This window comes from Paralichthys olivaceus, chromosome 7 (assembly GCF_024713975.1).
Source record: "Paralichthys olivaceus isolate ysfri-2021 chromosome 7, ASM2471397v2, whole genome shotgun sequence".
NCBI lineage: Eukaryota > Metazoa > Chordata > Actinopteri > Pleuronectiformes > Paralichthyidae > Paralichthys > Paralichthys olivaceus.
The window spans coordinates 11798388-12850549 of record NC_091099.1 but is presented as its reverse complement, the minus strand read 5'-3'; the positions used below and the strand labels follow the sequence as shown (position 1 = coordinate 12850549).

General features: G+C 41.2%; 40 protein-coding genes and 6 long non-coding RNA genes across 146 annotated transcripts; 17 read left to right on the top strand and 29 right to left on the bottom strand.

The window, feature by feature from the left end:
- Positions 1–26912: 26912 nt before the first annotated feature.
- Positions 26913–31709, bottom strand: lysmd4 (LysM, putative peptidoglycan-binding, domain containing 4). 2 transcript variants are annotated; one of them, XM_020078477.2, is made up of 3 exons: positions 31640–31709; positions 29984–30261; positions 26913–29651 (listed from the first exon to the last, which is right to left on the bottom strand). In XM_020078477.2, the coding sequence occupies exons 2-3, from the start codon at positions 30248–30250 to the stop codon at positions 29091–29093; spliced, it is 828 nt and encodes a 275-aa protein (XP_019934036.2). In that variant the 5' UTR covers positions 30251–30261; positions 31640–31709; the 3' UTR covers positions 26913–29090. The 2 variants fall into 2 exon arrangements, with proteins under 2 accessions (XP_019934036.2, XP_019934035.2); XM_020078476.2 differs by having other exon boundaries at positions 31420–31689.
- A 173205-nt stretch (positions 31710–204914) lies between these two features.
- LOC138410801 (uncharacterized) lies at positions 204915–210808 on the bottom strand. Its single transcript, XR_011243400.1, has 2 exons — positions 209496–210808; positions 204915–209406 (listed from the first exon to the last, which is right to left on the bottom strand). It is a non-coding gene; the product is annotated as an uncharacterized lncRNA (long non-coding RNA).
- nr2f2 (nuclear receptor subfamily 2, group F, member 2) lies at positions 208657–218549 on the top strand. 3 transcript variants are annotated; one of them, XM_069528064.1, is made up of 3 exons: positions 208657–209015; positions 213378–213905; positions 215947–218549. In XM_069528064.1, the coding sequence occupies exons 1-3, from the start codon at positions 208976–208978 to the stop codon at positions 216219–216221; spliced, it is 843 nt and encodes a 280-aa protein (XP_069384165.1). In that variant the 5' UTR covers positions 208657–208975; the 3' UTR covers positions 216222–218549. The 3 variants fall into 3 exon arrangements, with proteins under 3 accessions (XP_069384165.1, XP_069384164.1, XP_069384163.1); XM_069528063.1 differs by lacking the exon at positions 208657–209015 and adding an exon at positions 211065–212356; XM_069528062.1 differs by lacking the exon at positions 208657–209015 and adding an exon at positions 211112–212356 and having other exon boundaries at positions 213360–213905.
- An 8482-nt stretch (positions 218550–227031) lies between these two features.
- Positions 227032–232898, bottom strand: LOC138410802 (uncharacterized). Its single transcript, XR_011243401.1, has 3 exons — positions 232765–232898; positions 231282–231428; positions 227032–230900 (listed from the first exon to the last, which is right to left on the bottom strand). It is a non-coding gene; the product is annotated as an uncharacterized lncRNA (long non-coding RNA).
- A 79797-nt stretch (positions 232899–312695) lies between these two features.
- LOC109624238 (uncharacterized) lies at positions 312696–327060 on the bottom strand. The gene is made up of 4 exons (XR_002202361.2): positions 326846–327060; positions 325935–326039; positions 325544–325624; positions 312696–312811 (listed from the first exon to the last, which is right to left on the bottom strand). It is a non-coding gene; the product is annotated as an uncharacterized lncRNA (long non-coding RNA).
- Positions 327061–391834: 64774 nt separating this feature from the next.
- Positions 391835–426834, bottom strand: mctp2a (multiple C2 domains, transmembrane 2a). 3 transcript variants are annotated; one of them, XM_020078307.2, is made up of 24 exons: positions 426715–426778; positions 424234–424321; positions 422725–423732; positions 421245–421304; positions 421055–421166; positions 419154–419296; positions 418997–419073; positions 418773–418887; positions 418657–418680; positions 416149–416328; positions 415329–415459; positions 415036–415222; positions 414751–414844; positions 414552–414654; positions 414346–414448; positions 414136–414237; positions 413582–413656; positions 413179–413298; positions 403389–403508; positions 402237–402278; positions 396832–396941; positions 396634–396743; positions 394847–394944; positions 391835–392735 (listed from the first exon to the last, which is right to left on the bottom strand). In XM_020078307.2, exons 3-24 carry the CDS (start codon positions 423718–423720, stop codon positions 392676–392678), a joined length of 3162 nt encoding a protein of 1053 aa, XP_019933866.2. In that variant the 5' UTR covers positions 423721–423732; positions 424234–424321; positions 426715–426778; the 3' UTR covers positions 391835–392675. The 3 variants fall into 3 exon arrangements, with proteins under 3 accessions (XP_019933866.2, XP_019933888.2, XP_019933881.2); XM_020078329.2 differs by having other exon boundaries at positions 421055–421163; positions 426715–426777; XM_020078322.2 differs by lacking the exon at positions 424234–424321 and having other exon boundaries at positions 426715–426834.
- An 809-nt stretch (positions 426835–427643) lies between these two features.
- On the bottom strand, positions 427644–517330 carry mef2aa (myocyte enhancer factor 2aa). Of its 10 annotated transcripts, XM_069528572.1 has the most exons (12): positions 517228–517330; positions 512830–512900; positions 488769–489187; positions 466016–466246; positions 457940–458143; positions 443574–443708; positions 441848–442070; positions 434744–434928; positions 433299–433322; positions 431693–431822; positions 431416–431539; positions 427644–431233 (listed from the first exon to the last, which is right to left on the bottom strand). In XM_069528572.1, exons 4-12 carry the CDS (start codon positions 466067–466069, stop codon positions 430897–430899), a joined length of 1416 nt encoding a protein of 471 aa, XP_069384673.1. In that variant the 5' UTR covers positions 466070–466246; positions 488769–489187; positions 512830–512900; positions 517228–517330; the 3' UTR covers positions 427644–430896. The 10 variants fall into 10 exon arrangements, with proteins under 10 accessions (XP_069384673.1, XP_069384682.1, XP_069384676.1 ...); XM_069528581.1 differs by lacking the exons at positions 433299–433322; positions 512830–512900; positions 517228–517330 and adding an exon at positions 443777–443908 and having other exon boundaries at positions 488769–489160; XM_069528575.1 differs by lacking the exons at positions 443574–443708; positions 512830–512900; positions 517228–517330 and adding an exon at positions 443777–443908 and having other exon boundaries at positions 488769–489160.
- A 447-nt stretch (positions 517331–517777) lies between these two features.
- ttc23 (tetratricopeptide repeat domain 23) lies at positions 517778–529872 on the top strand. The gene is made up of 11 exons (XM_020078953.2): positions 517778–518193; positions 518855–519014; positions 519213–519336; positions 519512–519659; positions 519746–519871; positions 525132–525303; positions 525470–525575; positions 525931–526058; positions 526373–526522; positions 528245–528327; positions 528481–529872. The coding sequence occupies exons 1-11, from the start codon at positions 518153–518155 to the stop codon at positions 528530–528532; spliced, it is 1290 nt and encodes a 429-aa protein (XP_019934512.2). The 5' UTR covers positions 517778–518152; the 3' UTR covers positions 528533–529872.
- On the bottom strand, positions 528784–536678 carry synm (synemin, intermediate filament protein). Of its 2 annotated transcripts, XM_069528569.1 has the most exons (5): positions 535739–536678; positions 534587–534711; positions 533273–533352; positions 532768–533085; positions 528784–532731 (listed from the first exon to the last, which is right to left on the bottom strand). In XM_069528569.1, exons 1-5 carry the CDS (start codon positions 536534–536536, stop codon positions 531011–531013), a joined length of 3042 nt encoding a protein of 1013 aa, XP_069384670.1. In that variant the 5' UTR covers positions 536537–536678; the 3' UTR covers positions 528784–531010. The 2 variants fall into 2 exon arrangements, with proteins under 2 accessions (XP_069384670.1, XP_069384669.1); XM_069528568.1 differs by having other exon boundaries at positions 528784–533085; positions 535739–536677.
- A 227-nt stretch (positions 536679–536905) lies between these two features.
- pgpep1l (pyroglutamyl-peptidase I like) lies at positions 536906–540682 on the top strand. Its single transcript, XM_020078492.2, has 5 exons — positions 536906–537486; positions 537559–537611; positions 538008–538124; positions 538929–539155; positions 539227–540682. Exons 1-5 carry the CDS (start codon positions 537456–537458, stop codon positions 539399–539401), a joined length of 603 nt encoding a protein of 200 aa, XP_019934051.1. The 5' UTR covers positions 536906–537455; the 3' UTR covers positions 539402–540682.
- Positions 539892–620559, bottom strand: igf1ra (insulin-like growth factor 1a receptor). Its single transcript, XM_069528566.1, has 21 exons — positions 619365–620559; positions 608503–609066; positions 562805–563105; positions 561749–561885; positions 561023–561167; positions 559919–560127; positions 559688–559814; positions 558791–559026; positions 558522–558689; positions 557906–558113; positions 554835–555118; positions 554594–554736; positions 553997–554162; positions 553775–553877; positions 553186–553256; positions 552863–553092; positions 552165–552269; positions 551412–551571; positions 551062–551191; positions 549140–549274; positions 539892–545256 (listed from the first exon to the last, which is right to left on the bottom strand). Exons 1-21 carry the CDS (start codon positions 619471–619473, stop codon positions 544731–544733), a joined length of 4257 nt encoding a protein of 1418 aa, XP_069384667.1. The 5' UTR covers positions 619474–620559; the 3' UTR covers positions 539892–544730.
- Positions 568688–575825, top strand: LOC138410844 (uncharacterized). Of its 4 annotated transcripts, none has more exons than XR_011243462.1 (3): positions 568704–573279; positions 573482–574204; positions 574336–575825. It is a non-coding gene; the product is annotated as an uncharacterized lncRNA (long non-coding RNA). The 4 variants fall into 4 exon arrangements; XR_011243460.1 differs by having other exon boundaries at positions 568719–573279; positions 573404–574204; XR_011243461.1 differs by lacking the exon at positions 573482–574204 and having other exon boundaries at positions 568688–573279; positions 575529–575825.
- Positions 620560–622016: 1457 nt separating the features above from the next.
- On the bottom strand, positions 622017–631159 carry LOC109623994 (high affinity choline transporter 1-like). Its single transcript, XM_020078479.2, has 9 exons — positions 630776–631159; positions 627635–627824; positions 627382–627495; positions 625984–626139; positions 625718–625866; positions 625428–625574; positions 623769–623922; positions 623339–623556; positions 622017–623254 (listed from the first exon to the last, which is right to left on the bottom strand). Exons 2-9 carry the CDS (start codon positions 627816–627818, stop codon positions 622736–622738), a joined length of 1641 nt encoding a protein of 546 aa, XP_019934038.1. The 5' UTR covers positions 627819–627824; positions 630776–631159; the 3' UTR covers positions 622017–622735.
- A 911-nt stretch (positions 631160–632070) lies between these two features.
- cfap161 (cilia and flagella associated protein 161) lies at positions 632071–635113 on the bottom strand. 3 transcript variants are annotated; one of them, XM_020078806.2, is made up of 8 exons: positions 634891–635107; positions 634142–634231; positions 633815–634032; positions 633640–633721; positions 633359–633394; positions 633066–633188; positions 632912–632985; positions 632071–632504 (listed from the first exon to the last, which is right to left on the bottom strand). In XM_020078806.2, the coding sequence occupies exons 1-8, from the start codon at positions 634960–634962 to the stop codon at positions 632315–632317; spliced, it is 885 nt and encodes a 294-aa protein (XP_019934365.1). In that variant the 5' UTR covers positions 634963–635107; the 3' UTR covers positions 632071–632314. The 3 variants fall into 3 exon arrangements, with proteins under 3 accessions (XP_019934365.1, XP_019934366.1, XP_069384683.1); XM_069528582.1 differs by having other exon boundaries at positions 632340–632504; positions 632928–632985; positions 634891–635113; XM_020078807.2 differs by lacking the exon at positions 633066–633188 and having other exon boundaries at positions 634891–635112.
- A 1254-nt stretch (positions 635114–636367) lies between these two features.
- cers3b (ceramide synthase 3b) lies at positions 636368–641934 on the bottom strand. 3 transcript variants are annotated; one of them, XM_020078482.2, is made up of 12 exons: positions 641706–641934; positions 641210–641255; positions 640172–640356; positions 639886–640003; positions 639198–639316; positions 639051–639108; positions 638756–638806; positions 638576–638668; positions 638224–638352; positions 636985–637091; positions 636756–636909; positions 636368–636655 (listed from the first exon to the last, which is right to left on the bottom strand). In XM_020078482.2, the coding sequence occupies exons 3-12, from the start codon at positions 640342–640344 to the stop codon at positions 636536–636538; spliced, it is 1122 nt and encodes a 373-aa protein (XP_019934041.1). In that variant the 5' UTR covers positions 640345–640356; positions 641210–641255; positions 641706–641934; the 3' UTR covers positions 636368–636535. The 3 variants fall into 3 exon arrangements, with proteins under 3 accessions (XP_019934041.1, XP_019934045.1, XP_019934044.1); XM_020078486.2 differs by lacking the exon at positions 641706–641934 and adding an exon at positions 641440–641681 and having other exon boundaries at positions 641210–641311; XM_020078485.2 differs by lacking the exon at positions 641706–641934 and adding an exon at positions 641440–641681.
- A 615-nt stretch (positions 641935–642549) lies between these two features.
- On the bottom strand, positions 642550–659989 carry ano2a (anoctamin 2a). The gene is made up of 28 exons (XM_069528567.1): positions 659848–659989; positions 656004–656173; positions 655498–655788; positions 653696–653791; positions 653386–653558; positions 653088–653142; positions 652951–653002; positions 652749–652804; positions 652379–652426; positions 651793–651857; positions 651205–651339; positions 650957–651117; positions 650274–650356; positions 649747–649758; positions 649042–649116; positions 648875–648931; positions 648276–648350; positions 647723–647924; positions 647173–647284; positions 647028–647085; positions 646840–646940; positions 646586–646749; positions 646334–646486; positions 646016–646068; positions 645054–645232; positions 644752–644857; positions 643840–644440; positions 642550–643745 (listed from the first exon to the last, which is right to left on the bottom strand). Exons 2-28 carry the CDS (start codon positions 656130–656132, stop codon positions 643072–643074), a joined length of 3966 nt encoding a protein of 1321 aa, XP_069384668.1. The 5' UTR covers positions 656133–656173; positions 659848–659989; the 3' UTR covers positions 642550–643071.
- Positions 659990–660965: 976 nt separating this feature from the next.
- On the bottom strand, positions 660966–679790 carry vwf (von Willebrand factor). The gene is made up of 53 exons (XM_069528565.1): positions 679636–679790; positions 679469–679520; positions 679233–679376; positions 678925–679027; positions 678598–678806; positions 678243–678364; positions 677735–677954; positions 677530–677652; positions 677339–677450; positions 677218–677264; positions 676979–677115; positions 676760–676898; positions 676553–676653; positions 676263–676458; positions 675861–676076; positions 675303–675549; positions 675133–675227; positions 674415–674566; positions 674229–674332; positions 674008–674146; positions 673795–673929; positions 673563–673709; positions 672930–673070; positions 672636–672734; positions 672391–672547; positions 671253–671420; positions 671045–671180; positions 670651–670960; positions 669310–670474; positions 669126–669230; positions 668750–668893; positions 668527–668670; positions 668257–668421; positions 667709–667755; positions 667436–667613; positions 667021–667262; positions 666729–666918; positions 666292–666636; positions 665930–666168; positions 665620–665722; positions 665463–665534; positions 665064–665168; positions 664761–664966; positions 664516–664665; positions 664313–664429; positions 663892–664072; positions 663673–663713; positions 663475–663591; positions 663089–663187; positions 662371–662499; positions 662228–662267; positions 662044–662141; positions 660966–661257 (listed from the first exon to the last, which is right to left on the bottom strand). The coding sequence occupies exons 1-53, from the start codon at positions 679639–679641 to the stop codon at positions 661072–661074; spliced, it is 8565 nt and encodes a 2854-aa protein (XP_069384666.1). The 5' UTR covers positions 679642–679790; the 3' UTR covers positions 660966–661071.
- Positions 679791–682930: 3140 nt separating this feature from the next.
- Positions 682931–690248, top strand: cd9a (CD9 molecule a). 2 transcript variants are annotated; one of them, XM_020078898.2, is made up of 8 exons: positions 682931–683142; positions 686010–686112; positions 686214–686311; positions 686895–686969; positions 687185–687286; positions 688708–688797; positions 689129–689212; positions 689321–690248. In XM_020078898.2, exons 1-8 carry the CDS (start codon positions 683074–683076, stop codon positions 689384–689386), a joined length of 687 nt encoding a protein of 228 aa, XP_019934457.1. In that variant the 5' UTR covers positions 682931–683073; the 3' UTR covers positions 689387–690248. The 2 variants fall into 2 exon arrangements, with proteins under 2 accessions (XP_019934457.1, XP_019934458.1); XM_020078899.2 differs by lacking the exon at positions 682931–683142 and adding an exon at positions 685027–685226.
- A 793-nt stretch (positions 690249–691041) lies between these two features.
- bbs10 (Bardet-Biedl syndrome 10) lies at positions 691042–695083 on the bottom strand. 3 transcript variants are annotated; one of them, XM_020078895.2, is made up of 4 exons: positions 694933–695083; positions 693676–693875; positions 692619–693584; positions 691042–692373 (listed from the first exon to the last, which is right to left on the bottom strand). In XM_020078895.2, exons 1-4 carry the CDS (start codon positions 694957–694959, stop codon positions 691533–691535), a joined length of 2034 nt encoding a protein of 677 aa, XP_019934454.2. In that variant the 5' UTR covers positions 694960–695083; the 3' UTR covers positions 691042–691532. The 3 variants fall into 3 exon arrangements, with proteins under 3 accessions (XP_019934454.2, XP_069384671.1, XP_069384672.1); XM_069528570.1 differs by lacking the exon at positions 694933–695083 and adding an exon at positions 694662–694858; XM_069528571.1 differs by lacking the exon at positions 691042–692373 and adding an exon at positions 692442–692517.
- An 879-nt stretch (positions 695084–695962) lies between these two features.
- Positions 695963–703095, bottom strand: LOC109624334 (uncharacterized). 6 transcript variants are annotated; one of them, XR_011243465.1, is made up of 6 exons: positions 702981–703095; positions 699722–699836; positions 699243–699377; positions 696989–697143; positions 696793–696902; positions 695963–696094 (listed from the first exon to the last, which is right to left on the bottom strand). It is a non-coding gene; the product is annotated as an uncharacterized lncRNA (long non-coding RNA). The 6 variants fall into 6 exon arrangements; XR_011243466.1 differs by having other exon boundaries at positions 697008–697143; XR_011243463.1 differs by having other exon boundaries at positions 696793–697143.
- syt1b (synaptotagmin Ib) lies at positions 696012–701376 on the top strand. Of its 2 annotated transcripts, XM_020078897.2 has the most exons (9): positions 696012–696151; positions 697397–697599; positions 698127–698308; positions 698761–698874; positions 698988–699155; positions 699234–699401; positions 699750–699867; positions 700190–700323; positions 700402–701376. In XM_020078897.2, exons 2-9 carry the CDS (start codon positions 697443–697445, stop codon positions 700606–700608), a joined length of 1248 nt encoding a protein of 415 aa, XP_019934456.2. In that variant the 5' UTR covers positions 696012–696151; positions 697397–697442; the 3' UTR covers positions 700609–701376. The 2 variants fall into 2 exon arrangements, with proteins under 2 accessions (XP_019934456.2, XP_019934455.2); XM_020078896.2 differs by lacking the exon at positions 696012–696151 and having other exon boundaries at positions 697150–697599.
- A 1090-nt stretch (positions 703096–704185) lies between the features above and the next one.
- On the top strand, positions 704186–727602 carry otogl (otogelin-like). Of its 2 annotated transcripts, XM_020079554.2 has the most exons (57): positions 704187–704480; positions 705072–705114; positions 705397–705442; positions 705709–705787; positions 705873–705965; positions 706865–707019; positions 707826–707947; positions 708168–708373; positions 709097–709221; positions 709475–709581; positions 709745–709851; positions 710123–710248; positions 710334–710442; positions 710523–710569; positions 710648–710793; positions 710885–711011; positions 711153–711330; positions 711414–711538; positions 711628–711837; positions 711959–712127; positions 712226–712300; positions 712495–712538; positions 712784–712949; positions 713231–713338; positions 713576–713714; positions 714409–714543; positions 714745–714891; positions 714978–715097; positions 715295–715411; positions 717638–717794; positions 717948–717974; positions 718084–718263; positions 718338–718616; positions 718708–718825; positions 718917–718996; positions 719073–719899; positions 720008–720185; positions 720280–720422; positions 720517–720540; positions 720641–720733; positions 721230–721419; positions 721719–721936; positions 722270–722411; positions 722508–722693; positions 722839–723051; positions 723235–723339; positions 723471–723578; positions 723707–723808; positions 723890–723994; positions 724170–724210; positions 724324–724387; positions 724528–724706; positions 724801–724905; positions 724989–725108; positions 725231–725276; positions 726691–726770; positions 726896–727602. In XM_020079554.2, the coding sequence occupies exons 1-57, from the start codon at positions 704408–704410 to the stop codon at positions 727094–727096; spliced, it is 7755 nt and encodes a 2584-aa protein (XP_019935113.2). In that variant the 5' UTR covers positions 704187–704407; the 3' UTR covers positions 727097–727602. The 2 variants fall into 2 exon arrangements, 1 of the variants encoding a protein (XP_019935113.2); XR_011243516.1 differs by lacking the exon at positions 726896–727602 and having other exon boundaries at positions 704186–704480; positions 724993–725108.
- Positions 727603–728323: 721 nt separating this feature from the next.
- Positions 728324–767177, top strand: ptprq (protein tyrosine phosphatase receptor type Q). Its single transcript, XM_069528632.1, has 63 exons — positions 728324–728731; positions 729124–729249; positions 729319–729460; positions 729550–729837; positions 729925–730142; positions 731170–731350; positions 731509–731859; positions 731939–732250; positions 732708–732983; positions 733078–733377; positions 733546–733676; positions 733941–734070; positions 734211–734364; positions 734499–734605; positions 735306–735403; positions 735822–735990; positions 736152–736412; positions 736552–736712; positions 738624–738735; positions 739354–739462; positions 739971–740085; positions 742704–742773; positions 742929–743128; positions 743284–743512; positions 743621–743749; positions 743840–743986; positions 744187–744350; positions 745372–745909; positions 746597–746758; positions 746839–747018; positions 747103–747210; positions 747831–748112; positions 748201–748482; positions 748872–748992; positions 749078–749232; positions 749340–749485; positions 750001–750172; positions 751521–751841; positions 751918–752193; positions 752296–752447; positions 752710–752851; positions 753479–753754; positions 753896–754261; positions 754847–754956; positions 755114–755300; positions 756901–757142; positions 757334–757403; positions 757741–757899; positions 758108–758399; positions 758482–758555; positions 758672–758771; positions 759480–759608; positions 761108–761152; positions 761847–761873; positions 762044–762125; positions 762569–762659; positions 762823–762899; positions 762992–763126; positions 763325–763450; positions 763906–764051; positions 764336–764471; positions 766427–766550; positions 766636–767177. Exons 1-63 carry the CDS (start codon positions 728687–728689, stop codon positions 766671–766673), a joined length of 10794 nt encoding a protein of 3597 aa, XP_069384733.1. The 5' UTR covers positions 728324–728686; the 3' UTR covers positions 766674–767177.
- Positions 767178–767931: 754 nt separating this feature from the next.
- iqsec3b (IQ motif and Sec7 domain ArfGEF 3b) lies at positions 767932–800356 on the bottom strand. Of its 2 annotated transcripts, none has more exons than XM_069528633.1 (15): positions 799539–800355; positions 793533–793607; positions 788429–788555; positions 787032–787433; positions 785933–786639; positions 785037–785198; positions 783326–783448; positions 777854–778020; positions 775011–775150; positions 774742–774873; positions 774510–774609; positions 773401–773559; positions 773209–773301; positions 771698–771744; positions 767932–770686 (listed from the first exon to the last, which is right to left on the bottom strand). In XM_069528633.1, exons 1-15 carry the CDS (start codon positions 800069–800071, stop codon positions 770267–770269), a joined length of 3387 nt encoding a protein of 1128 aa, XP_069384734.1. In that variant the 5' UTR covers positions 800072–800355; the 3' UTR covers positions 767932–770266. The 2 variants fall into 2 exon arrangements, with proteins under 2 accessions (XP_069384734.1, XP_069384735.1); XM_069528634.1 differs by having other exon boundaries at positions 770491–770669; positions 799539–800356.
- Positions 800357–801128: 772 nt separating this feature from the next.
- On the top strand, positions 801129–809069 carry wash1 (WAS protein family homolog 1). Of its 2 annotated transcripts, XR_011243475.1 has the most exons (12): positions 801129–801289; positions 802320–802460; positions 803079–803190; positions 803304–803450; positions 805403–805539; positions 805623–805758; positions 805850–806045; positions 806720–806899; positions 807059–807217; positions 807587–807658; positions 807743–807950; positions 808133–809069. XR_011243475.1 is itself a non-coding variant. In XM_020078942.2 (11 exons), the coding sequence occupies exons 1-11, from the start codon at positions 801282–801284 to the stop codon at positions 807883–807885; spliced, it is 1431 nt and encodes a 476-aa protein (XP_019934501.1). In that variant the 5' UTR covers positions 801129–801281; the 3' UTR covers positions 807886–807996. The 2 variants fall into 2 exon arrangements, 1 of the variants encoding a protein (XP_019934501.1); XM_020078942.2 differs by lacking the exon at positions 808133–809069 and having other exon boundaries at positions 807743–807996.
- On the bottom strand, positions 808546–816207 carry ddx11 (DEAD/H (Asp-Glu-Ala-Asp/His) box helicase 11). Of its 3 annotated transcripts, none has more exons than XM_069528683.1 (28): positions 816074–816207; positions 815179–815321; positions 814717–814932; positions 814535–814621; positions 814294–814430; positions 814131–814188; positions 813913–814020; positions 813574–813661; positions 813270–813472; positions 813030–813104; positions 812711–812788; positions 812589–812635; positions 812402–812481; positions 812253–812294; positions 812104–812171; positions 811982–812020; positions 811741–811879; positions 811495–811620; positions 811292–811404; positions 811139–811211; positions 810467–810570; positions 810236–810385; positions 810052–810120; positions 809841–809941; positions 809302–809386; positions 809096–809171; positions 808818–808972; positions 808546–808730 (listed from the first exon to the last, which is right to left on the bottom strand). In XM_069528683.1, the coding sequence occupies exons 2-28, from the start codon at positions 815305–815307 to the stop codon at positions 808698–808700; spliced, it is 2679 nt and encodes an 892-aa protein (XP_069384784.1). In that variant the 5' UTR covers positions 815308–815321; positions 816074–816207; the 3' UTR covers positions 808546–808697. The 3 variants fall into 3 exon arrangements, with proteins under 3 accessions (XP_069384784.1, XP_069384783.1, XP_019934500.2); XM_069528682.1 differs by lacking the exon at positions 816074–816207 and adding an exon at positions 815699–815830; XM_020078941.2 differs by lacking the exon at positions 816074–816207 and adding an exon at positions 815699–815830 and having other exon boundaries at positions 811495–811617.
- Positions 816064–822705, top strand: fkbp4 (FKBP prolyl isomerase 4). The gene is made up of 11 exons (XM_020078943.2): positions 816064–816543; positions 817096–817240; positions 817333–817475; positions 817599–817719; positions 819360–819516; positions 819727–819817; positions 819942–820025; positions 820125–820310; positions 820406–820549; positions 821389–821484; positions 821585–822705. The coding sequence occupies exons 1-11, from the start codon at positions 816460–816462 to the stop codon at positions 821684–821686; spliced, it is 1353 nt and encodes a 450-aa protein (XP_019934502.2). The 5' UTR covers positions 816064–816459; the 3' UTR covers positions 821687–822705.
- Positions 822706–824462: 1757 nt separating this feature from the next.
- LOC109624057 (beta-1,4-N-acetylgalactosaminyltransferase 3-like) lies at positions 824463–840049 on the top strand. Its single transcript, XM_069528686.1, has 20 exons — positions 824463–824914; positions 826054–826109; positions 826215–826295; positions 828807–828902; positions 829468–829558; positions 829913–830013; positions 830458–830525; positions 831691–831769; positions 831902–831968; positions 832190–832318; positions 832424–832533; positions 833818–833918; positions 834673–834740; positions 834834–835323; positions 835676–835893; positions 836512–836665; positions 836769–836841; positions 836940–837093; positions 837579–837705; positions 838617–840049. The coding sequence occupies exons 1-20, from the start codon at positions 824782–824784 to the stop codon at positions 838723–838725; spliced, it is 2505 nt and encodes an 834-aa protein (XP_069384787.1). The 5' UTR covers positions 824463–824781; the 3' UTR covers positions 838726–840049.
- A 1404-nt stretch (positions 840050–841453) lies between these two features.
- LOC109624056 (C2 domain-containing protein 5) lies at positions 841454–864564 on the top strand. Of its 47 annotated transcripts, none has more exons than XM_069528636.1 (33): positions 841454–841786; positions 842184–842293; positions 842814–842900; positions 843566–843737; positions 843825–843920; positions 844249–844404; positions 844499–844736; positions 846696–846856; positions 848462–848683; positions 849140–849228; positions 850009–850044; positions 851502–851610; positions 853240–853293; positions 855314–855428; positions 855544–855642; positions 855756–855867; positions 855998–856077; positions 856328–856514; positions 856595–856759; positions 857215–857259; positions 857801–857941; positions 858348–858411; positions 858534–858595; positions 858831–858929; positions 859038–859127; positions 859223–859301; positions 859479–859571; positions 859676–859744; positions 860693–860725; positions 861051–861182; positions 862341–862534; positions 862624–862770; positions 862943–864564. In XM_069528636.1, exons 2-33 carry the CDS (start codon positions 842204–842206, stop codon positions 863066–863068), a joined length of 3642 nt encoding a protein of 1213 aa, XP_069384737.1. In that variant the 5' UTR covers positions 841454–841786; positions 842184–842203; the 3' UTR covers positions 863069–864564. The 47 variants fall into 47 exon arrangements, with proteins under 47 accessions (XP_069384737.1, XP_069384745.1, XP_069384739.1 ...); XM_069528644.1 differs by having other exon boundaries at positions 851499–851610; positions 861081–861152; XM_069528638.1 differs by having other exon boundaries at positions 851499–851610; positions 861081–861182.
- Positions 864565–864859: 295 nt separating this feature from the next.
- Positions 864860–879887, bottom strand: LOC109624055 (beta-1,4-N-acetylgalactosaminyltransferase 3-like). 2 transcript variants are annotated; one of them, XM_069528684.1, is made up of 21 exons: positions 879637–879887; positions 878104–878159; positions 877923–878003; positions 876700–876771; positions 876200–876295; positions 875544–875634; positions 874717–874817; positions 874115–874182; positions 872950–873028; positions 872751–872817; positions 872401–872529; positions 872157–872266; positions 871516–871610; positions 870556–870623; positions 869997–870462; positions 869276–869493; positions 868508–868661; positions 868332–868404; positions 868080–868233; positions 867134–867260; positions 864860–866296 (listed from the first exon to the last, which is right to left on the bottom strand). In XM_069528684.1, exons 1-21 carry the CDS (start codon positions 879821–879823, stop codon positions 866188–866190), a joined length of 2601 nt encoding a protein of 866 aa, XP_069384785.1. In that variant the 5' UTR covers positions 879824–879887; the 3' UTR covers positions 864860–866187. The 2 variants fall into 2 exon arrangements, with proteins under 2 accessions (XP_069384785.1, XP_069384786.1); XM_069528685.1 differs by lacking the exon at positions 876700–876771 and having other exon boundaries at positions 879637–879886.
- A 6516-nt stretch (positions 879888–886403) lies between these two features.
- lmf2a (lipase maturation factor 2a) lies at positions 886404–893420 on the top strand. Its single transcript, XM_020079380.2, has 14 exons — positions 886404–886624; positions 887541–887794; positions 887888–887916; positions 888077–888270; positions 888530–888708; positions 888926–889064; positions 889343–889471; positions 890021–890126; positions 890225–890321; positions 890536–890718; positions 890905–891073; positions 891488–891599; positions 892128–892236; positions 892376–893420. Exons 1-14 carry the CDS (start codon positions 886531–886533, stop codon positions 892754–892756), a joined length of 2175 nt encoding a protein of 724 aa, XP_019934939.1. The 5' UTR covers positions 886404–886530; the 3' UTR covers positions 892757–893420.
- On the bottom strand, positions 892956–897808 carry miox (myo-inositol oxygenase). Its single transcript, XM_020079382.2, has 10 exons — positions 897558–897808; positions 897391–897471; positions 896773–896853; positions 896187–896349; positions 896018–896085; positions 895311–895420; positions 894913–894980; positions 894084–894133; positions 893793–893905; positions 892956–893711 (listed from the first exon to the last, which is right to left on the bottom strand). Exons 1-10 carry the CDS (start codon positions 897714–897716, stop codon positions 893603–893605), a joined length of 1002 nt encoding a protein of 333 aa, XP_019934941.2. The 5' UTR covers positions 897717–897808; the 3' UTR covers positions 892956–893602.
- Positions 897809–900546: 2738 nt separating this feature from the next.
- Positions 900547–907342, bottom strand: adm2b (adrenomedullin 2b). The gene is made up of 2 exons (XM_020078553.2): positions 906956–907342; positions 900547–903104 (listed from the first exon to the last, which is right to left on the bottom strand). The coding sequence occupies exons 1-2, from the start codon at positions 907057–907059 to the stop codon at positions 902705–902707; spliced, it is 504 nt and encodes a 167-aa protein (XP_019934112.2). The 5' UTR covers positions 907060–907342; the 3' UTR covers positions 900547–902704.
- Positions 907343–910021: 2679 nt separating this feature from the next.
- Positions 910022–914476, bottom strand: LOC109623764 (MOB kinase activator 2). The gene is made up of 5 exons (XM_020078243.2): positions 914017–914476; positions 912222–912361; positions 912013–912109; positions 910859–910983; positions 910022–910761 (listed from the first exon to the last, which is right to left on the bottom strand). The coding sequence occupies exons 1-5, from the start codon at positions 914097–914099 to the stop codon at positions 910523–910525; spliced, it is 684 nt and encodes a 227-aa protein (XP_019933802.2). The 5' UTR covers positions 914100–914476; the 3' UTR covers positions 910022–910522.
- A 769-nt stretch (positions 914477–915245) lies between these two features.
- ppp6r2b (protein phosphatase 6, regulatory subunit 2b) lies at positions 915246–931732 on the bottom strand. Of its 11 annotated transcripts, none has more exons than XM_069528621.1 (26): positions 929904–931732; positions 928708–928853; positions 928406–928564; positions 928190–928288; positions 927835–928021; positions 926751–926888; positions 926596–926661; positions 926394–926506; positions 926196–926309; positions 925879–925999; positions 924903–925064; positions 924587–924820; positions 924407–924471; positions 924206–924321; positions 923939–924024; positions 923193–923270; positions 923017–923114; positions 922875–922932; positions 922507–922628; positions 922237–922406; positions 921968–922124; positions 921421–921500; positions 920716–920926; positions 920478–920501; positions 919192–919338; positions 915246–918880 (listed from the first exon to the last, which is right to left on the bottom strand). In XM_069528621.1, exons 3-26 carry the CDS (start codon positions 928531–928533, stop codon positions 918847–918849), a joined length of 2808 nt encoding a protein of 935 aa, XP_069384722.1. In that variant the 5' UTR covers positions 928534–928564; positions 928708–928853; positions 929904–931732; the 3' UTR covers positions 915246–918846. The 11 variants fall into 11 exon arrangements, with proteins under 11 accessions (XP_069384722.1, XP_069384729.1, XP_069384725.1 ...); XM_069528628.1 differs by having other exon boundaries at positions 924596–924820; XM_069528624.1 differs by having other exon boundaries at positions 928406–928561.
- Positions 931733–931979: 247 nt separating this feature from the next.
- On the top strand, positions 931980–937545 carry dnaja2b (DnaJ heat shock protein family (Hsp40) member A2b). Its single transcript, XM_020078986.2, has 9 exons — positions 931980–932113; positions 933237–933296; positions 933643–933869; positions 933965–934045; positions 934173–934306; positions 934406–934602; positions 934930–935074; positions 935637–935764; positions 935876–937545. The coding sequence occupies exons 1-9, from the start codon at positions 932036–932038 to the stop codon at positions 936062–936064; spliced, it is 1239 nt and encodes a 412-aa protein (XP_019934545.1). The 5' UTR covers positions 931980–932035; the 3' UTR covers positions 936065–937545.
- Positions 937546–937549: 4 nt separating this feature from the next.
- Positions 937550–943262, bottom strand: LOC138410834 (uncharacterized). Its single transcript, XM_069528540.1, has 15 exons — positions 943176–943262; positions 942993–943081; positions 942374–942549; positions 942125–942263; positions 940934–941131; positions 940736–940838; positions 940495–940615; positions 939886–940157; positions 939537–939795; positions 939058–939461; positions 938673–938969; positions 938277–938453; positions 938070–938174; positions 937901–937992; positions 937550–937802 (listed from the first exon to the last, which is right to left on the bottom strand). The coding sequence occupies exons 1-15, from the start codon at positions 943260–943262 to the stop codon at positions 937727–937729; spliced, it is 2595 nt and encodes an 864-aa protein (XP_069384641.1). The 3' UTR covers positions 937550–937726.
- A 1156-nt stretch (positions 943263–944418) lies between these two features.
- kcp (kielin cysteine rich BMP regulator) lies at positions 944419–964701 on the bottom strand. Its single transcript, XM_020078425.2, has 46 exons — positions 961854–964701; positions 960577–961112; positions 960231–960303; positions 959358–959662; positions 959111–959279; positions 957840–957913; positions 957647–957740; positions 957015–957097; positions 956846–956939; positions 956684–956763; positions 956082–956167; positions 955864–955954; positions 955538–955637; positions 955365–955450; positions 955138–955231; positions 954919–955068; positions 954181–954287; positions 954007–954100; positions 953733–953906; positions 953569–953651; positions 953371–953464; positions 953057–953239; positions 952801–952971; positions 952537–952710; positions 952329–952411; positions 952154–952244; positions 951993–952075; positions 951741–951914; positions 951079–951258; positions 950702–950966; positions 950501–950583; positions 950319–950412; positions 950078–950251; positions 949906–949988; positions 949513–949633; positions 949339–949421; positions 948965–949064; positions 948785–948870; positions 948050–948152; positions 947802–947944; positions 947359–947531; positions 946625–946736; positions 946453–946554; positions 946190–946354; positions 945809–946109; positions 944419–945144 (listed from the first exon to the last, which is right to left on the bottom strand). Exons 1-46 carry the CDS (start codon positions 961954–961956, stop codon positions 944924–944926), a joined length of 6318 nt encoding a protein of 2105 aa, XP_019933984.2. The 5' UTR covers positions 961957–964701; the 3' UTR covers positions 944419–944923.
- A 502-nt stretch (positions 964702–965203) lies between these two features.
- LOC109624052 (cadherin-related family member 5) lies at positions 965204–974643 on the top strand. Its single transcript, XM_020078550.2, has 16 exons — positions 965204–965495; positions 966268–966394; positions 966499–966713; positions 968379–968435; positions 968526–968618; positions 968743–968829; positions 968953–969063; positions 969213–969383; positions 969817–969907; positions 970119–970225; positions 970322–970522; positions 970620–970751; positions 971119–971197; positions 971282–971472; positions 971567–971587; positions 972479–974643. The coding sequence occupies exons 2-16, from the start codon at positions 966304–966306 to the stop codon at positions 973469–973471; spliced, it is 2640 nt and encodes an 879-aa protein (XP_019934109.2). The 5' UTR covers positions 965204–965495; positions 966268–966303; the 3' UTR covers positions 973472–974643.
- Positions 974644–975413: 770 nt separating this feature from the next.
- calub (calumenin b) lies at positions 975414–980277 on the bottom strand. 6 transcript variants are annotated; one of them, XM_020079123.2, is made up of 7 exons: positions 980134–980277; positions 978502–978744; positions 978129–978322; positions 977852–978018; positions 977642–977702; positions 977180–977379; positions 975414–976796 (listed from the first exon to the last, which is right to left on the bottom strand). In XM_020079123.2, the coding sequence occupies exons 2-7, from the start codon at positions 978723–978725 to the stop codon at positions 976692–976694; spliced, it is 951 nt and encodes a 316-aa protein (XP_019934682.1). In that variant the 5' UTR covers positions 978726–978744; positions 980134–980277; the 3' UTR covers positions 975414–976691. The 6 variants fall into 6 exon arrangements, with proteins under 6 accessions (XP_019934682.1, XP_019934683.1, XP_019934684.1 ...); XM_020079124.2 differs by having other exon boundaries at positions 978502–978741; positions 980134–980274; XM_020079125.2 differs by having other exon boundaries at positions 980089–980192.
- Positions 980278–980425: 148 nt separating this feature from the next.
- gtf3c6 (general transcription factor IIIC, polypeptide 6, alpha) lies at positions 980426–983159 on the bottom strand. 2 transcript variants are annotated; one of them, XM_020079129.2, is made up of 6 exons: positions 983001–983159; positions 982580–982660; positions 982409–982472; positions 981787–981831; positions 981579–981686; positions 980426–981426 (listed from the first exon to the last, which is right to left on the bottom strand). In XM_020079129.2, exons 1-6 carry the CDS (start codon positions 983022–983024, stop codon positions 981299–981301), a joined length of 450 nt encoding a protein of 149 aa, XP_019934688.1. In that variant the 5' UTR covers positions 983025–983159; the 3' UTR covers positions 980426–981298. The 2 variants fall into 2 exon arrangements, with proteins under 2 accessions (XP_019934688.1, XP_019934689.1); XM_020079130.2 differs by having other exon boundaries at positions 980426–981423.
- Positions 983160–988968: 5809 nt separating this feature from the next.
- Positions 988969–1006142, top strand: LOC109624503 (zinc finger homeobox protein 3-like). The gene is made up of 11 exons (XM_020079220.2): positions 988969–989319; positions 991630–993340; positions 993421–993959; positions 994072–994285; positions 994928–995032; positions 995174–995307; positions 995505–995615; positions 997140–997299; positions 997439–1002192; positions 1002311–1002976; positions 1003103–1006142. Exons 2-11 carry the CDS (start codon positions 991666–991668, stop codon positions 1003217–1003219), a joined length of 8475 nt encoding a protein of 2824 aa, XP_019934779.2. The 5' UTR covers positions 988969–989319; positions 991630–991665; the 3' UTR covers positions 1003220–1006142.
- LOC138410874 (uncharacterized) lies at positions 997629–1015647 on the bottom strand. Its single transcript, XR_011243519.1, has 3 exons — positions 1015241–1015647; positions 1014599–1014824; positions 997629–997767 (listed from the first exon to the last, which is right to left on the bottom strand). It is a non-coding gene; the product is annotated as an uncharacterized lncRNA (long non-coding RNA).
- On the top strand, positions 1014480–1020162 carry LOC109623993 (deoxyribodipyrimidine photo-lyase). Its single transcript, XM_020078478.2, has 9 exons — positions 1014480–1014842; positions 1016278–1016956; positions 1017069–1017380; positions 1017485–1017657; positions 1017758–1017842; positions 1017994–1018226; positions 1018345–1018539; positions 1018643–1018868; positions 1018982–1020162. Exons 1-9 carry the CDS (start codon positions 1014612–1014614, stop codon positions 1019524–1019526), a joined length of 2679 nt encoding a protein of 892 aa, XP_019934037.2. The 5' UTR covers positions 1014480–1014611; the 3' UTR covers positions 1019527–1020162.
- A 150-nt stretch (positions 1020163–1020312) lies between these two features.
- LOC109623972 (glycine cleavage system H protein, mitochondrial-like) lies at positions 1020313–1023828 on the bottom strand. The gene is made up of 5 exons (XM_020078446.2): positions 1023644–1023828; positions 1023357–1023439; positions 1022451–1022514; positions 1021896–1022027; positions 1020313–1020873 (listed from the first exon to the last, which is right to left on the bottom strand). Exons 1-5 carry the CDS (start codon positions 1023792–1023794, stop codon positions 1020776–1020778), a joined length of 528 nt encoding a protein of 175 aa, XP_019934005.1. The 5' UTR covers positions 1023795–1023828; the 3' UTR covers positions 1020313–1020775.
- A 2101-nt stretch (positions 1023829–1025929) lies between these two features.
- fam107b (family with sequence similarity 107 member B) lies at positions 1025930–1043541 on the bottom strand. 2 transcript variants are annotated; one of them, XM_020079329.2, is made up of 4 exons: positions 1043309–1043541; positions 1030629–1030800; positions 1027064–1027220; positions 1025930–1026934 (listed from the first exon to the last, which is right to left on the bottom strand). In XM_020079329.2, exons 2-4 carry the CDS (start codon positions 1030754–1030756, stop codon positions 1026815–1026817), a joined length of 405 nt encoding a protein of 134 aa, XP_019934888.1. In that variant the 5' UTR covers positions 1030757–1030800; positions 1043309–1043541; the 3' UTR covers positions 1025930–1026814. The 2 variants fall into 2 exon arrangements, with proteins under 2 accessions (XP_019934888.1, XP_019934887.1); XM_020079328.2 differs by lacking the exon at positions 1043309–1043541 and adding an exon at positions 1031936–1032103.
- Positions 1043542–1052162: the final 8621 nt, after the last annotated feature.

Below are 1052162 nucleotides of genomic sequence, written 5' to 3'. Positions count from 1 at the left end.
TCCTCTGGGACATGAAAAGGACGCTTAATATGTTTTATCAGCAGCAGCTTTTTTGGGGCCTCACTGTCCTGTTCATTATGATCAGAGTGCACCACTATAGGGCTCAAGGGGCTGCTTTGAAATTGTGAGAACAAATATTTCACAACTGGGAAATTTTTTGCGTGGGGCTCACTCACTCAGGCAGATAGTTTCAACCGCTGAGTTCTCGGGACAGAATGCCGCGAACATCATTGTGCAACTTGAGACGGCAACAATACTAATCTGCTTCAAAGGCAATGTGCTTGTCACAAGTCCTTTAAAAGCTCGTTTTCCCAGTCAGAAAGTGCCAGAGGGAAAACCACGACGCTGCACTTTGATCTCTCCAGGTCGATAACTTTTGATAAGAGCCTCTGAAGCAAATGAGGAAAACATTGTCATTCAAGAAGTACGGCACGTTAATTAATGTTGTGCAAGTGATTAAGATTTTGTATTTTTTGGGGGGGGTTTCTTTTTTTCTTTTGGCAAGGAATCAATCCTTTGAAAATACATGTTAGCCATGTCTCACAGCTCTGTTAGGACGACGTGACTCTGAACTCTATGAACTTCAGAGCAGATACGTTTCCTTAAGAGCCTGTGAAAAGAAATGCAGATTCAAAAGAACAAATGGAAAGATCAGAACATAGATATGGGCAATACGTTTAATCATCAGTGTAGAATTTATGACGTGTGCATCAGAGGAGATATTTAATGCACTGTTTACAACATTCATATTCCTAACCATACCCTTAATGCACTATGTACAAGTAAAATAACATCAATCATGAAAGATTATCATTTATTGAACAGCGGCAGTGGGTTTCAAACCTGCCTGTTTGGATTGAGCTGTTTGCAGCTTTCTTTCTGAAACTGTAAGTGAACTGCAACAATTGAACCACAGCTAATGAGGACTGACAGTGGAACTTAACTTATGAATGCTCGCCTACCTACAAAGTAGCTTTGACGCAGAAGCATGAATTGGGCTGTAAGTCCACAGAACCCTGCTGCTGCGACACCGCTGCTGCACAAAGAGCTGTTCAATCATATTTTGGTCAAACGCAACTCAGGACCCAGAATTGGAAAATCAGTTGTTGCCATTGTCGTCATAGATCAACAACGTCATTTACATTAATGAGTCCCAGCCACTGCTGCTACAGTCGGTGGTTGCCTGTTTATTCAAAGTTTATTAATATTGAACGTAAGGTGAACAGTTCTTCAGATATGTGAGACACAGTCAGACAGACTGAGATTTGTGTGTGTGGCAGGCTCTTTATATACAGTCTATGGTTGCAGGGCGTGCCATCTGTTAACTTGCCACTGCCACGTCCTTGATGCACCTGAGACGCATCTGCTAAACTAACTACCCACCTGCTGCAGTGAAAACGTCCTGGTCTTTCCCATCAGTCTTTGCCAGGTTGTTCACTGTCACTCAAATAGATTAGAAGGTTGATATGTGAGATATGCCTCTGTAACTGTGTTATACTCTAAAAATACCACACACTTGCTGTGAAGATACACTCAGCACATTCCTGAAAGAAGAGGCCTCAGACATGGTGTTTTGTTGCTGTGGTCATTTCAGGTTCCCATATGGGGAAATGTCATAGATGACTGTAGACTCTTTACAGGGTCTAACAGTTCTCTATTGGGTCTTATATTAGCAATACTGAAACCTTTCTCCATCTGAGAGGTATGCCGCTCCGACCTCTGACCCCTGCAAGGCGCTGTCTCCATCTTGTACAAGAATTTGTTTTATTCTTCAGTCCATCAGTGTGTTTTCATGTCATTTCAGAGCCACTCACAGTTTCCAGCACCACACAATGCTAAATGAAGCTGCTTCTTGTCACCTCAAGTTTTACAGCCACAATGTACCGCTTAATGTATCAAGTGAACAAATGATATCTTTAGCCTTTGTTCAATATGTCAATTCAACAGCTGATTACCTTCTCAAAATAGTTGAATACAGAACTTTGAAACTGAGAACTGCTTATTTCTTCATCATGTAGTGTCACATAAATATGTGAAACTGGATGAGCAGTTAATCCTGAGCAGAGGAAGACTTGTATGAGTTGTATTCTTGAAATACCATCTTTGTTCCACTCGTTAGCTGAAAGAGGAGGGCTTTTTCTATCGATTCCTGTTTGAAGATGAGAAAACATTTCTCTGAGCTCTTTGATGCGTGAAACCATTTAGCTTCAAACCTCTTCAGCTCCTTCACTGCTTCTGACATCATTGAGAGTTATGGTATCATCCTTTAAGATCGCAGCCCGAAGACAAACACAATATAGCCACTGTGCACTCCTACATCCTGTGAGGTGTCATGTATATCAAGGAATGGAGAGGGAAGTGTGTACTATAGAGCCGCGGCTTCGAAGAGCTCACACGTTTTTCTCTCACTGTACCAACAAAAAGGTTTTAGGATCATTCTTGTGGGAATACTAAATAAAGAATGTCGGACTAAAAATAATACAGTAACCCCTTCTCTCAGTTTAAGAGAAAATACAAGACTTGTATTGTAGTGACATTCCCCAACCACAACGTAACCTGAGAATAAACAAGAGAAAGACTGAGAACATTTACAGCTCATTCTCCCCGTGATAATGAGAGCTCGCTGAGTCAATCAGCGGAAAACCAACATGCTGCGGGGCGCGTCCTGTGGAGACACCCCCTGTGTGAGCTGAGCCCGAAATTTAAATACGGCAGAGTTGTTGACTTATTTAAATGAGATGAATTTTCCCTTCATGCTACACAGAAGTCCTCATACATTTGCAGGATGACTTGAGGTACTCATACAGGGCATTTTGTCTACATACTCACTTTCCTGGCTTCAGTTTGTACAGTGAAGCGCTTCAGGCTGCGTTGGGAAGGTTTTGTTGGAAAAGCTCATTGTATATCCATTCTATTGAAGGGTGGGGGGGGAGTGATGGGTAACATTACTGCATCAACTTTCACTTCAAATATTAAACGTTCAGTCACTGACAGGTCCACATATTCTTGAAGGGGGTGGCAGACTGCAGAACAGATTTAAAGGAAGGGCTTGTACCTGGTCAGCTCTTTCAGTTCTTCATATACCATTCTGTCCTCTTGATTGGGAAAGTGTTGCTCCACATAAACAAAAAAATTATGCCCAAGTAAAAGTACTTTTACGAGTGAAATTACCTCCGTGAAAATGTGAGTCAGTTAAAATCATAGCCTGTATATGAAGATGGTCTCCACTTCCTCCTATTGATCCATAGTCTATGGACACCACAACACATTTTGTTTACACTGTAGCCATATTGACTTTAAATGTGGAGATGTAAAATACTTTAAAAAATGTATTTAGATTTTAAAAAAACTTGTAAAGGTACTGTACATTTTGAGTAAATCTAACTTCTACCCTTCATGACAAAATGACTTGTTTTACTTTACAGATCTGTGTCACACATGTAACCATGCAAAGCTCATATAAGAGTGATGAGGAAACGGCAGGAGACAAGTAACTGTGAACATGAGACGCATCAGTCTGATCAATAATGAGCTTATGACAGTGATGAACTGCAGGAATTGCAGAGAAATTGGAGAGACAAACTGTCCACAGCTCAGAATACACAGCTCCACCTTGGTTCAAGGTCATTGCTCTGTAGCTAAATGTGAAATGACTGACTGCTGTCAGGCATGACGACACCCCTTCCTTTTACTGGAATGGGAGAAGGAAGATAAACATCGTAGTTCTATTGGTTCGTGCATTAATTGTTCATTGCTTGCTGTTAGTTGTGAAGACTTGAAATGCAATGATTCTTATCCAGATGTCAAACATATTGATTCACAGTTTTTTAATTGGATCAGGGTTAGTGTTAACAGGCAGGAAAACAGAGGCTGGACATCATGGGAGACAGTCAGAGGCAGGAGGATGAAAGTGCATGAGGATTATAATGAGGCAAACAAACTTACTGCATTAAATATAATTGATTTATAAGTTTGGCTGTAGCGTTACCAAATTGAGTGACTGTAGGACCTGGCAATGACTGGACGGAAGGAAGAGGATGTTTACGCTGCAGCGGATGGATAGTTTATCAGCAGATGCGGCAGTGATGGGAGTAATGAGAGGCCATGCCCTGCAACACTCAGAGAGAAACACTCACCAGAACCCACGTGGAAAAGCAGAACATAGACAGATGCTACTAAGACCTGTGATATTTGCCCAAAAGCCAAAGGTCTGTATCCAAGTTTGGTTTCCAACCATAAAAGCCACAAGTTTAAGATTGTGTGGTATTTGAAGAATACAACCTCTTTTTCTGCTGAGGGTTATCTGCTCATCCTGTTTCACATATTTTTACCAGACACTTTGTCTCAGAAAGAAATCAGCAGCTCTCAGTTTCAAAGTTCTGTATTCAGCTATTTTAAGAGGGAGAACAGTCAGTCAGTCATTGCTAATTTTAGGTTTGTTATTTTCTTCTCAAGCTGTGAACTTTGACCTCTTTCAAGAATGAATTTTAGCATTGCTTGGCTGATGACACTGCTGCTTGTGCATGTTGCTTGAAGTATTATTTATAATGTATGCATTATATATTATAATTATTTATAAGCATCTAAACCTAAGTGCTATCCCTTATGAGACTCTGTAAGCCTTGACTCGTTGCACTGTGTTCTATGAGATTCGCTCTAACCTCTCCACTTTAAAAAAAGTTAACTGTTAGTCGTGATGATCGCTTGCCTCTGCTGTGATGTTGTTAGCATTAACGTCTGCATTAAGCTGTTTTCAGACATGACGTGAACATTTCCTGAAAACTGCTACAGCACAGTGACACCAATGTCAAACCTTATCACCAGGAGCTCTTGAACCTTCTTGCTTTTCCAATTTGACATCTCTGTCAGCGTCTTTTATGGCTTCTCTTTTTCATCCTTAGACACGTGTTTTCTTCCAGATTTGCTTCTCACGCATGTAAGAAGCTTTATCAACACATCCACTCGCTCACTGGGAATTTTACTAGGGGGCTGGCAGGAAAAGGTCCAAAAAAGGTCCAACGTTTGCGAGTTCTCACAAACAGCCCCTCCATTTGAAAGCACCTTCATTTTCTCATAGATTCTGTTTTTCTTAATCATTCTCTTATGCTTCAGTTAAGGAGATAAACTTTATTATTGTATCGTCATCTCTCTTGCTCCATCTACCATTGAGAAAAAATCTGACTGCTTCATTCGAGCTGAAAGAACAACATCCTCCTTTTGTTTTATCTTGTTGAACATCGAGCAGATTTCTTGCAACATTCAAGCAGGTGGCACATGAAGTACAACACCAAGTAGCGGCTGCCAGTCTCGTCTGTGTTTGTTTTATTGATGCTAAGATTCTGCAAGTAGCTAAGATTCTGCAAGTAGCATTAAGCACTGGACATTTTTAATATACCGCATCATCATGATAAAATACTGAACAGAGACTGTTTCTAAATAACTAAATACAGTTGAGCCACTGATTTCTAAGAGCGCCTTCACAACTTCCTTGTTTGGTCTGGACCTTTAGAGTTTTCAGCTCTTCACCAAATCATCAGGTGTGAAAGGTGAGTCGGACCATGGTCCAGACCAACAGACCAAAATGTAGAGTGATTGATCAAATTGAACGAAGGCTCGGTTCGTTTGAGGTGTGAAATGTTTTGGAGGGTCGGTCCAGATTATTGGACCAATTCAGAAAGATCAGACAGAATTAAACAATAGAAAAAAGCAGCTCACAGGATTTCTAGTCTGCTGATTAAAATACAATGTCAAACCAAAACTAACCAGATCAAATGTAAACAGTGTATAAGACATGAATCCTGGTTCAGTCTTTCAGGTGTGAGAACCTTTCCTCCAGACTCATTTCGCTGTCACGTCTAAGGACACGTTGTTAAGGCAGCAGATTGCTTGTAAGTGCATTGTTGTCCCTATCAGGCACAGAAGCACAGAAAACAATGATTTGGCTTCAGGTTGAGCAGATTTAAAAACAACAAAGCCAACAACACAAAGCAATAAATCAATACCTGAGCACGGTCCCACTGCCAATTTCTATCTGGTGCTCATACAAAGTTGTTCCTTAAGTGGAGTAAACCTGGAGTTACACAAATAAAAGCATGATTGATTCTTTGCTCGGCACTGAGGGACACAGGCAATAGAGCATGTGCTGCTGGTGCAAAGAGGCTTTCTGAACGCTGCCCAAAGTGTGGCTGTAATCTCACCGCAAACCTGAAACTGAAACCTATAGAATATATTAATCCCATGCAGGAAGTTGAGTTTAAACACACACACACACACACACACACACACACACACACACACACACACACACACACACACACACAGAACATTTCATTCTCCTGTCTCTATTCCCCAGGTACAATGACAGGCTTCAAATAAATGTTTTTTTCCTCTGGCAGAAATAAAGCAAGTAGACTACAGTATTTGACAAAGACAGATAGCGAGCTCCCAGAATAGCGTATTATTGGCCGGATGAGAGGGATAGCGATGATAGTGATGATGACTGTCTTATACCTCTGGGTCTTTTTCACATTTTGAATTCGGGTTAGTCATGAGTGGATGGGACCGTTTCCAGTCCAATCAAGGAAAGCAGAAGTTGTAGCTGAAGTTTTATCTCGCAGAAGATTGCACCAGGCAGACAAAAACAGATTTAGGTGACAAGAGCATTTCATTTTGTTTTACTTCTATCATCTCTGCGCGGCTTGGTGGGTGATCTAATGCTGCAGGCATCTCATATGCTGCCGTAGTTTGTGGGAGATACTAAAGGGCGTCAACCACTCTCCAGTGAGCCATTAATTCACATCACACAATTGAATCTGAGTGTGGGCCTCTGCCACACACGGAGAGCCCCTCCGCTTTACCATACGTGATATATTCCAGCACGGCTGCACACAGCCACATTTTGGCCGAGTGGGAGTGCAGGAGGTGGAAAAAGAGCGAGAGAGAGAGAAAAAAAGTTGGACATACTTGAAAACACTCTCAGTCAGAGTTTTAAATAATGCATGGTGTAAGTCAAACCATCGTAGTGTCTGCCACATCTGAACTGCAGACAGCAGCAGCACTGGATCTGTTGACAGTGGTTCAACCCACTGCACACTTTCAAGCCTCTGCACACACTGCCTTTTATGTCCATCTTTCTTATTATGAATTGATATCTATAGGTTAGCTTAGCTTAGCCTAGCATAAAGACTGTAAGGGAAAACTAGAGCCAAAGCATTTTGATCGCCCCCTGGTGCCTGGCTACAGCGAAGGTCATAAACCCTGCATGTAAGTGGAGGGGATATGGACCAAACTATAGTCAAATTAACCATCACATACATTTTTACATATTTTCTGTTGTTTTTAGTCATTTTTTCTGGTAGGTTTGGTTTTAGTTCGGTATTTGATGCTTTATAAAACGGGGGAAACGTAATTATTGACAGTTGAGACTGGTCGGGTGTGTGTATCATCGAGACCTTAATACCACAGCTCCATCCCCTGGTCGCTACTGCGTATACTGGCTCCAGATAAGCAGTGTTCATTTCCGGATTATTTTGGCTTCAATTCTGGGTAGTGGGAGGTAGTGGAGCCACGTCATCCATCTTGATATACAGTCTATGTTCTCATCAAATTTTCAGCAAATCTCCAAAGAGAATTGAATGTTTTTTTGCATATTTGAATAATTAAGTGGAAATCTCTTCTGAATATTGATTTTGCCCCCATCTTAAAGTCCTTGTCCTTAGCACAGCTTGTTTCCTTGGAAACATGCCCCACTCTGTCTGTCTCCTGGCCTCTGCTTTAATCTCTGAGTCTTGCTCCTGTGTGGAGCTGCTGATGCTCCAATACACAATAGTCAGAAATGATAAATTGATGTGTTTTTTTCTTTTATTCTTTTTTGCAGTTGCTTTCATTTTCACTTATCTCTGTTCACTGGGTTTGCAAGAAAAATGAATATATCCACACATTGCAAAACACTTGCTGCACTAATTTAATATTCTTGTCATGTATTAGGCTGGATCAGTGTATGGGAGGGTTGTCACGCAGACACAAGAATAAAATGTCATGCCGCCCTCCATGGAGAACTAAAATTACTGCCAATTAATCACGTTTACTGTTGTGAGATGAAGACTGTATCATTAATGATATCCCTTAAAAGGAAATAAATTACTGCTGCTTACTTTAGAGAGGATACACATCATATTTCTGTGTGTTCAACATCTATTACAATGGGATATGAAATCAAGGCTTCAGGTTATGTGAAGTGGCTGGATGAAAGAAGGAACTCTCTGATTCATTATGAATAAATCAACAATGTTACACTACAACACTTTCATGCCTCCACAGCAGTGATAGCCAACACCTCATGTTTATGGGTTTATGTCTCAGGAACATCCAAATTTTAGGAAACATGTCTACTTGGAATCAAGAATGAACAGATTTGATTTTAGTGGTTGAAAGTCAATGCTTTGTTACGGCTGCTGCAAATCCTCACATCGTGTCCTTGAATAGTTTCATTAATCAAAGGGGATAAGCAACGTGAAGACATTTAATTAAAAAAAAAATAGAATCCAAAACTTATTTTTCTAAATAAAATATTATCTATAAATTCTGGATGACACATTTTTCACAAAATAAGCTTCATATTAAAAAGCGCAAAGTTTCCTCTGTAACAAGGTCGTGTACATTTCCGAAAGAGCGTCTGACAGCTCCAGATTAGTCAACAGCTCCAAACAGGCTGTTGACTCTGACAAAAATAAGCAGCCTAAGTCTGTTCTGACCTAAAGAGCCCCTCTGATAAACAAGCGAGCATGGTGCACACACAATGACAGGCACGCTGAATACTGAACAACACACACATACACATACACACATTATCTGCCATACAACAACATTAAGGGAGACGAAATGAGGGACACGGAAAGGGCATAAATAAATGGTGCTTCATGGATTCACCAACAGAGGATAAAATAATGACAGGAGATGTTCTGTAGGTAATGTGTGATGTGAAAGAGCAAAATATTTATTTTTGTCTGTTGTAGTGAACAAGAATCGTCTACAGAGTAGAGCATGCATTCTGTATATTAAACAGCCATCCGTCTGTTTTATAAAATGAATGCTGCTTCAGTAAAACATATGAAGAACTTGATGATGACAACAGATACCTTGAATTTACAAATTATTAGAAAATAAAAAATACTGTTATCTTAATTTAGAAGTCACAAGTTTGTTCTCTGTGATTCTTTGTCAAACCAAAATCTAGCTGGTATGAGGCATTGTCACAGCAAAGTAAAAATGGTAATTTAACTATTTATGCAGCCTTTTCGATTCTTATCGACCACACAAAGCACATCGCTCACACAGCGTTTCTATACACGCACCATTCATACACTGCAGGCAGAGCAGTCAGGGCCAATTTAGGCGTTCAGAATCTTCCCCAAGGACACTTCGGAATGGAGGCATTCTGGTAAGTCGACGATCCGCTCTACCTCCTGAGCCACTTAGCTTGTGATCCCTTGAAATGAAGTAAGGTTAAAACAGAAATAAATTAAAAAAACATGATTATCTATGTGGGTTTCCATCCATTTAATTGTCTTTCCTCAGATTTATCATGTGACCTGTCGTGGTGTCCTGACCCCACATTCAGGAGCCACTGTCTCACAAAATACTTTTATTTTCTCTACTAACTCATTATATCAATTTCATATCCTTCAGAGACACATATTTTGACACAAGTTGAAGGTATTCAGATTTAGAAATATACAGGTATCTAACAATAACACACACAGAATGAGTAAGACAGTGAGAGAGAGAGAGAGTGTGTGTTATTGATTCGACAGCCAGTTAATTCAAGTCTTTTGTTACCTAATACAGTCTGATCTATCACATCCTACAGCAGTGCACTGAATGTTGATCCTCTTTCAAAAAGACACCTGGGAAAAGAAGAAGGCAACAATAAAGAGAGGATTTCTGTAAACACTGACACACACTCTCATACCCTGACTATATGAGTTAACACCAGAAAACATGCCTGATACAGTGTAATGTACCAGATGACCCTCTGTTTGTTTTTAGTATATTTACACATTAAGCATCAGACAACGTGTTCTGTTACTTATAAAAACCACATAAAGAGACATGCATCAAGAACATGAGATCACATTACACAGAATACTGCATTGATCCTGTAGCTGTAGTCCTCAGAGGTATACCGCCATCCTCATTATCATCGTCACCATCTTCTTCTTCTTAGTTCTTAGTTCTTAGTTTCTGTCTGGACGTCTTGCGGCACATTGCTGCCTCCCTCCCTCTGCGATTATGAGTGGAGTGATTCTATATCCACAGGTATAATCCTGATGCAGGGAGGAAAACAAGGACTCCTCATAATCCTTCACTGGTTCTCAATGGGATTCAGCAGAGTCTTCATTATGCTATTGTGTGTGTGTGTGCGTGGGGGGGGGGGGGGGGGGTCAGAAATATGGTCAGAAAAACACATTTTCCAAGACGTCTCCTCATATAATAGAACGAGAGGGAGACAAGCTTGCATTGATCGTCACTGTTTGGTATCATATGACCAGGGACATCATGGAGAAGTCACAGTGAAGTCAGAAAATGAGGTGCAGCCTACAGAATGTGGCTCAGTGTGTTGAGTGGGTTAATCAGAGAGTTAGTGGTTCCTCCAGACTGCACGCCGAAGTACAAAATGCTGCAGTGTGTGTCATTCACGCTCAGGCACTTCAGAGGGTGATAGGAAAAACACTGTGAGTGATCTTTAACGGTAATAATATTCTTCACAAATATGCACTTTTACAGTCGACATGATTTTAAAACTTGATATATTGAAAGATAATTCATGATCATGTGGTGGGACAATGACGTCCTTATGACGTAAGTATGAAATTTCATTATCACAAAACAAAAACATGCTTTTTCAGAACGGGTTACAACCCCCCCCCCAGAAGCTTTTATTTGTCTCTATGTCAACGTGTGATACCACAGCAGATCTTTCTCCCATTACCACGAGCAAGTGTTTCACCTTTTGTTGTTTTCTTCTCAGTCCGTCTTCATGTTTCTCCATCTTTACAAAGTTCCATACCAGCCCCCAGTGTCACAGCGTCAGTGTTGTCATAACATCTGTGTTTCATCTCTCTCCCCAAATAACAATCTTCTTTCTTCACACTATTCTGTATTGTGAAGCAGTGACGCACCCTCTGAATTTTCCCATTCTTTCTGCCACGCATCTGTTCTGATTCTGTTGATAATGAATCTGTGCTGTACCGACGTTAGCAGTGCTGGGTACAGATGAGTCCTGATGAGAGCTTGCACCTCTATGTCCATCTTCAGCTGCCACATCAGCCTCCTCGTTCCCTTCCACATGGACTGACACCCTAAGGAACCGCACCCCAGAAGGTCATTTGTATTTTATATTTAACACATTTGAAAAGCAAATCATTATTTTCCAGTTTCAGTGTCTTGGGCGTCTGCATAAATCTGGAGATACTGTTGCAAGTTGCTGCCATCATGTTTTTTTCTCGCTGGCTGTTAATAAAATCATTGTTAGTTGCAGCACTACTTTTGTTTACAGTGTAAACTATATGCAGCAGTTATCACAGACCTCACCAGGTCACAACAGCTTTAAACTGCAGCATTTTTCCTCATTTACAGTGTTTTCCTCCACATGTTCATAAACAGTCATCCTCCTCCGACTGCAATCAGCAGGGTTAGTTGTTTAACATATCAGAATAATGTCTCCATCAGCCATTTACTGTGTGTATAATCATAGGTGCTACAAAATTAAGCTCAAATATCACATGTCGGGTGACGCCATCTTGCGCTTTCGATGTTTTTTGAAACTTCCAGTAGTGATGGTGGAGTGGAGCTACTGTGTCAAGGTCCCATCAGTACAAGTGCTTGACCAATCGTGAGTCATTTATAGCATCATATAAGTAATTAAAACCAAACATGCCAGTAAATAAACACTTGACCTCGCATTGGCATGTAGTGGCATCATTGGAAAATAAAGTAACATCAATAACATAATCATAGAAAGTAAAAATAACATATCTAACATTCATGACAAACAACATCCTGCTAAACTGAGAAAAAGCAAAGAAGCCACATGTTGTCTGTCTCACTTTTTTCTCCTATAGATTCTCTTCGGTAAACAGATTCTAGTTATTGTGAAATATGTTATGTCTTGAATATGTGGAATATACTCACACACTGTATTATTCTGTGTTCGTAGCTAATGAGAAACATGCTTACAGTGAATGCCTTCATTTTATAAAAGCTGCTAACGGGTTCAGTTGTATACAAGCTGCATCTTAGAGCCGTGCTGTCATAACATAAACCAGATGTCTTTCTGCGCTGCAATTCTTTCAGACAGAGAAACACCTCTTTGGTCTATAGTGTTTAGCTCAGTGTGCAGTAGCATAGATGGAGTATTTAAAATAGTCCAGTATAACCAGGGGAGAAAAACAAGAGGGGACTGGTGTCAGATAAATAAATTATTACACGCTGTGTAAAGAAATAACACTGGTTCCAATGATACAAGTGGCTCTGCTCTGTCTGTAACCTACACACAGTGTGTCTGGATTGCAAGAGAATTACTTACACCCTGTTGTGGTGCTTCCCCTGGCTGTTTGGGTTTGGACGTGTCCCAGACAAAAGCCTGTCCAAATAAGATCAATGTGTTCGTGCTGCTCTCCTCGGAGCGGGCACTCTCCTGTAGCTCTGGAGCTGAGCAGAGTGAGAGCGAGGACAAATGAGCACTTTCGAAGCTTAGATGAGATGGCAAATATCACACATTCACAATATTCACAGGGGGGCTGTGACTCTGGAGGTAGAGTGGGTAACCAACTAACCAGAAAGTCTGCAGTTTGATCCCAGTCTCCCCCATTTTGTGTGCCCGAGTGTCCTTGTGCAAGATATTTAACCACAAATTGCCCCTGATGGCTGTGCCAACAGTGTGTGACTTAGCTTTATAAATACAGACCACTCACAATATGAAGGGACATAACCCAGGTGCATCGTTGCATAATTTTAACATATATAATCCCAATTTAAGATGAAAGAGTTTCCATTTATTTGTGCAGAATTCAATATTTCAAACAGCATGTTATGGGAATTTACATTATTGAATCAGTTACACATGAAAATGGCAAATCCAGGTCATCATTTGGTACCTGCTCCCTCCACAGCTCAGTTACAGTATCTTGCCAAATTGTATCACAGCTACTTACTGCATGGCAAAAGCTGCGTAATAAGAAACGGGGATAATGATCATCAGGACTTTCTAGCACCTATTGGGCTCACTCAGTGCTGTGGTTGTAAACATATAATGGCTTAATGGTGGGACAATTTGGAAGCAGCTGGAGGCAAAGCGGCCGAGGCAGCTGTTTCACTTCAAACCAGCAGGGGAGGGGGAGAGATGGCAAACCGCAGCTCTGCAATAGCCTGGCAGTGCACACATATCCATGCACACACACAAGAAAATATCACACTCAGTGAGATAATTAAATAGTAAAACTATGGTGTTATAAAAAAACGAAGCAGAGACAGTCAAAAATGTGAACTTTTGTTTAATTCAGGGTGCGAATGAGGACAGAGTCTGCAGAGACCTGGACACACAAGAAGACGGTGTTTACGACACAGTCAAACCCAGAAATCACTATAAAGTTATGCAACAGGACCATCACATTGTTTAGTTTGTCTGTTAAACCATTGTCGGTCTTCACTCGTAAGACTCATGCACATGATGTATATGTACAGTAACAAATTAAAATGCAGCAGCACAATGCAGGTAGAGCACAGATCAAACTTTACTTTCTCATCCAGTCTGATGATAAAAAAAGAATTTTAAAAGAACCTAGAATCCAGAGACGTTAGGAGCTGCAGCACCCTCTACTGGCGGCTGCAGCCTTTTAGGTTTGTGGTTCCTGAAAACATACCCAAGGTCCACAAGAAAAACCATCAGTCACATTCCCTCAGCCACAAGCTTAAAAACTATAATTTCGTGGCTTGAGCACGACGATTTACTTGGACAAGCTGACTGAGGTTTTGTGATCCAGTTGATCTCAGCTCCTCAGCGTGAGTCTGTCATGTCTGTTGTTGCCCCTTTGAAGCAATCAAATATAAATTAGCACTTCATGTGTGAAACAAAGCAAATATGTGTTTATGTTTTGTTTTTTTAAATGCATGTTGTAAAAGGTCGACATGTGCTACCCTGAGAGAGTGAGCTGTCGCTCTGGCATCTGCATGATCCACACTTTGTCACAGAGCATGATTATAAACAATGACGCTGACTGCGGTGCCTGTTCTCAAGTGGAGAACCACTCGCATTCGCTCTCTGCACAAGCACATATTGTACACAGAGCTGAATATTTCTGGCACCTGTGCAAACACACACACACACACACACACACAATACACACACACTTGCATACACACAGACAATCATAACATCTAGATTTAATATTATAGCTCTGGAGTATTCCAGAGAGAGGACTGAAACTTGAAAAGACAATTTGTGATCCACGCTTTTTTTCCCTGCAATGAATATTAATACTAACACACCTAAATACTGCTGATACCCTCGTCCTCACCACGACACTGAGCTTACTGCATGGTGTGTCTTATTCCAACCGCACACTGTCTCCATTCAAAACAAGCTGAAGGAAGAGGGTGAGACAGCTTTCACTCAACGATATCAAGCTGTGACACAGCCACACGAAAAAAACTTGACAACCTCTTATTTGCAGTCCTGTGCTACAACAGATAAATGGCAAGTTCGTCATCACAATAACAAAAGCACAGAGGACGAAGTAGAACAGTCGGTGGAAGACTGAACAGCTGCACCGCTTCACCTTCTGCAGTAAGTGTACACAAACAGTCTTCTCCTCCTCGAGCTTTACTTCTATTTTGCCAGTGATAGAATATGGTAGCGCTTGACCCTTGAATGTGACAAATGGGAAACAGACTGTCCTTACAGCTGTGAACAATTACAAACACTAGGTGGAATGTTTCTCTGCCGCTGCTCTCAGGAATGTGCATCATTGCCCTTTGTCCTCTCGACAAATTGAGGGGAAAGTCAGTTTAAGCCGCTGTAATTCGGATATTAGAGGTGTTTGAAAGTGGTGGATTCTTTTAACTTAAACTGATCTTGACACCTGTGAAAAACCAACAGATTTTAAATCTTCCGTTTGGACAGGAATTTGTCATGAAAGTTTTTGCTACCTTAAGTAAGATTAAACTTTAAATTGAGTCAAGAAAAGATTACATTTTCTGAAGATAATCTATGTTTTCTGCTGAAAATTCACAGTAAAAAAAAAAAGAAATATATGGAAGGATGAAAGTTTGTAAGTTGAAGTGCTGGGCGTCAAAATATGAGGAAGTTAAATCTGCCGTTAAAATTGAAGCAATGATGTGTCAGATTAAATGTAAGCACTGAGTGAAGTCGAAGTATGATGGCAGCGAACATGTTGGCACTGAATGAATTTGGAATAAATTGTGTATCAGCAGTGGAACCTGTGAGAGAGAGAAGAGCTGAGGGTTTCTTTTGGTCAGATCTGAGAACTGAAAGGGTTTAAAATGTCAAAAACTGAAATGTCAGTTTATGTGTGAAGTGTTTGTGCTGTATGTACGCAGCAGAAAGAAACCAGAAAAGGTATCGTACTGCACTGTGTAAACAAAGTAAATGTGTTGATATGAAGTTTTTTGAGACACAAATACGGTGAATAGATATTAATGAAATACACCAAAGGAAATAGGCCTACTGAGGCCTAGTTTATAAACTGAAACAGTTTAAATATTATTACATTAAACCTTCGATAGCTCCTAATCACTGTAACACACAGAATGGAAAAGCAGAAATAAATATCAGTACTATCACTACAAGTTTAAGGAAAGTGAACGTTTTAAATCTTGACAACCCTTCTAAAAATAAAGGTAAATTATCTTATAAAACTACAGATTCTTCAGGGGATAAAAATGTGTCTTTTTTCAACTGAGAAAGAGACAAAAAAACCCACTCGTAACAGTTTGAGGTGTAAATCTCTGCGCAGAGCCTCAGCTGTGCAAATGAGGACAGATCCCTCTGAAAAAATCTCCATTCCAACCTGACAAGTTTAAACAAAGCAATTTCAGGCCCAACTGCACCTGCAGTATTGACATGCCTTACCAGGCATGTCTCACAGGAAGACAATAATTTGTCTAGTAACACGAGTGAAATGAGCTCAGAGTCTGGACGCTGTTGGCTGGGGGCAGAGGGACACTTCGTAACTTTATAAAGGACGTCTCACATTAGGAGCAGTCCTTCAGAATCAACACACTCACTTCTCTTTATATTTATTAACCTGCACATATTTACACCCCAGCTCTGGGATTAAAACAGTTTTAATATTTGAGATTTCCCTTTTAAAATCGATCAGTCGTTTTATAAATCTATTATAAGTTTGGATTTAGTCTTATGATATTTTATCCCAAGCCTATCTGTTTCTACTCAAGAACTTCACAAATACACCTTGATTTAATTTTCTAGAAAATGAAATACAGTAATTTCCATTGGGTATTTTTGTTTTGAGCAAATGTTACTGGAACTAGAGTAAACAGTATATTCATCAGTGTGCAATAAAAGAAAATGTTTGTGGTGCTGACTACATGACATGTTAAAAACAAGTATAAAACAACATGTCATCCGATGCTGCACAGACAATAACAGTTAAAAGGACAAATTCACTGTGTGTTTTGGGTCTTTCCTTGGGATTTGTTTACAATAAGACAAATATAGAATATCACCAGACCAATCCTTTAAAGAAATCAAAACAAAGGTGAAAATATTTACTACATTTCAGGTTTTTGTCTGTGTGAAAAGATCCAGTATTAGCACATTTTTTTAAAGAGGATCAGCTTTCGCTTTGCACTTCCCTCAGTGGGCCCGAGGGCGGAGGTTGCTAGGCAATGGTGGCTATCTCCGTGGTGACGTGATCCCCCTTGGGCCTGGTTCTCACTCATCACCTACCACAGAAAGATACAGGGACGTGCTCACACACACACACATACACACACACACACACACACACACACACACAAACACTGAGGTACTAGTGCCATCCGTCTCTCTCTCTCTGCTCTTATCTCTGGGAGGCTGTTGTCACTCACTCATTGCTGTGCTGAGAGGGGCTTCGATGGTCTGACCTGATGAGGCTTAGAGAACACCTCTCAAACCTCTCGGGTGTCAAGGAGAACCAGATGGTGACAATGAGGAGGCCCAGGGAGCAGGAGCAGCTCAGCACCTCCTCTGTCCACCGCTCAAACCATGTCATGAACACAAAGCTCTGTTTATTCTTCAGGCCCGGATGAGTGTGGAGATTTATCTTGAAACATTCAAATACCCTTAAAATACAGCTTGTGAGATGTACCTCACATTCCTGAGGTAAATATATTTCTGAGATACGCTATATTTTGACTGATTGATGGCAGTTGTTCAGGATTTGTTGTCAGTCAGATTTGATGAATACACTGTTGGTTTTTTTAGGAAGTATTTTGAAATACTAAAATAGATACAACATCGAAGACAAATTACATCCTGTCATCATAAAGTAAGTCTCACTAAACATGATGAATGACTGAGACCCTGAGACATTTTGTAGACATCATATTTAGTATATACTCACAACAAGAATCTAAAGCCACATAAGTGCCTTTGTGCTGCTGTATTTTCTCACAATGTCAAAATATTGATGTTTGTTAGGGTCCAAGTTTGGCATGTTTGCCACTTTAGCGTAGTGTGTTATCATGCTAATATATGCTAATTAGCACTAAACACAAAGTAAAGTACTGAGGCTGTTGGGATGTCACGTGTTTTCTAGGTAAACCACTGGACAAAACAAAATTTTAGCTAATGATGGTGTGAAGGGAAAAGTCTGTGGACTCACTGAATCACTCTGACTCATATTTACAAAGATGTGACTCACTGACTCAAATTTCATGACACAGCGTCCAGTAGTTGTTGAGACAGTTTGTTAAAAAACACAATGTTCTTCAGAGTAGCTCAAGAGGAAAAGTCAAGAGATGATCTTCATGGAGACTAATATCTGTACAAAGTTAATTGGAATCCGTCCAGGTGTTTGCTGACATATTTCAATATGGACAAAGGAGGTGGACAAATCCTCATAAGACACCTCTGCCAATTCCCAATGGTCTCAATAAAGCTGCACCACATTGCACACACTCACTTCACTAATTAACTGTTTTTTTCATCAAGATCCAGGAATCATTCCCTGGGAAAATGGTGAAAATATCAAAACACCTCTCACAATGTTCAAAGGAGTCCTCAGCTATTCTGGCTGTTTTTTAAAGATTTTGAATTTACCTTGTACACCAATTTAAATGTTTGGTTTATCTTTTTAAGAAAAAATATTGCCTTTATGAATTTGTTTTGACGCTCTGACATTTTGAACCAGTCATGTGATCTGATTCATCTGTGCATTTTGTTAATCCTGAGAGTAAAAGAAGTGATAAAAGAATTCCTGGATCTGCCCCTTTGTTCGGTTCTGTGTCAAAATGTAATGGTTTCCATCCTTCCACTAAGTTTCGTGGAAAGCAACAAAGAAACAAAGAAATGGCCAGGTGTGAAAATATAACCTCCTTGTCTGACGATAGAAAATGAGAGTCAGCAAGTCCATCTTGTTTTTGGCAACATAACAGCTGCTCACCTCGTGTTCGGTCAGCCAGAGTTTTGCTAGCTGACAGATTCAATGACTCTTTGATCGACTAAAATATAAAAGTACTACAGTGTGGCAGTTACAGTATTCACAGCTAAAAACTTGATCTGAGTGGCTCACAGATTTTTCAAGTGTAGAACAAAGTCTGACCTTTGGCATCAGGTTACAGCATGTTGGGAGTCTTCATTGTCAACACTCTGACACACACACACTGCGTGTGTGTGTGACAAAGCACAGAAAGGAATCAAGTTTTCCATTCCCCTACTCTTCCTCTCCTGCAGCTGTATCCATGGGAGCACAAATCAGGTCATAAAAACACATCAACATGGAGGAGATGATTTCATATCAGCTCCAGAGTGAGGAGAGAAATGTGTAAGAGTGATTTTATGTGTTCATAGAGCAAGTCATCAGAGTATAATCAAATTAAAGGAGATGGGACAAGAGGCAGGCGGAAAACGATGTTTCTCCATGCAACATATTTCAGGTTGAGCAAATTATGGCTATAAATAGAGTGTAATAAACAGACTATAAAACGACTTCAGTGGAGCAGTTTGACTGTCGTCCACATTCAGACTTAATAAAACAGTTTGTACGTCATCAGATTTTTTCATCACACTTCATTTATTCTTTACTAAATATTCAAAAAAGGGAAAAGGGCCCACTTTGACAGGAGTTTGACTCATCTGTCATAACATATCAACGTGTGTGTGTGTGTGTGTGTGTGTGTGTGTGTGTGTGTGTGTGTGTGTGTGTACTGAAGGTTAGGATTAAGGCTTTGGTTATTCTGTCCACAATGAATAAAAGTCAATGCAGTGGTCTAACAAGGGTAGCCGCACAAACTTGCATGTGTGTTTGTACTTACATCTTTGTGAGGACCATTTGAGTAAAGTCCAGATGAGTATAGTGGAGTGATGACATTATGGCTGATCCTCACTTTTTCAAAGAGTTGTTTGAGGGTTAAGACTTGAATTCATATTATTAGGGTTAGAATTAGATTTTGGGTTACTTGGGTTAGGGTTTATTTGACTACGTTTTTTTGAATACTTGCACTAGAAAGCCCTTGCTTGCGTGAATCCACATGAATATTTAGCAGCATCTACAGTGACAGAACACAGCAACTCTGAAGCTCTGCAGCCTATTTTCTATTTTCTCAGGCTGCTTGTATGTTTATCACAGAGCTGAGAGGCACTGAGAGAAGAGTGTGCTTACATTTCTCAAGGGGTGTATTCCACTAATCCTGATTGCTATCTCGGTTCTCTTAAATTGGTGAGTCTGTGTACATACAGTTGAAAACAGAAAACTGTTGATTAGCTCAGTTTCAAAGTGAATTCACTGATGTATCTGTTTGCCAGCTTTCCTCGCAGATACAATTCTCTCACATTGCTAACTGTGTCCTTGTACCATTGATTACAAAGGGAGATATTTTCATCTCACAATGACTGGCTCGAGAAATGTTTTAGTGACCTAATTCATATTTTTGGTAGCTTAGTCACATAGTTTACTCAGATTCTCCTGGCAGAACTTCTTTCACATGAGCTGAAATACAGAATCTCAACAACTACAGGATGGATGGCCATAACATAGACTGTTCATAAAGATGGAGGACATGTCTCTCAGTCTCAGCGGTCAATCAAGATGTTTCACCCCCATTTGTATATCATCAAATAACTAACTAACAGTTTGAGGAAAAATTAGTTGACTTTACTTTTAACTATTTTAGTTTGGTCCATCCACTAACATGGTTTAGACAGGGTTTATGACCTATACTGCAGCCAGCCACAAGGTGGCAATTGAGATGCCTTGTCTTCACTTTTGGGGAGCTGTCATGTCGTCCATCTTTAGACACAGTTTATGAGCTAAACATTTATGTTTTCCAAAGGATGAATCCTCTGACTTTCCCTCTAGCGCCATCATCAGACTGAAGGTTATGGTTTTAGTGAAAAGGCTCAACAAATGTTGGATGCTATGCCACCTCATTTCCTACAGATATTTTTAGGTATATGCAATATATGGCGAGACCATACAACATCTCTGAATGCAGCTCTACAACCTTTGTTTAGAATTGAAAAGGTTTCATGAGTTCTCCCACAGCCACTTTTTGTCCGTGTCCCCAACGCCAGATAATCTTCAAGGTTACATTTCAGTCTTGAGGTATAAAGACGCTGTTACTGCGTCTTTATCTGGCCTCGGATCAGGAGCTGCTCGCCAAAGAGGACGGGCTGATAAGTACTCCCCGATGTATGGCAGCTTTGTGAGTCCTATGATGAGAGATAGACGTTTGTTCCCAGTGTCCGTCCTCCATTGTTTGCCATGTCCTCGATCATGTTTTCATCAACCTTGTTTTACCTCAACATTCAACTGTGCTTCACTTGACTTGCCACTTGGTTGTAAAGGAGATAGGATGTAGTCTTTTAGTGGTCGATATTGCAGATTACACATAAACTACTTAAAATAATCAAGTAACATTGTTTGTAATTCACCTAAATCTATATTTAACAATCTTAACACACAATCACACACATCAATAATCACATTAAAGGTCCAGTGTGTAAGATTTAGGTGAAAGGAATTTTTTGGCAGAAATTTAATATAAAATAATCCTAGTGATGTTTTCACAGGTTAGTTTCATTTGAATTGTATGAATTGTTGTTTTCTTTACCATAGAATGAGCTCTTTATATCTAAAAACATTATATTTACATCGAAGGGGGTCCTCTCTGTGGAGGTCGCCATGTTTTTTACTGTCATCCAAACTGGACAAACTAAAACCTTTTGAGTTTTCATGACAACTGAAGTTTACCACAGGTTCTCTTTCATGTTTGGAAGGAGAGGGTGAGATGAGGAGTATTCCGCTGCAACATGCAACTTCACCTCTAGATGTCACTAGATTCTACACACTGAACCTTTAAGATACATATCATTTCATTTACATACAAAATGGAAGCTGTGAAATGTCTGCTTAAGTGCGCCAGTCTTTCATTTCCATTTGGCTTTTTGGCTGTGTCTAATCTTTGCTGTGTTTCGGACTTTTACGATGAACGATTTGCGCCAACTTTTACACAGACGTGTGAGCAACGGCAAACACCAGCACAGCTTTCTCAGGCAAATAAATTTTCCTTTGAAAGACTCCTCTGAGAACATCTGCCCGGGACATCTGGGAATGGCAGGAAATTCGGCATCTCCCAGCGTGAAGCGCAATGAATGTTTTCGAGCACATCACAGGGATGAGCAAGAGCAATGCGCCCCACAACCTCCAAACCCAGACAGGATTAATGGAGTCCGGCAGGAATGGGCTCTTGTTACCCATGTCATCCTCTAAACAAATTAATGCATTGGGCTCGTAGCTGAGCCGCTGCGGTGATTTCGTCTCCTGGCATAATTACTGTTATTGTGTTTGTACAATATGTCCACAACATTGTTCCAGCTGTTGTTAACAACACACATGTGTGATATGACTTGGATGCAGGCTACAGGGAAGGATTTTCAACTCACTACAGTCATACATACTTATATTATGCAGCCTTTTCTTTTTAAAATCCACATGAGTCTTTGTGTGGAATAAAACCACAGACTGAGAAATATCTGTTAATAACAAGAATGCACCAGTGTGAGGGGGAAATTACAGTTCCAGTTTAAAACCCATCCACTTTTAATGGTCCTCATCTGGCGAGCTACGAATTATCCGCCAAGAGTTATGGTGTAAATTGTGCCTGAGACTGGAGAGCTGAGCAGACTGCACCTGGGCTGAAACAGCTGTTTCACACACACAGTTCTGCTGCTCACATCAAGAAGCCTGACTTTGTGTTGAGGCCTTGAAAATGTCTCAGTGGCAGAAAATAGAAAACTGCAAGGTCTCTTTCGACGGTTATTTAAACACCAACAGGGTTAAAGTGTTAAATTTAGCATCTACATGGTGGTGCAAGAGAATTTAATTTCAGTAACAATTTACACCTGATTATCTCTCATGATAACCTTCGATTAATCTCAATGTTTCACAGTTTGTCAGTGTTTTCAGGGAATATCTGATGTGTTTAAAGTCATTTAGCTGCTTTAATGGTTGTGAACAAACTGTAAAGTGGTAGTTGTATTGTTTAAATCAGAATGTGTTTGATTTCATCAGCACTGCAGGTGTAGTACAGTGTAACAGAGAACTGAGAGCCCATATCCAGCCCTGTGTTTACGTCTTAATGTGCTCGTTCAGGCCAAGCAGGTGCTCAGTTGATTTGCATCCAGTGATTTAGAGTTGCATGTCCAACCCATTATCCTCTCTTCATCCATGCCTGTCTCAGTGGATTCTCTCTTCCTGCCAGCGTTTCACATTGTTCTTTGAGGACACAATGGAGCTCTGCATTTATATGAGCATGTGAGTATATGAAGCTCCACTTCAGATGAAATACAGTTAGACTTCTCAAACTGTTTTCTTTTTTGTGAAATTGCATTTTTGGTTTTGAAAAAGTATAAAATATGTTTTTTTTATCCTCTCTTAGTATAAAAATCTAAAACCTTGAACACTACACCTTTAATGACTTTTTGTCACACGATAAACCAAATTACTGACTAGACACACATACTTTCTACATTTACAACCATTAAATGACTAAATTGTTCAATTACAAATCAGGGCAAAGAGAAGGTCCCCAGTTAAATGAAGGGTGAGAGGAGGATGAAGAGGAGAAGGAGGACGAGCAATTTGTCCTCTGCCCTAGAATCATCCAGGGAGAATGAATCTGATTATGTTACAGAACTGAGACTCTGTGGTGAAACTAACACATTTAAAAATCAGACAATATTATTCTATTTTCTATGAAGAACACTAATGTGGCACCTACACCTCTGGCACTGACAACACGCCCAAAGAATGTGTAGTGAGGATAACAGACAACATCACCACTCTGGGACTAACCACTGACGTCTGAGTGTGAGGTGTCACAAACACTCAAGAGTCAACTGAAATTAAACACTATACTTCTGCATTCTTCATATACTCTGTGAGTCTAGTTTGACTGTAGAACCGTCCCTTGGGTGAAGACCCCCTCAAACCTTGGCTGGAATGTAAAACAGGTGCTGCACCACTGGTTCCTCCACAGCGGGGGCAAAGAAAAACAGCCGCCCCTGCAGGAACATGACTGACAGAACATCACATTCTCCGGCCAGCTGCACCTCCAGATGATCCCTCACTTACACAGTCAGACTTAAGGGATAACATACAGCGTGCATACACTGCGTTATGTATTCTGACTGAGCTGCATTGAGGAAGAAATTGCACTCCTGCGGTCGATTAGTTTTAACAGCACAGATACTGTTTGTGTTTCTCACAGGATGCTGATGCTGATAAAAACACATTAGACAATCTCAGCTCTTTGCCTGACACCTTGTGTGTTCTTGAAGTGGCGCTGGAACATCTGGCCTGGATTTATACATTGAAATTCTGGCCGTGGATTCAAAGAGAAGATTTTTTTTTTAATTGAATCCACTCTGAAGCTTGTGAGACTGAAATGTCTCTTGGCAAGAAGCTTCAAATACATACTCATATTGCTTTGTCATGTGATCTCTTTGACTCACTCAAATGTTTGACTCTGATTCTAATCTTCTCATGTCGATCCATGAACAGTGAGTTCTTTTTGGAGAATGGATCATCTTGGGGAGAAATTAATTCCATCCTTTCTGTCGAAAAAAGTCGATTAATGAAAGGTGTATTTTTTTTATCAAAAAATGGTTTACAACAAATTCCCTTGTTGTGATTTTGTCCATGAGCGTCTACACTGCCACTGCCTCCCTTCCAGCAGTCCAGCCCTGACCATCGCACATACCGGCACAACACCAAACCTGCTGCTTTGCAACAATACACACATTCACAGGCCACAGACAGCAAATTGCTTCTCTCATTCCCCCGCCACACCCTGCCTTCGTCCTCAGCCACCTGCAAAACAAACTGTGCTGGAAATTTCACTACAAATTACCCTGTGTCTGCCAAATCCCCCCGGGACTGGAGGAAATCAGAACTCCCTGCCCCCACCAGAGAGAAAAAAAAAACTAGCCTAACACAAAATATCCCTACTGTATTTTGGTTTTTAATATGAATAATCATAATTGATTAAATCTACTTTGTCATATTTGTTTAATTTAATTTTAGGGTTATAATTTCTACTTTTAAAAGTGGAGAATGTCAAAAGAATCTATAGTGAAACTTTCACCAAAAAGTAGATTTGGATAATAAAAGTGTCTGTGGGAGAACAGTAGAAACCACATGAAAGATCCCAGTTTACTTTTGTCGACACAGATTCTATGTACAACCTGTTCTTCTGTGGGTCAACGTGACATTGTGAAACTGAGTCTTCATTCCCACTAAGAAAGAGTGAAAACTGAGACCTGCTTTGCTTCAGGGGAAAATCAAAGGAAGGCACATACCTTAGCAGTGAATAATGATCAACAGCATAAACCCCACTGCGTTTGCATAGCCAGAGCCGCAGCGCCTCCTGGTGGCCCATCTGCAGAACTCCACACAGGCAGGAATGTCAGAGAGAGAGAAAAAGGGAGAGAGAGGGAGTCAGTGGACGATGTGCCAGAGAGATGAGTGTTGAAAGCTCCTTGGAAAAAGGATTAGGGCTGTTTATGTTGGCCAAGTGGCTCGTTGCCAGCTGCTCAAGTGTGCAAACTTCTTAAAGCTGCAGAGCTTCGGTCTGTTCATGAATCTTTTCACTCCCTTTGCCCTTCGCCCAGACTGTGTGGATGGCTGTGCTTTGTTCAGGGGGGAAAGCCCCTTCGGCTTCAGCTCCCCCACCTCCGTAAAAGTGCACTCTGCTCCAAGAAAAATATATGCTGGATTCAAATTCTGCTTTTCTCCGACACCACCCCTAAAAACGCACCCATACAGTCTGCATGGGTAGAAAAATTCACAGTCAATCTACAAGCAAAATGTTTTTACTGTACACTTGTCTTTGTTTTTCAGTGAAATCCCAGTCACATGTCAGTCAACCCCTTCTGCTTACTGACATGTACTGTGTATTACCAATCACACACGGCATATTGTATTTGGATCGTTGAGGGTTAGGAATCAGATTATAGTGAGTAAATCTAACTACAGGAGCAGACTTGATATAGATATAATCAAATAAAGACAGGCAGGAGAGCAGAAGTGTCCAGGTTGCAGGTAAAGGGAGAAAAGAAAGAGGGGGGAAGGGGGCTGGTGGTGTGGGAGGCCCACCTATCAGCAGTAGGATGAGACCCAGCCTGGGAGATGGCGGCGTGCCAGAGCTCTGTGGCCTGGAGCTAGATCAGAGCAGGGTTCGTGAGCTGCACTTATGAGACAAGGTTCTTGGGTCATGGAATAATAAAAGATGCAGAGCCTCCGCAGCATAGAGCTAAACTACTGCTTTTGTTCTGGAGTCTTAGACAATGGTGTAGGACTGCTGCTCCCAAGCAGACATACACATATTCACAAAATCTATTTAGCTGTTCCCGTACTTTTGAATCCCCACAGGAGTTTAAATGTGTCTTTAGGGCGTCTCAGTGTTTGGACAACAGTGTTTGGGTAAACTATCGTTCAACCAGACGATCCAGGTCCAGACTCCATTACAGCGAGCGACCATGGGCCAGACAGTGGATTTCCTTGTAGTTTCAGCACTGTTGCTCTATTGCTGACCTTGTTCTTGGACTTCCACACAGAGGAGGAGAAACATTTTTATAATTTTGCCTCTTAGTCTTTAAAATCCAGCTTTTTGTGTTGCTGAGCAAAATCCTATTTCATTACCTCCACCATTAAAGTTATTCATAAACTGCATATTTGAAGGATGCCCAAGAAAATACAAATGACTTGCTTACGTACATGTGGTTTCCCCTTCAACTGAGTCAATATAAAAAGACAAATCCAACATTGGACTTAATTGTTTTTTAAACTAAGTGTGGTTGTTTCTCATTTACTTTCAATATTTTAAATGTTTCCAACAACACAGCTCACGTCTGTGGATAGTTTCGTTGGAGAGATTGTTGGATGAACTGATGACTGGGCAGAAGTTCAGGCTTTGTTTATTGTTGACTGGAAAATCATTTTATTTGATACAAACATCAGCATATCACTCATCGACATACAAAAATCACCTTAGATGCAGCCTGACTCAAGAAGACTGCCTGACTCCGTTCCTCTAAAAACAAACCTTACAGTGACACTGTTTGTATCTTCTGATATCAGCAGATACTGCGATAATAATCAAACATCACATTAGTATGAATGTGTTTATTTCGTTGTATATTTTCTGTAGTGAGTGATTTCATCACATTTATTTTGCATCTGTGTGCATCTATAATCTCATTGTATATAAGCAAGTGTGCTTAAATAACTAATGGCACAAACACAAAAGACAACAAAATAGTTTAAAGACATGACACACTCACACACTATCATACTGCATACAATGACCAGTTTATTAGGAACAACCTGGCTAAAACTAATTCAATCTCATTCAACAGACCTGCAATAAATTTCCCTTCATAACTGTGATAATGTTCATAGACGTGCTGATTTTACTGTGATCAGTTTGAAAGCTGACGTTTGTGATGTTGCTGTAAACTGACTCCAAGTTTCTATTAAATAGACACGCTCTGTAAAAGGATCCATTGCAGTAACTCTTCCAAAGAAAATGGAACTTAAAAGTTATACAAATATATAAAGTAAATCCTTTCAGTCCAGTGGACTTGAATTCCCTTCAGACAATGACAGACAGGAGCGTGCAGTATAAATATAACAATAAGGGTTTAAGACGCTTTCTTACATGTCACACAAGTAAGTCACCTTCCCAATGAAACAACCTGTATTTTAAAACGTGATGTGAAATGAAAACAAACAATCAAAAGAAAATTAAAGTATATTGCACCGCATTATTGCTGTAAACACATTCCACACTTCCTTCATTAGACCCAGAGAAAAGGCACAGGGTGCATGGTCATAACTAAACAATGAACCCTTTGACACAAAGATAATAAGTTCGACCAAAAAAGGCACACACGCGATACTCAAACCCACATGAAATACAACATAACCACACACGGTTTTGGCAACAGGGGAACACCGTTATAAAATATAAAATAAATCTCCCATTTTATCGGTTTAAAAATATATTACTCTGCCAAGACAGATATCACATTTTCGCCTGATACCTGACACTGATATGACATTTAACACACAGTGGTGGAAAGCCAGCTTGTGATAACGCAGAAAGAGATAACACTAGTGTGCATTTTCTCTCTCTAGATGTTTCCCGTTTGCTTACAATGTTTAGATTGAGTCATGTGGAGCTTCAAGACACATTTAATAACTCAAATTTAGTAAAACACCTGAGAGTGAGATCCCAACCAACATGAAAAGCTTTTTAGGCAAAGGATCAGAAAACTGTTCTCTATAGAAGCTGTTTGATGAAATGCTGCTGCCCTGCATCATCACAAAAATGAGGCTACATCCATACTTCTACTTTTTCGTTTATTAGCAGCTTTTTTTAATTTTTATTATTTCTGTCACCACAAGCTGTTAGGCTCTGTTTTAGTTTTGGTTGTTAGTAGCAGACTGCTAGAATAATGCTGTGTTCCATTATACCTTGGAGCTTGGAATTACAACCACAAGTTGCAACTCAAGTGGAAATTTCGACTCAGAAGGTCGGAGGAAACTCACACCCCCGACATCAAAATCCAAGATGGCCACTGTGTATTTACATTAGTGAAAACTGTAGTTTATACTGTTTATAAGCACTTTTGTCATTAAATTGGAACATTGTGGTCGAGGTACTGCGATGTTAGTATGCGTGAAATGGCACGTAATGTGTTATTATGAACAGTTTGGCTAGCTGGCTAATGTAAACATTGTTCCAGATCGACGTCATTCTGAGGGCAGAACTCAGAGGAATAATTGAACGCTGCATAATAGCTCAGTTCCTGATAGTCGAGGCTAATACCAGTTGTTTTCGTCCGGAAGGGGGTCATGTGCTGGGAGCCAGACAAATCAGTAAAGGCTACGTTATGACCAAAGACACCCAGCAGGCGGTCATGAGTGTCTACGTCATCGTTTCCAAACATCTAAGTTTCTTTGTCCAGACTAAAAAGCAGCCAGAGTTTTCAAACTAAAATGGGAGCAGCTCTGAACTCCAGAGTAGACACTAGGCATGTCTGTAGCAGAGTTCCGTTTTCAAATGAAAATGTAGTTGTAGGATGAGAACAACGTGCAGCAACTTCACTCCAATGTTACGATTCCAGTGTCTGCATCCATCTTCACAGTAACACCACATTAAAAAGGTAAAATTCACTCCTTTTAACACTGACAAATGCTGATATTGCACTGCGCTAAATCATTGATTGGGCTTTTTCTTGATCGTCACCAACGGTCTTCAAATGTTTCTGGTTTTCTGAGACTTTACACTCCGTGCTCATGAAAATGCTTAAGTCCTCTTGTGCTGAACCCCGTCCCTGAGTGGTTTGAAGAGGTGATGGGCGACTCTATAGTGCCACTACCATTTGTTGGAGGAACGACTCCATTATCTTTCGTCTTGAAATAAATTACATAAAATAATGGCAGGATGATGCCAATCAGGAGCATGGCAACCACAGCGTTCCACCAATGGATTCCCCAGTCGGCACCGTGACTGGTCAGGCTCCGTCCTCTGAAACCAAACCGTTGCTCTTTCTCCGAGTTACACAACATGTCCTCATCTTGTTCTTTGGAAGTCTGAATGAGTTTCTCAATGTCATTATCCACCTCCATGAGAAAGTCTGTGACCTCCTGTCGATGTGGTTGGTTTCTGGCTCTGTCCAGAGACTTTACTGGTGAATCAGATGAGTGTGGCATCGCTCCTTCATTTTTGTCAGAGCAAGTCTCTGTTAAAACGCTGTGTTTCTGTATCGGTATTTTGATGGATGTCAGTGCAAATAAATCTTGCTCCAGCATAAGGTTGTTCGCCCGCTTAATATCTGCCACCTGTTGGCAGAAACAAAAGTGGAATTATTTTGATGTCAATAAAGTACAACTGTACGGGCACTGAGGTTAGAAAAACTTTAGAACAAAGTCATAATAATGCAAGAATAAAGAATAAACATTTTTTAGGAAACCCGTGCCCTCTGGAGTTCTGGATACAAAATCCTGAAACTATCTCATTGTTTATCGAGAAACTACAAAACCCAATATGAAACCAATGATTGTTCTGGAGCACATTTCCCCCTGAACATTTTCCCCCTTTAAGTGAGCCTAATACTCTGTGTCGTACTGAGGGGATCAACAACAGAAATCATTATGCAAATCTGTGACTTTACCTTGCAGCCATATTGCAGTGCGAGCTTGTTGAGATTGTCACCATCCTCAACCTTCCGCTCTAGCAGCTGGACATTTTTCAGTCTGTTGCGCTCCTGCTCTCGAGAAACCAATGGTCTCATCTCCATGACACTGAACTCCTCGTCGTCTGAGGATGCAGCGGATTCATTCGATCTCCTCTTGAACATATACACCTGACCTTCTGCACTGGCGTGGACGTCCACCGGGGCTTGAAAAGCCTGTGAAGCCTGCTCCCCTCGCCGCATCATGAAACAGACTCCTGAAGAAAACAGGTTTTTCTTTATAAGAGAACAACTAACATATGTTTATACTTAATCATACAGTACATACATTACACATCAGGCAAGTTTCTAAAAAGGATCTATGTTATACACATTTGTGTGTTAAATACAATGGTCCAACAGTGACCATGTTTGGACCCCACTTCATATAGACTGTCACTGTACAGCTGATGTTCAGAACTGCGTTTCGGCAAACAAAGGGCAAAAAAATATATATATATAAATCAGAGAGAAGCAGGAGTTTTTAACAAAAAAAAGTCCTAAAATATGAATCTATAATCAAAATAGTTGATCTATTTTCCTGTCAATCAACCCACAAACCCTTTCAGGTCAACAATTAACCAAGATGTCAGCATCTGAAACATCATCTAGGCCTGATAGGAGCATGAGAAGGGTTGTTGTTGAGTGATGTCAAGTTTCATGCCAGTGCTGACCAATAATGTTACTGTGTAGGCACTGATGCATTCAGGGAATCAATCCTGTGAGCATCAGAGGAGTTAAGTCCCTGCACATACAGAGAAGTGACAACTTTATATAAACCACAAACCGGACTGTCATCATGTGCCGGCAGAGCAGGTTGAATGAATGCACCTTGATATTAAATCTTCAAGTCTCTGCACATGTACTGAGAGTATGAACCATCATTTCTTAATATATTCCCTCATTGACAGATGATGGTGATGGAGACGAACATGTGGTGTTCGAGGCAGAGGCCATGATTATGATACTCATTGTTCATAACATCCACTGTGCTTTAAATGGAATAAAATGCCTTTAATGTCATCACACAATGAAGCATGGCGAAATAACAGATGGAGGTGCTGTCAGCCTGTTTCTTCACTAATGTTTCAGGTAATTCTTTCATTTGTCCCTGGTCTGTATTAGTTTCACCGACAGCTTCCTGTTTGTAGAGTCCGATTGTTTGCTTTTGATTCTAAGCGAACAAAACATATTGAAACATGAGCACCACACCTGGTTGTGACAGCACCTACATACACATGGCGTGCTAACTAGTGTAGGTGTTTATTTGACTTGGTTTAAAAATTAAATTGGTTCGAATAAATCTCGAATTCCGAGTTGAATCATTAAATTCAATCTTTCATGTTGATGAACGAGTCTTCACAAGTCAAGCTCACCGGGAGCACCTGAAGGCACCATTAGCGTTGGCTAGCAGCCTGATGCTAACGCTAGCAGGTTAGCTTTAGCTCCAACATGTGTCGGCACCGTGGCCAAGTCAGCAACCCGCTTCCCCGGCTACAGCTACAGTTCGCTCCGGTGTCTGAGTGAACGCGATTAAGAGGAAATGTAGTTGAACCAACTTTCTGAGCTCGGACTGCGCAGTTTCCTGTCAGTTACCTGAACAAATGTTTTCACAACAGTGACACAAGCCGCCGCCTTCACCCTGCTCTCTGACGTCACAGCAGAGCAGCCCACTTCTTATCTCTCGCTCTCTGTGAAGGAAGTGGACGCAAACACGCGTCGCCACCCTCTGGTCTGGAGTGTGACAACACCCAAAACATTGTCTTTATTCTAAAGAACTGAACAGAAAGAAGGAAAAAAGAATATCGAATAGATTGTGCAGATTTTAGTTTAGTGTTGATCTGTTATACACTTTATTAGAGGTAAGAGCAATACTCCTGCAATAAACCCAACTTTTATTTAATTTACAATGTTTATTTTTCAGAAGTGTTGATTCTGCTTTATGATCATTTCGGAGGCTGTCTTTTCATGGTGCTGTTTAATTGTGTTGCTTTATACCAACAGGCGTTTTTATTATTCGATACATTAAACTAGAATGACTTTATTTGACACTGAATTTATAGCATCGCCATAGTGCACACACACATTACTAAAATAAATACAACTATGAAATAGAAAATACAGATAAAGAGGTCAAGACATAAATAATTAACCAACAATGAATCTGTACTGCACCAATAACAAATTACAAAATGAAACTGAGTAACATCAAAAAAAGAACCCCTGGTGGTTTATATCATCTCTGAGGTTTTTATCTTCATCACATAACTTTTGAAATAAACAGATTATGGTTGTTGTGCTCACAGCATTGACATTTTATATTAAAAAGTTAAATCCCTGCATCTCCTATTGATTCAGTGTGTCCGTTCATAAATTAGTAAACAGTTGAATCTGTACTTCTCTTAATCAGTTTATGATGTTTTAATGCTTTTATGTTTCTATCTTTAGTGGAGCTTTCTTTTAAATCCGGTTTAGTGTCTTTGATTTTCTTGAAAAGTGCTTTACAAATAAAATGTATTATTATCATTTATGTATTATGCAGTTATTAGTTGTACCTAATAAACTGCCGACTGTGTGTAAGCTACTGCGTAGTACTGCTGCTTCACACACTGCAATGTAATGTTTTGCCACATATGTGACCATGTGAAAATCATCCACTTCCACACACCAAACCTTCTCTTCAGTGCTCACCAAACACTAATCAAAATTCAACTTAAATCTAAGAAGTATGAATAAAAACAGGGCTTCAAAACTTCCTTTTAAAATGTATTTTTGATTTAAATATTTATGATAATTAATATTCAGAATCCTAACATCTGTTGGCAGAGAGACTTTTTGTTACATCATATCAAAGCCATTGAAGCGTAGGGGCTGTAAATTTCCCACTTCACCTCTATATAATATTCCCAGTATGAGAAAAGTGGTGCTGAGTACAGCAAACAGCTTGGGGTAGAGATGGTGCCTTATTGGACCACTAGATGGTGATATTGATCTGTCATATCTCTTGTCACCATCACTGTTTATCAGAAGAAACTGGCTCAGAGACAATCTTTGTAATATGGAAAGAACATTACTTTCATCCTATTTCGTCATTTGTTGCTGATGTGAACGGATTGAATTAATAGTTCAATCATTTATCCCCAAGAAATACAGCAATTTGCACCTGGTGGAAGTTCCTCCATCACACCATATATGACATAATTAAAGGATGTTTCTCTGTAATGGTAAAAACGACATAATAAACCACCCACTGAAGCAATTTAAGTTATACTGGTATATCTGTGGTTATCCAGCTTAGCTAGCAAACAGAAAGAATGTTAACCTGTACAAGACACATGAGAGGGCAACTTCCAAAGACACAGTTGTATGAGAACTATTAGGGATTTTTTTTATTAACTCAAGTGACGGTGGAGTTTTTGAAATTTTATTTTTGTTCTGAAATAATGATCTTAAATGTTCAAAATAGTTCAAGTGATTCTAGCTTTAGGTTACTAATAAATGATATACATCCTGAAAAAAGTTGGCTTTATCATTCTTAAATACAGTATATCTCTATTCAACATTATGTTATTTAAAAAAATAAGCATAATAATATAATTCTATGCATTATCTTAAAAGAAAAATATGAATCAATATGTTAATGAAAGGATACATCATTTATAAATTATAATACATCATATTAAACCCCCAATAAATATGAATACAAACTGACACGTCATTACAATTAAATGTGTTGTATTGAGACAGAATAAATCATTTAAAGAACAGGGAGTAGTTCAGATAATCACAAATGTATTTATGTCTGTCTGTCTGTAAAGTATGTATAAATATATATATAAATATATATATATATATATGTTTGTGTGTGTGTGTGTGTGTGTGTGTGTATATATGTGTGTGTACATCTTAAAAATACTTCTTCAATTCAGCCGTTGCCATGACGCCCCTCAGTCAGTGCGGGTGTAGCACGTGCTTTAGGGGCGTGACCATCGTCACACCTGATTGGTCAGTCCGCAACAGCGCGCGCTCATTTGAAGGAAAATGGCCGCTCATCCTTCCGTGAAGCGTTCAACTCCAGCTCCCAGGAAACTGACTCTGGGTCCGTGATGAGGCGGAGAGCTGCCCACAGGCGGCAGTGATGTCACGCAGGTGTGTGAGACCGTGTGACACATGTTCGAGTCTCCTCAGTGTGTCTGGGGCCTGTAGGCTGGAGGCCTGTTGACAGGCTGAGTGTTGGCAGGACGATGAGTGGTAAGTGAAGAGTTAAAATGTTAAAGTGTCCTCTACAAACACAACATGGATTCACATTGAAGCTGCTCACCTACTGAGGATGCAGAAATAAACCGTTAGATTTAACTTCACTACTTGCGGTGTTGAATGTGATGTTAGTCAAGTTAAGCTAACTTTAGCTTACAAACTTTATCAAATAACATTAGTTTAGCTACAAGCTAACGCTAAAGCTAAGTAGCATGCTGCAAACACGTTTCACTCTGTTGGGATCATCTGCTGTGGGAAACAAATAAATTAAAACTTTTAGACTTTATTTAGTTTTTAACTCGACTCAGTGAATGTGTGTCTTCCTACTGTGTACAAATATAAAGGTGTCACTTCAACAATGTAAAGCCAAGTACAAGTATAAAATCCCATATGGTAATATTTCTGTATTGATGTGTGTCTTAATACAAACTGTTTTGAAGCAACATGTCTATTCCCTCCCCCCAGTTGTAATCAAAATTCTTCAATACTGAATATTCCTCAATATCAGTTTCAATACTACATTTATTTCCACAGATGAATCCTACAGTAGACACACATTCAAATTATTGAGTTCAAATGCTTGACTTTGAAGTAGCTCCATTTTTTAGAAAATATCACTTGAACGATCTGACCCTGATAGTTTTCTTTAATATTTTCTACACTGCTCCACCTGCAGTATTTTACAGTAGACTATGTTTGTGTCTCAGTGAAGCAACTACAGGTTTGCATTGTTGACAGTTGATGCACTGAGCCGAACAAAAGATTGGAATGAATCAGAGACTAGTTGAATCAGTGCAACCAGTATAATATTCTTTTCATTGTTTCTATATTTTAAAAGGTTATATATAATATAGTTTATTATTATTGAACTGATCCATAAAAATACGCATGGATTAGCCTTGATCCCAGTCTCATGTAGCCTGTTTGTGGACCATTGGTCCCCAAGTAGCCTCACTCTCCAAATATTGCACCATTACACACTGGCCAACTTAAAGCCCATCAGTTTTATTTGAATGCCATATACCTTGTTTAAGAACCTTTAATCATATATCACTCTGACTTCAAAACTAAATTAAATTTCATATTCACACACTGTAGGTGTTTAGCTATATTGTGGGGGGGGGGGGGTTACTACTTAAGAGCAACCATTATAATGTGCAAGGTTTTTGTCAAAGAAAGAAGAGGATACTATTTTTGAGCTGTGTTATTTCGGCTCTTGCTGTATTAAAGTCTGTACAGTACGTTGTCGCACTGCTGCAGAGGTATTGCAACTTACTTCAGAGTGAAAGTGCTCTGCCAGAAACATGCCACAGTATATATATTTTATTCAGACAAACTTGACCTAATCGTAAATAAATTATACAAAGTTTATGCTGATGGATATGCATGACATTAATATTGATTCTCCTCTCCAGTCACACATGCAGAAAACAGATAAAGAGGAATCCAAGAGAGGAATGAACAGGTAAGAATTCAGACAGAAATGTAATGTTATCTAATGTGACATCTACTTGTGGTTTGTTTAGTCACTGCAGTTCATGTGTTTTTGTAACTTGTTTGAATGCTGTCAAAACATCAGAGTTTAACAAACTTGTTGTCAAAACAGGCTTTGGACTTTCAGATGGATAAAGAGAAAAAGCACTAGAGGCAAAAAGACAGAAGTGATGGGGTAAGTTGTACTGTTGTCATAGGTTCATTAGTGGGTGTTATTGTGTGGACCACTTTGTACACAGCTAATTGACTTGTGCGATAACAAGTCTGCACACTCTGAAGAAAGTACTCTATCAGTGGCCCCTCCTTTAGCTAGCTGTTGGTGCTAGAGACAGGGATGTGGAATGTGATGCAAACTGGAAGAGAAAGGTTGGACACTGAGTGGAATACTTAGAACAGTTACCAGATGTCCTGTTTAAATAGTAATTGTCAATATTCTGTTATACAATTCTCTCTTTCAAGACATGTTTGCTTATTAGTTTGTGGATGTAAAATGTGATATATTGACCTGAAAAACACCAGGGTGGACTTTAGTAAATGTGTGACTGAATAGAGGTGTGTGTGTGGGACCTGTTGATTAGTCAGTATGGGGGGTAGTGCTGTCTCTTGTTCATTTGGGCTCTCATGATAGTCAGTTATAATTGGTTGATGTGATACCTCTTTAGTCTCTCATTCCCATCTAATATAGTCTGTATAGCATATAAAATACCAATTTTGTAGGATAAGTCTATGGATGACATCTTCATACGTACCTAGCTTAATCCAAAATTCTAATAAACTTGGACGAGAAGCACAAGCTTTTGTAACAACTTTTAACATCCCTTAAATTGTCATATATCACTGTTTCATTCAAAATGTCAAGATAACTGCTCTTAGCAGATATTTTCAGTAACCTTTCCTGGTAGCCCCCTTGGACAGTGTCTTTGAAATGTTCTAGTGAGTCCATGAGAATGTATACATCATGTTTGGCCTCCTGCATCCTCTAGCCAGACGCCAGCCCTCACCTGAATCTTCTACAAATGTTCTTGTTGTTGTGAGCATGTGTGATATGGACAATGTCCTGACCCGATTGCCGTCATGTTACAGCTGCAGGGAACAAATGATGAACAGCAATATGTTAACATGCAAAATGGCATCTGTAATTGACATATTAGCATAGTGTGCTGCTAAATGAAGAGATTAGTGAAAGCTCTGTACCCCTGTAGCTGGCAAATGCTTTGACTGAAGAAACTTGTGTTCCTTTGGGTTGTGACTTGAACAATTAATTTGTCAAGGATATTTGTTATATCCATTAGTCATCATACTGCTCTGGATGACGTACAGTGTGCTATTTTAAAGCACATTTGATGCAGGGCTAAGCTACAAGCAAGACTGGTTAAACATAGAGTTAATAGCAGTCATGCATATTCTAGTGTTTCTTTCTACATATGCATACCCACTCAGCCAGAAACTATGTATGACCTCCAGTTGACTCCTTTAACTAGACAGCATTACTCACAGTGATGGTTATAGAACATAAACCAACCACCAATCTCCTAATTAATAGTATCACAGTCAAATGATCTCATGTGTTCTTACCTTGTTCCCCTTTAAACCAGAGTTGCTCAGATATTGTTTTCGTTAGTTGTATGTTCATGTTCATCTGTCAGCGCAGCCCGTGCATTTAGTTACAGTGAACCTTACTGTTTGTACTGTTTGACTTCATTGTCTCATGGAGTCAACCTGAAAAAGCTGAATGATAGTAAAGTTAATGTTGCCTTAGAGGGAATCATATCATTTACATTGCATTCAGATTCACGGTGTAACGCTGAATGATGATCAACAGAGCGGCATAATGTGCCATATTTCAGGGCCAGTGAGCAGCTTGTCCAACTGACAAAGAGAGGGAGAGATGGGGAGAGGGAGGGAGAGAGACTGAGGTGGAGAGGGAGAGAGAGAGAGGAAAAAGGAGGGATGGAGTGGGGCTAAAACTGTGTACACTGCATGCACAAGTTGCCCCGAGAACAACAGAGAGGGCTTTGGTTTAAATGATTCAGAACAAAGATTAAATATTTATTGAGGTGAAAGATTCATGTATGCCACATCTATGAACTCATTGCTGTATGGCGACATTACAGAATATCCTTTTCCACTATCTCAAGTTAAATACTAGAAAAAAAAATTCTCCTTAGATGAATTTATAACACGTTTTCCCTTCACAGACGTTTCTAAAACTGAAGACTGGAACTACTTTTCCTAAAAAAAAAATATTTTGATGTTACATTATGTTTGTAAAAAAAGGTGTTCACACTTTAAAAAAACAAAACAAAAAAACTTCCAATTGCAAATATTTAATGTTTTAAGTGCAGTTTTTATGGATCAGTGTAAACAGTTTTGTGATGGATACATTTAAAACTGCTCCATTAGGGGAAATATTTAAATGTTGCTAGCCTGAAGCCACTTCGGGAACCTCAAACTTTTATCATAATTACCATCGGCAAGGGGAGTCTTTTGTTTTTCTTTTTTTCTAAAGGTGGTATGGTTGGCAAGTGAATTTTAAATCCATGTGCACAAAGGGTAAATCTTTCATGTCAACATTGGTAATTCTTGTCGTTGTTACTGAAGTGTTGACACGGGCCTGATTAAAGCCTGTTGCCATACACTGTGAGAGACATTTGATTATTTGCCTTGCAAAAAATAGAGCATAAGATTTTTGTTTTCGTCTGCTGGCTGGATGTTGAGATAAACCGCAGGTGACTGGGGGTCTGTCTCGGAAATCCGCAGGGGTTCTGCAGTAGTTGGTATGGGGAAACCAAATTGAATCCTTATGTCTCAGGGTCATGGCAACAGTTCAGATCTTTATTGATTAAACGTCAACAGCCTAGGTGAACGTGATTCACAACTCACAGGGGCCAAATTCAACAATCTATCACCAGTAGGCGAACACCAAAACCAACACATCATCACTGTGTGTTTAGATCTCGTATTGTAATTTAATTTTACAGCAGTTTGTGAGTGTTGACGGGTGTAGCTGGGTAGGCAGTCACGCTGTATCTAAGTTGGATGTTCTGCATAAACTTAACAATATACTCCAACAACATTAGAGGTCTGGTGCTTTGCGTAAAAAGGGCTTGGAAAGGAGTCAAATTCCCAGCCTGAATTATTGTCCCAGTCCACCTGGTTACAGCCTCTTAAAGTGCCCATATTTTCATCATTTGTAGGTTGTTTTTTTTTTTACAATTTTCTTTTATGTTTTAATGTCCAAAATACACTTCATTTATCTGTAAATTACTCCAGCACACCTTATCACCCCCTGTCTGAAACAATGTTTTAGCCCTGGGATCCTCTCCCATGGAGCCCATTCTGCTCTGATTGGCCAATTGGTCCACTCTTGTCATGGAGGTTATGGTCATTGCTGTTTGATTGTTTGACTTTAAGCTGGATTACTCAAAAACTACTCAACAATTTCCATTCAATTTTGTGGAAGGGTGGGGAATGACCCAAAGAAGTATCAATTCAATTTTGGAGTGGATACAGATAAAGGGGCAGATTATTTTTTCTTTAGTTTTTTTAACATAGCGATCTGGGTGTGAGCCTTAGCAGACGGATGAGCTCTCAGATTGCCCTTCTATTTTTATGCTTTTGGGCCAGTAATTCATTCATTTTAAAAGTATTTGCAGATTAATTGATTCTGAAAATTAGTCTTAGTTGAAGCTCTGTCTCATTTGTACATAGAATAAATATATGAAAAAGAATCATCACTAAAATTTGTGACTACGTTTTCATTATCTAGTATATTTGGTATTTTGGTCAACAAATTGTTAAGTAAGCAAAGCTTTTGTGAGGACAACAATTAAGGACAAAAATGGTGGCTACAAAACAAGCGTCGTTATATATTATGCTTGCGTGTCAATGATGGTGTATTTCAGGTTGGTATGGATGTAATTTCCGGCAAGCAGGGACTTCAGTCATGGGTCTGGGGGGAGAATGTTGCTGATAGGTGCAGCATAAATGTAGTGGGGTATATTAATTTGGATCCCAAACCCTAAGGGTAACCCCTCATGCAAGACAAAGCCCTGGCAGTCCTGGTCTTCATTCAGGCCATGAGCGTACAGTGACACATAACCTTGCCCTGTCACCACCCTCACCAGTGTGTCAGCTAACATTACCGTGATTGACGTTGAACCAGCACTCAAGCCCTATGAGATCGGAGGCTCTGCATAACCTCGCCCTAGCTGTGTACCAGGGCTAGGACATTTGGGGCATGGTACTGGATCATGATGCCATCTGCATTTGTAGCCTGTACCTCTGTTAATCAAGGGCACAAGCCTTTGTAACCTTGTATAAATAGTTTATTTTTTGTTTTGACAAGGGGGCTGACTGAATGAGTTGTTGAGTAGAAAAAAAACAGGTGAGGCTAAAGGTCACATTACAAAATCATTCGGAAAGTCTAAAACCTTTTATTACCTAGGTGAGAAATTGTGTTTGTAGCTAAGCAAAAATAATGTTTCGTTTTTAACTAGGTAGACTATTAATTGTGGAATACTTAAATAACTCTTGTCATTCATTCTGTTACTTTAGCTCCTTACAGATTCCTTCAAGAAACATTGACTTTAAAAGCTTCGTGTAAGGGGCTATGTCGGAGAAGTACTCCCCTCTGAGCGGGGACTGTGTTGTAAAGCTTGGTATCCTCAGAGTGAGTTCAAACTGCAGTCACAGGCGTCAGTACCTTTGCCATGATTTGAGCTTCCTTCTGACCGAGGGATTTCAATAATGTATGTCAGTCGTGTTCAGGCACTGCAGTGTGGCTTTAAGCCTTAGCTGAACCGCTGCACAACCTCAACCTTCCTGCCATTAAATCATCACTGACGATGGAGAGAATGAGATGCATTGAAATATTGATTATTGTATAAAAGACTATGCTTTTCATACACTTTATGCACACTACTCTATAGAGTGGAAATAATCTGCAAAAATGCCATCATGGACACGATGAATACTCCTGAGAGTGAGCAATGATACAAAATGCATGAAAAAGAAAATAGAATTAGCGTTTCACCTGCTGATTGGCTCGGCCAACTAGCATATGTTGCTTTGCAGAGTATTGTCCTAAACAAACAAATAAAGCAGCCTCATACACAAAAAAGACCAAAAATAAATGAAAATGCTTGATGCTGCTTCCTATCAAAATGAAATTGCTCTTGTCAATTCACAGCCACAGCTGGGGATGAGCATTGTTACTGTGGTAAAATGCTTGTTGACAACGAAGTGAGAATAATTCAATAATTAAAAACCGAAGCATGCTAGCATTTCAATCTATGTTGACTGTGTATGCAATGCCACATACACAGCACTGCATTACAGAAACCTCTACTGAGTAAACTGCTTTCTTCTTCCTCTTATTGGCATCCATCTCTCTGGGTTTATGAGCTGGCAGGCGGCTGGTCACCAGTGCAAGTAGCTAGAACAATAATGACTGCCCTCTGGGCAGCAAAGCCTGGCATCCCACTGCACCATAACTAGAGTTGTAACAGTATCGTGTTTATCATTGTGATGAAGAGAAACCAAAAGCTTTTTCAAATGCACATTCTGTTTTGTACAAACTGTCGGTCTAAAATTAAATCAACACTTTTTTCTGGTGTCACATTTATTTAGTTTAGAATCCTCTTTATTTTTCTTGACATGCAGTTTTTTGACGGCTTCAAATATCAAGGTAATTAGGAACCATTTACTGATAAGTCACAATGAATAAAAAAGGTAGTGTGTTTATAGATGACAATGTGATTGTAGTACAGATTAATTTTGTATCAGAAACTCAACCGGCAGAGATCCCTATGTAAAACAATTGACACGGCTGAAAAACATCAGTCTTTCCAAGTTACTGCCTTTCTGTGTAATCATCTCTCTGTGTGTGTGTGTGTGTGTGTGTGTGTGTGTGTGTGTGTGTGTGTGTGTGTGTGTGTGTGTGTGTGTGTGTGTGTGTGTGTGTGTGTGTGTGTGTGTGTGTGTGTGTGTGTGTGTGTGTGTGTGTGTGTGTGTGTGTTCCAGTCATACTAAATGGCCATTCAATTGAATCACAGTATATCATATTATTACAAACATATTATGACAAATTGTCTTTCATTTTTCAGAAGTATATTGAGGTGCACACACTACTCTGTCTTTTGAGTGCTAGTCATTTTTATATTGACTAAAATACTCACAGTTAATGGTAACCATAATACAAATTAAAGGCTTCAAGTAACTAAGCCCTCACATACACATTGCTTTAATGCCTTATAGTAGGCAAGCAAGATGCCTGTTGCTGCCATGATCGTCCTAAAGACAGCAGCAAATCATAGTGTCTCGGGAAACACAACATAGTCGGGTTTTGTCCTAGCGTACCATGCTAGCTGTCTGTGCAATGCTAATGGGAAGTGCACGGTAAACTCCAGATGAACACATACCTGGTTCATTAACCTAGTGACACCTCTCTCCGGGCTAATTTTGACATTTTGATGTCAGTCTGGTGCCTGCACTGGAATACGTGCATAAATAGGATTTGATTGGCTCAGTTGAGCTTTTCTCAACATCCACCACACGCTACACCAAAATACAATCGCAACGCAGTTAACTGAAAATGTAAATGTTTATTTATAATTTATTAAGTGCATTCCAATTTTTTTAAATTGTAGTCTAGAAAACTGAACACCACAAGCAACTTGCATGTTTATCTTATCTGGGAAGATAAAAACTGCAATTCATGTCTGACTGTGGCGATGATGAAGGATGTGTAAATGGTCAGATTGTATTTTACATGAGAAAAACCTGTGTTACACAGTAGGTGACCTCCAAATGAACCACTGTAAAACATAGAAAAAAGGGATATGGGGGAGGGTGCTATCGAGCAAAATACATGATTGTAATTGCTTTAATCCAGTAACTGACATGTATGAGCACAACAAATAAGGCTCAAGATAAGATAAAATTTGTGATCTATAGAGGTAACATGGGATTCAAACAATTGAAGAATGAATAAACAAGAAACAATTCACTACATGGGGACTTAGTGATCACTGATGATATTGCTACACAGTTTTATACATAACTGCTAGGAGTATATGGAACAAAACATAGTGACACTCATCTTTCATTTCAAAGGGTATTTGATACAACACAATAAAGAGCAGTACTGTGTTAACCTTCTGCAGAGAATGCCATGACCTACTGATGGAGTACATCATCTCTCCATTTGGTCGTCGTCCACAGGGAAAGAGAACAATTAGGCCAAAAAAAGGAAATGGTCAACAACAGGAAACAATGCTTCTCTTTCCGCCCGTGCTATCCCTTTCCCACTTTTTCAAGAAGACAATAAAAGAGGACAGGGAAAACTGAGAGTCAAATCGAAGGTTAATTGCAGCCAGGAAAATGTCAACCAATTTTACCGATCACCCACAAGGGATATTCAGCCCTTGGTGAAAAAGATGCTGGAATATCTGTTGAGTATATTAGCTTCCTCTCCATAATGGCCTCCTGAAGAGAGTGATGATGACATGTTTCCAGCACTCTGTTCCCCCTCAAAGCATTTGTGTGAGCACACAAAACACAAAGCCTGTGTGTGTGTGTGTATTCCGCTACGTGTATATGCATGGATGTGTTATATGCTTTATGTCATAGTCAATATTGTTATTGGCGATGCAAGCTTCCTGGGAACCGACAGGTGTTGGCACCAGATCTCTGACACCTCTGTCACCATGACAACACCACCCCCCCCCCCCCCAGTTAGTTTCACCATAATACACGGTGGCTTGACACTAACCTTTTCACTGAAGTATATAAACAGTGTTTTTGGCCTGATATGCCATGTATTAGAAATTAGACCTGACCAATATACTATATATTTATGAGCTTTCACAGACATATTGCACTAATATGAAAGCTTATTTTATAGAATCAACAATGCAGAAAAGGTATGTATTGTTGTAACATTCTATGCAATTTTCTTTATTCCTTATTTGTATGTATTTTCTTTTAATTTATGGTTATAAATAATAATAAACTTGAATTTTAAACTGTAAAATATGATGCCTCATAATAATAGAAAACAAATACTGTTTTTATATCTGCCTATATATTGGTATTGCAATTTTTTTGCTTTCTAATATCTGGATCAGTTGGGCTCTATTATAAATTTGGGAATAAATATTAGTAAAACATAAAATACGCTTTATTGTGCTTCTCAAGACTTTGAAAAGCTTTCAACATATAGTTTAAAAAAAATCACAGGTGAGAATTCAATCTGCTGATGTGTTTTCAAATGATTGTTGCAGCATCCCTCACTGAAATTGAAAATTCAATGAAAAGATTTACAAGAAACTTTAAAAGCTATAATAGAAAGAAAATAAAGACTGCTACTTTAAGGTAAATCTTTTCCAGAATGTCACATTTGTTCAGCAGTTTAAAGAGGAAATTGGCCAGAGCTTCAGTTGACAAATCAAAAGAATTGCCATTTTGGAGTTTTTACACACACCCGGTTGTTATATTTATAATGGGTTCACATTTTCTGAGACCTGGAATGGTGTAGAGTATAAAACATGGCTGTAGTCCCCTAAAGATTTCATAGAAGTCATATATCTTTCCTCCTGTTTGTTTAAATTAGTTGAGAATAGTGAAATCTCACAGGGGAAAAAATTACAACCCACTGCACTGACATTTACAACTGATTTAAACCATAGCCATTACGGTGTTGTTAATTAAATTGATTAGCTCATGTTTATTGCAACCCTATTGAGGTGACACCAGCTCTGCTGCACTTGCAGTAACCTAATGCTATCAGGAACATTATATCATGCTGTCGTACCCTATAGTCTATTTTGTGCCTCTGACAAAGGGCACCTTAGCCTTGATCTTCCTCACAGGACTACAGAGACTAATGATAATAAAAAGGATTACTCTTGGTATAAGAAAAGGTGCTGTAGTATGGTCTTAATTGGAGAGTTCCCTTGCTAAGTTGATCGAGTCTTCAGGCTGGCAGTTACTGAACTGGTCAATTAATCTTCCCTCTCTCGTAATGAAGTGGGGGATTTCAGATAGTTGGTCTCACACACAAAGACAGACGATGTGCCCAAAGGATCTTCTGTCCCTGCATCAAGTGACCTGACAATTAAAAACTGTACCTCCCGACTTCCCTCTCCTCACCAGGTGGCAAATTAGTCTGACCCAATCTCATATCAAAAGGACTAACCGTGACTTCAAATCAACTTCACAGGCACAAAAAGGGGGAAAGGGCAGTATCCTCCATGAAATAAGATTATTGTATTAAGACTTTTGGCCCCATATCAATCATTTTGAGTTAAATGAAAAGGGACTTGTTGGATCCTCCCTGCTGTGTGTCACAAAGGTTTACCCTCTCAGAGGAAAAAATGTGTTGTAGCTTGACATTCATTTGATGATGCGGATGTGGCAGTGGAAAAAGCTAAATGTTTAGGGTTAAATGTGCTTGACCTCGCATTATAGCAGGCTTATTCTATTCTATCTATTCACTAAGAAGGGGGATACTAGAGGTGCCCATGCTAATCATTGTCAAAATGGAAAAAAGTGGATATAAATCCCAATTCTTTTGCTCTGTGAATGTATTTTATCTGTTCCAAAACAAAAAGAAGCCCTTACAACACACCCTGTAAGGATCAATCCCATACTTGGTAAACTGGTGCCTCTTGCAACCATTTCTATGGGGTGGGTAAAATAATAAATTCAGCAGCAGTCTCTTGAAAAGTTGGAGATATTTTGGTTGTTTTGTCCTCTGCATCCTCCGTGAGTTATCTGGCCGGCTTCACTGCAATCAGCAGTGGTGCCTGCTGTAAACTCAAAGACCATTGAGTTGCTGCACAATGGTTCTGTAGCTGAATGATAATATTCAAAGTGAAAACTAGAACTATCTCTTTGTGATTGTACACCTCCTCTTTTGTTCTTGACTTACAACATTGAATAATGGCTAGAGAAGTGTTTCTGCAGAACATGATGCCACATTAAAGGTAATCTTCAACCTTTTGCATATAAAATAGTAAGTCATTGTCATAAGTCATCATTTGTCCTATTAGACATTTGTGTGAAAGTTGGTGTCGTATTCACGTATGACCACCTAGTCCTAATCAGTTTATTCTAGAGCAAAAGTAAAAGTTCGTTAAATCTTAAGCGATTTGCTGGAGACGCTCCTGAGATGTTACGTTTACGAGGCTAAATATATGTTTAGCGAGGTCACAGTGAACTTGACTTTTGACCACCAAATTCTAAATTTAAATTATTCATTTTCCAAGTCCAAGTGAATGTTCGGCTAGATGTAATAACAGTTCCTCCAGGCGTTCATGAAATACTGCATACGCAAGAGCTTAAGGTCAGTGTGACCTTGACCTTTGACCAAAAATCTAATCAGTTCATCTTTGAGTCCACATGAACGTTTTTGCACATCTGAAGAAATTACCTCAAGGCGGTCTTGAGATATCCCATTCAAGAGGTCAAATGCATTTTGTGAGGTCAACCTTTGACCTGTGACCAGCAGAAGTTAACATGCTTATCCTTGTATGGATGACCCAGTTAAAAGTGCTGCCTATGTAGGGGAAATGTTTACATGAATCTTGACGCCAAATGTATATGGTCAAAATAAAGTAAAGTTATTTGTATATCATGGGTTAATACATGTACAACTCTTAACATCAGTTCATTTACCATATGAAATAGAACTGGACGACAACAAAATCAAAGTTATTGATCAGTTCCTCTACAATGTCATCTTGTTGCTATTGTAACAATCAACACAAATTCAACCACTCTGTTTGCAACCTTGAAATCTTGTCCAATTATCTTTTCTACAAACGTAACCAATTACCCCCCAGGCAAATTGTTGAGTCATACACATGTATGCTATGTCACCAATTTAACTTCCCCTTTTTCTGGTGGTGAAGGTGTCGACAGGTGTGATGAACATCTCAAATTTCCAACAGAAATTACTGCTGAAGTCTGTGCGAGGCAATTCCCAGATGTTCTGTACGAAAAGGGAGGTAAATCAACTTTGTGTGTATTGCTGTTTTGGAACAAACCACACAAGCAAGAATAAAGTGTAAATCAGAGCGATAAGGCATGCCTGTTTTCGGGATAAAGTGTTTGAAAATAGTTAAGAAAGAGAGTAAAAAGCTTAAACATGGTGTAGAAGCTTTATACAAAGAATTGCAACTGCTTTTGCAATCTTTACTTGCTCCCACAATTTAATTGTAAAAAGAATTCTAAAAATATTGCAACATGCATCCCAATTTTTTTCTAAATGCTGCATTGAAATCAGGAATGTTTGGTTATTTTTCCAGTCTTTTGGTTATAGCTCAGTGGCTATAGCCATGACGTTTTCTGATTGTATTTCTTAAGTTCACTGTTGAGCGTCTGTTGCTGCAATCATCAGTGATCCATGACTTTACCAGATGCTACCATGCAGAACGATGGTACAATCTAGGAATTAGTCCACTCACTGCTTCAACCTGGCTGTTTGACCCCTGACATTTTGACATTGTCTGCTAGAATTAACCAAAATTACTCAACAGAAAATCCTTTATTGGTAATGTAGACCTGCACTTTTATTAATTTAAAGGAGTTGCTTTATTCACAGTTTGGATTTGCTTTTGTTTGAGTTCACAATTAAAACAGGTGCGGCAGCTTTGATCTCAATCCACTGAAAGCTAGATTTGGAGAACTGTTGTTATGTTTTGGACAAAAAGCTTGCAAATAATCAAACAGTAAGACTACAATTAGCTAGACACGTGTCAGTAAAGAACTTAAGGTTAAGTAAGAGCTGAGTGATGTATATGTTATTTCTTAGCTTTCGTAAGCTCAATATTTTTTAAATTTTTAGTTTTCTTCTGTACATGGTGCGGAGACATCATTCATTTGACTGTTAAGAGTCCACCCAAAAGTACGCTTTAACTTTTCCTTAAAAGTGACAATTGTTAAATAAAGATAAATGTATGAATTAAATATGATGCTACTTTTTACCCTTAAGCTTATTTGCTTAGCTAAATAAAAGTGCAATAAGTGGTGAAGACACATTAAATCAGAAAACTGACAGAATGAGCTACTCTAGTGCCAGACCAATTAAGACTGTAGCACCAAATCCCCCAAGTGTAATATATATTTAAATAATATATTTGTATTGGTTTTTATGGAGACAAGAAATGTACAGTACAGATACACCAAACTACATTAGGAGAAATATAGAAATAGTGTTTTTGTTGCATAGTTTGTCAATCAAGAAACAGTATCAGGATTGTTTATTTTAACATAACAAACACCAATGGCAGATCTATTTTTATCAGATTTTTTAAGCCACTGACATTGATATATCGTTTCAAAAATATTGTAGATCAGTAGATGGGTGTTTTAGTCCAGTGAAATTTTTCATTCAAGGTCTCAAACAATCTATGAAGGAATTGTAGTCTTTTGAAACTTATTAATGCAAACAATAGAAGAGCTTTTAACCAACACATCATTTCACCTTTAGTTTAAACATTTGTTCCAAGAAGAGCACATTACCTTACAGGAAATAAAAACACATAGTTTTCAGAAAAAAAGTTGGATTTCTATTTTCCTGTTAATGTTAAAGGCCATAACTTATATGTCTAAACATGAACTTGACCTTATTCATTTTCAATTTATAGTGACTGAATTGTTCACATATTAAAACCCTGTGAGGGATGATTTAATAGCAAGAGTACCCTAAGTATGGGTCAAGATCAGAGTCAAGTTTTTTTGGCTTTGTCTTGTGGAGTGCAGACTCCAACGAGAGTAATTATTTGTGGAGGGTTTAAGGCCCTGAGGGTGACGGAGTTGGCGGGAGGGGCAGAGGGTGCGCTGAAATGGAAAGCACGCCAGTCCCACTCACGGTTGATGATCAGTGAATCTGAAAGGTCATGTCATGTTTTCTGGCAATTGACTCGATTGGTTTGGATTCTGCAACATAAGGCTGGGACAGTGGTGTGTGTGTGTGTGTGTGTGTGTGTGTGTGTGTGTGTGTGTGTGTGTGTGTGTGTGTGTGTGTGTGTGTGTGTGTGTGTGTGTGTGTGTGTGTGTGTGTGTGTGTGTGTGTGTGTGTGTGTGTGTGTGTGTGTGTGTGTCTGTGTGTGTGTGTGTGTGTGTGTGCGTGTGCGCACGCACATTTGCTAGGAAATATGCCCCTGGGTTCTTTTTTGCACTGACCTTATTACCCTGCACAGTGACGAGCTTGCCACATAACTTGCTCCCTGTCGCTTTTACACACAAACACATCTAGATGGAGATACTTGTTAATGATGAATATCCAATATAATCCTTTAAGGCATCACCTACAGCTACCTTTTAAAATAAGTGTAAAGCAAGACTACCTGAATGATGATAAAACATTATTGTTAAACAAATAGATTTTAGTAAATGCATAAAATCTTGGTATATGTGTGAAAAGACAAGGAGTCGCTGTTGGTTTTCTGTTGTGCTTGTCGCAGTCTCGAGCTCCATAAATGATCTGAGACAAAGACGGTATTAGCACTTTTAATTAAAGTTGATCACAATCATCAAACACAAACCGCTTACAACCACGAGCTAGGTCCAACATATTGTACATTCATACTGTGGTCTGTGAAGATGTATCCACTGATATGACTTCTGCCTCGCAGCCATTCTGTGCAAGTAATTTACCAGAACAATGCAATCTTAACCTCTTGCCTTTACTCATCATCTGGGAGGCTCCACTATCGAGCTATAAATACTGCATAAAAACACCATCGGCATTGGAAAGATTTCTAACTAAGGTGTGAAATGGAGCATTCAAAGCTTTATTACCCAATTTAAAAGTAAAAAAATGTCAGTTTCATCATTTACTTGTACTCATTAAAATGTTTAAATATATGTTTTGGGTATTACTTATTGACACCAGGATGCAAATAATTCTGATGAGAATACGTCCTAGTTTTGCAAAAACATGTATGAAACCAACAAAAGGAATCAGTCTGTCCTCTAGGCGATAACACACCACATGCAGTTTTACCAGCAAATCCTTTGCCAGCCTTCACTCTGCCATGCCTACGCGGTTGACTCTTGCACTCCAGCGGATCAGTGGCAGAGGTCCAGAATCACTTAGATCATTTTACCCGGGGCACAAAGGGGGCAGAGAGGAGCCACTGACCCTGTGCTCGTCAGACAGGGCTTTACGCCTCGCTGACTTCCCTAGTGTGGCATTTCTCCTGTATTTGCCCCCTCCCAACGCCTCCCTGTGTAACCGCCACTGCAGTGCAGAAAAAGATCATTGTCTGTAGCAATATCAATCAAGTGAACAGCATCTGGGGTCAATCTGCTGACAGTGCTCCCTCTTTGCTGTCCCAGCTCTCATGTAAACTGACAATAATGACAGAATGTCAGAAATGTTACCAAATGTAGTCGGTTAACACAAGACGACACTTTGAATCCCAGCGTACTTAAACAGAGACATTGCACCTGTCTCCCTGCCATCACCCAACACCAGACCCTAACACACTTCCCGCGCCTCTCTCAACATGATGTGTGCATGTGTGCGTCTGTGTGTGCGTTTTCAAGCACCTCCCCCACCAGACATCTACAACAACCCCCTCACGCACACCTCTACAACGAACACACCCCCTGCTATGGGTCATACAATGGTCATGACATTATTAAAGGATCAATTGTGCCTTAAAACACTGCCTCTCATCCATGGGGGCATGTAGGAGAACAGATGGGGCTTATGCAGAGCGGATTCAATATCTATTTAAAGTGCTGTTGAGACAATGATCTAATGAGACATTTACATTTTGTTCAGCTGAGTTGAGAAAGCTTAGAACGAAGCAACTTTCATCTGATAATGCCAGCAGTAATGTCCTTAAGTGTAGCTGTTACACAGGCATGGTATGAGGGACAATTATGTTTATGTATTAGTTTTTACTGATTTTTATAGGAAAAGATACAAAGCAAAAACATATCTTGACTTGGTCTACTAACAAATAAATAGTACTTTTAGAATCCAGTTTTCAGTCCAACTTTTGCAATTTCTTAAAATGATTATTAGGACACAAAAGCGTGGGACGTTCTCTCCGTCCATAAGCTGCTGTTGCGGGAGTTGTGAAGATGGGGCTGTGGAGGTAAAAGTGAGGACATGCAGTGCTGGGATCAACACGTGTCTGCAAAAGCCTGGAGGTTCCACAACAATCTGTTCCAGTTGGTTCACTCTTGTGCTGTGACCTCAATTTTTGACTGCTGTTGGAGCTTCCTTGCTCTTTGGTTTGACACAAGAACGGGGCAGGCAGCACTACACCCGCTCGGCCAAGCAGAGGGAGGCAGAGTGGAAGAGCCGCTCGAATATCAAACAATGAAGCTGAGGAGGAACATTGAATTAACATCCGCGCATCCATGGGCTGCAAGAGCATCTCCTACTTGGCAATCCTATGAAATGACACTTTCAATTGGGGTCAATTGGACCCCTGCCTCTGAATTTCAGGCTGCTTCTCTGCCTAGGGGTAATCAAAGGCTACAGATATAATTAGAGTAACAGGCTTTCATACTGTAGTTCAAGCAGTGCAGTCGAACATTTGAGCAACACTAGGGGTCAGTGGCAGTCTATGCAATCATGTAGTGAAGAGACCCTCTCTGCCATGTATGTCATCATGTTTAGCTTTGATCAGAGGACAGAATGTTTAATATGTGCACAAAGGTAAAAGTTGATACGTTAACACTCAACACTTGAGCAACAATCAAGACTTTGTTGCAATTTTATTTGAGGCTCTGCAATTATTTTTAGTTGTAGGTTAATCAGCATGCCACCATATTTCAGTATTTCTGTTTACGCCTTTTATTTTTGAAACATCATCTCTTCTCCACTGTCTCAGTGTGATTGTGGGCACTCAGCGGTGTGCGATATTTCCCTCACTCCCTCTCAGTGGCACAGTAAAACATCTCAGCAGTGGTGACTCGGTGGTCGAGTAATTATCTAATTGTTTGAGCTATGTCTGTCTTTGATTTATGGTCTTGTATCAGTTGCTGACCTGATTTATAATGAGGTTCCCCCACTTGTGAAAATATGAACTTGAATTATGTGGCACTCATCCAATTATTTCTTTGTTCGGCCGAGGCTCCTGTCTACATTGACGGTGTGCATCTCAAATAGCTGCCATTGAGGCTTTCACCTAATAACAGTAATATGATCCATCATTTTAGATTGGCCCAATCACACCTCCCACTATGTTACCTACTTCATCTATCATTGTGTAGATGCACACTTATCTCAAAAAATTGTAATCAGAAATTTCTCTCTAATGGATTATTGGTAGTTCATCAGATTAGAGTTTTTATCACAAGGTTTATCTATTCCCCTCCTGCCATACAGTATGTAATGGTCACTCTTGTAATACTGTGTGGGGAAAATCACAAGGGGAGCAGCCGTGAAACAACATGACTGCACCTTCCATTAATCCAGTCGGCCTCCCATTACCAAGTTCAGGCCACAAAGTCAAAAAACTGGGCCCTAAGTGGAGCAAGTTGCTTGGCACAAGGACAAAGTTGACAGAAAACATAAGGCCCCCACACACTGTCTGGACAGCAGGAGGCCGTGAGTACATGGGTTGAAGAATAGACCCAGCCGCAAACACATCCACTATACAGATGAGCTGCTCCCTTCAAATTAGCACAGAGCACAGAGACTGCTGCTGGTGTCTGATGAAAAGATGCACGGCTGCCACTATTTGTGCCGCTAAGGCATTCATCAAATTAATTACTGGTGGATCCTAGCACCTCTCTGATACCTCTTTATTTTGAGTCCGGTAAATGGGGACTCAGACTAGCGCTGACAGAGAGGCCTAATACTCCCAGTCTTTCGCTGCACATAATTAATTGAAATCTTTGCTAGCTTGACAAATTGGAATGATGAATCTATCTTCTATGAATAGCTTAAGAAAAATGCATAATCAGTCAAAACTGTACAGTAGAAGCAACATCCTGCTCCCTCTGTCTCACTCAGTCTTTTGCTCTCTGCTGTGTCGTATGATCCATTAGACCGAGGTAGCATGGCTTGTTGAGAAGACTTGCCTTCCTTTCACCACCTCGATTGATAACTTTGGCTCCTTACTTTAATAGAGCGGTCAAGGTGGAGAGTTCCTTTGTATAGTTCAATAGAATAGGGGAGCACATAAATCAAGCTCTGCTGTTCTTTGCCACAGGAAACACATGTTCTGTAGTGTCTAATCTCTCATGTCATAAAATAATACAATGCCTAATCATGTATCTATGTCTGTTATTGTTTTTATAATAAAAATGGATCAAATGGCTGTGCAATGTGCGTAAAAGTCGCTAATGAACCCAGAGAGAATTATCACTCTGAAGTTGCCCTCAACAGAGCTTTATGGTGTATTTTTAGCCTTTTGTTTTCTGGCTACAACTTTACTGATTTAGCTCACATTCAACACTTTCAGCGTGTATTTTTAAGCTGCAGCAGGCAGATATTTTCTGTTATTAAATTCTCAAAACCCAGTGTACATTACCTGCCGAACACAAGTGTAGGCAGACAAAATTTGCAACAGGCTGGCGAAAGCTAAAGAACAAAATATTTCCTTAACTGATTGGTGGGTAACAAATTCAGAGTTAACAGGAGAGTGTGTTTTGTACTTAAATTCAAAACTTGACTCCAAGTAATTGCAGGTTTCAAGTCTAAGATTAATATGAATTAAATGAACTTGTTTGTTGACGTACAGATCATAAGGCTCATATCTATGTCTCACAATGCTTAATTTAACAGACTTTACTTGAGCAGACTGCCTACATATATTAACAGCCACAATTGTACATTTATTTTAGCACTTTTTTATTAATTCATTTGTGTTTATCCGTTCAAGAGAACACGCCATCTACAATCAAATTACTAGTGGACTATCTCCCATTGGTCGACCCATTGTGTAGCTCGTTGTCTCCCCCCCCGGTAGTCATCTGCCAAACAGCATCAAGAGTTGTATTGGCTAATGGCTGCTAGCTGCCTATAGCTGCTGCTATGCTGGTTTGGACCGGTCATGAAAGAAAAAGAATTGTCCTGACCTTGCTACATTTTCACTGTTATTAGAAAATGCTGGTCCAGGTACAGTAGGTGATTTAAAATATTTCAAGGGTATGGCAAGGGTGTTTGTAGGGAGGACAACACCATCCCACGTGTCAGCGGATGAAATATAACGCCAAAAATATGCACAGTAATTTGTGTGTGGACACGTGCAGTGTACATTTATGTGTCTGTGTGGGTGTGCGCTGATTGAAAATACACTGAATGTGAAGGTTGCTGCTGTGAAGGACATATCTTGTCTATGGTAAGTAGTCATCCTTAATAGGTTTGGTTTGGGTGTGAAATATTGGTGTGTCAAGTTAGTATGTGACATTAGTGTTGTCTCTAGGGAAAACTCCAGACTGATCTCAAGTCAGCATGTACCGAGACAGGATAGGGGTCTAAATAAAGGCTCAGATAGATGAAACCAAGCCTAAACCTTACACCCCCAAGACAATCATTTCCCTCCACCTTCTATGATGAACACATTCAATATATGTATCATACTGTTGTTGGAAAATATTTCTTGTGGTTGAGCATAGATGCTTTCTCCTTCTCTATTTAATGTGGAATAGTTTATAGTTTTCTTGCTAATATCAAAGTAGAATATCACCAGAATTAAATAGTTTCATATGTTTTCTGTATTATCATGTATTATTGGTTTAATCATGATAACTTCAGTTAAATTATTGTCAGTCTGTCTCCAACCCCATAAATACTAGTCAACCTAACTTTTGCTTGATATATTAATTGGCTTGTGCAACATTATTATGCCATTTTATTGCAGTAATTATGGTAACAATATTCTGATTTTAAAGAAGAGTAAGTCTATGGTACGGTTTGTGAGAATGCAGTAACCTGAAGGGAGCAGAAAGTGTCTCACTGGTGTCCTATAACTATTTCAAAGATTGCAGTATTTATATTTGTTTATAGAAAATAACTTTGTCTAAAATGTCTAGCCAATTAGAAAGAAGCCAACATTTAATCATAACACAGATACTTTTTTAAAGGGAGTTGTAGAAAAGCTGAGGTTTTTATTTGTTTTAAAAAGTCTTGGATCTCTGAATGAAGTTGTCCTTTGATTGAAACCCTTGCCACGGAGCGTGACATGAGCATTTCCTCTCCGTTCTATTATCAGCTGAGCCTGTGGTGCACAACCTAATCCCTCTTCATCAAAGCCGTGTGGGCAGCAGTCAGCGAGATGTGACCATCAATTAATCACCCACTACCCCCCTGACCACACTCGGTCCCTGCACAGATGTGAGGCCTCATTGGTTTTAAACACTCACTGGGAGATCCGCTGTGGACGTCCGACTGCCACAAACTGGCTTTATCAAAGGGCTTCTGTGCACAGTGAAGCTGTCCCCCCCAAAAAGAGTCGGGCTGCTCTGAGGGGAGGTCAGTGTGACGGAGCACCATCAGATTAACCTTTGAGCTCAGCCTTAACTACTTCCCTCTTACAGTCCTGCTTTAGTATCTTAACTTCATTTTTAATTGAAACGAATGCTCTATGTTTTCTGTTTTGTGGTCAGAATGCCTTTGCGGAGAGATAAGACCAGCTCGTGAGCTCATTAACTCAGTTTCACTCTCAGGGTTTCACTGCTCCCCAGCTAAGCTGCTTTCTGAGAAGTCCATTGTCTTATTGGAAATCTCTTGAATATTGGATAAACCAATTTCCCCAAAGCCCCTAGCGCTAGCCTCCTCTGCTCTAGATTCCCAACTCACAAGGCAGATAAAACACCAGCATGCTCACCTTACTTTTCATTTAAATGCAGGTAAATGTCATTTCAAATTGCATTTTTGTTCAGCCCTATGTACTATAAACTCTAAATGCACTATACTTTTTGCAACCTAACCATATAATATTCCATGTAAATTTAAGCATCTCAGGACCAGTAGCTTAGAGCGCTGCAGAATAGAAGGGTTGTAGAGTTCATAAATGAGTAAGAATCTCCAAATGAGTTTGGTGACCTCTTAAACTACATGAAATTAATATAAGCAGACATGCTGCACGCTGCAGGCTACTGCAGAGCTGGGGAAGATCACTTAAGCTCTCAGAGTTCCATAAAACTTTTATAAGTTGACTTTCAAGACATTTTAGCTGCTTACTGCTGACGACAGGGAGCAATATTGGAGCAAACAAACCTTTACTACCTTCACTTAACCCCTTAGACAAGTACAGGGGAAATGCTGGGATCAAAACATGGAGCCTCACCCCTGGGCTTCACACAGGAAACTCATCCCAAAAGATCTGTGTTAAGATTTCTACAGGTGTGAGGCCGTGACAACTGAACACAGTTAACATGTGCCTCAGCAGAAATCCAGATTCATCAGACTATGATTTCCAGTCTGCTTTGGTGAGTCTGTGCCTGAGCCTCAGATTTCTGTTCTTCTCTGACAGGAGTGGAACTCGCCGTGGTCTTCTGCTGTTGTAGCCTCAAGCTTCCACATTATTTTTCTCAGAATCTTCTCTACTCGCCACAGTTCTGACTTTATCTGAGTTACTGTGGCCTTTCTGTCAGCCCCAGCCAGTCTGGCCATACTTCTCTGACCTCTCTCATCAACAAGCCCTTTCTGGCAGCTGAACTGAATCTCAGTGAATGTTTTTCACATCATAGTGAGGAAAATGCAGAGATCTTGAAAATTCCAGGAGATCGGAGACTTCAGAAACACCCAAACCAGCCTGACTGGCACCAACAACCAGGTCACACTCACAGTCACTGAGATCACATTCTTTTCCTTGTTTTCATGTTTGGTCTGATCATTAATTGAAGCACCTGACCTTTATCTGCATGATTTCCTGTGTTACACCGCTGCCCCCCGATTGGCTGACTGGATGCTTTTATGAATAATCAGGAGTACAGGTGTTCGTAATAGAGCCTGACTGATTTATCGGTTTGTTGCAAAAAATTGGGCGATATAAATCTTTTAGACATATGCAGTATCTGCATTTATTTAAGCTGATATGTGGCAATATGAAAACTTTTATTATACTGAATCAACGTGCATTTGTTTATTTTTTTTATGTTAAAAAAAATCTTAATTCAAGTTATATTCATGTGTATGAGCTTTCTTTTTCATAGTTATTTATGATAAATGTAAAAGTATAACATATCAAGGCTTAGTTAAATTTTTTTGTCATCCAGAATCATGGCAATAAAAAAATACTATACAGTATTTTTTTATTTGGCTTTGAATCTTTTTTACCTTCTGATATTGGTACCGGCCCCCAGAGATCCATATTGGTCTGACTGTAATCCTAATAAAGTGCTCAGTGAGTGTGCACATGCACTGAAGTAGGATATGAAGAAGATACTTCTTCTTACACATGCACTGAAGTAAGACACTAAGAGGAAACCTTTCTGCAATTTGGATTCGTCAACATGTCCAACATCATTCCACAGAAGAAATTCTCACACAGAACTTCAAATTACAAACCTATATATATATTTTCGGCTGGAGGAGATCAGAATGAAACTAACATAAGATTTACAAACAAACGATGGTCAGACACGTGGTTATAAACAACCACTTATGTTGCTGTGCTAAATGCATAATTCAACTTGGTTGGCGATTAGTATCAACATGTTAAGTAGTTTAAAGTGAAAATATTAAACACTCAACGTTTTTCAACTCTTTCTGTAACCTTTTTCTTCAAGCATCATTCCTTGAATCAAACATACCTTTTTACCTGAAGACACTTCAGGAAGTTCTTTTAATTACTTTCTTTAGCCTTGGAGGTTATATATGAACTCGGTCTATGTTAAACTGCTGTCGCCTGCTCCACCCTCATGAATGTTAATGCCACTCTTTTAAAAGGTGCAGAATCAAATCTCTACTGTCCCAGAGTGCGACTTTAAGTAGTTGGTGAAATACTAATCTGAACACGCCTCTGGAAATTAGGAGAGAGAAGTGGCTTTTTAAATATGATCAAGCACTGTGATGCTGCGGGGATATGCTGGAGGTTATCTGGAGGTGTGCAGAAGGCGGTCCAGGTTAAGCAGCCTGTTTTTGTGGAAAATGGGCCAGCAAGATAAATGGGGACACTGAAATGTATTTAATGAGGGAACTGACTTTTCCCATGAGGATGTGAGTTTTACACCCAACTTTAAAAAGGGATTTACAAGAATAATCTTGACAAATTGTGATTTATTTTTTTTAAGAAAAGGACGGTTGAATGTTTCTGTTCTTTTATGTAGTGATTGTATAAATGTAAGAGAAGTCCACAGTTCATAGTGTTGTTGATGCAGGAACGGTTGCACGGGCTTGTTAAAGATGAGAAAATATTAAATAAATTTTAGATGAAAGACGATATAAAGTCAATTAAAAAATATAACTAGGATCAACTTTGAGAATAGGCCCCTTTCTCGTTTAGTAAGCATCAATTCACACCTGAATAAAATACTATTTTGTTAGCTATTGTTTCCCAATGACATCCTTTCAAATCCCGGTGATGAAGAACAACTCTGCATGATGATCATCAAAAGACACATGGTCTGCAAAAGGCTAAATGCAACTCTTTTCAGATCTGTAATTTTACACCACAAGACCTGTGGTGGTCCCATGATATGGAAGAGCTGCACATGAAAGATCTGACTAAAAGTCTTCAACGTTAACAAATCAGTCAAGTGCTGTTTAGTGAAGAGGAACATCTACAAAAGAATTAAACTATCTGTATGAATGGAGTTTGAATCACTATAAACACTGCCTGTGTATGGTGTAAATATTTTTTGAAAACTGTAGAATCTCGGCTCTCAGCATCTCATGATATCAAGTGACAGCAGAGAATCTGTCATCTGTAAAGTTGACCCGGAGGTGACTAAATCAGATGTGTAGTGGCCCATAAAAAAGACTGTCACACTCTAGTGAGCTCCATGTGACTGAAATGAGCTAATAGTTATTTAATGTGTTAGTTAATGTGCTAATAGCTTTTAGTACAATACTTAAAACAATTAACAGAAAAAAATGATGTTGACATAATTTGCTATAAGCGTGATTTTCACATGTAACAATCAGGAAACTATGATTTAGACTCAGCAGCTAAAACCACTGTCACACAAGTGGCTTCATATCTGCGGTGCTGATGTTCAGTACGACCTTTAACATTGAACATTGGTTTTCATCTAAAACATTAATGAAGCAAAATAGAGCTGTTGTACACAGGGTTTGTGACGCAGGTTTACTTAAGTTCTCACCTGCAGGACATTTGGAATACTTAATGCAATCAAAGGTGTGAATCAATTTATTTTTATCTCTCGCCATCTTACATGTGATTAGCTTACGTTTTCATCTCTTTTTGCATTAGTACAAGTCACGATATTGAATGACACCAAATTTATGCAAAAACACGAGATAATATAACGTCTGCTCGTCAGTAATGGTTGATACGTGTCTGCATACATGTACCTATGTTACTCATGAGTTTCTGTCTACTATTCACCTTGTGTTTCTTTGGCATCATAGCAATAATACCAATATTGATAATAACAGGTAATCCTAGATTTGAAGAAAATAGCAAAGCTCAGTATCTTGTAGATCTTTTTTTAGCATTCCAAATATTTACATGATAAAATTAATTATGGATGTGTAAGTAATACTAGGACTCTGATATACCTTCATATCTGTCATACTTGACAGATCTTAAACTCACATCAGGTGTCGTGAAGCATTTTTGCTATTTTTTTTTAAATAAAACAGTGTTAAAAGAAATGTACAATTGTCTCCATCTTTTCTGTTCTGTTTCCTTAGCTCCAGTCTGTTAGCCTGGCAGAACGCTGTGGTAGAGTGCTATAGTGCATGCTATGATGAGATTATTAGGGATGAGTGAAAAGGCGAGGTCAGAAGCAGGGCATTGTATGCAATAATCTCAGTTACATGCACCATCAGTATGGAAAATATGTGGGTTAGAAGCTCACCTACTATGTGTGATAATATGTGTGCTCGCAAGTGCATGTGCGCATGTGTATGTTTGAGAGAGGGAGAGAGAGAGCGAGCAAGAGTGGGAGAGAGAGCCACACAGAATGCTGGATGCTGCAATCTCCCCTGTGGGCTAATAGATTCGAGATGACATGCTCTCCGCTTCCGTGCTGAATGTTCACTGAACTTTCTGGCAAAAGAGGCTGCCACTAAAGAGGGTTCAACCAGAGGTTAATATAAACAAACAGCAGAAAATGGAGAGCTGGGGATTATTAAACAGAGCGATGACTGACAAATCCCTCATTGCTATTAACCCCTGGCCTCCACCTATGCCCCTTGCCAAAAATACAGTGTCTTCATATTGTTGTCTTGATGAACCTTTGTATGGAGCATCGCCTTTGCAGGTCAAATTTTCCTCATTCTGGGCTGTGAAGTGACACAAACATACTTTTGAAAATGACCAATAGTCTTCACAGTAATCGTAGCTGTACCTTTTCTAAATTACACCTATTTTTTTGTTGTTTCGCTCGTAAGATTCAATATAGGGGAGTTTGTTATATCATTTAAGTGTCAATTTCATTAATATTCCAGAAAGCCCATATGATGGGAATTCATGTTTTTCTGACTCCCAAAACATTTTCTTAAATCATCCTGATCTTTTGAATTAGTACACATGTTCATGGTGTTTAAAATGTATGCTGCCCTCAAGTGGTTGTTTTCATACATTGCTCATGTTATCAGACTGCATGGCTGAGTATCATGAGACCATGTAGCCTTGAGTAGTGGGATTTGTATGTCTCATCTTTTGTTATGAAGTTAATAAACAGTATACTGTAAAGACTGGATTGAGGGTGTGAGTTGTCCCTGCTGGGCCACCGAAATTTATCACTGCCAGCGCTAATGTGCCAATTTTGTGATGTTGGCTGTGCACTTGTTAACAGTGATTGTCATCTAATTAAATTGTGGTTCGTCATGAGATAAGCGCAGGGAGTCCACTGAAGCATTCCCAAGATCAATAAAGATATTACAGTTTGGAGTAGGAATTGTCTTAGGGTCACACAGGGCGGTTGAATTAATTAGTGTTGCATTCTAATATCCCCACTCGAACTTTCTGACCGAGCTGCATTTGGAAACGACTCTAACTCTTCTGAGCTGTAACGTAGCTTCATTAAAGGAGTGAATCTACCATGCTTCTTTTGTTTTTACACATAAATACATTAATTCTGCTAAAAATCAGACATGTTATTCTTTATATATATTTTTAGGGTTTCCTTACGGTATTCTGGGGGGGGGGGCTATGTCCTTTTGTACACTTTGGCCTACTTGTTTTTTTCTTTCTTGCAACCGCTTTATAAATGTCCATCAACCAGTTCTGGAAAAAGCTTTTCTGTCACTGCAGGGGGCCACACGGACAGACTAATGTCTGTCCTATTTGTAATAGTGATTTCAATCAGCAGACCTTGGTCAGGTAAAAGAAAATGCCTTATTTTTACTTTTCTTGGCTCAAAGAACATTTGTAAGGCGTAATACTAAAACAAATTGTGTTTGTAGTTGCTGGCAGCCTCATATATGGTCTGAGAGGAGGTTTCCCAGGGTGGACTGTTTCTTATATTGTACAGGGAATTTACCATGACCAGAAAAACAATATTTATCCCAACAAATATCAGAAACAGTAGAATATGCACAAATGAGTTTATGTAACAGGAACCATGGACAACAACCGTTGAATCAGAGGTAGCAGCTAATTTACATCTGTGATTACTGCAATGGCAAGGTGATATAAAAGCCAATACAAAACACGGCTCAAGACAAATCAGTCATGTTATTGACTTCGGAACCATCTGCCTTACTGACCTGAATATGAACATAATTACTTTGATTACCCCAAATATATTACTTAAAAATAGATGCATGCATAAAACCAGACATTGATTCTGTTTTTGGATTCATACATTTTTAAACATGAAAAATTACAAAAGCCATTTCTGAGTTGTCAAGATGTTTGCATGATATAAGTGGAGGACAGAACTATGGGTTAAAAGGTTCTACACTTGAAATGCATTAGTTAATGTAAGATGGGGAGAAGCTCAGGAGTCATGGTGTCAGTCCCTGCATGCTACAGCAGCGTCCTGCAGATGACATGGGACTGTGTGAACCCCAGGGTTCCTCATAGACCCTTGTGTCAGGAGAGCGAGCCAGGGGCTGAACTCAGGGGCTGAGCTCAGGCCACCTAACTGGGATTCAAATCAGAGGCGCTCAGTTGGCACCTCATGCCTGACTGGCCCATGACCCTGAGGGGCGAGACCCATGTCTGGGTCATGTACAGTGCTGTGACCCACTTACCAACTGATGGGAGTGTGACAGTAATGTTCTTATGAAGCAGCATCAACTTCACCTTCAAATAACAGTTCTGCTGTTTGCTATGTTTAACTTCTCGTCCCGTCAGAGGAGAGTCACAGAGGTGTCATAAGTTGGCTCCATATTTGCTGACTCATTGTCCACTTCAGGTACATAAAAGTTGTCAAGTGCTGTCTCATATTTTTTAAATAAATTTCTAAATTGACAATAAACAAGCTATACCAGTATTCCAGAACGTATTTCTCATGTCTATATTTCTTTTACGTCTTAAAAAATTACATCACCTTACATCATATCGTAATTGTCACCATTCTGCATGTGTTTGAATTTATATTTAACAATTTCTGCAGTTAAAGTTGAACTGGACCTCATTTTACAGTGGAATTACATTTGTGTTGTGATCTGAGGCATATTCATCAGATCTGACATGTGATCTCTTACGGGTATGAAGATGTAGACCGCGGGCTGCAGAGTGGTGGAGGGTCACTTGGAGCGCATCACCTGCTTCCCTTGTCGTCACCCTCTTCCTTGCAGCTGTCAGGCACCACAGGGCCTGGTCACTGCTCCGTGAGCAACCCCCCCCCCCCCCAACCCCTTTTGCCCTATTAATGGCCTTCACACTTGATCGTCGATCCTCGGCTCACCTACAACACTTGATTAGATTAATGAATTTCCCAGTGCCATGTTCACACGTTCCTGTTTTTCAAACCGATTACAGCAGCATTTTGTTATTAGTCTAATAGGATTTAATAAAATCCATTTAATCTTTAGTTTAATTTAGCATTTAGTTTTAATGTACACCTACTCATGGATGCCCAGTCGTATTAGACTTGAAGAATCAGGTAGTACACAGGAATAACGTCGCTTATGGCTGAAAAAAATAGTGCACCTCTTTAGCTTAATTTGAGAAGACAGAATGAAACTGTGGTCTTTCCTTGTGAGATGGGGTCTATTAGCTCACCGACATGCTGCACAGTATGTCATTTGAGTCTGTTACAGTGGCAAACTGCCTCGTTACCCCTGTGTCTTGTTGTGCAGCCTGACCAATTACTTCTGATCTTAAGAGGACATGACATTTGTAGGTTTTGCACTCTGAAATGACTGCACATGTTAAAAGATGCATCATGCCTTTTCCCTTGCAAATAATTTATAGCATTCGCCCCCCAGGGTTTACTCTTTGAACTTCAAGGTACAAGCTTTAAATATAGTCGTTATTGCTGTGCTTCTTAAAATGTCACCTTTTGGAATTTGTTACAACAAACCAAGAAATTTGTGTATTCTTGGGAGAGAAATCCACCATGTTCAGAGTCAAGAAATAGGTTTTGATGTTTGTAAATAGAGCATTTTGTTCATTTTTATCTCTAGTGTAAACTAGCATAAACATAGTCTTAAAACATTGCTGACGTGAAACCTCAAACACATACTGTTACAGCAGAAGCTCATAGGACTGAATAGAAAACACCACAGGGTAATGCAAATACCTTTTCTGATCTGTCAACAGCCCACATATTTTCATCTTGTTTTATACGGCTAACTGGTAATGGGTGTCTGGTGATATGATATATTACATGTCATGTTTGTGTTATTAGGTGTACTGAAAGCCTCAGGTTTAGCCATATTTTATGCTTATTCAGCCATTTGGATTGTTGCCTCTCGTATCCAAATTTGCTGTGATAGATTGTGAAAATGTGAAAAACAAGCGTCTATGCAGATGTGCTGCTCAGTGATGTTTCCTTTCATAAAAACTGCTACATTCATTATGAAATCTCTAGAAACAAATGCTTTATTTATACTTTTATTTTATGCATTTAATATGGATTCCTTTAAATAACATGTATGTGCAATCATTTTACATTTAAGTACAAGTACATACATTACAGTAATATTCTATATTCTGTTATATTCGGGCAATAATCACAACACTGGATTAAATGGTCATAAGGTCAGTGAACATGTCACCTTAATTTTACATCATAGGTTGAACTTTGTTGTCCTTTCACCAACGTTTAGTAGTGAATTAAAACATTTTCCTAAAATGATTGCTTAACATTTACTTAAAAAAAATACATCATTCACTCTTAATAATCATTTATCATTAACATTGCAATGATGTCGTCATTTTTAAACAGTGATGGATAGAAAGTGCTCACTAACTAATTATTACTTCTATGAACCAGGCATATTACTGTTAAACCTCTGCAGTCTGCACGGCAGATTATACACATAGAAAATCAGTGGTGGGTGAATTGGTGGGAGGCTGGTTGTAAACCCAGTCCTATTCCCTAATTCCCTTGCTGAATACATGTGTTACCTCTATGGCAATTTGTCAAACACAACACTGCATGCTTGAAGAATCAAGTGCCCCCTGGTGGTGATGTAATGGACCAGAAAAATAGATTTTGATTGTTCAAATTGGATGTACTATCAGCCAAGGGCACTCTCAATCCATTTGAGCATTAATTTGTGCAGGAGGAAACAACTTGTAATGTCATTTGTACAAGCCTCAAACAGTGTTTTATTTTATAAATTATTTTATATCAGCCAGATGGAGAACAGGCAAATATTTTTATTTGCAGAATTATTATTGAATTTGCTGAGACATGGCACAGAGATTTTTTAGGCACCTATGCTTTTTTATCACAATGATTCAGCCCCTCTTAGATTCAAACTGTCATGAAGACTTATCATGGGTGAGTAACTTAGTGCCTCTCGCGCACACAAACAAACACATGAGAGACATCAACAAATAAACAAGGGACACGAGTGTCCGGCCAGATGGTTTTTAGGCTTTGTTTTTCTGTGGGGAGGTCACTGAATGCCAGAGCAGGGCATTTAATCCCATCAGCAGAACTGCATTCCCATAATGAGAAATTAATAACATGAGCATGATTTCAGATTAAACAGAGCAGTTAGGACCATTAGATCGTTTTCATTGCTGGCATTAGGGCAGCAGATCAGTTTTTTCTCGTATAATCCAACAAAGTAGGTCAGTGTCTATTGAGTATTAGTGCTGTGGCTGTGATCCTGTTGTTTCAGCTCCAGGACATGGAATTAACCCCAGAGACGGCTAAACTGCACAGGGCAGAGGTTGTTGGAAGGGTAGGTTGGTTTGGGACATCAGGCACCCCTGGACATGGGTGTAAACTGTGGGTAGTGACTCTAAACCTCTAACAGGTCCTGACACTCAGCTCCTCCTTATTCTCAGAGCATGAAAGTGTGTGTGTGTGTGTGTGTGTGTGTGTGTGTGTGTGTGTGTGTGTGTGTGTGTGTGTGTGTGTGTGTGTCCACTCAGCATCAAATAACTGACTTGTTACTGTACTCTACACATACTGACCTCACTAAATCTGCATTATAGTAAGCTCCACTAAATTACACTACACTTTCACTTTAGAGCTTTGTTTGAGCAAAAATAGAATAAAACTTGAGGCAAATCCCACATATTTGGAGTCATCTGCAAATTACAGACCGTTTATAAATCCCTTATTTAGACTAGTTGTCTTGACCAGGGCTGAGGGATATGGCCAAAAATTCAATCAATAATAATCAGGATGTATGCAACAACATTAATAGGACGGATATTTGCTCCTGAGTGAATGTTGTGATTTTAAATCATTTTTAACATTTTACAAATCTGAGCTAGATCAGTTATGTATTATACCTCCTCACTGTGCTTACACAACACATAAGCAACACATCCATATATATTGTACTTTTGTTATATTGCTATTGATGAAAATGATACTGCGATAATTATTGATATTGTTTTATCGCCCAGCCTAAAGTTGTCAGATAAAAAACAGTAGTTTCGGTAACCAGCATATGTGCACAGATTTTTTTTTGTGTGCATGCGCTCGCATCGCTCGAATAGGGTCCAACAAATCAGTGATCCCATCCCACAGCTGCCTGGCGAGTAATAATCTGTGAACAAACAGAAGGCCCATTTAAGATCAGTGTCCTTAATAACCACACCCAAGACCTTACACCCAATGAGATGATGAGGGGGAGTCACAGATCACGCCAGATTAGTGCAACTTGTTTTGCTTTGGCGGTTGAAGCCCCGCTCCCCCTCCCCCTCCCCTTCCCCCCAATGGCCCCCACCACACGCACACACACTACACCACATACAGAGCCAGCCTGTCATAGCTGCCCCCCTCTTAATGTGGCAGCATGAATATTTTGACAGATAAAGAATGAGTGGCAGGAGAACACAGCATAACTCCTGTCATATAGTGTAGTGATGAGTGTTGGATATGGCAGCTGGACCATGGAGAAGAAGCCCCGTTTTTTTATTGAAGGCAAAACTGGTACAGTCTAAAGAGGAAATGACAAATTAGTCGTGTGTGTGGCATCACATATGTGACTGATGTGGCACAGCTCAGGCTTCAGTCGCTACACAAATGCTAAAAATACATACATAACATACATGAGATTTGACTTTTTTTAAAAAGTGCTGTGAATTTGTTTTGGAAATTCAGATAACATTTAATAATAACATTTTCATCAAAGTCAAAAGAAAATCAGTGTATACAGTTTACTGCGGAAATGTTGTTGCTACATGAAAGTGTTTCCCACTGTGAGACATATTTTCAAAGATTCATGAAACAACATCATATCCCTGACAATGCATGACAACCATTGGGGCATAGAATGCAATGAAGCAGTGAGGCTTGGCTTCTCTCTCTTGCTCATACAACCACAGAAGAACCTAAAGCCAATGGTGGCACTTGTGAAACAATCTATGATGCCATTAAAAGTGACAGCAGCTGCTCTGTCTGTCCTTGTGCACAGTATCAGTAATTCCCTCTGCCACTTCTTAAAGAGCCAGGTCACTTTTTACCTCTGTTGACCCCGGTGCCCTTTTTGGGCGACATGATCACCTGACCTTACGAATGCTTCTGGGAATCTCGAAAATAGACTGCAGCAGAGCAAATCCTTCAGATTATGAATTTTTTCCCCCTTGCTGTTAGCACATCCATGTTTCGTGCCATCAGCCCATTATATCTGGTGACGAACTCACTTAGGATGGCATGACCTGAATTGCCCTATTGCCGTGAATGCAGTCAAAGTTTTGCCGGGTTGAATCCCAAGTGAACTGTGCTGTGAGGTTAGTGTGACCTAAATAGGGCAGTTTGGCACATTTACCTCAGTTGCCCCACACAGAGACTGGAGAGAGTGCAGAGGAGACAAGAGGTTGAGACAGGAGGAGATGCAGTGAAAGGGAGAGAGTGGGCTCAACAGAGTGTGAGAGCACGCACATGCATACAGTAAGGGAAACGCTGTGGGGAGGTAATGTGAGGATACGTTTAACAATACTGATCTGAAAATACATATCACAAATACAGCAGCACTTGAAAGTTTTTAGTTGTGTGTAAAGATGCGTGTCACAGCTCATAATGTCAGAGTAAATTGTTCATTCAGATGCACGCCACGTAATTACGACTGTTGACTCTGCAGCTGATGGGTAATGGACTGTTGTCAAAGGTCTAGCTGTAATAACTCATTTGATAAAAGAGTGCTATTGTGTGGGTGCAAAGTGTGGATCGATAACATGGTAGAAGAAATCACATGTGTGGTGGTTTCTTGTATAGATCTATTTATGTACATTATTGAGCCAATAAGTAAGATTAGTTCTAAATGTTGTAGCAGACATAATTTATACTGTACAAATTGTGAGACAAGAAGAGGTCACTGATGCTTTGACCTCAAAGGGCAGTTTGTAAGCACTAAATAAAGGAAGGAATACAACCAAATATAAAGTGTGTATGATTTTAAGGATACATCCTTTCACTTTTTATACTCTTAATATTAGATCATTATTTGAAAGATGAGAGGGAGAAAATTTAAGAAGAAATAATTAAGATGTTGACAGATTTCTTTATCTAATGAATGACTTAAAGGTAAAAAAAAAAAAAAAAGAATGCCTGAGACAGCATGCAGCATATTGCATGTGTTGTTTGAGTGTGTGGTTTTGTGTGCATGTGGGTACATGGGATCAGCACAGCTTGATATTAATAATCACACTCTTAATTAAATTAGTGTTTTTATTGGCTGGGACAGAACAAACAATAGCGACCGACGCAAGACTGAAAATTTGTTTTGAAATATCTTCTTCTTGACACATTGAAAATAAAGACCCATCTGAGCTGAATCTTTCATTCACTAAGATTTGGTGAAAATTATAAAGCCTATCACAATAATTTTTTTAATCAAAATTGATCAGAAATGTTTTGGGAAACTTACACGCATATCTAATATGTTGAAGTTTATATTTCATCACAGGGGAGACAAGTCATGGCGAATCAACCTCCAGCTGAACAATTTCCTGCCTTCCTAAGTTTCAAGAAGAGCTTATTCTGATTGGGACAGATATGCAGACACACAAGGCCCTATAGGGTCTGCAGGTCTGTTTAGATTTCTTCCGAAAACTGTCTGTTTGGGATTTGTGTGTGAGTTAATTGCTATGCTGGTTAAGCTCTTAGCCACACAGGTCAGTGACCTTTGTGTCAGATTATCTTTTGCCGTGCTCTTTGCAGAGAAATGCAGCAGGTGACAGACAATACAGCAAGTACCCTAAATGAACCTGGTCCCCTAAGACATAGGACAACAAGTATAACTTTTAAATCTCTGAGCATATTTACATTTATTGTCATTTCATAACATGGAATTTAATATTATTAGATGATATTATATTGATACTGGTCACTTAAACATGTGTGTACAATGTTAAACACAGGCTCTTGGGTGCTGCAAGGGGCTGCTTGTAAAAATTATGTTTTTATAGTGGGTGGGGGGGTGGGGTGGGGGGGTGGATCAGGAACATAGCATGGATCACATGGTATGCTTCATCCTGTAGAGGGCAGTGACGACACATGGCACAGTGTAACCCGGGGTTCTGTCCTTTCGTTTCAAAGCTGCATGTGTACTGTTCTCTAGGTATAGCATCCTAATAGAAACACAGCACGTACAGTACATACAATAATACTGATATGTAATAAACAAAACCTATATATAGCCAATGACCGTGTCAATCCTTTTAGTTGTCTGAAAAATATATTTATTACAGAATTCTAAAAAAAATTATTTTATTAAATTACAATTTTACAATCTAGATATGTGTTTAAGATATATTAGTATTAAAGGTACTCCTGTAGACCCCAAATATTCAGTACGTTTTTTTTATTATTCAGCTGTCCAGTTCCTAAAGTTTAAAGATAAAATACAAGTCCAGGGTTTTTTGTTACACAAGAAACTGTATATGTTTACGAAACTTTTAAAGTAGTACCCCAGAGATTTAGTATTTCACCTCCATAAACATGCAGAGGCCAAATATCCTGACCTTTGGTTTTATTAGCCCACACGTGTATGGTTAAATCCTCATGCTCTATCAACCTACTCCTCTGTGGGGCTTTAACCTCAATTTAAAGTTTGAAGCTCACTTTGAAATAACCCAGATGGGGATACTCCCTACTTGTGATGAGTAAACTGATCTTTATATGTTCAGATGATTGATCCTTTACAGCTAAAATAACTCCTTATTGTCAGATCTAGAAAATGTTACTGGTCATTGTGATTTCAAATGTAGAGAATCTCTGTGTAAACATATTAGATGTTCCACACTCTTCCCGAGGTATTTATTTACTTCAGCTATGCCTTGGTGTTGTTGGAGTTGGTGCGTGCTGTTAAGACCATACAAGGGGGTGTAAAAGTCATTCAGACTTTTTGACCCCTCTGTACTATCAGTCTTTCTCAAAGCCTAATCATTGGTGTCCTTCTCTGGAGAGAATTATATTCATTATATCAAATCATTACAACTGATTAGTCGAGTTTTTCCACTTTTTTCTTATTCTAGTTAAGTAATTTGTTGTCTTATTTCTTCTAGATCTCAGTTCCATGTACATTTTTTAATGAACAAATCCTTCTTCAGGAAAATGTATTCATGTCATCACTGGTACCATATAAAGTCTAATTACATTGAGCTGTCACAGACTTTATTAGTCTCATCTTAATAATTCTCCCATAACAAATACGTTAGATGTTACTGTATGAAGCACCATCAAGGGGAAAAAAGGGTTGAGATGTGATGTTAGTCTTAGTCCAAGAAGATGTTTCCATCAATAGTCTTTTCCCTCCATCTTCCATACCACGGCCCACATCCTCCAAACTTATACTATTTGCAGTCCTCCTACAGTCGCTGTGCATATCTGGGCTCGGTAGGCACTGCACATATGAAGGCAAACATATCAGCATACTTATCAGTGTATGTCATGTGATCATTACATGCCACTCTGAGACAGAAGGCCTCGGGATCAAATCCTCCTTGGTGCTTTAGACTGACAGTGTGCAGATTCTCATCCAGCATAATATGGGGGATTAGGGGAGTAATGCCTGTGATGGCACATCAGTGGCACATGGTCCAAATTGCTTCCTGACCTGCCTGTTTTTTGAAGAGGTAATTGAGGCAGATAGAGACAGAAGTTGCACAAGTACAGGGTTTACAGTATTTCATGGTAAACTTGCTGCCGTCCTGTTAGCCGTGTTATTTAATCTACACAAGACAATAACATTGCCATTCATTTCTACATATAGTGATTGACTTTTGCCTTTGTTGGTTTATGTGTTTAATTTAGAGCCAGACAAATGTATCTGGTGGTTGAGAAAAATCACCTGATTTAAGCCATTCATAGACATATCAGTATCTATGTTTCTGTTTGTCAATATGCACTAATATGAAAACTTTTATTTCAAAGAATAAACGATGCAGAAAGGAAATGCATTATATTTACATTTTACAGAAGATATATATTTGTTTTCTTTCATTTATAGTTATCTATAATTACATTTACAATGTACATTTCAAGGCTTTGATAACAACATTTTAGAGATAATTGCACATTTTTTTTAAATACATGTTTTAAGCGATATATCGATATTGAAAATGTTTTAATCCTAATTTCGGAATCGACATCAGCCCCCTAAAAATACACATCGTTTAGACTCTAGTTCAAATCTTTGATTGAATTCTGATCCATTTTCTTACACAATTGGATTTTGTTCATCTCTTCCTCCTCCATTAACCTGGATATCAACGCCGTGGAAAGGGAGCATGTCTTATGTCACATTATAAGAAGTTGAAAGTAAAAGATAGGAGACACGCCTGGGTCATCATGGCAATCTTCCAAACAGCTTATAAACAGTGTTTCACAATTGATAAACAACCTCGCCTGTAATTAATATTGTACATTCATGGTAAAAGGCATTCTGCATAATTACTCCACTGTCTCCTCCAGAAATATGCACATTCAGTGTTATTATAAAGCACACCAGTATATCATATTAAGTCATAAATAATGTGCCAGTAGAATTAATTAATTTTATACACACCCCCTCCCCCTTGTGTGGTACTTTACATTTAACTATGTCAGCAGTTATTGATGCACTCTTTAAACCATGACATTTTACATGCTTTTTTATAAAAGGAGCTGTTTGGTGAGGTGCTGATGCTGTTGGTGAATTGTTCTTAGAGATTACTGAAGGAGTTTGGCAAATAGATTCAAACTGTTGTTGAATATTTTTCAGCAGTTACGTCCCAGAAAACATTTGTAGATGGGGGGTTGATGAGGCAGTTTTTGTTCACAAACACATCACAGAACTAAGACTTAACATGCCGAGCTGCTCACAGGAGGGTTGTGTTCAAGTTTCTGTTTGCTGACTCTAAACCTCAATCAGCTAATTAGCCAATTAGCCCAACCTAAGAAATATAATTGTATATGATTGCTGATGTATAAAATGAGAACAAAATCCATAGTCCTAATGTAAATATGGGGCTTCAACAGTTTGAATTAGCCTCATCACATGGCTATTTTTAACAGTTACACATGTCTTTTAGCACAATGCTAGTTATGTGTTTGCCCAAGCTCTTTACACATTGTGGTAGCAATGTGTGACAATCATGATGAAGATAAACACTCTTCATGGTTTTGCATTTTAGTTGAAAAAGCAAGTGTGTATTTTTATATCCCCTATTTCTCAAAGTGAAGTAATTCCACAGATGCATTGCTCCTCCAGTGATTGTCGAAGTGTCCTTGAGCAAAACACTGAACCCCTAACTCCTTCTGATTCTGCGTCATCAGTGTGTGAATGTGTGAATGAGACATACAAAGCACTTTGAGTGGTCCACAGATGAGAAAAGCTCTATATAACTGCAGTCCATTTACCACTTACTGCCAGTTTGGACAGGAGCAACGATTACAGCCACCAATAACTCCCAACGTTCACATTGTGTGGAGATGGATGCGAAAAATCCAAACCTGTCCTTGACACTTTAATTAGTAACTTCTCAAATCTTCAAAGTGGAAAAATTATAAAATAAGAACAAATTTTGTCAGGGAAATTTACATCGTTAAATAGAAAATAGCAAAACAGTGTTGATTGTGGCGTCTTTGCACTGATGTACTTTTAAAACGGTAACGCTGTGGATATTTGGTTTATGCTGGATAATACAAGAACTTAAAATGTGTACCCCCCCATTGTTCTTTTCATATGAGAAGGACCCTTTGCATATAATAGGCTGGATCCAAATATATAGTATTTGGTGGGGTTTTTTTAAAATCCTGACTTTAATTCTTCTAGAGCGTATAGCACCCCAAATCATATTATAAATTGCCATAACTGCAGAAAGACAACTAGGCTGTCTTTTGCCTATATATTTCTAACTAAAGTGATTCAAAATTTTAACCCCTATCCATCCATCTATCCATCCATCCATCTATCCCTACATCCATCTATCTACATCCATCCATCTATCCCTACATCCATCTATCCCTAAATCCATCCATCCATCTATCTATCCCCACATCCATCTATTCCTACATCCATCCATCTGTCCATCCATCCATCTATCCCCACATCCATCCATCTGTCCATTCATCCATCCATCCCCACATCCATCCATCCGTCCATCTATCCATGTATCCATTCATCCATGCATGTGTGCCATAGGCTGAATACAAGGATGGAAGACATAGCAACTCTCTTAAAGTGAAGCGCCTCAATCACCCACTGGTGGCTGGCTGCAGTATAGAATAAATAGTCCATCTCCTCCATGTTAGTGGGTAAGACATGGACCAAGTTAAAGACATTAATTCATGATTCATTGTGTGAATGTATCAGTGGGACCTAAATTCCGCCGCTCCATCCCCCAGTTGTTACTATGCAGACTCTGGCTCCAAAATCTTAAGATGGCAGCTTGTATCTGGTATATTTTGGCATTATTTCTGAATAGGGGGAGGTAGTGGAGATGCATTGTCTATTTTTATACAGATCCATCCATTATCCATACTGCTAACCATTTGAGGGGCTTTGAGCCAATCCCAGCTGACATAAGGATTGAGGTGGAGTAAACCCTGGACAGGTCACCAGCGTATTGCAGGGACAACATACACAGACACACACTGATGTTTACACCTACGGTCAATTTTAGTCCAATTAACCTGAGCTGCATGCCTTTGAACTGTGGGAGGAAGCAGTAGTACCCAGACAAACAAGGAATGCACAAACAAACACCACATAAACTAAATGAAATAGACCTTGATTAATATCCATTTACATTGTATTCAGCAAACTTACATGCATATAAGAAAAACAAACTAGTATGTGCAGCAGAATAAATTCAAACATTTCTTGCAGCAGTCTGAAATGTTTGACATTTGATATTATTTTATACATAAGTCAACTGTGATTTAACTGCCACCATCTAAACCAGAGCGGCTGACACAAAATATGACCTGTTCAGTGGGGATCACATCGACAATACATGCAAAATATATTCATTTATTTCATCCTCTTTTGATCTGAAAGTGCACCACATATGTGTCTGTCTAACCAGATTGTAAACACATTAATGAACTCATGTTTTTCTGGGGTTATAGTTGGATACACTATAACAACATGTCCTTGGATTTCTTACATATTGTTTCAGATTAATATGTCTGAATATGAGGGCAGTGCAGAACATATGACAGCACTTTTGTAGTTCCTCTCCTCTTGTCAGGTTTCCTTTTTTTGATAAATACGAGATGTTGTCTTTGATGGCTGCTCAACAAAGAGAGAGCTGTCTTCAGCTGTAACCTCTCTGCACCAGAATCTGGAACATGACACATGTCAGGCTGTGATAAATGGTGCAGAGTCTCAGTAATTTCACCAGGAATGCCCTTGAGATGCCCAAAACCCCAATCGCAAATGCTATTGTTGAATTAAACCATAAAAAGAAATCCTTCCCCCTTGACATGATAGGAAGCTTGCAGAAAATGGAGAATTCTTTTTTTATTCTCTCCAGGTTTTTCCTCTAGTATTTTTTGGCAGTATTGCATTATATGTAAGCCATTATTATAAAGGTTTGTAATGTGAAAACCATTAAGATAATTAATTTATGATGTTATTAAATAATATTACATTTGATGTACTTTACTGTGTAAACACAGTTAAATATATTTCATGTAAGCATTATATGTTCAGTGGCTGCTAGAGAATAAAATGAGAATTTACTGTTACATTAACTGACAGATTTTTCTTCAGTACTTTGAATGTCAAAAATTACTGTAAGTCAATAAGAGCTTTGCCTATGTATTTGCATCTCGCCACACACGTCACATGTACGAACAGTGATTCAATTCAGGTAATCCAATTACTGTTACATGGGGTAGATGCAAAAACACAAGCCAATCTTGGTGGATAGTTTCTGTTTCATTTCACTTATATAAATTAGAATACATGCATCATATATTATTACTATTATATATCAAAACAGGAAACTGCGTGTGTACATTGTTAACATCTTTGTAAACATTGTATTGATCATTGTAAACAACAAATTAATAAGTAGTCATAGCAATAACAAACTACAGTGTGTTATAGGAAAACTACACAATTCATATCGGCGCATATCAGCAAACATTAACCCCGAAAGGCTACCTATAGGTCAGTGAAAAGCTTAAATAAGCCAACTTTAATCGGTTAACCGATAAATTGTTTGGGCTCTAAACCCATATCAAACATACAACATATTAGCCATTTATCCATAAATGCAGCAAGCCATACAGTGTTTGACGAAACAAAACTCTCAACTGTGAACAACCTTGCCTATAAAACAAGGACTACAATTACTGTAAACTACTTAGCATTAATAATGTACATGAAAAATAGGCTGTGACAAATAGTTTCTAGATCCTATTCCCCGTGGAGGCTTATCTGTAAAAGTGATACAAAGAAGCAAAGCCGACTTACTGTCAGTGGAATTCTCACTCGGTCTAACTGAGTGTGAGTGTGTGGTGATTTGCCCGGCGATTAATCCAAAAACTGTGGCTAAACTACCCTCTGTGATATCCTCTCCATCCTATGACAAATAGAACCATGGAATCTTAATTAGGAGCCAACGCGCTGCAGATGTATTAGAGTAGCGATGGGAAAACAGATGAGGCCATCGCACCACGCAGCGGGGAGCTGAGGAGTCTGGTCCCCCATCGCTGTAACCTATCCATAATGCCATGAGTGTGCCACATGCCTCTGCTGTCATCTGCACAGTGCCACCGGGCCCCCAGGGGCCAGGGAGGTCCTCACTATCCCGCACCAGACTTCAGCCTGTCACTGCTGCACGTTGACTCATTGAGAAAACCTTCAACATCATATTGACCCAAAAAATTCTATTCCCTGTTAGGTAATAAAGAGCATCCACTAATGTTTATAAGGTGATAAAATATAGTTTAGAGTTTTTTCAGGTTTCAGTTAGGATTGACTGGTTTCGCAAATATTTTTTTACAGTAAAGTTAACTGGATCTTTAGAGTAAGTATATGGATGTAATAAATCATGCAGCCATATCTGCATCGCTTTGCCCTGTTTCTTGGCCCCAGGACTGCTTGTTTTTTTATATATTTTTTTTATTCTTTAGCCTCCATGTTGGTCATTGAGGTTGCCTTTTGAAAAATAGCCACAGTATGTCAGTGTCTGTTCAGCTGGCTGCCTTCAATTTTATAACTGCAAAGTTTCAATCTAGGCCTCCCTGCGTCCTTTAACATTCGGTGCCCGAGCCAATACCCTCCCCCAACTTTTTCTCCCCCTTTTTCCAGGATTACTGGTAGAGACTGCACTTGTGCTGTTATTTTCAACCTTGGTGGACAGGGGCTCGGGTATGTATTCTGAAAATACTTCAAAGAAAAGCAAAAAGAGAGCAATTTTCTGCTTGAATATCCCTCTGACTAAATCCATTGATCATCCTTGGGGTTCCTGAGAGAGAGGGAGTGAGATGGAGAGGCATGTTTTATCCTCTAATAACTCCTACCTTCACCCCTTCCTGCCTCTCTGTTGTTGTGTTGTTGTTTGTCGCACTTCTGCACTATTCCTTGGAGAGCTGCTGAGATTGAAGTTATTTTATGCTTCGGCTCCCCGGGCCCCAATTTGAAAACTCTTGTGTGTCAGTTTTCACACACTCCTGTCATATGGCAAGGAGCACTGCAAAATTTTCCCTTTTAGCATTAGCAAAGCATCTTGTGCACCATTCTGCATTTAGTGACAAATAAGTCAAGGAAGGAGGACTAGTTAATGTCCATTTAGATTTTTTCTTAAAACTTCCATTTTGTGAGTGTATCATCCAAATAGCACACATTTTGATTCCTTCTGTATGTTAGCCAGTTGATGCACCTGTGGCCAAACATCTTCTTACTCTTTATTTATGAAGGGCAGTTTAAGGAATAACCTGTTCTCTTTCACACTGTTACGCACAACACGAAGCAGTTCAATAAAACCACAGTCTCAGTCTGATCTGTTGACCATTGAGAAGCGATGGCTGTAGCAGTTTGAGATTAAGTACCACGCTCAAGAGAGATTCAGGGGGTGGTAATGAGGGAATCTGGCCAGTGCTGCGCTCTTACCTTCTTCCACCCAGGTTCATCCAGCCGCACACGTGATTGAACAGGATACTTTCTGAGCCTGCTTTTTTAACCTTTAAGATGAAAATGTTTAGCATCAGCATAGCCACAATGGTCTGGGAACATTTTTAGACTTCAATTTTAGTCATCCGCCTATGTCTACGTTTTTAGGTTTTTTACGACTTCCTAAAATGTATTTCTCTTTTTGTTATGCCCGCACTTTGAATGTGAACCAAACTTGCTGACTGCCCAAATATTCTCTCACACACAGACATTGTCTCAAAGTAAAGCTGCATTAGCCTAATCTGTTCTTTATTCAGACACTCCTGCATTTTAGTGTGTCACAGTTATTTAACAGGAACAGGACTGCTAACAATTTTTAATCATTGTTTTTTATTAAAACTAATTTGATAAATTCATAACGAATGTGTAAATCTAATGGTATTTCTTAATGGCTTGTTATGTATGTATGGCTCTATGAGTATGGCTGCTAAGTCAAAGAAAAGAGAGCACTTTAATGTCAAGGTAAAACGTTTATTGTTATAACACAGTATTTTTCATGTTTTAATAGATATTTTCAGGTCATTCACACGTTTAACATCATAAAGTTTTACATTATACCAATACAGGCTAAATTATCTTCATGGGCCAGATTACCAATCAAGGTATATCATGAAATAATTTAAACAAACGGAATGGTATATTGTTATAATAGATTTGTTTAAAAATAACTTGTTATAACAGGAAAAAGCTATAGTTCTAATTAACTTTTCAACATAACACAGATCTGTTTTTTCTTTTTCTGGCACGACAGACATACTTTGCTGAATATTTCATAGTAAAGATTTAAGAGAAAACCTTTGTAAACCATTGCATCAGGGGTTATTGAAATGCTTATCTTTCCTGACTTTTCCTGGTAGGTAGTCATGACATGTATGCACACTATGTGCTGTCTGTAAGGTCTTGCGGTCAAGGTGGCGGTGGATGTCTGCACTGGCGCAGGCATCTTTGAGATACCTCTCCTCACCTGCCAGCGTCCTCCATCTCTGGCAGACTCAATAAACTGCAGCTAATTGGAGGGTGATGACAGACAAGCCAAGACCAATTTACTGCAGTTTGAAGACAACCCACTCTCAACCTCTGTGGCCTGGGCAAGTCCTAATGTTAGAGCACTGCTTTCACTCACCCCTATGCAGACATTTGCCATCTTGTGTCTCTGTGGTGTGATGGAACGTTGAAATGACCCATAACTGACTTAATTAATTTTTTCTTAAAGACTAGTAGATTTGTCTTACTGCTGGCCATAGCTGTCTAGGCTATGAGGGACATTTTGCTCAAATCGAAGACAATATACGATTATATATTTCAAATACAGTTACACATTTCTATAGACAGTGTGTTTGTCACTGGATGTAGGATTGGATCAGAGCATCTGACTTGCAGCTATTTTCAATGTAAAATTGTGTAATAGGCATATTAAAGCACAAATAGACAATATCATTTATGCTGTGGCATAAACTTAAGTTTTCTACTGCTTGATTGCTAAAGCCCAAGTCTTGACACTTGTGATGTACTCTGCCAAGAACATTAAGTATCCGAAAGTGATAAAGCTTCAATTTGCTAGACCATTAGACTAATTACTGCAATAATTAAGTAACTACTTGATTAGAACTAATGGGTACCTAATTATCCAGGAAGAAAGGATCAGGTGGTAATTAATAGAGTCAAGCTGATGTCTTCTGACTTACCAATGCCGATTACCAAACATGAGGGACTGAGACTGGTGAGAACGAAAAAAAAAGACAGGAAAAAAAATGGGAATGAAAAAGGGAAATGCCATTTGTGTGTTTACCTAGCCCCCTGTAGCTAAGGCAAACAGTTTGTTAGTATAACATCACATGAGCGGATTGTTAATGATTGTTAATGGAACAGGAAAATTACACATCAATACATTATACAGGACGATTAGCCTGCATCTACTTTCTAATTCATCCTCGAGCAGAGGTTGATCTCAATAGTATTGATAGTGATTACAGAGATAAGGAAGTATTACATAGTACTTGACATACGTTCTTTGGATGGATGGATGAGCATTTCAGTTATTGACAAGCAAGGATTTTGTGTGTCCGTGTGTGTGTGTGTGTGTCCGTGTGTGTGTGTGTGTGTGTGTGTGTGTGTGTGTGTGTGTGTGTGTGTGTGTGTGTGTGTATGTGTGTGTGTGTGTGTGTGTGTGTGTGTGTGTGTGTAGCAAAGACTACACACCTTGAGCTACACATGACAGAAAATAGAAGTAATGGTTTAAATTTGATTTTTAATCACATTTCACAATGAACTCTCTCACAGACAAAGAAAGATGAATAGAGACAAATCTAAAATTTATAGAATTCTAAAATTTGCATAAAGTGTATTATCTAAACATATAAGTGGAAAGTAGGAGTGTTGAAAAGGTCATTAAAATTTAAGTATATAGAATGCAGAAAATGGACATTATCAATCCATCAATCTGCTACTTAATGTATTATTGTTGTAAGATGGGCAGCAGTCAAGCCTAGTCTACATATAATATGCATGACTGTGAATGGAAGTAAAAGTGAAGGCTGACACTTCCTGATGTATAGTTCTTTTTTATATTAATGTTTGAATAATATGTGCCTGGAGGGTGGGCTATAAATTAAAATGGAGAATTGAGGTATAAATTTTTATGAGTCATCCTCATCTATTTCCATTATGTATTTAAAAATGAAAGAATCACTGTTATTTGGATTAAACAGATAATCCCACTCTGCATTCCTTTAAACAGACTAATCGACGGTAAAGATGCATTCATGGACACTTCAAGTTGAATGATGTGAATGAAAACTAGTGTCATCCAAAAAAAGAGTTTAGAGCAGAAACTATTTTTGAATTTATCCATTTGTCAATAAACTGTGGAATAATTCCAACCAATATAGCAACATTTTTATTCTTGTTCCAAGTTCTCACAAGTTTCATTATGAACTGATTATCTCTGGTTGTTGGACTTTTATTTAAAGGACATTGGAAGATGTGACTTGGACTCTGCAAAGTTGTGATGGGTATTTTGATAAGTAAACCAAACCATTGTTGATGACATAGAGCTTTGTGTTGATGTCCCACAACCCGTCTGTTGAGGAAAACTCTATTTTAAAACCTTCTGTCACTGCAGTGTGGGAATCACCCAGAGAGCGAGTGTGAGTGTGATTACAAATAAAAGGACAGAGAAGGATAACGTGGGGGGTCTCCAGCTGACGGCTCCTGTGAGAGGGTTTTTAACAAGATGAGCAGGGAGGCCAGAGTTACTGTACCTAAGCTCTCTTCCTCTTCATATTCCTGTGAGAAGATGCTGTTTTATCTGGACGCAGGGTAAAAATAGCATATGTTTTGTGAGTGTTTCTGTCGTGGTGTGGCATTTGGAAAGCAGGGGCTCATATAACCGGAAACAGTGGTGTCAATTAATCAGGTGTTTATAGGCCGTGCTCTATACAAGACATCAAAGTTTACTACTCTCAGCAGAGTTGGCTATTTGAAACACAGGCTCTCTACAGATTTGTGTGTTTTTATTCAAGTGTCTAACATACTGAAACTTTATTTCCTTTATCTACACACCACAAATACATAATACATTGACTTGTCTGTGAGTATGTGAGATCATATCGGACTACATGTAATAAAAGAACACTAACACTATAACTCTATCTTATCCACTCCTCTCCCTGTGCTCCAAGGCTGCACTGAATTGATAGGCAGTCTAATCATCTGCTAGGAGCTGATGTGATGTAAATGAAAGTAATTAGGGAAGTGTCAAACATAATTAATAAAACAGGTTTAAGTTGTGAAAACACTTGTCAGCGGAATGAATGAAGATTTTGCCTCTTGTCTCCCTGACGCTGCCCTCCATTTTTGCTGCTGTTCAATTAGGTCACAGATTGCTCCTAAGTTACCGCTCCCCTCTCACTTTCCCTTTTACCCTCCATCTCTTGTTCTCACAGCCTCTCCAATTCTGTGCATGGAGACCTGTGAGGAAGGAGGGGGGAGCCACCATCCTGTGGAAGGGAAATAAATTTGCCTGTCCATCCACCGCCTGGATGAAATTAATTGCAGACTCCTCATGCTGTCTGGGTACAACTGGGGCATTAACATAAGCAATTTGCGTCCAACTTCTTCTGCCGGCTGTTTAATAGAGCATCGGACCTGGCCGATAAGGCTTAAGGTCCCTGACGCATTAGCATTTTCATAATATCAAAATATTATAGCACCATGATTTTCTAAAGCCCATTCATTATTGATAAGAACAAAAGGTTTTATAAATTACAAAAAGGGAGCATGACCTATAATTACGGCAAGCAAATTAGGGTGTGCAGTAAAGTCAGTTACATTTTGAAGAAAAATAATGATGCTGGAGACCTTTTTCCTTCCCGCAGGATTGAAAATATAATAGATTCCTTCACAGCCTCACATGGGGTTGAGGAGCATGCTCGAAGGTTCATGAGGGACAATGTCTGCACAAGAAAGAGAGCAAGTGTTCCTAGCCCATACACGATTGCTGCATGCATAAAACGGGCCATTGGGAGAGTTAGTTTTACCTTGATGAATATACTCAAACCAGGAAAGATGTTTATGCAAATAAATATGAAATACAATTAACAGCATTTTACTGAACAGCACTCTCAAAGTTTGATGTTCTGCTTCTGTCTGTTGGCCTTTTTTGCCCTTATTTGATTGAGAGACTGCAAACAGAGGAGTAGGGGATGACACACAGTCTGACTGGCCAGGAGTTGAACCTGGGATCTGCTACTCAAGGTCACATGTGGCATATGCACCTCAACCATTCCGCTGTTGAAAAGCACTAACCTTCAGGTGGTGTACTACTGGTTCATCAAAGCTCGACCTATAGAACAGCTGCCCGTGAGTGGTGAGGTTCTTCCAATCAGTAAACTTGTAGCTTTAAAACCAATACAAGATAAAATATGGTTAATTGCTGGATGAGGAGATAATTCTCTTTGGGTTCATCACTACGAACGACCCCTTGCATATCTTACATATTTCATTCATTTTAAATGCTAAAATAATGACAGTAGCAGCTCTAACATGTGTGTAGTATTGAAAGTGTTGTCTTTTCTTTCTGATGTGCTCAGAAAGAATGTTTGAAGATGTTTGAAATTAAACTTCTGGGAAAGAACATAAAGAGAGCTATGTGCTCCCTGACGAAGAACAAAACTTAAGCCTAGTTTATGCTTCTGCGTCACGTCTACGCCGTACCTACGCCGTAGGTCGTTGAGCATTCGAAGTTCTGCGTCGATGGAACGCGTTGCTCTGCAATTCACCGCCATGCCGCTAGGGGGTGTAGCGGTGTGTTTGTGTGGTTATAGCCGAATCCTCGCTTTTTCTTCCGTAAAGTAAACAACAGTAAACAATGGCGACCGAGGTGGAGCAGCTGTATTTGTTGTTGGAGCTCATCAATATTGAAGAACAAATGCTTATATTGCAAATGTTGAAGCGCAAGCTACAAAGAAAACTTTGCGGAGCTGGTTTTTACGACGAGGAAGAAAGACCGGAAAAGCAACTGCCGGAACTTACGTTCTGAGCGGACCAATCACAGCGCTTACGGTCCCCGTCGACGTCCGCGTAGTTAGGATTTTTGGGAGGCGCACGTCAGGCTACGGCGTAGCTACGGCGTAGACGTGACGCAGAAGCATAAACTAGGCTTTAGGTCTCCCCTATGCTAATATTTCTCCCACCTAAGAATAGTTTAAATTATGGCAGAAATGACAGAAAATATAATACTGATTGCCGTCTTAATGAATTCACTGCAAACCCTTTAGTTGTAAACATGAACATGGAAATCCTCTGTTCATGTAGTTACTGTGCTTTGTCTACTCATTTGTTACACTGTTTATTACCATGCGCTCCAATGTATTGTTTTCAACCCTCTGTGTGTACAAAATAATTTCAAAATGCATCGATAGATTTTCACCAAACATGTTGGAAATATTACTTGGAGTGTTATTCCAGATGATTAAATGTTAAAGCTGATCGGCATGGTGGGTGTCGGGGAACACAATATACTCTTACAGATCAGGGCCGGCATTAGATTGATGTCTGTCTGCCTGCATGCCAAGAACTGAATGTGGCTCACGTGAGTGCTCACAGTGAAAAGCAGTACTGAATTTATGGTTTATTCTGCCTGACTGCTGAGGACTGTAAAACCTTAATGGATGTTTTAACGGGCCACTGCAGGTAGGATTTCTCCTGGTGCAGCCGATGTTCAGTCTGACTGTGACAGACAGAAAGAGCAAGTGAGCGACAGCAAAGCAAACCACTCTGCACACAGCTCTACAATGAAGCAATGGCACAAAACATTAAGTTAGAGATCTTTAATGTTGTGTTCATGCATAGGGCATGAATCACTTATCCAATTTTGGATGTGTCTGTGGTCATGGCAGTGAACAAACTCAAGACTTGACTTTTTCAAAAACACCTAAATAGGGTTGGATTTGCATGAGATCCATCTTCTAAACATTAAACTGCATATTTAATCCAGTGATCACATCAACAAATTAAGCCATGAAAGGCAAAAGTCTACAGAAAACTCCACACTGATGTACTCACCACATTTATCTGTAGGTGTGTATCAGGTAGGTACTCTGAATACTTGCATTCTATTAGAACCAGTGGGAATAATTTCTCTATCTCACTTATCCCTGTAAAGTGGGCTCAAGTTTGATAAAGTCCTTTCGGGCCTGTCTAATCACAGCCACACTATGTCCCAGAGTGCTCTAGGCTCCTTATCATTCATTAACCTTGAGCTATGAAGTCGCTCTGCCCTCCCCATTCAGTCATACAGCATTTCAAGTCATAGATACGTTTTGCTAAAGAAACAATGGCCGTGTACGCAAAAGATATTGTGAATCCCGGGCTTTGTTAAAGGTGACTTAGTCTCCACTCTTTCTCCTTTTGCCCCTCTCAATTTCTCTCCATCTAATCTCCCTGTGTCTATAACAATAAGAATTAATTAGCCCACTTATTTTTCTCTGGTTGTAGAGAGGCTCCCCATCTGGATGGAAGACAGTCCTCTGTGTCCCTGATTAATGATGTGGAGAGACAGTTGCCAGTTCTGAAGCCTTGCTGTCTGGCCCAGGTCAGAACATCCAGAAGGCAACCTAATGTTAGTCCAAGACAAAAAAACTCTTAAGCCCTCCAAAACTGTTCTCTTTTTAAATTAGGAAGTCAGCTGTACTTCATATAATTTAAAAAACAGCAATGCAATGTTATTGAGGCATAAACCTAGTTCACTGTACCACACCTTGGACAGTGTGGTTCCATGATGTAATGGTTAGGACTCTGAGCTCAAATCTCTGTGGGACCTGAATTTTCATAGTTTGGTAATTAATAAGTGTGACAGAAGTGTTATGTTAATGTGACTTGAACCGGAAAAGGCTTTAAGTTTTTATAAAACACTATATGAATGCCGTCCATTAAGTATTTACATTTTCAATTGATATAAGAAGAAAAACGATATTTTAATATCTTCACTTTCATAATGGTAATAGTGTTTTATGACTGTGACTTTTTTTAACTGTTTCACCACCAGTGTTTTTTTTGTCACAAATAACTCCATGTCACTCAACTCTCATTTGCATGAGGCTGAAACGTTTCATCACTTTTTAACTAACACATTTTCTAGGCTGGTGCTTGTAATGTTTGCAACTATAAATTAAGTTGTGCAGTTAAAGCGTCAATGGATGCCTTTTTTTTTTTTCATATCCTGACCTGCGTTTAGTCAGGTTGTCAGGTTAAACTTGTTCATTAACTGTAATACACATAGTTCCACTGTTTACTCGGTACTGATTTTGTGTACAGATTTTGCTCTCAGTTTGTCTACAGAACAGGTATTGGAAAAGGCTTTGCTCAGAGTAATTCCTTGGTTGTGTTGCCATTGTACCCATACACTGCTTGTCTTTTTTAGTCTCTCTTCTCACAAACCAAAGCCAATCTGTGTTACTTTGCAAAATCCTATTCAGTTTAAACTTGATAAACTTTGTCCAATACCTGATTAACTTGATAAAGTCAGTAAATTGTGTTGCAACTGTTCAAATCAGTGTTTAAACTACTATCTGTAGTTAACACTGTAGTTCACCTCCATCAATTATTTCTTACTACGTATCTAAAAAATGATCTCCTATAAGTTATACATTTTTAATTTCCACTCATATAGGTTTTCATACAGCATTGCTAGACATAAAGATCCAGCCCAAGTATAACAGCCAGACCACAATATGGAACACTATAGTAAGAATTTTCATAGTCAAGACTCAGTTCATCTAGTGTTTACTGGTATAATCAAACGTAAGATTTCTTTGACCCTCACTACTGTTCTGCAGTGATCTGACGTGCTGTGTCTGGGATTTTAGCCGGTTATATTTGCTTGAACCAGAGAAAGGAAGGCAAAGCATCTCTCTTGCCACTGGAGCCTTGACTCATTTGTCACTAATGTGTCAAAGAGAAAATGACATTTACAGCCTGGTGAAGTGACTTCCTTCCAGCCCATCTGGCACCCCCGAAGTAATAAATGTTTACCTTTAAGAAAGGGGACTGTGGGTTCAGTTTTTATTTTATTTTTTGTGTGAGAGGGTTCCTTTGTACACTGCTGGACTCTCATTTTATTTCACATACAGTATCATGTGGGAGACAGTATTTCTACTACAATTACAATACAATCAGAAATTTACACTGAACTAGTATTCAAAAGTACATTGTAGTAAAATAGTATTTAAATATATTTAAATGGGTGCATCTATAATTTAATGTGAACAATGTCAATTGTTGTTAGTATAGTATGATTTTATTACTGATTCTACCTTTATAATATTTTTAGCAGCAACATTTTCCCATCTTTGTAAATTATACTGCAGAGAAGTAATAGATTAATATAAAGACATTAAAACTAACTTGTGTTTAAAGCTTACTATCGGGGGATCCATTGTTGATATCAATAAGCAACCTTATCTTTGTTTAGTTTTTTCTATTTTTCATAATACCAATTTTTCCATGATTTTGAACAACACACGTGGTAAATTGTTGCAATATATCGTTCACCTAATGTTACAACATTTGATTACAGTAAACTATAGATTTATACAAAGGCATGAATAGTCCATAAATATATACCAAAAACAGTATGTAATCAGTTGTGATATACATGATATACTGAACCAATAAAATCTGACAATACTTAGAATACATCAATACTATATTCTTCAGTATTTTACCAACTTCTTATCATGCCCTCTGTGACAATTACTCTTGTAAGTTTTTAGACTGTTTTACTGTTGATGGCTCTTAAATCCCAATCATAGACTTTATATAAAAAGATCCCAATACATCAATACATACATCACATTATGTGAGGTTGATAACACGTAGTGCAGCGACACTGACCCACACTGATACAATTTGGACTCAACCTGAATGGTTGTATCCTGAGCTCTCTGTAACAGGCAATAACTACACTTGCTTGAGCAGCCCATGAATTGAGCTAGTAAATCAATGGAAAAGCTGCGAAAATGTGAAAACGAGATGAAGAGAAAACCAATGTCTAGGCCTTGAGGGCCAAGATGGGCAACATCACACCAGACTCTTATCTCTGGACGCCTCTTTCCCCTGAGAGGATTCTACACTCCAGCAAACAACAGGATTCAAAGGTATATCAGGTGCATGACCTTAGGGTTAGTGAAATCTGCAGCCAAGCAGGATCAGCTGAAAACTTCAGATGCAGAACTAGACATGTGGCCAGCCTACAATTACTGTACACACAGAGACACACACACATACAACTTGTCTTTCTTTCACATGCTCACTCATACAGTATATACTGTCATAAACACAGTACAATATTTTACTTAGATTCTAAGATAGATTCTACTATTGATTCTATAGACAGATAGAAAATTGGATTTTATTTATGCAAATATTTTTCCTATTTACTAATTCCTTGGGAAGATATAATTTAAAAAAGAAGAATTTGATTTTATACTCACTGACTCTGCACTGTGCTGAAGCATAATGAGTAATATGCTATCTCTTTGAAAAACTAGATCCATTATTATTTAATTTTCCTCTCATTAACCTTTAGTTTATTGCTGAATGTGTCACAGGCCAAAGGCCATTGTAATCTCTCTCTATGGACACACTGTTCTTGATCAATATGCTTCTTGCTCAGCAACTCGCATTGTTTTATTTTCCTGCTTGTGTTCCAGGGTAAGGTGTGAAAGGATCATTCCAAGTCTCAAAGGAGAGGCCTCTTTCAATATCCTCAAAGTATCGTATCCCACCCACTCAATTGTTCTCGACATAATCATATAAAAAGATTCAGGAAGAGTTGTTTTTTTATTGTTGCAGTGTTTTTCCTCTCCTGAACAATGCCCTTCCGCCACAGGGTCCCATAACAGCCTACCAGTCTGTGCTCTGCACACCTCCACCCCTCATCCCACCCTTGCTATCTCGTTTTCCTCATCTGGCCCAGGCCCACTTCCACATCTACATCCCATTGTCTGAGTGGAGGCAGCACGCGCAGGGCTGGGGCCAGTCCAAACATATTCATCTCTTTCACTGGATGTCTGCCAGCATTCTTTAAAAAACATAACTTAGTTACTTTCAAAATCATTTCAACAGTTGTGTGAAAGAACACAAAATTGAAGTTGTGTACATTTATTCACTGGTTTCTTGTGTGTACATATATGTATGTGTCATGTTGTGTTTTAGGATACATGCATGCGTGTGTGTCGGAGAAACCAAATCCCAATCCATCATGCATTCCCCAAGGTGGGCGAGCCGGTGTGTGTGTTTGTCACTGTCCCCTGTCAGGAAAGAGGGTTGGAGCGTGTTCTCCGGACGAACCCCCTTTGGCTGAGGAAGTGGTCCTCTATATTGGCCTCTTTGTGGCTCACTAATCGAGCTTTCCTGTCAGCAGGCTGCATGGTCCCAGTGCAGGGTGCACTACGTGATACAGACAGACTCCGGTGCTCCAAGGGAAGTTCTGGGATCAGCAGATAACAGTACAGCTCCCTCGTCTAACACGCAGAATGGTGTTACCTCTCTCTGTCTCTCTGTCCTTGCATGAATAAGGGAAAACACCAATTTTAACCGTTAAAATCCATTATTCAGAGCTTCGACCTGCCCATCTCCTTTGGAAAACCCCACAGTTCCCGTCTAAACTTTTGAGGTGTGTATAAAAATATAATTTTCCAAATTGGGCATGAATGAAACAACCTTTTACACAGAGAACTTTCACAGCAAAAAATTAACCAATAAACATGTGCATTGCTTTCCATTTTGCATTACCGTCCGATCTGGTTTGCCAATTTTGTAATTAAAACAGACCATTATCCCTCCCACCTGATTTTTGTTCTCCACAGTGGGTCATTATGGAAACTGTAGCCCTCTTTTCAAATGTAAGCGGATTTTATTGCTATCAGAGAAGAGTGGTCACAAAGGACCCATGTTCCGGTATTCAAAACCAATTATAGAATAATAATCTGTAGGTGTCACTTTTATTTAAAATTCACAGTTATTCAAGCAGTTACAGATATGACAAGAGGATTTCTCAAGGACACTGTAGAATATGTCAGATATCGAACTGGTGACTTGAACATCTAATTTTCTTGCATCATTGGCAGTCCACCTTTATTTACCATGCATTTCATCATTCAAATGCACCCTAGTTACACTGGGCAAGTTTGAAATATTTTACCATAAAAGATTGCAACAATAATAGAATAAGAGTCCAATGAGCGTGGATTTGAATGGATATACATTTGACGACTGACCACAGTTGAATGTGGGTCTTACAATTCCAGCCTTTGCTGAACAAGAGCATCTAAAAGGGATCTCTACTTAGTTTTGTGATTTTTGTCAAACAAACTGTGTTTATGAGAACAAAGCAAGATAACGCACATGTAAATTACACATCTGTAGATAAACAAGAGAAAGTGATCAAGAAGCTTGAGTTCAAATGTAATCATGCCATGTATTCCAATGCAACTTGATGTTTCATCATTAGTGTAAATGCAATCATGTCACAGAGTCTGTGCTAATCGTAGCGACCAAAATTGTACCTGTGACAGCAGTCGGACATGAAGTCCAACACTGAGCACACATGCAGTAAACCCCATATCTCCTGCAGTCTAGAGACAAAGATCACAGTTCATGCGAGACAAAGGTTTGCAGCTTGATGTAATTGTAATTGATATATACTTAACAATTCTGCACAAAATAGGGTTAGTTTGAAATAAGCAGTTTCTGCAGTGTTGCTTTACCTTTAATACAAAAGCTCATTACTGTCAGAGCTAAATTCGAGTCAGATAATCCATGTTATTACAAGTAAACAGGATGAAGTAGCTTGGACACACCATTACTGCTGCTGCTGGCTGTAAAGGCCGATGATTACAGTCGTCTTGTGTTCGCAGCTGGACTCGAATAACTCCAACGTGCAGGAAGCTGGTCCCAATATCTGAAAAACTGGAATATCAAAAGCTGCTCTGAAACCAGTGAAATATTATGACTTTTACTGGTGACATTTTCCTGTGGCATATGGCAGGAAGCTCATGGGAGAGCACAGCTTTTTGATGAATTCTTTGAGTCGGAGGGACCAAAGGACAGTGCTGGGCATATGTTGCCTTCTGTCTTTGCCTTGTGAAATGATAATGTGGCTTCACTTCAACAAGAGTCTGCAGCCACTGAGCTGCCATTTTTAGCAGCAAGAAATATCATAGGATAAACATATCGGAACCAGCTCCCTGTGTGTGTGTTTGTTTCATGTCTGCTGTTTCACTGTCTTTATGTTGACTCTAAGCTTGACTGTTAAAAACATGTCATATTTGACATTGAATGTACATTTTAAATACATATATTTACTCTATCTTACAATATCTTAAATAATTTTTATTTTTAAATCATTGTTATATTAAGAATTTGAAATTCCTACAGTTTTACAAGTCACCAGTGTGTTTATATTTCAGCACAGAGACACATCCCAGTGTATCATTATCAACAAACTTTAACATTAGGCACAGCTTTTCTGAATTTCTATAAATTATGTAATCATGTAAATGATGTAAAACTATTGAAAGGTGCAGCTTTAACTTTTTCAAACCCGTTTTTTGATTCATAAATGTGATAAGTATTTTAACATTATAACAACATAAGGACCCACATTTGTCAGTAGCTGTGGAAGCACAAAACTCCATTGTTCATGGTGAAACATGCAGCTACAGCTCTTGCGTTCATCATTCTGATAAAAGCCTCGTTACCACTCTACCATCTCTTTGGCCATGACCCTCTTGATTCTCTACTTCCAATTCTGTGCGAAAATGTAAAAAGCAGTTAAAAAAGTAACTGTCACATTTTGCTGTGACTCTGATAAATGTATGTGAAAAAATAAAAACACACAGGCACAAACATTTGCATTCTCTCGTTTCCATAAACAAAATCAAATTGAAAAGGGTAAAGCCAGAAATTAATTATCCATCTAAAGTAAATGTACTGGAAAATATAATTTATGGAACAATTATGAAAATGGTGCACTTAAGTGAAAACCCCACAATAATTTAATTAATATTTCATTGGATTACTCTTTTAATTCTTATCCATGGTGAGTGCGATGGAACGTACAAGGCTGTTGAGTGGAGTGGTGTTTTAGGTTTTAGGTGGAATAAAAAAAAAAAAGGCGTGCACTGCTCTCAATGAGATTGGAGTTTAAAAGCTGACTGTCATGATAGTAGACTTGAAGGGTAAATGTTCTGCAGGTGATTCAAACATTTACAAGATGAGACCTTGACTCTTGGTGCTGAGATATGTTATATGATAACACATATTATTTCCTGTTGGATATTTTGCAGTAGGTTTCAGTTTGTGTTAAGAGGTTGACTATATTGTATTTGTGGCGGTGACTGTATGCATGTGTATCACCTCCAATGGTTCCTTTGCTCAATGTCTTCCCTGTGCACAGTGCCTCTTTATACCAAGGAAGGACTTGCCCTTCTTCCTGTCACCAGTCCACTGGGAGCACAGCTCTATATGCAGTCTCTTTGGCATGCTAAAGAGCCCTGATATTTTTGTCTTACATTTAAAGAGGGAATTACGCTGAGCTATTGAGGGCTTATGTCCAGGGCATTTAAACTTTTTTTTTTTTCATGATTCTTGGAAGTCTTCCAGGCAGATTGAAAAGATGGGAAGGTTAGAGAATGGATAGAAAGGTTATTGACAGCGCTGAGGTTACTACTTTGAGGGACAAGCGGAAACAATGCGCTGACTGTTAGCCAAGGACTGGCTCTGCTGTATTGCACTGGAACATAAGTGTCCTGAGTGGGTTCAGGGTTTTTTTTCTCTCCAAATGTTTCTTCCCTTCTCCCCAGAAGGCCATTACAATGAAACCACGTCTAAAGCAGCAATTTGTAAGTCAAGAGTCTGGCAAAATGGGTAGTGTTTGGAAAAAGGGAGTTGAAAGTGTATGGTGTGTAAACTGAGAGCCTCAGGTCTGTTTAGGGCAAGTGGAGCTTTAGTCAGATTTGCATGCCACTTAAGTAGCTTCCTGTAGCTTGCTTTATAGACCAACACTGTTTAAGGCATTTATAATAAATAGGTGTATCACTTACTTTATTTGTGCACATTCAAACAGATTACAACTGCACTTTCCAAAACAAATGCTGTTATTCCTTAATGGTAATATCATTTTTTGATGAAGACATATTCAGTAAAAAAAAGAAAAGAAGTTTAAATACAAAATGGTCACAAAGCACTATTTAAATTTTCAATATTTTCTCACATTATTATTTTATTTTATTTTACTCTGGATTTGAACAAAGATACTTGCACTCTGCACTTGCCTTGAAATTGAGCATATCTGTGTTTACAATAGGGTTGCAACCATATGAAATTTTCCCAGTATAATAACCTTCTCACAAAGGACTGTAGTATCATGATGTGGCACAATTATCATTATTATTGACGGAAACAAATACTCTTAGAGAACTGAAAACAAAATGTATTTTGGTTCAACTTGTTAGTCTGCTTGTTAGCGCCTCTGGTGGAGCAAGTATTCACATTTAATTGAAGTAAAAGTACCAAGACCAAGAAGTTACTCTGTATGTTAGTGTTGTGACAAAAAAAATGCTACTGATGTGCAACTAGTGGTTGTTTTCATTAAGGAAGAAAAGCAAACATTTCATTTAGGATTACTCTGCTGATTTCTTTCTCTATTGATTGATAGTTTTTTTTGGTTTGTAAAAATTCTGAAAATATTGAGAGTTGGGTTAGGTTCTCAGAATAGTTGCCAATTAACTGCAGGTGTGTGCAGCGCAGCAACACTGATCCTTTAACCTTTAACTCCCACACTCACTTATGTTAGCCCCCCGAGCTGAGAAAGTTTATGTTTCTTTATGGGGTCAGATCAGGGTCAGTGTGTGTCTGTTAGTAAATCAGAGGTTACAGACTGAAGAGACAACGGAGATGCAGCTGGTGTCGTGATGTGGAAAATAATTTTGATGGAGCATTTTATGGTTGAGTTCTCAAAGAGAGGCAAACATTCTTTTTGGTTCCCTGATCTAATAATACATCCATGGTGGTGACACATAAACTATGTACACTGTATATGTCATGAGTCACCCATCAGTCTGTATTCTGCCTCAGTCTATTTATAGCTGTATGAAACTGCATGAGATGGATATTGTTGTTCATTAACTTGAAAACCTTTCCCTGTGGTTTAACCTAACTAGGTTGTTTTTGTGCCTTACCAAACTGTGATGGTTTCACAACCTTAAGTGTGTCTTGATTATCATTTTCATGATGATAAAAACCTGGTATGACTGCCATTGGCATATGCAAGGGTTGGGACAGATGGCCACAATAGCCTTAGACACACCAAGCTCTTGGCCACTGGGGCACTGAAAAGGCTCCAAGCAAAAAATTATATTTTATCATTTATATCATAAAGCTGTTATGGCAAACACAAATCCAATAGACATATAATAACATTAGCATTTGTTGGGGAGGTGCTGATGAATTTCTTTCTACTTTAACCTCTGTTTTGCTCTCCACCCACTCCAAAACAATGAGGGTAATCACAGGATGATACTAACCTGCAGGTTTGTCACTATGAGTGACACTATTTCACATTACAAAGTTGTTAATAGTAACAGTATAACAGTTGTTGACATTAAAATGTTGATTAGAGCAGCTTTAGCCGAATTACATTTCAATTACAAAATATTTTTTCGGATTTTTGTCACAGCAGCCATCCTTATCTGTACAATAACATTTTAAACCAAATACATTGGTATTTCAGCACTGTTGTGCAAAGAGTTGAATACATGTAACATCTGATGTACTTAAAATATGCTGTCATCACTGACAGTAAGAACGTAGACCTCCTGGGCAAAAGAAATCCTGCTTGACTTTGTGGGAAATCTATATAGTGACAGGTTAACTGTAGCCTCTTAGGCAAGCATTCTTGATGGAGTCCCTGAAGTATCAAAACGATTATGAGAGCCATGGGCTGCCTCTGGAAACAAATTCACTGACACGCTGATAAAATCCCTGCCCCGTGTTTATATGCCATTTTGCAAAGAAATCAGAAAAGGTAATCATGTATGGAAGCCGAGGTTAAGAATCAATGTAACAGTCTATTAAGTTTAATGTAGATATGTAGAATAAGCATATGCAGAGAGACATTAGCATAAATCTTGGTTACACACGAATGGTGCAGTGCACTCTATTCTCTCCCTGCAGTCAAGTCTAATGACAAATACTGTGAATGAGCCATGCCAGCCTGCCGACTACTCACTTGAGCTCTCAATTAGACCCCTTACCAGTAAACCTCCTCTACCAGTCTAATCAGAACTGTATTGTTCACATTTACTAAAATAAAATATGACAAAAAAGGATCCAGAAACCCATTGGATAATAAGTAAAGCACAAATTCTCTCTCCACAGTAGTTTTCTTTTTTTTAAATTGTAGAATTTCCCAAACTACTTAAGAACAACTATAAATATCAAGAGATTTTGCATCCATTTGGATTAATTTACATTTAAATGTGTGGACAAAGCTGTTATTTACAATCTTGTTGTCTTATACACTATTGCACTGTAGTTGGCAAACAGCAGTTGGCATTTTGCAATTAACAATTTTGTGTTGCGTTCAAATGCTCTTTCTTCATAAAAATACAAAAATGATTTTCCATTTACTCCATCATTGAGGTTTTTGCCATCTGAGATGCTGTTTATTTGATTGAACAAAGTAAATCAAAGTAAATTAAATGTTTGATGTTTTTAAATACAATTAAAATCATTTATTTATTTTATCAGTTGTTTTTTTAGACATATTAAAATGTTAAATAAAACATTAACCAGCTTATGCAATCTTTAGAACACTGAGTATAAGTGTATTTATACATTTCGTGTGTCACTGTAATTTGGTAAAAAAAAACAAATTAAAACCATAGAAAATGAACACTAGAACATAAATCAGTGTGATAAATGCTAGTTTTAGGTTGGCCTCTGCTAACATGAAGGGGGAGGGGTTTACAGCCTATAACACCGCTAACCTCAGGGGGGGGTCATGAAGATGTTTTGCCTTCACTTTTGAGGATCTGTCATGTTGTCTATATTTACTGTATAGTCATTGGTCAACGCTGACAATTACCAGCAAACTGCTATTAACATTATTATAAAAGTGATATATCACATGATAGCAAACCCACACTAAATTGAGTGGGTGCTCCATGTAGTGCCTCAGGGGCTAATTGGATTGGTGTTTAGCAATGACCTGCAGATGAGGCAAAGATTACCTCCATGCATTAAATTGTCTTTATTTCTCTGTTGTCTTGGTTGTCCCTTCCTTCCTTGGTCAATTTTCCCTCCTCCTCCCCCAGCTGCACAGGCCATCGAAGGAGTCATGTAAGCATACCTTTGTCCCTGCATGGGAGGAAGAAGAAATGATCTGGTATTAAATTTCAATAACACGTTTTCCCAGGTCCTCCAGAGTACAAGCAATCAAGGGTTAAATTGGATCTGTAACGTATGCTCGGTGACCCACAAATCGCTTACCCATCAAACAGACTCATTACGAGCCGGCAAGCAGATGAGTGTTTGTGAGCCTTGCCTCTGAGCGGTGGGGATTGTGTGTATTACCGCTAACACGACTGAGGTATTTAAATTTTGATTTTTTCGTAATGGGTTTTGACATGTTTCATTTCCTCTGGGGGAAGCGCTCGAGACCTCCGAAAGTAAATGTTGCTAAAAAGTCATCAAGGCAGAATATTAAAATGCCATCAAATAAGAATTTCACTAATGCGATGGGGCTTGGGCTTCAGGTACGCAGGGCCGGGGTCAAAGGGGCTTGGTTCTGGGAGAAACACTATTTGTTCCCCTTGGCTGCCTTCTTTCCCTCTTAAATAAATTATTAAACTACTTCAATTCCCCCCCTCCTCCTGCCTCTCTGCCTGTCCACCTCATGTGCCTCACACAGCTAAGCCTTATCTTTTGAACTGAAAGGCCAGCAAGGGGAGGAAGTGGTAGAGCACTCAAAGCTGTCATCCTGTGTGTTTTTCCTCATAATAATGCCGTGCATTTAAAAACAACGATTGATAGGAGTGATAGGAGTCACTGACATAATTTTGAACAATTTTAGATTTCAAAATGGAGGTTTAGACTTTAAGCTTTCTGTTTTGACTTTTATCACCAAGGTTTAAACCATTGCATCGCTGGTAGTTTTTGTATTCCATGGGTACTCCTTTTGAGGCCATTACCAAGCTGACAACCCACCAGCTGTCACTAATTGCCCACTAATGGGGTTTGGTGGTCTGATGGTTTGTCTGTGAGGGGCGTTCCAATTCTACACCGGAGGTCCTTCTGCCTTGCCAAATCAAAGGGGACACATTTAAAAAAGCATGTCATGTTATTCTGTTATATTATCTCTAGCTGCACCTCTACAATAATGACTAATTTACCGGGCAATATATTTGGTGACAGAGATTTCTTGCGTGTGCAATTAATCACAGATTAGTTAATATTCACCTGACATTACCTAGTACTGTTTAAAAAAAATGGCAACAATTGCTTTGTTGGTGGCAACAGCCATTATCATGCATGATATTTTCCATTCCTTGTCATTGAAATCTTTGCAGGAGACAAGAGGGGCTCGTGTCTGCCCTCTGCGTCAGCCAGCCCGCTAATAGATGTGAGAAGGTCATCTGGCATTAGTGGCAGAAGTACGTTAGCATTTGTGCTGAGCGTCTCTTGCCAGACTGTGTGCATGTTTGAAGGCGCTTGGACAAGCAGGCCCTTTCATGGTGATGAATGGTTTTTTTCAAGCGTTCTGCTCCCTAGTTATGAGAAGGGTGACCTGGTCATTGGATGACTTTATGAAGCTATAAAAAATGTATGTCAGTCTGCAGTCTCTAATGCCATCCCTAAATGGGGGAAGGGGGGCAGGAGTAGCTTGAATGGTAAAAAGGCCATTTACCGTCACTCTGAATAGCTCTCTGACTGCCCCTCTCCACTTATCTGACAATGTCCTTGTCATCAAAACTATTTTTAATTCTCTTTTTTATTTTCCCCATTTCACTAGGTTATATTTGATTTAAGGCTATAAGCCAGTGTTTCTACACAGTATTTTACAGTTCAGCACAGTCTAGTAAGTTGTACTTTGTGTGTTGTCATTTAGTGAGGTTCTCAACTTAAGTTTGATTCAATTTTCTCATACATATATAGCGTATCTGCATTGTGTAATGCTGCATAAATGCACAACAATGTGTAACAATGTGTATTATACAACGTAACCATTAATTCATAGGCTTTTTGGTTGAGAACATTGTCAGAACACTAGCGTACTGATCCATGATTTTCTCCTCATCCACATGTGACATGGCTGGATGCCATTAATCACAAATGTCTCCTTTTTAATAAATATGCAAATTTATATTAGCCAAATGGTGTTACAGCTTTTGTGTCATTAATAAATAATGAGCTGCTTTGTTGGATATCTAAGGTATGTAGATACAAACTCTTCACCCGAGCAAACGATGCACAGCAAGCAAAAACATCTGACTCGATTTTAGATGTTTCTGTTTTACACATTCTGGCACACCTGACGTTACATAAATGTCCACACTGAGCTGGCCACTGTTCACAGACACTAAAAAAAAATTGTATTGGCAATGCTTTTAGTTTTGGTTTAGCCTGAAATGGAATCGTAAATATTTCAACCATTTAAAACATACAGTATCGAAGTTGTAAAGATGATATCGAGCCAATAATAGTTTCTGCAAGATGCAACCACAGATGATGAGAAATTCTCTTTAATTTCAAAAAATAAATTGAGCAGGTTATTTTCTAGCCTATTCATTGTCTTTTTCATAGTCTTTTTAATATTTATATTGTATCTATTCTTATATTACGAAGGGGCTATGAGCTCGCAGCTGTAAACATGACTGCATAGGAAAAATAAGCACTTATCTCTAACTTCCCTATCCAATATTTTTTCTTTTGTTTATTGTGGCTGTCAAGGGAAGAGAAATAATGACAGAAGGTTATACCAGTGAGGCTAAATATACAGCAGACAGAAGGTACAAGTGAATCTCATTACAGGCTGAATGTTTGCTGTTTGGCTCGGTTATGCATCTGATTGGTATACTGGTTTGCTAATTTCTGCCTTTGATATGCTATATGCTATTACAGCTTTTAGCTTTAGCATTTCACAGTTAAGCTAGCATGTCTTAAAAAAAATTCTGAAAGTTAATTACATTGTATATTGTTAGAAAAAAGTTAAGTTGTTACATGTGATTGCATAAACCTAAAGAGAAAGCAATGGAAATTGGTAATTTAGACTTTTCTGGTTTTTAAAGAGTTAATATGTGTTTTATTTACATAGAAAATTATTTTCTTTGGAGCTATATAATGTATTTATAGGCTACTGTCACAATAACCATTAAATCTTGTGACTCTCATAGCTCTTATACAAAGTGCAAGCTAATAACCTCTCCAATAAATAGATATTCTGATTAACTATAAATATTACTCATCACAAAAAAGTGTTTAAAAGAGCTGTACCTGTCAAAGTCTTGAAATTCTTAAATACTTGTGTGTTGAGCGGTTTGGTATTTAAAATATAACAGGATTACCAGGAAGATTAGAAATAAAGGAATTTTTCCATTATCAGAGTAGAGAGGCAAAAGTGAAGCGTGGGGGGCTGAACTGCCTGACTCTGTCTCTTGGTGAGCAATCAATCATGGGCCTCTCTGCAGTGTCTCTGATCTGAAAACAGCTGTAATCTGTGGTCATTGTTGCTCGAGTAGATTGTTTGCCAAACTATTACCATAACTGTCAGCCCAAATCAGAGAAATAATCTCATGGCTCTGGACAGATGCGGTTCCTCTGCATTATTGATACGGTCATCTGAGAGAGAGGGGGAATTATAAAACATAGTTCTATTTACAAAGGGAGATTGGCTTGGTCCTTGAGAGTGAGTGAGCTGGACAGGCACCTCTAGAAAGTGAGATATAGCCAAGTTCAGCAGGAAAAAAACAAATTTCCTGGCTCTTTTAGGGTCAACTCACCCCATGGGTCCACTTCCTCTCTGAAAATGAGTTGCCAGAATACACAATGGACTGATTTCTGAGAAGTGCCTCTACATGCACCTGTTTAAGGGCTTAGGAAATAATCTATACGTTTTTTTATATTGTTACATGACTCACAATGCATGTGATTACTCAAGTATTCATAGTTTACCTACATTCCATGTCTTTATGATGCAATTTTTGCCTAACTAAATGAAATTCAAGAGTGTGACCCACAAAAAAAGAAGCCTTTAGTGCAACATTGAATGTTTCTATTAGAGAAACATGCTTGTGCCTTGTGGAAAGGTTGTGAACCCAAGCAACAAATGCATGTTTATTTAGCAGCCCTGCCAACTCAGTGTGACTGGCTAAGTTTCAGTCTGTTAGTGTGGCCGATGAAAAAAGTCCTACATCTTGAAATTGCAATGCCTTTGGAGTGTAAGTAGAGCAACATACAAGGTTGTTGGTGTCAGCGTTTAGACACACAATCCCCTAAGGCTGGTGAAAGAAAGAAATAAAAAAGAGGGAAGGCAGGAAGAAAGAAAGTATATGTATTTAATGTACATATACTATTTCTTTGATATTGGATTGTTTTCCATTGTTTATGCAGTGGCCATAAAACTATAAATTATTTTCTTTACAAGTGTTATTTGTGTTTAGTATGTATGAAAAGAAAAATAGATTTGAAACAATAATATAACTCTACTGACTCACTTGGTTTTCCAGGAATTTTTTCTACCAATGCTCATCATCAACCATTTGCCAAACTTCCCTTTGTGGAAACATGTGGCCCTTGTTGGCAAAGGGCAAAAATTGGCAGGATCCTGAGAAACCGATTACAAGTACTGGCATATGGAAGAACAAATAGTTCCTCATTCGGTGCATCAGGTCTGTGCCATCTTCATGGACTAAAAAAGAGACATGATGGATGTTTAGAAGTGCTCACTGGGCTGGTGCCAGACACAGCTGATGTGCAGCACACTGCATGACCCTTCTGTCTGTGGTAAATGTCCTTCTAACAATATCATTAGTAGTTTTTGTGTTTCTGCTCATCTTAGCTTTACACACAAGATTCAGGCATTCAGGATTGAAGGGATTTGAATAAGGGTTGCATGGTGTTTTATTTTTGAATGATTGTTAGATATTGCACCTTTTCCATGATGTTGAGTTCAGTTTGCCCTTCATTTTATAGTGCAACCACATTTGACTTTGTTCATTTTAAATGAACAATATAACAGCACAACTGCAATTGCATCCAGTGAACTCCTAAAATACAAATATAATACTACTACAAGAGCTGTCTCTGTGGTTACTAGTTGACAGGCCATGAATAGTATTTCATCCAGAATCATCAGACTCACACAACGTTGTGCTCACAACGTTCATTCAGAAATGGTGCAACAACAATCCTTTGTGTACTTTGTTGGCATATTTGGGGAAACTTTCGGCATTTAACGGAACTGAGATTAGTTTCATCTTTTCCTCTCTTTACCTGTTCACTGGACATACATAGAAAAAGACACCTCATCATGAGGTCATCACAAGGTCATCACGAGTACTTTGCCAAACCTGGATATTACTATACTAATCAGTAATAATTAAACAATGTAACGGACACTGCATGTTTTTAGATTTGAGAAACTCTTGACACCATGATCAGAAATAGCCTCAGTCAACCTTGTTGCTTTGTTTATATTTTATTATCAAAGTTATTACTGCAAAAAGTAGACACAGGACTATTTTATACAACCTCATAATGTTCCATTGGCAAGTTTTTAATAGACATTTTGCATTGCTTATCTGTGAAAGACCACTACAGTATGATTAAGATGGGTTGGTTAAGATGTGTCAGCAAAATTAAGTTATGGTGCAGATTGGGCAACTAGAAAGGTTTAGCTAAGCTTTGCAAAAGACTTAATTTAAGAAAGTCAACATTATTTTATTAGTGTGTGCCTGGCAGCAAAATGAAGACTAACTAGTTATAGGAGTCAGACAAGCACATTCAAGGCCCTGACCTCCACATACTAAGTTTTCACCCCAGCAAACTACTTCCCTATGTCTACACTGAATATGCAAATCTTTATGACATATTGGCCTTACAGGAATGTACCATAGGGATACTATACAGGACATTCAGTTAGTCTAAGAAAATAGTTTCCCTTCACTTGACATTTATAATTTTAATTAATTTTATACCTCAATATACTGCAGATTAATAATTGATAGGATTTGTATGTAAACATGTGTCACAGGTGGCCATACTTTGAAGACAGAAACTAAATCCTCAGTACATTGTAAAGTTATTCTTACTCTCTTCATTGATGTTTAACTTTGTTCATGGCTGTCACCATATAAATGACAGTCGGTGACAGAGGTAGTTCGACCTCCTTCGATCCATAATTTACACCTGTTAGTTGACTCTCCCGTCATTTGTGAGTATACTCGGACTGAAAGGTTAACAAAAGAGAAACAGGGCGAGCTCTGTTGCCGCTACAACAGATCAATGTCAAGTAAATAACCTTTTCTACCTTATTTCCTGACTCGTATTGATCCGTCTCTCCCTCCCACGTCCGCCTTCTGCACTCTGTTCCCTCACATGACACCTCGCTCTCTCTTCCTTGTCTACTCCACCCTGCCATATTTTGTAACACTTTTGAGAGACTATTAACTGTGTAAAGAAGCTTTTATTCCTCACAATTATCAGAACTAGATTAGAATAGTCCCTGTTAAAATTGTCAACACACCGGTAGTTAGTGTTTAAAATGTGCAATAGTAAACAGGCCTACTGAAACATCTAGTTGAAAAATAATATATTAAAGAATTAAACCAAAAATAGATTTTGATCGACGTCTGTTTCAGTAATTAAGCAATGATGGTTATTGGCACTCAGACCTTGTAACAATTTATTTTTCATTGTTCCTCGATACTTTATTGGCTAAACAATAAATCAATCGTCTAAAAACAAAAACAACTAGAAAAACTGGTGTTCAGCTTTTACATTTCAGTCAGATTCCTACTCACATTTGCCTTCAACCACAAAGCTAATAGGGGGCAGGGTCTTTGTTCTGGAGCTCCATGGGCTCCATTGGCACCATTACTGCCATTAGTAAAACACCCATTCTTATTAAAGCGAGCAGCAGTGGAGTCAGTGGTGGTGTGTGTGGTTTAGGGATTAACAACACTAGAGGTATAAAACCTCTCAGGCAGCCTGCAGTGTTCATTACACCTTGCAACACAAAGGCATTTGACTGAACAAACAATATATCAGCATTTCTGCTGTTTTTAGAGCTTTACCATTGTAGGAGGCATGTATGTGCTCAGAAAAAAGTATTTTTGACCCCTTCATGTTCATCAGAGTAAACCAGCATGATTTTTTTACTTGTTATGATTGTAAATGTTTAGAACGGATCTGACAGGACAACTGCAGAAGTTACCAAAGAACAAGACTCTTCTTCTTGGGACCATTAAAATCCAGATTAAAGAGAAATTTGGACAAAACCTCTTCTCTTTTATACCTCTTCATGTCTAACATGCTGGCCAAGAGAACATTTTAGGAACATCCGTTTCAAATTTCTTTGCAATCCTCCACGGACAGAAGGCTTTTCAATTTTCACTGACTAAATGAATCATCACAAACATGGGGCAATCGTCAGCTAAATGGGAAGTACGGTTACAATTTTACCATAGGTTATGCTTTAGTTTATTTTTTGAATACATGGTTGACAAAAATAAGTTCCTACCATTCAATTATACAAGTAATACTTTAGCAAGACTTATTTATGGGATGGGATGGGTCTTTCCTTTTTTATCTTTCAAATTTATGAATACAGTAGCTGGAAATCCTCACTCCAGCTTCTTTATGGGTTAATCCCCTGTGGCATTATGCCCTCAGATGAAGTTGTTAACACAGTTGTGTACATCTGTGCCCCATTGATTTTTTTTTTCTTTTTCCACATGCAACAACAGGGGACAGAGAAAGCGGTGAGGCAGAGGTTGAACAACAGTACGTATGTTGTAGCTCTTGTGCTACAAAAGCTCCAGATTGCCCTTTGGGAACAAAAACCCATAACCTCTATGAATGAGTTGGTACTCCACATCATCACAGTCATAGATGTAGTGACAATCACCATATCTTTTTTTTGGGAATGATAAGAAGATTTAGATTCAGTCGATACAAAACAAGATCTCTGAATTTGTGTGAAAAAAAACAACAACTTGTCAGTAAATTTAATTAAAACCATAAAAGACAAACCATCAGTAGTTACTCTTTGGATTGAGTATGGAAGGTCTAGTAATAAGCATCTCCTGCTGATGTCACCCAAGGCTCAGGGTATTACTGGGGTTGGGTTACTTCAGTAATACTATATGATTCTTGTGACATAATATTGCACAGAGACCACCAATGTTGCCATTCATTACATTTGTCACCCACTGGTGATGGAACAATGTTTTTAGATTTGTGGATACTTTGTTCTTACGTGAAACCCCCATGATCTAAAATATGTTTGAATGTGACCTTTTAATTTAATTGATTCTTTAAATGTGCTTATTATTTTCTTGCAGTGCTATTTCAAGTATTTAGTAGTAGTTTTTTTGTACATTTTTCTAAAACAATTCTTCCTGAAAACAAATAAGATTAAAGAGCAACAATGAGAAAATTCACCTGGGGTTAAATGTGCAAGTATTTACAACATTTTTGTCCTTTGAATTTAAAAGAAATCTCATCTTTTCTCCTGGTTTTGCTTTGCAACACGTTCTCCGTCTTACGTTTGAGTGTGGGCAGAAAGAACACCAACTTAAAAATCAATAAGCACTTCATTTATGCAGACTTTTTCTCTGAATCAGCAAATGTAACACTGCAAGCTCCATATTTGCATGCAAGCCACAGATCTGATCAAATATGACTCTGTAATTTGTCACACCTTAGAACTCTCGTCAAAAAACCTGACCAGCTAACATCTGATTGAGCATCTGATACATTATTTTTCTCAGATTGAAATCTACCACTGCACATCTGATTACAAAGGTCCAGTTATGTTAAATGTATTCGATTAAAACTGTCCAACTTCAAAGGTCACTGCATTTATCAGAGTGGTTTATCCAAATCGAGGAAAGATTTGCATATCTACCCGGACTAGCTCTATATAATACTGTCATACTGTACATGCAAACTAAACCTTATTATCAATATACCTTTAGTAACAAATAGCCAGATGAAACGTATGATAAACACAGAGTGGCGCCTGAACTCTCCTGAAAAGTTTAATTACCTCTACCAAGGAGTTTTCATTCTGTTTGATGGTTTTATATAATCTATAATATCGGATATCTGTAACTTGGTTTCGCTTCACTGAATTTAAGGTGACTGTTGAGTCTTGGCAGAGGTATGCATTCTAGGTAATCTTTATATTACAAATGTTTTGATTGATGGTTTATCTTTCTGCTCATCATCAGATAACAATATATCAAATATTATGTTGGTATAACTTTTCCGGACCTCCTATGTTGGCCTTTTGAAAAATACTTGACAGAATGTATTTTAGTAATTGGGACTTCATTTTGTAGTGTTTTTAGCACTCTGTGAAGTTGTTCAGCTGTTCACCAGTTTTAGCTGCAGAACCTTTCTGCTAAGTGAAACCAGGCCCTCGGGTTTAAAGAAAAAAAAAAAAGAAAGAAAGAAAAAGTTCTCTGTGGTCCAAGGTCAGTGACCTCCTCTGTAGCAGTCTCTATTCCACCTCAGGGCACCTGCTAATGTCAGCCGTCTTTTAGATTCCCCAAATCGTGGCTTGCCACTGGTTATTTTCAGCTGTGATAAGTGATCCCAGTGACCTCAGAGGTCTGACACACTGTTTTTTTTTAACCAGAAGTCAAATGCCATTGCATCGCCTCCTGATCAAAGCCTTTAAAGTCAAACTCTACTTAGGTTTCCTCTGAAATAAGAGCTCCAAGCCCGGTTTAGTGCAAATCGCCAGACCAGGCTCACAGCTTCTCTTTCACTCACACCACAGCCAAGTAGTGGGGCAGCATATTCACATGTGAAAGAAACAGTAATATGCAATAAATGCTAAACCTGCTCACTAAGGGGTCAGTCAGTTTGATTCCCGTTAGAAGTCCCAACACTGAAACCGTACAAAACCATTTTTTGCAGTTTTGAAAATACAAAACGGGTGTTTACAAATGATTGAAGGGAGAGGGGGGATAGATATTGTACTCTGTTCCTTCTATTCTCTCACCTAATCCTGGTTGTGTCCACTTCCTTTTCCTGTTCCTGACATTGCTGTACAACCCCTCCCCCTCCTGAGAGGATGCAGAGTCTGGCCTCTCAGCAGATAATGTGACACACACGTGTGCTAGCGGAAGACAGGGCCATGAGCCACAAAGGTCCAGTCCGGGTCCCGGATTATGATAACATCAGGAAGCGCAGAGAGGAAGAGGTGTCTGCAGGAAGTTGGCCGGCCTCTGAAGGCCTCAGAGAGAATCACACTCATCTTTTTGAGGAGCCTGGGTGTCACCCCGACTATGTGATGTTCATGGAGAATAGATGTACGTTTTATTGGTTGTCATTACAGTAGTGTGCAGTACATTGTTAAGTTAAGTTTCTTTTTCACCCTTGACCATTAGTGCTGCCTCGCCTCTGGTCCCTGCAGTTACTTTGTTCTGTGTTTTTTGATGATCCAAAACACAACCATTCTTCACTGACAGCGAATGGACCTTGTGGAGACAACATAAAGTGAGCCTTCTTTAGTGTAGTAGCACTGAAGAAAATCCAGCTCTTAAAAGCTTATTCCCAAAGGAGGCATCTCAGAATAAATGTTGAGGTTGGAAAGTCCAGATGGTCTTTAAGACCGTATTCCCCCGCCATAAGCACTCTTGATTTACGAGATTCTCTAATCGTATCTCTGTTCTGATCTGGCTTTCTTTCACCCTGCTCTCCTCTGAAGCTTTAAACTCATCAGGTTCCCTCAGCCCTGTCGTTAATCCTGCAGTACAAAGGAAGGTATGGCTGTAGAAAATTAGGGATTTCTTCTATCTCCCTTTTTTCCTCTCTGCTGAAACTCCCAGCGTCTGATGAATGATAAACTGATGAGCAGACTTAATCCAGGAGAACTGCCCCCTGCCGCTTCACTTTACAGTCTCCAAACAGATGTAGTTCTCAGTGGAAATTTGCCATGAAATTGGGGGCTGGTTGGTTTAGAATTCCTCACATGACACTGCAGTGACTGAGCTTGACCCCCAAGTGACATTCCTAGTTTTTCTTATAGAATGAGAGTGGGTGGGCCCAGAGCTCATATGTCAACCTCACTAAAGCCATTTAACTCTGTGTATAATTGTAAAGCATTTACATTTGTGACATTACCACACAATATGGTCACTATATACTATACACATATATGCACACATACATACATATAGTAGAGCAATAGATCCCTTGACTTAGAAGTTTTACCTGGAGCCTGACTGTTGCATTGTTATCGGGTGATATAACCCTAACCCTAACCCTAACCCCTAACCCTATAAAATACATTTGGCAATGATTCCTATGGTGTCGTTATCAAACTTTTATGACAAAGAAATATATTTATGTCTTCATATATATATATATATATATATATATATATATATATTTATATAATACAACCAAACATTATAATACTTACTTAAACATATTTTTTCTGCCTACATTGTCAACATATCTTTTCTGCATGGTTTATTCTGTACAACAAAATGTTTGATATTGGCAAGTTGGCAACATAAAAACTGAGGCTAATACCGATTTATCAACCAACCGATAAATCAATTGCTGTGATTTTCACATGATGCATCCCAATTGCAAAAGACACATGTGCAGTGAATACTGTTGATAATCTTGTTACAATGGAAACTGTCATGGTGTGGGATATACAGTACTGAGCAGTAAGTGAACACTCATTTCGCCAAGTTGATGTGTTGAAGGCCAGACAAATGGGCAAGAGTGAGGATATGAGTGACTTTGACAAGGGCCAAATTGTGATGGGTCGTCCAAAATGGCAGGTGTGCTGTGGTTATTACCTACCAAAATTCCAAGTCCAAGGACGGACAACCGTTGAACTGGTGACAGGGTCATGGAAGCCCAGGGCTCATTGATGCGTGGGGAGCAAAGAGTGGCTTGTGTAGTTCCATCCCACATAAGCACAAATTGCTGAAATAGTTCATGCTGGCTATGTTAGAAAACTGTCGGAATCACAGCTTGTTCTACTGGTCCACTGAGTTCCTGTGGTATAACCTGTCCACTGACAAAAACACCTACATTGGTCACAGACGCATCAGAACCTGGCTATGGACAAATGAAAGAACGTGGCTTGGTCTGATGAATAATTTTTTGTTTTGTTGTTTTTTTTCACATGTGGACAGCCAGGTGCCTGTGCGTCATTAACCCGGGGCAGAGATGGCACAAGAAGGCACTATGGGAAGAAGGCAAGCTGGTGAAGCAGGACAGTGGACATACAGGACAGCTAGAAGTACCTGGGGATCTCACGGGCCTATAGATGCACGGAGGTCAGCCACAGCCACATATTGCTGGAGGGTAAGACAGGTGCTGAGAAGCCTGCTAAATGATAGGAATAAGACCCAAGCCGCCAACATGTGCTCTACTAGTAATCAGATACCTAGCATGAATAGTAAGGCAGCCACAAGAGCAGATAAATTTTGCTGATGTCAAGACACAATGCATGAGGGTGGGGTTCTACTCAAAATCCAACACCAGCAATGAAAACAAGAAGGAGGGCAAGGATTGGTGTCCACCCCTTTGTATGTACTGCATATTTCTGCATATATATAAATGGATATAATATATTTATTAAGTGTTTAAATGCATGTGCAGTTACAGTACAGCAAGCATGGCTGTACTGTGGTTGTTTCAGTCTTGTGTGGTCTCAGTACCAATATTTAGCCTGGGCGATACTGATGCAGTTTATTATGATCTCTCTGACAGGGTGTGTACCCTGGGGGACTTGGACCGCCTACTCGCGCACACACAAACACACACACAAACACACACACACACACACACACACACACACACACACACACACACACACACACACACACACACACACACACACACACACACACACACACACACACACAAACACACACAACAGCTATTCATGCATGCTTCTCAATTTCAAGTTTCCCTGTTCACTCTTCATTTGATTTTTAAAACGCCCGCTCTTTTTTTGGTCCTCTGGATATAATCTCTATAGATAAAAACACAAGCACACAGCGACAAACAGCAAATGTAATAATGTAATTTAGGGTTTGATGGGGCTATTTTTTATATGATTGTGTTTTAACAATTAACACATTGACATGACCATGATGTTGTGGGTATGGAGAATATTACTGTAACATTTGCTGCATTATCTTGAGCATTTTTCAAGTCATAATCATCAGTCATTTTGCAGCAAAAATCTATCATGTTTAGTATGATGTCATACTTAAATCCTTGCTGTGATCTTTAGGAACCTGTCATGCCAGGAATGAGGATGAGCACTGTTTACTGATACAGCTGACAAAAGATTTAAATTGTCATCATGCTGTAAAGTTTTTATTCACCCCATGTTCAGTATTTCTTACTTGATATACCCATATCACCCATAATGTTTTAAACTAGAATTTATTGCATTATAGATGGCATCATTTTACTATACTGTCTCCAGCACAGTTTGTAGTGTCCATGCTCTGCATGACTGCATCACATCAGCCGTTACTGACCATGCTGTCACATTGTGTTACTCACAAAAAGATTTTGAAAGGGGCATCTCTTGCTTAGTGCTGCATTACACACTAATATATATATATATATATATATATATATATATATATATATATATATATATATATATATATATATATATGTGTGTGTGTGTGGTGTGGTGTGGTAGAGTTTTGAGTTATATTTTGCCATTTACAGAAAACAAAACGGTGTTTCACATGTTTTATATGTCACAGCTCACAGATTCAACACTGAACAGCTGAAGAGCAGTGGTATAAAACTGCTTTTGTACAGTTAAGATCTACGGCACTGTGTACAGTGTTTTATTTCTTTTGTAGACCCACGTTAAAGGGTCGACATCAAAAAATGTTCCACACTGCACCTATTAGTTCTACCTCACAGATGCAGTGTGCAAGACAAAGAACCCATAAAGGTGCTAAATTGCACTTTTATTTAGAGAGTAGATTCTGGTGCTCTGTCACCTTTGGCTCCCCTCTCTTTCTCTAACATCCTTTGGGGTTTTGTTCACCTCTCATACTTTGCTGTCATTGTCTTGATGTTTTGTCAGCTTGAGCCTGGAGGGCATCAGAGCAGCAGGTTCGTCCTGAGCCTCTCAGCTCTGTGCTTTTCATTACGATGATATCTGACTTACTATTTCAGGCAGGGAGACGCACAGACTCGTGTAGAGGCAGCAATGGCTGTAAAAGTCAGTACTAGTAACCTTGTCCGCCCATGGTCACGGGTCACTTGACAAGTACATGCTGGAATTCGCCTCACTAGGAAACCCTTCTCCAAGCCCTGTAGAGTGAATGAGAGGAGCTGGGCAGGGAGAGACGCACAGAGGTGAAAGAGAGAGACAAAGCAGACAGTGAACACAGTGTTACAAAGGAAACCTCTGTCCGGAAGGCGTGTATGTTTTTATGATTTTCATGGTGCAGTTATCGATCTACATGTTGACAGAACTACATGAGTTGTGACATCGTCTGTCCTGTATATGATTTAAAAATGGGTTTTATTCCATATTGTTTCATTCTGTTTGTATCTGGAGCAGAGGTCTAAAGTTACTTGAAACGGACTTCCACAAAATAAAATAAAATAAGACAATTATTAGAAATATTTTTCAAGGAAAATTCCCAAAATATTCTTCCCATATTTTATAATAAAATGATTCATTAAAAAATGATGTACAGATTAGTAGAAAACATTCATTTTTGGAGCTATTTCTGTTATTTGTATATAACCATGTTCACAAAATGTTCTGCTTGCCTTCTAACGCATGATGTGTTGATTTATAGGAGGAATCTACACTAAGAGAGAATTTTAATTTATTAAAGCATGATACTATGAGTAAATGTTGTATGAACAATGCTGCTCGGTTACCTTGTTTATCACCATCATGACATCATCACTTTGACCCACTCTCTGATCTGTCACGTCTCCCTAACCACAGCTAAAAATGTATAATACAGACAAGATATTGTAAAGTTATGTAACATCTTCAGCTGAAGCGGTAGCTTGAGGAAAGACAATGGCTTTTTGTATTTACTCTCATTTCCTTCCCTAATTGAGTCACCGACTAAAGTGAAGCACTACAAAGGCTTTTTTGTGAGCTACAAGAAACACCTATCCAAACACAATGTGCGAGGGCATGCTGAAGCAATTAATAACCCTATGAGGCCAGCCAGTCGTAGCAGACTTGTTCAAGTGTACTCAATTTCAGCCTGTGTAGGTCCCACCAGGCTGGAATGCCTAATAAATACTGGAATAATCAGGGTTATAATTACAGGGGTATTTTGTTATTTCAGATTTTAGAATCTATGCAGAAAATTCATCATGTTTATGTCTGGAAATGTTCCAGTAAGGAAATATGTGTCTATAATATTACTTAAGTCTGCAATTTCTCAATTTCAGCAATTAGGCATGAACAGATACAAACGCAGGTATCCTTTATGGCTGGAAATAAGCTCCAAATATTAGAAGCTTACATTATGTTACATTAACCTTGTCACCGCAAAATATAATGTTCCCAATTCCCCAGTGTCAACATCTAATGTAAGTGAAAGAAGAATCCCACTCAGTTATTCACTCCCGTATGAGCACACTTAAACACTTCTCCTCTGACATGCTCCTGAGATATGGCCGTCCTCTTGGCAGGTAGCTTGATTAACCGCCGCAGTCCTGAATGTGTTATGAAATGATACAGCTTTCCGTTCTATAGAGATGATCTGTTGGTTCTGTAGGTGTTAGTTATTTCCCTATGTTTTCCACAGCTTCCACCCATTATCACGTAACACTTAGGAGATCGCTGGGTAAATGATCGACTCACATGACAGTTATGGGTCTCTGGCTGCAGATGACGGGGTGCTTTAAAGGCGCAGTAAATTATTTTGAAAGTAAAAGCAAAGCCGAGCGGGCGCAGGGAGTAAGCATGCCATTAACATTCTCCCTATTAGGATATACACACTACACATTTCATTTAGTTGACATTTGCGTTGGCTTCTACAATTAAGGAAATACAAGACTTTTCGGCGCACATTGCAAAACCATGCTTGTACACTGCAGGAGCCATTTGCGGGCTCGAAAAACAAGGTTTAAAACGGTTAATTGGAGCAGTGAGGGTTTTATTGAGGAGCTGTCTTTTGTTGCATGCCTGCCCAACTCTTTGACCCACAGGCATACACCTGGTATTGGGTCAGGTTACAGCCAGGCTCCAAGGCTTGCAGGTCAAGACCTAGTGCTTCACAGACCTCTAATCCCTTGCATGGCAACATATTTGACTGAAGGGCGAAATCTACTCACTCCCAGACTTCATACTTGAAAAAGTACAGCACTATCTCTTTTGCTCGCACGGCCCTCTTCCTGTCTTTTCTCCCACTCCCTCCACAAAGTGATGATTTAACACTTAAAGGATGTTGAAGGGGTTTTTGTGGAGCATTAACCTGCTGTGATTTATGAGGGTACTGAATTATGAGGAGTACATTTTCTCTTTACATGAGTTTGTGTGTGTGTGTGTGTGTGTGTGTGTGTGTGTGTGTGTGTGTGTGTGTGTGTGTGGAGGATGGTGAGGGAAAGAGAGGGAAAAAAGTGAGTCGCTCCATGTAGCTTTGTTCCATTTAGGGAAGCTTGACAGAGATATAAATCTTAGTTCTTAACATCAAGGTTTAACACTCAGGACTTATAAATTAGCTAAAGAAACAACACTATGACATTTTGACTGGGATATCAAATGTTTTAATTGGGCGGTGGACATTTTTTTATTTTTTTTATTTGAGGACGTCTCTTCTCATTTTTATTCAAAGATGTACTGGAATACGGTGCAGCGACTGCGGCTGCCAGGAGAGGTGAACGAAAGGCTACTGAGCCGGAGCTTTATGTGCAAACGCACTCCCACCAAGTCAGTACTTTGACCTCAGGGTGCATACTAATTACACTCCAGATTATTCTCCCAGGCAATACAGTGATAAGCACACCAGGGGGAGCAGTTATACTGTTATTTTGATCCCGAATCGAGGGAAAAGAGGAGCTCAGAGTTCCCATCTTAGATGCTTTCACAAGCACTGGAACAGATATTTCTTGCATGATTACATAAATAAGCAGATTTCTACCGGGGACCTGCTTCACAGTCTGCCCAATTGCCCTGCCTCAAGTGGCCCCTGCTGCTCCTGTTTCAGAGGATTTCAGAGTATAATCCCGTCTGACTCCTGAACAACATGCTCATTCACACACCCTCCCTGCTTGTGCTGTTACAAGATTTTGATCCATGTCTGTGGCTTCAAGCAAAAATAGAGAGAAAATAGTGTTGCTAGGATGTAGGTAAAGTGCTGCCTTGTACATGATAATTATCGAGCTGCCACTGATGATCCACCACAGATTTAGCGTTGGCTGATAACAGCAGCGGCCGCTTTGATTTTTTTTTATTTCACTTCTCAGCAATCTGTGATTTGTTGTACTGTACATCCCTGTGTTTACTGTTTGCTGTGGGCAGATTACTCAGCACTTCCACGCTGTCTGTCAAAAAACCCACAAAAGCAAAATGAGCTAAATGTTGAATCAGAAATCTTTAACAGTTTTAATAACACAACTCAGTGAACAGAGCCGACAAGAGCAGCCGCACACAAACCACATCAACAACACACAATTATTCACACGCTGTTAATACGTCACTACAAGCCGTTACACCAGTAGCTGGAGACAACGTCTTTACTGTAGACACACTGTAATCTATGGTACACACATATGAAATTGTTGATTTTACTGTGGTGCCTGTCAAGCAGGAGCGTGACCTTTGATTATGTCACCAGTGACATAATTTAAGGGTTGTGTCATGGTAACACGGTTACCGTGGTAACAGCACATGCGGTTTACCGGTTAAAAGAGATGTTGGAATCTCTCAATCTGTCAGTTGTGCGGAGATCTGCTCTCGACGCTGCACTTCCACGTGTCCTCAGCGACAAAACCGCCAAGTTTGAAGTCGATCGGATTGAGCAGATGTAGGGAAGTCAAAAGACAGATTGGAAAATAGAGAGAAATTACTCAATTTATATTCAGATTAAAACAAGCAGAGTGCAATAAGAGCCAAGTAACATCAAGGAAATTAAATTTACTCTATATGTGATGAATATTTTATGTTATATGCGCTGGTCCACTAACTTGTGTTTCTTGACATTTTGTACATTGTATGAACAGACCATTATTTCTGAATCGGTCACTTTTGGTGTGTATAGAAAAAATGAATCATGCAAAAGAAAGTTTGAACTCATTTTCTGCACAAACTGTAGAAAACCTTCGGTGTTAGATCTTCCTCAAGCGTGAACATCAAGCAACAACATAATTTACACTGAAGCCACAAGCAGCAGCCACAAGCTCCAAACAGGAGTCAAATTACAACCACTTGAGAGACTGTTATTTAAATGGCAAAAAAACATCCATGAAAAAGTCATACTTGAAAAAATAAAATAAACTTTTTTTTAAATCTGCATTTCTTTTGTCTTTATCTAATTTTAGGGTTGTTTTTTTTTTTAAAGTGAATTAAAGTAAAGAAAAAAAATAAAACAGACATGTTTAAAAAAACTTTAAACCTGTTTGTGCTTGTGCAGCTCTCTGTGTGTCTCTGTGTGTGTTCAGGGTGAAGTGGGTCCTTTCTCCTCATTTTTCAGGATCAGGTAAATGGCTCTATTACCACACTTCTTTAAGTTGGTTATTGCTCCATATAACTGACATACGGCGCAGGCTCCATTTTTGTCCCAGACAGTTATGGGGCTGTGGTGATCATGTGAGGAATTTCTCTGGTGCCCTTGGTTTAATAGGATGTGTGTCTTCCATCTCTGATAAATACAGCTATTCGAGTGAAATAGCTGAGAATGCTAGCAGCCCATTCGCTGTTTTTATCCTGTTCGCTTTAGCGTGCAATATAACAGCCGCTTAAAGATCTCAATACAAGTGTTTTAGGACATGACAACAAAACATGTATTCTACCTCTCACACATGCTTTATGTGAGTAAGTTCTCAGGGTAAAGATAGTGGTTTGTCACATCGCGGTTAATGCAGAAAGGCTGTTACAAGCCAGAGCCACCCGGACCCTTTTCAGTAGTGATTGCTGAACTCTGACCCTCAGATTCTCTCTCCTCACCCCTGTCTTCCTGTCTTCGCACAGCAGAGGACTCTGCTGCGACTCTCACTGCCGCTCCTGTGCTCTTGGCCTTTCCCTTCCTGTGGGAATTACCCTAAGTCGAGCAGCGAGGCAACTGTTTATTAAGTTTCCACTCTGTTAATTTTCCACTTTGTTGTGCTTCTCTAAACCGCGGACATTCAGGCTTACCGTGTCAGTTTCCTTCCCCCCCTCCAGATTCAATGACATGAAATACGTTAGGGGCGTTAAGAGGGTTTATACAGTTGAAAGCTGTCTGATATAGCCCTACAAATGTTAATGTGATTAGGAATTAATATTTTTAGATTAACCTTGTAACTGTCCTGGTGGTTTCTCAAATGTAAATTAAGTGTATGCCTTGAACTTGGCTTTTTTCCTCATCTATGAATGTGTTTTTAGTATTTTTCTCAAAAGCAAAATATTTCTTATAAAAATAGTTTTCATACACAGTATTTAGCCTCCGAGCTCAATCCAGTAAATGTAATTTACACAAACACTGGTTATGTAACATTTAGAGATGAACAACATAGATCACTGTCCACTGATGACATCCTGCAGTGTGTCCAGAGTGTGTGGTCATAACACGCGTCAGTGTTAATGCGGTGTACGCAATTTTGATTTGTCACTTTATTTCTGACCTTAATTTAAACAGCCATTTTCAAAAGATGGTCATATAGTTCTAGGTTTGTTTAGAAGCATAATCATTTCTCAGTTTTACACAAAATTTAGAGAAATACTGTTATAAGGTGAAAAGAGTAGTATGACCCATAAATCTACAATCATTTTGTCGTTAAATACTTTCGGTTAAGACTGATTTCTTTCTCCTTTCAAGATTATTGTTACCACACATGCAGCGTCCACACATACAAACATAGCAAAAAATCCCTCTGATTAAAAAAAAAAAAGAGCCTGTGAACATTTCTAAGGATGGAGGTGGGGCGCAGAGCCATTTACACTTCTAATTTAAGGCTCCTTTATTCCCAAATGTTAAATACTAATGATTGTCCCCCATTTTGAGCTCAACCCCCACTGGAGGTCTGTTCAGGATATCCACTGAGGCATTTTGTGTGTGTCTGCCCTGCTCCTTTCTTCTACTCTTAGCCACACAGGCTCAACTTCACAGGACGGTCGACAGCCCGTGGACAGCAGATGAAAAACTAAGGCAGCATATCCTGCGCCTGTTAAGTCCTCGACTAATTAGCAAAAATGGTGTCCTTTCTCTTCTTTTTAAGCATTTAGTCTCGGGGGGTGGCACAGAGAGAATAAGACGGAGAGAGGGAGATGGAGAAAGGGGGAAGACGGTGAGTAAGGGAGAAAGGAGAGCTGGGGTACTGCTGGAGTGAGTGAGGGAGTGACTAAGAGGGAGGAGAGGCATCTGAGCTCTCAGTCGGGCTGTTTTGAAAACACACTGTTGAAAGCCTCTCGGTTAATTCATGGCTTTTGTTTTTAGACCTTTTGTGTTTGCCTGTTTGACCATATAACATCATACATCTGGTCTATAGATTTTTGGGGGCTGCCTCGCTTAGGGACCCATAGAGTCCCCCTGGGCTCAGATTCAAGTGTGTATAACATAAAAGCACCACAAATGTGGGCTGAGGCAGAGACGCAAAGAGCCAGAAATGGGGATTGATGCATTTGGAAAGTAAAAAATGTTTTTACTCTTCTGCCTGAGCTTGCGTCATCTTGCCAGGAGAGATACTGTTTATGACTTTTAATGAAGGTAAACACACAAAACATTTCATATGAGACTAATATTCAAATAGGTTATTTTATGATACTACAACAGGTTTTAAAACCTAAAATATCCATATTTTTGGAAAAATAGTACATTTGACGGTGCCAACGTTTACTCCAAAGTGAATATTTTGCAGAAATTATATTTTCATAATTTCAAGGAGTGTTGCATTTCCACAACTAACTTTCAACAAAAATATTAAAAGTGAAAAAAAAAACTAACTTTGGAGTGGCTAGTAAAGGAAATAAGTTGTTTTAGTCAGTGGTTGAGAGATTCTGAAACCAACTGCTTTGCATTTGTTCCACCTTTGCCTTCCTTAAGTTCCCTCTTCTTTTATTTTGAAGGGGGTAGATTTGCCAAGTGAATATGTGGGAAGTGATTTCTCAGTTGCTCTTCCACTTGAAAGAGGATCTTGCGAAAACATCTGGCCACTTGGCACGTGGTCCTCCAGTGCGTCCAGAAACCACTGTTTTTTGGCTGTCAGAAATTGAAATGTGATTGATGCAGCTTTACGGCTTCCTTGAAGGTTGCGCTCAAAGATGAACTAATTCAAAGCTAATCATGTACCTCCGCCACCACCGTATCACTTTAAAGACACAATGAACTACTTCATTTTTTTTTTTTTTTTCACAATGATGATGATGAATCAACATCTTACCAAGGAATTTTCTAAACTTCTCAAAGGTCTCTCATGTGTCCTGCAACGTGCAGCTCAAATAGACAAAAAAGTCATCAGGTCTTTTACAGAGTGTGGTCATAAATTCAAAACACACACCCATTTTATGTGTCAAGTCAGCATTGAGTTATGGTGACATTCAGAATGACATCTGGGCTTTTTAAGTTTTTTGACTTTTTGCTGCCGAGCCCCAACCACAGCTGTGTCATACTTGCCATACGCCGACCACTTCTCGCTTGGATCCAGTGACGTCCTGGACTCTTGACATTGCTGTGGCAGTGGCAGAGAGCCTTATCCCTGCCCACACGTAACAACTTTTTCACACTTCTCTTTTGAATACAGAGTAAACTAACAAAATATAACACATTGATTAGTGAGCTATCAAGGTGCTGTAGAGAGATTGTTTCCTATTATTTTTCTCAATACACCTCACTAACAAATATGAAAGTATATTTGTCACCCCCCTGTCCAGTTTGTGTGAGTTCAGCTCAACTGCAGAGCAGCCACATCCCACTCAACCTCTGTTCATGAAGCTCATGTTTTACCTATGAGACCCATGTTTTGATGTTTTTGTCCAACATCTCTTATGTGAAAAAAATCTGATTTCCAGGTTGAAATTCGGATATAAAATCAACTCGGATCATTTTTCCTTCTTGAAGGCCAGGGGAGGAGGTTGTACCAGCATCTGGTTACCTTATAAAAGGACTTGATGGTTCCATTGGTGTTTGTTACTTTGACTCGGAGCAGGGTTACTCAAAAACTACTGAACTGCCCCTCTATACTTCCATCACAGTCACCTTTGTAGTTTGGTGATATTGAGATAAGACTCCATTTGTAAACTTGACAGGCTGTGGCTCCTCAAATATACACAAATGTACACAAAAGTGAGGTTACTCGATTGACTGATGCAGCTTGAATTTGATTCTGAGGTGTCACTATTTTGTTGCTCAACAACAGAAAGACACAAACCTTTGGTTGAAATACCAAATGAGAAGCCTTTATCAGTACTCATACTATTTAATATGCTGAAATGACCTGGTGCTGAAAGCAGGATGTTCAGGGAACCTCCCTAAAATATTTAAGCAAAAGTCATGGAAAATGTTATTCTATTCTATTTTGCACAATACATTCATGAGTTTGTTATCAGTAGAGTTTCTCAGTTGTGTTACATAATCTAGCAGGAATCTACTGATTAGTCAATGCAGTGTGCTGCTGCAGCCCCTTGCTTTCCAACCCCTGCTGTGCTAATCGCTGGTGTCTTAAGACATTAACTTCAGTGTAGCAGTAGTTAATCTTAATGTGTTTTGTCTCTTTACAAATGAAGGAACATTATAACATGTTACATGTGTGATGGAGGGTAGTGACTGATACAAGTCGTATCTTTACAGCTTGTGAGCATTCATGTTTTTAGGCTTATGGAAATGGAAAGTTTGCAGAGTTAAAATGTATTATTTCCATCATCAATTTATTCTCTTTTCATCTAACTGAGCCACAGATTCTAGCTGAATAAAAGCGACCAAGGTTATTGGCTTTTTCAGGCACTTTCATATTTTTTAGTGACAATTCTGATACATCAGAGCTTTGAATGACTTGGATGTTGACATGAATGAAATTTACAAAATAGCAACTACAGCAACTTCCAGATGAGATAAGATAAGATAATCCTTTATTAGTCCCATTATGCGAACATTGTCTCATGTTACATCAGCAAAGGCTAAGTGATAAATAAGTAAACCTTCAATATAAATAAAAAATGAAAATGATATGTACAATGTAAACTGAATATAAATGTTTTAGAAGAATCAGGAAAACGTACATTATTGCTCTGCTGATTTAAATGGTTACATACTGTGTACTATACATGTACACAGCTGTACATCACAGTGTGTTGCAGTGTCATGCTGCTATTTCACCAGAACCATATTCTGACTCTATATATTTGTATATTCACTCTGACATCTTTTATAAAAATCATTACAACAACTTAATAATGTTCATTGGCAGGATGTTTGAAATGAGTCACAAAATCATTTAATAAAATCTCATCTAATAATAAATGAATTAAATACTTGATTTTATGATTTACTCTGGTAGAAAACAGTGTTTTGAAATTTAAAGTAGAATTCTCATATGTACTGTTCTGTCAGTCCTAGAGATCACAAGAAAAAAAACAATGCATGAAGTTTCTGGTGACAATGAAAAGGGCCTGGAACCATTCACATTAAAGCTGATTGGTTACTGGTCCCTGGATTAGGTACTGGTGCACAACTGGACCTTTTTTGCTACCTAACCCTCTCTCTGCATGTAACACTTGCATTTCCTGTTATGCAGTCAGTTGATGTCATCATAATCAATATTTTTCCATGAATTATATCTAATTAATGTAAGTATTAATGTCAGGTATACTAAATGATATCATACTGCTTTAGCATAGTAAATAGCATGTTGTTTTGAGTGTTGCTTGTGTAAATGCTAAGCTAATGTCGACCAAGCCATGTTTTTCTGCTGTTCCTCAGATTGCGGCTACATTGCTGCTACTCAGTTATTTTCTCTATACTCTCTTCTCCCCAGTTGTCTCCCCAGCTTTTTTGAAACTGGAATCAGTAAATGTTAGGAACCCCACCACATGATTTAGTGCTGTACAATAATATTGCAGTTTAACTTTTGTTGACTTGGTTTTACCGCAACACATTTTAAATACATCATTGACCAATAATTATAGTTGATTAAAGAATCTTTCTCCACTGATGTGTTTTCTTACTATTGGTGAGTATGCTCTCAGAGTGAGCAGGAACTTCACATGATATGGTTTAGTCTTCATATTGCCTGGAGCAGAGTATATAAGGGTCAAGTGACTATACCCTATAAATCAATATGAGATATAATAATAAGAAAACAGGCATTTGAAAAGTGGTGTCTGCATTTGGTATATATACCACATATACCATATAGGCATGCACACATGAGCCGTGCAAGCACTCACAATGTGCACACATACAAAGATAAACAAGGACCACTACCCCCACCCCAACAATGAGAGGATAGGAAAGAAGAAACCCCAAACATGTAGTTGGGTTATAAATTAGGGGCTGTCAGTATTACAATGTATATTAATAGTCACACCTCTTTTTAATGAGTTTGGCATTGGCAGCTGAGAGGAAATACAAGTCATCATAGCACAGCTCATGCACACCCCGATGAAAGAACCTATAATAAATCTTGTGAGAGCAGGGCTCACCATAAATATGTATCGCACAAGGCATCTGTTTTACATTCTGCATATAAATCAGCCAGAGTGCTGAATAGCAATGAATCAGACGCTCGACGCTTGATTTGATAACAAATCGACTCTGAACTTGGGAGGGGAGAATTTAAAGCCTTCAAAAAAAGTGGGGAGTACTGGGGTCAGTTAAGACCTGTGAGACTCTCACATGCTTCTCTTCTCAAACATAATGCCACAGATGTTTTGATCCTGTGTCAGGTGTGGGACTAATCTTCTTGCGGTTATCTTTTCGTAGACTGTCTACTCTGTGAGATGTCACAGACGATGACATTGCCTGCACCTGAACAGGTCACACCGAGAGGCCAAGGTGCAGCTACTGTTTGAGGGACATAGACATACACTCATAATGATTCTGCAGCCAAATCAAACTAAGAATTGGATCCTTTTCTTTAATACTCTCTAATTCATTTTTATCTGACAGTACAGTACATTTAAAGTAATTCCAACACAGATTGCCATTTTAATCACCATTCATTCTGTAGATAATGTCAAGAGAAAACATTGCATTCACTTTTCACTGTATAATTACCTCCAGCAAGGAGGTTGTGTTTTCACATGTGTCTGTGGGTTTGCTTGTTTATTAGTCAGCAGGATTACACATATTAGGCATATTTACGTAGTGTTAAGATCTTTGGGTTTGTACATTTTGGTGCAGATGTATATAATAATCCTGATAGGGTAAAAACATTTTGGTGTTGGGTCTTGGAAATGTTTTTATCACATTTCTTCATGTAATGTTTGAGAACACTGCAGTATATTTGCTGTTTTACCTCTTTTCCTTTATGCAAACATATATTACCTGCCTGTGGTAATGATTTAGGTATAGTATTATCTTTAAACCTTTACTGATTTCTAAATGTGACCAGACCAATGCTCTTCAGTAAAATTCAGAGCTTGTTGATTTATATTGCTGTAGGAGAAATGTTTAGAGTCCAGTGCTGTCATTATAACTATATACAAAATAAACACATAAAAATTGTTATTTTACCTTCAACTTCCAAGAATACCAGTGCTGGATATTTTTACACCAATAAAATTACTTTTTTAACAGATTTTTATGAGGACTTAAAGGTGCTGTATAAAAGTATATGCTATTGCATAGCCCACACAGCCAACACTAATAACAGCTGTTCACTCAACGGTCTGGAAAAATGTTTGGCACTAAACCTCATTCCTCTATGTGACTCAAATGTTCATCCGTAACTTGTTGGCTTCTAATTCACAACTTCTTTTCTTTGTCGCCATTTGTAGTTTTATGTCCGGTGGGGCAGCGCCACATCTTCATCCTCGAGGCAGACTGGATGCTACAGTGACTCACTATCGCCCCTCAAGGTACAAAGTGGTATAACAGAATTAGCTGGTTAGCATGCTTATTTAAGTAGATACATGTATCTCTACACCACAATTCATATTTGTTTTTTTAATAAGGTCAAACTGAAAATAAAACTAAAACACATTTAGAACACTTTAGATTGGTTGTGTTATCAAATGAGCTACACTATGCAGACACTTTCTAAATGATCTCAAACACACAGTTTCTATACCAACAATAGGTATTGGCGGAAATTAGGTCATTTAATGTATCAGTCTTGCTCTACTTAAATTATACTAATATTAATATGGATTAAGTGCACAAGCACACCTACAGTACAATATAGGGTATGCATATATAGCATTTGTATACAGGAGGGAAACATTTCACTTACTCTTTAATCTGATAAAATATTTAAAAGTGTAATGTTGGAGTCATACAGTCAGGGCATAGAGGGCATCAGGGTGGTGGGGGAGAATGATTCACGCAAGGAAGGCATCACCATCAACAGAACAGCCAAATGGGAGCTCTCTCCACAAACATACAAATTATCTTGTGATAGCAGCTGGGGTCTAACATCTGCCTGGGAAATCAAATACCCAGGGAGCAGATGTTCATACAGCCAATAGTGTTATTTTCTGTACTTCAAATTGCCCTTGGCTATAGGGGCAGTACCTAAATAAAGGTGTATCATTTGTCTAACCTGGTCTGGACTAAACTGTGTTGGACACTATCTCCAGTTTAAAAAAAGATTGTCATGATCAGCCAAAGAGCAGTTTTTGTGCAAAATATGAAATATGCTATATTACTATGCCACGGTTTAGATTTCACTCACACACAAAGTGAGGACAGTTTATAGATCAACTCATCAACAAGTCGAACTTCCCAGACGCTGAGGATCTGCTATCACCAAAGACGCGGTGCCAGAAGGAACGTTAAAGGCAAAAGAATCAGAAGCCAATACAAGCTATCTGGAGAGCTTACTCCTCAGCATCCTCTTATCCCCTGTTGTTCAGAACAAGCAGATGGTTTTCAGCAAAATTCAACAATCTTTCCTTGCTCCAGGGGTTTGAAAACGATCGTCAGTGTCTCTCGATATAAAATAACAACCTACTATCTGATATGCTGGCAAGAACACAACCTGCACACCCATTTACATGTTTGGCGTTCTTCATTTTACTGTGTGATTACCAGTGTAACTCTCATGGTAAATGGAGATAGTCATAGAACAGTTACTGTATGCAGTGATTGCTGAAGTGGTACTTTATTGATTTTCAAATGCACAATGGTAAGATGTAATGTCTCTCATTCATTTAAACCTTTCTTTCAGGAGTTATAATACAAGCAAAGTTAAAATGACACATTACACATATTAGAGGAGGAAGGAATCTTTAGAGCACTAGTGCCAGTTTTAAAAGAGTTGAAAAGTTACATTAATGTTTTCATTTTGACAATATAATACTATGAGTAATGTAAAGAAATAGGTTGTTCATAGTGTTGAACCCCAGAGAATTACCACGTAGCGCTACAGCTGTATGTATTTTTTCGGACTTTGCAGGTACGAGTCCCTCATTTTCATGGGCATTAAAAGGTAATTTTCAACAGACGAGCTCTGATAAACCCACAGGCCTAGGACCAAGCAAACAGACAAACTTGGTAAATAGCTCACGAAATTCTAAAAAAAAAGCTACCAAAAAAAGCTAGCAAGCTAATGTGCGAAATATAGTTTGAGAAGTTCATTCATGGGGACCTACCGATATTGCTCCATTTTTGCTTGATGTGTACAAAGATAATTGTTTGCTAACCGGTAAGCTATCATAACATTTTACAATGATATCATATAATAGTTTATTTTGCCCCCTAGTGGCCTAAAGTCAATGTAGTTTACAACAAATATTGATGGGCTTCCAAAACAATCTGATTAAAAAAAGATTACTTGTGATGTAGAAACATAGTGTATGTGCAAAGGTTCTCATTCAACCTTTATAATAAAGAGAATATGGTAACAAGCATTAAACAAGCAAATAAAATGTGATCACAACATTGTGACTTAAAACCCTAATATATGGATTTACACTTGACTCGAAGCAGATTTAGTCAGTGGTTACATTCTCTACATTTGGCAAAGAAATCAGAGGATCAACCTGCCACAGATTATTCTTTCTAAGAAAAGCAAAACACATCACCTTGCAACAAAGCAGATATATTTTTGCAGTGATTTTCAATATAATTCAAAATGATCTAACACTATAAAATATCTTCCACTCACAAAAGGGACAAGGAAAAGCATTAGATGTATTATTTCTGTTGAATATAGAGATAGTCATAACAAACAAGGAAGATTGAGGAAGAGAGCAGCTCTGAGAATTTTTCTTGCAGCTTGATTCACACCTGCACAGCCTCTGTGGCAGCATGTTCTGTAAGGGTCGTCTGTTGCACGGCGGGAGTATTTGGGGATGATTAATTGCTCTGTCTTGTCAATGGTGTGCTCAAAACAGCGGGATCCTCTGCATATGTAAATACAAGCAGTCTCAGCACAGCAATCTAGAGCAGGATTAACACATGTATGCCTCAAAATTCAGACCTATTCACCAATCTTTTCTATTATCTCTGACATCCAACCTATGTTGGAGGGAAAAAAACCCATCCCTTTTCTCTCTCCTGATCCAAATACATACATCTTGTCGTAACACGCTCTTTACGAATGTGAACAACAGATTTATCTCACATTTTGTTAACAAACATGGAGCTGTTACTGCTGGGAGATATTAACACAGTAAATACCATATTTGTTTTCCCTATAGCTCAATATAAATACATATTTAAGATATTTAATGCAAAACATTTGTGGAGAAAAAAATATTTTGTTACATGGATATAATACAAACTGTTTTTATCAGCAAGCTACAATGGTCTAATAAAGTACTTACCAAGCTTTTTTTCTGACGTGCCACCACTGACACAGAACTATACTTAAGTGGTTCTTTGTGGTTCTTTTCAAAAGCTATTTTATTCGTCATTGTGCCAGTCAATAAACTTGAGCTGATGTTGACACCCAAATGTGTTTTTACATTCCTAAGGCAACTGTTTCCTTTCTTAAACTTCCATCCATAATCTCTACCGCTCCTGTGAAGGTCACATGGGGCGATGGAGCCAATCCCAGCTGACATCAAAATCAAATTTCTGATAAATCTGGGGCAAATATACTTCATTCAGTTGCAGAATTGTACTGTGTATTATAATTTATAATTATTATATTGTAATTTCTAGTTACGAATTGGTCCAAAATGCATGCTGACATTAGTCAATTAGGGTAAAGATAATGGCACAGTACATGTACCTCTGGAGATGGTCTTAGAAATATTGTGTTGTGGTTTCACAGTTACAGGACCTCTGGTGACGTGCAGACTATGTCATTAAAGACAGTAAAAAAGAAGAATCACCTAAAAACAAGCCAGTGATAAAAGATTTCAGATTTCATTTTCTTATGAGTTAATATTGTAAGTCCTAGGCACAGAGCAAGACGACCATTTTCCTTGAAATGTTTCATCTCTTAATGCCATTGGCTATTACGTGTAAACTTGCTGCTTCGTGGCAGGTAAGGAATTTATTGGTGCTCCATTATTAGGGGATGGCAGAGGGAGAAGTGCAAATTGCTACGGTTTTCTGAGGATGTTACGACCTCCTCCTAGATTATGCCCTCTGACAGGTTTGTCATCCCTGTGCACTGATGTGCTCTATAGAGTGCTCTGATATCATTAGCTTCATTGCCCCTAATGTGTCTGCTCCCCTCGGCTGCTGGACAGGTCATATATTGCGCACATCAGTGGCCAAAAGCCAAAAGCCAGAGATTATTGGATAAACGCTCTCTCACCAGGAAAAAAGAGAAATGCGTTTCATCAGGATTAAACAAACAGTTGTGAGAAAAGCAAGACACCACTTGGTTAGCTAAGATGACAGTTGAGATGATGAAATATTAAGGACAGTACTATGGTATAGTCTTGAGTGTTTATTGCAGCTTATGCAGGAGCAGATGGGTGAGCTCATAGTTCTCTTAAAGGATTAACAGCAGTCCTGAAAAGCAAAGTGTCTCTTTTGGAGAGGCCATCCAGGTCAGGCAGCAACAATAACAGGAGTGGTGGGATGTGAAGGACACCGGTGACTTTTACATTATGAATCTTTGGAGCATGGAATACTAGTTTTGTATCAGAGAGACCTATAGTGCAAGACACAGCGTTGCACCAGTAATTTTACTGTAGTACTACTGGAAGAGTCCCTGGCCCTGATGATGGGGATTTTTGCCTCGAAGCAACCTGCTTAAACTATTTCCGAAATATGAACTGTTTGTGTTGTGTGAGGCTTCGTTTCAGGCCAATTTAAAGGGCAACTTCACCAGTTTATACTCAAATCGTTTTAGTTTAAATGTGGTGGATATGAAAATCTGACAGTGTCATGTCTCGGCTGCTGGATGACACGTTCAAGATCATCAGGCTAACAATTTGGATAAGTGCCTGTATATTTCTCATTTATATTAAATTGGACTGAAGTGCATCGAAAATCAACTAACTCGTCATTTGTTAGCTCAGTGGTAGCTGATGCCAACATACAGTAACTCAACTGCTAATTTAAACCATGTGTATAATTAACTTGATGACTATATTATAATTTGGAGTAGCCCAAAATTTTTTAAATAACAATTATTTCTGTGACTTTGGAGACATCCAGTGTTTATAACCAGAGTATATGTGCACACGATAATTTTTCTTCAGGACTCTGCACTTTCTTGACCAGGACAAGTTTCTTTCTTATGTGCACCTAAGAAAGAATGTGATGGGTGACGACCTGATTGGAATTTTGCTCAATCAAAAGCTGCTCATCATTGCACAGTGCAACTTTTACACTGGATTATAGAAACTGTACTTTTTATTCTAATAATAACATACTCACTGAGTCTGAACTTGGGCCTACCTAAACTGAAAAGCTGCACTTTCATCATTAAGCTTGAGCGCCATTTTCATTAGGGCTAAATTCTATGAAAGTCATCTTCAAACTGATATTTCAATAAAATATGGTCAGAATTGTATAGATATTCCTAGTCAGAGGACAGTTAGGGAGCAAGAGCGATGTAAGCTTGTTTCTTTCAGACTGATGGCAGTTAAGTTAAGTTGTAGATGTATTTGTAAATCTATCTATAATTCAAAAATATCTGGACTTTTGTGGAGCGCCAGAAATACTGCTGTAAACAATTTTGTTTGGATAAATGTAAAGGAGCCAATAATACACAAATAAACCCATTGGTATGCTTTATTTATTAACATTGCAATTATTTAGTTGGCAGCTACTTTGTTCATCTATCCTCTCATCTTGTCAACATTCTGCGGGCAGCCTCTTTGTACAGTTTAGGGAAAGAGAAGCCAGGAAAAAAAAAACCTGCTGAAATCTGGTGTGCAGAATCACACCAATTAAGGAAGTTCCTATTTTTCTCCGACCACCAACAGTTATAGGGCAAAGAAAGGTTGTATATTATACTTCGGATGGAGAGGGGAGTTGAAATAAGTGAATATTGCTGAAAGAGCGTCGCTCACATTCAGCTGCAGACAAAAGGTGGAAATGAAATAACTTCCTTTCATCAGGAAAACACAGCAACTCTTGACAGAATAATAGCAGCTGAGTAGATGGAGAAGGTCTGGTGCTGCTTGCTCAAAAACACAGGAAACTGTTGAGCCGCCCGCTCGCCTTTTTTAAAGAGAACAGACACACTCCCCAAAACAAATGCAAGGTCCCGTACAAACGACTGTTGTCCGCAAGAGGGTTTAACAGTAAACCACTGGGGAAAAGGCTGAAAAAAAAGAATCCACATTTCAAGGTAGCTTACTTCAATCAATGTTTGAGTTTTGAAGCTTAAAATTTCAAGAGTTTAACTTTTTAAGTTAAATAAAATGCAAAATTATCTGAAAGCAAATATGTATATTTTTATATAATTTACTTAAATATATTACATACAAGTCACTTCAAAAACAACGTATAGTGTTTAAAGGCAGTCCTCCTGTGTTACTGCTATTGTAAAGACTTTTGGATCCTTGCCGGTTTGAGGTGGAATGAAAATGTTTTACAGACTGTTTTGTTTGTATGTGCTTTCAGTTTATATTGACTCACTTACAGTAGACCTTTACAGATGTTTGCTTTCATTTGAACTTGACACTTTTGGTAGGAGACATGTTGTGGATCTTTCACAGATACTAATTTGTTGGTTGTTCATGATGGAGGTTTAAAAGACCTCTGCTGGGCTCTTGGACCTCGTCAGTATTTAAAAGCTGAGTCTAATCAAGCAAATGATTCCTCTCATGCAATATGGTAATACCGTGTATGTGTGTGTGTGTGTGTGTGTGTGTGTGCGTGCATGTATGAGAGGGGTTAATATATTATATCTGCATTGTAAAAGTTAATTACCTTATGTTAGTGAGTCCCGTAAGCTGATGTACTTGATGTTTATAACTTGAATTATGAAAATGTCTCCAGTCAATTACTTGAGACTGTGCTCTCTTTGCAGATCAAGTCTTGACCTATTGTTTCCTTTTTTCATGTTGCGTTTGCATGTCCTTCCTGTGTCAGACTGAGCTTCATCCAGTCAGGGAAAAAAACAGGTTGTAAAACATAAGCAATATTAGCCACATCATTATTTAAAGTTTTCTGTCCTTCTTAAATTCAAATGACTGCCATATATTGTTTGCTTCGCAGGCAGAAATTGGCATGTTTTTTTTTTCTCCATATTTTCCAAAAGCATTCTCCAGTGACTTAACCTCAGGACTTTGAGAACCACTGATCTAGACAATGTTATCACTCTTCATGCAAAAGTGTTTAGTTAAAAAGCCAAAGAGCACATCTATTTAATCATTTGTGTTGCCTTTTAATTGTTTCAGCCCTTCGTCTAAACACAATACTTGCTCATTCTCTTGTACTTGGCATACAATTGCAATTACAGCTAATCGCATCGTCATTGATGTTGATACTTGACCTGCGCAGGTTATCATGTCTGTATACCTGGTTTCCCTCTTCCCATGAATCAATTGTCTGTTAATCTCTTGCTCTGGCTTTCAATTGTGAGAAAATGTAGCCACTGCAGGGGAGTCCTTTAATGGCTTGACCCCGAGTGGCTTTTTCTCATGCAAACAAAAGGCAGCTAAGGAAATCAAAGAGAGCAACAGTGAATGTTGAGAACTTTCTGGTGCCGTAGCAACAATAAAGCAATGTCACTGGCATTTTTTTTGGCTTTACATGAAATTCATCACGTTTGTGGGATAAACTGATTATTAGCAAGTCAGAACCAAGATTCAACTCTTAGCATTTGGGTCAAGCTCCAAATCAAGGCCTTACCATTGAATTAAAATGTGCTACTATAATTGTTGTCCATCCCTCAGTGGCAGAAAGTTAAATGATTTTATAAAACAATATTGAGAGTTTTTTCACAGCTACCTTGTTTGGTCGGACCTTTGGACCAATGGACCAAAATTTGATTTAGTGCAACTGTTACTGTTCATTTAGTTATTTCCTCTGTTATATTCCCTGCACTCCCATCTGCAAACCAGTCAATGTTAAGTATAGATACAGCCCATGTAAGGTGATGACAACAGGCTGTACATATGACATACAAGCTTCTCTTGTCTGTTCCCAAAATTGCAATGAGAAACCAAAACTAACCATATGCAATATAATCAATGCAATGAAGATGTGAACATTTTACGCTGAGCATTAGCATGTGTATCTGGAAAAGTTATTTTATACCAAAACATGCGTCGACAGTTAGTTCATTTCATTTTTATGTAATTGTTCCTGATACTATTCCAACTCTACTTAAAGGACACAAGTTTTCTATTCTGCTAAATTAATTTCAACTTTGTTATATAAGCAGTTGAACTGATGGATGAACTAGCACTGTAGGAGACAGACACATCTATTGTACATGCATCTCAATTAATAATTACATTTTGGGGATAGAGGGACCGATATGCACCACTCTCTGGGCTGCCTCGGTTGTATTCCATATTTTCGCCTGGAAAATCTATTCTGGATTTAAGTTTCCTCTAAAATATCTTGTGATAAATAAAATATTAATATATGATAACGACTATAAACAGGACCGGATTCTATGAGACTATAACAGGAACTGCATTGCAAACTGGGGATGTGGGGATTGACAAATCTGGGCATTTACAAGTAAGAGAAGGTCTCATGAAAGATGCTATTGATTCTGGGAAATGTAGAAGGCAGTGTGGATGGAGTGAGACCCTGTGGGATGAAAAGTCAGGAGATGCTGGCATCTGTTGCTTTGGTTATGGCCATACATTTTTAACTGGTCTCTTGCAATTCCCCCAACTTTAAAGAAGTGGAATACTGAGTTGATCCTGAACCAGTCACATTCAAATCTTGTTGAATGAGGATTTATTTTACTGTGATTTAAAATAAACCTCTGGCTCTGCTTTTAATTTAATTGTAAAGAAGTATCATGTTGATGGATGTGTTGTAACAATGTTTCTCAATTTACGTGAACAATTATGTGATTGATGATGTTCATGATAATATCTTATAGGTGCTGGAGTCATTGAGTACTAAAATCTTTAAAATTAATTATTGACATTTCAATTCACTTTTAATTGTTTATGCAATCTTTTCCACAGTTGTCTTTATGAGTAAAGTATATGTAAATATATATGAGTAGTGATTTTTCTGTGGCTTACCCTGTCTCATCTGTCCTCAACATCCTCCATCCCCCATTAAAATAATAATTATCCACAATATAGATTAAAGATCCACTTTAACTATTGGCGTATTTCACTATTTGAACTGCTTTGAAAATCTGTGTTTCAGATTAGATAATGAGATAGCATTCAGGGGCGGTTATTGCATTCATAAAGGTAATGGGGAGACATTAAATGGCAAGAAATCATGGACATTGACGTAAGCGTTAGTAATGAACCTCAATGTGAAACTGCAAAATTTTATCAGCCTCGACTCGACATGTTATTTTTGCTCTGTGGTTCGTAGTGAAGCCTTGATACGCTAGACTTTAAATTAATCCTCACAGGCACATAATTAGTCTGCATAGAGATATTTGGCTCAACAAACCACTGCCTAAGCTGATGATGTTTTACCTTCATACAACCTATCTGGGTTGTCCATTTCTTTTTTACCTGAGGGTGAATACAGAAGCAGTGGTGCTCTTCTCTTACCTTGATTTAAATGAAATGGACATTTTCTCTTTTCTGTTCATTCGAAACATGCAGAAATCTGAGTTAATGAAATGTTTAGATGTTCGTGAAGGACAAATTATGCATTGGTTGACATGACTCACCCTGAGGGGAGACGCTCTTCATCACTGTACTACTCACAGTTATGCCATTAGTTCTTTATTGTTAATGATGTATCTGCTATCACTCAGGCCTGGAGGAATTTGAACAGACATCATCTTGTTTGTGACCGGACGTGTTTGTGACAATCAGGCCGTAGCCTTTCAACTTAACATGAACTACCTTTTTAGTGTCATCAAAACGATATAAACATGCTTGATTTGGATATTCAAATAAGTGTATACATACATTTGAATACAAATTGAATTTTTGTAAATGTGAAGGAGAACATGAATGGACAAATTGCCGCAGTTATCAGACGTCAAAGTTCGGTGTTTAGCATCTGGATTCACCCTTCCCTACTCATCTCTATTTTTTTGTCTGCTCTCACTGAGACAAACCCCCATGCCTAGCCCTCTGCTTTTATTAAATTCGCCTCAATAAAAAAGCTCAGACAGGATTTATTAGGTACTCAGCATGGACGTTTAGTATTTCCCCCTGTTATTAACTGAAAATCAATAGAAAGCAAAGAAAATGGAAGTCATACAAGTGTTGTCGCCTTTATATCATGTCGGCTGTCAGGTAAGATTCATGACGCGGCTCCGGCGTCTGCAAGGTGGATTTTCTGCTTACATTGCAAGACCTAAAGTGGAAGTTATTCATTAGAGTAAGCCAGCGGTCAGATACATTTCCAGGCCCTTTCGCACATCTGTCTTGGTAATACTCGAACAGAGTGAGAAAGGATGCTGATATACCCTGATAGAGATGTCAGACGCAACACACAGCTTGCTGGATTTATGATTATTTTGTTCTGAAGACCTTTTTTAACACCATCATGGAGCCTGTACCCTTGGAATGTAAACTGGAATAGCATTACGCTTAACCTTGTTCCCACTGTGATACATTTCATTCATTATTTAATAGTACTATCTATTTTCTTAACTTCTGTAGTTGGCAGCCGCAACCTGCCACCTTGCACATTGACAATGATTCCATCTCCTCCCTCCTGTTTTGAGGTTTAACAGATGAGTGTTACGTGCTAATTTGACATTTTCGGACAAAACCAAAATATCACAACTCGAATTGTTGCATGCAATAATACCCCACCTTGGTAATACCTTCAGGAAAGCCTCAGTAGGTGAAGCTTATTCTGCACTGTCAAAGGTTTAGAGTACTGCATACGCTCAAGTTCAAAAGGGTAAAGGTGACATACACTTAATATGCTATAAAATAACAGTCATTCACTAAGCCTGGGAGCTGTGGCTCGACTGCAAAGCAATTCCATCATGAGGAAAAGTGGCTTTGTCCACATATTAGTCTTTTCCTTCAGAAAAAGGCTCGAAAAATGTGGGAATAAAGAGCTTACCCACCTCACTAATTTAATTACTCTCAGGACCTCCATGACAGTAATGTAAATATTCCATCATGAGGACCCAAGATACACAGAGTAATTACTTAAGGCTTTCCTTCACATCTCTCAAGACTTTTTTTTATTACCCAAAAGCTTTTTAACATTAGCACTCTCTTCCTGACAAATTAAATGAAATTTCATTACTCTAGCCATCCTAATGGCATGAAACTATCAGCTATTGTATGCTTGCTCTCTCTTCCCTGGCTGCCCCGGCAGATTAATCAAATAGTCAGCTTCAGAGTCAAACTGAGGGGAGCATCGATCTGCAAGTCTGTGTTTGTCTACAGTTCGTTCATGTTGCTGATCTGAACCTTGAGTGAAAGTCTTATATATTGATCTTCATGGTTAAACGTGTGCAGTCCATCACAAAACAATTATTCAGAGCAGAGGCAAATGTCTCACTGCAGCTACCAGGATGCTTTAACAAGAACACGAGAGAATGCAGTTAATATCAGTTGAATGTATTTAATACCTGTTTTCAAAGAAGTCAGTCATAGTGGTTGTATTCTTTTTTATATCCCACTTAATGTATATAGATACATAATGAAATTCAAATATCCTCTAAGTAGCAGCCAATAATATGGAGGGGGCATGCACCAATAACAGGTTTCCATAGATTTGTTATAACCAGCCATTACCTATGATATTTAACACCTTTGGTTTTGTAAGGGTTAAGCTGCTTGGCCTCTGATCTCTGGGGGGGTAAGGTCTTCGCAATGTGCCCCTCCACCACCCACGGCCCTTAAGGGACTTTCAATCCAATTGCTGGCTGTAGAGTGGATGCAGATCTCAAGGTTACACCTGAGTGTTCAAGGGCAGGTCCAAGTGTAATCGGCACTTAGATCATAGATTAATCTTATTTGCTATCTATTAGGCTTGATTCTTGCTTCCTTCTCTCCCCTCCCAAAGCCAGGATTACTGCGATAGTTTAAGATAATGGATTCTTATGGAAGACGAGGTCAGGAACCATTCTTGTTTCAGAACCTGCAGATAATATGATTAATCTAAAAGCCTCTTTCAAAGGAGGTCCCACCTTCAAAGCCCTAATTGGCAAAAAGGTATAGAATAAATCTGAGATGCTGGCTGTTTGGTGTTTTTATTAATTACAATTTTATTCTATCACAAACTGGAGGTGATAGAAAATACAATTTGTATCTACTTCATTTACTGGAGACTGATCCATCGTGTTTTTTTCATCAAGCAAATCGGCAGGGATATACAAATTGCATTTATTAAATATGATGCTGTTAATCTTATATTCGTCAGCCTCCAACCTTTTGGTCCTTGTATGTATTTTATTGATATATAAAGCAATATATTGATGTTGATGACGCTACTTGGATATAGTATAATTGACATTTCTTTAATATAAATAAGCCAGACATTTTAGTGAGACGAACACTGATCACTACTTTAAGCCATTTACAAAATGCTCTATTAACATTTAAAAGCAGCAAGAAAATGTAGCATCTTTGTCCATACATTGCACTAAAGGTTATGTAGAGAGATATATTGATTTTACTAAGTACAATCTCATTTTGATTCAAAATCTCCCCCTGTTTAGATGTTTGCGGTAGCCACTAGCTAAATAGATAACAGATAAACTCTGATAAAATATATCCAAATGTGGCAGCTTCCCTGATAACCTCTGAAGACACATTGGTTATCTTGTCCAGTCATCAGCAACTGAATATTTATCGCAGCGAGCAGACTCGTGTTCTCGCCTGCATGTTTACCAATTTATACACAAGTTCGAGGTCTTTTTTCCACAAGAAACATCGGCTGAGATTGGGACCTCAGGCATGTAAACCCCTCACCTACTAATATATTCAAATTATAGATGTGTTTGACCAACAGAAGATTGTTTAATTTCTTTAATCTGCATTTTGTTGTTTTTTACACCTTGTTCCTTCGTTGTATTTCATTCTCATCAAGTGATAGACAATCCCAGTCTCATTACTTTGAAAACTATTAATTGATTAATTGTTATTCAAATAGCTTTTTTGTCTAATCAATAATCAAAATGTTAAGATATTCATTTAACTCACATAAAAAATAGTAATAATAGCAAATAGTCATACTTGATAAATTAGAACTAGGTCGTATTCAGCATTTTTGCACAAAAAGAAGTGATTCATTAATTGTTGGAGATAGTTAGAAGTGTCCCTCTAATTGAATTGTTTTAACTGTGTGCTTTTTTTCTGAATCGTTACTTCGGTAAGTAATCATTGTCAATAACTGTACTTACATAATACAAAGGTTTTTACTGTTTCTCTTTCTGAGCATGTCAACGTCTTCTCTTACAACTTGGAGCAGCAGTTCAACATAATACGCCTATATATCTCAGAGTTTAAATGCACAGGTCAACTAATTTATGGTTTTCCAATGGGAGACATGCTGCATTACCTTATCAATACAGTCAATGTAATGACGAATCATTGAGTAATCATAGGCTCTTCTCAGCAGGATGAAAAGTAAAATATTAATCAATTATCAATGATCAGCTTTCTCCATTCTGTTTGTCAAATGTGTTGAAATGCCATTTTTTGTCCTGACTTGAAACATTAAAACTTAAACGTGCAAATGGCTGATTTGCCACATCTGTGTCCATTTACTGCCACAAGAATAGGAAATCAATTATTTTGCAAAAGCCTGTCTGGTTGTATGTTCTTATGAAATGGGGACATAACCTTTGCAAAGATAGATTGAGCCCTCATTTCCATTCTCACCTGATATCACGCGGCTGTGCTCATTAAAACCTGTCTGTCACCCTTCCCTCTCACAAACAGCCCTGCCTTGTTTTCACCATTTATCATCGTCAGAGTTGTCATGACGATCAGAATCGCTCACATCTGTAAATGACTCCGTTCCTTGTAGCCACTGCAATTAACGATCATATTAAATTTTCAGAATCGTGCATGATTTGCGAGGAGGAATCAATAATGGTACTGATTGATGACACAAAGTCAATTCAAGCTAAATTGACAAAGAATGGAATGGAGTGAATTTTAAAATAACATTGTATTATCATGATATTAAAATTCCCTTCAAACACTGGCATAGGGGTGGGTGGATTATAATTAAATGTAAATATCAATATAAGTTTCATTAATAGCAATATAACAAAAGCCCAATATATACCAATACATAGCTTATACATTGTGTAAGCACAGTGAGGAATTACAATTCCTCGTTGATTTACCTTAGGTTTGTCAAATCCCTTTGTACTTTTATATTGGTGGATACAGTAGCTTGGCAGATTATCAAAGATGTGTTTCATCACCACAACCGAACAATGTGAATTTATCTTTCGGTCTGAATGTTGCAACTAACTACCTTGTAACCACCTGTGGACATTCAGTTTTTTTTTTAAAGATACTTTTGGTCATATTGAAAATTGTATTGTGGTATTTCATTACCCCATGGGCAAATGCATTTGATGTCATGATTTATTAAGTGTTTATATAAAGTAATAGAACAACGTGCATGCGTGCAGCACTATCTCTTGTCTTCTGTGTAGTAAATGGTGACCTCAGCTCTTTTCTGTCGTTCCTTCAAGGTTTAGTGATACTGAAGTGCTAATAGAGACCAAGTGATAACTAAGCCATATTTTTATTGCTTAACGTCCACACTCGAAAAAAGAAACCTTTTGTCACTCTGCTGACCGTAAAGAAATCACATTTTTGAACCACATGTGCAAAGAGAGAGCATCATGAATATATGGTTTAAACATTTCACTTGTTCACTTCATTGACATACACCTAATTTTAAAGGTCACCAGGAAAAGAAAGGAATGACCTTTGTGGCAGTTCACAGTTTTAATTATTCTGGTTAAGTTTTATTCACATTCATTCTCAATCTATGCATCTGATTAACACTTTTTGCAGCTGTTTCAAAATCACAAGGTGTTATTACTCATAGGACTTCAGAAGCACAATTCCTTCGCCATGGTAACATTTAAACTTGTCAGTCACAAGAAAGACTTTCACAGCACTTCTCAGCCTAAAAATATGTTTGTTTTCAGCTTAACTTTTACTACAGCAGGTAAGGATTGTGTTGCTGCTACATTTTTCCCAATTTCCTCAAAAGACCTGCTAATTTTTGTCTTTAATTTTCCTCCATATAAGGTTTATATTTTGTGCAGCATAATCATTGCATCAAAATGAAGTAGAATATGCTAATGACTCTAATTGGACTACTAATAGAGACTGTTTCCCCAGCTTTAAGCTTTTGGGGGGTCTGTGTAATCAGTGTAGACAGTCGTTAAGGGAATGGAGAGGCAACTAGCAATGTCAGGAGAGGGCCCAGGCGGTTCCGGCTGACACTACCCCAATCTTCTAGGACCCATTAAATGGCAGTTTCAACACATTACCAACCATAACATCCTTGAATATCACTGATTTTATTTGCAGTATCAAACATTTCATTTCACGCACCATTAATGGAAAAGTGCTGAGGTTCTAATGCTGCCAAACATTTAGTAACTACCTGGACTCAGAGAACCAATTAACTCCAGCGACAACATGGCCAATTAAACACACAAATAGGTGAGTCCAGCGTTGGTTACTGCCCTAGTAATTTACTTTTGAATAAACCCCAGCAAAAATAGAAAGTCGGTCATGGATTGACCAGTTGAAGTGCAAGGAAGAGTAGCGATTTAGAAGCCGAAACGAAAAGATAATGTACTGTGCCAGCAGTTTTATAGATATCCAAGGAAATGTGGTGTCATGATGTATTGCTGTTATGAAAATAAGAGTAGATCAATGGAAAAATGAGAGATAATAGGCTAGAATTTGTTCATAATTCAATTTGACATGAGTAAATAATTCCGGGAACCAGTTTGGAAAGAACTGTCACGGTGATGAAACAATAGAGAACATTGTGCAAAAACAAGAGAGATTATTATTTGTAGTATCATGAACAGGCTCTGTTGCAATGAATGTGATGCAATTTTATTAATTTATATTTAGGTTTTATTATTTTATTTAGATTTAACCATTTAATGCTTTGTAGTATTTACATTCATTATGCAATATATTGTCTGGAATACCTTGTGCATGTTTCCCTGTGATTCCCTCTTTCTTTACCATTTCTTTATCACGAACCCTATGGCTGATGTGAACCTAGATGTCTTGCTTGTTGCTCTGTGAGCTCACCACAGTAACCTCACAACCTCATCTAAACTAGGTAATATTTTCTCTATTGATTTTTCCTCCATTCTTGCAACGATGCTGTCATTGGAAGCTAAATCATATCAATACACAGCTGATGATTAGGGAAGCAGAGAAAAACAAGTTGTGGTTGTTATTTATGTGAGTTGGGGCGGGGGGGGGGGGGGGGGGGGGGGGGGGGGGGGGGGGGTGAAGACAACCTCAACACTTAATTACCTCTGTAGTTCAGCTGACTGACCAGCAGTGTCACCAAGTTATTGTTATTCCTGTGTCCATTGAAAATGTGTTAAAAAGGACACCACCACAGTAGACTGCTGCACCAAACTCCTGGTCTATACTCATTTTGATTTAACTTTTAAAGTTGTTTTTAATTATTTATTTCTTCAGTTCAACAAGGTACAAAAAAATCAACAACTTATTGTGAACAAATAAGCACTTCAAGTCTTATTTTTACTTTCTTTTAGGCTCCTTAAGGAGATATCTGGCTCTTAAGCAGCTAAATGTTCTACTTTTTTCCCCTTTTTTCAGTGCTTACCATGTAGAAAAAAAAGACAACTGCTGGAAACTGTTAATGACAGCAGTGGCAGTAAACCAACACACAAGCTGTGGGCCATAAAACTGAAACTATGAGCTGAAAGACACTAAAATGCAGAGCTGAGGGGGACTGTATACTTTCACAAAACACATAGTAAACTTACCCATTCTTCATAAATAAATGTCAATAATTTCTTTTTTTATTAATTTTTTTGTTCAGTATACTGAAATCTTTGGGGTTGTCCCAAAATGCCTTGGGTCCCGATGACTTCATCATTACCAGTTTGTTTCTTGTAACGCACCTCATTGCATTATTGTTCTGGAAAACAAAAAGAAACATGAGAGAATCAATCAAATCAATCACAAGGGTATTTTGATGGTGCCAGAGTTAATAATGGGTGCAATCACCTCACTAGTCAATCGAAACAATCCAATAACCCTGGAGATCAAGGTCTGCACAATTCTCTGCCACTAGAAAATGCAGTCATGCAGAGCTGATGAACCTGTCAGCAGAATTATCCATAAAACCATAAATGCCCACTTCAGACCCCATGTTGTTCAACAGTTCATTAAGTTTCCATTAGATAATTGGCAACTACAAAAAAGAAAAAAAACATGGCTTCATGTTTTATAGACATCAGCCAAAACCACGATCGTTCCCTGAACTTCTCCACCTTTGAGTTACCTTAAAGTAATAGTGCTGTTATCAGATCTAGGGAAAGCAAATGAAATATTTGTGGCTGCTTTGCATATTTGTCATAACTATTAGTGCCAGAATAATAGTATTATCAATAATAATAATAAATTGTACAAATATTATAAAAATAATGTGATATCACTGGATTCCTCTCCATCCCTTTAATGACTTCTCAATAAATTCAATCGCAGTATTTCAGTTGTTTCTTGCTGTGTCAGGGGGTGGCCATGCCCATGAGTAAAGGTCAATATTGTACTGAACATCATCTGATCACTGTATCTGATAATGATGATGGAACAGGAAGCTTAAAATGTTTAGCTGTGTAATTCAGAGCATATTTTAAACGGAGCTTATGCGCTGAACCTAAAACACTCATCACCAAGCCTGGCTAAGATTTACTTTGTGCTTGAAGACAAATTGATATCTTAGCCTCCACATTTTTTATTTGTGTGATGAGCTTGGATTATAAAGGGAAAAAGATGCACAGTGGGTTTTTATCGGGTTCTTCCTGCCTGAAATACTTAAACAAACAAATAAATAAAACAGAGGGATGCACATCTCTTTTTCACTGACTCAGCTCATTCTGCAAAGCATATGTAGGTATATTATAACACTGATCTCAATTAGTACAATGGTAAAACACTCCAGTGATTACAATGCTGATAATTTAAGAGCCCAAGGTGATGGCAGCATTGCAGTTTAACATTATTATTCTTTTCAGAGCACATCAGCATGACAATCAGTATCTCAGGGGTTTTATTCACATTTAGGTTTTATTCATCTTAATAATTGAATTAAAAACTACAGACAATAAAAGAGCAGCTGCAGACATTTTAGATTTGGCCGAAAACCCGAAAGAAAACATGTAAGATATACTGTATTTGACATTCCAGGATCTGTTTCTAAATGTACTTGTTTCATTTCCGATGCAGGATCCAACTACTGTCTGCCTCCACTCCTCCACCAGACAACCCCAAAGATAAAATAAAAAGTTCTACATGTTATATTTGATAGTTTGCCAACAGTCACAGACAACTACATGAGAATTTTGGTTTGTTTTGACTTCACTGTGAATTTTACCTGAATCTACTTTCTGATTGAAACTTTCCAGAGTGGCTGTTCGTAGTTCAGTGTGTCAGTTGCTCATGTAGATTCCTAACAGGCAAAGCGGAACTGGGAGAATAAAAATACTTCAGGATAAAAAAAGAGGTGTCATACATGTAGAAGATGTCAACTTGGTAAGACAACAAGAGTCGAGAGGTTTTGGCGATAAGGGCAGACGCTGGAGTTGAAACACAATTTATACGTCATGTCCTGCCTCCTGTGTGCTTTACCTAGGCACCAACCACCACCTGAATTTTTCAGATGGTTTCCTGATGTGAACCCGTCTGATCTGAACAATCTCCTGCTGCGTTTTTCGTATGTGAAAGACAAACTCTGGAAAATGGCCTGACCCAATTTTCCAAATGTTTTCTGGAACTTCGGCCTGAAGAAAGCTTTTGTGGCTTTTTGGAACTTTGGTTAATATTTCCCAGTGTTCAAACTAAAACCTGTATTGATTGCAATGACAATAGTGAGCCACCAACCATTTTTTCCATTCTTAATGTAAAATCCTCCTCGGTAGCTTTCCAATTACTTGTAATCATATGTCTTCTAACCCTCTCTCTGCCCCCACACTCACACGTTTATTCCCCTACTTTTCTCCACCTCTGGGTTAGACATCTAGTCGTATCCCAGCTTATTGTTTAGGAGCACAGGGGTAGCCAAAGGCCAGGTAACTTGGATTTGACTGGTGTATTCTCTTGTCCCAGAGGACGTAAGATACAAATCAAGTTGCTTTGACCCCATTGTCCTCTCCATACTCTAGTCCCCTAAAGGCAGAACGGTGGTATGGGATCCTTTCTTCCCTTTATTTATTTTTTTCCCTTTTTATAGCTGCAGCTAAAGGCATAAGGTACATACATTTCCTTGGGTAAACCATTTGACATTCAGGCCCAGAGACGGCTAACATTTTGATTTTAAATGGTGTTTACCTATCCCGATAGCTTTATAATCAGCCGGACAGGTTCTTTGGTCGAGTTTCCATATTAATGAACACCTTGTTTTGATTTATAATCAGACACAACCTTTTGTTCTGAGACTTTTCATCTAACTCTAATTCTAGTGGCTTAACAGTCCTCACATTGTATACAGTATACCCATAAGCACTTCATAATGAGAATCATGACCTTATGTAAACTACCACACCTACATTCCCAGCATCCTCAGGCACGGTGGTTCATGCACTGCTGTGTAGGTTGATCTCACCACTGAGGCTGGATCTCTTTTTCATGTCATGCTGACCTTTCCCGTCTTAATGAAATCAGCCTTGACTTAAAAACAAATAAGCACATCTCACCCCCTGTTAGCCTGCAGATCATGCCGGTGACCTATGAACTTAATTTTCTAGCCAAACATATATTCATAGGTGGCACCCTCTCTTTCTGTGATGGAAAGTGTCACAGGTGTTGAAGTCTGATTAAAATATGATAATCTGAGTGTCCTTGTTCAAAAAGTCCTTTGGCAGAGCAGAGAAATGAACACTGGAATCCAAACAGAGGCATACATATTTCAGGACCAGTTTCAGTCCAATACAATTATTTTTTGACCCTTTTTGAGAAAATTAAACTGTACAGATTTGTACAAAAACAAACCAAAAAGTCCTAGTAATTTAATTCTAATGTTTCCATTCCACCTATTTTGATACATCAAAATTTAACTCACATTTACAATTGATTCAACACATTTGTGGACTTTTTTCCCTCATACGTACATAGATTAATTGTTAATGAGAAAACCAACAGAAAAAAAAAAGTAATAGGATCATATGGCTTCCACTTAATATTAATTAAAGGTGCCCTGCGAAGTGATTGTGTTTAGGAAGTAAGATTCAGGCGTGGCACCTGTTTCTTGTCAGACGAGGCAAACAGTACAGCCCTTTAACCCAGCTTCCACCACCGTCCTTATCAGCACGTTTCCTACAAAGGGTTAATTCAATCATGTCAAGGTTCTCTGCTCTGTTGCTTGCCTCTACCATCATACTTTAGGCGCAGTGGAGCGTCTCCTCATTGATGGCACCTTTGGCTTCACAATAGAAGCTAATTTGTTAGAATCTTTCACAGGTCAGGGGCTGCTTAAAGGCGAGGAGGGCGCCTCGGCCACTGGAAAAATAAAGCCATTCACCGAGTTGGAGGGGGCAAATTAAATGCTCAGTCGTTTTATGACCGTGGACATACAAAGCATAAATATCCATTTTCTTTCACTTCAGTACAGTCCTCGAGATCTTGCCAGGCATCCCAGTTAACACAGGTTAATAGATTGATTCCAGTGACATGGCTCATAATGAACAGTAAATTGTTTTATCTCTTAAGTCTTATTTGGTCAGCCAGGAAAACATATGAGGTAATATGGCTGAGGCTAAATGGAGCGTATAATAGATCTCTCACTAAGGCATAAGGATAGGTTGATGGCAGGGCTATGATTAATGAAAATAATAATGCTTTTGAAATTGAAATTTTTCTCTCTCTTTTTTTGTCCTTTCAACCCTTTCCTGCCGAGGCCATTCTGAATGTTCATGCACAGTGTGATCGATGTGTGATTGCTAGCATTTATATTTATGTCTGTTGGGGGATTTTTACAGGAAGCACTGCTCTTGCCAAGAAAGAGACGCCAGCTCACAGTGAACTCTAACTTACTCCACAGTGAGACGCACGTACCATATAACACAAGTATAAAGGTGTAATTTGTACATCACAGTGTTGGAATGAAGTTCACAATATGTTTTAATCTGTTTTAAACTCATTGATTGCATATGAAGATGGACGAGATGACTAGGTCTTAAACCCTGCGTCATCCATGTTAGTGGATGGGACATGGACCAAACAAAAAAATCCAAATGGAGTATATTTTAAATACATTTTCCTCAAAGATGGTTTCATCTAATTTGAAGAAGTTCTTATCACAATGATGTTTGTTCAAATGTTCTTTCTTCTGGTAAGTTTGGTTGTAATTAGTTATTTCAACACAAGGTAAAACGTCATGACTGACAGCTGAGACTGGCTCACGGTTTGTCAAGGCAACATATTGTTGGGACCTCGCTGCTGCACAGACTCCCAATGTGCCAGACTGTATCCAGGATGCTCTAGCTTCATTTCTGGATAGTTGAATGAAGTGGTGACGCGTCGGCCACTCTTATATACAGTTATTATATTATAATAAGCTGACTATGCACTTAATTTAAATAGTATATTACAAAGAGCAACAGAATTTGCTCCTTCTCACCGAGCTTTTACTCATGTAAAGAGATCAGTTCACTGTTAAAGCTCCAACTCCTTTAGCCAATGAAGGGAGGGGAAAAAAACTTGCAAAAAAAAAATCAATGACTTTTAATTCCGCACTATTGATATGCTTAGATAATGCAGCAATTAAACTGTGCTTCTGCCAGGGGTGATGAGGAGCAGTAGATGAAGAGTAATTGGGCCCTGACCCTCGTGGTCCTCAGCCACCATATCACGCAGGCTTCCCCCAACACATTCTCTCCTACAAGCAGGAGGGCTCATTTTGCAAACCCTCAGTTGTGGCAAGGTGATAAATTACAGTTCTTAACTATCATTGATTACTCTGTGTTTCTCCACTTTCTGTGACAACTGTTCAGTCACTCTGAATGGCTTTTAATGGCACATTAGAGAGAAGAAAGCATACAGTTTCCCTAGCATCGATTTAACTTGCTTGTTGCTAAATAAAGACAAACTGACATGCACTACTCTTGGGTAGCCTAGTGACCAAGTACAGACTTAAGACCCCAGCATGTAAAATAATAGAAAGGCACTGACTATCTGATGGTTTGGATTAAATTAAATCCAATGTAGCTTTAAATGCAGTGGTTTTTCATTCCTTCAGTGATAAAGAAGGAGATCATTTAATTGATTTTTTAAATAAAATTAGCACTTTGTCGGTACGTCTCTGATTTGGTCGCATACAGAACTGAATACATTTAATTTCATAACTATTTAAAAGAATTGTCTGAAACCTCAGCTCACAGAATCTTCAGGTGCAGGTGGTTTGTTAATATCGTTCATTTTGGTCTTCTGCCTCTTTGCTAACGAAATATTTCAACAACTTTTGGACTGACTGCCATTAAATGTTGCACCATGAGGTTGTCATTTTTGACTTTAGGTGAAATAATCTCTTATTTTATCAATCACCATTGGAACAGATATCTCTCCATCCCCTGCATGAGGTTGACTTTTATGGTTCTGAGTGAAATTGCTGAAGAATAATAGGATGGATTGTCATTGAATTTCATGTCAAGGGTGTCCTCACAATGACGTGTAGTACATTTTTATCTTGTACTTTTCACCTTGCGCCGTTATTATGTCAAGAAACAAAGTTGACCAATTATCAAATACTACTAGTTTGACCTGTGTTATTATATTGCACTACTGTTTCCTGTTTATCACTCTTGATACTGCACGAAAAACGAGTTTCTTTCCAGTTTCACCATGGTGGCTGTAGAATTATTTGTCCATGCACTGAGCACTGCTGTGGCTTCTTTATGCCTCAAGGTAAGCCTCCAGTTTGTTCTGTGTTAGGATCTTAGCTTTGACTGATTCAAGAAAGTGCCTGATCACTGGGATCTTTAGTATTGTATAGTTATTCCAGTCGGTTTCTTCATTAATGACCTAAACTATTCAGTTGACAGCAGCACTGTATTGACTGGGATGCATTGCTTTGTAATGAGGCTCAGACAGCATCAAGTGTGTCTCAAGCCCATGTTCAGTGAGTGATGTTTACTCATTGAAAAAAGGACCATATTACTCAAATCCTAGAAATAAAAGTCTGTTCATTTAATGTGACCTTGTTTTTTTGACATTTTGTATGTGCATCATCTGACGTCACAGCCATAGCAGTTCTTGTTTTGATTTGAAGCTGTCAACTCAATGTTGTGAAATTACAGATTTTTTAATAACATGACACTATAAGGACACTTGCCTTTGGCTTGAAGGTAGATCTGGCACAAGGTTATGATAGAACAGGACGATTGATTAAGGCTGTGTGTTCCTCCAACTTGTAGAAATCTGGGACACAGACAATGTAGTGATCGAGTGGTGACGTGTCCATGTTTGTACCTAAGTTAAGAATCACAGAGAATAAGGTTTTTGGACAGCAGAGATGCTGTCACAGTGTTGGTCCTGCTGGGAGATGTGACACTAACTTTCGCATCTACGTCATTTACCATATTCCAAAGCTCAACAAGCTAAAGATAAACACTAACAATTCCTTCTTCCCAGCGAAACCCGAATGAAAACTCTCACAATTACTACATAAGACATTGATGCTTCAAAGTATAAAATAAGATTGAGGATACTAGAAATAAAGGGACTAATTGTGTATTTATTAAATAAATATAACTACAGCTGAGATATAGGGGCCTCCTCTGATGCACGAATGCTTATTGACCTAACGGGTGTGACGGTGGCGACTTCCTGTTGGGCTTGTGAAGTTTCTAGATCCCTCGGGGACGAACATGTCCTGGACTGACTGAAAGAAAACAAGATAGTAATCCTTTACATGGACTATTAGTTGTAAGGGAAGAACTAAAATTGCATTGGAATGACCTTGTCTTGTATATTATTTTGTTTAACAATGACACACACACATACAGTATATACACTTTAGAACAACATATATATGTAATGTAAGACATATATATGAATAAATGTGTCTCGTGTGTCCTACATTTACATTTATGTAATGTATGATTTCGACATTTGTGTAAAAATGGCACGAGTGCCGATATGATGCTGATATTAGAAGTAGAAAAACTGATACTGATATATCGGCTGATATGTGCAATGATTCCGAAGATGTTGATCAAACCTTTATAACAAATTAATGTGATGTTTAAGTTTAACCATAAACTCTAACTATATATAAAAAGAAAACAATTACAACCAACTATTTTGAGCTTGAATTAAGAAAATAAAACTCTTTTTTTTTTTACATAAAATGTCAAAAATAATTGCACACCCTTTCTACATTGTTTATACTGTTAAATAAAAGTTTTGTCATTAGCACATACAGGCAAACATGCAGATACTGATATTTCTGTGAAAGGTTCATATTAACTGTTTAAACCTATAAAGTGTTCGAGCTCTAATACGACTGATTACCATAGAATAAAGCTATATAAATTAATAGTTCTGTATTTCAGCTGTGTGTCTGTATCAGTCACTCATCTGTCTTTGCTGTTTCATTTCAAGAGATAAAGCAAACAGGCATTGTGTGTTTGCATGTGTGCTTTAAAAAGCCAAGGAAACCAGTTTTGACATTTTTGGCAGCTTGTGACCCACTACTCACACGACTGACCCAGTCCATCAACAAAATGTCACCTAAGACAAATCAAAAAACAAAAGAAATGAACCCTCATTTGAATAAGGATAATGTCATAATAGTGGCAGGTTGAGAAGTCTATAAGATGCTGTTGGAAAGATTCCTATTGTCTCTGAACCTGATGTCAAAATGCCATGAGAGGTGTCCCCCTGCCAGGTCAGAATGCCTCGGAGGTCGGGGCTTTTGCCCTGGCCTGGGCTCTAGGCCACACTGTCTCTAGAGTGGGCCTGGCACTGCTGTCAGCCGCACATCATGTGAAACTACAGAGCTGAACCACTATAACAGGGTTAAACTGATTAGCAATGCACTTGTGTTGAGTGGGTCACAGTCTGAAGAACAAAAGTGATATTAAAGGATCTATATTTCTCCTTTGATTCCTTAATGCCATCGCTTCTCTACACACAAAAGTCAGCCTGAGATCCCTGACAGATAGGTGCCATTTTTTCTTTTCACTTTATCCTTTTCTTTTCTTTCTCTGTGGATATCACAAATCCCCTACACCCTGAGCCCGGTCGTCAAATTCTTAACCCCACGTCTCCCCCCTGTCAATACATGAACTCCTCTTTTCACTTTTAATTCTCGCTTTTTTGGCTTGTGCTCAAACTTCTGCTCGCAGTTTCCTTCTCACTTTCACCCACACTCATCCCTGGGAAATGTAGATCTTTTCCTGACAAGTTCCTCATGAAGCAAAGCCTCTGGAGATCATCAGCAGAGCTCTGCCAAAAAATGCGTGGGAATAGTCTGGATGGGAAGAGGAAGGGACTTTTAATTGTTTTTCTTTTTTTTTTTTCTTCTTCTACTGGAATTAGTCAGTGGAAAAAAAATCTTGTGATTTTTCCTTTATTTACATTACAGTGAGTGAGGGCTTGAACTGTGGGTGGCAGCGACTGCTTATATAGGAGCCTCTACAGCACAATGCAGCTTCAGCACTAATGTTTGGAAATGTTCTCCATGTGATACAAATTGTGCATATTAATTCTGTTTTGTATGATATAAATCAAGCTACTTTGAAGAGTGAAAATTATGTACTCCCTGTGTTTATACATCCAGTAACCTGCCTGGATCAACAGCTGGAATAACAAGTGCTGTATTTAGCCCTTTATTAGGAGCTCTCTCAGATGGTTTCCCGACTGGAGGGATTCTGCCAGAGTTCACAGAAGTTCAGCACTGAGGTTGAGGGTTGGAAAGTGCAGGGGAAAAAAAGCATGTATAACTACTACATTTTATTGAAATTGGATAAAATATCCTGATTTTTTAACATTACATTCAGGGAACTGTCTGAAAACGACAAAAAACAATACAATATCATAGATGGACAGAAGACATTAACAAATATTAAGTTACAAATGAGGTTATGGTCAGGACATGAAGTGTTATCTTGGTCTCTTTTAGTCTTCCCCTGCTGCCTTCGTGTTTTTATTTCAGTTTCAATTCATTTTGAAACCACATACAGTATATCCAATGTATTTTTAGAGCTTAAGAAGTGACCTATGAAATATGCATTTTGCTGCTACAAGTGGTCACGTTTCAGAGTAATACTCTGGACTCTTCATTCATATATCCATCCAGAAAATGAAATTTCATATTTGTGGGAGAAAAGTTTTTGTGAAGCAGTCTATTTATTTTTGGCTGTCTCTGTTTGGCCAATTGTGCGTCTTTTACCTCCTTCCATCAGTGGATTGCGATAAGAAGTTTTACTTTGGTAGCATCACTGAGATACATAAATATGCAGATTGTTAAACCATTTCTGTCACATGACATGCAAATATTTTAATGAACACAGAAATCACAAATGTTGTTTAACTCTAGAGAGAGAATGTCACGGTGCAGTTTGAAATAGTTCTCTGTGTTGTTGCACAATGTCAGTTACCATCTTTGTTCAGTGATGGACATAAAAAGGCTTCCATTGTTCGGACACAATAAGCCTCCATTCTTAAAGCAGATAAGCATAACAAAGTAAAAGTAGGGGGCCGTCAAACATCCAAAACTAGAAGTGTCCAAGCAACACTATTTACATATTAACCATCGTCATGGAGGGAAAAGCTGAATATAGTTGTATTGATTAAAACCGTCTTCTGACAGTCAATCACATTTACCCTTTTGTGACTTGATATTATTCCCAGGAAAAATGATAATTACAATAATATTCATTATAATTGTGCTAAACCACATTTGAACTAAAAGGTTAATTTACATACCAAGATATGAAAATATGACTGAATCCACATTACTGGCTTTGCTAATTGTTCATAAACATCTATCTTGTTCCAACTGGACTATTAATGTTTCAATAAATCACAAGCAAATTAAGGAGAACACATTTACCTCATTTAGTAACTCACTTTATTGTCTTTACATTGCAAGTAGACTTGATTGGTATCTCTATTACTGGATCGCTACAGGGGCCTGATTACTTAACAGTTCTCTAAAGCTAACAACGGGATAATGTAAACTAAGTTAGGTGATGGAAGACAAGATAGGATTTGAAAATAAAATCCTTTAGTTTCCATCTTCTCTATATCATATATATATTTATATATCATAACTAGAATTAATTAGTACATGGAGGAGCAGGAGAAGAGGTGAGTGGTCCACATGTGCACTGATGGTGGCATGCTGCAGGCTGCAGGCTGCGGAGGTCTACACCAGTGCCTGGGATTTGAATCACCGCTCCACAGGAAGCCGGCCGGCTGACTTGTTTGGCTGGATGTGATTTCGAGTGGCAGGAGGGGTGTTGCCTGGTCATATGAAACACAATGGGTCATACTTTCTTAACACGACTATTAGGCAATAATGACGTTGATCAAGTCCAAACCATTTGCTGTCCTTGTCTCCAGATTAAGATATGCCCCTCGTTGTATTAATCAAACAGTGGCCTTTGTCTGAGGCCAGCATGTGAGTACATGCCTCTTAAGTGTCCACTCACGTTTTCAGCCACAGAAGTTTTTCTCTTTAAATCTTGATTTCACCAGTGAGGGGAAATAAAAAGATTATTTTGGATCACACAGTTAAAAGGCAGAAGCTTAAGTTTGTAATGTTGTTGTTAATGATCGCTTTGCTCTGGGAATTTGTTAGTAACAAAGTCCTGACTCGTATTGCAGAAGTGACCACTGCCCTCCATAATAACATCCCTCGTGCACATTTGACTAAATGAACTATTAACATATTGAGCAAACAGAAAAAAAAAACAAAGAAACCCAGGAGTATCCTATTGCAGGAAATAACTAGTCTCATTTTCTCTGTAACTGATTCCAGGGAAGCAGCTACATGAGAGAAAGAAGTCAAGCAGTGGGATTTAGGACGCTGAACAAGATGGATTCTTCCAAATTCTAATTGGAGAACAGTTGATTTAATTGGTATCCATTTGGCTGACAAAAGAAAGCAAGAGTAGTGGGCAGGCAGGAATGCCTCTGGGGCCGATGTGAACATGAAGTGGCTCTGCTGAACGCTCGGGGACGGATCACTTCCAAAGACAAACCGTGGGAGCTGGCAGGACAGATTGCGGAGGGAGGGAGGGAGAGAAGGAGGGAAGAGGGGGAGAACAAATTCATGGTGGAGTGAGGAGCTTTCAATAGAGAGGCATCTTTATTTGGAGAGGGAGGCCATTTTAGACACAAAACTGAACTCCCACTCTGGATAGTAATGTGTAATGTGACTCTGACCCTGAGATGAGAGGAGTGGATACGGTTCAGCGGGCCTTGTAAACGCAAGCTTTGGTGACGGACGCGTCTAAATAATCGTGACCAAAACAAACTGTTTGATTCACAACGTCCTAGAGCACACAATGATATTTGTCCCACTAATTCATTTGAGGCACAGTTGGAAACGTGGAGGATTTCTGAAAGTTGAGATTAAACCTTCTTAGCCTTTTTAGTTCTCAAATAGAAGCCATCAATGACATTATGTTTTAGGAATGTTTGAAGGTCAGTCGATAATAATCTCTTTACAGATGTTGTAATGGCCGTCATTATGACTTGGCCTTCACAATAACCTATCAGAGACCGGATTTAGTTTTTCATGTCCAGGCCTAATCACAAAGCGCTCTTCTCTCTCTCTCTCTCTCTCTCTCTCTCTCTCTCTCTCTCTCCCTCTCTCTTTCTTTCTTTCTTTCTTTCTCTCTTTCTCTCTTTCTTTCTGTGTGTGTGTGTGTGTGTGTGTGTGTGAGTGTGAGTGTGAGTGTGTGAGAGAGCTTGTATTGTCCGCGAATGAAAAATGCAGTCGGAGGTGTGTTGCACTGTAGCTTGCGCGCAGCAGAGGGGGAACCCAGGTGTTGGAGTGTTTTTACTGCGTCTGTGGAGAGGAAGGGTGGGAGAGCGGGGGCAGATGACCTGGAGGGGGTTCAGAGGCAGGGGCTGTGCTTGGGAGACCTTCGCAGTCCGCCTCAGGGGGATACAGCCACTGCTTATCTCTTCCTACACTTTTACTTCTTTTTTATCCTCTTCCACAGTACTGCTTTCATTTCCCTTTCCCTTCGGTTTAGGAGGACGAGCACTGCGGCGTTATTTCCTACCAGCGCTGCCCATTGTATTATCTGCTGACACGCATGTTCTGAGAAGTGGAAATGCTCCATTCTTCTCTTTTACAGCAAATATTTGAACCTGGCTGGATTATAAATCTTGGTGTTGAAGGACTCTGGGATTAGGATGTCTTTAATCATTTAATGAGAGCCCAATTTGGAGCACAACACACACATACACACAGAAGACAACCCCACAAAGACATAGTATTATCATGATGACATTAATGGTTCTACACAAGCCCCCTTTTCTTGTATTCAGTTAGAAAAACCTGGTTACAGTGGCTCTTTTCTCACAGTGACTACAGTGGGTTTTAATCCTCCCACAGTATATGACAGGCTTGCCCTCACCTTGCCCAGCACTTAAAGAAGCAATCTTTCAAAAAGTCCCCTTAAAGCCTATGTGAATGTGCGTCCGTTCAGAGGAGAGTGCGGTGTGCTGATGGAGAATGGGCCCATTCCTGATGTAAATGAAGAGATGCATATCAGTGTTAATCCATTGCTTTGCAGTCACGGCCATACCCAAAGTCTGTCTAATTTTCCTCACACTCCCTTTTGCAGCCAGAAGTGTATCGATCAGCAGTAATTGAAGTGTACTTGATAATCCGTAAGGCAACAGGGGAGAGGGAGACCCTCAACTCTCACATCGATGCACAGAGAATGGGGCTGTGGGCTTGTGTGTATTTGAGTGTGAGTGTGTGGTGCGGGGGGGCCGAGGGGGGGGGCTCTCTAATGTATGGGCGGGTAAGGCAACACCCCCCTCGCGGCTTCTTCTCAGCTGATTAAACTCATTGAGAGCCAGACAAGTGGAACAAATAGATATAAAGGTTTGCCTGGCAGCTTACAGCCATTCAGATTTCTTCATTGAAACGGCAAGCACCACATCTACACGGCCTGCTTTATGCTAACATTAAGCCACTGGAGTGCCTGTTTTTGAAATGAACCGTACATTATGCACCGCGCTCGCTTAGATATCTCAGGTGGAAATTTTAAGAACACGAATAGATACGTTTCTCTATTTGGCCAATTAAATGTGTGCTACACAATCAGCTCTAATGTTAGTTTTTTTTTCCATCTTCTTTTTTTAAACACAACAACCAACTCGAAGCACAATGTGTTGTTTGTGGTGTTGGTTCGTGATGTGTTATTCATCACAGTGTTACTTTGTTACCGCTTTAATTTGGACGAAAGCAAAATAACTGATTTTAAAATGTGTTAACTTTTATATCAGTCAATCAGCAGATAATATTTGAATTTTAACAAGTGAGAAATTTGCATTTCTCTCCTCACCCCTTCACAGGATCTGTTGCCATCTTAACAGGTTGGCCTGTTTTTTATAAGCGTGTGTGTGCGTATACATCATCCAGCCTGTGTGGTTCACATTTGTCACGTCTTCTAAAATGATAGTCTGGTGTTATTTGAAAGAGCAAGGAGCATGTAATAGTGTGTTTTATTTGTTATTAAGTACAAACCAATAAAGAACATAATGCACCACCTAGATAATTAAAAGCAGAGAGAAGCAATGTTTTCTTACGCTGTAGCCTCCACAGGTTTGATGGGTAGTTTAAGGTTCTGTTTATAGTTTTGCAAATTGTTTGGCAGGATGCATCGGCTGTAACTTAATTTTAACAAATTGCCAAGTTTGATAGAATATAATGAACGTTTTGAATGAACACACTAAGTCGCACTTCTCAGTTTAAAAAATAAATGTAGGCATGAAAGTAATACTTGGTTTTATTCTGTGTGATGCAAGTGTAATAGAGGAGTTTTGGAGTCTGATTGAGTTCCTTCTCTGTCGACATGGAAACAGTTACCAGGCGGCTGGTGGCTTAATAAAGGACATGAAGATTAAAGGAGATTAAGGAAATGATGTTATTAAGATACTGAAAATCAGTATATCATACCAGTGATGATTATGACTATATCCTGTCGACCATCATTATGGAATGGTGATCTATCAGCCTACTATCTGTCCGTCTCTCTGTAGTTAGTTCAAAACTAGTTTAATAATAAAGTCAGCTTCTATCCCTTTTAAAAAAGGCCCCAGTGATTTAGTTTCTCTACTCCGGTTTTATATCTTAACTTCATGGCACCTATTCACTACCACTCGAGAGATTTTTCTGTTTTGGTTCAGTCATTCTGGGTTTTTAGGATTTTTTGCCGTCTACTTTCTTCTAAAAGAGGTCGGTGGCTGTTAGTGTTTTCATCTTGTGGCCAAATATGGTCCAGACACACCTTGTATATCAGGAACTACCACAGGGACGGTTTGGAGTATCTTGGCAGGTGTTTTTATCTCTGTCTGTGGTCAGATTTTGACTCAGTGACAATGAAAACACAGTTCGGAGATGGGTGTGGTAATAATGTTGTAACAACTCCTGAGTACTCATGAGTGAAAACATCGTGTTGATGAGCCATGGTGCTGGTGTGTTTTCATCACAGTATTTTGTAGTTTATTTGTAACATACTTGGGCTGAGAAATGTCACATAAAACCTCATGACACAGACATAAACAAAGTGAACCAGTCATGGTCAACAAATTATCTACTTCACATGAAAAAAGAGCCAAGCTGCCGGCAAACTTCCCCACAAAAATCCAAAATAAAGAAACTTAACCGAGTTCTTATATGGTCATCAACTTTAAGGGTCATCTTGAGTTTTGACATATCTTTGTTTTCTTTGAACTTGAATGCATTATTGAAATAACATCTCCAGGCAACAACCTTTTTTGGCCTTTACACTCAAAGCTCGCACATTTGAAACTCTCTCCTGACTCTGTGTCACAGACCCACTGCCCAACAAAGACGCACACACATAGAGGGAGAGAGATGTTTCACAGAGTGTGTCACACTGCAGAGAAAATAAGAAATAACCATAACTCCTTCCACTGCCAGCCTGCCCTGCATGACCCCTGTTTTAAGTGGGTAGCAGGTAATTGCTGAGGCGGTGTTACCCATCAGCCTACAAGTCCATGTGTGCCTTATGTGTCATCTCTATTTATTATATTCTGCACGCTCCCTGGGCCTTGGTAATCAATTTCACAAGGATACAGGGCTGATATCAGCTGCCGTGCACATTATGAGGCGAGCCCTCCTCTTATCAAGTGCAGAATTGCCGGCTAGAGGTCATGAACAGATAAACAGGGATGTAACACAACTCCCCCGCTCACCTGCCCCCCAGTGAACACAAAGGTGGGAAGGTGATGTTGTGAGGGGGGTACAAAGAACAAAACACCCAGCAAGGGAGAGGTTGCGACCCCTGTAAGGTGCCTCTTGTTACGCCCGACCTTCAGAATTTCATCATCAGTGGCTCTCTCGGCTTAATAATTCGGAAGCCCCCGTCTCGTCTCTCTTGAGTCAGCGTATGTGGGTGTGCGTTTGTTTTTGTGTGGTGGGGGGTTATGATGCCTGCAGACACCCTCTTCCTGATTATCTCCGAGCACTCTTTGCAGACCTTTATAGACCAACCACAACTCCATCAATCATTTGCCCTGCAGTCTTACTCCTCAGGCTGCCCAGTGTCCCAACTCACCACTGCTGGGCTAATATTATCTAAAGCTGTGTCTGTGGTCATACACACCGGCTTAAAAAAACAGAGTGATTTCTTCTCCTGAAACTTTGGGGTTTAAAATATACATATTCATACATTTTTAGAGGGAGAGGCAGATGTAGTGAAATTAACCTCAGTATTAATTTATTGTTTTACCAAATGTAATTTTTTTTCTCTTCAGATTGAATTAGCAGTGGAGGTGCCATAGAGGAAGATCTATTTTTAAACATGTTGCAGCTCTAACGCAGATATGTCGGACTAAAAAAAGTATTTATAGAGATCATTTGTGGTCAGTGGACAAGTCGTGCAGCAGTAGAAATGTCATGCAGTTGCATCAGCCTTTGTAAACATTAATTATGAGTCCATCTTTGTTTACTCATCCCTACACCCCACACTGGCAGCTGTGCATATTTGCCAAGAGGATTGAATCTGCCTGTCACTATATTTTGGTGATATGCCTATACTGTCGACCTCGTGTATTCGAGGAAATGTGTTGTTATTAATCGCTAAAGAGGTCAGCTCTGTGACAGGCATTTAAATACAGGAACGCCAGATAAAGAAAAACATTTTGAGGGTTATTTGGATGGTGAGATGTTTTATTTTTCCTTAAAACAAAGTTTAGCCGTGGTCACCTGCCTTTTGTTGTAGACATGTGTCTGGCTCGCTCACCCTGCCCCCGCCGCACAGCTGACCTTGTGCAGCCTTTCCAGGCCAAAGACTTGATGAGTGTTTTTTTAGCCCATCCCCCAACATCCCTCGGCATGTGCGCCGCACATCCGCTCTGTCATTAAACCCTCCACCCGTGGCTTTAGGACCCAGCCATATGGTGCAGCTAGTGGAGTGTTGCAAGAAAGGCTTGGCTTTGGTCATAATCTGATGAATCTTTCTCAGAAAAGAGGTTTTCTATGATGACATCAACAATCTGCACTGGTGTGTGCTTGTATCTGTGTGTATGTGTGTGCACGCATATGCACATGTGTGCATCTTGTGCGTCATGCATGTATGTGGCTCCCGGCACACATTAAAAGTGACAAATTAAGGAACATGACTTAAATCCTCAAGAGACACGCATGTGACACCCTGCGAGAATAAAATGATGCTAAATATTCCTTTAGAGAAATGGCAACCCACTTGTTTAAAATATTCAGAAAAAAAATAACTTGCAACACTTTTTTTAACATCTGTTTCTGTGTATTTCCATAATTGACAAGACTATCCAGCCACAAAGACTTGTGTTATAATGTTAAATGCCTAAGAGAATACACTAAACAGTTTAAGAGCCCTGGTACCTTGTGCTAGATGAAAGGTTGCCCTTGGAGTCGTTAGAGGCATGTTCTATAGCGGCACGAACAATAGTTGCCAGTTTCACAGTTAAGACATGACCAGTTGTCTGGCAACATGTTTAGTATGCAGCAAGCAGAGCGTATCACACACAAAGATGGAAGAGATTTTCTGTGGGCTCACACAATCCAAAAGAAGCTATCAATTCCCTGACATAAGAGTGAATGGATATGGCTGATGTTCAGGCGATGTTATCGGCGTCCACACACTAAATCCATGAGGAAAGCAAGACAGTGAGGTTCATGCTTGTATGGCCCAAAGAGAAAACAGTGTAAATGAAAAGCACGAGCTTTGTCGAGTTATCATGGGTCATGGACATGTGTATATGTGTTTGATAAAGGTGTGGGCAGAGAGAGAGGGAGAGAAGTGAATGGTGTTTGTTATATAATGCTGAACCAGTTTTTGTGATTTTGCGTAGGTCACATTGTGGCAACTCTGTGGACTGACAGATGTGCGGTTGAAAAAAAAGAAGCCTGTTTAGATTTGGTAAATCTGATATTTTACAGGCCGCAGTGAAGCATTATCCAGCTGATGTCATGTTGGTTATTATCTGACCAGTGTTGCTCTGTTTATAGCGACCTACTGACCCAAAAAGGCACAAAACCAAATGTGGTCACAAAACATAAGCTCATTTCCCCTTGGAAATGTGAATGGGTGTAATATCGGAGGCAGTTTAAGGACAGAGAAATGTTCCCTCTTAATTTGAAATGTGTACAATTAATCCAGATCCCATCGTGACGCGTTGCTGACTGAAACGTTTAAGCTATAAAAATATCTTTGGTCTCCCTTTCCCAAAACACTACTAATGATTTCGTGAGTTGTAAGTTACAATGCCGCCTCTCACAAAGTTCACAGAGTGCATACACACACACACACATACACACACACACACACACACACACACACACACACACACACACACACATAAAAACACACTAGTATTTAGTCTAATAGGCCTAGAGGCCTCTTGACTTTCTCATTTAGCTCTTTTGTGTATGTCAGAGTGAGGGCCAAAAGGGGAGCAAGGGGCCTAAAGCAGTAATTTCACCAGAGTGAAGTGTATTGCAGATGGGAATTATTAATTTGTATCTGCTTTTCCTCAGTTCTACCACTTACTGAAGAGGGGAAAAGTGTCACTCTATTCAATTTTTGTGTTTCTGAAGTCTCTGGTCTCGAGCACAGCCTGGTGCAGGGTCGTGAGTGTTAAATGTCAAGCCTTGTAGTGAGCTGTCAAAGAACAGAATAGGCCTGGGATGATTGATGACTGGAGAGCCTGAAACCAAAACCTCCCAATTGCAAATGCTACCTTGCGTCAGTCTCCTTACCCCCCACTTTTCTCGCTCTTGATAGTTGCTCACCACAGTTCCCGGGCAGCTCCCCCATGCACAATCACACACAGTCACACACACTTTATGCTTCAGCGTCACTAAAAGTGTCCTCTCCCCACATAGTCGGGAGTTGTTCTGTATGTATGGGTAGATCCTGTGTAAGGTCTCTGAGCATTTAATCCCAAGAAAAGTGAACAAGTGCTTTCATTCTGGCAGTTTTTTATTATTATTATTATTTTTTTTTTTCTGACTCCGGCTTTGACGTTTGTAGTAATAGGGAGTTGTCCGAATCCAGAGGTTTTGAAAATAACTCAGACAATAAGTGAAAAGTCTGAGTTGTGAGCTGTGATGACAAGATTATTAATGGCTCTGGCTAGACCGTACTTACCCCCATGCATATTCAGTGGAACCATACAGATGGGCCTCTGGCTGTGAAAAGTTTTTTTGCTGTCTGCAGTTCAACATCCAAATATGTGTCAGCTCCGCAGTAAACTACAAACTGCAGTGGGATCACAGTCGTAATAAGATAACATGAAACTATAATATTACTTTGATTAATTCCTATAATTAAATATCTTACATTATGTGCCATATACATTGAAATCATTCTCATATATGAACACGTCCATCAAATCTTCAAGTACTTAATAAAACATACATTTAATTAAGTAGACGGACAAATTATGGACTTTAATGTTGAAAATTCCCTGCGGCTGCTCATGTGTTCAATGTAATTATTGCATATTGACGGCTCCTTGGGAATCTAACACAGTGCAAATATTTATGTCTACGAGTGTGAGACAGCTTTAACAAGGAGCACCTCTAATGAAGATATCTCCTCGGACGCAGAAAACGATCAAAGACTGTCATAGCACTACAATAGTTCCATTTGTCTGCCTTGGCAGCGACAGACATCCTGCTTACCGGATGGTTAATCACAGGCTCCCTCTATCATCTTCATCAGGATTGCCTGTGGTTTCGGAGAATGTGTAAAAAACCTCTTTCACATTTCTTTTTTTTCTTCTACCCCCCCTCTCTACCCCCACACAAAGATGCTATCTCCTCTCTAAAGCACTGCCTGTTTAGCAGATCAACGATTTATCTTTCACTGTCCCTCAACGCACAAATTAAAATGAATGTATCTATGCTTTTGAGGGAGAAAAGCTATAAAGGATAAAGGAGTGAGAGCCGTTGTTGTTGTTGAGGCATATGATACTACTTCTATACACAAGTCCCCAATTAAAGCCCGGCAGCGTTTCACTCACCTGAAGCCGAGAGCAAAGAGGCTGTGAAATCACAGCGTCGGAGTGGCTCAACACCTGTCAATCTGACCCGCGGTGACAGGCCGCGCTGCTCTTGCCCACATTAATAACACAGATAAACATAAAGCTAAATACCAGGCCGTGCACTGTTAACTTTTATGTGGTTAAGAATGATTGGCTTTTTGCTTCACTACACCGGAGGGATCAAACTACCCGGGAAGGATATCAGAGCGTCGGCCTCCCTGTAGAAATCCAGCTCTGTTCCTTTACCTTTCATGCATATATAATTGTCAGTGTTCCCTCTCAGCGCTGTACCTGTAACCTCTGTGGACATGTCACACACAATATTGTGTGATATGTACTTAACCGTCTTGGCAAGGCGCTGCAGTGGGACTGTTTGACTAAGAGTGCGGCACGTTTGTTGTTTAATGAGTTCTAGGTGGAGAGGTCTTAAAGCTTTGTTATGACACTTTAGGACAAATACTGTGTTAACTATCATTAGCATTTATGGTCACTTTTACTAGTATTGTCTTTAAAGCTTATTTTATGGTGGTGCAGTTATTTTATCATGTCAACTATTATTATAGTTTATTATATTATATTATTTAAAATTTTTATCAGTAAAGAAAAGCTGAAACTAAGTATTAAACTTTGATTAAAAGCACGATTCACTAATAAAATAAATGCTGTAAATATTAGTTTAAGATCTTAACACAGTATTTGCTTTTCTTTCTAAATAATTTCCCTACTGAAGACCCATATTTCACAGCTTGACATTTAAAAGGGTGGAACTGAAGGTCGTTAAGAGGCAGGGGATGCGGGCAGACGTCTGCAACTGTTTGTTTACCACACCGCTCATTGGTGTCAGACTTCCTGACATTCTTGTACCTTATCTTCACTATTCTGAAGTCTGCAAACTGGTGCCAGTGAATGAGGGGGAATGTGTGTGTGGGGCCGACTTCCATGGCACTGCATTGCGCTCGCACCGGGACTGAGTCCAAAAGAGCCAGGCTTGTGCTTTTGAGGAGTCGGGGGTCAGGAGAGATTAACCCATGTGATCCAGCAGCGCTGGGAGAAATTTGACTGAGCGCGGTGCAGAGGTGCTGCAGAGGGCAGTGCAGGCCGGAACAGGTTCAGCCCCTGCTCGCTTATCTCTGGGCCCCACCGTCGACAGAACTCCCTCGGTCAAAGAGTGCTGAGAGTGGTGTAAAAAGCGTGTTTACAATTCGCAGAGGTCAAGGACTTGAGGACAGATAACTATTAACAGAATAATGCTGCAGTCATTCAAAAGAGGACGACGTGGATGCAGGTTTCGAGTGGAGATTATCTCACATAGTCAATCATAACAATTCAATTTCCAAGTTAAAAGTGAAGCTTTAATAATAAGATAATTATTAATGAACAACACAGTTTACCACAGCGCACATAAATCATGTCAGGGTAGTGACAGTGCGCTCTTTTAAAGTTATTGTATTGACACCCTCTGTACTGTATGTTTGAGCTGCTTTGCCAATGTGTAATGGTTTCCTCGTCCACTCATTCTTCATTATTTTACTGTATTTAAATATAGACTCATAGGCACATGTGAGCCAGCTGGCAGGAGTGATAATCTCCAGACCTTGATGTATTCTTTTTTTTCCCCCAACACATGAAGGATCAGTTACACATGCCTGAGTAAATAGGTGACAAAAACACAGTGGAGTAGCTCGACGGGGCAGCTGCGAGGTTGTCAGTCACGACAATGAATGGTGTCACACTTCTTTGAGGTCTTCTCCCTTCTCTAAGGCCCGTGATCGGACCAACTTGGTTCCCTCTGTATCCATGCAGAGTAACATTGGTGACAGGTGGTCTACTGCTTTCGTGAGAATTGCATCTCCATAAAAGAAAAAACTCACAGAGGAAATAACTGGATCCAATAATGGAGGAAAATTTCATTTCTTCTTCTTCAAATTGTACTGATGTCACCCCGCAGGATTAGAGGACAGTGAAAGTGCTGTAGATGTCAGTAGACAGGGGCTGGTGTTGTTTCACTGTGTTTCTCCCCTAAAGGTTCAGTGACCTCTTTTCTTGCCCAAACTTGTCTTAACATTCTATCTTCGTTTTGTTCCAGGAGCTCTGAAGCAGCTGTTTCTCCATTAAGGAGTTCAGTCTGAGCATCAACCACCAATGCCTCTCTCACTCTCTCATGCTCAACATCTGGATGTTTTTGTCTCCCACTGTACTGCACCTTCGTCCCTCGAGACCAAGTTTAGCTGGAATCAAACATCATTATAACGTGATATGTGTAATAGAGAGATGTATAGATGTGGAATAGAGTGTAGGAACCCGACCTGAGATCTGTAGAGACTCATTGGCCCAAGTTCGGACAAAAATCTTGAGATGAAATTTGGGTTCAGGTTGGGTTTGATCACGCTTGTTGGGCTATCGACTTGATATTTTACACTACACATGCCTGTAATCAGGTTCAGGCACAAAAAACACAATAAGCCTGTCAGGTTCACATCAGGTTCAGTTGTGTTGGGAGAGAAACTCTTAATTTAGGCAAAAAAAAAGTATAGGAAATCAAAAGGTATTGTTCTGTTTCTGCCTTTGTATTTACATTTATTTGACAAATTTTAAACAATTATTTTAATCCTAAAATGACTAATGCATTTTTATAACAGGTTATTTCATAATATGATTTTACATTCTACTATAATGTCCTTCACTGTCTGTAAAGGTTTTATGGCAGCAACTGATGAATGTTATTTTCCAAGAAATGCTGTTATATGAATTTTTTTTTCTCAAGCTAAATATATTTAAATATCTGTTTATGTTTCATGCAGCGTGGCCCTTAACTTTTTGTAGCGGTCCGGCATGAATTCATATTACATGCGACTGCATCCATCAGCACCTCCTTGGCAGCGCAGTTGTCTGGCTCTGGCTGTTTAATCTATTAAAGTGCACCCTTGCCTTTTTCCATGACATTGAGAATCTGAAACTGGCTTTGAGCTGACATCATGTTTGAGGATCAGACTTCCACTGACACGGGCGTACTCCTATCTCCTTGTCTTATTGAGGCCATGACTTTAAGATTATTGAGCTGTTTTTTTCAGTTGCATAATCCCTCTCTGTTAAAATAATACTGGAAATGTGATATGTAGAAATGGTGGGAGATGTGTACACTACATAAGAGCATAAACTAATATAAACAGTAGTGGGATCAGAGGGATTTAGACCTGGAAAAGATATGTATTGTATTTTGTTTACACAAATCAAATTCCTTCAGGATATTATCATTGTGATTATGCTCGTGCATGTAAGTGATACTATAATGCAAATCAACAGATCAAAATAACAGATCGTCTGTTTAATATTCTGCAGAGAAAAGAAAGCGAAACTCTCGTTCTCGATCCCTCTCGACATTATTTTACATTTTGACTCTTTGTGTTGGCATCTGCAGAGAAAAAAAATGTGCCAGTGACGTGATTAGCCTAAGCAATGCTGTAACAAGGAGGGAAAAGAAAGCGGCAGTAGCTGGTACTTTAAAGTGTCACAGGCTTTGTAGCAATGACTAGTTTATGATGCTGATGTCAAGCATCACACTCAATGAGGCCTTTGTCCCAGGCTGAGACCAGGGCAGTGGGAAAACTGCCCACTCTTAGTCAGCAGGCCCATCCATCTTTCCATGAGGCCTTTGCCGTCCCCTTTGCACCAAAACTCTTGTGTATTAAAGATCTCTCGGGTTAATGCGCTGGAAAATTGGCTTGCATTTTTATTGGTGGAGGCCAGTCTAAATGAAAGAAAAACAACTCATGGAGGGTAGAGAAGGACGAGAAAAATATCTGGAGGAGCTATTGTGGAGAGGCCGGCCCTCCAGTCTTGTTTCCTGCGACTGCAATAAAAAGAGAAGCCGATGTCTGACATGCCAGCGATGATGTTGTGCTCGGGCTGAGTGTAGCTCCATCCATTTATCATTACCGTCATAACCAGTGGTTGTTACTGCTGAAGTATTGACCCGGTCATGATGTCTGTAATAGGACATTAGCGATCAATCCAAAGGGAACACCAGTGACGATAGAAACAGTGCAAGAATTATACTGTTTTCATCCTGCTTCACCTCTACAATCAAAGATTATATCTCACGTCAAATTGATCAACGCCATTTTCTTTTTTTCTCCTCTTTTGGATAGTGGAAATCTATAAAACTACATCTCCAACCAATTCAGCTACTAGCTCCAACAGGAAGTTTACCTCCGAGGGTCTTATTGACACATGCAGGCTGCTTGTGTCACCGTTCGTTTTGATGAGGGAGCTTAAGTCAAACCTCAGCACGGACCACATCAGTACGATCAATGAGTTTGGAGTGACTGACCTACTGGACACATTTATGGGTGTGGGAGGCTAATTAGGAGCCACTTCCCAGGCTTGGAAAGACAAGGCCTCGGAACAGCTGCTGATCAGCACTGGACTCCTCTCCCTGGGTCAAATAGGTGGCAGCTTGTCACGGACAGTGACACAGCTATGGGTCTAGAGAGGCCAATTTACTTAATGGCCAGCCCTGGGGCTAGGAGACTCCCAGTATTTCTTTTCTTGGACACTTGTAGATGACAGTGCAGGAGCCAAAACGATCCACTTCATCACAGCCAGTCGCACAGGGAGAGGCACGACCACAGCCATTTTACAGGAGAATCTTTTGTCTTTAAAAGTGAATTTAATGAAGTGGAGTAATGGAAGTTGTGGCAGTGAGTTATTCAAAGATTGTGTTCATTGGTTTAAAGCTGCATTAACCATTATAATGTGTAAATGAAGTGCAGTCGTTTGAGGAGAAGGACTTTTTTTCCAGTGGTGAAAGGATTTTTATCTTGTCACAAGCAGCTCCAGAGGGCTTCATGTCAAACATGGTCATTGACATCAGCAATCTTAACTGTTGGGTTTATTTTTTCTTTCACCATTATGCCCCTGAGGGTCAAACTGCTTTGGTCCCAGACGTCTCTTAACACACAGATGTTACAGTAACGCGGGCAGGAAATCATGCCCAAACATCACCTCTGACCCCCACATGTCAGCTGATTCACCGTCACCTCTTTGGAAATAGACTCTCAACTTCTATAAATTACTGGATTTTCCTAGCGTGTCCCTCCATTCATTCTGTCTGGCTCCAGCCTTTCTCCACTACAGAGCCTGCGGTCAACTAATAGTGATTGCACAGTTGCTGAAAATCTGTCCCCTTGGGTTCACAAAGGTCAAAGGGCTCACACCGGGGTCAGCGCCTGTCTTTATGTCTCTTCCCACCAAAGGCTTTGTGATGAAAAGAGAGCCCCAGGAAACAAAAGCTTTCAGCAAAGACAAGCAACTTTGCTCAATACATCAGCACCTCCACTCGCTGCCGCCCTCCCTGGTAAAAACACACTTTCTAACTGAGATAATATGAGATTACTATCGCCCACAAAGACGTTTTAAAGCGAGCAGAGATGTGAAGTGAGAACAGGAGAAATGGATCATTTGATATTCAGACCACATGTATAGTCAGTGGGAAGAGAACTAGACCAAACACAGCAATGCAACAGCACGTCCGCGCGCTAAAAGACAGTTTGCTGTCATCACTGAGAAAATTTGCGACTTGCAGATGTACATGTATTTCTGCGAAACAACCATTTTATTCTACATTAATAAAACTGTCCTACTGCAGATGTTTTCCTTTATTGGGAGAAAAAAGTTGTGTCAACATGACAGAGTTGTCCACGGCTCTATTAGCAGCATCTGAAACATCTTTTTTTTCTCAGCCTGTTTTCCCTATCATTACATTTGACCCTTGTAAAACTGTATCAGCAAACTAATAACTGGGCTGGCCTCTAATCTCCTGCCTTTGTTCCCCTTCTTCTCTTGTAATGTGTTGCAGATTCCAGAGGTTGAAAACTAGCAAGGAGATTTTAAGCAAATGGCATCTGGTTAAAGGTCAGATTCGGGGGGCCCAGTGGGTGAAAGGTTGAATAACTCTAAGGAAGGTAGTGACCGAGTCTTTGGGGAGATGTACACATTGTTTCATGTAGCTGCCAATCCTACAATCCATGTAATCCTTTATATATATTAAACAGAATCATTTTGTACTATTGATCATAAGAAACTTGCAGCTTAAAGGACAGTAAAAAACAGATTCATAAAAGCTGCTGCAACTTTGATAAATCTTTGCATCAAACTTATTTAATCAGTTATTTAAAACTAGATTATCAATTCAGATATTTAATTTTTTTAAATGCATAGATAATTGTACATGGGTTTATTGCTTTCCCGGCTCGTGAAATGTGCAGGGAGGCTTTGCTGCAGAAGGGATCGCATGTCTCGAGTTCAAACTGCAGGTGTGTAAAATGGAACATGCACTTTTCTTCTAAATTAGGCAATGAGGGCTCGGAGCGGGCAGTAGGGAAATTAGTGGAATAACTGGTTGATTCTAACCAGATGATTGCTTCAGTTGGACACCAGAGAGTTTTCATTAGGTCTCTAATTTACAAGCCTCCCCCTGCATTCCAGCTCACGGACCAAACTGCCCCAGGTCTTAAAGAGCACCTTTAGCCTTTGCCCCTTTGCAGAAGTTGTTGCCAAAGCCATGCACTTTGAATTTTGTAAATTACATTATGACCATAAGTTAATATCAGTGTGGAAGGAATGTATTTCCAACTTTGTCTTTATGCAACTGTACTTTTTGTGATATTTATGCTGTATTAAAATGATTTAATTCCATAATCACCAGTATGAAAACAACTACTTCACCTCGTCATCACTAAACCAGTGCTCTAGTTTAGTGCAGATGTTTCCTTTCAATCGCTTTAACACATCTGCACTTTTGATCTCTTGTTCCTCACTTAGACTTGGATAAAAATGTGTATTTGTTTATTTCAGAGGCAGTTGACATTCATCAACATTAAAATGCCAATGTGCAGACGTTAGCAAAGCCAAGAGCAACACAAGCCAGTGACCACAAACATGTTTCAGCATGTTTCAGATGGATGCTCTTGTGAATGGCTGGAATAAGGGAGTGTTGATAAGGAGCTGTAAAGATTAAACAGGAGTTATAAAGCACACATGTTCACATAAAAGGAGGTACGGTGAGCCAACAGTACAGTCCTGGCTTCTCTGTTGAGATGTGTTGTATCTCTTGTACATTTTACGTCTAAATATTTATAAAATAATTGACAACACTTGTAAATGAACTTAAACATAAACATTACAACTCAGAAGTACAAATAAAGATAAATCAAATGAATTAACCACAATCTCTAATTGAAATGGCTACAAATAATTGTTCAATTTATCGTTCAGAAGAAGCTCTTGATCACTCCAAGCTAAATCTGGATTTTCCTCTTAATTTGACTGTAGCATGTTAGCAGGACATCCAAATTTGCATATCTATTGATCACCAAATAAAATAAAAGCACAATTTCAGTTATGAAATAATGGTGAGAAACCAGACCAAAACAAAATAGTTTTTTCTATAACTTTAATATAGCGGACAATATCTTTAAAGAAAACAAGAAAAATTAATTAACTTTCTAATCCTGATATTTGAATATAGAAGCTGTGGTGATGATCACCCAGCTGATAGCAGCACTTAGCCATCTCCTGTCATAGACGTTATATTTATAGACTCTTGTATAAAAATATCATAGACCACTCTGTCAGCTTTGTCAAGGGCACCCAGACTTTTCCTCCAACTCCAACAGCACCCTGGGTTTGCTCTAATGGCTGATGACATATAAACCTTCAACCACAGTTCAGTTCCTGTTTTTTTCCCCCTTAAAAGTTCACTTTGATAAATGAACTTGTGCGAGTGCAGCTCTAAAGCTATGTTGAAGGAGAGATCTATTCAATAGACAAAACTAAACACTCGATTTTTGAGCCGAAAAGGCCCCATGAAGGATTACGTGTTAGATTTTTATTTGTTGCTGAATAAACAATAATTGCATTTTGCCAGAACTGACTCACACTGGTATGATACAGCAGTAGTCACACTTGGCACAGCATATTACAAATGTTTAAAGCAACGTCTTGTCTTAAAATGGGGTTTTAATAGCATAGTAGTTTAGTATGCATTGTACTCTACAGGCTCTCATATTCACCACGAGCAGGTTTCTAAAATAAGCAGCGGTTTTCCGGGTATGATGATGTTTGTAAACACTGGGATGGGATGCAGGCGGGCAGGCGGGCCATGTGCCTCCACTAATGATGTTGTAGGAGGGGAGGGAACGCTATGGGAGGCCCCATGCTGCTGCTTAACTCTCTCTTAGCTGCCAGGTCATGTGTGATTAAGAGGTTTGTGTTACCTGAAGCCCTGCTGAGGAACTTTCCCCCGGAGGGGAGTTTGTCCCATCCACCTAATCTGAAGAGGCTACGAATGGATACTGCAGCATTTACCGCCAGTTTTATCATCGTGTTTTTACCCAGGGGAGCTCTCTCAGACTTCATATTAGATTTAGTAACCAGACCGCAGCTCAGCCACCACTGTAGATTAAGTGCTGGTGTCGCACTAGATTTTATGTAATAGATAATTTATCCGTTAGAGGTAAATTTCTGTAGGTTATATACATTCAAGGGAACGAGTGTGGCATTAAAATACTATGCATAGTTTATTTATTTAAAATTGTACTGGTGTGACAATTCGAAGTATATTATAATAAATGCATGCATTCAAATTAGCAATATTAATTTTAAAAAACGTATGTACAGTAAATACAATCTCAGTGATCCAATTATTTACCTGTCAATCGGCTACAAATGAACATCCACAAAACGCTTGTCCTCCTTTTTTCCTTATTGACCAAGGATAATAAATAGTCTTCAAATTGTCCCTGAAATTGTGTCCAACAGTGATTACAACTGGCGTCCTGCTGTGTTTGTGTGCAGTGGAGCAGGGGTGGAGATGAGCCGGGGGTGGTGACAGGGTGGGCGGCGGTGGAGGGGGATAGAGACGAGACAGTTGTGGGTTAGGAAGGACAAAGAAAAAGTATGAGAGAGAGAAGTATAAGCATGACCATGCTCCTGTCCTTGTTTGTAAAGTGATAAATGTGAGCAGGGTGCGCTCCTGCCGGGGCTGTGGTATTTCAAAGTTGTCTTCAAAGGAACGAGCTGTGATCTGAGAGTGGTCTGTCGCCCCAACTCCAAAATGTACAGCTACAGCACTGGAACCTACCGTCACAATAACTGCTTTCAGTATTTTCAAATCATACAAAAGGTCTGTTTGTGTTGGTAAATGTTGAAAATGAACAACAATAAGGAACTGGCATATGCCTTCAAATATGATCATTTGAGGAATGAAAGACACTTGATCAATGTGAGGACACTTAACTCGTTGAGTCGTCAGAAAATTGCACATTTGGCAGCTGAAATCCACAACCTCATTTAACTTTATCAATAAATGTCAAGCAATAAATTCCAAATCTTAAGGAGACGCCAAAGAAAATGTTTGTTTACATTCATTTTTGAATAATATTTACAAAAATTGTTTTTTGAGAAATACAAAATGATATTTTATCAGAACTGCAATCTAAGCAATAATGTATGAAAATAAATGTGACATTTATAAAGTCAAAAACTCAGTTTGCACCTTTAACATCTGTTGTCAGGTCACACTTTACTTATCAAATTTAAATGTCTAAGCAGATCCCAAACAAAATGTTTACAGCAACTAATTTTCAATTCCTGTTCTCTAACTTTAGTTTTTAGGCTTAATGTCGAACAATGAACTGGTTCAGTGGAACAATGTCAGGGGAATAAAATTTAACAATTGCTCCCGCTCCTCAGCCAGAGGCCGCCTGTGCTGGTGCCAGAGTGGTTCGTGGTTCAAACTGAGAGCAGCGAGGAGACGACTGATATTGTCAGTGCGTTGAGTTGTTGCAGTGTTGAGAGTGGGAGAACCGGGGCAGCCCCAAACAGGACAAGGCCGTGAGTTCCGCCAGCTGCACCCTGTCTTTGAGGAGGGGATGGAGAGCGTCTCGTTGAGGTTGGCAAACGCTGGCTCATAAACTTTCCCCTGTCTCTCCCTTTGATTTTCCTTGGACATCTGCCTGGCCCTCCCATCAGGAATGTGCAGCAGCTGTTTGCTGCAAGTGTCTTCGCCGTGTGAACTCGGGCTTGTGCACGGGTCCTGGCTTAATGAATTGAGCCAATTCAAACTGGGTCGCCTGGGACACTGGGCCCTGGTGCATAACTCTGCTCCGGGGATGACAAGCAAGCTCAGGGAAGGAGGCTGGGAAATGTATATTATAGAGGTTAACCATTTGCCCCCATACTGTAATTGGCTTAGATTGTCTAGCAACCGGATTTGCAGGGGCAAAACCTGCGCCATGCTCTAGTGCAAAAGTTCAGCTGCAGCCGACACAATTGTGTGGTTTTATGTGGGCATGAGACAGAATGTGTAAACTTAAGTCAAACGAATAGAAACATAAACAAGAACAGCACAACGAGTGTGACACATATTTCATTTGTTTGACATTATGTTCAACTGCAGTGTTTTGTTGAATTGGGTGAACAGGTTGTACAGCTGTGCCAGTCCCAGCTGTGGAAGCATTATAATGTAATTGTGATGTTTGTAGGTGTCTTATAATAAATCTAACACTAAGTCAGATTTTAATCCATTGAACAAACTTAAGTGAGTCACCTTGTGTCAAAAGATTTAATTTTACTTTCATTTCTGGCCATGAGTCACACAGATGCCCAAATATAATGCAAAGTGCAAGGAATGGCCGTCATTCATCGTGCAAACAGGAATTCCTTTATTTTTCTTGAGCCTAAGAAAGGGTCGAGACTTTACTCACAGAGCTCATCCAAACTTTAGACTCAGATAGACAAGAGGATTACTGATAATGTGGACGGTCTTCATTCAAGAAGAGCTGGCAAACAGTTCTGAGCTGAGTGACGGGGAGAATAATCTGATGCTGCTTGTTTGTTTGAGCGAGGAGATTAAGGGGAGTGAGAACATTGAATTCAGGAGAGTAATACCACTGAGAGATTGCCATCTTTGTCGAGCCAGTGAGGACCTGTCTTCAACGCCGTTGCTGAACTTTATTGTAACCTGGAAAAAGGGATTTCTTGAAAACGAGAAGAAAATCTCGACTGCTGAAATCATCGACTAGCGTTTGTTTATGTTATGTCCTGATCGCACATGTCAGAAACTCAGAATACTGATGAGCTCCTTGTGTTGATTTGCTTTTAGTGTTGCCATTGTGTCTCCTTGTTCTTGTGTGTCCCTGTATGCCGGGCTACGCAGTGCAGTCAGGGGAACTCCATGAGCCATGATGAGTTGTTTAAAATCTAATCAGAAACTAACAAGTCCCTGGTTATTTGTTTCTGCCTCAATACTTGAGAGTTCCCAGATGTTGTGGAAGGTGGGGAGTCGATTGTTTATACAGTGGTGAATCTTTCCCAAACACACACGTTCTATCAGCGTTCATGGCTATCTATCAAGGGAGGCACAAGTTACAGTTTTTCTAAAGTCAGGCAGGCACAAAAGCCCTTCAGCAGCAAATTACAACTCCCACCCCACCTGCTGAAGCCAGCGTGCTGGCGGCGCAGTGTTCAGACGGTAACCTGCCTCCGATCGATCGGTTGTTGTTGCAGCTGTGCTCTGGTTGATGGTTTATTTAAGCGGCTCCACATGCTTGTTGAGGGGAAGGCAGCTGAATACATAAAACAGACTCTCAGAACCACTTTGTGGTCCGGCTAAGACTAAATGGAATAATAAAAACCAAATGGTTTATCCCGTGTTGTAAGCTCATAAATCCAGGAAGTTGCTTCTTACCTTTATGATCTGATACATGTAGCATGTCAGATTCTGTGGGATGAGTATCAGGGTGGACTTTAAGACAGTATCTGCTGAAGTAGATGAGCACCTAATGTAGCTTTAGTTAATCGTCACAGTTTCATCTGTATTAACCTACTGGTAATACATTCAGTTTAAAGGAATCCTCATAAACAGAATAAAGTGAAACCAGCTGATGTGCTTCAGTTGAAACATTGAAAACTGTTTATTATAGCAGCTTATTTTGTCACATTTCAACAGTCTGTATTAAAATATTTATTTCTATCGGTCTACATGAATAATTATTAAACACACAGTGTAGAAATTAGGTATATCGTACCATGACGGAGCTGTGCTGTTATATCCATGTTCTGCCCTGAGTGATTCGAGTCCTGTGTTTAGTCAGCTAGGCTTCAAGGTCGAGCCTTGACTCTCCTCAGAGAGGTCAGTGACATCCTCTCTGCATTCACACTGTTTCCTTCCCTTCAGCCAGAGGGGAGGATGTATCTCTAACTTCCTGCTGCCTTACACACAGACAGGAAATTACTAATTTGTTGTGCTATGCCTGACATTTCTAATGTTCAAAGTTACACGCAGCAGAACTGTGAGGATTTGTCAGCCTCCCTGCAGACGATCAGAGCAGATTTTTCTTTCTGTTACAGAAACACAAGGCTGTTTGATAAAAGCAAAATACAAACTAGTTAATTTCAATCGTGACTGATCATTAGAAAACAATGGATTCTTTTGAAATACTCCTTTTTTTAAATATATATATACATCTGATAATTTTTCATACTGTAGCTACAGTTGATATATTCCATCTGCTCTCAAGATTAGAAATTAAAGTTCTTCATCACTGTGACAGATTTCCATCAATTAGATTCCAGGGAGTCTATGTATGAGATCAGCTTGATAAAAACATCATTTAACTAACTAGACAAAACCCAGAGCCGGCTTCTTAGCATGTCTGGAGTTAGTGGGTACATGATGTTCTGGCTCATAAAGCAAATTACTGAAGAAATAGTTACATTAGGGTAGTAGAAGGATTTATTGCTGTCGTCTGAACAACCTGTTGGTTTTTTCCCCATAAGTTCTGTTTCTGTTTGTTCACTGTGCTTCGACTCACGTCTTCTGGAGTCTCACCCTGGCAGGTTTGCACAGAATGTCTGTTTATAATATAGTGAACATTGAGTATCCAGAAGACAGAAGAATAAGCTATAAACTCTGTACTTGGGTCATATTGAGCTAAACTAAGTTAGATTAACCAGGATTTGGATCCAGGTTGGCTGTTCTGGGACGAAGCTCACTGGCCACTCACAACCAAGTTAGGTAATTTGAGATTTAATGTATTTTAATTTGACTTATTTAATCTTTGTCATATTTATTGCAAGTTTTTAAACTCAAGTTGAAAAATAGGTCCCAAAAAAATCTTACACAGAGTAATGAAACAATAGAAAGTTTCACATTATATGACTGTTTTAGCATTTTTTAACACTTGGAAAATCAAAATACTGCATTAGTTTAACTCTCAGTTAAAGTAGGAAGGGAACAGCATTGACAAATGTAAAATACACAGGAACAACATGTATAGTCTCAGAAACAAATTCACTGAAGTGAATAATAAACTCTGACTGTGGTCTCAGTAGCCACTTGCTCATGAGGCTCATGGGTACTCCAGTATTTATTGTCCTCACCAAACTGACCTGAAAACTTAATTTGTTATTATTTTATACTGAAACTTGTAGAACTGATGGTCATGATTTTAGCCCTTTCGTCAAGAAATGTTTGGGACACTAAATTCCATTCTTGCATTTTTAGCTGAAATCAAATGGAAATGTGGAACTAGATCTCTTCCATGGACCCTTAGATTAAATTAAACCCAGAAAAAATGTCTCCATTCTAAAAGTCACCATCTATAATTCTGGTAAAGCAGTGAAATGTTTAGGACCAGATTATGTATCAAACCCCATAGAAAATCCCCTCGAGCGTTTCTGTCAGATTACAGAAACGACTTTATGTAAATATGAAACTTTAATTTGATTTCAATGTAGATCCAGACTTTGGCTCAGAGGTGTTTATTTAGTGATGTTGAGCTACTTTTGCATGTACTAGATTTTCAGTGACGTGTGGTTTAGAAACCTTGTATGATTTGTTTGTGAAACTCTTCTAAATTAAAGCTAACACACTGAGTTAAAAAACTAAAGCTGACAATGCCAAACACCTGCAAATAATTGCGACTTTATAACCCTTTGTTGTCAGATTTTTAGCAGCTCCAGTTGACATTTGTGGCCCTCACAAAGGTGAGCCTCAGAAAACGCCGGCCTCTCTGATATTGTGGATATTTCTGTAAACTCCCAGGGGTCCGAGCTTGCCCTAGAAATGGCTGAGGACTGAAAAATGTTGTTGGAGCAATACTGTTTATGCAGAGCACGGGCTCATTGTGAGCGGACAGGGAATATTCAGAACAGTTTGGCCCCTTTTTTACTCCAAGATATTTTGGCCCACGTCTCCCTGAGAATGACCCCGAAAACAGTAACCTAGATTGTAACGTCCAATTAAAGCAATTTCGAGAAAACAAGCCCAGAAATGATAATAGCCGCCGTCATTTTTAAACGATGAATCGTGCTACACCACGTACATGCTTATTTACTTAATGCAATGCTGAAAACGTAGATTAAACTCAACCATGCACAAAGTGGAGTTAAGTACTTTTTTTTATTAATTCAAGTTTGTTGAGTTTAAAGTGCATAAGGTCCACAGCGAGATAAATCACAGACTGGTCCATTTTAAAAATGTCCACAAAGTTTGGAGGAACTTTGGCTCAAACACAACATACGGCAACAACAAAACTTCACAAACCATTTCACTGTTTTTTGAGGTTCATAGAAGAAGTACTGCTTACACACTCACGTGTAAACACAACAACTTCCTTGTGCCATTTCTAAGGATTACATAGTACTATGATCATATTGTCTTATCCTGTTCCTGAAATGTCACTTTGTTGTTCCGCACTTTTGGATCTGATTTCTTGTGTGCATGTAGCCTGTATGTTCATTTTGTAACTGTCTTTATCTCTCCGTAGCTTAAAGACAAAGCATGCAGTCCCCTGTAATAAATCTTAAGGCTAAGCTGCAGAAAACATGTACATTTTATGCATTTTACTTTAAATTCTCCAACTGTTAAACTGCACAATAACACATCCACATCTGGCAGCGGGTCCAATAACACATCTGGCAGTGGAAAACCTTCTGAAAACAGTAACTAACCAGTAATTACACTCAGTAAGACAATCTAATCATCTCTCCTGCACTTTGAGGAACTCGGTGTAACACCCTTGAGGAAACTTGGGCCATCAGTTATGAAATCGGTTGTGTTTTTTTTCATACCTGAACCCGCTGCACATTTCTATTTTGACAGGCTCTCTAATTACATTTGCTATTTATGGTGCACTAACCATCTGCTACTGATTCCTTCATTATCTCCAACATGACAAAATGATTAGGGCATCGTTGGGGAGTCATACCTTCAATGCATGGGCACTTGTCATCACAAATTCTTTAGCAAAAGTCACCAAACTATCTCAAAAATATATTTATACATTAAAATCAATTTGTTACTGAACTTACGGCGTGAGCTCTGTTTTTAGTTACTGAGGGACCCAGACGCTGTGAGATTTATTGGCACGAGGTTCCTTAACGACGGTAGCTTGGATGTATATCCAGCTTTTCTCAACAGTGTTAAAAATGCTACATGCTGTTGAACACTAGTAAAATAAACGTATATTTGTGTGGAGCAATAATTGACTCAACCTTTCTTAGCTCACTTTTACGTGGAGAATGGTTTGTATTAATGTTGCTGGATAATTATTACTATGTACTCTACCCAATTAAGATTCTTGCATTCTGGACAGGGGGTAGTTTTAGGTTTCAAAGACTCATTAGCCAACATTAGAATTGTGGAAAGGTGAAAGATTTTTGATTGTTTTTACAGATATAAAGCACTGGATCTCAACCCTCATCAAACACAATACATCTGCCTTGTTCTCCTGTAGTAAATTAATTGCAGTGTTGGAGTGTTCAACATGCAGTACACCAACATCACATTTACTTCAAGACATCAACAGCAAAAGCATTCATTACAAAAAAACTGAATACAACTAACATTTACATGAATTATTCCCTGGGATATTGGTGTAAATAATAATAATAAGGAACACCCTATATAGCAATGTTAAATGAAGTGCAAAATAATTCTAGGATCTGCCCCTTTGTCTGGATCTTCCCCAAAACTCAGTGGGTGCTTTCTTGGCCCACTAATCCTTGTAGACATAACAACAAATAGACAAGGCTGAAAACATAATCACTTTGGCAGAGGTAACAATCAACCTGTTGTGGTTGTGTAAATAGTGTTAGTGAGGAATTACAAAAAGAAAAAGTTTAATGTGATACCGTCACAAAAGATTCTTGTTATTAAGTTGAAATGGATAAGTGCTACTACAAACTATGTCATGTATGGATTTATACAGAAATGTTCTTGTCTCCACACACACATTCGTACTACACTACATTATGCTGAGCTTTTCCTGTCACACTACCAGCAGCCATAAGGGGAAATGTAGGGGTTTAGTGTCTTGCAGGATTTTGCCTAGTGGAGGAGCCGGGGATCAAACCACTGACACTCTGGTTAGTGGTTTAAATCCTCATGTCTACCTCCTGACCTGCACAGGCGCCCCAACTTCTAACACTGGATAGCACAGTTTACCTCAGTCTCCTACCGACTTTAGTTTTTTTAAACCATGCTCACTGAGGGTTTGTTGTCCACACGACACTTGGGTTTAATCTCTGTCTGAATAAGGTTGATTTGTTAAAATATTCCTGTAGAGTAGCAACAGAACCAGTAATTCATTAGCACGTCTTTCTGGTACAAGAATGACACAACAGTCTGACTCCATCCAAACATGATCCACTCCATTATCTCGACATGTTTAAGACCTGATGGTAACAGGCCACAAATATCAGAAGAGGTGATACTGACATGACAACAAGCATTGTTACTCAGATGAAAACTGAAAGGGACGCTCTTGAAAACACTGGATAGCATCAAACACTGATATGAATATTCCTGCATGTTCCCATTAGTTTGAGTATCGTGTGCTTTTCTTTAATCTACAATGAAGAATGGCCGACAGTTGTTTTTTAAGACTTACTGAACACAATCAGCATGTGTGGTCTTTATCCCAGAGAGGCTACTAACCATAATTTCACTGTCCTCTCTGGGCGTTACTGTCAGTATTCACGTTGGATTAAATCCCTGTGGTATAAGTGACCGGCGACATTGATTTGCTATCCTCCTTGTTGCATTGACTCGCCAAGCCACAAGAGGCTTTTTGAAGGCTGCTGATCCCCAATATATATTTGTAACACATTTGTTTTAATTAAGTGTTCACACAGCATGGAAATTGGATACTTGACTAAATGACTGGAACCAACAGTAATACGACTAATTGCGTTTACTATTGCAGCCATTGTGCCTCACAGATCAATATTTAGAGTAGCTGGTGGGTATAGATTTCTAAAAAGGAAAAAAGGGGCTGATCAAATAACTTGGTGATGTTTGATGGCAGATTTGTTTTGTGCCGTAATCCTTAACACCATCTGAAAAAACTTTTGATTCAGCTTTATAGGGTGGGAACATTTGAAAAACTGTAAAATATACAATTTTCCATTTATCTTTCAATGAAACAATACATTTCCCTTTTTTATCTTTAAGTAATTTACAGTTGCTCTGACAAATCCTTCTCTTCTGGATGACTAGTGGTTGAGGCATAGGCACAGTCCAAGGCAGCGTTTTTAAACTATAAAACCGAATGAAATAAAACACTCAAAGGATTAGAACAATTTAGAAGGCAGACCCCCTTCGTTTCCATTGTGCCTCTACCATGCTGCGGCTATTTCTCTAGGCCCAGCATGGGCTCCACTTTGTGGCTTTTAATAACCTACCCCTTCAAGCTTCTACCCCCTGAGACACATTTTTCCCTACTTTATTTGTGCCGCTCTGTTTCTACCTACCAGCAGCTGCAACAGGGACCAAGCAGCGCAGGCAGCAGCAGCAGCAAATTTCTTCCAGTTGCTCAACATGCTAATACTCCCCTTTTCTTTGCAGCTCAAGCATTATATTGCAGTTTCATTGACTGGGAGGTGTTGTGTTGCAGTGGAATCAATAGCTGAGGGGATCCCAGCCCAACGATTAGCTTGTCAGTCAGGCCTCTGTGGTTGAAAGGAGGGGAGGCAGCGTAAATCCCAGAATACCAGGGGCCACCAGCATGGAAAAGCTGGAATGCTGGGAGCCGCCGATCGCGCTGCACCACCTGTTGTAAGAGGCAACATGTGCTGAGTGTATTAACCTTTCTGCTACTGTGGTTTAACCGCTGACTGCTACCATGGGTCTCTCACAGTGATGAAGACTTTTACCAGGCCAGTAAGAAAAGTAACTGTTATCTAATCAAATTAGCTTAAACTGGTTTTGAACAAACTGTGAAGTCTTGCTTATATATTTTTCTACAGTGAGTAAAATGGCTCTCTGGTTGGCTGATTTAACGTCAGGAAGCGGAGACTATGTATATTATTTGGTTTCAGACTAGTGCAGTGCCTGTTCTAAAGATGCCGGCCGGAATGGGGTTGTTTATTTGGCGTGTGGTAAATTTCGGTTGCAGCTTTCTTTCTTAAACTGTAAACGTGACCTGCAGTAATATGGCTGCAGCAAGTAAAGACCAGCTGCAGACCCCTGAAGCTTCACCACTACTGCTGCACAATGAGCTGTTCAATTCAATGTTCAGTGAAGCTCAGTACGCTGAGCTCCGAACTGGGGAATCAGTTGTCATTTCAGTTGTTGTGAACATGCTGTTGCCGGGATCGATGTCCATGTTGATGTCAGCCGCCGCTAATACAGAGTGGTGGTCTCCCGTTTACACAGAGTTTGTTAATACTGAACGTATTGTGTGTCCAAATCACACCAAATTTGACACTTCACTTCCTTGGGCCTTTGATAATACACATGACAATAGTGAAGCCGATACTGGGAACTGTTCTTGAGAAACACGTTCCACATACAGACACAGAAAGACAGACATTTCTGAAATGAATGGAGTCTGCTTCGAGGTCATTGTGAGAAATAGGAATTTGAGATTTCTATTTTTAAACTAGTTTCATTACAAATTAAAAATGTATTTTGAACAGAATAAAATAGTCAACTGAGGTTTAAGTACTTTCCCATGCTCTGTTGACATCATGACACATCAGTCCCACTTTGAACTTCGCTGGCCTGCAGGATATAGCATCCAGTTAGATAAACCCAGTTCAAGCATTTGTCTTAATGATGTAATACAGATGTAGTGCCACTACCAAAACAAACTTGTTAATGTTACATTTTATTTCAATGTTTTGGCTTCGGATCTATTTGAACATACCTCTTTAACCTATCTCCTGGTTTTAAAACTGTACCATCACATTTGTAGCATTAACACAGCTCCCTGTGGTAACTTGCCACTGACAGTTGGCGATGTTTCATTTCTCCAAGCGCTGAGACAGACCGATTGTAAACAGTTTGTGCATGAGTCACATTTGGAGAAAATTCAGACAAAGTAAATCTTTGACCTTTTTAGAATTGTTTGACTCTCATTGCGAGGTCGCCACACATTTCACCCTGGATGGAAATCCATGTGATACTAACACAAGGCAACACACTGCTGTGTGATGTTTCTCCATATGTTTCCTCGTGACCTTTTCCCGCAGCTCACTCAGATAATGTGGGCTATCAAATCTGTAATCATCATTTCATGTGAAACCTGGCCATGATGATGAGCACCACTGTACTATTAGAGCTGAATTAGGAAAAGAAAGACAACCTACAGTATGTGGGATGCTGCAGACAAATGTGGTCCTTAACTTTATTCTATGATAAAGAAGTGCTTCATTATAGTGTTATTATTTTATTATTGTGTGCAAAACCAAAAGGACAGTAAATGTTATAAAAACATTTTGTCCTGTTCAACTCAAATTTGAGCAAAGCAAGAATTCAGCCTGTATGAAAACCATTAGAGACCATAGCTCAGACTTTGAACTGGTATTACACTGGTGAAAGTGTCATCTTTCACGTGCGTGCTCGATGGCGGAAGCAGAGGGACATTTCTTCCTGTAGGCAATGGAGGATCACTAACAAGACTCCCGCTGGGGGGCGTGCTCTCATACGCAGAACGGTGATCACTTGATGCCCCTGTCGTCAGAGCAGGCTTAGCGAGAGGCAGCTTCAGTTCGGCTCTTGGAGGGAACTGTCAACCGAGGGTCACACTAAGAGAGAGCCGGGGCATGAAGCTGCTGCACCAGAGGAGGAGTCAAGGGCAGTCATGGACTGTTTGTCTTGAAAGAGGATGGAAGGGGGCAAGGGTCACTGCAGAAGGATTGAGACCCCATTAGCAGAGTTACACTTACTTCCACTAGCTTAGCTTCTGACTTAAAGAGCGATTTTCTGGTTGAAAATCTTCCTGCTTTTATTCTGTTCAGCTCTCGGTAATTAAAGTGGAGAAATCATTGGAAAATAAAAAGACTGTATATTTTTCTTCTGTGTAGTGTTTACACACTACAGGGTACAGAGACATGAAAACAAATCATTGGCCTTTAGGGGCCACACCTCCAAAAAGCTGCTGTTATTGTCAATTATGTAATAAGAGAGAGAGACAACATGACCCTGCAACAAGTCACTGTGCACAAGGTTGTAATAAGACTAGTCAGCAGCCCAATGACACTTTCACTTTAAATTTCAAAGTTTCTCGTCAGAATCAACTGTGGTGTTTTTCACAGAAACTCCACGATGTCAGGACAGTGAGCTAACAAACAACCAAGGGAAGAGGGAGGTGGATTCACAGGCCTGTTATGGATGAAGAAAGTAATAAGTATTATAACTTAAGATGCTCCATGTTCCTCATTTTAAACAGAGGCAATAAGATGATTATCTAATATTCTCCTTATTAAATACATGCAGCCTAAAATATGTGCTTGTAAAAAAATTCAAATGTTTCTTGTTATATTACAGCTTTATATTCAAATTACTTTTTCTTGTTATGATACAACTTCATTCTCGATTATTTTTTTCTTCAACATGGCTCTACTGCTGCGTTTCATGTTTCTAATCATTTAGCAAAATATTCAGAAGAAAACAATTTCATGTTCTTGTTGTTCAGTAGTTAACAAGCTCAGTATTTGTTTACCACCGATACATATTGTTTTACAAGGTTGTAAACTTCAAATGCCTACATCATCATTTTCAGATGGCATTTTTAATGAGTAGAAAAGGAGAGAAGGAGGGATCTGATCCTGTCGCCGACGGAGACACGTGGTTTTGAAGGATGTAAACAAAACCACTTCAACCACCATCTGAGCACAGTGTAGACAAATCAAGTCAAAACAGCTTTAACATGATCACAGAACAAAAATACATTTTGATGAATTATCAAAACATAAGTTATTGAGTATTTTCTAAAGGAGAGTCACTTTTTCCCATTGGACCAAATTAAGTGACAACTACTAGAAAGAATGTGTTCTTTGCCACTAAAAACATATTTAAAGGTAAAAAAAAAATGTTTTCGGCCTTAAATTCAAAATCTGCTACAAAAAAGTCGCTTATAGACTCATATAGCTAACTCACTGATATTATGTTGTAGTTCATAATTATGTATTTATTTCTGTGGGTTTGTGTGTGTGTGTGTGTGTGTGTGTGTGTGTGTGTGTGTGTGGGTGAGTGTGTGTGTGTGTGTGTGTGGGTGAGTGTGTGGGTGAGTGGGTGTGTGTGTTGGGCGTGTGTTCATGCATGTGTGTGTGAGAGTGAGACAGAGGCAGATAAAGAGAGGGAAAGTCTTTGTAAAGAATTTGGCAAGCTCAACAAAGTCCCTCAAGAGTCCTTACCAAAGGATCGGGGAGAATGTTCTAGGTTCCAAGGAGAAAGACCCCTCAAGAATGAAAACACACTAGCGTTAAGTTATTAGCTCCACTTTGAGCTGTGTATGTGAAACAAGCTCTCACAAGAGCTGGTGAGAATCCCTTAACTCACATTACTCCACCCACCAGCTTTGTCTCTTTTTCAGAATCAGACTAGGAGGGTTATTCTCTCCATGTGGATAGGTCCTCGGGCCCAATTATCTGGCTACAATGCTCAATTAGCCATAATCCCTCTTTTGAGGTGATAATAAAGGGGTTTTAAGTTTTTACTTGGGGTAGAAGAGCCACCTTATGTGTGATGAAATAAGAAATGCATAATTCTTTTGAGGAACAGAGAGAGGGAGAATTATTCTTTTGAGCCGGAGAGAAGTTAACTTAGTTTTGTGCAAATGAGTTGTAGAGAAGTGTGCTGAAGGACTGTAACCGCTGCCAAGTTTCAACAAAGACGTGCACATGCAGGAATGAAAATATCAGCATCGTAAACTGCAAAGGATGAAGCAGCAATTTCAAATACTTGTGCTTTATTTTTTTTATTTTTTTGCCCAAATAAACTCTGACCCTTGGTTGGAAGGAGGTGTTCAGGTAAGTGTCACCACGAGTAAGGTCATACTCTGTCACCAGGTGCTCAGTTAAAAAGAGCATTATCCTTGTTTACAAAATACAAGAGCAATATGGAGCGGGCTGTAAATTTATTGTCATTAAACAGTAGGAGGCCGCTCTCTCTTGGCCGCTTGCCTACGAGCCACATGAGCCGAGCTGGTTAGTGTGCACACACTCAGGCGTCTAAGCCGACACAAGGGCTACATCTGGAGCACCCCTCTGCTGTGGCCAACTAATGACAAATGTTTTCGCTTTACTTTGGCTCACATTGCAACAAACGAGTTCAAGCATTCTTGAAGAGTATATTTAGGGGCAGGAGGTGCCAGGAGTGAGGGGAAAATGTCTGCCTCAGCTTTATGATGTGGTAAACTAAAAGCGCTGAATAAGGTGACTGGCAAGTAAGCCTTGACATAATAAAAAAATAAATAAAACTCTGGCACCCGAAATGTCATTGTGCTGCCTCGTATGAGGCTGTACCGTTCACTCCTGCCCTGTTTATTTACGTGCCAAAAAGTGCACATGATAAAACCTCCCTGCGAGGTGAAATAAAACAGTCGTCACTCTTTATTTTTACGAGTCATTTTCGTCTCTATTTGGCAGATGGTGAAGCCTGTGTCGGGTTGAAGTGTTTCAGAAAAGTGGAATTTGGATTCCATGTGTATGTAGAAAAAGACCAGACTATCAGTGAGTTTAGAGGTTCAGCCAAGACCCCACCGAACTTTCCCTCTTCTGACTGAAAAAAAGAGTTCTCACCTTACACCACTGCAGAGGTTAGCGTACTTAAGTTGTGATCTGGATGTTCTGATGTCAGTGTGGTTTTTGAAGGGAAATCTAACATACACAAATACACTGAATATCCACAGGATCATCCCCCGATACCTGATCCTGAGCCAAATCTCACACAGAGTGTTGCTCCTAAGCCGTGTCACAGGTTCCTGCCGATCTAGGTATTACATCTGTTATTCTTGGAGGAGTGGCTTTCAGTTAACCTCAAATCAAGGACTGTAATTTGTGGTTGATGGCACACTTTGAAATCTGTCTGATCTCTGTGCCTCAGGCGCTGAGGCACGGGACTTGATTAGAGACAGTTACATGTGGGAACTACTGCGCTAACCACAACTCGCATGTCAGCCGCATGCATGTCATGTGTCTTTTCACTAAGATATATGGGTTTGAGAGCTGCAGTGTAGGAGCTTGACGTATCTTTGTAGTCGTAACTACAAAGGTAAGAGGTGCTGCCTCTTCGCCAGGTGATCAGGAGGTACTTTTGACTTTCTCCTTCAAGTTTTGAGATCTGATGATACATTTTCTGGTACAAATGTGTCGATCAGTGCCGTCCATTTGTATTTTAATTCTATTTACAAAACCTTTGTAAACAGTTCTTCCTTTTAAATTTTGGTACATAACCTGAAATGAATAGTTCTGTTCTATGTCTTTGATAATGTTAATTTAATAACATTTTGTTCCATTTGGCATTTATTAAATTACATATCACATACAGTAGCTGCTTTTCTAATTTAAAAATGCGGATACTCTGAATTTAATTTAATCTTCTTAAATTTCATCACATTTTCCAGAATTCTTACATAGAAAGAAAACCAAAATCTAAATTTAAGCTAAAATTCAATTTTGGAGTTGTCGGAGTGAAAATGTTTATATTTTATCACCTGCTCTGGTTGGTTGGTTTGTTTGTCAGCAGGATTATGCAAAAACTACCAAACAGATTTATATGAAATTTGGTAGAGGAGTGGGACATGGACAAAGAAAGAACAGACTGTCATATTTATTTGTATTTATGACCTCTGACCCAGGAGGTTTTGTTTTCACCCCTGTCCATTTGCTGGTTGCTTGGTTTGTAGCAAGATAACAAAAACAACTGAACAGATTTCCATGAAACTTGGAGGAATGGAATGACGTGGTATGGATCAAGAAAGACCCATTACATTTTGGTTCAGACCCAGATCAAGGGGCGGATCAGGAATTTCTTCTCTCTCTTTAATATTATGATTTGCATTTTCACTGATTTACGAACAATTCATGGATCTTGATCAAAGGAATCCGGCACATTTTGAGAACTGATATCTGTGTGTGTGGAGCAACTTGATTGAATTTAAAGGGGACTGTTGGGCCTTTGTGGAAGTCTATGCGGTCTACTGAGTGCCATTCTAGTTGCATCTGTATTTATCAACAACATGCATTCAAATCCCTAAATCATCATTTCTTGAAAACAGCACAAAACATTGATCATCATTAACACTGTTGCTCTCAATTTCACACACTTCACAACATACAGATTTGAATAGCTTTATTTTGAGGGTTACAGCCACAACCTTACACCCCAACCTCCCCCTGCCCCCACCCTCCACTCCACACTACAGGAATAGAGGTTGAAAGGGCGAGAAGAAAGCGAGAGGCACACGGAGAATAAAACACGGCCACACCTTTCAGCGCCTGTGCTCTTGAGGAATTTGACAAGAGACAAAGGCAGAAGATCTTGAAGCCTCACTCTTCAAAAGTAGCAGTGTATATAGTGAACAACTATTTGCGCAGTATGGAGTTGCCTATGGATTCATTAGCCTCTTTTGGGCCTCCCCTCCCTCTTCAGTCCACACCAAGCCTCTCTCTATGCCTCTCTTCCGCTCTCTCTCTCTCTCACTAACGCCCTCAAACGCCTCACTCTCCCTCTTTCTCCTTTTCTTTCTTTGCTGTCTTTAAGAGGTTTTAAGCCTAGCCAGTGTTTGTAATTAGCTCCCAATGCTGGAATGGAACATGTTGAGGTGGGTGTTAATGGGCTGGCCAGGCCCTTACTCGCACAGCAGGCTGAGAGCAGAAACAGAAACCAATCTTTGTTCCTTGGATAGGGAGAAGACAAAAAAGTGGGCTTTCAGAGTGTGTTGGAGGACCTCTGGAAAATATTAACAGGCATTCATATTTTAAAAGAACACTTGGACAGAAGCTCAAGGCCATTATGACAGTCACCTCTCTGTACATGCTTAGCTTGAAACTCTTTGGCAACTCGGTGTTATTCAGTTTGGGTTTAGGATACCACAGAAAAATAACTGACCTTTTTGAAAAAAACATTTCACAAGTGTACAAAGCATTGGTAAAGATTTTGCTCGGTTTTTCTAGACTTTAAATAATTTCTCATGTAAACACTGATCATCACATATAAACTGGCACAATCAGACATCGCTGTGAATGTAGATGGGACAACTGCACATCGCCGTACAGTCGTTTTCAAAGCAGAAAGAGAAAAATTGTGGCTTTGAATGCTCGGTCTTTCAGGTCAGAGTTCAACCGCACTGGGAAAGCAGTGGGCGTTATTCTGAAGCCTTTCAAGATCTTCCCTTCTCCCTCTTTTATTTTTTTCTGGGGTCTTCACATTAAGCTGTGCGGCTGCTGGAGCAATCCATTACTGTGTCAAAGTTCTTGTTCTGCTTTGGCCTGGAAGCATAGTGAAACAGCTTGTTTTCATTTGAGCAGGGGAAAGGCAGGACCGTGTTTCAAGTCCCCTGCCCCTCCAGATGTGCCTTGATCAAGGGAAGTTGACTATGAGCTTTGTGTTCTTTAAGACACTAATGTGATTATGTCACATATTTTCAGCTGATTCCCATTGCTATTAGTCGTGGTGTGGGGTCTGCGTTTCAATGGACTCTATCAGGATGGGAGTGGAAGGGATTTTTCTTTCAGCAAAGTCCTGATTCCTAGCCAACCAGAGAACACTGAGGATTGTGTGTGTGTGTGTGTGTGTGTGTGTGTGTGTGTGTGTGTGTGTGTGTGTGTGTGTGTGTGTGTGTGGAGATAGTAATCTCTGCACAGTATAGTATAATATCTAAGCTCTTTAAATCCACTCTAAATAATTTTTTTGTGTGTTTTCTGTTTTTGTACGTTACGTTTTCCTTTGAGATAACAGCACTACAAGTTACAATATCACTGCTCTTCCTCTTGTGAAAATGGCTCTTTGTTGGTTTGTTCCATGTTGGCCTTCTGTGTTTAGTGTGACCACATAACATGTTCATTCCATTCACTTTTTTTCTAACATATCCCAACATCAACATCTCCTTATCTCTGCCACATTTTTATAAAGCCAGAATAAATTCTAAATTACATCTTCAAATGTACAGTGAAATGAATGCAACACCAAAATCAGTTCATGTCAAATCATCACAGTAGTTGATCTCAAAGACAGAGTAAATTTGCAGGTTGCTTTTGTGTACTTTGCAACTTTAGTGACCTTTAAGCAATCATGTTTGTGCCACTGATCAGAGCAAATAACCATGACATTGTTGGGAAAGAACTAGAGAGTCCAAAATAGAGGAAGATGCCAAGTGTGCGGGATAAATATCATGCTGTATTCCGAAAGTGGGTAAAAAAGGCTCTCACAGCTTGAAACTAAGTTTCAAAGGCTTGCATGTTTCAATAGGCTGAAAAATGTATCTAATAATGTAATTTATGTAACTCTGCCCGGCTGAATTACACACAAGGACAATACAACCTTCTCCTATTGGTGTTTCGTTGTCATGAACTAAATATGCACAACCAACCCTCGCTACTGCATGACCTGCAAATAATGATAACCCAGTTTCCAGCTCCACCTACTGTATCTCTGGAGGATGCATGATTTTCTGTCTTACACATCAACTTGTGACTGCGTCTTGTAAGCTGTCACTTATCTGCAGGTTGTTGATGGCAATGAGAGACAGCATCAGAGACATTCAGCAACCTGTCATCAAACATGTACATTCACTGTATGGCAGGATGACTGCACATTATGTAGAGTGGCAGCATAGCTACATGGTGTTCTGTCGCCCGCCGCTAGATTAGAGGCCAGCTGGGAAGACAGCTCCATCATCTGCGTATCCAAATGGTGGACCCCACTTTCTTTTAAGCTGCCAGTCTGGGTAAAGACAGGATTACGCCTCCTGCTCACTGGCTGGGCCTAAATTTGGTCCCTGGTGGCTGCCAAACTATTTTGTGACAGGCCGCTGTCATCAGCAGCTCCTCACTCCAAACCCAGAACTAGGAAGTGGGCCTTCAACCTTGAGTTGTGTTTGGGCTCATCATAGGTGCTAAAACACAACTAGAACTCTCAACATCATCTTGGTCACTCTTTCCACTCCATCTACTAGAGCGATTTTGTAGTCTAAACTAGCTTCAGATTTCAGAGCAATTTCAATTTTATGTTGTGAGCAATGTTGTGGTTTGAGACAGCTACTTGGCCATCTTTTCATCACAGTAAAGCTCCATCGGCGGCATAAATCTCAACAAACAAAGCACTGCCATGGAAAGTCGACTGTCGCAACCAAGTCAGGGCCGGGACAGCACAATTTTGAGCAGTCCCCACATTTGCTAAGCTGTCCTTGTTGGTGGCAACTTTGAATGGGCTTAACATAATTGTCAATACAAATACAGTAAACAAGACGCCAAGCTCAGAGATCTTGGTCGTAAAACAGTAGGGAAGGTGAACAAACAGGAAGGGACGGGTTTGTTTCTTATGCTTTACTTACAAATATCTTTGATTTTTAATCAACCAAACCCAAACTCTTTAAATATAGTCATTGGTCTATTATATAATAATTAGTGAGATTTGATCTAAACCTTCAAATGTCAGTATTCTGTGAGCGACTCAGAATTCTTGTATTTGGTTTTTCATAGAAATGAAAGTGTTGATGTTGATGAATCTTTCTTTAGTTAAGTCTAATTTGTTAGGAAGGAATCAGTAGAAAATAAAAGAGCTGATGATTGATACTTGTGTCAGTTAAGAGAAGTTTTAATTGAATTGTTTGTCTCAGAATAACCTTGGATTATTCAGCCTTTTCCTTGGAAAAACTGAATTTGTTCTTTGTAATGAACTGTACACAAAATTGAGTAAATAATATTGAAGCAGTGTTTATACTTTGAGTCTGCAAGGTTTTAACAGAAGGATTGTAATTTAACATAAGACCCAAGCTGGATCAAACACCAGGTTCATGTATAGCATTGTGACGTCAACAGATCTAATATGAAATAACAGATTACATTGTTTTTCTATATACTCTAATGGGGGAAATTCATTTTCTAAATTGTATACATGAACCTTTGGTTAATCTAAATAAATAATGATGTGTGCACAATAGAACTTCCGCCCACTGTGAGCACTGAATTTTCCGTGTACAGAACAAAATGCTGAGCGTACGTTTTGTAAGTGCTGATGTAAGCATTTTTGTGGTTTCTGTTATAATACTTGCTATAAATTTAAACACTTGAAAGAGAAACAATGGGAAAATATTAATTCTGGCAATTCTTTTTAACTTAAAATTTACTGTAACCCCAGCATTAAGAAAGAAACCATACATTTTGTAGCTCTAAGATGAAGTACATATCACTCCTGAAGTGCTGAGTTGTCTTTGACTGTCTTAGGCAGAAATACCAGAAAAGGAAACACAACAGACAACTACGAATGCATCTGCAAAATTTAGTACACCTTTAATGAAGCCTGATCCTGTTGACAGTTGTAGTCTTTAAAGCTATAAATCTTACAGTACTCTGTGTAATCATCCCACAGAGGATAAATAATCACCCAAACAAGCGTTGTGCTGCTGTTAGACCTGTGTAATATATTTGTTGAGTATAGGGTTTGTTGAAAAGCAAAACAAGTTGGTATCAAGAGACGTGCAGTTGCGTTGGGATTTCTGACGTTTGCATTGCCACAAACTGGATAATCCTGCTGTCAACAGTTTGTTAAATGCAAGAGCCACTTTCTGGGTTCATCACTGTTTGGAGCAGATTAGTAGAGGGTAGTGGATCTCATATGGCCTGGTCAGAGGCCATCATTGAAGGGCTTAAGGGATTAATGTTGTCTCGTACTCTCACTCTGTCTCTCCAATATTCAATCAAACTCTGTGCTGTGAGAACACAGACAGCACAATTTGTACAAATATGTCTTATCACTGTATAGCTTAAGAAACGACGTCATCTATTTGCCGAAGTCTGCACAAGAACATATTATTTATTTCTGCCAGATGGTTTGCTGAAGGAATTCCCTGACTCCTGGTTTTTTGTGCTCAGACACGCCGGTGTTAGTGTGTTGCAGTGCAGTGTAAAGCTATCTATGGCAACTGAGTCATGATGTAGAAGTGTCCATGGGCTTGAGGGGGATAGGTCAAAGGCTAAATCCCTGCTTAAAGACATTGTAGTGAGCCTTTTCTATCAACAGACAGGCCATTTCAGTATGTGTTGGATAAGATGTAATTTCCCATCTGCTTTATGGCTATTTCTGATCCCTGGGCTCTTGTCAGCAAACTCCTCAGGACAGATATCATCAGTAATATAAGGAGGACTCTGGCAATACTTAAGGCCTTAAAAGGCCCTTCACTTCCCTCAGTCATGTGGATGGCTTAAGGAGTCTGAGAGCACAGGTCACAAGTAAACGTTTCACAAACACTATCAAATAGCACAGATTTAACTGGCTTAGGACAGCTTCCTCACACAAAGTTGTTGTTGGTGTGTGTGCGTCCCTGCGTGCGCGTGTGTAGTTCAGGTATCACTCCTGGGGACCTAAATCTGTTTAGACAGTCACATTATGGGGACTTGTTTTCCAAAAAGTAAATCTTAAAATTTTAGGGTGAAGACATGTTACTGTCCACCGTTAGCAGTTGAGATATTTCAATGGACTAACTCACCAACATTATTCAAATTTATTAAATGCATGATATTTGTATTATATAAACGTAACCTGTAGGAGTACGGGTTACGTTAGTGGCGCATATTCACACATAGAAGTTAGTAAAATCTGCTTTGCTGAGTAAGCGTGTACTATATGTGGGAGGTAATAAGTTAATGGAGATGCCATAAATATAGGGACAGTTTTTTTTCTTGATCACATGGTCAAAAGGCGAGTAAAGCCTGGTCATAAACGATATTGAGCAAAAATGCTCATTAGGAGGAAATTTTAGGGACTAACGCTAGTTCACCGATCAACTAAAGCACTGCTGTAAAATGGAATTCCTTTTTTCTGCCTCATTATAGGCAAACTGAATCTTGGCGTGTGAAATGAGTTATGACACACTCTTGAGAGGAATACAAAACAGCATGAGCCTTTCGTCTGGCCAGCAGTGCTGTAGTTATAATATAAAACATTAACTTGGCTCCATCATCCAAACACATGTTAGTGAAGCTGCCAAATGCCAAATCTGAGTTAAAATAATTGTCAGACAAGTTGATAACATATGCTTAAATCCCTTGTAATTTTTTCTGTTAGAAAGAGGTGATTTAATTTTTCTCCAGACTCATTTATGTTCCTCATATTGTTCCCCTGTAACACTTGTGAACTCTCTCTGACCCATTATTAACGATGGCATCTTTCTTCGAAATGGGCTGCTGCTGATTGTTGCACAAACACATACAGCTTGTGATTTACAAAAGGAAACATTTCAGTGCCTCTCATCCCTTTTTTGTACCATCATCCGGTAGATAAGTTTCATTCCTTTCCTTTGCACTCACCTCCTAATCCCTCTATCCCTCATTTACGAGTCTTGGACTACCGTTTTATCCTCGACTCCCACCACAGTGCTACAGAGATGTGCTTTTTTGACCCAACCGCCGACCACGCCGCTTTAAAATCCAGCTGTTTCCCTTCACCAGTTTAACTCCCCCTTTTTTTTTTTTTTTTTTTTTTTTACTTCATTCACGAGGATGTATCCTCCTCGCTTATAGAGAACTGTTTGTGGGTGGAGAGCGTTTAAGACAATGAATTGTTTTCTGAGTCACTCAATGCACAGGGCCCATATCCAGCTGTGCTTCCTCAAGCTTGATACACTTCACTTGTTAAACATGGTCATTAGTTAGTCAACACTTCTCGGGCTGCCCTGGCGAGGAATTAGTGATGACAGTCTCTCCTTCATGCTCCCTCCCACACACCCAGAGCCTCCCACAATGAGTTTTCTCAGTTCCCCCGCCTGCTGCGTTCATGGGAAAGTCCCAGCGCTGGTAAAGTTATGACAAGGTTGAATGGTTGTGTAGGAACGGCAAAATTTAGTTTCAGTGTTTTATATCCGCATAACACAGATGAGGACTGCTTTCCAAACTCCAATCAGTAAATGTGCTTGCATGGTTCACCAATTAAGTTGCAAATAATCTTCTTATTCTTTTCTCTTTCCTAGAAAGCAAAGAGGGGCTATTCAGATTAAATGTCTCCCTTTGTCGATTCTTCAAAACAGCTGGTAATGGTAGAAAGAATCGGATCAGAATTTGGAAATAAATTCGAATGCACATATCCCCTGGGGAGAACACTCTCGTCTCAGCTGTCTGCTCTGCGGACATGAAAATCAGATGTGGAACGCTGTGATCCCAGAGGGGGAGTGTCCTTCCCTGTGACACTGAGACAACCCAGGACCTCCATAGATCAAACATGGTCTGTTTAAAAAAAGCCATGTGCAACTGGGCCCCTCGAACATTTATTTTAGCCTGGCTGAGCCGAAGCATAGTTATCAAAATTACCCCCAATTTGCTTGAGTTGGTTATTTTATTTAAATAGAAGGTGTGATACAAAGCTAAGAATCAGCAGGACTTGTTGTCAGCTGCTGGAAACGAAGATATATTCACACATAGTTCACACGAACAAACATCACATGTGCATACACTACATACTATACATACTGCATACAAATATATATATATATATATATATATATATATATGTATTTTATTAAGTCACTGAAGCTCTGTAGGCTCCAGTGTTTCTCCTTGGAGTTTCATTTTAGGAATGCAAATGCCTTGAGCCCAGACACCCGGTGATTTATCTCCTCATTTATCTTTGCACACATCTGCCTGTGCCCTTGTGTCTGCCTGTTGCTCATTCCTCCCTTCTTTCAGCCAGTGTCTATCCCCAGGGACCTGGGACTCCCCCGCTTGCTCCTCTATGCCCCTTAGACACAAACACACACGTGCATGCATGTACACAGAGCGCATGCAAGAAGAAGGGTGACAATGTTCAGCTGCGCTCACTTTTGCGGCGCTTGGTGCTACCTTCACCTCGCTACTGTCAGTTTTGCTGGGGCCCAGTAATCCAGTCCGTTCATGACCATGCACAGAGGTCTCTGCACTTAGAGCATCAACAATCTGCACGCTGTCTCTCCTGTACTCTGTTAGCTGTGCTGGTGCATTACTGGAAGCCATAGAGAGTGACCTGAAACCCACACTTGCTTTTCTGTCAACAAAGATTACACTCAAACGAGCGCAGTGGGAGTTCTGGGCAGACCAACCTGCTGCTTTATGTCTCATGTGGACAAATAGAGTATGTGCGGGATGATTCTGAGCTTTGTTTCTCTTGTCAGAAACAGGTATGAGTAACAGCAGGGCCTGCCACAACACCCCCCGAGTGAAGTTTGGTATCTTCACAGCATTGCCATAAAGTAAACACCAGTGGTGCAATTGCACTATGTTTCTTGGCATGTCTTGCTGCTCATTCAGACATCCCCCTGTCCTCTTGTGCTATGCCCTACACCCTTCTCCTAAAGTGCCCCACATCTCTGCCTTGATTTCCCATTTCCTCGTGCAAGCTTGTCTCGGGCCCTGCAGAGAAACCGCCGCCTGGTGTGAGGTCAGGTGTTATTTATCACAGCCGTCTGCACGGGGAGTTGACATTTGTACAGGCATTCTGCTCTACCATTGTAATTGACTCTCCTTGTCTTTTTGAGGACACCAACAGATATAACTATGTCAGGACACCTCTCAGCTATATATTACCTATCTCAGTGAGGAAGACAACTGGTGAGTTATCATCCTGCATCAGCTAAACACGAGATGGGCAACGCAGCTGGTCACTGAGAAATGGCAGGATTTCAGATTGCCAATATAATTCTCAGCCAGTTTCTTTCTTTCTTTCTTTCTTTCTTCCTTTCACTCTTTTTATAAGTAAGCATAACTTATAATATACCATAATTTATCATATCTGGAGAGGAATAATGTAGTATTCTGTTTTCAAAAGAAAGCGGAATCAAACATAAAGAAGCTATACTGCAGTGGAATGATTGTCGTCCACTTTCAAAGAAAAAAAACAGAATCAGGCCAACTCATCTGATAGGGATCATTTGTGGGGCAAAGGCGGCGTGCACATTCTCAAAGGTCATCGGGAAGTAAACACTTATTAATGGTTACCTGCATGAGAATCAGATAAACGGGTCATGGTAATGATTAAGCCAAGGTTGGCCAGGTTATAGGCCATGTGTGCACAAAAGCATGTTGGATGAAAGCAGGTTCAAGCTGGTGCTAAAGAAGTGATTGTAATTGTTCTAGGACAGCGATCTTTGACCTGTGATGTGTGAATGCGAGAGAGAGAGAGAGAGAGACCTCTGGATCGCTTTGGTAGAACAGAATCGGCTGCACACACATTGATCGCTGCGATACACCTCGGAGATTTTAAAGCCACTCAAACTGCAATGCAGGTATTGTGTAGTGGAGTTAGTTGCATTAGAAAAAAGGAAAAAAGAAGTCGAAAAAAAAACCTGCCACCCAACTTAAGTTCACAAGGTCATTTCCAGCTCAGGGATTAAGTTAAGCAAACAAAACTACACAAGCTGCAACTTATCAGACTGCTGGCATGCCAGGACGTTTTTTTAATTCTTTATCTCCCTCTCATGTTTGTGAGTGTGACAGAGGGGGCCCACAGTCCTCAGCCGAGTCAAAAACAGAAAAACCTTCAGTGCACTAAGAAGTCATATTTGTTCTTTAATAAGGAACATTACAATCATTTCTCGGTTGTGGAATTAGTCAGTTATATGTGAAAAGTCAGAGCAGTGTCTGATAATTAGTAATGTTTCTGCATATTCTTTTTACTTGATCAGTAATTAATTATCCAGCGTATTTATTGCCTTTTTTCGACTGGACGTGATGCGTGTGAGTCATGTTGGTTGGTTATTCAGTGTCAGGATGAGAACCAGCGAACACGGTCTCTAACCACAGCTCTGACCACGCAGGAAATAGCACTTTAACTCCCTGCAGAACGGAACATCACTGGAGCTTTTAAGAGGATCGTTTTGTTTATTTTGATGAAATGCGGGGGAACTATTTTTATTACTTTCTCCCATTCCTCTGGTAACCAAGCAGAGGAAGTAGCGGAGAACTTTTTTCTCTGTGAATCACTTCAACATGTGATCGCTCAAAACCACCGTGCTGCTCAGAACACGAATCGCAAATATTTTTCAGCTTCTCAAAAATACACAAGAGTTGTGGTTCTTTGACCTTTGGAACTCATCACATGTTTATTCATTAAATGACTTCTTGGAATTTTCTCAGTAGTAACTTTTCAGATTCAGAAAACTTGAGTTGGACAGTAGTTGCTGCATAAAACATTTTGAAGATTTGACTAAATAAATACAAATCAATATTATTCACTTTAAAAAGATATTGTTCTATATAATGAGCGGCATCTGTGATTTGCTTTTCTTTTAAGTCATATTTGGTGAAACTAAGTTGTTTGTCAGTGTCACTCCATGAAAATTCAACTTTGACTGTATTTATGTCCATATTTTCAATAAGACAACCTAATTCATAATAACACCAAAGCTACTATACTTTGCATACACCTTTTTTTCAATAGCTTTTAAGTTTAAAAATATTTACAATCATTTACCATGGAATAAGGAATTCCTGAATGACAATAAGACTTCCAAAGGTTTATAATTGTCAAGACTTTTTAAAACACTGCACCCTTGGTGTACCTCAGTCCCTTAACCACATTCATTTTTAGCATAATTATGACATACCCTGACCTCTCAACTAAGTCACTACTTTCATTTGTTTTAATACATTCTGATAATGATGAGCACATCATGTTCAAAGGAGGTGATCAGTCATTCCTTTCGATAAACCGACGTACGCTTTGTTCTGAGGCTAACAGTGTGTCAAAAAACAAATTTGGCCAAAGCCAAAATATGAAAGGTAGAATGAAGCTGCCAAGAGGCCTGGCATAAATTACATAAGCGAGAGAATACTCTGAGTCGGTATCACCTCACGAAAAACTTCGGCATTAAAAACAGAGGGGTGAAAAAAAGAAAAAGAAAGGTCATCTGGTTTCCATTAAGAAGATAAAATGGTTCACTCCGAGCCTTTTACTGGCCGCTTTGTTACTGGGAGGCGTCCATGCAGCTCTCTCCATCATCATCCAGTTGACACAACATTAAAGGCTTCAAACAGCCGCGCTGGGTTCCTTAATCAAAAACTAATTGTAATAGATATTGAGGAGTGCTAACACTCTGACCGCTCAGCTGGTATCAGTGGTCCAAGGCTGGAGATACCATTAAACACAACAAAGGCATGATAGCTGAGACAGGGCAATGCAAGTGTGAAATACAACATGTGGCTGAGAAGGCACAGATACCCTGATACTATAAAGCACTGGTCCAAGGCGAGCCTGTCAAGCTTGGTTATTTAGAAACAAAACAATGGATCTGGAAAATTCCTGAAAGTGGATACAGCAGGGAGATTTAAAATGTCTAAAAGCTAAGGCAGGGATACTGTGGCACAGTGCCAGGCTTAGAAAATTAGGAACATGTCAGACCTGATAAGAGTTTGTTGAGTTTTTTTGTGTTATGACACATTTGTGTGCGTGTGTGTGCGTGTGTGTGCGTGTGTGTGGGCCTGCAACACAATATCTACTCCAGCAAATTAATTCTTTTTAATTTGATTAGTTATTATCATTAACTATAACTCATGTTCAATCAGAGGCCTTTTCTCATATATTAACCTTCCGGACAAACTCCCACTTAGCATAATAGGATTTGAATCCAACTTTATGAACAAGGTGAGAGGAGCTCCTCCATCAGAATGATACATGGTGTGATCCTCTCGGACGACTGTCTAAAGAATTAAAGCGACGCATAGTCGTCTTCAGCGTGTCACTTCCTTTGACAAGGCTCATTCTTTTTCTGTTAGGGAAGAGTCTGTTTGATAAACTTGTCCTCAAATGAATCTTAACAGACGCATGGAGGGCAGGGCTGTAGCAGCAGACAGACTGCAAATAGAACCCACTTTTTAAAAGCACCTGATTGGCTCTTTGAGTTTTGGAAAGTGGTGATGATTCACCTCAGTACAGGACTGACATCATGATTTTTATATTTAGTGTGACACGTAATACACAAATGAAACTTATACAAGTACCTCACACTAGACACACAAAAAAAACTGAAATTGTCATTGAACATATTGTGAGTTTTTACAGATCTGTCCAAAACTGACATGCTTGTCCAGCTACTGTGCTGGATAATCCAATATAACAGCATTAAAATCAGTAATCAGGTTGAACACATAAGTGGAAAATTTAAAAAAGTCATATTATTTATTTATATAAATTTAATTTGGGTTCATACTTGAACAACATGTTCTAATATTCTGAAAACACACCACTTCTCTCATATTGTCCATTGCTGCTGAACCTCTTTTAGGCCTCTGTCTTAAACGCTTAGGTTTAGCTCCCGTCTCTTTAAGGCCCACTGCCCGATTAAGCCGTCTGCTCCACCACCTGGCCCACTCTTTTGTAATGGGTCAACCGCTTACATCACATGTTGGAAATGTCAGCCTCCACTCTTTCTTTACCTGGCTTTGCAAAACTAGCAATCAGGCGTGCATAATGTAAATGCAGGGAATTGTGATGTCACTGTGATGTTATGTGACATCATAATAACCACAGTATCAAATTTCTGATGAGGCGTTTTGAGAGCTTCTTTTACTGCAGACTTTGGTCTTTTTAACTTTGCAAACTTTTACTTACTCAAAAAACGTATACAACACACTAACATAAGGGAAACTGAAAAAGCCTTGATAAGATGAAAACCAGTTTTAAGGTGAGGGAAAGGTTAGTTTTACAATAAGTTGAGGGTTAGGCAAGTAATAGTTGTGATTAAGGTTAGAAAAAGCCTTTTGGAATTTAATGTAAGTAAATATAAAGTCCTCCGAAGTCACAGTGACACGTTGTGTGTGTCAGTTTTACTCTTGCTCTGTTGGTCTAAGCAGGGAGGATAATTAAAGTCTATATTGTGTGTCACTTTGGCTTTAGCATAGTCCGTTTTCTCTCACCATAAATGTATGCCTATGCGCGGTAATTGTCTAGAAAATGCATGAAGCCTCCACCTAGCATAACCACCCCTGCTGCACTCCCCTGTGGATAACAAATGGGCCTTTTCTCTGGGAATTGAGGCTAAACGATGGTTTCACTTAGAGAGCAAAGTGACTGTCCATCTTCATAACAGTGCTCTCCATCAAAGAGCAATGAATCCCATCCTTTCCCACTGGCTCTGATTAAACGCAGGCAATGGATATCCCCTTTATGAAGGCCTGCAAGCCTGGCCCTCGTGTCAGCCTTGCACCTGCAACTATCAGCTTCTCCTTCTCTTGTAATAAAAAAGCCCTTCACATCTGGTCAGGGGAGCAGGGTGCTGCTCCAGCAGGGCCATTCAGCCAGCGTCCATCTGAAAGTGACACACCTCCACTTGTTTCAAATTACCTCAGGCATTTCTTATTGGTGGGGTCACATAGAAGCCCCACAGGTCACAAAGTTCACTGGCTGAGGGGCTTTCACCATTGGTTATGCTTTGAACCCTTCCTTTGGAATTTTTTCCCATATTGTTCTGTGATAGTATCACGTTAAAGCAGCGCCCACTCTCATTCAGGTAAAGTTACGATGTGTATTATTACGATGTGTATAATTTTTGTCCACATCCATTCAACAAAATCATTATTGCACATGTTCTTTATGTAGCTGTGACAAATGGACACATCTCAATATGATTAAATGTGCTGAAGGAATCAAACTAAAACAGAATCAACTCCTCATACTGCAGAAAATGTCTTGAGATATTCCCGTCATTCACTTACATGTTTGAATAAAGAACAATGGTCGAAAACAAAACTTTAAAATCTAAGAAGCATAGATTTTTCTCAAATCTGGAGTTTTAAAAATTAGAATGTTCAAAGTCAAAAAATTGCTCTATTATGTGAGTGTACCAGAATGTACTAGTACTGCCTCATAGCTGGCCCATTGGGATACACCGTCACATCCAATCTGGTCTTTTGACCAATTGCTACATGGTTTGTAAATGTTCTTTTTTTCAATTGGTCACATTAGAGCATCATCTTGGCGCCACCTGTGTTTATCCCCATGTTGAAAAAACATAGGCTATATCAGTACGGGAATGAGAACAAAGTGAAGGTGAAAGAGCTAATAGCATCTGATTAGCTCTGCCATTGGCAGTTTAACATCTATTTACAGAGTAGAGTGTTAAATCACTTGTGCATCAAGTGTGACCTACTAATAGCACATACTGTATGTGATGTGCACATTTGATAAATTCACACTCAACAACAGAGCGCTCTGTCACTAATAGTGCAGAGGAGAAGTAACCCTTTGTTTTTAATCCGTCTTGAAAAACAAGTTCTATATATTTCACAGCAACAGCCATGAATGCCTTTAACTGATCAGGTGGAGACGGACGTCAAAGAGAACTGGTTGAATCCAAGACAAAGTGCCGGTGTATGGCTCTCTCTCTCTGAGGTATCAAAATGCCCACAGAGGAATTGTATTGTTCATACATTAGCTAATGCCATTATATTGTCTGTGAAGTCAAAAGGGCTAATCTCATGTTATAGGATTTGCAGCCACCTAGACTGATCTCATTGGGTAAACGTTTGGCACAGTGACAAAAGAACAGGATGAACATCCAAGTTCTGTAAGTAGTATCAATATACCAATAGCAACCTGACCCCTGTGACTGGTTGGAATAGGACAAATGCAGATGTGGCCGTTATTTTTCCATTTTACTTTACCTTGGAGTTTGACCCATGAATAACCTTTGACACAGGTATTTTTGGTTCTGTTTAGCTTGTGCTTCACATCAAGTGCATTGAGATACATTTGAGATGCTTGATAGAAATGTAAAAAACTAAAACTCATATTCGCTCATATTCAGTGGTTAAACTTTGACTTTCTGCAGTAAATTGGCAAGTGTTAAATCAATTGTACAAATCAGGGTTAGAAATTTTCCCCAACGACACAGTGTTTAACGAGATATTATTGTTTAAGGTGTTATCGCTTAAGTTCATATAATTGGCTTTCATCTTGGCCTGCTATCATGTATGTAGTGCAATGACCACCACCTACTCTGGAGCACTTAGAACACATTGGTTATGGTCAATACATCTATTATAAAGCCCATGACAGTTTATACCTTTACTCCTCTCTGTCTGGTTGGTTTGTTGGTTGAATAGCTTAATCAACAGTGTGGGATACATTTTCAACATTTTTTCCCCCAAGAAATAATGCATGGAACTTGCTGAAAATAAATCTGGCAAATTTAAGGGGCTGATATCTATGAGTATGTGCAATTTCATGCAGCTTGATTGAATTTGAGGGGACTGTTGGGTCTTGGTGGAGGTATGCGCTCCACTGAGAGACTAGTATTTACATGTAAGCTGAGTAGCAATAAATGTTTGGGCTTTGTAGTTGAGCCTCCCAACACTTATCCATAGATTGTCATTAACACCATGGAGAAATGTATATTTATATGTCACAAATGTTTACCTCAGCTAAACTGGCTTTACAATTTTCATTGGAATCAAACTCAGATTTTGGCAAAACATTAATTTGTCTGCTTTACAGAAAAGATTTGCTGTAAATGTGACTGCTTACATCTGGGATTTAGATTACTGTAGAACATATGTACAGATCATAATCATAATCAGACATGAAGAGAGAAAGGCAACACCAAAGCTAAGGGGCTTAGTTATAAAGGTGTAACACTCATTTTGAATATTTCCGATTCTTCCTCATCTCATCTTCCAGGACTGTGGGAAAGCAAGGTCCCGTTCACTAGCAATACCTCCTTAAACCGGCCTTAAGATGAATATCTTTCTTGGCAATCCTTAGATGGGCTGAACTATTATGTTGATCTTTCCCCAGAGCTTCTTTTGATTCATTAGTCCCATAATGCCCATTTGCCATATTTGTTAACATGCTGGGTCACCTGTCTCACAGCTGTCCATGTTGACTAGATCTGCCTTTTCATCATTGAGCGCTACCTGCAATAATGACCCTGTAATAAAGTGTCATTATCTTTCCACCCAGTCTAGTGTACCATACACAAAGCCACCGGAGGAATCCAGGTCCTGTCTAATTCATTTCTGCCGGGTATAAATGTCAGCGTCCTTTTGTGAGGATTACAGACATTCCCACATTAGGGCTGGACTGATTGTTGTATATGGAACGGTGGGAGTGGAATAGCGCGTTTGATTTCAGATAATGCAGAACGAGACAAATGCCACCGGACCGAATGGGGCTTTTTGTGTCAACCTGGCTGCAGACATGAATCTGAGACTATGACTGTGTCAAGCAGAGGTTGAAGAGATGAGAAGGACTGTGGTGTGGATTACACTGTCTGTTATTACAATTTGTCAGGTTTTATGATGTCAGTGACAGTTGGAATTTCTCTCTTCAACCTTTTATACTCCACCTCATTGTGCCACCCAAAGCCATCAAAGATCCTAATTTGTCACTTACTTCATCATTCATTGGTGGTTTCTGATAAAAGGCATAAACACGTGTAGAATGTGGAATCACACACTCACTTCAATCACTTATAATGTTTTTTGAGAAACTTGTGCTCTTTGTTTAACTTGGGCTCATAAAACCAGTTTATAATTTCAATGTGATGTCACAACTATACAGTCACCACCCTTAGCCTTGGCCCAGCATGATTCACTGGAAGCACCATCCAACCTTGCTTACTTCAACATTTTAATCCAAATATCTTTTACTTTTAGTCTCAATTCAATATTCAATCTCTATTAAGGTCTGTTATGAGTGTTTAATTCAGCCTGTCCAACAATCTCAGCTTTTAATGTTTTCCCTCTACTGATCGTTATATTACTGTCTTGCTGTTTTAAGTTTACTTTTTTATCAATCACATTCCACTTGGAGTGAAAACCAGCTGTTACTATGGCTGTGTGTGTGTGTGTGTGTGTGTGTGTGTGTGTGTGTGTGTGTGTGTGTGTGTGTGTGTGTGTGTGTGTGTGTGTGTGTGTGTGTGTGTGTGTGTGCGTGTGTGTGCGTGTGTGTGTGTGTGTGTGTGTACTTCTAAATTGCTAAATTGCTTACTCACAGTTGAGGGATGAAATCCACCGCCTGGAGTCAGAGATCTGTAAAAAGGATAAGCTGCTTGATGGCTCGTCTCCGTAGCTCCTGACACAGCAAAAGCATATTTCTCGTATGCAGTCTTCCTCTCTTGATGTCCCAGCTGCCAGATCACCCACCTCCATGATGTCCCAGATGGTCTCAGATTCTGAAGCCATGCACGCTCCACTGACTGGCCTCAACGCACACTGGCTATGTACCGGTGTGGCTGGGGAGTCTGCTGGAGGCAGAGGTGGTGGGCTAACAAACCCTGCTTTGGACCTGGAAGCTGCAACACTGTGGACAGTCACCTCGGCGCCAGGTGCAAACCTTCAGATCTAGTCAGGGAATTTGAATTGGAATGTGATTGTCTTTCTCATTTTAGTGCTGACTGAACATTTCCATTTACCAGTGAGGTTTACTCGCTACAGGGGTAGAATACAGTGGGATATCTGTGGCTGTGATCACTCAGGCACAGAGAGCAACACAAAACGTCTTGCTCTTGTTTGAGAGGAGATGAGATAAGGCTAAACTGAGATAGTTAAACACAAATACGTCTTCTTATGGATACAAAAAAACTTCTAATAAAACACAGGAAAAGTGTAAAATATGTGACCTTTACACAAAACAATTGTAATGCACAGTATATAGTAGGTGATGACCATTGCTTTGCCGAACGTATTTAATATCTTGTTCCCTAACTGGTATATTGATTGTTGATGTCATCATGATTTAGTAGAGAAGTAGTCTTGTGTCAGCTTCAAAAATTCAAGGGCCCCTTTGTCCATTCATCAGCACCCCTGATTGGGCCCATGTCATGGTTAGCTGCAGGCCCGGGCAGATAAAGATCAGCGGATGATTGGGCACACACATTCTTAACATGGCTGACCCGTGACATCTCAGGGGCAGGCAGGGAGCCCGTCATTATGTGTACAATGCACCGCTTTCTTCCCCCTTATCTCTGCTGATGACATTGAGAGTTTTTGCATTAACTCATTAACGAAAAGACTCATCATTAAAGGCATCACACAGGCACGGTGCGGCGGCGGTGACACCACACCCGCCACCGCAAGCAGGAATGTGTCAGAGGCTCAACAGCATGAGACCTTCTCAGTGTTTTACTTAAGATGTGAAGATTTGGAGATATGTCCCGGTTGAGATATGTTCCCTTGTTGTCTCATATATCACATATGATGTACTACATTTCAGTTCCACTTTCTGATAAGACACTATTAATAAAGTACGTGTAACTGGTAACTAATAGTTTTTTTAGTGTCTTTATCAGTTAATATTGATAAGAACAATGTTTGGGTTGCCAGGTTGTAAAAAATGTCCTACAGTAGAGCTTTTAGGTCATTTGTACGACCTCTCCAGTGAAATCCTCTGGAGAGGTTGAAGATCTGGATTAAAATCTGTTTATACACAGATTATTCACATTTAAAACTGCAGTCTGGATGACAAAGTAAAGAACTCATAACCTTTATTATTTCTTACATGATTATTGTTTACATTTCCAAATGTATGTATTGCAAAATTCTATAACTTCATTATGCATTATCTCCGCCAAGGAGGATTTCTTGTTACCAAATATAAAAGGTAAACATCACTCAACAGGGTTTTTCAATACCTGATAAACCAAAACTGTTCAATTTACCTCTTTGCATCGATTTGATTCAAACGAGACATGTACATAAAATCAATACCTAAATTACAACTAATTGTAATGATCAATGCATAAAGTGTATTGATCCTCAAAATATTCTGTCCCAGGAAGAAGTCTTGATAACGCTGTATACATGTGTCTCTCTATGTATGTCCTATGTGTGTGAGTGTGTGCACATGTGTGTGAGTGTGTGAGTGTGTGCACATGGTTGATGGGAGTGCTTATGTGCAGCTCATGTGTTCATGCTGTCATTTCCACAGATTCGTCACAGCAGCCTTTTCTCTGTTGTTTATGGTTATGTCACCACAATTACAAGAGAGAAGGGGGGCAGAAATAAAGTGTCTGTGAGAGATTGATAGCTTCGGTCTTGAGTTCAATTGTAAATTAGAATAGCAAGTCCCTCTGGGATACAAGGGCTCTATTTATGATTAAGAAAGAGCCTCCATAATAGAGTGGTGGTAGAAAAGTTTGCTCCCTCTCACAAACAGGCAATTAGCTTGATGAAATGGGCCTTACTTTTTTTTCACCGTCTGGTTATGTGAACCCATATTATAATGGGGATACTCATAGTTTATGGTATTATTTTCACCTTGGGCTGCAAACAATGTGGTGTTTAAACAAACGGTAGCGTTTTTTTCTCTTGTGTTAAAGCCCTGACCACCTTCTTATAAATACACTGGAATTTTGGCATAAAAACTTTAAAGGGCAGATAAATAACATGGGTGCAGGCACACAGGACATAAATTTGATCAATGTGTATTGATTTAAATTGGTTTCAGAATTTATTTTACACCGATTCTTTTCTATAGCCTGCCTATATTATTGATAATACCTGTACTGTATATGCTGAGGATACACATTTACTTTGCTTTTTCTCACAGAAAAGCATCAAGTGTTCAACCCTTTACGTCTGATCATATAATCCCTGCAATCTGAGCCCATGTACCCAGTGTTTCCACCTTCTCTTCCTCTATAAGAACTAATCCCTGCATTGTGAGCTCAATGCGATGCCACTGATGCAACCTGGCTGCACAGATTTGTCCTGTATTGTGTGTTTCCTGCAGGGGATCAGTCACACCCTTTTTTCTTTTTTTTAAAGGGCTGTGCTTTACTAATGTTTCAGTCATAGAGCAAAATCTGGATCAAGGAAAAGGAGCCAGGAGTTAGTGTTAGTTAACACTGGAGCAGTCTATTGATCTGATGAGCTATAAATCCTTCTCTGAAATATGTTGTGTAAAAGATTATTACCTGAACCATTACAGGTAGTGGCTTTACGACAAAAAACTGATCACACTGCAGAATATTAACGCACCAGAATAAGTTTGGTTCTATTGTAAATGAAAGAGTAAATAGCGTCTGCACATACAGTATTTACCCATACGCCACATGCAAAGAGTTATAAGATGTAGCATTGTGTCTGTGGGGGGTCGGTCACTTGTTCTTAAGGTGTAAACCAACAAATAACAATGAAATGTAGTATCATTTATTTCCTTTTAAAACCACCTAACACCCACTTCTCCATAATAGTCAGAGTCTAATTTTAAAGCAATGAGACGACTGAATTGTTGGTTGTAAAATTTAGAAAACGATGGCTTCAGTTCAACATTGTGACGACTTCCTGCTGCTCACTGTGGTCCTGCCTCCTCATTACTGTACACCACTGCCCTGAGCCTTTCTTTACTCAGTAAGTACTTTAATGGCCACCGACTGAAGGTTTGTCTTGTTGGCTGCAAGACATATACTGTATGTGTTGTTTTTATGTCCTTCACTGATATTTTTCCATTCCAAGCCAGACAACATGTGTGGCCACCCTCTTTTTTCACGCTTTAGCCCAAGGGCACATACTCCTGTGACAGCTGTTGTCATGGAAATTACACCAGTTTATAAGATTTGCTTTTAGTGCAGAAGACAGCGGTGATCATCCAGTAGCTCTTGTCTGTTGCTTACACTTAGCTAATAAGTTCATTTTTGTTCTCTGCTTTAATGCCTTCCTGTCTCTCTATGCCAGATGCTGTGTTTGCACAGCTACCGTCGGTGTTTACAGCTCTGTTACGCCCGCCGATTGATCCACAAACAGATGCGATCCACCAAAGCTGAATCGGCCACAAGTGTTTTCTGTGCCGCGCTTCAATCACCTTCGATGCCGACGCCCAGCCTTTTAGACTGGCTTATCTTTTTTTATTTTCTTCTTCTGAACCTCTTGCACATTAAATTCACTTTAGTTGAGTTGAATATAAAACAGAATATGCAGAAAACCTCAATGGTCCTAATGTGTTGACTGTGCTGTTCCAATCGTTTACAGCTTCTTCGTTCTTGCAACAAAATGAATGGGTGTTGTGCTGTAAATGGTTGAATCAGCTGCTGGAAAAATATAAAGACACTCTTATCCTGTGTATGAAGCCAAACTAATAATCAAATACAAGATTACATGAGTCTAATATATTAATTTAGTGTGTGAAATAATACATCTGTTACCTTGACAGTGGTGCCACCTCAATTGAAGGTCTGATAATTACTGTCTGGCCATTCTGATTAAAAAATATTTGTACAACGTTTTGTACTTTTGCTAAATAACACTCACCATGTGTGACAGAGGGAGTAGAAGAGTATCATCATCAGGCCTCTTGTTCCTGTAACACTTCTCTTTGTCTTCTTACAGTTTTACATGAACATGTTTACATTATCACTGATGGATGGAAACCAAATGCTGTGACTCCAGTCTGTGATGTCATCATCCAGCTTTTCAGTGGAGAGAATATTTACTTCAAAGTTAGTTGAATTTCACAGTGGTTCAGCATTTCATTTGAACTGTTCACATTCAGATAATGTACCAGGGAATTCGACTTTCTAATCTGCAAAAAATAGTAATCGTATATTATTAATTGTGATTAATGTTTTTTACAAACTGAAAACATCTAACGTGTAGTTGGTCCGTTTTTCTCAAAATATATGTCATGGTATAGTGTTGCTCAATGTTCACTTGTTGAGATAGTAGCTTAATTTAAATTTAAAGTATTATATAACACACTAAACTGGCTAAAGATTGTCTGATAGTAGAGCATACCCTGCAGACATATGACAGATAATTAGCAACATAGACTGCAGAGAGATCCTGTCATGCCTGTCTCTAACCTCTGCGTACTATCACATGTCGACAAATCCTCTCTCCATTTATTGTCTGTGGAGCAGGTCTGAGGTTTGACTCTGGTGACATCATCCAGCGAGTATTGATTCTCATGTTGGGAACTCTGTAAAAGCAGCTCTGCATGTCCTCATATGATGACACAGTAACCACCATCCTGTGAGTAATTTGTTTTCTGACCGCTTTTCCCCTTTAGGTCATTTTCACACCAAGAACATCTTCTCTTCTTCTTTCAGTCGCTTCGCTGCTGTGAAGGTTTCACCAAATCCATCCACATATTCACGTTGCATGTACTTTCTTATTCCGTTTACTGTCTCCATCATTTCACAAGGACCACTGAAAACACGTAAATGGGGTAAGAGGGAGGTGTAAAGTAAATATTGTTACTAGTCACAGGCTGCTATTTATGTTCATGGTAACATTTAATACGTATTTTCACAAAGAACTATACAAGTTCTATACATTTGGTATAGTTACTAAAACTCCCATATGCTTTGACTTAACCACACTGTTGTTCTCATTCTTCTCAGTAATGCAGCTAAATGTAGAAAATACAGACATACTTCTCAAATAACATTAAACATAAATAAATTGGACCAATTCTTTATTAACTGAAATTACAACACAATAAAGAAGACATTTCTTTTTCAGATAAAACCCAACTGTCCAGATTTACACCTTCATACATTTCTTTATAAGTGGTAAGACTTATAGTACATGTGATTTTTCTAGTGACAACATTTACTGGAAATAAAAATATTGAATGTGGATACCCTCCAGAAACCTAAAAAGTCTTAATCACACAACAATTGATGAAGGTATTTTGGGTATTGAATAGTTAGCCACAATTCCACTGTTTCCAAATTGTCATTTTAGATGTTAACAGCACCTCTTAAAATGTAAGTGCACAACACTATAACACTGCGTAAAGAAAAACAGGCAAAAGACACAGCTCATGTGATATCTTTAAACTTTATTGTCATGGATGTGGTCGGTGTAGCACTGCAAATTGCATTTATGCACAACACTGGTTAATTGACTACTTCAGTCATTATCACATCCTTGGTCGTTTCATAATTGCACACACGTTACTGATACATCAAATCTCTGCGTCTCCAAAATGTCCAACAACATCCTGATGAAGTAAACAATCTGCCGAGGCTTTAGCTGTACACTCGTGTGGGTAATAGTTGATGCAGCAGGGTTGAGTTGTTCTCCAAAGCATATAATTCTGTAAACGATCTCAGTACCTGGAGATAAAAGGTTGTTACAGTACAGTTTAATATTGGTAAATCTAATGATAATGAGACACTGATGATCATCATTTACCATTAAAAGTGATTATATGATAGATTGTATCTAAAATTTAAGACAATCTTCATCTAAATGCGTCCGACATTAAATAGCCGAGAGAGCTGAAGCTGCATGTACACCACCACTTCAGTTTGTATACGTTTTATTCATCCCACACTTCTCCCACATTACACTTTGAGTTACAGTAATTCAATACACTGTCTGCTGCCTTCAGGGCCACATGTGAACCATGTCTGGTTCAGGTCTGAACTGTGCCACGGCTTCCTCTCTCGTGTGTCTTCTCCCAAACTTTTTCACTGTGAAACAAAAAGTGTGAGGCGAGTGGACTGCCCACTCTCCCTGTTTGAAAAGAAGAGGGAGGGCAGGTCACACTCGGGGAGACACATCTCACAAGTGCCCGGTGCAACCGCAGTCTCGTCCTTGTGGTTGCTCTGCAGCTCCACTGGGACAGATGGGGGCTTAAGCTGCTTTGCCGAAGGGCACTTCAGCACTAGTTCCTGAGGGTTACAGAGCACTTATCACACCATTCTCCTCGCCAGACTTTACCAGTAAGTCCTCAGACTTAAACCATTGACCTTATGGCCACCGCTGCTACAATGCCTCCACCTGAAGTAATCATCACGTACGCTCCATCAGTGCAGCCTTTAGCAGCCAAAACACATCATTTATCATTTACACCGCTCATTTCCCTCCACACTGCAGTTTTGATCACTTTCAACATAACAGCCATGATTCAAACAACCAGCATTTACAAATACATTAAGAGCATGCTGGCAGTCGGCCTAAGGAGTGATCATTGAGACAAATTGATCCCTATCTGTTTAAATTGGCACTATAATCTATCATCAGCAAATTGAACAGTGAACTATCTGGGATCTATTGCCATTTAGATAGTGGCCCTCAGGGCAAATAGACAAAGAGAGCAGGAGTGATCTTCATCGCTGAATGAGCTCTTTATGAAACAATCTCTCCCACAAACACATTTTCAAATAAAAATAATCTTGGATATTAGACACCTTTTTCTTGCACTGTGTATATGTGGCTTTATATAGCCCCTGCGTGTATGCATATAATTTAACTGCTCGTAGACCCACCATATTTACCAAAAGAGGGACTTATTAGATCTTTTTTAATGAGAACATTTTAATATAATATAATATGAGGAGAAAAAAACTCAAATGACACTTAAAAAGTCATGTCATACTTTTGTCATTCAATTCTGCAAAACACTTTGCAGTAAGAACAAATTATTAGCTATATAACAGTATTGAAACATTTTTGGGGAATTAAACATGTAAAAATTATTATTTTATGCCGTCACATTTCTAAAAATCCTTTTACGTATATAGTCAAGTTAAATGTTAAAATAACTCTACTTTTGCTGATGTGATATTTCAGATATATTCCCTCCTATATGATCATCTACATGATATGTGAGTGTATCCTATAAGATAACTCAGAATTATGTTTTTCTCAACAAATATTATTTAGGCTTATAGCTAAATTAAGCTACATGTACAAATAGTCATTTAATTAATTGGACTGGTTTTATTTATTTTTTTTACACCTTTTCCACACAAGCACCATCCCAACATCACCATGAGACTCTGAGGAGACAAGAGATAAAAAAAAAAAAACCTTTACTAGAGAGTTAAAGGATCCTGATTGATATGCAATGCAGCACATAAAAATGTCATGACATGTGGGGCACAGCCACCATCAATCAAGTGATCTTTATCAAGCAGGAAAAACACAATCTGTGTGTTAGAGAGTTTTGCATAATGGAAGTAAGTTGGAAATGTTTCATTTTATACGAGAAACAAATGAAACCAGTTGCGTGTTTTTTAAGCAGTTTATCTTTTCTGTTATCTCCAATGAATTCCTCTGCATTTAAATATATTTCATATTATCCGATTTTCAGTTGTCAGAAAGGACCAAACGTTTCTCTTTTCTTGGTGTGTTTTTTAAGTGGGACAATTAAGTTTCTGTGCTGATTCCACAGTCATCTAATTCAATCAGACTCTTGAAGTTGATTAGCCTGGTTAACCTTTGCTCCCGCGCGGGTCTGGAGGGGTTAATCAGGCCGAGAACTTGCAGACCCCCGGGTCAGGATCCCTCTATCTGTATGAAGGACTTGGTGAAGGCAGAGATAAGATTAAAGTCAACTTTTATTTCACTTTCTGGCGTTTTCCGCAAGTGTGAGAGCAGATATACTTGCCGCCAGCAGGACGATCTTTTTGTACATCTACGTCTCAAGGCGCTTTTAAAAAAGTCTTTAAAAAGTGCGTGCAGGATATTTTTACCGCTGCACGGAGGGTGTAAAGTTTTCCTCTGGAGTCTTTTGACTTGATGTCGCTGTGACCACTGCGCGCGTTTTGGCGCATATGTGCAGATTTACCAATCTCTGTGCATGCGCCACTTTAACCTGATGCGTGAGGGAAAACATTTTTCCCCTTCGTTTTTCTTTGCACGCCCGAAAATCATCACTGTTATCTCCGCTCCATCGATTAATTTAACTGCACTTATCCCAATCAGCAACATCTCCACTCCTGTGTTCCGGAGCGTGCGCTTTGTTTTACTAACAATAATAAAGTGATTTAGTCCTTCCTCGCAGCCAGAGCATGGGAAATCATTACGCATCCAGCTATTTGTGTGTGTGTGGTAAATATTTAGTGCAGGCGACATCCTTCTGTCTCGTCTTAATCGATACCAGCCCCGTTGTGCAGCGCTTATTATTGCTGTAGTTGTGAGTGTGTGCATGAAGGCTCGCTGAGCACATACTGCTTTTATTCTTGCGGCTGAATGGAGAACAAATCATCACACACAGGAAAGTTTCAAATACAAACTGCAGCAACTGTTGGATTTTTAAAAAATAGCAAATCAATCTTGATGGTCTGGAAATGCCTGTGCGTGAAAAAGGTGCAATTAATATAGATTTATATGAGGTTAATTAAGACTATAATTCATTAATTATTCTATTATTTTATTCTCTGCATAATATATAATTGCTGGAGGTGTGTAGCTGTTCAAAATATATACAATTGTTTTTGTGTATAATATACAAGCAGCAATTAAATATTAGAATTAATAATATTAATTTAATTATTATTATTTATAGGCTCTAGCTACTGAATATTTTTTCCCAGTTGATTTTAATTTGATGCCGTTTTAATTACCTCTCTAATCACAGCTCTGTTGTGCCTTTACTTCCAGACTGCATTTAATTTCCAATAAGCACAATGTCATAACGCTCGCCATGCTTAAAGACAGGTGTCTGTTCTGACTTCAGCCCCCTCCCTCTCTCCTCCAGTAGCCCACACAAAGCAGTGCGAGCGCGCCGCGGCCACATCACAGTGTAGGAGAGGGAAAAGACGCACAGGATCTCTGCTGCTCGCTGTACACAGCTACCTCTCATCTCCAGAGGCAGTCAAATGATCCTCGCTGCTCCGCTCGGACGTCAACGTTGTATTTCCAATTCCTCGCTCAACAGCACATGAAGTGAATCAGTTGCTTTGGTGCCGGCTCTCCAAAGTTTTTGCATGATCAGACATTGCAGTTTTCCAATAAACAACGTGCTGCTGATTTTTTTTGGTGTTTGCTCCCGGAGAGGAAGCTCTGCCCGGTTCAATCTGAGCACTGTTGTCGAAAAAGAGAAGACTAAATATATTCTGAATAAGAGAGGGAAAGAGAGAGAGAGAAGATGCATCCCGCTACGGACGAATCTGCAGCATATGCATTTGGTAGGTTTGTTACTATAAGAACCTCCTGCCTCACTCTCACCATCAAATATACAGGCTGACTTTATGAATGGGTGTTTTCAGGCTATAGCTGGTCTCGTTGTTCATCATATAAATTAACACTCTGGTGAAAGGCGATAATCTGACAGTCTCTCGCATTCAGTGCGCACAGTGGATGTATCGTTTACGCACGTTATTAGACGCTGTCTGCAGCCCGAGATGTAATGTCGAGCACGGGAATCAAGCATGGCTACTTTTGCTCATTCAACATAATAAAGTATGCAAAATGTTATACTTACCGTTTAAAGCAAATCTGTCTCCTCGACGAGTCGATATCTCGCGTGCGTAATTGTATTAATTATTACTATTTACAGACTCTCCATGCTCGCGGGATCTGTAAATAAAAACCGATAAAATAGTCATGCAGACAAAACATCATCGGCTAATTTGTTTTAGAATAAAAGACACAATAGGTGTAAATACCACCGCTGGGGCTGTCTGAAGTGGCAAGAAAAAAAAAGGAAAAGTAAATCCAACTTTGGCAACTGTCAAAGCTTTGCCGTCCAAGTCATGTAAAACAGAATTTAAACAAACAGGCGTCAGTTTAAAATGGTGCTCGTTAGTTTGGTCGATGCGAGAGACGAGACTGAGGCGGTTTCCTTGTCGGATCGCTCCTCTAAATTGAATCTTATTTGAAAAGCAAAACGAAATCATACGCTAGGGGGCACCCATATACTGTATTACATCCTGGGACGATAATACACGCTGCTGCTGCTGCTGCTGCTGGTGGTGGTGCTGCTGCTGCTGCTGCTGATGGTGGTGGTGGTGCTGATGGTGGTGGTGGTGGTGCTTCCTCTGTGGATTGACACACAGCTCAGGCTCCATGTTCATCTGTGTGGAAGTTTTACCTGCGGTTCAACTTTGATGGCCTCCGGGTGTGGTGCAAGTTTCTCATGATTAAATCCAAGCGTTAAAAAAAAGGAGATGAACCATGTTGGGCAGCAACTTTTACATGCATCCTCCACTGTGTGTTCATTACATTTATTATGAGGCAACATCTGACAGTCATCACTGTTAACAGCTTTGTTTTACAATGTTGTTTATCAGAAAATAGCTCCATGCGTGTCATCCTAACCTTAATGGAAGGGCAAGGGCCTTTGACCTCAAGTGACACTTTTGGTGAAATGGTCTCTATTTAAAGCTATAGTCACTTCACGCTTTGGCCACATAGGCTCCTGTGAGACCCTGATTTTGTGTTTCTATTCTTCCTGACCCTGCATGTGAGTTTGGTGTATATGTGGTCAGGGGGATTAGAAGGGTACAGCGGGCGGCCACAGGATGTCAGTGGTCTATCATAACATTTATATAAGAGGTGTGGACTGTGATGAATGGGACCTGCTTTGATTAGAGGCACTAATAGGTATATTAGCCTGTACATATATAGAGAATGCAGATGGCGTTCATTATGATGGTCTTCTTCACCCAGTGGGTGACCCTTCTCAATGCCTGGCTCTTAAGAATCCACCTGCTGTTTTGTTTACGAATATAATTTCAAAACAATGTTTATAGTCATAATATGAGAGCATCATTTTCTCTCTTTTTGTGTATATTTGTTCAGAAGTGTAGTCTGTCTATAAGCTGCTGAAAGGAAAAAATATATAAAGGTACAAGGGATAAATAGTTTTATTGTAAGGATGGATCCTGTCCAGAGAGGGACGCTGCAGATATTTATGTGGCTGCAGGATGTACAGTGACACGATACGAGGCAAATAATTGAATTAGATTTTTATAAATATTATTTCCCATTGAAATTCTCAGATTTTTTCCGGGCGTGCATGTGAGTAACAGTCTTTGAGTGACTAAGAAACGCGTCTCCTTTTAGGACCAAGCGGCCCTCTCGACCTCCACGCTGGCTCTGGCAAGGTACCAAGTAGCACAAGTGCCGAGCAGCCAATGAGGTCCAGGGGGCGGTCCCTGAGCTCTGACCAGTCAAACACACTCTCCTTCCTTATATGGCAGCAGATCTCCATGGTAACGTGTGCTAAGTTGCAGCAGTCGTGTCAAAGTTCACTATATAGAGGCTCAGTGAGCTGATCAGAGAGAAAGCATTCAGCCTGCCCGGCTCCAACCAAATCACTTCCTCACCTCCGCCTTTTTAACATATTCCATCACTTTCTATCTTTATTCTTCTCTCCTGTTATTTCTCTGTGCACGGAGGAAGGTTCTGCAGGTTGTGATCTCTGTGTGCTTCCTTTTTTTTGTTTTGGTTTTTTGGTGCTTTCGCTTTTTTCTGGAGAGAGGGAAGAGAGTTTGTCTTCATATTCCCGGACTCTGAAATCTTTTTTGGCTTCAGCTGCGCGCTTCCCTGGCGCTGCCTCACAAGAAGAAGAAGAAGGAGGAAAAAAAAGAAGAAGAGGAAGAAGACGCGATTTTTTTTTTTTTTAAACCCAGTTGGTGATTTTCTTCAAGACTTGTGCTGGAACTTGATAGTCTGTGCTCACCAGTTGTTTTATGCTGCTGCTGCTGCACCATCCTGCTCCATGATCCGCTGATAGTCCTCTGCTACCTCGGCTGATTATCTCAATATTTACCCTCCTCTCCCATTGATGGCTGTGCTGGATGGCTGACTGTAAGCGCCCCTGGACTTGGCCTTTAAGCTCAAGGCAGCGACTCAGCTCGCCATCGCATCAGTTTTGAAAAACGTGCTTCGCAGCGTCTCTCACAGCAATAAACCGACAGTTTTCCGGAGGTTCACAGTGGATCCGACGTAGGCTAGACTTGACGTTCCCCGTGCCTGGCTGTTAAATCACAGTTCCTCGCGTTTCCCCGAGACGTCTGTTCACCGCGACACCAAAACGGCAGACAAAAAGTTTCTTTACGTTGACTGATAGATATGGCAATGGTAGTGTGGAGAGGCTCCCAGGACGATGTGGCTGACACCCAGGGCTCCCTTTCCTCGCAGACCCAAGGAGGACTATCCCTGCCCACCCCTCAACCAGGCCAGTTGAATCTGACAGCCTCTCAGGTCGCCCCTCCGACCCCTCAGACTCCGGTGCAAGGACCCCCGAACAACACGCAGTCCACGCCGACGAACCAGACGACGCAGCAGTCGGAGAAGCAGCCGCAGCACATTGAGTGTGTGGTGTGTGGGGACAAATCCAGTGGCAAACACTACGGCCAGTTCACATGCGAGGGCTGCAAGAGCTTCTTTAAACGGAGCGTACGGCGGAACCTCACGTACACATGCCGTGCCAACAGGAATTGTCCAATCGACCAACACCACCGCAATCAGTGTCAGTACTGCCGCCTCAAAAAATGCCTCAAAGTCGGCATGAGACGGGAAGGTATTGGGATTTTTTGTTTTCTTATCCGTGTATGTGTATGTAAACATGTTAGGCTTTCAGTGTAGCCCTGTAATGTCGCCCTCCATAGCCTTGTTCTGTCTCTCTCTCCCCCGACTCTTCCCTCCAAGGCTTTGCGGCTGGAGCGCGCCATGGAGCCGCTCTGTGATGTGGTGGAGACGGGGCTCGCCGGATCGTCCTTTTAGCGTCGCCTTGTAGCCGGTGCATTTCACAAATAGCTCAGATCCGACCCAGGGCGATCGAATTCACATTTAGAGGAAAGCACACGGCCGCAGAGGCACATCTGTACTGAATAGATGATACAATACAGAGCCCTCTGCGCTATTATGGCGAGTGTCGAATTAAGACATAGCGTGTTCAGGCTACATCTCCCCACGTCCTGCTCCCCGTGACTAAAGCTGGACACCGGCTCGATTTGAGCGCACAAAGCCTCCGCACCTCCGCAATAATTTATCTGAGTATCAGGGTCGAAAATAGGCCTGTGTGCCCGGCAGAAAGAGATGAATTGCTAAGTAGGTTAAGGGTTAAACATGCAAGGTCTCTCTTGCCCTCTTTGTGTTCCTTCACAGCCAGCTCATGTTGCTGTGGCTGAATAACATCATTTTCAAGCTATGTGTTCAACGTGTTCAGAGCTCATCTCCAGTGTGTGTCCTCATATTCTGTGTCGTTATTATCACTGTAACCTGTTTAAAACTCCTGCATTGATAGAATATATAGGCACATGTGTGTAAATATATATATCCCATTATATCTGTGTGTGGGTGTGCGTGTGTGTGTGTGTGTGTGTGTGTGTGTGTGTGTGTGTGTGTGTGTGTGTGTGTGTGTGTGTGTGTGTGTGTGTGTGTGTGTGTGTGTGTGTGTGTGTGTGTGTGCGTGTGTGAGTGTGTGTGTGTGTGTGTGCTGTTATATTCAACCCATGTGTTGTGTGCCATGTCTTTTTACAGTTGTTTGATAATTTGTAGAATTCAGGCTTCAATATCTGCAGTTTCTCTTTTTACTGCAGCCGTGCAAAGGGGACGGGTGCCACCCACACAGCCACATCACGGTCAGTTCGCCTTGACAAATGGAGACCCACTCCACTGTCATTCCTACTTATCCGGATATATCTCTCTTCTGCTGAGAGCGGAGCCATACCCGACGTCCCGGTATGGCAGCCAGTGCATGCAGCCCAACAACATCATGGGCATCGAGAACATTTGTGAACTAGCGGCCAGGATGCTCTTCAGTGCCGTGGAGTGGGCCAGGAATATTCCCTTCTTTCCAGACCTGCAGATCACAGACCAGGTGGCTCTGCTGAGGTTGACGTGGAGTGAGTTATTTGTGCTCAACGCCGCGCAGTGCTCCATGCCCCTGCATGTGGCTCCTCTCCTGGCGGCGGCTGGCCTTCACGCCTCCCCCATGTCTGCGGACAGAGTGGTGGCCTTTATGGACCACATTAGGATCTTCCAGGAACAAGTGGAAAAGCTCAAAGCTTTGCACGTTGACTCTGCTGAATATAGCTGCTTAAAGGCAATTGTGCTCTTCACCACAGGTAAGACGATAGACCGGCACACTTCTAAGTTCAGCCTGTGTGACTGTCACTAACATGCACACTGAGCTAAATCATTGCTGACCTAAATATATCTGCACTGGCTGGAGGTTGTTGCTTGTCTTAGATGAACACTCTTGCACCCCTGCTGCCTTCATGGTCAAGGATTTTTGGTTTTGGGCCCCAGGCTATTAAATTATAAAACCACTTGGTTAATCAACTGATTCATCAGACACATACACGGGGCTAAACTGGAAATTGTGGCATGACCACGCAAGAGATTTCTTAATTAAACTGACATCAAAACACAGGAACGTGCAGCCCGACTGAATGAGCTGCAGTTAAATAAGTCTGGTATCACACACACAATAATTACCTTGAGCATCATAAAAACAAATCCAGCTCTCGGCTCACTTTTTTTTAACAGAACCCAATAGCTCGCAGATGAATTGCATCACTTTGATTATTTTTTTCCGCCATTTATCAATGTGTGTATAGCCCACGTCTTGTTTGTATGGAATGACAGATATAAATGATGTCAGGCTCCGAGGGGGAGGGGGATAGAAAAGAGAAAAAAAGAAAGACAAGCCTAATGTCCCATTTGCACACAGTAAAAACAAGGCGCAGGTTTCAACGCTCTCTTGTCGTTTAGTGGGGGCCAGAAAAAAAAGCCAGTAGGGCCCATGCACACCCTGCAATTGCAAAACATGTCAGCATCTAACAGCACGGTGTGATGTTGAGCAGTGACAGGAGAGGCGGCTTTCATTTTTATTTGCAGAAATATGCTCTCTGCGCCTTGTAGGGACTCGAGGCGTCTCTGGACCTGCTCCAGAACTGCAGGTCATGACCCAAACTTCCCCAGCTATTTTGTTACATTAGCTCCGCCATTAAAAAGGGGGGTGGGGGGGTATACGTGTGGAAGAGATTTACAAGGTTTCACCGTAGACTGAATGCATGTCTTTGAAATGATATCATACCTGCGAGCCATCAGCCTCATGCATTTCATTTGGCTCGAGCAGCCCGCTATTGTTCTCGTGGTGGCTTGTTAGCCGATTCTAAAATAATCACATTTCAGGTCATTGGATTTTATTATGGAGTCTTTATAAGGCCACGGTGGCTTAATTTGTCTAGTCCATATTACCTGCGTCCCGGAGGCTTGAACATGAGAGCTGTGTGTTGGAGCTGCAGTGACACGCCTTTTTACTACTTTTGGTGGTTTGGTTGTTGTCGTGCGTAAACTTTACAAACTTAACCAATGCACGCGCAAAGGTTTTTTGGGCACATAATCAGCAGCCGCCCACATGCAGCAGCACAGATAGTGATTATGCGTCTCTCATGGTATACATGACGGCAGCTTCGTAGGCTATGGGCCCGTTTTTTTCCAAGCTAAATCTCTGCTCCACTAAAGGTCAGTAGGTCTCCCTGTCTCTCCCTCTCTCCCTCCCCCTCCTCCCGCCTCGCTCTGCCGCTGACGGAGAGAGATACAGGCCCATGTTAAACACACTCTTTAGCTATGGATATGCGTATTTATTTGCTTTACGTGTTTTAATAGAAGGGCTTTGTCGAGGAAAGCCACCGAGTTATATTCGCCTGTAATCGCAATGAAACAAGGGACACGGAATTCATCTGTTTTCATTTGCTTCTTAACTGTGGCAAAAAAAAATATTTTTTATGTGTATTTATATATAAAAAATATAATGTATTTTTTATCGCAATATATGCTGCCACAAAAGTGTAGAGCTATAATTTTAACTTGAGTGTTTTAATTATTTGTCTACCGCCATGTTAATATATTAAGCAATTATTTATAAAATTATTTCCATACACTGAAAAATTATGTGCACATTTGACTTAAATGCAAGATTAGAGATTTTAAAAAACCTACATTTCCATATGAGATAGTAATGATAATTTGTGAACGTGATTGCTTTTTAAAAGCTGTGACAGGGCCATCAGTTTGCGCCATGTCTCTCACCACATGGTGAATAAAGGCTCCTCGTGAGAAACACTTTATTAATGTTTATTTGCTTTCCCCCCCTCTCAGATGCTTGTGGCCTCTCAGATGTGGCCCATGTGGAAAGTTTGCAGGAGAAGTCCCAGTGCGCCCTGGAGGAATATGTCCGGAGCCAGTATCCAAACCAGCCAACACGGTTTGGGAAGTTGTTACTCCGCTTGCCTTCCCTCCGCACAGTCTCCTCCTCGGTCATAGAACAGTTATTTTTCGTCCGATTGGTAGGTAAAACCCCAATTGAAACTCTCATCAGGGATATGTTGCTGTCGGGGAGCAGTTTTAACTGGCCTTACATGTCAATTCAGTAAACCAAGAAGGAGACGAACAAACAAAAGGTGGGGTTGGAGGCGGGGGGTGGGGGTGGGGGGGGGGGGGGGGGGGCTGCGAGACTACAATGATTATAGCTGCTTTTGTGGAAGGAATAAAAAAGCAACCGGCTGTTACACGGGGCTGGCTTTCATGAAGAAAGACATTGACGTAAATGACTGTGAATCCCCCCCTACTCCAAAAAAAAGAAAAAGAAAAAAAATTGAGACATCCACTGAACTTTCAAAATGGCAGATACAAGCTCCCAGTGTTCATGCAGAACAACCTGTGTCGATCCATTTTTTAATGAAAGAAGAAAATAAGGAGGAAAAAAAGGAATTTTGTTCATCCGTAGGAGGAAAAATTTAAGTATTAAGTGCATTTAAAAATGATGATTTGGGTAAATGGAGAAAAAAAAACTGGCGAAAGGGAAAAATACGAAACGTGAATTTTCTTTTTCTCTAATGACTTGTCCTGTGTCCATGTATAGCTGTGTTTTGTACTTTCTTTGTTCCTCCTTTCTGGTTCCAAACCGGCCTATGTGATTTCTGTAGTACAGGTGGTGTTATTTTCTAAGACAATGATTTTTATTTGAAAATGGTGAAATAATGTTTAAAAAAAAGGAAAAAAAAGTTCTATAAAGAATTAAAACCACAGCAATAGGAGTATAGGCTTATAATCTAGGCTTAATGCTGCAAGCGCACTTATATTCTTAGGATGACCAATACCATCAGGGGAAAAGTTTTTTGGGGAGGGGGCTCATGTTCAACTTTATGATCCGCAAACATTTAGCTCTTTATTAATATGAAGTTATTGGATCCACTTTTATTTTTCCACTACTGTCCACATATTAAAAATCAAAAGGTCAGTTTGACACATTTGAAATTATTTGGCGATTAATCCTCCCTCATGTCATCAAGCTCTCAATATTTGGCATCAGTTCCCCAATTGGATACAAAGTTTAAAAAAAAAAGTCCTACAAGTTGCATATACCGATAAAGTTTTTACAAACAGTTCGCCACATGTGCACGTAAGAGCGTTTGCAGTAGTTGAAACTGCATTGAGAGCATAAACTGACTTGTTTAATATTTTTTTGCAGAGGTCAAGGGTCATAAAAGTTTGAAGCCTAGCCAGAGTAGTGTTTTAATAGCAGTATTATTAAAGCGTCCCTGAAATGTCACCCTTTATTCACTTCAAGCATTAAGTGCCTGACAAGCATGATGTGATTTCTTATCAAAACCTTGTTAAAGTAGGCCTACAACATTTCTTTGGGGGGGGAAACAGACATTTAGATTTGAGACTTCAGTCGTGTGTTTGACTTGAGGAAGAAAACAGACACTGATTAGAGGCAGTATTCTTGTAAATATAGGTCAATTCATTTCAACGAGTTTTTTCCTTTATACAAAGTATATGTGATTAAGAAAAAAAATTCTGTGGTTGCCATTTTTTTCTCGGTAATACAACGTCTTCAAAATTGAGTGGCAGACTTAGCTAGTAGCACTGAAAGTTCTGTTTTTAATGTATATACATATTACTACAAATGTTTTCTTTTTCATGTATATTTAGACTGTGAATGCATGGCCACAGGTCGCTAACCTATTTTACCTTTGATATATAAATGTAAATGTTTTCTCTCTCTCTCTTTTTTTTTTTGACTGTATAGATATAATCTGTGCATTCAGTACACTAGCCCTTGTATTTAAAGAAACAGAAAAAAAGAAAGAAAAGAAACGACGTTCATTGTTAGGCTGCAGACTTAAAACAGGGTGAGCAGGTTTGGAAAAGGAGTATGATATTTTAACTTTAGTGTTATTTGCTCCTTTTTGTTCTGGTCCTTTGACAGGTGCCGTGGTGTGCGTGAGCGTGCGCGCGCGCGCGTGCGAGAATGAGTGCGTGCGTGCGTGCGTGCATTTGGAAGCTAGCAAAAAAAAACATTTCTTTTTTGTTGTTGTCCTTGTTTTGGAGGCTTTTCTTCCACACACAGAGAAACACCATGTTGTGGTTGAATTAAAAAGGGATCACTGATTGAACACTGATCTTCGGCTGTTCGTGGCCACATATGGACCAGAGAATGATACATGATTGTAATTATGAACAGTTTAAACTGACCCACGTTTTTATATAAATATATAAAAATATATGACTGCAGGGTATTGATAACGTATAGATACTTTTTTTATTATTATTATTAATTGCAAGTGATATATGTGAGTGTGTGTGAAAGTTTATAGTTGAACACAATTCTTGTTTGTTTGTGTTAGCTTATTGTAAACAAGCATTCTGCTGTAAATTTGTTCTTGGTATTAAATTATAATTTATGAATTTGAAAACACCAGCTTTTCCATGTTTTCTTACTTCCTAACGTGCGTGTGAACTTGTCCTTGTGTGTACGTGCGTGTGGTCGGTTGGGGTGGTGGTGGGGTGGTGGGGGGTGGAGCGGAGTCAATTTGCTGTGGCAGGATGTTGCCCTTTTGCCCTATGAAAGTGATTAATGAATTACAAAATAATTAATCAATCAGCCAACAGGCCCGTTCAACGTCTTCACTCTGTGTGATTTTTAGCCACATACCTTTTTATTACAATTACTATTCTTGTTATCATTATTATTATTTTCTACAAAAATGGCCGCTCTGTAATTCAGCAGTCTGCTCATGGGGAAAATAATGGAGTGACGGCTGCTGCCTGTCAAACTGTAGAAATACTCTACAACAGATGTAATAAGGTGCTGTGCCTCAGCAGATAATAAGATTTCATAACAGTAGACACCCTCCTCCTCCTCCACCTCCTCAGACGGGACAGAGACTGTGCAGGAAAAACCCAACTCAGCCTCCCCGCCGCTTTATTTGCGGGATACACTTTCACCTTTGGACGCTCGCATAAATATTAATGGGCAGAAATCATAAATATAGTGCGTATATAGCATGAATAGAAGCATCCAAATAATTCGGGTTATTCTGAAAGAGAAAGGGGGGAAGAAAAAAGTTAAAATTAAATTTCTGAAAATCTAATTGCTTTCTATTTATATTACTGACTGGCTGGTATGGGCGTTATTATGGTCAAAAGATGTTTATTTAACTTTCAGCCGCATCACTGAGCTTCAATAACAACACTGCAAGTTGCTAAACGCTGTATAATGCATTTTGCCTATTGGTATGTGTACCATACATAAAAATAAGAACATGTGTGTTTAAATATATACATTTGTGATGGGTTTAAATGTCAATCATTTACGCGTGTGCTCTTGTGAAGCTATACACCTTTGGCCTATCAGTAATTATTAGTAATATTGGCTTAGTTGAGATTTAAGCTTGAATTAGCCTTGTGGTATGGAGAGAGGCTTAATCAGGAAGCCAACTTTACTACGGCTTCTGCTGCTGCTGCTGCTGCTGCTGATGATGATGAGGATGATGGTGGTGGTGGTGTGTGTGTGTTCGTGTGTGTGTCTCTGTGTTTTTTCGTGTGTGTGTGTGTCTATGTGTGCTTCTGTTGCTGTTGATGAAAATGATGATTATGATGCTGATGGTGGTTTATCCTCGGCTCCTCGCTGTTTGTCCACACGCTGATGCTTTCACTGGCTCTGAGGTGTAACATCACACACTGGGACCAGTTTGAGCCCATTTGATAAGTCGAGGTACAGACATCAGCCTCTGAAACCACCGTCACCACCACACCGCTCAGCCGGTGTGATTTCAGTGAAGCTGTATTTACAGCATCTGCAGCACCTCCCTCCAGATATTTGTCTTGAAACCTCAGAATCTTACGCAGAGTTTCATGGAGCGTTTGGATGAGTTGGACCTCAGCTCTGCTCGGGCTGATTTCAGTTGACAGAGCGTGATGCATGTGCTGGACTCTATAATTTCTACTTCTACTCCTTCATCAGCGTTGCACAAAAACTAATGAGCTGGAACTCGCCGCGACGTCACTTGTATTTACGTCCGTGTGACGTGAGAACTTTTTTGACACACGAGCCGGTATATAGGACTTTGTACACCCACCCACCTAAAAACCGGCACGCAGTCCCTGAGGGTTCAGGCGTGCGGGGGATGCTGCGGGGCCGAGGTGTGCGTACAGTCAAGTCTGCTGCTTTACGTTTGTTCAGGTTTACACACTGAAGCTGAGAACTTAGTAAGGGCTCACATGCTATTAGTGGGGCTATTTGTTTAATAAGATAAGAATACGGTTTGCAGTCTCGTCTCATACACACAAACACGCAGGCACGCACAGACGCCTGCAACGTTAAGCGACAAATATGCACATTTTTTGCACCTTGGCACTATCACTATGACAAATTAGCGCAAATAACATGCGTTTTATTGAATATGGAGTGAGACACCGCAGCTCATTTACAATGTATCACACAAGTCAAACGTTTAGCAAGGTGCGACACCTGTTCCTAATATGTCACTGCACTGGCTTTAAATAACTAGTATTATTATTATCATTATTATAACTAGTTTGTTATAAAATGGTGCTGAAGCCCATATCAGCTGAGAATGGGATTGTCTTTGATGTTCTTTGATGTTTTAAAACAAACTTTATATTCTTATTATATTTATTCATTTATTAAATTTCCTGAACCTTCTTCCACGTTATCTAAGACCATTAAAATAAATAGCTTTTCCCCCACTTCTGCACAGTCCACATGCAGGGTGCTTCCTGCCCGTAAATGTAAGAAAAGTGTGCCATCTACCCGCGGTCGCTGGAACTGTAGCTTTACCCTGAGACCTCGGAGACCTCGGCTCATTTTTAACACAAAAGGAATAAAGCGCACGCAGGAGCCACAGAATCTGCCGCAGGCGATTACACTGGAACTAGTAATGTGTGTTTCAAGCACCTGCCATTACTCTGTAGATCCACTCTGTAGATCCACTCTGTAGATCCAGCAGAAGGATCGGGCTGCTGTGCGGCCACTGACCTGTCTGAGTGTAATGTGAAGTTTTTAACATGTTCAGAACAAGAAGGAGGTTACATAAAAACAGGGATGTGTAAGAAACTGTATAACAACTTTTTAAAAATAACACAAACAGCCCACCCACCCCATCCACAAAAAGAAAGATTTCCCTTTTTAATAATAAGAACAATAATAATAATGATTATTTAATTTGGTTTAACCGCGTTTGAACATCACACTTGAGGAAAACAAAAATATTGTGGGCACTGTCCACACCACTGAAACCTCTCCCCTCCTTTAAATAAGACTATTATGTAGCCTGCTGGATTTGTCCTATTTAAAGTTTTAATTTATGGTCCGGAAAGATCCAATCAACAGCAAGATGGCAAAGTTTATAAATAAATGAAATAAAAAAACTTTTTAAAGTTGTGCAGCGCTTTGTGAAGGTATAAATATAGAAGATAAACGATATAAACTGCAGCTGAAGAGTGTGAATATACCTCATGCAGAATTTCTCCACAGCTATTTTAGTTTTCTTAGAAGCCAGGCGCGTTCACGGTGAGCATATCTCGGTGCCAGTGGAACATAACAGTCCCTGTGATAGTTTGAATATTGCATCCCAAGTAAACCCAATCACAAGCCACTAGCCTGTGTGAGCATGAGTGGCGCTTATAGTCTATTATAGTGAAAAATGATTTTAGGACTGAAAGAGGACTAAACTCTGATGGAGACGCGGACCAGTGAGTGCAAATAATATATCTGCCCAAAGCTTCACAGGAGGGAGACTGCACCTTCAGAGCACACACACACACACACACACACACACACACACACACACACACACACACACACACACACACACACACACACACACAGCGCTGAGCCAGAGGGATGATTTGAAGAGACCGCAAACACTCTCCTGGATATTAGACTGCAGACCCTCAGCCTCCCAAACCAGAGCGCATTATTTCATCAGGACCACTTCATAGGTATTGATCGATATAGGCCTACATCTAGTATCGATTTGCTACTATGGGGTACATAGATACTTTATTAAGATCCCCATTAGGTGCACCGCACTGCTTGTCAGTCTTCCAGGGGTCGCGGTGTGAACGTTTCAGGCTCGTCGCTCTCGAGGAGTTTGGGAGCCTGGAAACAAAGACAGAGTTTAAGTTGGAGATCACGTGTTTTTGGGATGCCGTGCGTGCGTGTGTTATTAAGAAATCACAGATTAAGTCAACCTTATTGACAGTTGTGCAGGTCTGTGCACCGTGTTCCCTAGGTGTGTGTGCAAAACCCGATGATAAATATGATGATGATATTACACATTAGCTTATTCGGATTTAGGAGCTCTAACAAAATAAACTTCCCCATAATACACCGCACGAGGCCTGCAGGTCTCGCTCGTGTCACTCCACATACCGCACTCTCACGAGCTGATGTTTTTTTAATTTTCTTCTTGTCCGTGTGTGTGTGTGTGTGTGTGTGTGTGTGTGCGTGCGTGTGTGCGCAGCGCAGCCTCTAACTGTGAAATGAATTTCATGTAATTCTCATTGATGCTGGTTGAGGCACAAGGTTATTCTCCTGTCAACTCCTCCTCATCATCATCACAGTTCTCATCCTCATTTCCATCAGAGCGTCACTCTGCATCCACACATTCCACAGGTGCAAGGAAAAATATGTTTCCTGCTAATTAAAACAAATCTCATTCACATTTTTTCCACTGTACTAAAATAAAAAGTCTGATCCTGAATTTTCCTAAAAGGCAGAGGGAGGTTTTATTTATTCTCCTCTTGTGTAGTTGGGTCTACGCTCGTTTAAATGGCACCGAGGCTGCGTCTGACATTTCTCCAGAGCGGATTTGAACCTCCCGGATAAACACAAAGGCCTCCGTGCAGTCAGAGCTGCGGTCTTACATTACACCCACTGCGTCTTTACGCATCGTTTAGGCGCGCCTGCTTTCAGTGGCTGCACGAGTTGGATATTTGCTCTGTTGATTGGATCTTGATGAAAACTGGTCATTTCCTAAAGAAGAGACGTTTTTATATAAAGATTAAATAAATAAAAAGAGGACAAGTTTGTTATTGACTCCAACATCCACCCACTGTTACAGGGGATCTTACAGCTCCACCGATGTTTGTATCTGTTCTCGCAGGAACCTTCGCCTCAATATTAAAACATTTTTTTTGTTCTCTCTCAGTTTATAACATATCATAAAAAATAAGTAAGTCATATAATCCGGGTCTTTCGTTAGACGCACACACCTTCTCGTGTCAAGAGTACCCTCGGTACAAACCCTGGACCCCCGCTTCTTCGTCACAGGATAAAACCCACATCTGACATTTTCTGCAGCTTGATGTGTTTTCTGTCCACGTGCACCGTCTGCACCCTGCGGACCAGCACATAGAAACCAAGCATCAACATTTCAAACACTATCATTTCTACCCATCCTGCAAATGTGCAAAAACCAAATCGCAAGGCGGAGGACAAATGAAATCATTTCTCTGGGTCCTGCAGGAGCCTCATTATTATCATCATGTCCCCCTGCAGCGACCCAGGAGCGTCCCGGGACCTCAGTTTGGAAACCAGACGCCCAGCTGATAATCGTGTTGTCTTACATGACAGTGAAGTCACTGTACTGTACTCAAGTCCTCCAACCCCCCACCACCCTCCACTCAGTGACCCCCGCAGGTCCTGGGACCCGCTCCGGGACCCCCGCACCCCACCACCACCCCCTCCCCGCACTAATGAACATCCATAACGCGTCTGACTGTTGGCCACAAACAGACCTGAGCAGCAGCAGCGGTGTCGCTGCCTGATGTCAGAGCACGAACACAGGAAAGAGTTCAACCTCACGGAGGAGAGAGAAAAATGTGCCTGCTACAGCGAGATGGCGCTGTTCTGCACGTTTGACCCTCAACTCTGCTCCGGCGGCTTGTTGTGTGTTGCAGCTCCACCTGTTTCCATCCTTTCTTTTTCTCTTGAGCAAAATATTTCAATCAAAGTATATTTAAAACCAATATTAGAAACCTGCAGTGACAGAGAGGTGGAACTGTGCGTTAGTTTGAGTTGGAAATTTCACTTATTTCATTCACAAATCTGATTGTAATTGTGCAAATAAACCTTCGGGAGAAATTAGTTATTCTATCACTAATTCAATGATTTAAATCAAGTTTAATTAATTATAAACAAGAAAATATAAGACGAAGGGAAGAATGCAGATGAAGTTGAGATGTTTCACGTGTTGCACAATAAATTCTCAACACTTCACTCTGCCGCTGTTGTCGCTCATATTTCGATGTTTTTGAAGAATCACATGTTCGTGAGAAATATTTGGTGACAACAGTTTGATGTGTCACACGAGGCCGAGAGTTCTTTATCGAATTTTGATTTCACTTCAAACACCTCTCTGTTTTTTTTTCAGGCCATCGAGCAAATAAATGTTAGAGGAAAATGTTTTTTTAAACCATCGATACATGTGACCCTGTCCCTCGTGTTTCCATCTGTTCACAGCTTCTTTTCACTTTTACACATCAAACCTTTTCTGCTGTCACCAGCTCCTTCAATTCTTCTCATTTATTTATCACTTCCATAATTGGTTCGTTTTGAAAAAGAAAACCAGTTTCTTATTGGGTGATAATGCCTGCGGCCTTTTTAACCACGGATATCCGCTGATTGAAAACAAAGAGTAAAATCTTTACAATATTAATATTTAGTTATTTTGATATTAATCAATATCTCGTAATATGAACTCTCTTCTGGATTATTGAAAACAAATCAAGGTCATTCTGATTATTTTCTCTTTATTAAATCGCCTCTTTATTGCAGGTGTTGCTTTTGTGTTGACTTCAAATGTTGCGACGTTTTTAATTAAAATTAGCTTCATATTATTTTTAATACATGAACAGTTATTGCGAATTAAATCTTTAAAATGAGTTAAATTGGTTTAATTAACATTGTGATATTGCATTTGATCTGAAATGAAGGAAACTGAAACGAACTTATCTTAGATCTTATCGATTCTTAGACTGAGTAATATCTGATTTAATAATAGTTTTAAATAACACAATTAAATTCATATTCTTATAATTACTAAATAACCAATAGTATACAATAGACACACATATTCAATTCTACAATCAAAGCACTAATGTGAGTGATTTCTTTAGGATAAATACTTAAATTATACATTTAATAAATTAGTTAAAATGGAAAAAAAAACATTAAAAAGGTTTTGAATAATAGTTTGTTCCTCTTCCTGGATATAAATGTGTATAAATGTGAGTAACACGACTCGACACAGCATCTATACTTGATGTCGTGGACTCAGCTCCTCTGAACTTTTACAACTACATGTAAACAAGATGTCAGTTTGGAAATAATCGTCTTTACTTTTTTAATGGAGAGAAAATTCAATCTCCCAAGTTGAGATCAGGCAGACGAGGGTTTTTCTTTTTCTTTCTCTCACTCCTTCTTCTCTTTTTTCGTTCCTTGTCATTGGTGGGGCTGGACTATGGTGGACAATAATGCGGCAATTGTTGATGCTTTGTGACCCATAAAATTTGAGGGTGGCTATTCTGGCTTTGGTATGTAATTATGCAAAACACTTTGCATAAAGACTTGCCATCCGATCTAATGATAGAGCCTGCAGTCTCATTTCCAGAGAGGGAGGCACCGGCACTGCGAGCAACGCTGCGAAGAGCTGCCATAATAAACCAACACAAACTGCACATATAGCACACGCCATTGTTCAGATAATTCTGTTGTGGTGTGGCCATTTATAATCCAACAAAATGGGAGAGTGTATTTAAATTTAACTGCTCTTGCAGAATGTGTCTTCATCTGTCTGCAACCATGTCATCATGCAGTGATGCACATTTTTCACCGCATGTGTTGAGGTTTTTATTTTCTAGATTCGAGGTGATTTTAAGTGTAAAAACATTGGATTATAAAATAAAATAAAATAAATGTAGGCATGGAGGATCTGTATTTGATGTGTCCTCACTGAGGAGCGGTGGAGCCAGAGGACACAGTTCAGGTTCATCTCTGCTGCAGAGGAAACACATTTCATGGCTCTGGAGAGACGATAAATAAAAAAACATTTCTCACATCTACTCGGTTTCAGTTTGGAGAGAAAAAAAACATTTCTGTGCAATAAAAATGAGGGAGAAGAAATAAAACCCCATAAAATACTATATGGTGTTGTTTTGTGAGAATTTCCAGGATGTTTATTAAAAGAGTGCACGCTGCATGCCTTTGAGGTGATGTGCACTATATGGGATATTCTGTGTATGCACATAATAAACACTTGTGCTGCCTGACAGAGGTGTGAATCTGAGAGCTTTTCTACCAAATGAAGTGCCAGCAGAGAGAGAAGTAAAGAGATCTGCAGCTGTCAGGGGTCAGCCAGGCAGAGATTGCTTCTAGAGATCTTTTGAAAAAATCACACGTTTGAAGGCTTAGTGCTTTGCTGTCTTCGCATTTCAAGCTCAGATCAGTGGAATCAAAAAAAAGAAGAAAAAAAAGAGGGAGAACATGGGTTGGAGAATTCTGATGTTGGGATGGACATGGGACGATAGCTTTTTTGGAGACGAGCCTTTTACCTGATCCTTTACAGGAAGGAGGAGGGGGAGGAGGAGGAGGAGGAGGAGGAGGAGAGCCCAAGTGTTTTTGTTCTTACATTAAAACATGTATCACACAATTAAGCTGCACTGTCTCTAATGTTCATGTGAGAGAGAGAGAGTGAAAGGAAACATGTCTCAAGTGTTTCATGAGTCTCAGTTAGTTGCTGTTGGAAAACCTTTAGTCAAAATGTGGAACCTCTCTTCAACACAACTGTTTAGGCACAGGAAACAGACAGAAGAGTTTCATTATTGTTCTTATTATTAATAATTATGATCAGTTTTAGGATAGTGGCTTTGAATAACTTTTGATTCTTTCCTCCGGCCTGAGCTAAACTTCTTTATTGAAATTTTGTCAATCATTACATTTGATTTTCACATGACTTCATCTATTCACAAGTTTTGTTTTCATCACATCCAAGTTTCAAGTTAAGTCAAATAAAACAAGGTGAGTGTGTTACATTGATCTGTTCACGTGTGGTTCCTGCAGCGGGAGCACATGTCTGATGATAACCTGGAACTGTGAAGCAAAGAGATTTTTAATACACAGCTACAGACCACACTGGCTCAGGTTTGTCTGTCGCAAAATGAAATTAAATCAAAAATATATGAAAATGTTATTGATTAATGTATCTGTTCACATGACCCTGGTGCAGGCGCCTCACTGTCTCTCTCCCTCCCTCCTTCACACACACACACACACACACACACACACACACACACACACACACACACACAAAATAACTAATGACACAGGGCAGAGTCTGTGTCTGTGCAAAGCTCCAGTGAGCAGTTGTACATTTTGTTAAGGTGTTTGAGTCCAGCTGCTTCAGCCAATTACCCACAATCCACAGTGAAGTTTGGATATTTGCATCTTAAAACATTTTATATTGTTAAACAAGAGAGAAGCTTTATTATCTTTATTATTTAATTTTTTTCATTTTCACATACAGTCCAGGAAAAGTAGCTAATGACTGGCTTTTTGAAAACTTACCTATTCATTGATCAGTTCATTTTTGTGGCTTTTTCAGTACAGTAATAATAATCTACTTTCAACAGGCACAATTCATATTAACACACAGTACACACACAATAAAGCACATAACTAATCCCAGACCTGAGCAGGTGAGACAGGATGTGACACTTTGATTCTCAGGTTATAAGTGACAGCGCTCAATAGACGAGCTCTGACATTATCTGACAGCAGCCTTTCACTGTATTTCAATTTTTTTTTTTTAAATGCTGGTAGAAGTAAACCAGTTTAAAGATGAAACCAGAGAGAACTGAACCAAAGAGAAAATGTTATAGTCACAAGTAAAGAGGCTCAAGGGTCAAATAAGCACATTATGACTGATGATTTGATTAATAATCTTGACTTTGAGTCTTTCAGATATTAGAAATTCTTCAAGCTGCTTTTTTTCAAACCTTGAAATCCTCACACTTTCAATCAGGAGTGAGTTGTGGAGAAACAAATCCGTCTTCACGTGAACCCATAACTTCTGAGTGTGTTTTGTAACCACTTTTTTTCTCTTTCTTATTTGCCATGTGATTTCTTTTGCCTGCTCGGAGGCAGAAATATGCAAATCCCATCAGATTTATAACACTCTGCGCCTTTCATTTGTTCATGTGCTTCTGCTGTGGTATATTATTATTTTCAAGGGTTCTCAGCGGGACATAAAATGATCATAAGTTATTCTTCCACCTGACAAAAACTACTTCATCCTCCCTCCATTTCAAAGATGGGCCCCAAGTAAAAGTGATAATGACGTGATTTATTATCGTCTGAATGGATGACGGCGAGCTGATTGCTTCTGACGGACCTTCATGCAATGCTGCATATGAAACAAAATATAAATTGACAGGGAGTGATTTGGATGAAGTAAGAAAGAATGTCTTTCATGTGACAGCATCATGCGCTCATTAAATCATCCGCAAAAAACAGGTGATACAAACATTTTTCATTCAAACGACCACAAAGAGGAGAAACCGCTGGACTTCAACCATCTGGATGTGAGGAGTGAATCCTGTCTGAGAGAAGGACCTCACAGTGAACTCTTGCTGTTAATGCTGCTCCTCAGTTTTTTACTCCAACTTTCTTCACATCAATTAAAATCATTTGGAGCTCATTGTGTGAATCTGAGTAGAGTTTGTGTGTCTGTTTCCAGATCTTGACTAGTTTTAGTTCGGTAACATTTCCTTTTCATTGTCAGGGTCTTATTTTTCTTGAGATCCAGTGGCTTCCACAGAAAGACCTCTGATGGGCCTGGTGTTAAAGAGCTCTGATCTCGGCCGGGACAGCCTCAGTCCAATCAGCCTGTTCAACATGCTGCTTTGACTGTCACTTTCAATTTTCACATGACCCCTTGGTGCTAGAATGGGGGATAAGTGGCAGAAAGTGGGACTGAAGGCTCATATTATTGCTCTGACAGCTTCACTCATCTGAAAGTAATGCAAAACGCAGTTCATATTTATACTCTGACCTTATGCTCAAACAGGGATTTTACTGTATCTGCCTCTTAGTTGCCGACACTGTCGACTCGTCCAAAATGCACATTGTATCTCAGAGAAAAGAGAACAAGAGGAGAGTTCACTCCTTTGACTAAATGTGCAGACAAAACAACATATGGAGGATTTTTCACACGAGGAAAAGGTTTTTTTTAATGTTGCTACACGTGCACAGCTGATCATCCTCTCAATATCCCTCCTGAAATGTTTCATCTGAGTCATATTCATGCACATGTAGGTCAGAAAGAGAAGAGCGCTATCAGTGGCGGTGGATGTGGTCATTATCAGACATGTTGCTAGACAGGAGGGAGGGGTTCATTGTTCGCTGCCTGCTCGCTGACTGAATAAGGTGTGTTCATTGTTCATTCTCTCTGTGTGAAAGCCACTGGCTCCAGTGTTTTGCTCCTCTGTTTTTCACTGCATGTGCAAATAATGTGGGGACTACGAAAATGAGTAAATGAGACAAACTGAAATTATTGGTTCACCTCCCACTATGAAAACATGCACAATATTTTGTCATTTGCCCAAAAGGCTGTGAATGAATGATCGTGTTTAAAATAAAAAGAAGCATGTTTGATCAGGTTAAAGCAGCAAACATGTTAGAACTCTTCCAGAAGAGCTTTTAGGTTTCATGTTAATGAATATAAATGTTAACAATGCTAATATGGGCTTTGTATTATTGGCCATATCTTCAGCAGTAAAGGAGTTGAGCAGTAAAGGTTGTTTTTTCTTCACCGTGAAAATAATGCGGTGACTATTAAAATGAGTAAATGAAACAAACTGAAATTGTTGTTTCACCTCCCATTGTAAAAACATCCGTAATATTTTATCATTTACCCAAAATGCTTACACTGAATGATGCTGTTTAGCATGTTCCATCAAACGGAAGAAGCAGACATGTTAGACACCATCCAGAACAGCATTTACGTTTTACTTTAATAAATACAAATATTAACAATATGAATATAGGCTTTGTATAATTTCCTACATCTTCAGCAGTAAAGGTTGTGTGTGTTCTTTTACTTGTATAATCCACAGTTCTTGTCCCCTGCCTGCCCTCCTAATCCCTTGGCATGTGTTGGTGACATCACATGGCTACTGGCTCCAAGTTCTCGTCTCCCTGCAACTGTCATTAACTCTGTGAACAAATGAATAATGACTGGGAGACTCGCTGGCTCCCACCACTGACCTTGGGTATTATTAGAATGACCTCTCTTTGGCTTGACCAAAAAAAAAAAAAAAAACCTTTTTGATATCATTGCTGGAAGTACACTAGGAATGATGGCCCTGTCTACGGGCAGGGGGGAGGGGAAGCCGAGCAACACACATGGGGGGGGGGCGCCGGGGGGGCGCGTCGGAACCACCAGTGTCGTGTAAGGCTATACTCTGCTCCCACTGCCTGCTTCATGAATACTTCATTAAGAGAAAGCGGGGCTTGAAATACCCGGCTCACAAGTCGCCTGACCTCTCTTTACCAACAACGCACAATATTTGGGTTGAGCCGGGTGACATGGTCAGATGACATGTTTTCACTGTAAAGCGGAGCCTTATGGGACTCTTGTCTCCGTCAGCGGTGTGATATCATCAGTGTGGAGAGGAGAGGAGCGGTCAGGTGTGGCGGTTACAGGAGGAAACATCTGTCACATGCTGATACTGATCACAACCTGCACACAGACCAGAGGGATTTATTGTAAGAGGTGGAAAGTAACCAAGTACATTTACTCATGTACTGTATTTATCTTACTTGTAGTTATTTGAGGACTGAATATCATTATTTGACATTTTATACTTTTACTCCACTACATTGATTTGACAGCTATAGTTACATGCAGATAAATAATTTACATGCAAATCACGAGTTGATATAAATGCTGCAGTGTTATAGATTGAACTACCCAACAATATACAACAACAACATGTAGCTGCACCTCAACCAAGTGAAAGATGAAAATACTGCATTAATGCCAATGTATCAGTGACAGTGATCAAGAATTTAATACATAATTTGATGCATATAAAAGTAATACACGCTGATTATTACTTACATAAAACTCTGTAAGTAGGATTTTTACTTGCAGTGGACTATTTTCACATTTCTGCGTTGTTACTCTGATTCAAGTAAAAGATATGAATAGCTCTCATCTGTGGAGAGTTGCTCTGCAGGTATTCCAGCACAAAGCTGTCCTTTTTATCTAAGAGTGTAAACAGTAAACAGAGAAAGAAGGGAAAGACAGAAAAGTTAGATTTTATATCTACATAGTTACTCCACAAACATACAGCGATGCACACATATCATGAAGTAAAAGTGCAGTGTAAAGTGGGTTTGCTTCAGCAATGGTTTATTTTTACTTCATTCTAATGTAACATGAAGTCAATAAATCAGGAAATAGTTTACTTTCTAAACTGAACTACATTGATTTGACAGCTATAGTAATAGATAAATAATTGACATATAAATCACACGTGTTGATATAATATTTTACTTTGTTATAGATGAAACTACCAAACAATATACGGTGAACTTCCCCTCATCCCAGCGCAAATGAAAATGCTGCATGAATGTCAAAGTAGATGTGATAGTAATCCCATTATTTAATAAACTTTTTGATAGATATAAGGTAATTAAATATATTTTATACACAATATCCTGATAATGAGTTATATGAAAATGTACAGTGATGCAAACAGTAAACAGAGAAATAAGGGAAATAATGATGGAAAGAAAAGTTCGATATTTTATATAAACACACAGAGCTGAACACATTATGATGATATATTGTGTAGAGCAGGTACTTTCCATCTGATTACACCTTAAACCCCACAAGTCAGGGAGGTTACTTTGTCTCAACTCATCTACATTGTTTGACAGCTTCGATAACCATCATTTTAACAGATTGAATTTTTACAAACCGAGTAAACTTGAAATATAAAGCATTGTTTTAGAATAAACTTTTAATAAAAATATTTTAGAAAGGCTGCAGCTATAGACCAACCTCAACAGTTAAATAGATGCATCATTATAAAAATAAAAATACTGCTTCATTAATATTACTTATCACATAAAATCTAATATATAAGCTGAATAATGAGTTTCTTTTCACTTTTGACACTTGAACACTTCCTCATTTGAATTCAGAACCTCAACGTGTTGTTTTTTCATTCTTAATTTGCTCCATCTCCATGAAAGTGAAGGATGTGCAGACCTCCATCACTAGAGGAACTTTTCATGGAGACATTATTTAGTTAAACAGTGAGGAGGAGCCTCCCACTCCCACTCAGTAAAACAGCTCTGCCCGCCGTGGATCTAATTACAGAGCAGCCAATAGGAAATTAGAAATGCATTTTAACGCACGACGTAAACATCTTCATATATTTTCCAATTAAGCAGCAACAAGTAATCAGAGGATGAATAAAGGGACGGAATGAAAGTGTCAGATTGTTAATCTCAGCGTCAGTAATGGAGAGAGTCCGAACAATCACACAGAGGCTGCATCGTGGAGCCGTGACTCCTCTGCAGCGAGTAAATACCTGAGATGAGAAGGTGGAGACACAGAGACTGATGTAATCAGTGCTGCCACATCAAGGACCCTCCATCATTACAATCTGCACACTGTAACACAAGAGACACACAAGAGACACACAACCTGCAGCAACACACAATCACAGCCTGCGATCTGCGTCTGAACGAGTCAGAAATTACATATAAATATATTTAGATATATATATGTATGTATATATATATATATATATATATATATACAGACACGTTGCGTCCAGGATCCGGAGGTGGACAGATACACGCGCACACACACACGCACGTGCATCAATCGATACACTTAACACAAAAAGGCTTTTGTTATTTAGGACTAATGCGTGTTGTTGGTGCAGTTGTTCACATGTTTGCATGAACACGAGGGGAAATGAAGACGCTGTTTGAAGTGGTGACGGTGAAACGACAGAGTGAGGAGAGATGAAGAGGAGGAAGAGGAGAGGAGGAGGAGAGATGAAGATGAGAGATGTTGATGCTGTGTAGCTGAGACCGACAATAACACACCAGGTCTCCAAAGAAAGTTCAGTGATCGTGTGTTAGACCAACACACACAGAAATATCTAATGGTCGATAATCAATAATCAGAGCATATTGAAAGATAACGAGTAAAGGTCCATTCCGTCGATTTACCGCAGCACGAAACAGTTCAGGGATCAAATAAATACACTTGAATTACACGAATTACACAAGTTTAGACACAACATCATCACGTCCCCACTTCCTTGTGCAGTTCAGTTACTATTCAAAGATATAATGCGAAAATAATTTGTCCGGTTGTTGACAAATGTCTTTTATTTATTTGTTTATTTCTTTTATTTGAAATAACATTTAGAAGTATGTGGCTTGGATCTTAGATTTTTGGTTTTAGCCGGATCCCTAAGAGGAGCAAAGCAATTCAAAAATATATGAATCTAATATACACATAGTGTAATCATTTGTTGCAGCATAATAATAATAATATTCTAATGATAATAACAATAATCCCGAATTGTTTCGACAAAGTACTTTGAAAATGTGTTTTAAAAAAAGCTGTATAAATAAAGTTTATTATTATTATCTGTATTTATTATTTATTGCACTGACGTGTGTGTGTGTGTGTGCAGCAGTAGAATAATTCCCTCACAGAGAGACGCTTCCACGGAGCCACACACCGCCTGCAAATGAGTCGTGAAACGCGGCGGAGCTGGAAACTGAGAGCAGAAGGTTTCAGGACAGGGACGAGGAGAGGGAGAGGAAGAGGAAGAGGGACCGAGGATGCGAGGGAGTGGGCGATAAACGTGCGTAAATTTGACCTCGCACAGAGAAGTTAAAATGTTCTGGGCAAAGACCGTGTGTGTGTGTGTGTGTGTGTGTGTGTGTGTGTGTGTGTGTGTGTGTGTGTGTGTGTGTGTGTGACCAAGACGATAGACACGAGTATCAGAGCAGTAATTAGAGTTTAGTTTATGGCTGACTGCCTTTGCCAAAAACAATAATTGGAGCACATCTCTTCTTTTTACCCAGAGAAAAGTGTCTCAGCCCGGAGGATGGAGTCTGTGGTGAAAGCAGTGATGGAGACCATTGTCCAGAGAGTGGCCCTCTATTAACATCTCTGGGCAGCATCTGGATGCTGTCACCATGGAAGGAGGACAAAAGTCACTTACTTATCAACATACTAAATCCCCTGTTTAAACGCCTCCCCCCCACCAATAAAAGGATGGAGGCTGCGCTGCCCTTCATCACTGCACCTCTTCATCCTCCCCTTTGTTTTGCAGGTGTCTCCAATTACCTGCTAATTTGCCTCTAATCTTAGCCCAATTCTTGATAAACATTTTTACACCCCCCACACTCCCAATAACTGAGGTCTGTGAAAAGCTGTGCAAGACAAAGCAGTGAAATTCTCCTCTGCTGAAACAATGTGCTGGTTTTTATTAATTTTGGTGTAACAAAGTATGGCAGCCCATGAGGGAAGCGAGGGGAGCGTCTCTGGGTGTTCGTGCAGGTTGGGTGGCATTTCATTTATGAATTTTTCTGTTGGTGAAAGACGAGTGCCAAGGACCAATTCAACATATGCCGAACACCAGGAGTGTTGCTAAGAGACGGAGATGCTGAACAACTTCCATCATGGAGCTTGACTCTGACCTTTATGCAAATTAGCTTCTGTGTGAAAGCAACCGTGATGTCACTAATACCTGGCCTATAAAAAATAAAGCTTTAATATCTGGAGTCCTCTCAGGTTTGTAAAAAAAGAAATGCACTTTGAAAAAATGTAAGAGTGCAACAAATCCAGACCCCGGCACACGTGTTAAGGTTTTAATTGAAATAAAGGAATGTCTAAATTAAAAAGTAAAAATACACTGAGGGCTGCTGCTAATAATCTTTGATTGAAATTTCTCTTACCTTGAAACAATGTCCTGAAAATGTTTGAGGTATTTCATAGATGGGAGTGTTTTCTAAAATTGCCCCTATATTAAAATTCAACTCCACGTACAGAATATTAAAATTCAAAAAGTTGAAATTCAAAGATCTTTAAAATAAAGAAATATATATGAAAAACAACAATAGTGGCAAATAGCTATAGAAGATAGAAAAAGCGTATTTACAAATAGTGCAACTCAATTAAACTCAGAGAAAGTTCTGCATCCTCCTCTGCCTTTGATACACTTGTCATTTCCCTTTGTGCGAAAATCTACTTGATAAAGCAGACGTGTGACATTTGTCTTGCGTGTCTTACAGCTAAATAGATTATTCACATGTGTGACATCAACGCAGTGCAGTTTTCTTGACCTGTGTGTCACTTAAGAACACAATGATAATGATGGCTGGGGGGGCTGGTTTGGCTGGAGAGGGCAGCGAGGTTGCGACCTGTAAGGAGGTCTGTATCAGGTTGTAGCAGGTTATCTGAAGTGGACGCTGATAATGGCCTTTCAGACATGCCAGGTTTGATCCTTTCACCGCAGAGGAGGGGGGGTTAATCAATAGCCTGAGTAGATCAGTGATATGAGGTTACTGTACGAGCAACTAGTAAGCAGCCAAACAACAACAGCAGTTAATTGGTCAGACATTTGACAGGGTCAACACGAAGAGAAAAAAGAGATCGTGTTGTCAGTGGCGAAATGTTATGAGCATCATGTTGCCAGGCGTTAAAAATCAAGTCAATTGCATATTGATTGCACATTATGTTATTGGCTCTTTATGCAAAAGAAGCACATGGGAATTTACAGGTTGTGATCACAGCTATGGCCTGCACTGATTCACTTGTGGGTGCAATAAACATGACTTCAAAGCACGGGAGTAAAATGGCCATTTTAATCAAAGATAAGTAGAATATATGGATCTCTTTTGTCCTGTGGTCCTTACACAGAGGCAGAGAGAGAGAGAGAGAGAGAATCAGAGGAGAGAGAGCGAGAGACAGAGGAGAGAGAGAGACAGAGGAGAGAGGCAGAGAGAGCAGTGCACTACCGTGTTCAAAGCCAACCTTGTCAATAGTACTCACAGTGGGCAAGGGGAGTGTAATAGCACTTCCCTGATTCTACATTGATATCATATAATCCAGTGTGCCCTGTTTCAGTATCATATTTATCTAACCTGCTGGGGGACAGGGTAAGGGGGACAGTGTCCCTGCTGCTCGGAGCAGACACATTACACACCGCCTCGTGTATTCTTATTGATTACTCCCACCCCACAGCCCAGGGACCATAATTTAACTCAGCAGGCACTACAGTTAATACTGGAATTCAAACATTCCGTCTACACTTCAAGAGACAAAAACAATTGACACTTTAAAAATGTGCAGGGCCTCTCTAAATGGGATCTGAAGGGAAGGGATCTCCATTTTCTGCTCGGTGCTTCTTTTTTCCTCCTCTCCTCTACTTCAGTCTGTGCAGCTACTGTGTTGTTTCTAAAGAGAACTGAGGAGGAGAAGTGCTTTTAAAGAATGAGGAATATGCTCGTCTCAAGAAGGTCATTAAATATGTTTCATAGTTTTCATTTTAACGTCCTTTTTTTAGGTATTTTTTCCTTACTGTAGTCGAGGGCTGAGGATGTCGCACCTTGTTAAACACTATGAGGCAAATAGTGATTTGTGAATAAGGGCTTTAACCATAAAATAAAATGATTGATTGATAAAAATGTTCTTACTTATCAACTGGAATTTCCAATAATGACCACATGCTCAAAAGTAGGATAACAAAGACTTGTCTGCATCGGCATGAGGTGCCTTGCTCAAGAGCACACAGGCAACAGAAGCAGCATGTTCTGATGTATTAAGACTATTTTAATCTAAAGAGTAAAAAAATTTAAGAAATATATTCAGTAGGAAATCCATTTGATTTCTTAACTTCCCAGCTCCTCCTGTATAAGACCCTCTCTGTTGCCTTTAGCTTTGAGTCGTTACGATACATGTTCTCCGAGGGGTTTTAAGATCATCTCATTATTCTAATGTTTGAGTCAGTTAAAGAGGCGTTCAGTGACATCAATAAGGTCATGTTAAGAGCGATAACAGCGGGGAACTGAGCTGGTCACTGTTAGTGGGATAGAAGCTGCAGAGGGGGGGGGGTAAAATGAATACTGTGATAATTATCATATCATTTTAATTGTGGTGTGTTAGTTTTTTTTTCTTACAATGTATGTGTTGAGGATTTGTTGAACTAATATATTCTACGATTTTTCAAATGTGTTCCAATTAAAAAGAATTGAAATGATAGATACAAGATATGTGAACCACTTTATCTCTGAGGATGTTAAACTGACAAAAACACTGAAACATCCTCTATGTCATCATGTCTGCAGGTAATCTCCTCACCTAAAGTCCAAATTAAAAATGTAAGGATTATGCAAAATGCAGTCAAATCAGCATCATCATTTCAAATCAACAATCAAACCTAATTTTTATTTTTTATTAGATGAATGTGACGTGGACGGTGCCATGCTTGTTTTTTTTTAAAGCTAAAATGAGCATCAGTGGGGATTAATATGCATTAATTAAATTGACTCTGTTTCCTTTAATGAGAGGGAAAAGGATTTGATGTTAATGCTGCTGATCTCACGGAGGCTTCAATCCACCTAATTAACTGGTATTTCTGCAACACACTGAAATAATCAATAAAAAAGATATATCATCACCGCTATGGATCATACGCTCAGATATTCAGATAATTAAATGCATCATGTGCACGCTCACCTCAGCAGAGACAGAAATGGGCTTTTACAGTTTGGGAAACATGTTTCTTTTCTTGGTGGAGTAATTTAAAAAAAAAAAACTGTCCGTTTTATCTCAGCGTTTCCTCATAGCGTGGCAGCACTCACTGTTGCATCTGTGTGCTGTGCAGAGATAGAGCGTCTGCAGAGGGCCAGACTCCAGAGATCCATCCATCTCAATCTGAGGCTACAGCTGACACCTTACAAAGAGGTACAATTAATAAGGGCATTATCCAGCAGTAGGCAACAATGGAGTCCTAACGCAGAGACACCAACCTCGGGAGGCCCACGGAGGAGAGAGAGGGGAGCGTGTGGGTTTATGGGTGGGGGAAGGGCGAGCCAAAGTGCTTCAAAATGGGATGCATTACAGCCAATGTCTTCAGAACATGAATTGCAATCTATTATAAAGGAGCCTTATGATAGATGGTGCCAGCTGCGTCGGGCTAAATGGGTCACTTACAGAAGATCATCATGGACTCTGTTTAAGAGAAGTGAAATTTTAGGTGCAGAAATTTTTTAAATAATTCCGATTTTTTAAAGAAATCTTAAAGTGCTGCCAAACTTGAGGTTAAAATAAAGTTTGAATAAAGTGTACAAAAGTACACTCGCTGTTTGTTTGATGACAGTCAGTTTACAGCGGCGTCAACAGGAGGAAATGTGAGATATCAAATACAGCATAACTGATAATGGCGCTCTCATGAAAGTGTCCTATTAGTGCAGGTTGAACGCAGCCCTATGGTTCACAGGGGAGAGGGCGGAGATACCGCTGCACTGACATTTACAGCAATCCAGGAGTTGTTTGTGGTCACTGGACTGGAGACAAACGCTGAACCCAAAGGTCAGAGGTCAGGGCTGAATTTCATCCATGGAGGAGGCCCCACTGTTGGAAAAGACAAACACAAAACGCAGCTGTGGCGTGAAGTGTTCCTGCTGTGCGGGAAATCAATCAATCGTCATGTATAAACACAACCGGGACCAAAGGAATACAGAGCAGAATAAATGTTGGTGTAAAATTGTGAAAAAGAATAAACACAAACGTGTACAGATCAATTCGAAATGAAGTGATGAGCGAAACAATAGTCTGGGGATGTTGTCTTAAATAATGAACCCTAATCACTCTTAAGTCTGCTCCAGTGTTTTATATGGAGTCAAGAAGAGTCGTCCACGGTGATCGCTTTATATTTTCCTGCTCATTCCACAGGGAGAGGACGAGCTTGGTTATGGATTAACACTGTAATCAATAACAAGATAGGAGTCCGGCTCTCTAAGCTGAGGGAAATTAATTCGAAATGCAGTCAAACTCTTATCGACCCGAAGCCTGGGGTCGCTTTCATTGCAGGTAGAGTTGATAATCCACCAATATTGTGATGAGCAGCTAATCTCTCGTTTTAAATACGACCTCGGCCACTCGTAATAAAAGTTAAGACTGGCCGTCCACTTGTTCGTCCGTGCAGAGAGGTCTCCTGGTGGCTCTGTCAGCTGTGACATCTCTGATCCATTTTTCAGGTGATCTAAAAAAGTTTGTGTCAATCAACTTTGATATATTGATCGTCGATTGCTTTGACCGTCGTCGAACCCTCATTGAACTTCAGAAAACCCTTATTTTGTATATTTGCTCTTAACTGATTGTTACATTAGACAAATTCAAAGGTTTACTAAACATGGAAGATCATCAATTAGATCAACTATTTATATATTTGACTGAAAAGTTTAGTTAAGTTGCAGTATTTTTAAATACAGTGATTCTATTCTATTTGAGTTTGAACATTAGTTTTCCATATATAAAGCAGATTCAACAACATTCAGTATTTTATTGTTAATTCCTCTGCAGGTCAACTGTCCTGTCCAATCAACCAATCAAAAGTTTCCCCTCCTTGACACGAGGCAGATCTTCTGTACGTATCTCAGTCGCCTCCAAACAAACCTCGTGCACACATCATAATCTCTAACGAGCGGAGGGAAAGTGGCGTTACGCAGGTTTCAAACCAGAAACAAAACAAAGCAGGTTAATTGCTGATCAACAGAGTAGGACTGTAATGAGGCCCCACTGCCCACAGCCAGGGCTCAGTTCACTATATACTGGGGACTTCCTCCAGACTGGCTCCTCTCTACTTTGATGCTTGTTTGCTTTTTGCACTGCTGGGACCCGTCATTGTTGGTTTTAATTACTTCACCACCAAGTGCTACACATGAAAGAAAGGTGTCTGTAATTAATAGAATTTCCATAAATTTGAATGACTAACCAGTCTCATTAGCCGGCCCCTTTTGTCTTGACTGAAGTTGCCCATGTCATCTTTCTCCAACTCCAACTCTACACAGTGATATCACTTAGGGCAAGAAATCTCTTTATACGCAGCATATTTCCTGATGATCACATATCGCCGCAGGCTGGTGAATGCTGCACATTGTGAACCCTACTCTGATGATCGAGGTCAACCTGAAGAAAAACGTGTATTAAACTATAAAAAAAAAAAACTTTTTTCAATTAGTCATTTCAGATGATTTTATTCAAAGTCAAAAAATGTAATTGTGGGAGAACTCGTCTTTGATAGTGTGTAATCGGGATCAGGGCTGCGTGCACGTCACTGGGCCTCTAACTAAATGTGTTGCAGTGCGGCTGGCACTTACTCCTTTGGATGCCAGTCAGCTTGGCAGAAAGAGAGCTGTGGTGTATTCACATAACGACAACAAAAAAGGACAGTTACACAGAGGGGCATTTCAAGGAGCAAACACCTGTTGTTTTAACATGTTTGCATTGGAAAGTACAGACTGGGGCTTCAACTCTGATCAGAAATATGTTTTAAAGTGTTTTTAATATGCACGTGTATGTATGTAAAACTTTCAGGTGTTTCCACTTCATATGACTTAAACAGATTTACAGCAAAACTCTGGATGAAGATTGTGCATATATACATAATTTTCCAGGCTAACACCAATAAAATAACAATTTTTATTCAATTCTATTAATAATTCATCACATTACACCACAAAACCTGACTATTTTAAATATAATAAAGACGTCCTTCCATCAAGATGGTGTTTTTTTCTGTTTACCTACAGAGTAAAAATGAAACTATTCTCAATTATGGTAGACCAGGTCAGGCGCAGGAAAGCAAGTCTTTGTTGCTTTGTGACGGAGCTCTATAATCTTGTGGAGAACAGCCTATCATTACCAGGCAGTGTGGTAATAGACTGACATGGATGCCATGGGGAGTAATTGAGTCCACACATCAATCAGCAGGGAAACTCATCTTAACGATTGCAGAGAAGTGGCTTGTTTGTCCTCAACATCACAATAAATGCTAACATGGAAGCAGGCGCACAATACCTGCGGCTGAATGAAGGGGTAGTTAGCCATCATGAGAGATTCATTAGTCCGCTCCCCTACTTTGCCTGTGTCTCTCTCTGCCTTCTGATATGCTCAAACCTGTTTAGTACCTGCAGATGTATACTGATGTTCTCCAGCTCGGATGAAATGCTGGGAGGTAATTACCTCTGGTCCGTGGAGAGGGTTTGTTTTAAAATTCACAGCGTTCATTTTACATATCAACACTGTTTTTCTTTTCAAATGGGACATTAATGAACGATGTCACAACATCTTCACATAACTGGGAAAATGAAAGTATCAAAGAGACACGTGGATTATTTTTCTTTAAATTAATATCTTTTAAATGATCATAACCCTCCTTTTTATTTACAGACTTCTGATGATGTTATCACGCAGCAGCATCACTTTCTTCCATCAGAATTTCCCTGCGATGTCTTTATCCGCGGACATCTGTGCCAGTTAGTATAAAAGACGCAGCTGGATGCAGAGAATATACCATCTTCCACTCTAAAAGGGAAGGGTCCCACCTGATTAAGGAGGGCAGGGGAAGACTTTGGCAGGCCAATGGGAGAGGTCAAGGATAGACCAGCCGGCTTCACTCCCCCACCACATCATTTTTGTATGACAGCACCATACCGAGGTTGGAGTTCACCGAGACTTTTCATGAACAGAGCGCTTAACGTCAAACACAAGATTAAAGCGGGGGTGTCGCATCTTGGCAGGACCAGATGAAAATATCAACTGCTAAGCCCCCCTCTGAAAAGCCAGGGACAGGTATCTAATATTAGACAGTAAAGCCTAGTTAGCAGAGGCGGCCCGCTGCTTTCCACGTTCTCAGTGCTGGTCAAAAGGCCAGGCTGGCTTTGGGATTGCTTTATTGGTGAAATATATTACAGTAGAGGCCTGCAACTGCCTTATTAAGGAGGCAGGGGAGAGATGCCCTCGTGACATATAGCAGGAACTGAGGACATTTCCATATTACAGAATAAAACACAATCCGAGATTCTCTTTTATTTCACGTGCTCCTAAAGTTGAGGTAATCTAAATTTTTGCACCTACATTTGCTCTGTGGTTAATTATTTAGAAATAATGAACCAATGAAAAAAGAATATTACATTAGTGTGAAAGCAATTTAAAGTAAAGAGTAGAAAATTAAATCAAGCAAATATTACAGTGCTATATTTTTTCAGATTTTCATCCATTAAGTGCAGTGGAAGTAAATATCGCTTTAAAAAAATGCATTTAAAGAGACATTCTGTACGACACAAATGACTTGTTTTCTTCAGTCACAACAGAAGCTGGTGCTTCAGCTCTTTAAGTGGCTTGGACGCATAAAAGAGGTTTATCTGCCCCTCTCATTTCTTAAGCCACATAATCAGATGACCTGAGGAGAGCTGGAGAGAGACAAAGAACACCTACTGCACCGTCTATCTATCTATATATCTACCATCCATCCATCTGTCTATCTATCCATAGGTACCAGAATTCCCTCCACACTTTTAAAAATAATAAGAGACAGAGTTAGTAAGCTGAGTTCACTCATCTTACCGCAGACATTGGCTAAATGAAGACAGCCGTCTGACCACAGAGTCAATTTGTCAGTGTAACCAAACAACTACAACTTATTTCTTCTTGATTAGTTTTCAAATACATGAATTATTTACTTGTTTGAGTCTCATGCTGCAAAAAGACACTTTCCTTGAAGGGAAATAGTTTTTTAAGTGCTATATGAATGTAATTTGATTAAGAACAACAACGAAAGCAATGAAAACTTCAAGATTTATATATTAAAGAGAATAAAATGTGTTTTTAAGTTTTTTCTTTAGTAAAATTCAAATGTCCCCCACACCATGCCATTCCTTTTAGGCTGACATTGTAGGTAAATAAATGGCTGTAAGGTTTTTTCCCCATATGATCCTTCACAATACATACTTTTTTATTTCCTGTAACATAGCACTATTTATAATCAGAAAGTCTAGTAAGACATGAAGCTGATCTCGAAGGCTTTTCTATAATCCGTCCCCTGGAAGTAGTCTTTACTGGAAGGCTAGTTTGTGATGGGCTCACCCAGTAGCACAATGTTGCATTGGGAGACAGCGTTCAGCTTAAGCCAACTTATCAACTACATTCAAAGCACATCCATTGAGCTATGTGGGGAGACTTTTTGCAGATCTATTAAAAATACTCTTATCTGTATTTAGCATATGCTGTGTATGTCAGTGCTGGCAGCTTTAGACGGATTTACACTCAAAACACCTCAAGCTATTCTTGAGCTGAAACGACCGATAACATTCGCAAACTTCTGCAGACAAGCAGGTTTTTACAAATAGATAAATTCATTCAACACATTTATATCATTTTATTTACTTATTGTCATTTTGTGGTGCACAGTGACCGTGTTTAAATGTCATTTTGCCATTTTTTCCCCCTCCTCTTCTTAAAAAATGAAGCAAAAAGCTTTCCACCTGCTTCTAAATAAAAGCTGATTTAAATATTTAGCAAGAGTTTGTTTATTGCCTGACTAGAGAATAAAAAGTCACACTGAAGGATGTGCCCTCCTCGCAAGAACATAAAATAGCATCTCACAATGTTGCCATAACATGGGAGATCATTTTTGTGAGGTCATTTCTAACTGTTGGAGAATGAACATGATCATTTAAGAATTTATTTTTATTTTATTTTTATTTTCAGTTGTAAGATTGTAAACTGAAATTGAAATAAATGTTTTTTTTGTGGCTTTAAAACAAACAGTGAAACATGACAGTCAGTGCAAAAGATTTCGTTGTTGCTAGTTAACAAGAACTTTTGGAATCCAGCAGCAAATAATGTGGAAATAATCCGTGCGCCGGGCTTTCACTGCGTCTCAGTACAAAGTCCTTCAAAGGAAAACGCTGGGGCTGCACAGAGCCTCACAGTCGCTCTTTCTTTCGCTTTTCATTCTTTGCAACACACAATCCCTATTTACACTGCTGAGTAATTACTATAAGACTCAGGCATGCCGATATTTACTCAGACTAAAATGTAATTTAAATAAAAATTGTTGAAATTTGAAAAACATACAAACTAATTTGAGTTTTTTGTCAAATAAGAGGCATTTTCCATGTTGGAGACAATGAGAAAAATAGTTTATCTAATAAAATAAATCTGGGTTATGTTTATATATTTGTTGTTCTGAAATTTCTTTAATTAAAATTATTTTTCTTTATATGTGTGTGCGTGTGTGTGTGTGTATTGTCAATTGGCAGCAAACCTTTATTTAACTCTGCTCTCTGGGACGTGGAGGTTTGGCCTTTGAAGCGATTGAGAAAGAGCTCCGTTATTCATGCTGCATTCAATGCTGAGAACTGAGACTCCAAAAACAGCAGTATCCTCTCGTACCTGTTGAGAACACTTTCATCCTTAATGGGCTCATTAGCCACATTGTTAATTGAGTGCTACTCAGGCCAACATCAAACCTAATAATAATTGTTTACTTACTTAGTTACTTACTTATACTTTCCCCAAAATAGTTCCAACTGTGTTTTAATGCTGCTCCCTCAGAAGGTACATGTTTATGAAGGGACACACATTAATTAATGAACTCAAACTAACTAAAGAAAACACTCATCATTAAGGCACACTTGCATTGTTGTGATTTGTCCTGCTGCAATTTGGTCGAAAAAAAGGGATTTTCTTTTTCAAAGGTTTAGAAAAATTAAAAGAATAATATTCAATCACTGCTTAATTGAATGTTTAAAATGTTTAAACTTTTAAAACAATTTTAACACCTTAAATTTAATTTTACAACATTATATAAAAAAAGCCAGGATGATTGCATTATTTTCCATGAAAATGTACACACTAAATTTAAATACTGCAGATATAGAATTTATAATAATGATAATAATTTAAATAATAAAACAAATTTAAAAACATTTATATTTTACATATTAAGACATTGCTATTTTATTTTCAGAGTTCTTCTCCTGTAAGTTTTCTCCTCCCCTGCGCTGCTGCCACATTAGTGGATAATGGGATCCGAAAATGGAAGCTAACTCATTGGAATTAAATTTATCAGCATGTGCTCAGAGGTAATAAGCTGTCAGTTATAAAATGAAGATTCGTATTTAGATATATGATAGGAAGAAAAATGAATAGGCAAAATAAATGAAGCTGCTTTACAACTAAATTACTTATTTGGAGCCAACAGACCACGAAGAGAATCACGATGATGACAATGATTATTGCAGATAATATTTTCCCTACAGAGGTGAAGGTAGAAAATTTGAAATCATTATGTAACGCAGGCTCAGAAAGAGTTAACGGGAGGGAGCGTTTGCAAGAAATGTTTTGATGGAAGGGACCAAACCTGGAGGCATCATCAAGCATTGTAATGTGGGAAATCTAATTAGTACTGAGGGAGGACGTTACAAGATCCACTGATAAAAACTCCACTTTATAAACTGCTAAGACTGACACGTGAGGAATTAATGTTTATATGCAGAAACATTAAAAACAGCTCCACTAACCAGCACAGTGATAATTACATATAAAACTCCCAAGTTCTGTTTACAATCATCTATCTCAACCACTCTTTTTTAAATGCAGCTGCAGCGCGGTGGGGAAGCTGAATATGCATTTCAAACTGGAAATTTCATTGAGGAAGGATTTCTATTTTCAGATGCCTGCAGCTGATGAAAGCTGGTCTAAGTTACACCTAAGCTTGGGGCTAAGGCAGCTGAATTTCAGTTGATTAGGTACCCATGCATGATGAAAGTTTTCGTAAATGACACCATAGTCAAAACATTTCAAAGGGAAAAATCCCTGCTGTATGCCAGGATACTGCACACGTGCCAGAAATCACATGAGAGGAGCAGATGAGAGGAAAGTGAAAATACAACTGGGTAAAACACAAGCAAATTCAAACACATGGAATCTAACGATATATGACAGTAACTGTCTTATTAGTACTTATTCTCCTCTGGTTCGCCAATAACTAATTTGTTATTTCTGTAATGTGACATGTTGTTATTTACACGTGACTTGACGGCTGCGAGTTGCTGCTGTTTGGCTGTTTTGTGTATTGACACAGTTTCTGCGCGAACAAAGACTTTTGCAGCTTTCTGGACGAGATTCATACATGAACACGATTTAAAAAAATGTCTCTGTAGAAATAAACACATTCGAAGCAACAGAATTAAAATCCTCCTGGTGAGTGGCTGCAGCCGCACAATCGATACGATCAGAAAGCTGCTGTAGGGTTTAATATATATCACTTATTGAGAGAGAAAGAGATGATAGATATGTTCTTTCATCGGAGCGGCTCGGTGTAAACAAGCAAAGAAAAGTGTATTAAAAACGCTGTGTCTATAGGGCCCATGTCTGACGCCTGTCAAATCATTAAAAAGGAGAGGTGCTGTTATCAAATGCTCGGGATCAGTAATAGTGGTGGCACATCACTGAGATGAGGTATGTCTTCCATGGGGGCAACTCGAGGGCCTTTTGTGAATTTATAGAGTACGATAAAATCAGCTTCATATTTCTCCACGAAATCGACTGATGAAAGCAGCCGGAGAGAGAATTACATGGCAAGAGTTTTGTCACCAGACCCAAAGGCTTTATGGGCTAGGAATTGAAAAGGTAATGAGAAAAGCCATGCTGCAGGTTGGCTATGTTTAATAAGTCATCATGCAGCCTCTATCTATTGTTAGCCACACAGACCACCAGCGAGATTGTGTTTTCACCAGAGTTAATTCTCTGCAGCTCGCAGGCATTTCAATGGATATAATATAACCAGCACGGTGCAGCAGGCTAGCAGCTCCTAGACACCACTACACAGAGTCGTGTGATAACAAAGAACAAAGTCTTAAAAATGAGTCTGTTCTTATAGTAGCTTCTCTTTTTTTTAAAGAATATGTGATTGCAATTCAGACAGATGACTTCACAAAATATTAAGTATATTTTTAAAAGGTCTTCAAAGTGAAATTCTCCTGTCTTGCACAATGAACGTGTGCAAACACATTGAGCCGACAGCCTGATAAAGAGTGACGTAAACACTGCGGTGATCAGGATACTGAGCATGATACTTGGCAGATTTATTTATTTTCCTCCTTTTCTTTTCTTTTTTAAAATTGGTTCAATCCATAACTCATCAAACAAATTTCCACCATCCCAGTGAGGTCTTTATTCTTCTCACAGATTTCCTGTCTCTAAGTAAACTCGGCAAATAGGCAAAAAAAAAAAAAAACACCGCCTGAAGGAAAATGAATTTAAATGTGAGATGATGATGAATGGCTGAACTGATTTTCTGGCGAGTATTAAAGCTTCACGATGACACTTGACACACATTTGATGAAAGGGAGAGTAAAACTACAAACATGAAAAGCACTACTTTTTTACAGTTTGTGTAATTGCTGTGTGACACATATAATGGGCCATCTTTTCCATTTTGACAGCACACTCCAGAGGCATCTTTTGTTTTGATCTCATTGCCTCTGGGTATGCATGAAAACAACATTATTACTACACTCAGAACTGGCCACAGCGTTTGTTGTACAGTTGTACACTTCCATCTCCTTACATGAGCAGACCTGTTCTGAGAGACAGGCTTGTCACATACTCTGATCAGCGAGAGTCAGTCGCAGGGATTTCTGAGGCGTGTGGAGTTTTTAACATGGAAATTGGCTCTGAACCCCATCTGCACAGGTCGGCACATCTTTGGGCAAAGCTCTGCTACTGCTGACAGGGAAAATGAACCATCAATTCCTTATAATGTGGCCTGATTATTATCCTACTTACCCCCCGCAAACTCAAACTCAGTGAATTTCTGCTCTCTATGAAATCTGTAAACTCAGAGACAGGAAAGACCTAATGACTCATTTTTTTCCCCCTCCTCAAATGGCAGTCAAATAGAAGCACCATCAACACAGCAATTCTAAAGTAAAATAAACCTATCAATGCACCAGAGAAGGGAATGGCTCTATTTTTTACAAACACACTTACACACATTACACAATGTCCAACACATGAAAAACCATGAGACAGTAATGCTCTGAAAAGCAATAACAAGTCACATAAGGAAGTTTGTCTATCAAACCTATTCTGGTTTAAAAATTTCCTTTTTATGACAATAAATATCACTTTAAAGTTTAACATACATTTCTGGCACCATGAAACAAATAAAAAAAATATCCTACCTGAGGAGAAATGTTGATTTCACACCCAAAAAAAATTAAAAAAAGGAAAATAAAAAAAACCCATAGAAATATAAATGAAAAAAAAAGAAAAGAAAAAATTAACAACTTAAATACAGATTTATATGTTCGACTCTTAACAAGTAGAAGGGAACTCTGACTGTGACACATGATACAAACCAGAGTTTGGATGTGTGGAGTGTGTTCAGCAACTTCGGGAAGGGATCTGTCAACCATCTCGGATGTCTTTATTTGACACGATTGGTTTTTGTTGGGTTTCTTGAGCCAGTCCAGCCCGCTGGTGTCCCTTTCACCCCTGAAAGCAGCTGGGCCCTGACCCCTGCAGCACTGGCCCTCAAAGCCGAGCTCCTTTCAGCTCGAGGCGTACGGGGGAACCTCCCTGTTCCCTCCCACCGGCAACATCCCATTCAGCCGCAGAGATAACTTTATTCATCTTGTGCATCATTGTATCCAGTTGAATACAGAAACTATGCAGACACTCGAGTGAATTGAACTAGCGTGCGTGCATGTGTTAAGGACAGGAAAGGAGGAGGAGGTGTTATGTCTTAATTTCTTCATTTTGACAGAAAGTGAACGCACGGCTTAGGTTTCAGAAAACCACAGTCGGCCGTTCCATTTCAGCATGAGAGCTCATAGTCCGAGGCATCACACATGAGGAAGACGTGTTTAAAAGTCTAAAATATGTAATCATGCCACAGAAATCAAATAGAAATGTAGGCAGATGACTTATGTGTGTCACTGGAGTGAATTTACATGGAAAGTGCCTCACAGGTATTATTTCCCTCCCTCTCTCTCTTTTTAAATGTGGTAAAGTCCGCTCTCTTACTTCTGCTCCAGCGATGGGCAGCTGGCAGGGACAGTTGAGCTTATTTTCACCTGCCTAACACCAGAACAGCGCTAGGACCACCCTGCTCTTCTCTCATCATTCATATTCAAGCCAGGGCCTCTTGACAAGTCTGCTGATCTCACTCAATGTTTTGTGATTTGGACAATACGTTTTCACTGTGTGGGCAAAAATGCTGAGGCCATCAGACTACTTGAGGCCAGTCTTGTGAGACTCTACTGAGGCAGAAGCTCTGAACCATTCTTCCTCTGTGAGAGTTTCGCTCGTCAGTGGATCTGCCTGATCCCGACTAGTCTGGTGCTGCAGTCAAGATCCCGTGTTTCTATACTAATACTTTTTTAAAAATATAAAGCTCATTGTAAAGCAGTAAAAGTAGTTTGAATGTATTTTTAAAAGTTTTTGATATAAGAACCCACACTTAATAATGCTGCACTTCTACGTTTATTTTTTTTAAAATATTGATGGTTTTGACATTTACTCTAATTGTGAAGTTTTTTTTTGCTTTGTTTTGAATAGAAGGTCAAAAATATGGTCAACCAACAGACAGTTTGCTTTAAGACTGACACAAGTGTTCCTTTCTCTGAAATAATGCAAAAATAATGATAATGCTTAGAACTATCTAAAAAAAATAGAGCAGTAAATCACTAGTTATACAAAAATATTCTGAATAGACATCAGTTATATCTAGTTTAATGTTCAACTGAATTGATACTGTTTCAAACGTTTACTGTTTAATGACTTATATTATTCAATTACACTTTCAATCGACAAAAACATACAAATCTTTGCATCACGTCTGATATAAATGTTAAAAACATCTGTCTCCAACTTCAGCTTCATCCTCACCACTCTAAGCTGCCCTTTTCTGCTACATGAAGCACAACCATAATCACAAAATATGATTCCATTAAAAAGTGTGAATATTTGTGATGTAGCCACTGGTAAAAAAATCCTTTTGGGGATTTCGAAATCTAAAAGAGAGCGAGGTTTATACATTAGCGCTGTAGTTGCAAAACACTGTTGATATTCAAATGATTATTGTGCAAAATCTGGGATAAGCTTCTGTGTGAGAGCTCTTCTAAGTGCCTACAACTATTGCTAATTCCCCTCACTATTGTGGGCCGAACAAAGGCCCTAATCCCATTTCACTTTTGCAGAAGGCTGGGGCTATTTTCCCTCTCATAAACCAACAACACTCCCCCTAGCCAGAGCTGAGAGGTTCTGAGAAAGGGGCCAGTGTGTGTATACTTCAAGGCTTTTTTGTCCAACTTGGCTAGTGCTCTGCATAAACTTTTAAGTGGTCCCAGTAGGCCTCCGACACCTTTTGGCAGAAAAAATAAGCTACGAGGAACTGTAAAAAGGAAACCAAACACTCTCTTAACCTGGACAATACAAAAGAAAATATATGAAGTCTTTTATAACTCTGATTGGGTCTGGGCTGCAAAGAGTTAACATGTTTTTTTTCACGCACTAGTAAAGGAACTTTCTTTCTTCTGAAAGCAGCTCTCTTTCTGTGCATTGTAAATCCTTTAATACATTATTTATAACATGGTGGTCCACTATCAAAGCGAGTGGAGGAGAACAGGACTCAGTTCTTGTACTTTGTAGTTGTAGCTTCAGCTCGCAGCAGAAAATAAAACCACTTCTGTGACTTTGACATAATATTTTCCTTTGTTATTCAACCCACTTCATTTCCACCTTTCAAATTTATACTTTAATTAAATAAGAAGCTGTTTCTAGGATTTTTTTGGGGCTCATTCAATTATAATTACATCACAGAGTCCGAACAGCGAATGTGAATATCTTTTACATTTTTAAGAATCAAAAAAAAGTTTTGCCATTCAAATGTGATGACTATTTTATCTCTTTTATGACTTTTTTCACTCGAAATAAATAAATCTTGGAGATGAATATGAAACATTTCATATATAAGACTGGATTTTCAAACTTTTTATTTCAGTTTTTCATATAATAGCGTATAATAGGAGTTTGGGTAGAAGTGGTAACTCTCTGGAACAGACAGCAGCGCCACAAGCCCAGTTGTTTGGCGAGTAAGTGATGGCTTTATTCAGCTGCTGTGTCATGTGGTGCATGTGAACCAGCATGCAGAGCAGCATGTGGCCCATGTTGGCTCATGTTAGATTGTCTACTTGCACTTTAAAAAAAGAAATATGGCAGATACCGATCAGCCAGGAATCTTCTTCTCCAACCCGGCAAACCGTCTTTCATTTAATCTTAATCAATTAGACACCCATGAAGTGCAAACAAATCATGAACCATTCAGCGAACACAATACAGTGTGAACGATCTGTGAAGTTGCATATGGTGTAGACAAGCTGCACCTCCTTTTCCTACACAGCTTCTACAGGGATGAGACCTCAAAAAACCCAGATCATATTTGTGCCATTGACTTCCAGTGTAATAAAGAGCATCTCTTTGCTAAGATGCCCACTGGAATCCAGAGCTGTTAGCTTAATATCCACTGGGATCCACTGAGGTGAGTGTAGTCTTTCACATACGATACTCAGTCCTGGAAAAGTGATACGTCTTTGCTTGATGTTAATGGTTTGTAACATCCCAAGATAGAAAAATTTATCCCTGGTAAAACCCGCCCTAATGATATTTCCCTTGCCAAAGTTGAAAGAGAGAAAAGCTATGTTTAAAATATTATTGGATTTTTTTACATGTGTATTCAGGGAGTCATGGATTAAATTTCACAACTATCTGCGCTGAAGAGCACCTGAGGCTCTTTTAGGGAGGTGGGTTTGGGGGAGGGGATAACTCGTTTTACCTGTTTTCCACTAACTGGTTTAAAATGAACATTAACAAAACAAAAGAGTTTTGTCAAATCTAAAAAAGAAAACTTTTATATTACAAGTTAAGAGCACAGAAACTATTGGTCATTATGGATTTGTTAACCATTGCATGTATTTAGCATCATATCTTGATTGGTTTGTGTAATTTGAATGGTTGGTTAAACATCACACAATCCATGTTTAAGGCTTATATGACAAATTCAACAATATTTTATTTATATACAATAACTACAACCAGTACTTGGAATGAAAAATTGAGTATTCAAAAAGCAAGAGAAAGGATACAAATCATCAGTATGTAAACAGTATCATTTAAATCTATCACATTTTTGTTTTTTTCCTCTCGACAGCAAAAACTGCATTAAAATATTAAGGTTAAAATGTGGAGTTCAACCACAACCTTAACTAAGGTTTAGTGGTCTACCTAACCCAACCGTAACCATATCATGAACAGATATTGTTGGAATAAACAACTGAAAACTTTGTCCAGTCCAATATCTTCAGTCATTGCTATACAACACAAGCTCATTTTACTCAGCCTATGTGGGTATGCTGCTCCTTTACTCTGCCTCACTGCTCTGTGTACAAACACAGGAGTGTTCTGGCATTTATCTGGTAGCAGAGGTAGTAACAGAGCTAGATCAACATCACAACAGAAGACCAGGCATAACGAGACAGAAGCTGACACTGTTATGTTACACATCACGCCTCTGACCCTTGGGATCGCTGGCATGCTAACTTAATATATGATTTTTAATGAAGGGTCACCTTAAAGACAATATAGCAGAGCATGTGTTCAAAAGGGGAAACTGGTACAACTATAATCACTCTGTACATTTGCTGATTTTCTTTTGGGTCAATTGTTGTTGTTGTGTGTGGAAAAAATAGGTAACAAATGAAAAGCATTAATGAAATCATATAATGAAACACACTACCAGAATTACTATGTAATAACGTAATGTTAGCTAATTTGAATCAAAAACCACTTGTAGCTAAAGTGATTCAGTTTACTTTGTCATCTATTCTCATGTATGTTAATGTCTTGCAGTTGGATGGAACTGAGAACATGACTGTTAACGGACGGCCTATATAGGATGTTTGTCACTAGCTTATCATTAATTATTTCTCTCTGGAAATAAAGCTCACAGAGAAGAATTTATGGGAGGAAAATAAAAGATTCCCATCCCCTGCGCTCTGGCTCTTGTGACTGTCTTGAAAATACATATGGGGTCATCAGCCACCATTTTTCATCTACCAACGACTTTAGTAGTTGTTTTACCAAAAGATGAAAACCCACTCAAGGGTTATCACACCCGGATCATCACTGTTACCAAGCAGTCAGAGTTTTTGATGCAAAGATATCGTCCCTCACCAGCTTCACACCTGTGAGTATGAACAAGTGTGTGTTTGAGTCCACAAAACACTTTAGGAGTCTCAGGGGATAACAGCATTGGAGTCAAATCCAATACAATTGAAGTAACTGGTGACCATTTATTCAATTGTAAAAAAAACAACAGATGATCCTGTGGTATCATCCAAGTGTCTGTAAGCCCAGACACTCAAAGTCAACTCATAACTCTCTCGTATACACCATGTTTTTTGCCTAAATGTCCACTGTTATCCTCAACCCGGAGCCGCAGTCACATTCGCTCACACACACCACACAAGCTCTCACCTCTATGCTATCGCGAGAACTAGCTGATCTCGTCTTGCTGAGTATCTTACTGATGTCGTCACATGCTTGGGCGAGAGAAAGAGTGAGTCAGAGAGAGTGGACTGAAAGTTTAGTCAAGACTCTTAAAAAGGGAGAAACTTAATACCAGATCGAAACCCCGGTTAGCACTATTGACCACATCCAACAGTGATGGTGCTCCTACAAACTAACTTTGGCTACTGTAGAACTTAACACATAGTACAACTGGGACTGATGGGGATGCCATTAGTTTTGCAAGTAATACTTGATACAGCACAGCGTTGGAAACACTATTAGTTTGACCTGATGATGGCGCTACATGAAAAGTCTGGGGATCACCAAACTCAGTAGGATTCTGGTCCTCTGTGGAGCAGGAATGTCTATAGAAAATTTCATGGCAATCCATCAAATAGCTGTCATGGTATTTCATTCTGGACCAAAGCAAAGGATCGACGGACCAAGCAACAGACCAACATCCACATCCCCAGAGCCATGCTGCTAGCAGGCTAAAAAACTGTGTCCACATGGCCACATTTGGGCTTTTTGCCGTTTTGGCACATTTGATAGCAAAAAAGCTGGCGGACAAGTAAATAACACAGACAGAACGTTCCTGTTTCTATACCTTTCTATATCGTCATTATGGTGGAAGAGTGTTGAGAGCGACTGCACAGGCAAAGCCTCAATAATCAGACTTCTTTCAGTAAACTTAGTTTTTTCTATGTTCTGTGATGAGTTGGACTTTTGAGATGGCTGATAACTAATAAAACTGAGTATTTTTGAGATCAATAAACAGATTTAGAACAATGATTGATCAGAACTATGTTTGATTAACTGCAATTTTCAATTTCAACCTTCCAGTCAATTAACATTTACGTCTACTACACCAACCCATCCACTGTCAAATCCCTACTCAAAACTCACCTCTTCAGAGCTGCTTTCAATGTATAATGATGTTTTAATACATTTTTAGTCCTTTAAATACTATTTGAATAAAAATGAATTATTATTGCTTCTTCCAATGACCAACAAATAGAATCGTCATCCACACAGGATTAGTCTTGTTTAACCTCTTGAAGGTCCTTGTTTATGTTTTTAAAGCTGCACAGTTACAACTCTCACTAACTTATTCCATTAGGTAGCTGTTAAACCCAGTGTACAAGGTAAATGACTGGTGAAAACACTTAAAACATCTTGAAAGACCCAGATATTTTTCTCAGAAGGTGTTGGAGACCAAAACAGAGGAAACACAACAAGAAAATATTGCATCATGTTTTTTTACCTCCAGCTTCTGCATTCGGGCAGAGTCAAAAAATTCTTTGCCTTTTTTGGTGCTGTATGAAAATGCATTTGCTTCGGAACGTGTACAATACAAAAGAACCACTTAGCCCCAGTAGCTTATTGGTCTTATTAAGGTTTTAACTGGTGTGATAAGTTGCAACATCCAGGTGGTCATTAAATAAAATCTCTTATCAGGTGCTCACTTGTGGAGGAATTAAGCAGTAGTTTGGTAAAGCACATTTTCACCTCAGAGTTTAATTAATATTAAAGGAGTGGCAAAACAATAGCCCCACTGCATTTGAAATCTTAACCCCAGGTGCCCTCATTTGGAGTTGCTAGCATATCTCCATGCTGCACAAGTCTAATCTCTGGCCTGTCAGCGTGACCAGGTGAAAAGTGGCGTTAATTCTATATTGGAGCTGGGCATGTGTTGAGAGCAGCAGAGACAGGTAGAGCATGCCATGGGATTTTGCGTGTGACCTGACAGGGATTGGCAGGCGGGGTGTTAATTGGATAGGTGCGCCAGCCCATTTGTGTTGGCCATCCCAATGCAGAAGACATTGTACCGAGTTCTTGACTCCCAAGACAAGCTGCTGTGCTCTTCTAAGACATGCTTTGAATATAGTCTGCGAAATTATTTGTTTCCCAACAGACACGTGACTTTCCCCAGACACAAAGACAGGGGGATGGGAGAGACAATGCATCACTACAATGCGGGTTATTTGGACTGGTTACAATTCAGGGTATGTGTTTGTGTTCAGTTATTTCAAGAAATACTGTGTTTATTTATTTAAGTTAGGATATTAAAAGAAAATGGCTATCATTTAGTGCTAAAGCTGGTGTCACAGTACCATTGAATATAATTGACTTAATACCTGATGGGTCCTGTTGTTTACACTGCAGTGTTAAAATATAACAAGTGACTAAACTATGTCCAGTTGAGTCCCATAAAACCCTAAATACCTGGTCTGATGATTTTTTAAAATTCACAATGACATCCAAAATGATCTTCCTAGTTGTTGCATTCATCCAAAACAACTCTTTTGTTGAACTTTAAAGTTAAAATGTTTCTGTCCTTCTTAATAAAATGGTAAAAAAATGAGTGTGATAAAATATCCTTTGTAGAAATGTCAAACAAACAATTTCTTCTCTCTCTGTTGCTGATGAACAAACATGGTTGAAATTAAAAACCCTTGGGTTATTAAAGTCAATAGTCATTGATTGAGTTTACAAACCAAGATTAATATTGACTGATATTTTCTTCATTGCTATGAAAATGAAGTCAAAAAAATAAATAAATAAATGCTGGCTAAACTGAATTGAAGAGCTTAAATTTGTATTTAGAATTGCCTTGTAAAGCTAGCATGTCCTCTAATAAATATGCTGTACATGACATATTATTTTGAGAGATAACTTCAGTTTTATCCAAATGTTAACAGCTCTATGGACCTCAAAAAATGTTGTATCGTTATGCTGATTGCTAAAATAGTTGTGATTGATTTCCAGCATCCTCAATTGTCAGGTAATAAATTCTACTCCACAAGTCAGCCTCTATTTCTACTAGACAATGTAAAGACATTTTGGGTGAACTCAGTTTTGACCCACAATTTTACAAATGCCATACGCCCATTAACAAAGTGCATCTCCCCAACATGACTTGGATAGAGTGAAGTGACTTTAAGACTGTCAGATCTAGGATTCCTCAGTAGCACCTGTTCACCAAGCTACTGCTGATGTTATGTTCTCAGCTACACGTCAGATATTATTAAACATGTCAGAAGAAACATGGTTTTCCAAAGTATAGATGTAGCTTTCTTTCCGAATGTTAATTCAGTAGTAGATGCAGATGTAGTACAACTTAGAAAGGCATGACGTACTTAATAAATAAATTATTGCTCACACTTAAAATGTCTAAACAACTGCAACGAGAAAAACGGGTAAAAATGTTTTTCAATATCAGAAAACTGTAACTCTGCATTGCATTTTTGTACAAATGCAGGATTGTACATCGCTATGCCACATGAACTAGTGACGCCTGCTTTTATTTGAATATGAATGCTCTTTTAATACAGCAAAGGGGCATACACAACCTTCAATTTAACCTTAGCCATTGTGCTCCATGCAGACCAGCCTTCCCATTGTTAAAGATGCTGCATCTTATTTTTTTAATAAGCAAAAGGATTAAATTAAACCCCAATGCAATCCAAATGAAATAGGGATTTTTGGATGCATTCATACAAAATGTGTCTGGAAAAGATAATTCCACTTAATGGAAGCATTTAAAGAAGTTGGCCGACGCTGCCACTGCAACTTGGATTATATCATGTGTTTTTTTTCTTTTATTGCTGTCATAATTTCTCTTAAAAGGCTGGACTCAACATTAATATGAATGTTTAACACCATTTAAACATTTACTATTTACAAATTTTATACAAGGAGGATTGCCACAATGTATAAACATCAAAGTTGATCTGTCGTCTTCCTATAATTATAATTATCATCACTAATTTTATTATTTCTTTGTTATTCAGTCTTATTTTTCTCCCTTTCCTCTCCATTTCCTGTCTCTGTATAGATCTCTCTCAGCCGGAGTTAGGGGCTGGAGGGAGCTGTCAGATTTGCGGCTGATATCTCAATTAAGCAAAATAGGAAAATCTATTGTTTATGGGGGTGTGAGAGGGTATTTCTAAGCCGCAGGCTTTAAAACGGGAACAAGAATGTGTTCGGTCAGCTTGAACAGCACAGGAGGATTTCGGGGAGGACTCCTCCTTTGTGACACATGCGGCATAGACATAATGAATTATATTATAATTACAAAGCACAGTCTGTAGAAGTGGACAATATAGATATTTGGCCAGGGGGTGGAGTGTGCTGCTCCACAGAGACTGGGCCACTCCAGACTGCATTTCTATTCAGATCACTTTAACTTCGACAAATCTCAATATAAATGAATGGGGCTTTGTCCGCAAAATAAAAACATTTGAACAAGGACGCCTCATCTTCTCATACGCTGGGGACACATAAGCAATGTTACACACGTCCAAAAGATATCGAGCTGCCAAGAATCTTTTTTTGACTTTGTGCTCACGATGTATTTATTTAAAAAAGAATCCAAAATAACAGACGGAAAAACAAACATATAAAACTCTATTAAAAAATAAATGTTTTTCTGTTTGTCACTGGTTTGTGTGTTGTGTGTGTGCTGATGGTGGAGGTACTGTATATTGTGGAGAGACCGGGGAAAGCAGAGCGAGCAGAGAAGCAGAGGGGAGGGAAGCTGGCAGTGACTGAGAAGATGAGGATTTGACGGCAAGGTGACAAAGAGTTCAAACAAAATGAGGCTTGTAGATTAGCTGCACTCCCCTCAGTGACAGGTGTCATCTCTTGGGGCAGTCTGTCACTCTGCCTGCTGCCACTCTTTATAATATGAAGAGAGAGAGAGAGGGAGTGGAGGAAGAGAGGCAGGACCACTTGCACTTCACAAGGCACGGCCTCGCCTGCTCTACCTGCCAGCAACCCAGATTAAAGCCTAAGTGGCAGAGGGAGATCGAGATGAGCATAAGTACAGCTAATGTTTATTTACCTCGCAAGTGATTTTACTTTAATAGTTTCATCACAGTCTGAAACTTCACTTAAAGTCGACTTAGAATCAAGGACATTATCTTTTCATAGAAAAACCATAATGTCCATCATTACCCTTTGGCTGCTTGAGGGTATACTAATCTATATTGCTTTACATCTTTAATCTGTGCCTTATTAATCAATCACTTTTCATATCACTGGATGTATTAGGACATTACAGGGAAATTTGCAAATCAGTGAGTTGGGCTTTTTTGTAGCAATACTAGATTTTCATATAAATTTCATCAATTCATGTGTCAGGTATTTAATTAGCTGCGTTGGTTGGCCAAGAACAGATCATTTCATCTGGTTAACATGTTATTTTCAATATCATGTGCAATATTGATTCCATATTACAACCTCTGATTATCTTTGACATTTACTGTCTTGCATGACTTTTTATTTATATTGTTATTTCTTGTCTTATCCACTGAGTGTTTCTCAATGAAATTTACAAAATAGCCCTCTTAATACCACGATATATCGCAATAATATAGATTTACATGCTATGTATGAGATTGTATATACCCCATTCACAAATTCTTTATTATAGTTGTGTCTAAAGATAAAAAAACATGACCACAACATCAACATATTTTGCAGTGGAGTTGTTCTCTCCCTGTAGTAAATGGTTATAATATAGATACAGAGATAAAAAAGGGTATTGTTTTTTTTTTTAATAGAGTTGTGAGTTTTGCCCAGACCCTTAACAAGTCTTTGATACATGAAGGTATTAACTAAAGCTTGGAGGGAGCCAGCTCACATCATCCCAGTGACATGCAGGCTGAGACCTGCTGCTCTCTGCCCAGGACTCCAGCCATCTGCTCCACAGATTGCACTGAAACCCGCACAGCGAGCGCTGCAGCCACCCCTCTGGGTGAGAGAGTCACCAGAGGGTCAGCTACGTCTTCACGACTTTCTCCCTTATACGTTGTGACTGCTTTTGCTTGTTTACTTTGACGCGGGTCGCTAAGCAACAGAATTAATAATCTCATAATCTGCGCTGAGTGACAAAATGAGGATTCGCCCGCTTCTAACAGGCAGCGAGGGAGACTTCACAAAGAGAGGGAACGGGAAATTAAGAAGAAAAAAAAAAAGCATGAGAAGTTTTTTGGGGGGGGTTTTGACAGATGAGGGATGCCCCCTATTGACTTTGTTAGCGGAGCTGGAAACAGAGTAAAACCAGGGAGCAAATGGTGATCGCAAATTGTGAAGAGAGATAACCCGAGTGCCAGCATTCTCACTTACTTCCACAATGGAGGGAAACAGGTCCCTATAAGATTATATGGACAAAGGAAAGACTTGGGTGGAAAATTCAGATGAACGGTTTACATTAAGGTTTGAAAATATTCATTGCACGGGTTGGGAGGGATAGAAGGTTATGTGTGTGTTTGGTGCACTCTCTGAATAACAATCACGTTGTGAAGAATCCAACGAATAATGAAATCCACGACAAATGGTATAAAAATTACAGCTTAACAATTCCAAGTTAGAAACTAAATAAAACAATAAACATGTTAAATGTTGTATCTATAACTAGATTCTGTGCTTGGCTTAAATGAATTTCCAGATAAAGCGATGTCACACGCATGCAGCATGACGGCATCTGCGCCCTTTGCATTGAAAAACAAGTCATATGCCTCACAGTGTGTCTCTGGTCTGTGAACCTGTGTCCGTTGGGGAAATCGACCACCCTGGGCACAGTTGTGCTGGAGTGAGTAATGAGGCAGGCTTTCCACGATGGCTGATAGAGGCTCCATTTAACAGCCACGCTTCAGGGTATTCTCTGTGTTGTGGAATGGAAATGAGATCTGATAGAGCCATGTATAATTTGTTGTCACATCAAAGTGACACTTATTAGCTTTATTTCCTTATCATTGTTACATCTACAGTACCTCTGGGTAAATATCTCAGCTGCTGCTGCTGCTAGCATGCGTTTGTTATGTACCTCTAAGTACAGCAGCAGTCACTATAACTTTCATTGATTGCAGGTCTGTAACAACTGGTTATAGAAACTTCTGTCTCCTATTGATGTGTTTTCAAATTGGACGAAATGAACGTACTTTACTCCACAAATAGATTTCCTGAAAGCTTATATCCAGCGTCTCTGTCGGCTTAGAAATAGTTTGGGCATTTTAAATCTTTTGGGAGAGCAAACATTGTTGTCATGTTCATCTTTCCCGTGTGTGTCATTCCCTTTCATCGCCAAGGTTGATAATCTTACTAGTAATATCATCTTACAGGAAGTTTGTGGTGCCACACTGGGTTTTTTAATATATTTTATTCAGCAGTCATCATTCTCATACAGACACACACATTGGCTCGCGCACACAAGCAAACACACACATTTCCCATTAATCTCACAGCCATCCTGAAGTGGATTATTTTGAATTTATCCGGGAGCCCTCTTCATATCATTGTGACTTTGAATTGGGATATAGCTGGATGGACCACTATCAGAGCAGAATTATTTTCCCAACTCCAACAGAGAACTGAACATTGAGGGGCTGTATTTTACCATTGCATCTATAGATGCGCAGCATTATAACTCATGAGTGGCACCTCATTTCACACAGCCTAATGGCTTGACACTGAGAGCACACTGGGGATCCAGACAGGGGAGCTTCCCATCGTTTTTTTTTTTGGTCTAGGTTTTATGAGATACAAGGATTAGGGTTGATTGAAAGTCACAGTGAGCTGCTGCACAGCACAGCAGCACAGATACATATGAGGTTTTACATTCAACTTTTCTCACTGATAACTTAATTCCATTAATGAGACACAGCCAGACCACGTTGATTCATGTTTTTACAAATTCAGGAGGCTCAATTTTCTGTGCTGAGAAAAAAATCTGACAAGTCAAAGGGAAGTGCAGATGTGGGTCTCTCTACTTCGCCTCAAAAAAAAAAAAAAGTCACTGCAGCAGTCGTGATATTTAACAGATTCAGATAGAGAGAAGCAGACACTGAGGCACATTTTGCTCCCCAGTGAACTTATCTTACCCGCCTGGATGTGACAGACAGTGTAGCCCTCCAGCTTAGTTGTCATACACCAGCGACAAGTCAGAGCTCGTCAGGTTGCATGATTGTATAATTGTGTTGTGACACCTTGAACCCGCCGGTGGTATATAACCATGTTAATTTTCTGATAGCACACCGTGGGATGTTGGAATCAGAGCCATGATGGGTGTAATTTGTGCCTCCGAAGGCAGAGTGAAAGGAGCCGGGTCATCAGCAGGATAAATACAAATTAAAATTGATGCAGGTCTCATTTCTGCTTGACCAGTTTGTGTTGGGAGACTGCAGAGAGCGAGGAATGGTACACTTGCCATTCCAGCCATTTGCTCCTCCATTTCAATTCAGGGCCTGAAGGCAGAAAAACTCCAAATAAAATGCAGCTGCCCCAAGATGCACTGCAGTATCACAGCATTGATAGCAAAGCTCAGAGGGCTGGAAATACAGGGCGCAAGTTATGCTACGATGAGGATGTTTCTCATAAAAGGTTTCTATCCTGTACTTTCATGTGTACAAAAATAAATGATGTAGGTAGGAAAACAGAAAATAAAAGAGGAGGTGGAGGGAAGATTGTGGATATTTTTTTCCTGCATCAGTTGGAAGACTGGACACTTCAAATGAAAAGCTAGTGAGTTGTGAAACAATGAATGAGTGATGGCTTCATTTTGATTCTTGTATTAGCTGTTAGTTGCTCTCTTAGGCTGTGTATGTGACAGAGTGTGTGTGTGTGTGTGTGTGTGTGTGTGTGTGTGTGTGTGTGTGTGTGTGTGTGTGTGTGTGTGTGTGTGTGTGTGTCGTACGTCCAGCAGAACCAAAGAGGAATCCTCGTGAACTCCTGTCACAGCTTCTCTGACTGCGGGTTCAAGAGCTCTTCATTACAGCCTCTGCGCATCTGAGGGAGAGAGAAACAATGCTTAGAGCCTGGTGCACGTAACCTTTCCATTCAATCAGCCGTTCAAACTGTCTCCCTCCACTGCAAATCATTCTGTTTCTTGCTAGTCAAGTGCACCACAGAGTCAAAAAGCCTCCCATCAAAAATGGATAAAAATATCTTTTGCCGTGTTGACCAAAGATCATTTCTGGAATAAAATTCATTTTTTCATGTGATCACAAGGTGTTATGGGAGCTGTAATTGAAAATGATAATCACAACATTTTAACTGCTGCCTATAAATTACTCATCGACGCCTGTGAAATATGTACATTTACGAAAATAAGTGGTAAAACTGGCCTGACAGTACAATGCCTGCGTCAAACAAAGGCTCGTCAGTAATGTTTTATACAAATCCACTGATATAATAATTATACTATCCCCAGTCTTCAGTGGAGGTTGATTGTTCTTGCTGTGAGCTAACACACTTAATTGTAGTATGCAAATGAGAGCAATTACAAAGCTTTTAGGTGAAGAGATGACAGCTGAGGTTGGTTTTATTGGAGGCCTCGCCCAAACAGTCATCATGGAAACCACATAGAATAACGCAACTGTCAAACGGATATAATCTGGTGATATGTACAGAAGGGAGAACTTTTTGATTGCTGAACAAATTGTCAATTTGTGCCGTGCAAAGGAAAAGAGGATCCGTTTGAGAGAAAGAAATGTTGGAATGGATTCAATTTCCAAACCAAAGCTTCATAAGAATGTAAAATATGCTCTCATACGCAGCACGAGACGCTTTGAGCTTCGTGTCGTGTCAACAATTAGTAATATTTATAAAAAAGGATTTTTCATTTTTTTATGATAGTAGTCATCATTCAGCACATGTCTGTTCATACTGTTAAGATTGGAACAAAAACACCCACTGCTTAACATCTGTCCTATTGATCAGTAATCAGTTATTGGCTATTGATATGTGATCGTTTTATTTACTACACTTAATCTCAACTGTCGAGTCTGTATTTAGGTTTGAGCTCATATCACACTACACTATATTTCTCTTAAAATCCTCCTTGGGATTTTTCACACATTATCTTTTTTAAATATCTACCTACCATGCCTTGCCATCTGATGAAGATTTTTTTTTATTATATTATATATTTTTTTAATCAATCCCAAATTAGGCATTCACCATTCCATCTTTGTTTATCTCAAATTACAGCAAATGATACAATCACAAATGCAAAACAAAAAAAAAAGTTGCGCTCTAAATTTTCTATAACAATCTATATTACAATTACTCTTGTGCAGGCTTTCATGAATTAAATATGAGTTGTGTCTGAGAATGAGATGTTATAGTGGTAAACGACAAGAGGCAGCCTGTAATTGAGGTGGTGGCAACATGGGCCTGCTGAACTAATCCCTGACTCGGTCATGTGACGGGCTGCGCACCAATGACGGCAGTTCTTTTCACCACAAAGCCGGGGCAGCTGGGAAAATTGATTTCTCATCTGAGCTGTATTTGATAGCTTTTGAAATCAAAAATTGAAATTAACTAACCTACGCCCCATCATTACAAAAGAGCAAATTAAACTGTGCTGCAGCGGCTCCTCTGAGCGCTGGAAGCAGGAAACAAATTTGAAGATGCAAGCAGGCTCTCCTCGGCCCGTGACTGTCACACTTTCTGCTCAGTGTAATATGAGAGACAATACAGAAAATGTTTTCTGGTTTATACTAAATTAATTATGAGTAGAAATAATTATTGTTAAATGAAAAGAAAAGATTGTGTTGTGTGGTTTCAAATTAGATTTTCTCCAAATATAATAATATTCAATTATTTTAATTATAATTCAGAATAAAATAATATTTGACTGATAATATACAGTACATTATCAAGAGGTGTGTTTGAGTGTATGAACGCACATAAATGTTCACTAAATTAAACAACCCCTAAATATAGAGAGTTGGTAATTTGTGACTAAATGTTGATCTAGAAAAAATATGTATTTTAAGTTGAAGGTAAATAAATCTTTAAACACAGCGATGAATTTTGCTATACCTGTAAAAACTATGAGTAACTGATTTCCTATTCATTACTGGAACAATTCAAACAGCAACTTTACACACACACGGGACTGGAGTCTCTTTGTGAGAGTGAGTGAAAGTGGACAAGACGGGGAGCGAAACAAGGTAGCTGCTCGCACTGACAAACGACACGCTGAAACAGATGTTCCTGCAGGTGGACGTGAAGATCAATAGGCGGCGGAGAGCAGCGAGATAGTTACCTGAGCTGCTGGAACTTGTAGCAGATGCTAAACAGACTGATGCCCTGGAAGGCTGATCAATGGACAGGAGGCAGATGGAGGAGAACATGGAGGAGTGCTGGGAGGCGCTGTTAGCAGAGCGGCAACATAAAATAATGGGAGTCACATTTGATATGCAGATGGGAGCCTGTCCACAACGTTAACCCATCAACACTAAAATAATAGGCTTTAACTTTTTGGTGGAAAATACAACTTCAGCCAAAACTCCCTTCGTCAACTTCCACACGACACTAATTACCGGTGGATTTACCTCGTCAAAGTCAGGATCATGTAACGCTGATTATTTGTCCAATATATCATCATTCTAAACAGGTAGGTGAGGGCACTGGGATGACCATTACGTAGTGTGAGAAACAAGAGATTCAGCAGTTTCACTGGGCTATAAAACTTGCCTAATTAGCAGTGGTAAGAGGAAGAGTCAGGCTGTGATCTAACAGACTATCACCTTTACCTCCCATTAGTGAATTAAACACACACTGAAAATCCCACAGCATCTTTTGGCCACCACTGCTGGGTATAACCAGACTGTTCTCATTCAAAAGAAAGCACGTGAAGGGGTAGCAGAAATTATATATAATATTTAACACATATAATCTGCAATAAATTTTTTTAAAAATGAACACATCAATTAGATTCAGAGTATGACCAGTGTTCTTAATGCTGTGGAAAATAAATGTCTGAATTTTCGCAGCAACGTCGCTCTCAGCTGAAAAATACTGCACACCTGCATGAGCACAGACCTGCAGACACACTCTCTTACACACACACACACAGATCTTCTGACATCCAGCATCCCAGTGGCCCCGCTGTCCGAGAAGCAACTTGAACTAGCCGATAACCTGATAGACTTTATCTTGTCTTGCCTGGGTCTCAGTGAAGCCTGAAGAAGACACTTCAACTGCACAGCATCCCCCCAGAGTCCTAACCTTCCCCTCATCTCTCCGCGCAGGGATCGGTGCCTGAGAGCTGTCAGCGGCCTGTTGCTTATTGATGTTTCTGCATGTTTTATGTCTTTCTGAGATATGACGGCCCTGACACAGTGCTGATTTCAATCAGCGTGCCACACACCGCACAGAGTGACAGCTTGGGAAAGCAAGGACAAAAAAATAGAAAGAAAAAAGAAAGAATTGGTGGGGATGTCATTGGCTCAGATGAGCTCCGGCCTCATCTCTAACCAGGGATTCTCCTCCCTTCTAATGAAAATGTTTCATTCACTCACATCTCATGCCTCTCTCGCCGATGAATTCAATAGAAGAAAAAAGAGAAACGAATAGTGAGGGAAAGAAATTCAGCTTTTGTCAGATTGGGGAGGCAAGAAGAGAGGATGACCCCTGAGCCAAAGGTTCTGACACTGCATCAATCCCTTTAGGGGCGAGGCCTGCTGGACGAGCTCTGGCTGAAGATTACTGCAGCACATCTGAAGGATGGCTGCTCTATCTATTTCACACATTCTATGCAGAGGAGAGCCTTGTATGCTTTGGATCCTGAGCTGCCCAGTAAATTAGGTCTGAGATCATTCCATGGAATGAGGGGAGCCATCCAAGGCAATTCAACTCCAAACCATTGACAGAGAGCTTACCGAATCCCTCCAAAAAAAAAAAGGAAAGACGCATCCACTCCCTCTTTCTCTTTATGATACTAACTACAATGTACCATGGGTAATCCCAATAAGGCTCTTTACTTGCAAATTCAAGTATATGCACACATGTACCGATAAGACGCTCCCACGCAGCTTTCTCACATACGTGTTATTGACAAGCATATCACATCTGTTCAGCTCGATGTGCTTTTGTCCTGATCTGAAGTCATATCTTTGACTTATTAGGTGGCGCAATGGGAGAATACGGTGCAGCGATAATTGTGAATTGTGAAAGATTTCATACTGCTGGTGACCTGTGTCTAAAAACATCTTATAATTAAACATTATACAGATTTTACTGTTTTATATGTATTTTTTTACTCAGAAAAATGTACAAAAATAAGATAAGATAAGATAATAAAATATATATTCTTTATTATAAAGATAATAAATTATTCTATATTTTACTTCTTGTTATACACGTGTAATATCTCTGCTTTACTTTTTAAATCATTGTTTTTCTTTGCTCTACTTTCCACAGTGTTACCTCTGACTTTAACTTAATCTACACTGGGCTTTAAAGTGGAAAAAGAGAAATAAATCTCCGAGATCTCATCGTCTTCTCAAGCTTGTTTTTGTCCGAATCTGATAAAGTGCAATTTATTCCCTTCTGTTTTCACTGAGAGATATCAAATTAATAGCCCTATAGTCGTGGTGCTTTACTTTGACTACATCGTCATGTTTCACTTTCAGTTTTTTTTGTTACAGCACAAAATTACCACAGCCATAATGAGATTGAAAATAAAGACTAAATTAGCTGTCATTAAATTATTTCAATTTCCTTCACCTAATAGGAGATTGTGACAGGTGTCATAGTCGCCGTTCTGTTTGGCTTCACAACATGTTACAATGGATAATTGATCCATCAAAAAACATCAAGCCGAGGCAATAACTGGCTTGAGACTGGCATACTGAACATGCAGAAAATCGAATTTAACCCCATGTTGACTGAGACACTCCCCTGCTCTGTCGATCAAGCATGTCTCTCTTTGACAGCTCTGTTCGCATGTTGTTAAATAATCTAAAGAGAAAAAAAGAAACATGAAAGAAAAAGCAGTCTCAGAGGAACTGTCACAGAGAAAGGAAAATGCCATGGGGGGCGAGGAATGCCTTCAGTCAGACAGCTTTTCACATTTTAATTTCCGTCTGCGGGACTGACTCATGGTAGCGCCTGAGTGAGTGGGTCCTGGGAGTCAGGGCTCACGCTGACCCCAGAGCATAGACAAACCCAGAGAGATGTCAGCTGAGAGCTCCTGAGGATCACCAGGCTGCCAAGCGCTTTGAAAGCTGCTGCCAATTCAGCCTAAGTTTCAGCTGAATGGTCGCTACAGAGGAGGGGAGCGACAGCAATAAAAACAGGTTGCAAAAGGAAGAGAATTTGCTTTCAAAATGTATTTGGCCTTTGACCTTGCATCCAACCCCGTGGCCCCCGCCTTTGAAGCAGAGCATATTTTTTTTGAGGGACACTGATAGAGAGGAGGGTTTTAGGGGTGGACTTGGGGCCTGTCAGTATAAATATATTAATAATCTGACAGCTTCATCTGCTTTTGAGGGCCGGACTTGACAGCTCCACAATGGCCTGCGCTGTAGTCCTCCTCGTACACGTCTAGCTTTCCTGTCTGAACAACACAGAGAGTTTATTAAGACATCACACTCCTGTGAAGTATTGATTTTACACCGGTCTCTGTCACTTACTGTATTCGCCCAAGCAAGAGCTCCAAAACAAACTATGACAGCTGCATGTAACCTGCTGAATATGTTTGAGAGAACTGCTCACTTCGGATAAATGTTCTTTTTATTTTGTTGTACATCTTTAATCTAATGCTGTCTAGCCAAGTCCCAGGGAAAAGGCTTTTCTCCCTCGAAAAATACTTTGATTTAATTTAATTTTTTAAAGGTAAAATTGAAATTTTTGACAGCGACAAATATAGGAGAAATGCATTAGAGAAGAGATTGTTGCAATTAAGTTTCTGCAGCTCTGCAGAAGGAGGGAATGCTATCTCGAACAAAGGAGGGGGATGTGCATCTGCCTGTGGAAATGCGCCCCGCCTCTCAGACAGTGGGTCTGTCCATAGAGAGACAGAGGGAGAGCGGGGTCAGAGGGAGCACAGGTAATTGAGGTGTCCCCTCCCCTCCCTTTTTTCCAGGGCTTCTCACCCCATCCTTTCACCCCCCCCACCCTATCCACACAGCGGGCACAATTACGCTCCCCATCACCCCACCAGCTGGCCCCCGTGATCCCACACTTCTTACTAAACGCGACTCCATCGGCCCTTTCCCTCTTAACCTCTCAGCACCCGCTCCGGGGGAATGGTGAGGCTGCACACAAAACTGGGGAAGGAACTCAGACAGTTCTACTACTTTTAACACTTTGCAAAAAAAAAAGAGAGAGAAGTTGAGTTAAATGCAGGCTGTGCATTGAGAATTAAACTTGGTTTATGGCAGGTGCACAGAGCTGACTCTAGCTGTATAAGGCCACACACTGCAGCTTTAATACGATTGAAAATGATTTAATTGCACAAGTAACTATTGAATATAATATAATATAATATAATGTGGATTAGTTGGAGTAAAATATTTTCACAGTGGGTAACAAGATGTTGCCAGTATTATTATTAAAGTGTACAATTATTAATTGTACACTTTAAATGAGAAGAAATCTGACACATTTAGATAGACTTAAAGAAAATGAAAATCCTTCTTTCAATACGGAATAGCCCATCCTACACCTAGTCTGCTAACAATTTAAATCAAACTGTAATAGCTATCAACATGTATGTTAATTGAGTGGCTTGAAATAGATTTCAACACCCGAGTATCAGTCTGATCATATTTCCCAAACATGCACCGAGTGTCTCTTGATAGACAGTGTTTTCACTCCATCCCTTCACGTTAATGAGTGGGAAGGCTCTCTTGTGCGCTATTACCTGAGATAATACCATATGGTAAAATGTAAACAACATCTGCATATTCATGTCATAACTTCATCTGTTTAATTAGTTCCAGCAAAGCAGTTTACCCTCTGAGGCCCTCGCTGTCAGAGCAGTGACGGTGGAGCCGTGCCCTGCTGTCGGTCCTGACAGTCCTCCATTGTTCAGTTGACGCTGCTGCCCGCTCTGTTTAATGCCTGCTGCATCTTTACAGGGCCACAGATCAGGTGAAGTGAGTTAGGGAGCTTCTTTCACGCCGATGCCAAACCTGACATATCCCTCTTTAGCAGAGGAGACCCACCAATTATTTAAGGATATTCCGTTGTACGTAAACACGGCTCGGTTAAAAGCCAAACCCTCACTAAATGACCCTGTCTCTGAGACGCATGCAAGTACGCCGCCTTCAACATATATGTGTACGTGTTGAAGTTCCTCTGTTTGCACAATAGACTAAAACAGAGCGCAAAAGAATGTGATACACACTGTTCGGGTCAATCATATGTGTTTATTATAATCGCAGGAACTATTTACTTTTTCTAATTAAATTCTGGCAAAGACTAAACCAATACAGCAGACTAATATCATGAAATATATGCACACAGACATATGCTTCATTTATAGGTGGTATTTGATATGTAACACTGCTTACAATATTTTCATGTGTTTCATTTGGCATTCAATATTTCTGTATGTTGTAAAAACAATGCCAGGGAAATTCACTCATTCAATTTTATGTGCTGTTTTTCTTTTTGGACACTTGTGATGAAAAGTCCAATATACAAAGAAAAAACATAAAGAAAATTGGGGCAATGTGGTATGAGAAGCTTGAGTGGGCATTTAATTAAATTCTCCTTCATCAGGCGCTCGTTTGTGCACAAGCATTAATACTTTTGACCCCGTGCAGCCCGAACACTAACATGCCTGAGGAAGGAAAAAGAGGAGGGAAATGAAAGAGAAAAACATGAAGGAATATCTTATTAGGGGAGTCAGGCATGTTTTGGCCCTTGTTTCTTGATGGCTGCTCTTGGTGTCGCGACCTACTGGCGTCGAGCTAATACGACAGTGTACGCCATGCCATTGTTCTCAATCAATAACTAATTATCAAAGTACTGGCTCCGACTCGTATTGTCCTCTTTGCTTGGAGCCCCTTGTTGTGGACTGAAAGACAGAAAGGGGGAAGAAAGGGGAAAGGAGGGTGGCTTATGGCTGCACAGTGATGCTGCCGCCACAACATCCTCGCAAGCCTTTCAAGATACACTGTGCCGTCAGTTTGAATTACCATCCCCTACTAATTGATATGAATTAGAACAGAAGAATTATTGTTGCTGCTGTATGTCATAACGATATCCTCAAAGTAATCATGAGAGACAAAAAGAGAACAGCACAAAACACACAAGCAGACCAAATAAGAAAAGACAAATTAAGCAGACTCCTGCGAGGGACTTAGCAAACGAGGCTTTGGACAATGGGGAAAGAAAATTAGACTGCTACCAATCTGTACGTTTCATTATTTCAATCTTGTTTGCAAGTATGAACCATGATTTTAACCGAACAGAAAAGGGTTCTTTTCCCAGAAAGGCAGCATGAAGTAGTGCTTTATTTGTGAGCCATATCTTAACCATCAACAGGTTCAAACGAAGCCCTCTAATCACTGATACATTGTCCTTTTATCACCTTGTCATTGTTCGTTGTTTTTTACAAATGAGCTGACAGAAATAGAGGAACCCAGTAATTCGTAGTTGGCAACACAGGGTGGATTGTGTGCTGGTGCCTGCCTGTCTCTTCCTAATGGAATGGCTGGTCCTGTCATCGTACAGCACAGTTCACTTCTCCGCAGTCCTGTTGGTGCCACTGGCACCGGAACTGAGGGGCCGAAGCCCCCAGGAGCCCAGGGGGTGGCTGGTGCCCTAGTGGCAGGCAGGGGTCAGCCTAGTAAAAGTGCTGCCCCGAGGACAGCGAGTCTAATCCCACAGCAAGAGCATGGCAGCTGGAGCGGCCCATCCGTTCAGACTGTGTAATGATATCACTTGCACTGGATCTGATGTCTGACCTCATTACCAGAGTTTAATTGCGTTGCTAACAGAGTTTCAGTTCTTCTTTCCTCTGTCCTCTTTCTGTTTTTGACAGCCCTCCAGAAGAATTTCTGTGATACTAACAAAACCAAATTAATTTGTAATGCATTTAGATCCATATATTTTGTGGGAGCTCCATGAAAGTTGGGAAAGTTCAAAACTATAATGCACACTCACATATTGTATACATTTCCTGGTTAATTAAAATGTCCAGTTAATCTGCCATTTCCACACTAAAAAACTTTAAACTTTAAAATTTAAATGTGACTTATTTTTGTAAAAAAAATGACAGGTGGTTATTGATGTGAGAATAATTTGAAATAGAAAGGAGGTAATTAACACCTTTTAAATATACCTGGTCCTTTTCACATTATGTATATTACAGATGAGTGTGAAAAAGCTTCACTTCATATGTAATTAATGATGGTGCCGTTCACACTTTTAATTAGGTAATGTTTTTTTACATTTCACTATTATGGGCAATAATTTAAAAGTGACATATTTTACCATTACATTTTAGATTGGTGTTTTCACTCATCAAATTTATGTAAAGCCACATTTTATTTTATTTTTTTGGCTTACTAAAGAGCACCGGGCATTATGTCTCAGGGGAAATATTTATTTTCTATTTGTGCAGCAGTGTTTTGATGCTTTGAATCCGAATAGCCGCCCTCCGCCCCAACTTGTTGAGAGCCGTGTGACCTGAGAGCCAGCCGTAACCTGCCCTCCACTGGGAAGAAAATAACTCTTTCATGCCATGATACCACATGAAATATGAATAATGAAAACAAACAGAGTTGTGGTGTAAATAGGAAGCATGACTGGGACTTGGGTGCTGCAGATAGTGGCTCCGTTGCTGCATTATCACCAGCCCTCTCCCTCCCACACAGCTCAAGAGGTAGTTTCATCTTACTTTCCGACTCGGCGCCCGAGCTGCAGCCCTCCGTAACCCGCACACCCTCAGGAAGCTACCACTGGGTCGCGGGGAACAGGCCACCACTGTTAATGGGGTTGCTCTTTGAAAACATCACAACACAAGTAAACAGGCCACTCCGTTGTGTATTAAGTGCAGTGAAACTTGGAGTAAAAGTATCATGGTGGGTAAAGGTTACTGGCAGAAGGTATCCGAGTGTGTGTGCAAACAGCGGTCTTTGTACAGGTGCTGTGAAAGAGACAGTGTGCTGTATTGAAAATGCCTCATTACTACCCTTCCCATTTTCTTGGGCTCATATAGTGTAGCAATGTGCCCTTGAAAACAGACCCCAATTAATTCTTTGCATTGTGCATGTGGATAGATTTTCCAATATTCTCATCATGAAAGAGCAATTATAATTCCATGATTCATATGCACACTCCATTTGAAGCAGCTATCCTCGCCCATTGTCAGTTGTCAGAGTAGAGGATAAACCATGAAAAGGCCTAATCCTGCTACGGGCAGCAGGTTTTAATGAGCAGCGCGTCTCAGGCAGAGCCATGTGATACCCTGGCTGGGGCCAGACCAGTGCAACGTGGAGGTCAGCTCCTAATGGAGGGCTCCATGGCTTCCCCTCTGGAGAAGGGCGGAGCCCACTTACGTTGACCTGTTAAGTCAAGTTGTTCTCCTCTGACCCTCCAAAAGATGCCTGGATGTGGGAGACTGTCAGAAAAGCTACAGCAAAACAACCGTGCTGCCTGCAGGCAACGAGACTCGCTGGAAATGAAAGGAGGAAAAAAAAGAAAACGCCAGCTCTGAACAAGAGACTGGAGCCTGTGAAAGATGTAAATTCAAAGCAAAAGCAGCAGAACTTTAACCTATGGGCTATTATACAGCAAGTGAAACAAAGCTGCCTCTTGGAATTAGGAGGACAATAGGGAGTTCAGGCCAGGGGCATTTAACCATTGGACATCCAGTGTATCAGATCCCAATCTTAATGACATCAGTGACCGAAGCTTTGCAGAAACTCTGATCTCTGGTGGCATAAAGAAAGGGCCACGGCCAGAGGGGATTAGCAGAATATATGGGAAAAAAACTCTAAAAAAATATGAAAAAAGAAAGGATAATGAAAAGAGGTTATGAGAAACTAGGGGAATATTATTGCTGGACTTCACAAAGATGCAGAGGGGAGAAAAAAAGCTGTGCAAATAGTCACGGGATTGCAAAGTCAATAATACCGGCAATCTTCGCAGACAGAAAGCTATAATCAAAAAAAAAAATCTATATTGAGGGTGAATGCCAGAGTTTTTCAAAATGTCAGTGGAGTGTGTTTGCAGAAGGGCAGGAATGACAGATGAAGAGCAGGGAGGTGAGTGGCAGGGACAGGAGGACAGGAGGACTCTGTGCTGATGAGGTCCTGGACACAGAGACCAGGCAAAGTGCAGCCCGGGGGCCAGCGGAGCACTCTGCCTCAGCCTAACCCCTACAGAAAAGCCAAGAGGAGTCAGCAGCGCTACTGCTACCTAATGGGAGCCATTCACTTAAAATTCATAGGTTAACAAGACAGTAGGCAGTCTGCATTGCTAAATGGTAGCAGGAGTGATTTGTGAAGACACTTTAAATTGACAATTTTGGCAATGATAAAATGACTTTTCCTTCCTGGTGCAGTCGTATAAAACACAAAGCTTTGTGCGACCAGGCAAACACAGCAACTGAAAAAGCAGGTGATTGTTGGAAGAAATGCAGTTTTGTGTGAATTTGAGCAGTTGAGGCATTTTAGAGATATTTTCCATTTTCATCTCTTGACAAAAATGCAGTGAAATGGAGGGGCCATTTTTTTTTCGATTTCTGTCTCGTGAAATTCTTTTCATACGCAATTCCTATTCTTCTTCTTAGGTCTTTTAAGTCATTATAAATGTTTTCTCTCTCTCTCCCTCTGCCTAGCTTTAGTCGTCTTGAATAAAATAAGTGCAGATTTGCTGGAAATCAGTGGCTTTTGTGTGTGGCTGCAGGAGCATGGTGAAATGTTTGGACACTAATACCCATTCATTTCGCTAGCTCCATAAATAAAAGCTGCCAGCTATGCGGCTGCCGTGAAGTGGTATTCTTTGGTGCCCAGCAGGATGTCCTGTTCACATTAGCACAGCGGGGAAAACTGGCCGGAACAACCAGACAACTAAATCAAGACATTGTCAACTTCTGACAAAATTGCTATGGGGGGGAGAACCGGTTTTAAGAGGGGTTGTGCATGTGTGGTTGTGTGCATGTTGCAGTGCGTCTGTGTGTGTGTTTGCAAGATGGAGAAATGCGGAGAGGGAGAGCAAGAGAATGAGAGAACCAGAGGAACATGAGGGAGATAAATCTTTTCAAAATGCTGTATATTCTGAAATATAATTCCTAACACAGTAACAACATGGGGCTGATATGAATGAGGAAGTGTTGCTTCAATGGAAATGACAGTGCTTAGCTCAAGAAACACTCATCTCCTGTGGTGTTTTTTTCCTCAAACCATGCCAACATGCTGCTCAAGGATCAATTTTCCAATATGTTTTGCAAGATTTCAAATTTTGATATGATAGAAAATCACCTGCAATGTAAGGTTGAGCTGCAGGTGTTGGATTTTGACTTGTTTAGGGCTCAGGACTCCGAGCTCCAGTCATTTTGGGCCACCAAATTAACAACTGAAAATAAGCCTCCCGTCTGCACGTATGAACTGAACCAATCCCCCATCAACCGAAAGAACGAAAAAGATCAGAGGTAAATCTATGAGCATCTGTGCTAAACTAGTGCTAAACACCAGGTCAGGGCAAACAGCACGCATGTGACTGTCATGGAGCAAACTCCTTTTAAACAAAAGTCCCAGCCCTGGGCCAGATTTGCAGGTGGTCGATTGCCTGGTCTTCACAGAGGTTAGCTCCGAGGGAGGTGCTGAAGTCTGCAAGTCTGAAAGAGGGTCCCATCATCAGAGGAGGCCTTAGTGCCAACAAGACCCAGATAATGTCAACTCTGACCTCAGTTAAGTACATAACACAGCAAGAGCTCTTGGATGTGCTGCCCAGAACAATGTACGGGGGAGAAGGGAAATGCATCGCCAGGGCCGCAGCTGGGACATACCATGCCAGTGGGCCTGCCAGTTTGATTAGGGGTTAGTAAGCTTTTTAACTTAGTTAGACTGAGGAGGGAAAAAAAGACAGGGTGGAGTATATCTTTTCAGCCTTATAAAGCCTACTTGACAACACAGTGGTTCAACACTTCCATACAATGGGGAAGTGAACCATTACGGTGAATGTCAGAGGCCTAATGTGTACTGCAGATTATATGCAGAGAAAAAGAATGAAATGAGGTTTGGCAGTGTCACTGTGAGGTTGCGACTGGATTTTTGTGTATCTTGAGGCATCCTGGAGCCCATCCAGACTGCCCCCTCTCTTTTGGAGTTCTGTGAACTAGAGATGAGGAGCGCTGCCTCTTTCTGCAGGCTCTAAGTTGGGAGTCCTTGCTGTAGGGTTCAGTGGACCTTGAGAAAACACCAGTGAATCCGTCACCATCATCCCTCCTGGGACAAAGCTGGCTGGCCACTTCTGAAGCTCCAGTGACCCAAGGCTTGAACCCTGCTGCTCTCCATTCCCTGCCCTACGCAGCCACTGGGAATCTATGACCTCAAGTTCAGCAGGAATCACACACTTGCGTGGCAGCTTCAAAAGCAACGGCTGGCTCTGTCGTGTTTTTAAACTGTGTTGTGCCCTCTATGAGCTCTGCGGAAATTAACAAAACCTAACATTGATAAGCACACTATCTGTAGATTGAATGATTTACTCTCAAGGCAAATACATCGTTTTTTTTTTTTAAATGTGCGTCTCTGCATCAAAAACACATCATGAAAAAAAATAGGAAAAATGTTCTTCCTGCATCCAGGCCCAGATGGTTCTTAATTGGTTGGCAAAGGGAGCAAGAGGTCTTTTTTTGAGGCGTGAGTGTGTGATTGTTGCTGCTGAATTGCTGCTGTGAAAGGCTGGCTGCGTGATGTGGAGATGGAACAGTGTGAGAACAGGTCACACAAAGGAGCCACCAGCCTTGCACGCGGGGGGATACTGCGGGTGCATGGTGTATGTCTGTTAGAGGAAGGAGGGGAGTGATGGGTGGGGGCATAAGGAAGACAGCTCAAGATGAGAAAGTGGAGACATGTAGGAGGTGTGTAAAATCTAACCAGAGAGGGAGGGGGTCATTAACTGTTTTATCCAGGGATAAAACTGGAATACTGCAGGCATAGTACTTATATTCAACATTTAATCTAAGAAAAAGTTGTAAGAACTAAAACTACATATAAAATATGTCTGATTACTATTTATGCACATCAATATACAATCCCAATTTCCTTTATTATGACTTACTGACAGATTTTTATAGACTGTAAATAAAGTAATCTGTATTATACATACAGGATTTCACACCTAATTACTACTATTAAGTTTGTACTGCTACATTTAATCACCACAAACCACTTGGTACAGATGTTTTTCCAGTAAACGTATTTTTTCCGGTTTACTACACCCCATGAACATAACAATTAAAGCACTATTAGTGTAATACACTCTGATTAAAGTCTACATCTCGGAACATGTAACACATCACACCACGCAACCCAGGCAGGTTTGGGAGTCTGCCAATTGTTGACTGTTACAGTAACAGCAGCAGTGCTATCAGGTGAGTTTACAGTATTAGCTCACAGATTATACAAAGCTGAAATCATATGATTAATGTGAGTGAAAAGCATGAGCTGCAAATGCCTCACAATGTCATTAAAATCCCCTGTTAAAGAAGAATTACCAGATAAGAAGTTGTGGACAAAGAGAAAACACCGTGAAAACTCAGCAGACTCATACTTCTGCCAAGGCCCAACTGTAAAGATTTATTAATTATTCCCTGGGAAAATCTGTGAAAATGTTACAATCTCAAAATTTTAAAGAAGTAATAAAAACATTTCTTGATCCGCAATAAAATTAAATGTGTTCTTCCTTGACTCATACCACATCCCTTCACCAAGCTTTGTCTTTATCCGTCCAGTAGTTTTTGTGTTATCTTGCTTACAAATAAGTCAGCCAATAAACAAATGTACATGGGTGAAACCATAACCATCTTGGTGGAGGTTATACATTTTGACTTACAGCCTAAAAAAAAATCTCATCCCTAAGATTTTACACAGCATTGTTTTGTGACCATTACACTCCAGTTCTTGTAAACTCAAATAACTTAACCTTGTTTGAACACACTGCTGACTCCCACTTTTACATTATTACACATCTTCCTTGTAGGTATAATATATTAAGATGAGCTGTCGTTGCTTAATAAAACAGGCTCTGAGCAGTGAGATATAAGCGGGGAAGACGAGGACCTAACACTTGTGCAACACCTTCTAACAGGATGTCTTTATGAGCAAGGGGCAAAATTAAGCTGTGGCAGGCCATGGGAGAGGTTGCTGTAGACATCAAATCAACAGCAGTCCAATACAGGATCCCATTATCAATGACACTGTATGGGTGCCCCCGGCCAAAAGTCCCCTGCACTGCAGAAGTTAAGGTGTTGCTTGATTCATTAGTGCCTGTGTCTGTGCCGCGGTGATGGCTCTCTCATTGTCTAGAGAGGGGTGAAAACTGGAATGTCTTCCCTTCCTGTCAACACTATGTCACTTTAATTTCTTTTTCTGACGCCCAGTCTTGACACCTGGAAAGGTTTGACCGAGCATGGTAGCAAGGGATCATAGGAGAGTCCTATTTAAAGGGAGTGGTTGACACTGTTGACATTTCATTCTGCTCCTTCCTTGCCGCCTCACCTTTTCTTGAGAGAATAAGAAAAAAATGCCTTACATTACAGGCAGATAAGTTGTTCTTTGTTTGAAAAGAGCAGATAATGATCAGTCATAACTCAGATGTTCTTGAAAAAATTTGGCCAGACAATGACAATATCATCAGCGTGTTGGAAACTGATCACAGATGGCCAAGGGAGGGATTCTAGATATTAAAGTATCTTGTCGTAAATTAAATTAAAGATGCAATCTCACTCACATTATTATTAACATGACTAAGAAGCAGTGAATTCCATTGATTAAAATGTATTGCAGTCACAACTAAACTAAATTGTTAAAAGAATGGTAGCTATGCACAAAATTGTCGAGTACATGTGTTGAAGTATTTACAGTATGAAGTCACCCATAATACACTCATAGAATATAATAGCTGTCAATGGATGCATAGTGCTAATAATGTAATGTTCCCCTCCCTGAGGGAGCTGATCTCCTCATCTGGGTCATGCTGAGTATTAAAAGGGTTAAGGGTGCACAGTAAATTTATTGTGGGTCTTCCAGCACCAATGGGCCAGAGCACTAATGGATGACCTTGGGGTTTGGCTGTTCCAGACTTGAGGAGATCATGTCTCACCACCTCCCTACCACCAGGATGACCCCAGCCCTCTCTGCCCCTGGCCTCAACCTTTAACTCGCTGATCTTTGACCAAATTATTAAGCAGACACCTGCTTTCCGGTGTATGGTCAGAGCGGGGGGAGGACTCACTCTGGGTGCTCTAATTTGATGTAGATGTGTGGTGTGACAGTATCCGTCTCGCTCAAGAATAACCCATCTGTTAGACTTCCCAGCAGAGTGACTTTCACTGACACCTGCACGCAGCTTCATCACTTTACACTGTTTTCACCGGTGTGATATAACTTTAAAAACCTCATTAGCCCCGATAATCTATTTTCAATCTAGCGTTATTTGAATTTGTACAAATGCTTGATTTATTACCACATTATCACCACACAATGCTTGCATATAATTTATGAGGACAGGTCCCCGAGTGAGGGGACAAGTATTTTTGGGAGATAAACTTGGGCCCTACGGCAGCTGGTTCTATGGGAAAAAATGTCCAGTTTAATATGATATATGTACAATAACTTTCAGGTACAGCTCTCTAGGGCAGATATATCAAGTGTGGTAACCTACACTCACTAGTAGTTTTTAATAAAAAATGAAAAGCTCAGTCCAACGAATATTCTACTCAAGTATTTCACCTTAAAAGCTCATTAAAAACAAAGTGAGCTGTCCACTTCAATGTATCATTCATATATTATAAAACAAAAAGATAAACATGACATTTTTTTAGTTTTGATTTAATTTGTGTTATTACTATTTCATTTTTTTATCGTTTCAAATCCACACAACCGAATATTCATTTGACACATACACATTAACCCTGAAAGTGGAGGTGAGACAGAAAATATTGTGAATTTATCAAATATGAAATATAGTCCTCCGTCAAGGGCACTGACGTACAGGGACCAGGCCCAAAGACCGCTCTGGACCTTGGGGACTAGTACGTGTCAAACTTGAGGAAAAAAGAGAGCGAGAAAAAAAATTGTGCCATTAAGGTATAGCTTGGAAATGACACTGACCTAGGTCTGCCATCGTGCATTGTCCCACCATCTGCACAAATGTGAACTTTGCCTTTAAATCCTGGCTTCTCAATTAACATGTCCAGCTGGGTGGAGAATTCCGTCAGCTCCCTAATATCATTACTGCTACACCAGACTGTGATATAAATATTAAAAAAGTGCCCAGAGCTCTTTGCCTGCAATGTGAGAGCTTCAACTCCTTGGATTATAATGAAGTGCACCCACATAACAGGGCAGCGGTAGAACACGTGGTCTTATTAGGGCTCCGGCAGACCGTAAGACAGAAAGGATAAATGTCTTGGGCCACTTTTTTTTGTGAGTTCCTATTCTCTCCTACTAACGTGGGGGGGGATCTTAGACTCAAGGCTGCACCTATATGGCAAAACAACATGTCCTCCAATGCTCCACCACGGCAGAGATTCAAGTCTCTTTGAGATATTCTAGTGGTCGCAGACAAAGAGGGTTTAGAAAACATCAAGTCTTCTTCCAAAATGCAAGCTGTGTGGTCTTTGTGATAGCCCCATTACAGCATGAAGGACTCTTACTTTAGGCTGTATTTCTCCGTGTCTCTGTCTGTGTTTGCTTGTATGGATAACTGTACTTTCCAGGAAAAGAGATCTTAAGAGGAAGTCTTTGAATGTAGGACATTGGCGCTGTAGCAGTTAATCTCCCCCCACGGCTTTACAGACGGCTGTGGATTTAGGAGTTGGCATCATAACTGACCAGTGCTGTTTGATTAGATAACAGGGGATCTACTGCAGGCATCAGTGGTCCACCGTGCTGAAATGAAACAGTTTGCTCTCCACCCGTTCTGCTTAGAACACGATGGGGGTTATTCTTCAATACGCTGATGCCACAAGCTGCCAAGCAGCGTCCACCGCAGCGCTACCACGATCACGGCGATACGATGGAAAGCACCATCTTGTACCAGATGTTGGGAATTAGCAGTCCCTTTGGCTGTCATGGCTTGTGCCCTGCAGCTCTCCTTGAGACTCACTGTGTGGGATTGCAGGTGCTGAGGAGTTGCCAAAAAAGGAGCATGGAAAGATACTTGGGTTTAAAAGGAATGGTAACTATGCTGTTACAGCTAACACTGTATTCTGCACTGACCATGTTTTTGGCATTTAATCCAGTCCCAGTGCAGCCAACGATGCAGACCGGCTCATTAAGCTTGGTGGACACGCTGACCACAAGAATTTTCTACAGTTGATGCTAAAAGAAGTCGAGTTCCACATGGACGAGTTCTCTGAGGGGACAGACTGAGGAACAGGAGGCTCCACATTTGCTGCAAATGCTGCACACCCCAGCTCGACCCTTGCCTTATGTGGTGGAGGGCCTTTGTTCCCTAAAACGAAATATAGTCTGAGTGCATAGGGGTGGGTGTCACTTCAGATACAGATGCATTTGGGGTCTGCACGGGGGGAAAATAATGTGCAACAATGATATCTTTGATCATTGCTAGAACTCCCCAACACAGGAACTGTGTCGAGTGTGGTTATCATCAACCCATTTCTATTCCCCCAGCACAAATCATTTCATGGCTCCTTCATCCCATGTGCCAGAACTGGATTTCAAAAGCAATTTCAGCTGAAAAATAAGGTGCTTTTCTTCAATTTCAAGCCATTTGTATCAGGGTTAGTGTTGTTTACCTAGCTAGTACACTGGTATTTACATACCTCTTTAAAGAAAAAAATGTCCCGGTATGATTTATGGACTGCAGCAAGAGCGCAATTTTCTGTGTCGTACACCTAATCTGAGAGGGTATGGAGAAAGGTCACATTGACCATACAAATACCATGGCCCTTCCACAGAGAGTGGGTGGATATTCATTCTCTTTTAAAAAAATGTCAGTTAAGGTCTGATTTATGATATGCAGAGCACACCGGGCTCGACAACACCTTTGCTTACAGCCTCATGTCTGGGTCGATGTTATATAGAGAATAAGAGAAGAGAATAATTTGTTATAAATTATTGTCTTTATAACAACATGGATATAAATCTATATGCATTTAGGTTACAATCATAATAGTGACAGTTGTTTAGTCTTAGTTTATAGGCTTTTCTTTATCTTGTTTGAATAACAATAAAAAGAACAGAAAACAACATGTTATAATTTCAGAGAACAAAGAGAGGCTAAAAGAAATGCAGAGAGATGCTGTCAGGTGTTAGGATCAATGCCATGCTTCAGAGTTGTAACCTTTAGCCTCCTCCTTGACTCCAGTGTGATATGATACCATGAGACTAGAAGAGATGGAAAATACATTTTCACGTAGTTACCGAACACGATACCGCTCCGAGGCCTTGTTTCTTCTCCTTAATTTCCCAAAGACATCTTTCCTTTGCGGCACAAGGCATGAATTTGATCTGTGTGACAGGAAAGAATAAACCCTTTTTTCAATCCCTCTTATGATTTATTAAATTATCATCGCTTAGGACGACCGCATCCTGCCTTGGCTGATGTTTATTGCCCACACAAAGTTAACAGTCAACGAGAACGCCTTTAATTTATTATCCATTAAAACATGACATTGTAAGGTGCGTGTTCATTAATATTAATATCAAGTCTGTGTTGCATGGTATAGCCGTGTGTGGCAAGGACGCTTGTCTCTACTAGAGAGAATATAGGGAAGACTCCCAGAAAGGTCAGCCAATTCACAGAACTGCCAAAACACAAGGCAAAATTATAAAGGGCATCACAATCAAGATACCATCCCGGGACAAACTGATGGGTTGAAAAGACGGCAACCAAAACAATGAGAGGCTGACACAGTGTATGCAAGTTACAATTCAAACTGCAGCAATTACCTAATGAGAAAAGTGACAATATGAATAACTATAGTGTACAGTATGTATATCTTTTTTTTGTCAGGTTAAACTATTTATCAAATCTTCTGTTCTTCCATTGTTACTCCAGCAGCCTGCACAAGCTGCATCTCTGCTCTACGTGTGTTCGTGGTTTCACAGTTTAATTCTGTTTCTGTGGCACATTCGACTACATGGAAAGAAACGGATCTATATAATATAAAAAGAGGAAAAAGTATTCAGTGTCAGTTTTGAGATTCTGTTTCATGTTCGGCATTATACGCTCATTATTTACAGTCTGCTCACTCCTTGCATGGACGGACCAATTTATGGGGAAGTAGGGGATCAAGTTCAGTCCTAATGACAACCCCTCGCTGACCTCTCCAGAGAAAACAAATGGAGCCCCAAGGTGATGTTTCAATATCACTAACTACTTGGGTGTCCTGGGGAAAGGAACAGATGTAGCCCTGAGGATGAGGAAGGGGTGAGGTGCGGGTCAAGGTCACCATACGCCAAGGTTAGGGTCAGATAAGCACGGCTGGCTCGGGGTCTTCACATGCCCACGAGCCATAAAAGAGAGGCGTGGACAGAGACTCAAGAGCTATGGATCAAGTGTTATTCCACTGAGGGCCTGGGGGGGTGGGTGTGGGCAGGGGCACAGAGGTTCGGCACTGTCATATGCCTGGGTTATACAGTTGCTCTCATTGCCTGCATGCTCTGAGCTGCTGCTGGAACTAAATGATGTGTTTATATCGGAGTAAAGCAAACACGTGGTTCCTCTTGTTAAAAAATAGTTTGCTACTTCTGCCTAATGTGTTTTATTTAAATACATACAGTATATGTACAGTATATGTGCTGTGCTGCAGTGACTATAATGATCTCTAATTGGAAAAAATCTAACTGAATTACTTCAGGTTATTTGTTAAGACTATGAAATGTCAGACTGAGCCATTAGTTGCAGCGGGAGATCCCATGGTATTTGGAGGAATAAATTAGCTCTCGCACATTTATTTTGACTTAATTAATAAGATAACCTAAGTGATTTATTTGATTCCCCAGACTGTATGGCACAATAATAACCTACAGTACGCGATAAATTTGCTAAATGTGTTCGACTAGTGAAGGACAACAGGAACAGAGTGAGACTGCAATTACTGTCATATTCATGGGGAGGAGGATGCTAATAAGGAGATTTTCTGCTCCAGATCAAATCAAATGTAAATGTATCCTGGTGGGTTGTGTTTCCTTTAATTAGAAGGTGCAAGTAGTTTGATAAACTCTTAAAGATTGTGGTTCTTCTGGTTGTCAGCTCATTACATGCATGCTCAGTCGGCTGTAGCCTTATGCAGTGTATAAAGCTTCTCCGTGTTTTTATATATATGTGGAATACCACGCAGTATTAATGACAAAGTAATATGTGTAATACGTCCACACTTAGAGAATATTAAGAGATTTAATGTCTCTATTCATCAAAAATGACTCAAATAAGAATTCAAGTAATGAAGAGGATCCTGTGTTCATTTATTATTCATTTTTCACCAGAAAAACAAAGTGACCTTTCATATAATGAGCAGATTAAAGAAGATTCTACACAGAAGGAAACTAAACAAAGTCTGTTGCATTCTTCAAAAGCTTCTAGAAAAAAACTTTTAGTTTTGAAAGTTACCTCTTCCCATTTCTCTATTAGAAATCATACTAAAGCCACAAAAGTTTAGTTTTCATGATGCATAAAAAGTTATCTTATTATAATTACAAAGAAAGTGTTATCCCCTAAAAATAAGAGGGCTTTGACAGGTAAGTTTCTGCATTTATTGTGAGACTATCATTGATAAGAGGATTTCAGAAAGTGCTCTGATGGATGAAGGTTAGACAGGTGACAGAACACGCTGTCCAATCAGTAATAATGCAGCAACTTCAATATCACAACTGAAAAGCTCCAATAATGAAGTCGTTCTTTATAAAAAAGATACACAATAGAGCTAATGTACATTATACAGTGTCTGCCTCTTTTTTTATCTAACGGGTAAATTTCACTAAAATCTTTGGGCTTGAAAGGAATTTACACATTATCACTTCTTTAAAACGCTCTCACTCAGTTTGTGTAATGTATTGAATTATATTGCTTAAACATTACATTTAAAACATTTTCTGAATGATGGCTATTCTGTACAACACCTTACAATATGAGTCTTAAATGACATATATACTATATTCTAAAATTATATATATAATGAAGGTTAATAAAGTAAGAATTGACACCAGATTATATTGCAAATATTCAGTGCAAAACAAATTGTCTAGGTGTTAAAACTGAGGTTGATTAATCCATCATTTTAATTGACCATCTTTTATTTATAAATGACTGAATGACAGCAGTGCCTTGGTGCACGGATTAACTATATTACTAAAATATCCGCTAACATATCCAATATAACTAAAGCTGCTGGTACCAGTTCATTACTGATCACTGATGATGTGTTCATTCCGTCATTGTTTTGGACACCTTCTTCATTATAGCTGTTGTTTTAATGAGATCTTGAGACACACTGTTGACAGTGAGTACATTAACATTAATATCCATATGAAAGTCAACTGACTGTTGTCCTGATCGGCTAAGTCAGTCCACATGTAGCTGGTAGAACAGTGAGAGGACCCACGTAAGACATGAGGAACAGATAAGACCATGGGCAGAGAGCGAGAGAGAAAGTGAACTGAGGATGGTGAAGAGAGGCAGAGAGAGATGACTCCACAAAGGTCGCTCATTTTTTGTAGTCAATAATTGACATTTAAACACACGTTTCAAACGTCATTGATAAAATTACGTGAGATAATGGAGAGCGAGCTGCTTACACTGGCATGCAATTATAACTGTAATGAGATGCAAAAATGCAAATGTCTTTGTGCATGCTCCAGCCTCCTTTTGTGGGGTGCCGCGGCGTCTGTGGTGGATGATAGATGCCACGCTGGTGGTGGTAGACAGAATGGTGACATGTGGGAGTGGGAGCAAGCAGAGAACAGAAATGGGGCAAATATGCCACACACCCTCACAAAAGTAAATCCCATAACTGCCCCAGTTAATGCTTCCATGAATGCTTTCCAAATCTATACAGTTAATTAATTGATACACATATTCTTCAATTAAATGGGGAAGTGTGTTCTTTACAGGCTGTTTATGGCTGCTTGCAAACAGAATGACATTAAATAATCACCCTTAAATAAACATCCATCCTTGAATAAAATAAAAGATAATATAAGAGGAAATTCCTGTCGCCTGCTCCCCTCATTGTAGGTTCATGCTTTCCAGACCTGTCGCCCACCCCTCTACCTCTGCAGGCTGATAAGAATGGGACACAAAACATGCTAGCAGTCATGCTGTTTGTTAGAAGCAATTAATTTCTCGGAGGCCTTCATTCCATTCAGGGTAAGCTTTTGTGCTCTAAATCCCACTATTCTGAGCTTCTCTTGTGCCACATAGGAGGGTATGAGAGAGTGGAGGATCGGAAAAGAGAGGGAGAGCCCGAGACAGAAGCTTTGGATGACAGATTATCTTGGGCCAGTTAAGCATGTAATTGCTCAAATGAGTTAAAATCCCTTCAAATATCTGTCTCTGCACCTCATCACACCACTTCATACACTCAAATATTTGACAATTGACAAAGATAAAGCGAAAGGGGTCTTCAATAGCCAATTGCCAAGACTTTTTTTTGCAGATAAAGGAATTATATTATTCACTAGATTTCTATATGTGTTTAGAAAATTAATAGGAAAAAAAAAGCTGTCACGCAGGCCTTCAAATCTTGACTGACTTGCCTAAAACTTTATTTGTTAATTAGTGCAAAGCCTTTAAAAACCCTCTATTGCCTAATACTGTGATATTATGGGATGTCGAGATTTACATGCTGGAACCTGCTGCTGCATCATACAGTCTGTAAACAGTAAAGCTACAGATCAGAGAGCAGGGTGGACATGTCGAGACTAAGGGATTGTTATAAAGAGTAACAGACACAGCAGTGCACAGATTCAAATCTGGAGAATGTGTGCCTTCCTCTTGCCAAGCCTTTTTCACATAGCCACAGTTGCTCCAGACTAAGGCTGATGGATCCATGCCTTAGAGGGAGAAGCTGCTGCATGCCAGACTTCTCAGGGTCACTGAATGGACTGTTCTCTTGTGCTTTCATTTTTCAATTTAATCATTAGTCTAATCGCAGCTTTAGAGAGATTTCCCCCACTGTATCACATCAAAGACTTTATATGAGTTGCATTGTCTCTGGCATTTAGATGGGACTCCACAGTATTAAGATGTGATTATTGCTTACGTTTGTATAAAATAAATAATTCTTTATGTCAAGTAATCATCTATGAAGAGGTTTTCTGATAAAACAAAGACTGTTTTTGTGTGCATAATGGAAAACGAAATGTGATGAACATGATAAGCAGGGGGAAATATGGGGGACTTTTTGCCAGGTGTATTTGGCCCTTGCCAAATGCCACCCTCAGAGCAGAGAGGGTGTCCTGCATTGCTTCCCTGAATGAATGCTAATGAGGGCGTGTGTGTATGTCTGAATGTTATTCACACCACATCAAACTGGGCCTGCAAAGAGGTGCAAAACTGGGGCTGGCAGCCACCCAAACCAAACCAACCTGGAAGAATGTCAGACATTACATGTGCCTGGGACACAGTACATGCATGGATTATTGTACAGAAAAAAATAGGCTCAGTTGTCAAACAAGGTGGAGCTGTCTCCTTGAGAACCGCTAATGTTTATGTTAAAAAAAAAATGCTTAGCTGTTTAATTTTCGCAGCCAAATACAGAAAGTATAAAGTAACAAAAAACATTAATGGTAATAAGCATGAATGTGGGAATAATGTTCTGGCTTTGATTAAACATCTTAGAAATCTTAGCATTTTTTTTGGATTCCTCTCAAAGGAACTTGAGGCGTGAATATTTCAGTTGAAAGTTCTTATTTACATATAAGTTGACATGAATTTAGAGAAATTGCTCCATGAGAGGATCACCTGCTTTCATGAGTTTCCAAAGCTCATCTTTGAACTCAGTCAAATTTAACAGCACAGTTCTAGGTAACATTTACATGCATGAAAAAGCAAACTGGACTAAAAGTGTGATGGAAATTAGATTATCAGTGAGATTGTAGAGATAAATGCATAACTTGGATTTGTATTCCACACAAAGAGTTTTAACAAAACTTTAACCGGCTTTTACCATGAACAGCGCAACGCAACACCAGATAGATTCACCAACCAATTACAATCATTTAGTGCGGTCTACTTCGCTAAGGTGAGACATTCTCTGGATCGGCTTCACATTCGCTGACAGCTGACGGGCAGACAAGGTCACTGGATGTACAAGCTCTCATTTAAAACATAGACACAAGAGCAGAACCGAGGTTAGATGGGTCTATCAGAGCTGTCAATCAATTAATGACAATTATTGAGCAAGGACACCCGTGGGTGGTGAGAGAGGAATGAGAATGACCATAGGGGAACAACACGGAACGGGACAAATTATGGAGATTGGAAAATAATGACCAAAAGTGAATGATATTACCAGCCCACACATGCAGATCACTTTCTTCCCAGGATGTGTAAAGTGTGTCAACTGAGCAGCGTGACAGGGATATGAGCCTGGCTTTACTAATCAAACTATCAAGGAAGATATTCAATAACTTATTAGAATTCATATAAAATACCAATGAGTTTCATGATCTTAACCTAATTATGCACAGTGTCAAATGAGCCATAAATGATTTCCTTGGGGGAGATGTGCATGGTTAACTTGGGTGTTTTCATAACACATATGTGGAAAGTTGGTATAACACTGCACATATTGAAAGAACAACTCAGGAATGACACCACACACGGTCCCTCATTGAGAAGGTGGTGGTGCCACCGCTGTGCTCATATAAACAAATAAAGGACAGAGTGGTTCTCAGTCTAAACTAGGAGAGAAGAGAGAGAGAGAGAGAGAGAGAGAAAAAGGAGGGAGGGAAAGCATTTTGAAATTCTCCAGCTGGCAGGCTTTAATTTTCCACCATTCTAATTAAAATGCAAATTAAATTTATAATTAGCAACCACAGTATCCGAGAAACCACCTTGTGTGCAGCCCAAACATATGGGGCAACCAGCGGTGGGCAGCCCTGTCTCTAGGAGACAACAGAGGTGGGTGGCTGGACCGGGGAGTGTTTGTGGAGGACAGAGCTACTGATCACTGGGCTGGTGACAAGGGAGCTGTGCTTTAACCTGCTCCTCTCAGCCGGGAGCCCTCTAAGCTCTCAAGGCACGGCAAGGCAGGGGAGCACGCCCCAGTTTACTCTGCTGTCACTGCCCATGTCACAGGTCATTGCATGTGTCACCTCAGCGAGGCACAAGTGCAGCGACCAGCACTGCTGGGGTCAGCTGCTCCAGATCGAAAGGTTTCTGACAAAAATTAACCTTTGCTGACTCTCAAATAATTAATTTTTCATCGATGGCAATTCTTTGTAAACACAGCACCACAACATTTCTTCACTCAGGGAAGGTTGCAGCCACGACAACTTCACATGGCGCAGCAGTTTTCCTTGAATTAAAAGTATAAGACTCTTGATAGTTTTGAGGTGAGAAGCAACAAGTAGGATTTTAAAAACAATAGAAACTAGAATGGCACAGACTCCAGCCAAGGCCAAATAATCCCCTGATATCAAGCTGCAACCAATTCCATACACTCAAAGAAACATGCTCAATAAAGTGATTAAAAAATTCCTGTATCCACCCTCTGATCTAGATCATCACCAAAATTTAATTGGTTCTTCCCTGACCCCTACCACATAAACTTTTTTTGGCAATCTTTCCAGTAGTTTTTTCATAATCTTGCTTTCAATTAAACAAACCAACCAACCAAAAAAAAAGGGGTGAAAACATAACCTCCTTTTGGACGAACACTTTCTGGACAATTATCAGAAGCAGGGATGATGATGGGCATAGTTGACCATCTTTTGACCATCAGAAGTTAGAGCCAGGTCACTGTGGGTCAGAGAAACACTTTCTCCAAGGTGCCCGGCTTTGCTACTGACACTGCTGAGACAGCACCATCAATCATCCATCAGTTGTCACAGCCTGAAACTATAGGGTCAGAACAAATCCATGTCAAAAGAAAAAGGCCACATCTTACCATGCGCTTTCGCTCAGCTGGACAGTTCGCTGGTGACACTGTGTCAAGAGACTGCTCTATAGTCCTCTGTGACTGACTTAGTTGATGAGAAGGTCTCACATGACCTCTTCAACACCCCCATCCCCTTGTCACCTGAGTTGGACCACCAACTTCCATTACGCAGTTAAGTGTCTCAACTAGAAGACAGACTTATCTTGGAAGCTGTCAGGTGAGTTAAGTCGCAAAGCATTTGGGTCGACAATTGGATGTGGCCTGGTGTCACGACTGACACTGTTCCCTCTTACATTCTAGAGGAAAATGTAATCTGTAGTCATGTGCATTAGGAGCTATTCGTAGCTAGATCAACTTAAAGGAGGAGGATTTCCTTATTTTAAAGAATTTGCAAACAACCTTGTTCATTTGTTGAATTTTGAGGCTTTTACTCTTTAGGTTTTCATTGACCAAGTCAAAAACTGGGACCAAACATGTGAACATCACGGGATCCACTGGATTAACTTTGTGTTCAGCCACATTGTTAGTGTATGACATCTTTCTGTGTGTCTGACTGGTCTGACGAGTTGGGCACAAAGGAAACCTTTCTGTTAAGATATCTTAACTGCAGTGGTGGACAAAAAAGTCAAAATGATCTACGACTCAACCAAAGCGACAGTCATCGTTGCACAAAACACAGTTTCTAAATATAATCCTCTATTGTTTCCCTTCTCTAAGAAATGTTCCTGCTAGCTGTTTGGTTGTGCCACCTGTTGCCTTGTTAATCATGCTGAGAAGATACTCATAAATCATAACATTCTTCAATTAATCAAGCTGTCAGCTTCTAGGTGAGGGGTCATGCATGGCAGAGACAGAGGTCATCGGTGTGGTGTGAAAGGGTCATGGCTGCGTGGCATCTCTTATTCTCGGGAAGTGTCAGTAGTGGAGCCAGTGGAACAAAGGAGAAATCAAAGTCCAAGGGAAACGAGAGAGGGGGGTGGTGGCAGCGGAGGCGGCAGGGGCAGCCACACCAGAGCCAGAGAAAAGAACCGGGGTGCAAAGCATAAAGCCAGTCAAATTGACCTGTCATTACATCAAGAGAGCCGTGCCAAGCCGCTACATTATCGCACTCGCCATACCCTTTTAGATGACAGAGTTCCCGCAACTTACCAGGTTCCTGCAGCACTCCATTTGCATAATTAACTAGTCATTCATGTGTCATTCATTTGACTTCTATTCATTTGCAGGAGACTTCAGATTAAATAGGACGGACTGTATCTGGTAATTTCAAAGTGTCACATGCTTATTACTCCAAAAAACAACAAATTAAAGTCTATTACTAATGTGTCTCGTCATTTCAAGCTTAATGACAAAGAAACATGAGCAATCGCAAGCTGTATTCACTGAGTTGTATTCACATGCATTTGTGTGACAGCCGAGTCCATCTTGAGAAATTCCTCAGGTTGACACAGATATGGGAGAACAGGTTCAACAATGGTGGCTTGACTCAAGTCAGTGGACTTCCAGAATGCCCAGTGGCAGAACTGACACTTCTCTTGTTTCAGTGGAAATGCTGCCACCACACAGAACTGTACAGAAAGAGATAATTTGATGTGCTGCTACTCACTGGTGGAAGGAGAGTTCAGAATGTTTTTTATGGAGAACAAAAGAAAGACCTGACTGTGAAAATACTCAAGAAAAAGTCTGACCTCAAAACTACATTCTTCAAATATGAAAAATTAAAACCCCTTATTTTATTTTGAAACATTTATTAATTAGATACATAATCCCAAATGTAAATGCATCAGGATCAATAATCCAATTATGAAACCTGGTACATAAGTAAGTATTCATTTTCTGCTGTTTGAAGTATATTTTTTTATATTTCATATACATATAGTTGTAAACAGTACAAATTATACGTTCTCCAGAGACGAGATGGAGTCAATGACAAAAACGATATCCTGGCTCAAAATTCTGTGTACATAATCTCTATGTATTTCTAACAGCTATATAGCCTCTATAGGTTCCCCCCTGCAATATACTTGTTGCAATATAATGTGTATATTGTATTTTTTTATTGACAAAAGCCACAAGGATGAGGTATATGCAGGTCTGAGGTCTATACTTAAGCATTAGACAATACTTGTCGTTTAAAAAATATAACGCTTCCTTTGTTCAGCAAGAGAAAATCAACGTAAATCTATAAACTAAACGTAAACTGATTATTTCCAAATTGTGAAAACAAGTGGAAGAATAAATGCACCTCTTCCCAACTCTGCAGCTCATGAGGGTGAATGAAAATGTGATGTGGAAATTATTCTTAACATGACTTTCTCCCAAATTGCCCCATTCATTTCAATAAAAGCATGCCATTTGCAGATACGCTCCAATCTTTTCTTGTACTACACATCTTAAAAGCAAAGTACAAGTACTTTAACCCAACACCCTCTCACGCATGAGTTCACTCATTGCTGATAATTACAACATCTGTAATTTCCTATCTTAATGTGCTATACATCAAGGCTGAACTTTAGCGAGCCCGGCGTGTCAATCTGTTCTATGTATTTCCCTTTGCATTAGTGACTTTGAATGACATTTAAGTCTCACAAACACTGCTACCTGCCTGTCTCTGCCCACTCATCCTCCACCTTAGAAATTGCATGAGGTTTTAGTCATTGATTACTATGAGTAAATCTAATGCGAGTGTGTGTGGGCATATTCAAAACATCTGTAATGAGTCCATGTTGCCACTTAAGTCAATCTCTGCTCTTTTATTTAAATGGGGAATTAATGTTGCAGAGACTTAAGAGTTGCAGCCTCTAAGTATTGGGGCAAACTTCTCATCATTTATGAAAAGATGTGAGAGTGTGTTTTTTTTTTTTAACCTAACAATTACACATTTTAAATGCTTCAGATCAGCACAGCTTGTAATACGATAAAGGAAAAAAAACAATGATTTGGTTGTGTCTTATACATTTAAACCATGCAGGACATTCATGCACTGTTGCCAATGGATCTTTTTTAACAGTTTGATTAAATGCTTTAATCAATCACAATCCCGGCCTGTTTATTAATCACTTTATCAAGCAGTTGATGCATTGCTGCTCTTAATGGACTCCATTTATTTTGATTTCTCCTCTCTACATCTTATCGAAAGGGCTCTCCCAATCTGGACTGATAAAAGGGGGGATGCAAGGATGCTGGCCATAGTAGCCGGAGCTCAGACGAGCCAGTCCCTTAACTTCATTACAATCATTCTGCACAGACTTAACCAATTTATTAGTGGCAATATGGGCCCAGAGCAATGGCTAGGTAAACCACAATAGCTTAGCTCAGATAAACAGGCTCCTCATTTGTCTCTTCACCTGACATCCTAGTGATGTATGATCCTAATAAGATTAATATCCCCTGGATTTATCCCCTCTTAGCTCCCGCAGGCATCTTTTAATGTAGCTCCTCAATGATCTAAGACTGTTTCCCTACTTCTGTGTTGGAAAAGAAGTAGAAATAGAAATAAAGCAGTGTGGATAATTCAGTCGAGGCTGGTTATAAACACTTCAGATGTAAATGTTGACAGTAACGGCCATTAACTGCACAGAAACCAGGCAGCTTATTCTTAAACTTGAGCAATGAATGAACATTCCTGCATCCCCTGAAGGAGGCTGAAAACAGAAGCATCTCTCACCATTATATTTCAAAGTTCTGTTGTATTCAATAACACATTAAAGTAGCCATTGAACCTGTCATGGTCTGGTCAGAAATGACCACAATTAGCAAACAATCCATCTCTTTTTGAGCCCCCCTCTACCCAGCCAATCCCTGCCACGGCCCAGCCACTGCAGCCTCTGGCTTGGATTCACGTGTAGACTTTCTGTCTCATCCATATTTCCCCGTCTGCCCTTCAGCTTCTCCTCTTCTCTCCATTGTGCACTAAAAAGCTATTGTCTGCATCATCTGAAACTCTGTTCACTGTTACGAGGCAGCGGTGAAAACACGAGAGTGCACAGGTTTGGAACGCTGAATAGAAAATTGTACTTAAGTGGTCTTCTCTTGCCCATCACCTCTACCCTCTAGCCTCCTCCACAGGAGAAGGGCTGCTGGGGTGGGCTGCAAGGGGAAGCCAGTAGGGCAACAGCAAACTTGAAAGCAGCCAACATTTGCAGCACTCTTGAAAAACAAGCATTTCACACCTGAAGCCTTTCATGCAGGGCCTCGAGGCATCCCCTTCAAGGCATTTAATTGGCTATTGCTTCAGAGCTCGTTCAACGCGCCCATTATGGTGAGGCGACAAGCAGCCAAGTATGTCGAATGAAAAGGGTCCTTCTCCCAGATGGGCCTAGTAGTATTAAAAACTGCCCGATCACTTCTTGCTGTTGACTGGCAGAGGTAATTCTGATGTAGACATATCTGCAAATACTTGCAATGAAAGGAGCGATGGAGACAAAAGACCGGCCTTCACAACGTCTTTGAAATACCGAACTCAGCCACATAGATTATAAAATGTAGGGATCATGCTGTGATACTGACGTCCGCATGATATAAATCAAACTTATCCTACAACAGATAGCTGTTGCAATATATGACACTCAGCTTCAGCAGTCCCGTTTATCAATGGTGACATTTGAACAAGCTGTGAAACATTTCCTTGGTTATTGTCAATTGGTGACAACATAAAAATACCCTGCAGCATGCCTCCACACATCAGACACTTTGATCACTTACAGCATTTGAAATGAAGACATTTGTGGCTCCTCTCAACATATATTTCATGCTTTAATCTCAGCCCCGGGACGCGAGGCTCTAGGATATGATTTTCCACATTTTTCTGTTTGGCAGTTCTACCTTAAAGATATGGTCCTTCTCCCTCCCTATGCCATCTGCCATCTGAAGTTGCACCCGTATCAGCCTAAGGCACTGGAGCCCTCGTTGGCAATGTTTTTGAGGGCACCCTGACTCCCCATGGATGGACAGCCTTGGGGGAACCAGATAAAGTAGGTGTTTAGTCTCTGGGCTGCTGATGAGGAAGGGATTGGCTTTGAGCTAGGTTGGGACTCATGGGAAATCTGGTGTGCAAACTAATTATGTTGCGCTGCCAAACTGCCTGTGATTACGAAATGGAGAGGCGGTGAAGGTGGCGCTTAGACTTTATCAATTGCCCAACTATTTATTTTTAAAAGAGAACAGCTCAAACTAATTAGATTATTTAATGATGTTCTTTTTGTAGAATGAATTGTTGTCGTTTTTATTTATACCAATTGTCAGAGATGGGCGAATGGCAAATAAATAAATGAATAAATAAATAATCCTATAAAAGAAAATAAAAAAGACTAGAATCCGTCAATTTAAAATTTGTCACCTAAAAAATCTGAATTCTCAGGATGGTTCAGTGGGAGCAAATACCTAATTACTTCTTCCATGTCTCCCCACCTGCCTGTCACACTTTTGGAGAAAGCCACTTAAAAACCGGTTAGTTCACAAATGATCTGCTATATTTGTATTAACGCCTCAGCTGGTGACATAGACAGCCCCTGAAGATACGCACCACACAAATCATTAAAAGGTACAATGGGCTACTCATCATAGAACAAATCAGACTTCACTTTGGTACACTAAACAAAAATGCTTGATCATTTTTCAGTCTAATTTAATTAAAAGGTTGTAAAATAATATAAATACTGCTAAAAGTTATTAATTGCCCAGTTACACTTAATCCTAAACTCGAAAACCGAAAAGACATTTGCAGTGCAAGAAATAATTTAATCCAGTTAAATGAGCAGATCTCACTTTTTATATTTTTTGTTTTACTAACACTTCATCTAAACCATCACGTGTAAAGTCAGGTAATAAAAACATGTTTTTAAAAGGTAACAAATGCAGAACCTTTGACAGCATCGATATGAATTCTGCAGCTGAGGACAGCTCTCCTTTTTCTGAAATCCTCTTGTTGTCAGGGTGCAGGTGGAAGGTTGCAGTAAAGCAGAGCAAGGATGCTCATAATGGCAGATAAATCATTTGTGTTGCCTCCATTATTTTTATTACATTATGTTTCATTACATGTGAATGCTAAGCAGATGTCTCAGAGCATTGTGACTTACATACCTTAAATTCTGGCTCATAACCCATTTATACAGTGGAGCATGTCACCAGCTCAGATGAGGAACATTTGTCAAGGATGGAGTGATAGCACACAACAAAGCAATATCATGCTTTAAAATAACTTCACTCATTCACTCCTCTGATAGAGGACTCTGTGTCTTATGGGTTAAAAGAAAGGAAGTGATTTTATAAGGGAACTGTGGGCGCAGTCATGGATCTAATCATCGCGGGGGGATGCAGGTAACATCAGTCAGTGACAAGGAGCAACATGATATCAGACACAGAATAGATCACTGTCTGTGTGGTATACATAGCACCACTCTTCCTGAGACCTCATCCTTCAAAGGGGCAAACTGGTTGTGGTTAGGGAACTGAACTTGGGACAAGAGGGCTGCAGGTTCAATATCTGCAGTCAGACACCGAGCAAGATACTTAACCTGAGCTGCTTCAATGAACATCCCAACTAATAAATAGATGGCATATAAAATGTCAGCACATGCCGGCAGATAGTAGCACGGCAATAATAACACGCAGCGTCTGCTCAGACTCTGCATATCACAATCCTGAAATATGTGCATTAAATATAATATTGTACAATTAAATAAATATGTGAATACTTAAAAATGTATTTGTTTCATCTTAAAACATTTCTTCTTTTCTAAGTATGAGAGATTTCTGAATTTGTTTTTATTAGGGATATCCGTCTTCTTTAATTCGGCAAAGAACTTTGATCTGAATATACTTATGAAATGTGCCCAGAAATAAATATCTGTCATTGTTATCGTCATGTAAAATCCCTGTCTGCTGGTTCAACCCTTTAGTAACGTATAGTGTCTTTGCTGTACCTTGGCTCTCAAGTTTCTGTCCAGCGTTCAAAGAGCAAGGGAGGAAAATCAATAAACCAACAGGACAGCTAGTCTCAGAGGATTTCACTTTGGATTAAGAATAGAGGGGAAAAGAGACAGAATGCTATACTGAGATTGCATTATGACATTATTATCAAAATCCTCATTGATTACTGATGTGTAAAAATAAAAGGTAATCCTACAAGTAGTAATTGAAATGAAATCCAGCAGCTCACGGTTCGACTGGGAATGATAGCCAATGACATGACATTAAGTAACGTGAAACAAGGGGCAGTGGTTTAAGTGATCTGGCAGGCGGTACGATGCCCTCCTGTCAGGATCGATCAGTCCTGCTGAAATTTAGAGCAACACTCTAAATTGGTCTTAATGGTGTGTTTCATCCTCCAGTCTCCTCCACACATTGACTGGGAGCCAGTGTCCTTCATCACACCGGGTTCCTGCCCTCGCTTTCAGTCTGGGCATACCACTGATCTCTGCTCAATGAGGAGAGGGAGCAAATCAGGCCAGGGGCACCCACAGCATTGAGTGGCTTATATCCCACCTCCAATAGTCAGGGAGGTTCCCCCTTTAAAGGCGATAAAATAGGCTGCAAAACAAGCCCCAAGCCCCCACTGTGTGCCAAGCAATTTTCTGATCTGATCATAATCCACTTGGTGGGTATGTGAATTATCAAATGGCATGGAAGAGCATACATAGAGTCAACAATATGAACTAACTGCATGGCAGGGGCCTCTGTCTCGAGCTTTGATGGGGCAGACCCGTGAGGGGCACACAATGAAAAAAATAAAAAAAAACTCTATGCCCCTCTCCCACTCTGCTGGAAAGTAATCTGCTTACATCATTAGGCTAAGCTTGCTGAAACAAATTACCAGATGTTGTGTTCCTTTTTCTCTCGTCTTTGTGTCAGCATTTTGAAATACTCTCCACCATTTTTTCTCACTAGCGCCCCCCTGTCCAACACCTCTACACAATAAAGCCATTTGCAAATAACAACAATTGGAAAAAGAAAAGTCCCTCCTGCCATTCACAACCCCTATCTGGTTCTGTTCACGTCCCTCCATTTTCCAAGTGATCCTGTCGTGTAGCGGCTAATAAACTGAACAGAGAAGAAGAAAATACCAGGGGGAAAAAAAAGACGAATGAACTGAAGCAATTGAGGTCCCCCACCCGCGGTTGCACTTGGTAGGGATTTTTGAGGGTCTAGTTTAGCTTATCACATTATAACCCATTTAGAGATAAAGACATGTCCCAGCGCTTATTATAACTCTGTAGCATGCTGAGCATGCAAACACACATTTTCAATCCGCCTCTCTTTTTAGATATTTCTAATAGCAGTTATAACAGTAACTCCAAAGTCAATAGAGAAGAATTAGGCAATGTGTGCAATGTCCTTGAAATACTTTTTAACTGTAATTTTGATATTTACACATGAAATTCTGTATTATTTCTGGAAACGATCACAAAATAATTGATATTGTTTTTTCTAAATTACTAATAAAATTAAGAATGAACAAGCAAAATATTAAAAAAATAGTAACACTTCTGTTTTTCAATAAATAATTGAAAGATCAAAGTGGTCAGAATATTCCCATTGTATTGATTCAGTTTATTAAAAACAGATTGTTAATTTTCATAATACTATTTTGGTAATTGTGAAAATTATTATCTTCTGTATAATTGTATTTTGTATGACTTTTAATAATGTCTTCACTTTTATGGATTATTAATTCAGATGTACTGTTTAAAATTTAACATAGTCTTACTTTGTCTTAACAATGACACTGTAATACTCAATTCATTTACAATTGATAAATTAAATGCAACCTTGTCATTTATTCTATATGTGGGCAGTGGTAGAGTAAACAGAGAGTTCAGTCTTCATAACACAACCTGGACATTTAAAGAAATGTCTGTGCAACAAAGCCGGAATACTGACCGCCCGGCCCTGACCTTATTTTTCTTGACACACAAAAGAATACATAAACAGATATATACTTTAAAATCAAATTGCTTGTGTATTTACCTCTTATCAACAGCCTGGCAGCAATTGTGATTCATAGCAGTAATTTAAGTGATAATGCACTCATTCAATACACTAACAAACACATACCTCCTGGTTATCTGTGTGTCGGCGTTACCGCGGTGCCAAACAGGAGGCAGAAAACTCAAGATGGTGTTGATTGATAAATTGACAGGTTAATTTTCAGATGGATAATGAGAGTAAGACCCTGAGAGACTGTGGAGAGAAGTCTCCAGCCCTTTGCTCTACCTTGGATGCAGTGCCATCTATCTATTACTGGTAGAACAGCAACTGGGAGCAGGTACTGCCGGGCCCTGTCAAATGTCTGCACCATCTGGGTTAAATGAGGTGTAAATTTCTGCATCTTTAATTTCACGTTATTTTTCTTCAACAATAGCTTCATAGGAAATTAGATCATATTTAATGTGCGCTATGGCTTAAAAACTAATATCATGTATAAGACTCGAATAAAACCTTCATTCGTCCAAAAAATTGTTTATTACAGTTAATAACATTATTTATACATATTCTAAAGACAAACTCTGTGAAAGTAAAAGATTCTTAAGCTTTAGTGTGAATTTCAAACTTTTCTTTAAATCTACCATTCATCCATACTGAGACTTCTTTCTAACATGATCGCATTTTACACAATATTGTGATTTTTGAGAATAATGTCATTTTCTTTGGCTGCAATTAGCAAAATTGCCAATGAATGTTAAAAAAAAAAAACTTGACAACCCAACTCTGGAGCTTAATTAGAGGGCAAACTGTTAGAATGGAAGAGAGGGTTTAACTAGAGGTTAGAAGGGTTTCTATATCTTACACACATTTCTGCTGCTTGTCACTGCAATGTGCCAAGTCTGCAAGCACTCTAATTAAGCCTTCTCCACCAGCATCACTATATAGCTATTCCCCATGAATCAGCATACAATGTAATGCTAATCAAATGCCACTATTTTTCTTTCAGACCTAATGCCCATTATTTCTATCTTGTCTACTCCACCTATTAGTGAATTTGTGTGTCTTCATTTAATAAGGTAGACATAGAAGAGCAGCATTCATCATTCAGAATAATCCTGTCTCAATGGATTTAAATTAAAATTGTATGAAAAATGCAAATCAGTGACAAGCACTTAAGTTTACTTCAGATAAATTGTTACCGTGTTGACAAGTGTAGTTATTTTTCCATATTCTAGTACAATGGGACAGAAAGGTGACCCAGTTTATTTTTTCCCCATTGGCTCTTGTTTCATAGTCGCTTCACTCTGGTTTCTTCTGGATCCCCCTTGACTGAATTCTCTGGAAACTCTTTCTCTTTGCTGTCTCCAAATTGTTAGTAAAGTTGTATGTAAAAAATGTTTTTAATGCATAACTTATAATAATATAATAATAATAATAATAATAATATAACCAACACTTTAACACAGAGGATGAAAGAATAAAAGAATGAAAACACATGAATTTATATTATGTGGTTTCAGGGTAGAGAATACAATGATTTAGGTTAAAATAACATTTAAGAGTATGTCCAGCCTTGAAACCAACACCAACAGTTTATGTGAAGAACAATAACAATAACAAGTATGGCTCACGAGCGGCTGCGTTTAGCACAGTGTTCAATGATACGACCACGGCCGTGAAAGAGGACAACTCTGCGTTGCCATGGAGGCAACAATCGGTAAATGGGGGGGGGGAAAAAAAATCTTTGTTTTCCTTTAAGTAACACCTATAGTTAGTGACAATACATTTAGCAGAAGTAGTAATAATGAAAAAATAAATCATGATAATAATAATAATAATAATAACTGATTTATGAAACTTTAAACTGAAAAAAAGGTTGTTGTGATATATAAAAACACAGCTGTTGAAAAAAAGAGTTGAAAACTGGCAAAACACTTCCTCACACTTCTAATTAAAAAGAAAACAGTAAGGAAAAGAAATTGTAGTTTGCACATCTTCAATACTGTTCCACACCTTTTACTTTTTCTGTGCATTTAGTCGTGAGCTATTTCTGGTGAGACGAGTTACGGCTTCGGGCATCATTGTATGACTGCAATAGCTGCTGATTACCAATAACCACATGGTCACAACTCAGGGTGCCTCACTCCTCCCATTCATTTGAACAGTGTTCTGAGCTCTGACAGACACCACAAGAACGAAAGGAAGGGTGCAGAGGACAAATCTTGGGGGATTCACCCCATCTGAGGCTCCAAAGAACCCAACAGCTTGATCCCGTGTCACTCCGAGGGCATGGCTTGGCTCTGCCTTGATTTGCCTTTGAAATCTAAACGTTTAATTGTGGTCAATGAAAAGGGTTCAAGCAAATGAATGGTTGAAGAATATGAGCGGAGGGAGGGGCTATTTCGGAGTGTCAGGCTGTAAAATGAGTATACATAAAAAGCAGGAGGGCGAAGGAAAAAAAAAATCAAGAGGGAATAATGAAATTAGGGATGGGGCGAGAGAGAAAGAGAAAGCAAGCGCCGGAGAACTTGAAGCACTGACCCCTATCGTCCATGGTGAAAAGCAAGAGATTAGAAAGTGTTTCATGCTAATTTCCATGGAGATTTCTGTAATTTCTCAAAAATTACTTCTTCCCGCTTTGATTTGTCCATACTGCCTGGCCCCCTGCTACTGTTGTCGGGGTGGTCTGCTCTATCATGTCTCTGCTCTTGTGGGCCCCTCGATGGCCCCTCGCTGCAGCCAGCCGTCGTGAGATTACTGAAGCGGCGCTGACATCTCTATCAGCTCGCGCCACCGTCATGCCCTCTCCCAACCCCCCACCATCACCCGATCCCTTTCCCTCAGCCTGGCTTCCCTCCTGCCCACCCACCACCAACAACCCGCCCTCGGTGCAAACTCTCACAGATCTGTCAGATGATGGCTTCATTGGTTTCCACCGCTCCCTGCAAACTCATACCACTGTTTCTCACACTCCCTCATCCCCGTCCTCTCATCCTCATCCCTTTCGCTCATCCCTCCAAGAAACCTCCGCCATATGAAAAATCTCAACCCCCCCTCCCTCCCATTGTAGACTGCGTCACCTTTTGCTATCCCTCAGCCTTCTCTCTCTGCCTCATCCTGGTTTGTGCTTCTGCCTGCCACATCAAAGAAGAACCAGGGGTCACGGAGCCACAGGCATGGAATATAAATGCAGCCAACTGCGTGGCAGTATGGGAAATCAATCCTCTAAAGATAGCTCCATACACTTCATGAACCCATCATCAGTCTTTGATACGTATAGCAGCATATAGGAAATTTTGTGGCCTTTATTCACCACACCGTACATTGCACAGTAAGTTTGGTTTTATTAAAGTCTTATTTTCAGCTAAAAAAAATTTGACAATTCATTTTTTTAAACAAAATGTATAACAAAGTATTCAAAGAGGCATTGTATGTATGATATATTATGAATATATGAGGACTCTTTAAATGTCTTTATAGTGTTGATAAAGTGTTTAAACCATATTATTCTACAAGCATGTATGACACATGTTTGAATCTGTATCTGTTAGAGTTAGTCTGTGTGAGAGAAAAATGTCTGGGAACTACACTGCAACAGAAATATGTAAACAACTTTTGTTGGAGGCCCTGAGCTCAGAAATTCCTGCCAGCATACACAGGTGATGTTTCCTGCAATAAGTCAGAAATTGACTCAACTTTGTCCAAAGCACCTGTGAAGCATGAGTTGCGCCGGCGGCTGAAGAAATATCTGGCAGAATGATAAAAACCAGACATGACACCGTGCAGCAGCAAAGTCATTGTTATGAATTCTTTCAGTCTTGAGGGATGAATGGGAAAACTAGTGTGATCGCTAGACACTGAAGTCCGCAGTGGGGTTTGATGGCTCCATGTGGGGGCAACTGGCTCCGGTTGCTTAGCATTAGTATTAGATAAACACTCTGTCGGAAGATGTCAATGTCTCCATTAATGCCAGAGCTGCCACGCGGGCTGTGCTTGAGTGACACAGTGTTTTGTGGAGTGTGACAGGGGTTGTAAGTGCTAACTCTCTCTGGCGGCATCTCCCAAGCCTGGTGGAGCCAAACCCTCATGACACCTGGGATTGGAGAGGCACTACACTCTGACACACCATGGAGAGGACACATGGCGACTTCTCGCCCCATTATTGACTGAACTATACTAACTATACTGAACTGTCTTGTTCTAGTTAATACTAAATAAAGATGCCCATAGAAAATTCTGTATCTAACTGCATGCATTCAGTATTGTCTTTATTTTCTTTTTAATATCTTAAATCATCACTGAGTTTGAAACACTATAAAACATATGTAGAAGAGAAAAAGCTTAAACATCTTTGCTCTCTTATCACTCTGCACCGACCACAAGCCGATTAGCCGCATCTGGAAGTGTGGCTACCCCAGAAGGCTTTTCCATAGTCTTTACAAACCACAATATGGAAGCTGTGTGTTCAGCACACATCTAATGCACTTAAAGCCTGCCACAAGTACACATATCCAGCCACACAATGAGCAGGATATGGGTTTTTCCATGCTTTCACGAAGTGGACGGAGGAGTTTTCCAGTCAGTAATTATGCAGACAAGACGATTCCAGTCAAAAATAGAAGTTGATTTTTGTTTTAAAAAATCCTGTTGAAGGAAATTTGTGATGTGTAGGCTATTGTTGTTCCATTAGATTAGCGGTAATCTTATCACTACAACTACTTCTCCCACATTGTTATCTACATAGATTATGTATCAGTCTCTCTTGTGTATGTCTGATACAAACTGCCTTACAATTACGACCCAGCTAGAGTTAAAAAGTTAAACTGGTCAGCCAGTGTTCATTTTAAAATCTATTTGTCCTCTAAAGCAGTTTTTCCTCAGGATCATGACTATTACAGTTGTTGTGTTAAGAAGAAAAATAACAAAACTAGTTGTACAGTACATACAGTTCATAGTCTATTTCATCTTCTTTTTTTTCCTCCAACACGTTTTGCAGCCAGAAAGGTTGGAATTCTTCAGTCTGACAAAACAGCATGGAGAATTAAACCGCCTTGAGCTCAATAATACTGTCCATCTAGGAGCGGCTGAGTTGTTCTGTAGGCTGGAGGGCTGGACAGTGTACTCTTCCCCCTAATGCCCTGTCCATTGATCTTTCCCGTAACTACAGCTCCCCACAGAAACCCACACAATCTGTGCAGAGGAGTGCTCCTAGGCACCCCCTACTTCAAAGGTGCATATTTACTCTTAGAAATTTAGAGAAAGTGCAGCTGTGGATGCATCCTCCAACCTCAATCAATGATAGGGCTGGTCCTCCTGACCCCCCCCTGCTGGCTAATAAAGTGCTTCTTAGGCTCGGTGGTTTCCCTGGAAGCCTTGTGGGGTTGGTTCAAACTAGCACTTAGGTTTGTTTCCATTGTCTCTTCTCGAAAATTGATTTTTAGAGAAATACTTATCTTGTTGCTCAACAAAGTTCCAGAGTGAATTACTGTAGACAGTTTTATCCCGTACTTGATTTTTTTTTTTTTTTTTTCAATTTGTCGCATTTAATAACTGAAATATGAAGTAAATCATCAACCACTGGGGAGCTCAACTGTAGAAAAAGGCTGCATTAAGTTTGAACTTATTTAAAGTAATTGACATTTTTCATATCAGAGCAGAAATCTTTTACTTCACTGTGAATATTATAACCCACACACTGTCAGGGCGATTAAGAAACAGGACTGATACGACACTTTTATAATCCTTTTGGGATTTTTTTTATCCTCTGTACCCTGTCACACTCCTCTCCAATAAAGCTGTGAAAATAATCCCTGAATAAAATACTTTCATTTTCAAATTACAAAAAAAAAGTTGGGTCTTTAATTAGCCGCGCATCTTTCACAGAATCTCCATATGTATTACGTCCACTTAACATGTCCCGTTTTCCTGTCCTTGATGAAAATATTTCATGCTGGGATGCACATCATCATAATTGTCAATCCCAATCTTCAAAAACAAATGTGTATTAAGACAGCAGCTAAAATAAGCCTTCTGCTGGAAATCAGACAATCAAAATCTTTTGTAATTATAGCAATCTTATAATTATGGGTGATTCTGGCTGCTTTGTGCTGCTTCCTGTACAATTAAATAAATATATGTCAGCTCTGATTTTTTTCTTTTTATTTCACTGCACGGAATGAATCCCAAATCCCAAAGTGGTGGATTTATTCAAAAACAATGATATTTAGAAGTTTCTTTGGAAGAACTGGATTAATTTTCTACTGCGTATGAAAGCCTGAGCTTTAAATACATCTGTACAACACTGTAAAAACTTTAAAGTAGAAATTCTTCAATGTAGCATTTACTGTGTGCAAATTATACTTGTTACAGAAGGGGGGAAAATTGATCTTGTAGGCACATTTATGACTGCACATGTATATACATAATAATAATAGTGAGATACAGGAGCTGTGACCTCGACTACATTTGAATTTGGTCAACACTCTGTAGGTGAGTGTCTGCCTAACCAGCCTTTTCTGTATAGTGCTGATTGCATTCTTCAAGTCTGTCACAACAGCGTTAGTTTTCAACAAGTGAAGAAGAAAAAAAAGTTGTTTCAGTGTCATTAATCCGAACTTGTTTAGACTCCTCACATTGATTCTCCCACACACCTCTCTGTCGTCTCTCAGCACACACCAGTGCTCTCACTCTCCCTGCCTCGCTAACATGTTGACAGCAGTTTGTTAGTAGGTATCAGTTTTCAGCGAGCAGCCTGAGAGGGAGCGAGGGATGTGGTAATCATCTCTATCTCCGGCGGCTTGGCAGAGTTCCCTCTCGGCATGCTGGCAGACACTTGCCATTGAGCGGCTGTCAGGCAGAAAGGGTGTGGGATGTGGGCTCAAGCTATACAGGTCATGGTCATTTCTTTCCAAAAGCCATTGAAGCTAAAACCTTAAGTGGCATTTGAGTTACCTGCACTGTCAGTTCTGACACTCACAACACTAACAAGGAGACCACCGCTAGAGAGTCAAACTCGATTATGTCTCCCTGGTGGATTTCCTTAATATAGCTAAGCTGCCGCCAGGTTTGTTTTTCTAAAAGAGAGCACATGCTCTTAGTACGGGAAAGTGTTCTGCAGATGTGTTGTGGTAATTTAGCAACGAAATCACTGCATAATGAGAAAGAATTGTCACTTGATGAATTGGTCTTAAATTGTTAATATTGTAGTTTCTATTGAGTTAAAACAGCACTAGTTGTGCTGGTTATTCTAAAATGTTTATACCATGACTTTTTATAGGTTCAAGATGAACAGTTGTTAAGTGTAACATTTCTAACTAACTGTAATTCTGGTTGAATTATTAAGCACAGTGGTGAAAGTAACATTCAGCTAATCTCACAGTTCTGTAAAGCTGTGTTTCTTTTTGTTTGTTATAAATAAAGCTGTATAAATATAAAATGTATATTTATTGTAAAAAGTGGTATGCTTGCTCACTGTGAAGAGTAAATAAAAGTAATTTTCAATTTCATATTTTTTTAAATCAGATAATGTGTGAATGGTGTTTATTAAAGATGTACTTTGTTTTTTACACATCAGTACCACAGTCATGTTCTTCATCACAACAAATATTCTGCATTAATTCAAAGCTTCAGTTCACAAATCAAAGCCCTATAGTTTATGCTGAATATCTGGAAACATAACTAATCAGCAAAAAAGAAAAGGAAAAAAAAAAAACCAACAAAAAAAAGATGAAGTTAACAGAAAGGTTAAAACTTTAAACAAAACTGCAGAAAGAAGTAGTCTGACTTCCATGGCTGCAAACTGGATAGTGCTTGATAAGTTGCAGGCTCTCACAACCTGGACCTGTGATCTTCGGAGTGATACCCTCAAGTTCATAGCAACAAATACACTCAATCACTCAGGGAGATCCTCAGAGTCTCAGTTGGCCAATTACTGCTTTTTAAAAGCCCGGGGCATCCAGGAAACTTTGACTCCTGGAAATAAAGACCAATCTGAGAGAGAAATATTGCAGCTATTAAAATCTTTATAATTCTGCAAATCACAAGTGATTTGTTTTGCCCCATGGCTTGTTCCGATACATCCTTGCTGCTATTGCAAAGGCCATGGGGTGACTGCAATTGAGGAGAGCAAGCTTATTTTTACAACTAAGCTCTGAAAAAAGACATGTCTTTTTTCTTCTTATATTCGAGTGCAGAAGGCAAAGATCTTCTCTGTGTCATAATTGCCTGAAGTTAGAGAGTAAAGGCTCTGGACTTCTGATGTTAGTGTGGGCCTTTCATCAGGGGGGTTGGAGTCAGAGTTGCTTCCAAAGATCAGGTACTCCAGAGGATCAGACTCTGTTTTTATTTATGTAATAAAGGCATTTTTTTCTAAAAGAGAGAGAGAAAAAATCATCACTTATCTATTGTTGTGTTAGATGTTTCCCTCGACTGCTGCTGTCATTGTTGGGTTTGGCTTGTGATTAAGGCTCCTATTATTCAAAGCAGATTTACATTTTCTCAATTATTGTATTTTTGAACTTCAATATTAAGTATGCTATACTGATTAATTTTGAGGATGGATTCCTAAATTAGCCTGCTTATTCAAACAAAGTGGGAGCCAAAAGTGGCAGAGAGGATCATGCAATTACGAGTAAAATCACTCCAATTAAACACTGCCATGTTAACTTTTAGAGAGCACACACTCCACATAATATAATTACAAATTGGAATGAAAAAATGTAAAAGAAAACACCAACATTATGGGATGAGGCATTTACAGTTGATGGATTCTCAAAAAGCTCTTCTATCTTCTGGTGCTCAGGGTTAAGAATGGCACTTCTCTGCCGCTGCGAACGCTCTCCCTCCCAACTGCCACACTCCCCATTCAGCAGCACAGGGCCCTCTGGTACTAGACAAGGGCCCTGACTGAGGACGCTTTGATACTTCAGCCTCTAATCACCAGAGTATCCTTATAGCACCAAGCTGATGGACGAACGGGTCATAGGAAGGATGTCCCAACCATAAATCAGACTACAGGGGTGACAGCACACAAAATAGGTGGATTGTCCTTGGGTTCACGATGCTGGCGGCATCCCTTGTGTCCCCGGCTAACACCACCCTTTTTATTATTTGGGAGCAAGTCAAACGGATGCCCTACCAGCCATCCTGCCCTCCCCCTTGTGATTTTCCCCCGGTCTTCGAGCCTGGACCCTGCTATGAACTGTTTCCAGAGTCAGTTACTGGTGTAATTGAAAGTGCTTTGTCATCGCTTTCAGCCAAACACTGATGGATGTGAAGCTGAATGAGGTTTGGGTTTTAGTTATACGAGTGTGCCTGTGTGAGATTTATCACCAGAGGCTTAAGAGGCTACAAGGGACCATTAAAGCACCGCCGCCGTCTACATCACAGCGAACTGTTCATTATTATTCATTAAAATAGAATGCCGTTAATATGTTTAGTTTCCCATGTGAAAGAAACCAAAACAATCAGACATGTATTTATTTGGGATGATTGTCGGAAAATGAAAAACTATTCAGTTGCCAGCTTTAACATAAAGGTCAGTTTGGTGCAATGAAATATGTATTTTTTTAAAAGATAGAGATAACATATAAAAAGGTAAGCTGCATAAAAAGCATTGATATGAGACATAAAATAGTTTTAAGAAAAATCTAAAACTCCAGAAAGCCTTGTTTTAAGCCTTCATGTGTAATGAGGGCACGTTCTTTCCAGCTTTGCTGACTCACAACAGTGAACTGAATAAAACATATTTGGTCTCTGTTGTGTTAAAACTCATAACCTTGATGTATATCTAGTCTAAGCCCAGTGGTTTTCATCTGTTTTCATAATTAGTGTGGTCTATAGAAAGGCTATGAAACCATTTAATTTCAATTCTGAATTGACTTCCACATGCAAAGCGTGGGAGGTACACTGCTAGTTCTCATTGTCTCCCACTTATTATAGGCTGCCCCCAGCTGCCTGGGCTGTGAGGGCCTGGATCCCGGATCCTGGCTCCCGTCCAGCTCGGCTCTGATCTGGGCCTCTTTGTGATTTGACGAGTATAGAGCTTTGCTGGGCTGCTGTCCTAGAGCCATGTTGGAATGCAAGAGCAGTGGTGGAGGTTCAGAGGGAAGTGACCTCATTGTGTGATGCGAGTAAGAGTACGGGGCAAGAGTTACACACTGAGGTTTGTTGGATTATAAATAAAGTAGTGTGTGGTTTCTGTGCTGCAGCTGGGAAATAGGAAAAGGTGAATACCAGAGCTCACAGCACAGTTGTAAATGGTGCCCTATCCCCACACTGGCTCAAGGCTGCCAACATACCATGGTCAAAGAAAGCCGATTCAATAGAAAATTGCTGCCCAATTTCTGCATTCGATCTGTAGACTTTGCTTTTCTATTGTGCTTTTACAAGTTTTCTAAACATCGTATTGTCTGGCTAATTATTCAGTCATTTCGACCTAACAGATTATGTTCCTCGGGTGGGTCTGAGATGTTTTCAGTAACGTTGTGTCTTTTGTGTTTTTCTTCTGTTTGTTTTGCCTCCTTTGATGTTTTATGTAAAAAATCAGAACAAAGAAAATTTGTTTTTGACATATTTTTCTCCCTTTTTCATGATTAATTATTTGTGAAAGCAACCTTATACAAGAGCCATTCCTGTGGGCTGCTGTCCGCATGTTAATGGATACGTGTGACTGACCTGTGTGAGGTCTGTGTTAGCGGGTCGTCTTGTGGACCAGAGAAGGAACGTGAGGAGACACTGAGAGCCTGCCACAGGCACACAGCCTGGGAAAAGGGGCAAAGGCAACTTCACTTAGACAGGAAGCCCAGTGTCCAGGACGAACGGTGTTTAGCTAGATGCATCATCAATGTGTGAAATGTAATGACTTTAAAGACATGTTCCTGGACCTCAGGGTTTCTGCTCTTGTAGTTCCATGCTTGGTTTCACACCAAATTTCTTAGTTTACCACCACAAGCTGGAGTTATTATAAGTTATCTTTAACTTTTTATTACACACAGACTGAATTGAGCTCATATTTTCAATGTAGCCTCCAAAAGAAGGTGTCATTTTCTATATTAAGCATTTCATAACGCCTAGTGCGAATCCGTCTCTTTAGAAGATATCAATAGATACGCTGTTGCCTATGGGAAAATTAGCATGGTAAATGAACATTAACTCGCAGATGGTTGGGTATGGGGCATCGCTGTGGCTCCTAACAAACAATTGATTAACTTGTAAATTCCCATTGCCCAGCTGTTATTCAGGCTGTTTACCATAAATAAAAGAGGGGGAGTAGAGAAAGGATCCAGATGCTTTGAGAGCAGCAGAAAGGCAATCTGTCATTGTTCTCAACTAACACTGATGGATGCCGCTTTGAATGGGGATTGGTTTTAGTTAAACATGACAAAGTGAGGGATGACACGCTATTGGTCACAAAGGTCTTGAGGTCCAGCTACGCCTCAGCAGTTGCTTTTTTTTTTCCAGCCAAGATGACCTCTTGTTCATGTATCAGCTGCCAATAAAGGGGAAAAAAAGTTTTCAGCCTAGTCTTTCAGGTCTGTTTGTTTTGTTCTGTGTTAAAGTTGAAAAATGGAAAAATGAACAAAAGTTACATGGAGACTCAAACAATATGGCACCCAGTGCAATTACAGCATCAACTTTCTTGACAAATACTTAGTTTGGGACATTTCTAATTCCACTGGTGCAATCACAGCTCATGTGTGAGGCAGAACAAATCCTCTTTACATCTGACTTGATGCTTTAGTCAAAGTAGTTAAATACAATGAAGGTACAGCCCATTACAAAGATAATGGTGATCCCTGTGTCCACTTATTCATGTTATTATTCCAACACATTCTAGCCCGTGGATGTCTGACAAAGTTAAGAAGTGATTATTGTAATTTTTTTTCTTCAGAACTGAAGATGCCTCTCTTCAAGAAACTCGAGCAAGTTCAGTTGTCTATGTGCACATGTAAAACTCCTGAGGATACCCTGACCTGGATGACTGAGAACCTTCACAGATAAGTGGTCATTATGTGATGAACCATATTGGCAGTTAACCCAACCATCAGGTAAAATCATCAAAATGCATCCAAGTCCGATCATGCAACACGGTATGAAACCTTTAAAACACAATGTGTTTTAAGTATATGGCTGTCAGTGGACAGGAACGTGGGAGGAAAAAACCAAACTTCGCTGTGATGTCAGATTGTGAATAGTCCAGTAAACCCCAAAATAGCTAAGAGTGATGTAAAATGCATATGGGCTGCTCTGCCAGCTGCACATGATCATATATATGTTCTCAGCAAAGGATGATATCAGAGATCTGGAAGAAACAAGACGAGTCTGTCTTTGGACCGGAGACTTGAGGCTACAGGCCCAAGAGGTGATCTGGTTTCCCAGATGTAGGGGGGGCTCTACAGAGCACCACCGAGGTACTGTTTAAGTAGACATCTGCAAAAGTCATCAGTCATTGTCAAATATGGTCAGGGTTAAAATCCACCCTAAAGCACAGACTACTTTCATCTTCTATCTTTGGTAGTTTATGTTCTGTACATAAAAGAGCTATACCATAAGCCTGCAAAATGAGGGGCAAGATTTTAAGATTTCAGGACTCATTTTTAAAACCAGTCAGAAGGAGACACCTCCCCAGACACACATATAACCACCACACACATGCAGTCACATTCAATATACATTTAACTCTTTGGAAGAAGTTTGCAAATCCCTTAAGGTTATATGAAATGTTTGAGAAAGTCAGAGTTAAAACCAGATTAACCTAGAATAGAAAACAGGACACATTGATAGATATCAGTCCCATAAACACGTAAGGTTTTTTTTCAGTAAGATTCATGCATCCTGGGAAATCGTTGAAAATGTCAAAATAAGCCAATGTTAAAAAGAGAGAAAAAAGAAATCCTGAATCAATCCAATGATTTAATAGGTTTTTTCTTAGCCTGTGTTCAATCCTCACACCGAATTTCATTGCTTCGAACCTGCTGACAAACCAACCAACCAACCAAAACAAAACACAGACGGGTAAATATATAACCACCTTGGTGGGTGTAATAACTGGCCGCAATAAAAGAACAGAGCGAAGAGAGTTTTCTTTAGTAGAATACAGCGAAAAACATGCATTTATGCATATAGCTAATGTAGATTTATATACTGTATATTATATGGTGAGAAATTGTTATTTTGCGTGTTTTACCATTAGATATCAGATCATAATTGCTGCTCAGCTGACACACTGACGCAATAGATTTGTGTTTCGAAAACAAAATATAAAGAAACAAAAAAAAACAAAAGAATGTGCTGAAATCAACCGTTCCTATACGATAGCCCTTCCTGGCCCAACAAGACCAGTTTAAACTTGTTTTGCTGCCACTGCAGTTTCTTTGTTTGGGGCAGTTTTGCACGGAGTCTCCCAGGAATGACTCACGTCAGACATTTTAGCACTCTGTCAGTCCTGGAGCTGCAGGTTGGTCGAAAGCTATTGGTAGAGAAATATGTCCATAGCTTTGGTAAATGAAGAGTAATATAACCTGACTCAGAACTTACTGCAAGCTTCAGAAGGTAAATATGTGTGTTTTTAAAACTGTATAAATAAGTTAGAAAGATGATTGTGATCAGTGGCCAAGCCTTGACTCACGTCTGCATTGTTTTTCAGTTCAGCTCCAAGAAGCATGTGTATGAGTGTGGCAATGGTTATTTTCTAAACTGAATAAAAAGGGTTATTCTTGGGCTATATGGGAAACCCATGCTGGTGCTTTTATATATTTCTACTTTATTTTGGATATACTATTATTTTTGCTCAAGAGATTCAGTTGAGCAGCACATTTCTTGCAACAATATGAAACTTTATAAGTACAGTTTTCAAAGGTTTGAACACAAAGTATGTTGGGCAGTGTCTTTTTTATTTGTATACATTCCGTATGTCCAAGTAACCAACATCTTTCCATTTCACAGTTAAAAAAGGACTTGATGCAGAGGTGTTGCCACAGACGGATCTCTGTAGAACAAACCAAGATGAGAAACAGTCAATGTTTTACTGGGACACATTCAGGTGAAGTGTTTGTTGTGTTCACTTCAGACAGTAGCTGGTCTTTTTTTTTTTTTTTTTTTTTTATAAAATGATGCATTTTCCTCCAGCAAGAATAATGGAATGACACATCATCTAAATTCTGAATTATATATTTATCTCTTAATCATGTATAGTAAGGTGTGAGCAAGTGATGAGACTTTCAGCCATAGTGACCACTATACATAGCTCCTAATATGGGTCATTGCCAAGACAGAACCACTGTTCATACAGACCTTTTCTTGAATGAGGTTATTTAAACCTTTTTATTTACACACATACTATAGTCTACATTCAGGGAAATAGATTGAGTAAACAACATTTAAGGTAACTCTGTATAATGAGGTTAAGTTCACCAGAACCACATACAGCCTACACAATATCTATAATGTTGAATCAACATATTTCCAAAGCAATTTTAACAAAGAGCCAAACATTATATTCTTTGTACTATTTTGAAAGTGCAGGACACACAAAGAGAGAACAGCATTGCTGGTGAACATCTTGGCTTCATGTTTTGTTAGCAGAAGCAGTATCTCCTCAACAACATATATATAAAAGAGTTCTTTTATGTATCCCTCTTTATCCCTATATGTGTGTGTGTGTATATATATGCATATATATATATATATATATATATATATATATATATATATACAACAAAATGTATTTTAATTACATTATTTCATGAAAACAAATGTAAAATAGACCACAGAACAGAAACATATGACTCCTCCTTGTGAGGTAATTTCCTGTCACAGACTGGGTTTCAACTGTGGAGAACCAATATGATTCCAGTCATCCCTGGGACAGAATGTCAGATCAGCATGTTTTTTGTGATGAAGCTTTTAGTTCTCTAATGTGAGTCCATGCGGCCAGACTGCTCACAGACTTGGCCACTGGATGAAGCCAATTGTCTGAGTTAGGCAGAGGAACACAAGACTCCCCACTTGGAAAAAGGAGGAAAAAACCATGGAGGAGGTTTAGCAGTCAGCCCTCAGACAGGGAGACTCTAGAGGAAACACCAGAAAGCCATTAACTAACCGCAGTATTATGGTCATCTATTTGCTGGAATGGGCTACAGACAGCTAATGAACAAGTCCATCACGCATGCACACGCGCGCGCACGCACACACACACACACACACACACACACACACACACACACACACACACACACACACACACACACACACACACACACACACACACACACACACACACTGAGAAGCTACACACACTGAGAAGCTATGCTGAAAGAGCTCTTGCTTGTACAAAACAGTGTGACAGATCAATGCCTGAATCCTAAATCAAGAGAAAAGGTTATTCTCTGTCTCACTGGGATTCCACTTACTATCCCCCCCTATATCTAAGACACTCACATACCCTTTTAAACCAAACAAGTCTACCCCCCCTCCCAAACAACACACACACACACACACACACACACACACACACACACACACACACACACACATCTCCTAATTAAGAGCGAGGCGGTGGGGCTTTTTTGTGTCTGTGGTTATGCTTGCAATGTTAGTGTCTGGAGTGTGAAAACAGATCTGATGGACTGGTGCCCTCAGCACTCCCTGATCAGGCTCCAGCAGGTATCCCCCATGATTGACAGCTCACAGGTCAGCCGCCCATCTCTCAGTCTGTTAGAGGGTGGGCGGTAAAGAGATTTGGAATGCCTGGGACCCTGATTGCTTTAATGCTCGCCTGTCAGAACCATTGTACAGCTCTGTATTATTAGGGCTCGCCATCTCTCACTGTCTGGAAGGTGTCGCGTCTCTGCTCTGCATAGAGAATCACCACTCCATTCAAAATCCCCTTTCTTATTGGCTGAAAGGAAGAAAGCACAGATTTTTCCACAGAACCTCATGCATTGGGTTTTTTTCAGATAATGCAACACGAGGGTCTCCAGGGAATGGTTTGGATGGTGCTGCTCTACACTCGAATGCAGGAGATTTGAGATCATTTGCAATTATTTATCCCTGTGATACCAAACAATACACTATAAGATTATACAGGACTTACTCTGATGTTGCTGATTATGTATTTAATCTCATTGAGGTTTATTTTTTACTACTGTGGTGTCCACACCCCTGGAACAGCAGATGACAGCTTCTTTATTTTGCATTTTGCTTTCCTTTGTTTCTTTTTTCACTTTATAAGCCTTAATTCAGGCGCAGCTGAGACTGGGGCTGGACGACATGGACAAAAATTATATCAAGATAAAAATGTCCATATCAGTCAATGTTGATAATTATCATGATATTATTATTTATTTAAAGACTGACTTTTGCTCCTCGGTCAAATGTTGGGTTGAATGGGTTTAAACTTTTCTTTTTTGCAGAGAATTATTAACACTTGATAAACAGAAAAACATATGTTTTATTGCTAAGTCTTAGCTGAGAATGAGAAAACAAACATTAGTACAATAAGGTATATAAAGGATGGCAATGGAAACATTTCTAAATGATGGTCTCTCAACGTATGTCTTAAAGCCTATATTTGATATGGATATGGACTACTACTCAGATTGTCAATAAATAGAAAATCAATCTGCAACATTTCTGATGAATGATCAAACACTCTTTGACGGTTTGTTGCTTTTGTCTATTTTACACATTTAATTTGTATATTGTTGTGTTATAAATAGCTGGTCAAACAAAAGAAGAAAAAACAAATGTCACCTTACGCTTTAGAAAATGATGATGGGCATTTTTAATTAATTGTGATTGAAAAAATAAATGAAAATTTAATTGAAAGTTTTAATCCAGTGAAACACCAATATACGTTGCACATTATTAAGTATTTGGTGAATTTCATGAGAAGCATAAATATATATATTTATATATATAAAGTGTATATATATATATATATATATATATATATATATATATATATATATTATTATTATTATTCTGTCACTTACTAAGAAAATTAAAATGAAGTACAACAACCAGTTAATGTTAATTATGTTTTTTTTTTCTTTGTGTCCTAAGCCAGCGTTTTATTTTGACAAACCAATCAGAAAATACTGAAAATTTCCTTTGACTATATGGACTATCATGTCAAGATTATTTAGACTACATATACTATACCTTTCTAATTAGAACCAATTAGAAAGTGCAGAAATGTAGTATAGTTTTAATGATCTTGACATGAAAGGGTAATACAGGGAAAGGATATTTTAGAATATTAATTCCTGCAGTGAAAAGTATTTCTTTCACTGTAGTTCACTCTCAAAGAGCCTCCTCCAAAGATACGCTGACCCAGTAAACAATGTCTCTACACGAATCCCTCGCTGGCTTTTTTGTGTTATTCCCCAGGCCGAGATGACAGACTGGCAGGTTGCTGAAGGTCATCAGAGCAGTGCCTCCTGGGCCCCTGGAGCCCAGGTGATGGTCAGGTCATATCCCCAAGTGCTCTTGCTGCTCCGGGCCACAGCAGAGACAAGTCCGCTGGGGTGCCACGTCGCCGTCTCCATGGAGATGAGGCGACAGGCTGGCCGCGACTCAGACTCACACCTTTATGGTCAGTGACTAGGCGTCTCAGAGGAGACGTCCCTGCCTAACAGCAGTTCCACACAAGTTGTGATGGTCCCCACCCCAAAACTATTCACCCTCTCTTATTGTTGTCTTCTTTACAGCCAGTGAAAGCACAAATCGGGACAAACCCCCGCCTCCAACAGTCCAACCCCCCCATGCCCTGGTAGTGCTACCCTTGTGGGGCCTGCAGGGAACAGTGGTGAGATGTTAGATAAGACCTGCAAGTCTAGGCAGGGCCTGAGAGGGGATGCAAGCGAGGGGGCTGCCCACGCTGTCAATGGCTCACCGATCCATTATGGTTTTATTTGGGGGTGTGAAAGTATCACTCCCAAATGCTGTCTCCTTTAAGATCTCTCTCTCTCTCTCTCTCTCTCTCAATTGGCTGCTGAAGAAAACTGGCTTGACTACTGTAGTTCAGTGTTCCTGTTGATCCGCATCCTCATGTCTTAATTAGGCCAACTGTATCTGACAGATAATTGAATAGCAGATGTATAATTCCAAACGTATACAACACTGACAAGGAGCTTTCAAGTTAGTAATCATACTGACGTTATAATTCCTCATTGTGTGTACTCGTCCAAATCTGAGAACTGAATGATAACCTCTTGATCACTCTACCCCCTGAGTGTTCTTACTGGAAGCCATATTGATTTTGTTAGTCTGAGAGTCCTTGCATTGCCTGGCCTTTACCTCAGGGACAAATCTAATTGTTTATCTCTGGACAGACTTCAGCCTTTACTCCCTTCTGTCTCATTATGTGCCAAGATTTGTCAAGTCAAGTCTCTCCACACTCTCAAATCTCGCTTTACAACATGTCGTTCGGCAGAACACTACAGATGGCTTACTTATCAACAGACCCTCCCACATGGAATGCTACAAACATGACAGCACAACACACTTGCAAAAATATACACAAACTGACATACAATGTAATCACACTCCGGAGACATGATTACACACAAAACATGAGTCACTTTTTTTTAAGAAACACTGATTTTTTATATCTTTGTGCAAGTTTTCATGTGGATGATAATGAGAAACTAATGATTATTTTATGATTAATGATATTAAGATAGTTACCACTCTTTAACAATTTGTCATGTTTTCTTATTTCTATATCACAGATGTCTTATACCCAGCAATGATGACAACGAAAGTCATCATTGCTGGGTATCACAAAATTCGACCAGTTTGATATTACAAACATTGTATTTCAAAAATTGGGCAGTTTTTGAGTAAAAGGTGTCGGTTCACTGGATTATGTTTGACTAACTCAACTGCAAATACAAATGAATGAATGACAAAGATTCTTAACATCACTACAATCAAATGTTATACATTTTTCAATACAAACCGACTATGATGAGTCGTCTGAGCTGAAAAGTAAAATGTCTTGTGAAGCTCGACCAAAAAACAAGAGTCTAACTACAGTAACATTGTCTGTGTACGCTTGCAGTACTCAATTGTAAATACGGACTAGGCAATATGACCAAATTGGATATAAATTTCAATATCAGTCAATACCAATAATTATCACAATAAATGTCATTATGTTAGGTTTAAAGTCTGATCTTTACTCTCAAGTGAAGGCTGTGGTTTTAAACTCTTCTTCATCAGCACTTCATAAACTGCAAAACATTTTACAAATCAGAGGTGGAACATTAAACACATCCTCACTGTGCTTATACAATCAAAAAGCATTATATCAATGTATTTTGGACTTTTGTTATAATGTTATTGATGAATGTTATATTGTAATGATGATCAATAGGAATTTACTGCCCAGCCACATTGTTAGTATTAAGTTCTGTGTAGCTGAAGCTTCATGATTTGTGCTATAAATAGCAAGGAAGTTAACATAAGAAAATTATACTACAACTTAAAAAACAGTCCCCTATTTACCTAAATAATAAATGTCTTTGAAAAGTCCAACAATCATTCAAGATTATGTAAGGACTACTGCAGGTTATTCACATAAGCTGTCTCATCAAAGTGAAAGAGTAAAAACTTCATTCCATGGCCAGCCAATAAAATGTCAAAACCAGAGTGTAGTTAGCAGTTGACAAACTTAATATGAGGACAAAAAAAACTGTGACAAGTTTGTTTTAATCATCTTTCCTTCTTACCAGCCCTGCACACTCTTTCAGGCCATTGGAAGCCCTTGGACAGGTTTTATCAGCGAGTTAACGCCAAGGAAGTAGGCCAGATCGATAAGTACATTTTCAGAGAGGAGCCAGAGCAGGGAGTTAGAGGCGCGGGGGAGAGAGACGCGAGAGGCAGGGAGCAATCAGAGAGCTATGGATGTGCGTGCCTTCAGGAGTGGATCGATGCACTGACAGGAGCCCTGCTTTGTTCTCGCTCAGTTCTCAGATGTTAGGCGTGCTTAACATGATTGCTTAAAGGTTTTGTTTGCCTACATGTGTATTTGTTTGTCATTTTGCTGTAGTTATAGTATATCCTGCTGTCCCTTTAGATGGTGACTTACACACGTGGTTAGGTTGGCTAGGTTTTCAAATTAGCAGAGGTTCAGCAAATATTTCATTCTTTAAAATTTTACACATTTCTAGGTATTAAATGATGGCAAAGCGCATGACGAGGCAAAACAAAACAAAGAAAATGTTGATTACTTAATAAAAATGTGATTAACAATAATCTTAAGCATGCTTTTGAACCTATTTTAAAATTTACTGGTGAAGTAAGCATCAACAAAGACTCTGGTGCCCTATGTTGTTTAAGTACGAGGACTATTTGCTTTTGACAAACTGGTCTTTGACACCCCTCATCATTTCTCTATAGTTCCAAGGAATTTTTATCATTACAAAACTTCATTCTTTATCTTCACACCACATGGCCACCCGAAGCGAGTTAAACACTTTGCCTCACTAAATACTCTGCCAAGAATTACTTCTAACAAGAACTTGGGTGTCCTTGCTTCCTCACAGAAAGGTGTTGACCGCAAAGGACAAGTAGGTGTCAATAGACCTGCTTTCAGCGCCTATGGGACGCTGAGACGCATGAGCTCTTTTCCAAGGCTTAATAAGATGGCACAGATGCGTCCTTGTCTGAGCACAGCCCTGTGTCTCATTGTACTTTGGCCTCCCAACCCTGCCATTGCAAGACCTCTATTGCATTGGCTGCATGAGAGGGTCTCATTAGGACAGGCAAACGAAAACCGGGGTCAAGGTATATAAAGGTAGCCACAGCTAAGGAGCATGCCTCTAAGATGAGTTGGGAGCTCCACCACGTCCTCGGGCCACCCCTGCGGACCTCTGGCCCTGCCCATTCTGACCTCCAATATCCACCATTATTTGATGAAGCAGAGCTTGATAATTATTTTGCGTGGATAAAGAGAGGGGCACAATGTGAATGGAGTGTCTCACTCTAAGGGAAAAGATAGTAAGGGGTGATAGGAAAAAAAGAAAAAACTAACAAAAAAAAAAGATCAAAAGCAGGCCTTTTCGCTTTTCATGCCTCAGAGGCTCCAAAGAGGATAAGGAACAATTGGGCCCTGGGTATCCTGTCCTCTCTGGCAATTAGACTCAGCTGATGAAGTGAAAGGGATGAATGGCAGGGTTCAAGGCCTCGTAGAAAGATTCACACAACAGGGTGTGTTTTTACCTTCTCCTCCTTTATCTTTGTCTCCACTTAGACTGGCAGAAATGCAGACGGAATATTTCCAGAAGAAGACAATGTGATTCAAGGTGCCAAAACTTAATCACGGGGGCTGATGAGACTGAGGAGGTGTGAGAGGAGCAAAGGGGGACAAACAGACTTTCCTGCAATCATATGTGCAAACACACACTCATGTGGAAGACAATGCACAAAAAGATGGTTCTCTGTGGTCACATTCATTTTTTTGTGAATTTTATTTATAATGTATTCATTCGCAACAACTACTAAATGAGGCACCACAGGTTGTATATAGTTTCCAATAGTAAGAAGTAGATGCATCTGACATATGGAGAACTGTTTGTTCTGATCGTGTTCAACATGTTCAGAAACACACCCGATTGTCACCAGCCTAAACAAAGCGATTTACAACAGCTGAGTTCAGACAAAGACTATCGATATCAACAAAACAATACAGCATATGCTCATTAACATAAAACTCCCAAACATTGTCAAAATGCAGACTGATCTTTCTAATCATGTCAAACTTTTGCATTTATACGTGAAATATATGACATCTTTCCTACTGATGCTATGAGTGGGTTTGTTGAAAAATGTGCTTAAAATGACAATACTAGAGAAAACACAAACATCTACCAGGTCAACTGAGACAAGCGCTACAAAATAAATTAGAAAAATTAGTTCTGCAAAATTAAAGAAATACAATCATCCAGCTTGACTGACATGTTTCAAAACTTGGGTAAGCATTTATTATGCAACGCTTACCATCAAGCGGGTAATACAGAAATCTGACCTCCTCATTTCCACTTTGTATAATCTTTGTATAATATGCATGTGCTGCATCGCCCTCTCAGAAGGTATGCAGCCCATGCCAATTTCTTGACAGTAATTCATAAATTATTTATTAAACTGCAGCATTAACAGTTGAGATTAAACTTCAAGCCAAGTTCTCAGATGTGTAGGAGGAAGTTTTAACCTGGCACACGGAGTAGGCAAAATGTTAAGTTATTGATTAACGTTGCGAATACATTTCAGAAAATCTAGTTTAAGTTGTATAAAAATATTCCATTTGGAGACTGAGAATGAAACAAGAGAAAACTACAAGTGACAATCTGTTCATGGCTCGGTTGAGGGCAGAGATCCAGTGGTGCACTTTGAAGGTTGTTGGCTGATATTCAGAGTTTAATAAAAGAAATTAAAGTTAATAGATATTGAGATTTCTGTATTAAAAGGTTGGGGAAGGATACTACAAGAAGTCAAACTACACCTCACAGATATTAGCAGCATCAAACTTTTTTAAAGTGCTATATTTTCCACAAACCTGCACCGACCTTGGTATAACTTTACTATTACAGGTTTTCAAAATAATCTATTTGATTCGATTTATCATTTCAACAGTGAAGTACAGCAATGTGTTGCTTTGAGATGCTTTAATCTGAAAAGGCAAAAAGTTACGAAACCACTTGCTGCCATTTAGTCATCCTATATTTCACAGAAAATGTCTTACAGTGCCCATGCGAGCAAATGGGGCCCAAGGCTTAAACGACACTGCCACACTGCACTAAAACCTTAAGATGATTAGTGATATTCTTAAAACCTAGCCCACTGATAATGTGTTTAAAGAAGCGATACGGCTTTTCCGAGCTTTGAGTTCAAAGTCTGAGAAGCATGGGGTCAGAATGCCAATGGGCTAAACAAAGAGTAGCCAAAATGGGCTTTGAGGGATTTGAAACTTAGGCCCCTGAAGCCTTTTGATCAAAACAGAGCTACGGCCATTGAAATACTAAGTATCAAGTGCCTGCATGGGATTGTGCTGCTGCCAGAGAATGGTGGGATTCGCATGTAGGATGAGAAACTTTATGTTCAATAACAGATAAAAACGATCAGTATAGTTGGAGACTATGTACATAAACTATTTTATTACAGTTATTCTTAGGGTTCCATCAGTATTGTTTGTCACCCATGGGCACCAACACTAACCAAAGTTTTCCCAAACCAAAATTCAAATATATTTTTTGACATTTCTAGTTGTGCAGTATGAGTACAATACAACTGCTATATGTAAAATATACATACTACTCATACTATATTAAAAGCAGTCTTTATTGTTAAACCAGAAAACATATTGACATCTTTAATTACAAACCAATTTATGGTTTAATGTTTGGATAATCCCTTTTTTTCCATAATCATTTCTATTTCATAACATATGAAGAATAAATAAGGTGGCAAAAATATTTCTCACACCATCTGTTTTAAGCATGATGATATGTAACTGGAAATATTCAACTAGCTCATTAGTTTTACTCTCGGTGACTATTTGAGCATATGTTCCTGATGAATCAAGAAAAAAAAAAGGAGGTTCAAACTCAAACTTGAACATATTTCCTCATCTTGATCAACTCTGAGCAATTACTGGAGCATGTGTACATCTTATTCTAATAATAAATCCATTAACTCCAAAAGAATCCAACATTGAAAATCACCACATTGACAACAAGGCTAACAATGCAACCTGTCCCAATGTACAGAGCAATTAATGCATCTCTTTTCCCCCCTTCTAATGTCAAGATACCGGAACTCGTTATATAAAAATTAGCAAATGATCTAAAATCTATTTCAATCACAAACTCAATTAAGTGTGTTTATCATCATCCTGGCAGTTTTAATGCAATACCTCTAGGCAGCTACATCAACAACTGAAGGGAACCATGTGAAGAACATGTAATGGAGAACATGATCAAATTGAAGGAATTTCAATCAGGCTCTCAAATGTTTCTTTGTGGCACAGGTGGTTAGCGCTACTATAAGTGTTTAGCATATTTAAAAAACTATCAGCACGTTTCAGGTCCAAAAGGTGCATGATGGCTCATACAGTGTGGTTGTTGTATTACAACAACACACACAATGCAGTGAGACTGGCCACAACTGAAGGACATGCAAGTGCAGAACATGGCACAACATGTACTTTATGTTTGATGATACTTAAAATATGAGTGAATCAATGCCTTCCCCTACTTCTGCTCAGTTAAGTGTGGTATCAGGCACATTATCAGTGCCCTGTTTGCACGTAACTGAACAAAGCACCATTATGCTCGCAGGCCTATCAGTTGCGGTTTACAACACTCACCTTAAATGCCATCTGGAGATATTCACGTTTACTCTGTCTGAGAGGCTTCATGGGACCAACATGCAATACGATGTGGTGAGTGTGACGCAGATAGAAGGGAAGACAAACATTCATTAACCATTAATCTGCCGACAGTTTTCATGAAACTTGTCAATTGTGACTTCCGGGAGCACAAGGTTACACTTAATGACTTGATTGGTCCAACAAACAGTTCAAAACCCAAAGAGATTCTCTTTACTAAAGATTAAGATGGGTGCAGCAGCAGGTTATCATATTTTTAGAAGCTAAAACCATCAAGTGTGTAAGATTTTTGCTAGGAAATAAACTTTAACAATTCATCTTTTACCATCTCATCTATTTTCTGTCCACTCATTGACTAATATTTGTAGCTGAAGAGTTGAAATTAACTCGAAATATATATTGATGTGCACGAAACTAAAATATCGCATAGATAATTTTACTCAAAGTATATCACAGTACAAAAGAAGGGAAAAATACCATGGTTACATGGGTGGAAGTGGAGCAGCCTTGAACGTTCGTTATCACCTTCTCTATACAAATCTTCATTGTCAGCCAAACTACAATATAACTGACATATATCCACATTAATACTTAGATTTTTTTCTCCCCTGCCCATCTCCCCCCTCCTTCAGTCTGTAAGTATTTACACTAATCATTTTCACTATGTAGATGAACATATATCAGGAACAAAAACTCAGTCCATTATTTAGTCCATTACCACTGACAGATGCTGCCAGATGACACAAAGACGTGGGATGCACAAAATATAATAGGCATCTTGTTTTAATTGTACACATTTTCTGTCCCTTTTTTTTAAGGTGACAGGGCCATTACTCCAAAGTCACCACTTATCAGCGGTATCGCTGAGGATTAATGGTTTCACTTGTGCTAGTGAGAAATGTTTAAGTTGTCCTGATTATCAGTGCTAGAAAAAGAATAATGGTTATTTGTCATTGTGTTAAGCAGTTGGAGGACTAATCTAACAAAACACTCAGTTAAGAATGTGATTAACCCTTTCTGCTGGGACTGAGTAGGACGTGTGTTGGACTGTGCACAGCAATAAAGACAAATAAATACAAGGTTGCCCACAGGAGAGCTGTGCCACACAGATTCATATCAGAATAATCAGCAGCTATAATATTGTGTTAGAGGTACAAAAAATGTCCAAATTAAATGAGCAAAGGCTAAAAAAACAGTCACATTGCTTTAATGCCTTCTGACCCCAATGTGATATTCTATATATTGTATATTCTTTTCAATATATTAAATATTATTTCCATTGGTTTGGTGCAGAATTCAAACTACGACATGGTGAGATGACAATGACCTACAGGTTAAAAATGAAAAAGTGTCCTCTTTACATAGAAACAAATGATATAAAGCTTTAAAAAACAGAAAGCAGCAATGACCTTGGAGACAATCAATAAGGAGCTTACAGCCAAAAAACCCACCAAAAAGAAAATGGAAAAAAATAGGCCTCCAAAATGTTCGAGTGAAAATCCAAAGCCACTAATATCAAATCTGAACAATACACAAAAAGACAATAAAGACAAACAGTGATGGCAGTTTAAACATTTAGAATCTAAATTTAAATTGAGACTTTGTTTGCAACAACAGCAATTACCACCATCACTAGCTGCCATACAACCCATTTAACACATTTGTCTGGTGGTGGATTTTTTTTCCTCCTGCAGTAAAGTCCCTGAAGCTTTTGTACTGGTTGTGCAGGCTTGTTCCTGCAGCCCCAGTAATCTACTACATTATTTTCCTTGTCTGTCACCTTTATAGTATCTATTAGCCACTCTCTGCTATCTGTTTGTGGAGCATTTTCCCTTCCTTTTCCCCATGAATGTTTTATATATTGGGGGGAGAATGATTGTTCTTTCGCAATGAGGCCAGCGCATGGCCTCAGTAAGACAAATTGCTCCAGAACGTCTAAATGGCAGTCAATGATAACTCATTGGAAGGAGAGTAAGTGACTTCCAATGGAGTGGATAGGGGACAGAGAATAATGGCAGAGCACAGGTGAAAAATAGATGTTTGGCTCGGTGTAATTACTCCATTAGGGGGCTCTCTGTTAATCTAGCAAACCACAGCAAGTGTTTTTACAGCGATGAGGAGGTGATGGGCGAAAATGACTGCGACTGGACAGAGAGGAGCCCCACTACCTCCCCAATCACAACACACACTATGAAGTGTTTACTAATGGACAAATGTACTCTCTGTCTACGCTCTCCGCTGCATCCCACATGTGCTGCTCCAGTTTCAAGTTAAGTGCGGTGATAGATGTATTGACGAAGTTCATCACGGAGCCGACATATTAATTACCTGCAATATGGTTCCATGCGCTCAGAGTGCTTTAACCTCCTCTGTCTCAATGGTGTACCAGGGGGTGGATCAGCTGTGAGCCTGTTAAACATGAAAATCTGGGTTAGAACAAAAAAAAGGGGGACAAAGGAAAAGCCCACCCGCTGGAAATCAACACCCCCATTCTGCTGATTTCCAGACAAACATAATGATAACAATTTTTTGACCATTTGGTGTCTGCTGCTTGTGCCTGTGGCAATCTAGACAAAAGAAGCCTGGAAAAAATGGACCAATATGGTCTTAAGAGTTATTCTGACCACACAATCTGTTTTTCTTAAGTCAACTTTTAAAACACTGCTATGAGCACTGCCCACAGCTTTATCACTGAAGCTCAGATTGACCTTGTATTCACCTTTTTACCATCTCCCATCTGTTTAGGTTCCACCCTAGAATCCATCCCAGTTGGCTGTAGGCCCACTTTGCATCGGGCTTTCTCAGCGGAACCCTCAACAAAACCCTGTAGGAGCGGGATAATAAAAAAAAATAAAAAAAGACTTTGTGTTCGGCCTGTTTCAGAGAAATTTCAGCTTGCAACTCTGCGTTTTCTTTCCAGGCTCGACAAGCTCGCTGGGTCTTTTCAGGCCGTTTCCCCTGTGCAACATAAAGAAAAGATTTGGCCTTGTTTTACTGTAGCCCCTCACTTGACTTGAATCAGTGGAGTCCTGCAGCACACAGCAGCGTTGAGAGGATCTGAATCATATGGTCAATTCTGCAGTGTTTTAAAAAAAATAATAATTTTAGGGTTTATCAGGAAAACACCCACTTATATATAAACAAAACAAGTGGTTACATTTAAAGGAAATGAATCCATTCTTGTTTCTTTTAATGACTACACACTTATATTTAATTGTGCATTAACTTAAAGAGAATTCAAGCTGTACACATATCTTCATCCCTGATTGGAGGCCTGCTCATACAGCCCCTCACAGCAGCTCATTACAGGGTTAAAGTGACCTTCACCTGGATTAAAAGCAGCCATCAGCAGGTGTACACAGCTCATAACACACAAAGGCACCAACAGGGGGAAATACAAGGCGTCCAGCTGGACACTTTTCACTGCCTCTTCCCCCGTGATAATAAAAAAGGCTACAGGTTGTGGTGAGTGGACTTCAAATGCTAAGGACAGCGAGGAGGTGCCATTATCACTCAGCGCTGAAAACGAGCACGGTGACCCGATTAAAGCGAGAATTTCTGGGTCACGGTTTTGTTTTTCAATGCTTCGTTTGTCCATCGATAGTGACACGGACCGTGGCTCGCACCTACCTGTAATATTATCTCCCTAAAAGTCGTGCTTCAGCCCGGGAGGAGGGGGGAGGTGGGTGGCCTTGTGACTGTAACCCGACACGGGCAGCGAGGGAGCGGGTTCGCCTGCAGCGTGCAGCGGGGAGGAAGCGGCGGATGTCAGGCGGTGGAAGTTGCGGGCTGCGGCGCCGCTCAGTGGCCGCTCCGGTACCTGGAGCTCCCGCTCCACCGTGCACAGTGCGTGCGTGCGCTTGTGCTCGCGCATCTGTGTGTGTGTGTGTGGCAAATAAACCAAGTGCTCAAACCATAAACTTTGGTTCTGTGGATGTTTTATTTTACTTTAATTTGTTTTGTTTTTTGAAAGACTAAACTTTGAATGTGAGAAAACATTCTGAAGGGCACACTATCATCCGTGTGTGTGTGTGTGTGTGTGTGTGTGTGTGTGTGTGTGTGTGTGTGTTATTTTACAACTGAACACATAGATGAATAAATCCATCAAACATCATTTGTGTAGAATCTGACATGCACATCAGAGATGTTTCAAAGTCTTTCTTGACTGACTGATTAACCAGGAATAAGACATTTTAAAGAATGCTTACAATGAAAAACCATAGGATAGATTTTAAAAACTGTAATAATAATAAAAACAAGAAACATTCAGAAAACTTTCAAATAAATGCAGTAAGAAAAAATACGCGAATAAAATGGGATAAAAACACGTACCAATAATATTAATGGGTGGATAACATAGAATAAAATTTAGATGCAATATGTCTAAACCTGAAGAGAGTTTTCACAGATATCGCGGGTATATAAGCACTCTAGCAGCTAGAGGAGCAAATGGAAACTAAAAGCTGCTTCACCAAGGGGTTTTGTCTTGCACGTACAGCAAACTGATTCCAATCAGAGAACCTGCAGAGCTGTACTGGTTCATACACAGTGAGCATGTGAGACTTGAAAACAAGTTAAAGATCTTATCATGGTTGGTGTTCAGGTTTTTTGGTCTATTGAGTGTCCTCACTTGTAAAAGAAAGAGGATCTTTGCACACTAACACACAACTTCAGACCGTGTGCTCTATATTCTGTCACTATTTAGAGATTATAAATTATAATAGCTGGACCAATGTATAGGCCTTTTTCAGGAAAACCAATCTCAGTCTGACCCACAAATCATACACACAGTAAAATTCAAGTGCTACTAAGAGTACCAACTAATACACAAAAAAACTGCGGACTTACACATTATATCTCACCTGAGCTAAAAACTGGTGAGTTTGTGTCTTTGGCCTTTGGTGTTAAGCAACAAACAAGTTCACAGTGTCTGTGGTCCAGCCTTCTCGGGGCTTCCTTTGCATCAGACACACACGCCCTTCATCTAATGCTAATGTAGTACAAAAAAAAGATATCCAGCTTTAAAGACATGGCAGTCAGTTAAAAGAAGGCTGTGCTTAGTGTTTGAAGCCATAAATGTGACAGAAGACTTCAAGAGGAAGACCCAAGACTGGCAGTCTAAAGATGAGTGAGAGGCAGACAGGCAACATGTTTTTTTCCCATCCAGAGGGATATTCTGTGGCCAAGCTTGATTATTAGAGATGAAGGACAGGCTGAGAGGATGTGGGATTGTTAAATCCTTGAATCCTTTCACCAAAGCCCCCTCCTATAACATTCTTCTGCACTCCATCTCTCTGCATTTATGACGCGCCCTTGATTTTCCTCTCTTTTCTTTTTAAGGCTGAATGAAATTCAGATTCACTGATGATATGCAAAAAAGCAGGGGAGAAATATGGAAATACAATTTGGCACTCCACAGGATCCAAACTTAAGCATTTAGGAATAATATTGTGATATAAATTTGTAAAGTTTATATTCCAAAACCAAAATAAACCTTGTGCAGTTTGACTGGATTTCAAACATTGGCAGGAATTCACAGGCTCATCCCACTAATAGTGAATCACTACACTATACATGTAGACAGCACTTCAACTGTCTATGGTGTTCTGTGAAACCCTGGCTGTGGATTCAAAACCTCTGCTCGCCTCGCTAAGAGAGGCTGTGCTTCATTTGATGCCCTGTCCATTATTGCCAGCATATTTGAAAAGTGCTAAGCCTTGAAACGAGTCCCGTATTATTTCAGGCTGGACTGAATATTTCACAGCAGGGGGCAGAAAATGAGACCTTCCCTCAAGAGACTGCCTGCAGTGCATTCTTCATGGTGCAGCAATCGGAAGGTCTAATACTGAGCAAAACACTTTTGAGCAAACAATTATATATTTATCTGCCACACTTGATGTGAGATTTTTCTTTATATCTTTCATGTGTGTGCGGTCGTACAGGAGAAGGGAAAAAGGGAAAAAAATTGAGTGATACTGTAAAAACGGAGGGTCCTCTGGTTTTGTGGTTTCCAAGATTGGTATCAGCACACACACATCAGGGTATGGTGAGTAATCGGCGACCCTTAAAATAAGGTGTTTTATCACCACCTCAGGAGCAGGAATTCCAAGGAAACTGAAGATCCCTTTTGAGTTACACCCAGAATATAACAGCAGCAGCGGGCTAAAAACAGAACGCTAACCAGATTGATGCTTGAGTCACCTGTGTCTGGTTGAAATCGGATCCCGTACTGTGAGACTCTAGCCAACAACACTGTCTGTGTTCTGGTGCATCTGGTTCCATAAATGTGTGAGAGAGTAGACAGCGGACTCAGCTGTGCGCTGCTAACAATGCCGTCTTTTGACTGATTCAGGAGCGCCTTGTTGAAGTAGCTTCTAAAATGCTCGCAGGCACAGTATTCATGGGTTCAAGCGAGGCAAGGAAAGTTCCTGAGAAAGCTATCACCCTTACTAGAAAAAAAATGAACTTAAGGAACATATGTAGGTGGGTTATAGTCACCCACTCAATCTGCCCTCTGCATATTTTTCATTACTGCTTGAATCATTGCTGTAGTTTTTTACTCTTTATCACAAGCAATAAAACAATATATTCGGAAATCCACTTTGGTCAAAAAGGAATCTCTGTGTCTTTTTTTTATTTTTTTTATTAACCACCCAGAATATATATTTTATCCTTATTGACCTTTGATTTTGATCATCCATTTTTAAATTCTGAAATTTTTATCAAACTAAAAATGCCCACCCATTGCAATTTAAAGGTGACATATAAAATATGATTCAGTTTTATTTCATAATATTAAAAAAAAAAACTCAATTTGCTCCTAAAGGAAGATTTTCTACGGGAAGAAAGTCAAACAACAAAGCTTTGCTTAATCATTGAAACTTCAGCTGGCAGTGACCTTTGGGAAGGATCCATATCTCTGTTCCTGGAAGAAATGATGTGGATGGCAAGCAGTTGTGTCCTTTGTGTTTTGTGAAGATATTGAGTGTTTGAAGTGTTAACACTGACACTAAGCCTTTGGGGCGAGCAGGCGAAAGAAACATGTCACACAATAGGATGGGACTTGGATCTTTGCTGCCCCTCCTCTGACCTCTGACCGTGACTGGTTTTTCAGGGTTGCTGCAGCCCAGGCTCCTTAGGGGCAGTGTCTGCGTGGATCATATCATCACAATGTGCGGAAATAACAATAATAATGATAAAAAAATATTCTGTATTTCCAGTGCACTTTGCAAACTTGCAAAGGGCTTCTGACAGGGAAGCAATTTAAAAAAAAATTACGTTGTAGTGTTGCAACAGGGCAGCGAATTAAAAGATAGAAGTAGAACCAATTCAGCGATTTAAGATAAAAAAAACTATAACACGGGGATGTAAACAGAATATAATGGTAAAAATAAAGTAAAAATTCTAATGTATAGTTGGGATAGACTCACAGATTAAAATGCCCTTTTAGAAGAAATTTCAAAGACTGACTCGGCCGATTTTATTTCCTCAGGCAGGTCATGCCAGAGCCTCGGAGCACCGACTGCAAATGCTACTACCCCCTATAGGACAGATAGGAGTACTACATAGCTAATACTAAGCTAATAATTGGATCATTAGATAAAATAGACTTGTTGACATGATGAACTAATGTGAAAATCTCAATAAAATATTTTAATTTTAAAAGTTTTATTCACTTGTGAATGAGACCAAATCGTATTTAAACCTTGTATAAGTAACTGTACAAACCTTCTTGCAAAATTTCAAAATGACATCTTCTTTCCTCATTTCAATGCTTCTTTATTCAAACTGCTTTTATCATATTGGTGACTTCAATGGTCTTCGCCATTTATTAGGCATTTGCTGTCATGGAAATGACCTTTGTTAATGAATCTTTGAATTTTGGTTGACAATGTTTTTGTGTGATCTCTCCATAATATATGCCTCCAGTCGCTTGGCTGACATAATCCATTGAGGCCACACATAAAACAGTGTGCCATCTGCACCTGGAGCATGGCTATCAGCTCAGTGTTTTTTTTTCTCCCTCACTCTTTTGCTTGAGCTCTTTCCTGCCTGTGTGTAGCCTGACCCTGCTCTTCCCATTCCAGGCTACAGAAGCCAAACCAAAGGCAGCTTTCAAGGGGGACTGTCTGCTCAAATCAAGTCAGAGGCCTTTTTAGAATCGGTTCAGAGATCATAGCAAGTATAAGTCAGGGAAGAGGATGACCCTCTCCTCGAGGCCTGATCGGATCTTGGCCCAGTCAAACCCAGCAGGGCTCAGCCTCTGGACAGCTCTGTCTCTGCAGGCTTTGACTCTGTGATAGTGCGAATGAAAGAGGGCACCAAGAGAGCAGCAGTTCTGATGTGTCAGGCTCAATGTCCTGGCAGTCTCACAGAGCAAAGTGGGCAAAGAGAAGGACACAGCCAGCAGGCACAGGGCCAGAACGAGACCCCTATATTGTGTGACATGTCATCTAATGGCTGTCCTTTTGTTTTAAATTTATGCATCTGAGATAAGTTGGGGCAGTGACATGGGTCACAATGTACAAGAAAAATAAACAAATGTAAGCAGGCTCTTAAATAGCACAAAAACAGTGAAATTGTGTATTGCTAGCAGATAGAAACCTAATTATGAATTGATATTAGTACCATTAGCATCTGTTGATTTATCATAAGCCACTCTCATCTACATCTACATGTGTTCACACTCTATAGGTCCAGGTGTTCAACATTTTCTCAAAGTAAACTGCGAAAATTATAGTATTATGCTTCTTTTGCAAAAGAAAACCAAACCATGTCAGAAAACTTGAATTCTACTCACTGTAAACATGGCTACATATTGGGATAGAGAGCGCTCGTTGTGTCTTGTTGACACACAGGATTATTCACCCTGTGTTTCGGACCCTTTTCTACTTGACTTGGACTCCCCTCGCTCCCACCTCCACAGATCTCAGCATTCATTAAGATTACGTATTTACTTTAAGCCCGCCGCCTCTTTGCATAATGGCAAAGCAGGTTCCCCGGCTGGCACAGTGTGTTTCAAGTGCTCGGCGAGGATAGGACTGAATTTTAAACACGACATGTCTTGCCTCGACGTTGACCTTGCACAAAAAGCCCAGTGATCTCATTCTCCGCTTCAGTAGAATGCTGCTGATTCTCTCTGTTGCAGTGTTGCTCCTGTAAGAAAGGAGCCGTGTATGGCCCACATATCACCGCATGCTACTTCTGCAGGCTCCCTCCACTCTCTCTTCTTACCAGAATGGGAGGGCAGCGAAAATGGCTCAATTCATAATGCTTTGATATGGAAATCTAGGTTAATTTCTCTCTCCAAAGGGAGTAATTTACAAACAGAGAATATAATCCAGCTAAATGCGAGAAAAAGGAGAGCAGCCATTTTGTGTTTCAAGCACAGTGATTCTTATCTCTAGTTATTATTCTACAAAGATAGCAAACGTGATAAAGCTATCGTTTTACATCCAGAGCCTCCTGATCATGTATCTTTGTTAATATTGTATAGAGTTAGAAGTCACCGTTCGTTGTGGCAACCACAGTAATTTCCCACAAGGAGATGGCAGTAAGTGGATATCACCCATCTCCCTCTGGACGTAACTTTATCTCAGACTTATTTAAGGCCAGTGAACTTCAGGTCAGCAGAGGTCACAGAGGCTCCCTCTACACATTGAGGCATCATTGTCCTGTCTGCTCATATGGATCATAACAATTAGATTAAATAGCCTTGAGCTTTGGTATGGCCCTTGGCAGCTTTACTTGGCAGTACTCTTGGCAGTACTCTGTGTGAGGGGGTACAGCATGTGAGACAAATGTTGGTTTTAAAAAAATATCCTCACAAAACACAGTACTTAAATTTTATGCTTGTTGAGTCCACACACGGTTGCCAAAGTTGCCAACTAGGATAAGACTTTCACAATGAGCTCTTCAAATGCCCATCATCATGCTGGTACCATTTCATCCCTGGCTTTATGTGACTGAAACATTTATTACAGTGACACCCAACAGTTACTTTGATACAGTGCCTGTCAGTCTTAGGCATTGCCAAGCTGTCTTATGCGATTTGAGGTTATGAAGGTTAATATTGCCTAGTGCTAAAAATTCAAATGATGACAGGATGGGTTCATTGATGAATGACTGATAGTTGACCCCATATTTCACTTGTCACTGTGTCCACTAAAGCTTTCTCAGACAAGGTTTGTCAAAAGAGGTTTGCAGCTTAACCCTCAGTTTTCTCCAACTGTCCTCACTGTCTTCGCTGCGCCGGATGACTCGGTTCCCCATCATGACTCATGTGCAAATCTGATTATAACTGGATTTGCCTTACAATCAGTACTTGTACATTCTGGGTCTTAAATTAGGAGAAATGTCTGTATACGGCTGTGCACATATATGGTTATTTATTAATTTGTCTGTTCATCTCTATGTTCATATGTGCATGTTTGGTACCTCAGAAGTGAGATAAATACTGAACTGCAAGAGCAACATTGGAAGTCAGTGAAGTTACCCTCATCATTGTATGTTTCATAAACATTTGTAGCAACACTAAATGTCACTAAATAAGCAGTTTGATCTATTGACATGATACTTATGCTTGCATGCTAATGTTGGTCAATGGTGTGTACCATTATAAAATGGTCAACTGAGAACAGCAGCTTTGTGATTGCTGCTGGTGCAAATTTATCGTAAGTTGTTACATAATTGTTTTTATCTTAGTGTGATCAAAGTCCAGTCTAGTCCATCCTGCATTCCGCTTCAAAGGTCGTTTGACTGTATTCTATAAAAATAAAGGTTGTCTTCCTGCTATGACATCCAACGGTACAACAATACATTTATTTTTGTACTCCTGTATATTGTCTATTTTCCTTCTGCCACCACAATGTGCATGCAACTGCAGTGACGTAACTGGTGGATGTGTACAGTAAATATAGGTAACTGTTTGCTAAATTTGCAATATCCACAAAACCGGGGCAAATAGTTCTGTGTTGTGTTCACAGCTTTTTTTTTCTGGCCCAAAAAGAAAAAAAAAACAAATCAATTACAGGTTTAATATCTCAATTGATTGACAAATGTATGTATAATTATGTAGTTTAGTTTTGAATTAATTTCTTCTTGGGTATCTTCTGTTTTCCTTTTCCGAACATTTAAACTAAATTATTAACAAATATACCAAAAAGTATATGAATAAAATAAACAAAGCATCAGTATGTCAATGGCCAGGATACTTGTAAGGTCTAGTGGTATAATGTCTTGTCTCTCAATAATGACCTTTAAAGCAAGACACTTTTAGGCTACAATACATGCATTACCTCTGTCCTGTCACATGCCATATTTCCAGATGGCTTTCAGATGGTAACCTCATCTGGCCATGGTTGGCCTATGATATGCCATTGCTTTGTTGAGGTCTTGATAACCACATCTTGCCCTGGGCTTTGCTCTTTATGGATTTCAACTGGAGGACACTTGGCGAAACCTTGCAATGATGAGGGCAAGAAGTCTTTCAGAAGCACTTCAAGTCACAGCATAGGTCGACACATGTAATGAGCTGCATCAACTGCAGTCCAGCAACCAATAAGTCAAAGGATAGAATACAAGCTATTTTCTGAAAAGGTCAACTCAATCAAATTTAATGTGGCATAAAGGTACACAGAACTTTAGGGTCAGCAATGGTTATCCATAATAATTCTGACAAATATGTAACTATAAATTGTGTGTTAGTAGAACTTTTGTTTTTCACGAACAATTAAGTTATAAAAGAAATGATTTGCTTGCTGTTATTGCTCTTTGCTTGATATGGGGTGTCCTTTTAATTATTCATATGAACTTAACTTAACCCTATTATCCTATTATGGAGTTGAACCTTAATGATAGTGTTGTGATCTTTTACATGCAAATATACATACATACTAACCAATTTTATTCTGAACCAGTATTTCTTAAAGAATAAATACATGAAGCATTTCAAACTTAAATCTGTTTAGCATTTTCTTCCATTGGTTCGGACATATCTATATACACAGTAATGTTTGTAATGTTGTCTCTCTTTCTGACCCATATATTCCCCTTTCTCCTGACCACAGTTCACTGACATTTCTAATTTCAAGCAAAATATCACTACTATCCCAGCATTCCCCTCACCTTTATTGGATGGGGCCTACTGGGGCAGGGAGGATGCCCCTGTTAGGTCTCCCTCCTGCCCAGCATCAGCGCCACTGCACCATATAGCCATTAACCACCATTACCGGGCAGGGCCATTTCATGGTCAAAGAGCATTTCAGTGTTAGCTCTCCCTGGGGCGACAAAATCAGCCAAGTGAGTTTCGAGCCTGCTCTGTGCTATGTTTTACATTTTCCCTTTTTTCAGCTTATTTTTACCCTTAACATCTCCCTGTTGTGCACTTTGACTCTGCAAGTGTGACTCAGTGCAACTCAACTATACATGATCGATTGCATGTATGTCTGCAGTGAACTGTGAACTTAACAAACAATGAAAAATTGTGCGACACACAACTTAATTCTTTTTTACAGTAATACCATGGCATGCTGTACAGAGAATGGTCTTTAAAACCCAATCAATAAAGAAAGGTTTGTAAGCCTTTAAATATTATATGATGGTCATATGAACTGTATTCATATATCCCAAAAAAACTGTTCTCCTTTCTTCAGTCTTATGATTATTTGTTGAGACCTCTCTGATCTGCGATGAAACAGCATACATGACAACTACCCAAACTACCCAATCTTATGTGAAGGATCCTGCTGAGTTTGATACGAAGGACAAATTGCTGTCCTTGCAAACTATGTATGTATTTGTTTGAATGAGTTGTTTTGGATAAAACCAGCTGTGAGTAGCATCATCATGGCAACCAGCTGACATCAGACACCTCGCTATCGCATAAGAACGGTGTGACGAGTATGTTCAATATTTTAGCGATTTAGTCTGTGTTGGACGTTCCAAAAAACCCTGCTCTCTGGATCAACTCTATATTCAGTAAGCATTCATTTAGTAGGATCTGAGAAGGTTCAACAAAAGATGTTTTGACTGCCAGGATTTGAGCATCTCTCATTGCTAATTTAAAACTGGTCAAGTACTTTTGTGATGTCAAAACACCAAGGTTTGACTGGGTTTAAACACACAACAACATGGTTAGGTTTAGGTAAATAATTAGTACTGTGTTCAGTTGAAAATGCAAAAGACACATGCATGCACATCCTTTTGGGGCACATGCTAAAATTATTGATATACTCCCACTGAAACAGGACCCATGACCTAGCCAGGGGACATTGCCAGTGCTCCCAAAGGGCTGTCCCTTTGGGAGCACTGGGACATGTCCCTCTGGCCTGAGAGTCATTTTGGCCTTCTTTCAGCAGTCAACTTCACCAGCGATTATATAAGAAAGGGGGAATGAGTTGTCATACATTAGGTGCACCTCTTACCTCACTGCTTGCTAGCTATCTTGCAGAAGTGCTATGACTGGTAGGCAAGGTTAGTTTATAAAATTAGCAAAGTCAAAGCCTTGGCCTAAATTATAATTGTTTCAGTCCACCCCAGAACATTGGTAATCCTTTACAAAGTTGTGTGATGTGATGCAGCTTCCTCAACATATGGAAAAAAATAGAGGCAGAGACAAAAATATGGAGTCAATTGATCCTTGACTTGATAATTACTGTGGTGTAATTACTGTGGTGTAGACTGCTCTTTCTCTCAGATGACAAAGTAAGGAGACGGTTATGGTCATTCATGCTGAGCTGCAGTGGATGCTGTGTTCAGTTTGTTGGTTCCCTTCATCATGTTGGAAGTCCTTTCAAATCAATAGGGGAGACCAGAAAACCTAACAGTTTACAGAAGAGAAGGAAACAGCTTTTCTTCAGTTCTTTCACACAGCATTAAATATCTATCCTCATTCTGCAGGGTGAACAGCAGAGATGGTTCCAGTGAAGAAGCAACGGATCAGAGGACTTAGTCTCTCTCAGTGCTATAAACCATCTCACTTTTCTCACTAAACTTGATAGAAATATTCCCCAAAGCAACCCTGTGATGCACATCTAATTCACAGTCATAACAGAACATTATTTTAGTAGAAGAACAACAACTGTAACCAGATTTATATTTTTATAGAAGTATTAAGTAAAATGTTCTCAGAAAATAGGCTGTATTTGATTTCAGACCAGATTGACGTTGTCTCTAGTAACTACTAATGGTAACTACTTATAGTAACTACAAATGGATACTACCATAACCTGTCCAAAGTTACCCATCTCCCCTTGAAAAACATGCAGATGATTATCACAAAGTAGCAATTAATTGATACAAACATCTTTTTAATGTTACCCTATGTGTTTACTTGCACTACCGTGTGACAGCACATGGCTCCAATTGATGTCAGTTCAGGTGCAGGCAATTCCCTTGAGAGAAGCCTCAAACATCTGGAATTCCTCAGAAATGAAGTAATCAAAGTTGACGACAAGTTGGTCGGCAAAGTTTGTTCACAGGAGCCAGCAATCTGGCTCCATGTGGCTATGAAAAGTAAAGAAACATTTTTATTAACAAAAAGCAGTGACTTGTGGTATACTACATTAATGCAGAGCAGCAGAATTATAGCAGCTGTTGCTAGCAGACCTGACTTACAAGTGATGTGCATGGACTGTCACCACCATCTGGCTATGACCGCGGAGAGTGAGGTGATGTGGAATGCAAACATTAAGACTCAACCTTAATGTTTGGATGAGTTGAGGATCAAACAGTTTCTAACTACCTAAAAGTACTTTACATTCTCATTCACCTGTTTCAGCAGACTTAAATGGGGTCAACCTTAAGTGTTGTTTACCAGATAAATGAGGAAATAAAATAAATATATGTGTATATAGCAGATAAAGCTGGATTTCCTTGTGCTTCAAAAGAAGCCCGCTGATTGACGTTGGCAGAAGATAGCAACGCCACTGGGTGATTCTTTGGATGAAAGCTAGAGACACCACCCACTGACAAGTTGAACACCCGCTCAATAGTCCACCGAGCACTGACAGTCACCACAGCTGTACATTTTACGCTACCTGAAGCCCAATAATTAGCATTTCTTTTTGAGCAATAGAAAAAAATAACAAACTGAACATGCACCCCAAGACTTGCATAAGCAACTACGTACGTAAACACACACACGCAAATACACACAGACACACCATGCACAAATACATGACTGCACTCAGCACAAGAATTTCTTGTTAATTTATTTGTTTTTTGTAACGTGGAGCTTGGGATGAAATTAATTGTGCAGGTTTTTGTATTAATTTGTGTCAATGTTGCACTTGTCAGCTTGAAGTTGACAAGAGGAGCCATATTCTCACTGTACAGTAGGAATCCAAACATGCTGGTTCTGCCTCATGCTGCTGGCGGATGACACTCGGGGAGAGATCATTGTTGCTCAGTAGGCAGTTTCCTCTCAGCTGAACTAGCCAGCTGTTTGTTTCTCAAAACTTGACTGTTTGACATATGTTGTATTCATGCTGTCGAAAATCACTCTGATGACAAATTACCTTTCCTCAAAATATATCTGCGCTTAGAAAATGTTGTTTTTTATTAGTATATTGATATACAAAAACTAAAATACATTATTATTATTATAATATTATTATAATATAATATAATATGCAGTGCCTGGTCTTAACCTGCCTGTTTGGAATGGGCTTTTTTCATGTCCTGTGTTAATGCTCTGGAGCTACCTTACAATTATTATTTTTGCTTAGTGAGTCCTTCTCCAACGGTTCAACAATATACTGTCACTTTTATCGTTTGTGTGCTGGACACTATGTTTAGAGCTTTTTATAAACAGGCTATGGTGCAGAGTGAAGTTAAAAAACTTTGTGGTGTTCATCCTACCTGGTCTGTCTTCAAAGATATAATTTACTATTTTCTCTTTGTGTGTTGTTGTTATGCATTTGAATGATTTACTTAACTGTTTTTATGTTTTTATACATTTCATGTCGGCTATTTCAGTGATCTGTTAAGCAAGTGACACAATCTACAACTTTTCTAAATAAAAGCTTTGTAATTCAGTTCAATATAAACATTACAGCAACAAAGTCAATGTTGTGCTTTTACTTTATAGACAACTCGACAAAGAGGAAATGATACTGTGAATGGTGTTGCCATGACAGAGATCAGGAGTCAAGACTCCCGTGAATATCTGGTTGAGTCCAAATAATACTGAGCATGTCATGTGTCCAAATCACAACAGATTCAACACTGCACTTCCTTCAATTTCTAAGAATACACATACCAAGTTTGTACGATTTTGCGAGATATGCATTCCACATACAGTCATAAATAAAGACAGATGTTTGTGAAATTAGTAGGTAGATGATGATTATTATTATTATTAATACCCTGTTAATTCCCTGTCTCCTGATATATCTACTCTAATATATAATTCACATTCATCATCTCATTTGGAAAACAATATGATGCAGGGGTATTAGCGGATAAAAGCCTAGCCGTGTTGTGTATTTTGTCCTAGAGGCAGACATAGCAGGACGAATCAGCAGGCCTCAGGACAAACCTCTCTGTCACCAGAGATGGAGAGCCTGGCCAACTGTGTTGACTGATTGTGAGCATTAGTGGCTGTGAGTGTGATTAATATGCCTGCCCCTCACATAGCACTCTGGAAAAAGAGAGGTGTAGCTTAAAAACTGAACAGGGTGGCCACATTTCACGCTTTTAAAGAAGATAATGCATAACCTCAGCGTGGCCGGCTGTACACGGAGGGATGGATGGCTCTCAGAAAACTAGGTGCTCCTGCATTAATTCCTCCGCCCTATATCAGAGAGAGGATGTGCCGGCCTAATGAGCTTGTTGTGTGGGATGCTGTGAGCGCTGCTGAGACGCTGTGAGAAGACACCGCGCTCCAGCTTAGTGAATTTGAGGCTGCCATAATTGCCACATTGTGATGGTGATTTTTCTTCTTCCCCATCTGAAGCAGCCCGGTAGCATCTGGTTGTTTGCCCAGACCTCCTGTCTGCGACGGTCATAGCAGTCCCTCTGCTTCCCCACGCTGGGGCTGTAGCACTCACCAAACATTTGGACTGTAATTTGAGAAGATTAGGTCCCCATGCTGATAACGCACACAAGTCAAACACTGCATCTCTGCCTTTCTGCTGTGATGAGAGAGGGTGTCACTATGCTCTGGCACTGCCAGCAAAAGGATGTACATGTTCGTGCCAACAAGAAATCCTGCTTAGTTTAACGTCCTTGCTATAAATATATTTATATATATACACAGATATATGTTTGTGTGTCTTTGCACATTGTTTATCTGTATAACTGATGCTAAAATTACCAGTGCCAACAGGTTGGACTGTTGCTTTGCATTGAGTTTTAACAGACGCCCACATTCGTATCTTTCTATTATTACGTTTCTTATTTTGCAGTAGTATGACATCACTTAAAATACCAAACCAAACGTGTAAATATATCTTGTCCAGTCAATCTCACATTCAGCGGCAGACATGACATGATTAAAAGCCAACTTCACTTTTCCATTTTTGTACGTGTGAAGGCCATAAGATGGCTAAGCGATTAACCGCGCTGCTCACTCAACATCTGTAAGAGGTTCATCCGTGCAGCAGAGATCCATGGCTCGGGCACTCCCTCTGTGCCCCTATGGAAAAAGAGGCCTGCCAGAATGAGGAATGATGGCTAAGGCCCTGATTATTAGGATTAATTGTCTTTTAGTCATTCAGTGGAGCGGGAGTGCCAGGGTAAAGCAAGGTGGAAATAATGAGGGCCAGCCAGCAGTCGTCATGTTTTCTTTATAAGCACCCTTCACAAAACAGTTGCTATACGGTACTTCACTCTATCAACACTATTTATACTGGTGATAAGTGTGAGGTCCAAATAAAAACGTGAATGCTTTTAAATGGAGGATGAACTGACAACCTGTTCACTTGTTTGAAATAAAACACTGTAGTGGTATTAATGCTGGTGCTGTGTGGCCTATGAAAACACACCTGCCAGGCCAGAGGTGTTGTACGTGATTTCTCTTTTGCCTCACAATTCTCTGATACAGATATTTGACTACTAAAAACAGGTTTTTATTACTTTTATGAAAAGTTGTTTAGAGGTTTTTGTCAAGTTCACACTGGACAAGTTGTTTTAGTTTTGTAGGATTTTTGTGATATGAGAAAATGTTTCTATTTTTCACCACTGTACCCAAAGTTATAGAGTGTAAACAGCCAGCTTCAGACAGCTCTTTCATTTCAAGTCACAAAGCTACAGTTTTTTTCTGCATTTTCACTGACACCGAAAGGAAACAAAAGTTGCTTTGTGTCCTCAAAGTGGTGAAGATCTTTCTCGATTTCCAGGAAAATGCAAACAAATGCCTTTCCACCGGCTAAATGTCTAAACAGCTGTCACTTCCCGGCACATTCATTCATCATTATTAGATAATAAGTGGGGAATAGCCCCTGAAAACCTCTATTACCTTTATGTACTCTGCAGAAGTGTGCCACAGATAACAGATGAGGCTGGACTTGATGTAAAATTAAATTACTTTTTTTTTTTCATATTGGGCACAATTAATGGGTTTTTAGAAGCAGCGAGGCTCAGTGCATTTAGGGATGTGTCCTATCTACTCATCCTAGGGATTAACCTGTCTACTTTGCATTGGCCCCTGACGGCATGCAAGCAATGCTAATCTGTGCACAACCAGACTTCAGTGACTTTCAAAATATTTCTGCATTGATGGTGGAATATCTGTCAAGTGGGAGTCATTAGTTTGTAAATGATGAAGCGTACATTTATGACACACATATGTCAAGTGGAAGTTTTGAGCTTTAGCTGGTTTTAGCATAGCCAGTATTTTTTATTTAGTTTTTATGCAAAATTAATACCATTAAATCAATAATAATGCACATTGATAACCTGTTATTTAGTTTTATTTATTATTTACTGTAACTGTCCCTACATCAAGTTACTCTTTGCATGGCTTTTATTCAACCTCCTGGAAATGCTTAGATTCTGTATTTCCTACTGAGAAGGTACTTTTTTTTTGCTTTTGTTAGGATTTTTTTCTGTTTTGTGTTTGAAAGTACCGCGGGGTCAACACTTGCTTCCATGTGGTCTTGACTGTGACAACACAGCAGTTAAATAAGGAGAAATGCCTTTGATTGTGGAATACCCTTCCAAATCTTACATTGCCTTGGGTAAAATATGGAACAACAACGCAGAGGTACAGTACAGCACAATGGAGGCGCTCAACATGAACTAATCAGTGTTTTGGGAATATATAAGTGTCTTTGACTTTCAAGGCGGTCAAGGGAGAGAAAGAGTTTCCGAGTTGTTTGTCATCCTAACAAATTTTCCCTGCAGCATTTCTTCATACTTCCAATAATAGTGACTGGTTCAAATGCCAAATTATGCTTTGCTCTGACATATTGCCCACACCATGTGGTGTATGTGTGTGTCTGTATATGTGCTTGTGAAATAGGCTATGCCTCTGTGTGTGTGCATTAGAACGTGGATCTTGATTGTGTGTGTGTGAGATGCTACTTTTGTGTGAGTGTGCCTACTGTTTGTATGCATTACTGTACGTGTTAGTGGAGGTGGCTGGTGGCGGTGTACCAACTAGTCATGGACCTGGAGGATTAGATTTACCATTTCAAAGATGCCTGTGTTTCTAAAGTTTACACACATACATGCACACACACACACACTCATACAATCACCCGCCCACACACTGCTTCCCCAGCTTGTCAACGTGCAACGTGGGCTGTGGAGGCTTGTGCGAACAGATGGGAGGAACCAGCATAAAATAAAGTTAAACTAGAACAGAATGACTATGCAAGTGGCGTGGCCGCCCTTTGTTTGCTAGGAAGGTGATCCTCAGCAGCTGGGGATGATGGAACGCATGATTAAAATTACCAGAGGGAATGATTAATATCTCCTTAAAGCACACACTTCCAGCATATCAATCATCTCATTACACTGGAAAAGTTAATTGTGTGAGGGGAGGGTTGGGGCCCCTGAACCATGAAAAAGTAGCCCACCCCTCGACATGTTTACTTACACAACAGAACAGACCCAATAACTCCATGTGTTCTGTACTGAGTTTTAAGAGTTTCAACTGTTTCCAATGAAACAGGTCCTGCTCAGCGGGGGACACTGTACTCTGCAGAATTTTTACTGACAGACAAAACTTTGACTGTTCAGTAACAATTAAAGGGTGCAGACTGCTACATTAGGGATTACTAAACTATTTAAAAAGGATGGAAAGAATGCAAAATGCAGTTATTAGTGGAGCTATGTACATTAAGAAAGTATAGAGAGGTCTGCTGTTCATCATCACATGCAGGTCTCAGGCCTGTGGACAATTGTTAACAAATGGTTGAGTGCCACATGTGTTGGGAGAATACGTCTTTATATTCCAGATGTGAAGGTTATCAACTTTGGGGTTTGTTAATCTAAATGAGATAAATGTGGTAACCTCCTGTAAGATTTTTATATTTGTAGAAAACAGGATTCAATCTGCATGGGAGGATTCAAATATATGTATGTGTATACAAACAGTATGTACAGCAAGTGAGTATAGTTGAGGATTATTAAACTACAAAACCATGAAAAAAGGGAAACCAGAAATCTGCGTTCACAGGGAGATGAAGGGAGGTAGGGGTCTCTGTGCCTATGGTGGCCCGCATTGCCCTTGCCTTGCCTTCCTTTCCCCTAGCTGCCAGTGTGTCCTACTCTTTGCCCTCTCTGCTCCGCTGCGCTCGCTCCCGTCCCCCCTCCCACCTCTCCCTGCGTGCCTACGCTGCCTGAGCCAGCTGCTCCCACTTCATCTTCAGCAGCGTCACCAGGCGGGGTATTAATCATGTTTTTCGAGGGGGACACTCTGCTATTTATCTCTCTGACACTTCCAGCATTCAGAGGCCCGTTGCTGGGCACAGCCCATTGAGTAGTAAGATTACACATTACTTCGCTCCATTGCTTCTCCCTGCCCTCTCCATTGACTAGCTGTTCAACGGTGGCATCGAGCTTGCACGATCGGACATAATTTATGCCCTACATGTATAAAAAACACTACCCTGTTTCTGTTTTCACCCTCCATACTCCAATTTGGCTAATATATAGCATGAATGAATATAATAGAAAGTGATGTAGTATCATGATGTAACAACAGTACTTCCAAAATGTATTTTCAAAAAGGTTCCAAATGCTAATTATTTAGAATTATACTGTTATTATTAAGACTGTTATACCTGTAGTGCTGAACTTTATGTCCCCCTTCTGGCAGAGACAGTAATTACCCAAACACAATTGAATATGGAGAAATTTCCACAATTACAAGACAACAATCCATTATTTAAGAGGAGCGATTGCAATAGCTACCTACTCCAAATACTTATCGGTCTGAGAGAAGCAAAGCAACATCCATGTTCCCTTTAGTCTTCTTCTTTAGATTGGAATCCTTCCTCTGAATACCAAACATCTTTTTTATCTGGAGCATCAGAAACTCTTAGTGTAGCCAAAGCTTTGTATGCTTTGTTGCTACAGTTGCTCCCCTCCTTGACTCTGGAAAACTTGCCAGTCTACCTAAAACACATCACGGCTGCTAATGTTGCCACAGACACCAGAGTTAAACCTTCAGTATACTGGAAAGTGAGAGAGATTCACCTGGTGTTAATCAGTTTTGTTTAAACTCTTTGAATGTAATAGATACACATTAACATACATCACTAGAAATACTCAAGAGTGAAAATGATTCACATTTCTATACATCATACAGACAGCGTCTAATTTCAGTGAGCGACGCACTAACATGATATATTCAGTTTTCAGTCAGTGGAAATGGCTGCATCTGTGAAATCCAATTACACGTGTTGACCCTTTTCTTTTTACAGCTAAACGCTGCACATCTAGGCACTTTTACAATGGCTCCATTCTAGCTCATGCCGTAGATTCAAATCTCAATCCAATCCTCGTGCTTTTGAGTAGGCGATGAATTGCCAGAGCAAATGCACCGCCGTTCTCCTGATATTTGGTTCAGTTTCAGTTTGTTAAATGCATGAGAATCCTCGGGCTAAAGTGATCTACTACCTTCTCCCCGTTGGAAGTTTCTCAAACAACTGAATTATAGCGAGGATGAAAAAGGTGTCATGGAGAAACAGGAAGCAGTTATGTTGGCTGATGGCCAGTCTAATGGGCTGATGGGAATGCTGAATGAATGAGGATTCTCCAGGGATCCCCTCCGCGTTTGGTGGAGTTCTGAATTGAGAGTGTCAGCTAACTCCTCCTCTTCTGAAAATGGAGGGTAAAAGTGCGTTGAAATCCTGCCAAATAGTAAATCAAATATGTGTACGAAGAGGAAGTGAACATTTTTAGAACAATAGAGTTAAGTACACCCTCAACCCCCAGCCTCCCTCTCTCTCTCTCTCTCTCTCCCTCCCTCCCTCTGTCTATAGTGCTCCTTTTTCTGTCTGTACCAATTTCTCATCCTTTCATTCACACATTAGAAAAGGTAAGAAGTAATGTATGGGTTAAGGTATTAAGGGGCCCCTAACAGCAAAGGGCCCAAACCCTAAATAATTTACCAACTTCACTGTCTGTTTTTAAATCTTCTCACTTTTACCAACTGTTTTATGTGCTAAATCAATTGATGTCATCAATTTTAAATTGTTTTTTTATTTGTTTTCACTGATTTGAAATTGTATTATATTATTTTGCCTGTTGTATTTGCCTAAGGGCTGTTTTGAAAGGTGCTGGATAAATACAATTATTAATCAAGTTATTATTGAAGCAAATTTTAACATAGTAATAACTTTTATTGTAGTTATGTTGCATGGTGTCTAAAGGAATAGTAAAAAATCAGCTCTGGGTCTTGCTACATTTTCCTCTTGCATGTGTAGAGGTCAGCAGGCGGCTTTGAAGCAGCTCTTTGCTGCTTTTCAACCCTACTCAAATCTCATGGTGGGAGGATCTGGATGTTGTAAAGTAGGTCATTTGTAAGACAGTGAAACTCATCATTGATCTCCTGCATATCTCTGTTTAGTATATTTGAGGGGACACAGGCCTCTCTGAACTCTATCATCCAGAGATCCTGCTAGTTCACTTAATTATTTCATCATACAGTGTGTAAACTGTAAAGCCATCGGAATTCCACAGTATAATAAATTCATTGTCACTGAGTTGTTGCTATGAGTAGCTTAACAAGATGAAGTGAATTTGCACCTCGCTTTTTCAGAGTTCAACTTCGAAAACTGCACCATTTACCAATTTGCAGAGCTGATTTGTGGGAGTGGACAGCCAGAGGGTCCATAATGGATGAAGAGATCATATTAGCCGTGTGACTGTGGCAACTAACTTTTCAATTAGAGACCAAGAGTGCAACTGTTCACCACACTACCATGTATTTTCGAGGAGAGAGGTCATTTTATTGTGCTAATTTAGGGGTAATTACAAGTTTTGACTCAATGAGGCTTTTCAATTCAAGTATTAGAAGTACTATTATCAAATGTTTTTACTTACTCACGTTGCAACCTTACTTAAATCAGTGTTGTAGCAAATATGATAATATATAATATAATGAAATATAATATATTTGTCTTTTTTTCATGCTCGATCATGAAGGTGAAAATGGAAAACGTCCAGTGTCTGTAACATTGCTTGAAAATGAAGCTCACTCCCACAACCCAGATGTTTCAGACTCTTCAAAGTCCCTGCTGCTCAACATCCAAGCTCCTGCTACCATAAGACAGGAAATGGCAGCAGAGAGGCTTAATGGCCAATGTCTATAGCTACTCTGTGTGTAAGTGGAGTGGGTGGGGAGGAGAGGGGTGCAGTTGGTTGAGGTGTGCTCAAGGGGGGAAAAAGATTTAATAAGGTGATGATATATAACATCTGAAAGCTAAATATATCTCAAGAATGAAAGCCGGGGTAGAGTCAGATTTGCTCTGGGCTTGAGAGAGTGCATACCTCCTTTGTCTGTGTCTCAGTGCCGGCGTGTGCTTTCCACTCACCTGGTATTTTGGTTGTACCTGTCATGTGTTAATATAAGGCAAGGGTTTTGAAATGTTAACCATCAGTCAGTATGTCACTGGTTGTGAGACTGTTGGCTCCAGTATAGACGATGGCTCTCAGATGAAAGCCCTGGACTCTCCTCAAAAACCTTGGGAATGGAGCGCAGTATATAGCCAGCAGTGATAACAAGAATTTGGCTTCAAACAAGTAGAACATCAAATACCCCCACTCGTGTGTGTGTGTGTGTGTGTGTGTGTGTGTGTGTATGTGCGTGTATGTGTGTGTGAACATGCTTCTATATCTATATACATGCCGTACATCTGTGTCCATTATGTTACATTTGAGTCACTTGCATGTTTGTGTTTGTGTGTGTGTGTGTGTGTGTGTGTGTGTGTGTGTGTGTGTGTGTGTGCGCGTGTGCTTTTGCAGCAAAGCCCTCCCATTTTCAGCTCTAATGACACAGTATGTTGCGGCTGAGGCCGCAGGATTTGGACATATGTTCACCTTTCTTTTGATGAACAGAAATTGAGACCAGAAGAAAGGGGACAACATTTGGACCAGGGAATCACCAAAGGGAATAAGATGAAAAGGGAAAGACTAGATGGCTAGTGAAACCCTGTCATGACCGGCAGAGTGGTCCATTCATCTGCTCTAATTCAGGGCATTAGTGCCTCACAGGATCAACATTGTCAAGGCTACAAACAAGAATTGTTATAGACTTCACTGCTGCAGATTCTTTTATGTGTCTCGCATCACTCTTTTATGCAGTACATTTCATAACGGCGTGCGATACGAGGGTCATCGCAGCTGCATCAAAGCAGAAATCAACACTTTAAAGATACAAAAATAGTACGATTTTATTTTAGTATTTGTTTTCCAACATGCTGAGAGTGTTGTACGATCACGTGCTTTGACCTTAAGAGCAATAGAGATAATAATAAAGTGTTAGCATGATTAATCACCCCTTCTGTCACTGATTCCTGGAGGACTGCTGATATTCTTTCTCCAAATTTTGTATTGATTCTGATCAGAGTGTGTAAAGTTGTGGCTTGACCTTTCTTTACAATTCCGTTGCTCGGGTCTGTCTCAGCATCTGTGTCTCTCAGCACGAGAAAGGCTCATTAATAGTTTTGCAGGTGCCTTTATTGCTATGTCCCATCTTCGGACCTTATGATTGATTGTTGGCATCGAGTGAAATTGGAAATGCTGTTTGCTGTGATTGTTTTGTTAAACACCTGCACTGTATGTATTACAAAGGTCAGATCGCCTTGGTGCCTTCATCTAAAAGTATATGATCCTCGTCTACCTCAGAAACAATTTCATTTGGATGCACCTTTATACGTCACTGCTGCTATAGACTGTGCTCATCTACAGCGTTCAGCTCTAGAAATGGTAATGTTGCTTTTTTATTTTCTGGGAATCCCAACAGATGTGATATAAAGACGTCTGTCTCTATCAAAGCTCAGTGTCATTTCACTTTGTAATCAGCACACTTATTTTAATTAAGCTGTCACATTTCATATTTTGCATTTCCTGTTTAATAACTGCTTTATTTGATTATGTGTCTTTCATAGCATCTGTATGGTTGGGATCAATAGCCGATTATCAGCTACAAAAAATGTGTGTCAAAGCTCATAAGCATCCAGCTGGAGTTAAAAAACAAGAATCACTTAGAACAAATTATGTTCATTTCCACCGTCTGACAAATATATAAAGACAAAGTTGTGTGTACAAGAACAAAATTATTTATTAATTGTATATTAATGTAACATATAACATTGAAAATGTCATATTTGCTGAGAGTGATTTTATAAACCTTATATTCTTCAAACGTTTATCAGCTATATCTAAAACCAAAAGAAAGACATAATTGAACTTACACGAATATTGTTCACTCTTTACAAACAAGTGTACTGGAGATTTAAGATATGCCTTTAAATTCCAAATATTCAGCGATACAATGTATTTCAGAACCAAGCACCAACTGAGGTTTTTTTTTATTCAAATTACTTTTTTATGGTACATAATGTTTTTATTGTGAGACATATGCAGATGACAGACTGTATATAGTCTCCATACAACATACTCATATAGCATTGTTTTTACAGTAAGCCAGTGAATTGATAAATGTACATGTATGTATGTACATTATGTATCGGTTAATCAGAGTAATCAAGAATTCAAAAACTATTAAATTATGTATATATGATCATATTTAAATATTCAGCGAAGAAAAAAACACCTGAAGAATATTTTGTATTAACTAATTTAAAAACATTTTTATATGTTCATTTTAACAGTTCCATAATTTACTGAATTATAAGAAGTAAGTACATCTTATGCAGTAATCAGTATAACTTAAGTGTTTATGCTTAATGAGTTTCTTATTGAGGGCTCTGAATTAAAGTGACCCCACTTCAGATTTTGTATATTCATATTTATTTAGCCTCCATTTACCTTAATTACTCTGGAATTACATAAAAAATGTGCATCTATATCTTCTTGTTTGTTTGATACATAATATCTAACTCATAATGTATTGATCAAATTCAGGAAAATATGATCACACTCATTGTGGGTGTGTTGATCTCTCGTGTCACTGAAAGTGTTGTGAATAACAAAGCCCCCCTTCAGTATATAGTACAGGCCATTAATTTGAACTTCAGAGTTGAAATAGGATTTCCAAGCCTGCTCTGTGTGTATGCACAGAGGAAAATCATTGATCCTTTAATGCCGTCCCAAAGGGTCCCGCAGTGAGATAAAATAAAGAAGCCCTTAAACTCTGAAATTGCCAATAATGAGCTATCATTACTCAAATTACAGCAAGCACTGATTGGGTTTAAAGTAATGAAGAAAACAGCACGATCAATCATCATCAAGGTCTGGTGTCGTCATGTCAAAGCCCAGGCCTTGTGCTAGGAGCAGCGGGGCAGGGCTCCTTTAGCAGGGGCCAGGACTGGGCCATGTCCTTGGGGCAACCATCCATCGTCCAACATCAACATCTCAGAAGCAACAGCAGCACCTGAAATGTTCACTCTGATTTCAAAATACTGCTGTGACCAGCAAATGCCGACAAAAATCAGAGCTGCATCACCCTGAAGAAGGGACAGATGCTATTATCAAAAGATAATTGTTGCTGCTGTATCTGATTATTATGTTGTAGATCCAGTGAAGGCTCATTATCAACTGCCACTGCTGTCCAGAAGCTGACTTTTGTCTGTCGTTTCCACCAGAGATGAATATTTGTAAGGAGATGAACATAATAGTTACTTTTTTATAATCTCTACCTTCTTGGACGGCTTGTCAAGCACCCACATGCTCTATTATCATTTTAATACCCTGCTTCACCACGGTGCTGACAGAATGGTTTTTGAGAGTAACTCGTCTTATGGAAAGGGAAATAATTTCCCCTGGTTCATCACAGATAGCTCAATTAAGATAAGAAAGAATAAATCTGAGTCACATTATGAGGAAAATGTAAATGCAAAAGAAAACTCAATGCTGCATGGTGAGGAAATATTTGCCTAATAAGTATATTGCATTTAATTTAATTAGCAACATTAAAGAGCGAGGCTAGGTGAGTCATTCAGCAGTATGTCTACATACAGTATCCACTTTGTTCATATGTCAATGTGTGCTCTCTCAACTCATCTTCCACTATTTATTCGCCATTCAACAGTTCAATCAGCCCGCCTGCCCTCAATCTCCAACAGAAGATGCAGGAGGCACAAAGCAAAGTTTTATTGCTGATCTGGTCCCTGTTTAGATTCAGCGTGCATGAAAGCTCCTAAAGTTGGCTACCATCAATAATGAGGTCTCATTTACACAAATTACTCTGAACGCTGATTAGGTATTATCTAACAGCAAGGGCCACCTCGATCAATCATCATCAGCCTGTGGAGCGTCAATGGACATCGAAAGGTTAACCCAGATCTTGGAGGCCCTGCCAGTGTCAGCAGAATCAGAGTGGGAGGCCTCTATGCTGTCGATAGAGCAGCCAGACAATTAGGTAATGATTAAAATAGCCGCACCTGGGACTCAATAAGAAAATGAGCCATCCCGGCATAATTTGTGAATGATTTGTTTACCAATCCATAGAGCTGTAAACGAAAGTCACCGAAGTGCAATGTATTAAATGTACAAAGTCATGTCTGTGCCCCCGCAAACTTTTTAATGGACCACCGTGGTTTTGACCATCTCAGTTGAGTGTGGAGTCAAAAATGTGCCTGATAAGTGTACTGTGTGTGTCAGAGGTGTTTTTTTGTTTAGATGTAGTTTTACTTTACATGCTGCCTTACTGTCTCAGTCTATGAGCACTTCCTAGGGCACTTAAATAAAAGCTACATTTTGTATAGATGAAAAATGGTCAATTGAATTTTCTTACATTTTCTACTACAAGATTCTTGAGTTGACATCATCATTAGGAAACCTGACTGAGGAAATACACCCACACACACACACACAAATTAAAAAAACAACAATAAAAAATGTCTTGTGCAGATATGTGCATGTTGTTGTTACTTCTGTCAAAAAAGCAATAAAAAAGTTATTTGTAAAGACATTTGAACACGTCAGTTACATGGCAAACATCTTTTCACTGGAAGTACCAAACTAAGTGAGATTTAACCAAGAAACATGAACTTCTGTTTAACAACTGATCCCATTGTTAATACTAAAAAGATGTGAAGAAAAAATGATTTTTAGAAAAACGTTCTCAAAAAAGATCTTTTCAGTAGATTAACACACGACAAAGAACAAACGGATCCAAAAAATTTTAGGGTTGTTTTCAGCTGAAACTATTTGACTTCCATTAGATTAACTTATATAACATGCAAATGTAATGTATTACTAATTTTTGTAATCTCAGTTTTTGATGATACATCCAGGAAATCAAAATTACAAATTCAGTGATGACAATGTGCACATGTGTGATGAAATATCAACTTAAATCCAACCAACATTTAAAATTAGTGGGTAATCTGCCACTCCATTTGAAAATTACATCCTAAAGACACAAGGGAATAGTTGTGTATGTATTGATACTGTACATATGCTGGGCTATTCACTTTAATTTTGATTTATACATACACTATAGAATTTTGGAGAATTATTCTGTTTAAATTAAGTCATTTTGTATTTAGACCTCATGCTTTGGTGTTTATAATATATTCTTTAATAACAATCAAACCTTGAGACAGAAAGGGAAGAGGAGCTATGTCAACCACACTGCAGCTCTCTGATTTGAATAATAAAATTAAATCCCCTTCTGTCTTCGCTCCCCTTTGTTTGACCAGCATTTAGTCTGGGACAGAATATGATGGCAATAATTTGAATAATTTGACCCCTAATTTTAGAAAGTGTTTGTGCTGCATTTCAAAAAAGAACAGATAGAAAATGGGTTTAAATCAAGAGAGAGGTACCTTAATCATTTTTATATTATTCATTGACTATATATTATTATTTGACTGCCTGTTGACTACCTACGTGCTCCACCGTTAGCAGCAAATAATGGACATCACTCATTATATGTTTGACATTACCTGGACAAGTAGGATTTACCACAAGGAGTGTTGTGACAAAAAGCCTAAATCTAATACCACGCTACTTCCTATTCAGCACTACCTGGAGACACATTTGCTCTTTGGAAAACCTTGTTACCCAAATCAGCTGGTGGCCCTTGGTATACATCCATCCCATAAGCAGTGAGTGCCAGGGCATGCTGTGTGCAGCCACTAATACAAATGAACTTTTTCAGATGGGTCTGACACTTGCAGCCGTGAACAAACAGCGAAGCCTCTTTACGTAATGGGTAGCAGTGGGGCACAGCAAAGAAATGATGAGACATGAAGGGCCATTGCTGCCTGGATAGAGGCGAGCGCTATCGGGCAACTAGGATTAACACGTCCCCCACAGCCAAGTCACACGTGCTTCCCGGTCGCCGCCAAACAAGTAGGGTTACAAGTGCTATTACTCTCACCTTTCAGAGGGGGTTTTGGATAGAGAGATCATTAAATTAACCGCAGGGCACTGCATTTGTGACCAGAAGTACAGAAGCCACTCGAGGGTGGTGGCCTACACTCTGTGATTCTTGAGATACACGTATAGCTGTCCTCAGAGAGTCACTACAATGCTGAGGTGAGTCAGGGTCTGTAATGGTGTTAGCCTTTTGATCATTATGTGCTTAACACAGTAGATCTTTATTATTGAGGCTATTTTTCACTAAATTCACTCAGTAGAACATTATTTTCCCGTGACCCAGTTCAATATCGGGTACTTCACACTGGCTTTACTGCGAGCTCTTTGCTCTGTGAGGATAGTGAAAGGTAATGAACGAGTGCCTCAAAGAATTTTTCAGCCATCACTCCATAGCCTTTCAAAGAGGAGGTGATTGACAACATCCTATCAGTGTAAGTGTGTGGTGTATTATCATAGTTGTCCATCCTGTCTAACAGGAGAGGATGTCCCTGTCTTCACACACTGCTTTTCACCAAGTGGCTCTGCCCGATCATTGTCAATAAATAAATCTGATAATTGTCAGTGCAGACAGCTGTTTGTGACAGCTTTGTTGTCTTGACTCACTGCATCCTGTCATTCTCGCAGAGGGAAAAGTGAGTTTTATATACTCTGACTGCCATCCGGGGAGCGGAGACATTTGCACATGAATCAATTGTCAGCATCACTGTACTCTGACAACTCGGTGACAGCTCAGATACACAGAGAATGTTGTTGTGCACATTTTCCTCGGTGGCATCCAAAGTTTGAGCAGATATTTCTCCCAGCCATGTGATTCAAGGAATCTGGAATATCAAGGTTATATCTATCATTATAAAAACAGAAGTGCAAAAATCCTAAGAATTATGGACTCCAGCAGAACAGGAAAGTAGATGAAACATCTTTTTTTTTTTTAAATATCTCCTCTTTCAACAGCTACTTGAAAGTGAGCCTCTCCGATTATGATTGTGGCTCTTGTTGCTCAAGATAACTGCTTGACATTTGCTAAATCAGTCAGTGTCAGTCTTGCATACTCAATTTCCCTCCACTTGAAAGCTCCCTCCAACTTTGGCATTTTGCGATGTTCTGTCACTCAAACAGAATTTGCTATGGGTATCGATAAACAAAAAAGTCTGACAGCACTGCAAACAAAAAAAACCTGGTATTTATAACAGAAATAACTCACAGTGTGATCTATCAGAGCATCTGGACTCAAAATGATAGGGGCAGTAAAACTAACAAAATACATGCATCAGCATTTAATATTTTACATTTAACTCAGGCAATAACCTAGAAAGTAAAATTATATTCTTCCTTTAAGGAGACAACATATGAGAGGTTTGATGATGAATTGGATGTGTGATAAGTTCTATGGATCTAACTGGAGTATGTTGTGTTACAGGCTGGTTTTAACACTCGGAGCTTGCCTGGTAACAGAAATAAAAGCAGAGAATTACTGTTGCTCTTGTTAGGCACATGTGTTGTAATGCTGCTGGCCTACAGTAGGCATCGCAACCCATGGGTTAATAAGATTAGGAAAATGAAGATGACCTACTGTCAACAGCCAGCCACTTACCCCTGGTAGGCCGTGGCACATTGATCCGCAGTGGCGAGAGGAGCCCTCTCCAGTTACACTTCAGCATGGACATCTCTTAAATGTTTTGCCAGTGTCAGTGCACTTTGAGTGCTCCCGTTGAAAACATAATCACTGCTATCAGTGTTCTTTAAGGCTTGACCGGCCACAATAATCTGTTCACATCGACGATTGTGCACTCACTTGTGCCTAATGGCTCTTAAGTTCCCAGGACCGGCGGCTCCCATGCAGCCCCTGACTCGCAGCCTGCGAGCTCCGTGGCTGATCAATTAAAACGACTTGAATTTAAAGGCCCGTCAATAAACAGTCCCCTATGACTTAACCCTATACCTGCTCATGTGTGTGGATTTGGCTCATGTGCAGAGTCACTTTGCTTCCAGTCAATACACCTCAGTGTCGTAAACACACAAAATTATTAGATAACATTAACCATCCACGTTCGCACTGTAGTCAGGGCTCAGGTAAATGCCACAATATCATTTTTATATGTTTATTTATGTGAAACTATGCAGTATATATTTATAGTCAGCAGTTTCAAGGGTGATAAACTGTCGATCAATACGTAAAGAGTCTGGCTTTAAGGCTGTCACACTGAACATCTATACACCAACATACTAAATCAATACTTCTTCTCCTTCTACCTGCTCTGACTTGTCCTCTTTTGTAAAGCACAGAGGCCTAAACTCATATGATGGGAAAACGCTTCCTCATTTCCTGTAATATACAGCAACATGTATGTATATATCTATGCATATGGTAGAGTACAAAATATTCAGGAATAAAGGAACACTACACGATATGAAAAGTCTAGAAATAGCGGTTGCATTAGAGTTAAGGACAAAAAGAAGAAGAAATGTTAATTTGCATGAGGAGCGTGAGCTGTATTCACCTCTCTGTTGTTACACATGAGATTGAAGTTGATGCTATAAATGGGACGCGTAACTCCCTTAAGGGAGCGTTAGTTGACGTGTGTTACTAAATCTTACGGAGATGCCATCTGCCACTGTGTTAACTGTTGGGAATGCTGACCTCTGCAGACACTGAAGTCATCCAAAACTGATCTGACCTGGAGACGCAGACAAACTGACTTGCGGTATTAAAACAGACCATAGTCTCTTTCTTTTTCCACTTTTATAAAATCTTAATTTATACAAATAGAAAAGGTACCAGGTGTAAAAATAATGTCAGTTCATCTCAGTACATACATATAAAGTTGTTCTTTCCATTTGGAAGTTTGATGAAGGTTTGAAAGTTATTTGCAAGAAACACAGAAAAAGAGAATAACTTCCTTCTGTAAATGCACGTACATTCTGCATGTTTATTTTGTTCCGTGATGTTGGACTGAGTGTGGTGATCAAGTCCAGACTGTGTAACTGACACCGCAGAGCTGGTTGTGGGTGGATACACTCGCCTGGAGCGTGGGGTCACGACACTGACGTACTCGGCTCTCTGTCCTTAGCAGTGAGTGACAGGAGAAGGCAGCTCACTGATGCCTTTCACGTGGGAATCACAGCTTGCAGCAATATTGAAACAAAAACGTCTTGCGAGACTTTTGTGGGAAAATTCAATTGTGAGTTCTTTGGTCCCTAAATGTTTCTCGTAAAGTAAACTTCGGTCCATAGTTTATTAGTTCAGATAACATTTTCGTCCAAAGAAAGGAGCAGCTGTGTTTTGCATCCAGCCCACAAGGTCACTCAATAGACACTAACTAAAAATAACTCCTTCTAAAATGTCCTGTTGCGGCAATTGTTATATTTTCAGATGCGAAGACGGTGTTTATTTCACACACAGCACAGTTATTTATTATCAAAAACATTACTCTTTCTTTTCAACGTGGATATTTTAATGAGGAAATGTTTTAATTTATTCTGACAATTGGATAGGACAGAAAGAGCGCATTAGTGATGACATTTGGCTAAAAGAAAAGCTTCAAAGTACGCTCTTCTTTGCTGTGTTTGACAGTGAAGGCATCACTTGTGTCAAAGTACCTGCTTTGCTGTCTTGAACCGCTGTGCAGTGCTAATCAGTTTGTGAGCGTTTGGAACTTCTTCTGACGACTGAGCCATACAATCTGCACACCTCAAAGACACCTTTCCTATGGAACAGCAGGGGGCTGCTCGCTTTATGGTTAGCAAGTTCTTCACTGAGTCTTGTGTAGAAGTTTCCGGGCTTATTACTCAAGGGGGGGTCTTCACTGTTTTCCTCGCATGTCCCATGGGTGTCTTTTTCAGCTGTAATGAGGCCTCCTGGACCAGAAAGCTCTCTTTAAAACAGGGAGTAATGAGTCCTTGTTGGCAGAGAGAATGGGGATTTGCAGTACTCTGTGGAAAGGGAAGGTCACTGAGAGGAGTTTTATTTTAGGAAACTGTCTTGTTTCTGAACCAAACAAAGCTTAAAGGGAAACACTACAAAGTACAAGTCCAGGAATTGACTATCGTGGTCTAAAGGCAATCCAGTACCTTCAAAGTTTCCAGTGCAGGCTTGACAGCTTATGTCCTATATTCCTGCCTTGACAGCAAGAATTATAGCTGGTAATATAGCTTTGCAATATAATTTTCATGAGGTGCAATACTTTTTTGAAATGCATGTGTTACACTGGATGTATTTAGATATTTTTAATTGACCAACTTCCCAAACCAGAGGGCAAATGTTTCATTATTATAGCATAAAACCATCAGAATTTTAGTCATGTCAAATTTGGTTTCATCCATGTTATGAGCTTTTCAAGGTCACAAATATGATGACCTTTGATTCACAATTGTATTTTAAGATGAATGCAAATTCCTATGTGTTTATTATTATTATTCATTATTCATAAGATTTAATTGGTCTTATTTTTCTTTTCACGTCTCAGTTTCTTTTGACTTTGCAGACAAGGCAAAGAACAACCAAAGGATCATTTCTTTCCTCCTTCAACGATCCATGCCAGCTTTAACCTGAAAATGGGTTCTCGCCCTACATTGACCTATACGGTAGGAGAGATTAAGTGCGGCACCTGCTAACCTGGGTTTCAGGGCGGAGAGGCCGGGCGGTGCTGCGACTGGCTCACGTCATCCCCCCTGCAACCAGTAACAACAGTCACACCGCCTGCCACCGTGACACATCCGAGCATAATTGGCCCTGACAAGAGGGCAAATCATCAACACAGGACTGATAAGCATTACAGCCAGATGACAGCGTACAGAAGTGTATTAGCAACAGTGTGACATATCACATTACCACTGTGAATACAATAAAGGAGATTCTAAACACTATGGCAGCTTCAATGACCATCTATGTCTCCATTCTCCTGCTGAGCCATTATGTCCCATTTGATATAGCTAATGTTCTTTGCACAGAACTGTCACCTGAGACATAGTAGATATGTATATGGCAATACTGTAGATAAGATGATTTATGGCAGGGTTTCAAAATCCTGAAGGGTCGTTCGAATGTTGCATTAAACCCAATTTTACAATGCTTATCGTAAATGTTGGTTTTAGGATTTAACTGACCCTGTGTCACAAACATATTTTTATACCACATGTGGTGAATCTGCAGGTAAACATGAGTTCTCCATTATAGTATATAAGGTATATAAACTGCATATGCTCACAAAGTGAGGTAAGTTTTACGACTACCACTAAATGTACTTACTCTGATTGGAGCTTTAATGACATCGGAGGTTGATTTCTGACGAGCAGACAGTGGAAAATCCATTTCCCTTAATTGTTTTACCACTTGTATTAAAGGCAGTGCTATGTGTAACAGGAGCCTTCAGATACTGGGACAGGTCTTGAACCTGATAACTTGTACATGTTTTATAGCTGTTACATTATAAATTATTTCCACAGACTGTGGCCTCGGGGGATCATATTCTCTCAGCTTCAGTTACTGGTAACATCTTTTAATGATATTAACAAATTTGCGGCTCTAGTGTTTCAGCTTTATCTGGGAAATCTCAAACGGCTCCATGATAAATACTTGGTTATAATATTATCAGGCACAGCCCATTGTGTGCTGGGTGGATCATATGGCTATTAAAAGTGGGCCAGCAGTGGTAATAACTAAGCTCATAAAGGCCTGTGTTGCTGCCTAACAGCCTGTCTGCACTTCCTGTTGTAACAGTGAGATATTGGCAGGAAAAGCAGGAAAGAACGAGCATTGTAATGGTTGCAAAAGTGGCTTTTTATGGTTTATTTTTCATGGCTCTATGGTGCTTTGTTAAACCTCTCATTAACCTTGTTCTTTACTTCCTCTGCCATATTTGATGCAATATTGCATTTCTGCTCAGCTTCAATGGTGCCGTGACTAATGAGGGCCACAGAAAAGTGTTTGCCCAAATGAGTGTGTTTTAGGGTTCACACTCTTACAGCCTTTTGTAATGTTCAATTAGCCTCACTCTGTTTGTGCTTATGGATTCCTTTGGCAAATTGTGTCCATTCCTTATTGGCTATACATTTACATTGCCACATCTTCGCATTAGTTTCATGTGGGCTATTGTGTTTCCAGAACACTTGCCAATATAGTGAGGTGTTACTATGCATGGGTAAAGAGCACCATAAACTGAGGCATTTATTAAGAGATGTGACAGCAAATCATGTTGTTAATCGTATCCCCCATAAGATATTCTTTAATAAAGTAATAAAATCCTACCCTTAGAATCACCAAATGAGTAGTGCAAAAACTAGTGGTTTGATTAGATAATGGAAAATCCTTTTCTCACTTTCAGACATTTCCTGAAATTTCTTAAGTTTCTGACCTGGACAATCTCCCGTTTCATTCTTCATATGTAAAAGAAACATTTACCAGTGTTGGTAAAATTAGGTCCCTATAAGTTCATGTCTGAAAATGGTTTTAGTATTTCAAACTTTATTATATAAATAGCTTGCATGACAGTAATCTGGAAAAAAAAGAACAATCTGTTAATTCTTATCCATTTTCTATCTGATAGAGATAAAGTGCATGAAATAATGAGCTGCCAGACGTCATCCTAAAGAGCCCTGGAGACTTATTCTACCTGTGAGGCCACACAAGACATGACAACTTTTAATCTCAGCATGGAACTATGCCAAAGCCCATTTTATCCTAAAGACAGGCAGAGGGATTTACTTCCACTAATGGAGTTCAAAGATTGCAGCATGTCAGATAAGGAGTCGCGGCAGCACTGGGTATGAAGTGAGGAAGGGAAGGTGCATTGTTTAAATCCAACATAGCTACTGGCACTGTTAGTTTCTCCATGACTTTTATAGAGTAAATGGTAAAGAAGAGGAAATGTGGCACCGAAGCTTCTCTGAAGCTCAGAGTTAGACACAGGCAGCATCAGACCAGACAGCTATTACGGGAGATGACAGTTCACAAGTATGTCAATCTGGGGGAAGGAACTTGGGGTGACACGAGAAGTGCCATGAAATTGAAGGAGTCAGCAGCCAGCATTTATTTCATCAGGTTTTTTCCCAATGTGGTGCGTTTGCCTGACAGCGTAAGGTTATTGGTGAATATGTCATAATACCTACAGGCCCACTCTGCATAGATATGTTTTTAAGTAAAATATACTTCAGAAAGACAAAAGGCGGCAAGAAAATACATTTATAGGAAAGCATTAGGTAAAGCAGAATTCATCTGCAAGTGGTGCTGGGGTGTTAATGATCCACTCCATTGCAGCCTAATCTTAAAGGTGTATAAGTGGTGGTCTGTAGACCAAACGTTAGCACCAAACCTTTTAGAAATCATGTTGTAACCTTGATTTAAAACAAGTTGTCCTTTTCTTTACATAGCAGGGTTATTGCTAGAGAGGAGCCCATTTCTTAACAATGTGTCAAAGTCTTGCATTTACACATCACAGCAGCATTGGACTAGTTCTGGGTTGACTTTGTGGATCTTACCAGAAGTTTGATTGAGTTTGCTCTTCCTGTATCCAGTTGATAGTCTGGTCCGGTCAGCACCTGTATCGTGTGGTCCACAGACTTTGGTTGTCTGTGTATTTAATATGTTGTCTCTTCTTAGCTGGTTTGCTTGTGTGAAGTTGGATTCTTTAACCTCAGTTATAACTGGACATACTTTGATACAAGTAATTAGGTGAGGAAACAACATGGCGACTGCTTGTTCTGCGGCAGGTTGAGTACTTTAAGGACCGCTTCAGAGCGTAGGACAACTGACAACTGAGCTGAATCTCATCAAACAGCTGCAAAATGTTGGCTTGCTGCCTTTTAAGGCAATTTCACTTTTGTTCAGGTCAGTAAATGTGGATTTTAGAATATTTACAGGCATCTTTGGCGGAATAGAGAAAGTCAAATCAATTTAGGAGTAATCTGATTAATTTTGTTGATGAGTAGTTAAAGTCATTACTTGCTTTTTAAAGAGCTGTATGTAATAAGTTATTTTTAAAGTATCTTGCCTAAGTCATTTAAAAAGGCACTGTATGAATCAGATGAGTAATTTGTGTATTATCAAAGATGTGCTAATTAGATTGTGAATAAATTACCATGAAAATGTTGCTATAATTGCTGCTAAATCTTAGATGCTCAATATATGAATGGATGTTCTCACGACATTACTTATCAAATAATACATTTTACTTTGCAACAAGAACCATCACGTTGTCCTTTCAATAGCATCTGTATACACATCTTCTCATGAACCGTGTGGTTCCACTCTGCCCTCTGAAAGGTGCACGTGTCAGTCCTTCTTTTTGGATCAAAGCTGTGTCAAAGCCAATGATTTTTCTGAGGCACTGGATTAGAGGAGACAGGAAACCAGTTTGCCAGCAGGTATGTGCAGCTGAGGATTACAGCTGTACAAACAATATTAAACAAACAGGGAAAATATTTTCAAAAGGAAACCAGTAATCCACCCAAAAAAAATCAAGGGCCAGGTAGGGCTGAAGACATGAAGACCAAATTGCTTGCAACTGAACCTCCACCCTGTGACCCAAATCATTTCCAACTTACTCTCTATAGTTTTAAACACAGCCATTTGGTGCTTTGGACTATACTCAAGTGACACTTTGAAAAGTAAATATGAACTAAAATCCACCTTCAAAATGTAATTATGGTAAGTGCAGGCACATGTTGAATCACATGCCCATGGTATGCAATTGTCATTTCAGTCAACTCAGGCCTTCAGATGAGGTCTAGACTGGAACCAACTGATTTCATCAGCAACAGCTGCATTTTTCATGACTTCTAAAAAACGTCCCTGAGAGGCTCATGTTTCGGTCCACTTGCACAAGTCAAGACCTTTCTGGCTACTTTTAGTTTCAACTGGTATCATGTTGGCTTTGCTTTTATTGAGTATGGCAGTGTGTGCGAGACACGCTGCATACAAGCGTTTAGATGTCTGATGTCATGGTGTGGGTGTAGCATTCAGGTTAGAAGCTACAGAAAGTACAGATAGCTGCACAAAAGGCAACGTTAAGATCTGCACCTAATCATTGTGTGTGAATATAACCTATTAAATGTGGCCCATCCAGATTCATAACTGTGTTCTCACGGGTCTGTGTTTCGAAGTCCTCTGATCCTTACTTACAGTAAAACATCTCAGCATTTAGTTTACGGAAGATATGGTTTCTAGAGAATACTTGCTGGTTTACACATCCTGCACAAATCGGACTTTGGTTTAGGAAACTAATAAAGAATGCAGGAGTAACAATACACACCAAATGTATATGTATTACCTCCGCAAAGACAGTCATGGTTATCAGCATTTGTTTGTTGTTTTGATAGCAGGATTACGCAAAAACTACAGAACTGGTATCCACAGAACTTGGTGGAATATGAGTCAGGGTACAAGCCATCAAATCCAGATCCAGGATTTTTTTTTAACTTTCTTAAACATTGCAATATAGAAGGATATTTCAACCTTTTGTAGATTTTTCAAGAAACAAGAGATCATTATGAAAAAAAACTCCAACATATGCAAAATGCTAATATCTATGAAGTCTTGAAGTTTGCTGTTGATCTGGATAATGATCTATATATATCTAAGGGTTGTGGGGGAGCTGGAGCCAATCACAGCTGAAATTGGGCAAGGGGAGGGGTACACCCTGGTCAAGTCATCAGTCCACCACAGGGTCAACATACAGAAACAACATCTCAGTACATGTATATGCTATATGCTGATAGAGTGGCCTATCATCCTGGGCGGACGTGGCCTTCTATAGTTTATTAATGTTTTTTGTCACACAGACCTCAATTGCTTCTGTTTGTCCAAAACATTCTATAAGACTTTCCAACATTAGAAATGCAAAACTGTTCTTGTAAAAGGTCAACGAATTTAGCTTGAACTTTTAAATACTAATTCTTGAGTTTAACTATTCCATTAGCTACTCCATGGTTGCACCATTACAGATCTGTAACTAAGAGTTACAACATAAACAAAAATAATGTACACTTATCAAAACATTATTTGGAGCATCACACATTTCCTATATGAAATCAAACGTGAGCCTTTCATCTGTTCATGTCAGTTTAAAGTGAGGTCAAACGTGGAGCTGCACACGTTTCCCAGACAGTGGGAGAAACGCTGATGTAAAACATACCATTTAGGGCGGGCTGTTTGCAAGGTGATACTTTTTAATTGCTTCAGACAAATTTGTTTTGAGACGAGCGTCAGATACAGAACATTAAAGTGGATTTCAGCGGATGAGCACGTAAAAGGCGTGTCCTTGGGGAGCACTGTGATGTGCTGGTAATGAGTGGAGGTAATGAAAGACTTCACATAGACAGATGTATCCATTTAAAATAGTAATAACTACAGTTAAGATGGCAAAGAGCAAATTACACACAACTTTCACTAAAACACATGTTTATTCTGACTCTGCAGGGACCTGTCATTTTTTTACAGAGTCCCAGGGAAGTTAAGGGAGCTCCTGACGACGCTCATTGCCCCTCAAACAAGGTCAAAACTGTGATAGAGCCGGCATGACAAGTGCTACTGGGTAGTGTACCTCTGAGACCAGGCTGGGCTCATTGTCTCATGCACCACACACTGCTGTGTATAGTTAATGTGTATCACTAAAAGTGTGACATAAAATGTTTTTTCTAACACAAGAATGATGGATTGTTTTATTTTAATCGCCTCTGTACATTAAGATAAAACACGATACAACAATACCATTTTAACACCAACCCAAGATAAGACAAAGTTTGAGATATCATATACACAGTTTGTTATATAATAAATTAAATTCCAACACACTGTATGAAGATGTTACTATAGAAGATGACAGACTAACATTATCCATCACAAAAAATGAGCTTGCATCCCAAAAGGTAATTTGCAATTCTGTCTGCGCGCAGAGCATGTGTGACCGAGAGAGGATGTGTGTCCATCCATATGGAAGGTGTATCTGCTGGCTGACAAGGTAAATGACACTTTATAGAGCAGCGTCGCTCATCAGGCTGGCTGTGTGCGCTGGTGTTGTAGGTTAGACCCAAACCCTTCACCTCTTGTCTGTTGTTTCAGATACCGTCTGCCAGTGAATCACTAAAGGTCAATAGACTCAAACGACAGAGCCGAACGCTTCTTCATTCTGCTCTGACGGAGAGCAGAGAGCAACTTAAAGGCAGGACTGTTGTTCGATAACAACTTGCGCCTTACTTGAGCAATCATTTGTGCCAGGTAATTCCCCAGGCACCGTGTCACAGGGACGCTTCCCCAGACAGCTGTGTGGTTTTCAGGGGCCCTTTGTTGTGGAGTCATGTGATGTGATGGATGGTGCACTATTGAATGAAGATGAACCCTTTTTTCCTGTATGTGAGAAGGTGTCTGCACTATGTGCGTTTGTGCGCTCGGCAGAGCCGCCGCCTCCTCGTCTCCTCCTGGAGGGTCTGGCCATTTATCCTGATTTAGTCTGGAGTGGCAACATCAGTACTTCCCCTTTGTGCCGGACAGAGACTGATATTCAGCCTCTTAAAGCCTTAGTGGCTGTTGCTACAAATCTGTGGTGTAAAACTCTGAAGAATGGTGTTTGTTTAGAGCTTTGAAGAATGGAGTGCTGTTTGTCTATTTGTGTTGTGTGTGTGCTTGAGAGAGAGACAGAGAGTGAGCGAGAGGGAAAGGAAAGAAACTGTGGGTAGATGAGTGTGTTTATGAGAACTGTTGCCTCTCAGAGTCAGGATGCACAGAGCTCGTCTGTGCCAAAGCACTGCTTCCCACGCAGCTAATGGCGGGGATGTGGAAATGAGTGGCTGGCCGGGGTGGCGGAGGCAGGGGATGTGTTAATTGAAAGTTAGGATCACTTTGTGGCCATTACAAGGAAACCTGAGACGTGTTAACGCAACAGAGTTAGGCAGCACCTGCTGTCGCTGGCTAATTGTGTTGGGTTTGGTCATGTCTGTCAGAAGCGGGCTCCCATCATACTCTGCCTCCAGTTACAGCTGTATTACTGCCAGAGTTGACATTACAGAAGCAGCCACAGGGGAACCGGAGCCAACCTGCGACCTCACTGCCATGGCTCAGGCTTATGGATCCTTAAAAATAAGGCATTATACATCTCAGTCATGGTGTTATTTTGCCATTTGCGGGTTTTCTCTGATTTTAATTGTGTTTTATTGATCTTTATCAGTCACTGTTTATATTCAGTAACTAGTATATCAGTGCTATGCCCTTTTATAACAGGTAATAATTCAGATTGGGTGTTTGTTTCCCTCTGCAGTTATTGTATTAACTCTCTGAAAGAGCCTCTGATTGGGGAAATAAACCGAGTGCTGTGTTTCCAATTCATCCTCACTTACATATGCATCAGTCACAAACCAGGGTGCTGTGCAGATGACTCACTGAGGAGGCATACTGTGCTTTTGAGGACCTGCTAGGGGCAGCAATGTATAATCTGATTTAGACTAGAGCAACCTCCTATTTATTTTTAATTGTCCCACTTTAGCATTTAAGAGCTATTGATCCCCGGAAAAGCATTAAGTGACAGAATCACTATTACTGTTAGTGCTCCCTGCTTGGGGAAGCCACATCAAAGGACATTTTAATGTCACTGACTTTCTGAGGGAATTTGAAGGCTGGTTTTGAACAGGCCAGCCTATGAACGGAAAGGACACACAATAGACAAACACAGAAACAAATGTGAGGGCAATTTGCAGCTAATCAAAAAATGGCTGGGAATTGATTTTTCTCTGTGTGTGTGTGTGTGTATGTGTGTGTCTGAGGTGCAGGGATTTTTTATAAAAAGTCATGTTGGGTTCTTGTTAAGTCCCCAGGTTGGTGGTTGGCACTAGATTATTTATAGAAAAATTGATGGATGGATGGATAGATAGATATAAAAATTTCCACTCCACGTTGTTCCCAAGATACAGACATACACAAACGTTCATGTATACATTAGGGCCCAAAAGTTAAATTTGCATCATATTATCGAGACGGAAATGTGAAGACAACGCAACATCTACACTGCTAAAAGAAAAAAAGATAATTAGCATGATCAAAAGCCAGTCACATAAAAAAAGATCAAAGATAATAAAACATATATAATCAAAACTATTTTATGTAAAAGAAAATGGAATAAGATAAACAGTGATGATAAATAATAATGAATATAAATAATAAAACCATAAATGCCCTACATAAAAGCCAGACTAAATAAGTGGGTATTTTCCTCTGAAGACTGTTCCAGTGAAAATAAGCATCACCAAATGTTGATTCTGCTTTGTGGAGCAGCCAAAAGAGAAGAACCAGTGGATCTGACTGGCCTTCTTGGTTAACAAACCACAAGTATTTGTGATAAGTAATCTGGTGAGAGTCCAGGTATTTCTTCATGAACTGATAAAATAATTTTTTGTACGATTTTGCAAATTTTCTCTGAATTTTTCCTTGTCCCCTATCGGTCCACAGTTTGTCTGCAGAGACACCTGTAATCTACCCAGGGCTCTTTGTTGTACAGTCGCCTCGCGTTGACTCCACTCACAAAATGTGTCCCTTTCAAGTGAGACCTCCCCCCTTCTTCTGCCACCATCCCCAGATGTTTTGATTAGCAGCAACTCGTATGCTGGTCAGATCCTGGGATTAATGATGGATAATTTGCCTAAGGTTGGCACAGCACACTGCCACGCTGCCAGCCTTTGGATGCCATATGGGCAGAAGCAGCTGTTTTCATTACTCTCCCTTGCCCAGATGTGTCAAACAGGATGCCGACTTCAATCCGCAGTCTTGCTGGCACTTGGTGGGGGGTGCTTTCTACTAGCTTGGCAGCTAATTACTTTAATGTAGCCGAGTACTGAGGCCCTGCGTGTTTTTTAAAGGCCTTTTACAAACAGCTGAATGCCAGCTGTCACCTCTGTGCACAATGAGGGAAGATGGATAGGTAGTCGCTCAGTGTCTGATGAGGTTGTCCGCGGGCACAGACCCAGCCCAAACCAGGGGCAGGGCAGCGACTGCTCACCAACAATGGGAAGGTCATCCCAAAAACATGCTGGCGAGCCACGTGGCCGCTGCACCACAGTGACACCTCTCACTTTACTAAAATCTCCACTTTCAGACCCGACCTTGCCCGTGTCGTCTATGTCGCTGTGTTTGCCCTCCCTCCACCCCCCAAAAAAGCTACTGTGGAGCGTCGCTCAAAGGAACAAACGTGAACGTGGTAATCTGAGCTGCAGAGGTACAGTGCCAAGTCATAGCCAAGACCACACACAGGATAAGCTGGCACAGGAGCAGAGAGCGGCGAGTGAAAACAGAAATGCAGGCGCTGCCAGAATGTCAGCTGGGTCTTTACATGAGATTGCACACACCATGGAACATGTGTTCAATGTGTCCCATTTCCTGCTGAGCAGCTCTGTTTTATTGTTCAGTGATAAATCCTCAGATTTGTCACAAGTGCCACATTCTTCATTGTTCGTACTTGTATGCCGCTGCCGCCTTCACAGTGTTTGTAATGTGCTTTAAAGTGATCGACACCCGTCAGATAAAACCTTCCCTTTTATTCTGGGACACTGACACATGTCAAACGCTCGGAATAATACAAATAATAGCTTGGCGCATTCAGTCAATTCCATCATTACAGCAGCGCAGGGCATCAATAAGTTTTCATTATGTTGAGATGCCATGTCTATATTATCACTTAAACAGTGCCCAGCAGCAAGAGCTGAGCATTGACATCATGACAGGGTCAACAGCATCTGTCTGTGGCTTTGATATTTCCATCAATAAGACTTCATGATTCCACACCTGTATGTCCTCACTCCTGTAATGATCAACAAGGGGTTGCCATCCATCAATACATTGTGATAGTTTCTTCCCAGGGCAGGAGATGATGAAAGGATCATCTTCATCCTCTGCCTCCAGTCATCAAGGTGCCGTTGAGGTGTCCAATGATCCAATTTTTAAAAAAAACGTGTTTGTTTGTTTTTTAACACCAGACAAAGGTTGAATTCAAACATCTGGAATTTGAGGCGCTGCTCGTCTTATTGATGGGCCTGAGATCATGGGCGATGTGAGGGTACTAACGGCAGCAGCGCTCCCTCGCAGCTCCATCCAGCAGAGTCACCAGGGTGTTGTTTTGTAGCTGTTGTTTTTGTTAAGTATTGATCTTAATGTTGCGCTTCATGTTTGGCTTCCATTGGGGGAACGGATGAGTAAAGAGAGCATTTAGTGAATCAAAAGATCTTCTTTTTAAGCAGGGGTACTGCATGCTTTCTTCTCCTTCTCCCTGTCTTTGTGTTTTGAGTGACATTTTGTTCAAATTACAGAGAGTGCCTTAGGGAAGGTGATGCAGAACCTTTAACTCAACACACTGGTGCAGCTTTCTTTCCTCCATGTAGCTCATAATTCAAAGTGGTGTTTGTTCATTGCTGCTCCTTTCTACACTTTTCCATGTAGTGTGCATCCCCTTCACAGCACTTTTATAGTCATGCTCACTTTTGGGCCTTAGCCTCTTCTCCCATAGGAGCCTATTATCCTTCTTAACATATGCAAAAGCTTGCTGGATTGTGCATCATACCCACTTAGGGACTTGACACGCTCGTATTATGAGGCTGGTACTTCTGTGCGGGCTGTTCAGCATTATTGTCGGGGTGCTTCTCATTTAGAAAGCTCTCCTTGCTCTGAGGGCTTTCACACAGAAAGTCATTATAAGTTTTCAGCGACCATGAAGGGTCATACATTAGAGAGAAGACATTATTATGTCTTAGTGTGAGTTTGAGCATCTTGGAAATTCTATAATTTAATGAGTTAATGATATTGGAGGCTGTAGATTGTTAATTTTATTTATAGTCAGTATTTTTTTGTTATTTAGGCAACAGATATAAGGAATAACCCTGCATTCTAGTACGGAAACTGTTATATTCACCTACAAACCAGTGCATTCTTTTCACAGAGGCAAAACGCTATAAATATTTTTAATTGCATTTGAGGACACAAGGAAACCAGCAGTTTTTTCTCATCATCCCGTCTGCTCTGACAGCATACATTCAACAGAGATGGGGGGGCACCTCAGCAACACTTTGATTTCAGCTATGAAATTTTAATTTGAAAAAAGAAAGGAGGGAACATATTGTGCTCATTCAAATCTAACTTTGTTCCCTCAAACTGGAAGATTGGATTTTCTTAATTAAATTATCCCCCTTGTTCACATACTCAAGGGGGCCATTGGCTCAAGGCAGTGAGAAAAATGTGTCTGGGTTTTTGGATGCGCGGCTGGCATAATGCTGGTTTGTGAAGAGAATGAAATGTTTTGTTCTGGTTGGACTCCTTTTTTCCATTCCATTTGGACTCCTTTTTTCTAACTGGCCGTCCCTGCTTTCTTCTGTGCTCCTCTGTGTTGTGCCAGCATCAGCCCTGAGCCTCTCACCGAGAGAACGCTTTGATGTGTCCCCACTGTGCCGCTGCCCCCCTGTACCCTGATTGGTGGATAGCAGGCGGGGCTGGCGGGGCGATGTGGGAGTGGATGGGGGATGAAAGCAAGCAGGGCAGCGAGGGGGCACCTGCACACAGAGCCTTGCCTGTGTGTCTGCTTCATCTTCAACTGCTTCCCTTGACCGTGGGCTGAACTCCTGTGTCAGCGACCATCACACGGTCGTCATGACCTCCCTCTCCCTCTCTCTCCCGCTCTCTCAATTTATTTCCTTTCTCTCTCCCTCCATATCCTCATCATTTCCAATCGCACCCCTTTTGTCTGTCCCTCTATAAATGTGTTATGAGAGAGTAGCAGATGCCAGGTGAAGCCTTCTGTGTGTGGAGTATTAAGCAGAATATGAATCAAATGAAATTCCTTCTTTTCAGAACAAACCCTAGAAATGAATTATCCTTTTTGTGTATATGGAGTATAATGAATGAATCACTCTGGTGTTAATGAAGACTTTAATAAATGCAACTTAAAAATCATTATTAATGACTCGGGCATCAGGCAAACAAAAAATATTCAACTACATCTGTCAACTGTAAAGCTACTCTCCTGATTCTCTGTTCTGTGGGAATTTGATTAACCATAAAATGGTGCATGTCATTCCTATTTCTGCCATTTAGAGCTGCCAGAAGGTCAGAGCCACACAACCCTTTTTTTTACTTTTATTGAGATGTCTCAGCAATAAGGGTACTGTTTCAGCACAGCTGTATGCCAAGACAGGCCGATCATCAACAATGAAAGTCTCTGTGCCACCACATTTCAGACTTTCACTGCATCCAGAATAAAAGGGGGGTTTGGATCATGGCTGAAATATGGTTAGATCATGTTACAGAGAAGAAATGATTTACATATAGCAGCATGCTATATTCTACTCTGCCGCTCCATGCTATAATCTAATAGCTGTAGAGTTTTTTGTGATTTAAACTAGATTCCAGCAATTTTTCAATCACAATAAGGGTTAATCTATGCTTCAGAATGTGTGATGGCAGGAAATATAAAACTGTCCTCATTCTTAATATTGTCATTTAGATGAAGGATATTTTTCTCATGTGGTTTCAATGTTAAAACATTGTAAGAATCCGTGTTTAGCCTCGATCGGCCTATACAGTGACCTAAAATGTAAGTCTCCGAACAAGACTCAACTCAATACCAGTGACAATAATTGACCTTAGGCTGAGGTGTGTGAGTGTGATCGAAATGTGTGTTGTGTGTGTTTTTGTGTGAGGGGAGGTGTTGATGTCTTTCCACTTGCAATGTTGTCTTTCTTTCTGAGCCGAGCCCACAGCTGTGACCCCTCTCTGATACTGCTGATGTGTCATCGTGTCTCCACTCTCATGGAACACTGCATGATTAAGATCTGTCCTCTTTTTAAGAGCTGTTTTGTGTACAAAGATCTCAGCTGACCCTGTGTAAATGCAGTTGTTGCAGAGGTGACCTGCTTGTAAATGAGGGTCATGGTTCAGGTGCTGGAGGTCACAGGAGTCGACCCTCCCTGTGCATGAGGGCACCTTAGTGGCTGCCACTGCTTCGACCCCCAAATGCTGAACGTGCATTTGATTGTGTTACGGCCAATAACGTATGGGGCTCCGAGGCAATGGAGAGGTCACCTCTGGGCCCATTGAGATGTGAAAGGTGACAGGCAGCAGGATCCAAGCCAATAGAACTCAAACAGCATCTGTCAGATGTCTGCGACAGGAGTGTTTGCTCAGCAATCAGACGGCATTCTTTCAAAGAGACACAAGTGCTCTGTGCAACATCTCAAGGTGGTTTATTGTCAAGTAAATCGTTTGCAAAAAATACTAGAACCTCTAAAGAATGTTCTGTCTGGTTTTTCACTCACATACATGTCTGAGAGAAACTGACTAAGAAGTGTAAAAGACTTTCAAGGCTGCCTGTGCTGGAGAATTTCAGAGCAAAGCATCACAACGCACAGCACTTAGGCCAAATCCCAAAGGCCGTGACTGGCGCAGCATGTCCCACATTAGCTCAACCACAGCTCACTGAAATGGACTCGCCTGAGTGGAATGAAACCCATAAGGCACCGTGCACACCACACCAGCGGCTTTATCAGACAAAGATCAATGGACGGCAGCATTCACTCTGCGCACCCAAGCTGCAAGGACAAATACAGTATCTTGGGGGGTTGTGAGAGTCATTGATAGGCTTAGGCTGTGTGTATGTGTACGTCTCACCTCCTTTAATCAGGTTTCCCCACAGCAAACACTGGGCGTCAAGTGATGCGTTTCAGGCAGCGAGGCCTTTCAGGCAGGACAAAGGGTGGGAGAAGCTGTGGGACTCAGGGCCCAGCCCTCTCATTCGGTGAATGTCTCTCAGTTTTCCAGAGGAGCTCAAAAGGCCTTTGCCCTTCCAGCTGTAAAATTGGCAGACGGGGAGCCTCTGAAATCCCCTACAACTGCGAGTCCACACAAAACTGCAGCATTAACTCTGAGGGAGCAAACCGAGCTCAGGCACAGCCCACACCAGACAGAAGAAAACATGTTCTGCATACTGTTATTCTGAAGGGGAGAAGCAAATATGCTCTCTGTATAAATCTATACATACATAGCAACCCAGGAATTTATACTGGTGTTATACAGGTCTGAGAAAGAGGATGTTGTAGTTATGTCATATAATCATCATCACTTATAATCATCATCACCTTTCTCATAAAATGAATACAGAATAATAAGAATTACATTTTGTGTTTTGAATATATCAAATATATATTTTATCTTGTTTGTGTGAAATCAATAGGGTATATACTGAAAATAACTATTTTGATCAAAAAACTCCAATGGAAAATGTGTTTGTATGTTTTTATCCCTCTTCTAAAAGCAATAATTACTCAAATTAAAAAACAAACATATAATATTTGCACATTCCTCGAGTAAGAAATAATATTATATGGTTTTGAAATTATTATCACAATTTGATTCCTGTTTCTAAAAAAATGTGTATCTATGAATCTTCTGCTGCTCACAGTGTCAGTGTAGAGATCCTGATGGTGTAAGTCTCTGCATTAGAGCACTCAGTGAGAGTGCTGGAAGTCAGCGTTCATCATTATTGCATCACAAGCTGCAGAAGTGAACTAAACTGGAGCCACAATCCCCCTCAGTGGAGAAAATCATTTATTTATGAAGTGGCCCGTGACTTAAGAGGATCATGGATCATGGTGGGATTTACAGTACGTACTGTAACATAAAACAGCTGATATCCATTTAAACAACGTAACAGGTCGTCAGATCATTACCAAGCTGTTTATAGAAATCCTGCAGGGTCCTGTGATCCCATGTGATAGTCAGTACCACTGTTGTTTTAACATTATTTGACACCTTTTCACAACACACACGGAAATGTTATTTCTGGTGATGAGCAAGAATGCTGTTGTCAATCATTTTCTTAAACATGGCCGTACTTTTCAGAGGGATGTTTGGATGGAAGCTATTACAGACAGTGGGGTTGTGTATTTTTGAAAGCTCGATAGATTGTATTTAACAATGTAATTGCTGTTGATAATGTTGAATGATTGTTTGGTCTCTAGTAATCGTTCTTTGCTTCAATTGCAGCTGATAGATTTTATAGGATTTAAATCATCTTGAGTAATAGTGATCCATTGCTAACATCTCATCGCACGAGTCCAGCTCAGAGAAAACGTTTGTTCATTAATTTAACTGATCCTACAGCCATCGTCCGAGAAATCCTGATGCAAAGCAGCCTTTAAAAGTGACACCACAGTGAGAAAATACAGCAAAATGACTTCTAATTAGAATAGTGGGCGGTCTTCTATAACCTTCTGCAAATTTATGAAATTGGTTAACGACAAGGTTACGACAGAGGCATCAGGACACTTTGAAGAAGGACAGTAGAGGAGATGTGCAGTTGACACGGAGAACATCAGTCAGGGCCTGGCCATGTTGTTTACATGATTCATAGGACTGGCTGCTCATCACGGCCTGTGGCAGTCTGTCAAGAAAAGAGAGAAAGGATTGTAACTTTGGCCTTATTGTTTAACAGCTCCCAAAGACGGAGGACACAGAAATTATTCTGAAGAGCAGGAGGCACACGGTGGAAAATGACCTTTAACTGCACTTCCTTAGCTGAATCTCATCCAATTAGAGCACTGTATATTTTCCCTAATAGCAGCTGATGAGGCAGGGCGTATGAGCGAGCACGCCCGACCGGCGTTGCTATGCAGCGAGATGGCTGCTTAGCACCAGAGGAGCGCTGGGGAATAAGTGAGCAGAGAGCTTTAATTTGATAGGGTTAGAATCCTGCAGGCTCCGGGGTCGCGGGTCACCAGGAGCTCGTCTCACACTGAATATGAAGAAATCAGAAGTAAATTGCTTACATCTGCTGCCAGTGGCTGTGAAGGCTGTGATTGGCTCCCAGAGGTGTGCACTATCTAACGCAGGCAGTGGAAAGGGGCCTTGGTGCAAAGAAGGCTTGTAATTGGAGTAATTCTGCATTAATAGATGTTAAAAATCCTCCAAGCAGCTGGTTACAAAAGCAGTGCCTTCATGAGACGTTCGCTGATCATGTGGTGGTCCTTTTTTTTCTTCTTTTTTAATCTTACTTCCTCCTCTTGCATTCCTCTAAATGTCTGGAAAACATTGCAATCACAGCCTCCAGCTGCAAACACTCGGTCTCCTGATGAAGGCAGTGATGGTTATGTCAGACAGCAGAGCAGATAAATAAGGTAAACAAAAGTGCCATGTGGAAATTACTATCCATCAACATTGTCCACAGTGTGGGATGAGAGGAAATAGCTTGTAATATTACTGCCAATGAATAATGTTACATCAGGTCAAAGTTTAAGATGCTCCATATTGCATCCTCCAATTCTCTGACTATAGATTCCATTGCAGCGATCTGGTTGGTTTGTCGTGTGTTCCTTGTGATTGCTGCTGAGCTATTTCACCACGCCACCAACACCACTGTACATTTCCTCTTGTCAGTGGGACACTGTCTAGTTGTTTCTCATCACAGCCCCTACTTTGGGACGGTGTCCAACAGAAAATGGGACAGGCTGTGAATTATCACAAATGCTCTGGCAAATGACACTTCATTGGAAGGTCTTTGTCACCAATTATGTGTCTATTAAGAAACAGTCAATCAGTCAATGTGCAAATAGCTAACCCTCCAAGGGCTCAGCTATTGACAGGATGTTGTCAATAGTCCATCTGACATGATTTAGCTGTGGAGGAACTATGTGCTCACCGCAGAAGCTTGACAATCCTGTCGGCTGCTCGGAGGCTAACTTTAACTCTCACCAGCTTATTGACCACAATTATTTTTAAGCCTTTTCAATGGAAATGTATTTCTTTCATCAGATTTGCTGCAGCATCTTGCAATGTGTGAACTTTTCGATCGCAAGGTCTTCCATACATCAAGTGCAGGTCATTTCTTAGCATAGCAAAAATAAGTTTCCATTTCTCATCAAGAGCGGCACTTTTTTTTATGTGTTATGTAACACAAATGAGCCACTTTCCTCTCGTCTTGTGGCCTCCAGCATATTATGCAGCCGCCACATTTGACTAAACCAAAACACAAATTGGATGTCTGGCAGACTAATTTGATTTCCCCCAAACCCTGAAACTGAAACCCTGCTAGTTACCTCAAATGATGGACACTAATATTGTGTTTTCAGCATGTAACTGCAGCCCAGCAGACTCTCCCATCCCAATCAAAACAGTTGCTTCCCAAATGTTATTACATTATGTTGCCATTTTCAGATAAATGACTGTAAAACAGCTCTGCCTCGCCAGTGATGTCCATTCACAAACACATTACAGTTACAGCCTTACTCTGGTTACATAGAGTCCCACTGTCTCATTTAAGTAACTCTTAATATAGTAAATAACTCTTGAGATGATTTGCTACAATAACGTCACTACAGATTAAAAAAAATAATATTTTGCAGCAACGGCGTGGAGGCGGATGTTTTTTGATCATTTAAAATCAGGATGCAAAATCCCTGGATCCTTCTCTTACCACAAGTTCAATCTCAGTGTTTTCTGTTTAGAGGTCATCACTCTGCTCTGAAAGCTTTAACCAGACATGTGGAAACGATACAAGCAAACAGAAATGCCTGCTTCATATGGGTGCTCTGAGATGTTGGCTGCTGCTTTCAGACACTCTGCATGCTCGTCAAAGACTGACTGGTTTGTCAGTGATCCAAAAAAAAAAAAGTGAGAAATCTATGACATTGCACTTGCCTAAACCAGTCAGCTGGTTACAGTAGCGTTCACTCATATTCACAGCCTGATGGATAATCAAACATTGCAGCTGAATATGGCCACAGGGCGCACAGTGATGCTATGCCTCAAATACAGTTACTCTGTGCCATTAAATGTATGTGATTTGCTCTTGGCTGTTGCCATTAGGTAGATAAGTGCATCTTTTCAATTTCGCCCGAGCTCACAGGAGACTCTTTACGCTCAGGTTGAATCAGACCAGCGTTGAGCGAGCTCAAGCCGAGGACCTGATAGTCCTCAACTATCCGCCATAATTACCATGACAGCCTCACTTAGGCTTCTCCTCCATCTCGCAGCATTACTGACATGGATAGATCTCGGGATTCTCATTGTGCATAATGGTCATACACTGGCAGGGAAAGCAAAAGAGGTGACGGCGTCTGTAGATCAGACCTTGTTCTTGTAATGAAAGGTTTCAGAGGAACGTACGCAGACTGAATTCATTCTACCGGGACACTGCAAAGACTGACAGGGATTAGATTAATTAGTCATAGACTGTATAGGGAGTCAAGCATATTGACATCTCTCTTTTCTTACACCTTCTTGCACATATAATATTAATACAAAATAAATGAACCAAATGAAAAGTTAACTCTACCCTCCAACTCCCCCAAAATATTCTCCTCTATCATTTATTTTTACACTCAACCAGCAGTAGACTCAAAAAAATGTGCTTCCTTTGATTCCTCTTTGGCACATTTGAATAATAATTCTCGTTTCCTTGTTTCTGATATGATTTGTGGGGGTTTCAAAAAAATAAACAGATAATCATTAAAAGCAGAGTCGTCTCCTGCTCATAAATCAGTGGTGGGTGTTCCAGCTGAGGTAGCTCAATAAGCTCTCCCTTAAACATTGGCTCATGGTAATGGGAATATCTGAGGGTCAATCGGGGTTAGGCAGTCTTCCTCAACAGGAAATGAGCTTTCGGTGGGCTGTGTTCCCAAGGTAATGAGCAATGTGTGTGTGTGTGTTTAATCTTAGCTAATATTGTTATAATAACTGGATAAATTATTAAAAACAAGCAAATGATAACATTCTGAGGACCACCAGTGCATCTCGACTTTGTTGCAGTGTTTTACAACTTTTAACAGTACAGTGGAGTTTTATTGTGGAGAGCAGTACATATGTTTGTTAAGATTTTAGGTTGATGTGGTTCATTTATTGGCCAAATATCGACGACACCAAACAGTGTATATAACCTCTGTTTTGGGGTTAAAGGTCATCGCTCTGTTATGTTTACGATATAGATAAATAGAAAGATAGATTAATAGATAGATAGATAGATAGATCTACCAAACCAAAATCAAACATATTAGGCATAGGGGCAAATATTGCCACTCACAAATCCCCCTCTTTTTTAAGGGCTGATTCTCTCTCTGTTCTTTTTATTCACTACTCCATTTTTCTTTCTGTTGACCATTTTGTAACTTTGTCAGGAAAAGTGCCATCTATACATCTATACATTAAATACATAAATATATACATAAAATATACATAAACTTTTTAAATTTTACTGTGCAAGTAAGCCATCAAATCTATGTTCTTTTTTGTCAGTTGTATGGTAATTCTCACAAATCCACCATAAAGCAGCGGAGGTGAAGGGTGATGACATTTATGTCCTCATATGCAAATGAACCCATGAATGCTCCATATTGTGTAACCACATGCATCTGGCATGATTGGGCAGTGTGGGACAAACCAAGGCCAAAGCATGTTGCTGCTCAGTAAAAGCTAACGTTGAGGAATGGAGCCGTGCTTGCAATTACCGTGACAAAGGTGAGAGTAAATTGCGAAAATTAGAACTGTGTGCGTGACAAAAAAAAAAAGTTCTCTATATGAATACAATACTGACTTAGTCCTGAAATCACAGAGCAAATGCATCAAATAAATACTTTATTCATGCGGAGCTAATTTCACCCTGCCATTTTGATCACATCATTCCCTCTGGAAAATTGCAATTAAGTTTGGAGAGATAAAACACGCCAACTACTCTGCATTTCAAGGTTTGATTGGCCTATCAGCGAGTCAGTGTGCCGCCATGGTTTTCATCACTGTTAATTGATCCTTTCTTTAATTAATCTGGAAAGGGAAGCCCATATCTCTATCCTGTCTGATCGTCCCCTCTGTCTGTCATAACACAATAAAGGCCCGATCCTAGTGCTGGTGACTCTGCCTCAGCCTCTCCCTCTGGCTGTCGGCCAAATGGACTCTTTATGGTGCACCTATCTGACGACAAGCCTGCCGCACCGAGTTCAATGGCCGGGTTCATTAACGGTGCTCTCCCCGGCTCGACTTCTAATTTGCATGCAGTGACACCTTGCTTTTAATATGGATGTGAAGGTTAGTAGTAGGCCAAGCCACTTTCTCAGCGACCATTGGTCTAAATATTGTTCTTGCAGCTCCTTGTACAACCCCCCCCCCCCCTAACACCACCATGTTTTCCCTCTCATTCAATTATACCCCCTCTTCCTTTTTTCATGCTTTGTTCCTCTGCTGGCATCCGTCATGTATGTTAGCAGTCGCTATGCTAGCATACCACAGTGCCACATGGATAGATTCACATGTGCTGATTTGTTGAATTCTGAGTCATGAGATGGATAAACAAAACATTATACAGCATTATTATAAGTCATACAAGTGAAATTAATATAGTAGATATTTAGACTTTACTGTATGTTAAAAATCAAAAATGCATGCTTACATTTGTGTCTCTGTTTTTGGAAATACGAAGGCTTCTATACGTCTTTGTTTGGGAAGCGTGGGGTGTGGTCCTCAGCTGGGAGGACACCTCAAGACTTTTCATTCGAACACTTTCTTCATCCATGGAAGCAAAAGCAAAAGTCTCTGCCCTCTCTTTTGTGTGTTTTAACAGATGGCCTGTGATTCTGACAGCTCTACCTGCTGTAATGGTTGCCTCTAGGAGGTGTGAAACAAGGTCTTAACACTTGGCTTTTCCGTATGAATGTACGGTTCTTTCTGTGCTCACAGTTAAAGTTACAATTGGACCATAAAGCGTTTTTCCCCCCTCAACAGACTGTAAAGAAATGGATGGGAGGCAGCTGAGAAATGAACATGTGAGTATCTGTTTCTGTCTAATTAAATCCACAGAACAGCCTCAAGCCCTCCTCTGCCAAGACTCAGACTCAGACAGTTTGCAGACATGGCAGCCGCCTTCTGTGGTAGCACACTGCCACCTATTGTTCAAAGCGCTCAAATCTACCTCTGAAACCTTTGTCCGCCTCCTCTCTTGATTGCTGAGAAGACAAGTTAGCTGGTAACAGATAACTGATGATAGTGACATCAGTCATCTGCCGGGATAAAACACTCTTTTAAGATCACATATCTCTTTTGAAGGCTTCTTTATTACTATTTGTACAACACATAGGGTACCTCTAATGGCACAAATCATCTGAGCAGGAGAGTAATGCAACCCCAGCTCTTATGTGTTATCATTGTGAAATGTGTTTTCTTAGTGCGGGGATCCTGCAAAGGCCCATTTGTTGTTGTTGCTCTTGAGAACAAAGCAAAAGAAGAAGTGGCAGCTGGAGGAGCAATTTTTGTCCATCAAGGGCTATTGAGAGTTCAATTATTTATCTTGTGAAGTGTTCCAAGGATGTGGTCAGCTCATCAGGGTTATAATGCACGGAGTGAGAGGACATGTGGACGGAGCACAGGGAGGAGGATGTTGTTGTAGTCTAAAAAAGAGTCGGTTCAAGCTTGTTTCCAGATACCAGCACTCCCACACTCCCTGAAGCTGACGAGGAAGTCTTTTAGACACTGTTCATATCTCTGCTGGTGAGGAGGACGTCCACGGTGGATGTTCAACACGCCATGAACTTGAAGTCACAATTTTATAAAAAGTGGAAACAGCAGAGAATCAGTTCATTTCCCTTTTTAATATTATTTATTATAAGAGCATTCAGGAAAACTCCGGGTCACGTCTACCGGCCACTTACACACACACAGTTTGTCCTTCAGAAAACCTTCTGTGGGCGTCTCAATGACATTATGTGTGCACAGTGCATCAAGTATGAGCAATTCATGCTGCTCGTTGCTTAGTTAAGTATTTGTCAGTTCTATTTATCTTATAAAGGCTTTTTGAATGAGAATAGAGAAGGTTACAGCTTCGACGAAACAATAAAATATGTTTCTACTCATTATTTGCTTTGTTTACAAGAGAAATCTCTTCTAAAATGACATGGATTCAATTCATTTACTTTTCATAAAATAATAGTTGAATGATTTTCTATTTAAGTCAACCTAAATCAATACACGATTAAGTTTATTTTATTTCTACCTATCTTATTCCTTAGAATGAGAAAAGAAATAGAATAAACTAAATATTGTCTGGTGCTGGTTTCCATTTTTTTACAATACACATGTTTTTACAAATATGATGTAGATAATGGATGGATGCTACACTATACAGTTAGGCTAAATAGTACATGAGCAGTGCAAGCGGCCCCTACAGGTCATCTTCATTTAAACTAGATGACCAATAAAGGACTGAAGCAGCCAGACTCTTTATCCTCACAACTACTACATGCAACATATTTATTGGAAAATTAGTGAAGTGTGCAGCGATCAGGAGGGATTTTAATCTGCACTTAAAGAGGAGGAGGAACCTTGGGCAAACACAACAACAGTTAATGGAGAGAGGCTGGCAGGGGTAAACAGAAAATGCATTATGTTCATAAATAATGTCAGTATCTTGGATGACATCATGGCTTGTTTTTGGTATAGCATTAAAAAATTAGCATATATAATAACACTTACATCTTTGACATCATAACTTACATTGTTTCTATTAGTGTGGCCAGTTTTTGACTGGCTTGAGACCATTTATGGAAAAAGTACAACCAATATTTCAGGCTCTTCGTTCTCAATATCTTTGCTTAAAAGTCAGAACTTGTATGAAAATTTTAAAATCAAATGTTCAAATGGGACGTTACCTAAATGCATTTGAAGAAAAACAAAGCAATAGGTGAATTTCAGTGAATTTCAGGGCACTGCTACAACAGCACCGGTAAAATCCATCACTAGTTTACCCCCAGAAAAAATGGATCACTTTCAGAATTCCTGCTAATGTCTATCCATTTCTACCAGTCAAATGGACTCTGGAGAAGTGACTGATTTTACACTGAACTCAATAATCCAAAGCCTGTGCAGCTTAAGTCGTGAAGCTCCACTGTGCATGTGTTAACACCATTAAATCACCTCAAATGTCTACATGATTCAATCTTTTTCACAGTGGACGACAACCGAATTGAATTTCCCCAAAGTGGCTGTCCATTTCCTCTGTGTGTGACGAGTGGCTGCGGCTGCTGGGGAATTCAGACCCACTCTCACATTCACTTAACTCCCATATCACATTTAGCACAGAGCATGTGTCTACCCATTTTTCAAATCTAAAACCCCGAAAATGTGTTACACGAGAATCGGACAGAGGGTTTTTGATTTTTAACTTTGATGCACTGGGATGTTTTCTGTCTTTCTCAAAGCCTTTATTCATTCATTCACTTACAACTGTTCATGGACACTCTAGATAGATATGGATATTCCTTTTCTTATTATTACAGCAAGGATATCTTTTCTCTCTCAACAATCAGAGCCTCAAATTTTGGCACTGTAGCCAGATGAGGCCCTGGCCTTGTATGAGCCTGTCAGTGGCACTCTATAGCACAGCGACTCTTAGTGGCCGTGACTCTGTGACCTGCTTTCCTTCTTCGTCTTGAATAGCTGCTGGCCCCTCTCCCCAGCCTGTCTACTGGGCGAGGAGCAGATTTAAAGAGATCTGCTTTTTTGTTGTTGTTTTTGATTGATATTTTTACCAGTTGCATTACATGTTTGACTTTGATAAATGTTATTATACTATACGCTTAGTCCGCACAGCGCTGCACAGTTTGAAGATGCCCTCCAGGTCAAGTATAAGAATAACAAAAAGGAGTTTCTGTCTCTGTTCCTTCAGGACTCCTGGATCTACTTTTTTCTCCAAGTGTTCCATAATAATTTAGAAAAGTAGAGCAGCTATAGAAATGTTGTTTACCATGAGCGAAGTCCAACTCAGGAGTTTATTTGGTGCGTCCTCGCTCAACAACCTTTGTAATTTGCCCTGAAAATTAAATACAAAATAAAGGCATTGTATTCCTGTACACTGATATTCCCAGTAGCAATTTATAAAACACAAAGACTTTGTTGTTTGCTGCTTTTATTTTGTTGCAACAATCTACTTCCTAAAGTCTGAACTCTGTAATCAAGTGTAAGATAAAACCTTCCCCCTTGAGCGTGGCTGTAGATTGGCTGAGACAGACGATGTACAGAGTCAGGGGAACGCTGATTTCCTCTGACAGACCGGGTCTGTTTGCTCCCTGCTTAATCCCCAGCATTTTAAAACTGTGTTTGGAATAAACGGACTGAAGGGAATAGAGGCACCTACATATGAGCTTGGGACACGGGGAGCTCGGCTGGCGTGATTGGCAGGTCTTGTCAGTTAAGTCTCTTCCAGTAAGAGACACCTGCCTCGGCCCTGGTGGGATCCCCCCCTCGCTCCACAATGAAGCACAGAGGCATTGGCTTAATTATCCCCCTCCAACCATCACCACTACCACTATCCACACCCCCACACTGACTCTCAACAAGAAGAAGATAAAAAAATACAATTAAGAGTAAACGTTTAGGGGAGAGATTATTTACTGGGGCCCATAGACACTCAGTGGTCCTGTGAGACGAGCACGTCCATCAGCTAGGGGGAAGTCGAGCAATCCAATTAAACTAGAGATCTTTCAGGCAGTCGGCGCTAACGAATGGTGGTCATCACCCAACGACAACACCGCTTCAATAATTAGTGATTTAAATCCAGGGATAAATAAGAGCAAGACACATTTTCTATTGAAAGAGTCGCAAACTATTTAAACTACACTTCAACACTACAACACTTCACCTCTGTCCGGACTCTTAGTTTAACTCAAACTCTATCCACCAGTATCTCCTGCAACAATATTTCACAATGTATATGTATAATATATGTAAATATGTGTGTGTATATTATGTGCATCAAATACTTTTTTATTCTTTATATTTGTATATTGTATAATTATGTACATCTTGCTTATGTGCCTGATACCTTTCTGCGTTTGGATTAATAAAGCATCTATCTATCTATATCTGTCTGTCTGTCTGTCTGTCTGTCTGTAAAAACTATGCTACGCAAGAGAAGAAGAGTAAAATGGAGCAGGACACATGAGTCACATTCATGGTGCAGAAGAAGTGATGTGGAGCCTCTAACAGACCGGAGTCACTGGTATATGAACTGTAAGTGTTACCAGTTGTTACCCATCCACACTGAAGGCTGACCACTCTGCAACGAACAGGGGATTCTCATTAAGACAACAAAAGGCATGCAGGGATGTGACAGCAGGAAGATTCCTGTGCTCTCTGTAGTATGCAGACTTCACCACAGACCCTCCAGGCTGAGGCAAAAAAAAAGATTGCTGCAATTCAAAGAGCAGGACTTTACTTTGAGAGAGGCAAACCAAATGAGAGTCTGGGCCTCGGGTCCCCCAGGTCACCTAGCAGGTGGGAATGAGATGAAGCAGAGCAGGGGAGGAAAAAAAAAAATCAGGATGGCAGAGTGGGGACATCACATCTGGGCTGAATTAGGAAAGTAATACGGCGGACCCAGAAATGTGTTTGAGGATCTGGGAGGCAGATCTCCTTTCCTTAGGAACAGCAGGTTAGTGTGTCAGCGGGGAGTCCAGATGAGAATGATTAGAGCTGGCCTTTGAGGAGCAGGTGCCTCCTCTACCTCTGCTGCTTAGCAATGAATGGACTGTCATTAATCTTACATTGTCATAAGGCATTTAAGCAGATGATACTTCATGAGCTTGTCAATTTCCACCGTGTATGTGGTTTGTTTCAGGTTCTTTTTTTCCGTAGGGGCCATTATGAAGAGGCGTTTCGTTACAGCCTTGAAGTTTCAACTGGAATCTTCTGGTGCAAAGATGGAAACAGCGGCTCGTAATCACTGCAAATGACCTCACATAGCATTACATCATGGTTGAGTTTGAGAATACGTTATTTGACAATATCACAATTTAAAATCGTGTGGCTGGCAGATTAAGCGTTGCCTCACTGAACGCAGCCAACTATTAAAAACAGAGATACGTCCACTGACCAAATCCTGTGAGAAGCCAAGAGTAACAACAGTGTCTCCTTAATGGTCTCATAATTCCCCCCTTGGCTCTAATGTCTCCCTCTGCTCCCCCATCCTCCTGCTCCGCATGGCGGGGACGGACACTTTTGCGAATCGATTCAGCGCTACATTAAGTAATCCAGTAATCATTTACACCAACTGTGTTTGGAGAAACATGAGCATATTAAACTGGCATTAATGTCACTACGAGGAGAGCGGAGCAGGTTGGGCGCCGCGGCAGCAAGATCAGATTCGGACGGCCCACGTTGGGGGTTTTGCTCTCGGTTACCTCCTCGAGCTGTACAGTGGAGTGGAAGATCTCCTTTTTCACGCCACCATTTCCACCCCATTTCTTTGCATTTCATTGTTATCCCCATCTCGGAAAACAATCCAGTCAGTCAGCGAGAGAGAGGAGTATGCATCTGCTCGCAGGCGAGTGGGAAGAGCAGCTGTGGACGCAGACCACTGCATGAGAACTGCAGTGTAGGTGTTTGTCAACATGAAACAGGGCGTACACAAACATACTCTTTCACAATTTCAGATCTGCAGTGGAGCAGCGCATTGTTATCTGCCCACCTCGTGATTGCATGCATTTTCACTGTGTTCAGCTCCACTTAAGAATCGGGATACTGATACAAGTAGTGATGTCGAGCACCAGATTAAGGGGCTTTTATAGTTTGACAACTTCTCCGTAACATATTTGGGATTTTAAAACGCACCATTCTTTGTTGTCCATGAAACCCTCATCACTTTCACAAGAAGTGTGTGGTCTGAAGCTGTTAGCTATCTTATACCTTGGACAAAGAGAAGGAGATGGAAAGGAAATCGAAGGCGAAGGGAAACCAAGCTGAACAGCTCTGCAGACATGACTGAAATGCATTGTGGGGATTTTGAAGTGTAAAAACATGAAAAATAATTTCTCACCTGCCAATGGTAAAATACAGAAGATGTGCTATTAGAAAGAACTTTAAAGGTAAATCCCCTTAGATTCAATCAAGCTGCAACAAAGTTCACAGAAAACGCTCTATCCCACAATGTTAAATAAAGCGCAAAGAAAATCCTGGATCGCCCCCCTGATCCAGATCTGCACCAAAATGTAATGAGTTATTTCCTAACCCATGACGCAGTGTTACACCAAGTTTCATGGTAATCTGTCCAGCAGTTTTTCTGTAATCTTGTTTACAAACAAACAAACCAACAGACAAACGAACAGCGGTGAAGACATGACAACCTTCACGGAGATAACAGAGAAAATAAAAGCAAAGTTTGTATTCAACCATAATTCATGCAAAACATTTGAAATATGCAATAAATAGAGATAATTGTATAAAATATCACTCAAAGGAATATTCTCATTTCTATATTTGCACTGGACAAGTTTGTTGGTAGGAGAAAAAAATTGAACTTTTAAAAAGTGTGAATCATCTGCCCGAAAACTTTTGCCTGCATTCTCATGCTCTCTCATAGGTTCGGGATGGAAGGTGTGGGTGTCTGCTGGATCAGTAATGATTTACAAATAATAAGTAGAGAAATGAACAAATCAATAAATCAGTAAGAGCTCTGGATATTTGCGAGGCAACCTTATTTCTTTATTTATCCGGGGTGTTTTATTTGTTTTCAGCTCTCCGAGGCAGGAGCAGGAATCCCAAATTATCCAGGGGGTTAGGGGGTGCGGTGCCCCTGAGCCCCGAGCCCCATAGCGGAGGTAACGTATTCAATGGCCTGGGGCGAGTGGAGGAGAGGAGCGGCCCTGCTGCATACTGATGGCAGGGAGAGAAGCCCAGTAATTGGAGCTGCAGAGGAGAGGGGAGAGGAGGGCAAGCACTGGGAGATGATGGCTTTGTTTTCTCTCTTCCTGTCTGCACCGCTCAAACTCCTCCCCCCCAGACCCCTTCTCTCCCTCACACTCACTAAGTAGAGATATGGAGAAATTGAATAGAGATACTTACTAATTGGTCTCTTGCTGCTTGCTTAAAGGACCATAGACATTCTTCTTTTTTTTCACTGAAACTAATAAACTGTGTGTGAGTGTGCGTGAATGTGTGTGTGTCTAGTATTTCAAGGATCACATGAAGCGCTGTGTCGTTCTAATGGAGAAAAGATAAAGGTGTGAAGGACCGCTTACACAGTGGTTTTAAGAATGGTTGTTATTTTTATTAAGACTGAAAGCAGGAGCTGCTCAATACAACATGAGCATGTCCTTTAAAAAAAAAATCTAAGAGTATTTATGATGCCGTATCAAAGCTCGACTGGATCCTTTCCTGCGTTACTTCTCCCACTTGTCGTAAAACATATGCATTACGTCCATGAAAGCCAATTTAAACGCAACGCCGCCCGATATGATGTAAATTGGTAAATACTATTTTAATCAGAGCACATCACAGTTAATTAAGAAAATTACTTTGACAAACTGTTTGAAGCGAGAGAGCTCAAGCCAACATTGCAATCAGGCTCATTCCTTATGGTGGTGCTCCCTCATGTGGGTACAAGGAAACGCTGAGGAGGCATGTTGCATATACATCGCCGAGGATCACAATCAAATCAGCCAGGAGGAAAGTGGTGTGTGAATCTCCAGCCTCAACTCCTCACAAAAACAAAACCCCGGCACGTTATCCCCACGGCGTCCTCAGGTAATTGATATGAAATAAACTGGCAAACGGCCCGAAAGAACCAGAGGAAGACGGCTGTGGTGGCATGTTGGGAATCACTGCTGCCGGCCAGTTTTCCTTTATAACAGGTTGAAGCCCTCAGGTCACTAGAAGGACATGAGGAAGTGGAGCTTTCATTTCCTGTCAAAGAGGAGCAGACACATGCTTTCCAAAGGCATCAGTCGAGGGCTAATTGGGCCCCGGTGGGTGACACCACGGCATCATAAATAAAACAAACAGTTGTGGCGTGTTTTTTTGCTACTGGACTCTTCATCACAGAGCGAGCAGTTCCGATGAAACGCGCGGCCTAATTACTCTGGTACGCGGCTGTTATCTTTTCTGCCTCGCTGTAATTGATCCTTTCTTTTCTCTCTCTGCATTTATGTTTTTAATCAGAAATGAGAGCGCGCATTGCCTGAGAGCTTGAAGACCTTGTTGGAGCCGATAATTAGCCAGTTAATGGGCCTGACTGCAAACCGGTGCTATGCACACCAGTCTCTGGTGTCGTGACGTGGAGGAGCTCGGAGAAGACTCGGTGCTCGGGGGCGATGCTCGTGTGATTAGTCTCCTCACTTCGACCATGGCACCTCTTCACACCTATAGCTTCACACTCAGCGCCACGGTGTGGGAGATAATGCGCTTACTGATCAATTCTGCTCCCTCTGAACCTCAGACTGATCCATGACCAGACTTAGTGTTTAATCTTTTTTTTTTTTTACTAGAAATACTGAAACGTGTATTTGTTTAAATTAGCTAAAAATGTAATGTGGCCTCTTTTATATGTTGTGCTGCATTTGTGTGTTTGTATAGCAGCATGTATGCTAATTCAGATAAATATACAACTTGCCCTGGGCCGTGAATCATAAATTGGGCTAATAATAATACACTTAGAGTCCCTTGCTTCTTTTAAATTCACATTGGATCAAAATACATCAGCTCCCCCGATTGTCATGTTGTGCATTCTTCATTCTGAGACTTTGTTATTCTGCCAGTGGCTCCTTCCTTGGGACCATATATTCATATTCATCCAGAACCTATAGAATGTGTCAAATGGAGGTGTCCTAATTGTGTCCTTGATGAAAGGCTATTAATATTGAACACTTTCAAATTCACCCATGTGCCAGCGGAGGAGGAAATGTGTTTTCCCCTTCTTTCTCGCCGAGACAAAAAGCAGATCTGTTCATATCTCTAATGATACCTGATTCCCCGGGGGTTAGTGGCGAGACTAGCTGTGGCTTTAGCAGATTCATCAAACAAAATATGGTGCTCTTTCCTCAGGAGGCTGGGAGTCACATTGCGTTATATCACTGTTAATTAGAATGAAATATGCAGTTCAATTATTCTTTGTATTGTTTCCTGATGCGTGTGCTCGTGCTAACTGCGGAGCACTGATGTAACACCAATGTTAGAAAGCTTAACACTTTATTTCCTCTTTTTTTTCAAAGCCACACTGCAGTTCCCCCCCCTCCCCCATACAGTTTATCCATTTCCTAACAAAGTAAGCTCATAGCTATTCCCCACAGCGGCTGTAAAAACACAGCCTTTAAGAATTTGAAGGTTGTCGCAGTTCTCATAAGCAGTACTGTCATGATTCTGGCAGGAGTCGCCCTGATTGGCTGGGTGGCCAACTGTCTGTTCCCATGTGACATTGTATTTTTGAGGCAGGCAGTCGCTGTCTTGTGGCCGGTGTCAGAACCCAACAACCTCTGATCTGGGAACAGCGACTGTCAGGACTGCACCTGTAGCACCGAGACCTTGTGTCCCCCCTCGTCCACGACGCAGGGTTTGTGCCCAGACATGCTTTGCATCTCGCCGCCTCTCATTGGCCCGAGCAATACTCCAGAGACTGGGCATGATCCCAGCTGTTGTCTTCATTTTAATGCACTCTGAATAATATTAAAGCAGAATCAGTTGAATTTATTAATGCAGCTTGCCCCTTAGAGAGATGCTTTTAAAGGCCAATGATTTAATTTCAGCTCTTAAAGGCCATCTTCTATTCTTGAAGCTGTAAAGAATTATGGCTTTTGCCATGTCTTTACACCGCTGTGTACCGCGGGCCACAAAATAAATTATTAGTAAACTGGAGCTCCTGAAAACAGCCGCTATTAGTGACCATTTTTCTCTCTGTTGTTACCTCAGTCGGATCCCCCTCCTCAATTCCCAGAGACAACATCAATCGTGGTTACCGTGATTTATATCGTCTCTCATCAGCAGAGACTAAAGCAATGTGCCGACTCGGTAAATTACAATCTGGAACAAACCGCGAAAAGCAGGTTAGCGCAAGATTTCTCTAAACTGGGAGCCATCATTTACACAGAGGGGGCAATTATAAGCACATTATCAATGCACAATTCCTGATTCAGTAAGGTGCTCATTCCTTGTTTACTGTTACCTCGATAGCTAAACCACGTTCATGACAGCAAATTGGGTACTAAAAACTAAAAAACAAAAATCTTGATAAATTGTCATTTATTGCAAGTATTGTTAGTACTACTGACAGGAGAGGGGCACTCCAGGGGCCAATCACATTTCAGCTCGGGCCAGTGCCCCCCCGGCACCACCCCTGGCTCTGCCCCTGGTTGGCTCATATCCACAAAACAATCAGTTAACTGTTGCAAACTCAGCGAGGTTGTCATTTGGGTTGTGTTTCCACCGAGTTGATGCTCTGCAAATCCTGCTCTTTATTGGTGTCAGGCTTCTGCGAGGAGGCACAGCGTAACCTCCACACCTTTAATTTAGGCCAGTCGGGAAACGGAGCGCAGCCACTGATCTCCGTGACCCGCTGCTCAGGTGGTACGCGCAGACCAAATAACACATGCATAAGAGCTACAACACATGTAAGTTAACTGTGAGTCGCGCTTTTGTTACTTTGTCCTACTGTGCGCATTATGTCTCTCAGAGAGGAGGTCAGAGAACCTTAACGGCACTGCACATGTAACAATTACTACAGGGGTGCTGAGAATAGTGGCTTATTCAAATGAGGAAGGTTTTGTGTGTGCTGTGCATCTCCTTGTAAAGCAGCACTGAACTGCGACAGAGAAAGAGGTGCACTGTTCCCTCTCTCTGCACTTGGTAGTTTGACGCCCGCTCGGGGGCTGAACATCAGAGGAGCGGCTGCTGAAAAAACAGGTTGTATGGGTCCTCGCACACAGCCTGCCTGTGGTGCCGCCTGAAGGACTGCCATGGAAACAAGGAGTGTGACAGGCTCTGGGGGGATCTGCCACAGCTGCAGGCACTTCCTTTTTGACAGCCTGATGGAGACATCACTGCCACAACATGCACAACAACAACAACTACTGCAGGAAAAAAAATGTGATCAGACAACTTTTACTGCTGTGTGGCTCAAATGTTCATTAGCATGCGTGTAAAGCATCCAGGGATTTTCACCACACCATATTGTAAAGTGACTTCCTCCACTGAGATTCACAGTCTTCCCAGGAGAAAATACGTAAAACAAATAATTCCTTAAACATTATTGCACCTCTTTTGAAAAGGGGGCTTGTTTGTGTTTGCGTGTGTGTGTTTATATGAGTGGGTGGCATGAGTGTGCATTGGTGCATGCAGCGCCAAATCAACAACTGCTGTAACCCTGTCACACTTCTCTATGATCCGTTGACTATGAATGATACAGGGAACATCCAAGTCCACAACCTCAGTGCCACAGTTTTAAGGATTTGACAGCTTGGAGGCAGGCAACCGTGGTCCCACACGACCCATCGTAATGTCATCGGCAGCATTTGCCTCAATGATATACCCCCCCCCCCCCCCCCCCCCCCCCCCCCACCACACCACCACACCATATTATTTCAACTTAAAAAGTGCTACTCACCAAAGCGAGTTAAACTGGGCTCTATACGTGCACGCTAATTGCCAGGGTATGTTCTGTCAGAAATGTAGATGTCCTGGTGCGGCAATTTGGTTGTTTGCTGAGATGTCGATTAAAAAGTACCCTGGGAGTTTTTGCTTAATTGGTTTCACTTCTTGGGGACACTTCGCCAGGCCTCACCAGTGATCTGCTTGTACCCCCCCAACCCCTTCTTTTCTCAGCTCTGCCCTTCTCCCAGCACAGCCAAAACCAGCATCCCCCCCCCACAGCCCCAGTGGAGCCAAGAATGTAGGAGGGTTCCAGCCAGTGTGTGGGATTTAGCTTGTCAGAAGCTCAGGGTCACCTCCACACCCTCTCACTTTGAAATGGACCCCTGGTGGCAGCTCCTGGGAGAGCCCAGTGATGTCTCTATCAGCCTGTCAAAAGAGATAGCCCGGGGCTCCACCAGGTCCCCCTGAGCCAATCAAACTCTTCACAAAGCACAGATGGATGCTCTTTCACCAGCGTGCTACTGCTGCGGCGCGGTGGGGGTGGGGGGGCAGCCGGCCGTGATGCTCAGTCCCCTAGTCGGTTATAACAAACTCCCATTGCTGAGGTCCAAGCCTCAGTTCAGCCCCAACTTCAATTCTAACCATGTATATTTAAAAAGAGAGCACTTAGCGTTTGTGTAATACAAGAGCAACAAAAACAGGTGGAGGAATTTATTTACTTACACAAACGAGTTTGTAAAGTGAATGTTTAACAGCCACCTATGTAACTGAGCTCATATAGTGAAATGTACTGATCCTCTCTCAGTAGAATAGAAAAATCAAACATTTTAAAATGATCTAAATGTGTTAATAATTGATCATTTTTGAAAATAAAGTAGGAAAATTGATAGAAAATCCTCTTATAAATGATTGCAGAGAGTGTGTGTGTGTATCCATGATTGTGGTTAAAAGACAGAGTATACTGTATATGTGTGTGTGTGTATCCATGAGAGGCCAGGTGATTTTAACATGAAGTGCTGAGGATGGAGAGTCCTCTCTGTGAGATGAGCTCCTTTCCCTCTCTCTCTCATCTGGACCCTGTTATTGTGAGGAGGCAACAAAGCAGTGCATTAGGAAGCACAGTGGAGCCACACAGCTTTGATGTGAGCTCGGTAACCAAGGCGCAGCGGTGGCCGGTGTGTGAGCTCTGTTCCAATGGCTGTGTTGTGTAATCAGATGTGTTTACTGTGTATTCAAGTAAAGACGCGGTGTAATCCATCCTCACTAGAGTGCAGTCATTGTAGAAACACGGGCAAAAAAACACGAGCTCACACTGATCACGATTCTTTATTTAGGATTCTTGCAAATGCTCCTTTTGATGCTGCAGACATGATGTTGAGTAAAAATAAACTGTCAAATTAATCAGCCGAACATGACGAAAAAATAACACACAGAAACTTTATATAAAAAAGTCTACCAGAGATAATACAAATACAGTGCACACACACACAGAAATACCTTTCTATATATGCTTAAATCCAATAAAGAAAGCTTACAGCATTATGTTATATACAATTAAACCTTATCACGACAAATATAATATAATTCAGTACTGTCCTAATATGTTAAATTTGCAACAACACATATTGATTATCCCTTATAATTTAAATATCAATGATATGTACGATTTTTATCCTTTAACTATATTAACATGTAGATATAAAAAAATTGCCATGGATTCTTTTCCATAACTTGTTAAGCTCGTCTTAACTTTACCTTAAGGCAAATTTCTATTTCACAAGTCAAAAACAGTTAAAACAGTGGAAGTTGAAGGTAAACTAAAACCGACTCTTTTCATTCCTGTTCGAAATCATATCCAAAGATGAAGGCTGCGCCTCGCAGCGCTCTTTTCTTTACCTCCAGGCTTGTGATTGACAGCACCATGTGCTTCCATCCTAGCTGCTGCAGTTCACAGCCCCTGTCAGGGGAGTGGCAAACACACAAGCCAGAGTGCGGCTGTCTGCCCCTCAGCAGCAGGGGGCAGAGTTAGGGTGGTATGGTGGGGTGCACGGGGTCATGGGCTCTGCTAGTGCTGGAGCATTGTTGTCAGGTAGAGTGCGTCGTACCTTATTCAAAAGGAGAGCAGGCTTTCATCCAGCATGTCCGCCGAGCCTACCTTTTCTTCCGTGGCTGGCTCTGGCTGGTGGGCGCTCTCAGCACGCTGTACTGCACCTGTAAAAACAAACAGGAGTTTGGTCAGAGGCAGGTAATCCGAGCTCAGTGGAGCGCACGGTAATGGCTCCCCTGAGGAGAGCTGGTGCAGGGGAAAGCGAGGCGGGCTCGCCTGTAATGAATCATTTTTTAAACACAGGAGCAGAGGGGATTAATCACAGGGAGGAAGGATTTGAAGAGTCAAGGGTTCCGTACCAGCGTACGCCCCCCTCATTCTGCACCACAATCACAATATTAGAAACAGACATCAACTGTTGAGATGACCTGCCAGGCCAGTCAGGGAGCTACACACTGCATAATCACTCACTATAACTCCTGTCCCTGAAAGAAAACTTTGTTAAAGCCTCAGAATAGTATAAAGCCAGGGTTGTTGGAGTGGAGAAGTTACTTTCTTCGTGTCTTTACAGACTCAGAGTGAAAACAAGACGTGAAATGTGACATTTGATCTCACAGCCTAGTTTTTTCCTGCCAGTTACATTTGTATGAATTAAGTTCAAGATTGATTCGCTCATGTCTCAGTGTTTCTCTCAGAAAATCCATGATGTTCAAATGTATTTACAAAATACATTCATGTCCTCTCTGACATAAAAAAAATTCAGTGGTCTGTTTTTTTTGTCCCACCAAAATTGCCACCATCGTCCAAAGAAGACTGATCATAGGGTGAACTGAAAAGGAGAAGAGCTGCAATTTGAAAAGTTGCTTTTGAAGCGTGCTCACCGAGCTCAAACAATGTGGTGAATCTGTTGAATAAAGGTAAGAACTATGCTAATTAGCCGGTCTCCATTATTAGAATGGGAGATGGAATGTGGGAACAAAGTGACTGCCTCCTGCATCAGAACATGAAACTGTCCTCAGAACTGACAGATGCTTCTTATTTCAGGACAGACACTGTGTTGTCAGAAGTCCCCGTTTGAGGCAGACTTTGTAGATGTGCACAGGCACTAATTGCCAAGTCACATTTGCAAGAAAGACAGGAGTCAATTTTCAGCCTTTGTGGTGTTTTTGTGTCCACACCTATCTGAGCATTGAAGTTCTAAGTCAACAAAAACAAAATATGTGGTCTATTGTTTTGGGTCTCCTGTGTATATGATGTTAAGGTTATTTTTCACAGCACATAATGAAACGTACTTATGATGAATCTTAAGGGTGTTTTGTTTTTTTATGATTGGAGCTATTTTCAAGATGTAGTCTCTCTTTTAAACGGCTAAAAAGTATTGTTTCCATGGGATTTGAAAGTGAGTTGCTTTCAAAGCTCAAACGTTGTATCCCAACGGAGAAGAAGACATACAAAAGATTCCGAATCAAAATGTATTTACCACCTTGTTTTGCCAACTCAGTCAGCCAAATCTCAAACAACACAGGCTCCCTCCAACATCACAGAGGAGTCAGCGATGGCTTGCTGCAGGAGGACATCAAGGGTGCAGCAGAGAAAGAGGCAGGGGTGAGAGTGTATTCCCAGATCCAGACTGTAAGGATTTCTCACTGAATTCTGTCTGGCGAGTTACCTCAGAGATGAAGGTGCTGTGTGGCACTTCATTTCCTGGCCAGGCAGAATTCTCAGCCGGAGAACGGCGAGTGCCCAGCGCCACTTACAAAACCCTGACAGCTCTTCCCAGCTCTGTGATGTAAATGCAAATGACATATCAGCCATGGCTAATATGTAATCACATATGGCACCCAGAAAGACGACCGGGGCTCATGACTACATTAATTGACTCCGCCACCCTGAAGTGACTGAGGCCACATCAGAGTTTTATGTGCTGACACAACAGCCACACACGTCAGGAGCCCTCTGCTGGCGCCTCGACCAATCACTAACTTTAATGTCACAGCGCTTCAATCACACAGACAAAATTGCTAATAACGGACGAGGCTGCGGCAATATGGCTGAGTGCAGATCTAAGCATCTCCTCGCTCTGGCGCTACGGCGACTACATGGAGCTGCACCGAGGAATAATTGGGCCACGGCTGCTTTAAAGGCGAGAGTCCATTAATAATCAAACAAAGCCAGAGGATATATTTCTGCAACACTTGGGAATTCTGGTACAGCAAATAATGTCGACATCTTCAGGGAATTCCCTCCCTATCTGTATGTAAAACTGGACCCTTACCTTTTGAACATCAGAAGGCACCCTCTTGAGGAAATCCAGAATTTCATTATTGTCAATAGCATATGGGTTGCGCAGCTTCTTGGTAAATTTGTTAACGCCTGTGAAAACAAGAACACATTAATAAATGAAGGTGTCATACCAACCAGCACATTTGTTACAGTTTTACACTGTAAAAAACAACAACAATATACTAAAAGTGTTTTGTAACCGTATATACTGCATGCACAGAATAGGAATCCTGCAAATACAGCATTGGTGCTGTTTCAAATAATTTGTTCCAGGCAAACTAAACAGGTAAGGATACAGCATCTCCTAATTTATCACAGCCCGTTCTAAACCGGCCTGTTTGGAATGGGCTGTTCTTGTCTCTGTGTTGATGCTCTGGAGTCCTCCTTTAAAAAAGTTCAACACTTTTAATTGTTTTTCTGCTGGATACTCTGTGCAGTCTATGGTGCAGAGGGAAGATAGTCATGTACTCATCCTACCTGGTTTATCTGCAGTGAAGATGACTGACCGCTACAGAGTGCTAGTTGCTTGTTTATTTAAATTTCATTAGTACTGAACGTATCCCGTGTCCTAATCGCACCACATTCAACACTGCACTTCCCCGGACAATTTACGATACAAATGCCAAGTGTGAAGCCGATAAGATGATCATTTCAAAACAATATGAAAAACAGGCAAACTTTCATTACAACTTTTCTTTGCTTCAACCTGATCATTTCTAGCACATCTATATTTACTTTGCACATGGCTGTGTAGTGCTGAGGAAGAAATATCTCTGGGGTCTTGTAATGGGACCATTATATTCACAGCCTGGTACTGCCTGTACCTCAACATGCAGACAAAGAACCTAAGGACTTAAATATGTGCAAGCAACTTGAAAGGCCTGCCTTGCAACCACAGAGATGGGGGTTAACAGGGAAGGCAGAGGAGTGTCTCAGACTGTGTTTTTTTGTTTGATACAGTGTTTTTTTTGGTATTGATTGTGTTGAAGGCAGTGTGGAAGTACAGTGGTTGTGGGCTTACAGCTGGAGGAGGAGAGCCTGTTAAGGGCAGCGTTATCTCCCTGACCACTGAGATGACTGTCTATTCTGTATGACTACAGCAGATAATGAGAGGCTAGACCAGGAGCCTACAGACTGCCCAAGGACATCATGTATTATATACAGCTTGCTGCTCTACCTCCGCTTTGTTTCCACACAAACCTTAGGCCTCGCCTCTGCTGGGCTCTGCCACATCAGCCCACACTGAGCAAAGCAAACCTCTGCAGCTGTCTGATCTCGGTGCATCTGCAGAGGTGTAGGAATGGCAGAGTTCTTAAATTACTGCACTTCATTAAATTCATGGATTTTCAGTTAGGATAAGAGTTGTGTGGTATGGGCGTTGAATGTTATAGTATTTTTTAGGACTAAGTGTATTTTCTCAGAGTAATGAAGGCAATTTGTTAGTTTTTGGTACCTTCGCAATACACTTTAAATATGCAAATAAATGTACATATATTTAAATGTATGGTTTTTCTATAGAATGTTTCCAGTCTTATCAACCACTCAAAGCGCTACAATACAAGTCCCATTCACCCATTCGCACACCACACATTCATACAGTGCTTCTAAACCCAGTGCTTTTTCCATCAGCAGCGATTTGGGGTTAAATATCTGGCCCAAGGGCACATCGGAAGGCAGAGTGGAGGAGCCAACCTTCTCCTCTCTCCCTCCTGAGCAACAACCACCCACACAATTTACAATTTTGTGAATTTTTTATGTGTTTTTGGATGTAAGACTTACCCCATATCAGCACAATATATCGCAGTGGGACAAAATATAACAGCGCCGTTGACACAAACAGCACCAAGCAGGTCAGGCATGACATGAAGGGGACAGACCAGTTGAATATGCTGTAAAGGAATAATCATGTCAGTCTAATGTCCACTGATAATGAAGTCAATGTTTTTTTAAATTAAAAAAATGAAGTGGTTGATTTACTTCTTGAATCGCTCTCCGATGTTTGCGATTTCCTCCAAAACATTCTGGACGACCAGCACGACTTCCTGCACCATATGTATCTTATCCATCAAACCCTTTTTTCCAGATTCCTAAAAAAAAGAAAACACAAAATGCACAGACACTGATGAGGGACACTGTATGACAATTGTTGGGCAGGGTAGACAAAGACCAGTTTATCTTTGCAATGCCATTATGTGTGATTTATCTATTGAATGGCCCGTAATGAGCAAACAGTGTACATCTTCAGAATAAGCTTTTGAAGATGAGACGGACTCAGTGCTCACACACTGTTATGTGGATGGCTGAGAGATCTCAGCTTTTGTCTGACACACACAATAGGGCTGTTGCACAAGTGCAGCACAATCAAGTCTCTCCGGTAGATGAAAAGTACACAAAATGGCCAATCCGCAATCAGATAGACAAGACGACCTAGACGAGAAGTGCAGGGGGCCTCACAATTTAAGAGGAGGGATTCCATTCCAGCAGCCTGCACAGGAACAAGCTTCAACATGCTTTTACAAATTTGCCAGGTCTGGCTCCCTAACACTTTCTCTGACAAAAAAAACCTCCTGTTCCGAACACCAGTGTGATGTGTCGCTCACTCACTCACTCATGCGATTCTTGTTACAGCCATCACCGTGCACAAAGTATTATTTGCTTTTAAAGCACTAGGATAGTAATGACTGAGTCAAGCAATAAGTCAACATGTGAGGGGGGTTGTGTCAAAAAAAAAAGACGTGATCACATCAAGGCTAGAAATAACGAGTGTGAAGGCTTCCAGAGACAGAGGAGTGACTAATGATAACATGAGTAACACAAGCTAAAGAAGGCTGAGAAACCTCACATCAAAAGGAGGAAATAATGACAGAAATGATGACAAAGGAGGGTGGGAGAGGCAGAAGGGGAGTGAGAGTGTCGTGGGGGGAGGAGGGCATGCTGATGGACCCTACCAGGAGGCTTGAGGATGTCTATATGTTTATGTTACGAGTCAGCCAAAGTCGCAGCCTGCGTGCATTGACAGGTTCCAGACAGTACGCCTTTATCAGAGCTTCATGAGACAACCCCTGGGAACACGCTGTCTGCCAGCACAGAGAGACTCCCCACCGCCAGGCCCACTCTTCTCCACGAAAGGCGCAGGAAGAGAGCAATTCCCACACTAGCGGAGCCTCCCCCACTGGGCTCAGATCTGGACAGACACTGGAGTCTCAGTATTGTCCAAAAAAGGAAGAACTATTACAAACATGCTTTCTTTGAGTTTAACGTCACGGTCTCATCTTGGGAAAGGGGACGTGTGCGCGCATCATCCTGCTCTGCCCCGCTGTGTTGGGGGGGCTGAGCAAACCTTTGTGCAGGTTCTTTACTTCAACATCAGGTGTTAATTGAGCTCTTTATCCTGAGTTTATTTTGAAAGCAGGGAACTATGTTTTACACATTACAATCTATGAACCGGGTCTGTGAGCGCCTGGTCCTCCTCCTCATCAGCTTGCATCACTTTCACAGTGAAAGTTTCTCTGAGTTTTAACATTATTGGAAACATTTTAGATAAAGTAAGTACACAAGTTAACAAAATATTTAACATAGCTCTAGTTGTTTTTGGACATTTTTGAGAAGAATTGTTACATGTAGTATCTTTGATTGCAGATTTCTGCAGTGGGTACACATGCAGGGTACATTTAGCCTGTCCTGGCAGGATTAAAGAGAAACTCTATTGGCTTGCAATTTTAAATGTTAAAAGAGACAAATGGATACTCTGAAGCATGCATCTACAGACGGAGCTCTCGTGATTATCATTTTTCATCTGCTTTAAGTTTCTTGGAATCCTCCCGTCTTGTGAACAACCACAACTGAATACCTTCCTAAATGAATCATTTGATAATATATCTTTGTTAATTTTTCCCGACACATACATGAGTGCAGAGAAAACATAAAAAATAAAAATAAATAGAAGATGTACTGCTGAAATGGGAAAAGGATGGGTAAACGGGGGATGGACTAAATGAATCCTAAATGTCTACTGATTAGAAAACCTGTGTGAAATCATATTCTCATTTCAAATAAAATTGTAAAAGCTTCCTTTTAAGGGTGGAGTAATAGAGAACCAATTTGATCTCCCGTGCAAAGGTAAACATACTCTCGCAGACATGCAGGGTGTCATCAAAGACTGTAAAAAGCTCATTTAGCATAATTTTAATTAGAATAATCGGTGCCAAATTTGAATTCTCAGACTGAATATTTTCCTGGTGACTTTTCTGACAAAGATAAGAAGTGTGTTTAGATGAAAAACACCTGTGTTCCTGGCAAATTATCTCATATGGAGGTAAAATGAGCTGACAAACAATTTGTTGGGATAAAATAGAAAAAAAACCCAGCTCTCTTTAGGCTTTAATGTGTCGGTGGGTCCGTGTGCGATGGGCTCTCGTAATGCACATCGTGGTTCATGACCTGGGCAGTCCGCCTATCTGGTGTGCTCAAGGAGACCCAGCGGTGACTGTGGACTATCGGGTGAGAGATGCACTAACCCCCCCCCCCCAGCCCAGTCTAGCACCCCCACAACTGCCTCCTCCCCCACCTCCCCATCCCAACTCCCCCAGGCTGGGCTCTGGGAGCAAGTCAACCCAAGACCAGCACTTCCAGCCAGGGGGCAATGAACGGGCTGTTTCATCTCTACCCTGTTCGTTTCTATTGGAGATCTATGGACTTGTTTGTGCCTCTCTGCTTCTTTATGTTATGATTAAATATTGTCTATCTGCACAATTGATACCTAAGGCCAAAGGGAAGTCACTTTGCCCACACATAATTTGTAAGCTGACTCTTTCCCCGAGGACAGATTTGTTCACAGGCAGAGAATCTGTTCTGTATTATCCTGATGTAACAGTGCCTAGCCTTTCGTCTCTCTTTAACGTCATGCCTTCATATTCTCTCTGCTCTGTCTGAGGTTTACATATTTCCTTCCTCAAGGGGACAAAAGGGGGATAAAAACATATTTGAGTGGTAATCATAACCTTCTCAGAGGGAAAAGCCTTTATTCACATGTTCGAGCAGAGACTAGGGAAAAAAGCAAAAGGCTTTGAAGTCATCAAATTTAACACTGATCACTCTTTAACCCCAAATATTTTTTAAAGAAGACTTTGATTGGAGGTGTAAAGCTTCACTGCTTGATCTAGCTGCATGATATCAAATTCAAGTGACAGCAAGACCATAACAAGACTTTCAAATAAGCCACTTTAAATTAAAGTTGACAGCTTAAAACAAACATGGGTGAGTGCTTAATTAGTAAATGAAAGGAGATATTTCATTTCCTCTGAGTGTGAAAGGGTTTAGCAGCCTCATGTAAAAACCTTTCAAAAAGCTTTAAGAGGCGAAAGCTGAGTTCGGAAAAGTATGCGGCACATTGAGAAGATCTTAAACCTCCTCTAAAGACACTGCCCTTTCTTAACATTATAAAAAGTAAATACTGAAGTTTCAAGGCAAATGAAATATTACATTTATAATGTGATTTAATCTTCGAAAAAACGCTGGATTTTCTGGGTCACGGTTGCGTGTCTAAGCACCAGTTTGCCGGTTCCTCACAGTGATACCCAGTTTGTGGCTTCCCACTTTGTGTGCAGACATATCATGCAAGTTTCTTCTGTGAATTAGCTCATCCTTTCAGACAGGAGTAGGTGGATGTGCCTTTGTTTTTAAAAGAATCTGGCTTTTTTCATAGCCCCAGGTCAGCAAAACAGAATATATTGAGCGCATTATGGATATGAATCCTGGGCCTAGACACGCAGCACAAGGGTCATCGCTCGGAGGCTCAGTGTTAGTCCCACACTTCATTGCCATAAAGCAATAACGCACATCCCTGTTAACTCTGCCTTTTTTACGGCGGACAGTGGGATCCGTGTAATTGAATATTATTTGCTGTGGGGAAATATAATTTTCAAGCTACTTATAAATTTCCTGTTTTGTTTTTCAAGAGATACCAGAGAGATGTATTAATAAATAATATTACATATGATTTATCTTAAATTAACTAGTGAAAATGACCCATAACCTCTGGAGCGAGTATTAGTTTCCATCTGTATTATTGTAGTTTGTTCATTTGGCTTATTGTAAAAATTTCATTCTCACCACAACAATTACATTTTGACAGTTACTATATTCACATGGAGAGATACATTAGGAGTATTGATCATGCCTGATTCTCTGAGAAATCAGTGAAAATGTTTAAAATTGAACAGGTTCTTACCTGACCCATACATCCCACACCACAAAACCCAAAGTTTTGTGACAATCTGTCCTGTAGTTCTTGCATCATCTTGCTTACAAACCAACATATAAACCAATTAACAAACGGACAGGGGCGAGGAACGCCAACACTATTCCTCCTTTTGATTATTCTGAAGACATTTGAAAATAGAATATTCCTTTCATATTTATATTTGCATGTTACAAAGTCTGATTATGACTCGCATCAACATCACATCCTCCTTGTTTACAATTAAACTCGGGGCATGTGTCTTCAAGCAGTTAGTAACAGCTGTACAACAGGATGTTATTTTGCCATTAAGACATATACATGTCAACATAATGAGACTATGGTCAGAATATTCCACGTGCCTTAATTTGATTATTGTTTATTAAGAGTATGGTCTTGTTTTGGTTAAGGTGATCAGAAAATGCTGTTTACATGGAGCATCGTATTCAGACCAATATGGTTAATATCAGAATATTAGTGTCCATGTAAACGTGTCTGATGCTAATTCCATAATCTACCAATCCCGTCCCCAACAGCTGTGCAAAATGTAACTGATGATGCTGTTTAAATTGAAGTAATATAGCATTTCAAAGGGCTGCAGTCTCGATGCGGTGCATTTACAGAGTGACACTGAATACCCAGAGGATCAGAAGAAAGAGCTTCATGCTGCAACTGTTTCAAAAGATGCTGCCCTCATTTGGGATGCATGAAAATATTTCTATTCTTAGTTAGAAAAGAGCTTCTGAGAAGTGACTGTCAATGTGCTTAAATATTGACTAGAACCTGAATGGCTTTTTTTGGTGCAATATTTCCTGTTCTCAAAGAAGCATTTGCTTATGTGTATAAGAACCATTGGTATTTGCTGAACAAGGACTTTACACTACCCAGCAGTATGCAGACATTGTAATATTGTGTAATTTATCCTTGGTTATTCAGAAAGGAATATTATCAGGGATCAAACTCAGGGATAAAGAAAGAGAAACCTGTACCAAGTAATGTCACAGTAAAAAATGGTACAAGAGCCTGTGTTTATGGTGAAGCTTAAAAGATGTAATTATAAATATATAGTGAAAACTGAGGAGTAATAACATTCCAGTAAAACATATTATCCCATAAAATGTTAGAAAGAGACAAGATAAAATACCTTCTCTTCTTCCTCTTCATCGTCACCCATGCTCATGTTCACCTGAGAGAAAATAAAGGGTAGAGGGTGATTTCAAACGAACGGGACATGTGGGCACTGGAGCATTTTTAACAAACACCTAGTAATGAAATTTTCTTTGAGTACATTCACCCCTATTGGGAGAGGCTTGTTTCCATAGAGACTGCATCACAGGGGTGACCTCACACAAAAGGAGAGGTGAAAGAGGGCCTTCTTCACAAGAGCACTGTCACACCAAAGCAATCTCATTTCTCCACAACATAAGCACACAGAAAAACAGAAAGAGGAAAGGAGAAGAAAAAAAAACACATTTAATTTGGATGCTGTTGCCTAGATCACTTTATATCAAGTCATCCCTGGCCCCACTGTGGTGCACGCTGTGACATTGCCTGGGAACAGAGCTGTGTCATTGCCAGCTTGAGGGTCACTGAGGGGTGACAGAGTCTCCACACTGGATATGAGGGTGAGCCTGGGCTTTAACATTGCCTAGGGACAGCATCTTTGCCAGCAGCCATAAACACAATCACTGGGCCGAGGATGTTGCTTTGGGGAGGGTGCGTGAACAGGCCAGGCCCCTGGGTGACCGGTGAGGAGGCTTACAACACAGTGAAATTGGGGGGCAGTCAGAAGTGTGAACAGCATTAACCTTCACAGACACGTGTAGGGCAAACATAATTTCCATAACAGTAGATAGCGAGGAGATAGTCTTACACTGTGGAAAGAACTATAGTCTTGTCTCTTCAGATGTGGTGAGACTATATCAACAGACTGCAGGCTGTACTGTACATTTACACTGATTCAATTTCAGTGGCTTCTTACTGCTTGATGTTTTATTGAGCCCCTGGAGACAATGTAGGAACTTGTCTAACCAGCTATAAAACAAGTGGAATGCTGCTAGAGCAGACTGAGGTGCATCTTATAGAACAACTGCTGTATTATATAGTATGCAAGTGTGAAAGTTTTTAATTGGCATTGCTGTAAAACCACAATTCGCCCAGTGTCTACCTAAAGGATATAATTCCATCTGGATGTGAGCATCGGTGGGTTTACATATATTGAATCTACACTATAACGGCATTCGTCTACAGATCTGTGTGGGTGAACACTGAGGAGCTCAGAGTCCTGGTCACTTACCAGATCCTGGTTGGAGTTGGCCTTTCCCGCAGAGAGCTGAAAGTAGTTCCAGCCGATGAGCAGGAGCAGGAAGAGGGGCAGCATGAAGAGCTCCCAGTTCCACACCGTCACGAGGAAGATCTGAGGAGATGGGACACGACAGTTATAACGCAAAGCCCATCACACTATAGCAAGGTCACCCAGCTTTGAAATCACAGCAAGGCTCTTAAATAAAATGTATAATGGAGATAACCATGTATCTTATGAACAGCAAGCATGGTACTGTTAGTGATTTGAAAGTGACGGACATTCAGGGACGACTTTTAATATCTTGAAATCCTATTTATCTGCACCAAACACTGTGCTGGCTGAGCGCCTTGCAGCTGAAAAGAAAAGTACGACACGGATAGGCATGGTGTGCTGTCTTTTAACTGGCACATCAAATCCTCTTAGATTTGGAGGCAGCGAGTCTCTTTGACGAGGCACATATGGCAACTGGAGAAGCATTTGCAACATTTACCCCCTCTGTGGCGATGATACTGAGAAAAGCCAAGACCCCTGGTAGAAATAAGATGGATCACACTGAATGACTAATCCCTCATAATTCTGTAAAGGAGTGGTGCTAAGCACGTTGCACAACACCCACTGCATTTCACAGCAGAGAACTAATTGGACGGCTGCATTTAAACCCATTTAGAGACGGCCTAATGAGTCTGTCTCCGACTGAAGTGATCAGGAACGTGTGAGGAGGATCACACCAGCAGGTTGACAGGAATGAAATAAAAATGTCCCCAACAGCAAGTTGAATCTTAAAATCTATTGATAGTGTGAATATGAGGCGTCCACAACTGACACAGTTCTCACCCTTTATATACATTTTCTATAATTAATGAAACCTTTGCAACAGTTTCATTTATTTTTCTGTCATTGCAGATCTTTTTTTCTTTGTTTCAAAACTGCTATGATGACCCCACACAATGGTAGCACTATGCAGTCTAGGCTCGAAGAGCTGGAGGCCGGTTAGAGTATGAACAATATGTTCGAGTTAAGCCTGAGACAGGATGTGAAGCTCTGGGGCCTTCAGGCCTCAATTGAGGCCCTGTAAACAGCAGACTGCTCCTGTCATAGTAACCGTGCAAAGTCTGTGCACGTTGCTCTGGGGGCCAGTCATACCTACTGCCACACCAGGCCTAGGTTCAAATGGCCACTAGAGAAACGTGAACCATGAGTAATGCAGACAACACTGTGGCCCAAGCGCCCCAGGCTTCACCACTGTAACACTTATTATCCCTGAGTGCAACCTGGGAGATGGTGGGTGAGCTGGAGCATAATGCAGAAACACAGCAGGGTGTAAGGAAATGAACAATATGTTATTTTATTGTTCTTATAAGTTTGAAATACGTATACAGCAACAAACTAGAGCTGGTGGGGGGATGTAAAAAAGGTAAACAATGAATATGCATGATGTGCAGAGGTAGCTGCAGTGCATCTCCTCTCTGTTATGAATAACCTACGTCATGTGTTGTCACCTCAGTTCCCATGAGGCGGTTCTAAAGCGACGCTCCCCTTACCCCAGAGGAATTCAGCTGGCTGGAGGACAGGTAGCTTGTCATATTCCCAGTACTGTCGTGAAAAAGGAAAAAGAAAAGGGGGGAAATGTGCCTGGAAACTGACATGAGCCCAGCAGGAATGTTGAACCTCCTTGCCCTCCCTGCAAAAGCTGCTACATTAACCACTAAAGTCTAATTGCTTGGTCTCTGTCTTCCTGTGCAAGTCAACAGAGGGAGCCAATTCATTTCCGCCCAGGGAGCCGGCAGAGAGAATCTGTCACAGGTATTCATAATCGCCCACTAATGCAAATTTCTGCTCACCGCGTTCTGGCTCAGTGGACAAGATAAAAGCCTACAGAAATACAATGCCTGTGTCTAAACTGAGCGCTTAAATGAGGGTATAAACCAAAACTGTCAGAAGTATCTTCTCAATTCTTCCCTCATGGTATGTCAGCCCATGTGTTGAGGATTTACATGCTTTCTTAACACTAATAAAAACGATAGTGGACAAAAATCTGGGAAAAACCTCTCGGATTCCTTCACTCAGGTGCATCGACTGAGACTCTGCCGTCAGATTTCCCACAGTAATGAGCAGAGACAAGGCTATACCGTCCCCTTGTCTACTCACATTCTCCAGAGTTTCTGTGAAATGGAGATAGAACTAATTCCCAAGTAAGTGGTTTATGTTTTATTAGAAAGCAGCTAAATGTGATTAAAGGACATGTTGGACAAAGTGCAACCTTTGAAACGCAAGTGTAAATTTGTATAAAAAAAATTATCCACATTTTGAATTGCCTTCAAAGGTGGACTCCATTTCAGTCTAACTGGCCTGACTCCATATAAATTACGCATGACAGGTAAAACCTTGAACTTTTTTTTAACAAGACAATGCTAATATGTTGCTCGAGCTGTGAAACAGTAATTTATTTAACCAAAAAGGCATAAAGACATAAACAAAAGCAAGGGAGGTAATAATTAATGACATACCAGATCATTTTGGTGTACACACAACAGAACTAGATAACAAACGACTTGTAATTGAGCAAGTGATGGTATGCATGTCTGGGAGGAGTGTCTCCAGTGTAAGAAACCTCCCTTGACAAACACCCTTTAGCTGAAAAATGCCTGTATGATTATGCGCAGGGTGCCTAGGGAGGAAAAAATAGAATGAATTAATAAAACTATTAGCACTCGGTGGAGTAGATGATGGAGATGCACTCTCCTTAGCCACCTGTAAGCGCTTGGAGAAGGGGGCAACCCTGGGCAGGGCAACTCTGCCAGCAGGGTTAAGAACAGCCTGACAGATTTGTTTTATAGTGCCATTAATATGATTCCACTAAATGCATTCTGCGCCTTCTCATGCAGATCCCCTGGCCAGCAGAATCCAGCACCTAATAATAAAGCACTCAGCGATTAAAAGTGTGAATAAAATAACTTAAAGCTGAGCAAGCATGGCAGCTCCCACCACCCACACTCTCCCAGGAGAGGGAGAAGGGATCGCAGCAGGAACAAAGGGACAAAGACACCCTCTGTAAGAGTTTCTACCATCCTGTAAATTGATTAACAGAGGGCGGGGTCTACCAACCCAAACTACTGACTGGCAGACGTAGCACCAGACTGCGAGCCTGCCAAATGCTGCCCTTATACACTGCTATACACAACAGACTATAAATACAAGCCTCACATCACTATGACACACATAATACTGTTGAGGAGCCAAATTAGTAAGGCATCTCAGTACATGTTAGCGTGCTGTAAAAAAACAGCACTCGACTTTTCCACTATTATTCTTTTCATGGTACATTTCAAAAATACCTTTATGCGCACTATCCGAAAACATGCAAGATTTAATCTTGGCCGCATCCTCGCTTATTCTCTTCAGTTGCACTCCACTTGGAAAGCTAAACAAAGCGAGAAGAGCGCCAGCCAGAATTATGAGGGTCAGTCATGGGGGCTGTGGACGGATGCCAGATTACGTGAACATACACAGAAAGAGTTAACAAGACTGACTTCAGGCTGCGGGGTTTTTGTGGAGAATGTGTGCGGCTGACTGTGAGACAGAGAAAAGGACATATTGTGCCAGTGTGTGCAAGTATGTGATAAACAAATGTTAAGAAAAGAAATTAAAATTATTGCTATTTTTAAAAAATGGACATAACCTTGAATAGTCTTTACTCTGATATGTGGCTGGGTGAAATCAAGGGCAGCAAAAATTAATCTGCATTACTTGCTCAATTAAAATACCGGAAAAAAAAGAGATTAATAATGAATCAAAAGCACAAATAGCAGCTCAGCTCACGCAGGTCTTTTTTATACAGCCAGGCTGAAACACAGCCTGGCTGAGGGCTTATGCAGGGGACAGGAGCGGCAGGCTTTAAAGTAGCTGTAAACGCAGAGCAATGAGACATGTAATTTGTGTTGAGTTTGGGCCAGCGTGGGGACAGCCTTTCAGGGGGTTTCGGAGGCAGAGGAAGAACAGATAAGATTTCTCTTCAGGGCAGGTAGAGTGTGTGTGGGCAGCCGTACTGCTCTGAGCTAACGCTGAATAAATATTTCACATACGCTCAGCTCAAGTCTTATCGACTGGGGAGAGAAAGAGAGAGAGAGAGAGGGGTGGGGGGACGACTACATTTGGGTGAGAGCAATAAAATGGGGAATTTCATGTCCCTCTTCAGCGGGTCGAAATCTGCTGGAAGAGTACCAGGGTGATACAATTTAAAATTCAATTTTCATATCAAACATGAATTTACCAACATTGATATTTACTGCACTTCCTATTCAAGTGGTTCGTTTTCCACTTAGATTACAGTAGTATTAATAATCTACTACATGATCGTTGAAAAATACAATTTTAATAAGAAAATCATAGTAAATCTAACCATGAGCAATTTTATTCTTTGGGTAAATTGGAAACTAAAAATAAACCATTGTAATAATTACCTATGATGTTGCAATGCACAATTTCAGCTAATTCAGAATGGGTCATATTTTTCTAATTTATAAAAAAAACTAAAAACTAAAAGAAATTGGTAGCCAGCTGAAACTGATAAGCAACAGCCAGAGCTTGTAAGGACGCCTGCACAGTACGGTACAATAGTGATAGCAGCTCTTTATCAAAGCACTGAAGAAGAGCAGCCGTGCGAGGCAAAGGCATTAGCATTTGCTCACAGGGCCAGCGCTGGCCGTTGTCTCCCCGTCTGTCTGACACATGCCAGGGCCAGAGCAGCACCAGTACGAGGCTGGAGCGGGGCAGTCAGCGGGTGCCCCGTGGTGCCTGTCAGTGGTGGCTACACTGACCCCGCACTCCGGCACTGGCCACTAGTGTTTAATCCGTGTCGGGAGCGTTAACACTGAGCGACCTCCTGGGTGACAGATCTGCCATGCGAGCCTTTTCCCCTGAGGAGGCGAGGAGGGAGTGGTATGGACTCTCTCTCCCTGTCAGCTCGGCTCAAACGCACGTTAACGTGGCAGGGGCCAAGACTGGCCCCGGAACTGCCACACACAGGGCGGACAGGTTGCCACCTCAGCTGCCTGGGGAGAGCTGTCCTCTGTGACTAGGAAGGTGGTGAGTATGTTAAATGTAGTCATTATGATACAGCACACACAATGGGGTTAAACGCAGAGCATACTTCATCAAGGCTGGAGATGCTCATAATATAACACGACACTACAACAGATCAACGCATTTATTTAGTGCAGTAAACTAATCTTAATCTGAAGACGCTTTACTTGTTCATACAAGTTACTTTATGCTGTTTAATAATAATGATGAATCTGGTTACTTTAAATTGAATCAAATGTGTTGAAATCCATGTCTTAAATCTTATAAAAATGGGAACACTTTCACAGCCCTAATGAAGTGAATATTAGCAGTGAAAGCTTATTAATCCCACTAATAGGGGGACATGTTTCAAGGTTACACATTCAGGCTGCATCCAGCCAGCCTCAAGAGCTGACAACTGACACGTAGCCAATCCAGGGCAGCTAAATAATAATACTGTGTTAAATCAGGAGGCACCACTGAGCAGTTTGCAAGTCACAGCCCATCATTTAATAATTAATAGATCTCAGACTGGAAACCATGAATACACGGATCGCCATCACTGCCATCATTTTTTTTTCTCCCTTGCTAGACACATTCCCACTGCACAGTCTGTGAGAACTCCCACAACCACGGCGATGGAGAGTGTAACCCCCATGAGACTGAAGAAACCCACTCCTTTAAGGCCGCCAACTTTTTCAAACAGAGAGAAAACAGATGCAAAGCAGAAACAAGGAGACAATTCACAGGCGTGCACAGTCCTCTCGCTGTTCTCACAAAAGCTCGGCCACACTGCAATGCAGCAAACCACAAACGGGCAGCTCCAAGACTCACAAAGCGTCTCCTTTTCAGGGACAGTGTTAACAAGAACAATTATGACAACTCTGATTATAGCTTTGATCTCGGCTGGGCTGCTGCACTGGTTAATGGCCCCAACTGCTGTGGCTCTACACAGGTGGTCTCCTGAGACCTCTGGAGCCAGATTTGACCCTGTCCTGCCCTCATCTAGGGAGACGGCGATTCTATCAGCCCCCCAAAAAAGCACCCGGTGCAGCTGCCAAGTGTGTTTACAGCTGCACCGCATCAAACATTCATCAAATGCCATCTTTACAGTGTGTGATGTGAGGCAATCAGCATTTCACAGGCTGTCAAATGATGTCTAAAGCAGTTGCTACCTGGCAGTGTCAAAAAGAAATACTCACATTAGGTATACAGGTTTCTTTCTAGTCCGACTCCTGACAGATGAGGTTCCTCATATGTTAAAATATTAATTCTACTTAAATACTTAAAGCGGTCTAATGACAGCAAAGCTCAAAATCAGCTTTCAAGTGTAAATGATCTTTTTTCTTTTCTTTCTTTTCACTTTCATCCATTTCATCTAAATCAAAATTGTTCTCAACTTTTAAACTTTAGAAACAGATTAATTTGGCCGGATAATAAATGCTCATTTAGATTTTTTCCTTCATTTTTTGGGGAAGAACTTGTTTCTCTTGGTCTAATGCACAGAATGGAGGATTCCACTCTAAGTTGTTCCCACGAATGGCTCCTGTAGGGAAAAGTAACTGATCTCTTTAGTGCCTCCACTCATGTTTCCAGCAGTGCTGTAGCTCCATCTACAGGTCCCAATCTTGTGTGCAGCAAAGAACTCTGGGTGACCCCTCTGCAGTCACTGCTGATGTATAGCACATTCATCTCGCCCAGTCTTAGTGAAAAGCACATCTAAAGGCCGTTATTTTATGAAGATTTTAGCTGTCACATTTTCTCTCTCTCAGATAAAGGAACATGCTGTTGTCAAACTCTTGAAAAGCGCAGATCCTAGGCTCATTACTGTAGCATAAACAAGCAGAGGAGCAAAAAAAAATCCAAATTTCTTGTTTGTATTTCTGTTCACTGATGAAAATGTTTATGAGGATTTGCCAGAACTCTGTTTAAATGTTTGAGTAAGATATTTTTTTCTTTTTCAGTTTTTTTTGCTCCATTACCTAATTAGACTCTATTTTAAAACTGCAACCCATTGGTGGAAAAATTGAAGGCAACTTCAAACACCAATGGTTCTGCTGATGAGGTTGCACAATAAAAACAAGTAACCTCCTGCACTTGCAAACAGCGACAGTATGGAGATACTCTCCATTCCTTACCGAGTCTCTTCTCACACAATAACACCCAGTAGCAGCAATAATCTGAATAACCCATCAATCTGTAAATATGTAAAAGTTATATGTTCCTGGATGAGCAACTTTCTGGTTGCCACATGAGCGGGAAAAAAGTTATCTTGGAATGAGCAAACAAGACTTCTTCAAGAAGAAAAAACAACCCTTAATTTTTTTCCCACATTGCTATTCACTAACGTGAACCCGAGCGGTGATCCCTCATGCAAAATTTGAATACCTTACACACCACACACCAACAAGCACTTCATAATACATACATGAATCTACATAAACAGGATAGAAATGTAGACTGCATGCTGTGCCGGGGTCAGAAAATTGGCCTGTGGGACTGAGTGATATAATGGCTAAGTATTCCTGGTAAAGCACTACACGAGCATCCCGCAGTCCCAGTAGAAACCACAACAGCGGTAATGCATTACAGGATGTATATGGTGTAAAAGGGTAGGACTGGTCTGCCTGCTTGATAAATAATGTATTGTAATGTATATTAAAGCCAGACCGACCACTGCAGCATTCCTAACGGCGTACCCTGAGAAACGCTGCGCTGCCTGCCACTTTGGAAAAGAGCAGACACTCATGGTATAATCATGCACATCTGAGAGGCAAGCAGAGGCCATCTGTCAATGTCTGAATCAGTTACCTTATTACCACTGCCTAAAGATATAAAGATAGGAGTGGGAGCTGCTTTCATTAAGGCACATGGTGGCATGCTGCTTCAGACGGCTCCAAACACTAACTTAATTGCAAATGATGACTTGGGGGAGGAGGAGGGGCTGCACAGGGGCTGGCCTTGGAGTGGGCAGGGGCACGGGTGTAGATGGTGGCGTGGCACAAGGCTTGTAATGAGAGTCAGTCGAGACCTTGATGTTATCAGATACCAGTGCAAGTTCAGAGTCTCTTCTGTCACTTGCAATTACATGCATTGTTTACATGTGATCTGCATGTTTCACTGTGCTTGTCGCTTGTTGAGATTATAGAAAATCATTGAGAGAAAAAAAAGCTTATCACTCTGTGAACTCTCTGTCAGCTGATGAGTGGGTGATGAATGCACAGTGGCAGGTTCACTTTGCTTCGGCGATCCTCACCGCGCACCTCCGACACTTCTGACTATTAGAAGCGCACCTCATACAGACGGAGGCGTACTCTGACTATTCTGCTGCTTTCTGCTTTTAAAAATATCAACCACTATGCTGGTGGTGGTGGCGTCTGAAAACAAGAGCAGTTGTTCCAAATAAAAAAAGGACAAAGCAGCCACAGTCAAGGTCACAATAATTACCATTTCACTGTCAGGGAGCAGATTACGTACAAGTGACAAAAATAAGACGGAGAAGCAAGACAGCTCCAGCTACAATGAGGATCGTGATGAAAACAGTGAGTACGGGAGTCTTTTTTTCTTTCATTCTACGCTCTCCATTTGTGTGCAGCACTCCTAAACAGCAGGTGGAGTCGAAGTGAAAATGAAAGATTAGAGTGTGCCACCACACACTCCCATCGCCTGCGGAGGATCTAATTATAGGTGGAAGAAGATGGCCCCATCCCGCTGACCTGTCCCCTGTCAGCCTGCCTATCCTCCTGCTCTCCTGCCCATATCCCTGCCTCCAAGTCTCTCGCTATCTGCCTTCGTAGACTGCACACTTCTTACCCAACTGTCTTCTTCCCTCCATGCTCCAACTTTCTTTCCCAGATAGGAGCCTGCCTCCCACTCTATCTTTATACAATCGCTCGCATTGTTCTCTGTCTTCCCGTCTGTGTGTCCGCCTGCCTGTCTGTGTGCCGTGCTGTTCTAAAGGCTGTGATACACCGAGCATGGCCATTGCCTGAGGGGATTTGCACCTAAGGATCAGTGAGAAGGGCTTATAGAATACACCAGGTATGAATTGCATGTCATCCTGAGACAGCACAGACAGAAGAAAGGCAGTGAAAGGAGAGTTCTTCACACACCCTGTCTGTGACCGCTTCCTCACCCTGACACAGCGCTGGCAGGGCTTTCATGGCAAGTGTACACTCTTAATCATGACATTACATGTGCTGTACTGAGGGGGATTCACAGGGTGATTTAAGATTATTTAAGCTTAGGACCTTAGATCACATACCCTCATTAAAAACAGCTAAACAGAGACATTTAAACAAGGTTCAAATCTCGGAGGCAGACTGTCACTCCTCCGCCCAAGGAAGCTGAGATGGTGATCCTCCTTACACCGTCCCCTGGGTTAGGAGGCTTTGCTAAGAAGTCAGATGTACAAACGCCCGAACCCCATCCCTTCGAAACACTCTAATGTCACCAGAACTGAAGGGAAAACCAAGTGGGGTTTGATTTAAAGGATAAAGCACATCCATCACATACACACGGGATAAAAACAGAAGGCAGCCATTGTTTTTCTTGGTAAAACAAGGAGCTGGCAGAAAGAGTAAATGGCCAAACCAAAGATTCTCCACAACATCTAATTCACATAAAATGAAAGAGTTAAAACTGGGCTGCGGTGAAATGGGACAAAACTTATTCGCCCCAAGGCTTAAAGAGAGTTCATTAACGAGAAGCAATGACTTACCAGAAAGGCTATTAGACTGCGTTGTGTTCTCTCCCATTGAAAACAGCTTTTAATGTACTGTAACGTGTACAGAACTGCTGTGCTGATTTTTCGAACCCGATATATATTCCGGGCAAGAACCTAATGGGAAATAATTGGAAGAAAACACTGGTTAGTATCATTTCAAACTGGACATAATGTTTATGACTTTGCAATGAGGTTGAATCAAATCCATTATTAGCTACTTGTGAAATTAGATGTTTAAAGGCAATTAAACTAATTAGCACGACTATGACTGATCCAAACTATGACCATGTATAGCTCTGCTGTGGCTACTTGATCAGTGTGATGTGAGGGGAACCTTCTGGGAAAGCTTTTTGTTCCATCTAATAAATTCTGGGAAAAAAACTTCAATAAAGCCGACCTTTTTGGAAAACTTCAGGTTTTCCTCCGTTAATTTTGTCTCCTCTGGTTGAAAGGTTCTGATACCAGCCCGGACCTGGGACAAAGACAGAAAATGAAATGCAGTTTAAGGTCAGGTCTGTAGAATCTGTAGGCGTTGGTCAGGATTTTGGGGTGTTATGGTTTCAGTCGACATGAAGAGCAAAAAACGGTGGAACAAATTGTACCGCAATACAGCAGCTATCTGCTTTTTAATTTATCAGCATTCACATGCAGATACATAGCTGCTAACAGAGATGAGCAAATATGTCTTCTGGACCTAAATCACCTACAGAAAGTATTGCTGTTTGTGTTTTGTGTGGAGAAAAGTTCCACCTGTGTGATAAAATAAAACTAGCCGGATTGTGAACAGTGTATGGCAAAAAGAAGACAGAGTCTTGGCCCGGATATTCGCTGTCTACACCGAAAGCCCCAAAATATTGGCCGTTGCCCCCAGGGACTAACTCGCTGTCAGACGATAGCAATGTGCTCTGCGACTGTCATCATTTTAACAAACTTGACCCCATTCAGCCTTACTTTATTATAGATAACGTCCAGCACCAGTGTGATGGTTCCTTTGGATGCACTCCCCAAGTCTTCCTTCTTCAAGAAAAGACATATCTCCTGCCCATTCTGAACCTTTTAGAATTTAAAAGAACAGTGTATATATTAGTATATGTGATCATATTTTACAATTAGTTCATATTTTGTGTATCAGAGTCCTTTACAAACTGAAAAAAAACTTACATTCAATAAAGGAATTGCCACTTTCCCCAAAACGCTTGGGGTTTTGTCTCCATTTTCATCAAGGACAGTCAATTCTATCACATCATGAATGTCTTTGATTGGGCTGTAACATAAGTGTAAACACAAATATTAAAGAAATTAAGATACACAACACAGAATAGGACAGATGCCCTGATTCTTTTTTAATTTATTTTTTTCTCACTAACAATGTAAGGGCTTTGTTCCACTCAGGATTGACGGTCTTGTAGATTGTGTGAGTTTGAAGTTTGCTGTTACCGAGCTCAACAACACATAAGGGGTTGCTTTTTCCTGCAAATAACAAATAGCTGTTGTTAGTCATTATAAATAAAAGGCCATGAACAAGACGATAGAAAACAAAGAAGTATATTTTCTGATTCAGATTACCATTGAGGTCTGTTGGAGGGAGATCATTTGCCTTTATAACTTTGACCTGAAGAAACCCAACCTCCCCCACACATTTGTGCGAGTTCTTCAAGCTCTGAAAAAAGGAATATGATTAAACATGTTATCCAAAATGTGTTTGAGCAGGGTTAATAAATGTACCCCAAAAATTGAATCCTGATCCTTATGAATCAGCCAATGACACATAATTGGAAGACGGATATTGTACTACAAATTGGAAACTTTATTTTTTGCCTAAAGATAAACTAAACCAAAAAGCTGACTTACAAATCTCTCCACTATTGTGTCTTTCTCATCAGGCTTCTCCAAGGCAGCAATTTCAATGTCAGAGATGGAGACTCCCCAGCAAGGTCGCAGGGTGACCAGAAACACTAGCCTGCCCTTTCCTGGGTTCAGCACATGAGTGTAGAGGTGCCTCTCATTAAATGAGAGTCTCAATAGGTCAACCTCAAACCTGAGACACAAAAGGAAAATCGCTCCATTGAAACACATGAGGCCAACTAGTTCTGTCGAGGAGCCAATGAGAGCAAAATTAACACCATCTACCAAGAAATACTCACATCCCCCATGATTCCTCACCCTTCCTCCCTCTCTTCGAGTACACCTCCACCTGCAGAGGTTCCTGGTTATCTTCAAACTGATTGAAGTCAAACTGTTCTCTCCACTGGGGATTGGCCTGAATGCAAAGGTTCTAGGGGCAATAAAGACACAGATTCAGCACGTGCAGTAACGTGGAAACACATGTGTTCAAACACTTTGACGCAATGTCAGGTTTAATGCATTATCAGACTGAGCAGCTCCTGCATGGCAGGTGGATTAAGTCTTCATTCAGTCCAACCACAACAAGGCAGGGGAGGAGAAAGAGAGGTGTGTTGTGTGTGTATGTGTCTCAATTTGTGTGTGCTTGTATGTGTACGCTTCAGTAGCCACTCTGGGATTGTAAACACTGACAGCTTCCAATTAGAATCAGCTTTGTTCAACAAACAAACAAGCAGAGAGGAAAGCGGAGAGGTTTACAAAGAAATGACACAACAACACGAGACAAGTGCAGCATAGAATCATCAGGGGGGAGGCCAACAAGTACAGGTAGATGAACAGGGCATGCTGGGTATGCAAATGAAGGCAATGAAGCCCAACACCCGAAGCACGAGGAGAAGTGAGTGGCAGGCTTGCCCAGTCTAATGAGCTGCCTCAGCCATGGCCCAGTGAGCCAAGGTGGAGGTGAGTCACTGACAGGCACCTGCTGAGAGAGAGAGCTAGGGAAGTAAGAGATAGGGGCTGGGAAGAAACACTTGAAGTATAAAGAGCAGACACAGAAGCATGAGTAAAGGGAGTGTAAGGGAAGTGGGCAAAAGAAAGATTTCTTAAAAACAAGTCCACCTTGCTCTTGTACTTCTGATCACCAAGGCGAAAGCGGACATAAATGTCCTCCCCATGGCCGTACCGCGGCAGGTCCTGTCCCTCCACCAAGGTGATACTGAGCATCCCGCTCCACATCTGGTTCTTCGGCTGAGTCCTCTGTGGTTCTGCCAGCCGCTGGGAAGGTGCGGCCTGGTTCTGCTGCGGGGTGTAGAGACACACAGACAATTAAAGGTTGTTTTTTTTTAGGCACCGTGTGTGGAGGCTCTGTGCCTTCCCCTTCGTTTACCTGCTCCTGCCTCAGCCTGGCACCTCATCATGTTCACAGAGTGCATGAAAGTAGGACAAAGGTTTACACTATACAGCACATCTCTGTTGGAGCACATTAGCACATCTCTACTGACAGGCAAGTCACACCACGGAGACTCCTGGAGAGAGAGGAAGAGAGGGACGTCAGCAAGCAACCAGATGTCCCTGGCTGTGACAGTCCCACTCATCACTGGCTCCCAGACTGAGTGTGGGGAGGCAGGACACTTGGCATACTGCACCAGAGACAGCAGGCAGCAGTGAGTAATGATGCAAACCCCACAGCTCCCTCTCATCACCAAATTATGCATACATGCAGTATGTATGGCCGGCATCAGAGTATACTGCATGTTGGCCAATTCATCCGATTTTCATTTAGCCAGATTAAAACAACAAATCTTTCCCACTAATGTGACGCTAAAACGAGAAAAAGATGTTGCACATTTACGAACTCTGGAAATCAAGGACAAGCCCAGCAAATAATTCACTTCTCCTGCCGTGTGTCACAGAGGGAGTGAGAAAGAGAGGCCTTGATATGTTTCCATGTGAGAGTTCCCGTGAGGCCATGCGGTGATAGGCCAGGGCTGTAAAAACAAACAGCAGAGAGGTTGTGTAGGGCTGACTGTAATTAAAGAGCAGGACCGTAATCTGCTCTAGCCTCTTTGATTGCCCAGCTCCTTCAGCTGCCCCAGCGATGCTGCTTCAAACAGCCCCACTACAACTCCCCTGCCACTCCGGCCCCTCCTCTTCACTGTGGGGTCACAACCCACATTGCCACCCAATCCGAGGGGGATCAAAGCACATCTCTGGGACCTGAATTAACATGGAATACCACAGGCACAGCCCTATAAATATCAGCCCCTTCAAAAGAAGAGGAACAGAGGGAGTGGAGGAGCGATATAAACCATGCCTCAGCCAAGTCATCCCAAGTGTTTATCTTGGACACATTTCTATCTCAGCGGCCAATAAAACAATTCCACTTAACTGTAAGTGGCCCCTAAAGAGAATCTATTCCTGGTCCTAAAAGGGCTGTGCGATTGCTTCCATATGGTGGGACAGCATGGGGACAAGCACGATGAGCTCAGACCCAGGACCATTTGGCGAGTACCTCAGCACTGTCCATCCACAGCTGTGATATTACATCCCAACATCTGGGTTATTGCCCGCTATGCCTGGGAATTATCAGCCTTGCCGATCTTAGGCATCCCACACTGGCAACATGCCTCGAACAGCAGAGCCCCCCCCCCGCTTCTACCATACGCCCCCCTCCTGTTTGAAACACTATCACACAGCAGAATTTTACTCAGGCACTTGCCATTCCCTGTCTCTGTGGTGGCAACACAGAGGGAGAAAACGATGTTCGGAAAGAGGGGGAGTAGAGCCGCAAGAGCTGGGTGTTCAGCACTTCCAGGATAGGTGTTAAATGCAATAAGATATTGTACGTTTGTCAAAAATGAAATGGGGGGGGAAATGGCATTGTTACATTGTTAAATTAGCACTGTGATTTAGGAAGCCGAACGTTGTGTTGAGTCCCATCACACATTTCTGTCTCCCTTCGAGTATCTTTAACCATCTGTAGCAGATAACCTACAATGTGTATGAAAATGGCTTCGTTCCTTTGTCATCTAATTTCAAGTTGAGATTGTCTACTGGACCATCAAGAGACTGAACAGTGGCAGATGCAGTGACTACATAGGTGTGAATATAAACCCACTCGCTGCAGCGCAAGTCCCAAACAGCCACCCTCCTATTTCACTCTGAATCTAATTACAGCTGCAATATATTGAAAACCACTTGAGAGGAGATGGAACTTTGTTTACAACAAAAAAACAAATACGCCTCTATAATACTCAACTGAAGGTTTGATCATGTCAACATATTTAGCCAAGACTATTATTTTGGTTTAGATCAAAATGTGATATTGAACCATACCTAACAGAAAACACCACTGAAAATAATATGCATCGCAAAAAAATGATTCCCTATACAACCACAAAAGAAACAGGCTACGCTGAAACCAAGGTTACACACAAAAGCCTGAATCTTGAGCATACACCTCATTCTTTGTTGCATCATTGCACAGTGAGCTACTGCCCCCTAGTGCTTCACATCAGGGTAACTGTTAACTTCTGCTGTGCAAATGACAGAGTTTAACGCAGGGATATTATTTGTTTGAAGATATAATTTAGAAATTCGGAAATGTAATAGCATCTCAGCCCATACCTTATTCTTTCTTTGTGGCCATCTCTATGAAAAGAAAAGAATTACAAGAAAAGGTTCAGAGACTTTAAGCAAAAAATTGTATCAAGAGAACATTTTAATGAAATAAATGATCTTACAGGGCTTCGTTTGATTGTGGCATCTCTAAACATCAAGCAGACGTCAACAACAACCACTCCCATGTCGTCCTCTTTACTTTTAGGATCATCAAGACGCAACTCCATTTCATAAGTTCTATAAAAAAAATTAAAAAACAGACAAGAAGATTACAACTGTAAATCACATATGGATATCTTTAACATAATCTATTCTATCAAATATAAATTAAAAATATTTTCCCCACTTGTACAATTCCAGATTTTTCAGAGAAATAGTGCTGGAACCCATGAACTCATCAGCAGTCCGATTTTTATCATAGACCTGCAACAACATCACAAATATTGTTTAGATTATAAAGTAAAGTAAGATAATGCACTTCAATTCAAACAAAGAATTCTTACTCGAACTTCCACAACGTGCTCTCGATCTCGCAGAGGATGAGAGAAGGACTCATTCCACCGTGGGTTCAGGTTTTTATAAACCACTTTGCTTTTATAGAACTGCTTTCCTTCAAGTTTGAACTTCACATATGGATCACTGGTACCTACAATTCAATGTAGAAAATGAGCCAATCAATGCAATATGAAGTGTAAACATTTAATCAAAAGAGTAAAAACACTCATTTCATAGCATTCTGTGGATAGAGACAATTATTTAATGCTAACTGTGTTTACTTTGTGTACGTTAGCATATTGTCACTTTAAAATGTAAACCGTGTATGAAAACAGACACATAAATATACACACACCCTTCCCCCATGCTGGTTGTGTGAGACACTGAAATATGTGAGGAGGAGCGGGAGGAGGAGGTGCACCCCACACATGGCAAAAACAGAGGAAAGTAGCTGTTTTATTGTGAAAGAGTAGAAACACTCGCCAGCATGAGGCAACCAGAAACCAAAATCTAGAAGCAACCAGTGTTAATCTCCCAAGCCTGTTAAGAAAGTCTGTCTGCGAGCGGGGTAGGGGTATGGGACTTCTTTGTTTCTGCAATTGCATGCAGATTGGCCAAAAAATGAAAGCCAGCCCTATGCCTTCATTTGTATAGGGGAATAAAAGGGTGCTTGAGAGAGCCTGCAGGGAGGCTTGAATCACATGACAAAGGCCCTGTGGGGATGGGCTGTCAGGCCTGTCAGCTCCCTACTCCAAATGAACATCTCGCAAAGGCAGGCAGGACCCACAGCAGCTCCACCCTGCCAGCCTGTGACAGGGAAACCTCCAGGCAACTTGACAGGAGGAGAATGTGGCAGCTAGCAAGGAGAAAAGCTCTGGCATGACTGAGAACAGTGACGATGGAAATTAATGGGAACGAAGAGGAGAACAAAAACCAAGGAGTGGGGGCCCAGTGGCGTGGGTCCTTTCAGAATATGTAATGACAATGTATGCCATTGGTGAGCGTTTGGCATGGTGTTGATTGTTGGGCAAACAGTGGAGAGATAGGGGGCATGTGGGGATTGCATCATCATGGTGCCGTCTTGTCATGGAGAGTAAGGTCTCAACTAGCAGGGAGTAGGGCACTGAGGTGGGAGGGTCTCCTGCCACCATGCAGGAAATAAACGGTTAAGCATTGTAATAAAAGCCTTGTGAGAAAGAGGTCGGCTCACCGTTACACTGTAAAATGATCTTCAAATGTATAATAATGATTAAAACCACAGTTGCCTAAGGGTATACATTTTCAATTAGGATTAATGACGCTCTGAATGCTGTAATTTCTGCTTTAAAATACATCTATTGATCTAAAAGGACTAGTTTTAACTGCCAGTTTTACATGACATACAAACTGCATTAGCCTAATCTGCTAAAATAGTCTGTAAATAATCAGTCACACTTAATGTGAACACACATTAATTTACTCATATGGCAGAGTTCCGTTCATGTCCACTTGAGGGCGCTGCTTCCCAAAAGTAAGCTTCACATGGGCCTCAGGGAAGGGACACCATGAGAAGAAACGTGTTATTCTTTCACTCACAGATCAATTTAACTCACACTGTTGACTGAAATTTCAACAGTGGACAAAGTTACGGAAATCAGCTCATTAAAATGAGGATGCAGGAGGCAGTACATCATTTTTATTATGAGATGGCTCACTATTGAATCCTCCAGGTATTTTCCTGCTGCATTCTCACATTGCTCAATTGGATGTTCTGGCAGGAAAAACTCTGGAGAGCTCTGCTAGTAAGCGACTCAGAAATGTGAATTCTCTTATACAGCCCCTTCTGATCATTTTGGGAGAATTTCTGGAGTTCAGTGGATTTCTGAAAGCAGCTTCATACTCTAATATCACCTGCAGGTTGTTGACCTACCTGAGCGCTTGTGTCTGATGACCAGGTTCCTTCCCTGCTTTAGGTTTATGCTCAGGAGGTACCTCTGGAACGGTACACTTGCCTGCACCTCAGGACCTGCTGCCATAGCCTGCTGAGGAGAACCAATCACATTGATATGCTTCCTCATGTCACATGTTTGACTTTCTACAGCAGTGCACGAAGAACTCACAGAGTTTTCTGAAGGATCTTGAACAATTTCTTCAAAGACGTCACCAGGTTCACTGGACATCTACAAAGAAAAAAAATAATATGACATTTTATGATACATCAGATTGACTCCATAGAAATGTTTAAATCAGAATTTCAGACCATGATTTCATCTACTATTGTGCAATTTAAATTCTCAGAAATTCATAATTTTTAGTGTTTATAATGTTTAATTTCTGTATGTATTTTCTACTTATTCTCAGGTTTTTAATGTATGTATTTATATTATATTATAATTGTACTTAAAGCCTGTTCACATTGGTCAACTGCGGTTGTTTTGAACGTGGTACATAAATTAACTTTTTGACTCTAATGTTCCTTATGACAAAGATAATGGCTGTTACAGACAAACAACGATACACAACAACACTGTTAACAACAGGAAAAAGGTGTCAAGTTTAAGGCAACGAGCCTCTTTGAGTTCCCCATGCAACACTCTGTATCTAACTCGTTAAACTGGTTTTCAACCTGTGTCTGTACCTAAACAAAACAGGATACAGAGTTTCAACTGAGTTTCAACTCTATCCAAGAGCTGTGTGGAATCAAATCCCAGGTGGTCAATTTATATTAAACTCTTATCTCATGAGAAGACTGTGGATTTACTGTTGGTGTCATAAAGTATAAGCTTAAAAAAAAGGAATGTCAACTTTGTGCAAGTCACCATATCAGAGTCTGGGCATACCTCTTAGCATAACAACTGAAAAACCAAACCACACTATTTGAAAGTGAAATGAAAGCATGCAAATGTTCAAGGGAATTTGACCGATGTTTTATTGTGTAACGTTACTCACAGTTCTCACTGTGGTGATATTGTATGTGTTTTATTTTTGATACCTTATATACTTTACACAACCCTTCTCTTGACCAGTTTATTATGGCACTAGGTACATACATGATCTTATTCCTATCAGATGAATAGTAACTTCGGTCAAGAAGTATATATTTGGGCCACTGCTTGTTTGTTTGTTTCTTGGTTTATTAGCAGGAATCTATTAAAAAAACGAATTAATGGATTTCAAGAAAACTTGGTAGACGGATGGGACACGGGCCAAGAAAGAAACCCATTAAATGTTGGCCCAGATCTGGACAAAGAAGCGGATCAAGGACATTTTTTATAACTGTCTTTAACATTGGGAAATACATTTTCACCAAATTCCCATGGTATGGATCTTGACCGTATGTAACTATCAATGAATGTGCGTAATTTGGTGCAGCTTGATAGAATTTAAGGGGACTATTGACCCTTGACCAACGTATGACTACAAATCTAGTTTGATCAAAGTTTCTAATACTAAATGGTCTTTGGTGTTTGTGCACAGGACTGGACTGATTTTTATCTGTGCGACTGCTATAAAAAGAAATCACTAAATAACATCTGGATACAAATCTACATACTTCTCCTATGACTGTAGCTGTAGTAAAATGCATGTAACAAAACTGACCTCTCCTATTTCTTCCAGGGCCTCCTCATCCTGAGTTTCCTCGAGCAGAGGCTCCTCTATGGAAACCTGTCTCATCAGGATGGGAGAGCAGAGTTCGCGGTCCAGTTCCTCTGAGTCCGTCACCCAGGGTGTGCTGACTCGCTCCTCGCTGGGAGTGCCACAGGCAGAGTCCAGCGAGGTGCCATCTGCACTCTCCAAAGGAGCACCCAGAGTGTCTAGTGTCAGAGACATGCTGTGTGGAAGAGCTGTTCTTTTGGTTACTGGTGGAGTCCTGTTTTCAGATAATGCCTTCCTCTGTTCAAATGATGTGGCCCTTCTATCTGTGTATGGACTCCTTTGCTCTCCCAGTGAATGTGCTCTGGCCATCGCTGCAGCAAGAGAACCTGAGAGTACTCTCTCTCCTGAGGTGTCTTCACCTGAGAGACTATCTCTCTCTATACGGTCTGGTCTTGGTGAATAAACCCGTGCGTTGTTAAAAATAGATCTTGGTGCGGGAACAGGGTCCAAAGTAATTTTCGGTCCACTCCACTTGGATTCTCTATCCACTTGTGCATACAAAGCACCTTCAGACAAGTTTCCCCTTTTCTCAAAATTTACTATGTTGTCAATTTCTTCATAAAAGGTCAGTATATCTGCTGGTGCACTTATTCTGTTCACAGCTGCCGCCCTGTGATTTGTAGGACGCCTGGGTGTATCTTCTGGAAGTGAGTCATTGAGTTTGTCCATTGTGAAAATCGGTGCATCGTTGACTGAGCCACTTGCGACCGAATCAGTGTCACTCAGACGGGGAGAGATCCCAAAGGCGATGTTATCAGAGTCCATGGCGCTCTGTGTTGTTTCACCTGGCACTAACCTCAGATCTGGTACAGAAATGCTCCGGCGATTGGCCAGCCTCCTCCCCTGCTTGGCGAGAGGCTTCTTACCGGGCTTCTTCAGATTGAGCAACTTAGTTTTCAGCCGCAAGTTCTCTAGAAAGTTCTTTTTCTTAACTTCCATCTTGAGTGATACCTACACAAAGATAGAACATTTAAAATCAGCTTCCTGAGGGTTACAAGTGTATTTGCAATTTCATGACAGTAAACAACAGCCAAATGTAAACTCTACTACAGGTGGCTACTGATTACAGAACATATCTTTAAAAATGACACTTACTTAGCAAAAATACATTCCCATAGTCTATTTTACATTAGATGTTCTGTTTAAGGCACATATAATTTCTTGAAGGCAAAATTAGATCTGTTGAAACCCTACTTCTGTACAGACGGGAAATATATAATATATTTTAAGATGTAGCAACAAAAATGTCATGTCACACAAGATTCCCCCCCTGCCCCCCGTTTTCTGTCTTCAGCCATAAGAAAACACAAATAACTATCTTTAAAAACTAAAAGCAGGTATTAAGCCCAATACGTTTGATCCTACAAATGTTTCTGAATAAATACCTTAAATACATCTGACCTGGATCATTTCAGGCTAATTTAGTCCAAAAAACAAAACATAATTCTTTACCTGTTCAGTCGAGCTCCGCTGAGCAGCCTCGCACTGTTTCAGTTTGCACCAAGAACAAGTTATCCAACAGGCAGCTCAACCATCCTAACTATGATGATGAAGAAGAAAAAAAACAGGCTGAGTCTCAGGGTAGCTCAAAATGCGGAGTGCACTTTCAAGGCGTGCGATTGGTGGTGAGGCCAAACCAGGTGAAACTTGCCATACCAGTCTCACAGGATGAGTTTCAATGACTACGAGAATGCCACAGTCACAAGCTTGAGTGTTGAGTCCTGCCCAGTTCTTTCATGATGAGTATAGTCACTTAGAGAACTTATGTGGGAGAGGGAAAAGTATCCTGTGACAAATATTCCATTCATTACAAGACAGTATCACTGAACTTATGATGCAAGAGTTGTTCATAGAACACACACAGTAGTGGGATAGACGGCCTGATTGTTATAGCTTTGAATATGTGACTGTTCAATTGCATTTGTTATGCTGTGTATCTGTTTTAAGATACACACTTCCTCTAATGAGGGTTAAGTATTTGAGAATGTACTTCTGGACTAGCTCCACAATACAACCGTCCTTTGTATGTGTCCATAACAAGCCGGATATACTGCTGATGGATTCTGCAACATGGCTGAGGCATATGAAATGTTGGCTGTCTCTTCATTTTACCTCATCCCCCGATCTTCAGCTCAGATATTGCACCGGCCTTTTCATTCTAAACTGCTTCTTCTTTTTTTACACAGCCGCATATTTGTTGAGAGTTGAAAAAGGTTTAGCCTAAGCTCGTCAAACTTGAGCATTTGTGTTTGCAAGGTATAAACTATAGCTGTCTGTCCAAACATGGAGGCTAATGCAGGAGGCCCACTGGTGTTCCCTCTCTCTCTCTCTCTTCCTGTCTGCTTCTAGCACTGGAGACTATATGACAACAGATGAGTTTCAGATTGGACCGAGTCTCGTTCAATATTTGCTGATGTCTTAAGGAGATCAGGGCCTCATGAAAGCACTGCATCTTGGCTCCCAGTTGAAAAGCAGGGCTGGAGATCCGGAACAGGGCAAGCCCCCCCATGGCAGGTGGCATGTCGCCCTCCTTCACATGCAACTTGAACAGCTTAAATATTCTCTGTGGCTACTCTGCACATGCAGACTTGACCTGGTGCAGCCTGCATTACAGCCTGCATCTGATGGATGGGAAGCTAAGCACATGCACTTAGGGACAGGTACACAGAGTGTAGACAGTACATAAAGATGGATGACGTGTCTCCACTTCCCTCGAATCCTGAAACGAAGCCAAAATATCCTGGATACGGACGCAGCCCTTTTGTGCATTTGCAGGCAAAGTTTGCACAGTAGCTGTCTCGGGATGGAGCCCAGTATCAAAGTCCCACCTCTACACAGACTTGATCAATCAAGAGTGGGTCCAAGCTGTCAATAATGACATTTTCACCATTTCTACAGAATCTAATAATTGATTAAAACCAAGCTTATTGGAATTTGCCCTTTGACATACATCAGTGTGATCGCAATAACTGAATATGACAGACACCATCTTTGAGAAAAACATAGTCATCCACTAACACAGAGGAGCCAGGGGTTTATGACCTAAAATGCAGCCAGCCAGCCAGCATCAGGCTGCTTTGGCTTAATTTTTGGGAGCTGTCATGTCGTCCATATTTATTTACAGTCTCTGGCCCACTCCAAACATCCAAACTCAAGGACTAGAACTTTGAGGTTCGTTCTCAGTAAGTCGGCAGTTCTGCAGGCTCTGTTGAAGGGGATTACCCATAGTTCATAGTGTTGTGACAAAGGTAAACAAACCGAATGGCAGCGGATCTATAATCAAGCAAGCATGGAAGGAGGAACCGATCCAGACAAAGCTCGGTGCCTAGACATAGCCTGAATGTGTGTCGCTCTTTTTTTATTTCTTCATATTGATGCAGTTTCTATTGCCTCTCATCCACTTGATGTCCAACATGGTGACATCAGGCAGTCTGTCCTTTAAGCACCTTGGGCATTAGGAAAGTGAACGACATAAACTAAAAAGTCCCACTTTGGCTGAAATAACAAAATATGATGACAAATCCTGACACATTTCTGCTCATACCAGTTTTGAGCTCTTTCTATCTTTAACTCATTGCACACAGACCAATGTACGCACAGGTGAAAAAATGCTGGAAAAGTGAACTACACAGCTGACCTACAACAGGTAAGTTTGTCTCACACCATCTTTCACCTTTGGTAAATATTTAGAATTTGTAAAATGTACTTATGTGTATATATATATATGTCTTTTTTTGGGGGGGGGGGGGGGGTCATCATTACCAGCACTAGCTACTTTCACCTGTGCGCCATTTTGAATCGTTTGAAGTTCTGGTCTGACCTTTGAACTCAACTCCCACTTTGAGTTAGCATCTGTTCAAATCTTGGATTAGACCCTTTAGTCTCGGAGCTTCAGCTCAGTGTGATGTTTCTTATTCAAATGCTTTAACTCACCTTGAACTGGATGATTTGAACTAACTTCTTCTGTTTCCGTCGCCTGCGTCATCAACTTCCCTCACCTGAACCAACAACATGCATCAACAGGCCTGCAGCCGACAGAGTCGCTTACGGTGCTACAGTGCCTCCTGCTGGTGATACGCTGGAAGTGCACAAATCTCTTTTGAATTGTAATGTCATCGTCACATGATTAATACATTGTTTTACTGTATGGTATTTGTATTTGATCTGTATAAATGTCCATATTATATAGATGAACCCTTAAACACTCATTTAACACTTTTCAAGTCAGCCAAAGGATAAAATACAGCTACATCTTCTTTAATAATAATATTAATTACATTTAATTGTATTTAACTTGACTTGACTTGACTTTTGACTAATTACTTTGCAAAATCTGGTTTATATCCCTAACCATTTAATGAGTTTGTGATATATGATGCAGTGGTATAGAAAAAATATATATCTGTAATCTTTTTAATCAGTTAAAATTGGCTTCATATAAAGGAAACATCTATGGCATCCAAAAGCTACTTGAAGTAACCAGTATCAATACTAACAAAACAAAAATAATCATACTTACGAAACTTTGTCTCGGGTCATTCTGTATTTAGTTTTGAATAGTTTTAACTTTGATATTTACATTTGCATGGGTAAAGTACTTATTTTAGTTAAAAGTATTAGACGTATTTCTATTTTTACTTAAACTGAGGCTGCTACGCTGAGCTCAAAACAATACTTTTTGTAACTGGGGTATAACAGACAATTTCTATCATAAATGTATGGAGTATAGTTTTTCACAGCATTGGGTTTTCTGTTCACCTTGTATCACTGTGTGACCGACAATAGAGAAAGTGTCCCCTTGTTTTAACTCAGGTAATAAAACACATTTTCAAAGTGGAATTCAAAGATGAATAGACATGGAGTTCAGATTGAGCATACACTGAGGTGTTTAATAAAGTTGACAGTTTCTACTGTTTGGGACTTCACAGGAGAACAAATTCTATGTAAGAGTTGTTTACTTCATTTTATACAGAATAAAAGAGATCACCTAAATTACACATTGAAAGCCAATATTTGTACTTTTGTGAAGAATACAAATTTTGTACAACAATAGCTAGCATAGTATCTTAATTGTTTTAATAAAAAGATCACTTGAATATTTATCGTATGATGAAAATAAAATAACACATTCAAGGGAAATAAAATGTAGATTAACTTAAAATCTCTTTTAAATTCCGAAACAAATAATTTCATTATTGGCAACAAAGTCCAGCTTGTGCCGCCAAACGATCCGAGCGTCCAGACCGAAAACAGCTTCTTTAGTTAAGTGAACTATCAACTACAAACACTTACCAAACACGTAGTTCTGTTTTTATAAAAGCCATGAAGCGAAGCAGTGTACTTTTGCACAGCAAAGTGAAGAAAGTCACAAAGTTAGCCATTCCTTTCACATTCATTAGTTGTGCAGAATTTGGACATACACCCAAGAGAGCCGAGCGTATCGCGGTGCATTCACCAAGGCATTTTCTTGTGCGAGTCTTTTTCCTAGAAAAGGCAGGTCTGGTCACGTTTGAGTGATTTCTGTGTTTAGAAAATAAAAGTGGCTTCATTTTTTCTTTGGGATAAGGCATTTCCTAACTGTGCATATAGGTAAACTACAAAATTCCCTGATATGTTATCAAGTGCTAAAGTATGTGCTCAACTACGAGGTGATGCTGCCAAGACGGGCAGACACATTTTTTTGTTGTTGTAGTTTTGTTGTTTATTATTGCTATTTTCCCCTGGATTTACATTATGAATCACTAAGCATCATGGGATGTCTACTTAATGTGCATGAACATGAAGAGATTGCCCCGGGGATCCAAATCAATCATTTCATAAAATGTGTTCTGTGCATCGAGAAGTCCAGCCTCGTCAAGCTGTGCCACTCAACAGTCTGTCCTCTGGTGCTCTTCTTCCTAATGCTATGTGGACTACATGTGACCTGTAATGACATCATATTCTGTGTATATAGATATATATAATGGGAATTGAGGTTAAAACTGCATAGATCATCATCATGGGCTTTGAATGAGAACTTCTATGTTGTGACAATGGGGCAAAGAGAACAGAAACCTGACAAACGCACACAAGACATGTCGCGGTGAATGCAGAGTGATACCTCGCTCTCGTACAGCAAACGTCTCATACACGGGTGTGCAGTGAGATTGAAGTCGATGACGTTGCACTGTTGTTGTTGTTGTGAATTAGCTGCTGAATTTATTTGCTTCTGCGACGACTGAGAAGGAAACAAGTCACCGTCTCCTTTTTTCACGCCACCTGCAAAGTGCGGCAGTTGAGACATCGACCTTGTGTTGCAGCATTTTTCATGCAAACGACTTCAGCGCCTTCAGATTTTCACTTTTCTAGCTCCTAAGGTTCCTATAGGCCTGCAGCACTCGTACTACTTATTGATATGAGATCCACTTTCAGTAGCCAATTAAAGGAAACGGATGAGTATTTTTGTACATAATTATTTCAAGTAGACTGAGATATTTACAACAACGACGGGATCAGATTTGTGTGAAGGTCAGCAGCCGCCTCCATCGCATTTATGTCTTCTGCTTATGCCAGTAAAAGGACAGTGGAAAAGGCCTGAGAGGTGCCACGTCTCTCATGCTGTAACAGTAGATCATTCTTGGATGTGGGACGTTGGGTTTAAATGTTGGCAGTGTATTCCGCAGCTGCTGGTATACAACTAACACGAGCTAACACAATAGGAGGGGAGGAAACCCTATTTCCCCTTTAGCCTTGTGATCATCCTTCATAAATATGAAAATAGTAGAACTTCAACCTCACAGCATTGTTATTACAATGTCTTCAGGACAAACAGTCACCACTAATAAAGAGAGAGAGAGAAAAAAACTAAAACGTACAGGAGATTATGTCGATAATTAAATTTAGAAGAGATTACAGTAAAATGAACACAATAGCAAATATTGACCAGTGAATGATCTACTTTTTTTTTAAGGGTCTACTCTTGTAAACTCGGCTGTAATCCACAAAAATATACTTTTCTTGAAAACGGTGGTCGTACAGTACATTCAGCATGTACCCACACACTGGTGATATATATTAAAGTTGCTATTTACACAACAAAAAGAAAAATGTTTGGCTCAAATTTTCAATCATACAAACAGAACAAGCAAATGTTCATGGCTTTAGAATATCGATTCATGATGTGGCGTACATGACTTTACACTGTTTGTAATAAAGCACAATTAAAAAAAAAAAAAAAACAATGGCGAAGAAACGGTGCATTTGGAGTGACCTGTTAGGAAACCCTAGCAACTGTACAAAATAACAAAAGAAAACAGCTTTGGCTTATATTACTGACGAACTGTTATACAAATGTGAACATGTTGATTTTCTCACCAGTTCAACTGGACAGGTTTTCTTAATTGCACATTTAGACTGTATATCCTACTCTTTTAAATTATAAAATGAATAAGTATGTTATTATTGCAATAAATTCTGTTGCTTTTTTGTTTTTACCTCCCCCAACAGGTACGGTTTCATTTATTCACTAAAGTAGTCTGTTTGTCATGTGACCATCACTCCTGTGTAGTTTTAGTTAACTCCATGCTGTCTGTGTCTCCTGATCGACTGAGTCGATAAATCACGAGAGGCCACTTGAGATAAAGGTCTTGTGTGGTTACAGCATGATTTTTTTTGAAAAGATAGTTCTTGCAGTGAACGTGGTATTTAAGGGTCCTCAGCCTGAAAGCAACACGACTTCCTCTGATTGTTTGCAACATGCAAGCACAACAGCAAAACAGCAACTACATGTAAGTGTCTGACTAGACCAGTGACTACGATAATCTACTGCCTATTGATGAACAATTTTCTTTCTTCCGCAAAAAGTCTGAATTGCACCAAGTACCTGATATCCCCCGCTTGTGCATTTAATTCAGCCCAACTCACTGAGATTTGATTCTTTTTAAATCTTACTGCATCAGTTTGACAATTGACTTCAGATATATTACATCTCAGTCTCACAAATTGAAAATGGAGTTGAATAATAGTATCATAATAATTGCTCAAAGGACCCTTGCTCTTTCTTTCATCTCCATGTCTAACCCCTCCCTCTCTCTCTCTCTCTAACTGGCTGGTGACTGGAGGTGTGATCGGGGCTCTTTATGTCACCCATGTGTCCATGCGCAAGCGCTTGACCGAGGGGCTCTCCCTGTCTTCAGAGCCAGCAGGGGGTCTGCCGAGCCCCAGTGGGGAGTGGAAGTCTGGCCGGTGGTCTTCGCGGTCGCTTCCATCGTACGAGCTACAGGAGGAGCTGAGGCTGTCGGCAGGTGAGCGTCCCAGAACTTCCTGTCGGCTGGACCCCTGCTGCGGCTGCTGCTGGGGGAAGCTGGACGGGGTGACGCGCTCCCGCGGCGGCGAAATGGGTTCAGACTTGATGTTTATGCTCTGGCTGGTGTTGATGGATAGGTTGGAGACCTGAGTTAGGTGACCTCCGCCACTGCAGAGGAGACAAGCAGGGCATTTTAGTGTTCAGTTCCAAAAAAGAGACAACAAATAGGAGGTGAAGAGACAGTAATATGTAGATGTGTGATTCAGCATAATATCACAGAGCGCAGTGGGTGTTGCTTTCATGTGCGGGCGTCTGGAGAGTGTGCTTTTGTTTGGAAGTGTGTTACTCACACCAAAGAATTAAGAGCGGCCTGGCCCAGTTGATGCTGTTGCCATGCCGACATGGAGCCCAATGAGAGCCCAGGAGAGCTGAAGCCCTGTAGGGAAGAGATCTCTGCGCTGCTCAGGGAGTACTCTGTAAAAACAAAAGCAGCCACAAACACGGTGAGAACCCGCTCGCATTTCAGCTGAGTGCAACTGAAAAAGGAGCAGGGACCAGCGTGCAGCATAAACAGTCACAGCTGAGGTGGTTGTTGTTGGTCCGAGGGGAGAGCACAGGCAGACTCACCGGCGGGGTTGTAGGAGGTGGGCATGCCTGAGTAGACCAGGCCCTGTGGGGGTAAGCTGGGGGTGGTGACAGACACAACTGGAGTGGCCAGCGGCTGGGTGGACTGGGAGCTGCTTATCCTCTGGGTGTTCTGCAAAAAACACACAAAGCAACGAAGAAAGAAAACATAAGCCCAGAATACAAATACAAAACAGTGTGTGTGTGTGTGTGTGTGTGTGTGTGTGTGTTCTTATAAATAAAGACAGCATCACAATTCATTTTCAACTTTTACTAAATTTAAAATTTGCATATTATGGTTATCTGGGATGTAAGAGTGTAATAAAGACAGCTGCCACAAGGGGGTGGTGAAGCTATATGGCAGTCAATATTTAATCTTTCTAATCCAATGTTGACTAAAACTGAATAAATATTAATAAGTGATGCTTTGGTTTCTTGCTGAGATTTTCTGATCTATCGATCCACCTACAGCTCAATAAAATGAGCGTATCATGCTAAACTGAATAAATGCAAAAACTGACAGGTGGATTTCACTAATTAATAGAAATGATTAATTTATTCCATCAACTTAAAGCGGCAAAGTGATGTGGTCAGTGCAGGAATCACAAGAGGAGACATATGATTAATCACATTTGTTAGAATCTGCTAAATTAGTTTCTACTTTGTCAGTCATAAAAGATGTTTTATAGCGTTAGTGCAGGAGTGAGACGAATCAGAGTGAGTCTGGGGATCTGTTTCATAATCAAATAAACACCTCTTAACTGAGAAGGTGCAAAGGGGTAAAATTAATGACACATTTCAATTCCCAGGGTGCGCAGGAGCTCCAGTCATTTTTTTTAGTGCAGTGACTGGCATGCAGCCCACAAAAACATACCTACAGAGTCCGGTGTGGTCATGCAGCATACGCCGCTACAAACGCACACACGCGCACACACCCACACCCCCGCCAACACTAATCAAATGCAGAGAAAACAATACCAAAACAAATCCTCCGAATATAATGTATCAGGCATATGTGCCGATGCCAGCAGCTGCATTTGAAGCTGTATTGCATCATAATCTAGTTGATGGCTTCCTCGCATTGTTCCAACACTCAGCAGCCAGATGACTTCACCAAACCCAAGTATCTCACAGAATGATATCATTTCAGATGATCTCATCTTCACTTCGGTGGAAAAATATATACTGTTAATGGTTTGTATTTTACTCAAGACGACTTTAACCCTCAAACTTTCCAGATTGTGATCGACTATAACAGTTGTTTTTTTTTATTAAACAGTGACGCATACATCTCTCTCTCTTTCTCTCTCTCTCTCTCTCACACACCCAAACTAAAACACACACACACACACACACATACTACTAGTGGTTTATGACTAACAGTGACGTGTTGGGAATGGAGGAGCCAATTTAACAGGCTCAGGCAATTTTCACAGGCCAAACCCAAAACATGCAGTGACAAACCATTTTCTTTTTTTTGTAACGCCATTATTGCTGGCAGTTCCCAGAGACAATCTCCGGTTCGAGCGCCCTTGGTCTAGTGTGTGTGTGATTACCGGAAGCATGTTCACATTGCAGCCATTTGCGCCAGGCATTTGTCAAAACTCACCAAATCCATTTCCTCCTCCTCCGACTGCTCTCAGCAGAAGAAGAGAAGAAGAGGCAGAGTTACAGAAAAGAAGCAGAGCAACTGTAGATCACTCTGGAAAATAGTGCCAGCTACTGTATCTACATTTTTACAGTGGAGGGAACAACAGGGACTCTAATTTTGTGTTTGTAGTTGAACGTAGTACCCAAGAACCATTTGTCCAAAGATTATCCATCTATTCACCCATTAGCTATATCACCCTCGATCACAGGGTGGACACTTGCAGACAAACTCAAACCTATTTGTAGGTGTGAGTTTAGTTTTAGTTTTTTCCAATCAGCCTTACCTGCATGTCTTTGGAAAATTCTTCAGGACATTGACTAATGCTCACCTGATTGTGACACTGCCTCACCTCATAATAATCAGGTAAAGTTTCTTCACTGCTACCAGCAATGGCTGCACAGTGCCGTGCATTTCATATCTTCCCTGTACTGAGAGAAGAAGCAAAAGCTCCATCTTTTCTGTGCGGTGGGACATGCTGCAACCAGACCAGGGCTGTCTTAATGCCCACACTCAATCAATAGCAGCAGGAAGACACGACAAGGGCGACAAGATATTATCTGGCTCACACCCTGGGCCCATGATTAAGTCTTCATCTACACTCTGTCACACCGAGATGTGATTAATTTAATACCATTATGGCCTAATGACAGGCTGTCTGCAGACCTGCCATAGCCACCACCAAAACGCCCTGACGGCTCAGACAGAGCAGAACCGTCCTCCCGCCCCTGCCTAACCTGTTTCAGACCTCTCGCAAGGCAACCCGTGCTGCTCCACCGATTTCACATGGCGACACGGTAACAGGCAGTTATTTTAAAACACTGATCCAGGCTTGGAAAAAGAGGAGCACCCACAGTAACCTGAGGTTTATTTACCAAACACAATCATTTTCCTGGCATGGCTCCTGTTGCCGACAACACCTGCAACATGAAAAGTTGGAAATAGTGCATCGGTGGCCAATGTCTGAAACCCCCCATTTACAATGTTTTATAAATGTTGAAATATGACCAAGAGAAGTTTAGCCTCAGGTGTTCACTGCGGTCAGAGCGCTTTGAAACTTCATTATTATAATTAGAGAAAGTCTCTCATTTAAATGTGAATAACTGAGCAAGAGTTACAAGACTAGAGCTGCAGCTCCGAGAAGAACGCAGCTCAGATGAGGCCTCTACACTGTGAGTGAGTGAGTTCCACTTGGCAGATAAATATAGTCCTTGGTGAGGTGACAACCTCGCTAGAACAGCGAGCTGCACTGCTGTGATAACATCAAAAAATGTGTGTAGGCAAAACCCAGCTTTGAGAGTCTAGATAAAGACGCTTAACATCGATCTGCTCTGCCCCGCAGCAAAGAGACATAAAGGTTGGTTTGTTGATGCTTCTTGTGTGCAGTGGTGTAGCTCTGCTCTCACCAGTGGGGGCATCATCCCTTTGCTCGATGGAGGGATAACAACCCTTAGGTCTGGCTTGCGGTTTCCCATCCCCATGTTCCCTCCGGGGGGCGGTGGAGACTTGGTGGGCATGACTTTACCCAGGCCGTTGCCGCTGGGTGTGCTGAGGAGGCCGGGGGAGCCCCTGGGGTTAACGAAACCGTTCCCTGCAGAGGTACAAGGCGACAGAAACACATCATCAAACCATGGACTGTGACTGACAACACCAGCAGTCATCAAGCAAACCTCTCGCACAGAGTTGTTTTCCGGCGTGCCACGGCACACGCCGTTAAGTGTTTCCAACCCTCTGGGAAGTTTTAATAGACTCGGATAATTATCCCGCACATTTACAATAATAAAATGTCCATTTCAAAATTGATGAGCCTTTTATTTTTATTGTGAATGATTACATCAAAGTCAGCTCTTTGTGTCTTGGGATGAGGAGCAGTTCATTGTCAAATGTACTGTGACTGCTTAAAAGTAATAGCTGAAGTCATTACAGATGAATAAAAACAATAAAAGAACTCTTAGTTGTTGTTTTTGTACACTGTGCTCACAAACAATAGAAAAGTGTTACTCTACTTTTAACATTCACACCTTGTTGTGTGTGGTCATCAGCCATTTCCTCTTTATCATGAAGAGAGTATAAGTCCCCAACAAGTTATTTTAGGAGTTTCCTCAGACTCACGCCTACTCCATCACTAAACCAATATCTCATGAAAAGGGTGAATAATATCATAGTGTGAGAAGAGATTATTGGAATTCAGTTGAAGTTTTTATTGTTTTTCCGAGATTTATTTTGCTTATATATTTTAGTTGTAGATGATGATGTTAATTGTCTCTTCTGAAATCCAAAGATGTTTATAATTTTGGGCTATTTCAGTAGCTTGCAAATACAAGAAATGTGTTTTGTTCTTGGAAAATTAAAATAAAAAATAATGCAGCACAACATAATTTTCATTAAATCTATCCATAGCAGATCCCTGAACACTTCCTGCACCTAGTATTCTGCGATCTGTTCTTAGTACATCTGTCAGCATCTTTACACTTTTATTCTTGCTGGTTTTCTCAACCTACAGTTGTTGTTTTTTTTCAAAGGTGCAAGATACAGCGTGACTCATCTCTGCAAGGTCCGCAGTGGGATTCTGCAGATTCCACACAAATATGCTCCAACACAAATGCAATGAGTTGTTCACCAAACAAAAGCATTGTTTCAAGCGCACTTGAATTTCATATTTACTTCACTTTATGGAGGTCTGAGTTAAAGCTATGACCTTGAAATGAAAATCCTGAAAACAACGGGAAGAGCTAATGAATGGTATCTCACACTGCATCAACGGATCAGTGGCACTTCAACAAGTTGCTGACTTCTCCATTGTGTCCGATTTATCCCGGCAAACACAAAGTGCGCGCACCATGAGCAGGCTCTTGTGCAGGAACATAATGGAACAATAGATCCTCTGACTACAGATAAGGACAGCAACAATTCATGGTCAAATAAACAGCTATAACACCTACAATAGTATCTCACAGCTGAATCAACAGTGTGCGCGCAGCTATTCGCCATCAGCTCTGGCTTTGATCATACGACACTTGGCTGCCGCAAGAAAATACTGTTTACAGAATTAGCCCTGTGTACGTCCAAGGCCCTAAATATAGCAAATCTGATTAAAAGCAGTGGAGATGTCATTCAGTGGGAATGAGATGTTAGTTCAAATATTAGTTGATGTAAGGGAATCGGTTACAGTGCTGCAATTTGTGAAGTGCTTCCTGATTACAGTCAGCAAGCTCTGATATTTTACTTTGAGATTACAGCTCAAAACTGTTCTGGATAAAAGCCATGGACAAAAGACTCAATATAATAAACATTATTTGCAGTATTAATTACACTGTGGAGAAAGCCCAAAGTTAATTAGCTGTTTTTGTGACATTTGGCCATTCTCACATGGGATTACATCATCAAGACATGTCAAGGTAACACAGATACAAAGCTAAAAAAAAGACATAAATTTCAACAGGGTATATGCATCTGTTTACACCTTTAAATTACACATGTTTAAATGCAGGATTCACATAAATGTGTATGTTCTCGCTCTTGCTCCATTTCACTCATACTGTCCTATCTATAAAGGCAAAATGCCCCCAAAAAATATCTTAAAATAAATTGTGCGGTGAAAACAAAGGCATGCTAAAAACCTGAAGTTGATCATGAGAAACCTTTTTTTTTCCCTCATCTCTCCGTCTTTTTCCAAGTAACTGGTGAACTTCCAGCAAATGTTTTATATGTGAATGGGCAAGTCCACGTCTGTGCATCTTGTACACATTATTTTTTGGGCTCTTTGTAGTTATTCAATCAAATACATCTGTTTCTGTGTCCTACCTGCATTTTTCATTGTTCTTTTTTATGCTTTTGTTAAAGTACAACAGTAATGTAGCCATTTACGTCGTCCTGGAGTCTATACCAACACAGTGTCCAGTGTGTCTCCCTTGACACAAAGACCTACGCTCAGTGCTGTCTTCATTTGGCTGATTTCGACTTGGATCGACCCACCTGACTTGCATATCTTTGGAATGTACCTTTGATTATGACTTCAGATATCTGACGATGTCTAAATATGAGACTTGTTTGAGATAACTGCCAAGATGTGGAAACACATGTCTGCACAAAATACTTGGGTTTAACAAAATAAGAGCCAGCTTTTCATTTCAGTGGGCTTTTCTTGCGTCTGTCCTCATTCTATATCCAGACTTTCTCATGGTTGTGCCAATAAATCCTCTCTGGCTGAAAACTGTGCACGTTGAAAGCTGTTTGGTTTCTGTTCATTGTCCTGAATTATTAACACGGTCTGGGAAGACGCGTTACATAAGGCCCTGTGTTTACAACTGAAACGTTCAGTTTTTCATTTTAAGTTCGGGGAAGGAAAACACTGACTTATTATGCCCCAACATCCCACGTGTGTCAGGCTCAGGCAAAAGAGAACATGGCTTGATGAATGAGAGGTCTCTTAGCACAGGTTTCTAATAGTAGAGGCTGCGCACAATCCTATTGTTGTGTCTCAGAAAACTGAGGTCAGGATGTGCACACAGGGATTTGTTAAATGATCGTACTTGCCCCTCACTCTTTTCCTAAAAACTGCAGACTGTACAAAAACTGGCAGCATGCTCACATTGTTGCTTTTTTATTTAGCTAGTGATTCACCACCATCGTCCAACTTTGAATATAGCTTTATAAAATTATTTATACCGCTTATCATTTGCAGGTCGAAGCAGGGACTTGGGGCCAATCCAAGGTGACATTGAGCGAGGTGGGGTACACCCTGAACTGGTCGCCAGATTCACACCTACGGATAATTTAGAGTCTCCAGTTAACCTAACCCCATGTCGTTGGACTGTTGGAGACCCCCAGCATAACCTACTCGCCAGGCATAATGGCCGCCCTCCTCATCTCCTGTTTGAGGTAGTGGCAGTTTTATTCCCTGTATGTTTTGTCAGGGAGTTTCTTGTTGTTGGCATGTGCTGCTCCTAAAGTTAACTTAAGCCTGATGTGAATAGTCAATGTTATGAATGTTCAACTTGGAGGTCAGCTGTTTATTTTTTGATCCAGAAGACTGGATATTTGTATGGATTACATGTAAAAATCTAATAGAAATAGCTGACATGAAAAAGCAAGAACTCCAGCGTAATGTCAGCTTAAGAAAATCGAAAAGCAAAAATGAAGTGAAATAACTTTCTAAAAGTAAAATTTGCACTGACACAGACTTGGTGCCACAACATTATTGTTTATTCCGCTGTCAGATGTGAAGCACCGAACATACAAACATGCTTTGTAATGGTGTTTCAAAAGCTTGTAACGCTCCAATATTAATGAAGGGATGTGTACAGCTCGCAGACATATTGCATAACAGAGAGCCCTCTCACGCAACACACACACACAAACAGCAAAATGAGCCTTTGAAAGTATAGTAGCTGTTGAGCTTTTATCTAAACCAGCCGCTAGATAAGAACAACAATACACTGCTTATTCTCCTAATAACAGAAATGTGTTTGTCTCCGGCAATGTTCCCCATCACATCTACATTCCTGCAAAACAGACAATCCTCACAATCAACTAATAACTAAATAATCACTTGTCCAGATCCAACAATTAAAACAGACCCAGTGGTTCAGTGGGAAATAAAAAAGGGTTAATTTCCTTTTTGATTTTACATGCACTCCAGCTTCTCTCTATGGAGGCCACTGTTGAACAGGAGAGAAGTCGTCACACAGCCAAAATCTTCCATTTGGCCACTTTGAAAAGCTCCTGCTGCGGTCATAACTGCTACATGTGAAAAATCAGAGCTATGTCAGGAATGGTCATCTGACAGCGGGGCTTCGCCTCCTTGTAGCCTCTGCTGTTCTACACACTTGGTACAAACAACAGCTGCAGCATGATCACACCGTGCCAAACGCCTTGGCAGAGGACTCACTCTGCCCCCCGGGGAACTAACCACACCCCAAAACTTAAAACTCACCCAGCGCTCCCTTTAAATTGCTGACTGTAAACCAATCTGAGATGGGAGGGCTCGTCATACTTTCGAATCAATACCTCATCAAATATCCCCTTAACCTTATATTCCTGTGGCCTTCAGCTTATCATCATCGAATGTCACGCGGTTTCGTAACTAAATTCTGCATTGTGTCAGAAATACTATATGGAATACGGTGAGCTCACGAGGAGAGAGTTAAAACTCCACCTGCCTCCGCCTCTCACACGGCACATTGCAGCCATGACAGGCTGTCCGGTCATTGTGTACCGGAGGACTTAGTGGGATGTCATGGCCCGAATACCGACAGGGTTATGCTGGTCTAGGCATCTTACAGACCCTCTCTAGCCTTTTAAGGGCTGCCAGGGTAGAGGGGTTTGGGGGGGGGGTCAGATGCACCTGTCAATAGAGGGAAGGAAACAGGAGAAGGGAGGGCCTCACAGAGGTTAAATGAAACGCTGTGTTTGTCCTGCTGCCAAAGACAGTTGGACGGCCAATTACCTCACCTGGTTAATCCTTTCAAGCGCACTCACCGTGCTGTGTGAATGCTGTCCGCTCTCCCACACATGCATTTAACAACCATATCATACAAGTCCTCTGTTGAGAGGAGGAACACTCACCAATCCCCTTTGCATGCAGTGAAATACAACAGGCAAAAGGCGCCATCAGTCGATGACTGTGACAACTGTCTTGAACCAATCGCAGATGGACACGCAACTATCCAGCTCACGTGCTAAGTCGCAGGTCCATTGGGCAGAGCTACAGAGAGCTCATGGATCTCTCCGGGAGGACTTACCCGCTGGGCTGGAGCCCGCACCTCTTGGTACTGAAAGGTCTGTGGTATCCAGCATGCCAACTAATGAGATGCACAGAGTGATGAGATTAACCATCTGCAATCCTTCTGCAAAGCGAGCAGAGCGTGTGAGGGAGATGCAAGACCAGACATGAAAATGTCATGTAGATGTATCTCCACTGCGCAAAGAACACGGAGGCATGTTCTCCCACCTGTGTTCTCATGGTTAGGGAAATATCTGCTATATGATGGAAGAGTGGAAAACTAAGCATTCCACCAGGAGGACGCACCTTCAACATGCAGTTATTGAGGCACCTACTGGAGTCTCTCCTAAATGACACTTTCAAGAGACACACTTAAAAAAATATGTTGATGAAAAAGAAAGAATATGGTGAAAAACAACTATCAGGTAAGAGCCTCTGTGAACTGGTAGGTCTGCTGTATGGTTAAATTTGAGTGAGGTATTTCACACCTTGTTGTATGTTCTTCTGTGGTATGAGGAGCAGCTGAATCTTGCAACCGCCTTCTGCACTGACTGAGTCAGACCAGTCGTACAAGTACAGGCATAGACTGACATCATTTTGCCACAATGCTGACAGAATGAGAAGTGTGATGAGGGGCATCTCAGGGTGTTAAAAAGTATGTATAAAACAAATACAGTATTTCACCCTTATATCCAATGCCATTCTGGAAAAAATGTGTAAATTCTACTATACTATATATGTATTTTAGGATAGAGAACCAAAGAAATCCTGAAATTATCTATTAATTATAAGTTAGATGAGAATATAAGCAAACCTGCACTAAGACATTTACTGTATTACTTTACTTATTTTGTGTATGTGTATGTAAGTGTAAATGTCATAAAATTACAGTAAATTGCTTCATTAAACATATTAACCATCAGTAAAAGTTGTAATCCTTAAATTAATAGAGTCATAGATAATTTTTACAGGATTACTCTATTGCTTAAAGGTCCATTGTGTAAAATTTAGGTGAAAGGGAACTATTGGCAGAAATGTAATGTAGAATAATCCTCCTGATGTTTTCACTAGTTCGTTTCATCTAAATTGTATGAATTGTAGTTTTCTTTACCCCAGAAAAGGCCCTTTATATTTAAATACTTTATATTTACATCGAGGGGACCCTCTCTACGGAGGCCATCATGTTATTTACATTGGTCCAGACTGAACAAACTAAACACCTTTTGAGTTTTTATAACAATTAAAGTCTACCACAGGTTCTTTTTTGATTTGGAAGGGGAGGGTGAGGTGAGGGGTGTTCAGCTGCAACATGCAATTTCAACACTAGATATCACAAAATTCTACACACTGTACTTTAATGGTCTGGAATGTTAAATTACATTGAATATTATGTAAAAATACAAGGAACACACATCCTTTTCCTGAATGTATGTATTTGTATATCTATTCTTACTTTTTTTGTATTTTGCAACTTTTGTTTCCAGAAATTTTACCTTTGTTTTACTGTGTGAGTCTATATGCAAAGTATGAAGAGATGAGGCGAAGCCTTTTTTGGATAAATCCAGGCTTTTTTGTTTCCAGTCTTTATGCAAAGTTGCAAACTTGGCTGGATGACTATCATCAGTTTTTACTAGAATCTTAAAAAATGTTTATAAACAAAAATTATGCTGCTGGATTAATTTGATGCTATTATCAAAGAACTGTGTTAATCTATTAAATCAAACCTAGTCTGAGTGGTCTGAATTATCCTTATCTTCTGACCAAATGACTGAACCGATCCACTAACCTGAATTGCCAGCACTGGTGGGCCTCTGGGGGCCTCCACTGGAACCCACATTCCTGTGCAGAGAGGCCTGCGGAGGGGACAGCATCCCACTGTCGCTCAGAGAGGTGGTGGCTGCTGCCAGGGACTGACTGCCCAGAGTCCCCCCTGGCTGGTACATGGCATTAGGGTTGGATACAGGCACAGCCACATGCATGGAGAAGTTCTGCTGAGGCAATGCTGTGGGCTGTGGAGGAGGGACACACACACACACACACACACACACACACACACAAACACACACACACACACAAACACACACACACACACACACACACACACACACAAACACACACACAGACGCACACAAAAAAAAGAAGATATTTACACACAATCATACTGAAAATCCAAGGTCTGATGATGAGTCTGAACAGTGGTTGTCATGGCATCATTAACAAAGAGCTACCCCTGAGGTTCAGCTTAAATAAAGTAAGAAATTCTCAAAAAATTCAGGGAGAGCTTACTAAAACTGCAAAAAAACACAAGGTTAGACTATTCATTTTAAGTTTTCATTAACACATTACATGTAGAATACACAAATCTCCAGTGCTACAACAGTGCACACAAAACACAGAAAACAAAAAATCCAATAAACATGCATTCAGGTGATCACTTCGGCATTGCAGCAGTCAGCATGACAGGCGTACATTAGCGTTTTGAGACCCCCCCTTGCGTTGACATGTTTCTCTGTAAGACAGAGAGGGGTGATGGGGGGGAATCACAACCACAAGAGTCGTGACTCACTCGCATTTACCTACAACGCGCTGACTGTGCAAAGCACAAGTGAGAATGACAGGTGGCAGTGAGAAACGATTCATCATAGCATTATCCAGTGAGCCAGTCGGGTGTTATCATTAGTTGGTTAATGGCAGAGTGATGCTCCTCAAGTCAGGAACAGAGAGAAGATGACTGCTTAGTAAGCACCGTGTTCTTGCACGTTTCTAATATTGTCACGCATGATAAGATCACAAAAAAGATGTGCGGTAGTTTAGAGGGTGAGCCGCTGTGTTACTCGATGAAGGAGAGGGAAGACGCTAAATGATAGCATGTGTGCCGGTGAGCTCTGAGGACACTTTGCTGCCGGAACTGTTTCAGAAAAAGAGATGTTTAATGCTAGAATGAAGCCAGAGAGCGGCAATAGGAGGATTTTAAGTGAATAAAATTTAAATGAATTGCAAAAATTGTAAACTATAAAAATAAATAATCTTTGTTTCTTTTGAGAGATGAGGTGGAAATCAGGTTTGAGATGGAAATAACTCACCTCTAAAACACAGAATAAACACACCCTTATGATAAACACTCACTTTATATGAGTATTTACTAAAGGTTTTTTAGGTGTGTGAAGTTTGTTTGTGTTGAAATATGTTAACATTACCATGGTATCAGGTTTATAATCTTTCCAGCAGAAGAATGCAACATTTCACCTGTTAATGAAATGTGATCTTATCAGGGTGTGCCAAAATATCAGCTGCAGAACAAATCAACGTAAAGAAAAAAAACTAAAAACCAAATGCACCCCCAGTGAAGTGGGCATTAATCTTAAGCTACAGTAGATCTGAAAGAAGTCGACAGAGGTTCTGGGGTATAGGGTAAAAAAAAAAAGAGGAAAAAAAGGTTAAATGAAAAAAAAAGGTGTGAAAATCCTTTGTGCCACAAAGCCAAGCAAAAACAGTGCATTTACAGTACTTACGATTTTATGATTTCTCATCATATTATCAAACTCCTCATTAATTTTTTTATACTTTTCTTCTGTGTGAGGAGTGAGGACATATGAGGCATCGGGGTCCGGGCTATCACAACCTCTGTGTTCTTTCTTGTTTAGCGCCTGTAGTGAACATCAACATAAAGACAGGGATCAACACAAAAGAGCAGGCGACAAAGGAAAGTACTTACACCACAGCGCTTGTACATTAAATCACTCTCTTCGCTTAGTTTGCCGAAATGGTCGTCCATGAGGGGGCTGTGCCCGAAACAGTCATCGGGATCAGGACTAGCACAGTCATTATGGCCTTTGTTTCTCAATTTCTGAAAGGAAATTGCACAGTTGAAAAGAAACAGTATACTATACTATACATTTCTTTTACTTAAAAACACCAAGCATTACTATTATTATACTCTGACACCATGTTGCACTTTTACTATTTATTATTTTTATGCCAATTTTAATTATTTATGTTATTATTTTTACATCTTATATAGTGTGTAATATGCAGGAATTTTCCAGTTTTGGCATCAATAAAGTACATGTACAATGTATCTATATGTTGCTATGATTTTTTTATTTTTTTTAGTATGTCATACTGACAGTAAAACATTCACAGCTGCTCCAGCATCATAGTTTTACATCAGGCTCTGGAACAAGTTGAAACTGAAATGTCAGAAATAATCTTTCACCCTTCAGATGTGTTTGGAGAAACAAAATATTGTCCTCTTCCCCCTTTTTCCTCTCTTCCCCTCGACTTTCCCCTGTGCCTCCGCCCCTCTGCTCTGATCATCCTCCCCTCTTGCTGCAAGTGCATGTTTGCATTTTTCATTATATTTCAGTTATCATAAGCCAACCAGCTGGAAAGGAGCCGCTGCATGAGAAGATTCTTACAGCGGAGCACTTCAGTTTGTCCCACACTGTAATTCAGTACGGTAGACACTCGTGGGATCTTTTCTAAGTTAATGCATGTATAACAGGATGAAATGGATTATCAGATGTGGTCAAAAATGCCTGTTTGAGCATGAAATTTTACAATTATTATAAAAGCAAAGAGCTCATGTGCACAGAGTTATAAAGAGCCTATTCTGACCTCAGGGGGTAAAACACATGTCGTACAACTAAACAAATAAATGCTGAACACTGTGCTCACTTTCATGCAGGCAGTGCTCTGCTCCTCATTACAGCTCTGAATAGGAGTGTTAACAAGACTCGCTGACAGCATGTGACAGCTTGTGATATCGAGGCAGCGTACATCAAAACATGATTTATGTGTGGCTCTGAAGGTTTCTCTATCAGGCTGCTGCAGGTCCACGGCAGCGCCCTGCCCTGTCTGAGGGCTGCCACGGAGGCCTCGTGTCTACAGGAAGGTCACTGACTCCTGTGGATGTAGGGGTCAGAGAGTGAGCCAGAGGAGTGTTACCTACACACACTAATGAGACCTTATTCTCTCTCTTTCTCTTTGCGTGTGTGTGTGTGGCATGGTAGTTCTACAGCTGCTACATCCTCTGGCATGACAATACATTTAGGTCTGTGCAGACAATGTGGCTAACCCAATCCTGCTCACCACAACCTCAATGTACATCACATTTCCTAAAAACTGTGCCACGGCTTTATGAGGCTCCTGCCGAATGCCACTGCTCATTAAAGTCTGTGCATCTGCGTCTGTTCTGTTTCTGAGGGCTGTGCTGTGCATTTTTGGGCATGAGAACAATGTTAATCGAAACTGTACAGACAGAAATGTGGCACTGTGCACAGCTTAGACACAAATGGAAGTTTAAAGAAGCTCCCACATTTTTTCATACATAAGTATCCACAATGCCCAAAGGAGAGCGAGAAAGAGGGAGAGGAGGCCTCTGGATAATGAATGGCCAGCACAGTACCACAGATACATTACTGTTTGGTGTGGTACAAAGCAGTGGCATTCTTCTCATTCTAAGAAAACGCCTTGCTGATTCATTTCCTGTTTACCGAGCGTGTTCTCTTTAGTTAGGGTCCTGAAAGGCCTGTGTTTACTGGGGTTAAACTATGCACTTTCTCCTCCAGCCGAGCCAAGGATCCGATCCTAACCTGCAAATTTGAGCTCCAACCTGCTCATTATGTGAATAGCTCGGTTGGAGCGGTCAGGCACGGCTGTGTGATTTGGGGCAGGGCTGCTCCACTTTCACAACAAGCCTGGCCAGCCCTCAGCACACCGCACCCACTGGCCCACGCCATTTAGGGAAAGGTTGCAGCAGCACAGTGGGTGAGCGGGAACCAGATAGCGGCAAACAAAGACAGGCACTCAGCACTCAGATCTGTTCCACCATACATGACAGGAATCACTGCAACACATGTTATCTTCAAAAGATGCACTGAAGCCGTGATGCTGTGGAGCAGCGTATACACAACGACATTTGGCGTGCAAGCGCTAATCATCTCGGGGAGTTACTAATGTATATATAACAGTGAAGGCCCGGGAAAGCATGGTTTTAATTCTCTGTTAAATGACTTGGCATGTTCTGGGTGTTCCACAGACGCTGCCCACAGCTCTCGGTGAATGGATCAGTAAATCAGCACATGGCCAAACAGGTGTCCCTCTTCCAAACACCTGTCAAGACCTGGCTCCCCGTGCCGGCCTGTCTGAGGCAGCCGTGCACAGACATGGCCGTAGAAGGGACCGCATGGATCACATGTATCCCTGAAGGCCACCCGACCCCAGATCAACTCTGCTCTTAGGTGTCAATGCAGCAGATTGCTCCAGACACTACAGTGTTCCGACCTAGAAAAGGGGAAACTTAGTCGACGATGGTCATGCAAATTAAAAAAAGAATAGATCACTCCTTTTTGAATTATACATGTTTGATGAAAGCGGTGGCAAAATGCTTCTAAAAATGACAGTGAATCAAGTGGGAGGGCTTGATTTTCAGTAGCGTTTTTAAAACATGAAAGATGGGCTCTTTATTATAGGAGGGGAGGGGGGTTGCCTTGCGTATAGACAAGGAAACTTGTGTAATCTATTCACAAAGGCCCTGAGGGACTCACAAAGATGAGAGGGACCAAGGCCAGCAGCTATTTTGTCATAGCAGCCACAAACCTGTATTGATAGAAATTTGGCTCTGCGTGGCCTGACGTCAAACCAAAGCTGGGCACTATTGTCTGTGTTTGCATGTAAGTGTGTCCATCAGTTTGCTTGTGTGGTACTTCAAATTCTCTTCAAGAAGAAAAAAAAATCGTCCATACCAGGAAGCCTTGAAGCTTCCTTATCCTGAAGAAAACATCCATCCATCATCTCCACTTGAGCCCCCAAGACTAACTTATGAAACCATGGGGAACATTCAGCACAGTAAGTACCTCTCCAGGTTTGCAGTGTACACTGTGTTCAGCACAGAGACAGTGCAGTAAGAGGCAGCCTTGGACATCACTTTGATTTGACATTGTGAGTTTTTAATGTTATTCTGCACAATGGAATTTCTATTGGATATAAAAGTTTCATATTGTGCCTATACATTGAGCTCAATATGGGACATTGGATTTACTTGCAGGCACTATAGTAACATTTTTCTTTTCAAAATTGAACCAAAACCTAATGCTACTCAATGGATTAAATGTAAAAACTAAACCATTGCATAAACCAACTACATCACCTCTTTCTTGAGAGGTACTTTCAGTGAAATGGGGCCCGATCAATTTACTCTGCTGCTGTGAGTCTTGGAAAACCATTTTACTCTGATGTTCTCCATCTCTTTTAGCAGGAGAGCTTTCTGCATTTAACTTATTCATGTACTGTAGAGTACTGTATGTGAATAGGACGCATGGTGAAAGGAGGAAGATAGTGGGTATAAAAGCTGAAGTTCAAAATTGTAGGGGGGGTGGCTTAAAGAAAGGCACGATGAGGCTGTTTCCATAGATTCCTCAATTGTGCCTGAATCACAGCAAAAGGCTATACTTACAGTAGCTTTTGCTTCTGCCGGAGCACCACCTGACCTGTGACTGGTGCACCACAGCTCGGATTACCAGCCCCTCGACGAGCAAGACAGCTTGTAGCGTGATGGCAACGCGGCAGGAAATTACATGAAATGTTTCAAAAGTGGAGTACATCACGAGTGTTTAATGCATGTTGTGTTTGTTCCATCCCTCCCTGAAGTGCGGAGAAGCAGCATTTTAACCGCTTGTTGTGGAGTGGGCCGAGTACCCTTGCCTGGTTTCAGCCGGGTGTTCCAGTCTCTCACCCCACACCGCTGTGAATTAGCCCTTGTGCCCGCCACTACGCTAAGCAAGGTACCGTGCTAATCCACATGACATCACTATTGTGTCCAGGCCGTTCCATCTAATGTGCTTATCAAAGGGCTTCTTTGAGTGGGAACATACTAGGAAATCAGCATGGGGAGGCGGCTGATAGGAAGGCTTTTATCTGCTGAGGAATATTTCTGCTCTTATATAACATCTTAAGAGACTTCCACTACCATCATGTTCCCTTTCCCCCCGTGGTGCTGTAGTCTTCACTTGAGGGGAATAAAAGCCTCTTTTTGTTGGTCTTCAGGCACTCTATGCCAGTGCCCATGCAACACTAGGTTACTGTAATATAGGAAGCCTTTCCGCTCGCTCCTTTTCCCACCACATATTATGAGTTGGGAGTGAGGGGCTATTAGATAAGGAGACCTCTGTAATTCCCAGACCTATCTTGTTTAATCTCATGACCATTACACATTACGGACTGATATCAGGATATGAGGCTGGATTCGTGTCCTTCCTTTGGCTCACTCCATTGTCAAGTTACTCAAGGGGGAGACAGGAAGAGCAGCAGGAGGGGGCGAGCGCTCAACCTTTATATTATTTTCATATTGTTGTCTTGCAGCTGTTAGAAATAACAATATACAAAGTGAGATTCGATCCCCACTTGACATCACAATGACATTGGACAGACCGCAGTGAACTAAGAGTTCAAAGTCAGTGGGCCATTAATCCAAAGTGAGTCATGTTCACTAAATCTAAAGCTACCACAGAGACAAATTCGTCATTTTCCATCTTAAATAATGTGAATTATCACCTGCCTTTGAATGACTGGTTTGCCAATTAAATATAGCCCACCCATTTTACTGAATAAGAGGCAATTGGAAGTGCAGTGAGCAGTCCCTTCAGAGCTTTCTGCTCTGAGACTCTGGTGATGACGGAAGTGACAAAGCTATTAGCTGCCACAATCAGAGAGCATAGTCTCAATCAGTGGACTGCACACTCTCAGTATAGACTAGAGGGAATTGAACTACAAATTGAGGATGAAGACAAACCAATGTCATCATTATCTAAAAAGAATGAGAACATGCACTCTGTTCCTACTCTACATACAGAAAAGGTGGCACAGATTAAAAAATGATCAGAGGAAATTACAATCCAGACAGAAACGGATTATTGAAAACCTTTCTGATGGTTTTTCACTCCCGGTATCTCTGTCTCACTCTCCGGCTATCGCTCTCTCTCTGGTCATTGAGTTGATCATTAGCTGTCAGGGCCCTTGAAACCATACCCCCAACCCTGAACTCCCATTCCTGCTCGCCTCTAAAATATTCATAAGGACAATTAGGAGTTCCGATAAGGCGAGTACGGAGGGCTGGGGGGGCGTGCGGCAGAGAGGGCAGGATGTGCCAGCAGGACGTCTGTTCTGCAACACTCTATACCCAGACCACAGACCTGTCCTCATCAATCTGAGACCCAGCAGCGTCCCTTTTTGCCCCACGGTCAGGCGCGGCAGCCGGGGGAAGGTGGCACGGTGCCAACTAACACCCCAACCCCCCACCAGTCCCACCATCACCACCACCACCACAAATCCCAGCAGGCCTTGCTCTGTCCTAGCCCCTGGGCAGAAAGGGTTGGTCACACAGCACGCACGGTGGGAGGAGGGGGGCACAAGGGTAAGTTGACTGTTGAACGAGCTAACTCACAGAAGCCACCCCCGCACACAAGCAAGGTCTCGTTTCAGACGCCTGGCCCACAAGGTCGCTGAAGAACACAGAGGGTGGACTCACGGCTTCTGGTCCTAGTGATCATTAACATAGAACCACTGTCGCTCTGCAAAAACATCAAAACAAATTCTGTCGCTGTTTGACCTACATCATATTCAACACATGCAGTTTATGGTTTGAGCTCAGTTCGAGAAGCTCACAGTTTTGAAAGGAGGAATAATGGCAGAGAGCCGAGAGGAGAGATGGCAGCACATCTTACCCTTCTCACTGTGGTGATTCTACTCCTTATTCTTACAAAGAATTGACATTTGCCCGCATTTTCACAGACACAATTTAATAGCTTATGTCCCTAATTGTTTTTTTATTGTGTAGCAAAAAAGTTAATTTCTTCATTTAAACAACATTTCAACGTGCTTTTTACCTAAAAGTATTAATACTAAAGTGTAAAATAAGCATTTAAAATTTACCACAGCCCATTCCAAACAGGCAGGTTTAGAACAGGCCCTGCACTAGTTAAATGATCAACATACTACGACATGGGTCAGGTGAATATCTCTCTCTCTCTCTCTCTCTCTCTCTCTCTCTCTCCCTCTCTCTCTCTCTGGTGAATAAAAGTTTTTATGTAATGGTTTTAGCTACAGATTTTGAAATATAGCATATCTTATTTTAGAGCTCAGAGTATTAACTCATTAGTGTCACTGGAAAATAAGGTTGAGAAGAAGGCATCATGGATTGTTGTCTTTTGTTATTGTGTCTCCTTTTATTATATGCTCTCTGCAACACCCTCAGTTTGAAATGAGACATGTGCACTGTTGAGAGGATGGAAAAAAAGCTCTGACGTCAATGAAGCACGACATGTGCCAAAAGCAAAAAAATCTCTTAGCAGTACCCTGGTAACAAGCATCACACACCGGAGCAGAGACATAATAAAACAATGAGATGCAATACATGATGGATTTAAAATGCACAGAGAACTAGTTCTGGATAATGGAGTTGAGCAATTCAGCAATTCAAAGGGAAACTGTAGTAAAGCCCTAAAGGAGAAAACCCATATAAAGAGAGATGTGGGATACTGCTGGTTATGGTCAGGTTAATTCTAGTAATCAAACTACATTTTAATAGTTGGGAAGTCCAACACCATTACTCTGCCGCCAAGTAATTATTAATGAGTACTGTATCTGTTCCATACGTTCCATAGCAGAGATATATTACAGAATAATCTGCCCTATACTCGCATGTACATTAGCACATCTGTTTCATTACACTCAGAAAACTACAAAAGAGGGCCGGTGACCCTTTTTCACTGAAAGCCCAGAGGAGAAGGAGTCCTTGTCCTATAAAAAGAGCCACTTTGAAAAGCAGCATGTTGCTCGCAACAGAACCATTAATAGAGCTTCAGTCACTGTGGCAAGACGAGACTTTCAGACAACTCTCCGCAGACTGCTGCTGAACAGACGATGGTGTACATCAAGAGAAGAGGAATGACCGAATCAATGAACAGCACTATTAACACTGTCATAACTTTATATGAGGCTGTAATAAAGTATTACCACATCATGAACAATTATTGAAAAGATCTAAGAAACAACAAACAACCTATAAAAATATATTAGGTTTGATTTAGTTGATTATTGACTATGTTTACACAGACAGCAATATTCCAATATTAACCTGATTCAGACAATAATCTGAATAAGACCCTGCCTTGTAAACATCATTTTGTGATTGCCTTAACCTGAATAAAGACACACTCAGAATAAGCATAATCAAACTAGAATGTGACTCAGCAGAGCAAATACATGCACCAAGGTCCAAAAGCTATTTCAATTCAGTCAAACAGCACGACATTTCATACACTCATAGGTCAGTCTTATAGATGTGTCTGATTTTTATTTTCATCAAGATCCATGAATTATTCTCTAAGAAAGTGGTAAATAAAAAAGGTGGAAAAACGTTGCAACGCAATGTTGAAGTAGGTGAAAAGAAATTCTGGATCTGCACCAAAGTACAGCATCCTCTTAGCTTTGTGGAAATTCAATCAGTTATTTTTGTACAAACAAATGGTCAGGGGTAAAACCTCATGGCAACGGTAACAACGGAATGTTTAGTTGTTTTTTTCTTATTTATAGACTTTATTCAAATGAACAGCTACATTCCAAAAATAAAATGACATTTTGAAAAAGAAAGATTATGATTTGTAACATGAATATGACTTGAATATTCTATTGGTGACTCATGTTAAAATCATAATTAAAATGAATGTATACGTAACATATGAAAGGAGTTACTATTGCTAACAAAGATAAACCTTGCTGCGTTTCACTATAATATTCAAGAGTTCTTGTTTATTTTTAACTTGTCCTACTGCACTAGTCTGAAAATAGATGCTGGTGCTGCATTAAGAGCCAACTTGTTTGTTTTGAAGAGCAAGTTCATTCTGGAGCTGACCTGGCCCCAAACACGGGTCAAAGGTTAAGTGGTGTACAAAACACTCTCTGCACACAGGAAACAAGAAGTAGCTAATCCTTACAACGAGGTGTGTTTGTGTGCGTGTCAAATTAAGAGACGATAATGGGATTTCAGGAACATAAGTTAATATCGCACGTGTTACTGAATCTGCCTCTCCACACACAGAGAATAAACATCATTCTCGTTAGAAAGCAATATCGCAAATAATGAAAACCCCCTGATTAAAATATATATAGTTCTGAAAAACAAGATCATCATACTCATGGTAATCCGCAGTCTTGTGCATGACCTATAGTGGAAATGAAAATATAGAAAATCATTTTAATATCACTCCAATAAATCACAGAAGCCCCAAATGTGCGCATACTTTTAAAAATGTAATATTAAAAATGGCCTCGCAGAAAATTTCACATATATTGAAAAGCAGTGGAAAATCAACATCAAGCCAATAAGTCTATGTCAATAGCAATGACATTTGGTTTAGCTTAAAAATGATTTCTCATCCTGGTGAAATACCAAAAAGGAAAATAGTAATATGATGACGGCATATAAAGTCAGGGAGGAAGACAGAATTAAAAAGATACTGGAGTAAAAATGATGTTAATGAAGTCAAATAGGCTCGATCTGTTGATGATATTAGAAAAAATACCAATATCTTGTCTGTTTTGCCACGTTTCACCTCATTGATCATTTATTCGCTGTAGCTTCACCAGAGCTTTTGAATAATCTATCGTTTACCATGAAGCGCTCCACTGAAGAAACTTGACTTGACTTATACAAATGTCTGAAAATATCAGACTTTTTCAATCAAATATTTGAAATAATAAAGAATCTGCTATGAATTCTGATTTGTATAGACTCTCTCTTTCCAAACCATTATAAATAGTCAGCTAATTATAGATGTACATAATTAACATTAAGAAATGATGGATATTTCCATCTAGAATTGAGTTTCAAGTGTAATATTCCCTTTACATATAAAATGTTTAATTAAATTGTTATTCTGCATTTCTCAAAATAATAGCTGACTTTTTTTTTTACAAAAACAGAGCAGAGAACACACCTATGATTCTCAGAGGACCTGAACTTGCATTAAGGAAAAACCGAAAAAGCAAGAGAGCGACTCGACTGTATCTAACTGTAAAGATCTTCTAATGTAACTGGTTTATTTGACATTCTGTGAAATAGATAAATGCTTATTTTTAAAACCTCATGGACTTTAACATGTCCACATGTAATCTGTGGATAATGAAGATGATACCCAGTCACAGTGGAGAGCTGCGCAACACAGCAAATTTACATCCACGGGTCCAATGTCAAGACAGAGGAAGGAAAAGAAAATCCAAATTTCATGATTACAGTTATTGTATTTTTCTGTCAACATATGGACGAATAAACTGAGCTGCAGCCTTGTTTAAATTAAAATTGTTAAAACGCCAAGAATTACTTCCCCAGAATAAACAGATGTCAGAAAATAGCATTAGAAGCGCACAAGAGCTACAGAGACAAAAAAACATACTCACATCCACGCAGGACAAAAGATCTTCAGAGATACGCGAGATTTGAAAATGGCTCAAGGTTATTTGTAATAAAACGCTGCTAATTGTGAAAAGTGAGTACTGCACTACAAAAAGAATTACATAGCATGATATGTGTGAAATGTAATATGCATGTGCACCAGCCAGAGCCTCATTTGACTGTTCTTTTATGTTTCTGTGTCACGTTTGTACAAAAAACACACTCAGGACAATTTGCTTAGTGTAGTTTCACCATGTGTGCTTTGATAGTCAACGATTTGTGCTGCTACTGTTAAAGCACAAACAAACTGCAAAACACAATATCCTCAGCAGGATTCAGAGTTGAAGGCACATTGATAGTAAATATTTGCATGGCTGAAGCTTGTTTTTTCTCCCTGAGGAATATCTGATCAGAATACTGCTGATGGAGAAACAGATGGGTTTAAAAATAATGCAAGGCAATGTTGTGTATTTTGCATACAACACTTTAAAAGATAGACCTCTGATACTTGTAAACTTAATACTTGTATTTACCAAATTGTAAAAGGTGAGAGGCCTCTTTCTATTACTCTAATCAAATAAAGAATGTCATTTATTGATCGAAGGTTAAAGTTTCCTGTTCCTTTTTTTCCCCTCACGCTCTTTCATCTCCTCTTCCTACCCCCCAACTCCCGACCCCATTCCCTGATGCAGCCTCCATTTCCAGTACGCTACCAGCAGCAGGATAATTGATCAATCATGCTAATTGAAGAGTCTGGACAGCTAGCCCACCATAGCAGATGTGCCAATTTGCATTCATTAGGATAGAAATGAGTCTTAATCACTACTCAGCCTTTGATTGACAACATAAACACCCCCTGTCTGAAACTCCTTCAGCCCAGAGCTTTTTATTAAGTGGTTTATTCCATAACTAGCAATAGTAAAAAAATATTATTTCTTTGAGCTGCAAGTCCCTGAAAATGCACTAGTGAAGCGGTAAAATAATAATAACATTAATAATAATTAATACAATGCACTGTGCTGATTGTGCATGTAGATTTTGACAGTCTAAAATCTGCAAAGGGCAGAGAGAATATCACAAACACAAAAAAGGATTCTTGTGTGATTCAGATGAAAACACAGGGCTTGACATTCAGTAATGGTCAAAATTTACATATCTTATTGAATGATTATCACAGCCCCATTTATCACAAAGCCTAACTTCAATTACCTGACTATTTAATGCTTATTTCCTCTTACTGTGGGGGTCTAGCGAAAAGGGGACGGTTTCTTTATGAATGCTGTCAACAATGGCCACTCATATATAACACATGGAAGAAAAGCAGAATTTCCCTATGAATGATCCCAGATTGTTTACTCTCACAAATCTTCGGGGTAAAAGACATGAAAGGAGCAGCGAAAAGTCAATTCTCTGCATATGATGCAGTCCAGTTATTGACAATTAGGGAAGCATCGGTATTTGTCTAAAATTGCATTCACAAATTGGGTTAGAGCCTATTCACAACCCTGATTTTATAAGATTACAGTTAAGTGTTGGCTTAATGTTGATTCCATGTGCCTGCAAACTTGATTCTTCCTAATCCATATTATATACCTGAATTGCTCAAAGCGAGGACACATAGATGACAAATGATGTCTGTGAAGTGACGGACTGCTTTTACGGTTTCTGCCGGGGACAAAGGGGTCTTTCTGTGCGCGGGAGAACGGTGTGAGGTTTGTTGTAGAGCGTAAGCGAAATCAGATTAGCTCCAGTAGCGGAGAGGGGAGGAAGAGTAAATATTATTAGATTAATGTAATGACTAACAGCAGTGTTTTCATTTGCAGTATAAACTGAATTTGATAGAACGCACAATTGAGGCCACACCGTAGAACTTCATCGGTCATGTACACTCCTCACTGGTACACAACCCTACTGAATACTGCATTTATGTCCAGTGATGAGTATGATATTAAGATGAAAGCATCATTTGTGTGGTGATCAGGAAACATGTTTTTTCTTTGCTCTGATTGGCAGGAGTGTATTTTGTTTTAGTTGGAATTGCAGATGTTGCTGTTTTAACAGACCAGTAAAACAAAAGTGAGCATAGATAAAATAATAAAACACAACTGAATATTGTTTAGAAAATTAAGGAACATTTGCGTGGCAAAAGGACAGATTTCATACAGTAGTTCACCTGTCGCCTGGGGCGTTAGCAACATTGATACCAAAATATACACACACACACACACACACACATAAAAGAACAATCTGAGCCTACTGCTCTGCTTTGGACAGTGAGCCAAGTTTGAGACAAAGTCCACAGCCCTCCACTGGGTTATCACACTGTGGCCCAGGCATGCATCCATCTGTGGAAAACATGGAGCCTGCTCTCCCACACCGCACGGCTCAGCCTTTATCTACAGATGGTACTACCGAGCGGCACCATGACCTCTGATTTAGTTTCTCACACTGAACCAGCTTCCCAGCAAATAACAGTGTGAGAGGGTTTTTCTGGCCCTCACAAACCGGACAAATGAGCACATGATTGTTTGCATGGCAAAAGATTGGTTTAACGCAATTTAAAAATTTAGATAAGTGTCCAGTGTAAGTGTCCTCATGTGAGGCGCATTTCGCTAGATAAACGGGGGGAGGGGTAGATTCTTCCCATCATTACAAATGCATCAACTCCTCTGTGCTGTGTAGGAGGATCTGTGCAGCTGTGTAGAAGCACACGACCGCAAATCAGAAGGGGAGATTCCGTATTCCTCTTAATGTATGAGCAAATCAACATATTATCCACCATCTTCAACACAAGCTCTCCTGCCGAATGAAGAGTGGGGTAATATGGCGATGTCGTGATGTGGACTGGGTTGGTTACTTCTGCTCTGCTTCTTCACTTCTGAAACTTGACCACGTAGCCAGCAGGCAGAAGGGAGGGGGGTGTTGTGCATATCTGCAAAGATGCTGGCCAAGTGAACGTGGACAACGGCGGCTTGTTCTCGCCTTTTGTGCAGCGGGGCAGCTTCCTTGAGAGTAGCCAGAAGGGCTAAGTGGGAAATCAGCTTGGGACCCCTGGAGCAACATAACGCACAATGTACACTGCAATTACTCTGCGCTATCAACATAAACACACATCAGTTGACCAGAGATGTATGTGATAGAAGAGTGCGAGGGGAATGACCCAGCTGATAGGGACCGGAATGTGCTTGCAGCAAAAGTCTTGTTTAAAGTAAGACAGCTTCCAGTCACGGCAAACACAAATTCGTGGTCACTCTTATGTAAGTAAGGAATGTATCCATGTATTTTTTATGCAGGTGAGCCCCTGCTCAGCTCCGAGGGCCCCTGATGGTGGAGTGACTGCATGAGTCTACTGGATGCCAAAGCACTCTTCTGCAGCTCTGCCAAGCAGGTAATTCACAGGCAGCAGCAGCAGCATGAATAAAAGATAATGGGCCACAGCTGACTCCTTTATGCTGCATGTAATTTCACTAATTCCTCCAAGTGAAAGTCTTTTCCAAAACTGGGATTCTTGAAAATGTTCAATCTCACCCACCATCTTAGCGTCTCTTACTAGATGAGCTATAATAAAAATGCTGTATGTTGTAGTGGACAGGTGGCTGTAACAAAACCAGAGTGTTGCAATGCAGCAGTCTTTGTGCAGAAAACATTATTTCAAATAAGAGCTATAAAAATGAAGGGGAAACTGGTTATCAATAGTCATTAACATACATTGTACATGCTTTTATTTAGTCAGCTTAGATACCTGCCTCTTAAAGCCGATCTTGAATGAGCCACACATGTGCCAATAAAAGATGTTTGGAACATGATGTATCTCTAATCATTCTCATTTACTCTGGCTTTTACACTTTTGGCTGACAATTTTATAAACTGGCATAACAAGTGGATTACTCTTCCGCTAGTGGCCGGGCACGCAGAGGCTGCCAGGAAAACCCCAAAATGTTTGTTGAGTTTTATAGAGGAGCGTGGAATGTACTAAACACTGTATTTTCACTGAAATACTTGTCTGTAATGAGGAATAACCAGAGAACTGAGCCTTACAGGTACAATATCTATGGGAAACAGGGTCATAATGGCGGTCAGCAGCTAATGTGTGCATGCATGAGCAGAGATAGCTTCTTCACGTCCGTTGATGGGCATGAGAGACGCTGAACTTATCAGAGAGTGCAGACCTCCTGTGGCCTATCTGAATGGTGACGAGAAGGAAACTGTTATTTGTTCCTCACAATTGTCTGTTACCCTTTCATCAACCACAAAGCTTTTAAGGCTAAATATGTTTTACAGTGGGAATCCAGCCCTAAAATTAAAGTAAATGTCTTAGTTTTTTCTGAATTTTAATATCAGTGGAGAAGAGAAAGTACTGGATTGCAGTGAGGGTAAAAGGGGCATGGTGGGAAGTTTTTCTTTGCAAAGTAGGAAAGCGACACTCACCTCTACAATGTCAGAGTTGGTTCTGCTCTCATGGGGCTCATTGTACTCTGTGTATTTCAGCAGCACTTTGTCCATGTCAGTGCTGGCGTACTGGAACAGTTTGTTAGAGCTGTTGAAGATGATGAGGGCTATCTCACAGTCACACAGTACGCTCAGCTCGTACGCCTTTTTCATCAAGCCAAACTTCCTCTTCGTGAAGGTAACCTGAGGAACACACAGAAAGCAAAAACCATCCATTGAAGAGGAAAACGGTTTCGCTCAAGGGAAGTGAACAAAGAGAAAATGTGAACATAAAAGTAAACTTCGTATTCAGTAGTTTATTTCTCCAATGACATGTTTGTTGTGTACAGCAATTGTCAGGGGTGGAAGAATTAAAAAGAGCAATAACACAGTGTAGAAATCCTACTATAAAATTCTAAGTCCTCCATTCTGATGTACTAGAATAAAAGTTACAAATATATTGTCAGTAAGTAAAATACTCATAATGGAACATTGGATTTTTTTTGTATTCTGTATTAATGTGCTAGCAGCTATTTAGTGTTGTAGTTTGTGGAGGTGAAGCTAATTTTAACTATTTATATCATCATTATCTGTTAAATGTAAAAATCTTAACTTGAATAAAGTTTTAAAGTTTGTCATATAAATGTAAAAGACATTTTGTAGAGCTGCTCGTTTATAAAACTTTTATCAAGATATGTAATAAATCTGAGTACAGTAAAGAGTCCAACCAAAGAGTTCTGAAACTGAACAAACCCATACTCTCATCTGGAGCGTGTAAGCCAGGAAAATACGAGTATTAATGGTCTCATTATATGACAACAATGTTTCTGTAACCAAGGTGACAGTTAACAAGATCGCCCCTCCTTTAGGGATGATTGCAATAACAGTGTGTGTGTCTGAAATGTCTAGTTATCAGGCCAGAGGTCGAGCTAAGACGCACGAGTCAGCGAGCTGAGTCAGAGGTTTGGAAACAACAGGGGTCTGTACATTACTTTAGCCCCTGACTCCATATACGGAAAGCTATCTCTGTAGCGCAGCATAACCCTCGTAACATGAGCCCTCAGATGGGACTTGGGGTCATACATCACTGCGATGGTAACGCAAACCCTCCCTGCAAAGTGACTTTATGTCCTGCATCTCTGCAGCTCTGTCTCTGTGGTCGCCCATACACACATGTCATTATGTTACGCCATCTATTTACAGTATGCGACACTCACTTTGCAAGCGAAAAACATTCTTCACAAGTATGGTGGACAGAAAGGCAGCTGTTCTCTCTGTTGGTTTTTTTTAATAGCTGATTGCAGGATGTAGTTTTTTTAATTTGTGCATTTGAAACCAGGGCTCCGGGTTTATGTTTATCTGGCATGTTTCTTGTCAAATGTGTATTCTGTTGTGTGCCTCCTGAGTGTGCTGGTAAAAGCTTTGAGCCACAGAGGAGTGCATGTGTCTGTATTCTCCATCAGTCTCACTGACCTACTAAGCGAAGAGTTGAGCAGATGAGCAAGCTTTTTTCAACTTTAATTGGTCACAGCTTGCGGCTGTACCCTTATTTTAACCGTTATAATGCAGCATAATCCTATGTGTTGCATGGAGCCCATGTAACCACTCAGGCAGCCGGGTCACTCCAGCTGAGATAAATGAATTTCAAATCTTCCGCACTACAGGTAATTACACAGGACCATTATTCCCACTCGAGACACGGAGGAGCTGCTTCTCATGTAATTTTCTATCCTGTGCTCTGATGTTAGCCGAGCTTTTATAAACCAAACCAAATTCTGAAATAACATTTCTTGAAATGACAAGGTTTAAAAACAGGAGAAGTTGAATCAAATGACATCTTTCCTTGCAAATCGCAGACATAGAGTGAATCTTGGTTGAAAACAAAAATCATAGTTTGGTTTTGTTGCTCCAACTGGTTTCTCGAGGTGGATTTCTGCACAGAATCAGACAAGGAGATAACGCATGTGACCAGTTTTATGTCTATTCTATCCGGTTACTGCACCTGTTGTTCTCACCAGCTGATGCTTGTCTCCTCTGATAAAGCGTTGAGGCAGCCCACTCACCCATTTGCCTGCTTGCATATTTATTTGCTTGCCAAACCAATTGGAAAGCAGGGACGGACTGACGAGTGGGTAAAACGATTAGCAAATTGTATGCTCTTTAGCAGATGAATGTGGCCGCTAAGCCACGGAGATGTCACCTTTCAGCAGGAAGCCCAGGATGAGACGCTGAGTGAGGACTTTGTTCCACCTGGATGGATGGCAGAGTGCTGAGTGCAGGGCTGCTGACCCAGGCACCGCTTCATTTCAACCTCAGCAGCTCTGAGACTTGGTCCTGGCCCCAGTTACAGACACAGAACCTAAAGCCAGCTGCCATTGAAGGTGTTACCATTCAACTCTTTGCAGTTAATTAATCAGGATTTCTGAAGGTTTTAACAAGCGCAAGTTAGGACCTATGTAAAGTACGTCCGCTATGAAGGAATATCAGTGTCCCAGTCTCATACTAAAGACAGAGACTGTAGTCAAGTGTATTGAGATCAATCCTGACCAGTTGTCAGTTCCATGTTGGGCTTGTCTGTAGTTTTATTATAGTGTGCTAATATCTATATCATTGAGAACTACAATACATCAAGATATTGGAAACTATACATGTGAACATTTCTCTTTTTTAAAAAGAAGTTAAAAATGACTTTAAGACTTTTTAAGGCCCAAACTTCAGATTTATAAACTTTAGACTTCCTAAGACCTGATGGAAAACCTGTTTAATTGGCATAGAAGTTGGCTATTTAGCTATAGGACATATAATATGTGTAGATATGACACAAAACCACCCTGAGCATAAAGAGCAGCACACACTAATATAACCTTTATCCACCCCCATCTTCTCTGGGGTGACTGGTGAGACAGTGGAAAACCACAGACATCTTGAGGTCAAGTAAGAGGTTCACTGGCAGAGTGGTCCTATGGTTCAACCAAGTCAAAGACACCCACAAAGACACTCAAAAAACTTTGAGCTGCTCCTATGGTCAGATGTAAAACACATGTAGTCGAGCTCCCTGACTAATTCATGTAATTCGCAGTGACAGGATTAGCGTCAGAGTTGTACAACACACTGTACCGCTGCATCTCACAGCTGTTCCAAGGCATCAAATGTCTCAGCGAAAAAGGAAGATAGGCCACCTTTGGTCTTCCAACGATCTCGTGGGATTTGAAAGTTCTCCATATCTGATAAGGTCATCATAGCAGCTCACAGAGTACAAGGCACATCGCTAACTACACTAGCATTTCATCTAGACTTTAGCAAGCTGGAACTTCTGACCTTTTACACTACTCTCACAGTGTCCAGTTGAGGTGGTAATTCTGCTCTCAAGTCAGACTCTCCACATTTCCGACTTTTTCCCAGGTGCCCCACTATCCAATGTTTTTCCTGAGCTTTAATTGAGCTTGGTAATCCAGGTCTTATGTGCATATCTTTTATACTTTAGTTAAGAGCTTTGCAGGCTAACAGGATCTAAACTGGTATTTTGGGCAACACTACAATACCCAAGATGTTTCTGTAAAACTATGGCCATCGCATCAGTCAATATCAGAGTGGTGCTGCAGCCCCCTTAGCAACAGCATAGATTCACCATATTTATCCCAATTTAAGTGGTCACTGGTGGGAATCTTCCTTCACTGGAAATTACAAAATGACACTCAAGGGGAAATGATAAAGAATCTCACATAAAAAGCAACAAGCCAATTTGGCTCAGCAGTTATAGTCGTCTTTGGGATATAAATTAAACCCGCTAGGTTGGTAAAGTACAATGCAAAGTTAACTGGCTGTGCTTAATGCAACTCTTCATGTATGTGTAAAATTACACAATAGATCCTCAGATATATGCATCTTAAATCTATAGCAAGCTATAGCCTGCTTTTACTGCAATAGACAATTTTTGTTTTATAATTTTATATAACTTCCTCCACTGGGATATAACATAACCGACACACACATCCACACAGAGTTGATGTGTCAATCAAAGGGTCTATCAATGTCTGTCCTCCGGCCGACGTGCCAAGATGACAAACAAGACATCTGGGACTGAGAGTGCAGCTGTGACTGGGACATGGCAGGAGATGCCTGAGTCACTAACACCTTCGGAGGGGTGACGAGCTAGCGGCCTTATTAGAACCTCATGCCACCTCTGATGGCCCCTGTGGCAGATATGAGAGCCAGCTTGAGAGACATAGAAGTCTGGCACCAGCTGGCAGAGTGACCCGGGCCCTGTGGCTGCTGCCCTGGCTACGCGGTGCCAGAGTGTGCTGGCCTGGGAGACAGGCCAGGTCCACCACAACTGTCTGCCTCTATCAGCTCTCGCTGGGAGAGAGGACAGCCCCAGGTTTCCCGTGTGGACAATGGAGGGCGTGAAGGCCTTGTCCACTGGGTGGGATTGACCTTGAAACCTACGGTAGCCGTGACTGATCCTGCTTTGTGGAGACGATGACAAGCTAGTTAATAAAACATCAGTAGGTTAACTAGAAATACATCTCATCAAAAACACTGGTTTAGGGGCAATAGGGAGGTTTGAGAGTGATGCGTTTATAAAATCAAATAATTTTAGGCTCTTGGATTTGTCTGAAGGTGTGAATGTGTTCTGGGATTGGCTCTGGCTCCCTTGTAACCCCCAAAGGATAAGTGGTATAGATGAACAGTATGTATAGATGGATGGATGTATGGGTGGAGGGCTGGATGGATAATTCTACAGGGTACAACGTCTATGTTTGACACCACCAACTTCTTGTTTTGCTGCTTATGTGTAGTTTTTTGGAAATGACATACCACATACACATAATAATAATATACTTACTAGCTGTAACATTTAACAGCGTCACTCAGTTCTTTCCACTGTCTTTAAATAAGCTCTTTACCTGTCACAATATAATGGTGACCAGTCAGAACTTAGTAATGGGTGAAGACTTTTAAAAAATGGGAGATGTGCACTGTGCTGCTCCCTGGAGAGAAAGTGAGAGAAAAGTGCTCTGTGCCCACGGGCATTTGATGTGCCAGAGCAAATTCAAAAATGAGCCACAGCAAGGGCAGGCAAACCCTCCACCCAGCAGCAAAATCATCAAACTTTTAATGACTTGGGCAATTACCCCCAGTGAGCCTGCTTAATGGCATCCAGAGGACGTCACCAGACACAGCTCGCTAGGCTACACCGGCCTTTCCCCTACACTAATATACAAGACTGATGTGCACCCTCCCCTCCTCAAAACCCCTCCTTCACACACACACACACATACTGTATATTTATATATGACAGCTGCTCCAAGAAGCAGGTACCACAGGCTCTAACGTTGTTATTTTCTGTGGTTCATGAGCTCCCAATCTGTCAAGACAAACACAACAGATGCTCCTCTCGTTTTTGAAATTTTACTGGTTCATCTGGGTCGACTGTTAAAAGAAAAATAGATATGATGTTGATGATGTTTTTAACATGCAACGGACATGAAACTGAAAAAAACAACAATAAGAATATGAATATATGAGGATGAAAAAAAAATGCCATACGCGTAGAAAACACTGGCGAAGTTGTCAACTTGGAAAGGCAACGAGATCCAAGAGCTTTTGTTGATGAGGGCTGTTGGCCTTGTCAATGTGACGTAAACACGCCCCCGGCATGCTGTACCCAGGCGCAACCCGTCACTGGAGTTTTCCAGATATTTTCCTGTTTTTGTGAAAGTGTCTGACCCAGACAATATGGCTTGTCAGAATTCCCTGTTGGTAATGACTTGAAGCCAAATAAAAAACGCCCATCTCACCTCTACACTCACAATTCCTGATAGATTGTGCAATTACAGACCTTCTCAGCCTGTGCCACACTCCATGTTATAAATCCTGAAAGGTTAACAGCCCTCCTAAAACACTTGAGGTGATAATGCAAGGGAGCCCCCACTGTCCCCACACAGCATCCTGTATAGCAATGCTATCTAATTAGCCCACTTAAGGACTCCTTTCATTTTAACACTAAGAGTATGGATAGCAAGTATCAGAGCAGTGCAGATAAAGATTCAAATTGGCTCGTGACAATGGGGACCATATGCTAATGGTTATTTCCCCTTGCTTCGGAGCATGCCCCAGGGAGATGCCACTGTGTGCTTTGTGGCCCACAGGAAAAAAAAGACAGAAAGACACACATGCATACATCACTTTATACCAAAGCTTTATTTCAGCACAGTGGCCTATTGTCATAGCAGCTTCTCTGCTGAGCCAGCTAAAACCAACTAAACGCAAGCTGGAATGCCTGCATTCTGCTGATAAACTTCTTATAAATTAACAGTGAGAAATTTAAAATCTGATGCAAACACCAGACTTTGGGAGACACACCAGTAATAAGACATGTCTTGCCCTTTGCTGCTCCACTTTTCTGTGACACAATAGAGCTACATATCTTCCCTCACTCCCTTCATACATTCAGTTCAAAGTGGGTCATTTGATGGGTTAACTTCAGGCCCTTTTCCCACAGGTAAAAAAAACCCTGCTAACATCTGGATGCAATGGAAATGGATACAATCAGCATTCACTCCAGGGTCAAATGATTCTGCAGAATTTACCCAGGTTTAAAGAACCTGTGTACACCTGCTAATTCCCACCAATGGGAAGAGGGATTCCTCTCCTGCCCTTCGTTTTGGATCCCACCCAGAGCCAGGTGTTGTACTGACAATAGGCCCACATTGAAGATTTTTGTTTCACACTTGGCTGAGCTGTTATAGCCTCACAGCAGCAGATAGAGGCACAGTTAGAGAACCATTTGGATAGTACGGTATCATGTTAATACCCAGAGGAGAGGAAGCACCACCGTACCTCTATTATATTTCTGTGTGCCCAGCAAAAAGTGGCTCCACCTGTTAAGGAATGCTAATTATACATAGAGAAGGAGGTAACACAATGTGTTCTACAGAGAAAACCCAATCGGTATAATTTATCAAAAACTGCTGCATGGATTTTTTTAAATCAGAGGGAGCTAATCTAAAAAAGAAGTCGACTTGGTCTTCCTGCTATAGATATCGAAGTCTGTTATTCTTGTTTCAAACAGACGCAGGCTGTTTTCTACAGTGTTTTGCTGTTTAGGAGTTTATATTTAACATGAGCAGACAGAGAGAATTCCAGTTCTCTCCCTGTCTGTGGCTAGCCAGGACCAGTGTAACCGAGGCAGTGAAGGGTGCTGTGTGTCCTGCTGACCCACCCTGCAAATGAGAGGGTGCTGTGGTGCGGTGGCTGCTCCTAATTACAACCAAACAGCTGCAAACACATAGAGTTACAGCGAAAGGGGCCAGGCCATACTGCCAGGCCAGGGGACAAGCCCTACAGTGTGGCCAGGCCACAGTCGTCTCGCTGTGCTCCTCACTACCCTCAGCTCACTCCCACGCCATGAGGCCCCCGCTGCAGCCCAGCGCTCCTGCTGCCTCATCAACTTCTCAGGCTGAAATTGCAGGGTGGCAGGGGAATCATGTCTGTAAATATGACCGCACTGACAAAGAAATGTCACGGTCCCTGTTCGGCTCACTGGGACATTGGGGAGGGAGGTATGTCTGTTTAGATCCATGCACACTATGACAGCTCCTGAACTCTGGTCCAAGGCAACAAGGAAATGGAGCAAGAGTGTAACCTCCAGACAGGTACAGAACATACTGTATCAGAGAATATGAGCAGTATATAAAAAGTGGATGGATGGCTGGATGGATGGATGCAGGGATGTAAGGTAGGTAGGTAGGTGAGCAAGCAGGTAGGTATTGATTGACGGCGGTTGGGGCTAAAGGGGTAGAGAAGGTTGTCCACTAACCAAATGGTTGGTGGCTCAATCCCCAGCTCCTCCAATTTCACAATTTAGTGTCAAATTTAAGTGTCCAAAGATACTGAACCCCAACTTGATGCTGAATGGTCTGATAAAAAGGCACTGCTATATGATTGCGTGCGTGTATGTGGTTTGTACTATAAAGAGCTTTTAGTGGCAGATAGGACTAGAAGAGTGCTATATACAGTCCATTTAACATTGATTCTGTGCGTCCAATGACAAAGAAAAATGATGACACTCACCTGCCTGTTCCTCTCATCCATGATCCTGGTGATCTGTATCTTCTTCCGCCCCATGGCTGCGTTCCTTTCCGGTCTCTCTGACACCTCAACAATATCAGAAAAACAACACTCTTTCTTCCTCCACTCTCCTAGCACATTGTGCAAAAGTCTTTCTTCTTATATTCGCTTTTTCACTCTTCTCGATACACTCTTTGCGCTTTAACAAGACCAAGCCACAATCCACAGGACGACCTAGAGAGAAACAAGGAGAGAGAGAGACAGAAAGTTAACTTGACACTCAACAATGTCTCCTCAGGCACTTCAAAGCACCGGAGGGCTCTGCGTTCTGTACTCAAGCACATTCAGAAAGCATGAGAGCCACATGGCATGTCCGTATCTCCTCAGCTGCTGCACTTGAGCCACAAGTGAAGTCACTGAAAGATGGCTTCATTCTTTAAAGGGCAGCAGCTACAAAAGATTCACAGACAAGTTGTATTGAACGGAACATATAACCTTAATTACTGAAATACATTAGCTACTGATGTAGCATACATTTGCATACAGATGACATGAGATATTAATTAGTATGATTTAGGGGAGCGGGTGAGAGGATTTGGTCTACACATAGATCCAAGCTTTTCCCTCTTTTCGATCTTTCATTTTGATTTCAAAAAATTTTCCAAGATTTGTCATTAACATTTGAAGAACACAGCAGGAGATTATCTGAGTCAGAAGCATTCACAACAATAGGAACATTTCTGAAACATTCATGCAAGTGGCATATGCGAGGAACCTGCAGGAACGACAGAGTCATCGGCTCTTAATGCCAAAAGCTTTTGAATCTGTTTGAGTTTCCAAATTGACATCTTCCTCTGCGTCTTCTAATTGTTGGCACCTCTTTTTCACACTGAGATATTTGTATCATACCAGTTTTGCGTCTGCGCACTGAATTTCTCACAAACTTTCCTGCTGTATGCTCACATGGGCTCACTCGGACACTTTCATGACATTTTATAAGGGCAGGAAAAGTTCTGGAAATGTCAAAGTAAATGACTCAGACATTTACATTCTCGCATACAGCCCCTCCAATAAATTTCAGGAAAATGTTCGGACTTCATTGCATGTCCAAAAGCAACTTCAGTCTTTTTGCTAAGCTCACCAGCTAATTACTGCATATCTTTTAATTTACTTTCACCTGCTTGCGAGACAGTACAGTGAGGTTTCATGCTCTTCCTGCGCTGACCCACCCTCATGCAGGCTGTGCTCTTACAGTAAGATGATTAAGAGAGCACCCAGTCTGGGGTTGACAGCAGCTGAAATCTCCTGGGCTGCTGGAGAAGCCACAGGGGATGTTGAGGGAGGGGGTGTATTCCCACATATGTTTCTAACCTGTCCAGTGGTTCAGACCACACTGATCCCGGAGGAACATCTAACTCTGTCCTGTCTCTACTTCTCTGCAAGAAGAAATATAGCCCCCTCTCTGGTGGTACATCCATCACTTAAGCCCAGCAAATACAAAATGTCTAAACAAGTACATTTCCCCTATGAGTACAAATGTCGAGAGGTGAACAACTCAGGCCATAGATGCAGTCAGCAGTTGTGAGGCGAGAAAAGCCAGGGGCCGAATTGGCAGTGAAAATGAAAATGACCAGTTCCAGTGGCACACAGTCATTATCGGTTACAGATGGACTGGCATTATGGTGTCTGGCTCTCTGAAACAGGGCTCCGCTGTAGGCAACCTTGACTGAGATCACCTCACTAACTACCCACGCGTGGCTGTCAGAGCCAGGAAAGTGTCTGCCTGATCTCTTCAGATGAATTTCTGCCTGAACTCCATCACAACAGGTCAGGGAGAACGATGCTGCTCTTGTTCTTTCACCATTTCAAACAAACTGACAAAGCAGTGTTAGAATCAGAGGCAGGTCAGGTCAGGGATGGGTTTAGCTCCCCAAAAGACATATTTGACCTTGAACACAGCAGTGGTGCAAGTTACAAAAAGTGATTAAATTAAGTTTGTGTGTTTTTATGTAATATTAAAAACCTTTGGTACATTAACTGGATTTGGAGGTTTGCCGGTGAATTCACAATAAATTAATAAAGTTAATATAATAAAAGACATTGATTGTGGGTTTTTTCTTTAATTTTGAGGAGTGGAGATTATTTGCATCTGATTTAATGGCACAATGTCGAAACAGACGCCTTGTCTTCACTCATGTGGATATTTTGCATTTGGGCCTCTACATGCAAATAGGGATTTTTATTCTAACAAAGACAGATACACAATGACAAGCCGAGAGGGGCTTCAGGCTGCAGGTGGGCCAGGCTCGGAACTAATTGTCCACATTTGTCTCAAATGTATCTAAATGCTAAAAACATGATGCTGACAAAACCTAATTTGCAGGATGTCAACTATAAGCACTATAATCTAATAGTGCCGTTAATCATATCACAAAATAATTCACTGTAGATTGGATAGTGAAATTTCAGTCTTACAAAGAAGAACAATGTCTGTACTGTGGCAGAGTACATGTTTGGGTGTGACGTTCTGACTTCTAAGCACAGGAATGGGACAGACTATCTGTTTATGGTCTTAATCATGTGCTCTTTCTGTGTGTGTGTGTGTGTGTGTGTGTGTGTGTGTGTGTGTGTGTGTGTGTGTGTGTGTGTGTGTGTGTGTGTGTGTGTGTGTGTGTGTGTGTGTGTGTGTGTGTGTGTGTTGCATGCGAGTAAGAAACAGGGAGACGAGGAAAAAGAAAAAAGAAAAGGAAAGCAAGCAAACATTGTCAGGAAGCAGGACAACACGAGGCAATGTGGCCACAACAGTAAAGATGTACAGCCATGTGGTTAATATCTGTGCAGTGTGAACAGAAACCCCCTAACAACTGCAAAATCCCACAACAGGATGTACTAGGAGAGCACATACCTCCACCAAGGCTGACAGATATTTTTTCACTATATTGCATGTTTAGATGAGATACATATACCAAGTGCACAGAAATGTTCTGGAAAATAAGGAAGGTATTGATTATCTGATACAGCTGAAATGAGAGTTTGTTATTGCACAGTAACTGAATAAAAAATCGCCACCATAATACAAATTTCTTATTCACTCAATCCAGATCCACACTAAATTGCAGCTGTTGATAGATTTTTGTCATAAAGATCTGCATAGTATTTCTTTAAAAAAAATTTAAAAAGCAAAACAAATTTTTAAAAATGACGCCATATCTCACAGTTCTAAACAAAGTGACAATAAGTCCTGGTGAATCTGTCCCCTGACCCATATTGCATCCTTCCACTAAGTTTCTTGGTAATCTGTACAGTAGTTTTTGCATAATCCTGCTAGTAAGAGACAAACAAATAAAAACTCAGATGAAAACATAACCTCCTTAGTGCATTTCTAAAAGTTAAGATCATGAACCTTGTGTGCATTTTGGGATGCATTAATCAGAGGACTAGTGCATGTTTGCAGGTACAGAGATGGATAGTGTGTAACAGTCTTAATTCCATCCCCTTCAAGAGGACATTTACATGACACAAACACCTGGTTCCACGATGTGCGCTACTCCAGCAAGAGTGTCAAGTAAGACATGAATCAATGTGCAGAAAATATGTCGCCATAGGAACGAGCACTTTATCTTGGCAGAGAAAGTCAATATGACGTGTCTATGCCTTAGTGTTGAACACACACTCACAGTTCTGGAATATGCTGTATACCTATGACACATGCATTACGGTGATTTCTGACCAGAGCCCGCACTGATCCTCCATGACGAGGTGTGAGACTGGTCCATTGACGGGAGGGCCGGTCTGCCCGCTCCTCCCTAAAGGAGGCCCATGAAGACAATGGAGGACTTGGTGACAGCCCTGGTCCTTTCACAATCAATAAAACATGCTCAATCCCCTGTGTAATTACTGGATCCAGCATGTCCTCCTCCTCCCCCTCCGCTTCCAAGCCTGTGTTCACTCCACACAAAGTTGAGGCATTACTCCCTCAACTGTTGTCCTATATAAAAAGGTAATATAAATCTACACAGCATATTCATGTTGGAGTTACCTAATGAACAGGAAATGAGGCCAGTGTTACTCTATATGTTTGCAGTATAATAAAACTGCATCCAATCTACAACACTAGAATCTTTTCTAGTCTCTAACCTGATATATTGAAGCTATTTGAACATTCGCCCTGTTTGACTTGTGCTCAAGAAGTACCCAATACGTGAGGCAAGCATGCCTACACTTCTTTGAAGGTGATGGACAGCAGCCAAACTCTTGAGCATAGCCGTGACAGATGCGTTTCCTGTGCAAGGCAGCGTCAGCCTCAGTATCCTACCACAGGCCGTGGGCAGACAAGACTCAACTTCCTGCCCCTCCACTTCCTGTTATTCAGGACCCTTCTACATGCCCTCCGCGGGGGAGTCAGAGTAAGGCCGGGGAGAGACGGAGAGGAGGAAGAAAGGGAGGGAACCACCTTTGGGACACCCTTCCCCTCTGATCCTTCCCCTTATTACTGTCCCGACTGTAAGTCCGAGACTAAACAACAACAAAGGCTCATCTCCTCTGGCCTCACTCTGTGTGCTTATTATGTTTACTGGAAGGATCATTACACAGGCTGGACAATGTGCACATGCTGCTTTCAGCTGCTTACTTTGCAATTAGTAGGCAGAGACCTTTCCTTGTTGTTCAAACACTCCACCGGTTACATAAGAATGAATCACAGCTCTCACAGCAGGAGTTAACATATATGGAAACAACATGATTATGACAGAAGTACATTTGTGATGGGATGCGACAGCCTCATGCAGTAATCTGATGTAAAGAGATGTATGGATTCTGTGAAATAATCCAGCGTTCTTAAGTGTATTGAAACCAGAGTGTTAACACTGTCGCATGGATGTGATTTGCCTCTGGCAGCCGGGAGACAAAAAAGCTAAAGCAGCCTAAATCCACAGTTTTAGCGATGTGTTTCAATGGAGCTTTGACACCAGCGCAGCAGGAAATGAACATTCACCTCTTTGTTCTTGCTTTCATCAGGAGGTGCTGTACCTGTAAATGGGGTTGTTGGCCTGAGGGGAGTGGAGGCAAGCCAACCCTCTCATGCTCTCTCCCTCTTCCCTTTGTGTGAGCGCGCTTATCTCCTTCTCCAGCAGTGAAAGGCAGGATTGTGGCCCCAGCAGCAGCATCACTAGTGTTAATGTCTCCTGATGCTAATCTGACACACGGCTGATCTCTCAACAGCCACTTTTTCCATCGGCTCTTTTCAGCCCCTCTTTCTTTCTTTGCTTTTTCTCGTGATTTCTTTCTTTCTTTAAACTCATGTTATACATTCTCTCACCTCAGTTTCCAAGGCAACTAATGAGATATAATTAATAAGAGCTATTGCAAGGGCATGCGGACAAAAAAGTGAAAAGCGAGGCTTTGAGAAATGTAGAAAGAGGTGGGACTGTCTGCAAATCATGGACTTTCTGCAGCACTTCTCCTTCCTCTGTAAAGAATTGCTGTGGCTGACATTTTTCATATACAGAGGGGTGATTTACAGGCAAGGCTAAAATTATGTTATATGTGATTACCTTAAAGGTTTTGAAGGAAAAAACAAATCCATTCAATTTGCTCAAAGGAAAAAACTCCAGGTCAAAATCTTGTGACTCGGAAATTAAGATATATCTTCAACAGATTACTTTCAAATTTTAAAAGTATATTAAGTAATTTTTGCTGCTAGGGGTCTCTCAATCAAAACAATAACAAAATACTTTGTTTGATTACCTCGTGAAGCAGCTTGGGATCATGGGAGTTGTCTTCACCACAATTGCCGATGGAAATGTTCCTGACGTCACGTCAGGCGCAACTCATGTTCACGGATAAGGTAATGTAATAAAGTTTTATCCCGTTACACAGCAAATGGCAACGAATAATCGTGATGCATCCAAAGTGACCAATACAAACAGTGGAAGGAAAAGACATGTGACTGGCTAACTGGCAAGCTACATCGTTTGCCCCAGATGTTATTTCAGAGACAGGTTAAGTGGAATTCACACAAGCGTTGCATTACCTTAAATAAAAAAAGGGATTTCTCTGGGTGGGAACTTTGTTGGAAACATGTTGGATAATATAAGTACACTAGTCAACAATATATAAAACATATGTCTGGTCTTTTCTAGTCACTTTAATGAAGAATTGTTATGTAATAAATCTTTAAAGGTCATCGAGATTCTATCAAGTCTAATTTCATTAAGCAGTGTTTCCTCCACATATTAAATCATTCTCAATGTGTCTAAATCAAGCAAGGTATAAAAACACATTGCTCCAAAGAAGCCAATGACCTGCACAGTCGGGACAGTCACAAAGCCAGCAGTGAGAGTCTGCACTAAAATGGCAGCCAAGCAGACAGCGAGTGGTTAATCTGCCCTGATGACTGGTGGCTCAGTCCAACCCTCCGATGACCCAGCTGTAATCCCACATTGGATCAATGCAAGTTCAAACAATCCTGCACGCTGCTAGCACCTTGCCCGGGCTGTGGGGATTGTGCTGTAAGACAGGGACCAGGAGACAGAAAGCTACTTATCACCTCCAAAATGACATCAAAAGGAAAGAAAGCCCCACAGGATGAACCTGCTTGCACTGAGAGCTTGTTTCAATGTGGGCCCATGTTACACAGCCACCTGGATGGAAACCATGTCGATCTTCAGAATAATACTGGACAAGTATCCAATCTACAAAATCTGAATGGCGATGAGGATGTACAGGAACGACCAATAACCAAAGGACGTCATTCGCTGACAGCATTACCAGACAGACATCCTCCATCTCACTCTCACACTGCTGTCAGGGGATGAGAGGACTATGCAAGGTGACTTTGACTAAGTGCCTTGGGGTTTCATGAGAAAAATGCCATTGACATTACATTAATTTCATGTCTCTTTTTTTAACTGACTTAGTGCCACGGAGTCCCGGATAGCAAAAAAAAAAAAGAACTAGACATTTTTGCTGTAGCTTCAAGGCACAAGCGGCGAGGATCTAGAGGCCAAGGAAGACAACAGTGACAAATAGATGACATGATCCGCCGCCAACTTTTTTCCTTCATTCAACAGAGGGACGAGACATTCGCAGGATGAATGTTAGTCGGAAACTTTGCGCTGCACTTCATGTGTGTTTGGGTGCGACAGGGAGACAGAACAAAAACAAGAGAGGAAGGGGAGGGAAAGTCAGACAGAGCGAAAAGACAGTAAGAGTGTGTTAACTATGTGGAAAGATGTAAAGGAAATAAGACTAAAAGAAGCACCCGGCGCCCATCCCACCTCTGTGGTAGTGTGCGGCAGCAGCGTTGTAACATAATTACTGCTGGGACACTTCTATTCCCAATGATCCATTTGCGTCAGTCAGGTTTTCAAGCCCAGCCAATGAATGGATTCTCAGTTTCTCAAGGATAAAGAGATGACCCTCTCTGAGCAGTTATATCCATTTCATGTAGAAAAGCTACTCTCCTCCTCGAGGTAAATCCCTTGATGCAGATTGGATTGAAACTTTTATGAACAAAGAAAATGATGATAACTTCCTTGATGCAAGGGTAGGTTGATGCATTATGTCTCATTAAAATTGAATGTGCTTGACAACCGAGAATTCATAGACACACAGTACAGTTTCTATAGGGTCCTACTAGAGTTTAAAAAAATAATCATTTACAGGTGGTCTTTAAAAATCCAGAAAGTCGTGATAACATTCAACACACTTTTGAAGGTTTCTCCACAATTTTAAAGTCTAGATATAAAATATTTAAGAATATTTTTAACCTGTTCCCCAAGTTGTGTCACATGTTTCTAATCCAAAGTAGTGATAGCCACAAACGATAAATCTCCTAGCTCATTTTTATGTTTTACAAAAAGATCAAGAACATGTGTAGATTGCAGCAATGTGAATTATGCAATCGCAACTTGTAAAAAGGGTTAAACTTATTTTCTTAAGAGAAATGCATCACTGTGACTTAAGAAACTTTAAATTCTAACCTCTTTACCCTTAGATACTATTTTTTAATCAGACAATCTATACAACGTCACTCTACGTCTGTAAAATGCAACTGACAGACTAATGGATAACTACTCACTTCATATTAACACTGTTGCTTTAACAAACTGTGTCTCTGAGCAAAAGCCTTCCGTCGCCAACATCCCTTATGACAGTATGTCAGTATGTCACTTTAACAAGTCAGTGTCTTGACAAGGCACAACATCAGAATCCAGGACTCTTTATGGATGAGCACTTCTTGGCTTTAACTAATAAAGTGTGTTACAAATTTGAGTGAGATTTATTATCAGTTTTCACAACATTATTATTTTTCAAAACACATGCACACAAATGCATGCATGGTCCTAGAGGTTTAAAAATTGGCATAGCATTACGGTGCGGTGCTGTGGTCGGATATGCTACAATGGCATGTGGCCATTTGCATGGTTGTCTGTCATTAGATGGACCTCTCACCAGGGATTTATAATAATGCCAACACCACTGGGAGCAACAGACCCCCTTCCCACCACCATCCCATCCACCAACCCCCACCCTCCCAGGAACCCTGCGAGTTGTGTTAAGTTCTCTAGCAGCCTTTTGATGTTGCACAGGCCACAACTCAGAAATGGTAAACAGCAAAGATGAACCGAGATCTTCCTCCGGGGGGAATCTGCAGTGTAAGGGTATTAGGGACGTCACGCATAATGTCTCTCAGCAGTCGAGCATTTACCCAATCTCGACGCATCTTTGGAAACACAGAAGATCCAGATTAGATACTGAGATTCTAGATATTCAATTCAATTCTCTCCCAGTGTTTGATGATCAGTGGGCATATTTCATTAAATAAATAGTGAGCGGCAAAAACAAAAAGAGTTTTTTGCTGCAAATACTGTACATGCAGTTTAGGATTACTGTCTGCCTTCAGAGAATGTCTGCTTTCAATGGAAAAAAAATAAAAAAGCTCAGAATAAATATTTGATTTTCTCTTCCCATTTTTATCTTCCACTCGATGCCTCTTTCCCACAGTGTTCCATTACATAAAAGGTTTATGCAATATGAGCAGTGAGGATGGCCATGAGTCATAACAACAGTGAAAGGGGCTAGCTAAAGTAGCATTGATTTTTTTCTTTCTTTCTTATGATTTTATGTAGTAGAATTAGTCTTTTGATGATCCCTTACAGCCTCTGTGATTCACGCTTTTTTTTCCCATGTAAACATTTCAAATGAAGCAGCTGCTCACTGTATTTCTGAAAATACATAATGACACATGGAGGCTGGACGTGGCAGGAAAATATATAAAATCTGGATCTGCACGATGTTTGTCATGGAGTTTAATGTTGTTAGATTTCTGCAACACAATAGGAGTTTTCATTTTGAGTGAATGCTCCAAATCTGCTTTGTGAATGATGCGTCTTAACAGAAAACAGCAGTTTTAACAGCAGAAAGTCCCCTAATGCTCTGTTCTCAGAGGGCAGATGTGACAAAAAAGTGAGAGGCGGATAATTTCTTTGTAACCAATAAAAAACAGATAAACTGACTTCAACATGAAAGATGAGGGGAACATTTTTCTCTCTCTCCCCTTCTTGAAAATCTATTGACATCAATGAAGGGCATTCACTGAGCAAATAATCTAAGGGGCATTTAGGCAGTTAGCCCACAGTATCTCCCAAATCAGATGATGTGTGCTAGCTGTCACATGGACACTGTGTGCAAACACTGTGATAGAGAGAGAGAGAGAGAGAGAGAGAGAGAGAGAGAGAAAAAGAGAGAGAGACAGAGAGAAAGAGAAAGAGAAAGAGAGACCCCTTACAAGCCCCTGCTGCTGCTCACCTCTCCAGGAATCTTTTCAGTCAAACTGTTTGCTGATAGCCTCTGGTCCTGAGTCCCAGGGCCAACGGCTGATGATGGATGCCAGTCCACACCCCCCTACACCCCCCCGAACCCCTCTCCCCAGCCCCCATATATGTTCTGAACACCCCTGGCAGTTGGAACGGCGACAGAGGTTGAGGGGAGGAGGGAAACAGAATCAAGAACAACACGGTCTGACATGAATACAGGCTGCCAACAACTCACTGGTGGAAAAAAAAAAAATGACACTATTTTCACCTAGATTTGCAGCCCACAGCACACAGATGGAAACTGGACTGGGAGAAGGTGGAGAGGACAGGCAGGCAGACGCACAAACAGCGGGTGAACTCAACACCTCACTATCAATCCCAGTCACACTTTAGAGAGCTGGGATCCAGGGACTAAATATGTGATGACAATACTTTACGGATGGAATTTACTCAAAAAGACAGTAGCTGAGTTTTAAAAAGCTTTATTGAAAACTTCAACCTCCAGCAAGGCTGTCACACTATCCCGCTGATTTTTCCAAATCCACTCCAACATTTATATTGGTTCTTCATTTCATCATGTCACAACCCTCCACAAATATTCATGTAAATCGGTTCAGTAGAACTGCTTTCAGACATGCATTGAACTTTGGATAATATGCTGGAATTATAAAGAAGGTGCTATATGTGAGAATGCAAATGTCTGAGCCAGTTGATAAGGACATTCTCCGGAGTTTCTCCTGCCCGCCCACTGGTCAAAACGAATGATAATGTCCAAGTGAGACCACGAGAGAAGAAGATTATTTTGTGGTTTCACCGCCAGCAATGACATTTCTAACTTAATAGACAGATGGAAACTGAAAAGAAATATAAATCATACATACATCCGCTGAAGATGTCACCTTGAAAAGACAAGATTCAAGAGCTTTTGGTGATAAGGGCTGACACCTGGGTGGATGCGCGGTACAAAAGTATGTGATCTCCGCAGTACAATTTATATGTTATGTCCTGCCTGTTGTTATCACGTTTGACTGGAGAATCTCCTCCTGCGTTCTTCATGTGTGAAAGGCAAACTCCAATAGAGTTCAGACCTATGTCTGAAAACGGCTCAAGGAATCCTGCTAACAGACAAACAAAAAAACAAATGGCAACAAAAACCAAACCTCCACAACAGAAGTAAATATGACATATACCAGATTGCAGAGGTTTTAATATTGTGTCCAGTTAAAGACTAAAGAGGAGTAATGTTGATCCTTTAGAAAACTAAGTGAAATGGAAACGTCTAAAGATTATATCACGGCTTGTAAAAATCTTACTTGATTAATCTTATACACTTCCCCTAAAGCGAGCAAGGTCATAAACACGTTCCAAAACTGCACACACAACATAAACACAATAGAATCTATCTCACTCTAATGTACAATGTTTGGAAACTCATGCTTTATAACCAAAAAGAACATGCATGCAGAGTTGCAGTGTACATGCTGCTAGATCATGGCCCTAACAGCGGAGAGGAAGACAACTTTGAACTGCAAGTCAGCGCCCGGCAGTGGACCGGAGCCGCTTCCACAGAGTAGAAGGGGCTGGGTCACTTCCCTTCCCTGGTCATATGGCTGATGTGTGATACAAAATAATGGGAAGAATCGCACCACCAGCACCGTGGCCACCACCGCCCCCTCAGCTGTCCTGGTTCACAGGGCTTTCTGAGACAGACAGAAAAACAAGGATATCGCTGGCCAGGCCTCCTTCCTGCAGCTCGGGGGGGAAGCGTGACAGAGTCTGTCCAGCTGCAGGAGAGTGCAGTCCAGTAGCTTCCTTCCAGTGGCTACTGGACTTTTAGTCAATGGGCTCAGTGTGCAAAGCTGTTTTACCCAGGTCTCACAACACCATGATAAACAGTTATCTGTGGACTCTACGTCTTTACTAAATAGGGGAACATGATGGGAGTCAAGATTTAATGGCGATAAAGGTTGGAACCGATGTTTCAAATCACTTATTTTGGCAACAGATAACGACAGAGTTAACAGCCCCATTATACAGAGCTTACTAGTCTTTGAAGAAAGTTCACTTAGCACACACTTCAATTGTTTGTCTGCTTGTGATGCTTCAACTTAAATCATTTCTACACAAAGCAGGAGAATTTAAATCTCCAGCGAGCAGGAAAAGATCTACAATACAGCATCAGGAATTCAATACAGTGGGGTATATTAGCAATCATGGGAGATCTTTTGATCTAGTAAATTAGATTATAATGTATTCCTTTGATTTATGTATGTCTCATTGAGATTCATTTAAAACGCAACTCAGCAAAGAGATGTCTTTCTTAACTTCCTTTTCAACTTTATCAGTTTTGCTTTTACACATGATTAAACTTAATAATATCACAGTGTATGGTGCAGCAACATAGTCACTAAATATAGCCCCTTTTCTACCATCCATCACTGTTAACCCTTTTCCAATGGTCAAACACACCCACTAACATGATCATGGTCAAATGACTAAGCAGTAGACACAGGTTTTTATCGTCTTCGGCTCTGATTGGCACTTAAAGGAAACTTAATTTCCTCTTGTTTTTTGGCAGGGTAGATGCCGACACTACATCTTTTCCTTTGCAATGTCACAGAGCGCATTGAAGTTCTGGGCTTTGGCACGTAAATAGCCATGAATGTTTGTGTACTGTTGCATCTTGGGAATGACGTGCAATAGCTATTTCTTTTATTCATGTCGTGCAGGACACAAGACTGGGAAGACAGCGAGGTTTTCGAAGGAAAGGAGTAATTTACCTTTTTTTCAGCAGGTTAAAAAATACAATGTAACCCACTGATTTTGGTGTAAAAGAGGCAAATAAGGAATGTCTGCAGCATGTAAAAAACATTAAGACGGCAAACTAAAAAATTCTAATGACTAACTAAACCACAGGACACACATATTTGGGTTATGTGTCTTGTTAGCATAGCCCACACCTTTTTGAGGTGATGCACAGTGTCATTCTGTGGTTTCTCTTGCACTCCAGAAAGCCAAGGGAGGGAGGAAGTGACATCTCAGAAAGGTGTGAAATGACTTGACTTCTCAAAGTCATCACCTTTGCTCCACCACATGCTTCCACAGTCTATAGCATCCCAAACCACACATTGTGCATGAGCAATTACTATGCTCATAAGATTAGATTAAAGATGACATAGCCAGCAACTGAGGGAACAACAAATCATGTATGATGCTTTATGAATAGAAAACAATAGCAACAAGTCCTATAAACTGAATGACCATTTAAACGTACAATACATAACTCGCCCACTAGGGGTCGCTCAATCAAAACACAATACCTAGTTTGTCTTCACCACCATAGCTGATGAAAATGTACCTGACGTGACTTCAGCTCGAATAATTAGGTGATGTACAAAAGGTTTCAATCACATTACGCAGCAAATAGCCATGAATAATCGTGATTCATCAGGAGTGACCAATAGAGAAACAGGAAAGGCTAACTGGCTAACTGGCTAGCAGTGCGTTTTACCTTCTTCATACGTCGTTTAGCCTGTAAGCTACGGCAGAGAAAGGCTAAAGCAGATGTGACACAATTAAAAGGCGACGAAAAAGAAACTTCCCGTTACTTTGAATAAATTGAGGATTTCTCTGGGTTTGAACATTGTTGGAAACATTTTGGATAATGTAAGTACACATGTCAAAAAATTTACAACACAGGTCATTTTTAATGAAGAATTGTTACATATTATATATTTAACTCATATCTCCCTGTCCCTACGACCATGAAATAGTGCTGTATCACAACAGGCAAACAGAACCTTTATTGCAGTCAAGCTTATTGAACCGTCACTGTATGGTAAGTTTTAACATAAAAACTACTTTAGGGAACGTTGGTGGACTTCCTGGACCTTTGTTGTCACACATTTAAGGTTGCTGGTCGGACAATTTGTTTCAAATGGGAAGAGAACTGTCTTCTCCTAATTCCTATGTCCTGTTAACCAATCTATCAAACCTCACCTCCACGTAAACTTGAGCGCTCTGTATACTACGTCAGCTGACTTCTTGTTTCACAACTATAATCATAATTTACTATGGTCCCTAGAAGTCAGCTGATAAACTGACTTGTAACTATGGGTCGCAGTATAATGTACTGTTTGCAAGCATGACCTATGGGATTATTTTTTAGAGGCAACACTCCCTATGTTATCCTGGATATACCTCTGTGGCAAAAGAGGCTATAAAACACCATGGATTTGATTGTTTGTATTCAGAGTCACAGTCGGCGAACAGTATGGATGTGTATTGAGACGTAGCCCATTCAGGGATCATAGTGTTGAAAGCAGATTAACAGCAGATTTAGAGTGCGGCTCTGCCTGCGGATCCTCCTGCTGATTCTCCTGTGTGGTCCAGGTGTAAGAGGTGAATAGACCTCCAGTCAGTCCTTGTTTGGAGGAGCAGGGGAGGCAGGCAAAGACAGCAGGGCCTTAAGCTGCTCTGCCCCGCTCAGCAGCACATGTGCTGAGTGAGCCGAACGGGTGGCTTACCACCAGAGGTCTCAGGCAAGGGCAGGACAGTTGAGAGGTCACTGCTAGCTGTCTTGCTATACAAACGTTGCCTCAGCGAGTACTACATTTACCCTCTGAGCTTACATCAAGCTGTTGGAGGGCCCTAATGATACTGGAGGGTCTGACAGCCACTCAAATGTATACCAAGTTTTTTAAGATTAATAACCAAAGCATTCTTTGACTTTGTGACATCTGAAAATTAAGTTTTTAATGTCCTCATTATGTTTTAAGGTTTTAAAGAAAACTCAATTAACTTTGAATCACCCACTTAATGGTAAGCAATAAATACCATAAACACCCAGTGGTAGTTCATGCCCACAATCACACCATATGAACATCCTGTCTGATATGGGACGCACATGCATGAAAATTAGACACATAGAGAACCCAGGATCTATACAGTGTGGTACCACAGCCAACAAAAAGCCCACTGTGACGCCCCAACACCGGATATTTGCTGGTATGATGACCCATTAACTATTAACCAGGTACAGAAGGAACATTTTCAAAAAAACATGTATCTTGACTAACTAAAAGTTTTCTGCTTAAAGTTTATACTTTAGGGTCTCATTGTTGGCTTTAAAAAAAATCTAACAATATTCACATTAATGGTAAGTTTTCTTTACCAAAAAAAAGAGAAGAACAACACAAGACTTCTCTCTTTGGTCTACACAGGACACTCTACAGTGAACTGCGGTCTAAAACATTATCTGCCAGGCTCAAGATTCTGCATCCAACCTCCAGGTCTCACAGGAGAACGCTGGAATCTCCATATTGATGCTCCAATAAACAATGAATCATGTTACTAAGGGTCAAAGACAAAGTTGAGTTAACACAAAACCCAATTTCAAGCATTAGATACTCTAAAGATACAGAGTTAAAATAAATTATAAAGGAAAAAAGGATGGGATAAGATTCAATTTCTAATGTTTCAGTAGCTAATTATAAGTACGACCAAACCACCTAACAATCTGTATTTAATATAAATGCAACTGAACTTAAATCTCACTTGCCAAATGTTCAGTAATAATATAACCCGCCATTTACAGATACCGCTTCACTGCTGCACATTAAACAATCTCAAATAATGCAAAACCGTTAAAAACAAGATTTACAATCATGAGGAAAAAATCTAAATGCATAAACCTATTTTGAAACAATTGTAATATCCATAATTGCTGTGATGTTAAAGCAGAATTTGCAATATAAAAGAACATCTCGGCTTACCGAACAATCAAAGAAACACTATCCTCTTTATTGGCCCAAGAATATTCAGCTTCTATCTCTTATTTTTCATTCAATACATCCTTGGATTTCAGCTTTCTGGTGTTTTGTCCTCCTTGGAGGGAAAAAAACGTCCTGGGAGGAGGAGAGTGGAGGAGAAAAGACTTGCACTCAGTGATTCAGAGGCATCGTGTGAACGCCAGCATTCTCCCTCTGACAACCAGCGTTAATTGCAGATCCAACTCGCCCACACACTCCACATTTCTCCTGGAAGGAGAAGCTGAGACACTGATACTGAAGTGGGATGAGGAGTGCAGTAAAAGATGCTGCAGCTGCCCATTCCTCACAACGTTGCCACCTCTCATTTTTCCCTTTCCAACCGAGAACTTGTACTGAGACGCAAACAACACGCACTTCGGCAACATTTACAGAGACATGAAAACATAACATGTAACAAGGCTAAAACCTTTAATAAACACTTGCAGTCATCGAGGAAATATCAGCCATCTATTGCGCATTAGTGCGTCTTGCTGTCCTTGATTAAATGATAGAGGGGAAAATCTCATTATTATCATTTTATCAAACCTCTCCCAGTGTGTTTGTGTAATGGAAAAGGCAAAGGTTAGAGCGACAGTTCAACTGCATGCACAGGAAAGACATTTACGATGGCTCGAGCCGTGCCTTCGCGTTCATCGCTCAGACTAATACACAACATAAATTGTTGAGATAATATTCATTTCAGCAGCATAGAAAGAATCCTTCATCCACACATTAAACATAAGAGCTCACGTGATGTGGATCATGAGCAACAAGGCCCCATTACTGACGAGGCCTGGGGCAGCGCAGAAGCTAATGACTGCAGATTGGAGGGTGCTTTATGCTTTGCATTAGAAATCACTGGCAGCCAGCTGGTAAGGTAATGTGCATGCCGTCGGAACAGCGGTAACAGAAAATGGGCTTTGAAAAAACTACAAGCATGCTGAAACAACTCGTGTCCCTGAAGAATGCCTTTGAACGGAACATTTGTTATTGGTTCAATTCATGCAGATGTAAAATATTGATTATTGAGATCAAGGCAACGAGATCATTCCTAAACATGTAACCTTAAATAACTCAAGGAAGACGCAGCTTTTAAGGACTATGTGAATTTGCTGGATTTAATCCATTTGATAACACAAACCACACTTTACAAGTTGCAACACATCAGACAACCATAAAAAAAAAAATTCTCAAAGACTAAATTCATACCAAGGTTACCTTTTGCTATTTTCTGTAGCAACCAGCTCCTTCCGAACAATATTAATGAGACATGTAAGGTTGTAGGCGTACACTAGAAACATTTGAGAAGGTCAGGTTACCGCTGGCCGTTGCTCACTGTGGCCAGGGGTTAAGGTCACATAGAGAGAAAAGAGATTCAAAGAAGCACCTCACAGCAGAGATCCACTAACAGGCTCCATAAACCAAACCTGATCGTGCAATTTACTGCCACTTTAAAAAAAAACAGCATTTGATGGTAAGGTGAGTTTGTGCAGTGAGAAGACTGTCAAGATTAAAGATTACCTCTAAAATATTTCAGCGGAGCTTATTCCAGCTTAAAACAGTCATTAACCTGCATCATCTCTTTTAAATAAAGCAATAACCGGGTTGTTTACTTCATATTCAAGAAACATATTGTCACTTACAGGCATCTGGATCTACGTGTAACATGTTAAAATGAGTATTTCAGGTTTGATTATTTGCTAAATAGATTCTAAATCAGTGTATAAAATGTTAAAATGCCATAACAACAGTATCTTAAGTTTGAATTCTTGTTAAATAGATTTTTAAGTTTGTTGCAGACATAAGGACAACACTGGCAGCAGCATGCATGGCTATGAGCGAGTGTAGAGACAGGCTGAACAGTACCATCTACATCTCAACACCACTAACTTCAAGCTAGGAGCCAAACTGGCACCAGGCTTTAGCACTCGTGAGTAAATACAAATGTTAGATGTGTAGAATTAAAACAAATGGAAAGGGGTAGCATGCTTTTAAAGAAAATAATGTGCTCAACTTTCTATCATCATGACACAGTAAGTATACGTGTGTGTGTGTGTGTCAGTGTGAAGTGACGGCTCAACTGTGTTATTACACACGATGATTACTATTTTCCCCAAGCGATGCGCCTGTTTGACAAAGTGCACTCAGGTTCACACTTTCCACAACAAGGACTTTTACAGATATAAATCACCGATGGGAGTTTTTTTTTTTTTTTCTTAGGGAAGGAGCGTGTTACCGGATGAATCCTAGAAAAGTTTCTCGTTATTATTCGGCCGACATCAACAAACTAAACACACGCAGAGGATGACAGCTCAGACTGAGGAGACGAGGAGCCACGAGGAGACGTTGAGGTTATTTTCTGTTGGATTGATAGATAGATAAATAGATGAGGAGTCTGCCCCGGCTCCTCAATCCCACTCTACATCTCCCTCTTGCGCTCTCTCTCTCACTCTCACACACTCTCTCCCTCTCTCTCTCTCTCTGTGTCGCTGCTGCCACACTCAACACTACAACATTGTTTCTATTTCCGTGTACTCACCTTCGCTCCCGCTGGATATAGACACTCTATATCGGTGGCTCCGCTGGATAAACGTAATTTCAGTTCGCATTTACACGCTGACTGCTATTTTAGGGGAGGGGGGGGACGCTGACAAACTCAGAGAAGCCAGTCTTCCTCTTGTCACCGAGACTCCACCCCTCATCTGACGAACTGTTTCTCTATCCCTCCCTCTCTCTCTCTCTCTCTCTCTCTCTCTCCCTCTCTCTCTCACACGCACACACACGGAGTCAAAACATTGGAGCAACTTGGAAAAGTCCCTGATTATTACCAAGAGGTAAACAAAGCCAAAGATAATCTCAGATCTGTTTAGCAGAATATTATTATTAAAAGAAACAGCTGTTTTAAAAATACTCCGCGGTGGTTTGATTCCCGTCACATTCTTCACAACGACATCTGTGTCCCATGGGTGCAGAGCAAAACAAAACCAAACTTGTGGAAACTTTGACAGAACTTTAACTTAATTAACTAATAATAATAATAAAAACAAGTTAAACGAGCCTATATCTGAAGCCAAGTGTTTAATTGCGTTAAAGTACAGTCTGTGTCTTTGGAGTCTGACTTTGAGGGGTTTTTTGGACGACTACTTTCAGCCTCATCACATTAGACACGTTTGACGTCATATCTCTAAGACAACAGCGATGGAATTCGGGGGTGGGAAGGACGCGCCCACAAGCCAATGGGAACCATCAGCGTCTCTTCGGGAGCCAATAGAAATAGGAGAGGAGGGCGGGAGCTGGTTGACGTCCGCATGAGCGTGTCACGTGTGAACATGTGCAGGATCCGAGGAGGTGTGGTGGTCAGCTCAGACTGTGCGCAGGCACGTAGGAGGCAGGTGCGAGAGGAGAAGAGTTTGCTGGATGATATATGAAATATGGTGGGAAAGATCATGTAATCAAGTTTGGACTGGGGACAAGAGATGCACAGGGAAAGTGGAGCAATTCAGCAGGACTTTAAATCTCTAAACTGTTTACGGGTTGAACTATATTCATTTGAAACTAAGTTATTGTGTTGTGAAAGTTTATGCGCATTCGTAAATAATCCGTTTGCTTAAGGTTCCACCGTCTCCAGAGATTTTTTAATATCTTGACAACCTCCATTCTCCAGGTTGTGTAGGGGGGGAGCCTCTCCTGAGGTTGTCAAGAAAACTTGTCCAATGATGAGGTTTTGTCCTTATTTTCTATAAAATGTTATACTGTAATGCTATGAAAAGAACGCCGCAACCACGCTTTTCTCTTAAGAAGGGCCCTTGTGGTCGGCTGCAGTAAAGGTCATAAATCCTATCTCCTCCATGTTAAGGCTCATTCATGCTTCTGCCTCGATAGGTGATAGGTGTGTATTAAACGCGCCGCCATTACAGCGCCAAAACACTTGTGGCAGAAGGGTTTTATGCTGGTGTTGAGTGCCTTTCAGTTTCTGGTCCACGTATTTACAAAGTCTCTGGCCTCTCTGTTTACTTCAGATCAATGGCAAGTGTTACTAGAGTTCCTAGTTGGAGTTGGAGATGATAGATGTTGAAGAGCAATTACTTAGCAAGAACAGCAACGAAGAAAAGAAAGACATCCTTTGTGTCCGTTCCTTCAACTCAATTAAAAAATGGTGGCGAGCATGCTGGAGATTTGGTGCTACAAATCGGAGCAATCACGGCTCTTTTGCCAGGACTCAGTTGCCAGGACGCGTAGTTACATATTCGGGGAGGTGCACGTCAAGTCGGTACAGCAAAGGGCTCTGCGTAGAGTACACATCTACGTGTAAGCTACCGTAGATAGCCAATCTATTGCATGGCCTATTGTTATTCAAGCCACCGTGACTATAGTTAGAAGTTGTCACATTAGCCAGATTTACATTTGGCTGTTAAACAACTTGGGTTGTGTCAAGGAAGGGTGTCCTATAGCAATCAGCTGTAAATCCTCACCTTACAAATCAGCATGCATCAGCAGAATGCTAGTGTTTAATGGACAAAACCTCCCTTAAGTATTTTTAAAATGTGGGCCTTTTTCCACTAGAAGTTCATGGAAATACATATTTTAGCCTATTTATTGGGGGAAAACCATAGACTGTATATAAAGAGGGGAAAACTAGTGACTGCCCTCTAGGTGAATTGCAGCATATTTCAATACAACAGGGGGTGGGTTCTATGTACAGTGTTCTGACCATTTCTGTTTAAATAAATACAAATCTGTGCTGAACATCATGTTAATGGGGCAACCCAAACAGTGTGGATAAGTTCTCAAGTACATATACTCTAGTTTATTTAAGCATTTTCCATTATCTGCTACTTAGTGCAGCATTTGAGATGGAAATGTTTCATATTTCACTACATTTATCTTACAGCTGTAGTTCCATGGATTAATATTTTATCTACAAAATTTAAGATGAGCTCATAAATAGTAATTTAATGGAAACATTTCAGTGGCTGAATAGTAAAACAATGCATGATTATTTGGGCTTTCGCTCCTATAATGACATCCCGTGTCATTAGCTGTATGCACACTAATGAAGGAGAAGGGAGAAGTATTTCTGCCTCTGTCTCCAACTCATTTGTATTAGTCTAGTATAGTGTGGTCCCTGGTGTATTGCGCTACCTTTTTCACCACTTAGTCCCAGTCCCACAGGAAAAGGTTGTGTCTCGCCTTCCTCATCCCTCCTGATTGCTGAGAGCTCGAGGCCAAGAATTCACAACTGTCCTTAATGACTTTAATGCCTATACAAAATACTTCCTGCATTAATACCCACACTGCAGTGCATTCGTTTGTTAAAGTCACCATAGTTATGTCATAATCTGCAGGAACAAACCACAATAACGGTGGAATTTAAAAGACCATTGCTTGAAGTCAACCAGATTTAGTGTCGACTTGTCTGTATCGTTCTGCTCCTGGCTCCTGGCCATGCACTGGTTCAGGTTAAATGAGGTCATTCTTTATGGCCACATGAGGTGATGTGTTGGTTGGCTCTTCCTGCAGTTTGCTTGAGCCTTAGTTCTCTTTTGCTTTACTGTGCAAAAGAACAATATTAAAGGAGCCAGACACTCCACCTGCTGGCTTTTAAAAGGCCAGCAGAGATAAAGTATAATGATCACATTGTCCATTGTTATCAATCGCAGGTGTAGCAAACTTCACATGACATGAAAATAGTGGGTACCTACTCGAAGTGAAAGAAAAAGAAGAGTAGATGCTAAACAAAAGGGCACAGCCATTGTTCTCATGGTAGAGACACAAATGCTCCCATCTGCTTCACATCAGTCCCCATATTGCACCATAATGTTTATTTGTTAGTTGTGGAGGTTTTTAATGTTATCAGTATTAGTTTGTTTTATGAAGTCATTAGTACAAAATGAGAGTTTTGGCAAGTTTTTACTGATAAAGGCATATTTTCAATCATATCTGTAATTTTTATAGTTATTACCCTATTATGCCAAATTAATTTCCTTTCTTTGGGGGTGGCTCAGATTGTATTCTATGGTACCCAGAGGTGCTTTTACTGAAGAGATGTTGTACCGAACAACAGAGTGTCGTCCCAGCCCTGCAGAGTTACAGCCCTGCTATTTGAAAAATGAAGCACAAATTGTCATTTTCTTAACAGTTTTCTAAAAAGCATCCACATTTAAATACTTTATATAAGGACAACATGACTGCTCAACAGTGAAGCCAGAGCATCTCAGTTGCCACCTAGTGGCTGGATTCCGTTTGGGTCATAAACCCTGTCTCCTCCATGTTAGCGGATAGGACTTGGACCAAATTAAAAAAACATAGTACATGTTAGGTAAAGATCAATGTCTGTTCAATGCGTGTTCAATTTTTAATTTGTCCTTTTATTTGATGCTATAAAAACAGGGTTAATTGTCATAATTGACAACTGAGACTGACTGGTGACAGGTTGAGCGTGTGCAGAGGCGGGACCTCGCCACTGCTGCTCGCAACTGCTGACTGTCTCAAAATGAGCAACATGCCTGCATTCGTATCTTGGATATTTTGGCTTCATTTCTGGGTAGTGCGACTACATTCCTTTCGATAAAAGTATATATAAAGGCATAGCATAATAGTCAGACATTATTTTTTAATAAAAACAGATAAATTGCATGTTATTTTGCTCTTTGTGCATCACACAGAGTGTAACAATAGTTGTGACAAAAAACAATTACAGTCCCCAGTTGTTTTCTTGGAGTGTTTTCAATCAGTAAACCTTCTGCTGTGTCGTGGTTCTTTGTGAGTTCAGACTGCCGGCTGACAACAGTGTGGATCCAGACTGATCTCAGCATCTCCTTTAGCAGCTCTTTTGCCCACCCCACACTCCCATCTTCCCAAAGTTATGACCACTATAAAAAAAAAAAACTGTGATGCTAGCAAAAACACAACCAACACAATGGTAGTGGTTTACATCAGCTCATTAGGTTTAACTAGAACATGATGCAGTGGGCTTAAGTATGATACAGTATGTGTTGTAAAATCATTTTTCAAATACATATAATCGCACAAAAGATGTATCAAACCTGACGTGACATTAGCTTTAATTGGCATCACATTTCCGTCACGTGGAAGCAGTCGAGACCCTTTGTGACGCCTGTGTCTCACCTGTTTGTTGTTGTTGCTGCTGCTGCACAGACACCTTCACAGAACCTGCTGTTCCGACCTTCTCCTGCGCGTATTAACTTTCTTTGTCTCTCCTTTTCGTTCTACCTGCAACCCGTCCTCTTCTTTCTGCTGGTTTTGTTTCACTCTGCACATCGATTTACCTCAAAGCCAGACCAGCTGGCTTTGGATGCTTTTCGCTCCGAGCCCTGAGAGGCCCGTCTTCACGCCCTGTTCCTCCTCTTGTCCCTCTGTCTCTCTGCCGGCAGAGAGCAACGAGGGGGCTTGTGGTTTGAAGAGTGGACCCCCAGATGGACATGGACATGTCGGGCATGCGTTATGTGATGGGGCTTGGCTCAGGGCTCTCTGCACCAGCCACAGCTGTCAGTCATAACTCCAGAAGGTGTTGAAGATTTTCTTTCCTACAGTACAGAACACAAAAAATGTCATATTCTGCATACAGGGTAAAGTTTTAAAGTAAATTATTTTAATTTTATGTCTGACTCTTATTTGGTTTATAGCAAAATAAGCCTTTAAAGAGCATAATATTTTTCATGTTGATTAAAAAGTAAACTTTCTTTAAACTTTATCCATCAAATGTCCATGAGCAGCAGTTTGCCTTTTTGATTTAAGGGTAAATTTGACTATAAGACAAAGTAAGCAATGTATTTCAACAAGTTGCAGGGAGATGCCAAATAACGGTTTGTTCCAGCATGGCTTTGATGCGTGACAGCTGGCATTTCCAACATTACTCCAGACCACAAATAGACCCAGACACTCTTTCTCTCCAATTAAAAAAAGGGTCTAAAAACACACGTCTCATGCAGCCAGCTTTATTAGGCTGTACGAGTCAAGTTTGATCTGTAATACGAATGTGGGGGGAAAGAAATAGATGTTTATTTTGTAAATGAGAAAAGCACGAGCAGATCACTGAGTCACACAATTTCTGAGGCGGCAATCTCGCCACCACGATCTCTGAAATAACATTTCATTATCTGAGGCTCATTAAAAGAGCCTCTCTGAAAAGCCCTCAATGGCCCTCACCCATCCCATGGTCCTCCACTCACCATACATACTACACGTTCAGTCATGAGACAAATTCTGCCAACAAATGTCACACTTCAGTTTCAGTGAGATAATGACTCTTATATATAAATGTACTCATTGCATACGCTAAAGTTGGAGTTTCTCACCAAAGCATGCAAATGGGTTTGTAAAGTTTCAAACATAAAATATTCAGATCCAGAAAATGATGGTTTCAAAGTGTTGAAACCGTCCATCCACAGTGATTATATCATATTTACGGGGGAAAAAGTCTCCCAACAAAGTCGTATCTGTGCAACGGCGTGTTAGATAATCAAGATCAAGATCTAAAAATACCCCGTGTCTCATAGTCTGGATCTCGTCTCTTATTACCCACTGTAATTAAAAGTAACCACAGCCTGTCGGCTGCAAACAGCGTAGAATAGCACACAACTGTTAATGCAGAGGAATGCCACTTGAAATGAAAACCCCCCTCATGATATCAGTGAGCCAGGGAAAGTGGAGCAGATAACGCAGAGCTCCAGTGACTGTGGGTGAGTAGGAAGGTGACCAGTTTGCTGCAAGGGTCATCAGCCGTCAGATGATCTTCTGGGAGACGGTTTCGGTGTGTCTGTCAGACAGGGTTTAATGACAGGAGCGACTTCTCTGGTGTTGTCTGATGTTTTTCCTCTTGTTTTTCTCATCTCACTTCTGTGCAACTCTGACACTCTGCCGTGGGTTTATTTTGTCGAAAGCCTGTGCTTTTCCTGAGGCAGAGAACGACAGCATCACAAAGGTCCCTATGATGAGCTGCATGATCTCTCTGGAGATTAACCCATCTCTGGGGTCTCTTGATGTATTCTCCTCTGTTTATCACACCATTGAATGCTCATGACCTGCGAGGCAGAGTCGTCCAAGTGTCCATCTTGTCTTGTGTTTTCATGGGTGTACATAATTCCATGCAGGTAATAACACATGCTCTTTAATTATCCCCAATATTCACATGAGCCTATAGCTCCATTTATAAAATCTAGTCTCCATCATCTGTGAGCTCATTAAATATTGAACAAGGTCAGGAATGAAACTGCTCTTACCATTATTCATTTTGTCCCTAATTTCAAGTATTATTCAATTAATCACCTTAAATGATTCACAGTGTCATAGGTTGCTGGGTAAGATGAGCCAATTTTACAAACACACAAATTGCATAGAATAAATGGAACAACTAACTTTCTCTTATGTCATCCTTCTGTTTCTTTTTCAAATTAAGAGAGCGCTGTAATTTCCTGTGGTTGCACTAACATTTTAAAAAAAGACAACGTTCATGATGCCTTAATGCCTGTTCTGGCTTTTAGGAGGATAAAACTTTTCTGTTCTATGAGGCGTAACGATCATTTTGTACTTTGCATTTCACTGTCGGCTAATTTCACAGATTTTCTGACTTGATGATTGCATCATAAGCAAAATCCCCGTTGTGTGTGTGTGTGTGTGTGTGCGTGTGATTTTCTGACATTGCCAGAGCCAGTCAGCAGGTGCCATCACTTCTCATTTCCACCATTTACAGTGTAAAGACATGTCGAGGACAAGCACGATCGAGGGATTCTGCCAAAGGGAATGTGTGGGAGAGACCACTCCTTGGCATTTTAGCGTCGACTCCACATCAAGCTAATGCTACCGTAATTCACTTTGTCACACTGTATGGCAAGGAAGCTAAAGATATCTGGATCCACTGTCACTGTACACCTGTGGGCAGTATTTTAGAGAAGAGGGTGTCTTCCACTCGGCTCCAAATGCTGTTCAGACCTTTTTTCACTGATAAGAACCACATGAAAAGTATATACATATGTATATATATATATATATATATATATATATATATATATATTTGTAAAAACACATTTCCCCTCATACTAACTTTTGCTGTTACACTGCTGCCTTTGCACACTGAGCAGAATTTTACATGCATATTCCCTAACAATGCCCCATTACAGCACACTGTAAAACCTACCCTCATGCAGTTGAAGGTAGGTGCCCAAGTCTCACTGAGCTTTATGACTCATAGCATGCGTAGAGCAGCTATGTAACTCTAATCCACAAGAGATAATTTGGTATTCATGTTTTACAAATGTGCTTGAGAAAAAAATCCCTAAATCTTTTTGGCAAGTGAAGTCGAGGAAGTCGTAGTAAGCATGTCATCCGCCGTGAAAAGGTGGCGGCGTGTTTGGGTAGCGCTGAGCTTTGTCTCCTGAATTCAGCTTGAAAGACACTGCCATCATCAGCCTCCTTTGTTGCAGACTTTGTCTTTTCCAGTATTTTACTGGTTTCTCAAAGGTAAATAGAGGCTTGACTCAGAGGGGCACATGCAGTTTTCCTACAACAGGTAATAAATTTGCGTGTCAAGCCTGCATGTCACAGATTAAACATGCTTTGTTTAGGATGATTTATGGGCGCGATGTCGTGCTGGGTGCACTTGGCTGCGAGGAGCTGAGGGTTTGATGGTGGTGAGGGGGTAGCAGGTGGAGCGGTGGGTTGTTGAGTGTCAGATTTGTCTTACAGGAAGACTGATCTGTAGCTGCTCCGAGGGTGCCCACTGCAACACACACCTCTGTCATTAATCACACACAGCCTCAGAGTACAGAGTGCTTTGTCTTCTCCTCTCACACCAGTGCTGCAAGCTGTCACCGCGCTGAGGAAAAAAGCTTACTTCAGAACAAGTATCAAGAAGTAGAAACTGCCGGTGTGCCTTCTGAAACTGTGGGGTTTGTACAGCATGTAGAGATATTAAGTTGCAACTCTAAAAAACAGGACCCCTTCCTCATTTTCTGCACAGTATGGCAGCTGTTACAGTACAAAATCAATGATCCTAACCCCATGGAGGAACAGTCCCTCTGTTGCCGTCTTTGTCTAGACATGGCCCGACTACAACGTCTGCACTTTTCTTGTTTTCATCCTCCTTCAGAAAAGGTTACCTGGATATACAGGATTAAGATCATTCACTATGCCGCAGAAACAGCTGATTCAGCAGACAGCGCAGCTAGAAGCATGTTGACTTATAATCCAAATACAGCTGACCGCTGATGCCCTACTTTTCTACGGATCTCACACACTCACTCCTTCCATTCTGATGTTGAGTTTGAGGTAATGAGGCGCAGCAGGGGGAAAATTAGAGCTCTTCTCTGACTGACTTAGAGGTGACCACATTGTTGACATTACATGACTTTACACACATTTGAGCCATTCCACTTTCATGAGGACAAGAGTCATCTAAAGTAGTGAGTGCAACCTTTACAAAAACTAGATATAATTAAGTGCAAGTGGGATGTAATACAGTATATAACATATATATATATAATATATGATATATTTCCCACTCAGTTTGATATCTTCAGGTAAAAGTAGCAAGCCTTTGTCTGTAATAAACACCTCCATTATTGAAGTTATTACAGTGTTGGTGGGTGGCTACAGTTTAGGAGGTAGAGCAAGTTGTCCACTAACCAGAGAATCAGCGGTTCGATTCTCCCCATTCCGCATTCCGAAGTGTCTTTGGGCGAACCGGAAATATCCCCTGACTGCTATGGTGGCAGAGTATGACTGATATATGATAGAGAAAGTGCTGTCCAGTATAGATGCACTGTATGACTGCGTTGTTATGGACATAAACTTCAACTAATTACAGAAATTTGTCTATATGTTGTTATCTCAAGAAACATCCTACTGGCTTGACACTTTGGTTGGAATTATTGACGATCAGCAGTCATCAATGTAAGGGCGCGTTTACGACAATGGCAACCTGATTCTCTAATTCGAGATTCTGCGTGGTGAGACGAGCTTCAGTGAACGTAAACAGGTGAACAGGCACAATTTCATGGTTCTTTAGTTTCAGAGAGGAAACTACAACCAGCATCACCACAGGCCGAACAAACAGCTGATTCCAAACAGGTTTAGAGGTTTAGGCAGGTTTAGAATGGGCACTGCACTAGTAGGAATAATAGGCAATACTGTGGCCAAGAGAAAAGAGCTTTTATAAAAATCCAGAGAGGTGGAAAAAAAAATCCCCGGAACAGAGAAGATAAAACGGCTGAATGTATAATAGCAAAGAGGCCTTAACACATGTGGCAACTTACACTGTTTACAGTGAAGGCAAGGAAAGTAAAAGAGCACAAGTCATAGAAACAGGACAAAAGGCATTAGGTGGAGTCCATTCTTCAGTCAGTCATGTAAAAATGAATCCAAAAAACGAAGAAAAGAGGAAACCAGACCACACGCATCTGTGCATTTTAATGTATCCTCTGCCGCCTGAAACTGTGAAATTTTTATGTCAAAACCTATATTTTCCTCACACTGGAATACGCCATAAAAAAATGTGCCATCCACCCAAGGCATCTCATAAACAGTTCATTTCTGAATGTAACCCTAGGTGGTCAGGAAGGGGGAATAACGATCTGTCAAAATAGAGCTCATATGTGCACAAAGTGCGCTTTCAGTGTGCAGGGTTAGATATGTGAAGTGCATAATTGCATGCACTGTTTAACATTTATTACATTCAGTACACCATTGCGGTTTGTTTATCATAACACACCAGGCAAACAGAGTTAATGTGTGCCTAAGCAAATATTTGCAGCGCTATATCAAATTCAGCGACCAAATTAAGGATATCACAGAGGCCAAATAGGGTCGCGTGTGAAATAACAGAGTTGTTAGGCCATCCGCTGTTCCGTACACAGATTGCCCTATCACATGAGTGGTTGAAGTGTTTGCACATAGAGCTTTGCCGCCTGCGGGCTTATATATCACACTGTGCCTTATTAAGAGCTTTAACAAAATCTGGCTTTCACTACCCCCCCTTAGTCACCGCTCTGAGGGCAGCAGTCTCCAGGACCTCTGTTTGTGCACGGCAACGACTAAAAGCCTGGTCCCCCTGAAACAGATCAGGGCAGTGTACATGTGCATGAAGTGATATGCTTCTTCCTGTAAGAGATGGAACAGATCAGACGCACTCAGATTTATTGGTCATGACATGGATGAGTTTTTTTTTTTCAACATTTTTAGATGCAGAACACAAAATCATTCACGTTATTGCATTAAAATTCAGAAAGGGTTTTTTTTTTCTAGGCGGCATGGTGGTGCCTGCGTGGGTTTTCTCAGGTACTTTGACTTATAGACATGCAGAAAGGGGTTAGGTTGACTCTAAATTGATGGTAGGTGTAAATGTGAGTGTGACTGGTTGTTTGGCCCTTCGATACGCTGGTGACCTGTCCGGGGTGTACCCCGCCTGTGGCCCAATGTCAGCTGGGATTGGCTGCAGCTCCCCCCTGTGACTCTCACAGGATAAGTGGTGGATGAATTGATTTTGTTCTTTATGACTTATAATCATATATTACAGTAACATGTTCTGATAACCAGATAGAGCATGCTGGGAATGGTCCCATGACACAAGTTCAGCTGTCAGACAGACAAGCCATTTACGTTTATGCAAAACTAATGAGCAGTGCTCCAAGAGGAGTGAACCACTGACCCATACATTGATCATCTCCAGCTGCACCCTGACCCACAGAAATGACTTCACTGTAATCGTTGAAAGTTATGATGTATTCTGGGTGTAGCCTGACGCTGTCCTATTTGTTCAGTCACCAAAATAGAGGACTCCATTTTATTACAACATGCTGGGAATTCCCCTCCATTTCCTCACACTCTTGACCTCCCACCCTCCATTGTGTGCAAGGAGAGGGTCCGGGGGGCCGGAGTGGCCCGCGCAGCTCTGCCCGGCTGACGGATCTGCTCGTCGTGCCCTCTACTGCTCCATCTGCACTGCGGCTCCATTGTTCTGCTCTCTCAGGCCCAGTCGCAGGGCAACTCCTCACCATTGTGTCTGACAGACCTGCAACCTGATACCATGGCAGCAGGCGCCTGCCTCCATCCCAGAGGATCACTGATGCAGTGTGTATATGTGGGCACGTGGGTGTGTGAGCATGTACATTAAGTTTTCATTAAATTCACACACAAAGGAATTGTTTTTTCTATTTATTTTCTTTCTTGATTTAGTTTCTTTAGAAAAGTGAGATTAATTATATGTGAATTAATAATGAAGGGCTTTTAGAAATCAGAGCCATGTATCTCACTATCACACAGGAAAAATGAACGCGATCCAGGCACCATAGGCAGAGAAATAAACTCTGCACTATACACTGTAGTAGGATGAATATCTACAAAGGCCCATTGCTTCTATTTAGTTGCAAACTCTACACTCACAGTCACATCTTCACTGCAACAAGAGGAGGACTGACATCTTATCGCACCTCCACAGAGGAATGGAAAAAAGTGAGCCTCAAGAAGCCTATAGTGCAGACACAACACAACAGCCTATACACATCAAAGCAAGCCCCGACCAAGCTGAGCATGCCGTTGTATGTCACTGAGGAATAGTCCTCTTTTTATGTAACACACAGATGATTAAAGAGTTCAACACAGCAAGCAGACTAATGACTCCACTGGGTTGCAGGGGAACTCAGGAGAGAAGAAGGCAGGGCCTCTGGAGAATACTTGCTGGAACTGGGATAGGTTCTAAAATATACAAATTTATTCATCAGAAAGCAGTCTTTTTATGTCATCGATGTGTGTGCCTATGTGAGTGTGTGCAGGTGGCACAGAGTGAATGTGAGCGAGGAAGGCGGGGGGGTGGGGGGAGAGAGAGATGAGAGAGAAATAGACATACATCAGATAGCATCAGCCTCGTGTGAGCTAAAAAACATCAAGCGATCGGCAACAACCACCAACCAACTCCGCCATAGTTTGCTTTACTTCTTTTGTTTGCTCTGAGAGTGTAGGGAACAATTTTGACATCTTTAATAAGTTATATTGCAACATTAACGATCCCAACTACCACGTTTCTTTCATTTGCTTTCTCATAGTTTAGGAGACTACATCATGGAGGCAATATTGTATACAGAACAGAGCCACTGTTTTCCTTTGGATAAATGGACACCGGCGGGTCCCTGGCGAGGGGTGACAGAGTGATGAATGGTTGTGGCGTCTCTCGGACAAAGTGCAGGAATTATTGTCAGTCACTATATGAGGAGGGATTAATGACCACAACCAAGTGGCAAAGGGTAATCGTGTGAGATTAAGAAAAAACGCAATTCTCAGACATAGGAAGTGCAAAGTTTGACCCTATAATCAGGTGTGCAAGGATAAAACATCAGCAGCCATTCTGCTGGGGCTTATGTCTCAATCAAACACTCACAAACTCTACATGTACGTTTTCATAACACTGCATATTAATTTTGAAGGTTGCGTAAACAGCTTTTAGAAAGACTCATATTCCAGGAGTGTTCTTAATATGCTTTTTTCATCATCAAAAAATATAAAGATAAAAATTTAAATGTAAATTCATATTTAATACAATATTCTATTATTTTATACTTTTGTGCTCTATATCTCTATATGTCACAAAATATATATGACAATGATGAAGTTCATGTTGTGAGCCAGTGCTGGTGCTATACTGGCAGTAGTGCTTTGCAACTGTATGCATTAAAATGTTACGACTTTGTGTTGTCACCTATCAGTCCAGAATTTAACCAACCTCGTAATACTTGCCAAATAATAGAATTTGTTTTTAATGTGGCAAATAGTATTGCAGTGATAACCTCATTGTATGACACCCATGGGTATGACAGTAGTGGTTGAATTCAGATCTGTGTACTGGTTGATCTCAAGAGATCCTCAAAATCTAACATTAAATGTAAATGTGTTTAATGGTGGTTTAAAGTTTCCATGGTGCACTGATGGCAATTTACATATGAGTCTCATATCTGGTTTCATCATAGATGTATTGATTTTCACCATCAGCACAACAACCAAATATGAAAGATCAATTAAAAGAAACTGTTTGGATTTGTAAGCTGAATTTCATTTTCCACATTTTCCTCTGTATCCTGCTCAAGTTCATAGGAGTAAGGCTTGAGCTTATCCCAGAACACATAATGTAAAAAGTTGAGCATTCTCTGGACGGATGGGCTCCTACTTGATATATTGTCTTTTTGTGTTACTGTTTTGAATCCTTCAACAGGATACTTCTGAATTTACGACGGCCTCGTGTAGTGATGTGACTATTTCTGAAGAACAACTGAGTAATACAAACTGAATTTTAGGGGGATTCCACTTTTTCTGTTGTTGACATAACACTGAGCCTGTTGCACTGAGAGGAAACACGTTCCATCTTTAGACTGAGGTGCTATTTTTACTTTTAAATCAGATAGAGAACAGACTTGTAAAGTTATATGTTAAATAAGTATTTAGACACAATTGTAAAACTCTGAGTCTTTAGAGAAAATAGCATAGATAATAAAAAAGTCCACAGTATTGTATATTATCATGGTTAAATATATTTATATAATTACAGTTTATAGAAGAAAGTCATTTTGTTATACAAACTTAAATCTAATACATATGGACATGTGTTAAACATACTTTCAATTTTCCACTTGGCATAACCAAGAATCACAGAGGAAATCAAAGAGAGAATTTCACATAGTCTGTTTTATATGCGTTTGTAATTTCAAACCATCTGATTCTGTTTAAATATTTCTCAGTTCATTCTAGAGGCTTTTTAAATTCACATTTTTCTATCCAAAAGCGTGACACTACCCCTTCTCATCAGGTCAAGACCTCTCTCTGAAATAGAACGTAATACCCAGAACAAACATCATGTCAGTGGAACCGGTCGTTATCCTGAGAAATTACATTTGAAAAAGTGAATGCAAATTCACTGAAATGGTTCCTCCTTATGAGAACGATCCAGCAGAGATGACAACATAAACAATAATGGTGATAGTTGTTCAAACCAGCTGCTCAGAGCTATTGTGGGGATTAGCATGGTAATCTCAGGGATGGAATAGCTCACTGCAGAGACACCTGATCAGCCAGGATGGATAAGTATTTGTTCCTCTTTCATTTTACAAACAGCATTCCTCAATATTACATTTTCGTATTGTTCCTTTCATCCAGTGTCTTCTGGACGTATTCTCTCACTTCATGGATTTTGGTGCAGCTTCCATGTATTCTTTTGCAGATCTAACCAAATGAATAGCCTCTTTTACATGATTACTTTAAATTTAATTAGATTTTTGCTGGGAAATATAAGAGTAGCATGTGCAAGAGAGAAGGTATGAGAGACACAATGTAGAAGAGGACTACAACCTGGCAAAGAAAGAGAGGACAGGAAATATAAAAGAAAAGAAAGCAAAATGTGAGCTTGTGAGCGTGTGTATGTGCGTAAATGGGCAGAAGGCCTGCAGAGCTTGGCAGGACTCCTGCGTCTGACAGCAGCTGCGGCCTCAGTTTTATATCTTAAGGTGGTGCCTTGACTCTTCCCCAGCTCTTGTATCTCCAGCTCTCATGTTTTCAATCAGAGGGGACCATAAATTATTGTCAGCAGTAATCACAGCTGTCCACTGTGGGCCTGCTGAGGGGTCCCAGCCTGTCCTGGTGAATCAAGTCATGCTGGATGGTGGCACCTCTGATATGGGCAGTGGAAATGGCCTGCGAGCAGGCGGGACACAGCAGAGGAGGTGCTTTTATTTGAGAACCTGAAGCAAATGAAAATGATCTGCTGGAATGAGACAATCAAACTCAGCGTTAAAGGCATTTTCACCTAAAAAACTTATGAGTGATCAGTATCAGTTTCCATGGACATAGGGTAATAGTTTTGCCATCTGTCTTCTTTTTTACAACTCTATGCACTAATCATTAAATATTATAATATATATATATATACTGAGAAACTCAGTAGAGCACACACTTCCAAGGCCCAACAATCCCCTTAAATTCAATCAAGCTGCACCAGATTGCACACACAATCATCGAGATCCATGCATTATTACCTGGTAACCTTGTTACCTGTGTGTTAAAAAAGTCGGACCTGGAATTCCTTGATCTGTCTCTATTTGACTGTTCTGTGGCAAAATATTTGCCTCATAGCAAGCAGAGTTTGCATGTTCTCCCTGAACCTGCATGCATATGGGTTTTCTCCAGGTATTCTGGCCTCCAGCTTCCTCACACTGTATTTGTGCTGGTGACTCTAGCCATTTACTTGCTGGCAATCTGTCCAGGGTTTACCCCGCCGCTTGCCCAATGTCAGCTAGGACATTGGCCATTAGCCATATAGCTAATAGATGGATATTTTTCCCCCATTCAAAATGATTTGTTTTTATTGTTGTCCTCAGTAGTTCACAAGGTTCTGATGAGTGTAAATTTTTGCTCAAATTTCATAAATAAGAATATTTCAAAGGTTATTTCAAAGGTTGTATACTAGATTTCGCATTGGGGCACCAACATCTCACGGCTGTCTTATCTTTGGCCACACCTCAGCAAGGTGTTGCCATGCCAGTGAAAGTGGCCTCGAAACACACCTGAATAAAGTTGCACTGTGTATACAATCCATCCACAACCTTTAGCCAATGCTAGCATTGCCATTACATGCTCCATAGCAAAGCTAGCAGTAAGTCAGAAAGTAAAAATTGGTTATATCAGTAAATGGTGTCATGGCAATTGATGCTGCCCATCAATTTCTGATGTCTGTGTTATTTATGTTATGTGGTTCTTCATACTCTGACTTTTTCTACACTATATGGTTTTGTGTAGATACATTTAATACAAGCACAATTCTGGCTGTGTTTTTATAACCCCTTCAAAAATTGCACGTATTTTTTCTGTTTATTGTCGAGCCATATTAGGTGCAGACGGGCTTTATAATAATCTGTTTTACAGGATCATTTTCTTTGCTGACATCTGGTGCCAACTGAAGGAGTCAGAGAACAATCATGCCTACTCTATACTGGTCACCACTGAAAACAGACAACACATTATAAACCTATCAAGTTCCTTCAAATCAAGGAGAAGAAAAGTCAGTCGAGTCGGAGGCTTTTCGCAGCTCGTACAGCTCCACAGCTCCAAAAAGCCAGAACAATATTGACTCTGTTCTTATGCCTCTTTTCGTTGGAGGCCTTTTTAGCTGAAGAACACATTCTGGAATGTCTCTTTCACCTGAACGCTTCACAATAACTGCACTCGCCTTTTCACTTTAAAAACGTGGTTAGCAACTCACATGAACATATACGCACATGCACTACGGGGAGCATGCGCCACAACCAGCTACCAAAACAAAGAACTGGGAAGATTGTGTTACAGCACACAAATAAGGAGTGAGACTTGATTTTCTGCTCAGGACATAGTTGTTTCCTTTTAGAAAGTATTTAAACTACATCACCTTTAAAGTTTGGGGGAATAAATGCTTTTTTTTCTGAAGCACTGCAAAGCGACACAAAATGACAGACTGTACATCTGTGATCAAACGTGATCATTAATTGTTGCAGTCGTCAAAAAAAGATGTGGTTTCATTTAGTTCTAACCCTAAATGAAATGGAGAATGCCTGTTTGAGTTGCACTAAATGCTGGCACAGCTATCCTCCCAAAAGTCATAAAGCAGACTACGTAGGTTCCCATTCTTTCTTCTGTCCGCAGAATTCATCTGTCTCCTTTGGCAAGCTGCCTGGGTAATCGTGGCACGGCCTGTGTTTTTTACGACAGCACTGTTATTTTGCTGTGAAAACTCTCAGCATGGGGTGGCACACCCACCTCTAGCAAGACACTGCTGTCAGAGCTGATCAGCAGAAAGCAGCCTTCCCTTTCAATTAGCCTTGTCTGTCTAAGAACAGGGCCAGGAGCGCCAGCACACAGCCACACGAGCGCCCAATGAAGCAACAGCGAGGAGAGCAGGTGGGAGGAGAGGGGAGAGCTGGAGAAGTAAGCCCCAAAACTCCAGACAGGGACTGAAATACCCTCCACTGCTGTGCGCTAAGTCCCCTCTGTACCAGAAAGGGCCCTGCCATGGCACGTCACAGTAAACATAGGCAGGCACCATGGAAACAAGGCTATTTGGCACAAAAGCACCGGATGAGATATGGCACCAATGAAGAAGATAATTCCCTGAATAACTATATCTTCCCCCTCATGTGCTATCACAGCGATGAAGAGGGAGTGTGCATGTGTGTGTGAAAGAGAGACAAAAAAAGAGCATGAGGAGATAACACACGCTACCTATTGGACACAACACACCTCAGTTTACATGGCAATGATCAAAGCACAAATAAGAGAACAGTGTTGAAGCGGCTTGAGGAGGAGCGCCGGGAGTTTAAAGAGAAAGGGTGGCAGCCATGCCCATAGGTTGTTTATTACAAATGCCACATCCAGGTGGGATTTGCAGAGTTACACCCTAGCCAGCATCTTTTTCTCAGTGGAAAGAGCCTGGGGTGGAGGATGGTAAACATGGACAGCTGTAACGCAAGCACAAATGTCCCTGAGGACTTTCAATGAAAAAACTGCAAGGAGGAAATACTGTATCAATAACCTTATCAAGCCTGTGGACGTTCAAATATACTGCTCAAAGATTCACTTCACAGTAGGTAAGGTTCAGTAGGTTCACAGCAGTCTGACCAGATGGAGAACTTGCTTCAGAGGCTCATCTCAGGGTAAAGCAGAGCACAAGCTCAACCTTAATCCTTTTCTCCCTGTTTCAGTGTTTAATTCACTATACTTCAAGTGTGCTGAACAAAAGCAGGCAACAAGAAGTCACAGAGAAGAGGAGAAGACTTTATGGTATATTCTGCACGCTCCAGTTTTTCCAAACTTCAATTTTCCCAAGCAGTTGAAGAGATGCTCTACCATAATGAGTATCATGTGTTTGAAGCCACTGTAGAGGGCCATTGCAGTCATAAAACCAGCAGCTCTGTCACCAGTAGACTGGGACCTGTGAAACACATCACTGACTGAAGCTTATAAAACTTAAGGGTGAGTACAGTAAAGTACGGCGGTTATTTTGTCAACAGCTGTTAAAAACGTAATAATGTACTTTTAGGCTGCTTTGTTTGCGAGTGGCACCAGTGTCGGCTCTAAGCAGGATGATAATTCAGTTTCTTCATGCGCTGCAGCAAAGCTGATGTAAAGACATCTGTTTCAGTGTAAACATGTTGTTCCGGATGCTCTTGCTAATGCACACATTTTTTGTATTTTGTGTCAGAGCTATTGCAGGGAACAAGACAGGCTATTCTTGCATTGTGCATTGATGGGAATGTGAGATACTAGCGAGCATAATGCTATTAGCAGCGGACAGGTAATTCTGTAAGTAGTGTAATGTATTACCACAAAGCAAATCTAATGAGGCAGCTATTGCCCATGTCACAGCATGAGTACAGTGTTATTAACTGTCCTCAATAAACTACCATTTTATGTATCTTTACTTTTAAGACTAAGGAATATGGAACTCGACACTCACTCACAAGTACATTATGTACTAATTCCAGACATCTCAGTCTATCTGTATGTGGCTCATATACTGTACCTCAAGAACCATTCATCTTATTGGCTTCACACTTGGCATGTATATTGTTGGAGCCCAAGGAAATGCAGTATTACATCTTGTGTGATTACGACATGAGGTACGTTCAATAATAACAAACTTTGAATAAACAGGTGACCACAACTCTGTAGCAGCTACAGTCGCAACTCATCAACATATGTGAAGTTGTTTATCACGACATCAGCGTGGCCACGACAACAGTTCAGTCATGGCAACAGCGTTCATGGCAATGGGAACGACAGCGGATTCTCCAATTTGGGGTTCTGAGTACTGAGTCGAGCACTGCTGATCTTTATACCAACAGGTGATTAGCTATTCATGCAGCAGCTTCAGGGGTCTGTGGACAGAGATCTGCAGCCAGTCTTGACCCACCTACCCATTCCAAACAGGCAGGTTTACAACAGGCACTGCACTAGTGAAGACAATACTGGGAGAAAACTGCATTCCCCTTTAATGCTCCTCACAGGTAGAACAAGCTTTGAGACTTAAATAGGACAAATGTTATCTCTGGAAAAGCCTAAGACTGTGTTAAGAGATGTTTTACATGATAACTGTTCCTGTTTTTCCTTATGTGTATTTCATTACGGTGTACTATGCTTATATTGTAAAAGATTGATATTTTCTCTTGAATTTCAGCATTGTTTTTGTTTGTTAGATGTTTTGCTTTTGTATTTCCAGGGCATCACTGTGCTCTCAATTCCTACATCCTATATATATATATATATATATATTATTTTATTAATGGCATGCATGATTCTGTATGCTCCTTTTTCATTATAGGCTGGACCCAGTGTCTCAGCACACTTTCAAGCAATACCAAACTAAAAATCCAGCTGCTCTGTCATATCTCTGGCTCCATATGCATCCTGTTCAATCCATATGTAACTAAGGATATGACTGTATCTCTTTGTTCTTTTGCCATTCAAAAAACAGTAATATTTCTAATAACATCTGTTAGATAGTTTATTTTATCTTTTTTGATGAAACAACTTGTGCTGATATGGTTTGACTTTGCTGAACATCAGCAGAATAGAAACTAAATCGAATCTATTTATTTGTGTATCAATAGAGCAGTATATACACAGTACATACATCAACATTATCTGTTTGTCATATGCACCATTATGTCATATGACAGAAAATGTTGTTTGTTTTCTCTCTATTTAAAGTGATCCAACTCCAAAAAAAATCAATTTATGTTTGAACATTTTGCAGCTGCTACTTCACTGGACATGTCATACTATCAGGGAATAAAAGGAGAGAAGACTCTGAAGAGTAAATATGAGAATTTTCCGTAAGGAGGAACAGTATGACTCTTAGTACAGAGGGAAGGACAACATCCCCTCTCGCCTTTCCAGCTGATGTGTGGGACGGGGGCCCCTTTGGTGAGTGTTGTTGTCAGCCGAGACAAACTGCAGCTCCTGGGAGTGCCCCAGATCTGACAGAAACCTCCCCCTCCATCAGTCACGTCATCTGAGTCAGTGAAGGAGTCTGCGCCCCGGCTCGCGGTCACACTAACCAGGAGACACAAGCTGTTCCTCTCCAGGTGCTCATTAATGCACTTGTCCTTGATACCTCCGCCATACAAAAACACAAAGACAAACACGTGCCTGCCGTGTTCTAATTACACTTGTGTGCACAGACTCACAGGGATGGGCATCGTGCGTTTCACTGAGAGACTTGTAAATGTCAAACAAAAGCCAGATGCCCCTTTGCTTCCCCCTATTGTTGCTGCTGTTGCTGTTTTTGTTTATATATTTATATATATATATTTTATGCACACTGTTAGGCAGATATGAAGTTCTGAATGTAGTGAAGATGGTTCAAGTCTTTGAGGTGGGGGACGTTGGAGACAGCTGATTGGAGAACCAGTCATGAAGTGGCGAGCCGGGCTGAAGGAATTCATCAGGCTTCCTTGGCAATTAGCATATGAGCCTAATTATCATATGAAACCAATCCTCCATTACCAGCCTCTGCCTCCAATATGGCTCCACATCCTTCTACATTATCGCCCATCCCACTGAAAAATGGTGAGCATCAATGACCCTGGTATTGTCTTATACCTCTCCTCTCCAAGGCCTGCTTGAATAACTACCATACCTCCAATGGTCTTTTTTTCCATTATGCAGTTAAGCCAGACAGTTAATTATCCAGGAGCAGGGAGGCCGGGTCTCTTTGCTGGCTGTGATAACGATATGCTTTGCTGGGCAGAGAATGAAGAGGGCCAGCCCACAGGGAGCCCTGCTGATGTCAGGCAATCTTTCAAAAAAGGGCCCAGGCAATTAGATGCACCAGCGCTACCAGGGATGACTAGTGTTATTGAGGATACTGGCTAGCTTCTCTAATGGGGGTATTTAGGGCAATTATGATAAAGATGTCAGGGCGACCTCCCTGCGACTTCTGCTTTTACAAGGGGTGCCTCTAAGTGCAAGATCACAGAGCAGAAATAAGGAGTGACTAAAGATGTGGCCGGTCCCGCGTGGAAGTCTCGCCACCAGCAGAACTGCACTTAAGACTTGTCTCATGTGGTAAATACTGTCTGGAGATGCTAAATGGGCTAATCTGCCTTCAGAGTTGGGTTTTTATGGGAATTTTGAAGTCTATTATGACATTCTCAAGAAAGTAAACACCCCAGTGCTCAATTAAAGAGTAAAGCCTGGCTGATTTGTTTCCATTTAGCATCTTAAGGCTTCGGCACATCTGGCCCGGGGAGAGATCGGAGCACTGTTGTTATTTAATGGACGAAGGAAGCTGACCATCTGTAAGGTAGCGGGGGAACCACATGGGGGCTTTTGTGTGGCTACTGTTGTACACTGCATGCATCTCAAGTATGTCCATACACCATTTACCTCGGTCGTCACCTTTCCACTGGCATCCATCACCTCACATCAAAGTTTCAGATCGGGGATATAACAACAAGCTACTGGTCACCACACACACCTATAACAAGCTAGCCCAACTGCACTCTTAGCATATGCCATCCACATGGCTGGCATGACACTAAACACACACTGACTAATGTTTGAAGTTGGTTCAAAGAGGCAAAGGCAGAGGAAAAGTGCAATGTGGAGGCAGCATGTATCCTCTTTCCTCCTTTAAAACAGCCAAACAGCTGGTGATGTTCTAGCAAAGTGCTCAGTACATTTCCATCATTGTTTTTTGAGCATGTCAGTGGATAATGCACCATGATATTCCCCTCTTTGTAATAGCCTCTCTTGATAGGTATTGGAAAGTCAGGAAACAGCCATCCCACTATTCAGATGAAGAAAGGCTCTTCTTTGAAGCACATTCCAAAAGTAAGTGTTTCTTTCTGTTGTAGTTCATGGAGCACAGCCACACACTCAGGAGAGACCGAGGAGATTAGTTATGAAGTTTAATGCAATAAAAAAGAACAAACGCAAAGAACACTCAGCCTCTCATTATAATGCTGTTATGAATGAGTTCTCATACAGAAAATAAACATAAAATACAATTGAAAATCTTGGTTTGAGCCATGCTAAAACCTCTGTCGGCATGGTATTGTATATCTATCTGTGTCTATATGCTGGCCGGTCCACCATTAGTGAAATACACTGAAATATCTCAGTGAATAAGGTACACATTAAACATTTTGCAAATTGTGGATGTGCCCATGTTAGCATGCTAGCATTACCATTAATGGGTCTGACTACAGTCTCACAGGCCCCTAGCATGTTTCCATATGTGTGGATACAGTATTTTAAAATGGCTGCGACTTGTCCTTATATAGATGCTTTATATTATAGTTCTGTTGCGAGTGTATCATTCAGTTACCATATGTGAGTTACGTTAATGAAATCAAATCAAAGTAACAAAAAAATATTGAATTTACTCATGAAACATCTTTTCCTTATAATGAAAGACACTCACAATAAGGGAGCATTTAGGAGCTATACAGCAGCCATAATGTCTAAATAATATAAACACCATAATGATCTCCTTGCATGACCTCATTCTCTTTTTTTCCCTCATTCGCCCTCGGTAATCTCTCATCTTACATGAGCCTCTTTTTTGTTATGCTACCAAAGAATTACAGCATCATAATCAAATGGGCACGGGGGCCTCTCTGATATACTTGACAATCAATCAGGCCATGTTTGCCCTTCTGGAGCAACAAGCCACCATCCTGCCCAGCCATCAGTCATGTCCCACCTCTGGTTGTCCTCTTACCTATTTTCACACCATCTTTTTCACTCCGCTGCAAGCACGATGACTTATTATGTTTTCCAACTTGATTCCCCTTGATGTTTGCTCTCTAACTCTCTCGCTGCCAGCGAGTTGCGATCCTTTCTGCCTATTTTCCATCATGATAGCTGGAGAATCAGCTCCAAATGTTTGGCAGATCGTCAAAAGCAAGCAGGAGGGGGACCTGTGGAGAAAAGACAGCTTTGCATTTTTAGATTTTCCATTCACTTTTATCAATAATATGTACCATTAAAAAGAATATCTGCTTGGTTTGAATACTTGCAAAGAGGTTTGGGAAGATCTTGTACAGCCTCTAAATTATCTGAACTTGGCAAGTTAAAAGTTTCCGTGCACTCTTCTGCACAAGGTCAGTTGAAAGAGAGAGGATGTTTAAAAGCTTTCCATGATGAATTGCCACTTGAGCAAATAAAATTTATAATGTCAGGACTGTGTGGAGGTGTATTGTCTTCTTATGAGTACAGCTTCACCCGTGCATAATAACAAAGAAAAAATAGTTCCACAAGGTTGCAACATATGCCGGGACTGTATGGGTCACCTTTAAGGCTGCTGCGCTCCACTCCGCAGCTATAAGGTTCATTGAAAACATCAGCGACGCATCAACTCAGTGATTACACAATTGTTTGTGTGAGTTTGCAAGAAGCTTCTCCTCTCTCTAAATTCATCACAGATGTAGAGAGATGAGTTTAGGGAATTCATTTTGCCATAATAAGCTGAAGTTCTGAGCAAGTCAGCCAGAAAATTTATGAAAAAGTTAATAAATCAAACCTTCCAGACATTCATCCCATCCAGCAAAGCAGAGACTTACAGATTGCGGCCCTTTGAGTCAGTTACTTCCATTAGAAAGAGGTGTTTCTCTTAATGCAAATGGATAATCAGGAGCTCTACATCAGGTCTGGACTGCGGACCAGCGTGACCTGCTGCGTGTACACAAACCACAGCTGTAGTAATGGATGGCGGCCCTGACAGAGTGTTGCTTTGTGATGCAGAAAAAGAAAGATCCCACTGAGACTCCCATCCACCATCACGCAAACAAACCTCTCAAAACACCACATGTATCATTGTCTACAGATGCTGAAGTGAGCGTGTGTGACAAAAGGAATTGTTTGAGAGAGTGGGTGTAAGGTTAAGATGTGTGTGTGTGTGTGTGTGTGTGTGTGTGTGTGTGTGTGTGTGTGTGTGTGTGTGTGTGTGTGTGTGTGTGTGTGTGTGTGTGTGTGTGTGTGCAATTGCATAATCAGTAACACCGAACAGCTCACTTTTCTGATTACATCAGAGACCTATTTCGGCTCAACTCCTTTGTCGTTTTCTCCTCCATCTGTGGTCCATAGCAGGATAACAAAGAGAAAAGCAGAGAAAGAGAGTGAGAACAAGACCCGCCATACTTTCAGGAAGGACCCTGAAGGGTTTTGGGCCCTGAAAAATAAGGCTAATTTGAAGGTCATTTAAAGAGCGTGAGGCGCTGCAGCTCAGGAGGGGGGCCTCGGAACAAGTGCAGGGGGAGCGGCTTGGGTTGCACCGCTGTGAGGTAGGCGGCTCCGACGCTCTCCCTGGTGCTCTTCATCAATCTCTCACATCCACTGAGAGCCTCCTCTGACCCACATAGCAACCAGAGGGAGGGGGGGGGGTGCCTTTCTTCCATTATTGATACCACTGCATCACACAACCTGCACTCACCTGAACCAAGTCAGCAGAGGAACCACAAAGGTCAGAGAACCACAGGCAGACATTTAGCCTTTCATTCACATTCACAGCCAAAGGTAAGCAAACTCCTCTGACATCCCTACTGTATGATCCACTCGTTGTTTTATTCACAGGTGTTTTTCTTCTGTTTTTATTGTGCAGAATAACTATTCTTTCTTTATAAAAAAAGTTACCTTACGTTACCTTTGGAAGCATATTCTTGGCAATGGGGGTTAAAAGTGTGGTTTGGTCAAGTCTTAAGTACAAGCAGTCCATTTCAGCTTTAAGAAGAATCGATCAGTTTTCTCTTGCAGGCAGCAGCGTGCTGCTTTAAGTGCACTCACTCTACAAAAGAACCAAAGTTTTCTCATTATGACGATAGACAGAAATGATCTGAGACGTCACTGACTGACTCAAGCTAATTAAATATGCAACTAGACCATATGTTAGGTAATGTATGTATGTTTGGAAAGAGAAGTTCTTTGTTTCTGTTTTTTTTTCTCCTGCACATTTAACACAAGAAACAAAACTTGAATTATGATCAGTAGAGTGTATATCTCCACCAAAGCCCAACATTCCCCTCAGAGATATCATTTCCCTGAATGAGCCTGATTTTTTCCATCAAGATCCATGAACTATTCTGGGAAAACAGTGAAAATGTTGAAAAATGCAAGATCTGCCCCCGATCCAGAATTGCACCAATATTGAATGGGTTCTCCCCCGACCCATAACACATCCTTCCAAGTTTCGTGGAAATCCATCCAATTGTTTTTTGCGTAATCTTGCTTACACACAAACAAATTGATAAACAACCGAGATACAGGTGAACACATAACCTATAGGCAGAAGTAATACGTTCGTTTGACTGTGGACTGCCGCAGTCTGACTTGCAGATTTCTCTCTGGTTGACACTAAGATGAGAGGGGTGCACAGCCTGACCCCAGAGAAGCAGGGAGGAGGAGCAACACCATCCTTCCATTAATGTGGAGACATGTCCGTGGTAGTGCTATCTTTGTGTGTGTGAGTGTTTGGATTAGGATGCAGACAAACCCTTTCTGTGTAATTTTGGAAATGTCTGGTGAACAGTTGCTGATCCGTGTTTTAGCAGCTAAAGCTTGATTGCGGAGCCATTGACGGAAAACACGAAACTTCCCCCATTCACATATCTCCCTCTCACAATGCCGCTAAAATGGCAGCAATGAAAGAATGCACATGCTGCCGACGCACATAACACATTTGTTGGTTTAGTGTGCCATTGTGTAAACTGAGAAAAGGCAATATCACCTCCAAAGCTCCCGATAATCTTTTGATTTTGACATTGAATAAGAAGAAGAGAAGAAGCTTTAGTGGTGAAACAATACTGGATTTGTTTGCTGCATATGCTTCAAATTAGGCCAAGGTTTGGGTAAGGATAAACACAAGTTTAAGCCATTCTAAGTCTTCGCCATAGCAGGGAACAATTCACATTTGAATATGAAACTATTGTTTAACAAAGCACTGGCATGGAATGATGCCGCTGGATGGAAAGACAGCTTATCTTATCGCGCTGTAACTATCATGTCTCTGCTGCGGACAGCTTCAGTCGGTTCAGAGGAAGGGGTGCTTGGCTGAAAGTGCTAGGCTTTGTTTCTTCCTCTTAACAGCGGCATTACTCGCACAAATACTTTGATTACAGTACTGAAACACATTTCTCATTCTGTGTGCAAATAGCACGCTTTATCTGAAGTGCAGCAGCTGTGAGGACATTAGCATATTTGCCATGAGTCAAAATAGAATGCCTTTGTTCAAGTGGCAGAAACCACTCATGCAGTTTAGCAGCAACGGAATTGTGCCTTTTTTACTCAAATTTAGGGGAAATTGTGTGTGAAGAATAAATGCATGATTGCACTAGGATAAATCAGGGGTATCAGACAGGTAGTGTTGTATTTTATTAAATCGAGAAATGTTCAATGTCTGGGAGAGAAAATTATTCGGTAAATTATTTTTTAAATGATCTGAGATTCAGTAAATGTCACATAAATAAAACCCACTCGATCGGTCCCTGCTTTAAACACTATCTATTCTGACAGGGGCTTGTGTTCACTGCCGAGGGCCGGGTGTATGTGGGTTAACTAACAGGAAGTGGGGACAGCTGTATAAAAGCTAGGTGCTAGTTTGTGGTTTTAACAAATAACTGTGACATCTCTGACAAGTATGAGCATAATTCTACTGATGACTGAACACGGCTGTAATGAGAGCTGAGTTTGCTGGGCCTTCATGTGGCTGTGAGTTGGACCCATAACTTGTTTTGCTGTTTGTTATTCAAGACTGTTCACATATTCCTGTGTTGACAGTTAAAGCTGGGTAGTTGTGTGATGATAATGTATCTCAGTTTCCTTTTTGGCCCATTGCTGAAAGTGTGCAATCACACAACAAATGATCTCTTTATGAAACTTCTGTAATAGTTCCAAAGAGGACATTTTGCAAGTGTATGACATTTTCTGACATCCTATCAAGCAAAAACACTCACATCGAACTAACACAATATACTATAGGACTTTGAACCACTAATGATGCATGATGATTAGTCCAAGTGAATAAGAAAAACATATTTTTTGTGAGTGTAATCGTGCCTCAAGGTATATGATTCATGCAGCATGTCAGTAACCTTGTTCCTGCACAGGCTGGCCACAGTATAACCCAATATCAGTTGGCAAATGTTTAATTTGATGTATTCTACCCAATCTCTTTGTGAAAGATGAAAGACTTAAGTTTCATATAATCATAAGACTTTTTCCTTTAAATTAATCAATGAAAATCTACTTTTAGAATAAGTCTAGCAGCTGTTATCCAGCCAAGTGTTTCTGCTGCTGTCACCATCCAACAGACAAGGAGTTTTTCTGTTTTCATCAAAGCTTTGGCTTTACAAGTCAGTTTGACAAGGTTGTCATGAGCCTCTTAAACTGTGAACAGGAAGGACAAGTGCTAAAGTGTTGGAGGGCAGATTTCTCTGGTTGAGATGGATAAAAATGGAATAATTGCATGCACAGAACCTACTTCAGGCAGTGGATGTTCTGAGCTTGAAAACAATATTGGTTTCTCATATTGCATTGGTCTAGCAATGCCAAAGAGCCTGCACCATCCAATCATTATCTACAGTATACCAGTTATTGTTTCAGGGTCACGGGGGGAGATGGAGTTGCCATTGGGCGAGAGGTGGGTTACACCCTGGACAAGTCATCAGTGTATCGCAGGGTCAACATATAGAGACAAACAACCATTTCACCAAAGTCTTTAAAATTTGGGAGGAAACCAGAGTACCCAGAGAAAACACAAGCAGACATGGGCAGAACATGCAGAACATGGATGGGGATTTGAACTGGGAATCTTTTTGCTCTAAGGCAACAGTGCAAATCAGTGGACCACTGTGCCCAAGAAGGGAATCAAAGCCATTGTATTACTGAAAGAAAGCTTACTGGTCAAACTTCTCATGTGTCTTTTACTAAAATAGCCTAGATAAACATATTCACCATTAATGTTTGTTGAAACAGGTCCATGGGACGTGTCTGAGGTGTTTAGGGCAAACATATATTTAATTACATGTTTTTCTTCCGCTGCCTCTGCAGTGTAAAACCAAACCTATGTACACTGTTGAAACCAGGAACTATCTATATCTCACATTTAGAATCCATGTAGTTCCAGATGTGCACCCACATCACCTCATCATCACGTCATAGTTTTTACCTGGATTATGATCTGGATTCTCTGCAGCTCTTTTATAGAAGGTATACACATTGTTCATTCGAGAGCCCATCCTGATGAAAAAAAGAAAGTAAAAAACACAAGGCAGGTTACACAGAGGAGGATAAAACACTTTATAATAAAGATTTGTTTATGTTGGACACTGAGCACCGTTCAATCATGTTTGCATCTGCTTATTCTACTCAGTGTTAAAATATCCAAGTATTTCACAGCCCATCAATCCATATGTTCAAATGTACAGATATAATTTTTTTTTTATGTTTATTAAACTATGTTTAACTGGAAACTGCACCAGAAGATATTTGAAAACTGATACAGTAACACCATTAGATAGCAACTTCAAACGAAAGTCTAACTCTTTCAATAATTTGTCCACTTGCACATACACCACACGTTTTACTAAGCAGCCTCAAAGTGTGATTGCGAAGAAAAAACAGAAGAATGATAAGATGTGTTTGAATGGAGTTTGGCAAGGGTGAGAAATTTTAAGTGCTCACCCTCCACCGCTCGTCATCCGCCCCCACACCCATGAGTGTCTACACACACACACACACACACACACACAGATGTCAGAGAGGTCTGAGTGACTCTACCCCTGTCACTGGGTGCCTGTTGTGAAAACAGCACCCCACCCCGCCTCCTTCCCTCTCCTCTCCTCACCCCCTCCTCCCCTCTCTCCCTCTTCTCTGGACTCCAGCCTGACATACCAGACCTTGTTCGTTAGCACATATTTTTACCCACCGTTACTAAATTAGGAAGCCAGAGGGAGCAAACGGAGTGTGGCTGCCAAGGCAGAAGAAGAAGAGTCTGATCAGGCCTGGGTTTGCTGAGGGTCTATGCCAACCCTACCAGCTTCATTAGGAGCCACTTGGGTTTCAGAAATAGAAGCCCAACAGGGACTGGGGCCAAACAGAGCCCTGAACGGCCAGCCAAAAACTCACGGGACAAACAAACAAATAAACGGGGCGTCTCATGCCGTGCCAGAATCAACCGGCAGCAGCCATCTCAAGGAGCCATGAGAAGTTATCTTCGGCAGAATTGCACACAAAATGTGCCCTGCCCCGAGTTTAAAAGTGGTGACAGTGCACACACTGCCAGCCCGACACAGAATAAATTAACCTAGAAAGCTGCCTCCAGAGAGCAATTTCTCAAAGCAGCCACAGAGACGTTCGTATTTATCTGGCATGCATTTTGGGCACTGATGTAAGAAAGAATATTTGTACAAGGAAATGTACATTTCCTCTTCTTACTGCTGGCATGAAGCATTTATGTCTATGAAAGTACAAAACAGAAACAAAGGTCTTCCTTATCTATCTGTCTGTCTGTCTGTCTGTCTGTCTGTCTATCTATCCGTCTGTCTGTCTGTCTGTCTGTCTATCTATCTAGCAATCTATCTATATGATATATTTCAAGTTCATTGTTTACTGTCTCGTCTGAGTGACACCTCCACTTTTGCACTACATTGATTTCAGTTCATTTAACACCCACCCATTAAAACTAATAAGCTATTAGCAGCTGACTTTCACCAACTTTAAGGTCAGTGTCATCACTCCCTTACACCAGCTTGTATTAACCAATAAGTAAATAGAGAATGTATGGCCCTGCTGTCTGTATAGGAGATTTATTCCTCTATCAATGTTGATGTTCTTCATTATATAGCCCACTCTGGTCCCTGTCATCATAAAAAAAACGTTGATGGCATTGTGACATAATTATTTTTTATCTTTTGTCAGCCTGTATTATATGTGACCAAATAATGGTTTGATTTATGAGCGACATCATAAGAGGTCAGAGAAAACATGAAGTATAAATGGTCTGGTAAACAAAAATTTGCAGTTTCAGGATATTACTGAAAAAAGAAAGGAGGGGTTATATATTGATAAGTGTAAAATTCAGAAGTGTGACTGTTATCTTATGAGGCCGTCACTTCCTTAAAGAACACAGCAGTAAGACAATATTCCTGTACTAAGTCTACAGCATGTTGTGCTAATATACTGACATCTTGTGGAGATATTTGACTATTACAATTCATATGTTTACAACATCATCAACATGTTCTCACATAAATTATGCATTACCCTTAATGTGATGAGAAAAAAAACATCTTAGATGTTGTGTTTATCCTGCTATTTTCAGAGAGCTGTGCTAGAGCTGCTCTCATCAATCATGAGCCAGATTTAAAAGTGTGATTCCACCCAGAACTTCGTGTCATCTCTAGTTAGGATACATGCATTTCTAATATTCATTTACCAAAGCAAAAGGAACCAATGTTTCACTCAAAAGACTGATTTCAAATTTTTAAATCTGCTGATATCTATTAACAATTTGCTCATAATGTCCAAATGTCTATTTTTCTTATACAGCAACAGTTACCACTACTAGTAGGGTTGTTGTTGTTGTTCCACCTCAAGGTTCTCGAGTCTCGGGTCCTCATCATTTTGCCTTGGTTACATATCCATCCATGGTCACTGCTTCATTAGAAGTTATTTACCGAGTGAAAACCTATCATGACGTCACCCATTTGTTGGTGAACTGCTGTTTTGAAGCTGAGAGTTTTGTAATTGACCTATTTTTTTATATACCATCAATGTTATTTACTCAAATCTGAGAAACCTCCTCCATGATCAGAGGAGACATAATACGAATGTTAGGATGAAACTAGAGGATCAACGGCATGGTGATGTCATGTCCCCCCCTCCCCCCTCCCCCCCAAAGTGCTTTGACATAATGTATGTTGTTATATGGTGCTAAACAAATGCATTGAATTGATTGACTCAATTCAACACAGCACATCCACTCATAGACAGTATGCCAGAGAGAAGAGGGAGGCAGAGGGAACCAGTTGGTTTCATGTTTGTGTGTTTCATCTGAATTGGAATAGATTATAATTTTTCTTTAAAGTTTTGACTTTTATAAAGTTAAAAAGAATTTAAATGAAAGTTAAAGTTGTATCAATAGTATAGTAGAGAATTACGACTAATTTTAATTTCTGTAAATTTAAACATTGGTGTGAATCAACAGAGGTGCAATGCTACTGGTATATACAAGAAAATAGATACGAAGCAGATATTGTTCAATTTCATTTATTTATAATTTGACAGTTTCCATCCTCCCGGGATTGTGCTGGACTGGTCTCATCGAGAGATGAAAACTCCAAAGCTATCACCTGCTCCGTCAAACAGTTGTGGCAACAGGTGACAAAGCTGCAGCACTGTTCACATACGCTATTTCTGGTACATATAAGAGAGGTTGTACTACACCAAACAGAGTTTTAGCACGACTGGCCTCATGCAGTGCTGCTGCAGCTTTGTATATAGCGAGTGAAGCATTGTACCAAGTTGCAGCAAAGGTGCACAAAGCTGTAGCACTGGTCCAATCCAATGCTAGTGTGACTTTGTGCAAAGCATCTGCAGCACTGTACAAATCTACAGCCACATTGAGCACAGCTGAAGCACTGGAGTCATCCTCTAGAGCTGTAGCATTGAGGGCAGCCACTGCAGTGTCAAACACAGCATCATCAGCACCGGCCTGGTGCAGTTCCACTGAGGAGTTCCACAGAGCATCTGCAGCCTCAGAAAGGTTGCACACAGCTGCAGCACTGGTCTCTTCCATTGGCGCTGTATCACCTGAAAAAATAGAGGCGGGGCAGGCCCTTCTCAGTTCTGCTACAGCCTTATTCACAGCGCGTGCAGCGTTATTGAAAGCCGTAGCAACTTGGGACACAGCTGCAGGCTCTGACTCTGCAGTGGCCAATGGACTGGCCTCTGCCTCTTCAACATTAGTTTCCCATTCAGGCAGCTCAGTGGTTAGCATGGGTGCTGCTACATTTCTCTCTCCAGTTAGGAGGAAATGGTCGAACAGACTCTTCACAGTTTTAGTAACTGCGGTGCCTACAAGGAAACCAAGGGTCAGGAAGGGCATGTTGCTGGGTTTTGTTCCTTTCTGAATATGTGGGGATCAGAATGAAGAAAAAATCTGCTTCTCTTGTTTTGTGCCTCTGCTAATGAGCCTCATGACCATACAATGTCAAAGGTAAAGTATAATGTATCAAAGGCATCAATGGTCAAAGGCATGAAAGGATCAATGGCATGGTGATGTCATGTCCCCCCCTCCCCCCAAAGTGCTTTGACATAATGTATATTGTTATATGGTGCTAAACAAAAGTTAAGTTAATCTAATTGGTGTGAATAATAACAATAATAATAATACATTTAATGCATATGGTCCTTTTCACAGCATAAAATGCAGCTCAAAGTTTTTAGGATAAAACAGAACAGAAGCTTAAACATTCAACCACACCCCTCCTTGTTCAGCCAATGAGATTGTGTCCAGCTTTTCTAACTTTAAATGTGGAGGAATAAAAGTCATGATGGGACCAACCTCTGGAGAGAGGTGAGTCTGCAGCAGCTTTTAAACACTGGAAACGTCAGGCTCTTCTCAGCTGTGACATGAAGACACGTGAAGCCCGGAGCTGGCGGAGAGTCACAGGTTCACTTCCTCATCACAGATCCTCTACGGATGTGTGTTGGAGGATGGATCACTAGTGGGGGAAAAAACTAAAGTGGTTATACTTTTGGTAAGAGGTCTCACACTGGTGGAGTGACATAAAATGTTCCTTTTAATCCCTAAAATTTGTCAAACACAAGAAAGCCCTTATAGGCTACTTCCATTACTAGATAAGTTCAAGTTAATTGCTAACCCTGCCTCTGTTCCTATTTATTCATTTATTTATTGATCTGTTTGTGTTTGGATCTTTGTTTGTTGTGCGTGTTTTTACTGTTTTTACTTTTTTATTTATTTCGCTCAACCTGTGAATATTCTGTTAAGATGACTGGAATATGCCTCGTTTATTTGTATTTGCATAAAAATGTAATAAAGAAACGGATGAAAAGAGTAAACAGTCTATGGTAGTAATGTCCGTGCGGCTTTTGAACGCAGCACACTTCCCTTCCTCTCTGTAACAGGAAGCACTTCCTCAGTGATGAGGGACACTCAGCGGCGCAGTTTACTGCACGTGTAGAGGTGACGTTTCAGTTCCTGTACATTACTAAGATAACAAGATAATGTTTTTATATCTTAAACCCATTGTGAACAAATCTTAGCAGCTGTTAGCTTCGTTAAACTAGCAGTTAGCTTAGTTAGTTAGCAGTTAGCTTAGCTCGCTGGCAGGGTAACCACGGAAACACAGGCAGCGTTCAGGGACAGACTGTTGCTGATGGTTCCGTCTCTTCCTTCATTGATCAGTATTCTCACTTTGAGACGGTGAATTCACAAACCCGTCACACCGACCGATGCTTTTCACACAATGGCTAAAACTCCTCCGTGTTCCTCCGACTCTCCTGCTGAGTAAGTGATTTATCTTCTCTACATGTGAGATGAGATCTAACTATTGATTCACTTGTCACAGCAGCAGACAAGCTCAGAGAGAGGGAGACGAGAGAACGTAAACAAGGCAATTCAATAAAAATGAAACACTAGATACAGAATGTGTACAGATTCCTGTCACGGGAATATTGCTTTGTACGGAAATGTAGTAAAGTGGCACAAGATGATTGTAGTAAACTGTAGTTATGGCAATAAGTGCTATATATGTGTATATATATATGTGTTTAATCACCTTAGTTTACTAAATTGCAGTATAAATCTTGTAAAATAGGTCTAAATCAATATTGATTATTATTGCAATATAGTTTTCATCAATAACAATAACACAGAGGTTTAATATATAAGCTCATGCATTGTATAAGCACAATGAGGAGATATAACACATAACTTATAAGAAATGTGACATTTATCGTAATGGTTATCAACTGATATGAACATTTTTGTACCTTGGTATTGTTTGTATCCATTCAGCCCTGCTATAAAACCTCAGTCATGTGTTAAACTAATCTTCAAAGTTGGTTCAGTTTCAGAACTTCTCCCACTTCATTTACTGAAAGTGTTTTCCTTCATATGTCCACTTTTTCAAAACACCATTGCTTGACCAAACCTACTGTACATCCAGATGCTCTGAGAGCGTGGGGAGCAGCAGCAGGAGCGTGGATGATCCTCCTCCCTGTGGTTCAAAATCAGGATTCACTCAGAGGGATTTTATAATGGTGCCTCCAGAGGAGAAGCTCAAGCACTTCGATAGCCGAGCTCAAGCCCATGAAGACAACCAGGAGGTGGGTTCAGTCATAGCACGTCTTTCAGGCTCTGTTCATGTTTATCAATGCATTAATAATCTGTATACACATAACTATTCAAATAAATAATAAGGAATTGTATGACTGTTTTATATTATTCTTTACTGACTTTTCATGCACGGTAGAGTTTTCTATCAGGAGATGTGATGCTGACAGATATTTCATATATTTTCCCAGTTTGACGCCTGCATCCAGGACCTGGTGCATTGTGTGGCTCTGACCAGGCTGGTTTATGGGGAGGGACATCTGAAAGTAGCCCAGGCCCACGCCAGACTGGCTAAAGCATATTTCCAGTTAAAAGGTAATCTCAGAAAGACAATACTTTAACTACACTTGTACAATTGTTATTTTCAAATTGCCACTTAAGACAGATACAAGTACAAATCATATGACAGTCTTTGAGGTGTCTACCAACAATTCACAAACATTTTTTTTTTCACTCCTCATGTGTAAAAAAATTAAGTGTGTTCCCTCAGGCTGGGGACTGCAGGCCCAAAAGCATTCGGCCTTGGCCAGAGAGCTGCTGCCCATCTGCTCCTCAATCTCCTCCTGCAGAGGAGAAAAGCTCAGATGTCTCCTGAGCATTCACCTCACACAGGGAGGGGCTGCATTGCTCGCGACCAAATATCCTTGCCAAAGCATGTTTGACAATAATACATGAGATCAAAAGAAAAACCAGCAAGCAGAAAATGTCCTTGACTCTTTTCCAATCTCGAGGAGGCAGAATCCTGTTTTCTGACGGCAGAACAAGTGCTTAAGGATCTTCATCAATACACTGCCATCAACCAGGAAGACGAGATGAAGACTTCGCTGGAAATCTCCACCAGTTTATGCAGGTAGAGTTTTGAAAAAAATTACTACTATTTATTTCCTGAGACTATTTATTTCATGATACTCATCATGCTCAGGCTGAGCTGAATGACCTGGCACTATTCCCAACTAAAATGCAACGAGGCAGGTCTCTCCAGTGGGGGAGAAGAGCATATAGCATTTTATATTTGAATTATTTTGTTATTATTTAAAACACAAATATTTTTGTCAAACTTTCAAACCCACTTTCAAAAACAATACACTTAAGTTTAGCCACAAGATGGCGATAGACTCATGCAAACATAGTTTTTGGAGGGGAGGGGTTTTTGTTGTCATAGTTATGCCAGAGAAAGCACCATCAATTCTCTGTTCTCCTGGGAACAACAACTAAACAAATCAGGATTTCCCCTCCTGACACTGTTCAGTCCACTCAGCAGTGTGTGTGGGTGTTTGGTGAGGTTGTTACAGACCTGCTGGGTGGAGTTTCTGCTTGTCCTCTCAGTCGCTGCTCAAGCAGAGGTACAGATGAATAATAAATAATTTCTCCCTTTTCTCTAAGGTTATGGTTTGTCTCAGTTCTTAAATAAACCTCAGCTGCTTTGTTCACTTATACATATAGTACATATAGTATCATTTTTATATTATTTATTTGTTTAGACCACTTTACAACATTTGTAACAATGGAATGTAATGTAGTGTATTGATAGCAGGTACAGATCATCATACTGTATGCTTTGGAAAAGATTATGAATTAGTGGTTCCTAGGTGCAGGCACCAAGCACAAACATGAAGTGCAGCAGAGACACTTTGGTAAACTGAGTGCTGTGGTCACATAAAGATGGCAGCCAGATTACAGTTGGTGAATTTAGAAGCACAGACAGGAAATAAAGTCTTAAAGTCTCAGTTGACTTAGATCACCCTGCTAATGTCTCTATTTATTTTCTATAATAGACAGATTCTGTATTTTATAATATTTTATATCTGTATATCTGTACACAAGTGTTTATTATAGAAATAATAAACACTTGTGTGGTATATGTCACCAAAACAGCACCCATGAAACTTTTGTGCTACAATAGATTTGTTTGCTGCAAATTGAGGTCAATCAACCTTAAGCAGCTTTCAATTTACTGAGGTCAACATCTGGTCCAGTTTAGCAGGACATCCTCATTTTTGTTTAACAACTTACTGCATGTGGAAAAACTGACAACTTTGACAAACGTGAGATGCTGCAGGACAGCCACAGATTAGAACCTCCCCACTCTCATTCCTAGGAAAGGAAAAGTAGTATTTTGACGCTGTTAATTCTTGTATATGAAAAGACTGGTTGGTTTAGAATATGTGTATTATGCCTCAGTAAGTTTGTCACTCAAAAAGTTGGAATTGTGTACATTTAGGATTTCGACAAGAGCCTTTATAATCCAGGCACTAAATCTATGGAATTTCAAAACCATTAAAGCTCAAAATTTAAATAATAATAATTTGAAAAACTCACAATGTCTGTAAAACCTTGTAAAGAAGTTCTCTAAAGTAGTTTGTATTAGTTTTAGAAAGGCAAATAAACATTGTGCATCACTATGAAAGTGTTTCAACAACAGAAACCCACATTACAAAAACTGTGTTGCTTGGTAACTACTGGAAACATTTAGTGAAAATAGAGCTTATCAGCAGCCGAGGTTAGCTCCTCTCACAGGAATGTGTAAATGATGCCATCTTGGTCTGTTTCAGAGAGTCAGAGTTTGTTGACATGATGTGTGTAATTGAATAAATGTGCAGACTCTGGCTTGTGTGTAAGCTCGCTAAATCTCTTTTGTTAGGTGATGACTAAGAATTTGGCATGCCTCTAAAGCTCTGTCAGTCAACACTGTTGTGGTGCAGGGGAATGTTCCCACCAAAGCCTGAAACAATAAAGTTAGCTCGGCTCTCTTACAGATCCTGCTCCAAATTCTCTGGATACTCATACTCATTTTCTGATCCTCTCAAGGTGCATGGGCAGTTACGATTACTGAGAAGGCATATTTCTGTCGGGGCAAAATTTATATAGGTTTAAATGTACTCTTTGCATAAGATTGTATAATATGGTGAAGCCATGGCTGCTAAAAATATGTATTTATATACAAAAGAAACTGAACTAATTTCCCAAAACATGGTGGAAGGATGGGTCAGGGAAGAACCCATTAAGTTTTGGTGTGGATCCAGATCAGAGGGAAACACCATCCATCCAAATTTCAGGTAAACACTGAAATTTGGATGGATCTTGATTTAAAGTTAGAAATCGCAGACTGATATCCATGTGTGTGAAATGTGATGCAGCTTGATTTAATTTAATAGGACTGTTTGTTGACATTTTAATTTAATTACATTTTGTGCATGCACTTAATAAATTCTTTCTTATGAATAATAAACTTGCAAAAATGCACCCTTATTTTCTGCACAATTAACCATATTTGGTATTTCATTTGAATGCCTTTTCTGTTTGACAACGTTGTGCAGAGTTTGTGCTGTGTAGTTGCAGTAATCAGCAATCGTCCTGTTGTATAAATACATAGGATACAGTAGCTCATACCAGGATTACCCTCATGCTCAGGTTCCACAATCTAGATTTCATCCAAAAAAGAAAATGGTTTAAATCATCTTAATCTAGATGTTGATGGATGAAATAAAACTCGACAAAATCTGATGTAGATGCCCTGATTGAGTCTCTATCCACAACCAAACAGGTGGTTCAGGATTCTTCCACATGGTCTGTAACACAAATCTGAATCAGAGCCACACAAGAGAAAATCTCATCAGACAGAACTTTGTCAGTTTAAAGCACCACACAGATTTGCTGGAGCATGCTGTTGTGTTTTTGTCCCTCTATTTTCACTCTGCTTTGGCTTTATTGTTGTATCATTTTCCGAGTGAGGGCCCAGAGCAAACTTACGTCAACCATGTTTTGGAAGCGTTTACAAAAGAGGGCTGTGTGGCTTGCTTGGCAATACATCTACAAATCCTTGATTATATAAATACCCTGCCATGATGAATCTTAGCAGATTTTGGTGGGATGTGGCATATAACCAGGAAGTGAGTAAGGATGCGGAGTGAATGAGAGGATAGAGAAGCATTGTCTCTGTTTGACCACGCAGGCAGAATGGCAGGACTCAAGCCACAATGCAGGAATGTACTGTGCTGTGGCCACCGATGCTGGCCTAAAAAGGACCTGAGAGTGTGCCTCATGGAAGCTTGTGGGCAGGGCCTTCCCTCTATCCATCATGGCATATTAGGATAATCTGGGAGTCATGGGAAAATTCAAAGAAAGGAGCATCTATGTTTGTCTAACCTGTGCTTTTGACATTTAAGAACTTTAACAGAAATACCCAAATCCATGCTGCTGAAGGGATGTGAGCAGATGTCCGGTAGACACACATCCTTTATATAGTCATGATACTGGAAGGCAGCTTGGATAAAGCCTTGACTCAAAAGCTGTGCTCTTTTGCAATTACTTTGGTGTACAGTCAAATAAATGATCAGTTAGTTTGAATGTGGGAAGGCAGATGTGTGAAAGGGATTCTCTATATCCCTGTATGGCAGCTGTGTAGCTAGAGATTGTATAGTGTTGAGGGTAGTGGGCTTTGAGAAAGGCCACCCCTCCTTGAAAGGACAGCTGAATTAAATTTAGAGTCCATTAGTCGGTTTGAAGCTTTTAGCGGAGTCGACTGATGGACCCAGGGTCCTTGCAGTGGTTAGTGCAGCTATCATCGAATCCTCTCTCTGCACCAGTCCCAACTCGATGCAGCATCACAGTACGTGACAGTGTTTCAAAACAGAACACACTCTGTTGTAGGCGTCAGCAAAACATGTGAAGCTTAAAACATTGTTAGCAGCAGGACATATACTGAAGAGTGATTTATAAAGATCCATTCTTCAATCTCCCGCTTTGCATCTGTGTTTTTTTTTTAAGGGAATTCCCTAATTTTCCCAAATTTTTGCCCAGTAATGATAAAAAACACACTGCAGGAGTTATTTGTCTGAGGCTGTTAAAGTGGTGGGGGGTTAGCAGTAGTGTAACTGTCAGTGAAGAAAGTTATAGACTTGTGAAGGGTGCAACAAAAGCAGTTAAAATGGCAACGAGCAAGGTTTCCCTTTTATAGTCTACACTACACCAGGCTTTAGCTGCAGCCATTAGCCAAAAGCTTTCACCTCTCTGCAGGACCTGGGTTTGGCTGCAGACCAAGCAGTTACTTCAGTAATTTGAAATAGGCTCATTGTAATAAAGCAACAGGCGTACGGGTGTACACTAGCAATATATGGAGTAAAGTGTGTGATTGGATAGAATTTATTAAAATTGTGTCATTTCTCAATCATTCCAATAGCCAGACTGGGTTCATCTCTACCCTCTAATCTACTGAACACAAGATAACCTTCAGACATCCTCCAGCAGGTTGTTGGTGTCCACCATATAAAATGATTTAATGTCTAAACAGTCTAACTCTAGGGATGAGTGAGTCTTCACCTCGAGGAACTTCACTGCAACAATATCTGAGCCGACATATTTATCTCTTCTACATACCATCAATTCTACCCAACACTGTACCAGTACTTCAAAATAAAGCTCACAGATAGTCCAAAATGTGCTGATTAATTGTAGCTAGAATACTGATGGTATATGCCTTCATTATTTCTGGTGATGCCCAACTTTACATAACGTTAAGTGTCCTGGAATTCCTAGTTTCTTGACAGACCATTTTTTAATTAATAAATTGCTCTGCCCTCAGTAGTAACACTAGTTTAGTCCTCACATAAATTTGCAGTTTTAACCTTACAACACTTCAGTTCAGTTCTCACCTGAGCCTCAATTTAATAATTTTAGCAATGTTACTCTCATATAAAGATCTTTAGCTGTAACTCATTACGTGCAGTCATCCACTGTAGAGCTTTGGGTTTAGCTCAGTGGTTCTCCTATGAATCCACACTTTCTTGCACAGGAATGAAAGGATACAGGATTATTATTTTATTTTTTTACAATGCAGTGGTGTTCGGGCTAAATGCTGTTTGTATGTACAACAATCCATTCCTGTGTTACCATATGTACAAAGATTTCCATTTGAAAAGTAAAAAATAAAAAATAATTTTGTTATTTCTAGATTATCCTGGAGGGTAATTAAAGTGCAGAACTCATTATGTAATGGTTTTGATGTATCTTTATACCCTGCTGCCTTGTATGGCAGATTCCACTGGTCGCTGTCTTCTTGTTTGTCTTTCTGTTCTGACAGTCTGCCTATTTGTGTCCTTTCCGCTCTATAGGGTTTACAAGAGACAGAACCGACCAGATGAGGCTTTAAACCAGTGTGAGAAGTCTCTGCAACTGCTGAAGGACTGTGATAAGCCAGATAAAACCTCCTCTGTATACAGAGACATGGCCGCCATCGAACAGGACAAAGGTCATATGGACCAAGCCATAGAGCACCTTTCCAAGGCATGTGTTGCACCACTGACACATTATACCAAACTCTAAAGTGCATTATATATAAATACACAAGGGCCTTTTGGCCATGTGCCAAGTTGCGATGTTATGTAATATTTTTGCATGTCTTATTTGCTGATATGTAATCTGTCTCTTCCGTGTGGGTGTCTTCCTCTAGGCTCATGCCATCGCTATGAGACACAGCCCAGGGGAGTTAGAGGAGGCTCAGATCTCCCACAGCCTGGCCCTCATCCACTCTGCTGCAGCAGAGCCCCATCACAATGGTGGGTCTATTCACAGACAGGCCTGAGCAAAAACGTTAATTAGGACGTGAATCTCCCATTGTTTTCCTATATGTCAAATTCTTTAAAATGGTGTTATGGAAACCAGACGTATAATAGCCCTTTTCAAGACATGTTAAAGTTCAGCCACATCAGTATGATTCACTCATGTCAACGTATGTTCCACAGTATCTATGAGGCAAAACATCTGAAAATTAAGAAAATTGGAAAGACGTTTTTAGGAAAATGAAAGTACTCTCGATAAGCTTGTTTTCAGAATCAGCTATACTGCCAATCATTGCCATTATTTAAGTAGCAAACTTGCATTATTGTGTATTTTTTCCTCATGCTGGTGTAGAATCTGCAGGTCACTACTTTGAGCAGAGTCTCAGTGCATACAAGAACTCTGTAGGTCCACAGGATCCAGCCTTCCTCACTGCCCAGGATGATTTCTGTCGTTTCCTCCTCCTCAATGACCAGCAAAAGGTTCTCTCTCACACACACACACACACACACACACACACACACACACACACACACACACACACACACACACACACACACACTAGTCTGTAAGATGATTAAGAAATGTCTCCACTGAGATTCCCTTAGGCAAATCTCATATTTCTGTTCGTGCAATTTGGGATCCACAGCAGACCGTCAACATCTGCACATATTTTGTTTAGACAGCAGCACCATGGAAACCCTCCCTCAGAGTTTGTTATTGTGTAGGGGTTGATTCCACCTGCTGAACAGGATGTGACTCTTTCTAGTTACCTATTTTTTATACACCATTGCAGAGATGTGTGGAGATACAGCGAACCTCTCTCACTCCGAAGAGATCTACGTTTGGAGGCCTGAGTGCTGAGGTAGCAGACACCCTTCAGCTAATAGGAAGTGTGGAGATGAGTGAGGGCAGGATGATGCAGGCTCACAGGACGATGACAAAGGTAATCACACATTACAGAACGGAAACGGCACAAGTAAAGTTGTAATGCCTTGTTCATCACCTGTAGATATATATATGAGTCGCAGTTACTATCATCAAACACAGCATTGTTCCTGCCAAACTATTTGGGAGGGTTTAAATAAAAGGCCACAAGCGAGCAGGTGTGACCACCTTCGCCAGAGAGGGGTGGGAGGCTTGTTGAAAATACACACGGTTCCTGTCATATTGCAATGAGCTATTCCCACCATCCTTCTTAAGCTCAGTGCCATCAGAGCTGCATACTAATCTTGGAAGGGTGCTGTGGTTAGAGCCACCCTCCCTGGTGTAAAATATCACACAGAGTGACTTTGTGTTTCTTCCGTCTGGATGGAGCCTGGGCAGCTTTGGAAAAGGAATGTCAGGTTGTTTAGCGCCGTCAGTTAAAGGGACACTGACACCAATTAGTTCTGCATGTCACTATAGCAGTTTTCAGTCAAGTCTGTGTGCAACACAACAACAATCAACACGCCCACCTGCTTGTTGTGACCCGACAATCTCCTGCAGCATTCTCACATCGGCTCCTTCGGAGAATGTCAGGAAATTATCCAGTTGTCACAAAAGTCGCATTCTTATGCACTAAATTAACAGCAGCCTTTTAGCTCAGTGCTTCTCTTCTGTTACTGTTTTACATTATTTCTTACGTAAGGGGTGTTTTTATTTTGCATGTACAGTTTGACTTCACATGTTTCCCCTATGAGCTAACTTCTGCCGCCCATCAAACGTACTAAAATACACCAGAAGGGGAGGATTGCTTCACACTAGTAATAACATGCCTGTAAGCTAAGGAGGCTGGTTGCTATGTTGCTTTGTTGTGACATTTAAGTTCAGGGGTCTTGGTTTGACAGGGAATATTAGGACTCAGTCTCCCAACACCACATCTAACCTGACACAGAGCAGATACGTGAGGACAGATTTTCCCCTTCAAGCACACTCTTGAGTAAATTTTGTTTTTCCAAAGGAAAGCTGGCTGTTACAGTAGATACAGTACACAGCCCTCAGAACAATGGTGCACATACACAGAGACACACACTTCACATTTCCCCCTTCCTCTGTGGTGCTGCTGAAAAAACAGCCTTCCATTACCTCAACCTTAGCAACGGTGAAAACATCCATGAGAACAGATGGATCTGTTCCAGATTACCCAGAGTTTTACTTTCCCTTGTGAAGAGAGAAGCTTCTCGCTCCATCTTTTTTCATTTAAAGTTCCTTTTACAGCTTATTATTTTAAATGATTGCTGAAATGGCCGACAGGGTTTTATTTACATCTGTTGCATCACTATGTGAACTGTGGAATCATATTTTATAAGTGTGTTTGTACTTGAAAGTTTAGTATTTTCTGGATTCTGTTAAATTAGGAAACTTTCTCTGATGCCATACAGCGAAGCACTGATTGCTAATTCATCTCCGAGTGGAAAATGACTCAGGCTGCGTCTCAAATGTATTTACTGGTTTGGAGCCCCTGTAATAAATCTAGCAGATCCCCCTTGTTGACCTGTCACGCCGAGTGCTCAGCGCAGGTGTTATCTAAACCTTGGGACTGCCACCGTGGTTATTTTAGGTTGTTTAGTGTGTTCACATGTTGCTTGGAAGTGTGGATTCCCCTCTGAGTATGACTTTCACATCTCATCTTCCACTGGCGACTCATTGACTGCTGTCATTAATGTTTTTTTATTTTTAATGTCAGTGCCTGGAGATCCAGAATTGGATGTACGGGCCTCAGCACAAGAAGACAAAAACTACACAAAAAGCTGTGGACATGCTGGCCCGGTAAATCTTTGTTAATTCGCTTTTCTTTAACACAATTGTATACTTTAATGTGACAGAACTTAAGTAATTTGTGTGTGACTAATATAACTATTTATCTTAATGTTCTAAGCCCATCCATGTTTCAGTATGTAACCAAATACTTCTGTTTTGCAGGGCACCAGAGGTGGCTGATAGACTACAGAGGCAAAGTAAAAGAAAAACATAACTTTCCAATTTTACCATCAAGTGACAATGATTGATACTCAATATTTGACCCACGAAATTTTATTTCATCACTACAATAACTTTGAGGATTTACACAAAGAACTACTGACATTCTATTTGTTTTCCCATAAACATTGTGTCATTATTCAAGTAACGCTGCTGAAAATCTGTTTGTAATTTCTCTATTTATAAGTATTTAGTATCATTCACACAGTTTAGTAGCGTGGAAGAAAAACGTACACTCACAAAACATACCCACAGTAGCTTTTAATCGTGTTAAGAAATGAATCAATTACAAAGTTATGGCTGGAACCAATTTTAAACAAGCATTAATGTCATTTGTTCAGGAGAAATCATCAGTTTGTCAATAACAGCGATGATGTTGGGGTATCCATGGTGAACATCTGAAATAAACTGACTCAAACATTCTTTACAGGTTTGTAAAGATTTGTTTATGCTCTGACATGGCACATGGTATCCAGATTACAATGTGTACAGACATACAGTATACACTTACAAAAATTCCTTGTTAATATTTTAAGTACAACAATATAATATGTAAGTTACTGTGATCAGCAGATGATAAAATCTTTGGAAATCTCCTGTATCTGGGCACTTTAATGCAACAAATTTTAAATAGAATTTCTTTTGTAGAGATGTATATAAAAGCATGGCATTCACACTGAACATTTTATTTCCGCATGTTATTTTAACATGAGAGTGAAAAAAAGCCAATCTGTGAAGACATTGCTCAGTGGTTGCAAGGTTTAAATAAGAACAGCCATGAAGACAACATGTGTAAAACACTTAGACAGACTATAAACAGACCGTTTCTGCCTCTGCAACAAGAACACAACACAACAAACCCCAGTGACGGCTCGGTGCCACTAAGCGGTCGATCCAAAAATAGTCACTGTCATGAACACACTGCTATGTCAGAGTAAAGGTGAATCCCTCAAGCCAACGTTGTGATAACAAACACATGTGGACAAGCAAACGGTGTTGAGACATGAAATTAAAATTAGACATGACATTAAAACTCAATGTTATTATATTGTCTTTCACAACACTTGCTGCATCCTTTAATCATTAAGTTCCTGCTGCTTCTTTTCATTTCGTCACCTTACTCTTTGCTTACTTTAAATGGTGTAATCCACCATTTTTAATTACTGACTCACAAATCACAATATTGGAGCTAAATATTTGCATTTGAGAAATAATAAATGTTATTGACACATACCATGAAATAAACTTTATAGAAACATTTTTATATTGTTTACATTGATTATGTAACCTGCATTTCGTTATTAGGTAATAAAATGGGCAGTTCTTATTTTGAAATGTGTGATGTGCCATTATTCTAGTTTAATCATCTGACCATATCTAACTTTGTGAGTTACTTAACCAACACTTCTAAGTTCAACATTACTTGAACTACACCTTTACCTCAGAATTCAAAACTTACAATATATCATGAGACAAATTATCGTCTATTTCTTCACTCCCCTTACACCACCAGCCAAAATCTTAACTATAAATCTGTTCACACTCCTGACAACTTAAAATAAACCATGGTGTTCCAGGATGCAGTCTACACCTACATCATTCCATTAGCAGTGCCAGAGAAAAATAAAAAAGGCCTGCGTAGGGTGCCCAGCACCTCACAACTATCACAGCTATCACATCATGGCCGACACAGGCTATGATGTGTTAGTTGGGTTGATGGTGTGCTGTAAACTGTCTGTTGAAGCTGTGCAGTACAGGTTAGTACAAAAATAGAGAAATCTAAAGAGAGTAAACAAAATAGTTTGAAAATAGACTGCAAGCTATAAAAAATAATAAAGCATACTAGTGCAACACTCCATCATTATTACCAACCCTAAACATTCCTATGATGTTACAATCCCAATTTAAGCTCGCATAATTTTTATCATATTACTGCGGAAACTATTTCCATAACATAATGTACACCTAGCGGCTAGCCTGGCACGCCCCCTAGCGAAGCCAGTTAAATTAAAATTGGAGGCCAACACATCCCACACACGCTGGAAGTGGTTCACCAATCACAACAGATTGGGCCAGCTGACCAATCAGAGCAGACTAGGCTTTATCATTATGTTAAGAGACAGGAGCTAAAACCAAGTGTTTCAGACAGAGGCTGATAAGAAGTGCTACAGCAATGGACAGTAAGAGAAAAGGATGTGTTTTTCGAGCATGCAAATCTTTTCAAATAACCCAAATTAAAATTATAAACCTGAATACGAGCCAAATATGTCTATGTATGCAGTTAAATTTGAGGTAAAACACTCTTTAAGCAGGCACAGTAAAAGAGAGTACCAAAATGAATTAGCTATCAAATGTTGTACTGCTAAAATATACTGCTTATAGCATTATTTCAATGTCTGCTATAAGCATTTATGCCCTTTGACCTCTCTGTATCTGTAGTTCGAACAATTGATACGACTGACAGGTATGTAATTTAAAATATTTCTGACTGAATTCTGTCTTCATCATCTTGACTTTCAAGGTATATTGTTGCAACTCTTTTCTCTTGAGAAATCTTCAGTGGTTTCTCTGTGGCTTGAGACTGCAGCTCTTGCTCTGAAGATGCCTCAGAATGGCTGCCTTGTATGTCCATCTGGAAAGTGGAGGATTTCTCTGATGGCTCGAGTTTGATGTATTTCTCAGTGATTTCAGACACAGATTCTCCTTGGTTAGCAAAGCCTTCAAACTCTTTGACATAAGCAACATCCTCTTCTTTGGCAATTCTGAAGCTGTACCCTCCTCCAGCACCACCCTGGAGGGTTTGCTCAAACCCAAGGTTGGACGATCTGAATGCTGCCATGATCTGCTCCTCAGACAGATCATCTCCTTCCTCCAGCAGCCCAGAGTCTTCCAGAGTTTGAGAGACATTTAGCTCGGCAACTATAGTCATGGTTCCATTGTCACTTGACTGCTGCACTTTTTTGACAGCCACATTCTGAGGACTCTCATTACTCACTCTAGTGAGGAAAGCCAACTCCTCCCTCAGAGGACCAGAAACTGAGCTTTGTAGCTTCTCTAGAGCTCCCTTCAGCTGCTCCTTGGGCTCCAAAGAGTCCTCTCTTAGGAACTCCAGCATTGACTCCTGTACTACAGGGGAAACACAAATCTCTTCTTCGATGATGCATTCTGGGAAATTCTCTTTGACAAAAGAGTGGTCGTCTGACTTGAACTTGTATTCATCATGTTCCTCTACAATCACTCTTTTTGATGGAAGACTTTCATCTTGGTAGTACCTCTCATCTGACAGGTCATCGACAATGCCATAATGGCCATAAGAGGACATGCCACCACCATCCTCGGTTTCAGAAAGGTTCTCATCTGGTGTGGAGACAAAATACTCTTGAGGCTCTTGGTCATGGGAGAAGTATGAAGATTCACTCTGTCTAGAGACTTGTTGAACATAAACAGATCCACCCTTGGGCTGATCTGTGTCTGTCATGGAGGATTTCGTGGCATCATCATCACCCCTACATCCATCAGGGACATTTTCTAGCTCCTCAATTTGGAAATATGTTGAGGAGGGGTCATGCAAAGTGGATCTGAACTTCTCCTCAACCTCAAGCTCCTCATCACTGTGAGAGTCCACCGGTTCTTCAATGATTTCCACATTGACAGACTTATTTTGCAGGTTCTCTGCTCCCTGCAGGCCACTTAATAGATTCTTGATCATGCTTCCTGTTGCCGTGTCCTTGATGTCCTCCAGTGACACCTTCTTCACGCCTTGGCTCATAAGTTCGTCCAGGGCCGAGTCTTCAGAAACATCCAGCTCTTCCTCCACTTTGGACTCCAGCACAATCTGTGTTTTAGTTGTGCCATCCTCCTGCTCGATTTTCTCAACATGATATCTGACCTTGGATTCTCCCGATGAGCAAACCTTAGCTTCCAAACCAGCTGGTTTTATCACTGTCTCAATAATCTCCTCTACAGACACAGAGTCTAATATCTTCTTCTCACTTGGGCTTATCGTATACTCTCTTCTCCCTTTGTCTTCAAACTCACTGTCATAAACAGAATCCATCTCCTCTTCATCCAAAAGTTGCTTTTTGTTTTCTGGTTCAGTTTTCGTGCTCAGCCTCGTCATAGGCGGTGACACAACTTTCACCGATTTTGTCTCAGCAGTAGAAGACTTGATGGGACTGATTTGGTTTTCCATTGAAGAGAACTGTTTGATTTTCACAGTGTTCTCCTCTGCTGCTGGTTTTTGCATACTGTGACTCATGTGGTTTTCACTCTTGCTTGTTTGTTCATCTTTGGCAGCAGTGGTGGTGGCAGAAGCGGCAGCCCGAGCTTTGCTGAATGAGATCATGTCCCTTCTGGATTCAGGACTTTGATAACGATCTCTGCTTGCAACTGAAATAGGAATGATTCTAGAGGGACTTATGGACCCAGAGAGACGCACGGGGGATCTACTCAGGCTCGACGTCTGTGGCCTGTACCTGATATCTGTGTGTGGTCTGGTTGTTAGGATGGAAGCTCTTGGTTTGTAGGGTTGGGCCGGCATCTTGATATCTAAGGCAGAGGAGTAATTCACATAAACAATTAATTAATGTGTTGACATTTTCTGTTTTGACACTTCAAATTGAATGTTTATTTTTGCTTAATGTTTGAACATATTTTCATTTATTGAGGTACAAGTTTTAAAGGGTTCCCTTGTGATCAATATCAATAATGAAGTCGATAGAGGTCAACATAGTACCTATTATTCTTTCTCTCTGATGCTGATTCACCCTCTGATGAGCGTCTTGCAGACCCACTCTCTCACCTTCCAGGAGAGCCCTGAGCAGAAGAAACAAGACAAAATGCTTTAACAAAGGCAAAAAAGGTTTTAAAAATTATTGTTATTTACAAGAAAAGTGAATCAAAGACAAATACCTCACAAGATGGTGGACATCATTCAGCTCTGCCATCTCAACACTCTCAAACTAAACGCAACAGGCTTACAAGACGGTATGAACGCAGGACCTGGCCATATAGGGTATCATCAAAAAACAGAACAAGCCACTGTCATCATGTCATAAAGACTTTGTGGCAATTTGATCAAACGCCTCACCTTTCCGTGGCCATGATTCCCCAAACATACAAGAGCAAAGTAAAGTCCATCCAAAAAGGGAACAACCTCTCCCAATAGTGTCTCCCGAATGACTGACCTAAAAATAGCAGCTACAATGCAGAGCACTTCCCGAGGAATCCCAAAGCAAAAGCTGAGTCATGACACCTTCAGAAACACATGCCACCGTCGCGTCTCCTAGCAAACATTCTGTCCATTCCAGGCAGTCAAAACACTCCAGATGTGCCAGTGGACAACCGGCCACGTAGAGGCGCTCTGGAGCAAAAGTAGATGGTCTTCTAATGCACTTCTTTCGAATTGGCTGCATACTATAAATAATTTTGGTATACCTCAATAACTATGGTTTAATCTCCTGTCAAATGAGGTAATAGTTAATAATATGCTGTTATAAATAATACATGGGAAAACAGCTCGATATAACATTCAAACCTAAAAATACAATATGTTTATCAACTGCTTTAAAGACAACTTTGCAATTTGGTAAAAATAGTCGTATTAGTACGTGACCGTGTGTGTGATCCGGCTATGTTAAGAACATCAAACCACACATTCCAGGCTATTGCAGGATATGATAAGCCAGTTAAAATGTGACTTGCTTTACACAGGGAACAATCCACAGTGGGAGTTTAAACAACTCTGTTAAAAATGTAACGGTGGGTTTAATAGTTATTGGATAGTGAATGTGAGGTATTACTTTTGAATTTATTTTATTAAAGGACCACTGCACTAGGTGCCAAGACCAACAGGAATCAAGCATGGGATTTGTATGCATTCATTCTAATGCAATCGATGAAATTACTAATTAAGCTAAAAGTACTTGAGGCAGGTTTATTTGGAAATGTCTTTCCAAATACGACAAATCAAGGTGTCTGATGTGAAAAGTGAGGATTCAACCCAATGAACATTGATTCAATTCTGTCTTGACTGACAGCAGCTCATCACCTGTAGGCAGCCACTTCCATGCCCAGATCCATCTTCACCTGGAGAAGGTGCTGATGTTCTTGCATCTTTTCTTCTATGGTGTTGGCCATGGCGTTTCTCTCGTGCTCAAGCTGCTCGATAATCATCTAGGGGAGAAAAAAATTTTTTTCACTTTGCACAAAGTTTAATTTTACAAGTCTGTGGTCTGTCGTATATATTTTTTAATGACAATACTAAAATCATTCAGCTCCCTCGTTAACTATAGAGTGTAACCACATTTTATGCAGTGTTGTTAACTAGATAAATATTTTATTACTGTGTTTGAGTCCCCACAGCTTGTTTGTTTACCTCTAATTAACACCTTTTTGCCAAAATCAAAGTTATTCTTTGTTCACACTTGTTTTACTGTGTTTGAGATTATCCAACAACATTTAACATCCTACAACACATATCTTGCTCAATTCTAAAAAATCCTCCTGTGCTTTAACTGTGAGGAATGTGTCCTTGTCGGCGGCACTAGTGTCTTTCCATGTGTAGCATTTGTATCCGTCTGACCTGCCTTGCACTACATCTTTAGGACACTAATAGGGATTTGTCAGTCTGACAGCTAATTGGTTTAAGTGGCTAGTGTAATCTAGCAGTTATAAAACACATGGGGGGGGGAACATAGTGTGTCCTTCAGCTGCTCAAGCTATTCAGTCCTTCTGGGGTCAAATGTTGCACGCACGATCCATGATTCCAACAGTTCTGGGAACACAAATGTGTCAGGCACCACTTAATGTTGGTAATGTCACTAAGCACAGAGGGAGGGTTGCATTCAGGGTGAAGCCAGAGTGAGGTTAGTTACTGGTCACACATCATATATTAGTCCAGTTGCAAATTTCAGCTTTGATTTGTGATTGTTTAACTATTTAGAATCATGTTCAATAATGAGATGGTCCCTTTATAAACCTTCAGCCACTGCTGCAGCTGCGTTAGTGGGTGTGGCGCAGGCGAGGGAGTGGCCGCCCCCATGGCCCAGTGGGATAAATGGAATATTACTGTGTTTTCTTTTTATAAAATGTGTATTGAGGGGCTTCATAATACATATAAACCTTCAAAACGACCCTGGATTCAGTTCTCCTTTTAATTATTATAGATTGTATCTGTCCTACACTCTCATCGTGTTCTCACCTGATATTCACCCAAGTCCGCGTGGAATTTTTCTTGCATGTGCATCAGTTGCTCTTCCAGACACAGCTGAGCGTGGCCCTGTTTTTCAGCCTCCGTGCGTAATTTGTCCAACTCTGACGCGTACAGCATCTTCTCCCTCTGCAGGTCACCCAGCCTCGCCTGGTCCTCTCTGATCGACTGCTCCATCTCCTCCACCTTCTGCTGGTACATATCAAACGTCTCGACCCAGCCCTCGGACAGACCCCGCGCGTACTCTTGCACCTCCTCCACGGAGGCCACCGGAGGTCCGCGGTAAGTTTGCGTAATGAGGGGCACGACCCGGGAGTCCACCTGACGCCGGAGACGCTCCATCTCCTGTCTGTGCGCCTCCTCCATGCTTTTATATTGGCTCTCCAGCTGGAATAGCCGCTGCTGGAGGCCACTGTTGGTCTGGTGAGCGAGGTGGAGCTCCTTCTCGCAGCCCTGCAGCTCGCCGCTGATGTCCCGGCACACCTCGGTCTGCTCGCTGCACAGACCCTGGATCATCTGCAGCTCCCTCCACAGCTTCTCTCTCTCCATCTCCGCCTGGGACTTCTCCATCGACAGTTGCCCCAACATCCCCCTCAAGTCCCGCATCTCGGCCTTGTACCTCGGCTCCCATCCCGCAGTCTTCGCCTGCCTGAGTTTGTTGATTTCGCTCATCAGATGCGCGTTCTCCTGCTCCAGCTGCTTGGTCCTGCACAGATACTGAGCCAGTCTGCTGTTGAGCTGCTGCAGCTGCTGCTTCTCGCCCTCAAAAGTTCTCTTGAAAGGCAACATGGTGGCGTCTACTGACGAGGAGAGAGTTCAGAAAGTGTCCAGCCTGTGCGCTTTAGTTTGAGGAGCCAGGTTCCCCCGGTGTGTTCAGAGTCTGTGGCCACAACTGTGATGTATTGTGCGATCAGTGGCCTTTGTCAAGTGCAGCAGGAGGAGGAGGAGGAGGAGGAGGAGGAGGAGGAGGAGGAGGAGGAGGAGGAGGAGGAGGAGGAGGAGGAGGAGGAGGAGGAGGAGGAGGAGGAGGAGGAGGAGGAGGAGGAGGAGGAGGAGGGCGGGTCCTGTCCTTCACTGGATCGTCCCAGTAAATCCTGGCAGATGTTATGCTGCGTTTAAAGGCTGCCTGAAATATCAACATCATATGATGCCTGGTGGGATCTCGAGAAGGGAAGATGTAAACGCCATTATTAGACAGAGAATTACAAAATGAACCAAATTGTGGAGAAATAACTGCACAAACATTACGCTTATTAAACAACAATATATTTAACTTATGATTTAACTTTCTTAACTGTGCAATATCCATTCTGCCTGTTCGTGTGCAATCCATTCACTGCACAATTCTCTCTTGTTTTTAGAGAATATATATATTGCTTCTCTAACTCGGCTTTGTTTTTCCATCCCTACAAATATACATAGGGATTGGTCACCCACAGTAAGATGTTCTTATATATTGTTGATTTGAAAAAAAGTGAAATATAAAAAGCATCTAGTAAATATATAAATAGTAAAAACGAAATGAGAAATTACATTTACTAACTTACCGTAAGCCCCTGAATGCATCACTTCCACACTGACCATCCGCACTTATTAGACTGGGAACAGCGCCTTCAAGCGGACAAAAGGTGAGTTGCAGGAGCTCGGGTGTCTTTTATTGTGAAATGCGCAACAACTGTTTGTGTTTACAGACACGAACACGTGGAGAATGACCGGAAGAGAAACGGTGGTGGTAACAGGTGAGGAAGCAGAGGTTTGTTCATGAATAATCTGTTTTCATTCTAAAGTGAGATTGAGGATCTATCTTCAAGGGTTTGGACCTTTCAGACAGTTCCTGGTGAACCCGAGCTGGAGAGCAGCCCAGGTGAAGTGTGATCATTTTATTTACGCAGACCCTCTGGTGACGTCTGGGGAGAGAAACTACTGCATGTAATGAATCCGTAGAAGAGCTGGTGAACTGGACAGGAGAAGCCTCTTGGATGAGATCAGACGTTTCACTTAATCACATGATGCAGCCTCTATAACAAGCTGTAGTTTAACATGTCGGAAGTTACACTGGGGTGGAAACGTTTGCAATAAAAAAACATTGCGGCTTATTTGCGCCAATATCCATCGTTCAAAGCCCAGTTCAGTGCCCAGTGCGCAGGGAGAGGGACTGTGACTTTACGCGTTTCGTTTTTTACCCAAACGTCACCAGAGGGGCTCCACAGTTATTAGTTTCTATAATGTAATATGATTGTAAACAGTATTTCCTCTCCAGGGGTTGGAGTCGGTTGGACTGGGAGAGCAGGTGGATGTTTACATTAAGGAGCTTCCTGTGAGTTATGTGAAGACTCAGCAAATCATCGCTGAGATTTGGAAAACTCTTAAACCAAAGGTGAAGATACAGTTTACAACTCAAGATCTGTGGCCCGAGAGTATTTTGTTATTTACTTCACATGTTAAAGTCATTTTATGTTGTAGTAATTGGGGGGTAGGTGGTCGAATAGGCTACTATAGGCGTGTTGTGGGAAAAATGTCTGAACTCACATTTAACACACAAAATATATATAATTTAAATCTTTGTATCACACAAACAGCGACCAGGAAGTGAACTACTTAACCCATCAAGCTATCCCTCAGTGAGGTCACGGCATCCTCCCGGATCACTAATGTGCCTATACGCAAATAGTGTTTATTAAAATACTTGCGGGGTTGGCGAGACCCCCTCTCCCCCCGGGGTCCGAGCTTGAGTTACCGTCCAACTCCCCGGGGATCCATGGCTCAGTCCGGTGTTCCGGCGGCGCAGCAGCGCGCATGGGATGAGCTGGAGACATCAGCTGACATGAAGAGCTGCATCTAAAGGAGGCTGCACACCTCCTCCCTCCGATCCGGGCTGTCTTCGTCGCCAGAGGTCGAGGATCGAGCGCAGCTATCAGCCCAACAGCAGGCTCCCCACGCGGCCTCTCCCACAGAGGGCTCTGTCTCCTCTGGAACCGCAGGGTCGCCACCGGCTGCCAATCAGTCACACCTAACCTTCATTAGTTCATTAACTATCAATCCGAACTCCAGTTCACATCACAGTATTCTCCAAAAACCTCAGTGGTATCTCCAGCCCTGGTCCAGATTTGTTGAAGGCCATAAGTACTCTGCTGTTGGAATGAATATCTGACTTTACCCTTTGTGTTTGTGTGTGTTCCAGTTCGCGGTACATCTGGGCATAGCTAGAGGTTCCAGTGTCGTCATGTTGGAGCAAACAGGGAACAACAGTGGCTACAGAGACAAAGACGTGTGTGGACTCTGTCCTGAGGGTCACTGCTGCACGGACAAAGGTCCAGAGAGACTCTGCTCAGTCATTAACATGAGAGCCGTTTCCAAACAGTTCAAGAAAGCAGGGATGGATGTCATATACTCTGGAGATGCTGGCCGGTAGGACTCTGTGTCCGCAGTGTGACTGATACTCCAACCTCTTGAGGTCATGCTTTACTTCTTATTTTCAGGTACCTGTGTGATTTTGCATATTACTGCTCATTGGACCACGGGCAGGGGAGGGCAGCCCTCATCCATTTACCCACATCTGGCGGCCTGGCCTCAGCCGACACTCTGGTCCCTCTGCTGCAGACTGTCATACAGACCATGCTCGGTCAGCTGGTCGACCCGTCACTAACAGTATGAAGGGATGATGATGGCTGATTCTGCAGCAGGCACGCTAAAGCACAGTTTAACTTCTAGTACAGATATTCAACATCAAACAGAAACCACGTTGCTGAATAAAAAACAGAGGAAACTGTGGCACTCAGGAGAATGTTTACCTCCGCCGAGGCCCAACAGCCCACTTCTAAAACCACATCTTAACTCACTGAACCAGATCAGTCCCATAAACCTGCCTGATCTTACTGATCAAGGTCCAGCACCTTATCCCTCAATGCTAAAGAAAGTAAAAAAATATCCTGGATCCACAACTAAATGTTTAACGTGTTCTTCCCTGACCCATATGGCATCCCTCCACCAAGTGTCGTGGAAATCCGTCCAGTAATTTTTGGGAATTTGAAAACTTTGAAATATATAATTATATAGTGCTATTATTGTGCTTAAAAAGCAACAAACAGACATAACCTATGGACAAACATAACCTCCATGGTGGAGGTAATAGAACAGGCACTCATAGTTCTCATTCATTTATTTATTCAAAATTTCAGCGAGAAAAAAAGAAAATACAAGAAGTTCTCAGATACACATTTGGAGACGGCACGTCAGAAAAATATACCATCTCAGCTATAAGTGTGAAAAACTTTTTGAGGCCTCAGATACAGAGTTTGAAAGAAGACAGAAGAGTCTAGTGAAGGTTTTTTTTTTTGTGATTATTTCTTTCCCCAATCAGGTAATGAACACACAGATTTTTCTTTTTGTGAAAAATCATTATAATAAAATAATATTAGTGAACCAAGGCCCCCTCAGAAGGAATGCAAATCATAAAAAGAGAGGCATGAGAATGTTAAACCTCAAACTTATTATTGCAGTTTTTAAAAATGCATTGACGCATCCTCCATAAACATGAGGTTTGCATGAAGAACAGTCTGAAGAATTGAAATGATAGATGTTTTCTAGCTAGTGTTTATATTTACACTGGAAATCTGCAAACAAGCGACTACAGTGAGAAGCTGTTATCTTAGGCCTTCCATGTTTCTTTTATTTTCTACTCATGTTGTTTACCTTGTCTACCCGTAATCTATGCGACATCCCCGTCCTATTCTTCGTCCTCGTGTTTTATTTTAAACGCTGTATAGTTTGTGATCTAGCCAGTAATTCACCTCACATGTTCCCTGTAATGTCTACTCTCACAATTGAAAAAGAGGAAATATATAAGAAGTATTCTTATTTTACCCATCGCATAATGTACATCCAAACTGAAAGAACAGAAACTTAATAAATGCACAGATATGTTCAGTAACTACACAGGATGTTTGCTTGTCTGGTGATTTTGTTTTTGTACCAATGTCGTGTAAAGCAGCTGTTTTTTTTAACCCGAGGATTGTTCACTTCGATCATTATTCCTTAAAATCACACAGATTCAATTCTTAAGGAGAACTTAGATGTAGCACCTACATTTCACATTAAATATTTTTTTTTTTTTATTGCTTTTAATTTCCAAATGTCACCATCTCCTTGCACTGAGACAATGTTCAAACATTGATCCACCCTCTTCAAAAGTAGAACTGAGGTTTTTTACGTGAAGCTTTGAGATGTTAAAGCTCGACGGTATAAGATCCACTGAGGTGACTGTTTGAACCAGCAGCATTAACTGTAAGTTAGTAGCAGTACAACAGGCCAGGAACAAAGGTGTGTTTAGGTAAGTCTAGAACGTCATGACATTCAGCAGGTAGACGTGGAACAGGGGAGATGACGGCGTTCACCGAGACATGAAGAAATAAACCAAAATGATTGGTTTAATAATCTTAGTGACGAGATCAAAGTTTCTTCTGCCGCTTTGATTCCAACACCGACTGAAAGTAGAAACACGTGGTAGGTGGCGTCGCTCCCGTCTCTTTAAAGTGTTTGTATAGTGACATATCTTTTCTTACATTCACGCTACAGATCCTAACACACGACTGAATCTTATTATTTTAGAGCGTGATCTGGATGTTTGGAATAAACTTCACTGAAACTGATGAAATGTGTTGTGTGGTCACAGGCTGCAGGTGAACAACAAACGCTTTTTCCCTTTATTAAATATTCCTCACTTTGACTGTTCGGACTTCTTTATGAGCAGTTTTAGATGATTTAAAAAAGGGTTTTGTCTTTTGAGGATTCGAGTTGTGACAATGATATCTGGAATCAGTGGGGATGGAATGTCTGGGCTCGGCCTCTTACGCTGAATACGATACACAAATTATAGTGTACGTTGACTTATTTTTGTAGCATATTTTCTCAAATAAATACTCAACAGATTAACTTATTGAATGAGTCTTTTCCTTTGTTTGCTCAGAGGTATAGATGTACATAGACGCAAACCCCTGGGAAAGTCGGGCTGATCTTCCAGCGCTTAAATTCCATCTCCCGTCCTATGTTGGCTTTGTGAGGTTTATCTAGAATCCCTGTGGGTTTCATCCAAGTTTGTTTATAGACTAATGACACAGAGTGAGATGTACTTGTTTTTCTTTCCAAAGATTCATTAAAAAGAGTGAGGTAGAGATATATATGTATATATATTTATATGTATATATATATATATAAATATATATACATATATATATTTGAAGGAGAAAAACGTTTTTTAAAGTCCCCCAGTCATGACACAAAAGAAAATACATACAAAAAACTTTATACTGAATCATAGGATATTTATACAGTGATTCAAACTGATATCACAAAAAAAGGAAAAGGAAAATAAATAAATAACACTCCTACAGAAACTTCAAAAAGAAAGAGGGGGAGAGAGAAAAATCACCAGGCAACATTTCCAACAAGGAGGAGAGATCCCTTCAAAAACGCTTTTGACTTTTTCAGCCTCTGTTTTAAGACCTTTTTTCCATTCATGACATTGAAATGTGTTCCCTTCCCTGTACTTGAACCCATTCTTTTATTTGGCTTTCAGGAGCAGTGATTCTTTATAAAGACAAACAAAATAAGACCTGTTCTCGCTTTGAAGACAGAAGTGGCGTCGTCGTATTGCGCTTGTTGGAGTAATAATGATAAAAATAAAAAAGTGAGGGAGGAGGAAACTGATTTTATGAATGGTGGAAAGATGGTTGGCGTAATTAAGGCAAACAAGACAACCCAAATTAGCCCTATAGGTTTTTGAGAAGAGGCAAGAAAATGGATGGGTTAAAAATACCAGATCTAGTACAAAAGTATACTGGAACTCATCCTGACTTCAAAAGGAGGCACAGAGGGGGGGCAGGTACAGTTTGTTGTAGAGGTCACTGAGGGGCCAAAGGGAAGGATAGGGGGCGCTATTGGACTCGACACAACAAGATGACCACAGGGTGGGTGAGGAGGTACGGGGGGAGACATGTAGAGGACGATCATGAGAATGTGTGGAGAAAGCAAAGCCTTTACTTGACCTGAGATTGAGACGCACCTAGAGGGCGACACTAGGCGCAGTGCTAGACAACAAGTACAAAAAAGTGTGCAGAAAGTACACGCTCACACATCGAGCTAAGGTGTCCATTCCAAAATAATATTAATAATAATAATATTAATAATAATAATAATAATATTGACATCCACAAAACAAATACAGAGGAAACATTTCATAAAAAATAAAAGGCAATGAACATAATGTAGTGTTACAGAAAAAAAACTTTTGGGGTAACAGGAGCGACATTTTTTATTTTGTCTAAATCGTTTTATTTTTTGTAGTTTAACTTTTATTATTTTTTAAAGATATAAGAAATGGACTGTAGTGGAGACCATAAAATACCAAACCTGAAGGATTCCTTTATATAGAACATCCAAAAAGAAGAAATAAAGAATTAAATAGCAGCTTTGTTCTGTACAACAATAGAGGCAAAACATTTTGAACCGTAAAAAGGTTTTTTAAAAAAGTGACAAAAACCAATGATGTGTATAAAAACGATCCTGCAGTTTAAATGCAACTGTAAGACCTTTTATATGTGTTTTGAAATGTAGAGAAACTAAGGACTATTCTAAAAGAGACCTGCTGTGGTTTAAAAGTCGTCTCTAGGCTACTTCACCAATCCAACGCCCTCTCATTTCATTCGACTCCATTTGTCGTGGTGTCATTTGGTGCCGTTTCATCTGAGCAGCAGTTTCATCCTCCATGTGAAACGCACACTTACAAAAGTCAGATAAAGTTTTGAGTAAATGGGAGCGGAGGCAGAGTCGCGTCCCTCGATTGTGGAGTTAGGTTGTTTTTTGCAGTGCGGGACTTTTGATGCCTTGATAAAACAAAGACAGACGCAGGCTGTGATTCAGAGTTGACTGACTGGAATCACAAGATTCTTCTCTCAGACGCTCACAATATGAAAGTGATGAAAGTATTTTCTCTGATCTAAATGGATTTGGGAAGATAATGTAGGTAAAAAATTATTTACTCTTGTGTTTCTTTTCACAAGCTTTTCTAGGTTTATTCCACCCCCAGTGCAGATGCTGCATTCTGAGACACACACACACACTCTCTCTCTCTCTCTCTCTCTCACACACACACACACACACACACACACACACACACACACAGGTGCACACAGTTAACAGCCTCTGGTGCAATGAATGCTGAAGATAAGGATGATGTCTGAACACCTCCAAACTAGTTTGGTAACATTTCCGCGAAATGCGAATCTCAACTCTGAATCACAGCCTTAATCAAGAAGGGAGGCCTGTATGAAATAGGAGAGGAAAAGATTTTGGCAACAGTTCGGCAGATACACAATAGGTCCCTCCTCCGCTATTGTGACCCACTCCTGACGGGATTCACACCCACAGAAATATCAACAGGAAACAAAACAATTATCTTAGTCCAAACTTTCTAATTGAGGCATCCTCACAGGACATGAGCAGACTGGCTCATGACCACAAAGTCATATTTGATGGAAAGTCACTTTCAGAACATATTATAGAGAGAATCACGTGTTTGTATAAATACACACTCAGATATCCACAACATCCTCTCTGATATCATCAGGGAAAAAAGTGCTCTTCTGATTTGCTGGCAGATATGTTAAAAATTATTTTCTCAATGTTCATGTCTGTAAATCAGGACAGTGCCTGTGTTTGTTTTCCTTCTTGAAGGACTCGATGACTGAAACACAGGAAGGAGATCCCCAGTGTCGAGTCTGAGCCGCCAAACTCCAAATGCTTTAGCAGGTTTCTGTTATCTTTCAGTTTTTACAATTTTGAGTTTGACCTTAAAGGAGTGGAGAGACCATCTACTGGCACACAGTAGAAAAGCAAGTCATTTCTTACCTCACCCATCCCTCCTTAAGAGATGGAGGAGAGGTTTGTGTTACCCTGTGTAAAAGGAGAATGAGGGACTGGTCTGATATCAGCAGGCCGACGACTGGGGCAGTGGTAATGCCCGTTCGTTCTTTCTGCCCCCGTTCATGTGTGCATAAGGTTGCATCTCATCAAAGTTGGGCCGCAGCACCACCACAGGCCCGTTGGCCGAGACATGTCCTGAGTGCTTGTCCAAAGCTTGGCCCGGAGACGCCAAGGCTGAGGCAACCGGGCCCGAGGAGGAGGGAGACACAGGTCCCAGTAAAGGAGTACTCGGGCCTTGCATGGGGGATAACTGCTGCGCCGAGGGGGGCGGCGTTCCTCCCGTGCACCCCGACGAGGGGGCGGCGACAGCAGAGGGCTGCCTGGTGGATGCAGGGTCCAGTGGAATGTTCTCCATGTTTTCGACCTCCATGTCCAGCTCCTCGGTGTCAGGCGGCTTGTTCTCCTCACTGTAGAAGAAACTCATTTCCCTGAAGGGAGAATCCAGTTCATCTTTGATGCTGCTGATGATCTCCAGGAAGGACGGACGCATCTTGGGGTTATACTGCCAGCACATCCTCATCAGCTCAAACCTGCGAGTGACAAACAAGGAGTTAGTAATGTACAGTAGAGGATTCATTTAGGTCTATTTGTAATAACGCTATATAAGTATTAGTCTAAACTCTATGTTATTTTAGATTATGTTATTGTCTGCATTTGTTTGCTTTGATATTTAGCAGAATTACGCAAAAACTACTGGAACGTGATCCTATGAAGGAACCATTACATTTTAGTATGACTGTGTATCGGGGGCAGATCAAGGAATTTTGATCCCACTTTTGATATTACTTGAGGCTGAACATAATGAAAACTCTTGTTTTCCCATCTCTTTCATTACAACTGTGCTATGACGGGATTACTCCACAGTCAGTAGACCGGAGGAGTGCTGAAAGCAATGTATAGTTAGCGGGAGACCTAATGGGAAAGTTGTGTCAGACCTTTGGACCACACTGTAGGTTCATGTTTCTCACCAGCAGGTGGCAGAAGACACTGACGTTTGGGTCCATTTCTTTACTCTGAGGCAGGAATACTCAGTTTTCTATACAGTACTGATGTCTCTCTATGCACACAGTATTTATACAGTACATTAATGCAGTGCAGTAAATTAGACTGATACATACTACAACTCACAAGATTATTATTTGTAATATTCATTCTGAGCCTTTCAGAACAAGTACACAAAGTGTAACAGCCCATAGACTGTATATTAAGATTGACCACTATCCAGAAATGAAGCTGAAATATCCCAGATACAAACGCAGCCACCTTGCACATTTGGAGCTAGCATCATTAGCGATCGTGGGATGGAGGTCAGTCTCTGCTGTCTGTTGTTTCATCTTGTTTTTATAGCATCAAATAATGAATCAAAACCAAACTGCCCTTGGACATTCATCAGTGTGATTAAAACTACAAATAAATGGCAAAAACTATCAGAAATATGTATTTGACATGTACAATGACTTAATTAGAAGGCAGTATTTATGACCTATACTGGAGCCAGCCACTAGGTGGCGATCACAATACTTGGCTACTGGATTCACTTTTTTGTCATGTTGTCCATCTTTATTTACAGTGTGTTAAAGCAACATAAACAGACTCAAACATTCACATGTTAGTGTATGTGAGTGTAACATATGTACCTTTAAGTCTGATGGCAGCAGCTTCAGATATGTAAATTCACATATATATACCCAATTAAAGGATGAGCTGGTAAATGCAATGAAATGCTGTCACAAATTCATGCAGATGTATTCTACACATGGTGTCAGCTACAATAATGATTCAAAAACTCTTTTTACAGCAGTTAAATGGAGACGTGGACACGATTTATTCATTGCTACATGACTACACATACAGTAAGGCCCGTAATGTAGCATGTACTCAGCAGCGCAGTAAATCAAACGTCAGGTTGCTGTGCCAGGCCAGCAGCCGAGCTTTGGGAATGTCAAAACAACATCATAAAACGGGAGAAATATTACAGTTTTGTGTGGTGCTACACCGCACACCACAACTTCAATTACACACAAACAAGCTAAGAATACTCTGAAGGACCCGCTGACATAAACACCTTGGTCAATTCTCCTCTGCTCTTACGGTTCCCTCACTCTTGTTTTCTTTCTCCCCCCATCGCCTCTCTGCCGTCTCCGGCAGCCTCTGCAGCTGGGTGCCAGTTCCTCTCCGCGCAGAGGAATTATGGGTAGAGCTTTTCCTTAAACACGCACTTCACTTCATACTCTAAAGCAGCAGGGGGGGTGGGTGAGGGGGCTCTGGCTTGTTTTTCAGCAGTGCAGCAAGTGTCTCAAAGCTGACGTTCAGATGTCCAAATCCAGGCCTCGAAGACCTCCCATGAAAAGATGTGTAATGCTTGGAGCCAGGCCGACGCTCCGGAGTACCCCGTCTGCTAAAAAACTCCCCCCCTGCCATCTGCTGCTTTGCATGAGGCTCATTGATGCAAATTTAGAAAACATACTGCAGTAAATCCTGACGTCTTGTCAGCGTTGTGTCAATCATGGCAACACAGACACATGGTTTTACCATGAAACTGAATTGACTTATATTTGACCTGTCGTCAGTGACACTGGCAACACGCAGCGGCTCAGTGCGCGTACTAACCCTAACATGTAACCGCATCAGAAAACACTCGCCATGATCTTCAGCTGCTCTTATGCTCCTCAAGGTTTAACTCCATCCTCTGTTGGTATGTTAAAGTATGTTTTAATGCACCAAATGATCAGTTTAAATAAAGTTTGATGGGCTAAAATTTAACTTCTTAGCAACTTTTTGAAGAGGAAGGTGTAAGTGAAAGATCTTTCGGTCTCTCATCCTTTTTCTGCAACTCCGCCACGAAGGTTATTCAAATAGGATTCATTTATGTTATCTTATATTTTCACCCGTCTCTTTGTTGAGTTAAGTCCCTGAGTGAACATACTTTTCCATCACATCAATGAATGCTGAGTTTTTTTAGCAAATGTCTAATAGTGATTGTGTTAAAATGATAAGTTCAAGATGAGATTTGGAGGCAGTTGAGCGTTTTATGAAACATTGCACAGACAAGGCCAAAATGTATCAAAAGAGATGGACAAAAAGTCCTTGAAACACTCGAGACAAAATCAGAAACAGACACACTTCAAGGCCAAGTGTGAGTTCAGAGCAGCCTTCAACCATCCACAGTGGATGTTGATAAACCTAAACAGGAATCTCTTGCAACAGAACTGAAAAACATCACACATGCAATGTCCCCAGTGTGGTGAGACATTCATTTACAATAGCACTCTAAGTGATAGGGAACATTCCACAATAAAATCACAATGTTCAATGTGATCACGGAGTCTGCGTTTCATTTTCGCCCAAACCCTGCGAGACAGAACGCACTTTTGTCCGAGGGAAACTGGAGACAGAAACATGGGAAATCCAATCAGTGACCTGCAGTTACCTGACCATGGGAAACAAACACAGCACAAGCAGGAGACTTTCAAAGCTCTCCAAACGTGACTCATCCCTCTGTCTATTATTCTGCCAACTTCCTCTTCTTGTATCTTTCTATTCACTCTTTTTTAAGGACTTGTGGCCTCGCTGCACTCCAGCAATCATCTGGAAATCTCCATTAAGTCACTGCAGCAGAGGTGACCGGTCTGACTTCCCTGTGTTCAGCCCAGAGACCCGGAGGCTACCCCACCACCTCTGTAACACAATCCACACACTCCTGTAATCAGGACAAAACAGTCGTGCTGCCATGGAAACCAGAAGTTTGTGTCTGCACAACACTCGGCCCTCTTTCTTTTTTTTTTTTACGCTCACACTCTCTTTCTAAGGTGAGGTCAGCCGTGGAGAGTGGGAGGGAGCAACATGCCTTCTTATTGAGGTCAGAGAGGGAGTGGAGAAACACATACATGCAGCGCTGCACGCCGACGAGCAGCCTGCGCCGGGCTTTCTCTCCTCTCACAGCCGGGGTGATTCATTAATGAACATAAATACATTAATTAACTCTTACTGTTGCCCTTCACTCCCTTTGCCAGACACCATCGGTCCACGGCGGCAGGAATGACGGGCATTTTTCACACACGGGTCATGGCATCCCTTCTAAGGGCTGACGGGTGAGGGCAGGATTCTTGCTGCCAGCTGACTACTGCAGCCATGTGGTCAACAGACCACATTTAACCTGTGACGTTAATGTCAGGCCTCATCTTGGCTCTGCCTAAGCATACACACCACATGATATCCTACACACTTGGAAGCACGAATCAAAATAGACGTGGGGCAAAATATCAAGGTGCGGGGGGCCAAAGGACCCAAGACGTGCTGAGCGGTGGTGGTAGAGGACGAAACATCCTTCAGTGGTATTACAGCACAAACCTGGAAGGTCAGAAGTGGGTGATAATACAGAGTTTGATGACGGATAGAAAGAGAGAGACTCACAGCATGTCAGGGCAGTTGTCAGGTTTGTCCAGGAGTCCTCCCTCCATGACGAAGCGCAGCACTTGTTCATTGGACATGCCCTGGTAAGGCTGCTCTGCTAAGGTGGCAATCTCCCACAGCACCACACCAAATGACCTGTGACAAGAAATGAGAGTTTCATATAATCATAGTCCCTCTATTGAATAATTACATTAACATAATTAAGACCTGAGGATGAGGAATGGATCAGCGAAGAACCCGTTAAACTTTGGTGTGGATCCGGATCAGGGGGAAGATCCAGAAATGTTCTTTCTTTTTTTACTTTCTTTAACTTTTCTTTTTTTTTTTTGAAAAAAGCTTTCCAAAAGCCACGGGTATAAATTCCTAAAAACAACAGTTTTAAAATGAACGCAGTGTTTGACATTTCCTGATTTCTACTGCAACGAATTTACTCCAAAGAAAGAATCCCACAGCCATCTATCACCTACAGTAAACTAAAATTGAATAACCTGACAGCGTTTAGTGATTTAAAAACACCACTTTGTAGGAGCGCTTCTAATGTTATCGCCATTACATTAATCCTAGAACCTGTCGGCCTAATGATCGAGAATAACGTAATCCGTGCACCGGTGTGCCAGTCAGTGGATCACAATGATTTCATTAACACGGGATGAGCCAAAGTTTTAAGTGTTTACAGTAAACGTCAGTGCAGTGTGACCTCAAGCTACCTCGCACTGAGATAACCATGTAACTATTCATGAGGACAATTTTTCAATCGTGACTAAAGAGAGATCACAATATTTGTTCACTCTCGCAAGTCATATTTTCACCACTGGCACGAGTTCTGAGAAAACACTCACAGTCTTTAAAACAGCCTTGTTACAACACACTACACATAACCGGCTGAGGTTGTTTTGTGCTGATGGACAAAGCCACATTCAGGCAGCTTTTCTTCATTGACAAATTACAAGTCACCTACTCGTGGATGGGTTCATTTTACACCGAAACTTCACGTGCGCAGCAACAAAGAGAAAGATAGAGGACGCCAATGTGGAGGTGGGTTTGTGCGAGTGGTGAAGCCTCTCATTTGACAACATCTGGAGCAGTTTAAGCTCGACTGTCAGGGACTGACCCCTGGGACACTTTGAGTTGGGAAACAAAAACTTTCATGGGAGCTAGTAAACACTTGTATTTCTCGAGAATAATATCATTCCTGAGAGACAAAATGTGGCAGAACAATGAGCATGGATTTTACCAAAAAAACTTGTTCTGAAGTGTTCAGTCTGGACGCCGTTCTGAGGAATTTCCAGAGAACAAGCAGGAGGAAAAAGGATTTCGGTGGTTTTGGAAGCAACACCTGTCGTGATGTTAAAAACGTCTGTGAAGTTCTCTTTGAGATGAAAAATGAAAATATGCAGACATTTTTGGAATTCTTTGCAAGCCCCCTGTATTACGGCAGGTTTATATATGTATGTATATATGTATAATTCAGGCCTCCGTATGTAAATCCAATTTGGAGGTTTTTCTAGATCCGATTTTTTTATGTAGCTGTTCACATTATATTTTAAAATGTGGCCTGGATCAGACAATAAAAACTGGTCATGGCCCTGATGTGACCTGCATGCACAGAAGAACAACAGGACCTCAAACGCAGCACGCTGTGTCTGGAGGTAAACAAGGTGTCACCCCAAGTACTTATGAGTTCTAAAACCTCTCTGACACATGGCTGATCAGACTGCCTTTCAAAAAAATCTGATTTGGAACCATATATGAAAGTGGCTGAAATCTGAATCTGAATCTGAAAAGATTCCATGTGATTTGTGCTGTTCAAACTGTCATTAAACAATCAGATCTGGGTCACATAGTGGGGGGAAAAAATCACTGTGTGAAAGTAGTCAAAGTGTGTGTGTGCATGTGTGTGCGAGAGTGATGTGTTCTCATACCAGACATCAGACATCGTAGTGAACACGCCATCTTTAAGTGACTCTGGAGACATCCAGCGGACAGGCAGCAAGCCCTTCCCTCCTTTTCTGTAGTAATCCGTCTCATAAATGTCTCTCGTCATGCCAAAATCTGAAGGAAAAAATGAACATAGAGTTTGGGGGAGCCACTGAGAATCACTCACTTCTGTGTAAGAGGAAGCTCCTGAGAGCCTCATCCATTCCCCTCATCTCCTCCCTCCCTCTGTCCATCTACATTAAGACTCCACAGCCTCCAGCACTCCCTGAAATCCAAAACACTTTGTGGCCGAGTGACCACAGCAGACTGCAGGCGCTGTATTAACTCAACTTACCTCCGATCTTCACGGCGAAGTCCTCGGCTACCATGCAGTTCCTGGCAGCCAGGTCTCTGTGGACAAATTTGTTGGCGTTTAGGTACGCCATGCCGTCAGCGATTTCCCCCGCCATCTGGATCATTTTTTTGAGTGGGGGTAGGACCTGGGTGGTGGAGTTCTGCAGCAGAGTGAGAGGAGATGAGGTGAGGGGGGAAAGAGCACAGTGAAAACGCTGTTCAGCCTGAATTCGTTTCAGGTCTCTGCTGTCCTCAGTTTTGTGTTACAAAGTAAGGGATGGATGCTGTGTGTAGAAATGCAGGGACAGGATGTGTGTGTGGTCGCACAGATTCACACACTAAGTGTGAATCTGTACGAAAAAAGAGGCCATCGGCTGTTCCTGTAAAACACTAGAGTACATGCCTTTTTCTGTGGACGTTAGGATAAAGTACCTCATAAGTACAAACCATTTACAATTTTCTGTCCTCATAATGTCAACAGGCTTTTTGAGTGGTAAGACTTAGTTGTAGGGTTATGGTTAGAGTAGGGCTGAGGCATTAAGTTGTGGTGGTTAAGGTTAGGAGGAGTGTGAGACAGAGACATTGCATGTTGAGAGTTAAGACTTAGGTTTTTAGGGTTTGCAATTTGAGCTTGTTTCTTGTATGAAAGCACAAGTAAAGTTTATTATTTATTACTAAGTTTTACAATAATTGGCGTCAACCAGGATAGTGATGTGTGTGTGTGTGTTTGTGTGATTGAGGAAAAGCGTCTTACTTCTTTGCGCAGCGAGCGCAGGTGGCTCTTGAGATCTCCACGTGTCATCAGCTCCATAATCACTAAGGTTGGCTGCCCCTGTGAGACCACACCCAGAAGCCGCACCTGCACGAATCACAGTACAGGTCAGGAGGGAGGAGTCAAAGGTCACATCCCAAATTAATACTTCGACCTAATTTTAAATGTTTTGAGAGGAAGTCCCCTGTGACAGATTACTATGAAGATTACAATAGAGTGTATGATGCACAGCTGTTTTGCTAATACAGATCTGAAATAGAAAATATAGAGTTTCTCTAAAACATACTTTAATAATTCAGGGTTTGTTTTTTGGCAGCCAGACTTGATAAAAAGGTTTGAGCAGCCTCTTTCCACAGGGAGAATCTTGAACACATCCGTTTAACGTAGTTAATGAGGCTGTGATCACGCTGATTTGAGAATGTGGACGATCTCCAGGAGACTAAACCCTGCCTCAGGCTGCAGCTGACTGGGTAAAGACAACCACAGTGCTCCTGACCTGCTGACCTCTTTCTATCTACCTCTACGCAGATTAATTAGGAAATGATGAGAATCAAGATGCACCGTTTTGCAACTGGCTTCAATAATGTGTTGGTTTATTTTTAGCCAGATTGTGATGATCTATTTTTAGGCTTCTTACTCAGTTGCGTGACGGTGAATATTTTAGGACGTGTCCCTCTTACCACATGGTGACAGTTGAACTCCTTCATGACGGAGGCCTCGTTCAAAAACTCGATGCGCTCCCTCATGCTCGCCGACTCGTTGACCGTCTTGATGGCCACTCGCGTCTCAGGCTCGTCCTTGACCACACCCTTGGCTAAACCTTCATACACCATGCCGAAGGAACCCTGGCCCAGCTCCTTGTGCATAGTGATCTTCTCCCTCGCTACCTCCCACTCATCCGGGACGTACACTGGCAAAAAAAAAAAAATGACGGCAGGTCAACACCATCTACGTGCAACAAAATACGAGAGCGAAGACTTGAGAAAATATTTAATAATCTTACTCTCAGCAGCACTGAAGTATTCTGGATTGACGGAGGCATAAAGGACTCCATTTCCCAATCTGTCGCTGTTCCTGTTAACATGAACACAGCTCAGTTAGCCGGCACACAGCTCCAATCGCTCTACAGGAAGTCTACTCTTTACACCAGTGTAATATTAAAGGTTCAGTGTGTAGGATTTAGGTGAAAGGGATCTATTGGCAGAAATTGAACATATGATGAATATATACTGATTTTTTTCCACTAGTGTGTTTCATCTAAATTGTACGAATTGTTATTTTCGGGTCCTCTCTACGGAGGCTGCCATGTTTTTTACAGTAGCCCAAACTAGACGAACTAAACACCTTTTGAGTTTTTCTGACAACTGAAGTCTTCCACAGGTTCTGTTTCATGTTTGGAAGGAGAGGGTGAGGTGAGGAGTGTTCAGCTGCAACATAAATCTTCACCTCTAGATGTCACTAAATTCTACACACTCAACCTTTAAAACAACATCTAATCATTTCTAATTAACATAACAACAGCAAGTAAAGTTACATTAAACAGAACAATAATCAAGCTGCATCAATCAGACAATGATGATAAAGACCCTCACCTCTTTTTGTTCACAAAGAAGAGAATGGTGGTGAGGCTGGCAATGAGGAGCGTCGCTATGATGGGAATTATGATGACCAAATAAAAGGCAACACCATCGTCTCCTGTCCGGGAACAGACATATAATGGTGATTTCACGAAGAGGAGTTCAAATCTTATTTACTTTAAACTAGTCAAGAAATAAAAAGGATCAGGACTAAATGGGAGAGAGTTGTTGCATTACGTTTGGGTGGAGGCACGTAGAAAAACACGCTCTCTGTCCAGGAGCCGTTCCCTGCTAGAGAAGTGGCGCGCACACGGGCAGAGTAGTTTCCTGAACTGAGGTTGGTCAGACGAGCTCCTCTGTGCTCACGGTAGTGCTGCCGTGACACACACTCGTGTTTCTCAGGCTAAAAGAAAAGAGTAAAGTTAGATGTGTAGAACATGACTTATAGGGACTTACAGAGGTTACTCTTCCCTCGAAAGGATGTTTTGCTTCTTGTTGTTGGATGTTTGACCTTCGCTGTGCTGAATGATGCGTGTGTAGAGTTTAACACCACAAGCCTGAGTTTACATTCCTCTCCTGTGCTCAACTTCAATCTGAGTTCAAGGATATTGTAACATCGGAGCTAATCCTGCCCCAATATGTTTTAATATGTATGTGTGTTAACATTCACTGACAATAAAGTTGACAATGGACCTGACTTTTTCCTCACATTTAAACTTTTAAATTAAAGGATAAATAACAGATTTTCTTTGTGGAAAAAAACTTATACTGTATATAATTTTAATTGTCTTTATTTGTCCAAGGAGATCGTTAGTTTCATCCAGTCTGGCTCACCTCAGTCCCCAGACGGAACTTGATCTCATACATCAGGATGAGTCCGTTGGGCATGATGGGCTCCGACCAGTGCAGCACCACAGAACCCTCGACCTTGTCACTGCGCTCATAGATCACTTTTCCAGGGATGTCGTCTGCTTTGACTGGGGAACACACAAGAAACATACATGCACGATATTATTACCAAAATGTGTCTAGTTACATGTTTCCATCATAGATCGAATCCAGGTCCGTTTCTCACCTGCAGGTTTGGTCCTGGAGAAGACGAATGCTCCGGCACTGCAGCGGCCCACCTCCTCATTGCAGGCGTGGATGTCAAGGCGGTACACTGTGAAGGGCTGCAGGTTGGGGATGTCTAAATATTCTGCTGAGCTCTTGTCCTCCATGAAGGGGTACTCTTTAATAGGAGGAACGCCATCTGTACTGTTGCCCGGGCCAAGGGTGGTGTTCCCCTTCCCGGTGCTGTCGTGAAACAGCGTGTCGTTGGCCACGCCGAACACATCTCTGCGTCGACGGTCTGGAGGTCTGAAAAACAGGGAAAGCTGATTTAAGTACAGTGAGCGCTATTATGACAAAAAAAGACAAATGCGGTAAACTGGAAATTCTATTTTAACAAACTCCCACAAGCATTTTAAACAAAGGTTAAGCGTCTTGCTGGACCAGGTGGAGTGATTGTGTTTGTGTGTGTGTGTGTGTGTGTGTGTGTGTGTGTTTGTGTATCAGTGCGCAGCATGTGTCCAGATGCTGCAAACTACTCCCTGTGGAGCTGTATAGAAGCAGGATGAGGTCAGACGGATCATAGCAAGGTGGACAGACAGAGAAAGACAAAAAAGACGACAGGGAATTTTCCACAGCAAGGACAAAAACCTAAACTAATGCTGCTGTCTGGTTTTATACCAAACAACAATAAGCAAGCATAAGGTGAAATATATAAAGTGTGAGTGTGAGACAATATGACTTACTTGTTCGTTTCTTTACCGACTTTCTGAACCAACATGTTCAATCAAATCATCCAGTTTTCAGCAGTGACATTAACGGCACTGAGGTGAACGGACACGTCGTCTCATAAGCTGTGGAGCCTCCTGGAGCTAAACATCGTCATTACTGAGGGTCAGCCGCCGCTGACAGCTGTGACTGTAGCAGCAGCAATAGAGACACCCAACACTGAGCCTAAAGCCCCCACTCACCGCTCGGTGAGATTCACACCAAGAACCTTCTTTCTGTCTTGTGGTGCTAACCACTGCACCGGAATATTACATATCTGTGGAACCAGCTACTTCTTTCAAGCACAAGCAGGAGAATTTAAATGTCAAACTAAGAGATCTAACTAAGCAAGGCTGAAATAGAGCATCTTCTGCGTCGCAGCAGACATCCACCTACAGGAGGAGGGTGCAGGCACACTAAGATCCGTGGGAAACAGCAGTAGCACTGACATGTTAACATTCCTCTCTGACGGTAATAACTGGAGCGGCACTCAAAAACCATATGTTCAAAATATACGACAACTGACGGGAAAGCAGAGACACAGATGCTGCAAGTCTGATTCAAACTGATGAGCGAACCTTTCGAGGGACGAAAGGAAGAAAACCCGAGGATCTAAAACGAGCATTAAGAGGGTTAAGTACAGCGGTGCTAACACTGTGAGAATACTCTGCAGCTGATTTTAGCATGACCTTATATCTAGAGAGCGACTACAGTCTGTGTCCTGACCTCGCCTGCTAAAAAAAGATCTACCTTTACGCAATGGAATCCAGTCAGGAAAGCCATGACTACATGTTCAGTGGAGCACATTATTAGTTCCTGGCCACAACATATAGCAGTCTCACAGAAAATGACTGTAAGAGGCAAAAAAGGAAGAAGAGGTGAGAACCACATGTCCTCATCGTGAGTTCAACAGCAGGGGGGTGATACAGTGAATGAGTTGTCCAGGCAGCTGATAACAGGTTCTGGATCATACCACAAGGTCGTCTGTTCAGATAACGACAGACATCCTCTTTGTGCATCTCCACCAGTAAATCTTTGTGCCTTCCTTCACTTCTCTGTTTGTATTCTGCTGCTGATGGGGCTCTTCCCTCTTTCATTTAAATTCCACATGGATTCACTGTACATTTCCTGGCAGCTGTCTCGCTCCAGAAAGAAAGAAAAAAAACGAGTCTCAGACAAAGAGAGCATGCGAAGAGGAGGCAGAGGAGGAGAGTGGAGAGCGACAGAATGGAAAACAGTTCTTTCTGTTTCTGTTTGCAGCTGCCCTCTCTCCTCCTCACCCCCTGGTGCAAACCCTGAACTTTTTGAAAAAACCTCCCCCCCTAGATTTTTCAAGGGGCCTTTCCCTGGAGTGGTTTGAAATAATGGCCGGTTCTGTTACAGTGGAGAGGCTGTGCGTATATACAGGATAAGCCCCTCGCTGCAGGCCTAGGACCTGCCACCCATCTGTTTCCTGGACAGCTATACTATAACAAATCAACACAGCCAGATAGAGAGGAGGGAGGAAGATATGACTTCAATTACAATAGAAAGCTGTGTTTTATTATTCTTCCTCTGCAGATATATCGATCCAATTCCACCAGAGCATTGTAAAAGAAGAAAAGGCCACGTAACACTGTTTAAATGGATGAAATTTGGAGGCATTGTTTAAAAGATATAGATCTATAAGATTCCTGCTGAGTGCAAAGCACTACGTTTATGAAGGGTCTCCATATTTCACCAGGACGTGCTACGGCACCAGTTCACAAAACGTGTGGAGAACACAGACGTGAGGGAGAGGAAAGAGAGCTGGAGACTTTGAAACAGTTAAACGTCTGTAGCCACGAGCAAGTTCAAAGATAACACAACACAAAAGTCAGTCCCCGTTGTGTTGAACAAAAGCCTAAGCAGCGACAAGTGTGCAGCCAAAACTAGGCCCTTCAGACTCCTTAATCATATCTCTCTCCTGGGTTTGTTTGTGTTGCCTAAATTGCCTGCTAGGTCCCCAACAACCCCCCCGTGCCACCGTTGCTGTGGCAACAGAAGCCACAAGAGCGCTAAGAAGGCTTTGGATCCAACTCAGCGTGTTTCCTCATCCATGCTGCCTCACAAAAAAGGCCGAACCCAGCAGGCCGGCTCGTCAATGCCTCTGTGTTTGGATCCTGTAAGTTTCAACAGAGGAGACCTTACACCCGGGGCTGCCACCTCCTTCTTCATTTTGACCCATCAAGGCAAAAAAAGCTGCGGCTCTTTGACGGCCTTCCCCGCAAGCGTAAAAAGAACGAAGTGCAGAGCAGTAGCTGTAAACAGAAGGTGAATGATATTACAACGCCATGTGGCTGACTGTACCTCGGCAGAAAGATGGCATTGTGGAGGAAGTTCTCGAAAATCTTCAGGAAGACGCGGTCGTCCTTCTCCCGGTCCTTCTCCTCTGGCGTCTTCTGGCAAGCGCAGCATGGGCCCTTCTCTCCCCCCGCCAAGTCTGACTTGGTGGGCTTGGTGTTGTCATCCATGTCTGTGAGCCCTGTCGCTGAAATCCTGATCGGGATCTTCAGCTCTGTTGTAAGGAAAAAAAGTGTTTAGTGATCCTGCATTATTAAAACCTAGAGACAAAAGACAAAAGACATTAAGACTGTATATGGAAGACAAGAAGACATTTACATAAACAGTTGTGCATGGTGATGTGTGTGACAGTTTGGTGCATGAGTGCATAAAAAAAAGTTCAAAAAAATTTGAAAATAAAAATAAATGTCCTGCACAAATTATGTTTTAATGTTTAAAGACACTAATTTAACAGTTTGGGAAACATATGAATTCATATAATTACATACAGAGAGCAGTATTCATCTTCTCATCTAACTCTCATCAAGAGAGGAAATAACCATTTATTTACTATTCCTTTAAATAGCGAGGAAAACACGGAGAGTTAAAAATAAGATGTTTTTTTAGAAAGAGTAATGCGGACCTTTGGAGCAGTAGTTGTGTTGGTATAGCTCCCTGTCCTCGGGCTGCTGCTGCCAGCGGACCAGGTAGTAGGTCAGGTTGCCGTTGGGAAACACGGGGGGCGACCACTTCACCACCAGCTTGGTTGAGGAGTTGGCAAAAGCGCGGGCGTCTTTAGGCACAGAAGGAGCTGCAATAGGGACGGGTCAAGGTTTGTTAAATTTAAATATTACATCACTTATAATAATATACTGAATCGTCAGGTATCAGCGGACTGATGGTGCAACTTACACGATGGGCGTGTGCGGATGTAGATGATGTCACTCTTGGCCCCAGTGATGTGTTTGTCCTCCACCTGCAGGGTGATGGCCTTCACGAAGATGGCATACTGGGTCCAGGGCTTCAGGTGCGGAAGACTGACATTTGGTTCACTGGTTTTATCCTGAGGCAGATCCACGTCCACCATGTGCCAGCTGTTTGAGCCGCAGCCGTCCTGTCCATCGAACTCTGTGATGTTCTGGAATGGCCTGGTGGACACACAAAACATGGCTGCACATTTAGAAAAAAATTATTTGACTTGAACATGAAACCCATACAAAACTCATCAAAACGGTTTTATTCTAGGTTGTTTAAAGATATGATTCATCTCAACAGCTCTTGCCAATTGCATCTTTTTATAAATATTGTGTGTTTTAAATTACCGCTGACCATTTTCCGAGGAATATCATGCAACAAATATTTTTTTGGTACAAGCCTGAAATAGTGAGAAACAATGGGGGAAGACTCACAGCACAGAGTTTTTGACTGATTACCAACATCTAAGGCAGAACATTGCTTTAGTGCCAATTCAAGAAGACATTTTTAACTCAAACATATTTGGTGGGTTGTTTTCTCCTAGCTATTTTAAAACAAAGTACCCAAACAATGCCTTTTGAAAATAACTGACACTCAGATACAGCAGTAATGACTGGTGTAAATAATCCTAAACCAGAAAGCTACAATAATCTTCAGTGGTTTTCTCCATAAATCTTGATATTGAGTTGAATACTGTGTGTCTAAAACAGTAGGTTTTAAATTAGAGTAGGTGAATGCATTAAAAAAATCCATATCCACTCTGTCTCAGTGTGGAGTTAATTTTTTAATATGTGTTACGGGGGATAATGAGTCGTTTGTCTTGTGGATACTCACGACTCCTTGAAGTAGACGATGAAGCTGATGAGGTCTCCGAAGTCTGGTGGCTGGTAGCGCTCCCACGTCAGCTTGATCGTGTGACTCGTTGTCTCGTTAGTCTTGAACGTCAGGGTGTGACTTTCACCTGTTGTGACAGAGGCAGGACCCTCAGTGAACATATCGTGAAACAACAGAGAATGAGAAGAGGAGCCCACAGAACCCTCTTAAAGTTTAAGTGAAAATACTCACAGCTGGCTCTTTCACCGTTGTTGCGGAAATCACCCTCCTCCGGCTTCACGGTGATCTTCGTCTTTTCCCACATGGTGTGGATCTCAGACATGCAGAGTTTGGGGTTCCGGCGGAAAAAGAGGCGTCCAGCTCGAATAGTCAGGTTGTGCTGACTCCAGTCCCACAGGTACTGCAAGTGCTGGTTGTTGATGGCGGAGAAGGAATACATGCTGAAAATGGAAGATAGAGATAAAGAGTGAGGTTTCAATCATCTTATATGGATAAAGAAAGTATTTTTTATTGTTACTGAAACATGGAGGCTGAGCTTGACTAAAATTAGATTTTACAGGATTTGTTTTTGCCATCTGGTGGCAGCATTAAGCACTATCACAGGTGGATATCACAGAGCTCAGGGTTGTGGGTTTGTACAGAGGGGGACGTGAAACAGAACCAGCACGGTGCCAACACTCTGAGCTCTAACCGTCCATGTAATGCAGCAGAGCGAAGGGAATGTCTGCCACCCTCAACAGCATTCCTCTGAGTGAAACTTTATCCTGGGAGAGACAACAACGAGAAGGGCAACAGACTTTCCCGTGACCCCTTTGGCAGCTACCAAAAAAAATGTTCCCTTGTATCTCAGACTGCTGCTGATACCGAGGTAATTACATGGGCTGGCGGACCTGAGACTCTGTTCAGAATAGTAGCCACACTCACTTATCTGGCCTGTGTGAATCACTTTTAAATATAATCTAATATGAATCTAACATAATGATATCATAATATCTATGATCTTTGTATGTCACAAAGATCATAGATGTCACAAGAGATTCTAATTACATTTGTCATTTTATGTCAACGTGCGCCTGCACCATCGAGGGCAGACACTCGTTCAACAAAGTCCCTCTGACATTTATGCAACTTCAATGATATGTTGGTGACAGCCTTCCTGCTAGGCTGAGGTTTTGCTCACGTCCTCTAATTCCCTGAGTCACCACACACACACACACACACACACACACACACACACACACACACACACACACACACACACACACACACACACACACACACACACACACACACACACACACACACACACACACAGAGAGACGAGACAGGCCATACTTGTCTATGAGTTCCTGCCCATTGATGTAATGCAGGCTCTTGAGGAAGGACAGCGAGCCAAGCGCGTGGGAGTGTCGAATCTTCACATAGCCCTTCACTGTCTGGATCAATCCCATGAAGCTCTCCAGCTCAGACGCTATGTTATCTGGGGACAGTAGATAAACATAAACACACACACACATAACATAGGAAATAAAAGCACATGAAAGCCTCATTTAAAAACCCATGGGGGCCTCTACTGCCACTATGACACCCGTTCTGGCACTGGTGCAAATATCAAGGACTAAATTGTATAAGCTTTATCATATATGGAGATTAGCTCATGATCCATCCTGTCAACTTAGCAATAAACAAACAGCATTCTAGTATTATGTGATAATTGGGTTAAAGTGCAAGAAGCAGATGTACTGTTGAGTTTGTGACCCTCCTGTGTGTCCCTGCAGCTTAGAGAGCCAGGCTCTCGTGCTTTAACTGCCTTAGTGATCATAATATGTGCAGGGCAGCAACACCGTGCAGTAAAGAAAGAATACTTCATTCAGTAAAGAATCACGAGAGCATACTCTACAGCAAGTTAAACACTCTGTTGGCGAATGTTTCAAAGCAGGGAACAATGAGTGTGTTTAATCTGCTTAGTCTGTTTAGTCCACTAAAATTGTGCTGCAGTGTAGTGTGGTCTATACGAAGCTAATTCACACTTAAAAAACGTTCTGGCACAGATGCACTCACTTCCGCGACGAATGTTGATGTCCAGATTGCCCTCGATGACGGTGCAGTCCTTCAGAGACTGAGCAGCATCCACAGAGTCGATGATGGGGGGTGTGCAGACCTTGTCGCACAATCCGTTGCAGGCGCTGCAAAACATTCTGTGTACGGCAGAAGTAGAGAGAAGAAGAAGAAAGACTGAGAAAAAAACAAAACAACCTAACTATCTCACCCTCAAATCATTGGTTCACTCCCTGAGCTCCCGAGCATTCAAAGGGATTCAGGCAAATAAATTCACTATGCGATACAGGGTCACCCCTCACATGGAGAATATAATCTTTTATGGGCCCTCATCTGAACTCTCTCCCTCTCTCTTTCGTGAGAGAGTGATTCACCGTATTGACCTTAGAGACTAAACAGCAGCGGCATGGCCAAAAAAATATATGGCAGCAGAGAGTCAGGGTGGAAAGTTTGGGGAATTGACGAGACAAAACAGAGAGGGAAGCTGCATACGAACACGTTTTCTTGCGTCAAACAAAGGAAATGTTCTAGAGTATTATCTGTCAAATCAACCAGCTAATTCTTTCTGGGAAATCCAGACGTGAATCATTAATAGTCCAACATACTCTTAATCTTTACACACTGAGAGGCTCCTCCAGCTCTGAGACATAGTTTAAGAGAGGAACCTGTGAGTAAGGGGCTGGTTCAGGGGAAGTTCACCTCAATGTCACTTTATACAAAAAAAAATCTTTATGCACAGTGCACACAGAAGCTGCTGTAGTGTTTGTTTGAATACTAAAGAGAAGTGGCATGTCTATCTTACAGAACATTTTGCAAAGAAATAAAAAAAACAACTATGACTTGTTTTCTCGCTTTACGAAAAAGATCAGCTGATGATCCCCAAAAATTAAAATGATTGAAAATTAAAGAAAACATAGCTCTGAGAAATTTTGACGTGACATAAGGTAAAATAACTAACACATTTTTCAAGAGCTCTTCCTAATATTCTGTAAATTCACTGTCAGCCGGCACAGCATTTCCAAATCACACCTAAACTAGAAGTGAAGGGCACGTCTTTACCGATTAGTCTCGTTTCGTGTGAAGCCGGAGGGGCAGTCGTGCATACATTCTCCCCCGTGGATGACAAACTGAGGGTCGCCAGGCAGGTGCACTTGAGAGCACAGGTCCATGGTGATGCAGCGCCAGCTCTCAAACTTGTAAGTGCCCAAGGGACAGTCTGGCACGCAGCGGTCCTCGTGGAAGTAGTGGAGGCAGGCGGAACAGGCCATGTCGTTGTTGGGTTCAGTGCAGGTGCCCAGGCACTGGCTGTGGCAACACTCCCCCTTGTCGGTACAGGCGAATTTGCAGTGTTCTGGGCAAACTGAGGAGGTGACAGAGAAAGACGGAGGAAGAGGTCAGTTTTGGGTGGGTGTAAAAAAAAAAAAAAAAAAAAAAAAGTCTGCACTGCTGGACACAATCATAACAAAATAGGGAACGATAAGGGTCAAAAAGACTAAAAATGAAATGTCTGTATAAACGTATGTAAATCAGGAATTATTAATGACATCATCTGCTTACTAACAGGCAAGAAAGAAAAAGGGAATGGCACTAAGTAGAGCGCAAACCACCACCAAGGCCCAACTGTCCCCTTACATTCAATCAAGATTCACCAAATTTCAAACTCTCTAGATATCATTTCCCTAAATGTGCCAGATTGTTTTTCATCCAGATCCATGAAAACAGAGAAACTAGCTATTTTTGCACAGATTACGATTTCAAAGTCAGTATAAATTTACGATAGCTTCAGATTCAGGTAACTGATGAAAACCAGGATGTAATAATGATATTATTTGCTTAATAACTTGCCAGATAGAAAATAGGTTAAAGTGCACTGAGGGAGAAATCCACGGCAACATCTGTGCCACATGTCCTTGTTATGTTCAGTTTTTCTTTCTGAAATCTGTTAATTCAGTTTCTGTTTATTACTGAGGTCATAGTTAGTGATGGTGTAGTCCTGGACTGAATTATACTGAAATGTGTTTCTAATAGTCATCCTCCCTTTGTGTAAATATGGTGGCCAAAACATTTGAATCGCTCTAAATATAATCCAGTCCAGCTCAACACAACTGTAGACTACGACCTCAAGAATAAACATAAAGCTAATTTAATACAATAGTAAAAACTGAACATTATTATCGGTGTAAAATTGGAATTGCCCTAAGCAGTTGCGGTGGATTGCATTAAACGTTACATATGTACCTAATAAAATGGTGCATGAACAGGAAGATGTTTTGATTTGACCACAGGAAACAGAATGAACATGTAGAAACTAATACAAATGTTAATCTGTGACACTTTTAAATCCTTAAATGTCAGGGTTTAGGAGAAGCAAGCTGCAAAACTATAATCAGCCAGTGGGGGGCTGCAGGGGTAAAAAGGAACTGGAGTGTCAGGTCAGGGGGTTCAAAATCTGTACCTGTTGTTTTAGTGGAATGCAGAGATGGGATCACTTAATAATCACCTCTAATGTCATCACACAGACAGTGGCATCTATTCTGTGACAGTAATTTGATTCCTGATAGCAAACTTATGCTAATTTCTAGTTTTAAAACCAAATTTTCAACCAAAGAGCAGCGAAAATCACGAAGAAACCCAATCATTATGTTATTAATAACACAGCACAGACAGACATCTGATGAAGTGTGTGTCAGGACAGATAAAGTATCAACATCAATCTCAACATAATTAAATCTTTCAAAATGTTCAAACCTCAAAGTAACTAAAAAAGTTACCATGAAGTTCTCATTCAGGAAATGAAACAAGAACATCACATCAGTGCTCGCTGTTTTATAGACTCATCAGTGACACAGATGTAAATAGCACATGGTATTCATAACCTTTTTTTTGTTTACTGTAGCCTGTTTATAGAGAAGCACTCCAGGAATCGCAGATGTAAAGAGAAAACAGCAGATTATTCCCACTGCTAACTAATCCTGAAACACGGCAGGCAGGGGCGTCCTACTTTCAGATGAGTCCACTCCATAGAAAAGAGCACCTGGAGAGTGGGTGTGTGTGTGTGTGTGTGTGTGTGTGTGTGTGTGTGTGTGTGTGTGTGTGTGTGTGTGTATAACAAGCTGTTTTCTGCTAATGATTGTTTGCGGAGTCTCTGTCTAGAATAGATAAAGAGCCGGTCTGGGAAATAGTAAGTCAAGAGTTCTCTGGAGGAAAACGTGTGAAAAAAGTCATTTGTTTTAAAATCTCTGAATATTAGAAAATCTGCATGTAGCAAACCCCAACCCCCACCACACACACACACACACACACACACACACACACGCACACACACACACACAGACAGACATACACACACACACACACACACACACACACACACACACACACACACACACACACACTCTTGTATTGTTTGTATGTAGGGGCCTTTAAGTGATAACTGTTTATTGTTAGGGCCTTTGTTATTGCTGCAAGACAAATTTCCCCACAGGGGCAGAAAAACTCAACTGAAATGAGAGGCACAGCTCGCCTGGTTCCTTAGCAACCGCCTCCTGGTGCAAAGACAGAGCTAGAGGGATATGTGCACACATGCGTGCACACACGCAATCATACAAACCCAGACAAAAGTGCAGTCAAACACACATTTCAACACTTTCCTTGTAATTGTCAAAACTGAGGCGCTATTATTTAACCATCTTCATTGCTCACTGATAAGAGTGCACATGATGAACAATGAGTGCATGTGTGACACTTGCACATTGGCATGTGCATATTTGTGTGTCAGAGAGAAAGAGGAAAAGGGGGGGGCTCTGCTTGTTTATTCACTTTTAAATTAAATGCGAGTGTCAGCGCATCAAAAAATGACGCATGAGCTAATCTGTCGATGAATATTTCATGTCGCTTTACAAAAACATTTGTGCAGGTTAAGAAAGTGACGGTGCACTAAAGAAATGCCGCAGAGCCAAAAAACAAAGCAACAACTCGAGTTTCGCTTCACAAGGGAAGGGGGGAATGATTATTCGCACTCCTGACAGTTTCTCAAATACTTGTCATTCTTTCTCACATTCAGTCAAATCCAACTGTGCAGAAGAGGTGAAACTGTCTGGTTGGAAAATCCCTTCAAGTTTTTTTTATAAAAAAAGAAAACACAAAACGTCTTTAGCTATTTATCAAAAGAAGTAAATCTCATCCAGTTACACCCTGTAAAATATTTCTTTCTATACACTGCAGTGACTCAGGAATTTTGTAATAATTGTCTCCTGATAACAAGGACATTGGAGTTTCACTGCACTTTCTATGTTTTCCTGACGGCACGAGTAATAAAGTTTAGCCACAAGACCTTTAGTGTGTTATGTATAGCTTCACACATCGTATCTGTTCTCCCACATTGGCTTTGCATTACTTCATCTATTCTGGATCTGGTCCAAAACAAGCTCTTTTCTAAAGCTACAACATGAAATGCCAACACACACATTTTCACATAACAGCTGTGATTTGATGGTAAATATGATGCTGACATTAGTGTGTTAAAAGCTGTTAAATTAGTGTTGAAACATCAGCCAGGCTTCATTTTCTTGGAATCTAACCAAAAGGGGGCAGCCAAGGCAAACTCTAATGAGCCTCATTGGAGGAGGTCTCTTTTCCTTCTGCATCATTTTAACAGATTCCTCAATGAAGAGAAATTCCAAACATGCATACCTTCTGCCAGAAGAAAGCTGGAGGGAGGACGCATTGCTGCCTCGAATCCATATAAGTCGACCCGGTTTCAGTGTGTGACCAAACAACCCGTGGTATCAAGGATACAATCCTCTATTTATAGATGCTCTTAATGCAACCCTATTTCCACGCCGCAGCTCTCCACACATCGCTATGCAGGGCATTGTGGGTTTCCACTACTTCAAAGCAAAGGGACTACCTAACAAGGGGCTCCTCTTAAGATAAGTCGTCATCGTTCCTGCGGTCCCCAGAGTGGGCATTTGATACGAGCAGGAATAAATGAGAAGCATCAGCTGGTTGGTATTTGACCCTTTTAAAGTGCATACCAGATTATATAAAGCAATTGATGAGGAACTGGACTGCAGACTGTGGAAACAAGAACTTTGTATACATCAACAAAACTACATTTTCTCTGAAAATGCACCAACTCTGCTATGGGTACTCCGAAGTTTTACAGCTGCTAAAACTGAGAAGTCTGGAAACGCTGCCGGCTTCATTTTAGTTTGAAAACTCCAGGGCTTGCTTTTAGTCTGGACGTGCAGAGACAGTAGAAACGATGATATAGACACAACCGCTTGCTCATTGCGTCTTTTCAAGTAGCCCTCTTAACATGTGACCACCTTACGGAAGAAAACAACCTGCATTAGCCTCAACTGAAGGTGTAGAAGGTGTTGCCAAGTGTTGCTGACCCTGTTGTCTTTGCTAACAGCTAATTTCTACTGATTTAATAACGGCTTACATGCGTTTCGAAGTTTGTGACCATGTCATCAACAGTAAACAAGACAAGAATCAGCACTGGAGTCTGCCCCCGACCAGCCGGTGCATCCCTATGTCTACTGTTAAATAAAGCAGCCTAAGGGGAGGAGGGGAAGGAAGAGGAGGGAGCATCACTTATGGGCCCAAGACAGACAAGTGCTGTCCACTGTTTTTTTTGTGTGTGTGTTGTTAAGGTATCTTCCAGTTGCTGGACTATGTGAAGAATCCGCAGAATGTCCCCAACAGCAGAGGATTCGGGGGGTGGAGTTGGTGCTAATCCCTCGTTCTGCTGCAACTACGCAACAACAACTTGAGGAATTGCTGAGGAAACCTGAGAGGATTAAGCTATTTGAGCTGCAAACATGATCAAGGGAGGGAATGTGAGATAAGAAAAAGAAGGACATAGATGCAAGGATGTCGGAAACCAGTTTTGAACAAAAAAACTACATTCCTTCACTTTGCCTCACCCCTTCCCTTTCACCACAGTCTGTAGCGACCCAAAAAAGTAGCTTTTTACCTTATAACAACAGGGATGGATTTCAGCACTGTCACAGAATAGATGCCACTGTCTGTGTGATGACATTGGAGATGGTGTGTGTGTGTGTGTGTGTGTGTGTGTGTGTGTGTGTGTGTGTGTGTGTGTGTGTGTGTAAGACAAGATGAAGGGTTCTCACTCACTACAAATTATCTTTATTGAATAAAAATGGACGTGGTTAAAGTGCAGCGATGCTTCAAATCTGAATGCGAGTCATGCTCAGTCTGCAGGAGAGCATACTGCGTAACGAGACTACTACGCTGTTTACATACGGAGGCTGGTGACTCGTTTACTGCCAGAGGAAAATTTGGTCAAACTGATATCATTTTCCAAAAATCAATCCACGCTCTCAGTATTAGAGAAACATAGAAACAAAATATCTCATGAAGGATTAAATTTGTCATTCTTGATAACATATCACAGCACAGTGTTTTTTCCCTGTGTCATTGAAGATAGTATAGGAAGTGTGACAGACAGTTGGGAAATCATTCATTATTCACAGCGGGGCTGGGGGGGAGAGGCAGGGAGGAGGAGGGTGTCAGGGGAGAGCGAGTAGGGGGGTTAAACTCGGAGCCATCTGCTGGACCAATGGCAGGCGGGCAGGGGCGGTTCTAACTCTGATGACTGACATGTTATTGAGTCTGGAGCGGAGATGGTAAACAAGTCCTCACTTGAGCAGACGCTGGTGGGTGGGGTGGGGGGGTTGTAACCATAGTGATTAAGCACAGCTTTTCCACAGATTCCGAGGAAACCGTGAGTTAAGGAAAAAACCTGGACACACGCAGTTTGCACAAACAACAGGCCTTAGTCAGGTTATTCCTGTAAATAGTGCAGACCCTGAACTGGGACATCAGCTAAATGAGAAAACATGACTGGTTTATACTGGAGCACAGATGAATTTCAAATTAAGACATATTTTCAGGTAAGTAAAACAGAGATTTTTAAACTTGTATAAAAATATAAAACCTTTATAAAATAAATATATACTGTACGTACTGTATTTTATACATTTTGCATAGAAAAATAAGAGCATAAAAACACTATGATTTAAAATTTATTGCAGTAGCTGCACATTAAGTGTCAATCACACCGATTTTCTGTGCTCCACTATATAAACAGGGCCATAGCTCCATTAGGACATGATTAAATTTATCTCTACATCAGCATCCATTTACCAGCGTATTCACAATGCTGCACACTACAATAATCCAGTGCACTGTGGGGATGCAAAGCCTTTCTACTGTGTGCAGAGTCAGTGCCGGTGAGCTCAAGTTACTGGAGCTGAGAGCAGTAGCAAACAGGAAGGTAGCAGAACAGGAGTACAGTAGGAGACGGCAGGCCTATCATGGGCCGCCGCAGTCTGGATCGCTGCCCCCCCCTCCCTCTCTCCAGCTCCCTGAACTGCACCAGGCCACATCCTCATCCGGCAATCCGATCCTCCCTGGGAGCCCCCAGTGGATCACTCCAGACACTTGTTTAAACCACATCAGCCCAGACAGCAGAGAGAGGATGCTTCCTCCACTCACCGCCACAGGCAAACCACATCAGGGATTCCAGTGCTGTCTTACAGCTACAGTGATAGAGTCTCAAGTGCCAGGACGGACTGATCTAATCTGGAGTGGTGTTTTTCACCTTTTCAGGGAGCGAGAGAGTGTCTGGCTGCGCATGTTCGGCAAGATCGAGTGTTCTGCTGATCAGAGGGTTTTTTTTAGAGAGAGGGGGGGAACACAGCACAGTGTCATGAGTGTGATTTTCTCACACAGACAGCTGGCTCAGGAGAGCTTGGCTAAATCTCTCTTCAGTCCTGTGCACAAAGGTGAGTTTGAGCCCACTCCTCCCTGTCCCAGTGTTTCTGGGTCTCTTCCACTCCCGTGCCCACTAAAGACCAGCAATGTGTTTTTCACACAACTATGTGCTGGTCTGTGTGTTCAGGCATGCGTGGCATTTCCCCTCACTCGCGTTCAGTCACAACAACACACAGATACACACGCACACCCCTTCCTTCTACCCTCGGGCCTCGTCCCTCTCTGCAGCTGCTGCTGCTGATGTTGTTGTTGTTGCCCTGTGGTTTATTGCACTCTAACAGGACACAGGTATGCAGCACGGTCACATGTGAGAACACTTAGTGTTTCTAATGACAGAGGAGGAAGAGGATGGTCTGAAAGTTATTAAAGACATGTTGAAACAGTGGAAAAAGCCAGAAAGATCTAACTTAACTGGCATTTTACCAATATAATGCCAAACACAATGCCTCTGAATGCTCTGATACCTTTGGCAAAATTCTTTACAAGAACTTGTACCTCCGCCATGGAGGTTATGTCTTCATTGCTGTCTGACTGTTACGCAAAAAGTACTGAAACAATTTTCCTGAGACTTGGTGGAAGGGTGGGGCGTGGCAGAAGAAGGAACCTCTTCACTTTTAGAGCTTATTCACTCAAAGGGTAGATCTGATGATTTTTTCCCCACTTTCTACAACAGTGCAAGATTTTTTCAACATTCAGATACTTAGAGGACATCAGTGTGGTTCGGTGCAGCTTGATTGAGGAGACTGTTGGGCCTTGGAGGAAGTTAGTGCTCAACTGAGTGCTATTCTACTAAGTAATTGCCGTCATAAACCCAAATTAGAGCCCTTAATATGAAACACAAACCAATATCAACTGTGACTGGGGTGTCTCAGACCAAATCACATTAACTCTTTGTGGTTATTATAGCGATGGGTAAATCATGTAAGCTGAAAGGATATTGAATAGATGTTGAAAAATGGCTGGACAATATGGGGATAAAATAAAAATAATCAAACATACTGCAAATAGAGAGCTACTACTGAAGAGCTATCCAAACATTAAAAAAACAATTGTGAGTGAGGTCAAATCCAACTGAGCCTGGACCCAATCTCAATCCCTCCATGTCTGACGTCTAGTTAGCCAGAAGTCCCAGAGGCCTGATACATCCCTCAACAGAACCCCCCCATGAGTCGCACTATATTTGTAGCATGAAGACAGACAGAAGCCACTGTCTTCCTCATTAAATCAGACAACTCATGTCAAAAAACAGGCCCACTAAGCTATCAGAGGAATTCACGTTAGAGTATCACTTCAGACACATCTAAATCAAGAACAAGGTCGTGCTCTGTGACTTTTATTAACCAATGAGGGGTGAGTAAGCGCGTCCCCCTGCTGCATTGCTGCCGCTGATCTTGTCATTTGAGAAAAACAGAAGATAACAAGTGTGACAGTCAATCTATTCAGCAGGGGCAAAATACTGCCAGCTTTTAAATGCTTTTGTTTGTTTTCAGCCTTCTGGTTAAGCTCGGTAATGACACTCACAGAAACGATCATGTCATTTCCAGGCACCAACAGTGACAAGCTAAGTGAGATGTTGAGGCAGAAGTCAGTATGGGGGAAAAAAGCGACCTCGGGAGTACTCAGGCAATGTAGGCAATGTTTTCCTTTTTTTTTTCTTAACAGATTCTGAGATTTTTCCAGTCACTAAATGTGGCTTCTAAAAATACCTGACTTCCCAGATCTGCTTCATTAAATACAGTGTGTTTCCTGGCAGTGCTGTGCCGCCTGACTGTTTTTGCACCCTGGGTGACTGGTTGGGGTTAGTCAGAGCAGCAAGTCCTCATATCTCTGCAGAATCCTTTTAATCTCTATATAATATATAATAATCCATACAATAATCTCTCTGGTGATATAGAGGAGAACGCCATGAAAAACCCCACTAAAGACTGATGTTTGTATAAAGTGTAAATGATACCCATGAAGCGCTGGCTTCACTTTGCAACACTGGACAAAGTGTACACACAAAATGAACAAGTTAGTCCTTCATTTGCCCAGGTGCTGCATGCTTGCAGGCTCAGACTAACACCTGGATGTGTAGCCACCTGTCTGTAGACAGGCAGCAGCCCAGAGAGAACTACTGCCATGTGCACTAATGTCAATTCTACACATTTAACTCCACAGCACCTCAATTATATACACGTCAGCTCTTTTTTTTGAGTGACCTGTGAAATGTTGCAAGCAACCACATGCATCACTTTATGTAACATTTCTTACTCTGTGCCCAAACTTGGTTCAGCCCATCATCACCAGAGCGTCAGAATAGTAGTGGTTCTGAAGCCAAGGTCTATTTCGGTAGATGACCATCTGCAGGCTCTGTGGCATCGGTGCCCAGACATCATCCTGGCAAGCTGTCCGGCATACATTCTCTCTGCTGGCATGACGTCTAGATCCAAAATGACACATCTTCATTTCACGTCGACTTCAAGAACGGCCCTAATCCTGACTAAGCATGGCAACATTTGCCTTAAGCTAAAAAGCTGACGGGGATAAGTTTGTGTTCATGGCGAGCATTCCTACCAGGTTAAAATGGAGTGCTCGGCAAACACCGAGCAGGCCATTAGTTGATTATTGAGCCGATAGTCAGTGGACTGTAAATCCTGAAATTACATTTCAGTTTGGTTACATTTTATATGTGTATGCTGGGACTGATGTTTGTTTGCATGTGTAAGTGCACGTCAGGGGTCATATTCAGACGTGTGTTACCACGCTGGATGTCACATACATGTCTTACATTGCATTCTCTGCCTGACTGCAGTTTCCTCGTCCTTCACATGACGGTGGCTGCTTGCTGGCACCTGCACACCTGCATCTCCCACTTCAGCTCAGTGTCTGTCCCCTTAATAGAGCCTGACATTCTGTACAGTCCTATTAGCCACATCAAACATGATATCTGGATTTAGGGTTTCCCTTTTCATCCATTTAATTTCTTTTTCCCAGCGAGCTCCTTGAGGACGCACAGTTTACTTTTTGTCAGGCTGCCCCATCGTCTTTTGAAAAACAGAAGAGCCGCAGCTTCAAAAGGGACAGTTGTGCCCAGAGTAGACATCTGCTGCGACGGGACACTGAGGCTATTCTCTCAGACTCTTGCCTGCGCTGAGACTCGTCAGTTACGATAGCAATGTCCCAGACGGTATTGCAGTGAAACATAATTTTATTTATCCAGTATCTATTGTACACATTGTACATTTCACATGAAAGAGGCCGGTAGGTGATTAACCTTTTTCTTATGCTTGTTCTGCTAGTTTCCTATCTGCTCAGGGAGTTCTGACATGCAGCATGCAGGACAGGTACAGCACAGAGGAATAAAGGCACATATTGCTGACTTTTATTGCATTTGCACACTGATAAGGCCGACGATGGGAAATGTTTGGCAGCCTCCAACAATGCACTCAAGTGTTCATTTGATCCCTTTCACATCAAAGAGTGTGGCTGAACACAAAAATTAGAGGCTACATTACCTTTAATGTCTCCTTTATTTCGAGTGGTTAAAGGTGACAATCAAACAGCCGGTGTGGGTTACCATTTTAAATGCAGAGGCACCAATTACACTAAAAAGCCATTACGCTGCAGTAAACAGTGAACTCATAAGAGCTTGTCCTCATTGGTAATTGGGTAACAACACCACCGAATATGGCAGTCGCACAAAACCTGTGCAGCAGAGTGTAAAATTGGGAGTTACGTCACTTTCGGTAAGTTTCACTCGCAGGCTCAGCGCAGACACAGCTCTTCAGTGTCAACCCAAAGTTTCAGTGTTAATCAGATTTTACCATGACGCAAGTCTCCCATTCACCCCTGCTCCTCAAACACAAGCAGCACAGTCATGACACAGAGAGCTGGGAAACATGGAGGTAACAGACGGCAGTCTCCTATCTAATCTCATGCCATATTTAGTCTGGGGACAGAGTTTCAGTGGGAAATCAACGACAGGCTCAACATAATGATTTGATATACATGGACCATGAGACTTGGAGAAGAGGCTCAGGACAGGCTCCCGGGGGTCAAAGGTCAGAGGCCAGACATCAAAGACAGGGCAGGGTATGGATATGGTCGTGTCTGCCCATACTGTACCAACAGGAGAAGAGGAGGAGCCAATGTAGATGGAACAGGACAGCTGATGGGCCTTAAACAGTCCCCGGCCCACATTTCCTATTGGCTACCGGTGACATCATGGGTCTCTCCCCATTTTTCAACTCCTCTTTTCAGAGTGGGCGGAGAGTTGTGCCCTTTCTCCTCCTCCTCTCTCTCTCTCCATCTCTCTCACACACACACACACACACACACACACACACACACACACACACACACACACACACACACACACACACACACACACTTTCAGTTTTATTTGCCCCTTTTAGGGACCTCTGCTGCTCACATGACCTCCCTTGTTCAGGAGGAGGGAGGAGTAAGAGAAGAAAGTTGCAAGAAAACAAAAGGAAAAGGAAGAGCTGTGAAGGAATGAAATCTATGTTTCGTTTGATGGAGGTGTGTGAGTTGTCTTCTTCTGTCAGTGTGGACATTACATGCAGCATATGTGTGACACTCACAGGAGGTGGCACGCACACACACAGAGTGGACCCTTCACAGTGTCTCCCCTCTGCCTCTTCATACATAGTTAGTATTCATTTTCAGCATGAGGTCTCAGATGGGTCAGTGTGTGGTCCAGTAGCACGAGATACACACACACACACACACTTACACATATGTTGTGATTTTTTCCCGCCACGCAAACCTTTCTTAATTAGGAAATTCAGGTCTGACATTTCACCAGCAGACAGCTCACTAAATTACAATCCGAGCGTCACTGTGCTATGTCTCCAGTAATGAAACAAAGGGATGTTCAAACGCAAAGGGAGAAAGAGACCCAAGGAGGAAGCATACTGAGAAATAATTGTTTAATATAAAAAAGATGTGCTGGAAGAAAAGGAGAACCACCAGCAGGAATGCAGCTGTTTGGGGATGTGTTTTTTTTTACTATGGAGATTCTTGTGCTGTGCAGGTGTTCCATGTCTGATGAGGGTGGAGGCAGAGGATGGGGGTGACAAAAGTTAGTGTAAGTCAGACAGTCAGCTGACCTTCCGCTGCTCTGCAACAATCAGATGCAGTGTTCAGTGCGGGATCACATCCCACCATTAGAGATTAGCTTTTAGCCGGATTAAGGAGGCGTTAGCGCACATCAGAGAGGTGAAACGTCATCATGGCCCCACAGGAGGAATCGAGGGGGCTGCAGGGGACAGGGCAGATGGGTTTGCTGGAGTTGTGGGAGATGGAGAAGGGTGTGCCTGACCTGCATGGACTCCAGATAGATAAGATACCAGCAGGGCACAGCACTAGTATGTCCGATAACAAAGGCTCAATCCACACCACTACGTTAAGTTTTAAATACCTAAAACTGAGACGTTTTAAACACTGCTGACACCATTGCCGTTCGAAAACACCAGTGATGAGACGTCATTCACATCACATTCACTTCCTGATTGGTTCTTATCGGTCACGACTCGACTACCAGCATTGAAAGCAAAAAACTCCACAGGTGAGAACATACAGACATAAATTTAAGTGCAGATGGAAGCGACGAGACGTGCCAGGAGAGAGGCCGAGAAACGGGCACAGAGAACAAGCCAGCCTCCGAACACAGGAAGTGCTAAGCCCCCACCATGTCAAACACAAGACTTCCAGAAATGATTGAAACAAAATACCCACGCTTTCTCTCTCAAACAAACAATGGCCTCCATTGTGAGATGCAGTGGCACACTTGCAGTCAGGGGAGACATAAAGACACAGTTTGAAAACAGTGGGCTGTTGTCCCCCCCCTCTCTTTTCTTTCCTCTCCAGGCCACGGACAAACTTTCTCCTTCAGCTGGGACGGGGACAGGGGGGCACACAGTGCCCACTTTGGACTTACAAAAAATATGCCTTTGTCTTCCTGTCATTGCAGACCTCACACGACTCAACAGACAAGGCTGCAATGCTATTAGAGGACCAACAGGGGGCCTAAGCCATGAGGGAGAGAGGCATGCTTCACTGCAGACATGCCACACTTCACTGAGGCTGTAAACACAAGTCGCTTTTTCCTTGTTATGGCCCAAAATCTACAATGTCTCATAAATAATTGAAGAATAATCTATAATATTGTGAGCAATGTCTTACACAGCAAGTGGTGCACACACAAAACCCATCTAAAATACAGCATATGTTCCACAAAGCACAATAAACAATCTTTACCCAACATGAACTCTTGCTCACAACAATATTTCAGACGTATTCTAATTCCTGCAGCTCAGTTTCATTCAACCTGAGGATTTCTCCCATCAGATCGCTTTACATCAGCTGGTTGATGCCATTCTCCAGAGATCATCCTGCTCCTCTCCTGTGCGTGTGGGAGTCTGCAGAAAGAGGACACTGCACCAACTGCACACGCTGCATGCACCGGAGGAGCTGATCCTACATTTTACTTGGGAACTACAGTATCCTTGCTTTCCCCAGATGTAGTGATTTGTTGGAGTTATTTCATAAATGTCTTGTAAACTATTATTAGTCTGAAAGCCGCCAAATTGCACATCATAAAGTGAAACTGTATAGCTCGAGGCTATATTTACTGGTCTATAGTAGCACTGCTGCAGCTCTGGAACTGGTTCAGAAAAAAAATCAGTACACCTTGTTGTGATTCCAGTATTTAAATAAACCAGAAGTAAGTCATTCCTTTCACTTCTTTGCCATTTCGTGTGATGTTCTGCTTGATTGACGTCAGATTGTGTAAGTGAAATTGCCACATTATCATCAGAAGCAGGAAAATCTAATTTGATAAGAGGTTTAACTGTCAAGTTAGCCAAATAATTCAATGTGATTTGATACATATTATACTGGAATATCCGCATGATGTGCCATTATATTAGCTTATGTGCTACTGTTCTACACGGAGTTCAATTCTGCAAATGTGCAAACGTTTCTGCAAGACCCTAAAAAACTGTCACAGGAGTTCAGGACATGTTTTCAAGACATAAGTTGACAAATGCTATGTCACCTTTGCTCTTGAGGTTACTAGTTTCTTCTCCGTCAGCTTCTCAACAAATGATGTGTGCACGGGCAGGCTAAGACCAGCATCGCCTATTTGCAACAGTGAATTACGCATCCCACCTGTAGAGGGAGCCTGAATTTTGTCGTGTGCGAATCTTGCATTATGGCGCTTTAACTTTACCTGGTTGAATAGGTCTAAGCTTGAATCTGCTCAGGGTTTCAAATGATCTAGACCTCACTTCTGAGCAGCGAAACCACAACAAGAAACCAGAGAGGAGCACGATTTACACCTGCTAGGATCAGTGATCTCCTCCAGAATCCACTTAGACAAACATGAATGTGCACACACACTCACATAGCTTTTGAACAGCCGGTGCTGACTGGCTTCAGACAGCCATGGGACAGATAGCTGGCTGAGAGTGGGAATGGAAGCACGCTGCTCAATCAATGAGCCATCAATCACACACACACAGCGAGATGGAGCAAACACAGGAAACAGGAGACTATATCCTTTAACTACCACTCAAAAGAAAGCCATCAAAGTGCTGGCTCTGACTCCAGGCCTTTTTCCATGGCCAAATTTCCTAGCACTGCTTTGTCTTGTGGTGGTTTGGTTAGGGCTAATATTACTTTGCCCTGACCCCTCTCAGAGGAGTTGTGTGTGTCCTATACAGTCTGTTGCACCACAACAGCTGTCTGCTATCCTAACCAGCCCAATGCTGCAGGCTGTCACTGTACTTTTATCTGGAAAAAATATTTTTATCTTAAAAGAAGTGACACAAAAAAAATCTGCCATGTAGCAGTCCAATACAAACAATGATGCAACGGTGAAGATGTCAACCAAGCTGACAAAACACCAGTTTAAATACCCCCCATCGACCCCAGCACAAAAGAAAACACATTAGACGTGCTCATAAAATGAAGTCCCCTAACTATGCCTGATTAAAAAACAGAAATGTTTTTCCTGGATCCACACCAACATTTAATGAGTTCTTCCTTCCACAAAATTGAATGTTAATTGGTTGAGCAGATTTCACTAAATCCTGCTAACAAAAAGCAAACATAGATGAACACATAACCTCCTTTGCGAAGGTAATACTGGAGAAAACTTAAAAGATAAGATAAAGGTAAGTAAAATAACAAGACGACATTAAAACCTGGTAAATGTCTGGATCACGTCTGGTTAATTTAGAAAACTATAGGTTTTAGTTGGAAAACTGTATATTGCATGTGACAGCTGATTTCAGCCCAATCCAAATTTAATCAGGGTATAGAGCAGTTGGTAGCATTCATATAGCGAAACACTTCTGACTTCAGTTTGGTGATAACTGACGAGAGTGAGTACCAAATATTAGTCATTATTATAGTTATTATTAGGGAGCCATCTGTTGATTCTTTAACAACTTTATTTTACACTTCACTTTATTTTTTCTATAAAAAAATATGTAAAAAACTGAGAGAGAGGTGAAACATTCAGGAGACTTGTAATAAATATCGATTAAAATCAAGATCAGCAGAAAATGAATCATTAGCTCTCTCCCTGTATGCCAGTCTGAAGAGGACAAAAGTTTCTAATGATACATTAATAATATATTTTTTAAATGGAAAAGCCATTTTGAGAATATTCCTTTCCATTATTATGAAATTACAGACAAATAAAGGTGTTTCATCTCCCCAGAATTGATATCCTCTATAAAAAGTCAAAAATAAAAAATGACCATCACAATGTTCTGAGAACCAAGACATGATCCTTTATAATTGCTGGTTTTGTTCGACAAACAGTCCAAATATATATTCAATCTAAAATCATCTCACATTCGAACAAGCGAATGGTTAGCAATTTTGATTTTGATTGATGACTTCCAAGATTGATGGCTCATGAAAATTAGTGCTGATTAACTTGTTGTGATTGACAAATTGTTCCAGCAGTTAATCAGCGTCATCAGTATCAGCTCCACATCAGAGACATTCCCCTGTTTCTCCCCGGCCCCATTCCGCCTGCAGGAGCACATTCCTGCTTCCAGTCTGCACACCTGAAGCACTTTATCACTGTCTGTCCTCCAGGTGGAAAAAACATGAGTTCGACAAGTTGCCCCCGAGAGCAAATGAGCTCACTCAGCTCTTACGACATGTTCCCGATGTGTCTCGGACGCAGAGCACGACCCAGGCGTAAACAGAGTTTTGGGTCATCTCCAGGTTGAGCTGCTCCTCTTCTGTAGCCTCAGGGGGAGGAGGGGGGGAGCAGAAGAAGAGGCAGCAGCAGCAGGAAAAGGCGGCCATCGGTGCAGGCAGGATCAGTGAAGAGTAAACAACACCAGAGGACATCCTCTTGTCCCTGAGCATGTGACAGCATGTCCTCCTGTCTGCTCCGTCATTCTGTGTCAGCTCTCATTACCTACAGCACTACAGGTCTAGCACTGACTGACGGACTGGCTGGCTAATGGCACCTGCCACCTACTGCCGGCTGTGATCACCATGACAACACACAGGCTGCACTATTCTTGACCTCGTTCGCAAAGACTGATACTCATAAATATTAACCATTAATTATTAATTGATACTACATAAGAAACAAATTTTAGACGTGTGTTCTAATGTATTAAATATGTATAACCTATAGAGCAAGTAAAGAGTCTGCTACCAAACAAAAAATACAACTATGGGCGTTTTCACATCTGAAAGTCTGAACCGAGCTTCATTGTTACATGTCTTTGTTATATTATTGACATTTGATCCCGTTAGCTTTGGTTTCACATTGTAATTGTGTAATACTTGTATGTCCAGTCGTCATCACCTACGTGGGCTACATCTACCGAAAGACGGATGTGTCTCTGATATCTGCATTTTCCCCATTTGGCTACTGTATTTGCCAAATTGTCCTTAGGTTTAAATGAAGTAAATGAATGATGTTGCTTCTGGAATGTCACTGTAGTATAGATACCTGCAAAATTAATATCCTCATCGTTCAAACTAATTTTCAGGGCGAAGACAGCAACCTATCCTGTGAGCCACTGTTCAATGCTGTCTTAACTTCATGCGATATGACTGAAAGTCCACAGTGTTTTCAGACTCCAAACAATCCAAACCATGGTTCCCTTGATCTGGACAGAGACCATCTCTTTTCAGACATCTTTCACATCTGCTATTTTGGTTCAGACTAAACTGAAAAGTCTGAAGTTCTTTGCAAAACAAGGTTGGTGTGAATGCCCTAAATTACTGTCAACATAGGAATAAGCTAAACCAAATTTCATCCCATCACAGTCATCCACTTCCCAATCTTCACACATGTTCTGTTGCTTATTCACCAATAGTCATAATTTAGGGGGGGTACTGAAATGAAATGTTAGATCAGGCGTGAACATTCAAGCCCTCTCCCTCGGTCCCACAGCGCATCAAACAAAGCTGCACGCCCCCCAACTCCCAACTGAGAGCTGATGAACGGCCGAGCCGGCATTGTGTCGGGCGGTTTAAGGGGAGACAGAAGGCAGCCGTGTGACAGGATCAATACATCTTGGCAGCTCGACACCCCATGTCATGAGCACCAATGTGATATACTGCCTCAGAAACAAGGAGAACAGAGGAAACACTCTCTGTGAACTCACAGACTACCAAAGACAAATGTGACCTTTTACAATTTAAAAAAATAACTTCATTGATCATTCCATTCTGAGGAAACAGATCCATTCAAGATTGTATCGTTACATAATTAATACTGCAACAAAAACAAGGTCTCTGAAATACATATGCCAATAAATAGGTACTTGCCAACATCTCCTCTGAGGAAAGGAAACTATCTGGGTATTTCAAGTCCAAGTGTTTTTTTTATTATCAAATGAAATATTAGTGCAAAGAAACTATTGTTGTCTTCTCATTGTGATGTTTCCAGATGACTCACACCTCAAAGATACACAAATGCGGCTCAAAAGAAGGATATCTCTCGTCACCGAAGCTGGTGAATACTTTAACAAAAGTATGGTTGTGTCTGTTACTCCTCGTCGTGACAACTGATCTGCCGTGGTGGCTCCTGAAGCAAGCAGCCTGACACGGAAGCGCAGCCCAAATTGGGCCTTTTGTTTCAGACGGCACAGTGTCTCCGCAGAGGCAGGAAAAAAACACAAACACACACACAAAGCCTGTGAAGAGGCAAGAGTGCATGTGTGTGGGCCTACCCCAGGCTCCTCCTCAGTCACTCACCACACACACACGCACACATGCACACACACACACACACACACACAGACATGCATACATACACATAACCAACCCCACCACAAGCGCCTCTGAGCCGCGTCTCACCCACCCACACACATACACAACACACAACCTGACCCGCCTCCTCTCCCGCTCCCTCTCTCCCTCCTTCCTTATTCCTCTCCCATCTCTCATTCCCACCCTCATTCATAAAATGGCCGCTTCACAACTCTAGCTGCTGGCATGGAATTTATGGATGAGGGGTCAGGGGCAGCAACGGGCCAGGAGGGACTTGTTTGTTCTATTTTCTTTCTTCTTTTTTTTTTTTTTACCCCCCTCCCTTCCCATCTCTTCATGCGCCTTGTACTCTCATCCGTCTGGCCATTTCCATCCCCGTACCAGACAGCAAAGATTTGTCCCCCCTCTCATTCTCCCCTTCACATACACCAGCCTTCCTCATCTCTGTCCCCTTCCTCCTCCTCCTCCTCTCCAAAACAAACCTGATACCCTCATGGCCTGGGAGGGGAACTGAAGCTATGTGTCTGGCAGAGGAAGGCAGGAGCAGAGCGGGGGCAGGAGCAAGCTCCGGTGGCTCCTCCTCAAGAGGCCAGCGAAAGGGGAACGAGGACATTCTCAAGTTCCATCCCTGGAACACAACCTCAATGTTTCTGTAGTTTTACCACATCACACATCACACACACACACACACACACACACACACACACACACACACACACACACACACACACACAGACTCACGAAGGCATGCTTTCAAAGCAACATGAGATTCATTGCTATAACGTTAGCCTTTTTTTCCTCCTCCAACTCTTTGTAGTCCATATATAAGGAGATTTTTTATAACCAAACATTTTGCAAGGTGGTATTTGTGTAAGACGGACGATCTTTTGTAGAACGAGTGACAAAATAAGGCAGGGCAGGCAGCTCACCCTGATGCCTACCACTGTGTTTTAAAAGCTGATCAATCAGACAGTGATGGAACACCAGGCCCTGGATCAGGAGAGAAAACAAAGACTACAGTGCCAGAACCATTCAGACGTCACCACAGGGTGCAATAATAAGTGTTGCCGTGTGCGTATTTGTACGTGTGGAGGAGGTGTGTGTATCTAGTCTGAGGTGAATGAGTGCATGAGTGCTAATCCACACACACACACACACACACACACACACACACACACACAAACACACACACACACACACACACACTCTGCGGTGTCTTCTGCTGTAAACACACAAATTAAAACTCACTCAAGCAAACACTTGGCTGCAACTCACACATACCCCCCCCCTTCAAAAAAAGAAAAGTCATCCCTCTCTGCCCCGCTCCTCTGCGGCTACAGCCCCAAGGAGACAAGGGGGCAAGGTAGGAGACAAGGAAGCATTGAAGGGCCGCAGCAAAGCAAAGCCAATCAGACACACCTCTTGCTGGAATGAGTTTTAGTTTGGGAGGGTGGGGATTGGCTTGGCTTCTGTGACATACACCTGTGCCACACAACATAGGTATGTGACAAAGTGACAAGGGTCAACCTTAGGATAAAACAGAAAAATTGTGCAACATGGTTTACTTTTTCTGAACGCAGCTCCTCATAAATAACGTCTCTCCTGTTTTAACATCAAGTGAGGACACGAGACTCCCCTGTATTTATTTATGAAAAAAGGTACACTCTGGATACATAGTCTCTATAGTAATGGAACTGTTTTTGCATTTCATAAAAACAGCACATTTGGTTGTTCAGCTATAACCAGGATATTGCATTTCCCCTCCTCAGCCCACAGGCTTCAGCCCACGCAGGCCACCGCCAGCCCACCCACCGCCCACCCTTTGCCTGCCTGTGCTTCGATTCTGGCCCAACTTCACTTTAACTCTCCACAGATGGGCACAGAGCTATGTGGACTGCGTTGAGCATTCAGCATGCGTCAGTCACACCACAGCCCCGGAATCAGGAGGATCAGAGGTGGCACTGAGGAACACACAGAGGTGGGGTATGTGCAGGGAGAGGGGGTGGCGACATCAGACACCATATCTGAGCTGGCGGAGCAGAAAGAGGGTCAGCAGCAAACAAATGAACTAACATCCAGGCTGCGCTACATAGTGTGGTTATGGCTGCCTGGCTATTTATATGTGTCCCTACTTCAGAGGAGGCAGCCGCTCCTATTGGATCCAGATGTGAGAGGAAGGACAGACAGCAGCCTGACTGAAAGGTGGCAGCCTGGGCCCATTGGACAGCTACTGTGCTGCCATTTAGGAGAAGCTTGCTTTAGTCCAACGCAACAAGGACAAAGATGAGGTTACATTCACCTCTGGACTCGAACAACAGGACATATACAGTATTTGCTGTGTGACTGTTTGTTGTGGTATAATACATTCAAACAAATTAGGCTTTTGGAAAACACCAATCACATCTAAATTAACAAAATTATAAAGTATTGAACTATAACTGGACATAAATACTTCATTGACTCGCTCATGCAGCACAGGTGAGTCATGGGATGAAGTAGTGGTAGAAGTTGAGGTAAAAAGTGTTCTTCTGACATGTTAAGGTCATCAGAGGCTTCAAATTATTAAATCACGCTGCTCTCACTCAGCCAACTTAAATAACTTAACACTGCTCTCCTCCTCCCACTGCCTGACCATGGCACTTGAATGAAAATGAGTGCTTGTGAGACAAGGCTAAATGTGTTGTGACCCCTGATGATGGATTGCCAGTAGCTGGCCCCCAGTGGGCTACGAGCCCATTGATCCACTGGAGGATCCAATGACACATCATCAATCCCTGGGCTAAGCTCCCTGTAGTGGTGGAGACTAGATGAGAGGAGATAGGGAAGAAGGCCCTTGATATTTTCCACCAGAATAAATTTGAATGATGGCGGTCATCAGTCGGTCGGTCCATCAGTCCACAGTCCCTTCTTTAACTTGTTTCCTTAAGTCTAAAGTGGGGCGCTAAAGTGGACATGACGCTGCAGACACTAGGGGCAGTGCACAGATACAAATCTAGTCCCATCTGGGTCTATCAGTCCACACTTACACCTCGTCTACGGTGAATGAATATGGACAAGGAGAAGTGGTTTACGAAACGAAATACTGATCCCTTGATCCACTGTTGCATCAGATATGTCTGGCATGAGAAAGTTGATGCAAGCACAGACACATGCACGTACACACACACACACACACACACACACAAACACACAAGTGCTGCTTGCGGTTGTGGGATCTGAGGTCTGAACAGGAGCCATTGTGGACTGTGCTACCGGGCAGCCACACTGACTGGGGCCCACTCGCCCCTCTGATATGGCTTGAGTCTGAACATTGACGTCAGCCTACAAGCAGCCCGCGTGACGTCAGCACATGTGTGCTTTGACCAGGCGCCTGAATGAGATGGGGGAGCGGATGGGAAGGGAGGTGCATGAGCACAACCCGCATGTCACAGTCATTGGCTGTGTCCCCCCCCTCCCACAAAACTGGAATTGTGATCAGCTTTGATTAGAGCAAGCAAAATAAAACACCAGTATTTCAAGCGAGCATCACTGTCAGTGTAATGGTATAATTATGTGTCTGCTCTCAAATAACTCTGAGGCATTCCTGGTGCCCACAGTAGGGCTAGTGTTCAAATAAAATAGCACTGTCTGGTTGACCAGAGGCTGCTGGCTTGTATTTAAAGAGAAGTGATACACATGGCAAAGGGGAGAGCAATACAAGTAAATCATTTCGGTGTCATGCCAGATTGGATAAACAGGTTTCTTGGAATAAAATCTGACCTTATATATTATTATTAATATTCTCTTCTGTTCCTTGTGCTTATTTTGTAATACAATATTCATTTTTTGCAGGGCAACAAAGACAGCCATGGCTGGTATTGTATTGCATTAACTAATAAAAGATATCCCGATACAGAGATAACCCAGTTGTCTGTTTGCTGGATGTAAGGTGCCAGGTTTAAAAGTTTAGCCTGTGCAACATTTTTTTCTTTCCATTTTCACAAACACAGACGCGCTATAACCGACTCCAGAGCGCATTCCATTGATCCCTGTGTCGCCCCTGCACTCTCCTGGTACCCAAACGACTGGCTCCACCCTCCCAGGCCACCCGCCACGAGGTAGGCGGGAGGACGGTCCAGTATTCCACAAGCCTACGTGCTACACGACACAACTGCAAAACAGCACACTCACCCACACAGAAGGGCAAGGCGAGGGGGCCCCTAGCCTCCCCGCACACCCTGTCACTCTCAATCACAACACACACAGACTTGAAAACACTTTGGCACAGGTCAGAACATGAAAAACTTCGATGATTTTTTATTTCTTCTGTGTTTCTGTTGTCTTCAGTCCACCGTTTGGTCAAAAAGAGCACAAAGTTCCACCTGCTGCCCCAGTCACAATATTATCAAAACAGTTTTGAACTTGAGGGTGTTGACCAATGAGGAGTAAAGAGGGCATAATGGGCTTAAGTCATGGCCCAGACTGCCCACTGCTCTCCTAAGCCTGTTTGACCAGCTGTCTGTCTGCCTAAAGACGGACTTGAGAGCTTCTCATGCACACGCAGCCATCCACTTGAGGCATGGGGCACCAAACACACTCTAACCTTCAGTCACCCCTCCCATCTGCCGCAACCAACCAACCAACCAGCAGACCAACTGCCAAAATCAAATCACAATAGCAACAAACCTTTGCTTGGCTTCCTTCATTAAAACCTCAGGCGATCAAAACACATCTATGGTGCAAGGTGACATGAAACCTGAGTGAGAAAGGTTCCTGAATCATCAATTAAATATTTGTTTGTGTTATATTTTGATATTGCTTAATGTTTCATATTCATGTTTTGTTCTTTCTTAAAATCACACGATTTACATATTCGTAAGATTTCAGAAGACGTGCACAAATAAGTACGAAATTAATGCAGGGTGCAGACAGAAGGCTCAGATGGGGACAGATGGGATTTCAATGAGGGGTCTCAGCACTGAGTTTTCCTCCACACTCTTGCCCTCAGATGTTTGGAAAGAGCAGGTTTACTGGGAGTGATGGAGTTTGTTAGACCTCTGTTATCAGTGTACTAGCTGCTCTCCCTCCACTCCCCGGTCAACACTTCCTCTGGCGTTAACCAGATAGTGCTGTTAGATAAACGACTGCATTAATTGTCTTTGATAGCTCTGGGATCTGCCTGGAGCACATGAGAGAACAGCGTATACGTGTGCTGAACAGGGTCATTTAGTGCAATTGTGTAAGTGCATGTGGCTGTTTGAACGTGCTTACCTGCACGTTTACGGAAACAAATAAAAACTGCCAAGTTTCAACCAACGCTACATCAGACTCTTGCATCGCTGCAGTCACCAGGGAAAAGACTCTTTCATCACTGAAGAGATACTCCTTTCAGATTTTCTGACTCTCTCTGATGCAAACACCCCTCTTTCCTTCATCTTCCTCTCCCCTTGGGGGGCAGGCTGTGAAGTGGTCACGCTATGAGATACATGCCCTTACCCACACATCTGTGAGATCTTAGGATTCTCTATTGCCCAACAGACAGTGCAGCTGAGCCATGCATTCAGGGTTCGCCTGCATCTGTTGTTGTGCAGCAGTGCTGCATCATTATGGCACCTTTCTCCAGAGGGTACCTCTAATCTAGTTACAGATTTAAACAAGGGAAATGGTTCCAAGGCATACATCCCACTTATCCTTGGATCACACGGAGAGCAGAAAAGCTTCTCGTCAACCCTGCAGGGACTTCAAAGTGCTCGAGAGTCTAAACATTTCTAGAAACCGGTGGAATTCACCATACTTAATTGCACCTGACCCGCAAGTGGACTTGAATTCTAGCCCATTAATCAAATCCTGTGTTAAAACAGGCACACATTATTAAACTGGGAATGTGAGGCATGTGAGGGGTATAGGGAAATCAACGTGTATTCGTTCCTATTTATGCCGGAGGAAATGGAAGAAAGGCAGGCGTTCTGGCACCAGCTGCAGGAGACAGCGAGCAGTCTCGTAGTAGATGCCGTAGTGACATGACATCCAAAGTACATGATCATATATCTTTGGAGTTAGGGAAGAATGTAGTTGACCAAGCCAAGAGCGAAACAGCAACAGAGCTCAACTATTCCCACAGCAGGACTTCATATAGAAACCATCAGCACTCCAACTTGCTCCAGGAGAAGCCTGAATGCATGCACACACACACACACATATACGCACAGCCTGATCTGTTCAGTATGGGAATCAGTCCAACATGGCACAATGCAAAGTCAACAGTGACTAGATGAAAAAACATTTTATTTAAAAAAAAAGAAAGAAGCAACACCACCTAGCATGGCTTTTTACAATACACACAGCTCAATAATACTACCCAAGTAGAGAAAATCATTAGATGTGACGTCACTGGCTAATCACTGTATAAGAGGGAGCGGAATTTTCTAAAAATACCCTGATTTGTTGGGGTATTAGAGGCTAAACAGTGCATTCTGGAGGAGCTAAGCTGTGTGCAAACGACGTATCAGCAGATCACTTACTGTCATGCATTCTTAACTTGACTTGTGTCCTTCTAGATTGCCTTAGGTAACCTTGCAAACACATGCTACAGAATATGAGCTGAAACAGGTCTCCGAGGGAGAACTACAGTATATGATGGTGGATGTGACCAACAGCTGTTTTACTTGAGACTCTCCTGCTGGTCTGGTGCACGCCATAAATGCCAATTGCCAAACATCACGAAGCTCTGGCTTCTACAAAGAAAAGTTGATATGATAACCGCCGAGGACTCATCTTTATTTTCCACTTGATTGTATAGCGGGGAAAATGACACAAGGAAAAAATAATGAGTCACCCAATAAGAATGCTGGCTTTCATTGTTTAGCCGTGCTGATCTGGTGGAGGGGGGTTATAGAATAAGCTGGGATGTTCGGTGGCCATAGGGCAGGGCAAGCTCAGAGGTGGTGGAATGAGGAATGAAGTTTTTAGGGGACGGGGGTTATGTCCTCTTTCTGTCTGTGACATTACATAAAGGCACCGGTGTTATCCTTTTGTAACAGTGGAAATGAACTGTACTGACAGCAAAGACAGTAGTCTTTTATGTAATCCCTGTCCTGACTGAGGCATTTTTTTATCCCGGGTAAGCAGGCCAACACTGCCCAAAGGCTGAATGGTCTTCCAGCTCGGCAGCTGTTTGGGTGAGGATCAGCAAGAGGATGAGGAAGAGGCCAGAAAAGGAGGACATCAGATGAGGAAGAAAAGAGTATGGGAATGCAGCTGGGTGACAACAGAGGGAGGAGAAGTTGGTGATTGGATGGTACATGCTATTGGGTATAGACTTGGTCTGGAGTTTATCAGACAAAGCAAGTGATGACGGTAACAATAGGCATTCTCCCAGTCCTCCCTGTGAGGGTCAGACGGGGAAAAGAACAATACCCCCACATGCTGTGCCCTACAAAAGCATTTAAAGTAAAGCACTGTTTGAGTGTTACACAAGCTTTTACTAAGGCGTACACCGGGCATTAAGAACAACAGACAATTTCATGAGGCAGACATGACATCATCGAGGGAATAATACCAACACTGTGACAATATGTGAGAAGCACTAAGCCTGAGTCAATACCAATTGGCTCCATTTAACAGAATCTGCCCATTGTCTGCCCTCTTTGGCCTTGTCCATTACTCTCCTTATCTCTCTCGCAGACATAGGAATCTTCAGTATGCACTGAGAATGCCAGCAGGGAGAGCAGCAGCAACACTGCTGTTAAGTAACCCTGTCTCTGAAGGGTAAAGTATTAAAGTACATTCAAAATAAGAGCTCTTTTCAGACATGAACTGGGTCTGGGGCTTTCACACATGTACAACGCAGGAGGAGATAGTCCAGGTCAGACGAGTTCACAACAACAGGGACAGGTCAGGGGAAGTGTCTAGGTAGAGCATGCAGGAGGCAGGACATAAATGGTTTGTATTTACATAGTGCTTTTCTAGTCTTGATGACCACTCAGAGCATTTTACAGTACAGTTTGCCATTCACCCATTCACACACACATTTATACAGTGCATTTATTAGCAACACTTTTTTCTTCTATGTGGTATTCGGGGTTAAGCATCTTGCCCAAGGACACTTCGGCATGCAGATGGGGAAGACTGGGGATCGAACTGCCGACCGCTCTATCCCTCAGCCAATATGACTGTCTTCTGACGTGTTTTTATTTTCACCAAAAGCTCTCGAATCAGGTTGTCTTTTGTCTGGATCGTCTATGTGACCAGTTTTTCATCCTGAGCTATTTGTATTTTTTTAAAGTCATGTGTACAAACATCATCAACACACCCATTTGCTCAATTTCTGGACATTTTACTATAGGGGGATGTCCGGAGAAGTACCAGAAAATATCTGGAGCAACCCACTCGCACATTTGCATTTTCACTAAGAGAAAGAAAAAAAAGCTTTTTTTTTGCATTTGCCAGATCAGAGAGCTTCAGTCGCAACAAGCGATGAGTCAAGCCTCTGGTTATTTGTCTGGACAAAAATAGATTCTGGGTGAAATCAAGAGAGAGACTTTTGTTTCAATAACATCCGCATTCTCTTGTTTATTCCTTTTTTTTCCCACGAGTTTACAAGTGTGTCAGACTTTTAATTAGCAGATGTATGACCCTTCAGCCTTTGGTCACAGGCATATAGGGCAAGAGAAAATAAAAAAGGCAGTTGATGGTAAATAAAGGCAGCTTGGATAAGCAATGAAAAGCTCTGGATTCAATAACACAGGGCCCATGCACCTATTACCTCTTAGGGATCAATTCAGAAGCGACAACAGCAAAGATAACCGATATTCAGATTAAGTAAAGACGCTACTGTGCCGATATTCTAACACAGAAATTTAATTTCGTACTCAATGTAACCTCAATATATTTGTCAATTAGAAAACAATTAAGGAGCTACATGTAACTAAAAAAAGTGGGTCCAATAGAAACAGCAAGTGCACCAACTCTGGAGCTGCCGCACTGCATAATAGAGTCATTGATTTAACTGAAACTATACTTAAACTAAACTACTAGAGCAATGGCCATTTTTGAGAGGCTATTGAAACCAAAAAAGCAAATTCTTTTTCTGCTCAGTAGGGAAGCTTATGTAGAACAATGACACTGGGCATTGATGAGGGGATGAGGCCAAGCTTGAACTCGCTTGTGATTCACGAAAGACACAGGGGCAGGGGAACAGAGGGATGAGGAGGGGAGAAACCTGAAGAATCTTGAAACAATTAAGCAAATGTTTCTCTGCTGCCTGAGATCAGAGACGCCCATGCTCAATGTAGAGAGGTAACGGCACCAGCCATGCTACTGTAATTCTGATCAGAGAGCCTTTTTTCTCTCTGAGGATGCCCAAGACAGACCTAAGATGGGGAAGGATGCCAAGCAATTAACTGGAGAACTCACTGGTTCAACAGTCATGGTCTGGAAGCGTTTTAATAAGCTGGAAACTATTTCCAAAATGGTTGACGGTTCCGATGCCGACCAAAGACAAAGGCCTGCATTGTAAAGGCAGAGGGTGTATTTTTCTTCGCTGATCAAGTTTACTGCCAAGAGGCAGTGAACAGGCGACAGACCCAAGAGCAGTCGCCGTTGTTTCTTTAGGCCCCACCTCCCCCACCCCCTACTCCACCTCCCAACACACACACACACACACACACACACACACACACACACACACACACACACACACACACACAAGCACAGCCTTCTCCACCACAAAAGCAGAAATGTGAGACCTCCTCCATTGAGCTATGTCAGAAAAATGCCACGCTAAAGACCATCCCCACAGTGGCTTGTCGCCAATAACCTGAATCAATGTACAGTATGATAACCCTAATTTGAGCCATTCAGAGGGTAAGTATTTACACAAGAAAATTAAAGTCAGTCAAAACCACTGGAGATTCCTGGAATGGGTGTGTCAGCAAGTTGACAGAAACAATGTAAGGACAGCCAAAGAAGTAATGTGACAAACACACTTCCCAGCGTTATCCTACAGACCCACGACAGAGATCCTTCTTCATTGGCGTCTCTATGTGTCACGCTCGTACAACACAACAGCCCTATTCCATAGTTCAGTCAAACACAAACCTACACACAAATATATACACACAAAAAAAGCAAACACACCCAATTGAAAGAGAGATGCTAATACTTTCTTTTTAAAGTTATCAGTCTCTTCTCTTCACGCCAGGCAGAGTTTTAGAGCTGTTGAGACGGATGTTTGGACACTGCTGGCCCCTTTCAGGCATGTTAGCAAGGATGGGGATTAAAATCTACACAAAAAAACAATTGTGTAGACAGAGATCGCTTTAGTTTGAAAACACTGTTAAAACAAAAATGTATTAGTCTGAATGTAGTGTGAGGCTGATGGCAGATTAAGTTGAGGGAAGTCTTTAAAATGTGGTCTCGTCATAGATCATAGCTGTGTGGGGAGGGAGGTTTCTGGGACTAAGGGGGTGACAGACCTGTTTGATCTTGACCTTGTCTCACACAGATGCCGAAGTGACCTCACTGCTGGGTGGGGAAATGAGAAGTTCTCCTCCTTGCTCTTTTTGTCTCAATCCTTTTTACACTCTTGACATTTTGCCTCTCCCTCTCCGTCTTCTCCTCCAGTAGCCATCCTCTCTGGCAGGATATGACCCACCCAGCTCATACTCGTTTCATAAATCAGTAGCCGGGTCTCTGTCGCTGTACTTTAAAAGAAGCCCGGGCCCTGCCTCTTTCTTTCTTTCTTTGCCGTGCCCCACGATGCTGACTTCCTCCCACTGCACCAAGAGCCGAGAGTTTAAACATATGCTTGTGTGCAGTCTTTTCTGACACCTGCAAACACAAAGTGATGCGCCGAAGGCAGAGGTGTCTGTCTCCATGGTAGCACCAAACAGCATGTTGGACAGAGCATGTACTCACATGCTAGGAAATGGCAAATCCCCATTGATATTTACACACACCCTCATGGAAAGTCACAAAAGACTGTGTGCTGCTATGTGGTGTGAAGGATACTGTTTTTTACAGCACTGAGTTTGTCAAGAGGATACCAGTTTGAAACTGTGTGTGTTTAAGGTAGCGTTGGTTAGTTGAAAAACATCATTTATTAAAATCCTCTTCTCTTCCTGTCAATGAAATAAACACAACCAATCATTTCATTCGGACAGATTTGCTGCTGTACCTGTCACTAACCGATCTGTCTGCCTGCACACACCCTGCCCGTGCTCTCACTGAGCATGACCATAGTCTACAGTGAGAGAGACGCTAGACAGACGCTAGTGAGTGAGTCACTGTAAAGTCAACTTCTAGCAGTTGTTGGGCAGTGAATGTTCATGTGTTTCAGGGAAGTGGCATTGACCGGAGGGCCGATAGGATAGGGTGGGATGCATTGGTTGAATTATTTTGTGTAGCCTGCTCTGGTTAGCTTTTCGATGATAACAACCCTAGCTTTAACAGAAGTTTAAGTGCAAATAAGCAAAAAGTAAAAAAAGAACTGAGAAAATTGCTCAGATTATGACCTCCAAAAGAAATTCCCTAATTAAACAGTCAAATCCAAACTCCACGAACTAGGTAACTGCTATTAATCCTCAAGTAGCAGCAGAGGCAGTTTCTAGACAAGGTCACATCCCTGGTGGTCTGAAATATTTCTCTTACTTAGGCCAGCATGCTTGTGCATTTACACCAGCCACTTTAGGCTTTCACTTAATTGAAACACTAGCCAATGTACCACAAGGTGTAAAAACTTCAAGAGCATTCCACTCTTGTGAGTCTATATGGTATAGGCCCCTCGCTGGGCCAAAGGGGGCAGCTGGGTTGTTTTTATGACTATGAGGCTTCCAGAGACACAGGATGCTAATAATAACACGGCTGCAGTCGTGCAGGCCAGAGTCCAGCATATCTGACTGTTCTTTAATGTGCCAGTCATGGCACCGGTGCCAACCCAGTTACTCAACGTCTGACTCATCTGCACAGCCTGCACACACAGGTTCGTCGTCAAGCACATCCAGAGGAGACAGCGTACGAATCTGCCGGATGCAGTTCACATTTTCAGGTCATAATCCATAATGATCCAAAGAAGTGCTCCGATTGAACCAACCGCTCTCATCACCGTACTTCACTATGAGTTATGGATACTTCAGTTCTAATGCCGCAATTCACAGACCTTTCCACACCTCAGTGATAGAACAAAGTCTGTGTAACGGCCTCTTCACTTCCCACGCTCTCACTCTTTCTATTGCTCACTTACACAAACAAAGCCAGATTGTGTCAGACAAACAGGCTACGACCAGTTGATGGACAGTCGATAGCGTAAATGTGGCAGTGTGCTTCAAATGAGAGCATATTTGGCATGTGCTCCCAGACAAAAGTTAAGACCATGAAGTGATATTTGGCCTAAATCATTACTGGTCAGCATTGTCATGTTCATACAGTATATAAATATGGACAACGCATTTCCACTTCCTCCCACTATCCAGAAATTAACCTAAAATTTCCCAGATTTGAACGCTGACATCTTGTGCATTTAGAGCCCGAGTCTGCGCAGTAGTGATCAGGGGTGGAGCAGCAAGCAGTCCCGTCAATACAAACAATTGCGATTCAGTTTCAGCTGTCAATCATGATGGTTCACCCCTTTTTATAGCATCAATACTTAGTGGAAAAAGAAGCTCTAGAAGACTATGGCAGATACATATGTCATGGTTAATTTTTATCGCTCAATTTTATTTTGTGCCAGTTCCCCGAATGACTGCAGGTGAATGCATGGATGCCACTGAATGAACACACCTGTAAGTGCAGTAAGGTGTAAGAAAGTAGAAGATAATACATACTGTCATAAACAGTTACATGATTTCATTCCTTAAAATCAAATAAGAAATGGCTCTGCAGAACAGGGCAGGTACAAACAAGTTAAGAGTTATAAATGGTATTACATGACAGTGTTTTACATTAATTAACTTGACTCTGGAGGCGTTGTTTAATTTGCCCTGGCACAATTACAAAATGATCTGAAAAGCTATTTACAATTCTAATAGTAACATAAAAGATGTCTAACTTTTGTGTTTTTTATTGTTTCTTCACTGTAGAACTGTTCAGAGCGCTCTTCCTCTGTCTTCTAACAAATTTGATAATGTTAATATAGATCTGTGAATGTGTAGATATATCTGTGAATACATACAAAGTTTACTAATGACTGAGCAGTAATTTTGCTCTAGGAGTTGGAAAACACAGAAAACTCATCAGTTCTAGCTCACACAGCTCTGTCGTTTGTCTGTCTTTTTACGATCTGCGGACTTGTGTGGCAATTTGCAAAAGTCTTTGTGCCCCAGCAGCTATACAGCCTACATACCACCAGTCGGTGGTGGCACCCAGTGTTTTTAACTGTGGTCATCCTGCTGTTCGCTTCTCTGTGGTCAAAATCAGCCGCCCCTAAATTTGGAGCATTTCTGACCTTTATGGTAAATGCATTGAAATGGCCCAGAGCAAGCTGGCATTGTTCGGTTGCCCTCTCCAAAGACAAGAGTTGCAGTCTATAAGTCTTACCTGAAGAGAGGCTATAGAATCATACTTCTATACAAGCATCCAAACATTTATCGGACTTGGTGAAAGAGGTGAAAAACATCCAAGATTTATTTACAAGCTTTTGTTGACTTAAATATTTATAACCTACAGACATATGTAAAAGGTGACCAAATGCAATGATTAATAAAATAGAAGACCGTTGGTCAGATGTGGCAGACATGTTTGCATATTTTTTACACACTATGAACTTCATCCTGCATTCAATAGATGTCTATTGTCCCTATGACAACCTTGTATTAAAGCACATAATTGAGCAGCTCATAATGAGTGAACATGAGCTTAATAAAAAATAATAAAATGGCTCAAAGTCAGGAGTTTGTTACATGTATAATCTGATGATAACCATTTGTCACTGTTGACCCTTTGTATGGCGCAATGCAGATGGTCCTCAGGCTTGGAATAGTGCCTTGCTGGCAGAGCTACTTATACTCCTTTAATTGCTCTGAAGTAAACAGAATTAGCCACTCATCTGAATTTTTTTCACCATGGAGCAGAAGAAAGGGGGAAATTCTACTCTAAATGTGAGCCTGAGGAAACTGTAGCCTGCAGTGCGGATGAATGACTCTCATACCCAACGCAACAACACTGGCATCACAATGCTACAGTTCCTCGAACAAAGCTACTTTGTTTCTGAGCACGCCACAGGCACACAGGCACGTATGTACGGTACAGTGACACACACACCTCCTGCTCCTGAATCATTGTCAGAACACGCACTTGGAGTTGACGTTTGCGTCTACTCTAAAATATACGCTCGGTCTAAATGCGTTCATTTCAGGACCCTCAAAAAGCTTTGATGCCATCGTAGTGACAATTTGTCTTTTGTGTAACATTTTGACCTTCAATCAGATTTGGATAAAGCTTTTATAAACAGAAAAAAAAATGCTAAACCCGCCAACCATTCAGATTCAAATGTATTTTCCCTGGACAGAAAGTTACTTTACGGCATTGAAAAGGAGACATAGAAGAAAAACTGTAAATAAAACATACAGCGGAAAAAAGGCAACAGTAACAAAAGAGAAAGAATAAAAGACTCCTTTCCTTTCCTTTGGCTATGACGCAGAAAACAGAGTGGCTTTCACTATTGTGGCATTTGGATAAATGAATACAAATGTGTCTCTCTTCTTTACATAAAGCCACGCTAATGTATATAAATTGGGTCATGCATCCTTTTTTCCATGTTTTTCCCTCACAACCATGCTAAGGCATCATTCCTGGCCACAGAAAATTGATATTTTCAATGTGTGTCCATACTCTAGCTACGAGCATAAACAGCAGATAAACAGAAAAGTTTGCGGTCCCCTGTATTACTGCCTGAAAAGGCAACAGAGAAAGTCCACAAATGTGATGACGTTCCAGGGGTTTTCCTAAACAGGAGCATCGGTGTTGTTACCCCACACGCAGGCGGAGGAAGGGAGAAAGAGAAGGGTTGGAAGATAATACCATATATTATGCATGGGGGTAGGTGGAATGCAAAAACAAGCTTTTTCACAAGCAAGTACATGTCTGGTCTGGGAAAGTGTGAGCAACAGTACATATGGGACGGAGTGCCGTCTCTGAGACACAGCTAAACAAAACACGGGCGTTGAGAGCTGAACTTACTCATCGACAGCAAGTCACAGCAATGTTCAAACCACATCATAGCTGAAAGAGAGAAGCGTAAGAGAACAAATGCTGACAGGAAGATTAGGGCCACAGCGTGGGTCCGCTGAGGAAAAGGCTCTGAGTAAATGAGTGTGAGTAATAAAATATGAATGAGAATGGCCGGTGTTTACATCAGGCTGTGGGGCTCATGTCCTGAAAGCCCCGAAATACTTGTCTCCGTAATTGATGCACTAATAGGAAAGGGTGGTGGTGCTGGTAGTGATGGGAGGTGGATGGTACAAGACCAGACCAGGACTTCAAAAGACCTGCTGGACACTTATCAACAAATGCGCTCTCATCACACACAGGAGCAGGGAACAGATGAAAGAAGTGCTAATTCACCTCCAGCCTGTTAGCAGCAGACCCGAGGAGCCCGGTTGCCAGAGGTAGACACATTATCAACACACACAAACAAAAACGCACAGACAAACAGCTGGGGTCAGTGAGTTCTTAAAGTAAGTAAACAAGGTCATGAGAGCAGAACTTTCACCAGAGAAGGTCCCATATATTCAGGAGGCTTAAATGAGGCCAGAGCAGTGATTCAATATCATTATTTATAGTTCTTCATAGCAACTGTAATGTGACAATATAATGAAGCAAGGTTACACACACAGTATTTTGTTTTGCAAAAGTCAAATGGATAATGAATGGATGGATGGATGTTAATGACATTTTTCATGCTGATTTGGTCACATAACAAATCTGTGGAGATATGAGCTAACAAAGTTTGAGGTTTCAGGTCACAGAATCTCACAATATAAAGGATAACAACATTAGGAGGGATCATAACAGTCAAATTGAATTGAAAATTAGATTTTGAAATTGGTCAAATTTCCCCCAAGGTTAGTTATAATATCATCAAGCTCTCCAGAAAAATAGATTTTTAGTTTTGTTTCTTAAATGTCATGACTGATCTGAAGTGACATCACATCACTTATTCTTTACAATGTTGTTGAACAAAAGTTAGTGATCAGTGCATGGACAGGATGATGTACAATAGCAATATATTACTTTGATGATGGACTCCAAGGCCCCTGGATTAGTGTGTTTAAAGAAATACAACATGGAAGAATCATTCTAGTGTGATGATTTGACGTTAAGTTGAAAATACATTTGACAAAACAATGCAGTCTGAACGTTCATTTGCTTTGATTGTAATGTTCAATACATTTATTCTCCCATAAACGGATCAAATACCATCCACAATGAGACAATTCATTAAAAAGAGTCGGATGAAATTACAGAAATTACTATTAAAAAGCATAGTTGACTAACATGTCCTTCTGGGTGGCCCTTTCTGGGACCTTCTGAGAGCACCCTGGGAAAATCTTATTATAGTATATGGTTCAAAGTCAAGGGTACTCAATCACATCTATATACATACACATATACAGTGCATTTCTCAGGACCAGAAAATAATAGTTTCTTTTATTTTACCCACCCTTAGCCCTGATGACAAATCCCACTGATGATCTCATTACAGATCAGGACTGTGCGGTCATACCTGTGGGCTTATGGGAAAACTGTGGCTGAGATGTCATGTCACCATATTTTACCGGATCTGCCACTAAAGAGTTACAACAATGTTTAATGTCTGTGAGTCTACAGTAAATTTAGTGAGGATGAATGAGGAGAGTGGCAGCTCCCAAATGACGCGGCCTTTCCCTCCCTCCCTCTGAGCAGCGGGCGGAGATAGGGCTGCAGCAGGGGAGCTCCAGAGACCTCTATATTTATCTGACACAGTAACAAGTCTGACTGGGCAGTACAGCTGTACAGTTTATCTTCAACCAAAACTCCTGCCCCCCCACCCTCCAGCCCTCCCTATCCTTTCTGCCTCCGCTCCACTGTGGCCAGTGGTGAGGGAAGCAGGGATGACCCAGCAATATGTCATCACTTCTGTGAGTCATCATGAATGAGACAACAGCTTGTATCCAGGAGGAAGAAATGCACAGAATTCTATCACTGCATAGCTCATCAGCATTGCTGGATTTCTCTACAGAGAAAACCATATTTTAAAGTTGAGAGCTATATTTCATCCTGGCCCACCCCGGTGCTAACAAAGCCCCATTTGGTGATTGCTGTGTTGGAGTGGCCCATTGAAGAGGCCGGCCAAGGGGCTGCCTGTTTGCCAAGCGAGCCGTGCCAAGAGGGCCAGAGAATGCAGAGGAGCCCCAGCCACCTGTGCATATTAGGCTGCGTGCTGACAACTGCACTGGGCCCCGGGAACACCACCCAAACAAGCCGAGGAGAGAGGGAGGAAGGGGAGACACCAGACAGGGTCAAGGTCATTGTTCAGCCATTGACAGAATGCAGACTAATGACATTAGACAAGCCAGGCGGCTTTATGGATTGTTGACACTGAAAGTTATATGGGGGAAGATTTGCAAAGAGCTGACATGATCGAAACTTTGTTTGGAGATGATAATACACAAGTACTCATGCTGGCACAAGCTGAACTGGAAGAAACGGTTTGAGGGGAAGTGTGTGTGGTTGTCAAAGGCGTGTTATTCATGAGATCTTCTTTGTAATTCTATGATGTCCCTCCATCTCATTGTGCATGAAAAAGAACAGTCTGCAAAACAGTGCTGGCACGCTGAGGCATGCTTGATATCTCTTATGTATAAAGTGCACACAAAAAACACACACACCCATCAATGACTCATCCTGAGCTCGGCTGTGCTGCAGGATACAATAAATGTCCTTTAGTTATTGTACAATAACTGATGATGTATGATGTGTCCCTATTCAAACTGCGTGTGTACCTGCCAGCTTATTTAGTACCAAAGCCACTCAGTCACAAAGATGTAAAACAAATATGTCCCACATCTACACACAGACACAGACATGCCCTTGGGGAGTGGATCCGTCTTCCAAGAAACACACATTTCAGCCATGTGTGGGGGAAAGGTAGAGAGAGCAGATCACATCCACCCGCTCGCCTCCTTGCCACATACACAACAGGGGAAGAAAAAGAGGAGCAGTGTTTCTGTGACCTCAGTGAACCTGACTAACTATTCTGGCAAAGCAGAATACTCTCTCTGCTGTACGCCAGCGTACATCCTCAGCTCTGCAGGAGAGATTTGTCAGCAGGAGATTTCTTTTTTTCCTCTGCAGAATTAACCCATGCACTCAGAGCTTACTTGCAGGCATGGCACATTATCTCCCACGAAGAACTGCCAAGCCAGCTCAGCAGTGAGTGGCTGCTCTGGCGGATGAGGGATAGAGCTGGGGCAGACGGGTAAGCAGACAGGAGCACAGCTCGGGCGCCAAGGGCAGGCACAAGCAGCAGGCGAGGGCATTCGTGTCTCTCACTTCTCTGAGAGGCTTCACTGAGAGGCGGAGATGGCCCCTATCCTTCCTGCCATTTAGCACAGGATTGAGGGGGAACCTACCACAGAGCCGGGAGGCCCCACAGCCGGGAGGCCCCACGGCTCTGTGAGCGGAAGTTATAGTATTCACGCAGATTTATGAATGGGTGTTGAGAGCAAAGGATGAGTCACGGCTTCTGAGCTGCACAGCCAGAAGGCAGCAGGCGGCCTATCACCAGAGGCACTGGGTGGCTCAAACGGGCATCAAGCAGGATGGAAACACACTACACACTGCACTCACACACAGACAAACACAGCAGCCACAGCGGGCAAACACAACCTGGGCACAAGCTCAGGAAAATTAGTCAACGAAGAGAGATGGCACGTGAGTGGATGGAGTGTGTGTGAGTATGAGTGTGTGCATGAGTGCCTGTGTGTTTAAACGTGAGTGCAAGTGTGTCAGTCAGTCTTTTTGGAGGAGAGCAGCATGACACACAGGTCCTATTTTGGTCAATCAAGTCTATGAGAGAAACCATAGAAAAAAATGACCAATCTGTCAGTGCTTTGAGGGGAGTGCTTAGTAGGCCAATGAGGACAGGAGTCGGATAAACTCACAGCGCAGGCCATCAATGGACAAAAAGCCCTGCTGTTCGCACATGGACAATAACACACTGTTTAACTATGTCATCATGAATGAAGTTTGCTAACTTGAAATCAAATTTTAAATCATGCCTAGAAAGACGCCATTGTCGATATTAAAGTCAGCGACGTCAGCCTACACGTGGCTGTGGCTTTTCTTGAGTTTCCCCATACTTTACTAAAGCAATGGGGCAAATATAATGTGTTACAATTTTGCATTGGGGAACTCAAAACAAATTAAAACGTGAGGCAAAGAGAATTCCACTCTGACCAATCACACTCGCTGCTCATGCTGCAGTTTCAGGTCTCCCAAAGTCCAAAGGCAACTAATAAAACCAATTGAGCAGAAAAACTATTTGTAACCAAACAGAGTTTTTCCCCTTCCTTTAAGAGGGCTCAGGTTCTGGGTGCTCAGAGAAGAAGGTCTCTGTTTTAGGTGAGTGTACTAACATTGGCTGCTAACAGCTACCCAAGAATGACATTTAGGAACGTGACCTAGATGGAAGGAAATGTGGAAAAGGCAAAGAGAGAGAGGGTAGGAGAGGGAGAAAGAGGGATATGTTCCAATTCAAAATATAATTTACAGTCTAGAAGTGCATCAGACTGTTAAATAGTTTACTTTGTGAAACTCTGTTGCATGCCCTCTTGATCGGTCAGTAAAGAAGCAAATAATGTGATGTTACTTTGCTTTTTACATCATCAAAGCATCTGAGTGTTCTGAGTTCTACATGGTGGATGGCAGAGTAACTAACAAACAAGTCGGTTTGTCAACTTTGTACAAAGCAGCTGCCGTATTCCTCAACCACAACAAATCTACAGACTCACCTCCACAGACAATACTGCTGCAAATCAATAGCTGATGAAAAGATTATTGATGTCTCGATATAGAGACACTGAGTCATTAACTGGAGGCAGCAGTAAAGGAATGCTGTGGTGTTATGCCGTGCAGCTCGGCCCTTGGAATGGGGTCACACCCGTAAAACCTGAGTTGATAGCGTTCCAGCTGCACATGAATAATGTTTATGTTAGCCAGCTAGCCCTTGTTAGCAAACACAGTTCATAATAACGCATTACGCTGCATTTCACGCATACTAACCATAGTTAATGGTCCACAGACAGTAATTAGACAGTACTATGTGTACGACACACTTAATGACAGAAGTGCTAACAGTCGGAACTACAGCTTTCACTACTGTTAATACACGGAGGGGCCATCTTTGATTTCGAAGTTGGGGGTGTGAGGTTCCTCTGACATTCACTGACATAATGCAGTCCCTGGCCCCTAACCCTAACCTCAACCTAATTCTAACCATAAGATCCAAGTCTTAACCCTCAAGCAGCCCATTAAAAGTGTTTCAGAAAGTGAGAACTAGCCAAAATGCTCTCACTTTCCCAAAATGTCCTCGCTCTGTATAGATTGTAGGCTCAGGATGGTCCTCACAAGGAATCTGTACAAGTACACACACGGAACCCTCTTTACATCCTGTTGCCACTTCTCTTGTCCTTGGACTCCTGTTTATGAAGGCAAAAGCATTTGAGAACACAAAGAGAGCGAACGGCTGCTGTGAAGGGAGCTTTGTCTGCTTTCTCTAATGTAGTTATTTCAATGACACCATGGAGTTGTAACTGTGAATCAATAGTCCCCAGTACTTTGGGGAAATAATAGAGACAAGGTCACACACATGCATACACCCACACACACACAAACACACACTCTGTGCCAGCAGGGGGAAGAGTTAAGGGCCAGCACAGTTCCAGAGAAACTGAGAGTGGTAGTGGAGAAGATGATGTCTGATTATTCCATCTTTAGCCCGACGGGAAGGCAGGGATGAATGAGTCTGATCGACATGAGTGCCATCACTTTGGCACTTACAATGGCACGCTGCCTGAGCTTTGTACAAAATGGAGCAGAGCGCAGGCGAGCAGTTCATGCCTCGTGGAAACAGCGGATGTATGGGCACTGAGTCATGTTGCTGAGCGTGCCCCCAGGAAAGCACCGGACTCTCAAGACTTGGAATTTGAGCCCTTTTCTTCTTCCCTTCCTTATGACCACAGGAGTTTGATAAGCTTCAGAAAAGCTATTAAATATTTAAAAGCTTCCTCGTGTCTGCTGATGGATGTTGGTTAACAAAAAAACGACTGACAGATGGACCATGTGAAATCGGCCCACTTATCTCACAACACCCTTGCGTTAACACAAAATAAGGCGACACCCACATTAATATCATCGCCGCCTTCAATTGAACTCCTCCTCATTTCCAACAAATTCTTTCTGTATGGCTCTGCACATACAGCCTGTGCTGCGTGTTTCCCCCTCTTTATCCCCTCACAACTGTGATGACTAAGCCAGCAGGAATTTCTACCTTATACATTTAAAGGGGCAGTCTCCTAACATACATGCCCTGTACTTAAAGTGTCAATATATCTAGTTTGTAGCCAGCACAAAGGAAGCATTAGTTTCACACAGTTCCATCTCCCTACTTATAAATTTGGATGATGGTCAATCTGTTTTCTCTCTGACTATTTTTTAATTCTGCTGTCAATAACTTTATGATTAAATAAATCAGCGTAGAGAGCCAGAAAAACAGTGAAAATGGAAACAACGCAAAATATCTTAGTTGGCATGGAACTGTGCTAAAACCTTTGACATTCCATACAATATTTTGCATGTAAAGACAAAACCTACTATGACTTGATCCCATTAACAAATACTGTGTGTGCAGAGCCATACACCTTTTGTGGGATCCAAAAACTACCACATCATTTAACATTAAGATGAACATGGGGACTGAAGTTCATTTTGAGTTACATGTCATTCTACTGCTTTAAGTGCTTACTAGCAGATTGAATCTGTGAAGAAATTTGACTAGGCCAAAAGAATTCACAATATACTCTTTTTAGAGTAAAGTTTGCAAAGAAAACTAGAATGCAAAAATGTTTCAGAAAATGACTTTGCCTTGTTTTAATGATAAGTGATATTATTTATCTACAACAAATAAAATGTTGGTTTTGGTGTAAGATTTTTCTTTAAGATACAACCTGACGACACCAGCCTTCCTTTAAACTGGATCCAATATATCCAATATATATATATATATATATATTTTTTTTTTAAACAGCTACAGTGTAAGATTGTCTCTGCCCATCAGCTGCATCTCTTAAAATAAAGTGCTCTCCCTCGCAGTGGAGTGGGCTTCAGTCACTGCACTAAGACCAGAGATATCAAGTGGGTCTCTGGCAAGAAGGAAGTAAACATATTATCAAATGCAAAAGTCTTGCAGGCCGGTGGCAGAGAGCTCTCCCGAATGCTTTCGCTCTGCTGAGTTTCTTCTGGGTTCAGGACAAGGGCACACAGAGCAGAGACTGTCTGTGGCAAAACAAGACAGCAGGTCCCCTTACGTCAAATTGACCTTACATCACTATGGCCCAGGCGCAAACTGACAACTCACCACTCTCACCCCAGTTACACCTCAGTTTTGTTTGCTCAAAGAGCAAAAACAGTTTCAGTTTGTGGACATTTTGAATTATTACATTCACAGGTGGACTTGGCTTCTCACATTTGTCTGTCAATATCAAAATACAACATTGGGGGACATGATGTTCCCTAGAATCAGAGAGCAACACAAGGTATGGGTTGAAATACTAGAACAGAATGCCTGCAAGGCTGAGCATACCATACATTTATATTCTGTCACACAAAGGAGACGAGAGCTATGGGACGTATAGCAAATGTGTGGGGGTGTGTGTGTGTGTGGGTGGGGGTGTGTGTGTGTGTGGGTGGGGGTGTGTGTGTGTGTGGGTGGGGGTGTGTGTGTGTGTGGGTGGGTGTGTGTGTGCCTCCCCGTGGTGCTATGAAGACTAAGCAGCCCTCAGGCTAGGCCTGAAAACAGCAGCTTGCTTTCCTGTTCATCTGTCTAATTGTAAAAGCCTCTGGACCTGGCTTTGCCTGAGCTCCAGATGTAGAAGGCAGGGCTGTCTGCAGCAAACACACAGACCTGAGCAGGCCAGACACTCTTTAGTCATAGGATTCTCAAAAACTCAAAGCAAACAGCACATCAAGAGATCCAGGGCCTGGCCAAACTAGCTGGTGGGCTACGACCGCTGCAGTGTTGAGAGAATGCCTCCGACAAGTAAACAGTGGAGAGATATCTGACAGCCGGAGCTGTTAACAGCCCCTGATAAGCCCTGCAGAGAAGAGGGAGGTGAAAATAGAGGAGGAAACACCAGCATAACAGCTGACAGGAAAAATCAGAGATAGGATCCAGGTTGAGGTTAAGTGAAGTAGAGAACGCTGGTGAAGAAGAAACAAACAGACAGCATGTACAAAGAGGGGGAGAGCAGCGACAGGAGAGCAGGGGCGAATTTACGAGGAATAGGGAGAAGGTGGGATGAATAACACAGGGAGGGCATTTTTCAGCCCTCCGAGCACTGCGCTTAAGGATGAGCTTGCTATTGAGCTTGTATACTTGACATTTGTCTGACATTTCCCCTCAGTGCCCCTCCTCCTGCGTACCGCTCCTCAGTCAGGGCCTTTCTACGCATCACTGCCCACCACTAAAAAGCACCCAGAACCAACCTCTGCTCCAATCTGCATTTCCTTACACTGTCACTCCCGTTTGCTTCCATCCTGCCACAAGCACAGCATAAACATGGCTTCCTCTGCCCTACATCAGATTCACAGTCACATCCAAAGGAGCTCATCGAATACACCCCAAACTGTTGTAGGGGAACAGAATCTGGTGAGTGGACAAACATATGGAAAGAGAGTTTTTGTTGTTGCTCCATGAAGCACAAAAAGGCCCAGAGGCTACGGTAGTGTGCTAGGCAGACAGCGCTCCCTCATGTAGTGTAATTAAAGAGGAGAGCGGCCGTATTGACTAGAAAACCACTGCATGCCCTTGAAGGAACATCTGTACTGGAGAAAAACAAGGCAATTATGCAGAGGGGTGGAGGGAGGAGAGAGGAATCTTAAGCAAGAAGGGGAGAGGTAGACACATCAAGCCTTTAAAAGAGGCAGGATGAGAAACATTATCTGCGCAAAAAGCCTGGGATTCTAACGCATATCACGGACCCACTCTAGCTTCATTGTGTCCTATTATTGTTTCAGTAACTCCTCCTTTTTCCCCACTATGTCCCACCCTGAAGCCATTATCTGCAGCCTTGAGACCTCAAGGCCCTCTAGATGAATGCATTTACCCTGACCTTGGCCTGGGCCTCCGAGAGCAGTGAATCGCCTCAAACAATGCTCCTGCCCTGCCTCACAAGTCTGATATGTGAGAACAACACTGCTAAACACTACAAAGTATCTGCTGTGGGACCTGACTTGAAGGTCATTGCAAATGCTACATGCTTGCACAATGTAGAATTTTTTTTAATGTGCTTGTCTTTGTCCACTTTGGCCATTGTATATGGATCACACATGCATGGGGCTCATAAACAGAGGCACAATCATAAACTATCTTTTCTGCAGACACACACAGTCACTAGGGAAATTATGCAAGTTTGATTTCCACTGTTTGTTCTATAGGGTTCCCAGGGGTGAAGGAGGGTGGTGATTGAAACTCTTGACTGACCATGGGAGCTTTACACAGGACCCCTATAGAGACAAGGCAGAGGAACATTTTCCCACCATTATTTCACACAGATGAGAGAATAGAAAACAATGGTACAGAGGAGTCTGAACAAGTTCTCAATGCCAAATCAAGAGTTGACCCAATCCTATTCACGAAGGACAAAACATCCGTCTTTTTATCTTTTATTTACTCATATGAGTTACGGCACAGCGTTGATATTCAGACTCCAGAAAGAGAGAGATACAAATGGCCGGTCTCTACTCAAGTACTAGTGTGTTAATGGTCTATGCAAACTAAACAAATACATGGAAATGGTACACAAAGCCTGTGCTGCAACACTGACATCACCATTTCGCCTGCAGATAAACTACATTAAAATAAACTAGTAAGGATCTGCTAACTATCAAAGCTAAGCAATGAAAAGACGAGAGGCAATATGTTGCTCTATTGCATCTTGTTATCAGCATCTAAATGGCTTTTAAGGGGCAATTTCCACACATACACCAGAAAAATCCAGAAACAGGACAAATCCAGGTGGGTCACAGCTTCTGTGGGCGATTGGACCATTCAAAAAAATCAATCAAAATCAAAATGTTTTTATAGTTCCTGTCTCATTTTATTTTTACATCTCGTCATTCAGGGTGTGCATGACCATATGCTACATGCACGTTCCAGGAGAAAAAAGAAAAAGGCAGCAGGCATTACAGGCACAAGCTTCCAAATGTAAAGAAAAAAAATCAACATACTGTTTGGGCCTCAGCATCCTCAAGTGGCCACCAAGGCTATTTTCGAGGAGCAGACTGAAGCAGTAAGATGGATGGTAAATTACAGGCTGGGCTACATGTTCAGTGAAAACTGCTGTAACTTGCGGTTACAAAACGACCCCACTGATGGGCAACTTGTGACTATTTAAGCCTTGCTGATGGTGTGTTACAATATAAGTCTGTGACTACTGAATTATGTCCTGGAATAGACGCATGCCACTTACAACTGCAAAAGCCTTTGAACACATCCAGAATCGCCTGTCAACAAGATAAAGGGGCATACCAAGAGGAGGAGAGGAGAGGGGGCACGGGAGAGGTGGTGAAAGGAAAAAATAGCAGGCATGTGGATACAGTTTCTTGAAAAGGAGAAAAAGAAAGGATGTTAGACATATGAGGAGGAAGAACATAAAATGAAAACAGGAGAGGAAAAGACTGAGGCACCAATCAACTTATACATCTGTCCCAATCCTAAAAGGCCTTGGGTTGTTTTTTGCGTACCACTCTAAACCAAATGCAAATAACACAGCAGTGCAGAAAGACTTGTGGTGCAAGATTGGCCCAAATAAAAGATGGCTAACCTTCTGCCAAGAATGTGATATTGCATTGCTCTGTCTGCATGGCATTTGGTAAGTCAGCTGATAGTTTACCCTTCATAAGTGGCAGGGCAGATGGGAGATGGGCTCTCAGAGGAACATGAATGGAGCATTGGCTCACTGAAATGTGTTCATGCCTACTTTTTGAAGTAGTTGTCTGAAGGGAGTAGAAGTCAGGTCATGTAGTGAAAGTGATTAGCAAAAGCAACCTTGGTTATAATTGACTGCAAAAAACAGCATCGATCATGACAACTTCTTGGAGATCATACTTCTATCAGAGTACCAAAATTTGTCTATTTACAGGTTGGTAATTTTTATTTGAGGGTCTACTCTTTGCATACTGACATGTTCAAATATGCATTACTTGCCTCATACCGTACATTGCTGCAATGCCTCGTTTCACCCTCTCTCTAAAAGACTCTTGAGACCTCTTGCCATGTGCCCCGAAAGAGCCCAGACAGCTCCGACTGGCCAGCTGGCCCATTCCAGTCCACCACTTACAGTGTTTGTCGAAAATGTCACACTTTTCTGAATTTCTGTGATTACTGTTCTGAATGTTGACATGAAAAATTCCCTGTTATTTATAAGTGTAGTATGTGAAGGAATTTGAACTTTTAATTAAAACCATCAATGGCTCCTATTGCATTCAAAGAAAAAAATAAAAATAAATTCGACCCTGCCGGCAACAAAAAAACTCTGCAGAGGAACATTTCTACCAGAAAACTTATGTTCAGTTCAGCTTAGTTTGTCAATGTCAAACAGGCTGTGGACGAATATAACAAAAGGCTTGTACTCCTCCTACAGAATTCTTACAGAGGCATGAGACGGCTGATCTGTACCAATTTCTAATCAAAAAGCACAAGCTGTCCCTCACTCTGAAATCTGCAAGAAAAAGAGCAGCTCAGATATGAGTGCTGTGGTTGCAACTGAACACAAGTAACGCATAACTGAACACATTCAAATGTGCACACTGAGAGGACTTTAAAATGTAATACACATTAAGACGTATAAATGATATGACCCTCCTCTGAACTGTTTTAAAATAAGTATGACCCCACGGCGGGGCCAAAGTTAAACGAGGATGATCCTCCCCCAGATTCTTCAATATGCCCCTTTTCATGAATTGCAAAAAGTCCCTAAGGCAAATATTTAACTGACATGGTCCAGACAGGTAGACTAGCTCATTTCTTGGCAGAGCGACTTTAACCTCAACTGAGTATGCCTTTCTAATACCTGGTGCTCTATATTGCAGCCATCCTTCACTCCACAAATAGCCTGATCTTAAGACAAGGTCTCTATAATGAACAGAGAGGAAATGTTTGCACTGGCCCGTGGACAATCCTACAGCCTGACGGAAATGAAGGAAAAACACTGCACAGATTCATGGGACTTGTTCACTGGTGGAGAAACGCACAATTTAAGAATGTTTGTATGACTGGAAACCACCTACCTCGATCAAAGTCACATCTGCATTTACTGTACTCGCACTGCACAAACATTGCCGCTATTAAAATGAATTCCGCAAAAATCACATTTAGAAAATCGCCTGCTTCTCTCTTTCTGCACATTTTTTGCTATGATAGAGAATTAAATAAATCATAGGTTTCAGGTTACCTTTCTGGCACTGGGTAGAGGTCCAGCAGCGGTAGTCGTAGTTGTCATTGAACAACGTCCTCTTACAAAGTGGGTTATCCTCCATGATTCCTGGACAGACATTGTCGCACTCCTTAGCCTTCTTATTTCCATTGATAATGTTGTTGAACTCCGCATCCATAATGAGAGACCAGTCCACCGAGTCAAGGTAGCAGAGCTCAGGGTTCTTCTCAATCCTCGTGGCTCCCCGGGTGATGTTCTTCAGGTTGTACAGGCCAATGTCCTTCAGGCTGGTCATCTCATAGATCACAAGGGCGTAGTTGTAGAAGAGCTGCCGCCCACGGATGATGCTCAGGTTGGGGAAGAGCATGCTGAGGCTATCCAGGCCAGAGACGCGAAACAGCAGCAGGTAGTCCGTGATGATGGTCAGCTTGGGGAAGCTGAGGGAGCGGAAAACCTCTTGATGGATGTTGTTGGTCTTGTCATTGATGAGGAGGATCTGCAGGTAGCCCTCCACCACCGTGCAGTTCTCCAGCCGCTTGAACTCACTGATGTCATTTCGGATGTCAATACTCGGACCACAAACTGGCGGACACAGAGAAACAGATGATCAAGAAATATATATGTAATTCAGAAAAATCATATACAATAGAGAGCGTTACTTATTTTCTTTTGTATCATAGATGATTGTAATATGAAAGTGGGGAGTACAACAACGCTATGTATAGTTTAGCACCTGGATTACTTTTGCCTAAAGATATTAATTATAATAATCTTCTTGAAGTATATAATCCTGTTAGTCAAGATGGTAAGGGTGCAAGTTAGCCGGCAACATGTCACACAAACAAATATACTACAGAGCTCGTGAAACGTTTAGACTTTGTAGAACAGAAGTTAATGTTTGTTCTGAGTGTTCTCTCTGGTTAGGTATTATTATTGAGACAAGGGAGAGAGAACATCATCAGGGTCAGCTGAGGTGAACACATTCTTAATAAAGAGTTGAGTTGGTAAATTGTTATTTGGTTTCAGGTATTCATCACATCAGACGCGAGCCCTGCATTTCTCAATAAAATGTTTTATGTGTCACCTCAGATAACCCTGCTGTTTGAACAAGCCTATCCTCTGTGCTTGGAAAACAACACTTGAAACCCCAGTGCCTAGAGCGTCCTCCAATAACACACACACACACACACAAAACATTAACAATAAAGACACCATTTATTATTGATGAAAATCAACTCCGCTTTAATTGTGCCTCTCAATTACCACACCAGGGAATGAATGGTAACAAAAACATTTTCATAATGTTATTGTGCTCTAATGCAGCCGGTGGTTCCATAACCTTCATCTGATGTACGTTCACTTCACAGAGTTTTCAGATGAGCCCCCATCTTTAACACCACCCACCATGTTTCACATAGTGATCTGATTTAGGTCTACACTGGTTCTTATTAATAACTATCATATTAAGATAAAAAAAAGGTTGAAATTGTTTAATATATCTTATTTTTATAGAATAGTGTTACAGTTTTGTCAAGTTCATATTTGTACTACTTAGAGTAGCAGACGTTTGTCATTTCAACCATAGCAAAGATTACTATCTGGCTAACTACACCTAGCTAACTTTCATTTACAATTACTTTAGATATGTCCACCATTTATCCATTACTAATTAACTTTTAATTATGTCTCCATTACCACTTGCTTACTATTGTTTTTAGATATATATTTTTTGTAGTTTGCAGATTTAACACAACAAAAAGACTTTCAGATATCAAAACACTCATTTTAGCTGTTTCAAACATTTATCTCCAGTAATCACCCATTACATTAAGCCAATTCAAATGTTTATCAATTTCAATCAGCATGTTAACACTATTTTATGATATTTTTTCTATTACGTTAGCTATCTATTGCAACTATAAATGTAAGCTAAATGGTTGATCCATTTATCCAGAAACATTAGCACTTTAGTCTTCCAACCTTGTTTTCTTAAAGGTTTTACAACAGTCTCAATCATTACATGAACACATAAAGTGTTCCAATGATTCAATCTGTATTTTTTAAATCTTAATAAATTAAATTTTTTAAGAATTAGGCTACTTGAGCTCTCCAAAATCTTTTCACATAGCTCCAAGCAGCTACTGCAGAAGTACCAACTACGTAGCCCTGTGGGAATCACTGCTCTCATCTAACAGCCAAGGTGTTAAGTTCTTCTGTACCAAGGTATTGCTGTTGACAAGTCGCACATTATTTTGAACTGTCTAAAAGAAGGTTCAACAGTCAGTACAGGAAATGCCTGGACATATAAGCTCCTTGGTTAAACCTGTTATGTTCTTACAGAGGCTTAAGACGCCGTAGCACTGAGCGACACTGTCATAGTGCCTGTCCAATGAGACAAACAGGCATGTTTTCAATAAGAGTCTCTGATCCTCGTCAAAACACTGTTTAACCACCACAGCTCGGGGATAAAGAAAAGAGCTAAACTGTTTCTGGTCCCAAAATAAACACTGCCACCAGATTGTCTTTCTAAAATAGGAAAAGGGAATGTAGGAAGTGTATAAAAATGACAAATAAAAACCAATCCTTGCATATTCAACCATAGGATGTGTATGTGCTGTGAAAATGTCCCTGTGACCAAGTTGACCCTCGGTAGAGACAAAAAAAAAGGCCATGTTTCATGTTCTTTGTTTAAACTAGTCTTGTCACATTGTTCACGGGGATGAATGGGCTAAATTTGCTTCCGTTTCACTCCTCCAAATTTAGAACAGAAACGATTACTCCAGTAGAGAATAGTATTTGCTTTCTCCAATCAACACCAATGCCCCTGGGATCCACTTGTGAGCCATCGAGCTGCATGTCTTCTTTGTTTCATTGAGAATTTTCTTCCAGCCTTCCAGAGAGGGAGGAGGGGTGGAGCCACTCCAATACAAAGACTAATTTGTTTGTTAGTAAAGAGAAACTCTAGGCTCCACTTCCTGATGAGGGCATTAATAAAATCAGAGGGTGTCTGGCCAGAGAATAAAGGGGGTGGGGGCATAGAGAGATTCTGTGGCGAGGGACAGATAAGGTTTTTGCCCAGCATAGCTAAGAAGCTGGAATAAAACCATGACAAACAGAAAACCTTACATGCTTGCAAATATATTTTTTAACCACTGAAAATGCAAACAAGATATTCCACTGGATTTTCAGTCAAGTGATGTTGGTAGAGAAAGAAGAATGGGGACAAAGGAATTAAGAATGAAAGGAAAACCTCTTCTTTGTGATTCCCTTGTTCTCCTCATTAGGCATGTTAAGTACCAGGAATTCCAATCATTTCCTTGGACAAGGCCTGAGTAGGATATTGCCTCTAACTAAGCCCCCAGGCATTTCTGATTCTTACCAGTCAACCCATTTGTTGTGAAGACTACAATGCCTAAATAAGATTTAGAAAACATTTATTCACCATTCCATAAACAAAAAGAAGTGGGGAAAACCCATTAAAGTGCTGACAATGACCAAGGAAGGTTGTGGATATTTTATCAGCAGTGTCCACAGAGAGGGATGAGCCTGCATGCGTTTGTCAGTGTCTCCCCCTGTCTGTATTTGCTCTTCACACTGCTGAGTAAACATGCATATCTCCACAGCGTAACGGGATCCATCGGCTCATGTTTACGATTGATAAACCTTGCCCTAGTGCTCTGTGGAAATGTCATCACACAAACACAATCGCACACCTGTAAGTACACACACAGTCAAACATGACCCTGTGTGAGTCAGTCAAATTAAGCCAAGGCTAATGGACACCATTTATCTTGACTCCATGTAAAGTTAGATTGAGTAAACCAACAAAGGAGACGAGAGTCAGGAATCACTGAGGTAGCCAAGATGGAGGGAAAGCTCTAAAAATTGAAGGCTGTGTGACAAAGTCAACAAGCACCTGGGCAACCTGAGAGGGTAACAGGGAAATGAGCTGGAATTATTTATATATTTCGAGGATGCCACAAGCCAGACAGAGTTTCATACGACACCCTGTCCAGCTCCACCTTTCTGTGTTGTTGGTACAGCAACATGGAAAAATGCCCCTCTGCAATTCTCTAAACTCCAACCTTCAGCACATTCTGTCCAGCTGTAAGACCATGTTGGTAAGGTTGCTACCAACAGCGACAAGACCAGGTGGTGTGGAAACTGGCAGAAAACCAAGAGGCCGTTTGACTGGAGCCAAATAGTTCTTCAATCATCTTTGAAACATCAGCTGGTCCCCTTCATTAGACCAAGAGGCAGAGGGCAGAGCATCCCGCTAAGGGCACCGTCCTGACACCAGACGGAAACTGGAGCATGAAAGTAAACCAGGACAGGAAGCTAACCACCACAACGGAAGCAATAGAAATCTTTCCACCCAGACATGTCTGCAAAGACAAAGACTACCATCCTGGTGGAGCTGGAAGAAGTCAAGCTGCCAACAAAAGGAAGATAAGGTATGCAGACCCAAAGGCGGAATAAGTAGAGGCAGGATGGAGGGCTTCCATATTCTGCCATCTGCTGAGGGATGTAGGAGTATCAGGGGCCAACTAAAGAAGACACTAAAATGGTTGGTGGAAGACACAAAGCAAGGAAGGTTCTGGCTCTGGTTGATAAGACACCACAAGGGGGAGGAAAGGATCCTACAGGGACAGCTACAGCAGGTGGTAGGTAGAAGTCCCCGATACTGCCCCCATGCTTGGTGATTCTCTGAAACTAATGGGGTGAAACATCAATGACAGTTGGCCCTCAGCTGAGGACCTTGTCGTGGTCCCACTGGAGGTGCAACAAGCCAAAATGCTTTGAATGTGTTTCATACCTGTGCAGCTACTCACATCCTATAAGTAGATACATTTAATTTCACAGTTTCTCACACACGTGAATCTACATGTGTGAGAAATGTGAAATATATAAAGGAACAAAAACTTGTAGCCTTTTAGCATCTAGGCCAAAAAACCAGATGACGCTGAGGTACGCAACTGATATGTCCCTTACATCTGCCGGTGGACGATAATATCCTCTGGTCATCAAACGTACGAGGGATATTATCCATCTTGTCCTATGTTCTAAAATTACAAAATTCAGCCCAAGCAGCAGCTATTTTTAATCAAAAAAGGTATTAACACATTAACAATGACACAGTCACTGTGTTGTCCTCTTAAATAGAAAAAAAATCACTTGATTTCACGTGGCTCGCTGGCTAAAATCAGAGCTGCACAAACAACCTGCTTACAAAAGCTGCTGTGTCTCAACAGGCTGAACAGACTTTTTGGCATCTAGAACAAAGTAGAACTATTTCGCCATAGAGTGTGTGAGTTATTTGGGTACAACAATTAATGACTTTGAGTTTAGACACTAACTTTGGGAGTAGATACACATTCACTAAGCTCCAACACTAATAATCATTGGAATATCAGCTGCAGCTTTGTTTTTTTAGCCAGTTTTAAGTCACTGGTTAGAACAACAAACATTGCAGGTAGTTCATCAACTGTAGCTTATTAAACAAAACTGTTGTCAGAACTTGTCAAAGATAGTTTGTGAGACAAGAACTCCTGCTCTTTAACAACACTGTACCAGCAACGGAGTGAGACATTGTTATTTAAGTCACTTTCATTCATATCATATCAGTAATTCTCTACTTATAAACAATATTTCTGAATCATGGCCTTCAGTATTTGTAAAAAGCTCATTAAAAAAGCTGTGCAACTATTCCTCAGCTGTGTTTTATCAATATGTGAGATACACGTTGTTTAATGAGCATAAAATAAATTGTAGTATGCAATTTTATACCCAATAAAAAAGACTCAGCACCAAACAACTTGAAACAGAAATTCTTGAAAACTTAAAACAAAACTTAAAAAAACATGTCTTCTATTCACAAAAAAGTCCTTCTGCTTGTAAACGTCGCTGTGTATCCCTTTATTGAAGAAAATCACATTATTTTAAATTTTCATTGCGCCCCTAAAGTTTTAATGTGCCCCTGCATTTTTCAAGTTAGGAGCATATGTGCTCTTTGGGAAAAAAATATGAGTCAAGCTCTGAATCTGAGTTCTGGATCAAGGACTGAAATCTTTGGGATTTCGAGACATTCATATGTAAACTTCAGGGAGGTTATAAGGAAGATAACCTTAAGGACAGAGTATCTGATCTGGGAAAATCAAACTATGAATGAGCCATTTGAACATACAGCAAGCAGAGCTGCAAATAATCAATTTTAGAGACTCACAGCTCATCATCAAAACTGTCGCTGATTACTTACATTTTAGTTGATTACTAATCCACTGATGGCTTTAGAAACAAATATGATTATTTATATATATTTATAGTATTCTGTAGCATTAAGAGGGATCTTTGAATTTCTATGTACCAATGCCGACCTGTCGGTTAATTGCTTGGCCTGTGTTACTCTGGCTTGCACTTTTCTTGAGAGCATCTTGCAAACAACTTCACACAAATGGCTCATTACAGAGACAGACCAAACATAGAGGTGTTTTTTTTTGTTTTAGGCATTTTCACGATTTAAAATTGCTCAAAGAAAGAAGAATAAAACACAAAAATGTATATGTTTAAAATTGGTATAAATATTTAAGCATATTAACCAGTATTATTCTAAAAAGTTTTCCACAGAAGTCCAGCTCTCTGCTGAGAGCAGCCAGTCGTCACTGAGCGGTCATATCTCTCACACCTGCCACATCAACTGGCCCTAATCCCCAACATACTGGAAGTCATCTGACCAGCGGTCTGGTGGGCCACTTCCCCTCAGTGGACCTTACTTCAAACACTGTGCTCGGATATCACCGAAACCCCAAACAGTAACACTACACCCCCCCTCATAACAACTCTCACACAAAGACTCCCCTGCTCCCAAAACAAGGGGAGAAGGCAGGAGGTAACAGAGTCTTTGTTTAGCCGCACACTATCGCCTGATCTCTTTGAATAACAAATATTTAATTTACTGTATGGTGTGCAGTTACCTGATTTTTTATCAATTAATAGGTTTTTAATGTCTCGAAGTGAACAGGAGGTTTACAAGCTGAAAAATGTCTAATCAAGCACAAATTGAGGAGTTGAATAAATTACTCAGCTTTAATCTGAAGTTTTGAACAAACAAACCTGCTACTTGCTGCTATGTATTGTGCACCTGTCCTCTCTGATCACAACTTTGTGTAGGTGGACATAGGAGTATCTGCACACAACTTGTGTAGTCATATTTTAACAGCTGTTTGCTACCAACCCTCTAAGGAACTGAGGATTGCTCTCATCATGAATGGCCTAGTTCTGGTTAAACCCACTGAAAAACAAATACATACAAAGAATAAATGTCATAGAACATATTTCACGATCTAGTTTAACAGTCTTAACTGAAAAAGAACACAAATAAATCAATCTAGGAATACGCAACAATGAACTGAACAAGTTTGCTGGTTGTCTTTGTTGCTGTGGGGCTGTCTTTGTCGATATTAACGAGCATATCGATAATCAGCAGCCGATACTTTCCGTTTATGGAATGGAAACATCTCTACTTGCACCTCAGAGTCTAAAGCAACCATTATTGTTTCTTAAAACCATCACAAATGACCAGGAGATGCCTGATTATCAAATATGAGGGATTTCTCACTAGGATTCTGGGAACACCTCGGTGAATCCTCTTTGACTGATGAATTCTCTCTTCAGCGCTGATTCACATTCACTTCTTGATGAACAGCTTTCATCTCATAACACCGAGTGCCCTCCATTGGACGAGCTCACATTTACAATTATCTCACAAATTGTACGATACTCCACGGGCCATTAAACCACGCAGCCAGTGATGATGTATATGCGGTTGGCCAGAGAGACTGCATTTGAGCAAATCCAATGACGGGCCACTTGAAATAAAGTGTTTAATTAAGCATTGTAAACCTCAGCTGGCAGCCTGGAGGAGCTGTAGGACAGCGTTTGACTGCACTCTCACAAACTAGCACAGTGACACACTTTCACATCCTTATACAGGGGCATGCCACTGACTCAGGCTGTCAAGCTGAGTCCTGCTGCACTCCAACACACACAGAGCTGCACAATAAACTCACATGCATGCACACAAACACTCTTGTACACAGACCATAGGGGCCATGAACGCTCGTTACACTTTCCTTGCCGGGGGTGAGGCAAGGCATCCCAACGTCCGGCTAAGCCAGCAGTGGGGGAAGGGGAAGCATGGTGAAAGAGCCTGGAGATGGGGGATATGTATGCAACCATGTAGCCCTAGTCACAAGATGCAGCGGGGCACCTTAGAATAGAGTGACAGCGGTCGCATCTGAGCCGCATGCCCCACTCAAGAGGAGGAGAGCTGCACTGCAATGTGCTGTACCCCAGAGGGAAAGGTAGACAGAGGTGCCTGTCAAACACAATGCTCTCTGACATTTGATTATTTATGCCGCCATTCAAGTTTTCCAGAGCGACGTGTCCTTTCATAAATAACTGAACGGGAACACTGGTGTGCCCTCATGAAACAGGACAGAGGGTGCCTGTACTCGCACAACCCGTGCACCAGTGTTGTTGGTGACACATCTATTTATAACTCTTAATAGTAATGGTGCCAAGTGATGAAGTTAAGCGCATCGCTCTATAAAAGAGGCCGCCCCGTGCGAACAGCGAAAAAGCCAATAAAACAGTAAACAAACTGTCGCCTCTTCCAATCAACAAAACCAAGTCTGTTGCTCTCGCATGTGTATTTTTGCACCTTCTATTTCCAAACACCTATCTCCCTCGCACACTCTCTCTCGCTCCCTCTCTTTTTAGAGGCTTGTTTGCTGCATACTTGGAAGCCGGGGGAAGTTTACTGTGGTGAGAGTTAAAAGGGAGGCTTAATTATGTTTTATTGGTGTGGACAGATTATCAAAATGAACAGAGCTGAAAAGTTTTCCAACGCCTAATGGAGCTCTTGGACATCTGGGATTTTCCACTGATAGAAGCTAGAGATTCCGACCCCCACACGCCACCCAGTGAAATAAACATCATCATCCACCAGTGAAACTGGTGAAGCTCATGCCTCTCTTGATATTCACTGCAGCCATTGTCTCTGAGCTCTTTGTTGTGGATGTCCTAATGCATTATACACCACAGAGAGTCAAGATCTGAGACCCACCACTCGTCTCATGGGTGTCACTGAGCTTGGAAGGGGTGCACAGAGACACACACTGGCTGTGGTCGTATCACTGGTCAATAGGACTGAATTAGGTTCTTCTATTTGAATGCTAATGATGATCAGTCTAAATGTCTCCTTCTCATAGTTGTTTCCAGGATCCTACGTATCCTCTCTGGAAACAAATGAGTATAACAGAAGTGACGTAGAAATGGCACACACACACACACACACAAACAAATCAAGCCACGCCACCCACGACACACAATCCCAGACCCTGATGTCACAGATGCACCCAGATGGGATTATCAAGTTTACTGACCAGCAGGTAAATGAGCAATTTTTACTTGTCAAATGAACCCTTAAAATGTCTCCTACTTCAAAAAGGATCATGACTTTAACAAGGTGATCATCAGAGTCACATCTAATGACAGTCCAGCTAAAGAATCTATTTTGTAAAAAAAAAATGATGTTAAGCAAAATCACATTTAAACTGGCAAACCTACAATGTTTGATCAATATTTGTTTCAGACAAATTGCTAAATCATCTCTAGGGTGTTCAGAGTTAGCACCGACAAGCTTGAAACGTAATAGACAAGCAGTTACAGAAAAACATTTCATGAAAGCTCTGATAAAAAAAAGAGGAAATCCCCTCAGATTCCCTTTAGATAAGAGGAGAAAACTTGTGAAGATGTGCTCATCAAAGCATTGATGTGCCCTTTCTAAATGTCAACCCATGAAATAAGATGATATACTAAACACAAGCATTTGGTGGGGAATTTCCTGAAAAATTATTCCTTCAATCCTCTATCTATTATATTAATGAGAAAAAATTAGCAACCAAACAATCATAAGATTAGCATACAACTTTAGAGACTGATAAAATAACCACCCTCACCTTCTCACAACAGGTTTATTGATTTATTTGAAAATGTTTGCAACAAAACTAAAACATGATCCTTATAGATAATATAGCACATCTTTGATTTCATGAGTTAAACCAATGAGAAAGAGCTGGATACTAAGATACAAACACTGAAACTCAGGTGCACATGTATTTCCAGGCTTGCGTTAATTAACACTGCATTTTATTTAATTGCTACAGAAACAGGAGCCAGAAATAAAACATCTCCCACTCTATATTTGATTTCCCTTAGTGTTTATAGCCGAATCTAGAACAACAATCGACTCATGTTTATTTATGGCGGCATCATGGTGTGTGAAGAAGCAAAGGTTTTAATCTGATTTGGCTTGTTCATGCGCAGCGACGCCACACTACGAGATGCAAAATGGCCACATGGTAGTAACCTTCAGCTCTGGATTCATCCTCTGCTTTCTGCATGACTACTGTGGAAACCATGGTGACATGCGCAATGTTGGTTTTCCCCCCTTTTTTTATTCCTTCTAAAATAAACCGCACTGCTCAGTAAAATAATTGGATATTGTCTCTGATGATATGGATTCTGAGTTTACTGAGTTCACCTCCTGACGACAGCAACACCACATGGTCTCAGCTCATGCACGTCTGTGTGCTACAGGCTCACTGTGTTTGTTATCATAAGTCATTCAAGTCCTAACATAATATATATTCAGACTGAATCGAATAAATAAAAAGCTATTTCTGATTTCATTCCCCGCCGTCCAGCAGAAAGACAGAACTACAAGAGGTTAAAATAGGCTGCAAAACCACTTGATCTAGGATATTGGGACTTTATTCATTTATAAACATTAATAAAAATATATTAGAATAACTACTCACTCTCTCCATACGTGGGCCATATGCAGATGGTGGAGACAGACAGCATCAGACTCCAAAACAAGGTCGTGCTACCCATCAGTGAGCCAGATCTCATGGTCCTCAACATCATTCTCGGCTCAGAAATTAAAATAAGGCAAAAGGGACCAAAGTGAAAAAAATCCTCTGGGAAAAATAGAGCTTCAATAATTTTAAAAATGAGGAAAAAAATAATGTGTGTAGCCCAGGTGGCTTCTCTATGGTAGCATGCAAACGCGTGGTTGCTTGTCTACCAGGATTAGATTTAGAATAAATATATTTTTTAATCTAAATAAATGTGTAGGAATTGTTATAGCAGGGAGTTCCCATGGACAGAGGAAAAAAAGAAAAAATATAAATATACTAAAAGAGTCTGCCGTTTTTGCCAGTCACAGGATACTTGGATGCTGGTGTGGCACACATGCCAGTGATTTGACTGGATACATGATGGTAATCCCCATCTTCAGTCTCCATCTCTTGAAAACAGCGAGTGCGCGTTACACGGTGCGATCCGGGCCTGGTGGTAACAACTGAGAATAATATATATGTCAAAGATAACGTGAAGGTTTTATTTCACCAGCAGCCTCCACAGAACATGGTGAGTAAGCCCAGGGAGAATGGCGAGGAAGGGTGGAGAGAGAGAGGTTAGGGTGGCGGCAGAAAATAACGTCCAGATCCACAGGGGTGGTGGCTGCGAGGCTGGGGAGGGGGGGGGTGGGGGGGAAATGAATGAAAACCCCTTTTATTTATATTTTCTCTTCTTTTGGTTTATCCCTTGCCATTCAGACAGCACAGGATCTCGATGCACGACCAGGCCAGTCCTGAAAACCAAACCTCTCGGACCTCTCTGCGCCGTCAGTCAGGGATTTGCAGCTGACAGAAAAAATACCAGACTTGTGCCACGCAGGAGGAGAATGGGTCTCCTGCTCGCTCCAGCTAGACGACCTCAGCTCGGAGTGCGAGGGAGGATATGTCCCGAGCAGTAGCCTTCAAAATGCTTCAGCCTTTATCCTCAGACAGGGGGGAAACGAGAGAACTCCCGAAAGTCCCGTTGCGCGTAAATCCAGGGAGTGAAGTCCTACGGTGAACGCAGGCTGCGGGTCTCCGCTCCTCTGTGGAATCTCTGCTGTAAACAAGAGTCGGCTTCTCTCACGCAGGAACACATAGTGGTACGGATAAGGTGGCCGGCTGGAGTGCGCAGAAACCCGGAGTGGATCCACACACCAGAGACTGGATTTAAAAAAACAAAACAAAAACAAGATACCTCTAACAAGACGCACAGAAGGAGCGCACGCACCTCCTGCTGGATACCTCCGAGTATGACACGGTTTAAAACATGATTTACATTCACTGAAGTTATACAGCTCCCCCCAAAAAGAACAGACCACTTTAGATCTTTTCAGTATTTTCTCATGCATTGATGATGATTTGTTGACCATTTGCACAGCCTTGAACTTATTACTTTACTTCCATAACTTTCCATCTATCTGTCTATCTATCTGTCTATCTATCTGTCTGTCCCTCTGTCTGTCTATCCATTCATCTATCCATCCAGCCATCTACTGTATCTATCTATCATCTATATATCTACCATCTATCTATCTATCTGTCTGTCTGTCTGTCTGTCTGTCTGTCTGTCTGTCTGTCTGTCTATCTATCTATCTATCTATCTATCTATCTATCTATCTATCTATCTATCTATCTGTCTGTCTGTCTGTCTGTCTGTCTGTTTGTCTGTCTATCTATCTGTCTATCATCTATCTGTCTCTCTGTCTGTCTATCTTTCTGTCTATTGTCTATCTGTCTGTCTGAATATCTATCTATCTATCTATCTGTCTGTCTGTCTGTCTGTCTGTTTGTCTGTCTATCTTTCTGTCTATCCATTCATCCATCTACTGTATCTATCGATCTATACATCTACCATCTATCTATCTTTCAGTGTCTGTTGAATTTGGATTTTGTTTGTAATTTATAGAACATAAGAACACACACCCATACATAGTAAAACATGACAAACTGGTTATTTTGCAGAGGTGTCTTATGTTTTTTCCAGAGCTGTAGATAGGCCCATCACTCACTGTCAATATAGCTTCATCAAAGGCAAATCGATCTTAACTTTGCTGTGGATCCCTGAATAGATTTTCATCTTGGAGCAGAGCTATAAATGACACGATTATCAGTTCTTCTAATTATTTAGATCAAAGTTGATTTCTCAGTATTTAGCGTTGGGGAGAAGAGTTGGCTCTATCTCTTCACTTGATTAATTTCAATGTGCACCATCCAAAAGCTTCAGCGTGTAGGCTTTAACGACATCTAGCGGTGAAGTTACATATTACAACAAAATGAATATAGTTATGGTGGCCTTCAGGTGAGGTAAAAACGTGAAAGACCCTTTTCCTTAGAGGTTTTTTTCTTGTCTTTGTTTTGTGTCTGTTCTGGGCTACAGTACCAACATGGAAGTACACTTCATGAAAGAAGACCAACTCCCAAGATTTTTAGGGGTTGCTGCATGTGTCTTTTAGGTATAGCAGCAAAAGTTGTCGCCCTCTACTATAGACACAGACATCTAAATATAAACATTTACACAAGTACCTTTTTGTACTTTCACTCCTTCACTCACAAAGATACAGATTCAAATATCAGACACATATCTTTTTTTTAATGAACACTGGTGATTACAAAACATAAAAAAGCATAATTGTATATCTCAATGGTCCTGTAATGATGATCCCTTTAAAAAAATGTAATAGAGAACACTTCTGCTGGACAATTTTTTTCTGAGTAACACTTATGTACCATTAACTGACCTAACAATACCTTGTCTAGTCTCCTTGTATTCAATCAAGCTAGACCTAGACACTTATAGATTTCAGTTCCCTTAATGTTCCCTGATGTTTTCTTAGAGATCCATGAATTATTCCCTGGGACAAAGGTAAAAATGTTAAAAGATGCCTCTCATCTTGCAATGTCAAAGATAATTGTAAAAATTATTGGATCCATCCCCTGATCCAGATCAACAATTTGATGGGTTCTTCACTGACTCACACCACATCCTTCCACAAAGTTCCACTGATCTATTCAGTTGTTTTTGTGTATGTTGATTACAAACAATCAGGGTGAAAACACAACATCCTTGGAGGAGGTCATAATGTATGCTTGATAGAAGAATGCCAACTGCATCTCAATTTGCAAGGACACTTACATCGTGTATGGCATTGCTTTGAGATAATACTGTATATATACAAATATTTTCTTAAATATAGCAGTATCAAACAGATGTGGTATACATGGGCGGTAGGTATTTGTATAAAAAGAGGTTTGTGGATACTTTGGCTGAAGTTGTTCTGAAGTGAAGCTTACAATTTTGTATTAAGAATTTTGTTCTTTTCCTCCAGAGGAAGAGGTTCTTCCTGCACTTCTCCTTCTTCCTCATTCTCTTTAAAAACCCCCAGTAAATCCCAGGACCGAGGAATGAGCTGGTGACAGAAGCAGAGCTCCAGCAGCCAGGACACGGTAACAACACATATCACAGAAGAAAGCATGGCCAGGGTTCTGAAGGGAAAGTGCTGTTTGATAACTCCATCCTCCTCCCTCCAGCCAGGATACAGGAGAACAGGAGGGATTCCGAGTACTGGTTCCCCGCCCAGCACACGCAGCAGCATCCCAACTATGTAGCCTGTGATAGCACCGTAGGTATTAGCGTGGCGGAAGTGCAGCACGCAGGCAAGCTGTGGGAAGACGATGCAGTAGAGCAGGTCTCCACTCATCAGCCAGAGGGCAAAAACGCTGTCATCACCAAAGGCCAGGCCTGTTCCTGCCAGGCCCACCAGCACCACGCTACCACGGATCACCCACTGCAGCTCCCGCTCTGACGCCTGCAGAGAGTGCAACAATACAAACTTAGTTACTTTGCCTTAGAACTGTATCAAACACACACACTCACAGACACATGCACACACCTGCTTTCTCAAAGTTGTCTTGTAAATGTTTTGTGTAAACATTGATGCTGAGGACAGCAGCACTGAGTCCATTGAGGACATGACTGCTGCAGCCACAGAACCAATGCCTAACACAGATACCCAGCTGGGTGTGAGATATTGCAGGGCCAGTGGCAGGATCTTCACTGCCTCCCCTCGTTCGAAAGGAGGGGGTAGACCATACGCAGTCTGGTTCCAGTCTTAGAGAAAAGGAAAGGGGGAGAGGTATAGTGATAGTGCAAAAAAGGAAAATAAAAACTGGGGAAAAGGAAGCAAAATTTCACAGGCATACACACACATACAAATGCAGTCATTTATCATAGCAGTGGGACCTAACTGTTAGGACATGCTGTCTAATTGAACATACGCTGTATATGAATGTACTGTGCATGCTGTTGATGTTCATGTGTACCTGCAGAGGCCGCCACTGCTCCTATGATTGCTGAGGGCACTCCCATAATGAAAACTGTCCCAGCAGCAGCAAAGCAGGTGATCTGAGCCTGAGCAGAGGAGGCAGCAGAGAGGATCCTCTGGTACAGAGATTGATAGGCCAGTCCGCCCACAGTCTGTAACATACAGAATAACAAAAAACACAAACAAGCTTTGTCAGTGAACAACTTTGCAATTCATGCAGTTCAGCAAAACGTCCTTTCTCACAGAGGACAATTTGACTGGTCAAAAGGATTTATCTAATAATATGAACTAGAGCTAAGTTCAGCACATTCCTCTGCCAAGGTCCAACAATCCTCTTAAATTCAATCACACTGCACCACATTTTGCAAACTCGTCCTCTAAATGTGCCGGATTTTGTTCATCAAGATTCATTAACTATTCCCTGGGAAAATGGTGAAAATTTTGACAAACGCCCTTCATAATATTAAAGACATGGGAATAAACTCCTCCCTGACCCATACAGCATCCTTCCACCAAGTGTTCAAGGTAATGCATTCAGTTTTTGTGTAATCTTGTTCAAACACACAAATGGACAGGGGTGAAAACATGACCTCCCTGGTCGGAGGTTGTAATGGATGTTTATGGACATTATACATAAGTTTGATGGCTGAGTTTCAGGGTGCTCTTGTTGGTGGTCCTCATGGATCATGGGAACACTTTACTACAATAGAACTGAGCCACTGTTGTTGTTCATTAGTTACACTCTTGCTTTTTCTACTATGCCAAATCAAAATATCCTAAGTAAGTAAGACTCTGGAGGTAGGAGTGTTTGGAGGGACTTTGGGGCCCCTACATGGAGCCAAACCTTTCAAAGCTTTTGGTGGAAAATTAGTGGCATGGGGCCTTGTTAGGGACTCTGGTATCGTTGCAGGCTCCTGTATAAAGCCGACCATAGGTCATTTAAGGGGGTTCTCACAAAAATGTCATTACTGTGGTTTATTAATGTTATCAGCCATTCTTAGGGGGGCCCCCTCTCAAATCAGATAAAGTTGCCTGAGTCAGGAGACAACATGTCTTTTCTCTGCAACATTTTCTTCCAGCGTTTTCCATGAATGTGTGAGAAAACCCAAGGTACAAATACACACTGTGGTCGCATGTGTGAGATGATATATCTAAGGAGCATGAATGTCATAGTTCAAAAATCTAAAGTTTTAAATGTAAATTACTGATATGATATGACTCAAAGTTCAGTTGAGAGACTGCCTCCACTGATGTGACTAGAAAAAAGAGGATGTCTCCCTCTGTAGGAATTTTCGGAACTGTGGACACTCTTCAGTGCACTTGTGGTTGTACAGTAACATAACAGAGTGGTGGTTCCTCTCCCACAAGCTATCTTTGCAAAGTAGTGTCGCAGACGTGCAGAAACCTCAAAACTTGAACCGCCAGCAGCTAAGTTTAATTAATAACAGCTGATAGGATGTCCTTCTGACCTTTGTTGTTTTAACCAATGGCAGCATCGTTCAGAAAAAGAAAAAAAGAGAAACCTGTTGTCGTAAAAGTTAGCTCTGCTTAGTTCAAACAGTCTGCTCAGTTTGTTTTGGACACAGGCAATGTCACTGGTCCTGCAGCTTTTGTAAGCCAGTCATCTGACTCTCACAAAAATCAGTTAAAATCTCACCACTAATAGAAACTCATCTGCCCATATTCCTGCGTCTGCCAGCTCCATCTCTCCTAGCCATGAGTTCCCACTTGTTTGGTTGACGTGGAGTGTTGGTGAGAGGTCAGTAACTGCAGGACTGAGGAACATAAAGGGAACACAGAGCCACTGAAAGAGAAACAAAAACAGTAGTTAACGCAAAAGCCATCAATTGACTTACTAAAATTTCTTAATGTTGTCGTCCCTCCACCCTCTCTCCCCTCAGTCATTTCTGTCACTCCCTACTTCAATACACTCCCTCTGTTTCTCACCATGCTGACAAAGATGAAGCAAAACTGGATGACATCAGTATATGCAACAGAGTACAGACCCCCTAATACTGTATAGATGATGGAGACAGCAGCCGAGATAACAATAGATAGGGCTGACGACAACCCGAGAATCATGCTCATCGTTCCTCCTGGATATCACACAGAAAATAAACCAGAGGTGAACACACGTGTAATGTGATGGACTGATGACAGAACCACTGTTTTCATTTAAAGGCACAAAGACTTGCATAAAAAGAGGTACCTACCCAGAGCAGAAAGGATGCAGGCAACCCACAAAATATCACTGATCAGTGCAGGAAGCAGTAGCATTGCGGTGAACATGTTGCCATAGCGATACTGGAATGGGTCCAACATAGTCACGTAGAATTTTGACCTCATAGGTTTGGCAAAGAACAGTCCCGCTTAAGATGTGCACAAAGGAAACAAAACAACTGTTGTGTCATTAAAAAAACAATGACATGATTTTAAATTTAAGCAAAAAAAAAGTGTAATCCATTAATTCTAGAAATCTTTATGGCAAATATTTTTCAAGCAAGAACAGCAATAATTCAATGGTTCTAGATTAACTAATGTGACTATTTTCTGTTTTTCTTCAATCTTCTATGACAAAAAAATTAATCACTTTGGAATTTGAGCAGTTGATTGGACAAAGCGAGACATCTGAGTGTCTGTAGGCCAGGACTGGTCAACAACCTGGGAATCTGAGATAGGAAAATTCCAAATATGCAGACTTCACCTGCTAAACATAGTCTTTGATAAGAGGGTCACAGGCATAAGTTTATGTCTAATACCCCACAAGAATATTATTTCTCTTATGCAAGAAAAGCAAAGCTCTTTGTGTTGGTATTGTTTTTCACATACACCTTTTAATTCAATAAAAATGAATGTTGTTGAATGTGCTTCTGTTAACATGATGTACATTCTATGCCTTGTAGATTGTAAACCTTGCATTGGCTGGAATGAAAAGATGAAAAGATAAAAAGCACTGTCAGTTAGTCATTAATAATGATTATAGTTTGTACTGCTCTGTAGTTTATGCAACTGATGCTTCTCTCTTTTACATCATAAATAAAGACAAAATATCTTAGAGGAAATGAATTTGAAAAGGACAACACACTTTAAGGTAAGCATTGAGTTTAACCTGTATTTGATTGCAACAGCAAAATAATCTAAATGTGTCCTAGTCTAGTGCATGCTGGGATATGTGAAAGCCACACAACACCATTGAGGTAAAAAATGTAAAATAATGAAATCCTGTTCTCTGCTTTAGATGCACTTCTGCTGAATGTAGCATAACAAAGGCTGATGTATCTCAGTAAGAATAGCAAAACACGATCTGCCTCATGTGCTGTTGTTTCAGCATGAAACTTAACTTTCAGCGTTGAACAGCCTTCGGTTCTCTGCACATTTTCAGACACATCTCTGCAATTTCAGTTCAATGTCAACATATCATTGCACTCGCTATTGAGATTTTATCAACTGTACAAACATTCATTTATAAGAATTTATGCACTTTTAAACCGTCTCTACATGACTTCTGGTGTCTTCATTACTAAACCATTGTTGAATATCAGCAGAACACATGTGAAGGATCTCACATTGTGGGGCTGAAAACACAACACCAGGGCATCTCAGCTACTCACCCAAAAGAAATCCGAGAAGATGTGCAGGCGGCCCCAGAGCCCAAATGAGACCACGGGTGGGAACATAAACAGCTTCAGCGGTTCCCATGATATAACCTCCGCCAACCCATGTTGCTGAAAGCAAAGAAAGCATAGAAAGTAAGGGAGGACTTGAGGAACAGAACACAGAGAAAGGAACATAGAACCCACACAAAGACGGAAAAACTAGTCTAGTATTGTTATTTGATGATGGAAATGAAGAGAAGGCTTCAACCTGTCATGGTGAAAATCCCAACAACGACATTGATGTTGCGGCCACCCACGATGGTGACTTCGCTCTTGCTTCCAGTACATGTCTTCTCCTCTTTCTTGGATTTTCGAGATGCCCAGACCCCAATGACCAGGATGACCATGTAAAAAACCAACACAGCCACCAGTCCTGGGACATTCACTGCCATGATTGTCTGAAAACACATTGTGCAGCCCTTCAATGACACTGACTTATCCTCACAAACATTATAAGAACTGTAGAAGAAAATATTTCATTTCAATTGTCTTCTGTTGATATTTACTTAACACAGCAAGATCAAGTTTCCTCTCCCTCCACATGACACTAAGGACTGTGCTCAGACACAGTTTTACATAATTTTCCCAGGAAGCTGCCAAAAGACTTTCTTACATCTGTATTCAATTTAACTGAACTCTGCTGATGCAGACAGAGATGTCTTGTTAGGAGAGGGAATGAATGGGCTGACCAAACCAGTCAGTGGCAGATAGAAGTCCTTAGTATAGTAAATTACCCTGCCCAGGACTTCTTAGGGTGTATTCACCCCTTTGTTCTTGTGCAGACCATTTGTTGAGCTAAATCCGATTGTTGTAGATTTGCCTTAATGTAATACTAAGAAGCACTTTGTATTGTAAATTAGACTGTCCAGGACTCCTTAAGTTGTATTCATCTTTTGTTCTCATGCAGACCCTTTGTTTGGCTCATCCACAGCCGACTGTTTTTAGAGTCATTGTGAATGTTGACCATCAGACAGAAAACTGTTCTGTGTGACAGTCTCCACTGTGCAGTGAGTAAAACTCACCTTTACCAGCCACTGAATTTGGACCTGAAGGAATTTTTATTAAGTTAATGCATCTTTTAAGACCTTCACATTGTGTATCATGGCTGACCTAAGTTTTGTCCAAAAAGTGGTTGATGTGAGAGGTCTGAAGGAACTGGAATGTTTTAGATTAGGAGTTTAATATTATGTTTCAGGAGGTGCCATCCTGACCTTGGCATTTGGATAAGATACGGGTCCTCTCTGAAGGAGATAATAAACAACCCTGACATGACTTGTGGTGACCTTGACTTGTTATCTGCTCCCCCCCGTCTGTAAATGCTTCTGTTGTGCTGTTTGTGAGCTGTACTGAGAATGTTTCTCTGATGACAGATATTTAATATTCGAGAAGAGGATTGGGATCCATTGCATGTGGCTCTCTCTGAGCCAGTCTCAAATGGCTTTGAACCAAAGACAGTTTTACAGCCCAATCCGTACATTAGACTTCAATTTGAACTCAAAATGACCAACATAAGTAATCATGGACAAACCCATTCTTACTGGGTAGTCTTATGTGACCAGTGTTACAGTAGCTCACCTCCTACGATGCTACATGAAACTGACACAGCACTTAACTACTGGGACTAAACAATGACTGTATACCACTGAATATGAGACATACCAGGGCTGTAAAACCTTTTAAAGAGTAACTCAAAGTGATAATCTTTGTCTAAATCCCACAACAGGCAAATAAATTATTAATTACCCAGGGATGCTCCACATAAGATGGCTACACTAAAATGTGTGAAGTTGATCTTACTTAAAATACATACAACCGACGTACAATAAAAAGGCCAGGAAATATAACTATTGGACTTAAATTCAGTTTACTTATACGTACATTTTTACTTAACTTTGTCAAGTTATTCCAACCTAAACATGGTGAGTGCAATTACTGTTCTTGCACCTTGAATTTAAGTAAAAGAAGTTTAATTAACATGGACAATTGTTTTTACATGTTTTTTAAAAATATACAAATATTCAGACCAGGCAAACTTGAGCATGGCTTTCATTGTCGTCCATGGTGACATTAACTTCCAGTATGATAACTTGATTGTCTGGGATTAACAAAGGCAAGACATCAGGTGGAGAGAGTAGCTTCCAAGGAATAGCTCAATTTTAGTGATAGAAACCATATTGTATTTTTCCCCACCCACTATCCAGGAATGAAGCCAATCCATCATGTATACGAACACAGCCAACTCGCACATTTGGAACCAGAGTCAGGGGATGGAGCCGAGGTAGTGAGGTCCCCGTCTTTAAACACGCTCAACCACTCGCCGGTCAGGCTCAGCTGTCAATCATGTTTCATCTCAATATAGCATCAACTTACTAATAGAAACCCGAGTTACTATTGAACAAACAACAGTGTGATAAAAAAAATACTGTAAACAACAGATTTCATCTTTCTGACATTTTATGAGACGGAGTGATTAGATTAATCATTATTTAGAGTCCATGATGAAGGGCTTGAGGGTGGATTTCATCATTACACATGATACCATTATCTTCCAATGTGATGCAGTAATAATATTACCTTTTACATAACTCTGTAGTTTACAGGCAGGAACCTTTATGACCTGTTTTGACTTCTGGCTGGTACAACCTACACAACCTAAATTTAGTTTACCTCAACCCCTAACACTACAATTCCAAAACTGGGTGGATAGTGATAAATGAGTGAAGAACACAAATGTAACATAAGCAAGCACAGGTAATATATAGATTTGTGTTCTTTACTTTGACATACTGACAAAATTTCACCTAAATTCAACAGACACTGGAGTGATGATAGATTATGATATGATAAAGGATAGCAAGATCAACTAGATAGTGACAAATAGGTATTTAATGGATTTCTTTTTTTTTGACTGACAAAATGTCTCTCTCCTTAATTCAACAGACATTGGAGTGATGATAGATAGATAGATAGATAGATAGATAGATAGATAGATAGATAGATAGATAGATAGATAGATAGATAGATAGATAGATTTATAGATAGATAGATAGATTATTACGGTGTATTTCAAAAGAGTCTGATTAAATATGAGATTATGATTATGATATATGATATATATGATAAAGATTGGATCATTCCAACACAGCTTAAAATAAAAATCACCTCCTACTGTGAGTCACGTGGTCACCGTGCGTATGACAATAGGTTACGTGAATCTGATTACAGTTAGTCATATTAAACATTGCGCACTGTGATTTTCAATTAAATATATATATATAATATTTTAGTAATAAAAGACTAAACGGGACATTATAATCTGCACCCCCGGACGGTGATTGAGACAACGTACCTTTCCGCAGGTTCTTCTCCTCTGCACATTCGCAAACCAACCGCTGGTCTGCTCTATTGCGTTGTTATATCCCCCTGACTCTTAACGCCCCGGAGTTGTGTTCAGTGCCGGCAAAACGTTCAGAGACGTTTTTACCGAGGGCTGCGTGTTTATCCTGAGCGAGCAAGAGTCGCCGACGTGCTGTTTCAAAGCCACGATGGCTGCTGCTACAGTGCTGCCCTCGGACAAGCTTCCGGAGACACCGAAATATGACGCTGAAGGTGCGTGCGAGAGATCTGACCAAGTGTTGTGAAAACGTTGCAAACGTGAATGCACCCTAAACATGCGGTATAATTACTGACAGCGTTTTCCATGACAGAATAAAGATATTACGGATAAAAAGGAAAAAACAACATTATGCAATAAATGAAAAGAAAAACTGCCCTACTAAATTTCGACGTATGAACAACACCATGACTATAATTATATAAGAATGTAGCAGATTTACAAAATAGATTTACTGATGCATTTTAGATCATAGAGTATTCACGCATTTGTGCCACCACAATTTGCAAACATGATTCATAATTAGCACAAATAGTGTCCTTAATATTTGATAAAACCTGCACATTGGCACCTAAACCTTCCCTGATCATTGTCTTCACACAAGAAGAGGGGAACCCGGACGCAGATCATGTTTCCTGTCATATGAGATGAATAGTCATGGTTAAAGGAGCATGCATGTGTTATATTTAAATGACTACTCCCATCCCTTCTGGTAAGGAGATAATAAAATCTGACCTTTGAACCCATATCTCATTAACATCTGAGGTCTGGGCCTGGACGAGAGGAGCAAAAAACATACTGTTTATGGGATGGGGGAGGAAGCTGAATGAGCTGGACAAGGACAAAAGAGAGGATGAAAGCTGGAAGCCTGGAGCTGATAGGCAATGATTTGCCCACCACTGCCGACCCGCCACCTGGAGAGTGTCGTGGTTAAGGGTCAAAACGGTCAATGAAGGTTGGGTACCACCCAAAGACATCTGCTCCCGGCGGAAGGCTATGGTTTACATTATGGGGTAACCAAGGTAAGCAGGTGTATGTCACAACTTAATACATTTTGTACCCTTATCTCATAAATATCTTCCACAAAAAAATCTGACCTCATGTTGATGAGTGAATAATATCTATATTACATGAAATGTTATACAGAAATGTTCTGGTGCGCTGATGATGACAGAACAGAATGTTTTTAAATTCAATACTTACAATACAATACTAGCTGACCACTTTTTTAGGAAGAATGATGCTGCTACTGTGGTTTCTGGATTTTATTAATACTCTTTTGTTTGTACTTATTTCTAAACAATGGCGATTGTCAGCCTCTTTCAAGCTGGGCAAATAATGTGCATGACACAATAATAAAAATCAATCAATCAAAGGAATCAAAAGTGTTTCCTGTTGGTCTGGTTCACAAGTGTCATGAGTCCAGTTTACACAAAATAAAAAAATCCTTGATCCAAAAAGAAGGGGGAAAAAAACAATCTAGAGTGGATTGCATTAGATTCCGTCCGTGTTCCCCTGCGTGAGCTCCTCATTGTCACCCGCTGACTCTGGGTGGTTGAGAGACACGGGGCTGGCTCCTGCTGGCTTGGAGGTGCAGAGTATCCAGTGGTTTTTGTCCTCCTCAGCTTTGTGGGAGTCCAAGAAGGTGTGAGCTGTCACCTCGTACTCTTTGTGAAATATGGTCCTGCAAGAAAACAAGTGTCAACCTGACAAGAAGGACAGCAGGCGTGCACGTGTTGTTACACAACCCCTGGCTGCCATATTGTTATAAGCCCTCAGCTTTTGACAGCAACAGGCAGAGAACAGATGACTGCAGTTTGATACTGTCAATGTAAGCTAGCCTTGAAGGCGAATCTTATCGTTTAATTGGAATATAAGGTCACTGTGACCCATGTCACTTCTGTTACAGTGACCTGATATTGCTTTTTTTGTATTTTACATAGTTAGATATTATTTGTGCCATTTTTTGCGGACCTCCGATTTGATATCCAACACATTTTGGTCACATGAACGCTGCACACATCAAAAGCCTTTATATCGTATTTAACATATATTCTTTTGTGTGGAGTTCTTTTGAAAACATAAACATACCAAAGAATGTGATTACCCAGAACAGCAAGAGCCTGGTTTGTCTTGCAGTGAACGATCAGCACCTTCACATCAGCCTGCCACAAAGAAAACAAAATTTATTATTGCACAAGCTGACATTGCAACAGTGAATCGTAACACTACAGTTGAGACTTACAGGAACAGGCTGCCCCTCGTATTCAAGCCTCTCCTGTGGGTCAAAGTGCACTATCTTCCAACATGACAGGAAGGAACCCTCGTCCACCAAGTTAACCTCTTGCAGACGTGACATCTTTGCACACTGACACAACAATATAAGATAGACTTTGGTAGATCTAATAAAAAGAGGCAAACATGACTGCTGTATCTAGATTTGAATATGTTTGTAAGGTTTTTATGCATTTCCACTTTGTTAAACATTCTCTGAAATTATACTCTGAAGTAAATAATTAATTTTAAAACATAATCTACCTTTTGGAAACTTTGTCGATCACTTGTCAAGTAAAGCTGAGGAAAGAGGAGAATATAAATCATGTGAAGTGACACACTCAAGAAGTGAAGATGATTTATGTTTCTTCTGAAGTATTCAAAAATATAATAACCACACTTCATGATCAGAAAATCATTAAATATAAAAACTGTTCTAGCTTGTCCATGAAAACGTTTATTATCTTTATTATGTATTACAGTATAATAATATTATTAATATTATTAATATTTGTTCTTGTATAACTTCATTGAAGTTCACTTACTCCTCTGGCAAAGCCATTTGTAGTTGTCAGGGCAAAACTTTGGTCATAAAGCAGAGTGGATCCTTCAGGGCTGCCATCTACACTGCAGTCACACAAACAGTGTTACAACTTTACATCTGAGATTTTTATGCCGAAATGTATGTTGATGTAGTTGTGTGTGTGTGTGTGTGTGTACCTGGTGATGATGAAGGCAGTGCGCGCACAGGGCAGGATCCCTCTTCCTGCACTCACTCCACAGGGGCTCTTAATGCCAGGGGAAGGAATCTTTATCAAACTGTCAATGTCAGCATTAACGCTCACTGCGCTGCACTCTCTGTTTTCTCCTCCCACGTTCACCAACATAACAACGTCCCCAAAGTGCAACTGTCCATCATTTGTCATAGAGAGATTCACCTGCGCACATAAACAAACACCCTCATCATTATCATTAACCATCCCCGTCATCATTGTGATATTACTGCTGATGTTAATGGTGTTCTTGATTATGTTAAACTCAATTTACCGGTCTGAGAAGATTCTCTCTGATCAAGTCTTTTTTTTGGAAACTATGCTCGCCTCTTTCCTCTTTCTCCAGAAACTCTTTCTTTGCAGCCTGGAAAACATTTACAATGAGTGTTATTATATGCTCACAAACTCACAACTGCTGGTTAAACAAAAACAGCTGAAGAACAAAACTAAACCAAAGTTTTGCCCTCTGTCTCTTGTCACTAAAAACATTGAACACTAAAACATCCATAGAGCCTTAGTTTGTACTTGCGTTTTTTTAAATACCTGTACCTATAAAGTTTACACCCACAAAATGTATTTTACCTGCTGTAAGTGATTGAAGATACAAAGTATGCCACAATTAATTTCAGGGAATGTTGAATTAAATTATACATAAGACATCTAGATACTGTACACGATACTGTATTTGATACAAAGAAGCTGAGATGGATAGGTAAAGGAATTAATAAGGTTATTGTATCATCATTAGTTATATTTTCTCACACACACACACACACACACACACACACACACACACACACACACACACACACACTGGTAAACTCTAGTAAAAGGAAGGTAAAAATACAACTGAGGTTAAATTCACTTTATAACAATGGGTAGACTTTCAGTCATTATCTGCAGAACAAGTGTAAACACGTGTGAACAACCTGCTAATGTTTAAATCAGTGCAGTAAAATAAGTTGTGATGCTAACAGGAGGTTTTTTTCAGCTTATTTTCTCTCGTAACATTTTTAAACAAACCTCTTCCAGCAGCAGATCCTCGGTCCAGTTTCCTACTTTCACAGCGGCCCTAAATACTTTCTCCTCAGCCATCCTGACTGTAATACTGTGCTATAATACTATACTGCAATACTATAAGACTAATGTACTTTAACTATCTGTGTACTAACGATACACGTGAAGCTACGCATAGTTGGTGTAGGGGTTTCTATGGTAACAAGTCAAGTCACGTTCCAACTTCTCTCAGTTCTCGCGAGAGGGCGCGCGAGTACAACACAGCTGAGGGTCATGTTTCTGTTGGAAAATGTGTCACTTTAGGAGTTATCGACTAATTTTACTGTGTTTATGTACATATGTAAATAAATGTTGATGGTAAATCTCACTGTCTTTCAGCTGATGATGTATAATTCAGGAGACTTGAGGTCTTTTTTGATAAATATAAATTGAATTCAATTAAATTGAATCATATTTAGACACATTTGCAAAAAAAAATAGTTGTAAACACAGTGAAAAAGACACAGGTGATATTATGAAAATAGATCTATAACCAATAGGAAAGTAGAAATACATGCAAATGTTTCAGGCTATTTTATGATTTAAAAAAAAAAAGATATTGATTGATAAAACAGGTATTTCAGGGCCTATTATTTCTCCATTTGCAACAATGAGTATGATATTTACCTGCAAGAATAACTATGTCAGAAATAGTAGGGTCAATTTAAGGAGCATTATCCTAAATGGATAAAAAGATACATTTAAACAGCGGCTATTAAACAATACCCATACCCATAAACATTCATACAAAGAAATATTTAGTCTACCTTGTGGTATTCACTTCTAGGCCACCTTCACGTGTTTGTTTGTTCCAGCCCTGAGTTGTGTTCCAGGTTCAGTATTGGAGTTTGTGGCCTTACATGCCTTTGTCACATCAAGTCCATGTTCTGATCACCTTTTTGATTCCTTTGTCCTTGTCCACTTAGTCCAGCTCCACATTAAAAACCATCCTGGCCTGGACTCCTGCCACACCACCACATCTAATAAACCAGTAAATCTCAAGACTGTATTCTGCATCTTGTGTCCAAAACTGTACAAACAGAAATGCTCAAAAGAAAGTACAGAAATTGTACTTAAGTTCGGAGGAAGAGGAAGTGTTTGGTTTGTCTTTTCTCGGCTGCTGTAGAAACATGAAGGTGGCCTCCATGGAAGAGGAGCTGCTCCTAACGTAGATTTAAAGGGCTCATTCCAAGGCAACAAAACACTATGATAAGATGATCATGTAATTATACACAAATTTAAACATAATTATGAATATTACCAACAGATTCCCTTAAATCATACACACCGGACCTTTGAGTACAGTAATGTACTTAGTTTCCACCACTGCTTCTCATGATCATGATGCAAGAAACCGTGGACGCTCAGTCTTACACACTGTGAACATACATGAATGTAACCAGACATGACTTGAAGTGTGAAGTGAGTGAATTCAGAGACCATGCAGCGTCCAGTGAGTTTATGTATAATCCTTCACAGTTCCTATAAATACAATATTCTGTGCTCAAATACATTTACTGTTCTTTAAAATATGCAATTAGGTTCTAAAAGCTGCAATCCAGACTGAATATGTCCATGAGTCGACTTTCCTTTGTCTGTCTGTCCCTATGTGTCAGTGGCCACTGGCTCGGTCTCTGGCTCCAGTGCCATTAATGGGACTCAGTCTGTGCTTTGTTTCCCTCTGCGAGTCACTGTCATCCTCCTCTTCATCACTCCTGTCGTCGCCCTCCAGCTGCAGAACAAGACGTGGAAAATGAGTGTGAACCAAAGAGTGAGAGGACGTGCAACTTGTAGATTTGCCACAGTTTCAGTAGAAATACCAGTAAACACACCTTGGTGAAAATAAACTTGTAAACCATTCGTGAAATGAGAAAAGCCCAGTAGAGGTGCAGCATCTGCAGAACCACCAGCATGACGTTGAAGAAGTAGTAGCCAAAGAAGGGAGGGAACTGCTCCACAGGGTACACCCATGTGCAGTGGATCAGCCTGGAGAAAACACTCACATGTATCATCTTCAAACTAAATACCAAAGTCGCAATCCTGTTTATTTCACACACTTACCAGAAAGGGAAAATGACAAGTCTTGAAGTCATAAAAAGAACAGTGAAGACTACAAACATGGCGTTCGCAGTCTGGTGCCACTTGGCATAGTTGAATACTTTTGCACCCTGTGACACAAAAACAAGGAACAAAATCAAGTTCAGTTTGCTTTGTTTTTAAAGTAGCCAGTCAATGAGTTACAGCAGTTAATTTATCTGTTTCCTTTTTTGTTTGTATATAATGATAATCCTCATATAATATGGAAATTGTAATATCTACATACATTACATAACTCTTCAAATGAATCAATACAAATTAAAATGCAGTAACACGAGCCCAGCTTTCTTTGTCTCCTGCTGGTTGAAAGAGGGAATAATCCTTGACTCTTGTTCTGTCTTCTTCCCTCAGGTGTGTCATGTATCTCAAAACTAATAAAGAGGGGACGGGAACATTGACCCTTTCTTTTATCTCTGCTGCAGTCCTACTTGGGTTCAGATCGGATGTTGGTTTAGTTCAGAGGGAGGACATCACATTCGACAACCTTTTGTATGTGTGGCTTCCCTTCTTTTGTTGATCTTGACTGGCCATCAGTTTTTGTTAACCTTTGTTAATGTGATTTATGTTATGTAACATATGTTATTTAATAATAGAAAAAGAGTTTTTGCTGCCCTCAAGAGACATTCATTATAAATAGTGACATGTTAAATTTAAGAATTAAATCAATCATTTAAACTAATAACAAAAATTCCCCTCTTCCTCACGTAACTTCTTTATCTAGGAACCAGGTTCTACCTATATTTGAGCTCTACTGTGCTGCTGATGTAGAGCTGTAATCATATGGGCATCCTCCTTTACTGTTGTAAAAATATTTACTCTCATGTTTACGTTGAAGGAAGGGACAGGCCAGAGGGGAACTTTAACTTTAAACCTGTTTTAAACCTTGCTCCGGTGACTAAACAGACTATTTTACTGTCTACACATACTGTACGTCAGTTACACCTGTAGACTTAAGGTCATATACCGTATGAAGCATCTGTACTTTCATTTGAGCATTTACATTAAACAACTAACTTTATTAAAGCTACATTTTAGTCTTGGAAGTTAGTTCGTTTTTTAAAAGATGTAAAAGAGCGTTGCTCTGTGTGAGTAAAATTAATTTTATATGATTCTGGGAGAATTCGATGTTGGCTCATACAACATCAGCCAACAGTTATTAGACAGATTATCTTGCACATGCTCTGATGTAAGAACAGCACTGACCTCCAGCAGAATGTCAGCAGAGTCATGAACTGCCATCACGAGGGTCCCGACACGGATGTAGTTGGAAATCCAGGAGAAACTCAGAAGAGTCAGAGTGGCTAAATGATGAATCACCTGCTCTCTGAAGTCCTGCACACATACATATGACAGGTTAAAACGCATATGACACCAAGACACTTTATAGTTCCTGATAAACTTTGTGAACACTGAATAAGAATATTTAAAAAGTTAAATACTTGGGCCCACCAGTCATTCAGACCTGAAGATGGCTTATTAAATGATAGGTGAAACATTTTCACGTATCTATAGTCCAGTTGACCTCGCTTAGACTTTTCCATCCGTGCTCACTTACTTTCCGCTTCACATCAAATGTGAGGCTGAGGAGCAGAGACAGGTAGAAGCCCATTTCCAGGAGGTAATACCAGTACTGAGACGGCAGCATGGACTGCATGGACACATGAAGCACATACATGTAAATGTGTAGTACCATAATATTATATAATACATCCTAATAGCACTGGATAATACTTACCTGTTTGGGGAAACCTGCCCAAACCTCCTTCAGATTATAAAGCCAAGGTTTCTGCAGAGAACAAAAACAGAGGGAGAGGAATGTAAGGCTGGAGCAGTGGTGGAGTAACCGAGCATGAGGAAAACCCTCATGAAATCAGTAGTGCACCAAAATAAGGAGGCAAAGGAGAAAAGTAAAGAGATAAAGACAAAATACAGAGAGAGAAATCTCCCTTAGCAGCAAACCAATCAGTTCATGAAACAGAAACAATGTATAACACAAGAAATAAACTCAGTAAAAAGGACAAACTACTTACATCATGCAGAGCGAGAACTCCGCCGACAAATGCAAAAAAATAAAATACACATCTCCAACTGTTGACAGAGGAGAACAATAATGTCACATGTGTACACTCACACTTATATCGTTGCGCAATCACACATAACATCACACATACACACACCTGGCCTCGCAGAACCTCTTCCGAAGCCCCGGTCTCTCCTGGTTCCTCCTCCTCCTGAACCAGACCTGAATTCTTCTCTCTGACCAACTCGTCTTTTTACACAGTGACCTCACATCGGCCTGAGACACAAGGGAAGAAACTTTAATACACACACCGACATCATCAAATCCAGATTTGTCAGACAAGGTTGGGTTTTTCCCGTCTTCAACTGGTGAGACTGTGACCGTGCACTGCAGCTTCTTCCTGGTAGGATTGAAACTCCATCTAGTCTCCGACTGTTGTTTTCTAAGATGCTCTTCAGTTCACCTGTTTGATAGAGGGGTTATCTGAAGTACTCTAGTTTTTCTTACAGCTACAACCAGTCTGGTTGTTTTTCTGAGTGGATATTTCTTTTATTTTTTGGATCCATTCTGAGAAAACTCTGTGAAGATTAGAAATCCTAGATCAGCCCTTTCAGAAATTCTCAAACCAAACCTCAAAACTGTCTGGAACAAACATGTCATGGTCAAAGTCACTGATATCACATTATTTTGTCCCCATTCAGAAGGTTGATGTGATCCATTATCTCAAGCTCCTCACCCACATCTGCATGATTCCTTGTGTTACACTGCTGCAAGTATTAGTACCTTAGTAGTACACATATGTGTGTGTGAACAGGACTTTCCACTGGAGAGGCCCTTCAACAAACCTGTGATGGAACCTGTGCTTGGCGGCAGAAGTAGTTTTCTAGGATGAGGTTTGGTTCTGCTGTCTGACGTATCCTGTCCCTGATCCCCCAAACATTAGCCAGTGGTGTGGCCAGATACCTGTGACACCACACACACACACGTAACATTACAGTAATATTATATAAGTACATCTGACATAACAACAGACGTGTTTCTTTGGCAACCAACATTGCTACAAGCAGCTTGTGCAACTTAAATCCCAATGTTTTGAAACCAGCTCACACAATGAGCACAGTATAATCTTACCTTTCAAACATGTATCTGACTAGAAGCAGGCAGAGGGCGCAGGGCAGAGCTGCATAAAGTTGAGAGGCTTTAGCGTAGACACGACCTTCACTGTCCTCCAGATCCGACCAGGAGACGTTTGCTGGCAGCCACAGACGCTCCCACCACAGCCACTCACCGACAGTCTGCAACATGCTGCTGGCAAACTTGAAACACATCCACGGACATGTATTAAGTTTTACAACTGTGATGCAAAACAATCAGGATTCAGGTATTAGATATTTCCATTTGATCAATTATTTTAATACATTAATAAAAATATGTTTTTTCTTATTGTTATTTATTTGACAATTGTATTAATGTATTCTTATTAAATTCAATATAATTCATGGATATTCACAAACAAGTGAACTTTATATTTAAATACGTGGGTTTCTTTTCGCTTTATGGAAAGTCACATTTTCTCTAAAATGAGATTGAGATAAAATTTAAGATTTCTTCCCATTCACTTCAAAAAACAGTTTCTGCTGGACAAAGTTTTTGTGACTCTGTAGCAGTCAAACCACTTTCTAATAAAATGTATCATTCACATTGGACACAGGCCGGCATGATGAAGCAGCTAGAGCTGTGTCCAATGAGGATTTACAGCCAAATATGCACCACTTGAATGTGCGATGCCAATTCTTCAGTTGTTACCACCATGTCTCCCAACCTCCCAGTGCAACTGCTATCTGAGCATGTGGTCAAGAAAGAAGTGAACAATTTGGAGATGGAGAGCAAAAGTCGATATCAAAGAGGAAGAAAGATAAAGACAAGTGAGGAGCAATTCAAGAAGACAGAGATTAGAGAGAAGTACCGTCCTTCTTCTCGTGGACTCTGCCCATAACAGCACAAAGATAAAAAGACATGTTATCTGAGCCGTAAGGAAACCCCTTTCAAGATAAACATGAATTATTAAGAGATATTTACTGCCATTGTTTGATTCGCTCAGTGAGACCAGTATGTCAGTCTATTTGTATCTGCAACTCTAAGCCAGCATGGGAAAAGGAGCACTCATACCTGCAGGCAGTGTTGTGTTGACGAGTTCCAGCAGAAGAGAGCGACGCTGGGACACACGAGAAGAGGGAGTGTGAGAAAATCCACATGAAGCTGAAATAAAATCTGGTGTAAAACCAAAGCAGACCTGTCTGTTTTACTCTGACTGATTACATCCCTTTCTGTAAAGCCTTTTGGAGCATATATCATGGGGAGTAAATGTGTTCACATGCCATGTATACAAACACACTCACCTTCAGTGTATCCACAGTGCGTTTTCCAGGCTCCTATCTAAGTCTGTTACTTATGCACTACATACAATACACTTATCCATAAGAGATAACAGCCCTGTTAGATCCTGTTAATCCACGGTTACAGCTTTTGTTGAGTCCTTTTTTAAAAGGACTGACAATAGTTTGAAGATTCAAAATTAAAGCAAATATTTACTCGTGAGCTAATGCATTCCTCATTCAGGCTCCAGTGAGTGTGTTGATTCTGGAGCATTTGTGTGGCTGCTCACCTATTTCAGAGAGAATAGGATCCTGCCCTCCCACTCTGTCTGCTCCGCTGATCACACCCTTGCAGTCGCAGCACGTCCTCAAAGGTTAGGTTATGGCTGAGCACTGGAACCTCCTGACTGCTCTCACAGTCTGAGCTTCGTTTTGCATTTGGAGTTGTAAATGCTGCTGCAGTCATCCCAGTGTGGAGATTGTTTGCATACCCTCACCTGCATGGATTCCCTTGGAATGCTGGGAAGCCCCCAACAAAGGCCCCATTCACTGGTGGGGCAGGAGGGGGCGGAGGAGGAGCCAGTTATGGATACAGCAGAAAAAGGGGATTTTTTGCACAAAAAGAGAGTAAAGCACCACTTTGCATAAATGGAAACAAATATAAAAATACATATCTCATACATATACAACTATCTCCCTGCTCAGTTTCTATGGAAAAATTAAATTTTCTGTGATAAATTGTTTTCTCTCTCCTTCTTAGTGATTTTGTAGCAGAAATGTGACGTTTCACATGGATACAAACTTAGACCAACACATCACTGAGCATCCATGTTTAAATATATCACTCAATACCTTGTGATGGTTTACCACAAACCAGAGGGGGGCAACAGAGACAACACAACAGGCTGTTAAATCTCCCAGTCAAGATTTACTACTGACACGTTATGAAAGTTGTGATATTGTTGTTGTGTTTCTCATTGTTGCGTTGTCATATCTAAATATCTGGACATTGATGTTACTTTGTCACACCATATGATATGGATTATTTCTTTAACTTCCATAAATTCATTTTACAGTTTTCTACTATTCTGTCTACACGATGCAGGTGTACCATCCGCTTAGTTTTGAGAGTTCAAAATGAAAATCAGATATCAAAAATATGTCCTTCTTTTATTATAATTTTTCACATTTTTTTATATATCAAAACCTCTAAAAATAAACAGTAGATCTACAAGCATACTTTGTGAGACTAACTGTGCCGTATACATTTCCGTCTTCCTCTGGGCTACACGGCAGCACTGCTGCATGTATAGGTAACAGAGCTGTGGCTAGTGAGCTGTGGGTAAAAACAAATCACCCAGAAATAAAGAAAAGAATAAAAAGAATTCATGTTGAAGAGGTGTTCTCTTCGGGCATGGCAAGGGGAGTTTCAGAGCAGTCTTTGTCTGAATTGTCCAGCACCTCCCTTGTCAGGATCAGCCCTAAACCACTGAGCGGTGTGAACATCTCTGTGAACATTAAGAGGATAGAAAGGAGGTTCAGTAAATCTGGATGGTCTCTCTTCGGGGGTGAGGCACAGATAGGAGAGGCTAATCTGGATAGCCCTCCCCCTCCCTCTGTCACCCTCTGTCCCTTCTATTCGCCTTCAAGCTCTCCTCATACCAGCGAGTTGCGCTTCAGTTCACTGGGGGAGGGGGGGATGCGGTCTCCCAGCTTCGTGAAGCTGGTGGAGTGGCTAGGCTTGGTGGAGTGCTCCTCAGGACCGGGGGCTCTTTGTCGCGGCGGCAGGGTGGAGCACCGGGCTTTGCCCCTGGAGCGTGGCATTTGGGGTGGAGGGCCCTTCAGTACAAACAGTTCGCTGGGGGCTGTGGGCTGTGGGGACTCAGAGTTGACTGATGGGGCCTGTGTGGGTGAAGGTGACACTGGTGTGCACGGGGGAGAGAAAGGGCTGGACAAAGCCGACAGCGACGACTTCTGCAGGGAAATCAGAGGAGTGAGTGAGGCTGCCGGCTGGAACCTGGTGAGGCTGGTGGAGTGACTGGGCCGAGGCAGGCTGTAACAAGCCTCGGCCCCTGTGTGACGGGAAGGCAGGGTGGAGCAACGAGCCTTCACCCGTGTGCCTGGCTCTCTGGGAGGAGGAGCGATCAGTGAGAAGAGCGGCGTGTTCATATCTGGTGTTGTAACATCAGCATGGGAGCCCTTCACGCTCTCAGAGGAGCCTCTTTGAGATGGCGGATGTGACGGAGGCTCCTGCTCCCTCTGGTATTCCTGTTTGGAGGCTGAATGAGGAAACCCTGTATCCATAGCTTTGCTTGTAGAGGGTTCCTCATCTACATGATAAGAAAAGAAGAAGAATTAGAGTCAAGACATAAATGAGACAACTCTTGTCAAAATGGAGAGCAAATGTAACAGTCATCCTCTCACCTAACAGCCCCAGATCGCTCATGATGGTGTCCAGATCAACGCTAAAATTCATCTCATCTTCCTTCATTTCATCTTCCTTCATCTCATCTTCCTTCATCTCATCTTCCTTCATCTCATTCTTCTCTTCTTCTTTTTCCTCCACCTCCTCTTGCTCATCATCTCCCTTTCCACCCTCCTCATTTCGTTCACCATCATCATCCTTTCCTCCCACATCCATCTCTCCTCCGTCATCCACTGCTTCACCTTCGCGCTCTATTTGTCTATTTTCTTCAACTTCTATGAACGTCTCCCCAAACTCTGGATAACTGTCACTCCTCGCTCTGGGTTCCTCCACATTTACCGCCACCGTTTCTTCCTCCTCCTCCTCCTCCTCCTTCTCCTCCTCTTGCTCTTCTAGTGGCGCCTCCACCACAATGTCTACATTGGTGGGGAAGCAGGGGATGGAGCGTTTGGGGATATGGGATTTGGCACTTGCTTCCTGGTCTTGATTCAGCAGAAACTCCATCAGCATCATGTTCTCTTTCTTCAGCTGTTCCCTCAGAGAGCGCGGCACGTCTGGGATCATCCAGGCGACCAACATGCTGAGGAACATAGCGAGGTTCTGTAGGGAAAAAGATAAGGTCAGTTACAAATTCGATTTGGTTTTACATTTCTAGGTTTAATAAGTACAATTGGCTGTATAAGAGGGAAAATAGATTACGAATTCACTTTGGCCCTGTTCAGACCTGATTCTGAATGTGTCTCCCATCTTTATACATGGTATATGATTTGTTTACAGAGATATTAGAGGTTTAAACTACTGAAGAAAGACACACAGCAAATGGGCAAAGGTTTTTTTTCAAGAAAGACTCAGGGATCTGACACCACCACTATTTTCAAACAACCAACATTGTATAATATAATTTTTCGTACCTGGAAGAATATTACAAAGGCTAGTTTTGCTGCCAGGACAGACCAGTACTGTTTTGAGAAGGTGTAGGCGTCTGGTGCCCACGGTGGGTCTCTGTAGTCCTTATACCTGAAAAACACAACAGTCTGGGTATTAGTGAGGAGGCACCTAAAGGTCAACATGAACTAAGATGATTAAACAAAAATCTTTCTTTCTAAATCTTAGAAAGCCATGAAAACTCCAGACAAGTTTGGGATTTAGGTAAAGTAAGAGTTAAGCTGCTGCTTACAAGAAGCTCCAGGCAGGTCAAGGTTAAGAAAGTCACCTGCACATGGAGACTCCGGAGATAAGGGTGGTGGTGGGTGCGGTGCCCACTGGGAAGTTGCTGACATTAAAGTAGGACAGGGAGTGCTCGGTGTAGCCGCTCATGGTGCCGTTCACACTGTACATGTACTGGTAAACAATTCGTGGAACAAACTCTGACGTGAAGGAGATGACAAAAGCCTGAGGAGACAAACAGACGATGGGATTAACAGCACTGTAGTATCACATATATAACACATAACCATGTGCTCACGTAGAGTTCATTAACAGCTAAAGCCCCATTCATTAAGGCAAATAATGCACAATCAATAACAACATCTAACTAATACAAATATGATACTTTTACCAAAATGACTTGAACTCTCTCCATCTCTCTTGTGATACTGTTGTACTACTGATCATTTTCAATATAGTGCAGTAATGGCTCAAAGAGGGACAGGAAGAAGACATGACTGCAATTTCATTAATGGAAATTAATTAACATTAGTTTGCAAATGTTTTATGACGATGCAAATACATTCAACACATTTGTTACTTGTCTTTAGTACACACGTTTAAATTAGAGATACTAAAGTAAAAAAAAACGATTGTAAACAAAAACGCTGCCAGGCACACTGAGCACATGAGGCTGTTCAAAAAGTAACTGGGTTGCAATGAAAAAGAAAAGATACAAAATGTATTTGATAATGTAAGAAAAATGAATGAATGCATTTATTAACATTTATTTACATGTGGAGGCACATTCATGCACAAATACACATTCATACACAGCACTCTTTTTCACACGTTCGGTATGTTGTGGGAATCAAACCACTGGTCTTCATGTTGGTAGAACACCCCACCCCCTTTACCTCCTGAAGCAATCTCATGTCAATACACACACACACACACACACACACACACACACACACACACACACACACACACACACACACACACACACACACACACACACACACTTACATTGGTAATGACAGAGAACTTGCTGATTCCGCAGAGAATGTTGTACCAAATCCCTGGAGTAAGCGTGTGCATTAAAAGAGAGAGGAAAGTGTGTGCGTCCATGTGTGTGACAGGCAGGAAGAAAGACAGACAGACAGACAGACAGACAGACAGACAGACAGACAGACAGACAGACAGACAGACAGACAGACAAAAAAAGGGGCAGAGTGGAGTAAAGAAAAAGAAAGTGATTAAAAGTCACAGGACAGATTAGGTATTTCAGATTTCACACAGATACTGACAGAGACAAAGAAGTGATGTCACATGTGTGATCTGTACCTATGTCTTTACACCTCACAGCATCGGGCCGCCGGATCTCAGTGACGAATTTTGCAGCGTCGAGGCGAATCTCGATGACGTTGTTGAGCAGGGCAAACGCTGGTGCCAGCGGGAAGGAGGCCACGAACAGAGACACGAACCCGTACTGGATTACTGCACATACAAACAGGTACACACAGAGAGGGCTAAAGACACACCGTTTGACTCCAGGAGCAGTTGAGCGACTGAATCAAGAGACAGAGAGAGACTCACTCATCTCCATGTACTCTGGGGTGACACCCTCAAATGGTTCAAGAGTGAAATCTTTGTCAAACTGTTGTTTTGGTCTCCTCTCTTCTGTTTCATTGTCCTCATCGTCTGCTGCTCTTTTCTTTCCTTTTTCCTCCTGTATTGTTCTGTACATCTTTTTCAGCTTACTGCAAAACCAAGTACAAAGACACATCAATGATAGAGTCACAGCAAATACATCATGAGGCAAAACTTTGGTGAATAAAAAAAACACATACGGTATGAGGACCTCAAAGACGTTATTTTGAATTAGTTGCTTGCCAAGCATGATCATGCTGAGCTGGATGCAAAGTTCAATGAGGCAGCCTGGAGGAGCACACTGTGGAGCATATATGACACATTTAATACAAGACTCAGGCGCCCACATACACAAGGAATAATGAATAACGTGTGTATGTGAACCCACTTCCTCCATTCGATAGTGTCCAAAGACGTAAACATAATCACCAGGCCGCCCAGCAAACCTGCAGGAGGAGAAGATCGAGTCACGTGATGAGAAACCAAAGACAAAGGATGATGAGTGAAGACAAATGAAAGAAAGAGACACACACCTGCCCTTGAAGAAGGCCACATAGAAAATAGGTGCAAAGGCGTTCATGGATTTGAGAAAGAAAGATTTGAAGATCAGCCGCTCTTCAAATTCTTCCTTTGTCTTCGGGAGTTCTGTCGGAGGAACAAATATAAGATCATCATCCTCATCCTCATCATCATCCTCATCATCGTGTTACACACAACTTTTTTTGATGGTTGTTTCACTTACAATGAATGACTTTAATCTAAACTTTCTAAATCAGTAACATGGCCTTTGACTTTGAAACAATCTGTGTCGTAGAGTTAAAGTTAATTTTATTATATCTGTGTCTTTAATAAGCCTATATAATAATATATAATACATATAAAAAGCCTATAGTAAATAACTAAAATGACCTTGACTACAATATGTATATTCAAATACACAATGCACATGTAGAAGATTAATGCACATTACTATCTTCTTGTTTGTTAACTTCATATACATATTCAGTCATTATCCAACATATCACTATTTTCTTACTCATACATTTTTAAGCCTTCACTTGATAACATGATAAAATACAATACCCAGTTCAGTGAGCCACACAGCGATTGCTCCATAAACCTCCTCCAGCACCAGAACGACCAGCATGTTGAGGATGATGCCCGTGGTCGTGACGGTCATCCTCACGCTGGCCTTGGCCTCAGGATCAGGATTCATGGACCACACGCTTAACATGCAGATGCGGTAAACCGCCACCCCGAACACTGCCGAGAAGGTCACGAAGATCTGAATGCACAGAAAAGACACGGTTACACAACTTAAAAACTTTAGATATTCCTATCTGGAGGAATATTTGTGTATTTTTAATATCTATTTTCAGCATTCTGTCATATTTCATTGGACTGAGTAATAAACTAGGATCACTACTGTTAAGATTGTAGCTGGATGAGAAATGAATGGATATAGGAACTGTGAGGGAATCATGTAGATAAATAAAATATGTGTATAAACTAATATTTTTATAACGTGAATAAAAAAAGCCTGAGATCGACATAAAAATCATGAAATATTATGTGATGTGAAAACAACAAAATAATAAGAATTATAAATAGTTGTTCAACAGTATAAATACAGTACCAGTAGCAGTAATGTGGACACATTGATGAGGTAACCTGACAGGTGATCCTCAATGTCCAGAGACTCAGGCTCTTGCTGTGAGGAGAAACATGCATATTAATTTGGTACACAGTAAAAAATACATATTGATATATGCAGTTGTGTGTGTACAGTGTGTACTGTGCAGGAATGCTGAGCACATGTTCTGCACACAGACGTTATTTGCGCATGTTTGCCATCTGAAAGGACAGAAATCCCCTTCCTCCTCTCCCCCCTCCCTCTCCTCTCTCCATCAGTAATCTGGGCTAATCTCAGCCAGGTAAGCAGCTTTGGACTCAACCACCCACAGCAGGTGAAGGGGGTTTCCTCTCCATCCGCTGACAGAAACTGATGCAGTCGCGTTACGACTGCAACTTTTATTTTAGACGCAGAACCCTGCGATGGGCTCCTGTATCTGCTCGATCAGCAATATTCTTGTTTACCGTCGCCGAGAGTCTTCTAACTGAGGACATTAGATCTGTGTTAGTGTAATAAATGCAGAGCAAGTTTAAATAAGCCCAGCTCTGCCCTTTCACCCTCGTCCTCCCACCAGCAACTCACACCAAGCGGTGCAGTGATACCTGAGATGCCAGCATCTGGTCCGTTTCTCTGTCTGCACCATCTCCAGCCTGAGTCAACTGCACCAGAGAACACACACCAAAAAAGTGTCGTTAAAAACAGTGAGTGAAGTTTGTGTTACAAGTCATTAAACTGCATCTGCAACTGAAAACACACTCAGATAAAATACCTTCTTCTTCGACTGCGCTTTCATCTTCGCTTTCTTCTCCTGTAGAGCTTCTTCATATTCAGGCCTCAGCTCCTCCTGCAGCCAACACACACACACACACGTTAAAGCATTTGCACATCACATTCAGAAATATTATCACCCTCAGACCCCACTATTGATCCTTTAGCTACTCACAACTTTACAGTATTTATAGCTACAAAAAATATTGTTCCTGCATGAACTTAAGGCAATAAATTCACCCCACACATATATTCCAATGTTCTCTCACAGTTTTTAATATTTTTTTAGAGATTCCACAAGGTTCTCTCATTTATAAATAAATTTTTTAATAAATACCAATACATGTTTTGATAAAAAAATAAAATAAAATAACTAATTATTAAAATTAAATAATAAATATTAGTAACGACACAGTTTCATAAACCACATCCTAGTGCACTCACAATTTTTAATTAATACATGTGCAATACTGTTACACATTTTGTTTACGTAGTACATATCACTTTTTATTTTTCATAGATTCTTTTGTTTATATTGAATTTTGTTTCACATATTTATTACTTTTACTAAGTGTGTATTTCACCACCCCCTCTTTGCTGCTGTAACATGGTAAATTTACCCACAGTGGGACTAATTTAAAGACAATTTTATTTCACTTCTTGACCCGAGTGTTAGGATATTTAATGGGAACAGAAACCTGCCCACCTGGACTCGCTCCTTCAGGCAGCATGGGGGAAGATAGAATGGAAGAGAGACAGAGAGAGACAGAGAGAGAGAAAGTGTTGCATTAGACTCAGAGTGTCGATGCTGTGACCCTGCTGTGTCACCTTATCAGGCAAGTGTGCTGCTTTAAGAACAGACCAATCCCATTACAGCTCTTCACAGGGTAAGAAGTGTTGTTAATGCATGGATGTGTGTGTGTGTGTTAGAGGAGAGGGCTCTGTTTTGAGACAAATCATAATCTGCAAACTAAACCTCAACTGATCTCTGTCGTCACAAATGACCCGGGCCATGAGGTCAGTATTCTCATCTTGCCTGACTCGGCACTTTAGCAAACACAGCTAATACCAAAATAGAAAGTGAAAAATATTAACCGGGCAAAAATGACTAATATCATGAGACAAAGAAAAACAAGCGACAAGGCTCAGACTGTCTGTGTCCAAATATACATATGTGTGTGTGTTTATAGTGCAGTATGTGTATGTGCAGTATTCTTCATCTGTTTTTTGTACCTCCTCATCTTCCAAGCTGGTGAGGTCCCAGGTATGTTTCAGACACATCTGTCGCCTTTTCCAGTGCTCCAGGAAACAGGCAGCTACAAGAGGATAAAAAATCACTCCAATGAAAATGGTCTGTATTTATATAACACTTTTCTAGTCTTGATGACCACTCACACTCTCCACTCTCACTTGCCATTCACACACACACACTCATACAATGCATCTATGGGCAGCACTTTTTTCTGTGATGGGCCATTCCAAGTGTCCTTGGGCAAGTTCAGCATCTTGCCCAAGGACACTTCGGCATGCAGATGGGAAGACTGAGATTGAACCGTCAATCTTCTGGTTGGAGGAAGACCACTTTACCGCTTAGCCACAGAAACCCCGCACATTTTTAAACAATGTTGAAACTGTACAATAAAGTTAGAAGAATAAAGAGAGAAAAAGCAACTAGTCCTTCTTCAACAAAGGGTAATGATATATTAACGGCACCTCATTTGTATTCAGCTCTGTTTCCAGTACAGAGACTTGCTGAATATATATACATTTACTATTTATGTATAAAATGTTCTTTATTGCATTTAGGGGCAGGTGGAATTGATATATATTCCCAGCGTCTACATGAGTTATCTCTGGGAACTCTGGCTTCTTCCCTCAGTCCACATTAATGGTTCATTATGAGGAAGGCATATTACCCCACAGAGACATGAAAATAGCGAAGAAGACAGTGGCTCCATTGTCAAACAGGTATGAGGTTCGGGCCAGTGAGCACACAGAGCTGAGGAGCCAGTAGTCACACACTCCGTCACACAGGGGACACATGGTGATGTTCAGGTGGTCATCGCACGTCTCCTGACTGAAATAAATGAAGACGGGAAAAATATCATTACATGTACAATGATAAAACAATGTGCTTTTGATGAGAATGCATGTGTCTGCCTACCTGGGTACATTGGTGTCCACAGTGAAAATGCCATACAGGAAGACAATGATGCCCAGGACAGAGGGAGGGATGAGGAGCTGAGTATAAACACCCAGCCAGGCAAAGTACAAGCCGATCTGCTCTCCAAAGTATTTCCTGTCAAAATAAAGGTATGTATAAAGGTCTCTACAAAGTATTTGCTTCTGTCCTATGAAGTTAGCTGTAATTCATGGTTCTCTAAGAATAACTAAAACAGGAAATACAAAAAGTTAAACAGCTGATTGTTATTCAAGTACTTTGTGCTCCTCAGAGTACACATACTTTCCATTTTAGACAATGTGAGCTTCCATCTTGAACCAATCTGATGTCAAAATGCCAAATTTAATCATAATGAATTATTCATCTAATATGAAGCACTAAACCTGAGAGAATAATTACTTTTGATGTTAATAACCCCGTCACCTTTTCTCTGGCACCGTCATCTTAGCCCCACTTGTACCATTTGAACAGAAAGATCCTCAGTATGGTTCCTCCAACAGTTTTATACCAGCTGTCAAATTGAACAATTCCATCACAAGCTATGTCCAGACTTAGATTTAGAGTAAGTACCTGATCAGGTCCACAGGCTGGTATTTATGCATTACTCCATAGTTAGCCCATTCTTCATGCAGGAGCTGAAGGAACACAAGCACATGATCATAGTACAGGGATACAAAATGAACCATAATATATTATAGGATTAACAATTAACTGATATTAACAGGTAATAACAGTTCAATCATTAAATATTAAGGGCAGAGGAGTCAGACACAGAATCAATGAACACTAATGCATATGTTCTATAAATGAAAAACAAATGATCAAAAGTCGAATATTTGTATTTGCTAGGGTTAGCGACCAGGTTCTTTATGATTTATGATGACAATGAAATGTGCATGACTTTAGACCCCACTTCTATTTTAAACAGTTCAAATTCATCATATTTAATTTTGTGCAGTTTCTGAGAGGTCTGAAGATCAACCGTGATGTCGGAGATTTGAATCCTAAAAAAAACCACATCCCTTGTCACGGACAAATCTGGATTCTAATAGTGTCGACAGTTCCTCTCTTGAGAAGCATGAATATCATCATCTCCAGTAAATCCTCTAAATGTTGTAGGTTGTTTGTGAACATTTGTCAAAGCCACTCAACTCACCTGTCTGTCATTTCGCTGATCTTTCCGTCCTCTCCTTGTGAACGACCCCTGAAGAAAAAAGGTTACCAGCTTTAAATGGGACAGTTTTTTATATGCATGTCATGTTTGATGCAGATTTGATTTTGGGATATTATTCTATTAAAATTCTTTAGATACCATTGTTTTTTGTAATTATCCCCATAAAAAAGCAAATATATTGACTATATGACACAATAAACGCTGTTTTTAACAGAACATGAAACATACAAAAAAAACATTGGTGTATATATATATATTCAAATACATACAAAAGAGCCTATGAAGAAAATCTACAATAGCATGAATTCAACATCACAGTGTACAGGGATGTTGCTATTTTTGTTGCACTCACATCATGCAGAGGGAAGGCAGATTCGTAGACACCCCGAGCCAATAATGAGTTGATGCCTAGTGACACAAAGGATTGTGTGTAACACAATGGACATGGACACAGTGAGTTGCGTGACTGCTGGCATATTGACAGCATTAAGTCCAATGACTGGAAGCACATAAACATTACAAGGATGAAAATCACAGCCAGAATTGGACCTCACCAGTGGTTTGGATAGTTTGTCTGCAGGTAATGCGTGAAATAATCTCAGCCACCTGGAAGCATGATATAAATCACGTGAGCTCACATGAGATTGCAAAAAAGACAAAAAAATATTGGAGGAAGTGTTTCTGGACTCACTATTCTGCTGCGCGTTGTATTATCAAATAATGTTTCTGTTGATTTGATGTCATACCTGCAGGAAATGGCAGGAGGCAGTCACAGTTAGCAGCAGACATGCTCATCATGTGGATATCATATGGTTTCTTTTGTTTCTGTGTCCCAGCACAATATATATTATACATTTTCCATTTCAGTTTCATCTATGTGAGAGCTGCACGGTGTCATGATAAGGACGATAAGAGCACACAGGCTGCAGGTGGTTTAGATATGATGGTTCTATCTGAAGCCAAGAGGACGACTCAGCGCAGGTACTCACAGGTGGAGCTTGTCTCTGATGAAAGGGTGTTTGAGGGTTTTGAAATGGGTGCCTGTCTGCGAGTCCCTGTGGACGTCAAAGTCGGGGACGTCCGGTTGAAACGGTGAACTGACTTTGCTCACAATGGAGTCCCAAATCCCAGCGATGCCCGTCCGTTTCCGCAACTCACACTTCTGCTCGATTAAAAACACACACACAGTTTTTTGGGATCGAATCTACTCAGTCCCACTCTGTCAGGTTTGTTTCTCTTCATGTCACTCGAATGTAATGTAAACCCCAAGTTATGTGATATCAAACTACCACTTCTGACCTTTTTCACAGCAACTTTAATCTTCTGAAGTTCTGCTTCTCGGCTGAGTATCGGCCACGGGATGTGCAGCCGGCTAAACCTGATGCCATTTGACCTCTGCATAAAAACATTAACACACACAGGTAAGAAACATAACACACATAACACGAGTAACACTGTGTACTTTACTTCATCACTTCAACCAGTACATGCATGTCAAATTACAACAGAGAACATTTGTTTCAGAGTTATGACTGCAGCATGTATGGATAGAGTCTTCTTTACTCTTTGCACTAAACTCCTGCTGCTACTTGTCCTGACGTAACCAGATGAGCCTCCTCTAAACCTGTAAGTACATGACTTTGTGAGACAATGAGGCCGTTTTGAAGGAAAATCCCATTATATCAAGCCTGGAAACCCTGTGAACATGCAAAGTATTAAAAGAAATGAGCATAATAATGTATTAACCGTTGGGATCGGTACCTGATAATCATCAGAGTTAAGCCAATTATCAGGTTTCATGGGAAAATCAATTGCAGAGGCTGTGGACCACTGGATTACAACCTGTCCATGAAATTAGAGGAATGACCTCAGTGCAGGACAGATGATCAAACAGCAGCTGCTAAACCTCTGATATTGGGATTCATCAGCAATTTACAGGCGATTAGTAAATGGTAGCTGTGGGGGAAAATACATATATACAGAACATTTTAACCACAGCAGTTTGCAAAGAGGTTTACAAATTTTTGCCTCGGATTCATTATTTCAAACACACTGCAACGCAAGGTTCTCTTCTGCCACTCGGAGCAATCTTGTTTTCACTGTCTTGCCCAACGACACTTCAGCACAGACATCTCACTTTACCACCCGGTGTGTTACTGATCAGATATTAATTGTATTAGCATTAGAATTACGCAAGGTATAAATAAAATAAAATCATTGCAAGACTATTTAAAGGAGAAATGATCCCAAGATGCTCCAACATTTGACCACAATGATGTCTGGCTGGAAAATGAAATCATGCAACATGTTTTGCACCTTTATGAGGAAGACTTAGTTCAGACTCACTCAACACAAACATCCCAGCTGTGCAGACTCACTCCAGGATCCACATCTCTATTTTTTCTATTGAATCCTCCACGGTCCAGTTCTCTAAACATCCGCCTGATCATATCGGGCCACAGTCAGACTTACAGATTCACACACACAGTGACCACAGTGCATGTCCTTCAACCCATTCAATCAAAATGAAACCCACTAATCACACCCCCCCCCCCCCCCCACCCCCCCCACCCCCCCCACACCAGCCGTACACGCCTATGTGCCAGCACACATACTTCTGAGTAGTGGATCACTCTCTAATAAGGTCCAATAATCTGGCCTTTGGCTTCACACTTACGGTCAGCGGTCTTAATCCTCAACCAAAACAGCAGCTGATTTAACATGCAAGCGTTTCACAATACACACAGACACAAAGGTTCATGCACACGCATACACACATGTGAAACCCACATGCACCCAATGGAACACACTGTGGAGCATGTGGCAAAGTGACTTGCAACACATTTCTGGTTGTTAATATTATTGCTGCTGTTATTATTATTATTACTATATGTCCCTATGATATGAATACGTTTTCTCTTTAGTGAAGAGGCGTGAGCTGAGACAACAGACCAGTCTTATCCTCAACCTGTTTGGCAGCCATCCAGTCAGAGGATTTGAGGTCACTTAGGGGCTGACCCATAAATGTCCATGTGAGCGTGCAGCAGATGGAGAAATAATCATAGTGAAAGTGCTGTAATAAAAAAAAGTCATATACACACCTCTTTATCGCGCTCTATCTGTAGTCCAGCTTCCAGCAGTCCCGCCTCAAACTCCTCCCTCATTAAAACCTTCTCCTCCTCAGACAGCTTCGGCTCCTCCAGATCTCCTGCAGGTGCCTCTGCCTCCGTATCCCATTGGCCCGGGATCACTATTGGTATACTCCCATTGGATGCAATGGAGAGGCGTGACTTGGAAGATCGCCTTTTCTTGTATTTGTAGCAGAGGACGTAGTCCACTTTCCTCTTGCCATCAGAGAAAAAAAGCCCAGGGCCTAGATCAATGCCAGACTCCTGACAAACACACACACACACCCACACACAGACACACAGACAAACACACACACACAGACAGACATACACACACACACACACGGACAGGTAATTAATGAGGATGCAAGAGAGACAAACAGGCTACGCTCCAAGTGTGTCTGCTCAGGGAGCAGGAGACCTCTGTAACAGGATGTTAAAGTCACAGGATGAGTGTTTACAGTGAGAGGTGACCGTACCGGGGGAGGGGCCTCTTGGATGTCAGGTGGGGTGATGGGGCCTCCATTGGCGGCGTCAAGCCCGAGCCCGGACAGTGAGCGGGCCAACGAAACAAGCTTCACTGAGTGAACTGACGACGACTCACTCATTTCTGTAGTGACAGGTATACGCTCTTTTCCGTTTCATCCCTCTGTCAGCACATGGGGAGAAGAACAGGAGGTCAATATCTAAAGGCTGGGGGAAAAACATGTTTCTAATGAAGCCATAACCAGTGATCGCAGCAGGATCATATTATTTCAGCACAGGGGTCATCAAACATTTTGACCTGTGATCCCTTCGAAGCAATCTGTCAGTTTTAAAGAACATTTTTTAATTCTGCTCTGTAATGTAACACAATACAATAATTCTCCAGAAAACAAACAAACAGTGCAACAAATTCAAAAGTAAATGTTTCTTTATCACTTACTATTTTTTTTAATCATTTAAGTCATTTAACTTATTAAATCTGACCGATACTATGCTTTTCCAAACAAAAAAATTCAACTTCATAGAAATTATTTTCAAACGGTAAATTATGTTTGTTCCCAGAAAATATTATTGTGTATATATTAGAAATTCACTCAGAATTCCACTTATTCAATACTAAGGTTAAGTAATCAAATCATGAGAAAAAACAACTGTCTGAGTTGCAGAAATGTGGTTCCACTTGTTCAACACCTGCAGACCCCTCAGGATTCCAAACCCAGGTTGAGAGCCACTTATAAAATACAAATAATATGCAAATGAACATATAAATATGTTTTTCTTTAAATTAACAGGATTGGTTTAATGCTGAAGACTTATTATTCAGATATATAATCAGCCAGGGATATGTAGATCTGAAGGTTTTAAGTTGATTTCATTGTTGAATACCATGCGTGAAAAATCGGAGTAATGTGTGTTTTAGACCGACAGATCAAATCGTAGCCAAAGTTAAGCTGTTTCGTCTCTTTTTGACCCAGTGGAAGCTGTGGGCTCAGATTAAGCTCACGCTGCAATCCAAGCGGCACAGTTTACAATCTGTTGGGGTAATTTGGTGACTTGGCTCATTCTTTTAGAGATGAAATGTTACAGAGTGGTTAAGTCTCACTCTGCGTATCCCCAGACTCACACACATAAAATAGAGCTTTTTTTAATTATTGGTTTTTTAAAATCTCAAAACGACACAGATAATCTTCTTAATTTTTGCAATACAATCTCTTAAAGGTTTTTCAAACTCCGAAACTACAAAGTGGTGATATGGATTGATTTAACTTAGTTTAAGTTAGTTACATAGTCATTTGATTTTGAAGAACACTGATATCAACCACATTCAATCTACTTTCATGCACGTGCTGCTAAAGATAAAGACAGTTGATTCATTTTCTGCTGTGATCTCATGTTTGTTGGTTGTTGATGACGTCTTTATTCACTATTGCTTCACATTTGTATTTGTGCTTTTGTGTCATTGCTCATGCTTTCACATGCTGTACAGTTATGTCATTGATTTAGTCTTTATTTAAGCTAAAAATATGTGTCTATATATTATTGTATATGGGTTTTTTTTTACCACCAACCTGTCGGGGACTGCAGAATGAAAACGTGCCTACATTAAATCCTGCTCATTTACAGGTTGGACTTAAGAGTGCATTTTAATTAATGTGCATGGTCTCTTTTAAATAAACATTTAGCAACTTACAGCTGTGAGAAATATGAGTTTCTCATCTGTGACTCTTTATTAATGTTATCATCTAACAATATTCAACATTTATTTATGAACAAAATTTAGATTAAAAAGTAGTTCATTTAAAAAATGGGTTCACAGTTAAATTTTACAGATTCTTAGTGATCACACTGTTTGATCCCCGAATTATTGAACTGATCAGACATGTATGATTTTATTGTGAAACATTTATATTTTCATATTATACAGATTCACTCATCTCAATGTGTCACTGAGTGAGGACGATTGAATGGAACAGTGGTGGTGTGACATGTTGAAGTGGCCTGAGACAGCAGGGAAGCTGTGAGACATGTAAATTTGCCAACAACAGACGACCAAACACTGTACACACAACACATAGAGGCCTTCAGCAGTCAATCCCCTTACACATGTACACACACATCCACCGTAATCTCCCTTAACCATGTGTTAGCAAACACAGAGCCAAGATGGAAACAAGGAATATGCCACTTAAGCTTCAGTCCAGCAAAGACTTTATATAAATTATGAATCCATAAAAACAGAGTGACATTTAGATATGTGGTTCTCGAGGGTTTTGTCATGTAATCATCTTAAAGAGCGATGTCCAGCTCTTGTTTACGACTCCTCACTGTGAGCAATCCCTAATCCCTCATCATAACCAATATGCACGTGCAGTTTTCAGACACTAAAATTAACCATCCACCAGAACATGAGCGACAGACGACCATTCCTTGCACATTTTCATTCTTTGTTCTTATTCACACTGTCTGACTAAACAACCAATGTATTTATATAAATATATAGAGCAAAACTGAAAATGGAAATCATATATTTTGAGATCAGTTTAAAAAATCTAAAACGTTCGGCTCCAAATTTACTGAGGCTTTGGAAACTCATACTTCTTGTCTTGCTTGTTGTGCTTCTTATCTGGATATCGTTATATTATTTGCAGCATGTTGACAGACTATTCATGAAGCTTCTTCAGTGTTTCTATCACGCTCTCTTGGTCAGATCGCTCTTGATTCTTCTTTAAACTCTGAAAACGACCTCTACCTTGTTAAATAATGGGCAGAATATTTGAAAAACTAAATCATCAACTACCTTTCCCATTGTTTTCCATTATTTTTTGTAGATATGGACAAAGAAAATGATAATCTCCATAACAGATTCTGCAAGTCAGTCATTACATGCAAGGAAATGCACCAACTATTTGAGTATATAAGCTGTAATTTGCATCACCCATGGATAGTTCTCGTGTATTTCTGCCCAATGCACATAGTTTAGGAGTCCTGGAAGAAAGAAACCCATCAGAGTCCCACAGTGATCACATACACCACACTGTGTTTCATTGTTTTGGTATATTTGAGTATGTCCTCCTTGCCTGTTCCTCCTTGCACAAGTGGTGCGCGCAAATGAGTCCAAGTGTGCGTCTCAGTCCGGGGCTTAAAAGCCTGTAAGCTTGCTGACAGCTCAGCACCAGAGGCTGGAGTGTCAGCTGCACCCACACCAACATTAACGGGGCAGAGGGCAGCAGGGGAGTGGTCTAAAACTGTCTGTCCTGGAAAACAGCAGATTATACATTGCTAATTTTAACATCTGCTCGCCCCCTTTCTAATATTACAACATGATCACACAACTCTAACACAAACACTCTCAGTTTGTCAAATCTGTCACAACTACATGGACTCACACCAAACTTTCACTTGGTCTGAGTTTTCATTTTTTGGGGACAACATCAGCAGCAGCACGGACCAGATCAAACTGATTCATTTCCATTCTGGCTAATTAATCGTCAGCCAGTTGTCAGGTGATGCAGTTTTCGACAAAGGTGTTTAATTACACGCTCCTGTGCGTAAAAGTCGTGTGCGCACAGATTGCAGGTTAGAAAGAGTGTCCAGCAGCCTGACGCACGCTGCAGCCACCAGAGGATTCACATGATAAAAGCTGGTTTTAAGGTCGAGCTTTGCTTATGGAGAAGTGAACACACAAGCAGCTTCACTTCACATATGTGAGTGCGTAATTCCAAAAAGAGAAAAGTCCCCAAAACAGGACAAGAACAGTGTTGAAGATGATGAAGAGCGCAGTTTTTATCCTTATTGTCGTTTTACTTTATAATAAAAGTTATTAAAAAGTGGACTCACCAGAGCTCGTGGAGGATCAGTTCTTGGAAATGGAAATGGATGATAAGACGCGCGAGGTGCGCAGCCTGGCAAAGGGGCTGAGATGGTAGACAATCCGCGCGCGCTCCCGGAAACCCCTGGCTTAACGCGTGCGCGCACAGGGAGGCTAATTCCCTGACCGTTCCACAAGGGAGAAGAGGAAGGTGTGTGTGTGTGTGTGCACAAGAGCTTACAGTGACCACATCTGAAACTGAACCACGCCTACCCTCTGCAGGAACACATCTCATATTATAAATTATTATTATTGTCTTATTGATATTATATATTAATTCCTTATTTTAGTTGATACGATCCAGAAAATAGCCAAACTATTAAATGATATATATACAGTATATATATAATAATTGTAAAGTTAGTGTGATTATTGAGGGCTATTTTTTTAGCAAACTCTAAATGTTTAGAGAATTAAGGCGATGCATGATTTGTCACAAAGCTGTTTGGTTGTGCATCTATTCACCAGCCTGTATTTAAAGATTGTCTGATAACATCCTGTTCCTCTGTCAAGGCTGAAGACCAAGGAGGATGACAGGGCCTCTGTTGTTTGCTATGTCACTTGTTTAATTTAATCTTAAATTATGTATTTTTTGTCATCTTTGATTTTTTTTTCTTGTTTTCTTTATTTGTGCTTTTTTTGGAAGCTGCTTACAGAGACACACAACCAGTGATGCTCACATTCACACCTACTGTCTCCAATTATATTAACCCTAATCTGCATGTCTTTGGACTGTGGGAGGAAGCGGGATTAACTGGGGAAAACCCACACAGACAGATGGAAAACATACAAACTCCACAGAGAAAGACCTCAGCCTAACTGGGATTCAAACGTAGAACCATTTGTTTGCTGTGAGACAACAGTGCTAACCACTGCATCACTGTGCCATCCCTGGTGCTAAAAAAACAAGGTCATTATTAACACTGATCTAACACTTTTTTATGTTAAATTGTTACATCAACCAATCTCAGAACTCTGGAAAAACTGTCATCACTTTTAAATTACTCAAACAACAAACATCAATCTCTAGAAAACCAAACATTTCAAAAGGAATATTCACATGGCAAAAAAACACAGACAATAAAAGTGGTGGTTACAGAAACTGGCAGGTTTGTTTTATTGTGACTTGTGTTTATACAGGTACATTTAACACGGATACACACATACCATCTGCATGTCTAATCTCTCTCTCTTTAGGTGCAGTTTTTGGACAGACAGTCACATGCAGTGACTGACAGGACAGTGTGGTGGCTGCTAGTGCCGTTGGCACACAGGATGGGCACGCTGAGCGGCTCTGTCTCCACGGCAGCACAGCACACACACTCCTGCTCCACAGCGGCCCTCTCCAGGGAGTACATGGACTTGCTGCGACATTTGCCCTGATAGACGGACAGATGGACAGCAGCACAGGGAGAGAGAAAGGGTGGGATGGTGAGAGACAAGTGTTATGATTTCACTGAACTTTGCAGGTTTTTCCTCGAGGGAAAACCTATTAATCAGGTGTAAAAATATGTGTGTGCATGACTGAGTGTTAACTTATTACTCTGTGTTTGTGAGGACCACGTAGTGTTACTGACCTTGTGGAGTGAGGACATGTTTGAGTCCTCACGACTCCAGACTGCTTTTTATAGTTAACACTTGGATAGAGTAGGGGTTAGAATATTAGTAATGATGGTTTGTTTAGTGAAGGTGTGTGTGTTTCTGTCACAGGCTGCATTTTAGAAGTAAAGACCATAGAACAGTTCATTCTAACTTTATCTTTATTGTTTTATCATTTTCTCCACTGTTTTAGAATTTGTATGAAAAGTCTGATAGAATGGTCCATCAGACCGTAGAGGATGTGTTTGATTGGTTGTTAAGCGACACATACAATGAACCTGTAAGAAAAGCAGCTGTGTGTCCCTGTGCCCAGGTGAACTAACATCCTGTTGTTTCTTAACAACTTCCAAAGTCTCCCTCATTAAGTTCTTGTTGAACTGGAACTACTGCTCCTTCAGAAGACTTGCACAAATACAGATGAAATGAATGCAGTGACGGACAGAAGACTCGCTCCGTTTTCAGATATGTATCTAATGCAAATTAAGCCATAGTATTCAGGAAATGAATGTAAGTCTATGTAATGGTGACCTGTGATAACATGTGTGCATGTGTTTGCTGTCTCTCACCTCACAGTAGTGCAGTTCTATCTGGTGCTCTGATTGGCAATCGTCCACTCTGATGTGATTAAGAGTTCCCACTGTCCTCCGACACTCTGGCTCTTTACCTTTGCATATTCACACGCTTGTTAAAATCAGAGCATCCAGATTTGTCGCAACATTATCGTCTTGCAGAGGCCATAGCTCAACTTACACATCTCACAGCAGGTCGTTCCGATCTGGCTGACCTTCCCCTGAAAACAAACAGAGCAGCAGAGAGAGTTATTATTTGTGGCAGACACTCAGGTGTGGGAATACCGTGAGACGGACGGGGGGTGGTGTGTGTGGTCGTCGTACCCCCTGATCCAGACAGGCTTGGCGGTTAAAGGGGGGGCAGGTGGTCACTCTGGTCTCCTGGACAAGAGCTCCTTTACTGTTTACACCACAGGAATGAAGGCTGCAACCGTCCTCCTTGGTGGTGTTCACCTGGAGGGAGAGGTAATAGCATAGAACGGTATATTATAGTAGAGTACAGTATACCATGATGTACTGGTGACAGTACTCAATAGGTCTATACTACACTATATTGTACTATACTGAGGTGTTCTATTCTATGTTGTACTGCATTATAGTAAATTATACTATACAATACTTTACTACTCTATTCTATACTGTATCGTACTATTATATGTTATATTGGGCTGTATAATACTATACAATACTACAGTGTACTGCATTATAGTATGGTAAACAATATAAAGTATAGTACTATACTCTAGTGTACTATACTGTAGTGTGATATACTATACTATAATATACTGCACTATTCTATATTGCACCATAAAATACTGTACTATGCTTTACTATTTAGCACTATTCTATAATATACTAAAGTGCCGTATATTGAACTGCACTGTGCTATACTATACTATACATTGACTTTAGTGCAGCACACACCAATCAGTAAAAACATTAAAACAGGTAATTGTTTATGTTTTGAATGAAAGCATATCATGTCACAGTATTTTTTACTGTGCTACATTATTTCTGGAGGCGCCGACAACAAAGCACCTACCTCCACAATGATCATTTTTCCATTTGGGCTTTGCAGGATGCAGGCGGTGGGAACACAGCGGCCACAGCAAGCATCCTCCTCCTTCTGCAGAGTGTATCCCTGAAAGTGTTGTGGTTGATACCGCATGTTATGTAATATTTGAAGACATCTGAATGACATTACAGTGAATACAAAGATATGAACGTGGCTGGATTTACCTCTGTGGATAGAGTGACTCACAGAAAATGATGCGGTCACAATTTAAGGATGAGGAGGGAGGAGATTTGATGAGAGGATTAGAGAATAGTTGATGAAAATAATGGACATTTGAGTTTGTTGGTTAGTTATCATGATAATAAACAATAATGGGGATAATAAAAAAAGAATAATGAGGGAATAATGGTTACCTGGGGGCAAGTGGGACAGCTGAATCGCTTGCAGGACAGTCTGTATTTCTTGATAGCACCATCCTCTATCATACACTCGCAGTGTGTACATACATCCACCATCAGCCTCTCCCCTGCCTGCACAGACACAGATCGAGATGACTGAAAGTACTATTCAAACTGTTTTAATATGAAGGTCCTGCTTTCTGCATGACTTACTCCTATCACAGTTTTGTTGAGCACGCAGGCGTCCATAGGAGCTGTAGAAGGAAACAAATACTTTATTGCCATTCTTTAAAAAGGGAAAATAAACCTAAGGTCAGATTCAGGGTCATAGATAAACCAAGGTGAGAGAGCCTCCAGCTGGACGGACACTGTAACTGCAACCCCTGACTCATATAGCCAGCGTGCTGTACCAGATTATGCATGTGTGTTTACCACAGTGGCAGCGGGGGCAACAGTCCTGGGTGTCGCAGTGTAACTCGGTTCCCAGTGGGCAGGACGGCGTGTCCATGGCGGAGCAGCTGATGTTGGTTGCGGAGACAAACACGTCGTCTTTCACTTTCACACACTGATGTTGCACACATTTATCATGTGGGGACTGCCACACCTCACCCACCTATATACCGACACAGGTAAGATTAAAATTAAACAATAAAATAAATACATGTTAAGCTTTTTTTCCTATTATCTACACCCAAAACCATTACGAGCGAGGTGCCATAACTTGTATTAAGTATTATTTTAATGAGTTTTGTCATGTAAGGTATTACAATGACTGCCTTCAACACTAACAGGAAATTATAATTTATATGCATATATTATTTATATAATAAGTACAATTCATCTGTACACATACACTTCTGAGTCTTCCCCCGATCAGTGTGTCTCCTCGCATCTCTCTCTCTGACTCCACACAGCTGGTTGGTGAACACTTCCCACAGCACTCTCCTCCTGATGAAGTGTAGGTTGAGCCCTTGAATGTATGACAAATATGTGATAATTAATGGGAGCTAGAAGCATAATGCAGCCTCGTTTAGTGTGTGTCTGTGTGTGTCTTACCCAAGGGCATGTCCGATCGCAGACAGGTGGAGTACACTGAGCAATGTGCAGAGATGTGTCTTTGTCCTGCAGCTGGGTGCAACTGCACTTCTCACATCCCTCCTCCCATTCACTGCCCACTGGGTGAATCACCCCACCGACCACACACACCTGACACACAACACAACAACAAGAACGTTTTAAACAGCAACAGCAAAGAAATGGATATGAATTCACTGAAAGTTGAACACACACACACTGCTCACCTTGTCAGGCAGGCAGCTGGTCTCTGTGCAGCCACAGTCGTTGGTTGAGGAGGATGTAATGAACCCGGGGGGGCAGGTGTGGGTGGAGTTCTGGCAGCTGCACGCACATTCGAACACATCGCAGCACGTTGTCTTTTTCACTGAGAGCAGGCGATGTGAGGGACAAGTCGGGGGAGCTCGGAGAGGGCACTCATCCTTTTTGCAGACTGAGACACAAAAGAGATTTGAAGCATCACATCTCAGAGAGTTGACATGGATGTGTTTTTCAGAGTCAGTATCACGGAGAATTAGTTGACAGCCTACCGCATTTATGATTGGGCTGACATTCCCCGGGGTTTATCAGAACCACAGTCTGCCCATCCTCACAGCGGGGAACTTCAGGCAGGTCACACTTCACCCGATCACACACTGAAAAGTCAGAGTGAAAAAGTATTTTGTGAATGTGCATGATGAAAACAGAGCATAGAAAACTGCTTATACAGTATCATGACTTTTAGATTTTTTTCTCTCTACATGAAGATGATAAAAGTGTGCCAATATATTCCCTTCAGGGGCCGAATTCAATCTCAGAAAGACCAGCAATGACTTAAACCTTTGTTCATCAGAAACTGCCAACACAATGGGGCTGATACCAGATGTGCAAATAGAAGCATTGCAATAACTATAATAATAATAATATGATATATAGTTTTATCCTCTTACCACACTCATACTCTGGGCAGCACTTGGAACCTCTCTTCTCCTTCAGGGTCTCACAGGGTCCACACACTGGAGCTACACACAAAGCAAATAATTCAGGCCTTGAAAAACCACAAAAACAGACACAACGAGTGAAAATAATAAGAGGATGGGTGATTACGTCTGACGTCATTGCAGGGCCGGGCAGTGCAGTTGATGTGTTGTTGGTTCAAACACATGCAAATCAAACATGGGTTCTCCTCTGGTACCCAACTCTGCATATACTGTAAAAACAAAATCAAACCATGTTCCTTTTTATTGCCGTATTTGGTTACATTAGACACCAGGGGGCGCTCACAGCACACTCTAATAGTGAACACTATTTTTTTCTCTGTTATAATTTATTAGCATGTGTTTTTGTGTCATTAAGACGTTTGCATTATTCCCTCACACATTCAGTCATATTTTTCTTGTCTTCTCATGTGTCTCACCGAATATGTGCGTCCCTGGGGGTCGACACACTGCCTGCACGCCTCTGGTGATACACAATGTCCATGATGCATAACCGTCCCTCCAGTACAGAAACAGCCTTCAGTAGGCGTGTCCATACAGGATGACGCGTTATCCCTGGCAACTGCCCAGTCACCACGCAATGTCTGTATGTTGTCACATGTTTCCACACAACCTGTCAGGCATGCGTTATATTCCGTGGATCTGGGGCACGGGTATGCTGCAACATAAAACAGGGAAAAGTTTAGATTCATTTTCAGACAGGGTTTTCTTTTATCTGTGTCCACTGTCGAGCGTGAACTGAACATTTACACCTCAGTGCATCAAAAAAAAAGAGACTCACGGCAGAGGTGATGTCTCCTCCAGTCCACACACACGCCCCTCTGTCTGCAGAGGCGAGCATAGTGCGTGATGAGCTCACACACATCTGACTCCTCACATGCCTGCTCCTCACAGTTGGCAAGGAACACCTGAACGGGAACGTGCTCGTGGCACGGCCCAAACACCTCTGAGCGCAGGGCCTGACATCCCATTGCTGCAGCAGGAGCACACTTGTCTAGTCTCTGCTTAGGCAGACACATGCTGCCGTCTGTAGCCACGGTCCAGTCTGAGATGAAGTCCAACTGGTTGGTCGTTGAACTGCCGCTACGTAAAGAGAGGACGCTCGCCTGTTCCTCCCCACAGGCACCTGGAGGAAAGAGACAGTGTTGCAGTTGTTATAGAAGCAAATCAGAGAATCAGAAACAATGGGGACGTATGATTGGGTGTTGTTCCTGTTACCGCAGAGTCCAGCAGTGTGGCCGTTGGTGGAGGAACTCCGCAGCGTGATGGTGAACTCGTTGTTCTGAGGCGTGAAAGCCAAGACATAACCGTGATCTGATTTCAGTTCCAGCATCACTCCGCCGTAACACACCACTTCCAGACCACCATAACGCCACGGCAGTGCAAGCTCCTCCTGGCCAATCACTGCCTGCTCCAAGACAAACACACACAGGTAAACTTTTATAGTAACAGAAACATATATTTAGTATGACTCCAGGTATCCAACCCAGCAACACACACACACACATACCGTCATATCATCCTTCAGCAGCAGCTTATGTGTTCCGTGAATCACTTCCACTGCTTTCATGCAGACCTGGTTGTAATTCCCTGTGTCCTGACAAGGTCCGCTGTGGAGTTTGACCTCTGACCCCTCGCCAATGCTTCTGCTGACAGTGAGAAGTGTGTAGGAGCACAAGCCCTCCCCGTGCAGCCTGAGTGCCACGCCGTCAAACCTCACCACGTGATTGGTGGAGCTGCCCATACACATGCCTGTCAACACACACCAGGCAGGAGCAAGAGAGTGTTTTGCACAGTAGTGAGGACAAAGTTTGATCCTCCAGCATTCATACCTAACAGCTTAAGTGGCTAATGTGCACTCGAAATGCAGTAGAAGAGTTAAATGTGATGCAAGAAACTTAAAATCTGATCCATGATGCACATACAGGGGCACTCCCAGTGGCAGCCGCAGGCCTCCTGGACTTTGACGGGTGTTATGTTGTTTCTGCAGGCCGGTGGCTCCAACCGGTCACAGCTGACTTTGTGATTCTGCAGGGTCACCGCCCCACTGGGATGGCACAGAAGAGAGTGGCAGCCGTCCTCCAGCACCCACGACTCACCAGGCTGAAACACGCGAACAGAGATCCAGATGCTCTGATGACTGTTGAAGGTTGCTGCAGTGATGTAAGTGGTTTTCAAACTGAACACACATTACTCACCTTTCTCTCAATTCCACTATCATCCACACACACTCCCGGTGGACCAGCTGTGAGACAAAGCACAGAACATCTCTAGTCATGCCATCAATCGAGGTTACGGATTCACCCCTGTCTGTTTGTCAGCAGGAAGATGCAAAAAACTACTGGACAGATTTCCCTGAAACCTGGTGGAAGGGTTCTTTCTTTGCACACGGGCCAAGAAAGAACCAAATAATTTTTGGTGCTAATCTGGAAAAAGGGGAGGAGGATTCAGGTTTATTCTTTATCACTTTCTTTAACATTGATGATTTTGCAGAGAAAGTTTCCAGCATATTCAGGGGACTGATATAGGTGTGTGTCTGCTTACTGCACAAGACCAAAGCCTTCAGCTGAGGAGACATACACCGCTGAAGCAGAGACGACACGTTCATTTGTTTTGGGGCGTAGCATTGACAAGAGGGCCAATATGAAGGGGTGGGATGTGTATCGGTTGCACAAAGTGTAGCCTGCTGAATTATTTCTCGCCTTTAAAGAAGAAAATCTAAATGTATGTGTTTCTGTGGAAGCACCTCTGCAGATCCTCTCTGTGTAACCATGGTCCAGCGTCAGCAACATCAGCAACTGATCCATGCTTTTCAAATGCAGAGTATTGTCTTCGTTGCCATCGCGCCCGAGCATGCTGAGCTCACTCATGTCATAGCTTAGTCCCACTCCGATGGGGAACACCGACACACCTGAGGGATGACACTTGTCTCTGTGAACTCTGACAGAGGAGAGTGAGGGACTGCATTCTGAACTGAGGTGTCCAAAGTTAATTTTTTTAATGGTGGCTTACTTACCTGCCGCCAGTGCTTCATTAGCTGCCTCTTTGACATCATCACTTGATTTGTCCGTCACCAGCATCACCACGGCCTTGGGGACGCCCACTCTTCCACCATTGCTTGGTGAGATGGACATCCGCACGGCAAACTGCAGCGCAGACCCTGCAGATATTACGAGTGAGCAGTTAAACTACGTGTGAATTGATGTCTGCTTTAATGTGCGTTTGTGTGTATGCACTACCGAGTGCGGAGGCAGCGGTAGTCCTGCTTCGAATGCTCTCAACCCGGTTCAGGAGGTGGGATTTGCTCCGTTCATCCTTCCAGGTGAGCTCTGCCGTGTTGGTGTCTCCATACTGAACCACACTCACCTGAGTGCCATTCAGCCCTGCACTCACAAACAAAGTATTAAACCGCTGGATCAATGCCGGGGAGGAAGATCGTAGCAGTATATACTGTATGTACCTTATGGATAGAACAGAGTATTAGGGCCTCAATTCATAAACATTCTGAGATTTTTAGATTAATGTTGCAATATAACAACCATAGAAAACAATATAATGAGAAAAAAATCATACAGTAAAATGTAGTAGTACTTTCAGGTTCTGGGTGGAGCCTACCTATGTCAGCATCCTTGATGAAAGCTTTGACAAACGTCTTCATGTCCTCAAACTGGTTTCCAGCCTTCAGCAGGAACATCACATCCACAGGCTTCTTACACGGCACTGTGCAAACACATATTCACAAATGAACAGTAGCTCAGGAGCGTGTTGACTGAATGATCAACATGTCTGTCTTCCATACCTGAGGGTGGCAGGCTGGAGAGTGTTGGGCGGACCAGTGGTACCAGTGTAGGAGACTGGGGCCCCACTGTGGTGTGAATGATGTTGACTACTCGGTGAACCAGGGTCGTCAGACTGTTGGAGTCACTAACAATTATCGGACGTTCAGGGGAGCTCAAATGCGACAAGTCGATCTCTTGCAATTTTGGTCCAACCCCAATGGGATACACTTTTGTGTGAGTGTTGGTGGATGGAGGACGTGTCACTGTGTCAGTGGGGGGGTTTTCTGTCACTAGGAATACAAGCTGAGGAGGGGTGGGGCCACGCGGCGGCTTGGTGCTAGCAATGTCCTGGAAAACGGTGGAGATGGCTGCGCCTGTGTTCGTCTTGTCTCCACCCCTCCAACGAATCTCCCTCAGTCGTTGCAGCAGCAGGGACTTCCGTTGCCGCACTTCCCACCGACTGATCTCCACAGTGACTGTTACTGAGTATTGGATCACAGTGATGCGAACAAACTCCTCCTTTTCCGTCAGCTGTGAAATAACTTCCATCAGGAAGAGGAGCGATTTGTTAAAGTTGCCTTCTCCAACTGAATCGGAGCCCTCCACTATAAACGTGACATCATGGACAGGAGAAATGGGATATGGCGATGTGGTGATTGGAGATAGGCTAACGGGTGTGGTGGAAGGAGAGGTCTTGTGGAGGTGTTGTGTGGGGTTTGGCTGCAGACCAGGAGTCAGGGTAGTGGTGGTCGTGCTTTTGTGAGCTTTACCCGGAGTGGACTTTGTCGCTGGAGGTTTCGGCACCTCAGGCTCCAACCCCAAGGTGCAGAGATAATCTTGCAGCTCAAACAGACGATCAGGCAGCTCAGCGGTGCTGCTCAGCACGTAGGCCCTGTTATCTGGGTTGGCCTTTGTGATGTCATTGATCTGCCCCATGTTTACCCCAGGACCCAGCGCCACTGTCAGGGTGGTGATGGCTTTTCGTCGAAGCGTCTTGATAATGCCACGCATGGACCGAGGGTTAGCGCTAGCAGTCAAGATGATCGCAACACGGCCAGCATGCTCACGCTTGTTCTTATCATAGATGTTGATTACCAGATACTTGAGAGCCTCATCCAAGAAGGAGGAATCTCCTCCCGTGTAATGCAGCTCACGCACAGTCTTCTTAAAGAGCCATTTCTGAACCTGCAGGCAAATGTGATGGAAAGAGAAACAGGATGATGAGGAAACCATTACTGTTTATTTAAACCAGGAAAAGGTTATTCCTGAGCTACAGGATCCAATGACACATTATTCTACACTTCATAGTGTAAATGTAAACAAATTTACACTTCATTGCATGGACAATATTCAGTATCTACCTGCAGGTCATAAGTTTTCACTCCAGAGTGGTAAAGCAGCACTGTCGCTCGAGTGTGAGCCGAGCCCATGCGAAAACGTTCCACCACTCCCAGTATGAACTCTTTGGTCGCCTGAAATTCATCTTCGCTAAGGGCTTCAGAACCATCCAATAGGAATGCCAGATCCATGGCGCGGTCACACGTGCCCTCGGGCATTAACGTGGTGAAGGGCAGGGTTGTGAAGGCGCCGTAGGTTGGTGTTGGTGTGGGAGTCGTAAACGTGGTGAGGGAGGTGCAAACTTCGCAGCTGAGGGTGTTGTTGTCACAGTGACTGAAAGAAAAGAAACGTTAAACACCTAGAACCGTGCAAAGAATCGAGTGCTGCAAAATGATGAGTGTTGTGATGCAGCGTTACCATATTCTGCAGTGGTCTGGATCATCATGGTTCAGAATGACCTTGTTGCCGTGGGAGATTCTCTGACCCTCATGGATACACACCTGACACTGAGAGGGATCCACACAGCGCATGGCCACCTCGTCCAGTAGTTGGCCTGAGAAAAACTAGTTTGTATTACAATGTGTCCAAATACATGAATACTGTGAGTGTTGAGTATTTCTAGTACCTGAGGGGCAGACAGCATGGCAACCTTCCACACATGAGAGTGAACAGTGGAGGGGATCTGGGTGCTGGCAGGTGATTGGGCAGGCAGGGCCACAAGTGTGATACCTCCACTGGCATGACTCCTCCCCTAAGCCTGGGCTCCTGGGGTTCAGCTCCTCACAGCTCATGGCTAAGGAAACAAAGGGTTCAGTTTATACTTTATGAATGTAAGTGTGTAAATAAATATTACTTATAAAACTTTTGGAATCTATCCAGTAGATCACCTCCACTGGAACTTAAATGTAATCATATGAGGCAACTTTGACTGGATATTTGGATGGCAACATTACACATGGCTCAACAAAAGGTAAGTATGTGTCCAAATTAGTGGACGTTTCATGGACTGGCGCTGTTGCCCCATAACATCACCTTATAGCCACCGCTGCAGTGTCACAACTGCCAGGAAAAAGATGTATTGGTCTGATTCCAAATGAAAGTACCATTCATTCACACACACTAACATTTATAAACATAGGGCCCAGATAAAAAAATACCATAATTCTATTAAGCCTCTGACAAAATTTGACCTAACTACATAGGTCTCTTTCTTTAAGGAAACTGTGTAGTCAAGTAGTAAAAACCAGTTAATCTTGTCCATTAAAGAACTTCTACCATTAAAGAAGAGATTCAGAGCATCGCATCACATCTTATATGAAAATATAGATAACACAGACAAAAACTAAACAACAAAATAAATAATAATCTAATGCTGCAAGTAAAACAAAGACAACATAGACAAAATAGGATAACTCCCGGTTCAGAGAACAGAAATACAAACGTGTTAACACTAACTGGTAGAGTGAAAACTGTCATATGTGATTCATCAGAACTAAAAGGTTGAGGGGTTGGTTTTATGATTAGATGTTGTTGTGTTCTAAGAAAGAATAGAGCTGCAGAGGAGCTGACTGAATATTAATATAACATCAATATTTTTTCACCTGATTCTGTTATAGCTCAAAAGACATTGTTTACTGGTTTTGCTTAGTCGAGCAGTTGTGATGTATTTTCAAAACCAGGGACACAGTTTCTTCTGTTTATGAAAAAATTATATATTTAGGAAATAAGGTGATGAAAATGATGGAGAAGTCCTTCACACTCACGGCAAAGATCATTCGACCTCCAGCTGACAGCCACACCCCTCTCGGAACAAGCTTGAGCGTAGGCCGCGATGACGTCGCAGAAACATGCGCAGTCGCCCACAGATGGACAGGAGCACGCTGCCTCCACGCACATCTCCACATACGGCTCTGCATCCACCTGGAGACACAGGAAGAGGTAAAGAAAAGAGCATGAAAAGTGAACATGGTATCATGGTGATATCTAGTGTGTCTGGAACAACACTCACCTGGCTGTTGCATTCTTTAAAGGGGGGAGCTGTGACCACACGACATGACTGCTCCACTGTTACTAACTTGACAATGTTGTCGCTGCATGGAGCCGGTATCTACACAGACAGGTACACACACACACACACACACAAACATATTCACACATCTCCAATTGTATTATGATGACGGCAGAAATATTAAGGATAGAACATATAAAATTGTCTAATGTGAAAAACAGCTTCTTCCCTTGTATTGTGTGAAATATTTATTTATCATGTTCATCATGTCACCTTAAATACATGAGAGTTTACCTGTGTTACATCGGCACAGCTTGGAACGACCTTCCAGGAATTTCCAAAGTGTGAGAAGTTGACCTCGAGCTGATTGTTGCTGCTAATCAAGTCATTGTTGACATTTCCATCAAAGTTACCACACAAACCGCACACCCGGCCCTACACACGAGGAAATGAATGGAACGAAAACAGAATGTGAATAAACGTTTCAACCAGTACAAACAAAAAGTGTTTTCATACATTCAATTCAATTCATACATTCAATTCAATTCAATTCAAATTTATTTGTAAAGCACCAAATCATAATAAACATTATCTCAAGGCACTTAACATAGAAGGTCAGGAGCTTAAAATCAAAATATAGAGAAACCCATCAGTTCCCACAATGAGCAGCACTTTGGCGACTGTGGAGAGGAAACACTCCTTCATTAACAGGGAGAAACCTCTGGCAGAACCAGACTCAATGTGGGCGGTCATCTGCCTCGACCGGTTGGGGTGAGCAAAGAAAACGGGGGAAGGAGATGAGAGATGGGTGGAAAAGGGGGGAGAGAAGAGAGAGGGATAGTGGGGAGGGGGAAGTAGGGGAGAGGGGGGGGGGGGGGGGGGGGGGGCGAGAAAGACCAGGGACACTTGAGCGCCATACATATGTACCCTGTACGTGGCTGAGATGTGGACCAGGAGACGGGTGCCCTTGTCCCAGCTGAGGGAAATGTGCTTCCCGAGCAGCAGAGTATAAAACTGACTGGATCTCACAATCTCCACCTGTGAGCCCTGCAGCACCGGTTTCTTCATCTTCACCTGCAGGAGAGAAAGACAGAGGGATGGCATAGTCACTCACATGTATGCAATGTATGCCACATCAATGTGTCTCTGAGTTTGTTACCTCTCCATGTTGCATTAAAATCAATCCTCCATTGTAAAAGACTTTGACAGATTTTGCACAGCGATGTCCCACAATTCCACAGGCCTCATTCTCCACCAGCACTCTGAATGAACCCTCTTCTCCATGACACATATCCTGATAAATAATAGATTAAGAGATTAGTTAAATATATTTTATATATATTTTCTATTTTAACAACAATGGATCTCTTACCTGGACCAGGACATACTGGCAGAGACCCGGAAACGAGTACTTGTGGCCATCAAAAGTGATGTAATGCCCCTCGCCCACCGTGCGACACACGCCATCACACAGCTTCTCTGTGCAGCGCCACTTCCTGCTCTCACACACACTGCAAGACCAAAAGTCTGTTGAGCAAGCACAGTGCAGGTATTACCCATCATAGACACACACATGCAAGCCATTCGTTTTACCAAGTGTTGCAGTCCACAGAGATGGTCTGTCCTGATGTATATGGTCGGTTGTTATGGTAACAAGGACACTGCTCCGGTGCAATGCAGTCTCTGCGGTGACGCACCTGAAATCAATCCACTCCATTTTAGATGTTTGGTGCTTTATCTACAACACACACACACAAACAAAGGAAACACACCACTTACTGTGCCGGAAGGACAGAGGCAGCCGGGGATGCAGGCGAGGCTGACACAGGGCAGGTCCAGGTTCTGGCAGGTCCTGGCACATTCCAGGCCTTTTTCTCCAGCATCACACTGAGCATGAACTAATGGAGGAGTGCACTGGGCTGACCGCCGCTCTGCATACAGAAAAACAACATGATTAAGTTAGCAGTCAATTTCTACAAAGAAAAATGTTGGGGCCCACAAGAAATAATTACCTCTTCCTCTTTTTTTAGCTTTGTTTTTGCCCCTTTCCAATAAAAGCATCAGGCAAAAACTACATAATGGATTTCTACAAGAACTTATTGAAAGGATGGAACATGGACAAGGACAGATTGCAATGTTTTATGTGTGGATCTGGACAAACGGGCAAAATCTGGAATTTTGTTTTGTAACATATTCACTTATTTCCTAGAGAATAATTCATGGATCGCAATGAAGACAATCGAGTTTATTGAGGGGAACAATATTTATATCTTTGTATTTAAAGGGAGTGATGGACCTTGGTAGGAGGTGCAAATAATTTAACTTTTTGGACAATCAGACTAAAGACAGACCCAGTAGCTCAGTGTGTAAAAGGGCATATCTCAAGTAAAATACAGTAAATCAAATGAAAGATGTGACAACACAAGTCATTAAACTTATATTCAATGGTCAAGTCAAGTCTTAATTAAAAAAAAACAACCTATATTTTAAATTGTACCTCTGGATGGTGCCAGGTCATCATCGTAGAAGAGGTCAGACAGCAAAGTGCTCACTTCAGTGGAGCTACAGCGCATGGAGCCATTCTCACAGTAGCTACACAGAAATAAATGTTAATTCATATAATATAATGAGATTAGTTTCTTAGGATAAACATTCACAGTCACTGACCAGATACTGTTGTGATCAGCGTAGACGTCATTCGGCTGGTAGAGCTGTCCGTCATGCAGGCAGGTGCACTGGTCAGCTGTCACACATTCTCCAGTGTTGCTCAGATACGTTCCACTGGGACAGAAACATCCCTCCTCACACAACCTCTCCCCCTCGCATCCAGCCTCAGCCCCAGACAGGGCACTGCACGTCCGGTCACACACACTCCCACAGGCCTCATACACTTGGCCTTCAGTGCACTCCAGCTCTGAGAAAACCAAACGAGGCCCGCCCCTGATTAGTGATTCTGATCACTCATCTGATCTCAGTTACGTTTTTATCTGTATAAACATGTGTAAACAGCTTTTTGACACAAAAAGGCTTAAACCATCCTTGGAATTATGATACAAACTGATTTTCATGTGGATTTCAAGTCCTGACGTTGACATACTCAAACTTAAACCTTACCAAGATTATTACTGACTTTTAACAAAGCTCTATTCTGTCTAAAACTGCATATAAACAATCTTATAGTTACTAGTGTATATGCATATGAGTGTTTGGCTATAAAACAGTTACCACAGAGTGAAGGAGACCTCCAGTTGAGCAGCACTCCTCTGGCAGCGCAGGCAGCTGCGTAGGCAGACAGAGCAGAGCAGAGACACACCTCGCCGTCCACACACGCACACACGTCGTAACGACAGAATCGCTGGAACTGACCAGGGTTCACCAGAAAGTGGCACGGACTAAACATGTCGGACATTATCACCGCACACGCCTCCTCTGCAAAACGTACTGAAAGGCGAAGGAGGGTTAGAAGTAAGGGTTTGGTTATTTTCATTGGATGACATGTGTCTATATAATAATAATAACAATAATCAGAAAACTATATCTCTCTAGCTTAGAATTTTAAAATCAATCCAGAATGTTCTGAACCTGCTGAGACACTGAGAATGGACTGGAACATATAAGTGATGATACCTCTTTTGGGGTTCGTGGCACATGGATCGATCTCATGTTTGTGGAAGGATTCACAGTCTCCATTGATCCTCCAAGACTGGCCGAATGACTGAGGAGCTGCCTCCACCAGTCCAGAACCAGACAAGAAGTCGTCACCTTGGTTACCGTTGAAGTTGCCACAGAGACCACAGGTTTGGCCTGCCCATCCTGGTCCCAGCTGGGGTGGTAAACAGAATTTAGTGCAGTTGTTTGACTCTTTTTTTACACATGTCATCACCAAATGTTTTTTTTGTTTTTTTAACATAACTAACTTTTAAGAGGACCCGGCCACGCCCATCCCAGTCTAGACGAAGGTCATCTCCGAACTTGACGCGTACAGAGGACTGGACAGATCTCTGGATATGCAGACGGCCTGTGAAATTGCACAAAACAAGGAAACGAATAGTTGAAAATCAACACAAGTGACTGAAACAATATGAAAGGCAACTCTAATCCACTCATCTACCAACATGGCGTACCATGATGCATTGGGGTCTGGATGTCCATGCTGTTGACTGAGACAACACCGCCGTGCTTCAGCTTCACTGTCATGTCCTCCAGAGAGGGCAGGCTGAGCGTCACCGAGCGCGTGCACACAGCATCCTGATCGTCTGCACACTGAAACAATAAGTAAAAAAAACTAGTTGCAGCAAAGTGTCAGGAAATAAATTCCATCAAAGACAAGGAACATTGATTACCTGCACATTCTCAATGATGACAGAAAAGCCGTTCTCTGTGCAGTCTTTCGCCAGCAGATACTGACAGTGGCCAGTGAAAGTGAAAAACTTGTTGTCGAAGGTCTTGAAGTGCGACTGTCCCACCACCAAGCACTCACCTACACACAGACGACACAGACGGAACAGAAAATATAGTCAACCCAGCAATTTTATTTACCAATGAGATAAAACGCATGACTCATGCTGTAGATCTCTCTCACCAGGGCAGCCTTCGTTGGTGCATTCCCAAGAACCGTGACGACACACGCTGCAGGAAAGAGACGCATTTCAGAAACATTTTGGAAGTACCTCCGTGAAGTGCATGCATAGGGCCCTTCTCACCAGGTGTTGCAGTCCTGAGAGATAGTGGATCCTGGAGGGAAATGTCGTCCCATATGCACACAGGAGCACTGAGATACCTCCACACAGCGATCACCGTCCAGGACCTTACCCACTGAAACACAGAATCACACCACATCACGACGACTACCAGAGAGACAGAGAGAGAGGAGGTGCAGCGAGCAGGAGGTTACCAGGGCATGTACAGCCGTCCACACACTCCTCCTTGCAGACCTCCTGGATGTTGAGACTGTGGCAGTTGGTGGAGCAGGACTTGGTGCATTCACTGTACTGCATCCCAATTGGACACTTGGGGACTGTCCATGAGAAAAACACATATTAGGATTACTGATGTAACTTTTTCGGTTTCTATGACCTTTTTTGGACGGACAAACGTACAGCACTGGCTCTCCTCCTGCCAGCCTCGTAGCAGTATTCCATGGGCGTGGCATGTGCGGGCATACTCCAACAGGATTGGACAGTAACAGTCTTCGCCCTCCTTCTGGTCACAGTGACATGCCTCCTCCTGACACAGCAACAGGAAGGCCTCGGGAGAAACCAGGTGGGCACAGTGCAGGAAAACACTGGAGGTCTGCAACACATTGCAGCTGGACAAAATCTACACATGCATGCATACACACATAAACACACACACACACACACACACACACACACACACACCCATACATGCAGTTACATAAAGAGGAATTTCATGATGAAAATTGTTCTTTATAAATACTGTCCCGCTTGATTAAAATATTAAACCTAAAAAAACCTTGATTGTTGTTGACCGAACAAAATTCTCATCTCGACTTTGTATGGTCCCTGTCATATCACTGTCAATAATCACTGCTGGTGTCAAAAAGCTTTCATAACATCTTCACAGATCATATTAATGTGCTCTCACCAGTGGAGTCTCTTTGGTGTTGTTACAGGTCTGGCTGAGCTTTGAGATGCGTTGACAGGACTGCTCAGCTCCCTTCACTGCCCACGAATTTGCAAAATCATAACTGTCCTCTGTTAGGAATCCTGAAAGTACACACACACACACACACACACACACACAGATTTCTCCTTAATCTCACCCTTCCACCACTGTTTCTTTTACCTTGTTATCTTTTCCTGTGCTAAGTTGTTTCTCTTCCTGTTGCTGACCCGTGGTAACCCACATCATTTCCTAAATTCCAGTAATAAAGAACCCTTCCTACAGTTTCTTCACATATCCTACATAAGTGATCCCACATTTCCCCACATGTACCCACCCTCTTGAGCGGTGTATTCATCATCTGGTACAGCGTTGAAGTTTCCACACAGGCCGCAGGTGCGGTTGGCGTGGTGCTTGGTCAGTGTCATGGCGATGTTGGCTGCATTATCAATGGTGACAGTGAAGCCAAACTCCTCACTCCAGAGCTTATAAAAGCCCAGCTCAGAGCCCACAAACACAGCGTGAGATGCATAGGGCAGAGACAGTCTACAGAGAAAGGAGACACACGTCAATCTTGATGGATTTTTTTCTCCAATAAGTCGAAAGTGAACATTAACTTAACTGATGATTGTGGCTCGACAACTTAAATATTGTATTACTCCACCTTGTTTCGCCTTGTGTGAGCCTGCCATCTACAGACAGGTGCAACTCAAATGCATCTCCCAGATACAGAGAGACTCCTGTTCTTTTGCCATTGACAAAATCACCTGCAGATGCACAACACGTTTTTTTATCCATATTACAATTGAGGGTAAACAACCTTTAAAACAAATTGAATGAGTCTAAAATATTACTGCAAGTACATACACTATTATATCAGAGTGAGTATCCATCTCCTGCACGATGCACAGTATGAGCCACCATTAGAATTCAAATGTGTTTTGTTCTTTTACTGAATCGTCTATGACTCACCCAGTAGTGTGAAGGAGCGATGGTTACAGTCTCCAGCCAGTAGGTAGCTGCAGTCTCCAGGAAACTCATACAAAACTCCATCAAACGTGTGAACGTGGTGTCGCCCGAACAGACTACATCTCCCTGTCAGACCTGCAACACAAGCTGGAAGCACAAAATATACAAATATAAATGAACAAGCTCAGATTTGTGTGCAAACCTGATGGAGAAAGTGGACACACTGATGTGACACTCACCTGTCAGATGCAGGAGAATCCAAACCCCTCGCAAGCACCTCCTCATACACACCTGAAACACACACGTGCACAACTTCTCCATTATCACCTAAACCGACATCGACACCATCCTCTGATGTCTGAATATCACCTCCTTCTCCATCTCTCCAAACTCCTGTCAGCCCTACCTCCATCGCTCCAGATTCAGGTGATTCACAGAATTGCAAAGAAAAAGCAAACAATCCTCATGATGATATAATGTGATGGTCTGAGTCAAACTTGATAAGGCGGTCAAACACTGTTACATACAGATACGCAACCACACTGGAAACTCTATTTTATAGCAAAGAATGTGTCCACCCCCAGCTATTGTTGACTTTCGCTAAAAGCTCCCTCCCCTCGCCAGGTTATGTCAAGAAGGGCCGAATATCATTCTGTCCACAACACGGTGCCCGCAGACTGACACCATCAAACAGCTTCAGCAGGACAATACCAGGATATGCCCACTGATCGCCTGGCTGACTAATTTGTCTACACATGCATATCTGTGTCGGCGCCAACCCAAACATTTCTGGTGGAAAATACACTTGCTGGAGATATCTCACGCAACAACCCTGCTTGGCTGGAGCCACACGGACAAACATATGACTAAGATGTGCCAAAATGATACACAGACATTATCACACACACTGGGAACGTGTAAGGGTCAACACTCTCAGGTGCAAACTGCTCCGAACAGTCAAAGTGGAATAACCCAGAAAGAAGAATGTTTTTATACGGTCAGGTAAATAGGAAACATAAGAGACAACTGTTTCTGAGTAATAGCATGAAAACTGAAGCCACCTGTAGTCTGGTTGAAACAGGAAGCTGTCTGCTCTTGCTTCTGCGTGAAAGAAGAGGTTTGATACTGCACAGATCAGGATCAACCAGAGGATCATCATCCAGAAAGGACATGAATTGAGGTTACATCTGCCAAGTGCACAGGAACAGTCAGGGCATTTGATAGTTTCGAATCGTTTGTCTGCACTTACTCCAGACAGTTCCTCTTATGCGAGCACAATTGTGTTTCTATATGAGTTATTTTTTAACACAGCACACAAGCATTGATCAGACATAGGAAAGAGTTCAAGCAAAGTTCATATGCAAGTTTTCCATTAGAAGCTAGAGGAGAGGAGGAGAGAGAATAACATTTCATCAAACATTTTTCAAACACGTTCACTCATTCGAGCAGTGGCACAATAGATCAAATATAAACTTGTGCATCTTCAACACCTGCTTATTCTCACATAGGTTATTCTGGTTAATTGGACCTCTCCTATGATTAATATTGAGTAAAGTTATGCTGTCAGTCAATCAATCAGACTATTAATATAGCACTTTCCATACAAACAGAATGTAGCAAAGTGCCTGTGCACACACAGAAAAAAATAGAAAAGTAAAGTGAACAGAAAAGAAATAGATTGAAAGTAAAAATAATAAAAACCTAACAGAATTGATGTATTAAAATGAGCAAATCCAAAAATAAAATAATCGGGAAAAAAATTAAATAATCGGGAAAAAAATTAAATAATAAGTTCATGTGAAAGGATATACCAAATAGTAACAGGCTAAAATATAAATAAATGTATAAACTTAGCTATACTCATGACTATGACGTTGGAAGTAATTCAAGAGAAGTATGAGAAAGGCCATGCTAGGAGAAATACAATCTGTGTGTGTGTGTGTGTGTGTGTGTGTGTGTGTGTGAACTCTGCAACAAGCTGGAATTTCAAATTATTATAGTACTTATTATACCGTTCATTTCCTGGTGTTACATGTCAAAATATTTTCCATGAGAACAAAAAAACTTTTCTGGCACCTCCCTGTAACAACATGTTGTTAAAAATGTTCTGAAGATTGTGTGGGAGTACACACACCGAAGTTGTGGCTGAAAGCACTTTCATTTCTCAAATAACGATTGCATTATCAAAGCCTCACCCATGATAAGAGCTGGTCTAAATCTCTAAATTCTAAGGAAGAGTGCATCGTTGCTTTACTTATCTGCTTAAGCTAAGGCTGCACCAGACCAATAGTTTACAAAATGAAAGGAGTTAATGCCATCCCACAATTCCTTGCAGCTGCAATATTTAAAGCATGCACCTTTCCATGTCAATAACATCCACAACCGCATGATTACTGGCCCATTCATGTAGTTGGATTCTTTTAGAACCGCAAATTACAGTTTCTCCTTCACGTCTTTCCTAGATCTCATGACTTTTTCCATCTCGAGGAAAAGTGATTAGAAGCTAGTGAACAATTGACTTGACTGACCTTCGTGCTTGTTCTGTAAGGAAGGGACAAATTTCATATCAGTCTATGGTAATTCTTCAACAATAAAATATCTGAAAACAACTACAGGGCCTTTCAATATTTATTATATTTTATTATTTTATTCATTTAATAAAGAAAACTTTAAGCAGAAACACATTTCTCTCATGTTTTATTTAGCCAACATATTTAATAGAGACATGGATTCCTATTTGTCTGTAATGTATTCATATTTAGTAATAAGCCAACAAGAGACCCTGAATAACATGGATTATTGGGGCCTTATGTTTGGCAGTGAATTCTAAGATTATCAAACCCGTATGAAAAAGAAATGCAACTGGGACTTAGTAAAACCATAAACTTTATTATATAACTATAAATTAAATAAAACACAAATTCAACCAAATATATATAGAACTTAAACTTATATAGGGCAACCAATAAATTGGCTGGGCCCAACAGCCATCAGTTAAACTTATTTATAACAATCTATTAATAGAATGATTTTAAAGGTTAATAAATTAGTGATTAAAGTTTTTTGTCCAGATTCTAAAACATTCTCAAAGCGGTAATTGGTCGTTCTACTGGGATGAGTTTTTATAAATGAACACAACAGATCTATTGAGTCTTAAAAAATGATTTGTTAACTATCCAAAGTGACTCATCTACTACTTTTTAATTCCCAATAATAAATGTGTAAGACAAAGTGAGGTTGGCCCTTGTGTGCGAGAGTGTGTCGGCTGCACCATGTGCTGTCACGTCGATCGAGAGTTCGTGCCCGAGCACCGTGTTCGTTCATGCACACAGGACCATCGCTATATTCAACACGTGAACGCGCTTTTCTTATTCTGGGAAAATTACGTCATCGCACGGGCCAGGGTGAATGCTGCAGAAAGTTGCAACCGAGAAGCTGCAAGAAGAAGCTGCAGCTCCGGGCTTTGTTATACAGCCTCTCATTGTACACATGAAAACAACGTAATATACAGGCTGTGGGTTGCACACTTAGAAGATGCAATATGAACAAGAATAATAATCTTAGGCTACTTTAAAGACCAGGGACATTTAAGAGAAAAGTCCCAATAAAAACTGTTGGTAATTTATAAAAATTGTAAGTTTTTGAAATAAAGAAATAAAGAACTAGAGGAAGCTGTGCAGTCCGTTATATGTGAGGGGGCGGACCACGACAGGCGCGCACAGACGACGCGCGTAAGAGCCGTCGGCGCGTCGGCAAATAACCTCATTGTGCATTCACACAGTTATTCTGCTTCTCTTCTCCTCCACCGTCAGAGATAGTGTGAAGCCACAGCTCGTGTTCCGCCATGGCCGCGCTGTCGGGAGGAGAGATGTGCGTCAAGTACCTGATGTTCGCCTTCAACCTGGTGTTCTGGGTGAGTTTGAAGCGAGAAAAGCGCGTCGTTCTCTTAAAAAAGAACATCCCGCATGCGTGTGTGAGCTTCACGTGCACGCGCATCCGTGTGTGAGCAGCTTTACTACGCTGTGAATGAAATTATACTAGAGTCGCAGATGTATGGGATCGTGCCGAGCCCTCGCGGACAGCCCCGGGTTGATTATCCCAGTTTATTCGGCAGTGCGCCCTCGGAGGGTTTGTGGCTCTGGACACCAGTGAACACAAAGTGTCCCAGTGCCTGTGCAGGCTGATGGAAGAATAATCCCCAGTGGCCAAGTGACCCAGTTCCACGGCAAAGACCACACTGTGGAGTTTGCGCGCACGGCATTTTAATAATTGCAGAGTGGGGGAGGAGATACGCTTGTTTTTATTGTGGTGGTGATACTGATTACTAATATAATAATAATTAAGACTTCTGCTCCGTCACGTGATGTGAAGTGTTGCGCATGTCAGAGTCAGTCCATGTAAATGTGCATGTGTGTGTGTTTATGTATGTGTTGTGTGTGAATGAATGCTGGTTTCATATATATATATATATATATATATATATATATATATATATATATGTGGCTATTTGAGTCCCACTAAGCCTGCAGGGTGTGTCCTGGCTGCTGTGTGCGTTTGTTTGCATGTGGTTTCAGATGGATGTTTTGTCCTTTTAGGGACGTTTGTCATTTGTGCAGCTATACATAGAGCCAAGCAGATCAGCATTCATCGCAGAGCAGACAGGGGTTTCCCACAGCTTCAATGTGTGTGAGTGTGTGTGTGTGAGAAAGAAATGACACAAAGCACAATCAATTTGGGATATTAAATACTTGGCAAGGCTCATATAATCTCCCTATTCACTAAAACAGCACCGAATTACACAGACTGCATAGATATCAGTCACCTAAATGTGCCTCAGTTTTTCAAATCAAAATGCATGGATTGTTTCCTGAGAAATTAATACAAAATGTAAAACTATTTATGTCTTTAAATATTTATATTTAATGTTAAAGAAAGTGATAAAAGACATCCTGGATCCACCCACTGATCCAGATCTTCCCTGACAAATACTGCACCCTTCTACTAAGTTTTGCGGAAGTGGATCCATAGTTTTTGTATTATCTTGCTTATAGACAAACCATCTATGCAACAAACCGACTGCAGGGGTGAAAACATATACCTCTTCGACGGAGCTATATGCAAAAAATACACTGAAAATGCAGTGTTTCAGCAATGAAACACTTCAAGAAAGGAATAAGGTGACAATACATTTTAGCTCACTATAAATCAACAGTTTCTAGATAGTTTTAACACAGCCTGCAACAACCTTTTCGATTTATTAAGCGTGAAGTGAAGACGCTCTTGTCATATCGTTCATGCAGCCACAAATCACACAGCGCACACACACATCTGACTTCAGGTCAATGTGGACACGACAAGAGAGCACATGTTCAGTGTTTGGTCAACCTTGCACACAAAACTAATAATAACGGATTCTGGGAGTATATAAGCTATATGCAGTGATTACTAAACTTCCCATGTATATAGGAATGGGAAGTAGCCATATTTAGGAGCAGCCAATAACACAGTTCAGACAGAAGAGCAGTTAATATGCTGCAGAACAGGTTTTTTACAAAATGTTTTATGTGTACGTGTCTGAACGTGCTGCTCCCTCCCACATCCTACAAACCTTGCCTGTCCACATGATTTGCACACAGACGCACAAACTTTACATTGAAAATTAAACAAAAGACAGAAAGCAATCCCAGGTAGGAGTTGATATCACGCACACAATGAAGGACAGTATCTAATGTAACACCACCACTCCTGCAATTTCCTATTTGTGTGATCAGGTGATCAAATGAAGGTGTGGCAGTGAAAGCGTGTTGCCTTTCCACTAACTGACACCTTGATGTTTTTACTTCCTCCTTGGAATTAGTTAGCGAGAGGCATTCCTGGCTGCACAGTCTGTGTTTGTTTCTGTGTGTTTCTGTGTGTGTCAACTGAATCAACATGGCTGTCGCTGGGGGAATCAAGTGTGTGAAATATCTCATGTTTGTCTTCAACTTTATCTTTTGGGTAGGTGTGTTTTTTTATTCTGTCCTACTCTGCTGTGGGGTTTTGTTTGCTTGTAACTGAGTCTTTGTGAGGACCAGCTTGAGTTACAGAGTTACAGACTGAAGACATTTTGAGGAAGTGAGGACAAAGTTACGTTAAGGTTCACGTTAGGGTAAGGGTCTACGAGGGGGGAGAGAGATAGAGAGAGAGACAGACAGAGAGAGAGAGAGAGACAGGGGTGGAGACCTTTCCTCAGCAGTCGTGTTAAAGATTTACACAACTCTGATTACTCTGATCTGCCATTTTGCTCAAACAATGGCACATAAATCATACAAGAGGAAGTAAAGAAGGTGAAAAATTGTTGAAAGAACAACAGAATACAAAAGTAGAACACACACCCTTTGCATAAAAGAGTTGTGTTTCACAAGGATTCTCTGGACTGACCTGTCTGTGCTGACAAGGTTTGTAAGTTTGTAAGTGCCTGTCTATGCACGTTATGGTTCCATGCACTGACACCCGTGGTGCAAAGTGCAACTGGGAACAGAGAAGTATGGCAGGAAATGACGACATGCACTCATAATGTCATGACATCTCACACAAGCGAATCGACAAAAATATTTTTTAAAGCCACAACACAAATGCAAAAGCTACTCAATGGAAACAAAAGAACCACGGAAGTGATTGGAGGTGGACCATTAATAAACATGTGACATTGTTAAATAAAAGTACAGTATAAATGGCAAACAGTGTGCATTGAGTGATGTAACTGCAGAACTTCATGTGAGGATATACTCTTGTGTCCAGCTTGCAGGTACTGCTGTATTTGCCATAGGCCTTTGGCTGAGATTTGACCCAAAGACCAAAGGCCTTTTTGAGGGAACAGACTCTCCATATGTGTTTTACACAGGTAAGACACTGAATCAAATCACATACCCTTCAAGACAAAGATTATGTGTATGCTGTAATTTGCAATATATATATATATATATATATTTATTATGTGTGCAGGTGTATACATCCTGATTGGAGCTGGAGCACTAATGATGCTGGTGGGTTTTCTGGGATGTTGCGGGGCCATCCGGGAGTCCCCTGCTATGCTGGGACTGGTTCGTACCACTTTTGTGTTTGCATTTGCTTATCGTCATTTGTTTGTCAGATCTGATACACAAAAACTACAGAACCAATTTCCATGAAATGAGGGGTGGGGCATGACTCAACAACATTTGTAATACTTTTAGAATTAGATTTTGGAGTGGATCAGAATAAACAAAAACATGGTGAGATGGGGCGTTGACCTTATTCTATTAATTTCTATTCACTCACAGTAATTTGTAAAGTAGAAGCTCTTGAAGAACAAGTACATTCTACTGCCAGCAACTCCCACACTTGACTTCACATGTGAGGATTGTAGACTGACCTTGGGTGCAGTAAGAAATATGAGAGTCTGCCTTCATCATTGTTTACTGAACATCGTCAAGGCCAAAGAAGAGTCTCCACTCTCTCCCTGCCTCCCTCCCTCCATGTCTGGCCCTAATCTTCTTGCACTAAATCTCTCAGGAGGTGGAGCCATGTAAATTGGGTTTAGCTACACTCAGATGACCTAATGTGTTCATACATGCACACAAAGTACATGCGCACAAGCCTCCATGGAGCCAAACATTCACGCAATTTTGTTTTTCCTCGGCACAGTTCTTTGGCTTCCTGCTCATCATATTTGCCATCGAGGTGGCAGCTGGAATCTGGGGATTTTCCAATCAAAGCAAGGTATCGTAAAACTTAGTACATTCAACTGATTTAATTTGTGTGAGAACTTTTCAACAAAGTTAAATTGAGTTTATGTAGTAAAATTGACAGACAACAAAGTGAGTGAAATACTGCCGCTGAGTGAAACAAGAACATGTTGCTATAAGGCAGCATGAAGAAATGTTGTCTGCTTGAGTGTTGCATATTAATAAATCCTCCTTGCTGCTGTGTTGCAGGTGGTGAACGACATCACAACGTTTTACATGCAGACCTACAACAACTATAAGACAACGGGAGATGAGCGCCTCAGAGAGACACTGCGATTGATTCAAACAGGGGTCAGCCATTTCCACTTAATTCTGGTTCAGACCAATCGACACTAATTGGACCTGACTTAGACCTTATCGAAGTAATTTGGAACAAATTACATTTTCAAGTGCATGCAATGTTTTCCCATGGGAACTTTGCAAGACGTCTCTGTCCACAGCAAAGAGATCCATTATGTTTTTGATGACTAGAAAATGTGAATTCAGCTAATTAACTATAAAATCTGCATGTTGGTATATGAGACTATTTTTATTTCAGTTCAGGAGAGTTGCATTAGAAAGATCGATACCACTAATGTCTTTGCGTTAACAGTGGTGCTTAGTGTTGCTAAGCTTACACACTTGAAGCAGACACTTAATTTCCAAAGGTCACACACATACCAATACATCTCATGTTGTCTTCTGATTGTGTGTCGACTTGAGCAGTTTGAGCACTGACAATAATTTAAAAATTATCAAGTCTTTTAGTAGGAGTTGTGCTGTAACTATCTCTTGATGAACAGAGGCTCATATATACATCCAGGACATCTGTGCAGCATTTCCACTGGTTGCCTGGCAACCTCAATGCGACTACAAGACTTTGAATATAAAAATAATATAAATATAATAACCCTAACCCTCATTATAAAGTTAACTTTATACTGTTTCTGAAGATCTTTTTATTATATCCTATATAGTATATTGTCTGCCACAATGCACTGTAACAAGTATTTGGTCACTGATGGTCACTAACCGAGTAATACATACCATCATGCATTGCCCTCATGCTGAATGACAGAAAAACAGCCAACACACAAGAGGAGAGAGTAATGCATGATGTGAAGGCAGCTCAAGTTTGTTTGTAAATCACATTTCAAAAATAAGACAAGTGTTTTACATAAAATATAAAAAGGCATTATGACAAATTGTAAAAGCAACATAAGAAAATACAAATAAGAAGCATGACTAAACATTTTTTACATTGAGAATTAAATTAATAACACATTAAAAAAAATAAAAATAGAATAAGATGTAAATTAAGAGGGAAGGAAATAAGTGTGTATTCGATTTCATAAAAGGCAGTTGGCAAAGAGGAAAGGCTTCAATATGGATTTTAGAGCTTAACACTGCTTCTCCATGTTTAGTTCTCAATAGTAAGAAGGTTTGTGCCATGTCTGAATAAAAAGCCCCAATACCCTCGATTGAAAGAGATTTGAAATTTGAAGTTGTGACACAAGAAATGCTTTTGGTATATTCAAGTAGGAAAATACGCTTAATATGACATGTATCCAATGATGATGAACTCCCTATAATATTGAGGAGTGAGTAATTTCAGGCACAACCTAAAATTGGAATTCAAATGTTTGCCTTTAATAGGAACACATTTTTTAGAGATATGGTTTCTTTCTGCAAGTCTCCTTGTTCACTAACATGCTGATTTTGTATGTGAACAGCTGAACTGCTGCGGTCCAACTGGTACACCAGCAGACGCTGCCAAAGAAACCTGTCCCAGAGGGGAGCCACTTGAGGAGCTCATTACTAAGGTACAACCATCCTGAATGTGTGTATAGATTGAATGCCAACACAGCTAGATTCTCCAGTCCAAAGAATATTTTTACCTTAAGTCATTAAAGATCTCAGACACCCCTAAGCTCTGTGAGCACTGACACTGTGCGTCAAATTCATAACAATGGTCGGACATGTGTCATTATTTCATCAAGTCTTCCCTTTTCAGACCAATTTCCTCAGCCTCTTTGAGGTGTTACCATGGCAACAGTGGTGTACAGTGTGCTGTTACATGCACCATACCCTAAGCCACGTTCAGCATAGCTTTATAGACACATAGCTGCATGGAATCCTGCTTGTGTGTTGCAGAGCTGTCCTGACGTCATCGATGATGTTTTCGATTCCAAACTACACATCATAGGAGGAGTGGGCGTCACCATTGGGGTTATTATGGTGAGTGTGTGATTTTGTTTCACTGGATTTCAACAAATTTCAATGTCTGCTGACCTGGAGGATGAACACGGTGAAGACACAAGTAATATGTCCTCCTCTCTCCTGCAGATGTTTGGAATGATCTTTAGCATGCTCCTGTGCTGCGCCATCAGGAAATCTCGGGAGGTGGTGTGACACCCGCCCCGCACACCACATGTTGTTGTTAATATTGCATGATGTCATTCCTTGAGTCCCAGACTCTCCACTTCCAATAGAAACACTGCTTGTTCAAGGGGCATAACATAAGTAGAGACTGGGTGCTGATATTTCTGTTGTTTATGAGATTATTCTTCAGCTATACTCTCGACACTTTCCTGGACTAGATAAATGCAATGTGGTTTTTAGACCCAACTATAGATCGAGTGTCGTATGTGCTTAAGTAGTAAAGAAATACGCAATCTGTGGTGATTTGATTGAAATTAGTGCTTTGTGAACTGCTAAATATCTAAACAAAGGATTATATTATTTACTGATCACATTTCTACTGCTACCACTCGTGATCACTCACTGGCAAGAAGAGTAATATTGGTCCAGGGTCACAGAAAAAGGCAACCAGCAACACTTCAGCACCAAACAGCAGCAGCCAATGAAATCCTATGATGCTATTCTTACAACACTGACGTCAAACCACGGTGATGAGTAGCCAGTTCAATGCTGAGCAGTGAACTGCTGTGGCTGTTTAGGTATTTGTGTAGCATCTCAGTTTCTTTGTCATTAGGATATTTCATTTATTCCTTTCCTTACTTCCCCCATTATTTCATTCGCACTTGTTTAAAATGCCTTCAATATTTTTGGTCACATTTTGTAAATGTTGCTTTTTTTTTAAATCAGCAAAACATTTTTAATCTTAGATGTTTAAATGGTATGTGTGGTTTGATTGTGTATTTTATAAGGTCCATTTCATTTTACAGAGACTTGCTTGATTTATACCATATGCACTATGTTTCACAGAGACAAAAATTATTGAGAACCAAATAAACAAAATGTACTAATTCAAGACTGACGGTTTTGTATTATTCAATTCAAATAATTTTAATTTGTCTTTTAGGAGCATCATTTGTATAAAAGCATTAGTGTGCATCGCCCACATATATGATTTTGTTTGGTGGGCTGTGATGAATGTTACAGAGACACCTGAACCAAACGGTTGGGTCAAAGGTTATGACAGATTCACTGAAACATTAGTAAAACACTACAAGGACTAATTGGAGGACTTGATGCCTGCAACATATTTGTAATCCTTTGTGGCATGCAATCAGTGCAGTCAAATGAACTTGGATTTTTTTTATCAGGCCTATTCTCTGACTGATTAAAGGCAAAGTTTTCAATAATACGTTAACTCTGCTTGGAATGTAACAGTAAGTTGTTTGTATCATGGTCCTGCAGGGGTTCCTAGGGCGTGAGTGCCGTGACAAAGCAGAAAACACTCAGGTTCTTTTCCATAAGCACAATGGAAAACAACAATCAGAAAACTCATCCAGGTTTCCCCTCTTTGATATACAAGATCAAACAGGCCAAGAACTGTCTTTGTTTGACTTGACCCTTTCGTAATCAATTTCTGGAGAATGTGTGATCAAAATTAGTTCCACACAGAGATTACAGTAAAGTGCATGTTTGTGGATGTCTGTTATTCTAGTTAATGTTTCATGAGTCACTACTTCCCCAAAAAGAGGTCAGAGCAGCATTCCTTTGATAAGAGGAAGTGCGCTTTGACTTGGTTGTTGACAGCCTAGTGTGATGCCCCACCCCCATTATGGAGATAACACTAATTACAAAAAGGGGTGTCCATGTTGTTGAGCATGTGTGACTTTAATACAACAGAATGTTTACTGACACACGGAAGAGGGCAGGAAAACTGAGATAAGGAGTAAAAAAAAGAGACCGTTATAGAAAGTAACAAAGAGACGAGCCAACATCAACTTACAAAACAATTTCACTTAAATGTTTTTGCATTTGATAACAACTGGGCGTTGTGTACTTTAACACTTCATAATTTTCTTTTTACTGTTATTGCCAAACATGGCCTTAATTCAAGGCAGAGGTCTACAGGAATTCAAATTTAGTGGCCTATGAACTGCACTAAACAACTGTACTGCCATAATTATAAATAACTGACTCTCTAGTAATGCAAAAAACTTGTAATGATTACAAATACATTATAAACTACAAAATTAGCTGTAATAGCCAAGAGCAAATAATAACTTAATAATCAACTGAATGATAGCTGAGTAAGTACCAAGAAAAAATGTTTATGGTTTTCAGCAAAGGACACAATACAATCTCAATCTTCAGCCTCATCCTCTGAGCCCTCCCAGGAAATGTCTGCGGGTCTGCGTGACTGTGTGTGTAAGGTAGTGTGTGTGTGCAGCACCATGTCCACCCGGAGGAGACTCGAGACACACTGCAGTACAGCCAGAAGCAGCTGGTATTTGCAAGAGACAGATTCAAGGCCCAAGTCCAACATAAAAGCTTTGGATAAAACGTCAGTCCTTCTACAACAATGCATGCTCAGTTTACAATCCGCTGCAGGAAATTCACTGGTACAATAAGCCTGTATGAGACTTGTGCTGGGTTTTTGTTTATATAGCAGACTGAACGTGTGGGAATCTTTTGGAAGAAAACTGAGGATGCTGGTTTGAATCTGCAGGAAATGTCGCGCATTGTGGGAGTAGATCTGTTGTGGTACACTCAGGAGAGCATTTGCCAAGAGCTGGGAAACAGCAGGGGTACTCATCTTTGTACCATCAGAAACAAGGCAACAGCGGGCTCGTTGTAAGAGGGCATGATTTAAGAGAAACTCAAATGTCCCACCAGCAAGTATAACACAGCCTGGCTCCAACACACACTGCTGAGAGAGAAACGCATTGGAGGATGAGTAGGTGGTTCTATCAGAGTGATCAGCTGTATGTGAAGAAGTGCTATTGTGAAACTGATATGTTCTATTTGATGCTGTAGTTGAAGTCCTTCCCATGGGCTGGAAGGTTACAAGTAGCATGCGGATGGCATCTTGAAATGCACATGCACACTGGTCTGTCTGCCCTTCCCCTGCGCCACATATGACCAGACTACAGGGTTTGACTGTGATCCTCTTCTGTAAATCATGGAAAGCCACGTGAACATATCTGTGGAAGAGGACAAGAGATTTCATTTTACATTACATTATTACATTAGCTGACGCTTTTATCCAAAGCGACTTACAATCAGTGCATTCAACATCTATGAGGGGCCATTTTCATTTCTCTGATGGAAACCAGATGAAGAGTTCACTGAAAATCAAAGCCTTGTGATGTACATTTCTTTAAACACTGTGTATATTTCTGGAACAACAGGTATATGTATATGAAAAAGAAGCAACATGTTATCATACCTATGTACTCCCAGTAGTATTGGCCGGCAAAAGGTCAGAGTAGAAACATTCAGTGGTTCAATTGTCCAGCAGTCTGACACAGGTGTGGTTCCACTTAGTTTGGAAAAGAGGGCCAGCTCATCTTGGCTGATACACTCCACAACACACATCTGTGCCTGTGCAGCCAAAGCCAGAACAGCCGCAGACTGTTTCACCGCAGACAGGAGCACAGAGACACCCAAACGCTGCAGGGTTGCAATGATACACTGTAGTGACTTCTCTGACCAGGCACTAAACTCCACAATACTTTTCTCCTCAGTCCCTTGGCCTCCACATCCCACCTTAAGCACTTCTCCAGCACTGAGTATTGTTGGCTGTAGGTACCCAGTAAAAACTACAGCTTTAACTGGCTGGTCTTCAGTCTGAGGGCAGGGCACAGCAAAGTCCCTGTGAATGACCTGCCCCTCAATCAGACGTGAGCAGCTAATAGGGAAGCCTGATACAGGCGTATGCAATGCAGGGAAGTTGTCATTTACAAAGTGAAGTGCTGAGGAAGGTAGGTCATTTTTAAATGTCCAGTGCCTGAGCACTTCACAGGTGAGGTTGCTTATGAAGTGACAGTGGGTGTGACTGAGACGAGTGTGAAAGAATGATGCCAGCAGCTTTTGAACACAGTGAGTGTTTGAGTGAGGAGCTGGTTGTGTTTTTGCAGTGGAATCCTCCCACGAAACACAGAATCCATACGGGGCCACTCCTAAAGCGATGAGATCCTCCAATTCTTCCAAAGCAAATGTGAGCAGTTCATCAGCAAAGCGCTGTGCAGTGGCAGCTTCTGCTGCCTCCCTAGAGTTATAAGTGTGAGACATGTCAGGCTCCTTGCAAGCTTTTGTATGAATCATTCGCAGTAATGATGCCAGCAGCAGGATAAAGGTCTTGGATCCATCCCCTGTTACACTGCTATGCTTCCAGACACACTCCACCACCATCCTAAAATGAAGAACACACAAATGTAATGTAAATACAAATTACACTTGATAAATATTATTGTAGAAGGAAAAAGTAAATGTCTGTGTCTCACCTAGCCAGTGGATATTCAAGTCGCAGTGCTTTGAGGATGCATGTTCCACTGCGGCTCAGCATAGCCTGTCCTGTGTCTCGGGTGAACAGCACCTGTCCTCCCTCTGGACCAAAGCTGCGGAGGACAGTTGCCTCTAGTGTACAAACTGTCTGGAGGACATGCTTGAGGTGAAGATGATGTACTGGTAGCATCTCCACAACCTGGAAAACAAACAGGATTTAGGTTGAGCATTTAGAATTTAGAGACATCTTGTGGTGAAGTTGCATGTTGCAGCTGAACATAAATATAAAGTATTTAAATATAATGGGCCCATTCTAGGGTAAAGAAAACTACAATTTGTATTATTTAGAATCTAAATAATACAAATTGTAGTTTTCTGACAGACATAGCCAATAGTCCTAAATCTTACACACTGAACCTTTAACCTATTCTCTACAAAAACATTTATGCATATAGAATCTTTTAAACAGGCAACAAACACAGGATTTTTTTAAATTTTAAAACAAGTCATCTTAGGGACTCAGCATCATATACAGTGTGCAGATATAACATTTTGGCTCATCATGTGGAAGACTGAATTAGATTTTATCACCATTGACATTCAACTGTTGTCTATTTAGGACAATCGCTTACATTTAGAAACCGTCTTTAGTTTTAGACACAAACAATTACACTTAACACAATGAGCCTCAATTTCTCATTTACACAGTAATATCTGTTCACATATGATATCAACTGTACAATACCTAGACAAGTATATATCGTATCTGTAACATTTTACTCAGTACAGCGTTCATGTGGTAGACACACTTTATGTATGCTAGATACTATAGACTTTAATTTAGCTTCAACAGATCCACAAATCAGCACAGAGCCTTGCTGTGTTTTATTAAGACATCACTTTAAAAGTGACTACAAGAGTCTGTGACTTTACAGTAATGTGCCATCACATCATCAGCTCCACCACTGCAGCAACAAGAAACTACCTGTACTGCTCCTTTAGTCCTGCCCGTGTACTTGTACTGTCACTGATCAGTAGTTTACACGACCGCAAACTTCCTAAACTCGCTACTGAGAACACTAGTATCGTTAGCATTTGCTAGCTAGGTAACCCGGCTAAATCAACGTTCTCGTCGCGGTTAAGGGGAGTTTAATTTATTACAAGCGTTCATACATAGACGTGACTTAAACGCATTGTCAAATAAACCGAAACAGTCTTTTAAATGTGAAACACGATTTGAATCTTACAGAACTCACCATTAGTCCAAGAGGAGGACGCTTCATTCCTCTGTATCCTGGAGACCAGTCTTCTTCTGTGGTTTATTGTGGAGATGTATCGGATTATAGTGCCACCCAGCGTCCGGAGTTACGAATTGTTTTTCTATCTCTAAACACCAACCACATATTGTTTATACTGTATATTAAAAGTTGACTGATCTTTTTGTCTTCACATATTATATATATATATATTTCATATATATTCTCTCCAAGCACCCTTTCTTATATATATTGTGAATTCTATTAATAAAAAAGCTCAATTTACTACAGGCATACAACAGCTTATGCCTAAAAGTGGGTTATCTATACCCTCAGATAAGTACTTCATTACAGCTTTAAATCAACTGGCCTCCACTCTGCACCACTTAAAGGAGTGACACCCGCAACAGATTTAAAACTCTGTTTTATTTCTTTGCGTGACAGACAGAGGTGATGTCGAGCTCACTGTTTCCCTGCCCATCCTCCCACCGTCTCTCGTTCTCTCTTTCTGTTCGGCATCTCTGTGCATCTCTGGTACCTCAAGGTGAACGGGGCGGGGCTGGAACTTGATCTCTGTGTTGCTGTAGAAACCACATCCTAAGTTTCTAAATCAGGCAACATCATCTATACATAAAAGATATGAGACAGTTGTGCAGCCGTACAGCCAGATGCACAGATGCCCTCACATACAGAGCCGTCCACGCTGAATGTAAATGTCCTCTAATGCTGAACTCTCACTATGCTAATGAGACCATAAAAAGCCATGTCGCTACACTAATGAATATGCATCGGTGGCCCGCTGACCTGTCGGGGTGGGACAAAGGGTCACAAAAGGTGGGACGTCAGAAATAAGGACCAGCAGTCCCATGAGACCTGAGTGGACAGAAAAGTACACATTTTTCTTTCCCCCTTACACGCAAACACGCGCACACACACACACACACAAAGAGGGAAGCAACACAAGATGACCAAGCTACTGATCTCACCCTCAACTCCATCTTGTCCTACCCTCTCACTTTCTCTCTTTCTCTCTTGATGCAGCTTCACACACCTGCACTGTTGTTGTCTCAGAACTGGAGACACAAAAACAAAGGGGCTGACACTTGCCTCACTGCTCTTCTCCACCTCTCTGCTTTTATCGTTTTTCCTCCTCCTCTTTCCTCTGTAAAGAAAAGGAATACCTGAGTCTAAACGCTGCTGCTGAGACCACTGAATACAGGTATGTCTCTAATTTTTCTCTTTTTTTGAATAATCAAAATTCGGATTTCTTTCTCTTTTGAATGTGCTGACTGAATACTAACAAATATGCACAAAAGATTGCTGCTGCTAATAATAATAGCAATCAGGTCAATGCAGGTCATTCTATTGTTTACTGGATGTGCACAATCAATATGAGCAACTTCTAAATCCAGATTCAATTATTTTCACTGACAAATTACACAGTGCTCTGAAGCCACAAGAAAAACAGTTTTTTCTAAAAGTGTCTTAAAATTGACATTTTGCAAATACAGATGGAACATTTTATTTACTGTCAAATGTACAAACTTGCTGGATTAAGTGTAAAGCTGCATTAACAACCGAAGTTAGGTCTATATGGTGCGACAGTCTTTCCCTATAACCTGAGTCTGCAGTAAAAATGAGAAAAATATGATTTATACATTTACTAATATTCATAAATAATTAGTAAATAATTACTTTGTGAATGCGTAGGTAATTGTGTAATGTTTGTTTCATATTGGCATAACAAACATCCCTAAACACTTTCAAAAGACCAAATCAGAATCTGAAATATTGTTCAAAATACACGATCAGTATCAGACAACTGTAACATGTGAGATTATCCATTTGGATGCATCATACATTTTTCTGTTCGCTCCTGTAATAGCCTTTGACTTTCCAGAAAAAAATGGTAAAGTATCCAGTGTAAAGTCTGAGATCACGTCTGCTGATTCAGCCCCACATCCTGATTACTGCGGAGTGGAAAATAACATATCACAACATTATTTCAGAGTTCAGTCTTGGCTTCGATCCTTTGTTAATGTGCACAGAGCATGACCTTGGTACACGATCATCACCTCTGGCTGCTCACAGAGGAACAGCAGAGGTCCACGTGTGACGCTTCTACTCTGCGTCTCCCTCGCCTCCTCCTCTCGAGTCCTGCCCTCTCCCCTTCATGTCAGCAGGTTTGGCAGAGACAGCAGTTTGCATATCCTGTGTTCAAGTTTGTGCCAGACCAGCAGAAACAGGAGAAGTCATTTGACACCGATATTCATACCCTGTCCATAAGCACATTATTGCTTCAAATACATCCATCGATGGCGTTTTAGAAATCTGCTCTAATGTGTATTTGTGAATCGTTTAGATGGCTCCCACATATGGAGGAAGTTATTGCTGTTTCTGTTATGTTGAAATATAATGTATGTTGCACATGTTGTGACTTAATCGTCTTCTCCGGTCTCTCCAGCTTCTCTGGCCAGTTTAATTCTGGATCTGCTGTCAATTATCAAACAATGACCGGGACCCGTCGAGCTGCCCCGGCTGCCCCGGCTGCACCAGGCACCCTGGTTACACCAACGCATTTGTCAAATGCAACAACCACCACAGGCCGAGCACAGTCTGGAGGCCACAATCCAAAGAAGTTCATGAGTGAGCTACACAACATTCACAGTGAGTTAAGAGACCAAGATAAATGTTCACCACCATGAGTTAATACAGCAGCTCATACAATATCACCAGAGATTTGAAGTATTTTCTATGGAAGCGTGATGTTTAGTCGCTTAAACAACAATACAGTAAGATTGCAGATCCCAGATATACATATTTAATTCTCTCCATGACTGTATTTTGGAATATTATTATCTGTAATTTCAGTAACCAGATCTCTCAACAGCTGTCCAACTTCAAGATGTTTGTAAAGCTGATATCGGAGTCATACATCCCAAAATACACAGGAGACGGACAAATGAATTCTTTACAATATAAGTAATACAGTATAACACCACAACAAAATATGGCCTAATGATTACTACAGTTTTGAGTAAGCATCTCTCTGACAACAGCATTTATTACAGGAGTACTAGATTTGATTGCATTACATTTTTCAGTGTGGATGACAATTTGTGGTTAAGAAAGATTCCATGTATTGTAATTATTTGTAATCTGTGTGTGTGTGTGTGTTTTATATGGCTTTTCAGTGCCATCTTGGGCCGTTGCCGCCCTTTGTATCGTGAGTTTATGCGTGGTGTTGTCCTGTGCTGTGTGCATCTGGAAGAAGTGCTTGAAAAAGAAGGACAAGGACAAAGAGAAGGACAAGAAGAAGGGAAAAGAGAAAAGCAAAGGAGGATTTGACACTGAAATGGATGGAGGTTGCAATGAGGTAGACCACACACACACACACACGCACGCACACACACACACACACACGCACGCACGCACGCACACACCTCTGCAGATGTATTGTCCTTCCAATGTATCACAGTTCTGACACTTGGGTCACCCCAGACTAGTAAATCTGTCTGTGTGTGTTACGAGTAATGGATGTCTCACAAATTGCACAGTTCATGGTGTAGGTTGAGGACTGAGATAACTTATTTTGGATTATCTTCAAGGACACAAGTTGCATTTAAACACATTGATAGTGTTAAAACCTTGGATTGCAACATAATATTTGTTTAATTGCCTCTACCGGTGTAACGCTATATAATATAATGTAGGAACACAGCACAAATAACTCCTACACAAATAAAAAGACTTGGTTTTCATTGATCACTTGTGTAGCTGCATTTTGAACTGCATGTGATGTGTTTGTGTGTCTTTGTGTTTGTGCAGCAACTGAAAGATGAAGGCAACAAAGAAACAGAGTTGTCAGATAAAGAGACCAAAGAAGATGAGAAGCTGGGGAGACTACATTTCACACTAGACTACAACTTCATAGATAACACAGTAAGATGCGCACCACCTGTAAATTCTTCGATGTCACATTTTAGAGTCCTCACTTTCAATTGGCCAGATCCTCATTTCTTTCTATTCTTTCTTCCCGTGCTCTTAAATTCTAGCTGGTAGTGGGCATCTTGCAGGCTGCAGAGCTTCCTGCCATGGATGTGGGAGGAAGCTCTGACCCTTACGTTAAACTATATCTGCTCCCGGACAAAAAGAAAAAGTTTGAAACTAAAGTTCACAGGAAGACGCTTGAACCAAACTTCAATGAGACTTTCACATTTAAGGTAAATTAGAACATCAGGAAAATTATTTTTCCAGAGCACATTCCCTATCAGCAACTTGATGTGTGTTCTGTACTATAGGTACCGTACACTGAGCTGGGCGGGAAGACACTGGTGATGACGGTGTACGACTTTGACCGTTTCTCAAAGCACGATGCTATAGGAGATGTGAAAATACCGATGAGCAGCGTGGACTTCAGCCAGTCTCTGCAGGAGTGGAGGGACCTGCAGAAGGCAGAGAAGGAGGAGGTGGGAGCAAACTGTTAGAGGGGGTGGACAAAAATAAATCTTGCTTTTGTTAAGACATCCTTTTTAAAAAAATAATTAGTTTCCTTTTATATGATGCAATGTTTTGTGTCGGGAACAAGGTTATTGATGCTCAATGTTCCTTTGGTTTAATTAAAATCAAATTCTCCTTTTGACATTTACACTTCGTTTCACAGCAAACAATACTGCAAAGAGTAGTCACCATGGTTTTGAAGCACCTATTTTAAAAAACAGAAGACTGCAGCCTCCTGTGATATTTCAGCTTCTCCATCTAATAATGAAGCCCTGACAGCATACTCAACTCTTTATCCTTCTTCTTCCCTGTGACAGAGCGAGCGGCTTGGAGACGTATGTTTGTCCTTGAGGTTTGTGCCCACTGCAGGGAAGTTGACGGTGGTGATTCTAGAGGCCAAAAACCTGAAGAAAATGGATGTGGGAGGATTATCAGGTGAGTCAAGAAAGTTACTTTTACGGAAGACATGGAAATCTTTCAGTATTTTATAAAAATGCACCATGTTGAACTCTTTAAGTAACAAGACACAAAACACTTAGTGCACACTGCTAAGCCCAGATTTGTCAGCTCTGGTTGAGCGTTAAGGCTTTATAATCACCTTTTTAAGTGATGTGTCCACTTTCAAGCACTTTCTATTGAGGGGAAACCACCAGGAGCTGCTACAATAGATGTGGTGTTCCACTGATGGAGTTGCTGCATCAGTGCCAGCCATTTGGTCTGTCGCTCTGACACCAAACCTCTCTGTTCTCACTCTCAGACCCTTATGTGAAGATCCACTTAATGCAGAATGGGAAACGACTCAAGAAAAAGAAAACAACGATAAAGAAGAACACTTTGAACCCATACTACAACGAGTCTTTCAGCTTTGAGGTGCCATGTGAACAGATAGAGGTAAACTGATTTATACACACACAAATGCAGACAAATAGAAAGAAATTCACTTTTTGTTCTTGTTTTTGTCATCTACAGAAGGTGCAGATAGCAGTGACTGTGCTCGACTATGATAAGATCGGGAAGAACGACGCCATCGGGAAGTTGCTGCTGGGCGCTAACAGCACTGGAACTGAGCAATGCCATTGGTCAGACATGCTGGCTAACCCCCGGCGGCCAATAGCTCAGTGGCACGGCCTCAAACCAGAGGATGAAATTAACTCACTAATATCCAGCAAGAAATGAAACTGTGAACCCACTGAGCTATGAAATCTTGCAGCATTTACCTCATCTACTTCAAATTTATGTTTTTACAAATCCCATGAAAAAAATTAAAGCTACTTAACTGAGTAAATGTACCAATTATTCTGTGTTTTAGCCTAGATACTCTCTGAATCACTATTATGGACTTAAATTCTGCAGTTATTGCCTACTGCTTATGTCATAAAGACTTGTAATAAAAGATGTATCACCAGGTACAAATGCTATTAAATAAGATGTGATTTTTTCAAAACCTATTTAATGTTTATTTACATTTGTCCAGTTGTTCAAAATTAATTCACAATGCACGTAACACCGACCTGCAGAGAGAGACAATCCCAAGGACAATCAAATTACAGATTACCTTGACTGCTATGAGCTATTATGTTAGTACTTTCATAACATTCACCGTTGCATTATGGTGGTTAAATAATAGATATTATAAATGCAAGTTGTTTATTTACATTTATATCCCATCGGACCATCTTCCATTAGAATTTCTGCTTATAAAAGCTGAGGATGTGCACTGATTATGATGTTGGAGTACAGCCTAGAATGAGAGGAATGCCAACATAAGCAATTTGGCATCATGATTTATTGACAGGTTTCTCTGCAGCATCACGACCAAAATGCCAAAAGAGGCCAGAATCACAACAAGAATACAAGTGATTCTAGTTCATTTTTAGTCTTCAGATATTTACGTGATAAATAGGGGATACTTAATTTCAAAGACACACTTTATAACACTTTCTTCCACTTCTTCATCAAAGAAAAAATGTAAAGTATAGTTTATATAAATGACTTGTATTGAGTCATTCCAAAGTTTATTGTGTGTCCTCCCTCATATTTGTCCACCCCTGCACAGAGGATGGACAATTCCGTAAGCATTATGAGCTTATCAACCATAGTATCATGGGGTTACAATGGGTGGGACTGTATTATACTGTGCAGATTTAGCTTTTATTGTATCATCAAGCTATGTCAGGTCAATTTTCTTTTACCAGGCACATACTGTTTCTCTGCTGCTGGTCTTGGTGCAATTCATTTAGATGTACAACATCATCCACCTTGTTATCTCATATTATCTGTGACGTTTGCACCACATGTTTGTCAAACAGCTGTTGTTTAGATGATGTGTGATGTTTGCTGATACTACATGCTCATGATCCTAGCCAACATTCGATTATAAGATATTTTAGGAAGAGCACAGGTGTAAATTATTCAATTTATTTACTGGGGCTTTAGAAAAGAACCAATGACAGAACAGAGATGTTGTTAATGTTACCAGAAACAACTGGGACCTTCCTACTGTGACAAGTCAAGATGTCTGCTGTGGAAGAGGACTATTTAATTGTTAAATATAAATGAGGAGCAGCACAGCACATCATGTCTATGGAGAGTTTGAGGCATGTCTCTCTCTCACTCACACACACGCACATAAATAACACAATAACATGCACTTTAACTCAAAAATGTTACTATTATAATGTACCCTTACCAAACCTTTAAGTAAAAAGTATCACCCAAGGCCATTTTCCACATTTTCTTAAATATCACATATACATGGTACAATGAGACTGGACATGGTGAGTCCTCTGATATTTGTCCAAAATACATTTTGTATAAGTTCACATATGTGACAGACAGACAAGGTTGAGTCCCTACACACACCAGCAGTTTGCAAAACTCAAGAGATCTAGTTAGATGTGTTCTGGCCTTGAAAACTAAACACACTGCAACTTTAGAAAACTCATGCGAACAATCGGAACACAAGCACATTAAGAAAAGAGGCAAGCACAACCACATGCAGTGCAAATACTCATAATGGATCCTGTGTGCAGGGGTGGACTAATATGACACACAGTTAACTTTGGACTGACTAAATACAAGTCATTTTTATAAACTTCACACTGCAAGGCTTTACTTTGCATTATTTCTTTGATGGTGAAGTGAAAGAAACTGTTATAAAGTGTGACTTTGAAATGAAATCACCTAACTCACATATATCTGAAAAATGACCTTAAATCAGTTGTATTCTTGTGATTCTGCTGAGAAACCTGTCAATAAACTATGATGCCAAACTGCTTATATTAGCATGTTAGCATTCCTCTCACCTGGGCTGTACTCCAACATCATGATCAGTGACTTCCTCAGCGTTTATAGGCACAAATTCTACTGATCCAATGGGAAAAAATAAACAACTTGCATTAGAAATGATAATATCTCTTATTTAACCACCTTAATGCAACAACTCTCAGCCTGTTGAAACGCAGTCGGTGGTAAAGACCCACCGAGGTTAAACACCTCCAGTTTGTCCAGCTGCCTAAATACACGTGTAGGGGTTTGAAGATACTCACATTCAAATGAAAACACAGATGACACGATGCGTGTGTCATGGTTTCCTCCCAGGAGACACCTGACCTGGAGCAAACCTCAGCGGGGTTCGTCACTATTTTATGTCCCCCTGGAAACACGTCCTGTCTCAGGCCCCCCCTAGTGGTAAACTAGTTTATTGGGCCACTGCCAGTCTTGGGTAACAAGTTGATGAGCTATCTGAGAGGTAATATTACTTTATGACTGTAAAACTGTATTTATGCTGAAAGTTACATTAAGCTAGCTTCATTGCTGAATACAAAAATGTGAAACAATGCTAAACCAGCTAGCTACTTTTACACTATTCAATTTTTTGTATTTTTCTGTGTACAATTATATTGTTTAATCACAGTAAGTGATGAGCTAACTGTTTTTAAAGGTTAGAAATATTTATAGTTGGTGCTAGGAACCACTGAAACCGTTGAGATTAGTTCCTGCCAAACTTTCCTTTGAGTTATCAAACTTTTAACAGCGATGACAAGGTTCAGTTTTGATGTTGATCCATGTGCTTTTGGTTTGGATGAGTCTCAAACTATCAAACACACTGATTGTCTTGTCCATTTGGAGTGCAGTTTTGTCAGGATCTTTACAGCTGGATAAACAATGGGACAGATAGTCTATCGTTTAATTCTTGATCCACACAAACACGACTCCGGGGGACAATATCAGAGGATATTCAGGCTAAAAACATGGTGTCGAGTCGAATTTGAAAGTCGGAGCTTCTGGACACTTGGATGACACCACAGGAGCACCGGGAGGCATCTTCTGTTGTTTGTTTGTTACGTTTGAATTGGTCCCCAGTTTCTTCAATTGCATTGGATTTGGCTGCAACACTGTTTACCCCTGAATCTCCAAAATTGTTTGTCCACTCAAATATTTCCCCAACACTCCATCGGCACAGTGGTGATTGATAAAATGTGAAACGTTTTTGTGTTTTAATGTGATCGTTTGTTTGTAAAAACACATATTATATGTTTAGTCCTCGGCTTGAGTCTGTAAACTAGAATTCTTCAACAATTTAAACAGCTGAGACTGGGTTAAGAATCTCTGCCCTCTGATTGGCTCAGAGCCATCACCGTTTACCACAGCTCGTAGCTCATACGTCAAAATTCTCCCACCCAGGAAACACGGTCAACCGGAAACTTACCGGTACCGGTGAACACGATGTGACCTGAGAGGTGATCAGCTGAGAGCCCCCCCCCCCCCCCCATCAGAACCATCTCACCTGCCCACTCAGGTGTGGGCTCCTCGTCACCGGCTCACGTGGGCTGTCCCCTCCACCAGGTGAGTTTTCACAGAGACCAGCAGGCATCCATCGTCCGGTGCTGCCGAACCCACCCGAACCGTCTCCTCCCGGGACCAGTGAGATGCACCGTTAACGTGTCGGCGGGACTTCCTTTCGGACTCTGAGATGAACTTGAAGTGGACAGTGAAACGATTTCTTCTGGTGTCGTTTTCAGTCTCCCACTTGCTGTCACTTGAGGGTGAGTCTCACAGATTCAGAACGACGGAGCTACTTTTTATGAAGCTGCTGCTGAGATATGGATTTGAACTATGTTGAAAAACACGTGGGGATATTAACAGGATGGACTCTGTATGTTCAAAATTCTAATTACCCATGAACCTCTACGTTATTGTATAAAATCAAACTATCGGTCTGTCTGTGTTCCATATCACTTTCTTTTATAAATATCATAAAACATATTGTATAAAACTGATCTCCCATAATGTGCCTCAATTGTATGTCTTAATATGTGATTACAGACATTAATAACTTTAATATTTATGCTCGGGCACCTCTGGATCTTACCTGAGCTCTAATCCTTACATTTGTGTCCTCTAATGTTTATAGTAAGGTATTCAATTTTTTTTTATTGAGCTCTTTTATTTAAATTTACTTTTATATTCTCTATGACATTGCCCTTGTTTCATCGCTGAGCTGAGCTGTCCTTCTCGTCCAGCTCTTTTCATTGCACCGTTGACCCTGTGCTAACTACCAAATAAACTTGAAAATGTGTATGATAGATGACTGATAATTATTTCCTCAAGTTAACGAGCACTGTCTTTGCATTTAGGAGCTCAGAGCAGACTTTCTGTGAGAGAGGAAAGACTACAGAGGTAAATATTAAATTAAATTATATTAATATATTCTGTAATTTATATATTATGTTCGTTTTCCTCATCAAGTCATTGTTATGCGACTTTACAGGTTGACATTTGCATGTGCACGTTCTTTTTTTTGTCACTAGAGTGTGTGACAGAGACAGCATGTGTGTGTGTGCGTGTGTGAGGGTGCAGTCAAGAGTACTGTGGCGTCTGGATTCAAGTGGTGTAAAGTGCACTTTAAGTCTCCCCTCTGACTGTTTCTTCCCACTAATGTGCATGTTTGTGTGTGTGCAGAAGGGCTAATGCACTTCGGAGGAAACGGGATCTCCTCGGGGAGGAGGTTGGTACACTACACCTAAGAGAACCAGAGGAGGTCAGGGCACCCACATGCGCACAACACCAAAAAAAGCGTCACAAAGCTGTCTTTGTACAGAAAAGGACACACTCACTATCACACACACCTTCACCCCACTCGGTCTGACGCAACTTTTAACTTTCAGCAGGGGGTTCACCAAGCGTACAGAAGTGTCACTGATGCTGTTAAAGCTTGAGACGTACTGTTTTTAAGAAAGTGCTCTTAGCTTTCATTGTTTATTGTTCTCCAAGACATACGTGCCGCTGCTGTCGGAGGGTACACTGTCACGCAGCATTTTACACAACTACACAGCCAGAGATGCCTCTTCAGGTAAATACACTATGTATCACGTGATGCAGTCATAAACGTTAAAAAATGTCTGACTGAGGAAAGTGAATCTGTTCATTTCTCCCAGAATATTGTGGCTGCCTCAATGGTGGCTGGTGTCAGGAGGGCGGTGTGTGTGACTGCGCTCAGTTCCAGGCACTGGGAGACCGCTGCCAGATCAGTGAGTAACACACACACCCACACACACACACACCTCATCCACCCATGGTTGACTAACAGGCACCATTTCTGGAATGTAACAGACATGTATGTGTGAGTGACTGTTCATGTGTGCATCATATTCTCCAATCATTCAGCAAATATTAATTACCTGCACAAACTCCCTATACACACACTTTACCCCCTAAAGGAGCAGCTATAAAAATCACTTGAACTGAACTAAGGTAATAGAGTAAGAGCTGAGTGATGGAGTTTCTGGTTTCTATATTCTGAACAGACTCCTTACACAGTTTATCAAGAGATCTGAGGTCACAGATGTTATCAAGACATTTTCATTTCAACAAACTAATTTAGTGCTGAGGGACCTGTAACTAAACTTGGGCTTGAAATTTAAATCCTTTGATTGACTAGAAGATATAGAACATGTATTTTTATTAAAATCAAGTAAACAAAGATGGCGTATAATTGGCTGTGACATCAAGGTTTCTTACAAAAATATATAAAGATTCATCCAAGATAAATGATCAAGTGTGCCAGCTGTAATGCAAAATATTAAGATCCATGCAACAGAGCTGACTCCGGAGAATGTATGTTTTAAAATATTGAATAACACTGGGAAACACTGTTGATTTAAAAATGGGGTTTCTTGTAATCAACATATGTAGAGTACCCTTTACAAAATCAAACATCCTCCACCCCCTCAGAGTTTGGGGAAAAGCTTGGGCAGCATCTTGGCACAGACAGCTACTGGGATTTCCTGTAAAAGATAAAACGATGATAAAAGAGCTTTGCCGTTAGTTCAGTAAAGGTTTCAATTTAGATGAAATTCATTCGTGTCACCACATGAGACTGAACCACTTAATGACTCTTGTCCGAGTGAGTTGTCCATTTCCCTCTCAGTACCTAACCAGGGCCAGGATAGAGACGGGATCTGCAGGTCATGGGGTCAGCACCACTATGAGACATTTGATGGAATATACTTCTACTTCCCTGGAACCTGCTCCTACATTCTGGCCCAGGACTGCCACTCAGCTACACCACAGTACACGGTGTGGGTAAGAACATGCACATCAAAATAACCCTGAAACATTGAACCTTTATGTATTCACAGTATTGTAACTCAAAATGCATTTTCTTGTGTAACACTGAGGCTTCAACAATATGCAAAGCAGTTATCTGCAGTGTTACTTAGTATTATGTTGTCGTAGGTTCTATGCCAATTAGCAGATACTATCATCCACCTATAGAGTCTAACAGTCCTATTTGTTTAATTTCTTTGTGCACAGTATGCTCAACCAGAAGACTTGGGCCTTTTTGTGATCTATAAGTTCTCTCTCGTAGCCTTTAAAGCTCATACTTAACACCTGATTTTGCCCCATGTAAACAAAAAGGTCTAGCGACAGCATGATATAGAGGATATCGAGCACAATATTGAAAATACATCTGTGAGCTGCATTGTTGCACTGGGTGACATGTTTCATCACCACTATGAACATGGACACTGTAGATCATTCTGAGCAGATCCACTGTCACCATTTTGCTGCAGTAAATACTCAGTACTGCAGCAAATCCATAGAAGGTAAATTGTCCCCAACAAATACACAATTTTTGTTAACTCTATCCCTCGGATCTACTGTCATTAACTTTTTGTTAATCATAGCCTCAATAAATCAATTTGTTGCAGCAATTACGTGGGTGAACCACAACAATCATTTGTGGCCTTTACAGGCGGCGTCATTACCAGACAACTGCCTGTGTTTATTAGATCACTAGTGATTAATAGCTGAAGGTTAATGATGTGGCTAATCAACCTTTTGACCCTTCCTTTGATTCTCTACCATCATCTTTCTTGTCTTCTCAGGTCCACAACAGTAGAGTGTGTGATGGGAGTGTGTATTCATGCCCAAGAGCTCTCAGTCTGTTCTTCCCAAACGAGGACGAGATCCATATCTCTGGATATCAGGTCCACCAGGGAGGCCGCAGGTGTGTGAGCATGTGTTTGGGTTTCTTCAAACACGTACAGAAAAAGACACAATAATAATAGAAACACAATTAAACACAGTTATAAGAACAGAATTGGAAACCCCGGTAATAACCACCACATGCACACAGCCTGGGAAATCACAGCCGAGCATTATCATGATTTTCTCTGTGGTCACTGTCACTGTTGTCTCTTCATGCATCTGTCTCTGTAAACTTTCAGGCTAAGTCTGCCTCAGACTGTAGGCGGTGTGTTTATTGAGCGACTGGCTGATTATCTGCTAGTGAAGAGTGTGTTTGGCTTCTCGTTGGCCTGGGACGGAGGCTCAGGTGTCTACCTGAAGATGAGCGAGGAGCACCAGGGTGCTCCCTGTGGCCTGTGCGGGAACTTCAATCACCTCGCTGGAGATGACCTCACCACCGCTCGTGGTAAGACCAGCCCGACCAGCCCCTCATCCTCTTTTCCCTTCTCTCAGCACCCTCTCTTCTCAATTACTATTATTGTACAGTTCACAGTAATCAGGACCAATTATTTTAGTAGTGAGGCCAGGAGACGCAGCGGAAGGACAGAAGAGAGAGGATAGTTTGGGTTTGAATGGTTGGAGGGGGCAAGAATCCTTCCTCAGATGACTGAAATATGAACTGTGGCCCCCTGCTTGTGTGAGCAGAGAGCTGTTGAGTGTGGAAAAAATGTGGAAACACACAGGCTCTAGTTTTATTGGTGCATTTACAAATACACAGTTTTATTTGTAGTAGACCTCTATCTTATATTTGATTTATGTTTGATGACAGTATAGAAATGCATGTCTGTATGTTTTTATGGTATAAGCTCTATCTTCAGCCTGTGTATGAGGTTAAGTTTAGTCAGGTTTATTCATAAGTCATGTTAAAATCAGTCGACTGAAGTGCTGTACAATTAAAACATAAAGTAAATAAAAAATAAATAAATAAAAAGCATAAGAAGTGAACCTAAGGACACTTAGGTGGTCTGAGTAAACATCTATTTAATTTAATCTTAAATATATTCACAATATGGTAATAATAAACTGTTCCATCATGATTAACCATGTGTTTGTATTTCTAGTTGATTTATGTGGTTATGTATGTGATAGCTTTACATTCATACTGTATGTGTGTTGATGGTGTGTTTAGGTATCCGCACTGATGAACCTGCAATGTTTGCTAACAGCTGGGCAGTGGATTTGCCTCATGAGAGAACCTGTCCCTCTGTAGATCTTGACTTCAATGGGCCCTGCCAGTCTGAGTCAGACATGGATGTAAGAACCACAGAGACATTTTTACTCAGTATTGCTAAACTATAATCCAGGTGAACAATGCAAAAGATGGAATGTTAGAAGGCAAATTTGGCCCAGAACAATACTCAATTCAAATATTTTTATTTTTAGGTCGTTAATATAGTGGTCCCTCTATGTGAGAAGACTGCAGCAGTGTTTGTTTTGTTCTACCTCTATGTCATTAAACATTTGCTGCATATTCAAACAGTTCTGTATTCTTTGTGAATGTGTGCAGGATGCCATAGAGAAATGCAGTGCGCTTCTCTTCTTCCCGTTTCTGTCATGTCATGAAAACATTGATCCAAATCCCTTTGTGGCCAGCTGTGTGTCTGACCTCTGTGTGTAAGTCAAAACATTCCATTTCATTATTATTATTATTATTTTTCACCTTTTCTTCACCATCTTCTTTGTCTTGTAAGTTAATGCTCAATTCCAGTAGAAACCAAGCTCCTATACATTTTTGATGCAGGTTTTTGTTCAGATCTTGATGCATGGTTTTTTTCAGATCTGATGACGAGGAAACGTTTTGTCGAGCCTTGGTGGAGTATACCCGAGCCTGCTCTCATGTTGGATATCCAGTGAGGGAATGGAGGGACAGCTTCCCTTCCTGTAGTAAGTTGCCAGTACAGCTCTTGACAGGATTGGAAGAGATGTGTACTTTTGTATTTGGGGTGTTTTTAAAACATAGGCTTTATTCTTGCAAAAACTTTTGCAATTGATGAAAATCAGAATGAATTTGAGAGCCTGTAGACCTGACATACATCTGCTCTCTCAGTGAGAACATAAGTTGTTCCGCACTGTTATGTTATGTGTATTTATTTATTTGATATTCTGAAATCTGTTTTGTAATATCTGTGAAGCTCAGTTGTCTGTTTGTATGCAGATGATGGCTGTGAGGAGAGTTTTGTCTATAGAGACTGTATCAGTTGCTGTCCACCTACCTGCACATTCGAGAAAGAGTGTCTGGGAACCAACCTGCATTGTCTGGACGGCTGCTACTGTCCTGATGGTATCTGAACAAAAACGATATCCTAATTTCTGTTCTGTTAATTGACCTTAATCGTAATATGGTTTTCCAATCCTCTATCCCGCAGGTCTTATCCTACAGAATGGAACATGTATTGCAGTTTCTCAGTGTCCATGTGTTTATCATGGAACATCATATATACAAGGACATGTGCTTCAACAGGGCTGCAGTGTTTGGTTAGTGTCTATATGTATTCCCCAGTGAGCAGATAGAGTGGCTAATGTGATGCTAACCCCCAATGCTGCTCTTTCTTTAGTGTGTGCATGGGAGGAGTGTGGAACTGCACTGAGAACAACTGCACAGGTAAGATTAGATAGGACGATCACTTAAGAGCATCCAGAAAGAAAAGATGAAGCACTGAACTTGCTGCTCTTTTGTCAGCGGAGTGTTCGGTGGTGGGGGACGTGTTCGTGACAACATTTGATGGTAGGATGTTTCTCCAGCCGGGGGCGTGTCAGTATGTCCTGGCGAAGAGCCGCACCGGCAGCAGATTCACTGTCACGCTGCAATATACGACCTGTGCAGAGGTATTGTGAACAGAGGCTCACACACCTGCAGTATCCTTTCTGCCTAAGATACTAACCAGCCCTCCTGTATGGTGTGTGTGTGTGTCTACAGCAGCAGGTGTGTATTCAGTCAGTGACAGTGGTGCTGGATGAAGATGTGAGTCATCAGATCACTTTGACCAGGGAGGCGGAGGTGATAATCGGTGTCAACCCGGCACCTGCCCTGCCCTATATTGATGGTAAGAATCATAAAAACATCACAAGTTCATATGTGTCCGAGCTCAAAATAAAAAAAAAAGTTGTTTGTTATTCATACCAACCTGAGTTGTAATGCCATCTGATCTCATGGGTTTTATTTCCTCTTTGTTTTGGGTATATAGATATAGTGGAGGTCCGGAGACTGACCTCAGTGTTTACACAGCTGAAGGTAGGGATTGGTCTGAGGCTACATTATGATGGTAGAGGGGGGCAGGTCTACCTGCAGCTGGACAGCCAATGGCGTGGACAGACATTGGGCCTCTGTGGAACCTTCAATGGAAATCTACGAGATGACTTTCTGTGAGCTAGTTCCTCCCAGCTATAAATCAGTTTTGAGAAGGTCCCTTTTAACTGACTCTTTGTGTGTGTTTGTGTGTTTGTAGGTCTCCCGCAGGTATGATTGAGGGCACTCCCCAGCTTCATGCCAATGTTTGGAAGGTGTCATCTGCTTGTGTTGCACCTGTTAACCTGCCCATTATAGATCCCTGTGAGATGAACCAGCACAATGGTAATCATGGTCTCAGTTTTTTTTTAGCTTTAATTCTTTATTTAGGTCGTCTCCGTTTGTATGCACTTATATTTTGTTGTATGTTCTAGTTTTCTATGCGGCCCAGTGTGAGGTGCTCTTGGGGAGTGTATTTGCTCCGTGTCATGGTTACATCAGTCCAAACATCTACCAGCAGCAGTGCCGCTACCAGGCCTGTCGCTGTGGGAGCAGCTGTCTGTGCACGGCGCTGGCTCACTACACTTACCTCTGCTCCAAACACGGAGTCAACTTAAATTTCAGATCACATGTCTCTGAATGTGGTGAGTGAGTAATCTTTTAGGTAGCTTTTATTCATACTATTTACATGTTTATGCTAATATACCCAGTGCATGTTCGTTTCAGAAAAAAATTATGTAAAAATATGTATTACTTGCCTTACAGGGGTGGTGTGCCTCGGTGGCATGCTGTACCATTCTTGTGTGTCGTCCTGTGGGCGGTCATGTCGGGCTCTGTCAAGCACTGAGACATGTCACCCTGACGACTGCGCCGAGGGGTGCGGCTGTCCAGACGGCAGCTTTTATGACGATGTGCGCCAGCGCTGTGTGCAACTGTAGGACTCCATCACCTCATTTATCATCCTAATCATCCGAACGCACACACACACACACACACAGAGAAGTAAAGTAATTAATATTGCTTTCCCCTCAGGTCTCAGTGTCACTGTTACTCAATGGGCGGTGTGTCACAGCCAGGAGAGGTGACCTTCAGCGCCTCGGGCCCCTGGTAAGTCACGGATGAAAAGTGAAAACTCACTTTGGCTGCTCTCCCACCTGCACTCACTGTAACATCCTCACGCACATTTGGGCAAGCAATTAAAGCTTGAGTGATTGTCACTTAAACGAACCTTGTGTTTGAGAACATCGTTCTCTATTCAAAACACTGATTCCTTTTTCCCCACCATCTTGTATCTCCATTAGCCTGTGCAGAAATGGAAGGATGGAGTGTGTGCCAGAGGAAAAAGGTAACCTCACACACACGCACACACACACACACACACCCCTCCCTTCAGTTCCTGCTCTCGTTCATTCCAACAACAAAGTGTTATTTCAGGCTGTGTCCCTCATGCTGAAATCAAGAGCCTTATGTCTGTAGTTGTAGCTCGTTTCCCATGACTGGCTGTTGCGGTTGATGTTTAAGGCGACTGGGACATTGGTTTTCTTTCTGTGTGTGTGTCTGTGTGTGTATATGCATATGTGCACATTGCAGAGGCTGATAGTGTGGAGGTCGGAGAGTGTCCAGAAGGGAAAGTGTACCACAGCTGCACCGAGCAGAGAGGAGGTGTGGCTTGTGCACCAACCTGCCGTAACCTGATGTTGAACCTCACATGCCCCCCAAACACACCATGCATCCCTGGCTGTGTCTGCCCTCCTGGGTAAAATAAGAACATGCTGCCTTCAAGTGTTACTATGTATTTATGTTTTAAAAGAGAAAATCATTGTTTCTAAAATGCAAAAAAGTGATACTTGTCTACCAGGGAGTCATTTCTTGGTAAAGTTTCAGTAAGATATTCTATTTTCAGATTTAAAAAATAAAAAAAGTTTATTCCTTTACCTGGTTTTTCTACTTAACAATTTTAAGATAGTGTTACTTTAGTTGAAAAGTTATAAATAAGGTTGCATGTTCTGTACCTCTGTAAATTGTGTTTTGTCCAAGGCTGGTGCTGCACCATGGGGAGTGTTACTATCCAGAGAACTGTCCCTGTGCCTGGCTGGGTCTTGAATACCTGCCTGGAGAAACTGTGGAAACACCATGTTACAAATGGTATACATCTTTACCACACTGCCTGTATTTCCCCATAGCTAAAGGAAACACCAGACTAAGCAATGATAGGATCATATTCCACATAATCCACATATGATTAGTATTTCTAAGAAACCTAATGTTCAAACTTAAAATAATATAATTCCCAGTTCAATGAGGCTGCACGTGGGGCATCAAAAAGCACTTCCTTCCTCTTTTTTCCTGTTCTCATGCACATCCACTTGTCCATCTCCTCAGTGTGTGTCACCGTGGCTATTTCAACTGCAGCCACTCACCATGCCCAGCTGTGTGTACAGTCTACAGCGACAGACACTACCACACCTTCGATGGCCTTGAGTACGACTACTACTCTGACTGTCAGGTCTATCTGCTTAAAGTGAGTGGTGTCTGTATGTGTCTGTGTATCTCTATAAGGGGTGTAAGGCATTAAACTATGTAAACATTATGTAATGGACCTCTAGAGAAAGACATTTTATTAGAGAGTGTTTATGTTCAGGGAATACGTGGACGTCCTATGCCCTGAACACAAACACACTTTCTTGCCCTTTTCCTGGCCCGTTGTGATTTGGATCTGGGAAAGAAAATCCATGTCTATTTCTAAACTTCTAAAGCGAGCGATTTTTAATTAGAGCAGATGAAGGTGTGTATGTGTGTGTGCCGGTGGCTTTGCACCATGGTAATGCTAGCAGGTGTTGTGCAAAGCTGTAGCGACACAATGAAACCAGTGTTCACTGTTCACAAACCCCAGGGCTCCTGCGCTCCCAGGGATATACAATTAGAATGAACAGAACAGGAATTCCAATTCAGATCCAATAGGCAGCCGGCCACCCGGCAGACCTGCAGAGAATGGGGAAGCAGGTCAGAGCTGTGTCTTATTAGAATAGAGTTGCATCCTCTTATTGACAATGCTCATGTATGCACAATTTCAGCGCATGCCTGAATAGGTTATCTGTCATGTGGCAATTTTGCACTGCTGTTGTCAAGGAGAAAATAAAGAAGCAAAGAAGTTAAAATATCGTGTTTTCCTCATTCCCTCCTGAGAGTAATATTTTCTCTTCCTCCCTGATCAGAGTGCAGGAGAAATCGAGGTGTCCATAGTTGCCCAAAACAAGGACTGCTATGAGAGCGGCATTGTGTGCATGAAAATACTGGTCATTCACGTGGGACTCACCAAAATCTACTTCACTGACAACTCTGGCAACCCGGTACGAACTATACACACACATTCATGCTCTCTCTATACCATATAATCAAATCTATCTTTCAAGTTTCTTTTCCTCTCAAAAATAGATCAGTTAAATATATATATATATATATATATATATATATATATATATATATATATATATATATATATATATCAATATCCTGCTAATGCCTTCTAACAATGATTTGGTTTGTTTTAGAGTCCGTCCACTGTTGTGGGACGAGGGTCAGAGTTTGAGTTGTGGAAAGCAGGATACTACACCGTGGTGCAGTTTTCCAACCAGGACTTGACCATCCTCTGGGACCGCAAGACGACTGTGCACATCAGAGCTGGACCTCAGTGGAAGGTCTGAACAAGGAGTAGAACATTTTAAATAGTCATCAGACATGGACTGGAATCTAAACACATTCAGCCTCTGCTTTTTAACCCCAGGGCCTCCTCAGCGGGCTATGTGGAAATTTTGACAGCGTGACAGTCAACGATATGACCACCTCCAGCCACATGGAAGTCAATAATGCGCAGACCTTTGGAGACAGCTGGGCCCTGGGACAGGTATGACTCAGCCTAGCTTCTCTCTTCCATTGATTTTCCCTTTCCCTGCTTTCCTCTTATGGTCCTCCGCTCCTTAGTGACTCAGTCTTTCATTCCTCTCCCGCTCTGTGTTGCTGTAATTTATGTGCACTCTGTGATATTTACAAGTAATCAGACTCTCGATCTCTGCCTGTATGTGTGTACTTTGTGCGTTTTAGTGTGAAAGTGACCATGTAGTTGAGCGACCGTGTGAAGGGGACTTGGGGAGACAGCCGTACGCCAAGAGGGAGTGTGCTCTCCTCTACAGCGATGTCTTTGCACCCTGTCACAACGTGGTAAGTGGCAATGAACACACACACACACACACACACACACACACACACACACACACACACACACAAATGTCTGTTCAAAGTAAATGCAGCCGTATAAAGGTTATCATGTGTGCAGCAGGGGAATAGAGGTTGCTGAGAGGTTATGGGAACAACTCTTAACTGATCCCAGCGCACTGTTCTCTAAGAGATAGAACCAAATGCCACACCAGATGCTCGGCTGCTACACACCCACAGACACACATTCCTTAATACTTTATTACAGTGTAGTATTTATAAATGTGGCCAGTAGAGGGAGCTCTGTATGTATGCACAGGGCCATAAACTACCATAAAAATTGGAGCACTCAATATATACGACTTTATTAGTACTGAGTACATAATTATATTTATTTATTAGAGGGAGAGAGAGATTAACATGCTAGAGCTAATGAATAATGCATGTGTTGGTTTAACAGTCTCTAAAGTTCATTATTCTATTCTATACTATCATTTTTGCCTCATCCATGAAAGTTATGTTTTCACACCTGTGAAGATGATTGGAAGCAAAATCACACAAAAACATCTGAGAAGATTTCCATGAAACACGGTGGAAGGATGAGGTATGAGTCAGGGAAGAACACATTCAATTTGTCTGTGGATCTGGATCAAGCGCAGAACTTTTTTTTCATTTACTTTAACATTGCAAGATAAGGCATTTTCCAACATTGTCACCATTTCCCCAGGGACTAATTCATGGATCTTGATTAAATAAATCAGGTATGTTTTATGTGTTTGTGTGAAATTTGGTGCGATCTAGTCTGTAGTGTTTATTAGTGCTTCCCTGCTTAAATAAGCATCGTAACAGCACCTATATATCCAGATATATTCACTCTTATCCTTTGTTGCTAGTGAGTTCCTCAGAGATTCTTTTTATCGCTCCCCTTTTATGGCTTTTATGACTCATACATCCATTATTTGGCACTGTAACTATAGCATTTAAATACTGGTATGGTACATTTGTCTATACATGTGTCGTGAGAAAAAAAAAATCACCTTCTTGTACTTAGCTTCTCATTCTAAGTGGGCAAAGAGACGACGTCGCTGCTGTTTTCCTGGCAGGGTTTGTTTATCTGCTTGGATCAATATGAAAAAGATGCTTCCACACAAATAAATAAAGGCAAAGGGCTTCAAAGCTTTAATCTATAAGGTCAATTATAGATTAAAGCTTGGATCATACTAGTGATCTGATCACTAGTATGAAGATTTGCTTTTCATACTTTCACACAGTGAATCCCACATGCTTTTCAGATTGTTTTTTTATAACAGAAGTAAGGGATATAAAAGATATGAGACAACACTGGAGTTAGCCACACATCCCCATTTCTGTTGTGTTGTTGTAGAGTCTGCTGCATCCTATTTGGAGAGGAGGAAGTCAGATAGAGTTTCTGTACATTTATTTGTGCATCTCTACTTCTAGTGTTCACATTTCTAAAGAGAAAACACTTCACTCAAATTTGGAGTGTATATTAAGTGTCCTTGAAACACATTTATTCGTTTTTTTGGGTTGCTGTATAAACTGCACTTTACAGTCAGTCCGCTTTAAAAGCCAAAGTTTGTCCTCAAAACCAAACATGTAATACATTCACATTTACCATGTCTGTTTGAAACAAAATTAAATAAGAAAGCTTTATTGATTAGATTCATTTAACTTGTCTGGTATTACCCACATTTCACAGATTGTTGTAAATTGTTTATTATCAATATAAAATTAATAGAATGTCTGCATCACACTTTTGGTAACATGACTTTCAAATTGAAATGAGAGTCTGCAGCTCCAGCCTGGATACAGCGCAGTGCCTGATCAATATCTGGGCCCGTCACATCATCACAGAAGAGAAATTAAACATTTTGAAGTGTACTGTGTATGGCCGTCACAAGAGCCAGTTTAGAAACACAGAGGTCCAGCTAATCTTGCCTTCGGATGGACCAACGCACTGCTGATGCATTTTGTCTTGTCTGTCATCCGAGTTCATCCAATCCCCTCTGCACCAGAGGTTGACCCACATTCCTTTGTCATCACTCCTTCCCGGTCTGAATTATTGAGAACTCCTCACCCCCTAAACAAGACCTCCCCCAGTTTCCCCCAGTGAGATTTGGCCCGGTTTGCTCTGTGATTGTTAGTGTGTGTATGTTTGAGTTTGTATATATGTGTGTGTGACCATGTGTACATGCTGTGTATACCCCTCAGGTGGATGTGGCCTGGTTCTATAGGAACTGCCTGACTGACACTTGCAATTGTAACCGCGGGGGAGATTGTGAGTGTCTCTGTACATCCATCGCTGCGTATGCTCACAAATGCTGCCAACAAGGAGTCACAATACACTGGCGATCTCCCTCTGTTTGTCGTGAGTACGCACACATAAACACATGCTCATAGTACAGTGGTCAAATCTGTGAATGTGACCCCTTCTTACCTCTTTGACCCACTTTCACCACGTCCTCTCTGCATCAGCTAATATTCTGCTTTATAACTCATTAACTGTGTTGCTCTCTTTCAGCCTATGATTGTGAATATTATAATCAAGGTATGTATAAGGGTTGGTATTTATAGAATGAAATATATTTCTGTTTCCAAGCATCACACTCTGTTTTCGCTGGGATTATTACCTCACTGGCTCTCACACTTCCTCACAGAACTCGGCAGTGGCCCATTTTCTGTGGTGAGTGCCGTTTATAACGACACCATGTTTGGAGTGAATCGCACCAGCAGCTCTGTGTTTCCTCTGGTAATAGAGAGGTTGGGGCAGATGCCTGCCCCAGGCCTACTGTTCAACTTCATGATCACGGCAGGTCTTCAGAAGGAAAGAACGTCACGTAAGCATTAGTGTTCGCACGATTACCATTATTTGTTTTTAGGGAACATTTACCCCCACTTCCTTCTTTTCCAGGTGTCCCTGTGGTGTCATTGGAGTCTGCAGAGAGACCAAACTATTTCCTGGCTGTATCCGGGCGCAGCCGTCTTCAACTGGAGCACTGGAGTCGAGGGGCGGAGTTTAGTCGCCGGGCAACCTTTATCCAGCACCAGGGGCTTTTTCTGCCAGGTCACACCTCGTTCGAGCTCATCGGCCAACCAGGAATATTTCTGTCGCTGACACGCACTTCTGCACGAGCCCAGAGATATGACACCTCAGAGGGCTTCAAATCAGGAAGCAGCTTCACGCTGGAGGGTCAGAAACACATTAGCGTGCCCAACGCAAATATGCAAACGCATACACACAAACACTTACTAATTCTGGTGTTATTCCTCCTCTCTGGCAGAGAGCAGTTTTGTGATACCTTACCGGATGATGTGCGAGTGGCGTTACCAGGCCTGTGCGAGCCCCTGTGTCCACACGTGCAGTGATCCAGATGCCACACGCTGCCAGTTCCTGCCTCCGTAAGAGGCTTGTTTCATTAAAAGCACTTATTACACAGCCAACACAATCTATGCTTAGCTGACTTGCTATAATAGGTTTTGTATGTTGCAGTGTGGAGGGCTGCTTCCCACGTTGTCCGAAGAACATGGTGCTGGATGAAGTGACAAGAAGATGTGTCTACACAGAAGACTGTAAGTACAACTGATACGTTTGTTGGGATTTCATTATGCAGTACAAAGATTCATTGTTTTTTATTGTCTTCTCTAGGTGTGTCTTTGCCTCCGACCCCCACACCCTTTGCATTTGTGACACAGTCCAACAGAACAACTACACCTTCAACTCCAGCCACAACCACCACAACTACCACCACCACGAGGCCGACAACTACCACCACCACAACTCCCACTACCACAACAACCACAACCACCACCATTACAACCACCAGAGCAACAACTACTTCCTCCACTACTGTCAGGCCCACGACAACCACCACCACCACTCCCAGGACAACATCATCCACCGAGCCTATCACCACTCCATCCACACCTCCTCCTGCTCCTCCCACCACTCTCACTCCCTCCACACCTCCAGAGACAACCACTCTCAGCATGACAGAAATGACCCCTCCGCAAACCACAGCAGCCACTTCTATGACCTCCACGGCAACGCCCACTACTGTACCCCCAGAGGCCACCACAATCTCTGTGACTTCTTCTCCTCCACCCCCTACTACCATCGCTTCCACCACCTCCAGTCCTACTACCATTACCACACCAGCACTAACACCTCCCATTACCTCCACCCAACCTCCTCTAACCTCACCCACCACAGCTGTCACAACCTCCACCATTTCTGTACTCAAAACCACCACTGAAACTACCCAAACTACAACAGATTCAGCTATCACCACAGAGACCCCAACCCCAGAGGAAACCTCCACAGTAGCCGTGACAACCACAGTTACTGTCCCTACAACTGTAGAGCCCACTTCTGAGCAGGTGTCCACAGAAACAGTGACAAGTCCTGGGACCTCTCCCGTGACAGAAGAAAGATCGACCACACCTCCATTCGTCTTCCCCACAAGCCCCTGCACGGTAAGAGTTGCTGCTGTTATTCATGCAAAATCATAAAAACAAACAGCAGCTACATGTGATTTGTAGAAATGCTTAGTAAAACTAAGGTTGTGTAACTTATCTCCGCAGCCACCATACTCCTTCCGCATCGACGAGTGTGCAGAGCTGATCTGTTTCAATGGAGAGCTGCTGCTTCACAACTCCTCTCTCCATTGTCGCTACAACACCACCCTGCCTCAGTGCAGCCTGCTGGGCCTGCCCATCCTCACCAACACAGACCCCTGCTGTCCACTGTGGCAGTGTCCCTGTAGGTCTGGGTGTTAATGTCAAAAATCAGGATTTCCTACTGGTCCGGTCCTTGATCCTTGTTTGATTTTACTGATACAATTGGCTTTTGTCAGGTCGCTGCACTGTGATGTCAGACCTGCGTGTGATCACCTTCGACGGCAACAATGTTGCCCTGTATGACAATGGCTCTTACATCCTGGTCAAGCTGCCCATAGAGACTATTATTGGAACTGTGGAGAAATGTCCGACCAGCCAGGTGACGTACAAAAAATTTGATATCAAGTACATCCTAATACTTGATCTGAAAACTGATTTTTTGTTTTTTGTGAAACATTTTGTTTTTATTGTAGAGTGTGAACTCCATCAGACGAATCGTGAGTACAGTCTCATCCCCTATTCCCTACAGTTGTGTTTATATCGAAGTTACTCATTGAATAAATGCTTTTTTGTCATGACAGTCTCTCTCTGCTCTAGAATCCAACAGGTGGAACATCTGGTCTATGTTTCAAGAAGCTGAACATCACAACCTCCTCCCACAGAATCATTATCAACCGACTGGATCGCAAAGTGACCCTCTTTCCATCTACTGTCAAATTACTGACAAAAAAAATCGACTTATCCTTCACAAATGATGAATTCTTGATAGAGCCTGATAAATTTATCGGTTTGCCAGTAAAAATCGGGCAACAGTGTGTGACCGATAGCTCCCTTGGTTTAATGGGCGCCCCATGTATAGAGCTTTTAATCCTCCTGCAGCTGCTGCAGGTTCAGACCTTGCCCTTGGCTGCAATTCTCCCCTGCTCACTTATCCTTTCACACTTAAGATTTAATACACAGTGTGAGTCTACCACAGATATTTCGTATCAGTGTCTATTTTTGCTGATATGGGATGATATGAAAAAAAATCTAAAAGAATAAACCACACAGAAAGAAACATTTATGTTTACATTTTATTTAACAATTACTTTTGTTTATTGTCACAATTCAAATATTGTCTTCCTCAAAATACACCCCCACTGTCAGGCCCTTATTCTCACTCTCATGTGTGTCCATCTGTCTCCAGGTGACCGTGAACTACAGACCTGTCAAACTCCCATTCTCCCGTCACTCCCTGTATGTGGAAGACACAGGCAGCATGTATCTGATTCATTCACCTGGTGGGGTCAGCATACAGTGGTATCACAGCACCGGTATCATGGTGCTGCAGTACAGTACTCCTTATAATGCATCTATGCCCACTCGAGGCCTGTGTGGTGAGTCCAAACACACACACACACACACACACACCTACCTCTACCAGCTTTGACTACACCAGCACCAGCCTAATTTATCTAAGTGCCAGCTTTCAGTGCCTAAAGGCTTAATGTCTAAACTGCAGCATCAATGTGATGTGTCATGATAGGATTTGAAAATGTGATATGTTCAGAGCCATTAGATTTAATTAGACAGGTTCATACACAGATTATCTCCCACAACAGTTACCCCACTCACTTAAAACGCTGCAGTATAACTCACATACCTACACCAAACATCTGTACTCCCCTTACGCCAGGTTGTTGTGATGGGAACCCAGAAGATGACTTGAAGCTGCCCAACGGCACCGTGGTCCGAGAGGTGGGAGACATGATGCTCTTCCTGCAGGGATGGAGAGTGCAAACCACAGATGACACCGAACACACACGCAGGGTCGGAGACAACTGCACCACCGGGGATTGCTCCACATGTCTCTCCATGCTGCGCCAGAGAGCCTTCATGCCATGCCACAGCAAGGTAGCTACAGGTTTTATTGTATGTGCATGTGGTTAGTTATTTTGTCGTTTTGGTAATTTGTCATTTAGAAATGTCAAACATTCTGCATTTGCAGCTTCTAAAACATGAGACGTTTTGTTTGTGTCTATTTCATATCATTTTGAATTTAATATCTTGGACTGTTTGAACTGTTTTTAAGAAAACAACAAGCTATTTGATGATGTCACCATGGCCTTTTCTGTGACATATGACAGAATCATATGTTCTGTGATTAATTAACAGGTTAATTGATAATGGAATTAACAATTAGCTGTCCGACATGACCTTGGCTTGTTTTTGTGTGTGTGTGTGCAGGTGCCTCCGGAGCAGTTCTGCGACATCATGTGGGCAGGAGACCTACACTACAAAGATCACCAGTGTGACTTTCTAGCGGCGTATGTGGCCGTCTGCTACACACATCAAGTCTGCATCAGCTGGAGACGACACAATTTCTGCCGTAAGGAGTTACAGGCAAAGACATGACACATATGCAGGCGTGCTCACTCTTGTTTCTTGTTTGCTCATGCATTGCTAAGTGCCTGTCATCCTGCAGCTCTGCGATGTCCCCCTGGTAAGGAGTATCAGCCGTGTGTGAGCACCTGCACCAGCCGCACCTGTGTGAACAGAGAGTACTACGAGGAGACCACCTGCTCCTTTGTCAGAGAGGAGTGTGTTTGTCGCAGTGGAACCATCCTGCACCGAGCTGACTCCCCTTACTGTGTAACTGAGGATCGCTGTGGTGAGTGAAAGAGTAATTACTTGCCATTGTGTTGAAAACTGCTCTGTCTGAGAGTCAGAATAAGTTTTGGACTGGGCTTTATATTGCTCCAAGACTCTGATACAGCTTTATTATCAGTGTATTTATTTGACTCTGTTGTGTCTAGTGTGCACAGATAATGAGGGTAACCCCCGGGCCCCAGGCGAGGTGTGGAATGGCTCTGCTCGCAGCTGCTGTCTGTACAAATGTTTGGAGAATGGCTCTGTGGTGGCTGTTGAACCAGATTGTAACACTGTCCCGACACCACTGTGTGAGAGGGAGGGAGAATATGTTCTGGATGTACTGGAGGAAGGAGTCTGCTGCCCCAAGAAGATCTGCGGTGAGTTTACAAGTTGACAAACATATTGTGTGGTTGTAATATGGGATCAATAAAGAACATTCCACTGTCTCTCATTATGAATGAAATTGTTGATTTTTAGAGATGATTGATTGCTGATTATGTTCCGTAGGGAGAGATCATTAAATTATCCTTCCTTACCCTGTCTGTTTCACTTCCTGTCAGAGTGCAACATGACCATCTGTGACAGTGAAGCTCCACCCTGTGATAACGGAAACAGGCTCGTCATCGGTTACAGCGCTCTGTCCTGCTGCCCTGAATACAGATGTGGTACGAACACACTTTCTTTTTCAGATTCAGATCCTTCAGAGTTTTCAGAATTGTTTTTTACTTTCAGTTAAAAAACAATATTTGGCCGACTTTTACTTTTACATTCAAATATTTCTTATTGTCTTCTTCAGAGTGTGACCCCATGGCGTGCCCTCACATCTCGCCCCCCAACTGCAGAGAAGATCAGTTCCTAGTGGAGGTCAGGGGGCAGAAATCCTGCTGCTACTCTTTCCTATGTGGTAAGTTTTAATTGTGTTTTGTTGGTCAGTCTTTAGTGTGAGGTTGGCCATGTGTCTCTGTCTTTGATATTTTCATTCAATTATGTCAACAACACTGAGTTTGATGTTTGTGTTTTCTGTCTGAGCAGTGTGTGAGTCGTGTATTGAACCCATTCCAACATGCTCCAACGGGGAAATTCTGGCTGTGGATCTAAACACCACCAACAGCTGCTGTCCACACTACTACTGTGGTATGTGTGTATGTCTGTGTGTGAACCTTTTTGTCTGTGTCTCTTCAAAGTCAGGTTTATAGATTCTCCCGTGTGTTGCAGTGTGCGATGTCAACCTGTGTCCTGAATCATCTGTGAGCTGTGCACCTGGTCTCTCTTTGGTTCAAACTTCTCTCCCCGATCTTTGCTGTCCACAGCATCACTGCGGTACACACATGCACACACACACGCCCCCCACACCCTGTTTATCACTGGTGTCACTTCACTGCTGTGTTCATGCTGAGTTCATGATTCGAATAATCCCAGAAGTTATTACGGCTGCCACCCAATTTCATAAACTTCACACTAGCTCTCCTTTTAACTTCCTTTCTGTCATTCCCAGAATGCCAATGTGAGGACAGCTCTCTCCCCATCTGTCAGGTGGTAAGTCAGCAAGATGCCGCACCACAAGTCACTATCTAATCACGTCTTTGCTGGAAGGTGAAGGTACAAAGTGAAGCAAATTCAGTTAAGTCAGCGCTCATGTTTCCTGTCAGGGAGAGGTGCTGGTTGATGTTCCAGAAGGCAACACTAACTGCGGCTGTCCTCAGCATATATGCCGTATGTATAATCCCTGCATGAAAGCACAACACCTGTCACAAGTGTGACAGTGGACATGCTGGAGACATTGTTTATCCACTGATTCGATTTTCAGGCTCCCTGGTAGCTTATTCATCCTGTGTGTGTGTTTGTGTGTGTAGAGAAGGCAGAAGTGTGTCTTTTCCAAAGGGTAACAGTGTTGAGCCCAGGCCAGACTCTGGTTCAGTACTTTGAGGGCGAGCTGTGTTACACTGTCCACTGCCTGAATCACAGAGATCCAGACTCAGGCTTCTACGCTATGGAAATCACCTCAGTCAACTGCTCCCAAAAATGTGGTCCAGTATGCATCCAACCCTTTCACCGTACCTCCATAGATCAATGGTCATAGGTCATTCTACTCTTCCTTCACCACTGTATTTGCTTCATGTTTTTAGCACCAGGTGTATGCGCCGTCCTCAGATCCTCAGGTGTGCTGCGGCTCCTGTAAAAATGTCTCCTGCACTTTCGCTAATGAAAACGGCACAACAGAGCTTTTTGCTGTAAGAACAAATTCGTCAAAATGTAAATCCACCCCGTGCTCCCTTTTTTTTCGGGGCAGTGCTGATTCTGGCTCTGTGTGCAGGCAGGGAGTTCCTGGGTGGAGAACTGTACACGTTACGACTGCATGGAAACTGCAGTGGGAGCAGTGATCCTTGGCTCTGGGGTGGTTTGTCCGCCATTCAATGACACAGAATGTATTCAGGTCAGCACCTCAACAGTATACGCCACCATCTCTCTGACATCTCTCTCACTGCACCCATATAATGTATAAAAATGTGCATAGCTGGGTTTCTCGTGAACTCTCTTCTTGTTCTCGTCTTGCAGAATGGCGGTATGGTACAGAGCTACGTGGACGGCTGCTGCAGGACATGTGAGTCTCCATATTTCTTTGGTGCTTCTGGTCTGGTGCTTTGAGCTGTCAATCAGAGGGTGAGCGCCTTGTTGCCTGGCAGTGGATGATGGGCTTAATGGCTGAGTGGTTGGGGGTGAGGCCTGTTGTAGAGGGTGGAGATGAAGCCAATCGCTACATTACCCACAATCCCTGGCTTTCGCAGTTTGTCTGCTGGCATATTTGCAAGCTCAAAATCTGGTGAAAAACTTAAGGAAATAATAAAAATGAATATAATCATCACATTTGACTGCACTCAAAATTAAATATTCATCACTAAGCCAATGTATAACTTCCTGATCTGTGTTTGTCGTGTTTCCTTTACAAATGATAATGAGACATTTGGATGTCTTGTGGATGAAACCTGCAATGGTGACATTTTCTCTCTCTGTGGATTCGGCATTGCAGCCTCTCCCGCTTTAGCAGTGACCTTGCAGGCTGGGCCAATCGGGGAGCGCCATGGTGAGCGTTTAACCAATGAGGAAGCAAAATGGTGCAGGGGTTAGAGTTTACCCTGCAGGGCTGCTCTTTCTGTAGTACATCAAATGACTCAGTTCCTTGGCTGGCTGCCTGGAGTGCCTAAAAGAAAAAAGAAAAAAATAAGTGAAATCCATGTGCTTGCCAGCTGCCCTGATTCCCTTCTCTGTGTTTGTGTGTAACATTAACTGTGTTTTCTGAACCAAACGTAACCTCGTGTGTGTGTATGTTCTCCTGGCGTTCTTTGAACTGGACGGCTGCGGTCCTGACGATGCTCCCAGGTTCTGGAGTTGGTGTTTTGCCATTTACCGTTAATCCACTAACTCCCACTGGTAGTACTAACTGTGACACAGGTACCACCACCTTGCTCTGTTTGCATGTACACAATGACATCCCTGACAGTGACTCATTCACTGGTACTTTCAAACTTCGATTGAATGTGTGCGTGTCCATTTTTTTGGTTGCGTGTCTGTTTATTCATCTTCTTTCTGTCCCAGTCAACATTTAACGTTGCATGCTAAGCGTTGAGTGTTAATGTCAACACGGTGATCCACTGAGACAGAGCTCAAGATCATCTACTCTTATTTCATGCATCTCAGCCCTACACAGAATCCATTTGTCCAGCTTTGATTGGCTTAAAAACAAGGTTAAGTTGAGATCAGTAGCCAATAGGCAAGCCAGGTCTCTGCTGTGAGAACTGTGCCCCCCCGTCACCCAACTGTCAATCAAAGCACGATCCTACTGCTGGGCAACAAAGAGCCCTCATCAAAAGGCCTTTCAGGGTGTGTGAGTGACAGGTCTCTGATGGGAAATGATCAAAAGCGTGTTTGTGTGTGTGAGCACCTGTGTGTTGTTGTAGCTCTGAGGTGAGTGTATGTCATGAGTTTTTTTCTGAGCATTAATGCGTGTGCATGTGTAGGTAAAGAGGATGGTAAGACGTGCAAACGCGTGGCCATCCGGACAACCATTAGAAAAGATGACTGCAGGAGCAATACACCGGTGAGAGAGAAAAGAGAAGTGGAGGCATAAAATGAGGAGTTATCTGAGGGGGGGGGTGGAACTGATACTTTCTATTGTTGTGAATTCTCCTTTTCCATCTTTCTCCTTCCTCCACCCCCTCACAGGTCACAGTATATTCTTGCGACGGGAAATGTCCGTCTGCCACCATATTCAACTTTAACATCAACAGTCATGCCAGGTTCTGTAAGTGCTGCCGCGAGAGTGGACTGCAAACACGCTCCGTCACGCTCTACTGCTCTCGCAACGCCACGGTTGTGGAGTACCACTTCCAAGAGCCTCTGGACTGTTCCTGCCAATGGCACTGAAGGAAGAAAATCAATGAGAGAATGAAGGGGTTCTAGGCATCAGTATGAAAACCAGCCATGTTTTATTGTGTGTATCGCTTTAGTACTTTACAACACTGGCCGTGGGTCATAGACGTAATTTAAAGATGATTAAATCACTGATGTAAGTGGGAGATTGCTTTTAAGTAGTTTTGTCTGCACTTACATTTTTATTTTCTTTGAATCCTGCTGTGCAAACACAGTCCAGTTAGCTTTTTAGTTCTTACAAGTGATGGTAAAAAGTCATTAAGCCTTTTATCCTTCTGTATAATAACAGTTGCTTTTATGTACGATTGTATTTTTTATTGTATCAGCTGGTGGGTTTAAACACTGTACGTGCATTTTGGTTCGTCTTAGACATAAATGTAGCCTTTGTACAAATGGAAGTGAAACGGGATGCTTTGTTTTCTTAGAAGTTTAATGATTTTCCAAAATATCTTTGTAATAAAATGAGTAAGTAATTTAGTTGAATAAAACAATAAACAGTATCTCTGTCTGATTTGTCAGTGATTTGCAGTGTGTCCTCTCTGCTCAACCTTCTAATTTGCCCTCCTCAAACACTTACTACACACACATTCTCATCCTGATTCAGCATGTGCGGTGCTGACCTTTGTTTGTGTTCCACCTCTGGAAGCTTATTGCTGCGGGGGAGTCGCCTCCTTCATAACAGAACCCCTCAGTCGGTCTCAGCTCTCTTGTCTGTCCATCACATTCTCCCTTTTCACATTCCTGCCATTCCACATGGACCAGCGCTTCCACCACACCCCAGCTCCGAGCCAAACCATCCTCACCACTGAAATGTCATGAACAATTCGGTGCACATGCGCTTATTTTAGAGGTTTGCATGAACTCATGGAAATGAAATTAAAAAACACTTTGGACATGTTTCTGCTGTGACTGCAGTGGCTCATTGACTTTCTGCTGGGACACATCTCAGTTACCAGTAAAACCTCAGCACCACATCTCTCTCCCCCCCCCCCCCCCCCCCCCCCAGTATGCCCACCACCACATCTCACTTCTCCAGCCTCTCCACCTCTCATCTCCTCAGGAGACCAGCTTTGGCCATGTGCCCGTAGTTACCATGGAGAGCTGCTCTTATTCCAACAAAGAGGCAAAACAAGTTGGGTTGAACTCATACACACATACACTCTCTCTCTCCTCCCATTCTTACACGAGGTCTCTACCTTTTAAAAAGTCGTTGCTATTAAGGGGAAGGAGCCATTGAGAGCAGACTTTAAGTGCGCGCTAAATTCAAAGTCAAGGCTTTGCGTAAAACCTAAAAAAAGATTTCACCATGATTTAAGGAAATGGGCGTGTGTCTCTTAATTTAAAACCCTTGAAAGTCTGAGAGAAAAAATTCAGAAGTCACCGGTCACTTTTTTTTTGACGCTCCGCTGTGTGCTCACCGACATAAATAGTTTTTGGGAATTTCCGCAGCCGATGTTTACGCACAGCTGTCTCTGGTTTACGCATGAAGCCACCGGAGGCTGAAGGCGCAGGCAGAGGTGGATGTGTGTCCATGTGGATCAGTGACTGAAGACGTGCACTGGATGAGATGGAGTGACATTTCCAATGGCTGGAACAGAGCGTCTGTGGCTGTTTGCAAGTTTGTGTCAGGTAAGAATGAGGCCTCCACAGATAGGAGGCCTCCTATAATCTGCTTCACAAATCGTTGTGAAGCAGATTATATCTTTTCTTTATGTTTTAGTATTTTTCCAGGACATGAGCATTAAACCATTACACCAGCTTCATTCTGGTCAAGTCCTTAAAAAGGCATTTAACATTATCAATGAGCCAACACATCCTTTGAGGTAGAGCTGCTGCCAGCAGGTATTTTTTAGATTTGTCAGTATTTTGTCATTTTTTGTGTGGATACATTTTCTGTGCACTTTTGTTTGTTTTCCTTGAATTGCAGAATAAATCATTTGAATTTATTTGAATTGAACATATAAACATTTTGACTCCTTTTTTAAGCAAATAATTTCAATCTTCATCCCCCTGTTCCTCAGGTGGCGTTGCTGACCTGTGAACAACATTCAAATCCTGTTGAGGTTGAAGTTGAGTTTCAGTCCTTCCCTTCTGGTCAAGATCCAGACACCTACACAGTGACCTGCAGGACTGCAAGTAACCATCTGGTAAGAATACAAGATTACGATTTGTCTTTCTGTGAAGCTTGAGTTTATTTTGAGGAATCCTCTCTGCAGGTGTATGTGGAGCCCATTGATCCATCAGCATGCTCTGATTGCAAGAAGTCCCTGCAATTGGTTGAAGACCGAAGAGGATATAACATCACACTGAGCTCTCGGAGGAATGACACCACACTCGAGGCAAAGACTTTTCACTTAAGTAAGTGTGTGAACTCGACGTGCACCAAGCACTGCAATGAAGAATGTTTTGAAGTTGATTAACGCTCCGTCTTCTTGTCTCTACCTCAGTTCCAGTCTCCCTGGATTCTTTTCGTGTACACACCACAACGACCTCCGCTCTCATGACATGGGAACTTCACAGACAGCAAAACCTCTCCACCCTGAGTCTGTACAACACTCACACATTATCTGTCACACACACATTCAACATGAAGCCCTCCGAGGTAGGAAAGTCCCAGTTTGCCGTGACAGGTCTCCGGCCTGGTACACGCTTCAAGGTCAAAATTGTGGTGACCACATCGCTCAGACACCTCAATGTGATCTTGAAGCAGAGACTCAGCATCGGCATGGAAACTGGTACAGTACAACAACTTCAATACCACATCAACCTAAAAACTGACTGCAAGCTGTTTGGTGTAAGTCGATGATCATCTCTGTCTGCAGCTCAGTGCCCCCCTGGTTGGCCGGCCAGAGAACGGAGCTGCTACACTGTGAGAAGAAGAGCTTTGACATGGAGCGACGCTCGGCACAGCTGTAAACAGCTGGCAGCTGGAAGTCACCTGGCTGATTTCAAGAGTCTCCATGATTTGACTTTTGTATCTTCTCACCTGCTGAGCCACAACAACCTGCTGCTACTCTGGACTGGACTCAGTGACCAGCAGGTGACTTTATTTTTTATACATACAAAGGCACAGAGGCACTGGGGAGATAAGCTGTTTTTCTTTTTATATTATCGGTACTGGTCATAATTTATGATTTGATAAAAATGTAAATACATTTTTCAATTTACTGTGTTTTATTTGACAATGTGCAAAATGATTTAATAACAGTTTACATTTGAGAATATAAATGAATAAGAATTGAATTTTGTTATTAAAAGATTATGATTTTATTTTACTGTGTAGAAATTAAATGATAAATGGAATATATTTATTTAACATTTCACACTCAAAGCACATAGTGCTTCTATTCACAGCACCGTAAGGGCCAATTTTGGGTTCAGTGTTTTACCCAAGGACTCTTCAGCATCCAGACTGGAGGAGCCAGTCGAACCACCAACTTTTTGGTTTGTGGACGACCTGTTCAACCTCCAGAGCCACAGCCACCCTGAAGTTCAAACAGAACTTGATCCTGTTGGATATGGAGGACTATATGGAAAGTGGACTGCAGGGCAGTAGCTTTGAAAATAATCTGGAGTATTATTAAACTTTCCTGCACAACATTTTTTCACTAATTCCTACAGGAAATGTCGAACACTTTGAGTACCTCAGTATGTGGGAATCTGGTGTGTACCTTTGACAGTAATGAACATTCTCATCAATGTAAATGAACCTAATCACTGGATATGACAATGTAGAGAATTATGATTATCACATGTTTTTAAGAAAATAACCAAATAGGTGTGAATATCTGGTGCATGCTGAATGAGGTATAAAAAGTTAATGACCTATGGCTCAAACTCACAGTTTTCTCTGGTGCTGCCTTTATTGAAGGCTGCAGTTAGGTCCTATCGGTCACAAAATCAAAGAGGATGATGGTATTTAAACTTTTAGGCTGTGCTAATTAGTTTACTTAGTAACCTGAGAAAGTGTCTTGGTGGCAGTAACTCCTAACGGGGGAGGTTTGTTTGTGACAGTCAGGGATGTATGTGTATGCAGGACATAATCTCTCTCGTGTGTCGCCTCACAGGAGGAGGGCCGACCGCTCTGGACTGATGGGTCGCCATATAACCTGACGGACATGATGATGACGTTACTGCCGGCCAATCACACAGACTGTTTTGCCCTCCAGAGGAATGCCACAGGACCAGGATACTTCCTCACTCCATTCTTCTGTAACATCAACTTACCCTTCATCTGTCAATACCAGAGTAAGCTAACTTCACATCTTCACAAATGAATCACTTTACATTATGTCACAATTATCAATTAAATAACTTTTTGAAATGATCTATACTACTTTACTATGGCTCAATCTCAGGGTAAATAATTCATTGTAATGTGTTTCTCCTCCTCATTTCCACCTCAGCCCCTCAAGTCCCTGCCTCCTTCTCCTTTGACCTGGTTCAGGTGACGGAGCATCAGGTGGAGCTTCGCTGGAGTGACTTTTCCCCCCTGAGCTCACTCGATCATTCATCTTTTGAGATATTCCTCCAGTACCAAAAGGAGACATGTGAAGAGTTGGGGCAAAGTGAAGAAAGTAGAAGCAGGACGTCAGAGGACAAAAAGGATAAAATGGTCAAAGTCCCCATCTCCCTGTCGTCCAGAGGGGTAACCGTGGCAGGTTTGTCTCCAGGGAGCATATACTCATTCACCCTTGGAGCTTCTCACCCTGCTGGCTCCAGCTGGAGCTTGGGACAGACACTGACTGCGTACACCAGTGAGTCTGCTGACACACAACAAAGGCAACACAAAAAGCTCTATTGTCTGCTCACAAATGTAATCTTTCTTTCTTAAAGGGCCACTTCCTCCTCAGAGCATCACTGTGGGCTCCATAACAGTCAGTCAGATGAGTGTCCACTGGATTCTGCCAGATGTGCAGCACGTTGCTGGAGGGACATTTGTTGTGCGATACATGGACATGTCCTTGAGAAACGAGAGGATAGTTGGAATGATCAACATCTCCTGCTCATCAGAGACTGGTAGGTTGCAGTCATACACGGCTGTGATTGGAGGGCTGGCGTCTCACAGGAAGTACGTGGTTGAAGTTTATGCAGTCACGCAGCACGGGATCCAGAGCTGTGGACAGACGCCTGTGACTGTACAGACTGGTAAGTGTGAAACGGCCCCCTTCATCTTACCAGAGGGTTGGTGATTCGATCCCCGCTGAAATCTCCTCAGCCAAGACACTGATGCTGTTCAGTCAGAGTGTGACTGATGTGTGATGAGGAAAAATGCAGCATATAGAAGTGCAGTATAAGTGGGTGAGTGGGACCTTGAGTGGTATTAAAACTAGAGATGCTTAATATAAATACAACCAATTTAAATGATGAGTCTTTTTTTAAAGTCTCCAAATTTCCGTACAGACTGAGGAGAGTTTGGGTTTATTGATTCTGCACAGCAGAGCTTGTTGATCTGTCCTCCCAACCAAAGCAGATAGGTTGCAGATGTTTTTATATTGACATTATAACTTGTAATTGTTATTAAAATGTAGCAAACAGGATTAACTTTGCAGATGCTGTTTGCGCCTCAGTTGAAAACTTAACCTTCTGCCATTGTGTTTCTTAGCGGTGAGGGCCCCTAGTGGTCTGGTGGTGTTGAGTTCGAGGGGAAATCTGACGGTCTGTTGGACCAGTCCACATGACGACCCACCGGATTCTTATTACATGACAGCCCACCCACTCAGTAACCCCAGTGCTTCTTCACTGTGGATCAACCAATCCAGTCCTGGTGGAAACTGTGTTGATCTGGGCCCATTTACTCCAGGTCAGACTTATGAAGTAGGAATGGTTGCACTGATCGGAAAAGACCAGAGCCAGAGAACCAGCATCACTCACACCACAGGTAAGAGAAACAAGAATACAGCCTTCGACAATATTTATATCAGGTTTAACCTCTCTACCCATTTTTTAAACTAAGTCTCCCTCTTTATCTGCAGATCCGTTACCTGTTCCGGTCGCAGTGCCTCTGTCAGTCAGCGCAACCTCTGCACAGCTGTACATTCAGCATCCACAGCTGGGTCTGACAGATGGGGTGAAAGTGTGTATGTGTCCGGGAGTTTGTGACCCTTTGTGTGAGGGATCATGTGGGTACTCGTGCGACTGGTACTCTCTCCCTGCTGGCATTCAAACTGTGACACTCGACAACCTCAGTCCAGGAACTGAGTACCAGCTGAAGGTTCACAGCACCAGCCGGGAGCAGACGGGACCTCCGTACTACACCAGTACCTTTAGAACGAGTGAGTTATCTCTGTTAATTCTAGTGCGTACAAATACATGGACTCTCATAGGTGGTTTCTCTGCTTTTATTGGAAAACACTTGTAAACAGATAATGAATAATGAGTGTTTGCAGTTTGTTAGAGTAATAATTACTGTATGCATTGTGGGATATGGTTTGTTTTTTTAGGTCTGGTCCCTCCCAGCAGAGTGAGGGAGGGCGTGGTGACAGACTCATCCATTGAGCTGCTTTGGGATCCCGCACACGGACGAGCTCTGAGGTTCGAGGTCGTCTGCCTGAACTGTGACCGTTCACACATGGTAAACAGATTGAAAAAAAACCCAATGTGAATGTTCACACCCGGACATCTCAGGGTTAGGAAGAGTCTGAAGTTTGATTTCCCAGAAATTCTGGTAACATCTAGATAGATAATTAAATGAGAGGTTCTCTCATTTTCATGGTGACCAGTTGTAAACATGTTTCTGTGTATCAAAAGTACATGTATGCATGAGTGTAACGTCCCCTCTCCCCCTCTATGTAATGCTGTTACTGTACACAGTATAATAAGGCTCTTATTGCTACAGGTGCAGAAGGTGTTCAACCAGAGCGCAGTGTTCTCCAGTCTAACTCCAGGCAGACTCTATCACTTTACAGTACGAACAGAGAAGGAGTCCTTCACTGACAGCTTCCCTGTCACCATCAACATCACAGCAGGTAAACATGCATGCGCACACACACACACGCACACATGCATGCATGCACGCCCGCACGCACGCCCGCACGCATGCACGCATGCACGCCCGCAAACATGTTGCTTAGGCGTCTTTTGTGTTGTTTTCTGTATGTGCCTGTAGCTCCCAGCCCAGTGGAGGTGTCTCTGGTCAATAAAACCACATCGTCCATATGCATCAGCTGGAGTCTGGTAAGGGGAGTGATGAGCGCACGCATCCTGTCAATCAAAAACACAACATCCTGTCAAGAGCTGATCATTTCTGATGTGGCGCTCAGGTCAGTCTCACTCGTGTCAGCCAACACACATTTCTCCAGTTTTATGACACTGGAAATTCATTCAGCTGATCCAAAGACAACAAGGAACTTTGATACTTGATAATCACTGACTGTTGTTCTGTGTGTGTTCACAGATCATACAGCTTTAAAGGACTTGCTCCTGGAAGTCAATACACAATTGAGATGATTTGTACCAGCAGGGAAAGGAAGAGTAAACCGGCTACAATAATCGTCAATACAAGTAAGTTTGTGAGTTGAAGACACAGCATGCTTTGGGTGTGTATGTGTCTACATTTGCATAGTTTCGGATTATAAAAATAATGTAGTAGGAAATAAATAGTGAGAGCAGAGCATAAATATGTGTTTTTATATTATATTAATGGGAGACAGAATACGATCATTAATATTATTCTATACTATATATTGACTTTGAGGATTTGAATGTGTCAGAATAAGATGTGATGAATAAAAAGGGAAAAGCCCTCAGTAGAGCTTATACCTTCCACCATGGCACAACGGTACCCTTAAATTAAATCTGCACCAAACTGCACACACTTAGAGATATCAGTTCCCTAAATATGCCTGGTTATTATTTAATCAAGATCAATGAATTATTCCCTAAAAAACGAGTTAAATGTCAAAAAACCTTATAGAGTTATAGAAAGTGATAGAAAATCAATGGATCTACCCTCTGATATTGATCCACACCAAACTTTTGACTCAACAAAGAACATTAAAGTTTCACCCAGACCACAACCTCCCACCAAGTCATTTGTCCTTAGTGGAGGTAGTTATAACAAAACTCTTCACAGACTTTTACAATACAAAAGTTTGGATCTCAGTATTCAATTGGTGCTGGTATCAACCCCTGGTGTTCATAAAGAAGTATGTAAAAATATAATATGATACGTCTGTATATAATGTCACGTCCTTGTCTCCAGTCCCAGAGGTACCGCAGGAAGTGGCTCTGTCAGCGCACATAGTGACATCAGCGTTTGTCACCTGGAGACCGCCGCCTGGTCAGGTGGAGGAGTACAGGGTAAGACGTGTATATGAATGTGTCTGTGCAGAGGTAGAAACAAGCATCATTTCAGTTTACTTCATATCAACTTTTAGACAAGTGTGTGTGTGTAGTAATGCACATCTTAGTCATTTGATTTAACACACACTTTAGTTTTTCAAGGACGATTGAGGCCACTTGCGTCAGGTTCCGCACTCAACTGTTGGTTACTTGGCAACCGGTGTTGGACTCGGCACACACCAGATTGAGTTACCATTTCTTTAAAAATGTATGGCCTTTGCAGAGCCATCGCCAGGAAGGATGACGGAGCACATCACTCACTGCCCACACTAACAGAAATAAGTTAGACACTTGTCAACTCACAGGGTTGCTCAACAACAAACATGTTATTGCCGTCAGTAACTGAAAAATGTGAATTTCTTTTTCTTTTTCTCAGCTTGGCTTTGGCCTGCTGTCCACGGACAAGACTTCATGGATTGACGTGCTTCTCCCGGGCACAACTTATGAGATCAGGGGTTTGATCCCAGGGTCAGACTACGGTGTGAACATTCAGAGTGTGTTGGGCTCAGACACCAGTCAGCCGGTCCACAGAGAGTTCAGCACACGTGAGAGATACACAAACACTCATCATTATCATTCTGATCTGTAACACCACTTTCAGTCGGAGGATAATACTCTCATAACACATATGAGAATGTTATTAAATTGTTGAGAATATTATTAATTATTATTATAATTATGAAAACTGCAAGTCATTGTTTTCCAGGCCCTGCAGGACTGTGCAGCCTCCATCTGGGCAACGTGAACTCGTCCTCTGTCTCAGTGAGCTGGGACAGTGCCATCGGGGAGTTCGACTTCCACAGAGTCACCGTGGCCAACACCTCGGACACACGTATGCTCACCGTACCTAAGGAGCAGCAGGTTGCCGTGGTTACGGGGCTGGTGGATGGCTGCAGCTACAACGTGAGCGCTGAGAGAGTGAGAGGGGTGACAGCAGGGAGCGCCGCCTTCCTGACCGTAACCACAGGTAGACGATACAACACCAGTCAACACCTGTCAACATTTCCTTTATTATTATTATTTTTGTTATTATTATCACACATCCTGACAACAGAGACTTCCTCTGCCACTTTGACTCTTTCTCTCCCTCTCCTGTGCTTCATGAGTGCCGGCCCGTGTACGAGGAGTGCGTGTTCTGAATGTGTCTGCACGTGCGTTTTCACTGCACTGGGAGCCGGCGGTGGGGTGTGTGGATCATTATGAAGTGAGCCTGCATCCTAACCAGGGAGAAGTCACAGTGCACCCTGGACATGATGGATACATTCAGGTACTTTTACACAGCAAACTAACAAGGGCCTTTCTCAACCCAGTGGGGACATTTGAATAACATGATATAACAGTTCAAGCTGAATAACAACAATGCAGTGTAGTCAGGAGCAAAAGGGGGTGGGGGGGGGAAGTGGGTCATCCAAAAACCAGAGGATGCCACATTCCCCATGCTGAAGTGCCCTTGGGCAAGATACTGAAACCCCAAATTGCCCCTGATGGTTGTCTCGGCAGCGTATGAGTGATGTAGAGAAAGAGCTGCACATTGATGCACTGTATGAATGTGTGTGTTAATGGTTGAATGGCAAAACTGTACAGTAAAGTGTGTTGAGTGGTCTCTACACCTCTGTACAAGAGTTCTGCACCGACCACATACACACAAAAATTCATACATTATCCCTCCTCCCATTCAAACAAGTACCGCCCCATACTGGCTCCCCGGCTGCCAGGTGTCAGATACCACCCAAAATGTAACCGTACACACACACACACATACACACACAGTGCACAGAGTTGAGTAATAGATCTCATTATTTATTAAGTTGGTTTCATGAGCTCAACCCTGAATCATTCATTTGGTTAAGCAGCTCTCTCCAGAGAGTGAGGGAGACCAGAGGAAGAGCGATAGCTTCGTGCTAATGAAAAGAACCCGCTGCCCTTTGCTGCTTATAACCACAAACCACCCTTTTGGAATACTTCAAGATTTGTTATTATCCAAATGCCTGGACAACAACCCAGTGACCTTTTTTTACTCATGCCACTAACCAGCCTCTAGACTCGGGAGTCACGTCTGCTTGGCTCGGTGGATTCACCTGTAGGTCACTGCTAACGTTCGTGCACTAACACTGGATGCAGCTCTTCCGCTGAGGCCTCTAACCTGCTGTGACTAAACTAAAGCTAACTCCTGCTATCCAGCATGACCTTGCTCATACTTGTCCTGCTGCTCACACTCTGCCTGGGAAAGGTGCACTCGCAGGTAAGAATAATTAATTAATTAATTAATTAATACCCAATGTCGGACATTGCATGTGCACACACATCTTAACACACAGATAGAAGAGAAGAGAAAATCCCTTATAAGTCCCACTATGGGGGAATTTGGCATCTTACAGCAGCAAAGAGGATAGTAAAAAAGAAACATTAGTAAAAGTAATAAATAAATAAAGATACAATACAAACACAAGGAAATCTGTAAACAGAATATATAGTGTCTATGGAGTGTAATAGGATTGCACATGTATGATATTGGAATTGCACAGATAGAACACACAAAAGGTAAATACATGCATACGTAAATATGCATGAATGACATATAAAATTTAAAGCACATACAGTTTTTTCCATTAAGATCCATCAATCGTTCACCGAGATATAAAATAAAAATATGTCACAAAACACCATATCTTGCAATGTTAAAGAAAGTGAAAGAAAAAAATGCCTGAATCCTCCCCCTGATCCAGATCTACACCAAAATTGAATGGGCTCCTCCCTGAACCATACTGTATCCTTCCACCAAGTTTCATGGAAATCTGTTCAGCAGTTTTTTTGGGGGGTAATCCTGCTAACTAAGAGACAAAAAAACAAAACCTCCTTAGTGGAAAAAAATGCTTGGTCATATTTCTGGGCTGGGAACTTAAGGTGCTGCTGTGTCACCCAACAGGCTGGTGTCATAGTGTCAAGTGTTAATTGCAACCAACACAAAGGCTAAAAGACTGCAACACACAGACAACTCATTCCCTGTGTGTCACCGACTTAAACAAACATACTTAGATAATAATTAACAAAGATATTAATCCACCCACCCTCATCCAACATTAACAGACAGCTCTTTATTACAATACATCATAATCTAAAACAACAGGGGGTTGACTGCGTGTTTATATTGTATTGTATATCTTTTTCATTTATGCAGGCTGATGTGGTCAATGTCAGTCCAGGGACACAGTTCACTGTAACGGTCACAGCGGCCTCGTCCTCCAACTTCAGCCCCGGGATCAGCCGCATGATCAACACTAATGAGAGTGGTGAGACGTGCACACACACACACATGCACACAGCTTTCTGTTTTGGGGCGTTTAAGTGGCATCAGGTTCTCTTACGCCCTCTGCTGTTAGGTTCAGGTCCTGTGCGGCAACGTACAGTACTAAGGTAGAGGGGAGAGTACAGTAGGTGTGTGTGTGTGAGCGCGTGTGTGTGCATGTAGGTGTGTGTGTGTATTCTACCTTCCATGTTTAATTCGTTTCAGGTAACTTAAGCCCAAGCTTTTGAACCGCAGGAAGAATGGGTCGGTGGTGAATGTCAGTGAAATGCCACTGCTGTGTGAGGCCTTATTCATCAGAGATTGGCCCATTACACACTCATGCAGACTCACACACACTGATACACACAAACACACACACACACTAGGATCAGCCCACCTTACACAACAGCACTATTCTTCAAAAAGCTGCTGCTGTGTCCTGTTGGGTTCTGATATGCAGAAGTTGTAATTAATCAAAAGACGTTTACACATTTCTGCTTATTGATGGTATTTTACACAGCTTGAGTCTGACAAGCTTATATTAAAAATTATGTTTGAATATATGAGTTTTATTCGCTGATTCTTCTCTTCTTTCCTCGCCTCTCCTCCCCTCCACTTGCAGTTCCTGGTCCCCCTTTGGGCCTTGAAGGAGAGGCTGTCGGGTCTAACGGTATTCTGCTCTCTTGGACCATGCCATCTGATGCCAACGATATCGATGAATATGTCATCAGGTATTTTTGTTTTAATTCTTTTTTTCATGGACCATATAAACAATGAAAACGATCTTACAGGACAGAGAGTGGAAGCTAAATCTCTTCTGTAAGGTTCATTGCAGCACAAAATCTATAATCTTGAATTAAAACAAAAGTATGGAGCACAGGACTGATAGACTAAATGAATTATAGATACAAAGGAAAATGAAATAGAACATGGACCCATTTCCATTTGGGGTTGTGTATAAAATTCAACATTCAAGGAGCATTCCTTTCATAGTTTTCAATTAAAAAAATATAAATGTTGTGTGTGTGTGTAAAATAAGATTCAGTTCTGATCTAACGTGACCTGATAAGACAGGTTTCTGTCAGTCAACAATACACAAGATTTACAAAAGATAAATAATATTCAAAATATGCAAAATATCTATTTCCTATAGCTGTGAATCTTTTTGTCTGTCATCATGTTTGTAAATATGTATATCATGAGTTGGGAATTAATAATCTTACCTTATTTTTCTCATAGGTACAAGGAAGTGTGTCCCTATCCTGATCTCACCTTCACACAGGTGACGAAGAACCTGGAAATACCAGAGACGCTTCTCACTGACTTCACCTCAGGTTCTACTTACCACATTCAGGTGAGATACATGAGACGTGGGGTAAAGTTTTGTTTTCATTACATTGTATTGATTTTATTGGGATCACCATTAGCTGATGTTGATTTCTTTAACTCATAAAAAACAAAACAGAAGTAACCACACTGAGACATTTAAACAAAGTTGTGAATATTTAAAAGAATCATAGTTAATTACTAAACTCCAGTGGAGTATTGGGGCCATATTGAAGAAAAAAGCCCTAATATTACAAGAATAAAGTCAGAATTGAGAATAAAGTCAAAATTTAATTACACGAATTAAAAAAAATTAAAAACTACAGTAAGCTGTAAGGAGAACACATGCTTTCTGAGTTCCATTCCTTCTGGATCCAAAATACAACCATTCTCACTGTTTCTTGAGAAACTACAAAAAAACTTTGAATGTCACTAAGATGTAACAATTGCCTCACTGTGAATTTCAAACGCCACTGGGTTCAGTAGTTTTTGAGTAGTGATGAATACATAACCTCCTTGGCGGAGGTAATTAAAACAAGTTTTCCCACAGGGAAACTATACATAATGTATTACATACATACATATTTAATACACAATTTTCATGGATATTACAGTTGGACCACTGTGTCTGTATATTTCATTAAATATACACTTTTAAGATTTTTGTGAATCTCATAACGAACACATTCGTTTACAATCGCCCTCCTGTGTCATCATGCATCAGCATGTGACTCGTTCATGATCCCCCAGCAGAAGGCCATTCTCTTGATCTGGCTGAATAGTAATTGATCCTGATTGCATTATTAATCAGGTAAACAGATCTATGGATCAGCCGCAGCTCTTTCCACTGCCTGTTGTCACTGAGCTTGAATGTGATCGTGCTTATTAGTTTTCAGAATTCATTAACCTGCTATGACCTTCATACAAATAGACTCTGAGAGGCTGACACATAGTTATAATACCTGCTCATACTGTATTTGTGTGTGATGTGTGTATCACATTACTTAACCTCACCTGTGAGTGTGTTGGTCTGCTAAACCCCATAGAGAGCTGAACTCATGAATCTCCAGCCTACGTCCTCCCTACCGCAACCAGATGAAGGTTTTCTCATGCCTACGTGCTCTGTCCAGAGGCCGTATATGAACACCTCAAGGGACTTTATTCAAATTTGGCACAAACCTTCAGTTGGTGGTCAAAGGTCACAAAACAAATGTATTGCCCTGTGAATGCAATATCTCAAGAACAACTTCAGGGAATGTTTTCAAATTTGGTGCAAACGGTCACCTAGACTTACAGAGGAACTGATTAGAATTTGGTGGCCAAGGTCATGGTGTTCTCACAAAACATATTTTTTGGACTTGTGAACACTATATCTCAAGAACAACTTCAGGGAATGTTTTCAAATTTGGAACAAAAGTTTAGTTGAAATTAAGGATGAAGTCATTATATTTTGGTCGTCAAAGGTCAAGGTTGCTGTGACCTCATTAACCCCTTTTTTGCTCTGTGAATGCATCATCTGAAGAATGGCTGAAGAAAATTTCTTCAAATTTCACACAAAGTTCACTTGTGGTCAACGTGAACTCACAAAACATGTTTTATCTCAAGTCCAGCTTTAGGGAATTTCATAACATTTTGACAAGTTATCATTTGGACTCAAAGAAGAACTGATTAGATTCCAGTGGTCAAAGGTCACGATGATATCATATTATTGTGAATGTCAGAAACACTTGGAGGAAACTGCACTGGTTGGCAGAAGAATACAAGCACAGGGCAGTAATTCTAGTCTCTCTGTGTTATGTTATGTATACTTCTGCAGCCAAAAATCACATACTGACACATACACTGCAACAAATTTGAACATTAATCAGTAATTTTGTCTGTAAGTGATTCTGCTGAGGTAAACAAGTCATTGAGTTCTACTTGTTTCGAGAGCACTCCACAATCAGGAGAAATACATTTATTGAACCCTCTAAACATCACTTTTAGAGATTTTCAGAGGACAAACAAAATATTACACTTGTACAATCTAATCCATTACAATAACCCCCAGAGAACAATTATATGTGAAGATGGAGATGCACAATCCAGAGAGGCATTTATTAAACTCTATGGTAATGTATTTGCTGTGCTGTCTGTAGTTATTATATTGCTTTTTTTCTGTTGTTCCCACTGCTTTGCTCCCTATAATATACATGCTCCTCTATAATAATGGCATTTTTCTTTAATTAGTTGCACAATAAAGTCCTGTTGGTGAAACTATGAAACAAAGCTGTTCTTCTTCTTTCTCGATAAGATTACTTTTTCTTTAGGTATCCAGTATTTGTCATCGTGCCCCAACATTTAAAAGAAATTGATAAATGTAAGATGAAAATTCAAGATTTGGGGATACAATTCATACAGTCAAGTTACAGTTCAATCAGCTTAATAAAGAAAAGTTGCATTGTTTTATTTTCACTTCATTATAAATTCATTTTTCATTCACTTTCATTTATTCTGTTTGAATACCCTGACATTAGCACCTAATCAGGTTTGTGAATGAATCATAACTCTCTCTCTCCCTCCCTCCCTCCCTCACTATATCTGTCTTTATCAATCCATCTCTCTTTCTCTCTATGTCTCTCTCTCTCTCTCTCTCTCTCTGTGTAGGTAGCAGCCATATCTCCAGCTGGAATTGGAGCACTGAGCAAATCTATCTACATAAAGACTGCTGAGTCACGTGGGTATCCATGCACATGCACACGCTCGGACACATGCTGTAAATGCTGTATATGTGTGTGTATATTAATCTGTGCGTGTGTTTGTTTGTGTGTGTGTGTGTGTGTGTGTGTTTGTTTGTGTGTGTGTGTGTGTGTGTGTGTGTGTGTCCTGCAGCCCCTGGCCTGGTCACCAACCTCACAGCGTATGCTCAGAACCACACCTCCGTCATGGTTACCTGGTACCTGCCGCACCGCATCAACGGCCTCATAAACAAGTTTGCAGTCAAGGCAAAGCACGCTCGCACTGGGCAGACAGTCCGCACACTGGAGGTCAACGCAGAGGACATCATGACTGTAGCGCTGCCTCACTGCAATGTACAGCACTGCATTATACTGTCACCTCCGTCTCTCTCCCTGCATTGTACTGTCACTGTGAAATGTTCTGTCTCTATTCTTCGTCTCTGTCAGGAATATAAATGCTACACATCTTACCCTCGTTGTGTGTGTCCCTGGTGGTTGTGTGTGTCTAGGATGCAGCTGATATCCTGTCTCGTGCAACTCCGAGTCCACTGGAGATAACGGCCTCCTCTCCACCTATCACCCTCTCCGCCGTGCCCCCTGCGGCCTCCTGGAGCGTGCCCATATCGGTGGGAGTTGATCAGCTGCGACCTTATACCGCCTATCTTTTCGAAGTGTCGGCCTTCACGTCTGATGGAGAGGGACAGATAGCCTCCACCATGGTCCGCATGCCAGAGTCAGGTGTGGGGGGAGAAAATGCTCACAAGGAAGCAGTTTTGTGCATTATAGGGCTTATTCTGTTTTTATGTGAGGGAAAAATCTTTTTTTCCATGTGATTGTTAATGGCAGCTCCGGAAGATGCACCACAAAACTTTAATGTCCTGAACATGACGTCAAGATCAATCTCTGTGTCCTGGAACGCTCCCAAAATTACCACAGGAAAGTTCAGCTACATGCTCTACCTTTACGGACCTACAGGTTGTCAATTATTCTCTCAGAAACACACTTTGCAGACATGAACACACAAACAGACTCTAAATCTTTTTTTCTATTTTCTCTTCATGTCAGGATTTATGTATGAGAACAGCACAGGGGACATGCGGTTTGCTTTTAGTGGTCTGATCCCATACACAAGGTACACGGTGGCCGTCCGAGCCAAAGCAGCTGGTGAAGTGGGTCCAGCGGCGCAAGAAGACGTAGTTACACCTGCTGAAGGTGAGAACACTCATAAGCTTAAACCCACTTTACAAACATCACTTGATTAGTTCTTCTTAATTTGACAAGATGAGAAGGAGTGCATGAAATTGCACACAGATACAGAGACGTCCAGGATAACTCAATCATGTCCAGTGCTGAGCACTGAGGTGTGTTTTCTGTAACTATGTCTGCCTCTGTGTGCATGTTTGTGTGAGTAGCACCTAGTGCAGTGCAGAACCTGGAGGCAGTCGCTGAGGATTCAGTTTCAATCCGTGTGAGTTGGAAAAGCCCTGCTCAACCTAACGGCCCCATCACTCAGTACAGACTGCAGGTCCTGGTGGACGACACTCTGCTGCAGGACATCACCCTCACTGCAGAGGCGGTACGTCACATGTTACAGCCATGACAGTCCTCATAAACCAGCTCACTATAAATAACTGCTCACTATTGATTCTATTGAATCAAAGTCAATTCTTACACTTATTGTACATATTAAAGACTTTTATCATAAAACCTGTACAAACATTACAGTGAGCCTACAAGAAAATATATTTGACATTTTTATTACATACAAGTATTTATTAGGAATAATATTATTATTATAATGAATAACTCTATTTTAGTTGATATCAACATTTATTTACAACATAATGTACCAGGTAATCAAACAAAAAAAACACATTATCTTAAAATTTAACACAACAGCACTTTCTCAGCAACAGAGAATTACATTTGTTGCATCAGTGCCATTATACATCACTGTGAAGCACTTTGTAACCTTGTTTAGATTATTGCTATACAAATGAAGTTCTAATTAAACATCATCTGTGAGCCCACAACTTTCTAGTTAATGGAATTATTGCACATTTTTATTCATATCTTTATGTACAAGCACCTGTCGGTATCTACTGATTCAAGTAGATATTATTTTAAAGTCCCCTTCTGAGAAAACGTTTTTAAACATGTTTTTAAACATCTTAGCATGTCCCCCTTTTATATGGTACAATATACATTTTGAGCAAAATAAGCAGTCAGCTCTGACTGAGAATTCTCTGAAACCAATCCCGTCAACTTGTGGGTGGGGCCCAGTAGCTGGAAAAGGCTCCTCAACTGTTGGTGAGCTGTGAGGAGTTGGGAGACAGGGAGCAGGGCTGTGGTCATATTAGCATATCACTCATGAATAGAGGAAGTAAGGTACTGAGTTACATTCAAGCTATTTTAAAATGAGGAATTCTTCATGACAAACCTTTTAAATATGAACTCTTGAAATAAACTGCTGGAGTGGGACTTTAAGAGCTGATGAGCCAAGGGAATTGTGATTCACGGCTTTATACTGCACCCATTCAGAAAACATTCAATAGTACCTGCAGAGTATTCAATATATTTTTTTTTTCATTCTTCAGAATGGAACCGATTTGTATGAAGAGGAGACACTTTCTCCCGATGTCCGCAACAACTCAGGTCGACGTAAGAGAACTGCTGAGCTCGGTCTGATCACATCTCCACCGACTTTCACAGCCACTGTTTCTGAGCGCACGCTGCCCACTGATATGACTGTTTCCACCGTCCAGCACTCTGGACTTAGCAGCTCTGCTGACATCACAAGCTCTGATGTTCAACCTACAGCTGATCCCATGGTCACTGAGAAGACCAGCACCAATTTCACCACTGCTTCACACTCTGACAGCACTAATGTAAAGTCTTCAGAGTCTTCAGTGGAGTCTGGAACCACTGCTTTTTTTCTTACCTCTGTACTTCCTGTTACGCTTCCACCCTGGCTGACAAAGCAATCACATGTTGGCGATATGACTTCAGACTCCTCCCCTTTGGCCGTGACCCCAAACCCGATGCGCTTGTCCACACGTGATGCATCTATTACGGGACACTTTTCAACACGCAGCGCAGCAACTTCTGGTATTACGGGTGCTTCTGGTACTACAGGTGGGAGGCCATGAACTCTGAACACTGCTTCTTTTAAATTCCTTCAGCCCCTGACACACATGGGCTTTTTTTCTTATCTATATACAAGAGTGTCGTCTTTCAGTTTGAGAGCAGGACTTACTGATTTCACTTTCAAATTTTGTAATGTTCTCACTCAGATACATCCTGCTCCTGCTTAGATTTCCTGTGCACCAGCCTCAGCTTTTCTCCCCTCACTCACACTGCTTCAGGTTTCTCCTCTGCTCTGGTATTATTTTCTTCAGGTACAGTGTTGACAAGTGAAATTGTCCCAACCTTGCTCTAGACATTCTATTGATTGGGGAGTTTTGACGGACCTGTTGCACAAAAACATCCGTGGGAGAAATCCGAAAGGAGAAGAGCTGAAGCACAGGAAGTCTGTCCAAGAGACAAAACATCTGAGTTCAAGCGCACAGTTTGAGCACAAGCAGAGAAAATCTAAGCACAACCGGGGCTATTTCAGTGTGAGGTTTTAAGGTTTTAAGTGAGAGCATTCTAAAATCGGAACGTGGAATCAGAAAGTCCTGCTCTCAAACTGAAAGCCCACGTTCTTGAATCAATTTAGGGGAAAAAACATGCATCCAAGGATTTGTATCTGTTCCGGTGATTGTGAAACCTGTGTACACATGTGGTTGTGCGTATCCATCTGTGTCTGCTTGCTTGCCGCAGGTGTTACAGTGAGAGAAGAGGTGATGGATGTTCTGTCTGAGGATTTGTCGTACCTGGTGTTGGATCTGAATCCCTTCACCGAGTACACGTTCAGGGTCACTGCGTCCACCACTGTGGGGGAGGGCCCTGCCACGGACATCTCTGAGAAGACCAGGGAGCAGGGTGGGTGGTCACATATGTCACATAAACTTACAACACTTTCAATCTGCCTATTAATACGTTGCACTGTGTGTGTCTTTTAGTCCCGAGCTCCGTTCTTGAAGTGTCTTATCAAAACATCAGCTCCACCTCCATACAAGTGAGCTGGGTCCCTCCAGTCAACCCTAATGGACGGATCACACACTACACCGTCTACAGCCTCGAACTGCACAGTAAACAGGCACTGACGTGGATCAGTAACACAACCAGCATATTGATAACAGGTGGAGTACTCTTCTGTTTTTCATTAACAACATCCTAACCCGGTTCTCTAGCTCATTTTCTTGTCTCTCTGACTTAATGTCTAGATCTGGACAAGTATACTGGTTATACGCTGCGTGTGGCTGCATCCACAGCTGTGGGAGAGAGCGCTCTTACTGAGGAAGATGACATCTTTGTTTACACCTTAGAGGACGGTAAGTGCTAAAGCATAGACTGTATATGAAGATTGACGTTGCAAGCCCGCTTCCTCCCATTATTCAGAAATAAAGCCAATGCATCCCGGATATGAATGCTGATGTCTTGCACCGAAAACGTAGTTTGGAGTCAAAGTCTGGGAAGTAGCAGTTGTTGGGATGGAGCTACGGTAGTGAGTTCCCACCGATACACATGCTCAGACAACAAGTCGGTCACAGCTGTCAATCATATTTCACCTTGTTTTTATAGCATCAAATAAATAATTAAAACCAAACTTACTAGAAAAATGAGCAGTTGAACATACACACGTATGATAAGAGCTACCTTAAATGATAGGAACCATCACTGAGAAAAAAAAATTTTTTTAGTTTGCTCCATGTCCCATTCGCTTACATGGAGGAGGATTCATGACCAATACTGCAGCCCGCTACCAGGGGGCGATCGAGATGTTTTGGCTTCACTTTTGAGAAGCTGTCATGTCGTCCAATATTAATATACAATCCATGTGCTGAACACAAACAAACAAAACACATTTATTATTTGTTGGATTTGACTGTATCTCAGTTCACCTCACATTCCATTGAATGAAAGAGCATCCTGGGATTTTCTTCACCCACAGAGCCTGACTCCCCCCCTGTGAACCTCACTGTGGTGGAAACCAGCCCCTCCACCGTCACACTGGCCTGGTCTCCACCTGAGAGAGCCAACGGGCTGATCCAACGTTACGAGGTCCTGTACGAGAACGAGTCCTACTCTGCTCTGATGAACACCTCCTCAAACAGAGTGACTCTGACCAGCGTGAAGCCGTTCTCATACTACAACGTATCTGTGAGGGCGTACACGCGTTACGGCCACGGCAACCAGACGTCAGACACTTTACACCTCCTGTCTGGAGAAGATGGTGTGTTGAGTGAATACACACATGGAATTTGCAGAATTATCAGATATCCCGTTTTTGGTGAACGTGCTTCTCCATGTTCTCTCTCCAGTCCCAGGCAGTCCTCCGTACGGCCTCTCCTATGAGTCAGTCAGCCCGAGTGAGGTGAATGTGACCTGGCAGCCACCTCTGCTTCCTAACGGCCTCATCACCCACTACAGCCTGGAGCTTTGGAATTCCACTCACTACCTGAACCTCACCTCCCCGACCAACTACATCCACATCACGCACCTGCGGAAGTACGCGCACTACCGCATCATGGTGCAGACACACACACGTGTCGGGCCGGGGAACCACAGCAGTGAGCCGCTCAACGTGACCACACTGGAGGATGGTGAGAGGTGGGGGAAGGGAGGAATGGGGCAGGGTTTGTTTGCACTTCAAGCACGGCGCACGGTTACAGGACTGGCTGACAGGTTCAAAGGGCATCTGATTAAATCTGACTTTTCCTTCTCCGTTACATCCCTCTGCTTCTGCTCACACTAATGTCATTCCATCACAGGTATTTGAGACTGGAGTTTCCCATCAGGACTGAAAAGAGTCACTAAAACTAACCAGTTTCCATTTCAGGGCAATATTCGGTTTCTCTCCGGCACGTTCCTGGAGGCCTCTCTCGACTTTCTGTGCAAATATATCTTCAAATAATTACTCCTCTATTCAGTTTCTGCTTTGATGGGCACACACTTCTTATCTTAACTGGAAAGTCATTCTCCTGCATCTCAGCTCCAGACACACCTCCTCAGTTCCTCCAAGCCAGAAAGCTGTCAGACTACGAGGTGGAATTGTCATGGCAACCACCACTTGAAGCCAATTCAGACATACTCTACTACATTGTCAAAGTTTGGTGAGTTGGTGAATCTACACAACAATCCCCGGAGAAAGAAAAATGAGCACATGGAAAACAAGCAAATGGATGTTTTTTCTGTCAGGAATGAAACGAGTGAGCAGTGGCAGAATGTGACAGACACGTCAGTGGTTATTAACGTGGACTCGGAGAGTCGCTACAATGCATCTGTCTCCAGCTGGACCAGACTGGGAGATGGAGGCGTGTTGCTCTACATCAGCTTCACCACCACAGATGCAGGTGCTGGATAAAACCCCAAAAATTGACATTTTATTGTATACATATATAAAACATTTATTTAACTCTGCATGTTTTTCTCACCCAAATCTTTTCTGTGTGGCTTTCAGAGCCGTTTGACTCTCCACAGAATGTGACTGTTACAAATGTGACCGCCTCCTCCATCACCTTGCTGTGGAAACCACCCACTGAACCAAATGGAATCATTGTACACTACACTATTTACTACTCTGATAACAACACAGTGACTGAGCAGGTGAGACATATGTACCGCATGAAGTCTGTACAAAGAAAAACCATTTGTCACTCATCTGTATATGCAGAACCCATTTCGCTCATGTTTAATGTCCATCTAGTATATGGAAGTAACCCCTCCTTCAATCCATTCATCCATTCATCCATCCATCCATCCATCCATCCATCCATCCATCCATCCATTCATTATCTACACAGTTTATCCTTTGAGGATTACAGAGATTGGTCTGGAGTTAATCCCAGTTTGCAATGGATGAGAAGAGGGATACACCATAAACAGGTCACCAGAGCATCAAAGGGCCAACATATAGAGACAAACAACCATGCTCACATTCACACTTATGGTCATTGTTAAGTCCAATTAACCATACCCTAATCTTCATGTCTTTGGAGTGTGAGAGAATGCCGGAGAAAGCCCACACAGGTCTGATCTGAACCAGGATTTGAACAAAGAACCTTTGTTAATCGCTGCACCACAATGGAAGTAAACCTGAGCCCCTTTTGTTTTCTCTACAGAGGGTTTCCATGTCAGATCTACCTGCCCCTGCCTCACCTGCCTCACCCCTCTCCTTCACTCTGACTGGGCTGATCGGGGGCACTAATTACACCATGTGGATGACCTCCAGCACTGTGCAGGGGGACGGAGGGGTCCAGAGCGAGACACTAACACTGCTCTTACCAGAGGACGGTCAGTCAGACACACACAGGCACACACAGACACACACAAAAGCAACCGTACACCAAAATAAATTAGTTCAAATGAGCAGACATACACATGAAATGCAGCTAAATAAATAATTCAGTCAGAGTATCACTGTGAGGTTAAGTCTGCACACTTTTTCCATAACACTTAAACTTCAAAAATCACATAAAAACTCTGAGATTGAAGACGTAACTTTCAGCCTGCCAGTTAAAGGAGATAACTGTCAGTCTAGCAAACTGGCTCTATTTTTGTCCGCCTGTGACACTGTGCATCGGAAACAGCCAGTTTGTATTTCCTTTTACTGTGCATGACGAAGGACGTGATGGACGAGAACCAAAGAGAGAGACAGAAAGTGCAGAAGCGTTTACGACTTGATGACAGAGAAACAGAAAGCCTTTGCTGCAATTGCACTGTTGCCACGGAAATTAAAATTAGAATATGCAGATATGCATAACATCTAGTCATACTTTGATTATCAGAGTAAAAAAGTCTTTGTCTTTATGTGATTTTGGGAAAAATGGTGCAGACGGCTGCCTCAGACTTTGTCGCATACAGTCCCATATTTTTCCATGTTGTGACATGTTTGATTCTCTGTCTCTAAATAATCGCTGCTCATATTGACTCTGTATCTCTGCCTGTGCTCCAGCTGCTCCGCTCTCAGCCAAGCACCGGACCTCCAGGGCAACCTGGTCTCTCTCCCTGCCCAGCCTAGCCCAGCAGGGGGGAGGCTCAAACCCCTACACACACACACCTGGCCCCTTACCTCCACTCATTCATCTCCCATACCTCCCAAGTTTTATCTCCCCTTTCCCCTTCATCTCCACCCACTTTTTTTCCCTCCTCACTCTGTCTACCATGAGCTGTTTTCCGGAGAGGCTGATACGATGAACACGATGAGTATTTTCTGCTCAATCCCTTTCAATCCCAAGGTTTCCATGGCGTGAGTTTTCCTAAGTGCCTCTGTTTGCCTTTGGATGAGCTGTTTATCTCATTGATTGTTGTTTCTGTCTTTTCACTGAGCTGTTGTTGTTGCTTTGCTGTGTTCAGTGTTGCTACTGTTCAACTTGATGTGCTGTTGTTTTTCTGATCATGACAATGCAGCCAATGAATGTGACGTTGCTCGTGAGACATATTAATGACGACGACGATGATGATGATGACCGCTGCGCTGTACATTTTTTCTCCCCTGTCAGCGTGTGTACAATTGATTGATGGCCTAATTTATTAGCTCACAGTGTTGTTGACTCACTTTGAAAGACTCATTCTTTTCAGCCAGTTTCACCAGTGACAATAAAAAAATAGTAATGCAACTCAACTCGTCTCCTTTTTTCAGTGCCGAGTGACTCTGTTCGAAACCTGACGGCTCAGATCTTCAGCTCCACGGCCATAATCGTCAGCTGGGACCCGCCCATGGAGCCAAATGGCCGTCCTTACTACCTGCTCACCTTACAGGAAGCTGGCATCCCCCCAGATGTTCCCAACCACGGGGCTCCAGCTGTCAACAAGACCATCAAGCACACCACGACTGACAATGTCTTCCTCTTCACTAGACTCAGGAAGTATTTCCCTTATGTGCTAACAGTTACCCCAGCAACTGGTGCTGGCTCTGCCTACAACCACACCAGCACAATGTACCTGAGGACGGATGACGACAGTGAGTCTATATACACATTGATTTATGGATTATGGGTTGTGTATTTATTGTGACTCTGACGTGTATTTCTCTTCAGTCCCTAGTTCTGCTCCGTTGCTGGTCTCCAGAAGGAACCTGTCGTCGTCCGCCATCGCCGTGGTCTGGCAGCGCCCTCTGGAGGCCAACGGGGAGATATCTGAGTATACCCTCACTCTGGTCGGCCCAGCGGGCTCCAACACAACACATACCACCAACACCTCGTTCATCCTCGCTAACCTACTTCCATACACGGCCTACAACCTCACCATCACAGCAGCGACACGTAAAGGTTCGGGGCCTCATCTGCTGCTGCAGCTGCACACTGATGAAGGAGGTTAGTTTGGACGCAGGTTTAGAATTTCATGTGACAGCATCTATGGAAGTTTATCAGTGTACTTGCATCTTCTGTCTTTTTGAGTCTTACTTTGTGCTTCAGGCCCCATGTCTCCTCCTCGTAACCTGACTATATACAACCACACGGCCATCTCTGTGTGGCTGAGCTGGGAGCCTCCTGTGGAACCCAATGGTGTGGTGACACAGTATGGCTTCAGGATCCGAGACCTCATCACACACACCGTCACACACCAGGTATCGCTAATTTGAATTTCACACACCTTAAGCCACTCCACAGTAACAGCAACACACAAACTCACACACATACACACACTCCAGAGAGACATCATCCAACCGATGCTACAGCTCTAATTTCACACTCCAGATACCACTCAGCAGTAACGTTACACTTACACGTGCACATATGTTTGCTGATAAAATAACACATTATCCACTTCAGCAATCAGGATTGGATGATTTAATCTCCTATGTGTCATTTCTTTGTGTACAAATGTAGAATTCCTCTGGTCCATCGACGACAGAGTATCTTTCTGGCTTCAGGCCTCATAGCTCCTATGAGATCAGTGTGTACAGCTACACCAGAGTGGGCCATGGGAATCAGTTCAGCAGCCCCGTGACCTTCACCACTAACGAGTCAGGTAAAGTACACACCAGGGGCATAATGCTTATGTAAGACACTACAAGTTTGGTGATTAGAATTAAGATTAAGATTTATATGCTCAGGATCTGCCTCCTTCATCAGTACTAGTCATATAAGTCACTGCATATGAAAAATATCATATTGAAGGAGGTCAGTTTGAGGCACATGTGCATATACGTGATTGTTTGTGAAGGATCTCAAATCAATATTTAGGATAATGGCAGTCTCAAGCATAGTTTTTGCCCAAAATCATAGAGCTCACAGTTAACAAGGGATGACTTTAGTGTGCACTTTGCTGAATCAAGAATTGTGCATGGAAGTTTGACACATAATTTTTCACTTTGTGTAAAATGTTGCCCCTTTATGGCCACTGATTAAGAAAAATCCTAGTTCCGCCCCTGCTCAAAAACAAGAAAAAAGCAATAAAATGTGGAAAATGATACTTAAAATAATTAAACTAATCTCTGCAGACAGTTCAGGAAAATAACGCTTGCCATAATTTATAAAAAGCATAAAAAATAAAAATTTGATTGCTTGATTATTTTTTTTCTTATAGATTTAGCTTTTTGCATTACTGTTTCATTCCTCTGTGTCTCTCCCTCTGTGTCTCTCCCTCCCTCTCTAGTATCTGATGCTGTGGGGAACCTCTCTTGCTCGGGAGGGAGCTGGGATTCAATTCTGCTGTCCTGGGAAGTTCCGGTCAACCCTAATGGGCAGATCGTTTTTTATGAGATTACAGTGGAGGTTGATGTGCAGTCGTACACACACCAGGCTCACTCACCAGAGTACACAGTGAGCGGGCTGTCACCAGATCAGACGTACACACTCACCGTGGCAGCAGTCAACTCCGCAGGACCCGGTGATGCGGTAAACTGTAATGCCTCCACTCTCTCTGAATCAGGTAGTTAATCTTGTTAATTCATAATTTCTACATGGATGAAAAGATGATTATCTAATCAAAGCATCTCATTTTGAATTCAGTGAATGTCTGATTTAATACAGAATGAACACTTGATTAATTCCTCTCTGTCTTTTCCAACAGTCCCAGCTGCCCCTCGCTCCCTCACCATCTCTCAGGTCACACCGACCAATGTGACACTTCACTGGGCTCCGCCGCTCTCCATACCCGGCCTGCTGAAAGAGTACCACATCATTGCTCAGCTGCTTTCAACTGTTTGTGAAACAAACATCGTACCCACGGCACAGCCGCCCTCGGAGGACGAGCTGACCTCAGACTGTGTGGACTCTCATGTCCTGGTGTCAGTAAATAGCAGCGAGGAGAACCCCAACAGCATAACACTGCAGTCCCTCAATAAATACAGGTACTACCGCTTCAAAGTGGCCGCTGTGACCAACGCTGGAGTTGGAGAGTACACTCGCTGGAGTTATGCACGCACCCTCGCTGGAAGTAAGAACATCACAGTGATTGTGTGACCTCTCTGTGTTGCCAGCACTGAGTTGGCAGTTAGTCAGAAGCTCGGCCTCTGGCAGCTCCTCCACAAGATCTAAACAACATAGTGGAGTAGCATCACTCTCATACTGACTTTGTGTCAGGAGGAATTTTCTTTCTTCAAGTGTTACAGTTTAAAGAAGAAGGATTGTATTTCTTAGCAGGTGCTCTGGTGTTTTAAGATGTCTTTTTTTATCATGTGTAAAATTAGCAGCAAACAATAGCCAGTGGCCAGAGGTATTGTTTTCAAGTGTCCTACTCCGATGTTATTTGTTATTTTGAGAACACCTTGAAGGAATATCTTCAAATTTTGTACAAACGTTAGTTAATTTGCAATCAAAGATGAACTGATTAGATTCCAGTGGTCAAAGGTCACGATGACCTCATATGAATGGAAATGAATGTAGACCGGCATACAACCATAATTCTAAATGAAGAACCTATATTTCTTAAAGCATCTTTTATCTACAGCGTATGTTAAACTCATATAATTTTGAACCATTTCATTAAGTAGAGTACGATAAGTCTTTGTGTTTTTCTCAGACCCTGATGCCCCTCCCCGTGACCTGAGGGTCACCCCCTCATCCAACAGCCTTCGCATTGCGTGGGACGCTCCAGCTGTTCTCTCTGGGCCGACATCGTATCTTGTTCAGGTCACCTCACTGTACATTCAAACACACACACACACACAAATATGAACATTTCACGTGTGAAGCTCAAATTCATGTTCTCTGAACAGATGACAGTGGTGTGATGTTGATCAGATTTTTTATTGTATAATTAGTGTGAAATCTTGTGCTGTTACATCAGGTGGAAGGTCCTGGTTTGAACATGTCAACAGTCCGGGCTCCAGGAGAGTTGACAACTGTTGTTGTGACGAACTTGACCGCTTTCACTCGCTACTCTGTGACTGTCACTGCCTTCACTGGGCCACTGGCGCTGGCTGCTAGCGAAGGGAAAGCTGCTGGACCCACTGGATTTCAAACGATGGAGGAGGGTAAATTCCTGGATCCACTCCTTAATTCTTATCCGCACCAAAATTGAATAGGTTCTTCTGAGGGCCAGACCCCATCACTCGATCAAGTTTGGTAGCTTTTGCATAACCCTGCTCACGATCACAACAACAGAAAACTTGGTTCAAATAAAAACCTCTTTGTTGGGGGTGTCCAGTGGTTCTCATTAAACACACTGAGCGGAAAAACACGAGGTGTTCATAATGCAAAAGCAGGAAGCAAAAATCTTATTTGAAAAATCACATAATTATTTTATTGAAATAAAAATAAGCTGTGTAACCTTTGACATTAGCAAAAATTGGATGAACAAAGTGAGCGTGATTTATTGCTGCACTTCCATGGCCTGGAAAAAAACATTTTGTCATGCCTCCACTGCTAGTGACGGAGCTAGTGGCCTCACAGAGAAGGCTCATGTTTTTCATGAACATGATATCTTATGATCAGTTTGAGAGAATGTCTTCAAATTTGTTTCAAACATTTACTTGATGATGAACATTTTTGGAGCCTGAAGGTCAAAAGTCAAGGTCACAGTGACCACCACTTTGGTCAAAGGTCATACACATGTTTTGCCTTGTGAATGTAATATCTCAGGAACATTTTGAGGGTATTCTTTACAATTTGTCAGATGTGCTCAGACTCAGTGATTAACAGAATTCAGTGATTAACAGATTTCAGTGCTCAAAAGTCATGGTAGCCTCAGAAACATGTTTATGGCTTCTTGAATATAATATATAACACAGACTTGAGGAATTTCATCAAGTTTTCAAAGATGAAGTGATTACATTTCAGTGGTCAAAGGTAAAGGTCACCGTATATGAATCTACACTGGTTGGTGGAGGGATACAACCGCAGTGCGGTAATTCTAGTTATTGAAATGATTATTTGGGTCTGGCAGGGGTTCTCGTTGGCCTGGTGGCTTAGTGTGATAGAGGAAACTCTGAACAAATTTCTTATTTTTGGAACAGTGTCTGCTGTAAGTCCGTCGCCGCATTCTCTTGCCAACCACTCCATCCATCAGCAAGCCTCTCTCTAAATTCAATCTGTAATTGCCAGCATCCTTTCCACAGCTGATCCACACCTACATGCTGCCACTGTTGGAGATATGATAGAGAGAGACCAACAATAGCCTTACCTTTCCCTCACACTTTACCAAGCTTTACCTACACTCCGTCTGGACACTTCACCGGAGCTGTGCAGCCAACTTCTGGTTGGGCTAGGTTCCTCAGAACGCCTCGTCGGACACAGCCGTCTGCTTCTCTCCCTCTATGCATCACTCTGTTTTCCTGGCCAGCAATCACATCCTGTTGCTGCGCTGCTACTCTGTTAATTACCTACACACAATTTAGTCCGTTTCGTTGATGGCTGTGGCGGAGTCATAACAGAAACTAGACACAACACATTAAGATTCAACACAATACATGCAAAGATTAAATAATCGAAAAATGAAAGTCAACAGTATAACAGCAACAGTGTAATGCACGCAACTCAAAACACTACGATCCACAATATTACTGCACAAAAACAAATGGGGACATTAAAAGTCTCACATATTAATATTCTCCTCTTGTATCATTTCTACGACAGAACCAAAGGACCCTCCCAAGAACATAATTGTATCAGTCATCCCGGAGGAAGTGAACCGTGTGAAGGTGACCTTCACGCCCCCAGAAGAGCCCAATGGAAACATCACCGCCTACTTTGTGTATGTATATGAAAAGGAGCGGCTGGTCAAGAACATCAGTCTCAGTATCATCCAGAGAGAAGACAACAACACGCTGGCAGCTGTCATCGAGGGCCTGAAGGGAGGACACAACTACAGTATACAGGCGAGGAGGATACACATGTTGCACACATGCACGTTTAGAGACTTCTCCTTGGTCACACACCTGGCGGTGAAACACTTCCATTACTCCAAAACACCTTCAAGTTTTCTCTTGTCCAAACTTTTTTCAGTCTATTTAACATTACTGTGCCTGTCCTCTTTTCTGCGGTTTTCTTTCCGTTTGTCTCCTTGTAGATTTCAGCAAGGAATGGGGCTGGCAGGAGTCCGCCCAGCCCACATGTCCAGATAACCACAGGAATCAAAGGTACTACTCCCCCCTTTTTTGTCTCCGCTCATGCTGCAGCAGTGCAGCACGAGATGCTAGGCAGGGAATTACCACTGCACAGTGTTATTGTCTTAAAATGACAGTTTTCAGTTGCTCACACAGTAGAATTGAACTCAGCAATATTGTCTAGACTGTGATGATGATGTAAAGGTGTAGTTTTAATGACCATTCAGAGCAGTGGCCAAGTGTTTGTCTTGTTTAATGTGTAAAGGAATAGAAACACCTCTTCATACACATACTGTATTCACACTGCATACGTGTGTCTGTTTGTGTGTGTGTGTGTGCTCCTCTGTGATCACACGTGCGTGCGTTCCAGCCCCAGCCAAGCCAACCCAAAGACCCCAGGCAGTGCTGGGCCATGGAGGGGTTGCCATAGTAACCCACAGGAGTATCACCATCCGCATGCCTGCTTGTTTCTATAGTGACAACAATGGACCAATCACAAAAATCCAGGTCGTCGTGGCCGAGTCAGGGGGTATGACTCTTCAAAAACACTTTTATTCAAATACACTCTGGTTTATCGCTCTTGTTTGTGTTTAAGGCCTCAAGTTGAATCTTGTTTTGTGTCCTGAACTCACATATGACAGAATGTAAAGTAAATAGCTGAGGGGCTTGACGTCAGCAGTAATTTGACTCAGTTCCCCTGCGATTCCTCTCCCCCTCTAACTTCCATCCTGTCATAGTGAAGGACGTCCAGAACCTGACCAACTGGAAGAATGCATTTTTTGATCGTCCTGGCCCCTACCTGACTGACAGGGGGTTCCCCAACCCGCCATGTTTTTCGGGGGATGGGGTGTCACGTACGGGCGGACACTTCAGACGCAATCGCAGTGTGCCTGGAGACGGCCGGGCTCCAGTGAGGCACAATCACACTATGGCAGCAACGTACGTGATCGGGGAGAATGATGACTGCATGCAAGAGAACAACACCAATAATTTCTGCAACGGGCCTCTGAAAGCGAACACGGTCTATGTGTGAGTGTCCTACACACACACAGCTGCTGTTTAAACATGTTATATGATATTATAACGCTGACTGTAATTTCACATTTACCAGGTTTAAGTTTAGAGCCACTAACATCAATGGCCAATACACAGACTCTGACTTCTCTGACCATGTCAAAACTGCAGGTATTTATATTCATTCAAATCAACTCTGTATCAAAACATGAAAACATAATATGGAAAGTCCGCTCTGCTGTTTCATGTGATGTTGTCCATTCTGGCTCCTCTCCTTCTCTCCATAGCGGACGGGCTGTTGACCAGAGAAGAGCAGATCATTCTGGGTGTTCTGCTTTCCTTCTTCTTGGCCGTGTTACTCATCATCATCATCTGTGCCTCAGTCAAGTGAGATGCCAACATTCATACACTCTCTGTGTTTACATTTGCACTAGTATCCAGGTTATTAACAGGTTTTTGAAGGTTTTGTGTTTAAGCATTTAAATGTCATATCTCAATGACAGTATCATGGATGAGACTTTGTCCTGGTTTAACGAACTGGAGTACTTTGTGAGTACCCAGGATACTGGCATACTAGTGCCTGTATAGATCTTGTACTGGTTTCTCACCAGGGCCGAGAAAGTCACTAAACTCTATCATGACAACCAGAACCCACAAGTCTTGTCTGTGTATCTCCCAGCACGACACAGGGCAAAGATGGGGAGGGACATGTTTAATATTTGCTGTTGTTCTCATCTTCCAATTCTGGCAATAAGGTGGATCAGCTAATAGAGCTAAGCCAAAGTAGTCAAATTTTCACTAGCCACCTTTCAGGAATTAAAATTGCCGGTAGACTGTGATGTTGTAACCATGGTAACAATAAACATCACAGGATATGACTAACCAGATTTCTTAATGCGCCATTTAAACACCATATTCCAAATATGATCAATACTGGGAAAAGACTCATACCAAGTACTTACCATTTAGTATTAACGCACAAAAAATAATGTTGTAAGTAATTACTAATTCTACATTCCCTAAAACATCTTCGTTATTAATTTTGACCCTGAGTCTACCGTGTTAATAACAACTTTGTTCGTCATCACATGTCAGGATCCATCAGCGCAAGAAGGAGGGCGGGACTTATTCACCGCGAGAGGCAGAAATCATAGAGACCAAGTGTAAACTGGATCAGCTGATCGCTGTGGCCGATCTGGAGCTGAAACAAGAGAAACTCAACCGGTGAGTCTGTGTGTTCAGTTTGAATCAAAAAGCATCAGTTTTCCTAATATAACATACACACACACACACACACACACATTTTTTTGCTGCTGAGGTTGTAGCGCACTACATGACTTCAGGCTTGATTTAGCGGCTCCAGACAAGATTTTAGATCTAAGTCAACAAGACAAAAAAAATCTCTTTCCTGCAGCTAACTTGATGTGCTTTCCTGTCAGCACTAAATCTTCTCGTTGTAGAGTTTCTGCAGAAAATAGAGGCAGCAGCTCTTCGACATAACACGGGATCATTGTGGCTTTATAGTTTACCTTCAGTTCTCTGCAGCCCAGGCTTGTCATCCTGTCTGCATCTCTCTAACCATCCACTCCCACAAATTCACTGTCTAGCTCTTCTTGTTTTTATCCTATTCTCGCACAAACAACCGCACAGACACTTAAGTGCTGAAAGCAGCTTTACCTTCTTGCAGTTTCACATCAGGAAACACATTTAATTTGTGTCTCAGGATCACAGATGAGGTGAGAACGGGAAGGAGCTTTTAATATGATTAGCACCAAGCTATTTATGTTTTTATTTGCCACTATAAATAGCCATCAGCATTGAAACAACCAATAAGCACAAAAAGCTCCCTGAACACCTTCCACTCTCCATCATCTTAAGAATACCGTCACCCAGGCGACGACGACAAATAAAAAAAGAAACCAAAGATATAGGGGTGGGTAGGTGTAAAATGTGGCTGTGTTAAGAGGACTTAATTAAAACATAAAACCCATATGATAAAGGAAAAAGAAAAAAGGTCTTCTTCCTGGCAGATAAATGTCCCTTATCTTATATGTGTAAAAGTAGCATAACCGTCCTTTAGCAAGTATTTGTCTGCCCTGTTTAACATAAATATACTTAAATATTTAAAGCAAAAGTTTGATTTAAATCCCCAATTATGAAGTCGGTAGTTCGATCCCCGGCTCTTTCAGTCAACTGTCCATAGGCAGAACACTTAATCCCAACTTGCTCCTGCTGTGCCGACAGTGGATGAATAGTGTGTGACAGAAAGCGTTCTATGATTGTGTGTGTGAATGAGTGGATGATTCTCTATATAAATACTATCTATTTGTATTTACCATTCCATTTATCCAGCATTCATCTGACATTTTTCAGATCCTGAATATAATTTGCCATCCACTCACGTGAGGTGTCACACACATATTTAATATTGCAGGTTTCTGACAGTTACACTCTGTGCTCCTTCAGCAGTCCTGGTAGTTCAAACTGAGGATACTCATCAGGACTGTGTCTCTCTGCTTTCTTGTCACCAGAATCTATTCCTGACATCATGAGTGTATGTTCTATGTAAATGGAAGCTTTTCTAAGCACATTCTTTATGAAAACAACACTTTCCTTGACACTTATCACATGAATGGCACAAATAGCTTCCCTTTGTATGCACACTCATGCACTGACTCGGCTTGGCTTTATTTTTTTCTCACTGAGCACTCTTCTCCCACCAGGTATTCTTCCTTCTTCTTTAGACGGAAAGAGATTTATGTCATCCAGTAAGTTCGGGCTTTTGACCCATGTGTGTCTGTGTGTGCCTCATTTTGCTGTGTATAGTGTGTTGGCATGTTGTACTCCACTTTTCACCCATCACTCAGTGTGTGTCAGCATCATGTTTCCCATCAAAGCTCGTCTCAAATCATCCATCTGTGTTTGTTACGTCTTTGGTGGAGGGCGACAGTTCAATGAATCAGTGACGTCAGAGTTGTGCCAACAGCCTGTTCATTTTCCTGCCAAGAGCTGCAGAGCAGAGCTGAGCTTGACACTTCACTGCTTATAACCATTTTTAATTTGTTTACCCTCTCGCCGTCTTGAAAATGCTTGGAAGGCTTAAGCAGTGTTAGGGGGTACAAATGTTAAGCTTTATCGATAGCTGAGGGTCTGCGTAGCTGCGAGTCTTGAGTAATGCAAATGAAACGCTTGGCACAGGGGAACAACCACATGCTTCATTCAAGTTTACTGATGTTCACATATTCCTTTAGAACGAAACATCAAAGTTACTGTCAGTGTTAAATCAAAGTGGATTTGATTAAGATGTTTAATCCCCCACTGGTTAAACATACAGTATCATCCACTATCTGCAAAGAGGATCATTTCATCAGCTGTAGACAGAAATACCTCAGTGTGGGCTGCGATTATTGAGATAATTTGTTTATTTTTGGCTGATGTTTTTTGCTGTCTATTTTCATCCAGGCTTCTCAGCTACAGGAAATCACTCAAGTAAGTAACCCTGCATAAATAATGTCAATGTGCAAACAGAAGCTGCAGAACAGATCTGCATGTTCTCTACTACTCACAATTACATAAAACAAGATACTGTGGTATAGTTTTTGTATCAGGTCTCTCTCTGTTTCGCACATTCTCTGTATTTTTCTTCTATCCTCTGTCAGGCCCGTCAACAAAAAGTCTTTCCTGCAGCATGTAGAGGATCTGTGTGCCAATGACAATGCCAAGTTCCAGGAAGAGTTTGCTGTAAGTGTTTAAAAACAACCTGAGCCTGTGTTGCTTTAACATCTAAGCATGAATTATACATATATATAAAACAAGTTACGTTATGTATATTTTAAAAAGCTACAAACAGAGCAGGATTTCTCCCAGTATAGACGATGGTCATATTTTTATGTGAGAGAGAGATAGAGCACTGTACACAGCTCTTCAATGAAGCAACAGCTTAAAAAAGACATGTTATCATTATGAAACTTTGGCGGGACAAATATATTATATATATAGTAGCCTATACAGTAGTGATGCGTATGCAGGGTATGCATCACCCTTCTGATGCTTTTCCTGTTTTTCCTGTTATCTTTCACCTCAATCCAAAATGTTTCTTCTCGCAGTTTTACAAATAGGGGCCCTGACCTTCAACTTGTGTCTTTAAGTGAATACTGATATATGAACTTATCATGTCTCTGCAGGAGCTCCCAAAGCTGCTGCAGGACCTGGCCACCACAGATGCTGATCTGCCCTGGAACAAATCCAAAAACCGCTTCCCTAACATCAAACCGTGTAAGTGGTCAAGCTGAAAATTAGCCTGGGAGCTAATTTTGTAAATACATGATATTAGTCTACCTCTTGTATTTTAGCTCCAAAATTCAATTGGTGCAGATTTCACCTCCACTTGCACAATCACACATTTCAACCAAACACTTTTTTAATGTACCGTGTGTAGACAATAACAACCGAGTGAAGCTGCTGTCAGAGCCGGGCACTGCAGGCTCGGACTACATCAACGCCAGCTTCGTCTCAGTGAGTACCAGCCGTCAAAATCTATCAGGTTATATATCATATACACATTTGTTGCAAATAGAGGAATTATCTTTATTGTTCTGTGTTTTCAGGGATACCTGTGTCCCAATGAGTTCATCGCTACTCAGGGTCCTCTGCCTGGCACAGTGGCAGACTTTTGGAGGATGATCTGGGAAACGGGGACTCGCACCATCGCCATGCTCACGCAGTGTTATGAAAAAGGCAGAGTGCGTCATGAAAGATTTGACACTGTTATGAAACCATTAGTGTTAGCATTCAGAGTACAAGCTGGGCTCTGATTCATTACTACTAGGAGGGTCTGCTACTGAGATCTGACGTGTGTGTGTGTGTGTGTGTTTGTGTGTGTTTGTGTATGCGTGTGTGTGTGTTTGTGTATGCGTGTGTGTGTGTGTGTGGCATTTCAGATTCGGTGTCACAAGTACTGGCCTGAGGACAACAAGCCAATGTCAGTGTTTAGTGACATTCTCATTTCAAAAGTGTCAGAGGAAGTCCTGCCTGACTGGACTGTCAGAACCCTGAAAGTAGAAAAGGTAACAGCTAATAAGCTCATCGCACAAACAGACACACACACACACACACAAAACACACAGTATGTGTTGTGTTGTGCATCGTCTTTTAACAGCATTAAAGAACGACGGCTTCTCATGGGATTTGTTGACTGTAATAATGAAATCGAACAACGAATAACAGTTCTTAAAGAGTAAGTGTTTATATTACATATTATTTAATTATTTATCAACAAAAGGCCTTTACACCTTTAACAAACATAAAACCTTTTGCTGAGTAAATATTATCAAAAACATCTACAAATGTTATAATTATTATTAATGTTAATGTATTTGAATGTATATGTAATATTATTACAACATACTGTATATACATTTGAATATTCCATTTATTTTGCATGATAATGAAGTAAACTCAGTCGTCCATATGAATTGGAACTTCCTGTCTCATTTCTCTCTGTAACAACTCCTCTGTGCAGCACGGACACTACATTCTGGTTCGCCACTTCAACTACACGTCGTGGCCTGAGCACGGGGTCCCAGAGTCCTGCAGCACGCTCATAAAGTTTGTCAAAGCTGTCCGAGCCCACAGACACGAAAACACCACCATAGCGGTTCACTGCAGGTACTGTGGCTTGGGCGGCTGTGGTTAGAGTCCCACCGGAAGTGTCCTGCGACCCTGAATTTCCCCTGACGACTATTCCGTCAGAATGATGTGTGATAGGAAATTGTAGCATGTAGAAGTGAATGAGTGAATGTGACATACATAAATTATACTTATTCTGTCTGCGGTCACTGTAGTTACCTTCATACTGTGTTTGACCCTCAGAGACGTTATAAACATTTGAGCCTTTCAGGTGCAGTAGAGCATCAGAGTATAATTGTAGCGTATCCCCTCTCTTTCCTCAGTGCTGGTGTGGGGAGAACAGGTGTGTTCATCGCCTTAGACCACCTCATCCAGCACGTCAGAGATCACGACTTTGTGGATATCTACGGTCTGGTGGCCGAGCTGCGCAGCGAGAGGATGTGCATGGTGCAGAATCTGGTGAGACCAGGTCGAATAAGGCTGGACATTTTATTTCTCTGTTTTCATTTCACGACTAGAGAGAAGAAACAAAAGACAAAAAGAAGTGTATTTTGTCTCAATCATCAGAGACTCCAAATGGAACAACAAATGTAGTGGCGGTGTAGTTGTCCTACTTTCTACTCCATGTCCTGCTGTGATCCAGTCTCAGTAAGGAAATATTGAGCGAATTCTCCTTTTGACAAAGTAAATGATCTGGCAGTGGATTAAAGGCGTGTGCGAAGCAGGATTCCCCCTCTTGAAACAGTGGGAACCTGTCCTGAAATTACCCAGCTCACTTGTTTCTTACAGTTTGTCTGCAGGGACCCTCTGTATCATGCCCAAGCTTCTTCTTAGTGTTCTTTTTTATTTCCTAGGTTTTTTTTAATCTGTGTTTTATTATTACTTTGTGTTCTGTGAGTTTCTTGCATCCACGTTTTGGCAGTGGAGTTTGGGCCTGCGAACCAAAAGCAGCCAGTGAGGACACGATTGTTTGAGACAGCAGCGTTCACCGTGCCAGATATTAGCCATTATTCATTTTTAGAGACACCACTGCACAGTGCCTATGCTTTAAATTACATCATGATTTAATCATAATCGATGTAAACTACATGTGTAGAAAGAAAAAGCACAAGCTAATGTTAGACGTTATTCTAAATGTCCATCACATCTTGCCGACATACATCTTAGTTCCAGTTTCCAATCAACAACAATGGATGAAAATTATAACTTGCATTTCAGGTCTGTTCACTTGACAGATGAGTTAAATAATGAGCTTAATAAAATCTGTCATACTCTGATGGCTCCTGTTGCTTGACGTATAGACCTTAAAAAATATTTCATATCCACATCCCTGGGTTACAGCCTGAACTGACACAAAGGAATAAATATTAGCAAGTTATACAAGCCAATGCATTTGCCTCAACTCAGCTTTAGCACTCTATAGTACATTAGGCACAGGTCATATCAGTACATTATTTTCAAGTTGTTAATTTTTGCAGGAAGTCAGCAGGAAGAGAAGGGGTCTACTGAGTGTGTTCAATGTGCCAAAACACACAAAACCCAGAGGAAGGATAAAAAACATTTTGGATCATTTGCGTCTGGAGATCATGTGGCATCTTCACAAATAAACATCAATGACAAAAGGTCTCAATTTAGTCCAAAACTGAATGTGCACAATTTTTTTGCTCTTTAGGCACTTTGTAAAAATCAGCTCTGATGGGTTTGTATCAAAATCAAGTGATACAACCTTGATTTAAGTTCTCCGCAATCAGAAAGTCAGGTTTTTTCTACTGAATTGTAAAAATAGTATTGCTGTTATTATTCAAGGCCATTTTTATTCAAGGCCATTTATATTAGTCAGGAGGCACTAGACAGCTGTTAAAAAAACATGAAGCTGAAGTCAAACCAGGTTTTCTGTAATTTTTCAGCCTATCAGCTATTGTCTAATGTGGAACTAGCCTCCGGCCGACAGGCAATATTTTGGGGCTTCTGGTGTAGACAGCAGATATCTGGGCCAAGACATCGTTTATAGCCTGACTAGTTTCTTTTATAACCCATGTTGAACATTTCTCTGCACAAAACACAAACAGAGAAGCTTTAATGTAGCTGTGACCAGATTCAATTTTGGCTATTATTTTGGTTTATCCACGAGCAACCAAAGCCTGCTCAATCTTGATGCAGAAACCAGAAGGCTTCCAGCCACAAAATCTTGTCCCTCGCCTACAGATTTTTCATATTCACATGTAGAAACTGTTACTAGAGATTCATTTTTAAAATTTTGTGTTATATGGTCAGAATCTGCCTCGGCCATCAGGACACCCTGAAAAGGAATATTATAAGATGTAATACTACACCAAATTAATTCATATGGATGTTTGCTCAGTGTGGAATTAATATAAGATACATCAAATAGTACATTTGTCATTTGCTGTCAGGCCCAGTACATCTTCCTGCACCAGAGTACACTGGAACTTCTTAACAACAAAGGCAACAGCCAATCCATCTGGTTTGTCAGCTACTCTGCTCTGGAGAAGATGGACTCTCTGGAAGCAATGGAAGGTAAACACAACATGAACACACACACAAAGTCTTACCCACTCTCCACAGCACAGAGTTCACCCCAAACATTTGTCCTGGTCTCCAGGTGATGTTGAGCTGGAGTGGGAAGAGACCACCATGTAAAGACAAACCAAGGGACACCTGCACCCGAGTGAGACAGAACCTGTGCACAGACCCTGGACATGGCGGCCTGCACCTCGTAGCGGCAGAGGAAGTAGGGAGGAACGACACAGTCTGAACTGAACGGCCCGTCAGTCGACTCAAGGTTTTGTTGCTCCTCTTCAACCCATTTCTCAGCTCAGGCCTCCCTTCACTCCACCACTTGTCTACTTGTTTTCAAAGAGAGTGAGCGAGACAAAAGGGAGACGGTGACAAGGAGTTTCAGAAACGACAGCGATAAAGGAGAAACCGCAGAGACAGTGAGCGCTCTATCACGTCTGTAAGCCTTTGCACAAATTGATTTCACTGTGTATTGTAATTACTGTTTTATGTTGATATTATCTATGTTTTTTGTAAGATAATTTATTCAAGCCAAAATGGTGTTCTCTTTGTAATTCTGCCTGTGTCGAGGTTTTTGTTCATTCTTTCTCAAGTGTGATTTCCAGAAATAAAGCAACTTGTATTTTTTCTGGCCTTGATATTTTAGGCTGCAACATTTGGGGGCGTTTCTCATGTAGTCTTTGTTGAATGATAATTTCCAATTGTCACCATCTTAGTGGTCTTTTTATGCCTCCATGTTGGCAACAGCCAGCGACCTGAGGCATTAGGTTTTTGGGTTGTCCGTCCGTTTGTCCCATTCTTGTGAACGCGGTATCTCAAGAAGACCTTGAGGGAATTTCTTCAAATTTGGTACAAACATTAACTTGGACTCAAGGATGAACTGATTCGATTTTGGTGGTTGTAGGTCAAGGTCACTGTGACCTCATAAAACCCATTTTAGCCTTTTGATTGCGAAATCTTAATAATGCCTCGATAGAATGTTAGATTTGGGTGGTCAAATATATGTAGACTGCACGGGTCCGTATTTCCAGTTCTTTAGAAGACAGAGTAAGATTCAATAATAATAAAAAATAATAATAAAGGAATCTCGTAATACACACATTGATGTGTAGACTCACTGCTACACACAATAAGACATTCAACACTTTCAGATTCAATACTGGCCTCATTCTTCAACGAATGAGTTCAGACCTGCCCGGTGTGCAGGGAGGACACAGGAACGCCGCTGTCGAATGATTTCTCATAAGCTCCTTCATTCCACCGTGCTCCTTGCACACCTGGTGCAGATTCATTCATTAGAGATGCGGCAGAGCTACAGACGCCGTGGACACGATACTGATGTCAAGAATGGTTGAGCATCAACAGACGAGTCACTCTGAGACAGAGAGTAAAAACTACTTTATTCTTTCATTCTCTTCAAACAGAAAAAATTAGAAATATTCCTTTAGTAAATGTGTTGATCTTTAAGAAATCTCCATTGTATTTTTTTTTTTTAGAAATATTGTGAGGGTGCAAAGATTAATGACAGTGCTCCACAGTAAGGATGCAGATTGGCAGGTCTCCATGGCAACCACAGAGAAACCGGAGGTTGGGGATAAGTGGGGGTCGGGCAGAAAGGAAGGGGCGGAAGTAGAGCGAGTGAATAAAATGACATTAATCAACCCATCATGCCCTGACAATAATGATACAAACGTATAATCAAACTCCTCCCACTAACTGTTAAAGAAAAGCGAAATAAAAATAAAAACATCATGCTATTTAGAAGAAGTCAGTCAGAAAAAACAAAGTGGGGACGCTGACTTGCGAAATCAAGCAGTTTCTAAAGTGAATCGAAGCTGGATTTGTTGTTGCTTTGGCAGCTATGTGCATGTATGTGCATGTGTGTGAGTGAGCATGTGAGCATGTGAGCATGTGTGCACTTGCACAGCATCTAAACACTGTGCATGTGTGTGTGTTTGTGTGTGTGTGTGTCCGGTGGTTTACTGTACGTATTCACCAATACAGCATAGCCCTTTAGACACCTTTAACAGGTGACACAGCCATCTCTTAATAATCCTGTAATAATATGACATGGTATTTTAATGACGAATGTAGATCTGTAATAATATCAGTGTGTGTTACCATGGTAACTGGAGTGTGTTCTATAAAAGCTGCCTGTTTTTCATCTCTAGTAGCAGTAGGATGTAGGACACCCTCCTGGTAATAAATGTGAATAATAATCATTTTAACTATAATAATAATAATATTCTTTTTTTCTCTTTTAAACTAGATCTTCTCTGTACAAATACATACGTAGATACACACACTGGGCAAACCAATCACTTTTTTTCAGAATAAATCTATATTATCTATTTACAATATATCCAATATATTCTGTGGTGCAAAAAGGTACAAGAGGTGTGTGGTGCGTTTCAGTTTGATGATGATTCGTGATCTGCTGTACAAACTGGCTCAAGCTTGACAACATGACAGACAACACTTGAAATAATTATTCCATGGACATCTTCAGTTTTCCCCCTGATTAAACATTCAGCAAAGGAATGCATCTCTGCTTATATAACATTTTCAGTGTGCAAGAAAAATAAAGTATGTGTGAGTGATGTTTTTATTATAGGTGACCTTAGTCTACCCTGTGTGGAGCCATTTTTATTCATTTTCAAGCTAAAGCTAGGAGTTTTCTGGGTGTAGATATTGCCTAAATTCAAAGGTAACACTAAATATTCACACTCATTAGGAGGAAATGTACAGGAGGAGAAAGGCATCTGCCTGTTTCAGCCTTGGATGAATTCTGCTCCCACAAATGAGCTCAGTGCGACTCAGAGGTGCAGATATTACACGTTCCATTGCACCACGTTTGTTCCTGAGCTCTGTGACAGCCAAATGCCACAGAATCAGGGTCGTCACACACGCTACTGTGAAGATATCTTTTCACATGAGATCAGAAAAACACACAACGAAAAAGCAGAAACAGTATGATTGTCATAAGGATGTGGTTTTTAGGTTATTTTAGTGAGTAACAACGTCCTTGCTCACTTAACATGACAGAGTAGAGACATTGGAACCTTTTTCAACCGTGTCCTTACACTCACTGATTCTCTGTTCCCCACAACATGAAGGAAACAAATAAGTGGATGCTCCGTTTTCTTCACATTATACAGATATGCAGGAATAAAAGCATTACAGTGTGGAGAAGCTGTGCCAACACTGTGATTGTGATATCTTTGACTGAAAACCTGCACCCAACAAAGAGGTGTGACCTCAACATCAATATCTTGGAAGAAAACAAGACAATGCAGACGTTTTGTCCTTTAACATTTAAAGCCGATCCATGTCCCTTTGTGGCCGCCAGTTTTGTTTTCTGGCGTCGCCCCTCGGCATCACGGTCACAGCTCACAGACACATTGTTTGGAGAGGTGACATTTAAAAAGATGCAAAGTCATATGATCTGGTAAAGAGTGTGAGATGTAGACAGACAACACCATCAGCTACCAGGAGACATGTTGGAGAGAAATGGCATTAAAAGCCACAATGCTGCTCAGTCAAGACAGTGATTGGATTCTTGTTGTTTTCCTTTGTCCCTTAATGCAACTCACACAGTATAATCCCTTTTTTTGCGTTTATCTTACCATTCCAAGTGAGTCGATTCGGGCTCCAGCATGTGTTTGTTTGGATGAAGGTAACGTCTCCCTTCCACGGTTCGGAGAGTAAACCAGGACTCAGACAATGCTGCGGGAGCCGCTTGAGTTGCGCCTGCGGATGAGAGGCATGGTGTGGTGAAGGGGCATGGGCGAGTCAGGGGGACAGAACTGGTGGGGGTGGTTGTAGGGTGGAGGTGGAGGCGGCAGCGGTGGCTGAGGGCCGTCCCCCTCTCTGACGTGCACGGGCGTGGACAGGGCAGACTGGATGAGCTGATGAGTGGCTGGGCCTTGACTCAAGAAGGCCTCCATCCGCCCTCGCCCGCTCTGGTCAACGACGATCACCTTGACAATTTGCTGGCACTGGATGAGCGTTTCTGGGCGGAGCTCCCCGGCCTGGACGGAGCTGAGCAGAGCGGGCGGAGCGGCCAGGGCCAGGGGTGCGGACTCAATGCTGGGCTGGCTCAGTTGATAGGTCTGCAGCCTGTTGTGAATTGACACCTAGTTTAGAAACAGTCAGAGAACGCATGAGGAGTTACCAGCCTGAACGCAGCCTCAACACAGCCCTCTGGTGTGTTACGCACATGGGCATGCAGGCATGCAGGTAGGTAGTATGCAGAGCGAGCACATGCAAAAATACACACACTCCCCTTTTTTAATTCTCAATCATGATTTTACATGATTTACACTTTCTCTAAATAACATTGTCACACATTTGCACACACAAACACACACCAGCTCAGACAGAGAAAAGGATTGCAGGGTAAGACAAGATGTAGATCAGAGATCATGACGGGAACATTTTTGTTTGTCTGTGTGTGTATGAATATGGTCAATGAGTGGGAGAATAAGATGCTACAAGATAAAGGGAGTGTCGGGAGAGGAGAGAGGTGACACCGAGGGCTTGGTGTCTCCCTAACACAAGAATTTACAAAGCTAAGGGACCGACAGAGAGGCAGGGGAGAAACGGGCAAAGGAATATAAAGAAGAGGAGCTATAGAGGGGGGAAAACAGCTTCTGTCTCTGTGCTTAGTTAAAGGCAGGGCTGGTTTTACAAACACATAGCCACCCACGCACACTCGGCAGTCTGTTAACGCTATCAAGCTTATCTGGCTTTGTAGATGGTATTCTAGGAGCCAGCTGGGTTTATGGTGGCTTGCAAAGGCTTAAACAGTATAAGGCTGGCAAACAGCAGCTGATGAAAGAAGGGGTGTTGTGCAGTGAGTAGTGTGGCTGCTGAGCCACTCATGAGCCACAGAGAGAGAGACTATGCGTAGCGTCACTACAGCAGCAGACTCCTCTCAGCGGCCTTTGTATCCCTGGCCTCACAAGAGGGGATGGGCCTCAGGCGGAGCTCCTTTTAACGCAAAAGCATTAAGCAGACTTTCTTTTTTCGGATGAGGCTCAGTCCCTGTCCAACCGCACACAAACGCTTGCATACAAAGAGCACACCCTCAAAGCAGAGAAGCCAGATACTTACCTGAGGGAGACATGAGTATCTTTGGCACTCACCTCTACTGTGTTGTTGTTGCCGGTTTTATCGTACATATCCTGTTGGCCTGTGGGGAAATGAGATGCCTCAGTTTGTAAGTCAACAGGCAGATTTCAGCTTCACATACAGAGAGTCAAAAATGTCACAGGCAGGTTTTCACACTGGGGACTGACAATTGTTTAAAGGAGTAGTTCAGGAAAATGTGGATTTGCTTTGCAGCTCTCTTTTCCAGGGTTGAGATGAGAATATTTTATGTTTTCACTGGAACTACGGTATGAAACTATCACCACCAGCCTCCTAACTTAGCTTAGCAGAGGCAGTTAACAGTTATCCTCATTCTGTCCAAAGGTTCAGCACCTCTTAACTCAGAAATGATATATAACACACCTGTCAAAAGAACTATCCATCACATGAGCCTCTGTAAAACAAGTAGAAGCTTTATATTTACTGCAGAGACATTAGAGTGGAATATAAAAACTCTAAGATTAAAGAATGTTCACAACATGACTTTCAAATATCACACCTTTTCATGATTTGAACCAAACATCTCATTGGTTTTAGGTTCATATCATAATTCATGAAGTGCACTACTGGATTTTATCATCACCTACGTGGGCTGTGTACTTGACATTGATTGGATTGCAGACTTGCGTGCCTCTAACATCGGGGTGGTGACAATTCTCTATTTGAATGGAGAAAATGAATGAACCGGCTCACTGGTCCATTTCTTTGCCACTATAATATCAATGTTATTATTGAATCCCCAACTTTAGGTGTAGTTGTCAATGCTAGTTTGAATGCACAAAATGAACGTCCACATCTTCAAACATTATGATGGCGAAGGAGAAGACTGAAAGGAATCCTGTGAGCTTGGCAACTCCATTTCTGGAGAGACCAAAGGCTGCTGCTATTTCTATTCCTCTTCTAATGCTGTCTCAACTTCCTGCAACTGGTCCAAAACTCCTAACTATAAAAAAAACCAGTGGTTCAGTTTGCGATCCAAGGCCCCTTTCACACTTTGAAATTACGGACAAAACAACACAGGTGTGAAAGCCCCCATAGGATGAATACTATTAATACATGTATTGTATTCAAAGATGTCCTACCCTGCACAACATTTATTACATTTTTATTTTAGCAATATCTTTATTAAAAAGTGCGACAGTCCTCTATGCTGCCATTGACATTACAAAAGTAGTATCATATCTGCTAAAATGTGCTGTTTCTGTTATGTAATGATTTGAAAGTTTCAGGGTACATGCTCAATCACTTCCTCCCTGAGACGATCAATACCATCACGTCTCTTAGACAGAAATCTAGAGTCCGAAGGTCTGGAGTCAAGGTGTGAAAGCCTCTTAATAGTTCTGCTGATCATAATCCACTCTCTTTGCTATTTTCTTTTTTAATTTTTTCATGCGCCTCTCCTCCATGAAGTCGTCCTATTTTCGACATTCTCCAGGGTAACGCATGCATTGTTATGAGTAATGTATGCTGTGTTATGCATTTTGTGCTGCGCAAGCAAAACCAGTACCTGAGGGAGAGCCGTGTCCTGTGTGTGTGTCCACTTGCCCACCGTTGGTGTGTATGCCGTGTGGCTGGATGCCTTGTTGCCTCTCCAATTCCCCTACAACAGCAGAAAGAGAGATTGTAAACTGCCGAATACAATTCAGTACAAGTTTGTTTGCATTTCCCTGTGCTGAGGTGTGTGTTCGTCTGTCCTTACACTGGATGTGTATCTGCTCCATCTCGTTGACCTCTGTGATAGCCTCTCGGAGCTCCTCCGCAAACTTCCTGAGCTCCTCTCCACTCGGGGAGCAGAAGCTCACCAGCTGCTTCTTCTCTGAGGTGAATGGGCTCAGCATGGTGATGCCATGGGCGTAGTCTGATGAGAGAGAAGCCCCCGCAAAGACAAAGATCTATCATCATGACTTTGATTCTAAAAAAAGGATGCAGGCTTTTTGTAAAACATCTTTGGAAACACTTTCTCATGCAGTTTGCAGGTTTCTACTTTACAAAATGTCCCTGCTAAGAATACTATCGCATTAAGTCTGCAGAAGTTTAAGAAAGTTCATAAAAAAAAAATCAAGATCAGAAGTAGCCTATGAAATTTACACGAACAGAAACAATCAATGATTTTTCATTTCGAGCCGTCACCACATCAAAGTTTGAAGCAGTCCAACAATTGTGTTTACGATCGAACATCTGCAAACTAATGACAGTCCCATCAGTCTCAGCTTTTGTTTGGAATTTATAGATTCCTCAGCTAAATGGCCAACCTGTCAAATGTCATTTGTTCTTCTATAAATTACAGCAATTTAATCACAAACTGTCAGTTATACTTTTTGAATCCAGTCTCTCTAAATCTACATAACGGGGACTTATTCTTATTAAGGCCTCAAAAATTGTTTTAAAAAAAACCCATTTTTTTATTTTCTACTTTCTTTCTTCTGTATTTAAATCATTAGAGAGATTATTTCATATAGTTTGATCTGAGACGTCAGATTTGATTCTGTGACCAAAGAGCAAAAAGTGTTTCATGGTTCACAAAAGCTCCAAATTATTCCTTATATTGATACTTAGTTTTTAAGATTATGTGATGCCCTTTATAGGTTCAATTACAGTAAAATCATATTAAATGTCTCTCTAAAATCTATCAGATACAGCGTGTAAGTGACACCAGTGGGTTAACTTTCTTTGTTCTGGTGACCCCTTGGAAATTCTTTCAAAGCTTGGATCCTGACAACTGTGCCGTTGATGGCTGCAAAACATTTTTCCAGCAGCATGGTTCGACTGTAGAGAAAAAACCTTCTGCAGAGTAGAGCGGCCTCTTACACTCATTGCTGAAGAGGTGAAACTGCATTCCTAGAAGACCCATAGCTTTGCAGAAGGTGTACGAGGCTGAGCTTTTTTTCTTGGGACACAGTTTGAGGATCTGCAGTCAACACAGGAAAAACATCATATACTGTATCTGATTATGTCTCACAATGTTAATTATGTTTTGTGTATCGTGTATAATTAGAGCCTGGTAGCGAATTAGAGCCTGATTTCAGTGGTGTGACGTTACCAGCAGCAGGTCGTTGAAGAGGAAGACCTCTCTCTGAAGCTGCGACAGTTTTTGCTTGTGAGGCTTGTTGGCATCGGGCACCTCAAAGAGGCGGCAGCAGCACACCAGACGTCTGTGAGGCACAGCGAGGATCTGTGGAGGCGAGGTTAAAGACATGGAGATGACTGAGGACAGACTGCAGTAAAATAATGCAGGACATCAGAGGAGTCTGTACAAACGGGTTAAGACTCCCTGAAATGAGAAATAAAGGGGATATTCCTATTACTCACAGTTTTCAGGCCTAGGATGGACTGCTCCACACGACTCACATACGTGACGTGGTCTTCATTTGAGCGGAGCTCTCGCTGCTGAATCCTCTCATAAATGCCTGCCACCATCTCTCTGGGTATGTCTGCTCCATCATCCACACCTGAGGGAACAAGGGCTCTTAAAATATAGGTGTATGAAGGTAAGAGCCGTGACGGGTGTAGGTGAGTTACTCATGGAGAGATAAGTTGTGTGGCAGCCAGAGAGTGTGACAGACAAACAGGCAAACATCAGGTGATGCTGAAGCTCAAGATGATGAAGTTTACTTTAAATACGTCCAATAATTGATTTGTCTTCTATAATTTTCTTTGAGCTGTCTTTTGAAATATTTTGTTACATATTTACTTTCATTGCTGCCTTGTGAAGCACTTGAATACAATAATGTAATGTGGATTTAGAAAAGATGTAGCAATGTCCTGGAATCTGCAAACATCTGAGGTTTTTCTCATAAATGTGAGTTTTTCCTGAAACACTTTAATCTCAAGATTCAAAAATGTAATGTTAAATTGTCTTTCATCATCTTTCATTTTGTTATTTCTTTTTACCAACAATGTTCCTAATACATCACCTTACTCATCTAACCATATTTCCTACACGCACCTTTAAGAAACAGTGTGTGTAGTGTTCAGTAATATAAAAAGTTATAATGTCTGAAAATGTTCCACTGCTGCATCTTTGTATTGTTGCTCATTTTTCTGTCGCTTTGGACAAAAGAAGCTGCCAAATGCAATTCCTGCACAGGCAGTGATGCAGAAGAATGGAGGCTTGCAAACATGGATGTAAATAATACATTCTTCAGAACACTCAAAAAATCAGTTTAGCTAATGTTTTATGGAGAGGTAAGTGCATTCACCATTTTACAGACTTCTATGAAACACAAAAAAGGACATAACGTTTGTTTTGTTCCACAAAGGACACTGTGGTCTTAAATGCACATGACACAGTAATAAATATACTGTAAATTTCCAGGAGGAGCAAGACAGAATCGGCATCTTGCATTTCCATTTCCAACACTTGAAAACGCAGACAGCTCCTTAATCTGGAAATTAAAGAATTTAAACTTTTAAGTCCACATTTGACACATTTTGAAGTTGGTCCATTGAAATTTGTCGTATCAATGTTTTTATTAGTCACAGATGTTGATTGTAAGTTAAATCCTTTTATTGTGCAAATCCCTGGGAAGTTACTGTGCACGACAGCCACAGTGGAAGCTAATGGGGATCCTAACGATAAACTCAATAATCAGTGAATAAGAGTCTGACTGTGTGGGCTCATATGAATTGTGTCTGAGATATTACAGCCAAATTAGTTTTTCATTTGGGTTTTTGCAGCTCTGAATCGGAGAATGTGTTTAATCCCAGTATGCGTGCTGATATTGAATCCCAGCAGTTGTTCCATTATCATTTTCAAGCATCACTTTGGTCTGCCACTGCTGTACGGCCTAAATAGAAACTCACTTGTGCAATATTATACGAAAAAAAGATAACAGATTTAATTTTATGGTGGATTTTTCCATCAGCTGAATGTAAAAATAAAAGTCAAACTGCTGTGCTGCTTTGAGCGCCGGGTGCATGACTTGTACTGTCAGATAGAGACGTCGACATCGAGTGCTCAGCGCCTCGAGGAGCTTGCGTGCAGGTGATGAGATGCTTCTGGAAAACCCACGCTCATATCATTAAATCTAAGTGAGCCTCAATTAAATGAGTTGACGCCATGGTCTCTGGGGCAGAGCTAAGAGTCTGAGTTGATGGTTTTTCTTGACGGTTGAGGAAAGCAACCGCTGCCTCTTTGAGTAATTACCTCAGTTCAGGAGGTTGTCACTCAAAGGCTGAAGGTAAGATTAAAATGAGGCTGATAAGATGAGGCTGGTTGCAAAACTTTGACTTCCCTTCCCTCTGCTCCTCTTTTCCTCCTCCTCATCATTCTACCTGTTACATCTCTCCATTGGATTTCCTCACGATCTGCAGTAAAATGTTTGAGCTGTGCCTGTGCGGTTACTGTTTAAGTTCAAGCTCATAAACCACTTGTTATAAATGTTAAAACATGGCGGCAGGTAATTACACCAGCTCCCTCCACTGCGATAACTCACACAATGACACATACTGCACATGCAGCCTCTCTGTAAACAGTCTAAGGCTACAAATGCATTTTAAATGTTGATCTTTGTCCACAAAGAGATCTGTATCAGTTTGAATGCCTGTCCACACTAACATGCCTGAAAACACATATCACATGACCACTCATGTACACACAGCATGCATGTCTTTTTGTACACAGTTGCTCGAAATACTGCTCGTCTCCTACGCATGTGAGGTGTTGTAGAATTTAACTGCTAGCAAAGACAACAGGGTCAACAACGCTTGTACTTGATTAACCATTTTGTGTTCTCCACAGGCGAGGCTAATGCCGGGTCATGTAATATGAGCCTGACGAATCAGCGACACTGTTACCGAAAAGACTCAATCAGCAAGCGATCGTGAGTGTCTACGTTATCATTTCCAAATATCTCAATTTCTGCTCATTGCACCGCCTACCTGCTTTTGCACATGTTATTATCTTACTCCATATGCCTTGTCTTTCATTTATCAATTATACAAAATAATTTATCTCAAATATAATACTCTTCTGACTGCCTCTATGTGTACTAATATATGCCATATCTCAAAATAACTGACCTTACTGCTCTTTTATTATCTGTGTTTATATATATATACATGTATAATACAAACTTTCACCTCTATCCCTCATCAGCACCTTAATCTACTATTTGCCCTTTCTGGTTAAGATTTAAAATGGACACACTCACCTCTTAGGTTGCGTATGAAGTCATCGAGGCCCATTTTGCGCTGGGGTTTGATGTTGGGGGAGTACATGTCAGTGTTGAGGAGAACCACAGCAAAGGCCAGGATGAAGATGGTGTCTGGGTTGTGAAACTGCTGCACGACATCTGGATTGCACATGCAGTACCTCTGGCTGTGGACGAAAAACAGGACAACCGTCAATCTTCTCTGGATTCAAGTCATTAAGTCACATTTATAGACACAAGGAATGATGTATTTCCATCCATTATCTTTACCACTTATCCTTTGAGGGGCGCAGGGTGGGCTAGGTATTCCCAGAACAGGTTGCCAGCAAATCACAGAGCCAACAAGCATCCATTCATGCTTGAAGCCACACCTATTCTGCAATTAACCTGACCTGTCGGCATGTCTTTGGAAGGAAAACTGAGTACCCAGAGAAAGCTCATGCAGACACGGGGAGAACATAAAGACTCCACGCAGAAAGACACCAGACTAACCAAGATTCAGACCAGGAAAACCTTCTTGCTATGAGGCAACAGTGATAACCTGTAACTCTGTATTTCCTTGTTCAAAATATACCTGTCAGTGTGTGGCAATGTTGCAAAAACTCTCCTGATTTGCTTAATGGCTTCTATTTATAAACACAAAACAACATTCTGTTATGTCACAGATGATGTCAGCCCATCCCGTTGTGGTGGTGGGTGTGTTGCAGAGGACCCGAGGAACTGCAGTTGACTGTGAAGTATTTTGGATGAGGTAAGTGAAAATACAGTCCCTAAGCCAACTGACAGAGAGCTCTGGGACACCACAACAGTCAGTTTGTTATTGTGCCCAATAGCACCCCCCAAAATATGTCCTCTCAGCTTTGAACTGTGTTCAGTTCCAGAAAATCTGCAGTGAGCTGGGACAGAATGTTATGATTTGTGTGAGTGCATTTAGGCCCAAATGCATCGTTGACAGAGATCAGTCCAACTTGTTAAAGTGGCGTATGTGACGTAAACGATGTTTTAAAAGCTGCTTATTCTGAATGTGAGATACGAGCATTCATGCTGAATTTAAAGAGGTTATATTACCATACAAGCTGCACTATTTCATAATCTGACTCACTCATTGTAACTTCTCCTCAGATATGAGGAGCCGTCACTCTTTCATAAATGAGACTGGCAGGACACAGGAGATGTGTGACACGGCAAAATGGTTCTGCCCTGGGTAAGGTAACGATGCCCAGTCTGCTTTGGAACCAGTGATGTTGAATTTGGACTCCTCCGTCGCTGCCCACAGGCTTCACTGACTCCCCCCCCCTTCCACCCGCCTTCTCCCACAGCTCCCTCCCTATCTTTCTTACTGTCACATACACTTACACAGTGGGCCATTTCAGCGATGGGAGGCTTTTATCTCTACAGCCAGGCAGGATGCAGACATGGAGAGGGCTGCCGTGCTCCAAAGGACTATGCACTCGTCAGAGCATATGCAAGCGAGAGGCCACATCTGAGGCCAACGCAAACTAAAAAGCCTTTTTCCCAGAACCCAGGCAATATCTGAGGCCAGAGAACCCATTGGCTATCAATCGACTGCAGGCCAGTTCAGAAGAAATGCCTTTGTTTCAGGAAGAATAGATATACCCCCACAGATGTAATATGTACGCGTGCATACACAGACACACTCAAACACATGGAGGCAGAAACGAGCATCTTGATGTGTCAACTTGATGTAATTCTGCAGCAAATTCATCAAAGGCTGAACACAAGGCGAGAGCGACTGTACGTGTGTGTGTGTGTGTGTGTGTGTGTGTGTGTGTGTGTGTGTGTGTGTATGCAAATGGACGTGTGCATGGATGTGTGAGCGCATATGTGTGCACATTTATACACTGAGTGAGCAAACAGTTGAGTGAATAAATAAATAATTGGATGTGTGTGTGTTTGTGCTTCATTCACACATTTTTCAAGCATGGATCTCTGTCTTATGTAACAAGTTTATTTGAACACAAGCTCCCGGATCTCTTATCTTCATATCTGCATATGAAAGTTGCATGCCAGCTGGCACAAATACCACTTTGAATAAAAGAAGTACTCACGGCAAGAGTACAACACAGATGACATAACAACTCTTACGTAACAGACATGGCATCGGATGTCTGGCTGTCCCGATAAAGCCCACTCTTCTCTGACTTATATACTAACAGCTACAGAGAGCGCTGCCTCGGATCACTGATGAATTTGTAATCTGCACCCAGGGGGCCCTGCCTGTATGATTGAGTACCATGTGATTAACCGATGATTAGCTGATGATTAGCTGATTGGCCCTCAAATCTCAGGCAGAGGGGAAAAGTGTCATGACTGTTCCCTTTCTCCTTTTCCTTCACCAGTTCTTGCTTAGAGTAAGAACACGCTGGGTATATGTAAAACAAAAGTGACAACTAGAATGGCACTCAGTAGAGCACATCTACGCCAGGGCCCAACAGTCCTATTAAAGGTAATCAAGCTGCACCAAATTGCACACACTCATACATAACAGTCTCCTAAATATGATTTCTTTTTTCATGTAGATCCATGAAGTATTCCCTGGAAGATCTGTGAAAATATCAAACAGCTTCATATCTCGCAATATTGAACCCTAGCCCTAACCCTAAGGGAACAGAAAATCTTGGATCTGCCCAGTGATCGCAAAACCACATCCCTCCACCAAGTTTTGTGATAATCAAGTAGGTCCAGTAGGTTTTGCCTAAATCTGATTACAAACAAATAGACTTAAAAAATGGCCTCTTTGGCAGTGGTGATATAGTGGTTAGTAAGTAAAGTAATGCCCGCATATCCACAGTCTGCTCACCACTCAATCTCCTTTGCTCTGAGTTAATGTCTATTAATCCACAGCTGGAAATAGTCCCCGACAAATCCACTATCCAACGAGAAACTGACTAATGATTTTCTGACTTATGGCTATGGTATATCCTGCTCTTAATGCAGAAATTGATTGTTTGAACTTTTTATATATAACTTGATTTGTGAGGATAAGTACTTAAGTGTTCTTGTCTCTTAAATGTGTGTATATATATATATAAATATATATATATATATTTATTTATTTATTTTTTGGGGGGGGGGGTTTGTGCTAAATCATTCATTGTGTTTTTCCAATTGTGGCTATTGTCCTCTAATGTGAGTCACCTACTCTGTCTTTTACTGTCTTTAGCCTCTAGGGGTCTCTCAAGCAAAATGATTAAAGAAAAGACGTACTTTGGTTACATCATGAAGCAGCGTGGGATCATGGGAGTTGTTGTCTTAGCCACAGAAGTGTTAAAGTTGTATTCATGTAACGCAGCCAACAGCAGTGAGAAATCCTGATCTATTGTGAGTGACCAATACAAACAGTGCAAGGAAAAAACATCTGTCTAGCTGACAGACCAGCAGAGTGTTTTTCCTTCGCCATATGTTGTTTGCCCTGGAAGTTAATGCAGAGATGAATAAAGCTACAGGTCAAGTGGATATGACAGAATTAATGGCGACAAAAAAGAAAAGTACTGTTACCTTGAATAGAACTGGGGATTTGTCACATATTATATCTTTGGATATAAAATGCACTTGCACCCATCTGAGCCTCAATGGGCATGTTGGTCGTAAAATAAGGTGCAATCAGAAGTATTGTTGGTGCAATGCTATCTTGAGACAGTGCACAAACCTGATCTGAAGTCAGTAGTTTATTGTTATTTTAAGTTTGCATGATCAACATAGTAATATGCACCTACACAGGCAGGTGTTAAACGAACATACACTCTACTTGTTACATACACGGATGGTCTGCTCATGCACTTAGTCACACTGTTTCCTCTGCAGATAAGTGTTCCCTCTTACAACCTGGAAAATCCACCATTATCATAGCAATCCACCAAGGTGCAAGGTCTTTATTCCCCCAACTGTTTAACTAACAAAAGTGGATTTGGACAAATCTTAAATGCACTCGCACCATGAGATTTAGACCCTGTGCTTAGATCATTAAAACAGAGCCCTTAGTCTTTAAGGTTTAAGTCATGGTAGGACCAACTGAATGACAATTAGGTTTGGGCTGAGTGCCACACAGACAAGTTGGAAAGTACTGAAAGACGAGCAGACAAAAGAAAAACATAGAAAGACACCAGCTTTATCCTTATAGAAGAAATGTTGGTCATGAGCTTCAGGGTCCCAAAAAAGAGACAGGAAAGGGTAATCCCATATTCAAATCACATATTGTGGATGCAGAAAGATGGAAAATCAAGCAATGCATTCAAATAGCAAATACACACTCCTCACATTATATTGTACTAGTGATTTTACAAAACGGAAAAAAGGACATCTGGGAGTTCAAATGAGCAATATGGCACAAGTCATGTCCTTCTGGTTACATTGTTGGTTTTCCAGAGGGGAAAGAGCGGCACATCAGCAGAGGCAGATTAAATGTTCACAGCGGGGTAACCAATTACGCTTCAACAGAAAACAATGACCACATTTTTATTGCATTTTTAGTCCTGGGGGTAATCTTTGGATATTACCAGGACATTTCAAGGAGAGTTCCAGCCAAAGGATAAGGTAACAATTGCAGATCTTATTTGTCAGGTCACTGTCATCTGTTTTTGCCTCAAAGAAGCCAAAAAAAACAGCATCATAAAACCTGTTTCTGTCCAGGTGGAGGACACAAAAAGCCAGACTGTCTGTTCAAAGGCATAAATGGAGTATGCAAACTACAGAAGGTCTCTCAAGGTCCTCTTGGTATTTAAATGTGTCATCTTCAGTGGGTCTGCACAAACATTTTATTGAGCTGAGCAGAGAAATCAGACTGAGAAAAACCTTGTGATAACCAAACATGCACTTCTACATATTTATGTGTGATTTTGGATGGAAACAGAAGCTGTTCAGCTGTTCAGTGTTCACCACACGCAAACAGCCCCCATGAAAGATTTGTCCACGGACTGTCATCCAGGGGAGGAAGTTTGTGAAATAGAGCATCTATTTTTGTCCTGATGAAATGCACGCTGATTGCCTGCAGCTCAGATCTCTTGTTATGATTGGCTGACAATCAAACACTGCTGAGTTTAGTCAAAGGTTACAAGCAATCAGTGTAATTTGTTAATGAAACTGGGCTTTGGTCTCATCAGAGCCTGTCGCAGTGAGCGAGCAGAACCAGTTAAACACTTTGCCTATGCAGTCGGCCTATTAGTATGCCATTCTGGATGTGTCTGCTGCCCCAAGGCTGCGAGATGAGATCAGAAAAGACTCATTTGCTTCTGTTTTACTGCAAAATCTGTGGGTTGGTTATGTCTCTTTATTTGTCTGTTTTGCATAGGTGGCCACAGGCAAGAGGTCCATTCATTTAAAAAAGTTCAGAGGGCCCTTATACAAGCCTTGCTCATGTGATGGACCGTTGCTGTGTTGAATTGTAATAAAAAACGAGAAGCCAGAGCCCGTTAAGTCAGCGAGGCCTGCATGTGAGCGAGTTGACAGTCTCACCTAAAGGCTTCGATGAGTCTCTCCACTTTCTGCGCTTCTCCCTGAACGCGGACATGAGCCTGGAACTTTCTTAGGGCTTCGTCGAGCTCCATGCCTGAGAAATCCATCTCATCCACAACGCAACTGCATTGAGACAGACAGTGAGAAAGAAAAAAGAGTAATCAGAGAGAAAGGAGAGCAAGATCGTTTTTAGCTGCGGTACGTCACTGTGATGTGAAGGTGAGCTTGCGAGTGTGTGTTGGTGCGTGTTCGACAAAATATGACTACCCAAGTGCTGATGGCAAATCTGACTCTAACAGTCATACTTCCTTTACAGAGCCACTGACCTGGAAGACACACATAAAGACAACATGTTTTCACACACACACACACACACACACACACACACACACACACACACACACACACACACACACACACACTTTGTGCAAATATTAATGGAGAAGAAAGGGTCTGATGACAGGGGGGGACATAAGAGGGAAGGAAAGAGGGATGAGAGGGTGAAATAATGAAATGCAAAGAGTGAGGGGACAAGAGAGAGGCACTTGAAAGGCTGAGGACAGACTGTGGCAATAAAGGAAGTGCATGCACAAGAAGAAAAGTGTAAGTGTACTGTATGTTCGGGTGCATGTATGTGTGTGCGTGCGTGCAGTGACCTATTTCTAAAGTCTGTGCAACAACCTCAGCAAAAAGCCTCCCTATCCTGGATCTCTGTCGACACTGGTTGGATGCAAAAAGAGTGAGTGACAAAGCATTGAGTGAATGCTTGTTGTCATGAATGTGCTGCATGTCGACTGGGTTGTATGTCTGTGTGTATGTTATTGTGTGCGTATGAGGTGGTTAGGCTCTAACAGCCAGATACTTTAACATTTTTGGATTCTTTAAAGTCAGTCCAACAAATCTCTTGTTGAATCTTTTAGTAACAGCAACAAACAGAACTGGTTTACAGTTCACAGTTTAAATCCAGGGAGACATTTCAGCAGCAAGAGGTTCTCTCTTTGTAACACACAATCAAATCTGCAATTCTAAAAAATGTTAATGAGTCCTGTTTAAAGGTTCTACAATTCTACAATCAATCAATGTTAATAACATGTGAATACATTGATTTTAAGCAGCTTTTGGTGAACTAAAGGGACAAACAACAGTGCAGGAGGAATGCTTCACCACCTGGTCCCTCAAATGTTTTTATGAAACAGCAAATGAAACAGTAGATTTACAAATTAAGGTCAGTTAACTTGTCATGACATGTTTTTCACTCAGTTGTTGCATTTTGGGTTCAGGTGTGTTCCAGAATATTGGGGTGCTTGACTTATATCTGATCTATAAAGAGTAAATAATATATCACCATTAATGAAGCAGTAACAATTTAATAACAGCTACAATGTAGAGTGCTATTAATACAAATAACTCTTGATTTGAGCTAAATAATCATCTTCACGAAAACTTTGCTCCCTACACTAACACACAAAATGGATTGAGTCAAATAATTTTAATATGAAGACTGGATTCATTACAGGTGTGCAATGTAATTTGTGTGTGTGTGTGTGTGTGTGTGTGTGTGTGTGTGTGTGTGTGTGTGTGTGTGTGTGTGTGTGTGTGTGTGTGTGTGTTATTGGCCCTGTATTACAGCACTTAGATTTCAGTTATCAAACTCCAATTTATACTTCTGTGTGATGTATGTGTGACTGCATATTTAAAAAATAAGACTCACTCGAGGACATCTCGGTTGAATTGCAGCTTGCTGTTGCCCAAAAACTCTCCAATCATCTGTCGGCTCAGGCCCTTCCTCTGCAGCAAGAAGTGAGCCACTCCGATGGCCGTGTCCGGGACGAAGCCACGCGTGATAAGGAAGTGGATGCCTCTTTCTGGGTTCCTGCCCGCAGGTCACCAACAGCAGAGAAGCAGATAGTGTTAGAGTTAACAGGGTGCGTGCGATGATTTTTGTGCATTCAAGCAGATGGTGTGAGGTGTGAGGCGCCTGAGTGACAAAGAAAATGAGTAATACTTTATATAAGGGAAAGGGTGCTTTAATGTGTATGCATATGTGTGCGTGTGTCTAAGTGTGTGTGTGTGGGGAAGAGCTGCACAAAGACAAAGGAGAAAAGAAGGAAAAGAAGAGTGCACTCATGCACAAAAGCTGTTAGCTCTGGACTTCTGGATCACATCCACTGTCACTGATGCATATGAGTTAATTTAATTTAATTTGTATTAACTAATAATAAGTGCAGGCCGACCGTGGACTCTATTTATAGTTACTTAGTCTCTCTAAAATTGTTCATGACCTCCCTGACTCCCTCTCTTCTTCAATTGCCGTCTCCCTCTTTTTCTGTCTCTATTTTCCTCTCTTCTTCCTGCAACCCCCTCTCCAGCTCTTTTTTTTAATCTAGACATCATGACATCGGAAGATGGCACTGAAAAGGCAGCTCCTCCCAATGACCACACACACTAATGAGCGGCTGATTAAAGCAATTTGCCTGTCTGTTGAAGATTTGTTAGACACAAACAGTAATAAGTGTACTTTGAACCCTGAGCCAGAGGGTGCAGAAAAGTGCCGAGATATTTTAGAATTTGTGTGCGTGTGTGTGTGTGTGTTGCCAGCACACTCACACATTGAAGAGGTTGAGTCCTATACGATAGAGGCGTTTGCGGTGTGTGTCTGTGGACAGGGTTGGCGAACGGCACGAGGCTGGGTCTTGGCAGCGGTCCCTGGGCAGAGAGACGACCAGGGCCTGCAAGGCCTCAGGGCTCGGCCCCCCGGGGATTTGCTGAGGATGAGTGTAGTGGTACTGCTGGTACTGGGTGTAAATCTGTGCAGGCTGCTGGTTCGACTGGTTGGAGGTGGAAGCAGAGTTAGAAGTGGACCCCAGCCTGTCTGAGCCACTCTCCCCCTCCATCCCTCCTCCTCCCGGAGCTGGCACTGTGGAGCCCCTCCTCGAACCCGGATCGACCATTTCCAGCTCCTCACTGGGAGGCGGGGCGGGAAATTCTGGTTCCTCCGCGAACTGGCCATCTCCTCCCCCGGCCATTCCGCCTAAAGATGTTTTTCTACTGCCCATCTCTCCCCCACCTGTGTTGCCCAGTGAGGTTGTGGTTGTGGTGGTGGCAGAGGAGATGGTGTAGGAACTATTGCTGTCAATGTGAACAGTGACATCCCTGAAGGCCATGAGCAACGAGCTGGCACTGCGCGGAAGACAGGCACTCTCAGCCGCTGCGCGAAGTGCCCCTGGGTCCATTAGTAGCCCCTTCCCCTCTCCACCCTCTGATAGGCTCCAACCACGAAGGGCCTCATCGATTGACTGGGCCAAAGAGTGCAGCTGCAAAAGATACAATGAGAAAAACACTTGAAAACATTGATACAATCAGGCAAAGGAGCAGGAATATGGAGTGGAAAAGTTACTGATTCCAGCTGGTGGCTAGTGGCACAGGGATGGTGGCTGGCTACTAAGCAGACCATGGCCTATTTGGCAAAATTAAAATTTTGACCTGATCATCGCAACACATCAAAAGGTCACAAAGCTATTACAATTCATAAGGAGGGCAGCATGAATATGTCAGGGCAAAGGTTGTTGAGATACTTGAGTCTGGAACAAAGTGCCAAGCTGCTACAATAATGACAAATTGTATAAGTTAATGAAACTTCCTGCACCACTCTACGTCCCTATTTAGAGTAAAGCTTGTGGGAGACATAAGACAAAATGAGACTCACTTGTTCACTGAAGCAGTCCTCCAGCTGTGTGAGTGAGGGTCCAGGCGTTGGCGGTGGAGCTGTGGTCGGGGCAGGAGAGGGAGCGGCTGCTGGAGCCGATGCAGGAGACGGGGGCAGAGAGGTGGACCGACATGGCGGAGGAGGGGGAGTTTTGGAGCGCAGAGGTATCTGTCCTCCTCCTGGGTGCAGACTGTAACTGTGTCTCTGGGTTGCGTTCCGGGTGCGGCCTGAAGGGCTGGGAAGGCGCATGGAGATCCGGCGGGGCAACTTACTCTCCGACAGCGAGTTGCGAATCTTCTGGAAGTTTTTGCTGAGCTGATACTGACGGAAGGCTGTCTGGATGCGGCGGGCCGCCCGCCTTGCTATGAGGTGGCCTCCGTACTTCTGCTCCAACTCTTCTATCTGAAGAAAGGGAAGCGAGTGAGGAGGAGTAAGTTTAGGTATCAAAATATGTTTACAAGGCTGTGTAACTTGGAGAAGACACTGGAAGAGTGAGCACACAACAGCACAGACAAAAATAGGTATTCATCCAACAGGCAAACTTTATGTTACCATTTTGCACTCATGTCAACAAAAGATAAAACAAATCTATCATCATTCAACTGCTAATAGTGGCTTAGAGACAATGGGAAGGAGGATGGATATGCTGTGATAAAGGTGCTGTTGGGAAACTGAATAGGAAATTAAACACCCGCACAACCCTATTTCTGTTTTGTTTGTTGGCAGCAGCAGCTCAGCCCCAAAAAATCTCAGCATCCGAAATTTTCAGCAAGAGGGAAAAACGAGGGAGGGCGGGGGAAGAGTGGGAGGCGAGGGAAGATGAGACAGAGAGGGAGAAAAAGAGGACAGCCGCACATGTGCCGGGGTGTGTATGTGTCTGTGTGTGTGTGTGTGTGTGTGTGTGTGTGTGTGTGTGTGTGTGTGTGTGTGTATGTGTCTGTGTGTCTGTGTGTGTGTGTGTGTGTGTGTGTGTGTGTGTGTGTGTGTGTGTGTCTGCAAACGCAAAAACACACCCACAGAAAGCGCACGGACACACACAGATACACGCTTGTGTGAGCACACTGCAGCAACGAAGGCAGTGGCGGCGACGGACCCTTCAGCAGTTTGCTACAAGAAATAAGGACTCTCCAATCTCCAGCCGCCAGGAGCAGTTATTAGCTGTTGCCATGACAACCTAGCATTTTGTGTTCCTGTCGCCGTGGCACTGGAGTCGCTGGTGCTTTTTGTCATGTCAACAGAGACGGAAATAGAACTGAATGGAAATGTCTTTTGTCAGGCAAGAAACATTGTCAGGTGATCATCCATCATCACCTCCTCAAACTTAAACAGGTAGAGGGGTCCGTCCAATCACATGCTTGCAGGGCCTCACATGCACTTAAAAAATAAAAAACACATACCTGTTTGTTTTTATTCTCCAGGGTGATCTCATACTCGCTGGGTCCCTCCCTCTTGGTTCCCTCCACTTCCTGTCCGCCACCGGAGGATGTTCCGTCCTCCAGGCTCAGCATCTGTCCACTACCATGGCTATAGGAGGAGAAAGCTATCAGTCATCGCCGCTGACCTTCAAAGCTCTGTCATTATCTCAGTGGCAGGTCATCAACTGTGCAGAGTGTGAGGAGGTTCATGAAGGAAGAAGCAGATGTGTGGCTGCAGTGGGGGAGTGGGGGTCGAGGGACTGTATGTGTCCGGTGACAAGTCGCAGGGCTGAAACTCAGGATATGTGTCCAGGATGAAAATATTTTTGACGAAGTTGACACTTCAGACAACAACATTTTCAATGTTTGTAAATCTGTTGAAAAATGTCAATAATTAAATGGTGTTAAAACACATTTTGTCACAACTCAAGATGATGAATCAGAGACTTGTTTTGATTATACAATTTCATTACAATGATATAAAACTGCCAGAAGCACAAACAGTGAATATTTAGCTTCTTTATATTTACAAAAGACTAAATGATAATTCAAAGATCCGAATCTTTCATGATTAATTTTCTAATAATCAAGTGATCTATTGGTTCCCTACCTTTTTCTTCTGGCTCCTTAATACAAAGCAATATTGTGTTTCGGGTTTATAGATTTTGAGTGGTTCAGTCAAAGAGTTATTGTTTCATTTGGAAGCCTGAGATATAAAACTAATTAGCATTTAATAACAAAGAAGCAATTATTGGGGAAGCATCTGAAACATATAAATATTATAGCAGAATTCTTATTTTCCACCTGGGTGAACAACTGAGTTGATTATTGATTAGTTCATCATCTCATCTCCACTTTAAATGAAGATTACTGAATTGATAAATGATCCCCATTTTGCTACCATAAGGCGTGTGTGTGTGTGTGTGTGTGTGCGGGAGGGAGATGATGATTAACCTTTGGATCTGATCGGTCAAAGGTCAACACTTTTAGCCAAGAGGTCTGCACAAATAATAGAGGCAATCTAAAACTTATATTATATATAAATAAATAAATGTAATATAAATATCATCTCTGTGTTGTATTATGACCGTAGACACAACCTAAAGCTTTTATAGATTGAAAAATGATTAATGATCACATGGCAAGAATTATGTAACCACAAAAAACAATACGATTATTGGGACACGATCTACAACTTATTCAAAGAAACCAATCATCTGTCATCATATGGCATAAATGATGACATCATTATGAAGTGGCATCATTACAGTGTAAAGTAAGTATGACCTGATTAGGGTATAGCATGTGCACAGATTATGCTTCACCACTCTTTTCATTAGTTAAGAGTCGATACGTTCATATGAATGAGGTCTTTGATAGACACGGACCACAGCAAGCATCATATAAACCAACAAACACACTCATCACTCAAGTGGTTGCAATCTGCATCATTAGGAAACAATCTGCTCCCAGACTAAAGCAATTACTGTGCTGGATAACACACTCTGATACTCAGGAGAACGTACAAGTAGGTGGCAAACAGAAAGGGATTTTGGATCAAATGCTTGAGTTGAAAGAATATTCAACCACCTTTAGATCTGTGCTCTTGTGTGGTCATTTGGCACAACAACGATGTCCCGCCAGATGTTTTGCTCCACAGAAATCGGCACTAGAATTTGTGCACGAACCTCCAAAGAGTGGATGTGTTTCCATGGCAATGACATGATGTGGATTACAGTGGCAATCGTGATGAAAAGTATAACTGTCTGAGTCTGCTTCGTAGAAATAAAAATGACTATCTTTCATGTTCTGCTGCTTGGATTACAGTGTAAGAGGATGATAAGTCTGTGACGTTATATAAGAGTTCAAAAACACTGGAAGCAATGCAAGACAATAATAGACAGACCGCCATATGCTCTAAGTCGAATGTGACCGGTAGAAAACATAGAGGGATAACAAGGTCTGACTCCACAGATAATAATCAATTATTCCAGTAATAACGAAGTAGCAAAGTCAAAACAAAATATATTCAAATCTGGCCTGAATCTTCTTTTAGTTGCCTGTGGAGGATGCTGTCTCCCAGTGCTCACTGCCCCAGCCTCCCCTTATAATCCCAGGTCCTGTCCACAGATGGAACAATGTTCTTTCACAGGGTAGCAATAGAGAAATTCTGTGAAAACCATGTAAGCAAATAATTGCAATGACACAGCAGAAAGTGATCTTTTACTGCATCTCCACGTTTTCCACTTTTGGTCGAACTTCAGCATCTTTTATTATCGCCAAGTCAAGCTTATAGGTATGATGTGGTACAAGCATAGAGGTATAATCACACCCTAAGAGGTTTTATAATGGTGTGCGATTATGGGTGTTTGTGTATGTGTGCGTGCATGATGGTTTGTGCTCGTGCAATCTTTCCTCCGCCCAGATAATGCTTACTCCGGTAATTTTTACACGAAGGGGACCAAACAAGACTGGGGGAGAATAAAAAGCCTGCTCATGGTTAAATAATGAGAGCATCACTAAAGTTCCTCTTTGTTTTCTCTGATTGCTGTGAAGGCAACTATCCTCCGTCCCCCCAGCCACAAGTCAGAGACAGAGCCAGAGAAGCTTGGTCGTATCTTTAAATGAGATAAAGCTGGAGAAAATGAAAAGAGAGTGGAAGCAGAGGAAAAGGCCGAGATAGAAACATAGAGAGGGGAAATGGGGAGTATATAGCGAGAGTGTGTTGGTGAGCACACGCTGGAGGCAGACTCTATCAGAAACTCTATTAAAACACTGCCATGCCCCAGCGCTGCATCAGAATACATTAGAGTACATTAGAATACATCAGAGGATTTAAAAGCAAGAGTTGAGGTATTAATGCATCTGGACAGCAAAAGCCTCTTTAATGATGTAGGCGCTATACTCTCTCGGTCTATCTCCCTCTGTTTCTAATACACACACACATGCATGCTCACATACCAAACACACCATGCACATACTCCTGCTCCGCCTACACGAGTGACGTCACGATGGAGGAGAAATTAATATCTGTCAAGTCGGATCTCTCAAGGTCCCACAGAGGCCCACAGTACTGTACCGCCACACACACACACACTCACACAAGGGATGAGGCAAGAAAAGGCGAGTTACAGGCTAGATCTCCCGACATCTCTGGGATGGTTCGATTCAGTAGGGCACAGTTCATTGTGTAGCGGTGGTGCGGGTTTGCAACCGCCAGACAGGAACACACAACTTCATATAGGACGATAATAATGAGCCTTAGCGCCTCTACTTCTCATCATCTCAGTTGGCTGTCCAATGCCACTGTGCCATTAGCCCATCCAATTGGGACTATATGTGGGTGTAGGGAGCGAAGTCATCAGATCAGAGAGAAGAGACAGAGAGAGACAGAGAGAGAGAGAGAGAGAGAGAGAAAGAGAGTCCAGACAGACAGATGGGGATATTAATAAATGCAGTATGACAGAGGGAGACTTGACAGGGAGTGATGAGATAGAAATAATTGCGGTGAGGTGATTAGAAAAGACCTACAACAGATAAATACCGGGTAGAGATGCATACAGAAAGAAAGGGGGAAGGACGTACAAAAATATGGGAAGATATTACAGAAGATGAAAAAAGAGAGAAAAAGCAGCAAGACTGAGAAAGACTGGACACAGAGGATTAAAAGATGGTGGGATATTCTGAGGATGCAAACGGTTATCAGAGAGAAACACGACAAATCAGCTTTACAAAGTTGAAAACAGAGCCCTGCTCATTCAAACAACTCCAGAGTGAAACGTCATGCATTCACACACCCCCATACACACACACACACACACACACACACACACACACACACACAGAGGTAAAAAAGCATGAGCAAACTCGCACAACAAACAAACAGACAACCTTGCCCACGCTGAAACAGATGGCAAAAGTGGCTACAGTGGATTTATAGAGTCAATACTTCAATTCTCCGGTTACTATGGTAGTAATAACCGTTGCTTCAGTAGTGCCGGGTTGCCATGGGCACTTTTACAGTGGCGGTCCCAGTTCATGCACTTACCCTCCCCACCCCTCCAACCCCCCACCCCATCTCTGTCTCTCGCTCTATATGTGCGTTACCCTTGGGGCTGTAAGAGCTATAGGTCTGTTACGGAGAATTTAACTCCCTCACTGTGACTCCGGGCTCCGCGAGTCCATAAATACACCAATTCACAACACTCCACAAGCTGTGTACTGAGCACACACGATAAAGAGCATGGAGAAAAGCCATGGGTGCGAACATGACTCAGTCAGATGACACACGTGTACAAATATATACAGAGGAGATGGAATGTTTCCATTGGCTCAAGGAACAGTCGAAGAGAAGTAAGAGTAAAAACCTCCAGAAAACTAGAATGGCACTAAATGGAGCACATATTGATACAGTCCCCTTAAATTCAGCTAAACTCCACTATTTTCTTTTTTAACAAGATCCATGAATTGTTCCCTGAAACAGTCAAATAAAGCCCTCTCTTGCAATGTTATAGAAAGATATTTAAAAAATCATGGATCCATCCCCTGATCTGGATCCCCACCAACCTTCGTGGTAATCTATTAAGTAGTGTTTGCGTAATCTTGCTTACAAACAAACACACAAACCAACCAACAAGTAAACAGAGAGGGGTGAAAACTTCAGCGTGGAATCCTCTCCGTGCAAACTTAATCAAGACTTCTTAATCTGTGCAGTAATGTGTGTAGGATAGTTCTCGTCTTGTGTGTTGTGCTGTGGATTTGTGTTCTCTCATGCACACAAAGGTCAAATTTGAATCTCTGACCCCTAACAATAATTTTATCAACACTGAGTTCATTAGAAGTACAATATTTCAGTTTGTCAGATGTCAAATTCAACAATGTAAAACATCAAAGCCACAGGCTGTAACGGCTGTAACCCAATTACAAACACCAGTTCTGCACCAAAATGAGTTTTGTGGTAATCCGTGCAGTGGTTTCTGCGTAATCTTGCTTACAAACAAATCAACAAACAGACAGTGGTGACAACATAATGGTGGTGATGAAAAATGTGAGAAGTGTCTGTGATTGGTTGTTGAGTGCGTCTTACCCAGATGAGCCAGTGGTGTCAGCCTCTGGATGTTCAGGGGCGGGGCAGCAAAACTGATGCAGCACAATCTCGCTCCTGTAGAAGAGAGAGACAAGAGAGGAGGAGGAGAGGTAAGCAGAGAGGAGGCAGAGTTGGAAGGACAGCCTGTCATTCGGATGTTATTGGCTGTTGCTAGCCCTTTGCCTTGTTTCCATATTCCCCCTTATGCTCACAGTCCAACGTCCCAAAAGATCCAGTAAAGACATCTCATTAGATTCCTCTGGATTATTTCCATGTGTTCTGTTTACAATGTGGCACTGATCCCACATACCCTATGTAGGTCAATTCAGAGCTGAGAAAGCTTCGATATACTGTATATGAAAGCACTTCCACGTTTCAGTGTCGGGATGGGCTTATTTGCACCTGCCTCACTTTCAGTTCATCAGATCTGCGGTGATTAAGCAGTATTCCCTAAAACCCCCATATCTGGACAGATTGGTATTCTCCATATCTGTTTCTGTCTCTTTCTCTTCTTAAGTTCGCCTCTCTCGTTTCTCTCTCATGCATTTTACATTTACATTCATATTTTAGGGATTTTGCTGCTGCGCTTGGGCGGAGCAATTTAGAGTGAAGATATCAACAAAAAATTAAGCATTTAGCATGTAAGCCCTAATTTTTGGATGCTGGATACTCTCCACTCATGAAGACCGCGAATTAAGAAGAATCATCAGTGTCTTAGGCTTCATACTTTATTTGAAAATGCAAACGATCTCTGTCCATGAGCATTTTGGCTCCTCCTATCTGTTTTAATCCTCGTCCATACTCGCAAACACACGTACACTGGGCATGTGCGTGCCAGTGTAAACAGGAAGGCATTCTAGAAACAGGAATTGATACACTTCCAGAATAATAGCTTTTGTGTCATTGTAAAATGCAGAATATAACTGCACAACAGATTTTGGACAACAGGGTCATAAATATGTGTAATTGATTATCCATTTTGAGTTCCACACTGGTAGCCGAGGCTGATGCCAGTTGTTTTCTTCCAGAGGGGGTCATGTGACAGGAGCCTGGCTAATCAGCGAAGGCTACGTCGAAAAGCAAGCGGTTGTGAGGGTCTACATCATTGTTTCCAAACATCTTCCAACTCTGCCTGTCAAAACTAAAATGCAGCTCTGACAGGCGGATCCATAGCCGAGTTGATGCCTTTTTAAACGAAAACTTTATTATGGATGTTGCCTGGTCTGAATTGTGTCCGAGTGAATGGGTCACATAAGATACTACAAAAATAAGCTGAAAGCACTCTGTTGACATTGAATTTCTTGGCCATGGTACAGTAAGTCTTCTGACCTGGGAGCATATTGCTCGAGACACAGACTTACAGTGACAGGCGGTCAGAGTCGGCACAGGACTCAAACTGACAGTCCAGGCTTCTTTTCACTGCAACTTCCACACGCTTAAAATAACATTGACTTTTGTTCAGATTCCACCAATCAACACTCTAAGGTTTCTACGTACGTAATACTCGTCCATCTGTTGTAACTGGTACTCCACCACTGTCACCACTTACACACTCACAAACACACGGCACACACATGAATAATTTGTTCTCCTTTTAGCAGCACTTGTGCCGTGGTTTACAACCTCAGCGTCTGAGCTTGGAGAGCACAGGTGGGGGACCAAGGCACAGAATACCTGCTGCCTTTATGCACTCAAATTGTCACTATATATGAAATCCTTTTTTTTTTTTAAATCTTCAGAAACAGCAATTCTTACTGTTTGGTATGTTTTTTTCCCTCTGCATCTGATAAAGCAGGGAAATGTCCGTCTTACATTCAGCACTGAGTCTTCAAACATGCTATCAACATACATGTACTGTATGTTTATTTTTAAAAACACACAGATGCAGAGTTGTGTGTTTCCCCCTACAAGTATATAACTCAACATTATCTATTCATGCATTTGATCTGTAATCTCTGTGGTCATACACAAAACATTTCTCATGCATGAGATGACTCTAACTCAATGACTCTATTTTCTTCATTTAAACTACTTGCCGCTTGCAAAAAGAAATCATATATTATTTAAAAGTCCATTTCAGAGTTGATGCATCTCGTTATTCTTGTCTCGTCTTCAAGGTGGAATCTTCTCTGGGCAAAAGAATTCAAGTCTCATTAATATGTGCAGTAGTAATGTGTCGTAGTTCACCCTCATGTGTGTTGTGGATTTGTGTTATGTAATGCCCACCTGGAAAATTACATCAAGGTTTAATCTCTGCACACTAACAAGATTATGAATATGAGTTCATTAGAAGCACAATATTGAGTCATACACATGTGTCAGACATCAAATCCAACAATGTAAAACAGCATATAGCCATAGGCTGTAACATGCAACCAAATGGAGAACCAACTCTCTGAGACAGTTACTGTATCAATAATTGATAGGAAACATCTTAGGGTAGGAGAAAAAATTGATTTTGGCCTCAGAACAAAAATAAATAACTCTTGGAAAAAAAGCAAATATCCCAAAATATCTAATGCTTCAAAATGAGAAACAATTTAAATCTAATTCTACGGGATAGGAATGAAAACCCCCAAAGATGTGATGAAACAAAATTCAAAAACTGTTCAGAGTCTCCGGTCGTCTGCTGCGTGTCTTCCCGCAAGGAGTGAACCCAGGGGAGGGGAGGGGACAGGGGGGCATGGGCCTCTGACTGAAGGAGGACTTCTACATGGGTGTTGGACATATAATTGCCCCCATGTATAAATGTAGGATCTAAATCTGTTTGGCCCCTGATTTAGATCCTAGATCTGCCACTGCCCTATTCTCTCTCTCCAAACATAGCTTTGATTTAAATGTCAAACTTAACATGAGGAAATACAACATATTTTTTCAACATGTGAAGTGAAAAGTATAGTTTAATGGAGGGAGATCGGAGAACAACTTTTGGCAAAAGAGTAAAATCACTGAACTAGAAAAGTTAACACCAGTTCACCTTCAGTATTAAAGCTGAATTGCATTTATGGGGCCTGCTCAGTTTGTTTTGGTCATGCAGCGAGGAAGAGGCCTGAGCACACACACACACACACACACACACACACACACACACACACACACACACACACTCAGCAGGTCCATCCATCTGTCTATGTACAAGACGCACGCATAACAGTTTACCGCCTCCAACAATGGTTACAAAGAGAACAGGTGAATATTTTAACAGTACATGCCTCCTGCTGTCGGCCCGTGTTCCCTCTCTGCCTGCCCCGTCCTCCCTCACATCATCTCCCTGCTCGTCCCTATTTTGTAAGAGTACTCTAAACGCAGTGCGTTTCATTGGCCAGTATCAGGGAGTAAGGAAAGTGGGGAGAAGGAAAAGGAGGAGGGTTGACGTGCAACAAGATCAACTCGGTTTGGACTCAAAACGTTGCCAGTGCATCGTGTTCACCTTCGGCTGCACCACAGGATGCCAAGCCTGTCCCTGCGCTGTCCGACCTACTTGTCTGCCAGCAAGATAGATGAACTGAGTAGACAGCTACCCTAAATGCACCCGTTTCAAATATCTCTCATCTCTGTTTCCGTCTCTCCCTGTATACCTGTCTCACTCACTGTGTGCCGAACCCCCCTCCTCCTTCCGTTCCCTCCTGGCCACTCTTTCTCTGTTTTTTCTTTATTCCCAAGTGTCTCTATATCTGCCTCCTTCCCTTTTTCACTGGTGCAATCCAATGTTAGCCTCCAGCTCCTTCCTGTAGACACCTCCGAGGGCTCCATCAAAGACAACGACTGAGCTTGAATCACTCTCCTTCTCTTTCTATCTCTCTGCCTTTTTCTCTCTCCTGAGAATGGCTGATTACTGTTCGCTCCATGGGCTAAGTGGGGCAGATAGGAGACTCAGCTGTAGAGAGGGAGAGAAATGAGCAGAGGAGAGGCTCCTGTCTCACCCTCCCATCAAAGACATTTACACGTGCAATGACAATGCTGACAACAATGCAACGACACAAACACTCTCGTGGCTGACCCTTAGAAGACTCCATGTAATATATCTGTAAAGCTGGGCTCTATATGGCATAAGATAAACATGCAGATAAATGCAAACAGTAAGAAGTAAGATGGGTGAAAGACATAACGCATGGTTACACATGCACCTACTAACATTTGCACAAAAAACACCAACACATCCTGACACAGAAACATGCTGACACACACTGACAGCAGCAATAGTGGAGGGCAGATCTGATCTCCAGTCAGCTGCAGACAGGAAGCAGAAGCCAATGACATCAGGGAGAAAAATGCTCTCAAAATGCAAGTGAAGGCCTCACCTCACCTTCACCTGCACGTGCAGCCTGTCAGAAGCAAAAGTAGAAATTAAGTGTTAAACTACTGGTCTTATCCAGGTGGACTTAAAATCAATGCGGATGTTGGGATGTAAGGTTGCATTCAAGGACACAGAGCAGTAACTGCAGGAGCAGGAAGGGCCGCTAAACAAACCAACTGCCCCGCTCTGCTGCATGATCAACTGGTGGACACCACTGCTGTCTTCTGATTTTCTGCCTCCAGTTTCTATTACAATGATTCCTTTATTGTAATTTTTTCTCCTCACCAGCAAAACTAATTTGAATTTGGAACCAGTGGTGTTACAATGATTCCCGTCAAAGACTGACAAATAGTTGCCGCAGGGTACGCTCTTTAGAAAGCACAAGCACAACTCAGGTTCCAAGCAGAGAAACAGGGGAGAGCAACAGGCACAGACACACAGAGCAGGGAAGGCGTTGTGTGCTGTAGGATTTATATCAACAACTGTTTTTTCTTTTATGCATGTTTCCCCCTCTGCACTCCTCTGCTCCTCTCAACTCCTCCTCTGTTCTGCGATGCTCCCCTCACTGGAGGTGGAGTCCCAGAGAGACCAATCAGGACTCCTGCTGACATTCAACTTATGAGCAGAATACACACTTATACACACACACACACATTGAGATATTGAGAGCACAAAAAATGGGAGAAAGACGGTTTTCACTCATTAGGTGAAGAGATGGTGTACTACGAGGCCTTGGTGCTGAGCTGGGTGTCTACGTCTCTGCGTGTGTTTCATCTGCAACTTCAGAGACCCACGGGTCCCCTGAGAATTCCCCCCCAGATCCCTCGCAGTAAATAATGGAAAAACCAGCAGCCCCGGTGAAGAGACATGGAGTCCCATCAACACAAGAGGAAACAAGCTGCTCCTGTCTGCAGATGACATTGACCACTGTGCTGTGAGAGTAGTTCCAGCACAAACACACACACACACACACACACACACAGGCATGCACGCACGCACACACACACACACACACACACACACACACACACACACACTCCTGCATACAGGCCTACAGCTGTTTGTTATGCAATGATCCAGTAATCGTGATCCAGCTTCTCATTTAAATAATCCACCTCTTCCTCCTCTGGCACAGTCCTCAGCCGACATACACTCTCACACACAGAGAGTAAAATTGGAAATTTGCATGTGCCTTCTACATTAGTTAAACGCAGCTCAGTCTGCAGGACACACATGCCCGTGCACAAGCACTGAGTTTTGGACAAATGCCACACAAATGCTAAGATGGATAAAATGTATGGGACGTATTTAGGGTATGGGTCAATACTGCAGAAAATGCAGCATCAAAGGAGCTTTTGGACAAATGTAAAAACCATAGAAACCCATTCACACACACATTACATCGACTTACATTTTACCCTGGAGACATACTTTGGCCTTAATCAGACTACTTGCCTATAACCATAACCTTTACTCTAACCTCTAACCTAAATTTTGATCATGTACATTGTGGGGACTTATTGTCCCCAAGAGGAAGACAAGTCCCAATAATGTGAGTATGTAAACACATTTAGATGCCCACAACATAAGTACTACCTAAGCCACACACACACACACACACACACACACACACACACACACACACACACACACACACACACACACACACACACACACACCATAACAAATGACCATAAACCACAACTCACTCGGATTTCTTGGACAGGGCCAGAGACCGACAGAGGGTTGTGGGGGTCATCTGAACCAAAGAGCGGCAGCTAGTGAAACTTCCCCCGTTTTCTGGGTCGCTCTCGACCGGGGAGACCGTGGACGGATCGGCTGGTACCAGCTGCATGTCCCCCGGGTCCATAGGTTGCGGAGGCGCAGGCTGGACCTCCGGAGTGGCCTCGACCTCGACCTGAGCTGCTGGTGCATGTTCGGGCAGAGACCCCGCAACTGCAGGCTGGGGGTCCTCATGTGGGGGGTGATGGTGGTGATGGAGGCAGCTGGGGTCGGGGAGATGATGGTGGTGGAGGTGGTGGTGGTAAGGATGCTGCTGCTGGACCCTGACGTCCATCAGGTGCCTGTTCTCGCCGATGAGCTCGTCCACCCGCCGGTCCAGCTCCTCTATCCGGGCGCGCTGTGTCTGGATGAGGCTCTGCTGGTTCTGCACGATAGTGGTGAGCTCCCGCAGGTACAGAATCGCCTGCACCGGGTTTTCTAGCAGGCTGGAGCTCATCATACCCAAATGCAAGAGGAGGGAAGAGAAGGAGAAGAAGAAGAAGAAAAAGGGAGAAGCTGGAGTTGCGGGTGGAGGACGTCGGGGATGCGAAATAAAAATCAGTGAGTGCGGATTCCTTGGTTCTGCTCCGCTGTGGATGAGGCTGCACCGACCGAGCTCTCCTCCGCTTCTCCGGCTCTCCCTCTCTCTCCCTCCCGCGCTCTCTCTCCCCCACTGCGCCGATTGGTGCTGATGAGAGGAGCCAGATACAGATGTGACAGAAGGGAGGAGGGGAGGAGGAGGAGGAGGATGAGAGATTCTGCTGGAGCTGAAGGACAGACACGTCATTACGCACAGGCACAAGAAAACTCCGGATTAAGCGCGCACCCTATAGGCTGCAGAGAGGTATATGTTAAAACTCCATGTCGTTCACTATGTAATATTTAGTACATATAAAACGGTATAGTTTATAAAGTAAATATTAATATTTAGTAAATATTTTCATAAATATAGTAAACTATTCCCTGCTAGGTGGAGTTATCTACGACTCAAAGACAAAGTGGCAACTGAATGTTTTGTCTGGGCTCTACTATTGTTTGTGTTTTAGTGACACACTCTTTTGATGTTATCATTGTTTTTTGTGATTTACTGTTGTGTATTATGATCCACTGTGGTGTTTTGTGATTTGCCACTGTGTTTCTGTAGTGATTGGTCATCCTATTTTTTATTTGCTGTTGTGTTTTTTTCATCATTATGTATTGATTATGATTTGTTGTTTGTATATGATTTGTTCTTTGTATATGATTTGTTGTTTGTATATGATTTGTTGTTTGTATATGATTTGTTGTTTTGTATTATGATTTGTTATTATGATTTGTTGTTGTGTATTGTGATTTCTGTCGTATTTTGGACTTTGCTACTGTGATTTGCACTTCGTGGCCACCGTACTTTTCAACTTCTCAACCTGCCTGATTAAGAAATCAGGTCGTAGTTCATCATCTGGAGCTTTTCTGGCGTTTATTCACGTCGTTGTGGTGCGTTCAAGTCAGAAAGCAGAAATGTCCGGAACACTTGAAATGCAACATTGTACTTCCGGTATAGTCACGTGTCACGGGGATGCGGAAGTGACAGAACCGTTGTTTTGCTAAATAAGTAGCTGGGACTTTATCACCGACACTTCTTCTTATTCTTCTTCTATTAAATTTAAACGGTGAACAAGCAGACTGTCCTCATGGTCAGGTAAGACTTATCTATACATGAGAAGCTGTAACCGGTCATTTCATCAGTAGATGTCGGATTAAAGCGATTCTAGCTTCATTATGAGCGGACTGATCAAATGTAACTTTGTATAGCTTGTTCATCTATCATGTCTTTGCCCTTCAAACAAATCAGAGCGGTGAGCTGTTCAAGTTATCAAACACAGCAACAGACATGAACTCGTGTCAGTTCACACAGCAGCACAGTGAATTTGTATTTCCCTGCTTTGTCATGTGAGAGTCAGATGAGGCCGAGGAGCGTGTGTAAGCAGCAGGTTTTCTCTTTAACCATGATGGACTCCTGAATGGGCCCTTTGACATTTGTCCAGGGGCCCCCACCTGCAAGACAACTGCCAAGAGACATAACGGAGACTCAGAACTTCTGCAGAAACACACTAAACATCAGTATGTGCAGACTACAAACATCTGCACCAAACGACTATTAGGAAACAAAAAGTTAGGATAAAAGCATAAAACTAGCAAAAGGTATAAAAAGAAGTGATGTAAAAAAAGATACAATTAATTAAAAACAAGATCATAGAAATAGGTCTCAACAGAATTAGCTTGTCTGATGTGTGGTGGGAGTTGGTTCATAACTTCTGGTGCATAGCAACAGAGAGCTGCTTCCACAAACCTTTTGTAGTTCATTTTTTGGGGTAATTAGAAGACCTTAGGGACCGGTTAGGAATACTCCGATAAACAATCAGAGACGTATGAGGGTGCTGTACTGTTAAAACCCTGGCTGTTTTACTTTTCCGTACCCAAGGGCCAGTTGTGCCGTAATCTATCCATGTGTGTAACGACTGTCATGGTTTTGGATCAAACAACATTCAACATAATCTAATCTCTAATTATCGGCCTATCACAGTTTGATTTATTGATTTTGATGAAATTCTATTGTCATAACCCAGGGGCGAATATACGCTTCTGTACTGAAGATCAGATTTTGATTTGGTGACGCTGCCTTGTCTTAGATGTTGACTTGATTTTCCCTCGGTGTTGATGTTTGTCAGGATGAACCAGAAGCACAGCCTGGAGGGCCAGGTGTACTCGGTGCCTCTCATCCAACCTGACCTGAGGAGAGAGGAGGCTGTCCATCAGATAGCAGATGCATTACTCTACCTGGAGACCATCTCTACAGATATTTTCAGAAGGTAGACCCCAGAATCACACATGCTTATCACACATACATATACATTTACTGGGCACATAGATGTGCTTGCGTTTTTTGTCTTTTTAGATTGTACAGTTATCTCTTTATGCTCTGTGGACCTCTGGGTTTTGCAATAAAATAAATATTTTAATATCTCACTGAATGAATAAGGACTAAATCGAATTATAAATTAAAAGTGGATGCACAATTATTGTAAGAAATGTTTTTGCATCAATCCATTTTATATAAAACTGTTGGTGTCACGATGGTCTTGGAGAGTTGGAGCATTTCCTAGGTTGCAGGTGGGGAAATTGTTGTCCAGCACCTTGGAAACTATAGAAATTTAAATCAATACAACCTTTTTGAAGCGCAATGTGTTAGTAATTAAAGGGATTCAGCACTCTGCAGAGGGCTCTTAATGAAGGAGAAGTGTTGTAGGTTGTCTCAAGTCCCACACTCCATATTCTGCAGTATGGTTTCAGACAAATTTCCCTCTGTGCAGGGATATGTGCACATCTATATTCATTTTGGTTTGTGTGTGTGTGTGTGTGTGTGTGTGTGTGTGTGTGTGTGTGTGTGTGTGTGTGTGTGTGTGTGTGTGTGTGTGTGTTTCTTCCAGGGTGTCTGAGAGTGTGGAGAAAAATCGGCGGCAGTTGCAGAGCGTCACTGACCGGATCAGACTCGCTCAGGCCCGAGTTGACAAGATCAAAGGCAGTAAGAAAGCCACCAAGGTAACGCACCTTCACATCAGAAGGCAGCTACAGACAAACACAATATTGGTAATAGACAATAATTTGATCTGTGTGTGTCACTTATCATCTTTTGTCTGTGCATGTGTTTATAGGTTTTCTCTAGTGCCAAGTACCCGGCCCCGGATCGACTTCAGGACTACTCGTCTATCTTTACTGGGGCTGCAGACCCGTCCTCACAGAGCCGCCCCCGACAAAGGATACAGAACAAACTTCGACCATTTGACGAGAAAGCCTTGCAGGTGAGATGAATATATTAAATGTGCCGATTAAACAAGGGTTTATATTCTTGACATGCAATGCTCTCAGTTCAACATGGTTTCACAAAATGTTCTAATGTCCAATGCTATAATAAACATACAACAGAACAAAATCATTGTTATACAGTTGGCACTGCAGGTTCATAATGTGGTTATTTAGAAGGATGATTAATTTCCATTTATGTGGAATTTTATGTTCTTCCGCTGTGGTCATACAAGGACAAGCTTGTAGCTTTAGTTTTGACTTGTTATGTAGACTGTAGAGGCACCCATGACCTCACGAGAATCAATATTAGAGTAGAGAGCTGGTTCAGTGTTCACCCTGCTCCCCCAGAATCCAGGGTCTTCTTTCCAGCAGCCCTGCTTATGATTTCCATCAATGTCGAAACCCGAATCTGGGATTCTGAGTTGAGTGAATAAAATCCTCTCCAGCCAGGGTGTCCTGAGCTCAACCTTAGGGGGCAGGGTAAGGGAAGGAAAAAGAGCTAGAAGTGCACTTTCCCCTCCATGTTGGAAAGGAGCCAGACGAGGTGATGGAAGCAGCTGATGTTTCCTGGATGCCTCATTGTCAAGGTAATACGTATCCAGTCTGACCTTGCATCACCTCAGGATCCTTCGGGGAGAGTGGGATGATGAGGCAGAAAAGGACATCTGAGCTACTTTGCTCAGCCTAAAATGACCCAGACCTGGATGAGTGGTGGAAAACAGAAGGATGGCTCTTTGTTTTTTTATCTTCTTCACAAATTTTTACTTTTATACTAACAGATTGAATTCATGAGCATTAAGACCAGAGCAGGATTTGTGTCAAATCATTTTCATTATCATCAGGCCAGGCTCTTACGATCTGATAATTGTTAATATATATATAAAAAACATTGCTCTATAAATTAGAACAAAACCTGCCCTTTTCAAAATAGAACAAAAATCAAACTTTATTATTGTTACTTGAGCTGGTCTGGATACAACACACCTCTAATATCAATACACATTCTAGTGGTAAAACATATGAACTATTGTTCACATATGTGTGTTACTGTCTGTTCTGTGCTGTGTATTTCCTGCTTGTTTTTCACTCTGTTGTAGATAAGCAGCTGTTTTGTCATGATGAGCAGAATATCTGTTTAAGAAAACCATTTATCAATCAGCCAGCTGTCTCAATTAATCACAGCTCAGAGTTAAATAACTGACTGACTTCCATTTAATCAAATGTTGCATTGACCTTTTGTATTGTCTTTGTATTTATTATTGTAGTAAAGACATGGCTGATCACACATTTTCTTCTCAGATTTCGCTACAAATTTGATGCTTGATCGAGAAGTAAAGAGGACGTGTGAGAAAGTGCAACAGAAATCCAGTATATACATGTACTTTCACTTCTCAGTCACAGTCAGAGCTTAAGCTGTAGGTTTGGCTACACATCAGTCAAATTCCCGGATGAATTTGTGGCATGCTGCACATATGACAGATTATGAATGTTTATGAATATGAATATATATCATGAAATTATATAGTAATTGTGTGTTTTACTAATTGTATTTTGTGTATGTGTGCGCGCACGCACACTATCAGCACCAGCTCCTGCATTATTCATAGCACCACAGTTCTTCCTTCACCATATTAGGAAACTTGACAAAAAACAACATTTTCTGCTGTGTGCACTTAGATCGTTGTAAAGTGTTTTCTTTTTTCTGTGTGTATTAGTCAGAAGTGGAGAGTGAAATGAAAACATTGCTGACAATTTGTATCTCCTGTGGAAATGCATTATTCAATATTCCCACAGAAGCAAGGTCCCTGACTGTATCATTCAGTATTTCAGTGTTCGTGGGCACATGCGTCTGTGTGCAGGAGCACTTTGGTGACATTTGCCATATGAGTTATTCAAGCTGTAGCTGACATTTTACAGATCTCCCACTCACTCTCTACTTTCCTTTCAGGAGAAGTTAATTTATTTCCCTGTGTGCGTCGGCAATAAGAAGAAGTCCGAGGACGAGACAGAGGAGGGACTGGGAAGTCTTCCTCGTAACATCTCGTCTGTCAGCTCCCTGCTGCTCTTTAATACCACAGAGAACCTGTGAGTCAGAAAAACAAACCAACTGTAAACACAGGATAGATTGAAAACGTTTACTCATATGTTTGGATTTGTGTGTTTTGAAGATATAAGAAGTATGTGTTCCTCGATCCTCTGGCGGGAGCTGTGACTAAAACACACACAACACTAGAGACGGAGAAAGAAGAGAAACCGTTTGATGCTCCGTTATCCATCACTAAGAGGGAGCAACTAGAAAGACAGGTACCTCCAACAGCATTTTCCAACCAGAGTACATTTTCTATTTGACTTTTTATATCAACAATTAATCCTGATTACCTTTTCTCTCTAACAGACTGCAGAGAGTTATTTTTATGTGCCAGATCTGGGCGAGGTGCCTGAGATAGATGTGCCATCGTACTTACCTGACCTGCCAGGTATAGCAGACGACCTGTCGTACAGCGCAGACCTAGGGCCCGGCTTCGCCCCGTCAGGACCCACACACAACATCCCTGAGCTGCCCTCCTTCATTGAAGAGAGCAACGCAGCAGGTACACATACACACCTTTAAAGGAAGCTTAAGACTCACCTGTTGAGACTTACACTTCCTACCTCGCCCTTGTCTCTTTATAATGTTTGATCTAAAAAGATCAGTACAAAGTTTTTACTGTAGCTGCTTTTAGATATTTTCTCAGAGGGATTGTTTGTGAGAGCGAAAATGAGTCAGTTGCTCCAGATGTTTTCTTGAACTTTTCCTGCCAGCCCTCTAGTAAGATGTCCAAAACATTTCTGCGTAAGACCATTTGAGAATACAGCAGGAAATCACAATTGTTCATGTAGAGGACTTAGAAGATAGTAGATGTTAATAAAAAATATTTCAGGATAAAAAAGAGGTGCCATACATGTAGAAAATGTCAACTTGAAAAGATAAGGAGATTTGAGAGCTTTTGGGCGACACTGACGTTGATGTGCTGTAAATAAAAACACAGGGCTCTCTGCAGTGGAATTTAAAGGTCCCTCCTCCTGCTAGAGCTACATGAATATTTAGCACAACTCCGTACTGAATATTCTGGTATATTTCCTATTGTGAACCCGTCTGACCCGGAGAATCTCTTTTCCATTTTTTGGGAGTTCATGTCTTAAACGTCTCATTGCACAAATGACGTTGTATTTCATGTTAACAGTGTTTGCAGACTGATGTGAATTTGTCATCTCTTTGTTTCAGGATCTCAGCTCCAGCCTAATGTTTTACCTCCACCACCACCACCACCCCCTCCCCCTCCACCTCCTCTCACTGAGCCTGCCCTCCCTTCTGCTAGTCCTGCAGGAGCTCCCCCTCCTCCCCCTCCGCCTCCCCCACCTCCTGTGGACAGCCCCACAGTAGTCTCAAAAGTACCAAGCTCAGGTATGTCACATGCACCCAATACAGAAATCCAGCACAGTCTACACGCTTGAAGGAATATGATTGAACTTGACACATTCTGAGAATCCCTATTAATACTCCTACAATTGAGTGAGCCAACTGACACTGATGCTTCCCTGACCGTCTTCTCTGACACTGCAGGTCCCGTGTCTGGGGCTCCCAGCGAGGTGGTTAAAGCGTCAGACGGCCGCGCCAGTCTGCTGGAGTCCATCCGCAACGCCGGGGGCATTGGCAAGGCCAAGTTACGCAACGTCAAAGTGCGCAAGATGGAAAAGAAGAAACAGAAGGAGCAAGAGCAAGGTGTCAGATTGTTTGAGCGTCGATGTGGTTTCTCTGCTCATGTTTTATTAAATGCGACACGATGCAGCTTCAACAATGATGTGAAAGTCATGCAATCAATGCATGACCATTCTCTGGTTAGCATTCACCCATGAGACCAACCTCTTTAAAAAGGCTGACTTGATCATTTGTCTGACCTATTATTCAACGGTATTTCCATCCTTCATTTCCTTTTGCTGTTAAAGAGAACAGCCTTTACTGAGTAGGCTGGAAAAAAAGTCTTTTTGTAATTACTGCACAGCACTGGGAAATGAGAGAAACTGTTTCACTGCTTCAGTTACTAATATTGATTGCATGATTGCTCAGTTACTGCCTGTCTTTGTCTCGCAGCGGTGGGAGCAGCATCGAGTGGTGGAGACTTTATGTCTGATCTCTTCAATAAACTTGCCATGAGAAGGAAAGGTAAGGATCCCTCTTGTGTCGAATCAGAATAGTTATTATAGTGATTGCTTTGCATACAGTAAAAATGTCCTGTCCTTCCTGCAGGTATATCTGGTAAAGGTCCTGCAGGTGGAGAATCCAGCGACGCTCCCCCTGGCACCGGTGGCGCATTTGCTCGGATGTCAGACGTCATCCCACCACTTCCTGCCCCGCAATCTGCAACAGACGATGACGACTGGGAGGCGTAATACGATGGACAATAAACACTTAAAACACTGATGTAAAATGGGCAGTAATTTCCATCGTGCCAGTGGTGAGTGTGTTGAAGTAGCTAAATAAAACACTTTATTGATATCATAGTCACTGTAAAACATATTTTCATGAAATTTAACAGAAACATTTCACCAACATCTTTCCATTAAATAAGTCTTTTTTTTTTTTTACATTATATAACACTTAACATTGACTGCTTTAAATATTTAAAACTTCTTCCAGGGTAAATCATTAACATGGATGCCTACGCCACTGCTGTGCCTGGAATCTGCTTCAGTGATTAATTTTAACAGAACCGAAATTAAAAACTGTTGAGGAGGCGTTCTCGTTTCCAACATGTTCCAGACTGATAAACCACAAGTCAAACTGATAAATGTCCCTTTTAGTCTTTGTCTGCAGTGTGCATTCAAATACTTGGGAATCATTACACTTTACATTTTTCATAAAGGATTGTTACCAGTGCAAAACAGAACAATCTACAAAGTGAGGTAATGAAAATAGAAAAACTCTCTTCGCTGGTTGATTGTTGAATTCCAGCTGCCAACGCACAGAGGTCTGATAGGTACATTTATGTAAATATTGAAGAGCTGCAACAATCTTGTAACAAGGAACATAGTACCGAGACCCTTTAATTATATATATATATTTTTTTATTTTATTTTAGTCAGAGCACATTTTCTTATGTTGCACTGGATTTTTCTGAAGGTTCCTCCTCTTCCAGCTCTTGTCCCAGTGTTGTACCGTTAAGAAAACAGGAAGATGACAGCTGAGCCCTTCAGGAGCAAAATTACACCTGCTTCTGCTTTTTTTCCTGAAAGAACTAAAACACATAACATTTAGTGTAAATAAGAACAGAACAACCAGGTGCTATAGTGTCTCTGTACAGTGGTTTGAGTCTGATTCTTACCTTTCGCAAGGCAGCAAAAGCAAGGCCAAAACTCGTGCATGTGCTGGTGCGATCTTTGATCCACGTGGGAAGTTTGGAGAGCGTAGCGGCTCTGGAGTAACGTCTGTCACACAGCACAATGGAGGAGTAGTCGCCACGATGACGGATAGCTCTTCCTTTGGGCAGAGGGAGTCATTTACTCATGAATAAAAACTATTATCTTACAAAGTAAGGAATAAACATGTATTTTTTCATTAAATTTCAATACTGATCTATTGTTGTGAAATTTGCGTCACTACCTATAGACTGATTCACGGCCTTCATGCAGAGGTTTTCTATCAGTGCTTGGCCAGGGCTCCTCCCTCCACTGTGAGGCTAATACAGACAAAACCATAAAAGAAAATGGTTATGACACTGACAGTGAACTTCATCCCAGTAGTCTTATGATCTTGTGCTTGTTGGTGGACACAGTGAAGCCTGACAGCAGAAACCAGTAGAGTCTCACCATGTGTTTGTCAAGGTAACTCATCTTCTCCTGCAGCTCTGGGGACTTGATGTTGGGATACGGCATTCCCACCATCACTACACACCTTTTATCATGTGAACACAAATACACATTTAATAAACTTAGAAATCAATAGCTGATACAGATTAAAAATGATAAATAGGAAATATGATAAAGATATGTAGTTGAGGCTTATTATTTTACAGTTTAACCAGAAACTTCATTACAAATAACTATAAATAAAGAGAAAATACTAATGCAACCAAATATATAGTATTTTGAGTTTGTTAACTTGAGGTATTTTAAATACAAACATGATTGAACATCTTTTCTGCATTGTTTATTCTGTAACACACAAGTTTTAATATCGGTGCATGTTGGCAAACAAAAGCAGATACTGATATGTACAGAAATGAAGCTACAGATATGATACTGATACTATGATGTCTATGACAGGCCCATATCGGCAAACTGATATATCAGTAGGGCTCTACATTCTACAGTGAGCAGCAGCTATTTGGCTCATGAATTACACTCACCGGCCCAGATCATCAGAGAAATTGATGCCCTCACTCATCTTTCCTCCAACCACAGAGAACAGTAACGCTCCTGTGAGTCCACCGCCACCCAGAGCGCACCTCTGACAAAATGAGAAGAGACAACTAATGTCTGTCAGTGGTAAAGACAATCTCTCCCTTATTGTTAATGTGGAGTTATGAGGTCTGACATTTTAAGCAGTGCTAGTTTTACCTGGATACAGCGGGAGAAGTCGCTCAGCACCTGCTCTACCTGATTGGCTTTCTTTGGCTCCTGGAAGATCTGAGGAGACGTTTGTCAGTTTTGAGACAGATGATGAGGGAACTCTACCCTTGAGTTGACATGATAAATAAGGCAATTTTGGGTAAAAAGGGTAAATAATAAGAGATCAGCTAACCTTCTTTTTGTTGGCGAGACGAGCCAGAGCACCACTGGCCTCCCAGTGACAAACCATCCGCCTCGAGTACTCATAAGAAGGAAAGAAACACACGACTCCTCCCGGTACCACGTTACAAATGTTGGAGAGAATGCGCCCTGTCTCATCCATCTACCAAAATGCATGCACATTTTGCAGTAAAGCAATCAATCAAATTATAGCAAGAATAGACGAATAGTATGTGTTGGTTACCATCTTTGGAGAGTCTCTATTTTGGAAAGTAAAATCCAGCTCCTGACCAGAAGGACCGCTACACAAGACGAGGGGAAGAATGTTCTCCGGAGGAATTACATGACCTAAAGACAAAATAAATAAATAAGCTTTTGGACTTAAACATAATAATTTAACCTACTGTTATTTTACATTATCAAATAAAACAATCCAGCCTAAAAAGAATATATAAAGACAATTATTGTCCAGCACTTTTTTAGGTTCTTGTTGGTTGGTGTGTTTGTAAAATAGATTACGCAAAAAATACTGGATGGATTACCACAAGACTCGTGCAAGGAGGGGCCAAGGAAGGACCCATTAAATTTAGAAGTGGATCCAGATCAGGGGGCACATTCAGGATTTTTTTTCAGTTTCTGTAGTGGCCTTTTTGGTATTGTATTTTCCATTGAATACTTCATGGATGTTGATTTAAAAAAATCATATTACATCTATGAGTGTTAAATTTGGAGCAGCTTGACTGGATTTAAGGGGACTGTTAGAGGTATGTGCTTAACTGAGTACTATTCCAGTAATTAGAGTTTTTTATCCAACATTCCCACAAAAGGAAATATTGATAAGCGCATCACTAGGAGAGAGTGCACCATAAAAACACAACAAAAGAAACTCTGCAGGTTAATAAAATGGGACACTCACCACAGGAAAACTCACTGATGCGATCTTCTCCAACTCCCGCAGAAAATAGAAGCTCCTGTTTGAAGTCTGAAACCTGCATATGACAACTTTCAGAATCATAAAATGTAAAAAGCAAAAGCTTCGTCATATTGTAGTAGATTTAAAGTGACCCACAGGCTGCATGGTGCCCCCAGCAATGATGACGGCCCTGCACTCCTTCAGAACCTGGGAAAAGTGGACCGCTGGATTCAACAGCAGGAACTTGACACTGTTTTCTGACAAAGTACCTGAGATAAAAGTTTTAAAAAATTTAACTCAGCAATATACTTTTCTTAATGGCCTTTAATTGATTTGTGAGTAAAAACAGATAATGGTACCTTGTCTGTGCACCACCACTCGGCCATCGGTGTTGCTGTTGGTGAGAGCCTTAAAGAAACCCTCCACCTGCATCATGGGAGATGCAGACAGCGTTTTATCAGCCTCTACTGTCTCCTGCTGGTCTGCTGAAGAACCCGCACAGTATTAAAAAGAAAAATCACTACAGGCAGAGACATGCCAGGTGGTTCACAGTCAGTTTTGCTAAATGCCAGGTTCATGTGTGGATCTAAGTCAAGACCTCTGACCTGGTGCAGTGCTCTGGTTGGTCTGCAGTGTTTGGAGGTAGCGGTTTAAGCCCTCTGTGCGTCGGTTCTCTTTGTTGGAGGAGGCCTGAGTGTGCAGGTTAACACCTGAACCTGCGTACTTTTCCACAAAACCACCCAGCTGCAGAGGAGGATACATGTCATGTACATTTCATTTGACAGTAGCTCACTCTCAGAACAGTAGACTATCTATAAGAGGCATTAATATACATTAGGGACTTACTTTTCTGCTGATCATGCTCTTATCAAAGTATTTCTGTAGCTACAGGGGGAATGACAGAATCAGAGTTTGTAGTGATGAGTATGGCAATGACTTTGACTTTCAATACCATCATGGTGAACTACCTTAAACAAGTTGATGTTGTCAATCTGAGCCTTGAAGAGGAAGTTGTTGATGGTAAACATCTCTGTTCCTAAAAGAAAAAAAACACTCTGAAAATTAATGATTGTCCGTATGGAGGTGAGTTTATGTCTGTGTACAGTTACTTACTGACCTGTTTGTGTCATCTGGCTTTGTGGATTCTGTCCCACCTTACCTGCACAGATAATATTTACACAGAGATCAGAATTGAAATTCACTCTCCATTACTGTCTCCTCCTCCACCTGGTAACAGTAAATATGTTCAGCCCACAAAACACTCACCTCCCAACACCTGGACAAGCCCTTCAATCCCAAACATAATCTGTTTGATGTACATCAGGTTCTTTGCCTTCAGCCTGCTCCTGATGTTGCAGATACACAAACATAAACATGTCAGGAAGGTAAGATAAAGCTTAGAATTTTCTAATCAGTATATTGTGTAATTCTGTGTGTGTGTGTTTACACTCACTTATAGCGGTCAGCGTATTGGCTGAGCTGGGAGTGAGCGCGGCTGAGCTGCAGAGGGTTTAGATTTTAATAAATCACAGGGAATATAAAAAATCCACTTTTATTGATGGTGTGTGTGTTTACCTGCGCTCCAGTCAGCTCTGCACTGTGTATGCAGGAGAGTGTGTCACTAAGATTGTGAGCTTCGTCAATGATCACCACCTGTAAAAAAAAAAACATATTTCAAATACAGTTCTGCTGCCAAATGACCTGAAAAAGATCAGGCACCCAAACTGTCATGTGTTTACTTCTTACATTCAAAAATATAATTGCTGTGTGCCACCATTTGCCAAAGGTTTCAACACCACTGAGGTATTTTAAACACAACATGACAATAGCGGCAAATGCTAAACAAATCTATTGCACAATCAGAAAGGATTAAAATTTAAACATGTAATTCTACCTGTCCCTTCAGCTGTATCCCTGCTGCCCTTCTTGTAGCTTCATGAAGAACCATCTGATAGGGCAACACCACCAACTACACAGACATAAAAACATAGATCAGACTGCAAGTCAAAGAGAGAAGACATTCAAATGCTTGAATGCCTGAAAATCTATACTTAAATGAATATGCTTTTTATCAGTTCAGCCTTAAAAGATTCAGAAAAGCTCAGGATAAACATAGAACAAAGAACAGGATTACCTGTGCAGGTGGAATAGCGAGGCGCGTGGAGTAGTAAGGACATGAATGCGTTTCCCTGCCGAGTTTCAGCAGCTGCTCGATGTCGTGGACTTTTCCTAGAACCTCATCCCTCATTTGCTGCAGTGCCATAGCTTTGTTATAGGGACACACACTCTTTGCGGGGCCTCGCTTACGTTTCACACCCTCCTCATGAGGCTGTTTCTCTGCAAAATGACGAACAAGCATTACAAATCTCTTAATTCAAACATGAAGTTACCTGGAGATGTTCTGTATTATCAGCAGTTATGAAGCAGGAGGTTCTGACCGTGTTTGTTTTTCTGCATCTCCATGCAGCGGTCATTGATGCGCTGGATGCTGCCAAGGCGACGCACCTCCTCATTGATGCACAGATTCTGGAAAGTACACAGGTTTATGTTCCCTGAGCAAACAGTGTCAGATAAGATTGACAATTATCAAGTTTTAAAAATTGAAAACAAGTAATACGTTGTGTGCAGTGCTAAGTATGTTCTTTTGTGTGTGATAGACAGAAATGGAGATGCAATACACTGTTTATGGATCCTTTTATTTCAAATGATATAATTAAAGGTTTCGCTATATAATCACTTAAGTGTGATTAGATGAAAAAAGGTATGCTCGTGCATACCTGTCTTGAGCCCAGGGTGACCAGACGGATGTCCTTGCTGAAGGGGCTCTTTTGAACCTCATGGACAAATTGGGCCAGCTGGGAGTGTGTGCGACTGCAATAGTAAATCTGTGAACACATACAGAACAATTAATACTGTGTTTTACATCAGAGGGAGCTCATCCTTCTGGTATAAAACATCTTACAGCAATATTGTAAAATTTCTCAGTCTCACACACCTTGTTGACGTGTTCTTCGATCAGTTCATCATCATCATCATCTTCAGGCCCAAGGAATCTGGACATGTGAGCAAACACACCCTGCGGTCATTGTCTTTTCTTTACAATTGTTTAATGTGACATAACATTTGATACAGCTGGGACACATAATGGCCATCTTTACCGGCTTTTGTTCTTTGACTCATCATCACTCTCATATTCTGCAATGATAAGCTCCTCATCCTCTTCATCTCCTTGTGTCTCTGTGTGTTCCTCTTTACTGAGCTGAAGCAACTTGAACGCCTCCTCATCCTCAGCGCTCTAGAAATACATACACAGAAATGTACGTAATTTCAAAGATTTGATTTACAGTGATTGTTACTTTGCCTGGGTTCTTGAAAATGCCACCATGCAATATCACTTACCTTTCTTTTCATTGCATACTTGAGCTGAACGTTGTTTCTGATCATTTCCAATCGTTCTTCCCTCTTCTTTCTTTTTAATTCTTCCTCCTGACACAAACACATCCGATAATATTCGAAAACTATGAGGAAAAAAGCCAGAGATCGACAGCAAAGTAATGTGACATACAAAAACAGTAAACTACCTTCAACTTTGTCACCAGATCACGTTCTGCCTTTTTCTGAACAAAGTCAGTGATCCAGTCAGGCTCTGCCGAGGAGCTGGCCGTGGTGGATTGAACTGCGGACGTGGAAAGAGCTGCTTCTCCTTCCTCCAGTAGAGCAGCCGTCTGCCGTCTCCTCCTCTCCTCGTGGTCTGTGAGCCAGCTCAGAGCTCCACAGATCAGACTCAGAGACTTACCCTGCAGTAAAGGACACACACAAACTTTAAGTTATTAATGAAATCTAACAACCACTGCACTGATGAAAGAAAATATTAGATAAGAGATAAGATTTGCTGACATCAGTAATAGCATTTAATAAGTTAACATGCAATATATACACAAGGAAATATAAAAATATACATAAAATAGGTACAATATATAAAGTGTAAACAGAATATATACGATGTGAGCAGAACAATACACATGCACACATACTGTACACACCGTTCCTGTGGGGCTTTCAAAGATGCCAACCTTCCCCTGGTCCAGGGCGCTGTACAAGGCTTCCATGAACTGCTCCTGGATGTTATAGGGCTGGTAGGGGAATGGAAACTGGGCCCTGCTGCTCTCCATTCCTGTGATCCTCCCTTGAACATGAAGACACAGATGTCACATTAAATGTTTATTCTAAGATTATGAAATGAGCCCCCCTGGCTGATTAAACCACTGAGCAGCACACAGTGTGTTTAGACTGGTTAAACTACAGATAGTAATGTTATGTCTATAACTGGATCAGTTTGCCTCCATTTAACCGCGGTGCTTGTCACCTTGTCTCCATGTTAGCTGCGTGTTGTCCAGCAGCTAGCATTTCTACTTGTAACTGTCTTTTAACAACATTGACGCTGTAAACTCTCTGAAATACGCCAAGTAGCTACTTTTCCATCCGCCCGAGTCCCCACGTTAGCTAAAGCCTTTTCCAACTAATGTGAATTATACTATTCAGACGCAGTTTTCATATACTTACTCGCAAATGTGCTAAAACTGAGTATGTACTTCGTGTTGTGTTTATTCTTCAACTCGCGGGTCTTCAATATCCGCGCCAACACCCAGCACTAGGCTGAGGATCTGACCAATGGGAAGCGAGATGCCACAAGGAGTGCTTGTTTTAGTGCAGTGCAGTGCTTGCGTGGACGGAGCTGTGCACAAATATGCCACATTTTCCTCAAATAAAACCGAATTATGAGATTATTACAGACTGGCTTCACTAAACTATGTATATACAATCAACCAGCACAGTTAATATGTGGAATCATGCAGAAACTATTCTCATGTTTAACATGCACCGCCTTTGCGGGAGATGCTGATGTATATACGTAATGACGCCTACGAGGGTTCATACCCCCTGGTTGCTCGCAGACGCTCTGGAAAGTTCTCCGTCCTTCTTCAAGCGATTGTTTAAAATCAGACGTGCCAGACAACGTGGACTCGCCTCCTCCGAAAGCTGCCCTCCTGCGTGGATTCAAGCAGTGACTGGTGCACAACAAGAGCACAGTATCCGGAGTATCTCTCCCCTCTTGTGCTCTTATTTTTAGCCGCGTTGAGAAAGTAGCTCATTTAAGGCTAGCGGGGAGCCTCGATCAGCGCCAGGGAGTGAGGTTGTTGCCCGCTGCTGCCGCCGCTGCTGCTGCTCACGGTGTGGTGCTTGGAGAAGTACTTAGCTTTAGCCTCCGCTGCTTTGAATCGTGCTGCAGGTCGGACCAGAGTCGGAAGAGCTGCCTCTTGACAATGACTGCAGAGGAGCAAAGTGAACACACCATCCCCATGGAGGGAGAGGACATCACGTCAAAGAAAGACGGCGGCGTGTTAAAGGTAAATGACAGTGTTGTGCTGCTTCATGTTCACCCAGCTAGCTAAGAGGGGGTTAGCTCGCTGCTTGTTATTGACCCAAACGGCTAGGCTAACGTTAGCTGTTGTTAGCTAGGCTAGCACTGCCACTGACTTCAGTGTTGACAACAACGTAGCGCTGTTTATCTCGTTCCCTGTCGTCGGTCTCATAGCTAACGTAGCTCCATGTTAGCAACAACAACGCAGCAGTCGTTTCTATTTGTTGTGAGCTGTTGACCCAATGCACAATCTAGTATTGTTAATGGCTGATATTCAAACACGTACACACACAGGTCGATCGTTCTGTCACTGTGAGGAGAGTCAGACATAATGCATTCAACACACTAACTCATATTATAACATAAATCTGCCTAACATGACCCTAACTCAACGAACTCAACCCTATATTGCTCAAACACACACGCTCACACACTCAAATGGGTTCACTAATGTTACCAAATTGCAGGTGCTGGCTCATACTTTGAGATAAATGACCTACCGCTTTTAATGAAATTCTCTTTCTGTCTCTTTTTCCAGCTGGTGAAAAGAGAAGGTACAGGCACAGAGTCGCCTATGACAGGTGACAAAGTGTTTGTGCATTATGTCGGTACCCTTCTGGATGGTACTCATTTCGACTCGAGCAGAGATCGAGGAGACAAGTTTTCCTTCGAGTTAGGCAAAGGTTTGTTTCATAATGTACAGAGACATTGGAAATTCTCCTGCCATGTTTTTTGCAGCCAGCAAGTGTTGGTAATTGGCCTTCCCTGTGTTAAGGTCAAGTAATAAAGGCGTGGGACATCGGTATAGCCACTATGAAAGAGGGGGAGCTGTGCCAGCTCATCTGTAAGCCAGAGTACGCTTATGGCTCTGCAGGCAGCCCACCCAAGATACCCCCAAATGCCACTCTTGTTTTTGAGGTAAGTCTCAGTGATGTCAGGTTAACACACTTAAACAGTATTTCTGCACTTTTGGTTTAAATCCAGCATGCTTTACATTGATCCTTATTCGGTATGCAAAGACATTAATTAACATGACTTCAGGTGGAACTGTTTGATTTCCGAGGCGAGGACATAACTGAGGATGAAGATGGAGGAATCATCCGTCGCACTATCACTAAAGGCCAGGGATATTCCAAACCTAATGAAGGAGCTGCTGTTGAAGGTACTACGTCAAGACTCAGCTCTTGCCTTGTCAAACATTCAAGAAATCCACATGCTAATAGGCGATGCAATTATTCTTTCAAGGTCCCTTGAAACATAAAAAAGAAAAAAATCAATAGTATGAAATATTATTTTGATGAGTGTATTTAATTTTTAAAAGCTTGATTTATCTCCATTTTTGTAAAGTCAGTGTTTTATTAGTAACAGAGCAGTTTTAGGCTTTGGTGCTTTTCATGCAAACAAAACTGTGTGTCACATTCCTGTGTAGTTATGTAACAATAGTAATAGCGACTGTGCCACAAATGTAGCTTAATTAAGTTGCAACCAACATGTCAAACCACAACTAATTAAATATTTAAGTGTTTGCCTAGAGGTGTCTGTGTATTCAAATCGATTTTTGATCCATACAACACCATAATTATTCTGAATAAACATTATGATGGTCGACTGGGCCTAAGTAGCAAATTCATTATTAAAGCTGCAAGCAGCGATGGTTGGGCCCTCGCAGTCCGTGTGCATCGGAGTGTGCTGCTGCTGTGGTGCAGTTGCTGGAGGTGCTTGACACAGCTTGTTATTGTGTTATGTGCTTGCACAGAGAATAAATGGGGTTAAATGTCACATCCTGTTGAGGTGTGGATCTGGTTGCTAGTAGGTGGTGCTATGATTATGTTGAATTTTGGCATGTAAATATGGTCACGCCAGGACACCAACATGTTAAGTTATGTGCAGATTGGACAATGTTCAGTAAATTTTTACTAATGTAACATTAATGTGATGAAATCTACACTTCTAATAACTACATACAACATTTGAAGTTTGGGCAATTTAAGCTTATACACTCAAATTACAACAAGTAAAGAGTCATAACTTTCATAATTTTCTACCATGTCTTAAGGGTCTTCTGACCAAATTTAAGATGAATGTAGTCAACCTGCAAGGTGGAGTAAATCACAGTAGAAAACATGTAATTTCTTATTGCCAGTAGGGGGCACTGTGACTCAATATTGTCATGTAGCTGTATTCAGGCAAGGAGGCTTATCAGACATGTGAAGTTTGGTGCAGATCGGATAATGTACACTGACGTTACAACAACATCCTGCTTCACTGGAAACATTGAAATTCAACAAAAATGACCACTTAATCCAAAATAGCTGACTTCCTGTTGAGGTTGGAATATGGATCCCACAGACTTGTTTGTACATCTGGGCCTAAAACATGTGCCCAAAGATTTTTATGCATTTTGGTAAAACGTGCCGCAGGGGCTGCACTTAGGGGGGCGCTAATGTGTCAATTGTCCATCTGCGAATAACATTTCACAATTACATTTCTCACTCATCAGAAGTTTGTGCAAAGTTTCAGCAAAAGTTACGCATGTTCAGTTCACCAAATATGCGATTCATTGGGAGGACAAAACATTTTAATTTTACTTGTGATGAGGAGAGATACACCACCTATGTCAGATGGTAGGATTAACCTACCATGATTCATTTACTGGCATCCTAAAGAAAGCAAAAAAAATGGACTAACAGTTGCAGCGCCTATCTTCAGTTGCTTCTTCTCAACAGTTGACAATCAACTACATGTTAACAAGTTTGTGATCTGTAGCTCAAGCTAATTTCTGTGTTTCCCCGTCCCTTTCAGTAACTTTGGAGGGCAGCTGTGAGGGACGTGTGTTTGATGAGAGAGAACTGAAATTTGAGATTGGAGATGGAGAGAGTCTTGGTCTTCCACCTGGAGTGGAGAAAGCCCTAATGGCTATGGAGCAAGGAGAGGAGGCACTCTTCAACATTAAGCCTAAGTATGATCACGTGTACCAAGGAGGAAACTTACAGTTTTATTTTAATGATGTCTCACAATAGTTCTTAAAGTATATCTCTACATCTCAGCCTGATCTGTTGTTCACATATTACTTCCATGAACTGTACCTGCAACACAGAAACGACAGCAGCAGGTTATACAGCATTTCCCTTATTTGAAGTAATTCATTTTAAGTGTCATTGGTTTTTAGGTATGGCTTCGGGAATGCAGGAAATACAAAGTATAACATTCCTGATGGAGCAATGCTGCAATACAAGATTAAGCTGACAGCTTTTGAGAAGGTAAACACATGTTGTTGATGTGTTGTTGCAAACACAATCTGACTTCATTAGGCCAATTACGTTTCCACTGTGTTCAGCGAGTTTATCCTCTTTTTGAGATGTGATGAATATTTGTTGTCTTCAGGCCAAAGAATCTTGGGAGATGAACACGGTAGAGAAGCTGGAGCAGAGCAGCATCGTCAAAGAGAAGGGAACACAGTATTTCAAGGTACAGTACCCATGGGAATTTGTATTTATAAAGCACGTAGCAATATAAGCAGAGTTACACTTTGTTTGGTTTCTAAAACTATCATTTATTTTTCCCTAGGATGGAAAATACAAGCAGGCATCAGTTCAGTATAAAAGGATCGTGTCATGGCTGGAACATGAATCCAGTTTGTCAGAGGAGGACGAGAAGAAAGCGAAAGCGTTGCGGCTGGCTGCACATTTGAACCTGGCCATGTGCTTCCTTAAACTACAGGAGCCAAACCTAGCCTTAGAAAGTTGTGACAAGGTATCAAATATTCGTTTGATAGGCTGTTTCAATGCTGATCATTTAATTGGTTTGATAATGAAAACATTTCTATTATGCTCTGTTCATGTTTTTAGGCTCTGGAATTAGATTCTTCTAATGAGAAGGCTTTGTTCCGAAGGGGAGAGGCACTGTTTGGTATGAAGGAGTTTGACATGGCAAGAGATAACTTCCAGCAAGTTGTACAGCTGTATCCTGCCAACAAGGCTGGAAAGAGCCAGGTATACAGCCATGTGTCTTAAAAGTTCATTCTAACAACTTTCAACCGGGTTCTCAACTTCCTAGATCACAAGGATTGAATTAATTACAAACCGAAAAAAGATGAATGGTGATACGCTAGTTACTCATCTGAAGTAAACACAGCAGATATTGCGAAAATTAAACAAAACAAACAAGATTTAAATATAAATGGAAAAAAAGAAGTAGAGAAGGTTCAGCCATTAAAACAACACCTAGAATGGCACTCAGTGCCGTGCATAACTCCACCAACGCCCAATAGTTGACTTATGAAATCACATTTCATTTCGCTAGATCAAAATTTTTATTTTGGTCTGCACCTAATTGCATTCACTCATAAATATTAGTCCTCAAATATGCCTAATCCATACATGATTCCCTGGGAACTTGGGAAAATGCTAAAGAAGATTCTTGTTCTTGCCCTGTCAGAAAGAAAGAAAAAAATCTTTCTCCGGATCAACACAGAGAGTTCTTTTTTGGCTCATGTCCTTGCCTTCCACCAAGGTTCATGGATATCTGTTCAGTAGTTTTTCCCTAATCCTGCTGACAACAAAAAAACATACCACCAAATGGACAGGGGTTAAAACAGAACCTTTGTGGCCGAGGTAATGAAATACAAACAAGGAATTGAGCAAGGGAGGACAATAAATGATAGCATTTGGCAACTTGGCGGTAGAAAAAAGCATGAAAACATTTTCAGACATTCTGACAAAGGACAGGTTAAATATGTGAATTACCCTTTAGTTCATATATGGTCAAATACAGTAACAATCAAAGTAATTGCAAGTTTGGCTCTAATATTTTCTTCATTATATCCTGCCAGTTGGCTCTTTGTCAGAAACGTATCAAGGAGCAGCACGAGAAGGACAAACGCATCTATGCCAACATGTTCCAGAAGTTTGCTGAGAGGGATTCAAAGGTGATGGCTTGTCCTTTCCACAATGGCCACAAGAGGGCAGGATAGGCCTCTTTATAGAGACTGACTTGTTTTGTTTTTTTTCCTTCTTGCTCCTGAACAGAAAGAAGCTGTAACGGTGAAGAGCGAGAGCAAGGAGAACGGCAGTGATGAGATGGAGGTGGAGAACGGAGACAAGGAAGTGGCAAGTGAAGAAAAGGCATAGATGAAGAGGTCACTGAGCTATGGTTTAACTGTACTTCAGACTTTTGTAAGCTGTTTGTGTTTCAGGGGTGTGTGGGTGTGAGTGAAATGTCTGTATGAGAACGAGCGTGTCACACAAGAGCACTGACTTTGGGCACTTCGCTGGCTGTCTTTGTGTTCTGGCTAGCTGAGTGAGGCAGGTGGGTGGGGGAGTGGCAGCTTCCCTTACTGACGGCACAGGGACGTGGATGTCGTGATTAAATTGAGTGCCACAACCTCACCCCGAACCCTTTCCGTCCACAGCCTAGAATTGTTCATGTGTTGTTTTTTCCTCACAGCGCTTTGGGTAGGAATAAAGTGCATCCCAACTGTTATGTGCTGAAATTCAAACCCTCACCCGTCAAGGGCTAGACCATTCACCCTGCACCACCTTTCGTCCTTTACCCTTCCTTTCAATTTTCCTATCCATCCAATCCTCCTCATGGGCCTACTGATCAATTCCTGTAGTTGCAATGGCTATGTGCATAGATATGATGTCTGAATGTTGGTGCCTGTGTCCCAAAGTAGAAATGTAGCAGCGCTGTGGATAAGTGGAGTAATGAGACCTTTTCCTGGAATAGCTGTCGAGAGTTTGAGCTCCCCGTATATCCCCAAGGGTACAGGACTGTTCACATTTGCTTTGACTTTGTACTTTTTTTCCCTCCCCCCCTTAGTATTGTGCTTGTGATTTCTGTATTGGTCCCAAAATGATGAATACAACCAATTACTTAACTGGAATATGTGCATTTTAAAGCAGCTACAGTAGAAAGGACCTTAAAAATTAGCTTCTCCTGGACGAGCTGAGTAATAAACAGTTAAGTCTTAGTCTTAATTTACTGTTAAAAAAAGTAAATGTACAAACGGCTCATCAGATTCAGCCCTGTTGTCTCATTTAAAAACAGTTGGCTGTGGGTTGTATGTTGAGTTGATCTGTATTTGTTGGAAGGGTCTTGTTTGTTGTGCCCTGACAGAAGGATAAAATAAACAATAGAAACAACTGGAGCATGTGTGTGTATGTTCTTGACTGTTCCTCAATATTTATAGTCACCTAACTCTGCTTGTAATTCTACTGTATCTCTTTTTCTTACAAACCAAATGCTGTGAACAAAAAAAACTGTTTTTCACTGATAAGACAAAACTTATAGAACCTGTTAAATATTAGTTGATGAGTTGACGTGAGTATATGATTCAATCGAACTTTTACTTCATGATGTGAAATATGTTATTAAATTTGATTAGGTTTCACTTCAGATTATATTTAAATTTACAGTTGTATATTAAATTAATTTTATGTCAAAGTGATGTTGCCATTAACATCCTCTAATAGATTTCCAATAGATTCAAATGTAATGATCTGTTAAAGGTTCAGTGTGTAAGATTCAGGTGAAAGGGATCTATTGGATATAAAATAATCCTAGTGATGTTTCCACTATGTGTTTCATCTATATTGTACAGATTGTTGTTTTCTTTACCCTAGAATGGGCTCTGTCTATTAGAATACTTGATATTTACATTGGGAGCTGGTCCTCTCTATGGAGGCCGCCATGTTTTTCACAGTGGTCCAAACTGGACAAACTAAACACCTTTTGAGTTTTCATGACAAATGAAGTTCACCACAGGTTCTCTTTCATGTTTGGAAGGAGAGGGTGAGTTGAGGGGTGTTCAGTAGCAACATGCAATTTCACCACTAGATGTCACTTCATTTAGTATATTATATTTAGATGTCACTATATAAGTATTCTTTAGGAGGTTTTGTTTTCTATGAATTGAAAAATGAACTGGCCTATTTATATAGTTTGCATTATGTTGAGGTGTAATGACTATTTTCATTGTTCTCTGTTTCATTGAAAAAGCAAGTAGTGAAGAAACTAATAGGCAGACTGATGTTAGAGATGTTGTTGCATAGGTTTGCATCTGCACAAGAAAACATTTCACTGTTCATATTTCATAATGCCTGCATGAGTGAGCAGCTATTTGTACAGTCAGTGTTCATGCAGAATTTATTAACTACAGCGTTTAGGAACAGGCACATTTTTTACCCAGTGTGCATCTGCACTTGTCAGGAGGTCAGAGTTTTCTTTTCCCGAGGACACTCAGGATCTGATCTGATCCTCGGACTCCTTGCAGATGTGCTCTCTATCTTGAGTGATAATATCCTACAACCACAGGTGGAAAATAAAGCTATGGCCTTTATGGATGATAAACAAAACTTTCTAAACACACAGTCACAGCTGTGGGAGTCACATTAATGTTTTCACCCATGGAGATAAGAGCATGGGTTTATTTTGTAGGCACAGCAAGTGTTGGTGGGCAGTTTATACCGTTTATTGACCTGTCAGGATGGGATTATAGGAGAGTGAGAGGAGCCACGCGCACCAGGGATATCTTGGGGGACCGGGTAGTGCGCGCACACATGAGAGTGGTGGATAAGAGGGTGGGTGGCAGGCGGACGGGCTGCACGGTGGGTTCGGTCTCTGTGGTTCAGACCTTGTAATAAAGCTTTTCTCAAGGTGTGAGAATGTACCCGCACACAGACTATTTCTACTGTGTACACTAAAGAGGTGGAGATGCAAAGAGTTACAACAAAATAACCTTTATTCGTACAGTTTAGTTTATAACAGACAGTTACGGACACAGCCAGGTCTCCCCTTAGTGCCACCCACCACACAAGGGCGGAAACAGGTGCATGGGCACTTGTCAATCTAGTTTCTCAGCCCACAGGTGTAATCACTCACTCAAATCCTCTCTGCCTCCCTCCTCCTTTCACACTTGCTGTCAAAACTGTGTCTTATATAAGGATTTCTGCGTAAAATACAAGCGCGTTTATTCATCCAGTCGCTCCCCTCTCTCTCTCTTTTAATGGAAAAACACTGAGATACACAAACACATTGACAATGGACACAGTTGTTAACACAGACCTAGTAAAAGTCGACGGCAATTGTTGACGTCCGTGCGTAATTACGCACAGAGCGTGGAAGTGGCCACAGCTGGAGAGGCATTCCAAATTAAATACTTGCGGGGCCAGCAACGGATGATTCTACCGGGACGAGGTGTAGCCTCTGCCCGAGAGCCAAGACGATGTCTGTAGTTTCCCCCCTGACGAGGCTGCGACGCAGAGACACGTTCCTTTTGTTCGGGGCGATCGTGCTGGTCGCAGCAGTGGCTGTCTACCATGAGATTGTCGTTACTAATTCATGGATCCGATACACAGGTCGGTCATCAAACTTTCAAGCTGCAACATGCTTCACTCAACAAGTGTTTGTTCTGTAAAAAATAGTTAGAGTAACGATTCAATCCAACCAGTAACTGATGTAGGACTCTAAGTAGTCCTTTTGAATCAAAGCCTAAAATGTGCTTTTATCATATCATTTATATCTGCCACACATTAAGTCTTGGCAATTACAAAAATGATTAAGCCTACTTGTATATCTAGAATAGCAGTAAGTAGATATATTTTTTAGTACCGACGTGAACACATTTGGATTCATTCCATTTGAATTAGTCTTGTCTTGCTTTTCGGCAGGATGTAGTTTATATTTAAGAGTAATTGATGATGAATGTGAGATGAGTCCAGGCTGTGCCTGTGTGTGTTCGTTTAGGCATCGTCATATAGTTCATTCATACTTGTACATAATCAGAGCATTCTGAGGTCCAGGGAACGACTCCTGTGTCAGAGGCCTGTCCATACCTGGTTCTAGGCTTCATTATTTTTTTAATAGCCAACTGTTGTCTCCATGATGTTCTTGTGTTTCAAGTACATGGGCCAGACATGACCATCAAACAGGCTGGGGGGGTCTGGCACCGTGTAATTCCTGGAGCACCTCCTCTTTTTGCACTTTGTAACTTTGTTTTGAAAACTGCCACATAAATTATTCATGGGCTGAGTAGATAAAATGTACAGGGCCTCTCTGATTTTCTGGTCAGTCATGTTTTTAAAAGGTAAATTCATTATGAAGATGTTCTCTGTAAATTGTTGCTTTGCAAGGCTCGCTCACTAACTACATCCAAAGGTTCCCTCATTCCTTCCTGTCCACATTTGTGCAGTTTTTTCCTTGAAACATGGCCAGTGCTTTAAAAATGCAGTAGTATAGTGGCACTCAGTAGAGCCCAACTTTACAACTTTATGGACTTCACCTTTAAATTCAAATCAAGCCTCGTTATGGCTACAATTCTTAATTTCTACTCTAGGTTGGTGGTACGAGTTTCTTGCCCTAACGGAAAACCCCTTTATGGAACCACATTAAATCAGCTAGGTCCAGAGCTTTTAGAGCGACAGCATTGCCGATGTGTCGTTGTATATTTGCCTATCATCCCTGCATTGCTCTAATTTGTTTTCACTCACTTCCTCAGGCCTGAAAGCTTACAGTATCAGCAACATCTGGAGGAAAGCCAAGTCTGACAACTGGGTAAGGATAAATAAGCAGTAATAGAAAATATGATGATGTAAGGGTGTGTGTTTGTGCAGAAGGGATGAGGAGAAGTACTAAGTTAATTAAATGTGTGTTCTGCAGGTCAGAGGGGCCGAACAATACCATGTGGAAGATTCATCTGTGTGGAGCTCCAGATATACTCCACAACCCTGGACACCAAAGGTGTGTGTGTTTGTCAGGGCTTATCCCACTCAGTGCCTTTTCCTCTGTGGACATTGTGTTCAGGGTTCCAATCATCCTGGAAAACTTGGATGTGTAAAGAGTCTTATAAATTCTTTATTGTCCAGTAAATTTAAAGTCATATTTTAGCCCTTTTCACAGATCATGTACGTTAACTTCAACCTCAACTTAACTCTTTGTATGATGGTGTGCAGTACAGCAGGTATGCTCTCTCCTGATGGCTGCACTTTTAAATCCAAGTGGCTGTGGGGTGGAGTGGTCTGCTGAAGTATTGCAGCAACATGAGTTAGCAGTTCGGCTCCAGAGTATATGCCTCTAAGTATGAGATAGATTGGCCAGTCTAATGCTTTGTAAATAAACACACTCAAATGGTTCATGTCGTTGTAAACATGGGATGTAAAATGGATCGTTTAAGATTGTGTAAGTAAAGTTAATGAACTGATCTTTTGACTTGAGGATATAGTTTATAATGTAGGCTATAGCAGGGGGCACAAGTTTAAATTCAGTGTTCTCTACTCCAGCCTAAATGCCCAGAACTGCATGTCTGTGGTTTACATCCTTCACGTGATCAGATTGCGGCCCTCACTCTTTTTATACCATTGAAAGATGAGATGTCTTCTTCAGTGGATTAACATGTTTGGGTTTAAATAGTCAACACAATTTGGGCTTTCATTTAAGTTGTCATATTAAGTTTCATTCTCTCTAGGGATTGAAATGAGGTAGTTTCATACCTACCTTATTTGATCCAGACCTTCTAAACAAAGATGGAAAGTGCCTTGGAGCACGGTCCAGACCAATGCACCAAAAGTGCGAGCAAAAGAATTGGTCTTGGTGTGATCCGATGAGCCGTGGTTCCCTTTTTCTTTTTTTGGTGGTTCTGACTATCGGATCAGTTGCAGGAAGTTGCGACGAGAAGAAAAAGAATTGTGTGCAGTCTTCACATCCATTGATACATTGTTTGAACGATGAGGACATTCATGTGGTGCATTGAACTAGTGTTACTAGTCTGAAGTTGGTGATACTAGTAGAAGTAGTACCATATTGATATTCCTGTGGCAACAAACTGAATGAAATTACCTGATTCCTTCACTTTCTCCAATCAAATAGAAAGACTACCAACCAATATCAAGTATTGATCACTAAATTGCAACACAAAACTAACAAATCTAAATGACTTAACAAAAAATTAAATGTGACATACTGAAATCAAGATTGTATCAGTTTATATCAGTAACACTACAGGACACTTGGGTTTGATGTAACAGCCCAATACAATATTACCCTTTCAATCAGTGCTTTGACATTAACTCACAAACTCGCAGTGTATCTTTATGGTGGGATGTTTAAATGGTTAGAGGTAGATCACAGGTCATTTGAGAGACCTGCATACAGGTCCGTGTTTTGTGTGACTGCGATACTTCAAGGAAGTGAACCACAGCACATGATGGTGTTTATTTGTTTTTAAACATGTTTACAGATAATAAAAACAGGTCAGATAACCTTATTGTACAGTTATCCATGAAGGATGTCACCATTACCTGAGACTTTGAATCGTGAACCCTGGATTTGTTAAGAAAGGAAGCATAAGAATTGCTTTATGTAAGTCAATACTTGTCCTGCTATTGAATTATGACAGTTTGTGACAAATGTTCCCTCTTAGATTGTGGGGTAAAACTCCTGGAAAGGTCTAGAACAGGGGTCACCAACATTTTTGAAACTGAGAGCTACTTCATGGGTACTGAGTCATACGAAGGGCTACCAGTATTATACACTCTGCTGAAATTACAAATTTGCTCAGTTTGCGTTGAGCTATAAATTATTATTAATGATAAATGATACTCATCTATGTGAAGACACTGATCACGTAAATGATTTCTCACAATAATTATCAACAATGACTTAACAAGGTGGGAAACAGATAATATCAATATTCAACACTTTATTTCTATTAATCTCAGCAATGTTTACATTTTTCAGATGAAGAATCTCAGATGATCACTTCTACAACAAGAAAAATTTCCCATTTTCACTAGCCACTGACAAACCCTTTAAAAAATCATAGTCAATAGTCAACTTCAATATGAGAATACAAATTTGAGAGTATAAAAAAATGAATAATTAAATTTAATTAGAAACGCATATCAAATTTTAGACGTAGCTCACTGGTGAGTTGTGTCTAATAGTGTGGTTTCCTAAGTGAACTGCTGGGCCTATATGTACTCCACTGAGTTCTTTTTTTGAATGTAATGAGCTACACAGACAACAGAAACCTCCATTATACTGCGGAGCAAGCGGAAATAAAAAGAGACAAATAACACCTGCATGACAAGATAACACCAGGTTTAAGGGCCAAGTTCAGGTGAACCAGGTCTTTACAGGAGCTGGGTGACCAGTTGAAACCAGCGCTTATGTCATTTTATCATCAGGTGGTATCTAAGGGAGTGTGCAGCTGTTGATAGATGTTTAGATCCTCTCTCTCCTCTCTTCCTGCAGTATAAGGGACGGGTCAATCTGCACGTGTTTGAGGACTGGTGTGGCAATTCTACAGCTGACCTCCGCAAGAACCTGCACTACCCGTTGTATCCTCACGTGAGTCAGAGTCTGACCTGAGCACCTCACACTGCATTAATTATGTTCAGTGGATCGTTACCTCAGCCAGGGTGGGTGTGTTTGTGCCCCTGTCCATTGCATTGTTTGTTCTTCAGCAGGAATACGCAAAAACTACTGAACAGATTTCCACTAAACTTGGTGGAGGGATGGGAAATGGGCCAAGAAAGAGCGAACTCCCAGGGAATCATTCATTGATCTTAATGAAAAGAACCAGCTCTATTATCTTTTATCTAGGACTGTGATCACGAGTGTCTGCAGTTTGGTGCAACTTTATAGATTTTAAGCCTTGGTGGAGGTATATGCACTCAAATACTCAGTAAACTCTCAGATGGAACCCCATGAAATTTCATGGAGACATTCATGATCCCCAGAGGATTAATCCTACTGACCGAAGTGATCCTCTTTTCTTCTTCAGTGTCACAGTGAGGTGTTTTCACACAGAGTTGCATTCTACATCCACATGTTAGATCCTCAGGTCCCTGGACTCAAGATGTTGTCCCTCTTTGAGTAAACATGGTGGCTGATTCTTTGTTTCCTCTTTCAGTCCAGAACTACAGCACTGAAGCTGGCTGTCTCTCCTAATTGGACCAGCTATGGACTCAGGATATTTGGCTATCTGCATCCATACACTGACGGTACCTCACTAGTCACTTCTGTTACCATGCTTACATGTCCAGAATGCAGCAGCTCGACTGGTCTTCAACCTACCTAAGTTCACCCACACTACTCCACTCCTCCGCTACCTTCACTGGTTACCAGTGGCTTCCCACATCCGTTTCCAAACGCTAGTATTTGTGTACCGTGCTGTGAACAGATCAGGTCTAGTTTATGGGTTTGTACCCTCATGGTTGAATGCACTTATTGTTAGTAACTTTGGAGAAAAGCATCAGCTAAAGGAAAAGTAATGTAATAGATATCATACATCTCTCTAGATACTGTACCCATGTCTGTCTGAATCCTTATAACCCCTACTTTCCTTTGTCTCTCAGGAGAGTTTGTTTTTGCTTTGAGCTCTCAGGACAACTCTGAGTTGTGGCTCAGCACAGATGACTCCCCCCTCAATGTGCAGTTACTGGGATGGGTTGGAAAGGTATTTATCTCAGTCATCTTCTTAAGCAGCAGAGGAACATTTCCACATTTGTGTCACTGACTACATGGACATCAATATTCTGACTATTGATCTTATTCTGAATAAGAATTGATTTTTGATTGTTCACATGAGTTGCTAATAGTATTCATCATTGATTCCTCTTTATATGTAACAAAGCATCTGATAATGATTCATATCAATGTTACATCATACTCCTAGTTTACACTCGAACCCAGGGTGTTCGTCATCAAGCAGTGGGTAACTACTTTATGTTGATGTTGAAAAATGCTGGAAAAACTCCAATAGGATAAAGTAACATGAACATACACATGTCTACATAATGTGACTGAGGTCTGAATACTCTTAATTTGATTTGTGCTTATTCCAAGTTTGCCCTTTAAGATTAAAGATTAATGGGGTTAATGTCAAAAATGTTTTTATTAGACTGGCACAGAGTGGACCGCCCCTGGCGAGTTTGAGAAATACGCTAGTCAGATATCCAGACCAGTTAGGTGAGTTTACTCTCTCTCTGTCTGTCTGTGTGTGTGTGTGAGATCTCTCTCTCTCTCTTTGTGTGTCTTCAAACCAGTGAGAACAACACGGGCAGAAATATCTCAATAACAGTAGCTATGGCCTCAAAAGTCAGCTGGATTTCTAGTCACAAAAAAGGTTAAAAAGAAGCAAAAACTTGTGTGAAATAGATTTTACAAACCAGGATCTGCTAACTTATCACAAGAAGCAACACTAAAAAATGAGATCAGGACTTGCACAGTGGGACTTGTAGGATCCATCTTGATCCATACAGGGGTCCTTACGTGGAGCTTTTGCAGCCTCTGCTTTGCCAACATTGACCATTCTTTCTTCAAACTGTCTCTTACAAGTCCCCTGTGTAAGGCTTCGGATAGATTTTGGACAGAAATTTTGAAATGATATCCGGGTCGAGTCAGGGACAGAAAATTGGGGGCCACACTGCCCTCTCCCCTGTATCTATGGATAACGTCACCAAAACTCATGTCTCAACAGAAGCACATCCAGTCTCGTAACTGATTGAAGTTCTCATAACCTAGTTCTACGTAAAAGCGCAAATGTTCCTCTGGGAATTTAACTCATAAATACTGATACGGTAAAAACTCAATGTAGGTGCTGGAAAGAATAAGACGGCTGTTTGTACCTATTACATGACCTTGTTGTTAACGCTTTGTCACAGAGTGTGGGTGTGGATTACAGGCAGTTTTATAGACTTTACAATCTAGACCAGTTTCAATTGATACCAAAACAGAAAAAAGAATCAGCAATAAAGATCCAGTACTGTACGTGCCTGGTGGCATTGTTTGTACCTTAACAAGAACCGTACTGTAAGTGTGCTTCAAGCGTGAGAATAGAAACATTTATGGCTTTAAAATTGTGTTAATGTTTATTCAACGTGTGTATTTTAAGCTGCTAAAGAAGAAGAGACATGAGAAGGAGAATTTTAAATCTCTAAGTGATTAGATTTTACTCTATGATGTTGTTACACCCTGAAACAAATGAAGGGACAGAAGTGCTGCACACTCAATATAGAGCAGCCAAGCCAGTCAGCTACCTACGCAGAACCTTTTGGCTACTTGAAGCTGTTTAGCTCTGTTGTCTAATATGTCTATGGTGTGGTTCTAAATATGAACTGTTACTGTCTGACAGGCTTTCTGCAGAGAGGAAGTACTTTTTCGAACTTCTCCACAAGCAGGACCATGAAGGGACAGACCATGTGGAGGTGGCAGTAAGTAGCTCGATCCAGCTCAGAAAAAAAGTCCCCTCTCTGTTTTCTCATTTGCAGCTTTCTCATTATTGTGTAATCTGAGCTTTTAAACAGAGAAGAGAAATGTAGTTCTTTGTATTTGTCTTCACACAGTGGCAGCTCCAGGACAAAGGCTCCAGATTCACAGTTATTGCATCCAAGGACATCTCTCTCTATGTTGGTAAGGACACGTATCAGACATCACCACACATCATTCCTTCTGACACTGAAATGGCAGAGAAACCTCAGAGTGAATCTGCACCACAGAGTGTCTCACAATCCAAAACTACTGACTTTATTATTTCTGCACAGATGCTCACACTGTATAAAGTCAGTGGTTTTGTGGCACATTAAATGTGGAGCACTTCTCTGATTTGATTGGCCTGTGGCTTCATCCCACAGATGAGTCTGCTCTGGTAGCAGGTGATGTTGCTCACGTACCTCAGACAGCTGCGAGCCACCAAAACACGAGACAGAGCAGCTCCACAGTCGACATGTTGATGGAAGACCCACGAGATGTTCTCTACCAAGGTGAGAGACGTCTCTCTGTCTTGTTCTGTATCAAGTCAGGATGCAAGTGATTTCCTCAAGTTGAAGCACAAAGTAATCTCGGCCCCAATTTCTATTGGTTTGCAGTGCCTTTGATAAACAGCAAGTTCCTACAAGATGTTTTGCCTGTCTGCGACTACAAACCCAGCTACACAATCAAAGGCATTCATCTAGACCGCTATCAAGGACTGAATTATGTACGTATTTGTTTTGTAATGTAAGTGAAGATAAAAAATAAAAGTAGTTGCACAAAAGGATGAAATGATTAGATTTTGGTGGTCAAATGTAAAGGTTGCTGTGACCTCACAAAACACATTTGTTGCCTTGTGAACACAATGTCTACTATGTTTACTATGACTCAAACTGATCAAATTTCAGTGTTCAAGGTCATGGACCTTATCTGACAAGGAATTGGCCACTGGGGGCCACGGCCAGTATTCTGGGGCTTTCAGTGTAGACAGTGGATATCCAGGCCAAGACTCTCGTTTTGGCTGTTCACTATTTAAAGTGGGGCTAATTTATTTAAGGTCCTGTTTTAGGTAATATTTTGACTAATCTTTATTCAAAGCTCTCTGTGTAATTCAGATAAATTATAAAGCAGATAGCCAATGTATTTGGTCATTGTGTTGTGCCTCTTTTTTTCTTTACAAACATTTACCTGCTGGCAACCAAACCCTGCTCAAATTTGATTGATCAAACTAGAGTCTGAAGCCAGAAAACTTGTAAAATAATGTCCCTCGCCAACAGCAAACTGCAAACTTTTAGGGCCAGCAACTGCTGCAGCCCCCACCCTCTGGAACTGTCTCCCTGCTGAAACCTGCAACGCTACATCTCTGGACAGCTTCAAAAAACTATTCAAACACCTGTTCGCTAAAGCCTTTGGCCTCAGTTAATACTCCACCCTGCCATTAGTTCTGTTTATTTGTGTCTGGTTTTGTGCTAATTACTTTTTCTTTTCTGTCCCCACAGACATATGTAAAGCATCCTTGGGTCTCTTAAAAGACGCTATATAAATTCAAGCTATTAGTATGAACAAAATGTATGGGGACAGGGCAGTAATTCTAGTTCTTCTTTATCTTGACCAAGAATGATACAGAAACATTTTCCATCTTTTAATGGATTTCTCTTCATAGGTTTTCTTTGTTTTAAGGAATCTAAATGATCACAGTATCAATCAAGGTGTGCTACACCCAGTAGGAAAAAAACATTCAGGAGCACTATTTGTGATTTCTTTTAAATTCTTCAACCTCTGTTATTAATGTCTAATTATTTGTCAATCTGCAGTGACTTCCTGCAATCTCTGCTGGTTGCTTGGTAACCTCATGGTTACTGCTGAGCCGAAATTCAAACCTGCACACACGCAACCCCAATAAAACCACAACACTTTGATTTTTGTACAGATTGTGGCATTTTTGTACAGATTGTGGCAACAAATCATTAAGCTCTCATGTCTCTAACATCATTTAATTTCATCTCACCAGGTCAAATCATCCTACATCTACCCCAATGACCACACCCGACTCGCACACATGGAGTCTGAGAAAAGCTGCTTCTACCCCCAGAGCCCTGACATCATGAAGAAGTGAGACCTCTGGGGATCAACATGACTCTGAAATTATAGATCCATGCGTAGTAAGACCATAGACTGCATATTAAGATGGACGATGCAACTACACTTCTTTTCCACATTTGAAGCCACAATCAGTAACGATCAGAGAATAGAGCCATTGTAGAGAGGTCCCGCTGATACACATGCTCAACCAGTCTTTGCAAGTCAGTCTCGTCTGTCAATTATGACTTCATGCCATATATATATATATATATATATATATATTTTTTTTTTTAAATTCTTTTACACCCTTAGTCCAGCAGTCATAAAGCATATGAATCCTTTCTTTGTAAAAGTCTCATCCTAATGCTGGACGTTATTTGATTATGGTGTTTACATGATTAGATCTAAATGATCTCATGTGTCCAGCTTCCCAAAACCAGGGTCCTCTTCTCTGCTAGCTTTGAATTCATTTACTTGCAATTTTCAATTACAGTAAACAGAAATTCCATTGATTATATTAATTTCCAAATTTCTACTTAATTTCTGCTCAGAGATGAGTCAGCTTTGGATGTTGTGGTTTAACTTCTCGTATGACTTTTGTTCATAAACTGATCAATCAACCCTCGTACTTACAGTAAGACAGAGTTACATCATCACCAATAAATGGTGCTGTACCCTTCAATCTGTGGAGATCTTATGCACAGTAAAAGAAAATGGTGTTAATCTTTTAAGTGTCTGTACTGAAAACAATGCAAATGATCTCAATTGTATTTTTTATCTTTAGGTCCAATTTCTCTAGATACATGAAACTAGACAGTCCTGACCTGCAGGATCAAGAAAACACAGACAGAAGTATTTTCTCATTTTTCTTATTTATAAAAGAGTTACTTGTGTTGTCAGCCCAATTCACTCAAATTTTCTGTTTTTGCCTCTGGTGAATGTTAGATTATAGCTTCATGTGGGAGAAATCTGTCCGAAATGAGAAGGAAGCCAAGCCAGACCAGAAAAGCAACACAATTTTCCCAGACTATGGAACAGATTATGAGAGTTATGCTGAGAAATTAAAGAACATACTCCACTCGTTACCCGTGCAGGAAGAGGACACAAAGCCTCTTCCTCAGACTGAGTCAGTGAAACCAGACGAGCTTGTGTCGTCAGAGAAGATCCAACAGGGGACCAAGCAGCAGAACATTGCTAAAAAAACACAGAAGGTCCCGCGGGAAGCTAAGGATAAGAAGGTTGAGAAAAATGTTGACTATGACCCTGTGGTGAACTGGAGGCAGACCTTCCAGATCAACCACCTGGACTTCCGGGCACACACCTCAGATGCAATGCAACTAAAATGCAAAATTTCTGGCAGTCTGCTGATCAACTCCAGTGATGTCCTGCCAGTGGTGAATGCTTTCATAGACAAACTCAACAACAAACATAATGGGTAAGTGTATTTTTGTCTGCATCAGCGCATCACCTGAGCCATGACACAAAAATCGGCATAATAAACAGAGTTTTTATGCATCATGTTTTCAGGTTGTCCTATATGTGTCCCCAATATGTTGGCACCCCATGTGGGCCCTTGACCCCTGAAATGGGCCCCTTGGTTTATTTATTACTACATGTTGAAAAACTATTAAAAAAAATATCTGAGTTTTCTCAGTTTTTCTCTTTAAATGCTTTTGTACTTTTTTTTAAGGAGTATGTTGCATCTTAGAATCAAACAATTTTGTGCATGGACTTCCTAACTGTTATTGCAGACATGTCACTGTGTCTGACTCTCTCTGCCCCTGCAGACAGTTCACATTAGTGCGAGTGGTTAACGTGGTGAAGCGTGTGGACATCGTCAAAGGAAGCCGTTACCTCCTGGAGCTGCTACTGAAAGACATTAACGGCCGGCTGCTGCGTCTGTCACAATATGTCTACGCTTTGATTCCACAACCTGAGCTGGTGCTGTGTAACCCAGTGGGCTTCAGCTGGAATCCTCTTGCCACCGTCCACATCATAGTGCCAGGTACTGTACATCCACCTTTGACCAGGCTCATCTCTAGTGGTGGAGATTGAACATTGACTCAAGTGCCTTACATCAATACAATTTTGAGGCACAGTAATTGAGTTTTTTCATTTTCCTTCCACTTTATACTTCAACTCATCTACACTACAGAGGGAAAGGTTTCACTTTACACTCCTTTATACTTGACTTAGTTATGAGTTACTTTTAAGATGATTTAACATAAGATTTTGTAGTTTTTAACTTGTATTCAGAAAAGTGTTTGCACACTGATATTATGCCCCTAAAAGTGATTCATTGACTACATCAAGTATGTGATTCTACATGTTGTCTTGTCATTCTTAATATTTCTTCAAGCAAATATCAACGTCAAAACTTAAAACCTCAGACTGTGTATAAAGAAAATCTCCACTTCCTCCCACCGTCGAGAAATGTGTAACGGTGTATTGGGGGATATGTGTACATTTCTGAAATTGCTATTTGTTGTCATTGTCCGTTGTATTGAGATATGATGGGTGGGGTTATCGACGCGGCCACATGTGCCCTCTAACAAAAACTAAAGTGAGCTGACAGCCGTGATGTTTAAAGTCGTGTGTCTAACTTCCCGTTTACGTCTCTCAGTGAAAAACCAGGCTCGGTGGGTTTACCAGCTGATTTTGGAAATGGAGAAAGTGTTCAAAGAAACTGGAGACACCAACTTCAACCTCATCATCACTGACTACGAAAGCACTGACATGGACGTGGAGAAGGCTCTAAAGAGCTCGTCACTCCACAGGTTGTGCATTTGTGTGTTTGACCTTTTACGCTGAATATAAACCTATGGTTAAGTATGATACACATGATGTATGTGCTGTAACAGTGTGTGTGGAATGTATCAGGTACCAGTATCTGAAGCTGAGTGGAAACTTCCAGCGCTCTGCTGGTCTGCAAGCAGGAGTCGACCTCATAGAAGTTAGTGATGCAACCGCTCTCAGCAGTAAAATAATTAAGATCAATTCATTTAAATAGAATAATAAGAACATCTTTACCTCTCTGTCATCCTCCCTCAGGACAAACACAGCATAGTGTTTCTGTGTGACCTCCACCTCCAATTCCCTACCTCTATGATCGACAGCATCAGGAAACACTGTGTGGAGGGATACATGGCCTATACTCCCATAGTCATGAGACTGGACTGTGGGGCTACACCACTGGAGGCCAGAGGTAGATACACACATCTTTAGCTTCATTTTGATGTGACCCTCACTCATTGAGGGATGTGTATTAAAAAGACAAAGCAGAACATTTATTTAAATTTTATATAAAATAAAAAAATTAATATAAAATAATCCTTGTGATGTTTTCTCCAGTGTGTAACCATCTACATTGTACCAATTGTTTTGTTTAGTCTAGAAAGAGCCCTTTATTTTGAAATACTTTATATTTACAACAGGAGCGGGTTCTTTCTATACAGAGGCCACAGTTTCTTTACAGTAGTTCCAACTGGACAAACTAAACACCTTTGAGTTTTAAAGACAACTAAAGGTTTCCACAGGTTCTCTTTCTTGTTTAGAAGGGGAAGGTGATGAGAGGGCTATTCAGCTGCAACATGCAACCTCACCACTAGATGTCACTAAATTCTACACACTGAACCTTTAAGTGTGGATGTAGTAAATGTAAAATTTGAAATGTAAATGTGTGGATTGCAGGTTTCTGGGAGGTGGAGGGCTTTGGCCTGCTTGGAATCTATAAGTCTGATCTGGATGCAGTGGGAGGAATGAACACCAAAGAATTTACAGACCGCTGGGGAGGGGAAGACTGGGAACTACTCGACAGGTGTGTTTACTTACTAAATGTAAATTGACAGATACGCTTGTTTGTTTTTTATCTTTTTATTCTAATCTCATATTAGCCATGTTTTTTTTCCCTTTAACTTTATTACAATAATCAACCTTCAGACTTTTCAACATTATAGGGAAAATATTTGTAATGAAGCTCCAGGCACTTGTAGTCTCTGCTGTGGTTTTGTGTAATTTCTTATTCACACAACTAATCTGTTGCCATGTTATTAGGTACACCTCGGTAAATCTAATGCAACAGTCTTGCAAGAAATCCTAAAGGGGATAAATACATCTAGTGTAAATCTAGAAATGATCAGTCAGCTGTTTTTACTGAATTATAAATTATAATAAGCCCCTACACATGATCTGTAAGTCAGACAGGCACAATTGGTAACCGAACTGGCTTTTGAAATCACTGCTCTGAAGTGTTTAAACAAATGAAATGTTGAAGAGAAAGATAGTTTTGCATTTTGAGGATAAAGTAAAAATGTTGAATGTGATACTTCAGGATTCAATTAGAGCTTTTAAAAATGCATCAAACTACGAAGGTCAGTGCATGGCTGCCTCTCCTAAAAGGGCCTCGTGCAGGTAAATTGATAAATTTGTTCCTTCATTGTTTGTTTTGTTCCTTCATTGTTTGTTTTTGGTAACAAGAAAATCCCTTCTTTTTTAGTACAAAAAACAGCGTGGCAATCAGTCATGTTTTTTGAAGTTGAAGAAACCACAAAGATTCAACAGTGGCAGTTTATTCTCAAAATGCAAGAGAAATATCTTCTGATTTATTTGGGACATTTCAACTTTCTTTTCATAACGCAAAAGGACAGCAATCTTCCTCCCCTCATGTTTTTTTCTTATGGCTGAACCTAACACTATACCCACATACTGTACCTCTGTTCTCTGCTCTAGGGTCATTAAGTCAGGGATGGAAGTGGATAGGGTCTACTTGAGGAACTTCTTCCACTACTTTCACTCCAAACGTGGCATGTGGAACCGGCAGTTTACACCCGACAAGTAAACTTACCATCTGTCACAGCACAATGACTCAGAGTACATTTACCTGGAAGTCACAGTCACAACCAGAGCAAAGGACAGATAATGGTTACTACTTCTGACTGACAGAGATTAACACAATATGATGGAATTGGGGCTGAATACTGTCTAAAGCTTTGCAGAACAACACCGAGTACAACCCAGAGTATATTTACCTGGAAGTACTACCCACTACTGAGACGATACACACTGATGCTGATGAGTGCCACTGACTATTTGATATTGTACATGAACATACTGCCATGTTCCATGTTTGTCACTTTGTTTGTTTATCTGCATTATACTCACTGCCAAGATCGAAACCTCAATGAAATGGCGGTGCACACTACGAGGATGTTTAAACACAAGTGTCCCATATCTTGATGCACATGAGTTTTAAATGTTTTGTTTGTGACAAAATTAAATATACTGTATGTATATGATTCAAGATTCTCTATCGGATAAACACAGAGTTCATGTTGTTGATTTTATCTGTTTTTGTTATTTTCAGAAAAGTGATAAAAGTGTATCTCAACATTTAAGATGAAAAATATATTTGTATCACAAACATGAAACTGATCAAATTCATAGTACACTTGGCCAATATTTGTTCGTATGCTGCCTATTCTGTCCAATGCCACTTTCCAAAGATCATTGTTGAATGTAGAGTTTTGCAGAAAAGCCATAAATCAGGGTTTTGTTTTTGACATTCATTCTTCAGGTCCTTGATTTTACTAATGTTAAGCTGCAGGTGACTTCTGCCACACCATCCTACAAAACTCCCTACCAGGTCTCCATACTGCTCTTTGTCCTCTGAGATACAGTCATCAGAGAACTTTTGTGGATGGCATGTTCCTGTGTTGTATCAGAACTCAAAGCTGTAAAGGCTGAACAGTGATGATGACAGGAGTGGGGTGTCCCAGGATCAGTCCTGCAGCCTGACACACTGAGGCCTGTCTGTGATGTAGTCTGATCCATGACAGATGGTCCCGGTCCATCTGCATCACAGAGAGCTCATGGGCCAGCCTGTGTCACTGAACAGTGTCAAACACCGGAGAAGTTAAAGAACATAATCCTCAAGGTGCTCTGTGACTTCTCCAGGTGTGTGTATGCTCTGTGAAGCAGGTAAATAAGGGCATTATTGAACTCAATGTCAGTTGGGTATGCAAACTTTGATGCTATACGAGTTAACGTCTGACTTCTTGTACAGTTCAGTGGTTTCTTCTCTCAGGGATACAGTTTTCAATTTCAGGTTGTTTGACAAATCTGGGGAGTCAATACATTTCCCTGAATAAAATGCCTACATTGCCTTTGCTTTCATTACGTCCTGTTTTCTATTTTGAATTGCTGCCTGTTAACGTTCACTAATTTTATTTCTAACTGAAATTATAACACTGAGATATTCTGGCTATTCATTTTGTCTACAGATAAAAAACTAAGTAAAAGTTTTACAATTTGTAAAAAAGTGTTGCATTTGTATGTCACCATTATTGGGTTTCAATCTCAATTTTTTGATTAAGAGACACAGGGGCATTGCAATGAGGTAGGCAAAGCAAGCAACTGCCTATAGGACCCTGAGTTGAGAAGAGGCCTCTGGGAACTGCTGACTACATTAGTCCACCAAGACAAGAGAGAACCCTGTTCAAGAGCCTGCAACATCACTAATTGCAGATGTTTGGTTGAAGGCTACAATTTCAAAATGACTGACATTGTGATTTCTCCTTATGGCGTCAGCTTTCTCTGTATGTTGTTGTTTTTTTGTGGGCCTATGAGAGCACAAAGCATAAATGCTTCTTTTGTTCAAATCATCTTCCTGTCCCAGTAATGATTTTAAACATTGTGATGATGAAGCTGTTAAGCAGCAGCCAGCACCCTTTCAGAAAACAATGGGTAAAGTACATCCTGTAAACTATATATATATATAAAGAGAGAGGTAGACAGATGTGTGCTGTTTATAGTAGGAACTTCCCAAACTGTAGTAACTACAGCATATGATGGAGACTATTTTCAGCATCAGATTTTGTAAACTAGTGAATATTTATGGAAGCAGGAGAGGCAATAAAAATAGCAGTGCCCATCAGATTAAGGGAAGTCTTCGTCAGTGCTATGGTTTGGTTCCCTGATGTGTTTTTAATAGTTTCCTTGGCCAAACAGACATGGAAGGTTATGTCCTGGGTTTGATGGGTTTTTTGACAGAAGCAAAAAGTTTGCAAATTACCAGACTTATTTACTGTCTGCTACAGTTCAGCTTTAAGTGTAGGACCAAAGGGGGACTGCTGGGCCTCGGCGGAGGTATACCGAGTGTTATTCTAATTAGCTTTTATTTGCACTGACTAATCCTATAAATGTATTTATATAATTATATCTATTTTATTATTGAATTTTCTCCTTTCTCCTGACTTTTAAAGCACGGTGTAACATTATTATTAGTAGTTGTTTGTAAGAAAAGAGACAAACCAGGTTGTTTATGTTGCGCATGTGTGAGTCAAACCCGGACGCTGCCTTTACGCACTATTGGGAATTCAGCATGATTTCATTGCGTCACTACTCATAAGATAGTAAAACACATATCACAATTTATAGTATTAGTGCTTTAAATTCATATTTCTATATCTTTTCAGTTTCACTGCTTCTTAGAATGCAGCTTCTTGTTTTTTTTCAAACTGATACTAAGAGCGTACTTTTTTTTTTTTTACTGTAAAGGTCCAGTTCACGACGTGTCGTGAATGCAGCATACGCCAAACCTCGAACGCTCATTCACCGCACGCTGATCTCGCTGGCCGCTGGTTTACTCTCAATCCAGCGGCGTGCGTACGGACTTAGTCGGTGTATTTTCACACCAGCTGTACTGCAGTAACAGTATATATCACCTGTAGTATCAGCCGGTGGACATTTCTGACTGGAAGCACACTTCCCCGGGTGGTGCAGCAGCGGTAACTAACGTGTCGTGTAATGGCAGAGACGCGGAGGTCCGATAAGCGGTGGGCTGTTATCGATAGTGTCCCACCAACGCTTTGACAGCCGTCTGTTGATACCCCAGCGCCCCGGTAAGACTGGAAGCTGTTACCGCTGCGAGGAGCATGGATGATGTTATTGTCGGATGGGTGGTGGCTTTGCTGTGTGCTTGTCAAAACATGGCCGATGATCAGGTAGAGCTAAAGAGATTGTGCCTCCCGCAATGCAGTCAACGCTAAGTGGCTTTTCTCGCTAGCCTTGCCCTGCTAGCGTAATCTTTGCTAACTCACCCGCTGCCGTGTTTGTGGACGTGTCCAACAGAGAAGTTTGAACAGTCGCTGTTTTTTAAGTTAAGCTAGGAGCGTTAGCTGAGTGGAGCTAGCCCATTAGCTAGGGGTGAGGGGGCTGCTCTCCGCACTGTCAACAACATATGCCCCTGTAATGAGTCTCCACCGTTGTTACTGACTGCAGGTTATTGTTTTTCCACAGATCGACTCATCATTTTAATCATGCCTGGGAAACTGAAAGCCAAGATTGTGGCAGGGCGTCACTTGCCTGTGATGGACCGAGCCAGTGACCTTACTGATGCTTTTGTAGAGGTGAGTGGAGATGTTTGGTCAACCAGGTTTGATTTATTCCTTTACTTAATGACACTATTGACATAGATCTGTGACAGCATATACTAAAAGGTTCAGTGTGTTTGATTTAGGTGAAAGGGATCTATCGGCGGAAATTGATTATAAAATAATCCTCATGATGTTGTCAGTAGTGTTGTTTTCTTTACCCTAGAATGGGCCCCTTTATGTTGAAATACTTAATATTTACATTTGGAGCAGGACCTCCCGATGGAGGCCACCATTTTTTTTTAAAGTAGCCCAAACTGGACAATCTAAACACCTCTTGAGTATTTGTCATCTGAAGGCTACCACAGGTTCTCTTTCATGTTTGGAAGGGGAGGGTGAGGTGAGGTATTCAGCTGCAACTTCAACTTCAGATGTCACTAAATTCTACACACTGAAACATTAACTTTTGTTATAACTATGGTGGGTACATCATCATGACTCTAAACAGAAAATTGTGCATTTAAATGATCTGTCCTGTGCCCTTTTTATTTCTCAGGTTAAGTTTGGAAACACAACGTTCAAAACAGATGTATGTCCAAAATCCCTCAATCCACAGTGGAACTCGGAATGGTTCAAATTTGAGGTAAAGGTGGTAATCTTTTAACGCATCACACAGACCCTGTTTGGACCTGGTATTGACATCCATCTTGAGAGATCTGATCACAAGTGGTAAATGTCAAGTTCAGGTCTCAATGCGTCCTGAGATCTAATCACTCAAATGACATTTGGAGGTGGTCTGTGGGTCGCATGTGGCCACATTCCTTACACAGTGTTAACACAAATCTGCCCTGGGCTGCCTACTCAGCTTCCTCTAACCCGCTACAGTCTCTTACTAGCTCACTCGTGCCGACACACACACACACACAAACACACACATTGCCAACAGACACATCTGTAGACTCAGCATAATTTGGTGTTCATGGGAGCTGAGTTCTTATCCCAAGGTTAATTCTGTCTACGTGTAATCAGATATTTCGGGACAGATGTTAAAACAAGGTCTGACCAGGGCCATAGTTCCTGTTTACACACACAAAGTGTTCACCTCGCTCATTTGGTGTTAAATGCCTATAATCATAAAAGGCCTTAGGTATGATGTTTATGATTTAGGCACCGCCAATTTTTATGTCTCTGGTAAGTTGGCTGGACTCGTTTTAGTGCATTTTACTTAAAAAAGTAAATAAGCATGTATTACATCAGCTACTCTCTTAACCCTTTGTGTTCTTTCCCTTTCTTTCTCTTGCTGACTAGGTCGATGATGAGGACTTGCAGGATGAGCCATTGCAGATCACAGTGTTGGACCATGACACATACAGTGCTAATGATGCCATAGGGAAAGTTTACATTGATATTGACCCGCTACTGTCCAATGAGGCGGCCTCTGTCATCTCTGGCTGGTTTCCTATCTATGACACCATCCACGGTATGACAATTAACTTATAGGACCGTAATAATCACAATGTGCGTTTATTTCCCACTATATGTATTTCTGTTCATTATTTCCAATCAGGAATTCGAGGGGAAATCAACATCCTTGTCAAAGTGGAGCTCTTCAATGATCTGAACCGCTTCAGACAGTCCTCCTGCGGGGTTAAGTTCTTCTGCAGTACGTCTGACTTGACTTTTGGTTCACAATTGTTTGTTTATAGTCTTAAAATACATCATTAGACACAATTTTAATGTATGAAGTGCAGAGTTGTGAGATTGCACACAGGGCTGTTATGTACAAAGCAATGCAGGAAAGATGCTAAGCGTTATAGAGCTGATGTTTCAGTCACAAAGTGGATGCTCCTCTTCAGTCTGTTTGAGTGGTTATCTATAAGGATCTGCCACTTGTGTCTCTATATGTTCTTCAAATAGAATAATGGATAAATAAAAAGCTTGGCTTGAAATTCTGTCCCTATGTGATGTTTTTTTTAATTTGTATATGACAGCCACATCCATTCCACGGTGCTACCGAGTAGCAATGGTGCACGGCTTTGTGGAGGAACTTGTAGTGAATGAAGATCCAGAATACCAGTGGATCGACCGCATTAGAACTCCTCGCGCCTCCAATGAGGCTCGTCAGAGGCTCATCTCTCTTATGTCTGGTAAGAATATTCACTCTTTTCATGTCAATGTACAAGAAGAGGAATTGATCATCCACTTCCACCCTACCAACCCTTGTGTGTTATTACAATTTAGGAGAGCTGCAGAGGAAGATAGGGCTCAAGGTACTGGAGATGGGCGGGAATGCAGTGGTGGGCTATTTGCAGTGTTTCGATCTGGAGGGAGAGTCAGGCCTGGTGGTCCGAGCCATAGGCACTGGCTGCACACTGGACAAAGTCAGCTCCGGGAGTGCCCCGAACACCAACACACACGTGCACCCAAACACAGCCCCTGTTACCAATGCCTGCAATTCCCCTTCTAAGGATGGAAAGGAGTAAGTATGAACCAGTAACACATGCATGAACCCTGCTTTGTTTTATACTCCACACCGAATCTAGTTTGTGAAAATGGAGAAAGATGATTGCAGTGTGCATGAGAGGGAGACTGTGTGGAGGAAATAAACTGTATGTTAGTCTGTGTATAGTCTCACAGTTAGTCCTGTGTGTGTCTCAGTATCTTTTAGTCCCTTATTTGTAGTTTGTGTTTCTATTTTCTTCATATGTATTGCACTATGAAACTAACAGCACATAACCTGAGACACACACATGTACAGTACACACACACACACGCGCACACACACATCCTCACCCCTGTCCTCCTCCCTTGTCAGCTCTTGTAGGCTGCTCTTGCATGGCTTTCAGCACTAGCTCTGCATGTTCGAGTGCTTTTAGTGAGTGACCAGCACATGTGTTTCCGCTCAGCCTCTAATAGTGTGTCCCTTTACTGTCTGCTGTCCTAACCCTGACTGCTGAGTTTGTGATTTCCTCCAGTTAATGTAAGCTGCATGTGTGCCACTGATTTGCATTTCTATCTGTTTGAGATAGTGTGAATCAGGGATATCAACACCTTTTGGTTACGGCTTTAATGGCACTCTTACCTTACTCGTGAGGTTTTAATGAGTCTTCGGATTGCTTCACTTATCTGACCTATGGCCCAAACTCAAAGATTGCACTTTAAGATAACATAAAATGGAGAAAAGCAGTAAATTGTGCCATTTGCGAAGCTGCAACAATCAAATGGCATTTTTGCTCAACCATTCTATCATCAATATTGCTGCTGTTAGTTTTCTATTGATTTACATGTTCCTGTTGCCTTCTGCTGTGTTTGTATCCCTGCTGTGCATGTTTGCGTGAGACTGAGATCTGTAGCTGAGAGCTGTGCATGCATTTCCTTCTGCTTTCTTGTGGCTGTAAATGGAATAACAGCGGCAAAGAGAGAGTAAAAACCCTCTTTTGTGTTCTTTTCTTTTTTGTCTCTTTTGTCACTCTGTTGCGATGGTGTGGTGTTGGTTGTTGTTGTGCATCTCTTTTCTTCCTCTCTCTGGCTACCAATTGGACCGGGATCCTTTCTCGCTGCTCGTATTCAAAATCGCTCCTCCGTTCTCCTCTCTCTCTTCCTGCGTGCTGATCGGCCCAGGTCTCCCCTTGCCCATGGATGCCGCTCCACCCACAACAGCCCAGTGCATTCGGCCTGCAGCTCCCAGAGACTGTCCCAGAACTTCTCTGTCTCTGTTCCCACACTCATCTTTACTGGTACGAAGAGCCAGGGGAGGTAATAGATACAGAAGGCAGAGAGGAAGTTCAAACAGAATTAGATATTGCTGAAGGAGAAAATTATTTTTGCTGGAGTCTGGATAGTTTGACAGCTTTGTCATTGCAATATATGTTCAAGACAGAGGCATCGAGACAAAGGAAGGAAGACACACCTTTATACCTTTATTAGAAATAGGCAGACTGTTGATACTAGCCTCAAATCCCTCCACCTATCAATTCCAACGACATGGGGGTGGGTTGTCATGTTCCAAGCTGCACCGTTCTGCATTTCGATTGGCTGTTTGCACAAAAAAATGTTCAAGGTGTGGCTTACCCCTGAGGAAGGGCCTATGGTCTCCCTACAGTCTTGTGACCTTTGCTTCACTCCATTGGGACACGTGCTTCAGCTCATCATCCTCTGTTGAATCTGACCTTGTGTTTTGCCACATTTCTTTTGTTTTAGTTGAATGTGTGTGTTTCTTTGTGTTTGATATATATTCTTTTGCTTTCCACGCTTGCTTTTTTGTTCTCCAGCCATCTGTAGCACCTCACTCTCGCCTAACCCAGACGAAACAATTCGCAGGTTCAAAATGTCAACACTGACCCACTCTCATATATGCACACACACAAATGCCTTGAGGCTGGCGTGGTAATTGATAAGGTGTGTGTGTGTGCGTGTGTGTGTCATGTATTCCTGGCAGGCCGGTATTTGCTGAGGATCTGCCCTCGTTCTCCGGCCCGCCTACCCCTTTCAGAGCCCTCCCCACCTCCTCCTCCTCTCCTCCCCCCTTCTCTCCATCCAAGCCATGCAGCCGCCAGTCCTCATCATCAGACACAGACCTCAGTTTGACGCCCAAGACGGGTAAGAACACTTGGCCCTGTCCCTGACCTTCCCGTTGTCATCCCTCTCCTCCCCTACAACTCATTCTGGTGCTACTCTGGTGGTAGATTTTGAAGTTATGTTGAGGTTTTTTTCCTTTTCTGTTTTTCCATGGTTGAGTTTGATATTTGAATACTGTAAATTGCATTGTAAATGTTTATTTTGCTGTGTTTCATCCTCCCTCTTGTCTTCAGCAGCCTGGTGTGTCGCTTCACAGTATTGAAACATTTTTTTAACATAGGTATAATAACGTGAAGACACATCAGGTCTCTGTATTAGTTATTTTCCCTTGTTGTTGTGGTCTTAAATTGAAGCACTGTGTTTCATGAGGGGCTGTAGTTGATCTACGGTCACTTCTTCATTAGCAGCCATTATGGTTAATCATTGAGGTAAAGGTGAACTTAGTCAAACTCTGCCCCAAGGACAACTTGAGCACATTTTCACACAGTTAAGCAGAAATGCAACAAAGTCTGAGGAAGATTCTCACAAAGAGCCTCTCTACCAACCCCTCAGGAGGACCAGCAGCCTACTTTCCTCCTCTTTGCTCCCACTCCTCTACTTTTCTTTCTCTTATTTTCCCTTCACTATCATCTGCTTTGTTCAGCCTCCTATTGTCCTCTCTCCCTCTTGTCTTTTCTATCCTCAATTTCTTTAATTTGACTTATCAAGCCCACCTGCATCCTTTGCATTGGGAATGAACCATAGACTGTATATAAAATGGATGATGCGTATACATTTCCTACTGTACAAAAATGAAGCTCAAATATCCCAGATACAGGTGCCACCATCTTGCGCTTTGTATTCAGTCATTTAGAGCCACAGTCTGCACAGTAGTGATTGTGGTGTGGAGCCATACACAGATACAAGCTCAACCAATCGAGTCATTCTCTGCTGTCTATCATAATGTTTTACCTGTTGTAATATCATCAAATAACTAATTTAATTAATTACAAATATGACCAATTGAACAAACCTCAATATGATAACAACTATGTATAATGACAGAAACCGTATTTGAGAAGCATTTATTTAACATAAACTTTGAATTTTAGATTTAGTCCATGTCCCATCCACTCACATGGAGGAGTAGGGTTTATGACCTACACTGCTGTAAGGGACCAGGGGGTGATCAAGATAATTTGGCTTCTGTTTTGGGAGGTTTGATTTCGTTGATCTTTATGTACAGTTTATGGGATGAACCAGTCCAACTTTTATTCTCCAAAACCGCAATTCAGAAAGTCCTGAGTCAATACCAGTCGCCTCTTTCATGCGGATGTAAGATGAGTATATCTCCCTCCCAAAAGTCATTATTTATATAAGGTCAATCAGTCACATCATGTTTCATACCTTATCCAATAAATAAGGGCAGTATCAATGTTTAAACCGATTCAGCCTATCAAATTGAGGCATCACCACCATTTTTTCCATGCTGTTGTCCCCTTTTTCCTTATCACATCCTTCTTAACCTCCTTTGTTATTTGTGTTTCTGCTCCATCTCCTTATTACTCTGCCTCTCCATTCTCAATTCTGATCCATTCTTTTTTCCTCTGTGCAACCTCCACTTGTTTGTATTTAACTGCTGGATAGAGGAGACCCAGACTGTGAGATGCAGGCCTGGGATCTTCCTCTGCCCCAGCTCCCCCACCCTCTCCACAGCCAGTCTGTCCCTTCCTGGTTCTGGCTCATTGGGCTGCAGTCTTGGCTCTGCCCCTAGAGCCACCACCCTGCCCTTTATCTCCATCCAATCAGACTCTACTTTGCTGAGAAAGAGCGTGTCCTTCACGGGGGACCTGCTGCTGGCATCCTCTGGTATAGTTGGAGTCCTGTGTGTCACCAAGTAACAGAACCTTATAACGTTGTTGCTTTGGCATCTCTTAAAGGCAGGGCATCGACTTGAATGATGATATCAGGAACATTAACTCAATATGCATGTTATAACTGCCCAGAGCCCATTTTTGAATACTTCTGATTCTCCTACCTCAGCATGTGGTGTGATGTGTTTGTCAGCGGTATCCAATCCTGACACTACGTCCAGTAAAAGTAGAGTAGGCTAGACTTAGGATGAGGTTTATTATTGATGCAGGTTTATTTATCCATCTCAGCCTAAGATCTTGTGCACAGTTCCAGCAATTGCTTGTTTGTTTTGTCACTAAAGCATTGATACTACAATGTAATACCAACTGACTGTTTGACTTGGCATTCTAGTCCGTTTTACATTTGTGTTTAAAGTGATGAAACTACAGCCGGACTCTCCTCTGTGATCAGGTATGGGCAGTGGGGGCAGTGCCGGGAAGGAGGCGGGGCCTCTGAAGACCCTTCTCAGACAACAGACGCAGACAGCTCTTGAACAGAGGGTATGATGACTCATTTACACATGCTCACAAGCGTTTTTTACGGACTCACACCATGTGTAGACATTTGAGACTGAATTGCACATTAAAAGGCAAGTGAAATCTTACAGTGTTACCGAACTTTTGGGCTTAAACCTTTATTTACGATATTAGAACTAATTGCACAGTATAATGGTGATGGAAAAATTTACACTGTCCGCACTTATATTGTTCCTTCTAAGCCTTGCATCTACAATGTTATTGTCTGTGCCACCGGGACACGAAGAATAGAATTATCTTGGTATCCATCCCCAGACTAATGCTATTTCAAATTATGTTATTACAATGCAATGCTGTGCAACATTGCATCATTGTTATAGCTTTTGCTGGTTTGCATGTTCAGTATAACATCAATATACTTACAGTATACATACTTCTCTCTTCCCTGCTTATATCAGCAAAGTAGTTTTGACAACTTCCTCTGGAGCCAGCTCTGAGGAAAAGTACCTGCATTTTCGTGTTACTGCAGTGTCTTTAAGACCAAACAATAATACCACGTTGAACCACTACTTGTCTGATGCCTCTTTAATTAGCCAAAATAAACACAATCCGACACAGGTGATACTTTGACCTGCAGTTTATGATGCATCAGTCCCACATGTCACACAAGGCACATGTTGCTTTCTTGGTGAAAGATTTCTAGTTTACACTGGTGAGGTGGTTACGTGTTCAATGGGGAGTGGGTCTGTGTAAGAGCAAGTAATGTTCCCTTTCTTTGTCCTCTTGATCACTTGTGCTACTCAGGGAACGTCCTCCTCTGGGTTATTGTTAAACGCCAGGGTATGTCCCATCAGTATGACGCTTTTTCTCTCCACCTTTCCTCTAACATCCTGACCAGCCTATGGCCACCAACCGGTCCGAAACAACTCCTAACCCGTCCCTCCTCTACTGTTTGTAGATCTCAGAGGGGCAGGCTGGGACTTAGCGACACAGCATCCTTTGCCTGTCGTTGTGTTTGCTATGCACCGGCTACACTCTAAAGGATTCACAGACATGTGGGTTTGAGGGCTGGGAGGCTAGGAGTTGTTCCTTTCAGTTTTGAAAGGGGTCTGTGGCTGTGCGTGTGTGTGCCCTCTAGATACTCATTTCGAACACTCTTTTTCGAACTTCTTTTCCAGAGTCTGATTTTTAGTTTCCTGTGTCAACAAAGGGAATGAGCACGCTCACCTCATCACTTCATTCTTGCCTCTCTGCTCCAAGTGGAAGGAGCTGTCAGTCAAATTAGTAGCTCTATATTCCTTCCAAGAGTACTGGACAAGAAAGAAAGTAATAGTAGTCCCACCTTATTTCTGACCTCAGCCATTCATCACATTTACCTGCATGATTGATAATCACAACATCCTTCAGGTTTTCTGTGAAGGTGGTCAAAATAGAATGACCATGATGCTAACCAGCAGTTCCAGTGATCTTGCTCAATTTGCATGGATTAGCAACTCAATATTTAAGTGAAGGAAGAGGACCAGTGTGTCCAGACCTGTCCTGTTGTGGAAAGAGAAGCATGTAAACATGTGTTTGGGTGCCCTTCATTTGAAAATCACATTATCATTTGGTGATTAAAAAAAAAAAGAAGCATTTATATAGATTTGAAAGGATTGAATAAATCACTAAATCACCATATCTAGGCCTCCTCAATCACTTACAGATCTATTTGAAATGCTCAACAAATGTAGGTAGGAGTGGAACAAGTGGGGATTCCTTGGGGGTAAACCTTGCATGGGGAAACACCATCACACTCGATCCTTGCTGCATGTTTGCACATTTCCTCACACTAAACACGATAGTCTACACACATCAGTTACGATGCAGTTTGGGACTTTAGAAAAACAGGTATATTTTTTAGCAGTACACCCAGAGAGACCACATGATGAAGTGTTAGTATTTGTTTATCATTTATAATATTATATTTTTTTGGGCTAAAAAATAAATTACTTGTATTGGAGCACTACAAAAACTTTGGGTTATATTTGCAAAAAAATTAAGTTTAAAAAGTTAAATTTTGTATTGCTACTTTATTTAAGTTGTTAATACGTTTTTTGAATTAAAAATATCAGAAAAAAATAGTTTTAACCTTTATTCGGCAAAAACAGTACATTTGAACTCAGGCAGTGGGATATTATAAACATAAAATATTCTAATCATGGCGTAGATAATTAGATGATAATAGCAAAAATATACAGGAGAAGTCCAGAGTGTGATTTCCTCTGCTGTAAGTGACCAAGCTTTATTTCTATCAGCAGGAGTTCCCATTCTTCACTTTGACATCTTTCCCACACGGTTTTCTGGTCCATGTCGGCGGAGTGGTCAGCGCTCGCTCTGTCAAACTACTCGACCGAATACACAACCCTGGTGAGTTCAGCACACACAGACCCACAAGGTGCTTATCCATTGTCCTGTTAAACAATATGAGTTTCTTCATCAACCTATAGTGTTGTGTGAGTGTCCAGTGTTGTTGCAAGTGGTTGGTCCAGCTCCTGATATGTTTGATTTGTGTAGAGAAATGATGATGAAAGACTTGAGTCATTTCCCGAGTCCTTAAGCAGGTGAAAGCTGTTCCTGTTCAGGCTGATGGGCTGCTGCTTTATAATTGTGTTAAAGTGAGGGTTATTGTCAAAACAAATAAATGGATAGGGGCAACTTTCACCTCCTGATAATATGTAGTCAGTGCTGGTCAAGTGATGTGTGTGATGTGTGTGATGTGTGTGTGTCTACTGACTGTGTCTGACTGACTGTGTCTGACTGACTGTGTCTGACTGACTGACTGCCCCCCCCCCCCCCCCCCCCCGGAGATGAGGTGCTATAGTGGTGCATGGCTCCAGTCTGTCGCCTGCTGCATCTGTTGTGTGGTGTTGTTGTTGGCTGCAGGTGGTGCTGTGGTGAGGTTCATTGGTGTTTAATATATGCCTCCACCCCTCTAAAAGGTTTTAATCTCAGTTCATAATCATAATATTGATTTTGCTTATTAGGTGAGTTTCTACCTATTGAAGGTGTTTGAACATCTGAATCCTCAGTAATTTTGGCCTTTGACTATTATGAATTAAGAATGTGTGAGAAATTGGAGAAAGGGTAGTGCTTATCATTGTTGGCTGGGTTAGGATAAGCAGGGATATATTTAGAAACCAAATTAAACCTCATATATCAAATTGTTTTCAGCAAAAATATTTAGTATATAATGAGTAAACTTACCGTTTTACTGTTATGAATTAGTGCAAAAAACCTAGTTTTACATTGTTCTCCCTGTTCCAAACATTCTGGAGAGATCCCTGTTCATGCGTGGAATAGATTATATCAGCTACAGATCAGATATAAAGGTGTCCTGTGGAGTTTTGACTGAAGGTAACTCTGTTTTTTTTTGATGGGTCCCTGTTTCATTTGTATTGTGCACACGTGTGCCCACACCTAAATGTGATGGACGCAAACTCATTCTCTTTTCCTTGGATTGACAATTGGTGATTATAATCGCCACCATTTAAAATCTTAATATTGTAAATATCATTCGCAAATGTCGCTTTAGGAGGGTTTGATAGCACAACAGTCAGAATCAGAAATCTTTATTGTCATTGTAACAATGTGACATTGTACAACAAAATTTAGGTGCCGTATTTGTAACAATGCATGTTGGCAAGAGGTTGTGCAGCAAGAGTTGTTTGAATGAAAACTCCACATGGCATCTTTTTAAGTTAAGAGATAAACTGCTACTGCATGTTTTTTTTTTTCTTCACCTCAAGTCCTTTTTCCAAATTTTCACTAGGTCTTAAGCTTTTTCTCATCTCTATTTTCCTCTTTTCTTCTTCAATCTCCTTCTTTTCAGATTGCGTTCATAGGCCTGACTTAAGTTTGTGTTTGCACAGTGACTGTGAAGTGCTGTCTGTCTTTGCGTAGTGACTGTGGAGTGCTGCTGTCGTGTCATGCTTGTTTGTTAGACTCTCTTCTTTTCTTTTTCTCTCTTTTCTGTACTAACTGTGTGTTCTGGCCCAGCCTTGGGTAACACACGCTCATACAAACTGCTAGACTGGAATAGTATCACTGCAGGTATTTCCCCCCTTTTACTGCTCTCACCCACAGGAGAGATGGCAGCTCAGTGAAGTAAAACCTCTGTCCTCTTTAGATGCACATAACACTGACTTTTAACCAACACAGACCAGGTAGCCTGAATATCCACAAACAAATTTGACATTTAGTGTATTGCTAAAAACTCCTGAAATCAGTGAGCTGCCATTCTCCTCTCTTTAATCTGTGTGAGTGTATGCTGGGCTGAGTTGAGCATGCGCTGTGTCCCCCACCCCATCCAGCCTGACCTGTCTACCTCCCCCCCCACACCCAGCTCATCCTGCTGCACAGACGAGCTGAAGCTCTTCTCTAATGTCGTCTCAGCACTGTTTTCTAACGCTTCCTGAACCGGCATTGTGGTCAAACCTGTCTAGACCAGAGGAGGTTTAGGAGGTTTACTCTGTGACAAAGAGCCACTGACTGGGCATGTGCATCCCTAACTCACTGGGCCGTATTCATACTGAGAGACAGAGTGAAGGAGAGATGGACGGATGGATGGAAGGCAGGTTGATTGAATGGGTCGCAGTTGAGGAAATCTAAAAATGGATGGGGATGTATGTTCGGTTGAAAGCAGAGAATTTGAGCTTGGACTTGAGTACGGCACGATTCTCTAACTTAAAAATTAGACAAGCTTTGATGGACTCTGGTGAATGAATATGGCCCCTCTATGCCCATAAGTGTGCACATGGTCATGAGCGTGCACGTTTGGTGAGCCTGTGCCTGTGTGACATGCAGCTTCTGATTTAAAAGGAACCCACCTCTTGAGCCTGAGGCCTGACCATCAGTCATTACTCTTCATCTCTTCAGTTTGATCTCTTTACCCCTTCATTCATTCCTCTCCCCTGTCTCACCAAGCAGCCGAGTATTTCTTTCCCGGGGCTCCTTCAGCATGTCATGTCGAGGAGTCATGGGGTGCAGCTCAATACTCTAATGTAGCTTCCTTTAATTCTATCAAATTAGTGATAGTAAACTCAACTGGCATTGATTTTACTCTGAGCAAAGTTAATGCAAAGCCTCATGAGACTATTGAAACACACCCATGGTTTAGCCCCAGTATGATGAAGGCTCAATCCCTTTGACGTAAGGAATTATTTTTACACACAAGGCACAACCATGTCTTTTATGGAATTTCTCTATTTCTATACTGTAACAAACCAAAACATACCCAGTAGCAGGTGTCTGTATTTCACAGCCATATCCTTTCTGTTAGTGCGGGAAAGGTCATAGAGAAGAGAGAGACAGGTTTTTACACAGTGTGTACTTCAGGAATCACACACAACTAACCATTGACTTTGCCTTCATCATCATCATTGTCATCATGTTCATCCTCAAACTCTCATAAAGTATTCTCATCGTCTCGTGGTTTTACAGAATAATAGTTGAGCTTGCTTTGAAACCAAATTTACCCCATAAATCATCAGAAAATTTGATTTGTCAGTTTTATTTGTGGTAAGTCAAATCAGTTGGATAAGAGAGCAGATTACATCAAATTTTTCTCGTGTTTGTACTCGTCACAGCAGTGCATTAAGTATAGCCTTGAGCTAGACTTTAAGGTTCAGTGTGTAGAATTTAGTAACATCTAGTGGTGAGGTTGCATGTTGCAGCTGAATTTCCCTCACCTCACCCTCCCATTTCAAACATGAAAGAGAACCTGTGGAAACTTCAGTTGTCATAAAAACTCACGGTGTTTACTTTGTCCTGTCTGGGCTACTGTAAAAAATATGGCGGGCTCCGTAGAGAGGAACCTCTCCTTATGTAAATATAAAGTATTTCAATATAAAGGGCCCATTCTAGAGTAAAGAAAACAACAATTGATATAATTTCGATAAAACACACAGGATTAAATTATATTATTATTATATTAAATTTCAGCCAATAGATCCCTTTAAACTTAATCTTACACACTGGACCTTTAAGTGTTACGTGAGGTTTTGATTTATAATTCAGGTAATTTTGACATGATGTTTGAAAGCTGTTTGACTCAGAGGTTTATGTTTTGCAGATGAGCCAGAGACTCGCGACGCCTGGTGGGAGGAGATTCGCCAGGAGATCAAATCTCATGCCAAAGCTCTTGGCTGCCATGCTGTCGTGGGCTACAGCGAGAGCACCAGCATTTGGTGTGTAATAGTGAATACATACATTGAGAACTACTGCACATTTATCAGTTTGCTGCATCACTTATACACACAAGGTTTGTCCTGTTCTCATCCTATTCCCTTCTTCTTAAAACAGTGAGGAGGTGTGTATCCTCTCAGCATCAGGCACAGCAGCCATCCTGAATCCTAGATACATGCGTGAAGGCTGCCTTGATACCGGAAACTCTGAACACAGGTTTGTTTTTGTGTGAATCTCTTTGGATGCATTGTTAATGTAATGTGGTGTAATTTATTTTATGTTAACTGAGTTATGATGTATGTCATACCAAGGGGTGTGTCTTGTTCCAGGTTTGAGGAACCATCTCCCCCGAGCTGTGGTTTTTGTCACATCCCATATGACGAGCTCAACATGCCATTTCCTGCCCAGCTCACATACTGCTACCGCTGCAGACGGCAAAAGGTCTCAATTTATTTCTTTTTATGAATTAAGACTTGCTGAGGATATATTTGGTTTTTCAGAGTACAAATTGCAGTTTACTTTTTTTTTTTTTAAGTGAGTTCACTATTTAAATTGTTTTTTGCTCTTCAAGGTTCCTGATGTGCTTTTCACAACAATCGACATGCCACCGGAAGCAGCTGTCACAGGGAAGGGCTGCCTCATCCAGGCCAGGTAAAATACTTTGCTGTGAAATCACCCCAAAACCTTTTATAGAAAAACGCATAATTAACATAATTAAGTTAAATCAGTTAGACTGTGTCTTAAAGAAACAATCTCAAATCTGTTTTAATAATTATCAGAGCTACAGATGATTATTCATCTGTAGCTAGATTACTACAGTTCCCTTTTTTCCTGCCTCAGCAAGTCGTATCTGGACCTTCTACAGATATAATATAATATAATATATATATATGTCTTCTAGACTGTGTCGTTTAAAGAAGAAAGCCCAGGGTGAAGTGAATGCAACAGCCATCTCCAACCTGCTGCCTTTTATGGAATACGAGTTGCACACTCAGCTGATGAACAAACTGAAGCTGCGGAGCATGAATGCTCTTTTTGGCCTACACATACAGATCAGTGTCGGCGAGAACATGCTCCTGGGTCTGGCTGTAAGTTCATTTAAGTTCAAGAGCTTAATTATCCTCGCATATGTTTTCTGCAGCTTGGTCCTTAAAATGTGTGTGTTCAGTCTGCTACAGGAGTGTACCTCACAGCTTTGCCTGCACCGGGGGGAGTTCAGATTGCAGGGAAGACCCCTGGCGACCTGAGTAATGAGCACCACATCCTCACCATTCAGAAAAGGATCAACGACACTATCGCCAAGAATAAAGAGCTTTATCAAATTAACCCTCCGGTAAGACACACAACAAAGGTTTTGTGATTAAGTCTGCAAATCTTTCCCCCCTAATGGCAGGTTCTCACTGCGAAGGTTTCAACAATGCTTCATTTCAACACTACACTGGCAAGGGACTTCAATTTCTATCAAAATAAATAAACAGCTATTAGTTTTAGGATCTAAAAGAAAATTTTAACAAAATCTGAGATGATGCTGCAACAACCTGATTTGTTTTGACATTGAATGACTCAATACTCTAGTTTGTACCTGTGTCATATACACTGTTATATTAAATAATTTTACACTATAAACAAAGTGATTATTTAACATAAACAGATCCATTCCACTGTAAAGTATTTCCATTACTTTGCAAATAATTCTCTCTGTTTCAGTGTCATGCAGTCATACATTATAGTCTGTTTTTTGTGAATCATGATAAACTTACCCCTCTTGTCTCTCTCTGGTCATTAAAGAAATTATTTGCCCTGGACCCTGAAGTGTTCGGCGGCATAAACATGGTACTGAGCACGCCAACTTTTTTTGCTGTGAGACACAGCAAAGCATGACAAATATTTCACTCTTATTAACCGCAGAACTACACCACCTTTACCATAACTATGTAACAGCTTTTAACTGGGGACGTTTGGGAGCAGGACGATGTGTAATCCACTCCATAGTCACCTCTCGACAGCAAACCACCATAGACTCATTGTAACTGTGTTGTATTTTGATTATGACTATCTATCCTGCCCATTCACACACTCTCACCTGTGTATTTTTATTGTGTGTGTGCATTCCTGTGTGTATGTGTGATTGTTTGCACTTCTTCTTCCAAATTCATATATTAACACCAGCCGTGTGTGTGCGTGCGCACGTGGGTGCGTGCAAGGATCCAGCTGATTGGGTTCTTGAGTGAGTGAGAGCATGTGTTGTGTTATTAACACAGTCCTTCTATTCACTGTACAGTCTATACAGATGTGAGATGCAGAAGCTGCTGTGGTGACCTGATCCTCACCCTGACAGCCTGTTTGCTGACGTCTTGTTTCCCTCTTCTTGCAGGAACTGACGGAGGAAGTGGTGGGTTCTCCGATCCCAGAGCCGAGGCAACGATCTAGACTTTTTCGCTCGCACTCGGAGAGCTCAGATGAACTGTCAGAACTGGACCTCTCCCATGGCAAAAAGGATGCCTTTGTCCTGGAGGTGAGGATCTACAAGAATAAATGATGATTATTTGCAACGTTTTTACACCTCCATGCAGTCATAGCCAGAGGTTGTCTTTCTGTCAGTCCCATTCTTGTGTGTCATGAGTGCAATATCTTAAAACAACTGATTTCTTTAAATTTAGCACAAACTTGGGTTGGACTCAATGATGAACTGATTTGATTTTGGTGGTTAAAGGTCAAAGGCCATACTGACCTCACAAACAAGAATAACTAAAGTAATTATGAGATATGACAATAATTTTTCAGACACATGTAAATAGGTTAAATCATGAAGTGATGCATTTTATATCAAAGGTCTATGGTCGACACGTAAACTCAGGAACAGAAGGAGAGACTTTGGCCATATTTCCTACAACTTGACTGGATTTCTCTCATTTTCCTAGATTGATGACACTGATGCTGTGGAGGACATCCACTCCCTCCTCACTGATGCCAGCCCCCCGTCAGGTATGTGCCATCCATTCACTCCACAGAAGTTGAAATATTTCCCTCCACATGCTCTGTCCGGTATCACCTGATTGGTCCAACAAACATTTCTCTGCTTCATCCTCACCTTCTCATAACTTCAGGTTTCTACAGCTGCAACACTGAGATCATGCCTGGGATTTTTAACTGGACTTCAGGAGTGCAGGTCATACTTTACAGTGTTCACTCATTACACCAAATCTCAATTTGAAAGAATTATTATATTTTGGAAGCCACTTTAATGCATTATGCAGTTGTGTACTTTTGACATTTTCTATCATGTAGACACGTTAAATTCTAGCAAAACTACAATCTGTACATAATTATTGTAATTTTGCCATCATGTAGAATAGACTACTAGGAAACTGTATTACTTTATGTGATTTGTCTCTATCTTACAGATGTTTACATCAGTGAGGGTCTTTAGGTTGAGTAATGCCAATCTCACTAACCAAGGCTTGAACAAGATCTTCACTGACCTATGTGAGAATCTGCTAAAGGTAAGGAAGATGTGACGGTACTGGGTTTTGTTGTTTTCATGCTGCACTATGGTTCTTTCAGTGGTTGTGTTTTGAATGAGGAATCTCAATCATTCATGTTTGTTTCAGAGTTTTTACTTCAAGTTGCGCTCCATGATCCCCTGCTGTCTCTGTCGTCTCAACTTCACTGTAGCAGTGCCAGAAGAAGAACTCATACAGGTAAGAAGTCTCAGACCACAGCTCCTCTGTGAAATCTCTTACAAAACTGGATATTAAGTAAAGTTTACTTCCACGCCTCTCTGTCTGCCTCCCAGGTCGCAGTGACAGCAGTTGCCATGACGTTCGACAGGGACCAGGCGTTAGAGAAGCCAGCAGACAAGCCTTTTACCAAAGGTCTGTCTGGTTAAAGGTTGCTTTTGGAGGAGTTGCTGATTTATCTATTTTGACTCAGTTTTAAAATGCATTACTGTTGCTACATTTATTTGCTGACACAAAAATGTTATAAAATGAAAACGTATTGATGTGGATGCAGCTTAAGAAACCTGGCTGATTGTGTTTGTACCCTTTCAGGATGCAGTGAGACTGAAGAGCAGCTGCAGTTTCAAATGGAGTTGTGCGCAGACTCATCAGCCATCAACACTCAGCCCTCATCTAAAATCTCAGGTAGCCTTTAACCATTCTCTTTTTTATTTACTCCCTGACCTCCTCCGCTGCCTGTGCCCAGCTTCACTAACAGGCATTGCCCATCTCCTCCACTAACACTTCAGGTACAGTCTCTTTACTCACCCCAGTTGCAAAACTCTGCCAAAATCAGCTGGTTGTGGTTCGTTCAGCAGGTAAATGAACTGCGATGTGACCCTGTGTGTCCTGTTTTGCTTTGAATTTAGATGATTAGTGTGATGTGGTGTAGATGAGTTGCCGTGCTCCTAAACATTCAGTTGAACTAAGTAAGACAAGAACAGAATATACAATTCTGATGAGTCCTGCACCGGGTCGGGTACGGGTAAAAATTAACTGAAGGCGGGAAGCTGCTGGGAACTTTTCTTTTGTTTTGGAGAAATCAGAAAAGAAATAATAAATTGGCTCATTGAAGCTGAGTCAGCCGCTGGGATTTGTTTTATTGTTAAAACCTATGACACCTCCTTTGACCTCTCACTTAACTTTACAAATGACTGTCGCTTCCAACACCGAAAACAAACTTGAACATCAAAATGAATGGCATTAAGACATAATTAGCCAGTTGTGAATTCTTCCTCAGTAGCTTTCCTGCTTGTAAAAAGTCCCACATTAGCCACAAGCTAGGCACATTGTCATGGAAAAAACACATTGACAGGTGTTGCGACAAGTCACACATAATTTTCCAAGAACACAACTCACCCACCATAATGAGAGGACAAGGAGATCAGTTGATGCAAGTGACTGTGTATGTAGCACATGTGTTTAATCACAGGTGACAGGTCAGGTTGCAGGTCATGTGTTAACAGGTCTGGGCGGGTTTGCTTTTGGCCTAAAGATAATAATAATTGCAGGTAATGGGCAAGTCCAGTCCGTATCTTTGTGCATATTGATTTTTCAAAAGGGACCCGTGCAGGACTCTACTGTAGATGTACAGAACATGTGGATTCTGGATGGTTAAAACTTTTGAACACATTTAATTTCTGTTGTGAATCACCCTAAGCTCTTCTTTATCTCTGTCAAGTGCAAAGGTTAACTGTGTGTGTGTGTGTGTGTGTGTGTGTGTGTGTGTGTGTGTGTGTGTGTGTGTGTGTGTGTGTGTGTGTCAGGTGTCCCAGAGAGCACCAACGTCTCACCTCGAGGTAAGCCCACTTCTTGACCACAATCTCCCTCTACCCCACCTCCCCTGCTACCAAAACAACTACACTGCCCCTTTTTTTTTGTCTCGGACAAAGTTATCCTGCACCACTTCCAAACCTCATCCACTTTTGTTTGTTTTTTTTCTGTTCTTCTGTTTGTTTTCCGTGTCTTGTTTTTTTTTTTCTGTCTTGTTATTGTTGTCGTGTGTGTGTGTGTGTGTGTGTGTGTGTGTGTGTGTGTGTGTGTGTGTGTGTGTGTGTGTGTGTGTGTGTGTGTGTGTGTGTGTGTGTGTGTGTGTGTGTGTGTGTGTGTGTGTGTTCTCTCCAGCTGCCTCCGTTGATTACGGTTCCTTTGCAGACAGATGCAGCACCTGGCTAGAGCTGCTTAGGCTGAAAGCTCACACCATAAGACGAGGATCAATTAAGACAAGTAGGAGGACACAGTCTCTAGCACACTCTGGTGATCATACCCACAAATACACAGTTTCACAAGCAATCCCACACCTGCACATACACTAACTCGCACACAAGCACGCAGACACTCAAACACCCGCCATGCATGTCGCTGGGGGGCGGAGCATCGTAAATCAAGCTCCAGCTAGAGTGTGAAAGTTGAAGCCCCGCCCCTCAGAGGGATCCACAATCAGCAGCTTGGCTTTGAAATGCCTGTAGCCATAGTAACAGCAGCGTAAAGAAAATTGATTTCTTTTTTAATTTATTTGTGTGCAGCCCTTAATAATAATAATGATTACATTTTTTTCAAAGCAATTTGATGACAATTACTGGAGAAACTCTTTTGATTGTGCTCTGCATTTGCATTTCTGAATCTGCATAAGGGGAAACAACACTATATGATTTTTTTAAAAATTAAAAAAAAAGAAAAGAGGTTCAAGGTCTGAATGCTACAACATCCTGCAAGAATTGGTGTGATGTTCAGTCCTGTGCACAGTAAGTGAACCACAGTCTAATGTGTAGCTCTGAAGGTTCCTGGATTGATGGACGTACGCCTCATCACGTGAATAAGCATCAAGATGATGGAGTATCTTTCACACTCTGGCTCATATACATGTGTGCTCAGCTTATAGCTGTCTCTGTCCGTCTCCATTTCTCAAGCCTCTTCCACAAAATGCACAAAGACACAAAAATGCTCTCATGTACTTTCACTATACTGTAAATTCTGTATTCACACACGTCAACTTACACAGCTGTGCCCAGGTCTGTCTGTCTGTCTGCAGACACTGTGTATATGTCTTGTCTATTTGCCTACAACTGCATGACGCGCATGGCAACGCATGTAAGTGATTGTCTTGGCACCTCACATTCAGACCATTCCATGTAAAGTCACACATGGATCTAACACACTCGGACAACTGACTTGCCCTCATGTCAGTGCACTCACACGTGTGTTACTCCTGCCAAATGCTAACAGGATTGCATTTTTGCACGGACATTGCACATTCACATTACTTTCTGCTTCAGAGTTCATATCAGCTTTTATTTTTCCATTATTATTGATTATTTTCTGGTATCTCCATTCCGTTTGTCTTTTTCTCCTCCCTTTTGTTTTCCTGTCACGTTTTCTCTTCCGGACCTCTCCCTGCTCCCTCTGCACCTGTAGTCTCATCTTTGGAGCGCAGCAGTCCCTTGCCTGAGGGACGCTCCCGCTCGCTGCGCTCCACCCGCTCGTTTGGAGGCAGCTCGGTCACTGTGGTGAAGATGACGCCACTCTCCTTCCTTCCCGGGACACGCATCATTAAATATCTTGGGATCATCAACATGTTTTTTATCAGAGAGACAACGTCATTACGGGAGGTATGAGCGACACAATGGCAGGAAGTCCCAATGTCATTTTAAAATGAAGACTCGCCTCTAAACTTGAAACATACGTGTGTTCTCCGCAGGAAGGTGGTGTTAGCGGCTTCCTGCACTCTTTCATAGCAGAGGTGTTTGCGATGGTTCGAGCTCATGTTGCAGCCCTGGGAGGTAACGCAGTCATGTCCTACAGCATGAAAGAGTGTGTGTTGATGGAAAATCCAAACAAGAACCAGGTACTCTACAGCACTCATTCACAGTATTAACACAAACCTCTTTCTCTACACTTAAAATACTTTGAAGAAACCCTCGAATGGGTTCAGTTAATGCCAGTTAACCACTTCTGTGATCATCAGACCTGACAGTTTGTGTCCACGTTTTAATCTTGTCCAAACTTTCCTCCTCTAGGCTCAGTGCCTCATCAATGTTAGTGGCGATGCTGTCATCTGTGTCATTGAAACAGACCAGGAGCCCATGCCCTCCACAATAGGTACCGGACAGACCTGTAGTAGCGGAGCTGATGGGGCTACATGACAATGAAACGCTGGCCTCACTGAGTCTGCAGGACACACAATCTGAGTGAACACAACCGTCCAAATGAGTCACTTATGTCTGCCTTAAATCTCTGTAAAAACATCCAAAGGTTTGGCCATCAGTAACAAAGAGCTAGTATTCACACACTCAAAGATATTCAGTCTGTATTAAAATAGGAGTCTAGGATATTTCTCTTTCTTCTTCTTTCCGTTAAACATCAGCCAAAGGACCCCTCTGCATCTGATTTCTGCCTGTGTATTACAGCCGTCCATATGGGGGTCACCCACAGCTACAGTACATTTGCCCATTCCTTCTTTCTGTGTGTCGCACGAGTGACACGAGAGGCAGCTATGACTGATCTGTCCATCATTAGATCACAGGAGACAGTAAATGGACTTGCCAAAAGAGACACAGTTTATCCATCAAATAAATAAAACACAGTCAGACTCTCCTGCAGTGTTCAACTTTGTCTCGGGTGACGTTCAGATCACCCATCTGTCCATTTCTGAGCTGATAGATAAAGGCTATGTCTGGCAGAACATATTACAAATTTCAATTAAACAAATAAATAAAATAAAACTACCTGGAATATACATTTTGAAGGTCATGTAGGTGAATCTGTGATGCAGTGTCTAAATCTGATGTTGTATTGATTTTTAAGATGGATATTCTCTGAACCAGTGTCCAAATTTCTTTTAGAAAGTGTCAAATAATAAAGCCACAACCTTATTTCTATTTCTGGTATCAAACAGGCCATGATTACAGGCGTAATGTGCACATATTTTTGTTCAGTAAAAATGTTCTTTTTACAACAGCCATTACAATGAACCTTAGTCACTGTTTAATAAACTAAAACAGTTTTTGTTGCTGAAAAGCTAATGACATAATGTATATGCCTTTCTATTCACTTAGATGTGGGGGACGGGTATAAAAGAAGCAGACATGCAGCCTTAGATACAAGCTGTGGCCCTTTGCAGTCGAGCAATGACATTTCATGGAATAAAATCATTTTGGCTGAATTTCATCTGTAGCTGTTGAGTTTTCTGGCTCAAATTTTACATCCTTTACCAAGGTCTCATGCTTTGGCATTCCCAAGTCCCAAATAACAGTCCTGCTCCTGATCTGTCCTCCGACGTTCACGTCCAATGCTGGAAAAGAAAGCTTCTCCTCGTGTAGATGCCACCTGAAAATAAACTGTGTAAATGTTCTCTAAAATCAGATTTGAGTATTTTTGTAACATAAGTCTAATGAAATCTACTGTGCTCTTTGCTTGTGCAATGATGTTTTGAATCACTGTGTCAGAGAATTAGCGGTACTCTAATCTGTTCGTGTGATCAGCAGTTTGTGACCAGCTCCTTATTTTTGTGTCGAAAACTTGAATGTACATATTTTGGATGCTTTTGTTTTCTGACTCGCAGCAGGCAGACCCACTTTTTATTGCCATGAATCTGTATGCTCACCTGGTATGTCTTGCACAATAAACTCAGTCAATCCAAGATGCATCTGTCATCACTGATAAAGCTTATGTACAGTTTGAGGTACTTGTACTTGTAATGGTGAAAAAGAAAATCTTGGAGTGAGATTTATTTGTGTAATGTTTTATTGACGAATGATAAAATGTGGTACTATTGGTAATATTACCAAAACTATATACAAAGTGCAGAATGCATAAACAGGAATAACAGCAATAATGAAGTGGTAAAACACAAACGTCTGCCACCATCCCAGGCACAACCTACACACACATTTAGAAACTCTAGTCTTCAACCAAACAGCCTTGTTGGGAGGTTTCCAATCACGTTGCTGTCTCTTGTTCATTAACATCAAAATATTAAACAAGGTTCTGGCAAACTTGTCATTGCCGTCAACTAATGTATTCCTGGGGGGCCCCTCTCAACTTGAGGCCCCAGACAATTGCTTGCTTTGCCCTGGTGCAACGCCCCTGGATCAGTATGTTTCTGCATGATCTTAGGTAACAAACACATTTATATGAAACTTATACCTACTACATAACTAGTTTTTGCTTAGTTAGTTTTTAATCCAAATTGTTGAAAAAGGATATTGTGATGCATCTGCTAATTGATTGAAATTAAATGAAACAAACTATTACAATGTGGTGACACAAAAGTGTTTTTTTGTGTTATAAAAGTTGATATCAAAAAGTGCTGTCATCTGGCTTTCAGTTGGTCCACGTAGTAAATAGAATGGCAGCTATTTAAATAGTGTACTGAATGTAATGAAAACAATTAAAGGCAAAACAGTTTTTCAACAAATTCCCCAGATTTTCTAGGCAGTATGGAAACTGTATTCTTGAGAGAAGAAACCAATGAACTGTATAATAAGGCAGAGATGATCTGCACTCTCAGGGATGCAAAGGAAGAGTGACAGCGGAACAACCAGAAACCAAATTACAAAAGCTTGATGGCTTTAGTACGAGACAGGAAAAAAACTGAACTTTACATCCTCTAAAACCACCTTGACCATCAGTCAAGCGGAATATATGTTTACCTGAATCGAGGTAATTCTTATAAACAAAAACATTCTTCTTGCACTTTTTAATTATTTAACAGTGTAGTTTTAATTATTCCCAAATTTCAGTGCAAAACAGCCGCTCGGTACATGAATAACAAACAGTAGAAGGCACATTTTATGTGAATGAGAACAAAGTAGCAAAACAGAGATCAAATTTTTCAAAGTCGAGGCCTTTTGTTTCTAGAAATATCATATGAAAATGCTACAAAACACCAATAAAATAACTAGATTGTTAAACCCCAACATAAAATAAGGCCGTGATAGAGACAGATAGAGAGTCATACAAAGATGTTCATTTTGTCACATACAAAACATTTAAAAATCTGTGCAACATGTTTGGTCTTCATGATACAGGACACATGTTTAAACATCCTCGGAGTGTGCACCACCTTGCAATTCTTTGGAACAGGTTTGCTCTTGGCAGTGAGTATAGTGCAGATAAACATGGACATAGTGACAGACCTGGAACACGGCAGTATCTATTATAGTCAGTGGTACACATTGGCATCAGTTTGTATTGTCTCAGTAGTGAGTAGTACTTCCAGGTAAATGTACTCTGAGTCATTGTGCTGTGACAGATGGTAAGTTTACTTGTTGGGTGTAACCTGCTGGTTCCACATGCCACGTTTGGAGTGAAAGTAGTGGAAGAAGTTCCTCAAGTAGACCCTATCCACTTCCATCCCTGACTTAATGACCCTAGAGCAGAGAACAGAGGTACAGTATGTGGGTATAGTGTTAGGTTCAGCCATAAGAAAAAAACATGAGGGGAGGAAGATTGCTGTCCTTTTGCGTTATGAAAAGAAATTTGAAATGTCAATAAAGTCAACACACAGTTTTCTGCACAATCTCCTGATACTGAATCTCACACTATGTGTATTTTGTAAAGGCAGGCATGTGTGCCCATATTATTGGTTTGACATATTTTTAGAAGTTTGACTTGAGTCTTTTCAACTTCCTTCTTGACATGTTGAAATAAAAATGTTCAATACTCTTCGGTACTGAGGAGTTTGTTCACTTACATTTCTTTCTTTTATTTTACTCTTCAGGGCAGTGGTTACCAAACTTTCTGAGCCACAATATCAATATTAAGTGAAATAACAGACTCTGTCTCACATGAACATCATTAATATTAATTTGGCATAAAGTTTCCAGTTTTGATCTCATACCATCTCCAGATGGGTCTTTACTTGCCAACTGCCTCACCATGTTCAGTCACTAAGTGTGCCTGTTTGCCTAACAGTGCTGACCAGCTTGTGTGTTGTGATAGTTTAGTTTACCTAGGATTTTTTACAGGACTGTTGCATTAGATTTAGCAAAGTGTACCTAATAAATTGGGTATTTTTCTGTTTAATGCAGGTTGTGTGAGACTTTACATGTGAGGGGCATCACTACAGATGTTTTCTCAACAATGTTGAAAAGTCTAGATGTTGATGTTTCTTTATAAAGTTGAAGGAAGGAAAAGCATGGCTGATATGGGGATAGAAATAAAAACCAGAGTCTATCTGCTAATTTACATTTAGTAAGTAAACACACCTGTCGAGTAGTTCCCAGTCTTCCCCTCCCCAGCGGTCTGTAAATTCTTTGGTGTTCATTCCTCCCACTGCATCCAGATCAGACTTATAGATTCCAAGCAGGCCAAAGCCATCCACCTCCCAGAAACCTGCAATCCACACATTTACATTTCGAATTTTACATTTACTACATCCACACTTAACCTGCATCCTATTACCTTCAATTTAACCAGTTTGCATGGTTGGTAAACAGTTTTACCAACATCTACACCTACATTATAGGTATAATAGTTGTTTTTCTCTCTGTTATTTAGCAGGATTACAGCAAAAACTACCAGTGTATTACCAAACGTATTGGAAGGATGAGATATGGGCTGGGGAAGAACTCATGTGCTTTTTGGAGCGGATTTAAATAAATGGGTGAAAACAGGATTTTTTTTGGTTCACAAAGGTCGCTCTAACGCATGAAAGATTCACACAGACCAAAAACTGAAAGGGAAGTGGGAGATAGAACTGCATTGCATGACACTTGCAGGTATACAAGGTGCACAACTGCATGTAGAGATCTGACTGTCTATGTGGATGGTGAGAGGTTTTCAAACGATAACACGCGCAGACATAAAATAGTCCACCGGAAGTGGTTAAGCTAGCGTCCAGTGGATCGTGAATGATCCTCTGGACATTTAGGCTTAAAAATAGGCCGTAAATTATTATTTTTGCTTGCGGACACAGTATGGAGACATGTTATTGTTACCTGTTGTGTTTTTACATTTGAAAAAGTGGTCACTATGACTTCAGTTGTACTGGATTGTGCTGCAACAGGGTGTCCCTGAAACCCTTAAAGTGTTTTGTGGACTCAAATCTTTCACCCACCCTTCCATTGGCATAGTGGTGAGTAGATAATGAGTGCATTTTGATTTTAAAGTAAACTATCCCTTTAAAATGAAGCTAAAGATGTGTGTATCTACCTCTGGCCTCAGGTGGTGTAGCCCCACAGTCCAGTCTCATGACCATGGGAGCATAGGCCATGTATCCCTCCACACAGTGTTTCCTGATGCTGTCGATCATAGAGGTAGGGAATTGGAGGTGGAGGTCACACAGAAACACTATGCTGTGTTTGTCCTGAGGGAGGATGACAGAGAGGTAAAGATGTTCTTATTATTCTATTGAAATGAATTGATCTTAATTATTTTACTGCTGAGAGCGGTTGCATCACTAACTTCTATGAGGTCGACTCCTGCTTGCAGACCAGCAGAGCGCTGGAAGTTTCCACTCAGCTTCAGATACTGGTACCTGATACATTCCACACACACTGTTACAGCACATACATCATGTGTATCATACTTAACCATAGGTTTATATTCAGCGTAAAAGGTCAAACACACAAATGCACAACCTGTGGAGTGACGAGCTCTTTAGAGCCTTCTCCACGTCCATGTCAGTGCTTTCGTAGTCAGTGATGATGAGGTTGAAGTTGGTGTCTCCAGTTTCTTTGAACACTTTCTCCATTTCCAAAATCAGCTGGTAAACCCACCGAGCCTGGTTTTTCACTGAGAGACGTAAACAGGAAGATAGACACACGACTTTAAACATCAAGGCTGTCAGCTCACTTTAGTTTTTGTTAGAGGGCACATGTGGCCGCATCGATAACCCCACCCATCATATCTCAACACAACGGACTATGACAACAAATAGCAATTTCAGAAATGTACACATATCCCCCAATACACCGTTACACATTTCTCGACGGTGGGAGGAAGTGGAGATTTTCTTTATACACAGTCTGAGGTTTTAAGTTTTGACGTTGATATTTGCTTGAAGAAATATTAAGAATGACAAGACAACATGTAGAATCACATACTTGATGTAGTCAAATCACTTTTAGGGGCATAATATCAGTGTGCAAACACTTTTCTAAATACAAGTTAAAAACTACAAAATCTTGTGTTAAATCATCTTAAAAGTAACTCATAACTAAGTCAAGTATAAAGGAGTGTAAAGTGAAACCTTTCCCTCTGTAGTGTAGATGAGTTGAAGTATAAAGTGGAAGGAAAATGAAAAATTCAATTACTGTGCCTCAAAATTGTATTGATGTAAGGCACTTGAGTCAATGTTCAATCTCCACCACTAGAGATGAGCCTGGTCAAAGGTGGATGTACAGTACCTGGCACTATGATGTGGACGGTGGCAAGAGGATTCCAGCTGAAGCCCACTGGGTTACACAGCACCAGCTCAGGTTGTGGAATCAAAGCGTAGACATATTGTGACAGACGCAGCAGCCGGCCGTTAATGTCTTTCAGTAGCAGCTCCAGGAGGTAACGGCTTCCTTTGACGATGTCCACACGCTTCACCACGTTAACCACTCGCACTAATGTGAACTGTCTGCAGGGGCAGAGAGAGTCAGACACAGTGACATGTCTGCAATAACAGTTAGGAAGTCCATGCACAAAATTGTTTGATTCTAAGATGCAACATACTCTTATTTCATCTAAAATAATTGTGAGGTCCCACTCTGTACCTATTTTAGATCTCTTAATATAAATACATTACCACCCAGTGGTTTTATGCAGTTTCAGTTCCTCCAGTTACTCTTGACATATTGCTTTAATAAGAAAAATGAGATAATAAGAATTTCCCTTTAGGCAGACTTCAGACTCCACGTTCAAGAAGCCAAAAATGTTTTGTGAGGACGCAGTCACCTTGACCTTTGACCAGGAAAATGTAATCAGCTCACATTTGAGTGATTAAGTGAACAAATGCTTACAGACTAACAAACATATGTACAAATGGAAAACCTAAAAACTTAATGCCTTTGGCCACTGGCTGTCACCAATTTTGGTTTTATGGCTCAGGTGATGCGCTGGCGCAGATTCAAATACACTTACCCATTATCTTTTTTGTTGAGTTTGTCCATGAAAGCCTTGACCACTGGAAGAACATCACTGGAGTTGATCAGCAGACTGCCAGAAAATTTGCATTTCAGTTCCTGTTCATCTGAAGTGTGTGCCCGAAAGTCCAGGTGGTTGATCTGGAAGGTCTGCCTCCAGTTCATCTCAGGGTCAGAGTAGACATTATCCTTTACCTGCAGAAGCTTCCGTGCTCTTTTTACAATCCTCAACCCCTTGGCCACAGCTTGGGTCTTCTCTGACGACACAAGCTCGTCTGGTTTCACTGACTCAGTCTGAGGATGAGGCTTTGTGTCCTCTTCCTGCAGTGGTAACGAGTGGAGTATCTGCCTGAACTTCTCAGCATAACTCTCATAATCTGTTTCATAGTCCCGAAAAAGGGTGTCCGGCGTGATTTCCTTTTCCCTCTCAATTATGGCTGATTTCTCCCCCATGAGGCTTTGATCTAGTATTCATCAGAGGCAAAAACAGAAAATCAGAGTGAATTGGGCTGACAACACAAGTAACTCTTTTATAAATAAGAAAAGTGAGAAAATACCTTTGTCTGTGTTTTCTTGTTTCTGCAGGTCAGGACTGTCTCGTTTCATGTATCCAGCTAAACCGGAACTGAAGATAATTAGAACACAAAATGATCGTTACTGATTCTGGCTCCAAATTGCAAGATGGCCGAGTTCGTATCCAGGATATTTTGCCTTCATTTCTGGACTGTAGGAGGAAGTGGAGACGCATCGTCTATCTTTATATACAGTACAATCTGTGGTCTTACTACATATTTGAATGACCTAAACAATATTCAAATAATTTTGAAATGGTATCAATGGTACTACTTTTTTTTAAAGATAGTGTCAGTAAACAAAAAGACATTTGATAAATCGGAGGGTGTGCAATGCAGACGAATGAGAAATCATACTTTTTGTTGGTAGATATTTTGCTTCTTATTGTGGTTGATATAGAGTGGATTTGAAATGTACTTTTGCACTTCTGCTAAGTTTAAGGACAACTGTGTGTAAGCTAACAAGACCACTGTGTGTGAGCTGTATTCACCAAAATGAAATTAGACTTGGTTTTGTTTCATTTTAACCATATGTGTGTGCGCATACTGAGACTGTGTATAATTCATGCTAATAATTGTTCGTCATGTTTATGATAATGATGTGGGTTATAAAGTGACAAATAATTACATTTAAGTTGAATATGCTTTCATGCAGCCCTCTATTAAGAGTTTGTCATTTTGTTAAGATAAATAGTTATATCATAGTGATAGGGATTTCATGTTTGTGTAAATAGTAATTCATGTTAAGTGAAGGTTTATGACGGATGATCTAAAAGTTGAATATTATCATACCTTTAAAGGGTAATACTGTTCACACCATGTTTGCAGTTGTCAATAAGGTTTTGTGAGTCATCAGTAAAACAGAGTCAGACCATCAGTTAGCCGAGGATGCTACAACATATGGCTCTATAATTTAATTTTCATGTTTGTCCCCAGAAGTCTCACTTCTCCATGATGTCTGGGGGGTAGAAGCAGCTTTTCTCAGACTCCATGTGTGTGAGTCGGGTGTGGTCATTGGGGTAGATGTAGGACAATTTGACCTGGTGAGATGAAATGAAATGACATGCTGTTAGAGACATGAGAGCTTAATGATTTGCTGCCACACAAATATGAATCATGAGGTCCTGTTTGATGCAGCCACTCCCTCCAGGACCAGATCACAGAATGCAACATGTGTTTAGATTTAAAAACTTTCCAAACTCACTTAAATCTGATCAGTTAACTTTAAAGTCCAAGTGAACGTTTGTACGAAATTTAAAAGGATTCCCTGGAGGTGTTTCTGATATGACGCATTCACAAGGCCACCAATGTATTTTATGAGGTCACAGCAACCCTGACCTTTGACCACCAAATCTAATTGTGAATCTTACACCATATTTCAAGAAATTCCCTCACATTCTTTTACATGTTCACAAGAATGAGACCTGATGCCTCCGGCCACTGGCTGTCACCAGTGTGGAAGCAAAATAAGTGCTAGCCTGTTCCATTTGTCGAGAACATGGTTCTCCACTTTCAAAACTGTATTCTGAAGAACAGTATGAGCGGGATGTCATCTATCAGAAATACAAACACATACAAATACGTACATAATTCAGTCCTTGATAGCGACCAAGAGGAACACCTTTGATTGTGTAGCTGGGTTTGTAGTCGCAGACGGGCAAAACATCTTGTAGGAACTTACTGTTTATCAAAGGCACTGCAAACCAACACAACAGAGATTGGAGCCAAGACTACTTTGTGGTTCAGTTGGAAATCACTTGCAGCCTGACATGAAACGTGTGATATTTGTGAAAGATGTGATACAGAACAAGACAGAGAGACGTCTCTCACCTTTGTAGAGAACATCTCGTGGGTCTTCCATCAACATGTCGACTGTGGAGCTGCTCTGTCTCGTGTTTTGGTGGCTCGCAGCTGTCTGAGGTACGTGAGCAACATCACCTGCTACCAGAGCAGACTCATCTGTGGGATGAAGCCACAGGCCAATCAAATCAGAGAAGTGCTCCACATTTAATGTGCCACAAAACCACTGACTTTATACAGTGTGAGCATCTGTGCAGAAATAATAAAGTCAGTAGTTTTGGATTGTGAGACACTCTGTGGTGCAGATTCACTCTGAGGTTTCTCTGCCATTTCAGTGTCAGAAGGAATGATGTGTGGTGATGTCTGATACGTGTCCTTACCAACATAGAGAGAGATGTCCTTGGATGCAATAACTGTGAATCTGGAGCCTTCGTCCTGGAGCTGCCACTGTGTGAAGACAAACACAAAGAACTACATTTCTCTTCTCTGTTTAAAAGCTCAGATTACACAATAATGAGAAAGCTGCAAATGAGAAAACAGAGAGGGGACTTTTTTTCTGAGCTGGATCGAGCTACTTACTGCCACCTCCACATGGTCTGTCCCTTCATGGTCCTGCTTGTGGAGAAGTTCGAAAAAGTACTTCCTCTCTGCAGAAAGCCTGTCAGACAGTAACAGTTCATATTTAGAACCACACCATAGACATATTAGACAACAGAGCCAAAAGGTTCTGCGTAGGTAGCTGACTGGCTTGGCTGCTCTATATTGAGTGTGCAGCACTTCTGTCCCTTCATTTGTTTCAGGGTGTAACAACATCATAGAGTAAAATCTAATCACTTAGAGATTTAAAATTCTCCTTCTCATGTCTCTTCTTCTTTAGCAGCTTAAAATACACACGTTGAATAAACATTAACACAATTTTAAAGCCATAAATGTTTCTATTCTCACGCTTGAAGCACACTTACAGTACGGTTCTTGTTAAGGTACAAACAATGCCACCAGGCACGTACAGTACTGGATCTTTATTGCTGATTCTTTTTTCTGTTTTGGTATCAATTGAAACTGGTCTAGATTGTAAAGTCTATAAAACTGCCTGTAATCCACACCCACACTCTGTGACAAAGCGTTAACAACAAGGTCATGTAATAGGTAGAAACAGCCGTCTTATTCTTTCCAGCACCTACATTGAGTTTTTACCGTATCAGTATTTATGAGTTAAATTCCCAGAGGAACATTTGCGTTTTTACGTAGAACTAGGTTATGAGAACTTATCAGTTACGAGACTGGATGTGCTTCTGTTGAGACATGAGTTTTGGTGACGTTATCCATAGATACAGGGGAGAGGGCAGTGTGGCCCCCAATTTTCTGTCCCTGACTCGACCCGGATATCATTTCAAAATTTCTGTCCAAAATCTATCCAGCGCCACGTAAGGACCCCTGTACGGATCAAGATGGATCCTACAAGTCTGACTGTGCAAGTCCTGATATCATTTTTTTACTCATACAAAGACAGTTTTGAACGGCTGAGTAGTGCTTCCTGTGATCCTGGTTTGTAAAATCTATTTCACACAAGTTTTTGCTTCTTTTTAACCTTTTTTGTGACTAGAAATCCAGCTGACTTTTGAGGCCATAGCTACTTTTATTGAGATATTTCTGCCCGTGTTGAGTTCACACACACACACACACACACACACACACACACACACACACACACACACACACACACACGCCGAGAGAGTAAACTCACCTAACTGGTCTGGATATCTGACTAGCGTATTTCTCAAACTCGCCAGGGGCGGTCCACTCTGTGCCAGTCTAATAAAAGGAGGTAAATAATTATAAAGGAAAGCAAATATTAAGACACCAATATTTGGACATTAACCCCATTAAGATAATAAGCTAAGTAAGACACTGCCATGTAAACCGCCGTTTCGGATCATCTTAAATCTTAAAGGTCAAACTTGGAATAAGCACAAAACAAATTAAGAGTATTCAGACCTCAGTCACATTATGTAGACATGTGTATGTTCATGTTACTTTATCCTATTGGAGTTTTTCCAGCATTTTTCAACATCAACATAAAGTAGTTACCCACTGCTTGATGACGAACACCCTGGGTTCGAGTGTAAACTAGGAGTATGATGTAACATTGATATGAATCATTATCAGATGCTCTGTTACATATAAAGAGGAATCAATGATGAATACTATTAGCAACTCATGTGAACAATCAAAAATCAATTCTTATTCAGAATAAGATCAATAGTCAGAATATTGATGTCCATGTAGTCAGTGACACAAATGTGGAAATGTTCCTCTGCTGCTTAAGAAGATGACTGAGATAAATACCTTTCCAACCCATCCCAGTAACTGCACATTGAGGGGGGAGTCATCTGTGCTGAGCCACAACTCAGAGTTGTCCTGAGAGCTCAAAGCAAAAACAAACTCTCCTGAGAGACAAAGGAAAGTGGGGTTATAAGGATTCAGACAGACATGGGTACAGTATCTAGAGAGATGTATGATATCTATTACATTACTTTTCCTTTAGCTGATGCTTTTCTCCAAAGCTACTAACAACAAGTGCATTCAACCATGAGGGTACAAACCCAGACACAACAAGAATCAAGTAAGTACAGTTTGCTTCAAACTACAAAGTTTGACAAAGTACAAGTGATACATGTGAGTGCAACTAAACTGAATGTATTTTTTTTATTCTATAAACACCAGAGTTGATGTGGTTTATTAGACATCATCTTCCTAACCAAGGTGTAGTCAGAAGAGATGTGTCTTTAGTCTGCAGTGGAAGATATGTAGACTTTCTGCTGTCCTGGTGTCAATTGGGAGCTCGTTCCACCATTTGGGAGCCAGGATAGCAAACAGTCATGATTTTATTTAGTGGCTCCCTCACAATGAGGGAGCAGCAAGTCTATTGGCAGATGCAGAGCGGAATGGACGGGCTGGGGTGTAAGGTTTAACTGGATATAGACTAGACCTGATCTGTTCACAGCATGGTACACAAATACTAGCGTTTGGAAACGGATGTGGGAAGCCACTGGTAACCAGTGAAGGTAGCGGAGGAGTGGAGTAGTGTGGGTGAACTTAGGTAGGTTGAAGACCAGTCGAGCTGCTGCATTCTGGACATGTAAGCATGGTAACAGAAGTGACTAGTAAGGTACCGTCAGTGTATGGATGCAGATAGCCAAATATCCTGAGTCCATAGTTGGTCCAATTAGGAGAGACAGCCAGCTTCAGTGCTGTAGTTCTGGACTGAAAGAGGAAACAAAGAATCAGCCACCATGTTTACTCAAAGAGGGACAACATCTTGAGTCCAGGGACCTGAGGATCTAACATGTGGATGTAGAATGCAACTCTGTGTGAAAACACCTCACTGTGACACTGAAGAAGAAAAGAGGATCACTTCGGTCAGTAGGATTAATCCTCTGGGGATCATGAATGTCTCCATGAAATTTCATGGGGTTCCATCTGAGAGTTTACTGAGTATTTGAGTGCATATACCTCCACCAAGGCTTAAAATCTATAAAGTTGCACCAAACTGCAGACACTCGTGATCACAGTCCTAGATAAAAGATAATAGAGCTGGTTCTTTTCATTAAGATCAATGAATGATTCCCTGGGAGTTCGCTCTTTCTTGGCCCATTTCCCATCCCTCCACCAAGTTTAGTGGAAATCTGTTCAGTAGTTTTTGCGTATTCCTGCTGAAGAACAAACAATGCAATGGACAGGGGCACAAACACACCCACCCTGGCTGAGGTAACGATCCACTGAACATAATTAATGCAGTGTGAGGTGCTCAGGTCAGACTCTGACTCACGTGAGGATACAACGGGTAGTGCGGGTTCTTGAGGAGGTCAGCTATAGATTTGCCACACCAGTCCTCAAACACGTGCAGATTGACTCGTCCCTTATTCTGCAGAAAGAGAGGAGAGAGAGGATCTAAATGAAATGTGTGTGTGTGTGTGCCTTTTCCTGTTACATTAGTCCTGAGTAATTCCTGGAGGATACACTAAAGGGGACCACCAAACGTACTATATATATATGTTTATATGTATATAAAGAAAAAGGGTTCTTGTGATCTTTGCCTCTGGCCCTACATGCTATGAGGTCCTGAAGAAGTGCTTAGCCCGACCTGGATCTGACCCGTATACCACTTTCAATGACCCTGAACAGTCTGTCTCCTAGAAGAGAAATAACATGTTTTCCATTCTCATAACTACGGTTCAACGTGACAAGACTAATAACTTTACTTTTTACAAGTCTAAATATGAGAGGGCCTTTACATCATAACTTGGAGACAAAAACTACCAAACTTACCTGAGAGTCTATGCCTCTGTCTGACTGTCCCCGTCTGTCTTTGCTCAGCTCCTCTCTTTGAGTTGACTTTGCCTGATGACACATTCATGAAGGCACTTTTCTTATATCAACTTGCCTTTGATATCACTGGGGTGCTTAGACATTCTTGTTGTTTTGGTGCATTGAAAAAAGATATGGATATTTTTTTTCCCCAGGTTATTAACACGAGTGGTAGAGAAGCAACACCCATTAACTGATCTAATACAAATAATATTCCTAACTAGACTTAGTTTTCCTGCTACTGTGTAAAAGTCCACAACACTATGAAGCCTTCCAGACACTGAGCATATAACAGCGTTTCTTGTAATTTAGTCTTTTTTTCAATGAATTAAGACTAAGACTATTTATTTCCAAAATGATACAGAAAATACACGCGGTAGAACCTAATTGTTTTTGGCTGAGTTAATCTTAAACATTATAGAAATATTACTACATTATCATCTACAACAGATCAAGTAGCCATTCATTTTAATGAAACCAAGCATTCTGTGTCATATACACATCCTTTGAAAATCGGTTGAAAATTCACTGAGCTGTGAACAGTGGACCAAACCACTGTGAGGCAAGGAGAGGGGGGAGCAATTGGTTAAAGTTTATTAATGATTTAATTTAGTCTGTAATTAACAAACACACATACAGTGCATATTGTATTAATATTTAAATGTATCATTGCTTATGTTTGCAATGATATTGAGGAGGACAACACTCTGGGAGGGGGTCCGGTCCCCCCCTGTACCCCCCTGAAATCCACCCCTGGGTAGAACAGGTCGTCCACTAACCAGAGGGTCAGTGGTTTGATACCAGCCTCCACTGTTCCACATGACAAATTGTCAAGGGCAAGATACTGCACAACACAGATTGCCTTAGGTGGCTGTGCAGGCAATGTGAGTGAATGAATGAATGTTTGTATAAATGGGTAAATGGCAAAACTGTTCTGTGAAGCACATTGAATGGTCATCACAACAAGATGATTATAAGAAAATAAGAAGCATTGGTTATTTTCAAGTGCGCTGAGGTGGGAGGGGCAGGCCCAAACAGGTTAGTCTGAGTTCAGAAGAGGTGAGTATTAAGAGCGTTGGACACACTACAAACACACACACACACACACACACACACACACACACACACACACACACACACACACACACACACACACACACACACACACACACACACACACACACCTCTGGTTTCCAGGGTTTTAGAATATAGCTGGTTGTCCAAGCAGATGAATCCTCCACATTGCTTGGTCGTTCCTCTCTGACCTGCAAAACACCCACATTTATTTCACTTTTCCTCAGCCGCTCTGCACAAACACACAGCTTTACATCACCATATTTTCTATTACTGCTTCTTTATCTTTACCAAGTTGTCAGACATGGCTTTCCTCCAGAAGTCTTTGACACTGTAAGCTTTCAGGCCTGAGGAAGTGAGGGAACACAATCAGAGCAATGCAGGGGTGACAGGCAAATATGCAACAGATCGGCAACACTCAAAAATGTTCATTCCACAATTCTATTGGTCTGGCATCATCTTTTTCTTCTGCTTAGTGGCATAAGAAAATCTAGGAAAATCGCTACTGATATTAGAGGGTAAAAAATGGAACGGCTGATATACCTATTTTTTAATTGGCAATGACAATTGATAGCGAGCAAGCGGATGTGTTGATGATGTTTAACATGCGACAGAAGATGGCGATAGATTTTAGAACTTGTAAAAAAAACATTAGAGACATTTACATTAACATTTAAGGCATTTAGCAGACGCGAGAGAAACCACAACATCAAATGATATTGAACACTGTGAGAAGAAACCTAAGAGGGCTCAGTGTGGGTGTGAGCCACAAGAAACTGGGTCTTAGAAATGAATAGATGAAACCTAATGCCAAGTCGGTGTGTTACCAAGGCTTATGTATAAAGATGTTATTATTTTATGATCCAGCCATCCGATTCTCATTTCTTGTGATTGTGAGAATATTGGCTGTGTCATGAGTATGGATGTCACGATATGAAATTTTGGTGTGCCACAATTATTGTCAGAGGAAATAACACAGTTTCACAATATTCTACGATATATTATTGGTACTATAGAAGGAAAAAGACAGACAGCTAGGGATGTCACGATATGAAATTTTGGTGCCACGATTGTCTGAGGAAATATCACGGCTTCACGGTTGCCATGATAATCGATACTATAGAAGAAAAAAGACTCACAACAAGCAATATATAGCTAATAATATAGCTTGTGAAAATTTATATTATTATCATCAACTTTATCCAGTTTTAAAAAACTAAACGTGTCCTGGTTCAAGCCACATTCTTCCTGTCATTATTATACTTTTCAGTACAGGTGAACTCTCGGCTACATACATAGGGGTTAATGTATGTGTGTATGTGTGTGTGTGTGTGTGTGTGTGTGTGTGTGTGTGTGTGTGTGTGTGTGTGTCAACCCCACCTGAGACTCACCAAGCGATGGGACATAGTTAGTGGTATGTTGCAAAACTTGAAATGTACAAATATGTTATAAGCCCAGTTTGGTAAGCAACAGATTTACAATTTACAGGCATCACCAGCTATTCCCTCCTTGACTTAGAGGACCCCCAACAACCCACTAACTGGTGGTGGGGTGTAGTGTGATTTTGGTGACACAGGTACAGACCCACAGAGGTCAGTCCCATTACTCTTAAGAACTGAAGAATCCTCTTGGATAAGACAGTAGCATGTCTTCAAGAAACACAAGCATGCCCAGTTCCCTACTTACACCTGTACAACTTGGATGATTGAGAATATTCACAGATGTGATAAAAGAACCCCTTTTTTACACGTTCACTTCCCATGGTTGGAGTCATACATCAGTTGATTGAGTTTAGCTTTGTAAGTTTGATGACCACAAACTCACCTTTGACAGGGTTCCATGAGTCAGTAGAGGTATTTTCAAAGTAGACAGCCCCAGCTGTGAGCAGCAACATCACTCCGAACACAAGAAACTTGTCTCTGCGCCGCAGCCTTGTCAGAGGGGACACTATCCACATCTTCTTGACTTGAGCTGAGACTAAACCTCGTCTCGTCCTGGTCTGTTCATCCATCGCTGAACCCGTGGTATTTTATTTTACAGTTTTTACACAGTCCGGGTTAATAGATGTGTCCGTTGTCAATGTGTTTGTGTGTCTAAGTGTGTGTGTCTGCGCGAGAGAGAGAGAGCGAGAGAGAGAGAGAGAGAGAGAGAGAGAGAGAGAGAGACTGGATGAAACGACGCACTTGTGTTTTACACGATACAAATAACGTTTTGAAGTAAGACACGTCACATCAGTCTCTCTCCACAGTGGAGATGTGGATTCATCTTTTGTTCAATAAAACAAAAATTTAAAAAAAACTATCCCGTAGATTTTTTTTAACCCTTTCTTTAACATTGCGAGGGGTTTTTATATTCCCAATGATTTCCAAGTGATTCAATTAGGATCTTGATGGAAAAACATAGCCTATACCGCTTTTATATACTTGATATGATGTTCATAAAGTAAGAGAATGAAGAGACCTGCACACAGAACGTCATTCATCACTTTGCTTACGTTACATACGCCGCATGATAGCAAACTGTACAATTTAGATACAATTATAAAAACACTGAAAAAAATGATACTTTGGACATATTTAAAAAAAACTACTCTGATTGGTAAAGCAAGCAAAAATGATATTTAATTGACATTAATACAATTATTTCCTTGTTTTAGAACTGAAATAAAAGTTGAATTTGCTAGTATGTAAAAGTCGAATTTTGACTAAAGATATGATAAAATATTTTTGTTAAAGTCAATGTTTATTATGGGTGCATTGCCAGCTGGGGGCTCCTCCCGCAATGCCCAGTTACTAATTAGTTCCAGTCGGTATATAAGTCTTTGTGTTTCCCCCATGTGGTTGTTGGTTCGTCGTCGTCATGGTTCTGTCTGTTCATGTGTCATCGTCATTTCGGGTCAGTCCTGTCCGTCAGCTCAATTCTGGTTCTGTCTGTTCATGTGTCCCGTCAGCTCTCGTCACGTTACCCCGTAAGTTTGTATCCTGCCCTGTTCTGTGTTCCACTCATCTTTTTGAGTGCGACTTTTGTTTCTTGGAGATTTCTTTTGTTAAGTTTACCCCTTTTAAATAAAACACACTTTTTGTTAAATCATATTTAGTTTCTGCGTGTTGGTCCTCCCCTTCTCACGTCACCCTCCACACGAACCCTGGCAGTACGAACCAACAACCACATGGGGGAAACACAAAGACTTATATACCGACTGGAACTAATTAGTAACTGGGGACAGGTGGCACAAGACAAACAGGTGAAACTGATGAGGGCAGGAAGTCAATAGATGAAAACACACAGGGAGCAAGGATTACAAAATAAAACAGGAAACACTGAACGAACTTATTAACAAGAACAAAATACAATAACCCAGACAGGGATGAACACAGAAGGGGCACAGGGTGAAACATAGCGAGGGACAAGGAGGGGAACACAGGAGAGGGACACCGAATACATAACCGTGACACAGAGATACCAAAAGATACCATAAAGTTGTGGTTTCTCGAGGCCAGAAAACTCAAGTCTCTTAAGCCACCACCGTAAACCTTAAAGTTGCCCTTTTAGATTAACAATTTAGTCAACCATTTGGTCAGTCCTCCACATACATGTCTGCTCATGCAATTATACATACACAAATGTAACATTTCCATTACAGAGACCTCTGGGGACAAACATGAAAATTAAATTATAGATCCATATGTTGTAGCATCCTCGGCTAACTGATGGTCTGACTCTGTTTTACTGATGACTCACAAAACCTTATTGACAACTGCAAACATGGTGTGAACAGTATTACCCTTTAAAGGTATGATAATATTCAACTTTTAGATCATCCGTTATAAACCTTCGCTTAACATGAATTACTATTTACACAAACATGAAATCCCTATCACTATGATATAACTATTTATCTTAACAAAATGACAAACTCTTAATAGAGGGCTGCATGAAAGCATATTCAACTTAAATGTAATTATTTGTCACTTTATAACCCACATCATTATCATAAACATGACGAACAATTATTAGCGTGAATTATACACAGTCTCAGTATGCGCACACACATATGGTTAAAATGAAACAAAACCAAGTCTAATTTCATTTTGGTGAATACAGCTCACACACAGTGGTCTTGTTAGCTTACACACAGTTGTCCTTAAACTTAGCAGAAGTGCAAAAGTACATTTCAAATCCACTCTATATCAACCACAATAAGAAGCAAAATATCTACCAACAAAAAGTATGATTTCTCATTCGTCTGCATTGCACACCTTCCGATTTATCAAATGTCTTTTTGTTTACTGACACTATCTTTAAAAAAAAGTAGTGTTTCCCTTACTGTTGTTACCATTTCAAAATTATTTGAATATTATTTAGGTTATTCAAATATGTAGTAAGACCACAGACTGTACTGTATATAAAGATAGACGATGCGTCTCCACTTCCTCCTACAGTCCAGAAATGAAGGCAAAATATCCTGGATACGAACTCGGCCATCTTGCAATTTGGAGCCAGAATCAGTAACGATCATTTTGTGTTCTAATTATCTTCAGTTCCGGTTTAGCTGGATACATGAAACTAGACAGTCCTGACCTGCAGAAACAAGAAAACACAGACAAAGGTATTTTCTCACTTTTCTTATTTATAAAAGAGTTACTTGTGTTGTCAGCCCAATTCACTCTGATTTTCTGTTTTTGCCTCTGATGAATACTAGATCAAAGCCTCATGGGGGAGAAATCAGCCATAATTGAGAGGGAAAAGGAAATCACGCCAGACACCCTTTTTCGGGACTATGAAACAGATTATGAGAGTTATGCTGAGAAGTTCAGGCAGATACTCCACTCGTTACCACTGCAGGAAGAGGACACAAAGCCTCATCCTCAGACTGAGTCAGTGAAACCAGACGAGCTTGTGTCGTCAGAGAAGACCCAAGCTGTGGCCAAGGGGTTGAGGATTGTAAAAAGAGCACGGAAGCTTCTGCAGGTAAAGGATAATGTCTACTTTGACCCTGAGATGAACTGGAGGCAGACCTTCCAGATCAACCACCTGGACTTTCGGGCACACACTTCAGATGAACAGGAACTGAAATGCAAATTTTCTGGCAGTCTGCTGATCAACTCCAGTGATGTTCTTCCAGTGGTCAAGGCTTTCATGGACAAACTCAACAAAAAAGATAATGGGTAAGTGTATTTGAATCTGCACCAGCGCATCACCTGAGCCATAAAACCATAATTGGCATAATTTCAACATGAGTTTTTATGCCTCCACACTGGTGACAGCCAAGTTTTTAGGTTGTCCATTTGTACATACGTTCGTTAGTCTGTAAGCATTTGTTTACTTGGTCTCAAAGATGAGCTGATTACATTTTCCTGATCAAAGGTCAAGGTGACTGTTTCCTCACAAAACATTTTTCAACTTTCACACTCTAGCTGGAGCTTGATTTACGATGCTCCGCCCCCCAGCGACATGCACATGTTTGAGTGTCTGCGTGCTTGTGTGCGAGTTAGTGTATGTGCAGGTGTGGGATTGCTTGTGAAACTGTGTATTTGTGGGTATGATCACCAGAGTGTGCTAGAGACTGTGTCCTCCTACTTACTTACTCAGCCTAAGCAGCTCTAGCCAGGTGCTGCATCTGTCTGCAAAGGAACCGTAATCAACGGAGGCAGCTGGAGAGAACACACACACACACACACACACACACACACACACACACACACACACACACAAACACAACAACAACAACAACAATAATAACAAGACAGAAGAAAAAAAAGACACGGAAAACAAACAGAAGAAGAGAAAAAAAAAACAAAAGTGGATGAGGTTTGGAAGTGGTGCAGGATAACTTTGTCCGAGACCAAAAAAAAGGGAAGTGTAGTTGTTTTGGTAGCAGGGGAGGTGGGGTAGAGGGAGATTGTGGTCAAGAAGTGGGCTTACCTCGAGGTGAGACGTTGGTGCTCTCTGGGACACCTGACACACACACACACACACACACACACACACACACACACACACACACACACACACACACACACACACATCCAGAATCCACATGTTCTGTACATCTACAGTAGAGTCCTGCACAGGTCCCTTTTGAAAAATCAATATGCACAAAGATACGGACTGGACTTGCCCATTACCTGCAATTATTATTATCTTTAGGCCAAAAGCAAACCCGCCCAGACCTGTTAACACATGACCTGCAACCTGACCTGTCACCTGTGATTAAACACATGTGCTACATACACAGTCACTTGCATCAACTGATCTCCTTGTCCTCTCATTATGGTGGGTGAGCTGTGTTCTTGGAAAATTATGTGTGACTTGTCGCAACACCTGTCAATGTGTTTTTTCCATGACAATGTGCCTAGCTTGTGGCTAATGTGGGACTTTTTACAAGCAGGAAAGCTACTGAGAAAGAATTCACAACTGGCTAATTATGTCTTAATGCCATTCATTTTGATGTTCAAGTTTGTTTTCGGTGTTGGAAGCGACAGTCATTTGTAAAGTTAAGTGAGAGGTCAAAGGAGGTGTCATAGGTTTTAACAATAAAACAAATCCCAGCGGCTGACTCAGCTTCAATGAGCCAATTTATTATTTCTTTTCTGATTTCTCCAAAACAAAAGAAAAGTTCCCAGCAGCTTCCCGCCTTCAGTTAATTTTTACCCGTACCCGACCCGGTGCAGGACTCATCAGAATTGTATATTCTGTTCTTGTCTTACTTAGTTCAACTGAATGTTTAGGAGCACGGCAACTCATCTACACCACATCACACTAATCATCTAAATTCAAAGCAAAACAGGACACACAGGGTCACATCGCAGTTCATTTACCTGCTGAACGAACCACAACCAGCTGATTTTGGCAGAGTTTTGCAACTGGGGTGAGTAAAGAGACTGTACCTGAAGTGTTAGTGGAGGAGATGGGCAATGCCTGTTAGTGAAGCTGGGCACAGGCAGCGGAGGAGGTCAGGGAGTAAATAAAAAAGAGAATGGTTAAAGGCTACCTGAGATTTTAGATGAGGGCTGAGTGTTGATGGCTGATGAGTCTGCGCACAACTCCATTTGAAACTGCAGCTGCTCTTCAGTCTCACTGCATCCTGAAAGGGTACAAACACAATCAGCCAGGTTTCTTAAGCTGCATCCACATCAATACGTTTTCATTTTATAACATTTTTGTGTCAGCAAATAAATGTAGCAACAGTAATGCATTTTAAAACTGAGTCAAAATAGATAAATCAGCAACTCCTCCAAAAGCAACCTTTAACCAGACAGACCTTTGGTAAAAGGCTTGTCTGCTGGCTTCTCTACCGCCTGGTCCCTGTCGAACGTCATGGCAACTGCTGTCACTGCGACCTGGGAGGCAGACAGAGAGGCGTGGAAGTAAACTTTACTTAATATCCAGTTTTACCCAATGCAGGCTGAATATTTCGTTTAGTATTGAACGTATTTGATGATCCGCGACACAGCTTTGGGCACGTTACTCACACAGCGGTCTTTGGACAGACAGACAAATGCATAATGATATTATGCCAAAACGTTGAATATATGGAATTAAACTTTGAATATATACATTTGTCTGTCTGTCCAAAGACCGCTGTGTGCCCAAAGCTTTGTCGCGGATCATCAAATACATTCAATACTAAACTAAATATTCAGCCTGCATTGGTCTATGAATGTGGGTGATTCTTATTGTATCTAAACAAATTATGAAGAGCTTCTCTTTCAGTTCACGAAATCCCTGTAGCCGCAGCAGCTTCGCCAGTGCTGGAGAAGTGCCGCATCAGAGCGCAGTGCCATTACGCACGGCCCTTCACTGTGTTTTACCTTCATTAAATCACCTGGAAACTATATCAAGCTGACCATACAGTGTCTTGGGCCCTTTATTGTGTATGGGTGGAGATTGTACACTGGGTGTTGTGGGGCTCTCCTGTGAGGTTGAAGACATGCTGAGGTTGGCCTGATAAACAGCTGCATGTTGTAGTAGGTCTGCCACGATTCAAAACGGAGCGAACTTCCTTGTCAGTTGAACAGTATTGGGCGGGGCTATCCGGGGGATTTTGGGCCGTACACGCATTCGCCAGTGTGTTACTGATGTCCTCATAGTTGAATATTGCTGCAACGAGATTGTGAGCGGACTAACTCATTGTCACTCACTTTTAGCTATAGCATCCACACATTACACAAGATGGCTGCAGGCACTGCGGTGAAGTCTGACGTCAGTCAAGTTTCAATCCATATATTCAAGATTTCATTCAATATATTCAGACTTCATTCAATATATTCAGACTTCATTCAATATATTCAGACTTCATTCAATATATTCAAGGTTTCATTCCATATATTCAGACTTCATTCCATATATTCAGACTTCAATCCATATATTCAAGATTTCATTCCATATATTCAGACTTCATTCAATATATTCAAGGTTTCATTCCATATATTCAGACTTCATTCAATATATTCAAGGTTTCATTCCATATATTCAGACTTCATTCAATATATTCAAGGTTTCATTCCATATATTCAAAGGTTTAATTTCCTGAACGGCATGCCATAATATATATATATATATATAATTAACGACAGCGACATCTTGAGCCCATACGGATGAACTTCATCACACCGTCCGTTCATCGCTACGTGTCCGCCCGCCGAAGGCTACGTTAAAACGCGCTGGATCAGCGTGGAACCCAGTCGCTGTTCCGGTTAGCAACTCGGCCCAGGCATGGGAGAAATAGTCCTGCCGAGGCGCATGTTCCTCTGGAGCATGTCGCTCATCTATGTGGCCGCCTTTGTTTCCCTGTATGTGCAGATACCAGGTGAGTGAGCTAACACCAGGCGAGCTAACTCTCACTGGAACCCACTGTGTTAGCTTGTTAGCTGCGCTCACCGTTTTACTTCCTCCGCCTGGAAATTGAACTTTTTCCTGCTCAACGAGCTGCTGAGACCGAGAGACTCCTCCTGCTGCAAACACAGACTTTACACACTAACACTGATGGAACACAGCATCAATAAAACCCCGACAGCTACTGTCCAGCTGATCTCTAGACGCCCACAACCATGTGCTAGTAGTGCTACAGAAAAAAACTTTGTTTAGATTACATGTATTATTCTGAGTCCAGTTTTTTTTATTTTATTTGTATCCCCGTTAACCAAATCTTTACAGCTGCCTTGGATACACCTGTAATAATAATTATAATAGTTTTCTTTAATGTCTGCAGCTCCCATTGAATGGATTTTGAGTTAAATGACATGATGTGGTTTTCATTGTTTATATTCTATAGAATACAGAAACTAGCACAGGAAGATTTGAATACATACATGCTGTGCCTTCCAATGCAGGGGTGAAAAGATTAGTCCATTCATCAATAAGGAAAATAATTGAAAACTACTTTCCAAATAATCCCAGCAGCCTCTTGAATGACAAGTTTCTGCTCGTATTTGTCTTTTATTGTTGTAAATTGATCATTTTGAATTGATTGATTGTTGTAAATTGATTGAAATCTGAAAATACAACAGGCCAAATTAGTCTTTGTGTATTTTATTAGGAGCTTCCTGCAGAAAGGATCAACACAGAGAGTCACAGGGATCTCAGAGTGTTGAAGGACAACAGTCAAACGCAAACATCTTATATAGAAAGAGTGTACAACTAAGGCTGTTGTTTGTGACATTAATGACAGGACACCTTTTTAACTCTATGACGCTCTTTAACGTGGTTTACGTGTTTATTTCCAGGTCTCTATGGTAACGATGGGCTGTTGCCGGCTCGTTGGCAGCTGCCATACAGCGGTAAGTCCCTCAAGGAACAGCTGGTGTCCTCTCCCACCCTCCTGTGGCTCGGACCTTGGCTCGGCCTGGACACGCACACTGCCATGGAGCTGCTGTGTCTCATTGGGGCCGCGCTGAGCCTCGCCGCCACGCTGGTGGAGGCTCTGCGAGACAGCGTGGTGTTTTTCTGCCTCTGGGCCTTGTACCTGTCCATGTACCAGGTGAAGTTATATCAGCTGTACTCTGTTTTTCTTTCCTCGTCAATGTTTTCAGGTGGCATGCTATTCCTCATCAAACATATATGTTTGTTTCAGGTGGGCCAGGTGTTCCTCTACTTCCAGTGGTGAGTGTTATGGACATTATGATTAAAAAAAAATTGCTTGATGTCTATAGCACATATGTGTATATACGCATTACTTCTATGAATAGTAGTTGGAAGAAAGAGCCCAAGACTGTTTGAAATACCACTGACACACATTTGTTTCCCTCTGCTCTTTCAACAGGGACAACCTGCTCCTAGAGACCGGTTTCCTCTGTATCCTCGTTGCTCCACTGACAATAATCAGAGGGTCACGCGGGGTAAGGGAGCACGATCGTGTGACCTTCTGGTTGATCCGCTGGCTTCTCTTCCGGCTCATGTTTGCTTCTGGTGTGGTGAAGCTGACATCACGCTGTCCCACGTGGTGGGGCCTGACAGGCTAGTGCAAGCGTCTCTGAGTTCAATTTGTGTCATAAATGTGAATTGTAAAAGGGCAAACTGGTTCCAGGCACGTTTTTGATACACATAGATGTAAATTATACTGGAAAGAAATCCCAGGACTGCAGTTAAAACCTGCAGTTAAACTCCTCTTACATCATCTCATTGTCACTGTAACTGATATTAATTCTTTTCAGCCTTTTATTTCTTTCTGTCAATTAATGAATTTCCATTGTTGGTTTTTCCTTGTGATGAACAGCTTTGACGTATCACTATGAGACTCAGTGTATTCCGACACCTCTGGCCTGGTTCGCCCACCATTTGCCCATGTGGTGGCAGAAGCTCAGCGTGGTGGGAACCTTTGTCATCGAGATCGCCGCACCTTTTTTGTTCTTCAGTCCTATACGTCGGCTGAGACTTGGCTCTTTTTACTTGCAGGTGGGTAGAATGATGGTTCAAATGCTACTAAAAGTTTTATGATTTAATTTTCCCTCTTTAATTTGCTGAATGATTAATTTTTGTGAAAAGTAGTAATCACCTTTAAGTTTACTTCTTGATTTGATCAACTTAATGGTTGTACAGTGGTTCTGAATACTTCTAGAAATTCTCCACACTGTCTCTTAACAGTCTGCAATTAACTGTCTCCCTTGTGTAGGTGCTGCTGCAGGTTCTCATTATCTTGTCTGGAAATTACAACTATTTCAACCTGCTGACATTGGCTCTCTCCCTGTCACTGCTGGATGATCAGCATGTACATTTCTGGTTAGGCAGGGTAGACAAGACCAACAACAGCGGTATGATTAAACATATGTATATTTATGTAAACATTCAAATTTGGAAGAAAATCAATCTTGCTATCACTTGTTTGCCAGATGTTAAGGATCACTTTAATAATATAATATCCATGTTATTATATTTAACCCCCACCAGCGCCTACAAAGTTAACAAATTGTGATCAGAAAGTTTTTAACTACTAATTCATATGAACCCACACATACAGAGCATTAATATGGACTTAAATATATACCAGAGAATCACCCTTTCTTTTTCCCCCTCTCTCTGCTCTGATCAGAGTCCAGACTGTGGTCGTGGCTGTTTTATCTGGTGGAACTGGCAGTTTGGTCCCTCATGGTCTTTGGATCAATTATATGCTTTGATCTAAAGCTGGATACGGTGAAGAAGGGCATCTCCTCCAGAACCGGTATTGAGTTGTGGCTGTCAAACGTAGACCGTGTATTAAGATGGACAACGTGTTTCGTCTTTCTCTCGTAGTGCAAAAATTAAGCTCAAATATTCTGGATAAGGGAGCTGCAATTTTGCGGTTTTGACATCGTTTTGGGTCAGGGTCTGCGTGGTACTGATCGTGGAGTGGAGCTGCAGCATCAGGGTCACGTCCACACACCCACACGACCAATCTCGAGTCGGTCTCAACTGTCAATCATGATGTTTCACCCTGTTTTTATTGCATGAACTGATTGAAACCAAAATTACCAGGGAAGTCCTAAAATGATAGAAACCATCTTTGGGAAAATCTTTTAAACCTGTACTTTGACTTTTTAGTTTGGTCCATGTCTGATCCAGGTGACAGTTTATGAGCTTCACCCAGCCACCAGTGGGGGGGGCGATCAAAATGAATTACCTTCATATTTGGGGAGCTGTCATGTTGTCCATATTTATATACAGTCTATGGCGTGTGTGTAGAAGCGATTTGCATTTGCAGTTTTATTTGTTGACATTTTTGTCTTCACAGCAATCACATTTCACCAGTTTAACCAGTTTCTGAAGACTGTCATAATCCCCTCTATCTGGATTGGGGTTCTCTCTCTCACCTGGGAAATGATAACAGCGATGTTCAGGTAAGTCTTTCCTGGTGTGGAGTTGCTTTTTTATTTATAGAAAATGTGTTGATGTAAATCAGCACTACAAAAATGATCTACCCGATGTGATTTTGCAGGTGTGCGTGTGTCTCTGGTTTCCTGAAGAGGTTTTGGGGCACCGTTCAGTGGACTGTGCTCGCTGCTGCTGCTGTTGCCATGTTCACTGTCAGTCTGGTGAGTGCTGTTGGACGTTTAGTGAAGGTTGAGCTTCATATCATGTAGCTGAATCACTATTATTGTTCAATTCAATCTCCCAACCAGTCAGCAGTATTAGTCCCTATATAAATCATCACTCAGATTCTGGCATCTTCGTGTTGTAGCAAGTCAGATTATCAGTGTATTCTCTCATGTGACGTCACTTTGACTCTCATGACCTTTTCTGTTTCAGGTTCCCTTCACCTATATTGAGCATGACTCTCATGCCAGGTTGTGGCCAGGAGTGCGTCGGACCTATGAGCTTGTGGATCGCTACCAGCTGGTCAATTCGTACGGCCTCTTCAGAAGAATGACAGGTGTTGGCGGGCGGCCAGAAGTCATCATCGAGGGAAGTAATGACGGAATCACGTGGACGGTGAGAGGAAACAAATCCTGATGGTTTCAACTGGCCTATGGCTGTGAATTGATTCCCTTAATTTAAACTTGTTTCATAAGATGCATCTAGTTTTAAAAATCTGCAATTGTGCAATATAAACCATTTCAAGTTATGTAATATATATATATATATACACTGTATATATATTTCTTTTTTCCCATCTAGGAGATTGAGTTTATGTATAAGCCTGGGAACCTAAGTGCACCTCCCGCTGTGGTGACGCCTCACCAGCCCAGGTTGGACTGGCAGATGTGGTTTGCTGCCCTCGGGCCTCATACACAGGCTCCGTGGTTCACCAGCCTCATGTACAGACTGCTGCAGGGAAAGAGAGATGGTATGCTCCCTCAGAGTACTACAGTTTATTTTAATGCTGTGTCTCTGTTTAGTCTTTTAAAAGAGATTCATCATGATTCATCTTCGAATCAAATAGGAAAGAAACCTACCGCACTACTGTGTATGTTAAAGCAACAGTAAAACTTTGTTTTAACCTTTTTAAAACTGAAAGCTTCGAAATGAGCCTCCCAGATTTATAATTGGCTCCGATAGAAACTCATAACAGCAAATGCGAGCGAGCTGACGGGGAGGGGGTCACAAACCAGATATTGTTTACTAGTAAAGCTGCAACTTTTTTTGTTTTTTCCAACACCCTTACTCTGATGTCACAGCATGTGCGTCATTGTCCGCTTATTAATGAGGCCTTCAGGGACAATTTGATAAATATCTAAATGTTTTTTTTGTGTGTCTGCAGTGATCGAGTTGATTCAGACAGATGTGTCTCAGTATCCGTTCCACCAGCAGCCTCCTGCCTACGTCCGAGCTCATCGCTACAGATACTGGTTCACTCTACCCAAAGCTGATGGGTTAGTGCTCTCTTTCTCTCTGTCCTTCTCCCTCTGCACTGAAAGCTCGCAACTCTGTGAAATATTAGTTGCAAATACACGAGTACTAACATGATTTATCACAGTTTTGTCACTGTCTTGAAATGATTTTAAATGATTCCTGTTTAGGTATCCATTGTATTTTGTCACTGTATATTATTATTCTTTTATTTCTTACATTTCCCATTGCGCTGCTACTGTTTTTGTGATGCTGCGTCACATTGAATTTCCCCTGCAAGGGATCAATCTTAAGATATCTTCTTTTATCTTATGCAGGAGTTGTCTAGTTCACTTAATTTTTCCTGTGAAAACACGGCCTCAGTAAACATACTTTTTATATTATTTATTATCTGAATCTCACACAATGTTTGATATTCATTTATTTAACTTGACATGATGTTGTGGTTTCAGTCTTTTCATAATAAAACAACAAACATTATAACATCTCAGATTCTTCTTCACCTGTACACAGAACAGGACATTAACTCTATGGCTGATCTTTGTTGGCAGCTCTTACCCACAGCGCTGGTGGAGGAGGGTCTATGATGAAGAATTCTATCCCACAGTGCACCTGGGTAACACAGCCCTGGAGAGCCTGCTCAATCAGTATGGACTCAAGGTAAATGCATCTTCAAACTCATCTCTTTTTCTCTGTTTTATCTATTATACATTTTTCATTAGAAACTTTGGAAAACATGTGAAAGAAATGTCACTTTTCCTGCTTTAATCAGTTGAAATCGTTTTTTATTTGTCTGTAGGACAAATCGTCACCACGTCCCATGTCCAACAGGACCGTTGCCCAGGCAGTCAGGTGGGTGCGTTCACAGGTCAGAGGAGTTCCTGCCCACACACTCATCTGGACCCTCATTGCCTGCAGCGCCACCTTCTGTCTCCTCCAGGGATTGCGAAACAGGAGCAAAGAGAGCCCACTTGCTGAGGAGGCTGCTGTGACTGTGACCGATCAGACGGGTGATCAAAAAGAGGAGGAGGAAGACGAAGAAGAGCACAGTGAAGATGAGGAAGAGGAGAAGGACAATGTTGGTGATGACGAGGAGGGTGAGGAAGAAGAAGAGGAGGAGGAGGAGGATGATAAAGCAAGACAAGGGAAAGATGAGATCCTCCAAAAGGAAAAGATCTGATAAAGTTTCAGGTATTGACTACTATCATCGCCTGCCTTGACATGTTTTCAAAATGACCAAAGAAATTATTTTCATTCTTTGTATATTTTGTTCTCAATCAACTAATTTACAGAAAAAGTTATTTACAGCTTTTCACCTGCGACTTCCTGCAGTACAGTGTTTGTCAATCAGCTGTCTACATCAGAAACCAGTCACCTAATCACTGTGGATCATTGGTTTTTATTCAACAGAGCTCATGTTACAGATCACACATTTTAAAACTTTCCTTATTGGATTGCTCAACTTTCAAAGGGACATTTATTCAGCAAATCAAATCATGTGGAATCAAAGTAGAAACACTGAATTTGAAATATAAGAATGCTTCTGTTTTTTCCATGTTACTGTGCCACTTCTGTTTTTGTAAAGTGTAGTTGCACTCGTGTTGTTGTGTTTGTGTATGTCTGGGTTTGTGCGTGTTTGTGCTGTGTTTGTTCCTTGCCTCTATTGCTGTATGCACAGAACTTTACAGTAACTCTGCACCTTTTCTTTGTTTTCACATTACTGTGTCCTTTTTCATTCTCAGTAATCGAGATGGAAAATTCACACCAAATATTGCAGTACTTAAAACGGTACAGTTTTTTTTAGAAGATGAAAATGCCATGAAATAAAAATGCTTTTCTTTAAATTTTGTTTTGAATATGTGTCGTAATGAGGTTACATATCCACCAGTTTCATTTTAAGAACTTTGTCTGTGTGCACAAGATTTTATATACAGCTGCTCAGGATATATTCTGTGATAACGATAATTCCAGCTATAGTATTATATAAAGCATATAATTTTCATCTTTGAGATCTTTGTCATCTGTTTCACCACTTCAGTTTTCCAGGACAGTACTTGTCGATCAGAGACTGGTAGTAGCTCTTCAGTTTGTCAACATCGGGCATGTCGGTGGTCTTTGTGTACAGGTCAAATTTGCTGTGGAGAGGATATAGAAGTCGAGCGTCGGTTCAGAACAGGGAGTAGAATAATTTGAATATGTAACAGGAGGATACTCACTTAAACTCTTGGACCCAGGGGATCATACTGAGGTCTTTGTCGTTGCACAGGTGCATGTAGTCTCCGTGGGAGTGCCAGGGGTAGAATGAGTGGAACCGAATCATGTACAGACCCTGAAGAGAGACAGAACTAAGCCTGTGAGCACTGCCAGGAGGTCACTGCAGCTTTACTGCACGGCTTTTGCTTATTTATTCTTTACGCAAGAACGACAAGAATCATCAGCTTTCACTCCTGTGTGAAGTTCATTACCTAAAACCTTTCAATAGTGATTTAAGGTAAATGTCAACTCACCTCCTCTGGGATCTGGCACTTGTTAAACTTCAGAACTCTGTAGAGATACTCTGAGGACAACACAGGAGGTCAAACAATGTTAAAGTTAAGTTAAACAGGCACTTTAATGGAAGTACACATCTCTTTACCTCCAAGGAGGTGGAACCAGGATTTTTCTTTTCCTAGTTTAACATTTTGAGATGGGGTGTTTTCCCAGGGAACAACTCATGGATCTTGATGAAAAAGAATTCAGTCATTTTTAGGCGACTGATATTTAAAGGTACAGTGTGTAGATTTTAGTGATATCTAGTGTTGAAATTGCATGATGCAGCTGAACACCCCTCACCTCACCCTCTCCTTCCAAACATGAAGAAGAACATGTGGTAGCCTTTAATTGTCATAAAAACTCAAAATGTGTTTAGTTTGTCCAGTCTGCACTACTGTAAAAAACATTGTGGCCTCTGTAGAGAGGACCCCCTCGATGTAAATATAAAGTATTTAAATATAAAGGGCCTTTTCTGGGGTAAAGAAAACTACAAATCATACAATTTAGATGAAATGAACTAGTGAAAACATGAGGATTATTCTACATTAAATTTCTACCAATAGTTCCCTTTCACCTAAATCTTACACACTGGACCTTTAAGGGTACTGCAATGGAACCTCAGAGAGAGCAACATGTGAGGGATCCCTCTGCCAAGACGAGGTATCTACAACATTGATTAGAAGAAATAGTTTGTAGCATAATGGAGAGGTTTGGCAATGTTTAAAGTATTTATACAGAAGAAAATGTCTGCTGGAGTTGAAGGGAGCAGCAGTGAGTGAGAGAGAATGCGATGATTTCTCGTACCATCATGGCCCCAGGACATGAGGACGTTGTCCAGCCCACAGTTTGGTTCATAGATCCCATGTTCAGTACTGAAGAGAGAAAAAATAAATCAACTCCCTGCTAATTAAATAACTTGCCAATGCATAATATTGATAATGGTAGTGCTGAAATACATTATGACTGATGGATTATTGTTTACAGACATTTCATTTCATCAGTTTTATTTCAATCTTTGCTTTTTCTTTATTCTAAACTAACAAAATGATCAGAAAGAATCTCTGTGAATCTTTAGCTCAACATTACTGTATTTATTGAAGATTACAAGTATAGGTCTTACTGCAAAGTGCATATTTAAATGAACAAAGTTAACCATCAAACTGAGATTAATAACTTTGATAAGGGAACATGAGAGCACAAACTTGTAGCTGGGATTTTTGTCATCTGGGTTTTCAAGGAAGGTGTTGTCTCTGAACACAATGGATTTTTGGTGCTTGCATCCCACAGGGAAGGTGTCGCCCACGACTGCCCACTGGAGAGAACACAGACACACACACACACACAGAGTACAATGGGTTATATGTCCATATGTTTATTCAGATTTTAAAATATCAAAGGGGTTATTGTTTTGGGGCATAACGATAGTAAGAAATAAAAATATCCTGAAACTTGAGGTTTGATGTTTTACACATTAACCATAAACTTTATTATAAATAACTATAAAAATATAACAAATCGCAAATACAAACAAAGAAATAGAACTTTGATTAGGAAAATAAACCTTTTTGAATGCAAAATGTAAGCATAAATGCACATCTTTTCCAAATAGTTTCTTCTGTAAAATAAATGTTCATATCTGCATACATAAACACATATTCTTTCAAATACTACAGTACTTTTATATACTATCAAAACCAAATGTGTGTTATATAAACAGACAAAAAGGATATAAGAAGAGAAATAAAGTACCAGTGAAAATATTGAAAAGATAAAACATGCATTGCAGACGACAAAATAAAAACACATACTAAACATTACATTTATACATGCATTATGTAAATGTTGGAAAACAGCTATTCAGCAGTGAGGTTGTGAATCTAGCTTGACCTCTGCTGAACCTGTCTCTTACCTGAGGTTCGTCCCAAAGAGCCATGATCTTCCCGACATCATGAATCAGACCCACCAAGTGGAACCAGTCTGGAGGAGGGACAGTGAATATTAATAGAGTTATGTACCAAAAATGCTCATACAGCATTCAGTATATTCCGTGTGTTAGTCTCTCTCTCCTTGTGTGGTACCTTTGTCAGGGTGGGCTTGGCGGATACCCTCTGCGGTCTGGAAGGCGTGAAAGGAGTTGGGGAAGTCCACGTCAGGATCGGACTCATCCACCAACTGGTCCAGGGACATGACGGCGTCCATCATCCCCATCTGAGTGTGGTTACAGCTGATCCATTCATAGTGCTGCAGGAAGGTGAGAGTCACGTTATTACTGGGGAGGTTTTTTCTCTAAAACTTGTAATGGTTAGAAAACTCAGGTTCATCTGGAATCAGTTTGAATCACTTCATGTTTACTCAGTTTAAGCCCCTGACAGTTTGTGTCCAGTAAACAGAAAAAAGTCACCACTCATATTCAATATGTTAACAGGACATTCTTTCTTCTTTTAACAGTAACTTATTTTACGATATCCCAGAAGTCCAGGATACATAACCGGAAAATGCCCCTGTGTTACCTCTGAACTGAAGGAAAATGATGTTGAACCCAATGTTTATTCCAGACAGAACATCTATTGGCCAGTGCAAAGCAGAAACTGAACAAAACATCTCTGAGCAGGTTTGTCATCAGAAGTTGTTAAATGTTCATGTTGCTTTCACTCCAGATCTCACCTTTTTCTTTACAAAGTCCAGGGTTTGGTTGGTGTGCATCAACGTATACGTCCTGAAGACTCGGTCAATCAGGCTTCCATTCTAAAAAAACAGATCAAGTCTCTTACAAGATCATTCTTGTATTAAATAAAGAGTCGGAACCCTCTGTTGAATTAATATAGCAAAAAGACAGTTTTAGCTTTTTTGTAGCCTTTTTGACTGTAAACAACCAACGTCAACCGTCTACAACATCTGCATTTCTGTCAAAAGTTACCAAGACTTAGCAATACAGCAAATTTTGCAAAATGCTGGAGAGAAGGTTCATCAGTGCAAGCTAAGAGGAAGGGTGAAGTGCCCCTTACCACTGCCAACAAAAGAACATTTCAATCACTGAGTTTGTTGAAATGAATAGATGATGATGTGTGAGGAAGTTGATAAGGTATTGATTGGAGAATCAGGGAAGAGATGCAAAGCTGTGCTTGTTTCATGTGGTAGAATCAAATCTCACTCGGAAGTTGCTGGTCATCAGTTCAAGTAGCAACTGTGTTAATGATTAAAACAGTAGACTTATATGACTTTGTTTTCCCATTTAGCCTTAAATGAAGTGCTGTCTCCTGAAGACAGGCTTTGAAAGCTTACCTCAAAATTTCTGTAGTCTTCCTTCTCTTTGTTTTCATTTCTCTCCAAGTTCGGCCGATATGCCAGAGATGGGTCTGGACCCTGTGTTTAAAAGAGAAAGAGTGCCAAAACATGTTCAGTCTTTACATAGATGCATCCAAAAAAATGAAAGCGGAGCCTTTTCATACAATATTAATGACACTCATGGCCGGGCAATGAAATCTTTGCAGCTCCTGAGTTGTGTTGATCCTCGGAGACTGCCCGTCTGCTTCCCTGCACAAGTGCACATATATATATACCCTGCTTTTGACCTGTGCTGTAGGTATACATGCAGGACTCACCGGCATCCAGTCACATTTTAACCCAACCTCATCTAATTGGGTTCACTGTGTTGAACCTTGGTCGTGACTGTGTGTTTGTTTGTGTCCCCCAGAGTTTTCCAATAATCAGCAGGTTACCTAATTTGACTGATGTAGAATGACTCAGTAGTTCTTTGTGTCATAGTTTTCTACTTATTTTAACCATATAATATATATATATTATGATTTGTTATTTTATTGCATAATAAGTACTTTTACACTTATTATTTTCTTTAGTTTCTTCAAAAACCTGCATATAGTTTATAAAGTGGACCTGTAACAACACCTGTACCTGCAACCACCAAGTAACTTTCTTGTATACACATTAAAAGAAAATTAAGGAAATTTAATTAAATAAGAGGAGTCTGCTTTCATGCGCACATTCTAATTTCTGAGTATTGACCACATTATTACTAAGAATTGGTGATTGATTTCTCAGTATCAAATCTCCTGGTCCACACACACATACACACACACATCCTGTTTGGCACCAGGCCACCAACAGGTGTCCCTCACACATGCTTTGCACTGAATTTACAAATCAGAGTCTTTATTGTATTAATTACAATGCATATTCAGAAACGTACATTAGCTAATGATGCAATGTCTCATGGATTGGTGAATAATTATATAGAGTTTTACTTTTGGTTTGCAGCCACACTTATTATCAGAGAGGTCATTGCCTGGATACACAAACACGCGCAAGCAGAAACATCAAATATTTGAGGAGTTTGAGTGTTTTGCTTCATTTTGCTTCATTTTGCTCTTTGTCAGTCCCAAGAAGTGATGTCTAACATAAAATAAAGAGTAAAAGCAAGAGCTATTTACAAATCTGTTAAACTCTACTTCTGTGTTTACATGAGGACCCACCTGCTAAGTGAGACCAGTAGTCATCTCAGCAGCTTTCTTCCCAGCTCCTAAAGTGTGCGCCGCTCATTGTGTGCCAACCCTGATCAGTCTTTGAATGTGGGTCAGAAAGTAAGTACCAGCCAAAATCTTCTAATTGTCAAACTGGTCCTCACAAAGATAGAACTGTATCCCAGCACACACATGCATGTACGTACACACACATACACACACAGACCAATGCCACATAATTTCTTAACATCACGATGACATAACATGTTTTACGTGTGTGTGTTTACGTGTGCTTGTGTGTGTACGTACATGCATGTGTGTGTGCTGGGCTACAGTTAGTAATATTAGCTGTGCGGCACCCAGACCCTGTACTGACCCTCTCAAGATTATTTATGTGTCATTTAGTTATAAATTGCCTTCTACATTTGTGTTTATAAATGTCCATTAAAATGATTGTAACTACTTATTAAATTATATACTTCTAAATTTCATCAGTAGCGTCATCTTTTACTTACAAATCTTACATATCCAAAAACCTTGTTGTGACATCTCCTAAAGTGAGGTCATGAATGCTTACCTCAAAGTTTCTGTAGTCTTTGTTTTCATTCTTTTCCAAGTTCGGCCGATATGCCAGAGATGGCTCTGGACCCTGCATTTCGAATAACAAAGTGTACCATTTTCAGAGTTTACTTGGATACATATGTGCGTATTGATTAAAGTAAAAATCAGAGAGAAAAAAATGGAAGCACAGTCTCCACCTATGATGCTTAAGAGCCTCATAGTTGGCAGATGAAGTGTTGAAAGCTGCTGTGTCGTAGCGTGTTGGTCCTACTTGCCTCCCCGCGCATAGTGTGAAGGAAATGATGATTCACATGTAAAAGATGTTTTTTTTCTTTTGTTATGTTGTGCATTTAATCGTCCGTCATGAGAGACATTAAGTTTGGCAATGTGAGCTGACGTGGTGTAATCATCAGCTCCCAGGGAATGTTTTGCATTCAACTTTCCTATAGGAAAGTAGTCAGAAAATTATCAGTTCAATGGGGAAATTTTTTGTTGATGAAGTTCCATTCTGTTATATTTTGATTAGAGACAAATTTCTAATTGTCCACAAAAACTGAGAGAAATGGGATGTCTTCGGAAAAGGAAAAATAGAAATGTTTGAGAACAGCACAGATAATTTACGGTGTAAAGGGAAGTCAAGCATCAAAGTTGGATTCCATGGGAGTACAACGATATATCTAAAAAAAAGTTGAAAAGCCATTTGGACTGAGTGTCATAAACTGCCTCAAGTGATGTAACCAGAGTCAGTATCAGTTGGGTGAAGACTGAATGAATACCACAAGTTTGAAAATGAAAACAATCTGGAGGTGTGGAGTTAGAGAGTTAGCCAGCTGCAGAGGACTTTATTATAAGCTACACGTTAGTCACCACTAGCATAACACATTTGAATCTCCAAGAAAATAGTTGAAGGAAAAATGTGTGACATTGAAGTGGTTAAAAAACATCAAACATCTCACCTTAACCTTACACTTAAGGTTTAATGTCTTGAATCGTATCCAGTTGCATTATGGTAAATTTAGGATCCCATCTTAACTGCTTCAGTTTTTTATTCGATTAACACACATCTTCACTAAAACTCTCTCACCCACACACACAAACACACACACACACAGGCCAATGAGAGTAAAGAACAGGTCAAGTGAAAAGTCCAATGCCACAGAATTTGTCAAGGCCAACATGACCTTACATACCTGTGTGTGAGTGTGTGTGTGTGTGTGTGTGTGTGAGTGTGTGAGTGTGTGTGTGTGTGTGTGTGTGTGTGTATTAGCCAAGATTAATAATCATTGTCACTAATATGTAGTGAGACCAATTTTCCAGTCGTAAATTCAGTGTACATTAACCTAAAATAGGTCACATTTGCACCTCAGAGTGTTGCTAGATCAAACAGATAAAACACGTGAAGATTTGACTGGGGTTTTATTACACAATGCTGCTATTGTATTAACAAAGAGAGATGAAGAGTATCACAGGCAGTTCAGAGAAGGACACTTATACCATGGGGGGTTCTCACATAAACAGGAAGATTTAGTAAAGTGGAAAACTCACAGCAAAATTATCTCATTAATTGAAAGTTAAATAACGTTGGAAATTCAAGTCATAGTGAATATACAAGAGAAAAAAGTGCTTTCATGCATTCCTATGAACATTTGACCTGTAAGAGCACCTACTGAACTGGAGTTATGATGAAATGGTTTGTATAGCGCTTTTCTAATCTTGATGACCACTCAAAACGCTTGAACTGACATACATAGAAAAGCATAAGACTATGAAGCCTTAAATAACACTTGAAAGGCAAAATATAAGGCCTTATGAATTGATTATACCAATTAAGACTCAAAAAACACTTTCTAGTTGCAAAAATCAAAATGTTGCATCTTATTTTTACACTTCACAGGTAAAAAGCATGCTAGAGCATTGTTGTCTTCTCTCTGGTCCGCTCTCTGAGACCGTGATAACAGGTTATCTGTTAAGAAGTGTGCAGACAGATAATGGATTAGGGTTAGTGGTTATTTTGGCTGATGGTCTGCACTGTGGGGTTTTGGGTGAAGGGTTAACTGGGTTTGACACTGAGGTAAAGCTACTTGTTCGAGCTTTTGAGAGATGGGCTGGATTAGCTCAGGGCTCAGGTAAGTTCAGATCAGCAGGATCACCACTGATGAAGATAGCAGACATTGGTCGGCTAGTTCAACAGAGGCTTCGCTGATTCACAGTTTTCCTTCTACACATGTTGTCTGAAATGGTTGTTACTGTATGAATGCCTACAACACAAATCATTAAGTTTCACTGAAGAAACTGGTGGTAATGTGGCCAATAACAATGACTAATTTAAGGAATCTCATACGCAGTCCAGAACTGCAGTGAAATGCCATAAGTAAGAAATGTAGAAATTCTGGTTTATTAAATCTTATTTTCATGGTGTTGACCAACGTATCCATAACCATCATTATGGTACACCATAGTCTGATGGCATTTGTTCTCAATCAGATTATCAAACACAGCAAAAATGAAACCAGATTATCTAAACCATTAATGCTAGAAGCACCTCTGAAATGACGGTGATCATAAATTCAGAATTTGAGATTGAGAGATCAATGTTAGCGCCATTGCTTTCAAACTAATCTACAAGCAGCATAAACTGAATAACTTCTATTAAATGCAGTTAGTAGCAATGGTAGTATCAGACACAACCTGTGAACATACCTTTGACATAGCCTTTATCATTTTTATGCTTAAATAGTGACCCTGTTGGCGTAGTTGCTATTTGGTGTCATGTTTCTGGTCACATAGCAAATATTTCCAAAATTTACTGTGTTTTGGCTCTGGTTTTGGTCCCTACCAATGTCTGAAGAAAATATACATTTAAAGTAGCTTCTAAATGCTCCACAATATTTACTATGTACTCGCTGTCAAAGGAGCTGCAGATTCAGGTGATAATTATCTGTAAATGTGTCCCTATGATTGGCCTTTTTCATACGGATACATTTCTATTATAATAAATACTGATTGTAGCTGATTTAAATGTTTTTCAAAATATAAATAATCAAAGTTTAGGATTGTATGACGAGGATGTAATGTCATATGTTGGAGGGATGGTGGCCTGCTATGTATCTTTATTTATGCTTTTATTGGTTTTTAAGTAATGTCGATGCATTTGAGTTTTTTATTTTTTTTGCACTGAGTACATTATAATCACGGATATAAGGCACTGCTTTGTCGAAATTGAGTTGAAAGAATAAATAAATAAAGTTTTTTTCTTGCAGGTTTGTGGTAAACTGTGATGGACATTAACAATGGATAGTTTGGGTGTTAGTTCTACTACCCTCCTTTGTTTTGGTTGTGATTCTTGCAAAGTTGACTCATTCCTAGATTTTATAAAACACGAAAATGATCAAAACTAGTATATGAAATAAGACAAGTTGTTACAAACCACAATAGCCAACTTATGGACAAACATCAAAGCCTTGTTTTCGTCCCTTAGTGTGTCACTGTGCCACAAGGCCCGGGTAGCTTGCAAACGTGTCTCAGTGTCAACATGTTGTTGGATTTGAGGTGGGGTCTTAGCCATAACTGTGAGGACTGCGAGGGTTAATGGGGGAGGAGTCTTCCCTCCCGCTCTGTCCAATCAGCTGGTAGAGACGGTGGCTGAGGTTCTGAACCTGACAGGTGCCCAGGACACAACCCACCCTCATCAGGTAGCTGTGGCCCCGCCCACCACCAGTGTTGGCATGACGACGACCTCTTGACCCACGCTGCCAAACCGGTGCTTCTTGCAGCACATTGCTTTGGTCAAGCGATCTGTCGGACGAGTGCAGCGGGGCCTCTTTGTGCAGCAGGGCACTCCAGATGTCTCTTAGGGGAACGTGGTTGTCAGTGGCAACTACGTGATTAGAGACAGAAGGCACGACGGTGGTGTGACGAGAAGACTTTGGGTGTTTAGAACTTCTGGATAAACTCAACCTGTGATATAGAGAAAGACAGAAAATGTTTAGACGCAACTTAAAAGCCGTAGGACAGACACTCACAGATGGTGGACAGCTGCTTGGGTTTCTGATCGAAAGAGGATCCCTACGACGAGATGAGAAGCTTGCACTGCAGGAATGTCTACTGTACTCAATCTGTGAGTGTCAAAGAGGTGATTTAAAGAGAAATTGAGAAGGAAAGATAGAAGGAGAGATAGACAGAGGGATGCGAACAGAATTTCTTTGAACCCTTAAGACTTCATACTCATACTACATCTTGACTATATGTTCACATGGACCCTCAAAACACAGTTAAAGAGTGACAAGTTGTCATGTTTCTTAGTCAATCATTTAAATTTTAACATCCCAAATAGCCATTAGTGAACTCTAGACGTTGTCCAGCTTCCTGCACCTATCCAGTCTAAAGTGGTTTAAACTGACTGAGTCAACAAACAACGGACTGACACTGTCTTCCACTCACGTATCACCAACACAGCTAAAAAATATTTCATGTTAACCATAAGCAGGATCTGAGCTGTCAAATCTTACAACAGGGGAGTGAGAGGGAAAAACACAGCAAAATGTGGTCGATGGTAAGAGGCCACTTCTCTTGACTTGAGTTTGAAGTACTTTCTTTCACACCTTGCGGCAGTCTCGCCTCACAATACCTTCTCTCGCTCTCATGTTCAAGAGCTCAGTCGCTGGAGTGAGCTCCTCTGTTTGGCCATGTGACCAGTCAGAAATTACGCAATACTTAGAATGGATAACCTAAAGTAGCCAGGGGACCAGGGTGCTCTACAGCCTTTACTCAATGTAGGTTGTAATATCACAATGACAGTAATTTTAGTGATAGTAACAGATTTAGGGCGATGCCATCACCATGAAGTATAAACCTATATGAGTGGCTGTGGAGCAGGATGTCAAAAGTTCAGTGGTTTGATCCCCAGCTCCTCTGGTCTGCAGCGGCAAGATAATGAACCCCAAAATTGACAGCTGTGCTGAATGTGTGATAGAAAGAGTGCAGCGTATAGAGGTGTCATGTAAGATAAGATAAGACTTTATTAATACTGAAGGAAATTCAAAAGTGTAGATAAAAATAAAAGTATATGTGTATTGTAAATTTTGTAAGTTAAGTGTATAGCGGTGAGAAACAGAGAGTAAAGATAGTTTGTGTTTGGTGTGAAAAGTGAGCCAGAACATCATATGATCTTTATCCTGTAACTGATCCTGAATGGTATTCTGATCAGTCTTCTGGCACGCACACACACACACACACACGTACCCACATTCCCTAACCAAGTAACTATTGTGGGTTATACCAGAGACTGAAAGCTTTTTCTTGTTGAGGCTGATTCTGGCAGCCCTCGACAAAGTCACAAATACAAACACACAAAAACACACACATACACTGGCATAATGTTGGTTGGCAGGGAATTAATGGATACACACGTGACTGCCTAGCAACAAAGATTTTCCAACAGAAAAACCTACTCACTGATACGCATAAACACTGCCTGACAACACACGTTCTCTCCCACACACACACACACACACACGCTGCACAAGAGAAAAAGCCTACCTGCTTTGAGGTTTAAACACAGTTGTCTAAAGTAAAAGGCCCTTGGTGCAGAGGTAGAAAATCTAGACCACTGAACTGCAACACAACACAACACATTAGTGAGTGATAAAGTGAGACTGGGATTTGTAAACGTTACGTTCTTAGTAAATTATTAAAATAGTAATACCTGGTGAATTTATTAGATAATAATAGTGGAGACAGAGATTTAAAAAAGCTTCCAGGACAGATCTGAGCTGGAGACATTGTGGTGGAGGGTTGTTGTCTATAAGCCGGGGTTGCCACATAAATTTAATTTGGCCACTTGGGAGCAACAGACACAAGTTGTTAAAGAAAACACTGACCAATCAACAGCTGTGAAGTTGATATTGCAGTGTTAATTCTCAGGAACAGCCTTTATTCTCATACAGCAGATAGAGCAAAAGCTTTGGACTGGTTTGGAGAAGTGTTTTTTCTCCTCCTGATGAATGTAAGCCCAATATCCACTCTCCTTTTTTGGTCTCCACCAACTGCTGAAATAAACAAGCAGTTTTTTAGCAGCTAAATGCTCCACAAAGTTTAGCAAACTTTTTCTGTGTGGCATGTGGTGCTGGGCAGGCACAGTGGTGCTGTGATGATCAAAGCTTTTCAACAGCATGATGCTGGAAATGACACTGATGTGCAGTGAGCGGGAAACCAAAACCAAAACAATGCGTTGAAAGACACTGAAACCCATATAGCTGAGAGGAGCTGTGCAGTTGGATAGTAATTCTGCTTCACACTTCACAAACCCTTTCAGGTAGAACTCAAAACAATGTCTCAACCACGAGCCAGGCTCTTTTATGTTGCTGCCATATATTATATGATTCAGCCTTAAAACCTTCTGCCACAGAGCAGAACATGTGTGTGTGTGTGTGTGTGTGTGTGTGTGTCTGTCTGTCTGTCTGTCTGTCTGTGTCTGTGTGTCTGTGTGTCTGTGTGTGTTGCATTGTAGTCTAGGCTGTGAACCATGTTGAGAGCCTGAGAGCAGAAGGAGCTTCTTCAACATTCCTCCCAAGTTAGAGCGCAGCATGGGGTTGTTCGAAGAGGAACAGAACAAACACACACACACACACACAAACACACCCACACCTTCCTGTCGTTACTCCTCAACTCTACTTTGCGCAAGGAAAACTTTTTGTCCCTATCAGATCCCCACTGTTTCACTACTCTTATTCTAGTTACTGGGCCTATCCATTTTATTCTGCCTCTTTCTCTCTGTCTTCTCTAAATTACTACCGGATTCTTACATTTTTCTTCCTCTCTTCTTTTCTTTCTTGCAGCAGCAGTGTTTTTCATCATTCTTGAATCCTCCCTTCTTTTCCACCTTAACTACCTATAGCGTCCGAACCTTCAAAGACCTTAATGAAGCCATTTTTTCTTAAAGTTAAAAAACTTTAGTGAGTCAAATTTAGAAAAACTAAATAATAGTGCAAAAATAACAAATTGAAAAATAATAGGCTTACTGAGTGAATAAATACCACTGAATCACTGAATTAAACAAGCTCTTGGGTTCTTAGCAGTTTAAATATCCAACTTGAACTCTTATTTGTGTGTGTGTGTGTCTGTGTGTGTGTGTGTGTGTGTGTGTGTGTGTGTGTGTGTGTTTGTGTGTGTGTGTGTGTGTGTGTGTGTGAGTGTGTGTGTGTGCTGTAGTCTTGTTTGCCCCCTTGGTATGTGCCATGAATCCTTGTCCCAAATCCCACTAAATCGCCTCAACCCTGTCTCACTTCCTGTGGCTTTTAGAGGAATTACCTCATTCTGCTTCTGGACCTTTTTCTCACATTAATGACTGCCAGGACACCAGAAGCAGAACTTTTAATGACTAACCTTTGATTAGTTGATCGATAACTTAGTATTAAGAGAGTGATAAATGCACGTCAGAGGAACCCAGAGTTCCATAAGGTGCTGTCTTGAAAACATTTGTTTGAAACAATAGAAAAACTGAGAAAAACAGTGAATCTTCACATTTGAGAAGCTGGAGCCAGAAAATCTTTGGTATATCCAAGTTATTATCAAAGTTTATTAGCTAATAAGTCACAATAATGTAAACAAATAAGTTAATTAGTTTGGAACTAAGAAGCATCATCACAATATGTTAAAATACATCAAGACTTCAAGTTTAATTCCTTGCAGAAAGCACAACCTGAATCATACTTTTCAAAGCAAGCTACAGGTTAAATGTATACTTTAAATAAAAGTGCTGTTCCATCAGTCTCAGTCTCCACCTTCAGCTTGATGTGAGGCAGTGGTACCTGTGTCTGTGAGAGAGGCTCTGCAGAGTCACAGCCCGGGCCTGGAGCTCCAGAGGCAGGAGGCCGAGCAGCAGCCACAGCCACGCCGGCGGGAGCGCACACATGGCGTCGCAGCGGAGACGCACGGTCCCGGGGGGACGATATGATGCGTTAAAATCCAAACTCGTCAAATTCTATCAAACACGCAGGTTCTCCTGCTGGAGTGATACCGGCTGCATCCTCAGTCCTGCGCGTTGCATCCTCTGCGCGCACATACACACACACACAAACACACACTGCTCCTCTCACTGCTGCTGATGAAAAAAATCTGCGTAAAAACCAACAACAAAGTAGGTGACAACTCAGAGAGTCATTGGGGCTCACATCGGGAGCAAGTGGAGCTTTGTCATTTATAAAACCCTGCTGAGGGAGGAGGAAGAGGAGGAGGGGGGGAGGAAGGCTTATTGTGTGTCCTACTCTGAGACCTCACCTCTAATGAATCCCACTACCTCATTAAACCTCAGGAATGACTTTCCACATTTAATCTAGAGGCAGTAGAGGTAAAGTACATGATTAGGATGTATTGTTTTATGGGGGCCCTGGTGACCTTATAGATTTGATTATTGCCTCTAGTGTCTTTTTACTCTGGGAATTCATATTTGTGCCCGATGTTTTGTTAAATAAGCAGAGTTTGTGCAGAAATACACGTGTTGGACAAAAATAAACCCAAATCATCCTGAAGCAATTTAATCTATTTGGTTATAAGAGGTGCTACTGAGGTATAGGGAATCAAAACTGAATCCAAGTAAGACCTTGAAGTGTGAGAGTGATTTTGCACGATTGATAGGAAACTGATAAATACACATATCTGTCAATAATTTGCTCACAGTAAAACTTTACTGCTGACAGATGACAGACCACAAAGCTCCTGGTTGTGGCATTCATGACTGTTGCCCAACAAAGAAATCACACTTTGCATCTGAGCTCTACATACAGTAAACGCTTTGTCAGGCTCCAGTCGTGCCCACATGCCCTTTTAAAAATGCTTGTGACATTTGTCAAGTTAAACACAAGAACTGACATTTCTCTTAACGACCGAGGGAGAGATTCTATCTCATTAAAAATAAATAACGGTTCAATACTGAGCCGAGTCATACACAAATAAATCATTTTATTTGTATAGTTTGGTATTTACAACATGTAAGCAGCTTGCCCAGGTGGATGAGAGACCTTGGTACGGCAGTAATAGATGTGGTCATGTGTATCTGCTGCTGCAGCTGGTTAGGTTTGTTGAGGTGTAATGGTGTCACTGTATTGTATTGTAACACATTGGTTCACAACCTGGGGTCCAGATCCCCCCAACAGGTCACTAAATTAGTCTAAGGACTTTTGACATGATTGAAAAGTAAGCAGGGAAAAACAATGTGGTGCTTTTCTGGGATCTTTACTTTTTATGTGTTTGTGTGTGTGGGCAGACAAATTAATCTAGTTGTGTAAGTGAGTACAGGTCAGCCAGCCTGGTTTCTATTGTCATGATGTACCTTGATTTGTATTAGTCCATATAGAAGACAGTTTGGAGTGACTGGAGAGAGTTAGTGTGGGTCAGCATTGGTCGCAGTGATCCTGTTCTCCTCCTTCTCCCTCTCTAACAACTTGTCTTTTCTTTTTTGTGAAGCAAGGACACAGACGAGAGGCTCAGAGTGTGAACCCGATTAAAGAATGCTCTGTATGTGGAGGACGCTTCAGGTCTTAATTAAAGGCCCGAGAGCGTGTGTGTGTGTGTGTGACTCAGCAGTTTGAGGTATTACCTTCTAAGCTCAGTTTCCAACACTGTGAACCTCAACTCAGTCCAACATGTGCATTAACACATCTCGTATCTACCCTCTGTGTGTGTGTGTGTGTGTGTGTCCAGACTGATCCCCTCTCCCTCTCATCTCACAGACGCTTTGGCTCTCACTGCAGAGACTGAGTTTCAGTTTCAGTCTGAGCTGTGAGCTGTATACATCTGTTCACATTTCAGGACCTGTGAGTAAGAATCTTAACCACATCCAGGTTGTCAGCACACATATTTCACTTGCTTTCACCCCATGTTTCATCTTGAACCCTCTTTCCATCCTCCAGACTCTGATTTTTGAGCCGATTCAGAACCCAAACATCACGGTTATTCCCAGAACGGAAAACAAAGCTTGTGATGATCAAAATCAAACTTACCGATGTGTCCTCACAGTGAAAGTGGGTTAAAAGCAGACTGTTACTGTCAGGTGTAATGGGTGCAGCAGGAGGTTGAGTAAGGTGACAGGGAGGTGCAGAGACTAAAGAGACACAGTGTTCTTTCATATGAAGATCGTCTGCAGGACATTTTCACTGAGTGAAGGATTGTTTGTTGCCTATACATTCAGTAGATCTGTGATTTCAATGCATAACAGAAAAGTAAAAATTCCGTGTTTTCTAGTTCCTAGAAGTTTGACACTTCATTCTTAACAAAATCATAATTTTAAGAGGGATGTCAGCAAATGGAAACTTATCTTCCACTTCTTTTAAAGACATTATTCCAATTTTCATGCAATTGTTGTCACCTATTTAAGGCTCTTTCCTCATGAAGTTGTATTTTACACTCCTGTGTTAAAGTCATCTTCCCTTTACAGTGTGGTGGAATATTGGTGCCTCTGTGTGGTGAAATATGGGGTTACACATCACATTGAAAGAAAAATACTAAATACTAAAAGTAATACATTTAAATAATAGTATGAATAAAAATGTATCCTGCTAAAGAGTTTAAATTGAGTGGGGGTGTAAAATCTGTCTGTGCCTTATTCAAAAAAGCATATAGCTGTTCTGTGGCTGACAGCAGAAAAATAAAACATTTTTAATACTTAGATTGTCATGAATCTGATTTTATTCTGTCTGAAAAATGTTGATATGCTGCAGCCAACAAATCAAACGTTATCTTCGGTGAGCCTGCAGGTTAAACTATGTGCTGTGTTCCTAAGCTGCCAGCAGGTAGCGCTGCTGTCAAACCAAAGACCTGGAGACACCTTGACAGAAGTTAACCAGCAGTTATTTTCACTGAGCAGATACTGAATCTACTTATATCCAGAAATGTGTCCTTCTTTAATGTTTATTACAGAGCTCAGAGTCATACATTAAGAGATGAGCTGTGCCATTCAATATAGATGCAGCCACAATAATGTCATCACATTTGCATGGACACACCACCGTTATAGGTTTGTGGAAATTATTATCATTTTGTTCATATTAACTGTAAATTGTCTGAGTCAGGTGACAACTGTTTATCTAAAGGATTCCTGTGTTAAGTCAACGAGGAACACGTGATTGACCTTGAAGATCTTGACCTTATCAAAATAAAATAATGCACCATTATGTTAAAATACACAAACATGCACAATTAATGTTTTACACATTATCAGAATAACTGATGACAATTATATACAACTGGATAAAACTTCCAGACCATTAAAAAAATCCATGCTGTGAATAAAGTTGAAGTTTGGCCCAGAGAGATCAGAGACACTAGAATCACAATCAGAAAGTATGTGATGAAAATGTGCGTTTGTGTCCTCTTAAGTTTCAGCCTAGCTTTCCGAGAGCTGCGATGAGGTCCTGCAGCGGCTTGGTGTCTTCCGGCTCGAGCAGAGCGTGCTGCTGGCAGAAGAGCGTAAGGTGTGTGAAGAGTGTGTTGAGATGCGCCTGCAGACCCAGAGCAACTGTCTCTCTGTAGTGGGACCAGTAAATGTGGGACAGGGTCCTGAATAACAGCAAAAACACCTTCTGGACCAGAAAGACAAAACCTGTTGGAAACGCTGAACCTGGGAAAAGAGGGGCAGAGACGTGAGCTTAATTCTGAAACTAGAACCTCAATGATGTGAAGTCATGCAACACAAGATGATAACATAATAATTTCACCTGCTTTTGTGGGGAACACATCTTCATCAGTGAGTAGGTCCTGAATGTAAGACATGGCATAGTCAAAGTAAAGCGGAGCCGAGCACTTCAGCTTCCGGCCGTGGTCATCAGTCCAGACATAAATCCTGACAACACCAACACACAGAGTCATGAGGACAACAATCTAACTTTAATAGTAAACTTACATTTATTAATTGTCATAAGTAGCGGAGGCTCTCGAATCAAAATGTGATCGAGTAAGATTAGAATCATCGTTGGAAGAAAAATTTGCTCAGAGCTAAAAACATAACCCATCAACAGGAATCAAGGATTAATGTGAAGACACTGCTCCTGGATCACATGATGATAGCAGAGTTAACTCCCTGGCGATGACTGAAAGATGTGGTCGAAAGGTGTGGCTGAAGGTCAAGAATTTATTTATTTTTAACTGCTGGTGCTGTGGGTATTACTGCCGCCTCACAGCAAGAAGGTTCCAGGTTTGAATCCTCGGTCATGTTCTCCCCCTTCAGTCCAAAGACATGCAGATTGTTGTTAGGTTAATTGGAGACTTTAACTTGACCATAGGTGTGAATGTGAGAGTGAATGGTTGTTGACGTTGGCCCTGTGATACACTGATGACATTGCCTCTCGCTCAATGTCAGCTGGGATTAGCTCCAGCTCCCCACATGACCCTCAAAGAATAAGCAGGATAGTCGATTAATGGATGGATGTTTAAAAGGTGAAAAATGAACTTCCACACTCAGTCACTTAGGTTTAACATACCAGTAGAAGTGTTACTCAAAATATCTAGATTATAATGCATTAAAGAAGATAATAAAAACAGCATCATAGTCTTTAATGTCACAACTATTTGCTGCATTGTAGGAGCAGAACTGCACGTGTGTAAGAATTAAAGGGCCAATTCACCCAAGTCATGAATGCATTGAGATTTTCACTTCATTTGTGGGACACAAGCACCAGAAACTGATTCTGGAATTATTCATCATCAATTAATTAAGAAAACAAACAACTTTCTGGTTTATTCAGTCAACTCTGTCATTTGTTAATCTAAAATATGTGGATGGAGCTTGGCACATAAATTATGATAAAATACCACAAGGAGAAAGTTGGGAAATGTATTATTTGTACTGTGCCATATTTCTGAAATAACATACATGTTGCCAGGTCCACAGGCAGTTGGGCAGGTGGTGGGCGTGCAGAATTCGGACAGTGCACTGGAGAACAGGTTTATGTGCTTGAAAAATGCCACCGCTGAAAGAAATCAAGAGGAAGTTAAATTACACATCGTGGATAAGCCTATTTCTGTCTGTTTGCAGTGTGTGTGGAAGGATAAGCAGCAGAGCAAAGAATGGTGATTACTCACTGTTGCTGGCGAGCCACTCAGCGTTGTCTATGCCTGGTGGCAGTGCCGTGAGGACCAACATGTCTGTGTGTGTGATCTGTTGGCACACATTCTCCTGCTGCAGATACGGACGCTCCTCCAGATTATTGTTGTTAATTCCCCTTGGGAGGAGAGTGCAGAGATAATGAAGCAGAGAGGAGGACGGAGGGACAGAAAATATTGCTGTGTAAAACAATCGATAGGTCAGTGGATTAATTGCTCCTGCTGCAGTCAGTAGATACCAACTTTTACAGTGTGTGATGCGCTCTCATCTGCCCTGCCCTCTGTGAATGGAACACACACACACACACACACACACACACACACACACACACACACACACACACACACACACACACACACACACACACACACACACACACACACACTGCCGTAACTGCAGAGCTGAGCGGCCAATAAGTAGCAGTTTATGTACCGAAGGCGGTCAATTCAGAGCCAGGATAATTACTGTTAATGAAGCTGCTGCAGTGGTCATCGCAAATGAATGGGAGGCCTAATGTTGGGACACATCAGTGCTGAGGCCTGCAGGCTGCAATTCACAATGTTACTGATAAGCTACAGGTAGTGCTGTTTTATCAGTGACACGGGACTGGTACTAACTGCAGAGAGTAAGTATGGGAAATGAATCATGTTTGTGTATGGAAAGTTAACTGAAAAGTCAAACTTGGCAGCACGATTTGACTTCATGCAAAACAGGGAGGCCTCTATGACACAGGTACGGAACTCTGTGTCTGTTTTTAAAGACGCTTCATCGGATTGAAGAGAATATTTCAGAGTGCTGGAATAAAGCAGCTGCCAGGTTCAGTTTTTAGACGTGCACACGTGCGGCAGCTGAGTGTTTACTCAGTGTGACCTTGTCTGCTGTGATAAGGGAAACACTGTGCTCTCTATGAAACCTCACTCCCCCCCTGGTGTGAATGTGTGTGTGATGACGGAGCAGAGAGAATTTGTTTTAATGTTCCAAACAGCAGCTCTTTGTCCAAAGTAAAGGTCAGAAGAGGTAGAGGGAGGAATAGTAGAGAAGAATGTAAACATTAACTGTGCAAAGGCACAGCAGTGCAAACCCCAACCGTGACGAGCTTTTCCAATGTCCACAGGAACTTCTTTTGTTAACATCCTGTTCTGCTCCAGCTCCATGGTATTAACTCGGTCACCGCCTCTTGGCTACTAGTTGTCAGCACGCAAACAACACAGCGAACCTGGAGCTACACAAAACACGTCGTGTTTGTATGTAAACATGCTCCTCTGTGACCCTGCTCTCCTGCTCACAGACGCCTGTTTACCTTTACCTCTGAGCTGAGGGCGAGATAAACAGTCCCCAGTGCGCTCGCTCCAGCCAACTCTCAGAAGATTCATCCCAGAGCAAACATTTGCATAGTGACTGTGATAAAAGTGTGTTTTTCACATGGCGTTTTCTCGTCTGGCTTCAAACTGCTGCTCAGTGTGTGTGTGTGTGTTCCCACTGCTGGAGGAATCCACCTTCACTGATGCCACCAGACAAATATGTAACTCACCCACACACACACTCTCTCTCTCTCTCTCTCTGGAGAACATTCCTCAGTAAACCATGTGCAGCCAGATTTCTAGTCATGTTTTTTAGACATTATCCAGAGTTGTTTTTAACATTTAAAAACTTTCTTTTTAAATATTAGTTTTTGTTCTTTCAGAATAAAGAAGTATATAAAAGTGAGTTTAAAAAAGTAGATGCAAAACACTTAGACAGGAAGCTGAAACATGAAGAAGATAGTTAACTCACAGTTTGTCATTGCTGATGTCAGAAGGCTGGAGAGTCTTGCTGTCTGCCTCCGTCGCCGAGGGGTAACTATGGCAACCCCCCATGGCGCAAAGCTAAGACCAGAGCAGTTGGTCAAGCCAGCCCCCCTTTCCCATCCCAATCATGCTCACTCATACACACTCACATGCACACTACTTCACACTACAAGCAGCAGAAGACAACCACCACAGTTCCAACACAGTATCTCTCAGCTCACAAAACAGAGCCATACAGCTGACACACACAACGTCCCCTTTTAACACACACGGCCAAAAAAAGTTTTCCAAAACACACAGAGAGAAAAGTGGTGCAGGAGTTGAGGATCGTGTGCGGAAAGTGAAGCTGTGCAGCTGTCTGCGTCTCCAGTTATCCAGTGTCAGTGTGTATATGTCTCCTTTGTCTGGAGTCCCACACCCCACAGGCTCCTCCTCTCCCAGCTCCAAGCAGACAGGCAGGTTTCTCCACAACCCATTTAAGTGCAAAACACAACTCCGCCTTCTTCCCTCTTTTCCACCCATTACACAGACACTGCTCTACATGTACTCACTCCATGTAGACACCGCAGGCAGGTGCAGATGACAAACTAAAGGTGCTTCTCCTTCGTGGAAGTGGAAAGAGATTGTAACGTGGGAGGAGGGCGAGAAGTAGAAGGGCAGAGCAGCAGCAGGTGTGTTCAGTGTCAGTAACAAATGGAGGAATGTGATGACATACATGATGCATCTGAGTCAAAGAATGAAAACACACACCCAGCACAAAAAGGCACAGTGATATATGGACATTGACTCCCAGGCTGAAAAGTTGAGAACATGAAAAGTGTGTGAAGACAAAAGAAGAGGGAGTCTTCATCACCCTCCCCCACTGTTCCATGAACAAACTTCACTTCTGCCCTGCAGCACAATTAGACGTACAGTATGTGACTAGCAGGTTTATGTTACAGCTAGAGGAGATGGTGTGAGCATTAATTGTGTGTGTGTGTGTGTGTGTGTGTGTGTGTGTGTGTGTCTCACATGGGAGGAGATGTACAGCGACAAGCGGGAAGCAACATAATCCACACGCTCACCTGCCCTGAAGGTAAACATATTTAAAAGATCAAGTCCTGTCTCTGTGTTTGTTCTTTGTGTGTGTGTGTGTGTGTGTGTGTGTGTGTGTGTGTGTGTACATATGTGTTTTGTGTGAGTGTGTGTGAGAGAGAGACAACCACAGGCTCATGATTCATTTTTGTCTTGACATTTATTAAGTTCATATCTGAATGTTCAAGCTAAATTGACAACAGGTAATAGACACATTACTCTCTAAATGAAAAGAAAATCACCAGCATCAGTCCGCTTTGCGAAAAAGAGGCATTGTACAACACAGATGTCTTTCACTCCACTTCCCACACACACACTAGCACATGGATGTAAGAAGCTAAACTAGGAGAGATTTAAACCAAAGTGTTAAACGGGATGATGCAAAAACGTAATAACCATTGTCCCACAATTAAAGGTCTGGGCTGGCACTGTTCAACACAGCATATTCCTATTGAGGTGAATGAGGCTAATGTGCAAACGTAATGGCACTTAAAGATGACAGTATCGTACCTCATGTCATAATGCATAACATCACACCGTACCCGTAGCTAGACTGCACACGCACCACACTCACGAGGTGAAGGAAACACACAATGCACCAAAAGTACATGGTAAGGGTCAGAAGCAAAAATGGGACAAAATATTTGGAGATTTCACAAAACACTGACAAAAACAGCTCTCTTTATCTTCCACCCCTGACTTACAGCAGTGCTAATTCTCTTTGCAGTTCCACTTCAAACAAGCGCTGAGCACATAAAAGTGTTGATCTAAGATGAAACTTCAAAGTTCTTACCGCTGATAACCCCCATCGCATGACTTTAAAAGAAAAAAATGAGAAGGGATGAAACAGAAACTGCTTCAGATAACTCTAGACCTGTAAGACCACTGCGAGAAAAACGAGGCTACTTCACACACATGAAAACCAGTTGTACACTGGTGGGAAGACACACTTTGGCAGAAAGCATTGAAGAGAAAATATATCTTAAATATCTACATGATTCAAGCGTTCAAGTCAAACATTCCCACCAGGGAATAATATGGTGGCATTTAGCCAAACCACTAAATACAAACCAAAAGTGCTTCTTTGAAAAAGGTGCTTTTAAAATAAATACAACAATCTATGTGTATCGTTTTGTTGGCATTTACGCAATTAAAATCAACTCCTGCCCTGAGAAAGACAGACGAGGAGAAAGATAAAGAAAAGCACGACATGCATGGCATTCACAGACTTAAAGGATCAGTCTGGTTTATTTCAACTTGGGTCATGAAACTGTAGTTTTGATGATTTCTGTTGGTTATGGCTGGGCTGACCTCAACTAGTCAGACAATTGGACAGAGTTTAAACAAGTCATTAGCGGACGTATTCATGAAACAACACAGGATTTAAAATAGCTGCTTTGAGTATTTTTGAGAAAGGAAATGCATTCAACACATGCGTTATTATAAACACGATGCATTTCAGTGAGAAACACTAAATATAAACAACTGTTATTTGTTTAGGAGAAAACCGGGCGTGTCAGGAAATGTCAGGACACTGGTTTGTTTTGTCTGATCAACAGTTCAAAACCTAAAGATTTTCAGTTTATTATCACATCAGACTAAGAAAAGCTACAAATCCTCACAATGGTGAAGTTTTAAATATTGCGAAGTTAGTGGTGGCTAACATGAAAATGCTGTTTTTATAGCATAAAATAACTTATAAGATCAATGAACCCATACATCAGTGTATTAAAATGACAAAATGTACTTTGGCCAGTACTTGGGGACCACTTGGGGTCCAATCTGCTATCATGGTGGTTATGACATATGTGGCAGCCATTCACCCACTTTATAAACAGCCATTGGGTCTGGCCTACTGTAAAAACATGGTGGTGCAACATAGAGTCTGTGGAAAGTTACAGAAACACAATGTTTATTCATTCCAGGTGTTTATGCACTATTTCTGCTGATAGATCACATAAACCTTACACACTGGACTTTTACAGAGGAGCTTAAATTAAGCAATGTTGCTCATTGCAACGAGTTAATGCATTGTTGCATTAACAAGATGCTTGCCTAATTATTTTCTGTCTACTTTGTCAACTATTTGTATTAAATAACACATTTTTTCAGCTCTAGTTGACAATAATCCCTCATTACATATAAAAAGAACCCTTCACACACAAGATAAAAAGTAAAAGTTGAAGCTGGACATTTTTCTATTCATACTGACTGTGATTGATATTTTTCTATTACTTTATGTTCAAGTTCATTTTTCTGGTAGTTTGCTTCAAACCTCTGACTAAAAATCTTGAGACCCAAGTTGACAAAAACCAGAACTGTCCTTTAGGTAAACAATATGGAAGACGTACTGCAGACTCACATTCATGCTCACACGCAAACTTCCAAACCTCGATGAAGGAAGCATGTAGCAGAGGATCAGGAGCTGATGCTGGGCTAGTAACCGAAAAACAGACATCATTATTGCCTCATTTCAACAGTACAACACACACATACGATACACACGTTGCAACCTGCAAAACAACCGCCCTTTCCATACACTGGATTTATTCCAAAAATAGATATAATGTTTATATATACTGTTTACATTTATATTACGATTACATGTTACCAAGAAGAGCCACAACCTAATACAGGTTCAAATTTCACAATATTACATTTAAACAGCTTTGAGAGTGATATGAATTTGTATGTGCACATCACTGTGTGTCATGGTCATTTGCATGTGTGTATAGCTGTGTATGCATGTGTCTGTCTGTGTGTGTGTGCGCGCGTGCGCATGTGTTACAAAGGTGTGCTTTCTTTATATCTGCATACCTCTCCTTAGACCTGAGAATACACTCTTGTATTGTACCTTCGACACACACACACACACACACACACACACACACACACACACACACACACACACACACACACACACACACACACACACACACACACACACACACACACACACACACACACACACACACACCTCTAAACTACAGAACTGAACAAAAAAAAGAGAGAATTCCTGTGATGAGAAAAGTAAAAAAATCAAATGAGATAGTCGAGCGAGAAATGTTCAGTTTGCAAGTTTGAAAAAAAGTCATATTATCACTCACACATTTGCACTAATAAACCATATTCCTGGCATGTACATCCAAATGCTCAAGAGAAATGGCAGCTAGCTTTATTAGCTTTACAAGCATCATGGAGTCCGTAATCTTGGCTGATAATTTAAATACAATTTATTTACTAAAGTGTAAACAGTCAAATGCTTTACTAGAAAAATGCACTGGGCTGTGGTTTAATGCCCTGAAAATCTGAAGCTGAATTTCATCCATAATCTTAATGTCAGACTGATGTGTTGGTTTTCTTAAGATTCTAGTGTCACCTCTATTCATCACAGCAGCTAAGAGTGCTTTACTTTCCCAGGTTCAATGTGACAATTCAATCTAAAATCATTCATACATAACATAATTTGGCTACTGGCAAGATGAAATGCTGAGAACACACACTCTCCTTTGACGTGGATCAGAGTTAATCGTGTCATGAAGTGCAGTAACAGCCCATGTACAGATTTGTGCCATCCAACATACATACTGTTAAGGGCTGTTTGACATTAAGGATCTCCCAATCTTCAGACACAGACAGGGGTTTTGAAGAGATATTAACAGGAAGCAAGGGTGGCATGGCCATGGCTGTATATTGAATTAAGTGGTGATAAGTGCTTTGTGTGTGTTCCTGTACCGTATCATTAGGCCGGTCCATTAGCAGAGGGCTGCGTCTCTCTGTAAGGATAAAAAAAAAAAGCGACAGAAATCCAGAAATTATTGGTTTATCTCCCAAATATCTTCCACCAAGACTTCTGGCATCACCCAAACACAAAAGATGCCAATGGAATCTGGTTAATAATCCTAAATGTAATGAAAGATTTGAAGACCTCAACATCTCTGCATTAACTCAGCAAAAAAAAGAAAACTACCTAAACTACCATAAAGACCCAAGACCTGAGTAAAATGTATATTAATATATATATATATATATATATATATATATATATTATATGATGTTACCAATTCAATCACAAAGACACACTTACTGTGTGACGGCAGCCGACTGGTTAGATGGACTGGCAGTAGTTGGGTTGGGACAGTCTCCATTCTTCTTTCCTTTTTCATTGTCTTTATCATTGCCTGTCCCTGTGTCTTGTACTGATAGCCCCTCTATTGGCACCTTAACCGCTTCACTGAAAGAAACAAACAAACAATGAACAAACTAGAATGACAGCCAAGGGATTTGTCAGCGCAATTGAAGTCATAGAGCACAAGTGTAGATAATAGTGGCTAAAGTTCATCACAGTTGGTTTCCACTCAGTCCACACAGGTCCTAAACATGTCCAGTGGACTAAGTAACCCATGTGTCCACTGGTCTGGTGCTGCCAACCATAACAGACTCTAACTGCAAAGGAAAAGATAATTCCTCTCAGATTAAGATTAATTTGGGAGTAGTTAGGTTTTTAGCTTTAACTCATCATCATGAGTTAAGTGTTGATTGCATAATATAATGACTAAAGAACATTAACATCACCTCATTTTAATTGGTTCCCTATAAGCCTTGTTTTTACTTTGCTTTAGTGTTCCCTGAAGTTTTCGCTGGAGTAGTGAAAACAGACAAAAGACCCTTGTTGTCTGAGAAGCCAAAACTTTTGTTTCTTATCATTTCAATGTTTTAATTGGCCCACCAATTCAGCATCCCACTGTGATGTGTCCTGGTAATCCTGATGGCCAGTCAGAGTGTAGGAGAGTTACAGGACTTAAAGGGGTTTAATTGTAGCATGCTTAGGTGCACTGTTTGTTAGTAACTTGCTTATGTACTGATTTGTTAAGATGCTGATGTTGGATTGGTAGTAGCTTTTGTTCATCGCATGCTATCTGACAAACTGTTAGTAGTGTGGGTGCTCTGATAGATAACAATTCATATAAACTTGAGTCTCATCAGTGTTAGGACTGAGACAAAAATCATCTGTATCATCAAACCACAGTGAATGATCATACACTGCTCTCAGTTTTTGTTGTAACTGTACAAGGTAAGAGACCCTTAGATCTCTAAAATGCTGAGTGAACTGTTTCATGCTGGGCGTCATTGTTGTCATTTGAGGATATGGGATGAGCCTAGCATAAGAACCTGCAAGTCACCAGTTGTAGGTTAGTACATTTTTAATGAATTAAACTTGGCCTACATTATGGCACAAGCGATTGTTACTCCAAATCCTGTTAAACAAATCAAGCAAACAAAAACATGTGGCACATCTGTACTTGTGATGGCCTCTTAAATCCTTCATACAACTTCCGGAAAGCATTCCACACTCCAGAGTGAGAGACATACCGTCTGACTGCTGGTCTGAATACTCTGGAGTCAAGGGGAGATGAGAAAGGAGGGAACAGACAGGAGGAGGACGATATCAGAAGAAAAACAGAGAAGGTGGAAGTAAAACTGTGTGGGAAAACGTGTGGAAGGGAAAGGGAAAGGAGGGCTCTGTAAAAGCACGTGAAAGTACATTTGGAAATGGAGGACACCAATCAGAAAGAGCTGCTGCTGGTCATTGGTGCGTGAGCATGTGTACCTGCTGAAAACCGCCCTCTCATTTTTAGCATCCATGGTTAGCCGAATGGTCTCCTTGCCAGCACCAGTAGTGATGGTCTCCGTGGTGACCGTCTCACTGGATGAAGACACCGTCTTGCCTTCTTCCTCATCGCTGTCAGAACTGCTGGAGGAAGAGCTGTCTGATGCCACCAGTGGAGCTTTTCTCGCCACACACACACTCCACACACAAGCTGCAGGCAGATAGAAGAGGCAATCCTCTCATCTCAACATTGGACGTATGTTTGCGCCATGGGAAAAGTGAAATGATCACAGAGATTAAGAGAAGGAGCAGATAAGAGCTGCCACATGCACATAGATTTTGGTCATGTGACTCTATGGTCACATTACTTTTATCTCAGCAGAGGTTTACGAACTGAAAAAAAACCTATGTTCTAATCCTGAGCAAATGTAGTTCTTACGAAATGGCCACAAGTCATTACGCTACGTGTATTGTATTTCATCTGTAATTGCAGTTGTCAGTTTTAATATTTCAACATGAGTATTTTAAACCACAAAATGCATATTTATATCCATGTCAAGCCTGCCTGTGTAGATGATTAACATCCATCTGTGGACATGACATATGCACTTGAAAATATACTTTTAATCAGTGGTGGAGAACAAAGGCATTTAAATGATCTATTAACCGACACTTTAAGACAACGGCCACACTGTAGAAACTTACGGGTCTGGTTTGTTTTGGTGTTTTCTGATCCACTGAGCTCAGAGTCCACTGGAGAACTGCATCTAGGGCCTGTTTCAGAGCTGGGAATTTATGACAGATAAGAACCTGCTCAAGCACAAGACACATTTTTTTTAAATTTGAGGTGGATTATTTTCATTATTGCGTGTTTGTAGTCATGGTTAAGTTTACATGCAACCATTTTCTGCGTTTTTCAGAGTTTTGATTAGCAATGCAGAGTAATCAATTCATTCTCATGTCAAACATCACTGGGAAGAAAAAAAGACGCCAATTCCACATAAACTTAAACTGCATTATTCAGCTTGATATAGGCAAAGTATTTGATGTTATTTTTAAGTATTTTGCTTTTTCAAGTGTTGACGTCTTTAAGTATAGCAAAAACTATTATGCTGAGGCTTTTGTTACGAGTATAATCTGTTTTCTATTAGATTTAATTGCACAACAGTTTAATCAGAAAAAATCTCTACAGTGCTTGACTTCAGGCAAGTTTGCAAATGAGCTCACATGTTTAGACCACACCCGGACTCACCAACAAAAAGGCTGGAAGTCCGTAAATTTGGCCCACCCCTTCTCCTCTCCATCTGTGGCAGCTGGTTGAGAGAGTGGAGTGTCCCACGCTGCAAAGCCCACGCCTGCTGCAGGAGCCTTCGAGTTCACTTCCCCAAAGTCTGCTATCCAGCCAGTGCCTACGTATGAACCCAGACACATCTGCATGAGTTTCTTATACAAAACCTGTTTTAGTCCTGAGGACGTGGACGAAAACCATTTTGCTTTACAATACAATTACACTCGTCTCACTCTTTGCTGACTCAGTCTGGCCTTGGCTTGAGAAAGGATCTGAGGCATCTTTGGGCTCCTCTCCTTCCTCTGAGTCTGCTGCGCTGTCAGAGACCTCAGTGCCAGAAGCTGAAGTCCTGTCACAGGCCTTAGTGGCTGCTTGGTTCTGGGAGAACTGTGACCCACCAAACCTTGAAGAAACAAACAATGCATTTTAGTACGTGGTAGTACTCATTCAAAACAAATAATTCCAAACACTGAGACCATCTGCATTTCTGATTATGCATTTACCTGTTTCGGGACTTTGTTTGAGTTGCATAGTTGATCTCTTTCTCCTCCCAGATGTCCTCTTCATCATCATCAAAGGGTTGAATCCTCTCCTTGGAACAGGCCTCAAACACAGCGGTATTAGCCTGCAAAGGACAGGTGGGAAACAATATTAATGTTGTACAACAAATGCTAGGAAGAAACCTAAATTAATCATTCATTTTTTAAGCATTCAATCAAATCCCTGTAATGTAAAAAGTATGTAAAATTCTATGTGAGATGTACAAGTAAGGAATTGTATGTTGTTTAAAATTTACATCCGCAAAAAAATATAGGAATACAACTATGTAGTACAAATGTGTGAATAAACTGGAGAACGTAAATAAACTCACACTGTCCTGGCCTGAATCGATGTTGATATTTATCTCAGCAATCCTGTCAAACGTCGCCCTGAAATAACATCAGAAACCATTCTATTAACACACAGTGACGAGATGACACTGACACACAGAAAGTGAATATCAGTGCATTTACCCGATGCTGTCGTCATGATCAGTGAATTCCTCGTCATTGAAGCCAAACTGATCCACAAAGTTAGCAGTCATCTGCTGAATCTGGTAGTCTGAAAAGGCCTAAAAGAAACATCACAAAGTTGGATTATCTGATGAAAGCTGACAAAAGGAGCCCCACTGTGTGTTTTGTATGTGTACCTGCTGTAGTGTCAGTTCTTTAGGGAAGGGGCTTTCCATATCATCTTCTGAAGAAGGACGTGGGTTTCCCGTGCCAACCTAAATGGGGAAATGCCACCACAAATTAACTAGGGTTGGGTTTTAAAATTTGATTTTGCATTTTTTCTATCTTCATTTCAATAATCCAAAATAGACTCATAAAATCCCAAGATCAATCTTTTATTATATGCCTTTTACAGTATATGGTCTATTCCCCTGGATGCATGAAGCTTTAAAGCCATCAGTCTTGTGCAGCCAGCCTTTTTATGCAACAATATCTGGCCTCACAAGGGACATTAAACGTGGTGGGAGCTGCTCCAGTGGAGGCACCACCAAGCCTGAAGACAGACGAAAAGATGTGCAAAATGCAGGTGAAATACTGAGGAAAGCATCACATCAAAAACCTCTGAGGTGAAACAAACCCCCTCAGGAAAGAATTTGCCTTAAAGTCACATTTTAATTCTGTGTATCCTCAAAAAATAACTGAATGAAAATATTTTTAATAATACCCCAGGTCAGAGGATTCATTGTCTTTTATATTTAAGAAAAATTGGTATTGTAGCTGTAATGTCCTTAACCAAATCACCACTGAATTGAATAGAGACTTTTTGAATCAGATAAATAGTTTAGGGAAACCAGTGGTAATACCAAGCCCTAAATGTAACATTTAAAGTTTTACATGTTTGTATGATTACAACCAGCTACTGTCAATATTTATCTGAGTTTACCAGGTCTATGGTGTTCTTCCTATTGGTCTCTGACAGGGTCTGGTCCACAAAATTTTCCCAGCGTCCTCTGTAGTCCTCTGGCAGCTCTACATCCAAAACACAAGGACAGCAGCAATGAGGAAACAATACTCCAGCTGAGAGACACGTGCATTAATTTACTCTTATAACTTTCTTCTATTTTCTCCTTTTATTTATTTATCACTATCGATTAATACATCAATATATGTATGAATACATTTTTTATCTACTGTCCACACACACACACACCTGTGATGAGGCTACTAATCTGTGTATGAACTGGGCCCTTTTCCAGGTTGTGGACGACTGTGTTGGCAATCCTGGTCAGATGCCCCATATACCCTCTTCTCATACCACCTTCTGATCTGGAAATAGAAAAAACACACTTTAGTGTAACACAAGTCTCCATATTCCCAAAATCCACAGAATCATCATCTCACAGCTCCTTACTGTATTTTATCGTTCTCCTCCCAAGCCTTTAGAATCCTCTGGACAAGGTGGCAGTGCTGAAACAACTTGTGAGAGAAAAACAAGGGGTCAATCGATAGTTTTAATCCAGCAAGAGCCACATCGGCCCATCCAGTAGATCAAATGCCACGTAAGCCTCTAGCTACAAACACAGACACCTACATGAGTCACCATTAAGTTATGTGCAGAGTTTTCAGGGGTGATTGAAGGTTCTGGAGTGGGGGTCTCAGCAAAAGCCTGCTCTTGTGATGGATCCTGATGAAGCCTGAATTTGTCCTGAGATCCCAAACCAGGCTGGAGTCTCATTTCATGGGCACAGGGTCGGAGGATGGCTGCAACACAAAGCTCCACTTGGAGGTGCAGGAAGTTGTTCCATGTGTACTTGAAGAACAAGTCCTGAAAAAAATCATTGCTTTGAATAATTTTCACATTATAATTTGAAATTGCTGCATTTTGAAAGTGTTTTTGCTCATCTCACCAGAAGCAGGTCCATTGTATTAAGTCTGCAAAGTTCCTGTGCTACGACTGCATGGCTGGCAGAGCTGGTGTACAGCAGAGAGGCAACCAATCTGGCTACGTGCAGACGTGTGTTTCCCAGTGGTTCCTTCAGCACACCCAGGCTTGTCAGTATAGGATGTCTCTAAACATGTAGAAAACACACAGACATGCTTACTAAAAGTGTATACAGAGGGCATATAGGGATTTAGGAAACAATGGCCCGAAGCTTGAGCAGAGTTTTGTCATACTGGTGTGATAACAGTAAAGCAAAAGGTATCTATGTGGCAGTCAAACATAATCACTGAAAAAGAGGTTTGCTGCTCATCAAACTCAGCTTTGAACTTAAAATATCTTGATATTTATAGCGTGCTCTGACTTTCTTAAAATGAAAGAACTTGCCGTTGTGAATCTTAGTGTGAGGCAAGCCCCTCTTCAGTTTTGATCCCATGAGTTTGGCACCTGAATGAAATCATACAACTGTACAGGAACATCTTGATTTTTCGATTAATAACTGTCGCTCTGTGTTTATCATGAGTTATTTCATATTACAACAGCTAATATCACAGGCTACTGGTGCCTGAAAGTTTCATTTTTGCTAATTTTTCCTACTATCAATTGCAATTGGGGAGGCAGTAGCTCACTCCATAGCGACTTGGCTTGGCCGGTTCAAGTCCAGCATGGACGGAAGTTGGAGAGGTGCCAGTTCACCTCCTGGGCACTGCCGAGGTGCCCTTGAGCAAGGCACCGAACCCCCAAATTGCTCCCCGGGCGCTTTCATGGCTGCCCACTGTTCCGTGTGTGGTCACTGTGTGGATTGTGTTCCGTGTGTGCTCCTTTCACACGGATGGGTTAAATACAGAGGTCAAATTTCCCCATGTTTGCATGTTGCATGCTGTGTTTGGGACCATAAAGAGTAATCTTAATCTTGATATACATGCAGTCCAATTAACATTTACCTTAGGAGGCTCCAGAAGCAGCTGGTGGAAGTGTACCAGGTGTGGTTCAATGGCCAACAGAATGCTGCTGTTTACAGTGTAACTTCTCTCAAATCCCTGAGCATCCATTACACCATCCACCCTGTCAAACACATATCAAAACAGAATGTTTTTTAAAAAATGGTCAAACAGGAGAGATGCAACCAACTTTACCTGGCAATTAGGAAAAATAATGGAAGTCAGGGATCGAATGAAAATAACATTTGGGATCCTTATGGAATGAAACTATTTACATTATTTACACACTGTTTAAAACTGCTTACAACTATCTCACTCACACAGGCCTCCTGATTTCCAGCAATGTGAGAAGAACTTGAATCCCATTGACGATACAGCTCTCAGTCCTCTCTCCCGAGAACATATTCTGCAACAACTGCTCCACACACTCCTGCCTGCAGAAACAATGGAGTATATTGTCATCTCCACATCCTTTAATAGAGCGTGTTTGCATGTGGTTGCACATATGTCTGACTTACGACTCCAGCACAGTCAGCAAAGGGTCAGGCTGTGAAATCTCTTGGAGCTGATTGGCCTGGTCTCTGCTCAGACGAATGATGTCGCACAGAGTCTGAGAAGCATTGGACTGCCTCTGTGAGAGAAAAACCAAAACACATCAACATTCAGTCTCGTGGTCTTTCTATTCATGGGTCTCTAACGGTGAGACAGTATATTTTATACCTCTTCATCTCTCTCAGGGTGAATGAGCTCTATGAGTCTTTCGGCCAACTTCTCTGCATTCAGCCACTGATAGGAACAAAGGCTCACATTATAAATGCACACAATATCAGAGTATAATCTGTAAAAGCTTGAATCTGGGTCTGTTTCTCTCATACAGTAAGAGTCTCAAGTCGAAGAGGGGGTGGCTCCACACAGCTGATGAGTCGTAGGAGCACATCCATCATGGCTGATGTATCAATATGCTTCAGGACCAGGGAAAGGAATCCCTCTTTCTTTCGCAGAAAATTAATCACCTAAACAAAGCAGAGGAAGCACCATTGCACAAAATATAACACTGCCGTCCACACAATTAGAAAAATGCGGCCTTGTTGTCAACAATTCTCTTTTGGATTAATTTGTAGAGAGGAAGAATATTATCCTGAATAAGTGTGATATTATTTCTTTAAGGACACATTGATAAAAGGCAGACATTTCAAACATGTCCACACGGTGCATATCAGACAGTATGCTCTTTTAATTCTGGTCTGTCAGATTTTATACAGCCCAGTCAATTTCACTGTGCCTTATAGTCATTTAGCTGCATGGTTGGTTCAGAACATGCTCTTCAGACAGACACGCAAACTGACCTTGACATCCTCAGGCCTTATCCCTGCTACTAACTGGGTGGAACCTGCTTTGTGTGATGGAATAACTGCATTTCGGCATTTTGGCATTTTAAGATAAATAAAATTTAAAGGTCCAGTGTGTAAGAGTTAGGTGAAAGAGAACTATTGGCAGAAATTTAATGTAGAATAATCCTAATGATGTTTTCACTAGTTCGTTTCATCTAAATTATATCAATTGTAGTTGTCTTTACCCCAGAAAAGGCCCTTTATATTTAAATACTTTGTATTTACATTGAGGGGACCCTCTCTACAGAGGCCGCCATGTTTTTTACAGTAGTCCAGACTGAACAAACTAAACACCTTTTGAGTTTTTCTGACAACTGAAGTCTTCCACAGGTTCTGTTTCATGTTTGGAAGGGGAGGGTGAGGTGAGGGGTGTTCAGCTGCAACAAGAAACTTCTCCACTAGATATCACTAAATTCGACACACTGTACCCTTAACCACCATGTTGGTTGCGAGTAATCCCCAGTTTATCTAATGTAATCGGCCCTCAAACTTCATGACATAAATCTCTACAGCACACAAAAGTAGCTGTCGTCTTCTCTGAGTGTGTGATGGTGTCTGTTTGTGTTACCTGCTCAGTTTTCCGTGTGATGAGGTTCCCAATTGTCTTGCTAAAGAAAGATGCCAGGAGGGGGTTAAGTGGGGATGGCTGCTCCAGGAAGGCATACAGAGTTTCCAGCAGGGACTCCTCATTACCCAGCTTATCATTGATCACTCCCACATCACATGTCAACAGCTCACAAGCTATATTGGGATACCTGTGATAAAGTAACAGGGTGATTATCAAATGAGCAACTAAGTAGTTTTTCTATTTCTTTCCATTGAATTATTGGTGGTACAGTCCACTTCATATCTCAGCTCTACTTCAAAAGGACACAAAAGATATATAATAAAGTGCAGCACCAACAAGACACAGGGGCACCTACTTGAAACGCTGTGTCTCCTCTCCACCAGCAGGGGGCTCTGTAGTAATCATACAGACCAGCTCCTGCATGCACTGGTCCTGGCACAGGAACAGGAGAAGTCTACAAATCCGCAATGATGACAAAAGACACACCAGTTATTACTAGCAGGTCTGACTTTAGGAAAAGTGTAATTATATTTATGTCCTGCTGAAATTCTACAGCTGACAGTGAACAGACCTCCTGTTCTGAGCCTTGCACTCCTGCAGCACATCTTCCTCATCCATGAGCTCAGCAAGTGTGACATCCTCCTTGTCCAGTATCGCCTCCAGATGAGAAGATGTGTGCAGGTCAAACTTCCAAAACATGGCTGACGTCACCGGCACATACACTTAGCTGCTGACCAAGAGAGAATGCATCATGGAGATCAGTATCATGACTGTGCAGCATACATATACAAGTTAACAAATTACACTATTTCTATCTGTGAGTCGAACAATTGATTGTGTGGTACAATGCATAATTTGTATGTACACTCTTACTTTTGAACAAGAAGTGGTAGCCTCAGTCAGGTCTTGCTAAATAGCCATCAAGCCACATCAATCAGCATTAGCAAATTCACACGATGAAGACACAAACACCAGCTTCACTCATACTTTAACACATGACACAAGGAGAGAATGTCAACCTGGTAAACGAGACAAAAAGAAAACAACACACGTGACAATCACTTCCAGGAATATTTGCTGTGTTATCCTCAGAGCCAGAGGAAGAGTTGAAGTCAGCAGAAGTGCAGAGACACGGCTGGCAAATCTCTCTGCAGTGTATGTGTATTGCCTTACTGCACATCTGTACTACACTGACATTACCAAACCTGCTTGGAGAATGGCCTCTCGGGTACGGATGCATCAGCAAATAATAAGTGGGAGAGAGAATGATCAACACACAAAGTGAATCTCATGCAGAAAAACACTTAAGTGTGTGTGATATGTGTGTAATACTTGAAATAGAAACAACTGTGTGGGCCAGTGGCTGAACACTGTAAACAGAAGCTGTCACTGGTCAATGCCTTTGAAGGAGAGACATTCACATCACATCCCCCAGGACCACATTACACATCACATACACTAAAGAATCAGTCTTCATACAACCAGCATATGAGTATGCATTAGTCCATTTAACAGTTGATTCACATGGCATGTTTATCCAGATTGGGGATAAGGCCTCCCATGAAAATAGATGTGATATTGGAAGCTGCAAAGTCAGCAGTCACACACTACAACATGTGGGTCAATGATTTAGAATATAGGACAAGCACAAGGGATATTCAATATCTTGTCCTAGATTCTAAATCACAGTATAACACGTGGGTCAATGCATCGTATTACAATGTAAAAGGAGGCTCATTTCTAGACATCATTACATTTGATTGAATAACATGAACTATCTCTGTTCACCCCTCTTTCGGGAGGCATGCTAAAGCTAAACGAGCAGGTGTTTTAAAGCTCACACTGTCCATACAAGGTTTTAAGTGTCTCCTCATAAATAAATGTGAATTTTTAAATTTCCTACAACAGCACAACAACAAAGGTCGGGCCTCTCCCGCCCTGAGATCAGCTGGTGACGGTCACTGTTAGCTATGTAGCAGGGGAACCATTCAATCAGTGCTGGCTGGGGTTAATTAGCTTATCCGTGTTGTTATCATAGCCCCGCGTTAAGTTAGCTTCATGATACCGACCTCTGTCTGTACCTGTTCCACCGCTTATTGTCTTTCACTCGCCTCGGCTGCACGTCGTCAATCGGCCCGCTAGCAACCTCTCTCTCACGCGGCTAACGTTACCGGAGTAATTCGGTAACGTTACCGGAGGGATACGGCGATTGGATGTTAAGCTAGCACGGGTTATTTATCGCAGCGGGGCCATAGATGGTGGAGTCGATGTCCTCCCGAGCGGTGACCGTCCTCATCTCGCACCGGTTTCACGTTAGGTCACATGGTCCGTTTGTTTTTCTCTCTCCTCCATGAACACCAGCTGCTCTTACCTCTTCTCCATCACTGTATCCGTGTTCATGTGCAGACTCCAGCCCGGTCCCGGTCACCCGAAGGAGGCCAGCGGCTGATTATTCATGACTGCGTCGTTAGCTCGCCCGGCTCTCGGTTTCCCTCAATGCTGCTGCTGCTGCACCGCCGTTACACGGAGGCTGGAGCGGCGCTGACAGTGTTGTAGTCAAGCAGACAGGCCGGATGTAAATATAAGAATATAACTGTCATATTTACACATCAAAATGGCGGACACCGAAACGTAATCAAAAGTTCGACTAAACGCTGAAGATGTTGATCTGTTGTGTCACCCTGAAAACTGATGTCTGGTTATTTTCTTTTTGAATATTCACATTTATAAACCAACACAACACTGACTCATACCACAGAATAAACGTTTAGATTGTGGTAAAGAATGTGATGCATTAACAAATGCAATAGTTTATATTATATATTATCACAATATTGTTGTTGTCTCTAGACAAGTGCGACAAGTGCCTAGGGGCTGTCCCGCTGTTAGGTCAGGTCACACTTTTGCGAAAAGCCCAGGGACCTTGTTGATTAAACTGCTTGCAACAAAAGCAAATGGAAGAACCACCCAAACAAGAAACAGGACAACTCAATAGATTATGCAACTTTCTATTCAGAGCCCCTGTACTGGGTTTCCCCACTGCCAGGTTAAAGGTTAGCATTAACACAGCATCTCTGCATTGTGGAGGTGTATGATGTGGCAAAAACACCAGTACTGGGAAATACAACAGAAAACAAATACCCTACCTGCAAACAATATTCCCTCGATTTCATATGTTTGCAGCCTTTGAAGACTTCATAAGGATTGTTAAGAAATCTTTCCTGTCTGGAAATGTTTTTCTGAAGTGAACATTTTTAATTTAAAAGCAGAATATCAAAAGAAGAGCGGTCGCTGGTGCACATGAGCAGAAAACTTGTTTGTGATGCACACAAGAGTATGAATTTTGAAGCTGTAGATATCTGTTAGAAAAATCTGCAAAAATGTAGTCCCTACACATATCTATATGTGGATACCTGTAATAAAGTAACAAGGTGATTATCAAGGTGGCCATTGATTCGTGTTTCTATTTCTTTTCATTGAATTATTGGTGGTACACTTAGATAGTTGGATCAAGAACATTTAATTTTGAAATCTGAGGCCACTGGACATGACATGAAAGATATATAATAAAGTGCAGCACCAGCAAGACTCATTTTGAAAACGTGTTTGTGCATTCTACTCCACTCTCCCACACTTCTAAAGCTTATTTCAGGTCTATGTGGAGAAGGCAGCCTATCAGATCCTCATGTCCATATTGAAACAGTGATGATACAAAAAACAGGAAAGTGACCTTCATGCATTGTTGTGGAACCCACCTGTAGGACGTTCCCTAGCTCCCTTTCTATCAATTAGTCAATTTAGCTACAAATGTAAATGCTGGTGTTTAAACATTAATACATGTTTTTGCATTTACTGTGTTAAAATGTACTTACAACCCATTTTTATCTCAATTGCGCAGTCGAGGACGTTTGCGGGCATGGAACATAAACAACACAGTGTTTGTTATACTGGTTATTGATTTGAAAAAAAAGTGCAAATAAAACGTAATATTTTGTTTTAAAACAAAAAAATTGCGTGTTTACGTTGTTAATGTGGTATAATGTCTTTAGAATAATATGGCTGCAGCTTTGGGGCACCTGACTCCAAGTGGGTGTTAGCGACAGCAGGATCTGGCAACCCTGCACGGCCCCAGCCGGTAGAGTCTGCTCTTCGCTCAGCTGAAGCTCCGCAGAGGGTCTTTCTGTGGTCGCCGGTTAGCATCATGGCCAACGTCGTGGACACCAAGCTGTACGACATCCTCGGAGTTTCACCATCCGCCTCTGAGAACGAGCTAAAGAAGGTACGAGGCGTCTGAAATGAAAAAGAGGGATTTGCCGGTTTGAGAGCAGAATAAAGAAGGAAGAGAGGTCACCAGCGAAATGTGGCCTAAAAACAAGCTAATCGACGTTGCTAGTGTGCTAACCTAGCAAGGGAGCTATGCTAGAAAACGGCCAAATACTTAGTGGCTCGATGTGTTTTTTAACCCAAAACAGTAAAGCTACATATCGACGAAGTTAATTTGACTTTTGGTGTTCGTCGTTTTCATCGTCTGTACCTAAGTGAATTCGTAGATGTAGTTTGTTAGCGCTAAACTCTAAATACCCGGCTAACCACGAGTCTGATAGCCTCCCGGCTACCAGATGATAAATTCCAGTTAATAACCGTCACCAAATCGGAAGCAATACGTGTTAGCTCAACGGTTCTCTCCGGTGTATGCGCCAGTGTAGTAAACCCACGCGTCAGTGAAACATTTGGTAACGCTAAACGTGGTGTGAAATGTATCCAGAGGAAATGGGTTATGGTTGCATTTCCTAGCTAGCGTTAATGTAGCTACTGTAGTTAGCATCACGCACGTCTCTGTGTTCTCCACAAAGTTCACACAAACATCAGGTAGTCACGAAGTGTTCATAATCCACAACACTGCGTCGCTTTCCAAACATCGCCTCGGACTTGTTATCACATGTGCAACCATCGAATTTCAAGTCATTTAATACAATCAAGTAATTCTGTACATTGTATTGAGATCGCTGCACGATCGACACTGCATACCACTTGTTTTTCCTACTCAAATTAATCATGCTGGGTTAACTAGCGACGATGTGCTCCCCTTCAAAATCCTTCTTAATGCCGAAATGTTAGTGAACTCCTAATATACCAGAATATCATCATAGATAGTCGTCAAAATTAAACATATCTGCGGTTAAAGTAGGAAAACTCAGAATATGCGGAATTTTGAACGGGGTTTTGTCGACGTCTTCATCACACTTGAGTGGCTGAGGTGTCAGAAGCAGAGAGGCTCTCGTCCTGATGTTTTTGACAGCAGGCCAACAAGTCCAGGGCTTGTCCTGTCACGACAGTTAATAGGGTTAGTGATTTTAGTTATTAAAGACATTGTTCATATTTCTGTTTTTTGTGTATTGCAGGCCTACCGTAAATTGGCTAAAGAGTACCATCCTGACAAGAACCCTGATGCTGGAGACAAGGTATGATGCACCAAAGCATGTCACTGTAACTTAACCTATGACATTATTCGCAGCAGGAGCTCAATTCCGAGAAACAATGCCACATCAGTATCATAATCACACAGCCCAACTCTAAGGATTAACACAATGAGTGCACAGTACATGAAATGGATTTTCCCTCGAGAAGAGTACAACAGTTCTTTATTTGTACTGCTCTGTTCCTTAGATGTTGCAAACGTGACGCAGGAGTAGCCTGTCTTTTAAATTTCTTTTTAACTTAATAAGATAGTCTCTTCAAAAACAAAACCTCTTGGCCTCCATTCCTGTGATGTACTGACTGCTTTTGTATTACGCACATGTTTTGCAGTTCAAAGAGATCAGCTTTGCATATGAAGTACTGACAAACCCAGAAAAGAAGGAGCTTTATGACCGCTGTGGCGAACAAGGGCTACGAGATGGAGGAGGCGGAGGGCCTGGCATGGATGATATCTTTTCTCATATTTTTGGCGGAGGACTATTCGGGTTCATGGGGGGACAAGGAAGAGGACGCAATGGAGGCAAGAGGCGAGGAGAAGACATGGTACATCCTCTGAAGTAAGTATTCTTCTTTGACCCCGTTTGTGTGATTCAGTGGCTGCTTCAATTACAATATATTATTGTACACACCCCGTATTTCTTTTGTCTCACAGAGTTTCTCTTGAAGACCTCTACAATGGCAAAACCACCAAATTGCAGCTTAGTAAGAACGTGCTCTGTGGTGCCTGTAATGGGTGAGTCAGCTTTTAATGTTTTGGTCTTATTATTTAAAACAGCATATTGGTATGTAGCCCGGACTGATGGTGATTGTCATATTCTTCTTCCTGCTAATAACACTGCACATAATTGTTTGCCTTGTAGTCAGGGGGGTAAGGCAGGAGCAGTGCAGAAGTGTGTGGCATGTCGAGGACGAGGCATGAGAATCATGCTCAGACAACTGGCCCCTGGGATGGTCCAACAGATGCAGTCCGTCTGCACAGACTGCAATGGAGAAGGTAATATATTCACTTCACCCACATATTGGAAGGGTGATGTATAGTCATGATCAGAACAGCATTTTGATTTTGTCCAATTTTGTTTGTGCACTCGTGCAGGTGAGGTGATCAATGAGAAGGACCGCTGCAGAAAGTGTGAGGGTCATAAGGTGTCTAAGGAGACTAAGCTTCTGGAGGTGCATGTGGACAAAGGCATGAGGCACGGACAGAAGATCACATTCACTGGGGAAGCTGACCAAGCACCAGGCGTTGAACCAGGAGATATAGTCTTGGTGCTGCAAGAGAAAGAGCATGAGGTAATCTACCTGTGTGCGCTTGTTGAAAAAGAGAATATGTAATTTGAAAATTCCACCTACAGGAAGTTGACAGGGAGTGTTCTTGAAGTTATATGTTATTAGTTGAACAAACCCCAATCATCAAAACAAGTTTACTAATCGTTGGTTGCATAATTGTACATACATTGTTGAGCATTATAATGTTCAACAAAGATTCAGGAAATTATTATTATATAAGTTTCTGATTATTGTTAAGGCATTTTTCATCATTGTTTGTGGGAAATCTTTTTACTAGTATATGTTTAATGAACCTAAGAAATAACTTTGTTCAAAACCAATCTATATCAGGAATTCCGCCGTGATGGCAGTGACCTTCACATGGTCCAACGCATCGGCTTGGTTGAGGCTCTGTGTGGCTTCCAGATGACTGTGGCACATCTGGACGGACGTCAGCTGCTTGTTAAATACCCACCTGGCAAGGTCATCGAGCCCGGTAAACCATCTTCATACAACTTTACTGGATTTGATCTCTTTTATTGCAGCATTGCTCTATTCCCAGTGACCATTTAAGTGAAAGGGGAGATTATTGCTTTTACTGTTTCATGCTATTAAGGAGTTGTTGCAAGCATTTATTTCTGGAACAACGGATTAAAAGTATTTAGAAAACATGTTGCAGGCTGATCCACTTAAATATGGAAGGGTTGAACTGTTAGTTGCAGAATTAAGCACAGTGAGAAATTTCTCTGCCAGCCATTTTTGCAGCTTCTGATCATCTTATTTACAAAAATCTATAATTTCCTGGTACAGCAAATTTCATGACAGTTTAAACTGTGAAAAGCTAGTTGTTCTGTCTAATAGGTAATAAACAGAGTATTATTGTAAAATTGTATATTAGTATTATAAAAACAGTGATGTACTTATATCAAGCTTAGTTTTTGTACGACAAAATAAAATATACATCTCATCACGTCACAGTACATACATGAGCCATGGTCTCCCACTATCATGAGATTCTAATTGTGTTTTAATACCTTTGTATCCCTTGTGTCTGGCAGGCTGTATTCGAATGGTGAAGGGAGAGGGAATGCCTCAGTACAGAAATCCTTTTGAGAAAGGAGACCTTTACATCAAGTTTGATGTCCAGTTCCCTGAAAACAACTGGATCAGCCCTGAAAAACTGAATGTGAGAGCCAGTCATTAAACCTCCCAATTTGCAAGATTTTAACTCCAGTAATCCTGAGTGATAACAGTGTCATAAGGTTTTGTTTTTTTAAATTCAATACATTTCTTTCAGGAACTGGAGTGCTTGCTGCCTGCTCGTGCTGATAATCCAGTCATCGCAGCTGATGCGGAGGAAGTTGACCTGACAGATTTTGACAAGAGTCAAGGGTCCGGAGGTGGAGCCAGGAGAGAAGCCTACAATGATAGTTCTGATGAGGAAGGGGGTCATCATGGCCCAGGGGTGCAGTGCGCACACCAATAGAAGGACTCATACATAAAGACATGCACATACATAAAAGCATAGATACATGAACATCCCTCAAGTCTCGTTGCTAACACTATTCAAGACTTGATGCGCATACATGCACATTTCTCTCCTTTCATGATTCCAATGAAAAAGAGATAAACACACAAACATATAAACGTATACCAACCCTCCTCAGTTCCATGGTGCCCATAATTCAGAGAGATGCTGGACGTGTGATGACCATTTTTGTGTGTTTGGACAGTAGTGCTCATCAAATCCTCTGGCAAGAAGGTTCATTGACTGATCAATGCCGCCCTGTTTTCATCCCAGGCTTTTCCCTTTCACTGTGGGAAACACCCGTCTAGTGTATAAAATGCAAATAATGTTGACTATCTTGTATATGGTGTAGTTTAGTCTCACAAAAGCGCATGCTGCTTCTCACCGAAGATCTTGCACACGTAGATCCAAGGTTCGGACACCACAAAGAAATTTGACACTACACCTGTGTAAATTTCAGTGTGTCACCGCTATCAAAGTGTCCTGCTGTCATAAGAGCCGAACTGATTACAGCCCAGCTGAGAGCCGCACGTTTCACCACCTCATCCCCCACATGAACTCTCATATTTTGAAAAAAGAGGCTTGCTGGTTCTGCTCAGTCCCCAGCCATCACATCGCTACAATATTAAAGCCTTGACAAATGCACCTGTAAGCCAGGCGCCATGTTTTCTTAGTTCCGAAATTAAGATTCATTTTTTTCTCTTTGTTGGTTTGAATGTTCATGTGTTCAAGACCACCGAACTTGAAGCTAACTGTACTCTTCATTTGAGTTGCAGACACACTTGTGTACTTTGTATGTGTGTAACGCAGTGACTCATTGTGTGGGAGCTGCTGTTGAATGTTCAGGTTTATTGAGGTGATGCTCCTGCGTTTTGTTGGACTGCAGTGTGAGTGGACAATATATAGGGTCAATTAACGAAAAAAAAAACTGAATGTTGATTTGCTGAGAATCTCTCTCTCTTGTAGACATCTCTCTTTTTTCCCCTCTGCTCACCAGGACTGAGAGAGATCCTCCTCTCAGACAGGAAAAACACTGGGACCGCACCAAACCCCCTCTGTATTATACATTTCGCTGCATCGTAGAGTTGTTAGCCACACCTTTGTCCTTTGACATTTTATCCCCGCCCCTTCCATACCTGTAAATAAATACAGCCACAGTCCATAGGTGCATTCAGAGTCTACAGCAGTGTCCTTCCTGTCAAGATGATTTCTTACACAAATGATTTACGGCCAATATATAAATATTAAGTTCACGTGAAGAACAGTTGATGGAACCTTTGTACACTCTGAAAATGCACCTCTGCGGCTCATCATGTATGTAATTTAGGCCACATGGGATTCATCTGTACACAACTAAAGTGGGGTCACTGATAAATGGCGTTACTGTTGATGCTTATGTTTGTCAAAGATAATTAAACTATAATAAACAGTCAATACAAGTTGTTATTTCAATCTGTTCTCATATTTTGCAGAAGAATATTGTCAGAGAAAAACATTCAAACATTTTAATTCAATAGTGAACCATGAATCTTGTGGTATTTTTGGTATGGCCATAGAGAAAATAGGATCAACTAAAAATATTTTTTATCTGAACACCTGAATTAAAGCAGCAGTTGTATCTCAGTCTGCTCCGTCCTCTGTTTCTTTACTGTGGAGGGCAACTGGAGCCAGGAGTTCCTTAAATCCTGCAGTATTTCTGAAGGGATAAAAAAAAAAAGGAGCGGGGGGGTAGAGAAACTGGTGATTAATATTAGTTTGGTGTTTTCTATCTTAACTGAAAGGAATGTCACTTACCTGTCTCGCTTGGACTGCAGGACATAAGAGCGCTCTCGTCTCAGCTGCTCCAGATGCTCTCTGACAACTGTTTTCTGCTGGTTCTTATCCTCCTAAAGCAATAGTTATGGTGATGATGCAAAATTTATCAAAACTCAATAATGCAGACAGACTCCCTCAGTATATTTACCTGTGGTAGATCTTCTGTGAGGTGCCTTAGTCTGTCAGTGAGTTTCAGGCCCAGCAGGTCCTCCTCTGCCTTTCTGTTCTGGATGATGGAAAGACGTTCCTGAACCTGGTGGACAGACATTGATGATGCATCACATCACTTTGAATGTCTCTCCTTCACAAAGATCGGAATATTCTTTCAGTGCCTGTCTATCCACATCTCTCTCACCCTGAGCAGCTGTCTCTCTCTGTCTCTCTGCTGCCTCTGTTCCACCTTCTTCTGCATGTCCACTAAGTTGCGAATGGTCTTCTCTCTCTCCAGTGCTGAGACAGGCTCTCTCACTCGTTCTCTCTCCGTCAGCGTGGATTCCCTCCTTGCATCCCTCTCTGCGAGGCCACAGTCAAACTTAAAAAACAGGAAAAACAGTTCAGGTTATGTTTTCACTCTTATCTGGTTCTTTGTTCGCTTGTTCGTAAGAAAGATAACACAAACACAACTGAACTGATTCTTGTAAAAAGGATGTGGTATAAGGCAGGGCAGAAGGAGGTTAACTGTGTAATCCTAGTTGTTCATGGTGATGCTCATGTGCAAAATAAGGTCTGTTTATACAAGACCATCCATCACCTGTGAGTTATGTGTCTGGTCCTCAGTGGGAGTGGGGTCTGGCTCTCTTAGGTCGCACAGCTCTGACTCTGTTGCAGTGGCACGCACCTCCACATCAACCCCATCTCTGCCAACCTCAGCTGTCTCATCGGACGGTCCAGAGCACAGGTCATCAGAGTGCGGCTCAAGCTCAGTGAAGAGATGTGGCTGCACATGCTGCAGGGTCTCTGCTACTAAAGCATGTGTTTGCAGTTTATATTCAGATGCATCGTCTCCCTTGTGTGGTTGACCCACCACTGTCCTCTCCTCCGGGGTCAGCTGACGAGAAAATAATCAGGGAATAAGATCAGATGCTTGATATAGTTATAGACAGTGTTTTATGGTCTGTTATAAACATGCAGAGCACCTGTCTGTCTGTGCTGCACTGCTCCGCTGCAGACTGGAGCAAAGTGGGCTTCAGCTCCTCTTCATGGTTTTCTCCAGAAGTCTCCTCATACTGTGTGTATTCTGCAGTCCTGCTCATATCAATCGGCAGGACTTGGATCCTCATACTGCTCTCACTGTCCTGGCTCTTTCCTGCGCCTCTATCTGCAGCTGCTGCGTCACAGTCATCCTCATCATCCTCTGGTGGTTTGCTCCAAGCCAGCGTGATCAAAGAGCCCTGTTTCTCATAAGTCTGGGGGCTTTTTGTTACATTGCCTCCTTCTTCCTCCCGGCATCCTCCTTCTGAAGCGAGATGAGTTTTACTTGTCGCATCTGAGACACACAAAATCTCCAAGTAGGGCATCTCTTCCACGACCGCTCCACAATCTGGGGGAATGCAAAGTATGTTGTAGCTGCAGCAGTGAAAGTGTGATTAAATACGTTTGGCTACATTTGAGGTACCTGTGCAGACATCCTGTGTGTTAATCACATCAGCAGCTTGGATTCCATTCAGTTCACTGTCCGCCCCTCTGACAGAAACAGCTGCCGAAACTTCAGCCGGCCCAGCACTCTTGTACTCTGCTGTCTTTTGCTCGTTGCAGCTCTTAGAGACGAGGATAGAGGGGGCGTCTGAGGCGAGGAGCTGGAGCAGGTTGGTGTTGCTCTGCGTTCGAAGTTCAGATTCATACTCATCTCGCAGAACCTGGAGATGTTGTGCACTCTAACAGACACACATCAGAGTTTTTACACATTAAAAGAACGTGCATCATTTTGGATTATTTTTTTGGATATGTTGCTTTGGTCGTCTCACCTTGTTCTTTAACAGGGACAGAAATGCAGAAGCATGGAGGTCGTGGAGCTCCAGCAGTCGAGTTACGAGGAGCAGGGAACAATCCTCCAGCTGGTGATGAGACCACACTGCTGCTTTGCTGCACATGTGGGCCTGTGTCTGAGGCTGGGACTGAGGTTTAGAGGTAGCTTGCTCAAAGAGGGGTTGAGTCTCATTGTGCCTCTGCATGCTGGCGTGGATTTGCCTCAGCATTTTTATACAGCCACTTCTTAAAACTGTTAGTTTGTTATTACCTGCATTGGAAACAAGACAAAACAAGTGGGAGGGAAACAAAAGGGAAAAACAATTCCAAAATGAAACTGCATGTCCATCTCCCACAAGCACCTAACACCATACATTTTTATTACTAACTTGCATATGTTTTAAATTATTTATATGTCACTCCTGATCCTTTTTCTTGGCTCTTCATTATTATACAGATATTTACAGAGATACTTATACAGACCTATTTGAAATAGGTGTCAATGTGTTGTTTAAATGCTTGAAACAGATCAAACAACCACACCAAAGTCAGAACATCAACTTTACGACTCCAGAAGTGGGACCTTCCGAGGAGACACACTGATTTACCGTCTTTTGGAGGCGCTGTGCAAACTGGCCCTTGCAGATCCTCCAGGGAGACCCCATGCACCAACTTGACCAGCTGCTTCCTCTCCTGCTCCTGAGTCAGCACCAGCAACTGCAGCACGGCCTGCTGGGAGAGGGCCAGAGTTTTTAATCTGCTGCTGCTGATAATACCTTTAGCATTACAAGAAAAATAAAAACTGAATGTATGCAGGTTAAGATTAATACAGCACATAAGCTACAGCACCTGCTGTGGTGATCCTGAAATAAAGTCTTCTTTTTCTGCTTCCTCTTCATGACGTAGCCAGAGAGCAGCCTGCTCCACTCGGCAGGGACTGTGAACTTGAGGCCTGAACAGAGACACGAGGGTCAGACCTGATGGCACTGACTTATTGCTCATTTTCAGCGTTAAGCTGTTGTTTTCACTTAGTGTTTGTTGACTTACCAAGTGTCCCAGGACTGCTTCGCTGCCAGAAGAGCTCTGTACGACAGCTTCTCTCTCTGAGCTCTGAGAGTTGCCAGTCGGATGTAAAGACACAACAGTTTCTGACTCTCCCCGTCCAGCCTGTGAGGAAGAAGATGAACAAATTGGTTATTTCTGGGCCGGTACAAACAATACCTTACATTCACTTTTATCTGAATGCTAAGAGCAAGAAGGTAAATGAGACTATAGAGTTCAGAGTCACAAAAGAATATGGTGGATATTTATATCATATCTCATCTGACATTCTTTTATTTATGAGGACTGATTTGTTACCTCTGCTTAGGAAGATGTGTTTTCACTATTTGTTGGTCTGCAAGATCACACGAGAACAGATTTCCATGAAACTGGGTGGGAAGATGTGGTAAGGGTCAGCGATGAAGCCATTACATTTTGACATGGATCTCAATCAGGGGGCAGATTCAGGAAGTTTTTTTAATCTCTTTCCGTAACATTGTGAGATGCAAGGTGGATTTTGAAATGGTAACTGGTTGCTTGGGGAATAATTCATGGATCTTGATAAAAAATGTTGGGTCTTGGTGGAGTTATGCACTCTAGTGTCTGCCATTCTAGTTGATTATTGATTTACCAATCTGTGCGAGCTAAACGTTAAGTCTGTGTCAAATCTGCAGATTAATTTATAAAGCACAAAAAATAACAGGAAAATGTAGGAATGTATCAAAAACAGTGCAGGAGGGAAAATGTAGTAAAAGACACAAGATAAAAGTAAATAAGATAAAATAATGACAGGCATTAAGTGAATAATGGGACAGAATCAGACCTCTCTCCCAGGACCGCCACTTTGTCCTTTTCTTGTTGACGAGATGTGTGTAACTCACACAGGAATGAAGCAGCAGACCAGGAAAGCTCTCTGGAGCTAAAGGATGCACCCAGACAGGCCCTGCAGGAAAATCCTTTTTACCACAGTGCTGCTGTTTGATGCTGATTGTGGAAATCCTGCAGGGGGTTGTGATGTTTACTTGGATTTTGAGTTTAAGTACACAAATCTGTTAAATATTGTTTTTTTATTGGAGCAACAACTGTTGGATTAAAAATGAATACTAAATAATCCTGAGATTGCATATATTTCAGGTTGTCAAAATGATTTTTTAAAATCTTAAATCTACACTGGCAGTCTTGATGCATGTGTGTTACCTGTACATCCTGAATGCTCCTGGCAGCTCAGCGAGACGGAGCATGTCACCTGACTCCAAAGCCTCCTCTGCAATGTCCTTCAGCTCCTCCTCTTCTGACTGTCGTTGACTTGGCAGCAAGGTTTCCCAGACGCTCGGAGCTGTGGAATCAACAACAACAACAAAAATATCAAGACGAAAAGGAGAAAACAGCTTCTGAGTGAGGCTCTAAAAGTTGTTGCTTAAAGTTAAACTGTTCTGCGTGACTTACTGTGATGCTCCTGAAGCATTTCTGAATAAAGCAAGTGGCTCATAACGTCATACTTCATGTCCAACAGGAGGAGGACATCTGATGGGGAGACACAGCCCCAGGCCTGACCTTTGACCTTTAGGCTTTGGACGTGCCATGGAGAGGGCAGTATGCTTTGCACACCCTCTGACGCCAATCTAACCACACAAAAACAAATCATAGCACACATCTATATCAATGCATGATGGTTCTCTTGTTACATGAAGTTGTTCACATCTGCCAAGGAGGTTGTGTTTTCATCTGCATTTGTTTGTTTGTTATTTATCAGGATAACACAAAGATAACTGGGCGGATTATCAAGAAAACTTGGTTGAAGGATGTGGTATGGGTCAGGAAAGAATTTATATTCAACATTTTATTTATTAAAAGGTTTTTACTGCTTTCCTATGACAGGATATTCAAGGCAATTTTCTAATATAAGATCAATCAGGAAAATAATAATCCTTAACATGGAAAAAGAATGTAGTGGTGTATTTCCCTCTTGACTGTGGTATATTCTAGTGTTGCCAATTGGAAATCAAGTAAAGTCCCTATAGTGAGGAAATCAGCCACTTTTCACCTTAAACAAAAACATGCTCACCTGATCCAGCACTGCCGGGCTGCTTTCTTCAGCCTCTTCACTCCTCTCAGGCTCCCATACAGCTCATTCTTCTCCACTAGTCTCTGTGTCTTTGTGTGAAAATAATAGAAGTAATCAAATAATTACCAACAGAGCCTCTGCCTCCGTGCAGGAAAACAATCTGCCACACTGCAAAACACATACCTGTGGAATGACTGTTGTGCATGAGTGTAAAGATCCTGTATCTGAGTTGTTGGCCTTTGTGTTTGTGCTTTGAAGCAGCTTGTCCATCACATAGAGAGTGTTTCCACCATTCATCAGCTGGAGGTCCCAGTACAGCTGAAGATAAAAATACTCACTCGTGTTTGTGAAAGCATATCATTTTACATGCAGTGTTTCTCTGATATTATAAGTAAATATTTAATTGTACCTTTTCCTTCTTCTCTCTCTCCCTTTCCATCTCTACAAGAACATCAAAAACTTTTTCACCAACACAGGACCAGCTGATGTCACCTCCTGCAATCTGACACAGACACAGCTAAGTGAGAATTTTCCCCAATGGTAAATGAAGGAGACAGCCAATGTGTTACTGATGTTTTCTTACCTTCTTCATCGCCGTATGTGCTTCATCGGTGTCGGAGGGAACACGAAACACTTTTCCGTAGAGGACACTCACGTCTTCTGAGGAAAACTCAGCTCCAAGAGACAAACCCAGACACTGGTACACACCAGCAACGCAATCCTGAGAGGACAACACAAGGACATTATTGTAGTTCACACACACACGGAAAAATAAAATAATCAGAACATCTTACCTGTTCCATGTTTTCAATTCTGTGAGCCTGGCAAATTATACAGGAGGTTACTATGGTAACAGCGGTCCTCTGGACAGCTGGATCAAGTTACTGAGCAACAAAAGTGACAGTGTTATCTGTCAGAGGGAGACGGACAGGGGTGACATGTGATACGCGATCATGTGACATAATACACCTGTGTGAAAAAGTCCAGTGAAAGATCCCAGCCCATAAAATGTTAACATCCCTTTCTCCAAGTATTTAATTTCCTTTGGCAGTAGTTCCTGGACAGAACTAAGTAATAAATAATAATAGCAAGTAATTAAGTGCATCACATAAAAGCAGTTAAAACATTTATGAAAGAAAAAACATTAAAAATAAAATAGAATTGAATATAAATAGCAGATTAAGATATAAGATAAAATATACCTCAGGAATATATTATCTATGGGGGAGGTAGATACATGTTTTCTTTGATTTAGAATTAGAAGCTGAGTTAATGAGTGCAGAACATTAATGAAATATTTACTCTTCATATAGGCTCAACTGTAGATGTATCTCTCTCCAGGAAACCTACTGAGAAACTATTGAGAAACTGTAGATCATATTTCTGTCTTAGAGTAAAAAAAATTAAATAAAATGAAACCAGAAACTTTGGAGAAACCTTTGTTTATTTGTAACATTGAGAGGGAAACATAAAGGAATACCTGAGATCATGTGGTTTACTGTATAAACAGTCAATATCACACAGCCGGAAATCAACCTGTACAGTTAACAAATGCTCTTTGGACTGTAAATAAAAATGTTAAACAATCTAATATTTCATGAATGTGTGAAACAGGGAAAAAAACAGTTAACATGTAACATGTGAAATTAATATGACAAACTCCTGTGTTATATAAATATTCAGTGCTACAGATTCATATATATATAAAAATGTTAATATAAACATCAAGGATTCAGTTATACACTCAGGTGTAGAAAAAGTGTAAAATGTAAAAGTGTAGAATCCACAGGTCGTGGCAGGAGTTCACCACTGGGGTAGTTTTCCATTTCAAACCTCGGGGACTAAAGGCTGATGCAGTCCATGTGTAGATTGCAGATTACCAAAGGACGGCATCGCATGTGTGTGTGTAAGTGTCTGTGGCAGTTCAAGCATCATGTGTGCTTGCCGTGAATGATCTTGGGGCACTTTTCGGGCTGTATGCAGTGGTTGTTGTGCAGAACCAGACCGGCAGGACACTGGCAGCCTGGGACGCAGGGCTTGAAGCAGTGGCTTTCTATAACCCCCAGTGGCACGTCGACGTTAAAGCAGGTTACTGGACACGGTGGGCCGCACTCGTCAAACACAAAGCCCCTCTCCACCGGACAGCCCACAGCTGTGAAAGACAGCCACAGAAATAAAACAGTGAGAGGGACTGGAAACACTGCACATCCATTATGGCTTAAAGAGTGTGGTGACCTTTACCGGGGATCAGCAGGAGTGAGCAGATGTCTGACGTGTTTTATTATTTTCATTTGAGACTAAATTGTTCTGCCAGTAGCATTGTGAAGAAAGCATCCCAGTATTTGCATAGCGGTTTAAAATAGGAGCAGGTGGACATTTGAATTTTTGAAGTAATTTTTTAGATAGATATAAAAAAAATCTGTTGTGAGTATTAGCTTTATCATGGTAATTTTGCAATGTAGTTCAGTAGATGAGTTTCTTGTCAGCAATAACCTAATTTCCCTGAAAAAGCCCTGAAAAACAGATTTTAAATATTTTTCTTGATCAAAGTTAGTTTTGATGAAAAAAACATTTTTTTATATATAAATCGATTATAATAAGAGTCTAAAACTCACAAAGTCACATTATCTTTCTTTGTATGTTTTTGTCTGTTTTTAATCTGTTCTCTGTGTTTTAGTATGTTTTGCGTTCAAGATTTGTCCCTGCTTGGATTTAAAAAACTTGACTCTTTGTTTTCATGCAGTCACCCACTTCAATAAAGTAAGAAGATGAAACATGTTTTCTGCTGGTTTTCTTCCACCACGTGTTTCTCTCACCACACAGCGACGGGCTCCTCCACTTGAGGACAACTCCGGCCTCTCTGCACCGACTGGCGTAGGCCTCCAGAGCGTCGCACAGACACTCATCACTGTTGGCCCCGCAGGCACAGAGATCGTACACGCAGGCTCCGTACCACGGCTCAGGAGGCACCACGCGATGGCAGGGCTTAAAGACAGCAGCCTTTAAGACCTTACAGCGAGCATTAGCGCCCTTCTTGGCCTGATAACCTGCGTCCTTACAGGGGTCGACGTCTTCACCAGGTCGACAGGTTGAGAGGGAGTGGCTACCGTTTGTCACCTAAAATAAAAAACGTCGTTTAACATACATGAAGCTGAAAACCTCAGTCAGTCCCTCTTTCTTCCATGTGTGTGTTTTACCCTCCAGCTGTTGCCAAAGCCAGTCTCTGATAGGATGAGTTGTCCGCTGGGCATTCGGAGGTCGTCCTGGTAGTAGTTGTTGAAGTTTCCACAGAGACCACAGGTGTTACCCTTATAGGAGCCTGGCACACTCACTTCCAGGTGTGAACGGCCACTCCACAGCACCTATAGGGTGTGTTGGTGTGTCAAATTTGTACTTCGTAGTATGTCAGAGAACATATCATCCAAAGAGCCAAAGGGAGATGAAAAAGACCAGTCTGTACCTTCAGGCCGATGTTTGTGTTGAGTAAGATGGTGTTGGTTTGTCGTTCGACGTAGATGTACGGTTCTCTGAGGAACGGCAAACTCACAACTTCATCATTGACCTGAAAGTTGAAAAAACGGACTGAGTGGATCCGAAACACAAAATAATTTGCAGTACCTGCACACACAAACCTTCACAACCCAATCCTGAAGTAGCTGCACTTCAACGTCTCCAATAAACACAGTGACCTCTTTAGTCCAAGACACTCCTTTACGTCCGCGATCATCGTTGGTCACGTGAACACTGCACAAACAAAACAGAGGCTTTAAGTTTCACATTATTAACATATTTTTCAATTGAACTGATAAAACATGTTTCTTCATTGAAAGGTCACAGGGAACTGCTTGTTATTTTCTTCAGTGGATTCACACTTTTCCACATGAAATAGGATGTTGGTGGAGGACTTGATGAGAGGAGGCAAAAATGTTTTCCCGCTTTATTTTTTACACCAGGCTGCAGAATCACACCATGAATGGTGGATGTTTCTGGAAACTGAGACTAATCTGTAGTTAGTCAATGGTTAATAGTTAGTTAGTATTGCTAATGGTTATTAGTTTGAGGGCAGAGGTGGTCGAGGATGATTGGTTTCCGGTTTGTGAACTTCTCTCTAACTTTATTTCTGTGTTTGTTTGAATGCGTCTAAATGCAGAATATTCTGCTGCATTCATCAGGTGTGAAAGGCAAAATTGGACCCAGTTGTGCAGACATCCTCCAGAGCTGATGTCTGAAAACGGCTTGTGACACTGACTGAGAAGGTGTAAGAACATTTAAAACCAAGCAATGTCTACTTCTGACCTCTCATCAGAGGTTACAGCCTTCTACTGCCGTACAACACTTGCTTGTGTAACCGTGCGGACCCTCTCACCTGAAGTCTCCATCCTCACAGTCCTGTGCCAGGACGTACGTGCACGCTCCCTGGAAGTGCAGCATGCGGCCATCGAAGGTGCGATAATGAGGGTCACCAAAGGCGATGCAGGTGGCCGGACGAGGAAGGCAGTGAGGACAACATAAACCTGGGACAACTGCTGGCATCTCATCCTGATGGCAAACACACACGCAAACACACACGCAGACACACACACACAAACAGGCTGAGTAACAATGATTGACCCTAGAGCCTTAGCAGAAGCCAAACAAATGTTGTCAGTTTTAAATCAAGTTCTGAGGAAACAGATGATATTTAATGTCTCTCTTTACAGACTAAAGAATTAAAATTGTGAGATAACATGTAAACATTTTAAACAATGATAAAAAACAGTGTGTGTTTGTGTGTGTGTGTGTTTGTGCGCATTTGGTTCTTATACTAACTGTTGCACAGGTGAGGGGAGGGCAGCGTTCACTATGACAGTGCACGTCTCCAGACACACACGTACAGCTGGTGCACTCGTCCACCTCCCATTGCTCATTACTGTTATACACTGTCCCCTGGTGCAAACATGACACCCCGGAGTCTACAATAAACACACACACAAAGACAGACACACACAGATGCATCTTGTTAGGCAGACTCTATGCAAACAGTTAGGGATGGTCACTGTGGTGGCTGGCAGTGTTACCATGGCATTCTGGGCAGCATTTCCCCGGAGTCTTCACTTGTTTCTGGCCGTCAAGGCAAACTGGAAGTAAACACTCTTCAATGCTGCATTCAATGTAGCCCAACTGAGGAGACATACAGAAAGAACACACGGCTTTAGAGTTAGATAGAGGAAGATGGTCTGAACAGTATGCAGTAAAAGGTGATATATTTTTTATCTTGCGAGTACAGGATAAATATCTTTTTTTTCCTAAAAATTCAAATACGTCTCTAACGAGATGCACACAGCCTAAGTGTTGGAGAGAATTCAATCAGTTTTCATTTATACTTGCAACGTAATATAATGAAATTCTTTCTGCTCTTAAAAGCTATAAAAACTACTTATCCCCCAGTTTTCAAACAGGTAATTATCTTGTACGCACAATATATTTATCGTGTGGGAAAGGTAAAAGAAAATTTCCTGTCGAGACTTTAATGGCTCAGTAGAAAAGATCACCAATCTCGGCTCAATCTAGTTTGGTCATTGTAATCAAGTCCTGCTTGTGTGTAGACTTTAAAAAGGTCTGTTTTATCAGCCTGACATCATGATATATTCAGAAGATATATCCAAAAGAAATCCCACATAGATCAATATTTTCTTTTCAAATCTTTTTTGAGAAGTAAATACTGTTTTTTCTTATATTGACATTTACTTTGCCTCCAGTGTAAATGTACATTTTAACAATCTGGAGGACTGTATATTTTCTATCTGACTCACGTTACAGGTACACGTCACGCAGTCGTCATCGCTGTCTGTCCAGCTGCTGCCATTGGCCACTCTGCCTTGACCCTCAATCACACACTCTGTATGAAACACATTTATGGACGTTTTAATGCCAATGAGACTAAGAAATGTAAAAGGAAAAGATAAATGGGGAGAAATACTGTGTCCTCTCACCCTTACACACAGGGCAGCAGGAGTCTGGAGCCATGAAGTGTTCACTAAGAGGACAAGACAGTGGGACGCACAGCTGGTGGAGGCAGGTCCATGTCAGTTCCTAAATCAAAGAAATAGTATCACTGCACGGCGTGATAGAATCATAATAATCACATTATAAACTATATTGATAGTAGTTTGATTGGTCCCAACATCTCGAGATTAGATGTCAGTCACAAACTATCACATTAAAATCTCTTGGAGTGATTTGACAGGTTTGTTTCTGTTCTTTAGTTACAGATTGAAGTTGGTTAAAAATGATTAATCACTTAATGCCCTTATAGTTTTCCTGACATATTCAGTTAATTGCACGAGAAGTGTCGTTGCTGTGTCACCTTGCAGTGGCAGGTAAAACAGGGGTCATCTGTGGCCAACACCTCATTCCCAATCAGTGCAGAGGTGCAGTTACTGAGAGGCTCTGAACAGAATATACATAACACAAATATTACAAGTATACAGCAGAATAATATTCATCACATTATATCATGGAAAAGCACGGTGGTACTGACGTGCACAGACAGGACAGCAGGAGTCTGGACCAGAGAACAAGATGTTGCTCTTGGGACAGTCAACCAGACTGGGACACTGCTTTCGTAAACACCTCAGATGTTGTTCTCCGTCCGGCATCACCTGGAATACAAACAGGTTGAGTCACAACTGTTAATATTTACTATTATATTATTACTGTTACTTTTACTACTGACACAACTGCACTGTATCATCTGCATCATCCTTGACAGAAAAAATAACAGGCAACAATTTCAATAATCTGATTACAATGTCTGCTTACAGCTTCACAAATGTCATATCATTGGACCATACATTAAACTTCTGACTGATAATCCATCAAATTAAGCAAATTAAAACCAGTTCTCCAGTCATCAGGTGCACATGCATCATACCTCACAAGTGCAGATCTGACAGGGGTCGTCTGCCGGATGAAAACTTTCTCCTGGGCCGTAAACTCTGCCCTCAAATACACAGTCTGTTCAAAAACATTGTGCAAGTTTATCAAAAGAAAAAACCCTGGTATGAAACATGCAGCTAATGAGCTTCAGATCCTTATTTTCTTACCTGCACACACAGGGCAGCACTCCCCGGGCACGCTGATGAAGTTGATACAGGGAGATAGACAGTGTATTTCAGAGCAGGTGGTCACTCCATCCACACACATGCACGTCATACAGGGAGTGGAGTCTGCGAACCAGCTGCTGCCCTCGGTATGCTCCTCTCCTCCATACATACAGCCTGAGAGAAGGAAAATCAGTCACACAACTATTTCCTGCTGTGAGTGTAATCACAGTGATGTATTTACCTCTGCAGCGAGGACAGCAGGCTCCTGGATCAGTCACCTGATGCATACATGGTAGTTTGGGACACCGGGGAGGTGAACACTGTACCTCACCTGCCTGCAAGACTCAAACACATTAGCACTTAAACACAGGAGAGGGTGAAAATACAGAGAGCAAAGACTGAGCTTCACTACGGAGGTCAGACCTGACAGGTGCATCTGGAGCAGTGGTTTGAACTAAGGGTCCATGCTTGCCCGTCAATGAACTCCTGTCCATCCAGCATACACACTGAGACCAGAGACAAAGACAGACATAAAAAAAAAAATAACTGCGGATGTAAAAATAAAAATAGTACGATCCAAGATTACAGTGTAGTGTTTTTACAATTTTACAGTTTGAAAAATACCTGTGCACTCAGGGCAGCACTGTCCTGGTTTGGTAACGGGTCGAGAGCAGGGTGTTGGCAGGCAAGCGAGTGGCACACAAGTGACGGTGCCTCTGACACATGTGCAGCGCTGGCAGGGGTTAGAGGAGGGCGTGAAGGTGTGACTGTGAGAGTGCAGGACACCCTCATACAGACAGGAGTCACAGACGGGGCAGCAGGTTTCTGAAGGAACCGGGTGAGAGCACCTGACTGGACATGGTCTCCTCTGACAGTTCACCACCTCGTTCTGTTCAGGGGAAGAAGGTGGAAAAATAATTGAAAGGACGAACTAAATCAAACTATGTGGATTTGCTATGCAGATGTTTTATTTTTGATTCAGTGAGAATTGTCAGACTGACCAGACAGGAGCACGAGGAGCAGGGGTCAGAGGGTGAAGAGAAGGTGGAGCCCGACTGATACTGTCTCCCATGATGCAGACAAATGCCGGTGCAGACAGGGCAGCACTCTCCAGGCGGAGTCACTGGTCGCACGCAGGCAACGCTTGGACAAGATGCAGGTGCACACACCACACCTCCGTTCTACACATAAAGACACACGCTCAACTATGAATATGTTACTTCATAATCCTTGTACAAATGAGAAGGAATGAAACGAGTCGTGATTTGGATTTATCCATCCATCTTCAGGATTTTGTGGGATCCTTGTCTGCTCCAGTGGAAGTCATAAAGTATTTAGTAATTCATTAACAAATCAAATCTCTTTTTAAACACACATTCAAATTAAAAGCAGAGAAGTGGAATGTGCTGCAGAACTACAGGCTCTGCGATCTCAGTCCTGGTTGATTTGGCGACACCTGTAGTTACTGGTGGTAACAGCGAACATGGTTTAATATTACAGGTCACAGAATTCTGGGGGAAACAAACTTTTGTAAATTTAATAAGCTCCAACAGCTAAATTGTGGCTGCTCTCTTCACCCCTGCAATAATTTTAAACTGAACTGCTGGATAATAATATACACAGAATTCTGTAAAAAAAACCAAATGTAGTATATATTATGTACCAGACAGGAGCAGAGCTGACAGTGGTCCGTAGGGTGTTGGAATCGTTCCCCGTTAAAACACTCCCGTCCATCAAGGTTGCATCCATCACACACTCCACAGGCACATCTGTCCAGAGCTGGATGTGTGCATGACACAGCTGGGCATCTTCTCTGCACACACACCACCTCACCTCCCTATGGAAGAATAAAATAAATAAAAATAAGACGATGTGAAGTTGTGATGGTGCAGAGACCAAAAAGGTTCTCACTCACTGAGCAGGTGCAGTCCTCGCAGCCTTTCTCTCCTCCGGGTAGCACCTGACCATCAACATACGGGACACCTTGGAAATGACAACCTGAAAACAAAATAAGTTATTCACACAATCCACACGCGCATGTGTCTCTTTCTCATTACTTCTGCAGTGATTACGTACCATCACAGACGGGGCAGCCACATGGGTTTGTGATGGGGTGAGGACACAGAGCTGCTGAACACGTTTTCTTCCCGCAGCGCACTGAACCCCTCTGGAAGTGAATAATCAAGACATGTTTAAAGAGATTAACCAGCAGGAATGTGTTTGTGCATGTGTGTCTGTATATTGCTGCTACCTGGCAGGTACATTCAGAGCAGAGGTTCCCTGGGTCAGGGATCGTCTGCCCATTGGTCAGGACCACACTGTTATAAAAGCAGCCTTTTCAAAAGAGACAGGTTCATTTAGTCATGTTGTCATCATGGAAATGATGAAGACAAAAAAGCTTGAATTTAGTGATCCTGCGAAGAAGAATGTGGGCAGAGTCTGACTTTGACTATACGTACGTTCACATTCTGCACAGCATTGTCCGGGGGGTTTATATGGGTGGCTACAGTCTCCATAACAGGGCAGCTTGGAGCAGACGACCTCCCCTCCATAACAGTAACACACACCACAAGGGTCTTGGTCATCAGGAAACTCAGTGCCATCAGGATATTCTTTACCATGAAACATGCAGCCTGCAAGTCAATGTGTTTTTGAGATGAAGTAAAAACAGTGAGGTTTGTTGTTATCTTCAGTATCTGGGGCTTGTTTTTTCAGACGCTCACCGTCACAGGACATGCAGCACTGTCTCTGGACTGGGTGGTTACAGTTGGAGGGTGGACAGCGTTTTCTTTCACAGCGGACAGATCCCTCACGACACAAACACACGGAACATGGGTCTGACGCTTCAGCCCACGTCTCCCCGTTGGCTCGCTCTCGATCCTCATATAAACAGCCTGCAAGAGGGAGTGAATTACAGAAACATGCTCAGTCCAAACTCCTTCATCTTTAAGTTTCCCAGCAGGACTTGTGAACTTGTACCTTCGCAGGTCCGGCAGCACTCTTGTGTGATGGGGTGAGAGCACGCTGTGAAGGGGCAGGGCTTGCGCTGACAGTGAACTGTTCCGTTGGTGCAGGCACATGATCGACAGTTGTCAGTCGGGTGGTAAAAACGCTCAGTGTGTCTGTAGTTCTGTTGTTCAAACACACAGTCTGATGGAGGAGCTGAGGGGACATCAGTGACAACAATGAACGTCTCCACTCTACAATGGTTTTCTGTCTGATCATGTGCTGTCACGAGCTTCTCTCCTCCGCTATTGCTCCTCCTGATTTGTTTCTCTTTTGCACAGCCTTACCTGGACACTGGGGGCAGCAGTCTCCTGGCAGCACATTTGGGTGTGAGCACAGCAGTGGTGGACACCTCTTCTTCAGACACTGGACATTCCCATTCTGTAACAAACATAACATATGATCAAAATTAATAACTGCTTCAAATAGACCACAGGTGACCAACACAGGGGGATAAGTAATGATGTGACGTTCAGTATTCTTACGATGCAGCTGCATGTCCTGCACGCGTCAGTCGGATGAGGAAACTCCAGACCGTTGGGATATTCTTTCCCAGCATGGCTGCAGCCTGACGGAGGAGAATGCTCTGTGAGATTTTAATTTGTTACATTTATTGAGTGTTCCTGATGATGAAATAACACAGCCTCACCATTGCAATTGTTCTGACAGCATGTTCCAGGTCGAGGTGCATTACAGTGCGGTTGAGGGCATCGTGCTTGGTGGCAGTCAATCCTGCCGCTCACACACTCACACTCCTCACACACACTCACGGGATTGAGAAACACCTGCCCATCCACAAACACACGGTTTTCAAAGGAGCAGTCTGGAAAAGATGCAAGAACACAGAAGTGTTACTGAACCGACTGAGGAGAGTTGATGGAAATAAAATTGCTGAATCACGATCATGTCCCGACTTTGTGCACCTGGACATTTAGCGCAGCACTCTCCGGGTGGTGTGTATGAGTTGGTGCAGTTTACTGGAGGACAAGGTCTCCTCTCACATGCCACAGTCCCGTGCTGAGGAGAAGGAAAAGCATTCAGCAGGTCTGAGGTTTTACAGAGTAGTGCAGCGTGTTTGTGAACAGAGACACACTAACCTGACAGGTGCAGATGTGGCAGGGCTGCTCAGGGGTCGCAAACTTCTGGCCGTCACTGTAGATACGATGATTATAGGTGCAGCTTTCGCACGTTGCACAGCATGAGCCTAAGACAAGGAAATAGACAGAGTACAGAGGCTGCATAGTCATCTGCACGTAAACAAAGCTTCATCACACTCCTTGAACTAACATCCGCCCCGAGAGGTTCGATCACAAGTTGACAATGTTGATTTTGCTTGTTAAAACCTGGCATTAAAATACGTCCTGAATGTGTCTCCTGTGACACTTGTGCCCAGATTTCACTTTCCCACTTGATGTGCAAATAATCATGTACGTCATTCTGTCACAAAGAAATGATGTTTTTACAGATGTGTCCGAGAATGTTTCTGTCTGTGTCTGCACAAGCAAGTAAAAGAGAGTGAGCGGAGTCAGGAGGGACTGAATGAATGTGCAGCTGTGCTATGAAGAAAAGTAAGTATTTCAGAAAAGTATCAATAATTATGTGTTGGTCAGTGTTGATATTGTTGCGGTGGCCACAAACAAACCAACGTATGGAAACAAAGAAGCGTAAAAATACATTTGAATCAAGTCAGAGAACGTCAGCTGAGTCTGGTTCTTCACATCTGGCCCAGGATGCATTTCTATTCACGCAGTGAAAAGAAAGTGGACACATGTTGCCCAGACCACCTCCAAATATGGTCCGAGTGATCGCATCTCAGGACAGAATCAAAGTCTTACCAGTGGTCTTGGTGGGATGCAGGCACTCGCGGGGCGGGCAGTGTGTGTGTGTACACTGGGTCTCTCCATTCACACAGATGCAGCTGGAGCAGCGGTTCTCCGGTTGCCAGCTGGAGCCTTCTTCATATTCCACCCCCTCCAACACACATGCTACAACGAGAAGGGGGAGTGCTCACATAAGAATTGAAGCTGTGTGTGTCTGTGTGTGTAGATAGTTACCTTTGCAGATTGGACAGCAGAGATGTGGGTCTATAATGGGGTTAGAGCACTGGACAGGAGGACACTTTTCTTCATGGCAAATCACATTGCCGCCCTTACAGATACATTTATGAGAGAATACAGACATATGAGAGAAAGTTAGCTGCAGTGAAAAGTGTAGAAACATAATTTAATGCAAAGTGGAATCATTAAATCTAGATGTTTCAAGACTTTAATTTTGAGTTTACCTTACACCTGCACTGCAGACACGGTCCACTCCCAGCAGGGGTGAACGTTTCCCCGTGAGCATACACCCTCCTGTCATACTCACATACTGCATGAAAAACACACACACTGATCATGTTTGAGCTTGAGCAGTAAAAGTTCAAATGGAAGACGACATGTCATTAGATACACGGACCATCACATGTGGGACAACACTCTCCCTTTCGCTTGGCTGGATGATTACAGAGCAGTGTCGGACACGATGAATCCAAACGTTCACAAGACACTTCGCCTGCCTGACAGATGGAGACAAGATGGGATTAGATGCGTCACATTCTTTCACTGTCAAAGATTTTAAAAACAGCCTCATTTTTAACACTAAATCCCATTTTCACATGAGCTAATGGAAGTAGAAAATACTTTGACAGATTTTCTTTTAACATCTGGGTCATGAAATCTCACCAGTCATATGAAGTTCATATAACCATGAAAACCACCACAGCTTTGACAAAGTGAACTCACAGAGCAGTAGCAGCGGAGACAGGGGTCTCTCCTGGAGGGGAATGTCTGTCCCTCCACATACACATTGGACTCATATTCACACTGCTCACACCTACACAGTGTAAAATTAAACACAACAAGACACAACAAGACTCTTAATTCTTGCATCCCCACATTCAACGTCAACTTTGGGTGAGATGGATTGCTGCAGGTTTTAGGGGGTTAGGCAGGTTCGTTACCGTGGGCAACAGTCTCCAGCATGATGTACAGGGTTTCGACAAGACAGAGCAGGACAGGGAAGAGTGGAACACGCCACATTTCCATTCTTGTGAGAAAAAAAAAACAGATGTACTCAATAATAAAAATTATTCACAACTGATTTACAATATAGACTGCATATAAAGATAGATGACGTGACAGCTCCTCAATAGTGAAGTCAGAATGTCTCGACCACGCCCTAACATCTGGCTGCACTATAGGTCATAAATCCCACATCCTCCATGTTAGTGGATGGGACTAAAAGTCAAAGTACATATCAAATAAAATTTGATGATATTTTCTATAATTTACAGTAGTTAATGTGCTCATTTTTTGATGTTTGGTTTTTATTAGTAATTTAATGCTACAAAAAGAGGGTTAAACATCATGATTGACAGCTGAGACTGACTATTGGTCAAGAGCATGTATCGGTAGGACCTCCCCCCCAATGTGCAAGATGGCAGTTTTCGTGTTTTGACTTAATTTCTGGATAGTGGGAGGAAGTGGTGATGCTTCATCCATCTTTATACAGTCTATGGCGTATGCATACAAAAGCTAAGTATCACTTTCTCCTGTGACGTACCACACATGTGCACTCTTGACAACGGTCTCCAGTAGGAATCGCGGCTCCGTTAGGGAAGTCGTGACCATTCGCGCTGCAGCCTACGAGACACACATGAGCACAAGCTGTTTCTGAGCAGTCCATCACACTCTCACACTGCTCCAGTGAATGAATCAAACCCACCCTGACAGACCGAACAGCCGGTATTGGGTGGTGGAGCAGCTGGGTTTTTACAAGGTGTGCCACACTCCTCCCTCTCACAGTGAACACGACCCTCCTGGAGAGAAGACAGAGAAATATCACTGGATATGAAAAGATGGGGACCTGAGTGGATGATTAGTATTAGACCCACCAGACAGTGGCAGACGTCACAGGGGCTCTCTTCTGGCCTCCACTTGGCTTTGTGATCATAACGGACGCCAGAATAGATGCAGCCTGCAAACGTATGTTGTATCTGATTACTTTCCTGTCATAGTGGCACTTAAGTCCTTCGATATTTATTTAACAACACAAGATATAGAAGAGAAAAACTTCCATCTATGTAGAATTGAACAAATTTTGTCCTCGTCTTTCTGCTGTGTTTATTATTAATATTTATTAATTGCATGAATTTAAATCCATGCTTGATTGCCATTTAGCTTTATTTTCTGTATGGATGTGTTTTACTTGATTTTTACTTTAATTGTTTTATGTTTTGTATTTTTATGCATCATATTTATTATGTTTGTCTGTATCTTGGTTTTGTCTAGTTGACAAATTCAAGTTCATGCATCAGGATTTGTCAAGATTTTGCAGGTTTTTCTCAAAATTTATTTTTAGGAAAGAAGATGAAACCAGTGCTGCTTTCATGCCATTTGCAGAAAATCTTTGCAAATCAATTCACCAGACCTTCAAGTCATGTGCTACATAGATAAATAATATTTTGCTCTAGAGTTTCTTCTGTCATAATGATGCTAATGTGCCCAATTTATTTCTTATTCTTACTTTTGCATCGCGGGCAGCAGTCCCCAGGTACAGTCTCCTTCTCTGTGCAGTCCAGTGAGGGGCAGGGCAGGGGAGAGCACTCCCTGGTACCACCCTGTGGCCAAAGGAGGGGTGCAGAGGTGAGACACAGTAAAAAAATACCAGAGTAGTTGTTAAGGCTCAATAAAAATGTTTCTGCACGTAAAATACTTACCTTACACGTACATGTCTGACAGCCATCTAGAGTGCTGTACGACACATTATGAATTGTGCCGTCCAGCTCACATCCTGAAGAAGAGACAGGAAGTCTTTAGTGCACACACATTTTTAATCTTCTGTGTGTACGCCTGCATATCCCAGGTAATAATCGAAGAGTCTAAACGGATCAATAAAAGAAGAAGAATTAAGTTTTTATATCATTACAGGTGGTCTTGTCCTCGACCTGCTCTTTCCATGAATGCAGATGTTCTTCACCTTTTCTCTCGGTCACTGGGGGGAACATCTGCCTCTGCTCTCTCTCTCCAGTAACGACAGAGGAGCGTTGTTTTGTACACATGCTCGCTCTCTCACACTAAATGTTTATGGTGCATAACTATAACCAGAAGAGCCTGTAACATTTTAAATACTACCACTGGTGAGTCTATTAAAAATGAAGGAGAATTACAGTTGGAGAAACAAGGAGAAGAAAATTGGAAAGTGGAAGAGGTTTTCCTCCGGAGGATTCCCTCTGGACGATGGCGCCAACTACTTCCTGCATTCTGTGGCTGTTTTAGTTATCTTGCTATAGAAAAAAGTTGTTTACATTACCGAGCTTCCAAGTTTTTTTTTTCATTTAACACTTTCAGTGAGCTTATAAAATAGTATCTTCTCTCAAACATTTCAAGAGATAATTATTTTAATGATGAGGACAGAGACAATGTGTTTGTGTGTGTGAGAGAGGGTAATAATCACAGGGTGAGAGAGAGAGGCAGGAGAGGCTGCCTACTGTGCCAGCAGCCAACAGGCATTTCCTCTAGCAAGCCATGCATGCATGAGATCAAAGTGCGAGTGTATATCAGCTGGGTGCCTTTGGAGTCTTCCTGCATACATGCAGAAACAATTAAGGCAGAGATGAAGGAAAATGACAGAGACAGTGACAGAGAGGGTGAATATGTGCATGATAAGCTGGGCAGATTGATGTTTACATAACCCTCTGGGAGTGAGGACATTAAAGAGGCACTGGGAATCCCTACTGAGGCCTGTCCAACATCCAACGTTAGTCCCACATGTTTGCTTCACATCAAGTTGTAGAAAGTTTCCTCAAATGACTAAAAAAATTGCACATGTTAGTGTTAGGATGCTGAGAGAGCTGAGAGATAAAGTCATAGATGGATTACAAGTGATTTTTATAAGTGTGTGTGTGTGAGAGTAGAAAGAAAACAGGTGGAAATGGCAATAAAGAGAAAGAGAGACTTGAAGAACTGACAAAAACTGAGTGCTCTTTACCTCTGATGTTAGATTGGCATGTGACCTTTCCAGATGTGCAAGTACAAACAGTGCTGAGGTCAATTTGCCAGCGCCGACCATCGTCCACTTCACGTCCCTCCCATTCACATCGCTGCCTCACGCACTCACAACCCTCCAGGTACTTTACACGAGATAGTAGGTCTGCATTCTGTAACAAAACCAAAATATCTATAAAATTCCGAGATGTCATGTTACATTGTATCGTTTTTCATGAAAGTCGTACTACCTGAACTTTGACCATGTCCAGCATACGAGCCAGCTCCTCCATCCTCTTCTCCAGCTTCTTCAGCCTGTCGTCTTTGTGGACCTGAGGAACAGACTTTAACCCTTCAGGAGAAGCCGGAGGCCCCAGGACAACACCTCGCTGCAGCTGGTCACTCTGGACGTCCTGGGGATAAGTGGCGGTTTGGTCCACTGGCCTGTGGCTTGTTTGAGATTTACTGGGGGAAGCACCCTGCTGTAACCCTGGTCGGCTGTCAGTCCAAGAATCTGAGCTCTGGGCGACTGCGAGCTTAGACGCAGGCAGATTATCTGGGAGAGAGAGTGGGAGAGTTGGTGTGTGATGAGCAAGAGAATCCTGACTAATGACTGAATGAATCAAAGAACAACTTTGGAGCCTGAACAAACACCCAGGACAACATTGTGGAAAATTAAGATCCACAAGGAAAGAGGAATAATAAGCACACTGTTTGGGAGAGTTACTGCCTGAGGGCCAAAAGATATGATCTACTACACATCGACCACGGTGGTCCCTGCACTGAGGGTCACATGGTTCATGCTTCCAGACAAAATAGGCAAAAAAAAGTTTTATCAGTGATTTACAGGTTCATATAAAAGGGAATGACAATGAAATCTCTGGGGGAAGTATAAATTGTGATCACATGACATACCCAAACAACATGTTATCATAAACAGATGTACAGACATATACACACAGACATACTGTGACATATATACAATATCTAGAAAGTCAATTCCAACTCTCCAGTTTGAAAATATTTTACATTTATTTCTTTTTTCTTTCTTTCTTTCCTTTGACCCTCCAAGAGGACATTAAAAATATGTACACTCAGGATTGATATAGATAATGTTTCTTTACCTGTAAAATTGTCGCAGACCCACGGGCGCTTTAAATATGCTTTCATTGAAATTTCTGCTGTCTTCAAATATCCCTGTTATCATAAAGAAACACAGACATGCTCACATGTTGTACTGTATGCTGTGAATGCACATTAAAAAGAGGAAGAAGATATGGAACTTGAATTTAAAAGTTACATAGATTTAGGACAGAGTATATTTTAGTCCCATAAACCTTTATAGTATGTTTCCTTCATTTTGTGATGTAGAACTGCAAGTGGCTTTATTCAACGGGGCAGTGACTTGTGATTATAAGCACTAATATTTTTGCCAGATGTCGTGAACTTTATCACTGCCACTAAACTCACGCTAAATTTGCTCTCCTTCCTCCGAGGAGTGCTGGCAAGAGTGATGACAACATTTTGAGGCAGTTCCAGGTGGATGTGCTCTTCGCTTTTTATCGGCACAACAACAGCTTCTTGACAGTCCACAAAAAATGTCAGTCTGTCGGGCTCCAGGCTCACAGCCAGCTGTACCCATTCCTCCCTGGAGAAGGGGTTTCTCATGGGGAAGTGAAAGCTGGCAGGGCCCCGAGCTCCTCCTTTACTAGCCTGGTAGTCCAAGCGTAGTGTGTCATTGAGGGTGGAGGAGATGATTTGGAGAATGGGTGAGGATGCAGAGGAGAGGGAGAGGAGAGTGGCACTGGAGCCTGATGACTGATGCCCCACGAAGTACAAACCCATGCTTCCCTGAAGGTTAGAGTACAGTAAGTGGGAATATTCTGGAGGTAGACTCAGGTGGGGTGCTCTGGGACGTATCCTGTACGTCATGCCACCAGGACCCTGCAGTTCCGCCACACCGCTGATGTGGTGGGACATATTCATAGCCTCCAGAAGGTCAATCACTAGGAGAGAGATAAAACACAGAGTCAGACTCGAGACATACTGCACACACACCCATGGTGGAGGATGACACTGTGGGGGTTTGCAAATTAAAATGATCTCCTTGAACAGCTACAATGATAAAATGTTGCTTACAGGTGAATCCATCAGTTATAAAAAACATTTAATATATAATGAAATACTGTATAAACCAGCACAATCCTAACTTATGGTGTTTCTTGACAACACTTTGCTTAGTAGCTCTTAGTTACAAGTTAATTTAAGCATTCTATATAACGCTTTTTTATTCCTTCTTCAGAGGAAAATATAGATTTTTTTTTCAAACTGATTACATTTACCTGGCAGTGGTATTCTTTGCAAATTAAAATGATCTCCTCCTTCACCAACTACGCTGTAAAAAATGTTGAATTAACTAAATATTATTATGTCAAGCGGTTGCACAAAGTACATCTTTCTATACAAGATATATATATATTAAGTTTAGTGCAAATATATTTGTTTGTTGATTTTAATTATCATTTATCAGTAATTCAAAATTAGTTATAATCTTCGAATTTCTATAGTAAAACGGTATAAACAGACACAATCACAACTTACAGTGTTTCTGTACAATACTTCAGCACTTTTACTTCAGCAGGCCTATAATTTTGAATGCAAGGCTACTGGAATAGTTTAAATAGTTGACATAAAATTAAAAGCATAAATAAAAGTCGAATAACTCATTGAGAGTTTTGTAAACTCACCGTTTTCATGATGTGAACCAGTCTGCCCTAGCACCGTCTGCGCAAACGCCCAGAGAAACTGTATCCCCAGCAGGATTGGAGTCCTCAGTTTGCTGCTCTCCATTCTCCAGACGAAAAGTTGCTCTAAGATCCAAACAGCTCAGAAACAAAGCATGATATTAATTTTTCTTTCAATCCAATCCGGTGCCATGGACAATGGCTTGTGCGTTCAAGACTTCCCCTTGTTCCTCAGTGAGCAGAGCTCTGTCTCCAGAGGGGAGACATGGAACATCTGGATGCGGGCAGGGCGTCACTTCTCTCTGCAGTCACACACTTACATTCCCCCCCGGGGCCACATCCACACCGCACTTTCACACCGGGATCAGAAAGGCAAATAGTCTGGAGAGTCTGATGATTAACTCAGAAACATTTACAACCTAGTTTTTTCTACTGGAGTAAAAAAAGACGAATGCGTAAAAAGGGTTCAGGTGTGCAGTGCGCATGAGGAGGGGAAGTAACTGGCGCTTATCTCCGCCTCATTCAAAAAGGATTGCTGAGAGTGGAGTCTTTTTTTTCTTCTTCTACTTCTCCTGTTTTCCCTCTTTTTTTCTGTTGGAAAAAAAATTATCTCCACCCAGCACTGCTCAGTGGTGTTGATTCCCGAAGACCCTGTTTTGGCAATGCGCTAAAACCTGGTGTGGAGACTGGAGAGGAGCCATCCATGCTGGAGCAGCAACAAATCTCTGTGTTGTGTGTGTGAGTGAGAGACTGAGAGAGAGAGAATGAGAGAGAGAGACGGTGGGGGTAGAAAACATGTAGTCATGTTTCACTGCTTTGGACTCAGTCCCAGTGTGCATCCCACTGTGCCCTCCACCCACTCCCCTCTGTCTCCAACAACTCCTGGCTCTTCCCTCATGTTGTTGTCTTGCTCATATCTGCTCTGTTCTTCTCTTTCTCAAACTACACCCTCATAAGCAAAAGCTCTGTGTCAACGAATCGTTGGTGATGGTGACAGGACACCCAGTTGTTCCTGATGGATGAAGCAGATGGGTCAGTCTTTGTTTTTCACGTGGGACAACAAAACCTGACTTTATTTCAAAATCTTCCCACCATCTTTCCACCTACCAAACATAATCTCATTCCCTTCTCTCTGGTATGTGGCTGTAATTGGGATTATTACAGCCAGTTAGTCTGTAATAATCACAATTAAAATGTCTTCCCGCAGGACTTCCTCCGTTGGTTGCCAAGTCCCTCTGGATGGCAGCATGGCCCTTCTAGGGCTGAGAGGGCTAATTGTAGAAACTACAGGCATGCTGCAGCATTTTCTATTGAGGGATTTGTTATTTTAATGAAGAATTGAACTTTACGGAGACAGTGATTTACCTTAAAGTCTCTACAATCCTGAAATGCCTTCAGGAGAAACTCAGACAGGAGCATAAAGTTGATCTAACGGCTTGTGTGTTAGTTTCTCAAGTGCAGTCTCCATTTTAAACCTGTCTGTATGTAATGGCCTGTGGTGATGCCTACCTCAAAATGATCCCTAGTACTCCTTCAGCAGTTCAACAATAAACTGTTACTTTTTTATTATTTGCATCTTGAACGTGTGCAGACATTTTTATAAACAGTCTATGGTGCAGAGGGAAGTTAGAAAACTTTTTGTGCATCCTACCTGGTTTATCTGCAAAGGAGATTGTATACCCATGCAACCCAATGTTTGGTGGATGTGCAGGACAACTTTGTCCCAAGAAAATCAAAAGTAATCAGCCTGCTGAATTCATGAAGTGTCATTCTACTTAATAATATATTTAATAATGTACAAATCACAGTAATACTAACTACAATAATAAAGTATTTATTTCATTGCAAAACTTGTACTGTCTACAACACACAGAGCTATTTTACTTGTGTACATGGTGTATACCTCTATTGTGTGTTTCCAATATACTACATATTCTCCAACCTTTTTTTCACCATTCTTTAACTTATTTGTTCAGTTTGTTTGTCCTCACCCTGAGCTGCTTTTCCATTGCTATTAACATACACAGATTTATGTACAGTACATGCAAAAGTCCATCGGTACATCATGCAAAGTTTGTTTTGTCTAGGAAATGTTATCTTGTGCACAAATACAATAATGACACACAGCAAACATTCCATATGCATAAAGTAGTAAATGTGTGTAAATATTTCGTGAGTGAATTTTAGTAGTTGAGTTGATTTCGTGAGACGTCTGTCTTTAGTGGAATCAGTCCTTAACAAATGTTCGTTTCAGGTTTGTATGGGTTTCATTTTCAGTAACATCATTATAAGAAAAAGCGAAACACACACACACGCACACACACACACACACACACACACACGCACACACACACTCTGGAAAAACAGATGTTCTGATGATGCAGATGTCAGCTGTGATCTATCAACTTTATCCTCTTTAACAACCTCTCTGCTGACATCCAGTGGTCATGTCCAGTCACAGCGGATAAAAACAGCACAGATCTGTTCACCCAGCCTGTGAGATGAGTCTTTTCAAATATTGTTAACTACGGAGTATCATAACAACATTACACTCACAGATTATTACTTCCACTATGGTTAGTGCATCTTGAAATACCATCTTTAAACATTTACTCAGTCTGATAAATGCTTGTCCTCCACTCTCTTTCTCCAAAACACAGACTGCATAGTGTTCATCTTTTCCCCCCTGAGGCACTTTTTAGTCTTTAAACACTCCTGCTCCCCCTCCTGCTCTACTCTGACAATGGAAACCACTCACATGGCTGCACTAACCAAAACATCTCTCATGGAGCCAGACAATTTCTTTCATCACAGAAGCCCTGAAGATATGTGGACACACACTCCTCACTGTGTGTCTTTGTGTGTGTGTGTGTGTGTGTGTGTGTGTGTGTGTGTGTGCCTGTGCCTGTGCCTGTGCATGCTGGTACAAGAGTGAAGAAGGATGTGGGTTAATCTTCAGAAGGCGAACAACCAATGTTTGATAGCTAATCCCTTGTCAGGCCCAATTAGTCAGTGCACATTGCTAATTGAGCAAATCCAAGAGCACAAGCTGTGTAGCCAAAGTACATGCTTAGACTCAAGTTTCAACCTGAACAATACCGTAAAATACACATGTATTTAAATTATGATACAAGTTGCATGGACCTGATTTTAGCCAAGTTAAATTATACCTCTGGATCTGCTCTGTGACGAGTGCTGATTGGACGCTCAGACTGTTGAGCTTTGATTTTCATGACGTTCTGCTGATGAAGGTTAAGTGTCTTTGATCCAGACAAATCCCCTAAATTCACATCTGACCCTGGTCTCTGATCTCACCATCAGTTTTCTTGCCATCTAAAATCTGATTGGCTCACTTTCCGTCCCTGACCAGGTAAGCCCCACCCTGAAGCTTCAGCCACTGAGCTGACGTTGATCCCAGGATACACACCATAAGCTGCTGTCTGCTTTTTAATGTGTGCAAGGAGGGGGGTCAGTGTGTGCACGACAGTGTGTGTGTGTAGCCTGTGTCATCCTGTTGTTGTTGTTTATTCCTAAAGTCTTTTTGAGTGACTTTTCTGGGGTTTTTTGTATCTGAGAATCAGAGATGCTGCTTCCGTCACAAGTCAGGAGGATATGGACGAGCCGCAGAGGATTTGACAGCAACAGGTCAGTCGGCTGAGCAAATCCACAGATGATCTGCGGTCATACTGACTATAACACTGACTCAGTTGAGTTTGTAACAGAAAGCTTATACATCTGTTTACCTTACATTAGCTGCAGAGTTATTGTTCTAGTAGGATGTGACCCCAGGCCCTGTTAACCCCCACCCCCCCCACCCCTTTCTCCCCCTCTAAATTCAAACACATGCTCCAACACACAAAACCGAACCCAGAGACACACAAAGAGCATGATAGAAATGGAGTGACACAGCTGATTTGAAATATACAATATCTGAAGTAGCATTTTGTTTTTAGAACATAACATCAAGTTCTACAGTTGATTTTAGAAGGGTTCATGATCACACCATCGTTTTGTGCCTATATAAAATAATGGGTCTATAGTCCGCGGAGCTAAACAAGGAAAATAAAAAAAGGAGATCAACTATTAAAGAGAAGCATGAAGAGAAGAACGATAGTATATGACTATTGTACTATTCTACAGGTTTGTTCTCTCAGACTGTGATAGACCAGGTAAATCCAGGTACAGAGATTAAAGGGAATTATAGGACACAGAATATACGTGTGTGTATGTGTGTCAGTTTTAGATAAGGATTGGGTCTTTATGTGTAGCTATCAAGACACAAAGTAAAGCTCAATCTAACCCACTCATGTAGAAGATGAAACCTTATGTCAAAGGAGACATATCATGCCCCTTTCCCACAATCTGACAGTGTCTCAAGGTCTTAAAGCATCTGTGATATACTTTGCTCTTTTCTCAGACAGAACTAGTTCCTGAGGCCTCGCTGAGCCCAGGAATGGCCCTCCCTGAACTCAAACTGACTTCATTTCAGGCCAAGGCTCCAGTCTGGTCGCTGCTGGTCCTTCTATGTCTGCACACAGCCAAAGGTTAGAGCCAATTCACATCTGATCCTATTAAGAGTGTGGTACTCGGCCAGAATGAACAGGGTTGTAAACGTACTGCCTATGTGTCTGTGTTTACGTTTGCACAGGAATGTCAGGGTGGGGCGGGTGTTTGGATGGACACGATGTATTTGTTTCGGTCAGAGAAAACAGCCGTCCAGGAGAAGTTGTTGCTGAGCTCATGTCTGACACCACAATGGAGGGGGTTCAGTGGACCCTGGATGGAAAAGACGCTGATTGGTTCTTCTTGGATGAAAGATACATCCGGTTGAACACATCAGCCGACAAGGCTCTTGACCGGGAGGTAATGATTCAGGATAAACCACTTATCTGATCTGAGTGTTACAGACTTCTTATAATGAAGACTTTATAAATATGATCCAAAGATTATAAAAGGTATTTTGTTGGATCTGTAGGAAGGCCTGCAATAGTGTGCGGCTACAAAGAGGGAGTCGTATGTTTAGAACAAACTATCAGACATTGAACTTCACATCCTTGTTCTTGGACCAAACACAATCCATCACCGTCATCCTCCTCGCAGCCAGCTGTCTTACATCACGGGTCGACCAGATAAAGAGTCTCGCTCTCTCTCTGTCTGTTTCTGTCACTCGATCCCTAAAATGAAAATATTGCTTAACTAAAGAGATTCAACGTTACACATTCTCAACACAATGTGCTTTAGAGAGTCAGTTCAGTGTGTGGCTGTCTCCCTCTAGAAATGATTCCTTCTTCCCAGTGTCCTTTTTTAATAAAACATTGGGAGGTGATTCTTATATGTAGTTAGAGAAGAACAAGAAACAAAGTGTGGTTTTTATATTTTTTTGATGTACATGCAATCTTGCATGATCAACATCAAGAATTTTAAACTTAATGATAGGGCTGGGTAATATGCTGATATGGCCGAGTCGATACCGATAATTACCATGATAATATAACATTATTATTTATCTTATTTAAAGACTACAACAGAGTGATGGTTGTAGTTTTAAACTGTTGTTAATGATCATCACAAACACTTAATAAACAGCTAAATATTTTACAAATCTGAGGTCAATCAATTATGGTTTATAATCTCCTCACTGTGGAAACACAATGCAGGAGCATTATATTAATATACATTAACATTTTGATATTTTGCTATTACTGAAAATCATATAGCGATAATCATTGATATTGTTTTATTGCCCAGTCCAACTCAATAATATTACATTTATCTATGTTTAAAAGATGCACTTGGGAAGACTGGCAAGGGACTATTCACGAAATCTACATCATGGAAAGACTGACATTCGCTCTAAAATTCCAGTCTGAGAAATTTAAGAGTTGGTGGTCAAAATGGATCAGATGCATAAGATCATGGAGACCTGAACTGCTTTAAGTACCTCTAGTACATGGCTTGAAGTACCAGTTTATTAATCTTGATGGAAAAAAATGTGACTTCCTTTGTTCAAATGTTCCTACTTTATACATTGTAAAAGAAAAAGGAGAGCAATGGTTTGGAGAATATGTTAGCATAATTGTCCAAATACATTTTTTTGTTCAGCTCTGTATGTGTGTAATGGTGCTGAGATGACTTTCTATATTTCTCCTTAATAAAAATAAAATTATAAAAAATAAATAAATAAAAGATGCACTTGACACTATGACATTTAGTTTGTTTAGCAACTACAGGCACAAAATGAGATATTTCAAGAGGAGACAAATGTGAGAGCGCACAATAAATTCCTGAAGCCCTTTATTTAGTTTTTGAAAATAAATTGAAAATACTTTCATTCTAGTGACTTGATGGAGTAGAACATTAGAAAATTGGAGGGTTTTTGTGTCACTACCTTGACACAAGCCTATTCTTACTGTTTTGGTAATTATGATTTTAATGGGTCAAGTATTAGTACATAGAATTTGTGTTGAATCATTGTATCATATTAATCAAAATTACTCTTTTCATACCCTGTCTGTTCTTGTCTCTCAGGCCCAGGGTCCCATCCTGATGGCTGAGTTGTTATGCAATGAGGACGAAGTACTTCAGGTAGTCTTAGTCACATCATCTTATTCACGATTTCATGTGTCGTCCTTCATTTAAACATGTCTGAATCTTTTTCATCCACTGTTGTTGAAGTGTGTGTACAGGGTCATGGTGGAGATTGTTAATGAGAATGATAACTCGCCTGCGTTTGCAGAAAACACCACCTATTCTCTTATTATAAGTGAGGTACGACACTTTGATAAACACGTGCTCAAGTCAGTGCGTACATGCACAAAACAGAAATAATTAAGCTGCCACTACTACTGTGTAAACTGTTTCCATTCTGTGTTTCTGTTTGTGGGATTTCCAGCTGACTGCGGTGGACACTGTGATCTTTACTGTCCTGGCCACAGATGCAGATAACGACAAGATCATTTACTCCATTGACCAGACATCAGTGAGTTTTACTCTTTTCACTCTTACAAAGAATGGCACTAAGAACGGTGCATACCTCCACCACAAGAGAGAAACATACTGTGCACTGTGTCACTGAAGTACTGTTTCTGTGTGTTTTCTGCAGCCTGATGCAGATTACTTCAAGATTGATCTCCCAAACAGTGGAGAAGTGATCCTGTCCAAGCCTCTAGACTACGAGACTAAACCTGTGCTTACTGTTACCATCCACGCCTCGGTATGCTCTGCACATTCCCTCTAACACTGCTATCGTCCAGATTTCATTCCCCGCTGCTCCTGACAATTACTACTACAAAAGACAAACCATTCATCAGTTCATGCATCCATCCATTTCTCCAAAGACAACTTGCCTTGTCATTATCTCAGGAAATGAGCACCGCTGAGCGCTTCAACACCAGCGCCAACATCACCATCAACGTCCTGGATGGAGACGACCAGTACCCACAGTTCCTGCCCTGCACGCTGCTGTTCCAAGATGAGACCAATCACATCTGCACCAGTCCTGTGTACACAGTCAATGTCACGGAGGGGGAGGAGGTCAGCAGCTGAAGCTCACAAATGTTAGGAGTATTATATACTGGAGGATGTGCTTATAACATCCTGGATTGTGTTTTCTATATTATTTAACTAATTTAAAGCTTTATCACGATGCTTTTCTATAGATAATACAATGGATTTATAACGGTTTTTAAGGACAGAGGTGGAAAATCCCAATCTTGACTGGAACCATAGGCGTGATTATATTATATCTGAAATTATAAAATGTATTGCCACACTTGTGATGCGCTCCTGATTTGTAGTATTCGTATTGAGTCTGGTATTGTCATTGCAAGTTCTAACTCTGAGATCATCTGAAAATTTGTCATGTTCAGTTTCTGCCAAATCTGTATCTCAGTTGCAGACGACCTAGGCTACTGTCTTAATATTTATGGTTTGTATTGTGTGTTGTTGGATTTGTGTTATGCTGCAGGACATTGTGCTGGACTTCTCTCCTGGTCCTATATATGCAGTGGATGGAGACAGAGGCCTCAGCACTCCACTCACTTATGCCATTCTCTCAGGTACTCCTCCAATCAAACCAAGTCTTAACCCCCAAACAGTCCATTAAAGGGGGGGTCACATAGTGAGGACCGGCCAAAATGTCCTCACTTTCCTAAAAATATCCTGACTTCATAGGTTAAATGCTAAAACCGGTCCTCACAAAGATAGCTGTACAAGAACACACAAACACATACATATTAATATATGCCGTGTGCTTTCATGTGTGCTAAGGAAATGATGATGGCCGTGTCCTGATCGATAGAGTGACAGGGGAGATGAAACTGACTCAGGCGGTGACGGACAGACTCACAACTCCAATGCTGCATCTTCAGATCCTGGTAAGACTAACCTGCTCTGTGTTGATGACAGGTTTAACATTTCTTTCTTACTCCCAAAACCATCCTCCCTGCTCTCTCTGTGTGCCTCTCACCCAGGCATACCAGGATGATGACCCCAGGAAGTACTCTGTCGCCACAGCATTGATCCAAATCCTGGCAGTGAACCACTTTCATCCAGTGTTTGATGAGGCTGAATATCACGGCTTTGTAACTGCGGGCAAGAGTGCTGCCTCTCTGGTCAACACATACGGTGGCAAAGTGCTGACGTTACATGTGAAAGACCAGGACTTTGAGCAGGTATGTGCACGGTTACATGAACGATGTGTCTCTGTATTTGTTTTTCGTTTTGTTTTCTGTTGCCCACCATCACTCCCTTTTCTCCACAAACTGACAGGGTCTCAACCCCAGGATCTGCTTCACCTTCAGTCACACATCCAACCACACAGACATCTACCAGCTCACACAGGAGGGCATTCTGATCGCCAGGACCAACCAGTTCAAAGCAAAACAGAAACACACACTAGAGGTGAGCCTCAAACATACAAAACATACAAGTAATGAAGTGTTTGATTGAAAGGCCGTATTATTGGCCATATATTGGTGAGTGCTCATGGTTTAGACCAGTAACAAGAAATTACGTAATCAGATGCATGTGTTCAGTTTGTTTCCCCTGCATTTTTGTTTGTCCTAAACTTACCAAAAACAAGGCTGATATTTAAAGCGGTGCAACATGGGTGCAGCAAGTAAAACAATGATATGTATAGGCTACATTACTGCACCTCTTAGCAAAGCCAGATCATTGGATTGTACAACATCTTTGTCTTTCATCAAAATCTTATAATAAATAAAAACATAATGAAGATGATGTGATAAACAGTCACACTTATTTCCAGGTAAAAGCCAGTGACCAAGAGTCAGGTGATGCCACCTTTACTACTGTCGTGATCGAGGTTTTGATGGAAGGACAATCAAGTGAGGACACACACTCTGACAAACACACTCATTACTGAGGAGCCTGCTGACGTTAACTCTGTGCGTCTGCTGTGTGCACTTCAGTTCCTCACAGTCCACTGGGAGATGACCGCCTGACAGGCTGTACTGTGGGCAAAGCATTCTTCCTGAGCCTGGTGTTCATGACTACGGGTGGATGTGTTCTGTCTCTGGTGATGTGGATGAAGAGGAAACGAAGGGGAAAGAGGGACCCACTGGAGAGAGGCTGTGTGGCCCAGGGAAAACACCCCAATGTGGTGAGGACAAGTATGATTCTAGTCTACGTTCAGAGTCAGCCTGTTTGTTTGTGAATACGTTCTCAGATATCACCTACTGTTTGTATTTTCACAGAGCTTGCGGTGGTTCCATCTGGTGAGTTATTTATTTTCTCTTGTTGTAGCTTGTCCTGATTTTCGATTTCATTCCTACATAAACTACAACTGTATATAACATTAATTCTATGATTAGTTACTGTAGAATTGATGTCTCTCTATAAATGTACTTTATTTGATTAGAACATGTAAGGTACCTCATAATCGGGAGAGTAACACACTGACTCGGTTATTGATTGATTGATTCATTTCTTTCATTAATACGTCCCCTTAATAGTTATTGGGAAGCCTGGCTTCTACACGACACATCCTACTGAGATCATTCACTAGTCTCCTTTCTGCAATACAGTTATTACCTCTGGCAAGGAGGTTAGGTTTTCATTGTGTGTTAGCAGGGTTACGCAAAAACTATAAAACAGATTTCTGCCAGTGTTGCTAGAGGGATGGAGCATAATCCTGGGAAGAATTCCTTACATATTGGAGCCGATATGAATTAAGGGACAGATCCAGGATTTACATTTTTGTTAATATTACAGTAAACAATGAGCAGATCTGGATTTTCCTATGTTTAGGATGTTTTATGTTTTACGACAAATAAATGGTTATTTAGACCACTCCCTTTTTTCTTTATATTTCTACTGTAAGAAGAGACAATTATTTCTAGGATTGGAAGACGTGTGCGCTCTACTGAGTGCTATTCTAAATCTTACTTTTTCTTGTTAGTGACATTACATTTGCGCTTACACTTTGGTTTATGAAGGAAAATCTGAAAAACGAAAGACCTTATAAGCGAAAGCCTTAAAATAAGACAGTGAACACGGTAAAACCTGTAAAACATCATCGTGTTAGCATGGTCACTGTTTGGTTACTTATATTGAGTCTCACAACATTTTTTCCAAATATTGACTCAAAGACGGTGGTTTATCTTCAGGTGAGTCACCGCAGTGCCATGTCAAACATGGAGGAAGTTCCCAACAACAGTGAAGAATATGGAACCTGCAATCCATCCTTCAGCTTCTCTGATAAAACTGCGATCTACACCCGCCAAGATCTCCCCTACTGCCGAGGACCTGCTGCACCTGGAGTGACTGCTGCACCCAACAGCGGCCTCATGCCCCCTGAGAACGTGTGCAGCCCTGTGATCTCCAATAAAAATGCTTCTTCACCGACCAAAGGCTCCCCTAGCTCACCCACCCTTCAGCCAGCCACTGTGGATTCGAGGCCTACACACATGGCTCAAGACGCTGTGCCATCCAAAGAAAATCTTAACTCACCACCTGCTACACCCCTGGAACCTCCTGCAGCACTTCCTAACAGCAGTCCGAGCCCCACAACACCTTATTTCCGTCCCGACTCTCAAACTACCACCAATGATGACACCATTGACCTTGTCACAAGCCCCTCCTCTCAATCCAGCGCTCCATGCAGTCACACCCGCATTGCTTCGGCAGAAATAGACAAACCCTTCCGCAAATCTCGCGTGAAGACGCCCCCATATTCACCTTTACTGTCATCATCCCACCCCAAGCAGACAAGCACACCCCCACTCACCCCAGAGCAGGCACCTTTCAAAGCCAAGCTGGTCCACGTAGATACTTCACCTCTTGAGACGCCTCCAGTGACGCCACAGCAAACATCCATGACTCTAAGCCCAGAGGAAGACCAACCGTCCACATCGCTGGACCAGGTTGACCAACCAGAGCAGCCGGGTGCAGAAGCCAGCAGTCCATCTGAGGACAGAAGGCCCTCAGTGGACTCAGGAAACACCCAGGACCGTCACAGGGTGGGGGGCGAGGATGACGATGGCTTTCTGGGAGATGAAGATGGAGACAAGAACAGTGAGGATGAGTTAGAGCCAGATGAAGAAGAGCTGCTGAGAGTGATGGCTCGATGTAACCCTATTTTTATCACCTTTAGTAAGTGATGTTATTAAGACATTGAGTGTGACGGGACAGAACGACAGAGAGGTCTGATTCTGCTGAGTCATGGAAGAGGACAGCTTTCTGTAAAGACAGCACAGGCACCACATGCATATGTTCACACACTGTACTGATTGTAGCCACTTAACGTACATTAATGTAGATGAATTTAAAAAGTGTTACATTCATATCACACATTTAGGAGAGCTGACAGGTATGACGCACAAGGCACAGATTAAAACGCAAACATTTTAAATTAAACTTACTGACATACGTTTTGATTGTTGTCAACAATACAGCATATTCATCAATGTAGTCACCATGAATATATTATTCTCTTTGTTTATGAATAATAAGACTTCTTGGTCCCAGGGTAAATCCACACAAAATCACAGAGAAATGCACATCTCTGCAGTTAGAATATTTAACACATACATTATATATTGTCTTTAGTCATAGACTGTATATACAGTCTGTGGACTGACCACACACTCCTTCAGCCGTATACAGGAACAACACCTGCTTTGACATCATGGAGTCACGTGTAACCCTTGACAGAGAAACGTCCAGCAGCTCTTTGCTCCCTGTGGCTCTAGGGTTACCATGTAAGTAGCTGCACATCTGTATGTTCAGTACTTAAACATGGGGTACTTCATCGTTATTTTCTTAATTATGCCTACTCTACAATCTGCCTCCATTTTTTTTCTTTGAATGTGAAAGTTGTTGTTTGACTGAATGAACCAGGAGAAGTAATTCAAGTGGGTAGATATGTCATTTTAAACCAGGTGGTTTAGGTTTTAAGCTTCAAGATGGTTTTGTTTAGGAATACCAATCAAATTTGTTTCATTAAGTTTAAGAAAAAGTCCTATTGGTAGAAAAAGGAGGTTTTAAAGCATCTGTGAGCTCTGTGACTCAGATAGAACTCAGGAGCATTAGCTGATACAGCTGGGTCCAGAAGTCTGTGACAACTGTCCCATGTATCTTGATGCTAACCTTTGTTTGCATGTTATCATTCTGACATAATATATCCACATCAGCACTTATCAGGCTGACAGGAACAATAATTTAGCAATCATTTGTCAGTTTGGACAAAGTGAAGATATGACCCGATGGAGGCAAACGATGAGGGAATCAACAAAGTGAATATGTGTGATTATTAAACACCTGCAGAGTGTGACCGAGAGTAGATGTGCAATCTGTCATTTCAGAAGGTCTGATGATGCAACATTAGCTTCTCACCTCCTGCAGATTATGCGACTTCTTCTAACACCTTTACACATTTACAAACAACATAAACACAAAGTGACGACTTTAACATTCTTGATGAATTGTATTAGTCAACAGAAGAAAGAAAAAAACAAGGATGACAGCTTGACTGAAGCTTCTAAATGGACGATTAACAAGGGAGAGCTGCATGGATGCTCATCACACTTTATCTAGGTGTGAAAACAAAGATAACACGTCATACAGACACAACGAGATATAGGATGGTAAAAAAGCCCCAAGCTTCAGTTGATATAGACCACATGCATTATATATGTATTCAGTTGTGATACTTTTGGGTGTTTGCAGATGTTTTTGTGGGGTGATTGTGTCCTTCCTGAAAGGAATGGTGAGAAGAAACAAGTCTGAAATAACAACCGGAGGTTCAGCGGGTCAACTGCCTGAAGGAAACCAGGAAACGGCACATTTCCTATAGAAGCAGAAAGCTGGGGAAAATGTTAGATAGCTGTAAGGGATTTGAATGCAACACAGACACATTTTAACTTAACGACTTAAAACTTCAGATTTTTTATTTTTTTTTTTAAACTTGGTTGGGATATCTTGCTCTCTACAGAAAATAGCGTGGCTGCAGAGTATGATACCATATCATTTGTAAAACCAATTACTATGTACAGAAAAATCTAAACTAGCACATCAAGTCAAAAGAACACAACAGACAAGAAGTTCCAATTGTATTTTTTTTTTTAATTGAGACTTTCTTCTCAATCACAAAAAGTGGACCTGCTCGTTAGAGTGCTCAGTTTGCAGACCAACAACTTATTTACAGTCAAGTCACTCGTGAAATGTTTGTTGCTGCAATGAGCCTGTAAAAAAACATTTGTCATATACATTACAGTATATGATAAAAAGTATCAACAGTGGTTATAAATGGTGGTGAAGGGTAAGTGAGAATATAAGCATAACAAACGTATTTGGAGGAAGGGGAAGAGAAATTTTAAATCTTACAAAAAAAAGGTATGAAGATATTTTTGCTTGGCACACATATGAAACACTTTGTAAGTTCAGCTGAATCAAACAAAACTTGAAACATAGAGGAAGTCAGCCATCAGGATAATGTGTACGCACACAGATTCACCCACACACACACAAACCGTTGAGGTGATGAGAAAGGAAGCAGCTTCAACGACAAAGTATCCATCAGTCCCTAAAAACATCTTGATTCCTTCAACAGCACAACCAGCCATAAAGGAGGGGCCACTGCTCGTCTCAACATGGCTGCATTTAGGGGACCACAAGTACAGCAAACACAGCATGGTTCCACTGATGATACTGTATTGCACTTGTCCAAATTGTCTTCATTGTCACTGGAATTTATTATTTACTCTTTGTTCCAAACATACTATACTACGCAATAAATGATCAATAGACATAAAAAAAATTGTTCAAATGAATCAGCAACTAGTCTTTTTCAGTCTGGGCTCGATGACGTAATTCGACAGATGGCTAGAATTTAGCTTTACTCTTCTCAGTCCAGTGCATTGCAGAAAAATGCAATGACCAACTATTGTGTATACTGCAAACCTAAACTTGTTATTCGGTCGAGGGTTTTGTAAAAAAAAAAAAAAAAAAAAAAAAAAAAAGGCTATTTCATTTTTAAAAAAACATGAGTTCAATCAAAATAAAGTGTCATCTAACACTGTTTGTTCTTTTGCCTAACCTAGACAAGACAGGGAAAGTTGGTGGAAGCAGAGCAAAGGCCGGTGATACATCCCAAAGTTACACACAGCTAAGCATAACAATACCCTAGCCAAACAGTACACATTAATTAAAATGTTAGTGTGTACAATGGGACACATTCCCTGACAAAAAAAAAAGTAGAATAAATTATTGTCCGTGGCGTTGGATTAGGCAAACTCATCTTGTTCGTAACACTCCATCTACCGTCGGAGGAGTAAGGTGGAAAACACAAAATGAACACAAAGTCTTAGGAGGTGGAGGATGTTAGAATTCATCATGTCGAGTCAGAGCTTCTCCAAAGTCGGTGGCCTGGCTGCCCACGAACAGGTCGTACTTCTCCACGATTTCTGCCTTAGTCAGGAGGCCATCCTATCGGATAAACAGTAACAAACATGATAATCCTTGTTAGGCATTAGTGTACCTAATGTGTTGCTTTAGGTATTTTATTGATCTGATTCGCAATTGTGTCACTGAACCTTACGTCATTTATCTGACGCTTTTATCCAAAGCAACTTTTGCAACCAGCTGGTTGGAGGGCGACCTCTCTCCCCCTCGGCCACAACCGCCCACATAAATTCTGACAAAGCACAAAATCTAATATTGTCCTGCATAAGAGCACTAATAAATTAATGCGTGGTCAGATCTACGATTCCCCTTCTTTCCAATAGCACACAGAATAAGACAGGAAGTACATTTATGAGAAGCATGCATTTATGTTGTGTGAAATCATTTGAAGCTTTCACTTTACATACCTTGTCTGAATCCGACTCGTAGACGAGATGTTTGGCCTCGGCCTCAGCATGATCGTAGTCATTGGGCAGGATCCAGTCTCTGGTCTCCTCCTTGTCCATTTTCCCATCTTTATTTTTGTCTCTAAATTCAGTGAACTGCTCCCTCTCTGTCTTCACCCACTCTGGTTCTGTAGAGTCTCCCTCCTGGTTGTACATGTCACCTAGAAGACAAAAAAAGCGATGAGCATGCTGAGTAAGAAATGGGGGCTTTTTTAAAAAGTGCTTTAATGTTTGCAGAGGCCTAACATTCTTCAAAAGAGGCATGTTTCATGAGGGTTACTGAAACTGTTTCCTCAAATATTTACCTATACGCTAAATCAGCTTTGTGTTTTTTTTATCCATCTTGGTTTGTCACCAATAACAACATTAGAAACATGTTTCACAAACTGATGATAGTTATTAGACACTGAGCTGTAAACTCACCGATGTACTCATCAAGATCAATTAAACCATCTCCATTCTTATCGATGTCTTCCATTGTTTCCTACAGAAAAGAAAAAGAACACCCGGCGGTGAGAGGGATGTAAAGGATACAATGTTAAAGTCATTATCTAACACCTGTGTGTGTGTGTGTGTGTGTGTGTGTGTGTGTGTGTGTGTGTGTGTGTGTGTGTGTGTGTGTGTGTGACTCACCAGCACTACAATGTCTTTCATGTGGTCATACTCCTCAGGGTGAAGGAAGGCTGTGAACTCCTCCTTGTTGGCTTTCATGTCATTGTCTTGGTCAGCCATTTTAAATCTTCTCTCATCGCGAGCCATCATCTGCCTGTAGCTGAAACCATCATCGGGATCAGGGTCATCTGCAAGTCAAAGGTCACTGCTTTGAATAACATGTGGAAGTTTGGAAAAGTAGGCAGGTGATACTGCTGGGATACAAGTATACAAAATAAAAATATATCTGCAACCATACCCAGAATGTATCCGTAGGTGGCGTTCTTGTACTCGTCCCAGGACACCACTTCATCCCCGTTGAGGTCGTGACTCTTCCACTGTCGATCCACATCATCATAGATCCACCTCTTCTGAGCGTGTTTGATCCATCTCTTCATCTCCTCAACTGTTACATAGCCATCCTTATCCTCATCTATACGTTCAACCAACATGCTGCAGAGACATTTGGAAAATGTTTATGTGGTATCTAACATCTAGTGATGTCATCTCAGATGAACGTTTCTGCTCCCTGAGGTCAAACTAGGTCATTACCACAGGAATGCATAAAGTATGATGCATGTATTCTGCAAAAATCTTATTGCCATGCCCACTAATTTGACATGTGTACTTACCCGAGCCTCTCCTTGCTCTCCTCTGGTGTGAGCTGGTCGAAAGTCTTGGCCTCCTCCTGTCCCAGAAATGCTTCATGGTCATAGTCAAAGCTCTCGGCATCATCATGCTCTCGGTTACTGAGGGGATCATCGTGATGAACACGGTCTTTCTTCTCTGTTGGTTTGCTCGTGGCGTAAACCACGCAGAGAGCAAAGCACATAACAAGCGGCCGCAGCTCCATCATGTATGTGTCCAAACACCTTCTAGACAAGAAGTAATAAAACAAAAATGCTTTTAACCTGGAGCTACTCAACTTTCCACATGCTAGTTTAGAAGCGTATGAGTCACAGTGCAAGGAAATACTCAATGACGCAATGAGAGGTGAAGTGCTAAGCTGATCTGTTCCAGGCCACTGAAGCCCTCATTTGATTCACTTCTGTCACTTTGTAGCAGCTGACATCCCACATTTTTAACAACCAGGAGCTCAGCAACACTCAAAACTTTAACATAAACTCATCTCATCAAACTAGATGACAAACTACACTCAGTTGTTAGTTTGTTAGGTACAACCAGCTAAAACAGTGTGATGCAAGAACCCTGCAACAAATCCTCCTTTCATAAAAGTTGTAATGTTCAGGTTATGTTTGGGCTGTTTCAGAGACATTGATTTGACGTTTTAAAAGACTGTTGAAGGATTGTATTGTATTTTACTGAGATATATTATCTGACCTCTGATAAAAAAAACTCTCAGTACAAAACAATACAATTTAAAGCACTACAAACTATAGCTTCAAAATAAACCCAAGAAAGGTGCTGTACAAATAATGATGACTATGATCAGACTTCACTAGTTTGACATAGGTGAAGCTAATAAACATGAAAAAAATAGTAAATTAATAGGAAAATATTCAGTTCATTAGGATTGGATTATATGGTCAAAGTTTTATCAAGACAAATCAGTCGATATCGATAATCATTTGGTTATCATTGTTAATATTAAGTTAAAGGAGATATTTGGGCTCCTGAGTGAGTTTAACACTTTTCTTTTATATCTCTTCACTGTGCTGACACAATACATTGATATACATTGAACATGTAATGAAAATTACATTGTGATCATTATTTATTCGTTTAATTGCCCAGCCCTACAACTAATTCTTCCAGTGCAGTCACTGCTCCAACAATGACACGTACACAAACTGGATTTACTCACTTCTCTCAAACATTCACCAATAACCTGGCAGCAAACAACGAAACCACGCTTTTAGCGGAATAACAGACATTAACGTTGCTGTCATTAAATATTTAGTTACGTATCAGACGGAGAAAAGCGTTTGGCTACCGTCACGTTCACTGTTTTATTTACAGCTTTACCGTGACACGTTCACCGACTTTAACTCCATCTTCTTAACAACGAGATAAATCACACCAGAGCGAAAGTTATCTGCAACTAGCACCGTTAGAATCCACAGCCAAGGTTAGCCACGAACACAGCAGCTAACCTAGCATACCGCTACTGTTTCAGTCGTGACGAGAGGACGAACAGGCAGCTACAGACCTGCTCCTGTCGTGTCTGTTTCCAGCCTGACCACAGAAGACACACTTACGGTCTGTTGTTGTGTTTCACGCCGACATTAAGCAGGGCAACTCACCGGTGTCTTCAGGGAAGTTCGTCGCTGCAGTCTTAGTCCCGCCCCTCGGAAACACACCCAAGCACTTCCTGCGCTAAAAGGCCAACCGACCAATCAGGCTGCGGCCAGGCGAGTGCGATGTCGCGCGCTGATTGGTCCATTCCGAGGGAACATCGGTGATTGGATTGGCCGAAAACCGCCACGTCCTCAAAGTCAACAAAATCCCGTTCATTCATAAATCTGACACCGACTCAGGAGTAAGATGCGCAGTCAAACCAGCAACAAACTCATCGTCAGAGAGAAAAAGCATCGAGAAGTTTCAGTGTTATTTAATCTAATCACAGCTTTTCAAAACATACAAGGGATTTGAGCCTCACTGACATTCGAGTTGTAAACAAATGCTTGATCCACAACAGTGCAGCAAAGATTCTACAAATAAAAAACACATGACAGAACAACAAATAAAACAACTGTATTTCTTTTCGTGTTGTGAATCTGTTGCTTAGAGCCAATGGAATCAGTTCCTCACAAATCAGAAAAAATGTGGCCTCATACTTTGATGTCAAGTTTCCAAACTTGTTTTTTTTTAAAGGAGCACTTCTCTTCTGTAGAAGCAGTTCAAGCTGATTTATGTCTAGGGCTGCAACTGGATTTTTCATTGATTATTTTGCATCCAACAATCAAAACAGTACAAAAATACTTGTATTTCTAGTAAATACTAGTATTTCCTACTGAGCTCCTACAGATCTCTCTTTTTTATCCCAACAAAAGTCCTAAATCCCATAGTTGCCCATCAATTAATCACAGACACAATGACTGCACTTCCTACCACTAAACTGAGGTTACTCACCACATGTCTATAACTGCCCCTCCCAAGACTCTACTTACTATGCAGATCTGAAAGAGATGCTTTTACATCTTGAATAGTTGAAGTCTATTTCTTCCTTCAGGTAAAATTTTGTCATATTTATGTTGCATGGTAAATTATACTGATTCTGAGGCTCAGTGAAGAGACGGCAATAGGAATGTGACATATTGTACAAGCCCTATCGTTCTACTGACAAGTCTCCTTGTTACTGATTTACTGTACACCTAACTGTCTTTGAAGAGTCTCCTCACAGCCTCACAAAGGCTGGTGCTTGTACAATTGCATTGCAAAGTCATAATGTAGTGAAGCATCTGCCACTCAACCCACTGCTGAGTCTAAATTTATGCTCTCGATCTCTTCTCTTGTTTCCCCCTGTTGTTTGTCCTTTTCTTCTTGATTGGACTGAGAGGTTGTGTCTTGCTGTTCACCACCATCGCCACTTCCTGCTGAGACATCGCAAACCAGCCATATTTAGATTTTTAACAAAAGTAGCAATATATTAACGTATGCGCCACAAACAACAAGCAATATTAATATCATTAAAAGACAGTGATCACAAGAGATTTGCACCATTTTGAGTTTAGCTGTTCTGGCTGACCTGTGCTGGTTTCACCCTCCTTCTTTTCAGTGAGGAAGATTCGTTGCATCATCAGCTTCTTCACAGTGTGGCACATGTACTTGAGCTCTGGAGCTTTGTCTCCTTGTCCTGCACACACATGCCAGACGGAAGAAAAGAATAAGAAAAGAAAAACAACAGTACAACCTAACCTGAACATTGCAATAAACACTGAAACTGTATGTCTTACCTGTCTGTGGTCCCTCCTCGAACAGCACACAAGTTCCTAAAGCGTCTTTCAAGAGGGAGGGATACAGATCATAATTTTGCATTGGGCTATTTCAGTGCTGGTTAATATAGTCCACAATTTTGATTTGCTTATGTTTAAACGTATTATTTGAAAATGCTGCATCGCAAAAATCTTTCTCCATCTGATCCATCTACTGCATTATAAGATATTAGCAGTGCTTTTATTATTTTCAGATTTCTTAAGGTGCAGTTTGCACACATTTGTCATCACTGCAGGAAAAAACATCCTTAGACATTGAGTGAAGTGTTTAGGATGTGTTACACAAAAGATTAAACTGAAGAGTCGGTCAGGATTAGAGAATACAAAGAGTGAGTGTGTGCTAAAGACCATTGAATGCTTAAGGGAGAAATAGGCATAGAAATTAATTACATGAAGTTAAGAAATAGATATTTATAATACAACAACCAATTGAAAGAGTTACTGCATATCAGGTTAGGAGTCTTTCGAGGTTGTGTAGTGATGTTTTCAACACAGCAACCTGCTTCAAGAAGAGGGGAAGGTGGACCACACACATGTAGACTATGTGCCTTTATCTTTTTTATTTTTTAAGGTTCCTCCTTACCTTCATATTCTCCTGCGAACACATACTGTCCAACCTGCATCATGGGCCTGTCACTGTCAATGTCCTTGAACAAAAAATAAAACCAGTGAGTCTGCAGCGAGAGACTGACAGTGATGTTAATGTCAATTTCATGAACAGAACACGCACAATAACACAACACCTGCAACTCACCAGTATCTTGCATGTGCCTCGACACTTGGACAGAAAGTCGTTACTGATTATACCGGAGAGCTCCACCACAACAAGTTGCTCCTTAACAAACACACAAACACACACACAATAAGACACAAGGGTTTTAATCATAACTAAACACATGATCAACAGGTGAACAGAGCACACAGAGAAACAAATACAAAAACATCATAACATAACTATTTACACAGTAATTCGATTTGAGTGGGATTCACTTAAACACTCGCTACACACCAAAACAACATTTGATGAGTAGTTTGTCCCCAAACCTCTCATCAAGTTTTTAAGTCAACACAATAACAAGCTGAAATCAACCTATAGTTATCATTTCTAACCGGGAGCTAACGAGTTAGCTACAGGACGCTCCTGTTATCGTTATCCAATAATTTTAATTCCATACCTCTTCTTCCCATTCATCGTCCATGTTCACGGTGCTGGAATAAAAACACAATCAATTAAAGCATTGAGTGCTGCAAATACTATCAAGAGGAACCTCTCTTATCCTGCAGCATGTCTTCGATTACTTCCGCGAATGTACGGTGTCCGCGAGGACACGTTGGTCCAGTGTTTTGAGTCCCAGCTGCCTTCAGTTACAGAGTCAGACCATTGAGGGGCACTGTTGCTCAGTTTTACAATTACATGTTTAATAACTAAGCAATTTCTATCCATCTATCTGTCTGTCTATCTATCTATCTATCTATCTATCTGTCTGTCTGTCTATCTGTCTGTCTGTCTGTCTGTCTGTCTATCTATCTATCTATCTGTCTGTCTGTCTATCTATCCGTCTATCTATCTGTATGTCTGTCTATCTATCTGTCTATCTATCTATCTGTCTATCTATCCGTCTTTCTATCTGTATGTCTGTCTATCTATCTATCTATCTATCTGTCTGTCTATCTATCTATCTATCTATCTATCTATCTGTCTGTCTGTCTATCTGTCTATCTATCTGTCTGTCTGTCTATCTATCCATCTGTCTGTCTATCTATCCGTCTGTCTGTCTGTCTATCTATCCATCTGTCTGTCTGTCTGTCTATCTATCTGTCTGTCTGTCTGTCTATCTATCTGTCTGTCTGTCTATCTATCCGTCTATCTATCTATCTATCTGTCTGTCTGTCTATCTATCCGTCTGTCTGTCTGTCTGTCTATCTATCTATCTATCTGTCTGTCTGTCTATCTGTCTTTCTGTCTGTTGGTCCATCCATCCATCTTTCAATTTTTCTATCTATTTATCCATATGTCTGTCTGTCTATCTATCTATCTATATATATATCTATCCATCCATCCATACGTCTGTCCGAGTATGACTGGATGTAAATACTGTCTACCTGTAGGTAGACTCATCTACATGCAACATTAATGTTATTAACGTTCTCCTGACCTGCAGGAGGCCATAACCCGAGTTATGAGATGAGATGAAATGAGACGACACACTTTATTGATCCCTGAGGAGAAATGAATCTGTTAAAGGCAGAGGCAACAAAAACAAAAAAGAAGCGCACACATCAAACATATTTCTCAAACAACAGCAACAAAAAAAAGCAGTCACACAACCAAGACGCCAGGTCACAAACACTAATAAATCAAAGACTTTAGAATATGTCTGACTGAATCAGGTTTTTTTTTTATTAAGCAAGAAGAGACAAAATAGGTGAGACAAGAAGGGACACAGACTGTGATTATTTGAGGTGACATGACAGGGCTGGTACAGATGTCTATGACTACATTATAATCAAGGTGCACAAATAGGAAAGGATATTAAGAACAAAAGCCTTGGTGATATGAACATACATGTGAGAGTCTGAGGTGAGAATATTCTCTGTTTGGACTTTGGGGCCTTGCTGACTGTGGATTGTAAAATATCATACAGGTATAGGCCAGTGCCTGAAAAAGCCTGATTGTGTAGACGCATATCATAGGTAAGAATCCACCTAAAATTCTGTTATAACAAAAAATGTTGTCAATATGAATTAAATAGAAACTTAATTTAGATTATATGTAATTCATAATCTAAAGATGTTTTGTTATTAAACAAAGAAGCTTTATCAGTTTCATTAAGGGCTGTGTGTAATTTATTCATTGAATGTAGTCGCAAACAAAATGTTTGGCAAAAAAAAAGAACAATTAAATATATTTATTTGAAATCACACACTATATATTTTCATTATATATAGAGATGGATACAGTTTGTAATACAATATGTTTAACAGTCATTAATCAGTAATCATACTTATTTTTTAATCCTTACAGAAATATCGCTTTTCTTGCCTCTAGTACACAGGGGTCAGAGATCAGGGTCAGCGGAGGGGCAGCACCTCTGAAGGCGGCTAAAATTTCATCATCGTGCTCAGGACGATTGGACGATTCTTCTCACGGAGTCGTCCACCTGAAGGAAGAAAGTGAAAAACAGGTTGTAATAACCAGAAGATGTGATAAATAAATGAAATATATTCATGAAAATCTAATCATCTACTATCAAGTGCATTTTACACATGTGCGATATTTCTTCTGTGACATTTACATTCTTGCTTTTTGTTTGAACGGCACAGATAGATCTTGGTGCTGGGGCGGTCACAATGCTGTTTCAATCTTTAGGAAATGGGGTTAATATTAAAGCATGTTTTCACTCCTGTGTTTTTCTCTTTGTGGATTTTGTGATAACAATAAATAGTAAAATGTGGATTTTGTCATCAAAACGGGAAAAATGTAATTCCAATTTTTTTCTTATTCTCTGGACTTAATATTTAACCACTATGCTTTATAGTCTATTGTAAAAATATAAGACAGGAACATAGCTCAATATATCATTTTTTATTTCTAGCATTACAGAAAATATTTTTATTGATAAGATTATAGAATGAGGTTGAGAATATTGAGTGGTACGTCCAGGTGCCATAGAACAAGGCAGGTGACTGTTAAGCGGAGCAGCTCAGAGGCTGACAATAGGTTGTTTATACCTGTGTAAATGTAAAGCAGATTGATGCTGATGGCGCCTCAGCCTCAAAGAGAGAGAGAAAAAAAACAACATTTTGAATCAGAATCAGACAAACCAAATTAAAGGGGGTGCAAATCCCCCGTGAGCCGTCTCCCTCCCCATTTCTGGCCTATCATCTATCTCTGGACCATGGTGGGGTTGTCATGTCGACCAGCCCACAAGTTACTATGACAACGGCTCAAGGGGAAGCACTTGCTAGGGAGGTTATTGCCTCCTTGGGGATGTAAGAAGGACAGGGGGAATGTGTGTGGAGACAAAGATAGAGGGACTTATAGACACCAAGAAGCCTCAAATGAAGGGAGAGGTCAAGTTGGAGTGTGTTAGCTTGAAGTGTGTTTGTGTTTGTGAAGCCTGGTCCCATTCATAATCATTCACAGCTGGACACAGTATGTCAGAGTTGCCTCGTTGCATCTTTGGATGCACAGCAAAGTTTTTGCTCCCTCCTGGACGAGGCCCAAGCCCCTCCAGTATATGATGTATTACACTTCCACCCCACCGCCATACCCTGGGGCAGAAAGGGGCGGGGGGCACGGGAGGGAGTGACATTAAGGACCCTCCAAGGTGTCAGATGGGTCCCCAGCTAACCTCCACCCCCCCTCACATTTTGTCATATAAATGTCATAAAGACAAGTTTGGAGTTGGGGAGCTTTTGGCTCCCTTCTGCCTGGGGGGTATCTGAGTGGTTAATTGCCCCATTAGTAGTGACAGGGTAAATTGGTGGAAGGGCTAACTATATATTACAATGAAAACAACAACCCCTGGCATACACCTGAGGGCATTGAGACCATGGTGTGTTTTACAGTACGGCCTGTGCATGCTAAAGTGTGTATGCAAAAGAGAGTGCGAGTGGCGATTTGTGATGAAAATGTACATTCACATGAGAGCTTTAATATTGGTAAAATATTCTATATTTATTACTACGGAAATGAACTCACAGTATCAGTCTGGGGGTTTGTCTCCTCTCGTGTCTGTGCTGAACTTTCTCCAGGCGAACATTTACAATGACTCTATTGTGGAAAATATTGACTAATGTGAGAAATGTGAAATTGTTTTTCAGGCACAAGACTGTTTATTTAATTGTGAGGCACAAACAGGCAGTGGGCTGTATGACACACGCCCCGCACACACAACATCGTACATGTGTATTCACCTGCCTTTTTATTGTTTTAGATGGGGCCTATAAAATGCAGTCACAAATTCAAATGGAAATGGAAATCTACATCAAAAACCACTGATGCAAATAATACCAAGGATTATTAGAAAATGTTTTATTACTCTTCCACAGCGCAGTGGTGATAATTTGTGTGTGATGAAATTCAAATAGCCTACATACAGTTTAAAATCAAAGCAAAATTATCAGAGGTAATTTTCTCTTTTCATATCATAGGTACACGAGAATAAGCAGATAAACCTGCTGTTAATCTCAATCTTACTTGCTTCGATTAACATTTTTCATTTTATTAAACCTTTTAAAATCAGGGATGGACCTACTGTCACACATCACACACACACACACACACACACACACACACACACACACACAAAGAGATGTGAAGATTTTCAGTCATCTAGGTCATGGTTGGGTTTCTAAGTGCTACACAAAGGCAACTGGACGTGCTTGAGTCTCTTGAATGAGAGGTGAAAAGCCTTGGTACTGCACCTATATATGGACTGACGTTAGAATTATATCACCACTCACTGTCATTGTGATTTTACTCATAAAATCACATAAAATCGTCACTATTCTCAAACTGCAGCCATAACAACAGAAAAACACCCATATGGGCATAAAGAAAAACTGAAGAGTCCCTGATTTATGCCTGTGATAACCTGCAGTCTTTGCTTTAGTGGCATGTGCCAGACAGACCACGTTTTGAATCGTAAAATAATTATTAGATGCACTGCAAACGTGGGTCAAATCATTTAGCACTTAATTACAGTCCAATGCATCGATTCTTTACACATTTGTACATGCACAAATGCAAGAAAAACCAAACTCTAAATGCCAGTGCACTCAAAACCAACATCACGAAATATCATTAATATTCATGTTCTATTCCGATATGGCCTTGTAGTGCGGTTGTTTCACGCAACAGTGAGCTGATAGTAACCGCTATAACATTTAATGCATAATACTCGGCTTCCTTTTTTATCCTCCTGTGGAAACACTAATATTCATATATTTTTTGCGTAGGGAGCTTTTGCTGCAACCCTGCATCCTGTATTAAATCTTTTTTTTCAATAAAGAGGAGGCCAGATTAGTAAATCGAAGTCTGATCAAAGAGTTGTATTTGATCTTACAAATAAAAGTTGTTTTCACCTTTTTAAATATGGACGACCGACAGATTGCACATCCAGCGTTAAATTCACAATAGTATTATCATAACAATGGAGCCGAGTGGCGAGGACGGGACGGCCGGAGCAGAAACCCCCCCTGAAGGTCCAGCATGTGCGATGACAAACACAAGGATGGACACGTCATTTTTCATTCTGCAATATATATATATTTCTTATTCTTAAACATCTAAGAAAATTAAACTGCAAGTTAACATCCGCCTGCCAGACCTGCAGCGTCTACCTGCTCGGTTAAATAACAAAGGTGGAAGGTGTAATTTCTTATACAATCATATTCAGACGAGATTTTTTTTTCTTTTTTGATTTAATCTTTCATTTTTTTAAATGTCTTTGTCTGAGGGAAATATCAGCCTGTCTAATCCCGGTGTTTGTGAGCAACAACTTTTCAAAAGCAAGTGATTTATCAGACAGAAATTACAAGAATTCATAAAACACGTTACGATTCAAGTGTGGAATATAATCTATATACACGTTTATAATCCGTGATTTATTTAAAAGAAAATATGATTTTTATAAAATAATCCTCAAGGGCCTTTGAGTGTGTTTGTTCCTCAACAGTGAATCACGGTGATTGTGTCGCATTTTGTGGCACTTTTTTTTGTTGCAATAACCAACAATATTCCTCTAAAGATCCTGTCACGATTATATAAAATTAACTTTGTTTAGATGATGCGGTGTTTCGTGTTTTTTTTATTGTGATTTAATATGAAATCAAACAATTTCGGATGTATTGTTTCATGTCTATATTTCTTATATATAAGCGAAGGTTCAACTGAGAATCCCCCTCAAGTGCATTCTCTGAAATCTTTCATCCATTTTATAAAAATACAATTCAACATTTCGGTTATTTCTATTTTCCTCTCCCCCTCGTCTTTTCTCTGCGTCCCCGGTCGGCTCCCCCTCCCTCTCTCTCTCTTTCTCTCTCTCTCTCTCCCTCTCGCGGAATCCTATTGATCCAAACGGGCTAATTAGCGGTGTCTGCGCAATTACGCACATGCGCACTAGGCGTAATCTCAGCCATTTTTTGAAGGAAACTAATTAGCAGGAATAAAGAGCCAAGTGTTTTTCCCCCCACAGTGATCAGAACTCATTCTACCTCTGGAGCTCGCACAAACCCCTCCGTCCCCCCATCTTCTGTTTACTACAGCCTATATGTAGCTTTAATTACACTGTTGTTTGGTAACAACTTGGACCCCGCTGCTCCCTCTCTCTCTCCCTCTCCTCCTTTTTTTCCCCTCTCCTCTCCTCCTGGCTCCGTAAAACACGCAGAGGATCATTCATAAGGAATGAGTGGTCCCTCTATACGACTGTTTTGTGGACTACTTTACATTCAGCATACGGAGCTTTGTGCCGGAGCCGCTGCAGAAATGTAAGTGTGCCGTTTGTTTACGATATTGAAAGAAACAGGGGGAGCTGGGAGGAAGCGATCCGGCGGCGGTGGCAGGGAGGAGGAGGGTGTTTGGTCAGCGCTGCCTGGTCATTTCATGCAGATCGTCAGTCTTTTGTACGTGTGTTTGTGCATTGAGTCACCTGTTACTGGAAACTGAACGCGATCACTCTTTGGTTTTTGCGGAACGCGGAGAGTAATGTGGTGCGGTCCACTGTAAACAAAGGCCGGGCTATAGTCTGGAGGCTGGATGTTGGTCAGCAAGCTTGACAACACAGACCGAGACTAGGGAGTGAACTATTCAAGTCGCCGTTTAGTCAAACACCCTCGAATAGTGCAAAGAACGGAAAGAACACAGCTCAGTGCTATTACCTTGACTCTGGAGAACAGTCTGTGTGCGGTCCACTGGGTCCTCACGCCAAACAGTTGCGTTAAAAAGCAGCGTTTGTCCGCGTCCAAGTGTGTTTGTCCTCCTATACAATCACTAACAAAATGTATTATCCTAAAGTATAGCCACACAACACTTCTCTGTGTCTTTCTCTCTTCCCTTCACACACCCGTCTCTCTCCCTTCTCTCTTCTTAACCAACACACACACACACACACACACACTTTTTGTAAGATCTTTCCACCTGATTTCAGGCTGCTACACCAGTACCATGCACACCTCCATAACAACATATGTTTTGTGTATTTAAAATTTTTCCAAACATATAATATGCCTGCTAGATTACATGTGCTCTGTCTCTGTATGTGTGTTTGATTGACATGATCAGAATCAGTCTGCAGTGCACAACAGGATGTGTACACATTATGACACACATACGTTAGATGTACACACACACAAACATACACACACGCCTTGTTAAATGATGGTTTCCCGCACTTGTGATCGATGGGGAGCCAGGAATGCTTGTATAAATAGTTACATTGCCGATAGACCCAGGTTATTGATTGCAGTGTAAATGAAAATCTTTATCAGATTAGAGAGTGTTCTCAGCTGCTGGCAGCCAGGCTCAGCCTCTCAGCGCTCTCTGGCAGGACAGTGGACAGCTGCAGTGGGCAAGGGTCTATGGCCTGTGACATAAACACAGTACATTAAAGCACTATCAGAGTGCCGATATGAGCCATATATCTTTAAGCTGCAGAGAGGGGAGCGAGGGGGGGGGGGGGGGGCTCCAGGAGAGAGGGAGAGGGTGCTGAAGGAGGAGGGGGTTGGTTGAAGGAGAAGGTGAAAGGGTACATTAAGGTCTCTCCTTGATTAAAAAAGGTCAGTAATGAGATTGTGGGACACAGAGTAAGAGAGATGTATCTGTCTCATCTGGCATCAATCCGTCACTCACACAAGATGAGGCCAGATTAATTTTTTTAGGAAGCTTCTGTAGTGAAGCTTTTTTTTCATGATATACTCGATTGTTTATCTATTATCCACAAATAATCATTTCTATGTGATGAAATGCCAGCTCGTGATCTCAAAAGCAGAGGAAGTGCAGTGTGAACATGTTCATATTTTTAAGTTTTGAATTTTAAATACAATACACATTATTGCATTGATGTTCATGTATATGGGTGTGTTTTTGCTGTAAAAGCAATGAGACTCAGGGGACACAATATTATATATTACATACAACGGGGACAAATCAAAATATAACACACTGCTCTACAACATCACACACTATTGTCTGTAACATTACCACAAATTTCAAGGAACACCCTCTGAAATCTAAATAAAAATTGTAGAAGTATCACAATTATTTGGTGTACCTTGGACTGAATTAGATTTTACAGGTGCTTTTATTGTGTTTGCACTATGTGTCGTAAAATGGTTTGTGTTCACATAATACCTCTGTACTAATGTGGAGCAAAAGATGCAGAGACTGATACATGGGCTTTAAAAAACTGTTGTTTTATCTGCTTTTATCTAAGTGTGGCAATTTAGTGGAAGCCTTTTAGCTCAGAATCATTCAGTACTTTATTTAATCCTATCCCCTGAGGAATATTATAGACCTCCTGCGTAGCCTATACCCGCATTCCTCTACCTAGTTTAGTGTTCATGCTATTGATTTTCCCATTAAGGGCTAACGCTAACCCCTGAGTAACCAGCCTCTGTATTGCGCTCCGTGAAGGCTGTATTGAACAGATGCTATCCAGGGACTCTAATCAATGGCCTCCACTGTTATGCAATATTATTTACATGACTCTTGTATTTCAATTCTCCTCTTTTTTCCCTTTCCCCTTTCCTCTGTCTCTGTCTGTCCTGCCATCTTCTTTTTTCTCTCTGTCTCAAACACAGGTGGGGTAGTAATGTGCGGCAGCTGTAGCCTCTGGTATGGACAGCGGTGAGGGAGGAGGAGGGGATGGAGGGGGAGGAGAGGAGAGAGATGCTGACCTCAGTCCCCAGGCTTTATCTCTTCCTCTCCTGACCCTGGCGGTCATTCCAGAGCAGGGGTCATCCTCTTATACCTCAGCCATGGCCCCTGCCAAAGAGCCCCTGACCCTGCCTCAGCAGGAGGAGGGCGCAGAGGGGTCCCAGGCTAGAGAAGAGACCCAGGGAGGTGATCGGAAAGACGGAGGCCGACACACACGGGAGAATGAAGCATGTCAAAAGCAGGGGATGAGGGAAGACTTCGGGGAGGGATATTTGTCAGGGCAAAGGAAGGAAGAAGGGGAGGTGCATGTACGTGTGGGAGATGTGGGAGAGGCGTCAGTTACAGGGGGCCTCCCAGCAGCCCTTAGCAGCAGAGGCGGAGAAGAGGAGAAGGAAGAGGAGGAGGCCATCTCAAACCAAAGCCAAACCAAATCCAAATGTTCTTTATTACCTCAACAGAGCCAGCACAGCTCTTCTTCCAGCACTGCAAAGGCCAGTGGCACACTCGACAGCAAAATAGCCGCCTCTCCAAAGCCCTCCCCCACATCTTGCCCCTTTCCAAAGCCCTCCCCTTGTCTTGCCACCTCTCCAAAGCACTTCACTGGTCCATCCTCCTCTTCTGCCCTGCTGAGTGAGACAGAGGTAAAAGACATTAAGGGAGATCAGGGCTGGATTTCTGGGTTTCCTCAGAGCTTTAAATCCCAGCAGTCTACTCTGGCTTTTCCACTGGCAGGTACGGAACCTGCCAGCACACCTGCTGAGGATGGTGGGCCGGCAGGGGTTTCTCACTCTTCCATTACCAATGGAGATGGTGCCAAAGCTCCAGAACCAAATGAAAACCAGCTAGACACAGAAGTGGATGACGAGAGAGACAAAGAAGGAGAACAGAGAGAAGCTGTCCTTAAAAACCTCAACCAAGACCTCTCTTCTAATTCACTGACTAGTCACATGACCATAATGCACTCACGCAACTCCTGCAAGACCCTGAAATGCCCAAAATGTAACTGGCACTACAAGTCCCAGCATACACTGCAAGTCCACATGAAAGAGAAACACCCAGAGACAGGGGGCCATTGTGTGTGTGGCGCATCAGGAGGAAAGTGTGTGTGTGGTGGTGCAACACAAGATGTCTGTGGATATTGCAATTCGGGGAAACCCCATCCTCGCTTGGCCCGTGGTGAAACCTATGCCTGCGGCTACAAGCCGTACCGCTGTGAAGTGTGTGACTATGCTACTTCATCGAAAGGCAACCTCAGCATACACATGCAGTCAGATAAACACCTTAATAATGTTCAAAATGGGGGAAACTCCAATGGCCACGTGCACACTTCTCACATTACCAACAACAGCAGCTCCTCCAATGGTCACACAGTGGATGAGCCAGCATACAAGCTCCCACTCTCTATTCCAACGCCTACAACCCAGCCCATCAAGCTCACACCACCTGCACACTCTCACTCTCATGGTAAACGGTGGCGGTGTGACGTGTGCGACTATGAGACCAGCATTGCCCGAAACCTGCGCATACACACCACCAGCGAGAAACACACACATAACATGCTACGGCTCCAGAGAGGCTACTATCTATCTCACTGCAGGAGCCTCACTCCACAGCTTAAACACCTACAAAACACAGGTGAGTAACACTTCTGCCCTCCTCCTGTCATCCAAGTTGAAGGTTTTTGATTCTTAAGGGGTTTCTCTCTCTGTTATTAGGTGCTGAGCTCTCCTTGAACATGCGACTAACCAGTCAGCAAGTTGCAGAACCGCCAGTCACCCTTGGGTCTGCACTGACTCCCTCTCCCTCCCCCTCTCCTTCACCCCCTCCAGCCTCATCTCTGTCCCCCACTGGACCACTCTCTCAAGGCATGTTCCAATGCCTTGTCTGCTCCTGCTTTTCATCTGACAGCTTAGAGATTGTGGAGCAGCACCTGAATGCCCCTCGCTCCTTACCCCAGTCTGAGTGGTGCTCCCTGGTTGCTGGTGGCTGCCATTGCAGATTGTGTGGCTACACCACCCCACTGAGGGCTAACTTCTCCTTACACTGCCAGACTGACAGACACCGCACCCGTTACCAGCTTACTGCTCACATCCAGGAGGGAGGAGACAGGGGTCAGGAGGGGGTTGCCCTTATTGCTAAGGGCAACCCCGTCCAGCTGAGGTGCAACCTGTGTGACTATGTGACCAGCAGTTTTGAGAAGCTACGAGGACATTCCCTGGGTTCACACCATGAGGCTGGCGTCCGGGTTTACAGAGTCAGTACATTCTCAAAATTAACCATAGAACCTTTTTGAACAATTTGCATTAGTCATAGCAGATGTGAGTCATGTTTTCCAACCATAATAATATCAAACATTCTCTCTCTAGTTCCTGCAGCAGTATGATTGTGAGGTTGATGGAGGTTCGTGGCTGTTCCATTGCCTCCTATGCAATCACTCCTCCTCCTCTAAACTCCAAGTACTGAAACACAGTCAAACCCCAACCCATCAGCAGAGGGAAGAGCTTCTACAACTGCAGCCAATGGGTGGAGAGGAGCTGGCAGCCATTTTTACCATCAGGAAGAGCCCTGATGGCGTCACAGGTGAAAATACAAACTGTGTGGGTGTGTGCGTGCTTGCTGACATAAGAGCAGCCGTCAGGGGTTTGAGATGAAAAGAGTGAGAAAATGAGTAATGGCTGCTGCTGAGATATTGATTGAGTAAATTGATTAGTCAATACACATCCTTGTTATATCCCCAATCACCCCTGACAACAGCTAACTAGCACCTGCTAATCAATGAACCAATACAAATCCTGTGAACAAGAATGGGGGAGGTGGAGGCCAGTCGCCAGTCTGTGCAAAGTAAAACACTGAAATTACATGGTCCGGAGTGAGTGAACAGCAGACTCCCAACATCTACAATGAGTCGTTCAACATTTAAGTTGTAAATGAATTCTATCCTTTGATTTGCCTCTGTGTGGATTAAGACTTATTGAGGCGAACTGATGTCTTGTAAGTCCATATTACCTCTACTCCACCTCTGAGGAGAATCTAATGGAGAATCAATACTTGATAAATAGTGAATGGAGGCAAGGAAAAATGAGGTGTGGTTAAAAGACACTGGCCTTTAAGGATGCTATCTGGAGAATAATATAAACTGCAATAAGCGGAAAAGTTTGAGAGATAACATTGTACGGTCACTGTATTTGCATAACGTTAAGTATTTGTCTTGTCCCCTCCCAGGAGAACTCAGTGATGATATGGAAACTTCCAGTGAGACCAGTGGTCTTTTGGAAACAACCAAAGACACATGTAACTTGGGGGTGAAGCAGATTTCCGAGGAGACAGGTATGGCTGCTTCTAGATGGAAAATAAGTCAAGCACTCTGCAACATATATCATATATATAACATATAAATATATATATATATATATATATATATACTAAATAAAACTCTATTTTCATGTTATTTAAATTTTTTACTTAAAGAAGAAACTAGTGGGGAGGAAAGAGAAAAGGAGTCATTAAGCTCCGTCAAGCGTCCATCCTCTGGATACGGAGAGATGGAAAGCCCCATTGAAACCAAACGCCCCAGAATACACCAGCAAAATGAGAACCAGCAGGTGAGCTGATGACACACGTTTGAATAATTTAAATATGCACATGTGCACATAAACTGTACAAATGGCCATGATGAATGAATGGATGCAGGGACCCGAAGACATGGCAGTTCCTCCTGTTATCTCAAAAACCCACGCACACCTGTACTCGCTTGTTGCTTTCTAATTGAAGCATTTTTTCCCCCTCTCTCTACACTCAGACTGTCCAGTGCCCTCTGTGCCAGGTTACAGTCCCATACACACACCTTCGACAGCATCTCACACATCTGCATAGTGTGGCACAAGACTGTGTGGACAAGCTCATCAGCACAGTAAGTATAAGTATGCAAGTGTGTATTTGTTGTATTTACGTTCGTCGGGATGCAATAAAAAAGAAAGAAAGAAGGCAAAGCGATGGGGGATGGGGGAGAGTGAAATGTAGGGAGACAATTCCATTAAGAAGGCACCAGAGAGAGAGGCAGCGCTTTTTTTAATGCATGTTTAAGTAGCTCCTCGCTATCATCTTTGATGCAGCCGTGCATTCTGTGTATGTGCGTTTTTTAGAGTGGAAGAGAGAGGGTTTGACGGAGAGTGTGAGGGAAAAGCCAGTCTTTCTATAATGCATGTTTAAGTAGCCCTCTATTACCAGAAGTGCAGTCAAGCTAAAAAGGGGCCCCCATGCTTTTTACTGTGTCTCTCCAACTAACAAAGACTGGTCATCTATCCACATCACCATCCTCCATCTCCCTGGCCCGTATGCTAAGTGGCCTTTGTCTCTTGCTCTCTTCGCCTCCACTTCACTGACTGCTTTTCACCCTTTCTCCCCTCTGCTGTCCCTCCCTCCCCCTCCAGCGACTCCTATCATTCCTATTCTGCAATCTCTGTCCCTGCCCCTCCCTTTCTGTCTCTCCCAAGCTCTCTCTCAATTTCTTATGAGTTACCCCTCCCTTACCCATGCTCTCTCTCCAAAGCAGTTTTTTTTGTTCATTGCCCCATACTTCCTCCCTCCTTCTTCCTGCTCTCTCTCTCTTTTTCATATTCTACACCCCTTACCCCCCCAAAACCATCATCCTCCCTCCTTCCCCTTACCCCTCCCTCACTCTCTCTGATAGTAATTGAGGTTCATTAATTCAGACTGAGGTGATGATGGCCATTATGTACCTTGCTTTCCAATTACGCTCTCTAGATTAAGCCTGACCTTCAGTTTTCTCTGCAGTGTGTGTGTGTGTGCGCGTGTGTGCGTATGCATGCATGGTTGTTCCTCTCTTTCTCTCTTATGAAGCTGTTATGCAGAGAAAACTCTTGTCATGTAAATCTCATCCTTAGTTGTCCATCCTTTCCTTAGGGTAGCTAGCTGTTCACATACAGTAGATATAGTATTTGCTCTCAGCGCTTGAAGCTGTGGAGATTGAGGTTTTCAATATGAAGAATGATTTTAAATAAATTCATTATTCACCTCAGTAAAGTTTTATTAAACCCTTGGGGCATGTTGAAGGGTGTCGTAGGAGCTGAAGGGCAAACCCACATATCTCTAACCATATATACTTATTACCAAATGAATGTGCCTTGCTGCCCATTCTGCTTTGCAGGCAACTGCAAAATCTAATAACCCAGATTCACAAGTTAATGTTTTATGATATTAGGAAAGGGATTGCAGGCACTCCATTTTTATACATCTTGATATTTGCTTGCTATTATGCCATACAATTAAACATGTTTTATTCATAATATTGGATTGAGAAAATATGGTAATCCCATATTTCTTTTATTCTGAATTGGTAAAACAACACTGAGTGTATCTATTATGAAATGAAAATAATAAAGGAAAGAAAAAAACATTTCTTTCTTTCTTCCAGGTTGCACCACCAGTGGAACAACTGCCTCAACTGCAGATGGAACTACCAACAGACCTGTGGACAGATGAGAATCCGAAAAATAAAACCGCCAAGAATAACAATGCAAATTGTTCCCATACCGCTGATTCCCTTGCCTCTGTTGATTCACAGAAAAACCAAGGTAGGTATGCATGATAAAACTGACCACATCCTTGTTTTTTAATAAAATATTTGTTGAAGACAGATGGTCTTGTTGGCCTGGTGTTATTGAAAAATTCAACTTAATAAATTCACAACCACTATTACTGTGCATTTTTCAGGTATTTCAGTTTCAAACACTGAGGGAGATGTAGCCGCACCCAAAGATGTCACAGCTCTACTTACCCCACCCCTCGAAGAAAACACCACTCACCCTTCCAATGGCAGACTGGCTCCTCGGTCCCCAACTCAGATCCCCCCCTCCTCACCCACCTCCCCACCTAGCGATCCCCCTTCTCTCTCTGATCGCCATGGTTACCGGTTCCGTTGCAGCAGGTGCAGCCTGGCGTTCCCCACTCAGGAGAAGCTCCAACTGCACTGGCAGTACCATGCCATGAGGGCGGCAACAGAGTGCCCCCTCTGTTCTAGACAATGCCGCAGTCAGGAGGCCCTGCAGAGACACATGCAAAACACACATTCACAGCTGGACAACACACAGGGGCAGAGTACATTCTTACCACCCCATACTACTCAATACATGGAGCATAATAAGAGTTCTGTTCAGCAAGAGTTTAGTTTATCACCACAAGTGGGTCAAGAGGCAGGAGAAGGGGAGTATGAAGAGATAGAGGAAGAAGAAGCACTGGGCATTGAGGTAAAGGAGGAACAAGAAGAAGTTCAAATGAAGGAGAAGGGTACAGTTGCTGAAGATGATAAAGTTGAGGAGGATTTAACTGAGCCAGAGAAAGGGTCACATGAGGAGATGATATCAGAACCTAGTTCCAACTCTCTTGTCAAAAAGTGCTCTAACCCAACATTGGACCGCTATCTGGATCCATCCAGGCCCTATAAATGCACCATATGTTCAGAGTCATTTACTCAGAAAACCATTCTTCTGGTTCATTTTAACTCTGTGTCCCATCTTCACAGGGCCAGACGGGCCCTACAAGACTCTGGCACAGGTGTTGCCGCCCCTGAGGCTCCCCGCTGCCCAGATTCTCGACCCTATCGCTGCAGACTTTGTGGAGTAGGCTATAGCCAGAGCTCCACGCTGGACATACATCTTCGTTCTGTCCTTCATCAGACTAGAGCTCGTGCTGCCAAGAACCCAGCTCCACAGACCCCAACATCTACTGTAGCTGTCCCATTGACAGTCTCCACTACTGCTACTCCGCCTGGTGCCACCAGAGAAGACATTTCCAAGAGTTTGCCTTTCACCAAGAGGCTAGATGAAGCAAGCTCCTCCGTCTCTTCACTATTAGATTCTGGTCTAACAACAGAGGTCCAACCAACCCTCTCCAACCAAACTGATAGCCAGCAAGCTAAAAAGAAAGTGGCAGAGCTTATAGCATCTCGAAACCAGCTAATGCTAATACAGCAGCAGCAGTTAGCCCAGGCTCAGGCTCAGGCCCAAGCTCAGTTACAACACACAGCTCTGCTCCAGTCCCAGGCATTGCAGCACCTTCCCTTAGGGATAGAGAATCTCCTTAAACAACACTTCCCCCTGACTCCAGACAACTTTCTGTCCCTGCAGCAACAACTTCTCCTACCATTTTACTTATCAGGAGACATGAAACTCGACATGAGCCTTGACCTTGGTCAGTTATTATCGGCCAACTGCGTCCCAAAAGAACAAGTTAAGGTAGAAGCTAAAACTGAGTCCCCACTTAAAACTGATGAGAAACAAAACCAGAAACAAAGCTCAAACTCAGCTGATAGCGAATTTAAGGATCATGTGCAGTTTCAGACCAAAGTGGAAGCAGTCCGCAGTGGATCCTCCATCAACCACACTGAAAGAGAACACAGCAATACTTGTCTTGAGAAAGAAAAAGAAGAAATGCATGTTACTAATGTTAAAAATGAGATTCAAAAGGAGGAAACTAATTCTCCCTCATTTAATCTACTTAAATTGCAGTGTCCTCCTCCCAGAGTGCCCTATGCTGCTGCGAATGGGGAGCCTCTCAGAGCCCTACTACAGAGTTATGGCTATGAATTGGCAATGCAATATACACAAAGTAGACATAGACACCAGCAGCAGATTGCAACTCAAATGATACCGGATGAACAACAGTGCTCTGATCTCAATAAGATGGTTGTGTGCTTAGATGAGGAAAGAAATAAGTTTAATGAAACAGAGGATGGACAGGTGGTAGTTTGCAGTAAGGATAACAAAGTAGTTAATGGCAATAGAGACAGAGATAGCAGCTTATGGCCAGAGAATCAAAACAAAGGTGAAGAATCCATAAATGAAGAGAAAAGATGCTGTGGAGGAGGAGAAAAGTGCAAAGACTGTGGCAAGTTATTTTCAGATGCCTTGATTTTAAAAACCCACCAGGAATACATTCACAGAATGCTGTTTCCCACTGCTGTACTGGAGAGGTTTTCCAGAAAATACAGGCTGCAATATGACCAGATGTACCCCCTCAACCAGCCTAAATCTATGGAGAATTCAACTACTTGCCCCCACGCTGCAGTTTCAACCACAGCCACATCTTCTGAATCAGAAACACCACAAGAGCCAATTAAACCTCAAGTCAAAACCATTGCACCCTCACCTGTATCCTCAGTTTCAGATCTCGTTACTAAAATGTCTGCTACAACTACAGACCCACCACCAACTGCCCCTGCTGTTTCTTCTCCTCCATCACCATTGCAACCTCAAGAATTTTCACAACATGAAATTCCCATACCAGGCACATCTGCTGCAGGTAATTCTCAAACCACATCTCCAGCTAAATCCATACCTAAAATACCTATGCTCTCTCTGCCCTTGCCCCAGCTTCCTATACCCCCACTGCATTTACCTAAGCTTTCCCTACCCCCCATTCCTTTTCCCATGGAACTACCTCTCCTCTCTCCTGTTATGATGCAGTCTGTGACTCTCCAGACCCAACCTTGGTTAGACTTAAGTATGAACCCTGAGTTGGCAAAACTCTACCAATCTCAACTCAATCCAGCAATGCTAGGGCAACAGCCACAGCTTAGTCCAGCGTTGCTGAGTCAGACTTCACAACTAAATTCTGCTTTACTGGGTCAACCATCCCAACTCAGTCCTATCCAAACAGGACAGCAACCTCAAGTCAGTCCATCAACGTTTGAACAGCAGCAGGGTAAGAGAACCCGAACACGAATCTCAGAGGAGCAACTTACTGTTCTGAGGAGACACTTTGATATTAACAGCCTCCCCAGTGATGACGAGATCAACAAAATGTCTTCTCTGTCTGGACTGCCTCACAAAGTCATCAAACACTGGTTCCGCAACACCCTATTTAAAGAGCGCCAGCGAGACAAGGATTCTCCTTATAATTTTAACAACCCTCCAACCACATCACTGGAGGAGGGCAGAGAGGAAGTAGTACAAATTCAAGCTCCGACACTTTCTCCATGTCCACTATCCCCAGCCCTCCCAGCCAACATCTCTCCACAGCCCCAGATAACAGATATCCAGAGAGGAGAGCCCCATAGGGGTCGGCGCTCTTCCCGCACCCGCTTCACGGAGCAACAGCTGGAGACCCTGCAGGGGGTGTTTGAGGCCACTCCCTACCCCAGAGAGGAAGAATATGACAGATTGTCGGCTCTGTTGTCCCTCCCTAACAGAGTCATTGTTGTATGGTTCCAAAATGCTAGACAGAGGGCCCGCAAAAACCAAGATGGTGGACAGGGGACAGATGATGGATTAGAGGGAAAGAACCCGCCTGACAACATTCACAGACAGAGAAATGGCTGCTTCAAGAATAATGAAGATAGTGAGGATAACAGCTGTGGTGATGAAGGACAAGATGACTGTCAGAATGAAAACTCCATGGATCTGACTTATGAGTATTACACCCAACCTGACTCACCTGTGCTTGATTCTTCCACTCAAGACACAGAAAGTGAAGCGCAAACATTCAATGGAGAAATGACACCTGTAACCTGGAAACAAGAAGACAAAACAATGTCCTCTCATGCTGATAAGTGCCCAGCTCTGGTTAAAACTCAGAATGGAATTTCAGATGCTAACATCCATCAAAAGGAAAAGGTTAAAGTCATGAAAACAGGCTCCTCTTCAAAACTCGTGCCCAAGCTTCAGCCAGAAAGTACTCCAGAAAGATCTCATCCTTGTTCTTCCTCCTCTTCACAAAAGACCGTACCCACCATCCCATCTATGTCTCATTGCAGCCAGGGGCAAAGTTCTCTTTCAGATCAAGCTTGTGAAAAGCCTGCTGATCCATCACCCAGCCTCCCTTCTGCCTCTGAGTCTGAAACAAGCCACACAGGGCTGCCTGTTTCCACCTCAAGCCTACCCAGTGAAACCCAGCCACAAAATCTGCTGCAACTCCAAACACAGGCTCAATTCCCCTGCGGTGTCTGTCCAATGTCCTTGCCAACATTCCAGCTGTGGCAGGAGCATCAGACCAGGCACCTCCTGGCAGCTCAGTCCCAGGTCCAACTGCTGCATTCTGGCTTCACAGACCGAACCATGCCTTACATGATGCTTCACCCCAACCACACCCTGATGGCCAGCCAAATGCTTTCAGGTGCTTTGTCCCAGATTCATCCTAATCCAGCACATTCTATGATTTCACATTTAAACAGCATACAAATTAAAAACACAATCTCTGATCATTCAAGTAACACCCTCACCAGCCTATCTCAAAGTTCCCTGACACCTACGAAGCAGAATACAAAGCTTATATCAGAAACCAGTTTTGAAGGCCAGCGGAGTGGTAGAGAAGTTGATGAGGAGCACAGAAGGGATAAGCGCCAGAGAACCACCATCACCCCAGAGCAGCTTGAAGTGTTATATCAGCGCTATAGCTTGGACTCTAACCCCACCAGAGGAGTACTGGAAAGCATTGCACGAGATGTGGGCCTAACAAGACGTGTGGTTCAGGTAATTTATTTGTTGTGTTTAAATTAATTGGAATTTTTGAGAGAGATAAAATAGCAGAACATTTAATAATGACCCTCTATGTTTCAGTTTTTAAAAAACATGGGTTTTGACTTCACAGGTCTGGTTTCAGAACACACGAGCCAGAGAGAGAAAAGGACAGTTCCGGTCGATGGGGCCTGGATCCACTTTCAGCTTGGGTTCGAACCACCTGCGCTGCCCATTTTGCAGGGCTCTGTTCAAGGTCAAGAGTGCTCTTGATGCCCATATGAGGTCACGTCACTGGGCAGAGGCTGAAAGAGCAGGCTACAACTTATCAATGAGTAATATATCCAGTGGGCAGCTTGGGATGGCTGTGTTGTCTGTCATGGATAGACCGGGCCCATCTATCACCTCCAACCCTATCCCAAACCATGGTTATGTCATCAGCAACAAAGAGTTAACTGGGAGGCCACCTGTGACCTCTTTGTCTTCAACCACTGATCTGAACAACCCAGAGGAGGATGATGACTATGAGGATGATGAAGAGTATCCATGTGAGGAGGGTTCCAGTATGGCTGACCAAGAGTCTCCTAGTCCTGAGGGATCTGGGGGTCCAAGCTCTGATTGGGGTGAGACACAAACTCTGCAGCAACACCACCACCATCAGCAGCAGCGCCAAAGGACACAGATGAGCCACTTCCAGGTACTGCAGCTCAGAGACTTCTACAGGAGTCATCGTACACCAAACCGACATGAGTGTGAGGCACTAGGCCAGGAGCTGGGGCTGCCTCATCGCGTGGTGCAGGTAAATGTTACAAATACCCATTCTTATAATTAATACTGATTAAAATGCAATTTGGTCTGTTTAAATGTAAATGTTCAAATTAAATTTTTAAGGGCACAAGCTAATATTTATTCAATTTTTTAACAGGTGTGGTTCCAGAACGCCAGAGCCAAGGAGAAAAGGGCCAGGAGCCTAAGCTCTGACTCTGCGGAGAGGGAGCAGGCTGAGCTGTCCGCAGGGGCAGGGGAGAGAGACAGAGCTTAAAGAGGCAGACCAAGTTCCCTTTGCTTCCTTCTACTATGTTTTCCCACAAACCACTCCTGCACTGGCTGTCGACCTCCAAACATATACCATGTCCACTTTGCTGCCAAACCAGTAACCTGAACACCCCAAAGATGCAGAGCCACAGCGGCCCAAAGAGAAACTCTCAACTGAAAATAGGAGAGATCCTAAACAAAGTCCTCTCTACTACAGCTTTCCTCTTTTCATATTGTTCTTAAACTCCTCCCTGGTCTGTCCTATCTTGTTGAAAAGAGCTCCTCTCCCTATTCTGTCAGACACCTTACTACAACCAAACACCACCTTGTTAAAAAACCAACCAGATGCCACAGAGGCCAAAGAGCATTCTCCAAGTATGTGACCTCACTGCCCAGCTAGACCTGCAGTCTACCTCTCAGTCTGCATTACAGACTCACTGTGGGTCCTCCACCAGACTGTGCTAGATGACTAGCTGTGTAGCATGTAGTGCCAGTCTGTACAAGACTGGAAAAGAAATTGTCAAAGAGATTTTAGTGTAAATAGAGAGCTCCAAAAGATAAACTTGAAGGAAAACAAAGCGGTTAACAGTGGAAGAAGAAAAAGGAGGACAAAAAAAGGAATAATATCTTTGAAATAGACGGAGGTATTCGCATAGAGCTTTTGTAAAGACTGACTCAGATTCCAAAGCTCGTAACCAAAATTTTACATGTCTGTGGATTTAGTTTCAACATGTTTGTTTTCAATAACAAACAGCAGAGCTTACGTCTGTACGGTGAATGGGTGAGATTTGTAGCTGGCACTGGTAAGAGCAGTACTAATAGACTGATACCGTGCTAGGAAGCAGCCTCACCCTCCACAAGCCAATGATGAGTCTTCTGTTGTACATGTACACCTTCTATGTTCCTTTAGTGGATAACAGCCCAAATAGCACAGAACGTAAAGGCCAGTTTGTCCTGAAAGGGGCAAACTATTTTTATAGCACTCAACCATTATGCTGTATATGAAAACTTTAACCAAACTCAAATTTACATTGTGTGTGTTTAGTAATAGTTTCTTAATATAAATCTTATGGATTGAGATAAACTGTCTTGCTCCAATATAATAGTGTCATGATTATGAAAAGATTATGACAGCTTTGATATGTTCAGGCGAGGTGTCTTATGGCCTTTCCGTTCTATTTGATTATACCAATGGCTTACCAATGTTATGTGATTAATGTAAAGCTTTCTATGCTCAGGTCAACAGCTCAACATGGCTTCACTTCAAATAAGATCTTAATACTGTATTTTTCTGTTTCTAAAACAGAAGAAGCATGGTTTAACCTTGGACTAAGTATTAAAAGATATCTACAAAACATCTCTGAATTTCAAAGATCTGAGCTTTTCACCTTTGAGTATTAGATTGTTACAAAAACCTTATTAAAACTAAAGTGTTTAATAGTGTGAGGGGTAAATGTACAGTATTTAGCTTTTGTATGGTTGACTCAAGACTTCATTGGATGTTTGAGACATAGCTCCCTTTTCCACTTGCTGATAGGGAGCTACTGCGCAAAGCTGAGAAAAAAACTTTGGATGTTATTGATGTTATTTTTGTATACTTAATTTATTGTCCCTCTTTCTCCCTCCCTACATGCTTTCCTCTTTTTCTCTCTACCTTCCTTCCTCTGTTCATTTGCAACCAGTCCTTATTCTAACTGTAATAATGATAATATAACAATAATAGCTAAACAATAATTAATGCTTTAAGACAAAAATCCAAAGACGTGATAATACTTTAACCATATGACCTACAAAAATAAGCGCTACTGTTTACTTGACGATGTACTGCTGTTTTTAAAGAAGGAAGGAGTCCCTATATCTAAGCTACTGTTTTCTGCCTCTCATAAGCACACTGGAGACTGTAACCAAAACCCCAAACTAGAGCCATGGCAGTCTGTAATATAGCGGTTAAAGAGTTTTACTTCTCTTGAGAAACGTTGCAGTTTATTTTTCTTTCTTTTTTTACCATAGTGTTGAACTTCAGCCCTTAAGGATGTCCAGTTTGCTGCTAATGTACTGTAGTTTTTAACAATACTGTAGAAGATGCATGCTCTGATCGCTTTACCACTAGGCTTTAATGACTACAAACTGTAATGATACCTGTGATGCTGTTGATAAACTGCTCCTCTGTTGAAAATAAATGGAAATGTGGGGCTCAATTCCATCAAGTTTGTTTTCAGTATCCTGTTGGCTGCCCATACCCAGAAGATGAAATAGCTTTCGTAAATCGAGGATTTTTTTTTCAACTTTACAGTTCCAGAGAAACCTGCTTGGGGCATTAATTCCTCAATACATGTGGAGATACTGCATAGCTATTTGAAGGAGTTCAGCCCCAAACCTTCCACTAATATGGTGTCAGTCATTCTGTGTTGCAATGTCTCTTGTCCATTTGTCCAGCGAAAACAGCTTTGCTGAACTCAGACTGACATCCCAGCCAACCGTCCAAAGGATTTAGACTGGCTGATAACGCTGTCATGTTTTGTTCTTAAACTAACCAATGTTTACGACAATACCAATGAGCTTTCTTCTGTACAGAAATGTGCATTCCAAATACCACAAAGGCAGTTTTTTTGTATACTGATTATTTTCAATTTCATTTCTCTCATATTCTCTTGATCTTAGTGACTGTAAGATGTACATATTGGGGTCCTCTATGGTGAAGGGACTCTGTTATCCTTACTGTAGGTAAAAGTATTCTTTTCATTTTTTCTGGATATGTTGTTGCCATAGTGATGACCAAAAAGATACCTGTGATGTGCACCTGTCCTTATGTCCTGCTCCAGTGGTTTAGTGTGTCTCTATTCTCTCCTTCCCCCAGCTCTCCCTTACTGGTGTGTGTTTCTCTTCCTTCCCCAAACTCCACTGAGCTAAATAAAGTCTGCTTTGGTGCACGCTTTTGTGTCATCCCTTTGGTGTAACCGAGAGAAGCCATTTTGTGAATGTTGTGGTATGTGAGCGTGCCTGCCTGTTATTAACGTGTTTCATATTCCAGGTCGTATATGCGGTAGTAGCGTGTCTGGATGGAAAGGTTTTGATGTGCAACCGTGTGTGTGTAACACGTAAGGCGTTTGGTGAATGGAGCCGTGACCTCTAGGGTCACTTCATTAATTACATCTGTGACATTCAGCCAGATGAGTTTCCTTTGTGACTAAATGATATGATGAATATTAACGACCTTGGATGAATTACACTGCTGCTCCTGCTGCTGCTGATGATGATAATGTGTTTTACGACTCTGGGAGAGAGGGGAGGAAAATTGCACACTACAGCACATTTAGGACATGCAGATCTTCATATGCAACATTTCAAAGACCACAGCATAGGTTGGTTGAGCAGTTTTTATTATTTTGTTCTTTTTTGTGTTGAACTTTCTACAGGTTCATGAGAAAATCTACCAGACAAAAAAAAGTTATATGAACACAGGAATGTGTGATCATTAAGGGCCTCAAGAAAAGAAAAAAACTTTTATCTTGTTTGTTTGTGATTTCTTCAGCAAAAAACCACTCACCTAACCATTACAGAGAGATATGGCAACAGGGACCATTGCTGTGATACTGAAATAAAAGGGATGAAAAACATACGTAAAGAAAATAGCAAAGTAAACACAGAAGAGCGCTTGAGATAGCTTCATAGCTGATGATAGCCATCTTAGAAAGTCATCCTGATAAAGTGATCCCCCACCATTTCTCCTTCTCCCTGTCCTCCCCCTCTTAATCAAATGAGTACTGTGCAGCTGGTGGGGTTGCGGCAAAAGGGGGTATGAGTGACTACGTGGAGAGGAGGTGGTGGGGGGGCTTTGAGGGATGGCGTGAAATTATTGCCTGCTGGTGTATATGTGTCGCTGGGGGTAGTGGGGTAGAGTAGGGGGTTGGGCTGGGGCTGTGGGGGGGTGTAATGTCATTGCCTGCTGGTGTATCTGTAGTGGGGGCTCATTTAGATTTAGATTGGTTATGTGAGGAGAGAGCTGAAAGGCCAGCTCATGTTTATGCATGAATCCCAAAGCATGCTGCCGTGGTGGAGCCCTGACTTAAAGAGACAGAGCTGAAATACATTCGCACATTTAGACACACCTCTGCTTCTTTGGATAAGGCTTCAGTCCAAGCGACGCTATGCTATCAGATACATTTCAATCACTGTGTGTTGCGTAGGCCTGTTTGTGGCATTGACGCATCTGTCTGTGCCTACTTGTGTTTATGCAGATGGATTACACCTCCGTCCAAATAAAATCCCAGCCTCTTCTTCTTTTAATCATAAAAATGTATCTAACTACAGTTTTATAAATGTTAGCATCACCATGCTGTGTCCTGATGATTGCTCGGGTATCTTTAACAGCTGATGCAGAGCTCCACACAGTGCACGGACGCTCCCCACACTACACTCACTCATACACAGAGAGTAATCAGTAAATGTCTTTGAAGGAGAGTTTGTTCAGCACTTCATCAGGTATAAAGTGGTTTTTATTTGGAAATGTGGTCCCTATCCATCTTTTAAATGACTTTTTAATGGTCGTCAGCCCATCCTAATCAATCATGTGGCAGAGCTAGCCTGCGAGCGCAAATACACTCTATTTATAATTCCTACATTCTGCTGCAAAATCTGACTCTCTGCCTGCTTAGAACTATAAATGGACAGAAAAATCTGTGAAAGTGTCTGTCTGATTTTGTGGAGACATAAAAGACTTCCTAGTCCAATATCCAGCATCCTGCTTTCAATACACCCTTTATTCTCTGTCTTTATTTCATATCTGTACTTTACAGACTATAACATTAGATTATACTGCTGCTTTTTGTCATTTTTGGCTTTCTTTACATCCAGGCCCTCACTTTTTTGTGACCCCCTCACCATCCCCCATCCTCACTTGCATGTCCCCGTTGGCCCCCCTTCGGTACTTTACATCTATAATGAGATACAAATACGCATCAGCAGGACAGTGTCTACGCCACGCGTCACTGTGTGAATATTACTCACACTTATTAGCTGGATTATGTTAATCTTTACACTCTCTGCTCACAGACAACAGACTCCCCATGATATGGGGGTGGTCACGCCAGTAAGCGTGTGTTGTTGTGAGTGTGTGTGTGAGTTTATGCGTGTATGGCTGTATGTGTGTGTTAAAGTGATTGCCATGTTGTCAAACTGATCTGCATGTGAAAGGGCGGTCTAATTACATCACTTATGCAAATGAGAAATGCCCGTATGCACGCACTTGCATACACACTAGTGACAGCTTAGTGCTGAGGTCAAAAAGACAGTGTGCGCTATCCTCTTATTGACTAACACAGGGTGGTATCACCACCTGTCAGAGATAGACATGTTTCGACACATCTGTATAGGTCACAGTGGATGTTTTGATATACCCCTTCAGATAAATGAGAAAAAAGAGCGGATTGGTCGACCTCACTAAAGCATTTAGATTGTTATTGGACAATGTCCGACCGCATATCCACTGATTAGTCTTTTTTTCCAGACTGAAACATTGATAGTATCCCCGTTGGAATGATTGATTGAGTCTGACACTTTTTAATTACGCCCAAATTAAATGAATCGGCTGGCGGACTATAAAACATTGCATTTAATAACGAGCCCCTCCATTTGCCTTTTTTTCCTCCTCCCTTCATCCAATCCCATTTTGGCTGCCCGCACCAAATAACCTCTCTCAGTTTAATGATATGCAAATGAATTTTCATGAACCCCATGATCCCATGCGATGATTAAACTGAGATGACATTAGCTGCCATGCTGTTGCCACTGTCAGTGTTTCTGTCTACCTCCTTTCTTTCTCCCTATCTCTACCATCTTTCTTCGTATCCACGACAACGGCCAACTGGTGATATTAAAAGGTTCCCCATCCCCGCCATTCCCTTATGAATTTCCTTTGAGAGAGACGACATTCTGCGCATCCGGTGCTATCACAAAAAAGTTTTTCCAGTAGTAGTAGGGATGGAGCATCAGAACATGAAATGTTGGTTGTCACAGACCATGTTGTAGCTGTACACTGAAGACATGCATGTGACAACAATATACAATTATTGTAACATGGTAACATAGACCATTTCGGTAACCTTCCACATCTCTTCATTTTCCGCTTGCCTCCCCTCCCACCGTTCGGTTTCAGTCTGGATCCAGCTCCACCTCTGCTGTCGTTTATTGTACTCCATTTGCATAATGAAGCCCAAGCTTAATTAAGATCCCACTGGAGTCTGGAGCCAAGGATGAAGGAAAGAAGGACGAGGAGGAGGGGAGGGGGAATCCGACGTTCCTTAGCTTATCCGCACGTGTCCAAATAGGAGGCACAATTTAAGGGGGGAGAAAAGCGTTGACGAGCGATTAAATCGCTAATTATGATCGGCTGTTAGAATTAGTGTGTGGCTGTTAATTAGCTGCAGATGAGATGCCCAGACAGTTGCCCGCCCCTGACGACTGCAGCACCCTCCCTGACTGGCAATAGAGAAACACAGCTTGACACACTGGAGATGATGCCAACACATCCCTCCCTTAACACACACACAGCAGTCTGAGGGGATATCCCTTTAAGAACATCCCAGGTGTGCATGTGCAGGAAAGAGGCTCTTCATCATCCTTGTCCACACACTCCCACTGTTCATCGTTAAGCACAAGGTTCCCCTTTTTTATTCTTCTATATCCTTTATTCATTTTGCTCATTAATCCTCTTCCTCGTCATAGTGTAATGGTACGATCCCTCGTCTTAGTTCTTTGTAATGGGCAGCAGCATCCTTCGAGTGCAGCAGTTGGCACTGAGCAGGCATGAGTTGGCACTGACGAAATGTTTTTTTTTCTCCAGACTTCCATCACAGCTGTATTTGTGGTTCTGGTTGCAACTAACTGCAACTATTTTGTGTCCACATTTACTACGCTTTTACACAGCTTCTGATGGCGCCTGCGAATTCCTCCTTGTTTGCGTTTGGCATGGTGCCATCTCTGTTTCTTGTCTCCCTTGAGGGGATGCCCTCGCCAAAAAAACGGCGAAGGCATGCAAAATGTTCTGCTCACCGTATGGAGGTCTCTGTTTACAAATGTCTGTGTTATGTTGTCTTGGCAGCGTGCCATCTTTCCTTGTGCCCTTACCGCCCCTGAAAAGATGCCATCACTGAATCGCTGGCAACCGTTGCCCGGGCACCTCTTCTTGGCTTTGTCAAAGCAAACAAACGATGTTTCGCGGGAAATCCTCAGAGGTGAGTCTGCTTGTCTTCGACTAAGACAGTTTTACGTTGACCGCTTTTATCGCTTTTAGTCGTACGCCACGACTGCAGGCTGGCTCAGTGCCCGCTGGGCTCAGAGACTGGCATGGAAGGAAAGAAAAGTCTGAAAATGGAAAAACAGTAGGATTTTCCGCCGTCATTTTTCTTTGTTCGATCAAAGTTCCTCATAGAGTTGCACCTTTTTGCAGTATTCATAATTTCCCTCTTGAACATTATTTCCTGCTCCTCTTCGTCCATCTATCTGAGTCATCCTCTGTCTGCTGGCATCTTGCTCACTTCCATGCTTCGCTGTCCTCCTGATATTTTCTATATCTTCATTTTTCTCTGCCCGTTCTGCTGTTTGTTTCGCGCCATCCTGCATGTGCCAAGGTGGCACTATGACAACAGTATGGAGGTCTGTTTCCCTTCCTCTTCCATTCTTATTCTCCTCGCCCCTTTGCCCATGCCCATGCCCGCCCCCGCTCAAGTGCTGACTGGATGGCACTGTGCCAACCTGCCAACGCCATCGCTCTCATTTGTAGCTCATCCCTCCATTGCCCTTCCCCCTGTCTTTACATTTACATCCTTCTCTCTTCCTCTCACTTCATTCATCCACTTTCTGAATCATTTACCATCTTTCGTTGTATTAAATGCAGTATGCGTTTATATATACACACACACACAATGTTAATTTAATTGACTCATATGCAACTTCTCATTTCTTAGATTCACACCGCAAATCATTGCTGGCAGTCACTCACACCATCCCACCTGAAGGGATGGTGTGAGTGACTGCCCTGTAGGTAATTACTGCAGCAGTTACTTATTCCACTGAGACAGGAGAGAAAGATGAAGAGAGCCCTGAGTTTGGAGAAAGCTTGTATTGTTTTAATTAACTTTTACCAACCCCCCATGTGTGCTTCACTTCACACTTCTGGGAGCCCTGTGCAGGCATGCTTGTTCACATCCACCATACAGCAATACTATTGATCCGATTATCAGTAAAATCGATTGTGTACCATTAACCTCACCCTCTTCACCAAAGTGACCCTTTCTTCCACGTTTTTTTCTTTCTCTTCTCCTCTGTAAAAGCTCTCAAGTCAAACAAAAGCTGCCAGTGGTGGTGGAGCCATTAAGCAAATACTCTCATTAGTACACAAAACATAATGAATATGTAAATGATGTGTGTAATTTATGCATAGGCTGAGAGACTTGTTCCCTTTAAGTCCTCTGTATTCACTCTACATCCCCTTTTCCTTAAAACGTCACACTTTTATGGCAATTTTTCTCTTTTCTGAGACCACATCCTGTGAATTAATCCATGGAGGAATTCTTGAGGTTCCACTTTTTTTTTTGTGCCTTTTTTACAATTTTTCTTGCCTTTAACCATGGTTTGTAGTTTTTAATATCCTCTCAGAGTCTCTTTTTTTTCTGTTTGCTTCTTGCCGCTCACAGCCCGTCCTCTCCAAAAACAAACCCTGCAGTGACGCATTAAACCAACTGCGGAGTGTTTGAACAAGGTCTTTCTTCCAGGAATACGAATACTGAACAGTCTATCCACAAAATCACATGAACAACTGACAGTGTTGCATACTGTTTTTTTCCCTTTGTTCCTCTATGACTGTGTTGATCTTGATGTGTGGTCCAAACTGTGTGGTAAATTGAAGCGTGTCCTGATAGATGGCGAGTAGCATTGCTCCTGTCGAGGATAAACACCTATAATACTATGGCTCCTTTGGCAATCACCATAGCAACAATCCATGGTACCCACGTGAGTTGCATAATAAGATGTTCCCCAAGACCACGGACCATAAAGCGGCGACAAACTAGACACCTGCAGCAATGAATGTGAATCAGAAAATAACCATTCAAATTTCAAACCTGAACTATGACTCATTCCAGACCAATCTTTTATATTTATCCACAGGCTTGCATCAGACAACACACACTCTCAGACACACACACACACCTTCTCTCTTTCTCTTCAGACCTTAACAGGTGCTGATGAGCTGCAGTCAATGATTGTAATGAGCTATCGATCACCGTGGGAAAACAGAGGGACAGAGAGGGGTGAGAGAGGTAGGGGGAACCAGAGGACACACACACAAACAGGAGGTGGACTGCCAGGAGAAAAAAACTACAGATGAACTAAATGGAGACAAGCCACCAAAGACAGAGTATCAATACCTGCTTTAATCAAGTCCTCATCACCTATTGTTCTGCCTAAAATAGAATTCATGTGCTTTCTGCCAGATTCAGAGCAACGTCTGGACCGGCTAATCAGCTCAGGATGACCATGCAGACATACTTGTCATGACTGAGTCCAGATGCCAGTGAATGGCACTGACGCAGTATCTCTATTTTCCTCTCTTTTTGTGCTGTGTGCATGGAGTAGAGGCAGACAGCTTTAGGGAAGGGGGAGGTGCGTTCTGTGTGTGTGTGTGTGTATGTGTGTGTATACGTGTGTGTGGTGTGTGTTGGCTGGCGTTTCAGATAATGAAATGCAGCAGGGAACAAAGAGCTGGGGGCCCCTATTCTCTGTGCTGCAGCTTCATTTTCACTCCCGTCAGTCTATGATTCTTCCAAACCCTCTTTCTTGTGTACGTGTATGTGTGTGTGTGTGTGTGTTTATGTTTGTATATTTGGGCGAGTTGTTGTGCGTACGCATGTCCCCCTCCTCCTCCTGTTAGTATTCTGCATGGCAGATCCCCCTAATGTAATAACTGTGTCTGCATGTCTAATTTACAGCAGGAGAGAGTAAATAGCCTGTGGTTAATTACAGTATGTGTGCATGTGTGCGTGTGTGTTTGTGTCTATGCATGTGTCTACAAGCGTGTGGGTGTGTCAGAATGATTTATGAGTTGCAAATAGCTACACCAGTGGCCCGTTTCTCCTCACTTAGTTTTTAATCTGTCTTTCCATTAATTTTCCTGGAGACGTTATTATGGTTTTATAACAGTGTGCAAAAGGATGCACACGTGAGTGCACGGTTGTGATAACGAGACAGAGGTGTGGACATTTTGTGAGGATCGAGGCAACATGGGCACCTGAGCTGCACTTTGATTTTTCACCCTCTCCACATTTCCATTTCGCTCCCTCACATTTCCCCTTTTTTGCTGTCTTCTTGTGCTTCATTCACTCTCTTCATTGAGAGCCACAACGAACACAGATCTTTATTGACAGTACACGGTAGAACATGGAAACAGCAGGTCAATCCGTTTAGCCCAAGGGCCGATACACCAATTCACCAATTTGTCAGTGTTAGTTTGAGAGAGAAAAGCAGCTAATCTCTCCTCTCTGCTCTCTATTGATCACACACTTAGACTCCACTTCTCTGTCTAAACACTATTGATTCTTCCTCTCTCTCTCTCAATCTCTCTCTCCCTCCATATACCACAGCTCTCAACACATCTTCCCTTCATACACTTGGCTTCTCGCATAAAAGCCTGAATAATTGAGACGGCGTGTTCTTGTACATGTAGTCACATTTTAGATAAATACTTGTATATTTCTTTTGGCACGAACAAAATAAGACTTGGCGTGAAGTCTGTAATACAATATCATAGGATGAGCTCAACCACACAAAGCGTGATAAGAGTTTGACCCAAAAGTGTCAGAAACCACTGTTCCCTGCTACATACATTCAGAAATATATGTATGGTCTCATTGAAAAAAGCCTATAATGTGAATGCAGACCATGACTGAAAATGTACAGCTGGGTTCACCGTCTCCTTGTTTTTCAGTCTCACAGGGTGCACTTGAAAAAGACCATATTCAAGTGGTTATTTTGAGGAAGAAATCGCCCAGCCATGTTTACATTAGGTCCAATTGAGCAACAGACAGATATTTCTCTCTACCTTGATATTAAAAATAATAACATTGAAGCAACTGTTACTCTCATGCCAAGCACCAATGGAGTTTATCCTCCCTACATATTGTGACTCTTATTCATTAGACTTGTACGCCCCCTACTGGTCATACGAACCCATTACAACCCCTCGTTTCTGCAGGTTACAAAAAAAACACACATGGCTTGTGTAACTCGAAATCAGCTGTTGTTTGGTAACCGGTGGAGAGGGGGTGCGTGCAAGAGCCTTTGACTGTGTTACACGATCAGAAGTCACGTTTTTTACAAGATATATCGTCACCTTGTACTTGAAGATGCCTCCTTCAGCGGCTGGTGCAGAGGACAGCAAAGCCTTGGTGAGACAGTTGTTGAGAGAAGTGCTGGTGGGTCGAGAGGATCCAGAGGGTTTCTTTGCGATGTGTGTGTCCGTCCTGGGGCAGCAGGAGACCCACACACAGTTCCAGTCCCTCATCCAGCCCCTGTCCTCGGCCAACAGATCCCTGCACTGCAGACTCACCTCCATCTACCTGGAATATTTCTCTAAGGTCAGTCAGTGTTTGTCGATGATATACTACTGTCTTGTGCCTCAATAATTTATTACATGGGTTGAGAAGTACACAACACACACACACAGATAAGATATAATGTGTATAGATTATGTTTAGGAATATAATATTGTATATTCTGAAAAGAAGATAATGACAATAAAGGTTGTTAAAAATAATCCTAAAGTGAGAGCGGTGAACAATCCATGTTCTGTAATGTGTTGTACTTTGTGTTGTTATTATAAGTATGGCAGCTGATCACTTTATTTCACTTTTTAATTCGAGCTAAATTCAGTGATGTTGACCACTACATGAAAAATCTAAACAAACTCAGCTTGAAGGGGAAACTGTCATGGCTAACGTGTTAGCCACCAGGTAAGTGGGTGGAATTAACTCACCTTTACTTTGGCAGAACGGACACATGTGGACACACACATCTTACTGGACACACGTGAAATGTCACTGCTTCTTACACTGAATATTCAGCCATTAGTTTCTCCTCTGAGAAACACAACACTCTCTCCTCCACGGTTCTTTCCTCCTGTTCCCGCAGAGCCAGGAAAGCTCGTGTTAGCCGTTAGCTGCTGTGCTAGCAGCGGCTAACCCAATGTTGACATGTTTAGTTTTCAAGTGAGACAAAAGTCAAGGGTTTGGGCTCAAGCTATTAGGCTTTTAAAACTTATTTTCTAACACCAACAGCGTATGTAATAACATATGCGATAATGTAACATGCAATTTGTGTAATTATCGAATAGTATAAAAAGTTAGCTTGGTAGTTCTTGCTAAGGCTATCCACGCAGCTCTCGCTTTATGTACACACTGGCTAACAGCTAACAGTTAAACTCAATGTAATATAATGAAGGTCAATCAACCAAACAAACAAATACAATCAAAATATGAAGCCAATCCTTTTATTATAAACACGTGTTTATAAAGTTACCTTTCATAATCACTCCTACACTAGGACCTGTTTTCAGTTTCTGATCACACCTCTACAGCAGAGCACTGTGAAGAAAAGTGAGGTCTAAAATACAACGTGTTGCTAAAATAAACATTAAAAAAATTGTAGTAGTATACCATCCATCTTACATTATAAATCTATCACCAACTGAATGGCAACAACACGTCTAATCTGGTCAAATAAGAAAGAAAACCTTTGGAGCATTGTGGAGGGCCTTAAAACACCAAACAATATCTAATAACCTATCTATTGCAAAAGTCTAAACTCAGTTAAATTTTGAAGCCACGTTTCTGCATAGGTTTTTTTCATGTTCACATATTGATGTGGCTAAAAACAAATACGTGCATTCTTACAATTGTTATGCTTGAATTATCTTCACCTGTAATTGCAACCAGTGCTCATGATATCTGTCTCCTCAACTAAGCTGTCAACAGTCGGTGGTAATAATAATGGGTTGTTCTAATTTAATTGCAGACAGAAAATGATGACCTGGAACTTGCACTGGCGCTGTCTGTACTGGATGTTAAAGATCACCAGCCGTCAACCTGTAGTGAAGAATACAAACTTCAGCAGCTTGGAGCCAAAGTAAATCAAAGCAGCTCTGTTCAACTGACCTCAGCATCTCAGCCTCAGGGAAGCAGCAGCCGCACCCAGCGAGCAGATGTAGGTGGCGGGAGAAAAAAAAACCACTCATCGGAAAAAGAACCCTGGGGCGTGATGTGCCCACCACAGACAACCCAAGAGACTGAGCTTCAGAAGAGCACACATGTTGACAAATGTAATAAAGAGACACCAGGGACAAGTCAAAGCGTGTGTGTATCCAAACCATATACTTCATTTTTCAAACAAGATGCAGTCTTAAAAGGTGACCAAACGACAGAAGAGGGAGATTCAATCAATCAATCGGAGAAACTAAAACGCTCTAAGAACAGGAGAAAGCGGCGGGAAGGGAATGGCCAGCAGGTTGTAGGTATGCCCACCTCTCCATCAGCACCACCACCCGTACTTCTGTGGTTTAGGAGGGATTTGCGACTATGTGACAATCCAGCTCTCATTGGTTCATTGGAGAATGGGGCACCTGTCATCCCTGTGTTCATCTGGAGCCCTGAAGAAGAGGAGGGACCAGGAATTACTGTGGCTATGGGAGGAGCTTGTAAGTTGCATTCTGTTAAAGCATGTGCATAACTACCCCTCGAGGCATTGCTCTCTATTGTGGCTTCACAGGTTTTATAACCAGTTTGCAAAAATACTGTCTCTCTTTACAGGCAAATACTGGCTTCATCAAGCTTTGTCCTGTTTCTCTTCATCTCTGGAGCGCATTGGCAGCCATCTTGTCTTCCTCAAGGCAAATGGGGTGGGCAATGGGGTGGGATCTTCTCTGCGTACCCTTAAGGAGCTGGTAAAGGAGACTGGGGCGAGAGCAGTGCTGGCTAATGCCCTGTATGAGCCCTGGCTAAAGGAGAGGGACGATGTGGTGGTGTCCGCTCTGCAGAAAGTTGGTGTTCAATGCAGGATGTTCCACTCTTACTGTCTCAGAGACCCTTACTCTGTTAGCACGGAGGGTGTGGGACTCAGAGGTAAGTCACAATTTGGTGACCACACTGTACTGAATGTCGTAAGCAATCCAAGCTGAAATGCACTGTGCCATTATTGAGAACGTCTGTTTTCTTCTCTGATATAGGGATAGGTTCAGTGTCTCACTTCATGAGCTGCTGTAAACAGAACCCAGAATCTGCACTAGGGCTTCCACTGGACCCGCCTGCATCTCTCCCCACACCTGCCCACTGGCCTCAGGGTGTTTCTTTAGATGCTCTAGAGTTGGCACTCATGCCTCGCAGGAAGGACGGCACAACGGTCAGTGTCAACAGCAGAGCTGTAGTCTTTGACCAAGCTTTAGCCCACAATCATAATGGAAAACAATGAGATCATGTGGATTATCTTGTGTTCATTTCAGATTGACTGGGCAGGTGACATTCGGAAGTCTTGGGATTTCAGTGAAGAAGGAGCACATGCGCAGCTAGAGGCTTTTCTTAATGATGGTGAGACTCATTGTAAACCAGTGGTGGCAAACCTTTTTCCTGTTCAATTTATGTAACATCCCTTAAATACCATAAAAAATATTGTACACATATTCATAAGAAACATAGCGTTGAGTTAACAGTACCTTATGATTACTTCCACATGTCCTAGGTGTGTATAGGTATGAAAAAGAGTCGGGCAGGGCGGATGCTCCAAACACCAGCTCTCTGTCTCCTTACCTTCACTTTGGTCAGCTCAGCCCACGCTGGCTGTTGTGGGATGCCAAAGGGGCACGATGTCGTCCCCCAAAGTTCCAACGGAAGCTGGCCTGGAGAGATTTGGCCTATTGGCAGTTAACACTGTTTCCTGACCTCCCCTGGGAGTCCCTCAGACCTCCATACAAGGTAGGAACATTTACCTTTGATTGTTACTCAAAACAAAATCATTAGTATATAGAAGCCCATATCACACGAAGTAAAGCAGTTTATTATCGAGCATTATTCATCTTCTGTGTATTTCTAGGCTCTGCGGTGGAGCACTGATCGTGGCCACCTGAAGGCCTGGCAACGTGGTCGAACTGGCTTCCCTCTGGTGGATGCAGCCATGAGGCAGTTATGGCTGACAGGCTGGATGAACAACTACATGAGACATGTGGTGGCATCGTTCCTCATAGCATATCTCCACCTGCCCTGGCAAGAAGGCTACCGTTGGTTCCAGGTGAGATGTGCATGCATGCAGGCACAAAATGCACCTGTAAACGTAACATGTATAGCAACACACAGTAATTTACTGCCTGTATCTAATGTTAACTTGTGTTTAGGACACCCTATTGGATGCAGATGTCGCCATTGATGCCATGATGTGGCAGAATGGGGGCATGTGTGGTCTGGACCACTGGAACTTTGTCATGCACCCTGTAGATGCAGCGATGACATGTGACCCCTATGGCAGCTACGTAAGGAGATGGTGTCCTGAACTTGCGGATGTGCCTGATGAGCTTATTCACAAACCCTGGAAATGTCCTGCGTCAATGCTTCGGCGCGCAGGTGAGAAACGAGGCCATGTGGTGAACGGTTCACATCTTTCTAAAACAAGTTTGTCAAATAAAAAAAGATCATATGCTACTTTTAATGCTTTCTTTGCTATCTTCATTGTTAAGGTGTGGTATTTGGCCGGACATATCCTGATCGAATAGTTACAGACCTAGAGGAGCGAAGGAGTCAGTCTCTGCAAGATGTTGCTGTGGTGAGGAGAGAGTTTGGGCAGTATGTGGACAAACGCTCAGGCTGTGACTTGGTGCCTCTGCCCCCCCGCCTCGTCTCAGAAGCCTTGGGCTTATCACATAGGAATGGTGGTGTGGTGACAGAAGGGAAGCAGTTCCTGTTGCCTGTTATCACTCGCATGGAATTCAAACACCAGCAAGAAGATCCGGACGCAGATGGCGCCTCAAATCCCTACAATGCTGTTCTCAAGGGGTATGTGAGCCGCAAGAGGGACGAGACCATTGCTTTCCTCAATGAGCGAGACTTCACTGCCAGTGTGATGCACGAAGGAGTGCAAAGAAAGGAGAGGCTGGAGAGCAACTATCGCAGAATGGAGGGACTCCCTCAGCCTCCTGCACCTCAGGGCAGGGCCAGACGGACTCCAAAAGCCAAGGACCGGTTCTCTGTAGTGCCTGGTGGGGCTGTCACATCTCTTAGGTGACCCTGAGATCAAGAAATCAAGACTTACAGTTTACAGGTTAAAAAAACCCAGACCGTGCCTTAACATGCACATGTAAAATGTTACAGGAAATAGTCTTTAAGTGTGAGGAAATGAATATCAGAAAAGCTGGGATTTAGTTTTCAATGTGAAGTTGGAGGTGTTGGTGGATTCAAGTCTTATGCTCTGAAACCCACTGTTATGTAAATATTTGTCAGATGGATTCTAACTTGAAGGTCCAGTGTGTAAGATTTAGTTGAAAGGGAACTATTGGCAAAAATTTGATGTAGAATAATCCTCATGATGTTTTCACTAGTTCATTTCATCTAAATTGTATGAATTGTAGTTTTCTTTAACCTAGAAAAGGCCCTTTATATTTAAATACTTATATTTACATCGAGGGGACCCTCTCTACGGAGGCCACCATGTTTTTACATTAGTCCAGACTGGACAAACAACACCTTTTGAGTTTTTATAACAATTAAAGGCTACCACAGGTTCTTTTTCATGTTTGGAAGGGGAGGGTGAGGTGAGGGGTGTTCAGCTGCAACATGCAATTTCAACACTAGATATCACTAAATTCTACACACTGTACCTTTAATGCTCGAAATTTTGGTTGACTGCAGGTTTTCTTTGTATTTATTTTTATTTAAGTTATCAAACGTGCAAGTTACCTTTATGCTGTGCCATACTCTGACCTAGTATCATGCATATCACCTGAGTGAAATATGATACATTTATTTTTATTTTTTAACTTTGGGAAATAAAGAATGAGAAAACAAATGAAAATGTGTAAGGAACTGTTTATTTTCTATTGTACAGATCCAGTGTCTACAGTGTAGCTGTCATACATGTAATGTAGACCAACATAATTAATAATACCATAAAGACCAAAGTGCTTCTTGAAGTCTAACAATGCCCTAGGACAGAAATTCAAGTTTATGTTTGACTAAAATGCAAGAATTGTAAGGTTCAGTCTCTTCATTTTGGGGCTTTGAGGCTGCAGGAACTCAACATTGAATGTTCAGTCAGTGCAGATGTCCCTGTAAGTCAGTCTTTTAACAGTGGATAAAGGATTCCTAACACTCACAGCTCTACAATATTGGCAGGTCAGCAAACTGGAGCTCATGAACTCCACTGGTGGATGCTAAGTAAAGTGTTGTTCCTGACACAGGCACATCTTGTGCATCTCCCTGCCAACAGTGTTTAAAAAGGGAGAGAGGGAGCATAGCACTTATTAGGAGGTGTTAGGTTAGTCCTCAATGGAGCGGATGTATCTCTCATAGGCTGCTTCGTCCATTAGAGCGTCGACCTCAGCAGGATTGGCGATGGTCATCTTCATGAGCCAACCTATATTTGAACAGGTTGAAATCAGGTTAAGCTGTGGGTCAAGAACATGCCAGGTTTTTTTCACATCTAAGTCCCTTTATCACAAGTCACATGTTTAAATGAGCAAAGCACTATTTCCCCAGTGGCCATCAATATCAAAATAAACTTGTCAAGAAAAGAACCATAGGTTACAAAACCCATCACAGTGATCATTTAGTTTGAAAAATGTACATTATAAATGCACAGTAAAGCTATTGTGACTGCAAATTCTTCTAATAATTTCCCTTTTTCTAATGCAGTGATAATGAACTGCATTATTAATTAATTCTGACAACAGCAAAAGCAGACAGTGTTCATAGACGTAAATAGTTTCAAGTTAACTACTGCAAAACCACTCGCATAGGTTCAGGTGTAGATTAAAGGTGTTTCATACTTTTAAGATAAAAAGGATGCTTTACAGATGAATGAATTTAAAGATTATTAATTAATTCATTAATTCAAATCATACATAACCAGCCTGATGTCTGAAATCCCACAGAGGCGTTGTTCTATTTTGTGTTGCATTACTGCCCTCTACTGTCCAAAAACTAATGATGCATGATGTTGTTTATGTTTATGATTTGTTAAACTCAATCAGTATGTGTTCATTTATCAAACAATGCCATAAAAAGTACAAGCAAAAAATTTACCTGTAAAATATCACAAAGATGAAAAACAACATAAAAGTGTATTCTTTTTCATTTCTTTTAATTCTAATTGATTTGTAGTTGTTCCCTATGTACTGACTTTAAACAAATTGCAAGATACGATAATGAGATATGCTTGCTAAGGATAACCACAGTAAACAAAGACCAGTGTCAATATACAATTTTTAGAAATGACTGTGGTTGGTAATGGAGTCAAATATAATCTAAGTACTTCAGGCATAATTCAGGTCACACCTGTTTAGATTCTCACATTAGTTATTATGCTTCTTTCAGTTCCAATGCCGTCTCCATGTGATAGAAGGATCTACAAGGACAGGAGAAACTGTGTGTGCTTACCATCTTTGTAGCAGGATTTGTTGACCAGCCCAGGGTTGTCTGCCAGTAGTGTATTGACCTCCACAACTTCTCCAGTCAAAGGGGAATAGAGCTCACTGGCTGCCTTTACACTTTCCAGAGCTCCGAACTCATCTGTGACAGTGAAGTTTAGAACAAAATACAATATAAAAGTTTCTTTATTTCAGAAGACTGGTATCCATGCAAGAGGCACTGGTGAATATAACTACTTTGTGCCGATGTCAATTTAGTACGACCAGTATCAGCATTATATGTTTGCCATAATAATTAATATTGATGATAATGTTTATGGTTACACTATCAAGACAAAATTGTGTTACTTAGGTTTTGATAACGACATTTTGGACTTCATAGCCCATCTTTTTAATTAAATATACCAAAATCTAAGTATCAGACATTCTCTTCATCCTAAAATCAGTATCAATCCACAAAAAAAAAAAAAAATCCATAGTCTGACACTAATATAAGATAGAATGGGGTATTTCACATCAGGCTTTAATATCAGTGCTATTCTATCAGCTAGAGACACTGACATACCTTGTTGAGCCAGCTGTGTCCCCACCTCTGGCAGTCCACAGTAAACTACATCTCCAAGAGCCTCCTGCACGTGGCAGGAAGAAAGGTCACAAGTAATAATGAGTTTAAACATTTGCTGTAGTGTTTGTGTTGAAGATACATAGTGACTGTGTATTCCTGGAAACACTGGACTATCCTTTATGAGAGGAAAGGAGAAAATGCCACCCCACAATTCTTTGAATCTCCTTGTGGAATGGACAATGTTTTTACTCAAATTGTTTAAGGTTTTCTCTATTTATTTTCCTCACATTATTATATTATTTCAACAGTTCAGTCCTGTTTGTTTTATTTTCATTTCCAGTTAAATCTGTATTGTTGTTTATTTATGTGAGTAACTGATGGTTGAATGTTGCCTCTGTATAAACTGAAAACATCTTTTCTCAGGACTTATCATTCTGTTTTGGACAGAAAACTTTATTATAACTGTTGGATTCTGTTTATCTTTCTAGTATAAATAAAGTTGTTTTAAAAAAAATGCTGTGTGTAAGTGGAGTTTGAAGAAGATGTGTAGTTGTTCCTTCTATTTATTTATGTGTAATAATGCAATTTTTTCAATAAAGAGTCAATTGATTATTTTAAAATTACCCCTGATCCCTCCCCTGGTGCTTTAGTATTTTTTATATTAAATTTAGTTTGCTATTTTATATATTTATACTTGCACAAACATAAAACCTGATTCTGTTTCTGAAGATGTCAGACGACTTGAAGAAAGTAAACAAAAAAACTAAACTCCTCAGCTTGCCACAGAAACGTGTTATGGTGTGAGGTGGCATCCGGTTCATGTTTAACCAACTCTCAGCCTCCGCTGCCTCTCACACTCCCTCGCCAGCTCGTGTCAGTGAGGCTTCAGGGCTGGTGTGGATTTACCTGCGCGAAGTTGCTGATACCGACAGTCCCGATTCCTCCATCTTCTACTCGGATCCATTCGTGCTTGTCTGTGAATTTAAGAGCTGAGAGAAAACACAACAGACTCAGAACACACACACAGTCACTACAGTTGGAAGTATTCATACAGTAAAGTGTCCGAGTATAATCCTCGTTCACTGTGACAACAACAGGACCCCCCCCCCGTGTCCTCAAACTCAGGCTAATGTTACCTACCGGGAATGTCAGCTAACATGCGACAGTAACAACACACTGAGGGCGGTGAATACCTGCTGATAACCGGCTGCAAGAGGCGACTGTTCTGCGGACATAAGGTTTACATGCCAGCCTCAGAGGGGAGAGAGGAGCCGAGCGGGCGAGAAGAGGCAGGACGGCGGCAACGCTGGAAGACAGGGAGCGGAACAGCCCACAGGCAGCCATGTTTGTCGCCTAGTGATGATGAGCGCGTGGGCCGTCTTCTTCGTGGATATTGGAGGCATCGGTGGCGCTCTACTGCCCCCTGCTGATCAAGGTCAGATGTTTTTTTTTTGTAATGTCTCCTCATTTTACTCAGATTAAAGGGAAAGTTCGACCAAAAAAGAGAATTTACTCGTTGTCTCCTCACCACTATACTGATGGAGGGGTGGGTGAAGTGTTTGAGTCCACATAACACTTTTGGACTTTGGAGCCAAATCCAGAACCATTGAAGTAACTGGGGACCGATTCTTCAAACATATAAAAACAACATTAAAAAAACACATGCCTCCGTACTGCTCCTGTGGCTTCAGCCAAGTGTCTGTAAGCCCCGACATTCAAATTCGAACCCCTGAAACTCCAGAAGTGTTTTGTGGACTCAAACACTTCAACCACCCCTCCATCACCATAGTGACGAGTAGATGATGAATTTTACTTTTTTAAGCACAGAGGCTTGTGCAGATTTTTAAGCCCTATGAGGAGAATTGCATCCTTGCATCCATTCCATTCTTTCATTTTTTCAAAAACAAAAACATTATTATTAGTAGTACATGTCCATTTGAAATCAAAATGACAACATTTTATATGATAAATATTTGATTCTAATCAATATGTTTGTTTCTTGTTGCACTCTTATTCGGTCAAAACGGATATTACCACAATGGTGAAGCTAAAGTCTTTTAATGGCTCAAGTTTCATTTCAGTTCCATTTATATTATGTTAAATCACAACCTATCTCAAGGCACTTTACAGAGAAAGGTTGAAACCCCAAAAGTTCCCACATTGAGCAAGCACTTGGCAACAGTGCAGAGGAAAAATTCAGTTTTAATAGAAACCTCTGACAGAACCAGACTCAAGGTTTGCGGCCGTCTGCCTCCACTAGTTGGGTTGAAAGGAAAGAAATGAGAGAGAGGAGAGAAAGAGATTCGGATTGATTATTAAAATGCTGGTTTTAAACCAACACTTTAGTCTGAAATCTTTGTCCTTGCCGTCCTGAGCTCATTTTAATTATAGGCCACCATGGTTTTCCACTTTACCCATTAAAACCTCTAATTCAATGTTTTCATTTTAAAAATAAACTAGACTTTGACATGTTTTTCTTTTTCTCTATTAAAACCATATCATTGGAGAAGCTGTGCAGACTTTTGGTGTTTTGCTCCTCAGAGCAATACAGTAGCTGAATTTGAAATGTATTGCTCTTTTAAGCCCATTCACCTAATTCACTTAAAATGCCTTCACCTAAGTCATTATAACGTATTGTGTCTGATTACTTTGCTGGATTCTATGTGAAACCAAACAAATTGAAATCTCTGATATACCATTTTCCAGATATGCAGGTTCTGTTCCAAATACCACCCTCTGTCTAGACATGTGACTGCAGCAGTGTGTGAACAAAACCAACATCAGCTCCAGACTAAATAAACAGGGCTTATCAAAGTGATGACTGTTAGATAGGCCCACTGCTGCATTGTTATTTTTACATCACGGTTCCATTTGGAAAGTAAAGCCTTGGTTGGATGAGAGATCCACTCCAGTCCAGCAGCGGCATAACTCCAAATAAAGAAAAAGAAATGGAACAGGTTAAAATTATGTTTATTTTATTATTATTTTAAGATTCTGGGGAGGCAACCAGGGTTACTTTGATGTCATGATGATAATATCCCTTGTCTCTTAGAGACCAACAAATCAGAATTTTAGACTCATAATATTTTGTGTGATTTTGAAATAATCACTAAACCTGACTTTTAATATTAAAAAAGTAATCACAGTTTCTCACATTGTGTAACAATTGTAATTTGTGTGTGGTGATGGGAACATATATTAAATAGTTTTGCTGGTAACACCCACTTTATTTCTAATTCACTGATTTGAATGAACTGTCTGAACATTTACAGCTCAACTGTAAATAAAGACAAAATAATTGAGTGATAAAAGCTGCAGGACAGATCAGATCAGAGTTGTTTCAGGAGCAGGTCTCCCTACATGACAGGTGGCCGACAAGTGAAAACTTTCAGATATATTTCTGGTCCTGTTGATAGTAAAACATACACAAGGACTAATCAGACAGGGCTCAAGCTTCTTCTTATAGACCAACCTAAAAAAAAGCTTAAATTATTTATTATGTAACATTTTTATTCATACAAAACATCAGAATATATAAAGAAAATGTCACTCTCATGCCGGGGAGTTCTACTATTGCTCAAAATTGCATTAGCTGAGGAAATGGCATGTTTAAAACAATAATAAAATTAAAAAAAAAAAAAGAAAACAAGTGTTTCACACAACCGTACACTCCCTTTGTCCTGTTCTGGCTTCATAAGCTATACTGTAAAACAAACTAAAATACAGAACGACTAAAAGTGTCCTCCACTACACCTGGGCTAAAAGCTAAGAACATAAATAACAAAAGCACATTTATTTGGCTTTTACATTACACAGCTTCGAGAGTCTATCCAGTGTCCACTTTTCCTTATTTGATTCTGAAGAGAAAAAAAACAAAAACAAAAAACACAACGAGAACAACACCAATAACAGTAAAGAGAAACGACAGCTTGCTGTGGAGAGAGGAGTGAAAACAGAGGGGCTGAAAACTCCTGCATGTGTGTGTGCGTTTGGTTGTGTTGCTTCTCCATCAGAGCTCATTGGAAGCTTGCTTGCCCCCACGTTGAAAGATGTGTAACATGTCTATGTTAGGGTCCCTCCTGCAGGGGGTGCTGTGTGCTGCTGGGTGGGAGTGAGGAGCAGAGGCGAGTGCTGGCGGTCCGTGGCAGGCTGACAAGAGGGGGGTCTTTAGTCAGTAAAGTCTCTCACTCCTCACTGCAGGAAGGAACAGCTGGGTTGGGAAGACCAGAAAGTTTGTCCCGGACCACGGTCGGGTCACCACAGACAACACACTCTCTCTCTCTCTTTTGTACACACACTCCTGATGTCTCGGCGCTCACAAACACGCGCACAATCAGCCAGACCCAGACACCCCTGCTGGTTTTTTAGGTGGTTCGTTCCTCCCCATCCGTCTCCTGCTTGGTCCGGCGCAGGTTGCTTTTCATCTTCACAAACTCGGGGGTGTTCTCCTGCTCCTCCTCGTTTTTCTGTTGCTCCTGCTCGAGCTGCAGAAAAACAGACACAGGGCCATTCAAATTACAGAGTCCATGGTGAGTTGGTGGCAACATGTAAGACAAAGTGCAGCCATGTAAGTGCTATAGAGACACTTTATATTTATTGTTTCAATGTTTTACCTGCTCTAGTTTCTGTTGTCTTTTCATGAGTTCGATCTCCAGGTCGCTCCTCTTCTTGTGGGCCTCCTGCTCCTCCTTCTGAGCCTTGAGAACTTGCTCCCTCTTTCTTTTCTCCAGCACCTTCTGGAGCTCAGGTTTATTCTGAGGAGCGAGACCCCTTTGGGGGAAAACAACATGTTACTAAAATAAAGCTTAGCGAACAACGTCTGTGTAACACATGCTGGTAAAACCCCCTGGGAGAGACACCGGGATTCAAACTCATTCGTAACAGATGACGACCATGACCTCATTCTAGGACGACATGCAGATCTGTATTAGATGCTCGGGATTAAACATGTCAGTCATGTTTCAGGCAAAGTTTTGATTCGGAGCCAAACACAGATTGTTCCACATTTACAGATCTGCACACATGACGTCTGCCAGCACTGGAACCGACTTTGGAAAAAGTGATTTGAAACCACAAACTTTTGTTTCTTTTCTTTTCCTTTTCTAGGAACCAGAAAAACAAAACATCAAACCCAAAATCCTGAAACGATTAACAATATTTTCCTCATGTGAAAGCTCTCTTGGGATGATTAAGTCACTGGGAGCCAGAGGGATTGTTACACAACTGCCTGGGTTTCTGTAGCAAAACTCAAAAAAGGAGGAGAGCGAAGTCTTAATTAACTGCGAGCGTGTCTTGCGAAGAGGAGGAGGAGGAGGAAGAGTGAAATGTTATGCAATGCTCCAAACTACGAGAGGGAAGGGTGGAGGGGCTGAGGATGAGTCTTGGGAGTAGAAGTACTTAAGACAGAGGGAACAGAGATGGATTGGAGAAAAGGCAAAAACAAATAAACAGCAAAGTCCACAAAGGATTAGGCGGCACACAAAGTGGCCCACAAGGAAAAAAAGAGGTAGACAGACTATTCTTGGACTAAAATTCAATTTCCATGTTCTTTATTAATTCAATTTAAAAAAGCATGCTATCCAGATTACTTAACTCCCCTTGTGGTTACGAGTTTTGCTTCGCCTGACTCTGCACAAGCCGCCTCTTCAAAAGAAAACGCTGTGTGCCTACCTGACTGCAGCTCAGCAACAACAATGCCTTAATTAAATGCATTATTAAGTCCAGGAGATTACATAACTGAGCCCACGATGTCCAGAGCAGGAGTGGGAGTCAATTTCACAACACTGCAGTGTGTTACCTAAAAGAAGTCACTGCTGCAGTTCAACAGCCTGGCTCTCCTGGCGGCCGGGGGTCTAATGAAGAACGCTCTCAGCGAGCTGGAGCAGAGGGGGAAAAAAAAGACGTGGCTGTTGTCTAGCACCTTCAGTGCAGGAAAGAGGGAGGGCTCAAGGTCACTGGGAGCAATAAGACGGACGATAAACATGCTCACACTACTCCCCTTATTGTGGGCGACACTTACATCACTGACCCTCCCACCTATGAACCCCTCCTGTGAGTGCACGCCCTCGAGCAGACGGCCAGGAATGTGTGTTCAAATCCCACACATCAGTACGCCCATCTGCTCTAAAACTTCACCAGTTGTGTGAGGTTGAATTTCAGAAATTCCTCTGTACTTGTATTTATATATTTTGAGGACATTCTGTCCTCACAAGGCCGTTTGAGGGTTAAGATTTACTTTTAGGGTTAAGGTTACAATAAGATTGAGGGTAGGGCCTGGAATTTAGTTATGATAATTAAGGGTATGTTATGTTATTTTCACAATAATTTAATGAATTAGTAACACACTGACAGAAAGTATGACTGTTTTGGTCCTGAATCCCACATTTCTTACAATTACACATCTAAAAGCAGAAATCTTGTCAAATGGGGGTCTGTGTTCTAATTTGTGTCAGTGTAGGGTCCTTGGTGTGCAAAAGAATGTCCTCACTTGTACAATTATGTGTGTGCGTGTAGGAAGAGAAGGGTCACAGCAGCTAAGGTAGCAGAGGCAGCAAAAGGCCCCCGAGCTAGAGACTGTTTTGTAATCTTGATTACATAACAGTTGTTTTTTTCTTCTTCATACAGCCATCCATCCATCCACTCATCCATGCATTCATCCATCCATCCTCCCTCCCCACCACCACCCTCTGACTAATCCACCGTGCAGGCGAGCTTTCCATACTCTCAGTGTTCGATAGAAGTCCCAATCAAAACAGGTTTAAAAGCCCACCAGCTTCATCTCACAGACTTTAAGAGAACATCCTTTAAGGAACAATTTTCTGCACCAAGAAGAATATTTTATTCTCTTCTAATACTCTAATTAAATTTCTTCCACACTCACCCTGACCTCTTCCCCATCATTCAATTACTCTGTTTACAGCCTCACTGATGGAGCACCTCACTCTTTGACCTGTTTAAGAACCGAGCATCACTGCTGTGATGTAACAGCTGTCATCAGCATGTGTGTTTATGTAGCTATTTATAGCGCAGGCACAAAGCTGCACTGTGCAATGATAGAAAACACAAATATCTAGTGTCGAAAAGATTGATCGCAGTCCTCAGTATGCATGTGCACGTACATATACACAGGCTACATGCGTGCAATTCTCTGTTTATGATCTGGTTCAAACATAAGTAGCCAAGTCCTTGTGGATCCTGTACCATCAGTGTGACCTTTACATAACCAATTTTTGACACACTAATGCACTCGGGGTTTTATGTAATGGGCAATGAAAGTTTTATATGCTGAGCTTTACATAATAATGCTGCAGCTGCTGGAGGTTCGTGGCAGCGGTGAGGTCAGATGGAGCATCGGCACAGGCTGCGCAGATAATTTCAAACCAATTACAAGAGAGTGGCTGGATTTTATTAAGTCATCATCCATTTGTAAAAAGTTAAACTAAATTAGCCAGGGTCCAGACACTATGCTTTTTAACCACAACTAACCTATGAAGCACAGCACTAGAACCAAGGGCTTGATGGTCTATAACTAAACTACTCTAACATCATTGTATTTTATTCTATTTTAAATTGTATTATATATATATATTTCTATTTTATTTGTATTATTTGACTGCTTCAACTTATTCTTAATTTGTTTTTTATTATAAATAAAGATTGTATCCTTTATATTTATATTCTTTTACCTCTTGCTACTCTTTTTAATCTTTTATTTCACCTGAAAATAGTTTGAAACCTTGTTTTCAGATTTTAGATTGTTTTCTTTTAATTTTGTCTCTGTGTTGTTTTTAATGCATCTTCTATTTACCTCTGTGTATGAAATGTGCTGTAAAAATAAAACTGTCTGTCTTGCCTGTATTGGATAAAGGCACAGTTGACGCTGTTGATAGAGATGATGTGGGACAGCGTTTCTCCACTCTCTTAAATTAATAAAACTTTATCTATCCAATTCTTCGCTGCACGTGGAAAAAAGAGCTTTATTGTTGTCTCAATCACTTGTGTCCAGCCGCCCTTGTTTATTATGAACCATAAACGTTGATAAAACCGCAGGTCGCTAATCATCAAATAAGCATCTCTCTTTGGTGGAAGCTGTAAATTACCACTTGTGTTTATGAGGGAAAAAAAGAGACAATAACAGATAAAGACAGAAGATGCATGTTTGTTTTTTCTTTTGCTGACCTCTTCTGGTTCATGAGCAATTCTCGGTGCAGGTCCTGGTGGTTGCGGGAGCTCTTGACCGGGTTGATCAGCTTCTTGGGTTTAATGAGCTCATCACAGTCTCCCTCCAGATAGTCTGGCTCTGCCATGACACTCCTCCCTGGTGACAACGATAGACCAGGATCACACGGATCTGAATAAACAGAAACAAAAGAAAAAGGCCTTTATAGAAACATTGAAACCATTGCTAATGACCCACTTCTTCTCACTGGCTTTCAATTGGAGCCGAGTTAACTTTGAGACCTTGATTTTTTTCTGCTATTGTAAGATTTTAATTCTCAAATATCTATGATGTTTAACATTTTAATGCTTTTTGTATTTACTCTGTTTTTCTATTCTCTGATGTATGTATTTTAAGCCTGTTCAGCACTTTTAACAACTGTGGCTGCTTAGAAAATTCTATATAAAAAAACTTCAACTTGACAACGTTACTTGCAGCATTTAAAGACATTTATTTCTCAGTACATTTTTTATGGGATCTAATAATTCTCTTTCACTCCTTTCAAAACCCGATTTAAGCATCTCACTGAGTCTCATATACTCATAAACTCAGAGTTTATCAACGGTCTCTATGGTGATAGAGGAATTCAGCACTGGAATTACATAATTGTTACACACTGAGTGGATGGGAACACTTGATCCTCCTGTCAGACGATAGAAAAACCACATGCAAATGATGAAAAGATGAATCACAGCAGCACAGGACAACAATCAAGTATCTGTCAGACACATAGAAGCTGCTAAAACACATACGTCTCGTCCATTGTTGTCCATGACCTTAAATATATCTATAAAACAACTTCTATTCATGACTTCCAGACTCAGACACATGTCCTTAGACCATTCCACTTCAGTGAGGTAATGGGAAAAAGCAACTTTATCAACCCAATATTTAACTGTAAAATAACTGGGATATACATTAAGTGTCATTAATATCTCTTGTTAACCATTGACAACTTGAAACAACATCAAAGTATTGAACTTTAATGGCAGTTAAGTACCACTTTTACTGTTTCACTGCTTTGCTCAATGAAAATCCAACTTTCACTGGACACTATAGCTCATAATAAAGGCACATACATTTCTACACTATAAAACAGATGCAAGTCTGAAGGTCCAACTAAAATGAGAATGGAGTAAAATCTGAGAAAACAGGTTTGTATCATAAAACATATTCAAGCAAGTATACATATACTGCGCATGGACTAAAACAGCAAAAATACCTCCTGTTAAAAATACACAAAAATTGAGTTCTTGGCAGAACTCACCCTGCAGATGAGGAAAGACGGGGTATCTGAACATTGTCGCCATCTCTGCTATTTTTGATCAGAGTTTATTTTCAAGGAGAATCCAACACGAGCCGTCCTGTGTATCAGTAAACTGCAGAGCTTCCGAGAGGAGATGCGTTCTGTTCTGCACAGCTGTCTGCAACTGAGCTGGTCGGAGTTCAAAGTCGGTTTTATAGCCAAGCTCTCTCTCTCCTCTCTCTCTCTCTCTCTCTCTCTCTCCTCCCACTCACTTTCAAAGCACATCTCTAGATGAAGAATTTATAACCAAATTGTCCCGATTTCTTATGAAACAGTTTATTCACTAATAAATAAATATCATTAGTTGTTAGTTTATGGATTTTTTAAATGTTTTTATGAAATAGGCATGTGTATATATATACACACATTAGTTAGGGTAAAGTCTGTTTTATGATAGCAGTAAACTGAAGTACAAATACAGAATTAAATGGGACTTAACTTCAGCATTACTTTGGTTACAATAAATAGAACGTCTTGCACATCATTCTTTCCATAGACAGTATGTTTTTCCGGGAGTCTGAGGAATGACTAAGATCTACAAACAATCCTGTTCTCGAATTCCTGTGATTTTTGAGGCGTTGCCTGGTAACGAGTCTCTCATGTCTGCGACTGATAAGTACAGAAACAAACTGAAAACACACAGTGTTATTTTGGAACTCCACTCAGTCGCTGGTTGTTCCAGAGAATCATTTCACTGCACGTGCTAGACACAAAGGAGGAGGGGGAGTGTGTCCTCAGCGTCAAAACATGCATGCAGAAGGTTGATGCAATGATTCAAGAAACCACAAGAGGTCGACATTCTTGCATTGCAGGAACTAAATGGTGTCAGTTACATAACAAAGAAGCCAAAGATAAACATGAGGCTGCCTGCTGCAGAACAAAGAGAGAGATGCAACACATAAAAAAATACCGTTGATGGATATAATGTGAACAAATGAAAACACTGCTTTTACCAGTTCATTGTGATGCACAGTTGTAGTGAATAATCTCTTCTAGTCCCAGATTATTACCTTAAAAAATGTATCTTTACCAACTCAAAACAAATATTAAAATCTAAGCGTAGAATAAATACACTGACTCATTCATTAAATTAAGTAAGACACATTGGAAACACTTTGTGAATCTATTCCTCAGTTTATTTCACATGTATTTTCATACATTGACTACATCAGTGGCTGTGATGCTTTGGACGTGGCAGTCACAGGACAGGACACAGCGACGGTGAGGTGGGCAGAGCAGCTTGTGGCTGTAATCAGGAGCCAGACACACACCACACACACACACGTGCTGTGTACATCAAAAGGTGGCTTGTGTTAATGCCGGAAGCGGGGGGCTGAGCGACTTACAGACGGGCAGTGTTGTCAGAAGTGTCCGTTGGTTTAACACATCTGCTCTGACTTCCTCTGTTGCCCAGAGCGAGAGGGGAAGTGACATAGGGAGTTCAAAAGGGACCTGCAACCTCACAATTGGAACCCTGCTTAAAGTCAGACGTATCTCTGGTGGTTTTACACAGTTAGGCTCCCTCTGGTTTCATTTAGGAGCTATATAGATAGAATGTCACAGTTAAAGCCTGCAACACCTAAATACAGATAAAGTTGTCTTTAGTTGTGTCTCAAATCTCTCCTTTTACAGAAATCGTATATGTGTCTTTTTCAGAACTATACAACACCAGAACAACCCACCATGACAACACATACAATGTGTTCATATCTACCCATGAAAAGTCTTTTTGCAAAAACATGTACGTGTACGTTAACATCGCCCCAAGCAAGGATAACATGAAAACAACATTTTTGGGACAAGATTTACTGCTGTTCCAGGAATCCTATTAAAACAGTGTGTTTATTGGTTTTTGGGGACACACCCACACAGCAGAGACAGCAGAGACAGCACAGACACACACACACACACATATAATGAGACTCCAAATTCAACATGTCCAAGCATTCAGGGATAAAATGGGAAGAAAGTTGATGAATACAATGGAAACGGTGGAAAAGAACAAAAAACTGGGTCAGAAGAGAGTCTAGGAAAACAGAAGAGGAAGTTGGTCAGAGAGAGCTTTCCTCTGTTTACCCCACTCTCTTTCTCTGTCATCCTCATGACCTGTTTATGACTCATCTAACATACTGTGAAATGTCACATTTTTGAGCCTGCTCTCTACAGGAAGTACTTACTCAATCATTAGGGCAATAGACCAGAATAAATATAGAAAAAAGAAGTCTTAAAAGCTTAAATCCATGGAAGAGGCTGAAAGTTACATTTAAAATAATATATCACTCATGTCGGACTCACTGAATAGAAGTGAAAAGGAAATGTGTGTGTGACATTGTAAAAAGACGCGATCTGATGAATGTGTGTGATAGATGTGTTGTGCAATAGTGACTATGTTTTATTAAAGTTAACTGGCAGGTTGCATTAGAGCCTGAGTTATCTTGGAAGAGTAGAGCAGCAACACTGTGCCAAGTGACTGCATTACCACAGACAGCTCTGCTATAAGAGCTAACACACACGCACGCACGCACACGCACGCATTCATAATACCGACTAATATCTCAACTTCCTCCTAAACTGTCAAGTCGCCATGGAGACCTGAAATCACCCTGTGACACAGCACAACTTGCAGTGTGCTGACAATTCAAGGCTTCTTATGAGCTGCACTGAAAACACGCAACGTCAAAATAAAGTCGTCAAAATAATCATTAAAGGAGCCATTTTATGTTTATACTAGTGTGTTAATAAACACATAGTATTTTGTGTATGTAAGGTCTGTAAAGTTGAAAAGTCCACAGTAATGGGAGCTCCTACAGAAAACACTGCTCCCCGCCGGTAGTTGACCGATACTTTTGCATATTTATACCCCTCTATTGCACAATGCCCACCTAGTGGCTAGTCTAGCACGTTGACCAATCATCAGAGAGACAGAGAGAAAGAGACAGGAGCTGAAACCAAGTGTTCCAGACAGAGGCTGAAAAGAGGTGCAGCAGCAACAGACAGTATGAGGACAGTGGCCTGTAAACCTTTTCAGAATCAGAATCAGAAAAGCTTTTATTGCCAAGTAAGTTTGCACATACATGGAATTTGTTTTGATGTTGTTGGTGCATGTCAGACATCTCTAAATATATCAAGATAAAAAAAATCAAGTATTAAAATTTAACAATATAAATATAAAAATATATACACAGTATGTTTTTTGAAGGTAAAAAACGTGATAATCCAATTTAAAATTATGAACCTAAATGTGAGCACATCATGTCTCCTTACAAAAAGCTATAATTTATCTGTGTTGTTTTTGAAACAACAGTGATGAAGCCACATCGAATCATCACCTGCAGTTCAAATCAGCTCGATGGAACTTTAGGTGCTGTGCTGTTTTCATTCGGTCTTTTGCAAAAAGCTATGATGAACTCATTTTCCATTACCTGTTCAGCACCAAAGAACAGACATATTTATTGACAAGATGCTACACATACTGGAGCATTTAGCAGCTTTGTCCCTATGACGTTTTTCAAGCCCCAAAACAAAGTTAAAAAAGAGTGAATATTCAACTAAAAGCTTCAAATTGATGATACTACCCTGTGTCAGCTTGATGTGTAAATGGGCGACGGCATCCTTACATATCGATTTAAAAATGAGATTATGTTACGTTGCCAAAATAAATATTATGTCCTCTTTCAAATACATATAAATGATGTAAAAAGAAGCACTCTTCCTGGTATAAACTCAGCAGAAAGAGCACAGATGGGCAGAGTAATGATGAGAGATGTGGTGGACTACATACAGTAAATTGGCCACTATCTGTACTTATCTTTGTTTCAGACAAACAATACTGTATTTACTACAAGCTACAAAGCCAAATAAGTGGACTGTTACTCGACAAAACGTCAGAAAAACACAAAGCTAGATAATCACCACGTGTCAATATTGTACAGACTATGGACAAGCACATAGAACAAAAAGCAGAATAATGACATGGTTAACCCTTCTTGTGTCCCTCTTGAAAGACAGTAGACTTAGGCGAGGAGGGCAGCTGGTGGTAGGATACACCATCTGACCTCCTCCATCCTCCTCCTCCAGGATACAGGCACACACAGAGCAGACCCAAGCTCTGCAGAGGGAGGGGCAGCATGGGCCAGTTAACTGTCGTGTGTTGCTTGTGAACACATGACTGACCACACCCACTCCAACAGCAACCCTCAGCTGGGATTTATTTTCCACAGTAACCAGCACAAATGTGCACAGGCGGGGGGGAGGTCACATACACAAAAGCACAAATCAGCATTTTAGTTGGAAATATATACTGATCGTGGACACACAAAAAGAGAGATTTTTTTTAAATAACTAAAAGTCAATTCATGCTATTTTACATACGTTATTAGATATATATATTTATTAACAAGCTTACAGTGTAATTCCATAAGAATACGTCCTCCTTACGTAATTCAAGGGAGCAAACCACAATTTTGTCACTTGCATATTTTCTTGACAATGGCTCCAGAGCTGACAGCAATTAGTGAAATAAAAAACTTTCATAAGAAATACTTAACATTTTCTTGAAACTCAATTTACCATCTGCTCTCTCGCTCTGATATCTCCTCCCTGTCCCACATAGTTCCCCTCGTTCACTCTCCCTCTTTTTTTTTTTCTTGGCCTGATCATGTCTATTCCGCTCACAGATGGGAGGTCCAGCCCTCAGGGGAAATTGCGTCATCAATACCCCTAAAGCAACCCCCACACCCCATTCTTCCTCTCTCTCACACACACTCATTTGCTGTGTGTTTAAAGCCAGACAGATTTGGGTGTGCGTCTTCTATCCTTTCTGTTAATGAAGCGGCCATTCAGCCACAAACAGGGGAGGCCTAATTACGGACAGCTGAGGGAGGTGGGGGAGGGGGAGAAGGGTGTGTTTGTGTGTGAGAGAGCGAGAGTGACAGATAAGTAAAAGAGAAGCAGAGAGTTGGTGGCTGAGAAGTGACAATGAGCTTGTTGCTCACCAGAAAGAGCATGCACTGTATATGTACATGCTTGTTACCAGGCCTCCCCATGATGACACATAAGTCGTAGAGGGAAGCACAGTGACGTACAGGAATTTCATGCTTTCCTGTCACTCTTAACTGAAAACATGTTCAAAGTCAGGAACAAGAGAGGAAAAAAACACAGCCCACATACCTACAGCACTTGTTCGCATATGCACACGGTACAGCATGTGCATATGCAAGCAAAATAATATGCCCTCAGGAAAAACGGAACTGGCAGAGGATGCCAAAGAGTGAACTGGCCGACAAGAGAAGACTAAACACAAACATGTTTCAACAAAGCTAGCGCAGGGCTCGGCTCATGTGATTGCTATCAATGGTTTCAGTTGAATCTGTTACTAATTTATAATCACCAACCTACCAGTGCAGAGAAGATGACAGAGCGAGTGGTGTATGAAGATATGATTTTAATCCAAGTGCATTTCGGCTCAAAATACATTGAACTCCCATTTGCATTTGGCTAAACAAGACTCAATGATGGGATGATCGGAGGGAGAAACAAAGAGAGAGACATAAAGCAAAGGGGGAAGTGGTTCCTCAAAAGTATGCCGGGGAGTTTGGGGGTTGAGGTCTGTTTTGTATTTCCTGCCTTGGAGTGGTAGGGGGGGCCCGAAGCGGCAGAGAGAAGAGGAGCTGGGGAATTCTAGGGCCTCATCATGTACTGACCTCTTCAGGCACCCGCCCCACTCCCACAATACGATGATGTCACTAGGGAGACGCAAGGGTATGGGAATTTACAATCAGGGCTTTAGGGTTCGTAAAGCGCAGATGCGCACAAATGCACTGACACCCACCCGATAACGTAACACACAGAGATTCATGTGAGGAAGGCTGTTAGGATTTAGCTATGGTCTGTGTAAGGCCCTGATGTCATTAAGGGAGTACAAGGTGGTGCTGTAGACTGTCATGATGCAAAGTAAAAAGTCATTACAACGGCTGTCAGCCAAGAGTAATAGTTCATACAAAAACATCTTAATTACAGTCACTCCCTCCTCCTAACTTTAAAATATCTCTGTCGGCCCAGTGCTGACAAAGACTGAAACCATCCGAATTATCTTCTCATGATAACTGTGTGCGTTTGACTTTATCTCTGCATAAATCTGAAATATAAAGGGGAACTGTAAGTTTAAACTCTGACCATCACACACAGGACTTCTCTATGCACTCGACACTCAGCAACAATAACAATTATAATGTGATGTTGGGGTCTGATTCGAATCACAGTGTTGTGATCTCTAGTGGCTGCAGTTCCTCGAATCTGCGTCCATGTTACTTTCCGTCTCTCTTTGTATCCTGCAGATAACCACTATGGCTACGTTTGGTTTTGCCTGATTACAATGAGAGCTTGACTGTGTCCACATCCAGCTTTTAAGAGTTGATTGCAGTACATGAACAAGTGTCCCGCTGGCTGTGCCTTGACGTGATTGGGTCAACCTGTTGTATAAATAGGGTCTGATACCGATATCAACACATGATATCGGTATAGGTTGCATAGATCGCATCCTTCGAAGGAGGTGGAAGTCCTAGAAGTCCTGTTTTTAGAGCAAATAAGATGATAGCGCAGTGGTGAAACACGTCTGGTTGACAGTTGGCGTTCAGCACTGACTCACACTTTTGTTGCAGCACGTTGTGTGAGCCCCCAGGAGTTGAGGCAGATTACAGAATGAATGGGATGGATTGAAAAGGTAGCAGACACCACGTTGAGTCACGCTGTGGGAATGTGATGAACCTGCAATGTGATTATTGCTTTGGGCTCACAACAGCACAGGGCGGGTGGACACACACACACACACACACACACACACACACACACACACACACACACACACACACACACACACACATCTCTTTGAGTGACAGAAACATTTGGATGCACGCTACATGCACTTTTCTTTAAAAGGTTAAAATTAAAGTGCTTACTCAAACCAAATTCGGAACACATGTCCTGATGGTGACTGGTGGTGGAGGGGATGGGGGTGCAGTTTGGGGTCACACCTGTCAGTCAAATACAAAGGGCTGGTCTAAACCCTCTCACAGCTGACACTGACACATGTTCCTATATGTATATGTATAGACCCTATAAGAACAGTTGCACTGGGACAGAAGAGCAACACATGCACAGCAAACTAGACCGTTTTTTGCTCCACAGACGTACATACCCCTAGAAGGCAAATTACAGACAGAGCACGTGTGTTTCATGTGGCTCCTCCTCACTTAGATATAAACATGTGCCTATGTGCTGCACGTTCCTCACGAACATCACCCATCTGCATGCAGTCTGTCTGTCTGTCTCTTCGGTGGTTGTAAAAGCTGTATAGTTAAATAAAAAAGCCACAGCCGACTGGTCTGGCTCAGATGTGTCAAGTGCTGTTCAGTCATAAAGGAAGTGTCTTTGTTACGGCTCCACAGGCAGTTTCCAGATACAAAGCTTTGTGCTTTACTGCTGTTTTCTACCTCATGGAGCAGAGTCACGCCCCCTCCTCGCCGTCAACTGGCTGAGCCCAGCTGGAAGCTTCAATCTCATTGGCTGGGAGGAGGCACACTGGAGAGGATTTGGGAGGTACTCCTTTGTTTACATGGTAGTAGAGAAAACCCCAATAACAAATGTTACCTTGGCAAACCAGACAATCTACAGTTAGCCAGACAGACACACAGGAGTGTAAAGCCACACACACACACACACACACACACACACACACACACACACACACACACACACACACACACACACACACACACACACACACACACACACACACACACACACGCACACACACACACACACACATAATGATTTAACTTGGTGTCCCAATTTAACAGGCCAAATGACAAGTCTTTGTTCTCTGTGCTTTATGCACAACATAACACAAAATATAAGCTGCAGGCATATTTTTAGTAGGGGACAGTCGGCAATCATGTGGTTTCATTGTCTGATGGAACTTTCCAAAGCCAATATACATTCTGGAAACCCTGCAGAATTCAGGCTGCAACAGAAACAAGAGGCGCATGTTCCTGTTTGCGTTTTATAATAAGAAGACAGGATCATATATCTTGATACCGACTACAAAAGAACTTAATCCAATTCATGCAGCTCAGACTCCCATCTCTCTATACTTCAACCTAAGATGCTGCAAGGAGGAAGGCATTTAGAATCTGTGTGCGTGCGTGCCTGTGTCATCCATTCCTCGAGACGACGCAAAGTGGTCAGCGCGGTAATGGGGCTTCATTGTGATTGAAGCTGCAGCGTAACAGCAGGAAAATCAATTGGATTCTATGAGAAGCTGAGTCTCTGTAGGTGTGTCTGTGTGCGTTTGTTTTAGTCTGTGGTGTGCACATACTCTATACATCTTATCTCCCTTTTATGACTGAATCAACATAAAGTCCTCAGGCAGCTCAAACAACTGAGTCAAGCTTCTACATGTCTGACTTCAGTATGAACTGACCCCCACCCTCCTCCTTACCACACAAGCCCCCACACCTTATCCACACTCCTCATCAGGAAACTCAATATCCAAAATTATGACATCATAATCTAAAACCATGGTAACAAGACCACAGCACAGTGTAAACAAACTCTTTGTGCCGTTGTAAGATCCTATGATTGCATCACTTGTGTTTGCATTGCATCATAATATTTCGATCAGGGCAGAAACTCAAACAGTGTCTGAGAAAAAGCTGTTGAAACAGACCATAAAGACAAAACAGCCAAACAACACATTTTTAACATGTAAACAAAAAGATTTCTCGTTAAGGTTATTGTTCTATTTCACAGTAGCCTGCTCATTCCTTATTACCTCAGCCAAGGTGGTTGATGAAAAACACCAGGCGTGGTTAGGCTACTGATATTTATGAGTGCGTGCCATATATTTTTTGTTTGGGGACTGTTGGGACTTGTCAGAGGTATGTGCCCTTATCTACTGAATGCCATTCTAGTTATGAAATTGTAGGTCTCGGAAAAGCTGTGTTTCAGTTTCAGGGTAAGTCATACCAGCTTGAGGAGGTGAATAAAACACTTCCTGTGGTAGATCTTTGGTGATTCATGTTTGTGTGCAGTGCCCACTGGAGTTGTACATGTGTATATAAAGGCAAAAGAAACTGCTTATGTATCTCAGAAATGTTTTATTTCTCATTCTTCACTTCTTCAATTCTAACTGACTAGCGGGGGTTTCAGGTGTTTAACATCAATGGGTCTTAACCTATAAGGTTGAGCAAAGGTGTTACGCCACCCGGAATTTATATATCTAGTTTTGTGACTAGATCTCTAGACTTCCCAGTGCACAAACTTTATTTACATGGCTTATTAACAGGAAGACTTGAAATAACATTTGTTGCAAAGGGAGCTTTCACCACAAACAATATGTGAAGAACTTAAAGTGCCTGATCATGAAACACACACACACACACACACACACACACACACACACACACACACACACACACACACACACACACACACACACACACACACACACACACACACACACACACACACACACACACACACACACAGCAACACCGTCTCGTGCAGTGTGGGTCCTGAGGATCAGCGCTTTCTGCTGAGTGGGTCAGATTTTGATACCACAGACAGACCAGCAGGACTGAGGGAGATAATACTGTCAACACACTTGTGGGTCGCCACTGTACACCCCCTCCTGAACACACACACACTGTCCTGACCCAAATACCTTGATTTCCTTGAGGTCAGGTTGAGTCCTTGACATGGACTCGAGATTCTATAATGATACATCTGAAAAAAACTGCGCCCGAAACCACTAATGGACACATGCCATTATAAAATGGAAAGTCAGACATTTCATTCACATATTTAAATTCCTGTGAGTGCAATAATAATGGAGCAGAGAGCATTCCAGTTGTAACACACACACACACACACACACACACACACACACACACACACACACACACACACAGTGACAGCATCAGCTCTTACGGGAAACAGGAGACATCAACAAGAGAGACAGAGTGAAAGGAACAGGAGAGAGGAGGGGAGGGGGGTTCAAAGATCAGAAAACAGATGTAAATCGTTTAGAAAACTCTCCCAGAATGACTAACACATGTGCAAGAAACTTTCCCCTCCCTGCACACACACACACAAATGAAGGCTCTGCACATAGACTGTATAACATACTCATTCATACCACCTGCTTTAGTTGGTTCTCCTCTCACGAGAACACATCTGATAACCCACAGTTTAACTGCTTCACATGTTGAAGTTTGACAGAAATCATAAGCCACTATGGAAAAGAGATGATACAGGTTTAGTTTGAGACTGACAGACGTGTTGCAACTTCACAACGTAACACACACACACACACACACACCTCATGACAGTTGGAGTCTGAGAGCCTGATGACAGCAGCAGGCCAGTGTGTCAACTCTGACTGGGGCCATGTGCTTTGACACACAAGGCTGGTAGTCATTGCTGTGCTATCACACAAACGATGAATTCAGACACAGCTCATCTACGACATATGTCCTGTTCTTATACTGCCTGTCCAGCAATCAGGCCTCATTTAGAGGACACAGACACTATACTACAACTATTTATATTAATACACTTTATTTATATGGCACTTTTCTTGTTAACCACAAGAAATTGACCCCCCCAAAAAAATCTTTGAAAAAGGAAAACATTGTGGCATGACTATATAACTTGTAGCATGAGGACTGACAGTGTAACTAGTAGGATGACAGTACTACTTTAGTGAAACGTAAGAAAAACAGAGCACAATTCTCGATCATAAATCTCATTTATACAAATCTGTAATCACTTGTGTTTTGAAGTTTTAAATGACATGTATACACATATCGTCACGTGTGCTTTCCATGTAAAGTCCCATAACATCGTCTTTGCAGACACACACACAGACACACAGACACACCAGGAATAACAAAAGCTGATGTTTTCCTCCACTATTCTCCTCCGAGAGGACAAAGTGTCCGTGAACACACCACAGTGGCACAAAGTAAACGCAACACAACAACCTCAACGTGTTTGTTCTCCGCGGGCTCCTACAGTCACGCGCTACAACAAAAGACAGACACAATGAAACAAGAGTTTGTATTTTGCAATCTCATCCTCTCATTCTCTTCATCTCTCCTTCCCTCCTCTATCCTTTCTTTCTCCCCCACAAACCCCTGCTTCAGTGGACACACACACACACACGCGCGCACACACACACACACACACACAGTTCACAAACAACGTGCGGCTTTTGTTGGTGAAACATCGCGAAAAAAACACCTCGCGCACAGACACGCGCGCGCACACACCTACCTTCAAAGTCGACTTCTCCAACTCAACTTGTTCGGTTTTTAAAAATGACAAAGTGACTCGGGTTCATCGGAGCGTCTCCAGATCACTTCTCCGGGCCGAGGTGTGTCTGCGAGACTCCTGCTCTGAGAAACTGTTCAAACACACACTGACGCACGCACACTGACACACACTGACACGCACTCTCAGCCCGGACACAGAAAATGTAAATTTAAGCTGGGTGGGAGGGATGGAGTGACGTAGACGGAGGCTCCTCCTCCTCTGTCTTCATCTGAGTGCAGGGACTCCTCCTGCTCAGGGCGGGGCGTGCGTGGAGCCCACGAGCACCCGCACACACACGAGCACCCACGTACACACCATAGACTGTATGGTACACACACACACACACACACACACACGCACACACACACGAGCACCCACATGCAGACGAGCACCCACGTACACACACACAGACACACAAGCCAGGTAAAATACAAAATATATATAGATCATAAAAGTTCCATACAACATCTGACAATTGTAAAAACCTGAGCCAATATTTGAGAAAATGGTGAAACAGTGAAAATTTAGACTACTACTATACTATTTTATAGATATAAGATCATTTATTTTATGGATACAAATATATCTATTTTATATTCAACATTTTAATATGAGCTTATTTCATTCTTTATGCTTATATTTCAAATCAATAAGTCTGTCTTTTTGATTTTTATATCAGAATAAATCATGTTTACCATTTTTGTAAAGTGACTAAATCTATCATATTTTCATCATTTTGATTTACTACGGGTGTCGTCGTTTTTACCCTGTCTAACTCTAGTTTGATATATTCTTGTTCTGTTCTTTTTAGTATGATTTATATATAAATATATATTCAAAATATATTAGTGGACCATTTTTACATCATAAAATGTCTTGTACTTGTATAAAAATTATACTTAACAAAAAAAAGGTAGTCCAAGACAAAAATGCACATACATGTTTCATCATGCTGGCCTTCATCAGGGTGACTAACCAGAAGTAAAGGAGGAAAAAGATGTATATTGGCCTTTTCTTAACCCAAATATCATTGAGTAATTTCCCCTTTTCTTGAAGAAGTTACGAAGTTTGTTCCCAAAGACGGATCATCTGATCATCCGTCACTTTGACTACAACAGCTCAGTCTGCTGCTGCTGTTGGTGCAGACTGAATATCCAGAGCATTCTCTGTGATAAAGACTAATCTGCTTACTGATGAAGGTGGATCTGCTTATCCATCATCCTTCTGTTCAATCGGCTCACCCAAGCCCCCAGTTTCATGGTGTTCTATGGGTTGACTTATTTCAGGGGCTATATACAGTGTTATTCTCTCACTGGGTTTGATCCCTGTTTTGGATAAAGATCTAAGTTGCTGCAACAGCAGAGCAGGATTACTGGAAATGACCGAAAAAAGAGAGTACAAATGGGCCAAAGGGTCTGCTTTGAAATCTAAACATGTGGGAGGAGGGGGAGCATCTGAGAAGTAAAAACATTCCTAAGGACCTTCTCATAATTTAGGAGAGGGGTGACTAAAGTGTGGAGCTAAACAATAGGATGAGTCATGACAGGGATCTCCTCTGACAGAGGGGGACCCTCCCTCCAGAGTCGGGCAGAGCTCCCACCATGCAGGAAACAGATGTGTACAGACCAAGTGTTTGTGTGTGTGAGAGAAACCAAACGTTACAGCAACGATCCCTTAGAACGATCCCGAAAAAACATCCCCACCAGGCCACTGGATCACATGTGCTGTTATTTCTCCAAGGGATATTTCCACATTTTAGGATCTATATAAAAATATTTATTCTATTACTTACAGAGTGAGATAAGAATGATACTTATATCTGTAAGTTATTATTTGTAGCAATAGAGAAAGCAGCTGACTAGCTTAGCATAATGACTGCAAACAAAGGGAAACTGCTAGCTTGGCTCTGTTCGAAGGCAACCACACACTCTTCCCTGCATGTAAAGCCTAACCCTAACTATTGTATATTGTTTGTTTGTTTGTACTAAATGTACAAAAAAATATTAATTTGAGGTATAAACGATTACAGCTATAGGAAGAAAGTACTTCCTCACTGTTTAAGTAAAACAATCTCTCCACAGATCTGCTGTATCACGTTGGTTGGTTTCAGGGAAGTTACAAACTTCTTCTTCTAAACCACAGCTGTGATGAAGAGATCCAGAGGAACAGTTTCATTGCTGAGACATACCCAATTATTGGTTTCAACAAGTGTAATATATAGATAGAATACACACAAAAATCACTATATCACGGTTACCTTAAAGTTTTGTTGTGCTTGTATATGCAACGTGATGCCAGCTCCAAAAGTTTGCATGTCCCTTGACCTGTGGGGAAACCTATGTTGACATGTCAACTTACTCACACAGTCCATAGTCCTGAGTACTTTGCTTCACTGTAAATAAAGGCTGATTGGTGCATGTGGAGAGGTTTGGACATTGAAGGTCATCTTGTTACCTCTTCCTGTGTGTATATGGGGGTTTCCTCACTGGAGTGGGACAGCCTGATGACCCCCTCCTCACTATCACACACTGCTGGTATTAGCCTTATTTCTGGGACAGTTGTTTCTCTTATCGTCCAAGTGTTTCCCACCATTCTCGCACTGTTGTATGTGTGTGTGTACACGTAGGTATGCATGTGAGGCCCTGTGTTTTTTTCTCCGTCAGGCCTCCAAGGACCCCCCCATTTTAAACAGGATGTGGCAGTTATCTGAAGACCATGGTGACACAGAGGCTTTCCTGTCAGCGTGGGCAGGTCTTAGAACTGATAATAGTGATAATAGTGAATCGGTTTTTGAAAAAAAAAGTGAAGAATATTCTTGAGATGAGAATTAACGATCCTTTGCTCTATGGTAAAGAAAAATAACACGTAACAAATAGGTATTATAAATGCACAAAGAGAAAATAATCTCTTCACTGTTCTATTGTGAGCGAGGAAGATGGTAAATAATTGCTCATAATTGCAGTGTTCATAAACACCACTGGACCACGTGTGTGACCTACTTCTGAATGATTGGGGGTTTACAGCAGCATTCCACCCACCATATGATGAAGCAGCGTGTGTTCAAGAGCTTTCGATTAAATCTGAATTACTTTTTTAACTTGTTGTTCCATCAAGCCTCTATTTTCTTCTTCCTCTCTCTCACTGATCCTGACCAGACTTAATGCATTCTTTCCACTCTGTTTCCTCCCTCTCTCCTGTCTGATCCAGCAACAGTTTAGGCCTCAAAACCTCAGCACACTGGTAGAGAAACCACAAGATAAAATCTATGTGCTAAAGCGATTTTCCACATTTGTTTGAGAGGAAATCGCCAATTAGGTCACTATAAGTCTTTGTGACTTCATTAGTTGTCTATATGTGTTTGCATGCATGTGTGTATGTTACAAAGAGGGAGTGTTGTCCAGGTTGTTTGTGTAGTTTTAACAAGGCTGGCTGCTGGTGGGCGACACCCTCACTCTCATCCTGTCTGGACTTCTTGGGGCAATAATGCTTTCAGCTTTTCCTGCCTTTCCCTCTTATCCCTGTGAGTGTCCAACCGAAGTTCAGCTAATTCAATCACTGCTGGATGACTCACACCACAGTGTCACCTTCTACATACACATGCACCATGGTGTCTGGCGGGGTGAGGTTTGTGAGATCAGTGGATGTTTCAGCTTTCAGCATACTTGTGAAATTATCTCTTGTTCTCCATCCTCATCAGCCACCCAAACTCTCCATGTCTCAACTGACACAACATCATGCTTTGGCATTCTGTCTAATGTAGATATGTTTTGTCATTTACTGTTTATTTGTCTGAATTCCCTGTTTTTTGATGTCCATTTTTATGAATAGAGACATAAAAGTTTGGAGAAACAAAAGTTCCTGTGACAAATACATTTCATTGTCACTGATCACTGACTCTATTTTCCAGAGCTGCCTCTCTTTGGAAGATATGGACCTTGAAGTTTTTTTTTGTTGTATATTTAATATTCATTGCTGTGTATTTTCCAGTTATCACTCTGCTACCAGTCATATGATGCAAATCTGACCACAAACTAAATCTATTCAAATGAAAAACGATTCTTTCAAGCGTAGTAGATGAGCAAATTACGGACTGCATGTGATTTATGATATTTGCATGCCTTTGTGTCCATGTTTGCATGTGTTTGAATGTCAAGCATGCAAGCACATGAAAAAAAGGCTCCAGATACAGTAATTTCACTGCAGTTCTTGGATGTTGTCGCCGAGGCTGTTATTACTGGTCCAGCTGCCCAGATTTATTGAGCTTCACTGTACAGAGCCTCTGCACTTAGCCTGATGACTGCCAACAGGAAGGAGAGCAGAGGCTCAGTTACAGTACAGTAAGAGGTGGAATATCCACATTACTGGACAAATGTGTCCACAACCTAACGTGTCCATTTAATCACATGACCTCAGGCATGTGTTTATGTGTGTGTGGGTATATATCTTTACTGCACTCGTAAAAATTGATCCTATATTTGCGTTTGTGCTTGGGATGGGGGCTGAAGGGGCAGTAGGAGCATGACGGAGGTCTCTCAGCCGTAAACAGCATCTTCACTGAAATGTTCATAAACAGTATATGCTAACAGTAAGCTAATCACCTTTTTTTTAGCGATTTTTAACAAAATATGTCGATACACCAGCTGTTACATTCTGATTGAGATCATGTAATCGTTCCTCTACCTTCTTCTATCAAGGGATGGGAGGACAACCTGAAAAAGTGACCTCAGACGACAGACACCGCCACTACTCTTTCAGAATTTGACAACTACCAGCACTGGACATGCTAACACTGCTCTCTCACTGGACGTTGCACTCCCAATCCTTTTCAGATTAGCGTTCTAAACACTAAGTGCTGAAGCACCACAGACTACAGCAAACCCTGTAGTCTGGACGAAGCAGGCGAAGAACCATGGTTCAGGATAATATATCAACTGTCATTTCCCAGAATCAGTTACCCCACCTTTAACTAATACTCATTGTACTATTTCTAAATACAGGCATGAAAAGCTGTTCTATTGCTTGGGTTAGGTGCAAACATACAGTGCAAACAAGGTGGAATATTTCGTCACAGTACTGTTAGACATTTGCTTGCAGATTGTGTACACGTAGATCTTTCAGTAACAGTAGTCAATCATTAAAGGTGTAGGGACCAAAGAGAAAAAAAGATTTCAGGTCAAATGCTGGAGGTGAACAGGCCTGTGATAAAATCTAGAGGAGACACAACATACTAAACATATATCTGTCTGTTCGCTTGTTATCCGTCTGTCTTTCTGCTTGTTTGTGTGAATAAGCAGGATTTCCAACCTGGAGCTCAGGAAGGCCCTTCCAACAACAATAAACTCACACACACAAATACAACATGACCAGAGGAAATCAAGGTCAACGTGACTATTGTGTGCATGTGCGTGTGATAGAGGGAGACAAAGACAGAGACAGAGGAGGTTCTGTACTTACATTACCCCCTGGTGAATCATAATCTCTTCTCTTATCCCTGGTGGAGGGGGGCACAGAAGTCTGTCTGCATTGTTTAAAATTTCTCTCACTGGAATAAAGAGACTGCTGTTGTGAGGCGAACACTGTTCATTGTGTTGATAGAACAACTCTGAGGGTGAATAGCTCTGCGCTGCTTGCTCGAAACGGGCTGAAATTTGGTGTGGGTGCGTGGCTGTCTCCCCTTTAGGATGTGTGAAATGCCCAAGTCTCTACAACTTCTACGACGAAAAAAAGTTATTCAAAAATATTGTGTACTTTTTGGTTGAGATTTGGTGGTTTGACCCCTTTCGGAGGTCAAAGAAGTTTGGGGATGGTACCAATGGATCCTAATTGCAACCCTAACCCTAACCCTAACCTAATTGCAACCCTAACCCTAATCACAACCCTAACCCTAACCCTAATTGCAACCCTAACCCTAATCACAACCCTAACCCTAACCCTAATTGCAACCCTAACCCATATTAGGGATTAATTGGAATAACTCCGCGCTGCTTGCTCGAAACGTGCTGAAATGCGGTGTGGTTGTGTGGCAGGCCACCCTTTATTAATCATGAAATGCACAAGTCTCTAGGACTTTCAGAAGAAAAGTTATTCAAAAATATCTTGAACTTTTTTTTATAGATTTGGTGGTTTCACCATTTCCAAAGGTCGTAGAAGCTCGGGGATGGTCCCAATGGATCGGGCAGAGCCACATTAGTTGAGATGGAACCAACTTCCAAGTCTCTATGACCTTCAGAAAAAAAATTATTGAACAATATCTTGAACTCCTATAGGTTTTCATCCCTAACCCTAACCCTAATCACAACCAAAAAATCAAACACTAATCACAACCCTAACCCTACCCCTTCCAAAGGTCGTAGAAGCTCGGGGGTGGTACCAATGGATCGGGCATAGCCACATTAGTGGAGATGGAACCAACTTCCAAGTCTCTATGACCTACAGAAAAAAAGTTATTGAAGAATATCTTGAGCTCCAATGGGTATTCATCCCTAACCCTAACCCTAATACCAACCCTAACCCTAACCCTAATCACAACCCTAACCCTAACCCTAACCCTAATTGCAACCCTAACCCTAACCCTAATTGCAACCCTAACCCATATTAGGGATTAATTGGAATAACTCTGCGCTGCTTGCTCGAAACGTGCTGAAATTCGGTGTGGTTGTGTGGCAGGTCACCCTTTATTAATCATGAAATGCACAAGTCTCTAGGACTTTCAGAAGAAAAGTTATTCAAAAATATCTTGTACCTTTTTTTATAGATTTGGTGGTTTCACCATTTCCGAAGGTCGTAGAAGCTCGGGGATGGTCCCAATGGATCGGGCAGAGCCACATTAGTTGAGATGGAACCAACTTCCAAGTCTCTATGACCTTCAGAAAAAAAGTTATTGAACAATATCTTGAACTCCTATGGATTTTCATCCCTAACCCTAACCCTAATCACAACCAAAAAATCAAACACTAATCACAACCCTAACCCTACCCCTTCCAAAGGTCGTAGAAGCTCGGGGGTGGTACCAATGGATCGGGCATAGCCACATTAGTGGAGATGGAACCAACTTCCAAGTCTCTATGACCTACAGAAAAAAAGTTATTGAAGAATATCTTGAGCTCCAATGGGTATTCATCCCTAACCCTAACCCTAATACCAACCCTAACCCTAACCCTAATCACAACCCTAACCCTAATTGCAACCCTAACCCTAACCCTAACCCTAATTGCAACCCTAACCCATATTAGGGATTAATTGGAATAACTCTGCGCTGCTTGCTCGAAACGTGCTGAAATTCGGTGTGGTTGTGTGGCAGGCCACCCTTTATTAATCATGAAATGCACAAGTCTCTAGGACTTTCAGAAGAAAAGTTATTCAAATATATCTTGAACTTTTTTTTTATAGATTTGGTGGTTTCACCATTTCCAAAGGTCGTAGAAGCTCGGGGATGGTCCCAATGGATCGGGCAGAGCCACATTAGTTGAGATGGAACCAACTTCCAAGTCTCTATGACCTTCAGAAAAAAAGTTATTGAACAATATCTTGAACTCCTATAGGTTTTCATCCCTAACCCTAACCCTAATCACAACCAAAAAATCAAACACTAATCACAACCCTAACCCTACCCCTTCCAAAGGTCGTAGAAGCTCGGGGGTGGTACCAATGGATCGGGCATAGCCACATTAGTGGAGATGGAACCAACTTCCAAGTCTCTATGACCTACAGAAAAAAAGTTATTGAAGAATATCTTGAGCTCCAATGGGTATTCATCCCTAACCCTAACCCTAATAGCAACCCTAACCCTAACCCTAATCACAACCCTAACCCTAACCCTAATTGCAACCCTAACCCTAACCCTAATTGCAACCCTAACCCATATTAGGGATTAATTGGAATCACTCCGCGCTGCTTGCTCGAAACGTGCTGAAATTCGGTGTGGTTGTGTGGCAGGTCACCCTTTATTAATCATGAAATGCACAAGTCTCTAGGACTTTCAGAAGAAAAGTTATTCAAAAATATCTTGTACCTTTTTTTATAGATTTGGTGGTTTCACCATTTCCGAAGGTCGTAGAAGCTCGGGGATGGTCCCAATGGATCGGGCAGAGCAACATTAGTGGAGATGGAACCAACTTCCAAGTCTCTATGACCTACAGAAAAAAAGTTATTGAAGAATATCTTGAGCTCCAATGGGTATTCATCCCTAGCCCTAACCCTAATAGCAACCCTAACCCTAACCCTAATCACAACCCTAACCCTAACCCTAACCCTAATTGCAACCCTAACCCTAACCCTAACCCTAACCCTAATTGCAACCCTAACCCATATTAGGGATTAATTGGAATAACTCCGCGCTGCTTGCTCGAAACGTGCTGAAATTCGGTGTGGTTGTGTGGCAGGCCACCCTTTATTAATCATGAAATGCACACGTCTCTAGGACTTTCAGAAGAAAAGTTATTCAAAAATATCTTGTACCTTTTTTTATAGATTTGGTGGTTTCACCATTTCCGAAGGTCGTAGAAGCTCGGGGATGGTCCCAATGGATCGGGCAGAGCAACATTAGTGGAGATGGAACCAACTTCCAAGTCTCTATGACCTTCAGAAAAAAAGTTATTGAACAATATCTTGAACTCCTATGGATTTTCATCCCTAACCCTAACCCTAATCACAACCAAAAAATCAAACACTAATCACAACCCTAACCCTACCCCTTCCAAAGGTCGTAGAAGCTCGGGGGTGGTACCAATGGATCGGGCATAGCCACATTAGTGGAGATGGAACCAACTTCCAAGTCTCTATGACCTACAGAAAAAAAGTTATTGAAGAATATCTT

Excerpts from the sequence above, each read along its gene's own strand:
- LOC109624052 (XM_020078550.2), top strand. The coding sequence starts at position 966,304 with ATGGCCCTCCCTGAACTCAAACTGACTTCATTTCAGGCCAAGGCTCCA. Across the intron at positions 969,064-969,212 it reads CTGTTACCATCCACGCCTCG|GAAATGAGCACCGCTGAGCG; the intron begins GTATGCTCTGCA and ends TCATTATCTCAG. Across the intron at positions 970,523-970,619 it reads AAGACCAGGACTTTGAGCAG|GGTCTCAACCCCAGGATCTG; the intron begins GTATGTGCACGG and ends ACAAACTGACAG.
- adm2b (XM_020078553.2), bottom strand. The coding sequence starts at position 907,059 with ATGTGTGCGCTCCCGCCGGCGTGGCTGTGGCTGCTGCTCGGCCTCCTG. Across the intron at positions 903,105-906,955 it reads AGCCTCTCTCACAGACACAG|GTTGAGTTTATCCAGAAGTT; the intron begins GTACCACTGCCT and ends TCTATATCACAG.
- mctp2a (XM_020078322.2), bottom strand. The coding sequence starts at position 423,720 with ATGGAAGTTAAGAAAAAGAACTTTCTAGAGAACTTGCGGCTGAAAACT. Across the intron at positions 416,329-418,656 it reads GGCCACAAAGAAAGAATAAG|CAGAACCAGGCCGCACCTTC; the intron begins GTATGGGCTGAG and ends TACACCCCGCAG. Across the intron at positions 392,736-394,846 it reads TGCCTTCTGATGTTCAAAAG|GTGCAGTACAGCGTGCTGAG; the intron begins GTAAGGGTCCAG and ends TTGTTTTTACAG.
- cd9a (XM_020078898.2), top strand. The coding sequence starts at position 683,074 with ATGGCCGCGCTGTCGGGAGGAGAGATGTGCGTCAAGTACCTGATGTTC. Across the intron at positions 686,970-687,184 it reads GATTTTCCAATCAAAGCAAG|GTGGTGAACGACATCACAAC; the intron begins GTATCGTAAAAC and ends GCTGTGTTGCAG. Across the intron at positions 689,213-689,320 it reads TCACCATTGGGGTTATTATG|ATGTTTGGAATGATCTTTAG; the intron begins GTGAGTGTGTGA and ends TCTCTCCTGCAG.
- kcp (XM_020078425.2), bottom strand. The coding sequence starts at position 961,956 with ATGGAGAGCAGCAAACTGAGGACTCCAATCCTGCTGGGGATACAGTTT. Across the intron at positions 947,532-947,801 it reads CTCCCCTCACCTGTGCAACA|GATGAGATGCCAGCAGTTGT; the intron begins GTTAGTATAAGA and ends GTTTGCCATCAG. Across the intron at positions 946,555-946,624 it reads TTCAGGATTGGGTTGTGAAG|GTCAATGATGAAGTTGTGAG; the intron begins GTTTGTGTGTGC and ends TTCAACTTTCAG.
- calub (XM_020079123.2), bottom strand. The coding sequence starts at position 978,725 with ATGATGGAGCTGCGGCCGCTTGTTATGTGCTTTGCTCTCTGCGTGGTT. Across the intron at positions 978,019-978,128 it reads CACCTACGGATACATTCTGG|ATGACCCTGATCCCGATGAT; the intron begins GTATGGTTGCAG and ends TTTGACTTGCAG. Across the intron at positions 977,703-977,851 it reads TGAAAGACATTGTAGTGCTG|GAAACAATGGAAGACATCGA; the intron begins GTGAGTCACACA and ends TCTTTTCTGTAG.
- ttc23 (XM_020078953.2), top strand. The coding sequence starts at position 518,153 with ATGGCTAAAACTCCTCCGTGTTCCTCCGACTCTCCTGCTGA. Across the intron at positions 519,015-519,212 it reads CCCATGAAGACAACCAGGAG|TTTGACGCCTGCATCCAGGA; the intron begins GTGGGTTCAGTC and ends ATATTTTCCCAG. Across the intron at positions 519,337-519,511 it reads AGCATATTTCCAGTTAAAAG|GCTGGGGACTGCAGGCCCAA; the intron begins GTAATCTCAGAA and ends GTGTTCCCTCAG.
- LOC109623993 (XM_020078478.2), top strand. The coding sequence starts at position 1,014,612 with ATGCCTCCTTCAGCGGCTGGTGCAGAGGACAGCAAAGCCTTGGTGAGA. Across the intron at positions 1,017,381-1,017,484 it reads GGAGGGTGTGGGACTCAGAG|GGATAGGTTCAGTGTCTCAC; the intron begins GTAAGTCACAAT and ends TCTCTGATATAG. Across the intron at positions 1,018,869-1,018,981 it reads GTCAATGCTTCGGCGCGCAG|GTGTGGTATTTGGCCGGACA; the intron begins GTGAGAAACGAG and ends TTCATTGTTAAG.
- cers3b (XM_020078482.2), bottom strand. The coding sequence starts at position 640,344 with ATGTTGCAGACTGTCGGTGAGTGGCTGTGGTGGGAGCGTCTGTGGCTG. Across the intron at positions 639,109-639,197 it reads AAGAGGTTCTGCGAGGCCAG|TTGGAGATGTGTATTTTATT; the intron begins GTGTGTGTATGT and ends CTCTGTCAACAG. Across the intron at positions 638,807-639,050 it reads GAGTTCTCGCTCTGCATGAT|AAACCTTGGCTTTATAATCT; the intron begins GTAAGTAGTTTG and ends TGTTCTCTGCAG.
- ano2a (XM_069528567.1), bottom strand. The coding sequence starts at position 656,132 with ATGAGTGAGTCGTCGTCAGTTCACTCAGTGAAGCTTGTTTCGTTGGCC. Across the intron at positions 646,487-646,585 it reads CCCAGAGTACATGGAGATGA|TAATCCAGTACGGGTTCGTG; the intron begins GTGAGTCTCTCT and ends TTGTATGTGCAG. Across the intron at positions 646,069-646,333 it reads TGTGAGGTGTAAAGACATAG|GGATTTGGTACAACATTCTC; the intron begins GTACAGATCACA and ends CGCTTACTCCAG.
- LOC109624057 (XM_069528686.1), top strand. The coding sequence starts at position 824,782 with ATGTCTGTAGTTTCCCCCCTGACGAGGCTGCGACGCAGAGACACGTTC. Across the intron at positions 824,915-826,053 it reads TTCATGGATCCGATACACAG|GCCTGAAAGCTTACAGTATC; the intron begins GTCGGTCATCAA and ends TCACTTCCTCAG. Across the intron at positions 828,903-829,467 it reads ACTACCCGTTGTATCCTCAC|TCCAGAACTACAGCACTGAA; the intron begins GTGAGTCAGAGT and ends TTCCTCTTTCAG.
- otogl (XM_020079554.2), top strand. The coding sequence starts at position 704,408 with ATGAACTTGAAGTGGACAGTGAAACGATTTCTTCTGGTGTCGTTTTCA. Across the intron at positions 714,544-714,744 it reads CTGACAACTCTGGCAACCCG|AGTCCGTCCACTGTTGTGGG; the intron begins GTACGAACTATA and ends GGTTTGTTTTAG. Across the intron at positions 718,264-718,337 it reads TCAGAAGGAAAGAACGTCAC|GTGTCCCTGTGGTGTCATTG; the intron begins GTAAGCATTAGT and ends CTTCTTTTCCAG.
- LOC109624055 (XM_069528684.1), bottom strand. The coding sequence starts at position 879,823 with ATGGATGAACAGACCAGGACGAGACGAGGTTTAGTCTCAGCTCAAGTC. Across the intron at positions 868,405-868,507 it reads AAGAGCTCGTCACTCCACAG|GTACCAGTATCTGAAGCTGA; the intron begins GTTGTGCATTTG and ends GGAATGTATCAG. Across the intron at positions 867,261-868,079 it reads TACACCACCTGAGGCCAGAG|GTTTCTGGGAGGTGGATGGC; the intron begins GTAGATACACAC and ends TGTGGATTGCAG.
- vwf (XM_069528565.1), bottom strand. Across the intron at positions 677,265-677,338 it reads TCTCAGGACTGCAACACCTG|CGTGTGTCGTCACGGTTCTT; the intron begins GTGAGAAGGGCC and ends TCTTTCCTGCAG. Across the intron at positions 664,073-664,312 it reads TCGGGGGAAGACTCAGAAGT|GTGGGTGAGGTGTGGCAGTC; the intron begins GTATGTGTACAG and ends GTCGGTATATAG.
- gtf3c6 (XM_020079129.2), bottom strand. The coding sequence starts at position 983,024 with ATGGACGATGAATGGGAAGAAGAG. Across the intron at positions 982,661-983,000 it reads ACGATGAATGGGAAGAAGAG|GAGCAACTTGTTGTGGTGGA; the intron begins GTATGGAATTAA and ends GTGTTTGTTAAG. Across the intron at positions 982,473-982,579 it reads GAGGCACATGCAAGATACTG|GACATTGACAGTGACAGGCC; the intron begins GTGAGTTGCAGG and ends TTTTTGTTCAAG.
- fam107b (XM_020079328.2), bottom strand. The coding sequence starts at position 1,031,978 with ATGGCGACAATGTTCAGATACCCCGTCTTTCCTCATCTGCAGG. Across the intron at positions 1,027,221-1,030,628 it reads TTGCTCATGAACCAGAAGAG|GGGTCTCGCTCCTCAGAATA; the intron begins GTCAGCAAAAGA and ends TTTCCCCCAAAG. Across the intron at positions 1,026,935-1,027,063 it reads GACAACAGAAACTAGAGCAG|CTCGAGCAGGAGCAACAGAA; the intron begins GTAAAACATTGA and ends GTTTTTCTGCAG.
- dnaja2b (XM_020078986.2), top strand. The coding sequence starts at position 932,036 with ATGGCCAACGTCGTGGACACCAAGCTGTACGACATCCTCGGAGTTTCA. Across the intron at positions 932,114-933,236 it reads CTGAGAACGAGCTAAAGAAG|GCCTACCGTAAATTGGCTAA; the intron begins GTACGAGGCGTC and ends TGTGTATTGCAG. Across the intron at positions 934,046-934,172 it reads CTCTGTGGTGCCTGTAATGG|TCAGGGGGGTAAGGCAGGAG; the intron begins GTGAGTCAGCTT and ends TTTGCCTTGTAG.
- LOC109624056 (XM_069528635.1), top strand. The coding sequence starts at position 842,204 with ATGCCTGGGAAACTGAAAGCCAAGATTGTGGCAGGGCGTCACTTGCCT. Across the intron at positions 853,294-855,313 it reads CTGGAATAGTATCACTGCAG|ATGAGCCAGAGACTCGCGAC; the intron begins GTATTTCCCCCC and ends TATGTTTTGCAG. Across the intron at positions 857,942-858,347 it reads AGGATGCCTTTGTCCTGGAG|ATTGATGACACTGATGCTGT; the intron begins GTGAGGATCTAC and ends TCATTTTCCTAG.
- synm (XM_069528568.1), bottom strand. The coding sequence starts at position 536,536 with ATGTTGCCTTTCAAGAGAACTTTTGAGGGCGAGAAGCAGCAGCTGCAG. Across the intron at positions 534,712-535,738 it reads CGGACTTGGGTGAATATCAG|ATGATTATCGAGCAGCTTGA; the intron begins GTGAGAACACGA and ends TTTCTCCCCTAG. Across the intron at positions 533,353-534,586 it reads ATGGAAGTGGCTGCCTACAG|GGCTCTCCTGGAAGGTGAGA; the intron begins GTGATGAGCTGC and ends TCTTCTGCTCAG.
- LOC109623972 (XM_020078446.2), bottom strand. The coding sequence starts at position 1,023,794 with ATGGCTGCCTGTGGGCTGTTCCGCTCCCTGTCTTCCAGCGTTGCCGCC. Across the intron at positions 1,023,440-1,023,643 it reads TTGCAGCCGGTTATCAGCAG|CTCTTAAATTCACAGACAAG; the intron begins GTATTCACCGCC and ends GTTTTCTCTCAG. Across the intron at positions 1,020,874-1,021,895 it reads CAAATCCTGCTACAAAGATG|GTTGGCTCATGAAGATGACC; the intron begins GTAAGCACACAC and ends GTTCAAATATAG.
- bbs10 (XM_020078895.2), bottom strand. The coding sequence starts at position 694,959 with ATGAAGCGTCCTCCTCTTGGACTAATG. Across the intron at positions 693,585-693,675 it reads CTTGAATATCCACTGGCTAG|GATGGTGGTGGAGTGTGTCT; the intron begins GTGAGACACAGA and ends TCTTCATTTTAG. Across the intron at positions 692,374-692,618 it reads ATACTACTGGGAGTACATAG|ATATGTTCACGTGGCTTTCC; the intron begins GTATGATAACAT and ends CCTCTTCCACAG.
- ptprq (XM_069528632.1), top strand. The coding sequence starts at position 728,687 with ATGGCTGGAACAGAGCGTCTGTGGCTGTTTGCAAGTTTGTGTCAG. Across the intron at positions 729,838-729,924 it reads CAGCATCGGCATGGAAACTG|CTCAGTGCCCCCCTGGTTGG; the intron begins GTACAGTACAAC and ends CTCTGTCTGCAG. Across the intron at positions 763,127-763,324 it reads AGTGTTATGAAAAAGGCAGA|ATTCGGTGTCACAAGTACTG; the intron begins GTGCGTCATGAA and ends GTGGCATTTCAG.
- igf1ra (XM_069528566.1), bottom strand. The coding sequence starts at position 619,473 with ATGATGTTGAGGACCATGAGATCTGGCTCACTGATGGGTAGCACGACC. Across the intron at positions 609,067-619,364 it reads ATGGCCCACGTATGGAGAGA|TTTGTGGTCCGAGTATTGAC; the intron begins GTGAGTAGTTAT and ends TGTGTCCGCCAG. Across the intron at positions 554,737-554,834 it reads CTCCAGGACCAAACCTGCAG|TCAAAGCAGACGACATCCCT; the intron begins GTGAGAAACGGA and ends TGTGTTCCCCAG.
- wash1 (XM_020078942.2), top strand. Across the intron at positions 805,540-805,622 it reads TTTAATACCACAGAGAACCT|ATATAAGAAGTATGTGTTCC; the intron begins GTGAGTCAGAAA and ends TGTGTTTTGAAG. Across the intron at positions 807,659-807,742 it reads ACTTGCCATGAGAAGGAAAG|GTATATCTGGTAAAGGTCCT; the intron begins GTAAGGATCCCT and ends TCCTTCCTGCAG.
- LOC109623764 (XM_020078243.2), bottom strand. The coding sequence starts at position 914,099 with ATGGGGGGTTGCCATAGTTACCCCTCGGCGACGGAGGCAGACAGCAAG. Across the intron at positions 912,362-914,016 it reads GACATCAGCAATGACAAACT|GGGAATTAACAACAATAATC; the intron begins GTGAGTTAACTA and ends TCTCCTCCCAAG. Across the intron at positions 910,984-912,012 it reads GCCTGTGGACCTGGCAACAT|GATTTATGTCTGGACTGATG; the intron begins GTATGTTATTTC and ends TGGTGTTGTCAG.
- lmf2a (XM_020079380.2), top strand. The coding sequence starts at position 886,531 with ATGGGAGAAATAGTCCTGCCGAGGCGCATGTTCCTCTGGAGCATGTCG. Across the intron at positions 887,795-887,887 it reads TGTACCTGTCCATGTACCAG|GTGGGCCAGGTGTTCCTCTA; the intron begins GTGAAGTTATAT and ends TGTTTGTTTCAG. Across the intron at positions 887,917-888,076 it reads GTGTTCCTCTACTTCCAGTG|GGACAACCTGCTCCTAGAGA; the intron begins GTGAGTGTTATG and ends CTCTTTCAACAG.
- pgpep1l (XM_020078492.2), top strand. The coding sequence starts at position 537,456 with ATGACCGGAAGAGAAACGGTGGTGGTAACAG. Across the intron at positions 538,125-538,928 it reads GGAAAACTCTTAAACCAAAG|TTCGCGGTACATCTGGGCAT; the intron begins GTGAAGATACAG and ends TGTGTGTTCCAG. Across the intron at positions 539,156-539,226 it reads TACTCTGGAGATGCTGGCCG|GTACCTGTGTGATTTTGCAT; the intron begins GTAGGACTCTGT and ends TCTTATTTTCAG.
- ddx11 (XM_069528683.1), bottom strand. The coding sequence starts at position 815,307 with ATGGAGAGCAGCAGGGCCCAGTTTCCATTCCCCTACCAGCCCTATAAC. Across the intron at positions 814,622-814,716 it reads ATCTGGTGACAAAGTTGAAG|GAGGAAGAATTAAAAAGAAA; the intron begins GTAGTTTACTGT and ends TGTTTGTGTCAG. Across the intron at positions 810,121-810,235 it reads GTCTCGCCAACAAAAAGAAG|ATCTTCCAGGAGCCAAAGAA; the intron begins GTTAGCTGATCT and ends ACGTCTCCTCAG.
- lysmd4 (XM_020078476.2), bottom strand. The coding sequence starts at position 31,441 with ATGGTGCCTTCAGGTGCTCCCG. Across the intron at positions 30,262-31,419 it reads GGTGCCTTCAGGTGCTCCCG|GAGTCTGTTTCATGATGCGG; the intron begins GTGAGCTTGACT and ends TGTTTTCTTCAG. Across the intron at positions 29,652-29,983 it reads CACTGCAATATGGCTGCAAG|GTGGCAGATATTAAGCGGGC; the intron begins GTAAAGTCACAG and ends TTCTGCCAACAG.
- cfap161 (XM_020078806.2), bottom strand. The coding sequence starts at position 634,962 with ATGGCTGAGGAGAAAGTATTTAGGGCCGCTGTGAAAGTAGGAAACTGG. Across the intron at positions 634,033-634,141 it reads GAGAGAATCTTCTCAGACCG|GTGAATCTCTCTATGACAAA; the intron begins GTAAATTGAGTT and ends TTATGTGCGCAG. Across the intron at positions 633,395-633,639 it reads CAAATGGCTTTGCCAGAGGA|CTTTACTTGACAAGTGATCG; the intron begins GTAAGTGAACTT and ends CTCTTTCCTCAG.
- LOC109623994 (XM_020078479.2), bottom strand. The coding sequence starts at position 627,818 with ATGGCAGTGAATGTCCCAGGACTGGTGGCTGTGTTGGTTTTTTACATG. Across the intron at positions 626,140-627,381 it reads TCTTCTCGGATTTCTTTTGG|CGGGACTGTTCTTTGCCAAA; the intron begins GTGAGTAGCTGA and ends GCACATCTTAAG. Across the intron at positions 623,557-623,768 it reads AGCAGTGGCGGCCTCTGCAG|ACTGGAACCAGACTGCGTAT; the intron begins GTACACATGAAC and ends CTTTTCTCTAAG.
- miox (XM_020079382.2), bottom strand. The coding sequence starts at position 897,716 with ATGCCGGTGAGTCCTGCATGTATACCTACAGCACAGGTCAAAAGCAGG. Across the intron at positions 897,472-897,557 it reads CCATGAGTGTCATTAATATT|GGTCCAGACCCATCTCTGGC; the intron begins GTATGAAAAGGC and ends TTTTAAACACAG. Across the intron at positions 896,350-896,772 it reads TGGACTTTGTAAAGAAAAAG|CACTATGAATGGATCAGCTG; the intron begins GTGAGATCTGGA and ends ACCTTCCTGCAG.
- fkbp4 (XM_020078943.2), top strand. The coding sequence starts at position 816,460 with ATGACTGCAGAGGAGCAAAGTGAACACACCATCCCCATGGAGGGAGAG. Across the intron at positions 819,517-819,726 it reads CTCTTCAACATTAAGCCTAA|GTATGGCTTCGGGAATGCAG; the intron begins GTATGATCACGT and ends ATTGGTTTTTAG. Across the intron at positions 820,550-821,388 it reads ACAAGGCTGGAAAGAGCCAG|TTGGCTCTTTGTCAGAAACG; the intron begins GTATACAGCCAT and ends ATATCCTGCCAG.
- syt1b (XM_020078896.2), top strand. The coding sequence starts at position 697,272 with ATGTGTATTTGTGAATCGTTTAGATGGCTCCCACATATGGAGGAAGTT. Across the intron at positions 698,875-698,987 it reads ACAACTTCATAGATAACACA|CTGGTAGTGGGCATCTTGCA; the intron begins GTAAGATGCGCA and ends CTTAAATTCTAG. Across the intron at positions 700,324-700,401 it reads TGCCATGTGAACAGATAGAG|AAGGTGCAGATAGCAGTGAC; the intron begins GTAAACTGATTT and ends TGTCATCTACAG.
- nr2f2 (XM_069528062.1), top strand. The coding sequence starts at position 211,906 with ATGGCAATGGTAGTGTGGAGAGGCTCCCAGGACGATGTGGCTGACACC. Across the intron at positions 212,357-213,359 it reads AGTCGGCATGAGACGGGAAG|TTTCTCTTTTTACTGCAGCC; the intron begins GTATTGGGATTT and ends CAATATCTGCAG. Across the intron at positions 213,906-215,946 it reads AATTGTGCTCTTCACCACAG|ATGCTTGTGGCCTCTCAGAT; the intron begins GTAAGACGATAG and ends CCCCCCTCTCAG.
- LOC138410834 (XM_069528540.1), bottom strand. The coding sequence starts at position 943,262 with ATGGACAAGCTGCTTCAAAGCACAAACACAAAGGCCAACAACTCAGAT. Across the intron at positions 940,158-940,494 it reads CACAGCGCCTCCAAAAGACG|GTAATAACAAACTAACAGTT; the intron begins GTAAATCAGTGT and ends TTTCCAATGCAG. Across the intron at positions 938,175-938,276 it reads GAGAGAGACAGCTGCTCAGG|GTTCAGGAACGTCTTTCCAT; the intron begins GTGAGAGAGATG and ends TCTGTCCACCAG.
- iqsec3b (XM_069528633.1), bottom strand. The coding sequence starts at position 800,071 with ATGATGAGCTCCAGCCTGCTAGAAAACCCGGTGCAGGCGATTCTGTAC. Across the intron at positions 787,434-788,428 it reads TGGAGAATAAAAACAAACAG|ATAGAAGAGTTGGAGCAGAA; the intron begins GTATGTGTTTTT and ends CCCTTTCTTCAG. Across the intron at positions 773,302-773,400 it reads GGAGCAGATACACATCCAGT|GGGAATTGGAGAGGCAACAA; the intron begins GTAAGGACAGAC and ends CTGCTGTTGTAG.
- mef2aa (XM_069528581.1), bottom strand. The coding sequence starts at position 466,069 with ATGGGGCGGAAGAAGATACAGATCACCAGGATCATGGATGAGAGGAAC. Across the intron at positions 458,144-466,015 it reads TGGATGAGAGGAACAGGCAG|GTTACCTTCACGAAGAGGAA; the intron begins GTGAGTGTCATC and ends TGTGTTCCTCAG. Across the intron at positions 434,929-441,847 it reads CACCAGTGCTGGCAATTCAG|GGAACGGTTTCGTTAACCCC; the intron begins GTTAGTGGATCG and ends GTACCTCTGCAG.
- ppp6r2b (XM_069528621.1), bottom strand. The coding sequence starts at position 928,533 with ATGTTTTGGAAGTTTGACCTGCACACATCTTCTCATCTGGAGGCGATA. Across the intron at positions 926,889-927,834 it reads TCACACGGAAAACTGAGCAG|GTGATTAATTTTCTGCGAAA; the intron begins GTAACACAAACA and ends TGCTTTGTTTAG. Across the intron at positions 920,927-921,420 it reads CACCAAAACAAACCAGACCC|CTTGTGTGTGGAGTGTGTGT; the intron begins GTAAGTTTCTAC and ends ATCTGCCTGCAG.
- LOC109624503 (XM_020079220.2), top strand. The coding sequence starts at position 991,666 with ATGGACAGCGGTGAGGGAGGAGGAGGGGATGGAGGGGGAGGAGAGGAG. Across the intron at positions 995,308-995,504 it reads AGCAAAATGAGAACCAGCAG|ACTGTCCAGTGCCCTCTGTG; the intron begins GTGAGCTGATGA and ends CTCTACACTCAG. Across the intron at positions 1,002,193-1,002,310 it reads TAACAAGACGTGTGGTTCAG|GTCTGGTTTCAGAACACACG; the intron begins GTAATTTATTTG and ends TTGACTTCACAG.